General features: G+C 35.9%; 2 protein-coding genes and 4 pseudogenes across 3 annotated transcripts; 5 read left to right on the top strand and 1 right to left on the bottom strand.

Moving 5' to 3' along the window:
* Window positions 1–195,340: 195,340 nt before the first annotated feature.
* Window positions 195,341–196,179, top strand: LOC103237088 (vacuolar protein sorting-associated protein VTA1 homolog pseudogene; annotated as a pseudogene).
* Window positions 196,180–313,588: 117,409 nt separating this feature from the next.
* On the bottom strand, window positions 313,589–864,333 carry CNBD1 (cyclic nucleotide binding domain containing 1). 2 transcript variants are annotated; one of them, XM_038000318.2, is made up of 12 exons: window positions 864,169–864,256; window positions 841,592–841,661; window positions 825,425–825,538; window positions 791,792–791,950; window positions 532,956–533,101; window positions 506,421–506,614; window positions 457,940–458,077; window positions 456,117–456,249; window positions 393,266–393,375; window positions 390,977–391,127; window positions 332,280–332,347; window positions 313,589–313,780 (listed from the first exon to the last, which is right to left on the bottom strand). In XM_038000318.2, exons 1-12 carry the CDS (start codon window positions 864,254–864,256, stop codon window positions 313,589–313,591), a joined length of 1,563 nt encoding a protein of 520 aa, XP_037856246.2. The 2 variants fall into 2 exon arrangements, with proteins under 2 accessions (XP_037856246.2, XP_037856247.2); XM_038000319.2 differs by lacking the exons at window positions 313,589–313,780; window positions 332,280–332,347 and adding an exon at window positions 365,271–365,504 and having other exon boundaries at window positions 864,169–864,333.
* A 133,738-nt stretch (window positions 864,334–998,071) lies between these two features.
* CNGB3 (cyclic nucleotide gated channel subunit beta 3) lies at window positions 998,072–1,148,915 on the top strand. Its single transcript, XM_008001030.3, has 18 exons — window positions 998,072–998,200; window positions 1,001,994–1,002,075; window positions 1,015,428–1,015,554; window positions 1,063,525–1,063,679; window positions 1,066,345–1,066,497; window positions 1,067,376–1,067,584; window positions 1,080,468–1,080,518; window positions 1,086,665–1,086,751; window positions 1,088,479–1,088,543; window positions 1,089,310–1,089,432; window positions 1,100,343–1,100,484; window positions 1,104,211–1,104,370; window positions 1,107,227–1,107,324; window positions 1,122,244–1,122,327; window positions 1,128,893–1,129,011; window positions 1,145,702–1,145,848; window positions 1,146,091–1,146,265; window positions 1,148,598–1,148,915. The coding sequence occupies exons 1-18, from the start codon at window positions 998,072–998,074 to the stop codon at window positions 1,148,910–1,148,912; spliced, it is 2,421 nt and encodes an 806-aa protein (XP_007999221.3). The 3' UTR covers window positions 1,148,913–1,148,915.
* On the top strand, window positions 1,069,539–1,074,154 carry LOC103237674 (ubiquitin-conjugating enzyme E2 Q2-like; annotated as a pseudogene).
* On the top strand, window positions 1,074,169–1,077,150 carry LOC103237086 (golgin subfamily A member 2-like; annotated as a pseudogene).
* Window positions 1,131,574–1,136,925, top strand: LOC140712148 (inositol oxygenase-like; annotated as a pseudogene).
* Window positions 1,148,916–1,153,433: the final 4,518 nt, after the last annotated feature.

Below are 1,153,433 nucleotides of genomic sequence, written 5' to 3'. Positions count from 1 at the left end.
TTAATCTCCTGTCCTGGTGATCCACCTGCCTCGGCCTCCCAAAATGCTGGGATTACAGGTGTGAGCCACCGCGCCTGGCTCTTAGCCTCTGAAAATTTTAAGCATATAGTTAGATAAGCATGCATGGTGTAAGGGAGTGTCTGGTAGGAAAGTGAAAGAAACAGAGTATTTCCAAGTACATTTCAAGATTATATTCTAAGACTAGAAAAAAGGGTTAAAATGCATTTTCAAGCTAAAATACTTGGTTACAACCCTACTAAGACTTGTGTCTCCTTTTCCAGGTATATTCTCAACCTTGACAAAAAGCAAAACAAAACAACAAAAGCAAATACAAAAACCTCTAAGTTTATTGAGACCTCTTTCAGATGCTGTTTTTAGTTTACAATAGAGATAGGGTGTTGCTGAATGGAAGCGTGGAAGAGGCTGCTTTCTATGGGTTGGCCCAGAAAGATTTCTAAGGAGATGATGAATTCTAAAGATATTTTAAAAATTGAATGGGCACAGGAAATTTTACCACAAAACGTGGCTCTCTGATATAATGAGAACTTTGAATTAAAAATCCTTAGAGATTAACATGAGCTGGAAGAGACTCTTCATCTGCCTACATAAAGGTAGGACTGACCCACCAAGGAGATCAATTACCCTTGTTCCCCTCCCTGTTATCTTATTACCCTTTACTGGAAGGAAGACCAAGAATGTAACCACAGCAGAATGGGCCTGATACGGTTTGACTGTGTAGCCACCCAAATCTCATCTTGAATTGTAGCCCCTACAATTCCCACATGTCATGGGAGGGACCCAGTGGGAGGTAATTGAATCTTGGACGTGGGTCTTTCCCATGCTGTTCTCGTGATAGTGAATAAGTCTCACAAGACCTGATGGTTTTATAAAGAGGAGTTCCTCTGCACAAGCTTGCTCTTCCCACTGCCATGTAAGATGTGACTTGCTCCTCCTTGCCTTCCGCCATGATTGTGAGGCCTCCCTAGCCACATGGAACTGAGTCCATTAAACCTCTTTTTCCTTATAAATTACCCAATCTCCAGTATGTCTTTATTAGCAGTATGAAAACAGACTACTACAGGGCCCTTTTTTTTTTTTTTTTTGACGAAATGTGGACTGTCTCCAAGGATCATTTAAATTCCAAAGAGAACTATTTATAAGTTAATTTCTTATAACTTATTGCATTGTTCCCTAATGCAATCATTCTCGCTAGTAATCATTTATTGACCCCCCAATAGAATTCCTCTTCTCCTGGTCCTAAAACCTGTTTTGCCAGGATCCAAGCCCTCAATCTTTCTGTGACCTCAATATGGTATATAAACTTTTGGCCACTATTGGGATATGGAGCAATCACTGTGATTCTCCTTGTGCACACAGTTAAATACATTTGTACATCTTTCTTATTAATCTGTCTCATTGTGAGCTGATATTTCAGCAAAACTTCAGATGGCTAAGGGCCTTGCCCCCCACAAAAAGACTTCAAAATTAAAAAAGATATTTTCGATGACTAGATTTTAGGAGTGAAGAAGAATTAGAGTGACACGCAGATTTCTGGCTTAAGTAATTGAGTAGAGGGTTGAGTAATATATTAGAAAATTTATGAAGCAAAGTAGATTTAAAAGAAGAAGATATTAAGTTGAGTTGTGGACACAGAATTTGAAAAGTCCTATACTCAACATTTGCCAAGACTGTGGCAAGAGTATAGATGGAAACTCACATGCCACATTTCTAAATATCTAAAAGTCAAATGTTAAGCTAAAAAAAAAACCTGCTTAAAAAGTCCTATAATGCTATCATAAAAATTATGTTTTATGGAGAGAAAATTTCTATTTCATGTCTTTTTAATCTTTTTCCTTTTCTGGGCTATACTTTTGTACTTGTTGGTTACTGTCACAATGTTGAATGGTACTAGCTGAATTATGTAAATGATTGAAAATAAAATATAATTCTCTTCAAAGTGTGTGCAATGTGAATGTACCTTCATAAAAAATGTAAATTAACATGAATGAATGGAAAAAATATTAAAAATATATATTTTTAAAGTTAATTTTCTAAAACAATCAAAATAATTAAAATTAAATATAAAGTACATTAAATAAAATATAATTTTGAAATAAAATTACAAAATAAAGTTTTAAGAACTGTAATTAGATATTATTAGACATTTTTACAAAAACCAAACTTTTGCATTTATATGACACTATATTCATCTAATTGTCAGTAAAAATTGATATCATGTTTCATGCAAATTGTTTTTATCTACATATTGGTAATTCCTTAAGTGTTGCAAATACCATGCTAATTCCTCAGAACCTTCAGAAAGATATTTAAAAAAAGAAAAAAGATACTTGGTAATGCTAGGATATGCTACTCTGTTAGATATTCTGAGGTGGGATTTTACAAGAAAATTACATCTGTTTTTTTCTCTTATCTAACTGCTTTTACAGCTCAAATCCTTTTTTGTCTGAAGCAGTGTCTGTCTCTCACTCTAACAGAAGAATGTTCCTACACAGTTGCCTTTTGTTTTGAATATATAGGACAGGATGAGGGGAGATGAAATTACCTGGGAACTTTACAATGTTAGGAGTACAGATGTTTAAGGTTATACATTTTGCTATACAGCACTAAGCAGCCAAACCCAAATGACAGAGGCACTCTTGTGTTTTTGGTACTCTGTGTGTGTGTGTGTGTGTGCATGTGTATGTGTGTGAGAGAGAGAGAGAAAAAGAGAGAAGAGAGAGTAGGAGAGATGTGGGATGTTTAAAAGTACAAGGCCCAGGAAAAATGCTTTTCTGGTCTGGATGTAAATATCGTATTAAATTTTAAACATCTATGGAATATCTGGCTAGAAGTTTCTAGAAGGAATTAGCCCTTAGAGATCTAGATTAAGAACACATATTTAGAAGCCACCAATGTATAGGCAGCAACTGAGGGGTTATATAAAAATAAAATTACTGAGAACTTATAGAATAAGAATAGAAGGACCGAAGGGTATGAAGAAACATAAGAGAACATCAACATTTTAGAGAGCCAGAGAAGTAAGAACAGACAAAAGAATAATGAAAAACTTAACAGAGAGACACTACGTAAATCTACAGAAAAGTTGATGAGGATGAGAGCTGCAAGAAGACAACAATTAGAATACATCTGTTATTTAAATCTTATACCTATAAATTTACCCTTTGATACTAGGGTACAAAATTTTAAATAACTTTAGGCCTTGGGAATCTGTTGTTAAGAGTCATGCAAGAAAGAATAAATTGTTAATCAAAAAGATTTCTGATGAATGTGTCAAGATGAATAGAAGAAGATAAAAACATCCTTATTTTTTTTCTTATTTCAATCAAAAAATCTAGTAACATAAAGAAACAATTAGACCTGATGACATAAAGGATATATATCCATGTTATAGCAATGTAGTGCATCCCAAGAAGAGAAGGACTTATTCCCATTTAAGTGAAAACAAGATGACAGTGTTAATTTGCAGCCAGCTAGGCAACTCATGCTATCAAAATATTGTTAACTGGAGAATCACAAGGTTTATACATTTGGAAAGGAGAGCTTCAGTTCTCATAATGTGTTGCAGCCTGCTGTGTGGCCATTCAGACCAGGTTGGGAACAGCATAGCCTCTGGCCAGAAGATAAAAACATATACTTTGAGGGAACAGGAATTTATGCTGAATGGGGTAGGCAAATATGCATATTTAATAAGTCACAAGAGTGTTGCGGGAAGCCAAGGACTCCGAATGGAGGGACTGGCTGGAGCCAAGGCAGAAGAACATAAATTGTGAAGAGTTCATGGACATTTATCAGTTCTCAAAATTAATACTTTTATAATTTATTATGCCTGTCTTTACTGCAATCTCGGAACATAAATTGTGAAGATTTAATGGACATTTATCACTTCCCCAATCAATACTCTTATAATTTCTAATGCCTGTTTTACTTTAACCTCTTAATCACATTATCTTTGTAAGCTGAAAATGTACATCACCTTAGGGCGACTATTGTACAAATGGATTGTAAAACGTGTGTTTGAACAATATGAAATCAGTGTACCCTGCAAAAGAACAGAATAACATTGATTTTCGGGGAACAAGGGAAGATAATCATAAGGTCTAACTACCTGTGGGGTTGGGCAGAATAGAGCCATATTTTTCTTCTTGCAGAAAGCCTATAGATGGATGTGCGAGTAGGAGAAGTATTGTTGAATTCTTTTCCCAGCAAGGAATGACCCTGGGGAAGGAATGCATTCCTGTGGGTAGGTCTATAGACGGCTGCTGTGAGAGTGTCTGTCTTATGCGGTTGAGATAAGGACTGAAATATGCCCTGGTCTCCTGCAGTACCCTCAGGATTACTAGGATTGGGAAATTCCAGCCTGGTAAATTCTAGTCAGACCGGTTGTCTGCTCTTGAACCCTGTTTCCTATTAAGATGTTTATCAAGACCATGTGTGCACAGCGGGACATAGACCCTCATAGGTAATTCTAATTTTACCTTCACCTTGTGATCTTTATTGCCCTTTGAAGCGTGTGATTCTTGTGACCTACTCCCTGTTCATACACCCCCTCCTGTTTTAAAATCCATAATAAAAACCTGCTGGTTTTGCAGCTCGGGGTTGTCATCATATTCCTAACAATGGGATAACACCCCCAGAGGCCCAGCTGTAAAATCTCTCTCTTTGTACTCTTTCTCTTTATTTCTCAGACTGGCTGACACTTACGGAAAATAGAAAGAACCTACATTGAAATATTGGGGGCTGGTTCCCCTGATACAAGAGAAGTCATGAATATTTATGAAAGGAGAAATCGTACATGCACAGGTGAGCTACATGTTTCTTTGTGTGTTGCATGTACATAAAATGAAGTCATTAGCATGATCCCAGGGTGGAGTGTTTGGCTCTCTGATGTCAAAAGGTGAAACAGAGGACATGAAAATCCTCACTGTGTATCCTCTATAGACTGGCCAGAACCACTCTGTGATAGGTAGTCTCTTGTTAGGAAGGAATGCCGGATGGTTGTTGTACTGAAACCACAAAAGGAAGAAGCAGTCAGGAGGTTGGTTGAAATCAGTGGCAGAGTCTTTTGAAAGGGCTGGTTTCTGTTTAGCCCTTAGGGAAGAAGACCTAATGGTGACTAGTGAGAGAGTATAAGCAGGTGTGTTTGACCTCCCATCCTGTCAAGTCCAGCAGCTCAGCTTCCAAGGTTTCTCTGGGATTCTCTTCACCAAGAGACTGTCTGCTCAGTCAGCTGGGGGTGCTTAGAATTTTCTTTTTATTTCTCAATAAAAACCAAAAGATCACTTTCATCTAAATCACTTAGATTATTACGTTCTCCATTACCTATTCTCAGTGAAAGTGCCATTACATCTATTAACCCCACATTATCTAAGAAAAAGGTATAATTACTGTGTGACTAAATAACAAAATAGATTGTTAGTTTCATAACCCTAAGTTATTTTAAACCACATCATTTTTTTTCGGATTCAATTTTAAACTGGTCAGGTATAGACACAACCAGCAAAATTAAAGTATGTTGTGTTTTTTTGCAGAATTGGTTGGAAGTTGCTGTGACAGCAAATATGTTCTTAAGACTCAGAAGTTCAAAACTCCAATTCTTTTTAATAGAGCTCATAGAAAAATTAATGTTGCAAATGACATTCAAAATTTTGTTATGAAAATATTATAAAAATTAATGTTATTCAAAAGATATATATATTGCATATATTATATATATTATACATGTGCCTGCCACCTCCATTATATATTTTGTATATGTGTATATATTATATATAATACATATGCAATATTATATATATACATAATACATATGCAATATGTATATATACACATAATACATATGCAATATTAACGTTGGATTCCTAACGTTAAGTAAATTTTATCAATTTCTGTCTGGAAAAATTAGACATATTCTTTAATTCTTATTTTTTTAATTCTAGAAGTAATTCACTTTGCTATGCCTCAATTTTCTATAAGCAAAAAAATTTAAAATCTTTACTTGAATAGAGTTATTTTGAGAAGGAAACTAATGATCCATCTTATATAAAATTTTCAGAATCAAAGTTTAAAATTCAAGAATACAGTTTCTAATGGCAGGTAAATGTAATCATCATGAGTATGGTTGAATTTTGTCATTGCAACATTGGCCATTTGTATAAGCACAAAAATGGAATGACCAGACCCTCCAAATTCCCTATATATACAAAATTGGTAAAAAAAAAAAAAAAAAAAAAAAAAAAAATCCACACTCCTTGGGCAGGAGACTTTCCTACAAAATGACATTTTCTGTTTGTTGCAGCTAAAAATAGAAAAAGAAGAATTATCTTAGTAGTTTTATCAAAGGGTTTTTTCTTCTAATACTATCACAGAAATCAAATGTGAATTAAAAAAAGAAAAACAACAAAATCCATGTTCATATCTTGCTGCATTTGAAGTTTTCAACATTTATCTCTTAACCATCATTTCCACTTTTATTTCTCAAACATGCCTATAACTTTTCATCATTAAGTTTATTTCTGATAGCAGCAAGTGCTGATTGCTCACCTTGTCAACTTCCAGTTTTAATATGTTTAAAATATGCAAGATTCCACTTGAAAAATATTAGTCTTCCAATAAATAATAGTTTTAGTTATCAATAGTCCCATCTGTTAATAATCCCTCTCTCCTTATTCCAACCCCCCAGCAACTTTTGCTTATGTAAACATTTGTTTATGTATTCAGAGTATGTTAATTAAATGGAACATATGTTTAATACACAAATTAGAGAAAAATTAACTCATGAGTATAAAAATGTTCCCCAAAGGATTGAAAGTACCTTTGCAATATCAGAATCTTTATGGAGAATTCAATGATAGAAGTCTAAATCTTTAATCCACATATGTTTGTTCAGTTATTCATTCAACAAACAGAAAACCTACATCTTCTATGATCTCAAGCAGGTATACAGTACTAACGGTTAAATTGTTCGAAGGATGGGAAATACTTGCCAAAGGCATCTTTGTCTCAAGTTCGGATAATGCAAACATACTTGGCTATGGAGGTGTCCAAGAATCAGACACATATAATCTTTATTTTTCTTTTTTTAATGAAAATCCAGGAGTCAAAGTAGAATTTCAGTGTTGTCTATGTCAAAAAAAGAATGTGCTTTTATCAGTGAAATTTTAACATTTTAAAACATTTGATCTCTCCAAATAATTAGACTTGTAATAACAAAGAAACCGTATGTCTCCTTATTGTAAGACAAAACAAAATTACAGAAGGACTGGCTTATTCTAATTTAATTAAATGTTCATGTTAATATTGGCCTAAATCTTTATTTTTCTAGGACAATTCATGAGTTTTCTATTTCAACTTATTTAATTTCATCAAGAAGGTAGTGTCACAAGCCCTTGAAATTATTTTGACTGAAATATATCTTCTTTGACTATACTCTAGATGAAATATTTGTTAGAAAATTCAGAATTTATTTTTTATTTTACATTAAGTAAAAGACTATATAATGGAAATGTAACACTCTGAATAAAATAAAATGGATGTAGAAAGAATTTGAACCTTTAAAAGTGATAGTATAATTATTAAAACATATCATAATTTCAACAAAGATAATGAGAATAGGCCTGGAGGTGGAAGTTGTTGATAGGTGTCTACAAATTCTGCAAGCTAAAATGTTTATAAAGCGATTCCATTATTGGGTATACCCAATGACAATGAAATCACTATGTTAAAGAAATATCTTCACTCCCATGTTCATACATTACATCATGCTATACAGGGGAAATATATACAATTTGTATTTGTCAATTAAAATTAATGAGTTCTTTGTAATAAAGCTTATTGCCAAATGGCATCTGAATTAGAGGAGATTCTCTTCTGTGGAGGGAGAGGAAAGCTAAATGCAAAACACTAATGGGCATGTAAATTCACCTCTGTAGCTTCACTCTAAACTTCAGAAACTAAAGTTCAGAAGAAACTCTGAAGATCTGAATTGAGAGTGAAGATCAGAATTTGGGAGTAAATTAGTGATAGCTACATAATAAATTTAGTTAGCAAACAAAAATAGTTAGACAATAAACTCTAGTTTAAAAAAAAAGTAAAAGAAATAAAATATAGTCATTTGGTTTATTTTAAAAATTATAACCGGTTAATACCCATGTGGATGCTGATTACTGATTCAACTCAAAATTGTAATATAGTTCTATTGGGAGGAGAGAAGGAAGGGAGTATGTTTGACTTTGTTTGGGCTTAGTGATAAAGAATGAAATACAAATAAACAGCAGTCAAAATGAGTTATTTTAAAATATAAGAGTAGACTTCTAGTAGGAATGTGACTGAGTAAATCAGCAACAGTCTCTCTTCCTCCTCCTGGAAGTTATTCAAAACCAAAAACTATCACAACTCTATAGTCAGCAAAATGAGGAGACACTGTAATCCCCAGGTTTTGTATTAGAGGTAAAGGCTGCCAACAGAGCTCAAATTAGGCAGAAGCTGTGCAGTAGGAAATGGAGCTGAGAAGACATGGAGAGAAATCACAGCATTGAGAGGGACCAGAAACAGTGCATCCCAGAAGCAGTACTAACACAAAGAAAGCATGTGGAAAACAAAGGGCTCTCTGGGAGGTACAAAATCTATACTCTGTTTTCTAACATAAAGATGAAAACTGGGGTGAACTGAGTTGGCACCAGATGTTTCTCAGGAAACTTTGAGAGCTTGAGGATGTGAGTATAAAATAAAACTCATCCTGTCAAACTATTGTTTGGCAAATGTAAGGAAAAGAAAAATAGAGAAATGAAGAACAGGAGGAAGCATTGGGAGGACAGATATTATATGAACCCCAAGAAGGAATATAGAGCGGGGAAATAAGGTACTTGGACAAAATAAAATAGCATGTGGAAAGTATTACAATTTTTATGAAGAAAATAATAGCTAAAAAGAGATTCATCAGATTTGTAATCCCACTTTTTCATGGTTTGGTTCTAGTAGAGATAGCTCTGTTTTGGATCATCAGTTGTTTATGTTACAACATGAACCAAGTCTCCTCATCTAAACCATAAGGTTTTTGAGGACATGAATTGTTTTTCATAAATCACCCTAGTGCTCTGATATAGAATTATGTGTGCAAGTATGTATATGTGTGTACATATACATATATATGCATGTGTGTACATATGTATGCATAGACACATGTGTGCATATATACACACACAGACACACACACGTATATATAAATGCAGATATCTCGGGGAAGCCTCATATTAATTCACAAATTGAGTTCATAGACAAAAAGATAAATCAGAATCCTGAATTGATAGTTTTTTTTTCTGTTTAAGCAGTTTAAAGATGATATTCCACTGTCTTTAGCCTCCATAGTTTCTGAAACAAAGTTAGTATGTGGTTGTGTGTTTTTGAGCCAGTAAAATAAGTCCCTTGGTTTCCTGTGTTTCCTTTGCCAACATGAAGGCTGGTAAAATGGTGTACTTATCAAAGTGCTAAGGTCTTAAATAAATGTAAATTTTAAATGATTCACAGATTGTTTTTAAGTTTTTAGAAGAATAATACAAGAAATGTTAGTGTTTACAATAGTGACTATAATAGTTATTCCTTATATGTAACATTTTTCTCAGGCCACTTTCAATCATTTCTCTTTAACTTGCATTTTAAGCAGTTTGACTGCAATGTGCTTGAACATGGGATTCTTCATCACATCTTTCTGTAAATTCTGTGAATTTATGTCAGTCACCAAATTTGATAAGTTCTTATACATTTAAAAAAGTATCGTTCTACTATATTCTCACTCTTCTCCCTCCGGAAGATCAATTATATATATTGTAGATATTTTGATAGGCTGATTTACAAAAATTGTTTGTTCTTCCTGGTTTTTAGATTCGATCATTTATATGGATCTATCTTCATTTTCACTGTCTCTTTTCTCAGTCATATCCATTCTGCTATTGAGCTTCTCCAGTGAATTTTTTTGTCTTAAATGTTATATATGTTAGTTATAAGATTTTCATTAAGTTTTAAAAACGTCTACCTCTCTGCTCTGATTTTTATATATTTTTTTATTTTATGTCTTTGAATATATTTATAATAGCTGCTTTAAATCCCTATATGCTCATTTCAATGTCTGGGTTATTATGAGGTTGATCCTCATTTATTGTCTCTTCTCTTGAGAATTGAACATGTATTTTTGTTTCTCCATATATCAGGTAATTTTGCATTATCACAATGTGGAGGCTGCTTACTCTGTTTTATTATTGTAAAGTGTTATTGCTGTTGTGGCTGTGGTAATTATTGTCTCTTAACAAGTTACTTGAGTTCAACGGCAAACATTGTCTGTGGCAGATTGTGTTTCAGTTCAATCTCTGGTTACTTAATATGTAGTTGGAGGAAGCTCAATGTTAATCATTAACATATCAAAAGTTAAAACACTGAAAGCAATCCAGGAAAATTAGCTTTCTTAATGAGTTTATTTATTAAAAAAATTAGTGTATTTTAGCCACATTTTGATTTTGAGAAAATAAACACACATATTTGAGAACATATATGCAAGGAAAGGTTTTTACTCAAAGACTGGGTTTTGAATTACTCTACCATAGCACTTCTTTTGCTCTTCATTGAACAAGTTCAGTATCATTGATAAAAAAAGGTTTTTCATTCATTTTCAAAACTTAATTAATGTTGGATGAATATATATGTGTTCTCTGAGTTTAATAGATAGAAATCCTTTTTCTTCCCTTGTTCTTGAGTCCAGTTGCTAGCAAAATCAATTTAAGAAATTTTGGTAACAGCCTTATACACAATGATGTAGAAATTCTTTTCACTTGTGAGTCAACTGGTGACATTTAAATGAGCCAAAGCAGTTAAATTACACCTCTTTGATTTAAATATGTATGTAGACAGAGTCTTGCTCTGTCACCCAGGCTGGAGTGTAGTGGAGCAATCATAGCTCACTGCAGTCTTGAACTCATGGGCTCAATCACCTCCAAATAGCTAGAACTATAGGTGTGAGTCACTGCACTCAGTTTTGTATAAATATTATTTAGACATAAATTTCTTGGGAAAAAAATTCTTGATTGAATTTAGAATATGTAGGATTAGCTAGGTAGATAGCCTGTTGTTGCACTTTTGATTATCTTAAACCACTAAAAGTGTACCTCAAAATACTCATTGTGCCAGACATAATATGGATTTGAAATTATCACCAAAGTAACAAAAGTGTTACTAACTTAACAATTATGTCTGATTCTGAAGGAATAGAATAGTTTTAAAACAAAATTGCCAATACAGTTTTTTAAACCAACCATATTTCTACAACTAGACCTAGTATAGTTTTGACAGATGAGAAGCTTCAATTTTCTTTAGGTTTTGATTATGCTTTCATGAACATGAACCCTAATTAAGCAGAGTTCAAGTTTTTCCTAAATAATTAACAGCCAGAATGCTCCCTAGAATAAGGGAGAAGAGTTGGAAAGCAATTTCAAGATTCTGGCAAATAAATGTGATACAAGACTCAGTCAGGGAGGCAGCAGTGCAAATAGAAAGTGGGTTGACAATAGGTTACTTTCCTGCCTTCAGAGTTGTGATTGTCTATATCTGAGTAGTCATATATTTGCGTGTGTGTGTGTGTATGTGTGTTATGTATTTGTATATACAAACATATGTGTATATATAGATTAGATAACATATACACATGCACATATGTATACTTACACACACGTGCACATATTCTTAACAGTGTTTCCTTTTTACAGAGTATTAAAAAATCAAAGGATATTGTAATCTTAAAATGCTTATGGTTATCTTTTACCTGTTCACTCTTTTCTCCTACCCTTTGCCTACTGTTTCATTCTTATTTAATATCAGAAGAAGTTACTAGTTAATGTAGAAAAAATAATTTTAAAAAACATGTTACAACCAAAGTCAGAAATCATAAAGCATCAAAAGTAAATAGAATAATAAAGATTGTAAAAACAAAAGCTAAAAATGAGATAAAACAACTGAGGAGCCTCGTGTTAATGACTTAATATAATTTTATTACCACAAAGAAAAATAGCAAAAGCCAATACAATTCTTTAAACTGGTAAATTATAAATTATTAACTCCAAAGATGAATACTAAAGCTAGTAAAGCAATAAACTCATAACTACCGAAAGATATTCATAAACCTATAAGAGCAATATAAAATTAAGAATGAAAGTAAATCTAATTAATGAAACAGTCAAATGGTCTCCAAAATTAAGAATAAGGGAAGCTTGTATATGCATGAGCTAAAATTGCTTAACAATGCCAAGAGTTAATGCTCAGAGTTGAATTTGCGGTTAGCAGGGTCGTCAAGAAGCTGGGCTGGTAAGAGGGCTGAATTTTTCATCTGAGTGTGTGGCAGGAATACTTCCAATGTTTATAGATGAGGTCAAACAAATTATGTCAGAGTAAACTGTCAAGTTTTTCAATCTCAACCCTAGACAATCAAAGGCAAAAAGATACATTTTAGTAGGCATAAATTCTATAAAAGTCAAATCTATTATTTCTCTTTCTGCTAAATCACTACAAAAAATGTTTAGGATTTCTAGAGCAAAAATGTTTATTTAGATTAATAGATCATGATATTTTTCCTTCATGATCTCCAACTCTTTATGAGGCCATGAATTAACTTCCCTAATATTTCTGTTAATACTACATCTGCAGCATGTTAAATCATGCTGAGAGCAGTCAGCAGGCCATAGGACAAATGCTCAGCAATCCATTAGTGAGCCCCCTGTTTTGTCCATTGAGACTCTGAGCCCCAGTTATATTATACAGTTTTTCACTGCATAGTATTTTTCTCGTGCATTGGAAACTGCCTACCTCTTAAAATTTCAGCTAGTTGACTGGCTTGTTGTGACTAAGTAAAGGTATCCAAATTCTTCTTAGAACATTCTAAACATGTTTACCTTTTCTCAAAAAAAGTGTTAGATCACAGTCCCAAGTTTACAATAGTTATGAAATCCTGCTGCTACTACTGGGTCTTCTGTAACGGATTATGCCTGATGTAATCCTTAGACTATAACTTCCATGAGTGGAAGCAACAAGGCTGCTTGGCTTGCCACTGTATTCTTAGCACTAAGCATAGTTCCTAGCACATAGTAGATACTTAAATTTATCTGAGGAACTAATGAATAAGCAATTAGAACAAAAGCCACATTTTAAAATCTTAACATATATAGTTAATGCTGATTGAAAGTCAATAAATATTTTACATAATATTTTCGCTAGTAATGTTATATATTTAAAAAGTATAATAGTATTTTAATTTAAAAATATTACATTTTTATTATTCCTACAAAAACTATTATACTGAAGATATTACTTCTCAATGCTTTTATTCTTGGGCTAAGAGCACTTGTTCTTTTTAATCCAATTCCCTGCTATTAACAGGCATGCAGGGCAGGGGGACTAATACCAAGATTGGTTTGTATCACTCCTGTGATACAGTATGCTGATCTTGGGACGAAGAATTCAGTATCTCTATATTTGGAATTGAAAATAACTAACAGCCTTTGGGTTGAGTGACCAACCTTGGAAAATAAGGCATGTGGAATGTAGAACAGAGGCTTAATCTGTCAAATAGGAACATTGGATCCATGATCTAATATGTGGTTGTGCGTTTTTGAGCCAGTAAGATAAGCTCTTTGTTTCATGTTTCTGCTTTTCCACCATGAAGGCTGGTAAAATAACATACTTGTCAAAGTGCTAAAGTCTTAATAAATGTTAATCGTAAGTGATTGGCAGATTCTTCTTAAGTTTTAAAAAGAAATAAATGCAAGAAATATTAACAATAGTGACTATAAGGTGAGTCCTTTGCTTGGCAGGACAGGTTCCATACTCAAAATACCCAAGCATATCAGCTCTGTGAGAAAAATGGAAGGACCTAGAAAACTAGGTGTGAGATAAAGAGCTAGCTAATGAATTGTTAAGCAGATTTTATATATGATTTAGAAAAATCTGTTCTAATTTTTTTGATGTACATCATTAGGCTGTATTTTCCCTTCTCTATCTTTCTCACTTTCTGCATCTGACAAGGTTCTGTCAAAACTTTTCAGAAGTACGTAATGTATTTCCTTTCAATTTCATTTTACTCACATGTTTAAATATTTCATAGTGAAAATCCTTGTTTTCTCATAACCATGAGTCTTAATAAAATAATGTTTAACATGGCATAATGTTAAACCAACCTAATTTTCTTTCTCTTTTCCCTTACTAATGCTTTAATCCTTGATAAACATGTGCCAAACACTTGTGTGTCTGCACATTATTTTATAACATTTGGAAATGTTTATTTCTTTGCTGAGTAAACAAGTTCCTTTAGACTTTTAAAAGGGATTTGGAGGCTCCCCATGATTCCTATCCTTAGGTGGATATTCATTTTGTTTAAGAAACAAGCACAGGATAAATTATGTTTATAAATACTTTGAGTTTCAGCAGCTACCTCTGCTGGCAACAGGGGTTGTGGGATAAGTTAGAGGACTTGGGAGTGTTTCTTAAGGTTTTTGAGCCCGGGTTCCCTAAATAACAGATTGAGACAATGCTTACTTATTAATACTTTATTGTGAGTTATAATTCTGGCAGGTAAGAGAGGTGGGAAAGAATAAATGAGAAAAAAGAGAAAGCCAATTTAGAGTTATGTAGTTCTGAACAGGGCACATTCTCGCAAAACACCCAGGTAGTTAATTGGTCACATGATTCAAGTTCAGGGTGAATAAATGGAATCCCTCTGTCAGGATGGGGAAGAATGAGCAGCTGGTATGTACATTCCTGCCTGCCTCATTTCTCCCAAGTCAAAATTTTCCCTATAGACTGTTAACTTCCACCACTTCCAGATTTGTTACTTTGGTTCTTTTAGGAAGTCTCAAGAGATGGTAGAGCTATCATAACTCTGTCTGTAAGACCTGTATACTGGAACTGAAGTGGTTTTGATGGAGGCATTGCTGAAGGGTTAGTCCATGTCCCTGGGAAAGGCTAAGATAATTCATGTTAAAAGATGAGGTGAAATGTATCCCAGGACTTAAAGTATAATTTAAAGAAAAAAAAAAAAAAAAAAAAAAAAGATGAGGTGAAAGCAGTGGTGGCCAGGGATTATGACTTGACATTACATCTCTCCTGTTGGATAGATCTGAAGGGGAAGCCAAGATCCAGGGAGCAAGTTGCCGTGAGTGGATCTGGTGATCCTTGGAAACTGGATTTGGTACAGTGTACACCCTGAACCTTTCAGATAAGCTTATATCCTCCTACGATAACTGTATCACAAGTGAAAACTGAATCTTCCGTCTCTAAGAAGGGCAGTACAAGTCCAATTCTTCAGAGTGGTAGCCATTTAAATGACCTAAAAAAGACTTTAAAGAAGTTAGTTGGCAAATGAACACAGATGCAATCCCCACTGCTGCATCTGGTCTTGGAACTTCTTTTTATTCACAGTTGGCCTGCACTTCAGGCTGTCTGATAAGATGCCCTGAAACTATGCTTAAGTCTTTGGGCCCATAAGTACCTTGTCCTTATCAGGTTATGGTTACTTTGGTTATCCAATCACAGTTATTACTAGGCATGGAAACAGCAAGTGATGCCAATCGAGCCCTCATTATTCTAGACACACTTCTCTCTATAGCAGTTCCATACTAACAAGGTCATTTATTCTCATCACTCTAGTTACATAGTCTAGTCATTCTATTGTTTTCTTGTGGGAAAACTGGAATGTGAATCCAACATGGCCAGGTGGGAGTCAAATATTCAGTTCAGTGAAGCACTTACTGTGTCACCTCAATGATTTTTATCCTAGGTGTATCAGAGTCTCTAATCTAGAAGATGCTAAGAATGAATGGATTGAAGAATAAATTCTGCAAATGAGTCTCTAAGAGTGATGGTGAGAGGGGCCAATCCTGCTTTTAGCCTTGGTGACAGTTCTGGTATTTCAGCTATTAGAGACACATGACCATATACCAGCCTTTGGTTCACAACAGTGACCACATTCTGACAGGATGCTCCAGCTCCTTAAAGTTTGTCCCTTAGTTGACATCTTAGTTGACTCTTCAATATGTCATTCCACTATTCAGTTGGTAGAATAGGCCAGCTACTTCTGGGTTATAGAACATGGTAATACAAGTGGATTTCATGTTTATGATCCCATTAACACACTCCTTTTGCCATAAAATGGGCAAGGCATGTGTGTATGTGTGCACGTGCATAGAAGAAAAAATAGAGCTGTATTTTGAAAATGCCATTTCTGAATGCAGTCTGGACATGGAGGTAAATTGAGAAATACTTAGGGAGTAAAAGTAAAGTCACCATGATCTTGGGATGAATTGGAAAAAGAGCTGAGAGAGAAGCTGATGTTGGGGAGGACTCAAAGTACTGGTCTTGAGATATGAGATGGATGGTTGATCTATTCACTTGGATTCACAGAAAGACTACTCGGGGTGGTAGTACATATAAAGTTATATTTTGATGCTTCTAGATGTGGATAAGTTGAGTTTGAAATGGAAAAGAAGAGATATCAAAGTAGCAATTGTGCATATGTGTTTGGAGCTCAGAGAAGACTCTGCACTAGAAATGTGAAATTCTGTATCATTTGCATGGAGGTAAGCCTCAGCATGCATAGACAAGCAAAAATATACTTGGTGAGAAGAAAGCCTTTCATTGAAGCCAGTGAAATTGCAACAATTGGTTTCTTCTTAGAAGAGTATGAACCTGCAGAAAATACAGTGGTAGCAAAAACGATCAGAGACAGAAAGAAAATCAGGTTATAAAGGGAAAAAGAATGAAAAGGAAGACGATCTCTCAAGAAGGAAGGACTCGTTATCTATGTCGAATGCTGAGAAGTTAAGTAAGATTGAAACCTTCCCATTGGATTGAAAATAAAAGTCATTAAAAAGCTTAGGGGATTGTTCAGAGTAGAAATCAAATTGTAGTGAGTCAAAGAATGAATGTTCCTGGCACACATGAAGTGTTCAGTACATGATTATTTCCTCTCAGTTTTTTAAAATAAAAGATTAGTTGACAATATTTTTTTTGCAAGTATTTTACATTTAAATCATTTGATTTTAATATTTAACTCCTGTGGGGCATAGGATCCCATAATGACAGTGCAGATGATGAGACATTTTTAATGGCAGAAGTGGATGTTAAATTTAAAAAAGTAATCCGTGATATGATTTCCCATTTAGATGTTCTGGGAGAACATTCAACGGAATTTACTAAATATTTAGTAAGTACTATTAGTATTACTACTACTAATATTAGTATTACTGATAATAATATTAGTGATACTAAATACTAAATATTTACTTGTTCTAAGCATAGAGACAGAGCCTCTCCAAGTTCCCCTTTAATAACTCAACAGGAAAGCAGAAATTTAAAATGCTAGCCAGTCATTAATCAATATTAATTGATTGTTGGCCTCTACTGTCACAGAGTTCAAGTTCAATGGGAAAGGCACATTTTAGGCAAATGATGATGAATAAGTAAATAATTGCAACTATATAAAAGATAAAGTAAGAACTATGGGCACATACCCACAGTAGTAGGATCTATCTACTTTTAAGGATCAGAGAAGTGAGTTACAAAAGAAAATACAAAATTCTGTTAGAGAAAAGCAGGGGTAAAATTGCTAGCCTCAGGGTCTAAAACAGGGATGCTGATCTTGCCTGGGTCAGGACGTATGACATTACTTACAGGCTGGGAAGAGTTTGCACACTTTGATTTTTGAGTTCAGTGTTCCTTTCAGTTAAGTCAGAAGGCAATGGGAGCTTCACTTCTTAGTAACTTTCACCTCCTGTGGAAAAGTTTGCAGAGGAAGAAAGCATATCTAACATTCAACTCTCAGTCTTCGTAATTAGAAATAATCATTGTATGAAAGAATGTGTCAAGTGTTGATGTCATATCCCTACTTCCAGTGAAAACAATAGCAAACAAAGTAAAAAAAGGAAGGCTACCACTTACTCTGTTGTATGTGCCATGTTGCTTACAGATGTGATTGTCTTTGGAATGTTATTGCATTATGCTTCCTATTATAAAGTTCATATTACAGTTTACAGCCATGTCGTATATCTCAAAAAATAAATGGATCATGTACATTGAAGTTCATTGAACTATTAGATACTGAAATCAAATTATGTTTAGGCTGATTTTATGAATAAATGAATGTTATGGCAGTGGAATGGGAAAAACTTAAAAATAGTTTTTAAGGTTCTTGGTCATGAATTGTGACAGTTTTATTTAAATTTTTTTTTTTTTTTGAGACAGAGTCTCGCTATGTTGCCCAGGCTGGAGTGCAGTGGCGCGATCTCGGTTCACTGCAAGCTCCACCTCCTGGGTTCAAGCCATTCTCCTGCCTCAGCCTCCAGAATAGCTGTTACTACAGGCACCCACCACTATGCCCGGCTAATTTTTTTTGTATTTTTAGTAGATATGGGGTTTCACTGTGTTAGCCAGGATGGTCTCGATCTCCTGACTTTGTGATCTGCCCACCTCCATCTCCCAAAGTGTTGGGATTACAGGCGTGAGCCACCGCGCCCGGCCAGTTTTATTTAAAATTTTAAACATTTATATTTAAAAGTAAACAAACTGGCAATAGTTGTTTTCTCCTAGTTACCCACGATGATAAATACTTTTTTTGTTACTAATATTCAACTAATATTTTGAAACCTTCATTAATATTTTCCACTCATTAAATTCAATTCTGGAGAATATGTAAATCAATATAATAAAAGCCACTTCTTTACTTTTGAATCATTGTGCACTTGTTTTTGGTGCTCTCATTAATAAGTTTACAACTTAGTATTTCTTCATGAAAAAGATATGGACAATGATTAAATATTGGTATTACATATTTCATATTGTATTAGGTAACTCTAATATAATAACTCTCATGAAAGGCTGAATTCACTCAGAAAATTCCAGTCCAAATATTACACAATGTTAATATGAAAAATAAACATTTTTTTCTACTGTTACCTTGTGATATGTGTAACAAGTATTTTAAGGTTTAAAGAACAAGTAGTAATATTGATGTTAATTATTTCTATCTAAGAGTCAATGAAATTTGACAGTATTTTGTTTCTTGCTTTATGGTCTTAATTTGTTATACTATGTTATAAAAAGTTTTTTTAAAAGATAAATCTTCCTGTATGTGAGAAGGAAATCTTGCTATGTCAAATGGTATTATTTAGGTTTCCTGATTTATATTATAGAAGAGTATGACAATGCCTTGTTAAGTTATACAAAATAAGGCAGTATCACTAGATGTGATGTGCATGGTTAAAACTTTTACTTTATAGTGTCTGATTAACTGTATGTATTAATTCCATCAACAAAATGATTCAATAGAAATTCTAGACTACTTTGTTTGGTTAATTTCCAGCATTTGCTTATGAACAGCTTATTACCAAGATTCTGTTTCCATGTAAAAATGAATTGGAAAATATTATATAAATATTTTTTATTATTTTGTCTACCTTTTTACTTTTAGAATCAAGTGTAGTTATAGCACATACTAGGATTTCAATTAATTTTTGTTAAATGGTCAGTGTCCTGATAATTGAAGCAAAACATGTGTTCCTTTTTGATTTACTTGAATATTTGCCTAAGAACATATTTTCATGTCATGGGAGGAACTAAATGCAATCAAGTAAAAAACAAAGCAGTCACTCAAGGTTGAGGCATTTGCAAGGCTGTCTCAGTGAAGGAGCTTACATTAGATATTATTATAATAAAAATAATTAGCATGTATTAAGCTTTTACTGTGTGCTAGTCATTCTTGTAAAAACGTGTATATACGTGTATGATCTGATTTAATATTTATAATAGCATTATGAGTTGAACATTATTTATAATCTCCATTTTGTAAATAAAAAATAAAGTGGAGTTTCAGTACAGTAATGACAGAATTACTTAAGTCAATATCCGTCCTGTAGACAGCAGTGTTAAATTCTGACCAAAATTTAAAAAGAACTACTGAAGAGTTCCTAATTCCTAACTACCCAAAAACTAGAGAAAGTTTGACTCTTGAAGGGAGGAATTTGAATATTAATGGATGAGATTCATGTTCATCAAGATTTTGGCCTGAGGGCACTCTGCAGTTCACACCATGTGGGGTAGCTGGCACTGAAGTAGAGAACTGCATCCTCCTTCCCTTCAAATATCAGAGGATGGAGTTTAGGACTGACAGTGAATAGAAATTGATGAAATGAATAAAAGGAGCCACAGGAGAAGTATCCTATCATCTGCTTAAACTCCTTCCAAATTCTTGCCTAACTTCTAAAAAACACGTGAACAGACTCTAAGGATCCTAACAAAAAGCAAAAGCTTGAAAAAAGAACTAAGGGACATTTTCAGTTTGCTGTCCCCAAGGAGAGACAGTATTTTGATTTACAAGACCTGCTAAGTCAGAAGGGGTTGGTAAATACCTCAAGCTCTAACAAATATTCAAGAAAGCATGAAACAGGCTGGGCATGGTGGCTCATGCCTGTAATCCCGGCACTTTGGGAGGCTGAGGTGGGAAGATCATCTGAGCTCAGGAGTTCAAGACCAGCCTGGGCAACATGGCAAAATCCAGACTCTACAACAAATACAAAAATAAAATAAAATAAAATAACCAGGCACGGAGGCATGCATCTGTAATCCCAGCTATTTGGGAGTGGGAAGCTGAGGTGCGAGAATTGTTTGAACCCGGGAGGCAGAGGTTACAGCAAGCTGAGATTGTACCACTGCACTCCAGCCTGGGTGACAGGAGTGCAACCCTTGTCTCAAAAAAAAAAAAAAAAAAAAAAAAAAGAAAGAAAGAAAAGCATAAAACAAAGCCCTACTCAAGGTAATCATGTAGTAATTTAACTGTGTGCCAGCAAATAAGTAAACACAGAAACCAGAATTCCTGCTATGTATCATCTGCATGTCCAGTTTACAAACAAAGATTACTAGATATATGCTGGTTTGGTTTCCACTTAGATTATACATAGCTTCATGAAGACACTACTATGCCCCAACAGTGAGAAAATCCAGATAATCTACAAAATCATCATTTTTTTTCAATCTATTAGAGAGATTAGATGTCACATGAAGTTAATTCCAAAGAGTAACAACCATCTCTGAGGAGCATCCATAAAAGCAGACAAGAATAAAAGAAATGACATTTTAATAAATTATTGCTATGGTTTGAATGTGTCCCCACAAAAGCACGTGTTGGAAATATAATTCCCAATGCAACAGTGTTGGGACATGGAGCCAAATGAGAGGTGTTCAGATCATGAGGGCTCCACCCTCCTGAATGGATTAATGCTGATCATAACAGAGCTTGAGGCTGCAAGTTCAATCTCTTGTTCTCTCTCACCCTTCTTGTCCTTCTGCCATGGATGATTCAGCAAGAATGCCCTCATCAGAAGAGGCTCTTCAATCTTGGGGTTCCCAGCCTCTAAAATTGTAAGTCAAATAAATTTCTGTTTATTATAAATTACTCAGTCTGGGCTATTTTGTTATAGAGGCCAAAACAGACTAAGAAAATTCTTAAATATGAATTATGGATTAGTGTGACAGTTTAGAGTCATTGGGAACTGTAGGCACAATGGCTTTCTGCCTCCATGGCCTGCTCACTGGAAAGACTGAGGAAAAGGAGTATGCTAGTGAGAGTACCCTTTGGTGTTGTACACCCATGAAACCTTGCTCACTTCCTAGATTTTTCCTTCATAGGAAGCAAAAATCATTGGGCAGCTTGTGGGGAAAGGGTGAGGAAGCAACTACAAGCCTTCCTAGTTGCCTCTCGTTACTTACATAGAGATCCCTCAGCGATACATGTCCTCGAATATGCAGATTTGATCCAGCAGTTTGCTTAATCAAAGAATGTGCATGAATAAAAGGAGGGTGCAATGACTCACTCTTGTAATCTCAGCACTTTGGGAGGCTGATGCTGGAGGACTGCTTTAGCTCAGAAGTTCAAGACCAGCCTAGGCAATAGAAAAAGACCCCGCCTCTAAGTAAATAAATAAATAAATAAATAAATAAATAAATAAATAAATATTTGCTGGGTGTCATGGCAAATGCCTATAGTTTTAGCTAGTCTGGAGGCTGAGACCACTGCACTCCAGCCTGGGTGACAAAGCAAAACTCTGTCTCTCAAGAAAAAAAAAAAGGAATAAAAAAAGAAAAACAGCAAACATAAATGTAAACACTAAACTGGTGCATCTATCCTGTAACAATTTTACAACATTTCCTATTGCAAAGTTTATTTCCATTTGACCATAGCTCTGCTAAAATATTTTCTTCTTCTATTGTAGCTATACAAATCTACAGATGAGAAAAAAAGATGGTTTTCATTTATAAATTCAAAATTTAATAAGAAATAATCAAGTGTCACCTAATACTTTGTTTTTTGGATGGTTCACATTTTATGTGTCAATGTGTTATACAATATATACCTGCCATGAAAAAATGGGATTTATATATATATGGTCATTGCATTCCTATAGTCCTATAGAAATATACTCATTTTTCCATTTGTTTGTTACTGTAATACAAATTTAGACCTTCTTTCAATGCACATATAACATGCATTTATTTTATTTAAAACAATGTTTTTGGTGTTTTCTTTTGTAGAGAAAAATAGTGTTCCACTACAGAAGAAAATGTATAATGTATGCCATGGGATAGTATAAAACTTAAGTAATTATTGAACCCAGAATAAGAGAGTGAAATTTCAGTGAGTTGACTTTTCCTAGATTATTAAATTTGCTAATATGCAGCTTACACATACTGTCTAGCTTCACGAGTGTTTCAGAGCTTGTTGTTATGAATTATACTTACTTAGATGCAATGTAAAAGAGATTATAAGATACACTTTATTTATATTTTGAAAAGACACTCAAAATCTCTCCCTCTCCCTCCACAAAGTATTCTTTTGGTAAGTCAATCACTTAAATTAATACTTTGACATGTGCATGTAAAATATATTATTTTGCAGGGGACAAATGTGCAGTGTAATATACATGAGCATAGTAAGTATGACTCCCCATTTAAATAATCAGCAGATAAATTCTCTGACTGTAAAACATCTTATAATTTAGGGATGGTTTAAACATGTTTTTTTCCCGAATTGATGAGAACAGCCAAAGGCCAATTAGGGATGTTATGATTTATTTGAGTAATATCTGAAAGTCTTTCATTGTCATTAATAATGTGTCCTGCACGTGTTTTAGAATATGAATATGCTAAAATGATTTTATAAAATTATTTCTCTGGCATCTACTTCATCAGAAATCTTAGTAATTCTCAATAGCAATTGGTTTTATGGATTTCCTGGGGCAATGGGTTTAATACATTTTTGCCGTATATCTAAAGGCATGGTTGGTGATAGTCTCAGTATATTGACTCTGTTCATGCTTGAATGAATATACAGCATTTATGCCTTTTTGCATCTTATATTCTAAACCTATATATTTAGCATTTGTATGATGTGACATGAAATATGAAAAAATTAACTTCACTTGAAAACATTGTTTATATACTAAAAGCATTTATCTTAACAATGTATTGGAAAAGATTGAAAATAATGATAATGATCATCATTTTGTATAAAATAGAATAATTCTGTTGAAACTTCTTTCAGTTTTTACTAGATTCAATAAGGTATTTTGATAAATTACAACAAAACACTGCTCCTTGGGGATTAAAGAATTTACTTTTTAGTGATACATTTGAAACTGGAGTTCAAATTTTAGTGAGTCTTTACTACACTTAAAAAATAATTATCCTTTTACTAAGATAAATTGTTATACTCATTAATTTATTCATTAATAAATGTATTTTCTGCATACAGTCTACATTGAGAACTAGATATATATAAATGAATAGACATCTGTTAACATTTGTTTCTGGTAGTATAACAAACACAACACAGAAAAAAGTGAAATGATTAAAAAAATAAAAAAGAGCAAGAAAGAAGACTCAAGAAATCACAAAAATGTAGGACAAATTGAAAGCACAAACTATGGTGATATATGTAAATGCAAGCATAAGTATTTACAATAGAGATAAATGGACTAAATGATGTGTTTTAAAAACAGTCATAGTGTATTAAAGATAAGTCTGCCACATGCTTTTTATGAGAGAAAACTTATAAACTTAAGAAAAAAGTAAAGGTTGAAAGGAAACAAATGAACACACATACCATGTAAATGCTAAGCAAAGCAAGCTAGAGGAACTATACTAATCTTGGTTAAGATTGCCTTTAAGGTATAAAGCACTACTAGACCTGAACAGTATCTTTATAATGATAAAATATACAAGTCATCAAAATGACATAACAGTTTGAATGCATTTTCTAATATGGCCTCAATGGCCTCAAATGCCCAAAGGGATGGGGGGTGGGAAAGAGAGGACTACAAGAAACAATATATCAAGCAATAATCATATTGGAAAAATTTGGCACACATCCCTGAACTTGAATAGCATGATTAACAAATTGGTCCTAATGAACACATGTGGAACACATTATGCAAATTATCCAAAATACATATTTTTTTCTAAGCACACTCATAATGTTTTTTAAAATTGATCTTATATTGGTCCATAAATACAGAAGCCTACATCTCTGACAAGAATATCATTAACCTCTAAAGAAATGATAGAAGAAAACTATTAGAAGTAATAGATTTAGAAATTAATGAGCACTGAATAAATAAGAAAATACAATATAGTAAAACTTGTGGGACACACGTATGTGATTCAGAGACAAATTAATTGTTCAAAATGTATATATTGGGGGGAAATGTTGAAAATAAATGAGCTAAGCAATTATTTAGCAACAAAAAGAATAATCTCAAAGAAAGGAAAGGAAAGAAAATAGTAAAGAGTTGAAATTAATGAAATAGAACTCAAATGTCAGAAAAAAACTCAAGAAATTATAGAATCTACATACTGTAAGAAGTAACTGGATGGCATAATGAATTGTTAGTTTGAAGATGTATATGAGATGAACCAATTCCTAGAAAACAAATGACTTTGTGAAAAGTGACACAAAAACAGAACACACAAATAAAGACTATGATTTAAAATTTTTCCATGGAGAAAACTCCAGGTTCTAATGGCTTTACCAGTAAAATATTTCAGATATTCAAGGAAAAATAATATAGTCTTATAGTAAATCTTCCTGAAAGAAGCAAAAGAATCAATATTCTCCACCTTATTATAGGTGGCTTATACAACTTGATTACTAAACCTGGCAAGAACAGGGAAGCTGCAAAGAAATTTCTTTCCTGTACATAGCTACAAAAGTTCCAGATGAGAATTTGAATTTCAAGTCCACATGATGTAAAACAGATAAAGTATAATGACCAATTTCAATGTATTCCCAGAATTATTTACATTACAAAATTCTTTAATAAAACATAGCACAGTATCCTGAAAAGGATACATTGAACTTATATCACAGTCACCTGGTGGGCTTGTTAAAATATGGATTACTTGCCTCCAACCCACACTTTCTGATTCAGTAAGTGGGGTGAGGAACAGTAATTCACATTTCTAATAAGTTATGAGATGATGTTGATACTGCTGCTCTTGGGAACACATCTTGAGAAGTAGGGGAAGTATTTTGTTAGAAAAATCAAAGATGATAACCTCAATAGGGGCAGTTTAGATAGTTAATAAAAAGTCACTATCCATTTATTATATTAACTATTAAATAAAATACCTTGATACCCAAAGAGGAATGAAATAAAAATATATTTTCTTGATTAAGGGAATGTAATATATTAATATATCATTATATTTAATAGAGCACCATATTGAGAACATTTATTTGAGGCCAGGAACAAGACAAGAGTGCTTATTTTTACCACTTACATTCATCTGGGCAATTTATGAAAGGGCCCAGCCAATGAGACGGGACATTTTTTTTAGTGGTATAAAGAATAAAAGAAGAAATACTCTGCAGATGGTTTGATTATGTGGGTAGGAAATTAAAAAAAAAAAATTCTGGAGTTAACAGCATAGTTAAGCAAGATTCCTGGATATCAAATCAATATGCAGAAACCAATTATAGCTCTAAACACTTTCAACAAACAGAAAAGTTCAACAACATAAGATTAGTAACAATCGTATGTTGAATTCAAGCTTCCTGCCCTTTATTGCCTCTCACTGCACCCTGTAAACATCTACTGAGTTATGATTTCAAAGGTATCTTTATTTTTTAATGAACTTTAATTATAGAATTGTTTTAGATTTTCAGGAAAAATCAAAGATAGTACAGAGTTCTCATATACTTTACACTTGTTTCCCCTATTATTAACATTTTATATTCATATGGTACATTTGTTACCATTAACAAAAAAAGTGGGTTTTTTTGTTTGTTTGTTTTATTCATAGTTTATTCACATTTGCCTAGTTTTTAGTTGGTATCCTTTTTCTGTTCTAGGACCCCACCCTGGATACTACCTTAAGTCAACTTTTCATGTCTTCTTAAGCTCTTTTTGACTATGACAGTATTTTATACTTTCCTTGTTCTTAATGACCGCCAGCATTTTGATAACTTCTTGTCAGTTATTTTGTAGAATGTCTTTCCATTTGTACTTGCCTGGTTTTTCTCTGATCAGATTGGGGTTATGGGGTTTTAGCAGTGTCATTCTCATCATATCCTGTCAACGGTGACTACTATCAACATGACTTATCTTTGCGGATGTCAGCCTGAATCACCTAGCTAAGGTGGTGTTGATCAGGTTTCTCCACTGTAAAGTACTTTTTCCTTCCTTTCTATGTTATACTCTTTGAAAGAAAGTCACTATGTGCAGTTATGGCCTACTTCCTTGAGGCTGGAGTATCTGATTTTTCTGCACAGAGGGGAGTTGTCTGTTCTACCCCACTTATTTATCGAATCATTTACTTGTATCAATATGAGCTTAATAATCTTTTAATTATATTTTTAGGTTATAATCCAATGCTGCTTTTTCTTTCCCTCCAATAATTCCAGTGTTGGCCAGTGGAAACTTTGCCAGTTGGCTTCTGTGTCCTTTTCATAAGCCTCTTTATCATGTGTGTGTGTGTTTGTGTGTGTGCATGCGTGCGGGTATTTATGTGACCTAACCACCACCTTACTTTTAAGAAGTAAGAAAGATACTCCAGTATCATCTTGTTATAATTTCTGCCATAACCATAGAATCAGCATTTCTCCAAAAATCCCTAGTTCTTTTCATTGGAGTAATATAAACCAAAATTTGAGCCTGAAATGTGCTTGTTGCTACTGGGGTGCCCTTGCTTGTAAGAACTCTCAGCAGAAGGAGCAAGGAAAAACACATATGTATACTAATGCATATGAATATATGTACATATCAATAAATACTTCTGTTGATAACCATTTGTACCTATTCACATTTCCAACTGAAATCCATTATCACACAGATTATTCTAGCCTATTCCCATTGCTTATCTGTAAACTTCCACTCTAGCAGTGAGAAACCTGACTTCCATCATCTACATTCCACTTAATTATTCAATTTCAGTATACATGTCTCATTTTTTAAATAAATTGTTAATCCTCATGATAACTGTTTTTAAAGTTGCATTTGTGTGACTAAAATGTCAGTATCATTTTGGGTTTTGTTCTCAGTAGGAAAGGCACAAAGAGATACTGGTAGTGTGAATAAATATTTTATGTTGTGGAGAGAAAATGTTTTCTTCTCACATAAGAGTTGTTCTTCCTTCGTGTAAGATTCTTTTGCATTTTGTGAACTATGTAGCTTCCAAAGACAGCATGATTTGGGTCTTGAGTTAGGTGTAGCTGTAGAAAAAGATAGGACTGAAACAAGGGATAGGGAGATACACAGACCATAGCTTCACATGTGATTACTCTTTCCAGGATTGTCCAAGGGAAAATTTCTTTTAGGAAAAGGCTTCTGTGATACCCAGCGATTCTTGGGGAGAAATAATGAAAATTATTCAAGAAGGGAAAGATTAAACTGATCGTGAACTATATATCTTCATTAAAATATTTAATATACTTCAATATAGGCTAGATTTAAAATGCCACATGACTCCCAGGTTTAATATATCACAGAATTTATAGAAACCAACTAAAAAAATTTTTCATGTTCTAATCTCATGTCCAGCTCAATCTCATTTTTATGATGCAAATTGTAAGTCTTGATAGAAACCTGCAATTTGTTGCTGTCCATTTTGTTTTTGATCAGATTTTCATCTTGCCCTATATCTCAGTGAAATGTTATCTTCTATTGTAGCAACTAGTTTATTTGCTATACTTCTAAGTGGCTGGAGAGGCCCTAGGATAAATTACGTGGTAAATTATTGGCCTTCAGTATCAAACATTTCTTTCAGTAAGCATTTATTAAGTATATTAAGTATTTCTATGCTTCAGGCAATATGGCTGGCCCTTATACTCAAGGAGCTTACAGGTTAGAGGAAGAAATATGTGACTAGATTATTATGATAACATAATAAACATTCTTATAGAAGTATGGACAACATACTATAAAGAGCGAGAGCTCCTAACCCAGAATGTGTGTTAGAAGATTCCTGGTTGTTTTAAGATAACACCTAAAGTTTTCTTACTTATTTTTATACCTACGGCGAGACCTTAGTACATAGAGGGTATACAATAAATATTTGTTGAATGAACTGACGAACGAAGTAATATATGAAGCATCTCTTTTGGTCGTAGCGATCGACAAACTTCAGTCAAACAGGCCTCATATATTCTCTTATTTGTTAGTAACTTTATAGAACCTGGTCCACTATATTTTACTCTTATCCCCATCCTTGATTATTTCAGTATCCATATAATTGATCTATTTAATACTTTATCCCTTCAGTTTCTTGACTCATTACCCATTCACTTGCCCATAACCTAAAACTGGCTGTTCCTTTTGAACATATTCTCAGTATCTCAGTTTCAAATTCTCACTCTCTTCTCATCACCATCTATATTTCCAGTTCTTTTCCCCTCTAACGATGATAAACCCTGTAATCTCTATCCCATTGAATCCCATTGACTGTTCCAGACCTTTCCAGCACACCCCTGTGGTTTTACTACTCTCCTTTCTGGGCTTAAATTCCATAATTCATCATTAAAATTATGCTCATTAATACAACTTTAATAATCTTTTCTTGTTTCTCACCATTGACTTACCTTAAAACACTAAAACCTTGGTAAAATTACTTTTCCATTTGATATAAACCTGTGTAGCCACAGAGGAAAGTGGCTATATACACAAAAGCAAGCATGCTTACATGTTCCAATGAGGCTCCCAAACTCCTGGTTATTCTTTGACATTTCCTTATTTCATTCATTTTTCTACTCTCTAAAGTTTTTATTTTGTGTCTTTTCATCTCAAATAAAACTTCAGCTGACACTTCCCTTCTCATATCTTAGTAAATGATTTTTATCTCATTGGACTGGAAAAATGCAAGAAATGAAGAAATTTTGCCCTATTGTTAAATTCACCCAATTGCACATCCACAATACACACTTCTTTCCCTTCTACTAAAACGAATGAATTGTCTGCACCCTGTTCCTATGAAAAACAAATCTCCAATTTTTATACTGTCTTATCTTCTCTCATCAATGCAAGTATTTCAGACTCTTCTGTATCATAGGTTCCTTTGCATACAGAATTATTTCATCATCCCACAGTGTATCTCCCATCTTAAAAAGCAGCTCTTTGTCTCTCATCCCTTTCTAAATGTAATTATATGTGATAGTATTTGGAAGTTATGTATTCTTGAGGTGAGTTTGATTGTTTAAAAAAAAAAAAAGAGAGAGAGAAAGCCTTAGGTAAATATTCAGCTATATTGTCTACATTAGAGCTAAATATACATAAATTTGTCAGAACTTTTCATTTTTCAACTGGATGTTTATTTCATATTTGATGTCATATTGGCAGAATCAGAAAATGTTCAAAATGTGGGTATTTAGGAAGAAAAACTACCAATAGGATTTAAAAACTTTCGATTAGAACTGGATCTAAATTAATTGCCTTTCTCTTTCCTTCTTTTAGCACATAAATATCTCTTCTCCACAAAATGAAACTCACAAAACATGCAGTTCAGTTCCCTGAAGCTCACTTTATCCTTTCCAAATGAAAAATAATACTGATCACTTTTCTTTCCTTACAGAACATTCTAAAGAATTGATTATTTTGTTTCTGAACTTTAAGCTGTTGCACTTTATCTGGAAACCCATCAGAATCTTTTTACTGAATTCCCAAGTTGTTAGATAATTACTATTACTTAATCTTCTGAAATACCCCTAGCTATTTTTCTTTTCATAATAAATAGCCAGCAATTTACCTGAACATAAATCTTTGATTAGAAGTATAGACTTATGCTGGACCCTATAATTCACTGCTGAACTTTTGAAAAACCATATAGGTTTCTGTCTGTGTAGCAAAGCCAGTTTATTAGCATATTGTATACGCTGAGGATTAAAGTACTCATTGATGCTGACTAAATGGATTGAATGTGAGTGTGAAAAATGTTCAAATAACAGATCATATTCACATTAAAGCAATTCAAGTTATTGGAGGCAGTTTTTAAATCAAGCCATGGGACTTCTATTCAGTCTTTTTAAAATAAACACCAACACATAGAGAAACCCCGGTTCAGCGTCCTTCCATAATCTAGACAGCTTTTATATCTAAGTTCTGCAAAATGTACACAAATGTTACAATGCAGAATTAAAGCTATAGTAGTTATGATAATTCTGGGCCATAACCCAAAACAATATAAAAGAAATTTGTTTCCCAGAGCTAAATAGTTCAGGAAAGTGTGTCTTTATATGGAACAGGCTGTTACAAAGGTATGATTTTTAATTTAGAATTAGACAGGCCAGAATTTGGATCTAGGGTTCTATTATAGACTACCTGAAGGCAAATCATTTAGTCTGTACTCTTCATCTAAAAAAAAAAGGAAAGCTGGGTGCGATGACTCAAGCCTGTAATCCCAGCACTTTGGGAGGCTAAGGTGGGCGTATCACCTGAGTTCAGGAGTTTGAGACCAGTCTGGCCACCATGGTGAAACCCCATCTCTATTAAAAATATAAAAATAAGCTGGGTGCAGTAGTGGGCACCTGTGGTCCCAGCTACTAGGGAGACTGAGGCAGGAGAATCGCTTGAACCCGGAAGGCGGAGGTTGCAATGAGCTGAGATCGTGCCACTGCACTCCAGCCTGGGGAACAGAGTAAGTCTCTGTCTCAAAAATAAAAATAAAAAATACAAATAAATAAAAGAAATTAGAGGATAATTATAAAGCATAAATGGACTGTTGTAAAAAAAGTGATATAATCACTTTTTCTTAATTAAGAGATATTTGTTTTTGATATTTTCAAACCACCACACTTTCCTCCAAATTTACATAAAATTCACTGTGGAATTAAAAATGCAACATTTTGAACAAACATGTTACTTATATTTAGTTCTTATAGCTGCAGATCTAGTTACTCAACAGATGATAAAGTCCAAATTTGTAACTATTGCTTGATTTATTGTATCCAGAAACACATTCATTTCAGTCATATATTAGTTGAGGCTCAGAGATTAGTCATCTCCAGAAGCAACCTGAGGTGCACAGATTGTATTTTCCTTTATTACAGAGATGAGAATGAATAGCTAAATCTTCACCTGGTCACACCCGATCAAAATGTTTCTCAATGTCTGGTACATGTAGCCCCTTGTCAAAGTCACTGGGTTATTGTGATTCATATTAAAAATACAGACTCCTCTGCCCTATTCCAGACCTACTGAAATAGAATCTCTGGGACTGGTACAGATAATTTGAATTGATTAAGAGGTTCCCTGGGTTTAGTGGACACTAAAATTAGATACCCTTAAGAAAAGTAGAAAAACACCCTAAGCACAATATAAGTTAACGCAGTCAATAATGTTAAAAGATAAAAAAAGTTTACTGTAGCCATATGTATTTATATATTGTAACATATGCTTTAAGTCTACTGGATCCCTAACTCCAGTCTCCATGATGGGAGGGTTTAGTGTATACACAGATTCTAGCTGTTTAGCATACCAGCCCTATAATTACTTTTCCCTTGTATTCAAAGTCACTGTCATTACATTTTTGGAACCTTCTCTAAACATCATACCCTGAGTCTTGATATCTCTCAGAACTGAAACACCTGAAGTATTTTAGACTTCAAGACACTAATTCCTCACTACAGCAACTTGTACCTAATAGTCATATTCTCATCTTCATACCACATCTGCTTCTCAAGCTCATTTACAGCTTAGCCCATTGCTTGTTTTCTTCTACTCCTTAAGCCCTGTGTGGCTTTTTCCCTTTCTCTAGCCACAGAAGCCCACAGTACATAACTTAAGTTGTTCTGCTTTTCCACCTCTACAATTCCCTTTTTTTCCCTTAAATTTGCACCTCATTTGATTAGAACACTCCTAATCCTGGACAGTCCAAAATGCTATTAATTGCCTCTTAACGTATGTATTATTTTAGATTCGTGCAAAAGTAATTCCTGTTTTTGCCATTACTTTCTTTTGTTGTTGTTGTTGTTTTGTTTTTTTTTTTTTTGTTTTGTTTTTGTTTTTTGTTTTTGAGACGGAGTTTCGCTGTTGTTGCCCAGGCTGGAGTCCAATGGCACGATCTCAGCTTACCGCAACCTCCGCCTCCCAGGTTCAAGCAATTTTCCTGCTTCAGGCTCCCAAGTAATTGGGATTACAGGTATGCGTCACCACGCCCAGCTAATTTTGTATTTTTAGTAGACCCAGGGTTTCTTCTCATTGGTCAGGCTGGTTTCAAACTCCCGACCTCAGGTGATCTGCCCGCCTTGGCCTCCCAAAGTGCGGGGATTGCAGGTGTGAGCCACCATGTTTGACCTGTTTCTGCCATTACTTTCAATGACAAAACAGCAATTACTTTTGCACCAACTCAGTTTATTTTCACACTGTTAGAAAGAACTTCCATGAGACTGGGTAATTTACAAATGAAATAAGTATAATTGACTCACAGTTCCACATAGCGGGGAGGCCTCAAGAAACTTACAATAATGGCAGAAGGAGAAGCAGACACCTTCTTCACAAGGTGGCAGGAGAGAGAGGAAGAATGAAGGAGGAACTTCCAAACACTTATAAAACCATCAGATCTCATGAGAACTCATTTACTGTCATGAGAACAACATGGGGAAAACTACCCCGTTGATCCAGTCACCTCCCTCCCTCAACACGTGGGGATGATAATTCCAGATGAGATTTGGGTGGGGACACACAGCCAAACTATGTCAACATATTTGTTGAAAAGTTATGTGCTAGACACTATAGTAAGGATTTTTCTAATCTGTACTATTGTTTTATAAAATAGATTTTGTTTATATAGTTTTACAGAGGAGGAAATTAGGCCTTTAAGAATTCAAATAATTTGCTTTTTGGAACATAGCTGCAAATGAGTCAGAAATGCAAACCCAGGATTGTTTCTTTCCAAAACTGCTCCTTCCACTCCATGAAAATGCTGCTTTCTAGAACCTCACTGCTCTTGAATGCTGACAAAGAAAAAATTGCCTAATTCTGTATTGGAACTTTAATTTGTAATTTAGTGCTTTTGTTTTAAAAAAATGATCATTTATAAGCTTACTGACATAATTTATATCAAATTCCTTGCAGCAGGTATGCCACGCCTCTACCTTGTTTATGTTCCTAACCCAATAGATGTTTGTTAATTAATTTATTTAATTTAAATGTCTGGAAGACTTTTAATTAAACAAAGCATTCATCTCTGCTACCTCAGTAGCCTCTCTAAAATTTGAGTGAAAGTATAAACATGACATAACCACACAGATACAAAGAACAGAGGAGGTGACGATGAATGAAATATGACATCAAAAAGTTGTAAGGTAGAATGTAGAAGTGAGAGTAGTCATTGACTTAGCCAACTGGCAACAACTATGTGACAAATTGAAGAAGAAAGAAGGGGAACCAAGAGTAAACACAAAAGCAATTGTTTACAAGCAAATTCACACAGCAGAAACCCAGTATTCAGAAGTAGAATCACAAAGGAGGGATTTGAGCATGGCTGAAATAGGAAGGGTAGATGACAGTCTGTGCAAGGTGTAGTTGAACTCATACACACCATTCCTCCACATAACCAGGTAACCACCCTCACTTCCCTTACTCTGGCAGGAAGTAGATGTTTACATTCTGGAAAGGTAGAATGAGAAGGAGACTGAGCCTGTGGTCACCAGACTCATGGAATGTTATGACCATAATGAAATCAGAATAATTGTCTCCCTCTCACACAATACCAATGATCCCTTCCCCCACCCTGAGACTTCTCTACCCAGTTGGGTCCCAGAATGCTGACAACCAGCCCTATCTATGCTGACTAGGGAGTAGGGATAGAAATTGCAGAAACAGCTTTCTGGGGAAACTGACCATCTGAAAGACAGCATTTACAGATACTAATATTTGGTATCTCCCAAGAAAAGGGCCAAGCATTTGATCAGGAATCCTGCTAGTAAGGCCTACCAATTTATTATCCATACCTCCACACAACAAGCTTCTAATGTATTTTGCAGTGCTTCTACATTAATATGCAAGAACATCCAGTGATCACCAGACATTTGAGAAAAATCACCAGATAATATGGAAAATATAGATAAGTTAAAAAATATCAATAAATACTAGACAAAGACTTCTTTAGATATATAAAGATAATAATCAGAAGTAACATCTAAAAGATTTGAAAATTGATGCTTCTGAGGAGAAAGATTTAGGGTTGGAGAATGGAGTGTCAGTACCCTGCACTGCTGTTTCTTATTATATAGAACATAGAATAGGATATTGTTTGGTTTTTGTGTCCCTGCTTAAATCTCATGTCAAATTAGAGGAGGGCCTGGTGGGAGGTGATTGGATTATGGGGGCAGATTTTCACCTTGCTGTTCTCCTGATAGTGAGGGAGTTCTCATGAGACCTGATGTTTTAAAAGTGTGTAGCACCTCCCCTTTCACACTCCCTCTCTCTCCTGCCACCATGTGAAGAAGGTCCTTGCTTCCTCTTTACCTTCCACCATGATTGTAAGTTTCCTGAAGCCTCCCAGTCATGCTTCCTGTTAAACCTGTGGAACTGTGAGTCAATTAAAACTTTTTTCTTCTTAAATCACTTAGTCTCAGGTAGTTCTTTATAGCAGTGTGAAAATGGACTACTAAAAATTGTATATATGGCCAGGTGCCGTGGCTTACACCTGTAATCCCAACACTTTGGGAGGCCTAGGCAGGAGGATTGCTTGAGGCCACAAGTTCAAGGCCAGCCTGAGGTACATAGTGAGACTTCACCTGTACAAAAATAAAAATAAAAAAGTTAGCCAGGCATGGTGGTACACGCCTACAGTCCAGCTATTTGAGAAGCTGAGGTAGGAGGATGGCTTGAGCCTGGGAGACCAAGGTTGCAATGAGCTGTGATTGTGCCACTGCACTCCAGCCTGGGCAACAGAGTGAGACCTTGTCTCAAAAGACATACATATACTATTACTTTGATGAAAATTTGTACTTCCTCCTCCTCTTCCTTCACCTGCCCACCGACATTCACATCTAGGCCAGTCTTTTTCTTTTTTTCCACACAGAGGAAAGTGATTAGTGGTTCTCAAACACTGCTGCACATTATACTCATCAGGGTGGATTGTAAAAATCACCCACAGTAATGAAATCAGAATTTCTGTGGGAAGGCTGGGTGCAGTGGCTTATGGCTGTAATCCCAGCACTTTGGGAGGCTGAGAGGAGTGGATCACCTGAGGTCAGGAGTTCGACACCAGGCTATGAAATATGGTGAAAGCCCATCTCTACTAAAAATACAAAAATTAGCCAGGTGCAGTGGTGTTTGCCTGTAGTTCCGCTACTCAGGAAGCTGACACAGGAGAATCACTTGAGCCTGGGGGGAAGAGGTTGCAGTGAGCCAAGATTGTGCCATTGCACTCCAGCCTCAGTGACAGAGTGAGACCTTGTCTCAATAATAATAATAATAATAATAATAATTATTATTATTATTATTTCTATGGGAAGAACCCAGGTACTTTTACAGCTATGTTTGAGAACCAGTGGTCTAGTGTCTTGCTCATCTGTGATCTGTGAAACAGCAGCATCAGCACCACTTGGGAGTTTGTGAGAAACGTGGCACCTCAGGTTGCATTCCAGACCTATGGGATACATTTTAACAAGACTACAGCTATTTTCATCTTATTTACAATTCAAAGAGTTTACTCTAGATCTCCCTCATTTCCTTCTCTTTTGGGTCTCTCATTCATCGCCTGCCCCACTGAAGCTATCAATTTCTTCAACTTCCCTTTCTCCTCTGATTCCCTTCCCAAACACATTAAATTATTTTGTATATTAAAAACAAAAAACACTAGCAAAGACCTGGAATAAATTTAGATGTCCCTCAACAGTGGGCTGGATAAGAAAACATGGGTCCATATACATCATGGAATACCATGCAGCCTTAGAAAGAGTGAAATCATGTCCTTTGCAGCAATATGGTTGCAGCTGGAGGCTATTATCCTAAACAAATTAATGCAGGAACAGAAAACCAAACACATCTCACTTACAAGTGGGAGCTAAACATTGAATATGTTAGGAACAAGCTGCCCTAGGACCCCCTCCCCCAATGCAGCTGACCCTTACCCTGAATACTCTGCAGCTGCATTCTTGAACCCTTATCTAGGCACCATGGCAAGGTCACCAGACTTGCTGAGCAAAACTCTGATTACAGCCCCCGGGGAGGCATGGGGGAGGTCACAAGAAACGTGGATAAACCTAAGTTATACCCTCTTGTAAATTCCTCCGGTCACGAGATGATATGTGGTAAAGTTAACTAATAAACAACCCCAGGGTCTCTCTCCCCCATATAAATCCCTCATTTTGTAAGCTCAGGGCTGCCTCCTCTGACTGTGGTGGAGCAGCTCAGCAGTTTAATCAACTTACTCACCTGACCTTGGGTCTCTCGCTGTCTCGTCCTTTCTCTTGGCTAACCTTACAGAATACGCATGGATATAAAGATGGGACCAATAGACTCTGGGGACTACTAAAGCGAGGAGGGAGTGGAGCATTGGCTAAAAAGCCCGTTGTCCTGGACTCCACTCAGCCTCAGGATGGGGAATATGAAGACTGGCAGCCTCAGTGCAGAGGCAAGGTCAGAAGGAGGCAGTGCTTCAGAGTTGCCTTTCCAGTAAACCTCCCCGTACTGTGAAGTTCCCCTGACTGACCTCCTCATTCACAAAGAGCATTATAGAAAGCTGTGGTGGGCTGGGCCACATAGCCCAGAGGGCTGAGCTTCCTGGCCTGCCTGTCCACCCACCCTGGGAGTCCCAGTGGTGAAGCCCGCTAAGGGAAGAGAACAGCTGGAGCTTCTGTTGATGTGAAGAAGTAAGCTCTTGGCCTCCTACCCTCACACTTCTTTGCCAATAAAACTTCCTAGCACCAATTTGAGCTACCTGAGGAGGAGGCAGGGCAGGAAGGGTGAGGGCCTGCCTCTGACCTGCTGTGTCCTTCACAGGCTCCTGGGGGTGTCCTTTGCAGGAAGAGGGTAGGGACCTTTCTGTTCTCCACCCACATGCCATGGCGGGGTTGGAAATGAAAGACTTTTTTAACCTTTGTTTTTGTTTTTTAAAAATAAATCTGTAAAATCTGAAAAAAAAAATAATTGGGTATTATATGCACTACCTTGTGATGGGATCATTCATAACTCCAAACCTCAGCATCACACAATATGCCCATGTAACAAACCTGCCTGTGTACCCACTGAATCCAACATTTAAACAAAAATGAAAATAAGCAACACTCCTTTGATCCAGTGTCTCTAACTAGTTATCCTGCTTCTCTCCTTTTCTTCACAATTCAGTTTCTTGAATTGGTACGCTTGAATGTTAGGTACACTTTCTCCCTCTTCATCATGAATCCAACTGTTTCCTCACTGCAACCTGAAATCTTCTGCTATGGCATGAAAACTGCTCTGCAAAAATGACCAATGAATTTTAAGGGACTAAAATATCCTTATTTCTTTTTACTATTTGTAACATTTGACATTATTAATAATGAGAGGTGAAGCCAGCTGGACTTCCTGGGTCAAGTGGGGACTTGGAGAACTTTTCTGTCTAACTAGAGGATTGTAAACCTACCAGTCAGCGCTCTGTGTCTAGCTAAAGGATTGTAAATGCACCAATCAGCACTCTGTAAAAATGCACCAATCAGTGCTCTGTGTCTAGCTAAGGGGTTGTAAAGGCACCAATCAGCACTCTATAAAAACGCACCAGTCAGTGCTCTGTGTCTAGCTAAAGGATTGTAAATACACTAATCAACACTCTGTAAAAACACACCAATCAGCGCTCTCTGTCTAGCTAAAAGATTGTAAATGCACCAATCAGCACTCTGTAAAAATGCACCAATCAGCGCTCTGTGTCTAACTAAAGGATTGTAAATGCACAAATCAGCACTCTGTAAAAATGTACCAATCAACACTGTGTAAAATGGACCAATCAGTGCTCCATAAAATGGACCAATCAGCAGGATGTGGGTGGGGCCAAATAAGGGAATAAAAGCTGGCCACCCCAGCCAGCAGTGGCAACCTGCTCAGGTCCCTTTCCACACTGTGGAAGCTTTGTTCTTTCACTCTTCATAATAAATCTTGCTGCTGCTCACTCTTTGTGTCCGCACTACCTTTAAGAGCTGTAACACTCACCGCGAAGGTCTGTGGCTTCACTCCTGAAGTCAGTGAGACCACAAACCCACCAGGAAGAACAAACAACTCTGGATGCACCACCTTTAAGAGCTGTAACACTCACTGTGAAGGTCTGTGGCTTCACTCCTGAAGTCAGCAAGACCACAAACCCACCAGAAGGAGGAAACTCTGGACACATCTGAACATCTGAAGGAAAAAACTCCAGACACACCATCTTTAAGAACTGCAACACTCACCGCAAGGGTCCGCGGCTTCATTCTTGAAGTCAGCGAGACCAAGAACCCACCAGAAGGAACCAATTCTGGACACATTTTGGTGACCACGAAGGGACAATCACCAAGCGATGAGTACCATCAAACCACTTTCGCTTGCTATTCTGTCCTATTTTTCCTTAGAATTTGTGGGCTAAATACCAGGCACCTGTAGGCCAGTTAAAAGTGACTAGCGTGACTGCCGGACTAAAGACATAGGTGTCAGGCTTTCTGGGAAAGGGATCTCTAACAACCCCCAACTCTTCAGAGTTGGGAGTGTTGGTTTGCCTGGAATCAGTTTCTGTTTTTCTGTACTCCTGGGCTGAGCCAAGGGTTGACAGAGAGGAAAGCCATTCAGCTCCAGGGTCCCAACGACAAGTTCGTTGACCCTGTGGCCATGATCAGAACTCTCAAAGTTACATCGCCCAAGCAAGACTCTCCCATCTATCCTATCTACCCTGACCCTTGCCTCCTGGGTCCTAATGCCTGTTCAGGCAAACTTCCTCTTGCCTCTCTTCTCCGAGGCTAGTCCCGCTTCTAAAAACCACTCCCTTCTCTGGTGCTTTTCTAGTTTCTCCTAAAAGAATGATTTCTAGTATAAACTCCAGGACTCTATTCCCTTCTTTAGGCACCTGGGCTCACCAATCAGAAAGAGGTAATTTTTGCCCAAAGCCTCATTATAGGGGGGCAATCCGGAATTTTAGGATCTCTCCTCAGACTAGCAGGCCTAAAAAGCTATTCCTGAAGCTAGGATACTGGAAGCCTCAGAAATGATATCATTCCTGTTCAAGTGAGGACAAAAGGCGTCAGTCTTCCAACCCCAAAGATCCCTTCCCTCCTTCATGGTATGGCCCTCCACTTTATTTTTGGGGTGTAACATCTTCACAGGACAGGCGTAAAGTCCCAATACTAACAGGAAAATTCTTAGGACTGTAACAGGTTTTAGAGAATGCGTTGGTAAGGGCCACTAAATCTGATTTTTCTGATCCTCTTTGTGGTCTAGTAGGACAGGCAAGGGTGGATATTTTCCAGAATGCGTCGGTAAGGGTCACTAAATCTGACCTTCCTTGGTCCTCCTTGTGTTCTAGGAGGAAGACTAGTGTTTCTGCTGCTGCATTGGTGAGTGCAACTATTCTGATCAGCAGGGTGCAGGGACCATTGCGGGTTCTTGGGCAAGATGTGTATCTGCTGCTGCATCACTGAGCACAACTATTCCAGTCAGCAGGCTCCAGGGACCGTTGCAGGTTCTTGGGCAGGGGGAGAAACAAGCAAACCAAAACTGTGGGCAATTTTGTCTTTCAGATGGGAAACACTCAGGCATCAACAGGCTAACCCTTGAAATGCAAAGCCATTGGGACCAATTTGACCTGCAAACCCTGCAAAAGAGACAGCTCATTTTTTTCTGCACTATGGCCTGGCCCCAATATTCTCTCTCTGGTTGGGAAAAATGGCCACCTGAGGGAAGTATAAATTACAATACTATCCTGCAGCTTGACCTTTTCTGTAAGAGGGAAGGCAAATGGATTGAAATACCTTATGTCCAAGCTTTCTTTTCATTGAAGGAGAATACACAACTATGCAAAGCTTGCAATTTACATCCCACAGGAGGACTTCTCAACCTACCCCCATGTCCTAGCCTCCCGATAGCTCCCCTTCCTATTAATGCTAAGCCTCCTCTAATCTCCCCCACCCAGAAGGAAACAAGCAAAGAAATATCCAAAGGACCACAAAAACCCCCAGGCTATTGGTTATGTCCCCTTCAAGCTGTAGGGCGAGGGGAACTTGGCCCAACTTGGGTAGGTGTCCCCTTCTCCCTCTCTGATTTAAAGCAGATCAAGGCAGACCTGGGGAAGTTTTCAGATGATCCTGATAGGTACATAGATGTCCTACAGGGTCTAGGGCACACCTTTGACCTCACTTGGAGAGATGTCATGCTATTAGCTCAAACCCTGGCCTTTAATGAAAAGAATGTGGTCTTAGCTGCAGCCCAAGAGTTTGGAGATACCTGGTTTCTTAGTCAAGTAAATGATAGAATGACAGCTGAAGAAAGGGACAAATTCCCTACTGGTCAGCAAGCCATCCCCTATATGGGTCCCCACTGGAATCTCAACTCAGATCATGGGAACTGGAGTTGTAATCATCTGCTGACCTGAGTTCTAGAAGAACTAAGGAGAATTAGGAAAATGTCCATGAATTATTCAATGATGTCCACCATAACTCAGGGAAAGGAAGAAAATCCTTCTGCCTTCCTTGAGTGGCTACAGGAGGCCTTAAGAAAATACACTCCCCTGTTACTCAACTCGCTTGAGGGCCAATTGATTCTAAAAGATAAGTTTATTACCCAGTCAGCCGCAGATATCAGGAGAAAGCTCCAAAAGTGAGCCCTGGGCCCTGAACAAAATCTGGAGGCATTAATTAAACCTGGCAACCTCAGTGTTCTATAATAGGGACCAAGAGGAACAGGCCCAAAAAGAAAAGTGAGATCAGAGAAAGGCCACAGCCTTAGTCATAGCCCTCAGACAAACAAACCATGGTGGTTCAGAGAGGACAGAAAATGGAGCAGACCAATCGCTCGGTAATGCTTGTTGCCAGTGTGGTTTGCAAGGACACCTTAAAAAAGACTGTCCAACAAGAAACAAGCTGCCCCCTCACCCATGTCCACTATGCCAAGGAAATCACTGGAAGGCACACTGCCCCAGAGCTCAAAGGTTCTCTGGGACAGAAGCCCCCAACCAGATGATCCAACAACAGGACTGAGGGTGCTCCAGGCAAGCACCAGCTCAAGTCATCACCCTCACTAAGAGCTGGATATGTTTAACCATTGAGGGCCAGAAAATTGACTTCCTCCTGGACACTGGCACGGCTTTCTCAGTATTAATCTCCTGTCCTGGACAGCTGTCCTCAAGGTCCATTACCATCCAAGGAGTCCTGGGACAGCCTGTAACCAGGTATTTCTCCCACCTCCTCAGTTGTAATTGGAAGACTTTGCTACAGATAGTATGCTTATCTAATCCTACATGCCCATGCTGCAATATGGAAGGAAAGGGAGTTCCTAATCTCTTGAGGAACCCCATTAAATACCACAAGGAAATCATGGAGTTTTTGCATGCAGTGCAAAAACCCAAGGAGGTGGCAGTCTTACACTGCTGAAGCCATCAAAAAGGGGAAGGAGAGGGGAGAACAGCAGCATAAGTGGCTGGCAGAGGCAGGGAAAGACCAGCAGAAAGGAAAGAGAGAAAGAGACAGAAAATCAGAGAGAGAGAGAAAGAGACAGAGACAAAGAGGGAGTCAGAGAGGGAGAGAGAGAGGAAGAGACAGAGAAAGAGGAGTCAGAGAGAGGAAGAGACAGACAAAGAGGAAGTCAGAAAGAGAGAGACAAAGAAGTCAAAGACGAAGAAAGAGAGATGGAAATAGTAAAGAAAAAACAGTGTACCCTATTCCTTTAAAAGCCAGGGTAAATTTAAAACCTGTAATTGATAATTGAAGGTCTTCTCTATAACCCTATAACAATCCAATACCACCTTGTTGTCAGTGTAAACAAGGGCATAACCCGAAAGCACTGAGGCCATTGACAACCCATAGCCTTCCTATCAAAAATCCTTAACCCAGCAGGTTTCCTAACAGGGGATCTAAATCTTATTTAATTACCATACAGAGGTCCGACCAGATCTAGGAAGAACTCCCTTCAGGACAGGACCATAGATGGTTCCTCCCAGGTAATTAAGGAAAAAGGACACAATGGGAACTCAGTAAGTGATAAGGAAACTCTTGTAGAAGCAGAGTTAGGAAAATTGCCTAATAATTGGTCTGCTCAAACCAGCGAGCTGTTTGCACTCAACTAAATCTTAAAGTACTTACAGAATCAGGTAGGAGCCATCTATACCAATTCTAAGTTAATATGGACTGAATGAGATTTTATTAATAGAAAAGAAAAATTAAATCCCAAACTTACAAGGTTTTCAACAAAAGTAAAGTTTGCTAAGAGCTAACAGTGTAACATGTATTATCCTACTACCACACACTCTCAAAGGATTTCTCAGACAGTTTGCAAGAAATAACAAAATCTATCCTTACTCTACAATCCCAAATAGACTTTTTGGCAGCAGTGACTCTCCAAAACCGCTGAGGCCTAGACCTCCTCACTGTTTAGAAAGGAGAACTCTGCACCTTCTTAGGGGCAGAGTGTTGTTTTTACACTAACCAGTCAGGGATAGTACAAGATGCCATGTGGCGTTTACAGGAAAAGGCATCTGAAATCAGACAATGCCTTTCAGCCTTGCAAACTCTTATACCAACCTCTGGAGTTGGGCGACATGACTTCTCCGCTTTCAAGGTCCCGTGACAGCCATCTTGCTATTACTTGCCTTCGTGCCCTGTATTTTTAACCTCCTTGTCAAATTTGTTTCCTTTAGGATCGAGGCCATCAAGCTACAGATGGTCCTACAAATGGAACCCCAAATAAGCTCAACTAACAACTTCTACCGAGGACCCCTGGACTGACCCATTGACCCTTTCACTGGCCTAAAGAGTTCCCCTCTGGAGGACACTGAAACTGCAGGGCCCCTTCTTCACCCCTATCCAGCAGAAAGTAGCTAAAGTGGTCATCACCCAATTCCCAACAGCAGTTGGGGTGTCCTGTTTAGAGGGGGAATTGAGAGGTGAAGCCAGCTGGACTTCCTGGGTCAAGTTGGAGAACTTTTCTGTCTAGCTAGAGGATTGTAAACCCACCAATTAGTGCTCTGTGTCTAGCTAAAGGATTGTAAATGCACCAATCACACTCTGTGTCTACCTAAAGGATTGTAAATGCACCAATCAGCACTCCAAAAATGCACCAATCAGTGCTCTGTGTCTAGCTAAAGTATTGTAAATGCACCAATCAGCAATCTGTGTCTAGTTAAAGGATTGTAAATGCACCAATAAACACTCTGTAAAATGGACCAATCAGTGGTCTGCAAAATGGACCAATCAGCAGGATGTGGGTGGGGTCAAATATAGGAATAAAAGCTGGCCACCCCAGCCAGCAGCAGCAACCTGCTTAGGTCCTCTTCTGCACTGTGGAAGGTTTGTTCTTTTGCTCTTCATAATAAATCTTGCTGCTGTTCAGTCTTTGGGTCTGCACTACCTTTAAGAGCTATAACTCTCACTGCGAAGGTCTGCAGCTTGTCACTCCTGAAGTCAGCGAGACCACGAACCCACCGGGAGGGACAAACAACTCTGGACACGCCACCTTTCAGAACTGTTACACTCACTGCAAAAGTCTGCAGCTTGACTCCTGAAGTCAGTGAGACCACGAACCCACCAGGAGGAAAAAACAACTCCAGATGCACCGCCTTTAAGAGCTGTAACACTCACTGTGAAGGTCTGTGGCTTCACTCCTGAAGTCAGCAAGACCACAAACCCACCGGAAGGAATAAACTCTGGACACATCTGAACATCTGAAGGAACAAACTCTGGACACACCATCTTTAAGAACTGTAACACTCACCGCGAGAGTCTGTGGCGTCATTCTTGAAGTCAGCGAGACCAAGAACCTGCTGGAAGGAACCAATTCCAGACACAATATGTTGTCATACACAGCCCCTCAAGCAGTCATTTTTACAGCTTCATGATGTAGCTGAAAACGTGTATAAGCAGGCTTTCATTGATCTGAATTGCCTTGATTCCTAAATGCTTGTCCCTGCCAACTTTTAAAAAATTGCTGTTTAAAACTGTGTTTTAAACATGTATTTCAATTAAAATAAGAAACTAAATTCACCTATATCATCACTCTGAGGACACCACTGTCAAAATTTAAATATATACCTTTCAGTTTTTCACTGTATATTATATATGCTAATATAGATCTATATCTGTACCCACTCTCTTATAGCCTACATTATCAAATAGGAACATAACACAAGTGTCTTAAAATGTTGTTATATAATACTTTAAAATATCATTTTGATGACTGAAAAAAATATCATTATATGAATAAACATTTTTTTAGCCAATAACCTTCTTGGACTCAGTTACTTCCACAATTACAGTGTTGTAAATGATATTATCTGAAACATTCTAATGTGTAATTTCTAACTTACTCTAGGAAATGTATTTGAATTTGTATACTGACAAGCAATATATAAATGCCCTTTTCTGTATCTCCTTATAATAAATGGATTTTTTAAAAGAATGTATATATTTGAAGAGCAAAACTTGTAAAATTATCATTAATTATAGTCAATGCTTATTGAATACTTTTTGTATGTCCTTTACATATTAATCATATATACTATTTACCAAAGCTTTGTAAATTAACTAGTACTTCTAATTCTAATCTCATAGATTGGCAAAATGAAGCTTAGAAAGTTAATGGATATTGTTTAAGGTAACATGGTTAATATAAACTGTTGCCATGATTTGAATGATTTATCACTATTAAATATTTTTATACCATTAGTCTTTTTTTAATTTTATGCATTAACTGCTTCTTCCTTTGTTTTATATTTTCACTGCATTATTTGGCTTTATAGAATTAATTTAAAATAGCTATGAAGATGTAAAAATATTGACACTTTATCTGTCATGTAATTTATAATTTTTTCTCATTTGACTTTTTAAAATTTTGTTTATAACAGCATTGCACTTTCCAAGAATACTAGTCAAAATCCTTCAATCTTTTTTGTTTTGGCTTAGATATTGGAGTCCCTGTGTCCAAATTATATTTGTAGTCTATGATTTAACAATTATGATTCCAAGATTCCTAGGCAAGATGGCCAAATAGGAACAGCTCTGATATACAGCTTCCAGCGAGATGAACACAGAAGGCAGGTGATTTCTGCATCCCCCGCTGAGCTACCTGGTTCATCTCATTGAACCAGGTTAGACAGTGGGTGCAGCCCATGGAGGGTGAGCTGAAGCAGGGTGGGGTGTTGCCTCACCCGGGACACCTAAGGGGTTGGGGAACTCCCTCCCCTAGCCAAGGGAAGCCTTGAGGGACTGTGCCACAAGGGACAGTGCTATCTGGCCCAGATACTGTGCTTTTCCCATGGTCTTTGCAACCCACAGACCAGGAGATTCCCTTGGGTGTCTACACCACCAGGGCCCTGGGTTTCAACCACAAAATTGGGTGGCCATTTTGGCACACACTGAGCTAGCTGCAGGAGTTCTTTTTCATACCCCAGTAGTGCCTGGAACACCAGCAAGACAGAATCGTTCACTCCCATGGAAAGGGCGCTGAAGCCAGGGAGCCAAGTGGTCTAGCTCAGCAAATCCCACCCCCATGGAGCCCAACAAGCTAAGATCCACTGGCTTAAAATTCTCACTGCCAGAACAGCAGTTTGAAGTTGACCTGGGATGTATGAGCTTGGTGAGGGGGAGGATTGTCCTCCATTACTCAGGCTTAAGTAGGCAGTTTTCACCTCACAGCATAAACAAGGCTGCTGGGAAGTTCAGACTGGGTGCAAAACCCACTGCAGCACGGCAAAGAGGCTGTAGCTGGGGCATCTCTGAAAGAAAGGCAGCAGCCTCAGTCAGGGACTTATAGATGAAACTCCCATCTTCCTGGGACAGAACACCTGGGGGACTGTGGGCAAAGCTTCAGGGGCAGCTTCAGCAGACTTAGACATTCCTGCCTGCCAGCTCTGAAGAGAGCAGAATATCTCCAAGCACAGTGCTCGAGCTCTGCTGAGGGACAGACTGCCTCCTCAAGTAGGTCCCTAATCCCTGTGCCTCCTGATGGGGAAATACTTCCCAGCAGGGGTTGACAGACACCTCATACAGGAGAGCTCCAGTAGGCATCTGGCAGGTGCCCCCTGGAACAAAGCTTCCAGAGGAAGGAACAGGCAGCTATCTTTGCTGTTCTTCTCAAAAGAAGACATTTATGCGTCCAAAAAACATATGAAAAAAAGCTCATCATCATTGGTCATTAGAGAATGCAAATCAAAACCACAATGATATACCATCTCATGCCAGTTAGAATGGCAATCATTAAAAATTCAGGAAACAACAGATGCTGGGGAGGATGTGGAGAAATAGAAACACTTTTACACTGGTGGTGGGAGTGTAAATTAGTTCAACCTTTGTGGAAGACAATGTGGTGTTTCCTCAACGATCTAGAACCAGAAATTCCATTTGATCAAGCAATTACATTACGGGATTTATACTCAAATGATTATAAATCATTCTACTATAAAGACACATGCATACATATGTTTATTGCAGCACTGTTCACAATAGCAAAGACTTGGAACCAACCCAAATGCCATCAGTGATAGACTGGATAAAGAAAATGTGGTACATACACACCATGGAATACTAAGCAGCCATAAAAAAGGATGAGTTCATGTCCTTTTCAGGGATATGGATGAAGCTGGAAACCACCTTTCTCAGCAAACTAACACAGGAACAGAAAAGTAAATGCCACAAGTTCTCATTCATAAGTGGGAGCTGAACAATGAGAACACATGGACACAGGGAGGGGAACATCACACACCAGGGCCTGTTGCAGGGGTGGGCGCCTGGGACAGGATAGCATTAGGAGAAATACCTAATGTAGATGACGGGTTGATGGATGCAGCAATCCATATGGCACATGTATACCTGCACACTCTGCACATGTATCCCACAAACCTGCACACTTTGCACATGTATCCCACAACTTAAAGTATAATAAAAAAAGATTCCTTTACATACTTTGAGTTTTGTATTCTCCCAATCCCACTATATTTCACTTGGAGAAAGGGATGGCCTAGGCTATATGGAACTGAAATGCATGAACTGTGAGTTTCCAAAGAAGAAAACAACAGGATTAATGTCGTGCCTTAAAGTATGAGGCACCATCTCCCAGGATGCAGTTTGTACTCTGTCTATGACATTATATGGTGTTTTTCCCAGAATTAATTGGATTTCTATTACAGACAAGGTGAGAAAACCTACCACATGACTATGCTTCATGAGACATTGCGTAGGACATTACATTTACCAAAACAATACAATGAAAGCAGTACTACTTTCTTTTGTTGGATTTCTTTTGCCTAAGATTTGTTCTAGGGGATCCTACTAAGGATCTGGACTTAACTAACAGCAATGAGGATTATGGGATCGCAAAACAGGAGGCCATGTGATGGGTCTCAAATATTTTAAGCCAGGTAGCCCTAATTGTTTGTAGTGAGTATCAATATTAGAATGAATCAAGCAATTGATATCAATAGTCTTCCTTAAAAGTCACTTAAGTATTGGTGCAACACTTTTTTTTTTCCTTTCCAATTCTTATTTTAGGTTCAGGGGATACATGTGTAGGTTTGTTACATGGGTACATTGTGTGTCATGGAAGTTTGGTGTTCAGACAATTTAGTCATCCAGGTAATAAGCATAGGACCTGATAGATGGTTTTTTGATCCTCACTCTCCTTCCACCGTCCACCCTCTAGAAGGCCCCAATGTCTATTGTTCTCTTCTTTGTGTTATTGATACAGCTCTTCAGTAGAGTAGCATAGTGGTTGGCATGGACACTGTATACGGGACCAGAAACACAGACTCTCACTCATTAAGACTGATTTAGCTACTGCTAGTGCTTCATATTATACTTGTTAACATCAGAAACAAATGCCAGAGTCCCTAATGTAGGCTCATCCCTGAAGGAGAACAATAAACTACTTAGTGCAAGTTGACTACCTTAGACTTTTTTCATACTGGGGGTGCAGTGATTCATTTTGTTGGAAATTGATACTTCTCACTACAGGTTTGCCCTCCTTGGTCACGGGGTATCAAATAACACCACTGTCCAAGATCTTGTAGAATTTTTGAGTCACTGACATGGTATCCTACATAAAATGACCTTGAACTGAAAGACCTACTTTACAGCAAAAAAAAAAAAAAAAAAAAAAAAAAAAAAGTACAGTCGTGGACACAAGACCATGGGATCCATTATCTTGTATTACACTTAATAGAAGCCGAGCGTCTGATAGAATTGTTGGATTTTTGCTGAAGGGCCACTTGTCTATATCTTCTTTTGTTTTTTTGAGACAGAGTCTCACTCTGTCACAAAGGTGGAGTGCAGTGGTGTAATTGGGGCTCACTGCAACCTCGGCCTCCCAGATTCAAGTGATTCTCCTGCCTCAGCCTCCTGAGTAGCTGGGACTACAGGCATGTACTACCATGCCCAGCTAATTTTTGTATTTTTAGTAGAGATGGGGTTTCACCATGTTGACCAGGATGGTCTCGATCTCTTGACCTCATGATCAGCCTGCCTCAGCCTCCCAAAGTGCTGAGATTACAGGCATGAGCCACTGCACCCCGCCCACCTGTCTGTATCTTAAGGATGATATTTTAAAGTATGAGGTACCATCTCCCAAGATGCAGTTGGCACTCTAAGTCTATGACATTATATGGTGCTTTTCTGAGAATTCATTGGAAAGAGGTGGATCTAGATAACACACCAGGTGGACTGCTGTGACTGCTGTGCCATGCTGCTCAGATTCATCCGTCAAGATTGAAGGATTTATGCTTCCAGCTCTTTAGTATTCACTCCTGTTTGGGAATTGTTTCAGCTAAAAAGAGCTGCCTTTTCCAAAGACAAGACTGTCTTCTGAATGAGTCTCACCTGATGAATGTTTGCCCTGGGAGTATAAAAGCCCAGCCCCATCACAGCTAAAGGGTGTGACTCTAAACAGCCATCCTAACTTCAGAGCTCCCCGTGGGGTCAGCAGAGGTTCATTTTCTCCCTCTAGCCAATCCTTTTCCTTTTATTCCTACAACAGGTTTTGATCCAAAGAAGACTAGAATACTTCTTATATATTATTTTTTAGCTTAGAATTTGCTTTCTGGGAAACCCAAACTGAAACACTCATGCCTTCAGTTTTATATACTTATTCAAATTTATGCTTTTCCAAGTATAGGAGGACTGTATCTAAAAATGATTTATTTTATTTTTATCTAAACTGCTAAAATACAACATGAATCAAAAATAGTTTTTCCATCATTCTCATAGCATTATCCTCTTATCTTAAAGTCAGTAACTTTTACAAATCCAATGATAATTCATAAGATGGTCATTTTAAAGTGAAGATTTGTAAACTGATTTTCACTCATGAGTTACTTTGTTGACTGCTAAGTATAAACAAATATCAATGATGAAAAGAAATCCTTGTTAGGATTTGATTTTAAGATAGAATATTTGTGGACCAATACATTGATGAGTAAATTGCTTTATTTCTGAGAAGATGCTCCAAAACTCCATGAGGATACAGAGAAATAAAATATTCAGTTTATATTTTCAAACTTTATGCATTTATATGGTATTTATATTATGCAGTAGTTTATATATTACTTGTGTCTTCTCTTCTTTGTTAAAAAAAAGGAAGAGATAAATTTTGTATGTCCAAAGGCCACATGGGTCATAAGAAACATTGTAAGCTTAGGAGTCAGGTATATTTGTTGCTTACTAGATGGGAAACTTTTGACACATTATCAAGGTTTCCTGAACTTGTTTCCTTATCTGTAAAATGAGAAATATTGGGATTGTTTGGAAGACTTCCAAAGAGATTTATCTCTTACAATCATGGCAGAAGGCAAGAGAGAAGCAAAGACACATCTTAATGGCACCAGGCGAAGGGGGAAGAGCCCCTTATAAAGCCATCAGATCTCTAGAGAACTCACTATGACGAGAGCAGCATGGGGGAACCATGCTCATGATCCAGTCACCTCCCACTAGGTCCTGCCATCCCCTGTGGGGATTATGAGGATTACAATTCAATATGAGATTTGAGTGGGGACACTGAGCCAAACCATATTACCACCACAGTGTAGATCAAGTAGAGGAAGTTGAACTTTGTGGCTGAGTCAGTGACAGCATCAGTGAAAAGAGCCCCATATCTTCACTACAGCTTTCAAACTGACATTGAAATGGTGAGAGAGATTATGAAACATATGCAGTACAGATTATATATGCTCAACCTAAAAACATATTTTTTCTCAAGTGAGAAATCTGAACTTGGAATGGAAGCAATGTCATGACATGATCTAAAATTATTTAAAACAAAACAAAGCAGCATCAAGACTTCCTGAGCATGAGTAATCATATAAAATCAGCAAAACTAATAGAAATAAATCAATGTCCTAGAAAAATGTCACTCATAATCACACCATCCAAAGGTACCAAGAATGAATATTTACAATATTTTCTATCAGATTTATTATGCATGTATGGAGAATAGAGAAGACACCTGAAAGAATCTATCCTATGTTTTCAGATTCTAAAGCTTATGCTTATATGTTCTGATTCATAATATAAAAGCTTATGGCAATCATACAGTTGATGTGGAAACAATTATAATGTTATTTGAATATTGTAAATTGTTTTCTATTTGTCTTCCTGTCTCCAGGCCCTTCCTTTGCCCTGGAGGGTTGACCATTGCTGACTATATAATTTAAGCTCCTGTATTCTCTGGATTCTAGTTGACTTTGGCCAATAACAGGAGATCAGAGGGCAGGATATTTATCTTCTGCCCCTGAGCACTCCTGACTTCCTTGTTATGCCCTTTCTATATAAATATGGCTGTTACCGCTGAGTGTTAAACTTGCCAACTGAAAATGTCAATGGGGCATCCAATCATCACTCTCCAGGCAGGGACCAATGAGTCACCTAATGGCAGATTGATGAGAGGCAGAAAATTGTCCTTATAAGAATAGATGCATGTTTCAAAATAAAGCTTCCATCTCTGCCTGCATTGCTTCTATCAGCATGACCATTTATGGGCTTGCCTTGTCTGTTTTCACTGTAGAGGAAATACATCCTATGTGGTTATTTGTTTTCCTGACAAATATGACCCGTGCTTGAAAATATTATATTTAAACCAATATACAGTGTTATTTTTCTAAAGACCAAAATATGAGGTTCTGAAAATCAAGGGGAGGAGGTGTGAGTGAACCTCCATTATTATATAAAACAACTCATTAGCACAATTTTTACTTCCCATCTCCTTGGCCAAAAGCCATATACATTTGGATGCCATGGTGTCGAGAAAAGTACACTTCTGCTAGTGAACAGAATAAGATTTTCATTTAATTAGAAATTGAGCTTACTTTTGACCCCATTGGATTCTTCCTACCCAAGAGCCAGCAGGAAAGTGTAAGGAACTATACTGGAAAGTGATTGATTCCAACTTGCTTGAAGAAATCAGATTGCTGTTTCTCAGTGGGGAACACAAAGATTTTACTGGATTGTTTCTTACTACTTCCACTTTCAATAGTAAGAGTTAATTGGAATCTACAGCAATATGATAAAGAATGGACAACAAGTCTTGGATGATTCTACGGGAATAAAGATTTGATTCACCTATCAGTTTAAAGAACAATGAAAAAACACCTAGCTGAGATGCTTGCTGGAAGAAGGAAAATATGGAATCTATGGTAGTAAAAAGATACTGTGATTTCAGTTATCCCTCATGATCATCTACAGATGTCAAAACTGTAGCAACTCTGTTTTATGTTATTTCACTGCGTTAATTACATAGTAGAAATCTACTGATAATAGCTAACATTACAGTTTCTGTTCCAGGCAAGAACATGGCTGAATTGAGATTACAATGCCATGATACATTGTCTGACAGCACTTCACATTTTCCCTGAGTTGGGGACAGATATATCACTGCCACAATACATTATCTGATGGTTCCTTATGTTTTCCAAAAGTTAGGAAAGGAGGTTGTATATACATACATGCACAAGTGCATACACACACACACAAACACACACACATACAGTGCTAGATGGGATGTTGAATGACATAAAGAAATGAAAGTTCCACCTCTCTATTCCCTATCCCCTGAATCTGTCCCTTTATATTTTTCTCCCCTCGCTGTGTTCTGAGCGCTTCAGAGATTCTTCTCTACAATCTTGCCTCTGACCTTTGGTTTTGGCCAATGAAAGGCACTTACAAAGGGTCGGAGGTAGGAGGAGAGTGAATGCAAATACTTATTCCTCCTGCTACCTTCCTGCCTAGCTCAGATGAAGGCAATGGCTGAAATTCTTTCTGGTTTGAGAAGGTTCTGTAATACCAACTGTTCTTTAGGACTAAGAGTGGTGGTAATTTCCTTCATTGGCTAGTCCCTGGAGGCTTCGCCAGCTTTGTTGTTTGGTTCCCTTATTCCTGCTCACTGCCTTTTAAACAAGTTTTTTTCGTTATTTTTCTTCAGATAGGCCCATTTGAGTATGTCATCCAGCTAATAAAATTATAAAATGATTTCTTGACCCAGTTTAGTATTATTTTTCTATTGCACTCTTTTTACTGACATTAATATATTCAATGCTATCTTTTTTCCTAGTGTTTAACACAAAATATGAAAGCAAACCAAATAAATGAAAATGTTATGTATTAGTTATATTAATTGTGTTCCTTCAAAGCAATAAATATTTAGATAATTGCTTTTAACCTCCAAAAATATTTATTCAAAGAATAATTTAAACCATTTACATTTGTTTGTTTTCCAACCATTTTCAAAGAAGCCATCTCTTTATGCTTTAGCTTATTTTTGTATTTATCTGGGTTTTTTTAAAAACAAACTTTCACTGAGTGCCTCTTTTTAAATCTCTCCTTTTCCAAGTTATGTTTACTTTACTCTTCTCCCATGCTTTGAACAAAAAACACAACCTGGTTTAAATATGAATAATGAATACATTTATTCTTTCAAACACTCTGTATACATTAGCTATTATGAAAGTTTAAAATTAAATTGTCCCTCTTGATTTCAATTTAGCAAAAATTTGTATTTCTTCCCTCTCATTATGTCTTAGTGTTTTCAAAATAATTTGAGATGTTAACATAGGTTTGCTTTTCATTTTAACTTTTTAATTATGCATCTTCCCCTTTGAGAATAACTTCAAATATTTATGTAAAGTTTTGAATCTCGATATCCAAGAATGACTTAAATTTGAGATCTATTGGTTTCCTCTAGGCTTTTTCTTTTTTTTTTTTGAGATGGAATTTTGCTCTTGTCCCCCGGGCTGGAGTGCAATGGCGATCTCGGCTCACTGCAACCTCTGCCTCCCGTGTTCAAGCACTTCTCCTGCCTCAGCCTCGCGAGTAGCTGGGATTGCAGGCATGCACCACCACGCCTGGCGAATGTTTTTGTAGGTTTAGTGGAGATGGGATTTCTCCATGTTGGTCAGGCTGGTCTTGAATTCCTGAGCACAGGTGATCCACCCACCTGGACCTCCCAGAGTGTTGTGATTACAGGTGTGAGCCACCGCGCCTGGCCGATTTCCTCTAGGCTTTCTATGCCGTGGCTTCTCTACCCTTATTAGGGAGCTAAAATTTGTGGGGGCGTTTTCCTACATGAATCTATTTTGAGTTGAATTTTTTAGTATAGAAACTGATGCTACAGAAGAAATATTAAAACTGAACAAAAAACTTCTGGGCCAAAATTCTTGATGCTGATACAGTAACTGTCACACAATTAGTTAATATACGAAGTAACAAAGTTGTATGGATTAGAAAATAGTTGTCTTGAGCAGGGGATATGGTAGATGTCTTCAATTATTCAAATGGCTGCCATGTAAAAATGATTTCCACATTATATTGGTTTGTGTATCAAGTTTCAAATCTATCACAAACAAATACTATTAAGTAAGAGTGTATAGAGCAGCAGTCCCCAAACTTTTTGCACCAGGGACTGGTTTCATGAAAGACAATTTTTCCATGGCTGGGGATTGGCAGGGGGTGGTTTTGGGATGATTCAAGTGCATTACATTTATTGTGCACTTTATTTCTATTATTATTACATTGTAATATATAATGAAATAATTATACAACTCACCATAATGTAGAATCAGTGGGAGCCCCGAGCTTGTTTTCCTGCAACTAGATGGTCCCATCCTGGGGGTGATGAGAGACAGTGACCCCATCACTGGCATTACATTCTCATAAAGTACATGCAACCTAGATCCCTGGTTCATAACAGGCCAAGGGTGGGTACTGGTCTGTGGCCTGGGAGTTGGGGACCCCTGATGTGGAGGAAGGCTTTTGTTCAACAAAGGAGAACTTTCTATTACTTCTGATTTAAGATCAAAAAGTGCTCTTGGATACTCAATTTTTCTGATGAGAAAATTGAGCTATGTCTTTACAGGAGTGTTATAGATGTACAACAAACATCAGATGGTTATATTGTATCTCTTACTCTACACATTTCATCTCAGGTAGTTTTGGTTGATCAATGATGTCACAATTTCAGAGGTAAAATTTAAGATTAAAGTCTGTAACAACTGATACATTCTGGAAATTTACATCAAAATATACACTTTGGGTAATTGCTTATTACTTAGTACCTATCTTTTCATTTTCATAAGAGGCAGAACTTTCATTTTTGTCTTGTCATAGAGACTTTCATTAGTCAGATTGAGGAAAGCGCTTATTAGGCAATGCGAGGTAGAGAGGGGCAACCCGGTATTTCCGCAATCCTTTTCCTCAGTTTTGGAATGTCTGTAATGTACTGGAGTGACGATGAGTTTATATCTGCAATTTTAACTTTTGTTCTTACAAATTCTCGAAGAGCTTAGCTGGTTTATACCATTCTGTTAAGACAACGATCAATTCTTCCAGTCCATTTATATTAGACATCTTCCTTAGAAGTTGGCTTGCATAGTTTGGATCCTTCAGAGTGAAGCAAATTTTCTCCTGCTAATTACTGGTTATTTTTCTTAATGTATGTTATGCTAAAAGAATCCCCTTCCATGAGGATTCAGGAGGGGAGGAGAGAAAATGGCTGAGCATGTAATACTTCTCCATTTTGTAAATATTGCCTTGTGCATAGTAAAAACATGTGATTTTTCAATGTGATTAATTCCAAATTTAGGAACCGTTGTAAAATGAGTCATTAATAATCAAATATAAAATGGAAATTGACAAGCATGGAGACCTGAATATATCCAAACATCTTTCACAAAACATCTTTCACAATAATTCTTAAAATTCACAGAGAAATAATGTAACTAAAAAACAGTTATTCAAAGTACATCTAAAGTCAGCATAATATGATACAATGTTTTCATTGTATTAATATTATGTGTTAATCAAATGCCAGCTTCTCCAGACTCAGACAAATCAAAGTCATATCACCCAGAACCAAGTAGTAATGTCTTATGCATGAGAAGGTAAGTGTTAGTCTGAGGAACCAATGATATATCTCCAGTCGCTTTGGACCAACATTACAATCTCCTTTATCTCTATCCGGCAGAGGTTTGTAAGAATGTGCACGATTGCAGAGTTCCATTGTAGATACAGAATACAGTGCTCATAGCAGGATCAGCTAAATTCTAATCTCAAAGCTAGCCAAATATGCCTTTAGCTCATTCCTCTTCCTGTTCTGTTTCCCCTTATTAATCACACTTCTGTGCTCCAGGTGTCCAAATTTAATCTTAAATCACTTTGTTATTAAATCCAAAACCTCAACTTCCATTTATATACCACCAACTATCTTAACATGTCTTTACATTAGATCTTTCTTCTGGTTTTCTGACCCAACTAACTTCTCCCATGGATGTCCTTAAGAAACTTAGACTTGACATATGACGTGACAACCTGATTATCCTTCAGTCCAACCTGTTCCTTTTTGTGTTTTCTGTTTCCTTATATTGAGAGATATACTTATCTTTCATGACCTGCACTGTGACTTTTCTGTCACCTCTTTGTCACTGCTTCCTTCTTACTCACTGTGCTCCAGTCAAACTGCTCCACTGGGTGTGTCTAGAAAGACAAGGCACTTTTCTCCCATGGCCAAAAGCTCATGCAAGCTGTTGTCTTTGGAACGTCTTACTGGTACTTACCCCTCAAAACACTCAATCATTTGTGATTCCGATGAGATGTCACACCTTATAAAAAGCTTTCCTCTAGCTTCACACTCTGCAGCTTTCTAAGTGCTGTCATTATTACCCTGTGTGCTAACCGTTGTCACAACACTTACTACATTACTTTGGGATTTTTGGTTTCTCCATTGACTGTCTCTCCCTGAACAGGAGATTTGATTCATATCATTGAATCCCTAACAACTAGCATAGTATTTAGTATATTAAATGTACACAACAACTATTTTATATGTAAGCAAATTAGTAAAAAAATTGCAAATATGATATCAGGAAAGCACCTATAAAACTTACAATGTTGAGTAACATAGAAAAGAAAACTGACTCCAAATTCGTAACTTTGGGTAAATTATTTAGGAGAAGCTTCAGTGGCCACATGTACAATGGTGGCATTAATGATAATTTTTAATAGTGGGGAAGTTATTTTAAATTATAGAATACTAAAGCAATATCAAATAATACAGCTATACTTAGTATATGAATGACTATATTATTACACCCAGAACAATTTGCTCAATATTTGTAATAATTTTTTTTTAAATGAAACGCTTAACAAGTAGGAAAAATAAGGTAATAAAAATCCATGTAGCAGTCAGGCAGTTCAACAAAAATCAATCCAAGACCAATCATTTTTTTCATTTTTAATTTTTATTGATGTATAATATTTTTACATATTTATGGTGCACATGTGATATTTTGATATAAGCATACAATGTGCAATGATCAAATCTGTGTACATGGGACATCCATCCCCTTAAACATTTATTGTTTCCTTGTGGAAAGAAAATTCCAATTCTATGCCTGTAGTTATTTTAAAATATACAATAAATTATTATTGTTATTATTTATTTTTGTGGATACATGGTAGGTGTATATATTTATTGGGTACATGATATATTTTGATACAGGCATTCAGTGCATAATCATATCAGGTAAATGGAATATCCGTCACCTCAAGCATTTGTCCTTTCTTTGTGTTTCAACAATCCAGTTATACTCTTATTTTGAAATGTACAATAGATTATTGTTGACTGTAGTCACCTTGTTGTGTTATCAACCATTAGCCAACCTCACCTCCCCCAGCCGCAATTCCCTTCACAACTTCCAGTACCATCATTATATTCTCTATCTCTGTGAGTTCAATTGCTTTAATTTTTAGCTTCCACAAATAAGTGAGAACACGTGAAGTTTGTTTTTCTGTACCTGGCTTATTTCACCTAACAATGAACTCTAGTTCCATCCATGTTGTTGCAAATGACAGGATCTCACTGTTTTTTAGTGTCTGAAAGGAAATCCATTGTGTATATGTACCACATTTTCTTTATCCATTTGTCTGTGGATGTACACTTTATATACTTCCAAACCTTGACTTTTGTGAATAGTGCTGCAATAAACATGGAAGTACAGATATCTTCTCGATATCCTGATTTCCTTTCTTTTGGGTATAGAACTAAGAGTGGGATTGCTAGATCATTTGGTAGTTCAAAATTTAGTTTTTTTGAGGACTATCCAAATGGTTTGCCATAGTGATCATACTGATTTATATTCCCACCAACACTGTATTAGGGTTCTCTTTTCTCTATATCCTCTCCAACCTTTGTTATTGCCTGTCTTTTGGATAAAAGTCATTTTAACTTTTATGGTGTTGTATGGTTTTATGGTATCTCACTGTGGTCTCAATTTGCATTTCTCTGATGGTCAATGAGTTGGGAATATTTTCATATACGTGTTTGCCTTTTGTATTTTTTCTTTTGAGAAATGTCTAGTCATGTCTTTTGCCTGTTTTAAAATCAGATTATTAGATATTTTCCTATAGCGTTGTTAGATCACCTTACATATTCTGGTTATTAATCCCTTGTCAGATGGATAGTTTGCAAAAATTTTCTCCCATTCTGTGGGTTGTCTTTTCATTTTGTTGATTATTTCCTTTGCTGTGCAGAAGCCTTTTAACTTGATGTGATCCCGTTTGTCCATTTCTGCTTTGGTTTCCTGTGCTTATGGGGTATTAATTAAGAACTCTTTGCCCAGTCCAATGTCCTAGAGAGTTTCCCCAATGTTTTATTTTATTAGCCTCATAGTATGAAGTATTGGATTTAAGTCTTTGATTCATTTCAGTTTGATTTTTGAACATAATGAGAGAGAGGGGTCTAGTTTCATTCTTCTGTATATGGATGTCCAGTTTTCCCAGTACTGTTTATTGAAGAGATTGTGCTTTCCCCAATGTATCATCTTTGCAAATTTGTCTACAATTAGTTCACTGTAGATGGATGGATTTGTTTCTGGCCTCTCTATTTTGTTGCACTGGTTTGTGTGTCTGATTTTATGCCAGTCTTATGCTTTCTGGTTACTATAGCTTTGTAGTATAATTTGAAGTCAGGTAATGTGATCCCTCTAGTTTTGTTCTTTTTTTCACTTGGTCATCCCACTTGGTCATGATGAATTATCTTTTTAATGTGTTGTTGAATTCAGATTGCTAGTATTTTAGTGAGGAGTTTTCCATGAATGTTCCTCAGGGATGTTGGCCTGTAGTTTCCTTTCTTCCTTCCTTCCTTCCTTCCTTCCTTCCTTCCTTCCTTCCTTCCTTCCTTCCTTCCTTCCTTCCTTCCTTCCTTCCTTCCTCTCTTTCTCTCTTTCTCTCTCTCTCTTTCTCTCTATCTCTATCTCTCTCTCTTTCTACATGTCTTTGTCTGCTTTTGGTATCAGGGTAGTGCTGGTTCTGTAGAATGATTTTGGTAGTATTTTTTTCTTTTCAATTTTTCAGAATAATTTGATTAGGATTGGTATTATTTCTTCTATAAATGTTTGGCAAAATTCAGCAAGAAAGTTGGACTTTATTTGCTTGGAAGACTTTTTAATACAGTTTAAATCTTGTTACTTGTTATTGATCTGTTCAGGTGTTGGATTTCTTCCTGGTTCAATCTTGGTAGGTTTGATGTGTCTAGAAATTTATCCATTTTTTTCTAGGTTTTCCAGTTTATTGGCAGATAGATTGTTATAGTAGTCTCTAATGATCCTTTGAATTTCTGCATTATCAGTTGCAATGTCTCCTTTCTCATCTCTGATTTTTTTGGGGGAGGTTTTCTCTTTTTCTTAAGTTTGTCTAAAGGTTTGTCAATTTTGTTTATCTTTTCAAAAAAGTAATCTTTTATTTTTTGCACTGTTTTCTTCATTTCATTTTCATTTATTTCTGCTGTCATATTTATTATTTCTTCTATTAATTTTGGGTTTGGTTTGCTCTTGTTTTTCTAGTTCTTCAGGATACATTATTAGGTTGTTTATTTGAAGTTTTTCTACTTTTTTGATGTAGGCACTGATAGCTACAAACTTTCTTAGTACTGCTTTCACTGTATCCCATAGGTCTGGGTATGGTGTGCTTCATTATCATTTGTTTCAAGAAAGTTTTAAATCAATTTCTCTATTGACCCAGTCGTCATTCAAGAGCATGTGATTTAATGTCCTCGAATTTATTTAGTTTCCAAAATTCCTCTTGTTATGGATTTCTAGTTTTATTTCACTATGGTTGAGAGTATACTTGATATAATTTCATTTTTTAAAAATTTCTTAAGACTTATTTTTGGTGTAACAACTGGTCTATCCTTGGAAATGACCCATGTGAGGAGAATAATGTGTATTTTGCAACCGTTAGACAAAATATTCTGTAAATTTCTATTAGTTCCATTTGGTCTATAGTGCAGATAAGTACAATATTTTTGTTGATTTTTTTTCTCTGGATGATCTGTCCAGTGCTGATAGGGGGCTGTCAAAGTCTTCAGCTATTATTGTACTGGGATCTCTCACTCTCTCTCTCTCTCTCTTTTTCTCTCTCGCTCTCTTTAGCACTGATAATATTTGCTTTACATATATGGGTGCTCCAGTGTTGGGCATATATATTTAAAATTGTTATATTATCTTGCTGAGTTGACCCCTTTATCATTACATAATGGCCTTCTCTGTCTCTCGTTATAGTTTTTGCCTTGACATCTATGTTGTAGGGTATAAGAATAGCTATTCCTGTTCTTTCGTGGTTTTCATTTACATCAAATATCTTTTCCATCCCTTTATTTTCCATCTTTATCGATGAAGTGTGTGTCTTGTAGGCCGTAGATCATTGGGTATTTTTCTTTTTTTATCCATTCAACATCTCTATGTCTTTTGATTTGAGAATTGGTCCATTTAACATTCAATGTTATTATTGATAAGTAAGTACTTACTCTTGTCATTTTGTTATTTGCTTTGTGGTTGTTTTGTGGTCTTCTGTTCCTTTTTTCCTTCCCTCCTGTCTTCCTTTTAGTGAAGATGATTTTCTTTGGTGATATGTTTTAATTTCTCACTTTTAAGTTTTTTGTACATCTGTTTTATGTGTTTTGATTTGATGTTTCCATGAAGCTTGCAAATAATATCTTATAACCTCGTATTTTAAAATGATGACAACACAGATTGCATAAACAAAATAACAAAGAAGCAAAGATAAAACTGATCAAAATTCTACATGCTAACTTTGTCCCACTACTTTTTCACTTTATGTTGTTTCTATTTAGTTGTTGTTATACTGTCTATGTTTCAAAAAATTGTTGTAGTTATTATTTTTGGTTAGTTTATCTTCTAGTCTTTCTATTCAATAAATGAGTAGTTTACATACCACAATTACATTGTTATAATATTCTGCTTTTCTGTGTACTTACTATTATCAGTGAATTTTCCACCTTCAGATGATTTCTTGTTCCAATTAAAGTCCTTTTCCTTCAGATTGGAGAACTAATTTTAGCATTTCATGTTAGACAGGTCTGGTGTTGATGAAATCCCCCAGGTTTTGTTAGTGCGGAAAGTCTTTACTTCTTCTTCTTGTTTGAAGGATATTTTTGCTGGATATACTACTGTAGGATAAAAATTTTTTTCCTTTGGCACTTTCAGTATCTCAGGTCACTCTCCTCTGGCCATAAGATTTCCACTGAAAAGTCTGCTGCAAGAAATATTGGAGCTCCATTGTATGGCAGTTGTTTGTTTTGTTTTTTCTCTCACACTTTTAGGATCCTTTCTTTATCCTGAATCTTTGGGTGTTTGACTATTTTTATAGTTAGGCTTTGCATCCCCACCCAAATCTCATCTTGTATTATAATCCCCATAACACCCATAATCTTCACACGTCAAGGGAGAGACTGGAGGAGGTAAATGAATCATGAGGGCAGTTTTCTCCATGCTGTTCTTGTGATAGTGAATGAGCTCTCACGAGATCAGATGGTTTTTGTTGTTTTGTGGTTTTTTTTGTTTTTTTTTGTTTTTTTGTTTTTTTTTTTGAGACAGAATCTCACTTTGTCACCCAGGCTGGAGTACACTGGCACAATCTGGGCTCACTGCAACCTCCGCCTCTTGGGTTCAAGTGATTCTCATGCCACAGCCTCCAAGTAGCTGGGACTACAGGTGCCCACCACCATACCCAGCTAAGTTTTGTATATTTAGTAGATATGGGGTTTCACCATATTGGCCAGACTGGTTTCGAACTCCTGACATTGTGATTCACCTACCTCGGCCTCCCAAAGTGCTGGGATTACAGGCATGAGCCACCACGCCTGGCTAATCTGATGGTTTTATAAGGGGCTTTTCTCCCTTCACTCAACACTTTTCCTTCGGATCACCTTGTGAAGAAGGTGCGTTGCTTCCCCTTCACCTTCTATCATGATTGTAAGATTCCTGAGGCATCCCCAGCCATGCTGAACTGTAAATCAATTAAACCTCTTTCCTTTATAAATTACCCAGCCTCGGTTAGTTCTTTATAGCACTATGAAAATGGACCAATGCAGTGAATTGGTACCACAGAGAGTGAGATACTACTCTAAAGATAACCCAAAAAATGTGAAAGCGACTTTGGAACTGGGGAACAGGCAGAGGTTGGAACAGTTTGGAGGGCTCAGAAGAAGAAAGGAAGATGTGGGAAAGTTTGCATCTTCCTAGAGACTTGTTGAATGGCTTTGACCAAAATGCTGATAGTGATATGGCCAATGAAGTCCAGGCTAAGGTGGTCTCAGACAGAGATGCGGAACTTGTTGGGATCTGGAATAAAGGTGATTCTTGCTATGCTTTAGCAAAGAGACTGGTTGCATTTTTGCCCCTTACTTTTAGATTTATGAAACTTTGAACTTGAGAGAGATGATTTAGGGTATCTGGAAGAAGAAATTTTTAAGCAACAAAGCTTATAAGAGGTGGCCTGGGTACTCTTAAAAGTATTCAGTTTTATACATTCACAAATAGATGGTTTGGAATTGTAACTTCCATTTAAAAGGGAAGCAGAGCATAAAAGTTCGAATAATTTGCAGTCTGATGATGTGAGTGAAAAGAAAAACCCATTTTCTGAGAAGAAATTCAATCTGGCTGCAGAAATTTGCATAAGTAATAAGGAGCCAAACATTAATCACCAAAACAATGGGGAAAATGTCTCCAGGGCATGTCAGAAGTCTTCACAGCAGTCCCTCCCATCACAGGCCTGGAGCTGGCTGGCACCCAAGCCACAAGACAAAGCCCTTCCCACTCTTCCCTCATCTTTCCACAAGCTGAGTAGTCTTTTTCGATGGCCACTACGGCATGGGAACCATGGTGAGTACTAATCAGGCTACCACTGATGTTCACTCAAGGTCCAAGGGCTCTTCAGTCAGCTTGTGGTAAATGTTGCCTGGCCAGATTCTCTCCCTACAGGGCACTGGGCTTCTCTCTGGCCAAAAACAGGTCCAGAAATGCCATGCAAGAACAAAAGCGTAACACTGGAGACCCTAAGAGCCTGCTTGGTGCTCTACTCAACTGTGGCCGAGCTGGTACCTAAGCTGCAAGACAAAGTTCCCTTACTCTTCCATCTCCTTTTCTCAAATAGAAGTATTCTCTCTCAATAGCCAGTACAGCTGGGAATGTGCTGGGTTGCACCTGAAGCCAGCACATCTCTGAGTTTTCCCCAAGGCCCACAGAGAGTACTGCTTGGCTATCACTGCTGACTATTCAAGGCCCAAGGGCCCTTTAGTCAGCAGATGATGAGTCCTGCAGACTTGGTCTTTTCCTTCACGGCAGCAAGTTCCCTTCTGGCCCAGGATGTGCCATTTGGGAGCTAGGACCAGGAATGGGACCTCAGTACTCTACCCAGTACACTATACTACTGTGACTGAGCTGTATCCAGGTTGTAAGACAAAGTCCTCTTTACTCTTTTTGCCTTCTTCTCAAGTGGAAGGAAGGAGTCTATTTCTATTTTTTTTTTTTTTTTTTTTTTTTTTTTTTTTTTTGAGATGAAGTCTTTCTCTGTCGCCCAGGCTGGAGTGCAGTGGCATGATCTCGGCTCACTACAACCTTCACCTCCCAGGTTCAAGCAATTCTCCTACCTCAGTCTCCCGAGTAGATGGGACTACAAGTGCACACCACCACACCTGGTTAAATCTTTTTTTTTTTTGTATTTTCAGTGGAGACGGAGTTTCATCGTGTTAGCCAAGATGGTCTTGATCTCCTGATCTCGTGATCCGCCCGCCTCAGCCTTCCAAAGTGCTGGGATTACAGGCGTGAGCCACCGCACCTGGCCAGGAAGGAGCCTCTTTCAAAGCTGCAACATTTTCTGTCTTGGTTTGGGGAAAGGTGATGCACATACTTCCTTGGTTTCCCTGGCTGGCATCTCACTGGGTCATATGACCACCAAGTCCCTGGTTCTGAGCTCAGCACTGCATCAGGACTTGCCAAGAAATTGCAGTACTTGTGGCCTAGACTGCCTTTCAGATTTATTCAGAACACCAGAGCACTTTAGCCCACAGTGACAATGCTTGCCAGAACTCGGGTTCCAACCACATGGATGGGTGACTCCCTTCTGGCTAGGGCTTGTCTAAATGCTCCTTCTGTGGGTGCTGGCTAAATTCTGCCTTGTGTTGCTTTCTGCTGTGACAGGATAGCCCTGAGTTCCAACACAAAGTTCCACAATTTCTGCACTCTCCCATCCCCAAGGGCAAAGATTCTTTCTTCCTGCCACAAAGGCACTGCCCAGAGGATGGGCATTGGATGGCATTAGTGATTGAAGGCTATCTTTCCTATCCTTTTAAGGGCCTCTTTCCAAGATATGAAGTTAAACCAGGTATTGTAATCATTCATCTGATATTTTTGTTTTATATGGTGCTTTTTGTGTGTGGATAGTTGTTCATTATTGTGTTTCTGCAGAGAGGACAATCAGTGGAGGCTTCTTTTCAGTCATCTTGCTCTGTCTCCCAAATTATTGTTAACTATAGTCACCCTATTGTGCTATCAAGCACCAGATTGTATTCTTTCTATCTAACTGTATAATTGTACCCACTAACCAAACCTTCCTTACTACCTTTCCCTGCTTCTGGTTACCATAATTTTACTCTATCTTCATGAGATCAATATTTTTAGTTCCCACATATGTGTGAGAACAGGTGACATCTTTCTATGCATGGCTTACTTCACTTAACATAGTCACTTCTGCTTGTTGTTCATGTTGTTGCAAATGACAGAATCTCATTTTTTATGACTGAATAATATTCCATTTTGTATATGCTCAAGATCATTAATGATAAGAAACTGCAAATCAAAACCACAGTGAGATATCATCTCACCCTAGTTAAAATGGTTTTTATCAAAAAGACAAAAAGGAATGCATGCTGATGACGATGTAGAGAAAAAGGAATATTTGTACACTGTTGGTGGGAATGTGAATTAGTACATCCACTATGGAAAACAAAAAACCATGCAGGTTCTTCAAAAAACTAAAAATAGAACTACCATATGAGCTAGCAATTTCACTGCTAGATATTTATCCAAAAGAAAGCAAATCAGTATATTGAAAAGATGTCTGCAACCACATGTTGATTCCGGTACTATTCATAATAGACAAGACATGGAATCACCCTTAGTGTCTAACAATAGGTGAATAGAAAAGAAGATTAATCATTCTACCTACTTACCTAACCCATATTATTTTGAAGTGAATTTCAGACATGAGATCATTGCATCTCTTTTGTCAATATATATCTCTAAAAATAAGCCCTCTTTTTCTTTTACAAATAACCACTGTGAAATTATCACATCTTTAAAAATTAGCAATATTTCGTTAATATTCTCAACTATCAAGTCAGTCTTGAAATTTCTAAATGGGTCGGCGGAGCAAGATGGCCGAATAGGAACAGTTCCAGTCTCCAACTCCCAGCGCGAGCGACACAGAAGACTGGTGATTTCTGCATTTTCAACTGAGGTACTGGGTTCATCTCACTGGGGAGTGCCAGACGATCGGTGCTGGTCAGCTGCTGCAGCCCGACCAGCGAGAGCTGAAGCAGGGTGAGGCATTGCCTCACCTGGGAAGCGCAAGGGGGAAGGGAATCCCTTTTCCTAGCCAGGGGAACTGAGACACACAACACCTGGAAAATCGAGTAACTCCCACCCCAATACTGCGCTTTAAGCAAACAGGCACACCAGGAGATCATATCCCACACCTGGCTGGGAGGGTCCCACACCCACAGAGCCTCCCTCATTGCTAGCACAGCAGTCTGTGATCTACCGGCAAGGCAGCAGCGAGGCTGGGGGAGGGGCGCCCGCCATTGCTGAGGCTTAAGTAGGTAAACAAAGCTGCTGGGAAGCTCGAACTGGGTGGAGCTCACAGCAGCTCAAGGAAACCTGCCTGTCTCTGTAGATACCACCTCTGGGGACAGGGCACAGTAAACAATAACAAACACAGCAGAAAGCTCTGCAGACACAAACGACTCTGTCTGACAGCTTTGAAGAGAGCAGTGGATCTCCCAACATGGAGGTTGAGATCTGAGAAGGGACAGACTCCCTGCTCAAGTGGGTCCCTGACCCCGGAGTAGCCTAACTGGGAGACATCCCCCACTAGGGGCAGTCTGACACCCCACACCTCACAGGGTAGAGTACACCCCTGAGAGGAAGCTTCCAAAGCAAGAATCAGACAGGTACACTCGCTGTTCAGAAATATTCTATCTTCTGCAGCCTCTGCTGCTGATACCCAGCAAACAGGGTCTGGAGTGGACCTCAAGCAATCTCCAACAGACCTACAGCTGAGGGTCCTGACTGGTAGAAGGAAAACTATCAAACAGGAAGAACACCTACACCAAAACCCCATCAGTACATCACCATCATCAAAGACCAGAGGCAGATAAAACCACAAAGATGGGGAAAAAGCAGGGCAGAAAAGCTGGAAATTCAAAAAATAAGAGCGCATCTCCCCCGGCAAAGGAGTGCAGCTCATCGCCAGCAATGGATCAAAGCTGGATGGAGAATGACTTCGACGACATGAGAGAAGAAGACTTCAGTCCATCAAATTTCTCAGAGCTAAAGGAGGAATTACGTACCCAGCGCAAAGAAACTAAAAGTCTTGAAAAAAAAGTGGAAGAATTGATGGCTAGAGTAATTAATGCAGAGAAGGTCATAAACGAAATGAAAGAGACGAAAGCCATGACACGAGAAATACGTGACAAATGCACAAGCTTCAGTAACCGACTCGATCAACTGGAAGAAAGAATGTCAGCGATTGAGGATCAAATGAATGAAATGAAGCGAGAAGAGAAACCAAAAGAAAAAAGAAGAAAAAGAAATGAACAAAGCCTGCAAGAAGTATGGGATTATGTAAAAAGACCAAATCTACGTCTGATTGGGGTGCCTGAAAGTGAGGGGGAAAATGGAACCAAGTTGGAAAACACTCTTCAGGATATCATCCAGGAGAACTTCCCCAACCTAGTAGGGCAGGCCAACACTCAAATCCAGGAAATACAGAGAATGCCACAAAGATACTCCTCGAGAAGAGCAACTCCAAGACACATAATTGCCAGATTCACCAAAGTTGAAATGAAGGAAAAAATCTTAAGGGCAGCCAGAGAGAAAGGTCGGGTTACCCACAAAGGGAAGCCCATCAGACTAACAGCAGATCTCTCGGCAGAAACTCTTCAAGCCAGAAGAGAGTGGGGGCCAATATTCAACATTCTTAAAGAAAAGAATTTTAAACCCAGAATTTTATATCCAGCCAAACTAAGTTTCATAAGTGAAGGAGAAATAAAATCCTTTACAGATAAGCAAATGCTTAGAGATTTTGTCACCACTAGGCCTGCCTTACAAGAGACCCTGAAGGAAGCACTAAACATGGAAAGGAACAACCGGTACCAGCCATTGCAAAAACATGCCAAAATGTAAAGACTATCAAGGCTAGGAAGAAACTGCATCAACTAACGAGCAAAATAACCAGTTAATATCATAATGGCAGGATCAAGTTCACACATAGCAATCTTAACCTTAAATGTAAATGGACTAAATGCTCCAATTAAAAGACACAGACTGGCAAGCTGGATAAAGAGTCAAGACCCATCAGTCTGCTGTATTCAGGAGACCCATCTCACACGTAGAGACATACATAGGCTCAAAATAAAGGGATGGAGGAAGATTTACCAAGCAAATGGAGAACAAAAAAAAGCAGGGGTTGCAATACTAGTCTCTGATAAAACAGACTTTAAACCATCAAAGATCAAAAGAGACAAAGAAGGCCATTACATATTGGTAAAGGGATCAATTCAACAGGAAGAGCTAACTATCCTAAATATATATGCACCCAATACAGGAGCACCCAGATTCATAAAGCAAGTCCTTAGAGACTTACAAAGAGACTTAGACTCCCATACAATAATAATGGGAGACTTCAACACTCCACTGTCAACATTAGACAGATCAACGAGACAGAAAGTTAACAAGGATATCCAGGAATTGAACTCATCTCTGCAGCAAGCAGACCTAATAGACATCTATAGAACTCTCCACCCCAAATCAACAGAATATACATTCTTCTCAGCACCACATCGTACTTACTCCAAAATTGACCACGTAATTGGAAGTAAAGCACTCCTCAGCAAATGTACAAGAACAGAAATTATAACAAACTGTCTTTCAGACCACAGTGCAATCAAACTAGAACTCAGGACTAAGAAACTCAATCAAAACCGCTCAACTACATGGAAACTGAACAACCTGCTCCTGAACGACTACTGGGTACATAATGAAATGAAGGCAGAAATAGAGATGTTCTTTGAAACCAATGAGAACAAAGATACAACATGCCAGCATCTCTGGGACACATTTAAAGAAGTGTGTAGAGGGAAATTTATAGCACTAAATGCCCACAAGAGAAAGCAGGAAAGATCTAAAATTGACACTCTAACATCGCAATTAAAAGAACTAGAGAAGCAAGAGCAAACACATTCGAAAGCTAGCAGAAGTCAAGAAATAACTAAGATCAGAGCAGAACTGAAGGAGATAGAGACACAAAAAACCCTCCAAAAAATCAATGAATCCAGGAGTCGGTTTTTTGAAAAGATCAACAAAATTGACAGACCACTAGCAAGACTAATAAAGAAGAAAAGAGAGAAGAATCAAATCGACGCAATTAAAAATGATAAAGGGGATATCACCACCGACCCCACAGAAATACAAACTACCATCAGAGAATACTATAAACACCTCTATGCAAATAAACTGGAAAATCTACAAGAAATGGATAATTTCCTGGACACTTACCCTCTTCCAAGACTAAACCAGGAAGAAGTTGAATCCCTGAATAGACCAATAGCAGGCTCTGAAATTGAGGCAATAATTAATAGCCTACCAACCAAAAAAAGTCCAGGACCAGATGGATTCACAGCTGAATTCTACCAGAGGTACAAGGAGGAGTTGGTACCATTCCTTCTGAAACTATTCCAATCAATAGAAAAAGAGGGAATCCTCCCTAACTCATTTTATGAGGCCAACATCATCCTGATACCAAAGCCTGGCAGAGACACAACAATAAAAGAGAATTTTAGACCAATATCCCTGATGAACATCGATGCAAAAATCCTCAATAAAATACTGGCAAACCGGATTCAGCAACACATCAAAAAGCTTATCCACCATGATCAAGTGGGCTTCATCCCTGGGATGCAAGGCTGGTTCAACATTCGCAAATCAATAAACATAATCCAGCATATAAACAAAACCAAAGACAAGAACCACATCATTATCTCATAGATGCAGAAAAGGCTTTTGACAAAATTCAACAGCCCTTCATGCTAAAAACGCTCAATAAATTCGGTATTGATGGAACATACCTCAAAATAATAAGAGCTATTTATGACAAACCCACAGCCAATATCATACTGAATGGGCAAAAACTGGAAAAATTCCCTTTGAAAACTGGCACAAGACAGGGATGCCCTCTCTCACCACTCCTATTCAACATAGTGTTGGAAGTTCTGGCTAGGGCAATCAGGCAAGAGAAAGAAATCAAGGGGATTCAGTTAGGAAAAGAAGAAGTCAAATTGTCCCTGTTTGCAGACGACATGATTGTTTATTTAGAAAACCCTATTGTCTCAGCCCAAAATCTCCTTAAGCTGATAAGCAACTTCAGCAAAGTCTCAGGATACAAAATTAATGTGCAGAAATCACAAGCATTCTTATAAACCAGTAACAGACAAACAGAGAGCCAAATCAGGAATGAACTTCCATTCACAATTGCTTCAAAGAGAATAAAATACCTAGGAATCCAACTTACAAGGGATGTAAAGGACCTCTTCAAGGAGAACTACAAACCACTGCTCAGTGAAATCAAAGAGGACACAAACAAATGGAAGAACATACCATGCTCATGGATAGGAAGAATCAATATCGTGAAAATGGCCATACTGCCCAAGGTAATTTATAGATTCAATGCCATCCCCATCAAGCTACCAATGAGCTTCTTCACAGAATTGGAAAAAACTGCTTTAAAGTTCATATGGAACCAAAAAAGAGCCCGCATCTCCAAGACAATCCTAAGTCAAAAGAACAAAGCTGGAGGCATCACGCTACCTGACTTCAAACTATACTACAAGGCTACAGTAACCAAAACAGCATGGTACTGGTACCAAAACAGAGATATAGACCAATGGAACAGAACAGAGTCCTCAGAAATAATACCACACATCTACAGCCATCTGATCTTTGACAAACCTGAGAGAAACAAGAAATGGGGAAAGGATTCCCTATTTAATAAATGGTGCTGGGAAAATTGGCTAGCCATAAGTAGAAAGCTGAAACTGGATCCTTTCCTTACTCCTTATACGAAAATTAATTCAAGATGGATTAGAGACTTAAATGTTAGACCTAATACCATAAAAATCCTAGAGGAAAACCTAGGTAGTACCATTCAGGACATAGGCATGGGCAAAGACTTCATGTCTAAAACACCAAAAGCAACAGCAGCAAAAGCCAAAATTGACAAATGGGATCTAATTAAACTAAAGAGCTTCTGCACAGCAAAAGAAACTACCATCAGAGTGAATAGGCAACCTACAGAATGGGAGAACATTTTTGCAATCTACTCATCTGACAAAGGGCTAATATCCAGAACCTACAAAGAACTCAAACAAATTTACAAGAAAAAAACAAACAACCCCATCCAAAAGTGGGCAAAGGATATGAACAGACATTTCTCAAAAGAAGACATTCATACAGCCAACAGACACATGAAAAAATGCTCATCATCACTGGCCATCAGAGAAATGCAAATCAAAACCACAATGAGATACCATCTCACACCAGTTAGAATGGCGATCATTCAAAAGTCAGGAAACAACAGGTGCTGGAGAGGATGTGGAGAAATAGGAACACTTTTACACTGTTGGTGGGATTGTAAACTAGTTCAACCATTATGGAAAACAGTATGGCGATTCCTCAAGGACCTAGAACTAGATGTACCATATGACCCAGCCATCCCATTACTGGATATATACCCAAAGGATTATAAATTATGCTGCTATAAAGACACATGCACACGTATGTTTATCGCAGCACTATTCACAATAGCAAAGACTTGGAATCAACCCAAATGTCCATCAGTGACAGATTGGATTAAGAAAATGTGGCACATATACACCATGGAATTCTAAGCAGCCATAAAAAAGGATGAGTTTGTGTCCTTTGTAGGGACATGGATGCAGCTGGAAACCATCATTCTTAGCAAACTATCACAAGAACAGAAAACCAAACACCGCATGTTCTCACTCGTAGGTGGGAACTGAACAATGAGATCACTTGGACTCGGGAAGGGGAACATCACACACCGGGGCCTATCATGGGGAGGGGGGAGGGGGGAGGGATTGCATTGGGAGTTATACCTGATGTAAATGACGAGTTGATGGGTGCAGCACACCAACATGGCACAAGTATACATATGTAACAAACCTGCACGTTATGCACATGTACCCTACAACTTAAAGTATAATAATAGTAAATAAATTAAAAAAAAAAAAAGAAATTTCTAAATGCCTTATAATTGTACTTAATTAAATTAATTAATTTATTGCAGTTTGTTTGAATCAAAATCCAAATGAGAACTACACATTACAACTTGTAACTGTGTCTTTTTGTATTGTATTGTTTTGTTTTGTTTTTTGAGACAGGGTCTTGCTCTGCTGCCCAGGCTGGGTGCAGTGGCATGATGATCTCAGCTCACTGCAACCTCTGCCTCACAGATTCAAGTGATTCTCTCACCTCAGCCTCCCAAGTAGCTGGGACTACCGGCATGCACCATCATGCCCAGCTAATTTTTTATATTTTTAGTAGAGATGGGTTTCCGCCATGTTGGCCAGGCTGGTCTTGAACTCCTGGCTTCAAGTGATTCTCCTGCCTCAGCCTTCCCAAATGCTGGAATTACAGTTGTGAGCCACCGCGCCTGGCCTATGTTTTTTATCCTACGTATTTACTGACTTTCTCTTTTCTCCTAATATATTTGTTAAATAAAACATATTATTTATTCTGTAAATTTCCCCCCAGTTTGGGATTGCTGATTTTATCACCATTTAACATAGCCTTATTGTTCTGTATTTTGAACTATATTGAATACTGAAATTCTCACTTTAGGTCTGACATTTTGGTAAGACTGCATTACAGATGATATATTCTTCCAACCAGAGGACTGTAAGTGTCTGGCTGCTTCTCTTTTAGTGATATTCAATGTTTAAATCCATTAGTTCACTACTTATAATCATTTGCTTAAATCCATTATAGCAAAATGATTATATTTGATCAGCCTTTCATTTATTAACTATCACATTTCTGTGAAACTTTCCTCTTTTTTTTGCTCAATAGTGCAGTTAAGATAAAAATGCATATTAACTGCTTGGTTTTTTCCCCTTCATTTACCAGTGTTAAAACCAAATGTTAGCTTATTGACATCCACAGTTCCCCTGTCTGAACATCATATGAATGTAAATTTCTTCTTACTTCTCTGTATTTAATCCATCAAGTTTCTACTGTGCCACAACCACTGTCTTTAGAAGATCTGCTCATTGTAAAATTATAAATACATAATTCTGGAAAAACTAAATCCAGAAAGAATCATGCTGGACATTGTTTGTTTTGGTGGGTTTGAGAAACTGGAATATTTTCAGTGTTCTGAAACCCTATCTGTTTAATTTTTAGCCAATATTTCAAAATAATACAGAAATATTTAGCATGAAAATTTGACTAGCCTAGATTATTTGAAGTTACTTTATAAGTCCTACTAACACAAATTGTGGGGTTCCATCCTGCAGACCCTGACCCAATGACGGATGAGTAATGTACACTGACACAGATATTATGCTTGTCAGTCCAACTGAGAGTCCGGGCCGCTTACAGACTCCTAGGAGAGTGCTGTAAGGAGCCTCCACTCTCTGGCTCTCCTGGCCTTTATTCGGCACACATTAAATGGCAAAGGCTTTGAGTCAACACCATTAGAGGGTAATCAACCTGGTTGCCTTCCTCCGCACTCCCTCCTCCCCTCCAAGAGAGCCATCATGCACCCGCAGATAGGCAAAGGTTAGTCTTAGGACCACAGGAGTAAACAAGCTGTTTAGATAGACTCCGCTACATTCCTATGTTAATTACCCTTGCTATAGCTCAAAGAGGATTAGGCTGCCTTCATCCATAACTCTATCCTGAGGTTTTTGCAAAAACCTTTTGGCCTTCCAAGAAGGTTTGTGTTTTATTTTATAATTTTCCCCACCATCCTGACTGATCCCGTACAACAAATCTTAGGTTAAATAAGTTAAAAATTTAACCCTACATTTGGATCAAATTATATTTTAACCATTCTTTCTTACAATAACAATAACACATTTAAAGGCCTGAAAATAATAGTTTTTGTGGCTTCACAGATTAGTAATGGGAAGAAGTCTTGCATTTCAGAATTTTAAGCAAGTTGTGGACCCTTGGAGAGGATCTAGTTAGTCTATGTCAAGCAGAAACTCAAGGAATAACCAAGGGTAAATGCTATCTTGACATTGTGATTGATCCTCCATTTATAAACATGTTGGTGGGTGGAAAAGGGGAGTGGATAGGTAGTGTTAATTAAAACTAGCTCGGCCGGGCGCAGTGGCTCATGCCTGTAATCCCAGCACTTTGGGAGGCCGAGGCGGGTGGATCACGAGGTCAGGAGTTCAAGACCAGCCTGGCCAAGATGGTGAAACCCCGTCTCTACTAAAAATACAGGAAACAATTAGCCGGGTGTGGTGGCATGCTCCTGTAATCCCAGCTACTCTGGAGGCTGAGGCAGAGAATTGCTTAAACCTGGAGGGGCGCAGGTTGCAGTGAGCTGAGATCGCGCCACTGCACTCCAGCCTGGGCGACAGAGCAAGACTCCATCTCAAAAAAAAAAAAAAAAAAAAAAAAAAAAAAAAAAAAAAAAAAAAAACCGACCTCTCTTTCTTGGCACAAGAACAGGAGTCTAGCTGGGGAGAAGGGGGTTTGAAAAGGAGAGGGGAAGTGATAAGTTGATATAATTCTTAACATGACTGAAAAAAATAATTTGGGCAATGATTGATAGGGGTGCTTTATACATCTCAAATACCACTAAAGAAACTTCCTTATTTACATTTGCAAAGTATTTTAAAATTTCATGTTGACCAAACTTACCATGTAGGAAACTACCTTCCCTGTGATGTTGTTATTTTGTTTTTAGCCCCAAACAAACAAAAACAAAAACAGAAAAGAAATCCTTCAGCTTTGTGGTTGCTATTAAACTATTCTGGAACAACAGTGTGGTCCTTTCCCTTATCTTTCCCATCCTTCTTCTCATCCTCCCTTCCTCATCATTTTGTAGGCATCATGCACCTACAAGTAAGATAAAGTGAAGAAGCAAAAGGAAGAAACAGAACTCAAAACATCCCAGTGATTTTGAACAATAGCACTTTCAAGATATTACATAGAGCTTTCTTGTTATCTAATGAGACTTAATCTTACGCCAGTAATAGAGAATAGTACAAATCTGTGACATTTTCACAAAACTTTGATTTAAAAATTTGAATACTCTTTAGTCATATCCTGTTACATAAGATGGACATGATTTGAGTTCCTCAGAATCCTTTTTTTTTTTTTTCTAGAGGAAAAGGCTTGATGTGTCATGTATACGTCAGGTGGTATCTTCTTACAATTAAATTTCCTTCCTCCCTGCTACATATGTATCGTCTGAAAGTCTCTTGATTAGATGAGACCTCATGGAGACCACAGATGTCGTGGCATTAAATCAGCAACCTACCTTGCCATGTGGATAATTGTAGGATTTAACGAGTCTTAAAAAAATAGATCAAGGAGCTCTTATACCAAAACATCTTACAGCATTTGATGGCCTGTTTAATATTTTTATTGCAGGTCACTTGGGTTATTGGGTTAATATTGCTCTTTCAGATTTGTAGAAAATACTGTAAATGATACACAGTACTATAAGTCAATGGTCTCTAATCTTAACCTCACAGTACAATCTCCTGGGACACTTTTTATGTATGCCAATGCCTACCCTAGACTAATTAAGTCTGAATCTCTGAGGGTAAGGCTTAGAAATTGTTACTTAAAAAAATTCCCAGATAATTCTAACATGTAATTAAAATTAGAAAGAAATTTTAATTTAAAAAAATTCCCAGATAATTCTAACATGTAATTAAAATTAGAAGGTCTACTTTAAGGAAAGAAGACCAGAAATAAGTATAATCCATGAAAGCACAAACCAGTGTTTGGTAGGTCTAGAAATTCCTGTTTTTTTCTTTAATAGCATTTCTTCCATTCTATTCTGTTTATAGCCTCTTTGTCGATAGTTCTTTATGTCTTTCTGTAGTAAAAAATGTTGGATTTTCAATGTCTCTCAGAATTATGTTTTTAAATAGATCCAATAACTTAAACTATTTGAACAACAAAAAGTGGCTTATATTCATTGAAGTGCATCAGTACAGAATTGGAAGTAACATAAACTTCCAATAATGGCTTGGTTTTTCCCATTACATAGTCATCCTGGTAAATCTAAATTTATGGAACATTTGTATCTAGTTGGTGACAAAATTGCTTTGCAAATGATTGCTTTTTTTGTTGTTGAAATAGCAATGGATACAAATTGTGCAACCCTAGGTGGCTTGAAGCTTATTTATATTTTAGAGTTAGTGTGTGCCTCAACATACCTATAGAATTGGATCCCTATGAAACTGATGCAATAACCCGTAAAACTTAAAAAGTTCATTTTCTTTTTTAAAAGCTCACTCTTGATATACAGAATCTATGCAGAGTTTTTCTGAAGGCTTTTTGAGTATTCATTTTCATTTGATAATGGCATCTTAAAAAAATTAATGTTTGTGGGTACACAGTAGGTGATATTAACATTTTAAAGTAGAGTAGTAATGCTGTGGAAAATTCCAGTTGTAAAGATATTATGAACCAACAGTTCAACCAATGGTGTTGATTTCTGGATCCTCCAATAGTAATTGATTGACTAAGAGCATCAGTGAGGGCCATATGTTGATATTATTGGCCAAAATTAAGTTTTAACACACTTTTCCTCCCGATAACCCTGGCTGACTTTGGTTCTGGATAATGGCTGCTGCTGGAGGTACTTCTCTTATATTTTCTACAATCCCTTATTTATCAGAGTTCCAGATTCCTGATGGAGTATAATTATTACAGCTAATAAAGTATCTGTAACACATTTGAGAAGCAGTGTTTCATTGCATTCTCCTATAGTTTTTATGTTAAACAAAAGTTAAAATATCATTGTGTATGATTAATATGGTGATCAGGTTCAGAAATTTATTTTTTCCCATAAGCATTCAGTTATATTTAGTATTAAGAGTTAATTTATTCCTAGTTAGCTTTTGCAGAAAAGTGACATAGTATTTTTCAGAATACACACTAAATAAGACTGTTTAATCACTAAAAACCTAATGACGGCCATCCAACAAGGATTTCCTCAACATTTACCCCCTCTGAGTTGACATGTAGATATTGTGGCATAGGTCTTTATGGCGCTTTCTTAAATAATCTTAGAAGCAGTTCGCTCTGTTACAGATATAGATAGCATTTACATTTGAAGTTGCAAATACATGGATGGGCCATTAATAATAGCAAATTTTATTGACTCATAAGCATCTTTGCAGTGTTAAAGTAGTTGTTTAATGTTACAGTACAGCAATAGGGTCATTACTGTTGTCAGACATCTTAAGTCTTTTATTAAAAATTTTATTAAAATATATTAATTATACAACTTTTCTCAAAGTTCCAACTAGTGAAAATCTGAAATGGCTACTGAACTCAGTTTTTATGACTCAGGTCCCTGTACACATTCCTTTCAATTACATTGTTGGACTGATTCTCAGTTCTGGCTATACTTCCAAAACCCTGCGACACATTTTAGAAGGTATGCATACCTGTGTCGCAGGTTCAACCAATTGAAATGGAATCATAGGAGTGCAGTTCAGGAATATATATTTTCTTAAAAATTTCCCCAGTTGATTCTAATGCATGGTGGTGATTGAGACCTATGTATTATTCACTTTTCACACACACAGATTGTCTCTTCAATATAAGACCAATATCTCACCTGAATGGTGTTTCTATTTTATATATTTGACTCTCTAAACTGGCCAATCTCTAAGTTGACTAATGCCATCAGTAACAGTCTTAAATGAAATTGATGCTTACGTGGTAACAAAATGGATGATCACATTTGTTTGCATCCCACAGATGGCCAGAAGCTCAACATATTTCTTTGTGGAGTCTTCTATTTGGTTTGCTTCAACAGAGTGAAAGCATTTTAGCAAATGAATCTCACAGGAAACGGAAAGACTGGCTTCAAATTTGTCAATATGCTGCAAAACGTCATTTTAATGTTAGGGTCTATTTTTTTCCAGGACATAGAATGTGTCAGTTGCTTAGTCATTTGCTTTGAGAGAGCTGTTGAAAAGCTTTCTTTTTTTTTCAACAATGTCACTTATCCATTGCCAGAGGATGTTGGAGATTAGTAGAACTTTCTAATGCAGTACTTTTATTGCTTCAGAATCTATGATTTGATACTGCCATCGTAAATCACTGAAGCACGTAATTACAGGAATGAAGAGAGAAGAAAAGATAGGAGCACAAAGGGAAAACCAACACAAACATTGCATCATGTTGAATCACAGCATCTCAGAATGCATGGAATAAACATTATTATTCTGTGCAGAAATTGCTCCTCATCTCTATATTTCCATTAGATACTGTTTTCCCAAGCAAGATTAACTAATTATAATCTCTGGGAATTTAGATACTATAAAAATGACGTGTCTGACATCTTATTTCTCATATTTTAAGAAGACCTTAAAAGGCTGTCTTGAGAAAAGTATTGCTGCCTTTCTTAATTATGAAAAATTAAAATTAGGTATTAGTTTTATAAATGATGACCAATAATATAAATTAATGAGTACTCTATGATTTAAAGCATTTAAAAAATGCTTTAAAGTTTATTTTGCCCATTAAAATTCTTTACCAGAATAATCATTTATCTAGAAATCATTCCAAATATTCAAAAATGATTTCTAGATTCTAAAGTTAATGACATTTTCATTCCTGATAAATTTTAAAATAAATTATTGCCTCTAATACCATTAAGACACTAAGTTCACAGAATATTTATTGGACATCTACTAAGTATAAAACATTATGATAATTTCTAGAAGGCACGTGAGAATACGTTTGGAAGCTCCCCATCTAGTCTTGATAATGGACATATGCAGAGAAACAGGCAATATAATACAAACCATAGTAAGCACTGGAATAGAGGTCGTCATAAAGTACTATGGGATGTGGATGTCCTTCGAGGGCAGTATATTAGATCCCAATATGTAAGATACTAGCTCTTGACAGATTGGAAAATGAGCAGTAATTGCATCAAAAATATTTGCATGTTTATTTATTCATATTATTGATTCATTTAACAAACATTTGTGTCAGCATTGTATTAGAGATATCAAGATTGTGTTATAGAGATATATAAGACGTTCTATTCTGAAATAGTTCAGAGTTTTCTGTGTGACGCAGACAGTATGAGGATGCCTATTATATGATGTTAATGTTAATGGAAGTCACATAATTAGATGAGAAAGGTGGGGAAAAGAACAGTTAACGGTTGTAACCATATGAGACAAAGCACCTTTCTTGGTTCTTGTGTCATTGAACAGCATGTTCACATTGTTAAAAAGTATATACAAACATATTTATAAAAATAAATTGTCATGATTCACTTACATCTGGTGAAAAAGTGTGTTGAATATGAGACTACATTTTAATGTCTAAATGTGGTCTTATTTTCCAATTTTCACAACCTTAATTCTTTGTGAATATTTGCAGCCTTTAAATGTTGACCAAACAGAGTGTGGTTGGGTAAAATAGCAAGGGCTATCTAATGTCATCTTCTATTTTGTCCCCTGTTTCTTTCAAACACCATTCTCTCTCTCTCTCTCTCTCTCTCTCTCTCTCTCTCTCTGTCTCTGTCTCTCTCTCTCTCTCTCTCTCTCTCTCTCTCTCTCTCTCTCTCTCTCACACACACACACACACACACACACACACACACACATCAGGAAAAAAAAAAAAAAAAAAAGAAAATCAAAGACCTATCAGAGGGTCATGGAAATCTAGGAGTTTCAGAACATTGTCCTGTGTTCTGGACAGGAGAAATAAACTCAGAGAGGAGGGAGTGTTAAAGGAAAACAGTAACTTTTTTTCTCTCTCTCTGGCATTTTCACTTTTTGGGCTCTACCATGTTTCAGCTTATGAGCTTCAATTATATAGGCATTTTTCACTTTGTTGCAATATATACTTTCTTTAAAACCTTGTATGCTACAAAATTACATACTAAAAATGTTAAAACTTGAGGGAAAAATAGTTAAGAACAGACAACTCAGAACCTATAGAGTGTTGTAACCAGAGCCCCAATGAACATAATACTAATCCCAGTAAAAATACTAGCACAGTTAAGAAGACATTTTTACTCTCTTAAAAGTAGATAATTACAACAATAAAGGCAGGACTGTGTCTTGAAAAAATAAGTGACAGTAGTTCATTGGAAAGAAGGGTAAGGAAGAGTTGAAGCTGCTGAGTTATAGAAACAGAGAAAAAAATTCTTCCAAATTTCAGAACACCATACAATAAAAATTCCCTGGACAGAGCACCTGACTGAATTGAACCCAGAAGATTGGAGGTGAATGGGCATCTGGGGACATATTGCACATTCATGACTTGTTATGTTCACTTCAATTTGAATATGTTCTGTTTAATTGTCATTATTTATGGGACAAAACCCTAAGTGGAAAAATAATACATTTGAACCAATGCAACTTCAGCCTTAATTAATTTAACTATTCATCTCAGATATATCAGGGCATGTGAGCTGATTTGCAATCAAAAACTCTTGTACTGAAAAGTTTACCATTGCACTATTTCTCTTGTGTGGACATTTAAGTTACACACACCCTTTTCACTTTGCTTTTTACAGGTCTTGATAGATCTTGAATATTTCCTAGCAATCTGATCCTGCCCACTTCTTGTCCACTTCCTTTTTGGAGATATTGACCATTGTAAGTGAGACTGTGGTCTGTGTTTAAATCAGATGAACTCTTCAGAAACTGGGTTGTAAGCCCTTTCTTAAGGCTGGTAATTCTATTTCACTTAAGTCAAAAAATGAAAGATGCTGGTGAGGTTATGGAGAAAAAGGAACAATTATTCACTGTTGGTGGGAATGTAAATTAGTTCAGCGATTGTGAAAGATGGTGTGAAAATTCCTCAAAGACCTAAAGGCAGAGATACCATTTCACCCAACAATCCCATTACTGGGTATATACCCAAAGGAATATAAATCATTCTTTCATAAAGACACATGCATACATACTTTCATTATAGCATTCACATAGCAAAGACATGGCATCAACCTAAATGCCCATCAATAATAGATTGGATAGAGCAAATATGGTACATATAGACCATGGAATACTATGCAGTCATAAAAAAGAACAAGATCATGTCCTTTGCGGGAACATGGGTGGAGCTGGAGGCCATTATCTGTAGCAAACTAACATAGAAACAGAAAACCAAATACAGTATATATTCTCACAAGTGGGAGCTAAACGGTGAGAACACATGGACACATAGAAGGGAACAACACACACTGGTACCTACCTGAGGGTGGAGTGTAGGAGGAGGAAGAGAATCAGGAAAGATAACTAATGGGTACTAGGCTTAATAACTGGGTGATGAAATGATCTGTACAACAAACTTTCATGACACAAGTTAACCTATGTAACAAACCTGCACTTGTACTTCTGAACTTAATAAAAGTCAAAAATAAAAGAAAGAAAAGCAAGGGGAGATTTCTTTACCTTTCCTCCCCATGTAATGAAAATTAGTATGTTTAACATTTTTCATAGCATAAAAAAAATCAGAGTATTAACAAGCCTACAGAGTCATCAAAATTATGCAGGCTCTTGATTTTAGCTTTCGATTCGTGAGGAAAAATTCTGATTTTCAATCAATATTTGCCGTTAAGTAAACACAATATGTTTTGGTTCTCGCATACCCATGGTCCTGTGCCTAATATTGTGTCAGGAACTTTTATAGTCAAAGGGTCAGGAAATGGAGTTATGGAGGAATAATTCTGGAGTGTATTAAGGACGATGACATTTATCAACCAAATGATTGCAAGAGGTAAAGAAATGTAGTTTAACTCAATGACTTAAATATTTTTGGAGATAATGGAGTGTTTGAGGTTTTTGAAGTACTGAAATATTTTCCTTCATGAGCTTCTTCAATTTGCAAATGCAGAAGAAGGTATTGTTAGCATTCTGTGTTGCCATGCTTACAGGCGTTCATAGAAAACAGGGCTGCATCATGATCAAATTGTTGAATACACTTAATCGGAGCTAATCTATATTATCATTGTAAATCCTTGCAGCTCCACAATGCTTTAGTCTCAGGAATAACTCTGACTACTTTTTTTCTTCCTTGGCCTTGATAACCATAGACAAGAATTGTTTTACTAATCCAAGATACTATAAAAGTTCTCCAGGCTAACTTGTTTCTACTTTTATCTTGATTATTACAATGACAGATTTTACTTGTTTAATATTTTAATTACATCTTTGAAAATATAAAGCAATTTGGATTTAAAATAAAAATCCTGATTTCCTTTCACCCTCCACTCTGCTAAAATGATGCTTTGTCAAAGAAAGAGCCCATATGGTGGTTAATGGTCTCTCCACTTACACAGCCAATGTTTAAAAGCTGTAAACTCTATAGTCAAAAAGCTTAAATCATTTTCATTGTGTTCATAGTTAAGGATTTTATTGGTTTCTTCAGTGGCCTGTTCCACACACTAATAGTCTGCCATCTGAGGAAAGTTTTTCTTACTTCCCAAGGTCTTAGTCTTACCTTAGTCTATAGTAAGATTTTCATATTTCACTATCCAATTTTGTGACACTGATTTTTGTGAATTTTCAAATACTCTCATCATCTACATTTCTTTTAAGGCAATAGAAATTAAATTAACCTCACCTTTCTGAAATGGTTGTAATCTTTTATTAGCTTAGAGGCTCTTTATAAGATTGGATTTTTAAAGAATTGATCAAGCAATATTTAGAGTACCAAGTGTACCCTTAGGTCTTCTCCTTCCATCACATCTCTTCAGTTATAAAATGTTACAAAGTATCACATGAATTAATACTTAGCCAGAATGTAATGAAGACTCTTGTTAAACACCAAGAACATTCACTAAGGGACATCTAAAAATTTTATTCTCCAAAATATTTTATTTCAAATGTCTGAATTAATTTGTTTTGGAAGTCTACTGTTTAGAAACTGAAAAGAGTAACACATTTTGCTCTCCTGTCATAGCAATTTCTCCATATGTCAGATCATTCTCATCACCATGACATTCTTCCTTAACATTGTTCATCTTTAAAATTTCAAAACACTAAACCTTCCCTTGACCTCACATTTTATTATGATTACTGCTCCATTTCTCTATTCCCCTTCAGAGAAACTCCTTGAAGGAATTGCCTTTCCACATTTCTTCACATCTCATTTTTTTCTCGACCTGCTTAAATCGGTCTGTTCTTCCCTCCTCTCCCACTGAAAGTTCTCACAATGGCCCACATCTTGCCAAAAGAAAATACCAATCACTTGTCCTCTTCTTACCTGGCCTTTCTGCAGTTTTGACAGTTTGACTATCTTTTACTTCTTGAAATGTTTAATTTCATTTCTAGGCTCACCTGGTCTGCTTTCTACTTTGCTAGTGCTTTCACTGGCTACTTTTCTATCTGAACTTTAAATTTTGGCATTTCCCAGGGCTTTGTTCTTGGTCCTCTTATTTTCTGTATTTATGTTTTCTCTTTAGGTGATTCACTGAGTTTTATGACATCAAATAGTATCTATCTGCCAATGGACCTCATATTTGTATCTTATGCTTGAATATTGGCCTTTTTATCTCGACGTCTTGGTTTGGATGTTGTAGTGAATCTCAAATATTATATTTCCAAAATGGAACACATGATTTCCAACACCCAATCTGCTTTCTCCCATGTAATCTCGTTTTCATATTCCATCCTGTTCCTCAGAAAAAAAGTATATATTTAGGAATTTGTCTACCTTCCTGACTTTTCCTTATAGCTCATATCCAGTTCATCAGGCAAGCCCTTTTAGATTCTGTTATCAATATGCAGCTCAAATGTGACTGTATATCTTAATATCCATTGTTACAGTGCAAAGACAAGCACCATTATCTATGACATAAGCTATTGCAATAGCCTCCTACCCTGCCTCCACCCTTAATTTCTAAAATCTCTTCTCAATTCAGCAGCCAGAGTGATATTTCTAGAATATAAATCGCTTGTCTACTTGAAACACCTTACTAGTATCCTGATAGTCTTAGAATAAAATACAAATATTTTGCCCTAACCTAAAATACTCAAAAGTGATATATATTATAGAACTCTGAATAGAACAGGCCTTCTGTTCCAAGATGCCTTTTATCCCATTGTCTTGTTTCTCTGGAGCATCATTTCTTCCTTTTCTTAAGTCTAGCATAATGACATAAAAACATAAAATCATGTATACGTTTTTGTCCAGGTGGTACACTTTTACCTCTCTTGTTTGCTTTGCTTCTTCTACTCCATATACACACCCCATTTAAGAAACCAGGCTATTCCGTATTCAGTGGTGAAGGGGAATAATAGGAATAAGCAGAAATGAAAGAAACTCACCAGCCTAGAAAATATTCCTCTGAGCAGAATCGGGAGGGGAGATGAGAAAATGGGTGATCATATAAGCATGGAGATTAGTGGGATTTATACGGGAAGGCTTGGGTGGCAGTCACTATTTCATTTGGTCATAAACGAATGCTTTGTCCCTTGACTAACCTGAGACTTTCATCAGTCCCTGCTTTTCTTACTTCATATACACAATGTCTTTTACAAAGACAAGAGGGTGGGCCCTGAATAACAAGTGGGCTGGTGGTGGTGGTAGAGGAGGGTGGTAAAGACCATCTATGGCATTTGCACTTGGTGGGGAGCCAAATAAAACAAACACGAAATCTCCCTTAGGAGACAATATACGCTCACCTCTGTAATACATGGATGCTTGTCCAGAGTGCTATTAACTTGTAAATGTTAGTGCAACCTAGGCACCACTATTTGACATAGTAACCCCTCCATACTGGAGTTAGGAATATTTCTTTACAAGTTAGTACCATTCAATAATGCCAATAAATTTCTAGAAAACAAACAAGGGAACAAAATACTGTTGAGTCAATAGAGACTGAGCCATCCCATGTGGTGTGGGTGGGAGAAATACCTGCCAACAGCAGACTGACTCACACACAGTCTATGTAAGTCAGCCAAGGAATTGACCCAAATAGGATTTCTCAAACAAAAAAGAGGATCATGGAAAGTAAGCTACAACCTAACACTCCTTTCCATATATTTAAATTTTCCCCAAATGTCCTGATAACTTGGCAGAGAACTCCTGGGCTTGGCTTACTTTACATTTTTCATGGAAGGGAAGGGTGGCTGTTCAATGTCTTCTGGAGAGTGGTCCTTAGGACTAGGATTTTCTCTTGGAAAAATTAGTTCTGCATCACTAGGGCATACCCACAGGGCAAGTATGTATCCTATACGAGAATTAACATTAAGTACTTCTCTGGCATCAGGTAAAAGGCTTTTGAACCACAACTAGGCTATACAGCTAATATGATGCAAATATCAGTCTGAGAAAAGTTGAATGTTGAGAGAAAGTTTGAAATGTCAACTGTTTGAAGCATTTATAAATTTCAAGGATGCTTGGAAATCTGAGAGAAAGAGGACAAGTTGAGGTACCCAAATGTGCCTGGATCATGTGTTAGCTTGAGCTGCCATTACAAAATACCACAGATTGGGTGACTTAAACAACCAGGGTGCTGACACCCTAATCTCAACTGGAAGTCTGTTCTAAGTCTGAAAGTTGGTTTCTAAAGAGAGTTCTCTCCTTGGGTTACAGATGGCCACCTTCTTGCTGTACTCACATGACCTCTTCTTTCTGCAAGCATGGAGAGAGCAAGACAGAGACAGACAGACAGAGAGAGAGGGAGAGAAAGGGAAAGAGGTAATTCAAGTATTCCAGTCTTATAAAGGTACTAATCCCATCATGAGTGCCCCATCCTCATTATGCCATCAAACTCTAATTACCTCACAAGTTTCCACCTCCAAATGCCATTACCTTGGGGTTAGGGCTTCAACATATGAATTTTGGGAAGACATAAACATTTATCTATAACAGATGACTAGTTGGATCATGAGTGTAGGAACAGGGAAGGGCAGTGGGGCATAGGGTGATGGAACCAATCTGGGAGGACACCCATGCTGAGGCACACTTGCCTGGAGAGTTTCAGGGCATGATTTAAGACAGGGGTCCCCAACCCCTGGGCCGTGAACTGGTACTGTTCTGTGGCCAGTTAGGAACTGGGCTGCACAACAGGAGGTGAGCAGTGGGCGAGTGAACATTATAGGCTGAGCTCTGCCTCCTGTCAGTTCAGCTGAGGCACTAGATTCTCAAAGGAGCATGAACCCTATTGTGAACTATGCACGCAAGGGATCTAGGTTGCATGCTCCTTATGAGAATCTAACTAATGCTGAATATTCTGAGGTGGAACAGTTTCATCCCCAGACCATCCCTCAACCCCCATCTGTGGAAAAGGTTAGGGATTGCTGATTTAGGAGAAGATACAGTATATTCTACAGGGTTACTACAGAGTTTTAAGCACATCTCAATATTGGCCCTTGCTCTAGTATGTGGGAGTTTGTGCATTTGTTACCACTACTACCTATAAATTGTTTTTAGGCAGAGATAATATCCATTTATCTTTTTGCCTCCGCTAAACCATGTCTCCTGAATGTATTAGTCAAATATTATTTGAACTAAATTGAAAGGGCCGTATATGGTCAGGACTCCACCAAGCTGTACTAGATTACTGTTGACCCTGTATTTGGGATGCTTTCTTAGTTTTATATTGCATTCTGTTTCCGTTTTTACTGCTCTTCATCCTGAGCTGCATTTGTAAGGGACAAGCAGATATAGAAAACCTCAAATCAAGAATACAATTTCAAATCCTCAGGAATCTAGTCAGAAACATTTTGATAGTTCAAGAAGAATATCATATGATATTTAATCTTTGTCTGTGGCAAAAGTATATGTAAAAAATAGTTTTTTGGCCAGCATTTGTCACTAAAATTACTATAATTCAGAAGTTATCTTTAATGCCCTATATTCTCAGTGAGTTAAATTATAATTAGTGGATTTTGACTTGAAATCTTTCATCTTTTTGCAACGTGATTCTAAATTATCAATAATTTTATATACTGAATGATAATTTCACACTCAACATTTGCATTATGTATTATATTTTTCTACTTAAGATCACACATATTGACATGTTCACACACATATTTGCATTAAACTTATTCATAGAAACATACCTCTTAAGAAGCTGGTGCCAATGTAGACATGTAAATAAATTTTTAACAACCTTATCTATCTTTCAGTTTTTGGCAAGTGTTTTGATGTTAACAGGAGTACAGACATTGCTGACACTGGCACCTAGGATGGTATTTACCTATTGCTTTTAAAAAGAACTTTCTATTTACCCTTTATAAGATACAAAGTGACTGTTGGACCAAGTAGATCGTATTCCATTTCAGTGTGTAATGTCAGCTCCCTCCCTGGTGATGAGCCATACTCAGAGTCAGGAATTCCTAATGTCCCACCAGCCAGCTATTCCCAACTGGGTTCTGAGGATGACACATGAACAACCCTCCAGGAAAATTGTACACTGTTTGTTAAAAATAGAGTTTCGGCAGCATGTCTCTGCAAGGACTTCTGCCTGATGAGATAAGCTGGTCTCTGTGTGTGCAGTGGAGATACCTTTTGTCTCTTCCATGTCTGACTGAAATTAGAGGGAGGACTCAACCTAATGCTTCTTGTCTCCTAATTTAGTGTTGCCTTCAGGACTTTAATCCTCTAATTGTGAAAGGCAAAAGCAGCAGCTGCTGTGAAATTCAGTTTATAACCTCAATTATGAAGAAATCATAAATATATTTTACTCTACCTAAACTTACATTTGATCTTGCGCTCCTATTTTCCTGGATGTTGAAAACCCAATCTTACTGACAATGTTGTGTCACCTAGGTGGCATCTAAAGGTCCAAAGAATCTGATAAATACACTCATCCTTTCCCTTCCCCCTCTGCTAACTAGAAGTAGAACTACCATTTGATCCAGCAGTCCCACTACTGGGTATCTACCAAGAAAAAAAGAAGTCATTATATGAAAAAGATACTTGCACATGCATGTTTATAGCAGCACAATTCACAAATGCAAAAACGTGGAACCAACCCAAATGCCCATCAATCAATGAATGAGTAAAGAAATTGTTTTATATATAAAACAGTCATAAAAAGGAATGAATTAATGGCACCTGGATGAGATTGGAGACTATTATTCTAAGTGAAGTAACTCAGGAATGGAAAACCAAACATTGTATGTTCTCACTCATAAGTGGGAGCTAAGCTATGAGGATGCAAAGGCATAAGAATGACACAATGGACTTTGTGGATGCAGGGGAAAGGGTGCAAAGGGGGTAAGGGATAAAAAACTACAAGTAGGGTACAGTAAATACTGCTCAGGTGATGAGTGCACCAAAATCTCACAAATCGCCACTGAAGAATTTACTCATGTAAACTACCAAACTTCACCTGTTCCCCAATAACCTATGGAAAATAAAATAAAATAAATAATGAAATTTGTTCAAAGGAAAAAAAAATAAATTTCCAATGAACTTATGTAATGCCAGTCATGGAATGAGGTAATTTATCCTTAAGATCATAATATACCTTTATAGATTGAGCCTAGTGTCTGGCTGATTCTCTCTGGTCATGGCTAACTGCGTAGGACTTTTAGATCCATGGATTTATTCTCAGTTGCCACTTCATACCACTTTAGTGTACATGGGGGGTATCCCTCTCTTGTTCTACTGCAGCACTTGAATGAAGAAGACTGGCTGCTAATGCCCAAACCTCTCGCCTCTTCCATGCCCCTCAAGTGTGTCCTTCTATTGTTTCTACAACACGGGACACATGGGGAAGAGGGGCCACATGGGGCAGAGAAGCCCATGGGACAGAGCTGTGTCTCTGTTCTTATCTAGGTAGATGTCATGATGAGTCATTTCTCCTTTATATTCTTCCTTCAGGCCCTGAACAGGTAAGAGATGTGTGCACAAGTTTGCCTCACTCTTCCTAAGTTTTTTAGGGTTTTATTTTTGTCTGCTCCTTACCCCCAGGATTTCATTCTTTGAAGAAGACAGAGCACAGGGCTTCTTATCAAAGATCCTTCAGAAGGAAGCAGGAGTTTTTCTGCTCTTCATCCCCAAATTCTGCCCACTGTTTTGAAGTATAGCTTTTTGAAACTCAACATGACAGTTATTGATTCATTTCTCCTTTGCATTTTATGTTACTCGAAGCGGTAAGCACTGAATGTTTTCTTCATGTTGCAGAACGTCAAAGATAATATGTGAGAAACTTCAGTGAATACTACAAAATATAATGAGATAAAATAAAATGAACAAAACAAAGATAGCATAGGATAAAAAAGCTTAAAGAAAAATAGTTAAAATATCTCACACCCAACCTCCCTTCCTCTGCACAACACAACTAGTTCTACTTGTGATATAACTTGCTCTAATTTCACCAGACACAATGGCAGAAAAAGAACACACTGCAAAGAAAGATTCATGAAGAACAAAGAGAACACACCACCATAGAGGAGACAATTGTTAAAGACCCATTCCATTTGTAGTCCTCTTTTTAAATTTCCATTAAAATTCTTTTTCCAATCAGCATAGTCCTGTAGTAAAAAAATCTTCCCCTTAAAGGTAGAGGAATAGTGGAACTAGAAAGAAAGATTCAATTTTCCCCTAGAAGTTAGAGTGTATTGTCCAACAAGTGAGTTCAAAGAGTACCTTCTGACAATTTTATAAGAACTAAAGTATCTAGGTTTTCTGAGTTTTGATTTTTTTTTTTTTTTTTTTTTTTTTAAGACAGTCTCGTTCTGTTGCCAGGCTGCAGTGCAGTGGTGCAATCTTGGCTCACTGCAAACTCCACCTCCCAGGTTCAAGCGATTCTCCTCCCTCAGCCTCCCGAGTAGCTGGGTCTACAGGCGTGTGCCACCACACTTGGCTAATTTTTTATACTTTGGTAGAGACGGGGTTTCAACATGTTGGCCAGGATGGTCTCGATCTCTTGACCTCATAATCCACCCGTCTAGGCTTCCTAAAGTACTGGGATTACAGGCGTGAGCCACCACGCCCGGCCGTTCTGATGGTTTTACTCATCTCTTGCCTAACATACTTAAAGGACTGCAAAGTAAATGAAACAATAATTAGTTTTGTGCTCTTCGTTGTGTAGGATACAATACAAAAACTAGTTACGTTGATTCATATAACCTTCTAAAACAGACATAACACATTTAACTTATTTTTAAAAAATGCTAAACTACCCTAATGAATTGTTTAACAGTGGGAGAGCTTGCATAATCTTCCTCTGAGCTTGAATTATCTGACGTATACAATTAAGAAAATATTGATGGAAATTTCATTAACTACCAAATTAATGTTGGTCACTTTTACTTTTATTAATTGTATTTATCTCTGAAAATGCTTCCCAGTTTTCTTAGTAGACCCCTCTCCCTTTCTCCACTCTTTACATGTCAGCATTTTTAAACAATCTGTCCTTGATACCATTAACTAATACCTATAGACAAATGGCTCAGGTACATCTCAGACCCCTTCCTCTCACTTTCAAATGCTTACATTCAGTGGCTTTCTGGTTAGCTCTACCAAATGTGCAGCAGCCACTCCAAACTCCACCTGCTCTAATATTAAGGGTCTCTTAAATATCTTTTTGTCTCCAGATCCCAAAATGCTATTGAATAATGTCACTCCTTATCTCCAGGTTTCTTTGATCTTTTCTTCTCTTACCTCCTACATCATATAGGCTGCCATGTCCTGACGTTCTACACTATGAGCATCTTTATACCTGCACCTGTTGCCTTGGTTCAGAACTTTATTAACTCTTACTTATTTTATTGCACTTGATACAAAATTTACTTTTCACAGTTTGGAGGCTAGGAAGTTCAAAATCAAAGTGCCAGCAGATTTGGTGTCTGGTGAGGACCTACTCTCTGATTCACAGGTGGCACCTTGCATTGTGTCCATAGATAGTGGGAGGGGCAAATAAGGTCCCTGGGGTCTCTTATATAAGGGTATCGATTCCATTAATGAGGGCGCTACTCTCATGACCTAATCACTTCCTAAAGGCCCCACCTCCTAATGCCATCTCATTAGTGATTAGGTTTCAACATATAAATTTGAAGGGACACACAAACATCCATACCCATAGCAACCTCTAATGCATTCTCCATGGAGGCACCAGAAATCACTATAAAATATGAATGTGCTTACTATTCCTCTGAAAATCCTCCATGACTCTGCAGACCAGAGTCAAACTCTGGCTCTTCATGATTTAATCCAGTCAAACTGCTGGCTCCTCAATTGCTATGATGCCTGTGAAAACTGCCACCATGCACTGTATTCCAGATCACTTGCAAATCTACAAACACAGTGTGAAGTTTGCCTGCATTGCTTGCCATAATCCTTGAAGTCCCTTTTCCTACCTTGTCTGACTGGCACATACTTACATCCCCACGCCTTCCTAATCCACTTCAGACTTCTCCTTAAAGGATTAGTTATTTTCATTGACAAGGGACACCACTACTAGCATTCCCTTTTTTGTACTCCTCTTATACCCAGTGGAAGGTTCCATTATAGCACCTATGAGTGGACCTCCAAATTCTCCTCTTTGTGCAGCAGTAATGTGATTAAGGGAATTGATACAGATTAATGAGAGGCTCCTGATTGGTCTAAGCCACCAAATAAAAGTCTTTCTCTTTTTTTCCAGGGAAAGACTGGCCTAAGAATTTTGGGACTTTTGAAACTGAGCAAAGATTTCCCTGGGGACTGCTTAGAAATAAATTGTCTTATTTTCAAGGAAGAGGCATGAAGACCTGGGTTCCCTATCTCACTGAATGTGAAAAAGGATTGCTGCTGGCAATGATCTGAAGACAAAGCAACCACACAAGAGAAGTCAGAAGTAAGAGAATAACAAAGAAATTGGATAGAAGTTCAATTTGGGACAGAAATCCTGAATGCTACTGTGCCTCTAGACTTTTAATTATGTGAACTAACACTATATAGTATTGTTAAAGCAGTTTGAATTTGGATATTTGAGAATGCAAGAAACCAGAAAATGCCAACTGAAATGATCTGCAACAATTTTCTGTATTACTTAATCAGACAGTTGCCTCCCCTTTCTATTTTCTTGAAGACAGGGACTCTGTATGCTTTTCTTTATTATTTATTATTTATTTATTTATTTATTTATTTTTTGAGATGGAGTCTGGCTGTGTTGCCTAGGCTGGAGTGCAGTGGTGTGATCTCGGTTCACCGTACCCTCTGCCTTCCAGATTCAAGTAATTCTCCTGCCTCAGCCTCCCAAGTAGCTGGGATTACAGGTGTGTACCACCACATCCAACTAATTTTTTATATTTTTGGTCGAGATGGCGTTTCACCATGTTGGCCAGGCTGGTCTCAAACTCCTGACCTCATGTTCCACCAGCCTCAGCCTCCCAAATTGCTAGGATTACAGGTGTGAGCCACTGCACCCATGGGACTCTGTATACTTTATTTGTGTAGCCCCAGATCCTAGCTTTAAGCTTGGCAAATTGCATTTGGTTATTTGAGTACTGAAAGAATTAACTTGCTAGATACCTATTCTTTTTCAGGCATTATTAGAGGTTTTTTTCCCCCCACATGTATTGTCTCATCTAATTTTCATAATTAATTTTATTTTGAAGAAACTGTAAATAATGTTATACAAATACTAGATTATCATGAAATAAATTTGGAAATGTCTGTACCCATCTGATGACATTGGAGGACAGTACTCTACAAATTTTATTTCTATTAGTTGACATGCATGGAAGAAGAAGTCTTTAAGAAGAAGATTAAAGTGTAGAGACCTCAGACCAATGAGAGGGGTGTGAGGAATAAATAATGCTCAAGCCAGGCTTATAAAATTAGAACAAATTTTGGGAACTTCAGCGGGCAAAGGCAGAAGTAGCTGTTGACAAAAGAGAGTCTATAGTCTATAACACTAACTTGTTATTGGCCTTTTATACAATCATATGTGGGAGTGAATAGTGAAGTTTTTAGAGGTTACATCACACATAATGATATCTTTTTCCTGATGGCTAATGGAATAGGTGTCTTTGTATTCCTGTGTTTAAAATTTTTTGTATTAATTTCTAATACATTAAATATCAATAAATATAACTACTGTTGTGTTTTAATTGCCTAAAAACAGAATATCCAGACCAAAAATAATTTTTTTAAAAACCTGATCTGCCTGATCTGTAGTGTGCACTGATTTTCCCTAAATACTCCCACAATGGTCAATTTCAAGCAGCCTATGTGATGCCAGTGAACAGAGTTTGACAAAGTTTCAGAAAATCAACTCTTGAGTGCCAGTGTGAGCTGGAGCCAGTGCAGCACTGGAAACAATCCAAGCAACAAAAGCTCTTTGGGGTCAATACGTTTAAAAGTATGAAGAGTTCTGAGATGCAAAAGTTTGGAACTGTCTATCATTTCTCTCAATTGATTCACTGGTAGAAGTACTGAAGGCATAGTTTTCTCAGATACACCAGCCAACCATTTTCATAATTTTGTTTTCTTTCTTGGACTGTGATCTTTCACTAAAATCCACATATTTAATTAGTACTAACTTATAAAGGAAGAATATGCTCCTTCTGCTGTCATCCCAAGGTACTTGTTACCTATCTCACATACGACAGATAATATTGAATTTAAGAAAGTATCTGTCTCCCTCATCATATAGCAATCTAAAACTTCATTGTTTCCTTTGTATCTGTATTGCTTTATCTGCAAAGTGAATGAATGAATAAATGAATAATAAATATGAATTAATATTTTATGACTTTTGGAGCATTTACATTTGAAAAGAGAAACCAAGATGATGATAATCTAATACACATAGGAAGAAATGGAATTACTATTAATAGGGAAATTATATTTTATAAAGTTGAAGTGGCTTTAGAGCATTAGACATGAACATACAGAAAACATTATATAATTTTTACAAGTTGGTCAAATTCAGAAATTGAATTTTACTTTCTTATACTTTTTTTCTGTTATTAGGAGAAAGCTTATAGTATGTTAATATTAAATACTCTATCCAAATAATGTGTAAGAGATCACATTTTTCCTATCAATATCTTCAAAGGAATTTACACTATAATATTAACCTGCTGCACATGTGGCTACCTTTTATAAACTTTGTGAAAATTTAGTTCTCTTTTACACTTTGTATCTTTCTTCAGGATGACTCTTATTACCAGCAGAGAACTTAGCTAAAATAAACCAAAGAAGTAAGAGTGGAGAAAATGTGTAAACAAATTTTTGAATAATAGTGCAACAGGTCCTCTTTGCTCTGAAAATCCTAGTATGAAAATGTAAGTGTTTTGTTCAATTTTTTTTTTGAAAAATTAATGCTTAAACTATAAAAAACCTGGGCAACATAGGGAGACATTGACTCTACAAAAACATTTAACAATTAGCTGGGCATGATGGATGTGCACCTATAGTCCCAGTTACTCAGGAGGCTGAGGTGGGAGGATCACCTGAGCCTGCACTGAGCTGTGATTGCACCACTGTATTTCCAGCCTGAGTAATAAAGTGAGATCCTGTCTCGAAACAAACAAACAAAAAACTACAACAGAATAACATGACATGCCTTGCTGAGAGCTTAAGGAGTTCATTTCTGTTTATCTGATTTAAAAGATGATTTGGTTTAAAGATTTGATCATTTTATCCCACCTCTTTGATTCTATGCTGTTATTTATAGCATGGATATATCCTTCTACATCTCCCACATAACTCAACACTAACAGATCTTTATTCTCTGGGGACTTTTTTTCGTAGAGCAGTTTTCAGTACATGAAGGTAATAACTGGGTTTCTCAAGAATGTACAAAGATGCAAATGAAATATGACAGTGAGATAACCAGTCAAAGTGGATAAAGATCATGCTATTCTTACATTTTCCAAAATTTGTTCTGTAGAACACAGATTTTAGAAATGTTTAAAAGGTGTTAGATAGATGTAATTATATCTGTGGTCAAATATATTTGGGAGTGTATTGATTATATCAAATTTAACACATTGCTGCAGGACTTTTCAGAACAATGGCTGTACTCCTCTGCATTGTGAATTGTCAAGAAAAAGTATATAGAAGGTAGCTCTACAATTGTGTTTTATGACAATGAAACATGTTTTTCACAGAATAGTCTGCAGGAACACATTTAAGAACATTCTATATATATTCCAACTGGTAAATTTTGAGAGTGAACAAGGGCTTTAAAAATATTAAATACTGGCCGGGTGCAGTGGCTCATATCTGTAACTCCAGCACTCTGGGAGACTGAGGCGGGCAGATCATGAGGTCAGGAGATCGAGACCATCCTGGCTAACATGGTGAAACCCTGTCTCTACTAAAAATACAAAAATAAAAAATTAGCCGGGCGTGGTGGCGGGAACCTGTAGTCCCAGCTACTCAGAAGGCTGAGGCAAGAGAATGGCGTGAACCCGGGAGGAGGAGTTTGCAGTGAGCTGAGATCATGCCCCTGCACTGCAGCCTGGACGACAGAGCGAGACTCTGTCTCAAATATATATATATACAAAAAAAAAAAATACTACTGTTTTGAAATATTAGCTAACCAACAAATTGTTCCTTATTGTTAGGCTTATTAAATCATTCTATTTAAATTGATTTTTTTAAATACAGTTATTAATAAAGATTTAAAAGATTGCATATTCACATACATTACAGCCCAAACCCTTCCTCTTTACAGATTTTGGAACTCTAAAAATTAACACAAGTAGGGGTGGTTCCAAGATGGCTGAACAGGAACAGCTCTAGTCTACAGCTCCCAGCGTAAGCGACACAGAAAACGGGTGATTTCTGCATTTCCAACTGAGGTACCGGGTTCATCTCACTGGGGCTTGTTGGACAGTGGGTGCAGGACAGAGAGTGCAGCCCACCGAGTGTGAGCTGAAGCAGGGTGAAGCATTGCCTCACCTGGGAAGCTCAAGGGGTCAGGGAATTCCCTTTCCTAGCCAAGGGAAGCTGTGACAGACTGCACCTGGAAAATCTGGTCACTCCCAGCCTAATACTGCGCTTTTCCAATGGTCTTACCAAACGGCATAACAGGAGATTATATCCCATGCCTGGTTCAGAGGGTTCTACGCCCATGGAGCCTCTTTCATCGCTAGCACAGCAGTCTAAGATCCAGCTGCAAGGCAGCAGCGAGGCTGGGGGAGTGGCACCTGCCATTGCTGAGGCTTGAGTAGGTAAACAAAGCCACCAGGAAGCTTGAACTGGATGGAGCCCACCACAGCTCAAGAAGGCCTACCTGCCTCTGTAGACTCCACCCCTGGGGGCATGGCATAGCCAAATAAAAAGCAGCAGAAACCTTTGCAGACTCAAATGTCCCCATCTGACAGCTTTGAAGAGAGTAGTGGTTCTCCCAGCACGGAGGTGGAGATCTGAGAATGGACAGACTGCCTCCTCAAGTGGGTCCCTGACCCCTGAGTAGCCTAACTGGGAAGTACTCCCTACTAGGGGCAGACTGACACCTCACACAGCTGGGTACTCCTCTAAGACGAACCTTCCAGAGGAATCATCCAGCAGCAACATTTGCTATTCAGCAATATTCACTGTTCTGCAGCCTTCGCTGCTGATACCCAGGCAAACAGGGTCTGGAGCGGACCTCCAGCAAACTCCAACAGTCCTGCAGCTGAGGGTCCTGACCGTTAGAAGGAAAACTAATAAACAGAAAGGACATCCACACCAAAACCCCATCTGTACATTACCATCATCAAAGACCAAAGGCAGATAAAACCACAAAGGTGGGGAAAAAACAGAGCAGAAAAGCTGAAAATTCTAAAAATCAGAGTGCCTCTCCCCCTCCAAAGGAAAGCAGCTCCTTGCCAGCAATGGAACAAAGCTGGATGGAGTATGACTTTGACTAGTTGAGAGAAGAAGGCTTCAGACAATCAAACTTCTCCGAGCTAAAGGAGAAAGTTTGAACCCATCGCAAAGAAGCTAAAAACCTTGAAAAAAGATTAGACAAATGGTTAACTAGAATAACCAGTGTAAAGAAGTCCTTAAATAACCTGATGGAGCTGAAAACCATGGCATGTGAACTACATGATGAATGCACAAGCTTCAGTAGCCAATTCTATCAACTGGAAGAAAGTGTATCAGTGATTGAAGATCAAATGAATGAAATGAAGCAAGAAGAGAAGTTTAGAGAAAAAAGACTAAAAGGAAACAAACAAAGCCTCCAAGAAATATGGGACTATGTGAAAAGATCAAATCTACATCTTATTGGGGTACCTGAAAGTGATGGGGAGAATGGAACCAAGTTGGAAAACACTCTGCAGGATATTATCCAGGAGAACTTCCCCAACCTAGCAAGGCAGGTCAACATTCAAATTCAGGAAATACAGAGAACGCCACAAAGATACTCCTCGAGAAGAGCAACTCCAGGACACATTATTATCAGATTCACAAAGTTGAAATGAAGGAAAAATGTTAAGGGCAGCCAGAGAGAAAGGTCGGGTTACTCACAAAGGGAGGCCCATCAAACTAACAGCAGATCTCTTGACAGAAACTCTACAAGCCAGAAGAGAGTGGGGGCGAATATTCAACATTCTTAAAAGAAAGAATTTTCAACCCAGAATTTCATATCCAGCCAAACTAAGCTTATTAAGTGAAGGAGATAATAAAATCCTTTACAGACAAGAAATAAAACCCTTTGCAGACAAGATTTTGTCACCACCACGCCTGCCCTGCAAGAGCTCCTGAAGGAAGCACTAAAGGAATGGAAAACACTAAACTAATGGAAAGGAACAACCAGTACCAGCCACTGAAAAAACATGCCAAATCGTAAAGACCGTCGATGCTAGGAAGAAATTGCCTCAACTAATGAACAAAATAACCAGCGAACGTCATAATGATAGGATCAAATTCACACATAACAATATTTACCTTAAATGTAAATGGGCTAAATGCTCCAATTAAAAGACACAGATGGGCAAGTTGGATAAAGAGTTGAGAACCATCAGTGTGCGGTATTCAGGAGACTCATATCAGGTGCAGAGACACACAGAGGCTCAAAATAATACCAAGAAAATAGAAACCAAAAAGTCAGGGGTTGCAATCCTAGCCTCTGATAAAACAGACTTCAAACCAACAAAGATCAAAAGAGACAAAGAAGGCCATTAAATAATGGTAAAGGGATCGATTCAACGAGAAGAGCTAACTATCCTAAATATATATGCACCCAATACAGGAGCAGCCAGATTCATAAAGCAAGTCCCTAGAGACCTACAAAGAGACTTACACTCCCACACAATATTAATAGGAGAGTTTAACACCCCACTGTCAACATTAGACAGATGAACGAGACACAAAGTTAAAAAGGATACCCATGAATTGAACTCAGCTCTGCACCAAGAGGACCTAATAGACATCTACAGAACTCTCCACCCCAAATCAACAGAATATACATTCTTCTTAGCACCACATTGCACTTATTACAAAATTGACCACATAGTTTGAAGTAAAGCACTCCTCAGCAAATGTAAAAGAACAGATATTATAGCAAACTGTCTCTCAAACCACAGTGCAATCAAACTAGAACTCAGGATTAAGAAACTCACTCAAAACTGCTCAGCTAAATGGAAACTGAACAACACGCTCCTGAATGACTACTGGGTATATAACGAAATGAAGGCAGAAATAAAGATGTTCTTTGAAACCAATGAGAACAAAGACACAACATACCAGAATCTCTAGGACAAATTTAAAGCAGTGTGTAGAGGGGAATTTATAGCACTAAATGCCCACAAGAGAAAGCAGAAAAGATCTAAAAGTGACACCCTAACATCACAATTAAAAGAACTAGAGAAGCAAGAACAAACACATTCAAAAGCTAGCAGAAGGCAAGAAATAACTAGGATCAGAGCAGAACTGAAGGAGATAGAACACAAAAATCCCTTAAAAAAATCAATGAGTCTAGGAGCTGGTTTTTTGAAAAGATCAACAAAATTGATAGACCGCTAGCAAGACTAATAAAGAAGAAAAGAGAGAAGAATCAAATAGACTCAATAAAAAATGATAAAGGGGATACCACCACTGATCCCACAGAAATACAAACTATCATCAAAGAATACTATAAATACCTCTACACAAATGAACTAGAAAATCTAGAAGAAATGGATAAATTATTGGACACATACACCTTACCAAGACAAAACCAACAAGAAGTTGAATCCCTGAATAGACCAATAACAGGCTCTGAAATTGAGGCAATAGTTAATAGCCTACCAACAAAAATAGTCCAGTACCAGATGGATTCACAGCCGAATTCTACCAGAGGTACAAGGAGGAGCTGGTACCATTCCTTCTGAACTATTCCAATCAATAGAAAAAGAGGGAATCCTCACTAACTCATTTTATGAGGCCAGCATCATCCTGATACCAAAGCCTGCAGAGACACACAAAAAAAGAAAGAATTTTAGACCAATATCCCTGATGAACATCGATGCAAAAATCCTCAAAAAAATACTGACAACCCGAATCCAGCAGCACATCAAAAAGCTTATCCACCGTGATCAAGTGGGCTTCAACCCTGGGATGCAAGGCTGGTTCAACATACACAAATCAATGAATGTAATCCAGCATATAAATAGAACCAAAGACAAAAAACACATGATTATCTCAATAGATACAGAAAAGGCCTTTGACATAATTTAACAGGGCTTCATGCTAAAAACTCTCAATAAATTAGGTACTGATGGGACATATCTCAAAATAATAAGAGTTATTATCTCAAACCCACAGCCAATATCATATTGAATGGGTAAAAACTGGAAGCATTCCCTTTGAAAACTGGCAGAAGACAGGGATACCCTCTCTCACCACTCCTATTCAACATAGTGTTGGAAGTTCTGGCCAGGGTAATCAGGCAGGAGAAAAAAATAAAGGGTATTCAATTAGGAAAAGAGGAAGTCAAGTTGTCCCTGTTTGCAGATGACATGATTGTATATTTAGAAAACCCCATTGTCTCAGCCCCAAATCTCCTTAAGTTGATAAGCAACTTCAGCAAAGTTTCAGGATACAAAATCAATGTGCCAAAATCACAAGCATTCCTATACTCCAATAACAGACAGAGTGCTAAATCATGAGTGAAATCCCATTCACAATTGCTTCAAAGAGAACAAAATACCTAGGAATCCAACTTACAAGGGATGTGAAGGACCTCTTCAAGGAGAACTACAAACCACTGCTCAACGAAATAAAAGAGGACACAAACAAATGGAAGAACATTCCATGCTCATGGATAGGAAGAATCAATATCGTGAAAATGGCCTTACTGCCCAAGGTAATTTATAGATTCAGTGCCATCCCCATCAAGGTACCAATGACTTTCTTCACAGAACTGGAAAAAACTACTTTAAAGTTCATATGGAACCAAAAAAGACCCCACATTGCCAAGACAATCCTAAGCCAACAGAACAAAGCTGGAGGCATCACGCTACCTGACTTCAAACTACACTACAAGGCTACAGTAACCAAAACATCATGGTACTGGTACCAAAACAGAGATATAGAACAATGGAACAGAACAGAGCCCTCAGAAATAATAGCACACATTTACAACTATCTGATCTTTGATAAACCTGAAAAAAACAGAAATGGGGAAAGGATTCCCTATTTAATAAATGGTGCTGGGAAATGTGGCTAGCTATAAGTAGAAAGCTGAAACTGGATCCCTTCCTTACAGCTTATACAAAAATTCATTCAAGATGGATTAGAGACTTAAATGTTAGACCTAAAACCGTAAAAACCCTAGAAGAAAACCTAGGCAATACCTTTCAGGCCATAGGCATGGACAAGGACTTCATGACTAAAATGCCAAAAGCAATGGCAACAAAAGCCAAAATTGACAAATGGGACCTAGTTAATCTGAAGAGCTTCTGCGCAACAAAACAAACTACCGTGAGTGAACAGGAAACCTACAGAATGGGAGAAAATGATTGCAATCTACCCATCTGACAAAGGGCTAATATCCAGAATCTACAAAGAAGTTAAACAAATTTACTAGAAAAAAAAAAAAAAATCAAACAACCCCGTCAAAAAGTGGGCAAAGGATATGAACAGACACTTCTAATCTGACAAAGAGCTAATTTCCAGAATCTACAAAGATTTTTGCAATCTACTCATCTGACAAAGGGCTAATATACAGAACCTACAAAGAACTCAAACAAATTTATAAAACAAACAAACCAACCCATCAAAAAGTGGGCAAAGGATATGAACAGACATTTCTCAAAAGAAGACATTTATGCAGCCAAAAGACACATGAAAAAATGCTCATCATCACTACCCATTAGAGGAATGCAAATCAAAACTACAATGAGGTACCATCTCACACCAGTTAGAATGGCAATCATTAAAAAGTCAGGAAACAGCAGGTGCTGGAGAGGATATGGAGAAATAGGAACACTTTTACACTGTTGGTGGGACTGTAAACTAGTTCAACCATTGTGGAATACAGCGGGGCGATTCCTCAAGGATCTAGAACTAGAAATACCATTTGATCCAGATATCCCATTACTGGGTATATATCCAAAGGATTATAAATCATGCTGCTATAAAGACACATGCACACGTATGTTTATTGCAGCACTATTCACAATAGCAAAGACTTGGAACCAACCCAAATGTCCATCAATGATAGACTGGATTAAGAAAATGTGGCCCATATACACCATGGAATACTATGTAGCCATAAAAAAGGATGAGTTCATGTCCTTTGTAGGGACATGAATGCAGCTGGAAACCATCATTCTCAGCAAAGTATCACAAGGACAAAAAACCAGACACCACATGTTCTCACTCATAGGTGGGAATTGAACCATGAGAACACTTGGACACAGGAAGGGGAACATCACACAATGGGGCCTGTTGTGGGGTGGGGGGAGGGATAGCATTAGGAGATATACGTAATGTAAATGACGAGTTAATGGGTGCAGCACACCAACATGGCACATGTGTACATATGTAACAAACCTGCACGTTGTGCACATGTACCCTAGAACTTAGTATAAGTTCCCTAGAACTCTAGTATAAAAAATAAAAATAAAAATAAAAAATAAAAGTGAAAAAATTAACACAAGTAGAACACTTATTTTTCAAACATATTCATATTATTTGATCAACTGCTTGGTTGTATTTTTCTCTAATTTAATTAGTTTTTCTACTAAATACATTTTTTTCAATTTGACTTCATGGTTTTTTAGTATTTTAATAAAATTACCAAAATGATAAATATATTTGAAATTGTTGAATTTTCAATTGATCCTACCTTGTAAACTATAACATTTCTAATTGAGAAAAGAATTCTTCATAGGTACCTTGTCAACTCAACAAATTCTGCCCAATATAACATATTAACATATCACAATTGTAGTTTTGTTTTATATTGAATATATTGAATATTAGATCAAATGTTTTTCTAGGTACTCTTTTTGTCACCATTTTCAGTACTTGTTTTGGAATGGTTTTAAAAAAAATCATTATGTATGCTTCCTCTATTTGTGACTCTTGAATGTTTTGTCAAAAGTATATGCTGAAAAATTACAGATTTCATCAATTTTACACATTTTTAGTATAGATGATCAATTTATACATTTAAAAATAGGTGTTGCCCTAAATTTTCTTCCTAAGAATCAAACTATTCCAAAGTGATTATAGAATTTCATGATTAATTTATACTATTTCAGAACGTATTCAATTTATTAAATTTCTTGCTTTCTTCTTGATAAATCTGGAATTTTAATATTTTTGAAAAAGTTTTCTAAAAGTCTATTTTCAAATCTGTTTTCAAGACAGTTTGCCCAAATCTTCAAAAATGAAATGTTTTAAAATTTTTGCCACCCTCTTCACAGATAGTTTGATTACAAATTTCCAACTTAATTTGAACAAATGCAACTAAAATTTAGAAGACTCATAAAAAATGTAATAATTCATAGGGCACTTTTGACTCATAAAATAACATCTCAAAGTCTTAGCTATGTGTATGTTCTAATTGTTGACAAAACTGCAGAGACAAAATTCTAGCAGAATACTCTTCCTGATTTTTTTTGTATTCAGTATCAGCTTCATTTTTTAGTTTAGTTCTGTGGTTTAGTTACTGTGAGTATATAGATAAAAAATATGTACAATTTTGATACCATGGTTTCTATTTATATTGGTGGAATATTACAGATTTTTAACATGTAATTAGGACCTTCATGTACATATCATTTATTAATAATATTCTTTACAAATGAAGCTGAATTTACCAAGTTTTATGTTTATATTATCATTGAAAAATAATTTTATCTTCAAAGATAAACTTTGTAACTATTACAGAAACATATTTATAATAATATTAGGCATTTACTTTAAATGAAATGAAATTCTAAAAGGTTTATTTAATTAATTGAATGAAAAAATGTCAATTTTTGAAATTAGATTTTCCATTTGAAACATCTATTGAAAGTTATTATAAAATTTGTATCATCTAAATGTTTTTGTTCATTTTTTTGCTAATGACGCCATCACATTAATAGCAATTGCTTTTTAACTTGTGCATGTATAAGTAAATTAGCAAAATTAATTTAAAAAGCTATCATTTGATCTAAATGAAAAGTTCTGCTTCACAGAGTATTATTAAATATGAATTCTTCAGCAGTACTTAAATTCTCACCTTAAAATATAATCTTCTCAAAATATTCACTAACTTTTCAATTAGACACTTATGCTTCTTCAGTTAATCTTGTCTTCATATGTTCTGTGATGTCACTATGTCCTGCCACTCCAACCCTCTATCTTTTAGTGCATATTAAGTGTATTAAATGATGACAAAAAATTGGGGCAAATTACGTATCAATTTTCTTCAGAAGTAAAAAGTTTATATTTGTTAAAAATTAAATACATACTTTTAAGGCTCCTAGTGGCATCAAAAATTAATTTCAAAATAAATGTTAGTGAAAAATGAAATAAATTTTAGATTGTGACCATGGAATACATGACCAACCATCTGCACAAGATGTACAGTTTGTGTTGTATACAATCTAAAGCAGGTCTGCTCAGCATTTATTCCTTATAATGTGACACATTTCCCACTGACACCACAAACAAGACATATGGCAGTTTTGTGCATATCACAGAGTTGGCATGGGCCACAGCACAACTACACCAAATAGCTAGAAGGTGTAGCAGTATTGAACACTTTTCCACCCCCACTGAAGACCAGAAGGTTTTAGCTTTTCCTAGCCTTTTCGGTTGCAGAGCACTTTATCAGCCATTCTTGAAAGAGAAGTATTAGTAATCCTAAACCTAGAAAACATCAAGAAAAGAGAGCCCACTTATTTCTTTTGCAGGCTTTCCTATTTAACATAGTCTTAAACTGTGAGCTCTGTTACCACGTACACATCTCACAGGTCATTAGACAAGACTCTGGAAAAACCTGGATATAAAAAATGGAAGCCCAACAAGGACATCTGGGAAGTAAATGGTTAATATTTTGGTCTGCAATTTATATTTTCTCTTAAGCAGGGGCAGGCATTGCCAAGAGAGAAAGAGGTTGACCCCGAACCATTTCCTTGTAAACATGGTAATGTAGTCCTACTAGCAAACAAAATAATGTTTTTTGCTGGAAAGTCCTTATCTTTGGAATGCTTTTAGCAGGATGTGTCTTATCTATCTAGAATTGCTTATGGTAAGCAAACCTGGAAACTATTGATTTATGGGATATGACTTCCTGAGAAATGTTACAGAAGATATGTAATTATATAAGGATGAATGGAAGGTGTTTCCTGACCAAAATGGCTCCTTCTGTGTGATATGACCTTACATATCACTTAGAGACTGACTGTATATTTGACCCCAGAGTGCATTCTGCTATATAGCAAGAAAGGACCTGGGAAGTTGCCTTGGAGGACCTGGGCCATTCCTGCTGTGCCAGTGATTTGCAATTGCTTGTGTCCTTAAAATTGCGAATATCTGTATGCTATATAAAAATCTCAGATTGATGTGAGTCTTATTGGAGAATCTTATTCTTTGTGTTATTCATCACAGACCACTCTATTGGAACTAGTAACAATAACATAAATGCCTACTAATTATAAATATTTGAAATGAAAAATATGGAACAAGGGCTAAACTGGATAGAACGTTGGGAAGCAGGCATAAACTAGAACTATCCTTACTTACAGCTGGAAGAGGGCAGAGTTCTAAGACAGTCTGGTCTTTAGGACAGAAATATGCCACTGGTAGCCACAGACATTCTGACATGCTGTTCAGTGCCATTGTTCTGAAGGAGGCTTTCCTGTTTCTGGAACAGCAGCTGTCTATCTGCATGGAAAGAACTGGATTGGTTACTGCTTAGCAATATGTGTTAAGCAAGGGTCTGGTATTGGTCTCTCTTTTCATTCACTTTAAAATGCCTATTGTGACCAATGAGTAGATCTTGAGATCTTGAATCCAATTTGGTGATTCTCAACAAGCATTATATTTTACATAAAACAGAAGAGAAAGAAGTAGAATAAAATAGATAAAAGAGAAAAGAAAAAAACATCAGGGAACATTTGCCTATGATAACTTTAGGAATCATTTTCTTATAAATTTATTTTGGTTATTTGTCAGTGTGTTGTGTGTGTGTGTGTGTGTGTGTTTGATGGAGACATAAGATATACAAGATGTGTTTCAGACTGATCAAGGTAAAAAGCAATGGAGTACCATGGCTGTTATTATAACATAATATGCTAGCATCACAAGCAAACTTTGTTGAGTATATTCTTTAATAACTTGGGTCCAATAATCTTGATTGGTATGGAATCTGATATTATGTACTATAAATGTTTTAAGCAGGTAGAGACTGAAGGAAGAAATTTGAAAGGTTGATGTCAAACATTGGGATTTGACATTTACATGTGAAATTGAACGTTGAGGATTCAGATTAATTTCTGGTTAACAAAAGAAACAACTTATTTAAAAATAAAAGTCACCATAAAATTAAAGAAAGTTTTTGAATATCAAAACAGTACTAAATGACAATTTAGTTGAGTACAAATGAGTCATTTACATGTGAAATAAATTTTCTATAGCATATACTTGGGTGTTTAATTAAAAGGAAAGTACTATATAAAATGCTAATGTGAATTTTGTAGAACGTCAAATATTTGGGGAAAACCAATTTTATATGCTTGGATGATGCAACACACGAAAAGGCTTATCTCTCAATATTCACAGTAGCACAAAAGAAAATAAAAAACATTAAATGGTATAGTAGGGAAGAAGAGAATGAAGTTATCCATTTAGAGTTTGACTTTGACCAAAAGTTCCATCCTGTGTAGTCTGTAATTTCTATAAATTCCATTATTATTTCAACTCAACAAAACAAGTTACTGAAACATTGACCCATAATTATGGTCAATATATTAAAATCATAATGTGTAATATTTAAGAGAGATTTATTCCACTGGTTCATCAAGACAAGGCTTTCCCAAAACCAAGAGAGAAAAGAATTTTCAAAGATGGTCATGGAAACCACTCAACCTTCTGCTATTTTGGTATGAGAGCTGAAAGCAGTATGCATATACCATTACTCGAATCAAGCATATTACAATACTGATATCGAATGCTAATATTTACAGATTATACTCTGTAGCTGGGACTCTTTGAAGTGCTTTATGTAGATTATCCCATTTAATGCATGTTAGTACCTTCTAAGATATTACTAAATATGATTCCCATCATACAGGTAAGTAAACTGGGAAAAATGTAGTTTCCTCTAGGCTACAGAAAATAATTGAATATATCAGAATGAACTTAAACCTGTATGGATCAGAAACTGCACACTTTCCCTTATACCATGTTGTCTCAGCAACTCTCCCCTACCCCACACTCCCTGTCCCCTGTCTTTTTCTCTTTCTTGTGCCTGAAGTTTTAGATTCAATGCTGTCTTACTCAGAGGGCTTAAACTATCTGTTTCTTTCCCTTAACATGTTGTCCACACAGGGAAGTCACAATTCTCTACCTCTACTGTATAATAACAACTGTCAGCATCTAAGTCAATGCTGGAGGCATAGCATTTAAAAGTTGAAGACTTCCACAATTGTCTGAAGTTACCTTAAAGAATATTTTGGTTAACTACTCATTTAATACTTAAATATTTGTTAGTCAAATGGTCAGCTATTCTAATATTTAAATCTTACTACAGCAGATAGCTTATCTCTAACTTTGAACATGCCTATTAAAAAGTCTTAATGTTAAAATAGAATGTCACCTTATGGCTTTATTCATTTATGAAACAAATACTTATTTTTTATGAAATGCCCATCACTGCTTTAGGTACTGAGGATAAGTCAGTGATCAAAACAAAGATCCCAGAATTTGTGAGATCCTTTGCTTTTTACTAAATTAGACTGTAATTAATATATTTACATTCTTTTTGTCTTGTTCATCTTTCAGATGTTGAAAGATATGTTTTATGTACATCTTTGGTCTTTTTTTTCCCCTGAGACAAGTGTTCTCTGTTAGTTAAAGGAATATTTGTGAAATATATTTTAAAACCTTGCTACAGTATTTAACAACCTCTGGAAGCTAAATATTCCTCAGAGTAGCACAAAAGGGATGTATCAGAATGGCAAAGTAAGATAGAATATTGATATGCTTAATCCAGAAAAATCTGTAATCAAAGTGAACTGTTTGGGTTTCAGATGACTTCTTAGACAAATAAGTCAGCTTTTAAGCATTGATGACTTTGGTGGTTTCTTGGATCCCAAAGAATTCCCTAGCTAGGACATGTTTCTTTTATTAATTTATTTATTTTATTAATATATTCCTGGCTGGGTGGAATTTATTCATAATTACTTTCCATTCTCCTTATTCTTCTGCCTATAAGTTATTTCCCCCAGAATTATTCAACTATTTTAGGTAAAAGTCCTATCAAGTCTTAGTGAATTTCTTCAAATATATTTGTGGGTAGTCTTGATATTTAATGAAAGGGGTCAATATCTTTGAGGAATACATACACTCAATTGGGTTGGGAACACTTTTCTGCCAATGACTTCATTTTCTTCTGAAGTCACTGCTTATCTAAACTTAACCCGAGCCCTGCAGATGGCTGTATTGAAATGTGAGAGGTGTAGGTATGCAGCAACTACACAGATTGAAGTCACCTTGAAATGACAACTAATGAAATAAGTTGGATTTCTGGTCAGAAATACGGAAACACGTTTGATTAAGGGTTTAATGAAAGTCTGAGATCAAAGCATTTTTTAAAAAGTATAAAAAGGCATTGTGAAGATTTAATTTTTTCATTTCTTTGTTTTTGAAATTATCAATTCTCCACAAAGACTCTGTGACTAAATTATGTTAATGACAGTTCACTGCTCTTACTGGGCCCTCAGTGAATACTGACTGCACTGAGGTGGACTTCATTAAAAGTGCTGTCAACGTTTTTTCCCTAATCTTAATAGTAATTCAGAGTTCAGGAAAATGCAGTTAAGTGACACTAAGCCATATTCTAGCAGCTTGCAATTTCATTATCAAAAATTCATGAACATCTCAGTGAAATAATTTTGAACATAAGATAACAGCCACCACCAGCAAATCTGGAAACTGTCAATATTAAACTGAAAAACAAAAACAAAGCGAAGAGAAAATGGTTGTAAACCTTACTACTATCATTTCGTCTTCTATGATTTTCTCTCTCTACTTAGTGATTTGGATAAGAATCTTTAAAAAGTAACATGTACTAAAAAATAAAATGTCCCTTACTGATTAGTTTTTGGTCATTCCCAATAAATTTTGGGGGTCCTTCAATATTTTTGAGATGTATTAGAAAAACATGGTCAATTATGGTATATTTCAAAAAATTTAAAAGTCAGCTATGGCAACATTATAACAGTCATCTTTCTGTTAGGATAGCAAAGTATAAGAAACCACCTTGCTCCATTTAATACATAGTAAAGCCATAGTAATTTAGTTACAGTGGTTCCCCTTATCTTATGGTTTTGGTTTCTTTGGTTTTAGTTACCTGTGGTACAGTACAATAAGATATTTTGAGGCAGAGATGGAGGATATTCATACTCATGTAACTTTTATTACAACATATTGTTATCATTGTTTTATTTTATTTGTTATTAATCTTTTACTGTGCCTTGTTTATAAATTAAATTTTAACATAGGTATGTATGTATAGGAAAAAACAGTATATGTAGGATTTAGTATTATCCATTATTTTAGGCATCCAATTGGGGATCTTGGAACACATCCACTGTGGATAAGGGAAGTTGACCATACATTTTGTACCTTGTTAGAGCTTTGCACTAATTAGACAAAAGGTCGTATATGTGACTCTATTCTATATATTATGATTGGTCAATTAGCCTTAAAACAATTGCTAGGTATGTGCCTTCCTTTTTGCTAAAATGTAATTTAATTTAATTTTAAGTTTGGGGATACATGTGCAGGATGTGTAGGTTTGTTACATAAGTAAACATGCTTCATGGTGGTTTGCTACACCTATTAACCCATCATAGGAATTAAGTACTGCATGCATTAGCTATTTATCCTGATGCTCTCCCTCCCCACGACCCACTGACAGGCCCCAGTGTGTGTTGTTCCCCTCCCTGTGTCTATGTGTTCTCATTGTTCAGCTCCTGCTTATAAGTGAGAACATGAGGTGTTTGGTTTTCTGTTCCTGTTTTAGTTCACTGAGGATAATGGCTTCCACCTCTATTCACGTCCCTGTAAAGAACAAGATACGTGCTTTTCATAGTATTGGGAGTTGGCAGAGGTGGAAGCCTCAATTAACTCTTTTATTACCACTGGATTCCAAGAAATCAACATAGATATGTGACAAAACTACAAATCACATTTGAATTAGTTTCCAATGGCTCTATAGAAAATTGTCACAAACAGAGGCTTAAAACAAACATTTATTTCCTAGTCAGAAGTCTGAGTACAGCTCAGTTGGGTCCCCTGCTCAGGATCCCACAGGCTACACTCAAAATGTGAGCCAGGCTGGGATTTTCTCCTGGATATTCCACTAGGGAAAAACCTTATTCGAACTCATTGAGTGGTTGGCAAAATCCATCTTGTGTGTTTCCTGTGATTGCTGTAACAAGTTACCATAAACTGGGTATCTTAAAACAACAGAAATGTATTTTCTTACAATTCTGGAGGCTAGAAGTCTGAAACCAAGGTGTCCAAAGGCCCAATTCCTTTTACAGCCATTCATCAGATTAACTCACACTCATTCAGGATTAAGTGAAAATCAGCTGAAATGGAGTAATAATGGAGTATTAACCTGAAAAATCCCTTCACTTGTGTCACCTTTTATGGGTTAGGTGCAAGTCACCATTTCTACCCATGCTTAAAGGGAGGAAATTACATAAAGCATAAATGCAAGGGTGGAGAAGATAGTGATGACCCTAGAGGCTGTCTGTCACAGTATCCCCAAGAAGTCTACATGTTTTTTATAGTAAATTTTCTTACAAAGAGCCAAATAACTAAACTTTTACTTTTTATATTTCACTTGCCCATCTTATCATCTTTACATATCATAGAATCTCAGCTGAATATTTGAAAGGTGAAATCTACTTCTCTAGCCTCATAAAAGACCTAATATAATTCTACTTCTCCCATAATGTCAAGTTCAGTTATTCAGCCCCACATGCTAGAGACGCTTTTAGGAATTTCATCTTATGTTTGAATTGACTCCATGACTGGAATCTCACTGTTGCATGAGGTGCTCCATCATCACTGTAGACAACAAGAGTTGTGTTTACAAGGGTTGCAGATGTAACTAGTTAAAATGAGGTCACACTGGATTAGGATGGGTCCTAAATCCAGTGATTCATGTCCTTATAAGAAGGCCATGTGAAGACACAGAGAGGGGAATGCCATGTGACAACAAGGCAGAGATCCGAGAGATGCGACTGCAAGCCAATGAATGCCAAAGATTTCTGGCAACTACAAAAACTAGGAATAGTCAAGGAAGCATTCTTCTCCAGAGCCTTCAGAGGGAGCATGGCTTGCTCACACCTCAGTTTTGAACTTCCAACCTCCAGAACAGTAAGATAATCAATTTCTGTTGCTTTAAGCCATTCAGCTTGCGATAATTTGTTATGGCAGCCCTAGGAGACTAATATACAAGCATACAAACACCTTATTTATCTTTTACTCTGAAGCATCACAGTACAAGTTTATTCTCTTTTACTTATGACAGCCTATCCAATACCAATATTAATGTTTTAGTCTGGCCTTCCCAAGCTAAAATAAACAGTTCCTTCAAACATTTTTTGATGTAGCACCATTACATACTGGTTTCTATACCTCAAAGATTTGTAGTTTGTCAACCCCTTATTAAAATACCACATCCAAGACTGAATATACTACAGATGTGGGACTTCCAAGGCAAAGTAAAATATGTCTGATTTTAATCACTGAACAGAAAAAGTATACTATTTCTATCTAACATTATGCTTTTAAACAACATCTTTACAGCATTAAAACATATTACAATTATAACCTACTAAAATTTCTAAATCTTTGTCCTATAAACTTTATCAGTGTCTGACCATATCTAGCATACGCTTGTGCCAGGGATTTATTGGACCAATAAATAGATTAACATATGTTCCTGTGAAATTGATCTGTTTGAGGCTATACTTTTAGCTACAGTAATCTTTTCTAATTTGGATTTTGAATACCAGTGCATAAGATCTTACATGTAATTTTGTGTTGCTTGAGAATATGATAAGCCTGCTACCTATATTTTCATTTATGTTGCTGATAGAAATACCAAACAAGAAAGATAAAGTTGATAAAAACAAAATCATGGCAGAGTTCAGTGGCATATAAATATAGCATTTCCTTTAAGTAAATATCAACAAATTATCAATGTTCTTTAGGAAACTATTTTACCAGAGAGGAATCCATAAAATAACATTAATACTAGTCAATATTTTATCATATAATTCACTAGAAGATCATAAACCACCTAGAATAGCTTGTGTTCAACAGAACTTTAGCAATGCTTATATTAATCTGCCAATAAAATAATACTTTAAAAATAAAATCAAGTTATTTTTTCATGATCAATAAGTGGCAGAATTTTAATGTTTTTAATGTTTACAAACCATCTATTTGATATGGTATTACAGATTTTTCTCTCAACAGATTGCTTACAAATTTGTGGTTTCTAAAATGAAATGTTCGTCTCTTCTTCAACATTTACTGACAAAATTTTGATTTATCAGCAATTTTAACTGTGCTAACAATAATTAGTAGATTTAGTAAATATATTCTCACCTGTCCTGGTATTCCAATTTTCTATTTGTGGTGTTTCTGCTAAACTTTTTGGTATAATGACTACTCTCTTTGAAGGAAAAGGCTAAAGCACAAAAGACATTGATTACATTTTCCTGATGTATTAACTTTACTCTGTTTTCCTGGAGCAAAAATCTCATTTCATCCTTGTTTGTTTTTCTGTAAATAGAGCAGACAGTAGCCTTCTTTTAATGGCTTCAAAAAGACTATATCCTTAAGGATCACTTTTAACACTCGCCTTTGTGGCACTTACATTCACAGTATTTACGTAAATAATCTTCCTGTGTTAAGACTTTCTGTTTTCAGGTTAGGTACAGTGGTTTATGCCTGCAATTCCAGCCCTTTGGGAGGCCCAGGCGGGAGAATCACTTGAAGTGCTATTTCACTCAAGCCTGGGCAACAGAGTGAGATCATGTCTCGAAAAAAGGAAGACTTCTATTTTCAGAAGTCTCCTGAGAAATGCAAATTTTATATTTTTTTAACCTGTGTCCCATAAGAAAATTTCCTAAAGTTGTGCAGTGTAGGTTATTAGTGTTTTAAAAGATATTAAATTTATTTTAGGAGCAAATTAAGGCTTCTGCATATAAATATATTTTGGGAATGTCCACTGTAGCTTTTCCCTTGGTGTCTCACTATATAGTAGCTAATATGTTAAAATTAACAAGGATAACTCCTGCAGCAAAGGAACCCCGTTAACTTCATGTGAGACAGTGTTTCATAAAATTCCTTGGGCACAAAATATTTTTTCCTCAGAATGCCTCCTAACATCTATTCAAGGGAATATATTTGAGAAAGCATTGAATTAAATTATTAACACTCAGGACTGTGGTATGATCTACTTGATCATATGAGTCAGAATGACGCAGAGATGCTCCGTCTAGATCCATCCTCAAAGAAGAATTTCTGCCCAGCTGTGGAAAATGCAGTCAGCATATTGCTTCCAGCTGACAGTTCTGAGAGCAGCTGTCCTAGAGTTCACAACACCGAGGGGAGCCATCATATGGCAACTGAGCAACAGGGGGTATAAGGATCTAGTCATTTAAGTCCAATGTAGTACAGCTCTGATGAACAGGATTTGCTTCAGTCTCCTGCTGGATTGGCCAAGGGTTTTTCAGGCCTACTTCCTGCCCCTTCTTTTCTTAAGGGCTAATCCCACATCTTGCACATCAGACTACATCCCAGCATCTGTTTATTGAGAACCGTGATAGATGGAAAGCAGAAGTTTTTAAAAATGCATTAAAGCAATTTTCTTTGGAAAAATATATCTTTGTGAGACGTGGGAGGAGAAGACAAGCTCAGGGCAGAGGCAGTGTTCGAGTGGCAGCAGGGGGAGGTGCACCCCACGTGGATTTGACACGTGGACAGGGAGACCATAACTAGGATTTTTCAAGGCAGAGACAGTAAGGAGAAGGAAAGAAAATAAATGATACCAAGGACAAATATAGTTGCTACATTATTTTGGTTGGCCTAATGATAGGTCTAAACATGCCATGTTTCTCTGGTCTCAGGGCCAAGGACAAAGCTAGCCTTAATTTTAAACAAGACTATAAATTAGGGTCTGGGCCACATTGTCAGTCCATTTCATTATCTTGCCTAATTTCAAACCTCTGCTGAAATCGGCGTCATGGCTAGATGCAGGAAGTGGTGATGCTGATTCAGCAGAAATATTTTTGAACTGAGATTTATATCCAGACAAATGAACCAGTCAATGCGAGAGAATATAAAATGGGGTTAAACCAGCTTTTGGGAAAAATTGAATGGATTCATTGGGTCACTTAAGCAAGAATGCAACTCCAAAATCTAGCCAAACTGAGCAAGTATTCTGTGAAATTATTTTCAAAATAAACATATACAAAATTATATCTAAAACAGATATAAAATGCTACTTTGGTTAGTACATGTTAAATGAATCACTTAATTTAGTTCTCAGTACATGATGCCCTTGTTTTTTATAATTGCGTCCTATTGGCCAATAGAATCTCTCCTTGACCCCTTCACAGAAAGCTCTCTCAAAGAGGCCTGGGTTATTCTGAGATATTCGAGAAGACCACATTTTCAATAAAGCTCTTATTTTAAGAAGAGGGCATGTTTTATTTCCTTTTTGGTGTGGACACATAGACAATGTAATTTGTAAATTCAGAAAATAAATAAATATGACTTACTTTAAAACACTTCTTCCACTTCAAATGTATGTTCTCTGCCATATTCTATTCTCCAAGGATTTCTGTGTTTTTTGAGTATGAGAAATGATTTATGAAGATTTGTGAAAATGTAAGATATCATAATGCATTGTAATTATTTGCTGTTGTAGGTTCATCTCCAGGAAAGACCCTTTCTTTCTTTTGATAGTGAAGTTTGAATGCTTTGATTGTTGTTCTAGGAAATATTTTGAGGCCAATACTTCTTGGGGAGATGGTAAAACCCCAGGAACCTACATGGGCTTCTCAGAGAATTACTTGGAAGAAGAAAAATGTTATTCTATTTACGATGATGGATGAGGTATTCTGTTAGCATGACATCAACATAGAATGAAGAAGAAATTAATATGTTACTACTGTCTTCAAGATTCTCTTCTGGGTGTGTTACATATGTTGATTCAGTACACTTGTCAATTGTAATTAGTTAAATAGTTGTTCAACTAATTTTTTAAGGTAAGAAATTTAAGTTCCATAATATTCCCAAGACCTCTATTTTCTAACTTGTAGAGATTTAACTTGAACTTTAAAGTTGTGAAGTCTATGTTTTTTTCTACTTCATTAAAATGCCTCCCTCAATAATGTGCCTTCCATCGATGTTTAGTTGGTGTAGCATTTTACATTTTAGAACCAGTTTTTATATTTACATTCACATAGAATTATTTTCAGATCAAACAAAGAGAAAAAACATGGTAGAATTTTAGAGTTGTTGAAATAAGACTCTGAAAAGAAGGCACATTTTATATTAGTACTTTCAAAATAGCGTTTTGTTATTCATTGGTAGTCCATGAACAACATAAGGGTTTGAACAAGCATACTTATAAGTTCATTTTTTGATTCACAGAGATTTCATGAATACTTGGGCTTATTTCACTGATAGTTTGGCTACGTTTAAACTGGAGTATAAACTGGCTTGGTATATCCTGTCATCCTTAGTGCCAGCTAGGCTGAACCAAAATTGAACATGGTTGTTCCACTCAGTGGGTAGACCTCAACTGTTCTTACAGCTCTGGCCAGCACCCTTCTTGGATAACCTTATTACATTTGTAATGACCTTTGAACTCTTGCCAATGGCCTCGCTGTTTGGTCTGCCACTTGGATAATGAAAGACTAGCAGATTAAAGATACTTTTCTTTGGTCTGCAAACTGTGGGAACAAATAGTGGAAACTAATCAAACCATTTGAATCATTCATTTAGATGCCCACAGTAATGGCTCGTTCTCTGATGAGCCCAACTAAAGTTAAGTTGCTCAATGAGCCTGCCTCACTAAGATTGCCACCATTGCTTCCTGAATTCGTCATCATCTTGCAGTTGGCAACACATGCTCCATCATAGGCTGGAAAGACCTTCTTCAATAAAAGACTCAATGTTTTTGAGGTAGAGGAGACCACTGTATGCCAGACTTGTATCTCCTGACAGAAGCTGAGCATTCATTCTCACTGTGAGGGAAGTCACATTGCATGCCTCATGGCCTCTGCCCACTCCTGGCGTATTGACCGCTTGAGATCTTTGACACCCTCTCAATGCTATTGATGATACCTTTCCACTGTCAACTTTCAGGTTATAATTTACTGTTCCAGTCATATAAGCCAACTCCTAAACTACATTGTAGTCTTTGAAACTAACCTATGTCATGTTTTTGGCTTTCTAAATTATTTGTATTCTGACAGTCGTGTGCTATTTATTGCAAAAGATACTCAACAATAAGTTGATAGTCAAAGTATTTGATTGACTTTTCATGCCTCCTACCATCCATAGGCATTGGGCTTCATCTAGTGTTGAAAAACTTTATTCAAAAATAAAAGATGATAAAAGACAAAATTTAAATCTATTTTCCTTACCTCTTTCTGGTCCACATACTTTAGTAAGGCACTTTTAATTTTTCATTGAATACAACTGTCTTCAGAAGCAAGTGAAGTGTTTCATAGGCCTATTTAAAATTTTGGAGATTCTAGATCAAATTTCTGGAGATAACATTTTTTCCCCTAATGGCAGTTCTAGGCCAGTCTGATTACTAGACTGAGTACAGCCAAAACAAACCTAGGGTATTCATAGTAATTCTGGTTTAACCACCTGGATTCTCTTTTTAAACTGACATGGTTCTAGATCATGATAATGATCCGTTGGTTGAATATACTGCACACCAAGTCTCCCAATAGTGATTTGTGCAGGCCAAAGTGGTGGGCAGATTGTGTCTCTGTAAGTTTTATATAAACTTTGTCCTTTTTCTACATGACATTTCTGAACAAAATTCTGAGTTCAAGTAAGAGAATTTTGAAGAAAACGTTAAGTTATAGATGTTGGAATGGGTCATAACAATTTTGGGGGGAGACAGAAGTAGAAAAACATCATGATGGTCCTTGAGGAGGAAGAACCTTAGACCCCAGAAGGTATGATGATGGGAGGGACATTAATGATCCTTGTCTCTCAGAAACTGGACTTTCTCATTAAGGAAAACACTCTGATGTGGCTCCCCTAAACTGCTGAATCAAGTACCATAATGTAGATGACTGCTCTCATCTTCTGTCAGACAGTTCTGATAGTAATTTGATTATCCTTCTCCCTAATCTTACCTAAAGGGCTATCAGAAACTGAAGAGTATGGCCTCTTCTGTCTTCCATGTAATAACGACTGTCAGTATCTTCAGATATCTTTCCAAACCCCATTCCCATAATGGTTGCTAATTCATTCCTTGGGTGAGCAAATGTTTCCTAGATGGTGGCATGGACAACAACAAAAAAGGGAGACTGGTTCTGCCTAGGAAGTTCCATCCAAAACAAGATTTAGTCAGAGTTACTTGAACATAAATGGAACTCTAAGATCTACCAGCTGACTGGGAGACCATAATAAAGGTACTGTCAACCTGAGTCCCCTATTGACATACGTCACACTTGGGGTTCTAATAATTGCAAAAGTACCTTTATTTCTAAGGACATCACATACAGCCCTAATACTGCACTTCTTATGCAGAAGTCAGACATTGACTTGACTTCCTTCCCAAATCATGGTGATGTATACATTAGGGAGGTTACAAAAGACTTTAATATGTTAAAGAAATATCAGTAGATTATGGAACCTTCAGATGACGACAGAGGTCTCTCCAAAATGAAGCTACACTCGATTACCCACAGGAGCTTTCAGACAGATAACTAACTTGATATCTATTACAGAAGTCATGCCAATAATGGCAGTCATCCAATTAGAAATGATGGTATAAAATTTGTCTCTGACTTTAGTTGAGGTGATACCACCTTGGCCATGAAAGACATTCAAGTCAGTGTCAACTTACTGTCCTAGAATGGTTTATGGATGATAAAATTTCCCTAGGCATTCTTGCATGCCCAGGCAGTCAGTGTAATTACTAATACAAACTGCTGTCCTTGGATTAATGCCTCAGGAAAAGTGAAAAAGTAAATATAGCAACTTTAGGAGAAAGCAATCTGGCTTCCTAAATAGGCCCTGATGGTTTATGAAATTTGTTCACCTGGTTGAGTATGGAATGCTAGGGGCATATTTGATGTCACTGCTGCAGGTTGACCTCATCCTGTTGCTTGGAGTCCTATTGATCACATCTTTAATTAAAAGTTACATAAAAAAATGCACAAATTTGATCTTACACTCTATCAGTCATATTAATCGAGTGCCCGATGGAGTAGGAAGCTAGGATGGTATATAGAAGATGATGTAAAGATGAGAGGTGGAGGCCGGGCGCGGTGGCTCAAGCCTTTAATCCCAGCACTTTGGGAGGCCGAGGTGGGTGGATCACGAGGTCAGGAGATCGAGACCATCCTGGCTAACACGGTGAAACCCCATCTCTACTAAAAATACAAAAAAAAAAATTAGCCGGGCGTGGTGGCAGGCGCCTGTAGTCCCAGCTACTCGGGAGGCTGAGGCAGGAGAATGGCGTGAACCCAGGAGGCGGAGCTTGCAGTGAGCTGAGATAGTGCCACTGCACTCCAGCCTGGGCGACAGAGCAAGACTCCGCCTAAAAAAAAAAAAAAAAAAAAGATGAGAGGTGGATATTATTGGGAAATGGATATTTTACACAAATCTTTAACATTTTTGCTTCTGTTGTGAGCAGAGGCACTGACACCTGTTATTCCTGACTCTCTTTCTAAGGATGTTTTTATAGGGAACAGCATTGGAAAATAAGATAGTGCTTCCCTCTGGAGCAAAGAGCTGATTTGCTGACAGCCTTAGAAAGTACAGATAATTCCCCTCTGGAACCAAGAATAACTTGCTTACTGCCTGCTATAAAATGTTGGGATACCCTAAGATAAGGGTTTTTCTCCTTTAACATGTGTCACCTTGCCCTCTCAAGGTGACCATGTAGAAATCGTGGCTTGAGAAACTGGCATGAGAAGATACTGATACTCTTGCTACTTCCATTGCTCCTTGAGCTAACCATTTTTGTCAATGGCTCAAGAACCTTGTGTCTATTGTTAGCACCCATATATCACAATATATCACATATATCTAGAGAGAGAGAGAATTTTTTTTTTTTTTTTTTTTTTTTTTTGTGATAGAGTTTTGCTCTTGTTGCCTGGGCCGGAGTGAAATGGCATGATCTTGGCTCACCACAACCTCTGCCGCCTGAGTTCAAGAGATTCTCTTGCCTCAGCCTCCTGAGTAGCAGGGATCACAGTGCCACCATGCCCACTTAGTTTTGTATTTTTAGTAGAGAAGGGGTTTCTCCATGTTTTCAGGCTGGTCTTGAACTCCTGACCTCAGGTAATCCGCCCGCCTCAGCCTCTCAAAGTGGTGGCATTACAGGCATGAGGCACTGTGCCCAGTCAAGAGACAGAATTTATTAGGGGAATTGGCTCATACAATTATGGAGGCTGAGGAGCTCCATGACAGGCCATCTATAAACGGAGAATTTGGGAGACTGGTGACTGGAAAAACAGGATGTCTCTGCTCCGGCAGGAGATGAGAGAGAGAGAGAGAGAGAGAGAGAGAGAGAGAGAGAGAGAGAGAGAGAGAACAGAGAGAGCGAGCGAGAGAAAGCACACTAATTCACTTTTCCTTTGCCTTTTTGTTCTATTTGGGTCCCCATCTGATTGGATGGAGCCCACCTACATTGAGTGTGTACCTTCCTCTCTCAGTTTAGGGACTCATACACCAGCCTTCTCTGGAAACCAGAGAAATACTCCACCAGCTTGATATTATTACTACTAAGTAAGAATGGTTAGAGATACTATCAGCAGGGCAATATGCTGAGGAACAGAAGAATGGGTGTGCGTGCCTAAGTCAACTAACAAAAGTTGTCACCAGATTAAGTAATAAGGCTGGTTGCCACCATTTTGATGCATGAATTTCCAGGAAGTAAACTTTTAATTAGGTCATGGTTAAGACAAACTGAGCATTCAAAGGTTATCATCTGTAAATAAAAATAAGAACCCTAAAACGAAGAAGCAATGTTCCATTGAAGACTGTCATAAAAGATTGTGGGACACAATGAAGATTAACAACTAGTCTAGAACAATCTAGGGCATGAGAAGTCCCAACTCACATTTCTACAGGAATAATTCCATTAATCATACTAATCGGTGGTTATCTTCGATACAGAGAGAAAGGGAACTGAAAATTAGAAACATTGAAAAATATATTTGAGTTGTATGTAGTGTTGCTTAAATTATTTGTATTTTTTTTTTTACCAAAGAAGTTAAATTTAGTCATTGTCAGCAAATTGGCTTGCTATCTTTCTAAAGATGAGAATTAAAGAGCCCCTCCATTTATTGCCATGCATAGGGATCTTACGACCAGAATAGGCACAATCAGATAAGCAAAATGGTGTCTCACACTAACTCATTGCCGGCTTCTTAATCAACTCAAATGATTACTTGATGTCAGCCAACTGAAATATGCAGGTTGTGAAAAATAATTGAACGCCATGCTGTCACCAATACTGGGTCTACTGTGCCCCAAGATTGGCTATTTATATCCACTGCAGTTTTTTTCTTGCTTAACAGTGATGATGAGAAACTTGAATTAAGGGATTTATTATTAATTATGAGATTTATGATTGGCATGCTGGTTTTCTGAAGCACTTTTTGTAATATTTTGGTAGTATCATCAGACTGCATATATTACAGGTTTGCATTTGTTTTGGGGCCATATGCTTAAATTACATTTGCATTTTTTAGCATATTTCCCTGTATCTCCTTAATGATCATTTTGAAGTCACTTTTCACAGTATTTTTTCTCACATAAAAATGCTGTGCTTATCTTTCTTCTTCAATTTGCATATATTTAAAAATGCCAATGGAGGAAAAAATGACTTGTAGTATTGTGGAAAGATCACTGAATTAACTGTTAAAAAAAAGAAAAAAAAAAGTGAGAAGAGTTTCTGCCACTTACCAGGTGAGCAATTTTAAAATTGTACTTGACCACTTTGAAGTAATATCAGCCTCTTTTAATTACCTCACAGGGTCATCGTAGAGATCAAATTATGTAACATATGTAAAAGCATTCTGTATCTAATGTGTTGTATAAATATATGAGAGTATTATGACATATAAGAAATAAGAGAATTTCTTTTTGGCCTCAGACCTGATTTGGGGGAAATTTTCAAAAGATCCCCTCGCATTCTCTTTAGTTGGGAAATCTTTGCTGAATTAGAGTTTATAAAGATGATTTTCACCTAAATTTTTCTATATTATTATATTGGTTTTGACACTGTTAACCACTAATCTTTTCCATCAATAAGGGGTTATCAGATTTTCAGAAAAGAATTACTGAAGTGAAAAATAATATTTACCCAATTTCAAATTAAAAATATAAAAATAAAAAATACCCAATTGCTCTATTATCTTCAAGGACAATGTCATCTATCCTAATGTTCACAAGTTTAGAATTCTTTTAATATATGAATATTTGCCATCATGTTCAAAGAAGTATTTTAATGCATTTGCAACTGAAAGTGGAACAAATTATTCATTGTAGATACAAAAAATCATTTAAGCTTCTGTTTTACCAATTTAAAATGAAATACGAGTATAGAATCCCTAGACAAAATTTCTGCTGACTCTAAATGAAGCTTCAGTGAACAAAGCTTTGTGTTTTTGCAAATGCGTAGTATAAATGATTGCAAGTTAAACATATTGATTTAAATTACCTCAATTGGTTTCCTTCAGGCTACTCAGTATTGATAACTTGTTTTTCCTGGATAATCAGAAAACTGATGAGATTGCAATAATTGCATAATCTAGAGAAAATGTCTTTGTAGGATAAAAGAAATGGAAATCTTTATCTGTTATACGAATCAACCATGACGGTTATAAAGAAGTAAATCCAAGGAGAAAATGTATTTTAAAATAATAATTTGTTTAAAAAAATTATGACTCCTTGTTTATTTTTTGTAACATAAAAACTTGAAACATTCTTATTCTATAGATAAGATGATTCTGTTTCACCCAGCTCTGCTCTAATATGAACATCATTACCAAAATCATACCATAATTAACATCTATAGCCCACAACAGAAACAGCTGCAAGTACCTTGCATGACTGGAAGGTCTTTAATTGCCTCAAAAGTTATTTTTTTTTTGTTATTTTATTACAATAACTTTGGCAGATAGATATTATCCTTATTTAATAGAAATAAACCAGGTGACATGACTCATTAAAGGTTTCTCAACTAAGACTTTATATATTTCCAACCTGGAAGTCAGAGATTCAAATTTATGTTGGCCTTGCTTCATACTCTACAATTCTTTTTATTATAGCATGCAGCTTCTTGTGCATAAAGCCATTTTTCTTCCCATCCACTGTCAGATATTTGCTACAAATTAAATTCTCACTATACACTGCATGAATGAAAGCAATCTTAAAAGCATATAATTTATAATCTTAGTCATAATCATAAGCATTGGAGTGAAATGGATTCTCTTTGTTATACTCTGGCTATTGAGAGCATATCTTAGCTACCAAAAAGAGATAGGTAAGTATCCAAAGTGGAAAAAACAGAGTATTGTATGGAGTTTCCATGTCCTTGCTTTTTCTTTTTCTCATATCTGTTATCTATTGTGACTACCACTGATCGATGGTTCACTTTCTCTTGATAGAAAGGTCATTACAACCAAATTTATCCATTAATTAATTCATTCATTTATTCATTAGCCACATAAAATTCTTGATTTTAGGTAATTAATTAATGAGAATTAATTATGGATGATTATCTCTGTGGGAGAAAATAGACACAGTGCTTTGAGATCATGTAAGAACATGTAATGGGGTAATAAAACTTATATTTTCAAATTTAGGTATTTGAATACCTAGTTCAAATAAATTTGAACTGAAGTTTGAACTAGATCTAAAAGAAGAAGGTGCTCTTTCAAAAGAGTTAGTGGTAAGAGAAAAACTTCCCAGGAAGAGGACACATCATGTACAATGTCCCCCTGGCAGGGAGTTACTGATGTTCAGAAAGTAAAGGCCTGTGTGATAGACGCCAGAGAATGCATGAGAGAGTATGGTGTGAGATGTGAAATACACTGGGTTTCAGCTAAACACAATGATAAACTATTCTAATATTTTGAAGGTGAGAAGAGTGAAGAGATCAGAAGTTGTTCACATTTGTGTTTCAAAATGATTACTCCGATTTGGAAGGTGAAGGGTAGCAGAGGTAGACACTGAGAAATTAGTCAGAGACGCTTATATTGAAGCTGGAACATTTTGGGGAGAGAAGAAGTCTGCCTTTCTAATTATGTTCTGCTTAGATATTTCAAAGATATTTGTAACCTCAGGGTATAGACATAGAGTACAAGTCTGGATTTAATTCATTTAGTTTTACTGAGAAAGTAATTCCCTAGGAATCAACAGTTACAGAATATTAGGTACACTGATATATTTTTAAGAAGTTCTGCATTTATTTACTTTATCTTACTTTAAGTGATGTATTTGATGTGGAAAATATTTCAACCCTATAATTGACAGGTGATCTTGTCAAAGAAGTGGAATTTTAGTAACAGGACTATGGATAATGTAGGTCACAGTATTAACGAGAAAAAGAACTCATTCGACATGTGGGACACCATATTTAGATTCTGAAGACTAGACACTGAGAAGAAGTAGTCTGGTTGGATAAAGAACTTGACATAAAGTGGGCAACCTATAAATGAATAGGATGAGCTTTAGGTTGTTTTATCACAAATACACTAAGATCAGTAGAAAAAAAATGTATTCAGGGTACTATTATTTTCTGCCTGAATGATGATAAATAACACATTTATTGGGATTGACTTTTCGTATCCTATAGACATAGACTCTGGCAACAAAAAAGGTAAAAAGTCAGCCAATAAGAATTAGTTAAAGATGTAGAAATCACTGAAGTATACTGAATGAAAAGTAGTTTAAGTTAGATTTTAACAACAATGGAAAGCCAAAGGAATTCCTGGAAGAAAAGATGACTTGCCAATACTGTCAGGCATATAACAAAACTATTTCATTAAAGAATTAAATTAAGTAATCTGTCAAAGAATTTTCACTGGTAAGTGAGAACAATTGGTTTTCATTGATCAGTCAATTAATAGCTTCTAAAAGTTAATTAGGTATAATGAGAAATTGTTTAAGAGTCTATTTAAGGAAATTTATTATTTTATTCATCCTAGTTCTTTTTAGCCTAAAGTTGATAATGTCTTGATGATAATTTTCACGTTGTTGACTTGTGGGTTAGTTGTATCAATACTCTAAGCAATAGCATCAATATGTAAAGAAGAGGTCAGGCATCTTTTTCTAAGGATTCTAGAAGACCGAGTTCATGTATATTTTATCACATACTCATTTCTATGACTTTCACTACTTATCTACTTTTGTGTGTGTTTGAAAGGTGGATATTTGGAATCAAACAGACCTGGGGTCAAATATGTCATTACTAACTGTATGATTTGGGGGAAAACAAGGCACTTCTATAAACTGTAGTGCTGGGAAGAGCATAGGCAAGTCTTGTCAGACCAGATGGAATGAGATGGCTAAACAACTGAGAGGTGGCCTTGGTGCATAGAGAACAAGGGAATTGGAAAGAGAATTAATGTTGGAGAATGTAGTAAGGGTCAAATTAGGCAGAACTTTGTAGCATTTTTGACAATCTCAAAATGATGCAGTACCTGAAGCAGAGGAATGGCAAAATCAGGTTTGTGTTAGCACAGATTTATTTCTCAATAAATGTTAGCTAGTATTTTTATCCATTTCTATGTAGCAAAAATTTCTATAAGACATGCAACATGTTTACCAGCACCAAGAAATGCACATTTTGTGATAAGCAATGGAGTATGACATGGCAAATAATGCATTAATCAGGGCAGAACCACTGCATTCACTATGCTGACCAAAGAACCTTCACGGTATGTAATCCTGCATTCCCGGACATCTCCAACATTCAAAGAATGCTGTTTCAGCAGTAACACTGAGGGTGTTATTAGCAGCTTTGTTCTGTCATGAACCACTTTCCTACGCTCTTCTTTGCTTGTACCTTGAGTTTATTTTCTTTTGTGGAAAATAAGAATCTACTCAAGTGGTAATGAGATTTATATATAAAAAAGGCTTTTGAGGTGACTGACGAATGGGAATGGGAAGGGTAAAAATACGACAGGTTTATATTTTTGCATAAATTTAGGGTTAGTATAAATTAGTGAAATATTTCCTATAGAAAAGCAGACCTCAGAATTTAAAGGTGCAGTCATAAAACTGTATTAACTTTCTCTTTATGAAAACAGAAATGTGGCAGAAATAGTGTTTGAGCCTATATAAAGGTAGACATTATAGAATGTGATAGTATAGGAAGACATGACATTTCAGGAAATAAATTCAAAAGATAATAGAACATTCTTAAATTTATAAGGTCAAATAAGAGAAAAGTGTAGGTCAAATAAAAAAAACCCCACTATATTTACATGACTAATTGGAATTTTGAAAAGATTATAAGTGCATAGTATTTTCTTTTTTATTTTTCATAGTAATGTTCAGAAAAATTATTAATTAAGAAAGATGTTACAGGTTTTATAAAAAATTGCTACTAGCCAAATGAAACAATTTAAGAAGTCACTCAGAAGTTTCTTCTATCAATGATAATTCTTTAATATATTCAGTTCCATATTTTATAAATAGCCTTTTTGCTAAGGCAAATACAAAATGGAACCACAAACACAAAGAGGAAAATAAACTGTCTAAACTCCTTGAGTAGAGAATTGCCTACGGAGCCTAGGCCAAAATGTATTCTAAGGACCTGTGTGGTCTTATCAGTTTATAAGTCTGTGGAGCACCATATTCAGCTCCAAGTGGCTCTCAAATCTCAAGTGAATTATCCCTGAAAACAGCAGCTAAAAATTATTGTGATCAACTTGTACTTTTGTTCTTGACCTTGCAAATAGAATAAAAATTACCAGCATTGGCCTCAAGTGAGTTCTTGCCTGCTTGCAGATACAGTTTAAAGTCAATCCATGCGTCACACTTCATTGTTCTTGCAGGAAAAGAACTGGAAAACATTTATCATCATTGTCTTTTACCTGCATTATTGCAGTACTCTAAACTTACCTGCCTATATCCATCCTTGACCTATTTCAATTTATTTTCAATACCAACAGCAAGAAGTCAATGGCTTCAAGGTCTACATAATTTATTTTTCTCCCATTGCCTCTCTGACCTTACCCATTCTCTCATGGTCTCCTATCCTTCCTTACTTATGCAAGGTGAAGCCTTCTCTCACTGTTGCACTTATTTTCGCTTGTAGCTGGAATGTTCTTCTCCTAGAGGGATTAAACATGGCTCTGTTTTTCAACTCTTTTATGTCTCTACACAAGTATAATCTTACTGAAGTCTTCTCCCTGGTTACCTTACCTACAAATTCAATCATTCATTCCCAGCGTATTCTGTATCTGACAACCCAGCTTTATTTTTCTCTATTGCATGTAGCAAAGGAAAAAATTTACTATGTCTTTAACTTACTGAACTTGTTTGTACATTTCTCCCATGAGAATAAAAGCTACATGAGGCTTGGGTACTTTCCTAGTGTCTAGAAAGTGTTTGGTACATATTAGATACTGGAATTTTTTCTGAAAGTATTTGGTTGACAATGAAATAGGGAAATCATCACATACTGGAGATTTCTTTCAACTTCTTCCAGTCAAAAACGGGGCCTTCTAACTTTATTTCTGTCTAGGAGGTCTGTATGTCGGGAGAACAGAACTGAGTAGGATTCAGATCAGGCTCTGCCTTCCCTTGTCTGTATCACACCTCTCTACTTGCTGGTTAATAAAACTGAAGCATTGAGGCCTTGGGATTTTATGTTAATCGTGCTTATTTGTTGTAGTCTTCTTGATATTTAAAGTACACTGTTTTTCTAGTTGATTTTTTTTTTAACTCTGCTTCCTAGTCCCTTTGTTAGGTTACTTTATAGTTTTCTTAATGTTTTCAGAACAGCTTATAGTCTTTTCCTTTGTTAAGTAGCTGAAAGGCTAATTTATATATACATGATACCTGAATAGGAGGAGAACATTGCTATTAAAGATGAAGTCTCTGCAGGAAATGGTTAAACTAATTGCAAAATGAAGTTTTAATGTTTAAAACATAACAGAATCATATAATACACACAAGTATAATTAATTGTATTTTTCCAAGAACGCATTTCATTTCATCGAAGACCAATAGAAATATCTTTAGGACCCTGTGTTTATACACACAAATACTTTTGTATTATTAAGGTAGATAGATACCCATTTTAAAAACTACTATATTCACCAAGTGCTGGTGGATCAGTGATGAAAAAATTATTCTGTTAGTATACATTGAAATAGGTACAAAAACAACTAAAAGTGGATTTATATTCTTGTATTAATTTGCTAGGGTTACTGTAACAAAACACCACAAACTGTATGGCTTAAACACCAGAATATATTGTCTCACATTCTAGAGGCTAGAAGTTTAAAATCAAGGTGTTGGCAGAGTTAGTCCCTTTTGAGGGCTATGAGAGAAAAGATACTCTAAGCCTCTTGCCTGGTTTCTGGTAGTTTGCTGGCAATCTTTAATGTTCCATGCAGAGGCATCATTCCAATCTCCAACTTCATTTCACATGGTATCTACCTGTGTGTGTCTATCTCCAAATTATATTGTATTAGGGCCCATCCTAAGGACCTCATTTTGACTTGATGACCTCTTTGCTGACTTTGCCTCCAAATAAGTTCAAAAAGTTCAAATAAGTTCAAAATCTGATGTAACGAAAGTTAGGATTTCAATGTCCTTTTTTTTTTTTTTTTTTGAAGGAGGACACAATTTAACCCATAACTATCTTGTAATGGAGTTATGAATAAAATTCTTGGGAATCTTTGCCTAGGGATAATAAGAAAACCTTTCTAGTAGACATGTCAGTTGGATTGGACTAGAGAGAATAAATGCAGATTGACTGTGTGAAAACAATTGCTCCAGGCAGAAGTATTGATAAATATGATAAATACATGGTATGGCTATACTGTTGGGATATAGATGAAGTGAGGGGGTTGAGATTTTTGAGATAACTAGGAGGTAGATTGTGAGGGAAATTGAAAATCATACTAAGGACTTAGAAATTTATCTTTTGGATAATAAGATACTCCAAAGACTTGTAAACAGTTGATTGCATTTTTTTCTTTAAACTGCTTGCCACTGTGGCTACAGTATGGATGATGGATAACATAAGAGACTGGGAACATGTAGGCCAAGGGGGAACTCCTCAAGAGCTGCAAGTGACACACGAAGGAAATTTTAAGCAAGGCAGTGGAAATGAGGTATCATTCAGAAATATTTACTGGTAGATCAGATATAACTTTCTATCTGATTAATGTGGGACATAAATGCAGAGTTTCACTGCATGTAGGAGAAACCTGCAATGAAAGGAGATAATACTTTCTAGGGCAACATATTCTCTTTTCGTTTTTCTCACTGTTACTTTCTTCTCAGTTTTCTTTACTAGTTTCTTCTTACCTCTCTTAAATTTAATGCATACTTGAGTCCTTCAGCTTAGTCCTTCTTCCTCTTTTCTTGTCTACCTACACTCACAATCTTGATAACTTCATTTAGTCTTCTGACTTTAAATAACACTCTTATGTTATAATACCCAAATTCAGATTAGATGTGTTTCCCAAACTTTTAACTTAATATTTGAGTACTTAATTTCTTCACTTGGATGTCTCTTTTAAACAATATATCCAAAACTGAGAGAATTCCTGGTTTCTACATCCAAACCCAAACCTACTATACGTTTATCCTTTTCATTCATTTGGAAACTCTATCCTCACACAAAGAACTTTGGAATCAGCTTTGTCTTCTCCATTGCTCTAACACACAATATCCAATTCATTAGGAGATCATCACCTCTTTACTTTCAAAATATATCCAGAATCTATCAGTGTTCTGTAACATTTTCATTTTTGTTCTAAACATACATATTGTAAACCATAGAATGACTACTAAGATAATTAAAGAAGTATAGTTAATAAACCAATAGTGGCATTAAATGAAGCACTTATAATAAAAACAAAAAAAAAGTGATTCAAATTTCCTTCTAAAAGAAGGAAAGAAAAATAGAAAAAAATACAGAAATAATATATGGAAAAAATAAATTACAGGCATATTTTAACTAAATCTTGTCAAATTTTCATTAAATGTAAGTAGTCTAAAAACACCAATCTGAAGGCTAATCTTGGCAGACTAAATCTTTAAAAGTGAGATCCAGCGATATGGTGTCACAAAAAACCTACTTATATATAAATGCACAGATGGATTCACAATAAAAGATGAATAAAAAGTGTACCATGCAAACACTAAGAATAATAAAGCTGTAATGACCACATAAATATAAGATTAAAAGAAATATTACCAGCATATATAGGGATAATTTAAAGAGCTGCGTTGCATTTATTAAGAAGCTATAAATGAGGATGCAACTAACAATAGAACTTAAAATACATTAAGTAAAATGGACAGAACTAACAGGAGAAATTGATCAGTTTACAATTATAATTGGAGATTTAGATACTCATCTCTCAGTTATTGATAAATAAGTAATCAGAATATAATATACCCACTCAACAACAGCAGAATATGTCATTTTTTAAAGTGATCTAGAATTCTGGCCAATGCAAACTGGGATATGCAGTTAATAATTTAATAGAGTTAAAATCATATAGAGTATATTCTTTTATCATAACTACAAATCAATAAGAGGGTTAACTGAAAAAAATCACAAATTTTTGGAAATTAAACAGTACAATTCAAAATAATCCATGGAGAGAAAAAAACAACACAAGCATTTCAAAGTATTCTGAAACTAGTGAAAAATGAAACAACCACACATGAAAAATGTGTTGTGCAACTTAAACAGCAGTTAGAAATAAATTTATAATTTATTGCTTATTTTAAAAATCAGGAAATGTCAAAAGCAAATGACTTAAATTTACACCACAAGAAGCTAGTTAATGAAGACTAAATTAAGCCCAAAATAAGTTGAAAGAAGGAAATTATAATAACAAAGACAGAAAGCAGTGCAAGAAAAACAAATAATTTTTAAAAATCTTTGAAGGCAAAACCTAGTTATTTGTAAGTATCTCCATCTGACCGATTGAGTAAAACAGAGGAGACAAATGACCAATATCAGGATGAAAGGGAGATGATGCTATAAATTCTATAGATGTTGATGACAGTAAGGAATCATTCAATGACTTTACATCAATAAGTCTAACACCAAGATAAAATAAAGCTTTTTTTGAAAGATACAATTTACCAAAATTGAATCAAGAAGTAAAATTTAAAAATCCTTATATCTGTTTTAAAAATGCAAACTTAATTAAAAGCCTATTAGTAAAGAAAATGCCAGACCAACTGGTCTCCACTGGTGAATGCTATAAAATAGTCAATAAAAAATAATAGCAAAATTAACATAAAATCTTTCAAAAAAATAGAAAAGATTAAAATACCCCATTACTCATTGTATGAAACAAGAATAATCTTGAACTTCAAACCAGACAGAAACAGTATCCCTCATGAACATAGCTGTAAAAACTATTAAAACAATCATAAATCAAATACAGCAATATATAAGATATCATGAACAAATGTCTTCACTCCCCTGCCCCCACACTGCCACCTCAACCCCACGGAATGAAATATTGGATTAATATTTAGGAGTAAATCATTATACTTTACCATTTAGTCAAAATAAAGGAGAACAAAATCTTATGGTCTAAAATATGTAAAAAATTCGACACTTATGATAAAATCACTCAGCCAAGTAGGAATGGAAGGAAAGTTACCAATTCTTTTAACCATCAAGTAAGTAAGGCTTATACTGAAGTCATACTTAATGCTAAAAGACTGAGATCTTTTACCCTAAGATTGCAAACAAGACAAGAATACATACTCTATCAGAATGATGTTGGCCTCATAAAATGAGTTAGGGAGGATTCCCTCTTTTTCTGTTGATTGGAATAGTTGCAGAGAGAATGGTATCAGCTCCTCCTTGTCCCTCTGGTAGAATTCAGCTGTGAATGTGTCTGGTCCTGGACTTTTTTGGTTGGTAGGCTATTAATTATTGCCTCAATTTCAGAGCCTGTTATTGGTCTATTCAGGGATTCAATTTCTTCCTGCTTTAGTCTTGAGAGAGTGTATGTGTCCAGGAATTTATCCATTTCTTCTAGGTTTTCTAGTTTATTTGCGTAGAGGTGTTTATAGCATTCTCTGATGGTAGTTTGTATTTCTGTGGGGTCAGCAGTAATATCCCCTTTGTCATTTTTTTTATTGCGTCTATTTGATTCTTCTCTCTTTTCTTCTTTATTAGTCTTGCTAGTGGTCTATCAATTTTTTTGAAAAAACTAGCTCCTGGATTCATTGATTTTTTTTAAGGGTTTTTTGTGCCTGTATCTCCTTCAGTTCTGCTCTGATCCTAGTTATTTCTTGTCTTCTGCTAGCTTTTGAATGTGTTTGCTCTTGCTTCTCTAGTTCTTTTAATTGTGATGTTAGGGTGTCAATTTTAGATCTTTCCTGCTTTCTCTTGTGGGCATTTAGTGCTATAAATTTCCCTCTACACACTACTTTAAATGTGTCCCAGAGATTCTGGTATGTTGTATCTTTGTTCTCATTGGTTTCAAAGAACATCTTTATTTCTGCCTTCGTTTTGTTATGTACCCAGTAGTCATTCAGGAGCATGTTGTTCAGTTTCCATGTAGTTGAGTAGTTTTGAATGAGTTTCTTAATCCTGAGTTCTAGTTTGATTGCACTGTGGTCTGAGAGACAGTTTGTTATAATTTCTGTTCTTTCACATTTGCTGAGGCAGAGACACAACAAAAAAAAGAGAATTTTAGACCAAAATTCCTGATGAACATAGATGCAAAAATCCTCAATAAAATACTGGCAAACTGAATCCAGCAGCATATCAAAAAGCTTATCCACCATGATCAAGTGGGCTTCATCCCTGGGATGCAAGGCTGGTTCAATATATGCAAATCAATAAACATAATCCAGCATATAAACAGAACCAAAGACAAAAATCCCATGATTATCTCAATAGATGCAGAAAAGGCCTTTGACAAAATTCAACAGCCCTTCATGGTAAAAACTCTCAATAAATTCGTTATTGATGGAACATATCTCCAAATAATAACAGCTATTAATGACAAACCCACAGCCAATATCTTACTGAATCAGAAAAAACTGGAAGCATTCCCTTTGAAAACTGGCACAAGACAGGGATGCTCTCTCTCACCACTCCTATTCAACATAGTGTTGGAAGTTCTGATCAGAGCAATCAAGCAGGAGAAAGAAATAAATATTATTCAATTAGGAAATGAGGAAGTCATATTGTCCCTGTTTGCACATAACATGATTGTATGTTTAGAAAACCCCATTGTGTCAGCCCCAAATCTCCTTAAGCTGATAAGCAACTTCAGCAAAGTCTCGGGATACAAAATCAGTGTGCAAAAATCACAAGCATTCTTATACACCAATAACAGACAAACAGAGAGCCAAATCACGAGTGAACTCCCATTCACAATTGCTTCAAAGAGAATAAAATACCTAGGAGTCCAACTTACAAGGGATGTGAAGGACCTTTTCAAGGAGAACTAAAAACCACTGCTCAGTGAAATAAAAGAGGACACAAACAAATGGAAGAACATTCCATTCTCATGGATAGGAAGAATCAATATTGTGAAAATGACCTTACTGCCCAAGGTAATTTATAGAGTCAATGCCGTACCCATTAAGCTACCAATGACGTTCTTCACAGAATTGGAAAAAAATACTTTAGTTCATATGGGACCAAAAAGAGCCTGCATTGCCAACACAATCCTAAGCCAAAAAAACAAAGCTGGAGGCATCACGCTACCTGACCTCAAACTATACTGCAAGGCTACAGTTACCAAAACAGCATGGTACTGGTACCAAAACAGAGATATAGACCAATGGAACAGAACAGAGACCTCAGAAATAATACCACACATCTACAGTCATCTGATCTTTGACAAACCTGACAAAAACAAGAAATGGGGAAAGGATTCCCTATTTAATAAATGGTGCTGGGAAAATTGTCTAGCCCTAAGTAGAAACCTGAAACCGGATCCCTTCCTTAGACCTTATACAAAAATTAATTCAAGATGGATTAGAGACTTAAATGTTAGACCTAAAACCATAGAAACCCTAGAAGAAAACCTAGGCAATACCACTCAGGACATAGGCATGGACAAAGACTTCATGTCTAAAATATCAAAAGCAATGGCAACAAAAGCCAAAATTGACAAATGGGATCTAATAACACCAAAGAACTTCTGCACAGCAAAAGAAACTACCATCAGAGTGAACAGGCAACCTACAGAGTGGGAGAAAATTTTGCAATCTACTCATCTGGCAAAGGGCTAATATCCAGAACCTACAAAGAACTCAAACAAATTTACAAGAAAAAAACAAACAACCCCATCAAAAAGTGGGCAAAGGATATGAACAGACACTTCTCAAAAGAAGACATTTATGCAGCCAACAGACACATGAAAAAATGCTCATCATCACTACCCATCAGAGAAATGCAACCACAATGAGGTACCATCTCACACCAGTTAGAATGGCAATCATTAAAAAGTCAGGAAACAACAGGTGCTGGAGAGGATGTGGAGAAATAGGAACACTTTTACATTGTTGGTGGGAGTGTAAACTAGTTCAACCATTGTGCAACACAGCGGGGCGATTCCTCAAGGATCTAGAACTAGAAACACCATTTGACTCAGACATCCCATTACTGGGTATATATCCAAAGGATTATAAATCATGCTGGTATAAAGACACATGCACACATATGTTTATTGTGGCACTATTCAAAATAGCAAAGACTCGGAACCAACCCAAATGTCCATCAATGATACTCTGGATTAAGAAAATGTGGCCCATATACACCATGGAATACTATGTATCCATAAAAAATGATGAGTTCATGTCCTTTGTAGGGACATGAATGCAGCTGGAGACCATCATTCTCAGCAAACTATTGCAAGCACAAAAAACCAGACACCACATGTTCTCACTCATAGGTGGGAATTGAACCATGAGAACACTTGTACACAGGAAGGGGAACATCACACAATGGGGCCTGTTGTGGGGTGGGGGGAGGGATAGCATTAGGAGATATATGTAATGTAAATGACGAGTTAATGGGTGCACCACACCAACATGGCACATGTGTACATATGTAACAAACCTGCACGTTGTGCACATGTACCCTAGAACATAAAGTATAATAAAAGTATAATAAAAAATATATATAATACAGTCACTGGATTTTTAAAATTCAGTCTGATAATATATCTTATAATGGAAAATTTTATTCACTTTAGTTGGGATTACACATAAAGTTAGGCTTATTTCTGTCATCATTTTTTTCCTTTCTTCTTTTGATTCCTCATGGATTGGTATATTTTCTGTTTACTATTCCCTTCTGATATTTTAGGAATTATCAGTTATATGAATAAACATGAGTTGCCACTACAAAAAAAAAGAATACATACTCTAAGCATTTTCATTATACAGCAGAACCTAGACACTAATATATAACAAGAAAAATAAAGAGAATCATGTGGATTAGAAAGAAGAAAGAAAAACACTATTCACAGATGACATGATTGCAAACATAAAAAATAACAAATACACAAATAGCTATTAAATAGGTTAAGGGTGTTACTAAGTTCATTGAATACAAGGACAATAAAGATGTTTGGCAGTTCCAAAACACTAAAACCAAATGACTGAATATTGAAATTAATAAACTAATAACATTTATAATATCATCCCAAACTGTGTAATACTAGAAAATTCAAAACTGCAATCTGCAAAACTTTGCAGTTAAAGACCTTAATAAATGACACTACATGTTGTCTTTGATCAGAAAATCTAATATTGTTAAACATTAATTTTCTCCAAATTGGTTTACAATTTCAATAAAATTAAATTTCAAATGATAGTAGGCTCTTTTGTAAATTTAGTAGGTTGATTCTAAAATTTATATGGTAATACAAGGATCTCCAACAAGATAAGTAATTTGAAAAATAAAGAAGCATGCTGTGTCACTTATATTACTTGATTTCAAGACTTATTAGAAAGCTGCAGTAATGAAGGGTAATATTGTAAGAATACACATATAAATCAATGGAAAATAACTAATTATACATAAATACATTATATAGGATGAGAACATAATGACTTCATGTATAATTCATTTAGGGATCCATACGTAAATATAGAAAAGGTCCAAGCATGAAAGTCTGGGACACTCAGACCTTTGGAATGTGGAGCTATGAGAAGGAACCAACAAAAGCACCTGGGAAAGGGCAACCAAGGAGCAGCCAGTTAACAAAAAAGAAAAACAGGAGTGACTTCACTCCAAGCAAGGTGTAATTTCAAGTTATTTCAAGGAAGGGTTAATTTTCAACTGTGTAAATATTGGTCAAATTAAAATATTAGAAGACATGACAACTATTCAATGAATTTGGTTATGTAAATATTGTTGAGGACGTTGATAAGGGCAGTTTTGACAAAATGATGGATAATAAAACAAGATAAATTAAGGCCATGAATTAACGAAAAGAGTGCAATTGGAGACCATGCTCATAAAGCCACTTCAGAAATATATCTATGATTGGAAAGGATGATTGGAGGGCAAGTATATTTCTGCAAAATAAAATGATCAGAAGGCAAAAGGCCTAAATTTTAGTTATAGTCATCCCTTGGTGATCAGAATACAGTTTTTTTTTCACTTTTACTTTTTCCTATAAATGGCAAATTATCTTTAATGAATATATATTATTTTAGGTTTAGGAAAATAAATTGTTTACAAAATAAAAAGGAATGCCACCAGTTACTTCTAAGATAACAGTAATTTGTTAGATTGGTGTTGGAGGAATTTCAAGCTACGATTGATAAAAATGGGGATGTGGAAGAGACACATCTTCTAAGAAGTTTAACAACCATAAGATTAAAATGGACTATTTACCTGAGAACGAGGCAGATTCTTCGGGGGTAAATCTTCTAGACAATCTCAGACTTAAAGGAAACTTGTGAGTACAATGCAAAACACTTATTTTTCTGAACTGTTTGAAAGTAGATTGTCAACCTGATGGCACATCAACTCTGAATTCCTTAGTAGGTTTTTCTTACAAACAAGAACATTCTCCTTTATGGTAACAATTTAACCATCAAATCACATAATTAATATTGACACGATTGCCATTTAACTCTAATCCCATTTAACTTTTACGAAATGTCACAATAACCTTCAATATAGCAAACATATTCAGTTTGAAATCATGCATTCCTTTTAGTTTTCAGAAAACTTTACTTTCATTCGATCTGAAACAGTTTCTCAGTCGTTCCTTGATTTTATTATCTTTTCTTTATTGAGGATTACAGTTAAAATATTCTGTAGTATGTCTCTCAGTTTTCCCATGGTTAGGGTCAAGTGTACATCTTTGGTAGAATAGACGTTATGCTGTATTCTCATTCTATTAGGTGGGCACTCTTGTAATTTTTCCCATTATTTATGATGTCCACTTTGATGACTAGATTCAAGCAGTGTTGTCTACATCTATGATATGGAGGTATTTTTTCTTTATATACATAACATTTTTGTAGGAAGATATTTTGAATCTATATAAAACTGTATTCATCATTAAACTTGCAATTAATTAATTGATTTATATCTCTACAAATTCCTCTTCTTTGATGAGTTATAATTTACTACTTCTATTGTTTATTTTGACACTCAACTAATTCCAGAAATGGGGTGTGAGATCCTCTTCATTCTGGCACCTGTGCCCTTTTGCCATCTCCTCATCATTCTTGATAACGTCTCCACTTAGTAGTGCGAGATATTGCAGACTTATTGTACTTTCCCTCCTGCTGACTTCAAAGTAGTCATCTCTTCAAAGAGTCTCAGTTGCTTTTAATGCAAAATTGTATTTATAAGCTAAAATTTGGTACCTAGTTATGCTCAATATATGTATTTATGTGTTGTCTGTATACATGATGAAAACTATAAGTTCACTTCACATAGATATTTCCATTGTCAACTATCCACAACAGTTTGATGGTCCTACTTTGTGTTACTCTTCTCTTGCAGTAAGATAGTAAGATATATGGTTCTTATTATCTTATTATCTTTTATATAGTTACTTTTTTAAATCAAATACCCCTAACATGTTACCAGTTTTCCATTGCTACTGCTACCCCTTTGTCTATGTGAATACTCTCCTCATCACACTTGGGTTCTGATACCTCACGCTGGTTCCCCCTCCAGGGGGATGCTCTCCTAGACTTGTTCAGATTCTATCAGCTGAACTCACATCAGGAAACCTCAGGGGGGATTTTTCTTTTTCTTTCTTTCTTTCTTTCTTTCTTTCTTTCTTTCTTTCTTTCTTTCTTTCTTTCTTTCTCTCTTCTTTCTTTCTTTCTTTCTTTCTTCCTTTCTTTCTTTCTTTCTTTCTTTCTTTCTTTCTTTTTTTTTTTTTTTTTTTGGTAACTGGGAAATGTTATGAGAATTTTTCTTGGAATTAATCTTCTGTCTTGGAGGGAAATCCCATTCTGCTGTTTTTTTCTGTGTCAAGAGGCCTTGATTAGCTGTACACACACACTATCCTCTCCCAAAAAAATTCCAATGGCATTTTGGGGGCTACAAATTAGCATTTGCAGATAAGACTGTTTCCTTTTTCCTATCTCTTGAGAACTGACTGCCCAGAGTATGCAGCTCTGGTCGGCTCAGTTTTGTCCCCCACACTTGTAAGTTTTAAAGAAGATCTTAACAAGGAGAAGTCTAGCTTTTTCCATTTTAAGCTGTACTTTGTTCATTATTCTGACAAATTCTGGAATTTAGAATCAGAAAATAGACTATAGTCACAGACTTAAGCTTCAATTGTTAATATAAATATAAGCTTTATTAATACAGGTAATTGTTTCGTGTCCATCTGTCTAACTCTTGACCTACTTTATTGTTTTAATTTTCTTAAAAGACTTCAATTTTTAGAATAATTTTGGATTTACATAAAAATTTAGCAGATAGTAAAGAGAGTTCCCATGTCTTGCTCCCCCCATACACACAGTTTAACCTATTATTAAGATCTTACTTTTTTATGGTGTATATGTTACCTATACTGAGACATTATTATTAACTAAAGACCATAGTTTATTGAGATTATCTTAATTTTTGCCTAATGCCCCCTTTCTGGTCCAAGATTCCATCCAGGACACCACCTTATGTTTAGTCATCATGTCTCTTTAGCTACTCTTGACTGTGACAACTTTTCAGACTTTCCTTGTTTTGGTTTACCTTGCAAGTTTAGGAGAGCACCGTTCCTCATAGTTTAAAAAGGCATGGGCCTGGGGAAGGAAGACTGAAGAAGTAAAGTGGTATTTCACTATATCATATCAAAGTTACATACCATCAACATGATTTATGACTGTTGTGCTGACCTTGGTCACCTAGCTGAAGTAAGGTTTATACATTTCTCAGTTGTAAAGTTACTCCCTCTTTAAGGAAGAATTTTAAATATTAATATTTTATTTTGAATGGGGGATACTTAACATATTTCTAGGATGATTGACAGGAAAAAATGATGAAGGTGAATAAGGGAGAAGATAATAAGGTTGCAAGTTCAGAGAAGAATGGAAGGGTTTCTTGGTAGTGACACAAGTGGGCAAGATTACCTTGGCTTGAGATGGAGACTATAGGAAAGATGCCAGGAAATGTGGCCTTGTGGTTATACTTGAGCATATTTCAAGTATTCATTTTTTTAACGGGATAGTTTATGTTATTTGTTTAGTTTAGTTTGGTTTGGCTGAGTGAAAGGAAGTGGTTAAGACTAGCCACAAAAGAAAACAGAAAAGTTAAACAACTAGAAATTTGTGCAAAAACCATCAAGCAACAGTTGAGGGTCTATTTGAAGTTGGGAATTATTGGTTTGCCAGATTATATGGTTTTATTCAGATAATACAAATAGACCATTGGTTTGAACCATGGTTGGGAATCAAGATCAAGTATAGTGGAAGATTGTGGGGATATGAGGTTCGAGTGAAAGTAGAGCTGAACTATCTGAAAAAAATAAAGAAACTGAAAAAGCTCTGAAGGAACTGGAAGACCATGATACTTATGAAGATTTAACAAATGGATAGATTTTCTGTAGTTGAAGTGTGAATTCAGTGGAATGATTGAAATAGTGGTAAAAGAAGGATGTGAAAAGAGAAATTTCACATATCAATATGTGGGAGATACTATGGGGGAAAAGGCATGAAGTTTAGTTTGTGGTCATATAAAAATTATACCAAAGTACAAAGGTGGTTGAATTAAAACAAACATTACATTACAGGAGCTTAACTTTAGATGATGTATGTTGGTGATAATCATGCATATTGATATACTCATGATGGTAGAATATGAAGGTGAGAAGAAAGTGAGTCAGGTGCAATAGTCTTTTCAAAACAGCATCTTATAACTCTAAAATTAATGGATAATTGTGACAAGGATAAGAATGTGGTGTGCTTGGAGTTTCATGGGAGGAGTGATAGTTGGAAGACGGTGTGGAACCTGAGGAATGTTAGAACCTTCTGAACATTATGATGATGGAAAAATTGAGGAAATGAGTGGCCTTCTTATAAGAGAAAAGCAAGATGCATGAGAAATGTAAGTTTTAGCTAATAACAGAATGGAGCAAATTAGAGGAGGTATACTTTTAACACAAATCAAAATGATAAAAATTTATGGACAATGTGGAAATTTACATTCTTTTCTTTAATTATCAATTTAGATATAGTATTCTGGAATACAATATCCTCCTCCTAGATATTGAGTAATAAAACTTGTAAAAAATGAGAGTGAAAGTTTGGATGATACTGTGACAATAACTTTTTTGGGGGGTGCAGAATATAAACAGAAGGAACAATGGCAAAGGAAGCAAAATTAGAGTGTAGGCTGTGACTCTAAATTCCAGGAGTTACCATTCATCAAAAGACTGCATATGAGCAAGATTGGAAAGAGAATCTATGCTCCTTAGACTTTGAATTTGGTTTATTAGGAATAGACCCTGAGCTTATGAAACATTTGAACTGCTTGTGTTTCCTGATGCTAAATATATTCCAGTCAATATCCTGGAATATGATTAGTATTTGTCCATCTTTCAGAGGAGCTTTCCTATGCTAATTTATTTGCATTTCATATTAGTGACATATGAATGTTACTTTTTATTTCTTAACTCCTACCCATCCCACTGTAACTTTATTTGGAAACCTTGTGTATTAAAAATTTCTCCATACAAAATCAAACAAAAGTACTCTATTTTCCTTGTGTAAGAAATGATGAATTACTCTATGAGGACTTTTGGAATTCTTTACTTAATATTTCAATAATTTTAAAAGTTCTAAATGTTTGAGATTGTAGGGTTTTGTTTAAAATACACATCACCTATGAGGAAGATATTTCACTTCTGGATATATAGCCAAAGAAATTTAATTTCATGTATGACAAAAGTCATGGGAAAGAATTTTAATAGCAGCATTATGTATATTACTCCACAACTGGAAACAAGTAAAAATCCCATTATTAGGTTTATAAATGGAAAACTATATAAAGCAATGAAAGTGTGCAAATATTGTTATATCCTACAGTATGAAAGATTTCCACAAAAATACATTTGAATAAAAAGGGTGGCATAGAGTACACACTATTTTAATCCATTTACATAAGGTTCAAAAAATAGCCAATATAACTAAATAAATAATTTGTGGTGATAGATATCAAAATAATACTTACCTTTGGGCTCAGGATGTGAAGGAGGCTACTGGTAACTGAATAATGGTCAGGCTCTTTTTCTGGTTATAGTCATGTATACTTATGGTTTATGCACTTATCTATATGTATGTTACAATAAAAGTTTATGTATTCAAAAATCATTTGCAAGTAAGGCTGTATTAGCTGGCTACTGTATAAAATGGCAGTTTTAATGCAAACATTGACCTCCATTCCCACCAGAAGCCCTTATAAGATATTTTTTTACAAAATATATAAAACCATAATGATGAAGAGAAAAGTCTGATAGTAGCAATCCACTTTTAGAAGATGGGAAACAGATCAATGAAGGATAAGTAACTCATCAGATCTTCAAAGCTATAAATCAAAAACAGTTGTTGTAAACTAAAAAGCGAGTTGATACCAAAGGCCCATCAACCTGGCAGCAGTTGTATCTCCTGTGTTCCCTTACATTCTGTACATTTGGATGGGTGGCCTATTTCAACCTCTCCAGGAATGCAGCATGCAGGTAATTCTCAGGACATTGTCAAAGAGAAAAATCTATTCATTGAAGGATAACAAGTACTGTTGAGGCTGGATGTATTATGTTGAAAATAGTGACATTAAGTGACTGTTTACACGCTAAACACTGAAATCTTTATCTTTCTTACTGCATCTGGTTCAAAGATTACTATCAGCCAAAATTTTACCTTGCAGGCAGAAAATTGGAGAAGACATCTCTGGGATATCTGACAAGCCCAAAACATGGGAACTAAAGATACTCACAATATCAGTTCTAAATTTTAAAAAATGACTTAACTAAGTTATCGTACTCTAAAGGTGATAGCCAAAGAGGCCCTCTCACACACAAAGAGCTACTAATAATTTTGTAGCCCCTGATATAATAAGAAAGTGACTATTGATAATATCTAATAAAATACAGAGACAGAAAGCTAAAACAAAAACAAAAACCCAGCTACTTGGAGGAAGTAATATGAAAGGATAATTTATAAAATTAAAGAATATCCTGATCAGTAAGGCAGAATTTGTTTTCATATGATAAGAAGAAGATACTTTTAAATAGATCATTGTATTTAAAATGAGAATTTATAAAGAATTCAGAAGAGTACTTGGATATGAAAACCATGCTACTAGACACAAAAATACTAATAGAAGTGTTGAAGTCAAATTTGAGCAAAATTAAGCAAAAGGAGAACAAAATGAAAAAGAAATATATGAACAGATCAGAAAGAAAAATATAGCAACATTACAGGACTAGTCCATGTTGTTCAGTGTCAAAATCCTACTAGTTTCAAGACAATCAAATGGAGAAAATGGAGTCAAACACATTAGTGACAATGTGATTCAAGAATATTTCCTGGAACTGTTATAAAGTTTTGGTGCCACAAAAGAAATAAATTTTAAATATCAAATTTTCTTTTTTTCTTCTCAGCAAGGCAATTTGCTTCTGCAGAAGGGTGCACCTTCATAGATGGAGTAATGGTGAGTGTACACCTGGACAAGGGAGGGGAAGTCGTTCTTATTCCTGACGCCCGTGGCCCCTGCTGCTGTGTCATTTCCCTGTTTGCTAGGGTTAGACTTCACAGGCTAAATTAATTCCAATTGGCTAATTTAAAGAGATTGATGGGGTGAGTGGTTTGGTGGGAAAAACGGTTAGAGCAGAGCAGAAAATTAGAATGAGTCAGGGTGGAGCAGGTGATCGAAAAGGGTTACTTTACAATTAAGTTTAAAAGTAGAAGGCAAAGAATTGAACATACTGACATATTGATTCTTTGAAGAGAAATTTAGAACTCATATCTAACAGGACCAAACACCTACTGAGCTCTCAACAAAATAGAAAATAGAAGACTTTCACCAAGACACATTATCGTAATATTTCTCATTGTTGGAGAAAATAAAATAAAAATTTAAACATGGTTCAGAGAGAAAAGAACCAAGAATGAAAATGGCACTAGAGTTTGTCAACCCAAGTCTGAGAAGTAGGTGGTGGCAGAGAAATGCTTTCTAGATCCTGAGGGCAGATATTTTCAATCTAGTATTCCATACCCAGGAAAACTAACATTTGACTATGAATGTACCTCAGAATTTGTAGACTAGCAAGGTCTAAGACATTTATATCACATGATTCTATTCTTTGGAAGTGATTGGAACAGGTAACTCCATTAAAATAAAGGAGCAATCTAAGAAAGAGCTGTAGGATATGGAAAATGGAAAGATCAAGAAGAGAATGGGGAAGGTTAGTCTCAAGATTATGGTGAATGGCAATTAGAGGGTAATAAATTCTATGGGAAGTCTAGGATTTAACAAATAAAATTTAGAGCAGGCCAGGAAGTTCTACAGAGACTTCCTGAAGGATGAACCTGATACAATTCCTATTACCTTCAAATGCAGCAAGATCTACATATTTGACACAAAGTGTGCAGCTAATAGTTCATGAAAACTGTACAAAAAGTGCAAGGAAACTAAATAAGTTTTAATTCCTGTGAAAGCAACAATTTTAATATTCATACTTTGTTTCTGGAGGATAGGGGAAATAAAAAGTGAAAGTTACAGGCAGAGTTGTGCATATATCGGCATATAAAACAGATCTAGGCGTTTCTCCTTAATAGAAGAATAGAGTGATAATTCTCTGAGTTTGGTCCACAGACCCCTGGGGAATCCTAAAGACATTCTTAGGTGGTCTATGGACTCAAAACTATTTTTAGAATAATGCTTAGTGTTATTTACCTGTTCCATTACACAGCGGTGTTAAAACTGCTGATCAACAGTGCATCAACAAAAAGAAAGCAGACGACTCCAAGATGTCCTTGTCATTGTATACTTCGAAGAACTTTTTTAGAGTATTACTGAAGAATTTACTTGATGAGGTAAAAACATTAATTTTATTACTTTGTAACCATTGGGTACACATTTTAAAAATATTCTGTGTGATGAAATGGTAAGTCCACATACAACACTTCCCCCAGACACTGAGTGCAATGGTTGTTTTCAAAAAGTGTTCTTATGTAATTGAGTTGTGATCTAAAGATTTTACATGGAATACTGCTTTTATTAAAGAGAAAAACTGCTGTACAAATATGAGTATTCATATTTGAACATTTGATAGATATTTTCTCAAAAATAAAGTGAGTCTGACACTTCAATAGACAGTATTTACTGTCAGTGATAAAATTTGAATTTTCAAATAAAGATGAGAATTTTTGCAACAGTTTTTAATGACTTGACAGCCTCCAAATACTTAAAGACTTTTCACATGTGGTCACTAGTGGTACTAATGAACATGAATTTTTGATATTAAAAAGGGAAGTGTGTTAACACTGGATGACCTGTATCGTAGCCAATGTTTTCCAAATGTTCAATGTATGCATGTTATCAAATCATCTAAACTTGGGTAAAAGATCCTCAAGGTACAAGAGAGACCAGTGTATTTTAATGTAAGAGTTTATTAATGTAGTTTCAGATTTTACATTGCAGCTAAATGTTAAGAAAGTGGTATTGTCTAGTTTTTATGTAATATCAAATAAAAATATCCACAATTGTTTGATAGAATTTCTCTTTCTCAAGTCTGTGTGTTGTGAAGCTGGATTTTCTGCATATACTTCAACCAAAATAATGTTTTGTGACAGACAATACAGAAGTAGATGTGAGAATCCAGTTATTCTCTATTAAGTGGATATTAAAGATATTTGCAAAAATATAAAGCGAGCCACTCTTTTTACTAAAGATTTTTGTTTCAGAAAATGCTGTTATTTTTCATAGAAAGATGTTATTTGTGTAATTTGCATATGTTATTATTACATTAAAATTTAATAAACAACTTGTAAAATTTCTAAGTTTTAATTTGTAGTATGGTGAATATATACCTATACATATACTTCTCTCTTCCATTGACCAAGTAGTTACAAGCAGTGCTCAGATTCTAGCTGTGCCACTTCCATGGAAACTGAGAAATCTGAGCAAGTTATTTGTCCTCTCTGAGTTCATTTCCCATTTGAAATATAGACTTGATATTACCTGTCTTGAAGGGTTGTTGTGAAGTTTAGAGATAATATCTAATGTAAATATGACACATGTAAACATATGACATAGTATGCCCAGCACACTGCAGATACTTAATAAACAATAGCATTTGGTATCTAGAAAAACATGAATATATATAACCCATTTAAAGAAAAGTTCTTTGGAGGTCCTTCTTAATTTTTAAAATGCAAGGGGGTCCTGAGATAAAAATGTTTGAGGACACTTGGGGTATAAAATGCTCAGAATTGAAAAATCAAAATGTAGTAATGTAGCAATATAAGCATTATTGATGTTATGTTTAGGGAGGATATGCTGAAGAATTATTTGAACTTTTAAAAATATTTATAATTTTAAAATTATCCCACTACATAAAATGTAATATAGATCAAAAAACGTACACTTATGGTAACGATTTGTGAATTCAGGCTTGTACAAAATTTGCCATGAACTCATTTTCCCATTAATAATAATAATTAATAAAGGTTACATTATTACTTTACAGATTTTGTATCAGAAGTATAAAGTGCATAAGGCCTAGTGCTTGGTACATTATGGGTCTTGTTGTTTTTAATTGTTTATAATTGTCATGATGATTGAAGAGGAAAGTGATGATCTGAGAAAATAAGATCCAAAATAGGTAGAATGTATAATTATGTGTGTTTTTTCCTGCTGTACTATCCACGACTGCCATTTTCTACTATGCTATATGGAATGTTGGAAGTATGTTTCACAGAAGGAACTCATGGGCCCTAAGGTGAGGTAATAGCATAACACCACAAACTACCTAGCCTTAGTTAGCCACTTTCTCATTGGTTTGTATAGATTATCCATGACATTTAATATATTTTTTTAAAAAACACTTTGCAGCTAAAATATTTTAAAACTACTCATGTAGTCAAATTCAGCATCTACTCCTGAAGAACTTGCAATGTCATTGTTTTACTATAAATATCTAATGGATTAAGAAAAAATGACATCATACCTACTAAACTTATAAATTTTATTTTCTTTATTAAATTTTTGTTTCTTCAGTTTTTACATTTTTTAAATTAAAACTATTCCCAAGAAATTCTTTTTTTTTTTTTTTTTTTTTTTTTTAGACAGAGTCTCACTCTGTCGCCCAGGCTGGAGTGTAGTGGCATAATTTCTGCTCACTGCAATCTCCGCCTCTTAGGTTCAATAGATTCTCCTGCTTCAGCCTCCTGAGTAGCTGGGATTATAGGCATGCACCACCACGCCAGGCTAATTTTTTGTATTTTTAGTAGAGAAGGGGTTTCACCATGTTGGTCAGGCTGGTCTCGAACTCCTGACCTTGTGAAACACTCGCCTCGGCCTCTCAAAGTGCTGGGATTACAGACGTGAGCCACAGTGCCCAGCCAAGAAATTCTTATCTTTCCAATATAATGATGCCATTTGTAACTCATTTGATCAAAATACATTCTCAAACTCAGAAAATTGGAATGCACTCATTTGCCCATGTGCTTGTGAGCTCTAGATATCTCCATCACAATCACTTGGCTCTTTGGAATGCATTCAGAGGTCATAGAAAGGGAGAAAACCACAAAGCTATGTGATATCTGGGCTTGGATATATCTTCTCTATAATCATGGATTGATGAAACATGACTCCAAAAGAATTGCCTGACCTTTTAATATCCATCTTGGATGTAAAAAGCCCATAAAATAGTACCAGTTGGATGAGTTACCCTTAGAAAAAATTGTTTCTTTCCCGACATAAACATGTTTTCATTTACCAATCATAGCCTCCCTTTCTCTCTATGTGCTCAAAACCTATTCAGATTATAGACACTAGTCAGACGGCGATTCAACAGTAAAGTTAAAATGGGCCTGGTGGGTAGCTCACGCCTGTAATCTCAGCACTTTGGGATGCCGAGGAGGAGGAATCCTTTGAGCCCAGGAGTTGGAGACCAGCCTGCACAACGGGGTGAAACCCCATCTCTATGAAATATGGAAAAATAGGTGGGGTGCAGTGGCTCACACCTGTAATCCTAGCACTTTGGAAGGCCGAGGCAGGCTGATCATTAGAGGTCAGGAGTTCGAGACCAGCCTGGCCAACATGGTGAAACCCTGTCTCTACTAAAAATACAAAAATTAGCTGGTCATGGTGGTGGTGTGTGCCTGTAGTCCCAGCTACTCAGGGTATTGAGGCAGGAGAATTACTTGGAGAACCTTGGCGATGGAGTTTGCAGTAAGCCGAGATCGGGCCACTGCACTTCAGTCTGGATGACAGCTAGACTCCGTCCTCCCCCCAAAAAATGAAAGAAAATAAAAGAAAAAGGAAATATGTATATATTTCTGTGTACATATATATGTACCCATTCTGTGTACATGTGTGTATGTGTACATATATAATATATATATTATAATATATAATATATTTATATATTTATATAACATACATATATAAATATATATGTGTGTATGTACACACACACACACACACAAATAACTCAGCATGGTGTTGCTCCCGCAGTCCCAGCTACTCAGGAGGCTGAGGTAGAAGAATTGCTTGAGCTGGGATGGCAGAGGTTGCAGTGAGCTGAGATCTCCTCACTGAACTCCAGCCTGGGCAACAGAGTGGGGACTCTGTCTAAAAAAAAAAAAAAAAAAAAAAAAAAAAAGGAGTAAGTTAAAATGTAGTCCTATGACAAAATACTTCTCCTTGAGACTAGGCAGTGAGATGTTTCCATGAAGAGACTGCATTTGCTGGACAGATGCATCCCTAGTCACCTCCAAGAGGAATGACCCTCGCACATTTATTAAGCTTCAAGAGAAGAAACAAAGAGAGATGGCTGTTAGGTCAGCTTCTTAGAAATCAGGTGCTGAACACTGACCCAGGAATATTTCCACATGGAAACAGCAGTTAAACCTGGATTACAGGCAGGCTAGGCCAAAAAGAAATGTAGAAGAGGCTGAGCTATGTGTATATATTGAAAGAATTGCATTCTTTCAATTTCTGCAAATACATGTCACTTATTTCCATGAGGAAGAGTGAATGAAGTAAAGAGAGAAGAATCTGCTTCCCAAATGCTTCCTAAGATGATAGATTTTTTTTTTTTTTTTTTTTTTGGTACTAGCAAGAGAGTAGAGAAAAGCTTTTCCCTAAAATAATTGCTTAAGATTCCCAATCTTTAAAAGTGCGGATGCCTCTGTACATAAGCAGATTATATAATTACCCACTTACCTCAAATATTCTCTTATCCAGGATTTCTAGTTCTAAAATCACAAATCATTTTAAAATAAATAAATAAATGATTTTAGTGCCTATTAAGTGGCAAATACTTTCCTCTACGTTGTTTTATTGCTTAATTTTCATAATAAAGACAGAAATTCTTCAATTAAGATATTGAGAATATGAATAAATTTAAGTAATTTGTAAATCTTCCCCAATAAAAATGAAAGGTAAAATCTTAACTCATATCTCATGTATTCCCTGCTCCCTCTTGTATGACAAGTGTAAGTTTTACCAAGATTCCTAGAGAATGACTGTGGGGAATGTGGAAAATTATCATTGAATCAATTCACTCTAACATTAGTTTTGACTTAATTTTTGTATATTCTCATCTGGCAGAAAGAATTGGAGAAGTGTCCATCTTAAAGCACTGAGTCTCTGGACTATGGCTGAAGTAAAATAAAAACTCAGAAAGTCAATGAAGGACTTCAGAGACAGTTTTTTTAACTTTACCAACTGTCTTAGGGTTGGTCCTTTTCAAAATGTGAAATACATTTTACCTCTAGACTGTCCATGCTGAGGTTTTGTATACTGGAGACAACAATGATTTGTTAACTTACACAGGGAAGAAAAAAAGAGAACTTGTTACTGTGTCTCACATTCACTGCTGCTTGCTGCTATTGGTTGGCTCTGTGGTATACCAAGGACCAAATTCCAAGTTCGACTGACAGGATCTTCAACGGCTTTCAAACAACATAACAACAACAAAAACCTTAGCCGGCTCCCTTATTATTCAAACTGTGTTGTTACTAAAATATAAAAAGGGGGAGTACCTTATTGAAAAAAAAGTATTGTCTAATTCTGCAAATTGTTACAGACTTTTTCTGCTTAAGACAATGATACAAACTGCTGTTCTACTACTTTCATATAAAACCAGCAAAAGCCATTGTCTAAAGAGTCCACACATATGGTATTTATAAGATAAGTTTGGTTTACTTCATATGATTTTATTTTACTTTGGACTTCCTGCAACTCAAATATTCTTCCTTTTCAATTACTGAAGGTAATTTAATAATGCTGTTTTGCTTAGACAAAGAACTATTCATTGTTTAAAAATCAAAGAATGACTGAGAAACTTCAAGGATGAATGAATTCCAATTTTAGCTTATAGAAATTTGTCTGTCACATTTTATGATACCAGGCCTTAGTTGATAAAGTGGCCTCTGTCTTTAGTTTCAGAGACTATGAAGGAACCGGCATCATTTTAAAAATTAAATATTTCATTCTATTAAAAATCTCCACTGATAAAATATTAAATTAAAAGAAAAAAACTCTGAAATCCCTTCCTAAAAATTCAGGAATATGCCCATGGGTAAAAATAAATGTAGCTGGAATATCCAGGATGTGAGACCAAGCAGACTTACAGAAAGAGTTGCAGTAGTTGTATAATCTGGGAATTACATTATGTAATGCACTATTTCTAGAGAGGAGCTATAACTTAACTCCACATTAACTATGGAGAAACATATTTAAACTCTGAAGACTTAGAAATGGCAGCAGAAGGAAATATCTGTCCAGACCAGGAGAGCCACATTAACAGAGGTATTATAGAAAAAAAGTATTTGTGAGGGTATCTCAGGGCAGCATCCAGTTTGATTGTGATGTAGATCAAAGAGATGATTCACACTCATTGACAAAAATTGGACATGTATAGGTCATCATTCTTTCAAGGATGAATAAAATGTTTTGTTTTTTGTTTTTTGAGATGGAGTCTTGCTCTGCTGCCCAGGCTGGAGTGCAATGGCCAGATCTCAGCTCACTGCAAGCTCCGCCTCCTGGAGGAGGCGTAAAGCTCCTTTACGCAATTCTCCTGCCTCAGCCTCCCGAGTAGAGTAGCTGGGACTACAGGCGCTGCCACCACGCCCGGCTAGTTTTTTTTTTTTTTGTATTTTTTAGTAGAGACGGGGTTTCACCATGTTAGCCAGGATGGTCTCGATCTCCTGACCTCGTGATCCGCCCGTCTCGGCCTCCCAAAGTGCTGGGATTACAGGCGTGAGTCACTGTGCCCGGCCAATAAGGATGAATAAAATGGAGAAAAACTATTTAGGTGGCAACCATAACAAAGTGTAAGTGATTGACTTTAATATAGGTGCAGAATAAATTGTAAGTAAGTAAAAGGCTTTCTACAAAAACAAAACAATATTTTAAATACATATGCACGTGTCTTCAATAAATATTACATAATGAAGAAAAACAATATGAAAATAGAGCTGTCTTTTTGAGATACAGAATAAAATTTTAAAAAGTTAACAGAGATAGTAAGAGTAACAGCAACTAAAAGCATAATAGCAATTTTTTTTTAATTTTTTTTTTTTTTTTGAGATGAAGTCTCGCTCTGTTGCCCAGTCTAGAGTGCAGTGGCATGATCCCCACTCAGGGCACCTCTGACTCCCGGATTCAAGCAATTCTCCTGCCTCATCCTCCCGAGTAGTTGGGATTACTGGTGTATGCCACTACGCCCAGCTAATTTTTGTATTTTTAGTAGAGGCAGGGTTTCATCATGTTGGTCAGGCTGGTCTCAAACTCCCAACATCAGGTGATCTGCTGCCTCAGCCTCCCAAAGTGTTGGGATTACAGGCGTGAGCCACCAGCCAACAACAGCAAATTAAAATGTGCTTTAGAGGTACCAAGAAGAGAAAGCATATCATTATATCGTATACAAGTATATCAGTGATATTGGGGAATAGAGAATCTCTTTAAGAGTAAAAGAGAAAAAACACACAGGACAAAATGATCAGAAAGAAGATGGTAACTGTGGAGAGAAGAGAGATGATCCAATTTATAGATTATGAGAATTGAGAAAGAACCAGAACCAAACTGCCAAAGTAATAAACAAACATGTAGAATAAACTGATAACACCCAAAACTTTATAGCAAAACCATCCACTTTGATGCAATGACAATTTTTTAAAGCTGCTTGCTAAAATTTTTGGTTTATGAGAATAAAAAGAGTTCTTCAAGAAAGTAAGCTTGAAAATAAACCATAGTCCTATTACATGTGGTATGCATTCAATTAAAAGTAACACATTATTTTAAAATGTATGTTACCAACTGGATAATATGCATTTATAAGTTGGTTTCTTCCAGGAATGCAAGGGTAGCTCAACTCTAGAAAACCCACTGAAGTAAATTGTAGTATCTCTAAGTCAATGGAAACAAATCTCATGACAAGAGCAGTACTTTTTGAGGGTCTTCTGATTGCACGGCCACCTGGACTTTGTAAATGGCCTTGAGAGTCTGCTGGAATCAGGCTAAGCCCCTCTTGGAGCAGCACTTACCAGCAGGGTTCTTGTTTCCTGTATTGTGCCTAACAATTGAGAGATATATGGGCAAAAGGTTGAAGTGTTGTTTGCTCAAAACTGTACAAGGAGAATGACTTCTGTAGTTTGGGGAAAGGCAATTGTCAAAAGTACAGTTTGCTGACTTAAGAGAAAAGAATCATTTTTAGCTGGTTGTTCCCTTAACACTTACATAGAACCACATGCTTTTCACCAATCTGGGTGGAATTTTGTATTTCTAAATAAGATTGGAGTCAGTAGGGCTTTGAATTTCTTCATGTCTCATCATCAAATTTTCACTGAGCAGTCTTATTGCAATTATCATTCAACACACAGAGGCAGTTTAATTACATTTCCCAATATAGCTACATTATCATTTCATATAACTGTCATCTTGATCCTAAAATAACCATAGTCTCTTTCCTGTGAATGTTAACATATCATCAACAATAACCCCCATAAAGTGACCTTTTCTTGACACAAAGCTGAAAAGAAAGTGGTATGTAGTTTCATGCTCAAAAAGCCCTTTTGAAAATTAGCAAACTCTTTAGAATAAAAGTTTTTGTTAGTGGCCATTGTCACAAATCACACAGTGTATTGTCCAAAAAATTGGCATAAATTTACTGCAACAGACAAGCGAAATTACCTCCACAAGAAGTTAGAAAATATGGCCTTGTCCCATTATTTTCACTCAGTACACAATCTACTTAAGAATTTGAATTATTAGATACCATTAGAAAACCTGAAGATTTATGAATTTGAATTCCAACTCCAGCTGTGCTTCCTGCAGTGATTATTTATCTGAATATTGGTGCAAAATTATAACCACATACTGCCTAGTATTTCTTTGTGTCACCAGGCAAGCTAGTTTATTTTCCCTAGATGACTCACTAGAATTTGCTTATTATTTCACTTTCATTTTAATAAACGTATTTAGGAAAGGAAAATCTACTACAAATGAGCCCCACCAAAGAAAGCTGCATTTAATACACCTACCTTGTAGTGCAATAAAAAACCATTTTTACCTCCTATTATTTTTTGATTATACAAGAATAAAGAGAAAAATTTTAAGATACGGAAATATTTGTTTATGACTTTTAACAATGTGGGAGTGTAATTCAATAAAGATATTGAACATAGAATTGCAGAGCATGAAAAGTGACTTTCTTTGTTGCTTCCAATATTAAAATAAAAATTTGGGTCAAATAAATTTTTTTGTTTATCATCTTCCCTTTTGTTTTAAGGAGCTCTTTTTTCATATTATTTCCATAAGCCTAAAAATCAGAAGCAAATGAAGACCACAGTTGGGAATTTCTTGACTTTTTTTTTGTTTTTGTTTTTGTTTTGGAGATGGAGTCTCACTTTGTCACCCAGGCTGGAGTACAGTGGTGTAATCGTGGCTCACTGCAACCTCCGCCTCCCAGGTTCAAGCCATTCTTCTGCCTCAGCCTCCTGAGTAGCTGGGATCACAGGTGCCTGCCACCATGCCTAGTTAATTTTTATGTTTTTAGTAGTGACAGGGTTTCACCATGTTGGCCAGGCCTGTCTCGAACTCCTGACCTCATGATCTGCTCACCTAAGCCTCTCAAAGCTGGGATTACAGGCATGAGCCACCGCACCCAGCAGCCTCTTAGTACTCTTGTTTGCTCAATATTTTATCATTTTATTTAGTTTCTTCTTTGCCCTCACACATAGCCTGTTGAGTTAACCATACATTACAATTAATACTATATTATCATAGTTACCTATATCTAGAAGTTCCTCTTTTTTTCATTTTCTTCTCCTTCATTCCCATGTGATGTCATACTTCCTTTGCTCGCTGTCTCATGGGTATCACTCTATTGTGTCTGCTATGTCTTCAAATTCTTACGTGCTTTGGTATAAAACATTGTTTTGTATTGTGTGTCTATATCTTTTACTTTCATAAATGTTATCCATCTTTGTACACATAAATCATTTCTTCTCTTTTTTCACACAATACTGTTTTTATAATCTATGTTAGTGTGTGTATATATTATATATACATCTACATACATATGTATAGCATCTAATTGCTGCATAATATTCTATAATTTAGTCCACTACATTTTAATTATGTTTCAATTAGAGTGGACATCTACTACAAATAAATGAGAAGCAATTATTGTATGGAATTGAGTGTGCATATATCTCTAGCAGTGGAATTTCTGAGTACAAAGTTATATACATAGATTTACTGAGTTCTGCAAGAGCACCTTTTAGAATGGCAATAATAACTTTAACTCTCAATAGAAGTGTATTTGACATTCAATATATTCAAATTCTCACCAACATATGGTATTTTTCTATTTTTAGCATTCTTATTTCCAAAATTTACATTGACAAACTTCCTATAGGATTAGAGTACCAAATATTAATCATTTGGTGATCCTCTGTTTTGAATTACACATTCCTGTCATTTGCTCATAGTTTTTATTAGTTTTCCCTTATTTTTCTTGTTGACTTGTAGGAGTTAATTTTTTTTTCAGTTATTGTTTATGTAGTTATTTTGGTTTTAGACAGGAGGTCATCTTTTTCTAGTCTTTGGTTACATATGAGTATCCTTTATTGATATGTGTAATAGTCAGGATGGAACAAGCTATGCTGCAGTAACAAGTGACCCATGTTTTTTGCAATTCTGGTCGGTCTCCAGAACAATCTCTTCAGAATGGGGACTTAAGGATCTGAAAGTCTTCCATCTGTTGAATCTACTATCTAAATATGGCTTTTACTGTTTCAGAGGAAGGGAAAATAAAGAGCATGGTTTGACCTTAGAATCTTACCTCAGTATCTTTGATGAGAAGTAACTCTATTATTTTTGCTTGTAGTCCACTGGCCAGAATGACATAGTTTCCCAATCTAGCTACATGAGAGGCTAAACATTTTTTTATAGTTATGTAGGATAACAATCCTTATCTCTGTCAAAAAAGTCTTAAATTTGACATAACTTAATCCACCACATTTTCACCTTATGGTTTTTGTTTCTGAAATTTTGATGATTTCTCTACCATGAAGGTATTTTCCTATATTTTCTTTCATTAAGGCATTCTCTCATATTGTTTTCTCTTACCTTTATAGTTAGGTCTGAAATCTACTAGAAGATTTGTGTTTGTTAGAGTATAATGTGTCTTCCTACTTTTATTATCCAGATTATCCAACACTACTGTACATACAAGTTCTTCTTTCCTCATTGCTCTGTACTACCTGATTTGCCATGTATCAAGTTGCTACATCAAAGGCTTAATTTTAAGGTCTTTTTTTCTGTATTTTATTAATCCACTTTTAATTTCAGTGTTAATACTGCAATGTCCAAACAACTTAAATTCTTTGACTTATAAATACTCATTTTGTTAATTAATTTATTAAACAAATAGTCAGTGAAAATTTGCATATTCCAAGAATTGCATAGGCATAAGGAGTACATAGTTGAACTAAGTATGACTCTTATTAAAAAATTCATAGTTCAATAAAAGGGCAGACATATCAAGAAAATACATGTTCATATAAATTTTCTAAGGGCACAGATTACATATGATGATAGCACCGAGGACCAAGTGAGAATTGTATAAAGGAGTGACCAGGAAGAATACATCAGAAAGAAATCATAGCTTAAATACATATATATCAGACAAAATGGCAGGAAGAAAATTAATGAGCCACAAATCTATATCCAGAAATTTAAAAATGAAAATGAATTAAATAAGAAGTATAAAGATAATAAAATGAATACAAAAATGAACATTGCAGAAAACAAAGACACAGTAGGAAGACTTTTAAAAAGCAAATGTTTATATTTTGAAAAGATCTTTAAAGTAGGCAAACAGTGATCAAAAAAAGAGAGAAGGCAAAAGTAAATATTATAAATGAAAACTGGGATTATTTATATGTATAAATGATACCGAAATATTAAAGACAGAATAATGCATTAAAATATTTGCAATAGATTTTAAAAATTAATAGAACTGTTAAATTCCTATTACAATGTATTTTAACAAAACAGGTTAAAAAAGAAATAGAGAAATTGTTTAAACATTCTATGACCATGAAAGTAGTTGTGTAGGTAAAAATCTCCCCACAAAGAAAGTGACAGGCCCAGTTGGTTTTATAAATGAATTCTACTAATGTTTCACAGGAAAACATACTCCAATCTTCTACAAACTCCTTTTCAGAGAATACAAAAATGGTGACTGTTCCTCAACACATCTGTGAGAGCAGTAGAATTTTACCAAAGCTGATATCAAAGTCAATAGAGGAAGGGGGGGAAAAAAAAAGAGTCAAACCAGAATTATTAAGGTTACCAAAAGAAAGAAAAAAGACATTATGTCCAACTTGGATATATCTCAGAAGGTTAATATTAGAGAACAAGTAAGTGTACTACATCACAGGAACATATTAAAAGGGGAAACACATGCACTCTGCTTTGTAGATGCAGAATTTTTAAAATATAAAATGCAGCAACCTTTATAATATAATTCTTAGCAAGTTAGAAAAGGAGGGAGATATTCTTATCTTAATAAAGAGTGTCTATTAAATTCTTGTAAAACGTAATTTTTGGCAAACAATTTTAAATGCGTTCCTTTAATATTAGGAAATAACATAAAATTCTCATTATCATCACTTCCATTGTATGTTGAAATGAAACCCCAAGTCACCTGGTAACACCAAATAATAATAAATAATAAAATTAAAATTAAAATATTAATTTGTAAAGAAGAAAAATGCAATTATTACAGATTGTACATAGAAAACCTGAAGAATCCTCTAATTAATAGAATCAACATAAATATATAGCAATATAGCTAGACATCAAATTAATGTACAAAAATCAGTCTTACAGCTCTGCATCAGCTACATTTACAAAGTGTAATGGGAAATAAATTTTGTGTCACTTAACAGTGTGTAAAGTTTCATTTGTTATGAAAACATATCAAACAAATATATGTAGTTGGAAGGAGGTAAGCTGACTTTGCACTTATGTGCAGACTCAAAATTCTCATTATAGGAACATTTAGAAATCGACTTATTTATACAAAAGGCTATTATGGATGGGCTGAGGCAGGGGGATTGCTTGAGGCCAGAAGTTGGGGGCTGCAGTGAGCTCAGCCTAGGTGACAGAGAGAGAGACCCTGTTTCAATTTTTTTTTTTTTTTTTTTTTTTAAAAAAAAAAGCTCTTAAGCCTCCAAAGTTCTGCTTTGTATATCACATGGAAAATTTTGCTGGAAATAAAATGTGAATCGATGCACATAGGTCAAAATAAAAATCAATAAAAAAATCAAAGCATCAGTAGAATGCCTATGTTTGTGCATTACTATTTGTATTAGTTTCCAAAGCAAACTAATTAGGGGAGGTTAATGGGGAGAGTGATTTTCTTAATCACCAGAAGCAAAGTTCCATTGACAAGAGTCCTTGGGCGGATGGTCATAACCTAACTGTCATGGCAGTATTGACATTCAGTCAGAGGCCTCCGGCTTGATCAGTGATTCCCTCTGCTGCTATTCTCCATGTGCGACTTGGAACAAAATCATCTCAGGATATTACACTTTTGACAACATAGGTGAAGAAGAGTCAGGAGACGATCAGTTGCTCATTTGGGTTGAGAGAGATGAGGAATCCGCATTAAACTGACTGGTTATTCCATGATTCCTTATCATTTGATCTATTTGTTTTTAATGGTTATCCAACACATACTGCCTTTTTAAAAATATGTGTTCACTGGAATTTTGGGATGTTACCTATTTCCTCTCATGCACTGTCTTTACGAAGGACTTTTTACTTTAATGTTATTTACCCAGGACAAGACCAGACTTTATGCATATTTACCTGTCAAGTAACATTCTGTTATTATTATCATCTGGTTATTATTTGATTTAAAGTTTCCATTGCAAATTCCTTTTTAAATAATAATGTAACTGATATTGACAGTGGACAGCCAATGCAGGGTATATTTGGTACAAATAGTAAAGAGTAATTGGAGGATGAAAGCTTCCTAGAATCCTTTTTATAGCTGGTTATGGACAGAAGGACCATGTGTCCATTAGGCCTGCTCCTAGGTTGAATAAATGTCTATACCTGCATCCATTTTATTTTATCTATTTTTTAAAGAATTATCCTCAGGGAATGGCCATGCCATAGAACTGAGAATTCCTTATGAGAAACACTAACTTAAAAAGTGAATATACTACATTGGCATTAATATTGAACTAGCAACTATGTCTACAATTTTTAAAAAGTAAGGTGTTATATTTTCTAAAATGTAGCGGCCAGGTGAGGTGGCTCACGCCTGTAATCCCAGCACTTTGGGAGGTTGAGATGGGTGGATCACCTGAGGTCAGGAGTTTGAGACAAGCCTGACCAACATGGTGAAACCCCGTCTTTACTAAAAATACGAAAATTAGCCGGGCATGGTGGTGCATGCCTGTAATCCCAGCTACTCGGGAAGTTGGGGCAGGAGAATTGCTTGAGCCCAGGAAGTGGAGGTTGCAGTGAGCCAAGACCGTGCCATTGCACTCCAGCCTGGGCAACAAGAGCGAAACTCTCAAAAGAAAATTAGCTAATGAGACGTGTCTATTTACAGGAAGTTCACATAGATATACAGGTACGTAAAGATCAACACCCATTATTTATAGAGTGGTCTTTGTGGTAGGCAGAGTTTTAAAATGATCCCTGTTTTCAGCTGCTATAACAAATGACCATAAAGCCGATGGCCTAAACAACAGATTTTTTTTGTTGTTGTTCTCACAGTTCTGGAGGCTGGGAAGTCTGAAATCAAGTTGCCAGCATGGTCAGGTTCTGGTGAGGGCTGTCTTCTTAGCTCGTAGATTTTTGTCTTCTTGATGTACCCTCTGATGGTGAAGGGTAAAGAGAGAGGAAACTATTTTTTGTCTCTTCTTATAAGAGCACAAATCCCATCATGAGGGCTCCACCTTTATGACATAATTACTTCCCAAAGGGTCCACCTCCTAATACCATCATACTGGGGATTAGGGTTTCAACATATGAATTTTGAGGGCTGCAAACATACACTCCACAACAATGTCCAAGATCCCCAGCCCCTGGGGATATACACACTCTATGTAACCCTGAGGACTGTGAACATAATGGATTTTACTCCATGATTGGCTTATCTTATAAGGCACAGTTGATGATCCTCCTTCTTAAAGGACTTGACCTAATCAGGTGAGCTTTAGAAAAGAACTGGGCTCTTCATGAAGTCAGATATATTTGAATCCTGAGAGTGATTCGATGTGACAGATACTCTCCATTGCTAGCACTGAAGTTGGAGGAAGCCTCGTGGCAAAGACTTGATAGTAGCCACTTAGAGCTGAGATCAACTCTGACCAACCACCAGCAAATAAACATGGACCTCACTATCTTTCTCACAAACACTTATTGCTCCTTTTTACTCTCTCCCACATACAATAATGATACCTAGAATGCTCTCTTTAATTATTAGAGCCAATATTTTTAATGTTGCTCATATATAAGTTCTACCTGACCATGTTTACTTGCTGTATATATCCCTGCATTTTTGCCCATTGGACTGTATCTCATTAACTCTTTATATACGTATTCTCACTACCTGATTGTGCATTTTTTGTAATATAAGGAATTTCTATAAGTTCCTGTGCCTAAAACAGTGCTTTATGTATCATATCTGTCTAATATTGAACTACAGATATAAAAATTCCACCTTAATATTCTTTGCATCTAAAATCATTTTTTTTGTATATAAAAAGTATTTAATGGTGACTGTGGATAAACTGTTCAGCCTTTTTTTTTTTTAATTTGTTTTTTTGTGTGTTGTTTTTTGAGACAGAAAGGTTGTTTTTTGAGACCAAGTTAGTGCAGTGGCATGATCACGGCTCACTGATGCTTTGACCTCTCTGGCCCAAGCAATCCTCCTGCCATAGCCTCTTGAGTAGCTGGGATTACAGTCGTGTGCCACCATGCCTGGCCAATTTTAGAAAATCTAAATTTTTTGTAGAGATGGGTCCCACTATGATGGCCAGATTGGTCTCAAACTGCTGAGGTCAAGTGATACCCCTGCCTCAGCCTCCCAAAGTGTTGGGATTACAGACATGAGCCCCTGCAACTGGACTCATTTAGCCTTTCAATGCCCCAGTTTTCTGAAGGAAATTGTTCTCATAATTTGGTTGGGAAAATTAAACAGAGCATTCATAAATTGCCAAGTATATAATACATTTTAATTAAATGTTAGCTACCATCAGTATATCTATTGTTATCATTGCTTCTATTGGTAGATTTTTATCAAAAACCCTACCTTTAGAGTTTTTACCTTCTTTTTTTCATATGACTAATAAATCAATGGTCTTCTGGTTTTGCTTGAGTTAAAATGTTGCAAAAAAAAACTTGATAAATTCTCAAATAAATGAAAATTGAGTACCAAGAATTAAGGCAGAAATTCCAAAAGGAATTTCTTTCTTTTGCCTGGCAAATGAAACAGCAAAGCAGTAGGTGAAACAAAACCTAACAAATCATGCAGAGTGCAGCAAAATGCACCTAACACTTGGTGGCCTTTAAGAAATAGTCACTGTGAATCTCCAAACCCTTTTTCTACTTTCCCAAGGAAGGTGAAAAATGCTTCTTTACCCCATATAAAAGAGAAGTAAGCACCTATGCAGCTATGATAAACACCAGGCAAATAAGTGACTGAAAACCCTGGTAGACTAAAATCCCTTCCACTCTGTTTTATATTGAATCCTCATTATAAGAAAGAATGAGATGACAGATTATATTTTCCCCACTGGGAGATTTTATTGGTAATTTTTTCTTAAAATTACTATTGTGACATTAATCTTAACATAAGTATTTTAAAATGCATGAAGTCCCAAATTTAATGCTATACATACTGGGTTGTAAAAAAGTGTATGAGCTTCAAAAACATATTCAAACCTATAGTGACTGAATGATCCTCATTTTAAGCTAGGATACTTATTGCTCTTTGCCTACTGAACCTATGATTTTTTTTAAGTTTCCTACTGCTAAGCAGTATAAATTAGAAACACAGAACAATTTTCCTGGATTAAAGATGAAAGCACATACAAAACAAATATATAATTTAAGACCTGTTTGAAAATGTTATGCTTGTCTATTAGAATGCCACTTTTCAGTTTCTGATGACCTTTTAATCTGCATATAAAGCAATCTTTTACAAACTTTTCACTGCCATTTACTCATTTTTAGGAGTATAAGACAATATTTATATTATACTATGGCAAATATATTTTTTGTTTGAGGGAAGCCTAGATTTTTCAAATTAATAACATGACTTGTTTTTTTTATGTAAACTGAAATATATCGGATCTAGTCAATGAAGAGAATACTCAGAGTGAAGCATAACCCATAACACGATAAACCTGCGAAGATTATAAGCATCAAGAACAAAAGAAACAGTGGCAGTTTTATTTCCTTATTAACTAGTGTGTTGTACCACATCTAAAACAAACAAAAAATTAATTTTTTCCTTCCTGATGTCATTGATTTGTCTTAACAAAGCAGTCATTACTGTATTATAGTGCTGACCTGTACCTGTTCTACTAATTTTTAAAACATATAATTACCACAAAACACATATGGAGAAAGCATGTTGACTTCAGAGGTTTCCCTAACTGGCTTATTTGATTGACTGTTTTGAATGGTAACTGTTCAATTTTGTCCAAAGGCCAAATTAGGACTCACACTGGGAGTTAAAAAAAAAAAGAGAGAGAGAGAAATAGAGTCATTAGAATTTGGAATACTGATATGCCTAACAAAGGTATCGGTACCTTTTGTTACTAGACCAGTGAATTTTCTTGCTCATTCCAAGTGAGTAAGGATGCTGTTATTCTTAATTCTTTTGGAGATTCTCTCTAAACTGAGAATTAAAAAATATAAGAGCAGGACAGAATGAGGAAGTTTTTTCATGTTATTGTTTGTGTTTCGAATAGTTCAAGTAGACTTTCATCTCCAGGAGTGACTTTCTGACAGTTTCACGGGAGCTAAATTTATTCATGAAAACCAAAAAGCTACCACTAAGGGCAATATACAACTATTTGGTAAAAGATAAATATAAGATACTTCCAATATGATATAAACTTTAAAAATGGTTCCGAGTCTAGTTCAAAAGACTTTCATAAATTTCACTTAAGTCAGTGCAAGTTATTCTTCCAAATGGTTCACACATCTGTAGTTCCCATTTGAATGTCTTTTTATTCCTTGTTGGATGAATTTTGGTTTTGCTGCCAAGAAACACAGAAACCCTCTTTCAGCTCTATCCATTTGAAAGAGGAGTGACATCTAATGACCAGTTAAGTTGAGGGTATTTATTCCGTAGGAGTCATGGTTACAGCTCTTCCCTAGAGAAAGCTATATTTGAAAGTGGTATTAATTTTTTGTGTACTTTAAAGTGAATTTTTGAAAAACACATTTTGAAAAATCAGCAGGGACCCTGAATTTCATTTCAGGGTAATATTTGAGCCTTTGGACCAAATATAGCAAGTCTATTTGAATATGCAACAAAATGTGATAATTCTCTCCTCAATACAATACAACTGCTCTCTTCACCCCTCCTGTGAATAGTGACATAGGGAAGGACTATGAAACTCAACGCTGAGTTTTCTTCTCTGCGTTGCTGGAAACATATTAGTTTTCAATGGAGTGAGAGATGATCTCCAAATGAAACACATTAGCATTTTCAGTGCAGATGAAAAATCTCCAAATAGAAAGAAAAGACTCAAGGAAATTTATTTGAACAATTTCTATTATTTTTTCCCTTTTAAGTGATGAGATTAAAAAGAAATTAGAAAATAGAATCAAAATGTGCTATCACTTGTGGAATTTGAGCCATGATTTCCTACCTTACAAAATGAATGTATGAGTTTTAGATATTACAAGTTCTTCTGTTTGAGTGTTATTTTATCCCATGTATGCAATACTGGTCATCTACAATTTCACTTTCCTCTACCTCCCTAACTAAAATTTTTATCTATTTTGTGCTCTGAGTCTAGTACTTACCTTGGTGCCAGTCACTTGAAAGGCACTCAGTGAGAATTTGTTATATAGTGTTATTTGTATAGTTAATACAAAGGCTATATATATATTCTATAGAATATAATTTTGGAAAGAAATGCAATATAATGTGGTATAATCTTACAACTGTATACAAATGTCTTAGGGGAACTATTTAATTTCTATTTCCATTACTCTGAAATTTAATTTGTGAAAAATATTTTTTTTTGAAAACTGTATTGTTAATTATTATTATATTTTGAGAAAATATTGAGGAAAATATGATACTATACAGTTTTTGGTAAGGTAAAATTATCTTGATGTTTTTCTAGAATTTTGAAAAAAGGCAATGAGGATTGGCAGTTAATTCATTTACTTTCATCATGCAGTTGGATGAAATTAGTAACATCTTTCAGTGCAGAAAGTTCTTCAATTTTATTCATTATATACATGCCAATGTCATCAAGGTATAATTCCTAAGCTGTAAAATTTCAAAGGCTTCCGAAATTCATGAAACGTTGGAACTATTTTCTTGCCAAACAAAATTTTAGCTAGAACAAAAAATCTACTAATTTCTACTCTGTACATAGAGGTAGAATTTGAGATGCTTAATACTGCATTTGGTAAAAACATTCATTCTAGTATGCCATAGTGACTCATTCGTTTTTCTATATGCACTTATCCAAAGACTTCACTTATTACTGAAAGAGACTTCATGATTATGAGGGCCTTGAATTGCCATTTTTACCTCAGCTGTACAGTTACAAAAAAGAAAACAGAACTTGATGTCCTCTCTTTACACAGAAATTAAACTGATTTCCCCAAGGGTAATTATTTTAAGTATTTTGAGTGAACAATGAAAATCCCCTACTTTCCTGTAACCCTATCTTGCTTCTTGTTGTTTTTATTAAGGAAAAAAAAGTAGAAAGAGGGAAGTCATCACTCATTATTTGATTTACTCATCATTTTCAGCTGAAAAAGTGAGGTGTACTTACAAACAAATGTCTATACTCATCATAGAGACAAATGAAATCTGTTATTTCTTTTTGTCCATGCTGTAATCTTAAAGAATGAAGATGAGATACATTAGAATTTTCAGTGCTGAAGACAATATCTCTTCATGAAAATGATGAGAATTATAAAGTCTTGTTAATTTTCCTGCAGGGAGAAACTGACAAATACCTTAAAGTTCTTTAAGGGTTATTGGTTAGGAAAATTTAAAATTCTTTTCTTGCTGGCATCAATGATACACAACTTGCCAAAAGTAACTGCATTGATTTGACGGCAAAGGTAATAAATTCTTCTCCCTTCAACCTAATCTTGGAATTTCCTAATATTCTAAGAATGAAATAGATAAAATAAATTATGAAATCTCCAATTTGTCTTGCAATTATTACAACCAAAATCAGAATTTAATATTGATTGAAATTTACAGATGATTTGCTGATCGACACATACAAGATAATTCCTCAAAGTTATTTTCTTATTCATGCCAAATAATACATCTTTCCATTGTAATTGAATTTAAAATATTTCACTTACATTTTTATTTTCTCAGAAATTTCCTGGCTAGTTTTTCTATTCTGGTCTTCACTATAACATCATACTCTTGAGAAGAAACTGCTGGAAACTCTATATAAAGTAGACCCACTTTTTCTCTCTTGTTGTCATCTATTATTATATCAGTGATATAGTTTGGATGTCTGTTCCCTCCAAATCTCATGCTGAAATGTAATCCCCAATGTTAAACGTGGCACCTGGTGGGAGGTGTTTGGGTCATGGGGAGTGGGTTCCTTATGAATGGCTTTGTGCTATCTTCCTGATAATGAGTGAATTCTTGCTCAGAGTTCACAGGAGCTCTGGTTGTTTAAAGAGTGTGGCACCTCTCCCCTCTATCTCTCACTCCTGCTCTTGCCATATGATGTACCTGCTCCAGCTTCACCTTCTGCCTGAGTAAGAGCTCCCTAAGGCCTCGCTAGAAGCCAATCAGATGCTAGTGTCGTGCTTCTGTACAGCCTTCAGAATGGTAGGCCAATTAAACCTCTTTTCTTTATAAACTACCCAGCCTTAGGTATTCCTTCATAGTGCTGCAAAAATGGATTTATAATCAGCTAGCCTCCTTTGTGACCCTAGAGGAGAGAGTCTCTTTCCCAACAGTTGTAGAAAAAGTGTAGGGATTGTGTGTTTTAAACTAATGTGTGCCATATATCCAGTTTTTAACCATCTATGTTGCAACAAGAATGGTTAAAGTTGATTGGCCAGGCTAGGGTTACATGTCTAACCCTGCAATACAGGGACCTCACCTAAAGGAAAACTAAGGTACCAGAGGGTTATAATAATAGTTCATTCCTATTTCTAACAATCTTTGTATTTATGTACACTCACTGTCTTTAAAGCCAAACTAACTGCAGAAATATTAGATTTTTAAAATTTCTGAAAAAGAAATCTTTAAGAATAAAGACTTCATGAGTTATAAGTTTTTTATGCAAGTATATAGACTAATAAAAGGCATAAGGAGGGATGGTGACTCTTGCCTGTAATCCCGGCACTTTTGGAGGCTGAGTCAGGAGGATGACTTGAGGCCAGGAGTTTGAAACTAGCCTGGGCAACATAGTGAGATTCTGTCTCTGCAAAAATAAACTAATAAAATGTATAAAAACATTATATTTGTTTTCTGTGAAATCTGTATAATATTTGTAGAAATAGTATTTAAATGTACCAATAGTTTGAATATTCGATTTTATTTTTAGAAATTCAGGGTCTAGAGTTAAAGTCTAATAGCAATAACTTGACTCTATGCTGAAAAAAAAAATCATAACTTCCTTATTACCTAACAAATTCAGGGTGAAATGATATATTGAAGTGCCACTGAACACAGGACCAGCTGGTGTTTTCATACTCACTTTATTGCTCACATGTTGAAAATATGTTTTAACACTTGTACATATGATAGCTTTTATTTCTTTTCAGAATTTTGGAAGCTAATAGTTTGACTAACATCTTGACAACAAAAAAGAAACTTTTATGAAAATACATGTCAGGTCTTGGCAACTTAGCAACTCAATAAGAATGACTGTAAATCTTTACTTACACCTTTTATAGAAACTGTAGAAGATATACAGACAATTTGCCTAAGCTAAGTTATGTAAGTTTTATGTTACTCTCAAAGATAGTTGTTTGTTAGTTAAAGTTGTTTACTGAAAGATAATTGTACTGAAAGAGAAATAAATGTACTCTGTGCCATTGCAATTATTTGTAACAGCTTGCTGTTTTAGCATGGTTGACTTTGGGGCTGGCAAATACTGTTGAAATGAGGACATTTTGTTAAAATCCAAATGCCCTTGTTTCTGAGATTAAATCAAGAAAATGTCATTTTTTTTCCCTGAAGTACATCCTAGGTGCATTGTTGACAGCAGTCAATACAATTTAGCAAAAATTAAGAGCAGTGAAAAATAAACCATCTTCATTCAAGATCAGAGTGGGTAAGTATTTTGGGTGACTCTTAAATGATTCTACGTATAAGTTTGGGAAACCTTTGATTTTTTTTTTTTTTTTGTAATTGTATGTTCTCCGACAGACACCCAGGATCTTTCCCCAGTGCAACCCAAATTTCACTTGTATTCAAACAATGTAAGCTTTGATGTACTATTTATACCTATTTGATGGGCAAGACATGTAATTAATTACTGTTCTACTTTGACTGCCTGCAATGTTTTTGATATTAAGTTTTTAGTAGTTCATTCTTTTATGAATCTTGATGTGTTGACTGCTGTGCTGGATGTAACCAGAGCAGAAATTTAGTAAAGTTCAATACAGATCAGGACATTTTAAAACCAGCTTGCACAGTAAGCTAAAGAAGTATAAGTTCCCTTTGTTTGCAATTTAAGCTGCATGCTTTGACGTGGAATCTTATCAAGGAAAGCCCCTGGGGCCTCCTGAACAAAAGAGATCAATTGTAAACTGGTAGATTATTTAAAGGTCATTTTGTCAGAATGATTTTTGAAGTGGATTCAACACTACATTTCTCCCCTTCTCTCTTTTAAGTGATATAGATATTTTCTTATGATTTTTGTTTTTTTATTATTTTCTAGAATAACTTGTTCCTTTATTTACATTGAGCACTTAATTAGAATTCCAAACTGTTAACTAATCAAAAAGAAGAGACTTGCTTTCACAATAAATATAGTACGTGGCTGATTTTAAAAAAGAAAAATGAAAAAAAAAAAAAAAAAAAAAAAAACCTCGTTCCTAAAAAGGGTCTTCTTGCCAGGAAATGATAGCTTAGAAATTATAGTTTTACGGTGTGGGTAGTATAATTGTCATTATCTTTAGACCAATCTGAACAAAGACATTTCCTACAATACCATGGATCTGCAAAGGAATATGAATTAAATGTGGTAGAAAGAAGATAAAGTAGCATAGTAATTAGGCCTCAGTTAATTTTTTAGAAATTGTACAATTATATGTTTTGAGTATGTAAAACAATAACTTTGTGTCACAGTCATATGTCTCTGTCATTTTACTGAAGTTAACTGTTCAATAGTTTGTTTCATATATTATCTTGTCATATATGTTTTAACTTATACCACCACTTTTATCCTATCAGAAGAAAATAAAAGAAGAAAATAAAAATAAACTGTCTATTCATGGACATTTGCAATGACACAGATTTGACTAGTATGAAAGGTAAATTATCTAAGTAAAATTAGTACAATTATTAAATACAACTATTTCCTGTCCTTGAGCTTTTATTACAGCTGATTGAATTCTAGCACTCTTACGACTTTGACAGTTCTCTGCTGTCATGCAGAATAACTGTCCTAGATATGTATATTTAAAATTTTATAATGTGTTCTTATTTACTAGGTATATACCATTAAACCTTGCATGGATATATGCACTTTAACTTGCCAAAAAATTAAAATAAAACATTTAAATGCACTGATATAGATTGATGTGTTTACTGACTTTACCTGCAATTGAAGACTTTTGTAATTTCAAAGGAAAGGATATATAGACTACATGACTTTGTGAATATTAGAAATACTGGAAGCCATTTTCCAACATTAAGAAATATAGGAACCTTTTAAACATTTCCAAAATATTGCAAAATAATCAAGGGAACATTCCACAATCATATTTATCCAAAAAATGTTCTTTGTTCTTGAGATACTTTTAAATATTTTGGCCACTAAATCCAAGTAAAAATGTAACTATTCATAATATGATTGTTCTAGGTATATTATTTGATTCCCAGATAAGTTTTATTTTATTTTTTTTACAAAGTAAAATTCCATGATACCATTGTCCCCTGAGATACTGTCCCTTACCTAATCACCCAGACTCCTGTCCAAACAAAAAATGCGTTCTTGATCACATTCTTTTAGGAAATAGTGCATGTTCTATCAACCTCCTGGAGGCTTGCAAAGCATCTAAAGACTATAAAAAGTCTTTCAGTGAAGAAGCATCGTTCATTTTGTATAGCTTAATGTTTTCTAAACTTAATCATAGAAATGAAAGAAAAAAAAAACAGGAAACAAATATTTATTGACACTTAAAGGAACTATTTTTCTCAGGAAATAAATTTGGAAAACGCCTACAATATCAATGGAAGTCATGGGGGTTGCCAACTATAAAAGAGAGGAATAGCAAAGGTGATTTACAGTTGGATTTCCTACAATTGACCATGAAAGACAAAGGAGTGATAAAGACACTCTATTGTTATCGGAGAGCTCTGCTCCAGTTAATTTGTTTAAAATTTTTCAGATTATTTTTTGAAATCAATAAAAATTTTAAAAGTGGATAAAATAGGGTTAAAAATCTATGATGTGCCTTTTTAAATAATCACATTACTCCATAGCTACAAAGAGGAACTGAGACTCTTCTTTGTGTTTCCATTCTCCCCGTCTGTGACAGAGGTAAACAAGGGCATACCATTTTTACTGCTTTGGGATGGAAAACATCACAGTAAAAGAAAAATAAGACTAAAGTCAAACACTACAGCCTATGATTCTTATAACAGCTCTACTGAGAAACTCATAAATCAAATCCACAACAATTAAAAATGAGAAATTAATCATTCAACTAGGCAAGTTTTGTAGTATAGCTCTTATTTTTTGTTTATTTGTTTTACTAAATAGCATTATTGGGTTTTGTTGTTGTTGTTTTAAGAATATATGCCCCGCACCCCCAACCACCACCCCCAGGGATATACTCCCCACTCCTGCTTTAGGCTATTTATGCTCACCAGGTGTCATCTCAGTGGCTCAGGGGATGTCAGAGGAAATACAATATTGTATACTTACAACTCATAAGACTGATGATGTGGGCAATTCTTTGTTAGCTGATAAAACCTCCTCTCACCTTACCAAAACTGTACATATTTTGCTGATATTCTTTAAAGTTGAAGTATCGTACTACAATTCATTTTCATGTAGAGTGAAAAGGAAATTCGTAAAAGTTAACTCATGCTGTCATCTTTCCTGAAGCCCCACCAATCACTGATTTGAACTCTAGGCACATAGGATCATGCCAACTTTCACTGAGTCATTATTAGCTTCTGTAAATGCTATTTATAAAGACTTATTTCAACTTAATTTATTGACTGCTGTGTGCCAAAAGAGCCATTGAAAAGTCTTGAAACTTTTTCTGTTTATAAGGATGTGCTCTCAGGTCGGTGCGGTGGCTCAGGCCTGTAATCCCAGCACTCTGGGAGGCCAAGGCGGGTGGATCACAAAGTCAGGAGATAGAGACCATCTTAGCCAACATAGTGAAACCCCGTCTCTACTAAAAATACAAAAATTAGCTGAGCATGGTGGCATGTGCCTGTAGTCCCAGCTACTCGGGAGGCTGAAGCAGGTGAATCACTTGAACCCGGGAGGCAGAGGTTGCAGTAAGCTGAGATTGCACCACTGCATTCCAGCCTGGTGAGACAACAAGACTCCATCTCAATAAATAAATAAATAAATAAATAATAAGGATTTGCTCTCATCATTATATAATGGCAGTTCATAGACATGGCTACATCATTATCAGGGTACCACCATACAGAAAGGTTGGTGTGGAGGTACTCAATATAAAAGCCTACTTTTGCCAATTTCACTAGTATGTTACGAGCTACACACAAGATCATTGCTGGTATGATTATTAATAATTGATGTGCAGGACACAGGTGAGGTTAATATTAATTCATTATAACTTTATAAACGGCATCACTGTACTGATTTTCATGTATCATGAAATACAATTTTCTGTTGCAAGACTATTAGCTTAATGATATCCACTTCAAGCTCATTCAAGAACATGTTCAATCATATGATGAACCCATTGCTAGCCTCTCTTAATAATCTCTCTTAAAATGTCCTACAGATAGAAAAAAAGAGAAAATATACATAAATGTCTACCATTATTATGTCTCTGAGACATATGAGATTCCTACAACCTGTATATACTGCATTTCTAATTAGAAGAGATCAATAAATTTTATTTTTTAAAATGTTTTCTTTTTTATTTTTAAGATAGTTTAGAGATAGTTTTAAAATCAATGTTTCTGCTCTTTCTAATCTTGATTTTACTGAGTATATGTATGTACTTGCCTGTGTATGTGTGTGTGTGTGTGTAGAGGGATTTAGGGAACAGTTTAATAATTTAGGAATAAAAGAGATAGAGAAGCCCCCAAAATACATATCACCTTAATTACAAATTTAGTTTGCTTCATTTTTGAATTCTATAATATTTGGGAAACATTTATGGCTTTCTTTCTGTACACATTTAGTTATCATTTATTCAAGAATATTGAATGTCAGCTGTGTGCTTGGGCCTGTGATAATCACTATAAATACAAAGATTAATATGACAGTCTTTGTAGTGGGGAAAGAAGGCACATAAACAAGCATAATATAATGTGATAAATCCAGTGAGAGAGAGATACACAAAGTTGTAGTTGTATCAATAATAAATAAGTTTGAAAATTTTGTATACAGGAAATGAGGGAAAACAATACTAATTGTTCCACAGTATTTGGAACATGAAAATATTTAATATTTAGAAGTGTTGTTTCATTGTTTATCCTTGAGTCTAATCTCTGAAAACTGTGCTTTGTAGATGTAACTAAAATACAGTTTGGCATAAAATTATTTAGCTAAGCTAGTAAATTATTAACTTGTGTGTCCTTATATAGTTACACAAAGTTATACAATCTTTTGTTACTCTGTGCTCAAGAACTATACAATATTGACTTGGTTTTTAATATAGATACTAATTATGGTAAGTATGGTTTCTGGACCACAGTAAAGCATATGGTGAGTAAGGCTTACGGTGAGTTTACTAACTAGAAGAGTACTTCACAGTCAACTGACTGCCATTGTAATCCACAGTTCGTTTTCTCTGAGTTTGATTATAGTATAGGATTCCATCAGATATTGCTCAAAACAGAAGGAATTATTCACTAGTTATCTGGACTAGAGTTAAGAAATTAATTCTTGCGATTTGACATGTATGTCTTTATTACATATATTTTGTATCATCCAGTACAGTGTCTTACACATAGTAGGGACATAATATTTATTAAGTAAAGGTTCATTTAAGATTATTATTTGTATGATCTATTTTATTTTAATCTCTCATTAATACTATCAAAGATTAAAATATTCATGACTAGTCTTAGAATTGAAACTAGATGATATCTGATGTATAAGTGATAGGTAAGTTTTCCAACATGAAATATCAAATTATTGTACATGGAACTGGAGGTTAGAGAATGTTAATTTAAGTCCTAAGTCCTAAGGGTTCCTCAGAGTGTGACCATGAATAAGTCATTTTACTTCTCTTAAACTGAGTTTTATCATTTTCAATACTGAATTAATAATTTTTGTTTCAATAAGTTATAATGAGATTTTTTAAAAGATAATGTATATGAATGTATATTTAAAATTGCAAAGCACTGTACCTTTGCTATGGATGAAAATCATACTATAACATTGCTTGGGATGATAGTCTACTAAGAGCTACATTGTAGATATGGTAATATTATGTAAGTGGTGAGGAAAAAGTAGATAAGGGGAGAAAGAGAAGATACCAAAGATAATCTATTTTTAAAAGGTACCATGTCTGCATTTGACCAAATTAAATCTCAAAAGAAGATTTTTTAAAACTTTCTTCTACCTCCTTCTACCTCTGAGAAATAATATTCCTTATCCTAATATTAAACAAGCAAATTAGTTATGTAATATTTAAACATGAGTTTGAATTAATAAGTTACTAAACCCATTTTGGAAATATCAGATTGACTTAGAGTGTTGTATGAATTACTTTAGCTAAGCTCAACTTACCATTTTTGGTACTGAGTTCATTCATTTAAAAAAAAAAAAAAAAAAGCATAAGAGAAACAAGCCAATGTGAGCACAATAGCAGAAACAAAAAAAGTAAAACTAATAAGTAGAGTTATTTAGTTATTTATATTGTATAAAATAATCATTTTTAAAAGACATAAAACATGACAGGAAACAATAATAGGAAAGACACATTTTTAAAAGAAAGAAATAGAATTTAATGGTATGAAAAGTGTAATTGTTGAAACTAAAATTTCAATGCATAAGACATGCATTTTCATTTCCATCTATATTGAAGCAACCAGTAATTGATGGAAACACTACAATAAAAGAGATGATGTTAAGAGCAAAGATTTAAAATAGCTATTAGAAGTATACATAAAACCCTAGAAAAAAATTAACAAAATAGTTCTTAAAAAGAAAGCTATAAACATAATCTATAGGATTTTTTTAGTGAGGAAACATAAAATATCTGAAATGGAAAATTCACTGGAAGTTCCTTCTATTCCTCATGTGAGTGCATGCACTCTCGGCAGGGCTTGTGGAGATCCTCTGGGGTCCCAGCTCCCCAGGGACAGGGCAGGAGCTGAGGACCAAATGATTGAGTTGAGATTGAGGGCACCCAGCCATGCCTTGGAGCTGTCCCATCCATGACCAGCTGCTGCCTGCAATCTGTGAGAGCCGCCTCACCTTCCCGGTCACCCAGGATGGCAAGGGATGATGGTGAGGCTTCTGTTGAGTTCAGTCACCAGGGCTAGGAACCAGCTGCTGAACCTGAATAGTGACAAATATGCGGACACGTAGCCGCGGACTAGCTTCTTCAAGAAGTTTTTGAGCCACCAGCAGCCCCTCATGGAGATAAAGATCCAGTGCGGTTTATTGTCTGAAAATAAAATTGAAGCACCCTCTAAAAACGTGGCTCTGCAGAACTTTAGTAATGACAAAGAGAAAGGAAAGACAGAGTTTAATCTTCATGATAGATATTCTTCTACAAGCGATAGGCCTCCTGTTAGATATGTCTAATATAACATTTTGAAAGATATAACCAACCAATAGCAGGTGATGAAAAGTTCTCAAATACATTTTATGCCAGGCTGGAGTTGTTATGGGGTTACTCATTGAAAAAAAAAAACAAAACAAGCAAAAAGTATTATCAGAACTTTATAAAAAAGCTCAGAATCTTTCAGCTGTGGAAGTTAGGGAGAAAAGTCAGTTCATTTGTTAAAGCAGCCATCGAGAAGCAGAAATCAGCCTTTATTCATTGGAGAATAACGGAGGAATGGAATAATTGCTGCTATACTATGATGGAAAATGTGAAGCCAAATATTGATAATTTCCCATCAAATATTATAATGACTTGGCTTATTGATCATACAAACCTGTGTTTTGATTGCCCTCATCAAGGACTGCATTGGCTAAAGCAGGATTTGAATTTAAAAATCAGTCATTCTATATATGTAAATTTATCTCTCTCAAAGATTTCTTCTGCATTGATGATACCTCTTAAAGACAATTCTTCTTCTGTTAGTATTTTTAGTCTTTACCACACAACCCTGGACAATTCCATTTATCATGCTGTTTACTGTATTCCAGAATCAAAGTATGCTGTTGTGAAGTATTTCAATTTTGGAGACATCTACATACAGTACTTGCTGCAGATAAAGTAAAATCTGTCACCTCTAATTTGGAAACATTTGAAGTTATTTCAGCATTTTCAGGTGTCGTTTTGAAAATGGTACTTGTACTCATCCTATGGTTCCTGATAAAATCTCCTCTCTTTTACCTGCAAATTGTATAACCATGACAAAAGGGAAAGAATTGATTCACACAGTCCCAGCTCATGTTGTGGAAGATAACAGTGGGCTTCTCAAACAACCTGTCAATTGATTGCTTAGTGGATGAAGACAGAATTTTCACGAATGTTTCAGGTTATGAGCTTTAAGACCAAATTTGAAGAGGGAACTGTTGTGGTTTTAAAGATGCTTTCAGCTGCAGAGAATTTGTTGAAGCGGAAAAAATCAGTACATAACTATCCCTATGATGGGAGGGCTAAGAAAAGAGATTATTTGTACCAGCCAGTAGTGGCTTATAAACATGATGGATACTAAAACCACAGTGAAAAAAATTGTCTAAAAAGGTAAAATTTACTCCTATATCAGCACTGAATGTCAAGTTGAAAATTATGGACAGACAAATATATTGTTGTACAAAAATGCAAAGAGTTTGGAGTGCTTCAATTATTTTATTTCACTATAATACAAAATATGAATCCTTGACCAAGAATGAAACCATTGAGCATATTGTTAAACTGGTGGAACAACAAGGCAATAATATCTGGTATATTCTACCCCTGGAGCAATATCTTCCAAAAATAAGTCTTATCTCAGATTAATGGACCCTGATGCCTTGAAATATGAGATATTTTGGACTGGGCATGGTGGCTCACACCTGTCATCCCAGCACTTTGGGAGGCCAAAGCGGGTAGATCACTTGAGCCCAGGAGTTTGAGACCAGCCTGGGAAACATGGTGAAATCCCATCTTTACAAGAAATGCAAAAAATCTTTCGGGCATGGTGGCACACACCTGTGGTCCCAGTCACTTGGGAGACTGAGGTGGGAGGATTGCTCGAGCCCCAGAGGCAGAGGTTGCAGTGAGCCGAGATCGCACCACTGCACTCCAACCTGGGTAACAGAGGTGAGACCCCCTCATAATAATAATAAAAATAATTAAAAAAACAAAATAAAAATAAATAAATAAAACCAAAAAAATAATATTTCAGGCATCTGGTTTGATGGTAGATTTTTATGCCTTCATTTTCTTCTGAATACTGCCCAAACAGTAGATTTGTACTTGGAAGAAAAAAGACCTGCTTAAGGAGTGGTTTTAATCTTCTCTGACTAACAAATATAGCAACAAGAAAAACCTCACTTTGTGAGACAGTGGTTGTTCATGGACTTACCCTTGGAGCAAAGGGAGAGCAGATATTCTAGACACACAGGAATGTTGCTAAGCCTGATGTCATCAGCAGAGAACAAGATCAAAGCAAAGAACATCTCCATAGTGTTGATGTCCTTTGCAGGTAGGCAGCTGAGTCCAATGTCTGCACTGAAGTGAAATTTGGTTCAATTATATGCTGCCAGAGATGAGATTGGCAAGAGCAAATTTAGGAATACACCCTGCTTTTTTTCAGTTGTTGTTGTTGGGGCAGGGTTCTAATCCAGAAGGAGATTTCCTCCCTGCTAAGGATAGAGGCTAGGTATATCATAGATCAGTATATACTAAACATAACTGTAGGATTTTGCAAACACTGAGTCAGGTAAACAATATGATCATGGAAGAGTTGTTAGCTATTATGAACATTTTATGGCACAGAATACTCTAACTTTTATTTCAGTATAATCAAAGATAAATTTCATTGTGAAAATGAAAATGATCTCAAATGACTCTCATCAGACCTCATTAGCCAAAATTTTGGAGGCAATACTTCATTGTTTTGCTTTTGTTCTTCCTCACATGGCTAAATATGTATTCCAGCACATACTTTATATTTAAAAACAAAAGAATAGTTAAAGAACCAAAGAAATGCTACAAAGTGAAGAGACATCCAGTACCTCTCAGTTGAATGAATTAATGATGGTTTCCTGGACAACTTTACTCCTCCAAGAACCATAAGAGGTATCTGCAGATGTAACTGAGCTTAAAGGGACATTCCTAATTAATTTAGGAGGTGGTAATATTTTTATTAGTGTTAATATAAATTAATTGTCATTCCAGCTACCAAAGAAAAATGCCCTTATTATAAATGTACAGCTTAGTCTTCCAAAACACCTTATCCAGAAGTTGCTGGTCAAAAGTAGTACTTCACTCTGGTGTTAATGCCTCTCTGAGAAAGAATTCCCTTAACAATACTGACTGGCCTTTTAAATAGATTATTCATAGCATTGGAAAGAAATCCAAGATTTAGGTGGAAGAGAAAATGGTGGAGGATAAAGGTCAAATCCTATTTACAAAAGAAGTAAGAAAAGAAGAACAAAAGTATTCCCTGAACTGGAAAAACAATATACACCGACATATATACACATGCATTTGGATGTATATACAATAAAAATCTGTAAGCAGTTGTGTAGCTTGTGTGCAAGGATGAATAAATAAGTAAATGGAACACAACAGAGATTCCCACCTAACCAAGCATATAGGAGCACTTGATTTATGACAAAAGTAGCTCTCCAGAACAATGAGGAAAGAAAAATCTTTCTAGGGATGGTGAAGTGGCTCACGCCCGTAATCCCAGGAGTTTGGGAGGCCGAGGTAGGCGGATCACTTGAGCTCAGGAGTTTTAGATCAGCCTGGGCAACATGGTGAAACCCTGTCTCTACAAAACAATACAAAACTTAGCCAAGTGTGGTGGTGTGGGCCTGTAGACCCAGCTATTCTGGAGGCTGAGGCAGGCAGATTGCTTGAACCTGGGAGGTTGGGGCTGTAGTGAGCCGAAATTTTGCCACTGCACTCCAGTCTGGGTGACAGAGTGAGACCCTGTCCCAAAAGAAAACAAAAATCCTTTCAATAAATGGTGTTGCCATATTGAATATACAATGTGAATACCTATATGGTATAAAACATGAAAAAAAATGATTTTGACTGTTATCTCACAACATGCACAAATATTCATTACAAGTACATTTCAGAATCCAAGTGCAAAAAGTAAAATTATAAAGTGATAAGAAGATAATATTAAATAATATCTTCCTGACCTTTGGGAATACTATTAAGCAATGCATGTATATAAATTATAGCTACATGCAGCAATATGGGTGAAACTTGCAAAAGTAGTTTTGAGTGAAAAATCCAGACATAAACTATGAGCACATTTATAGCAAACCTACCCAAAATGTTTGCGATGCATGTTTAAGTGGTTACATGTTAAACAAAAGCAAGGAAGTGACTATCATAAAAGCTAGAATAGTGATTAATTTTGTATATTAGTGTAATTGGAAGCAAGATTGCTAAGAAACAAAGAGGGTTTATAAGATGGAGACATTATTCTATTGACTGACCTGGGTGATGATTACATGGATTTTCACTGTAAATAATAAGCTGTATATAGATATATATTTTTTCAACACAATTGGAAAATAAAAGGTTAAAAATGAAGTTAAATGGGAAGACAGTAGAGTCCACAAATACTGTACCAGGAAAGATCATTTAGTCCAATGCTAGTCTAAGAAAAGTAGAGTATATGTTTCCATACTGCCCAGTCCCTCTCAGCTAGGGAAGTGTTCAGTTAGTGGTACACAGCAAGTTTTACCCAGAAATAAAGTGTGTCTGCTATTTGTGATATCCTTTGTGTCATATTCCTGGGACAGTTACTATATATTATAAAATAATTTATAATATTTTATATATTATATGTCACATATTTCTATATTACAAATATATATTTGTTTATAGTATAATTACCCAGGAGGATACTAAACTAGTGAAAATGATTAACTTCCCTTGTAAATAACATGGATGAATCTTAGAACAATAATAGGGAATGGAAAAAGCAAGTTGCATAAGATTACAAACAGCCAAACATTATTTCATACAACTAGTAAGCAAAACTACACAATGTCCTGGACACAATAAGGCACATACTGATATACATACACATTTATATGTCATAAAACTAAAAGACAAACCTAGCTGGGCACAGTGGTTGATGCCTGTAATCCCAGCACTTTGGGAGGCCAAGGCAGACAGATCACCTGAGGTCAGGAGTTTGAGACCAGCCTGACCAACATGGTGAAACCCCGTCTCTATTAAAAATACAAAAATTAGCTGATGTGGTGGCACATGCCTGTAATCCCAGCTACTGGGGAGGCTGAGGCACCAGAAACACTTGAACCCAGGAGGTGGAGGTTGGAGTGAGCCATGATTGTGCCACTGCATTTCAACCTGGGCAACAGAGCGAGTCTGTCTCAAAAACAAACAAACAAATAGAAACTAAAGAACAAACCTAATGAGTGCAAAATTTAGGCTAGTTGTTATCTTGATAAAGGAAAATTAGGAGGGTGGCATAAAGAGTATAGAGGTAGAAAGGCAAGGGTTTTGAAGATATTCTAATTCTGCTATTAAGTGGTGGGTTCACTGGTGTTTTTCCACTGTAATGGAAAATGCATGTATAATGTGTAAATAAATAAATATGACTTTTCCTGTATCAAATATATCGTGTTGAAAGTTTGAAAACAGCAAGCAAAACTAACAATGTATTGCTTAGTAATAGAAATATACATGCTAAAACTTTTAAGAAAAACACAAGTATGATAAATGTAAAATACGGAATTTTGGTGTGGGGATACAGCTCAGTGATAGAGCATTTGATTGCAGAATTTTGTTTATCTTGAAAAAGACAGGGAGAGGAAGAGTTAGAATAGGAAAGGCCAAATGAGAACTTCATTAACAGTATAAACAACGAATGAGATACCACTTTACACCTATTAGAAGGGCCAAAATCCAGAACACTGACACCACCAAATGCTGGTGAGGCTGTGGAGCAACAGGAACTCTCATTTATTGCTGGTGAGAATGCAGAATGGTACAGACACTTTGGAAGACACTTTGGCCAATTCTTACAAAACTAAATACATTCTCATCATGATCTAGCAAACATACTCCTTCAGCCCAAAGGACTTTAAAACTTATGTGTACACATACACCTGCACATAGATGCTTATAGCAGCTTTATTCTTAATTTCCAAAACTTAGAAGCAACAAAGATGTCTTTCAGTAAGTGAATGAATAAATAAATTTGCACTTCTGGAGAATTCAAAAAGTTTAAGGAAAATGAATGTTACAAAATACTTTGAATGGATTTTTAATTTTTACACCTAAATAAACTTATAGTGATTTGTTATAATATGTCCAAATAGAATTTAGTTTGAGGCACTAAGAATGTTAATACAGTTTGAAAAGAGCTCATACCATAGCAACATGAATTCTGCTAAAATTGAAGCAAGAACGAACATCAAGTTTATGGTGAAGCTTGGGTGGAAGAATGTTGAAATCATTGATGCTTTACAAAAAGTTGAGAAAATACCCCAAAGAAATCAGTGGTTTACAAATGGACAACTTGCTTTAAGAAGGGACAAGATAATGTTGAGAATGGAGCCTGCAGCAGCCGACCATCCACATTAATTTGTAAGGAAAAAAATTCATCCTGTTTATGCTATAATTAAAGAGGACCAATGACTAATAGCAGAAACAATAGCCAACACCATAGACATCTAAATCGGTCCAGCTTACCCAATTGTGACTGAAAAAGTTGAGCAAATTTCACTTGATAGGTGCCGAAACCATATGCAGATCAGCTGCAAACAAGAGCAGAGCTTTCAATGGAAATATTAAACTAGTGGGATCAAGATCCTGAAGTATTTCTTCAAAGAGTTATAACAGGTGATGAAACACGGCTTGACTTGTGCAATCTTGGACACAATGTAATCAAAGCAATGGTTACCAAGAGGTGGAAGTGGTCCAGTCAAAGCAAAAGCTGACCAGTAAAGAGCAAAGGTCATGGCAACAGTATTTGGGGATGTTCAAGGCGTTTTGCTTGATGACTTTCTAGGATGCCAAAGAATGGTAACATCTTGTTATTATGAGAGCGTTTTGAGAAAGCCAAAGCTTTAGCAGAAAAAACCCTGAAAAGCTTCAGCAGAAAGTTCTTCTTCACTACAACCTTCCCGCTCATTCTTCCCATCAAGCAAGGACAATTTTACAAGAGTTTCTATGGGAAATCATTAGGCATTTACCTTACAGTCCTTAGTTGACTCCTTCTGACTTCTTTTTGTTTCCTAATCTTAAACAAAAATCTTTAAAGGGCCCTCATATTTCTTCTTTTAATAATGTTAAAAGGACTCCATTAACATGGTTAACTGCTAGGACTCTCAGTTCTTTAGAGATGAACATGATGGAGCTTATGGTGAGAATTAAAGTTTTTACTTTTCAGAAAACTTATAATTTAATTTTGCCACAAACTTTTAGAAATTCCCTTGTATTATTCAGTGCTACAAAGAAATGAGCTATGAAACCATGAAAAGAGGAGGAAACTTAAATGCATGTTATAAAATGAAAGAAGTCAGTCTGAAAAGGCTGTGTGATTACTACTATATGATATTCTGGAAAAGATAAAACTATAGTGGCAGAAAAAAGATCAGTAGTTGCTGGGGGTCAGAGGGGTAGGGAAGGATGAATAGGCAAAGAACAGAAGATTTTTAGAGTAGTGATAATAGTCCATATGATACTTAAATGGTAGATATGTGTCATTATACATTCATTCAAGCCCACAGAATACACAACACCAAGAATGAACCGTAACGTAAAATGTGGGCTTTGTGTGATATTTTTGTGTAAATGTAGGTACATCAGTCGTTACAAATGTGCCACACTGGTGGACGATGTTTATAATGGGAGAGGTATTCATATGTGGGGGCAGAGTATAAATGATAAATTTGTGTATCTTCCTTTCAATTTTGATGTGAACCTAAAACTGCAATAAAAAATAGTCCTTAAAAATAATAATGACATTGCTCAGTGTTTTAAACTGGATGGTTGGCACACAGGTGATAAGTGATGCTGTTTTTTACAAATTAAACAAATATTTTATAAATATTATTTTATATCTGTTCTAAAATAGAAAAAAGTAAGTAATTGAACCTTCTGTATGGCTATGAGGAAACTCTTACACTCACCATCTGAGAGCTACATCACTTCACTTCCTGTCAGTCTCCCTGAGCATTATATGGCAAGACAAACTCACCAGCACCACTGCAGAACTTAACAAAGTCATTTATCATGTTGGTAACAATGCTTACTCCACTACTAGACTGCTTGTTTAACGGGTGAGAAAACTGATAGCAGTGTGTTCCTTAAGGTAGCTGCTGTTAATTATCTGAATTTAGATGACTGTAGGCCAGATAGGCAAAGATAGGTCAGAATGGCACACGTTAGCTTTATAATATGAAGTCATGGTTTTGTAACATTTAAAATCAAAACGCTAGTGCATCCTGTTATGCAGAAATTTGGTAGGCCTTTTTTTATTTCTCTCCCACTATTGGTACTCATTTTCCTACCATAGGAGAGCTTTTAGCAGTGTGTCCCATAGACCTGTGTTATTACCACTTTAACCAAACCAGAATTTTTCCAAGTTCTCTATTGGAAGAGGCCTCCTGGTCATTTACCTTTTCATTAAGACCCACCTATATGAAATAACATCTTTTTAGTTAACTTCTTTAAAAGACCCAATAAACAGTTAAATGCAAAATTAATTATTTAAAAATCAACTTTCTCACAAATGGTATTATCTTACTACTGGGAAGTGGGAAAAAAAATCAACTTACTCATAAAAAAACTTCAGGGAAATATTGAATGTTTTCACACTATTAGTGAAAAATATACATACACTTTCACACTGTAATAAATTAATAATCATCTTAAAAATGTTTTATATTCCCTGATCAACCTTAGTGATATCTCCCTGTCCAGTAAATGAAAAAGATAACAGGAAAATTATACTTATTTTAAATCAAGAACATTTATTAAGGAATCTCAAAAGAGAAAATTCAAAGGACCAAAAGTATGGAAAAATATTTCATTTCAGAAAACATTAAATGAAGGTAAAGTAATATAGTGCCATTATCCCCATGATACTAGAAAAATTATAAAATAATATGTCTATGACTTGAGCTATTGAAACTGGTGTTCTATGCAGTGCTTACCACTATGAAACTTAGTGTTATCATTTTGGGAAAAAAGTTTAGAACTCTAAAGGTTAATAATAACTTAAGCTATCATAAGGAACTCATCCAAAATGTTAATATAAAATCGTGACTGAGAAGTTCACCATATTGATGTTTATAACATGAAAGCAAAATAGAAATGATTTAGGTGACCTAAAAGAGAGAAATAACTATATAAAATATAACATAAAGCGTATTGACTGTCTAGAATAAAATGAAAGCACTGTGGTAATAAACCAGCATGTAGAAAAATAAATATCTGTTACGATATAAGGAAAGATTTTTTTTTTTAAATTTATTTATTATTATTAAACTTCAAGTTGTAGGGTACATGTGCACAACGTGCAGGTTTGCTACATATGTATACTTGTGCCATGTTGGTGTGCTGCACCCATCAACTCGTCATTTACATCAGGTATAACTCCCAATGCAATCCCTCCCCCCTCCCCCCTCCCCATGATAGGCCCCGGTGTGTGATGTTCCCCTTCCGGAGTCCAAGTGATCTCATTGTTCAGTTCCCACCTACGAGTGAGAACATGTGGTGTTTGGTTTTCTGTTCTTGTGATAGTTTGCTTTATAAAATTATAACTGTAATTAGGTAAAAATAAATATGTAAAAACATGTTGGGTGGAAGTAAGGCAAAAAATTCTAATACTCTTTGTGTACATAATATAATGTTTTTCTTACAACTGTAACACCACATTACTTTTATATAAATTCCTTAAAAATTATTGAAAATGAATTATAAGCATTCCACATAGGATGAGTTTTAATAAGATGCCCATTTCTTGCATCAAGTTTAAATAAGAGAAAATACTTCTTTTAATATTTTCTAATTCCCTGTGCCTCAAAGAATATTCATATGTGATTTCATTTTACCTATTGTCTTACAAAATATAATTGAATGTGTTTTCTTAATTTTATTCTGTGTCTAAAATGAAATTTATTTTTAACACCTACTATGTGAGAGTATTCTTAAAATAAACTGCAGACATAGGCTAATAATTTAGCAAGACCAGAGAAGGAGGAAGGTAGCTAGACAGAGTGGAAATGTGATGGTGCTTCCTGAGAGACTTGTATCAAGAAAGTGAGTGGCCCATTGCATTAATGCAGCAAGTATACAAGTACTTGTCCTTGCCTCTCAAAGGCAGGGATTGAAAATGATTTATCTTTGTAGCCTCACCTCCTAGCGGAGTGGTTCAAAGAGAGTAAATAGTCACAAATTCGTGTTGAGCATATGTATATGCAATTAGTTGAAAACTAAATAAGTAATAAGCTTCTGCTTTTCATATTTTTTTATTTAATGGACAAGTAAACTTTCAACAAACATTTCCACTTTATGCCTGTTGTTCCAGTATGGGGATTAACTATTTCCTCTTTCTCTCTCGAAAGTGTCCTCATTGGATAATATATTGTCCATGATTTCAAGCCTATCTAGTCACAGGAAGTGAGGCACAAAAACTTTTCTGATAAACCCTGAGGTTTGCCATAAAGTTGTCTTACCACAATGTAAAATCTGAGGATACACTGATGTCATAAAGCAGAGGGATGACATATTATATTCATCTTTTAAAAATTAGTTCTGCAGGCATCGTGGAAAACCAATTGCAGTAAGGAGAAAGTCATGGTTGGATGCTTGCTTTTTAAAATTACTATCTCACAAAAAGTTATACATGTGTTGAACACTTTTTTTTTTTAATATAGCATTGTGATTTTGGATACTTCTATTAGACAAAAGAACATTGATTCTGATTATTTCTCACTTTCAGTTCATCACATAGAATTAATTTTATAGAAGCTAACTGAGGAGAGAAAAACATGAAAAATTTTTTGTAAGAAAGCAGTCATCATTTCCGTTCTCTTAATACAAGTAAATTTTTCAGTGATGATTTTAGCAGAGGAACTGACAAAGTCAGATTTTAATCATTTTTATAGAAAAGTTTAGTTAAATTCTAAAATTATTTCAGATGATTTTTGTCTAGGACAATAGAACATTTATTTGCAATAAGAAGCTACATGCAAATGGACAGTCTACTTCCTGTGAAATGAAGTCACATTAAATTGTGCCGCCAAAATTATTCATTCCATGTACATATGTAGACAAAAGACAAATGAGGAAGAAATGCTAGATAACTATAGGTAAGGACTGAATCCTCCAAAACATGTGGAATATTAATTATTCATACTATTTATGCAAGTAAATATATATATGGCAGTTCTATGTACATTGCAGTCACCATTTTAAATCTTATTATAAAATCTGGCTCAAAAGAAACTAAGCATACAAGCTTCCAGTTTGAATCATACAGAAAGAAAATCTGGAACATATGCTTAGAAACTTTAAATAATCCACATACTTCCATAAAACTTTTTAAAGTTTACAGCAATGTAGCCCTCTTTGTAATTAGGCATCATGGGAGAAAATGTTTTTTCAAATATATCACATTATAATTTTCCCTTTATAGGAAGGACTAAACGGAAGATTATAAATCCTTTTCTTGCCTCTTAGAGCCTGAACAGTTGGGGCAGGGTCAGGAGACCCAGGGGGTACCTTCACAAAATGTTTCTATCTCAAGGCTATTATCCCGTACAAAGTAGATGAAAATGGGAATGCTGTGATTTGTTTTTTTCCCCTCAGAAGATTTCAGCATGAAACCAAGTGCATGTTTAGCTCAATGAAGAAAGGAAGCCAGCCTAAAGTAGTGTAATGTACATTAGTGCAAAATTTTACTCTGAGGTGTAATTTTAATTTAAGTTTAATGGCCCCACAATGTATTCTTCTGTCCCTGTTGTGCATAATGGTATTGGAAAAGAACATGTACATTGTACTGTCTGATTTGGAAATATCTTAGATTAGGAGAATTATGTGGCTGCCTGATCTGCAGCAAAATTAAGTGTGAAACTTAGAGTGTTAGAATCCTTCCTGGATAAGGTCATATATAACAAGCTAGTATTTATTCTCCTCTTTCCTCTTAAGTATCTGAATATGGATAATTTCTCCTCTCAGGGATTCAATGGATCACAAAAAGGCTCTTTTGTCTCTGTAATACAAACAGATAAACAATTTAAGCAAACAAGATGGAACAAAGCAAACAAACAAACCCTACAAATTATTTCAAGAGATGTTTCAAAATGTTACTCATTAAACAAGCATTCTTTGAACATAAACTGCATGCAGCTCCATACTAGCTGCAAAAATCATGTCTAGTCATTGCCCACAAAGAATTTGTTTATGTGAGTTCTCAGTTGACTGACTGGGTAGGCTTATGTCTCAAAAGATTTCCTATTTCTTTGATACTGGTAACTTCTCAGTCTTTGCAACTAAGACTCTGCTCAACTTTCAACTAAATCTTTGCTACTTTAGATGCAAATGCAATTTTAGTCTAATCCAAGTCAACAGAAATTTTGTGATTGTATATATAAATAATTTAGTTTCTCGTTTCTAGGAGGATAATAAAAAATGTTAGTTTTCTTATCTAATGATTTTTCCACTGTGGTCTATAAGAAGAGGGAAAAGAAAGACCAGGAGTCTCAGAATGAAATCTAGGAGTCACTCCAATGTTTCTCCTATTCCCTGGGCTCATGGAACTTGAGTATGAGACTAGGTTCTAAAAGACAACCCTTTGTGTTTCACAGCACATGTGTGTGTTTAGCAGGAATCACAATCTCAGATGCCCATGAAGAAGTGAGTAACCTGTAAAAGAGTGCAAAGGAGTGGGAAGGGTTGTGGAGCACATGTGATGTGCCTGGAAAGTGGCTACTGCTCCTTGTCCTCACTACTCTGGAGAACCCTTAGTAGCACTCTGCTCGACAAAAATATCTGTTTATGCTGTGTGCATAAAAAGTTGCTTGTCCATCTGCAGATTTTTCTCATGGTTAAATTTTATCAGTGCCCTCCCTTTTGTACTTTTGGCACATACTTCTTCACCTGTAAACTTGCATCCTGGTCATCACTATCTTGCTTGTAAAAGCAACCATTCAAGGTGAGCCCCCTCCTTCTGGAATAAATAATAAGTGTAGAAATCTGGGGTCCACCTTCATTTGCTCCCTACTAACCATTGGTACTCACTACAGCCTTGGTATGAAGCTACTGCTTCTTTTGCTCAATGACCTCTCTCGTCTGTGAAGTTTCCTTTATAAAATGTACACTTTAAAATTTAGTTTTTCATGTGTATATGAAAATTCTTCTGCTAAAATACTATAATATGTGAGTCTATTTTGTCCTTTGTGCTGGGAACTCAGACTTTTTCTTCTGGAAATTCAAGCCCTCTGTATCTAGGAAATTATTTGGTATGTTCTGTCAAACTAAATAACAGAAAGAGGTTGTCTGAAAGAAAAAGACACTTATTTGGGAATAGAGCATTGCAATTGGAATATATATGCTATAGTAAACTGTGCAAGTACTCAGCCAGAGAAATGAAGACAAAAAATTTTTAAAGAAAAAATGAGGATAATTGTTTTGAAGTAATTATCCTTGGTTACAAAAATCTATAACAAAGGTGCTTGTTTGCACCCATCCTTCATGGGAAGGCATTCCAGTATTCTAAAGGACTTGGGTGTTGTGAGATAAGCTGTATCTGCTTTAGGGGAAACCGCAAGCCTAGTATCATTGTGGTTCTTGCAGACTCATAGAGGTACTGCTTTGATGGTCTTGAACAAGCCTTGGAAAAATTATCTGGATTACCAGGCAGAGACTGTTGTTCTCTTTCCTTACTTTCTCCCAAACAAAGTCTCTCTCTCTCTCTTTGCTCTGAGCCACCTGGAACTTCATTGGAAGATCCTTTTTAGTGTGTAGATAGTTGTTAAATTGGTGTCCTTGTCGGGTGATAATTGGTGAAGTCTTCTATTCCTCCATCTTGCTCCAGGTCTCAGTTATTCAATTTTCAAAAATCAATAATAAAGGTGATGGCAGTCTGAGTTTGGACAGGCAGTTGCTTGGTAGATAAATGTTCTTGCAGAACTATATTTGTGTAACATTGTGATGGCCTTTGTGCAAAGTTGTAGTATTTGCCATGCAGTTTGTGATCGTTTTTCTTATCAGGCAAGCAAGCATAATAATCTTCTCTTCATAGTTTTCCCTGGCTCTATTTGTCAAGATTTTGTTATTGTTGTTTTAACACTAGTGACTCCATTTTGATTCTGACAACTCTCATAGTTTTCATTGATGATTTCCTTCCCTCCTTGTTTTCAAAATTTTCTCCTTCAGCATGTCTTTTATTTTTTCTCATTTTTTTCTAAATTTCTTCTATTTCTTTCTGTTTCCTTCCTATCTTACTAATAAAACGGTAACAATATTAATTGTTGATGTTGATCTAAGGCTTACCAAGAACTTCTTTTCTATTTGTTCAATAACTTCACACAACTTTATGAGGTAGGAAGTTTTATTATCTTTATTTTAGAGATGAGAACAATTAGGTGTAAACAGATTAACTTGCCTAAGGCACCCATATAGTAAGTTGTAAAGCTGTGATTTCTTTTTTCTTCTTCTTCTTCTTCTTTTTTCTTTTATGAGACAGAGTCTCGCTCTGTCGCTCAGGCTGGAGTGCAGTGGCAAATCTCGGCTCACTAAAAGCTCCGCCTCCCAGGTTCATGCCATTCTCCTGCCTCAGTTTCCCAAGTAGCTGAGACTACAGGTGCTCGCTACCACACCCAGGTAATTTTTTTTTTTTTTTTTTTTTTTAATAGAGATGGGGTTACTGTGTTAGCCAGGATGGTCTCTATCTCCTGACCTCGTGATCCGCCTGCCTTGGCCTCCCAAAGTGCTGGGATTATAGGCGTCAGTCACAGCGCCCAGCCTAAAGCTGTGATTTCAATCCAGGCAGTCTAGATCTAAAATCTACCATCTTAACTATGATAATATTGTTTCTTTGATGACAGGTAGTACTTGGCCGTGTACTCATAAAGGTGGAGAACCAAATCCTGTTTGGAAGCTGTGGATGTGCAGTGTGACTTGTCAATTTACCCTTCACTGGAACATCATCTGAGAGGGTCATTTGTTGGAAACCCCAAATGCCAATATCTTTATTGGGCTAGAAGACTGTAATATACTACCTCAACTGTATGTACAACTCTGGCTCTCAGTGTTCTGGGAGCTGAGAGAGTAAAGAGGGCTGGGTGTGGGTTTAGCATTCAGCATTTTTTTGGCAAAACCAAGAGTCTCTGAAATGGAAATCACTAGGCAAGATTTGAGGCCTAAACAGTAAAGTAAAACTAAGTGATCTTATACACCATTTCTTTGTTCTCCTCTTACCAAAATTCTGTCTCAAAGTATTCGCCACCACTCCCCAGGCCACTGGGTTCTCAACTCATTTTGATAGGCTTCAGTCTCACAACTCCTTTAAAATTTTCTCGAAGGTCACTGGTACATTTGTGTTGTCAATATCAGTGGCCCCTCTCCTCCTCTCAACTTTCACTACTCAAAGCCATTTTCGACATGGGGAACCATTTCTTCTTTTTTATAACTTTCTTATCTTGTTTGCTGTAAAATCATATTTTATTTTCTTCTAACTTTATAGCCGATATGTATTAATCATGTTTTCTATTGTCCGTTTTTTTGTTTTTTGTTTTTCCTGATACTTTGACATTGTTGACCTTTGCTGATCTGGGAGAGACTGCCCCTACCAGGATTAGCAAATTCTTAGAATCCAAAGCCCCAAACCACAACCACCTCCTTTATTGGGTTCCCACGAGGCTCTAACATTTCAGATTTATATTCCCCTTCCCTAATCACTTAGGGTCAAATACCAGACAGCTAGGGACAACCCTGTGCTCACAAAAAATTTTCAGACTTACCAATTTTATACCTATTTACCCTGCTTTGCCCATTTCTTCCTGTTAAAACCATACAAAGATGTTTGCCTATGTTTTCTTCTACTCCTTTTGCCTTCTGACCAACCCTGGTGTGTGGCCCAGCATTGCAGGCTATGCCTCCTGTTTCTAGGGATCTGTGAGTACAAAAACCTCTTTCTTCATGACAGTCATTTCTGTGTCTATGTGTCTTATATAATTAAAACAAATCCCATGTACATTTCAATCCATATATATTCACAAATTCCTTTTATGGAGTTCTTATCATCTGTCCAAGCAGCAAATGTTGGCATGATCACAAGATTGCTCCTAAAATTTTATCTTTTTTTCTTTCAACAGGTAATTTCCCTTTACAAATCTCCACTCTAAACTTTTGCAAAACTCTACTCTCAATTTTTCCCTACAGCTTCACATCCAACTATTTAATTGACAACTCCATTTGGAGGTCTAATAGGGATTTGAAATGTAACATGACCAAAATCAGTGTCTTGATTTTCCCCCAAGTGTACTTTTCTTCCAGAGTTTCCTTAATAAATTTTACCCTGATACACTTCACCAAGGCCTTTGCACTGGATGATTTTTTTTCTGCTGGGTGACTATTCCCTACAAAACTTGATCTGATCTTTTCCTCTTTGACATGCATACTTTAACCTAAAATAAGCCTTTCAAAGTCTCTCCTGTGACCAGTTGGTTGGTTTTCTTATATCACTTATTATTTTTAAAAATTATTTTAAGTCTTTACTTGACAAGTGTCCATGGAACCCAATATAAGCTAAGTTACCTGTGTTCTGTGACCTTATTTTAACCTTTGTATCTCCAGTGTACAGAACAGGGATTACCACAGAGTAAGTTCTTAATAAAGTTTGAAGACAATAAATAAACTACAAATACAGTTATCTCATTTCAAATGCACCTCGATTTCAAGAAGTTTAAACCTTGAATGTTATATGCATTGTGGTTTGGTATGGAGGATTTACTGAGATTGAAGCATCCATTTTAATGCTTATGGCTTGCCTAAAATTTTTAATATACTGGCATTTTCTGACATTTGAAAATTCCTTTTCAATTTCTTCAAATTCGTTCAATCATTAGACAGAAAATCCATTGTATTTGCTTTATGATTCCACAATCTCTTTCTTATTCACGGATCCATATTTCTTTTATATCAGGCTTGGTTTTTCAATAAGACAGTTTTAGAGAGGTAACATATATTTTAGAAAATTATAGTAAGTATTGTTCGATGTTTAAAACACTTCCATTAATGTTACAAATTCATGTATGTGGAAAACAAGACACAAATGCAGAAAGTTTTAAAAATGACTTTTCAATGCATAATCTAATTGACATTTTCCTACAATTTCAGTACTGAAGCACTGATATTAAGGCTTATATCTTTGAAATATCTTGAAGGGGCTTTCTTAACTTAAAGCATTTTGGCTAGAGAATAAGAATGAAATAATTATGTGTATTTGTGTTGCAATAGAATCCATATGTATATATTATTGAACCTGTAATTAAAATGGAGAGCATTAATTCGATTGCACAGTGAAGATTCAACTTTATCTTGTGGAACCTCCACATATTTAGACAGCTAAAGGGGAAGAAAGAGCTATTCTGCAGTATAGCAAAGTTTTGGGGACAATACGCATTTGTGGAAATTAGATACCTTATCTAATTTGCATTGCAATTTGAAATCTGAGTGCCACCTAGTGGTCATCCTGACCCCCTGAGGAGTGATGAGACAGATAAGGCCTCCTAAGAGGACCCCATCTTCATATAAATATATATATACATATATATACACACACACATATATATACACACACACACATATATATGTATAGTATGTATATTTTAAAAAGTAATGCTCATTGTTTTCTCATCATCTGTAAATTACAAATATAGATATAGAGAACTTGGAATGTAGAAATAGATGGTGCACCAAGAAATATTTTAATTATAAGAACTTTCTTACTTTTGCTATTCATCCTAACAATTTGTAACGTTTACCACAAAAAAATGCAGATGCTTAAAACTCAACAGGACCTATGTGAAAAAACTTGCTTATTGCAGTATTTTCTAAATGTTGAACCACAACTTTCAATTCTTTCTAAGATTGTCAAGTTCTAAAGGGCTTTTGTTCTGAAAAGGGCAGTGACAGCATGATTATAGGCCTGAAGTATACCAAATTTTCAAAGAGGGGAGAATATTAAGGGTTAATACCCTTGCATAGTGCATACACAATGTGACTGACACTCTTCTAAGCCTTCTAAGCATGTTACACACATTACCGTAATTAATACTCTAAATTGCCTAATGGTGCAAGCACATTAACATGCCCACTTTAGAGATGGGGAAAGTGAAGCCCCAATGAGATTAAATAAGTTGCATAAGACATACAGCTGGTGTTCATTGCAGAGAGGTTTATGAATCCAGACAATCCGATGCTAGAACTCAAGCTCTAAACCACCACAACATTATAGCTCTAAATTCTCTTCCTTCCTCTGTCCCTACCTCCGTACCTCATTTACTCACTCTCTTTATTTACTGGGCCCTAAGGACTAATCTGATAAAGAGGATCTGTAAAACTTTTTCCACTCATTGACAGATCCAGAAAAGGACTGAATCTAGCAAACTCAGTTGTAGGATTAATTACTTAATGTAGTATCTTTGCTTATGGAGTATTGTACTTTACCAGAAAGTTCCTAAGCAAAGATTTAGTTTCCAATATTTTGAATTAACTGAATTTAGTCAAGCTGATTGTGGATATAATTTTATTAACATGATTATTTTGACTCTGCTCCCCAAATTAAAACAAATTAAATCTATATATGTTTTGCCCTCCATAAATCTATCAGCTATTATATTATTATCTCCCATTCATTGACTCATTCATTCAATAAAAATAGTTTCCTATATCCACCACGTACTGTTGTAGACAATGCTTTTGAACACAAAGGTGGACAAAACTACACATTATGCCCATGCTTATATCACTGATGTTATTTTGTGGAACACTGATATTCACCAAATAACCATTCAAATACTAGTAAGATCCTGACATAATAAATACTACAGAATGGAGAAGGACCTTAAGCTATGATAAGTTTTAAGTGGGAGATTCACATTTGTTTGAAAGGTGAGAAAAGGCTCCTCTACGTAAGTGACCACTGAGCTGACATCCGAGAAATAGGAGTCAACCATCTCTCTGAGTGCTTATTGCTGTTTGTGTGGTCCATGCACAAAAATAACTTAATTTGAAATACTCACCTCAGTGTCTTGGCTTCTACAAATAAACAGTTCTTCAATGTACGTTTCTTACTTATGATATCAAAACTACATTAATTATCTGCATTAACTCATCGATGATTTTCCCCTATGAGTGATGTGCTAATATTCTGTTTAGAAAATAATTGCCCTGATGTATTAGGGTCCAGTCTACTGTATCTGAAAGGTGGAAATTCCTCCAGGAGACTGTTTTCCAAGAGGTTAGATATCATATCTGGTACCTTAGGACCACTAGTCCTCTGTGACCCTCACAGCCATAAAGATTTGGGATTAAAGAGATGACAATTGTATGAATATATCTGCTCTTTTATGTTACACCGTTTGCTGAAGTTGCAGGCATAGCTCTTGAATGAAAATGTCAGAGAGAATCATAAAGCAAGCCTCAGGGTTGTACCAATTCTCTTGACCCAAGTCTTGTAAACCTGTGGTGTATCACCCACAGTGTACAGAGTATTAAATATTGTAACATCAAAGACAAGTACAGTTTTTATCAGGGACACTTTGGTTTAGTGAAAAAAGCTTTACCCATTGCACTATGAATAAGTCTTATAAAAATTGACTGTATATTTTACTGCGGTCAAGCTGTTACAGTTCAGAGAGTCTATTAGTCTTTTTTTTTCTTACAGATGTGACATTTACTCACAAAACAATTCTCCAAATGCCTTTTGGGTGGCATTTTCAGTTTAAACCTCTTTAGAAATAAACTTGAAGATATTTTTCTGCTATTAGTCACTTGTCAGGATCTCTCTATACCAAGACCATTTGTTTTCTTATTTCTTCCTTCCTTTCTTCCTCCCACCCTCCCTCCTCTCTCTCTCTCTCTCTCTCTCTCTCTCTCTCTTTTGTCAAATAGGTGTTCATCTGTAAATATAAAATTTTTCCTGGCTAAAATTTTTTCATGGTCTTTGATTTAATATCAGTGAAATAATTATATTTGATAAATAGATTAAGGTCAAAAATGAAGCTAGGTTAAATTTTGGCCAAGAGCTCAGGAGAACTCATCCAAGGAGTTTGGATAAATCCTTATTTCTGTTCTAAGGCATCTGAGATGCTCACCTAGTAGCCACAGTCAGAAAATACTTGTTCTGTTTTACTAAGTGAAATAAGGCTATCCTCAGTGTCATAATTAAATACAAATGTGAAAGGTATGACTTTAGAGTATGGACAGCAAGTCCAAGACTGAAGCCCTGAAAACTCTTACCCCTCTCAAACTCAGTTCACTCCTGGCCAAATCTGACTTAATATTATGGCTTAAGCATTACTCACTCAGAAATATTTTCTCAGCACCTCCACCCCATCCTATTCCTGCCTTCTACATAAGATTTTCTATCATATGCTTTCACAGTATTTCTACTTCTCTTGGGCAGCTTTAATTACACTTTTAATTAGCTACCTGGTGCCTGTATTTCCTACTAGACTGAAAACTTCATTAAGGCCTGCATCATAGCTGACATGTATTTAGTGCCCTATCCTTAGCACCTAGCATAAAGTGTCCCTTGACATAGTAAGTGGTCCATAATGTTTTGTTGAATAGTGAGTGACTTAATGAATGAGTTGACATGGATGCCAGAAAAATTCTTACTTCACTAAGCTTTGCCTTCTGTTCCTGGTCAATATTTTTTAAAATACATTTTCCTGATAATTTGTGCTAAATATTGGCATTGGCTTCATTTATGCCTAGGTCTCTCAGTGCTTTTTACTTTTGTTCTTTTTGAAACCCATTTTGTATTTGAAAGATAATTTCTACAAAATTATACATGTTAGTTGGTAGTATACAGAGTTACCCTTATATTATAAGAAGGGTCACTATCTTAAAATAAGGGAAGGAAAGAATTTCAGGATTGACCTAGTAAAGGCATTGGGCAACTACGGACCACTGCCCAAAATGTGCCAGACACCCACCTTTGTGAATAAAGGAACATGGTAATGCCCATTTGTTTACTTATGACTACTATGGCTGCTTTTACACGAATACAGCTTTGTCGAATGGCTGCTACAAATATTATACGGCCTGCAAAGCCTAAAATATTTACTATCTAGCTGTTTACAGAAAACAGTTTGCTGACACCTGATAGAAGTTTAAAGATTTGTTTTAGGTAGCCTTCTAATAATCCCTATATTCATATCATTTAAACGGTTTTCCACCTGCCTTCAGAAAAGACTGGCTCTAAGTGATGTAAAAAATACCAGCACTTGCTACTCAGCTTTAAAATAGTTGAATAAAGGTGTTACCAACAGGGAGGGACGAACTGGGATTTTGCACAATCTTCGACACAGCTTAGAATTAGTAGGCAGTGCAAATGGTGTGATAAAACTAAATGGGGATGCTGATAAATCAAATTTAAGATTTTCAGGTAGGCTGTAAACAGTTCCATTAAATACCCCAAATGGGCTCTGTTGTTTGGAGTGAAATGAAATATGTATTCTTTCAAGTGATTTGCCAAAATTATTTCCAGTCTTTTCTTCGCTCAGAATATATAGCCTATAATAAAGAACACCCAAGATAGTATAACTCAGGCATATTATTGAACAATTTTTTTTTATCACTGATAATAGTGATTAGGAGCCCTTTTCATCCTTCCTGAACTTATACCTTTTGAGTAGAATGGAAAGGAAAGGGATATGGAAGGGAAGAGGATATCTTCTTCATTCACATTTAAAAGTTGTTCTAAATGCTATCACTTTTCAGGCAGATCAGGCTCAAGGTTGTTTGAAAAATGATCTAGTGTCTTTTTTGTCTGAAAATGATGCCTACTATTGCTTTAGAGAAACTCATAGCTCCTTCTCAGTGTTTCCTTTTTTAAGAACCCTTTGTTTACCTCAAGGTTGTAAATATATTCTGATCTCATTAATTCATAAATTTATTACATAAATTTGACCTTTTACATTTGTATCTGAACTAATCTTGGAATTAGTTTTTGAATGTGATGTGAAGAGTGAGTCAAGAGTTACATTTTCTCTAAGCATTTCTGTACGACCTGGTACAATTTATTGAAAAGATCTTACTTTCCTCACTGGCAGTGTTACGTTTGTCATAGGCCAAGTGGAAAAATGCACTCAAGTATGTTTTTAAACTCTCTAGCCCATGGCAAGCAAACTTTCTGAAGGAACATATATTAAATATTTCAAGCAGTGTGCATCGTATGTTCTCTGTCACAACTACTCAACTTATCCATTGTAATGAGAAAGCAACCATAGACAATATGTCAATGAATGGTTATAGTTCCATTCCAATAAAACTTTATTTACAAAAGCAGAATCCAGATCACAGCTCACGGTTTGCCAACTATTGCTCTAGTCACCTCCATTAGTGTATTTGTCTATCTTTTCATAATATCAGCTTGTATCAGTCACTGGTACTTCTTGATGTTTAGATGTGCAGTGTTTCTAATCTGATTCTTTGTCTTCAAATCATCTTGGCTACTCTTAGAGCATTCACTTCCATATACATTGTAGGATCAACCTATCAAATTTCCCCTATGATTTCCATCGATCAATACAACAATTTGAGGAAAAGTAATGCCTTTAATATATTATTTCCCATCCATGTTGATAATATAGTTTAAGGTCTTACATTTATTTCTAATGCTTCAAAAACATTTTGTAATTTTTGGACTCCATATCTTAAATTTCATGTATCATGTCATAGTAAAGGTATCTTTTCTTAATTAGATTTTCTAACTGTCAGTATATAAAAGTAAAATGGATCTTTATATTGGCTGAATTCAGAATCTTTGCTATATCACTTATTCTTTCCAATAACTTATTTTTATTTTTATTCATAAAAATGTGATCTGCAGAGGAAATGGTAACTTCTGGAATAGAGATCTTCATGATTGCTCTACTTTTCCCACTTCCTCCCCAGTTTAAGAGCATACAGCATCATATGAGAACAGCTCAGGAGCATGACAAGCAGGACCCTGCGGTGCTCTATTGCTGTTGTTTCTATGCAATGCAAACCAAAATGAAGACTGATAGTAAAACTCCTGAGTGTTGTACGTTTTTATCAAAGCTAAAGGATCAGTTAGAAATGCTTATGAAACAGCTGGGTGATAATGAAGCTATTAGGCAAGAAAATACTTGGTCCTGCCCATTTGGAGAATTGTACTTAGAAAATGTTTTTATATTCAGACAATGAAGATCATGCTGGGTGATTTCACAAGATGATCAAGCCCCTTTCATACTCCACAGTTTTAAATAGATGTCATAATAATATTTGGACAACTCATTGATGAAAATGTGAAACACAGAAAGTATGTAAGGTGAAAGGCAAAATATACTGATATTTATTTAAAGAATAGGGAGCTGCCTCAACTAGTATCTGTTGGAATTGAAGAAGACAACAATATTGCAGAAAATGAAGATGCTGAATCAACCTATCTGTCCACCGAGCCATGTCAGCCACCATCTTCAACTTATGACCCAAGCCACATGCCACAAAGAAGCTATATTAGAATACAGATTCCTCCCAGTGCACACACTCCAGCTAATACATCAGTAGAAGCACATCACAATACAGTTGTAACAAATCTAATCTACTCCAAAGACAATTCAGCAATTGAGCCCACATTTTTAGTAGTTTCCCAAAGGGATATCCATCTAACACGAGGGGACTTTGTTAGTGATCAGAAATACAGCAATTAGGCTGGCAGTGCCTTGTCATGTGAAGGTGTCATTTGTTCTGTGAATAAAAACTTCTGGAAATAGATAAACAAGTGTAAAAATAGAGATTTAAAAAATTGTTCTTACTTTCTAACATATGCATTTAAGGTATAAAATTTCCTGTAGACATTATTTTACCTGAATCTCACAAGTTTCACATGGCATATTGCAGATAATGAATTAGCACAGTTTTTATTCACTTGAAAATGTCTTTATTTAGCTTTTCTTATGACAAGGATTTTTTTCTGGATTATTTTATTTGTCTTCACCTCTTTAGATATATCATTCCATTTTCTTCTGGCCACAATCATTTTTGTTTAAAAGTCCACTGTCAGTGTTGTTTCTCCTTTGAAGGTAAAATCACCTTAATCCAGTCAGAGATTGAGTTGCTTAAAGACTGTGCTTCAGTTCTGTTGTTGTTTATTTTTTAAGGCTTCTATATTTTTGTTTGTTCTTACTTATAGAATGTGACCCTTTCCTTTCTTATCTTTATTTTCTTTCTTCCTTTCAATTGTTTATCTTTTAGAAGCTTTTGAATGATACCATTATATGTGATTTTAATTTTATTTATCTTTTTATGCAGGACATAGAGCTTCTTTTATCTGTGGCTTAATGTTTTTTAGCTTGGAAAAGTTGTGGTCACTATATTTTCAAATATTGTTTTGATTTTTCTGAATACAAATTACACACATGGTAAAAATAATTTTGTTTTACTTGGTTCTGATGCACAGTTCTGTATTTGTACCCTTTTTACTCCCCCTGATTTAGTTTGGATTTTTCCAACTGCCATCTAATTAGAATGCTGTTAAACATTTTATTGATTTCTTAACTTCATTTATGATGTTTTTCAGTTCTAATATTCCTATTTAATTCTTCTTTGTGGATTATACTTTTCAGGTATAACTTTCCACCTTGTCTTCTATTTTTATAATTCTTGAATCATGCTTTTCACTGTACCTTTATCATTTTAACCATTAATATATTGATATCACATTTGCATAGTGTCTAATATCCTAGTATCTGAATAGCCTGTAGATCGATTTTGGTTTTACATTTTTTGTTTTTTTTTTTTTTCATCTTGATTTTCAGCTATTTGGTCTTATCTCTTAGCACAGCTTGTGTATTTTAAAATAAAATTTCAGACATTGTGCATTTAAAAAAAGCAATTTAGCCTTTCAGTGATGCCAATCTTATTTCGAGGAGATTTAGGTTTCTTTGGAAAACAGTTACATTATTTAAAAAAATCACCTTAATTCAGTCAGAGATTGAGTTGATTAAAGACTATGCTTCAGTTTGGTTGTCATTTATTTTTTAAGGCTTCTCTATTTTTGTTTTTTCTTACTTAGAGAGTATGGTCCTTAGAGTACCAATCAATTGAAAGTCTAGGTTTGATTACCAGTGCCTATTTTCTTTGAAAGGCAATAAGCTCCAATTTTTGTTTCTTCATCCATTTGGGACTACTGAAGTCCCTGATTTATTTTTTAGACTTTTATACATCAATTTCTGCTTAAGTTCTTAACATCTGGTGCATACTTTAGGGATCAGTAGAATGCCTTGAGGGAAAACAAAATGCACAAAATATCAGACTTATACTTCTACAGATTACTTTCTGTTGGATCTTGACTTTTAATGTGATGGCTGCCTTGGTAACCCTAAACTTCAATTTTTGCCTACTCAGCCTTATGAGACTGCAGAAATCACTGAGCCGCTGTTTTTCTGCTTGGTTGAAAATGTTTGGATGGGAAAGTGTCAGACAATTTGGGACTTGCCATGATGTATTTCCCTTCTTCCTGGGGTCCTGGCCACTTAAATATCATTGTTTCTTTTCACTGCCTTAAAACAGCTTATATGTTGTTTGTTGTTGTTGTTTGCGATGTTGTGAGGGTTGTATGCATGTTTTCTAGCTTTCACATTTTTTTCTTGGTGGAAGCATTGACCTAATATAAGCTAGTGTTTTATAGCTGTACCTACTCAAACAAAATAGATATAAACCCCCATCCTACTGGTCCCAAAATGTATTCCTAATTTTTAGGGCTTCTTTTTTTCCATAATTTTGGGGGTGTCCGTGGGTTATCCAAATTGTCAGCCTTAGTTACTCTCATATCAGATAAAGAAGGAAATCCTTCAGATAATTGTGAAGATAATTCTTGTTATCATGCTTACAGAATTGTATTTGAAGTCCTGAGTTCAATGCTATATGTTCTTTACCATACGCCCTAACACCAGTAATAAACAAAATATACTTCAGTTTTTATTGGCTAAATAAAATGTGCAAAATTCTATTTCTAGTATACTAGTTAAAATAATGTAACAAACTCTAAGAAATAGAATATCAAAAAGAAAAAGAAAGAATAAGAATGCCATATGATAGTGTGGCATTCGTGCTTTACTCAGTACTAACATAGGAGGGATTGGTCAAGGAAGCTTAGAGGACATCTGAGGATTAGCCCTAAGTCTTCTCTGAAAGTGTTTCTGGAAATAAATTCTTAGTTTGTGCAGGTACAATCTTGTGATGGATCATCCACTTCCCATTGATGTAGTCTATTCTACTTCCCCAAATCTCTAGTTATTAGAAAAGTATTGAGTTTAAATTGAAGCAAAAATTTTCACTTTGGTCTGAGAACTGTCCCTTGAGACTACATGGATCAGGTCTAAATGTTCTTTATCTGATATTCTGTAGACATTTTAAGACGGCTATCACATTCCCTATATGTTTATCTCCACAAGACACACAGTTCTGATTTCAGAACTGGCACAGTGTCAGACTTGTCATTCTCAAGTTTATTCTCTTCTGGAAATGTTTCAGCTTAAATGTGCCCTTCTTGTAACTGTGTCCGGAATTATACTTTATATTCAGGTATGGAAGGAACAGCTCAGAGTGCCACACTCCCCACATTTTTTAAGGAATATTCTCTATATGATGCTATTCATTCAAATTAGGTTGTAATTAGCATCTGGCTATTACACTACTACCACATCCTGTGTTTCCTACCAGCTTAAGAAAATTAAATAGATGTTTCTATTAAAATACTATGTCCTTATACTGTCCCTTCATATTTTAAAAATCACATTGTCCCTATTAAATGTCACCTTCCAATAATTAGTTTATTATTCCTGTTCACTAAGGTATTTTCAGGGCTTCAGTTTCTCATAAACATTTTAAATAGCCAAGAAATCTCATTACCTTTTTTAAACCTTCTAATAAACACGTTTTTGTCATTGGTATCACTGCAAGTTGCTATGTGATGTTCATGCAAATGATTGAAAAGTGATCTTTGCTTTTGCTCTTCCTGTCTCCCTTTAGAACTCAGTTTTTGTTGTTACTGATTTTTTTTTTTTACAAACTTAATAAAAATGACTGGTTGTAATAACTTCATATATACATAAAATAAACCTATTTTAGAATTTTGCACTGATGCTAAAATGAAAATAAACTCATCTTTTAATAATATTCATAATTCATATGATTCATTGAAGTTATTAGTGTTAGTTTCAACATCTATAATACAAACATGCTAATCATTGTATTAGGACATTTATGTGATAGAAAAATAAACTTTTTTTATTTAAGTCATTATTATTTTTAGTCTCTATTATTCACAGTGAAACCTAATCGGTAGGCAAGTATAGGAGTTGGTAGGCAGAATAATGACCCTCCAAAGGTATCCACAATCTAATCCCCAGAACCTGTGAATTATGTTACCCTACATGGTAAAAGAAAATTAAGATTGCACATGCAATAAACATTTCTAATGGGCTAAACTTGAGATGGTCAGATTACACTGAATTACCAGGTGGGTCCAATATGATCACATAAATTTAAAAGTGGAAAAAGAGGAGGGCAGAAGAGTAGTTCAGGGAGATGTGACATAATGACTTAGCCAAACATTGCTGGCTTTGCATATGAAGGAAAGGCCATGAGCCAAGAAATAAAGGCAGCCTGTAGAAGCTGGAAAAGGAAAGAAAAAACTTTCCCTTAGAGCCTCCTGAAAGGAACTCTGCCCAGCAAATAACTTGATTTTAGCCTGGCAAAATCTCTGTTGAACTTCTGACCTCTAATACTGCAATATAATAAATTTGTGTGTGGATTGTGGGGGATGGCGAGGTTAAGCCAGTAAATTTATGGTACTCTGTATTGCCAAATAGAAAGTAAATATATGTTACTAAGCAAAATAGCACAAAATCCAGTGTGAGTGTGTGATGAGAAATAACTGTAAACATGAACCCTAAATATGAAGAAGCCAAGTAGGCAAGCAACTTTCCTTGAATGGCACCTTTACAAACGTCAACAAAATGTTAATTATATGTAAGACAAAAATGGGCTTGGCCCCTTCTGATAGTTCTCTAAGCTGTATACTAGAAAATAAGAGCAGAAACTTTAATTCTATTAGAATTTAATATGTATCCTGCACATGGTTTGACTGTCACTAATGCCTGACACATCCAAATAAAATATCAATTATATTACAAAAATCTTCACTGGGCATGGTAGATCATGCCTGTAATCCCAGCACTTTGGAAGGCTGAGACAGAAGGATTGCTTGAGCCCAGGAGTTTGAGACCAGTCTAGGTGACATAGTAAGACCTTGCCTCATAAAAAAAATTTTTAAAAGACAAAAGTCTTAAAAAATTAATATAAGCCTTACTGAAGTCTTCTTTTAAATTTTTACTTAATTTTTTAAAAAGACAGTGAAGTAGATGCCTAACATCAGATGCTACTCTTCATACTCCTCCTCCTTCTCTTGCCATGCTGCTCAGACCCAGGCTACCAAAGGCTAAATTGATCCTCCTTTTACAGTCCCTGCAGAGAAACCTTGTTGATTTTCCATTTTCACTTACTGATTGTATTAGTCTGTTCTCATGATGCTAATAAAGACATATCTGAGACTGAGTAACATATAAAGAAAAGAGGTTTAATTGACTCACATTTCAGCATGGGTAGGGAGTCCTCAGGAAGCTTACAACCATGGCAGGAGGCAAAAGGGATGCAAAGCACCTTCTTCACAAGGAGGCAAGAAAGAGAATTGCTGAGCAAAGGGGGAAAGCCCCTTATGAAACCATCAGATCTTGTGAGAACTCACTATCACAAGAACAGCATGAGGATAACTGCCCCATGATTCAATTACCTCTCACCAGCCCCCACCCCAACACATACGGATTATGTGAACTACAATTCAAGATGAGATTTGGGTGGGGACACAGGAAAACCAAATCATTCTTCCCCAGACCCTCCCAAATCTCATGTCCTCACATTTCAAAACACAATCATGCCCTTCTAGCAGTCCCTCAAAGCCTTAACTCATTCCAGCATTAACCCAAAAGTCCAAGTCCAAAGATACATCTGAGACAAGACAAGTCCCTTCCACCTATGAGCCTGTAAAATGAAAAGCAAGTTAGTTACTTCCTACATACAATGGGGGTACAGGCACTGGGTAAAGATACCCATTCCAAATGGGAGTAATTGGCCAAAACAAAGGGGCTACAGGTACCATGCAAGTCTAAAATCCAACAGTGCAGTCATTAAACCTTAAAGTTCTAAAATGATCCCCTTTGACTCCATGTCTCACATCCAGGTGAGGTTGATGCAAGAGGTAGTTTCCTATGGTTTTGAGCAGCTCCACCCCTGTGCTTTTACAGGGTACATACCCTCTCCTGGCTGGTGTCACAGACTGGCATTGAGTCTGTGGCTTTTACAGGTGCATGGTGCAAACTGTTGGTGGATCTACCATTCTGAGACCTGGAGCATGGCGGCCCTCTCCTCACAGCTTCATTATTCAGTACCTCAGTGGGGACCCAGTGTGGCGGTTCTGATCCCACATTTCCTTTCTGTATTGATCTAGCAGAGATTCTCCATGAGGGCTCCACTTCAGCGCACACTTCTGCCTGGACATCCATGCATTTCCATACATCCTCTGAAATCTAGACAGAGGTTCCCAAATCTCAATTCTTGACCTCTGTGTACCCTCGGGCCCAACACCACATGCAAGCCACCAAGGTTTGGGACTTGCACCCTCTGAAGCAATAGCCTGAGCTGTATGTTGGCCCTTTTTAGCCACAGCTGAGATGCAGGGCACAAAACACCAAGGCCCTGCACTTGACGCACAAAACCATTTTTTCCTCCTACGTCTCTAGGCCTATAAGGGGAGGGGCTGCCGCAAAGGTCTCAGACATGTCCAGAGACATTTTTTCCATTGTCTTGGTGATTAACATTTGGCTCCTCATTACTTATGCAAGTTTCTGCAGTGGGCTTGAATTTCTCCCCAGATAATGGATTTTTCTTTTCTACTGCATCATCAGGCTGCAAATTTTCCAAACTTTTACGCTCTGTTTCCTCTTGAATGATTTGCCACTTAGAAATGTCTTCTGCCAGATACGCTAAATTACCTCTCTCAAGTTCAAAATTCCACAGATCTCTAGGGCAAGGTAAAATGCCACCAGTCTCTTTGGTAAAGCATAACAAGTCATCTTCACTCGTTTCCAAGAAGTTCCTCATGTACATCTTAGACCACCTCAGCCTGGACTTCATTGTCCACATCACTATCAGCATTTTGGTCAAAGCCGTTAAACAAGTTTAGGAAGTTCCAAATGTCCCCACATCTTCCTGTCTTCCTCTAAGCCCTCCAAACTGTTCCAACCTCTCTGCCTGTTTCCCAGTTCTAAAGTTACTTCCACATTTTTGGGTGTCTTTAAAGCAGCACTGTACTACCCAGTGCCAATTTACTGTATTAGTCTGTTCTCACCCTCCTAATAAAGACATACCTGAGAATGGGTAAATTATAAAGGAAAGATATTTAATTGACTCACAGTTCCCCAGGCCTGGGGAGGCCTCAGGAAACTTACAATCATGGCAGAAGGCAAAGAGGAAGCAAGGCACCTTCTTCACATGCGACAGGAAGGAGAAGTACCGAGCAAAGTGGCAAAAACCCCTTATGAAACTATCAGATGTTGTGAGAACTCACTATCATGAGAACACCATGGGGGTAACTGCCCCCATGATTCAATTACCTCCCACTGGGTCCCTCCTCCAACATGTGCGGACTATGGGAACTACAGTTTAACATGAAATTTGGATGGGTACACAGTCAAACCATACTACTGATTTTTCATTTTCTCTTCTTGCTCATTATGTATTGGCCTAAGAATGCTAGAGCACCTTAAATGTGAGACAATTATGATGTAAGCTATTTCACTGATTTTTGTAAGGTTTTGCTAGAAACAAAATAATGTTGCTGATATCATGCAAAGTTGATAATGTAGTTAAGAGCAATCAGAAGTGTTTGTGTGCCTCATCCGCTACCCAGATGGTCAGATAAGTTCTAATTGCAGATCCTTACTGCTGATGATAGAAGTGAGAAAGAACACAGTGTGACTCTTAGAATTCAGGTTCAGTATACCACCTGACTTTGAGAAAAGGCAACTTTCTATTTGTAAACACAGAAAAGTCATTGACAGAGAATACATAAAGTTTATTTTCAAGCAAATTCATTTAACCACTTTTATTGACTAAAATAATAATATATAAATATGAAATTGTAAAGGACTATTTAACATCTACAATTGAAAGGCCAGTTTTAGCCTTTGCTATAGAAAAATGCCATAAATTTCCATATTACTGCAAATGACTAGTTAAAATTAATTGATGATTTTTTAACAGCTCAAGGAATTATAAGTTTAAAGAGAAATGGGAGAAAATTACACTACCAAGAGCCATATCTAATTCTATAAATCTCTGAAGCCCATGTTAATTTATCAGAAAGCAATATCCTATATAGGCAAATAATCATTTTGACTTTCAGTAAGATGAATGTCCTAAATAGCCTTCTGATTTAAGAAGGGCTCTGCTTCACAACTTGAGATAAGAGAAAAAGAGACAATGCATGTATCCTTATTTATGAGTTTCTATAAAAATCATTATTCTTAATATCAGCACATAAGCACCATACCTCTGGATTCAGTACCTTTGCAACCACAACTCAGATCAATCTTCCAGCTTTAAACAAAATGTGAACATTTTTGAAGATGTATTATTGATACTAGAAACCACAAAGTGAACTAGCAGTGAGCTAGCCCACAGTTTTTACCCAGTTTTTGGAGTAATTATTAAATAGCTGCCAAATCAATTAACAGGTGTTACTAATCTGTCTAATGCAAAATTAGCTCTGAGAATATTAGCCCTTTGAAGATTTCTTAAAACACAGCTGCCATATTCTGATCTAGCTAATTTTATATCTAAAAATAAATTGTGTATGCCTTTAATATTTATTCATAATTAAAAATGGAAAATATATAAAAGTAGTGGAAGACTTAAAAAATAATATTTAGTGTTGAATTTATAAATCTAATGTGAGTAATGTGAGCTTCAGAATATGACATGAATATTTCTTTTTGTCATTTTAGGGCTCACAATATATTTTATAATAAGACGTTTCTAACTTTAAAAAAAAAAAATCAGAAAATGCCCAGGCATTTCCTTAGACATACTTTACCAGTATATTCTTATAGATTGGTCCCAATGCTTAAAAAATAATAGTTTCATGGAAAATACATGTAAACTGATTTCCTAACTTATGTCAATGATATAAAGCTATCCGATGATGTATTTAAAAAGACAATTCTAATTTGATAATGTATGGTCGGTCAAGATATAGCCCAAAGTTTGGAATGTAGTAAAACCTAATAAATAAAAGTTTTTTCTTTTTTTTTTTTTTAAAAAATTTAGTATGTGAATTCGAATTGTTGCAGAATGTCAAAGTAGAACTCTTCCTGCTGTCTCAGAATTTCACCTGGAGCTACAGAGATCAAAGAGAGGATGTTAAATAACCATTAATTTGAAAGCAAGTTACCAGGACAGCTGTGCAGAACATGCTAAGGGGTAACCCCAAAAGACAGATAAGCATTTGTCTATGACCTGCCTCAAGTCAATACAAGGAGAAAAAAGAAGAGCAGTCAAGGAAAGACCATGAGGATGAGTTTCTGTGTGAAGAGCTGTAGATTTCTCCTTTCTTCTCCATACCTTGAGCCAAGTTAGGAGGCTATAAAAATTTTCTGACAGAGCGTGGGTGTGCTTCCTGCCAGCAGGAAGACTAACCTGGAGCAAGCGGGTGGGCAGAGAACTTCAGAGAATTTGCCCCCCCCCTACAGTCGGGGGCATAGGATTTTGTGTTGACTTACACTTGTAGAAGTCCCATGCCAACGGGGCGCGGTGGCTCACGCCTGTAATCCTAGCACTTTGAGGGGCCGAGGCGGGAGGATCATGAGTTCAGGAGACAGAGACCATCCTGGCTAACACCGTGAAACCCCGTCTCTACTAAAAAAAAAATACAAAAAATTAGCCAGCCTCAATGGCGGTGCCTGTAGTTCCAGCTACTTGGGAGGCTGAGGCAGGAGAATGGCGTGAACCCGGGAGGCGGAGCTTGCAGTGAGCTGAGATTGCTCCACCGTGCTCCAACCTGGGCGACAGAGTGAGACTCTGTCCAAAAAAAAAAAAAAAAAAAAAAAGTCCCATGCCAATAGGCTGAGCTGCCTGTAATGGACCTTATAGAAAGAAGAGCCAGGAGGCTTTTGATGAAAGTGAATTCTATTTCTGCTCATCCCAAACCAAGGGTACTATTTCCAGAGGTCTCTTGGAACTCCAGAAGCTATCTGGCCTTCGATTGTTTGGAAAATGATCACACCCCAAAGGGCTTCCTGGTGAGGAAAGATGAACCTGGTTGAAAGAGGCTGGTCTGTAATGTCGGATGCAGAAGGAAAGGCAAAGGATGGAATGATCAAAACTTTTAAGCTGCCAGTGGGAGACTGTATTATCACCATAAGCAAGAGTGCTGAGTAAGGTCTGAAGCAGGAGGTGCAGTTGGATTTCTGAGGAGCCCATCGTACTCCATGTGGCCAATATTTCAGATTATAACATTCCAGTCTAACATCCCATTTGATTCTTTTTTCTCTTTCCCTGCTTCAACCTTGAAGAGTTGGAAGAGCAGAGAGAGTGGAAGAGTGGGAGGAACAGAAGATGAGGAAAGTAGATAAATAGGAAAGAAAGAAACCCTATCTCTTTCTCCAGTGCAGATTTCTGAGACTGATCAGCCTCTATGTGGGGCTACAAAAATTGTAGCCTTTAATAGTTGAATATGAAACTATTTATTAAACGTCAAGGTGAAGAGAAAAGATATGAGAATCTCATAAGCTTGAATGCAGAGAGAGGGATGAATTGACAAAGTGGTTTTAATAGGATAGCAGGGAAGGGATGGAAACAACTGCTTTCTATTTGTACTGGCTCCCTTATTAAAGTCACTGCATTACATTCCTCAGAATTAGGGATATTTGGAGTGAAAGTAATAACTCCAATTCAGTTTTATTTCTTCAAATGTGAATTTGTATGTTAGTTTGGGTTCCTCCAAAACAGTCTGAGACAAAGATTAAGATGCAATTTATTTGGGGTGTGATTCTCAAAAACAGCAGCAGAGGAGTGTGGAATGAAGGCAGCTAACAAAGCACTCACTTTGAAGCAAGTGGTATGGTTGGTTAGTAGAGCTCAACACCACTGGAAGAACTCTGGAAGTCAGGATAGGGCACATGCTTCAGAGTTATCCCAATGAAGACATAAGGGAACTGTGATGTTCCTAAATCAACTGCTGTTAGTCTTTGTTAGAGACCTACACTTGGAGAGGCATTCATTCTCTGGCACTTCTAGACTGCAATTTAGATGGCAAGAAGACACTGCCAGCCAAGGATAGCTCTCAGGCAAAATATATGCATGCTGGCAAGAGCTGCAGTGCAATAGGGCAAGAAAATGTAAACAGGGAACTGACAAAATCAAGTATGTACCACGGATCATATATTAAGATGGGAGAGTAAAACAAAGATAGCTCCATCTTTTCTATTGGGGAATTTTAAGAATAAATTTAAGTTCTCTCTTGGGAAGCTTTATGTGTAATGTGTCTGAAGCAAAGAATATTGAACAAGTCCTATATGTTTCTATCAGAGCTATTGCATGTAATTATAAAAAGGAGACATTTTTATTTGTATTAGAGGTCAGATTTTTTAAGTTTTAAAATTTAGAAATGTTTTAAAGGAAAAAGCCCCACTTTGAATAAGAATAGAATTTTCTCTGATACGTAAAACCTAGTAGGAGTTAACTCAGGCCTTTCCAATTGTTGTATATGTAATAAAAATGAATTAAGCTAATGCACTTTGCAAAGTTTAAACATTATATAATGCTCACTGACACAGTTTTTAAACAATTATTTACATAACGACTACTTAAGATAATCTATGGAATAATTTTATATTCAAGAAATGAACATATTTAGGAAGCATATTAACATTCAGTAATTGTTTATTAATTTCTATCAGGTGTTCTTATATACTAGACAGAAGCCATACAGCAGGGCACAAGGCAGGAACCAGGATTCTTGCTCTCTAGTGGGGAAGTTCAATATAAAAGGGAAGAAAATAAATGACCTAATTTCACACAGTCACGTAATAAATATATAATTACAAACAGAAAATGCTACAGAGGAAAAATGGAGTACACTTGGGAAGTTCGAGTTTTATGACGGATTTTAATTATTCATATAACTTTCTCTTTTTTTGAATTCTCCCACATATCATGTTAATATGACAAAATTGACACATACTCAAGCTCATGGCTGAAAGTATATTTAAAAAGTCAAATACATAGAAACAGAGAGTAGAATTTTGGTTACTAGGCACAAGGAGGGGAAGGAAATGGGGAGATAAAGGTCAAAGGGTACAAACATGCAATTTGTGGACTCTGAGGACTGTAGTTAACAATACTGCTTAATGAAAATTTGCCAAGAAAGTAGATTTTAGGGGCTTTTACCATAAAATAGGTAACTATGGCAAATAAATGTTAATTTGCTTGACTGTAGCAATTATTTCACTATATATATCAAAACTTCATATTATATACCCCAAGTATAGACGATACAATTAAAAACAGCACATCAACAGAATTGAGCAGTGTGAAAAATCAGATTACCTTTTAGAAAGAACACTTGCACAGCATTCAGAATGACTAATTTTTTTTTTTTTTTTTTTTTTTTTTTTTAATAGCAACAACGCAAATGCCAGAGAGGATGTAGAGAAACTGGACCACTCATGCACTGTTGGTGGGAATGCGAAATGGTCCAGCCATTCTGGAAAAGTAGTTTTGCTTATTTCTTAAAGAAAACTCAACATGCGACTACCATATGACTCAAGAATTATACTCTAGGGTATGTAACCCAGGGAAATAAAAACTTACATCCTCACAAAACTTGTAGATTTACTAGTCATGTCTAAAACTGGCAACAACCCAGATGTTTTTCAGAGTGAATGGTTAAACAAATATGGTCCTATCATATCACGAAATACTACTCTGCAATAAGAAAGAACAAACAATACACCCAGGAATCTCCAGAGAATTACGTAAGTTGAAAAAGCCAATCCCAAAAGGTGGCTTACTATATGATTTCATTTATATGATACTCTTTAAAATGCAAAGTTATAAAAATGGAAAATAGATTACTAGTTGTCTGTGGTTTAGCAAGGAGTGGAGGTGGGAAAGAGGTGAGGGCAACTATAAAAGAGCAACATAAGGAATCCTTGTGATGATGAAAACATTTTGTATCTTGACTGTGCCATTATCAATGTCCCGATTGTGATATTTTACTATAGTATTACAAAATGTTATCATTGAGGAAAACTGGGTAAAGGCTACAGGGGGTCACACTGTTTTGTTTCTTACAAGGGCATGTGAATTTTCAATTATCTCAAAGTAAAAGTTTCAATTAAATAGATAGCATCTGTTAAATGCAAGAATTGGAGGTTATTTTGTGTACTGGTGGCAGGCAAAAGTTTCTTTTTTCTTAATATAGTTTATAAAGAAAAAAGATACACTAAATATCAAAATTAATACCTTTTGTTGATCAAAATATACCCTTAAGAAAGTGAATAGGCAAGGCACAATTTGTAGAAAACAAATCAACAAAACATATATTGAACAAAACATATATCCACAATCTATGTCTATACCTATATTTCATTTTTTGTTTTTCATAAATAAAAATAAAACAATAAAAGATAGGCAAAATAACCGGACAGAAGCTTTATTAAAATTTATGAATGCCCAAAAAATACATGAGTCTTTATCCTCATCATTTATTGAATAAATACAAATGGAAATCAAAGTCAAATACCACTAGATAGTTATTAGGATAGATAAAATCTAAAAACTGAAAACATTGAATATTGGCCAGCTTGTGGCACAACTGGAGCTCTCACGTGTTGTTGGTGGGAATATCAAAGTCTACCGCTTGTCAAAATCTTTGAAAGGTCTGAGATCTTACTTTACTTACAAATAACAAAGTAGTCTGCCAAGGTTTCATGGATGCTGGTAGGAGACAGTAGACTCTGGGTCATAGAACAATAATGTGTTTTTACTCACAGCAATAGCAGTAGCTGGAGTGGCAACATTTTCCCATGGCTTCTCAGAAGGTGATGTGAGCAGGACTAAATGATACGTGCACAGACAATGGGTTGCATATGGAATAGGAACCCTGAGCTTAGGGAACTTGGATCTTTTATAATTGACAGTAAGCTTGCTCTTTGCTCTGGAGAAAAACATTATCTCTATGTTCCAAGGCTGTGCACTATACAAACATCTTGTAAAAATAGCCTGGATCAAAGAGCAGTTAATGCCTCACTTGCTGTATTTCTGCAGAAATCCAAGAGACCCACAGACATTTGTCTGTCAACATCACAACTAGCTTTGGTATACTCATAAAATGGAAACTTTTGTTTTGTTTTATTTTGTTTGAGATGGAGTCTCGCTCTGTCGCCGGGTTGGAGTGCAGTGGTGTGATCTCGGCTCACTGCGATCTCCGCCTCCTGGTTCAAGTGATTCCCCTGCCTCACTTTCCCAGTAGCTGGGACTACAGGCACACACCACCACACCTACCTAATTTTTTGTATTTTAGTAAAGACGGGGTTTCACCATGTTGGCCAGGATGGTCTTGATCTCCTGACTTCATCATCCACCTGACTCGGCCTCCCAAAGTGCTGGGATTACAGGCTTGAGCCACCGTGCTGGCCGGAAAAGTTTCTTAGCAATAAGAAGAGGTAGTACCTACTGATACGAGCAATGACATTAATGAGTCTTGACAGTATTACCTTTAGGGAATCATGCCATACATCCAAAAAATTTATATCTGTAATTCGGTTTTAATGATAAGCTAAAACAGGCAATACTAATCTGTACTGGAAAAAAAATCAGAACCATCCATTTTCTCTGAGTATGAGTGCAGGAATTTATTGGGAAAGGAAGGGAACATTTTTGGAGGTGATCTTGATGTTCTCTATCTTCAGAAAGATTGGCTAAACTCAGAAAATATGTACCCATGCATTTCAATCTATTTTGCTTTGCATAAAAATACGATGAACAAATGAAGTGTCTATTTAATGACATAAATGTTAAGTATTTATGAGAAACTGTAGTGTTGTTTTCAATTTACTTTCAATTGCCTTTTTAAAAGCTGATGAGTAAATGTATAGAAAAATGAATACTTTGATAGGTATAAGATAAAGTAAGTCAAATAGAATCCAGGTGGTGGGTATAAGGTATTTATAAAGTTCTTTCCGTTTTTCTTTTTGTTTTAAATATTTTACAATGTTGGAAAGAATTCTGACAATAAACAAACAATGAAGCTAGAAGCCTTCATACAGATTAGTGAAAGTATACATAATTATAAAGTAAATCCTTTTTAAAAATTATTAATTTTTATACCAGTATCGGGGGAGGCAAGTAACCTTATCTCTTTCTCACATTCTCTAACCTCAAAACCATAATTTTTGGAGAGCTTAAGTATCCTCTTTCCAGAGCGACTTAGTTTGCTCATTGTTTTACTGCCATTGATTTGTATTTCACGACAGCTTGGATCCTCAGTGTGTAATATGATTCTCATTTTATAGTATCTTCTTAATAAACTTTGTATTTAAAATGGAATTTAAACAGCCATTCACTTTCATTAATTGCTCACATATTCTCTACCTTCACTTTCTGTACACACTCATATTGTATGCAGTATATTCTCCACATAGAAGTATTGGCCAGAAAACTTTTGTACATTTCAGCAAAATGTGCTTAGAAGGGTTACAAAATAACCCCGATGAAAAAAACCATAACTTTAGTTAAAAGGTGGGGTCATCTTTCTCTTAATAAGATAATTAAGTTTTGTTTTACAACCACTAGGGGGCAGTCAATAAGACATTTATAAAGCTATGTAAATTGGGTCATTTTTAATTTTGAAATTTTGTGTGGTAGATTAACAGTCTAAGTAGAATGCTAAGCAAAAATAAGTAATCAAAATTGTATTATTTAATTTAAACATGTATTTAATCAGTGGTTACTGAATACTTACTACTACTCATCTGAGGCAGTTTGTCAATTCTTAACTAATGTAAGTCTTATTTCATAATTATCTAACATGTGCTGTTGCTAAGATTAACATAACATTCCTAATAGATTTTTTTAAATTTAAAACACAGAACTCAAGGAATAATGTGAGATATTTTCCACTTGGACAATTAATGTACTAAGCTATGAACATTTAGGTCCTTTCTCTAACAATGTGCACTGCTCTTATTTCGTAACTCCTCTAAGCAAAAGGTTCATCTAATTCTGCCAGTTGGCAGTGTGAAACATATTTTCTGTGCCCAATAAGTCTTAAATTACAATTTATTATAATGTTCTTCACAGTATTCTGTCTATAATCTCATGGAATCCATAAGGCATTAACTAGCATTGTTTTCTATAAAAATGAAAATATGATTACATTTTTTGAAACAAAAATTCTACAGAGGATTTACTCAAAATGTGAATTAATTTGTCTTGCTTTACTAAAAGCTGAATGTTATCAGAACCATGGCATGTGTGGGGGAAAAATGCCTCTCACTCCTCAACCTAATTCTTGGCAGGCCCCTCACTATTCAAAAGGCAATTTATATTCACACATGGTTACGATAATAGAGTCATAATATGAAACCTTTAGTATCTTTATCTCTTTCTTTCTTTCTTTGTTTCTCTCTGTGTCTCTGTGACTGTCTCTGTCTCCCTTTCTCTCTCTCTTCAGAAATAGTTATTCTAGTTTGATTGGACACATCATATTCAAACCTATCTCAATAATCTTTAGTTACTACTTCAGGCTTTAGAACATCAGTGTATAGCACTCAAAATCCATGAATTTGGAAGATAAAATGAAAAGGTTTTTTTTTTTTTTTTTTTTTTTTTTTTTTTTGCCAATCTAAAGTCTTCAGGCCTTTCAGTCTTGCATAAAAATAGGGTCTTCTACCCAGGCAATACCATTCTGGACGTAGGAATTGGTGAAGATTTTATGACAAAGACACCAAAAGCAACTGCAACAAAAGCAAAAATTGACAAATGGGATCTAATCAAGCTAAAGAACTTCTGCACAGTATAGGAAATAACAAATGTGTGAATAGATAACCAACAGAATAGGAGAAAATTTTTTCAAATTATGCATATGACAAAGGTCTAATATTCAACATCCATAGGGAATTTAAAGAAATTTACAAGAAAAAAAAAAACCATTAAAAAGTGGGCAAAGGACATGAACAGATACTTCTCAAAAGAAGACATGCAGACAAACAACAATCATATGAAAAAAAGCTCAACGTCACTGATCATTAGAGAAATGCAAATCAAAACCACAATGAGATGCCATCTCACACCAGTCAGACTGCCTATTATAAAAAGTTACAAAATAATAGATGCTGGCCAGATGGAGGAGAAAAAGCAACACTTACACACTGTTTGTGGGAGTGTAAATTCGTTCAACCATTGTGAAAGACTGTATGGTGATTCCTCAAAGACCTAAAGATAGAAATGCCATTTGACCCAGGAATCCCATTCCTGGGTATATATCCAAAGGAATGTAAATCATTCTCTTGTAAAGACACATACATGTGTACATTCATTACAACACTATTCAAAATAGTAAAGACATGGAATCAACCTAAATGCTCATCAATGATAGACTGTATAAAGAAAATGTGGTATATTTACACCACAGAATACTATGCAACCATAAAAAAGAACAAGATCATGTCCTTTGCAGGGACATGGATGAAGCTGGAGGCCATTATTCTTAGCAAATTAACACAAGCACAGAAAATCAAATACCTCATGTTCTCACTTATAAGTGGGAGCTAAATTATGAGAATACATGGATACATAGAGGGGAACAACACACACTGAGGCCTACTTGAGGGTAGAGTGTCAGAGGAGAAAGAGGATCAGGAAAAATAACTAATGGGTATTAGGCTTAATACCTGGGTGATGAAATAATCTGTACAACAAACTCCCATGACACAAGTTTACCTATGTAACAAAACTGCACATGTATCTCTGAAATTAAAACAAAAGTTAAAGAACAAAGAAAGGGGAGATTTCTTTCCCCTTCCTCCCAATGTAATGAAAATTCATATTTTTAATTTTTTTCATAACATAAAAAAATCAGAGTATTAAGCTTACAGAGTCATCAAAATTATGCAATCTCCTGATTTTAGTTTTCAATTTCTCAGGAAAACTTTCTGATTTTGGAATCAGTATTTGGCGTTAAGTAAATACAATGTTTTGGTTCTGGTATACCAGTTGTCCTGTGCCTAATTCTGTGTCAGGATTTTTTATAGTCAAAGGCTCAGGAAATTGGGTTATGGATGAATAATTTTTGAGAATATTAAGGAGCATGGCAATTATCAAACAAATGATTGCAAGAGATAAAAACATGCAGTTTAACTCAATGACCAGGATATTTTGGGAGAAAATGGAGCATTTGGAGTTCTCAAAGTACTATTTTCCATCATAATCTTCTTCAATTTGCAATTGTTAAGAAGGTATTGTCAGCATTCTGTGTTGCCATGCTTACAGGGTGTTCATAGAAAACTGAGCTGCATCATGATCAAACTGTTGAATACACTTAATCAGAGGTAATCTATATTATCATTGTAAATCCTTGCAGTTCCACCATGCTTCAGTCCTGTGTACCCTTGAATTTAAAATAAAAGTTCAATAAAAATGAAGATAAATGTGATCTCCTTAGCACTTGTGTTGGTTAAACTAGTTAAGCTCCTACTTGTTAACATCTTACTTTTATTCTCCTTGCAAACTCTTTCTGTGACCCCTTAAAAAGATACTCAAGCAGTTTCATGTATTCAAGGATCTTGTAGTGATTGTCATTTTTAAAAACAATAGAAATACTTTATGTTGAAATTTTATTTAGAATAACAAATATATAAAACATTAAAAAACAATTATGAATTCCTTGGAAAGTTTAAATCTTCATTCAGAATAATTGTATATGAAACCCCTTAAAAATTTTCTCAGGAGCCCTAGGCTTCTTCAAAGCAGCCTAAAAACCACTCCACGTCTCATAATAGAAAGTTCGTAGTTCAAGAATTAGGGTTGATGAAGCGATGCATGGCACAGTAGCGAAAAGTTCACAGATAATTTCAAGGCAGGACCCATACTTTTTCTCTATTTGTAGGATTTATTCAATTCACCCATTCACTTACTTGTTTGGTTAACATTTTTTGAGCTTGTATTACATCCATCCTCTGTACTAGCATTTCTGTTTTTATTATGACCAGTGACAACTTAATGTCTCTTTCTCTAATGTTAGCCCAGAGCAAACTGAAGAACAAACAAAAATTGTCTTATTCTTTATTCACAAAATATAACTTCCAGATTTGTTTGAAAGAATGAAATAATGACATTCATTTGAATTATTGCAGTTGATCCGAAACACCGAGTGTTGGAACATGTCTTTCAAACTTGATAAGGTATTAGAAAAATAATAACAATTTCTAAAATTTTTCCAATCATCTAAATTCTAAACTCAAAACATGTGTCCCATCATAGAATTTCTGACTCATTAACTATTGTTGATTTTGATTGATTTGAAGATAGATTTTCTAAGAGCACCATGAGTCCATTACATATGTACCCAGGCAGGGGATTTATTTGTGTAAGAAAAACCTTTGTTGATTTGATTTTAGTTAGTTCCACATGTATCAATAAATCCCTAGCACCAGATTGTTATTATTTTTCCTTACTTGTACCTGTAGGACACAATTCCTGGGGCTGCTCTATAAACATAATCTGCTTTTACTTCTATATTTCCTTTCAAACTTTTCTGTCTAGAATATATGATATAGGTGGAGATGTGTCTAAGGTGGGGAGGCAGTGTCTAGGAATGTCTTGAAATTCCTAAACCTCCAATGAAAACATTTTAAAAACCTCTTTCTAAGGATAACATACTGCATTATTTTACCTCCCACTATTTCAAAGAGTAAAGGGGTACTTATTTTCCTTGTTCTGAACTCATCTCTTCAAGGCATCAAGACTTTCCCCTTTGTTCTACTTATCTACAGTTGTATGAATAGTTCCCTATTTACCAAATGCTTTCATTTAAAAGCTCAAGCTATTTATGAGTTCTTCTTATCCTTTCACATTGAATGATGAATATAATTACAAATACTGAGATTTTAGTTTCTCCTCAACAAGAAATTTTCTTCATTCATCACATTATCTTATTATCATCTGGAACATTTCTGGTCCATCAATTTTTAAGATTTCTTAAAAGTTGCAGTGTTAACCAGGTGTAATTTTTCTTTCCTTGCTGAGTGTATAAAATTCCTTTGCAAACAGTAATGAAATCTTCAGACAGAACCTAGAGGAGCTGAACACCTTGTTGCTAGAGTCTAAAGGACACAAGTTGGCATCTTAGCTCCATCCCTTCATAACTGTATACATTTGGGCAAATTATTCAACTTTTCCAGGCTTCAATTTCCTCTCTCCTTTGCTTGAAGAAGAGATTAAATAAACTCAAGGCAGGATTTAACCCTCAGTCAGAGATAGACTCAACAAAAGTTTTAGGAACTTAAATGTCAGGGTGCTTTACTCAGAAGTGCCCAACTCCTAGTGACAGGCCACTTTGTATTAGTAATCTCTCATGCCATGTTGTGCTAAAGCGGCAGTGGGAAAGTTACTCTTTAATCTGTCCATGCTTTCTTTTAAATGACCCACACTTTATGACTTTCAGGCCCCACAAAATCTAAGTCTGTTCATTCAAAAGGCACATCTTATTTACTATTAGAAAACTCACTCAAAATAATACTGTGTGAAGCCTTGTCTCTTCCTTCCTTCTTCTTTTCTCTTTTCTTTCCTTTCTTCCTTTGTTCTTCCTCATTTTCTTCCTTCCTTTCTTTCTGTCTGTATCTTAAAGACCAAATTTTGTGGCCATTATACTTTCATCAGTCTTTGAGTCACAAATCTTCTGTTTTCCTCTCAAAAAAGATGGGATATGAGGGTGAAAAAGAGGCAGTTTGGGTAATAAATATGACGTTGAGAATTTCAATTTCAAACTTGACCTATTCCAGCATGATTTCAACTACATAAAGACAGTTGGACTTAACAAACGTTTGCTTTCCTTGACCAAGGTTGCTTGACTTTCTACTTGAATGACAAGTGAGGAGAATACTATGTTATTGAGGACTAGTTACACACAGGAATTTAAAATAAGTAAGCATAGATCTTCTAAGTACTGATATAAGATAGTAGAACTAAGAGAGACCACCTTAGTTTTGAAATTGTGGCAGCACAATTAAAAAAATTAAAATACTGAAAAATGTAAGTAAATAATAATTACAATCACAAATACTTTATCAAATGTCTACAGCTTTATTAACAATTATTACATAATCACATGATTGTCTTTTATCATTGACCTCACATGTACTCAGAAAACAAAATTTTCACATATTCCAGCAAACACACAACATTCTCTAACGGTCCCATAACTTACTAGCTGTGTAAGGTAAAAACTACTAAAGACTTGATGCGGTGGCTTACGCCTGTAATCCCAACACTTTGGGAGGCCAAGGTGGGTGGTTCATGAGGTCAGGAGTTCAAGACAAGTCTGGACAATATGGTGAAACCCTGTCTCTACTAAAAATACAAAAATTAGCTGGGTGTGTGTTCCTGTAGTCCCAGCTACTCCGGAGGCTGAGGCAGGAGAATTGTCTGAACCCAAGAGGTGGAGGTTGCAGTGAGCTGCACTCCAGCCTAGGCAATACAGTGAGACTCTGTCTCAAAAAACAACAAAAAACAGAAAAAAAAAACCTACTTAAAACTATCTAGACTCCAGATTTCTCATCTGCAAAAATAATAATATCAGGAAATCCTAGCCAGAGCAATCAGGCAAGAGAAAGAAATCCAGAGCATCCAAATTGGAAAAGAGAAAGTGAAACTATGTGTGTTTGTCTTTGATATAATCTTATACCTAGAAAACCCCAAAGTCTCTTCCAAAAGGCTTCTAGATTTGATTCATGCATTTAGTAGTCTTAGGTTACAAAATTAAGGTACAGAAATCAGTAGCACTGCTATGCACCAACAATGACCCATCTAAGAATCCAATCAAGAACTCAATATCTTTTCTTAAACAGCTACAAAAATAATAATAATAAAGTACTTAGAAATATACTTAACCAAGGAGGTGAAAGATGTCTACAAGGAAAACTACAAAATACTCCTGAAATAAATTGTAGATGACACAGACAAATGGAGATACATCCTATGTTCGTGGATTGTAAGAATCAATATTGTGAAAATGATCATATAGCCCAAAGCAATCTACAGATTAAATGCAATTCCTATGAAAATACCAATGCTATTCTCCATGGAATTAGCTAAAACATTCCTAAAATTTACATGGAACTCCAAAAGTGCCTGAATAACCAAAGCAATCCTAAGCAAAAAAGAACAAACCTGGAGGCATTACCTTACCCAATTTTGCTTATAATATGAGACTACAGTAAACAAAACAGCATGTTACTGGCATAAAAGTAGACAAATAGACCAATGGAGTATAACAGAGCACCGAGAAATAAAGCTATATGCTTACAACCAACTGATCTTTGACAAAGCAAACAAAAACATAAATTGGGGAAGGGACACCCTATTCAATAAATGGTGTTGGGAAAATTGGATAGCCACATGCAGAAAAATGAAACTGGATACATATCTCTCACCACACAAAAAAAAATAACTCAAAATGCAATAAAGACTTAAGTCTAAAACCTTAAATCATAAGAATTCTAGGAGATAATTTAGAAAAAATTCTTCTGAGCATTGGCCTAAGTAAAGTATTTATGATAAAGATCCCCAAAGCAAATGCGACAAAAATAAAAATAAATAAATAAGACCTAATTAAACCACATGCTTCTGAACAGGAAAAGAAATAATCATGAGAGCACACAGACAAGCTACAGAATGAGAGAATATTTAAAAACTATGCATCTGACGAAGGACTGATATCCAAAATCCCCAAGGATCTCAAACAAATCAGCAAGAAAAAACAATCTCACTAAAAGGTGGGCAAATGACATGAATAGACATATAGGTCAGCAAATACATGAAAAAATGCTCAACACCACATCATTAGAGAAATGCAAGTTAAAACCATAATGAGATACCACCATACCCAAGTCAGAATGGCCTTTTTTTTTTTTTTTTTTTTTTTTTTTGAGATGGATTCTCACACTGCTGCCCAGACTGGAGTGAAGCGGCACAGTCTTGGCTCTGTGCAACCTCTGCCTCCTGGGTTCAAGCAATCCTCCAGCTTCAGCTTCCCTAGTAGCTGGGATTACAGGTGAGTGTCACCACGCCCAGTTAATTTCTGCATTTTCAGTAGAGACGGGGTTTCACCATGTTGGCCAGGCTGGTCTCAAACTCCTGACCTCAGGTGATCTGCCTGCCTCGGCCACCCAAAGTGCTGGGATTACAGCTGTGAGCCACTGTGCCCAGCCCAGACTGTCCATTTTTAAAAAGTCAAAAACCAATAGATGTTGGCATGGATGTGGTGAAAAGGGAATGTTTATACACTGCTGGTGGGAATGTAAATTAGTACAACCTCTGTGGAAAACAGTATAGAGATTTCTCAAAGAACTAAAAATAGATCTACCATTTGGTCCAGCAATCCTACTGGTATCAACCCAAAGGAAAAAAAAATTATTATATCAAAAACACACCTTTATGCCTATGTTTATTGCAGTACAATTCATAATTGCAAAGATACAGAACCACACTAAGTGACCATTAACTGAGGAGTGCATAAAGAAAATGTGGTATATGTATACCATAAAATACTACTCAGCCATAAAAAAGAATGAAAAAATATATTTTACTCAGCCATAAAAAGGAATTATATCATATATTCTACAGCAACTAGGATGCAACTGGAGGCTGTTATTCTAAGTGAAATCACTCCGGAATGGAAAACTAAACATCACATGTTTGCACTTATAAGTGGGGGCATAAGTTGTTGGTGTGTAAAGGCATACAGAGTGGAATAATGGATGATAGACACTCAGAAGGGGGATGAGAAGGAGAGGAATGAGAAATAAAAAATTATCTATTGGGGTACAATTACACTACTTGTGTGAAAGGTACACTAAAATCCAAGACTTTACTACTACACAATTCATCTATGTAACCAAAAACCACTTGTATCCCTAAAGCTTTTGAAATACAAAAATTTAAAAAATAGTAATAATATTGTATATCCTAGACATTTTTGTTAGTATTAAATTGGATAATACATGACAATGCTTAGCTCAGTGTCTTGTACCATATAGCAAATGTTTAATATATGTGTGTGTTTTTTTATATATATAATGTATATATAACATATATATGCACGCACACATATATATGTACACATAGTGAAAAATTTTAATCTTGCTTTCCATTGCAGTGCATAACTCACTAAAAGAATGTCCCATGTGACAGATGTTGTCATTAAAAAATGGTACACATTGGCCGGGTGCAGTGGCTCACGACTGTAATTGCAGCACTTTGGGAGGCTGAGGTGGGTGGATCACGAGGTCAGGAGATCGAGACCATCCTGGCTAACACTGTGAAAACCCATCTCTAATAAACAAAATACAAAAAAAGTAGCCGGGCATGGTGGTGGGTGCCTGTAGTCCCAGCTACTCAGGAGGCTGAGGCAGGAGAATGGCACATACCCAGGAAGCGGAGCTGGCAGTGAGCCAAGATCGTGCCACTGCACTCCAGCCTGGGTGACAGAGTGAGAATCCATCTCAATAAAAAAAAAAAAAAAAGAAAAAAAAAAAGTGTGCATTGATGAAAATTTAGTAGTATATTCCTGAAGACTTCTAGCCTAGTAGTATAAATATCTGTGTAAGTTCCGTTTTTTAGTTTAAAAATTAATCAACTCTGTTATATTTATATTTGTGAGATCTGTGCCTAGGTGACAGTGTAAACGTATTTCCTGCTTTCACTGATCATATAAACCATCGATGATCTTTTAGTGCTTAGATCCAGCTGCAGTCATAGTGATGAGTATTAGCCTATATCTGCATATACTCTGGAATACCTAAAATATTTCTGCTACTATCCATACTTAAATAAAATGAAAATTGCTTTTAATTAATGTATTGATAATTATTTTGATGGGAGACTGTTTTCAGAGCAAATTTACTTTCATAAACTGCTGCTGTATTCATACAGTGGCACTGTCAATCTCCCACCTCATCCTTGGCGGAGGATCTATTGTCAGCATCTAAGAATCCAGCATGAGTGAAGGTGTTTGCATAACTGTCTCTGTGTAAGCAGGTCACAAGCCAATGTTTAACTTATCCTTGAAAACATTCAATGTCATAGATATAAGAATAGGTCAAAATTATGAAATAAATAATGGGCCAGTGGTTCTATGAAAGCCCAATCATAGCATTCACCTAGCAAATTCCTTTGATGAAATATTTATGATTTTTTATTTGTGCAAATGTCTGAGTTACATAAGAATTTTTTTACTTGTATGTAATGTGTAGATCAAGTCAGGATACTTAGGCTGTCCATCACTCAAGTATAATACATTTGTTAAAGTATGGTCATCCCACTCTGCTATCAAATTGAACTTATTTCTTCTATTTTACTGTATGTGTGTACCCTTTAACCCACTTCTGTTCATTCTCCCATCTCTCCTCTACTTACTTTTCCCAATCTGTTTTCTATTTTTCCATTCTTTACCTCCATGTGTTCAAAGGAAAATAATTGTTTTGAGACATGGTATCGTGCCTTCACCCCAGTTTAAGTGCAGTGACATAATAATAGCTCACTGTATCCTCAAACTCCTGGGCGCAAGCAATCCTCCCACCTCAGCCTCCTGAGTATCTGGAACTACAGGTATGCACCACTGCACGAGGTCTGTTCAAATATTTTAGCTCCTACGTATGAGTAAAAACATGCAATATTTGTATGATTATTTTTAAAATCAGCATTGATTAAACAAATCTTTCTCTCCTCTGGAGATACAGAGATTTTCCCAAAAAACTCAGAACAAATAAATATATAAAATAAATTTTAGTTCAGAATAGCCCTCAAGTATGAGACTGCTTGAATTAAAAAAATCATTTCTACTCATCCTATTTTAATGAAATTCAGAGGCTGTTAAGTCATTTTTCAAGAAGTATAGATAAATGACAGATAGATGATAGATAGTTGGGTGTATGTATTTTATATATATATAAATATACATAATATATATAAACATATATATATTTCCTTCTGCAAAATTGTACTCAATTTTCAATCCAGCATTTCATATTAGGACAAGTAAACACTTTGAAGTTAGATGAAAATGAAGCTTTATAAAAATACAGAAAGGCGTCCAAGAATTGATGTAGAGTGTACTAGAATAAATCTCTTTTAGCTACTCAGAAAGCCCCAAGGTAACGGCTTCCTCCCCAACCCAATCTTAATGTCTCAGTTCAACAACTATTTAAGCTGAACCATAGTGCCTTATCTCAGCTTTCCAGATGGACCCTTAAGTGCTTCTTTGACCATATAAAGGGTAATTGCTTAACATTTGAGGGGGTGGCACATGTGGCAACAAGAAGTTTAAAAGAACAATTTAAGAAGGAATAATAGGATCTGGATTTTAATAATTCATAAGATTACTTAACAGGCAAGGTTTAATTACATCTCTATCAGCTGTCCCTTTCAGATTCCAGCACAGCACAACAATAAATAGCCTAACACTTCTAACTCCAACACACTATAGACACATCATTTGAAAACGCATTTCATGCTTTTTTAACTAAAAGCATGTGAGCCAGAATGGATCCTCATATGTTACAGGATAATGTTAAAATATAAGTTTTTTTGACAGTGCGCTTTTTAATACAAGCAAATTATTGAATTAGATTTTCATGGCTATTATATTAGATTAAAAAGATCTATGAAGCAAAATTATATAATTCACTATGAACCAGGTCATTCACAGTAGAACACTGTTGACCGATTTCTACTATGTCCTCAAATAATTTGTGTTCTAAATGTACTTCATAGCGAATTATATAATTTTGCTTCATAGATCTTTTTAATCTAATATAATAGCCATGAAAATCTAATTCAATAATTTGCTTGTATTAAACAATCTTCTTCTACTTTGATTGTTGTTCTATAAACACAGGTTATATTTGAAGTAGGTGCATGATATTTACTTCATGTCCTTTCCTTCATATCTTGGAGAAAGACTTGAGAATTTCTTGGTGTTGACACTTTTAATTGTGCATTGGGTTGTTAGGGTTGGGGCTGTGTTTTAATCACTTCTCTGATTTTAGCACTTAACAGAGTACATGAGATATAGTACATAAGCCCAATCAATGTTTTCTACTGGGTACTGCAACTGAAATTCTGGTCCCAACACCAACTTCATAATTATCATACATAATTCCTCATTATGCCAAAACACTTGGTGAAAAAGTGAAATCAATCAGCTGATTGTTTTGTCTATATAATACCAAAACATTAATACAAATGCTGCTATGTCAAAGCCATCCAAGTAACTGATTATTTGGCATTACTAAATGCTTTTGGGAAGATTCTAAAATTAGACCTATTTTCTTTCAGGGTTGTGTGTATGAGATGGGAGTATGTTTGAATGTTGGGTTATTTATGGTGTCACCAAACAATCATGAGTGAATGTTTGCGTATCTTTTATTTTCCTTTTACTTTGTGAGCTCTTAGCCTGTTTAATTTGGTTTCATGTTAATGAAAATAAGTTTGTTGGTGCATATAGGATATTGTCTTTTAGAAATATTTTGACATTAAAAAACAGAAAACTTAATTAAAACTGTCTTGGAAAAATGAGAACATTATCACTACCATCATCATTATTTTCGTCACTGAAGAAAAAGGTCAGAAGTAAGGGAGGTTCTAGTCCTGGTGTTATCTGAAGTTTATTGATCCCATCAAGAATCCCAATTTTTTCCCCCTCTGTCTACCCTTCCATCCTTATTGTCAAATATCTGCCTTGGATATTTATTCTTCTAAGAGTTACAAAATAGCTGCAGTACTTCAAGGTATCATTTCCCAGGACAGCAACCTCCAAAGGAGAAAGAGAGTTTGACTTCTTTTAGTCTCTTGGAAAAAAAAAGAAAAAAGAAACATGTCTTCAAAGACTCCAAGGAGAATTCTCATCTCATCTCACTGACCACAGTTGGAGTTCATGTTTAACCCTAAACCAGACACATGTGAGGAAATGGAATTTCCGTGAATGGCCTAGAAGGATTAGATCTATCCTCTGGATTTAGAATCTGCCAATTCCCATAGAAACTTGGCCTGCATGACAAGAGGGAGTTGAAATGGGAAATGACTGATAGGCAAATTGTGATGTTGATAAAATAATACTTCTTAAATGTATTTAAAAAGGTTTTCTAATTCATCTATTTACTTAGATTTACATATTCCTATATCTACATCCTACAAGAAATAGGCTTTGGAAAACTTAATTGTAAATAATAGTAACTTCCATATAAAATTTACAGATCTTCTATTGCAGTTACAGATTTTGTGATATTTTGTCATCTTGCAGGCTGTTCAAAATACGGTTAAACATTAGCATTTGTCTTGATTCACTTTGGCCCAATCTAAATCTTGAAATTTCATCTCTTGTCAAATACTTTTATTACTCCTTTTAATGCTACCTAAAACATTAATAGTGGCCTCACCCTATAAACTTGTAGAAGATTGATATTATATTAACTGAATAAAGGTGTTCCATTATTAAAATTAAATGCAAGTTTGTTTTCTAAAATTTTTATGAAGGAAGTAGAAAGCTATCAATTTTAAGAACTTTTCCATTAATAAAAATCTTGATGTCTGATATAATGCAAAATGATTGAATGACCTCAGAAATAATAGATTATGCCTCATGTGATAGCTTACATTTTTCATAATCAGTGTGTTTATGTTTGTAATTTTATGGGATACTTACATATTTCAAGTTTATGTTATTGCAGTTTATCCACCTTTTATAGTTTCTCACTAAAAGCAATAAATGGATAATAGCCCATTAGAGAACCATACAACTAAAGCAAATATCATCAGTGCTTTATTGATAGAAATCCACTCCCTAAAAGAACACTGAAACACAGTCAAAACAAAAAACAAAAGGGATAAATAAAAATATAAAGCTGTAAATTTAGGGGTCATTAATACTAGTAGTAATGTTTTCTTATTTAGTTTAGGTTCTGGAATTTTTGTCATGGGAAATTGAAGTATTTATATAAGGCATTACCCAATTTACTGGGGTAACAATATTTGGAATCCTATTACAGTTATATTGTAATTCTTGATAAGTTAATGCAGGAAAAAAGACAATTAGTTTCTTATAAATCTCAATAGTGAACCAACATTTTCCAGTCTGACCAGACTAAAAAGAAAACAGAAGAAGAAGAAAAAAAACCCATATTATTAAAAGTAGGACACTGTTTGATTTCTATTAAGAAAAAATAAATGAAAACTATACTGTTGCTAAGGAGAGATTTTGTTCATTACTCAAACAATGGTCTTAACTGTTTTTACTAAGTAAAGAGCTAGAGGAAAAAATGATGCCTTATACCTACTCATGTGAGTTGATAAAACTACCCTTGGAATTTTGCATGCTTAGCCAATATGAAGACATATTTCCTGAGAGCTTTGAGGCATTAGCAGTAGTTCTGTCACTGTAACAAAATGGTCCTCTGAGAGGTGCAGAGGTGATTCGAACACTCACCACTTTCCATTGCCACTTTGTGCCATTTATTTGAAGAAAGAGCATTTTGAAGCAGATATATTTTCAGTATTGCCTGCTGCTATCACCTTCACTATTTAGTGTCAGTGGAAGGAAGTTGGTGTCAGCCCCAGAAGCTGAAATGGAAGTTACTTACACCTCTGCAAAATGGAATCCTCTTGTCCTCAAATAAATATATGTTCCCCACCTTTCCTTTTGTTGAAAGGAATATATTTCAAAGTCATTTCCTTTTCATCATTTGGTACTAATGAGCACTTGAAATGAGATTTTAAAATATGCCAAAAAAACAAATATTCATAGTCTTTTGGATTTCTCATCTTTGTTGACCGATCCATAGAGATTGAGTCTTGACGTAAGCCTTATTTTCTCCTTGGGTTTTGGTTTCTTTCTCTTTTTGTTAAAGCTCCTTTATGGGTAATTTTCTTTGACTATTCTTCTGCCTCATCAGGGTAAATATGAGATACTTGAAAAAGAGAAACTTCAAAAAAATGTCAGAGTAGGGACTAAAAATGATTGCAGAAAGTCTAAGAAAAGAAAAAGTAAATGCATTTAAAAATCTGAAGTTCCTTACAACAAATAGACTTATTTTTATATACTCATTTTAAAATTTCAAAGCACAAAAGACAAAAAGCTTATAAAAGATGACATTCAAAAAAAGAATAAAAATATAAAGTGTCTCAGATGCAAAGGTCGTATTTAAAAACTCCAAATAAGGAGTTAGTTTTTGATGTAGTTGAAGTTCAAAATTTTTTAATCAATTATCTAGACACTGAATATAAAAATGTAATTTTAGATTATTCAAGTAATTATCTGTACTCTAATTTTCTTTGCAGTTATGATTACAGATGGAATTCATACATGGATCAACTGCTATATTCATTTTAGTTAAAGGGAGTTAACTTTTCTCACGCACTCTAAATAGCCTCACATGCCAAAATAGAACTCAAGAAGTGGTTAAAAAAATGAAGTTAAATAATCACTTGTGGTATGAAAATAGGCATTGTTATGGTGTTATTGATAGCGGAGGTGGCCTGTCTGGAGCAGCCACTGCAGGGATGCCAGCTGCAGATGGGGAGGCATGGCTGGGGCTGTGCCTTCCACAGAGCTGGTAGGTGCCAGGAACAGTCAGGAACCCTGTCCCCTACCAAGTTAACGGGGTGGGAGCCCCATGCTCCCAAGTGCCGCTGCAGCAACCTAGCCCTGGCTCTGGACCCAAGCATCCCGGCTCTCTCAGGTACCTGGGAAGCCCCCTCTGCCCCCGAAGGCTCAGAAGTGCCTGCTCTTGCTCCCTGGCCTCTCTCCACTCCTGGCACCTGAGAGCAAAGTTGTAGTCAGTTCCAGGCTTGTCATGACCCAGCCAGGTGTAAGTGCATTTGCATTCAGGGCAGCAGTGACACACCAGCTGTCTGCTGCCTTGGCCCCCTTCAGACTTTGGGCACTGACAAGGAGGGAGACCAGGGTGGGGCTGAGGGTGACTTTGTGTGGGCCTGCAGGTACCCCTTGGCAGGAACAGCCTGGGTGCCATGGATCATATGTTGCCAGGGGCAGGAGGTAAACAGGCTCCTAGGTAGAAAGGGGCCAGTCCCCGGTGAAGCCTTATCTTTAAGCCAGGGATGGCGTGAAGCCTGGGATTGGGCTGCCAGTTCTGGGTGTGACCCACTGGGAACTTACAGTGCTTTTCTGGGCCTGGCCATGGCCACCCATGAAGCAATCAGCATGCATTTCCTCCCTTCTGAGCCCATAAAATCCCCAACTCAGCCAGACTTGGATAGTAGGACTACCAGCTGTGGGAAGGAGTAATCCACTTCCATTCTCTTCGACTTGTCAGGATGACCTGCCTGCAGAAAGAGTTACCCACTGCAGGTCTCTTCTCTGCTGAGAGCTGGATACTCATTGGGATGACCTGGCTGCAGAAAGGAGCTACCCACTTTGGGTCTCCAGAGAGCTGTTCTGTTGCTCAATGAAGCTAGTGTCTATCTTGCTCACCCTCCAATTATCTGCACACTTCCTGGACATGGGACAAGAACTCAGGATCAAATGGTGGGACTGAAAGAGCTATAACACAAGCAGGGCTCAAGATTTAACAGCCAACAACAAAACAAAATAAAGCAAAATAAATGTCAGAATGTGTGGGCTATCAGATCACTGGCCTGTGGATATTCAAGTCTGAACTGAATTTGAATTGTCTCTTTTCAGGGAAATGATGCACATGGTATCAAGTCATGCAATAATTTTTGTCAATGTTATGGATACTTTGTATGTATGTGTGTGGTGGGGAGGGTGTGAATGCATGTGCTGGCTGGGCAGTCAACCAAGAACTGCAATAGATCCCAATTTATTTTTGTTTAACACTGACCCCTTCTTTGGAAACATCACCACCCCTATTCAGTGAACAGCAACTCCACTCATACTCAGTGAACTGCAACTCCACTCATATTAACATGGTCCTTGGCCTCTTAGGCCACAGAAGGTTAGTTCTGAAATAGTGACTTGAACCAAAGTGGATCATTGAGAATGCTGTTCAATCCTTAAGTATTAATGAGTCCCTTAAGTCTATCCTTGTAAAACCTGCCTGAATTCAGAAAACAAAACTAAGGTTTAGTTTTAATGTAGACCATATTTTAGTTTTAACCTGTTTTTTATTGTAAAATTTAGTGACTCAAAATGTTTCTTCATTTACCAAAACTATTCATTTGAAGACTCCTTTTAGTCAGAATTCTTTAATTCTTTATAAACACTATATAGAGAAAACTGTATGCCAAGAAAATGAATCTTTATTGAATTAACAGAAACCATTAAATTTGAATTATTTTGGACATCAATAAAATATAATTTCTAAGGAAATATATCTTATGAAATCCACCAAAATGTCCATTGATAGAAAACAGTTAAGGTGTAATGAAGTATTTAACATACTAGTAACATAATTTATTTCATTGTACTCAGTATCATAATCTCCAAAGAGGTGGAAATAGCAGAAAACAGCATGGTAGAAAGAAAGGGAGGTTTATTATCTGTGTGCAGCAGAATGAATGAGATAAAATGAATTGAAAATGATATATAGGCTCATTAACATACTATGAAAACTTCCTCCAAATTTTTAAAATTGAAATTATCTAAAATGTAGAAACAGATTAGATATTTCAGACAGTATATTTATTACAGGGTCAATTTTAAGACAGTGTTAGGATCAAACTAACACAACTATTTCTACATAAAAATGATTTAAAAACAAAGTAAATGTACTTTAAAGGTAAAAATGTGGATCATCATAAACAAGCTACTGAATAACGTATATTAAATTACATTTAGAGTACTAGTATTATCCGTGTTTAATACAGAAATGGAAAAAGAGTACAGATTTGGAAAACAATGATTTTCATGTTTTGTTTTTAATTTGAAAAATGGCTTAAATATAATTAGCATATTACCAAATTGTTTAAAACAACACTCCAAAACTTGAAAGTACATTGAAGAGCTGAAAAAGCTTCATTAAAATAAAGCAATTTATGAAAAATTCACTGCAAAGATGATAGCTTGTAATGATCAATGCAGTTTAATAATGATTCAATTTTTATTAAAATCAAATATAGAAACAAAATTTCTCATTTAAAATAAATGTACATTTTTAAAATATGACACTTAAATAAAGAGGGTTTTTTCTTTGAAATAAACAGAATGAAAATAATTCTCTATCTCTTCACCATTGTGCATATCTACCTTAGATCTTCTGCCAGTGTAAGTGCTAGAGAATTTTGTTAATTAAACTACAATAACATTGACATTTATAAACATTACATTATTGTTTATGTAATATTAGTATGTAAACTAAACCTAAATTAAATTGTAAACAATTATTTTAAATTGTAAAAAATAAATTAGAATGTTTATCCTAATTATTGTACGTTGAAATAATTGTTTACAATCAACCCATATTGAGTTTTACCATGTACTACACTTTCTAATTCTTTACACATCTTATCTTAAATAATCTTAAGGTCAAATCTACAAAGTAAGAATTGTTTTAGTCCCTGTTTTAGAATGAAGAAACTTGAGTTTCCTCAGATAAAGAACTTAACTTAGCAGATGAAATGTTAATGCTAAACCAGACCTTCCATTCTTCAATGAACTCCAGCATTAGAAATGAAATTGTTTGCAGAAAGCAATTATCTGATCTAGGTTTAAAGAAAATTACCTACTATTGGCAGATAATATTTTATAAAGTAAAGACACTGAACCAGATAATTTCTAAAGTCTTTTTCAGCTCCTATATTCCATGTTAAATGTCTGGTCCTTCCATTGACCAGCTATTTTAACATTGAAGAGAAATCTCCAACTGTTGTTCCTACTGGTGCCTGCTACACTAAATCCCCATCTTTCAATTAACTTTTTTCCTGTTGTATTGCAGGGGTGGGTATCAACAGGATCTGCAAAGCAACAGCTACAAAACAACTCATTTTGGATTATTAAATACAAATTATGATAAATTAATTGAAATATGGAATAAACCCCATTCCAAACAGGGTTTTGTAAAAAACTAATTCAGATAATATAGATAAATATCAAAGCCCATCTTTCTTTGAAGAGATATTGTTGAATATATACATGTCATGTCATGTCGTGTCCACAGTAGCATATGACCCAAAGGAGAGAAAGAAAAAAAACCAGTTTGAAAGAGATCCCAGTGTGTGATGTTCCCCTTCCCGAGTCTAAGTGATCTCATTGTTCAGTTCACACCTATGAGTGAGAACATGCGGGGTTTGGTTTTCTGTTCTTGCGATAGTTTGTTGAGAATGATGGTTTCCAGCTGCATCCATGTCCCTACAAAGGACATGAACTCATTCGTTTTTATGGCTGCATAGTATTCCATGGTGTATATGTGCCACATTTTCTTAATCCAGTCTGTCACTGATGGACATTTGGGTTGATTCCAAGTCTTTGCTATTGTGAATAGTGCTGCAATAAACATACGTGTGCATGTGTCTTTATAGCAACATGATTTGTAATCCTTTGGGTATATACCCAGTAATGGGATGGCTGGGTCATATGGTACTTCTAGTTCTAGATCCTTGAGGAATCGCCATACTGTTTTCCATAATGGTTGAACTAGTTTACAGTCCCACCAACAGTGTAAAAGTGTTCCTATTTCTCCACATCCTCTCCAACACCTGTTGTTTCCTGACTTTTTAATGATTGCCATTCTAACTAGTGTGAGATGGTATCTGTACCCTAGAACTTAAAGTATAATAAAAAAAAAAAGAGAAAACGCAAAATGCCCTAAATCTCAAAATCCTCAAATGCTGACAAATCCTGCAAATATTGAGGCAAGGGAGGTCCTCTCTAAAATACAAATTAAATATGTGAGCACCGAGCATTAGTCATTTTAAAATAAAAGTTTATAAAACACACACACACACACACACACACAAAAGAGATCCAACAAAAGGATCCATATGGAAAATGACTTTTAACCTCTCTCTCTTCCCACTAGTTCTCCACCTTTGTTTGAGCCATGATCTCATTCCAGTTTCCAGTATTTCATCTTGTCCTTACCCTGTGTTAGAATTCCTGCTCTTAGAAAGTGGAGAAAGGAATGTGGTAGAAAGCAGGTAAAAGGTTGAGCTCCTCATTAAATTAGAAAATATACCAGCCTGGGCAACACAGTGAGACCCCGTCTCTATAGAAATACAAAAATTAGCTGGGCGTAGTGGTGCACACCTGTAGTTCCAGCTATTCCAGAGGCTGAGGTGAGAGAATTACTTGAACCCTAGAGGTCAAGTTTGCAGTGAGCTATGTTAGTGCCACTGCACCCCAGCCTTGGTGACAGCAAGATCCTATCTCAAAATATAGATCTAGATACAGGTAATGATTCTCACTACTTTTTATGTTTGTATAATAAAAGTTTTTAAAAATCATTAAAAAAATCACACAATAAAAAAGTCACAAGATAAGCAGAAATACAAATAATTATACATTAAAAACAGAGAGAACACTTTCATATAATTCTACTGGCCTTCCAAACTAAAAAAGTTAAACATCAAATCCAATCTTGTCATACGTCAGGAGCAAGAATAATCAGAAAACATAAACTTTACTCAAAAATTGACAACCAGAAGAACTCAAGGGCCTAGAATTTTAATGGAGTATTATAATAGTCAAGAGATATTCACTCAGTTAATGCGATGGAACTTCAACTTAAAATTAATACCAATTATTTATGTTTATGACTCTAGTGTTTGTTCTCTCAAGACCTAATTAGAGTAAAGTAATAGAACCTTCACTATGAAATGTGTTAGGAATGTAAGTTGTAAGTCATATTTACTTAAAAATTAGGATCTCAGACCTTGCACTTAAATAAATCCAAACCTTAATTTATGCTACTCAGTTGATAAATCTTAAGTATTAAGGATCCACATTACTAGAGTGTACCCCTTATATTAGCTAAACTATGTAAAACTTTAATAAATTATAGTGGTAGAAAATCAGGTCTACAATTTTATGCCTGCTGTGGGAGGCTGGAAGTTCGTTTTCATTGACAGAGAGTCTGATTTTCCTTTCTGAATTTCCATGTTAGCCGGCACCTTGGAAGTTGTTAGTAGTGCATTCACCATGTGATACAGCTCTTGCTGAATATTCAGTAGTGTCTCAGATTATTACTACAACTAGGGAAGGGAAGGCTGGGGTGAGTTCACCACCTTCTTTGAACTATTTTCTTATTTGAAGAGGAGGGAAGGCAAAAGTAGCTGACAATGGTAGGGAAGCCAGAAGCTTTCATCATGGGACCCACTGGATACCTTTTGGCAATTTGAGCATTCCTATCCTGGACCCAAAAAAGGGTAGGCCAGTTAGATCACTGGCTGCTCACTGCATGAGCAGTGCCAAAGAACCATTTGGAAAGCTTGTTTAAATTCGAAGTTCCTTATTTTATTCTGAATAGGAGTCCTAGGGTTGGCGCAGGTGTCTTTTTAAAAAAGCAAACAACAACAACAGAAAACAGTGGTCCCGATAATTCTGATATAAAACATTTCTCCAATGTCTGGTCAACTAGTCCAACTCCCATCTTAAATGTCTTTAAATAATAATTGTAGTTTTTATTTGAATACACATTTATCTCAAATGGCATAACCTGACAGTTTAATTATATTCCTAGGTTACCTATGGACAGATACACTATTCATAAGGCCAATGCTAGTATCGAAATAAGTGGTAGAAAAAGAACATTTAGGAAGTAAAACCTTTTATTGATGATTTGCTTAGAATACAAATTTTTTAAAATCTTAATGATTAAATAGTGGCTGAGACATCATTCTGGAGCTATTCTGAATTGAAAAATCTGGATTAGTAGTGTACAAATGAGCACAGCAGGGAAGAATCTGAACTGTATCTCCAAATTCAAAATAAAATAAGCTTCATTAAGTAAATGATGCTACCCATTCACTAATTTGCATGTTAATATTAAACAAAATAAACATAAATTAGTAGAATCTATTGTTACTGATCATACTTTTAGTCTATTAAGGGTTGTTTTTTTTTTCTACAGTTGTTTTAATTAGACTTGGTTGCCAAAATCAATTTGCTTATTTCCGTAGAGTAACTTTTCTGCCCTCAAGAAATTAAGACAATATTGCAGGTCCACACACACACACACGCACACACACACACACCACACACAATCAAAAGGTATACTCCTTGTTCTTCATTATTTTCACTTTGGAAAGGAGAATAATGAGTCAACACTTCTCTTTTTACCATGTTTTTTTTTTCTTTCATCTTCTGATATGGTTGAAGGCAAGGGAGTTCGATAAATTAAGAATGACTTCTAAACATCAATGAAACGTGACATCAAGTGTCAAGGTAGGCATGTTCATGAGAGCTGTAGAAATCCAGAGAACTCAAAAAATTTGGACCATATATTAATAAATATTAGGATGGGAAGAAAGCACAAACAGAACATTTACGAATCTCCTTTCTTTCATAAAAACGGGAGACCTCCACTCCCCACACCCTCAAAAAAGTTTGTAACCAGCCCAATATCACAATTTATGATGTTTTCTGCAGCATCTTTTACTAATTATCTTCCCTGGCTGTTTTCGAATTCAACAATTTGGTTAAAGTGGTCTTTTCTTCATCCCTCTCTCATAACTTTTGAGGAAAGAATGACCAAAGGAACATTTCTGCGCACAAAGCTTACAGTCAAAATCAAATAGGTCCAAAGGAAAACTACTCTTTAAACAGTAAATTGCTTCAGTATTTCAATAAGACATCTTTCCATATGGCCTAATATATATTTTTAAACATGCCCATGTTGGATTGCATCAGTCCAGAGCATTTTTGGCATATAGACAGGGACACAGGATGGAAACTCTTTTATTTTCTGAGATAAGCAGGAATGAGTTAAGTGCACCTGGAGAAAAAAATTCTCAGTAAATTTTGTGGAGAGACAGAGAGAGAGAGAGAGAGAGAGAGAGAGAGAGGAGAGAGAATTTGAGTAAGACTTGAGACAGAGATACAAAGACAGAATTAATGGGAATAGAAAAATTTAAATAGAGCCTGATACTTAAACCCAGAGGTGAAAAATACACATTTGGTAGCAGCCAGATGCCCCACCTAGAACCATAAACATCGACAATACACTAGAGATTAAGAAATTCCTATAGATATTCGGTCAGCCTTTAGCTCTCTCCATGGATATTGTTAGAAATGGACCTACCACTGTGTTAAGACATCTGGAGTACTCCCAGCATCTGCTATTGTAGACATTATGGCAATTAACAGCTGTCAAAGGAAAAAGCACATTGCAAAGATCCTTGTTGGAAACTTGGAAGTAGCCTTGGCCTCCACGGTGAAGGAATTAGAAGCCCATTGTGGGCTGATTGCCATGCAGACCATTTTGTGAGTTTCTAGACCTCTTTAGTGCAACATTGTAAAAATCTTTTTGTGAAAAAAAACTCTTTTCAACTAATAGTTGTAATGGAAAATCTGGGTTCTTTTGTCCTGTGGTAATACAGTGGAAACCCACAGTTCACATTTGTTGATTCCAAGCAGAAGTTGGGGGAGTAGCCATACATTTCTGAGCCGGAGTTAATATTTAATATTACTGAAACTTGATTAAAATTTAGATGTGTGGATTATTTCAAACACAAACAAAAGTCGACTTTTCAGGAAAACTGCATGTTTTAAAGGAGAGCAAGCAAACAAACAAGCAGAAACTCGAAAACATGGGTATTTCATGATACATTTGAAAATAAATCTAATTGAGCGATTAATGCTAAAGTGGCTAGAAAATATAAGCAAATAGCTGATGAAACTGAAGAAATGGGGCTGAGAAATGTAGCATAAGAACCTAGCTTATCATTACATTTCCTTGGCTTGCTATTCTATCCAGGCTGAGGTTGTGTGTGTGGTGTATGATTTCAGACTGTTTTCATTACAATGCACATCTTGATAAATATTAGATGGGCTTTAGAGCTTCCCACAGTGCACAGTGATCCCTGGGGCCACACAGCCTCAGTCTCTTTAGGAGTGAGAAGTCTCTTATTGTCACTACATATCACCCAAATTCTCAGCACTGGGTGAAATGGTACAATCTGCCTTTTCCCTCAGGGCTTTCTAACACTCTCTGTAAAGTGCTGTAAATCTTACTAATTTGCTCTGATTTGGGTAAATGTTATAGATATTCAGACTCTGAGCTTTGTAAAATATTTTCTTTGTCTCATAAATGTTTCTTGCCTCATAAAAAGTGGGAGAGTTGCTTTAAAGTAAAATTGCCCATTTCTAATGTTAGGTTTATAAATGTATAATGTAAAATATAATTTCAAAATCTATAATTTTTTAATTTTCCAGTATTCTATCCCCTCCTTTACAAAAACATTAACTAAAATTACGAACACCACAAATATACTCATTCACAGCATATATTATATGTATATCTTGTCCTATACATTTATGCTAATGACAGAAAGAAGCCAACTGAAGGCTCTTCTATGGTTATATATAATGTTGAAAAAAGCTTCATTCTTCCCTGAGACATATGAAACTTAAGTGAAGAAATAAGATCCAAGAACTTGATGACTTGGTATATTTAATGTGTACAACTGAAATAATTTTCTTATAATTTGAATGGACCTGCAAAACTCTTAGGACAAGAAAAAAAATGAAAGTGACTGAAACCAATACATTACTGATTTTAATTCAACCTGTTCCTTACACTTGAGTAGGTGATTACTTAAAAACAAAAAACAAAAAACACTGAAAATCATATAGCCATTTCTAAAACACACACAAAGTAACTATGGACACAAAATATATTTCCAGTGAGCACATGTGAAAATGTTTTTTAGCAAGGAGAAGCAAGTAGAAATATGTCATTTGAAGCAATGCCTTCCTCCATGCATGGATCCTTGCTTAACAGTTAGATGTCAAAAAATGCACAATCCTAACCTGAGTACAGTCATGGCAGAGTAGTGTTGACCTGCCAGATGTTTCCACATCTGTGGTACATCTGTTTAAACAGAACTATTGGAGGGTCTGCAAAGAGTAAGACTCCAGTAAAATGTAAAACTTTTTGTGCAATGTTTGCTCTATCAAAGGAATTTAATATCCCGATTTATTGAAAATCTCTAATTCAGTGTTTCTACAAAGACGAAATTGAAGACAACAATGCTCTGTCTTTTTAATCAAAATCAGGCAATATTTTACAAACTTGATAACAAAAGATTATTTAAATATACATAATATTTAAATATATAATATATATTAATGTGTGCAGGCACAGGCAACTAAAATTCTGAATGTTAATTTTACTCCTGGTTTGTAAATGACATAAAGCCTTAGGTAATTACATACAGTGTTAACATCATAGGGTGGGGTGGATGTTATATTAAGGTATGTAGTAATGAAGGTTTACAGCAGAAATCTCTGTGACTATCTACTTCTGCAAAACTCCCTGTTTTCTCCTTTGCAAATCATTGTAAATAATATTTCTAGTTAATTGCCAAAAAAATGCACATAAACAACAACAGTTATTACCAGACATTAACTAATTTTATTACACAAAGATAACACTCAATGAACAAACTCCAACAAATAGCTTATATATCTTGAGTATGAACCTGAGTTCTGTATACTCAGTCATCATTCATCTGGGTGTTATTAATCACTTATTAATTGACAGAATCTGTGTTTAGGCTCTAGCGTCTAGCTCCAGAAAACTTAATGAGATATGATCCTATTTTAATCTGACTGCTTTTTGAAACATACTCTAAATTTGTAACACATCCATCTTTCAATCAATTATTTTCCTTTCCAAATATTTAATGAAGATCATCATTAAAATTAACATTTTAGCCAATCCTTAGCGAACCCATTGCTTCATGCACTGAATACCTTTTATATCCTTGCCATCATACCTTATTTATCTTTTAAAAAAGATAGTTATAACTTTAATTACTAAAATTAATTAAATTAAACACAACCCATTTGGGATATTATCCAAGGTAAATGAACTGAAGATAATGTAAGGTTCATTGTCCTTACTTTAATTCTTTAATGTTATAATTATTCAATAAATATACTGTGGCTGAAAGCATTTCAAACGAGTATACTTTGATCACATTATAATCATATTCTTTTGATTTGAACTAGCATTTGCTGAGTTAAATTGCTTGGAGTTAATATCTATATGTAGACAACCACAACCGGACACCCACTTTTTTCTCCTTTTAAGGCAAAAATATTACTATAGCATTTTCCAAAAATTATAACTTATACAGTAGCAATCCCGTAAATTGATAGTGATTTCTTCTAATGACCTAAGGGACTCTTGCTTGTAGACTCTTGGCTTTGTGCCCAATTTCAAATTACTGTTTTCATAATTGTTCTTGGGAATGACATCTTTTAAAACTCCATAATTGTTACTTAAATGGTTTTAGCCTTTCTTTCTTGTTATTGCTTTAGTTCTTTTGTTTTGGAACAGTTCTGGAAACTTCAGTATTTTGGGGAATCTCCTGTTCCTGTGAATTCAATTCTCTACTTTATTTATTTTATCCCAACTTACTTACAAAGACTATAGATGTATATTCCTTTAATTCTTCTTTATACTCAATCTATCTGTTCTCTTCAATTTGTAATTATACTATTTTTGTTCATTTCCATTCCCCATCAGTCATCTATTTTAACTATTAAATATTTGATTGAGGCCTATATATAGGGCTAGCTAAAGATATGGAAGCATTAAATAAGGTTAAAAAAGTAAAGGTGACCTTTCTTGGCTAGGGTATAGGACACATGTTTAATTGTTGTAGTAGTTTGTCTCAAGTCCAGGACATTTTACGATGTTTAATATGAAAAGCCTTGAACTCCATGCTCGTAATTTAATAGATTATAGTGAAAAGGGAGTCAAGGTTTTTAAAACAGGCAAGTGATATAACTTTTTAGAAAAACATAATTCTGGTTAACATGTAATAAATGTTAATAGAGATCTCTTAGAAATAATCCAAGTGTGTTGAGATTAAGAAAAAGAAAAGGCACTTAACTTAGTCTTGGAAAACTATTGAATGTTGATTAGCTGTATATTTATATTTGTAATAATTTGTCTTGCCATTCGATTCAGCCTCAGAGAAATCTGATAGAAGTCCTTCAAGATTTCGTTGTTGGAAAAATGGAAAAATCTTGCCAAATAAATGAGATGTAACATTAAATATATGGTACAAAACTAAGGCAATAAGGCCATCTCATTTTCAATTTTTAAAATATGTAAGATAATTAAACATTTTAAAACAGTGAGAGAGATATCTACTTTCTGATGAGTTACAAGGATATCTCAGTTTATTGAGCTTTGCTTTATTGCACTTGGTAGGTATTGCAGTTTTTAGTAATTGAAGGTTTGTGAGTAACACTGTACCTAGCATCTATCGTACAAATTTTTCAATAACGTGTTCACTTTGTGTCTCTGTGTCAGCATTTTTTTTGCAATAAAATACTTTTAATTAAACCATGAGCATTTTTTAGACATAATGCTATTACATATTTCATAGACTACAGTACAGTGTAAACATAATTTTTATATGCGTGGGGTAACCAAAAACATTGTGTGACTCACTTTATTGCAGTAGTTTAGAACCAAACCTGCAATATCTCCAAAATATGCTTGTATAGGGTTGGAGAATGACAGTGTGGCAAAGTGTTGGTAGACAAATATTATTAACAGACAGTATAGTTAAAGCTATCGTGGAGCTTACAGTCCAGTGAGGAAGAAAGATAACTAAAAAATAAGTAATAAATAATGTTCACACAGAATATTGCAAAATTACAATTGTAGAAAATGTTATGGAGGCTATGTACCATTGTACAAGCTTTTCAAGGGCAAATAACCTGTTTTTCTGGTTTATCATTCTATCCCCAATGCTTAGCTCAGTGCTTGGAGTATTTCTATTGTAGTACACTATCTGGCCGTAGTGCACAAGATATCAGTGTCTATTAATTTATTTATATTCAACCATGTTGGGGAGAAAGGAAAAGGACATCAAAGTTAAGGCTGAAGTAAAGTTGTATATACATCTAAAAAAGCACTATTCAAAGGCCTCCATTTCATTCTCAATGGGTCAAAATTTTTTCTATCAGTTAATAATGTAGGAAAACTCAATCATCGTTAATTGTCATTAATTGTAAATGTCTTAAGAAAAAAACAAAATATTTTAGAGGTAAAACTGTATTTTTTAAAAAACAGGAAGAACTGTTTCATGCACAGAGAATACACACGCATATGACAGTAGCATGAAGAGCATTTACATCCAGGATTATGCTCTTTGTACAAATAAGCAAAATTAAATTGAATGTAATCACAAAAATAGGAATAAGGAAAACATTCTAAATATAGAAATGGGATATAACACAAATAAAGGGTAGATTACATACTGCAGAAACGGTTTTCAAATATATTAGGGTAAAAAGGTGATCCCTCAACTGTTGAGAGACAATTTGCCCCACGTGTTTCTGCCCATCCTCTGAGCATCTTTTGAGATGCTCTGAGTCACAGAACTGACAGCTTTTCAAGGATATTTTAAATAGTGAACAATATGAAGATAAAGACAGTGTCTCCCTCTGAGGTAGAAGGTAGATTTGTTTGCTGTCCAGAAAAGTAAAGATAATGTCGCCCTCTGAGGCAAAGATGGGACAGGTTTGTAAGAAGTTATTTAATAGCCTGGTGTTTTCTAAGCTCTAGGTTTAATCAGCCGTGACATTAACCCACTGAATGTGTACACCTACCTGGGCTATTCCATGTTGTTCCTATGGGATTTTAAGAGCAAGGGGAAAAGAATGAAAACATGAGCTCATGCTGCCTGCTATGTCATGAGTAGCATAATCCTGTGTCTCTGACCCAGGTGTCTTATGTCTTCTTCCAGTTTCCATGAAACTTACACTTTAAGCTTACTAACTCTTTCAGACATTAACTTTTTAGCTTATGAACAGGGCAAAACCTCAGACCTTTCATAGTTCTCAACAATACCTATTTTACTGAAAACTACTAATATAAAATAAGAACATGTAGAAACTGATGAGTCATAATTTCCATAGTGAATAGTCAATAGTTGATTTCAGATTTTCTCACTTGTCACAGAAAAATAAAAATTATTCTGCCTCCATTCATATACAGCAGATCTGATAGCTTGAAAATCACTTTTGTAAGAAACTACTAATAACCTTGGATACAATTCAGAATACAGATACAATTTTTATTATTTATTTATTTATTTATTTATTTTTATTGAGACAGAGTCTCGCTCTGCTACCCAGGCTGGAGTGCAGTGGCACGATCTTGGCTCACTGCAAGCTGCGCCTCCCGGGTTCATGCCATTCTCCTGCCTCAGCCTCCCAAGTAGCTGGGACTACAGGTGCCCGCCACCACACCCAGCTAATTTTTTGTATTTTTAGTAGAGACGGGGTTTCACCTTACTAGCCAGGATGATCTCGATCTCCTGACCTCGTGATCCACCCGCCTCGGCCTCCCAAAGAGCTGTGATTACAGGCGTGAGCCACCGCGCCTGGCCGCAGATACAATTTTTAAATGTCCATATACATTTTCTAATAAGTCTTTTGATATCTAAATATTAAAATCAGTCCCCAATTAAATATATTGACCATTTTTCCTTAAGAATATACATTACATTAAATTTACCAGAATATTAAGATAATTTACCATGGCAAAAGACAAATTGACCCAAAACCAACTCAATGAAGATGTAAAATAAGTAATCTATTAGCCAAATGTATAACGGCAGCAGGTCAAATAAGGCAATCTATATAATAATCATACCGTATGACCAAACCTTTAGAAAACCTCAGAAAAAAAATGGGAATGAGAATATAACTTTACCATAAAAGTGAATGTCTGTTTTAAACAAATGATAGTGAACCTCTATATGGGAGTTTCCTAATAAGCATTTAAGTAAGATTATATTGGGACAAAGAGGTTCCACATTAAAATACTTTTGAGAAATGTAATTTACGCATTCCTTCCTTAGGAATGTAATATTAAGTGGAATTAAAAACTGCAACCAAAATTATATTTCAACACACTTAAAATGTGTTATCAGTTTAGAATATTATTATATAACAGAAAGAAAATGGGCCAAAATATCTTTCTTTGCCTCCTTATGGTGTCTCTCTCTGCAAAAAAGTAAACAATGATGAGATTTCTATCTGAGACCTTGTTCATGAATGATGGTTATTTTCTTTTATGTACTTTTATTTAAACTTCCATATTTGAAAAAATATATATTACTTGAGAAAACAACAGCTTGGGCTTGGGATGGGACAGATGACTATGGGTGAGTACTGACAAACTGTGCTGATAAAGGCCTTCTCTTTGTATTCTCTGAGACATATCCGTACTAGGTTAAGGGAATTACAAAATGACCACTTAAACGTTTTTGGATGATGTTGCCTGAAATTAATTTTACTTATCAGATGTGGACTTTAGCTGTGTGAAGTCATACTTTCTGCATAATCCTAAATATAACAGATTTTCTGGCACTGTGTGAATTTTTTTCATAATACACAAAAGGTGGGTGAGAGACATTTTAATGAGCTTTTTAAATGCAGTCCAAAAGCATGACATCTATTATATGCATAAGTAATTTAAAGAAAACTTATAGCTGTGTCACTGGCTTTACTACGTTCTTAAACTGTGACTCAAATTCTAACCTGTTTACTCGTTTGTTAACTTTAAAAATGAAATTCATGGCTTTTAATACTAGCCTTTGGGAACTGTTATAATTTGCAGGGATGAATTTGTATTACTCAGAAAGTACATATGGGGTACCATTGCGCAATTATTTGTCAGTCTGAGGATAACTATGGCTGTTATATCACCAGTCAAGTGCTTATTGATGACTTTGCCAAAAGTACAGTACTTGTCACTGGGGCAGGTATTTAAAATAATGATTAATATTTTTTATGTGACAGGCAATTTTTCATTGCTTCATTTATGTTAGCTCTATTGGTCTTCAAACTATAGGATAAATAGTACCCTCATTTTACAACTGAAAAAACAGTGTCCCAGACAGTTGTAGTGGTCACAGTGCAGCTAGTGGAAGAGTCAGAATTCAAGGGTTCTAGTTCCAGGGTTGTGCACTTAGCCACTATGCTATATTATGTATAAGAATAAGACTTAAAGTCCTGCCAACAGGGCTATAGTGCTTTGTATGTCATGCAAGTAAATACTTAAATTACTGAATGAAAAGTATCATTAAAAAGATAAGTATAAAATACATAAGACAAAGAATTTTCTCCACTGTAAAATCAGTCATCAGATAGACAGTCTAAATATAGATAACTATTACAAAGCACATGCATACATTCATAATTCCTACACAAAGAGTGTTATTTCGATTGTAACAGTTTCCACAGATCCTACCTCAGAATTAAACTGTCAATTAAAAATAATTAATTGGGGGATTTCTGTATCTTAAAATTGGAGATTAGTCAACAATCAGGAGAAAAGCAAAAGTATGGATGATTTCTCTTTCTGAGTCCTTAAAAACCTCTAAATGCCGACAAGACTGTTTTAAGAAAGTACCAAACCAATCCTGAGGTAGAAATGGGAATCTAAAGATATAAATGAGGTAAAAAATTCACTCTTCTTAAAACGTATTTGCTAATCTGGAAAACTCGAATTTTTATTTTTATAATGTCCTGAAGTGAGAGGGATCAAGAAATCAAAACCAAATGTTCACAAAAGCTAAGGAGTATAGCAGGAGGTCCTTCCATAAAAACTGTATCCAAAATCCTACACCCTGAGGATAAGGATGAATGAGAAATGGATCAGTTCTCACATGGTCTGAAACCCCTAGGTCTTCCATGTTTTAAAGTTGTTCTGGAAGAAGGTAACACAAATCCTCTCCTGAGAAAGGATTTTATCTCAGGTGTCAAATTAATTTTAAAGCCAATCTTGCATGACAATGCCTGATGAAGGTAATCGGAACAACAAAGAAACACAGGATAGATTATAACTAGTGGAAACCACAGATAGCATAAACAGAGCAGCAAAGGCTTTGTGTATGGGGATCATCAGTCACAGACTATCAAATAATTTTGTTTAATATGTTTGAAGAATAAGTTGATACATTCTCAAATATCAACAGGAAATAGAAACTTAAAAAGGAGCACAGCAAACTTTAAAAAGAATGAGATGTAACTTTAATATACAAAATTAAATTAATAAATTATGGAAAAAGAAAATAAAATAAGCCAGGATTTAGAATAAGAAAAAATGAAAAACAGTAAGCATTTTAGACAAAATAGAATAAAATGATTTAATGTATGCTTAGTTGATGTTCCAGATGAAGGAAAGAGATTAGTGGTGCAGAGGAAGTATTTGACAAGATAGTGGCTGAGAATTTTCCTGAATTGATGAAAGATACCATTCCATACATTCAAGACCAGATATAGAAGAAGAAATCAAAATCAAGCATTCTATGTAAGAACCCCAGAAACAAAAATACAAACAGAAAAATCTCAAAAGAACTCTGAGGAAAAAGATACGTTCCTTTCAAATACATGGTAGTAAAAGTGGCAACTGATTTTCTCACAGTGAGGGAGGACTGAGGAGGAATACAGGAAATCAGAGTTCAATAGTTTACAGTTTAGAGTTCAATATGCTAAAAAAAACCAAAAACCAAAAAACAAAAAACAAAAAAACCCTACCAATTTATACCAATTAAGTTTTATACTCAATAAAATTGTCCCTCAAAAGGTGAGGCAAAATAAAAATGTTTTCAGCCAAACAAAAACACACATTTTGCTACCAGGAGAATCTCATTAAAAGTAATTCTAAGGAATGCCTTTAGGAAAAAGGAAAGCGATTCAGAACAGAATGCCTGGGCTGCAAGTAGGAATTACTAGGAATAAAAGTGTAAATATGTAGGCACAATTTAAAGCACACTTACCATGTAAAACTAATAATGTGGAGGAAAAATAGAATTAAAATAATATAGAACAATAACGCAAGTTAGGATGGGAATAAATGGAGCTAAACTGCCCAACATTTCTTGTTTTAACCTGGAGTATAAAATCATATTTCAATGATATTTATCAATCACCTGTTAATAAAAAGAAAAAGCTGCGCAGCTATCTTAATATTAGAGAAAATAGGCTTTACGACAAATGCCTCATAGGAATAAAGATGGATAACACAAAATAGTAAAGATATCAATGTGCTCAATACATTAGTGAATTCACTATTACTGAATATACGATTGTTTGCTTTCAGTCACCTAATTAAGAACAAAACAGATAAAATTAAGAAAGCATAAGATGCCTTAATAATAACATATATTTTAGTTTTAATGTATTAAAAAATAAAAAATAATTTATAATAAGCAATTTAAGATATGTCTCCCAATTGAGAACATATTATCTACAGTAACAGTGATTTTTCCATGTGAAAATACATTTAAAAATATATTACAATTTCAACTCACAATTTGTCAAAATTATTTAAACATTTTTAATACGTTAGAAATTATTTGTGGATTTTCAACTTCTAACTGAACCTTACTTCATAAATGTATCTCATACTCTAGATCAAAGGATTTGTTACTTTCGACACTACAATGACTTCTTATAAATTTTGTGTAAAATATCAGCTCCACACAGTATCATATTATGACTCAGGCTTTGATATGTATTACAGAAATTATCTCTGATTTTTCCACAGGAAGAGAATACAATGCAAGGAATTAGACATTTACAAAATGCATGTAAAGGCTGGAGAAATCCACATTATAAAAGTTAGGTCTGCCACCAGCTTCAGATTGACTGTAAAAGAATCAGAGATTTGATGCTTCAAAGATTTTCCGCAGTCAGCCTATTGTCTTAAAAGACTATTTTTTCAGCTTTCCACAAACTCCTGTGAATGTATCTCACTGGTGTGACCAAAACTGCATGTGCAACCCTGGTGTTACAGACATTCAGCCCCTAATACTGAGGAAATCACTGATGGGTTGTAAAGGTTGTAAGTGCCCACAGAGAATGTCCAGGACACCCTTGCACAATGTTTGAACGTTGGAAGATAAAAAGTGGGCATGAGTCATCAATTATGCATTAACATTTGACTTCTTAGAGTGTAACTTTTATGAAATCAAATTTATTGATTAAAATAAAGACTAGCATTGCATAATCGACCTCTTCTTGTCTCTCCTGCTTATATACTCCAAGATGACTATTCATCACATGCATTCACTTTGAAATACATTCGTTTTGTTGGAAATAGCTCAAAAATTATTCTAAGCCACTTTGTGAGCACTGAATGCAATCAAATTGCCAGTGAATAAAATGTATGCTCCACTTTTGTAATGGGAAATGCATGTGTAGAGAGAAAACCAATTTGTTTTTCTCTGTGACTTAATATTAGTGATTAAAAATAATGGATGGTTTATTCTTTTTTTAAGTACAAGCTGTCTTTAATAACAATAATTTCTTGTGTCAGCAAGATATGCTAATAGTTGTTTCATTTTATTTCACACACTTTATTTTAAATGATATCATAGTTTTATAATGTATGATGTGAAAAAAGTTCGTATCTTTTGGCACAAATATAGCATTTGTTGGCTATAGAATTGAACATTTTTTGGCTTTTCCATTATATTGTGTTTTAATATTATTAGCTAACTACATAACTGAAAATTCAGGCAAAATCACCACACAAGAGGAATTCCAGGCTTGATAAATATAACCAGCTGTTTTCAAACCACTAAGTCTTTTCTCTTCTTGGCACTGAGCGTTGTCTGGAAATGCATTGTTTCTGAGAATCATTTCTATATACATGAATGTATATAATGGAAGTGTTCTCTTCCTTTTAAAAATGTGTTAGAATTTCAACTCACGATTTGACACAGAACAAAGAAAATCTGAACTATGTCTTCAAGAGGATTATAGGTTAAATAAAATAAAATGCAATCGAAATGTGGGGCCATTGTATATCTCATGGTTTCCATTGTGTTTTCTCATTGTGGTTTTCACTGTTTCTCCTTGAATTCACAATATTATTATTTATTTATCTTCTTGCTATAATTAGTCTTAATGATTTCTAATAACTTCTTATATCAAAGTGTTCTTCTCATTCTATCCTTTCTTTTTTGTTTTCATAAATACTGATTCTAGATCAACATCTCACCAGTGTAATTACAACAAATATTTATTCTGGCATTCACCTAGAGTTTTAGATCACACAAACCCTCTTGTGCTGTACTCTATTTAATTCTGAGAATCATTAGGGGCTTCCCTAACGTCCTCATAAAAACCACTTAAACTGTTCTTATGCCTATGCAGTTATAAAATTCCAAGAACCATTAAAAGTTTTCCAGAGATGCTTTTCACTGCTTAGCACATAGTAACCACTCAGTACGTGTGCATTAATTGAATGAACCTGATCTCTAGAGTAGACCATTATTAGTGGCTCTTTTGAAGGAATAGTATTAAAGCCATTCCCTATAGCTCAGGTCCATGGCACTAAGTAGTAAAAAATGTTGAAGTATAATAATAACAAAAAATAAATTTTAAAAAAATTAAAAAAATAAATAAAAAGACAGGAAACAACACATATTGGGGAGAATATGGAGACATAGGAATGCTTTTACACTGTTGGTGGGAGTGTAAACTAGTTCTACCATTGTGGAAGACAATGTGGCGATTCCTCAAGGACCTAGAACTAGAATTACCATTTGACCCAGCAATCCCATTACTGGGTATATACCCAAAGGGTTATAAATGATGCTACTATAAAGACACATGCACATGTATGTTTACTGCGGCACTATTCACAATAGCAAAGACTTGGAACCAACCCAAATGTCCATCAATGATAGACTGGATTAAGAAAATGTGGCACATATATACCATGGAATACTGTGCAGCCATAAAAAAGGATGAGTTCATGTCCTTTTCAGGGACATGGATAAAGCTGGAAACCATCATTCTCAGCAAACTATCACAAGGACAGAAAACCAAATACTGCATGTTCTCACTCATAGATGTGAATTGAACAATGAGATCACTTGGACACAAGGCAGGGAACATCACACACCAGGGCCAGTCAGTGGGTGGGGGGCTGGGGGAGGGATAGCATTAGGAGAAACACCTAAAGTAAACAATTACTTGACGGGTGCAGCAAACCAACAACAACAACAACAAAAAAGTTGAAAGAAATTATTAAGAAAAACATAGTAAGTCTTGAAGTCAAGAAGTATCAGTCCTCCAACTTTGTTCTTTCCACTCAATGTTGAGTTTACTATTCTGGGTCTTTTGCTTCACTGTATAAACTTCGGACTCAGTTTATACAGTGAGTAAATTGCTGGGATTTTGATTAGGATTGCAAGCATCGATGGAAAGAACTAGTACCTTGAAAATATTGAGTTTTCCTATACATGAACAAGAAATATCTATCATTTATTTAGTTTTTACTATGTATATAGTAATCAACACAGTGTATTAATGAAAAAGTAGACAAATAGTTCAATGAAAAACTACAGAGAGCACACAAATGGACCCATGTAAGTGTAGTCAACTGATCTTCAACAAAGGAGCAAAGGAAATACAATGCGGAAAAGATAGTCTCTTCAACAAATGTTACTGGAACAATTGGACTTCACATGCCAAAAAAAAAAATGAAGGTAGACACAGACCATACACCCTTCACAAAGATTAACTCAAAATGGATCACACACCTAGATGTAAAATGTAAAACTATGAAACTCTTAGAAGAAAATATAGGAGAAAATTTAGATGACTTGGGTTTGGTGATGACTTTTTAGGTATGACAACAAAATGATGAGCCATAAAAGAAAGAATTGATAAGCTAGACTTTGTTAGAGTTAAAATTTTCTACTCTGTGAAAGACATTGTCAAGAGAATAGGAAAATGAGCTACAGACTAGGAGAACATATTTGCAAAAGACATAATGTAATAAGGGACTTGTACTCAAAGTCTGTAGAGAACTCTCAAAGCTCAACAATAATGAGAAAAAAAAAAAAAAAAACCTGATAAAAAATGGGGTGAAGACCTTAACAGGCACTTCAGATATACAGAAGAGATACTGATGGCAAATAAACATATGAAAAGATGCTCTGCATTATATGTCATAAGGGAAATGCAAAATGTTCTTAGGCCTATGCCTAAGTTACAACAGTGACACACCACTACACTTCAATACAAATGGTTCAATTCAGAATACTGACAATACCAAATGCTTTCAACAGTTTGGAGCAATCAAAACTCTAATTTATTGCTGGCGAGAATGCAAATGGCATAGCCACTTTGGAAGATCATTTGATTTTTACAGAACTAAACATACTCTTACTGTACAATCCAGCAGTTGAGTTCCTTGGTATCTACCCAAAGGAGTTGAAAAGTTTTGTCCACACAAAAATCTGCACATGGATGTTTATAACAGCTTTATTTGTGATTGACAAAACTTGCAAGAAACCAAGATGTCCTTCAGTAGGTAAACTGATAAATAAACTGGTATATAATAGAATATTATCCAGTGCTTAAAAAAAAGCAACTATCAAGCCATGTAAAAGATATGGAGGAAATTTAAATGCATTTTACTAAGTTAAATAAGACAATCTGAAAAGACTACATCATACATCATATATCTGTATAATTTTGTCTTTTCTAGAATTTTACATAATTGGAATCATACAGTATGATGTTACTGTTACATTGATCACACTGTATGATTCCAGTTATACGAAATTTTGGAAAAGACAAAACTGTAGGAAAGGAATCAGTGGTTGCCAGGGGTTAAGGAGAGGGAGTGTCTTTTAGTGCAGTGAAATACTCTGTATAATACTACAGTGGTGAATACATGTTATTATATATTTGTCCAAACCCATGGAATGTGCAACACTAAGAGTGAAGTCTAATATAAACTGTGGACTTTGGGTGATAATAATCTGCCAATGCATGTTCATCAGTTGTAACAAATATGCCACTCTGGTGGGAAATATTGATAATGGGGGGAGGCTATGCATGTGTGGTCACAGGGGCATATTGGAAATCTCTGTATCTTCTAATTTTGCTGTGAACCAAAATTCTATAAAATGATAAATTCCTCAAAATTAAATAAAATCAGATAATAACATCTGGAAAGTTTCTTGAATTATAAAAATAACTTGATTTTATCTTATATAATAATCAGTTTGATATTATGCAGGATACATGGAAAATTTACCTATGTTCATAATCTGATGTAATTTCAAAATAAAATCCTCACATGGTAGAATGTCTTCAAAATTTACTATTGCTGTAAAATTAATTTTGAATGTGAAAACCATCTCTAGTGTTTTCCAAGGTGTTCCATGTTGGCTATTCATGCCAAATTAAAATTTATAATTACATATTTTCTCGTGTAATATCTACAACTACCTTTTAGACTGGGTCAGGTACCACATATGCTTTGCTGGCCTCATCATACTAAGTTCCTAACACATAGTTGCTACTAAATCTATGTTGAGATAATAAATAAAAGCAAAGGGTCCATTAGGTAACTAAATGTACGTTCGGCCTTGAAAGTCTTTCAGCAAGTCTTAAAAGTTTAAAAGTACTGGGAATTTTTTAAACCTTCTATTACAAAAGCCATGAATCCTTTTCAAACTAAAAATAGGTGTCACAATAACTGGAAGATATGATTAAATTGGTTTGATTCATAGCCTGAATTTACATGGTTTGTTCAGATACCATCAAAACGTCATCAAACATCACATCCTTGGATTACAAGTGCAATTTTAATAACAAAGAAGGATGGCAAGAAATAGATATATTTGGCCGGGCGCGGTGGCTCACGCCTGTAATCCCAGCACTTTGGGAGGCCGAGGCGGGCGGATCACAAGGTCAGGAGATCGAGATCATGGTGAAACCTCGTCTCTTCTAAAAATAGAAAAAATTAGCCGGGCGCAGTGGCGGGCGCCTGTAGTCCCAGCTACTCGGGAGGCTGAGGCAGGAGAATGGCGTGAACCCGGGAGGCGGAGCTTGCAGTGAGCCGAGATTGCGCCACTGCACTCCAGCCTGGTCGACAGAGCGAGACTCCGTCTCAAAAAAAAAAAAAAAAGAAATAGATATATTTATTGAAAGAACGCTTAAATTAGAAATATCTTCCACTCAAAGCCATTTGTGAGTCTAAATTCACTGATGGTTTGTATTAATTCTGATACAGTCAAGAGGTATTATGACATAATTTTGATGTAAACATTCTGTGAAGAATTAGACATCTAAAGTTTGGGATTTTAAACTTTCACTCTTACTGAAAGAAGTTTAAAATCATAATATTTATGAAAATTGTCTTAGCAAAAATATAAGGTAGCTAATCATTTAAAGTGTTATGATTTGCAGTGATAATGAGTGGGAAGACAGAGGTAAGAAATGAGTGTTTATTGTTGTAGGAATATGTATCACAGTGCTGTGAAAAATATACCAAAAACTGCTATTCATATTCAAAATATTTAACCTGAATGAAAGACAATTTCATCAATAAGAAAAGTAAAGCAAAGCTCATTTTTAGAGTAACTAACCACATAGTATTTCACAGGATGAATGTGTTTACTCAGAAATCAGAGTCAGATCTTGATTTAGGAGCAATTTTAGGATATGTATTGTTTGTCACCTAGTAGCAATACAGTAGGGTTAGTATCAGAAGTCTGTATTATGTAAGCTCTGGGTAGAGAAATGATTTTTCAGCTGAATACAAAGAAAACAAAAAAATATATATACTTGAAATCCTGAGTTTTACATTGCTGAACCACTTACTGGAAACTGATATGAATGATACAACAGTTACACGATCCCTTGTTTTAGGGTTTACCATGAGTTGGTCACTGCACATGTAGAGATAAAATATTTCTGGTTATAGTCCTTGAAAAGTCATATGATAGGAGAGAAAAAAAATGATGCAGAAACAGTGAAAACATGTTGATGGAATGTAATAGACATGAGCAGGATAAAACGGGAATAAAGCAAGAGAAAGTATTCATTTTTGCTTGGTTTAGCCAGAGAGAAATTAAACAAAGAAATCACATTTGAGATAGGTTTTATAGTACCTTATACATCAGGAAAAAAAAAAAAAAAAACGAATTCAAGGTGAAATACAGAGTTTTTTATGTATGTAGGTAGGTGTAAATGAGCACAAGGTATTCAAAATGAATACCTTATTCGGTATTCAAATGAATACCATAAGTTTTTCTTGATTGTAGTCTAAGTCTATGGTGTAGGTAGTGCAGCGAGAGAGGGGCAGTTATGGGAAAGATAAAAATTGGGATTACATTGCAAAGAACATGTAAACCCATAAATGAATTTTGGCTTTATCTTATGTGGTAAATAACTGGAAGACCTATTTACATCATAAAATCAGACTGGTGTCCAAAAAACAGACAACTAAAAGACCTAAAACAAAACTGAAGTCTGGATTGCAAGAGACATAAAGTGAAGGTAAGAATCTTATGAACAATTACTAGAGACACTGGAGAGAAATGAGCTAATGCGATAGCAATGGGGATAAAGGAGAAAGAAGAATTCTACAGAAACTACTGTATCCTACAGAATTCAGAAGCACAAATAGAAACATTCAAACTTCTAAATTGATAGAACTTGACTTCTTAAATGAATTTTCTTTTTTAAAAAAAGGGCTAAAATTCACTGGAAAATATCAAGTAACAGGCAATATCTAAGTTTTTAATCATACAATTTTTACCTGATTAGAATGCTTTGGTGAAATTTGGTTTTGTGAAACAATATTGTTTAATGGTAATATTTTAGATAATACAAGACTTGTGCTAAGCCAACACATCTGTATTTGGAAAACAAGCTGTATCAGTCCATTGTCACTCTGCTATAAAGATAATACTTGAGACTGGGGAATTTATAAACAAAGAAGGTTTAATTGTCTCACGGTTCCACATGCTGGGAGGTCTCAGCAAACTTACAATCATGGCAGAAGGGGGAAGCAGGCACACCTTACATGCCAGTGTTACAGGTAGTTAGGTATGAACAGGACAGGAGAGGGCTCTCCTCACCACTCACTAGAAATGTCAGGCGATGGTTTGGCAATTATCGCATTGCCTCTCTAAAAGTGAAAAATTGGCAGCCAGTGCCAGGCAGAAGTCATTTCCTGATGATCCACAATTGTTAACATCAAGGTGTTAATTGAAGGCAGGCCCCAGGGAGAAGCAACTTCCTGTGCATGAACTTTAAGAGACAAAAATGGCAAAGTATGATCTTCTGGGTACACTCCACCAGAAAAGGAAGAAAGCCTCAGACAGGCATGCATACAACTCCCTAAGCACACTGCATGTGCTCAATTCCCAAGGGTAAAAAGGGCACCAGGCATGCTGAAAGCACACCCTAAAGGAAGAATCATGGGAATGAGGCAAGCCTGTAACATCCCAGGTTCAAGGTTAAATGCCCTGCTTCTTCTCTATTTGACCTTCAGGTGCCCACTTGGATCTCTTCCAAGGGTTCATTCCTTTCTTTCCTGTTATAAACTCTTTTAAATAAACTTCCACTCCTGCTCTGAAATGTGCTTTGGTCTCTTTTTCTGCTTTATGTCCCTTGGTCGAATACTTTCTTCTGAGAAGGCAAGAACTAAAGTTGCTGCAGATATATATGAATTTTCTACCTGTACCTTGATGTAACTTGAATCTCTTTCACCAATAAAAGCAGTAGGCCAGATGGAGCATGTATGAGAGTGTAGAAAAGCTACCATTTATAAAACCATTAGATCCCCTGAGAATTCATTCAGTATCATGAGAACAGCATGGCGGGACTGTACCCATAATACAATCACTTCCCTCCCTAGACATGTGGGGATTACAGTTCCCTCTCTTGACATGTGGAGACTACAATTTGAGATGAGATTTGGGTGGGGACACAGAGCCAAACCATATCATCTGCCCCAACCTCTCCCAAATCTCATGTCCTTTATACATTTTATAACCAATTTATAACCATTTTATAACCAATTATGGCTTCCCAACAATCCACCAAACTCCTCATTCCAGAATTAATTTAAAAGTCCAAGTCCAAAGTCACATCTGAGATAAGTCAAGTTCCTTCTGCCTACGAGCCTATAAAACCAAAAAGCAAGTTAGTTACTTCCAAGATACAATGGGGTACAGGCATTGGGTCAATGTTCCCATTTCAAGTGGGAGAAATTGGCCAAAACAAAGAGGCTACAGGCCCTGTGTAAGTCCAAAATACAGCAGGGCAGTCATTAAATCTTAAAGCTCCAAAATGATCTCCTTTAACTCCATGTCTCACATCCAGGGCATGCTGACACAAGGAGTGGGCTTCACGGCCTTGGACAGCTCCTTTGCGGGCTGTCATCAAGTGTCTGTGGCTTTTCCAGATGCATGGTGTAAGCTGCTGGTGGATCTACCATTCTGGGGTCTAGAGGACTATGACTCTCTTGTCACAGCTCCACTAGGCTATGCTCCAGTGGGGACTCTGTGTGGGTGTTCCAACTCCACATTTCCCTTCCACACTGTCCTAGCATAGATTCTCCAGGAGGACCCTATCCCTGAAGCAGACTTCTGCCTGGACATCCATGCATTTCCATACATCCTCTGAAATCTAGGCAGAGGTTCCCAAACTTCAGTTATTGACTTCTGTGCACCTGCAGGGCCAACGGCATGTGGAAGCCACCAAGGCTTGGGGCTTGCACCCTCTGAAGAAACAGCCAGAGCTGTACCTTGGCCCCTTTAAGTCAAGGCTGGAACTCAAGCAGCTGGAACACAGAGCACCAAGTATCAAGGCTGCACAGAGCAGGGGAGCCCTGGGCCTGGCACATTAAATCATTTTTTCCTCTGAGGTCCTGGGGCCTGTGATGAGAGGGGCTGCCATGAAGACCTCTGACATGCCCTGGAGACATTTTTCTCATTGTCACAGTAATTAACATTTGGCTTCTCATTACTTATGCAAATTTTCGCAGCTGGCTTGAATTTCTCCCCAGAAAATTGATGCTTCTTTTCTATTCCATCATCAGGCTGCTAATTTTCCAAACTTTTATGTTCTGCTCCCCTTTTAAACATAAGTTCCAATTTCAGATCATCTCTCTCAAGTTCAAAGTTCCACAGATCTCTATGGTAGGAGCAAAATGCTGCTAGTCGCTTTGCTAAAGCATAGCAAGAATCACTTTTGCTCCATTTCCCAAGAAGTTCCTCATCTCCATCTGAGACCACCTCAGCCTGGACTTCATTGTCCACATCATCATCAGCATTTTGGTCAAAACCATTCAGCAAGTCTCTAGTAAGGTCCAAACTTTCCCACATCTTCCTGCCTTCTTCTAAGCCTGACAAACTCTTCCAACCTCTGCTTGTTACCCAGTTCTAAAGTTGCTTCCACATTTTTGGATATCTTTATAGCAGTACTACACTCTCTGCAGTACCAATTTACTGTATTAGTGTGTTCTTACACTGCTATAAAGATATCATCAACTGGGTAATTTACAAATAAAGGTGGTTTAATTGACTCACAGTTCCATATGGCTAGAAGGCCTTAGCAAACTTATAATCATGATAGAAGGGGAAGCAGGCATGTATTACATAGTGGCAGGCCAGAGAGAGTGTGTGAGAGAGTGCTAGAAAAACTATTTATAAAACCATCAGGTCTTGTGAGAATTCACTCACTCTCATGAGAACAGCATGGGGGAAACAACATCTGTAATCCAATCACTTCCCTCCCTTGACACGTGAGAATTACAATTCCAGATGAGATTTGGTGGGGGCACAGAGCCAAATCATATCACAAGCCCCCTCTTCCATCAGCTATTTTGTGGCTAGAACTCAAATTTTCCAAAGCAGAGTTATATTTTCAAGTCAGAATTAAATATTTTTTTCTAGAATTACCCTTACTCTATTTGAGTTAAACAAAATTTTTATCGAAGTATAACACATATACAGAAAAGTATAAAATAAGAACTTATTTTTTTCAAAATAAAAGTTTATAAATGAAATTTGACTTACTGAAGTTAAGAAGTCATTTATTTAAAAATGTCTTCCCCATGTACAACATACAACTAGTGGGTGGTTTACTCAGGAAAAGTAAGAAAGAAAACTTCCGTTGGATTTCTGTATATTGTACAGCAAATTTACTAGTAGAATTTCTCAATTTATCCATTTCCTTTTATGTGTACATATTGGCCAGAATGTCTTGCAAAGGCTTAACAAAGGCTATTAAAGAGATGAAGTTATGTTATGTCCTATTCATATTTTTGAAAGCTCAGTGACATACAACAATAATAGTATATGGGGAGCTCTGATTTATAAAAGTAAACCTGGACCTAAAAGTATCCCTTAAACATCTATGTATTCAGTTACTAAAGTTTGATAGAACAAATAAGAGAAGTCTTTTGAAGCACTGAAAACATACTCAGAAAGACTATAGATATAAAACTTGTAATATGAGTGGTAAATGAACTACAACTCAAGACAAATTACAATTAATGTGACTAGCAAAGAGAAGCATGTTGCCTATTAACAACAGTTAACTATTTGAAATTAATTTACATGAATAATAAACAAATTGGTAATTAAATGGGAGAGATGGGCACCATAATTTTAATTAGACAAATTAAAAATAGCTTGTATTTGTATATTATAGTGCTTTACAAGCAAATAGTTCAATGGTTGATTTTGAATCACTTCAGAACATTGACCATGATTTTGAAAACTAGTTTCAAGGACTGCAAAAAATGGGAAATATAAATTGGACATTTTAATGGCTTACATGGTGATATCTAACTTTAATTCTTTCAGAATTAAATTCTAAAGATTTCTTTAGAATTCTTTTAGAATTAAATTCTAAGGATGTCTTTAGAATTCTTTTAGAATTAAATTCTAAGGATGTCTTTAGAATTCTTTTAGAATTAAATTCTAAGGATGTCTTTAGAATTCTTTTAGAATTAAATTTTAAGGATGTCTTTAGAATTCTTTTAGAATTAAATTCTAAAGATTTCTTTAGAATTCTTTTAGAATTAAAGTTAGATATCACCACGTAGCGATTAAAATAGAAAACAAAATTGCCGGCCAATTTTTGCAAATCCAAATGCAAAATTCAGTGATACACAATAAGGACAACCAATCTGAGTTTAAATCAGGAAGGCAATGCGGAACTGGTTCTAGAATGCTACTGGATCTCATAGAAAGAGCTCTTGTAACCTCAGGCCATCATGTGCCAATCATGTGCTAGGTTCTGTCAGAACCATTAAGTCATGAGGTTAGGCAAGCCCTGCAGCAACATATTTAAAATTGAATTGGTACATATATTACTTGACATGAGCAGGGTCATAGCACAAGTAAATTACATGAAGAGGTGGACTGGATTCTAATGTCATCTACTACTATCATACCAGCATCTTTCACTCAACATATACCTATGGTTGCATGGGGGATTTTTTATGATCAGCCAACAGAAAATACAAATACAAATCTTGGTTCACAAAGGTTCAATATGGTATATGTCTTCAGGCCAAAAACCAACTGCTGTTTCACTTGAGCTCCAGAGGAAGAGCTTAAAGATAGTGGGTATCTTTAAGCTCTCCACAGGAAGAGCTTAAAGATAGAAGGGAAATCTTCATAAAGCACATCTCATCAGTTATTTGGTATGAAAGATAATTGGCTTGAAATAAGAATGTATAATTTCATGAGTAAGAGCAAATGGCTTGACTGGTTGTTCACTGGCCTGGAAGGAAAAATGTTGTGAGATTAGAGTCAAAGACCAGAGTAAGAATGTCTAGATAAATATATGGGTTTGGTTATGAAGTGTGAGAATATTCCATGGAGAGGCACTGAAAAATCAAGTAGATAGAATGACTGCTAGTTGACATGAGCTAGCTGCAGTGTGGTAAACAGTCTGATTAATAGAGTAGCTAAGGTGGCAAGGATGGAAGTTATTTTGGGGGACATCTTTATAAGTTCCTGCTTCCCAAGGTTCCCAAAGCTTAAAGTCCAACTATCAGTTAAGAAAAACTCTGTGCTGAGTCCCTAATTTGGCCCTATCCCTGTAAGACAGTATTCGGTTCATTACACTGGGTCCCTTTCTCCCTGAAAGAGGCAGAAATGCATCTTGAGTGGAATCAAATATATTTTTCAAATAACTTTTTGCTTTTTCTTCATGCAATATCTCAGCTTGCTTCATCTGACAAAATGTGTCATCCAATATCAGAAGAGACCAAGAGCCTCACTTTAAAACAACAGAGATGCTACTGTGGACATATGGCCAAAAGAATCTCTAGTTCCATTGAGACCCTTCAGTTCAGAAACTGCCTGCCCGGTAGATAAATGGAACAGTCATTTGCAGGCTCAGCTTGGACTTCAGCTTGGAGATGACATCCTATACGGATGGGACACCATTCTCTAGGAAATAATATGAATTGTAAATTGATAGATATTATTTTGTGTGTTGTTCCTGTGGGTGGAATACATATTGCTGGCAATTAAGGGTTAGAATTAGGAATGGCACCACTTAATGACTCACAGTGACCCAATTAGGAAATTTGGGCTTCCTTTCCTACACCTTTCTTTCCTGTACCTCAGAGCTGTTTTGGTGTAGAGCTCCTGATCCTCAGAAGCAGAACACTTCCACTAGGGAGTACAGCAAGAATCTTACTAAACTTCAAGCTATGGCTGCTACTGCTCACTTCAGCATCCTTGTGTTAAGAGACCAGCAGGAAAGAAATGGAGTCACCATCTTGATGAGGAAATTAACTATAATTATCAAATCAATTACATGATCCTGTTACATACATGTAATATTTAGGCAGGCAATGTATTTGGCTCCCACTGTCCAATTCTACTTCTTTACTCCCATGTAGCTTAATCATTAAGTACACTTCCCATTAAACTTCCTGCATGCAAATTTTTATCTAAGTCTGTTTTCTGGAAAACCTGTCCTAGGCCTAACAGGACTTGGTGTATCAGTAGAGCATGCCATTATATGTGTTGAATAAAAAGTGAATATGTGAGTAAATTAATTAGCTAACATTAGAATGTATTTAAGTTCTTTATATATTATTTGATCCCACAACAATCCTATAAAGCCAAATACATTGTTTTCTCTATTTTATAATAGAAGAAATGAAGGATTAGAGAAATTAAATAACTTGCTCAGCACTGTACATAAGTTACAGAAGGCATTTTTCCTCAGTTATGCATTATTTCCCCACCCATTTTAAAGGCTATGAAGGATTTAAAGCCTTTTTTACACGTTTCTATTCTTCTCCTTCATAAAATTAAAACGGAGAAAATTAAACAAAAAATTAATTAATCCAAGGTCTTCTTTAATGGTAAAAAAGTATTACTTCCAAGCTTACTTCTGCTCTATTTCCCCCTTCCTCAATTCCGCTTCCTCATACCACCCCTGCCTCCCCTTTGGACTTTGTCTTGGAGATCTTGTCAGCAATGGCCTTTCCCTTACTTAATATGTAGGCCATTCTAATAAGAAAATATTTAGATGCCCCAGAACAAACATTGCTCTTATGCTATCTATAAAACGCAAAGGGGCAGACCTAAGATTCAATACAAGCAACCATTTTCCTGTAGTTTCTCTGCTCACTGGACATTCCCAGGACTACGTGTTATAGATTAAGATCAGGCAGCCAATAATATTAGTTGATGCCTCTTTTGTAGTCAGGAAAGATGACTTTACTTTCTACTCCTTGTGTATTAAGATTCTTGAGAGAAACAGAACCCACAGGGTGTGTGTGTGTTTGCGTGTGTGTCTAGATGTTTTTATAAGGTATTGGCTCAAGCAGTTTTGTTGGTGGAGAAGTCCCACATTTTACCATCTGCAAACTGGAGACTTCAGAAAGCTTATGGTGTAGTTTGAAGGCCTAAGAGCTGGAAGACTGATGATGTACTTTCCATTCTGAGTCTGAATGATTGAGAACCAAGAACACCAAGGCCAGAAGAAGACTGATGTCTTCGGTCAGACAGTCAGGTGGAGTAACAGCAAATCCTTCCTTCTTTCACCTTTCTGTTCTATTCAGGTTCTCAACGAATTTGAATAATGTCTACCCACATTGAGAAGGGCAATCCTCTTTACTCAGTCCTTCAGTTCAAGCATGAAACTCTTCTGGAAACACTCTCACAGACAGACCCAGAAATAATGTTTAAGTTAGATAACTGGGTACCCTATGATCCAGTCAAGTTGACACATACAATTAAACATCATACCTTATTTGTTAGTCATCAGAAGAACATCTTTATGACATGCTCAAATCACCTAGTGCATGAATGGTAGGCCGAATTTTGCTCAAAGCAATGCTGCTGAAATGTAGAATTCATAAAAATACTTTCTGAATCAACTATGAAGAGAACTGAAATCCAGGTGTTCTTCAACCAAAAGACACATGATGTCTCATTTTCAATTGATTGACCACAACAGGGATAATGAGACAAATGCAGACCTTAGTATTCAAAAGTAATGAAAAATAGATATTCAGAAAAATAGACAGGAATAATTAGAATACTATGATTTTAACTAGTACACTGTATATTTGATACTGTGATATTCTATTTTGATCATCCTAATAAGTCTCTTGTTTTTAAAGTTGGCTCTGTGGGATTGTTTCATTTACTTTAAAAAATCCAAAAGGAGGAAAAAGAAGGAAATACATCAACCTGAAAATTTTAAGAACATAAGGGAGAGGCTTAAAAATAGAGACCTACAAACAACAGAGGGATGGGAGAGCCTTTCATCCTCAAATAGTAAATACTTTGAGTTGCCTTTAGTGGTTTCCTTTTTCCATTGAGACATAACATCAATAGGATCTTGTATCTTGTTAACCATGCATCATTCATCAAATGCTTTTAAAGCACTTACTAATATAAATTAATATTGATTAATCTATAGTTATTCAAACTTATATTTTATTCCTTTAATTTATATTTTTCATATTTATTTTTGGGTTTTCCCCTCCAAACTTCATTGACTTCCTTCTTCCTTCAATGAAGGAAGTTTCTTCATTGACTTCCTTTTTAATTCTACACATTCAGCCTTGTATCTTTTGCCCTTCTCAAATATATTATTTATTGATGGGTATGTTTTTGACACGTTTACCAGATTATCCCATTATTTTTTCATTTGCATACTTCCACTTATCAATATTTTATTAAATAAAAATTATGTGATCTGCTCAAGCTTTTTTAATATACTTATATGAGCCATATTGACTGAATGCTGTGTTCTCAACCAATCTTCACAACAATCCTGGCAGTATATGTTATGTCAACTTTAGGTTCAAGATTTGTAGCTATTTTTATCAAAGATGAAATATTATTTGAACATTTGTTTAATGTTTGGGGCAAGAATATGCATTAAACTAATTTACATTAATCACTGATCACTAAAAACTTGTAGTGGTATATTAGTAAAAACATTACTACCCTGTGATGTCAATTTTTAGATACAGATTTACATAAATGATTTCCTATATCTGTTCCTGGATAATTAAATGAGATAGCTAGAGAAAGGTACAGCTCAATCTGGCAGTTCATTGTCTAATAAGATTAAAAATCCACATGGAATAATCTTAATATATTGAAAATCCATTTTTTCAACAGTTGATTTCCCCAAAAAGGACACAAATGGTTTAAGAGCAAAAGACTCTCTGCTTAAGTAGATTGTGGTGTATACATGACATATATATAGAAGGAAAGAAACAAGCTTTTGAAAAATCTGAGTAGAGAATTTAGCTCCCATGTTCTTTTTGATATGAAATATATTTTAGAACCAAAACATTTTGTAGCTAATAAATTCTAGTGTGAAAATGTATAAGGATGCCTGAAACTGGTAATGCTTTTTTAATCTCTCCATCGTGCACAAGAGTACACTAATTAGTTGTTTTCTAAAACTAACATATACTTCGCACAAACACTATATCTAATTATTTAGGAGCGTTTTAGCTCCTTTAAAATTAACAAAAAAGAATTATGTTCAATTGCGAAGGAACCCTACCTGATACTATGCTGAAATATGAAAGGTCTAAATCAGAGAAATTAAAAATGCATATTGCTTTGTAAAAATTGGGAAGTTAGTAGGCACAACCTTATAGTATATTGCTGGTTGTCAGAAGAATAGAGATGACCTGGATGAGAATGGAAGATAGATGTCAATGGATTGACCAACCAGTCATTGCATCAGACTGATTTTCTATCATTTTTTCCTACCCTTTTCTATTTTAATTATGGAGAAAGACGAAGGAATAGGACCTAGATTGGAGGCTATGTGTAAAGACACACACACACACACACACACACACAAACTCACTCTCTCTCTCTCTGTCCTGCGTCATTCCACGAGTAACACTCAGAAGGAAGTTTGTTTGGCTGTTTCATTTTGTGCGTAATTACTGCAGACAGAAAGCAGAGAAATAAGCTGGTATTCACAACTTTTATACAATGCAACATCAAGTTCAGTCTTAAAAAGTCAAAGAAGTCTAAATTCATCTGCAATCAAAGGCCTTGGAGCTGTCGGAGGTTGTTTTAAGGCTTGTTCCCTGAGTAAGAACTCTAGGATCTAGACTTTGAATAAAAGAGGGCAGTTGTGTTGTAACATGGCTTAGTGTATAACAGGGGATACATTTGAAATATTACATAAGGCTTTCGACCAAGAAAAGCATTTCATTCTGTTGGCTTATATATCCAAGAGAAAGCAGATTTGTTTTGAGAGAGCACTAGAAAGCAAATCCCGGCTGTTTTCAGCATATGTTTTAAGTTTAATAAAAAAAAAAAAAAGATTGCTCCACATTGTTATTTCTTTGTCTGGTAACTATTACAAACCAGTTATGTAAGTTTAAAAACCTATAATTTTCCAATAAATTATTTTAGTTTGCCTAAAAATGCCCTTTATTTCTGAAGTTAGAAGTAATTAATCAATACTTTTGGTGCAAAATTGAGATCACTTGACCAATTTTTCTAACTGAATACTGTTTCAGTTACAAAGACATAATGAAAGAAATTAAACAAATATATAAAAGTTCAGTGAATGAATACTAGGAATGAGCTAAACTAGCCACAGTGTGTTCCAAGGAATATGCTTTTGTTAATATTAGTTAATAGGGAATTTTTGCAAGAGATGATGTTAACCACAGCTCCACAGAGTCCTCAATTTCTCTAAGAAATTAAAAACATCTAAAAATGAGGTGCTCTGTGCAGTGTTTGTTTTCCAAATTTATTTGAGAATAAAATGTATGTTCTTGGCTGAGCATATTTAGGAAAAAATGAATCAACTAAATTAGTGTGATTCAATTATTTCATAAGAACCTGAGAAAAAAGAGATCTATAAATATAATTATATAAAAATAATTGATTTTAACTATAATTATAATTTAATTGCAAATTTTATAATTATATATATATATAATATATAATTTATTCAATCCAAACTGTAAGATGAGGGAAGGACAGGAACACAAAGTGAATACCTTTTTCCATATGAACTTACAGTTTATGAGGGGCTGGTCACATTTCCTTAGCCAGAGGACAAAACTTGGTAGGCCTAACAGGAGGAAAAATATGTTAAAGGAATTTAGCCTTTGAAGACAGAGCTGATCTGCTGAGAATGGCAGAAAGGACAGATAGTATGTTTTGGGGCCATTGAATTTATAAACTCTGGGAGTTCTTCTACCCAAGGATTTACTGCTATGTGAGAAAATAAATATCATTATTAACAAACAGTTTAGTAGGAGGTTTTTCTTACTTGCAGGTCAAAACATCCTAATAAAATACTTAATTTTATTTGCCTATTCAAATTATTACATTAAAATCCATAATCTCAAGGGAGAATATTTTTAGTCAGTCCAGTGATTATTAAAAGCAAAAAAACCCAATTGATTTAAAACTGACATTCATTCCTGAAAATAAACTTTATAAACTGCTGAAATTTATGGCCTACATACTCTATATTGAGAGGGTAGATGTGAATTTTGATGGGGTTCTTACTCTAGAGTGATATCAAACCCAGGGTCATTATTTTCTGTCACAGTAAATTTTACCTTGTGCAGTTGTTATTTTATTTTATTTTTTAATTTATAAAACTATACCATTGGTGGAAAACATTTGATTCAAGTAGGATTAATATAATTTTGGAGTTTCTTGATATTAAAAGGTCCCCAAAGCAGCATTCCAAAATTTTATTCTATGACCAAAAATGAATTCTTATTATACTTTTATAATCTAATAAATTGAATTACTTTCATTCAATAAACATGCATTGATCACATCACTCTTCTAGTACTTATAGACATGTGAATAAAATATAATACATAAATAAAATTTAATCTTTGATTCTTAGGGGTCCTATCTTCTGAATCTTAAACTTGGATATTGGATTATCTGTTGATTGTCTATTCTTCTTCAAGGCCTTTTGATTTTTCTTATTCTCATTAGATACACTCTTTGGCTACATCAAAATTTCAGTTCTCACTGTTCTTCATTTTCTTTCAGCTTAGGAGTTCCTTAGTTGGCCTTGCTTTCTTTTTTATTCTACTTGTACCTTTTAGGTGAGCCCATAATTATTTATTCCTTTCCAAATCCCCTTAATTCCTATATAATTGTGCTGAATGTACTCTATAAATTCTGTAGTCTAAATAATCAAATTTTCTTTTCTCTGCTCCTATCCTTGAACTGTTACATTTAAGAGAAAGCTAACTAGTGACTTCTAAATAGAAATAGTGAGTCCTGTCTCTCAAAAAGCCCTTCTTTCTTTCTTTTACTCTCTAATACTACTGTCTTCCTTTAATCTAAGTATTTTCAAGTTTCTCATATCCTCAAAGCAAAGCAGCAGCAGCAGCAGCAACAACAACAACAACAAAAACAGCAAAATAGCCTTGAATAAAAACCTTTCCCTAAGAGCTGCTGCTAAATCTATGTATTTTCTAAGTCAAGCTTCCTGGAAATATAATGCAATTAGTTTTTATTTATTTTTTTTACTTTCTCCAGATGCTTTCACTGAAATCACAGCAATTTATCTCCTTCCTGTTACAGGAATTTAAAAATATATATGTATATATAATATATAGGAATATATTATATATGTATATTATAGATGTACATAGTAAAATATATATTAATTTATATTTAATATATGAAATATAAATGCTTCATATGTATATATGTACATACAACATGTAAATTATATACATATGCTCCTTGTAGCAGTTTTTCCTAATGGTGAGAAGCAGAGTTTAACTTTGAGTGATGACTGATCTTAATTTGAAAAATACATCATTGAACTTTTTTGTATATGTGAAGGTCAAGCTGATAATTCTAGTAACCATAAGTAACTAGATAACTATATAACCATAAGTAACATAGTAACCATCAAGTAACCATAACAATAAAGGGGTATTTCTCCTGGGTGTGTCACTGTTAAGGTGATAACTGATTCCTAGCTTTACCTGGTATTTGGCAACCTGGTCTCAGGGAAGGGGGAAGGTGAGGGAGAGGTTCTGAACTGAGGGAGCAGGGCTCAGTATCCGAAGGCAAAGTTTGATAGAATAGTTGGGAACTCTGTTGAACTAGACTTGTCCTATAGATTTTAAGAGAAATTATGTCTGAGATCTAATTGTCTTGTTTTATAATTCCCCTTTCCAACTTCTCTCCAAGCTTCAGTTATCAATCTGTTAAGGCTTGAATTGGGATATCTAGTAGTACCTAGCTCCACTCCCATCTGTTCTCTACAGAAACATAGAGGCAACTGCGGCATTTCAAGGCAAAGTAGAAAATCTCAGAGTAGGATTCTGAGCTTGGATGAAAAATAATTGGGAGATTTAAAGTAGTTCTTAGAGAAATTAAAAAATCTTAAGCAAAGGGGTTGCAGATTTAGTCATTACTAATGTGGAGATTTAAACTTTTTACTTTAGAAAAAGTATTGAACCAAGAAGGTTATAAAACTTTTTTAAAACTCCTTAATTAAAAATTAATCTTAGATATTATCTTTTTTCAGCCTTTAGTGCTGTTTATTGCTTTCTTAAAACTTTCTCTTTGAATTACACTAGCTAATGTTGAATTTTGATTTCTGGCAAAAGCAAATCCTGACTGAAAAAGAAACTGATTTCTAGAATTAGAACATTTCAAGTGAGAGGCTCAAGATTATGGAAATGATTAAGTCAGTATAAGTGGAAAGGAGTGAATACCTTCTATCCCATAAGAAATAGGGTAGTAGTCTTATTCTTGCCCTTTGCATTCAGTAAATCTGGGCTTAACTCTGTTTTACTGAAAATATAGCAACAAATCATCCCAGGTTGCCCAGGAAGGTCTCAGTTTTAGCACTGAAAGTCCCCTGTACAGGGAAACTCCTCAGTCCTGCACAAACCAAGATGGTTGGCCACACTAGTTTTGGATAAGCCTAAGTTCCCTTCCTTGTAAATTGGCATAGTAATAGTTCCTATGTCCCATAGATATAAGAGAAACTAAATTACTTGAAACAATGTTATGTATACTTAATATATACAGCTGAGTGCTTTAAATATATGTTCATATGTATATAAATATATAATTCAGTATCAAGTCTGGCAGTCTAAATGTTAGCTAGGTTATCATTATAAATATTTATCCTTATTTTCATGGGTAGAACATAGTATTTCCTGTTGTATAAGTTAAACAGTTGGTAAACTGGGCATTTTTGATATATATCATACACACTGAGATTGAAGCTATATGCCAAATGGCTACTTTGTGTGAGTTTTAATGGAGTTCAACAAAATAATAAAAAATGACATAAGCTAAACCATCTGAAAGAAGACAGAAAAGAGCAGCTTCAGTGGGCATATACCTTTGTTGAGAGATCTGTCTATGGCTGGGAATCCATGACTGTTGAAGGTCAAAAGAAACAATGTTTGCTGAGTTATGAAAGGTAAGTTTGTTGAACTATGCCACATTAGAAAACGCAATGTGACTGTCTTGGAAAAGTCAGAGGAATTGAGGATGTCTTCTGTTTTTCACATTCCAACTAAGCACCTCAACTTTGCACTCCTACCTGGTTACAGTCATGGGCAGACTTCCATGAAAAATTGGCTCTATTTTATATTGAAGTATCTAATTTTCCAATACTCCAAGATAAAATAAACTAATTTTAAACTAGAGTATTAAAAATAAATAGAACTTCCATCCTTGTTGCTCAATGCCAGAAGAAGAACAGAATCCAAATTTATATAGCAATGTAATTTCTGATTTTAATTATCCAATAGAATTATCCAAAGAAAATTAATTCAACAACCTAGTAAGCTTTTAATAGAGTTGCATTTCCAGATAATCGCCATGCTTGTTAAAGAAGAATTTTGTATTGCTCAACTTCTAAGGCATTCTCACCACCCTGTATACCTGCCTCAATATGAGAAGAATGAATACCGCTTGGCACCTTAATAGATGATATATAAGAGGGAGGCAATGAGGTGCTTCACAAGAAGCAGCAACTGGCAATGACCGGAACCTGCTTCACTTCCAAGTAAGTGAAAAAACAAAGTGATGCCTCAGGATCTTTCATGAGGTGGAGTACAATTTTCACCATGGCTAGGTGCATTTTTAAGATTTATCATGTACATATCTGGGGCCTGGTCTGTGAAGATTTGAACAGCTGGATATCCTTGGATCTCTCTCTAGCATGCCAAATGTTTCAAGCATTGCAGTTTCAGGGTAGCAAGACTTTTTACATGTTGACTCAGAGTTTCTAAGGTACATGATGAGAAAGAAAGAGAAAGAGAAAAAGCAAAAGAAAGAGAAAAAGAGAATAGCACATGAAAGTCTTATGATCACTTATGATCTACCCTCTGTAATAACTGAGTGTCACGTTTGCTGCATTCTATTGGTCAAAGCAGCTGCAAAGGACCACCTATACTAAAATAGGAACATAGACTTGACCTTTTGATGGAAGAGTCTCAACTTCACATTATAAGACCACGTGGGTTGAAAGTTATATCGATATGGTTACCTTTGAAAAATATAATCTGCCACAGAAAGCTTTCACAGAATGATTTCAATACAAAGAGAAAAAGAGATGAAATAGGGATATGGAGAGCCCTATTGCATTTGTGTTTGGATGCTGGTTCCTCATGAAGCATAGTTGTATTCCTGCCATTCTCCCATTGGGTCTTAAACTCGCTTCTCTTCCTTTCTTCCTCATCTTTGCGGAATTACCTTTATCAGGACTCTAGTAGTAGACAGCATGAACTGACTTATCATCCTGATACTACTCTCCATTTCCAGGAAGAGCATTTGCTACTATTCTTCCTATTCCACATTTGTAGGAGGTATCATATTTTCAAAGTCCATGTTTTGGTCACATTTTGTTGGGCCCAGGTAAGTCTGATTTAAATTTGACGTAGTGGTTTTCTTTTTTTCTGGAATTTTTAAAATGGGAACCACATCAACAAAATGAGGCAGTTCTAAGATAGTCCATTTGAATGGCTGATGAAGAAAAAATTTCCAGAAGAAAATTTTGAAATTAGCTTTGAATTCATTGTGTTTAGGCATTTGTGTAATAACTATGAGGAAATATTTATGGGGGGGCAAACAACAAGAAAATATTTATCAGGGAGGAGGCGCAAACAACAACTAAAAAAGTAAAACAGATGTAAGAGTGGTATTTAATTCATTGGCAGGAGTTAGAGTGATGTCTAATTGAGCAATATCACTTTCAGTAACAGCTTCCTTTTAATTAGTTTTCCAAGTGCAGATTTTAATCTTTTCAATGTGATGCTCCAGTAAATTCGTAGATGGGCATCCTAAGAACAGTTAAAATTCAAAGTACATAAAGATAAATGGACAAATAACTTTGTGTTTTGATAAAAATAACTTTTATTGTAACTTAGGTCTACTTTTCCTGAGAGAGTGTTTCAGTTCAGCCTAATGGGTGGCTCATATTTGTTGAACAAGATGCTGCTTCTTAATGTTTGGAAACATAGACTGCATATGCTGTTTCCCATGTAACACATCTCATGCAGTACATTTATCTACAGTCCTTCATTGGCAGGAACTTTTAGAAGCTCCTGAATGTTACTTAATTCCTGAGAACAATGACCTCTTGCAGCTGTCTGAGAAGAGGGCAAGGAAATAGAAGCTCATGCTTTCACTCTGCCAAGCCAGGAATGTTGAAGCTAAAATACCATATTAGGGTAAATACAGATATGGAAACACGGCAAAATGTAAAGGAACATATAACTGAAAATAGAGGGAATATTTAAGAAACTGAACTAGAACTTAAGAGGCAGGTATTCAGAGTAGCACTTCTGAAGTTGAGCCTATTTGTAGGCTGTTTTAAGATGGACAGAGATCTTCTGATCTTTATTTGCTTCCTGTAATCTACTTAGACTTCAAAGAACAACTTTAAGGCCCTCAAATTTTGATTGCCTACTTCAATATGTTGCTGAAAATTGACTATCAATTTACTACCTTGCTGGGTTAAAGATTTGATAATGTACTTCAAAGGTTTCCTATGAAGTTACTTCACTCTTCTAAGTTCAAAAGAATACTACTATACTTCATCTGTGTAAATATTTCATAATTAGAAAAGCCACTTACCACAAATAGTTAAAAAATAGGCACAAAACTACAGAATAGTTAAAAATCCAAAATAAGTGTAAATTAAGCTCTTCATTTGTTTCTATAATCATATATTCGAGGAAATAAAAGAATTTTACCCATTTCATCTCTAAATTTAGTTTGTTTTCTTTTCTCAATGAATGGACTGTATTCTGTCAGTTGAGTATGCAAAATTATTCTATTTGGGAAATTTTCAGGAAGAGTAAGATTCTTAAATAAATAAATTTAATGGATATAGGAAAAGTACCAAGAAAGAATTTTATGGGATTAAGAAACAGAGAGAACAAATTTTGAATCATGAGAAACTCTGAAAAATAAGAATGTTAAAAAGATGTCAAAGAGGGAGAAGAATTACATAGGCTTTTCAAACTCTGGTGTTTGATGTCATAAAAATAGAAATACAAAGGTGAATGAAATGAAAATAACTCTTCCTGAAAATCTTCACAAATAGAATATTTTTGTATACTCAAGTGACAGAATAGAGGCCATTCATTGTGATAAGAAAACAAACTAGATTTAGAGATGAAAGAAGTGGGACAAGAAGACAGGAGAGAATTGTCAGTACTGAAAGTAAAACTCCTTAAAAAACATAAGTTTATGTACAATGTGTTGAGTCTTCCAGTACAAACCTGCATTTTTTTTCAAGCGGGGGGAAAAAAAAAAACAAGGAAAAATCATTTAAATGAATTTTATTTTTTTGTTAGTTTGTTAATAGTAGTGTTTGACATAAGTAAAAGAAAATCTCTCCTTGCCCAATTTATTTTCATTTGGCTAACAGAGTAGACAGGTCACTGTCCTCTTTTCCTCTTTCTTCAATGAATCTTCCTTTCCAGTCCACTGGATGGCTCCTCCTCCGATTACCTATTTCTATTCAGATTCCACAGGGCTCCATTCACAGTCCTAATCTTCTCTCTATCTCCATTCTTCTTAAGTAATCACAAGTTGCATGCATTTAAAAAGCAGTTGCAAACTAATGACCTTCAAATGTCTCTCCCCATCTTATATCTATTTCCAACAGCAAAACTGATACCTACCTCAAGATAGGCATCTTGAATTTAATATATCATAATCAGAACTGTTGATTTCTCACCCACATCTCCTTATTCCCTCAGTTTTTCATACATCAGAAAAGTACATCCCCATTCACTCTTATTCATTCAAAACCCTAAAAGAAACAGTTTTACTGTGAAACCAATGAAATCTAAGTTTCAAGGTCTTATGTTTGCAAAACCTCATTCCAATAATAAGGGTCTAGTTTATATTTGTAATGTTGTATTATTTGGTTAAGAGGGCCATTGAAACTATTTAAGCTTTGAATCTCACCAAATCCTGAGCAATCTTTGCTAGGGAGTCCTTCTTGTCTTCTTTAATTCCCTCAAATTTCACAATCTGTCCACCCTCAAATTCTATCAGCTCTATCATCAAAATGCATCCTTAATCTAATGAATTATCACCAGCTCCATCCAAAAACCCTAGTTAGGTCAATATCATCTCACCTTGATCATTGAAACTGCTTCCTTTCTGACTGCCTTGCTTTAATTCTTTCTATAGCTTTTCTCCAAAAATACTTTAAAAATATAAATTGATTGCATGCAATAATTCTGAAAAAAAATGCTAACACATCAAATCCAACAATGTATAAAAAGAATTATACACCATGACCGAGTGGTATTTATTATCATTGCATGACCAGGCATGCAATGACGATTCAGCATTCAGAAATCAATTGATGCAACCCATCTCATCAATGGAATAAAGAAGAAAAATCATATGATCATATCAATAGATGCAGAAACAGTACCTGACAAAATGCAATATCAATTTATCATAAAAATGCTCAGGAAACTAGGAATAGAGAGAATCTTCCTCAACTTGATAAAGAACATATTTAAAAAACTTACAGCTAACATAATAGGGAGAAGCTAGAATCTTTTGCACTAAGATTGTGAACAAGGCAAGAGTGTCCTCTCTCATCACCCTTTTTCCACATTTTACCGAGCAAGAAAAAAGCATACTTATTTGAAGGAAGAAATAAAACTGCCTTTGTTCACAGTGATGTGACAGTCAGTGAAGAAAATCTGAAAGAATCAACAAGAACATCCTAAAACTAATAAGCTACTATAACAAGGTTGCAGGATACAAGGATAATAATACACAATCAATTTTGTACATGCCAGCAATGAACAAGAGGAATTTGAAATTAAAAACACAATACCATCCATATTAGCATCTCCCACAAAAGAAATTCCTAGGTATAAATCTAAGTCTCTCTCTCTGTCTCTCTCTCTCTCTCTCTCTCTGTCTCTCTCTCTCTCTCTCTCTCTATATATATATATATATATATATATACACTCAGACACACACACACATACACACGCACTATATATATATATATATATATATAATCTATTTGAGGAAAACTACAAAACTCTGATTTAAAAAATCAAAGTTGAACTAAATAAATGAAGAGATATTCTATGTTTATGGATAGAAAGACTCAATGGTATCAATCTATTCATTCTTTGCAAATTGAATTATGGATTCAAAGCAATCACAATGAACATCCCAGCAAGTTGTTTTATGGATACTGACAAACTGATTCTGAAGTTTATATAGAGTCTAAATGTACAACAGCCAACACAAAGTTGGAGAAGAAAAAAGTTGGAGGACTGAATCTACTGACTTCAAGACTTACTATAAAGCTATGGTAATCAAGACAGTGTGGTACTGGCAAAAAAACAGACGACATGGCAGGGTGTGGTGGCTCACGCCTGTAATTCCAGCACTTTGGGAAGCTGAGGCAGGCAGTTCGTCTGAGGTCAGGAGTTTGAGACCAGCCTGGTCAACATGGCAAAATTCCGTCTCTACTAAAAATACAAAAATTAGCTGGGTGTGGTGGCATGCACCTGTAATCCCAGCTACTTGGGAGGCTGACGCAGGAGAATTGTTTGAACCTGGGAGGTAGAGGTTGCAGTGAGTCAAGATCGTGCCACTGTACTCCAGCCTGGGCAACAAGAGTGAAACTGCATCAAGAAAGAAAGAAAAGAAAGAAAAGAAAAGAAAAGAAAAGAAAAAGAAAAAGAAAGATGATATATCAATGGGACAGAAGAAAGAGCCCAGAAATAGACTCACATAAATACAGTCAACTGATCTTTGACAAAAGAGCAAAGAAAATGCAATTGAGAAAAGGTAATCTTTTCAACAAATTGTACTGGGACAACAGGACACCAACATACCAAAAAAAAATTGACATATCTTTCAAATTTACTAACAAGTATTAACTCAAAATGTTCTACAAACAAAAATATAAAATAAAAACTATAATACTCTTAGAATATAACATAGAAAGAAATCTAGATGACCTTGAGTTTGGTGACGACTTTCTAATTATAAGTTAAAAGGCATGATCCATGAAAGAAAGAATAAGTCATACTTCTTTAAAATGAAAAAGTTCTGCTCTGTGAAAGACATTGTCAAGACATAACAGACTGGAGAAAATTTGAAAAAGATATATCTGATAAAGGACTAGTATCCAAAATCTACAAATAAGCCTTAAAGCTCAAAGCTCAACAGTAAGAAAATAAACAACCCAATTTAAAAAATGGGCTAAAATCCTTCACTAATGCCTTGCCACAAAAGATATATAGATGGAAAGGAAGCATATAAAACCTGCTCCACATCATAATTCATCAGATAAAAGCAAACTAAAACAACACTGAAATATTATTATATAACACTTAGAATGCTGAAAATTCAGAATACTGAAAAGACCAAATGCTGGCAAGGATGTGGAGCAGCAGAAACCCGCATTCATTGCTGGTAGAAGTACAAAATGGTAAAATCACTTCTTTGAAAGATTGTTTGGCGTTTTCTTACACAATTAAACATTCTTGCCATATGATCCAGTAGTTGTGATTTGGTATTTATCCAAAAGACTTGTAAACTTATACCCATATAAAAACTTGCACACAGATACTTATAGCAGCTTTATTTCTAATTACTAAATCTTGGAAGCCATCAAAATATCCTTCTCAAGGTAAATGGATATGTAAACTGTTATATCTAAACAATGGAATACTAAAAAAAAACAAAAGAGAATTTATCAAGTCAGGAAAAGGAATAAAGGAAATTTAAATGCCTTTCACTAAATGAAGAAAAGCTAAATATGGTATGATTTTAACTATGTGACATTCTAGCAAAGGCAAAGCTATAGAGACAGTAAAAGATCAATGATTGCCAGGGGTTATGGGAAAAGGGGGTATGAAAAGGCAAATCACAATAGGTTTTCAGTGTAGTGGAAATAGTCTATATGACATTATAATGGTGGATTCATGCCATTATACATTTGTCCAAACCCGCAGAAGCTACACCACCAAGAATAAACCTTAATGCTAAACTATAGGCTTTGAGTAAAAATGATTTGTCAATGTAGTTGTTCACTTGTATCAAATGCACCACTCTGATGGAGGATGTTCATAAAGTGGGAGGCTATTCATGTGCAGGAGCAAGAGATAGATGGACACATTTCGTACCTTCCTGTCAAGTTTGCTGTGAGCCTAAAACTTCTCTAAAAAAACAGAGTATTTAAAAAGTAAGTAAAAACACTGAGCTTTTAGAAATTTTATAAAACAATGTATCAATAAATATAAATACATACATATAAATAATGTTGATGAAAACCTCTTGTTCAAAGCCCTCTAGTGATTTCCTACCATACTAACAGTAAATCCCAAATTCATGTACTCCAAGCCTACAGTCCATCATTTTTACCATCTTATGTATTTTCTTTCAGAGGTAGTATAATATAAATTCCAGAGAGGAAATTTGTTTTTTGGTCTTCTATTTCTACATCCTAGATAACTATCTGGCATCTTAATAGGCATTAAGCAAATATTTGTTAAATTAAGAATATTGAAAAAAAAATTCTATTTTATAGCTGTTCTACTGGAATCTTATTTTGTCAGCATTTCTAGAAGTGACTACCTGTATCTCAGTTAACCTACTGACTCAATATTTTCCATAATTATTGTTCTGTAAATTATTTTCCTTGCTTCTATGCAACTCTTTGACACTGCCCTAATTCATCTGGGCTGCATGTAGTTTTTGTATTTATACATATGGTGTTCCTGGAAACAAGAATGGAAATTGAACATATAAAAGTACTTTTTTTTTTTTTTTTTTTTTTTTTTTTTAGTCACAAATCCTCTAGAGAAAAATGGGGGTTCATTTTCAGGTAATAGAAGTATATTATAAAGTGCTTATACTATTAGCTATGGATACTTTCACATGTTTATGATATTTTTAAAAAGAAACAAAAAACAAAAGGCTTATATAAAAACAAATAGAATTAACTACCTCTGTATTAGGTATCATTACCTTGTAACAAATTACCCCTCACAATTAGTGTCTCAAAACAACAAACATATACTGTTTCAACACTTCCTAGGGTAAGAAATTGGGAGTGGCTTGGGTGATTCTAGTTCAGGGTCTCTCATGAGGTTGCTGTCAAATTGTCTGCCAGGGCTACCGCTGTCCCAAGGCTCAATGGAGGCTGGAAAGTGCACTTGGCAGATCACTCACTTGGTTGTTGCTAGGCTTTTAGTTCCTTGGTGGCTGTTGCCCAGAGGCCCCAGGACTCTCCATAGGGCTGCTTACAACATAACATCTAGCTTTCCAGAGTGAATAATACAAGAGAGAAAGAAAAAATAAGAGCAAAGATTTACCATGGCAAGCCTCTTGTATACACTCCTCTAACGACTGAGGCTCTTGGGGGAAGCCCTGTTATTACAATCAGTGTTACCATGAGTACAGACTAAAACTGAATTGTTGAAAAAAAATAACGAAATTATTTCTATTATTGTTGACCTTTTATGAAAGGAAAACATTAATTAAAGCCAGGTCAAATAAAAAAAAAAATGCCTCCCTGATCTCTGAATAAGAGATCCTAAAATTATAGGTAATATAGTAGAAAAAAGTTCCAAAGAAAATGGGAGAGAATATATGAAAGTAAGTAAAATTCAATTATATTTTGTTAAAAATCACCAGAATCCACAATGATTGAGCTCAACATTACTGTGTGACATTATTCTATAATAACTGATTTGTAAAATTTTCTATTTTGGTTATTCTATTTTTAAAACTATCTAAAATCTTATAGACAGAGACAAGAAATAAGTTTTAAAAAATGATATCCTAAAAAAATATAAAGAGAAAAAACAATGAGTTCCTAAAAAGAAAGATGAAAAGAGGACAGGAAAAAAGAAGAAATAATAGTTTATTAGAAATGAAGAGCAATCTCACTCATAAGCGGGAGCTGAAAATGAGAACATGTGGACACAGGGAGGGGAACATCACACAGTGGGGCCTATTGGGGAGTGGGAGGCTAGAGGAGGGATAGCATTAGGAGAAATACCTAATGTAGGTGACAGGTTGATGGGTGCAGGAAACCACCATGGCATATGTATACCTATGTAGCAAACCTGCATGTTCTGCACATGTATCCCAGAACTTAAAGTATAACAATAATAAATAAGAAATGAAGAGCAATGGAGGTTGTATATAAGTAAAGGGGTTTTCCCCCATTTTTAAGCCAAAAATCATTCAAATGGGGCACTCTGGTGGGTTCTGGAGTTTTTCTGCTTGAAGATATTCATAAAGAAACTAAGAAAATATTTTTACAAAGTATTTCAGATGTTTACCTGCCTAAAGGCGGGCAGCTTGAACAGAAAATTTCTCAACGCCCTTATATATCTTTTATCTTATAATTCTATAATTTCATGGTAATTCAAACCACTTTATACTGTCACTATTCTCTATTTATGTGAACAGACATCAACTCCTGTATCTTATTTCATTTATAATACAAGAGCTTGAAAAGCACCTTCAGACAGCAATTTGTACATGATCTGATATATTTTTACGGTTTTGTAAGCATGAAAGATTTAAAAGAACTGTACCAAGGGCTGCATTATTTATAAAGGGAAGGTACGACACAGCATGTTGTAAAAGAAATTAAAACAGAAAAGCAGTAGAATGCTAGTAAAAGTCTCCATTTTTACTGTATTTTCAGACAAAAAACAAATCTAAACTTGGAGATGGTGATGAAGGAACATATGAACTTCCAGCAACCACTAAGAAAATTCCTTTGTTATCATAATGAAAAAGATCACATGATATACCCAAAAACTTTGCTTTATTTTCACGTAGGGACATACTGAGGCCTTGGCAAAGTAAACATCAATTGGTTGGTTTACTATGGCCTAGCCTTTTCCTTATGCTTCCTGTTAACAACAAATTGAGAAACAAATTAAGCAGCAAAAAAGAACTTTAACATTTACTAAAATACTAACCTATGTGTGTCTCCATTTCCTTATCTGTAAAGTAGGGAATAATAATGGAACTTACTGTATGAGGTTGTTGAGAGAATGAAATGAGTTGATCCATTTGAAGGCTCATAAGTGCTTATTTATGTTAATTATTACTATAGCAAAGACTTTCTTAATCGATCACTGATAATATATTAACAAAATTAACCAACGTTCTCCACATCCTATGTAAAACATAGTAATTAATACTATGACTAGATTAAACCAATTTAATAAACCAAAGCAAACTAAAGTGTATGTAGATAGAAGGCTCCCATTACACTTATTAGAAAAATCAAGTAGACTTCTTTTTTTATTTGATTTTGAAAAAAGCTTAAATGTTGTACACAGTGCTTTTGATTGTAGTTCATGCCAGAAAGGAGACACACAATGTCAAGTTCCCAATCTGATACATTAACATCTGACAAATATGCAGTATATGTTTTAAGACTATAATGTTTAAGATACATGTATATATAATTTCCCATAATTTTTAAATTTAACTTTTTGCATTAGCTGATTGTATGCTGATGTACATTATCTAGTATAGAGGAAGATATTAATAACAAAGAAAGCAGAGAATAACCAAGGAAAGAAAATATTTGGCTAAGTTAGCATGATTAGGTTGCAGAACAAAAGTGCAAACTTTGTAATGCATGTAATACATTTGCAAATAAATAATTTGAATACTTAATAAATAAATTAATATTATCAATAAAGAGAATGCTATTTACTTGGAAATTTTGCTGAATACCTTTGATATTTTTACAAAAATGAATTGTGATATTCTAAAATATTGTTGCTTAAACCAGAGAATACATTTAGATGATTTAGATGAAAAAATTATTTAAAAATAAAGATGCTTTCTGCTTTTAGATCACATTGAAAATTTCTTTAAGTTCTTATTCTACTTGAGTTTTTAAAAAAGCCTTGCACATTGTGCACAGTGCTTCTGATTGTAGTTCATGCCAGAAAGAAGACACAGAATGTCAATTTTCCCAGTTGTGGGACTCATCTGATACATTAACATCTGGTAAATTAACATGCATTATATGTTTTAAGATTATCATGTTTAAGGTATATGTACATATAATTTTCTATAATTTTTAATTTTTAATTTAGCTAACATTTTGCATTAGCTAATTAATTACTGATTTCAATTCTGTTTGAAAGAGGGCTTACAAAGTTTTCTTTCTTAAATTGGAGTAAAAAGCATATGAATTTCCTTTATATCATTATTTTCTCCTGCATTCATGTATTTGAATATTTCATAATATGTATGTGTGAATGGGAGACAGGTGAATGGAGATAGTGCTAAAGGAGAGGATTCTATGAACAGTGAAGTTAGCTGAGGGTTTATGATTGGCAAAGAGGGATTTGGGGGTTTTTATGGCTGTAGATCAGAAGACTCAGAGTGCTGAAAGTTTGTGTGCTGATGTAGATTATCTAGTACGGAGGAAGATATTAATAACAGAGAAGAGAGAATAACTAAGGGAAGAAAATATTTGGCTAAGTTAGTGTGATTGGGTTGCAGAACAAAAGTGGATTGTGTATTTGACTTTGATAGAAGAAGGATACTCTTTGCTTTAACAAGAAATGTAAAAACAAAATTCCCAGAAACCTATCTATCTGCGTCTCTATCTACATACACACACATGCTATTTATAAATAACACAATTTTTGGTTTCTATCTGCAGCTCCATCTGGAGCTCCAGCTCTAACTTATTTGAAAACAATTAAAATCTGCAACTGGATGAAATTTGAATTCCTACAAGATTCCAAATAGATCTGGTTTCCATAGTTCTCCACATTTTGGAGTGTCCTTTGTCAGAATTACATATGGATGAACAGAGTTAGAGATAAGTTTGACACATATTATCAGAGGATCTAAGGATATTTGAACTAATCATATTTTCTCATCATAAGTGGTTAAATGGTCAGTATATGTGAAAGCAACTCAGTAGAAACAATTGAATCCTCTTGCTTCCTCTCTACCTATGATTGGCCCAAGCCCTTTCAATGTTTTATTCTAAATATCTCCAAATCTGTATTTACTTACCTAACTGCACTAGCATGGCTTAGTTCAAGCTCTCATTTTATCTCACTTAGGTGATTGGTGTGGTTTTCTGACTGTGTTCTTGCTTCTAGTGTCTCCACTCTTGTGATCTTCTGAAAACATAAATATAATGGCATCATTTGCCTATCTAAAACCATTTTGTGACTCTTTGACATGTAGGCCTCACAGGACAAAACCCAAGACCCCAATATGGCATATATGGCTAACCATGATGTAGGTCTCACTCAGGACAAGCAATATAATTTTCCCAAAGCAATGAAAATTATATGTGAAAATGTGGGCCGGGTGCGGTGGCTCATGCCTGTAATCCTAGCACTTTAGGAGGCCAAGGTGGGCGGATCACGAGGTCAGGAGATCGATACCTAACAGCCAGGAGATCCTGGCTAACATGGTGAAACCCCATCTCCACCAAAAAATACAAAAAATTAGCCGGGCATGGTGGTGGGCGCCTGTAGTCCCAGCTACTCAGGAGGCTGAGGTGAAGCTTGCAGTGAGCCAACATTGTGCCACTGCCCTCCAGCCTGGGCGACTGAGCGAAACTCCATCTCAAAAGACAAAAAAAAAAAAGGAAAGAAAACGTGGGGGGTGGCATTACTAATACATTCAGAATTTCAAGGTGGTGACAGAAAATCATTCAACCTAGCATGAGGTTTTCCAAGCACAAAACCCTGTGCTATTGAACATGGTATCATAACCATGAAGCTGGTCTTGATCCCACCACTTACCACATAATCTTTTAAAATTTCCTGACAAGTAGCCTCTGGTGTAGGAATTGCTGGCAATCATGTGTCACTTTCATACGTGTTTATACTGCTTATGAAAGTTCTATGTGTCATAACTTAGTATGATTTTAGATCAAATTATATTTGGGTTACAAATGTTAAAAGAATTTGAGACAATTTTGTATTTGAAGATAGTTGAAATGGTCAAATGGTGTTATTAAAATGTTTTATTACATAGAAAGCATGTAGTGTGAAACTCAGTTTGAAACCCACCGTAATTAAATTGAGAAATTAGAAAAATTTCCTGCCCCTAGCAAGGGATGATGAACCAAATTAGATTTTTATGTTTCTATTGCTGTTTTCATCTCTACCATCTCTATCATTATTTATTCTTATATTAGAAGTTTTCCAGAGAGTGTATGGATAAGTTATTACTGTGAAGCATTAAATCAAGTCTAACCAGAAATAATAATTTTGAACATCAAATGGTTAAACAATATGAGATATTATAGGCCCTTTAATAGAAGGACATGTTATAGGAATTGGAAGGACTCATGACATCAAAGAAAACGTATCAAAATGGTGATGATAATGATTGAAGAGTTATAGTAGCATTAATTTAAAAATAGTCTAATTTAGAATCATGAGTAAGTTTGAATTCATGAAATAACACTTTTTTGGGGTAGTATATTAGGTAGACATTCTCCCTGCTTACATATAGTGTGAAGTGCATGGCAAATAAATTTTGCTTTGTGAACAAGTCTAACATAAAAAACTGTTTTGTTTCATAGTTTTGAAAAGCAAAAACAAACTAAAAATAGTTTGAAACAAAAATTGAAACAAAAATGTCTAAATTTTATACTTCCTCTAATAAGCCAATGAATGTTATTTTATTTTAATATCTCTAGTTAGGATTTACGCATCAGAAATCATTTTACTTAAAAATCTTTGGCCCTTTAAAACTTGTTGTTATTGAAGATATTTTTATCTCCTTTTATGATACAAGGCCTTAATAAAGGAACTTGAAAAATGAATAGAAGAAAAATTTAGTTGTCTAAAATATACGTAAAATTAATTTATATAAATAAATTAGTAGGAAGTTAATATACAGGAAAAAACAAAGGTTAAGGCAATTTGGTAGACGGTTATAGTAATTTCAAATAAAAAACTAAAAAGATTCAATAATGCATGCTGAAATCCCCAGCTTCTTATGAGCTGGTATTTTTAATAACTGACTAAGGTGTCCTTGAGGTTCCTAGGAATGCTGGTCCAGTAATGGTCCCATTTTCCAAAGCCTGGAATAATTCCATTATAATACAAGGAGTTTTTCACAGTCTTATCCTGGAAAAAAAGATTGTTAAAAATAATTAATCCTATCATCCTAAAACTTTAAGGCTTATTATAGTATTATTAGCTTGAAATCTATATATAAAGAAATAGAAAAAAAAATTCAAAGAACTTCTAAGGATAGAATTTTCACCTTAGCAAAATATATAGAAAATATAATTTTTATATAATTTTTTATTTAAGAAACTATTTTAATGTTTATATCTATAAATTATTTCTGTATGAGGCTAATTTTTAAGTTTTAAAAACAAATATATGGAGAAATATGAATATAATTTTATGTTAATAAAGCATGCTTTTTTTCTGAGATCCTTAAACTCTACATGTGGTATTTGGTTTATCTTCCTGTTATTGATACTGAACAGATAACAAGAAATTATTTGCCTTATTTTTATATTTTTCCAAGATAATAAATTCTTTCAATTACTGGACTAGCTTGCATAATCAATTTAATGTTTGATGCCTTCTCTTTGGGACTGCCATATGGGTACATCTCTATGGTGCCCCTGCATAGAAGAGGCTTAGACTTCTCTGCAACACTGATGCCAAGGGTAGCTGTGTAACTTGCTTTGGTCGATGCAATGAGAGGAGACACGTGGTGTGCCATTTATAAGAAGCAGCCATCAAGCCTTTCCTGCACTGTCTGTCTTTTGTCCCCATTAATGTAATACTCTGCATCCAAGCACGATGCAGTCAACCATCGTGCAAGTGACAAGTGAATGAGAAGTGAATCTTTGTTGTTGAAAGTAACTGAGGTTTTGGCAATCATTTGTACTATTGCAAAATTTAGCTTAATCTGAAGAGTTACATTAATATTTTTGAAACATATCTTGTTCTATACTTGATTTTGTTCATATTTACTTTATTTGTAAAAACAGATAATAAAATAAAAGCCATAGGGAGTAAAACACATTTATAAATAAGCAGAAGAAATGAACTTGTATTGATTGCCTACTGTCTCAATCTCATAACCACCCTGAAACATGGGGAGTGTCTGACTGATTTTTAGATGAGGACGCTAAGGCAGTTTTTAACTTAAAAAAACTCTAGCTGACTCCTGGGATAATAATAATTACAATGTCAAATATATGTATATATAATTAATACATATGTAATATGTAATATATATAAAATTAGATTTTAATTTTTGGAACAGAAATGTTTTGCAACGAATGCCCCATCAACAACTATGAAATCAATTATATTCATGTTAATATAAATTTAATTGAGGGATAATATAGTTAAGCTGAAACTGTATCCAGCCTCATAATGAATATGGTACCTATTATTAGAGCAGTTTTGTGTTTATTACTGCTTCTAGTTCAGTAAGCTTACACTGTTGTATGCAGTATGTTAATTTACTTATTATACCACATTTCTCCTTTTGAAGGATTGATACACTATTTTCTGGACTTAACATCCTACCATTGGAGTGTTTTTCCATCCAATTGGTCCAAAGGAGAAAGTTACATATGAAATTTCTTAACTTTTTCCCCATAAAACTTAAGTAATTAAAACAGTACTATTTAAAAACAGAGACAATGACTCTCTGCAGTAAGTGGATACTTAAAAGTGGTAATCCAAATAGTTTAGGATACATTTACATTACTTTTCTGTAAACATTGAAAGTGACAAGCAGTCTTAATTTATAGATTTACAATAAAGAGATATATGATATCATACAGATATAGTGGTTTCTTGAAATCTGAACATACGGAACCTATGGAAACTGTTAAGTAGCCTGTTGAGTCGTACAGCTCAACAGTGTTGTGAAGCCCAGATTTGAATCCGATTGAGTCTTCTTTTCATGTTCCCATAAAATTAAAAGCTCTAACTATAGCATGATCCTGTTTAATAGCCCAAAAAGCCCACAAAACTTATAATCTAATAATAATGACTGAAAACAGGAAGAACTGTGTTGACCAAAAGGATAGCAGAATGTCAGAGAAATATATCAATATGGAGAATATAAATCACAGATTCAGAAGCAGACACCAATAGAAGTAACAGGTTTTTTGGAGAATTAATGTCAAACTCATTTATACTTCCATATCTTTTATTTATATTGCTATACTTGTAAAAATGATTGGCAATAACATACAGTAAAAGAAACAATAAAAATAAGGAAGACCAGTAAAGCCAGGTAAAAGGACAGAAGAAAAATAACAATAAAATAAGAACACTAGTTTGACAGAAGTTACTGTACTTTAGCACAAAACATAATTCTGACTTCATAGTCAAATTAAAATGATATTCCGTAAATTTTATACATCCCATTTCTTAATAAAATTAATCTGTTTATTAAAGTTAGACACCATTGATAAGATATAGATAGCATAATAATAGTGTTTCAGGGAAAGTAAACTTATTCAGTGGTTCCAGAATTTACCTTACTATTGAATACAAAAAGGTAACATTACTTTTATTTTTCTCAATTAAATTTAATCTACTCCAAAAATTCACTCTCTGGACTTATAGGAAATTGAATTTAGTCACTCTTAGATATCAGTAACATTCTATTCACAATAGTGTCAAATGTTATGAGCCTGATGCAATTTAAGCCTTTGAGAAGGCATGCCTGGTTTCTCTGCATGGTCAATGAAATGCTTTGCTTTGAGACCACTCATCTCTTAACTGTGGGTGGCCATCCCTCATAAGATGTCATTGTCTGCAGTCCACCCTCTCCAGGTATACCATGAAGTAATTTTATCAGAAGTGTGCTGCCTCAGTGGGTACTATGAGGGAGCTGGCACAGGGCCTCTCTCTTGTGGAACATACGAGATCTCAATTCCTCTTGAAATTTTGTGAGAAGCTCTTGAGATAACCTTCTTCTTCTTCATCTTCCACCAACTACATACACACTTTCCTATATCCTCTCCTTCCCTGAACTGATTGTAAATATTCTCCCACTGAAGTCCCATTATAAAGACAATGCTTTTGGGAGTCGGAAAATTGGATGTGGTATTCAGTTTATTCTTTTTATGCTTACTAATTTATTTTGTCAGATACACTTTTTTTAAAAAAAGGTTAAGTCTTAAGGATAGTCAGAGTTAAGTTTTACTGATTTGTTGCTGGTGTTATGTCAGACTTGGAATTACAGCGTTTTACTACTTATTCTGTTTACACCAGTAAGTTTTAATTGTCGAAGACAGAGAAAATGGAAAAATTAAAAGAAAATTATTCTTCTCCCAAAAATAAGGTGCTAGAAAATGGTCCGAAACATATTAACTTGTCTTATAGCACCATCCACTCTCTTTCTTTCTCTCAATGTGGTAAAATATACATAACATAAAACTTACTATTTTCATTCTTTTTAAGTGTGTAGTTCAGCGGTATCAACATTGTGGGGTAACCGTCACCACAGTCTACCTCTAAACTTGTCATAGTTCCAATCTGAAACTCTCTATCCACTAAATAATACTTCCTCATTCTGCTCTCCCCTCAATCACAGATAACCACCATTTTTCCTCCTGTCTCTGTGAATCTGAGAAAGATTTGACTCTTCCAAATACTTCATATAAGTGGAATCATACACATTTGTCCTTTTGTTTCTGACTTATCTCACTTAGCATAATGTCTTGATGGTTGATCCATGTTAGAGCGTGTATCAGGACCTCATTCACTCAGTTGTATTCAGCTTCTTTATTTAGCTAGACAATATGACTATGTTTGTTTGGCAACAAAGTTAAGAAAGGAATTAGAATTAATGAGCTTAGTGAACAGCAAATTAAAGCATATCTTTTGAGAGAGACAGAGAGGGAGAGAAAGAGAAATGACCTGGGGAGCAGACAGGGAAACTGCAGAAGCTGATATTATAGTACTTGTATTTTTTTCCATTGCACTGGAAAATTAATTTGAACACTTTTCAGCACTTCTTCATTCGTGGTTTACATTGGACACAGAGCTTTTTAGATTTATTGCTTGGTTTGAAAATGGACAAAAACTTTATAACAGCCTCCCTATCCATCGTCTCGTTTCCAAATCTTGTGAAAACCAGCAGGTTTTTCTATTAAAAACCTAGTCATGTGAATCCTGTAAGAAGATGTCATTGTTATAAAACAATATAGTGAGTGGTGAGGACAAAGACTGCCAAGTTAAACACAAAGGGTGAAAAATCTGTCCACATGTTCCCACACCCTTAGACACTTATTCCAGTGTGAATTGCCGGTGAGTTTCTAATGACAAAACTTGGCCCACCAGGCAGTTCATCCTCAGAAGGGCTCAGCTCTCTCCAGAAACCGCATTCATATTTCCCAGATGATTATGGCTTTTATCAAAGCAGAAGTTGAAGAACAGGAAAGCTCAGCATCAGAAAAGTAGTCCAGCCCTGAGGACGAGTTTCACCTGCAGGCCAGTAATGGTAAGGGCTAGAGAGCAAGGCAGTTGTTGGGTTTAGGTGCTCAAAGATGGGAAAAGGCAGTGCTTATCAGATCACAAATGATTTTCTTATTCTGGAAATAAACAGCGTATTTGCAATCTTAGTTTATGTTTTTTGTCTTTAAAATATATAAGGCAAATGTATCAATAAATGCATAGTACTCAGAACAAAAATAAAGTACTCTAAATGTATGCATAATATTGGTATAGCTATAGATGTGTCTCTACCTATAGGCCCATAATATATATATTTTAATAGGTATTTGTGAATCCTTCTTATAACTTTCTTGCATATACAGACAAACTTATTGGAAATTTAAAGATTACCCAGCAGATGTAGCCCCCTGTTGCAATGACCAGTCTATGCAGCCCTAACTCTGGAAAGCAGCACTTGTCAACTTCGTAATTTTTATTGGCTACATAGGTATCTCGTCCCACCATGAGGATGAGATCAGAAAGCCTTTTTCTTGTTGATGAGCCTACCCTGTGATTGCCGTTTTGTAAACCCACCTGCCTGTTTTGAGACTTTAGAAATTACATTGAGTCTCAGCAATGTCCAAACAGCATTGCCACCCTCTGCTTGGGGTGTACATGGTGACTTCTAAATTGCAATTTGTGCCTATCAAAATATTTCATTTGTGGCCTGGCTTTGCCTTTTCCATGCTGAATCATGCTATATAAAACCATTTGGCATTTTTTCCTTTATATGTATGTCAGACTTGGTTTTATAAGTTCAAAATATTCAACCAGACAAACAATAAACCCTAGAGCATTGTCTCCTTACAAGGCCTTTAAGCCTTTTCTTCCACTGGGGCTTAATATCCTGGCTTCTCTCCTCAATATTTGTGGTGATAATGCACTCTCCATTTCACATGAAGTGACTTTCTAACTATCACTGATTAAGCTGTTCTTCCTCAGTGCCCTGATTTATATCCCTGAATTTTTCATCCTCCTACCAGTGATAAACCGAAACAAGCCCTTTGCATATAATGAATTGGCCTATGTACATTGCAGACAGATGTGTTACATCATTAAACACTGTGTTAAATAACTCTTGAATTACAGTTGAACTGAGGAAATACTTACATCCTTATATTAGGAATAATGGAAGTTGTTTGGGGTTTTACATTGAAGGAAGAATCACAGAACTATATATATTCAAGATAAGACAGTACTATTCATAATGCACAGCATCAACATTAAAGTTTCTTTCACAAACAGAAAAATAAGGGAATTACAAATGCTCCCTGTAGAATGCAGTTCCTTGATTATATAATGTTACTACTCTGCAACTTCCACATTATATATGAAAATCTAAAAAATTCTAAGCTCTGAAAGAAAAAGCTGTACAATAGAAACGTCCACATTTAAGATAGGTTGCGGTATAAAACAAGAAGCAATAAAGCTACAAAAATAAAACACCTCATATATAGTTTGCTCTTAGTAGGGATATCTTAAATGTAGTATTGAATTGAAACACATTTTAATCTGATAGAAAAGTGGTGAATGTGAGAATTTAGAATTATCTGTGTCTGTGTAGAGCTTATATGCCCAAATATCTCTACAAATAATTTAGTGGGTCTGATATATATGTCTATTCACATACATGAAAGAAAACAGGGGGAAAAGGATTATCAGAAGTGTTAAGCAAATAGAATCAAAAAAATAAGTTATTTTAAAATAGCCATTGACTATAGGTTTATTCTTAAGATAGTGAAGAAAACTCAGATAATTCAAAGGAAAAACTGTCAGATGAACCCATTATTTTGCCTCATATTCCTAGTTCTTTTCCTTTACAGCACCTTTTAGAGCACATCTCACAATGCTATATATACACTTATTTGGGGATACATAATTTTTGTAATTTTTATGTTACCCATTAGATAGACCCTGAAAATCTATATAAACAGGAACTGTTTCATTTTTATTTACTGCTGATTACTTAGCCAGACACAGAGTAGTGCTCAAAAAATACCAGTAAATTTTATGAAAGTTTTTCTTCTTTTTTACATTTCAGGAAATAATAATTCATCTGTTTTTTAATAAATGTTGTTGTATATATTTAAGGTTTAACAACATGATGTTATAAAATACATATAGACAATAAAGTGGTTACTATACGGAAGCAAATTAAAATATCTATCATATCACATAGTTACTTTTACTTTTGTGACAAGAGCAGCAAAAGTCCACTATTTAACAAAAATCTCAAGTATCTCCCAATTTTATTGCCTATAGTCCTCCTGTTATACATTAGCTTTATAGACTTGTTCATTCTATGTATCTGCTACTTTGTGTCCTTGGCCAAATCTCTGTTTGCTATACCCCTAGCCCCACTCATGGACTCTTCTATTTTCTATGTATTTTGAATTATTCAAGGATTTATTCATTTTCATCATTTAACTCATGTTTACTGAAGGCCTGCCTATGTATCATTTCTGTTTTTTAAACTGTACATGCCTCTGTAAACAAGATACCTTCTCTTCAAGGAGCCTAAATTCCTAACGTTCAGAGGAAGAGACAAACTGAAGGACAAGTTTGGCCCTGAGACAACGTTCACAAAAAGATGAGAGGAATGAAAAAAAAAAGCATCGATTCTCCATTTAAAAGCTATAGATATAGCTTAAGTAATTAATGATGAATATTTCTTTTCATAATATTCTCAATGGGAAGAATAAGGAAATGTAAATTTTATGATAAGAAGATCAACCAATAGTTGGTACAATAAGCAAAACAAAATTTTCACTCTACAGTAATATATTTCATTTCAGTCATGAAGACTAGCCTGAGGCATCAGGTCAATTAATGTAATAACTTGGTACATAGAGACTTAGCCATAACAAGTAAAATTTAATTTAGTGGTCTCATGCTAATCATCAAGGGTTCAGAAGACAGCAACAACATAATTAAAGAAAAGGAAAATAGAATTTATGAGGTTAACTGAAGGAACTACTGCAATATAGCCCAGAAAAGGAAGGTTAAAAGATGTTTAATTTCATTTTTTTCTAACACTTGAAAGAATATAGAAGAGGTATGATATTAGGGCCAAAGAACTGGTATGAATGTTAATACAAATGTGCTAATAAAAAATGTGCAACTAGGGAATTTGGGTATTTTATATTTATTAACATTTTTTCCATAATATTGTGTGATTTTTGCTCTGGAGTTATGGACAAGAAATAATTAACCATAGGCTATAACATAAATGAATAGAAAGTGCTTTGTTTTCTCTGTGATTATTATTTATTTATTTATTTATTTTACAGAGATGGCGTCTACTCTGTCACCTAGGCTGGAGTGCAGTGGCATGCTCACAGCTCATTACAGTCTTGAATCCTGGTCATGTGATCCTCCTCTCTCAGCCTCCCAAGGAGTTAGGACTCTGGGGTGCTCCACCACCTGGTTGTGGGGGTATTTTTGTGGGGTTACTTGAGTTGTGCTTCTGTAGCATAGATTGGAGATGTGCAATAAATTGTGACCATGCTGTCTCTTCTTGAAAAGAAGTATCAATAAATACTTTAAATACTTTAAATAGGTTAAAATAAGCCTAATAAACTGCAACAGACACCATTAATCATTTAGTATGCCCACTAAAAATTAGACTACCAATTTTTCTCACTGGACTCCTTTTCCTAAATTCACAAAACCATTTAATGCTTGAGAAATTCACAGCTAAATACCAGAGCTGAGTCCATGATTTGTACTTTTATTTTTGTGACCTATTGAATATTTACATTAAAAATTTCTGAATACAGTTTGTAAGCTAATGCGGAGTGATTACTTCAGATATTTGAAAAGTAATTTCATGCTCATTTTTTTCTAGTGCTTTTATATGCTTTAGTTTCTTAATGCTAAAATGATTTATTCTCTGACTCACAATTCTACTCTGATTCATACTACTTTAATATTTCATGCAAAGATGATTAGATTAACAAAACAAAAACAAAAAAACTTATTCTGAATACAAATGAGTAAAATAGATAGATGTTACTGTTATCATCCTATCAATTTTAGTTCAACCTGCTAAAATGACTCAACTATTTTAAGATTATGAAACCAAAATGTGATAAAAGCATTAAACAATTTATTTCTCAAAGTAATTTTTTTCCAGTTCTATAGTCAAGTTAATGTTGAGTCGTTATTAGGTTTCCCTGTGTGTTCATGGTTATTTGATATTCTATGGTCTCTGTTCACAAGTACCTTAAAGTATATTTTAAAAGATAATGGGAGGCATCTATATAAAACATTAGGCAATATTAGTTCAATACATAACCAAGTGCCTAACTGTATATTACAGACTATATTTGTTCACTAAGAGAGGACTATTAGTGCTAGTGAGGGGCAATCAGGGAATGTTTTATAAAATATGGAGGATGTTGTAGCTTGAAAGAAGACTGGAATTGGTTGAAGAAAGACTGAAATTGGTTCAGAGAAGTCAAGGAAAATACAAATAACAGACTCAGAATTTGTGCTGGAAGAGTAAGAAAACTAAACTCAAGGCTGGGTGTGGGTGGCTCACGCCTGTAATCCCAGCACTTTGGGAGGGCCAAGGCAGGTGGATTACGAGGTCAGGAGTTCAAGACTAGCCTGGCCAACATGGTGAAACTCGTCTCTACTAAAAGTACCAAAATTAGCTGGGTGTGGTGGCGCGTGCCTGTAATCCCACCTACTCTACTTGGGAGGGTGAGGCAGGAGAATCGCTTGAAGCTGGGAGGCGGAGGATGCAGTGAGCTGAGATCGTGCCACTGCACTCCAGCCTGGTGACAGAGCGAGACTCCGTCTCAAAACAAGAGAAAACTAAACTCAATAGGATGGTCATAAAGGCAAAACTTTGGGAAAATTAAGTGCAAAAACCTGAATGGTTCATTGAAGAGTTCAAACTTGCTCAGAAGAGCCAAAGAGTTGATTACAGACACAAATGCAGGAACATCGGGTAGCAAGACTGCATGGTATATATTCTCTAAATGAAAAAATAAACAAGAAGCATAGGCATCAAATACTGTTCACTGGAAAAGTTAATTTAGGAGAACCAGCAAGAAAATATAGAAAGATTATATTGGCAAATTCAAGATATGTTTGTGTTGTTGTTAGCAATACAGAAGATATATTGTTGCTAGTAATACTAATTTCATTAATGATATTTTTTTCTCCAAATTTCTACCTTTTACTTAATCTTCCACAGTAGGTCTAAGTGGTTGCCCCACCTCTCCTAACTCCACCCCCACCACAGGTGCACAATCTCACAGGAAGCCCTGGTGGGTTGGAGTGGGCTTGCAGTACCGTTAGGGCTGACTCCTTGCATCTCTTCCCAGCTGCATGTAAGTGGCTATAATGGGATTATTTACAACATGAAAACTGGAAAATGCTACAAATCAAGAGTTTTGGCGGAGTAAAGGGAAACAGTTTTGTAAACATTGATTAACACACCACTGTGCACAACTATGTATGTTACCATATTCTTTTCAATTTTTTCTTAGTTACAATTTTGGTTCTTAGCTTCTTAGTTTTTATGAACCAATAAGAAAAATGGTTATAGAATATTTATACTGCTTAAGGCTAGTAGACTAGAAAACATGAACATGAAAGCTCATAATCTATTCTTGTTAGTGGAATGTAATGTCCACAGACTATGAAATCTGATGGAGTTACTCTCATAAAAATGTTTTCTAAATGCCTAGTTTTTCCAATATTCCCTGAAGGATACACTATGGGAAGAAAAAAAATCAAGGTTGACTTCCATGATAAATCTCTGGTGCTAGAACGGATATCCTGCAAGAAGCAATCATCAAATACCAGGTAACAAGACATCTTTAACAAGAATTCCTGTTTCAGGTAAATTTACACAATGGGCAAATCATCCAAATTTTAGGACTTGGGATAAGAGCAACAATCTTCAGACAAATCTCTGCAAATCACTCTTCATAAATTGCTTTCACAATAACTTTAATAAATCTGAGATCCTGCTATATCCAGCTAGGAGATCACTGAATCCTTTTGTAAACATATGATGACACTGTGACTGACAGCAGGGTATCATTAAAGAAACAACTGCTTGAATAAAGGAAGAAACTTGAGCTCCCAGATTTGCCAGGGAACTTACTTCCATACAGATTGGGGGTGACAGCAACAAAGTTATTGCCCATTTTTTTCTGTGCCACTTCAGAAGTAATAGCATCTACAGATGATAGGCATGTCATTCATTTACTCAACATAAAAATTAAGTTCTTATTATGTGGCAGGGAATGCGCCTGTCACTATCTGTCGCCTATTGAAATTACAGTCTATTAGTGAAAAAGACAATTAGCAGTTACAAATCAGTTCAAGGTAAAGGTGTTTCAGACAAGAGAGAGAATGTCCTTTTAGGGAATTGAAAGAAATTCAGTAGGGCAGGAGATGTTGTTAGGGGCAAAATTAATTACCAAACTGCATGTAATTCAAAAAAGGAAATTGGTATGTTTTCTTAAGAAAAATAGGAAAGTATAAAATGTTTTCTTTATTTAATATGACATACAGGAGTAAAGAAATGACATTTTATTTTAGAAGGAACTAGAATGTAAAAGGAACAATATGTGTATATTTCAACAATAGGCTTAGGCTTCATATTTTAGTAAATTAATATATTTGGAAAAATGCAGATCCCTGATGGGAACTAAATAAGTCCTCTAGACTGACAATAATATGTGTAAACTCATAAGAATTAGCTTACCAGGAACAGAAAATTAGAAATTTGTCAAGGCAAGAGCAAACTGCCCTTCTGCCAAAAATTGCATCATTGCAGATGGTTATGTAAGGTGGTGTTTTAACATGGGAATTCATCCCACTTTTTGCTTCATTGTCTGCCTCTTAACAGAAACAAACATTTGGAAAGTTTTCCTGCCCTACTTTTTCATACTAAGTCGGTGAGTGTCCCTACACTTGTCTGCACGCCCATGACACAAAGAAAGGATGAAGCTTAAAGCCACATTGAAGATGTGCAGCACTGACCTATAGTGTTCCAGGCTCAGAGCCCAAGGTGGAGCTGTTTGAAAAATGATTACCCTTCTATTTATCTGAGGAGTCCACTGGAGTACATTTGTTTAAAAGAATGCCCTACTTAAAATCTCTGCCTGCCATTTTTAATTTCTGTTGATGGTGTGGTATCTCATAGATATTAAGCTACTGTGTTAGCCAAAAAATTAAAGAGAAGCTGTTTCTTTAAAAGACAATATATTATCTTAGCTCTTTATGTTGTATTCCTTTTGTATTTTCTACTACATGAGAGACTGTATTTCTCAGCTGCTTAAAAGTCTCCAAGTTATCTTTATTTTGTTTCTCAATATATTCAAAGATGTACTTAACTGAGATCTTTAAAGAGTTCCACCCACCGTGTGTATCTTACAGAAGGTGTTGGATAAGCAATGAAAACATGAGACATAATGACAGTGATGATGATGATTCTGGTAGTCAAATTTTCAAAGTGCAAAAAATGTGGATTAATCCCATATCAGTATTAAAATCACCATAGTCACTATTTTTTTCCCTTGACATGCACATTACAAAATAGTTCATTATTCTCGCTTGCCAACTGCATTCTATAGCAGAAAGCACTATAAAATTGTGAAGAGCTCATACTTTCAACTGGGTAAACCTGAGTCAGATTACTGGCAGTTTTAGTAACTACTTATGTTACTCTGACAAGTTCCTTAATTTCTCCAGTCCTTAGCGGCCTCTTCCATAAAATAAGAAAAGGAACAACTATAGTTAAAGGCGCTCAATGAGACAACACACATAAACTGCTTAGCATATTGTAGGTACTTAACGCATTTTCTTCCCTCTAAATTTGGAGGAAAAAATGTGGACTTACTACAAATTTATTTTACATGCTCTTTTCAGATATAAAGGACTAAATAATATGTTTTCAGTAGAAATATATTCTTTAACATTCATTCGTTATAAAAGTTTAATTTCCCTTAATATTTATATTTATCACTAATTTAATATATTCTGTTATAAGAATAATTAATTATCCTATTTATTTTGTTGGTATATATTATTATACCTTGTAATCTTTCCATTCTTTTTGTTGTTCCTTTTTCAAATATTCATTTTTGACATCCTCCTACAAAGGAATACAAGATTAGATTGAATAAATGAGCCCTTTTTCCAATTATTTAGTATTCTATACCATGGATTCTTCCACTAAATTTATAATCAAAGTAAACCTTGACATGTTTAATTGTGGACAGCTGGAAAATAACAGCAGAGGCATTGAATAGGCACATGGTAAAAAGAAATAGGATAACTTATTGGAACAACCCAAAAATGTGAAGAATAAAGTGAAACTTTCAGAAAAACAGTATAAAAAAATAGTTGTATTGGTACTTATAATGACAAATTATCATATATAAAGAATTTAGCTATGTTTATATAAAGCAAGACACACCCATACCCTCCCCACTCCAAGTACATACAAGTCTTCCCAGGCATTCTTGTATCTTAATAACACTACCATTTCATAAAATGGAAACAAGTAAAAAACAGAGGGGTGAGATTTTTTAAGATTTGTTCCCCATTTTAAAATTAAAGATTTGACCAACATGGTCTCTATATTGCTATGTGACACTAAGATCATTATTCCATGTCTTCTGTGTATATCATCCTTTTTGTTTTTTTGTTTTAAAATTCAAATTGCAAACATGAGTGAATATAAATCTACACATAAGTTGAATAAATGTTTATATACTATACATACAAAATTTCAAACCCACAACTTTCTTACCAATAATCTAACACAGAGCTTTAGTTTTCAAATGAAAAAGGGCATTTTTACATTTTAGAAGGATGTGATTATGCTTCTACTACATTTTACATATTTTAGAAGGACTCAATTAAATATATAAATATAAAAACAGATATCTTAAGCAGAAAAAGGAGTACACTACTTAACATTCCAACTATTCATATAAAAACCTGCAATAGTACCTTATGGCCTATTGATGATCAAAATAAGTCAAATGATAGTGAATCTGATTTCATACACTGTCACATATAATACAAATATAAAAGGCATACAATGTACAACAGCTTATTTCTATTCTTGAATATGGTCTGTCACTTAACATGGTAAGTTTTCAGCTCAACATGACAATAACTTGTCACAGTTAATTTTTTAAAAATCAAACAAATTAATAGAGGGTAAGCAACACGGACTATTCATTTCAAGAAAATATGAATGAATTCAAACAACACTAAGCATAATTTAAATATTAGCTAATTCTACAGACATATAAGTATCTGCCTGTGTTCACAACTTACATATGTTTTTTAGTGTTTGAAAAATACCAGTTTACAGTAATTCCTGTATGATAAATACTGAATGAAATCACTTTTGTTTTTTCTCAGAGACTCATCATAGGTTGGCATTTTCTTTTAAAATTATGTCTGTAATAATTCTCAATGTGAAGGAAACTTTAGGATTAATTATAGTGGATATAGCTTTTTTGACATTATTATTCCTCAAACAAGGACAATTTACTGGATAGCTTCACATTGTAGAATAACTAATGACCCCATCACTTTTTGGCACTCCAAATTAAACATCTTTCAATGAAAACAAAAAACAGATGTTCAACATTAGCAGATGTCCAGGGTGACACACTAAACATATGCAGGGAGTGGAAATCCTAGCTCCACTCAGATGTGTGAGAAATGCTGACCAGCACATGGAGGATTTCCAAGCACCATCACTTGGTTTTGTAAGAATAGAATTTCATTCATGTATTAGATCATGAGATCCTCCCACATTACAATGTCTTTCATGTGCCAAATCTATTTTTTTCAACAAAGTGTAATGATCTACTAGAAATTTTAGACCACAGTTTTCTTATTTTTGTATTATGTCTACATAAAAGAACAAAATAAGCAAAGAACTATAATATACAAAAATAATTTTTCTGCACTATCAAAATAAATTCTTAAATTTATCTATTTTCCTTAAATTCCAAGTGGCTTCCACCATTATTCACTTTGAGCCTACTCAAATGCCATCTTCTCAGTGTAGACTTCCCTTGTTTCAATTCAGGCAGAATTTCTGAATTGAACTATCTATTTTTCTCCCCACTAGAAGCTTTGTGAAGGCAACGAGTCATCTGATTTATGATTCTATTTCCAGTGCCTAGAACAGAGGAGGTGGTAGATACTCTACAAATTACTTGTTGATTATTTGGAAGAAGATATAAATGGTCATTATTGCCTCCTCCCTTTTTCTACTACTTTATTTTGGGAGTTTATGGGAGGTCATTCCTCACCAATCAGTGCCACAGTACTTTGAATAATGTCTCTAAGGTTTTTCCATGTTCTTACATGTAACAGTTTGTTATTTTTTACAAATGAGTAGTATTCCAGTATCCTCATGAACTTCACTTTGTTGATTCATTTTTCTGTTGATGAATATTTCTGTTTTTCAATTGTTCTATTATTAAGACTTAGACTGCTATGAACATTCTTGTAAAAATCTTTGTGTTTCTTTATGACACTTCTGTTAAATACTTAGGAATGGAGATGCTGAGCCATAGGGTAGATGTAGGTCTAACTTTAAAGGAAATAGTCAAAGATTTCTCCAAACTTGTGTAATTTTACACTAACATCAGCAATGTAGAGTAGTTCCAATTGCTCATCACCTCACCCTGTCACATGCCAACTTATGACACCAAAGTTATAATTGCCTATGTTTAGTTCTGGAATCTTTATGGGTCTGCACTTTATGTGCAATGTGTTTGATCTGTCTTGAATTACTATTATATTATTCTTTTTTCTTAAAGTGAAGCTAATGATTATTGTTCATTTTTTCCCATGCAAAAATATTTATTTGTATCTTACCTCTATCATATTTAAATTTTAGCCACACTGGAAAATATAAAATAATATCTACCTGTGGTTTTAAATCAAATTTCCCTAATAATTAATGTAGTTGAACACTACTTTACGTGTTTACTGGACATTTTCATATCTTCTTCTGCAAAGTGTCAGTCAGGTGTTTTGCCCATTTTATAATTGGGTATTTTTCTTACTACTGTTGGTGCATAATAGTACTTTACACATTCTGCATACACATCCTTATTCATATTTATGTACTGTGAATATTTTCTAAGTCTAAGACCTTTCTGCTGATTATATTAATCCTGTCTTCTTATGAGTAGACATTGATGAAGCCCACATTATAACTTAAGAAAATTTTATATCAGTGGCTTTTTTTTGCCCTGCCAAAGACACATTTCCCCACACCAAATTCATAAATATATTCTCCTATGTTTTATTCTAGAATCTTTAAGTTTCTGGGATTTATGCTTGTTTGATAAGTCTTGAATTTTTCTTCCTTTTTATAAAGATAGAGGTTTAAGTCCATTTATTTTCCATAGAAATGTTTTGTTATAAAGATTATCCTTTTCTCTTTGAATTGACTTAATAGATTTTGTAAAAAATCTATTAAGAACACAAGTGAGTCTAGTGTCGTACTATATTTGTTCCATTATTTTACTTGTCTCTGTGTATGTCAATATGAAATTTTGTTGATCATTGCAACTTTATTGTAAGTCTTGAAATAAAGGGCGATTCCTCCAGTTTTGTTCTTTTTCAATATTTATTTGATTATTATACATCATTTGTCTTTTCCCTTGAATTTTAGAACAGCTTGATGGTTTCTTCAAAATAAACATAGAGAGCGATTCCTTTGTGTTCATAAATAAACTTGGAAGAATGAACATCTTAAACATATTAAGTCTGTTAATCCATTAACATGGTATAACTTTCATTTACTTCAGTGCCTTTAAGTTCATGTAATAATGTTTTCTAGTTGTCAGTGTAGCAATTATATACCTTTTCTTTATATTTATTGTGAAGTTTTGCACATAATGTTTTAGATTTAATCCTAAATGTTTTATGTTTTCTGATACTACTCTAAATGTTATCTTTTTTCCCAATTGTTCTTTGTTATTACATCAAAATACAACTGCTTTTTGTATATGGATGTCATAGTATCATTTGAGTAGGGTATTCTACATATACAATTGTGTTGTCTGGAAACAGGCAGTTTTACTTCTTCCTTTCCCAACTTTGTTTTTAATTTATTTTTTTCTTGTCTTTTTGTGCTGTATTGGCTTCCAGTGCAATGTTGAATAGAAATGGTAACAGTCTTGCCTTCTCTTAGGTGAAATGAGTTTCAACATTAAGTGTAATGTTAGGTTAAAGTTTCTACTAACATTTATTGGATTGAAAAGTTCCTTTCACTTCTAAGTTTCCTGAGAGTTTTTGTCTAAAGATTGCTTATTTTTTCTGCAACCTACTGAGATGTTCATATGTTTTTCTCTTGTATTCTGTTAGTGTAGTGAATTATATTGATTGTTTTAAATGTTACAACAACCTTGTATTTCTGATAAAATGACACATGTTAATTATATATCATCCTTTTTATACATGGCTAGATTTGACTTGCTAATATCTTGTTAAATGTTTTTATGTATCTTCAAGAGGGACATTTCTAATTTTCTTTTCTTTTAATGCTATTGTTAGGTATGAATAAGGGTAATGCTAACTTCATAAAGTGTGTGATATATCCCCATACACTATATTTTCCAAAAGAGTGTACATTACTGATATTATGTCTTCTTTGAATATGTGATGAAATTCATTATTGAAGACATCTGGGCCTACAGTTTACATTGTGGGAAAGTTTATTATTATTATTACAAGTTTAATTTCTATAATAGATGTAGTATCACTTAGGATTTTTTATTTGTCTGGTTTTGGGTATAATTAGCTCTTTTTTTAATATAACATTTTTTCATTATACTTTAAGTTCTGGGATACATATGCAGAATGTGCAGTTTTGTTACATAGGTATACACATGCCATAGTGGTTTCCTGCACCCATCAACACGTCATCTACATTAGGTATTTCTCCTAATGCTATCCCTCCCCTAGCCCTCCACCCCCAGACAGGCCCTGGTGTGTGATATGCCCCTCCCTGTGTCCATGTGTTCTCATTGTTCAACTCCCACTTATGAGTGAGAATATGCGGTGTTTGGATTTTTGTTCCTGTGTTAGTTTGCTGAGAATGATGGTTTCCACCTTCATCCATGTCCTTGCAAAAGATATTAACTCATCCTTTTTATGGCTGCATAGTATTCCATGGTGTATATATGCCACATTTTTGTCCAGTTTATCATTGATGAGTGTTTGGGTTGGTTCCAAGTCTTTGGTATTGTGAACAGTGCTGCAATAAACATACATGTGCATATGTCTTTATAGTAGAATGATTTATAATCATTTAGGCATATACCCAGTAATGGGATTGCTGGGTCAAATGGTATTTCTGATTCTAGATCCTTGGAGAATTGCCACACTGTCTTCCACAATGGTTGAACTAATTACACTCCCACCAACAGTGTAAAGGCGTTCCTATTTCTCCACATCCTCTCCAGCATCTGCTGCTTCTTGACTTTTCAATGATCATCATTCTAACTGGTGTGAGATGGTATCTCATTGTGGTTTTGATTTGCATTTCTCTATTGACCAGCAATGATGAGAATTTTTAATATGTTTTTTGGCTGTGGTGTGCTGTATTCAGGAGACCCATCTCACATGCAAAGACACACATAGGCTCAAAATAAAGGGATGGAGGAATATTTACCAAGCAAATGGAAAGCAAAAAAAGAAAGAAAGAAAGAAAGAAAAGAAAAGAAAAGAAAAGAAAAGAAAAGAAAAGAAAAGAGAAAAGAAAAGAGAAAAGAAAAGAAAGCAAGCAGGGGTTGCAATCCTAGTCTCTGATAAAACAGACTTTAAACAAGCAAAGATCAAAAAAGACGAAGAAGGACATTGCATAATGGTAAAGGGATCAATGCAACAGAGGAGCTAACTATCCAACCAATACAGGAGAACCCAGATTCATAAAGTAAGTTCTTAGAGACATACAAAGAGACTTAGACTCCCACACAATAATAGTTTATGGTTGATCATATAAAAGTAGAGATAAATAAATTTTTGCCAAGTTCATGTTAAACAACGGGTTGTTTTTACAAAACAAAAACAAAAAGTCCTTAAAAAATGGGGAAATTCTAATCAACATTGATATTTTAAAGTAACAAAGGTTTTTTTTTTTGGCAGATGACATGTTGTAATAGCTTTGTTCAAATTTTGTTATATGAAGTTCTCTACATAAGGCATTTTCATACAAAATGCTTTTTCTCCGATTCTTATTTAAATAAAATTAGATGATTTTAGTACAGTTATAAATAGAGGAACTATAAAATAATCTAGAACTGATGATATTGATTCTACTTTTAGGTAGCAAATGTTAGTTAAATAATTTTATTCCTATTTAAATAGCCCAATCATCACCTATGATTCCAAGTCTCTCACAAAATATGGTCTCTGAAAAACAAGAGGCACCTGGAGGAAAATAAATAAAATGGTAATTGCATATCACTTTAAAAAATATACAGTAATTGGTGAGTGAAATATAATAACAAAAGGATAGATTCTGATCATCTAAGCATAGCATTCATGTTCCAACAAAGCTGTTGCATTATCTGACAGATTAAAAAGTCATAAATAATAATAAAATTGTATTGTACTGTTTCTTTGATTTTATAAAGAATCTCATTTAGAGTATAATTAATGAATAAGACAGACAAAAAGGCAGACACACAGAGACAAAAAAGAGAAAAGTCACTTAAAAAAATACAGTAGAATCTTTCATTCAGCAAAAGCGAAATATCAAGTAGCTTTTAAAATAATTACTCTAATCTGAAACAAAGAAACATGACTTTTGACCTCAGTATTTGTACAGAAGAAAAATGTAGGAAAATAGAATATTTGAAACCAAATCTTAGATACCACTTACTCTAGCACTACAGTATTTGAATTCCCTCTATAATAGTCCTGACATGTGGCATTCCGGTGCCTGCTTGAACACTTCCAAAGGACAGGGTATTACTACTTCACAGGTGAGTATGGGCCAGTCCTGGATAGATAGGTTCTATAAAATGCTGTATATAGTTACTTGAAATCAAACATCACAGAACTTTTAACCATTAGTCCTTATTCTGTGATCTAGGAAAATGAATACATTGATACTTTCTGCATGAGAGATTTTAAAATATGAATGTTGGATATAATGTAATCCATCTTATTTTCTCTATTCTGAGCATCTTTCTATGTTTCAATCAATACTCTGATATTTCCAATTAAATTACTGGTTCATCCCTCTAAAATGCCTGCGCTATTTCCAACCAGAAAAATACATGTGGAATGAGAAACTACCTACTTGGCATTTATGATATCATATTTATCATAGAAATAATGCAGTAAAAATAACATACAACAATACTGAAATCTGTGAACCTCAGATTCTCATAGAATTCTGAATAAACATATCTTTTGTTCATATTCATTACATATATTTTTCGAAAGAATGATGACATTGTTATCTCATGGAATTTGGCAACCTCAATTTCTCAGTAATATATACCTGTACACATATATATATATGACATAGAGTTATTAAGATTTGGATTACCAGGCATTTTATGTGCAGTAAATTATTTTAAACTTCTTTTTTAACAGTAAAGATAGTGAAAGTAATAGATAAAATTATCTAAGTTCTATGATCCAAGAACTTTTCTTCTCTGAAAACTGTACCTACTTATCATTTGATGATGTGGAATAAACTTTGGAAAACATTCTTGTAGTTTCAAAAAAACATACAATTTAAGTAAATCATTGTATGTATTTGCAAAACCTAGTATTAAATTCCATCAGTATTCAGACTAACATGTTTAACCAATGTTTTGTTGCTGTGAATAAAAATAAATTGATTTGCTTATTTATATTAGAAACTCTGAATGAAAATGGGAAAAGTGAGTACCTGTGAACAACAAAGAAAAAGTTAGATGTCAACCTTTGCCATTTGAATTGATACACCTACTTACTCTTAAAGAAATGCCAAGTGTACATTTCCACTCAGAACCATATCCAGAGGAAAGCTTCCTCAAGTATGTAAGTGTTCCTGCTTAATTAGTCCTTGACATCTATTGTTCATGAACCCTAAGCTGGAGAGGGTTCATAATTCTTACGAACATTCATTGAGATTCCCTCCCTTCATTGAGGGAAAACATTCATTGAGATACCTCCAATTTGACATGGCTAGCAGAATACAATGACCATATTTCATTGAAATGGATGAAAACATACTAATATAAGATCAAAATGATAGCATGTTGGTAAGGAGGGGAGAACAGACCAGTAAGATGTTGTATAAGACAGAAAACACATGAAATATGATAAAGATAATGATAATTTCATTTTGTAATTTTAGATAGGAAAAATAATACTTTTCCTAGAGAAGAAATATTTGCTTGGGAGATCAGCTAGTTAATGAATATATTAGGTGGCATCTGCAAATATTTCTTCATGCTCCAAGTGCTGACTTCAGTATGAATCTTCAGAATAAAGTTAAATAATTCCACAATTGGAAGGATAAATGAGTTTTAATTCAGAATAAGCCCAGAATAGGTTTTGTATCAGAGACACAGTGTAGCATATCAGAACTTAAACCACCACGTCACCACCACTCTGCATAAACGTCTCCCAGAAATCTCAAGAACCAGGCTATATGACAAGGGTAAACTCTGCAAAATCCCCTGTCACCCACTTTTTATACATGGCAGCAGGGCTAAGGCTCCCATAAGCAGAACTGGCATTTCTTGATTTTCTACAAAGTTAACATCGAGTTGAAAATAAGCACTTCAGCTACCAAGCTAGAGTCTTATCTACAATGATGGATATAAATTCAGGAACCAAAAAAAAAAAAAAAAAAAAAAAAAAAAAAAAAAAAAAAAAAAATCATGAGCATGATAGATATACTTCACGACATATTATTCTTAGATATTAAAAACACAACTAGGTAAATTTTCAATGTTATACACTGGATGATTAGTAGAATTGATATTATTGATGATTCACCCTGGTAAACTGTAAGATTGAACTGAAGTTTTACCTCAACACATTAAAAAGTGCAAAGAAAACAAAATGAAAAGAATGAGAGTAAAGTTAGAAATGTGAAAAGTAAATCAGGGATTTTCAAGATTCATTTCACATGTGCCAAACAGAGATAACAGAGAGATTAAGAGTCGTTAAAGTATGATGACTAAGTGTTCACATGCCACCACTACGTTTCTGAATTAATCTCCTTCCGCTTTAATCTACGCTCATTCTATGCCAGCCACACTGGCTTATTCTCTTCTTTAAACTTGTTTACCATGTTCTCAAGTCACATAAAAGGTGAATCTTTGCATGTGGCTGTTCCCTCTTTCTGAAACACTTTTCCCTAAAATGTTTGGCTCATTCACTCAATTCCTTCAGGATTCTGTTCAATGTCAGCATATCCATAAGACCTTCCCCACCTACATTTTATAAACTAACACCCTCCAGTGCTGGGCACTCCATCCTGGGTCTCCACTATATTTATCCCCACAATGGGAAATGCATAAATAACCAAACCGTTTAGTTAAGAGCTTATTGTCAGTTTCCTTCACCAGACTGCAGGCACTTCCTCTGTTTTGCTACCTACTATGTTCTCTGTAATCAGAGCATTGACTGGAACACAGTAGGAACTTACTTGTTAAATAAATGAATTAATGATAGGCACCAAAGAAATGTTCCCAAGCTTTGAAACTTAGGATGGAACTGTGGAACTATGGATTTGGAACACATCTTAGTGATGAGAAAAAACAGTTCAATTTTTATCATCAAAGAACCCACAATGCCTGATTAACATGGAGAAAACCCGTCTCTACTAAAAATACAAACAATTAGTTAGGCATGGTGTAATCCTAGCTACTCAGGAGGCTGAGGCAGGAGAATTGATTGAACCCGGGAGGTGGAGGTTGCAGTGAGCCGAGATTGTTCCATTCTGCTCCAGTCTGGGCAACAAGAGCAAAACTCCATCTCAAATATATGTATTTATTTTGTTAAACCAATTACCTCAATACTAAAGGATGGAAAAAACAGAAAACAGACAAATAAAATATAAGAAAAAAAATCAGTCTGGCTTCAGATCATTTATCTGTAACAATGAGCAATGATGCATTAAAGTAATATTGAAGGCTATTTACCCAACTTAACTGGCATTATAAATTGAAAATAAAAAATTTAGGCACATAAAAACTGTAAAAAAAGAAAAGCATTTAAAAAATCAAAGTGAGAAAATAGAACGTTGAAAGACCTAAGAAATAGAGGTATAAGAAATAAATTCAAGGCTAAAAATAAATATTATTTATTACTAATAAATAAACAATTATCAATCATTGGAAATGTGGCTTTGAAACATTTAAATTAAGAAATTACTGATAAAAGAGAGCCAGGATTGAAGAAATTACTAGTATTCCTGTACTAATTTTCCACATAACTTAAATAAGAACCATACACAAAATGGTAGGCAAAACAGTAATGTATTTTATTCAGATAATATCTGTTAATATTTCAAAATTCATTGTGAATGTGGAAAAAGAAATATATGTCTGAACCATTGAACAATATGCTTATTGTGATTTCTGTACACAGATGTTTCTAGTAGAAACATTTTACTTTATTTTGCATTGGAGGGGAAATATTAGGGAGCCAGGAGGGCCTTAGATTTTAATTAAGTTGTGTCTATGTATTTTATCATTGAAACATAAAAGTCATGATTTTGGAAAAAGTTACTGTATCTCTACAGACAAGAGTATTAAGGACAATCTATAAAGAAAACTTTTTTCAACCCCAAATTATGTCAAAACATATTTTTTTAAAACAAAATAGTTTTTAAGGGATTCACTTTGAAAACAGCTATTGAACCATGTTCAGTCAGATATACTATTTATTTTCTATATTTACCAAAATAATAAAAGTATATATTATTATAATGGTTTCAAAAATATAAAAATAAATGAAATTAAAATAAAAATTCCTACCTTCTAACACCTTCCAGTCCCACTTCCACTTTATAAGGACCAGTTGACAGACATTGACAAGTTCTAGGAACATGCCACTTGAAAGTTTGATAATGAAAATAGTTTCCTAAAGACATACTGTCAAATAAATTGCTCATAAGGACACCAAAAAGATTTCTTGAGGGAATTATGTGATTTTCTTGTTCAAGACAGGAAACCAAACCAACTCAATGCTAATTGTTCTGAGAACATGTATCCTCAGATTGTGTACTTTTTATTTTATTTTATTTTTATTTGAGACAGAATCTTGCTCTGTCTCCAGGCTGGAGTGCAGTGGCACAATCTTGGCTCACTGCAACCTCTCCTCTCACTGCAACGTCTCCTGCCTCAGCCTCCCAAGTGGTTGGGACTACACGCATGTGCCACCATGCACAGCTAATTTTTGTATTTTTAGTAGAGATGAGGTTTAATTGTCTAATGCATAACTGATACATAAATGAATTACTAGAAGAAATGTTGCTGGTTTGTACTTTGATAATTCTAAATGAAATCAACTTAGTTTTTATGTTAAAATAACAGTCTTAAATTTATAGCAATTATCCCTACTTACAAAATACTACAGGTGTACCAGGTTGACTTTTACATTTACCTCATGCTAATACATTAGTAGAAGTTAGAGATATAAAGAGGAAGATACTTTTCCTGTACTTAAGCAGCTTATGTTTTTTCATTTTTCAAAAATTTTATTGATGCAGGGGGCGGAGCAAGATGGCCGAATAGGAACAGCTCCAGTCTCCAACTCCCAGCGCGAGCAACACAGAAGACCGGTGATTTCTGCATTTTCAACTGAGGTACTGGGTTCATCTCACTGGAGAGTGCCAGACGATCAGTGCTGGTCAGCTGCTGCAGCCCGACCAGCGAGAGCTGAAGCAGGGCGAGGCATTGCCTCACCTGGGAAGCACAAGGGGGAAGGGAATCCCTTTTCCTAGCCAGGGGAACTGAGACACACAACACCTGGAAAATTGGGTAACTCCCACCCCAATACTGCGCTTTAAGCACACAGGCACACCAGGAGATCATATCCTACACCTGGCCGGGAGGGTCCCACACCCACTGAGCCTCTCTCATTGCTAGCACAGCAGTCTGTGATCTACCGGCAAGGCAGCAGCGAGGCTGGGGGAGGGGCGCCCGCCATTGCTGAGGCTTAAGTAGGTAAACAAAGCTGCTGGGAAGCTCGAACTGGGTGGAGCTCACAGCAGCTCAAGGAAACCTGCCTGACTCTGTAGACTCCACCTCTGGGGACAGGGCACAGTAAACAATAACAAACACAGCATAAAGCTCTGCAGACGCAAACGACTCTGTCTGACAGCTTTGAAGAGAGCAGTGGATCTCCCAACACGGAGGTTGAGATTTGAGAAGGGACAGACTCCCTGCTCAAGTGGGTCCCTGACCCCTGAGTAGCCTAACTGGGAGACATCCCCCACTAGGGGCAGTCTGACACCCCACACCTCACAGGGTGGAGTACACCCCTGAGAGGAAGCTTCCAAAGCAAGAATCAGACAGGTACACTCGCTGTTCAGAAATATTCTATCTTCTGCAGCCTCTGCTGCTGATACCCAGGCAAACAGGGTCTGGAGTGGACCTCAAGCAATCTCCAACAGACCTACAGCTGAGGGTCCTGACTGTTAGAAGGAAAACTATCAAACAGGAAGGACACCTACACCAAAACCCCATCAGTACATCACCATCATCAAAGACCAGAGGCAGATAAAACCACAAAGATGGGGAAAAAGCAGGGCAGAAAAGCTGGAAATTCAAAAAATAAGAGCGCATCTCCCCCGGCAAAGGAGCGCAGCTCATCGCCAGCAACGGATCAAAGCTGGACGGAGAATGAATTTGACGAGATGAGAGAAGAAGGCTTCAGTCCATCAAATTTCTCAGAGCTAAAGGAGGAATTACATACCCAGCGCAAAGAAACTAAAAATCTTGAAAAAAAAGTGTAAGAATTGATGGCTAGAGTAATTAATGCAGAGAAGGTCATAAACGAAATGAAAGAGATGAAAACCATGACTCGAGAAATACGTGACAAATGCACAAGCTTCAGTAACCAACTCGATCAACTGGAAGAAAGAATGTCAGCGATTGAGGATCAAATGAATGAAATGAAGCGAGAAGAGAAACCAAAAGAAAAAAGAAGAAAAAGAAATGAACAAAGCCTGCAAGAAGTATGGGATTATGTAAAAAGACCAAATCTACGTCTGATTGGGGTGCCTGAAAGTGAGGGGGAAAATGGAACCAAGTTGGAAAACACTCTTCAGGATATCATCCAGGAGAACTTCCCCAACCTAGTAGGGCAGGCCAACATTCAAATCCAGGAAATACAGAGAACGCCACAAAGATACTCCTCGAGAAGAGCAACTCCAAGACACATAATTGCCAGATTCACCAAAGTTGAAATGAAGGAAAAAATCTTAAGGGCAGCCAGAGAGAAAGGTCGGGTTACCCACAAAGGGAAGCCCATCAGACTAACAGCAGATCTCTCGGCAGAAACTCTTCAAGCCAGAAGAGAGTGGGGGCCAATATTCAACGTTCTTAAAGAAAAGATTTTTAAACCCAGAATTTTATATCCAGCCAAACTAAGTTTCATAAGTGAAGAAGAAATAAAATCCTTTACAGATAAGCAAATGCTTAGAGATTTTGTCACCACTAGGCCTGCCTTACAAGAGACCCTGAAGGAAGCACTAAACATGCAAAGGAACAACTGGTACCAGCCATTGCAAAAACATGCCAAAATGTAAAGACCATCAAGGCTAGGAAGAAACTGCATCAACTAACGAGCAAAATAACCAGTTAATATCATAATGGCAGGATCAAGTTCACACATAACAATCTTAACCTTAAATGTAAATGGACTAAATGCTCCAATTAAAAGACACAGACTGGCAAACTGGATAAAGAGTCAAGACCAATCAGTCTGCTGTATTCAGGAGACCCATCTCACATGCAGAGACATACATAGGCTCAAAATAAAGGGATGGAGGAAGATTTACCAAGCAAATGGAGAACAAAAAAAAAGCGGGGGTTGCAATACTAGTCTCTGATAAAACAGACTTTAAACCATCAAAGATCAAAAGAGACAAAGAAGGCCATTACATAATGGTAAAGGGATCAATTCAACAGGAAGAGCTAACTATCCTAAATATATACGCACCCAATACAGGAGCACCCAGATTCATAAAACAAGTCCTTAGAGACTTACAAAGAGACTTAGACTCCCATACAATAATAATGGGAGACTTCAACACTCCACTGTCAACATTAGACAGATCAACGAGACAGAAAGTTAACAAGGATATCCAGGAATTGAACTCATCTCTGCAGCAAGCAGACCTAATAGACATCTATAGAACTCTCCACCCCAAATCAACAGAATATACATTCTTCTCAGCACCACATCGTACTTACTCCAAAATTGACCACGTAATCGGAAGTAAAGCACTCCTCAGCAAATGTACAAGAACAGAAATTATAACAAACTGTCTCTCAGACCACAGTGCAATCAAACTAGAACTCAAGACTAAGAAACTCAATCAAAACCGCTCAACTACATGGAAACTGAACAACCTGCTCCTGAATGACTACTGGGTACATAACGAAATGAAGGCAGAAATAAAGATGTTCTTTGAAACCAATGAGAACAAAGATACAACATACCAGAATCTCTGGGACACATTTAAAGAAGTGTGTAGAGGGAAATTTATAGCACTAAATGCCCACAAGAGAAAGCAGGAAAGATCTAAAATTGACACTCTAACATCACAATTAAAAGAACTAGAGAAGCAAGAGCAAACACATTCGAAAGCTAGCAGAAGGCAAGAAATAACTAAGATCAGAGCAGAACTGAAGGAGATAGAGACACAAAAAACCCTCCAAAAAATCAATGAATCCAGGAGTTGGTTTTTTGAAAAGATCAACAAAATTGACAGACCACTAGCAAGACTAATAAAGAAGAAAAGAGAGAAGAATCAAATCGACACAATTAAAAATGATAAAGGGGATATCACCACCGACCCCACAGAAACACAAACTACCATCAGAGAATACTATAAACACCTCTACGCAAATAAACTGGAAAATCTAGAAGAAATGGATAATTTCCTGGACACTTACACTCTTCCAAGACTAAACCAGGAAGAAGTTGAATCCCTGAATAGACCAATAGCAGGCTCTGAAATTGAGGCAATAATTAATAGCCTACCAACCAAAAAAAGTCCAGGACCAGAAGGATTCACAGCTAAATTCTACCAGAGGTACAAGGAGGAGTTGGTACCATTCCTTCTAAAACTATTCCAATCAATAGAAAAAGAGGGAATCCTCCCTAACTCATTTTATGAGGCCAACATCATCCTGATACCAAAGCCTGGCAGAGACACAACAAAAAAAGAGAATTTTAGACCAATATCCCTGATGAACATTGATGCAAAAATCCTCAATAAAATACTGGCAAACCGGATTCAGCAACACATCAAAAAGCTTATCCACCATGATCAAGTGGGCTTCATCCCTGGGCTGCAAGGCTGGTTCAACATTCGCAAATCAATAAACATAATCCAGCATATAAACAGAACCAAAGACAAGAACCACATCATTATCTCAATAGATGCAGAAAAGGCTTTTGACAAAATTCAACAGCCCTTCATGCTAAACACGCTCAATAAATTCGGTATTGATGGAACGTACCTCAAAATAATAAGAGCTATTTATGACAAACCCACAGCCAATATCATACTGAATGGGCAAAAACTGGAAAAATTCCCTTTGAAAACTGGCACAAGACAGGGATGCCCTCTCTCACCACTCCTATTCAACATAGTGTTGGAAGTTCTGGCTAGGGCAATCAGGCAAGAGAAAGAAATCAAGGGGATTCAGTTAGGAAAAGAAGAAGTCAAATTGTCCCTCTTTGCAGATGACATGATTGTATATTTAGAAAACCCCATTGTCTCAGCCCAAAATCTCCTTAAGCTGATAAGCAATTTCAGCAAAGTCTCAGGATACAAAATTAATGTGCAAAAATCACAAGCATTCTTATACACCAGTAACAGACAAACAGAGAGCCAAATCAGGAATGAACTTCCATTCACAATTGCTTCAAAGAGAATAAAATACCTAGGAATCCAACTTACAAGGGATGTAAAGGACCTCTTCAAGGAGAACTACAAACCACTGCTCAGTGAAATCAAAGAGGACACAAACAAATGGAAGAACATACCATGCTCATGGATAGGAAGAATCAATATCGTGAAAATGGCCATACTGCCCAAGGTAATTTATAGATTCAATGCCATCCCCATCAAGCTACCAATGAGCTTCTTCACAGAATTGGAAAAAACTGCTTTAAAGTTCATATGGAACCAAAAAAGAGCCCGCATCTCCAAGACAATCCTAAGTCAAAAGAACAAAGCTGGAGGCATCACGCTACCTGACTTCAAACTATACTACAAGGCTACAGTAACCAAAACAGCATGGTACTGGTACCAAAACAGAGATACAGACCAATGGAACAGAACAGAGTCCTCAGAAATAATACCACACATCTATAGCCATGTGATCTTCGACAAACCTGAGAGAAACAAGAAATGGGGAAAGGATTCCCTATTTAATAAATGGTGCTGGGAAAATTGGCTAGCCATAAGTAGAAAGCTGAAACTGGATCCTTTCCTTACTCCTTATACGAAAATTAATTCAAGATGGATTAGAGACTTAAATGTTAGACCTAATACCATAAAAATCCTAGAGGAAAACCTAGGTATTACCATTCAGGACATAGGCATGGGCAAAGACTTCATGTCTAAAACACCAAAAGCAACAGCAGCAAAAGCCAAAATTGACAAATGGGATCTCATTAAACTAAAGAGCTTCTGCACAGCAAAAGAAACTACCATCAGAGTGAACAGGCAACCTACAGAATGGGAGAAAATTTTTGCAATCTACTCATCTGACAAAGGGCTAATATCCAGAACCTACAAAGAACTCAAACAAATTTATGAGAAAAAAACAAACAACCCCATCAAAAAGTGGGCAAAGGATATGAATAGACATTTCTCAAAAGAAGACATTCATACAGCCAACAGACACATGAAAAAATGCTCATCATCACTCGCCATCAGAGAAATGCAAATCAAAACCACAATGAGATACCATCTCACACCAGTTAGAATGGCGATCATTAAAAAGTCAGGAAACAACAGGTGCTGGAGAGGATGTGGAGAAATAGGAACACTTTTACACTGTTGGTGGGATTGTAAACTAGTTCAACCATTATGGAAAACAGTATGGCGATTCCTCAAGGATCTAGAACTAGATGTACCATATGACCCAGCCATCCCATTACTGGGTATATACCCAAAGGATTATAAATTATGCTGCTATAAGGACACATGCACACGTATGTTTATTGCAGCACTATTCACAATAGCAAAGACTTGGAATCAACCCAAATGTCCATCAGTGACAGATTGGATTAAGAAAATGTGGCACATATACACCATGGAATACTATGCAGCCATAAAAAGGGATGAGTTTGTGTCCTTTGTAGGGACATGGATGCAGCTGGAAACCATCATTCTTAGCAAACTATCACAAGAACAGAAAACCAAACACCGCATGTTCTCACTCATAGGTGGGAACTGAACAATGAGATCACTTGGACTCGGGAAGGGGAACATCACACACCGGGGCCTATCATGGGGAGGGGGGAGGGGGGAGGGATTGCATTGGGAGTTATACCTGATGTAAATGACGAGTTGATGGGTGCAACACACCAACATGGCACAAGTATACATATGTAACAAACCTGCACGTTATGCACATGTACCCTACAACTTAAAGTATAATAATAATAAATAAATTTAAAAAAAAAAATTTTATTGACGTGTAAGAATTGTTCATATTTATGGGGTACATGTAGTATTTTAATACATGCATACAATGTGTAATGATCCAATCAGGGCAATTGGGACATCCATTACCTAGTAGTAATTTCTTCAATCTTGACTCCCTTTTATCAATAATTTCTTAATTTAAATATTTCAAAGCCCCAATTTCAAAGATTATACTTATAATTTCTTTGTGTTGGGAACATTCTAAATCTTCTCTCCTTTTTTGAAATATACAATAAATTATTCTTAACTGTTGTCACCCTACTGTGCTATGAAACACTAGAACTTATTCTTTCTAAGTATATTTTTATACCTGTTAACCAACCTCTCTTCATTCTCCCTCCACTCTTCCCAGCCTTCGGCAACCACTATTCTACCTTCTAGCTCCATGAGTGCAACTGTTTTAGCTCCCACACATGAATGAAAATAGCGAATGTTTGTCTTTTTATGCCAGGCTTATCTCACTTAACATAATGACCTCCAGTTCCATCTATGTTGCTGCAAACGACAGGATTGTATTCCTTTTTATATCTGAATAATATACAATAGAATATTATTCAGATATAAAAAGGAATAAAATAAAATTTTATATATAATAGTTTCTTTATCCATTCATCCACTAATAGACACTTAGTTTTCTTCCATATCATAGCTATTATGAATATTGCTGCTATAAACATGGCAGCCCAGGTATATGTTTGACATACTGAGTCCCTTTCCTTTGATTATACATCCAGTAGTGAGACTGCTGGATTACACAGTGGATCTATTTTTAATTTTTTTTTAAAGTAGTACAACCACTACTAAACAGTGATGAAACCAGTTTTCCATAATGGTTGTACTAACCTATATTTCCATTAACAGTATATTAGCATTCCCCTTTCTCCGCATTCTCTCCAACACTACTTGTTATCATCTGACTTTTTTTAAATTAAGAAATGGTGTCTCATGTTAGCCTGGCTGGACTCGAACTCCTGGGCTCACATCATCCTCCTGCCTCAGTCTTCCAAGTCATGAGGCTACAGTTGTGTGTCACAGTGCTCAGTCTCCTTTGACTTTTTGTTAAAAGCTAACCTACCAAATAGAAGACAATGCCTCATTGTGATTTTTATTTGCATTTCCCTGATTATTAGTGATGGTGAGAATTTTTTCATGTACTTGTTAGCCATTCGTATGTCTTCTTTCATGAAATATCCATTCAGATCATCTGCGGTTTTTTAATTATTTGGTTTTTTGTTGTTGTTTTGTTTTGTTTTTTTGCCATGGAGTTATTTGAGTTCCTTATATATTCTGATTATTAATTCCCTGTTGAGTAGCTTGCTAATAATTTCTCCCATACTATAGGTTGTCTCTTCACTCTGTTGAGTATTTTCTTTGCTGTCCAGAAGCTTTTTAGTTTGAAGTCATCCTATCGGTCTATTTTTGCTTTTGTTGCCTGTGCTTTTGAGATCTTGCCCGAAAATCTATTGCCCAGAACAATGTCTTAAGATATTTCTCCAAGCAGCTTATATTTTAGTAGAAAGAAATGGTTACATACAAGTTATACATAAATTTAAATTATATGTCAGGGACAAAAGCAGAATATAACAGGTAAGAGACAGCAAAACCTTCACAGCAAGTGGCTGTCATGGAGCAAAGAGTGCTGAGGACATTGGAAAAGAAAGACTTCAGAGAGAAAGTTTCACATAGGCAGGATTTCAAAGGTGAACTTAGGCTAATGAGAGAATGCAATATAGACAAGGCACAGACGTGTGAAATAAGATGGTGTATTTAGGAAATTTCAAGCAATTTAGCATGAGTAGAGCATTGATATGGTCTGGCTCTGTGTCCCCACCCAAATCTCATCTTGAATTGTAATCTGAATGGTAAGCCCCATGTGCTAGTGGAGGGACCTTGTAGGAGGTAATTGGACCATGGGGGCAGTTTCCCCATGCTGCTCTCATGATAGTGAGTGAGTTCTCATGAGCTCTGATGGTTTTATAAAGGGCTCTTTCCCCTTTTCTCTGCACTTCTCTCTCCTGCTGCTTTGTGAAGAACACCTTTGCTTCCCTTTCCGCCACAATTTTAAGTTTCCTGAGGCCTCCCCAGCCATGTGGACCTGTGAGTCAATTAAATCTCTTTCCTTTAAAGATTATCCAGTCTTGGGTATTTCTTTATATCAGTGTGAAAACAGACTAATACAAACATAAATAATAAATAGCAGGAGAAAATGCTGGAGAAATCGGCAGGGGCTTTTAGTAACTAAGTCACTTGGACTTTCACATATGAGCTATGGATATGAATGAATGGGTTTTAGACGTGATAGGCATTTAATAATATGTAAGTCTATATAAGACTTTCTAAATCATCTATAATCATGTATTGAATGTGCTGTGTAAGCAATATGAGCTTCTCTTACATATCTCACTATATGTAACCCAGACCCATGGGTAACAATTTTTTCATCTATAAAGTAAATCATTAATTTATTCATATAGAAACGTTTACTATGTATTTTATTATGTGCTATATGCAAGAGTAACATAACTAAACATGTAAAACCATCCTCTCAGAGAGTTTAAAATCTGGTGATTGTAGGGGAAAATATATAAATTAAAACATCCCAATAAATATTTACATCATATGATGTAGATGATGTAGAAGCAAATGGGGAAGGTGATCAGTGGTCAGTAACTTCAAGGATCAGCAAAGTCTCACGAATGCAAGTGACACTGGAGCTTATTCTTAAGGATAAGTCTATCTCACAAGTTATGAAATTAAAAAAGAATATTCATGGCCAAGGGCAGTGGCTGATGGTCCCAGCACTTTGGGAGGATGAGGTGGGTGGATTGCTTGAGCCCAAGAATTTGAAACCAGCCTGGGCAAGGTGATGAAACCCCATCTTTATAAAAAATACAAAAAAAAAAATATTTAGCAGGGCATGGGGGTGCACAACTTTCATCCTAACTAGTTGGGAGGCCGAGGTGGGAAAAATCACTTGAGCCTGGGAAGTGGAGGCTGGAGTGAGCCAAGATCATGCCACTGCACTCCAGTCTGGATGAAAGAGCAAGATTTTTTTTCAAAAAGAAAAAAAACAGAAAAAGAAAAAAAGGATATTGAAGGCAGAGCAAGCAGCATAAGTACAGACACAGATACACAAGTCAGCACACTTACAACCAAAAGGAATTCACTGTGGTAGGATAAAAGAGTTTCAAAGTGCTCAGTAAAGAGAGACAAGGGGCAAGAGAAATGGGCAGGAGCTTATCTGTTTTTATACCATGTTAAGAAATTTAGTTTTGGCTCTATAAGCAAAGAGCAGTCACTGGAAAAAATGTAAAACATATAACGTGTCACAATCAGAGGTGTTTATTTAGACAGTTTTCTCTGGAAACAGTACAGAGAATAATTAGTAGAGGTTAAAAGCATTGTGTCTAAAATCATACAGACAAGTATAGCTTTAAGTGTCATTTCCAGCCCTGTCAGCTGTGCAGCTTTGGATAAATCCTTCATCTTTCTGAGTCTCAGTTTCATCATCTTCAAAATGGGAATCATAATTCTCTGTGTTTCATAGGATTGTTATGGAGTTAAAAAAAAAAATAGATGTAAACCGTTTAGTACACTTTCTAGCAGTTTTGTGGATGATAAAGAACATTACTCCCACACGTAAGAAAACAAGTAAAGTATACATCAGTGTGGCCCAAATTTTACCTCCATTAAGGTATTACATAACTTTATCCTCAGAGAGATTATGAAATCCGCTAAAGCGATGGGATTTTCTTATTTATTTTTAATTCTCGTATTCCCAAGAATTTAAAAAAAGCTTTTCTAAATGTAAGTGTTCTATAAAAGTCTGTTAAAGACTACAGATAAAATCTTAGACACATAAATGGCTACTTTTGACATTTTAATCTAACATTTATGAACAAGTAACTTGTCAGATTTGCTTGATATTCATCTTTTCTAAACTATAACCTTTTTACAAATATCTTTTTATTATGTTTTATTAAATTTAGAATAATTAAATCTCATAGGCATCTTTTTTTGTAACAAGTTACTTTTGTAATTCAGTAGTTTTGCTATTATGGTGAGAATTAGATGAATCAGTAAATTCAGATTTGCTTTCTTTCATTGTCAGAATTATGACAGAATTATGCATAAAACATCATTTTGGTTCCTCTAATAATGTTAAATTTTATTATTTTTCAGCTTGATATACAATGTTATCTATAAATACATATTATCAGACAGTCTGTAGTATGTATGTGTCTATCTTGAAATATAAAGCATCATGTTTAATCTTGAGGTCTGAAAAGTGGCTCTTTAGGAACACGCTATATATCTGTATCTACATCTATATCTATCTATGTCTATAAAATATAACCAACCCTCATTTTTCCAATATTCTATTATATACACAGCAACTATTTCTCAGATCTCCCTTCCTCCAACTTCAGCATTTTTAGAATGAGATAGCCCCTTTCAGAGTCTAGATATGAAAAAAAAAAAAAAAAAATAGAGGAAAACCTCCGAGCAGGTCATCCACATACTCAGGCAAGTTCATGGTAGTTTTTGTTGTTCTGCAATGTTATTCTATTATTATGTACAGCGCTACGTAATATTTTTTCTCACAAGCTATGTATCATCTTTGTTTAAAAGCCATGATTCCAAAGGAAGGGCTAGGTGCCTACTTTCTCCTGCCTTCCACAGGGTTGTTGAATGGTTTCTAGCTTGGCCTAAATTTGTCCTGATTGTTTTGTGGTTGGTGTTGGTGTAATAAAAAGAATCCTGCATTCGAAAGTAGGAAATTGGATAATATGCTTGTGCTTTTGGCTGCAAAATATAGGCAGGCTGTCACACTTTATGCAATCTACAACCTTCACGTGGCCTCTGTGCACACTGACTAGGCTGCATTGAGATAGTCCAGATGTGACAGATGCATGAATCCCACTGAGCTGATCTTTATTCTGGAGGAAATCCCAGAATATTCTGGCCATACAGAGGTGAAAGGAAAAGCTTAGAGTTACATCATGTACAAATTTTAGTCCGGAAGTAATAATGAATTGCTTGCTTTGTTTATTTATATTTGATATTTATAAGACAACACCCATTGTGAAATGCCATAGGGTATATATATTATGAAAAATAAACAAAATGTTAAAAGCCAACAGTCATTTTTCATTAACATATCAATTGTGAAAAGTTCAACAGAACAGATGTCTCTAGTTTCGTGCCCAGAAGTTCAATGAACTGGAGTTCTATAAGGTCAAGAGAAAAATAAAATAGTGCAACTGACTAAAGGCCTTGAGACTCTAAACAGGACTCTTGTTGATTTTACCCTGTGTGCTTGTACATAGATATAGATATCCCTCTAAAAATATCAAAGGCTCATGCCATATGGAGGTTTATAGAATATATTAAAATTATATTACTGAAGAGTTACATTTATGTTATATCATTTCAGTATACAAGTTCTGAAGCCACTGAACTAAGCATACCTGGCATAAGTCACCATCAAACCCTTCCTATACTCGTACCACCAATCCATTTTCACAAGTTATTTGCATGAAACATGGACTATATAAATTCCTACTTAAAAATCCCTATGGCATTCTAGTGATGCTAGGAGGAGATTCTGATGAATAAAAATCAAGCCTCTTGCAAAATATGACACGAGATAACTTCCCAGCCTCCTGTCTCATATAAATCTATCACATTCTCTCCATTTCAACCTTGTGTTTTCGTTGCTAAGTTAATGCTTCAATGTGGTGCTCCAAATTTAGATTATCACCCCACTTCCTACCATCACCATATAAAAAGGCCTGCTTATTCTTCTATACTTAGATATTATACTACATTTTTCATGTAGATTCACTCCCTCTACACTTCCTTATAATTTCCACCACCAAAACTAGTTGTTCCTTCCTCCTAGCCCCCTGTTCTGGGAAAGAATGCATTGAAGCCTTATACATTCATGGCTTAAAGAAATTCAAGGTTCATTCAATATATGTGTATAAAGTCTGTAGGTAACTGGTCCAATTCATCAATGTAGTTAAGAAATGGGCTCTCGCTGTCTTTATGGTACAACATCTCTTTTTGTGCTACATGGTCACAATATGGTTACAGCCTGTGTTCTAGCAGAAAGAATGGCAAGAGCCAAAAACCTTTTTCTACCGAGATATTGTCTATTTCTGTAAAAGTCAAGCCCTCTACAGAGAATACCTTTAAATACTTCATTGGTTGGAACTAGGCCACATGATCATCACTACCAGCAAAAGAGTCTGAGAATATAAATATTTTTAAATTTCAGAATCTGGAGAAAACACTGAAAACATGGGGATGTGAGGGACTTCAAACTATCTCCCAAACTGCCATAAAATTGAACAGTTTTGCTATTGGATCACAGGTGTGTTAGAGTCTGTGTCTAATTTCGAGTCCCTTGAAGAAAAGGGCCATTACTTTAATAATTTCATCCCTGATGTCAAGAGCATTTTCAAATTCTGTTTCATAAATTGATAGTGCCAAGAAGGAGAAGATGTCCTTGTTAAAACCCCTGGCTTTGAATGAGACACTAGAGGACTATATACTAGAAGAGGGGGATCTGAAAATAGACTAGTCTTGATTAAATCAAAGTAATCTTCCCATCACTTTTCTGCCAACTAGAAAAAAAAGATGATACTCTCTCTGAAACAAAATAACATTATTCAGAGGTTTTGTAAGTATTTTATATACAAAGTCCAACATTCATCTAAATGTATCCATATTAATTTCCTATTATTGCTGTAACAAATAACCACTAACTTACTGGTAAATTATTCTCTTAAAATAAGTTTCATTGGACTGAAATCATGTTGTCAGTAGGGACATACTCTCTCCAGAGGCTCTAGGAGCGCATCCATGTACTTACTTTTTCCAGATTCTGGAAGCTCTACTATTTCCTTAGTTTGTGGCCCCACATCACATTGCCTTTTCTCCCTCTCCTTGCATCACCACATCATCGTCTTTTATTTCCTCTTCTGTCTTCAAATCTCCCTTTATCCTCTTATAAATACACATTGCATACATAGGGCCCACTGGAAGGTCCAGATAATGGTATTAAAATGAATTTTTAAATAACTATGATATTAACAGATAAAAATATAATGAATACACCAGAAAACTGGAATTATAAAAATAAATATCATAGAAATAAAAATATAAATTTAAAAGAAAATTAGAAAAAGTATAGATTAGTAAACTGGAAGATATATCAACAGAAAACATCTAAGTTACCACAGATAGAAAAACTAGCATAAAAAATACACAAAAGAGGATATACATTATAGAAACATATTAAATAGGCCTAATGTACTTGACATCAAAGTCCCAGGAATAGAAAAGAAAAATACTAAAGCAGAAGTATTTGAAGAATTATTGGTAGAGATTTCCAAAAACTAACAATAATATTAAGTTATGGGCTAAAAAATCTCTCTTAACCTTAATAAAGATCTCTCTCTAGATAGATACATCTATGGATAAAGAAAGACTGATTATAGATAGATAGATAGATAGATAGATAGATAGATAGATAGATAGATATCTAAAGAAATTCACATCTAGATACATAATAGTTTGAAAACCTAAGACTAAAATCTACCAAAATTGAACCATAAAGAAATAGAAAATCTGAACAGAAAAATGATGAGAACCAAAACTGGAGTAGTAATAAGTCTCCCATCAAAGAAAAGCCAAGGACTTGATGGCTTCACTGCTGAATTCTACCAAACATTTAAAGAAGAAATAACACCAATTCTATACAAACTATATCAAAAAATTTAAAAGGAGGAAATTCTTCCTAATTTATACTACTAACATAGCATTACACTATCACCAAATCCAGATAAGGACATTTAAAAACAGAAGACTGCTGGCCAATATCCTTGATGAACATAGATGCAAAAATCCTCAACAAAATACTAGAAGACTGAGTTGAACACACATTAAAAACATCATTCACCATGATCAAGTGGATTCATTCAGAGATGCAAAGATGATTTAACATATGCAAATTAATAAACAAGATATATCACATCAAAGGAATCAAGAACTATAACCATGTGATCATTTTAATAGATGCTGAAAAAGAAATGAAAAAAAATTCAACATTCCTTTATGACAAAAACTCTTAACAAATTAGGTATAGAAGAACATACCTCAACACAATAAAGGCCATATATGACAAACTCACAGCTAATATCACATTGAATGGGGAAAAAATGAAAGCCTTTCCACTAAACTCTGGAACAAGACAAGAACATCCATTTTCACCACTTCTATTCAACGTAGTACTAGAACCCTAGCCAGATCAATTAGGCATGAGAAAAAAAGGGCATCCATATTGTAAAGAAGTCAAATTATCCTTCTTTGGAGGTGACATAATTTTATATTTAGAAAAACCTAATTACTCCACAGAAAACTGTTAGAAGGAATAAACGAATTAAGTAAATTTACAGAATACAAAATAAACATACAAAAATCAGTAGTGTTTATATACACTAACAGCAATCAATCTGAAAAAAATGTCAAAAAACAACCCCATTTACCATAGCTACAAAAAGCCCTACCTAGAAATAGATTTAACCAAAGAAGAAAAAGATCTCTACAAGGAAAACAATAAAACACTGATGAAAGCAATTAAAGAGGACACAAAGAAATGAAAGATATCCCATGCTTATAGATTGTAAGAAAATTATAAAAAAGTCTATACTACCTAAAGTGAGATTCAATGCAATTCCTATCAAAATACCAAGAACTATTCTTTACAGAGACAGAAAAAACAATCCTTAATTTCATATGGAACTACAGACAACCCCAAATTGCTAAAGCAACCTTGAACAAAAAGAGCAAAGCTAGACATATCACATTACCTGATTATACTACAAATTATACTACAAAGCTTTTATAACCAAAACAGCATGATACTGTCATTAAAAACAGACACATAGATCAATGGAACAGAATAAAGAACTCAGAAACAAACCCATGTACTAACACCAATTCATTGTTGACAAAGACACCAAGAGCATACATTGGGGAAATGACAGACTCTAATAATAGTGCTGGGAAAACTGAATATTCATATGCACAAGAATAAAACTAGTGCCCAATCTTTCATCATGTATAAAAACCAACTCAAAATGGATTGAAGACTTAAATGTATGACTGAAACTATGAAAAGAAAACACTGGGGAAACACTACAGGACATTGATCTGGGCAAAACTCTTTTGGGTAAGACTTCAAAAGTATAGGCAACAGAAGCAGAAATAGAGAAATTTGATTATATCAAGCTAAAAATCCTCTGCCTAACAAAGAAAATGGTCAATACAGTGAAGAGACAGCTTACAGAATGGGAGAAAATATTTGTAAACCATTCATCCAATAAGGTACTAATATCCAGAATATACAAGCAACTCAAACCACCCAACAGCAAATAAATAAATAAATAAATAAATAAATAAATAAATAATCACGTTTTAAAATGGTAAAAGGAAATGAATAGATATTTATCAAGCAAAGACATTTAAACAGCCAACAAGTATAAGGAAAATAAAAAGCTTAACATCAGTAATCATCGGGGAAATGCAAATCAAAACAACAATGTGATATCACCTCACATTTGGTAGAATGACGTTTAGCAGTGAAGATAACAAGTGTTGAAGAGGATGGAGAGAGAGGAGAATGCTAGTACACTGTTGGTAGAAATGTAAATTAGTACAGACACTACGGAAAATATTATGGAAGTTCCTAAAAAATCTAAAAGTGTATCTACCATGTAATCCAGCAATTCCACTGACGAGTATATATCCAAAAGAAAAAAATATATATATTTTGAAGAACTATCTGAACTCCCATGTTTCCTGCAGCACTATTTATAATACAACATATGCAAGCAACTTGTGTCCATCAGCAGATGAATGGATAAAGAAAATGTGCTATATCCACCCAATGGAATATTATTCCATCATACAAAATTAAATCCTGTCATTTGCAGCAACCTGGATGGAAGGGGAGTTTCCATAATGTTAAATAAAATAAGCCAGAAACAGAAAGACAAATATGATATGTTTTCCCTCATGTGTGGGAGCTAAAACAGTGGATCTCATGGTGGTGGAGAGTAGAAAGGTGACTACCTGAGGCTGGGAAGGGAAATGGAAAGAAAGGGATAAACAGAAGTTGGTTAAGGGGTACAAAAATACATATAAATAAAAGCTATGAGTTCTAGTATTTGGTAGTATAGTAGAGTAATAATAGTGACTAAAGATCGTCAGTTTCAAAATAACTAGAAGAGAAGAATTGCAATGTTGCCAACACAAAGAAAAGATATCTAGGGTAATGAATACTCCAAATTACCTGATTTTATCATTACTCATTGTAAACAGGTATCAAAATATCATATGTACTCCCAAAATATGTACAAGTATAATAAATCAATAAAAATAAATAAAATATTTACAACTAGTCAAAGAATAAACATTACCTTCAAAAAGGAACAAGACTTACACTGTCTTCTCAACTACAATGTAGAAGGCACAAAATAATGAAAGTAAATGGACAGATTTCTTGAAAAATACAATTTACTAGAAGCAACATTAAACGACATTTTAAAATATAAATAACTTTATATTAAAGGATTTAATCTATGAGCCAGGGCCCACTTGGCTACTCAATTAAATTTTATAAAAATCTAAAAAAGAAATAATGCCATTTTAGAATAAACTCTTTCATAGAATTGTTTAAAAGCTTCTGAAAATATTTTAAAAACCCAGCATAACATTTGTACAAAATGGACAAATATGTTAAAAGAAAGAGGCCAGGCATGCTGGCTCCTACCTGAAATACCAGCACTTTAGGAAGCCAAGAAAGGATAATTGCTTGAGCCCAGGAGTTAGAGGCTAGCCTGGGCAATATAGCAAGACCCTCGTCTCAACAAAAATAAAATTAGCCAGTCATGGTGGTACACACTAGTAGTCCTAGCTGCTCAGGATGCTGAGGCAGAAGGATTGCTTGAGTACAGAAGTTTGAGTCTGTAGTGAGCTGTGATTATGCCACTGTACTTTAGCCTGGGTGACAGTGAGACCCTATCTCTAAAAATACAAATTGAAAAAATTTAAGGAAAGAAAAATTACACGGCCATCACACTTATTTAGATCCCAAAATTTTAAATAAGGAATTACTATAACCAACTCAGATTTATAATAAAACAATACCAAATTGATTTTATTACATAAGCTAATGTTACTTTAACATGTGAAAAGGCATCAGAATCTTATTTTAAAATAACAACGATACATTTTATTATTCTTTCAGAATAATAAATGCAGAACAGTTTGTATAATTTAACATTCATTTAATAAAAGCCCTCAGCAAACCAAAAATTTAGAGAATTCTCTTGATCTGACAGGGTACATACATACAAACACGTAGCAAACATAGTGAAAGGTTGAAACTCTTTTGTCGTCACTTCATTCATTTATCACCGGTTTGTTTGGATGTACAAACCAGTGTAATGAGTCAGAAAAACACATTTTAAAACATAAGGGATAAAAAGAATGAATAAATATGTCATTTTCCATATCCAAATAAGGCATGATTGCATTCACCAACACAAATACACACACATTTATATAAATACATACACACATATACCCATATACATATATTTTATTTTGGATATGTGTAGTTAATTTTATATTTTATAATAAAACTTATTCTGTATTTTATATAATTGTAATATATAGGTCTTATTTCAATCCCTTTGAGAATGATGACATTGTGTTTAAACAGGCAATAGTCTGGTTAGATTTAGGTTGCAAGTTCCAACACGCCCTGTGTGGGCTATGGTTCATAGTCTGTTCAGTTTTCAGTCTTTGAACTGCTCCTTGATGTGTGGCAATCCAGTGGCCAGCAAGGGTGGTGGTCTATCTGCTGACTCAGCTTCAGTCTTTTTTAATGCCTATGAAGAACAAATCTTTGCACGTGTGGCTCTAGCGTGCGCTTAGGAATTCTCAAATTTATGGGGTCACTTTCGTGAGTGCTTTCATTTATCTCTCTGTTATTTTCCAGTTCCCTGTGGTTCTTCTTCCCATGTCTTTGGCCAGAAAGCTTAGGCATTAGTTACCTCACTCTGCTTTGTAATTCTGAGGCTGTGCCCACCTACTGGGCCAAGCAACATGAATAACAAAGGAGAAAAATGGTAAACTCATGCCGGTTTGGTATAATTTTGAATTCTGATCTTCTTCCCCAATTTAAACGTCATTGTTTACTTTTCAGAATGGTCAATAGTTGTGATATGCTTTCTGTTCAGATTCTATAGCTGCATTTAGAAAGAAAGTTAGGGAAGAGTCCAGGTAGTTCTTTCCTGGAACTAGGATTCACAGCAGTGTTCTTAATAACTAAAAACTTAAAAACAAACAAACAAACAACAACAACAAAAAACTGCTTATAAATGGTGGAATCAATTGTATATAATTGTACCATGAAATAGTAGCATGTTTACATCATGAATTATAATTTATCAGTGTAAAAGAACCAACAGCTGCTATACACATCAGTGTTGATTCATAGATTACATAGACAGCACTAGCAAGGCAAAGCCAGTGGCAAAATAATGCACAGTACGTAGTGCCATTTATATAAAGTTCAAGAACAGGTAAAACTAATCTTATCAGAAAATTAGACAGATTGTTAACTTTGGGGAAGATGAATGATTGGGAGTAGAAATGAAGGAGGTTTTTTTGAGTGCTAGTAGTATTCTACATTAGGAACTTTGAAGTGGTTACGTGAGTGCTGCCACTTAATACAAATTCATTGTCTGATTTTATTATATGCATATGATAATTTAATCTAAAAGTTTACAAGTATATTTTAAGAATGGAATGCCACAAACACTGGTCATATCACATTAGTATTTTGATTTTTATGTTACAAATTTCCAGGATTACTGTAATTGCTATTCAGTTCATGTATATCATTGTTATAAGTTCAATTTTGCAAATTTCTATATCTACTGGCCCATCGCTCAAATTCTCTTTACTTCCTGTCTTTTCCATTCTCACCTTTTTTCTCTCTCATATACATATACGTAGAGTTCTTATGCAATTAAATCCTGAATCATTTTAAAGACAGATCTAAACATAGCTAAATATTTATCACTATGTGAAAGTATGTGGAAAAAAACATGAATAAGTGACTTTAGATTTTTAGTAAACCCTCTAAATGTGAAGTACACTAATCTTCTAAGATATGAAAAAAAATCCAATTCTAAAGTAGGAAATTATATTTTTCCTTTGAATTGCAGCCTTAGGTCCTGAGAATAAATTCATAGCCATTAGAAAGTCACTACATATGTGGAAGTGATAAGCGCTGAATTAAGTCAGTGTGACTAACAATAGAACCTGTCCTATATTAGACTGTCAATATTTGTCTATGGAATAAAAAATAAATATTTCATATGGTGACCTGAATTTCCTACGAAATAGAGTTTAGACAATTACGATGGAAACTTTTGGGTCATTAGCTCTCTGGGGGTTGTCAACACAGGTAAGTAGTATAGCTTTGGTAAACTCCTCTGTCATTTTGTTAAATACAGATTTTATCATATGTACATGATTTATTTATGGATAAATACATTTATCAGTATTTCTTATAAATTTACATTAAGAAAAGCCTAACAACATTAATTATACATCGAATAACAGGCATAAATTCACCAATTTGCATTCACTATCTGTACTTTGTGCATTTGAGGAGTAATAATATATTGTATCCTACATACACAAGTAAATGGCAAAAATGATAGTTTCATTGTAAATTCAAAAGCATGGCTGCCTTGTTTTTTTTTAAAACTACAACTTCTGTTAAAACAATAGAGAATCTTTTTATTGTTTTTAAATTATTTATGCAAAAATAATTGTTCCAATAAGGGAAATGTCTTGAAAACCTGTTTTTAAAAGCATAAATCATTGCCACATTCTGGAAATTTGCTTTAGATTATTTTGTCTTCTGGAAAACTGTAATTAAAAGATAATTTCTCACAATAATTATGCATGAAAAGAATATTAAATCAAGAATACTTTTAAAAGAGATTTGTTCAAATTAGAATCAGAGTACTTTTCAAATGGAACTTAGTATTTATTTTTCACTTCTTAAACTTTATATTTATAATTGATATGGTAGAAATATAAAGTAACACAGTCATGCTAGAGTTTTGGAAAATTCTTCTGTGTTTCTAGCTTTTATCTACATTTCTCTTGAAGAAAATTTCAGTTTGCAATTTAAAAATCATGTATCATACAGTTTGAACAATCTACTGTAATTATTATGTTTATGACTGGAAATGTAATAGAATAAATTGACTATATTAAAAAATTAAGTGCTGGTCTATTGAGATTATTTAAAAGATACCTAAAAATAACAGTCTATTTTATCTACTTAATTAAAATATTTTATGAATTATATTAATAGTATAATTATTTCTTCAGTCCATTCTCCTTTATTATACATTATTATTAAGCAAATGAATAAAAAAAATACTGTTTCTAAAATTATCTGGTAATAATCTTATTTTTATATTTCTTTATTTATTATAGAAACCATAAATTAAATAACACACTAGTAATCAAAAGAATGTTATCACAAAATTATATCATTTTGGATATATTGATTAAAATTAAAATGATTTAAATTAGATAGTTGGCACTAGATAATAAATCTGGATTCAGTTTATTTATTGTTTGTGTTAAAAGATGTATCTTTAAAGAGCTTCTTATTGTATATATACATATATGTGTGTATATATATAGCAACACATTACATATATATATACAATTTCAAAATAAAATATATGCTGACTGAAAAACATTGGGACAGAGGGAAATGAGGATAGGAAAATGAGCTGATGTCAGAAGTGAGATGAGTATACTGAGCACATTACTAGTGTTCCTATACATCTGATGGAGATGGGTCACAAATTTAGGCCAAAGCTTTCTAGTAGGATTGATCTAGAAGGATCAGTGATTCATTTAATGGGTCATAGTATCCTTGAAATAAAAACAAAGTAGTCATTCAGGAGAAGACCTATTCCTGGCACTAAAACCAGAAAAACATGTCCCATATTTCTTAATAAAAAGAATATTGGAAATTTCATCTGCACCTACATCCTTATAGTACTGTCAGAAGAGCTCTGACATTTCTGGTAATAATGTCCTCACATTAGGCTGTGCTATCACACAGAACACAATTCAGCAAAAGCCAAAGCAATCTAATATGGGTGGACAGAACCATCAGATAACATGGCTTCACCAAGCAATACACTGTGGTGTGCATATTTTCACCTTGTCTTAGAGGCTGTTGTGTCTGCATGCATGTGTGCTCATGTGTTGATATGGATACCTCGATAAAAGGAGATACAATATCACTTTCAACAAAAATTTAGTCATTTATTATATCCATCTTTATTTTTGTATATTTTCCATAATATGTACATTTTAAAAGGGTTTTTTAAAGGAGAATTTTAAAAGTTTTATATCTAAGCAAAGGGCTAAATGGCATGTTTTCAAAACTTTTCAACCACTGATTCTTAACCGAGTGAAAATAAGTGACAGTTATTTCTGGGTTATCCTTCCTGACTTTTCTAACATTACTCTTTTATTTTTTTCTTATCCAGTACAAAACCAACTTTTTTAAGAGCTAGTGGAACTAAAATAGGATTATCTTCATCTTTTGAAAGATAAGGGCTACGATAAGAAAAGTATACAGACTTAAACAGGAAACCTGGATTTGTCTAAGGGTCTTAAAAATTAGTTTGGCTTTTATTTCAGGACCAAACAACAAGAGTTTATTTATTTATTTAAGTTTAGAATTGATGCAGGAAAATGTTCCCAAGTTTGAAAGGAGTTTTCACATAATCTCTTATGAAATTTTTAAAAATGTAAGTGTCTGACATCCATTTGAAATATCCTGGGTTAGAAACTTCAGAGGGTCGTGGGAGAAAAAATATAACCTCAGAAAGCCCCAGAGGGGAGCCTGTCATGTATTCCATATTGAGACTCATGAATTTGTTTTGAATAAGCTAAATAGGAAAAAATATGAGAAAACAAAAATAATTCCTTCCTTTATTTTGAAAGTTCAGTCTGCTCTGTAACTTGTCACCCATCGTGTGCCAAAAAAGAAGCTGGAAAAGATACACATACCACAGGCATTGTGGGGTGAAGAAACATTACGCCTACAAGCTTCTTCCGTTTTGCTATCCCATGTTCTTTTCTGTCTTTAAATGTCAACAACTCAAGTAAGCGGGAAATGCCAAGAGCACAGTCTCCAGGCTGCATGTGTTCTCCTAGCTGTGTGTTGCCCTCTTCACTATTGCTGTGCTCCTGACTTCTGTCATGTGAAATGGGAGACATTGGAACAGTTATCATAAACAGACTTTTTCAGAGAGAATTTAATCATTCCTTTTTTTGTATGCAACACATATGTTTTAATGGAGACTTTTCAGAAAATTTCAGCAAGCAACATATTCACTGGCAGATGAAACTCAGGACTAGGGAAGGCCTGAATAAGAAGAAACTTCTTAATTTTCCATCTGCCTTCCCATTTACTACATATCTCTTAAATAACTAGGGTAAACTTTTTGACATTTATCTTTAAAAACTAAATCAAATTGTTCTGCTCTATTACAAATCTGATTTAGTTCAAGAGTAATCACAAAATGACTTTTCACCAGCTACAAAGTGTCCCAACTATCTTTTCACACTTTTAAAATTACTATTCTTCCAATAAGTTTTATTCTATGCCTAGGGTAAAATTCATTATTATTTTGGTAGACAATTATATTAAACTTGACTTACTATGTTTTAAATGCTTTTTTCTTATTCACTCTGCTCATTTTTTCAACTTAGTGAGTCATCCCTAATTCAACGTGTGGTCTTTAATCTCGCTATAACTTTTTTTTCCACATTCTGTCAACAATTACTCTTATATCTATGTTATTTCTGTTGCTTTCCCTGAACCTCATTTATTTACCAAATCATGGGCACCAATTACCTTCCTTGAAATAACTCAATTTATTCTACAAAGTATCAATTGAGAGAAAACAGTTTTGCCACTTCTTGCCCCTGGCAAAATCTTAGAATATACAAGTTTAAAAGACAGGATAGTTAAACTAATTATCTTACATAAAATTATTCCTGTGGTGAAAGACATGTGGGTGCAGAGGAGATTCTATTTCAATGTTTCAGATACTGGTGAGCTAACAGGTAGTCTTGGATCATTTTTGGGGAAAAACAATGTCAACCATTTTCTTCAAAATGTACTTTGAATTAGGCACATCCTTCAGATAAAAATCCATAATGAAGTGGTAGGACCAAAGAGAATATTAAAACTAACCTAGAGATCAGGTTTCACTTGATCTTTTTCAGTAAAATATATTCAGAATTTCTGCTTCTGTACAGAGTAGGTGAGTTTGTGATAGATCATTGCTCCCGCTGAGCACAATTATGCTCCTGCTGAGCTGGGGGAAAATTATGTCCTTAAAGTCTTCAGAGATGTGCTAATTTCATGAAGTCATAAAGGTATGGTCATCTAGAGAAGTTGAAGTATCAACGTGGAACTGACTACTATTTTGGGGTCTGTTACTGATGCTGCTCAAGGAATTTGCCTCGGCAGAGGAGGTACATTGCTAGAGAATAGAGAAACCAGCTGAGCTTTGGGTAGTCTCGCGTGTCCACAATGACAAAATTAGAGACTTTAAGGGACTTTAAGGGACTCAAACACATGATTATTCCATCAAGATGTCTGTGCAGGGCAAGAGGCTCAAAAGCTAAGCCAAAAGCTGTTGGAAAAATGCTGAGATTTCATCAGTCTTCCTTAAAGAAACAAAATTAGAGTTTAGGATTTGACAGGGGTGAGGCCCAAGTGATATTTTCCAATCCCATTGAAAACCCTGAAGAGTAACAGGGATGAAGAAGTAGACTGAGGCTTGCCACTCTTGGGATGTGGACTCAGTTTTCCCTGATTGCTTAAAGTGATCAATCCTCCATTCCAATTGCCTACAAAGGAATTAATAATCCTATCATAAAGAAGTTATCATTTGAAGTCTATAAAAGTTTTGTACAAAATATCCAGCATTCAACTGAAAATTACCAAGTGTAAGAAGAGAAAGACTATGTGACAGAGAACCAGGAAAAAAAAAATACAATTAGATATCTTGATGCACCAAAGATTCAGATACTAACATTAGTAGACAAGAAGTTTAAAATAACTTTGATATGTTCAAGAAATAGTAGAAAAGGTGGACTAAAAGGATAAAAAATATAGAATATCACCTGATAATTGGGATCTATATAATTGGAAATGAAGAATTCAATAGATAGATCAACCCCAAATTAAAAAGAGCAGAAAACAGAATTAATAAACAGGAAGGAAGAGCAATTAAAATATGAGAACTGAAATAGAGATTAAAAGATTAAGAAATACCCAAAAAATATGTAGGAGGAAAGACACATACAGGCAAAATTTGTCATGTATGTTTAAATGGAGCCCCAAAAGGAGAGAAAAAAGAATGAGGCAGAGAATTATTTGATAAAATTCTGGCTGAAAATTTTCTCAAGCTAATGAAAGACAAATGCATACATTCAAAAAACCTGTAAAACCTGTAAAACCTAAACAGAAGAAGTAGGAATAAAACCAAAACCATATGTAAGCACACCAAAGTAAAACCAGTGAAAAGCAAAGATAAAAATAAAACCTTAAAATTACAGTAGGTTATTTTTGTGGATATTGACAAGCCAATTTGTTTCCAAAACTTAAATGTAAATCCAAAAGAGAGGGGAATTGATAAGACAGCCATGAGAAAGAACAAAGTAGGAGGATTTACTCCACTAAATATATCAAAATTTATATAAAAACCCCCAAATTAAATAACTGTGACATCAAGATGGGGATAGACAAATGCAACTATTTTGTAAAATATAGAATATAATAACATATATACAGTCATCTAATTTATAACAATGGTGACAATGTAGTTTAGTGAGTAGATAATGGTCTTTTTTACACATGTGACTGAGAAAACTGAATATTCATATGGATAATAAAACCCTTCAACTTAAATTCACTCTATAGACAATTGTCAATTCCAGATTAATTGTAGGTTAACTGTAAAATGTAAATAATGATGTTTTTAGAAGTAAACACAGGAGAATTAAATATTATTTGAACAGGTGGGCAGGAGTGAGGTCCTATTGGTAAAGGTTCTCTTTATGGCACCATACATAAAAATTTGACTTTGTTTAATCATCCAATCATTATTCAGGCAAAACTGAGCTATGTCTGAAACTCCCCATTTAATAAACTAGTCCAAATAATTCCATGTATATTAGTCTGTTTTCATGCTGCTGATGAAGACATACCTAAGACTGGGCAATATACAAAAGAAAGAGGTTTATTAGACTCACAGTTCCATGTGGGTGGGGAGGCCTCACAATCATGGCAGAAGGTGAAAGGCATGTTTCACATGGCGCAGACAAGAGAAGAGAGCTTGTGCAGGAAAACTCCCTTTTTTAAAACCATCAGATCTTGTGAGACTTATTAGCTATCACAAGAACAGCAAGGGAAAGATCTGCCTCCATGGTAATTGAATAATTACCTCCCACTGAGTCCCTCCCACAACATGTGGGAATTGAGGATGAAATTTGGGTGGGGACACAGCCAAACCATATCACCATGTCTGTGGAAAAATGCTGATCAGTATGAAGCAAGTGCATAACATATGCAGGTGGGTGTGTTATAGAGATATATAACCTACTCATTTAATTTTGACCCTGCTGGAATTAGTTAAAATAATGCTAGCTTGTGCAAAGTACTGAAATAGATGCTCCTGCTGGGAAAAAAAGCAAAGTTCAAAGTAGCCTGAGAACTGTCACAAAACACATAGTGACAAATGCACAATTAAAATTGAACACTTGAACAATCACTAACATATTGCCAGAATAAAGGAAGTTTCCGTTTATTTTTCTTGTGCTACATGGTTTAACAGATGTGGCTGGCTTAATATGTGACATCTGTTCTTGCCTCCAGGAAACCGAAAATTTCAGTTGGCACATTTTTCTGCTCAGAATTTAAAAATAAATCTATTTACATCAAAATCATTAGTGAGCAATTGAAGACTTCGAAGGAAGACAGAAGGTTTACTGTAAAACTGACACTTTAAACTGCTTAAAAGAATTTAATTAGAAATGTCTGTTTTCTTCTACATATCTCTAGACACACTTCCAACCTAGGAGTTTCTCCTTGCTTCATTTTGCTTTTTCCACTGCCTTTCAAATGTCTGCTATCCTGATACATCACACTCCTCACTATGCCTGGATCCCTGGAAGGCATAATCCAGGTTTCTTAGGAGGAGGGCAGTTCTGGCCAGTTAGTCAGTCCTTTTCAGCATTTCCTATCCCCACTGATCCTGCTGAGTAACATCTATCACTGCTGTATTTCCTACAGAAAAAGATGTTTTCCTCTCTTTTCCTCCCTACCAGGAAAAAAAAAAAAAAAAATCTTAGGGGGAAGACAACATCCAAGATTTACAAAGATTTAAGCCCCTGTCCCAACTAAGGAATTGAGAAGACTCTTTTTTACATACTTTTTGGACTATTGTTTCCTATCCCAGTCTGATGACTTAGCTATAAAGAAAGTATCTTCCCTCAACTCCAAACTTGTCCCACTCAGCTGACTCAGGCAAAGCTCCACTTGTATCAGCAGAGTCAGTAGTTAGAACTTAAATTCAGGGAATATGCAATTTTTGTTGGTACAAACTAGCAAATGCTCACCTCATAACGTCCTTCTCCTTGTGGTCACACACCAACTACCATCATTTGAGTCATTTGGTAACCATGGCAAGGAAACACTCATTGCACTTTCATCAAGATGATTTAATCCAAAAGACAACTGAAAGTTGCACCCTAATTCACAAATAGCAGATGAGCTCTCAAATTTTAACCCCAATGTTGCCCTCTTTGGGGGAACTACTGTTCTCATTACACTTTAGTCAAAAAGGAAGACACAGCATGTGTTCAAATTCAACCATAAGGAAACACTGAAAACATCAGAATGAGTCAGATGGATTTCACTAAGGATTTTGTTAGGAGACAGAGACATTTAGCACCACACTATAAACAATTTAATCTTTTAAAAACTCCTTTAGGTATTTCTGTTCCTCCCAGATCCTACTTGGGTAAACTGCCAATCCATTTCCTTCTCCCTTTGGCTTCTTTTAACATCCTTATATCACACATCACAGTCTGCCACCTTTTACAGACACCCACTCTATATATATGGCCGTGAGAGCTGAGGTCATTTGGGTTTTGCAGTCTTTTCATGAGGAGCAATACCATCAGGCCATCTGGACTTCTCCAGACTCCTACGGAAGCTATTGTCTTGAATGTTGTTCATATTCATTATATTAACAACTTGTTCAAAGTTTTAATCACATTTCTTGTATAGGTTATTAAATATTCTAGAATGAACTAATGCATAGTGGTTCTTTATGCATTCTATGGGTATATTATAATATTAATTTTATAGAGATTGGCATGAGGTGTATTTGTTCAAACTACAATATTTTATTCATATAAAATGGACACAACAAAACTAAAAAAAAAAAAAAAAAAGGGTGACCCCTGATCTTTGAAATATCTATTTAAATGTTTATATTCCTCTCTAAAAATGTAAAACTCTTTGAGGTAAGGATTATTACAAGAATAATTTTGTTGAGACAGCCTGAAAGTTTTTTAAGGATGTTATAAATATTTTACCAAAAATAGTATCTTAGAGTAAAATTAAAACACATAAGTAGGTGGATGGTTCATTATAAGAACTTTTACAAATGTCTTATGTCATTATTTTCTAGAGCAGATAACATTACACTTATCTTAATAGGAAGGCTACTAGACATTAAAAAACAATAAATAATAAATGTTTGCATTTAATTACTATGAAGAGTGACATTTATTATAACTTGAACATTTTACTTACATCTGTCAGATGGCCAAAAGTTGGTTTCGCTGTTTGGAGCATAAGTTGCTTGGTCACTGGGTCTAATTCTAGATGAAAACAAAAGAAAACACTTAGAATACCATCAAAAGATAATTTTTATAAATAAAAAGAGCAGCTGCTAATCCTATTTTAATCAATATTTCAAAATAGTAGATAAAATTAAATTTCCCCTAATAATTAAATTGATTCATTAGTACTTCTTTCTAAGTTCACATTCACATACAACAAGATCATCCCATAAAATTTTAGTATCAATAATTTAGACTAATTTACACAATGTCCCACTTTATATTCAGAAATTGGAAATCGTTTAGTACCTAACATGTGGCAGACATTAGTGGTTGTCTACCTCAAAGCCATTCATTTATCCGCTGGCAGATTCACTTTCCATGACAGAGGTTGAAACACTAGATATCTGAGGTTTTTGTTTTTGTTTTTTTGAGGGTTTCTTTTGGGGGGGGGGCTTTTTTTGCAGGGGGATCTTATGCTCCTAAGATATAGGCATGTTACCCAAACCAAGAGCAGGTGGATAATTTCTTATTGAAGTATGGGCATGTTTGAGAATAAAAAGGAAGCATTCATAATTCTGCTTGCACAACAGAGTATATCTGGCTACCCTACCCAAAACAAACCAATAGGATTTAGGAGGAAGTATGCTGGGAGGGGTGCTTTGGGGAAGGTCAGTGATCCAGGAGACAAAAACAACCTAGGATGACCAACTGCCCTTTATGTTTTGGACAAGGTTGTGTTAAATTTTAAAGCATGCAGCAGCATCTTGAAAGCATGAAAAACAAGACCAAGGACTACAGCCAACACACTGAAGACAGACGAGTGAAAATACAGAAAGAGCCAAAATCTTTGCTGACATAATGAAGAGTTTGTTTATTCTTACATGAAATCAAAAATAACCTTATTCTTTACTTCATTTTTTACTTGTGATGAAAACATTTTAAATTATACATATAAACATAAATATTAACATGTAACACAATTTAGGACCATGGTGTTTTGTGCACAACTCATTCAAACAGTTGGGCAAACTGTTTTGGTCATTTTTCTTCCCTAGGCTTATGTAATCTCCATATTACATTTTTTTCTTCAATATTCAAGACATAGATGAAAGCACTAACACTTTTAAGGTAAAGATGTAGTTTTAAGCCAGACTACATATCGGTAAACCTATTAGCCAATCTTATACAGTCTACCGAATAATCAATATTCATAAAAAGCCATGATGCAACTTAATATTTTGAAAACTAATATATGCTGCTCTAAATGACATAACTTTAAAAGCAGTGGAACAATTTTATAGTCCAAACTCATTTGATTGTAATGAGTAGAACACATTCAAGCCAACTAACATACAAAAGGTATATGTTCCAAAGGACATACAAAATAAGGTAGTAGACTCTCAGGGTATGGCGTAATGGGAATTGAGTCTGAAACCACACATACCAGGAACGAAGGGTGTTCACTCTTTACAGGGGGAACTGTGCTGTGAAGTCCTTGTCATGCTGTTGACTTTGTTTTCCCTTCCATTATCTGCTCAATGCTTCCATAATCTTTTTATATAACACCTAGTAAACATGGGAGCCCTAAGCCCAAGTTTACATGATTTTATTCAAGAAGCTAACAGTTGGCTCCATTAGGTGACAAAGTTTATATTATTTATTGAGAAAGGATGATTGGTTTATCCACACCTATAAATTTGTTTATATTAGATTAAGGGTATATCCCTGGTCAAATTAAATCAATTAAGGAACTGTACCCTTTGGGTCTGTCAATGGGATACATAAATGAATTTTTTTGGTACAAGAAGTGAGCCAAGGAAACTCAAATTTGATTATTCATACTAAGTGCTAGGTGCCAGATCACAAAACCTGCAATTGCCATTATTTCATGCAGTCCTCACAGAAATTGGTACCAGATAGGTAGCCTTGCCACAATTTTACAAATAAGAAATTGATGTCTCAGGAAAATTAAGCAATTGGCATTGCTAGGATTTTAGCTAAGTTCTGTCTAGCTTCATAAAAAAGTAAAAGCGGATAATTATCTCATTATAAGTTTCTGGTATTGTTTTTAATTGACATAGGGCACAACCCAGAATTATGCAAAATTTCTCCCAATTTTATGGATGTGAAACTATAGGAACATCATTTTGTCATAATAAATGTTAGCATTATTATTCAAGTTTTTATAACAACCTTCCTTACTCAGATCATGATGTTGCATTTAATCAAGCAAACAATTTATAGTAGGGAAAGTAATATGTAGGTAAAACAAAATTAGGAATCAGTTGTGCCTAAAGCATTATTATAACATTATATTTAAATAGCAAAACCATAATAGCAGCATGAAAGAGAGTGGTCATTAAGTAGGTAGATTTTATTTGAAATGGGGTTGTCTCTCTCTATCTCAAGTAACTGTAAGAGACAGGAATCCAAAGTGGGAAGATGTCATCTCCGATTATCAGCAAACTTTGACACATAATAAAACTTTTCTCTTTTTTTCTCACAACATTTCAACAAAGAGGCATACTTTCTCAAAAAGGGTGCAGAAATACCATGTGATTCCATTTCAGCAATTATGATAGCCATAAAAGAATGATTATTTCCTTTTCTTTGTACCTTCAGAGAGACCTCAGGAGGGACAGTTGAAAAACTAATGTCAAATTGATCTACAGGATGTAATTTAAAAGATCCTGCTGTTATCAGGTTTTCCTAAAGAAGAATGCCCTCAAGAGTTGACATATTTTCATTACAATACTTACAGAAAGCTGTGAAACCTCAATGATAGTGATAGAAATAACACTGTATCTGAGTTCATTGAGCAAAAAAATTTAAAACTAAGAGTCTGAAAAGTGATGACCAAATGATGTCTATCATTTATTCTGTAAACATGGTAAAATATATTAACACTTTGTTATTGTTAAATGAATCTTAAATTTTGTAATAAATCAAACTTGGTCATGATGTATAGTGTTTTCTATATATTTCTGGATTCAATATACTTACATATTGCTATATTACATATAAAATATATATATATATATATTATATATTTTTATTAATGAGGTTGACCAATAATTTCTTATTTTGTAAAGCCCTTATCAGGTTTCAATATAAAGTTTATCATGGATGAATTAAATAATTTAGGATCATTTTCTCCCTTGTCCTTTAGAAGGGTTTGTGTAGAGTTGACATGTCTTCCTTAAATTTTTCATAGAATTCACAGGAATTCATACTTTTAAAGTGAATGGGCATTTGTGGGAATATTTTAAATTACATATTCAGTCTATTCAATAGACAAACTTAGTCGCATAGTCTATTTCATATTGTGAAGACTTCCTGGGATTACTGTATCAATTTCACTACTCTTTTCAGAGCTATCTTGTGATTTTGCTGATGATCTCCACTGTTGGTATATACAACACATTCTGAATTTTTTGAAATGAGTTTTATGGCATAGGATCAATTTCTGTAAATATGTAACAACATGGACAACATGTCCAAATCTTATGCATTCTTATTGTTTATTAAGATATACACACAATATGGGAGGCTGAGACGGGCGGATCACGAGGTCAGGATATCGAGACCATCCTGGCTAACACGGTGAAACCCCGTCTCTACTAAAAAATACAAAAAACTAGCCGGGTGAGGTGGCGAGCGCCTGTAGTCCCAGCTACTCGGGAGGCTGAGGCAGGAGAATGGCGTAAACCCGGGAGGCGGAGCTTGCAGTGAGCTGAGATCCGGCCACTGCACCCCAGACTGTGTGACAGAGCGAGACTCCATCCCCCCCCAAAAAAAGATATACACACAATAAAATTTACACCTTTAAACAGTACAATTTAGTGGTTTTCAGTGTATTCATACAACTATGGAACCATATCTAATTCCAGATCGTTTTCATACTGAAGATAAATAGTGTATCTATTATCATTCACTTTCCATCCTTACTTCTCTTTAGATCCTAGCAAACACTAATCTTTCTGTGTCTATGATTTGCCTATTCTAGACATGTTATATAAATGCAGTCATATAATATGTAGTTTTTGTGTCTGACTTTGTTATTTTAAGATTCATCTATGGTTTGTAGCATAAATCAGTACTTCATTAATTTTTAGGAATGAATATATATATACATATAATATGGACATGTCATATTTTCTTTATTCATTCATCAGTTGGTGAACATTCAGGTTGTTTACACTTTGGCACTGTTATGAATAATGCTGTTATGAATATTCATATAAAAGTTTTTGTGCAAACATATGTTTTCAATTCTCTTTGGTGTATACATAGAAGTGGAATTGCTGGGTCATATAAAAAGTCAATGGTTTGCTTTTCGAGGACTGCCAAAGTATTTTCCAAAACAGCTACATCATTTTACATTTTCATCAGCTATGTATAAGGGTTTCAATTTCTTCACATACGCACAACTTTTATTACTGTCTGTATTTTATATTTTGATATCCTATTGGATGTAAAGTCGTATCACAATGTTTTATGATTTGCTTTTCTCCCAATTTGAAGAACTTTGTATTTAAATCATTTGCCTATTTTTAAATAAGGTATTTTTGTTTTATTATTGAAGTATAATAGTTTTGAGTATATTCTAGAAACTAGATCCTAATCATATATGTGATTTGTGAATATTTTTTCCTATTTTGTAGGTTGTCTTTTCACTTTCTTCCTTTGAAACATAAAAGTTTTTAATTTGTATAAAGTCCAGTTTATCTAATATTTCTTTGGTTGCTTGTGCTTTAAGTGTTATATCCTGGAAACCATTGCCTAGTGCAAGGTTATAAATATTTACATCTATGCTTCCTTCTAAGAGTTTTATAGGCTTGTTAAATTTAGAGTTTTGATGCATTTTATTTAAATTTTTACATCATATAAGATTGGGGTCCTAATTCATTTTTTGCATGTAAATATTCGGTTGTCTCAGCACCATTTGTTGAAATTGTCTTGGTGTTCTTGTTGAAAATCAATTGACCATAAATTTGTGGGTTTATTTCTGGACTCTCAGTTATATTCTATTAGTCTATATGTCTATCCTTATACCAGCACCACACAAATTTGACTAATGCAAACTCACACCCTGAAAGTGTGCGTGCTCTTAGTTTCATATTCTTTTGCAAGATGGTTGACTGTCCTGGGTCCTTAGTATTTCCATATTGATTTTAAGATCAGTTTATCAATTTCTTCAAAAAAGGAGAGCAGAAATTTTAATAGGAATTATGGCAAATCTGTAGATCAATTTAGGAAATATTGCCATCTTAACAATCGTAAATCTTCCAATCCATAAACACACAATGTCTTTCTATTTATTTAGGTTTTCTCTAATTTATTTCAATAATATTCTGTAGTTTTCCATACCCAAGTTAAACATTTATTTTTAATATATTTCTAAGTATATTGTCATTTTGATACTATCATAAATGAAATTAATTTTATTAATTTCATTTTTAGACTGTTCTTTGCTAGTGTATAGAAATAGAATTATTATATATTGATCATGAATACTGCAATATTGCCAAACTCATTAGCTGGCTTTGTGTGTGTGTGTAAATTTTTTAGGATTTTTCTATAAACACAATTATATCATCAGCAAAGAGAGGTGAGAGGTAATGTTACTTCTATTCCAATCTGGATATCTTTTCTTCCATTTATTTGCTGAATTTCCCAGGAGGTGATTTTTACCAGGTTGAGGAAATTCTCTTTTATTGCCAGTTCTTTCAGTACTTTTTATCATCAAAGAGATCATGTGGGTAATATGGTTTGGCTGTGTCCCCACCCAAATCTCATCTTGAATTGTAGCTCCTATAATCCCTACATGTCATGAGAGGGACCCAGTGGAGGCTGGCTTTTCCCATGCTGTTCTTGTAATAGTGAATGGGTCTCATGAGATCTGATGGTTTTCTGAAGGGCAGTTACCCTCCACATTCACTCTTGCCTGCAGCTTTGCTCTTCCTTCACCTTCCACCATGATTATGAGACTTCCCTAGCCATGTGGAACTGTGAGTCCATTAAACTTCTTTTTCTTTATAAATTATGTCTTGGATATATCTTTATTAGAAGCATGAGAACTGACTAATACAGTGGGTTTTGTTCTTTATCCCATGAGTATAGTGTATTACAATGATTCATATTACAATGAGATAATAGTTGATATTACATTCATGTATTATGTTGAATTTCAGATACAGACTATATTTCTGGCTTAAATTCTATATGAACATGGTTTATAATCCTTTTTACATGGTGCAGAATTAAGTTTGTTGAGAATTTTTACATCTGTATTTATAAAATGTTGATCTGTAGTTTTCTTATCTTGTGACATCTTCATCTGTTTTTGGTAATACTCATAGAATGCATTGGAAAATGTTCACTTTTTTGATTAGCCTACTATCTGCCTCAATTTGTATCCACAGCCTTCAGGAGCTCCCAGTGTAAACAATTGCCTCTCACTGTTTTCAACAAACACCCCTGGGAAAAAGGCTTTGTACTGGGTGGACTGAGTCATATTATAACAACCTTTCAAGTTGAGTCTTCCAGAGAATGACCAGACATGTCAGAGAAGGATGCTTGTTTTGGAGTGAGGCATTGAAAGGTTCCCAACCTGTTCTCATCTCTTCAGTGACTGTCATACTTCTAGTTTTCTCCATTACTGGGGGCTGTTGCTTTTCAAGGCTTCCCCAGAGCTAGATAGGGAATGTGGTTATAGGACAAGCTAAAACGCCACAAAGTTCATTGGTCTCATTGACATTCATCCATTCTTCTTGATAAATGCTCTCCAGATTGCTGCAAGCCTTGGTTAATTTGCAAATAACTGAAAACATTGGTTCTTACCACACTTTCACAGAAAATAGAATGTTTGAAAGTTCTTATTTTGTCACTTTTGGGGATGGTAGCTTCCTGCTTATTTTTATCTTCTTATTCTATTATATATTGCAAGAGGTTTATTACATTCCTGATTAGAATTGTGGGGTTTTTTGGTCAAATTTTGCTTTATGTGGTTTGAAGACATTGTTTAAAATACACAAATATGAAATTGTTATATAATTCTGAGAACATTGTTATATTGAGAAAGTGTTCCAACTTATTTATAGTAAAGCTTTTTTCCCCTTTGAAATCTATTTTTGGGTTTGTATGTGTGTGTGGACGTAATTTTTTGTCACTGTCCATATGATATATAGTTGAAATTTGTTTTGCTTCTTATTGGGTTTCAATTTTTCCGCTTTAGGTCATATACTTCTATTTTCCCTATTTGTCTTATCTTGCATCTTTTTATTATTCTGTTCGGTAATTTATATAGCTTTTTACAGCTTTTTAAGGAGGAGGTTATTCTAAATAACATAGTTCTTTATGAAAGGAAACAATTATCATTTCTTGAAGTTTGGACAGGAATCTAGAATGCTCATTAATGCTGTCTTGAAAAGAAGTAAATAGAAAGACAGGAAGAAAGCTTAACCAGTGTGTAGTTAGATTTCTAGGAAAAGTTTCAGGAATCGCAACTAGTCATTCAACACAGAGAAGAGTAAACAATACTGTAGTGTCACGGTGAGACTCAAAGTATTGCAAGGATGCATATATGTGTTGTGAGAGTGCTCCTTTGATAGGAACACTTGAAATTTCACCAGTACATAAAATTTCAGGAGCATAACACAGAGCAATTTATGACAATCTTCAGAAATAACCTATGACCTCAAAACATTCTGTGAGGCAGTGGTTCTAAAGTGCTCAGACCAGCAGCAGCAGTACCTTAGGACTCTGTTAATAATACAAATTCTTGGAACTCAACCTAGACTTACTGAATTAGACAGTCTGAGTATGGGTACCAGTAATTGATATTCTCGCAGAATTCCTTTAGTGCTCCTGGAGAGAACAACGACTACAGGGAAAACTAATGCCACATACACCAAAGCAGATGCAGACTGTGGAAATCAATGTCCATGTGGGAGAGCACCTTTGAGGCTACACTCAGATCCTTGTAATATAGCAATGAGTTCCAGCTATTGCTCACATTTTTTGCCATCTGCAGAAATGGCACTGAGCAGGTCCCTCTTCATTTTGTCTATCTTGCTGCCAGAAGAAACATATCTGTAGCATCCAGCCACCCACTTCTCTGAGGGCGAAGGGGAATAACAGTTCCAGGTCAGACCTATAAGTGATTTAAGGAAATTCTGCCTGTGAAGCTCTGTGTTTATCATATGATGGATTCTCCATTCGAAAAACATACCTCAAGCAGCTTGCAAAATAGGATAAAAATAATGTGTACTAAATTGTAAAAAAATCCTTTTTAAATAACACATTTTTTACTTTAGTTTTCAAGTCACACTAGTAATTTTGAAACAAGCTAAAGTTATAAAGAAAAATGCATAACAATGATAATGAGTAATGTTTAATTAATGAACAGTTGTGGTAATAGTACAAGAAGATATATTATTATTATATAAGTTACATTATATAAGTTGTAGTATTAGTATATGCCAACCAACCCCTACTTTCTTAACCTTCCACCACAGTACATATTAATTTCTAAGTGTGTACATTGTAGATGCATTAAGATAGAACAGCAAAAACAAAACCAAACAAATAAAAAAGAAGAATTCTGACCACTTGGCGAATATAATAATATCTTAAGCATTTATGCTTTCAGTAGCTAAGCTGTTTGGGCTCACCAATAATTGAAGGGTTTTAATTGAATCATAGTATAAAATCTAACAAGGTAAATACCTGAAAAAAAATGACACTACGTGTTAAAAGTTAAACAATCTTTTAAGTGGATGAAGACTTGAATCATTTTAAAACCCAGCTATAGAAATTTATAAGTAGTGAGTGTGAAAAAAATAGAACCTTGGGGCCCCAAAACTCACCATATAAAAGGGAAAGTTAAGCTTGGAAAATGAGTCACACAACACTGCCTTCCTTTTGTTCCCAGATGGCTGTAATTTCACAACCCTGTGTCACAGCCTCATCCACAAGCCAGGTTCCCACAAGTATAAAAGGCCACGTATCTCCCCACATAGTCTCTCTCACAAATCGTTCACTAGGAATAATTGAGAGCCCCTTGTGAGCCCCTAAATCTTTTAGAATACATACCCCCCTATAAACTAGACATAAACCCGAGTTCTGTTGTATCTCACCATTACTAGCTTATCTTCACAGGTACAGGACAAGGACAGGACCAGAAATCATCCCTCCACCTACCCTGAGACAAATTCATAATTGACTTTTTCTCTATTCCTTCTTTTTGCATTTTTACCTTATCTAAGAGCCTCACAAAAATGTAACAATTTGTGTCACTGCCTAACCTACCTTCCTCTTTTCTCTTCTTCTTCTTCTTGTTTTCCTTTTAAATACTGAAGTTCCCCCAAATCTTCTTTGGAAAAGCACATGTCACAGATGCTCCTGTGACTGTATTTTTCCTGGATGAGTCCTCAAACTTTGGCTAAATAAACGTCTATCAATTGAGACACCTGTCCCAGTCACTCTTTGCTTAACACAAGAAACACAAATGTGAAAACATGGTGTCTATTAGCATACTGAAGTTTCTATTTCTCTTGGTGATTTTTCTTGGTGAAGTCTAGCCTCATGTGCACTCGGGAAGTAATTATTTGAACAGGGACCATGTGGGTGAGTGTCTTTCAAAGCATGAACACATAGGCATGTTTTAATGAAATCACTTGCGCATGATAGGCACATTTCTTTTATTCTGACATTTGAGAAGCAAATCCTGGCCATATTGAATAACCAGAAGTGATATATTGACATAGTATTACTGATCTGTTTTTGTTAATTTTATATTTTGCTTTGAATACAGATGTCATTTCATCTTAGTTTCAATATTTAGAAGGAACACACATACCAAAACACATGATATATCAAGGATTTGGATGTTAGATGATGATGGCGATTATACACAAACGAACAGCATTTTCCAAGTTTGCCTTAAGCAGACAAAATGAAGGAGAACAGTATCTTAATTTGAAGTAAAAAATGAAAAAAACTCAGGTTCCTTAATTTTTTAAAACATTTTAGCATTATAAATCTAAGATACTAAGTAATTCCTGATTATCATAAAAGGGTATTTGTGCCCCAGAAGCACTAATGAACGTCAAAGGAATCCCTAGAAAATTTCATTCAGTTGTAATTATAAGAACAACAAAAAATGTTATGTCAAACACTTCTCCTATACAAGCAAAGCTATTTTTTAAAAATTGTTCATGTTTAAACAATAATATTGTTTAGGTTTCTATGTCCTTCATGGTCACCCATTATATTATTATTGAAAAATGATATTAGAATGTCACTAAGATGGCATTTATCATATCGCTATTATTGTTGCCCTAATGAAAAAATACAACCAACTTACAGGAACCCTTTCAGTACATAACTTGGTGGTGAAAATTTAGAAAACATCAATGGGTGTAATACAATTATTACAGTAATGGATGTAAAAGAAAATCTAAAAAAGCCCAATGCATGTCTTATGTCAGGAAAGGCTAAAAAACTGTCAATAAATGGATATACATAAAACTTCAGTACATTTAATTTTAATAAGTGACATTATTAACTGTATATATATAAACTATAAACTATATATTAACATATTAACTCTGTGTGTGTGTGTGTGTGTATGTATGATACAGCTAGGCTAATCTTGCCTGTGAAATGCTTGGGCAAAGCTATAGAGAGGAAAAAAGTGGAATTTTGTATTGAATCACAAGTTAAACATAGGGTTGTAAGAAATTCTGTTGTTTATTCACTCTGTAAATATGTTCAGCCTCAACTATATGCCAGAATTGAGGATAAATAAAACATAGCCTCTGACCTTGGATGGCTATACACTCTATTGGAAGAGACAAGTAAGTAAAGCAATAATGAAATAAAATATGAAAAATGCAAGCATACCTGTATTTCCGGAGTTATTGCAGGTTTTGTTCCAGACCACCATCATAATAAAGTGAGTCACACAAATTTTGGTTTCCCAGAGCATATAAAAGTTATGTTTAAACCATACCGTAGTGTATAGTCTATTAAGTGCAATAGCAGTATGTCTAAAAAATGTACATACAACAATTTAAGAATACTTTCTTGCTTAAAAAAAGCTTAACAATCATCTGAGCTTTCAGTGAGTCGTAATCTTTTTGCAGATGGAGGGTCTTTTCTTGATGTGGACAGCTGCAGATTGATCAGGGTGGTAGTTGCTAATAGTTGGGGTGGCTGTGGCAGTTTCTCAAAATGCGACAATGAAACAATGAAATTTGCTCCTCAGTTGACTCTTCCTTTCACAAAAGATTCCTCTGTAGCAGCAATGCTCTTTCCTGGCATTTTACCCACAGTAGAACTTCTTTCAAAACTGCAGTCAATCCTCTCAAATCCTGTCATTGCTTCACTAACTAAGTTTATGTAATATTCTAAATTTTTCATTGTGATTTCAACAATGTTCACATCATCTTCACTAGGAGTTGATCTATCTCAAGAAACCACTTTCCTTGCTTATTTATAAGCATCGCCTCATGTATTCAAATTTTATTATGAGATTGCAGCAATTTAGTTACTCCTGTTAATGTTGACGTATCGGCCTCCTCCCATGAATCACCACATTCTTAACAGCATCTAGAACAGTAAACTCTTCACAGAAGATTTTCATTTGCTTTGCCCAGAACCATCAGAGAAATCACTATCTATGGGAGCTATAGTGTAATGAAGTGTATTTTTTAAATAATATGACTTGAAAGTCAAAATTACTCTTTGATCCTTGGGCTGTAGAATAAATGTTGTGGTAGCAGGCATGTAGATCTCCATCAGCGCTCTTGGTTGACTATGTGCATTTTAAATGAATCTTTTCTTCTGAGCAGTAGGTCTCAATTCTGGGCTTAAAATATTCAGTGAACCATGATATAAACAGATGGGCTGTCATCCAGACTTTTATGTTCCATTTATGTAGTACAGGAAGAGTAAATTTAACTGAATTTTTTTTTTTTTTTTTTTTTGAGACAGAGTCTCACTCTGTCACCCAGGCTGGACTGCAGTGGCATGATATCGGCTCACTGCAACCTCCCTCTCCTGGGTTCAAATGATTCTACTACCTCAGCCTCCTGAGTAGCTGGGACTACAGGTGCATACCACCACACCCAGCTAATTTTTTTCTATTTTAGTAGAGACAGGGTTTCACTGTGTTGCGCAGGCTGGTCTCAAACTCCTGAGCTCTGGCAATCCTCCTGCTTCAGTCTCCCTAAGTACTAGGATTACAGGCATAAGCCACCACGCCCAGACAACTTAATTCCTTAGCTTAATTCTTAAGCCCCTGGGTTTTCAGAATGGCAAATGAGGATTGGCTTCAACTTGAAGTCATCAGCTTTATTAGGCCCTAACAGGAGAGTCAGCCTATTATTTGAGGTTTTGAAACCAGGCATTGACTTCTCTTCACCTGCTATGAAAGTTGAAGATGGTATATGCTTCCAAAATTGGACTGTTTTGTCTATTGTTTACTGTAACCATTTTAATCAAAGATCTTAGTTATATCTCCTGGATAATTTGCAGGAGTTTTTACATCAGCTCTTGCTGCTTCACCTTACACTTTTATGTTATGAAGATGACTTCTTTCATTAAATCTCATGAACAAACCTCTGTTGGCTTTCAAATTTCTGCAGCTTCCTCACCTCTTTCAGCCTTTATAGAATTGAACAGTTAGGACCTTGTTCTAGATGCTGTGACTTAAGGGAATGTTGTGGCTGATTTGATCTTCTATTCAGACCATTAAAACTTTCTGTGTATCAGCAGTAAGACTGTTGCTTTCTTATCATTTGCATGTTTACCAGAGTAAAACTTTTTAATTTTCTTCAAGAACTTTTCCTTTGCATTCAAAACATGGCTACTATTTAGCTAAAAACTTCCAGCCTTTCTCAGCTTTCAACATGCCTTCCTCATTAAGCTTAATCATTTCTACATTTTGATTTAAAGTAAAAGAAATGCAACCCTTCCTTTCACTTGAACACTTAGAGGCCACTGTATGGTTATTAACTGGCCTAATTTGAATTTTCTTGGGCCTTAGGGTACAGGTAAGTCTGAGGAGAGAGAGACGGAGATGGGGGAATGGCAAATTGGTGAAGGAGTCAAAACACATACATTTATTGATCAAGTTTGCAGTCTTATATGGATGCAGGTCATTGTACCCCAAAACAATTACAATAGTAACCTCAAAGATCACTAATCCCAGATCACAATAAAATATGTAATAATAATGAGAAGTTTGAGCTATGGAGAGAATTACTAAAATGTGACACCGAGACACAAAATTAGCACATACTTTGGAAAACTTGCACTGATAGACTTCCTTGATGCAGGGCTGTCACCAACCTCTAATCTGTTTTAAAAATGCAACATCTGTGAAACATGATATGGTGAAGCACAATAAAAGGAGGAATGAGTACAGGTATGCCTACACTATCATTCATACTGAGAGATGCAAAGAGAAAAGCAGCCCAAAGTCCTTGAAAATAATTCATAAAGATGACTCAATTAAATAGAATATCAAGTTTAAGTAATGTGAGTTGGAATTCTGTTATTTCACTTGTTAGTTTAAAAAATCAAATATTATCTATCTATCTATCTATCTATCTATCTATCTATCGTCTCACACACACATACATGTATCTAAAAATAAAGCAACAGAAATAAAGAACTTGATAAGTGGGATTAACAAGAAGGTGAAATGGAGATAGCACATGAGAAAATGCTCAGTTTGAAGCATAGGAAGAAAATAGGTTGAAAAACACTGAGAAAACAATGTAAGAAAAGGTCTGACAAACATAGAAGCATAGTCCCATGAAGAAAGGAGACAATGAAGCAGAAGCAATGTTTGAGGAGGTAATTACCAAGAGTTCAAACCATAGAAAGTAATGTTAAGGCAGATTATGGAACTAAAGGGGAAAGATAATCAATGAAGAAGAATATCTAGAAGATAATACAGAAAGTTATCTTGAAAACGATGGAGTGAACAGAAATTTCTAAAGGGAAAAATCAGATGTTATTCATAAAACAAAAAGAATTGTAAGTTGGACTGTATTAAAATTAAGAATATCTCACCTAATGACAACATGAAGATAACTGAAAAGCCAATTCAAAAGGGAGAGGATATTTGCTCAATCTAGCTCATGTGTATAAATAATTAAAAATCTACAAATCAATAAAAAATAGAAAGCAGTCATTATTCAAATGAGTAAATAACTTAAGTAAGCCCTTATTCAAGAGGATATCCATATTACAAATATATGTATTTTAAAATTGTTTAGCCTTATTATTCTGCAAGGTAATACAAATTGAAACTGTGAGATAGGGTTATCTACTTATCCAAATTACTAAAATAAAAGAAAAAGGAAAAAACCAATAGTTGACAAGGATTGAAAGCAACAGGAATTTTTATAGACAGTTGGTTGAAGTGAAAGTCCATACAAATCAATTTGAAAAATTGTTTCTCAGTATATACTAAAGCTGAACATATATAATAACTGTAATCTAGAAATTCCATTCTGAGATACAGACCTACTTGAAATATATGCAATAAAAGCATTAACTAGAATGCAAGAATGTTCCTCACAGTATTTATTCATAATAGACACAAACTAGAAACAACCAATACCCATCAATAATATCATAAAGTATAGTATATTCATACAAAAGTGTATTATACAATAATAAACTAAGTACTGACTACTGACATAGCAACATGGATGAATCTTGAAAACACAAAAGTGGACAAAGGAGGTCATATACTAAATGATATACTGTGTTTCTTATATTAATTTTAAAACAAGTAAAACTTACTCATAATATTACCAGTAAGAAAGGTGATTAACTTTGAAGATACAGATAGGTGTAGTAATTAAGTAACTGAAAGAGGTTAAGGAAGGGCTTCTAGGGTGTTGCTAATTTGTGATCAGTATGGTGATTAACAGATGGGTTCATTTTATTAAAATTTATTTATGAGCTGTGTACTTTTGTATGTATGTACGTATGATAGCCTTCAGGTAAAAACAAAGTTTATTATGAGAAAAAAAAATGTTATTCATTGATTTTATAATTAGAACTATAAAGGATAACTTCCTCCAGAGTAAATTACAAAATACTTTGAAATAACAAGATTATTCAAACTCTACTGATACTCATTTTAAAAGTCTGGTTTATACCCTAGTTCTCAATCTGGGGCTGTGGGCTATGGGCAGTCATGGAGATATTATTACCTGTGGCATGTGAATTAATATGTAAACTGAGGGCACGGTGGCTCACCCCTGTAATCACAGCACTTTGGGAGGCCAAGGAGGGCGGATTACGAGGTCAGCAGTTTGAGATCAGCCTGACTAACATGGCGAAACCCCATCTCTACTAAAAATATGAAAATTATCTGGGCGTGGTGGGGTGTGCCTGTAGTCCCAGCTACTTGGGAGGCTGAGGTGGGAGAATCACTTGAACCCAGGAGGCAGAAGTCGCAGTAAGCTGAGATCGCGCCACTGCACTCCAGCCTAGGTGACAGAGCCAGATTCCACCTCAAAAAAAAAAAAAAAAAAAAAAAAAAAGTAAACTGAGTATTACCTCTAGTGAATAAATATATTTAATTCATTTTATATTTTTATGCATTGAGAATTTACTGTGATTAATGTAAACTTACTTAAAATGTTTAAATTTATAGTAGCTTTTTTCTATTATGTATTTTGTCAATCAATAGTTACCAAAAATAATATCATACTACAGATGTTTATGAATGATTTTCACTTTAAAAAAGTTTCCCCATACATGAACAAAGATTGGAATCAATGGCTTAGATGATGTATTTGGATATAGATCACTAAACTAATGATCTTTTAAATTTCCTTTTGTTTGTATGATTATCTAATTAAGAAAATACATATTTCAAACAACATAAGCAATCAACATAATGTTTTAGGTTGATAAATCTTTAAAAACAGGCTCTGCTTCAATATCCACAGAGAAATATATTGAGAATAAGATGCAAAAGTGCAGGGATTGCAACTTGTCACTGGATGATCAATCTCCCTGAATACTATTTAAGTGTTATCAGATAACAGATGTTTAGTGTTTGACAGAGCTAAATTTTTAACTGGTGAAAAATAGATATCAATAATTCTAATATTTCTTATGTGGCTCACAACAGAATCTGTGCTGGTTTCAGAATCTCTAAAATAGTGACCAGGGTGTATTAGCCACAGAATACTGAATATAGGCTTTTCTTGTGCTATCGGCGTTGTTACTCACATTTCATGCCAAAGAAATGCTCATATCCTAGGGAAGGAATTTTCAAGAGCACATAATATGATAATGCCTATAGCATACTTTATTCCTTCCATGTGTTACTCTTGCAGACCATCAGGCTCGTAGTCTTTTACTCATCTGAATAATTCAAAAACTCAAAGATTAAGAAAAGTGGTAACCTTGTCTTGGGCAATAATAAACCACTTTTGAATTATTGCTAAGTATATGCTGTAAACGTGTGATTTTGTAGCAAAATCAAAGAATATGCTTGCATTACATAATATAGTAGTGTCTCTCTTAGGAATATTACTCTCTACGGAGAATTATTTTCTTACTTAATCATCTGTTTGTAAATAATACTTACTATAATAATGCCACTATTTGCCAAACACTTTACATGCATCATTTCTAATCCACAGGATGAAATATTAAAGTTTACCATATTATTGATAAAAAAGTATATAAATTAAGTACTGGCCTTAAAAAATTATATAACTTCTAAGTGCTTGAGATTGGAATTACATTCCAATCTCTCAGTCCAAAGCCTAAATTTATTTTATTACATCTATTCCCTCACCTTTTTGTAACAATGGTTGAGTATATTAAGTCCTGCAAGTACAACTTTCAACAGAATCATTTATTTCCTTTCCAAACGAATGAAAATGATTTATTTTTTCTTCAACTCAGTACTGATATGTAAGACAGCAGTTTTATGACTCAAAAATATTTCTTGCTGCTTCCCAGTTAAAACTCAATCCGGTTATAATCAAAGCAATTGCCAAAAGTGAGTTGGTGGAGGCCTAGGTACGTACATATAGAGAAATACATATGCAGAAGCAAAGATGCCATTTTAAAATGTAGCTCCATCACTTTTCAGAAAGTTTTGCAAAAACATTGTTGCTTACAGAAAAACATTAAATAAGAAGGATGACTGACTAGACTAGTAACAGAGGATCTGGATAGTAAATTAAATGATAGCTATTTGCTAATATTCTTACATACTGGGAAGAGGACATGAGGATTTCCACTTTCAATCAAATATACAAGCAGCTAAACCCAAATTTAAACACAGATGTATATATTGTGGGTACTACAGATCCATTTTTCCAAACAGGACATAAACCAACAAGAAGAACCACTTCTATATGCAAGAAATTTAGCACTAATTGATCAGCATTAGTTGTATTAATTAATTCAAGGAATTTGCAGCAAGAAAATAATCAGTCCTTGCAAATGATTTCAACACCATAAATCTTGTTCTGTGAAAATTAGAGGGAAAGTTCGGGAAACGAAACTCAGTATCAAATTTTGTCAAGAATAGAAAAAGGGCAGGATATTGCCACTTAAATGTACATAACAATTTCACCAACTGAGGTAACATGGCAATGATGAAAAGTGATGACCAATCACGTTTGGAATTGTTAGTTTGTTAGATATCAAAGAACTACTAATTCAATATTGTATGAGCCATAAACAAGCTGTTTCAACTTTTGAACACACCCCTGCTTCCCTACCCCTACCACTGCTCACATTGGATCTCTTATACTTGCTGACATAAAACCTTCCATCTGAGTTGCTCCCCTGCTGTCTCCTTCTTCCTTCTTGATCTAATACATTCCCTGAATCTGGCCATTTGTCAGATAGTTCTCCGCTGGATTCCTTACCAGGATGCATGCAGCAAACCTCTCTCTAACAGTGCCCTCGTGTAAATTAAAAGAAACATCTTACCAATAAATCATGGTTATTTACTGCTCAGATAGCACTAGTTGTAAGTAAATCACATCACGGGGGATAGTGGCTTTCATAGATTGGGTCTGGTGCCCTGATCATAATTTTTCCTTATGTGAAATGCATCCAGGAATCCAAAAGAATTGCTAAAACTCAAATTATTTGTGTTGAAGCATATAAGAAACAATCTTGAAATTTTGGTCGTTTATTGATTTGCTTAGAAAATACCTGATCTCTAGCTCTCGGTAGTAGTAGTAATTGTTGATGTAAACATAAATATAATAATAATGGTAATTTTTTTAAAAAAGCTACTTCCCTTTAATGAGTGCCTACCTTGTGCAAGAATAAGAATACAGATAATTAAGCCACATTTTGTATATGAGAAAACCCAGTGTGAGAGAAGTAAAGCAACATTCAGAAAATCTCAAAGAAAGCCTAAATGTATCTGGTTCATAAACTGTCTTAATTCTTCTATGATGATAATGAACAAATAGTTAAGGGATGGAGTATTGCGTGGAAACTGAAACTAGGGTAATTGAAACCAGGGTAACTAAGTAATAAGTGGAGGTAACTCTTCTCTCTATTGACCATATTCCATTTTCGGTCTATCTACAGCAAGTGCCATATATTTCAGGAGAATGCTCTTGCCATTCCCTGTAGTGCTTGATGCTGTGCCCCAAAATAGATGAAACTAACTGCTGATGCAAACAAGATGTACAGCCCAACCTCTTGCTCACCAGCAGAAGTGTTTAATAATGGGTCTCAAACTATATTTTTGAAAGGCACATTGACAAAACATCAGCTGTAGTGATGTTTTAAAAAGTTAAATCATTTTTTTATTTTCTATGTTAGTGCTTCTAATTCCATCATTTTTAAGCATCTTTATGAGGAAACCTGAAAAGTCATTTATTAAGAAAGCAAAAAATTCAATTTAACTAGTCAATTTGAATTCCTCCTTAATTGAATTTGATAAAATGTATAAATAAATACTTTCCTTGGAGAGACAACACAATTGCATGATATAAACATTATATCACCAAGTATGCTTGTGTGCTTGTACAGCAATAGCTCCATTCTTCAGTATTTATTCCCCAAACTACATTTAACTATTGCAATAGGCTTCATTAAACGGCTTTGCTTCCATTCTATTTTCTGCTCTCATTTTCACCTTTTGCTCTACTCCACATATATCTGAGTACCAGTCTTTCCATTTCACTTCCCTAAAACACTTTAAGGGCACTGGATTTCCAACTGGATGATTACAACTCCTTAACATAGCATAAAAAATCCCCTGAGATTAGGCCCTGGCCAGCTTTTCCAGTTTCATGAACCATGATATAATACATATCAGAGACTATAAAAGGAAACAATGAATAAAGTTTGGACTCTCACACAATTGATATTTTGCTTCTGTTCCTTTGCTCATGCTCGGTCCTTATGTCTATCTCAGCTACAGTTAAAAGAAAACCTATTCAAAAACGCCAAGCCCAAATTGTCTAATCTAAATTATTAATATTTATGCCTTAAATAATAGGAAATTAATTTATGTACATTAATCCAGAGGCAGAGCACTTTCTTAAGTTGATTGCTCATGACTGCTCTTTTGTGAGAGTGAAAAAGAATGCTTTCTGAAAGGCTCATGCAAACCTTCTGATACAGTTTGACTGTATCCCCACCCAAATCTCATCTTGAATTTTAGTTCCCATAATCCCCACATATTCTAGGAGGGACCCAGTGGGAGGCAACTGAATCATGAAGTGGGTTTTTCCTGTGCTATTCTCATGATAGTGGAAACATCTCACAAGATCTGACGTTTTTATAAAGGGCAGTTCCCCTGCACATGCTCTCTTGCCTGCCACCATGTAAGATGTGCCTTTGTTCCTCCTTCACCTTCCATCATGATTGTGAGGCCTCCCTAGCCATGTGGAATTGTAAGTACTTTATATCTCTTTTTCTTTATCAATTACCAGGTCTTGGATATTTCTTCATAACAGTATGAAAATGAACTAATACACTTTCCTTGAAATTATTTAGTCAGAATTAGGTTACATGTCCTCTTCTAAGCCAATTGTTCACAAGGAAGACAGGGCCCTTTCATCATTCAGGCCTACCTGTTACTCTGTGTTTAATTATCAAATGATATTGGTGTTCCTTAATGTGGAAAAGCATAATTGATATCAGGAACTCAATATTTATGCATAGCTTTACTTGTTTAAAATTTTTTAAAATCCATTCCTCTATGAAAATCATTAACATCTTAACAAATAAAACTAACTGAGATTTGCATCTAGCTCAAAGGTCAGGTAGATATTGTTTTGACATTTCTGTTAAGCATGGATGCAGATCCTCATGGCCCAGCAACCTCTGACTGAAATATGCATCATTGATAAAAGGGTCAACAACAACAAAAAATAACATAAATAAAAAACAAGAATGAGAAACAATGCATAATGTTTAGTAGTACAGAACACATATCCTGTTGGATCCAAAGGCACAGTGAAAAGTCTCTCTCACCACTGAAGGGGGTTCCTTGGTCACCCAATAGAGCAGTCCAAGCTTCTAGCATCTGTGGTTAACTTTGGTCCATTTTCCTTTGTGGCCATATCTGGGAGGGGCATTATGACACTTTCGCCTTCCAAAGGAATCAAAGTGTTAGCATTCTCTTTGATTTTGAGGTAAATTTAGGGATTTGAAGATTGCCTTAGGAATTAAATATCTCAGGTTCTAGTCTGTGAGATTTAGATTTATTCATTTCAATGTGGTTATCTTAAAAACCTCAATAGGTTTCCAATATATTTGCTTTGGGTTTATTTGGTTGGCTAGAAATCCATCCAAAGATTTATATGTAGCTTTGAAGTGTAGGAATTTCTGTTGCCTCACAGCAAGCTTTTGTACACTAATCACTCTCTAGTTCACAAAGCGATGGCTTTAAACTGAGATAAATTAAAACCTGGAATATGATTCTGTCCTTTAGCCTGAATCCCAGAGACTTCTTCAGTAGAAATCATTTCTCAAAATTTACCTAGAGATGTTTTTAAGAAACAATGTCTAATCCACTTTCTGAAATAAATTAATTAAATAAGAATTTCAGGGGCTGGCAACAAAGCATAATTATTCTTTAAAAAGCAATAAGCAGCCAAAGTTGAAATCACTGTGTTAACCAGAGGTATTGCAAGCGGTTTAAGAGTTTAGATTTATCTTTTACTTATCTCAGAGGATAAATAATTTTTCCTTTGAGAATTCTTCTATATTTCCACCCCAGAATATCAGATCTTAAATGTGTATTACAGACTATTTTCCACAATGCAAACAATCAAATTATCAATCTTGTAGTCAATTTGGATAGCAGTGACAGAGAGAAATGTCATCTATTATTACAACCATCCTTTTGTTGGTTCCTTGTGTCCTGAACTTGGGTCTATCTTGAAAAATTTTATTGACGGCCATTAGAATTAATCAACACACTGCTATATACTGATATTTTTCTAACAAGTTCTATAAGATATTGCTCTTATTTCAAATGTAGAATGTCAAAATTTAACCAAATATTAATTTTTTCCTTTTCAGTTTTCTACCCAAGAATGGTAGTCTTTCAGGAATTCAACTCTACACATTAAGGTGTATCAACACCAGAATCCAGTCCTGGTACGAGATTTTTAAATAATCCTCTCAGTTGTAAATCAGAAAAATTATTAGTTTGGTGCAAAAGTAATTGCCATTAAAAGTAATGGGAAAAATGCAATTACCTTTGCACCAAACATAAATCTGGTTAACTTAGGTAGAAAAGATTTTTAGTAAATGGATAATTGGTAGTTCACAAAATCTATGAGAATTCTGGGGAGTCACTGTCAGACAGGCACAAAAGAAGGCGAGGCTCAAGAAGGATCTTGCCCCTGGAACAACCTATGGAATGTGATATTGCTGGTGCCATGACCACTGATTATCTGTGAATTAGGCAACATGTATTTGGGGGGTTCCAATTCTTGTTTCCCTTTCCAGTGGTCCTGGTTATATCCTGCCTTTAACATTCTCTGATGTCATTGCCCTTCTTTCTCCTTAGGGAAAAAAAAAGTGTCTGGGAAAGATCTGCTGTAAATAATTAATTGCAGTGATGGTTCTGGGTTACTCTACTTCAGCTGTACCAGTTAAAACATTGAAATACTTTTTCACCAGTTGAGTTAAATAATCACTGTCCAAGCACCATAACTATCCTACCAGTGCCTAAGCTGCTCCAGATCCCATAACGCCCCACTGCTAAATACAGGATGGTTCACTGGTCAGGGATCCTTAGGATCCTGTTCTGAAAAGCATTCCTTTGAAAGGATCAGAGCTTAGGCTTTACCAAGGGATAAATATTTTGAATAACACTCCTGCTCTCATTTGATTGAACTTTTGGCATTAGGGGCTTTATATTAGGTTCATAAATTACCCAGGATAACTCAGACTGTAAGTGCTGGCCCAGGATTTGAAATCTAGCAGTCTCATTCCAGAGGCAAAGCCCTTAAAATTGTTTTGATTTATTTCAGACAAGTTTACCTCCAATTAAGTGATTTCCTTCATAATGTTCACAAATGAAGAGGTGGGTGGTGTTGGGGAGAACAGATAAAGGACTCAGGAAGGGTCCTAGTGACCCTAAATCAGTCCTATTGTGTGCACAGTGTCCAAGGCTGACCCTGCCATGACTGGGTATCCTCAGGACAAGCACACATTTGGCAGCTGTTTTAAAATTCTTACCTATTGAGTTCCATGTTTCATATTTAAATATAAAAGAAACAAATCAATAGTAACAAAAATAACCATCAGCTATTGAATCATCTCAGTTTAAACTAGTGGAGTACCTGAAATTAAGACATGAAAATAAAACAGAAATATACTGTTCCATTATAATGAAATCAGTAAATGAAATAAATAGTTTTCTTTTTGCATCTTTAATTTCTAGGAGTTGGGTAGGGTAGGAAGGGGATCTCCTTGATTCAAATAAAGAATTAGCAGTGAAGAATAACAGTCTCTCTGACAAGTAGAAAAAGTATCCCGCTAACGGGATACTTTTCTTCACAGGAGAATAGGTGGGTCCGATAGTTGTTTTAGATTTACTGCCTCCCTTGGTCTGAAAAGAATATTAACAATAGAGTTAAAGCCCAATAAGTCATAGGAGAAACTTTAAAAATGGCATGTAGAAGTCTTAAGGCAAAATATGTTTACTTCTTAATGTACTGAGCATAGGAGACATGGTGTTTAAACTTCTAAGACAGAGGAATTATATCCAACCATATAGGCCTCCCTGAGACTTGGGGTGATGAAAGGCATGCATGGAATATAATAAAAGGAGATGAATCAGGTTTTTCAAAGAAGGATTATGTAAAGCAATCCAAGGTTTTATGGAAATGTAGGCAACTGAGAGTGAAAATATGCTGAAAAGCATTTGGAAAAATTGAGAGGGATCACCAGAATGTATATTTTTATGCAGGTTAAATATATGCCACTCAAACAGGCACACACAGAAAATGTTTATTATATTTTTTAGTACATATCAACAAACTGGTCCACAAATAGTCTCATGTAGAACTACAGAATTTCTATTTTCTCTGGAAGTCCATTTTCTCTGAAAAAGAGGGCTCTGTATTTGGCAACAAATAGGAATAAAATTGGATGGTTCCAGAAATGGAAAAATGTCTAATTTTTAAAGCTTACCAAAATCTATACATGAATGCTTAAATATCTCCAGAAAATAGATTTATAAGAAAATAAGAAAACATTTCAAATCCATTAATATAACATGAGAATCCTTGCAAAAATGTAGTGTTTGCTGATAACACCAGTATAAACCAGCCCATATTATAAATATGCTGATATCTAAAAACTTAGAGAAAAGTGATGATGTATTAGTCCATTTTCACTGATAAAGATATACCCGAGACTCAGCAAATTACAAAAGAAAGAGGTTTATTGGACGTATGGTTCCACATGGCTGGGGAGGCCTCATAATCATGGCAGAAGGCAAGGAGGAGCAAGTCACATCTTACATGGACGGCAGCAGGCAAAGAGAGAGTTTGTGCAGAGAAACTCTCGTTTTTGAAAGCGTCAGATCTTGTGAGACCCATTCACTATCATGAGAACAGCATGGGAAAGACCCGACCCCATGATTCAGTCATCTCCCACTGGGTCCCTCCCACAACACAAGGGAATTATGGGAGCTAAAAAATGAGATTTGGGTGGGAACAAGAGACAGACTATATCGGATGATAATAACTTAATAATCAATTTGTGATAACAGCAAAATTAAAGCCATGACCACAATTGCATATATGTGGTTATTTTATCCTGCACTGAAAGATAATCTACCTGAATTCTGAATACTGTGAATTAAAAATATATACATTTCACTATATTTCTAGCACTCTCCAAGAAAGATATAATGTCTGTCTCTTGTCATGAACTATCTGGCATTAGTAGAGGTAAATTTAGTTTTGTGGCAAAGTTATATTTCATCAGTATTTCCCAGCACTTAGGCAAAACATGCTTGAATATCATGTCTTGCACTGATTTCACTCTTACAAAACAAATGATAATTTGTTTTATCAATATTGTCTTATTAGAGGACTGGCTCAAGATGATGGATGAAGCACACTAACTAGGAAAGTGGGTATTCTGAACAAGTGATGCAAACATTTCTAGTCATGGGAGGCTGTTCGTTTCTCCTAATAGTATAAATAATATTATCACTTGCCTAATTCCAGTGTAAATAAACTTTGCAGCTCTGAAAGAAATAGTGCATAAAATAACCCAAAATATATGGAAAATAAATAAATAAGGCAAGAGTGGCTCTAACGAATACAAAGCTGGCACTGTAAAATGAGCAACAGTCAAATCATCAAGAGTCTAGAGACAGACCAAAAATTGTATTTTAGAAGCTTGCATCTAAAACCAAAGGTTAAATAATAGATTTTAAAATACATAATATTTGGGAAATTAGTTATACATGATTTGTTGAAGGAGGGATTAATCCATGAATTATATGAAGAGAAGTTTCAGATGATTTAAATAACTACTTGAAAAAAAAGAAAACAAACTATAACACATTATAAAGAAAACCAAGAAGTCACAAAGAGGGAAGGGGAATGATAGCTCTAAATATTTTAAACGAGGGGGTGGTATTTGAAAATATTACAAAACAGACAATAGATGGACTGAAGAAATTATTTCCAATATATATAAAAGGAAAACTTTTAATACAACTGACATGATAAAATTAATATGAATTGATTAAAAAAGGACAAATAAATGAAAACAAATAGATAAGAGCTATAATAGGTCATAGTAGAATTGGAAATGAAAATATCAAATAAATATATGAGATATTCAACAATAATAAGAAAATGTAAATTAAAATGATATATAAACACAGATATAAAAGTCAATTCTTCTTATTTCTGCTAAATATCTATGCCATGGAAGACTTAACAATGAAGTAAGGAACACAGGCATACATGTTAAACACATGTTTAAGGAACCACCAGCAAAAGCAGCTAAGTTAGGCATGTATATTGCAGTAAAAGGAGGTAACATTTTAAGTGAGAATGATTTAAGGGCAATTCTATAGTCCTAAATAACAAATGATAAGGTGTTTGGGGAAAAGTTAATTGCTATAACTGCATAGATTGTTATATGAAACTATAGACAAACACCCACAAAGATCTGAAGAAGATTGTTGTATCTCATATGTCAAAATGGTCCTAAGGAAGGAATGAGATTGAGGAAAACACATTAAAGGGCTATATTCAAAGCTCCACAAATATTTCCTCTTCTATACATAGTCATTCATTAGATAGTGGTATCTTTATCTGTTGTATTAGTCATTTCTCATTCTGCTCATAAAGACATACCTGAGCCTGAGTAATTTATAAGAGAATGAGGCTTAATTGACTCACAGTTCTTCAGGGCTGGGGAGGCCCCAGGAAACTTACAATTATGGCAGAAGGGGAAGTAAACATGTCCTTCTTCACAAGGTGGCAGTAAGGAGAGGTGCTGAGCGAAGGAGGTGCAAAGTCCCTTATAAAACCATCAGATCCTGTGAGAACTCACTCACTATAATGAGGACAGTATGAAGGTAACCACCCCCATGATTCAATTATCTCTCACCAGGTCCCTCCCATGACACATGGGGATTAGGGGAACTATAATTCAAGATGAGATTTGGGTGGGGATACAACCAAACCATATCTTCTGTGTTGCATTAACCTCTATGAACTTCTAAAATGCATGGGAAATACTGTGTTCTTATGCCTATGATACCACCCCCTCTACTGCTTTTAGAGAGAATGATCATTAGCCTTCCTAATATTCTCAGAAGAGTTAACACAAAGTACCACTGTTTTAAAGATAGCAATACTTTTAATATTTTTATACTTCTATTATACTCAGAAATAACTTTATAAAACCTTTATTATAGCATTTTCTCATTACTTGGCACATATTAGAAAATGAATACATGTTTCTTAAATGAACATTTCAATATATTATATTACATATGGCATATTCCTCAAATATTGTTCCCTTTCCTCTTCTCCAGAACTTGTGTTCTAAAATCCAGAGTAGCAGCAAGACTATTATTTTCACTACTGGCAAAAAATATATACTGTGCCAATATCACAAGCATACAGGCAGCTATGTATCTGCATAACATTTCAATTCATCTATGATTACTCGTTTTTGCAACTTTAAAATATATAATGCAAAAGTTGTACTAATGAAAGTAGAGAGCAGAATGGTGCTCACCTAAGATTACTTATTATCATGTTAAAAGGACTCTATAGTCATATTTGCCTAGTTCAAAGCATATATTTAATTTTATGTTATTGTATTTTGAGTGAAAAAACATTAAGCAAAGTGCTTTTGAGCTGTCAATCTATGCTTAGCAGGCAAAGTGGGGACACAATGTTAAAACAGTATCATTTTTACTTTAATTCAATTACTTAATTTGGTGCTTTAGTGACTTTACTTAATGGAAATAATGTCTCACCTTGCTTTGCTTTATTTTGGTAGTAATAAAAATAACAGAGACTTTTCTTTGTCCAGAGTGAAAAATAGTGTAAAATACCCATTTTCTTTTAAAAACCAGCAGAAAAAGAGCCATAAAATTTAAAAATTTCTAAAACTTAACCAAACAGATGAGTTTAATTATCTTAAACTTAAAACAATTTGTTAAAAAATAAGAATTTATGTTTTCTTTTTATGTATGGATAATTGCCTTCTAACTAGAAAAATAAAACACAGGTATTTTGCAATCTTAACTATTCTGAAAACAAAACACACATCTATGAAGAAGGTAGATGTTTATCATTAAGGCATTGACTGTACAGTTAAAAGCAGATAAAAGAACAGTAATAATTGTGCTAACCTTTCTCACCACTTATTCTTTCATGTGGGGGCAGGGTTGTGTGTGGTATATTTGAGGAAGGCAGAGAGAGAGAATAAGGGTAGAATGCAAATCATGACAAACAAGATAAAAATAGAAAAGTGTCAGGGTAAGATGGTTTATGTTTGGGATTCAAATTTCTGAATTTAAATTGCGGATAGACCTGAATATATGTCAAGTTGAACTATCCTGCCTCTTTTTATTCCCCAGTCCCCTCATCTATACATGTATTATGATAAGAACTGAAGCCAATTACTTGATATTTAGCAATGTTTTGTATTGTCAGGAATCTTCTTATTTTATTTCACTAAGCAGTTTGTAATGCTTTAAGGTAATTCTGATTTTAAATAGTCCGTAGTATAGCGTGCTCATAAAATATTCAGTGTGGATGATTGTTACGCCCTATCAACAAATGGTAAAATATAGCCTGTGATCATGTCCATAAAAATAAGCATGTACCTTATAAATTATTGTCACTATTATTTTATTTTTAAACTAGAAGTTGATTGGACTCTCTTCTCCATTCAGACTGGTCATTTACGCAAGTAAGTGTATTACATATTGTGCTCCCGGTATACTGGCCTTTGGATAGTGTTTTTTTTATTCACTATTTTCTAAATAGCCAATGTGCAATTCAGTCTTTTCACTAATATTCACATTTGTTTTCTCCAATTTTGATTATCTGTCTCTCTTCCACTAATGTATTCAAATCTGCTCTGTTTTGAAGCCTAGAAGAAGTCTCATTTCATAAACATTCTCTGACTGTGCCTGTTCAAGGTGGTTTTCTCTCTCTCTTCTCAGGCATAGTTCTCAAAATTTTAACCACTCATCTTGACATTTAACTTTCACTAGTCTATTGCACATCCCATATTGGTCCCTTAGTACTTTTATATTTCTGTCACTTGGTTGTCACTGACTTTTTTTGTGCAAGCCAGACTATTATTCTGTCCAAACCACAATTTCTTTGGGGAAATTAACCATGGTTTATAGTTGTTTTGCAAATCCCAAAGCCTACTCCTGATTACGGAGTAGGTGCTTTATAAAAAAAGTATACTCATGTTGAATAAAATACAATGACTAATAATAATTTAGGGCATATATCTACTTTCAAATCCTGATCTTTATTTCTCTAGTAAGGAATTAAGATGACTTGGTCACATCTTATCTAATTGGCAGCACAGATGGACTGTTTCTGGAGGAAGAATATTACCAAAAGAGCAAGAAACATTACCTAGTCACAGTATGACCTATGTTTGAGTCCAGTCAGAGCAAATTATTTCTCTCGCTTTCTCCTAAATAGGGGACTGTTGTCTCCCTGCTTACTGGAACATCCACTTGGTAATATTCTACTCTCTGTAGAGCTAACATGCCTAAAAATAATCTCTTGATCCTAGTCACAAATTATTCCACTTTCAATTTTTTAGATTCCAGTAAATGACATGCTCATATTTATAACTCCTCTGTCCTAAGCCTTAGGAGTCATCACACAGTCCTAACATCAAAAACCTCTAAATAAATCTTCAAAATGTTAAGTAGAACCACTTGAAATTCTCTTTTTATAAATAAAAAATAGTTAAATGCTAGCCATGTCATGGTTTACCCTGATGCATCTAGAATCAGACTTCTCATCACCTTCAATATTCCCAAGATAGTCCCAGACATCATCATCTCTTAGAAAAAATATTAACTGCTTTATTGGGATATAATTCACGTACAATACTGTTTACCCATTTGGAAGTGAACAATTTATTGTTTTTCATTATATTCACAGAGTTGGGCAATCATCACTGGAATCTAATTTGGAATGTTTTTGTCACCCCCAAAAGAAACACATACAATTTACTGGTCACTCTTCATTCCTCTCCACCCTCTTCCTCATGCCTAGCAACCACTAATCTACTTTCTGCTACAGATTTGCCTATTCTGTGCATTTCATATCAATGAAATCATACAATATGTGATCTTTTGTTTCTAGCTTCTTTCACTTAGCAAAAAGTTTTCAAGGTTCATCTAGGTTATTTCATGTATCAGAACTTCATTCCTTTTTATTGCTGAATATTCAAGAATATGTATATACCATTTTAATTTATCCCTTCATTGGTTAATGAACTTTTTCGTTGTTTCTGCCTTTTGGCTATTATGAATAATGCTCGTACAAACTTTAATTCATGTACAAGATTTTGCATGTACATATATTTTCATTTCTCTTGGATATAGACCTAGGAGTAGACATGCTCAGTAATATAGTAAATATATGTTGACTTATTGGGAAACTGCCACGTTGTTTTCAAAGTGGCTGTACCACTTCACATTTCCATAAGCTATGTATGAGAGCACCATTTTTTTCACATCTTTGACAACACTTATTATTGTCTATATTTTATATTTTTTTCACCATAGCAGGTATGAAGTCTTATCTCACTGCTGTTCTGATTTTCATCTTCCTAATAACTAGTGATAGTGAGTACCTTTTTCTGTGCTTATCAGCCATTCTTCTTTGGAGAAAGGCCTATTCCAGTCCTTCATTAATTTTTAATTACACGGTTGTGTTTCTTTTTACATGCTGGGTATAAAGTCTTTGTCAAAGAAATTATCTGCAATTTTCTTACATTCTGTGGATTCACATCACTTTCTTGACAGTGACATTTGTAGCACAAAAGTTTTTTATTTTTATGGAGGCCAAATTATTTTATTTCGTTTCATTTTTTGGTTGGGCTTTTCTGTCTGAAAAGGGTTTGCTTCACCCAAGGTCACGAAGATTTACTTCTAAATTTTCTTCTAAGAGTTGTACAGTTTTAGTTCTTACAATTAAGTCTATAATCTCTATGACCCATTTCGAGTTAATTTTTGTGCAAAGTGTGGATCCAACTTCAGTCTTCCATTATCCCATTATCTCAGCATCATTTGTTGAAAAGATTATTCTTTCCCCCATTGAATTATCTCAGCAACATGTCAAAAAAAAAATCAACTAGCCATAAAAATAAAGTTTTACTTCTGGACATTCAATTATATTCCATTGTTACATATGTCTACCCTTTTTTTGCCAATACCATACAGCTTTGTAGTAAGTTTTGAAATTGGGAAGTGTAGGTCTGTCTGCTTTGTTTTCTTTCAAGATTATTCTGGCAACTTTGAAACTCTTGTGTTTCCATACGAATTTTAGGATTAGCCTGTGGCTTTCTGAAAATAATCAAGCTGGGGTTTTTATAGGGACTGCATTGAATCTGTGAGTCAATTTGGGATCTGCCATCATTATCTTTTACATGGACTTTTTAATGCCCTCCCAAATGATCTCACTTCAGTCCTTGTCCCCCTAATCTCTTTTGCACATCGAACCCAAGTGATTATTTGAAAACTTAAGTCAGATCATCTCATCATCTCACTCCTCTGCTTACAAATCTCCAATGCCTTTGTGTTTCATTCAGAATTAAATCTAAAGTCCTTACCAAGGTTCTATGGTCTCACATTTACTTTTCCCCTGCTACTACTCTGATTCCATCTTTTACAAAGTCCCCTTTCACTCACTCATTTCAACTACACCTAACTTATCATCAATCATCCCATGCATGATCCACTTCAGATAATGTTATACTCTCTTTGTTCACTCTACCTGTATTGTTCTATCTATAGACCTTTCACTTCCTTCAGGTCTCAGGTATAATGTCATATTATTGGGCCCATGATCTTATACCTAGAGGCATACCCATTTGATAGTCCTTAGTAAGTGGAAAAAACCATACATTTACGTAATACCTACCATGTGTCTGATACAATGTTAGGTACTCTAAAAGTGTTTGTTAATCTTTCAGAGATAATTAAGGCTTTATGCAGTTTAATTTTTCTGGCATTCCTACATGGAGGAAATATAGAGTGAACATTCAAACTGAGATCTGCCTTGATCCCCTAATTTAAAAGATCATTTCTCCATCAACTTTAATTTCTGATCTTTTTCTTCACAGCACTTACCACTGCCTAATGTATCATATATACCATATAATATTATATATATTTTCTAAGTATAATCTTCTCCCAATATAATGTAAGTTTCATGAAAACAAGAATTTGGTTATGTTCAGTATTTTATTCTCAGTTCTTAGAAGAGTGCCTGTCACATATGAAATATTCAATAAATGTCTGTTGAAAGATTAAGCATATATCTTAAAATATCTAATGGCTACAGAGAAAATGGCCAAATTTAGCCAAATTATCCATTAGATAATGGTACATGCAAATAACACATAATTAAAACTTTTCTTGTCCTTTTATGTTCAATATTTCATATTATTCAATCAGTATGTGTACTATAAAGGACATGCCAAATGATTTTGAAGGCAGACTAACATAACTCATTCTTAATTGAATGACCCTTTTTAAAATCTTACTTTCAACAAGTCAAAAATACTAATGTCTTGTAATCATTACCAGTCCTGGCAAGCAATAAAATTTAGATAGCCATGATCTAAAATCAGATAATCACTGACATCTTATAAATAGCATTTTAAACTAAAAAGCCAAAAAGGATTTAACTTGTTCACAATTCTATTTTTAACTCTGAGTGATGTGGAACGTGCCGCTGGACAAGTCATTTATCTTTTCTAATCTTAGGCTGTGTTTCCTTAAAACAAAGCTAATACAACTTGGTGCTATGTATAGTTTCTTGTGCATTTGGCAGTGTTGGGAAAGGTGACATAATTCTAAACACGGGTTCATTTTTTACTTGAGAATTGCCACTCCAATGAAAACAATTCCTGTGGGGGAAAGCTTTCAATGCTAGTAGAAAGAAACACATTAATAGTGTAAGAATGAAAACTAACAGATATGTAAATGCACAGGCAGCAGTATGTTAAAGTGGACATGATTGGAAAGCAGACAGACCTCAGTTTTAACGTTGACTCTATATTTCCTTCGTGTGGGAATGATAGAAAAATTAAACTGCATAAAGCCTTAGTTCTTTACCTGTAAAATAATAACAAACATTTTTAGAGCACCTAATACTGTGTCAGACACATGGTAGGTATTGAATAAATGTATGTTTTTTCCCCTTACTAAGGACTATCAAATGGGCATGGCAACAGGTATAAGATCATGGGTCTAACGAAAAGATATGCTGAAACTATGTTACAATATGAAGCATGTGTTATAAATTCTGAAATTAGTAACATTTCCATTGTTATTTTTTAAATTAACCGATATTCTCCATAATATAATTACATCAAGGAAATGAAGACTTTATTACAAAATGGAATATTTTGAAAGATGAAAAAAGCACAAGGTCTTTGAAGGTCTCAAATAAATTTAGAACCAAGACAGCTATTCAATATCTTTTTGCCCCTTACATATTCTTTATAGATTATTTTTAAATCCCAAAGACATATGTGGTCCTCAATCCAAACCCTGACAATCAAAAATGACAAACTGAGGAGTATGTTTCCATCCTTTTGTCCATGGTCATATAAACATTTACATATAACTTTTAATTTTTTGTTTACAACTACTTTATATATGTATGGAAACACTTGGGAAAAAACCTTCGTATCAACAGAGGTGAATCTAACAATGATAACTATATTTTAGTATCCAAACCAAGAAAGACTGCTAATAAAAATTGTGTTTGAAAGGAAATTCTAAACTGGGACTTTCCCAGGGAATCCAGGATATGTAGTCACAATAGACCAAACTCATTGCTGGTAGTTTGATAGCTTTCCAGAATGCAATTATTCCATTACTTAGTCAATATTTTCTTAACTGATGTTCACTGAGGTTGTTTCTAGATCTAGGCCACTTCAAAAGGCAAACAAAAGAAGTTATGAAATAAATACTCATTTTTTGGTAATTATTTTCCTACAGAATAGAACCCTAAAATTACATTGCTGAATCAGAGGGGTTATGCTTTAAAATAAAAAAATAATATTGTCAGAGCTTATTCTAGAAAGAATGTAACACTTTACAACCCCTCTAATGACATGTAAGAGTGATCATTTGTCCACAAGGAAAATCCTATAATTACATGGATTGATTTGATCTTTTCTTCTAATCAAATTATGTTTTTTGTAGTAATATTATGTTTCTTGCTGATATTTTAAATTGGTAATTATTTTTTCTAAATTGTTGGTATTCATTGTTTCATATGAATGCAAAATCATCTTACCTATTTTGTGTCTAACCAGTTAGCTGGAAGTCCATAGGAAGTGCCAAAATGCTGAACAGAGCTGTATTAAATTCCACAAACATTTTGGAAAAGGTGATATTTTTTTAATCAAAGGATAAATTATATGTCTATATTTATTTGTTTTATATTATTTAATACAATTTTTATAGTTGTTTTAATATAGACTGACTGTGGTTGAGTCACTCTTTTACTTATTTTTTAAAATGTTATATTATCATGATAAGAACACTTAACATGAGATATACCCTCAACACAAATTTTTAAGTACACAATATTGATGACTATAGGTAGAATGTTGTACAGCAGATCTATAGAACTTATTCATCTTGTATAACTGAAACTTTATGCCCATGGATTAGTAGGTTCCCATTTCCCATGCCTCAACCCCTTGTAACCACCATTCCACTTTTGAATTCTATAAATTTGACCATTTTAGATACCTCGTATGAGTGGTCAGGTTTGGGTATTCTGTGACAGGCTTATTTCACGTAGCATAATGTTCTAAGGCTCATCTATCCTATTACACATTGCAGAATTTCCTTTTTAAGGCTGAATAGCATTCCATTTTATGTACATATTTTATTTATCTATAAATAATTTCCCAGATATTAGCTATTATGCATAATGCTGCAATTAACATGGTACTGCTAATATCTCTTTGAGATCCCAATTTAAATTCCTGTAGAAAATATCTAGAAGTGGGACGCTAGATCAAATGGTCTACTGTTAATTGTTTAAGGGACATCCATACTGTTTTCCATAGTGGCTACACCAATTTGTGCTCCCAACAACAGGGTGCAAAAAGTCCAGTTTCTCCATATCCTTGTCAACACTTTTCTTTTGTGTTTTTAAAATATAAGCAATGCTAATAGGCATGAGGTAATATTTCATTGTGGCTTTGATTTGCATTTTCCTGATGATTAGTGGCATTGGACATTTTAAAAATACACGTGTTGGCCATTTGTATGTCTTTTTTTAGAGAAAGGTATATTCAAGTCTTTATCCTATTTTTAAATTGGGCTATTATTTTTAGCTATTGAATTGGAATATTGTCTTATATATTTTGGAGATTAACCCTTTATCAGATGCACAGTTTCCAATATTTTCTCCCATTCTATAGGTTGCCTTTGCACTGGTGATTGGTTCCTTTGCTGTGCAAACGTTTTCTAGTTTGATGTAGTCCCACTGGTTTATTTTGTTTTTGTTGCCTGTGCTTTTGGTATCATATCCATGAAGTCATTGCCAAGACAAATGTGAAAATATTTTTCCGTATGTATTCTTCTAAGAGTTTTACATTACAATTCTTACATTTATGTCTTTAGTCCATTTTTAATAATTGATTATTAAATACAGTGCAAGATAAGGGTCCAATTTTATTCTTGAATGTGCATATCCAATTTTTCAATGCTATTTTTGTAGAGATTAAATTAGTAAAACAACTCCATCTACAACAGCACTAAAAATAAAAATAAAATAAAATACTTAGAATAAACATAGCTAAGAAGGTAAAAGACTTGTTTACTGAAAACTACAAAACACCAAATAAAGAAATTAAAGAACACAAACAAATGCAAAGACATCTCGTGTTCACAGATTGGAAGATAATATTATAAAAATGTCCCTATTACCCAGTGAGACCTACAGAGTCAATAAAATTTCTATTAAAATCCTAAAGTTTTTTTTTCAGAAATAGACAAAACAATTTTATATTTCATATGGAACCATAAAATATTACAAATAACCAAATCAATCTGGAGAAAGAAGGATGAAATTGGAAACATCATACCACCTGCTTTCAAAATACCTTACAAAGCTACAGTAATCAAAACAGTATGGTATTGCATAAAGGCAATCATATAGACTAATAGAACACAATATAAAATACAGAAATAAATCCATGCATATATGATCAACTGATATTCAACAAAGGTGCCATGAACACTCTTATTTTCAACTATTATCATTTCCATTTCTAACTGTATATACTATTTCTACATACATTTCTAACTGTAATTAGATATACATTTCCAACTGTAATACTATTTAGCTAAAGAAGCTATTACATTTTGCATTTCTATCTTGACATTTGACATTTTAATATTAAAATATTAGTACATTATTAAATTAATCATTTAGCTAGTAATAAATATTCTTGTTTGTGTACGTAATTATAATAAGCAAATACAGATATTTGGTTCCTTTTTCTAAGTTTATCCTTACTAGTTTATATTATTGTCTTGCATTATCTAAAATCTCCCAAGTGGTACCAGTGGATGAGGTCAGACATTTTTGTCCTAATCTAGATTTTACCACTTAGTAGATGTTTCTAATTTGTTTCTGGTAAATCATTTGGTCACATTTAAGTATTTTTTGTGTATTTTCCTTTTACTCAGAATTTTTCTGAGGATTTGCTACTAAGCTCTAGATAATGTATCACACCTGTGTTTCTATAATTCTACTTCACCTCCCTTATTTTGTTTTTTAGAAAATTATTTCATTCTTTATATATAAAACAGATTCAATCAATGTAATTTTACAAATATTATAAATGTGCTACTTTAAAAAAACTTTGTTGGTATTCTGACAGTGCAATAATGTTTCATTATTAATTTAATTTGCACTTTTATGACCATTATATTATTTACTAATGTTTCTCTTTTATTTTTTCATCAAAAATGAATGCAATTCTCTAGTCATCAAGATCTATTTCTCATGGATATTTTATGTAAATTAAACATACAAATATCAACACTTAGTATTGCATATGAGCCAGAATAGTTGGGTTACAAGATGTGCTCTAATAGTGGTTAGACATGTGTCCTCAAGTAAATTATTTCTTCTTTCTAAGGTTCTGATTTTTAATCTATAAAATAAGAAGCTTGAGTAAGAGCATGGGATTTGGACAGAATTGGGTCTGAATTCTGGCTCCGACACTTACAAATTTCTATGTATTTGTGCAAGTTACTTATGCTTTATAAGCTTTTGTTGCCTTACCTATAAAATGGGTTTAATAAACTTAACTAAAATTTTCATTAGGATGAAATGAAATGATGCAGAAAAACACTTTAATATAGTAAATAATCGCTGCTTTAGCTATTAAATTAAGGTAAAGATTTCTATGAAAGTACCCAAATATAGAACTCTATGAATACATATGTCCAAATGTGTTCCAAGCATGTTACTATGTGGTTTCACATCTGTCAGGATATTTTTAGAAGATAATTATCTTTAGGCCAGTTTTTACTGTCCAAAAAGTTAGTATGTGTCATGGGCTGAATGATTATGTCCCTCAAAAATTCATAGGTTGAAATCCTAGCCTCCAATGTGACGGTATTAGTAGGTTTCTTTTGGCAAGTAATTAGATGCTGAAGGTCGAGCTCTCACAAATTAGTACCTTTATAAGAGCTTGCTCTCTATTCTCAGCCATGTGAGAATACAAGGAGAAGACAGCTATTTTTGCAAACCAGGGATGTACCCTCACTAGACACCAGATCAGCCAGGGACTTGATCTTGGACTTCTTACCCTCCAAAACTATGGGAAAATAAACGTTTGTTGTTTAAGCCACACAGCCCATGGTAATGCACTGAAGCAGTGTGAACTGAGAGCTCATCTAAACTATATTTCCTTTATAGTCACAATCTACAGTAAGTGATAGAACACGCTGCTGAATCTTTGAACTAAAAAATTCATCTCTGCTTTTATTTGATGTTATAATCCTTCATATTGCATAATTTTTAAATTTGCTAATCAACATAATTAAATATTAGCCTATTAAATTTTTATCACAGAAAGTACAATTCTTCCTGCAAGAAATCTATTTCTCTTTTATCAACATAGTCTGAGTAAATCCAAGGCCTGAAAAAATACAGACATGGGATCTTGAATATATTTTCCAAAAGCATATCAGGAAAGTATTTAGTGACAGAATTCAGTGTTCCTTTGCAAAAGAAATTGAAAACTTCAACTCAAATTTAACTTCTCATATAATGTAACTATAAGTAATTTTTGAGGATTTCATTTATGCAGACATTTAAAAAATAATAGATGAAAGTTTTGTCTTGCAAGACATAAGGAATTTCATTTATTTCTTTGAAGCTTTGGAATGGTTTCTATACCAATATTCCAATCTAATAACTTTGATTCAGTTCCTACGATAGCCTAAAAAAATAGAATCTGTGTGATACCTAAACTAGATATAAAAACTTATAAGGAATGCTATGCTTTTGGAAAAGATGGTCATTGTAAACTTTCTCAGTAAATTAACTGATACATTTATCTACAGATATTTCTAAGCCTTGTTCTATTAACTCTTGGTGGGCATTTATCTAATATAGTTTACAAAAGTTAATTTTGATTATCGGTTTGTCTAACTTTTTGCTTTATCTTTGAAATGTGCTAAATTCTACTTACCTCCCTCTGTGTTAACAGACAGCACACAGCTTACCCTATGACATTTGTTAAGTTCCTGGAAATTTGTAACTAAACTATCAGCTGTTTTTAAAAACAACGTTGTCAGAGGATTGTGAAAGTGCATTAATTAAAAAACTAAGAGCTGAATTCATGTACATATGTCCTTATAATACTATTCAAAAACCATATTAAAACTTAGATGCAATAGTGTATACCTTCTTTATGCACATATATTTTCATTTCTAAATGTACTGTATAATTATTTTTGAGTGGAAGATTTCTAAATGTTAAGAACAAAAGAATAATCACAAAAAGCATATTTATTTTATGTTCTAATCCAGAAATCATTACTTTTTTGAGAACTCCTCAGAAAACCTTGAGTTTGTGCCAGTTGTATGACTCAGTGTAGCACTTGGTAGTTGCTATAACAAACTAAAATCTTGGTTGCTTAATTCAACAAATGTTTATTTGTCACTTACACAAAGTCCAATACAGATGTTTCTAGCTAAGCTATTTTTCTGAGCAATTCAATCCAAGAAAAGAATTCCAAGGTCTAGGTTGTCATCATCATATGATTCTGCTATTTTGGAGTACTTCACTTCCAGACAGTGAGTGAGATCATAGAAAAATCATATATTTCATGGCCAGGCAATAATATGTTCCCTCTATTCTGTTAACCAGAGCCAGTTACATGGCTCCAACCTAACTGCAAGAGAGGCTGGGAAGTTTAACGTGCCTCTGTACTGATGAAGACAAAAGTGGGAGTTGTTCAGTCCCTAATCTTTTCCATACAAGGTGTACCAGTCTAGAACCTTTTTGAGTATGTAAAGATTGGCAATGAAAATGAAAATCCTCAGTAATAGTTTGTTATACTAAAGTTGTCCTTATTAGTATCTTGGTTTAAGGAACTGTATCTTAAATGTGGTATTTTTTATCATTTGTGCATAACTCTGTGAATTTTATCAAATTTCTTAGGCAACGCATTTTATTTTATTACAGCCATCCTAAAAATTGAGTAAAAATCAAAATTTAGCAATCCACCAGGATTTGATATCAGAAATACCCAAGAAAAACACTATTGCACAGTAACAGACAGATGAAGTGCACAGTAAATATTCACCGTTATGATTATATTCCAGTGGTTATGCTTCATATTGGAAATAGCTGTCATGTACATGTTGACGGGGCACATTATTGCCTACATTCTGATTTTCTTTTTTTATGAATTATTTTGTAAGGAATTTTTTAGGGGATTAGTTTTGGCAAATAATATAATCAACCAAAAGAGAGAAATGTATATACTATAAAAGCCTAGTTGGAATTACCAGTAGCTGCAACACTGAATTCATCAGATGCAAACTGTTGTAGTTTCTAACAATTAAGCAACGTTTTGCAATACAAATATGAAAATTCATCAGGAAATATGTGATAACAAGTTTATAAAATTACATTTGTACAGGCATAGATTTGGGTTCTATCTAAAAATATTGAAGTTTAAGGTTTACACAGAAAGTTGGCCTGAAATTTTATATAAACTTATCCTAAAAATACACATTTTTTTTTAATATAACATTTGGTTGTTTTGAACTTGATATCTGACTAATATTGTTTGCTAAACCAGTTAGGCTTTCTGGCCTGAATTGGCAATTTCCTATAAGCTAACATTTATTGTAATTTTCTTTCATCTACAGATAATTAGAATTTTGGAGCATACAAAGTATTTGCTAAGTGAAATATAGCTGTCATCTAAAGTCCTTGCTGAAAAACCAATTACATTTAAGGCATCATAATTACAAGAGTGTAAAATCAAAATCTGTGAATGTTAAGAATTAAAACCGAACTAATTATTGGTCTCAAAATGTTTTATGTTTAGGTAAGTGAGAGATGCATCAAGGGCTTGTGATAATGCCTTAAAAAAATTCTGCCTAGCAGCACTCCAAAACATGTTACTTGCAGTTAGGGTCAACAATACATTTCGATGTTGCCTAAGTGATCAGTGGCATCACCATTAAACTAATACCTCTATAATTCTGGGTCAGTTGAAGTATCATTGGTCATTAATCATCATTTTCAGAAAAGTCCACTTTTCAACAACATTTGCTTTTTTTCTTGAGAGAAAAATATGAGCCAATAATTAAACCCACAACTTCCAATTTAAAAATATGTAAGCTCAGCTTTTATTTATTACTGGAAGAATTCATCCATCCGAATACTTGATACAGTCATAATTTTTAAAAGTACACATAAAGTATGTAGAATAAAAAGTTATAATCTAACTACCGTAATAAACAATATCATTTAAGTATTAATTAAAACTAATTAAAGTAACAGAAATGTAAGGTAGGCATAAAAAGGAAGAAAATAATCACATGAGTTTACTCAGGTAAAGGAAACTACCACAGTTATATGCAAAGTTGACATTGCTCATCCTGGGACCCAAAGAAAGTGGAAAATACCATGGCTTATACCATCTATAAAAAGGAAACATAATTTACATACAGAAATAAATTTGTTCTAGATATCTAGTGAAAATTTGCCATATATGAGGTGATTGAACCTAAATTATTAACAACTTTGCCGCATAAAAGTTTGAGAATTTTAATAATCATTGATAGGTAAGAGCATCAGAAAAAAGGTCACTTATTTGTGGACAAATAAAGTACTATGTAACAAAAAAGCTATTACTAGATTGACTGATTTTCAATGTCATCATTGTTTATAATAGCATAGATTCTTTTCTACCTATCATAATCTTCTAAGAACTCAATCTTGAAGACAGTGTTTATGGTGACTCTAAAACAGAAAATCAACCCAGAGTTTCTGGAGAAATTTGGAAATCAGTGGATTGTGAACAAATATTATAAAGTATTTACTATTTATCAAGTGAGGAACCAGAAATAATGATAGAAAACTAGCAGTTGATGGGAAACATCAGCGTATAGATTTAAGAACCTCAGAAAAACGACAAGTAGGATAAACTAAAAGATATCTACAACAGGACCTATCACAAATTGTCAAAAAACAAAAACAAAATCTTGAAAGCAGCACTAGAAAAGTGACAAATCATCCACAAATGATACTCAATGGTATTAACAGCAATTTCCCATTAGAAACTCTAGTGGCCAGAAGGAGGAGGAATAACATGCTCAAAGTGCTGAAAGAAAAAGACTATCAGCCAAGAATTCTAAATCTAACAAAACTAATCTTCAAACATGAAAAAGAAATAAAGAAGTTTCCAGATAAATAAAGACTGAGAGAATTTGTCACCTGCAGAGTTGCTGTACGAGAAATAAGATCTTCAGACTGAAAAAGAAGGACAGTATGTGGTAATTCAGTTCCACGTGAAAAATAAAGAGCATGAGCAGAGGTAATTACATAGGTAAGTATAAAACACAGTATAACTATATATTGTAACTCTTTTCAATCTCAAGAAAGAACATAGGTGACTAAAACAGCATGTGGGGAATGGTAGAATTGACCTAGGAAACCAAATGTTACACTTGAGTTCAAGGATTCTTAGCTATATCAATGTAATGAATCCTAGTCAAAGAAAAATATGGTTCCTTCCTAAATACATGTGAACATTGAAGGCCATTATTAAATATTATTTAGCAAAAAATCTAGCCAAAATTTATACAATTATGGCTAAAATATATGGAATAAAATAACTACCTGAGGATAATGGATTAGAAAGATGACTGAGTTATCAGCTAAACTGTTAGTAAAGTATAGCTATCGTAATATGGATCCTGGAGACAGAGTGTTAGGGTTTGATTCCCGGTTGCAACTCTTAATAGTTCTGTAATATTAAGCAAGTCATGAGAAGGAAAAGAGGGAGGGGAGGGAAGCCGAATCTGTCATTTGGAAGCTGGCCTGGCATGTTCAGTTGGCCACATAATTCTCCTATGGCAGATTTGCACAGAATGTAACCCTCCGATATGTTGTCCATAAGCATAAAATGAGACAAGCAAGTCATTTCATAATTTTGTCTAAGCACAGACAAAAGCAAGGTCAGCTTGACACCTACAAAAATACCAAATATCCATCTTTTGGCTAATATAAAGAGGTTCTCTCTCTCTCTCTCTCTCTCTCTCTCTCTCTCTCTCTCTCTCTCTCTTCTCTCTCTGTCTCTGTCTCCCTCTCTTTTTGAGATAGGTTTATGTTCTGTCACCCAGGCTGGAGTGAAGTGGCTGAATCATAGCTCAGTGCAGCCTCAAACTCCTGGTTCAAGGGATCCTCCTGCCTTAGTCCACCAAATAGCTGGGACTGCAGGTGTGAGGCAACATGCCCAGCTAACTTTTTACTATTTTTTGTAGAGACAGGGTTTCACTATGTTGCCCAGTCTGTTCTCCATCTCCTGGCCTCAAACAATTCTCTCACCTCAGCCTCCTAAAATGTTGGAATTACAGGTATGAGCTGCCATACCCAATCTACTTCTTTATTAATTACATACTTATCTTTACTCTAGTCTGCCCTTCCAAAACTTAAGATTTATTGAGATATATTCCTTTTTGACAGCATTCAATCAAGAAAAAATTTCTACTTTCTCAGACTACTCCCCAAGTCACCCAAGTAAAACCCAAATTCTATAACATGTTCTTGTTTTTTTTTTTTTTTTTTTTAGATGGAGTCTCGCTCTGTCACCCAGGCTGGAGTCCAATGGTGTAATCTAGGCTCACTGCAACCTCTGCCTCCTGGGTTCAGGTGATTCTCCTGCCTCAGCCTCCTGAGTAGCTGGGACTACAGGTGCATGCCACCATGCCCAGCTAATTTTTGTCTTTTTAGTTGAGATGGGGTTTCACCATGTTGGCCATCAAACTCCTGACCTCATGATCTGCCTGCCTCTGCCTCCCAAAGTGCAGGGTTATAGGTGTGAGCCACCACGTCCGGCCAACATATTCTTTTAAAAATGTCCTTTTGCTGAGACAATCTATGGTTCCCCATAGTGTATGTTGTCTCTCATCCCAGTGAGTAACAAACCCAATTCAGTCAACCACAGAAGTATCCCTCATGACCTTTGGATAGACAGCATTGATATCACTTAACCTTTCTATACTTTATTCTCCTGATCTACAACATAGGGCCATTAAATGCACATTTCTCAATGGGTTGTTGTGAACATTTGATTAGATAAAATATATAAAGTATGTAGAAAAATGTGTGGAACACAGTGAATACTCCAAGGTAATTAAAAAGTGGGAGAATCAGCTCAGAATCCAAGGGAGTACATCTCATAACAAGGTACCAATGTTTTTTAATAGATGTGGAGAAGCAGAAATGCACATTGAAGGTATAAAAATGTTGAGAATAGAGATTAATAGAAGATTTTTGAAGCAGATTTCTCTGAAGAGTCTGTTCTAAGCCTCACTATCTGCAAGGGGATATAATGAGAAATCTCTTCATCACCTCAACTGAAAGAGGGGATCTTCAAAAAGCCCACCTGAAGAGCTTTATATACATTCTGAGAAGTTAAAAACCACGGTAGAGTACACTATTGTCTGACTAGACCTTGTAAAGGTAAGAGACAAGCTAGTTAACAGTTGACAAACAAGCTACATAAGTGGCTGCCCAGAAATTGGACTGTCCTCTCAAAGTTTGTAAGGACGAAGAATATAGGGGTGTCTTCCTATGTAGACTTTCCGATGTAGGCCACATATAATCTCATGTGTAAAAGACAGCCAGGATAAAGTCCCACTGGTATTATATTAGTGAGAGAGGAGGCTGAGAGTGAAGTACCCTCAGCAGAGGAAATCTGAAATTATCTCTGGATTCCCAGGGAGGAAAATGTACTACCTTATTAAGGAATTACAGGCGAATATTCCCCAACATTAAGGGATATCCAAAACTCTTTGAAGGTGCTCACTAAAAAGGCTTAGCTTGAAACAACTGTTAAACACATAGTGAAAAAACAGTTTATAACAGTAACGATTGAGAACATTTTCCCTTCCTTTCTTATTTGTTTGCCATCCTCTTCTCCCCAGTATCTCATGCTGCCTCATAGCAGAGAAATCAGAAATCAGAACCATAAATAGAAAGGCAGTGGAAAGCAGAGATACCTGTCATGCTCTCCGTACCCACTGCTGACCTCCAGCACTATGGTAGCAGAGTTCTAAAGTGGCCCCCATGACCTTCAGCCCATGGTGTTATTCTTGTGATTATGTTATATTATACAGTACAGGGATTTTGCAGATGCAATTAAGGATTCTAACCAGTTAACCTTACAATGGGCAGGTTATCTGGGTGGGCCTAGCCCAATCACATGAATTCCTTAAACACAAAGAGTTTTCTTCAGCTGGCAGGGAAGAGAAAGATTCAAAATGAGAGAGAAGGTCAACAGAAGGAATTCTTCATTGCTGAGATGGAGAGGGCCAGATGGATGAAGCAGCCTCTGATGGCTGAGAGTGACCCTCAAGTAACAACCAGCAAGAAAACAGAGATTTCAGTTCTGCAGCTGCAAGGAAATGAAATCTACCAATTTGAACGGACTTGGAGGTGAACTCTTCTCCACAGCCCTAAAATTAGATCACAGCTTGGCCAACACTTTGATTTTAGCCATGTGAAACTCTAAGAATAGAACCCAGTTGAACCAGCCCAGACATCTGACCTACAAAACTGTGAGATGATAAATGAGTATTGTTTAAAGCTGCTAAATTTATGGTAATTTGTTATGTAGCAAAAGGAAATTAATACACACATATAGCTGGCCTATCAACCTACAATGAAGTCTGGATACTGGCTTCCTACCAGGCTAGATTTATTATTATCCCAACTGAGAATATTTGGCAACTAAAAATGATTTATAGGGCATTTTATGACTTAATAGTGATCATAAAATCATTACATTGAGTTTTCAAAGGGCAGGAAAAGAACTTCTCCAACTGAACAAATAATAAAGAATGTGGGAGACATTATAAAATTCCTTTGTAAATGCTTCCTGTGAGTTGTAATTGTTCAGTAAACCAGTTATTTATTGGAAATCTAATAATTGCTTCTGGTTATATTTTAATAGAGGCATGCACAAACCCATATTAATGTTAATTTAAAAATCTACGACAGGAAAACAAAGTTACTATATTGAAATTTTTAATCTAAATACATCAAAATTGTGTGAGATTATTGTTACCAATAAAAAATAAACCTACTTACAAGTGGACCTTATTGTTAGACATGGCATGGCAATATAAACATAGAACCTTTGAATCAATGAATATAAAATTCACAAAGGATCACATTTTACAGTGGAACAAGTGGTTTCAAGTATAGCAAATCTGAAAATGAAAACATGATATTCAACATTTTACTGATTTTTTTATGGACTAAAATCAACCCTGCCATCTACAAGTTAAAATGGTTTAACTACACATCTGACAAAGGTCTAATACCTAGAATCTATAAGTAACTTAAACAAATGTACAAGCAAAAAACAAACACCACCATTAAAAACTGAGCAAAAGACATAAACAGACACTTTAACATACACACGGTCAACAAGCATACGATAAAAAGTACAATATCACTAATAATTAGAGAAAAGAAAATCAAAACCTCAATAAGATGTCATCTCACACCAGTCAGAATAGCCATTTTGACTGAATTACTAAAAAGTAAAAAAATAACAGATGCTGGTGAGGTTGTGGAGAAAAAGGAACACTTATACACCATTGGTACGAGTATAAATTAGGTTCAACCATTATAGAAAGCAGTGTGGCAATTCCTCAAAGACTTAAAACAAGAACTACCATTTGATCCAGCAATCTCACCACTGGGTATATACCGAGAAGAATGTAAATAGTTCTATTTTTATTTATTTATTTATTATTATTATACTTTAAGTTGTAGGGTACATGTGCATAACATGCAGGTTTGTTACATATGTATACTTGTGCCATGTTGGTGTGCTGCACCCATCAACTCGTCATTTACATCAGGTATAACTCCCAATGCAATCCCTCCCCCCTCCCCCCTCCCCATGATAGGCCCCGGTGTGTGATGTTCCCCTTCCTGAGTCCAAGTGATCTCATTGTTCAGTTCACACCTATGAGTGAGAACATGCGGTGTTTGGTTTTCTGTTCTTGAGATAGTTTGCTAAGAATGATGGTTTCCAGCTGCATCCATGTCCCTACAAAGGACACAAACTCATCCTTTTTTATGGCTGCATAGTATTCCATGGTGTATATGTGCCACATTTTCTTAATCCAATCTGTCACTGATGGACATTTGGGTTGATTCCAAGTCTTTGCTATTGTGAATAGTGCTGCAATAAACATACGTGTGCATGTGTCTTTATAGCAGCATAATTTATAATCCTTTGGGTATATACCCAGTAATGGGATGGCTGGGTCATATGGTACATCTAGTTCTAGATCCTTGAGGAATCGCCATACTGTTTTCCATAATGGTTGAACTAGTTTACAATCCCACCAACAGTGTAAAAGTGTTCCTATTTCTCCACATCCTCTCCAGCACCTGTTGTTTCCTGACTTTTTAATGATTGCCATTCTAACTGGTGTGAGATGGTATCTCATTGTGGTTTTGATTTGCATTTCTCTGATGGCGAGTGATGATGAGCATTTTTTCATGTGTCTGTTGGCTGTATGAATGTCTTCTTTTGAGAAATGTCTGTTCATATCCTTTGCCCACTTTTTGATGGGGTTGTTTGTTTTTTTCTTGTAAATTTGTTTGAGTTCTTTGTAGGTTCTGGATATTAGCCCTTTGTCAGATAAGTAGATTGCAAAAATTTTCTCCCATTCTGTAGGTTGCCTGTTCACTCTGACGGTAGTTTCTTTTGCTGTGCAGAAGCTCTTTAGTTCTTTGTAGGTTCTGGATATTAGCCCTTTGTCAGATAAGTAGATTGCAAAAATTTTCTCCCATTCTGTAGGTTGCCTGTTCACTCTGACGGTAGTTTCTTTTGCTGTGCAGAAGCTCTTTAGTTTAATGAGATCCCATTTGTCAATTTCGGCTTTTGCTGCTTTTGCTTGGTGTTTTAGACATGAAGTCTTTGCCCATGCCTATGTCCTGAATGGTACTACCTAGGTTTTCCTCTAGGATTTTTATGGTATTAGGTCTAACATTTAAGTCTCTAATCCATCTTGAATTAATTTTCGTATAAGGAGTAAGGAAGGGATCCAGTTTCAGCTTTCTACTTATGACTAGCCAATTTTCCCAGCACCATTTATTAAATAGGGAATCCTTTCCCCATTTCTTGTTTCTCTCAAGTTTGTCAAAGATCAGATGGCTGTAGATGTGTGGTATGATTTCTGAGGACTCTGTTCTGTTCCATTGGTCTATATCTCTGTTTTGGTACCAGTACCATGCTGTTTTGGTTACTGTAGCCTTGTAGTATAGTTTGAAGTCAGGTAGCGTGATGCCTCCAGCTTTGTTCTTTTGACTTAGGATTGTCTTGGAGATGCGGGCTCTTTTTTGGTTCCATATGAACTTTAAAGCAGTTTTTTCCAATTCTGTGAAGAAGCTCATTGGTAGCTTGATGGGGATGGCATTGAATCTATAAATAACCTTGGGCAGTATGGCCATTTTCACGATATTGATTCTTCCTATCCATGAGCATGGTATGTTCTTCCATTTGTTTGTGTCCTCTTTGATTTCACTGAGCAGTGGTTTGTAGTTCTCCTTGAAGAGGTCCTTTACATCCCTTGTAAGTTGGATTCCTAGGTATTTTATTCTCTTTGAAGCCATTGTGAATGGAAGTTCATTCCTGATTTGGCTCTCTGTTTGTCTGTTACTGGTGTGTAAGAATGCTTGTGATTTTTGCACATTAATTTTGTATCCTGAGACTTTGCTGAAGTTGCTGATCAGCTTAAGGAGATTTTGGGCTGAGACAATGGGGTTTTCTAAATATACAATCATGTCATCTGCAAACAGGGACAATTTGACTTCTTCTTTTCCTAACTGAATCCCCTTGATTTCTTTCTCTTGCCTGATTGCCCTAGCCAGAACTTCCAACACTATGTTGAATAGGAGTGGTGAGAGAGGGCATCCCTGTCTTGTGCCAGTTTTCAAAGGGATTTTTCCAGTTTTTGCCCATTCAGTATGATATTGGCTGTGGGTTTGTCATAAATAGCTCTTATTATTTTGAGGTACGTTCCATCAATACCGAATTTATTGAGCGTTTTTAGCATGAAGGGCTGTTGAATTTTGTCAAAAGCCTTTTCTGCATCTATTGAGATAATCATGTGGTTCTTGTCTTTGGTTCTGTTTATATGCTGGATTATGTTTATTGATTTGCGAATGTTGAACCAGCCTTGCATCCCAGGGATGAAGCCCACTTGATCATGGTGGATAAGCTTTTTGATGTGTTGCTGAATCCGGTTTGCCAGTATTTTATTGAGGATTTTTGCATCGATGTTCATCAGGGATATTGGTCTAAAATTCTCTTTTTTTGTTGTGTCTCTGCCAGGCTTTGGTATCAGGATGATGTTGGCCTCATAAAATGAGTTAGGGAGGATTCCCTCTTTTTCTATTGATTGGAATAGTTTCAGAAGGAATGGTACCAACTCCTCCTTGTACCTCTGGTAGAATTTAGCTGTGAATCCTTCTGGTCCTGGACTTTTTTTGGTTGGTAGGCTATTAATTATTGCCTCAATTTCAGAGCCTGCTATTGGTCTATTCAGGGATTCAACTTCTTCCTGGTTTAGTCTTGGAAGAGTGTAAGTGTCCAGGAAATTATCCATTTCTTCTAGATTTTCCAGTTTATTTGCGTAGAGGTGTTTATAGTATTCTCTGATGGTAGTTTGTATTTCTGTGGGGTCGGTGGTGATCGACAGAATCAAATCGACGCAATTAAAAATAGTTCTATTATACAGGCACATGCACAGCGATGTTCACTGCAGTACTGTTCATAGTAGCAAAGACATGGAATCAACCTAAATGCCCATCAACAATAGACTGGATAAAGAAAATGTGATACATATACACCATGGAATACTATGCAGCCATAAAAGAGAATGAGCTCATGTCCTTTGCAGGAATATGGATGGAACTGGAGGATATTATCCTTACAAACTAATGCAGGAACAGAAAACCAAATACAGCACGTTTTCACTTGTAAATGGGAGCTAAATAATGAGAACACATGAACACTTAAGGGAGAACAACACACACTGGGACCTATCAGAGAGGAGGAGGGTGGGAAGGGAGAGAGGATCAGGAAAAATAACTAATGGGAACTAGGCTTGATACCTAGGTGACAAAATAATCTGTACACCAAACACCTGAGTCATTTATTTACCTATAAAACAAACTTGCATATGTACCCCTGAACATAAAAGCTAAAATATTTAAAAAATGAAAATAAAAAGACAAATTTGATTTAAAAGAATTAAAAAGTAAAACAGTTTAATACCTTTGTTAGAGAAAAAAATTATCTAAAAGCCTAACTCAAGCAAAAACATTAACTTCTTCTTACAAAACAAACAAAAACTTTACAAAGTTTATGAGTGGTCAAATACATACTGTCAGGCTAAAATATCAAGGTCAACATTATATTCTGAGTAATGTTATATTTTCCACACATTAGGTGTGTGTGTATATACATATATATATATAACACACATATAGAAACTTATAAATATATGTGATATACAATATTTTATGAGATAATCTCTCCAAGTAAAAATTAATTTTAAATGTCAGCAGGACATTCAAAATGTTTAGCTAGTTTTCTCATTAACAAAAGAGTCTAATACATCTATAAAATAACTAATGGAATAAAACAATATGTTGAGAAACAACTTAGAAAACAACAAAAGCATTTGAGCCAGCAAATGGTTGTCAAAGATTTGTCTAAAACTTTTCATATGTTTAAAAAAACACACAAACCCCAAATTTCCTAGGCAGTACCATTCAGGACATAGGCATGGGCAAAGACTTCATGAATAGAACATGAAAAGCAATGGCAACAAGAGCCAAAATTGACAAATGGGATCTAATTAAATTAAAGAGCTTCTGAACAGCAAAACAAACTATCATCAGAGTGAACAGGCAACCTACGGAAAGGGAGAAAATTTTTGCAATCTATCCATCTGACAAAGGGCTAATATACAGAATCCACAAGGAACTTAAACAAATTCACAAGAAAAAAAAACCAAACAATCCCATCAAAAAGTGGGTGAAAAGTATGAACAGACACTTCACAAAAGAAGACATTTATGCAGCCAACAAACATATGAAAAAAAGCTCATCATCACTGGTCATTAGAGAAATGCAAATCAAAAGCACAATAAGATACCATCTCATGCCAGTTAGAATGGTGATCATTAAAAAGTTAGGAAGCAACAGATGCTGGAGAGGATCTGGAGAAATATGAACACTTTTACACTGTAGGTGGGAGTGTAAATTAGTTCAACCATTGTGGAAGACAGTGTGGCGATTCCTCAAGGATCTATAACCAGAAATACCATTTGACCCAGTCATCCCATTACTGGGTATATACCCAAAGGATGATAAATCATTCTACTATAAAGACACATGCATGTGTATGTTTATTGTGGCACTGTTCACAAGAGCAAAGACTGGGAACCAACCCAATTGATAGACTTGATAAAGAAAATGTGGCACATATATACCATGGAATACTATGTGGCCATAAAAAAGATGAGTTCATGTCCTTTTCAGGGACATGGATGATGCTGGAAACCATCATTCTCAGTAAACTAACAGAAGAACAGAAAACCAGACACTTCATGTTCTCACTCAGAAGTGGGAGTTGAACAATGAGAACACATGGACACAGGGAGGGGCACATCACACACCAGGGCCTGTTGAGGGGTTGGGGGATAGAGGAGGGATAGCATTAGGAGAAATACTTAATATAAATGATGGGTTGATGGGTGCAGCACACCACCATGGGATGTGTCTAAGTATGTAACAAACGTGCACGTTCTGTATATGTACCCCAGAACTTAAAGTACAATAAAAAAAGAAAATGTTAGAACATGCAATTTGAATGAACTCCATAAGATTGATGCAAGTCAAATCACCTATAATAACCTATTTAATAAGTAATGTTATATGTATCTGACTTGGAAAAACAAAATTGGTATCTAAAAGGATATAAATTTCATGTTAGGCATGGACTCACAGAGGGTTTGGATGGCTGCCTGGTCTTTTCTGAGTCCTTAAAGATTCCATTACTAAAAACTGCCGTCCATGACATACCATGGAGTAGACAAAATGGTGTAAATTCCTCTAAATGGGTGTCTTTGGTAGAATGTAACTTTATTGGCTTGGCACAAATGGAAATAAGATTATGATTAAAACTCTATTTCAAGCATTAGCTACTATAGCTAAGTTTACTGCAAAGGCTATAGGTGCCCAACAAACTTTTCTAAACTCGCTTGCTAAATTTTTTTGTAGATAATCAAGTTGCCTTGGACTGTCTGTTGGATGAACAAGGGGCAGTGTGTACAATAGCTAACACTTCCTCCTGAACTTGGATAAACACATCTGGTATTGCAAAACCTCATTATCACTGAATGACCTCTTGCGATATTCTCATTCAAGCATTCTTCAGTCCCTTGGCAATATGATTGTAATGACTGAAAGAGGGAGCCTGTGCCACTGTTTCTACCATCATCTTCACCAAAACCAAAATATGGTCTTCATGATGTGTGGAGACTCCTCACATGCATTGCAGTGAACATTCCTTGTAGATCAGAAAACCCTGACTGAGAAAGCTCATTTTTGAAAAGTAACCTAAAGAGTGTCATTGAAGTAGATTTTAAGTAAGCATGTAATTGTTTTCATGGTTGTCACTGGACTCAATCTCAGGAGATGGAATGAGAGACATTCTTAAACAAAGAAGCCAGGATAGTGGAATTAAAAGGGTTTCATCTCAGTGCTTCCACAAGTATGAAGTGCATACATTTATAATGTTCACTTATCACAGGGTAAATATAAAACTGATTCATTTAAATAATGTTATTTTTCAAGAATTTAAGGAACACAGAATTTTGTGAAATCTTGTATTTTTACTTAAGTGCCTTTTTTTTTCTTTCTAATTCTACCCCCCTGCCATCTATTACTTTATAAACCAATTGATACATAAGTAGTTTCTTGAGGGATGACATATTAGCTAAAGATTTCCTATGTAGTGAATGAGAATTTTGGAGCATTTGGAGTAAATTTTCCCAGTATTTGAGGATTTCCCACTTCCTAAAACTATACGAACATTAGATATCAATATTTGTAAGCATTGATAATGTAATTTATAGTGAAATTGTTTTTTCATCTATTACTGGTAAGCTATATTATCTTCACATAGCCTTGTAAATCATTTGCATTATTTCATTTTCCTCTAATTTTATTTTCACTTCCCTTGTAATGTTAGTCTCCTTGTTACTGATTTCTAAGAGCTCAAGTATCATTAAAGATATTAACATTTCATCCTGCTTTGCAAATAAAATATTATTTTTTCCTAAAAAACATTTCACTCAAATTTGTAACTTGCACTTTTAAAATTTAATATGTATTAGTAATTAATAAAAGTATAAGAGGAGTAGATACTTTTAAGTATTTTTATCTGATTTAAAAATAAGTGTCCCATCTTATTTTGAACTTGGAATTGCATATATCAAAATTTTAAATCACAATGCAAAAATGCAAAAGGGGAAAGAGTAGTGTATTCCCTGTGGCAAAATGTTCAAGAGCTTAAATCCTTTTGATTAGCTTTGTTAATTTAACAAGGAGAATCTTGGCTATAACTTTTCTTGTCATTAAGGTGAAATATTGATGTGTTGGGAAGAAGTTTTTGAATCCGAATATATTTATTGCCCCTGAAATGCTTAACAGATATATCTGCAGTAAAAAATCTGACCTCCTATGCTTTGTATTAAGCATTATGAGAGATAGTCTTTGGGCATTCTTCCTTTTTAAAAACAAGCAGAAACTTTCAGATAGTTTATACCAATAACACCTTGGAATTGAAATTTTCCTTTTGGGTACGGCAAGTTAAGTACATTAGCTATCCTGTATTTTTCAATCATAAGTTGTTGAATGAGATATAATGAAAAACAGCAGTAATTCATTTTATAGATAAAAAGCAATTCTTTCTCATTACAAAAGTAGTACACTTGTTTTAATGGTGGAATAAGAATTTCAGACATCAGTAAAATTAAAATAGTTATATTGCCTTGCAATTATCTTTACCTTGAATGACTTGAGTAATAAGCTCTGCATCTGGACAAAGATATATTAACTTTATAAAAATAACAATCAGATAAAAACTACATTCTCAGTAGCATGTGAAAAATAGAGGAAATTTATATTTTCTTAAGCTTAATAATGCTATTCTCATTCTTATTTAGATGTTCAAGGCAATGTCTGAGAAGTATGCATATAGATTAAAAAAAGATATTTCCTAACTTCCAAAAGTTAACCACCAAAATGAACAAAATTTTAAAATTTTGATATAATTTTGATATCACTCCTCAAGTCCTTGTAAATATTACAAAACTAACTACTGCATACATCTTACTGTATTTTATATAGAGACAGTTACATATGTAATTCCTTGGTAGAGCATTTAACATTTATGAAGTCTTTAATATTCTCTAGATTCTATTCTACCTATCCTAAAGTACAGGTATAGTGAGCGAATTGTTCTCTTTGGGTATTTATGAAATATTGTTGATTCATTCTAGGGGAACTGGATCTTCACATGATTTACATGAGATCAAATAGAGAGTATGACCCATATACCTAGAGAAAAATAAGCATTAATTTATTTTTTCAGTACGGAAACCCAATGGACAGTAATACCTTTATAGTTCTAAACACATTGCTATAATTAATAATTCTTGAAAAATTAGAAAGTGAAGGCAACATAACCAACTTATAATGAAGGATTCTATTGGAACATAATGATTTTATTTATTTTTGTTTATTTTTAGTGGACCTTCTCAACTTTAGATTATTCCTAACACCTATGTAATATAACAGCTAATAATGACACTTGATAGCAAGATGACATAACATGGAGTTTGCTCACACTGAGTTTTCTAGCACAGCATTTTCATTTGTCTTCAACTTGATACTTTTAAGACTCATTTTACTTTTTCTTGAGTCCCATCCTATGCTATTTCATAGAGGTGGATCTATAATGTCAAAAAATAAACAAAGCAGATGCAGACAGGATATAGCAGATTAAATGCATATTAATATCATTGTTCTTCATGTGTGAAAATTATTTCAGCAAAATTAACCATTAATTTTTCATTAGAATTATCTAGCCCTTAAAGCATACCTTTAACTATCTTGAAATAGAATATTAAATATTAGAATGTAGAAATAAAATGCTTTTTGAAATAAACACAGTATTTTATTTCCTTGTAAATTTTGAAAAGAAAGCAAAATCTAGTCCTCAAGCACATTTCTATTTAGAGAATGTTTAATTAGGCACACACCATGTCAGCAGCTTTAGAACATCACTCTCAAATGAACAGACTATGGAATGAATTTAAAATATAAATAGTACACACACAAACATTACTAAATTCCATACAATGCCAAGTGTTTGAATGTTAGGCGGCCAGATGACAAAGGAGATTCTATTAAGTGACTGAAACACTTTTGTATGTGACAATTAATTTTATGTGCCACCTTGACTGGGATAAGGGATGCCCAGATAGCTGGTAAAACATTTCCAGATGTGTCTTTGAGGGTGTTTTTTAGAGAGATTAGCATTTGAATCAGTAGAGACGAAGTAAGGAAAATCCACCAACATCAATGCAGACAGATAACACCTAATCCATTGCGGGCCTGAACAGTTTAAAAAGGCAGAGGAATTCTGTCTATCTCTTCTTGAGCTAAGATGGCCATCTTCTCCAGTTCTTGAATACTAGCATTCCTGGTTCTCCGGCCTTCAGAGTCCAGGACTTAATACAACTGCCTTCTGTCTGCCCTCTCCAGTTTTCAAGCCTCACACTGGGAGTTACACCCTCAGTTCCCTTGGTTCTCAGACTTTCAGACACAACCCAAATTATACCACTGGCTTTCCTGATTCTCCAGCTTGCTGAAAGCATATCATAGGACTTTGTGTCCTCTACAATCATATTACCCAATCCCCATAATAGATTTCCTCTTGTATATTTATATATATCCTATTGGCTCTGTTTTTCTGAAGAAATTTGAAAAATACAATGTGTGAAATGTTGATTTACATAAAAGAGTCCACAGTGTATTTGCCTTGCACCAGTTAACATCATTAATACAGGAAAAGAAAAACAGCTTATATTAAGTGAGAATATTATAATTTTAATTGATGGTTAGTAATTATTTTTAAGCAATGTTTATCTTGAGGGAGGTTGTATTTGAATGCCACAGAAGAAAATAAAATTAATAAATGCCATTTCAGATTTACAACTTTTAAAATTAGATATATGAATTTGAATATTTTTTTTTTCATTTTGAGTTAGTGTTATGCAAGTACTGGTAACACATTCTGTAAGAGACTGTATTAGTAAGTTTTGCATTGCTATAAAGGAATACCCAAGGCTGGGTATTCCTTTGCATTGCTATAATGGAATGAGGAAAGAGGTTTATTTGGCTGATAGTTCTGCAAGTTATACAAGCATGGCACCAGTATCTTCTTGGCTACTGATGAGGCCTCAGGAATCTTGTTCATGGTGGAAGGTAGAGAAGGAGCAGGCATGTCACAGGGCAAGAGAGGGAGCAAGAGAGAGAAAAGGAGCTGCTAGTCCTCTTTAAACAACCAGCTCTCATGTGAACTCACAGAACAACAATTCACTCTTTACCATGAAGATGATGCCAAGCCCTTTATTAGGGATCTGCTCCAATAACAAAAACACCCCTCACCAGTCCCCATCTCTAACATTGAGGATCACCCTTCAGCCTGAGATTTGGAGGGGACAGACATCTAAACTATATCATTCTGTTCCTGGCCTCCCATATCTCATGTTCTTCTCACTTTGCAATATAAAATCACCCCTTCCCAACAGTCCCCTGGTCTTAACTCATTCTAGCATCAGCTCAAAAGTCCAAAGTCCAAAGGTCCATGTGAGACTCAAGACACATTCTTTCCACCTATGAGCCTGTAAGACTGAAAACAAGTTATTAATTTCCAAGATACAATGGTGCTAAAGGAATCAGGTAAACATTCCTATTCCAAGACAGAAATAAGACAAAAGATAGAGGGAACATTCCCCATGTATGTCTGAAACCCAGAAAAGCAGGTATTAAAATTTTAAACCTCCAAAATCATCTCCATTGACTCTAATTCTGGGTACACTGGTGCAAGAGGTGAGTTTCCAAGGCCTTGGGCAGCTCCACCCCTGCAGCTTTGCTGGATGCAGCCCACGTGGCTTCTTTCATGGGTTGGAGTTAAATGTCTGTAGCTTTTCCAGGCTCACAGTGCAAGCTGCCCATGGCTCTACCATTCTCAGGTCTGGAGGGTGGCAGCCCACTGCTTACAGCTCACTGGGCAGTGCCCTGATTGGGGACTTTGTGTGGTAGTTCCAATCCCAAATTTCCTTTTGGCACTTCTCTTGTAGAGGCTCTCTGTGAGGCCTCTGCCCCTGTAGGGACGTTCTCTCTGGGTACATAGGCTTTCTGATACATTCTCTGTAATCTAGGTAGAATATAGCAAGCATTCTTCACTGCTGCATTTTGTATACCTGCAGACCCAGCTCCATGTGGAAGCCACAAAAGGCTCACAGCTTACACTCTCTGGAGCAGTAGCCCATGGTGTATCTAGGACAAAGAGCCCAGGCTGGATCTGCTTGAATTCTGAGAGCAGTATCCTGAGGTGGCATAGGGCAGCAGTATCCTCGGCCTGGCTCCCCAAACCATTCTTTCCTACTAGGCATCTGGGCCTGTGATGGGAGGAGCTGTCTTCAAGATTTCTGAAATGCCTTTGAGGACTTTCTCCCATTATCTTGACTATTGACACTTGTCTCCCTTTTAGTCCGGCTAATCTCTCTAGCAAGTTGCTGCTCCATAGTGCATTTAAATTCCTCTCTAGAAAATGCACTTTCCTTCTCTTCCACATAGCTAGGCTGTGAATTTTTCAATTTTTATGCTCTGTTTCCTTTTTAATTATAAGTTCCAACGTTAAGTCATCTTTTATGCTCGTATATGATTGCAGGTTGTTAGATGCAGACACACTACTTCTTGAATGTTTTGCTGCTTAGATATTTCTTCCACCAGATACCCTAGGTCACCACTCTTAAGTTTAACCTGCCACAAATCTTTAGGGCATGGATGCAATGCAGCCAAGATTTTTGCTAGGGCATAACAAAGATACGCTTTATTCCATTTTCCAATAGATTTCTCATTTCCATCTAAGGCCTCATAAGCCTGGCCTTCACCATCCATATTTTTATCAGTATTTTGTTCACAACCATTTAGCAAGTCCTAAGAAGTTTTAAACTTTCGTTCATCTGCTGTCTTCTTCTGAGACTTTCAAACTCTTCTAATCTCTGCTTGCTACCCAGTTCCAAAGCTGCTTCCCATTTTCATGTATCTTTATAGCAATGTCCCATGTCTGCATTAGTCAGTTTTATGTCATTGATAATGAATACCTGAGTCTGGTAATTTATAAAGAAAATACGTTTATTTGGCTCAAAATTTGACAGGGTCTACAAGTATGGCAACGACATCTGCTTGGCTTCTGGTGAGGACTCAGGAAGATTTTATTCATGGTGGAAGATGGAAGTGGAGAAGGTGTGTCACATGGTGAGAGAATGAGCAAGAGAAAGATGCCAGACTCTTTTAGAGAGGCAGCTCTTTCATGAACTAATAGAGTGAGAACTCACTCATTACCCAGGGAGGACATTAAGCCATTCATAAGGGATCCATCCCCGTGATACAAAAACCTCCCATTAGGCTGCAGCTCCAACATTGAGGATGACATTTCAACATGAAATTTGGAAAGGACAAACATCCAAATCATGTCAGAGACATAAAAAATAATTGAAATTCAGGATAGCAGTATTCAGTCAAATCTTACACGGTTTATCATGAACATCTTTCAATTTAGCTTGTTGAAGCATATCTCTCACCCACGGTAATGTCTACACATTTCTCTTCCTCATCCTTTATTCCCAGTTTTATTGTACATACCTACAATTTTCTTTAATATTCTATTATGTTATAACTTATTAGCTTCTATTCATTTCTCCTTCATATTCAATTGCATTTCCAATTTGAGTATTTATAGTATTTGGAGGGCCGAACACAGGTGGCTTCATTATTATTCTGTTATTATTAGTAGAGCTCTAAAATTTTAGAAAAAGTCTTATACAATAACAGTCTTAGATTTTCATATATGCTTGATCTTAATTAAACATTGAGGATGTTACAGACTTGACCTGAACCAAAAACATAAAAGCAATAACCTTAGAGACTAAAGCCAGAAGATGTTCCAGAAAAGGGAGCGTTGCTATTAATGATAACCTGGGAATTGGCAGAGAGATTTTAGTAATTTCAAAACAAAGTCTTTTGAAATATTGCTAATATATTCTAACACCACACAATTAATTCAGAATATATTATAGTATAGCTACTGTATGTTGTCTTTATACATAACATACAAACACACACTGACTTGAGTATCCCAATTTGTCTGTGAAATATCTCTACTCTTTTAAAAAACTCATCCAATAAAATGGCATAACAGTTAAAAGATATTTATGCACTTACCAAATAGGTCCTTATCTTCAATGATTGCCATTTCCACCTCTTTTTCAGTAATGATTGTGCATGTGAAAGGAACTTGAAGAAGGACGCTAATCTCACCGAAGGACTCCTTCTCCTTAAGTTGACCCATATAAACAAGTTTTTGAGATCTTTTCTGTTAAAAAAAATATATATATTATTGATGCTTAACCATATAATGAATATTGGTTTTATCAGAAACTCACTCTAAACCATTTAACGATATGATATTTAAAATAAATTAGCAACTGTATTCAAATTAGTAAAAATTTACTTACATAGGTGTTTCAATTATATTAGAGAAATAGTAAACTCATAGATAACATAGGCATATCTAAGGTAATTGAAAGCATTGTCATTTAGAATCCACAAAGATGTTTAGGAAATAATGAATTAATTCCACTTTTCAAGGATCTAGGATATCATTTTATGATAGTTTCATTTAAGATGTTTCATAGTTTCATTTAAGATGTTTTGTTAACTACCATTTGTTACATCAGCCCTAGTCACAAGGCACTCTTGTTGAACCCACAGGGGAGAAGTAAAATAAGCAGAAAATGCCAGGGCCAGAACTGATGGTATTAAGTGAAAAAGGAGGGATTATTCCCTGTCTTTTCTGTTTAAGTACAAAAGAAACATGGAAAATGAGTTTGACTCAGGGAACTAGAATTTTGATTCAAATAAGAGACCTTGTGGAGAAGGGCCTACAGGATGTTCAATATGAATGGTTCTGGAGAAAATGTTGAGACCTCAAATTACCTTTGCCGGGAGATTTGCTAGGAGTTGATGACCACTAAGATATATAAAAGAGAATGTAGTCCTCAGGTAGAAGGGTGACAAGAACTTGGAAGCTGCAAAAGCCTTTACTAAGTATCCTGGAGTCAAATCCAATATAACTTGAATATTTGCACCTATATACATGGCAAATCTTTACATTGAATATGACCAGTGCAGCAGAATTCAAGTTAGTTTACATATTTAATTGAATTCCTTTTTTTTTTTTTTTTTTTTTTTGAGACAGAGTCTCGCTCTGTCGCCCAGGCTGGGGTGCAGTGGCACGATCTCGGCTCACTACAAGCTCCGCCTCCCGGGTTCACGCCATTCTCCTGCCTCAGCCTCCTGAGTAGCTGGGACTACAGGCGCCTGCCACCATGCCCGGCTAATTTTTTGTATTTTTAGTAGAGATGGGGTTTCACCGTGGTCTCGATCTCCTGACCTTATGATCCGCCCGCCTCGGCCTCCCAAAGTGCTGGGATTACAGAATTCCTTTGAAGACTCCCTGACCAACTAATGATTAGTTCTAACTTTTCTATCACACATTACATATTTGTGCCTCTTCTAGAACTTCATAAAAATGAAATTATATAGAATGTACTCATTCAGGTTTGGCATTTTGGCCCAACGTAATATGTTTGACATTCTTACAAGTATCCATGATTATTTTTACTGCTATGTGGCATTTTATAGTATAAATATACTGTAACATCTCTATTCATTCAACTGTCAGTGGACATGTGGATTACTTCCAGTTTTTAGTTTGTAAGAATTCATACAAGTTTTTTTTTGTTGTTGTTGTTGTTGTTTTGAGACACAGTCTTGCTCTGTTGCCAGGCTGGAATGTAGTGGCACGATCTCAGCTCACTGCAACTTCCACTTCCCAGGTTCAAGTGATTCTCCTGCCTCAGCCTTCCGAGCAGCTGGGACTACAGGCATGCATCACCATGCCCAGATAATTTTTGTATTTTTTAGTAAAGATGGGGTTTTAACATGTTGGCCAGGATGATCTCGATGTCTTGACCTCTTGATCTGCCCACCTCGGCCTCCCAAAGTGCTGGGATTACAGGTGTGAGCCACTATGCCCAGCCCTAGAATTCATGTAAGTCTTTGTATAGACATATGTTTTCACTTTTCTGGAGAAACTATCTAGAATGGAATTAAGAAAAATGATTAAGTGCATCTTAGCTAATCTGATATGTTTGTTGTAGTACTTGGCTGTGGTTTTAATTTGCATTTCTCTGATGAATAAGAATGTAAACCATATTTTACCGTGTTCATTGATCATTTGTATATCTTACAAATCAATATATCTTACAACTTATATTCTTATATCTTAAGACTAAATAAACCAAAAGTAAACAATTTCAAAAAATTGAATAGAAATTTCACAAACTAACACAAACAAATGTCTAGTAAGTACATGAAAAGGTGTCCAACACTCTTTATTCTTTAGAGTAGATTAATTGATTAAAAAGAATACATAAGTTGAAAACTTACCACTTTATTTGATTGTAGTTTCACAAATCCTATAATACTTCTATAAATGTTACAACATCCAGAATTAATATAACCCACAAAAGAAATTATATTTCCACTTTCCACTATCACTGAAAAGAAGAGAGAGAGTTCATTTCACACATTCTTGTCTTTAATAAATTATTTTAGATATTTTATCAACAAAAGTTAATGTAATTTAATTCAATAACTATTAATGGTAAGTTTCTTAATAGATTCCAGTTTATAGACAGTACTTAACACAATATTTTAAAAATTACGCCCATTATTTATATCTTTAACATAATACGTGTAACATTGCAAACACTGACAAGACTTTGGCAGTAAAGGCACTGATATGCTAGCATACTATACGAGGCAGGAAGGAAAGGGGAATATGGAAGAAACCTTGATCTGTAGCATTTGCTGAGTTCCAAGGTTTAAATATTCCCACCATAGCTCATTTCAAATTTCTGACAGTTTAATAACAAACTCACAATATTGATAAATATTTGAAAATTGGCTCTCCAGAACCTGTATCTTGGGCTGTACCAACACTCTACTGATTACAGTAGGAGTTAAAAGCAAGGGCTTTGAGGACACATTGGCCCACTTTGAACCTAGTCCACTACTTTCTATGCCACCTTAGATAAATGACATAATCCCTCTGAGCTTCAAATTTTTCATCTTTAAAATGGAAAAATTAATTAAGAGTCCTTACTTTAAGCCTTATATAAACCACATGGGGCATATAAAGTATTTAGCATGTTGCCTGGTACATAGTACAACACAATATCATATTATTACAATAAATCAATGTTACTATCATTAGTCTTTCAAACTTGTAAAGTCACTCTAAGGCCAAGATACATTTGAAGGTGAACTCTATTATAACTTTGTAACTATCGATGTATTAAAATAAAAATCCCTTGATCTACATAACATTTTAAATAATCAACATGATGTAAATACTTAAATCAATTGGCAATATATAAATTAAAATTAGTATTTCAAATTATTTTCTACTGTATGAATTCTGAAACATATCAATATTTAATTCTGAAAACTTTAAACACAGCAGTAGTAACCTAAATATAAAGACACATATATAACTTTCTCATAATTTTATAAAGTATATAAACTATTAAAAACAAGTTTTTGGATCACATGAAGGCATTCCTGTTTGTTTTCTGGCATAAAAGAGCATATATCAACATAATAAAGATTACTGATGTTACCAAAATAATAAACTAGAGCATAGCATAATTATTTAAAAATTATGGCTAAAATAAGAACATGGTAACAATTGTTAAATATAATTTACCACTAGCAAAAAATAAACATCAACATACAATGGAAAAAGTACTTCAAGATAAATGAAGTGGGATTCAATAATTTTGCTGGCATAATTATGAGGTTAGCCTATCTTTTTCTCCTCATGTCATAGCTACTTCAAAGTTTATAGTAAAAAATTTAAAGGTTATTCTACTGTTGTCAATCATTTATTTTGTTTAAATAAAAATTTATGGTAATTCTTTTTTTACAGCAGAAAATGAAATTAAAATTATCTTACAATGTAAAAGTATAATATATGTGTAGAACTATGTGAAACATTTTCTCACAGATTTTTTTCTTAAAAGTAAGAGGAACTCCTCTATCAAAACATGATAGTAGAAACTATGTAACTTCTTTTAGTCAATCCTCAAGGATATAAAGAAAGGCATAGAAGCTCCTAGCAATTGTTATAGATAAGGAAATAATGCACTTAAACATGTACTAAAGAAATCCATTATTTTTAACTATCAGACCTGTACTACTCTAATTCTTGAAAGTCAAACCCTTTGTACATCACAGAGATGTATATATAACAACAAAGAGGAAGAAGGCCCCAGGAATTTTTCTTTGTGTTGAAGTCAAGCCAAAATTGGAAAAGCCAAACCATTGCTGCAAAATCTATGACACAGTCTCATTCCCTAGAGGGGGAATTGGCTACTTGAATCATTGTCTCTGGTCTTTATGATAATCATAGCAAATGTTCATCTCAATGAAGACAATAAAGCAAACCTTTCTGACCTAGGTAAAGAGGTTGAGTTTAAATACATATAAAAATTGTATCTTCTGGTCAGGCACGGTGGCTCACACCTGTAATCCCAGCACTTTGGGAGGCCCAGGCGGGCGGATCACCTGAGGTCGGGAGTTTGAGACCACCTGGCCAACATGGCGAAACCCCGTCTCTACTAAAAGTACAAAAACTAGTTGGGCTTGACAGTGGGCACCTGCAATCCCAGCTAATCGGCAGGCTGAGGCAGAATAGTTTGAACCCAGGAGGCGGAGGTTGCAGTGAGCTGAGCTCGTGCCACTGCACTCCCACCTGAGCGACACAACGAGACTCCGCCTCAAAAAAAATTGTATCTTCACACTTAAATAAGAACATTTAAATATTAGTATTACTATTTTGGACTAGAAACAGAATCATGCAATTACTTGCCACCCTCATTGTTGTTCCTAATTTTACTCATTCAGCCTCTGATCATGTTTTCCATTTTGAAGAACTTATGCTGTCAAGATAAATGCTATTTGCATACCCTTTCCTCCTCCCTTATATAGAAAATGACAAATAACATACGATGATCTGCAGAATTATAACACATTTTTAAATGAAAAGATTTAATCATGAACTACATAGACCAAATTTTATTTATTATTATCTCAAGGTCATATTCATTTATGTTTACAAAATGTAGTGGAATTTGTAGTTAAAAGTAATATTTTAAAGACCCTTATCAAGACTCAGACTCGAAAGACTTGAAAGCATTAGATCATCATGAAAAGAACAAACTTGATTTTATCTTAAGGCAAATGAAAAGAAGAACATCAGAAGGATTCACAGAAATTAAACAATCAGGCATTGTTCCTTTTCTTTCTATTGTTTATCATATGCCCAGAAATAGTCCCAAGTCTAATAAAACCATTTTATTCTAATTTTAAAGTCAGACAGAAGAAGTTATGAAAAGAAGAATAATTCCCTACTGGCTATTAGCATCAGCACTGGGATAGTGAAGGTCTCAGTTTAAATAGAAACTAATGATTAGAGAGGTTATTAAAGGACGTTCTCTTATTTTAAGATAAACCTCAGTCTACTAGCCTAACATACCAAAACAGGTTTGGAACAGGAATATATCTCAGGATGGACAAACGTGAGGCAGCTTTGAGCATGACATCCATTAGCTGAGTGGATGCCTCTCCTTGTAAAGATAGACTACTAGAGGAAGAAAAGTATAAAATAATAGTACCAATTAATTTTATGTTTGAACTTTATTTTCCCTTTTGAGAATTTTTTCTGAATATATTCTCCTTCCAAATATATATATTTTGCTTTAAAAATGTTAAGAAAGAACTTGGTTAGAAAGGGCTTTACATTTACTATCTCTGTAATGGTCCATACTAGTGCGAATACCGTGTAAACATCAATACTTTACCCAATATTAAACACTATCTCTTTATTAGTAAAAATGTATATTTATTCGCAGATAAATATAGATAGCATTTATAGCCCTGTAAAGCAAATTCTTAAATATAAGGGCATCTGAGATTAATTTCCAATTATACAATGCCTTCTGAATTCTATGGCACATTTAAAGAGGTTGTTCTCCTAAAGAATGAATACTATACATAAAATACCCTCTGTATATTAAGTACCTGTCACTTGGCATAAGAAATAATAAATGTACATTTATTCTATTTTATTTTATTTTATTTATTTATTTATTTTGAGACAGAGTCTCGCTCTGTTGCCCAGGCTGGAGTGCAGTGGCTGGATCTCAGCTCACTGCAAGCTCCGCCTCCCGGGTTCACGCCATTCTCCTGCCTCAGCCTCCCGAGTAGCTGGGACTACAGGCGCCCGCCACCTCGCCCGGCTAGTTTTTTTGTTGTTGTTGTTCTTGTTGTTGTTGTTGTTTTTTGTATTTTTTAGTAGAGACGGAGTTTCACCGTGTTAGCCCGGATGGTCTCGATCTCCTGACCTCGTGATCCGCCCGTCTCGGCCTCCCAAAGTGCTGGGATTACAGGCTTGAGCCACCGCGCCTGGCCACATTTATTCTAATGTTACAAATGTGTGATTTGGAAAATAGTTATAGACAAATCTGAGGAAATCTAGAGAAATATGAATTAAAAAATTACATTTTGAATATGTCTCAGAGACTTCCAATCAAAGAACTTACTAAAATAATATATTTATAGAATTAGTCATGGAAATTATCAGAATATGGTTACTCACTGCAAAACAGGGAAGATGAAGAAGGGCAATATTTGGTTATTTGGTGTCAGAGATCCCCTCTTACTATCTATGGCTCCTACATTTACCCCATCCTCCCCTTCTCAGCAGGCAACATAGGACAAATGCTAGGGCTATGGAGCCATCCACAGATCAAGGAAGAAGAGATTATCCAGATTTGATGTCCAGCCCAATAACCAAGGAAACCATACATTTATCTCATCTTTCTTACCAACTTTAAATCTTTGCCCAAATCTCACAATCCTAATGAGATCACCGTGACTACTCTATGCTATGGTTTAATCTGCTCCTTCTAGCTTTTTCATCCTTCTCTGTAGCTATCTCCAAGGTTTGTGTTGTCATCTAAGTTATTGATTTGTTTATTGCACTTATTGTATATTATATTTTCTGTCCATTGGGATGCAAGCTCCATCAAGGCAAAGATATTTATCTTTTGTTCACTTATGTATCTACATATAGTCACTCAACAAACATTTGCTGGATGAATGCATATTCTCAAGAATATCAATATTAAATAAAGGTTTTCTTGAGCATAAGAGAAAGCTCAGAATATGATGGTTTAGATATTTCTGAAATCCTTCCTCAAGTAGCCCTACTAAAACTTCTGAATAATATATTTAAAACTATATGAGGTGGCAGAACAGCAACAGAATTTATCAAAAAACATGAATAAAAAGAAAGTGTACAGTTAGATCTGTCTGGGGGTGAGTAAGAAAGCCCTGGAGGCAATGGCAAAGTATGTGTGAAAGATCAAATGTGGAAATCCTCCTACGTAAACTCCCAAAGGGCAATACTCTCAGTGGGTGAACTAGAAAAAGCCCACCTCAGAAAAAGAGCTCCTGGAGATATTTTCCTCTCTTGGTCCTGGCTCTGAATTAAATGAAAGAAGAAAAAGGTAACAAGTCTCTGCAATTCTCACTCATGATATTGGGGCTAGAATCCATACCACCTGTGAGGCAATAAAATCCCTTAATTAAACATTTATTTTCAAACCATACTGGGTTTTAGTGACTCTAAATGCTTGGAATAAAGGAAAATAAATTCTTTCTGAATGAATTAACCTTATCCCAAGCTTCAAAGAATCTCTATATATAAGATGCTATTTTAGGGAATATAAACTCTCAATGAAATAGATGCTGTATAGCAAATATACTGGTACATCAACACATAGTCACTATACTCTTAAAAACTTGTCTACATATACATATATATATGCAGACACACTATTATACATGTTTGTGTGTGTATATATGTATACTTTCTATGTGTAGCGAATATACACATATATAAAGACATCACAATGATCAAATAGCAAATATAAGACTATACTCATGGAAGAAAAAGAGACTCATAATTGGCCAACTGGATTACAAAAAATAACTGTATGGAAATTTTAGAAAAAATATAATTAATAAAAATATTATTAAATGAATTAAATAGTAAACAGAAATATCAAACCTAGATTCTCAAATTTTACAAAGAAAATCAAGCATAACGGCGGACACGGTGACTCACGACTGTAATCCCAGCACTTTGGGAGGCTGGGCGGACGGATCACCTGGAGGTCGGGAGTTCAAGACCAGCCAACATGGAGAAACACCATCTCTACTAAAAACACAAAATTTTCCAAGCCTGGTGGCTCATGCCTGTAATCCCAGCTACTTGAGAGGCTCAGGCAGGAGAATCACTTAAACCAGGAGGCAGAGGTTGTGGTGAGCCAAGATCTCGCCATTGCACTCCAGCCTGGGCAACAAGAATGAAACTCCGTCCCCCCACAAACAAAAGAAGGAAAAAAAAAGAAAGAAAATTAAGTATAACATGACTTTTTATATTATAATCGGGGCCATGAAACTGTAACACAATGAATACATTTCCATTTCAAAGCATTATGCATTTGAATATCAGTTTATTTTAATCAAAATTTAGAAATTAAATAGTCACCTCTTTATGCAAGGTAGAAATACTCCTTAACTGCTTTTTATTTTCAGTAGCCAAGAGACTTAATTACTCTGGGTATACACATCAAGATTTTTATTGATACTCTGTTGAAATCACTAGTTTTGGTGGAATTTTATGTTTTTGATATTCCAATTTAATTTTTATTTGTAAGTCTTTTTTATGTTTGCTTCATAACGGGCTTGTACTTTCATTACTTTTCTTGCTTAGTTCAGTTTCGAATCTCTAAAATTCTGATACTATTTAAATGATATTTCTCATTATTTTGAACAATTATTGTTGATTATATAAATTATGACTTATTGATTGCCTGAAATGAAAACTGATTCTTGTTGATGTAGTCAGAGGGAAGGTTTTGAGGAAAAGACTGACATTTGACCCAAAGTCATTTACATTGGGTACCACAGTCAAAATAAATGAAGTCGAGTGACAGATACGTGTGGGACTTCTGGCTATGCAGAAGGGGTAGAGCATTAAAAAAGAATTTAGATGGCAGTACCAAATGACTGATTAGATGCTAAGCAAATAGAAAATTAAAAGGGAAATGTTTCAAATAACGTAAGAATTGTATGATTACCAAGTTCCAAAAATATGTCTGATTCACTAATATAACCCTTCAGTTTTTCTAGCACTATGTTGAATCTAAATACACATGGAATGATGTACTTAAATAGATAAGTGTATATACTTCATTTTAATAAGATATTGTGTGTTAGGGAAAGTGAGTATGTTAAGCCTGACATTCTGAATCAAAATTCTATTTTAGCTGAAGTAGTTAAATGACTTTGTGTCACAGGGTTTGTTAGAGTATCAAAAGAGATCATCTAACTTAATGTGTAAGGCCCAGTGCATTATAACTAATGCAAAATCAATAGAAGGAAAATATTTTCATATTTGTGTCAAAAAAAGAAGTTTCTAAGTTTTCAGTTTTGGTAATCATATTTAGTCATACATTCTAGTTAATCAGGGTAACTGTCCATTTAAATATTATACACTGATTAGTTATCTCATCCTAGCACTGCCTAACTACCTATAGTAATTTCAGTTTAATTATTTAAGCAGCATTGTTTCAGAAATGAATAACCACTATTAATTGAACTGGTAAAAGGAAGTACATGGATGGTATTATACAATACATTCACTCATTTGTACCAAGTGTACAATATGATTATTTTTTTCGTTATGCGAAATAATGACTTACCTGATTAATTTCACAATAATTAATTTAGATTCAAGACATATTCTGCTTGGTTTATATTAAAGTAGTCTATACAGGGGCAGGGAAACCATTTGTAGTAAAGAGATTTATTTTATTACACCTTAGTTAAACTCAAATGAATTCGATCACTATATGCAAAATCATATTTCATACAGATAGTCGTGATCCAACCTTCATTTTTGTATACAATAGTGACAGTAAAAAAAAAGTGAAATTTTTTAAAAAACTATTTTTCAAAATCTCAAAATGATATGATAAAACCCACTTCTATTTTAAAATTGAAATGTTCATATTTCTCTTATTAGGCTTTGTAAACTTCTTAATACATCTCTTTGGTAATAGTATTTTTGATTATTCTGAAACTATTATTTTCCCCTTAATCTTATTATTTTGTATGTAGAACAACTCAGTAAAAATTTCTTACCCATATTTTCTTCTTATTGATATTTCATTAATAACTAGTTCATTTGAAATAATTTTTGACAACATTATGTTGGGTTAAATAACTTGATTATTTTCCCTTTTTCTACAGATAATTTTCTAACACATTTTATTTTAAAAATTACTAGCCTTTTCCCACTGATTTGTGACACTTCCTCTGTTACAAACTACATACCACTCTATACATTAGAATATTGAATATTTAGCACTCAAATGAAAACCTAAGCAAAGAGCATGAAAAAGTTGTTAGAGCCTTTATAGGAAGTAATTTATTTATTGATTTTGTTGATTGCATTTTTTTATTATTATTATACTTAAAGTTCTAGGCTACATGTGGACAAAGGGCAGGTTTGTTACATATGTATACATGTGCCATGTTGGTGTGCTGCACCCATTAACTCGTCATTTACATTAGGTATATCTCCTAATGCTATCCCCCTCCCCTTCCCACACCCCACAACAGGCCCTGGTGTGTGATGTTCCCCTTCCTGTGTCCAAGTGATCTCATTGTTCAATCCCCACCTATGAGTGAGAACATGCGATGTTGGTTTTTTGTCCTTGCAATAGTTTGCTGAGAATGATGGTTTCCACCTTCATCCATGTCCCTACAAAGGACATGAACTCATCCTTTTTCATGACTGCATAGTATTCCATAGTGTATATGTGCCACATTTTCTTAATCCAGTCTGTCACTGATGGACATTTGGGTTGGTTCCAAGTCTTTGCTATTGTGAATAGTGCCACAATAAACATACATGTGCATGTGTCTTTATAGCAGCATGATTTATAATCCTTTGGGTATATACCCAGTAATGGGATGGCTGGGTCAAATAGTATTTCTAGTTCTAGATCCTTGAGAAATCGCCACAATATCTTCCACGATGGTTGGACTAGTTTACAGTCCCACCAACAGTGGAAAAGTGTTCCTATTTCTCCACATCCTCTCCAGCACCTGTTGTTTCCTGACTTTTTAATGGTTGCCATTCTAACTGGTGTGAGATGGTATCTCATTGTGGTTTTGATTTGCATTTCTCTGATGGCCAGTGATGATGAGCATTTTTTCATGTGTCTGTTGGCTGCATAAATGTCTTCTTTTGAGAAGTGTCTGTTCATATCCTTTGCCCATTTTTTGATGGGGTTGTTTTTATCTTGTAAATTTGTTTGAATTCTTTGTAGATTCTGGATATTAGCCCTTTGTCAGATGAGTAGATTGCAAAAATTTTCTCCCATTCTGTAGGTTGCCTGTTCACTCTGATGGTAGTTTCTTTTGCTGTGCAGAAGCTCTTCAGTTTAATTAGATCCCATTTCTCAATTTTGGCTTTTGTTGCCATTGATTTGGTGCTTTAGACATGAAGACCTTGACCATGCCTATGTCCTGAAAGGTATTGCCCAGGTTTTCTTCTAGGGTTTTTATGGTTTTAGGTCTAACATTTAAGTCTTTAATCCATCTCGGAATAATTTTTGTATAAGGTGTAAGGAAGGGATCCAGTTTCAGCTTTCTACATATGGCTAGCCAGTTTTCCCAGCACCATTTATTAAATAGGGAATACTTGCCCCATTTCTTGTTTTTGTCAGGTTTGTCAAATATCAGATGGTTGTAGATGTGTGGTATTATTTCTGAGGGCTCTGTTCTGTTCCACCAGTCTATATCTCTGTTTTGGTACCAGTACCATGCTGTTTTGGTTACTGTAGCCTTGTAGTATAGTTTGAAGTCAGGTAGGGTGATGCCTACAGATTTGTTCTTTTGGCTTAGGATTGACTTGGCAATGTGGGCTCTCTTTTGGTTCCATATGAACTTTAAAGTAGTTTTTTCCAATTCTGTGAAGAAAGTCATTGGTTGCTTGATGGGGATGGCATTGAATCTGTAAATTACCTTGGGCCGTATGGCCATTTTCACAATATTGATTCTTCCTATCCATGGGCATGGAATGTTCTTCCATTTGTTTGTGTCCTCTTTTATTTCATTGAGCAGTGGTTTGTAGTTCTCCTTGACTAGGTCCTTCACATCCCTTGTAAGTTGGATTCCTAGGTATTTTATTCTCTTTGAAGCAATTGTGAATGGGAAGTTCAATCAGTATTTGGCTCTCTGTTTGTCGGTTATTGGTGTATAAGAATGCTTGTGATTTTTGCACATTGATTTTGTATCCTGAGACTTTGCTGAAGTTGCTTATCAGCTTAAGGAGATTTTGGGCTGAGACAATAGGGTATTCTAAATATACAATCATGTCATGTGCAAACAGGGACGATTTGACTTACTCTTTTCCTACTTGAATACCTTTATTTCTTTCTCCTGCCTGATTGCCCTGGTCGGAACTTCCAACACTATATTGAATAGGAGTGGTGAGAGAGGGCATCCCTGCCTTGTGCCAGTTTTCAAGGGGAATGCTTCCAGTTTTTCCATTCAGTATGATATTGGCTGCAGGTTTCTTATCAATAGCACTTATTATTTTGAGATATGTCCCATCAATACCTAACTTTTGAGAGTGTTTAGCATGAAGGGCTGTTGAATTTTGTCAAAGACCTTTTCTGCATCTATTGAGATAATCATGTGGTTTTTGTCTTTGGTTCTGTTTATATGCTGGATTACATTTATTGATTTCCATTTGTTGAAACAGCCTTGCATCCCAGGGATGAAGCCCACTTGATCATGGAAGATAAGCTTTTTGATGTGCTGCTAGATTCCGTTTGTCAGTATTTTATTGAGGATTTTTGCATCGATGTTCATCAGGGATATTGTTCTAAAATTCTCTTTTTTTGTTGTGTCTCTGCCAGGCTTTGGTATCAGGATGATGCTCATAAAATGAGTTAGGAAGGATTCACTCTTTTTCTGCTGATTGGAATAGTTTCAGAAGGAATGGAACCAGCTCCTCGTACCTCTGGTAGAATTTGGCTGTGAATCCATCTGGTCCTGGACTTCTTTTGGTTGTAAGCTATTAATTATTGCTTCAATTTCAGAGCCTGTTATTGGTCTATTCATAGATTCAACTTCTTCCTGGTTTAGTCTTGGGAGGCTGTATTTGTCCAGGAATTTTTCCATTTCTTCTCGATTTTCGAGTTTATTTTCGTAGAGCTCTTTACAGTATTCTTTGATGGGAGTTTGCATTTCTGTGGGACCAATGGTGATATCTTTATCTTTTTCTATTGCATCTATTTGATTCTTCTCTCTTTATTTCTTTATTAGTCTTGCTAGTGGTCTATCAATTTTGTTGATCTTTTCAAAAAACCAGCTCCTGGATTCATTGAGTTTTTGAAAGGCTTTTTGTGTCTCTATCTCCTTCAGTTCTGCTCTGATCTTAGTTACTTCTTGCCTTCTGCTAGCTTTTGAAAGTGTTTACTCTTGCTTCTCTAGTTCTTTTAATGGTGATGTTAGGGTGTCAATTTTAGATCTTTCCTGCTTTCTCTTGTGGGTATTCAGTGCTATAAATTTCCCTCTACACACTGCTTTAAATATGTCCCGGAGATTTTGGTATGTTGTGTCTTTGTTCTCATTAGTTTCAAAGAACATCTTTATTTCTGCCTTCATTTTGTTATGCACCCAGTAGTCCTTCAGGAGCAGGTTGTTCAGTCTCCATGTAGTTGAGTGGTTTCGAGTGAGTTTCTTAATCCTGAGTTCTACTTTGATTGTACTGTGGTCTGAGAGACAGTTTGTTATAATTTCTGTTCTTGTACATTTGCTGAGGAGTGCTTTACTTCCAACTATGTGGTGAATTTTGGAATAAGTGTGATGTGGTGCTGAGAAGAATGTATATTCTGTTGATTTGGCATGGAGAGTTCTGTAAATGTCTATTCGGTCTGCTTGGTGCAGAGCTGAGTTCAATTCCTGGATATCCTTGTTAACTCTCTGTCTTGTTGATCTGTCTAATGTTGACAGTGGGGTGTTAAAATCTCCCATTTTTATTGTTTGGGAGTCTAAGTCTATCTGTAGGTCTCTAAGAACTTGCTTTATGAATTTGGATGCTCCTGTGTTGGGTGCATATATATTTAGGATAGTTAGCTCTTCTTGTGGAATTGATTCCTTTACCATTATGTAATGGCCTTCTTTGTCTCTTTTGATATTTGTTGGTTTAAAGTCTGTTTTATCAGAGACTAGGATTGCAATCCCTGCTTTTTTTGTTTTCCATTTACTTGGTAGATCTTCCTCTGTCCCTTTATTTTGAGCTTATGTGTGTCTCTGCACTTGAGATGGGTCTGCTGAATACAGTAGACTGATGGGTCTTGACTCTTTATCCAATTTGCCGGTTGTGTCTTTTAATTGGAGCATTTAGCCCATTTACATTTAAGGTTTATATTGTTATGTGTGATTTTGATCCTATCATTATGATATTAATTGGTTATTTTGCTCATTAGTTGGTGCAGTTTCTTCCTAGCATCAATGATCTTTACAATTTAACATGTTTTTGCAGTGGCTGGTACTGGTTGTACCTTTCCATGTTTAGTGCTTCCTTCAGGAGCTCTTGTATGTCAGGCCTAGTGTTAACAAAATCTCTCAGCATTTGCTTGTCTGTAAAGGATTTTATTTCTCCTTCACTTATGAAGCTTAGTTTGGCTGGATATAAAATTCTGGGTTGAAAATTCTTTTCTTTAAGAACATTGAATATTAGTCCCCACTCTCTTCTGGCTTGTAAGTTTCTGCCGAGAGATCCGTTGTTAGTCTGATGCGCTTCCGTTTGTGGGCAACCTAACCTTTCTCTCTTGCTGCCCTTAACATTTTTTCCTTCATTTTAACTTTGGTGAATCTGACAATTATGTGTCTTGGAGTTGTTCTTCTCAAGGAGTATCTTTGTGGCGTTCTCTGTATTTCCTGAATTTGAATGTTGGCCTGTCTTGCTAGGTTGGGAAAGTTCTCCTGGACAATATCCTGCAGACTGTTTTCCAAATTGGTTCCATTCTCCCTGTCACTTTCAGGGACACCAATCAGATGTAGATTTGGTCTTTTCACATAGTCCCATGTTTCCTGTTGGCTTTGTTAGTTTCCTTTTACGCTTTTTTCTCTAAACTTTTCTTCTTGCTTCATTTCATTCATTTGATCTTCAATCACTGAAACCCTTTCTTCCAGTTGTTCTAATCAGCTACTGAAGCTTGTGCGTTTGTCACGTAGTTCTTGTACCATGGTTTTCAGTTCCATCAGGTCATTTAAGGACTTCTCTACCCTGGTCATTCTAGTTAGCCATTTGTTTAATCTTTTTTCAAGGTTTTTAGCTTCTTTGTGATGGGTTTGAACTTCCTCCTTTAGCTTGGCTAGTTTGATCATTTGAAGCCTTCTTCTCTCAACTCGCCAAAGTCATTCTCTGTCCAGTTTTGTCCCACTGCTGGTGAGGAGGTGCGTTCCTTTGGAGGGGGAGAGGCACTCTGATTTTTAGAATTTTCAGCTTTTCTGCTCTTTTTTCCCCATCTTTGTGGTTTTATCTACCTTCGATCTTTGATGATGGTCACATACTGATGGGGTTTTGGTGTGGATATCTTTTCTGTTTGTTAGTTTTCCTTCTAATAGTCAGGACCCTCAGCTACAGGACTGTTGGAGTTTGCTGGAAGTCCACTCCAGACCCTGTTTGCCTGGATATCAGCAGCAGAGGCTGCAGAACAATGAATATTGCTGAACGGCAAATGTTGCTGCCTGATAGTTCCTCTGGAAGTTTCATCTCAGAGGGGTACCCGGCCATGTGAGGTGTCAGTCTGCCCCTACTGGAGGGTGTCTCCCAGTTAGGCTACTCAGTGGTCAGGGGCCCATTTGAGGAGGCACTCTGTTTGTTCTCAGATCTTAAACTCCATCCTGGGAGAACCCCTACTCTTCAAAGCTGTCAGACAGGTACATTTAAGTCTGCAGAGGTTTCTGCTGCCTTTTGTTTGGTTATGCCCTGCACCCAGAGGTGGAGTCTACAGAGGCAGGCAGGCCTCCTTGAGTTGTGGTGGGCTCCACCCAGTTTGAGCTTCCCAGCTACTTTGTTTACCTACTCAAGCCTCAGTAATGGTGGGCACCCCTCCCCCAGCCTCGCTGCTGCCTTGCAGTTTGATCTCAGACTGCTGTGCTAGCAATGAGCGAGGCTCCACAGGCGTGGGACCCTCCAAGACAGACACGGGATATAATCTCCTGGTGTGCCATTTGCTAAGACCTTTGGAAAAGCACAGTATTAGGGTGGGAGTGACCTGATTTTCCAGGTGCCATCTGTCGCAGCTTCCCTTGGCTAGGAAAGGGAATTCCCTGACCCCTAGTGCTTCCTGGGTGAGGCGATGCTTCGCCGTGCTTCAGCTCACACTTAGCGCGCTGCACCCACTATCCTGCACACACTGTCAGACAAGCCCCAGTGAGATGAACCTGGTACTTCAGTTGTAAATGCAGAAATCACCTGTCTTCTGTGTCACTCATGCTGGGAGTTGTAGACTGGAGCTGTTCCTATTTGGCCCTCTTGGAACCATCCCAGAAGTAATTTATAATATGTGTCAAGAATGATATATTTATACACACTGAGGAAATACCATTAATTCTACAAAATTTTCTTAAGAAAAAATCAGGTAAATATCTACATATTTATATATTAAGTATACAAAACTGTATTTCAGACATTTTAGGAAATGTAAATGGTAATCAAAATGTAAATTATTAAATTATGAAAGCCCATAGAATATATTATACTGTCAATAAATTAATAATTTTTAAAACAATTACTGATAGAAATACGCTCACTTTTCAACATGCAATGAAAACGTGTTCCAGTAACTTTATAGTATTTAGTTTTGTTAAAATGTATAAAAGCTCTCTGCTTCTTAATTGAAAACCTAAACAACACATAGGAAAGGTTGACAGATATTGACAAGAGTATAAGTTACATATGTTTTATAATCTTCTGTTTTTCTCAAATGTATACATAAAATTTACATTATTTTCATAATTGGATAAGATAATTACATTTTCTAAAATAATTTTAAAATAACTGATTCATAATGTAGTATCTGAGAGAAATATATTCTAATTAAAGAGTACAAATAAATTGGTTGTGAACAAGACAGTGGAATAGGAAGCCCCAGACTCTTACTCTTCCCATGGAGACACTAATTCAACAAGAGTACACAGATGAGCTTTCTTTTTTTCTTTCTTTCTTTTTTTTTTTTTTTTTTTTTTTTTTTTTTTTTTTTTTTTTTTTGAGATGGAGTCTCACTCTGTTGCCTAGGCTGGAGTGCAGTGGCGTGATCTCAGCTCACTGCAAGCTCTGCCTCCCGGGTTCTGGCCATTCTCCTGCCTCAGCCTCCTGAGTAGCTGGGACTACAGGCACCCACCACCACTCCAGGCTAATTTTTTGTATTTTTAGTAGAGACGGGGTTTCACTGTGTTAGCCAGGATGGTCTGGATCTCCTGACCTTGTGATCTGCCTGCCTCGGTCTCCCAAAATGCTGGGATTAGAGGCGTGAGTCACCACACCCAGCCCAGATGAGTTTTCTTTTTAAGAAACCCATAAACCAATTAAGAGGCTTCTGTACCTGGGTGAGCATGAAACCACCACATAGATTCTGTCTTAGTCTGTTTCATGCTGCTATAATAGAATATCTAAGACTGGCTAATTGACAAAGAGCAGATACATATTTTTTTCACAATTCTGGAAGCTGATAAGACCAATATCAATGCACCAGAAGATATTTTGTCTGGTAAGGGCTTGCTGTCTACTTCCAAGATTATGTCTTGTTGCTACATCCTCCAGAGGACAGAAAACACTTTTCTTCACAAGAGATTAGAGCAAAAGGAAGAGAACAAGAGGAATTGGACTTGCCCTCTTATAATTGCACCAATCCCATTCAAGAGGTTGGAGCCTTCTTGATTCAATTACTCCTTAAAGGTTCCACCTCTTAATACTATTATAATGGCAATAAAATTTTAACATGAGTTTTGTAGAATGCAAAGATTCAAACCATAGCAGAAGACTGTTAGAAGAGTTTACCCTACCCTCTTGCCATAGTGTTTCTACCCCAGCACAGCCCTATGTGATTAAGAGAAAACTCCCAGCAACCAATTTCTCCCTAGGGATGGAAAAAAAGACTGGAACATACATTCAACGTTCACACTTTTAAAGAAGATAGGAGCTGCCAGAAGAACAGACATGGTCTTATCTCTCTCAGAGCACTGTTGAGATCCAGCATACTCTAGATATCTGGGTGTCACTGAGGAAAAAAAGAGCTGGGAAGCATTCTGCTTCTCCAGAGGGCCAATGAGACAACAAGCAGACACTAGGGAGAGCAAGAGGTTATGAGTGCCTAAGAGGAAAAACCAAAAATAGAAAATATATCGAATTAGAAATTTATAAGCACAAGTCCAAGAAGGCACATCTACAGAAAAGGCTTGAGAAGCCCAAAGAATCTCTTGCCAGGCTAAGTGATAAAAAGTCCTTTCCTGTATGAACATATGTATGAAAAATTAAAGAGAGAGATAATTATATTTTCAAATATGCAGACACTAACATATATTTATAAGAAACATGAAAAAAATGAGAAAACCAATGAATCAAAATATAAATTAATAAGTAAAACTTCAGAAACTGAGGCTAAAGAAATGGAGGTATAGGAGTTACCCAACAAAAAATTCAAAATAATCATAAGCAACTTAAGAAAAACAATATGTGAATAAAATAAAAATTCTGATAAAGAGAAAATATAAAAAAGAATCAAACGTTATCATTCAGGAATAGAATAACTGAATTAAAAATTCAATAGAGGGGATTAACTGCAGACTTTATCAAGCAAAGTAATCAGTGAACTTGAAGATAGTTAATTAGAAATTGTCCTGACAGAAGAGCTTAATAATAAGCAAAAAGAAAAAAAAAAAAGCAATAGAAAGCAAAACAAAACAAAAAAACACAGAAAAAGAGTAAAAGAGTGAAGAAAAATAAAATGATTTATGGATGTCATCAAGGTGACTAACATTTGCATTATGAGAGTTCTGGAAGGAGAAGAGAGAGAAAGAAACAGAAAGTTTATCTAAAGACATAAAGGTTGAAAACTTTCTGAACCTGAGGAAAGAAGTGGACATCCAGATTCAGGAAGCCCAATGCCTCCCAAATAAAATAAATCAAAAGAAGTTCACACCCAGACAGATACAGAATAAAAGACAATTTGATTTTGATAGATAAATTGTCAAAAGTCAAAGACAGAGTTAATTTTGAAAGCAGCAAGAGAAATGTGAATTATCACATACTAGGAAACCTCCATACGACCATCAGCAGATTTCTCAGCAGAAACACTGAAGGTCAGAAGAAGATAAGAAGATATAACATATTCAGTGTTGAAAGAAAAGTGTTGTCAACAAAGATTATTAGATGCAGCAAAACTATCTTTCAAAAATTAAACAGAGAGAGATGTTTCCAGACAAAGCTAAGCGAGTTCATTATAACTAGACCTGCCTTAGGCAAAAAAATGCTAAAGGGAGTCCTTCAAGTTAAATTGAAAAGATGATAAACCACAACATGAAAGCATATGAAATTATCAAAGTCACAAGTAAAGATTAATATAAAGACAAAAATAGAATACTGTAATACTATAACACTGATGCATAACTCACTATTAATTTTGATAAAGAAGTTAAAAGCAAAATGAATAAAAAATATAATTATATAATTATGTTAATAAATAAACAGTATCAGTAACATAAAATATGAGAGGGGAGAGGAGTAAAAGTGTAGACTCATTGTATGTAATGGCACTTAATTTGTTGTCAGTTTTAAATAGACAGTTATAACTATAAGGTGTTTTATATAAGCACCACAGTAACCAAAGGAAAAAAAGAAATATATATTAAAAATACAGAAAAGAAAACTAGAAAGAAATCAAAGCACATCACTTTAAAAAAATTAACAAAATGAGATTTATGGTTTCTGACCCAGTATATAAGAAGCTTGGAAGTCACCACTTTATCTTAATAACAAGCAAAATGCTGAACAAACTGAAATATTGGCAACTCTCCATATATCCTTTAAAGAAGTGAGGTCATAGAGCAAACCATTGCCCGAGAAATTGGAGAGATTGATAGACAAAACAGAGAATCAAAACTTAACAGAGCAGAAACCTATAAGCTGAAATTTCCATGGGAAACTATGTAAGGATAAGGAAATCTGAATTGTAACTGACAAATTGTTGGAGCTTGGTGTGGGCCAGCCTGAGACATAAAAACTCCAAGGAGACCCCATCACTATGATGCTCACATTTTTATGAGGTTTTACATCCTGGAGTTTTACCATGTACTTATAGTAAATATCAGATAGTAATCACTTGGTTCTTCCAGTGAGGGGAGGGGAAGAACAAATTGAAATACTTCAGAGCATTTCATTCTCCTTAACAAGATCTTCTCTCAAGAGAAATGGTTCAATCGAAGTCTAATCTGCTTGACCTGAGGGAAGAAAAATATTCAACTCTAGCTTCTCACTTGGAGGAAAGGAAATACCAAACTATAGCCCATTTTAGGCATCTGGTCCCACCTAAAGGAAGAGAAAACTGTGAAGCATATGTGAAGTTCACAGTTCAGAGACATGGGCTTACTAAAACACTGAGGTCTAAGTATAGGATTAAGAGGACTTTCCCTCACCCACACACCTTATCGCCACATTACTAAAGGTCTATTTATACTAGTGTCTTCTATCCAGTACATCATGTCAGGCTATGAAGAAAAATTACAAGACACATTAACATGACTGAAAATTTCTCCAAATGAATGTCAAAGATCAAACCACAGATCCAGGAAGCTCAAAAAACACCAAACAAGATAGCTACAAAAATGAAAAACCAACCCACCAAACAACAACAAAACATATCTAGCTATATACATTTTAAACTAGAAAAAAAAAATCAAAGAAAAATATAAAAGAGAGCAGAGAATAAAAAATACCTTACCTATAGAGGAGAATTACATCCGACTTCTCAGAAATCACGCAAACAAGAAGAGGTTGGAGTAAAATATTTAACATGTTGTAAAACAAAACAAAACAACAACAAAAAACCCACCAACCTTGAATTCTGTAACCTGAAAAATTATCGTTCAAAAGTAAAGAAGAAACAATTAATTTTTCAACAAATGAGAGAATTTGTTGCCAGAAGACCTGCCCTGCAAGAAATATTAAAAGAAATGTTTAGAGAAAAGATATAAAACAGAAACTCATATCTAAATAATGAAAGGAAGAGCATCAGAAAACAGATATTTATGCTTATGTATAAGCAAAATTAGCTATGGCAATGATGTAAAGGAAGAGAGGGAATAAATAGATTATTTTGTTCTTATAAGGTTACTGGAAGGTACTCCCACTTCCTGTCAAGTGGTAGTGTTATTTGAAATTAGAATCAGATTAGGTTTAAGTGTGTATTGCAAACTTTAAGGCAACCTCCAATTTCTTTTAAGTACATCTGATATGTTCAGTGAGGACATAAAAAATAGAATCATATAAAATAATAAAATTAGGAAAGTCAAAGATAGTGTGGAAGACAAAAATAGAAAAACAAGGGTGACAGAAAACTAACAAATATTGGGGGGGTGGGGCCAAGATGACTGACTAGAAGCAGCAACAATCAAAGGCTCCCATCAGAAAGATACAAAGCAGCAAGCAAATCCTGCACCCAGCAACGGAGGTATTCAGGTTCTGGCATTAGAACTGACCAGGTGGCTGGCATGACCCAGGAAGAGGAAGAAAGAGCACTGTGGTGCAGCGGCCCACCTGAAAGCCACACGGGGCAGGGGAGCCCCCACCCCCAGCCAAAGGAGGCAGTGAGTGAGTGTGCTGCCCAGCCTGGAAAACTGTGGTTTTTACACAAAAGTGTGCAACCCACAGATTGGAAGATCACATTCAGGAGCCCATGCTCCTGAGTCACAAACATGGAGCCACACAGATTCTCAACAGCCATTCAGCTAGAATCAACCTAAGCTACGGGGAGGGAATGGCCATCACCACTGCTGAAGCTGCCTGCAGTCTAAGCCATCTGAGTTCCTTTGGGGAGGGGTGGCAGCCAACACTGTGGCTGTAGGGCCTCCCTGCAGGAATTCCAACTCCAGCCAGAAGCTCAGGGACAGACCTCTGATGTCCCTGGGCCTGAGGCCTTAGTTGGAGGGGTAGCAGAAGTCCCCACAAACCAGCAGACTTAATCTTTCCTCCTTCTAGCTCTGATAACTCCAGGGAGCCCAGATCACTGTGTTTCCCCCTAGCACAGCAAACACCCTCCACCAAGGGACAGTCAAAGTGCCTCATTAAATGAGTCTTGCTTCCCATGCCACCAAGCTGGGTGGGATCCCACAACAGGGATTGTCAGACATCGTAAACAGGAGCATTCCTACAGGCATCAGGTCGGTGCCCTTCAAGGTCAGAGATCCCAGAGGAAGGAGCAGACACCCATCTTTGCTGTTCTCCAGCCTCCCTGAGTGACATCTCCGGGTGTGGGAGTAAACCAGATGAATAGGGCCTGAAGTGAACCCCCAGCAAACTGCAGCAGCCCTATAGAATAGGGACCTGACTATTGAAAGAGAAACAATCAATCAGAAAGCAATGACAATAGCATCAACAAAAAAGTCACCAAAAACACCTCATCCAAGCATCAGTAGCTTCAAAGATTGAAACTAGACAAACTCATAAAGATGAGAAAGAATCAATGAAAAACGCTGAAAATCCAAAAGGCCAGAGTGGCTCTTCTCCTTTAAATGATCATAACAACTCTCAAGTAAGGGTGCAGAACTGGACAGAGGATGAGATGGTTGAATTGATAGAAGTAGGTTTCAGAAGGTGGGTAAAAACAAACTTCGCTGAGGTAAAGTAGCATGTTCTAACCCTACGCAAAAAAGCTGAGAACCTTGACAAAACGTTAGAGGAGCTGCTAACTGGAATTACCAGTTTAGAGAGAAACATAAATGACCTGATGGAGCTGAAAACCACAGCACAAGAACTTTGTGAAGCATGCACAAGGATCAATAGCCAAATCAATCAGTCGGAAGAAAGAATATCAGAGATGTAAGGCCATCTTGCTGAAATAAGGCAGGCAGACAAGATTAGAGGGAAAAAAAGGGAAAAAATGAACAACACTTCCAAGAAACATGAGACTATGTCAAAAGACTGAACACCTATAACTGATTGGAGTACTTGAAAGGGATGGGGAGAATGGAACCAAGTTGTAAAGCACACTTAGGGATATTATCCAGGAGAACTTCCCCAACCCAGGAAGACAAGTCAACATTCAAATTCAGGAAATAAACAGAATCCCACTAAGATACTCCATGAGAAGATCAACCCCAAGACACATAATCATCAGATTCTCCAAGGTTGAAATGAATGAAAAAATGTTAAGGGTAGCCAGAGAGAAAGGTCAGGTCACCTACAAAGGGAAGGCCATCAGACTAATAGTGGATTTATCAACAAAAACTCTACAAGTCAGAAGAGAGTGGGGCTAATATCAACATTCTTAAAGAAAAGAATTTTCAACCCAGAATTTCATATCCAATCAAACTAAACTTCAGAAGCAAAGGAGAAATAAAATCCTTTTCAGACAAGCAAATACTGAGGGAATTCATCATCACCACACCTGCCTTGCAAGAGATCCTGAAGGAAGCACTAAATATGGAAAGGAAAAACCAGTACCAGTCACTGCAAAACACACAAAAATATAAAGATCAATGACACTATGAACAAACTGCATCAACTAGTGTGCAATATAACCAGCCAGCATCATGATGACAGGATCAAATTCACACATAACAATACTAACCTTAAATGTAAATAAGCTAAATGCCCCAATTAAAAGACACAGACTGACAAATTGGATAAAGAGTCAAGACCCATTGGTGTGCTGTATTCAAGAGATCCCTCTTATGTGCAAAGACACACATAGGCTAAAAATAAAGGGATGGAGGAAAATTTACCAAACAAATGGAAAGCAGAAAAAAGCAAAGGTGGCAATACTAGTCTCTGATAAAACAAACTTTTAATCAATAAAGATAAAAAAAGACAAAGAAGGGCATTACATAATGATAAAGGGATCAATTCAACAAGAAGAGCTAAGTATTCTAAATATATATACACCCAATACAGGAGCACCCAGAGTCATAAAACAAGTTCTTAGAGAACTACAAAGAGACTTAGTCTCCCATGCAATAATAGTGGGTGACTTTAACACCCCACTGTCAATATTAGACGGATCAACAAGACAGAAAATTAACAAGGATAATCAGGATTCAAACTCAGCTCTGTATCAAGCGAACCTAATAGATACCTACAGAATTCTCCATCTCAAAACAACAGAATATACATTCTTCTCAGTGCCACATGGCACTCACTCTCAAAACTACCACATAATTGGAAGTAAAACACTCCTCAGCAAATGCAAAAGAACTGAAATAATAACAGTCTCTCATACCACAGTGCAACCAAATTAGAACTCAGGATCAAGAAACTTGGCCAGGTGAAGTGGCTCACGCCTGTAATCCCAGCACTTTGGGAGGCCAAGGTGGGTGGATCACAAGGTCAAGAGACCAAGACCATCTTGGCCAAAATGGTGAAACCCCCTCTCTACTAAAAATACAAAAAAAAAAAAATAGCTGGGCATGGTGGTGGGCACTTGTAGTCCCAGCTACTCGAGATGCTGAGGCAGGAGAATCACTTGAACTCAAGAGGCAGAGGTTGCAGTGATCTGATATTGTGCCACTGCACTGCACTCCAGCCTGGCAACAGAAAAAGACTCCATCTCAGAAAAAGAAAGAAAGAAAGAAACTCACTCAAAACCATACAACTACATGGAAATTGAACAACCTGCTCCTGAATGACTACTGGGTAAATAACAAAATTAAGGCAGAAATCAAGAAGTTATTTGAAACCAATGAAAAGAAAGAAAAACATATCAGAATCTCTGAGATGCAGCTAATGCACTATTAAGGGGAAAATTTACAGCACTAAATGCCCACATTGGAGAACTGGAAATATCTCAAATCAACACCCTAACATCATAATGAAAAGAACAGAGAAGCAAGAGCAAACACATCCAAAAGCTAGCAGGAGACAAGAAATCACTGAGATCAGAGTGGAACTGAAGGAGATAGAGACATGAAAAATCTTCAAAGAAATCAATGAATCCAGGAGTTGGTTTTTTGAAAAAATTAGAAAATAGACTGCTAGCAAGACTAATAAAGAAGAAAAGAAAGAAGAATCAAATAGACACAATAAAAACTGATAAAGGGGATATCAACACTGACCCCACAGAAATACAAGCTACCATCAGAGAATAGTATAAACACCTCTATGCAAATAATCTAGAAAATCTAGAAGAAATTAATATATTCCTGGACACATATACCCCCCTAATTTATTACTGAATTTGATGCAGTAATAAATAGACTACCAACCAAAAAAAAAAAAAAAAAAAAAACCCAAGGACCAGATAGATTCACAGCCAAATTCAACCAGAGGTAGAAAGAGGAGCTGGTACCATTCTTTCAGTAACTATTCCAAACAATTGAAAAGGAGGGACTCCTCCCTAACACATTTTATGAGGCCAGGATCATCCTGATACCAAAACCTGGCAGGAACACAACAAAAAAAAGAAAACTTCAGACCAACAGCCCTGATGAACATCAAGGCAAAAATCCTCAATAAAATGCTGGCAAACCAAATCCAGAAGCACATCATAAGCTTATCCACCATGATCAAGTTGGCTTCATCCCTGAGATGCAAGGCTTCTTTAACATCAATAAACATAATCCATCACATAAACATAACCAATGACAAAAACTACATGATTATCTCAATAGGTGCAGAAAAGGTCTTTGATAAAATTCAACAAATCAATAAACATAATCCATCACATAAACATAACCAATGACAAAAACCACTTGATTATCTCAATAGGTGCAGAAAAAGCCTTCAATAAAATTCAACATCCTTCAAGTTAAAAACTCTCAATAAACTATTTATTGATGGAACATATCCTAAAATAATAAGAGCTATTTATGACAAACCCACAGCCAATATCATACTGAATGGACAAAAGTTTGTAGTATTTCCGTTGAAAACCGGCACAAGACAAGGATGCCCTCTCTCACCACTCTTATTCAACATAGTAATGGTAGTTCTGGCCACGGTAATCAGGCAAGAGAAAGAAATAAAGGGTATTCAAATAGAAAGAGATGAAGTAAAATCATCTGTATTTGCAGATGACATTATAGTATATTTAGAAAAAACTCCATCATCTCATCCCAAAACTCCTTAAGTTGATAAGCAACTTCAGCAAAGTCTCAGGATAAAAAAATTGATGTGCAAAAATGACAAGCATTCCTATACATCAACAATCAACAAGCAGAGAGCCAAATCATGAATGAACTCCATTCACATTGCTATGAAGAGAATAAAATATCTAGAAATACAGCTAACAAGGGATGTGAAGGACCTCTTCAAGGAGAATCACAAACCACTGCTCAAAGAAATAAGAGAGGACACGAACAAATGGAAAAACATTTCATCCTCATGGACGGGAAGAATCAAGATCGTGAAAATGGTCATATTGCCCAAAGTAATTTATACATTCAATATTATTCCCATCAAACTACCATTTACATTTTTCAATAATTAGAAAAAACTACTTTAAAATTCAGGTGGAACCAAGAAAAGGCCCTCATCGCAAAGACAATCCTAAGCAAAAAGAACAAAGCTGAAGGCATCCCCTGATGTCAAACTATACCACAAATCTACAGTAACCAAAACAGCATGGTACATGTACCAAAACAGACATATAGACCAATGAAACAGAATAGAGACCTCAGAAATAAGACCACACATCTACAACCATCTGATCTTCAACAAACCTAATAAAACCAAGCAAAGCAGAAAGGATTCCCTATAAAAAACAATGCTGCGAAAACTCGCTAGGCATATGCAGAAAACTGAAACTGGATCCCTTCCTTATACCTTACACAAAAATTAACTCAAGATGGATTAAAGACTTAAATGTACAACTTCAAACCATAAAAACCCTAGAAGAAAACCTAGGCAATACCATTCAGGAAATAGGCAGGGTAAATATTTTATTATGAAATTACCAGAAGCAATTACAACAAAAGCTAAAACTGACAAATGGGATCTAATTAAACTAAAGAGTTTCCTTTTTTTTTTTTTTTTTTTCTTTAGACAGAGTTTCCTTTCTCCTCCCAGCTGGAGGGCAGTGGCACAATCTCAGCTTGGTGCAAGCTCTGCCTCCTGGGTTCAAGCAATTCTCCTGCCTCAGCCTCCCAAATAAGTGGGATGACAGGTGCCCACAACCATGCCCAGTTAATTTTTGTATTTTTAGTAGAGACAGGGTTTCACCATATTGGCCAGGCTGAACTTGAACTCCTGACTTCAAGCAATCCACCTGCCTCAGACTTCCAAAGTGCTGGGATTACAGGCATGAGCCACAATGCGTGGCCTTAAACTAAAGAGCTTCTGTACAACAAAAGAAACTATAATCAGAGTGAACATGCAACCTACAGAATGGGAGAAAATTTTTGCAATCTACCCATCTGACAAATGTCCAATATCCAGAATTTACAGGGAATTTAAACAAATTTACAAGAATAAAGCAATCCCATCAAAAAGTGGGTAAATGATATGAACAGACACTTCTCAAAAGAAGACATTTATGCTACCAACAGACATATGAAAAAAAGTTCAACATCACTGATCATTAGAGAAATGCAAATAAAAACTACAATGAGATACCATTTCATGCCAGTCAGAATGGTGATTATTAAAAAGTCAAGAAACAACAGATACTGGCGAGGCTATGGAGAAAGAGAAATGCTTTTACATTGTTGGTAGGAATGTAAATTAATTCAACAATTGTGGAAGACAGTGTGATGATTCCTCAAGGATACAGAACTAGAAATACCATTTGACCCAGCAATCCCATTATTGGGTATATAACCAGAAGAACATAAATCATTCTATTATAAAGATACACACATATGCATGTTTAATGCAGCACTATTCACAATAGCAAACACATGGAACCAACCCAAATGCCCATCAGTGATGGACTGAATAAAGAAAATGTGGTATGTATACACCATGGAATATTACGCAGCCACAGAAAGGAATGAGATCATGTCCTTTGCAGGGACTTCAATGAAACTGGAAGACATCATCCTTAGCAAACTCACACAAGTACAGAAAACCAAACACTGCATATTCTCACTCATAAGTGGGAGTTGAACAATTAGAACACATGGACACAGGTAGGGGAACAACACACACCTGGGCCTGTCAGTGGGGTACAAGTGGTGGGAAAGTCTCAGGACAGACAGCTAATGCATGCAGGACTTAAAACCTAAATGAGGGGTTGATAGGTACAGCAAACCACAGTGACACATGTATACCTGTGTAACAAACCTGCATGTTCTGCACATGTATCCTCAAACTTAAAGTAAAAAAATAAAGAATAAAAAAAGAAAACCAAGAAATATGGTAAATATTAGCCCAACTATATCAATAATCACTTTGAATATCAATGATCTAAATGCACCAATTAAAAGACAGACATTGTCAGACTGAATCAAAGAATCAAGACCCAACTATATGTTGTCTATGAGAAACCTAATTTATGTTTAATATAAATCTATTATGTACATTATATATATATGTATTTCATAGTTAAATTCTAATTCATATTTTAAGTCAACAACACCATCAATTATTTGGTACAATTGACATTTATGAACGACTTAATCCATTAACAGCAGCATATATATTCTTATGTGAACATAGAACATTCACAAAGATACACCACATTTGGGTCCATAACACGAAGCTTAAAAATGTGAAAGAAAATAAATCATACAATTTCTTCTCTCCAAATAGAATGGATTTAATCTAGACTTCTGTAGCTAAGAGATAGCCTGAACAACTGAAAATATCTTGACATTTAAACAACACACTGCTAAACAACACATGGGTCAAAGATAAACTCTCAAGAGAAATTTTCAAATATGTTGAACTAATTGAAAGGAAAACAACTTATCAAAATTCATGAGATGCAGCAAAATCCATGCTTAGAGGGGAATCACATTAAGAACTCAGGAAAGGAAGAAGAAATCAATCCAAGTAAACATAAAAAATGGAACTAGTAGACTGGGTATGGTGGCTCACGCCTGTGATCCCAGCACTTTGGGAGGCTGAGGCAGTGGATCACGAGGTCAGGAGATCAAGACCATCCTGGCTAACATGGTGAAACCCTGTCTTTACCAAAAATACAAAAAAATTAGCCGGGCATGGTGGCGGGTGCCTGTAGTCCTAGCTACTCGGGAGACTGAGGCAGGAGAATGGTGTGAACCCAGGAGGTGAGCTCCATCTCAGGAAAAAAAAAAAGAAAAGAAAAGAACTAGTAAAAATCAGAGCCAAAATTAATAAAATTGAAACCAGAAAATCAATAGAGAAAATCTACAAAACCAAAATCTGGTTTCCAAAAAGATCAATACAATTGATAAGCCTCTAGCCAGGCTAACTAAAAAAAGGGAGTGGGAACACAAATTACCATTATGATAGGGGACATCACTACAGATCTTATGAACATTAAAAAAATAAATAATGGGATACTATGAATAATTATGCCCACAAATTTGACAACCTAAATTAAAAACTAGATTAAAAGCCTATATTAAAAACTCTCAGTAGACCTTCTTCAAGTTGATACAGATTATCTACAAAAACCCAACAGTTAAAATAATATTTAATGGTAAGAAACTAGGAGTATTTCCACTAAAATAAAGAACAAGGTAAGGATATCTCCTCTCACTACTCTTTTTAACATTATACTGGAAGTCCTAGCTAATACAGTAAAACAAGAGAGGAGAAAAATATATATGGATTTGGAAGTAAGAAATAAAACTGTCTTTGCTGATGACATAATCATCTACATAGAAAATCTAAAATAATAGAGAAAAAATTCCTGGAACTAATAAGGGATAATACATAGGGTTGCAGATATAAGGTTAATATACACAAGTCAATTCTTTCCTATATACTAGCAACAAACAAATGGAATTTCAAATTAAAAACATACTATTTAATTATAAATTAGCACTTCCCACCAATGAAATAGTTACAAATCTAACAAAATATATTTCTGTATGAATAAAACTACAAAGTTCTGATAAAATAGATCAAAGAAGTACTAAATAACTGGAGAGATATTACATTTCATGAATACAAAGCTTCATTATTTTAAGATGTTAGATTCCCAAAATAATATACAGATGATATGCAATATCAATTAAAATTCCCATAAGCTATGTTGTAGACATAGAAAAACTAATTCAAAACTGTACATGGAGAGGTAAAATACCTAGAATAGCCAACACAATATTGAAGAACAAAGTTGAAGGACTGACACAGCTAACTTTAAGAGTTACGATAGAGCTGCAGTAATCAAGACAATGTGATAGTAACAAAAAGATATAGGCAAATAGATCAATGTGAACCCAGAAATGAACTCACATAAAAATAGTCAACTGATCTTTGAAAAAGGAACAAAGGCAGTACAGTAGATAGTCTTTCCAAAGAACAGTGCTGAGCAACTGCACATCCACATGCAAAAGAGCAAATCTAGACAAAGACCATACAGTTTTCAAAAAAATTAAATCAAAATAGATAACAGACCTAAATTTAAAATAAAAAATATATAAAACTCTTAGGAGGAAACTACAAAACTCCTAGGAAGGAATAACTCCTAGAAGATAGAAAATCTAGATGGCCTTGGGTTTGGTAATGACTATACAAAAGCAAAAGCATGATCCATGCAAGAAATAATTGATAAGATTTTAATTAATTAATAAAGGGAATTAAGAAAACACTCTAACTTACAGTAGCATCAAAAAGAATAAAATATTTATGAATAAAGTTACCATGAAAGTGAAAGGCTTGCATGCTGAAAAATATAATACATTGTTAAAAACATTAAAGAGGGCATAAATAAATAAAAAGATAAACTATGTTTATGAAATAGAAGACTTAGTCTTGTTAAAATGTCCACAATACCCAAAGTGATCTAAAGATTTGATGCAATTTGTATTTAAAACCCAATGGCATTTTATAGATAAATAGACAAAATAATGCTAAAATTGATATGGAATCACAAAGGACTGCAAGTAGTCAAAACAACCTTGATAAAGAAGAACAAGGCCTCATAGTTTCTGATTCAAAACATATTGCAGAACTACAGTAATCAAAGCAGTATGTTACTAGCACAAAGGCCAATTAAATATAATGAAAAGCCCAGAAAAAAAAAATGAAGCATAAAAAAATAAACATAAATTATGAAAAAATAAACATAATTTTAAAAATTAAACATAAAGTATTAAATATTAAATAATTAGTTAAAATATTAAACATAAGAATTATATTTAAAATATTAAACATAATAAAAAGCCCAGAAAAAATTAACACATATGTTGTCAACTGATCTTGACAAGCATGCCAAAAATAAACAATGAGGGAAAGATAGCCTCTTCAGTAAATGGTTTTAGAAAAATTGGATATCAAACAATGAGAACACAGGGACACAAGGAGAGAGTATCACACACCAGGGCCTGTCAGGGGTTTGGCAGCAAGGGGAGGGAGAGCATCAGGTCAAACACCTAATGCATGTGGGGCTTAAAACCTAGATGACGGGTTGATAGGTACAGCAAACCACTATGGTATATACATACCTATGGAACAAACCTGCATTTTCTGCACATGTATCCCATAAATTAAAGTAAAATTTAAAAAATAGAAAAGAAAAACTGGATATCAACATGCAAAAAAAATCACATGGACTCTTATACAATACACAAAAATCAACTCAAAAATGGATTAAAGATAGTAACATAAAACTTTAAACTGCAAAACTCCTAGAAGAAAACACAAGAAGAAAGCCCAATGACATTGGTCTTGGTAATGATTTCTTGGATACGACACCAAAAGCACAGGTAACAAAAAGGCAAAAATAGACAAATGAGATTACATCAAATTAAAAAGTTTTTGTGTAGCAAAGGAAATACTCAACAGAGAAAAAGGCAACCTATGGAATGAGAGAAAATATTTGCAAACTTTATACCTGATAAAGGGTTAATATCCAAAATATATAAGAAACATCTATAACTCAATAGCAAAAATCAAACAATCCTTTAAAAAAATGGGCAAGAGATTTGAATTTATGTCTCCAAAGACATCCAAATGTAGAACAGGTATAAGACAAGATGTTCAATATCACTAATTATTACAGAAACACAAATCAAAATCACAAAGAGATACTGCATTACAGGTATTGGGATGGCCCCAATCAAACAAACAAGCAAACAAACACAAACCAGAAAACTACAAATCGGTAAGGACATGTTGAAACTGAAACTCTTGTATACTGTTGGTGATAGTGCAAAATGTTGCAGCTATTATAGAAAATAGTACGAAGATTCTTCAAAAAATTAAAAATAGAACTATCATGTGATTCAGCAATCTTACTTCTGGATATTTATTCAAAAGAATTGAAATCAGGATCTCAAAAAATATATATTTGCACTACTATGTCTGTTGCAGCATTATTCACAATGGCCAGGTGTTGAAAACTAAGTGATATTGACAAAAGAATGGGTAAATAAAATGTGGTAATTCATCTATAAATAAGAAGGAATTACTCTCATATTCTACAACATAGATGAAGTTTGAGAACATTATTCTAAGTGAAATAAGTCAGTCACAGAAGGACAAATACTGCATGATTTCACTACTATGAGGTCCCTAAAGTAACCATACTGATAGCAGAAAATAGAATGGTGTTTGCCAGGGGCTGTGGGGAAGGTGAAATGGGAAATTGCTGTGCAGTGAATATAAAGTTTCAGTTATGCAAGGTGAAAATATTAGAGAGATATGCTGAACAACATTGTGATTGCAGTTAATAATACTGTAATGTGCACATAAAATTTGTTAGGATAGATCTCAGGTTTTTTTATCATGGTGAAAAATAAATAAACACATAGGTTTTAAGGTGTAACCTTTGAGTTACTATATTTTTAATGTCTTCTTCATCTAAATGTACCCTCAGTCTCACACACACACACACACACACACGCATACACATACACACACACACTCTCTCTTTTGAAAAATAAGACCACTGAATTACAAGAAATCCTGTTAATCAATGACTGACCTAAGGGAGGTGGCACATAATTTTAACTCTTGGCAAAATAATTTCCCTCTGTCAGAAACTCTAGAATTATGATCACATACAATGTGTTTCCAGAAACCATTGAAGATAGTCTCAGTAAAGTTTTCAGCCATTTTTTATAAAAGTATTGAAAATATAAGTTATTTTTCAAGCTTAAAGACTGTATTTTATTGTTCTTTTTAACTAAACTGTAAAAACAGAAGTAAATCACTTAATGTAATTAAGTGACTAGGATGCACCTCCTATCGCGTCCTTAACAAAGCCTGAAATATAGTGAACTTGACAAGGCAAACAATAAAAAGTTAAGCTAGTATAAGAGAGTTAAAAGGTACTCATTTCAAGTCAGTTTTTAATTTTTTCTCTTGGAGTTAAAAGAACATCTATCACAATGTCATGCAATGCAAACAGCAGACACTCAATATATTTTTGTTCAGATGGTGTGAAGTCTGGACTTGATTTTGGAATTTATTATTCTGAGAAGTTTCCAAGCTAGGGGACATACTTTTTGAAATTCAGATCATTTTAAAATAGTGCCATTCTCAAAAAGAGAAGGGAAAAGATAAAATTTTGTTGTTAAGAGATCAAGAAGTTAAGACAAAATCCAATGCAAGGATATCAAATAAATGATGTAGGCTCATACACATTAATTTTATCACTTATCTAAGCATAAAATGAACATTTATGAGCTATATGGAAACTCTTTTTTTGAATGGTTAACTCAAACCCTACTACTTTCACTGTTAATTTTATTCTTATAGAGCATTATTATTTTTCAATCAACATATGTTAAAGATGAAAAAATTAAATTGAGGTAAAAACATGTTACTTTTCTGTAACATTGCAGTTAGTTACTGAAAGAAAGTATATTTCCCCTGTCGCTACACAATTCTAGTAATAGTTTTGTTCTTTTATCCTGTAACCTTTTTGTATAGTAGAAATTTTCCAATGAGGTAAAATTACTTTTTGCTTGCTCATTTTTTATTCTTCAAATAAAGTTCATATAGGTTATTCTATGAGTACTCATCTAAACTCCACTTATGTGAGGTAAAATTTCTGCAAGTATTGTCAAAGGAGAAGAGAATTGTATTCATTACCTGTTGGTTTTATTACTGCTCTAGGCAAGGCATTTAGAACAATGTAAAAATACCTATGGGAACATCAGGCTCATTGCCTTTTATTGGGCCCCAGTTTTATCGTCCATATTGGCCAGCTCTACTTCCACATCAAGCATTGAATTATTACCCCTGCCTTGCTTCCTGCTCTAATACTATCCTCCTGAAACTTCTTTCGTGAAGGTAACTAGCTTCATTCTAAATGGGAAATCAAGTGCTACATTATCAATCAATATCCTCCATGTTCTCTCAGCACTGAGGGGCCACCTCTCTCCTAATATCCTCTTCTTCCTTGATTTATACTAGTATTGCATTAAACACACACTATTATGTTGATCTCATTTTAATGAACCCATGATTTTATTTACTGTTCTTTTAGTTGCTTAAAAATTTCTTGCTCCAAGTTTATTTCATTATGCTCATTCTTTTCTCTGATGAGCCTTAGCTTTCCCAAAACTCTTACAAGTTTGGCTGTCAATCTTACATGAAATGTAGTGTTAAGGTGCTACTTCCAAAGAAAGAGTATGCTAAGGTGTGATTCAAATCACTTACCATGAATATCCTTCTTCTCTGTGAAAGCTGATGGGGGTCTGCTTTGTCAGCCTAGTACAATATATATTTTTGAAATCGTGTCAATTTCTATATTTTTATTGCAATTTTCCAACGTCCCCTCTCCCCATCTCCTTCCTTCCTCTGAGAGTCTTCCAGGTTTTATTTCAGTATCATTCTCTTTAATTCTATCTAATTCCTTTACTGACTGCCTCCAGCGTTTCTGGGAAGCTGTACTGAGTGAGCATCCTTGCCTGTGAGGAAAGCACCCAAAACTGAGAATAGTCATCCAGCATTATTAGAGGCAACAACCTCTGATGTGCACACAGGGCTCCTTCAAAACATATGGTGTATTGGACAGAGTTAGGAGAACAGTTTTTCCTCAGTAGTGGGGAAAATTAGACCTAAACTAAACACTGTTCTGATCCTGCCTGAGAAAGATTAAAAGCAAGACAAGAACATATAAAATTGTTGCTGAATATTAACAGTGTCCCAGAACAAAGTTCAAGAAAACTTACACATATTTAATCCAGCACCTAACAAAGTAAAATTTAAATGCTTGGAATCCAATGCAAAGTTACAAAGCATGCAAAGAAACATGGGTATATAACTCATAATAAAGAGAAAAATTAATTAACTGAAACAAAACCAGAAAGAAGAGAGATATTAGAATCAGAAGACAATTGCATTAAAATCATAACCGAACACATAGCCCATAATGTTTACGAAGTTAGTGAAAAAATAGCATTTTAAGTAAAAACATAATATAAAAAAGATTCAAATTAAATTTCTAGAGATGGAAACTAAAATGTCTGATTAAAAAATATAATGGCTCTGATGTATAGTAGATTAGACACTGCAGAAGAAAATATTGGTGACCTTTAAGACATACCAATACAAATTAACCTAAAATAAGACACAGAGAATAAAAAAAAATCAAGTATATACACATGCACATATACATATTAGAACAGAGAAATAGTGAAACATGGAACAAAATCAGTGGACCTAACCTTACGTATTTACAGTATACCCAGAAAAGAGGAAGTAAGCATTTGAAGATGTAATTTCCAAAATTTTTCCACCCAGTATTTGATAAAAACTAATACCTCATCCAATAATACCAGAATACACATTTTTATAAGTGTAATGGAACACTTATCAACATAAACCCTATTCTGAGCCAAAAAACAAGTCTAAATAAGGCAATTCAAATAATACAAAACATGATCTTCCACCAAAATGACATTAAGTTCAAAGCCATTAAATGAAAAAATATGTGTAAAAATACAAAATACTTACAAAATTTATAATAACATAGCAAAAAAAGATAACTAAATATTTTCAAATAACAAAATTTAAAAATTTACTTGAAAATTAACATTTTCAAGTAAACCATAGGCCAAGGAGAAATCTACAGGAAAATTAGAAGGCATTTTGAGTGAGATGAAAACAGAAGGATAATATATCAAAATGTGTGTATACATCAAAAGCAGTACTTAGAGAGAACAGCGTTAAATGGCTAGATTAAAAAATTAAAAAAGGTCTCCAATCAACAACTTGAGCTACGTCCTTAAGCTACTATAAGAGTGAATTAAACCCCAAACAGAGGAATTTAAATAATAAAAAAACGAGAAATCAATGAAAGAGAAAAGAGAAATCAATGGAGAAAATTAATGAAACCAAGGCTATTTCTTTGAGAAGATAAATAAAATTGATATTTTCTAGCTAGACAGTTCACCACCCCCCCCAAATTTCTTATAATAACCATCTGAGGTAAGTACCATTATTATCCCCATTTTACAAAGAAGAAACATGAGGCCTAGAGAAGTTATGTAATTCATCTAAGGCCTCACAGATAGGACATAATACAACTAGACCTCAAACTTAAGTACTTGTGACTTCTTAAGTCACATTCTAAAATGCATTCCATCATATAAAGAACATTTATGTAATAAATTCATATAGATTAATACTTGTATATAAATAGGAGTTATAAATAGATACACAGTAGATAACACAACTAAAATCAATCTCTACACACATTCTGGCACTTTTTCATTTTTCAGTATATATTGGAAATCCTTATACGTTTGCATATGATCTTCCTCATTCTTCTTTATTGACTACAATTTCCCACTGTGTGAATGTTTCATAAGTTATTTAACCTGTGCCTTGATGGCCTCGTTTCCTACTACAAAAAAAAGTGTAATAAAAATTATTGTACCTCTATCTTTGAACCTTTGAAAAACAAGTGTGGTTATATTGGTAGTATAAACTTTTAGACACACACTTTTTTAGTATTCAGATTTTTACTTTTTATAGGTTTGGTTAACTCAGTCCTGAAACATGTTGCAACAATTGACACACACCTACCTAAATTACATAAGATTCTTGTTTTCCAACTTGTAGGAAAATTTCATACATTAATAAAATTACAAAAAATTGCCATTTTGATAAGTGAAAAATGGAACTAAATATTTTCAAAATTATAAGTTAAATTGACTTAGGCAGGAATTTTTGTTCCTTTTAGAAACCATCTTTTCATTCTCTTAATTCTCTATTTCTCTTCACCTCCTTGAGATTTTACTATTTGTTAGTAAGAGTCATTTGTATATAAAGAAAAAGTTTCTTTCTTATGTATGCAACAATATTATCAGCTTGCTGTTGTGGATTATGACTTTATTAAACCTTTTGCCATGTAGAATACTAATTTATTTATTATTCTGAGATGAATCACTTCTCAGCCTTTTGGCTAAGGCTAAGTATATTACTCTGAGATGAATATTTCAATTTATGTTTTTTACCTATTTTATGGTTTTTAAATTTTTTATGAATACATAATTGTATATATTTATGGGACACATCATGTGATATGATACATGCATAAATTGTGTAATGATCAAATTGAGGTTATTAGGAAATCCATCACCTCAAACATTTAATTTTTGTGCGTGTGATTGGAACATTCCAAATCTTCTCTTCTACCTACTTTAAAATATACAGTAAATTATAAATTATTATCACCCTACTGTGCTATCAAATGCTGAGATATTCCTTCCATCTAACTATATTTTGAAACCATTAACCAACGTACACTTCCCAGATGCTATGGATATTTTACCCCTCCAAAACTCATGTTGAAATTTGATCTCCAATGTTGAAAGTTGAGCCTAATGGGAAGTTTTTGGGTCATGAAGGCTGATCCCTCATGAATAGATTAATGCCATCCTTGGGGGTAAGGCGTGAGTTCTCACTCTGTTACTTTCCACATGAGCCTGGCACCTCCCTACTCTTTGGCTTTGTCTCTCACCATGTGATCTCTGGTTCCCTTTTGGCTTCAGTCATGAGTGGAAACAACCTGAGGTCCTCACCAGAAGCCAAGTAGATGCCTGCACCATGCTTCTTGTATGGCCTGCAGAACCATGAGCCAAAAAAATCTCTATTTTTAAAATAAATTACCTAGCTAAATTATTCCTTTTTAGCAACACAAACAAACTAAGATACCCGAGGTAAGAAAATAAATCTATCAATTTTTTATAGCTATGTTATCATAGCTTGTATAGAGCTTTGTGATTCAGCTGGAATGTATTCACCTCTATTCACTATTTGTCCAAAACAAAATATTTGTTAAACTATTTTTCCCTACTCTCTTTAAATAATACTTTTATTTTATGCCAAATTCTCATTTTTTTCTTTCTTCCTTAGTCCTTCAATTAATCTGTCCACCAAAATATTTAATTTATGTTCCATTCTTTCAGTACTTTAAAGGTATTCTCTAAGTACTTTTGCTTGTTAAATTTTCCATGTAGACATTAGAATCAATATAACAACCAAAAAATCCTACTACTATTTTTTAATGTTTACATTGGGCTAACAAATTTACTGACAGAAGACATCTTTGCATCAAAGCATATTCCTATCCAAGAACAAGTTCTGTTTGAATTGTTGGCTTATTTTACATCATTTGAGGGTTTTTTGCTTGTTTGTTTCATATAGCACCTTTACATTTCTTGGTAACTTTTTTCTAGATATTTAGTATTTGGGGTACTATCATATATGTAACCTCTTCTTCCTTTAAATTTGACAAACAGCTATTATAAAATAACTGTGTACATATTCATCTTGCAAGACTTTACCTCACTTAATTTTATATTTCTTAAAAATTTTCTCATTGACTTTCCATTGATATTCAAATCTGATAATATCATGAGAAAAATAGTAATACTGCCTCCCCCTTTAGCAATTTCATACTTACCATTTTAGTTAAAAATGTTAGCATGCTCATCACTTTCATGGCAATGGTTCTGGTGTTTACTATAAGAATGCAGCTGACTTCTTAGATCATTTTATCATATCATGAAAGTTTTCATCTATTCTTATTTTATTAGGAATGTGTGTCAAAAAATTGATGAAACTGTCCTCAAATCCTTTTTAGCTGTTGTAAAGATAAGGATATGATTTTCCTCCCTTGACTTATATTTAAGTGAAATATAGTAATATCTTTTTTTTAAAAAAAAAATGAGATGTTTTAGTGACTTCATAGAATAAATGAACTTTGTTTTGGGTGTGTTATTCCTTTATTTATTTTTTTTTTTTGAGACAAAGTCTTGCTCTGTCGCCCAGGCTGGAGTGCAGTGGCCAGATCTCAGCTCACTGCAAGCTCCGCCTCCTGGGTTTATGCCATTCTCCTGCCTCAGCCTCCCAAGTAGCTGGGACTACAAGGTGTGTTATTGTTTAAAGTGCTGCTAGATTATATTTCCAAATAGAATTTTTAAGATTTTTATATTGATATTCACATTTTAGATACATAAATAATCTTTTTTAATATTATCTTTGTCAGTTTTAGCTCCCATATTATACTGAATTAGAAAAAAAATGCATTGATATCATCTACTTCTTGAAAATGTAATCAAATCAACTAACTTATGCATATTAAAACATTCATACTATTATTACATGTGCTTTGGTACTCAGGAAGGATCTCTCCAATATTCCAGAAGAGGCTGCTATGATCAGTCTTCTAAGATGAACACACAAAGTAAAAACAGTTTAGACCAGAAAATGAAAGGTACAAAATGGGGGTAAACACAATTTTTTGCCTTGGTATACTATTATTAAAATTATTTTTGTTGCTGACATGTTTTCCCCATTGTCATTATGTAAACAGAGTAGGTAAAATGTTAAAAACATTAAATGTATATAACCATTTAATCTTATTTTCTATATCTTTCTATTTAAGAACAAGTAATTGTAAAAGGTTGCATGTTACTTTTCTATCTAGTAAAGTGAACATAAGAACACAGTGTAACATAGCCGATCTTCCTGAGAAGAAGAAAAAACATCACTTTCTTCTCAAAGACTTCCCTTGTTATGCAGGACACTGAATGAGTGGCTAAGACAGTTTGCTAAGTGATATTCTATGGTTCCATGCATTAAAAACTACTGATAGTTCCTTCATTATTGAAGAATTTGTTCAAGCAACATACATTATATTTCTTCTCTTTGAAACTATCTTAAATATTTGAGAAATGGCATGAATAAATACGGGACCACAGTACTTCTTGAGTATAACTGCTTAAGTACATAAAATTGTTCTGTGTAAAATACTTGAGTAACTCTCATTACATTATTCAGACACATGTCATTTCTTCTTGGATAGTAATTCAAATTTGATTTACATTTTACATTCTATGACAAATATTTTCTCCAAATAAGTCCCTGCAATATTTTCTAAAACAACATTTGTCCAACAAACACAAATGGATAAATATTAATGTAGTATGTGCAAAAAGCATCAAACCTTTTCAAGTTCATTATCATTTTGTCCTTTCTAAAGTAGAAGTTGGAGACATGGTATTTTAGTAAAAAGCCTTGCCCATCTTTCTGAGTGAAGAGTGGATTAATGTTAAATAACATCAGAAAATGTTACTACCCTCACAAAGCAGCCAAAATTACATAATGAAAATAATTCAAAACACTTAAAGTATGTTGTTTGAGAAATTTTAGGCAGAACAATATATCATTGAATACTAACTGCATGTAAATGCCCAACTTTTCTGGGAGCAAATACAAATCTCATAGCTCTATCTTCCTAAAAACTCCTGTAAAGTTTGGCAATCTAAGAAGACCAAAAGAGAAATGCAGGTCTTTGACATGGCTGCCCTCTACTGACCCAATATTTGTCTTGTTTTTAGAAAAAAACTTTTATGAAATATTCCTAGCTGAAATTTCTGAGTCTTCTAAAATGCTAGATTTGTTTTTCAACAAAACACCCCCAAATACTACTTTCATTAAAGCTAAAAAAAATCAATATATGACATTATGGAAAATTAATTACTCATATGTTTCTTACTCATATATAGAAGCGCAAAAAAGTTAAAATAGGAAATAAGAATGCTGTAGTCAGAAAAGATAGATTGTCTCTAGCAGAGTCTTAGTTTTCTCTCTTTATAAAAGCAATGTCAAACCCTACTATATTTCACAGGATCTGAAGATCAGCTCATTTTTATCATTAACTCATAGCCTGGGAAGCCTTGAATTAACATGTGTTTGGGATCCAAAATGTATAGAAATGCCACTGACATAAATTCAAGAGTGGCAATATTCAGTGATCAAACTAATCATGCAGCTATTGCCCCAAGAGAACAGAGAATGTGTGCACATGTAAGTCACACACAATACTTAGAAATGGTTAAAATGAAAGCATTGCAACCTTGCAATAAGGACTCATTTTGTTAAAAATAGTTTACGTCAAAACACTGATACAGTAGTTTTATTTTGGGAGGGAGGGGAATATATGTTTTATTAGGAAAATTACAATTTGCACCCTTCAGAGGAAAAATGCCTAAATTAGAGATTTTCTTTTTCATAATTTCAACTCTCATTTTAGATTCAGGGGTACATACGCAGGTTTGTTACATAGGTATATCGCATGAAGCTGTGGTTTGGGGTACAATTGATCCTGTCAGCTAGGTAACGAGCATACTATCCAATAGTTAGTTTTTCAGTCCTTGTTCCCTTCTCTCCCTCCCCACTCTGGTAGTCCCCAATGTCTACTGTTGGCACCTTTATGTCCATGAGTATCCAATGTTTAGCTTCCACTTATAAGTAAGTACATACAGTATTTGGTTTTCAGTTCCTGTGTTAATTTGCATAGGGTAATGGCCTCCTGCTGTGTTCATATTGCTGCAAAGGACATGATTTTGCTCTTTTACATAGCTGCATACTATTTCATGGTATATATGTGTCACATTTTCTTTATCGAATATATTGTTGATGGGTAACTACGTTGATTTCATGTCTTTGCTATTGTGAATAGTACTGCAATGAACATACAAGTGCATGAGTCTTTTTGGTAGAAAGATTTATTTTATTTTAGATATATACTCAAGAATGGGATTGTTGGATTTATTAGTAGTTCCATTTTTTCTTTGAAAATTCTGCAAACTGCTTTCCACAGTGGCTGAACTAATTTACATCCCCACCAACTGTGGACAGGCATTTCCTTTTCTCTGAAGCCTCACCAGCATCTATTGTTTTTTGACTTTTTAATAATAGCCATTCTGACTAGTGGGAGATGGTATCTCATAGTTGTTTTGATGTGCATTTCTCTGATAATTAGTGATGTTGAGCATTTTTACATGTTTGTTGGCTTCATTTATGTCTTCTTTAAGAAGCATCTGTTTATGTCTTTTGTCTACTTTTTAGGTGAGTTGTTTTTTGCTTGTTGAATTTTCTTATCGATTCTAGATATCAGACCTTTGTTGGATATATTGGTTGTGAACATTTTCTCCCATTCTGTAGGTTGTCTGCTTATTCTGTTGATAGTTTCTTTTGTTGTGCAGAAGCTTTTTAGTTTAATTAGGTCTCACTTGTCAATTTTTGTTTTTGTTGCAATTGCTTTTGAGGACTTACCCATAAATTCTTTCCCAAGGCCAATGTCCAGAATGTTGTTTCCTAGGTTTTCTCCTAGGGTTCTTATAGTTTGAGGTCTTAGGCTTAAGTCTCCTCTGCATCTCAACTTAATTTTTATATATGGTGAAAAGAAGGGGTCCAGTTTTGTCTGCTTATGACTAGCCAGCTATCCCAATATCATTGCTTATTTTTGTCAACTTTGTCAAAGACTGACAGTTGCAGATGTGCAGCTTATCTTCTAGGTTCCCTATTCTGTTGCATTGGTCCATGTGTCTGTTTTTGTAAAGTTCCATGCTGTTTTAGTTTCTATAGCCTTATAGTATAGTTTGAAGTCTGGTAGTGTGATGCCTCTAGCCTTGTTCTTTTTGCTTAAAATTGCATTGGCTATTTGGCCCCTTTTTTTGCTCCCTATACATTTTAGAATCGCTTATTTCAAATTCTGGAAAAAATGACATTGGTCATTTGATAGAAATAGTGTTGAAACTGAAGATTGTTTTGGGCAATGTGACCATTTTTAACAATATTGATTCTTCCAATCTATGAGGATGGAGTGTTTTTCCATTTGTTTGTGTCATTTGTGATTTTCTGAAGTAGTGCTTTCTAGTTTTCTGTATAGATGTCTTTCTTTCACCTCCTTGGCTAGATGTCTTCCTACATATTTATTTTTTTGTGTGGATATTGTAAATGGGATTGCATTTTTTTAGACAGTGTTGTACTCTATCACCTAGGCTGGAGTACAGTGGCATGATCACAACTCACTGCGCCTTCTACCTCCTGGGGTCAAATGAGCTTCCCTCCTCCGTTTCCTGAGTGCTGGGACTATAGCATGTGCCATCACACCAAGCCAGCTTTTTAAACTTTTTTGTGGAGATGAAATCTCACTATGTTGCCAGGACTTGTCATAAACTCCTGGGCTCAAGTGATCCTCCCACTTTGGCCTCCCAAAATGCTGGAATTACAGGCATGAGCCACCATATCTATCTGGGATTGCATTCTTGATTTGATTCTCAGTTTGAACATTATTGGTATATGGAAATGCTACTGATTTTTGTACACTGATTTTGTATCTTGAAACGCTACTGAAGTCGTTTATCAGGGGCTTGTCGCAAAGTTGTTAAGGGTTTCTAGGTACAGAATCATTTCATCCATGAAGAGAAACAGTTTGACGACTTCTTTCCTATTTGGACACCTTTTATTTATTTATTTATTTCTTGCCTGATTGTCCTGGCTAGGACTTCCAATATGGTGCTTTTAGAAGAAAGAGGGTAACAAAAGTATGACTTGCTTTTGAAAAATGGAGATGACTTACAGGTATCACTCTATCCAGGAGATGATTGATTATATGTAGACATAAATACAGATTTATATGTAGAAATAGTTATTCATAGGTATAAGTGATAAAGATATAGATACAGACACACAGATACAGATATAATTATGCAGATATGAGTTTTGTTTATGGAGGTCTACAAAAACTTTTCCCACCATGTCAGTCTTCAGCAGGAGTCAATTTAGGAATTCTAGAAAATTCACACAGGGAATTATATTTCCTGAAATCATATGAAGGCAGTTATAAATAGAAATACACAAAGCAATAGCGCTAGAAACATTACTGCCTCTGAGAAATTTGGAGGAAAATCTGTAATTTAAATGCTCACCCTAATAGAAGACAGCTAAAATGTTAAGTACCAAGAAATGCAAGAAATGACAGGTATAATTGGGGATACAGTGGCATAGAGAAGCAGAGATGATTTGGTAATAAGAGGAAATCGATTATATTATCGCAGTTTTAATGGCTATTACAAAAAGACAATAATTAACAAATATTGATGAGAATGCAGAAAAAGGAGAAGTCTTATATATTGTTGGTAGGAATATAAATAAAGCCATTATTTACAAATATATGGAGGTTCCTCAAAACTGAAATTAGAACTATCACATGATCCAGCAATCCCACTACTATTTACCCAAAAGAAAGAAAATCAGCATTTCGAAGGGATACCTACACCCTAGTGCTTAAGATAGCACTATTCACAATAGTCAAGTTCTGGAATCAATGTAAGTGCCCATCAAGAAATGAATGGATAAAGAAAATGTGGTATGCATACATAATAGAATACTATTGAGCTATAAAAAAATTACTAAATGCTGTCATATGCAGCAATGTGGATAAAATTAGAGATCATTATATTAAATGAAATAAGCCAGGCACATAAAGACAAATATTGCATGTTCTCACTCATTTGTGGGAGCTAAAAAGGTGGATCTCACGGAGGTACAGAGTAGAATGATCAATATGAGAGGCTAGAAAGGGTTGGTGAGAGGTTGAAGAGAGATTGGTTAATGGGTACGAAATTATAGTTACATAAAAGGAACAAATTCTAGTGTTCCAAATCACAGTAGTGTGACTATAGTTAACAACAATATACTGGATATTTCAAAATAGCTGTAAGAGAAGATTTGAAATGTTTCTAACACAAAGAAATAACAAAAGTTTGAGATTATGGATATTTAAATACCCTGATTTGATCATGACACATTATATGCATTGTCAAAATATCACATTTACCCCATAAATATGTACAATTATTACATATCAACAAGAAAGAAGAAATAGAATCATACAAAAAAAGACAAAGCATATCCAAGCTCAAAAGGAGACAATCCTATTAACTAATTCTGACAACTGCAGGAATATTTTAAAGATTATGAAATGTCTGACTCCCAGCTGGATGAAATGTGATTTTTTTTTTTTTTTTTTTTTTTTTTGTAAAAATTGCAAGAGACACACCCATCCCCTTGGTAATCTAGGGTTTCAAGAAGGACTTCACCAATTCCTAGGGGCAGGTCTGTTACCAAGCAATAACTGAACAACAAATTCCATCCCCTGGCCCAAGTAAATTGTTCACTGTGTGCATGTGACCCAACTCCAGCCAGTAAGTCATAACAGATTTTTCCTAGAACAATCAGGAAAAGGGACTTTTTCACAGGGCTGTAAAGACAATGTCGCTTGTTGGCTGTAAAGACAATGTAGCTACTTTTGCCATAACATGGGGAAACTTCCTGGAGAAGGAAGATAATGCAAAGTGAAAAAAGAACAAAGGATTGGAAAATACAATCCTAGTGAAATTAGTTTAACTTGTGGATACAGGCATTAGTGAAAGATAAATGCCTGAACTTCTAGTTGTATAAACCAATAAATTTTGTTTATTGTTATTTTCTCTTGCTTCATTGTGTTTGACTGCCATCACTTAAAATGGAAAGATATTAGTTTAGAATCCATGAAGCCTTCTTGCAATATCCTTGCTAAGTTCTTTTTTTTTTTTTTTTTTTTTTTTTTTGAGATGGAGTTTCATTCTTTTGCCCAGGCCGGAATGCAATGGCACAATCTTGGCTCACTGTAACCTCCGCCTCCCAGGTTCAAGCAATTCTCCTGCCTCAGCTTCCCAAGTAGCTGGTATTACAGGCATGTGCCCCTCACGCCCAGCTAATTTTTGTATTTTTAGTAGAGATGAGACTTGGCCATGTTGGCCAGGCTGGTCTGGAAGTCCTGGGCTCAGCTGATCCACCTGCCTCAGCCTCCTGGGATTACATGCTGGGATTATAGGCATGAGTCACTGCACTCGGCCCTTGCTAAGTTCTGATCACTTAAGTTTTCAGCAAAAATTTCCTAACTAGATTCCATTTTACAAATCTACCAAATAACCTGACTTTACAAAGCATGACCCATACCTATGTCCCATTAAATACCTGCAGCTAGTGTACTACACTTTAATATCCTCATGTACTTCAATTAATACCAGTTAAATTGTATTCTTCATAATAGTTGTGTTTGTTCCAAATTCTGTTTATACAATTTTCATTTGCATTATAAGTATATATTTAATCAAATGTTAAACCAAAAATTATTTTATGTTCAAGAGAGCTCATGTTTTTATGAAATCTAGGGCGAATCTGTTAGAAAGACCTAAACATTGAGTTGCAAAATAATATCTTCTATTTAGATGTAGATAAGAGTCTGGGTAAAACAAAACAAATGTTTATGTTTATCTTATTTTTTTTTCTATCATTTTATTTTTGAGGTTAGGTCATTTATTTATTCCAGATACAGTTATTGAGTACATTTTTTTTTCTGTTCCCCCATATCCTGGGGTAAATTGACTTTTATTTTATTTTATGTAAGTTATTTGGGTACAGGTGGTATTTGGTTATATGATTAAGTTCTTTAGTGGTGATTTGTGAGATTTTGGTACACCCATGATCCAAGCAGTAAACACTGCACCATATTTGTAGTCTTCCATCCCTCACCCCACTCCCACTCTTCCCCCATGTCCCCAAAGTTCATTGCATCATTCTTATGCCTTTGTGTCCTCATAGCTTAGTTCCCACATATCAGTGAGAACATATGATGTTTGGTTTTCCATCCTGAGTTACCTCACTTAGAATATCAGTTTTCAGTCTCATCCAGGTCACTACAAATGCTGTTAACTCATTCCTTTTAATGGCTGTGTAGTATTCCATCATATATATATTTTTTGTAGCTGTTGTAAAAGGGGTTGAGTTCTTGATTTGATTCTTCATTTATTCATTATTGGTGTATAGAAGAGCTACTGATTGGTGCACATCAATCTTGCATTCAGAAACTTTGATGAATTCTTATATCAGTTCTAGGAGATTTCTGGAGGAATCCTTAGGGTTTGCAAGGTAAACAATCATCTCGTCAGCAAACAGTGGCAGTTTGACTTCCTCTTTACCAATTTGAATGTCTTTTATTTCTTTCTATTGTTTGATTGCTCTGGTTAGGATTTCCAGTACTATGTTGAAGAGGAGTGGTGAGAGTGGGCATAGATTGTCAGATGTGTAGATTATGAAGATTTTTCTCCCACTCTGTGGGTTATCTGTTTACTCTGCTGATTGTTCCTTTTGCTGTGCAAACACTCTTTAGTTTAATTAGGTAGCAGCTATTTACTTTTGTTTTCATTGCATTTGCTTTTGGGTTCTCAGTCATGAAATCCTTGTTTAAGCCAATGTCTAGAAGGTATTTCCGATGTTATCATCTAGAATTTTTATAGTTACAAGTCTTAGGTTTAAGTCCTTAATCCATTTTGAGTTGATTTGTGTATAAGGTGAGAGATGAAGATTGATCTATCTATCTATCGATCGATCGATCGATCGATCTATCTATCTGTCTATTACAGTTACTTTAACCACTCATTCATTGATGGGCATTTGGGTTGGTTCTACGATTTTGCAATTGTGAATCATGCTGCTACAAACATGCGTGTGCAAGTATCTTTTTCGAATAATGACGTCTTTTCTCTGAGTAGATACTCAGTAGTGGTATTGCTGGATCAAATGGTAGTTCTACATTTAGTTCTTAAAGGAAACTCCACATTGTTTTCCATGGCAGCTATACTAGTTTATACTCCCACTAGCAGTGTAGAAGTGTTCCCTGCAGCCACACCACCATCTACTGTTTTTTTGATTTTTTGATTATGGCTATTCTTGCAGGAGTGAGGTGGTATTGCACTGAGGGTTTGATTTGCATTTCCCTTATCATTAGTTATATTGAGCATTTTTTCATATGTTTGTTGGACATTTGTATATCTTCTTTTGGGAATTGTTTATTCATGCCCTTAGACCACTTTTTGATGGGATTGTTTGTTTTTTTCTTACTGTTGTATTTGAGTTTGTTGTAGATTATGGATATTAGTCCTTTGTCAGATGCGTAGATTGTGAAGATTTTTCTCCCACTCTGTGAGTTGTCTGTTAACTCTGCTGACTGTACCTTTTGCTGTGCAAACGCTCTTTAGTTAAATTAGGTCCCAGCTATTTATCTTTGTTTTTATTGCATTTGCTTTTGGATTCTCAGTCAAGAAATCCTTGTTTAAGCCGATATCTAGAAGGGTCTTTCTGATGTTATCATCTAGAATTTTTATAGGTTCAAGTCTTTGGTTTAAGTCCTTAATTCATTTTTAGTTGATTTGTATATAAGGTGAGAGATGAGGATCCAGTTTCATTCTCCTACATGTGGCTTGCCAATTATCCCACCACCATTTGCTGAAGAGGGTTTCCTTTCCCCACTTTATGTTTTGGTTTGCTTTGTTGAAGATCAGTTGGCTGTAAGTACTTGGATTTATTTCTGTGTTATCTATTCTGTTCCATTGGTCTATGTGCCTATTTTTATGCCAGTACCATGCTGTTGTGGTGATTATGGCCTTATATTATAGTTTGAAATCAGGTAGTGTGATGCCTCAGATTTGTTCTTTTTGCTTAGTCTTGCTTTGGCTATGTGGGCTCTTTTTTGGTTCCATATCAATTTTAGAATGGTTTTTTTTTCTAATTATCTGAAGAATGATGGTAGTATTTTGATGGGAAATGCATTGTATTTGTAGATTGTTTTTGGCAATATGGTCATTTTCACAATATTGGTTCTACCCATTCATGAGCATGGGATTTGTCTCCATTTGTTCATGTCATCTATTATTTCTTTCAGCAGTGTTTTGTAGTTTTCCTTGTAGAGGTCTTTCAACTCCTTGGTTAAGTATATTCCTAAGTATTCTTTTTTTGTAGCTGTTGTAAAAGGGGTTGAGTTCTTTATTTGATTCTTCATTTATTCATTGTTGGTGCATAGAAGAGCTACTGATTTGTGCACATCAATCTTGCATTCAGAAACTTGATGAATTCTTATATAAGTTCTAGGAGATTTCTGGAGGAATCCTTAGGGTTTGCAAGGTAAACAATCATCTCGTCAGCAAACAGTGGCAGTTTGACTTCCTCTTTACCAATTTGAATGTCTTTTATTTCTTTCTATTGTTTGATTGCTCTGGTTAGGATTTCCAGTACTATGTTGAAGAGGAGTGGTGAGAGTGGGCAACCTTGTCTTGTTCCAGTTCTCAGAAGGAATGTTTCCAACTTTTTCCCATTCAGTATTTTGTTGGCTGTGGGTTTGTCATACATGGCTTTTATTACATAAGGTCTGTCCCTTGTATGCCGATATTGCTGAGAGTTTTAATCATAAAGTGATGCTGGATTTTGTTGAATGCTTTTTCTGCATGTATTGAAATGATTATGTGATTTTTGTTTTTAATTCTATTTATGTGGTGTATCACATTTATTGACTTACATATGTTAAACTATCCCTGCATCCCTGGTATGAAACCCACGTGATCATGATGGATTATGTTTTTGATATGTTGTTGGATTTAGTTAGCAAGTATTTTATTAAGGATTTTAGCATCTGTGTTCATCAAGGATATTGGTCTGTAGTTTTCTTTTTTGGTTATGTTCTTTCCTGGTTTTGGTATTAGGGGGATGCTGGCTTCATAAAATAAATTAAGGAGGGCTCTTTCTTTCTCTATCTTGAGGAATAGTTTCAAAAGGATTAGTACCAATTCTTTGAATGTTTGGTAGAATTCTGCTGTGAATCCATCTGGTCCTAGACTTTTTTTGTTGGTAATTTTTAAATTATCATTTCAATCTTGCTGCTTGTTATTAGTCTGTTCAGGGTATCTAATTCTTCCTGATTTAAGCTAGGAGGGTTGTATTTTTTCCAGGAATTTATCCATCTCTTCTAGGTCTTCTAGTTTATGTATGTAAAGGTGCTCACAGTAGCCTTGAGTGATCTTCTGTATTTCAGTGGTGTCAGTTGTAATATCTCCTGTTTTGTTTCTTAGTAAGGTTATTTGGATGTTCTCTCTTCTTCTCTTGGTTTATCATGCCAATGGTCTATCAATTTTATTTATTTTTTCAAATAACCAACATTTTGTTTCATCTTTTGCATTGTACAAAAGAAATTTTTAGTCTTCACAAAAGATTTTATTTGTTGACCCTCTTTAAATGAATTGATGCTAAGATTCTAAGGACACAAAAAAATTCAGATCTCCAATCAGTGGAACCATACTAAAATAAGAGGACTTCACACTCCAAACATTGGAAATAGAATGTGTGTGTGAGTGTATGTACATATATATATGGAAATATATACATGTAAATACATAATATATACACACACACACACATATACATCTAACAATCTTCCACCTTGGCCTCTTGAGTAGGTGGGACTATGATCACTATCCATTGTGTTTGACTCCATGATAAACACTTTTAATTAAAATAAAACGCTTAAGCTATATATGTCATTTTATATGATTTTCTAATGCCATCAATTAAGTGACCAACTAGTGGCCCTAACATACCAGTATAGCTACAAAATTTTAGTTTCTTAGAAGTTAATGTGTCTAGTTTCCAATTGAACAATGTATAACTTTAGATTTTTTTTTTTTAAGTTTTTCAATATGGATTTTAAACTCAGTGATAACAGGTACTCATTCTGGTGACTCTCTAGAGTTTTGGGGTTTTATATATTGTAAATACTTATTGATGGAGATATAATTCATTGTCATTATAACATGCTGTGTCCATGTCTAATCTCTGTGGCTATATATATGGACACAAAATAAATACTTTGTTAAAATAGTTTCCATTTCTGAGAATAACATTAATAAAATCAATTTGAAAATATTTAAAAATACTTTATAATTCATAAAACTGTAATATTGATTTTTGATATATTTACATTTTTTAAACTGCAAGTAATGCTGACTCATGGATAACTGATTTGCATATGTTCTCCACATATTAACATTTGCCTGGTTAAACCAAGTGTCCCATGGGCTAAGAAAACTCTTCATGTTTCCCTTTCACTATATTTTTCTTTTTTTTCCTCCATATTTCCAGGCCATTCGCCCTATTTATAATCCAAGCTCGAGTATATGATTTCAGAATGTTATATGTGGACGGAGAAGGGAACAGAGAGATGGACGATCACTGCACATACATAGTTTTGCTGGATGTTCACTGCACAAGGACACCTGGCTGCAGGGTGTGGTGTGGCTGAAATCCAGCTGATGATCCTACCACTATGTGTTCCCTAGCATAGGGCCACATCCGCCACAAGAAAGTAGTACCTTTTTCTAACATACACCCAGGTGACAAATGATCTGGGACAATTTTCATAGGTATTGCTTACTTTGTCTCATATTTGGACTGAGTTTTCAGCCCTCATTCTGGTCTTCTCCAACAAACGAGGAACCCAATTAACTTATCAAATTAACAATCCAAAATCCTTTTAATCTATGATTTTCTGGGAAATGCATTTGGATCTAATTCAGGACTGCAAGTTCCCAAAGATGTATTTCATTTACATGAAAACTAAGGAAAGTCTATGTGAACAGTAGGAGAAGATGGAATGCTGTGAGGCGCTTTTTAACCATATGGCTATTTCTTTCTGTTTATTACAGCAATAAAAGCTTCTTAAAACACCACTTTGGCATTTCTTTCTGAAAGAGAGAGTGAATGAAAATCTACAAACTGTATTGTGATCAAACACGACCATCGGGACTAGAGAAACACGGCCAGGAGAAGGAACAGGGGAGAAAATGTTGAAGGAGAGGAAGGAAGGTTAATCCTGAGACTCACAAAAGCAAATATTTGGAAAAAGTGGAATAGAGAATTGGCTTGAGTTTACAAATGCATAAATAAACCCCAGATTTTTGTACTGACTGGAGTCGTGATACTCCTACCTCTGCAAACCCATAGGCAGTTGCTTCAGACTTTTCCAAACACTAGAAAACCTCTTGAAGAAATCACATAATGTAACAGAAAGATTTATTTTCACATTTATCAGTCTGGATTTCAAACATGACATTTACCAAAAGTCTAACCTTGGAATGGTAAACGTTTGAGATTGAGTTTCTCTATTAATAAAGCAAATATACTTTTCTGATAGCGGTTTTGAGAAGTAAATGAGACAATGTGTGTGAAAGTAACTAGAAAGTAGCTGACACAGAGTAGATGTTCAATAAATGGCTGATTTTTCCTGTACCCAATCTTGGACAAAGCAAAGAAACCAAGGCACATTTGGGCCAGGCATGATGGCTCACATCTGTAATCCTAGCACTTTGGGAGGCCGAGGCGGGTGAATCACAAGGTCAGGAGTTCGAGACCAGCCTGGCCAACATGGTGAAACCTTATCTCTACTAAAACTACAAAAAGTTAGCTGGGCCTCATGGCAGGCACCTGTAATCCTGGCTACTCAGGAGGCTGAAGCAGGAGAATCACTTGAATCCTGGAGGGGAAAGTTGCAGTAAGCCAAGATTGTGTCACTGTACTCTAGTCAGGGCGACAATGAGAGGCTCTGTCTCAAAAAGAAAAAAAAAAAAAAAAAAAAAGAAAAGAAAAGAAAAAAGAAAAGAAAAAGAGAAAAGAAACCAACGCACATTTGAAGCTAAAGGAATATCCATTTATGTTGTTCAATGGATCAAGGTGTAGTGGTCATGGGGTGAGGAGTAGCCCCTCATTTTCAGAAGCAGAGAAGGATACTTTAAGTCCTCCACTGTGCTTACAGGTACCGTGATTTAACAAGGTCTTGTGCCTTGTCCTGGAAACCTAAGCAGTTAATACTATTTTCTTGAGGGAAGGGGAATACTATAGATTTCAAATTTATGACACCATGAATCTATATAATTTTTAAACTACAAACATGCATAGTCTATTTGCAAGTGGGGTAAAACTTTGTGGAATATAAAATTACCTTTATAATAAAAAATATAGCAATGTAGTTACAATAACAATAATAAAATCAGATTTACAAAAAATTTGAAAATTACTTTCTCAAATAATTGTTATAAGATGCCTGTGAATATCGTTTCCCGATGTATTTAAAATACAGTTCAGCTCATACAAATTTATATTAATAATAAAGCTCTTATTAATATGTTAATAATGTCTATATTAATAGGGCTCTTATTAATCTAGATAATGTAGAGAGAATATATAGAATATATAATTCTAGATAAAATAAAGAATTCTAGATAGAATATAGAGATATAAACATCACTTCATGAAGCCCATTAGCATCCATAAAGATCTAAGATATTTAATTCATAATCCTGGTATCTTGACAGATTTATTAGTACAACATAGTTTATTTTAAAATGAAAATTAAAATATTATAGGTAAATATGTTTTCATTTTCTTGAGATAATCTTCACACACACACAACCCACATTCTCATAAATGCATCCTTAAATGTGTGATTACAAACAAATTAGGGACATTCAAATATCAGAGTAAGAAAAAAACCTATATTGGCATGGTTCACTCTCTTAGCTCTAGTTACTTTTTAGGAAGTTATTATTAAAATGATTTATAAGATTTTTTAAAAAGAAATCATAATCTTTACTGATAGATTTAAAAATTGATATCTATATATCTGTTATGCCAATATTTTTGCCTCTTTTTCTGTTTTACAGTTTCAGAAAGAGTACTGTATATTCTAAGACTGTGCTATCCCATATGGTAGCTGCTAGCCACATGTAGCTATTGAGCATTTAAAATGTGGCAAGGTCAAATACAGATACACTGTAAGTGTAAAATAACACTGGATTTTGAAGACTTAATATGAAAACAAAATATGAAAAATGTACAAAGTGTCTAATTAGTAATTTTTATGTTGGTCACATATTAGATATGTGTATGTGTTACATAAAATATATTATTTAATTTTTTACTTTTTTTTTTTTTTTTTTTTGAGACGGAGTCTTCCTCAGTCACCCGGGCTGGAGTGCAGCGGCATGATCTCAGCTCACTGCAAGCTCCGCCTCCTGGGTTCAGGCCATTCTCCTGCCTCAGCCTCCCAAGTAGCTGGGACTACAGGTGGCCGCCACCACTCCTGGCTAATTTGTGTGTGTGCGTGTGTGCGTGTGTGTGTGTGTGTATTTTTAGTAGAGACAGGGTTTCACCATGTTAGCCAGGATGGTCTTGATCTCCTGACCTCGTGATTAGCCCACCTCGGCCTCCCAAAGTGCTGGGATTACAGGCGTGAGCCACTGCGCCAGCCTACTTTTTTACTTTTTAAATGTAGCTGCTAGAAAATTTAAAATGATATATGTGGCTTGCATTACATTTCTGTACTTATCGGCCTAAGATACTTCCTCAAACCATATATTATTACATTATGATACTTTATGAATTGTAGCCTGTTTTATGATTTAAAGCCTTATTTCTCTTTTTATAGACATCAGATATACAAAGGAAATGAATTCAGTGATCATTGGTCATGACAGCATTACCAAAGTATACAGACATATATATATACACACACCAAATATATATATAGACATATATATATATATAGACACTACTTTTGCAACAGTCAATCTTGCTTCTTTATGTCCTCTTGTTAAACATACTCAGGATGTCACCATTCACAAGAAACCTTTTAGCCTTATTTACTTTTACACCCTAATGACCTGTCCTTAGAATTTGGAAGCAAGTAAGAACCTCTTTTCTATTTTCACTTCTTCCCCCTTTCTCCCTCCTCTACATACCTAACTGACTACTTCTATTATTTGGGGCTCTATCTTTATTCATTTTTATTCCTCCAAATGTTAAGAAATTTTCCATGCAGAAGGCATTCCCAAACGCTTGTATTGCCAAAGTTCATAAAAACGGTCAAACCTAAGATGGCAAAGACTTATGCTAATGCACTCCAATGGGCAGAAGACAGGAATGGTGGATCACAACATCCAATACGAATTGCTTCTTTATTAAAAAGACTGTTTTAGGTTTTTAGAAATCAAATTGTATTATAATTGTACCTATTTATTTATTTCATTATAAACATATATACTTATTATAGAATGTCTAGAATATACAGGAAAGCAGGAAAAAAGGCAATCAATAGCACCAAGCAGCAATAATCATTGTTAACAGTTTGCTTATACACAATATTCATAGTGAAACATAAGAGTTCACATTTTAAAAGGTTCTACTTTGGAAATTTTAGTAGAAATCACTTTTATTAAAATGAATGGTATTTGTAATTCAGCATTTCTCTAGATTTAAATGTTCACATATTTGTTTTGCTTAGAGAAAAAAAGTTTCAAATTTATTTTTAAATAGTTTGCTTCAAATGTGAGAAAATGAAATTATGCAGTTTTATTTTTTAGGTGAAGAGAAATGTAGCTTTCCTTCTAAATGTCAGAAGATACAGTACTAAAAGTTAATTGCAATAATAGGAAATATAGTTTATGTCATGACAAAATAAAGAAGCAATGGTCAATTGCCGGAAGTAGAAAGAGGTAGAAAAAAGAGCTCTATAAAGAGCTTCAGGAGTTGCCTGGGTTACTGATGAAAAGCTCTATCTGCTCATGGGGAATTTGAATAGATGAGTGTTCCATTATTAAAAGGTGTTTAATTTTATCTTATCTACTTCTGAGGGATTTGAATTAATTAAATAAATTTTTAATTTATTTTAATTTAATTATTATCTAGCAGCTGGATAATTATTTAAATAAGAAGTACTTTTTTAACTTTACATAACTAATATACTGTTCACCTTTATCATATTATTGTTAAAATCAGAAGGCTAAATTCTGAGTAAGAAATTAAACTATATACTTTCTACAAAGTATATTTGAAGTATTCTATAGATATAAATATGTTTGCCAAATTCAAAACTGATTGAAAACAAAATCAGTGATTCTATAGTGCATTGTTGTACTATAACATTATATTTTAATGATATTTCTAGACATAATACTTCTGAGGTAAATTATTAAAGCTTCTATGGTAATAATAGTAGAAGCTGTTTCCAGAGAATGTTAATTAAATTATTAAATTTTACATAGTCATTACACATTTCTATTACTAATTATTACTCTACCAAAAAGGTATACTACGAAATCATAAGAAAACAGTTATTTACAAAAGAAGCTTCATGGAAAATAAATTGAAGGTTCTTGAATTGTAAAAAAAAAAAAAAAAAAAAAAATCTAACAGAAAAGTCAATGTTGAGGTACTGGATTATATTTAATTAATCTTGATAAATATTATTTAGAAAACAAAAAAATCCATATATGCTGAATTTGTACCTTTAGATGATCAATATCACCATAAATCCTTTCATAGTAAAAAACATATATATTACAGATAAAGCTGAAAAAATGGTAAACAGGCTCATAAGAAGCCTTGGGAGCATTTGCAAAATGGCAATAGCCAAAGTGCTTGAGTTTTAATGATAAAAGTAAGAGTAAAGGGAAAATAACGTTAATTAAGACTGTCAATGAAAACATGAATGTAAATATCTTTCTACACATGAAGTGAGTCATTCAGGAAACTATCTTTATCTTTGGGCTTTGGGTAGGAAAATAAAAGCAACTCTCTTCTGAACATTGATAAATAGTGGCCTGTACTCACAAAAGACTTTGGAGACAGTGAGAAATACCAGGAAATGTGTATTCTAATGCTGCAGGTGGTGGGTGAGAGCACAGGTTCATTTAAACCCATGCTTGAGAATCCCTTCTCAGTGTCAGATGTGTGTTTAAACTGATATCCACAGACATATGCATCTGTGCAGCAACAACAGAGTACTCTGGTAGAGATCTGAAAAAACAAAACATCCCCAACATGCATAGACTGTCAGCATTGCAAAGAAGAGGAGGAAATGTATTTGAAAAGATCTATTCTGTACAATACTCCCAAATAATGAAAATATTCCGCATATTAATTTATTTCCATTATTACTGTCACTACTGCCTCTTATCTCCATTGCCTCTCATCTCTTTGCCTCTGGTACTACCAAAATTGACTCCTAATTGTTCTGGTTTTCTAGTACTTCTCTCCTTTCAACTATCACTCATATTGCTCTGCTGTTCCCCTAAAACTTTGACTTTTTCAGGTCTCTTCTGTTATTCAAAACCTTTAATGATGTCAAATTATCTGTAAGTTAAAGCCCAAGAATATGAATATGGTATTTAAAATGCCTGAGACTACAGAAAGTCTTACTGATCTCCCAATGCTCATGAATATTCATCTGATTAAATTGGACTGTTTGATCAACTTTTCTAAAGCAAGATCTGCAAAAACCATATATTGGCTTATGCTATTTTTCCTGCCTAGCATTATCACTCCTACTTTCAGTTCAACAACATCCAAAAAATCCTCTCTACCATTCAGTTTCCACTGTGTCTGTGATATTTATTATGTTATATAATATATATGTCCATGAGATAGTGGAAATCATTTTAAGACATGATATTTTGATCTATCTCACTTGTTTAACAATCACACTTTTTGTATTTTTCTAATTATTAAATCTTTGAGATCAAAAAGGAAAGCTCAAACTGTCCTACATAGTAAGGAGTACAGTGTAGCTACTCAAGCATTTAAGTGATTTTATTTTATTTTATTTTATTTTATTTTATTTTATTTTATTTTATTTTTGAGACAGAATCTTGCTCTGTCACTCAGGCTGGAGTGCTGCAGCATGATCTCGGCTCACTGCAATCTCCGCCTCCTGGTTCAAGAGATTCTCCTGCCTCAGCCTCCTAAGTAGCTGGGATTACAGGCGCCTGCCACAGGGCCAGGCTAATTTTTGTACTTTTAGTAGAGACAGGGTTTTGCCATGTTGTCCAGGCTGGTCTCGAGCTCCTGATCTCAGGTGGTCTGCCCGCCTTGGCCTCCCAAAGTGCTGGGATTATGGGTGTGAGACACTGTGCCCGGCACGACTTTAAGTGATTTTAAAATGTATTTCTTTTCATTGCCACGACAAAAGCAATTAACAAGGTGTTCTGTACACAGATGTTAAAAATATGAAGAGATAAACTTCATATTTCTTATGAAAAAAATTATTTTTTCAAATGAAAAATTTTTGAAAAAAGTAGTTATTCACAAAGGAGATCATTGGTAGAATGAACACCCAGTGCACAGTCCTTTGTTCCTAGGTACAGACAGCAGACTCTTGCTATCTAATTTCAATAAAAAATGGTTTATCAGAGGGTGTTAGGAAGCTCTAGTAGGGCCATAAAACTAGAATTCAATACTATAGAGCAAGAAAATATAGTAGCTAGCGGAAATGCCCACTCACAACACAGAGTTCTTCTAAAGGAAACCTCACTCCTGCTGCTGTGTGCCATTCATCACGTGTGATACAGGGGATGAACTTTAGAACCACCATGCTCATCACCATGCTCATCACCATGCTCATCACCATGCTCATCACCATGCTCATCACCATGCTTGCAGGGAGAGCGACTCCTGACTTCTTCCAAACATTGTAGAGAAATACACACTGGGCAGAATGGAGGCCACAATCAAAATTAAAACTTTTACAAAGGATTCTAGAATATGTAGTCTTTAGTTGTTTTTAGCTTTCACAGGTTGGTTAGAAGTGTTTGGAAGGGGCATTCAGCCATGTAATGTACAGTATTCATCATTCGCCAAAATTTTTTCTTACAGTTGTATTAATAAGAACAATATGCATGATGACAAACTTAAGAAGGAGGGAGATTATACTTCAATTACATTTATCAGTGATCATTCCATTTCTCATACCCCATGTAGTAGAAAGCTTGCTGCATGCATAGTGAGAATTAAACATATTGACCAAAAATGAAAATTAGTTGATAGATTCTACAAATCTTTTACTCCTGGTGATTCACTGAAGACAACAGACTTCCTTTAACTATTGTTGTCCTTAATGCCGTGCTAATGTTTTCCTTATTTAACCTCACCTTAAATCCAAATTGCCTTTATTCTTCCTGGATTGTGAGTTTAAGACAGTATAGCCTTTCAGCATTATTAATGGTTGATTTATTGCAATGATGCAATTCTGTAAAATGTCTCAAAGATAGCAAAGCAAAGCAACACATTGTGTTTTAATCAGGAGATTTATCAATAAATGTATTAAGATATTTTAAGATTGAATTAATGATAGCATTTTCCTCAAACAGAGAAAATTAATGCTAAGTGTTAATACAACCCATATGTACTGACCAGCAAAGAGTTAAATTTTCTTTTGGAAGAAAAAAGTCATAACTTTGGTCTAAGGGTAAACACTGACATCAAAATATTCATTAACTCATCAACAATATTTTCAAGGGCTTGTAAATTCTAGATACTTGTTGAGTACTAAAAAATAAGATGGTCTTATTCCAAAGAAACTGTAAGTCTAGTGGAAAAACTGACCCTTAAACTATTAATTATGACATAGCACAATGAGTGTTAAGATAGTACAAGGAAAGCCAGGCATGGTGGCATGTGCCTTTAGTCTCAGCTACTCGAATGGCTGAGGTGGAATGATCACTTGAGTCCAGGAGTTTGAGTCCAGCCTGGGCAATATAATAAGACCTTGTCCCCCCGCCCCCCGTTCCCCACCAAAAAAAAAAAAAGGTGATTAACAAAATAAGATAGGACAGGAGTTAGAAAACTTTACACCATGGACCAAATCTGACCCAAGACCCATTTTTTTTTTTTTTTTTTTTAAATAACACTACAACTAAGGATGATTCTTACATTGTTAAAGGCTTTAAAAAGAAGAAGGGGGTGGATATGTAACAGAGGCACTATATGACCTACAAAGCTAACATTTAGTATCTGCTCTTTAGCAGAAAAAGTTTGTTGACCTCAGAGAGACAAAGAGGCATCTCTGCAAGCAAACAAAGAGCAATAGAATCTCAACTGGTCCAGAAAACATTATCTTAACAATAGTAAATGTCCTGAAATGAGGGGCAAGTAACTTCTCCAGGAAGAGGGAACAATATATGTAAAAGGCCTCAATGGCGATAGTGACATAGAATAACTAATAAAAGTCCAGGTTGGCAGAAACATGAATGAAAAAGGAGAATTATTAAAATTTAAACTTTGAGATATAGGTATGACCTAGATGTAAACGGCCTTTCAAACTATATTTTGCATTTTACCTGAATAACAATGAGAGGACATTAACTATTTCTAAGTGGGTGAATAACAAGAAAAACTTTAAAACTGATTATCATAGCTAACAATATCGGAGAAAGGGAGTCAGAAACAGAAGAGATTAGTAACAAACAGGGCTTTAAAGTATGTGACAGAAAATTCTAGTATTAGGTAAGAAAATAAGCAAACAGACACATTATAGTAAAACTTCTTTAAGTGAAAGACAAGGAGAAAATATTGAAACCAGCAAGCAAAAGCCTTGTCACTTATAAGTGAATCCCAAAAAGATTAACAGCTGTCTTCTCATCAGAAACAATAATAGAAGCCAGAATAAAGTGGGATTGCATTTTTAAAATATACAAAATAACCCAATTTCAACTTCAAATCCTATACCCTGCAAAGCTGTCTTTCAAAAGTAAAGGAGAAATTAAGAAATTCTCAATAAAAGAAAACCTGGCAGTATTTGTTACTAGCATATACTCCCTCAAAGAAATACTAAAAAAAGTTCTTCAGTCTGCAAACAAGCATCCCCACATAAAATTTGAATCCACATGAAAAATAAAAAAGTACCACTAAAGGTAAATGTGTAATTATAAAAGGTAAGATAAATACATATTTCTTATCCATTCTTCTCTTACTCATAAAGAATGACTGTGTGAAATCATATGTGTATAACGTTGTTGGATATATAACATATAGAAATATATTTGCCAATAGCAGCATAAGAAAGCAGGTGGGAGAAAACTGATACTGAACTAAGGAAAGCATATCAGATGGCAACTTGAGTCCACAGGAACAAATAAAAAGGACTAGAAATGGTAAATAAGATGTCTAATATAATGAACACTATAAATATATATTTGATTTCTTTTTTCTCTGTTTTTGAGACATAACTATATATATTGTTGAATTTGTAACATACGTAGCTGCAATCTGTATAATAACAATAACATATAAAGGAGGAAATGGAAATAGAGCTATGTAAGAGTCATATTTAAAACTGGAATAAAGTTAGTAAAAATCTGAAGTAGATTCTGCTGAATTGAAATGTATATGGTAAGCCCTAAAGCAACCATACAAAATAACAAATATGGTGAAAAATTATTAAAAGAATGCTACACTAGAAAATATTGTCCAACACAAAAGATACCAGTGAAGGATGAATGAAGGAACAAAAAGGCATCAGCATCACACGTACTTGAATCACTGGCACCTCGAGGTATCAAACTGGTTCTGGGATGCTCAAGAGTGCCTCATGGGACTAAGACTTTTGATTCCCTGCGGAGTAAATTGAACTGGAAGAGACTGATGTCAAAAGGTTGAAGGAATGTAGAGCCTATGTATTTTGTGACTGAAATACTCCACTTTTGGTTTGAGATAACTAGATATAATTTTGACTATTATTATTGTTACTATTATGATTTTCACATGTTTTATCTTTCTGCACTAAATTTGTTGATGTAATTTTTTTAGTTTTTCCAATTATCATGTTTGCTATATCAAATCCTACCTGGAGAAAGATGGGGGCATACTGACATTAGCAAGAAAACAACAAAATATGCATAAATAGTTAAATGTTTGCCAAGTCAGTTTACCATTTTTTATTATATTCATGATACACATGGGAACGAGCTGATTAGTGACCTAAGCTGGTTGTCAGTTTCAAGTCAGCCACATCTTGAAAGAATAACAACTGGGAAGACTTTAGTTGATGTGATATAAACTAGACACACCCAAATGATAAGCAACACTGTACATATTCACTACAGTAAGGTTCCCTTAGCATATGAAGCAAAAGTAGGAAGACTTAAGAAGTTAACAAAGCAAATAGAGTCAGATACAAGCTTTACTTATTTCATTGATTGCCAATGATTAATCCTAAACTCTGTCAAGCTTTGAATAATTAACTAAATCCCACTGAAACTCTATCTACTATACATATTTAAAATAAGATCAAAACACACATAATTATGCTTTGGAAATCATACTACGGCTAATTTTCAACCCAGATAATAAAAGTGTAATTTGAGCTACATTCTCTACATTCTCTGATAAAAATTCAAACTAAATCTTGAGTAAACAGTCAGGAAGTATTATAATCCAATTCTTCTCTTTGATATATCAAGTTTGTCACTACCATAAAAGAAAATTAGATGAATTTGACAGGGCTTATTCTTCACATAGGTATATTTATTTATAAAAACTACAGTCTTTCAGAACCCATAGGGCTTTGATGATTATCAGATGAAACTATCATTCTTCTCTAAGGAAGATAAATATTTTCTAAAACTATGAAAGTACCACACATTTATATGTTTGGGAATAGGTGAGAAAACAATATTATTTTGACTTATTCAATAGACTCACAGATTGTCCAATGCAATCGGTAGTTTAACAAACACTACCATTTATTTTTCAAGATACTTACCAAAAAGAACTTGAATTCAATATTAGTCTAGGAAACAGTATGTTAACTTTCTCAGTATCTTTTTAGCTCTTTGATGCAAAATTTTAGTATTTTTGATTGATATTTTAGATTAAAAGGGAGATTATTATCATTAGTAATCAAATATATTAAAACACATAATCATTCTCCCCTTTCCAAATTTCATATTCTTTTGGATCACCTAATTTAAAATATCTTTATGATGGTCTCTTTCCTCCTTTTTAATCAACTCAAAAATATTAATATAATGATAGATTGGCAAGGATTGGATATTATATTTTTATTAAAAGCCTGGAAGAAAGGCAAGGATCAAAATTTGATATTTCTGATACAAAGTGGAAAACTTGTGACAAAACCATGACAAATCCAAAACAACCATAAAAAATAAAGCAACCATGAAAAATAACAAATATGGTGAAAAAATATTAAAAGAATTAATATGCTACGTTAGAAAATATTATCCAAAACAAAAGAGAGCAGTGAAGGATGAATGAAGGAACAAAAAGGCATCAGCATCACAGGTACTTGAATCACTGGCACCTCGAAGTATCAAACTGGTTCTGAGATGCTCATCTGTTTCTATCTAATGAACATGGGGAATTTAGAAATATTCAATTCCCGATTTTTTACAAGTCAGTTTACTACTTGCCTTCCATTTGTACTTTTGGTTTTAAAAAAATGCCATTTATAACTAATCAGGAAAAATATGTCATAAACAAAAGCATCATATTACAAATATTCAAATTTATGAGCAAAAATAGTTATTTGACTAAACATGGATTAAATGCTACATCTCAAAAACATGATAAATAAAATATAAATGCAAGAAGTAGAAGGAAATTTGGAACAAATATGAGAAATGTTTTAGATTCTCACCAAATTTAAGTGGTTTATTAGAGTATTCCTGTTTCTGAAGGATAAACTTCCCCTAATTATATTTACTTTTTTTTCAATAAAAGAACTCCTGGTGTGCTGAACCTCATTTTCCTATGTTACAATGTTTCCTTCAAAGGATACCTTAGCCAGATTTCATAAATACTCTGCCATGTTTTTATAGTTGCTGCCCAGAATTTACCAATTAGATTCATTTGTTTTAGAATTTTAATCTCAAACTTAAATTAAAAATGTCCCTCACTATAATTGTGGCTTTGCAGACTTGGGGTAGAAGTATTTCTTTCAAACACTTCCTCTTCCATTATAATGTAAGTTCTGGCTCCTTCACTGGCTGTGAGGAAAGAGAGGCGAGGTTACCATCCTCTCTCTGTTATCTGTGGCTGTCTCTCATGAAGCAATTGTGTTTCCTTACCAAAAGAGACCTAAAGCTCTGGCCCATCCTACCACAGTTCCTCTTGGGTTGGCAACCCTTGTTAAATTGGCTTTCATAGATGGACAAATCATGCAAAATGGCTAAATACCACCTACACTTTTTGTGTACACATAATCCAGGAAATCCATGCATCCTTGCTATGCTGAATATTGAAAATGTAGGTGCTTCACTGCTACTTTCTCTTATCTAGGCCTCACTCATTCTCCATAATTATTTTTTTCCATGGCTAATATGTGTAGCACAAGTACAGATTAGCAAACTTGCTGCTTAAATAGCTATCCACCCAAGAAAAAGGAAAAGAAAAAAATGGCTTTTTCCCTTTTCTCTCGTGTGAGTGGCTATACCCTCTAGTATTTCTCCTTTTCAGTTTGGCCCTTATAGTAACCATCAGGGTAGGGCAAGAGGGGAACAGTTATAGGGAGTAGAGAGAGATGTTAAAGTAAGGTTAGTCCTGAGGCCACTCCTCAAGCCAGTACAGTATCACTTTTAATAAAAAGCAAGAAATAATCTAAATTTCCAATTCAAATGTTATTATCAAATAAATTAGAGAATATTTATATGAAGAAATATTGTATAAAATGTTACAACTATGAAGAATTTCAATTCCAATAATATAACAGAATGCAAACAAAATGATCCAAAATTGCATTAAACTCACCATGACCTGGAGGAAATTTTTTCCATTTAAGGAGTGCAATTAGCTCATATATGGATAAAGTAGGCCATTCCTCATAATAAGGACACATATGGATTAATTTCAACTTTTGTATATTTTCAATTTTTATTTTTTCCTGAAATAGAATGTCATTATCAAATTTTTAATAATAGGCCATTTAAAATCAAAGAAATAGCAAATAGATAAATAGTGAGAGAAGTAAAATAAAGGCCATATGAATAAAAGTTAGTATAAGATACATTTGAATTTTATCAGAGCATCACTCTGTGGCCATATAGACATATTAAAATATTAATCTTCAGATCTACTTACTAAAATTATATTTGCTCACCTTTCATTATATATTACACTTCTATAAATGTTTTAGGAGTTTTTTAAAACCCTGTCATAGTCAAGATTAAACTGAAAAGCTGTGTTTGATAAAATCAAGTAACTGGTACTGATATTTGGGAAATAAAAACAAAACATACAGAATTTTTTGTTAAAGCCAGCCACTCTGAAAATCAAAACAAATGAACATTAAGGATTTAGAATAATGTTGAATTCTGAGAGAATTACCCGCACTACTGACACTGGGACCACTAAATCACAAGAAATCCCCACCATTGGAGACCCAAGAAGATGGGTGTCTTCTCAACTCCACTCCACATGAGCACTGAACCATGGCTTATACCAGCTTTCTGCAGGACCTGCACCTGGCTTAAGCTCGTTTTTAAAAAGATGAAACAGCAGGATCATGGACACCTTTCAATCCCATTATTTTTTGTTTATTTATTTTTGAGATGGAGTTTCACTCTTGTTGCCCAGGCTGGAGTGCAATGGTGCGATCTCGCCTCACCGCAAACTCCACTTCCCGGATTCAAGCAATTCTTCTGCCTCAGCCTCCTCAGTTGCTGATATTACAGGCATGCACCGCCACATCCGGCTAATTTTGTATTTTTAGTAGAGACAGGGTTTCCCCATGTTGGTCGGGTTGGTCTCCAATCCCTACCTCGGGTGATCTGCCTGCCTCAGTCTCCTGAAGTGCTGGGATTACAGGGATGTGCCACCACACCCAGCTAATTTTATCTTTTTAGTAGAGATGGGGTTTCTCCATGTCGGTCAGGCTAGTCTCGAGCTCTCTACCTCAGGTGATCCATCTGTCTAGGCCTCCCAAAGTACTGGGATTACAGTCGTGAGCCACCGCCCCCAGCCTCAATTCCATTATTTATACAAACTTCCTCTGCTATCCAAAGTAGGAGAAATAGGAGTCAAGAAAAAATTTGGATTTGATTAGAAGAGAATAAATTATTAAACTTTAGGTAAATGAGTATCTTAACGCTGCAGAATTAAGGAATCAGAATAAGTTGTTATCACTTATTCATCCAGCTCTGAGTTTGATGTTTGTTGTAATTATGAAATATCATGCCAATCCCATTCAAGTATTTTTCCTCCTTAAGTAGACTATAGAGACTGGGAAAGCAGCAGTACTATTATCCGTCTTATTATTCTAGTATTCTCAGCATATGACATGTTGTGAACATGCAAAACACATATTTGTTGACTGAATGAATGAGTTTGAAATTAATGAAAAGCCAAAGGGTATTCTAAAATTACCTAAAATATATTCATTGAGACCTTTGTTTACACTTTACCTATCACCAGCACTCTTAAGTGATTTTTGTCAAATAAACCACCTTTTTAATGTCTCTAGCTTAAGTTAAAGTTAAAAATAAAATAGATAATGGATATCTTTGTCTACAGAAGCAAAATACAGCTTGAGTTTATGCCCAATTTCTGTTTATATATAATATTAGATATCATACCTCCTTTATCTTTGCATATCCCTTTGCTGGGATTTTAAGAATTTCACAATCGTCTTCTGTCACCACTGAGAACATCTGTGTTCCCGATTCAATCTGAGGTATAACTTCCAGAGTTCCAAAGGTACTCCATTTGCTAAGCTGTAGAAATACCAGAGACAATTTAATGTTTATTACCACTCACCAACATAAAAATGCCAGTGAAGGATTGGATTGTAGGTCAAGCTTTCATTCAATGAAAGAGGAGATTCTAAACTGTCTTTGCATGGATGGCTCCTACTACTTCTGCTCAATGTCACTTCCCAAGGCCAGAAAAATGGTCATTCTTTTCACCGACATGAAGAAAATAACATTAAAAATCTTCTGTTTTATTCAGTGATTTAAAGTGCCTATTACAGCGCTTGGAATATAGCAGCCATTCAATATATAGTAGTTGAAAGAATGAGGAAATATTGTACACTTATATATATGATCTTCTGTTTGTTTTATTATCACATGTTGGTAGTATTCAGTAATAACAAAAATGAATAAAATGTTAAACAGTATATAAACCATTAATATATATTTATGGATGATTGCTTAATTTAATATGTAAATGATAAATATTAGGCATGGAAAAATGTTACTACTAGAATACATGTCATGAGTTATTAGGTTATAATGATATTACATATAGTTACATAGAGAACCTATATTTATATTTACCCGGGAAAAGTGGAGGGCATGTGAAGGATAAGGAGCATATTTTTTATGAGAGGCTAAGGAGCTTCCTAGGGAAAACATCACGTCAATATGCCTATCTAAGATGATATGGGAAAACTTCCATTTTTCTACTTCAAAACCATAGACTATTTTTCTTTTTAACTAAATGCATATCTGAGCTTGAATCTGCAAGTCCAAATTCATAGAGGAAATTTAAAATGTCAAACAGTCACAGCTGAGGCCAAAGTGGGCCACAGTCCTATCAAACTAGAATAAGGTCCCAAAGAACTGAGTTCTGAGGCTTGTTGTACATGTAGGAACAGGAGATGGGACTCAGAGCCATGAAAGGCGAGAGACTGGAATTATGCCTCCTTGCCTAAAGTCTAGGAACTTGGAGGACTACCCCAGTTGTGAAGTGCGGACAGGAAGAACTACATCCAGTACTTTATGAAAGTCACATAAAAGCTGGCTATCTAGCCGTGAGACTCAGGAAGGGGAACATCACACACCGGGGCCTATCATGGGGAGGGGGGAGGGGGGAGGGATTGCATTGGGAGTTATACCTGATGTAAATGACGAGTTGATGGGTGCAGCACACCAACATGGCACAAGTATACATATGTAACAAACCTGCACGTTATGCACATGTACCCTACAACTTAAAGTATAATAATAATAAATAAATTAAAAAAAAAAAAAAGAAAGAAAATCAAGAACCTAGGTTTGCAGCTTGAATGAGTACAGAGCATACACTTATGCACAGTAGAAGACCCAAAGCTGAAAAATGAATAAAACGCCTGGTACACAACTAGTAAAACTCCTAGGATCCAGGAAGGTATTATACAAACTTAGCCTTATGTACAAATGCAGAGAGAAAGGAACTCCCACAGAGAGCAACACTTGCTGATAACAAAATCATAATAAAAATAATTATAAGACACACAAATAAACCCCTACAAAGGGAAGTCCATGAAGGAGAAAAAAGTTGAACAACCTAAAAGAAACTACAAACATTTAAAATTATGTAAACTATAAAAATCAGAACATGACATGATGGAAGCAAAAAGAGGTATTTTGGAAAAGAACAAAATAAAACTTCTGTAAATAATGGTCACAAAAATTTGTAGATTAAAGATAATTTTCAAAAGAATTCATTACATGGATAATATATAAGAAAATAATCTGGAATAAAATATAGAAGAAATGGAAATAAGAAGGGGGTTGTAATAGCTATAGAAGATAGATGGAGACCATTTAGCATATATCTAATAACAATTCTAGAAGAAACTGAAAAGAATGGGAAAACGGTGATGCATAAGTGATAATGGCTGCAAGTTTTCCAGAGCTGAGAGAATAAGTGAGTCGTCCAAAGCAAGCAACACACAAAACTGAAAGATGAATTTGCTTTTGTATTCCTGCTCAGGATTTGGCATATTCTCCTAATCTTTCTCCTCTACTTGATCTCCTAGTTACAATCACATTAGCTCTCAATAATTTCAAGCAGATATTGTCCACTTACATATTTTTCAATTTATCTATTGTTTTAGGGCATTGGTTGGAATTACCTAATAAGTCATTATAAACGCAAAACTATTCCATGACTTTGAACAATATTCTTAAGGATTTCTTTCTCAATTAATTAAAAAATATCATCAGAGTCCCTAATATTAATATTTAGGAAATTATAAAACTTCCAATGCTGCTTCCATACCCACTTATTTTAGTCAAATTATTTTTTAAAGTATTAATACTTATAATTTTTTATGATTTCAATATTTTATTTTATTTATTTTTTATTAAAGTTCTAGGGTACATGTGAACAATGTGCAGGTTTGTTACACAGGTACACCTGTGCCATGTTGGTGTGCTGCACCCATGAATATGTCAATTACATTAGGTATATCTCCTAATGCTATCCCTCCCTCCTCCCCCAACCCCACAACAGGCCCCAGTGTGTGATGTTCCCCTTTTTGTGTCCAAGTATTCTCATTGTTCAATTTCCACCTATGAGTGACAACATGCGGTGTTCAGTTTTCTGTTCTTGTGATAGTTTGTTCAGAATGATGGTTTTCAGCTGCATCCATGTCCCTACAAAGAAATGAACTTATCCTTTTTTAAGGCTGCATTGTATTCCATGGTGTATATGTGCCACATTTTCTTAATCCAGTCTGTCATTGATGGACATTTGGGTTGGTTCAAAGTCTTTGCTATTGTGAATAGTGCCACAATAAACATACATATGCATGTGTCTTTACAGCAGCGTGATTTATAATCCTTTGGGTATATACGTAGTAATGGGATGGCTGGGTCAAATGGTATTTCTAGTTCTAGATCCTTGAGGAATCGCCACAATGTCTTCCACAATGGTTGAACTAGTTTACAGTCCCACCAACAGTGGAAAAGTGTTCCTATTTCTCCACATCCTCTCCAGCACTGGTTGTTTGCTGACTTTTTAATGATCACCATTCTAACTGGTGTGAGATGGTATCTCATTGTGGTTTTGATTTGCATTTCTCTGATGGCCAGTGATGATGAGTAATTTTTCATGTGTCTGTTGGCTACATAAATGTCTTCTTTTGAGAAGTGTCTGTTCATATCCTTTGCCCACTTTTGGATGGGGTTGTCTTTTTCTTGTAAATTTGTTTAAGTTCTTTGTAGGTTCTGGATATTAGCCCTTTGTAAGATGAGTAGATTGCAAAAATTTTCTCCCATTTTGTAGACTGCCTGTTCACTCTGATGGTAGTTTCTTTTTTTTTTTTTTTTTTTTTTTTTTGAGATGGAGTCTTGCTCTGCCGCCCAGGATGGAGTGCAGTGGCCACATCTCAGCTCACTGCAAGCTCCACCTCCTGGGTTTACGCCATTCTCCTGCCTCAGCCTCCCGAATAGCTGGGACTACAGGCACCTGCCACTTCGCCCGGCTAGTTTTTTGTATTTTTTAGTAGAGACGGGGTTTCACCAGATTAGCCAGGATGGTCTCGATCTCCTGACCTTGTGATCCGCCCGTCTCGGCCTCCCAAAGTGCTGGGATTACAGGCTTGAGCCACCGCGCCTGGCCGGTAGTTTCTTTTGCTGTGCAGAAGCTCTTCAGTTTAATTAGATCCCATTTGTCAATTTTGGCTTTTGTTGCCATTGCTTTTGGTGTTTCAGTCATGAAGCCCTTGCCCATGCCTATGACCTGAATGGTATTGCCTAGGTTTTCTTCTAGGGTTTTTATGGTTTTAGGTCTAACATTTAAGTCTCTAATCCATCTTGAATTAATTTTTGTATAAGGTGTAAGGAAGGGATCCAGTTTCAGCTTACTACATATGGCTAGTCAGTTTTCCCAGCACCATTTATTAAATAGGGAATCCTTGCACCATTTCTTGTTTTTGTCAGGTTTGTCAAAGATCAGATGGTTGTAGATGTGTGGTATTATTTCTGAGGGCTCTGTTCTGTTCCATTGGTCTATATCTCTGTTTTGGTACCAGTACCATGCTGTTTTGGTTACTGTAGCCTTGTAGCATATCCATGAGCATGGAATGTTCTTTCATTTGTTTTTGTCCTCTTATTTCACTGAGCAGTGGTTTGTAGTTCTCCTTGAAGAGGTCCTTCACATCCCTTGTAAGTTGGATTTCTAGGTATTTTATTCTTTTTGAAGCCATTGTGAATGGGAGTTCACTCATGACTTGGCTCTCTGTTTGCCTGTTATTGGTGTATAAGAATGGTTGTGATTTTTCCACACTGATTTTGTATCCTGAGACTTTGCTGAAGTTGCTTATCAGCTTAAGCATATTTTGGGCTGAGATAATGGGGTTTTCTAAATATACAATCATGTCATCTGCAAACAGGGACAATTTGACTTCCTCTTTTCCTAACTGAATCCCCTTGATTTCTTTCTCTTGCCTGATTGCCCTAGCCAGAACTTCCAACACTATGTTGAATTGGAGTGGTGAGAGAGGGCATCCCTGTTTTGTGCCAGTTTTCAAGGGGAATGCTTCCAGTTTTTGCCCATTCAGTATGATATTGGCTGTGGGTTTGTCATAAATAGCTCTTATTATTTTGAGATATGTTCCATCAATACTGAATTTATTGAGAGTTTTTAGCATGAAGGGCTGTTGAATTTTGTCAAAGGTCTTTTCTGCATCTATTGAGATAATCATGTGGTTTTTGTCTTTGGTTCTGTTTATATGCTGGATTACATTTATTGATTTGTATATGTTGAACCAGCCTTGAATCCCAGGGATGAAGCCCACTTGATTATGATGGATAAGCTTTTTGATGTGTTGCTGGATTTGGTTTGCCAATATTTTACTGAGAATTTTTGCATCAATATTCATCAGGGATATTGGTCTAAAATTCTCTTATTGTTGTGTTTCTGTCAGGTTTTAGTATCAGGATGATGTTGGCCTCATAAAATGAGTTAGGGAGGCTTCCCTGTTTTTCTATTGATTGGAATAATTTCAGATGGTATGGTACCAGTTCCTCCTTGTACCTCTGGAAGAATTCGGCTGTGAATCCGTCTGGTCCTGGACTTTTGGTTGGTAGGCTATTAATTATTGCCTCAATTTCAGAGCCTGTTATTGGTCTATTCAGGGATTCAACTTCTTCCTGGTTTCGTCTTGGGAGAGTGTATGTTTCCAGTAATGTATCCATTTCTTCTAGATTTTCTAGTTTATTTGTGTAGAGATGTTTATAGTATTCTCTGATGGTAGTTTGTATTTTGTGGGGTCGGTGATGATATCACCTTTATCATTTTTTATTGCATCTATTTGACTCTTCTCTCTTTTCTTCTCTATTAGTCTTGCTAGTGGTATATCAATTTTGTTGATCTTTTCAAAAAAACCAGCTCCTGGATTCATTGATTTTTTTGAAGGGTTTTTGTGTCTGTATCTCCTTCAGTTCTGCTCTGGTCTTAGTTATTTCTTGCCTTCTGCTAGATTTTGGATGTGTTTGCTGTTGTTTCTCTAGTTCTTTTAATTGTGATGTTAGGGTGTCACTTTTAGATCTTTTCTGCTTTCTCTTGTGGGCATTTAGTGCTATAAATTTCCCTCTACACACTGCTTTAAATGTGTCCCAGAGATTCTGGTATGTTGTATCTTTGTTCTCATTGTTTCAAAGAACATCTTTATTTTTGCCTTCATTTTGTTATGTACCCAGTCGTCATTCAGGAGCAGGTTGTTCAGTTTCCATGTAGTTGAGCGGTTTTGATTGAGTTTTATAATCCTGAGTTCTAGTGTGATTGCACTGTGGTCTGAGAGACAATTTGTTATAATTTCTGTTGTTTTACATTTGCTGAGGAGTGCTTTACTTCCAACTATGTGATCAATTTTGGAATAAGTGTGATGTGGTGCTGAGAAGAATGTATATTTTGTTGATTTGGGGTGGAAAGTTCTGTAGATGTCAATTAGGTTCCACTTGGTACAGAGTTGAGTTCAATCCCTGGATATACTTGTGAACTTTCTGTCTCGTTGATCTGTCTAATGTTGACAGTTGGGTGTTAGAGTCTCCCATTATTATTGTATGGGAGTCTAAGTCTCTTTGTAAGTCTCTAATGACTTGCTTTATGAATCTAGGTGCTCCTGTATTGGGTGCATATACATTTAGAATAGTTAGCTCTTCTTGTTGAATTGATCCATTTACCATTATGTAATGGCCTTCTTTGTCTCTTTTGATCTTTGTTGGTTTAAAGTCTGTTTTATCAGAGACTAGGATTGCAACCCCTGCCTTTTTTGTTTTCCATTTACTTGGTAGGTCTTTCTCCATCCCTTTATTTTGAGCCTATGTGTATCTCTGTACATGAGATGGGTCTCCTGAATACAGCAAACTGATAGGTCTTGACTCTTCATCCAATTTGCCAGTCTGTGGCTTTTAACTGGAGCATTTAGCCCATTTACATTTGTATTTAAGGTTAATATTGTTATGTGTGAATTTGATCCTGTCGTTATGATGGTAGCTGGTTATTTTGCTCGTTAGTCGATGCAGTTTCTTCCTAGCATCAATGGTCTTTACATTTTAGCATGTTTTTGCAGTGGCTGGTACTGGTTGTTTCTTTCCATGTTTAGTGATTCCTTCAGCAGCTCTTGTAGGGCAGGCCTGGTGGTGACAAAATCTCTCAACTTTTGCTTGTCTGTAAATGATTTTATTTCTCCTTCACTTCTGAAATTTAGTTTGGCTGGATATAAAATTCTGGGTTGAAAATTCTTTTCTTTAAGAATGTTAAATATTGTCCCCCACACTCTTCTGGCTTGGAGAGTTTCTGCCGAGAGATTCACTGTTAGTCTGATGGGCTTCCCTTTGTGGGCAACCTGACCTTTCTCTCTGGCTGCCCTTAACATTTTTTCCTTCACTTCAACTTTGGTGAATCTGACCATTATGTGTCTTGGAGTTGCTCTTCTCGAAGAGTATCTTTGTGGCATTCTCTGTATTTCCTGAATTTGAATGTTGGCCTGCCTTGCTAGGTTGGGGAAGTTCTCCTGGATAATATCCTGAAGAGTGTTTTCCAACTTGGTTCCAGTCTCCCCGTCACTTTCAGGCACACCAATCAGACGTAGATTTGGTCTTTCCATATAGTCCCATATTTCCTGGAGGCTTTGTTCATTTCTTTTTGCTCTTTGTTCTCCAAACTTCTCTTCTTGCTTCATTTCATTCATTGGATCTTCAACCACTGATACCCTTTCTTCCAGTTGATTGAGTCACTTACTGAAGCTTGTGCATTTCTCACATTGTTCTCATGTCATGGTTTTAATCTCTATCAGGTCATTTAAGGACTTCTCTACATTGGTTATTCTAGTTAGCCATTCATCAAATCTTTTTTCAAGGTTTTTAGCTTCTTTGCGCTGGGTTCGTACTTCCTCCTCTAGCTCGGAAAAGTTTGATTGTCTGACGCCTTCTTCTCTCGACTCGTCATAGTCATTCTCCATCCAGCTTTGTTCCTTTGCTGGTGAGGATTTGCGTTTCTTTGGCGGGGGAGAGGTGCTCTGATTTTTAGAATTTCTAACTTTTTTGCACTGCTTTTTCCCCATCTTTGTGGTTTTATCTACCTTTGGTCTTTGATGATGGTGATGTACAGATGGGGTTTTGGTGTGGATATCCTTTCTGTTTGTTAGTTTTCCTTCTAACGGTCAGGACCCTCAGCTGCAGGTCTGTTGGAATTTGCTTGAGGTCCACTCCAGACCCTGTTTGCCTAGGTATCAGCAGCCGGGGCTTCAGAAGAGTGAATATTACTGAACAGCAAATGTTGCTGTCTGATCATTCCTCTGTAAGCTTCATTTCAGAGGTGCACCCGGCCATGTGAGGTGTGCGGTGTCAGTCTGCCCCTAGTGGAGGATATCTCCCAGTTAGGCTACTTGGGAGTCAGGGACCAACTTGAGCAGGCAGTCTGTCCATTCTCAGATCTCAAACTCCTAGCTGGGAGAACCACTACTTTCTTCAAAGCTTAAATTTTAAAATTTCAAATATTAAAAGAATTAATATTTATAATTTTCAATTTTGTTCTGTAAATATGGTTATCTTAAAGTGCTCAGGAAAAAATAACTTTCAACCTAGAATTTTTTATTTACTTGAAATAGCAATTTAGAGTAAGAGTAAAGAAACAAGATAATAATTTTAGACATTATATGAAACAAATGACTACAAGACGAATTTCAGCTAGAACAATACTGAATCCAAAATGGAGCACAAATAATTAGCTAAAAACATTGGTAAATGTAAATAGCATTATTGATATATAATAATTTTAAAATGACTAATATGGTATGCTTAAAATAAGAGAGATTTAAACTGCTTTCAAATACTAACTCAGAAGAGACAAGCAGAAAGTTAGAATTAAAATATTTGAGAATCTTTATATTCTTGGGCTAGGAAAGAAAAATATTGTATAGGTTTCTTTCAAATTACAAATTTAATTATATACAAGTTAAAAAAAGTATAATGACAAAAAAATAAAGTGATGAAGTGTGGGATATTTCCTATAACAATGGTAAATATAAAGAATAATACCTCAAATATCTAATATACATCTATAATTTGACTTAAAGAAGAGAAAATAACCAAAACAAACAGTTATTGAAAAATAGCAAAAATATTTTTAGAAGGAAAACTATTCCTAGAAGAGATGAACCAAATGACTCACACACAAAAGAAATCTGCTCAATCTCAGTAGGAGACAGAAAATTGTAATTAATGTCATAATGCCACATGGTTTTTATCCACCAGATTGAAAAAATTAAAGTCCTCTAACCTATGGGTTTAGGAAGATAACTTTCATTTATAACTCTGAAAACATAAAAACCTTTAAAAATGAGAAATTATCTGGCAATATCTATTAAAATAAACCAAAAAATGTATGCAATATCTTACCCAGAAACCCATCTCCTAAGAATCTACCTTGTGGAAATAAACACATTTTAAGGAATTCAAGCAAGTCTAAGTTTTAATATACTGGTAAACATTAGTTACGTCTATATATCTTAGCCTGGAAGAATTCTGATGAAAAAAAACAAATAATAGATAGTATATTAAAAATCGTTTTTTACAAAATGAACAGTTACAAAAACAGTAATCCATATGTGTATGTAACTGTTTAAATGCCAGTGTCAATTCAGAGGAAGATGTGCAAGCGTACCTGTCAGGCTGATATTATTCATATGTCCAGGGGATAGTGATGGAGCTGAAATGGCAGAATATTTATTAACATTTCCTCCAACTTCCTTGTATTTGTTTCAGTGGCCATAAAAATTATGTAGTACATTGTAGTACATTTGTAAATTTTAGACACTTATTAAAGAAATTTAAAATGTAAAATGTGACTTTGAAACAGAATGCTGAGCTATCTTCCATACATGTGTTGTTTTGATATCTTAAAAAATATACATAAAATATCTAAATGATATACAACAGATGATTACAGTTGTTATATCTGAAAACTGCAGATAATAATCATGGTCTACTTTAATTCTGTATTTCTGAATTTTTAATAAATATAGCAATTTTTAAATCAGACAACACTGTAAAGCTATTTACTTCATAGCTCAGTCTCTCTCAACTTTTTTGAAAATATCATTTTTTTAAGGCTATATAGATGATCTTATTCTGACGGGGATAGTTGGCCGAGTTGCACAGAAGGAACAGTTTCTTGTACTTGTAAATGCTCATGTTATATTTACTGAAAAATAAATTGATAACTAACTTTATTGAGAAATTATGTATTCCCATGCTTATTTTTTTTAACTTCTATAATACATAACCCGAACAATCTCCCTCTGAATAAGAATTGGTAAATTTATTAATTTTTCTTTTGAATAAAGTCATAATGTTGAGATCTGTTCTAAACTGCATTTTATAAAAATAAAATTTCCTGAAAAACAGAAGTATTTCATAGGTATAATTTTTGTTCTTATTTTTTTCCATTGCTTTTAGCTTCCAGGCATTTACACATTAAATAAGATCTGTAAGTAAAATTAGAGCTACTATTTTTAAACCAAGGAAAGGTCTTGCTCTAAACTTTGCATAACATGTTTTTTCTTTCCTAAGGGGCTGAAGAAATGGATAAAAAAAAACACACACAAAGATCAAGCATTCATAATCTAGTCAATAGATGAACTTCTTCTTGAACTTCTAATATATTATCCCACAGTTTGTAATTATTTGTACATCAATTTTTCTTGAATGAGTTTCTATAGCTTTAATTATATTCTCCAAGAATATGGGCCATAATAGGACTATATATTGATATCTGGAAGGTAAAGTAGGAACTAACTGGATGTGAGGACAATCTGATTGGGACCTTATGCATTCTATTGGCTGAGGGATGGATTTGTATGCTTAAATAGAAATTTTCTGAATAAATTTATTCCAAACCTGTATGCTGAATCAAAGAGGAATACCTTTTCAATTATAGAAAAAAATATTTTAGGATAATAAGAATATGCACTTTCTAAGTAAAACCTACAAATCAAATCAGTTTGCAAATGGAGCCAATACATTTCTCTTTAAAAGTTGGCTAATCATGGCTTCCTAATATGTCCCTCATACATATATTTATACATATATATATATTATTTTTCAATCCTTGCCTTTCTGAAAAGTGGAAAAGGTAATAAAAGGAATTTCCTCTTTATCTGTGGTTTCACTACACAGATATAGTTATATATTTATAAATTAGTTATATATTATATATTTATAAATATATATTTATATATTATATAGTGTATATAAATATATTTAGATAAATATATATAAAATCTTTATATATAAAACATAAGCATATTACTTATATATTTTGAGGTAATAATTTTTAGTGCATATACATTTCATACTCATTATGAAATATCTTTATTTTTAATGATGCTCTTGCAATAAAATCTACTTTGCCTACTATAGTACAGCTACTTTGGCCTTCTTTTGGTTAGTATAATCTGGTTTATCTGTTATTTTACTTTGCAACTTTCTGTATCCTTCCAATAAGGTCGGTAATCATACAGGGTATTGCTTTATGCAATATGACAATCTTCGTTTTTTAATGAAAGTATTTAGTCTGTTTATATTTAATGTATATTTGCTTTTAAATCTGTCATCTCAATATTTGCTATTTTTCTATTTTTTGTGTCATTTCTTATTTATTGCTAAATTTTGAACTAATCAAATATTTTTTCTATATTTTATGTTCTTTTAACATATATTCTTTTATTATTTTGTTGATTAGTCTAGTTATTACTAATGCATCCGTATCTTATTAAAGTGTATCCTAAATAACAGCGTCTCCCATTATGCATGGAAGATACTTTCCAGACCATTATCGCATACAGAAATTGCAGATAATATCAAATCCTATGTGTTTTTTTCTTTACATATGTGTATATGATAAAGTTTACTTTAGAAATTAGGCACAATAAGATATTAACAAAAACAACTATCAATTAAATAGAGAAATTATAAATTTAGAAAAAAAACATAATAATTGAATTTTCAGAGCAAAGCTGACCTTGGGATACTGAAACTGGAAAGTGAAACCACAGAGAAGAAGGAAGTGCTATATTACCTTTTCCACTTTTCAGAAAGACAAGGATTGAAAAAATTCTTTTACACTATTCTCTTACTGTTATTGCTACTTCTTATGCATTTTATTTCTATATATGTATAGAAACTTCACAAGGAATAATACTGATTTATACAGTCAGCTAATATTTAGATTAATCCACATATTCACCAAGAAGTTTCTTTGTTCTTCAGTTCTTTCTACATTTCTGTACTTCAATTTTGGATAACTTTGTTTTTGCCAGAGTTTGTCCCCTTGCCATTCCTTTTACTGTAACTTTGCTTGTAATGACATCTCTCTTTACTGTGTGTCTAAATACAACATTATCTTGCCTACATTTAAAAAGATGGTTTTACTGGTCATAAAAGTCTAGGTTGGAAGGTATTTTTTTCCTGAATGCTTTAAAAACATATGTTATTGTTCTCTGGCATTCATTATTTGTTAAGAGTTCATTAAAACTTACCTTGGAGTGTGTTTCTTTTTTTCCTACTATGACTTTATATTTGGTTTACATTAGTCTAGTTGTGGTTGTCTCGCTTGTAATTCATACAGCAACTTAAATCTGTTATTAGATGTCTTTCCATAGAAAAAAATTTCAATCAGTACTGCTTCAGACAGGACTAAATATTGTTTCTACTCTATTTCTTATTTATCCTTTTGTTGGGTTTTTAAATGCATACTTATCAGAATTTTTCATTTCTCATATCTAACTTATATTCTTTTCTATCATTCATCTTTTTTCTTCTCCATAGTTATGGTATGTTCTATTAATCAATTTTCCATTTCAGTAACTCTCTTCTGCAGTGTCTAATCTGCTAATAACTACATTTATTGAGTTATTAATTTCATTTTATATTTTTAAGTTATGAAGCTTCTATTTTTTAATTTAATGCTCACAATTCTAGTTTATTTCATTGTCAGATTTTGAAAATATTATTATTGTTATCATGAACTAATAACTCCAATATCTAAATTACCTGTTTGTGTGTTTCTACTGATTTTTTATTGTTTGTTAAAAATGTTTTCTTGTATTTTGACATTCCTGGTAACTTTTTAGTCAATGTTGGACACTATGTATGAAAACACATGGTTGTTCTAGATATGTTGTCTTTCTCTGAGGTGCTTTATTTTCCTCACAGTCAATTAGTATAGGAGTAGACTAAATGGCCCCAATCAATAATTGAGGTCTTTTGAGACTGGTTTTCAGTCTTTAGTGCAGTGTTTTGGTTCTGGGTTTCAACTGATAGACTGATACATTTTTCAGAATCTCTTATATTTGACAGACCCAGGACTCCTAATTTCTGTCTATAAAATACATGAGACTTGTGAAAGTTCTACTTCTTAAATTTGTAAGTACATATTACTCAAATTCTGTGATGGTTCATTTTATGTTTCAATTTGACTGGATCATGGGGTGTCCAGATATTTGGTCAAACATATTTCCAGGTGTTTCTCTGGAGATGTCTTTGGATGAGTTCTGATTTAAATTGGTAAACATTAACATTTAGATACTAGACTGAGTAAATCAGATTGCCCTCCATAATGTGGGTGGGTCTTATCCAAAAAATTAAAGGCCTGTGTAGAATGAAAGGCTGACCTTCCCTAAATAAGACAAAATTATCCTCCTTGACAACTTGAGAACAGGGACATTAGCTCTTTTTGACTCTATAGCAGTTATCAGCCATCATACTCAAACTTGGACATCACCTCTGCAGATTTTGGACTTGCCAGCCTCCATAATTACATGAGCGAATTCCTTATAACATATCTATACATATACATATACATATGTGTATATATATAAATGACTCATCATGATTCAGCATTTTCATAAGTGTAAGAAGGAATTATTGAATAATTAATTCAACCAGATGCGTATTTCCAAAAAAATAATAATAATATTATTCAAGCTCCCTTTTCTCTGGTTCCCTTTTCTCAGTATCCTGACCCCTCAAGGCCTGACTGCCTGGGTAGACTAAACTCAGATTCATGGTGCTCTGGCATTCTAAGGTTCCTGTAAGTTCTATTCACAATTTTCTGCTCATTTGTTCATCCTTATGATCCTTGCAAGTTGTTGGATGTCTCTAAGGAAAAGCAGCAGGAAATGTCTGACTCAAAATAACATATTTCCCTTCTTTCTTGAATTATAGCCATTCTAATATTGGTTCCCTTGATTGCTCTCCAAGACCTTCAAACTGTTATTAATTTGGTGTTATTCAGCTTTTTCAGTTGTTCTCAGCAAGGGGATCGGTCTGATGCAAGTTACTTCACCATGGTATAAAGCAGACTGACATTCAGTAGATTGAAGCAACTGAGCTTCTTTTAAACAAGATCTACTTCCGTTTCTCCATTTCTGTTGTTTGGACTCTTTTTTTTTCTCGCTTGCCCTTATCAACCCATTATGAAGTGAGTAACAAAATTATTCGGAACAAGCAATCAGACCATGACATCCAAGTCTTTTCTTATAAAGGTGGAAATTCTGGTAAAGTAAACCAAAAATTTCTACAGAAATTACTGCTTGTAATAGGAAACAATGTTCCAAAGAGCCTGATTCTCATTTTGATATTTTCTCCCTTAAAAAAAAAATAAAACCTGAAAGAAGGATCAAGATTACAGCATCTTAATAGAAGGAAGGCATTAGTAACATCCTAGGAAAAAGAATTTCTTCATATAGATATGTAGACATTACTTGTAGGTGATAAGTAAGCCAACTAGTATCAATGTATTAGTAACAGACTCTCCAATGCCTATATTATTTACACATATTAGATAGCAATGAGAGTAATGTATTTACCATTGATTCCTACTTTGTAGGTTTTATTTGTCATATATGTGTGTCATTTTTAAAATTTATTTGTCAATTACATTATTTCAAAAGTTTTTTAAAGAGATACACACTTACTACTTTATAAAAATATGAGAGTGCAAGAAAAGGGGTGGATCAGCAAAGAATAACGATATTCATGGTAAAGTAACTGAAGAACTTATAGAAAACAAGTTACTGGAATGAGTGTCACATTACTGACAACATAAAGTCTCCTGAACAGCCCAGACTGCATCCTATTAGTCCATGAGCACAGCTCGGCTGATAACCATGAACTGAATCTCAAGTGGATCTCATGTACTCCCATTTGCATTGGTTTGTTGTTATTTTGAATTTGTTTCAGAGAAACAAAATCTTCAGCATTGACTGGAACAACAGTCTCCCTTTTCTGTTCAGGTAGATTTGGGCTTCTTCTTATTTTATCCTAAAGAGGCACAGCCTTTCTTTTTCCTATGTGCCCAGTTAGTTATTAACTAAACTCCAACATAGTCACCCATCATGATTCAGCACTTTCATGAATGTAAGTAGGAATTATTGAATACTTAATTCAACCAGACATATATTTTAAAAATTAAACCAATTAATAATAAAATAATTTGAGCTGTATTTCATAATTTTCTAACCATTATTGGTTCTCAGTATTGCTGACTAGTTAATATATGAGAAACTGATTTTTAGTACTACTGTTATTTGATATTTTAAATTTTTCCTATTATTAGGTAGGGAAAATTGATCTGTCTGATATATGAGTAACAACATTCAGTCACTAGAAAGAATTATTTCAGCATACCATTTAGTAGAATTGTCCCTCCATACTTGGATGTTACACTGTAAAAAATATAACTATAAGCATATTAAATTTTCGGAAGAGTGAGCACTAAGAGCTAAAAATATTCCTGTGTTATAATGTGAAATTTAGTGTTAATTAAAGAAGTTGTTAGTGTCTAATTTAAATAATCATAAATTTTTTAAAGTTAGCACATAAGGTTTATTTAAAAATTAATGGAGTGTACATTTAAATACATACTTTATATGTATTCATACACAAGTGCTCACCACATGTTCACTAGCTATTGAAGTTATAAAACCCTTTGGCTTAATGGATTACCATCATTCATTTGTTATGTGTTTTATCCATGTATAAATTGATTGCTCTGATATGATCTGAATTTTATATAAAAGATGATACATTTTGGGAACTTAATATCACGACTTTTTCTTATAATAATAAACTAGAAACATTGCTCCTGTCTTATCCAAAAGAAAACATTTCCCCCACATAACACTAAATTAAATTGCTCATATTTTCATTTACTCTGAATTTAATATAGTCTTATAAAGAAGATTCAGTTGAGTAAGCTGAGATATAAATTGAAATAACTGTGTCAGCCTAACTTCAATGTGAAAATAATTTAAAATTTTTCAATGTGACATTTATTTACTTATTGATACATATTAGATGTACATATTTTTCAGATACATGTGATGATTTCATACATTTATATAATCAAATCAGAGTAATTGGCATATCCATCACTTTAAATATTTATTTTTTATCTAGAATCATTCTAATTATTCCCTGCTAACTATTTTGAAATGTGCAATCTATTCATGTTAACTATAATCATCTTACTGATCAAACACCAGGTCTTATTTCTTCTAAGTGTGTATTTGTACCCATTAATCAACCACACATCACCTCCACCCTTCTTGGCCTCTGGTAACCACCAGCCTACATTTTATCTTTATGAGATTCACTCTTTCAGTTCCCACATGTGAATAAGAACATGTGATACTTGTGTTTCTGTGCTTGGATTACTTCACATTACACAGTCACCTCCATTTCCAACCATAATGTTGTACTTGACACGATTTCATTTTTTTATGGCTGATTAACATTCCATTGTGTATATGTACCACATTTTCGTTATTCATTCATCCATTGATGGACACTTAGGTTGCGTCTATATTTTCGCTACTGTGAATAAGCCAAGATGCAATAAGCATAGGAGTATGGACATTTCTTTGATGTGTTAATATATTTTGTAATTTTCATCATATTGTCCTTTTTGATTTGTTGATCTTTACACATTCCAGGTATTAATCCTTTGCCATTTGTGTATGTTACAAATATCTTCGCCCAGTGTGTGCCTTGACTTTTCATTTACTTAGAATATCTCTGGATGAACAAATGGCTGCTGATTTTAAACAAGTATCAAATATAGTTTCCTTCTATAAGTCTCTTATTTAAAAGGTGTTTTTCTGTTATACCATGAAGAAAAGAGCACCTATTATATTCGAACTCTTTCCTTTTGCCCTTAGGCTTGTGATCCCAAATTAAGTTTTATGAATGGTGTAAAATAGGCATTCAGTTTTATCTTTTCTGTCTACGTAAATAACCAACTGCCCTTACCCAAATGAATGAAGCCACATTCCTCACTGCTCTTCACCTCATTGTTTTACATCAAGAGTTCTTTTGTGGTCGGGCATGGTGGCTCACACCTGTAATCCCAGCACTTTGGGAGGCCAAGGCGGGTGGATCATCTGAGGCAAGACCAGCCTGACCAACATGGAGAAACCCCGTCTCTACTAAAAATACAAGTCAGCTGGTATGGTGGTGCATGCCTGAAATCCCAGCTACTCAGGAGGCTGAGGCAGGAGAATGACTTGAACTCGGGAGGTGGAGGTTGCAGTGAGCTGAGATCGTGTCATTGCACTCCAGCCTGGGCAACAAGAGGGAAACTCCGTCTCAAAAAAAAAAAAAAAAGAGTTTCTTGTATGTGGACCTCATTTTTGGAATTGCTTAGATGTCAGTCTGCTCACCTGTCAGTCGCTAGTGCCCTATATTAATTGTTGTAGCTTTATTTTATGTTTTCACACCTAATAGGAAAAGTTCCTCTTCCCAAAGTATCTTCTTTAGGAATATCTAGTGTATTTTTAGCCTTTTACTCTTTGGTATAGTTTTTAAAATTACCTTTTCAAGTTCCACAAGGAGTCTGTTTGGATTTTTTTTTTCCACTGGAATTGCATGAAACTTATAAATAATTAGGGGACACTGATTTTTACGATATTGAATGTTTCTGTCCATGAATGTAATTTACCTAAATTTAAGCCTTCTGTAATATCTTTCAAAGAAAATGTATAATGTTCTTCCAAAAGTATTGGCATATGGTTTACTATACTTTTTTTAAGTGTTCAATCCTTTCTATAGCTATTTAAATAGACTCTTTTAATTATTGATATTATCCAACTGATTATTACCTATGTTTCTGTGAATTTTTTGTTTTACTACCAAATCAACAATGTGTTTACAAGTGTGTTTTCTAATATTTTACTCATTTCTTCAGTTGTTTCCATTTAGAGAGGTGACTGGCAAACTTTTATTGTAATAGACAATATAGTACATATTTTCAATTTTGCAGACCATATAGTTTCTGTCACAATTACTCTACTCTGCAGTTTTAGCAGAAAGCAGTCATAAATGATGTATAATAAACGGGGGTGGCTGTGTTCCATAAAAACTTTATTAAGAAAAAGACTGTAGCCTAGATTTAGCTCAAAGATTAGAACTGCCACCCTTGAATCTAGAGCTTCATTCATTTGATCAAGTCCCCAGATTATTCCTTTTATTTACTTTAATTTTTAAAAAGCATAAAATTATTATGCCATTATCTTGTGTGAAAAATACCTTTTAACACTTATCATAAAATAACAGTGATATTTTATGTAATATATGGTATAAAAGAGTACACTAAGATTTCATATTTGTGAAGTGTAAAGTACCTTAAAAATTATAGTATTAGATTTTTTAAATGTGATTAATTTCCTCTTGTTGTATTGTCTCTGTTTCCTGCTAATGTTTTACACTTAATTTTCTTTGGCCTTGGAAATCCCATTTCCAGGATTGTTATATTTATATGTTGAGTATGAGTAAAATATATTATCCATTAAGTTCTTTTAGGAGTAAAGTACCAAAGGTTAGGAATTTTGTTTGCCTTGGTAAAATTTCATGGTCCTGCTCTGATAGAAGAATATCAGACCTTTGTTTGTTGGATGACATACTACTCTACATGAATATAATATAAATGCTTTAAAAAATTATTACTTACCTAAGTTTACTGAAAACAATTTTGTTTGTGATTGTGTGTATTTATTTCTGTGTTGGCTGAGCAACATCTTAGTCACCTCTTTAAAGAACCAAAGTCAGCCAGCATGTACTGATTTTGAATAATGTATTCAACTAGCTGTACATGTTGCCCAGTTCAAATTATGCATAGTGACTTCTAAAGATGGGCAAAAACAATTCCTTTAAAAATTATCTGAAAAAAAGCTTAAAAATTGAAAAAATGTTTCAATTGTCAGTGTTATTATACACAAACATGCATGGTTTTCACACAAATGACAAGCTTCTAAGGAGAAATAAATTGTAGTCATCATAGTTGACAAGGACACTAAAGTAAATATAAATATTATTTTTATTTGGAAGAATGATCATCAAGGTTGAAACTGCTATATATAATATCATCATGATTTTGATCAGTCTTTCCAGGTGATGTCTTACAAGTAACACACACAAAAGGAGCTCACTAACCCTACGAAGTCTCTCCCCAGCTCTCTAATCTGGGTCTGCTGCTCTGACTTCTTGCTCCCACAATGAACTGTGCTTACTTTAGTCACTCTATGCACAACATTAAACTGAAGCTATCAGATGCATTTCCACCCATTCCAACTCCATCATCATTATCTCTAAGACTATTTTGTATTAATCAAAGAATGAACACATACTAGATGTTCAAACTGTCTATAAAAGTGAACTGATCATAAGGAAGATACCAGAATACAATCACTTAATAGAACAGATAAGGATCTTTTAAAGTGTTTACATGTTCCGGATGCCTAAGTGGTAAATTTTCATAATAATTAATCTCAAGTAGCAGAACCAAGCTAAAAGTTTATAATTCCTGCCTTAGACTAGGAATTCTTCAAAGCAGGCATATTAGTCAGGGTTCCCCCAGAGAAACAGAACCAGGAGCACCGACATCTGAAGTGTGGGAGATGTATGTCTTAGCTCAAACAGAGAGAGTAAATTTACCTTTTCTCTCTCTGTCTTTTTGTTTTATTCAGATTATCAGTAGATTGGATGTTGGTTGCTCACATTGGTGAAGGCGATCTTCTTTACTCAGTCTATTTATTTAAGTGCTAATCTCTTCTGAAATCACCCTTACAGACACACCTAGAAAGAACAATTCACCAGCTATCTCTGCATCCCTTAGTTCAGTCAAACTGACACGTAAAATTAACCATCATATCAGAAAAGAAAAACAAACATGTAATTAAAAAGTAATTCTACCAAAGGAGGAAAGCTTATCCTGAAACTTAATCTTATGTTTTTGACATTCTGTTTCTAGTTTTTACACTATGACATCTAATAAAAACATAACGTTCAGCCATTACTTATATTGTGTTTTTTGTTTTGTTTTGTTTGTGTGTTTGAGACGGGGTCTCAGTCTGTCACCAAGGCTGGAGTGCAGTGGCATAATCCAGGCTCACTGCAGCCCCAACTTCCTGGGTTCAACTGATCCTCCTGCCTCAGCCCTCAAAGTAGCTGGGACTACAGGCATGCACCATGACGTGGGGCTAATTTTTGTATTTTGTGTGTGTGTGTAAAGACAGAGTTCTGCCATGTTGGCAAGACTAGTCTTGAACTTCTGAGCTCAAGCGATCTCCCTACTTCAGCCTCCCAAAGTGCTAGGATTATAGTTGTGAGCCACTGCACCTGGCCTATGTTGCATTTTAATAAGAAACTTACTGGAAACTGTTAAAGCAAACGAAATATGACCCGAGAAGGACTCTGTACTCCTAAATTTGAGTCCCTGTGGATGAACTGTAACCTAGCTTAATGGTCAGACAAGACTGAAAACCTAACTCAGAAGTAGATGCCTGTAACAATAACTGAGTCTTGGCCAATCCCAACGGCCATACTTTAACCACCCATAGACTGCTAAGTGTTCAGATTTTGTTTAAATAAGGCAAATGCCAACCTGTAACCAATCCAGCTGTTTCTGCACCTAATTGCCAATTTATGTATGTCATTTCCCTCTTTTTTTTTCTTTGTCTATAAATAAAACTCTTTCCACCATGTGGCTGTGCTGGAGTCTCTGTGAATCTACTGTGACTCTGGGGCTGCCTGATTCGTGAATGGTTCATTGCTCAATTAAACTCCTTTAAATTTAATTCAGCTGAAGTTTTTCTTTTATCAGATGTTGTCAGAAGTGGGATCCAAAGTAGAGCTTCTAGCAATCCCCAGGAGCACTGAACCGGAAGGTACCTGCAGGACCCGTTTGTGTCCATTGATCTCTCAGAGCAGCTGGGGATCGTGGGTAAGCTCCCTTTCAGATTTCGGAGCTCCACAGATTTGTGTTTTGAGCTCTCTGAGATTCTTTGAGCACATTTCTGATCCAAACTGGGTGTGCAAGTCATTACAGAAACAGGAATGGGTCCGGGAACAAATTGTATCTGGGAATTAACTGTCTTGAATTTAGTTCGAGGCCTCTTACATCTGACTGGGTCAGAAAGGGACTGGTAGTAAGCAGTAACATTGCAGGGGTTATAAAATTTGGCTTTAAAAAATTCACAGGGATTTTGTGTTCTATCCCTTTGTGTCATTTTTCTTGCACGTTTAGGTAGGAAAAATCATTGACTAAGTTAATCAAGAGAACCTGAGAGTAAAGCCAATTTTAGGTAAAAAATTGGATCCTTAATTTTTGGAAAACTGAGTTCCTTCTGACTTATACATTAGTCCTGGGAGGCAGTAAAGTCTTACAGAAATGGCAAAATCTTACTAAAGATAACTTACAGTAGAACGTTCCAAATGAACAACACCACAGTGAAAAAAAAAGAAAAAGATTTTCTTCTGTGTTGGGGTTGGCCTCCATGGCTATGGTATGATAAGCTTTGTCACTAGGGTTGCTCAAGGAAAGAAAACCCAGAAACCTGGCATGCTGGCAAAAGGGTAAGAGTTTCTTAGCAGTCCGATTTCTGGCTTTTCTCTCTCTGTGCAAACCAGTTGAATGAATGGTAAAAATCACTTTATCTCCCCTGTAAAGTTTTGATTAATGCAAAAAAAGAATTCTGAGGCTAGTCTTAAGCTATAGTAAATCTGGTGCATTTTGTGCTATTAATTTGTTTTTCTGTGTCAAAAAGTTCCTTAGGATAAAACATGGGCTTAGGCCCCCATAAGCTCACTGCTCTAGATGACCCAGCAAGATCGTCAGTAACAAACTTTGCCGCAGGTCCCTGAAATAAACAAAAATCTGGATGAGGCCTCTATCTTGTTTTATGTATTTGAGAGCTTAACCTTGTAACCACATGGGGGTGCTTTCTCTTGGTCTCTGCCTTCCAGGGTACAGGAATTTTAGGGTTCAGGTCATAATTAGCTCTAAAAATTATTTTGAGTAGTTAAAAGCCTTTGCAATCTCAAAATTAACTACTATAGACTCCTACTGGCAATGGCAATGGAGACCAGCCTCTGCTGTAGCTCAGTAGCTAAGATTTTTGCCCTTTCACAGTGGCAGTCCAGGTTTGATTCTCAGCTTAAGAAATGAGTCATTTCTGGTTTGATGTATGTGTAACCTTGTCAATTCTCTTCTTCTCCATGGACTGTCTTAAATTTTCCTTTATCTGAGCACCTGGAAGGTTACCTTTGGTAAAGTTCAAAAGTGAGAAATACCAGCCATATGGCCTATCTAAAGTCAGGTAATATTAAATTTTAAAATGACTTTATTAAAGAGTCCTATAGTTAAAACTCAGATAATTAAAAGCAGTTATTCAAACTCTAACAGTCTGGACTCCTTAGGAAAAACAGGAGGCACCAGAGAGCCTTTCCTGCCTCTGTTCTTCCAAGGACTCCACCCCAAAGCCAATAACCAATTAAGAAACCTAAAAAAAAAGGCAAATGAAAAATCTTACAACTACTGTAGTAATCTTCTCTTTCTGTCTGTGTAGTTATATATGTGTTGTGTGTGTAATGTTTATATAAAAAAGCACTAATTGGCTTAAACAGAAATAAGCACTTAAATATTTTGAAAGTGAAATAAAAACAATAATGCCTTTTAGTTCATATAACTTTAGTAATCTTTGAGAAATAACAGCTTTAAAGAGTATTAGCAAAATAAAAACATTTCATCTAACTTATGCAGGTCAGATATTAGGTTTGCTAAGTGCTTTAAGGTCATAAACTGCTTTGACTTTTGAAAATTGCTCAATTTATTTTGGAAATATTAAATTCTAAATAAGGCCTAGGGATATGTGGAATTAGCCATGCTTCCTTGGTATGCAAAGAAAGTTATAAAGAAAAGATAATTCGTATAATTCACGGTAAATTCTTGTCCTAAAGTAAAGTGACTGGTTGTTTAAAAACAGGGATGTTTAGGACAAGTCAGAAAGTCCAAGGATGTCATAGATAGCCTACATAAGTTGTGAAAGGTTTTATAAAAGAAAATTTATGCACCAAAAGTGAAATTGTTAAAAATTACCACTATAACATGTAATTGAGACTACTGAAAAAATAGGTTTACATACAAGGGATGTAAGGAGAATGAAATGTGTTTTTGGTAAGACATTATAAGAAGGTATGGGAATGTAAATTTTTGCCTAGTTTAGAAGGTTAAAGGATTGTTTTAAATTAAATAAAGCTAAAGGTTTAAATAAGTTGTGGAAGGTATATAAAAATTAACCTCATAAAAAAACTCTTGTATGAAAATATTCACTACATTTAAAGGGATATTATTTGTTTTTTGGTAAATTGAACATCAAAATAAAAGCACAACAGGGTTTTCTTAAAGCACTAATTTTCTCTTTAACAAAAATTTGTAAAGGGTTATAAAAGGTTTATAAAAATCTTGCCTTATGGTCAAACTGATTTAAGATTGGATAGATTTGTATATAAGGTTTTATTGAAAATTGGGGTTGACCTTAATAGTCCACTAGTGCATGGGTGAAATTTGGCTTTCTCTCTTGAACAAAATTTTCATGTAATATTAAAAGATAATGAAAAATGTTGGCCTGGCATGGTGGTTCATGCCTGTAATCTCAGCACTTTGGGAGGCTGAGGAGGGCATATCACTTGAGATTAGGAGTTGCAGTGGTTGTGGTGAGTCTAGATCATGCTCCTGCACTCCAGCCTGGGCAAGAGAACAAGACTCCATCTAAAAATAAATAAATAAATAAATAAAAGAAATTTTTTTTTTACCTTTTGAATATACTACGCACACAATTTATTTGGGGAAGACAAAAGACAGATTCTTTGGAAACCTAAGTCTTCCCTTTATCAATGAGTAAAGGTTTTTGCCTTTTAAAAAAATTTTTGAGTCATCATTTTGGCTAAATGAATGACTTATGGTGACCTGGAATTCTAGTTTATAATATCAAGTGTTTTAAACATTTGACATATTTAATAGGCTTCCCAAAACCAAATTTAAGCTTCAAAATGGTCTTTTCTGATCTCTAACTTTGGGAGGCTATAGAGGGCATTTAAAGCATCCAAAAGACAGGTAAACAGAATTCTTTAACATGTTAAGTTACATGGGAAGCACTGTCAAAATGAAAATAATGTTTAATCTTCAGGTTATATTTTAGCAAATGATATTAATACATGTTTCAAAATTGTATGGGATTTCTAAAATTTGAATATGTCTGAGTATATATTGTCAATCATAATTAAGGATATTATGTTAAGTTATTGTATACCACAGAAGTAACCAAATTTCTTTGTATAAAACTGCTAACCCAAGTAGAACAAAAATTAATTAAATATGGAGAAAATGCTTTTCCAGACATTCATGTTAAATCAGCCGATACTGAAATTGTTTAGGTACACAATTTGAACTCCACAGTCTAAGTCAAATTACTTGTGATAACCCTTTAGTTATCAGTGCTGTACACCTAAATTAGAGAATCAACTGGTATTCAAGAGGATATAAGTCCAATGTTAAGCATGGACTCATGGAGAACCAGGATGGCTGGCTTGTCCTTCCTGAGTCCTTAAAGCTTCTGCTATTAAAGGTTCTGCATTCCATGACTTACCATGGAATATACAAAATGACCCAATTTGAATATATTGATGAGGTGACTTATAAACTGCAGAAATAGTTTAAAACCAATGTTTGATTCCATATTCCTGAGAAGACAATCAAAGCTTCAGGTACATTTGGCTACATGATGGGCCACTTAAACATTTACAAAGAAATTTTGTTCAATTGTCATTTCCTTTTTTTTTTTTTTTTTGAGATAGAGTTTTGTTCTTGTTGCCCAGGTTGGAGTGCAATGGTACAATCTCAGCTCCCTGCAACCTCTGCCTCCTAGGTTCATGAAATTCTCCTGTTTCAGCCTCCCCAGTGGCTGGGATTACAGGTGCCTGCCACCACCTGGCTAATTTGTATTTTCAGTAGAGACAGGTTTCACCATGTTGGCCAGGCCGGTCTCAAACTCCTGACCTCAGGTGATCCACCCACCTCAGTCTTCCAAAGTGCTGGGATTACAGGCATGAGCCACCATGCCCAGCCCAATTGTCATTTTCAATGAATGTTTTCTGATTGTATAAAAACTTTCCCACGCAAGAGGGTTGATAACAGTAGATTATTATACTGCAGTATATTTTCACCAGGTAAAGAAAGCTTTATATGGTTCACTGAGGACAACCCCTTCACAATCTAGAACCAAAAGATTAGATCTTACGAGGACATCATAGAAAGACTGTCCTTGCTATTCACACTACAGCAAAACTTTAGAACCTTGAACCTTGGGTTTACAATCTCACAACTAATAAGGGTCTCTTTACAGTCTTGGAACTATACACCCACTGGAACCCTTAAGGTTGAACTAACCAGGAAGGTTTCTCCCAAGAAAAGATGGCATCCTTGATGTGAACAGCTTTTCCCAAGATCATGGATCAAGACTTCTATTATCATGAGACCCTTATCTTTGAATATTTTTTTTTCTTGTTTATCTTCTATGAACAATAGGAGTGGAAAATGCGCACTTATAGGGAATACTTTTATTTGCGAAGGATTTTGCAGCCAATCTCATACATTAATTACCTTATACTTTGATAGATAAAACATGAAGTCCCAATGTAAGTGAGAAATTTAATGGTACATCCATTGCCTCATAATCAGTCAAAACTCCCTTAACCCAAATTGTGAGTTAAACAGAACATTGCCAGAAGGCCTTAACTCTTCTAGAAGGACATCATTTGTTAGGTCCATTTCCATTGTTTAGAAGAAAAGGGGCAATAATTAGAAATGTATCCTTCATGATAGGCTCCATAGCAGATTCTACGGTAAAGGCTATGGTTACATAATGGACTTTAAATTTGTTTGTGAAAGTTATGCTAAATAATACAATTGTCTAAACACAAATATACCTGTGCAACTGCTGACACTTGTGGCCTATGGAGAAATACATCAAATGTAGATTATAAAATTTCAGTTGTTGGGGATTAATGAAAAGACCACTTAATCAAGCAAGTAGACTCTTCATGTAGCTCATTCTTTAATCTATTTAATTTTAGGTGGTTTGGTTTACGGGAACCCTGTATAAGGAGCACACTCCACACTCTTGGTATTATCCTCCCACTAGTCATAATAATGGTCTCCCTGGTGCACTGTATTCTCTCATAGGTTTTAAATGTTTGCATGCAGCCATCTCTAGAAAGTCAAATGGTCTTTCTTCAACTGGAATCACAAAAGCTGAAAGAAATGTGCAACCATGAGGACACTGTAACCAATGGATAATGTGCTGAAAAAGGAAACCCAAAATGATGGTAACTGAGAGTGGTGCTAAGACCCTAAGTTTTGGTCACACTCTCAACTAAGTGAGAACCTGGCCAAAGTGGGGAATTTTTTTTTTTAAACAAAATGATGGGAGACCATTATTTTGGACTAAGCTCATGCACTAGGCCCCAACAGACCAAACCAAATTAAAATGGAGTCACTCATACTAAATGTGACATAATCAAACTAAGACTTTAAGGAAACACACAGATCCTAGAATAGGCCAGGTTTTTTCTCCTATAAACAGAATGATCTAGCATAAAGAGATACCCTCTACTCAGTTCTTGTTCCCTGCTTGCAAAACCCACTGTTTTACTGTTTGTCAGTGGGTTTCAAGACCATAGAGATATGTTTACGACGGTGATAGTGACATCAATGACTAAAGTTTGGGTCAAGCTCTCAAAATTGAGAAAATGACCAAAGAGGGGAATTATTAAAGCAGACTAAATATGGCCTGAGAAGGACTCTGTACTTCTATATTTGGGTCCTGTGAATGAACTTTAACCTAGCTTAACGGTCAGACTAGACTGAAAACCTAACATAGTAGTATGCGCTTGTAATGATAACTGAGTCTTGGCCAATCCAAGCAGCCATACTTTAACCACTCATAGACTGCTAAGTGTTCAAACTGTGTCAAATAAGGCAAATGCCAATCTGTAACCAATCCAGCTGTTTCTGTACCTCACTGCTGATTTCTGTACATCACTTCCCTTTTATAGTCTATAAATCTTCTGTCACCACGTGGCTGCGCTGGAGTCTCTGTGAATCTGCTGTAATTCTGGGGGCTGCCTGATTCATCAATGGTTCATCACTCAGTTTAACTCTTTTAAATTTAATTTGGCTGAAGTTTTTCTTTTATCAGAACAAACCATAGTTCTTGAACTATTGCTAAATGTACTTAGATTTTCTGCCATCAACAAGTCAGGAAGAAGCATAGGCCCCTGTGATTAACTTCAAACCTGTAGCAGTAACTAATCCATAAGGAACACTTCACTAGCAGTAATTAATCCATAAGGAACACTTCAGTAATCCAGGGAACTTTTTTCATAGTCAAACCTAAGCATTTGGTCTTTGTTGAGTATCTATATAGATTATAGACCTATTCATAGAATACCTATACTCAGAGAGATACTCTGTCTAAATATAGTTAATCTATACACAGATATTCACATAGTATATCAGTAGACATCTCAAATAATTGATAGTGTAATTCCAAATGCTTCTAAAGTAAGAAATGGTATGGTCAGAAAGCATTACTACACAGAACTTGGGGACAAATTGAAATGTCAGAGTGCATTCGAATAAAACATTGAGGTTGTTTGTTGCCTGAACAAGTAGAACAAACCAAACAACTCCAAAGGAAAACAACACAATGTGAAAGGCATGTTGATAGAGGAACCACTAGTGGATTAAGCTACCTTCAAAGCATTTATTATCGTGTGTTTTCAGAAGTTGTAAAGAATTTCAGAAGAAATCTTTAAATATTTATGGCACTAGCAAAGAAAAAAAAGCTGTATAGAATCAAATTTAAAACAAAAAAAATTCCCCCAAATCACTGATCTTTACATATGGGGAGAGAGAATTTTGGTACTCAGAACTCATGGCCCAAGAGGGCAGAGAGGGATGGATTTGTTGAAGAAGAAATAAACCACGGGCAATTGTGGAAAACCTGCAGCCAAGCATTTAATCTGTAACAGTCTCCACAGCAACCTGGGACTGAGTGAAGCTCTTCACTGCTCAGGTTCCCATAGCTAGGCAATAGGAGAGCCAACCAGGAAACCTAGATTCAATACTTACATACATTCTAAAAAATAATGTAACTGTTCAAATAATTGTTTATTTTTTTCACCTTAATATGAGTACAGTTCTCTTAATTTAAATGTATATTTTTGGGCCAGGCACAATCGCTCACGCCTGTAATACCAACACTCTGGGAGGCTGAGGCAGGTGGATCACTGAGGCCAGGAGCTCAAGACCAGCCTGGCCAACATGGTGAAACCCCGTCTCTACTAAAATTACAAAATTTTGCTGGGCATGGTGGTGTGTGCCTGTAATCCCAGCTACTGGGGAGGCTGAGGCAGGAGAATCCCTTGAACCCAGGAGGTGGAGGTTGTAGTGAGCTGAAGTCACACCACTGCACTCCAGCCTGGGTGACAGAGTGAGACCCTGTCTCAAAAAAAAAAAAAAAAAAATATATATATATATATATATATATATATATATATATATATGTAACTAAAAATCATATGAGTATTTTATATATACATGAATCTTACAACATCAGTCTTTTTTGTCTTATGTTATTTATTTAAGGCATAAAATGCTTCCTATGTATTAGGTGCCATGCTCAAGACTCACTGAATTCTCATAATTACCCTATGAAGTTGTTTGTTAAAATAGTCATTTTAGAAAATGAGAAAAACGAGACCCAGAAGGCTAAGGCACGTTCTTAATGCCACACAGATGGTAAGTGGCAGGGTCAATGTTGGAAGTCAGGCAGTTTGGCTCTAATTTGTCAGCTGACTCAATTCCTGCCCTTTGCTAACTGTGTGTGCTTAGAGTCACATACAGAATCACTGAGGAAAAGATAGCTACTAAATGCTAAAAAACTATAACAACAGATATTTATTTTTAGTATTATTTTTTATAAACATTATATTTATATAGATTTTTCAAATATTTAAGATTATCAAATCTGTATATTAAATGGCAGGTATAGGTTAATTTAAATTGTTATATTGTTATTTCTCTGATCTCTTTCCTCAAAAAACTATAATCATTTCTTCTTTGACACCTTAGCTCTACTTTCTTGCACAGGCATTATTTTATCAGGCTATTAACAGTAAGTATAAATTATAACTACTCAGTACATTTTTTACATGCAGAGAATTTATTTTCTGGACCATCTACATCTTGTTTCCTGTGGTTCTTTCTCAATCTTCCATGCCACTCCCTTCCCTGAGTACCAATTATCCCTTGATTCCACAAGTTTCCACAAGTTGTCTCTATCGACTTTTTGCAAATCCATGAGGTAGACAACATAATCCAAGTGAAATGCAAAGGGTCTTAAGTAACTTTGCATTAAGTAATTTTGCATGTAGACAGATTTGTCCTCTACAGAATATCATTACATCATTTTATTCCATAATCAAACCCCTTCTTTGGCACATAGGCCATACTGAATGCATTAAAGATCAGGTAGTAAAATTTAAAAAAAAAAAAAATCAATGCAATAGAGTTTTTTCTTTAAAACTAGTCACTGAAATACAACCAGGAAATAAAAAAGCATTTTGCTTTTACTTTCTTTTTAATTTAGCAAGCTAAATATTTCAATGACATTCTTCTTGCCCCATTTTCTATTACAGTAGCCTCAAAACAGAATAAAAGCAAGGAACTGACCTGATGCTACATAAAGGGAGTGCTGAAAAATACTTTTAAAAGGTCCAGTGTCAGTTAAGGATGGGGCGGGTATCTGGATGCTATTGCACTTCACATTATGCTTAAACAGGTGATGCTTTGAAACCCACCTGACTTAATTTCCCCAGAAGAACTTGAAAAACAATAAAGGATGAGGGTTCCAAATTATCTATATCTTTGTTACAGTGAAGTCATTAGCATCATCCCTCTACATGCATATCTATACTGAGAAAAATATTTAGTTGATGTGAATCCTCTACATTGAAACCAAAACCCAGAGAGGGAAGAGCAGTTGACACCATTTGGATGTATTGGGAAATCCAAAGAAATAATATTCCTTTTCCTATTTTAATCATGTTGTAATATTTATGATGACAAAAATTATATCACAAATTATTGACTATTAATCAAACAGAAATGCTTCAATTGAACCACATGATAAGCTACACAGCACTGAAGTAGGCTCTTTATTAATCGTTACCCTATGAGTCCTTTTTCAACTATCTCTCTGGAATTTTTTTCTCAGTTTCTGTTACTGCCCTCTTTTTCTTCTCAGGCTTGCTTAGTGGGAGTCTCTTCCAAGGATTTCGTCCTCGGGTCTCTATTCTTCACTGTAGGTGGCTGCATTGCCTGAGAACTCATCAACTCTGAGGACCTGGTGTCACTACCATTTGGAATATTCCTAAACTGTTCTCCATTTCTGACCTATTTCTATAATGCCAGTCACATCTCAAAGTTCTACTGGACATTCCTCCATGAACATAGGAATGTAATCTAAAACTTGTAGTCTAAAATTCTGTTTCTCTCCTCTAATTTAGAGATCTTTATCCTCTATTTTGTGTATGATACTAGAATTTTACTAGTGACTCAAACTTCGTCCTTTACTTGTTGATATTTTTATGTAACTAAATTCCAATTCCCATCCAATTCTCATATTCTTGATATCCTCATGACTATTTAGTTTATGTTTAATGTTTTGTTGCTGTTTTTGTTGTTCATCACTTTTGGTCACTAATCTCTCAATGGCAATTGTACCTTCTTTACCTTGATTTGGCCCTTAAATGCTCATTTCTGTTTGTTAATTTTCTCCCTAGTTCTAATTTGTCAATCTGTCTATTTCTGCCACAATATTAACATTCTTAAAACAATTCCTTCATTATTTCCCTCTCTACCAGTCAGGAACCTACCAGAAAAGAGATACCACATGGCACTTGGTTACTATGAGAACGAAATGAAGAAACTAGCTATTAAGGATGTAGGCAAATCAGATGGAATATCCTGGGGCAAAGGGCAGGGCACAGGCACCTCCTGTAGGCCTAAATAATGAGAGGTGGATGTGTTTTCTAGAACCTGACAACTTAGAGGACTGTGTGGAGAGGGCCATCTGACAGGAGCTGCAACCTTCAGCCTTAGATTCAGCCAGAAATTCTGCAGAGGATTCCAGGGAAGAAACACTATGATCTCCACTCTGCTACTTCTTTCTGGTCTCCTGCTGCTTCTCTCCCAAGGCTGACTCTAACTACAAGCTAGAAGGCAGAAGAGCCCCTAGATGTAATCCTGCAGGCCAGTCTTGGGGTAAAGGGCAAGGCAGAGAAGGGTGGGGAGTGGCCCTGATAAGTGAGTAAAGGGAAAAAGAGAAGATATTCAAACTTTACATTGACTTAGCTGTTTAGCTTATTTTTTAAACTACCCTTGGGAATCTGACCTAGCCTGACCTCTGCTTTCTCTTTTCTCCTTCCTCTCTGGACCTACCTATTATTCATTGTCCACTGAATTGTCCAAACTTTTCACGTACCACGCATTTGCTCATTTCTAAATCATTGTTTAAAATGTGATTCTTTGCAGTAAACGTATGTGCCCTTTCTCCTTTCTACTTAGCCAAGTCCTACTTTTCCTTTACAGTGCATCACAAGCTCCCCATTCTCAGTAGGCATTATTTGGCCACACAGCTCATCCCACACCTGACATCCTGTAGCATCTATCCCTCAATTGAGACTAACTCATCTTGCTACTTACTGCATATGTTTTCATGTTTTAAACCCCCAACTAGACTGTAAACTCTTTAGAAGCAAGAAAAAAATTACTCTGAGTTTTGGATTCCCCATGACATCTATCAGAGCTTTACTAACAATGCATACTAGATTTTAAATTTGAAAACAGGAACAAAGTTGCATTCATTTTTGCTTTTCCAGTACTCAGCAGTCAATTAAGTAAGCTCAAGTGCTTACTTAAGGTTAAGTTAACTATACTAAAATACCAGTGGAAAAATAAATTATGTCTTTTAATTAATTTATTCCCTAAGTAAAATAACTAATTGCTCCTCTGATTATACAGAAGTTTACAGAGTGTAGATATGAAATTGTCTTTCTTCATGCAAAAATAATTATTGAAATAAAAACATAATTTATTTTGAATGTTAAAACTCTCACTGCAATAAGAAAATATTAAAAGTCAATTATCATTGTTTGATATTCAATAGTCAACAAATTTTATATACTTAGATATGAAGGGAAAGTGCACTTTGTTTCTCATTTAAGTAAACCTAAAAATGGAAAAGATTTAGTATATCTTGGACCATTGTCAAACCATATTTATCATAATAATGAATATAATTCTGATTATAACAGAATGGAAAAATAAAAATGAATGTCAGAAAGGTCACCAGGGACTAAATCTAATTTAAATGTTTTTATGTGTTTGTTGTTTCTTCAAAAACACTCAAATTCTTATCAATTTATGTGGGAATACATGAGTCTGCCCATCAGATACAGTAATCAAGATGGATTCCACAATGATGGGTTTCAAATCTACCTATATCCATCATGTCAGAAAAAAAAATACTTTCTTCAAAGAAAGTTTGCTTGGAAGTATATATGTATTTTTTTAAAAAAAGATAAATACAGAAGAATTCTTCATATAAGAGATGAGTGTCTGAGACCCAGCCAGTGTAAGAAGAATGAAATGTTCTACCTAAACTTCCTATTGCCCATTATGGCCCTAAAATGAATAAAGAATACAATTAGAAAAATAGTGTGATTAAATATATTTACGGTCATGTGACTCTGAATGGTACCACAGCATTTGGAAGGAATAAATCCTAAATGTTATCTAGACAAAAGTAGTCAATCCAATTTTTTTTTCTTTTTTGAGACAGAGTTTTGCTCTTGTTGCCCTGGCTGGAGTGCAATGGCGCAATCTTGGCTCACTGCAAACTCCACCTCCTGGGTTCAAGGGATTCTCCTGCCTCAACCTCTCGAGTAGCTAAGATTACAGGTGCCTGCCACCAGGCCCAGCTAATTTTTTGTATTTTTAGTAGAGGCGGGGTTTCACTTTGTTGGCCAGACTGGTCTCAAGCTCCTGACCTGAGGCAATCCACGGCCTCCCAAAGTGTTGATATTATAGGCATGAGCCAATGCACCCAGGCCTCAATCCAATTTCTAAGAAAGACTGTTGTATTACTAACATATCAGTCATGCCCAACATTCAGAACATTAGGAAGAACTACAGCCCTAAAACATCACAAGAACTAGGGCCCTGAAATTTTACTAATGATCTCAAGGGTTCTATATGTATTTATAATTTATAATTTTTATTTTTCTAATTTTAATATTTTAATGATTAAGAGTACATAACAGTAACATATATTTATGGGTGCATGTGATGTTTTGATAGGGGAATACAATGTACAGAGATCAAATAAGGGTAATTGGGGTATCTATCACCTCAAGCTTTTATCATTTCTTTGTGTTAGGAACATTGAAATTCCATTATTTTGGTTATCTGAAAATATGCAATAAACTATTACTGATTATAGTCACCCTATTGTGCTACCAAATACAACACCTTACTTCCTCTATCCAATTGTAATTTCGTACCCATTAGACATCCCACTTTATCCCCCAGCCCCTGCTACCTTTCTCTTCTATCAGGGAAACCCACTCCCAATATTTCAATGTAGGCTGTTTCTATTTTCCATAAGTGCTGGACAACTGAGAAATAAAGAGAAAGAGTACAAAGAGAGGAATTTTACAGCTGGACTGCCGGGGGTGGCATCACATATCGGTAGGACTGTGATGCCCACCTGAGCCTCAAACCAGAAAGTTTTTTATTAAGGGTTTCAAAAGGAGAGGGGGTGTAATAACAGAGAATAGGTACAAAGATCACATGTTTCAAAGGGCAAAAAGCAGAGCAAAGATCACATGCTTCTGAGGGAGCAGGACAAAGGGCAAAAGCAGAACTACTAATAAGGGTCCAACAAAGATCACAAGGCAAAGGGCAAAAGCAGAACTACTGATAAGGGTCTGTGTTCAGCAGTGCATGTATTGTCTTGATAACATCTTAAACAACAGAAAACAGAGTTCGAGAGCAGAGAACCATAAATTTATACAAGGTCTGATCACAGATTTACCAGGGTGGAGTATTTTCCCCACCCTAGTAAGCCTGAGGGTACCGCAGGAGACCAGGGGTATATCTCAGTCCTTATCTCAACCACATAAGACAGACATTCCCAGAGCAGCCATTTATAGACCTCTCCCCAGTAATGCATTCCTTTCTCAGGGTATTAATATTAATATTCCTTGCTAGGAAAAGAATTTAGCGATATCTCTCCTACTTGCACATCCATTTATAGGTTCTCTGCAAGAAGAAAAATATGGCTCTTTTTGCCCAACCCTGCAGGCAGTCAGACCTTATGGTTGTCTTCCCTTATTCCCTAAAAATTGCTGTTATTTGGTTCTTTTTCAAGGTGCACTGATTTCATATTATTCAAACACACATGTTTTACAATCAATTTGTATAGTTAACACAATTATCACAGTGGTCTTGAGGTGAAGTACATCCTCAGCTTATGAAGATAACATGATTAAGAGATTAAAGACAGGTATAAGAAATTATAAAAGTATTATTTGGGAACTGATAAATGCCCATGAAATCTTCAAAATTTATATTCTTCTGCCATGGCTCCAGCTGGTCCCTCTATTTGGGGTCCCTGACTTCCGCAACACTCTGCCTCTGACAAACATCATTCCACTCTCTATGTCCATGAATTCAGTTTTTTCCTTAAGCTCCCACATTTGAGTGCTAACATGGAATATTTCTCTTTCTGTGTCTGGCTTATTTCACTCGACATAATGTCCTCCAGTTCAATCTATGTTGTTGCAAATGATAGGATTTTATTCTTTTTATGGCTAAATAATATCCCACTATGTACATATACCACATTTCTTTATTCATTCACTGGTTTATGGACACTTATATTGCTTCCATATCTTGGCTATTGTGAATGGTGCTGCGATAAACATGGGAGTGCAGATATATCTTTGATATACTGATTTCTTTCCTTTTGGATATATACTCTGTAGTCAGATTTCTGGATCACATGGTAGTTCTGTTTTTAGATTTTTAAGGAATCCCCATACTGTTCTCCATAGTGCCTATACTAATTTGCATTCCAACCAACAGTGTAGAAGGGTTCCCCTTTTTCCATATCCTGGCCAACATTTGTGATTACCTGTCTTGGATAACAGCCATTTTAATTGGAGTAAGATAATATCTCATTGTAGTTTTGATTTGCATTTCTTTGATGATTAATTATGTTGAGCATTCTTTCATATATCTGTTGGCCATTAGTATGCCTTGTTTTGGAAATGGCTATTCAGATCTTTTGTCCATTTTGTAATTAGATTATTTCATTTTTTGCTATTGAGTTGATTAAGCTCCTTATAAATTCTGGTTATTAATCCCTTTTAAAATGGGTGGTTTGCAAATATTTTCTCTCATTTGGTGGGTTTTCTATCCACTTTGTTGATTGTTTCATTTGCTGGGCAGAAACTTTTCAGCTAGATGTGATCCTGTTTCTCTATTTATGCTTTGGTTGCCTATCCTTTTGGGATATTACTCAAGAAATCTTTGCTCAGATCAATGTCCCAAAGAGTTTCTCCAATGATTTCTTCTAATAGTTTGAAGTTTTATATTTAAGTTCAACGGTCCTGTTTTTATGAGCCTTTCTAATCTACTGGATGATTAAGTTATCTTGCATACTGTCAAACTAACTCCTGATAATTTTACATCAGAAACATATTCATCTAGTCCATAGCACTTCACTCCTGTTTTGCTTGCTAACAGAAGCCTGATTTGGTTAGCCATTAGGCTGCAAAGTGCACATAGATCAAGAACCTAGTTATTGGGACTGAATCTTAATTAACTACTCTAAACTAATAATGGTGGTTATATTCACTTTTATCAATTTGGGATTGAAAGGTAGACCTATAACCTAGTCTGGCCAATGGGATGGAAATGTGAGTCTGTGCCTTCTGTGCATTTTGTGGAAATGTTTTCTTCACAGATAAAGGGGTACAAACACAATGAAGAAACATCCTCTACCCTAGAGGTCCATGACTCCTGGGCTACAGATTTATACTGGTCTGTAGCCTGTTAAGAATCAGGCCACACAGTAATGGGCAAGCAGGAAAAGTTTCATCTATGTTTACAGCCATTCCCCATCACTTGTATTACCTTCCAAGGTCTGCCTCCTGTCAGATCAGCAGTGTCATTAGATTCTCATAGGAGCATGAACCCTATTGTGAACTGGGCATGGGAGGGATCTAGGTTGTGCACTCCTTATGAGAATCTAATGTCTGATGATCTGACTTGGAGCTGAGGTAGTGATGCTAGTACTGGGGAGCAGCTGCAAATACAGATTAACATTAGCAGAGAGGCTTGACTGCACAGAGACCATAATAAATCAATTGCTTGCAGACTCATAACAAAACCCTATCAGTGAGTGGCAAGTGACAATTAAGCTGCACCTGGTGGCAGGCATTATAGTAGTAAGTGAGTTGATATATTTCAACTGTATAGTTGCTTCTGGTGGCAGGCTTTAAGTCAGAATCTGACACTTATGTTAGTCCACACGAGGCCCACTCATTATTTTATTTACCACTTCTGTTTACCCCTCTTTCCTGCACTGTATACTTGTCTCAGTCACAGTTTTGGTAAGTCCACAAGCTAACCCTAGCCAAAATGAGTAAAAACTAAATGTCACTGGAATATTTATTTGAAAAGGGGTAAAGACCCAATGAGGGGCCAACAGAAGACTCTATGACTGCCAACAAAAGAAAGTTGTATTTAAAAGAAAATACCAAGAGTCCGATTTAAATTGCAGATTCACTGCAACAGGTGATTCACATACTCCAATCCTGCCTTATATAACACATGGCAACAGGCTATTCAACGAAGCCATGAAATCTTCAAAGCTGCTTCTCCACATGGCGATCAAGCACCCTGTATTAAAAGACAAGCTATGCAGTTTTTCAAAAGAAAAAAAATGTGAACACAAAGAATAGAAGCAATTATTGAAGGACACCACTTTAACAAATGTGTCTGCACTGACAGCATCACTCTTAGTGGCTAACTGCATTGCTAATGCTAAGAAGTCTTTTACTGCTGGTGAAGGTTGATCCTACCTGCTACTGAAAACATCCATTGTGAACACTTAGGAGAGGCTGCAGTTTAAAAGGTGACATGTGTTCCCTTTTCAGTTAGCACTACAACTAGATGAATTGATGAAACAGCAGAAGATATTGAAGCACAATTGTTAGAGAGGATTAATGAGTCACCATGGTACACAACCCAGATTGATGAGTCTACCAATGTTGACAACAGGGCTACAATTCTTGGTTTTGTGTGATATATTTTTCAGGAGGATGTACATGAGAATATGTTATGGGCAATTTTTTGGCCAACCAACAACACCACAGCTGCAGAACTCTTCAAGTCTTTGAATGATTACATATCAGGAAAATTGTTCATTTTGTGTAAGTATGCATGGATGAAGTGGCTGCCATGACTGTACAGTTTTCTGGTTTCACCACTCTGGTCAACGAGGTCACTTCTGAATATGAGTCTATGCACCATGTCACCCATAGAGAAAATGATGGCTAGCTGAAAAATGCCATGTCACCTGAACTTCACAACTGAAAATGTCACCTGAACTTAACAACATTTTGCAGGATGTGATTAAAATTATCAACCACATTAAATACCCTTAACTCACATCTGTTTGCACAACTCTATGAGGAGATGGATGCAGAGCAAACACGTCTTCTCTTATACTCAGAAATGAGAGGGCTGTCTAAAGGTAGATCACTACTCAGAGTTTTTGAGTTATGAGAGCCACTCCAGAGACTTCTTATAGAAAAAGTCACCCCTGGCAGCATACTTCAGTGAGGCAGAATGGATCGCAAAACTTGCTTACTTGTGTGACACATTCAACCTGGTCAAGGAACTCAATCTGTCACTTCAGGGAAGACTGACAACTGTGTTCAAGCCATCAGATAAAGTAGTTGCATTCAAAGCCAAACTGGAATTATGGGGCAATGAGGGAAGATTGGAATTTCTGACATGTTTCAAACATTAGTAGAGATTTTGAAAGAGACTCAGCCAGGGCCTTCTTACTCCGAGCTGGTCCATGATCACCTCTCTCAACTTTCAAAAGAGTTTCACCATTACTTCCAAACTAGAAAAGAGCACTGAACTGGGAAGGAATGGATCTGCAACTCATTTGAGAATAAGTCAGATGAATGGACTTTGTCCATGCTAGAAGAGAATCAACTGCTTGAGATCACAAATGATGGTGGCCTTAAAAGTATGTTTGAGACAATTTCAAATCTCCATATGTTCTGGATTAAAGTCAAGCTGGAAATTATCCTGAGATTGCCACAAAAGCACTGAAAAGCCTGCTCCTGTTTCCAATATCTTATCTTTGTGAAGCAGGGTTTTCTTTGTAGTGACAGTAACCAAAACAAGATTATGGAGTAGACTGGACATAGGCAACATAATTTGGGTGTCACTGTCTCCAGTTACCCCCAGATGGGACCATCCACTTCCAGGAAAACAAGCTCAGGGTTCCCACAGATTCTACATTATAAGAAGTTGTATAATTATTTATTTATATATTACAATATAATAATAATAGAAATAAGGTTCAAAATAAGTATAATGCTCTTGAATCATCCCAAAACCATCCCCCACCCCTAGTCCGTGGAAAAATTGTCTTCTATAAAACTGATCCCTGGTACCAAAAAGATTGGGGAGTGCTGCTCTCCCATGCCTGGAGGAGTGCTAACAATTGAGGTGCAAGTCTGAGGAAGAAATTCAGCATTCTAAAAATGACAGGATGGAAAGATAGGGGAGCCTCTGTGTCCGGGTGACTTTGTTGTGGTTCTAAATTAACTAATCCCTAAAGTCATCTATCTCGAAGACTTTCTATGAGATAAAAAATATTCTTATTGTTTAAGTCATTAGTAATAATTTAGATAACATAAACAAAACCTCTTAACTGATACAGAGATTAAGACCAACTTCTCAAACAACTTTCATGAAATGATTTTCAGTCTCAAAAAGAAATAAAATCTATATTTAAAAGTTACAGACTATACTCAAAGCTTATGTTGCTGTCAACAATTCTGATAGTTACTGGCATCATCCATTATGGGTTTTGCAAACCCAAAAGCTTCTCATTCCCAGTCTAATTAATGACAGAAAGAGATAATGGAAATTATGACATGGGAAATGAATATAAATAAGCTTTTTTCAGAAGTAATGGAAAAATTACAGAACAGGTTGCCAGAATAAAAATTATAGACCAAGCTTGCCTCATCTTTTCATCATTTTGTGTTTGTCAGAAAAATTTAAAAATTAGAGGAGCAAAGAATCCCAAGGCAATTAAAAAAAACAACAAAACAGAAAAGTGAAAACACTGGGCTTAAGGCAGTAGTTCTGGAAAATTGTATGAAGATAAAATAGGCACTAAAGCAAAATAAACCAATGGATATGAGATATTAGTTCAAGAACCTGTGGCACTTTAAATGAAATGGGCATATAGTAAGTACTCAATTATTATTAGTTTTCTTATCATAAATACTGCCAATAATGGGAAAGCAAACATTAACGAAGAAAAAAATAACTAATATATCCATAATAATAAAAGAACGATAAAGTGAGAATATCAACAATATATTTTTAAAATCCTATTTGTAACACATGTATATTAAAAAATTATATCACTACTATACTCAAAAGGCTTATAAATTAATAGATAAAAAGACAAAGAAGACAAAAGTAAAATGAGTACACAATATCAGGCATTTCACAAAAGGCATGCAAACATCCATAAACCAGAAACTATACTTATTTTCCTACCTTCAAATTTAACACTTATTTTTAATTTACATAAAGTTGAAATTATTTAATCTCTGAATACAATACTTAATATAATGAGATAAACAACAGCAAGTTTGATTATATTTTGATGTCTTCATAAATGTAGTCAAATAACAAACAGTTGTATTAAAAAAAAATGGGAGGAAGATTAAAGAAATGAAAACTTTAATTTTATTTAAGTGTATGTATTTGAAATGAAATATCTGAATTAATGTTTATATGTGAAGTCTTCTTATTTTACGATATTATTAAAAAAGCATTGGTAAACAGACTTAATATGTACCAATAAACATAACCCTTTTATTGCTTTTATAATAGAAGAGTTGTAAAAATCTTATACAAAGTATAATTTTTACTTTTATTTATTTTTAAACAGTAATTTACTATGATCTAATGTTTATTTTTAGTTACACCACACATTTTAACTCTTGATGAAAACAAAAGGCAACTATATGTTGGGATGATTAAGAAATATCTTCATGTTATAAATATATTACAAGCTATCTGTATTAAATATTTTAATGATCAGAGAGATAATTAGATGTTAAGTTCCAATGCCATTATTATAGTAAAAACATTTCCTGATTGACATTTTAGTTTTGAACATCTGAATATTCTAACATTTACATTTTATTTTAAGAATAAAATAATCATATATATTTTAAACATCAATTTAGATAAAATAAGTGTAATATAACTGAACTTTAATCAATATAGATTAAATCCTCTATCAGTTGCAATTTAGTTGAATCAAAGCTCATTTCACAGATCATCTTTGACATTTTGAAGGCTCTGTCTAATTAAATTTAACTGGATTTAATTTAATTTATTCTTATTGAACACCTTAAAAGCTCCTAGCATACTATACTACGCATTAGAGAAAAATAAGATCCCTGACTTAAAGGAAGTCATCTTAACACTGGGAGCTGGGATATGAGTCAGGGGACACCTAGAAGCAGCAAAGAACCATTTAAATGTCTATGAGTAAGTGGAGGAGGGGCAGATGAAGAGAATTGGGTTAAAGGGTATAAAAACAGTTACAAGGAATAAATTCAACATCTGATAAGCAAGGAGGGTGATATTGTTAAACAAAAATGTATTACACTCAGGAGCTAGGCACCCTAAATACCCTGACTTGATCACTATCAATTATATACTTACAACAAAATTGCACATGGGACTGTGAAAGGAAAGTCTTGGGGCCCCAGAATTGCTAAGCTAAAGGAAAAAGTCAAGCAGGCAACTTGTCAGGGCCAAACCTGCCTCCCACTCTATTCAAAGTCATCCTTCTGCTCACTGAGATAGACGCATATCTGATTGCCTCCTTTGGAAAGGTTTATCAGAAACTCAACAGGATGCAACCATTTGTCCCTCACCTACCCCTGACCTGGAAGCTCCCTCCCTACTTCAGGTTGTCCCTACCTTTCTGGATGGAACCAATGTACTTCTTACATATATTGATTGATGTCTCATCTCTCCCTAAAATGTATAAAACCAATCTATGCCCTGAACACCTTGGGCAGATGTCATCAGGACCTTCTGAGGCTGTGTCATGGGCATGCGTGTTTAACCTTGGCAAAATAAACTTTCTAAATTAACTGAGACCTGCCTCAAATTTTTGGGTTTCATATAAATTTGTACAATTTTTTTTTTAAATTAAAAAACAAAATGTAAACTTTATACTCCGATCAAATGTAGATCAATACTAAATAGCAAATCACATTCTGTATCTTTTTTCACTGCATATATATGTTACAAGTTTTGATTCATGGTATTTTTGTTTTGATATGTGATATTTATATGTTTTTGTTTAATTGAAATAGTTTTGATTTTTTATTGTGACTCCTGTTTTGTGTCATGAATAATTTAAATGTGTTTCTTAAATTGGAAACTTTAGTTTCTTTTTCTAGTCGCCTTTCATTTTGGTTTTTAATGGAGTTGTGTTGCATATTAAAAATACGCTCTATAAAACACCATTTTTTAAAATGCCCATGAATAAATGAGGTAAAAGATGTAGGGAACCAAGGTAAGACCACACTGGGAATGAATCTGTGAAGAATGTTGGATAATGAAGAGGCAAGTAAAAGAATATGGAGCATTGACCACAGGGAATGGTGTACACAGAAGGTCAGGCAGCACCCATTATCAGAAATCTGGAGGCAGCAGAATTAAATACCTTAAATTCCTTGTCCTTATCCAACAGGACTTTGCCTTTACTCTTCCAAGATATCCCAATAGTCTGCTTGACACAGAACTTAAAATTAATTGGAATATGTTCTTGTTTGAAAATAATTGGTTGAGTTTTATCCGGGATCTGAAGATGAAATTGCTATTCAACTGCTTTATGAAATGAGATATTCTTTCTTTAGTTGGATCCACCATTTATCAATGCCTTCTGAATTTTCTCTAGATACCTGATAAAACCTCAGATGCACTGGGCAGTATGCATAAAATACTCATGGCTCCATTATCCTCAGTTTGAGTAATACAGGTTGTGCTGATAACACAGGTTAGAAATATTTTGTATTTGGGAAATGGAAAAGTTAGGATTTGATGGTTTAATGATTAATTTGCTCAAAATATCTTTATTGTAAATTAAGGAAATATACATACTGGCAGAAGGTTGATTTCACCATATTTCCTCCCTCCACCCTGTCCTTTTTCAGATTTTTTGTTATTGACTCACTAGCTAGTAATTGATACAAGAAAATAAGGAATACTTTTAAGTTGGGATTTATTCCCATTAAGAATTAATACAAATGTCAACAATTAAGTTTATGCCATGAGCAATTAAATTATTGTCTATGAAAAAAGTTAAACTCTGAGATATTTGAAGAGATTTATTCTGAGCCAAATATAAGTGACTGTGGCACAAGGCAAAGTCTCAAGAGGTCTTAAGAACATGTGCCCAAGGTGGTTGAACTCCAGCTTGGTTTTATACATTTTAAGGAGACATAAAACCTCAATCAATACATGTAAGATGTGCATTGGTTCTATCTGAAAAGGTGGGACAACTCCAAGAGGGGCCTTCTAGGTCACAGGTGGATTCAAAGACATTCTGAGTGGCAATCGGTTGAAAGAGTTAAGCTGTTATTTAAAGACCTTGAATCAATAGAAGAGGGTTAATTAATATAAAGGGTTAATATAAAGCATCTGCATTAATATAAAGGGTTGTAGCTACCAAGGTTCTTATTATGCAGATGAAGCCTCCAGGTAGCAGGCTTCAGACATAATAGATTATAAATGTTTCTTATCAGACTTAAAAAGGGGCCAGATTCTTAGCTAATTTTCTCTTGTATCAGGAAAAAGACCTGGAAAGGGAAGGCAGTTTTCTACAGAATGTAGAAAATTTCCCCACAGGAGTCAGCTTTGCAGGGCCATTTCACAGAGAAATATATTTTGGGGTAAAATACTTCAATATCTTCCAGGGCCTGCCATCTGTCATGTTGGTATTTTACCGCTACAAAGAGTGTTTTGTCAGTCTTAAGGTCTCTGTTTTAACATTAATGCTGGTCAGTTGTGCCTGAATACCAAAAGCAAGAGGGTATAATGAGGAATGTCTGACCCCCTGGCAATTATGTCCTCAACTACTTATTCAGGTTAACTTTGTAATGTTCTCAGCTGAGAGGAGGGGTCTATTCAGTTGGCTGGGGGCTTAGAATTTTATTTTTGACTTACATTCTCTACATATGCTTATTATCTCTGGTTCCCCAACTAACACAGTTGCAAAGAGAGGTAGAACCATTGCCTTTTCCTATCTTACCAAGAAAATAAATGGTATTATTATAGCTTCCAAAATGATCACAAATAAATATCATTTTGCTTTTTTAATGCACTGGTATTGATACGCTATTACTTAAACTATTTTTTTACATAGGCAAAAACTAAGAATTGAATCACTGTGTATTCCATGCCCTTGTAATCTCATTCCTAGACCAAAGTAGCGAGGCTGTAATTATTTTTCCAGGGTTAGTATGAGACACCCTGCTAGACACTTTCATTGTTATCCATTCAAAAATCTTCCATGGGCCGGGCGCGGTGGCTCACACCTGTAATCCCAGCACTTTGGGAGGCTGCGGAGGGCAGATCACGAGGTTAAGAGATCAAGACCATCCTGGTTAACATGGTGAAACCCTGTTTCTACTAAAAATACAAAAAAATTAGCCGGGCGTGGTGGCGGGCACCTGTAGTCCCGCTACTTGGGAGACTGAGGCAGGAGAATGGTGTGAACCCTGGAGGCGGAGCTTGCAGTGAGCTGAGATCCGGCCACTGCACTCCAGCCTGGGCAACAGAGTGAGAGTCTGTCTCAAAAAAATAAATAAATAAGTAAATAAAAATAAAAAATAAAAAAAATTTCCATGTACAGATGTTTGTGCTGAATGCTATTGTAAGTATAAGATTCAAAGTCCATAATTTCAAGTAGTGTCTCAAATGAGCACAAACTCCTTCAACTGTAAATTCCAGATCCTCTTGAGAAATGAGATCAGGAAGTTGACAGCAAAGATCGAAAGATACTTGCTTCATGACAATTTTTAGAGTACTGAAGTTTTATTTCTCCTCTATTCCCAGTGACCTCTGGGCTCAGATTGAGGACACAGAAATGTAGTGGAGTAAACTTGAAACTTTCCCTATCCCATCAACTGGGGGGACACACAAAAAGTATCCAGCTAAACTGTATGAAAAGGGAAGAACCCTGGAGAACCTCCTGGAGGGAAGAATTGACCCTAAAAAGAGATTCAAGGGGTCACTGCTTGAAGCCAGGGATCAAGGGTACGGTATTAAAAAGCCCTCTGGGAGGCAACACCTGCTCCAGGGGACTGCAGGAGGAGCAACACCCTGAGAAAACCAGCCTACATTTGGACATCCAATCACAGAAGGTCCCATTACCATTTTGCCTTTAATTCCCAGCCTCCTTCCTTTCCTCACTGGAAAGAACCAGAAAGCCAAGCTAGTGAGTAAAGAGCATGCAAAGTAAGAAGCGGGGATAGACCAATTTAACTTATGCTTTCCGCTGCTGGATTCTATGGCACAATAAGGCACAAGCTGAGTATCAAACATGAAAGTTTGAAAATTTGATATAAAAACAGGATTGGAATTTGTAAGACCAAAAAGAGTGAGGTTATTCATTAATACCTAGGATCTGACTGAAGTGCTAGGATCCAGGTATCATGGAAGAGTAATACTACACCACTTGTTTGAAAACTTTGGTGTAAAAAAAAAAACCAAATTACTATTTTATAATTTTACCCTTACTGGGCCCTGCTTGTTGAATATATTAAATATTTTTATCAGTTTTTTCCACATAGTTCCAAATATATTTCAAAGAAAACTACTACTAACAAACTAGAAAGTTATTTTAATAATTATTGAGAATCTTCAACTTAATAATTTGCTTTTATAATTTTGCTGAATTTAATCACAGCAAAAATAGATTTTAGTAAAATATGTTTTATTGCAGATAGCAAAATATGTTAAATATAGAAGTATATAAATATAAAATATAGAAGTGCCTGTGTGTGTGTATGTGTGTGTGTGTTTTGGCACAGACCATACTATATCTATGCTGAGATGTCTCTAAGAAATTTGAATGTATTTATTATTATAATTTTAAAAGTTGTAAGACTAATTAGAAAAAATAAAATTAATGAAAGATTTTGTGTAATTTTTTATCTCTTTCCTTACATAATTAACTCTAATGAAAAAGTTTTCAGCTTCAATGTGTAAATCTATGTTGAGAAAAGCAAAAAGATTGTTTCACTATACATTTATACCACACTCATTTTTCGTCCAGTGTGTAGCAAAGAGGAAGAACAGCAGATGCTTGGAGCTTTAACAATTTTTATTCAGAACTATATATTATCTCATGAGAAATAAATTTGATCTTTGGATTATATGTTTTTCACCTTATATTTGTTACACTCAAATGATCCCCATTTATATATCAAACTGTTGGAGGGTGAAATTGAAGCATGAAAATGTTATAACTTTTTTCTTCTTCTTAGTTGTTCGGTTCTCTGTTACAATGCAATAAAAAAGCAAATAATGGTTTTAAAAAAAAAGCCAAAAAAAGGGAGAAAGAAAAATATAGCCCTTTATGTGTGCAAAACTACAAAACTCTCCTAGACACAAATCTTTGGAAATAGTAATATTTTTATTTGAAAAAGGATCGCTAAGTAAATACACAAAAAGGGAAATTTTTAAAATAGGGAAAAAGCAGCATGTTTCATAACACCAGCTAAACTCATAATTTCTACAAGGGACAGGGTTAGCAAGGATACTTTAAGTTTTTAGCGATGTGAAATAAATTTATCAATAATCATACGCTTGTCCTTCTGCAAACTTAACAAAAACCACAGAGTTGATGCAAGTTAAAATTGTCTGCCTTGATTTCTGTCTTTTCATTTGTTTCAAAATATTTTACTAAAGTAGAAAAAATATTGTAGAGCTTAACTGCCTGCCAGCCAGGTAGCAATAGAAATCTATCACTGGAGTATTGGTAGTCTCTGACACGCTGTATCAGTACCACTGATAAAATTTTAATGAAGTTAAGCAGGCATTAGGTACTAGTAGAAGAGAATGCACTGGAAGGTACAATATCTCAGATGTTTGAGATTATTGTAGAATGAGTATTTATAAGGACCATGGCATAGGATGATTGCTGCCTGGAGCTCTCAGTGCACTAAAGGAATACAATAAAAGGAAGAGGAAAATTAATCACCCATTTAAGATGAATTATCTAATCCAAGGGTTCTTTGACTGCATATAAAGAAAATCTCATTTTCAACAGTTAGAGGGCAGAAAAATCTGAGAATCTGACTTGGAATATAAATAGACAGGTAGGTAGATAGATAATTGGTAGGTAGGTAGGTAGACAGATACATAGATGATAGAGAGCTAGATAGATATGCACATAGATAGAAATATATTCATATCTATGCTCTCTGGAGCTCCGCTATAGCAGTCTCAACTTTGGCAAGTATTTTTTTTTAATTATTTTATTCTAAGGCTGGGGCCCAGATGGAGAAGTGGAGCTCTAAAATTTGAGATAGTGACATTAAAGCCTTGATACATAAAATGTCATCATGGTCACCTGTTACAGAGAATAAATAGGCAGAGTTTCTAAAAAGTAGAGTTTTGGTTCAGGTCTGGTTCCCAGTGGCTTCACTGGGTCCATAAGCCTACCCCACGGGCAATATCCGTGGTCCCTAAAAGCATAATTTAAATGGATACGTGGTAGTGGGTAGAGTTTCCACATTGGTTTCTTGGCCTGTGCAGTAAGAGCTATCACAGTAAAGATTAAGTGGAAGCCTCTGAAACTTCTCTCTACCCTTTTCCTCACTCTGGTCAAGATAGGAAATTGAAAATAATATCACATCTCAGGTGGAATGCCAGAAATTAGTACTGCTCCTAAAGACCTAAAGCAGAATACAGATCTGGTGATTCCCATCATATCCCCATTTAATATATGAGTTTGAACATTCAAAAAAAAAGGGTCTTTGAAGTCTGAATTCAACTACTAGAAATTAAATCAGGAAACAGCCCTAATTATAGCTGTTGTGCTAAACGTGGCATATTTGCTAGAGCAGATTAAAATAGCATTAGATCCGTTATATGTGGCCACTGACATGGCAAATGCATTTTTTTTCCCATCCCTAACAAGAAGAAACATCATTCATTCATGTGAAATGAATAATACACTTTTATAGGCTTGTTTATTTTTATCCTTGTCTTTCTTTCTGGGTATGATCCATGCTTATTTCTCTTGAATGTGATATTAGTTCTGGATTTTTCTGATTGTACCCCATAATGCTAAATAATTTGGTTTTAATTGGTTATTTGACTCTTTTCTACTGTGGACATCTTGATCACCCTAAATTGAGAACTGACTATCAGCCACAATTCTAGTCAATTCAGACCTCTATCCTATGTGGAGTATCCAGAGATTTACAAAGATATGGAACTTTTCAATTTTGACCAGCTAATAGTCTTGAAATATTATATAGATGCAAAATATTTTCCTCAATTAAGAATTTCTGAATGTAATGAAATTAACTACTTGACTATCGTAGCATTGCTCTTGTGACAAACATAATAAACACACATTCTTGACTTGATTTAAAGGTCCTTCATAATCAGTTAGTCTTCCTGTCTCTCTCTCCTCAAATCACCTATTCTCTCTCCCTTATCTGAAACTACTATTATCCTTCTTTCAGGGATCCAGCCACATCAACCTTGTCTGTTATCAAATACACCATACAAACCTTGCCAGTTGTCAGGATGCTGTTGAAGGCATCCTTTATCAAAAATGTTTAGTCAAATGTCAATATTAATAATATCATTTATATTTTAAAGGCTATATTATCTTAAATATTTCAGGACTCTAAAGATACTGGATCTTAATGTCTGGAAGAGATAAAGTTTTACAAAAGCACGTTATCTTTTTACTTGTAGAAAAAGCAAATACTCATCTCTTACCATTGAGCCATGTGAATGTAGGTACATCTTAGCAAGTGTAGAGTTTTTTAATTTTTCACTCAAAATGAAGCTGTGGAAACTCTGAGGTATGAGCGAGACTGGTGAATCACTTCCTTCAATCAGATTTTTATACACATTTGTTTGAGGTCGAGCTAGGCCTTTCAGTATTACATAAAATCCATCATTTGCAATCACTGAAAAAAACAAAGCCAAAAAATGTATACCATTGCTCAGGCTCCTTGATATAGATATGACTAATACATATATTGCACTTACGGTACTTTCAACACATTTTTTTCAGTGTATTCTATAACAATGAATTTAATGTAATAGGCATTCTCAAATAGTTTATTCAAATAACAAGAATAACAAAAGCATGTTTGTACATTGTATTATTCTTTTCAGACAATTACATATAGTTGGCATCCTCTCATAGAACTGATGGGTTCTAGGGGAATAAAACATGATTACATATAATTATTAACAGAGGTGAGACACTGTGAGAAAAATGGATCCAGAAAAGCCTGATAGGTTCTAGGGGAAGAAAACATAACATATAAATATTAATAGATTTGAGACATTGTGAGAAAAATGGGACCAGAAAAGCCGTTGAATGTTTTTTAATGTTTATGACCCTCCAATACACAAAATGTCATTTTTCCTATTTTATATAAATAACAATATATATCTACCCTTAATTTTCATTTATCTTTGCTCCGGACATGATGACAATCACTTATAGAACTTAATAATGCAGAGAGTCTGGAGAAGGTGGCTGATTATTACTACAAAGAAGAGTTTTCCCAAATATATCCTACTCCATAACATAAACCTCTAAAGTCTGTCATCTAACCCCAATTCCTAAAGTTAAACTGTGTGCCTGTAGGTCTGAAAGACATACTCATTTGTGAATATTTCTAATGTACCTTAAATTAATTCCAGTTCTTCTGAAGCCTGGAAGGGTGTAAGAATAGGATGGTGTCTTTCTCCATTTCTTATTTACATTACTTCCTAAGATTGAAGCAAATTACTCAAGTGCTGTCAGGAGATATTTTCGTACACTTTGCTTATTAACTTACTAGAAATAGAAACTTTACAAAGTTCATTTTCAGGGACAATCGTTTTTCTAAAATGTCCTAAAAGTCATCAAATGCTTGCCATGTCTGCTTTTTTTCTAACCTGAGTGCTAATTAGTGTGACTTCCTTAGTCACAATTCATACACAGGGACCATGGGGGAGTGATTCACATGCTTCTTTAAAGCAAAGGTTGTTCTTGCTTGGATGTCTGAGCTTAAACTAGACCTCCTTCCAGGCAATACAATACAAGCATATCTCGTTTTACTGTGCTTTGCTTTTCAGTGCTTCACAGATGCGGCATTTTTTTACACATCAAAGATTTGTGCAACCTTGCATCTAGCAAGTTTATCAGCACCATTTTTCCAATAGCATGTGATCACTTTGTGTTTCTGTGTCACATTTTGGTAATTCTCACAATATTTCAAACTTTTTCATTATTACTGTATCTGTTGTGGTGATCTGTGATCAGTGATCATTGATGTTACCATTGATGTAATTGTTTTGGGCACGGCAAACTATGCACATACAAGAAAATGAACTTAACTGGTAAATGTTGTGCATGTTTGGACTGCCCTACTCAATGACTGTTTCTCCATCTCTCTCCCTCTCCTCAGGCCTTTCTACTCCCTGAAACACAACAATGTTAAAATTAGGCCAATTAATAGCTCTAAAATGGCCTCTAAGTGTTCAAGTGAAAGGAAGAGTCATGTGTCTCTTACTTTGAATCAACAGCTAGAAATTATTAACCTCAGTAAGGGAGGCTTGTTGGAAGATGAGATATGCTGAATACTAGGCCTTTTACACTATATAGTAAGCCACGCTGTGAATGCAAAGGAACAGTTCTTATAGAAGTTTAAAAGTGCTATGACAGTGAACACACGAATGATAAGGAAGCAAAACAGCCTCACTGCAATACTGAGAAAGTTTAAGGGATCTGGATAGATGAAACCAGCCACGGCATTCTCTTAAACCAAACCTAATCCAGAGGAAGGCCCTATTTCCATTCAATTTCAGGAAAGCTAAGAGAGGGTGAGGAAGCTCCAGACGAAAAGCTGAGAGCTGGCAGAGTTTGGTTCATGAGGTTTAAAGACAGAAGCCATATGTATAACATAGAAGTGCAAGGTGAAACAGCAAGTGCTGATGCAGAAGTTGCATCAAGTTATCCAGAAGACGAGCTGAGGTCATTGATAAAGATGGCTACACTAAACAGATTTTCAATGTAGATGAAACAGCCTTCTATTGTAAGAAGATGCTATCTAGTACTTTATAGCTAAAAGAGAGAAGAAGTCAATTCCTGGCTTCAGAGTTTCAAAGGAGAGGTTGATGATGACATATAGCTGGTGATGGTGACACATAGGTCAGCTGACTGTGACATGCAGCTGGTGACATTAAGCTGAAGCCACTACTCATTTACCATTCCAAAAATTCTAGGGCCCTTAAAAATTATGCTAAATCTACTCTGCCTGTGTTCTATAAATGCAACAACCAAGCCTAGATGACAGCATATCTTTTTATAGCATTCTATAATGAATATTTGAAGCCCACTGTTGAGATCAACTACTCAGAAAAAGACTCCTTTCAAAATACTACTGCTCATTGACAGTGCATCTGGTTACCCAAGAACTCTGATGGAATTGTGTAGGTAGTTGAATGTTGTTTACCTGCCTGCTAACACAACATTCATTCTGCAACCTATCAATCAAGAGGTAATTTCAACTTCTAAGTTTTATTATTTAAGAAATACATTTCATAAGTCTATAGCTACCATGGACATAATTATTCTGATGGATCTGGGCAAAGCAAACTGAAAACCTTCTGGAAAAGATTCATTATTCTAGATGCCATTAAGAATATTTGTGATTCATGAGAAGGGGTCAAAATATCAACACTAACAGGAGTTTGGGAAAGTTGATTCCAACCCTCAAGGATGACTTTGATAGGTTCAAGGCTTTGGTGGAGGAGGAAACTGCAGATGTGGTGGAAACAGCAAGATGACTAGAATTAAAAGTGGAGCTTACTTACGGATGTGACTGAATTGCTGCACTCTCATGATAAAACTTAAACAAAACAAGGAGTTGCTTCTTATGGGTGAACAAAGAAAGCAGTTTCTTTAGATGAAATCTACTTCTGATGAGTAGGTTGTGAACAGTGAGTTTTAAAAAAGATTTAGAATGTAACATAAACTTAGTTGATAAAGCAGTAGGGCAGGGTTTGAGAGAATTGACTCAAATTTTGAAATGTTTTATGGGTAAAATGCGATCAAACAGCATTGCATGCTACAGATAAATCTTTTGTAAAAGGAAGAGTCAACTGATGCAGAAAACTTCATTGCCATATTCTTAGGACATTACCACAGTCAAACTGGGCATGGTGCTGCATTCCTGAAGTCCCAGCTACTTGGGAGACTGAGGTGGGTGAATCACTTGAGCCCAGGAGTGCAAGTTCAACCTTGGCGAAAACAACAAGATTCCATCGAGAGAGAGAGAGAGAGAGAGAGAGAGAGAGAGAGAGAGAAATTGCTGCAGCCACCCCAATCTTCAGCAACCTCCAGCCTGAATAGCCAGTAGCCATCAACATTGAGGCAAGACCCTCCACTAGAAAAAGATTAGGACTCACTGAAGGTTCACATGGTCATCACTATTTTTTTAAGCAATTAAGTATTATAAATTAAGGTATATATATTTTTAAACATAATGCAATCACATGCTTAATAGACTACATGATAATGCAAACATAACTTTTATATGCACTGGGAAACCAAAAAATGTGTGTGACTCATGTTATCATGATATTCATTGTGTTGCAGTGCTTTGGAACTAAACCTGAAATTTCTCTGAGGAATGCCTGTATAATGGATCAAGTGCTAGTCTAGGAGGCAGGAGTAGGACTGATTTTTAGTCCCAGTGTTGCATTCATTGTGTAATATATTCCTAGAATCAATGTCCAGATCAAAGATTGTCATGCTAAGTTATCTACATGTATTTTAAATGTGTTATTTTGTCAATTATCCACTGAATGTAATAATTTTATGTTGTTGTAGTTACTACTATAGGGTTTAAATGAATTTTGAAACTAATATACATAACCAAATTTTACCAATGCAAAGATTATCTTAAAAGTTTTGGCCAATTTAAATTAGTGAAATGTTAAAGATGTAGATGAAAAGACTGTATCTAATAATAGTAATTAAATTAGTTAACAATAATGTTAAAAACCTCATATTACATAATATCACTTCAGAAAAAACTGTGTTTAACATGAAAAGCATAAATATTCAAATATCTCACATGAATCTCTTTTGTAGTTTCTTCATCATAATTCAGATTATTTATTTCATCATCCAACACATTTCTCTGAAACCATTATCTTTACTCCAGTTGGTTTGGGATACAGTATATTTGCATTTCAATGTAAGGAAGTCCCTGAAATTGTATCGCAAGCTACAAGTACTGTAATGACTTGCACAACAAGTACATACATAACTGTTTTTAGCTAAATTGATTTTTTAATTTTGTAAAATGCTGAATTTATTGCTAAAAATGCTTTTACAAAATTAAACTTACTGAAAAGGCACAAGAAAAAATAAGAATCACCCATACTTATACAAATCAGAATTTTTGAATAAGTGCATTTATTTGGAAACAGAAGAGGGAGACTGCAATAACCAAAGGTTTAAAAACTGAAAGAATCAGATATTGGCATGGATGTGAGACATCTAGAATTCTCACACATTGTTGGTGGGAGTATAAATTATACAATTACTCTGCAAAAATATCTGGCAGTTTTTTTTTTTTTTAAATGAAACATACTTCTAAACTATGTCCCAGTAATTCAGCTCTTAGGTATTTGCTCAGGGGGAATAAAAGTAGATGTCCAAAAAGGACTGGTACAAGGATGTTACTAGCAGCTTTATCATAATAGTTGAATGCTATAAAAAGCTCAGGTGTCCATCTGGAAGAAAATATGTAAAGAAGCTCTGGTATGTCCTTGCAATGGAATACTACTCAGCCATGAAAAGGAATGAACTATTGATTCATACAACATTGATAAATCTCAGAAGCATTATGTCAATTGGAATAAAGTTTTCACAAAAGGGTACATGCTGTCTGATTTCATTATAAAGTTTTAAATTATTCATATGAATCTAATTCATAGTGAGAATTAAAAAAAAAAAAAAAGAGAGAGAGAGCCATTGCCCCTATGGGACAGACAAGAGACTGGGAAGAAGTATAAACAGAACTTTTGGGGTGATGGTAAAGTTTGATAGCTTGCTATGGATCTGGGATACAGTATTTGTCTAAACTCATCAAGTGATACATTTAAGGTGTGTGTGTGTGTGTATATATATATATATATATATACACGCACATCATTGTATATAAATTTTGCCTTAAAAAATAAAGGGTCAGAAACAAATATTGAATCCTAGATACACTCTGAAGTGTTTAGGGGTGAAATGTCCTGATGCTATGATATATCAATTAAATGGCAGCTTATGCAAATATAACAGAGAAAAAAAACTAGAGAAAAAAAAATTAGTGTTCACAAGATGAGAGCAAATATTGTTTGACTCTTTCTTGGTTTTGAACACTTTATTATATGCCAGACACTATACTAAACATATTATAACCCTATGAATCAGGTACTATAACTGCTTCAACTTTACAACTGTGGAAACTGAAAGCAATGAAAAATTAAGCATCCTTCCCAGGCTTGATGACCCAGTAGTGGTTTAGCCAGTATTTGAAGACAACCAGTGGCAGTTCCACATGATGATACTAGTCTTTGTAATTTGACATAGAATTCTCTCTTTCTTCCCCTCCCCTCCCCTCTCTATCTCATTCTTGAAATATATTGCTTAGGGATATTGTTTCAATTATGATAAAATAAGACTACAATGTGTTATTTAGTATGTGTCATTTTCAGTTAAAAAATATATTACAAAGTAATATATGTTCATTTAAACAGTTTAAAATAAAAGTAAATATATGTCTGCCTATGAATGCATGTTTAAGATACAAACATTATAATACAAAAAGAAGTCTAGAAAGAGATTTGGTAGTATGAGTTACTTGTTCCTAAGAGAACAACTTATGTGGCACCCTCCCATACTCTCTCTTCCTTCAGCTCTCAACCATATGAAGTACTGGCTCTCATTTTGCCTTCTTCCATGACTGTAAGTTTTCTGAGACGTTAAAAATAAGTCTCTTTTTAAAGAGACTTGTAAAAAAGACATTGTTAATTATTGAGCAAAATAATAGTGCTTGATTAGAACTGTAAGTATACCTTTCACTAGATGGTCTCCATAAAATAGAGGTTAATGTTTTCAGATCTTAATGACAAATGGGTTGATGGGCTATTCCTAAATAAATGACTCATTAAGAAGCAACGTTTTAATCTGGATTTCCTAAATCTAGAAACAGCTATTCCTGTTATTCATATATACCAAACATGCCATGAAGAGTAAATATCATATACCAAGCATGAAATGTTTGTCATGCACTGTGCTACGTGTTCTAACACTAATTCTTCCAATAACCCAGAAAATTATACATTGTTAGTGCATATTTCAGATGAAGAAACCAAGGCTCAGAATGATAAAGTAACTCATCAAAAGTTACAAAGTACATTAATTTCTGGAAGTTTTCAAATGTATTCTAACATCTGAAGGATACACACATACATACAAACATACATAAACACATAAGAGTGCTCTGTGCGTGTAATTTGTGCGTGTGTATTTATGTAGTTATGTGTAGATATAAAATGTATATATAAATATATATGTACAAATGTATGTTAGTTTTATAGATCTTATAAACAACCTCAATGAGAATTAAAAGAATTCTTACCATTCGATATGGTTTGGATCTGTGTCCCTGCCCAAATCTCGTGTTGAATTGTAATCCCTAATGTTGGAGATGGGGCCTTGGTGGGAAGTGACTGGATCATGGGGGTGAATTGTTCATGAATGGTTTAGCACCATCCTCTCGATGCGGTTCTAGTGATAGATTTCTCATGAAATCCCGTTGTTTAAAACTCTGTGGCATCTCCCTCCTCTCTCTGTTCCTCCTGCTCTCAGCTATATAAAGTGCTGGCTCCCATTTCACCTTCTGCCGTGATTGTTAGTTTCCTGAGGCCTCCCCAGAAGTTGAGCAGATGCCAGCATCATGGCTTCTATACAGACTGTGGTACCATGAGCCAATTAAACCTCTTTTCTTTATAAACAATTACCCAATCTCAGGTATTCCTTTATAGCAGTGTGAAAATGGACTAATGCATTATTTGTAACAGAGTTCAGAAATTGACCCTCAATTATTTCCTTAAATTAACATAGTTGGTGTATTCATAAATCTATCAAAATTATTTTAGAAGAAATTTGAAAATAAAAGATTTTTTTTTAATTTCAGACATATATGCAGAGTGAAATGAAATTTTAGGTGAGTTCTGTATAGATGTACTAGAGGAGAATAAAAAAGGAAAAGGATCCTTATTCAAACAAAAAATTTAACAATATAAATGGAGTTAAAATGAGAGTTCAGAGAAAAGTATGAAATTTAGCAGAAACTGAATTTACAAAAGCTTCTCAAAATAGAATTCAAAGAATATTTGACATAAATTCCCAAATTTATAGAAAAATTAAATACTATAAAAACTATCTAAAAAAGATTACTATCTAGTTAAGCTCTCAAAGAACAATTAAAATATTACTAACAGAGCACAAAGTGATGTTAACTGTAGGAACTGTGAGAAAAAAGACATTTGTTAATAATGCAAGATAAATATAAGCATTTGAAATTTTTAACCAGTGAGAAGAAACAAATAGCATGGATTCCTTATTCAAATATTCAAAATACATAAAATGATTTCATGTATTTTTTAAGAAAAATACAAGCATTTAAGAAAAATCAGACAATAAGGAAATAATACTGATTTCCAGCCCATTAAATAATGATTCCCAGACTCTGCAAAAGTAAAGGAATTTATCAAAATCAAGTTGGTTAGGAATAAGTTTCATAAAAGTATTTATATACCTAGCTTCTATTACATGAAAAGTCAAAGAACTATTCTCATAAAGACTTGAGAAATCTCCTAGTGCAGGACCCCATATTTGAAAATAGCTCTTAACTATACTTTTATTAATGAACAAAAGGCATTACAAAAGAATTAAAAATACTAGGGAAACTTTAATCATTTTGATAGTGACTTTTTGAAAAGTTAAAGGCCAATTACAAAGTTTGATTAAAGCAAGCATGATTGTGAATCTTGCTAGATTTCCCACTCTCTGGTACAAAGACCTTCAGCTAAAATCAGCTGTTCTAGAAGGACTTAAAAGTTTCAAGGAACTGTAATTGGATGAATAAGGTCATATTGTCAGCAGCAAATCCCTCCTTGCCCTATAAAATTGAGTTTAAGTGTTATCTATCTACCAGGGAAGCCTTTTCTGACCTCAGCCCTGCCCTCATCCAGCCTAATTAACAGGCCTCCTCTGCTATCTTTCTTCACAGAATTTGCCATGGCACTCTTTGTTTTCAGTCTCTGTCAATAGACTGTAACCTCTTGAGAGAAGAAACTCTGACTGCTCTCTGTATCTCCAGCTCATATCACACAGCCTGGATAATTTTAAACATTTAGCAAAAACACTCGTCGAATAAATGAAAGCTTAATTAATGATCCCCTATAGTATTTCTCTCCAAAGAATTTTATAAAATATTTGAAGATCAACTCTATTTTTTTTTTCCTTAGAATTCTGTCTATTGAGGAATAAGATAAAACTCTTTGATAGTCTTTCTTCTCAGGCCCTTATATAGAAGCCTAGGAAAAATATAGGAAAGTTATATAAATTTTAAGCCAGATGGATTAATTTATGGAATCTCTTTATAAGGTCTAAATGATTGCAGAGATAAGATAACAAAGCAATAAATGGCCTCTTCATAGATTTTATTATATTAAATAATCTTTGGAAATGGGGTTATTTCGCATAGGTCCAATTTTTCCTCTTCTAAGGTACCAGGAGTAGTTATTTTAAGACACAAGTCTAATAACCTTGCTTAGAATAATGCAATAACTTGTAGAAGACAATATGCAAATAAAAGTGGATATTTATTTTGAGAATAAAAAAGCAAATATGTAAATATTATACAGCTAACTGGAAGGGATGTAAAGAAATTTATTTTATTCTATTTTGAGCTCAGAGTTTCTATTGAAACTACCTTCAAATATTGATACTCTTTGTTCCAAAATAAAAACAAATACTCTTCTGGTACTGTGGAAATTACAAAGTATATAATTATTAGAAGCATCACAAGGCAAACATCCCTAAATGAGTACCTAAAATGATATGAAGGTCTGAAGAAGAAATAAATTGTGCCTGATGGGAAAGATATGGAATGACTTCATGAAAAAGAAGCATTTATGATGGATCTTGAAATGTAGATACAATTTTGATTGACAGACAATGGAAGGAAAAATATTTGTATAATAGGAAATCAAATGAACAAGACACAGAAGCAGGTAACATGGAGTACTTCATGGTCTTCAGTCAAGCTGGGAAGGTTGATAAAGAACAGTGAATTACCCAGTTTGTCAGAAGCAGAGTACAGGAAAAAGTATTTTAAAGAATTCACTTAAAAGCAGGCTAGGACATACTTAGGAGAGCACTTAAAATTGGAATTATCTTTTAAATAACCAATTACAGAGTGTTCAACTAGAATAAAAGGAATACTAATTTTTAAAATGAGGTATGACTGGTTCAAAATGACTGACTAGAGGCATCTCATAGATACCTTATCCACTTATAAGAACAAAAATAATGTATGAGAAAACCATACCTCAAATACATTATCCAAGAGAGAACACTGGAGTTCAAGAGAAAAGTGGCAGGAAACACCAAAAATAAGGACAGAGAAAGAAAAGGGGCAGCCTGCTTGGCACGGACAGTCAGAGCCAGCAGTGACTCTCAAATATAGGGAGAGGGTGATTTTCAACATTTGAATTACCAAAGCCTTAAAATTTATAATGCAGCAATAATGGCATTCTCATGTAACAGTGGGATGATACATTTCCTATCATTTGTAGACAAGTATCAAGAGATATTAAAATATTCCCACATTTTTATTCACTACTTTTAACTTTAGAAATCTGTCACAAATAAATAATCCAAAATGCAAGTAAAAGTTTACTGTAAATATATATTCAGGACCACTGTATTCATGATAGGAAAATACGTACTACCTTTTTAAAAAGATTGATCAAGTATAACATATCTGTATGACCAAAAAAAAAGTGGTGTTTACAGAAATATTAGCAGTTCAATTAGGTGAATGTTGAGCTTAACTTTAAAAGTTTATTCCCAAAGTTTATAGGAATTTATGATAATTAAACCTTTTTATTGCCTGTTGTTTTTAGGATAATAATATGAATTTTTTAGACTTGTAAAATATATGACCTAGTGAATGGACATCTATTAAGGTACTAGTTAGTCAAAATATTAAAGAAGTATATGAAGGTACCTAAAATATAGTTAACTCTTGTTATTCCTGTAAGTAATTGTATAAGCATGTGACTATTTTAACATTGTTTGGTTCAAAACTAATGTAGATATGCCTGATTCCAAACAGTAAGCATGAATAATAAATATTGAACAGTTTAGAAACTGTGTTTCTTATTTAATATGATTATGAATTTCAGTTGTTCATCACTTGTTCATCCAACTGTTCGGCTAAGCTCCAAGTCAGTATTTAGTATTTTATCACTTGCTGACCATCACTGTGTACTTAAGAGTTACTAGAGGAGTATTCTGGCTATATATATGCATATATATTCTGGCTATATATACATATATATGGTCTTTAGACATCCTATCATAGGATGTATTCATTGATTTGTGGTTAAGTTGAAGGTATAATTTGTCTTGAAGGGTATTTAAGTATTTCAAGACCACACTGATATCACTAAGACTTTACACATCTCTGTGTAATCATGTCCACATGTAGAGGACCTATGTGCTGATAAGAATCTGTTTTCATTTATGTCCCACAGTTTCTTCAAGTTCAGTCACATTCATCCTCACCTTTTACAATACTTATTGTAGTTTTCAAGTTATTCTTCCAAGATTTGAAGTAGTTACTGAATTTGTGTTTTTAGTGTTGAAGTAATAATGAAAATGCTTTTTATTTATATTTACTTAAGACAGTTATCAAATGACACATGTATGTCTAAGCCTCGTGTATGATTTTGAAGTCAGATTCAAAAATATATACAAATTGATTTATTTTTTATAATTTCTTCAAATATTTTACATTTATATTAAAAATTTCCAGAGAAGGAAAACAGTTTCTTATTATGTGTAATAATACATATTAAAATCAAAGCCTTTGAATTTTTTCAGTGAAGGATCTCATTTGTTATCTAAAAGGATTTATTTTGTGAGCATTCAAAAATATAGACAATATTGTTCAAAAAGTTAATGAAATATAATGAAGATAAATATTATAGGAAAAACTGATAAAGACAAGAATAACATTAAATAACAAAATATATTGTGTGAAATTCTATATCTTTGCAAAGAGGTAATACTGGATACGGGGACAATTTCAGCTCCATTTTCCTTACTTTTAAAACATTTCAATGTTTTAAAATTTATATCAAAACAATGTCATATATATTTTAAATCAGTTTTTAAAGGGAGGAAATATGATCAGTTACAGGATTTAGTAACTACAAAAAGGCTCAATAACATTGAATATATTTCTCCCAAAAGTTTATACTTTAATATAAACATAACTAGGATTTTCACAAAACTAATTAATAGAATACCCTTTACCAAGCATAATAGACTATTTCTAAGAATTTAAAAATCACTTTTACATGGGAAGATCAAAAGAATGGCACCTTGATATATGGCCTTAGAATTCAGCATTATAATTGAATGATAATCATTAGTTTATCTGGAAGAATGCATGAACTACATCTATTTCAGATTATCATCTAACAAGAAATATATTGTCCCTGAACGAACTTTAGATCAGTACTGTGTATTAAAGGTTACATTGTTAGAAATTACTTCCAATACTAGTTAATGCATAGATTCATATATCAACTATTTTTTGAGTAACTATTATGTCTGACCACTGCAGATTAAGTTATGTTTCAGATCAAGAGCATGTGTGTGTTAGAGTTAGCCCTGCTAGGAGCGGGGAGGAACAAATAGCTTTGGGATGTTGAAGAAGTCCCCATATGCCTGAAAAAAGCATTATGGTTCTTACACTCATAGGTATTCAAGTGGAAGAGCCAAGAATTTTTTACTTCTGAAAATAAATCGAAGCACTTACAACACCAAAAGAAGGTGTTTTTTTCTGACTCCAAGTTGTATACCATTAAGCTTTTAAAATTTGCTATGAAAAGCCCTTCTACTAAAACAAACAAAAATCTCAGAGAGGTCTTCTAAATTTTTTAAAAAATATCAATTCTTAAGACATATAAAGTCCAGGTGGTTTCTCCACTTTTTACTGATTTTAAAATATATACCTGGATAACCAGATGAATTGGCTTTTCAAGATTTCTAGTATAAGTCAGTTAATCTTTATAATAATCTACATAAACAATAATATGAGGTTTCAAATTGTTGGTTACTTCAGTCATTCTTTCTGATAATAAATACGAATCGTTGACTATTAAAGTCAAACCTTTTGTTCTCTCCAGTGAAAAGGTTATTTTAACTTACTTCAGACATTAACATTTAACAGTCCCTGTGGCTACTTAAAAAAAAAAAAAAAAAAAAAAACTTCTTAAAAAATATCTGCCTTAAACTACACCAACAAATTTTATGCAATCTTATTTCTTCCATGTTTGTTGTCTAGCTTAGATTTTGATTGAAGTACGTAATAAATGTACTCAAAATATTTTTCTGAAATCTTCACTGTGATTGTAATATTAAGTCATACCACAGTTTAATCCTAAATGTATCAATTTTACTAAATCTCCAATTTCATGGGGATAAAACTGTATCACCTTATGGGTGCAAAACTGAGTGATGATTTGATTCATTTTCCCATAAAATACAAGATTTTTAGCCAATACATCTTATTAGAAGTTTATTTTACATCTTCTTTTGACTTTTGGTCTATTTATAATGTGCCATATAAATCACATTTTTCAATGCTCTATTTTAAGTTTTAAAATAAACACATTTATTATTTTCCTTTGTCATTAAAAAATCATCTTAACTCTCTTATTGGTTCCACTTTTATAAAAAGAGTATATTTTGCAGATATTTAAAAGATTAAAATTTACATTGAACATTAAATTCAGACCAGTGCCATAAAAAGGACATATTACATCAAGAGCCATTCTACTGATAACAGATAACAGGGAGAGAATTAGCATCACCATGCAAGACTGTTCTCACAGTAGAAAAGATCATAAAAGCAATAGCACTGATTTCCAAAACCAGCATTTCAGCAAAGATATTTTAGATTACCTATCAAAACCTGTATCAATTAACATCACGTATTATTCTAGTGAAGGCTGTTTGATGATGCATGTTAATAAACATGGTTCCTTGACATTGTAGTTTAATTTTATTCATCGGAAAATGTAATTCATGGAAAAGGGTAAAATAAAGCTAAAGGTTGGCTTCAGAAGACCCAGACTCAAAAGGCTTGGTTCTACCCTTCACTATGTAGAACTAGTAAGATTTTGAAACTTGGAGTCCTCAAACATAAGAAAGGGACAGTGAGCTCTGTCCTGCACAGCTGAGAGGACTGTCTATCAAAGGATTAATGGTAATAAAAGGAATGTATACATCATAAAATACTGTTACTCTAATATAAGAGATTATAGAAAATCTATAAGAAATAAATATATTTCTCATATGACAGAATTCCGCACAGTATATTATGCAAAGGTGCTTTCTGAAGGGAGTGGGAAAACACAGGTAAATCATATTTCTGAAGTAGTTTAGTGTACGTGTATGATATATTCAATGGTGGCATAGTGATATCTCTGATATGCTAATTTTTCATTTTACTTAACTTTGTTTAAATCAATTCATAAAAGGGTTTGTCTCAGTTAACCCATTGCTAGTGGACTTTTGAAATATCTTTTGTATTTCTCTTTTCATATTAAACAAATTTATTAAAAGAAATTGACTTCAGTCACAGAGATCTCTAGGAGCTGGCTTGCATTAGTGGTGTCCATTGGTCTCCAATTGAGTTTTTGAAAGCATTTTTAAAAATAGCTTACATAAGAGAATATTATTCAGCTATTAAAGGAACAATTAACAGCTTATGAGGTACAATGAAGTACATAATGCAATGCAGATAAACCATGAAAACACTACGTTAAGTGAAAGAACTCAACACAAAAGGTCACATATTGTATGATTCCATTCATATAAAATGTTCAGAATAAATAAAACCATAGAAACAGAGAACAGGCTAGTGGCTACCAGGGTCTAGGGGAATGGTGAGTGATTGCTTAATGGGCGAGGGGTTCCATTTTGGGATGGTAGAAATTTGGGGAAACTGGATGCTGTGATGGTTCCAAAATATTTTGAATGTGTTAAATGTCACTGAGTTGTACACTCTAAAAGATTCCCATTTTATGAATTTCACCTCAATTTTTAAAAAGGCTTATTAAGATGCAATTCAATGAAATTCACCCTTTTAAAATGTACAATTCTGTTGATTTTTAGTATATGTAAAGATATGTTGAATCTCATCACAATCTAATATTAGAATATTTTTATCATTCCCAAAAGAAACTCTTATGCATCAGCAATAATGTCCCTTACCCCACATCCCAAAGGTGGCAACCATTATGTTACTTGATGTCCAGATGAATTGGCTTATTCTGGAGATTTCATATAAAAGCAATCATAAACATGTGGCCTTTTGTGACTGGCTTCTTTTATTTATCATAATGGTTTCAAAGTTTACACAAATTGTGGCATATATCAGTACTTCACCACTTTTTTCACCAAAAAGTTTTCTATTATAATGATATATATATACTTTTTAAAAGTTCCTTCACTCATTGATGGAAATTCGGTCTTTTTCCACATAATGGCTACTGTGAATAATACTGCTATAAACATTTGTATATAAGTTTTGCATTAATGTATATTTTCATTTCTTAGGTGTGTATTTAGGAGTGGAATTCTGGGGTGATATGGTTTAACTGTGTCCTCACCCAAATCTCATCTTGAATTGTAGCTCCCATAATTCCCACATGTTGTGGGTGGGACCTGGTGGGAGACAACTGAATCATGGGGGCAGTTTCCCCCATACTGTTCTTGGGGTAGTGAGTAAGGCTCTCAAGAGCTGATGGTTTTGGAAGGGGTTTCCACTTTCTCTTGGCTCTCATTCTCTCTTGCCTGCTGTCATGTATGATGTGTCTTGCTTCCCCCTTGCCCTCTGCCATGATTGTGAGGCCTCCCTAATCACACGGAACTGTAAGTTTATTAAATCTCTTTCTTTTATAAATTACCCAGTCTCAGTCATGTCTTTATTAGCAACTTGAAAACAGACTAATAAGGTCAATTGATACTGGTAGAGTGAGGTGCTGCTGTAAACATACCCAAAAATGTGGAAATGATTTGGAAACTGGGTAACAGGCAGAGGTTGGAACAGTTTGGAGGGCTCAGAAGAAGACAGGAAAATGTGGAAAAGTTTGGAACTTCCTAGAGACTAGTTGAATGGCTTTGACCAAAATGTTCAGAGTGATATGGACAGTAAAATCCAGGCTAAGGTGGTCTCAGATGGAGATAAAGAACTTGTTGGGAACTGGAGAAAAGGTGACTGTTGCTATGTTTTAGCAAAGAGACTGGTAGCATTTTGCCCCTGCCCTAGAGGACTGTGGAACTTTGAACTTGAGGAAGATGATTTAGGGTATCAGCAAAGCATTCAAGAGGTGACTTGGGTGCTGTTAAAAGCATTCAGTTTTAAAAGGAAAACAGTATAACAATTCAAAAAATTTGCAGCCTGATGATGTGATAGAAAAGAAAAACTGCAGACCCTCAGCACTAGCCCATGAAAGTAGCTGGGAGTGAGGCTGTATCCTGCAAAGCCACAGGGGTGGAGCCGCCCAACATATGGGAACCCATCTCTTGTATCAGTGTGACCTGGATGTGAGACATGGAGTTAAAGGAGATCATTTTGAAGCTTTAAGATTTGACTGCCCAGCCAAGAAATAACTAAGATCAGAGCAGAACTGAAGGAGATAGAGACACAAAAAACCCTCCAAAAAATCAATGAATCCAAGAGTTGGTTTTTTGAAACGATCAACAAAATTGACAGACCACTAGCAAGACTAATAAAGAAGAAAAGAGAGAAGAATCAAATAGATGCAATAAAAAATGATAAAGGGGATATCACCACCGACCCCACAGAAATACAAACTACCATCAGAGAATACTATAAACACCTCTACGCAAATAAACTGGAAAATCTAGAAGAAATGGATAATTTCCTGGACACTTACACTCTTCCAAGACTAAACCAGGAAGAAGTTGAATCCCTGAATAGACCAATAGCAGGCTCTGAAATTGAGGCAATAATTAATAGCCTACCAACCAAAAAAAGTCCAGGACCAGATGGATTCACAGCTGAATTCTACCAGAGGTACAAGGAGGAGTTGGTACCATTCCTTCTGAAACTATTCCAATCAATAGAAAAAGAGGGAATCCTCCCTAACTCATTTTATGAGGCCAACATCATCCTGATACCAAAGCCTGGCAGAGACACAACAAAAAAAGAGAATTTTAGACCAATATCCCTGATGAACATCGATGCAAAAATCCTCAATAAAATACTGGCAAACCGGATTCAGCAGCACATCAAAAAGCTTATCCACTATGATCAAGTGGGCTTCATCCCTGGGATGCAAGGCTGGTTCAACATTCGCAAATCAATAAACATAATCCAGCATATAAACAGAACCAAAGACAAGAACCACATCATTATCTCAATAGATGCAGAAAAGGCTTTTGACAAAATTCAACAGCCCTTCATGCTAAAAACGCTCAATAAATTCGGTATTGATGGAACGTACCTCAAAATAATAAGAGCTATTTATGACAAACCCACAGCCAATATCATACTGAATGGGCAAAAACTGGAAAAATTCCCTTTGAAAACTGGCACAAGACAGGGATGCCCTCTCTCACCACTCCTATTTAACATAGTGTTGGAAGTTCTGGCTAGGGCAATCAGGCAAGAGAAAGAAATCAAGGGGATTCAGTTAGGAAAAGAAGAAGTCAAATTGTCCTTCTTTGCAGATGACATGATTGTATATTTAGAAAACCCTATTGTCTCAGCCCAAAATCTCCTTAAGCTGATAAGCAACTTCAGCAAAGTCTCAGGATACAAAATTAATGTGCAAAAATCATAAGCATTCTTATACACCAGTAACAGTCAAACAGAGAGCCAAATCATGAATGAACTTTCATTCACAATTGCTTCAAAGAGAATAAAATACCTAGGAATCCAACTTACAAGGGATGTAAAGGACCTCTTCAAGGAGAACTACAAACCACTACTCAGTGAAATAAAAGAGGACACAAACAAATGGAAGAACATACCATGCTCATGGATAGGAAGAATCAATATTGTGAAAATGGCCATACTGCCCAAGGTTATTTATAGATTCAATGCCATCCCCATCAAGCTACCAACGAGTTTCTTCACAGAATTGGAAAAAACTGCTTTAAAGTTCATATGGAACCAAAAAAGAGCCCGCATCGCCAAGACAATCCTAAGTCAAAAGAACAAAGCTGGAGGCATCACGCCACCTGACTTCAAACTATACTACAAGGCTACAGTAACCAAAACAGCATGGTACTGGTACCAAAACAGAGATATAGACCAATGGAACAGAACAGAGCCCTCAGAAATAATACCACACATCTACAGCCATCTGATCTTTGACAAACCTGAGAGAAACAAGAAAAGGGGAAAGGATTCCCTATTTAATAAATGGTGCTGGGAAAATTGACTAGTCATAAGTAGAAAGCTGAAACTGGATCCTTTCCTTACTCCTTATACGAAAATTAATTCAAGATGGATTAGAGACTTAAATGTTAGACCTAATACCATAAAAATCCTAGAAGAAAACCTAGGTAGTACCATTCAGGACATAGGCATGGGCAAAGACTTCATGTCTAAAACACCAAAAGCAATGGCAGCAAAAGCCAACATTGACAAATGGGATCTCATTAAACTAAAGAGCTTCTGCACAGCAAAAGAAACTACCATCAGAGTGAACAGGCAACCTACAGAATGGGAGAACATTTTTGCAATCTACTCATCTGACAAAGGGCTAATATCCAGAACCTACAAAGAACTCAAACAACTTTACAAGAAAAAAACAAACAACCCCATCAAAAAGTGGGCAAAGGATATGAACAGACATTTCTCAAAAGAAGACATTCATACAGCCAACAGACACATGAAAAAATGCTCATCATTGCTGGCCATCAGAGAAATGCAAATCAAAACCACAATGAGATACCATCTCACACCAGTTAGAATGGCAATCATTAAAAAGTCAGGAAACAACAGGTGCTGGAGAGGATGTGGAGAAACAGGAACACTTTTACACTGTTGGTGGGATTGTAAACTAGTTCAACCATTATGGAAAACAGTATGGCGATTCCTCAAGGATCTAGAACTAGATGTACCATATGACCCAGCCATCCCATTACTGGGTATATACCCAAAGGATTATAAATCATGCTGCTATAAAGACACATGCACACGTATGTTTATTGCAGCACTATTCACAATAGTAAAGACTTGGAATCAACCCATATGTCCATCAGTGACAGACTGGATTAAGAAAATGTGGCACATATACACCATGGAATACTATGCAGCCATAAAAAAGGATGAGTTTGTGTCCTTTGTAGGGACATGGATGCAGCTGGAAATCATCATTCTTAGCAAACTATCACAAGAACAGAAAACCAAACACCGCATGTTCTCACTCATAGGTGGGAACTGAACAGTGAGATCACTTGGACTCGGGAAGGGGAACATCACACACCGGGGCCTATCATGGGGAGGAGGGAGGGGGAGGGATTGCATTGGGAGTTATACCTGATGTAAATGACGAGTTGATGGGTGCTGACGAGTTGATGGGTGCAGCACACCAACATGGCACAAGTATACATATGTAACAAACCTGCATGTTATGCACATGTACCCTAGAACTTAAAGTATAATAATAAAAAATTAATTAATTAATTAATTTAAAAAAAAAAAAAAAGATTTGACTTCCCAGCTGCATTTTGGACTTGCATGGGGCCTTTAGCCCTTTGGTTTTGGCCAATTTCTCCCATTTGGAACAGCTGTATTTACCCAATGCCTGTACCCTGATTGTATCTAGTAAGTAAGGAATTTGCTTCTGATTTTACAGGCTCACAAGTAGATGGGATTTGCCTTGTCTCAGATTAGACTTTGGACTGTGGACTTTTGAGTTAATGCTAAAATGAATTAAGACTTTGGGAGATAGTTGGGAAGACATGATTGGTTTTGAAAAGTGAGGACATGAGATTTGGGAGGGGCCAGAAGTGAAATGGTTTGGCTGTGTCCCCACCTAAATCATATCTTGAATTGTAGCTCCCATAATTCCCATGTGCTATAGGAGGGACCCAGTGTGAGATAATTGAATAGTGGGGCGGTTTCCTCCATACTATTGTCATGGTAGTGAATAAGTCTCATGAGATCTGATGGTTTCGTAAGGGGTTTCCCCTTTCACTTGGCTCTCATCGTCTCTTGTCTGCCACTATGTAAGACGTGTCTTGCTTCCCCTTCACCCTCCACCATGATTTTGAGGCTTCCCTGACCATGTGGAACTGTGAGTCCATTAAACTTCTTTCCTTTATAAATTATCCAGTCTCAAGTATGTCTTTATTAGCAACGTGAGAACAAACTAACACACGGGGCAAATGTAACATTATGGTTAATATTTGAGGAACTGCCAAACTGTTTTACAAAGTGGCTTCATCTTACAATCCCAAGAGAAATGTATGAGCTTCAACTTCTCTACATCCATACCAACACTTATTACTTTCTTTTATATTTTAATCATGATAGTGGAGATGGAGTAGTATGCCATTGTGGTTTTTATTTGGAATTGCTTAATGACAATAACATTGGACATTTTCACATGCTTATTGGCTATATCTTCTCTGAAAATGTATCTATTCAGCTAATATACTCATTTTTAAATTCGATTAATTGTCTTCTTGTTATTGAGGTTTACAAGTTCTTCACATTCTGGACATGAGACCCTTATTAGATATATGATTTGCAAGTACTGTGTTCCATTACAAGGGCTGCATTTTTACCTTGTTGATTCTATTCTTTGAAGCTCAAAATATTTTAATTTTTATAAGGTCCAAATTATTCAATTTTTTCTTTGTGTCTTGTACTGTCAGTATTATGTGTAAAAACGCATGGCTTAACCTGTGATTATGAAGATTCTTAAGTTTTCTTCTAAAAGTTTTATAGTTTTAATTATTACATTTATATTCTCAATTCACGTTTGGTAAATATTTATGTATGGTGTAAGTAAATAAGTGTGTATGGTCTATCTTCATTATCTAGCATCTTAGTTCTCCAAGCATAATTTGTTGAAAAGAGTTTTCTTTCCACCACTGAATTGTCTTGGCAACCTTGTCTAAAACCAATAGACCATCAAGTTAAAACATTATTTCTGGACTCAGTCTGTTCCATTGATCTATCTCTCTATATATATATCTATGCCAATATCACACTGTTATGTTACTAAAGGTTTGTAGTAGTTTTGAAATAGAGAAGTGTGAGTCCTTCAACTTTATCATTTGTTTTCAAAAAAGTTTTGACTGTTTTGCATCCCCTAAATTTCTATATGAATTTTAAGATCAGCTTATTAATTTCTGCAAAAAAAAAAAGGCAATTGGTATTTTGTTAGGGATTGTGTTGAATCTGTAGATCAATATAAATAGTATTGTTATCTTATCAATATTAATTATGTAGATCTATGAACATTGAATTACCTTCTATTTATTTACTAATTTATTTCAACAGTTTTATAGTTTTCAATGTACAAGTCTTGCACTTCATTTATAAAATTTATTCCTAAGCAGGTTATATTTTTGATGTTATTGGCAAATTGAATTGAATTTCTTAATTGCATTTTTATAAATTAACTTTTATTCTTAACTGTTCAATACGTGTGCTCTAGAGTCTCCTTTAAATACTTGACAGACTTCATTATGAATCCATGTGGGTCAGGGATTTTCTTTGTGAGAATATTTTAAATTACCAATTTAATACATTATTTTAGTTATCCTTCAAGTTATCCTTCTTTTGAGTCAACTATGATAGTTTGTATCTGAACTTGTTCATTATATCTAAGTTATCAGTTTCTATAATACAGCATGTGTTAGGTCATTCATGCATTGCTATAAAGAAACACATGATACTGGGTCATTTGTAAAGAAAAGATGTTTAGGCCGGGAGCGGTGGCTCAAGTCTGTAATCCCAGCACTTTGGGAGGCCGAGACGGGTGGATCACGAGATCAGGAGATCAAGACCATCCTGGCTAACACGGTGAAACCCCGTCTCTACTAAAAAAATACAAAAAAAAATTAGCCGGGTGAGGTGGCGGGCACCTGTAGTCCCAGCTACTCCGGAGGCTGAGGTAGGAGAATGGCGGGAATCCAGGAGGCGGAGCTTTCAGTGAGCGGAGATCGCGCCGCTGCACCACTCCAGCCTGGGCGACAGAGCGAGACTCCGTCTCAAAAAAAAAAAAAAAAAAGAAAAAAAAATGGCTGCAATGAGCATGGTGGGTGCTGGCATCCTCTCAGCTTCAGGGAAAGCCTCAAGGAGCTTTTACTCATAGTAGAAGGTAAAATGGAAGCAGACGTATCACATGGAGAGAGAAGGAGCAGGAGAGAGAATAAGGGAGGGTGCCATACACATTTAAACAACCAGATCTTGTGAGAATTCACTCACTATCATGAGGACAGTACCAAGTTACAAGGGATCCACCCCCAAGAACCAGAAACCTTGCACCAGGCCACATCTCCAACACTAGGAATTATATCTCAACATGAGATTTGGAGGGGATGTCCAAATTATATCATTCTGCCCCTGGCCCCCAAATCTCATATCCTTCTCACATTCTAAAATACAATTATCCCATCTCAATAATTCCCAAAAGTCTTAACTTGCTCCAGCATTAACTCAAAAGTCCCAAGTCCAAGGTCTTATCTAAGTTTGAATCCATATTCCTCCCACCTATGAGCCTATAAAATCAAAACATACTATTTACTTCCAAGATACAATGGGGAAAAAGGCATTGGAAAAACATTCCCATTCCAAAAGGGAGAAATTGACCAAAAGAAAGAGGCTACAGGCCTCAAGCAAAACTGAAGTCTAGCGAGGTTGTTAGAAATAGCCAGGCCATATCTTGATCACTTTGTTGCTTAGAAATTTCTTCTACAGATACTGTAAGTCATCACTTATAAATTCAAACACCATTTATCTCCAACACCATTTATTAAAGAGACTGTCCTTTCTCCACTGAGTGTTTTTAGCACCTTTGTCAAAAATCAAGCAAAGTGGGAACAGCGCCTTATAAAACCATCAGATCCTATGAGAACTCACTCAGTATCATGAGAACTGCATGGGAGTGACTGCCCTCAGGATTCAGCTACCTCCACTTGGTTTCTCCCTGAGCATGTGGGTTTTGGGGGGATTATGGGCAATACAATTCAAGATAAGATTTGGATGGGGACACAAAGCCTTACCATATCAACATATTTGTTTTTATGCCATTGCCTTGTGTTTTTATTATAATCACTTTTCAATGTATTTTGAAATCAGAGAGTGTGATGCCTCTAGCTTTGTTCTTTTTGCTCAAAATTGTTTTGGCCATTTGGGTTCTTTTGTGGTTCCATATGAATTTAAGAATTGTTTTTCTATTTCTGTGAAAAATGTCATGGAATTTTGATAGGGAATGCATTGAATCTATAGATTGCTTTGAATAGTATGAGCATTTTAACAATATTAATTTTTTCAACCATGAGCATAGAAAGGACAGCTTTCTATTTATTACTATTTTTCTCAATTTATTTTATCAATATTTTCTACTTTACAGTTTGCAGGTCTTTCACTTCCTTGGTTAGATTTTTTGTTAATATTGGTAAATGGAATTGTTTGCTTATTTTCCTCTTTGAATATTTTATTAGTAGAGAAACACTACTAATTTTTGTATGTTGATTTTGTATCCTGCAATTTTACTGAATTCACTTATCTTGTCTGCCTTTAGTGTCAGGGTAATGCTGGCCTCATAAAATTAGTCTGGGAGTATACCCTCCTATTCAATTTTTGGAAGAATGTAAGAATAATCGATATTAATTCTTTTTAAAATGTTTGGTAAAATTCAGCAGTGAAGCCTTCCTTTCCTGGGTTTCTCTTGGATCTCCTTTTTTTCTTCATCAGTCTACATAAATACTAGATTTATACTAAATCTCAGCTAAAGATTTTATTTCTTCTATTATAAGAATAAATTATTTGAATTATGGTTAATTTACGTCTAGAAAAGACGCGCACTACATATTTCATGAGATTTAGCTACCATATTTTTAGTTGTTAAATAAAATATAAACCACAACAGAAAATAAAATATATGCAGGTTAAAGAAATGTTAGAAGTTTAGTAACATAAAAATATTTTCAGCATTAAAAATAAATATAAAATTTAATGAAAATGAGGACTTTTGGAGTTTTTGAGATACAACCTCACAAAAGTGGGTTCAGAATGAAATAAAATGAAAGAAATAGAAGAGAAATAATACTGTAAGACAAAGGACTACACAAAGAAAACAGTAAAGGTGACATCGATATAAAAGAGAAAAACATATTTTACAGAAATGTGTTTTAATATTAACATAAAGCTAGATAATAAAAGTTTGATCTGGGATATTGTTACAGGTTGTAACTAAACAGCAGTTCTTTTAGTTTTCATGAGCTTTAGGTTATCAATCATAAAAATGTCCCTAGTTCAGGCCATAAAAATGTAATCTAATGAAAAATTCTTCCATTTGACTTCAGTAAACTATATCTACCTACACATGTATATGGAGAGATGACTATCTGTAAAATATATTACATACAGTAATTTTAATATAAGTACTCATATATAGTAATATTAATATAGTCAGTAAATAATAATATAGTAATCAAATATTTGTAACACTTTAACTTAGAGATACATAATGTGTTTTATTCACTACTTAGAAGTATAATATTGTTTTCCTGTTACTGTTTGATTGTTTATAAAAACTGAATGAGCAAGAGGTTCAGTGAATAATGGTAAGTTTAGGAAGCTTTCTTAATGAGGCTTTAAGAACTAGTGGCCAGAAAAGAGACCAGAAGGTACAAACAGCTGTGTGGAATTGCACCAGAGAAATGGAAGCCCCAGTAGCAGATTGAAAGTCAGCAGCCTGGTGATGAGGGGCTACTAGAGGGAATAGTTTAAATAACAGCAGAGGGAGGGAAACACATACATGAATAAAGAAAAAGGAGAGAGACAGACACCTAGTTGGGCCTTTTTATTAAATTGGATGAACAAAGAAATCTACAAAGGTCAGATATTTAATGAGTTGACTTCTTTGGTAGTGAAACAGATCTGAGCTGTCGGAACTAAATGCTTTAAAAACTTGAGAGGCATTTTGACACAGGTAGGTGTAAACACAGAGACTCCTAATTTTTAAGTGTTGAAAGTACACCCTATTGAAATGCAAGTTGGAATGCCTGACACTTGTGAAAGATTGAAAATTCATATTTTAATCATCAATCACCTGAGTTAAGGTGCCATCAGAATTAAACGTTTGTTTCTAATTTTAATTTTAGAAAATGTTTGAAAAAAATGTATAATTACAAATATTAACAAATGAACATTTACTGTGAGAGAATAAAACGAACTCAAATATATGTAGGAGAAAGTTAATTTTAGCCCTTTATCACCCCTCAATTTCACTCCCCTCTACTAAGGCAACAATTTTTAAAAATATGTATTTTTGGAATGTCCTTCTGGACCCACTTGTATAGTTTAAAAAGATATATGTATATATATGTGTGTGTGTGTGTGTGTATAAATTTAGACTTTTTCATAAATGTGTTATTAATATAATTTGCAATTATTCTATTTACTGTCTTTAATGTTTCTATAACAATATATATAAATCTAGCTCATTCTTTTTAATCACCGTTTAGAATTCTATAGAATAGATATATCAAAATATGTGTAGCCAATCTTCTATTCAAGGACATTTAGGTTGTTCCCATATTTTTTACCATTATAAATATGTTTTCAGTGATTTATAAAACAAATTAATTTTTAATTACTATCCTCAATCTAATAGCAAAGTGATGTTGAATGTTTGTCCTTTATTCCCTTTCAAAATGATTTCATCCCCTTTAAAATTCCTTTGATTTATTTTTCATTGCTTGATCACAGATTAAATAGAACTAATTATGAGAGAAGATCATTGAGGGAAAATGCTGGAAATATGTAAATTATTTCAATAGACATATTATTTAAAATTCCAGTTAGGTTTTAAATGTCATGATCTTGATAAACCAGTTTGTACTAACAGTGACATAATACACAGAGAACAAGTTTAGAATTGGTTGAAGTGTGTTTGAAACTCGATTCTAAGCAAGAATACTCTGTGTGATATTTGTGTTGTGCCTCAGGGGTCCTCATCTGTGGAGAATAATAATAGCAATATCTTCCTTCATTTGTTTTTCTGAGGAACCAAAAGGGATGCTTCTGACACAAAGAATGTATTAAATTATATGCCTACCCCCATAATTAAAATATAACAAGTCTATTAATATATCCACTAAGTCCTTCGTGAAGGGACCAAAAACTAAAATTGGGAAATGAAAATCTATCCAGAGAGGCTTTTTTCCCTATATCTGGATTAGTACCTGACTCAGTCAAATAATCATATTGACCGTCTGCTGTCTCACCTATGAAAATCAACACTATATTGTTACTAAATGTGTATCTCAGATATTGGTTCCAAAAGTGTGGTGCCTGCACTGGTGGCATTACCTGAGGTATTATAAACGAAATTGAGGCCTCATCCTATACCTACTGAACCAGAAATTCTGATGTTTAAACCTAACAATATGGGTCTCAATGTGATCACTGAGTAATTCTGAGTCATGCTCCAGGCAGAGAAACACTAGTGTGTATCTTAAACTCTAAGTACTAAAATGTGAGATGTTACTCATTTCACTACTTATAAACTTACAAATAAAATACATCCAAATAGTATATTTTTACCACGTCAACTGAAATTGTCAAGTGAAATTTTAAGCATAATAATGATAAAGAACTCAAAATAGTGGCCTGCATTTTATCTCGCCAAATTTCTCCCACATTAGTCTATTACCTGTGCTGCCTTTCAACCAGGTTTCGGAAAAGACGGTCTTACTAAGTGTTTTCAGATGTTTATCATTTAGCTGAGAGGTTAAATTTGGAATTGTTTTCAGGTACTTCCACACAGTTTTATGTTCATATGGCGTCCTGTGAATGGGCCTCAAAGAAAAAAAAAAAAAAAAAAATTACAAATTCAGAGAGTATGGCATAAATGCAAAGAAACAAACAGATTCTTAATTTTTAAGTTTCCAAATTTGTATTTTCTTTGTAGTTAGGGGTTTTTAAAAAAGAACTGTGATGTTATTATATTTTGTCTTACTAATCAACTTTAGGATTTGTTACCCTTCCAACATTAAGATGCACTTCCGCAGTACTTTAAACTTTAGGAAATTACACAATGCCTTTATTATTCTTTTTAGAAAGAAAACTCAGTACTCTGATTGTAAAGTTGCATCTCTTATCAGTAGTTATTATAATAATAATAAAGACCTCTTTCAGATATTAAAAAGATTAATGTTGTTTCCACTGTTTATTCTTAATTCTTTTAAGTACTATTAAAGTTCGATCAAATGGAAATGTACTTTAACACTAAGGGGGATAAATCGTAAGTGAAAAGATACATATGTACTTTTAAATGAAACATGATTATCATATAATACATGGTATTTATTATTTATTTTTAATCATTAAAACTCTTTAATAAATGTAACACTAAATCAGGATATAAAATTCCTATCAATCTAATGTCTCAAAGGACTAACCTAGCTGTCATAAATACCATTTCAAAATACTCAGCAGTTAGCCGGGCGCAGTGGCTCATGCTTATAATCCCAGCACTTTGGGAGGCTGAGGCAGGAGGATCAAGAGGTCAGGAGATCAAGACCATCCTGGCCAACATGGTGAAACCCTGTCTCTACTAAAAATACCAAAATACAAAATACTCAACAGTTTTCAAGCAAATTTTTAAAAATTCATGTGAAAAATCAATTTAGCATCATAAAGGGAATTTCAGATACCCATACCACACATATGGGTTTGACAGTAATAGTCCCAGTTTAGATATGACATAGTGTTGGCCCATCTGGTATCCATGTGTATGCATACAGGTTTATGTCTGTGTCTGTTTATTGAATGATATAAATTGTGTTTTTTGTTTTGGGTTGTAGCAAAAAAAAATGTTTAAAAATACTAGCTTAGTATACAGTCTTGAGAAATAGTTTTGAGAAAACTGGCTCCCTACATAATGTCATTTACAAATTTGTTCTTCAGATGCAATAACAAATAATTCGTATTAGAAATGGCATGATATCTTAACCAAAACCTAACATATGTGCCATTGACTTAGCAGCCAAACAAGAGGTGGCAAGGAAATACTATCACAGGCTGTAAAGATACAGGGTTTTCTTTTTTTTGTTTATTTTAGTGGTAATACATTTATTAGTTGCCTGCAATAATTTATAAGGCACATCAAATGCCTAGAAAACTTGCTACTTCATAGAAAGTAGCTGGAAAGAGCCAGAACGTTATTGTGTTTTGTTTGCTTAGTGCTGCTTGTTTGTAGCAATATATTATTAACTGATTCAAGTTGATCAGTTTTCAAGTATAAAAGAAAGGGAATAGAGAGGCTCTAGAAAAGTGGGACATGGTTATAAAAAGCCCAGTACTTCCTCATCCTATGTAGCAAGAAAGGACTTGAAAGTCATCTCAGTAAATAAAGGCGCTTAACCCTATGGCAAAGGTCTGATGAAAAGTTTGGCCTCCCCATCCAAGCCTACTTTTTTAGAAGGCCTTAAAGTAGCCTCCATTAAGAGAGAGATGGACACAAGGCATAAGCACAGAAATAATAAACGACTTAAAAACAATGTCTACAACATAACCTTGGCTTTGGTTGCTGCCTCATAGAAGATACTGAAAACAAATAGATAAAAATTCTGTTATGTTTTTGAAGCATCTATACCACTGAAGTACCTAATATTATGCTCTAAAAACAGTTTTGGCTTATTGAACTCTCAAACCAAAAGAAATTGTGCCACACTCCTCACCCTTCAAAGGGAACATAATCTCCAGTGTTCTTACATTCGTCCACCAGGTCAAAAGATAAGAGAAAACCTCCCAGATAGTGGAGCCAGGTGTTCCTCCCAAAAAACAGATCCAAGATCTAATTTTTAAAACTTCCAGTACTGTTAGGGTGGAGGTTTTTATAATACTAGCCCAGCAAAACAGCAATGTTGCTCTCAATCTATGGCTATAATGTTTCCATTTCTTCCTTTTTTCTTAGTGTGAGTTTTCATTGTAATAGCCTATTCCTGGCTCTGCTATTGTGTATCGTGTAAGAGGATAGCAACAAAAAACCGTATTTCTGGTTTTTATGTTAGCAGACCAGAAATATACATTCTTGATGGGGAGGAGGGTATGTCCTCTAAAATTCTGGACTTTGAAATGCGTAACTAGTGAAACTTTCTATTTTTTCTTTTGGTGAAAAAGTAAATATATGTGTTGAAAAAGGGTATGCATAGTAGTTGGTAACTAGAAAGAGGCAGACTACAGAAGAGATGCTAGCTGTTCAAAAATGGGTTCCTTCTATCTCTAGTTACACAGCTAGAATGCACTTCAAAATCATTCTGTTGTCACCATGTGACTGAATTCTAGCCAATGGGAAGTGAACTGACACAGAGATGAAGTGCAGCATATCAAATGGCCAAATTTTGTAAATATTTCATTTAAATCTGAAAGAATGTGTATGTGCATTTGTTGGGTACAGAAATCATTTGTTTGTGTAAGAGTGTATATATATAAACACATATACAATAAAAATGTATAATAATATATATGTACATCAGATATATTCATAATATAGATATGCATGGATACATGTGTGTTTGTGCCTATGTATACATCTAAACAAGTGCTAACAAATTTATAACACTATGTGTCTGATATTCTTTCTGTAGATAAAATATATTATATCAGTATACTTCCTTTACCAAGTGCATTCCCATTCAACATATAGAAAAACTCATGCATAGAATTGTTAAATAACTTGCTCAAGATCTCATGTCTAGTCAGTGACAGAACTAAGTGGCAGGGTTCAGTTTGGCCTTGAATTGTATGTTCGAGAGTTTCAGCCCTTGGTCAAAAATTTTTTGTGATTTTTCAGATACAACCACAAGCCATTATAAAGGCTTTAGCTGGCAGGCCTCCTGAGGGAAAGCTGCCCTCCCCACACCAGACTGGCTACAGGGTCAGTGCACTGCAGTCTCTGAAGGGAGTTGCATTCAAGAACTCAGCTCCCTGGCCAGCCATGCTGTCATGCTCATCTGCATTCCTAGTCCAGGCCCTTCATTTGGAATTCTCCTTGTTGGAGGATCTTGAAGACACTTTTCTGCATTCGGACTCATTCAGCACTCAGGCATTTTCCACTTCTAACCTTTCCCCAGACCTCACCCCAACCCCCAGGTCTATAAAACTGCAAAAGTCTTTGCTCAGAGCTCCCTCAACAGTGAGATAGCCATTACGTTAGTAATAATCTACCTGACCCATAATTGGTGCATACGCTCACAGGGCACGGTGGATTTAACATGAGGTCAGTGCTACCTCCAGTTTGAGATTCTTGCTTATTCCTTCACAGTTAGTGATTAAAGACTTGACTATTACTTGCATTTGGGCTTGTTGTTTTATCAGCTATTCTGATACTTGCTGTTCCACATTCTCTCTCTCCAGCTCTTCTGAGTTCCTGAAAATGTTTTTAACCACGATCTACATTATAACTTATTACTGGTTATCATTCTAATCTTCTGTATCTTTCCTTGTATTGTATGTTTTCTATCAATTTGGTCTATATATTTCTGAGGTATTTGGGTTAATACGGCAATTATGGATTTATCTGTTGCTCCCCAGAATTCAGTCACTGTGTTAACTTTTTAAACTGATGTTATTTGATGAAAACAATCATTGCTTTTGCCAGTACATAAAGTCTGTCTTTATTCCTTTTTAAATTTTTCCTTCAATTTTATCTTGTCAGCTACTAGGTTTGCATTTTCCAGCTTCTCTTGGCCTATATATTTGCCTACATATATTTGTTATTTCATTTTCAAGATGATGTATATTTTGTATTTTAAACGCTGAACTTCTATCAAACAAACTATGTTGGATATCTGTTACTAATATTAAGTTTTTTCCCCTTCTCTGTTAAAAACACAAAAACTAGCTAAGTATGGTGGAAGGCTCCTGTAAACCCAGCTACTCAGGAGGCTGAGGCAGGAGAATAGCTTGAACCCGGGAGACAGAGGATGCTGTGAGCCGAGATTGCGTCACTGCACTCCAGCCTGGGTGACAGAATGAGATTCCATCTCAAAAAATAAATAATTTTTTTAATTAAGTTTTTCAATCTCTGAACGTATCTTTTCATTTACTTAGACCATCTTTACCTTCAACAATGTTTTATTAGTGTACAAGTCTTGCACGTTTTTTCTTAAATTCGTTTCTAAGTATTCTAGGTCTTTGAGGGTATTCTAAATGGTTTTGTTTTCTACATTTCATTTTTGGATTTTTCATTGATGGTGTGTAGATTTGATATTTGTATATTGATCTTGTATCCTGAAACATTGCTGAATGTGTTTATTATTTAAATTGAATCCACTAGATTCCCTCGGATTTTCTATATGCAAGATCATATCATTTGCAAACAGAGATAGTTTTAGTTTTCTTTTCCAATCTGATGACTTTTATTTCTTTCTCATGAATGACTATCTTAACTAGAATGTTCACTATAATGTTATATAAAAGTGGCCAGAGTAGATATCTTTGTCTTTTCCTGATATTTGAGAGAAATCATTCAGTCTTTCTTCAGGTTAGCTGTGAGTTTTCCACTGATGCTGTTTATTAGATTAAGGAAGTTCTCTTCTGTTCTTATTATGTTGAGTACTTTTTTCATCATGAATGGGTGTTGGATTTTGTCAATTTTTTCATGCTAATAAAGAAAATTATGGGTTTTTTTATTTTAATAATATGGTATATTACATTTGTTGATTATTAGATGTTAGAGTGATCTTGCATTACTGGAATAAATGCAATTTGGTCCTGATGGAATGTTTTTTATATGTTGCTTGATTTAGTTTGCTACTATTTTGTTGAGAATATTTGCATCAACATTCATAAGGGACATTGGTTTGTAGTTTTGTTTTCTTGTGATCCCTTTATTTGGTTTTGGTATCAGGCTAGCTTCATAGAACGAGTTGGGATGTGTTTCTCCCTTTTCTATTTTTTGAAAGATTTTGTGAAGAATTGTTTTTAGTTCCTTAAGAGATTGGCAGAAATTACCAGTGAAACCATCTAGGACTGGCATTTGCTTTGTGAGAAGTGTTCTTTACCTAGCAATTTAGTCTTTGTTATAGGTGACTTTGGAGTTCATTTTTATTCTTGAGTCAATTTTGGCAATTTGTTTATTTCTAGAAATGTTTCCTTTAATTCTAAGTTACATCATTGTTAGCATACAGTTTATTACAGGATTCCTGTATCATCTTTTTTATTTCTGCAGTATCAGTAGAGATATCCTCTCTTTCATTAGTCATTTTAGTCATTTGAGTCTTCTCTTTGTTTTTTTCTTAGTTAGCCTAGGTAAAATTTTCTATTTTGTTGATCTTTCTAAAGAACTAATTGTTTTTTCGTATTCATTTTTTATTCTCTATTTCATTTATTTCTTTTAGCACTTCAAATATGTTATGAAAATTCATTCCATTTGTGTGAGCATTCATTTCACAGTGTAAGTTATTTTCTCTCACTGCTTCCAGTATTCTGTTTCTTCTAATTTGAACACTGACTGTGATGTTTTTAGGTGTGGAGCTTTTTGTGTTTCTACTACTCAGAGTTCGTTGACTTCTTCTGTGAGTAGACTAACATTTTCCCTCAGGTTGGGAGGTTTTGGGCCATTCTTTCTTTAAATATTCTCTGCTCTTTTTCTCTCCTATTCTTCCGGGATTCCCATTATCTTTGTGCTGGTACAGTGGGTGGTAGCCCACAGGTCTCTGAGGCTGTATTCACATTTTGTATTGTTTTTCTTTCTATTCTTCTGACTAGATAATCAGTGAAGATGTATCTTCGAGCTTACTGAACCTTCCTTTTGGCAGCTCAAATCTGTTGTTGAATTCCACTAGTGGTTTTTTTGTTTTTTTTTTTTTTTAATTTTAGTTACTTACTTTTCAATTCCAGAATCTCTGTTTGTCGCTTTTTAATTTTGTGGCACTTACTCTCATTCTGTATGTGTTGAGACTCCATTGCCATTGATGTAGTTTGGATATTTGTCCCTGCCCAAATCTCATGTTGAAATGTCATCCCCATGAGGTGTTTGGATCCTGGGCGTGGATTCCTCACAAATGGCTTGGGCCATGCTCTCAGTGATAAGTGAGCTTTCCTTCTGAGTTCACATGAGATCTAGTCATTTAAGAGTGTGTGGCACCTCCTCCTACTACATTTTCGTTTGCTCCTGCTTTCACCCTGTGACATGCCTATTGACCTTTCATCTTCCACAATGATTGTAACCTTTCTGAGGCTTCCCTAGAAGCTGAGCAGATGCCAGCACCAGGCTTCCTGTAAAGCCTGCACAACTGTGAGTCAATTAAACCCCTTTTCTTTATAAATTATCCAGTCTCAGGTATTTATTTATGGCAACGCAAGAATGGCCTAATACAGTCATAGTTTCCTCTGATTCTGTAAAGTCTATATTCCCTGCCATGTATCGCCACAGAAATATCTACTAATTTATCTCACTTGTCATCTAATAATTATTCAACTATTTCTGTAAATGCTTCAAATATTTCTATAAAAACTTTTGCTGATAGGCAAAAGTTGTATGTTGTCATGATTTTCTTGAACTCTTTGGACTTGGTTTCCTTTATTTACTTGATTCTAATCATAATAGTTGATTTAAAATCTTTGTCTGCTAAGTTTAGCATTTGAATGCCCTCAGGATATCATCTGTTGTTAACTGCATTTTTCATTCCTGTATATGGGATACCTTTGCTGTTTCTTTGCATGTCTCAGAATTTTTGCTGAAAACTAAACATTTTGAATAATATAATATGGGAACTCTGGAAATAAGCTCTTCCCTCCTTCCCAGGGTCAAATAACAACAATGCCCTATGAATGGAGTTTTTCCATGGAGTTGGTAGACAAGTCACATTGTGGTATCTTCTGGGAGTGGAGCTTTGTGAGGAGTTCCTCACCAGCTGTCTCCTCCAGTGGCTGCAAGCCTGCTGGTTTTCATAGCTGCTGTGATTCAAGGCTATCACATAATTGGAAAAAGGAAGATTAAAACAAGTCAATATAAAAATGCTACAAACTCTGTTTTTCTTACCTAGGCTCTACTATTTTTGTTGAATAAATGTATATTGTTGCAAACATTTGACTAATTTCCAGGTTTTTGAAAAGCTTATTTTGACAGTTTTTTCTAGCATTTCATTGCTTTCATAAATGAACAGTTTCACAGAGGTTTTCACTCCACCATTCTCAAAGTCCTACACTCAACATTGACTCTTGAATCTCTCTAATCTACAGCAATACCTACAATTTCCTCCCACAGATGAAGGCCGACCTGTATCACAAGCACCTAATGACAAGGGTTAGGGGAGTGCACATGAAACCTGAGGGAGGGACAATAAAAATATTTGATAAACACTGTTGACTAACAGAAAAGATTAAAGTCACTCAAAAGTTACAGCTCTTTATCATTTTGATGAATGAATGTCCTTGTAATTTACATATTCTAACTCAAAAATAAAAAATATGATTTTATATAACTACTATAATCTTTTTCTGGAAATATCATTCCTGATCAATTTCTATTTTTCACCTTCCTTCTGACCTTCTACATCAATATCCAAGAATATATTTAGAATACTTGATTTGGGCCATGGAGAAACAGAAGTGCTAGAAACACCCATTTCACCTCCTGTTACCACCTTTCTTCCTTGTTTGTATTAACCTATTTTTGCACTGGTCTTAAGTCTTTCCCAGGCTACACTCTGGCAAATGATCAGCAGCATACTCTGCAACTCTGAAATTAAACCTCTTAAATCTAACATACCCCCCTGTGTGTATCATCCTTGGGAGGATAAAGACATTCAGGTATGAATAGTTGGCTTTCACTTCTCTAAATTTGGCCTTCACGTCTCTCTTAACCTCTAGTCTTCTAAATTGTCAGGAACAACTTTTACACACATTGTACCCATTCCTTTCTTGCCAATGCTTCCTGGCACACTCTTAATAGGAAATACTTCAGTGAATAAAACTAGATTAACAAAAAGTCATACATTGAGAGGTGTTTCATAAACTGAAATTCCCAAAGTATTATTAGTAGTAGCTCTTTAATTGTGTTGTATTAAAATTATCATTATTAGTTATCAGACCACATACAGTGGTGTATAAAAAATACTATTCCCTTATTTTTTCATTAATTCACCTTTCTATCTACTTCTAGACCCAATTCCAGCTGAGGGCCAAAAGCAACATTTTAGTGTATTTCAGAGATTTCAGGCATTTCAGTGGGAAACAAAATAATTTCAGGTTGTTGTTTCTTCTCCTTCTTCTCTCAGTGATCACCTCAAACCTAGGGGCTTATAGTCATACCAAGTAGGTATCTGGCTTCTGATCATTAGTATCCATGTGGGGTGGCATCTGCTGAGCTGTAATTATCATGTATAGCCTTCAGCATCCGTGCTGACATCCACTGAATTGCTCAGTGTTCCCAGTTGTAGGTACTTATGACCTTGGTGTTCTAAAGCTCTTGCAAATCTGTTGACTTTTCACTCTCAGGCAATTCTTCGCACTTCTTGCTGATAAGAAGAGACTTTGACTACTTTTGTGAACATCTGTGAGGCCATGAAAAATTGCTTAGGATTCTCTTAAGGTTTCTATACCCCTAATACTAATTACCCCTAATACTAATTACATTTACTCAGATGTACAAAGGAAAGGGAGCTTTTGCATTTGTCTACAACTTATCTAATCTTTCTAACAATCTCTAATCTGCTCAGTTGAAGAGCAACCCAAAACAAAACCAAAAAAGCCTTGCACTTGTCTCTTAAAAATATCACATCTTCTGATATAAGCAATTTCTGTTCAATTTAAATGTTGAGACTAACATAAAGTTTAGGTCCCCCTCCTAGCTGATTTACATGGCCTTTCTTAGAGGGCTTAGACTCTTAGTAAAGAAGCTTAGTCTTCCAGAGTTACTCCACCCCAAATTTTTCTACCTGTAAGGGAGTATAAGTATTCAAAAGCATTGATTCTGTCCTGTGGCTGTGGGTAGAGGAATAACTGATTTGAATATGCTCAAAATTCTGAAGTAACATAATCAACTTATATTACTGAATACATAAAAAAAGCCATTAACTTGGATAGGATGCTTGCCAAAAACAAACAAACAAACAAACAAAAAACAGTAAATCAGAACACTCAGGTACAAGCAAGGGAAGAAATCAGTGAAGAAGTATGCTATAAGAAGCAATATTTAAATCAGGCATGGCAGCTCGTGCCTGTAATCCCAGCATTTTGGGAGGCTGAAGTAGGCAGATCACCTGAGGTCAGGAGTTCGAGACCAGTGTGGCCAACATGGTGAAACCCCGTCACTACTAAAAATACAAAAATTAGGAGGTGTGGTGGTGCATACCTGTAGTCCCAGCTACTCAGGAGGCTAAGGGAGGAGAATTGCTGGAACCCAGGAGGTGGAGGTTGCAGTGAGCCAAGATTGCACCATTGTGCTCTAGCCTGGGCAGCAGAGCAGGATTCTGTCTCAAAAATAAAAATTAAAAAAAAAGAAGCAATATATAAACTGAAGATCAAAAAGTCAATTTTCGGCCGGGCATGGTGACTAACACCTGTAATCCCAGCACTTTGGGAGGCCAAGGCGGGTGGATCACTTGAAGTCAGGAGTTCAAGACCAGCCTGGCCAACATAGTGAAACCGTGTCTCTACTAAAATTAACCAGATGTGATGGCATGCACCTGTAATCTATTATTTGGAAGGCTGAGGCAGAAGAATCACTCGAACCTGGGAGGTAGAGGTTGCAGAGAGTCAAGATTGTGCCACTGCCCTCCAGCCTGTGTAAGAGAGCGAGACTCCATCTCAGGGAAAAAAAAAAAAGTCAATTTTTTCAAACAAATTAACACACTAAAAAATTACTAAATGGGCTGGGTGTGGTGGCTCACGTCTGTAATCCCAGCAGTTTGGGATGCTGAGGTGGATGGATCATGAGGTCAGGAGTTTGAAACCAACCCAGCCAACATGATGAAACCCCCGTCTCTATTAAAGATATAAAAAATCAGCTGGGCATGGTGGTGGGCGCCTGTAATCCCAGCTACTCAGGAGGCTGAGACAAAAGAATTGCTTGAACCCAGGAGGCGGAGGTTGCAGTGAGTCGAGATCACGCTATTGCATTCCAGCCTGGATGACAGGGTGAGACTCTGTCTCAAAAAAAAAAATAAAATAAAAATAAAAAAACAAAAAACAAAAAAACTACATGAAGAACAAATCATGTTACAAATGCATACACATACATATACACACAAAACACGCATACACAAAACCTAAATGTAAATAAAATAACTCCAGTCTCTCAGGGTAAATTAATAAACTATGGAATAAGGAGGGGAAACATACAATTTACTCATTTAAAATGGAATCAAAATATTCTATGTAGAAAGATACACATATTAACAGTCAAAATATTAAACATTAAAAATAAGTATTCAGTAATAAAGAAATGGTTAAAGCCTTACATTTTCCAAAGGGGATATTAGTTAGCTTATTGTAGAATCAGGCATATAATGCAGAATTTTAGGTGGCAACAGAAATCTACAATATTGGTGACACATTATTAGGCATTTGGTTACATAATTAAGAATATATCCAAAATACCTATCCTAGGGGCAAGAGTATAAGTGATTCCTAATGATCTATTTTTACAATTGAAAAACACCATAATTAAAATGTTCACTTTAGACACTCAGTTTTAAGAGTCTTAATGATTCAAAACTCACTACCTTCTTAAACATTGTTCCCCTTAACTATGTGCTTTTAAAGTGTCAATTTATCATACCACTTATTTCTATTGCCTGGTTTCTTTTTCTTTCAAAACAAGAGAACTGTACACTAGGCCATGGTTCCACAACCTTTTTGGTACCAGGGACTGGTTTAGTGGAGACCATTTTTTGGGATGATTCAAGCACATTACATTTATCATTAGATTCTCATAAGGAGCGCACAACCTAGATCCCTTATGTAAACAGTTCAATAAAGTTCATGCTCCCATGAAAATCTAATGCACTGATCTGACAGGAGGTGGAGCTCAGCTTCCCTCCTTTGCTGGTACTCACCTCCTGCTATGTGGCCCTGTTCCTTAGGAGACACCATATCAGTCAATGACCCCTGCACTAGTATATACATGAAATAGTAACTATTGCTTATTTTATTTTATCCATTAAACTCTTATTCTAAATTACTGGTATTGCTTAGCAAAGGAGTTGAACATTCTCTTTATTATTTATTTACTTACACTTACTTTCAAGACATCAAATTTGTTTAATTTGAAGGAATATCTGACTACCTAGGTATTAGAAATTCTGTTAAGACACTTCCCTGTTCTTTTGTAGACAAATATAAAAGAAAAAAGTTAATAAAACAGGAATATTCTGATTACAAAAAAGACTTCATTCATGGAGAATTGCCAGAAGGCTTGTGATCTCTAAAAGTGAAAGGAAATTTCAGAGATGCTGATTATTGTTATGTCTCAATGATATGAAAGAATCAAAGAAAATATCCCTATGTCCTGTTATAAAGCAATCAACTTTTAATTGGAAGTGAATTTATTTGGGGATAGAACTGATTCATGTATTTGAAAAGCTGTCAAAGAGGGATTAAGATTATTCTGTCTGGCAATTATGAGTAGAAATTATTAAAATGTGATTTTTTTCTAATTAAAAAGTACAATTAAAAATACTAAATCAACAAAGCAAGTCTTTGGGGAGCCATACAGAAAATGCCAGTGTTAGCTCTTTATCCAAGTCCTCCTGCTGTTTTGAGTTTACACATTCTTTTAATATTGGTCAAATATAAATAACCAAATATTAACATGAGGCTCAGTCCCATATGCTATGGGAAACTTGATAATCCTTTAATATCCACGAAAATTTGGGGGAAGCTTCTATTTCTCTCAATTAATTCTTGTTAATTTTCTATTTTCATTGAATGCTTAATCTCTGATCTAGAAGGCAGAATTTTCTGTGGTTAATTTTGTTTTATTTTAAATTAAAACATATCCTTCCTACATATAAGATTGAAGTCAAATAGAGAAGAGATTACCACTTATTTTCCATTTGTAATATTTTCACTAATGTTATCACGTGATTCTTGTGATAGAAGGATTGGGCAAGAGCAGTTGTATTCAATTACACACATGAACACACATATACAGACACAGAGCACCTTGTTCAAACTAAAGCTTAGAGTGTAAATGAAGTTAATAAAAGTGGCACTATGCTAGTTAAAAGAATGGACAGGCAGGTCAGTTGCCACACTAGACCTCTTCTTACCCTACACATACCTGAAAGAATAATTAGGAATTCATAGGTCTGATGTGAAATTATAGGGGATCCAAGGTTTTCAACATGCATACTAATTTTAATTAGTTGGTTGCTCACTATGTTTCATGTTACTATCACACAGTTATAAAGAGCATCAAGGAATTACACTTTCTAATCCAATCTCCTGCTTTTTAAATGAGAAAGCTGAGGTTTAGATATGCTAAGTAACTTGCCCAAGGTCACATGAATAATAACTTGTGGAAGCAAGGATTTTTATCTCAGGGAGTCTCATTCCAGAGCCTAGATTTTCATCCACTTTAGCCCCTACATTAAATCAAATTTTTATTATAGTGATTTGCACTTATTTTGAGTTACTGGGGCTAAATGAATCAGGGCAGGAGATGTTCCAGGTTTATCGCATTTGACATACAATAAATTAAAAAGAATACAAATTTATAAATTAAAAATTTGGTGCAAATGTGAATAATTATTTAGAAAAGGAAGAAAGTACAACAAATCACAAAGTTTGAAAAGCTGGATAATTTTAAAACATCATCAAATCTAGAAAAATATAAAATTTTATTAATCAGTTGTCTATGTCACTCCATTTTACTTATTTTTCTTACTTTTTAAATTACACTTAAAAATATTTTCACACCTTTGTATGACAACAATTTTTTATCATTTTGATAGAATAGACTCTTCCCTCTAGCTTGGTTGATATAATTTTAAAAATTATTCCCAATAACATAGAAATGTTTCCTTTAGCTTCACAACCAATTATCGGTAATATTATATAAAATTTTTAGAATTCTTGTCAAATTTAGGAAAATCTCTATCTGAATTTCTTTCATATATGGGCTAGGAGATTTCGAAAGGTTTTCCACAGATTTTGATTCTCTCTCTACTTTTAAAAGTATATGCCACTTCTGTGCCCACATGCTTTTGGTGCCAGGTAGCTATAAATTTACCCTGTTGCTTCATGTCAAGATGCTGCTGGGTCCACACAGTGGGCAGTCAGGGTGTTTCTTGACAGGCATTTCTACACTAGCACAGCTAGCAATAATTGCACATACATCAATGACTAAGAACCAAAAATTATATCCCACTAGACTCAAATGAAATGTATCTCTAACTTAACTTTCCCTAAACTGGATTCTTAAAATGCTGAAGCCAACTCCAACACCAGGTGCCATGAAAATAGAGTGTAAGAAAAAAAGTTGGCAGGTGTGATGGTTAATATTAGGTGTCAACTTGACTGCATCGAGGGATGCCTAGATGGCTGGCAACATATTGCTTCTGGGTGTGTCTGTGAAGGTGTTACCAGAGAAGACTGACATTTGAGTTGGTGGAATGGGAGAGGAAGACCCACCCTCAATTTGGGTGGGCACCATCCTATCTGCTGCCAGTGCAGCTAGAACAAAGCTGGTGGAAGAATGGGGATAAGTTTGCTTGCTGATTCCCCTAGTTCTCTCTGTCTTCCCATGCCTGATGCTTCCTTTCACTTCTCCTGCCTTTGAACCTCAGATTTCCTGTCTTTGGCCTTTGGACTCTGGGACTTGCGCCAGCATCTTCCTGGGGATGCTTGGACCTTCTGCTATAGACTGAAGTCTACACTGTCGGCTTTCCTGGTTTTGAGGCTTTCAGACTTGGACTGAGCCACTACTGGCTTTTTCTTTCCTCAGCTTACAGATGGCATATGGTAGGGCTTTGCTGTACAATCACGAAAGCTAATTCTCCTTAATAAACTCTATTATATCTATAGATATAGATATGTGTATCTATATGTATCTATATCTATATCTAAATAGATACAGATATTTAGATATAGATACATGTATCAATATGTATCTATATCTAAATATAAATCTCCTATTGGTTCTGTCCTTCTGGAGAATCCTGACTAATAGAGCAGGCAAAGGAAAAACACATGATTACAATGAAAATGTCTTACTTTTACAAATATTACAGAAACTTATGAGCATGTGAATGTATTTCTAGAGCCTCTTTAAGGGCCTTTGAAGTGACCCATGAAAATTAAAAGACAAGCCTGAAGCTTAAGCTTTATTACCTTTAGGGAAAGGGTAAATCTACCTCTGAGTTAAGATCAAATTATTACACAAAAGAAACAGTAAGAAAATAGACCCATTAATGAAGCTGGATTAAAAACATACAAGACTTTGAACCTGGAGTGAAAGAGGGTAGTAATGGAAAAAAAAAAAGAACATGGAATAAGGCACACAGAGAACAATAAAATTATGAGCATGAATCAGAGGGCATGGAGGAATCAGCTCAGATTTACAACCTGGAAAAATAATGGTAGAAATGAAAACTTAGGTCATCAGCTGGAAACAGAATACCTGGGAGTCTCCTACACTTGGATATATATGTCCCTGGAAAATGTATCCTGCACACCCAGCCACGTGAGTTCCTCAAGGATCCAAAAAACTTGCTGAAATTTGATGGCATATGTTTGGGGGTACATGAACATATTCAGAAATTGTACAGCTAATATCCCTGGGCCTTAGCAAGTATATAACATTTGACTAAATGTTCTATGAGCCACAGATTAATGGAATAGAAAAATCCACCAAAAATGTTCATTTTAATTAAAAGACGCACACAGGCAAGCTCTTGGACCTTCTTAATAGTTTTAGAAGTAGCACCGTGGCTGTTATAAAATTGTTTAAAACTGTTAAAAATGTGACTTTCTCCTCAAATGTCACTTTTTTCTATATATCCCTTTTTCCTGCATGTTTTCAAGCAAACTACTGTAAAATGCTTTTCCTAGAATATAGGGTGTACTTGAAGTATTTCTTGAATCATTAATCATTAATATGCACATCACCTTCTGTCTGACTTTCCATTTGAATTCCCTAATCAGTCAAGGATGAATGAACAGAATAACAATTGATTTTATCTGATCATCCAAATTCATATGACAAATGCTGATCATTATCAGTTTTTCCAGAAATTGGGTTTGGTCATTTGTGGAGTGCACACATCAGAGGCACAGCACGCTTTTGGTTCTCTCTGCTATTCCTATACACCATTGAAAATGGAAAGATTAATGCCAACAAATTTAACTCTTCTTTTCAAGCTTAAAAAACCTCTTATAATTAGAAAATAGATTACTAATTTTTTTAACATGCTTCCTTTTCTTGTTTGGGGAGGATGGCTGGGCTTTTTCTTGTAGAGAAAGAGGAATTAAAGGACATGGTATACCCTCCAGAATACTACAGTAGCATATTTCCTTTCATTTCACCAGGATAAAACTGAAGTAAATAATAAGCTTGTCTGCCAACTGCACATTTTTTAAAGGAAGGATGGGTCATAAAACATGCTTACTTTATCTACATGTTTATAGTTCCAATGCCAAGGTTGAAAATTATGAAAATCCTCAGGCAAGTTACCTCATCAAAGAGCACTTCCTTAGCATCCATCACAAACTCAGTTCAGATGATCTGAGCGGCTAACAATAGTCACACACAGGAGAGCATAAGTTCTCAGAACACTTCAAACGTTGCCTGTAATCTCACTTCCTGAACACACCTAGCAGCCGTAAACACAATAATCACAGACTACTGAAATAAACAGATGCTTTGAACTAATGTTGTTGAAGGTTTTCTACATCTTTTGTGCTTAGACATTTGAAGAAGTTGCTTCTACCACACACAAAAAATTGATGACATGGATTTCTCTGCGAAAAAAAAATGAACACCATTCTGTTGGAAATCTTAATTATTCTTCATATAATCACACTATTTCTCTTTTTCTTGTGTTCAAAAGTATACAATAACTATATCAGGTTCAGAAGTCAAGCAATAGCTTCTACCTACATGTCAGACTTTTTAAGTCAACCAAAAAAGACCATTTACTGTCTGTTTGTTTATTTATATTCATTATTATTTGAGATGGATTCTCTCTGTTGCCCAGGCTGGAGTGCAGTGGCATGATCTCAGCTCACTGCAACCTCCACCTCCCGAGTTTAAGTGATTCTCTTACCTTGGCCTCCAAAATAGCTGGGATTACAGGCACATGCCATCACGCCTATCTAATTTTTGTATTCTTAGTAGAGATAGGCTTTCACCATGTTGGCCAGGCTGGTCTCGAATTCTTGACCTCAGGTGATCCGCCCACCTCGGCCTCCGAAAGTGCTGGGATTACTGGTGTGAGCCACTGCACCCAGCCTCCTTCATTTATTTATTCAGCCAATAGTTTTGCGCAATGGTTAATTTTCAGGGAATAATCCAAACACTGGCATATAACAAAAGTAGAGACAGATCCTGTCCTTGCCTCACACAACTTAAAATACAAAAGGGAAGTCAGACATTAAACACAACTTATGCATGTGAAAGTGATATAAAAGGCAGAGTACTGTGTGTCATGGAAAGTAGTGGAGAGACATAACCTAGTCTAGGGGAGCAGGGACATTCGCAAATGTTTCCCAGCGATCATGGTGTATAAACTGACATATGAAGAGTAAGTTGGCAGTGGAGGAAGAGAGGATATATCAGTGTTTCAGGAATAAAAAATTCCTTGTACAAACATGCAGAGTCAAGCACTCAAGAAAAACTTGGGAAAGAAAGTTCAGTGTGGTTGGAGCAGAGAGAGTAATGAGGAAACTGGGCATAAATTGAAGCTAAAATGATAGGCAGGGCGAAATCCCAGAGAGCATTATAACCCTTGTTAAGAATTGTAGACATTGTCATTAGGAAAAGTAAAGTCATCCAAGGACTTTATTAAGAGGAATAACTGGGAAGATTTACATTTTGAAAGTTCAGTGTGGCTATGGAGAGAAGGATGGATTAGGGTATTGTAAAACTAATGTTCTGGGATCAGTTAGGGAGATATTACAATGAATTATGTAATTAGCAATTCCAGATCAAGTTATTAAAATTAGTTTGCAATATATTTAGTGAAATTAAGGGTCCAAAAAATGACGGTGCAATTCAAGGTCAGGCAAGCAATTTGTCCTTCCATAGGAGTTAACACTGGTGTCATTGCTATTGCCAACAATGATGACTTGAGGGGCTTTGTCAGGATTGCTGACTGGTAATGCTGGTGTGAAATTTTTCCAGTTCAAAATAATCTGTTATGTTTGGTGTCTTAAACTGGTGCCTATATTTAGTTACTGTCAAAATGCTAGCCAAAAAAAAAAGAGAAGGATATAAGAAATATATTATTCCCTCTTTAGCATATCTTTTAAGATATGCTCTATCCTCATATAAAGTTAGAACCATGGTAATTTACAAAGATAAACTTCAATAACTCTTACTCTTCCATCATTTATGGGATATCTACATAGCAAAGACAAAAAAAATCACATGGATCAGATAGATACATAAGTAGTTATAGGAATAAATATATACATAATTTAAATATTTATATAGTGATGTTTTAATATTTGGTATATAGATAGATATGTACAGATACATATTGAGATATCGCTATATAAATCTTTTAATTTTTTAATATAAAAATGTTGCCTTTTTGAAGATTGATTTTTAAAATGGCAATATAGGGAAAATTCCTTAGATATTGAGTAAAAGAGAAAAACAAATATGTTGCATAATATTGTCAATTATGTACTTGAATATTTTCTTCTTGGCAGGAAAAATTGATACTTGAAGCACAGATTTATCAAATCAATGATAATTAATCCATTTCTATTGCTTTTAGGATGCCCAAAAATCTCTAAGCTAAATTTAATGCTAAGACAGATCAGCTAGGTCAGCTAAGGTGGTTAATGTATCTCCCTTGCTCTTCTCCATAACTTTTGTTTCCTTGTTTCTATTTTAACAACCTTGCCATATGCATACGTTAGTAGAAGTCACTCAAACTATTTTTTTAAAATTACTTACACTATATATTTAATAATAAATTTAAAATGGGAATTTTTATTTAAATAAATAAGTTAAAATAAAAATTCAAATATACATTTAAAATAGGAATTAAATTTTTAATAAATTAGAAGTAGGCACATTATATTGTGGCTCACTGATTAAAATAAGATATAAAGAACTGCCTATATTTAGTTTCTCCCAGCAGTGTATACAACTGTCTTTAGAAGAATTCTCTCATTTATTTTTGTTGTTTGTTTGTTTATTGTTTCTTTTAACTTTGGAGAAGTCTGAAGTAGATATGGAAAAGGATAATAACTAGGAATAGGGCAGAAAATGGAACTGGAATGATGGTTGTAAATTTAGAAGATGGTCAAGAAATATTTTTGGTACTTGATTAGATTGGCTAAAGAGAGAAGAAAACTTTGAAGACTGCCAATTTATGGTTTATGAAATTATAAATATTATGTAGAATTTATTGAGATGAGGAAGGCTGTAGAAGAAAAACTTTAGTTCAGTTTTAGATATGGAAAGTGAGACATACCACATAAGAATATGAAATAGGTATTTAATTATAAGTAAATCCAAATTACTACAGAAAAAAATTAAAATCAGAATAAATATATTTTGATGCAGGTTTCTGTTAAATATGGATAAACAAGTACTAATTTAAACACCTGCTGGAAACGTCTATAAAAGAGACAACATATGCAAAATAATTGTTTTGCAGATATTGAACATCAGGCAAAGACAAACAGTAAACCTTGGAAACAAGGAACAAATAAAGGTAAAGTTTATGAATTATCTAGTATACAGAAGAGATAAAATTTCTATGATAGAGAATGAGATGAGGGAATCCAGACAGTTTCCTTAATTGAGGAGACATATCTGAGGAGACAGTCAAAGGAAGTTACATGGGTCAGAGTTCCCAGAGAAAATTATTGTAGAGGAGAAAAATGCAGAGAGGGAGAGAGAGCACCAGAGATTTTCAAAAAGAATCTGTTGAATTATTAATGAGTATTTATCACTGCTCACATGTGAAAAAACTATCATGGACTGGAAAATGAAGCACCTAAAAAGATTAGAGGGAACAATGTCTGGAGCTCACACAGGCCTGGGAATAATTCTTGTTTCTAAAAAGCAGAGTAGAAACCTTATAATTCACAGGAAATAGGATAGACCACATATGAGAGTTTTGCCTACGCATTAGGAAAAAATGTGCCATAGACAAAATGCTGTGCTGATCCTGCCTAACAATATCTAAAAGCAAGATTCCAAAGTATCAATGTGTTTCCAATAAGCTTAACTAATTTTGGAACAAAGTTCAAACTATGTATGATGATATAAACATGTTCAGCAGCCACCAAGGTAAAATTAAAATAACTAGCACCAAATAAAAAATTACTAGGCATACAAAGAAGTAAATACTAATAGAACTGCAGAGAGAAATAGAAAAAAATATGCAAGTGTAGTCAAATTTCCACATCATATTTCAAGAATTGATAGAAAAACAGAAAAACAGAAAAACAGTAAGGTTATAGAAATCTTGAATTTAACCTCATTGATGTTTATAAAACAATCACCTCAAAAAAGAGCAGAATATATATTCTTTTCCATTGTATGTGGAACATTTATCAAGACTGTATTATATACCATAAAACAAATCTCAGTATATTTGTAAAAATCATACAAAGTATATCCTTAGACCACAATATAATAAATTTGGGAATCAATAACAGAAAGTTCTCTGAAAAATCCCCAAATATATTTAAAAACTAACATATTTAAGAAAATCCAGAAGTCAAATAAAAAACCCAAAATATAATTTTAAAATGCTTTAAAATAAATTAAAATGAAAATGCAACATATTAAAACTTGGAGATGCAACTAAAATAGTAGCTATAAAAAAATATACAAGGAAATAGCCAAGATGGCTGATAGATGCAGCTGGGAAGAGCTTCTACCACTGAGAGAGACCATACCATTAAGTACACCAGCAGACTCTGAACAGATCTTCAGAAAGAAGGTGTTGGGAGTGGATATAGGGAGGATGTAGACCCAGAAGCTGAAAGGGGAGAAAGTCAGGTTGCCAAGCACCAGACTCATCCCTGGCCCCCAGTGGTTTCTAGGGAAGGGGTGAGTGAAATAAGCATGGAGCAATCCACTCTAGCCGTAGACCTCCAGGATCTTAGCTGCAGGTGACCCTATGACCCCCCCATGGACATTTGAGTTGGAAGGGAAAACTGCCAGGAGAGATGGAAGAGATAGAACTCCAGTCTGCACGAAGCCTAGAGGGTTTGGCATGGGAAAGGCTGCAGGGGAGCACTATCATGGGTGTCCACCTCTAAGGCTTGCCATACTCTTCCTCTAAGTGGCTTTCACCTTTATTAGCAGCTGGGTCTGGAGAGAGCAGGGCTGTCTTTCCCAAGGGGTCAGTCTGATCTGAATGTTCCTCTGTCTGCTGGTATCTCCAACGAAAGCAGTAAAACAATACAAAAGTGGAAAAATAATATAGTCATCGCTAGTAAAAAATAAAAAATAAGAAAACAACAGAAAAACAAACAAAGCTGAAGGTATCACACTACCTGATTTCAAACTATACTACAAGGCTACAGCAACCAAAATAGCACGTTACTGATACAAAAACAGATACATATAGCTATAAAAGAGACTAGAAAACCCAGACATAAAGCTATATACCTACAACCATCTGCTCTTTGACAAAGTCAACAAAAATAAGCAGTAGGGAAAAGACTCACTATTCAATAAATAGTGCTGGGATAATAGTCTAGCCATATAAGTTAGACTAAAACTGGACCCTGTCCTTTCACCATATTCAAAAATCAACTCAAAATGAATTAAAGACTTAAATGTAAGACCCCAAATTATAAGAACCCTAGAAAAAACTAGGAAATGACATTCTGAACATAGGACTTAGCAAAAATTTCATGACAAAGTCTCCAAAAGCAATTGTAACAAAACAAAAATACACAAACGTAACCTAATTAAACTAAGGAGGTTCTGCACAGGACAAAGAAAGAAAGAAATTATCAGCTGAATAGGCAGAAAACCTATTAAATGGGAGAAAATATTTGCAAACTATACTTCAGACAAAGGTCTAATACCCAAAAACTATTGGGTACTTAAACAATTCAACAAGCAAAAGCAAACAACGTCATTTAAAAATGGGCAAAGGACATGAACAGACACTTCTCAAAAGAAGGCACACAAGCAGGCAGCAAACATATGAAAAAATGTTCAACATCACTAGTCATTAGAGAAATACAAATCAAAACCACCATGAGATACCATCTCATATCAGTCAGAATGGCTATCATTAAAAAGTCAAAAAATAACAGATGCTGGCAAGGTTGTGGAGAAAAGGGAATTCTTGCACACTGTTGGTGGGAATATAATTATTTCAGCTATTGTGTAAAATGGTTTGGTAATATCTCCAAGAAACAAAAACAGAATTATCATTCAACCCAGTAATTCCATTATTAGATATATACCCAAAGGAATATAAATAGTTCTACCATAAAGACATGCATACATCTGTCTATCACAGTGCTATTTACAGTAGCAAAGATGTGGAATCAACCTAAATACCCATCAATGGTAAACTGGATAAAGAAAATATGGTATATATACACCATGGAATACCATGCAGCCATAAAAAAGAATGAGATAATGTCCTTTGCAGCAACGTGGATATAGGTGAGGGCTATTATCCTAAGTGAACTAACATAGGATCAGAAAACCAAATACCACATGTTCTCACTTATAAATGGGAACGAAACATTGAGTACTCATGAACACAAAGATGAGAAAAACAGACACTGGGGCTTACTTCAAGTGAGATGTTAGGAGCAGGGTGAGGGTCAAAAAACTACCTAGCACACACTATGCTCCCTACCTGGGTGACAAAATGATGTGTACAACAAACCCTAGTAACACACAATGTACCCAAGGAAAAAACCTGCACATGTACTCCCTGAATCTGAAATAAATGTTGAGGAAAAATAAATACCATGTAAGCCAATTTATAGATGAAAAGGAAAAATATACCACAAAATGCCTATATTAGAAAGAAGAAAGTTCTAAGAATCAAGGACCTCAGTTTTCACCTGTAACCCTAGAAAAAGAAGAAACATTAAATCTAAATTAAACAGAATAAACAGAATGTTAAGTATCAGAGTGGAAATCAAGGAAAAAACCTCAGAAAATCAACAGATTATAATGAAAGCATAAGGTGGTTTTTTGAAGATCAATAATTTTGAAAAACCTGTAGCCACACCAAGAAGAAATACAGTAGTAAACACAGAATTACTAACATTAGGAGTGAGAGAGGTGACAGCTTTACAGACTATTTGGATATTAAAATATTAACCAGTGAATATTGTGAACAACTTTATACCAATAAATTCAATAAATTGGATGAAGTGGACATAATTATTGACAAACTTCTGAGTCTCACCCATGAAGACAGATAATTTGCAGGGCTATATTTCTAATAAAGAAATTAATTTTGAAATTGTAGAGACGCACAAGGAATCCTTGTGAGGAGATGGAGGTATTATTTGCATATTATATACTATCTCAATTTTAACTACGGTTTCACAGATGTGTACACATGTCAAATGTATCAAGTTATACACTGTATATATGTGCAGGTATTATATATTCATGATAACTTAAGAAAATATATTTTTAAAAAGGAATAGATGCTTTTGAGTCAACCTGCAGACATAGATCTGTTAATCACTCTCCTCTCAAAATGACTCTTTAAAATGATGACAGAAATATAAAAATAATGATGAAACATCAAGGAGATAAGGGAGGACGTTATCAGTTGATGAATGTGCATCACATTTCTAGGGGATGAAAGTGAATAGAAGAGCACAGACAGATTGCAGAGTGGAGAAATTCAAAGCCCAGAGCAGGATTAGGAGAGGCAGCTGCAGCAGAGGTGGTGGCCCATCTGCTTTGTGGAACCCCAAAGAGCCTCGACACTTGTTTATAGCAAATAAAATGAATAAAAAATAGGAGTGGAGCTGCAAACAATATTGCTAGTTGAAGTGCACTATTCTGCAAAATTACATCCTAACTTCCTTCCCCATTCCCTAGTACATAAAATATGAACTGCCTGAGAGTCAAACTCACACTCGTCCCTCATTCCCATTTCTTCCTTCTTTTTTTCAGTCCAGGTGAAATAAGGGGTAAGTTTCTTTGCTTAAACAATGCTAAGTTTTAATTGGTACAGGTTCATCTTTACATTATCAAATATGTGGCTAAACTATAGGTATTGTTTTAAATTATATATTCTTTAATATATAATAAAACTATGTAAATTCCAGGTTCACATCACCTCTGGAGTCACTTTTTGACACATCCAAATATTTATCTTAGTCATTGTACAGGTGAAAGCATGAAATGCCATGATACATTCTTTTACCTAAAGTTAAAACTGGAGTATGCAAATAATAGGTAAGAAAATAATACAAGGCAACTCACATTAACATATTAGGCTTATTTTGGTGAAACTACTTTCAGAAATGATACAAAATCAAAATTGAGTAAAAGGTGATAAAAATGTACAATATGTATTTTCCAAAATACATGGAAAATGTGTCTATAGAATATATTTATTCATGATTTCTGCAACCAACCAATTCATGCTTAAAATAAAATGAATAATTTCAGTTTTTCTGCACACTAACTTTTCTAATATTTGCAAGAAATATAGTAATCATGGCTTGGGGTATTTTTTTTCTACATGCCTTTCCAGGGCAGTCTCATGTGTATCTTGACTTCTATTTGCAGACAAGCAATTCAGAAATTGAAGTTTCCACTTCATACTTCTTTCTTTGAACTCTTTTATACAGTTTTCTATTTACATGTCTCACTCTTCACACACACAAAAAATCCTTTATATTTACTGCTGACAACCTACAGATCACATCTGGCAAGCTTCCAAATTAGCCCTCCTGGGAAATGTCTTGTGATTCATGGTGACATCCTGTTTCTTAGTAAATAATCTTATCTGAGTTCCTCAGGTTTTTGACATACTGATTAATGTATGAAATACTGACATTAAAAAGGATGCTGATTTGATTTTTTGCATCATGAAGTTTTATTGATTGTCTTGTATGTAGACATTTTAGCCTATATTTAGCAAATGATTATAAACTCTATATTGCACCCTCAATGAAAAAGGACAACTCCGATATAAGGAGTCCCACTCCTTCCCTTAAACTTTAATAAAACCCTTCCAACTTGTAGCCAACTCTGGGCTGTGCCAAAATTTGTTGCCATGCCTTCCTGAATCAATCCTTACATTTGGCTTCCAATAAACCTTTATCAAGTTATTTCTGCTTCAACAGCCTTAATTTCAGTCAATACTCTGAATTCCTTCTTTTAGAGGGCATATAACCATGTTTTCCTTTTATTTATATTGAGTAAAAGATCTACATTTAGACTCTTCTTTAAGAGAGAAAAAGCCATTTTAAATAATGTTTTCAAAAGAATTCTCTCTTTAAAGTCATAATCATATTTAAACAGTACTTATACTAATATCTAATGTTTTAAAACTGCAGTTTTTAAGGCAAATTCTGTACATTATTTTATGAATACCTTATATCTCCAATTAACTCCAAATGTGATAAAAAATGTTTCTTCAGTTTCCTGCATATTTTTACTCAATTGTTCAATTGAAGTCTTTAAATCCTTCTGTTTTATAAAAACTATTTGGGGAGGCCAAGGCAGGTAGATCACAAGGTCAAGAGATCGAGACTATCCTGGTCAACACGGTGAAACCCCGTCTGTACTAAAAATACAAAAATTAGCTAGGCATGGTGGTGTGCGCCTGTAGTCCCAGCTGCCACTTGGGAGGTTGAGGCAGGAGACTTGCTTGAACCCAGAAGGCAGAGGTCATGGTAAGCCAAGATCACGCCACTGCACTCCAGCCTGGGCAACAAAAGCGAGACGCCATCTCAAACAACAAACAAAAACTATTCAGGGATTCCGTTACTTTTCTGTAGAAGAAATGTTCAAGATCTTGGTTCTAGGTATGTATTGCCATCAAGGTGAAACTCTGCCTTTGGGTTCTGTGAAAACCCTGTGTATTCTGGACATATTTTGAAGGTAGCATCAAAGGAATGTGACTACTTTTCATCCTACTACTATTACAAGCCTAGTTCAATCCTCACTGCTTACCTGTATTAATGTAGTACTCTCTTAAATATTCCCCGTTTATACTTTTGCTCAATACTGTACTATGCCAGGTAATGTAAGTCAGGCTTGTCGCTAGATTCCATCAGACTCCAAGTAAAAACGCCCAGGGTTTTACAATGGGCCAAACTATCTCTCTGACTTCACTAAAGCTTTCCCACTTTTCCATTTCCATTTAATCATCATGTTGGCCTTCTTTCTGTGCCTCACATATATCAAGCAAACTCTCATCTTGGGATTTTTGCATTTCTAATTTCGTCTCCTTCAAATGTTGTTTCTCCAGATATCTGCATTGCATGCCCCGTCTCTTCCTTCATGTTTCTGCTCAAATGTCAACTTCTCATTGAGACTTTCTCAGAGTACTTCTAAATACAACTGAATTATCCACCTCTACTCTTATCAAGACTCATACCTGAACTCATTCATAACATTAATCACATTCAAATACATTATGTATTTTCCTTTTTGTTATTGTCAGTTACCTCCCACTAGAATATACGCAGAATGAAGATGGTCTGTATTAAGTTCTGTACTATGAAGAGTGTCTGGCATTTAGAACGTGCTCAATAAATTTTTATTGAAGGAATTATTATTTCACCTTTTTTCTTAAGATAGTTCCACTTGCTAGTAAGTTCCTCCACATTGCTTTTAAGCTTCATGACAATTTGCTCAAAGTAAATTGTACTTTAATGTCTGTTCATACAACATTACATTATATATCTTCTCTATGTGGCTTTCCACAACTACCCACACTCATGCCAGGCAAAGCCAAACCTACTATTTGTTAAAATTCTCCTCATAGCTTTCTTCTTCCTAATATGTTAGAAAACTATGATTATTTTATAATTCATGCAATCTTCTACAACATTTAAAAAAAATATTTACTATAACATTATCAATTAATAAGAACTATTAATTGCATTTATCTCATAAGTACTGATAAAAATGCAATTAAAACAAAAAGTTAGAACTTCTGGGTAAAAATAAAATTTATCTTGAGTGCTCTGTGTTTTATTTATCAAAAAATGTGTGAAAAAGATAAGAATTCATAAGCAGCACTGTTCTAATCTCTGTGTCAGTGGTTTTAGGAAAATAAAATACATTTTTGAGCAGATGCTGATACGCATTATCAATGCTGGATTTGTTCAGTAATGTGTAGAATTTAGAACTATGCAATTGTGCTAATAAAAAAATCTTCAGTATTAAAATTCCTGAAGAGAAATACTTTCATTACTTAGAGGATGAAATTCTCCATCTCCCAATTTTTTTTCCATATTGAAATAATTATTTTATAAATTAGTTTTCAACATTGTGAGATTTCTTAGGAATAAAATCATTGATATAGCAAGAGTCCATTCTTGGGAAGTGGCAAAACTAGCTACACAATTGCAATTGGTCCCTAAATATTGTCTTTTACATTTTTCTTCCACTTTATATCCCTTTAATTTTCTCTATTTGCTCCAAGGGAAAAACAATGAATATATAAAACAATAAAAATAATTAACATTTGAATAACCTTTAAATGTTTCAGTGCAAGTTTACTTATATTGCTTCATTTAACCTTAGTAACAACTCTGTAAATCTATATAGTCGGTATTTTCTTATTATTTAGTTAAAGAACATGGGCCTCAGATTTCAAGATAGTACCGAGAGTGTCAGACATGGGTTAAACCTGGTTCTAGATATCATTTTCTTCCTAATCCTGTCATTCTCTCTAAGGAAGATTACAAAAGGTAATGTATTTTTTAAGTATTCTATTAAATGACTATTGTTTATAGTTATCTTGATTTACTTTCATAAAATATGAAGCCAGAAAAATAAGAATAAACAAAAAGTATGGGTCTTAGGTGAGACTCTGAGATGTGCTGGCTTCAGATGAGACCCAGCATATTCCCAGCTGTGGTGACTCTGAAGAGAGATTCCTTCTGCTTAAGAAAAGCAGAAGATAAAGTAAAGGAGACTTTGCTTGCGCCTTAGATACCAGCTTGGCCACAGTGAGATAGAGCACCAAGCAGGCACTTGTGGTCCCCAATTCGAGGGCTTGGCTTTTAGACAGCATTTCTTGACCTGCCCTGAGACAGTGGGAAGCCCACTGCCCTGAAGGGTGAGCCCCAGGCCTGGCAGCATTCACTACAAGCTGATTAAAGAGCACTTGGGCCCTATGTGAGAACTGGTGGTAGCCTAGATGTACTCTCCATGGACCTGTGGTCATGGTGACTAGGAGGTTGAGGCTCTTCTGTGTGTGGAAGGAGAGGGAAAAGTTGGAAGGATTGTGTCTTATAGTTTGAGGGCAAGCTCAGCCACCATAGAATGAAACACTAGGTAGTTTTTTAAGGTTTTTAACTCCAGTACCTAGCTCCTAGATGGCATCTCTGGACCTGCCAAAGGCCTGGAGAAACTCAACGCTCTGAAGGGAAGGAAACAAGCCTGGTTGGTTTCACCACCTGAGATTATAGAGCCATGCGGCCTTGAGCAAACATAGGCAGTAACCAGGGTGTGTTTACAGAGGGTCTTGAGTGAGACCTAGTACTGTGCTGGCTTCAGGCCTGACTCAGTGCAATCCTAGTGTTAGTGGCCACAGGGTTGCTTGTGTCACTCTAGTCTCAGTACCAAGCAGCTCAGCACAGAGAAGACGACTTCACTGATTTGGGAGAAATTAGGGGAGAGAACAGGAGTCTCTGCCTGGGAATCCAGAGAATTCTTCCAGAACTTATCCACGACCACCAAGGCAGTACCTTTATGAGTCTGCAAGAACCACAGCATTATTGGGCTTGGGTTCCCCCTAATGCAGACATGGTTTAGATCATAACACCCAAGTACTTTTGAATACCTGAAAAGGCTTCCCAATAAGGACAAGCAAAAAAAAAAAAAAAAAAAAAAAAAAAAAAAAAAAAAAAAAAAAAAGCCCAGATTGCAAAGACTACAATAAATACCCAATTTTTCAATGCCCAGACACCAACAAACATCAACAGGCATCAAGACCATCCAGGGTAACATGACCTGACAGAACTAAAAAAGGCAACAGGGACCAATCTCAGAAATACAGAGATATGTGACCTTTCAGACAAAGAATTCAAAATAGCTGACTTGAGGGAACTTAAAGAAATTAAAGATAACACAGAGAAGGAATTCAGAATTCTATCAGATAAATTTAACGGAGATTGAAATAATTAAAGAGAATCAAGAAGAAATTTTAGAGTTAAACAATACAACTGGTATACTGAAGAATTCATCAGAATCTATTAATAACAGAATTGATCAAGCCAAAGAAAGAAAGTGAGCTTGAACATATGTTATTTGAAAATACACAGAGGAGACAAAAGAAAGAAGAATAAAAAAGAGGCCAGGCACGGTGGCTCACATCTGTAATCCCAACACTTTGGGAGGCTGAGGCACGCAGATCACAAGGTCAAGAGATCGAGATCATCCAGGCCAGCATGGTGAAACCCTGTCTCTACTAAATAATACAAAAATTACCTGGGCCTGGTGGTGTGCGCCTGTAGTCCCAGCTACTCGGGAGGCTGAGGCAGGAAAATTTCTTGAACCTGGGAGGCAGAGGTTGCAGTGAGCCAAGATCATGCCACTGCACTCCAGCCTGGTGACAGAGTGAGACTCTGTCAATAATAATAATAATAATAAGTAAATAAAACGAAAGAAGCATGCCTACAAGATTAATAAGATACAATCAAAAGAGCAAATCTAAGAGTTATTGGCCTTGAAGAGAAGGTAGAGAGAGATAATGATAGAAAGCTTACTCAAAGAAATAATAACAGAAACTTTCCAAACCTCGAGAAAGTTATCAATATCCATGTACAAGAAGGTTATAGAACACCAAGCAGATTTTATACAAAGAAGATTAATTCAAGGCATTTAATAAATAATCAAACTCCCAAAGATAAAGAAAGGATACTAAAATCAACAAGAGAAAAAAAAAAGTAACATATAATAGAGGTCCAATAGGTCTGGCAGCAGACATTTCAGTGGAAACCTAACAGGTATGACATATTGAAACTACCAAAGGAAAAACTTTTTACACTAGAATAGTATATTCAGTGAAAATATTGTGTAGTGTTTTTTTTAGTTTTCGTTTTGCTTCATAGTTAATTTGTATGTTTATCCAAGCAATGTTATCACTTTAAAATAATGGTTATAAGGCAGTATTTACAATCCTGATGGTAACCTCAAGTAAAAAATATACAACAAATACACAAAAATATAAGGCAAAAAATTAAATCATATGACCAGAGAAAAATCACCTTTACTAAAAGGGAGAAAAGAAAGAAGGAAGAGAAAGTCCACAAAATAACCAGAAAACAAATAATAAAATGGCAGGAATTAAATCCTTACTTATCAATAATAACACTGAATGTAAATGAACTATATACTCCAATAAAAATACATAGAATGTATGAATGGATAATAAAAAGAAAAACCCAATCTGTTGCCTACAGGAAACACACTTCAATTATAGAGACATACACAGACTGAAAATAAAGGAATGGAAAAAGATATTCCATGCCAATGGAAATGTAAAAAAGAACAGAAGTAGTTATACTTATATGAGACAAAATAAATTTCAAGACAAAAAATACAAGAGAAAAAGAAGATCATTACATAATGATAAACAGATGAGTTCAGTAAGAATATATAATAATTGTAAATATATATACACCTAACACCGGAGCACCAAGATATACAAAGCAAATATTATTAGCGCTAAAGAGAAAGACCTCAAATAACAATACTTGGAGACTTCAACACCCCACTTTCAGCACTGAACTGATCTTCCAGACAGAAAATCAACAAAGATCGGATTTAATCTGCACTACAGACCAAATAGACCCAGTACATATTTACAGAGCATTTCATCCAATGGCTATAGAATAAACATTCTTTACCTCAAGACATGGATCATTCTTGACATGGGACCATATGTAGGTCACAAAACCAGTCTTAAAACATTCAGAGAAATTGAAATAATTTCAAGCATCTTCTTTGACCGCAATGAAAGAAAGCTAGACATTAATAACAAGAATAATTTTGGAAACTATACAAACACATGGAAATTAAACAACATGTTCCTTAATGTCCATTGAATCATTGAAGAAATTAAGAAGAAAATTGAAGAGTTTCATGAAACAAATGATAATGGAAACACAACATACAAAAACCTTTGGGATACAGTGAAAGTAGTACCAAGAGGGAAGTGTACAGCTGTTAAGTCAAAAATGAAGAAAATCTTCAGGCCGGGCACAGTGGCTCATGCCTGTAATCCCAGCACTTTGGGAGGTCAAAGCAGGTGGATCACGAGGTCAGGAATTCAAGATCAGCCTGGCCAAGATGGTGAAACCCCGTTTCTACTAAAAATACAAAAATTAGCCAGGCGTGGTGGCGGGCACCTGTAATCCCAGCTACTTGGGAGGCTGAGGCAGAGAATTGCTTGAACCCAGGAGGCGAAGGTTGCAGTGAGCTGAGATCATGCCACTGCACTCCAGCCTAGGCGACAGAGCAAGACTCTGTCTCAAAAAAAAAAAAAAAAAAAAAAAAAAAAAAAAAACTTCAAATAAATAACCTAATGATGTATCTTAAAAAACTAGAAAAGCAAGAACAAACAAAACCCAAAATTAATAGAAAAAAAAATAATAAAAATTGGAGCAGAGATAAATAAAATTGAACCAAGGAAAAACATAAAAGATAAACAAAACAAAAAGTTGTTTTTTTGAAAAGATAAAATGGCCAGACTAAGAAAAAAGAGAGAAGACCCAAATAAAATCAAAGATGAAAAAGGAGATATTACAACCAACACCACAGAAGTTCAAAGCATCAGTAGTGGCTACTCTGAGGAACTATATGCCACTAGCATATTGCAAAATCTAGAAGATATGGAAAAATTGCTAGAGACACACAACCTACCAAGATTGAACCAGGAAGAAATCCAAAAGCTGTGCAGAACAACAAGTAATGAAATCAAAGCCATGTTAAAATGTCTCCCAGCAAAGAAAAGACTGAGACCTGATATCTTCACTGCTGAATTCTAATAATACTAAACAATCAAAGAAGCACTAACCCCAATCCTACTCAAACTATTACAAAAAATAGAGGAGGATGGAATACTTCTAAACTCATTCTGTGAAGCCAGGATCACCCAGATACCAAAACCAGACAAAGACATATCACATACACATAAAAACCTACAGACCAATATCTCTGATGAATATTGGTGCAAAATTCTCAAGTAAATACTAGCAAACCAAATTGAACAACACCTTAAGAAGATCATTCATCACGACCAAGTGGTATTTATCCAGGGATGCATGGATGGTGGAACATATGCAAATAAATCAATGTGATATATCATGTCAACAGAATGATGGGAAAAAAACATATGATCATTTCAATCGATGCTGAAAAAGCATTTGAAAAAATTCAACATCCCTTCAAGATAGGTATACTCAAAAAACTGGGCATACAAGGAAACTGGGTATAGCAAGAACATGCCTCAATATAACAAAAACAAAATAACTAGGTACAGAAGGAACATGCCTCAACATAATGAAAGCCATGTATGACGGACCCACAGATAGTATCATACTGAATGGGGAAAAACTGAAAGCCTTTCCTTCAAGATTGGGAACACAACAAGAATCCCCACTTTCACCACTGTTTTTCAATATAGTAGTGGAAGTCCTAGCTAGAGCAATCAGATCAGAGAAAGTTTATTAAGGGTATCCAAACTGAAAAAGAAGAAGTCAAATTATCTTTGTTTGCAGATGATATAATCTTATATTTAGAATATATAATCTTATATAAAGGCTCTGCCAAAAAACTAAACAAATTTAATAAAGTTGCAGGTTATAAAATCAACACACACAAATCAGTAGCATTTCTATATGCTAACAGAGAACAATCTGAAAAAGAAATCCAGTAAGTAATCATATTTACAATAGCTACAAATAAAGTTAAAATATACCTAGGAATTAACTAAAGAAGTGAAAGTTCTCTACAATGAAAACTATAAAACATTGATAAAAGAAATTTAAGAGGACCAAAAACATGAAATATATTCCATGTTGGATTAGAAGAATCAAAATTGTTAAAATGTCCATAAATACACAAAGCAATCTACATCTACAAACTCAATACATTCCCTATCAAAATACTAATGACATTATTCACAGAAACAGGAAAAACAATTCTAAAATTTATATGGAACCACAAAAAACCTACAATAGCCAAAGCTATCCTAAGCAAAAAGAACAAAACTGGAAGAATCACATTACCTGATTTCAAATTATACTACAGAGTTATAGTAACCAAAATGGCATGGTACTGGCATAAAATCAGACACAGAGACCAATGTAACAGAGTAGAGAACCCAAAAAGAAATCCACGTGTCTACAGTAAACTCATATTTGACAAAGGTGTCAAGAACATACATTAGGGAAAGGGCAGTCTCTTCAATAAATGGTGCTGGGAAAACTGGATATCCATATGCAGAAGAAAGAAACTAGACTCCTAAATCTCACTGTATACAAAAATAAAATCAAAATAGATTGAAGACTTAACTCTAAGACCTCAAGGTATGAAACTACTACAAGAAAGCATTGGTGAAAAATCTCAAGGAGGTTAGGGTGGGCAAAGATTTATTGAGTAATACCCCACAAGGACAGTCAACCAAAGCAAAAGTGGACAAATGAGATCACATCAAGTTAAAAAGCTTTTGTGAAGCAAAGGAAACAACCAACAAAAAGAAGTATCCACCCAAAGAATGGGAGAAAATATCTGCAGAGGATTAATAACCAGAATATATAAGCTCAAACAACTCTGTAAGTAAAAACCTAATAATCTGAATAAAAATGGGCAAAAGATCTGAATAGATATTTCTCAACGTCTGAACACATACAAATGGAAAATGTGTATGAAAAGGCCTTCAACATCAGTGATCATCAGAGAAATGCAAATCAAAACTACAATGATATATCACCTCACCCCAGTTAAAATGGTTTTTATCCAAAAGCCATAAGAAATGCTAGTGAGGACATGGAGAAAATGGAACCCTGGTATGCTGTTAACGGGAATTTAAAGTAGTACAACCACTATGGAGAGCGGTTTGGAGGTTTTCAAAAAGCTAAAAAGGGTGCTACTACACAATCCAGCAATCCTACTCCTGGGTGTATACGTAAAAGAAAGAAAATCAGTATATTAAAGAGATATCTGCATGCCCATGTTTACTGCAGTACTATTTACAATAGCCAAAATTAGGGAGCAACTGAAGTGTCCATCAACAGATGAATTTTTAAAATGTGGCACATATACACAGTGGAGTACTATTTATCCATAAAAAAAGAATGAGATCATTTTCAACAACATGGATGGAACTAGCGGTCATCATGTTAAGTGGAATAAGGGAGGCACAGAAAGACAAGCTGCGTGTTATCACTTATTTGTGGGAGCTAAAAATGAAAACAGTTGAACTTATGGAGATAGAGAATAGAAGGATGGTTACCAAAGGCTGGGAAGGGGAGTAGAGGGAGTCAGGGGTGGGGAAGTATGGATGGTTAATGAGTATTAAAAAATAGAAAGGATAAATAAGACATAGTATTTGATAACACAACAGGGTGACTATAGTCAAAAATAATTTAATGGTACATTTAAAAATAACTAAAAGAGTATGTTGGATTGTTCGTAACACAAAGGATAAATGCTTGAGGTGATAGATACATTATTTACCCTGATGTGATTATTATGCATTGCATGCCTGTGTCAAAATATCTCATTTAACCCATAAATACATACTTTTACTATGTACCAATAAAATAAAAATAAAAAACTAATTTAAATAGATATGCAATCATACTTTCTGGATGTTTAAATGCATTCATGTATTTATTCACATAGCAGTGCCATGTGGATCCATAGCAGTGCCAGTGTGGACCCATACGGTAACTTGAAACAAAAATAAAACTGTGCATACATATAGAGTCATGCACATGCACTGCATAACAACATTTTGGTCAATGACGGGATATACATATAGCAGTGGCCCCATGAGTTTATAATACCATATTTTACTGTATCTTTTCTATGTTTAGATACATAAATACTTCCATTGTGTTGCAATAACCTATAGTAACATACTGGAGAGATTTGTAATCTAGGAGCAATAGCTACGTTATATAGCCTAGGTATGTATTAGGCTATATTATCAGGTTTGTGTAAAGTATACCCTGTGACATTGGTACAATAATAATGCCAATAAAATGGTACAATAAAAATGCACCTAATAATGCATTTCTCAGAATTATTCCTGTTAAGTGACACGTTGACTATACTTACCAAATATCCTCCCATATTTTGATCCAAGTGGAAAATAAAACTTTTTAATAAAAATTATACAATAAAAAAACATGAGTATGTATAAAGCCCTGCATTGTCCAATTGGTTCACATACCATTGTCAACTCTTATAAATCCACCTCGCGAGAACCAGACCACCAGGTGGTTCAGAAAGCATGGGATGCTAGGAAATAATACCCACTGAAAACAATGCAGGATCATAAAAACTCTGTCTATTTAAAATGTTGATATTTGGTGCACTCCAGCCTGGGTGACAGAGCGAGACTCTAGCTCAGAAAAAAAAAAAGAAGAAGAAGTTCTAGTGTTCTATAGCACTGAAGGATGATCATAACAACAATTTATTGTATAATTTCAAATAGCTAGAAAGCAGATTTTGAATGTTTCTGACACAAAAAATGATGAATGTTTGAGGTGGTCAATATACTAACTACCCTGATTTGATCACTACACATTATATACATGTGTCAAAGAAATGTCTATAGAAACAAAGAATGTTTGTTATAACCTCAATTATGTAAGTATAAATGTGCTTGATTAAAAATAAAAATTTGAAAGGGTAGGCACAAAAGTGTTAATGGTTATAATATCAAAGTTGTGGGATTTAAGGTAAATATTACTTTATCCTAATATTTCCATGTATTTTTGACTTCCTTTTGCAATAAGCATATTATTTCTACAATCAAAAATGTAAAATATTTTATATGGTCACATTGCTATCTACATTCATGTTGGTTAAGCTTCAGCAATAACTTTGAGAACTCTGTTCAAAATGACAGAATGTGTATAGGATATAATTCCCTTTGCAATGAAAAAAATTAAATATATAGTTACCTACTATACTGGAAAATGGAACAATTATGAGTTTGTGGTAGGGTTGCAGAATGCCTGACAGAGGGTGTTCATAGCAGGCTTCTCTCAGAGAAATGCAAGGGTGAACAAAAGTATGCAAAGGAGGCTGTCATAAAATTTTGTAACAAGCCTAGTTAGGAAAGAACTGTCCAAATAGAAACAAACATGTGTAAATATCAGAAAACCCAAGGAACAAAGAGGAACTGACAAGAAAGCGAAATAGCCAGAGAACTGTGAGAAGGGCTGGACTTTGGAAATAATGAACACTGAGAAACTGAGCTGGGCCAGATCCTTCAGGCCATGTGTAACATTGTTAAGGAGTTTAGATTCTATTTGAAGAGCAATGCTAAGTCAATAAACAGATTAACGGGGCAACAAATGAAATCAGTTTGTGTTTTGAAAAGAGCATTTCAGCAGCTTTGTAAATACTAGGCTGGCATGCAGAAGTAGTGGAAGATACAAACCTGCCCAGGAGGCTATTGAAGTATCAAGGTGAGAAGCTATGGTGACCTGGAGACAAGCGACATCAGTAAGATGGAACCAAGCAGAGAGATCCAAGATATGTATTAGAGATGGAGCTGGAAAGAGTTACTGACACAGTGGTGTAAAAGGGACAGAATGTATGAGCATCAAGTATGATGCTTAGGTTTGTCACTTACTCACCTGGAAAGTTCCTAGTCTCATTTATTGAGAGAGAGGAATGGAAAAGGAACAGTTTAAGAGTCTTTATGAATGGGACAGATTGGCAGAGGAAACCAAGAGTTTTATTTCAGATATGGTAGAAGATGCCTTTATAAGGCCTTCAAAATGACAATTCAATACATGAATGTAGATCTCAGAAAAGAAGTCATAGTTTATTCATTTTTATAATTTCACAATGCCGAGAAACTGTATTTTACACCACAAGTTCATATCCTCTGACTTTGAAATTTTACTTCTAGAGAGATATATTTAGGATATAAAAACATAGAAAAAAAATTGTTTATAATAATGCTTTATATATAACAGCAAATAAACAATAGGTGAAAGTCCATAAATAAAAACCAAGTGGTAATGCAAAAAAAAAAAAAAAAAAAGTAAGGTTAGACAGAATTTAGTGACTTGCTCTTTGTGAGTGCTAGGGAAAAGAAGGAGTGATGAATGAGTCTTGGTACACAGAGTGGCTAATGCATAAAACACGAGATCTAACTATATGTGCCTACTAGAAAATCACTTAGCTTTAAGCACATACAGGCTGAAAGTGAAGGGATGGAAAAACCTACTCCATGCAAATCTTAACCAAAAGAAAGCAAGGGGGGCTGCACTTGTATCAGACAAGATAGATTTTAAGTCAGAAACTGTTACAAGAGACAAGCAAGGTCATTATATAGTAACAAAAGGGTTGATCCATTAAGAAGACATAATTGTAAATATATATTCACCCAACATCAGAACACCTAAGTATATAAAGCAAATATTAACAACTGAAAGAAGAATTAGACAGCAATATAATAACAGTAGGGGACTATAATACCCCACTTTCACTATTAGATAGATCTTTCAGGCAGAAAATCAATAAAGAAACAGCAGATTTGAACATTACAGACCAAATGGACGTCACAGACATACAGAGAACATTCCATTTAATAGCAGCAGAATACACATTTTTCTTAAGTGCACATAGAGTATTGTTCAGAATAAATCATATGTTAGGCCACAAACAATTATGAACAAATTTAAGGAGAGTGAAGTTAATCAAGTATCTTTTCAGGTCATGATAGTATGAAAATAGGAAAAAACGGAAAATTTACAATATGTGGAAATAAACAGGACACTTCTGAACAACCAATAGGTAAAAGAAAATATCAAAAGAGAAGTCAAAAAAATCTTGTGACATATGACAATGGAAACACAAAATATCAAACTTATGCAGCAAAAGTATTTCTAAGAGAAAAAATCATAGCTATAAAAGCATACATTAAGAAAAACAAAAGATCTCAAATAAAAAAACTACCTTCCTACCTCAAGGAATGTGGAAAGGAACAAACTGAGCCCAAAGTTAGCAGAAGGAATAAAGTAATAAATATTAGAGCATATGTAAGTGACACAGAGACTAGCAAAACAACAGAGAAAAGCAATGAAAGTAGGAGATTTTTTTAAAAGATAAACAAAATTCATGAAACCTTAGCTGGACTGAAAAAAAAAAAGAAGATTCAAATAAAATTATAAATTAAAGAGGAGACATTACAACTGATACCACAGAAATACAAATGATCATAAAAAACTACTGTAAACAATTATATACCAACAAATTGTACAAGCTACAAGAATGAATACATTTCTAGAAAAATAGAACCTACCAGAACTGATTCATGCAGAAATAGAAAATCTAAGGAGATCAATCAATGAGTAAAGAAATTGACTCAGTAATTAAACACCTCCAAGCAAAAAGGAAAAAACACCTAGGATCAAATGACTTCACTGGTGAATTTTACCAACCATTAAAAAAAATTAATACCAATCTTTGTCAACTGCTTTCAAACGACTGAAGAAGAGAGAATACTTCCAAACTTATTTGAGGAGGCCAGCATTACCCTGATAGCAAAGACAGACAAAGACTTTATAAAAAAATAAAATTACAGGCCATTATCACTAATAAACATGGATGTAAAAAAAAACACTCAATGAAATATCAGCAAACCATATTCAACAGCATATTAAAAAGATCATAAAACATAATTGGGATTTATCCCTGAGGTGCAAAGATGATTCAATATATGCAAATCAATAATGTAATATACCACAGTAACAGAATAAAGGATAAAAATAATATGATCATCTCAATAGATGCTGCAAAAGCATTTTACAAAACTAAGCATTCTTTCAAAAATAAAAATTCTCAAAAAATTAGGTATAGACGGAAAGTATAAGCCCACCGCTAACTTTGGACTCAGCAGTAAAATGTGGAAATATTTTCCTCTAAGATCAAAAACAATACAAGGATGCTCACTTGTCTTCAACATAATAGTAAAAGTTTTAACGAGAGCAATTATACAAGAAAAATAAAGACATCCAAATAAAAAAATAAAATTATCTTTTTGCAGATGATATAATCTTATATTTTTAAAAAACCATAAAGACTCCAACAAAAAAACTGTTAGAACTAATAAGCAAATGCAATAAATTTGCAGGAAACAAAATCAACCTACAAATATCAGTTAAATTTTCATTCACTAACAAAATATATGAAAAAGGAAATCAAGAAAAAAGTCATATATGACAGCAACAAAAAATATTTAATATTTTAAATACTTAGGAATAAATTTAACCAAGGAGGTGAGATGCTTGTACACTGAAAACTGTACACATTGAATAGGAAATTGAAGAAGACACAAATAAATGGAAAGATACCTTGTATTCATGGGTTGAAGAAATTAACATTAAATTGTTCATATGACCTGAAGTGATCTGCAGATTCAATGCAATCTCTATCAAAATTCTAATGGTATTGTTTTTTACAGAAATGGAAAAAACAATTCTAAAATTCATATGGAAGCAGAAAATATTCTGAATAGGCAAAGCAGTCTTGAGCAAGAAAAACAAAACTGAGGGCATCACACTTCCTGATTTCAAATTATGTTACAAAGCTTATCTCAGAAATGAGATGTTATTAATACCATAATATTGTACATTTGTTAGTTCAATCTACTTTTTCATCTTTCTAATCAAGAAAACATCTGTCTTAGTTTATTTGTGCTGCTATAACAAAAAATTAATACCCAAGACTGTGTAATTTGGTGTGTGGCGAAGGCTGCTCTCTCTGCCCCCAAAATGGTGCTTTGAAAGCTACATCTTTTGGAGAACAGGAATGCTGGGCCCCACATAGTGCAGAAAGCAGAAAGAAAAAATGAGACAAACGCTTTCTATCAAGTCTTTTTATAAGGGGACTTAATCCAATTCAGGAGGGAAAGAGTCCTTGGGACCTAATTACATCTTAAAGATCTCACTTCTTACCACTATCACATTGGCAACACCTGAATTTTGGAGGGGCTGTATTCAAACCATAGCACTTCCCTGCCTTTTGCCCTTCTGCCTTCTGTTAAATGAAGACAGCATTCCTCTTTTCCAGAGGAAGCAGCATCAAGGCACACAATTTTGGGAGTAGAGAGATCAGGCCTTCACCAGGCAGCACCTTAATCTGGGCTTTCCAGTCTACATAGCTGTGGAAAAATTAATTTCTGTTTTTTACAAATAATCCAGTTATGGTATTTTGTTATAGCAGCATAAATTTATTCAGACAACATCTGTCTCTTATTAAATCCAAAATCTCTCTGCTTTTATCAATTTATGATCAACAGGGAAAACAACTGCCACAAAATTATCATCAGCATTATTTTAAAATTAAAAAGTAAACTTTATGCTAGTTAATATTTCTCCAATTTAAGCAGATACTTAAAGCAGACATTTTCAAATATTTAAAATGGTGACAGCAGCAAGAAAATAAACCTTAGTGATTAAATACAATTTTATCATCACAAAGCTTTAATAAATTGAATAATTAAATGGTGAAACACCATTAGCTGCAATTTATAATCATTTATCATTTTCTGTTTCAACATATTCTGAGTATTAATTATATCTAAGCATTATTATCCAAATTTAGAAAAATTCTATGCTCTCTTGATTTAGTTTTTTCTTGATTTTAAATTTCTAATTCATGCAAAAGGAGTAGTAGGCAAAAAATATTAATCTAAGATTGTGTTTTAGAAAGACTTTGCATGTGTTTGAACACTCCCAGTATCTCTGACTCCATGAAGAGCCCCTGTTCACAGTAATTCTCCCACACCAAGACCTAAGTTTGAAATTGTTTCATAATCTAATGAAATTGTACTGTCATCATATTTTTGTCTTTAGTTTTACTCTTGATTTTAAATATCTAATTCATGCAAAAGGAGTAGGCAAAAAATAAGAATCTAAGATTGTGTTTTAGAAAGACCTTGTTTGTTCAAGAGCTTTACCATGTTGAATAAACTAGTGAAATGTTTATTCTGTTTCAACAATATGACATTATTTTCTTCAGTACTTAGATGTGGATATGTGCTTATATAAGCTGAATTACTTTTGTAAGGCATATCTGACAAAACACATTGTCTGAATAAGTTATACTGAGTACTGTAGAAATTGGTTTAAAATCCTCAGGGAATTCTTCAGTCAACCTAAAACTCATCAAATTTATTACTTCTAACAATTCAAGATCTCTATCTTTCCTATTTTTAAAACTTTAGACTGATTTTATGTGCACTTAATGGTTCTGTTTAATAATTTTGCTGTCCATATTATCTATTTTATTAAACAGGTTATCCACATTTCATAATTTTGATAGTCCTTTTTGATATTCTTCAACTGTGCTTTGTTATTAAGAAGTGTGCAACAGATTGCAAAGTATCAGTCTTCCTTTCATAACTTTTGTGGTAGAGCTATCTACAAGTGTTAGCTCTGCCATAGCTGCTTCCTTTCCAGCTGGTTGCATCTATGATTATAAGTTCTTGCCAAAGCACTAAATGAAGGTGATGTGGGTAGCTTTCATATTATACGCATAAAGGGTAAACTGTTTTCCTTTCATTTCTACTCTTTCTCTTTTGCTTGCAGGCTAGAAAACGTATGTGACGGTAACCTGTCATTCTCCCTTGACTCAAGGATTATATCCCAGGAAACGACAGAGCAACATAATGGAAGCAAATTTAGTCCTTGAATATCCTCATGAAGAACTGGCTCCCTCCAGCCCGAACCTCTTTTCTCTAATCTGTCACACAAGAGAAAAATGAAATCTAAATGATGATGATGATGACAACAATGGAGACAACATTGATGATGTCACTTCATTTTAAGATCTTTTTGTTAGAACAATTAAGCCAATTCCTTAACACAAGATGTTTGTGTTACAGAAAATACACCCTGTTGTAGTTCCAAAATGTGTAATCCATTTTCACCTTTACATTGCCAATCATCAAATAGTGTTCTCCACTATAATACATCCTGGAGTTTGTAATTGCCATGGGGCACTGTGTCTGGTTACAGTATTTTCTGCTTAAAAAAAAAATAGTATAAATGAAGTTTCATTTACTTCAAGAATCCTCCCCCTACCCCTTATTTGTTCAGGCTCAGTGTCTTTTGATTCTACCATGCAGATAGCATCACAGATTTTTATTTTGACTTTAAAAGGTATTTCCTTAGAGAAAGTCTTCCTCAAAGACTATCTTTAAAAAGAGCATAAAATTATTAATAATTTTAAAACATCCTATTGTTTTATGTTGTTGCCAATATTTTTCTGGAAGAATATATTGATAATGCAAGGGCTTAGTCAATGTTGACCTTTATGTCAAGTGCTACTCTGAAACAAAAGAAGTCATAGAGGATCTCTGTATACTGGTTTTTCTTTTTCAGTACTAGTTTTGCATAGTGTTGATGGGCTTTGTTTTATGATAAAATGATATTCTTTGGCTACAGCCAAAGAAAAATGTATTGTAAAAAGCAGATAAAAGCTCTGTGGTTTTTCCATTTTTTAATAATCTATACCTGTGGCAGACATAATATTTTAACATATTTTATAACATATTTCAAAAAAACATAGTTTTTTAAAATAAAATTAAAATACAAAAGAATTTGTTCTTATAAGTTGCACTTAGAAGTAAGATTTTTCACAATACTATTTCCATAAAAGTAACTTACAGTGAAAAGCACTTCAAAATATGATAATCATCTTCCAAATATTTATTTAAAAATTAGAGCTTACTTGATAATTTACTCATACAAAAACACATCTGTGTGTGTGTGTGTGTGTGTGTGTGTGTGTATCTAGGAATGACATTTTCTGGACTTAAACATCAGATACGGGGCTTCATCCTAATGGAGAGCTGCACCACTGTCTTGCTGTCATTGTTTGTATTGGTTGGTGTGTATAGTTGTTTTTGGAAAAAAAAAAAAAAAGCTATGTATCTATCAAAATATTAAAAATATATCCACCCCCTTTAAATATAAATGCTATTACATCATTAGTTGAAATGACACCTAGTGCAGTGGTCTGATGAGAAGCAGCTACCAACAGTCAGGAATAAGTGCACAAGAAATTTTGGAAGTAGAAATGCAGACCCAAGAACTGGCAGCCCTGACACAGCCAGGAGGCTTTCCAGAGGTAGACCTCTTGCCTTAGGTTGGCTGCAGAGGTGCTATTCAGATTACATCAGAAACTGAGTCCAAAAGAGCAGTTTCCACACCAGCAGTTCAACTGTAGCAGATGAGATACTGGTCATCCAGCATCACTACCTTAAAAGGTGGGACATGGATTTATCATGCCCCAAAGGTGAAGAAAGACATCCAAGTGGAAGAGCCTTCCCCTCCCATCCTATCCCACCCCAGGCACGGAGAGCCCTCCAAGACAAAGGAGCTATCGCAAGAGCTCTACTCACCACTGCACAATGTTGTATTTCATAATTATAACTTCATTGTTTTAATTCTACTTTCCATAAGAGCTAGAAGAAGAATCTCTGAATCAGCCCCATTCTCTTTTTATATCCCATGAAAACTCCTAGAAATTATATGAGGGATTCAGTTTTAGGGCTGAACTAAAACAATGTTTCTCTGCTTCATTTAAATCAAGAAAGGCCACTGGTGTTTATAAGATATAGCCTGAAGGATTATACACTAGCAAGGATTATGGCAGGTACTAATAGAAACTGACTCTGCACTGATTTGAAATTCAATATTAACCTTTTATAATCTAATGCAAATAAGCACCCATCAAAATTCAACAAGTAAAATGATATACTCAGATTTTACTAAGAAAATTAAATGTTTGGCAGCTCATTAACTACAAAAAATATTACTTAGATCTTACAAAAAATGAAATAAATAATGGATTCCATAAGCCTTCCTCAAATTGTATAAAAACAGATTTATAGCTTGATCTGCCAAATGATAACTGGAAGACCATTAAATTGCTTGGAAAATGAGATATGTTATTTTCTGCATGATGTCACTTGCATAACAATAAAAAGTGTGCATTAAAAATGGTTCTGTTTTAGTTCTTGCTCGCTCTCTTTGTAGTTTATATAAACCCTTGGACGGATAGCATGCTCACATTTTTTATGCAGGACTGTGAACTAATTAAACTAAGCAGTGGTCTCAGTATAAAAAGTCCATAAACACAGTATCAGAGCATCCATTTCTTTGCTGTAAGACCATAGACATGTCTGCCTCTGGATTTAAACCCCCATCTCCCCCAGGCTCAGAGGGGGATCTACTGCATAAAGTTGATGAGATCATTAAAATTATGTTGATCTTCACGTTTCAAAGCACTCACTAGACAAAGTTCGAATGTAATGAACAGAGTTCAAAAGTAATGAGGAAAGGAAAGTGAACTCTTAATAATGAACACATTTGCTGTTTAGCACAAGCTTCCTTGGATAGAAATCAAGTTTTCATTATAGTTTTCCATTATATCTTTGACAGCACTACATACTGATAGTAATTTTTATATAATCAACTTCACTAAAAACATTGAAGATTTTACTATGTCTAGTACTGTTCTAAGAGCTTTATGTATTAATTCACTAATCTTCTTATGAACTTACACAGTAGACCCTATTATGAATCCCTCTTAGCAAACAAGGAAATGGAGGCAGAGAGATATTATATAACTTAGCAAAAGTCACAGCTGCTAAGTATGTAGTCCAGACTTTATTCCAGGCAGTTGGACTCAAGACAGCTCAACTCTAAAGCAGACTCCCTTTATTGAGTGTCTTCTGAGGATTCGACACTGTCTTATGCACTTTGTACACAATAACTCCTTATATTTTTCATGAAAATATACTAAACATTATTAACCTAATTTTAGAAAGTAAAAAAAGAATCAGCAGTACAGTAACTTGCTCATACTCATATGAGCAATAAGCAGTAGATCCAGAATTAGTAAGCATGACTCCAAAGCCCATGTTACTGACAAGAATATATGAGTTATTTTTGCTATACTCTAACATTGTAAGATATATCAGAGAGAGAAATCACAGCTATTTATTCATGCCAAACATTCTTTTGCATTTCAGAAATTAAATAGACTGTTTTGAACAATAAAAGAAAAAAAAGGCAAATATGCTAGGAATGAAAACAGATAAATTATTCAGACTCCAAATTCACAACCAAGTCCTCAGGATTTTGAGACCTCTCATTCCTGCCTGAGCTTGTTTGGCAGGAGGAGCCCTGGGAGTCCAGGGCTTTGCCTGGAGATTAGGCACTTCAAAAGGGGATGGAGAAGGCCAGAGGAAGGAACATAAATGATTTTTATATCTGCCAAACTTACTCTGCTACATTCTGCTGAATGCAAAAGAATACCAAATGTGTCCCTATGTATAGTCAGTTGTCAATGACTCCAAGTAACAGGACAGTCATAATGCAAGGAACTATATATGTCTTAACCTGATCAAGATGGTCACCTTATCCCTATTACTTTTGGCCTACATTCTGCAATTCTACATTAACTCAAGATTTCTCTTCCTTGTTTCACATTGTGTAAGCTCTATATTTGTGTTACAATATCATTTTTCTACTATTTTCAGAAGGAATATACAGACATAAAATCTTTGTAGCATAAATTATTCAGTCAGCCAGACCAATGATAAAAAAGTGGATTATAAAAGGAAGTTCATTGTTAATCAACTTTAAATCTAGAAATCAAATGGTATGTAAACAATTGCTGATAGAACTACAATATTATCTTGTTTTTTAGAGAGAATTGTTTCTTAAAATAATGCTCATCTGCTTGTACATCTGCTTCATTAAACTCATGCATGCAGAGACTTGTTCTAATATTTAGCATCCTAATAAGTCCCCCTATGCACAGGGTCATAAGCTCATTTAGCTCTGTGCCTTAGAAGTTTTGATTGGTGTTAATTTCTTTAATAATCAATCTGACTTTAAGGTAGGTGATTTTCATCAAATTCTAGGTCATCAACTATGTCTCTTCCCCCAAACGCATATAGAATTCTCCTTTCTTTCTATTTACTTTCTGAGTAGAATTCTAACAGGAAACTGAGTTTCTGACGAATAACTGCTATTGTGCACTATGCTCCTGAATTTGATCCTTAATAGAAGAAACAATAAGAGAATGAGAGCCCTGCGGTTTTCTGTTCTTTATTCCCATAGCAGGCTTAACCCCCAACCCTGAATAAAGTTAAATTTGTCCAGGAGCATTGCATAGCAAAACTCTCTGAATATACATCCCCTGTGAAAAATAATTAAAATTGCAAATCACAAAGACCGTCTGTGTATGTTACTGAATACAAGTATATTTTATCAAGTATTTTAAAAATATCATGGGAAGCCAAGTGCGGTGGCTCATGCCTGTAAATTCATCACTTTGGGAGGCCAAGGTGGGTGAATCACTTGAGGTCAGGGGTTGAGACCAGCCTGGCCAACATGGCAAAACCCATCTCTACTAAAAATAAAAAAAATTAGCCTGGTGTGGTGGTACGTGACTGTACTTCCAGCTACATGGAAGGCTGAGGCACAAAAATCGTTTGAACTCAGGAGGCAGAGGTTGCAGTGAGTGGAGATCACAGCAACGCACTCCAGTCTGGGTGACAGAGTGAAACTCTGTCTCAAAAAAATAATAATAATAAAAATATGTATATACATATATGTATGATATATATGTACATACATATATGCATGATATATATGTACATATAGACATATACACATATATATGTACATATATGTATATATACGTATATATGCATATATACGTATATATACACATATATATATAATGGGAAGGTTTATGAACACAATAAATATGATTCCTAGTTGCCAAATCAAGTGGAAATTATTCAGCTCCTATTTCACTTCTAGGAAGTATTTGAAATTGTTGACCAGTTTTTTTTTTATTTCAGCACTATGCTTTGTGTTAAAAGTTCTTTTCTCTTCAACCACTTTTTCTTTTCTCATTGTTATTTCTTCCCTCCAACTGGCCCTTAAATGTTACTTTTTCTAGGATGCCATTTCTAGTCCTTCTGTTTTCCCAAGTTTCATTTGTAAAGTGATGATAATAGTGTAATAGTGCTCACCTTAAAGAGTTTTCATGAGAATTAAATGACGTCACGTGAGTAAAGTGTTTAATGTAATGCTGGTACATAGTTAGCATGTAATAAGTATTCAGTGTTGATACTGGGTAGTATTATTGTTCCACACATAATCAGGTTTCTCAAGTACCACGAATTAATGAACAACCGCCATGTCTGTATTTCTAGACTATAAATGTCTCTGGAATGCAGACAAATATATACAATGAACACCTAGACATCACCAGTTGAATTCCTAAGGCATGCCCACTCAGTCTGCTAGAACTGCAGTTTTTCATTTCCACCAAAATTAATGCAAACCAACTCTATTCAGAAATCTGAGAGTTGTCCTAGGCTGTCTCTCTCAAATATCATACAACTAATCAGTCTCCTAATTCTGTTCATTCAACCTCCAATATGTATTCCATATTCATCCCCTTCTCCAGTGAATTACTGCCATTGATGTAGCTCAAGATATGATTAATTCTTGTCTGGATTACTGCTGTCCTTTTAGATTGGTTTCTCAGACTCTGTTTATTCTTCCTTCATATATCTTCTACACTTCTACCTAAGCTGTCAAATGCAAATCTGGCAATGTCACTCCTCTGTTAAAATACTTTAGTGGTTCCCAATTATCTATAGGATAAAGACAAAATCCTCAATATCTGGATCTCATGAAGGTCAACACACATCACCTCCTTGCCTATAAAAAATTTTGAAGAGACTGAGAAATAAAACAATGAATGAGGAATGGATAACTAAGACATCTCCCTTATTGCCGATGAAGCTATGTTGGAAATATTGTTTATTCTTGCAGTCAAGTGCACCTCTTAATATTGAATCCCAAAAGAGGAAAATTGCCCTCCCAGACCCAGGTGGTGTTGAACTAGAGCAAATCTCTCCACCTGGAGCAGGTGCTCCCAGCTGGCAGCACACTCCAAGAGGAGAAATGGTACAGCTATGATACTTTCATTTAACTTCCCCTAAATTTACCTTTCATATGAGTCACCCCCCACAACCCCATTAGTGTGGAGTGAGTAAGGCTGGATGTGCCACGTCAATGGAGTACCTTTCACCTGGAAGGAAACGGGTGCGTTCTACTCTAACGCTCTGCCAGGCAGACCAAGGTCTTCATGATCTGACCTTCTGTAGCCCCATCCTCTGACCTCCTCCACTACCCACTCTAAGTTCTAATAGCAATTTCAAAGTGTGTTTAATGGATATTAACAGGTTTTAAACTAAAAGAAGACAGTAGAGGAAATTCTGTGGTCAAATTGTTCTGAAAAACACCATATGAAATAAAGTGAAACAGCACTCCTCACTGTGGGTATTTTCAAATCCCTTACAGTGCTAATAGGCATTGTAACTTTCCAAGAAGTACGAGAGTCTCCAGATCCTATTGCAGATTGTTTACTGAGGCATACTTTGAAAAATGCTACTGTAGTAAAAGCATTCCCCTTGCAGTTCTGAACAAATCTTCTTCCGCGTGCTTCTAAGCCACTGGACATGTCGGTACTACTGCCTTAACCGTCCTTCCCTCCTCTGCTTCACCAGCTTCCGATGGCCTTTAAGACTCATCCCAAGATTCACCTCTGAAGTCTTTCTCAGGCTCTAGACCTTTCTCTTGACTTTCCTTCTTCTGTTTCTTTAGCAGCTTCTGGCTTGTACATTCATATCACTTTTCACTCTGTATTACTGTCATCCTTTTATTTCACTTTCTATTACACCAAATTGGAGTTGCTATAGGTTAAGTAATCGTCCTTTTTTATTTTTGTATCTTAAACAGCTTGAAAAAATGTAGGTATTTGATAAATAATCATAGAAAGAAGAATGCACTTGGACTTATTTGGGTGTCAGTTGTAATTTAACAGGTCGTACAAAGCCTGCCGCCTGCCGCCTGCCACCTGCCTGGCTCTCCACTGTTGTCTCAACACTTGCCATATTCTAGCCATCCTGAACTTCCTTCAGTTCCGTGCTACTACTTGTCTCTCTAGCCTTCCTATATAATTTTATCTCTTTCTAATGCTCCCTAAACCTTCTGCTTACTTAACCACCTTACATATTTTTCATGCAGTTTGTTCTAGGGTCTCCCAAAAGGAAATTAGATGCTCTTGCACAGCTCTCAAAGAATAGTCTACAAATGTTATCACCATTGATTATTTCATTTTCCATCCTAGGTAAGTGCAGAAGCCACATCTACTCTGCTCACTCATGTATCTCCACTGTACAGCACAGGGTTTGACCCCATTATAGTTGAGCAATAAGCAGCCATTGAATGGATAAACAATTCGTTATGTTTCTCATCCAGGCTTTAAGTATTGGTCTATTTGAAATTTCGTGACATTTATTAAATCAATGTCCCATTACATGTCTATTTTGAGGTAGTGTGATGAGTGTGGATTTTATTTTTCTTTTCTTTTCTGATCTGCATTGCCCTGGTCCACGATCTGTTACTCTGCATGCCTTACATGACTTACAAATCAATCTCTAACTCATTTGTGTCATGCTGTTGTCTTTCTCTACAAATTATAGCTTAAAGGTCCTTCAGGTTAACTAGAGCATAGAAAAGGCAGAGAAACTCTACAAGAGCTTGTTTCTGTTGACATTAAAATAATGGGTCATACGATATCCATAAAATTAATGTAGAAATGGCAGTCTGATATATTTCTTCAGAGAGCAAAACAATTACAGATACAATATGCAATTTTCTTTCCCAAGAGACTAGTAAAGTGCTTTTTCTCCATCACCTTTCGATATTTTATATTGTGGTTGGTAACTATAGCTTTTCTATTCAATTAGGAAAGTCATCAACAAGCAGAAAAGTAAATAGCTCACTAGTCAATTAAAAGACATATGCGAGCATACAGCCATATTACCACTGTTTTTCAAAGTTGATCATTTGTAGAAGGAGAGCTATGGAGCCTCCTTTCTCAACAAATTTGAAGGAAATCATACTAATTATTTTCCTTGCACCTAATGTTTACTTACTGGAAATTGTTTCAATATTATTTAAAAAGAGGAATATTTCTGGGTTAAAAGCCTTAACGGAGGTGAAACTAATAGAACACAACTTCCTAAAACTACAATGGCTCCCCTACAGAAAAAAGGATACTATTTCAATCAACTTGAAGACCTTGGTTTTTCAATCATTTCTTTTGTTTTTAAAACTCATAAATTTTTACTATAATTTGCAAAATAAATATATAAAAATAAATATATAAAAATAATAGAAATCCCACTGTAAAAATGTGAAACGCATGATGGAGTTCATCCATATAGGCATTTGGAATTTGGCGATGATAGACAGCTCAGTACCAAGACAGCTTGGGAGTTTTCAATCTGGAGCCTTATCACTCAGGAATATAAGTTTGGCTCTGTACCAAGCTTATGCAGCCCAGGACGACTTTGACTATGGCCCAACACAAATCTGTAAACTTTCTTAAAACGTTATGAGTTTTTTTGAGTTTTTTTTTTTTTTTTTTTTTTTTAGCTCATCAACTATAGTTATTTTTAATGTATTTTATGTGTGGCCCAAGCCAATTCTTCTTCCAGTGTGACCCACGGAAGCTATAAGACTGGACACCCGTTACAAAAGTGTGAGTTAAATGAAATATTGGTTATCACTCTTTCCAAAAGGTCTCCTTAGCCTTTCTCTTTAGCAAAGTCCTAATATTCTTTCTCTCTGTAACTATACTTATGTCTCCCTCCATCAACACCATGGTCAACTCCAGGTCCTCCCCAAATCATTCCACCCTGGGTGTAACTTACAGGTTTTTTTTTTTTTTTTAAATAAATATTATGATGCCAGTCTTCACATTAAACACTTTCAATTTTCTCTTATTGTCAAAACTTTAATGTGCACAGTAGGTCTTTTATATTCTAGCCTCAACTTCCCTAGACTGATTTTTGAGGGTTTAAATAAGATGATAAAAAAGAAAGTGCTCAGTACTAAAAAGGATTATTATCATAATAATGATGATAAGTTACATAAGAAGCTACAATTTTAAAGCATAAAAAATTTTCTAATTATCAAGGTAAAAATAATATGCCCATTGATCAAAATGTACAAAATATGAAAAAGTATAGACCAAAATATGACCCATAACCTTCCAATCAACACTAAATTAGTAAACCAATACTAATAGGTTGTAATATAGCCTTTCAAAATATTTTAATATGCATTTAAATATCCTAAATTAAGACAGTAAAATTGCAAATTTATGGTAAATAATGAGACTGTATAGTATAGAAATAGACGTCAAAAGGGTGTAACATATACCAATTTGGTTATTTCCCCATGTCATAAGTGTTGTCTCATACCTAGTAATTGCCCAGAGAATGTGCATGGAATAGCCCCAGCGTGGCTAGGGCTCCATACATTGGACTGTAACTGTTGTAGGTATGGTATATTCCCCTTCCTTGCTTTAACTTTCTTTGCAAAACTTAACACCATCTACATACTACATACTTGTATTACTTATTTTGGTTAGTATTTCTTTCCCACTAAAATGTGAGTTTCATTAGTGTGGAGAACTTTGAACATTTTGTTCACTGACAAACATATCCTTAGTGCTTAGAATAGTATCTGGTAGATTGTAGATACTTGATACGTGTCAAATGAATGAATGAATATGTGTACACCCCATCTAAACTGGGTGAAAGGATGCTCCTGGTAATTTTCAAAGGACAGAAAACTATAAAATCTTAATGACTGTGTATTGGGGAAAAGATACAGACTTCTGGCTGCCAAGGTACCTACAGTCTTTCTGCTTCCTGCCATTCTGAAGTTTGGTTGGCAACACCTTTTAGATCTGTGAATTACTCTGGTAATTGAACAAGACAGCATTAACCTTAAAGTTACCTCGGCTTAGTCAAACTTTGGATAGGCTTCTTCCTGAAGATAGGCCCCAACCTTCTTTTTCCTAAAGCATTCACTTTAGAATACTTACAACTGTAAATTCTTTCTCTGCTTCTAGAGATGTAATTTTTCCCCAGTCTCTTTGCTATTTTACAACCCAGAAATGTCCTTCTCAAGCACCCAAGAGCTATCTCTCTGAAATATAATCATCAAGAAAGATAGAGCCCCTATTTGCTAGTCTCTGTTTCGGAGTAGGGGCCTAATTTTAAAAAGTATCAATTAGCAAACACGAATGGGCTAATCACATTGACAACCTTCCCACAACATTCTCTGGTACTTTTCCATCAGCTCAGCCCAGAGCTTAAAAACTCACCTGCCTTTTGTTTCAAGGGAGTTGAGTTCAAGCTCCCTTACTGCAATAATTTTGACCTCTACTACAATTGAATAAAACCTTCCTTGTCTGTTTCAGTCTATCCAATGCACTTTTTTCTTTGACCAAATATTTAAATAAATTGTGGGTTTAAATTAAGCAATTCAGATTTAGTTCTCTTTCTTGAGAGGAAAGGAATATTAACTCATTCAAAAATAAACAAAGAGGCTGGGTGCGGTGGCTCACGCCTGTAATCCCAGCACTTTGGGAGGCCCAGATAGGCTGATCACAAGGTCAGGAGACTGAGAGCATCCTGGCTAACATGGTGAAAACCCGTCTCTACTAAAAATACAAAAAAATAGCCAGAATTGGTGGCGGATGCCTGTAGTCCCGGGTACTCTGGAGGCTGAGGCGGGAGAATGGCGTGAACTCGGCAGGCGGAGCTTGCAGTGAGCCAAGATATGGCCACTGCACTCCAGCCTGGGCAACAGACCAAGACTCCCTCTCAAAAAAAAAATAAAGAAAGACAAGAAACAAAGAATATTAATCTAATATGGTTTAGCTTCACAGGAACTGGTACTGAAACACTATTTAGGATTCAATGAACTCTATAGACTTCAACAGCGGTGAAAAACCATATAGACCTTCACTCTTATTTCATGGTAATTTTTTATAACTAAATGTTTCTCTATTCCTATTAATATGGGCTTTGTAAACCAAATACCTGCCTTGTTCTTTTCCATTCAACATAGCTGTTTTTACCTGATTTTTGTTGTGGTGGTTATTTTTTGTTTTTTGTTTTTTGTTTTTTGTTTTTTTGAGATGGAGTCTCACTCTGTCACCCAGGCTGGAGTGCAGTGGCACCATCTCGGCTCACTGCAAGCTCCACCTTCCCGGTTCATGCCATTCTCCTGCCTCAGCTTCCCAAGTAGCTGGGACTACAGCCACCGGCCACCACGCCCGGCTAATTTTTTGTATATTTTTAGTAGAGACGGGGTTTCACTGTGTTAGCCAGGATGGTCTTGATCTCCTGACCTCATGATCTGCCCTCCTCCGCCTCCCAAAAGTGGTGGGATTACAAGCGTGAGCCACTACGCCCGGCCTCTACCTGATTATTTTTCCTTATTAATTATCTTCTATTTCCTCGTGATTTGGGATGACCAATGGCCAGTGATCCTTATTCCATAAATCTGCTCCATCATTTCACCTTCTATTCCCATTACAGCCTGATTTAAACTATTTATTTTTTTTCTAGTTTGAGTTGCTAAGAGAAAGAGACATCATATCCCTTTACAAGAGTCCACATCATGCTCCGTAGGTCAGTCTATGAACTGCCTACCTTAGAGCAGGGTCTCATCCCCAAGTCCAATTACATATGCTCAAGGGAGTCAAGATACATGAAATTTAAACCTGTTTATCTGTAGCCACCAACTGAATCAGGATAGAGGGCAGCATGTGAAAATGGCAGACATTGTGATGGACATTCTACCTTGGATTTCCAACACATATACATTTCTTCCTGTGCACAGAGTGCCAAGGATGCCCCTTATTTAACATCACCCTCCTGTTTGGATTCACTATAAATGCATCTTCACCACTTCCAATCAAGTGACAACACAAAATTATGCAACCCTTCATCTCGAAAAAAATGTCATAATGCCATTTCAAAAAAATCTTGCCAATAGTCCTACTATAATCCTCAATCCAGGGGAGGCCCATCTCTCCTCTCGTACAGTGACAGACCACTCAGGTATTCTTTTTCTCCTTTCTGAAATCAGTAGACTCAGTGTTAAACGTGATCACCATCAATACGCACTATATATTTAGTAGTAATAACAAAGAAATAACATATCCTACCTAAGTATAGAAAGAACAAAAAGAAATTTCAACCTCTAGATTTCTCAGCATAGGTATTCAGGCTGTGTGCCCTATTGATTCAAAGCATGTAAGAGAATCTGAAGACCACCACCTCTGTGATATGAATTCTCATGACTGTGGTGAGAATGGTGAGAACACTGGGACCTCATTCCTTTTGCAGTGAAATGAATAGATTCATCAGATAGTGAGATTGCCTGAGTTTTTTGTTTTTTCCCCTTGGCAACAAATCCCCTAGGAGTAGTAGCAGCTGTAATATCCTAACAGTCCACTTCAGGGTGGGATCACCTAGCATGCAGAGACTTCTGAAAATATAGGCTCAAATTTATTTGTTTTTAATCCTTTATCCTCAGGTCTGAATATTGCCTATGTGACTAAGGCTCCTACCATATTATTTTGAGTCAGATCCAGATCCCTCTTCTTTAGGGCTGGGGAATTTTGGCAGCACATGACTCACAAAAGCTTGGTGGGTTGCCTGTCAATGCTCTCCACAGGAGCTCTGTGTTCCATAGTTAAATTAAACATCACAGCATGTTAGTCTATGCCTGTTTCTAGATTAGTATTCCCTTTCTCTGCCACAGAACAGCCTGAATTCAAATCTAATTCTGCCTCTTCATAGTTATATCTTGTTAGAAAAGTCATTAACCCATTTGAATCTCTGTTCTGTAAAATAAATAATGACAATAATATTAATAAATCTACTTCATAGGATTTTCCATGGGAAATTAGCAAATTTAAAAGTATAGTTTTGTATACATGTTTATGATCAAGTTCAACATACAGCAGTTCCAATTAATTTAATGACAAATCACACCATCTCTAAGGCAAGAAAGTTTTTGAAAAAATGTAAATGCCTTTATAAAGACTACTACCTAAAATAAGACCAAAAGGAAACAGAAAAAGAGAATACTTTAAATCCTGACAAGGTTGGAGGTAAAAAATCTGAATCATTTATATGAATTTAATTTGTAAAAGCACCATTCAGATTAATAAAATATTTTTCTACAGTACTTATTCAAAAGTTCAACTGATTGCTATTGGAATACCTATATGAATATCTCCTATTTGACGGGGTATTTTCTTCAACACATAAACTTTTTTTAAAAATCCTAATTTAACATGCTAAAAGAAAAATACATTGCCTAGAAATTTTAAAGAGACCCTTTTCAGAAAGGTATTCTGCATAAAAATAATTTATACTAAAGATATGAAAACCTGTAAGAAATACTCCACAAAAAATAGAAAGAAAAAGAGTTAGAAACTCAGAATTAATGTAACTTTAAAACCACAACCCAATCAGTCCTTCATTGCAGGGGAATTCACTAAAAATTACATCAGTGCTGACAGTTTCCTTTTTTCAGCTAGGATGCTCAAAATTAACATTTATTATTCTCGAAGTTATGAAGCATCCGATGTACTAAAAAATAGGCTAAATCATGTCATATTCAAACAATTTTGGACTAGACAGAAATAAATCACTATTCATGTGCAGGTTTTAGAAGCTCTCAAAGTTCAACCAATTTAGTAGAAATTACTCTGAGCATTATTTCAAGGAGGTTTAAGTTAATTTAAATATTGAATAAGACATTTACAAATGTAGTCAGAAATATATATTTTAAATTCTTGGATGATAAGACCACTAGCCATTATCAATAAGCAATCACATTAACAAAATTTGCCACACAAATAAAAAAGAAGTATTAATTCAAAACAGCAGAAAAGTATCTCCTTCATGTATACAACAGATATCTAATAAGCATCATCAAAGGCCCAGGTAGTATTCTAATGACCTGTGTGAAAAGTAGTGATGAGGTTGCTGCTGCTCTCATGGATGTTATGTTCTGAGAAATAGGGGGTATTACATAGATGATAGAGAGATATACAGAGATAAAAATAACTAATAATATATCACATAGAGAAAAAAAATAAGGCATTTAGTACAGAGTAACTAGGTAACTTTAGTAGTCAGAAAAGCCTCTAATAAATTACGTAAGTCTGAGATCTTAATGACAAGAAGGTCAGTCTTAAAAAGATGAGAGAGAGAATTTCAAGAAGGAACAGCCAGCACTGAGGGCATGGTGGTGATGGAGGAAATGGTATGGAAGGGAGGATTTTGCAGACAAGCAACTGATTCCAATTTTATTTTAAGTATCATAGAAAGCCACTAGCAGATTTAAAGCAGATAGTAAACATAATTTGATTTGTGTTTTTAATGTATTTTTAAATCATATATATATAGAGAGAGAGTTACCCTGGTTAAAAAATAAATGATTGAGGAAAGCCTGAGTAGAAGTGGAGAAATCAGCAGGAGATTATTACAGTGAGCTAGGTGACAGATGATAGTGTTTTGCACTAAGGTAGTCATAATAAGATGGAAAAAGTAAAAGATTCAGGACATTGTTTGAATGCATACTTAATAGGACTTGCTAATGTGGACAGGAGTAAGAGAAAAAGAGGAACCATGGAAAACTCTTATGCTGTGGCTGGAATAAGTAGGATAATGGCTCAGCACTGCTCACCAAATGGAGAGGTCAGGATTGCAGGATGGGTAGGGGAGGAGAATTCAAGTTTAAGCCTTTTATGTTTACCAGCTTAAAGATGATATTTAAAGCCATAGGGCTTAATGAATTACTAAACAAAATAAATTGAGAGCATAATTTGACACTTACGACTAAAGACTTTGGAGAAATGACTTGGAAATATCCATTTCATTCATGTCCTCAAGGCAAGTGTCATAACACATACTATGCAGTTGAAAAAGTAAAGGTATAGACATAAATATGTAACTGGGTTACCAGTTCTAGTATAGATAATTTGATTAATATTTTTAAAATAATTCCAACAGTTAAAACAATTTTATTTGTATGCAAATATATTAGAATTTTAGGAGAGTAAGCACTAGCAAGACATTTTATCTCACTTGGAAGAAAGAAAAGTACATAATTATAATTGTAAAATATATAATTCTAAAATGAACAGAGAATACTGGGCACTATTAAGTTTTCAACATAGAATCTAAACACCATTTATTTTGAAAAAGAATTTGAAAATATTTGGAGACAGGACTTCACCTACCAATGCAGAGGCAAAAAAGGAATGAAAATAAATCCAAATCTCTAAATTTTTATCCCGAGATATAAAATACAACCAAATATTTTTCTATAATAATGATAATATAGCTGAGGTAGCCAAAAGTAGAAAGTAAAATATGATCCTGAAGATTGTTAACTTCTGTTGAACTCACCAGTTAAGTATAAATTGGGACTGTTACATGGGAAAGTCTGGTACACCAAGAACCGAAATGGGGATAAAAGGATCCCCAAAGGTCGACAACCCAGAAATCCTCAACCCTTCTCTATAGTGTTCTGTTCTTTCTTGTTGCAGATATGTTAATATTTTGGTTTATCACGTTTAAAGTCAAGAAGTATTATAAACCCTCTCACAAATAGTAAAAGGATTTTCCAACGCTTGAAATCTAATCCACCCCATCTTATATACTCTGGTTTTTCATTATTCTCTTTCCTTTTGTATTTAATTAAAAATAATTGTTCTCATGCTTATCATTATTACTTTATACAAACAGCATTTTATTTACATTATTTTATCTAGGTTATTTGCCTATGATTTTTGTTTTGTATCTCAAACCTGGGATCTGGGGTCATTTCATTTCTTCCCAAAATATGTATTTTAAAAGTTTCTTTGGTGAACATGTGTTAAATATTGCATATCTAAAAATATATTTATTTTGCCTTCATCCATGGAAGATATTTTTGACAGATACAAATTCTAAAGTTGACATTAATTTTTCTTCACACTTGAAAGATCATTAATCTATTGTTCTTTGGTTTTCATTTTACTCTTGAGCTATCCACTCCCAACCTATTTGTCATTCTTTTGTAATTGATGTGTATTTTCTCACTGGCTGCTTTGACAATTTTCATTCTGTATTTGTTCTTCAAACTCACTAAAAAGCGCCTAAATAAAAATTTCTTTCAACACCTTAATAGCATATGCTACAAATTTTTTGTTACTTCTGGAATATCATCACCCATTATATTTTCAAATATTGCCATTCTACCATTTTCTTTATTCTGTCCTCTAGAACTCCAGTTAGATATTTTTTACTGTTCTTTTAGCATACATATTTCTTAACCGCTCTTTTATATTCTACATCCTTTTATATTTTGTATTACATTCTGGTTAGCTCCCGAAACTCTATCCATCCAGTTTCCTATCGCTCCACTAAACTTTATCTATCTTTTTCACTCAAGTTTTTTTTTTTTTTTTTGAGACGGAGTTTCGCTCTCCTTGCCTAGGCTGGAGTGCAATGGCGCAATCTCAGCTCACTGTAACCCCTGCCTCCTGGGTTCAAGTGATTCTCCTTCCTCAGCCTCCCAAGTAGCTAGGATTACAGGTGCGTGACATCACGCCCAGCTAATTTTGTATTTTTAGTAGAGATGGTGATTCTCCATGTTGGTCAGACTGGTCTTGAACTCCCGACCTCAGGTGATCTGCCTGCCTCAGCCTCCCAAAGTGCTGGGATTCTATAATTACTTTTTTTTGTATCTAAAATTTATATTGGGATAGTTTTTAAATCTACCAAGACATTATTGACTGTCTCCTGTAATTATATCAATTCCATTTTATTTTTATCCCTTTATATGCTTCAGTCAAAGTAATTTATATCTTAAATTTAATCATTTTAATATCTGAAGTCATTGGGGAAAATAAATCTACTGTTATTTCCCTGTATCTCAACCATGGTGACTTATTCTCTGCCATGCTTAGTAATTTTGTTTCCTAAAGTAAACTCACTTTAAAATATAATCTGTGAGATTGATTTGGAGTTAAATGAAAGATGCTTTCTCTTGAATTTGAATTTGCATTTGCCTTTTCTGGTTTTAGAAGGTTTTATCAACTGGAGAACACTCTTGTCCCTTCAAAGTTCCAAGCTTAATGTAGGAATTTCAATGTCAGCTTCTCTATATTGCTGAACTCCCATGGATTTATCTTTCCATCATGCCACTGAAGTACACACTTTCCTTCAGGGCAAACTGCTTTATTTTATCATTTCATTTTATTTTAGGCACCTTTAAGATTTAACTTATTTTAGCAATTCTTGAAGTGTAATAAACTTTATATTTGTCATAATTTACCCAGGATGCGTGTTATTTCATCATAGGGACCCCATAACAGTTATTTTATCAGGAGAATTGATTCTGTAGCACTGCAAGAAATAAAACTAAAGTTTTATCTTAAAATAATTTTTTTTTAATTACATATAAAAGACTTTATTCTCCATGTAACAAACAAGATAGTGAACTCACAATAGAGATGATGTAGTTCTGGCCATCAGAAAACATTACTATTTCACATACTAAGATGATTCATAGTCCTGATTCAACACAGGTTTGGATATTTAATTGCTTTGTACAATAATTAAAAATCTATTTCTTAAATGCACTCTGATTCCTTGACAATAAATATAAATTTTATAAGACAAATAAGTATGTTTATCAAAAAGAATCAATGGCCTTCTGAAGTTATTGTAATACTCATTTGACATTTTCAGGATTACTTTACATTCTTTAAATAATGTTTAAAATAACCACATATAATTATTTTGATCAGACTGATATAAATGGAAATGTGTGCACATTTAATAACAAACACTAGAGTATATTTGTACATATTGAGTTTGAGGGGACTTGAGTGAGCTAAATGTTGATGTAGGTGCCCTTAGCAGACAATCTGCAGGCTTGAAAAGCTCACTACATTCATAATGGTATGCTAGGTTAGTTATCCCCAACTTAAAACCAATGCCATGCCCACTTCAAAGAATTGAGGTTCCAGACATCCGTTGGCATATTGTAGAGAAAAGAATAGGAAGACTTAATGTTAGGAATTAAAGGTTAGCTATACCATTGTTACAAAAGCAGGTGAACATGCTGTAATTCAATCGAGTTGCCTGTTTCTAGTGGAGCTAGGATGACTCCAGATGCAAAGGCCAAGTAACAGCTATTAACTATAATAAGCAAAATACCCAAATAATTAAAATGGTTTGACTTGTAAGTGATTAATTAGTTACAGAGCCCCTAATTTAGAATCAGCTTCTAAGATTGAGAACAGATATTAGGTTTGTTTTGTTCACAACTATATTCAGGATGTCTAGAACTACGCCTGCTAACAGAAGCTCAATAAACATTTGTTGAATGAATGCATATACAGACACACGAAAATTTCATGAACAACAAACACAACAAAAAAACTCCAGGTTTTTTAAAACCTGATTGACCAAACAGCCAAGATTGTGAAAATGTTCACCAGAATCTGACATTTTAGTGTATCTACAGAAGCCTATTCATTTTTAATCTAAAGTTCTTCAAAATTAATGATTGATCTGAAGCAAAAAGTAAGATATCACAAACTGATTAATTCTGTATAATTATGAATGTAGGAGAGAGACACAATGTACATTTTTGCATATGTAGATAAATATGGCACTATGTAAGATTTAGTACAAATTTAATGTAATTTTTAAGTTTTATGTTTTATTTCTAAACATTTTCATAAACTTATGAAGAGTTAAATGTATTTAGCCTAATTACACTACAGTTTAGTTATATATTGTAATGTTACACAAGTCTGTCTTCATGTAATTCTATGCCCACCTTAAATCTCATAACTAAATATTTCAACAAAACGGTCCCCAATCCTCCCGTTCACAGGTTATCTGTGGGAAAACCTGCAGTTCATGTTATCTGGTCTTACTTGAAGCTTTTGAAAAAATACATAAAATTGTGGCAAAGGACTTCATCACTGATTATTCCCAACCTCACTTTTCTTCACAGAATTTTACTCATCTCTAAACAGCATTCTTTCTTATTTGCCATAATCACTCTTCCAAATTTTCACACCTCTCTCAAACACAACCTTCTTTTCATAACATTCTCTGATAACTTCATTTGTTATCCTTTTTCTCTCTTCTCTACTTTCACCAAATAGGTTTCAATAATTTCTTGACAAATAAATTAATAAATAGACACATTCAAGGGAAAGACTAGTGGTGTAATAGCTGAATATGAATGTTCCAGTGTATTTTATGCAATGAATTCTGTTTCACAGTTAAGGAGTCTTTTTAAAACCACTGTCACTGGAGGAGTCTACCCAATTTTAAAGAAATAATTACAGTATAAATTTAATTTATGCACATGAATAATATGAAAACATATGAAAGATTTAGTGTAGGCCCTGAGTGCTATAAAATTTTAAAAGAGATTATTTCCATTCTTTCAGAATATAAAATATAATTGGACAAAAGGTCAGATGAAAACTTTTATGAGTGCTTCCTGTAGGACCTTTTCTAATCGATCCTGTCCATTTTCTATGTTATGTTAATAGTACATCTGCTGCTCTTCATTTGCTTAATATCATTACAAATCTTTTATATCTTCACCTTTTGGAGTTATTGTTATTCAAAAATATTATACATAGAGACCAATAAAAAATCAACCACTGAAATAAGCTGTACTTATGAGGACTTGGAAAACTTCTAAACCCAGAAAATATTAAAAATGGTTGGAAAACCAGCCGTCTTAAATGGACATTGACTATAGTTAGGAGAATTGGCTGTGTGCTATGATTTGCTGATAATATAGGTCTGCACAGTTATTGAACTAACATTTTATAATATTCTGTCAACATATATATTGACAGTGTAAGAACATATATATTTACACAGTCTCTTCCTCTTCATGGAACACAGAAATCAACATCAAATGCGACTCTTATACTTCCATTAAGTTAGTTACAACAGCACTGATTTCTCCATCATTTATATATCACTGGAAATATAGAATGCTGAAATCAGTAACAGTAGGATTTTATAATAGAATAATCAATTTTTATGTGGTAGTTACATAGTTAAATGAAAATTAGATGAGTTGTTTACAAACTAAGGGTATTTCTACTAAGTAAATTGATTCTACAAAATCCAATAGTAAATACCATGTGTGAACTACACAACCTTTAGATGTTTAAAAATAAAAATAATTAACAATGTTGACAGAATATTTTATTAATGTTCAGAAGTAAAGACTTTAGGAAACATGTTCCTTTTATGGTCTTTTTTTACAACTGAATATTTGCTAAAGAAAACAAAGATTTAGGAGATCCAAAAAAGTCACTTTGTATTATTTAATGACAGGAAGACAAGGCACAGGGATGTGTGGCATCCTGCAAAGGAATGTGATAATGACCACCACACATACTGTCATACTGTTACACCTACTCTAAGGCTTCTTGCCATTTCATCTTTTGACAAACTCTTTTTCTTTTTAAAATTTGTGATTGTACATGTTATGGTATCTTGACAACTGAAATGGCTGAATCTTTGAATTTTTAATACTTCTAACATGAATCTTGATATGTTATTGTAATTTTAAAAATTGAACTTAAAAAATTTATAACACAATGCCTTCTTTCTCTAGATAAAAATTCAATACCCTATTGTACTCTCTCCTGCCATCTCATAACTTCAATAAATAACAATATTACAATAAATCAATCTTTTTACTGTTAACAGATTACTTAAGCCATCAAGGCACTTTTCCATTCAACATTTTGTAGAATAGTCGCCTGTAAGCTGAAGGTTTTATCATTTGCCAACTATTAGTAAGAAAAAAGTAACAAGGTTATGTTTGAAGAAGTATCAATTCTTGCAGGTCACAATGATAAATGAAAAGTACAAAATCTCTGAAGAGACTCAGACCTCAATCTATATCCTATCACTGCAACTTATTTTGCGGATTTGATAGAATACATAACATCTTCAGATTATTTGTTATTTCAGTAAGGTGAGCTATATTGTATAGGGTGTGTGAGTATGAGAGAGAGTGGGGGAGAGGGAGAGAGAGAGAGAGAGAGGCAGACACAGAAATTTAATACAGACAGTATAGAGAAAGTGCTGAAATAACATGCTGTTGGCAATAAATGGGAAAATATGTTTGTCAGCATTAACGGACTATTCTGTGTGAGACTAATGGATCCCAATCTTGAAGTTATTACAATTTTTTTTTCCTTTTCATTTTAGAGAACTGGATCTTAGTGAAACTAATATAATGAGTAAGATAATGTCACACCAAGAACTCAGAACTGCAAATGTAACTTTTGATCTCTCTGAAAATTATTCTGTAATTCAAGCCCCCATTCCAAATAAAGGTAGATAGCATCAAGTATTTCTGTTCATCACAGTCAGTTGGGGTACAAGTTAAAGCTGCACAGTTCCCTTGATCTTTTCTCAGGCGAAGCTTTGACATTTACTGTCTACAGAGGAGAGGTTGTCTTACAACATCAACAACTTGTGGAGGGGGCCTTTGACCCCTAGTCTTTGCCGGCATTAATTTTTCTTCCCATTTCTTCCAGTCCTTCAGCTTGGTTGTGCTATCATTTGTGGCTGCCTTTTCCATCTACCACCAGACACCTTCAAGCCAAGCCCTCCAACTCAGCTAAAAACCTCACCTGCTCCCTGACACCACTCTAAGCAGCAGCAATCTAGGTGGCTGTTCCCAACTTCTCTATGCCCATACATGCCAATTAGTCAGTATTCCTCTGCTATCAAACCTTGCTCACATGGCACAGGGAAACATGAAATGAGGACTGCATTGGCTTCCTGGGTTCTCTTCCTGCCCTCAGATCCCTAAATAAGTCTGAAGATTTGTTTGTGTGGTTAGAACCCAATGTAATAGAAATAGAAACAGATTCCTTCCTGAGACACGATTCTTTCACAACACCTACTCTAGTTAGTTGTTATCCTTTCTTCAACCAGTCCTATGAGAGAGTTTATCTATCTTTGTGATGTAATAAGAATAATAAAACCTATGACTTTTTCTGTTTTACTTTGAATTTCTGCTATCACCTTCTTTTCCATGGCAGGGCTTTAAAGCCAAGGCCTAGTTTGAAAAGAACTAAGAAATAAAGGAATTGCAGGGATTATAAAAATAAAGGGTGTACACCTTCACAATATCATCCTTTCACAAAAAGAACAAGAATTTGAATGAAAAATTATGATAAAAGAGGACACTGTGCCAACCAATAGCTGCTAAATTATCTCCTCTAACCTGTTAATTTAAAAATTGTTATTCAAATGATGCATTCATGGGAAAGTTCAATCTCTTTTACTCAGTAAAACCTCCTAAAATATATCATCACTAATTTGCCTTTTAAGTAAATCATTTATTGGAATTCATTTGTTGATTCATTCACCAGGGCTTTATCGTGAATCCTTCGTTGCCCAGGATCAATCCTGGACCATGGAAATCCAAAAGTGAAGACATATTCGCTGACCTTATGCAATTTATAATTCACTGGACAACAGTCCCCATAACAGATAGTTATAAACACATTATGTTAGTGTTTCCATGGGAACACCCGACAGGAGCACCTAACCAAAACCAAGGAGTCAGGGAAGATTTCCTGAAAGATGTACCATCTTGCTAAATGTTAAAGGAGGAGCAGTGGTTAACTCAGAAGAGATTGAGAAAACGCTATTTCCACTAAACAGCAGGAGCAGATAAAGACCACTGCGTTTGTGCAGTAAGTTTATCTGCACCACAGGGATGGTAAGAAGTGATGCTTGCAAACAGCACAGTTACCCATAAATGAATTTGCCGTTTCTTCTGGGTTGCTGATGAGGCTCTTTGACAGGCATTCAGCAGGAGGAGAGCGAATGGTCACCACTGCCCACTGAAATGAGGCATCTAGGGAGAGGGCTTAGATCACAACTAGACTGCCACATTCCTGAATTCTTGTGCATCAAAATTCTCAAATTGTACTGCACTCGATTGTTAACCTCCTTCACTATATTCAGTATAATAGTAGGAACTCCAGTTCTAAATGAAAGTTGTTGATTCAAAAATTGAACAAATAGGAAGAAAAAACAACTGCTCCCTCTATGTTCTTGGATTGGTGAGAGACCAAGAAAAACAGGACCTTTTGTGCCATTCCTCATTCTCTGGGTCAACTAACCGATCTAGTGACTACAGGGGAAAAGAATTGATGTTTTAGGAAATAATCTGAATTAGATATTTTGGGGTTTTCTGTAATGAGGTTAAGTTTTAAATATAATAGAGATGTTTCTCCTTTTTTTTCCCCCAAGGGCTTCAAGAACAAAATGAAGAATCAGTTCATTAGCGTAGAACCATAATTATGGCAGAACCTCTGAAAAGTTCTTCATTCCACTCCCTCATGGAAGACACACGGGTCCTAGGCAGTTTTCCCTCTTACTATTTCATAGCTTCTATCTGGAGCAGAGATCCTTCTACATCCCATCCTTATAACTGTTTTGAATCAAACTTTTCCTATTCATATGCTTTCCCATTCCAATTCACTATAAAGCTTTAATTTCATATTTCTTGTTAAATAAGGAAGTAAAAAAAATCAATAATAAAAATGTATGCTTCTTGCTCACATATTCTATTAATATAATGAATTATAGTTTTCTAAGCCTACAAATTTCCCATAAAAACCTAGCAGCATCTTCCACATTAATTGAGATGTTAAAAGTAATTGCATGTGTTATTCAAGTAATCATACCACATTTCATATTAGTATTTTACCTTTGGAATTAAATTATCATTACTTCTAAAAATATGAAATCGCTGAGATGTAAATTAACCATGAAAATAAGTACTGGCCTAGACAGACATGGAAAGCAGAGAACCAATAACTCAGTAAGAATCAAGTATCCCCCTTATGAATACTTCCATTGCTTTTGAGTTGCTTCTTCAGATTTTATTTTTGGGTAATAATTGTTACCTTCTCAACTATTTTATCCTCTCCAAGCAAAAAAGTTAGATTTTAAGTGAGAGATAAAACCTATGTCATCAAGATGTTGGAAGCTAACAGTCTATACTCTATTATAGGTTTTGAACAACTAACCATCCAGGCACTTCCCAACTTTATCCATACATACCACTGACTTTAATTGATTGTTAGTTAATTGCTTTGCTATGTGTTCCTTGTCTTAACCCACTAACATGTAGCTATACAATGCATTAGTACTAAATAGGAGGTGTAAGATTATGTAACTTTTAACTGAAAGGTTGGATCAGATCTGGATCATAAATAGTTTTAGGATGCTAATCATTTTAAATTGCATATATATTATATGCATTATATTATATATATATGTTGGATCAGATCTGGATCATAGTTTTAGGATGCTAATCATTTTAAATTGCATATATATTATATGCATATTATATATAGGATATATAATATATATTGCATATATATGTTTTATATATATGTTGTATACGGCGCATATATATGATATATATTAGACGTCTTGGATCTAGGATGACAAACATTTTTCTCCTTAAATGATTGCTTTATTAGGCAAAGATGAGCATCATCAAAATACACACTAGCAACAGATGTTTAATACTTATTTAGTATATCTACCATGAAATTTGCTAAAGCAATATCTACATGAAATTTGCTAAAGCAAGGAAAAGATTATTTTGAGATTTCTTTTTGAAGATTTTCACTAGGTAGTCATTTTACAGAACATCAGTGGTATATATTTGATTTGTTAAATACATTTGCTTTTCCATCTTAGTATATTTGATTTTATATATCTCACATATATATATATATATTCATTGCCATCTTTATCAAATGTTCTAATAGACAGTAATATATTTGTGATTGCCCTATTCACTATGTACCTTATACTGTAACTTCCATTTACATGTGGTATAAGAGTAGTTTTAATAACCAAAATGATCTGGAAATCAGACTCAATTTTGTGTTTCTCTTTATAAATGGGAAATTTACATATTGGAATAAACATCAAACTAAATTATTTAGGAAGGTATAAATCAAGTATTTTTAATGATGTAACTCTAAGTGTGAACATTAATAAACACTGTAAGCCTCAAAATTTCCTGTTAACAATAGCGCAGAATTTTTTTAAGTTTGTTTTCAAGATTAGAAATGGAATCTGGTCGGGCGTGGTGACTCACGCCTGTAATCCCAGCACTTTGGGAGACGGAAGTCAGAAGATGGAGACCATCCTGGCTAGCATGGTGAAACCCTGTCTCTACTAAAACAAAATACAAAAATGTTAGCGGGGCGTGGGTGGTAGGTGCCTGTAGTCCCAGCTACTCGGGAGACTGAGGCAGGAGAATGGCGTGAACCCAGGAGGCAGAGCTTGCAGTGAGCCAAGATAGCGCCACTGCACTCCAGCCTGGGCGACTGGGCGACAGAGCGAGATTCCATCACACACACACACACACACACACACACACACACACACACACACACACAGCAATCTAATTAACAAAGGTGAATCTGAATTCTAAAAGGCATTTACAATAAGTTCTGAAAATTAAAAAATTTTCTGAAATTCTTTTAGAATTTCCTTTCGATTCTTTCCTTGAAAAATACTGTCAGATTAGAAATGCAGAACTTAACAATAAAAGTTATATTAAGAAACAAAGCAGCAGAAAGAACATATATTGGTGTACACTATTTACTCTTTTGTGTTGCTAATGACATTTTAAGAAATTGGAATTTTTTTTTTCTAAAACATCAATCTATACTGATTTCATCCCCTTTCCAAAGTCACAGCTTCCTGATTTTATTACTAATTTGGCATCCATGTTAACCATCGAAGCATTGATGAATAATATTAATCAGTAATCATCAATTTGACAGTCAATAATTACATTCAAATACTTTGCATTTACATTTTAAACAAATTAGTCACACAGTTCACACTAAATTACACAGTTAGTAGCCCTTTTCCAATACATTTTATGAAAACATTTAAAAGTAAACATACTCTTTCCAATAACATGTGTATATATGTTTTGAATTCAAACACTCTAATGTTTGGTATTCCTAAGCCAATTTTAACACCAACCAATGGAATTATAAAGCAGAAACTGAAGTGTTTTATTAGATAGCATATTTGAGATAAGAACTAAACCAAATACTTCTGAGTGCTCTACCATTAAAGTATCCAGGGAAAATATGAGTCAAAAGGTTACATTACACACAACAAATAGCTTCCCTGTTCTCTCAGTATACAAGACCAAACATTTCCTGATGATCAGAATTGAAGTCCAATGAGTTTTGATTGCCTGAATCAACATAATTATATAGCTCATTCATAAAAAAAAAAAAAAAATTTAAATCCACTCCTCTGTGGAATATGCATTTTTTTTTTTTTTTTACTTTAAAAGAGGTTCTATAACAATCAATAAGAAGGCAAATATTTCAGGCTATTAATCAGTGCAAGCACCCCACCTAGTAGAAAATGAACAGGAACCCACAGAAGGGACTGAAGCGAAGAGAAAACTTGAGTGAAAGGAACAACCCAGGGAGAGTGGTCCATGCTTTGACTTTTCCATGATTGAGGATAATTACACCTACCTCATGGTAATTTATTGTAGCAGCTCAAACTGACCGATACACAAAGCTAAGGCTAAAACACCAATCAAAGCTTTCAGTTTCTGCTACTGCAGGAAAGATGGAGTTTAGAATTTGAGTCCAGATGGCTTAAAACAAAGCTTAATGTTTTAAAAAGAAAGACAAATGACTTCAGAGACATCACAATGTTGAGGATACAAATCAAAGTTATTACTATATATGAGGGACAGAAAAAAATGACTCATACACAAGAGAAAAGACAATGTACATTGATACTAAGATGTCACAGAAGATGGAACTGGCAGAAAGGAATTTTAAAGTAGCGAGTATGACAATTGTCAAAAACTATTTAAAAACATGTTTATCATTAATGAAGAAAACAGGAGTCTCAGCAGAAAAATGGAAAACATAAAAATCAAATAAAAATTATAGAACTAAAAAGCATAAGATCATTTTTAAAAATATACTTCCTTTAAGGATTAGAAGTCGATTAAATTTACAGAAGAAAATAACAGTGGGCTTGAAGAGAGCTCAATAAATATTGTTCAATTTAGAGAAAACAGAAAAAAGATTGAGAATGATTTCATAGAACCTAAGTAGGACTTTTTAAAACCATATCTTGCGTGTAATTTGAGTCCCAAAATGAGAGAAGAAAGAAAAAGGAACTCTCTCTCTCTATATATATACACACCCATATATATGCAAATTGATCTATATATAATTCCATAATATGCAAATATATATAAATTAAACTATATATCATATATTAGATATATATCTTATATATATTACATTATATTTTATACATAAATATATATCTTGATATATAAGAAATATTGGTGAGAAACTTCCACAATTTTGTGGAAGACATAATTCACAGTTTTAAGAATCTCAGCGAGCCCCAAATAGGGTAAATAAAAAAAATTATGTCCAAGTATATCAGAGTTAAACTACTGAACTTCCAAAATGGCATAAAAATCTTAAAAGTAGTGCACCAAGACACATTACCTACATATAAAAACAAGGCAAACAAAAAATAGAGCTCAGAAGAAACTGTAGCAAATATTTAAAGTGCTACAACGTAAAACTGAGAACTAAGAATTATAAATCCAGTGAAAATATCCTACAAGAATGAAGGGAAACAAAAGTCAGTCTTGAAACAAACTACAACTAAGAATATTCATCCTCAGCAGACTAACACTATAAGAAATCATGAAGAAAGTCTTTTTCAATGAAGAGAGGTGATACCAAATGAAATCTCAGGTCTTATAGAGAAAATAAGAGCATCAGAAGTTGAATTGAGGTGGTTAAACACAACTATTTTTTTTGATAATTTGATATCACATCACTATTCACAACAAAAATTATTGTGTGTGTGTGTGTGTTCCAATGTTTTAAAACAAAAACAAAAAGCTATGGATCAAAAAGATGTACAAATCAAAGAAACTCTCAAGAGAGATGTCAAACGTTTTATATTGAATTATAAAAAAAAAGCATATTATAAATAATGAGACGCAGCTACAGCAATGTCTATAAGGAAATAGCATATAGAAAAGTAAAAACATGTAAATCTGACAGATACAATTATATCATACATAGATGTACTATATATGACAATGATAGCCAAAGCAGAGTGAGAAAAAAAAGACCTATATGATTGCAAGGGTTTTACATTTCCCAGTGGAGTGTGAAAAGTTTGAAATGTGTATTTTATGCCTTGGAGCAACCATTTTAAATGTTCCAAAGTAGTATAATTTTAAAATAAATAGATAAATCAAAGTAAAATATTTTTTAAAAATGAAATTAACCCAAAAAGTCAGAAAACAAAATACCAGAGAAATAAAAAAAAAAAAAATACTAAAAGTATAAAACAAGTAGTGAAGTGGTAGACAAAAATCCAAGCATATGAAAATTTCATTGAATGCAAATGAACTAAGGATTCCAATTAGGAATGCAGGGTTTTTTTTTAATGTTTGGAAAAGCAAGACATAACTATTTTGCAAGAGGTACACTTTAAATTTTAAAATACAGATAGATTAAAAGGAAAAGAATGGACAGATATATATTACGTAAACCAGGTAAGAAGGTTGGAGTTGTTATATTAATAATATATAGCCACTTCAAGGCAAGGAAGAACATTTCATAATGATAAAATAGTGATTTCACACGACATAAAATCATAGACATGCACATATCTAACAGAGTCCCAAAATACATAAACAAGAAATTGACAAAATTAATAAAAAGAGAGCTAGACAAATTTACAATCGTATTTGGATAGTTGAATTATCCTTTCTCAGGAATTTTTTCTTTTTTTTGAGACAGGGTCTTGCTCTGTGGCTTGGGCTACAGTGCAGTAAGGCAATCTTGGCTCATTTCAACCTCTGTCTCCCAGGCTCAAGCAATCCTCCCACCTCAGCCTCCCAAATAGCTGGGACCACAGGTGCATACCACCATACCCAGCCATTTTGTTGTTGCATTTTTTGTAAAGATGGTGTCTCACCATGTTGCCCAAGTTAGTCTTGACCTCCTGGACTCAATTAGTACACCTACCTTGGCCTCCGAAAATGCTAGAATTATAGGTCTGAAGCACCACACCCAGCCTCTCAGGAATTTTTTAAAAGACAACCAGAAAAAAATGAGAAAGAACAAAGAACAGCCAAATAACATTATTATCCACTATGACTTGGCTTAAAATTATACAACACTATACTCAAAGCTTTCAGAGTACACATTCGTTTCAAGAGCAGATGGAAAATTTGTCAAGATGCACTGTATAATGAACCATAAAATAAGTCTCAGTATATTTTGAAATACTGGAATTGCACAAAACATGTGCTCTAACCATAATGGGATTATTGAGAAATCAAGAATAATAATGTAGCTAAGGTAAAAATCAAATATTTAGCAATTTTTAAAAAACCACTGATATGGGTTGGCTGTGTCCCCACCAAATCTCATCTTGAATTCCCATGTGTTGTGGTAGGGAACTGGTGGGAGGTAATTGAATCATGGGGGCAGGCCTTTCCTTTGCTGTTCTCATGATAGTGAATATGTCTCATGAGATCTGATGATTATATAAGGGGGAGCTCCCCTGCACAAGCTCTGTCTTTGCCTGCTACCATTCATTTACGACGTGACTTGCTCCTCCTTGCCTTCCACCATGAGTGTGAGGCTTCCCCAACCACATGAAACTGTAGGCCAATTAAACCTCTTTCTTTTCTAAATTTCCCCAGTCTTGGGTATGTCTTTATCAGCAGCATGAGAATGGACTAATACAATCACACTTTCACAAAATATCCACCGGTCAAAAATAATAATAATAATAATAATAATAAAAAGAGAGAGAGAGAGAAATGTTAAATATGTGAGACTGAATAAAAATAACAACATAACCTAAATTATGAATAGAGCTAAAACAGTGCTTAGAAAGAAACAGATATCTTTAAATGCTTACATTAAAAGAGTAAAGTATAAATCCAATGACCTAAAGCTCCATCTTGAAAAACAAAAAGGAAAAAAAAAAAAAATGATCAGAGGAAAAACTAACAGGATAGAAAATAGATAACCTATAAAGAAAATTAAGAAAACCAGAAGTTGAGTCTTAGAAAAGACCAACAAATTTAATAAACCTCTCAGCAGACTGATCAAGAACAAATGAGACAACTGAGCAAAAAAGACAACTTCTTAAAAGACACAAAGTACCAAAACTCAATCCAGAAAAAATCAATAACCTACATAATGATTGATAACAGATAGATAGATAAATAGGTAGATAGCTACACATAGATATATAGATGAAATGTAACTTGTAGTTAAAAATCTTCCCACAAAGACGACTTTTGGCCCAGATGGCTTTCTGGTAAACACTACCAACATTTTAGGAAGAAGTAGTATTAATGTTACTAAAATTATTTCAGGAAATTGAAAAGGAGGGAATATTTTCAACACATTCTATGAAGCCAGAATTATTCTGATGCCATCCACAAAGATATTACCAAAAAGGAAAATTACAGATTCATATCCTTCTGAAGATAGCAAAATTCTTTTTTTTTTTTTTTTTTTTTTTGAGGCGGAGTCTTGCTCTGTGGCCCAGGCTGGAGTGCAGTGGTGCGATCTTGGTTCACTGCAACCTCTGCATCCCAGGCTCAAGCAATTCTCCTGCTTCGGCCTCCTGAGTAGCTGGTACTATAGGTGCACGCCACCAAGCCTGGTTAATTTTTGACTTTTTGTTTTTTGTTGTTTTCAGCAGAGACAGGGTTTCACCATCTTGGCCAGGATGGTCTCAATCTCGTGACCTCATGATCCACCCACCTTAGCCTCCCAAAGTGTTAGGATTATAGGAATGAGCCACCACACCTGGCTGAACATAGCAAAATTCTTAACACCATATTCGGAAAGCAAATCCAACAATATATAACATGACAATATACTGTGACCAAGTGGGGTTTTTCCCAAGGATACAAAGTGGTTTAATATTTGAAAATCAATCAGTGTAATTCACCATATTAACAAACTAAAGAATAGAGACTATATGATTATCTTCATAGAAACAGAAAAGGTATTTGTCAAATCCATTATCCATTACTGTTCAAAACTCTCAACAAACTAGCAAAAGAAGAAAATTCTACCTTAACTTGATAAAGGGGATCTGTGAAAAACCTGTGAAATAGGAGAGTTCCCTGAGGTCCCTCACAGAACTTGCAACAGGGGTGTGGCTCATCTGCTCAGCCACCATGCCCTGCTCAAACCCCCTACAGGAGCAGGAGTATGCAATCGGGCAGGTGCCGGAGCCAAGGTGAGTGCCCTTGAGCTCCGGCCCCATGGCAGCATCCAGGGTTGGGTGTCTGCAACTCCCAGAACCCAAGTGGGCCTGTGTTACAGTGCGCTGTTTTAACCTTGCCATCCAGGATGGCTTAAGTGTTAACCAGCTCAGTGCCTTCTTGGTACCCAGGTACTTATTCGGCTTCCAGGAAGAATCAGGTCACACACGTACTTGAAGGATGAACACAGGGGTTTTACTGAGTGGTGGAGGTGGCTCTCAGCGGGATGGATAGGGAGCTGGAAATTTAATGGAGTGGGAAGATTATCTTCCCCTGACTATCCCCAGCCAAACTCCTCTCAACATTCGGACGGTCCTTCTCTTCTCTCTATCGTGCCATTCTGCCATTCTTCTGCTCTTCTGTTTCTCTCCTCGTGGAGCCGGGGGTTTGGGGTTTATATGGATACAGGATAGGGGGCCATGGCAGGCCAAAAGGCGACTTTGGGGCATGAAAAGACAAATGCCTGTTCCCATTTAGGGCCGTGGGTTTCCAGGATTCAGGGTGGGGCCTTTGCTGGGGAACCAAACTCTTCTACCCAGTATTTCTCCGCCTCCTGTCTGTATCATCTACAGCTGAAATACTTAATGATAAAAGATTGTATGCATTTCCCTTAATATCAGGAAATAGGAAAAAATGTCTGTTCTCATCACTCTTATTAAACATTGCAATGGAGGTTCTAGCTAAGACATAAAGTCAAGAAAAAGTGATAAAGAGATGGTAATGAAGAAATACAATTGTCTTTATTCACAGACAACACAATTGTCCATGGAGAAAATCCAAAGAAATGTACAAAAAAAATTCACTGGAATTAATATGTGATTTTGGTAAGGTTGTAGAATTCAAGATTAATACACATAAATCAATTTTATTTCTATACTCTAACAACAAACATCCAGATAATGAAATTTTTAATACAATTTAAAGTAGTATAAAATTTATAAAATACTTATGGATAAATCTGACAAAAGATGTACACGACTTAAATATTAAAAACTAAAAACATTGCTGACAGAAATTAGAGAGGACCTAAAATAAATAGAGAGCTATATTGTGTTCATATGTTGGAAACCTCCACAGTATTAATATCTCAATTCTCCCAAAATTGATCTACAAATTGAATGCACCTCCAATCAAAATCCCAGCAGGATTTCTAGCAATTGACAACCTAATTCTAACATACATATGGAAATTCAAAGGACCTAGAATATCTAAAACGATTTTGAAATATAAGAGCAATTTTGGAGGACAAACATTACTTACTTATTATAAAGCTATGGTAAGCAAGTCAGTGTAGTCTTGTTGTAAAGACAGGGGAATAGATGAGTTTGCTTCACTATTTGGTTCACTCATCTATTACCCTGTCTTCACAACAAGACCTGCAAAATTGACTCAATCATTTATGAACAACAAATTTTCTACAAGATGCAAAGGCAATTCAATAGAGAAAAGAATAGTTTTTCAACAAATAGTGCTGGAACCATTGGATATCCATACACAAAATAATAAACTCCAACCCACAGCTCACACAATATAAAAATTAACTCAAAATAGATTCTAAACCTAACTAGAATGCCTAAAACTATAAAATTTCTAGAATAATACATTGGAGAAATTCCTTGGGTCTTTGAGTTAGGCAAAAATTGCTATGATAAAATGCAAATGTACAATCCATAGAAAAACTGTTAAACTTCATCAAAATGTAAAACTTCTATTCTTCAAAGATGATTGTATTTAGAGAATGAACATATAGGCCGTACTGGGAGAAAATATTTGCAAATCACATATTTGATAAAGGAGATATAGTCATAATACATAAAAATTTCTCAGAACTCAGTAATAAAAAAACAGTTTAGAAAACAAATGGATATAAGATTTGAACCGACAAAGATCTGTAAAGTGAAAGGTTCAGATGGGAAATGAATACATTGAAAGATGCTCAACACCAGTTATCACTAGGAAAACAAAAATTCAAACCACAAAGGGATATCACAAGAATGGTTATATTTAAAAAGACTAAGGATGTGGAGAAACCAGAGCTTTTATATACTGCCTTCAGGAATGCAAAGTGGTACAACCACTTTGGAAAGCCCTTTGGCAAATTCTTAAACAGTTAAACATACACTTGCCATATGAGAAACTATTCCACTGCTAGGTATTTACTCTAGAGAAATGAAAGCACATGTCTTTAAATAGACTTGTTCATGAATGTTCAGAACACGTTACGTGTAATAGCCAGAAACTATAAACAATTGAAATGCCCACCCACAATATGTTAGATAGACAAATGATGGTGTATTCATACAATAGAATACTACTCAGAAATAAAAAGGAAGGAACAATTGATACATTCAGCAACATATATAAATCTCATAATAATTTTGCTGAGTAAAAGAAATCAAACAAAAGATAATAATATATGATTCCTTTATACAAATTTTAGAAAATGGAAACTGATCTATAGCAACAGAAATGAGATTAGGCTTTGTCCAGAAAAAGGAGTGGTATTGGGACAGTTAGGATGGAGGGATTAAAAAGAGATATGAGGAAATTAGGAAGTGATGGGAATGTTCATTACCTGATTGTAGTGTTCATTTATCATACATCTTGACACTTACTAAACTGTATCTTTTTAATATGAACAGTCTATTGTTTGCTTATTATACCTCAACAGGCTATTTTAAAAAGAAAGAATGAGAGACAACACAAATTTTTAATAATCAGGAAATAGGGACTTCAGTAATTAAAAAAAGAAATTTGTGAATAGCATTTTTGCAGTGAGTTTGACTATTCAGATGGAATGGGTAAATTAATAAAAATGTAGCCATCAGAACTGACACAAAAATATTTTGACTATAAATGCATGGGCATATTTATGGGTTTTGGATACTGTTTTATGGTCGATATGCCTGTTTATATGCAGGCACCATGCTATTTTGATTATAAGTTCTTTATAATATGGTTTGAAATCAAGAAGTGTGATGCCTCCACTTTGTTCTTTTTACTCAAGATTGTTTTGGGTATTTGTGGTCTTTTGTGATTCCATACAAATATAAGATTGATTTTATTACTGTGAAAAATGATATTGGCATTTTGATAGGGATTGCATCAAATTTATAAATCACTTTGGGTAGTGTAGACATTTTCACAATATTAATTTTTATATATCATGAACATAGGATATCTTTCCATTTATTTGTGTCTTCTTTAACTTTTTCATCAGTGTTTTTGGTGTACAGGACTTTTACTTCCTTTGCTGAATTTAGAACTAAGTATTTAATCTTTGTTGCTATTGTAAATGGAACTGTTTTCCTAACTTCCTTTTCAGATAATTTGTGATTAGTACATAAAAATACTATTAATTTGTACATTAATATTGTATCCTGTAACTTTACTTAATTCAATTTTAATTCTAACAAATTCTTTAGTGGCATCTTTAGGGTTTTCTATATATAAGATCATGTCATCAACAAATACAGACAATTTTACTTCTTTCTTCCCTACTAGAATGCTTGTATTTCTTTCTATTTGCTAATTGCTCTGGCTAGGACTTCCAGTACTATAATAAATACAGGTGGTGAGAGTGGGCATCCTTATCTTATTTCTGACATTGAAGGAAAAGCTTTTAACTTCTCACCATTGAGAATGATGCTAGCTACAAGTTTGTCATATGTGGCCTTTATTGTATTGAGGTACACTCCCTCTATAACTAAGCTGTTGAAAACTTTTTCCATAAAATGATGTTGAATTTTGTCAAATGGTTTTTCTATGATGATTAAATGGTCATACAATTTTCATCTTTCATTTTATTAATGCTGTGTATCACATTGACTGATTTGCATATGTTGAGCCATCTTTGTATTCCAATGACAAATACCACTTTATGGTGGTAATTATTAATTTCCACATATTTATGTATTTTCCAAGATTTTTCTTGTTATCAATTTCTAGTTTCATACCATTGCCACACATAGAGATACTTGATATAATTTAAATCTTGTTAAATGTATTTAGATTTGTCTTGGACCTAACATATGCCTGGAGAATGTGCTGCGTGCACCTGAAAATGAGTCTTTGAAGTAATGTGTTTGAGTTCAGTTTGCTAATATTTTCTTGAAGAAATCTGCATCTGTGTTCATCAGGAATAATTACCTGTAAATATTTTTCTTGCAGTGTCCCTGTCTGACTTTGTTGTCAGCATAATTCCAGCCTCATAAAAAGAGTTTAAAAGTATTCCTTCCATTTCATTTTTTTGGAAAAGTTCAACAATTGGCATCAGATCTTCTTTGAATGTTTCAGTGAGGGCCGGGCGCGGTGGCTCACGCCTGTAATCCCAGCACTTTGGGAGGCCAAGGCGGGCGGATAACAAGGTCAGGAGATCGAGACCATGGTGAAACCCCGTCTCTACTGAAAAATAGAAAAAAATTAGCTGGGCGCAGTGGCGGGCGCCTGTAGTCCCAGCTACTCGGGAGGCTGAGGCAGGAGAATGGCGTGAACCCGGGAGGCGGAGCTTGCAGTGAGCCGAGATTGCACCACTGCACTCCAGCCTGGGCGACAGAGCGAGACTCTGTCTCAAAAAAAAAAAAAAAAAAAAAAAAAGAATGTTTCAGTGAATTTAGCAGTGAAGCCATCCAGTCAAGGGTTTTGTTTTGTTTTTTTTGTTTTTTAATTGAAGACTTCTTATTATTGATTCAATCTTATTTTATATTGTTCTTAGATTTTCCATTTCTTCAGGATTCAGTCTTGGTAGGTTCCATGTGTCTAGAAATTTATCATTTTCTTCTAGATTATCCAATTGGTTATTATATGATTGTTCATAAATGTTTCTGTAGTATCAGTTATAATGTGTGCTCTTATATTTCTAATTTTATTTATTTGAGTCATCTTACTTCCCTACTTAATCTAACAATTTGTCCATATTGTTTATCTTTTCGAAAAACCAACTCTTCATTTTGTTGATTTTTCTATTGTTTCGTAGTCTCTATTTCATTTAAATCTGTTCTGGTTTTTACTGTTTCCTTTTTTGTATTTAATTGTTTTTGCTAATTATGGGCTTAGTTTTTTCATCTTTTTCTAGTTTCCTGAGGCTTAACATTAGATTATTTATCTGAGATATTTCTTTTTTTGATATAAGCATTTAATGCTATAAATGTCCTTATTAGGACTGCTTTTGCTGCATTCCATAATTTTGGGGTGTGCTATGTTTATGTTTCCATTTGTCTCAAGATATTTATTTCCTTTTTGATTACTTCTGTGACATACAGGTTGTTTAGGAGCATGGTGTTTAATTTCCACGTATTTGTGTGTTTTCCAAGATTTTTATTATTATTGATTTCTAGTTTCATACCATTGCCACACACAGGGATATTTGACATAATTTAAATCTTTTTAAATTTGTTAAAATTTGTCTTGTGACCTAACATATATATGCCTGGAGAATTTTCTGTGTGCGCTTGAGAAGAAAGTATAATATGCTACTGTTGAGTGGAATATTCTTTATATGTGGGTTAGCTATATTTGGTTTAAAGTGTAATTCAAGTTCATACTGCCCAAAGTGATCTACAAATTCAATGCATTCTCTGTGAAAATTTCAATGTATTTCTTCACAGAAATAGAAAATGCAATCCTAAAGTTTGTATGGAATCATAAAAGATCCTGAAGTCAAAGCAATCTTGACCCAAAAGAACAAAGATTAGAAACATCACATTACTAGATTTGAAAACAAATTACAAAGCTATAGTAATCAAAACAGCATAACACAGATACATCATCAATCAAATAGGACAGTGAGCCTAGAAATAAGCCCACACATCTATGGTTAATTGATTTTCAACAAAGGTGCCAAGAGTACAAAATGGGGAAAAGCAGTGTTTTCAGTATATGCTCTTGGGAAAGCTGGATATCTACAAGCAAAGGAATAAAATTGGACCTTTATCTCACCTCTTATATAAAAATCAACTCAAAATGGATTAATGACTTAAATATAGGTCCTGAAATTGTAAAACTACTAGAATAAAATGGGGGAATGCTAAACGACATCGGTCTGGAATGCTAAATGACACTGATCTGGGCAACAATTTTTCTGGATATGACTGAAAACACAGGCAATGAAAGCACAAATAGACAAAAGTGATGGCATCAAACTAAAAAGATTCTGCACAAAATAAAAATAACAGGCTGAAGAGACAACCCACAAAATTAGAGAAAATATTTATAAACCATATACCTTGTAAGTTAACATCCAAAGTATGTAATAACCTCGACTTAATATCAATAAACAAGCCAGTTTTAAAATGGGCAAAGCTCCTGAACAGAAATTTCTCAAAGAAGACATACAAGATGTCCACCAGATGCATGAAAAAATGTTCACCATCACTATAGAAAAATGCAAATTAAAAACAATGAGATATTATCTCACACCTTTAGAATGGCTTTTATCAATAAGATGAAAGATAAGGTTTGGTGAGAATACAGAGAAAAGGCAACTCTTGAACATTGTTTGGTGGGAAGGTAAATTAGTAGAAATGTTATGAAAAATGGTATGGAGTTTCCCCAAAAAACCAAAAACAGGGTTACCATATGACCCAGTAATTCTACTTCTGAGTATGTACCCAAAGGAACCAAAATCAATACATTAAAGAGATACCTGCATTCCCATATTCATTGCAAAATGATTCACAATAGCCAAGATATAGGAAGAACCTAAGCATTCATCAGCAGATGAAAGGATAAGGTATCTGTCATATATATATGAAAATAAAGTATTTGTCATATATATATGACAACAAAGTATATGTCATATATATACACACACACACACACACACACAAAAATACTATACAGCCTTAAAAAGGGTGAGGGGCCCCTGTTATTTGTGACAACATGAATTAATCTGGAAGACATTATTATAAATGAAATATGCCAGGCACAGAAAGACAAATACCACATTATCTTACTTATATGTGAAATCTAAGAAAGTTGAACTCATAGAAGTAGAGAATCGAATGGTAGTTACCAAGGGCTGATGGGGGTACAGGGAGGGAACAAATGGGGAATTGCTGATCAAAGGGCACAAAGTTTTATATGCACAGGGGGGTTGTGATATACTGCACAGCAGGGTGACAATAGTCAATAATAATGTATACTTCAAGATAACTAAGAGTAAATTTCAAGTTTAATTGCCCCATAAAAAAGGATAGGTCCGCAAGTTGATCAGTATGTAAACTGGCTTGAATTAATTATCCTACACTGCATACATATATCAAAACATCACATTGTACTTCATAAATGTATGACATGCTAATAAAAGTATTTTTAATGATAAATATATATTTTATGCCATACACTCTTAATTCCTAATAAAATTTTGTAGTCTAATTTTATTTTTTCTAATATTTATATAGATGTATATATCTCCTTAGCATTTACACAAAATTTATTTCATGATTTAACTGATTTCATGGAAATAACTTACAGTTTGGGTTTTTAATATTTAGCCTATCAAGTTTGGTCTTTTAACTGTTGAGCCTTTTACAACCAGTTAGATCACTATAATATTTGAAAGAAAATAAAACCTGAAACTAGATTAAATAAAAAATCTGAATAACTCTTTATGTAAAAACCTCCCCACAATGAAAGTACATGCCCAGATAGTAAAATATTATCAACACTTAAGGGAAACAATGAACAGAAATCTTATACAAGCACTTTCAGAAAATTAGAGGAAACACTTGCCAACTCATTTATGTGCCCAGCACAAATCTGATGCTAAAACCTGACAAAATATCTACAAAACAAAAACAAAAATAGAGACTAATAGCTCTCATTACCATAGACAGACAAATTCCTAATAATCATCAAATGTTATTCAATGTAAGAAATTACTTTAAACAAATGAAAATGAAAACAGCACAACAAAACCTGTAAGATACAGAAAAACAGTGCTAAGAGGGAAGTTTATAAAAATAATTACCTATATCAAAAAGCAGAAAGATTGGGGCAAATGAACAATCTAACACTGCACCACAAGGAACTAGAAAAGCAAGAACAAACCAAAGCCAAAATTAGCAGAAGGAAAGAAATAATAGAAATCAGAGCGGCCGGGCGCGGTTGGCTCAAGCCTGTAATCCCAGCACTTTGGGAGGCCGAGATGGGTGGATCACGAGGTCAGGAGATCGAGACCATCCTGGCTAACATGGTGAAACCCCGTCTCCACTAAAAAAAAAAAAAAAATACAAAAAACTAGCCGGGCAACGTGGCAGGCGCCTGTAGTCCCAGCTACTCAGGAGGCTGAGGCAGGAGAATGGCGTAAACCCGGGAGGCGGAGCTTGCAGTGAGCTGAGATCCGGCCACTGCACTCCAGCCTGGGCGACAGAGCCAGACTCCGTCTCAAAAAAAAAAAAAAAAAAAAAAAGAGAGAAAGAAAGAAAGGAAGGAAGGAAGGAAGGAATCAGAGCAAAACTGAACAAAATAGACTACAAGTCAATATTCAAGAAAATAAAAAATTATTTCTTCAACAAGATGTACCACATTGACTAACACTAGCTAGATTAACAAAGAGAGAAGAGAGATGATGCAAATAAACAATATCAGAACAATATCAGAAAGGAAAAAGGAGGCATTTCAACTGATACCACAGAAATACAAAAGATCATCAGAGACTGTCATGAACAACTATACACTGACAAAATGGAAAACCTTGAGGAAATGGATAGATTCCTTGAAACACACAGCCTACCATGAATGAATCAGGAAGTAATAGAAAACCTGAACAGACCAATAACGAGTAAGAAGATTGAATCAGTAATAGCCTCTCAAAAAAGAAAAGCCCAGAACCAGATGGAATCACAGACAAATTCTAACAAATATACAAAGAACTAATACTAATTCTCCTGAAATTATTATAAAATTATCAAAAAGGAGGTAATTTTTCCTAACTCATTCTATGAGGTCAGAATTATCCTGATACCAAATTCAGAGGAGAACACAACAACAAAAAAGAAAACTATGGGACAATATTCCTGATGAACTTAAACACAAACATTCTCAACAAAATACCAGAAAACCACTAACAGCACATCAAAAATATAACACACCATAATCAGGTGGTATTTATGCCAGCAATGCAAGGATAGTTCAACATATTCAAATAAATAAATATATCACATCGACAAAATGGACAAAAACCATATGATGATCTCAATAGAGAAAAAGCATTTGAAAAATTTCAACATCCTTTCACTATAAAAACTCTCAACACACTAGACATAGAAGGAACATACCTTGAAATAATAAAGGTCATATATGACAAACCTATAGCTTAATGGAGAAGGGCTGAAATTATTTCCTCTAAGAACGGGAACAAGACAACAATGTCCACCTTCACCATTCCTATTCGACGTAATTCTGGGAGTCCTAGCAAGAGCAATCAGGCAAGAGAAAAAAATAAAAGGCATCCAATTTGGAGAAGAGGACATCAAATTGTCCCACTTTGCTGATGATATGACCTTATATCTACCAAAATCCAAAGACCTCACCAAAAAAAAACTCTTAGATTTGATAAGTGAATTGAGTAAAGTTGCAGTATACAAAATCAATATACAAAAATCAGTACCATTTCTACACACCAATAATTATCTAGACAAGAAAAAATGAAGGAAGCCATCTCACTTACAATAGCTACAAAAAAAAAAAAAAAAAAAAAAAAAAAACCCTAAGAATGAATTTAACCCAGGGAGTAAAAAATCTCTACAAGAAAAACTACAGAAAAGTGATGAAAGAAATTGAAGATGACACAAAGAAATGGAAAAATATCCCATGATCATGGATCAGAAGAATTAATATGACCATATTTGACAAAGAAATCTACAGATTTGATTCAATCTCTATCAAAATACCAATGTCATTTTTCATGAAATTAGAAAAAAAAAATCTTAAAATTCATATGGAACCAAAAAATGCCTGTGTTCTCACACATCTATTTAACAGTACTTGGCACACAGGAGGTGCTGAATACATGTTAAATGAAAATGCATAATAGAGCTGAAGGATAATTGTGTAAGTATAGATGTAAAAGATAAAAATGAAACTGTGTATAAGTCTAGACATGAGGCTTTTATCTATTTCTCTGAATAAAGTTTCAAAGACATTTCGATGAAAAGAAAGTATAAAGAAAAATATATAGGGCCTTCTGCCAAACAGAAGGTCAGGAAATTAATGAAGCATGTAATTGTGCCTTTCCCAGGTCTGTTAAATTATAAAGTGTAAATGTGAAGGCAAAAGTGACAGGAGATCTTTCCAATATTAGCCAGTGGAACCACTAAGAGAAGAATATATAACAAATGTTCATTTGATCCCAAATCATGCCAAGGTACTTTCACTCAGCATAAAAAGCAAGGTACTTATACCTGATCTCTATGATCCCATGTGCTGTTCAATCTATTCCAGCTACCTACTACCCTCTTTGCTCTTGCTAGAAACTGACTAAACCTGCTCTTGCCTTTGAGCTTCTGTACTGATTGTGCCTTCTGCCAGGTGGATTAATTTCTCAGGTATCAGCACAGTTCACTCCTTCAAATTTTCTCAAATAATATTTTCTCAATGAAACTCACCCGGACTCTCCTATTTACATACATGAACCATGCACCTCTACCTACAATACCAGTGGCATTCTCATATACCGTTGTACTGCTCTATTTTTCATTTTGTTTTTTTGTTTGTTTGTTTTTTTGAGACAGAGTCTCACCCTGTCACCCAGGCTGGAGGGCAGTTGTGTGATTTTGGCTCACTGCAACCTCCACCTCCTGAGTTCAAGCAATTCTCCTGTCTCAGCCTCCTGAGTAGCTGAGACAACAGGTGCGTGCCACCATGCCTGGCTAATTTTTTGTATTTTTAGTAGAGATGGGGTTTCACCATGTTGCCCGGGCTAGTCTCAATCTCCTGACCTCATGATCCGCCCACTTCAGCCTCCCAAAGTGCTGGGATTACAGGTGTGAGCCATCGTGCCCAGACGTACTGCTCTATTTTTTAAATTATGCTTAACATATTCTAGCACATTTTATGGTTTATTATTGCCTTTACCCCAGAATATAAATACCACTAGGGCAGAAAACTTTGTTTTATTCATTGATGACATATCCTAAGTTCCTATTATATGGTAGGTCCTCAATAAATATTTTTAAATAAATAGAATGTGATTTATAATTTGACTTAAATACTTCAAATGAATTAAGTAACCCAAATGTATTTGCAAAATTTTAGCCAAATATTTGGAATACCTTTTGTCTCCAATTCACCAGGCTGTATTCTTTTAGCTAGCTGTCCAAGGTCTACACTAATAGTTGAGTCTTTGCAATTTATCTTATCCTTCTCACTCCTTATCTTGTTTTCTAACTCTGCCAGTAAAACATTGTTCTTCTCTGTACTTTGTGAAGCATATAATGAAAGACCAGCCATAAATAAAAAGAGGAAACTGATCAGTCATGCTTGTCTTTTTGGAAATAAGATGTCTGTAGACTGATGCTGTTCTCAGTTTCTCTTGGCTACTGTTTTGTAGTCAATAACTAATAAGTGTCTCTCATCATGTCCAACTATCCTAGGTTCACTATCCATATCTGATGTGTTCTCAGTTATTCTACTGGTTCTTTTCATCTTTTATCTTTTTTTTTTTTTTTTTTTTTTTTTTTTTGAGACGGAGTCTCGCTCTGTTGCCCAGGCTGGAATACAGTGACTCAGTCTTGGCTCACTGCAATCTCTGCCTCCTGGGTTCAAGCAATTCTCCTGCCTCAGCTTTCTGAGTAGCTGGGATTACAGGCACCTGCCACCACATCCAGCAAATTTTTTGTATTTTTTAGTAGAGACGGGGTTTCCCCATGTTGGCCAGGCCGGTCTCAAACTCCTGACCTCGTGATCCACCCGCCTTGGCCTCCCAAAGTGCTGGGATTACAGGCATCAGCCACCATGCCCGGCCCCACTGGTTCTTATAAATGATGTCTAAGTAGATATAAGATGGTTAATTCGCCATTCATTCAAAGCTATTTATTTAGGGATTTCTATGTGCCACACACTGTGGTAGGGGGTGAAGACAGCCAAAAGAGAGATTGACTGCCCTCAAAAGTTCTGGTAAGAAAGACAGAAAAAGTAAGTAAATAAGAAATACAATAATAGACTTAATAAGAACTATTAAGAAAATAGGGGCCCTGAAGAGGTAACAGGGAATGTGTGTGTATTGTTCTGAGGTTGGAGATGTTGAAAGGGTCTTATTTTGAGTAGTGTTAATGTAGAACTCTCCTGGCACATGCAGTTGACCTCAGGCCTAACCAGCTTAGACATGAAGAAAAGTAAATCACAAATATGATCCTTTGTTTTCTATTTCAAGCCTTCAGATTAATGTCATTTACTGAAACTGGAGGACTAAGTGGGGAGGAAATGGGGAACACAGATTTGGGTGGCAGAGGATAAAATTGAACCTGTTAATTCTGAAATATGGGAGATATCCAAATCAACATGACAATAAAAAGCAATTAAATACATAACCCTGGTAACCTAAAAAAAAGATTATATAAGACATGAGTGCCAGGTGCAAGTGGCTTATGCCTGTAATCCCAACACTATGGGAGGCTGAGGCAGGAGAATCACTTGAGCCCGGGAGTTCAAGACCAGCCTGGGCAACACAGCAAGACTCCATCTCTACCAAAAAGATTAAAAAAAAAAAAAATTAGCCAGGTGTGGTGGTGCGTACCTGTAGTCCCAGCTAGTCGAGAGCATGAGCTGAAAAGATCACTTGAACCCAGGATGTCGAGCTGCAGTGAGCCGTGTTTATGCCCCTGCACTCCAGCCTAGGTGACAAAGGAAGACTCTGTCTCAAAAAAAAAAAAACAAACAAAACAAGCAAACAAACAAACAAAAAAAACAACATGAGAATAGAATAAAATAGCAAAGGAATATAGACAGATAGAGAAGAGAAGGAGACCAGGACAAAATCTGTAGGTTTAATAGAGGATAAACAAAGTCATTAAGAGGCTAAAATTTAAGAAATGGCCAGTGAGTTAGGAAAATGCACAGAAGCAAGTGAAGAGAGTGTTCCAAGAGAAGAGATGGTGGATTCACTCAGAGTTTGAGTTTCATAGGTTAGGATGAGCTAAGGATTGTACTGGCATTAAAGGTATTTGTAATGATGAGCTGGATACAAAGGGAAACAATGACAGAAGGCCTGATGCACAGTGAGAAGGTAAAGGAATCAATTAATCAAAAGCAGTGTGAATATGGAGACTTGGAAGAGGCAGCTTCCAGAGGGCTTTTGCAGTATCTTTGACCTTTTAGAGACATGAGAGATACGAGGTACAAAAAACGTGAGAAAAGATAGTACTCAGTAGGTGAAACCTGCCCTTATCATACCATCTTTATTAGACTCTACATTCTGAGTGCCTACAACATAAACTCTCTAGTGGGAACTTCAACTTTAAGAACTATTTCCCACTTGTGCCTTGTCATTGATCGCCACTCCATAAATGTGTCCAGCTACATTTCCACATCTCTATCAGGTATGGACTCCTCATTGCACTATTCTTTTGGATGAAAATATAAATAGTAAGCAATTTGAAAATCTGCCCATTTTCATTCTCATTTATGTAATTATAGGACAAACACAATGAAAATGATTGCAAAATAATTAATATTAACATAAAATATGGTAAATACGTTAATCTACACAGCAAATGGAGACAAGCTTAGACATATATTCCCAAAAAATTCACACTATTCCAAATGGTTTTAAAAACAGAGATACTGATTTTGTTGTGATAAGTACTGCATGTATCTCAGTTTTTATTTATTTTTTTGTTTTTTGTTTTGTTTTGTTTTTGTTTTTGTTTTGAGACGGAGTCTCGCTCTGTCGCCCAGGCTGGAGTGCAGTGGCCGGATCTCAGCTCACTGCAAGCTCCGCCTCCCGGGTTCACGCCATTCTCCTGCCTCAGCCTCCCGAGTAGCTGGGACTACAGGCGACCGCCACCGCGCCCGGCTAGTTTTTTGTATTTTTTAGTAGAGACGGGGTTTCACCCGTGTTAGCCAGGATGGTCTCGATCTCCTGACCTCGTGATCCGCCCGTCTCGGCCTCCCAAAGTGCTAGGATTACAGGCTTGAGCCACCGCGCCCGGCCGTATCTCAGTTTTTAAATTGTTGCTATTGTCTAAAGTAATTGTTTAAGTATAAAAAGGTTATTTGCCTGAGATGAATGTGGTTTTGCAAAGCAAATGTTTACAGATTCAGTTTGTTGATGGCTCAATATATTGGCTGTCACATATCATCTCTGGTAAAGCAGGTTAAGTTGATTAAATTACTATTAAGGACCAATATTCTCCAAAAGTAATCTCATTTTGCAGCTGAACTTTATAACTGCTTTGTTCTGTGGCACCATATTAGCCTATGACATTCTATTGAGTTGGTTGTATATTTATTTCATATTTGACAAGCATAAAAGAAATATGCTTACCTAGAAGGCAACCTCCTCCTAAAGGGAAGTGGTTAACAATAGGAATCATGCCCCTGATGAATGTGAACATGTATGTTCCTGTGTTGAAGAGACACAAGTAGTAGTTATAAAGGGTATACCAAAGCTCTTGAGTAAATCAGTGTCATTCACTAAATGCAAACGCCCTCAGAATTAAATGAAGAAACCCAAGGATAGCAGATACAGTACTTGCAAAGTTTAATCTACTAAAAGGAACTAGGTAAATAAGAATCAACAGAAAAATGTCAGTCATTGGTGGCTGGGAGCAGTGGCTCATGCCTGTAATCCCAGCAATTTGGGAGGCCAAGGAGGGTGGATCACCTGAGGTCAGGAGTTCAAGACCAGCCTGGCCAACATGGTAAAATCCCATCTCTACTAAAAATACAAAAATTAGCCGGTTGTGGTGGCATGTGCCTATAAACCCAGCTACCTGGAAAGTTGAGGCAGGAGAATCACTGGAACCCAGGAGGCAGAGGTTGTAGTGAGACAAGATCGCACCACTACACTCTAGCCTGGGCAATGGAGTGAGACTCCATCTCAAAAAAAAAAAAAAAAAAAAGTCAATTTTCAGGAGATGAAATGAAAACAAAGGAAGAGAAAAATAGTCAAGAAGCAATCATTGTATACACTAATGTAATTTAATGAATCACTTACGTTCAGCAAATGCTGGGTCAATATACATCTGAATGTATAGAGAATTTGTGTGTGAGCAATTTCACTTAATGCACATATAGCATTTCATCGATAACCTTTTCAAAAATTACTGAGTAGTATGTTGAAAGGAAATTCTAATAGTAGCTCACTTTCTCTGAATATTAATCAGATTGATTAATGCATATATAATACCTCTTTATCTTAAATATTTTTCTTTTATTCTTACATGTGAGATTAATATTGCATTATTATGACTTACTAACTTATTTTGCAAATGAACTAAGAGGCACAGTGCCATCATTTCTATTTCTTTCTTTCTTTTTTTTTTTTTTTTTTTTTTTTTTTTTTTTTTTTTTTTTTTTTTTTGATGCAGAGTCTCGCTGTCTCCCGGGTTGGAGTACAGTGGCGCAATCTCGGCTCACTGCAAGCTCCACTTCCCAGGTTCAGGCCCTTTTCCTGCCTCAGCCTCCTGAGCAGCTGGGATTACAGGCACCCGCCACCACTCTTGGCTAATTTTTTTTGTATTTTTAGTAGAGATGTGGTTTCACCGTGTTAGCCAGGATGGTCTCAATCTCCTGTCCTCGTGATCCACCCGCCTCGGCCTCCCAAAGTGCTGGGATTACAGGCTTGAGCCACTGTATCTGGCCCATCATTTCTTTTTGAGGTAAGTAAAATATATCAATTAGCTTTCTGTGTTAAGTAGAATTAGATAAACATACATATTATTTTCTTGGTACATAGCCAAGTTCTACTTTCTTTGTCAACATAATAACATTAATTTAGCACCTATTATAAAACAAGTACTCTACTGGAGACTTCACAAATTCATCCTCGCTTAAACCCTTTTAAATTTAAACTGTTATAATTTCTGTTTTACAGTAGAGAAAACAGAAAGGTTAATTGTCTTACCCAAATCAATGCAGGTCTGTAAAACTCCAAAAGCTGAGCTATTAATAGTACTTTATTTTTCAGTATTCTAGCATGAGGTGACGTGTAGCAGATGCTATAGGTATCCCCATCCAATTCCCTGTAATGGCTGCTTATGCATCCCCTACCTACTGGCTCACACTGGAACTCTTCTCTGAAGAATTGTACTGGACTGGCATTAGCCCCTTGCCCAGGGATGCCCAGGTGATCCTGCATCCACCCTCTACCTGGGGGCTACCCTTGACTGATGACTGACTGATGCACAGACTTTTTGCTTCTGGAGAGGACAGTCTCTATAATGCAATTTATACTTCAGAACTCCCTAAGGGATCAGGTTGAACTGTACTTCTCTTGAGGCCATATCATTTCCTAGCTTCTTCCTCCATCCTGATCTTCCCTTACTTCTTTACAGGTTGTTTTCTGAGAACCCTGCCTCACAAAGGAATCCCTTCATCAAGCCCCTGTGCTAGGAAACCTGACATAAGACAGCTAGTGCCAGGAGTACCTTAGGAAGTAGACTCTTTAAGGATGGGATTCTAAAACTGAATTTCTCAGTAGCCAGATGCAATAAAGTCCCTACCACTGTACACAGGTGTCATGTGATAGTCCCTGGCATGATATAGCAGGCCAATTGCTGAAATGTTCACCTGTGATGGATGATACAAGATACAGGTTACAGATGCACCAGTGTATATGTTATCGTTGGTGTTTGAAAGATAAGGGGAAAAAACAGGAACTGCAAAATTAGTGTGCAATTGAGTGACTATTCCTCAGAGCAACTTACGCTTTAGAGAGAGAAACAACAGGCTCCAATCAATCACTAATCAACCATTTGAAGCAAAGTGTGGAAATCAGAGGGTCTCTCTATCAGGGTTTAGAGAAACCCTCATCTACCACACTTGAAGGGCTAATCAAGCTGAAGACCAAGACTAGGACTTAATTGTGAAAGTTACAGAGCATTAGAGAAGGCAGGATTCACAGCCTAGACAATGCTCACATGACAAAATCAAGGCCTTATTAGATAGGGGAACTGGATAGGTGAAAGGTTGGCAAAAACAGGGCACTATCCCATGACTCAAAATTGAATGCCCTGGAAATGATGCTTAGAGATGCACTAAAAACGATGCTCCATAAGAAGCTGAGAAGACAATGGCCCACATTAAATATGGGAGAGATTCAAGAGTGAGCAGGCAGGTGATGGAAGAAAGAATCAAAAGTGCAGAGAAGTGGACATGCTAGAGTCAATCCATTATAGGAGAATGAAAGACCTTCCACCTGACTGAGTCCTGCAGGAGTGTCCAAGAGACAATATGTTTACAATCTGTTTACCAAAACAATAAGGGAGGTCTTGGTGATGGAGGTACCAACATTTTTGAAAACTCTGTAGTTGTATGTGCTCTGTAGGTAGGAGATAAAGTTGCAGAACTGAGCTCCCTGGTAGTAATGGAGATAATGGCTTCCCTGAATATCAGAGACATGTGACAGAACTTAACTGTCAGCAGCAACGTGGGAGTAATCACTGTAACAAGCGCAAAGTTCTTAATGGCAGCCTGCTGGGGGATCCTAACCCACAGGGATCCATGGAAATGCTCATAGACTATGGTGTTCCTAGAGAGAGGATACATGAGCACTGAACGAGAGTACTGCTTACTATATAACCCAAAGAGATCATGAATAAATAAACAACAGGGTGACCAGCTTCCTCAATGGAAAGTCAATCCCTTTCCCAGTTCTCAATCCTGAGCCAGTTCTCAGACCAAGGCTGCACCAACTGAGAGAGGTCAGATCTATTTGAGGAATAACTCCGCAATTCCCTGGTAGGTATATACAGAAGTGACCCCCCAAGTCCATTTCCAAAGAGGCTGTGCGACAAGGTAAGCACACACTGAGAAAAGGGGAATACCTACATATTTTAAAGGTTGTGGATAGGATACAGGATTTGAGCAGATAATGACATTATGAGATCAGATAATAACCAGAGTGCTGGCCATGGTTTTCCATTAGGTTTTTCTCAGTTCTGAGGTTTTCTAAGTTTTCTGCTGGGTACATGGGCCTACTCGGTTGTCATTTCCCCAGTCCCTGAATGTATAGATGGGATGGACATACTTAACAGCTGTCAGAACCCTCACATTGATTCTTTGTCCAGTGGTATAAAGGTTATTGTTACAAGAAAAGCCAAGTGGAAGTCCTCGAAACAGACCAAGTTGGTAAATCAAAAAAGTATAAAATCCTAGGATTAATTGCAGAGATTAGTTTTAGCCTCAGAGGTGCAGAAGTGATAGTCTTCATTATATCTCAATTTATTTTACCAGTCTGTCACCTGCAAAAATATATATAAAACACAGATAGGTCATGGCAAGTGAAAATGGGCCATTGAAAACCCAACCACATGGTAGCCCTAATGCAGCTGACATACCAGATCTTTACTAGAATGGATTCCCATCATCTCCAGTATGTTACATGAAGCTACCAGATGTGGTATCTTTACTAGAATGGATTCCCATCATCTCCAGTATGTTACATGAAGCTACTAGATGTGGTATCTTTACTAGAATGGATTCCCATCATCTCCGGTATGTTACATGAAGCTATTGATCTGACAAATGTATCCTTTTCCATATCTATTAGGAAGGGGAATCAAAAACAGTTTACATTCACATGTGGTGGATAATAAATACATTTGTTGATTTGCCCCAGGGCTCAGTCTAACCTTCTATCACAAGATAGTCTAAAAGGACCTTAATACTCCAAAGAACATCAAATAAGTCCATTATGTTGATGATATTTTGTAAATTATACTTGGTGAACAGAAGTGGCATGTACTCTGGATGCCTTGGTCAGTCACATGCTTCAGAGGGCAGGGGATATTTACCATATGCATAAAGTTTTCAGAGGTTCACTGGCCTCAGGCTTGCTGAGACAACTCCTTCAATGTAAAGGACAAGCTATTACACCCGTGCCACCCATCACAAAGAAGCTCAGCATCTTGTAGGCCTCTTCAGATGTTGGAGGCAGCATATATTATTGCTCTGACCCATTCATTAGGTGATGCAGAAGCTCATTTTTGGGTAGGGTCTGGAGCAAGAAAGGGTAGGGTAGCAGGCCCAGGCTGCCAATATGCTTAGGCCACAGACCACCAGATTCAATGTGTAGAGGTCACTTATGTATAATTCAGTGTGGAATCTTTGCAAGACCCAGTAGGACACTCAAAGGGAGGAATCTTAGCATTATAAAGCAAGTGCATGCCATTTGTAGCAGAAATGATACACCTTTTGAAAGCACCGTTCCTGCATCATAGCCTCACTCAGGGTGCCCCTGAGGACAACTGTGAGGGATAATCCTCCCAATGGGCTGAGCTTCAGTCCATCAGGTCATTCACTGTGTGTGGAAAGAAAAGTGGCCAAGTTAAGAATATGCATAGACTCACTGGCAGTGGCAAATGGTTTGACTGTTTGCTCAGATGCCTGAAAGAAGCATAATTGGAACATCAGGAAAAAGAAGGCCTGGGGAAGAGGCAAACTATAAACAAATTGCAGGACAGTGATATTTTTGTTCATTTCCATTACCAATTATCTTCAAGCCTATGCAACTCAGGATTCTGTGTAGAAAAAAACCCCTGACTTGTCCAGGCACGGTGGCTCACGCCTGTAATCCCAGAACTTTGGGAGGCCGAGGTGGACGGATCACGAGGTCAGGAGATCAAGACCATCCTGGCTAACACGGTGAAACCCCATCTCTACTAAAAATACAAAAAATTAGCCAGGCATGGTGGCGGGCGCCTGTAGTCCCAGCTACTCGGGAGGCTGAGGCAGGAGAATGACGTGAACGCAGGAGGCAGAGCTTGCAGTGAGCTGAGATCACACCACTGCACTCCAGCCTGGGTGACAGAGCAAGACTCTGCCTCAAAAAAAAAAATAAATAAATAATTAAAAAATTTAAAAAAGGAAAGAAAGAAAGAAGAAGAAAAAAAAAAAACCTGACTTTTAAATTTTCCAAGTACAGAGTTCTATATAATGATAGTTATATGAGTTGAATTATGGTAACTATTTTTATGCCATCAGGTATTAATAAATATAATGTATTATTTCTATATCTGAGCCATATAGTGTGCCAAAGCTGCCTCACATAAAAATATTATCCATCTGGTGCATAAATACTGATGTCAAAGGTCAAGGAAAGGACCCTCCATGCGCTAAATTTAAAGACAAAATAGTCCTGTGAGTTAGAGGAACTGCCCCCTACTGGTTGGATACACTTAGGGTTTAATCTCAGCCTTTATTTTTTCCCCTCAATAAGAAACAATATAAAATTATTTCCAGGAGGTAAGATGTCATAAAATTCATCTTAACCTCTTTGATATTTTCCTATATTCCAAATTTCGTTGCAATTAAATCTAGTTCTGATTATGTATTTGGAAAAACAGAATATATTAATTTTCTCAGTCACTTAAAAACAATAGTATAGAAGCAGAACAAAGTAAAGGGCAAATTAGAATAACACTTTATCAGCTGTATAAATAACTTTTACCAAATGCTGTTTTTGTTATTCACAAAGGACTACATTTTGTTCTACTAGAGGTCATGAGAGTTGTTTGGCCATAATATAGACCAAGAGATTAAAGGAACTGGAATACAAGAAGAACACTTCATTATAAACCAAGATGAGTTATAAAGCACTCTCCTACAAACAAGAAAGCCACTATTATCATGACTATAGGTCTAGATTCCAGGTAAAGAAAAGTTAAGTAACCTGAAAATTCCAGATATGTAATGTAGGATAGGAAAATAAAACTACCTCATTTCCTAAATTAGGACTTCCTTGACATTCACATAGTGAAAAGCCTTAACCCCTTCCTCCAACACACCTTCTTTTAATTCATGGATTTGGAAAATTTCAAGAGCAAATTCCCTGAACGTTGGTTCTTAAGAGATGTGTATTAGAGTCACCTGTGAAAGCTTTTAAACAATGCATAAATATCATGTCACAATGCAGACCCACTAATTTATAATCTCCCACATTGGACCTAGTAACTTGTATACTTTAAAAGTTCCATGAATGATTCTGTTGTATACCTGTCTGAGATCTACTGATTGCTGGAACGAATGTAATATGTTGTACATCCAAATTTGACTTCAGATCCCTATTTTTTATAGAATACTAGACATTATAAATAATATCTTGTTTGAAATTGCAGCATTAGGATTTCACTTTAAAAATATTCAATAGGCTTTAAGAACTAGCTTGAGGACTAGATGAGAAGCCTAATAACCACATATATTATATAACTTTCATGGGAAAGTATGAGTATAATGTCACTCTACCCACAAATAAACTCTTGATATGCAGCTGTCAGGAACTATCTATTTTCAAAACTAGCATGTCATTAATGGAGAGAAGGAGAATCCCTCTGCCAATTAGGAAACTAATTATTTATGAGTACTACATAATATTATAAAGATTATGATTGTATTTCATTTCTAAATGAAACAAACAAAGAGAGGGATAGGTAAGTATACTATTTGAAGAGAAAGATACACATGCAGTTTAAATGAATCGATGACAGACAGACTTTAAGGGGATTCAGACAGATCAGGCCCTATGGGTATGCTGCAGGGTATAGGTTGAAATATGCTGTTGCCAGGCAGAGTTTTGGGCCTTCCCAGGAGATCAGCTCTAAATCTAGACTAGTGCCATTGGTCAGATACTTCACTGAGGCTAATGCCACAGTATACATAGACAACTAAAACGAATTGATTTCAACAAAATAAATTCTTAAGATGCAGTCATTCAAATATTTATTGTATATTCACCAGGCACTAAATTAGGTAATAGGGATACAGGGATATACTAGAGCAATGTGATTCTACCTTTCTGAAAGTTATATTCTCATAGATAAAACAAAATAATTGCAAACTACAGTCATTAGTACTGTTAACAAACACAGGATGTTGAAATAGAGACTAATGGGTGTGTGAGTTGATAAATGTAGATGAGTAGTTGGAATATGCTCTCTGAGGATGTCTTATTTAAGATGAGGCCTAAAGAAAGAGCATGGTGAGCAAAGAGTTCAGGATGGACAGTGTCCTGAAGCATTAATGTGCTTCCTATGTTCAAGAAATGAGCAAAGGTTAATGTTACTAGAACCTACAGAGCAAGTGAAAGGTTGGAAGGAAACAGGAGAGGTGGCAGCAGAGACATCATGTGCCTTCTGGTAGGCAGGTGTTACTCTCTAAGCACAATCGCAATCTAGATTTGGGGAATAAAACCAAGAGTTTATATCTGGACATACTACTCCTAAGACATCAGTGAAAAGTATTTAAAAACATTAAAACAGGCCAGGCGCAGTGGCTCACGTCTGTAATCCCAGCACTCTGGGAGGCCGAGGCAGGTGGATCATGAGGTCAGGAGTTCAAGATCAACCTGGTCAAGATGTTGAAACCCTGTCTCTACTAAAGGGTTTTGTATTTTTGTATACTAAAAATACAAAAAGTTAGCCGGGCACGGTGGTGGGTGCCTGTAATCCCAGCTACTCAGGAGACTGAGGCAGAGAATTGCTTGAACTCGGAAGGCGGAGGTTGCAGTGAGCCGAGATCACGCCACTGCACTCCAGCCTGGGTGAGAGAGATAAACCTGGTCTCAAAATAAATAAACAAACAAAGAAACAAACAAACAGAAGCAGCCCAGGATGGAGTAGTGGAGAACATCTATATTAAAAGTATGTGTTTAGGATAAAAGCCAACAATGAAAACGAGGAGAACATCCAGTGAGGTTGGGGAAAACACAGTTAAGTGTGGTTTGAATCCTTATCATGGAAGCTCAAAGATAGGAAGGAGGGAACTAAAAAAGGGAAGAGAAGCACATGGATACAGAATTTAATTAAAATAGTGAAAAGTTCAAGATGGCTCTAGGATATCAGAAAAATTAATAATAATTATTTGATTATAAAGTAACTGAATTATCTATAGAAACATCGAATATTGGCTGAGTGCAGTGGCTCATGCCTGTAATTCCTGCACTTAAGGAGGCTGAGGCAGGTGGATCACTTGAAGCCAGGAGTTCCAGACCAGCCTGGCCTACTTGGTGAAATCCCAGCTCTACAAAAATACAAAAATTAGCCAGGCATGGTGGCAGGTGCCTGTAACCAGCTATTCCAGTGGCTGAGACATGAGAATCGCTTGAACCCAGGAGGCAGAGGTTGCAGTAAGATGATATGACACCAATGCACTCCAGCCTGGGCGACAGACTAAGACTATCAAAGAAAGAAAAGAAAGAAAAGAAAAGAAAAAAGGAAAGGAAAGGAAGAAAGAAAAAAGAAAGAGGAAAAGAAAGGAAAGAAAGCAAAAATCATTTAATATTCATCTCCAATACTAAAAGTAGAAATCACTCACAGCTAACTCTGATGTCGAGTTTGATAAGGGAACACTGGAGTAAGCACTGTTGTCCCTGTAATTGATTTTGTAGGATGATGAGTTGTCAAGGGTCAGCGTTATCAAAGATATGGTTTGCCTGTGGTCCCAATTGGTAAATCAAATTCTGTAACTATGTGGCAAAGAAATTCCCCAAATGACAAAAATCACAAAATGTGCACTGACAATGACTGCTCGGCCGTGAAGATACTGAGACCTCTCAGGGTCAGGAAAAAATGGGAAGCAAACTGGGCCTGAGCATCATTAGAGTTAGAACTGACACCTAAAATAAGTCCAAGAAACTTAATCTATAATGTCCAAGATCCAATCCCAAAAAAAGACTTAGCCTAAATACATAATCTGTAGAATGAAGGCACAGCAGCCACACTCTTTGTCAGGTGGGAGGCCATGCTTTTTTCCCAGTAAACAGCATCTTCAGACTGAGAAAGCCCATGTCTTTTCCAGGTGACAGAGAGGCAACCACCTGCTTTCAAACAGAAGGGTTTATCAAGGGCTAAAAAAGCTGTGAAGACCCTGGTGGAAAAGTATGACATCCAGAGTATGGAAGAAAGTGCTACAAAGCTTGGACAAAGATATGGGATTTCATATTTATAGCATTGCTACCTTCCCTAAGATCATACCATTATCCCAATTCATTTCCATGTCTTCTATATTTTTTGTCCAATAAAGTGAAAGGCTGCATTTATGACTCTTTCACTAATATCTATTTTAATTTTAAGAGAAGTTTCACATGACTATTTGAAGTAGTCATCTATTCTCAAAAATTACATGTGGTTTTAAAAAGAAGTGTATTAATTACTTTGATTATTTTCAAAGAAGATAAAGTTATCCTACGCTAACTGGTATTTCACAATTTTGATATAGCCAAAACCCTGTGCATTTGCCTTTAAATTAAAAACAAAATCTCCTCATCAAAAGTATTTGAAAATGGCCATGTTTTCTGAGACATTCTGTTGTATAATTAAAACTGTTTACATCCTTAAAATCAAATAAAACCTACATTCACCTGCTGTATCTTTAACAAAAAACTATATAAAATTTCATACAGTGAACTAAAAATTATTAAACTACATTTATGGGATGATAATTCTTTCCTTTTCATCACACCTTTAAGTTGTTTCATAACATATAATTACAGAATTATTTAGTAAGGCATACAATTCATAATGATTTCTATTTTGTAAATCAAGCATATATTAGTTCCCTTGGGAGAAAATTCTGTTTCACTTTATGGCACATAATAGTGTTTGTATTTATAACAAGATAAATGAAAAGTTATACAAATATATACAAAGAAAAGACCAGACTGAAACAATAGTTCCATTTTCTTCAGTTCTTACTATGGAGCAGATACCAAGGTGTGGAGGTGGGCTTAGTACTCTCCACACTAACACTTCTAGGCCATCAGTCCTTCACTTTTCCGTAAAAGCCTCTTTTCTTTGGAAATGAGGCACAGATCTTTATTCCACCTCAGTGGTCTCATCAACCAGCTTATTCTGCCTCCACCTCAATCACTGAATATTTTTATCTTCCTCCAGTTTTCTCTCCATACCAAGTCCTGCCAGAATCTGGTATTTCTGATCCCTGGAAGCAAGTAATTCAGTAGACTATCTGTGCATGTATTTGACATCTTCATTTCCTGTTGTTTTTACCTCCATGTATTCTCATAGCCATTCTTGGAATTTGCTATCATTCAGAAGTGCTCCAGTTTTAAAATATTAAATGCAAAGACCCTGCTTCAGATACCAACTTCCAAATATGTTTGACTCTTTTGTTCAACAACTGCCATTAAACTTGCCTTTTAATCTCGCTAGGACCTCCAGCCCATGACAACATTTTTATATTCTTATTAGCTTTTTCTGTTTTTACCTTTCAGCATAGTTTATTACCTCATCCAATTCTTTGCCAAAGTCCATATTCCCACTGTGTCTTTTTCATTTGGTTACATACTTAGGAAAACATCGATCATGGCTGACCATGACCATCATGGTCTCTATAATAAACAGGGCGTATAATATGTCTCATCAATCTGTCTCAACTTCTAGTACCCATAGCAATTAAAGTGCACATTTAAAATCTCATTTCCCTTGACTCTTGTATCACAGCAATTTCCTCTTACTCTCAGCAGAGGATCTGGTCTCCTTCAGACTCTCTGTGACTTCAGGGTCATCATACTCTTGTAATGTTCCTTTTACTTTCAGATCCATTTTGTCTACATTTTTAAAGATCATTGCTATGGTTTGGCCATGTCCCCACCCAAAACTCATTTTGAACTGTAGTTCCCATAATCCCCATGTGTCATGGGTGGGAACCAGCCGGAGGTAACTGAATCATGGGGTGGTTACCTCCATGCTATTCTCATGATAGTAGGTGAGTTCTAACAAGAGCTGATGGGTTTATAAAGGGCTTTTCCCCAACTTCACGCTGAACTTTTCCTTGCTGCTGCCATGTGAGGAAGGACAAGGACATATTTGCTTCCCCTTCTGCCATGATTGTAAGTTTTCTGAGGCCTCTCCATCCTTGCAGAACTGTGAGTCATATTAAACCTTTCCTTATAAATTACCAAGTACCAGGTATGTCTTTATTAGCACCATGAGAACAGACTAATACAATCATCTTTCTCTGTTTACTGACTTGTAAAATGGAATAAGGATACATGTCTTATAGCATTTTTGTGAGGATGAAATATATTAAGATGCAAAAACTATTTATCAAAGAGTGCATGGCCCAGAATAATTATTTAATAAATCAAGGCTTTTTGTGGACCTTCCATTCCCTTTTCTTTTTTTCATTTCTTTCCATCCTACTCACAATACCTTTTCTTGGAGGTCTCAACAACCATATAGCTGGTGGCAGTTATCATCTGTATGATGATGTTTGGCAAATGCTACCTTCAGCCCAGATCCATTGGTGAAACTTTAAATCTATTTACCCAATCATTTCCAAGACTAAACCCATCATCTTCTTTCCAACTTTGCTCTTTCTTAAGCATTCTATCTTAGCAAACGCTACCACCTTAAAACTAATTGCCTGAATCAAACTCCTGGGAATTTTCTTCAGTTCCTCTGAATCCCTCTCTCCCTATATTGTCTCTTTTATCATTTAACAAGTCCTGTGGCCTAGTGCGGTGGCTCACGCCTGTAATCCCAGCACTTTGGGAGGCTGAGGTGGGCGGATCACGAGATCAGGAGACTGAGACCATCCTAGCTAATACGGTGAAACCTCGTCTCTACTAAAAATACAAAAAAATTAGCCGGGCATGGTGGCAGGTGCCTGTAGTCCCAGCTACTCGGGAGGCTGAGGCAAGAGAATGGCATGAACCCAGGAGGCAGAGCTCATAGTGAGCCGAGATCACGCCACTGTGCTCCAGCCTGGGCAAGAGAGTGAGACTCTGTCTCAAAAACAAACAAACAAACAAAAAAAAAAAAAAAGTCCTGTTGCCGCCACATTCCAAATGTCTTTCAAATGTAAGAGTTGTTTATACACTGTTACCTATTTCATGCCATCATCCTGTCTTACTTGGCTTATAGCCATCTCCTAATGGGTATGGCTACCTGCAATCTTGCCCACACAATAATTGCTCCAAACTATAATTACAATGGCCTTCTAAAACCACAAATATGGTTGGATCACTTATCTGGCAGACATAAAATGTGAATTCGTACAAATTCTCGCCATGCTACCTATATTCCAGTATCTTTACACATGTAAACTGCCTTCCTTCTCATGTTACTGTAAGTAAACTATGTCTGCTCCTATACCCATGCCCACTCAAAGACCTCCAAGTCTTCTCTTTCTAACACCAAATTTACCCTCACCAATCAGTTATGTCCATCAACATAAAAAATTCTGGGCTGGGCGCAGTGGCTCACACCTGTAATCCCAGCACTTGGAAGGCCGAGGCGGGCAGATCACGAGGTCAGGAGATTGAGACCATCGTGGTTAACATGGTGAAATCCCATCTCTACTAAAAATACAAAAATTAGCTGGGTATGGTGGCGGGCGCCTGTAATTCCAGCTACTCAGGTGGCTGAGGCAGGAGAATCACTTGAACCAAGGAGGTGGAGGTTGCAGTGAGCCGAGATCACACTATTGCACTCCAGCCTGGGCGACAGAGCAAGACTCTGTCTCAAAAGACAAGGAAAAAAGTTCAATCTACTGACCCCACTTCACCTTCCAGCTGCATCATAACAGCAAACTGTCCCCTCAACGCACTACCTTATACTTCTTCTATTATTACCTTGATTTCTTATTTAATTTCATTACGGACAAGGAACATGAATTTTTACTGAGATTTCTTAATATTCTAGCACACATTTTATGTCTATAAAATTCTATATATACTTTAAAAGACTGTCGATTCTGCAATTGTCATGTTCTATAAATGTTAATATGATAAATGTGGTAGATAAAACCATTCATGTCTTCAACATTATTATTGACATTTTGTCAAATTGTTACATAATTTACTGAGAAATGTGTAAAGTCTCCAATTATGGTTTTGTCTATTTCTCCCTTTTAGTTCTGTCAGTTTTTCTTCATGTATTTTCAAGTTGTGTTATTAGGTATATAATTATTAGATATATATTTATAGTTGTATCCTCCTCAGATATTGGCTCTTTTATGAAATGCCTGTTTTTACTCTATAATATTTGTTTTTAATTCTAGAATTTCCATTTGGTTCTTTCCCATACTTTCTCAAGTAAGATTTCCCACCTGTTCATTCACTATAATTATGTTTTTCTTTTAGTTTTTGAAGATATTAATAATACCTGATAAAAAAGGTCTTGTCTACTACTTACAACATCTGGATCATCTTAGAGTTTCTACTGACTGATATTTTTGTTTAGTAACTTTTCCCAGCTACTTTACACCTAATAAACTTTATTTTATCCTTGAAATTGTGTTAGAAATATTGTAGATTCCCTGGATTTAGTAAACTTTTATCTGAAAGGTGTTGAGATTTTGCCTAGCAGGCAGTTAGATTCAAACTAAAATCTTTCTCCCACAGTGGCCAGAAACTGAAGTTTTTTGTTTTGTTTTGTTTCATTTATTTCTCTTTCTGGATGCTGGTTTTACTAAAAGTAGAATCTTCCCTAAATGGATGGTTCAATAGGAAGACAAGGATTTTGGTAGTTTTTATACAGATTTTAGAGACTGTTCCCTCTGTAAACTTCCCATTTAAATTTTTTAAATTTTCCAGCCACTCTGTCAGCTCTGAACTTAGTCCTCTAATAAAATAAGGCTTTAAAATTTGGCTTTCTGGCCAGGCATGGTGGCTCACACCTGTAATCCCAGCACGTTGGGAGGCCAAGGCAGGCAGATCGTTTGAGGTCAAGAATTCAAGACCAGCCTGGCCAACATGGTGAAACCCTGTCTCTGCTGAAAATACAGAAATTAGCCAGGCGTGGTAGCAGGTGCCTGTAATCCCGGCTACTCAGAAGGCTGAGACAGAATTGCTTGAACTTGGGAGGTGGAGGCTGCAGTTAGCCAAGACTGCACCACTGCACTCCAGCCCTGGCAATGGAGTGTGACTCCATCTCCAAAAACAAACAAACAAATAAAACCTTGGCTTTCTGTTATCCCCATTCAGATTGAGAAGTACTATGAGACAATACACACACATACACACACAAGCAAACACACACACCTCATCTGAAATAGTTTCATTTTTCAAGGGTTAATTGCCCTTTAGTTTTTGCCTGTTTCTGGTCATTATTCAGTTTCTTCAAATATTTTCTTTTACAATATGTAAAATATTTTTTCTAGATATTATTCTTGTTACCCACAAATAAGCTAGCATGACAACAATGCTCTGGAACCAGAAGCCATCTCCCTAACTCCACTGAAACTTCTTTTGTTAGCATCACCAACGGCCCCAGATTTCTAGATGCTGTGATTAATTTTCAGTCTTCAAGTTACCCAGATTTTCAGAAGAATTTGATATTCATTCTGCTTAAGATCACACTTGCCTTCCAAGAAAATATCCTCTCCTGGTATTCTCTTACCTAAATGGACACTTCTTTTTAGGCTGTTTTTCTGGTTCTTCCTCTTCCTGCAGACTTCTTAACATTAAGAGTTTGGCACAAATAGGGTTTGCCATTTCTATTCTCTATCCACAAGCATATAGACACAGAATGATCCTTGGCAATGCCATCTAATCTAGTTGCTTTAAAAATTTCCAAATTTATAACTACTTTCTCTGAATTCCGAATACTTTACCCAACTGTCTATTTAAATTCTCCACTTGAGAGTCTGTTACACATCTCAAATATGATTATGTCAAAATCTGAACTCTTAACCTTATATCATACAAACATGTTTAAACTGCTTTCTTTCTTATCTTATTGGGAATTTCAAACTTCCAATTGTCAGATAAATAAAAATTGGGAGTATCTTCCTTGCATGTTCTATTTTGTCACTCACATTCAACACGTTAGGAAATAATTAAATGATTCAACCTAAAAATATATCCAAGAATATTTCCACTACTTGCCTTTGAAGGCAGTCAAATTCATCCTGGTCATCATCATTCATCTCAGCATTGACAACGGCCCTCTAATTGATTTTCAACATCTACCATTGCCACCCTACTACTGTTCCTAAATCAATAGCCAAGTGATTCCTTTGAAGTATAAATCAGATAATATTATTTACCTGCCAAAAATTGTTCAATGACTTTCCACTTCACTTACAGTAAAAGTATAAGTCTTTATAGTGATCTGTCCCACAGAGGCCTCTGGTGACATCTCAGGCTCTTTTGTTATCACTCTCCTACCTGCTCACTGTGCTGCAGCCATTCTGGATTTTTTTTTTTTTTTTTTTTTTTTTTTTTTCTAAACTGGACAAACCCCTAGCCTTTCTCCATTTTTAAAACAACATTTTCTACAATAGCACTGATATTCTTCCTTCAAATATAATCATGTATTTTTTATATTGAGGTTGTCTTTTTCACACTGGCATATAAGCACAAGGTTCAAAATTTGGAGGGTTTTTTGTTTTGTTTTGTTTTTTTTGACATGGAGTCTTGCTCTGTCCCAGGCTGGAGTGCAATGGCATGATCTTAGCTCACTGCAACCTCCTCCCAGATTCAAGCTATTCTCCTGCCTCAGCTTCCTGGGTAGCTGGGATTACAGGCACCCGCCAACCCGCCCAGCTAATTTTTGTATTTTTAGTAGAGATGGGGTTTCACCATGTTGGCCAATCCGGTCTCAAACTCCTGACCTCATGATCCACCTGCCTCAACCTCCCAAAATGCTGGGATTACAAGCATAAGCCACTGTGCCTGGCCCAGGAGTTTTGTTTTTTTATTACTATATTCCTAGAAACAAAAATAGTGTCTAATACATTTGTTGATGAATAGTTGTTGAATTAATAAATGAATAAATCAAACTCTATGTGGCTTCTGTTTGATCTTTGGATATAGTGCAAACTCCTAATATGTATTCTAATTTCCACATAATCTTGCTTATTACTACCTCTAAAGAGCTTCATGTCTTTGGTAATACACTCTCTCTCCCTCCATAGCTAATTTATGCTCATGTTTTAAGTTTCAACCCCAGTTGGGATTAATTTCACTTGATTCCAGGACACCTCATACTACACATCATAGAACTTGTCACAGTATGTGACATTTATTTGTTTATTCAACTAAAACTTACAACTGTAAGCCATATCATAGTGGGGCTACCTCTCTATTTTGTTCACTATTTATTTAAAATATTTGGCACAGTGCCTGGTACAGTTAGCAGTCTATTAATATTTGTTAAAAATAAACCCTAAAACTTTATCCTAAACTTTCTAAAAGTGAGTAAACTCAGACTGACTTTTGCCTAGAGAGCCAATATGTGGAAAAGCCAGTATTTGCCCCCAAGTCTTTCCAGCATCATATGCCTTCCACGTAAAATATTCATGAGTTACGTAACTTTGTTTTAGAAATTCTTAAGTAACACTTATATAGAATATTACACTATTTTTTCAGTATAAGTTATTGATCATTCTTGAGAATTTTTGACAAAATGAGTGTTTTTTCACTTTGCAATATGCAAAGGGAAGCAAAACAATGTTATACTCATCTTTAGACATACATATTTATGTGCCATCCATCTTCAAACCACTTAAAAAACATTAAGTGGTTGTATGTCACAACAGTCAGAATTATGATGACTCCAGTGGAATCTGACAGATCATGAAGTTAATTTACCTGTTAGGGTGTCAAGAGTGCAAATCTCCTGAGTTCCTGATTACTGCAGGAATCTGAAAAACTAGCACCTGGGGCACTAAGGAGGAAAGTTTGAGCCAAGGCACAATCAAATGCCAGTTACTCTAATCAAATTTGTGGCAGCATGCATTGCATTAAAAATCTTCAGAGGGAATCAGTATGACAAAATGCTCAACATGAGGTAGACTAATGAAGAACAAAGTCAAAATCATAGTTAAAATGTTATTCTTCCCTACAAGACATACATCAAAGCAGAAAACTGCTTTCTGCCCCGCTGTGAAGGCTATAATTATTTCTAATGGTTTATAAAGACAGGGCTTGTGCTTGTCAAGTGAAGAAACATAAATGTTTTTCCTGGTACACATCGAAGTATTTCATATGAAAAGACAACACAGTCTTTGGAGTCAGTCACTCTTGGGTATGAATCATTGCTTTAACCACTTAGAGACACGTGATCTCATGCACACTACATAAACTATGAACCTCAGTTTCTTCTTTTGTAAATTGCAGAAAATATTCCACTCCATCGATTCATTTTTGAAACCAAATGAAAATTCAAAAATTAGTTTTAACAATATAAATATATTTTGTAAAAAGGACCATGTGATATCAAAGCCAAGATTAAAACAGGAAACCAAAGTGGTTAGATACGCAAGGCTCATTGCACAAGGAAATACTCAGAGAACTCAACATTTTCCTCCACCCTAAAAAGTTGAATAAAGCTTTTAATTTTTTTTCCTCACTAAAAAGCAAGCTTTTGAGGCTCAAGTAGTACTCTGGAAATAAAAATGTCCAATGAAGAGAAAGCTATGTAGTTAAGGAAGCTGTGTCTGCTTCCAAGTATACCCTGAGCCTCCTCTTCTTGCTTGCTTTGATTTCCACTTCATCCAGTGCTTCACTGTTTTCTGGCATTTAAACTTGTCTTCTCTCAAATTTCCTTTTAATCTGCTAATATTACCATGTAGAGCTTTGCAGACTAAAGGTATGGAGAGGAAACGTTAAAAAAGGAAAAAAAAAAAAAAATGAGCAGAGTCAGAAGCAGCAAAGCCTTTCATCTCTGTTCCGTGAACTTTTCTCCCACCCTGAACCTATTTTCTGGTTTGTATTCTGAAACTCAACATCTAACTTGTAGAACTGGATGAAACACCCATTTTGTTTTTCTTATCCTCTTCTCAGCTAAAAGGCAGGCAATGTGTGGAAGGAAAGTGGCCTGGTATGAATTGACCATTTTGCTGAGTTTGCTTCATATGTAATCATGCTTTCCAGCATTAAAAATTGAAATTATATCAAAAATTCTTCAATTCCCCCATTATGGATCTAATTGTTTACCCTAAAATTCAGGTCAAAACTTTTAACAACCAATGTGACTGTATTTGGAGTAACGTGGTAATTAAGGTTAAATTAGGTCATAAGGTTGGGGGTAGTGCTAATCTGATAAAGTTAGTGTTATTATTTAAAAAAGACACCAGAGAGCTACTCTTCTTTCTCTCTCCCCTATGTGATGACATAGGGAGAAGGCCAGCTATAAGCCACAGATAGGGCCTTCATCTAATCAGATGGCACATTGAACTTAAACTTCCAGTCTCCAGAATTGTGAAAAAAATAAATTTCTAGTAAGTTGCCCAGTCTATGGTATTTGTTGTGGCAGCCCAAGCTAATATAGTCCCCGTGTTTCATTTCCCACAAAATGTCCCTGAAAATGGAAAGGCCAGACTGCCTCAGAATATAAGGGTGATTCCAGGAGCAGAGAATGCCCAACTACCTAACATCTGTTACCTAACATCCTCTGAGGTTACATTCAATTAAGGAAGGAAGTACAGGATATTTTAAAGACAAGAACAGGACCAGGTGCAGTGACTCACGTCTGTAATCCCAACACTTTGGGAGGCTGTGGTGGGCAGATCACGAGGTCAGGAGATCGAGACCACCCTGGCTAACACGGTGAAATCCCGTCTCTACTAAAAATCCAAGAAAAGAAAAAAAAAATTAGCTGGGCATGGTGGCACATGCTTGTAGTCCCAGCTGCTCAGGAGGCTGAGGCAGGAGACGGCATGAACCCAGGAGGCGGAGCTTGCAGTGAGCCGAGATCGTGCCACTGCGCTCCAGCCTGGGCGACAGAGCGAGACTCCATCTCAAAAAAGAAAAAAAAAGACAAGAACAGATATATATATATAATAATTCAGATGCTAATAATTGATTGTTTGCCATAGGTCTAGTTACTCAGTGAGTAAGATGCAACAGGCAATTGCCAACAGGCGGTTAAAAGAGGTCATAGACAAATACTTTCGTAAATACGATGGAAAAAATCATAAGTAAAAAAACCCAGCTATTTATTGATTGTTATAATAGCAGAGAAGAGAGACATCTAATCTAGTCAGAGTGAAGGAATGTAAGAAAAAAGACAATACTCAAATAGGAAACTATCTAAAACAAGCACAGACTTATCTTTTAATCTATTTAGTAAGTTTAATAAAGGCTGTCAAGTGAATTATCTTAAGAAAGCACTAGGTTTTCCAGGAATTCAAATCAAAACTAAACAATGCCTTAGTCCTAAAAGAGAATTAAAAATAACTAATTATCCTTCCTAGCTTCTGGGTTATTTTGCTTTGCATTTTATACTTTGTAGAAACATGATACCGTGGAAAGCATAATTAACTTTGGTTTAATCTGAAGGTTTCACGGTTTAGGTGAAGAGGCCATGCTATTGTGAATATGATGTTTACTAGGTTATAGGCATCTCCTCACGATGCATAAATTATTACTTTTTTTTTTTTTTTTTTTTTTGGAGACAGTTTTGCTCTTGTTGCTGCTCAGGCTGGGGTGCCATGGCACGATCTCGGCTCACTGCAACCTCTGCTTCCCGGGTTCAAGTGAGTCTCCTGCCTCAGCCTCCCAAATAGCTGGGATTACAGGCGCCTGCCACCATGCCAAGCTAATTTTTTGTATTTTTAGTAGAGATGAGGTTTCACCATGTTGGCCAGGCTGATCTTGAACTCCTGACCTCAGGTGATCCACCTGTCTCGGCCTCCCAAAGTGCTGCAATTACAGGTGTGAGCCACTGTGCCTGGTCCATAAATTATTTTTGTGAATTTAACAGAAACACCACTGGGCAAAGGCTCCTGATAATTTGACTTCTGGATTAAATTATTGGGGTCCCTCAGCCTCTATGTCCACAAAGTTTACAGGAGCAAGCATTTAATACTGATAACAATGGAACCAGATCATCTAACATCCCAGAGGGCAAGATGGGTTTGAAAAGTATAACAAATTAGCATTGTCAATATGAAATGAATAAATCTGCCAGCATGACAATACGGCAGTCCTTCTTTCTTTTTGATATTTTTTAGCTCATATACCAACACGAACCTGGACAAGAAAAAAAAAAGTATTAAAGAAAAAAACATCAAGGAAAGTAAGAGTTAAAAAAATAATAACACAAAAATAAAAACATTAAAAAATACCACGTGCTCTAAAGCCTGAGAAGAGCTTCACGGAAGAGCTTATGTCAAATATTTATGCCAAGCTTGGGCCCCTCCTACTTGGCACAGCCACTATTCCTTCTAACTGTACCAGCTGCTATGGGAAAGAGAGAAAAAAAGCTAAAAAGTGATATAGTGAGCGTTGTGGGCAACCTAAGCCTTTATCCTGTTTGCTTACCTCAATATCCAACACAGTCATTCAGTGGACCTGCCCCATTCACAAACATAGCTTCTCAAATTGTAATAAAGGGGTGAGGAGGGTAGAGAAAACTGCCACAGATGTCACTCTCAGCAAAGCAGAAAGCTATGGAACCAACAGTGCAGGTTAAGTGTGTTCTAAGGTACATCCAGCCATTACTTTAATAGTTACTGCATGCCTGTTGTATTCTGTTCCTAGAAAGGAACAGAGATTTGGCCTGGCGTGGTGGCTCACATCTGTAATCCCAGCACTTTGGGAGGCCGAGGTGGGCTGATCACAAGGTTAGGAAATAGAGATCATCCTGGCTAACACAGTGAAATCCCGTCTCTACTAAAAATACAAAAAAAAGCGGGCATGGTGGCAGGCGCCTGCGGTCCCAGCTACTCGGGAGGTTGAGGCAGGAAAATGGCATGAACCTTGGAGGTGGAGCTTGCAGTGAGCCGAGATCGCGCCACTGCACTCCAGCCTGGGTGACAGAGCAAGACTCTGTCTCAAAAAAAAAAAAAAGAAAAGAAAAGAAAGAAAGGAACAGAGATTTTAAACAAATGATTAGCAGGAGGGTTCTATGGAAGCATCTAACAGAGGAAGTGACCTAATTAATCCTTGGAAAAGTAGAGGCTCCCTTGATAAAGCTACATTCAAACTGAGACAAAGGAAATGGAAAAGGTTTCTTATTACAAGTATGGGAGAAAATCTGGGGCTAAGAGAAAAATTCCTGAGAGCTCTCTAGGATATAAGATACAAAAAAAGAATTACTGGAACTGAATCAGGTGAAAATAGAATAGATCCCCTCCGTCATGGTTAATTTTACATAACCAGTAATTTGGTCAAACGGCAGTCTCAATGTTACTGTGAAGGTATTTCTTAGATATGATTAACTTTTATATCAGTAGACTTTGAGAAAAGTAGATCATACTCTATAATGTGAGTAGGCCTCATCCAATCAGCTGAAGGCCTCAAGTGAAAAGAAAGATTGAGGTACTCGGGGTAGGAACAAATTCTGCCAGTAAACTGCCTTATAACTCAAGTTTCAACATTGGCAGCCAGATTTTCCTCTCAACCCACAGCTCTCTCTCAGTCATACGGCCCACTCCCTAACCACCACACGACGCCATGCTATTATTCATCGCCCCCTAGCAAGAAATGTTCATCAGCATTTCTATTCTCATCTGCCCCATTGCTGCTCAAAGGTGGCCGAAAAATTAGCTCCCAACAACCACCCAAGTTTCCCACGAATGGAAAGACTCAGGGATCCTTTAATGCATTTCCTGCAGGAATTAGACATTTTCCTAAATTCTATACAGCAAATAAGTTGCCAAGAGTTCACAAAAGAAATAAGCATACATCTATTCTAGAAGTCAGAGGGAGAAGAAAATATTGTGTTTATTCATACATTAAAAATCCTTACTCCCTGATACAGACAATCAGGAGGAAAAAGCCAAAGACTTAGTGATAAATTGGAAGGAGCAGATATCAAAGGAGAAGAAATAGTGGTAACGCCCAGGTTTCTGGCTTTTGCAACTGTGGGAGAAGCAATTTCAAATTCAAAGGGGTTTTGGAGAGTTCATGAGCTAAGTTTTGGAGATGTTGAATGTGGGAGGCTGTGAGACATCCAATTTCAGAATTAATAGATGGATTTGGAATTCAGAAGAGAAGTACCAGCTGGCGTTACAAATCTGTGAGGTGATGACATGTAGATTCTTACCTAAATCATTGGTGGCCTAGCAAAAACTGAAGAGAATTTTTTTTAAAAAAAAAGCAAAATCATTAGCTTTGAAAAGTACCAATATTTAGCACTCAGATACAGGAAGAGGAACCAGCAGCGAAGATAAAAATGAACAGCAAAATAGACAGGAGAGGGGGAATACATATGTGTGTGTGTGTATATATATGTGTGTGTGTGTATATATGTATATATGTATATGTGTATATATATACACACACACACATACACACACACACACATACACACACACACACATTGAGCCTGTATTATGGAATCCCCTGGGTTCATCAATGTCCTACTGTAAATGGAATCAGCAGCCATAAAGTAATCACAGAAATAAATACTAAAACTGAACTAAAGACATGGGACAAGCAAGAACTTCCCTATTACTGGGAATAGATAAAGTCAAGTTGTTCTTCCCAGATAGAAGGCAGACTAGAGTTAGAGGTAAAATCAGTAGATCTAAATTACTATCCTGACTATTTCTCTTGCTATGTCTTTGCTCCTGCACATTTAAATTTTCTTTGTCATAGTTTTTTCTTCAGATTAATATGAAATAAACATAACCATCTGCATTTGTTGTATGTAAGAATTAAATTAATATAACGCATAACAACAACATAGTATTTAGAAAAGCACTTCATGAACTATAAATCCTCTACCAGTATTATCATTTTTGGGGGACTTTTTCCTACACATATTTATAGGTATACTTATAGACATACATATGTCCTATATATTTCATACTTGCTGAACGTGTGTGTGTGTGCTTTTACAGAAAATGCCACCTTTAATGCAAAAAAAAAGAATTTTAGGTAAAATTGTTCTACCTCCTTTATGCATGAAGGATACAGGATCTTGAGTCATAACTATTCTGAGAGTAAACAGTAAAACAGCTCTCAAGACTGTATTTCCTAATCATTTACATTTAGTCACCCAGTCCCTGAGAAAATGGAACTCCCTTTATTTTTTGTCTTGGTTGACATTTAAGATCCATGGAATTCTGAGAATTTATTTGCTGACCTATTGAACATGGATTAGAAAAAGACTCAAGAGTCAAGATAACTTAAAAAGCCCAGTTCCCTGAGACAAAATGAGCACAGGCTGTTAAATGACAAGGATTCACAAGAAGAGTTTAGCGTATATTCTGGAGTTGATGTTAGAGATGGAAGCAACTAGATGACTGATTCTCACCATACTGAGTATATTCCTCCATAGCTATGCTACATGATGTGTGCAGTTATGCCATATTAAAAGGGAGATGACATAGAAGACTTTATAGAACTGTCCTAAGGAAAGGAATTTGTTGTAACCTATGTAAGAATTAGGCCATAAGGTGTATGTCTAAATTAACTACAGGATTGGGCATATTGGCTTAAAGAAAATACATCTGCCAAGTAATTACAAGCCAGATAGGTTTCACAAGACTCTATGAGGCTAGATTAACTTTTTTTTTTTTTTTTTGAGATGGAGTCTCACTCTGTCACCCAGGCTGGAGTGCAGTGGCGCTACCTCAGCTCACTGCGACCTCTACCTCCTGGGTTCAAGCGATTCTCCTGTCTCAGCCTCCTGAGTAGTTGGGATTAAAGGTGACTGGCACCATGCCTGGCTAATTTTTATATTTTTTGTAGAGACAGGGTTTCACCATGTTGGCCAGGCTTGTCTAGAACTCTTGACCTCAGGTAATCCACCTGTCTTGGCTTCCCAAAGCGCTAGGATTACAGGTGTGAGCCACCGTGCACAGCCTAACTTTCTAAAAAGAATTTCAGTACTAGTAAAAGTTTAATGTGTCATAAGCTATCATTTAAATATTAAACTAATTGTGATAATATTATGATTTTCCATTTAACTATTTTTAAAAATATGTAACAAACTCAATCTAATTATTTAAATTATCTGATTTAGAATAAAATTTCTGAAGAGAAAAATTAAATAAATTAATCGAATTCAATCAGTAAATTTATTACACGAGTTCATTCACTATAGATTTTACAGACAAATGAAGCTAGCTTTTGGAAAAACCAAGTCTTCTATTAAAATTAATTTTGAAGATCAGAAAGTTAAAAATGCTGCTGTAGACATTTACATCCACTACATCCAAATATAAATGTGTTCCATTAAAAATGCATCAGCTGTTAATTCAGTAAGATATTGAAAATAACTATATCCAGATGGATTAATATCTTTCCAATCATTTCCTCATCTTCATAGGACATTGGTGAACACTGTACTATTAAGTCATCAATTATTATATATTCTTAACTTAGAAGGTTATTTTTGCCACATAAGACAGTAATTCAAAACAAGTTAGCAATCTTAAGAGACGATATATTAGAGAATCACCAAAGGAAATAATCTCATTTGAATCTTTATAAAACGTGTATTGTCCTGCACATTCTCAAATCATAGCCCAGAAGGAACGAACAAACAGTGTTTGGCTTACTTATCTTTTGTGAATTAGTATATTTATCCTCACTTATGAACTGCATATTAATTAAACAGCAATGAAGTGAAATAGAAACATTACATTCATTGAAAGGGTGTGCCAGAAGAACCATGTGATTAAAAATAAAAATGGTAAACCCCATCTCTACTAAAAATACAAAAAATTAGCCAGGCGCGGTGGCAGGCGCCTGTAGTCCCAGCTACTCGGGAGGCTGAGGCAGGACAATGGCGTGAACCTGGGAGGCAGAGCTTGCAGTGAGCCGAGATGGCGCCACTGCACTCCAGCCTGGGCGACTGAGCGAGACTCTGTCTCCAAAAAATAAATAAATAAATAAAAAGTAAAAATAAAAATAGTATAAAGGTGTAGTCTTTTTACCTTTGTATTCATGGAAATACAATAAAATAGGAGAAATAGAAATATTGTCCAACCTGAATTCCCTATTCACATATGTAAGCTAAGGCTGGGTATCTGAATGTCTAATCTTTCAGGAATTTATTAGCTGTATTATCAAATATCTACATGTTACTAATAAAATACATTTTGTATGCACAAGTAGTATTTCAATACTAATAATCCAATAGCATAAAAACTTAAATAGAAGGAAATAAAAAATTAAATTCTTTGAGGAAAAAAAGTAAAGTATAATTCCAAAGCCATTTTCTCACCTTTCAGTTAACCCTCAATTCTTTATAATATAGTCTCACCCCTATGACTCTATACAATTGAGATAAAATTTCTTTATTGAAAGAAGCGTTTTGAAATCACTAACTCAATATCTTCTTTAGTCCTCCTTCTTCCAACCTTAAAGTAACTGACATCTTTTCTCAAATATGTCTCTTAATCCCCAACAAATCCAGACAAACCATTAGTTAGTCACTATGTCTTGCCAAGTCAATTTCTATAATGTTAATTATATTTAACCTCTTTTCCATTTTCTAGTGCCAGAACTAAATTTATCATCTCTTGCTTGGAATATGTGATAACATCATTAGACTTTTTTCTATGCCCTTCTATACTAACACACATATTCAAGTCCATCCTATATCTAGTTGCAAAATAATATTCTTTAAGTATATTTAGATTATATGACTATGAGCTCTCAACCTTACACTTTAGTAACCACCATTAGCTACAGAATCACGTCTGCGGTCCACTATTCCTAGTCAAAGTACTCTTTTTTTAAATCTCTTATTCCACTGACTTCATTTCATAGATCCATCACTCCACCAAAAGATATTTTCTGCCTTTCCCTGAAATGCTATGATCTTTCTTGCCTTTATAACTTTTGCTTCTCTTTTTTATCAAGTAAGCATTTGTAAAGCATAGCCCAACTATTTTACTCTTTATGAAGCTTCCCGTAAATCTTCTTAGTCAAAGTCATCTCTTCTCCTTTGTATTCTGAAGTTAGTGGGTATTACTCACACAGCCCGTATCACATTTGTCTGTATATAGTTACTTATATGTTCATGCCATATTTCTTCTAACAGATTGTCATTTTTTTAATGATAGAGATTCTCTTTCAATTGTACTTTCACACACCAAAATTCCAAGAGCAATAATAGTGCTCAATTTCTATTGTTATATTACATTATGCATTTTGATATATTTTCAAAAAGATTTAGTTATTAGGCCATTCTTTTTAAAATACACTTTTACCTTTATTATAAAGAGAAGTAGGATTAATGAAATCTTTTAGTACAGAAAACTAGTAAAACCACTGTCAAAATTTAGATTCTCCCTAATAATCTTTATCATAATATAGCTTTTACTATAATTAACGTATAAACTAATTTCATTGTGATTTTAAAATTGTTCAATTTAAAAATATTAAAAGTTAAATTACTTGGCATGATATTTAAAAACAAGTACGACTAAAAGAGTAATAACTATGAAAAGTGGTAAACTCATAAATCATTTATAAAAGTCATACATTCTCTTTTTATATTATCCTGAAAGACAGATATGCCACACAGATATACCAAAATAAAATCCTATTTTCCTCAGTCACACAGGTTATAACCAGGACTACTTAGTTTTGCTATATAAAGAGCATTTTATCAAGCATTTCTTGCCAAGAGGGGCCAATTGAGTTACAACAACCTATCATTAGTAGTGCATTAACCTCTAACATTATTTAATATTCATAAGTGTGGGTAGGTGGCAGTGTCAAAGGTAAAACATTTGAAAAATGTCTTTGAAACAAAGGGGAAAAAAACTAATAAGCCCTTTAATCTAAAGTTACATTCATAAGCAGACACACATCCAAACTAGGCCTTTGAAAAGGAGGATGGAACTTTTGCCATCAATGTATTACCGCAATAAGACTATTATTTGGTGACAAATGACTTTATGTGCATATAAGGTGATCAGAATTTTCTTCTCTCTTTCAAAATAAATATGGAGTAATGGAAAGAGCTGCAGTCTCAAAGCCAAAAATGTGTTCTTGCCTAGGATTCACCACCTGCTGACTGCATGACCTTTGAAAGTCATTTAGCATCTGTGGTCTCCATTACCTCATCTGTAAAATGCGAATGGTAAACTCAGTGATCTCTCAGGTAATTCCAAGGTCTAAAATCCTGAGACTCTCAAGAATGTACTCCAATAGAGGAACCTCTGATTCTTTTTTCTTACAACGTTCTTCAACAAAATGCGTTCTCAATATTTTGCTCTAGTTTTTAAAAGTAAACAGTGATTTATCTTCATCCCTGCCAAACACCCAAAATGTCTATATGTCTAGTTTGGTGCTTTATACCTATTGGGCAATAAATAAATAAATATATACACACACACACACACACACACACACACACATATGTAGAATAGATATTGGGGAGTGCCTCACTAACATCATATACACACACACACACACACACACACACACATATATATTTTTTTTTGCCTCACACATATTCCTGATAATCATTTACAATATGTTTTATTCTCAGGAAGTTGAATTAACTGTCACTTCCAGGAAAGAGTCCTGTAATTTAAATCAATCCAAGAAGTACACTGCATCTTCTTGGGGACAATGACTGTTTCAGAGGAATGTCACTGGAGTCCTGTTAAACATTATAAACCTCTGGTTCAATCTTTGCATAAAATCTTACTGTCTTTAGTTTCTGTGTTTATAAGAAAGCACATTCACTTTTCTATTTAAGGTAGTTTAAGTTGGATTTTCTGTTATATGCAACTGAAGCTTTCAAATGAAGGCAATAATTAATGAACTTGTAAAGGATCTACCTAGCCATCCCTTAAGGATCACTCAAAAATTAAATACCTACTATAAGAAATATAGCATTGTAATATTTTGTTTTATCGATTAAAATCAATTTTATTTGTATTTTCAGTAAATAATCTCATAATTTAAAGTTTTTTTCATTTTTCACAAAATTATCATTTTGAAAATAAATAGTACTTTGACCTTTAACAGCAGGTTTATAATATTCACATTGCTATAGGGAAAACATCTGAAAATCTTAACACAGTAATCATTGCTTCAGCAATATCTTCATATATTTATTACAATAGAATGTCTTTTCTGAGCCTGTAGACTTTTGCCAATATACTTTCTTTTTCTACTTCTCAAAATCTTACTTGCATTTGGCTTAGCAAGTAAAAATCTGGAAAGAATGCCTCTCCCACCCTCTAACAATCAGAAAAAGCTAGTGTTCAAAAGCATATCTCTTCTTGCATAAATCAGAGGACTGGGGTTACTCAGCAAAAATCTTGTCTGATATCTAAGAAAAGTCAGGTGTCTCCAAGGAGAGAGGAGCATAAGCTGAGGCACAGCATGGGAGGAAGAGGCACTGGGTGCTTTATAACCCAGTAAGAAAAACCTAGCTAAAAAGTATGGTTGAATTTCTAAAAGGGGATGAGTGTGGGCTAGAATGAGATTACAAAAACTTTTAGAGCTTCAGATTCAAGAGTTCACACCAGTTCACAAACTCCCCTCTAGGGATCTCACCAGGAACCTAGAAGAGACCCGTTGCAGAAAATTTACAAAAGCTCCCTCACTAAAAGTCCTGAAAAAGGGAAGGAACAGACACTGAGGGAAAGCATGATCCCTTTGCCCTATCCATACTATGAAACAAAAGCTTAAGCAACCAAGGGTAAAGGCATGTAGGTGGGGACACATTACAACTGCAGACTAAGGTAAGGAGACAAATAAAACCTCACCCTAGCTGGATTAGGGCCAGAATCACTGAGAAAGTGAAGCCCAGGGACCTGCCTAAGACTGAGGCTGAACTAAGGTAGCAGAGAATGACCCTGCAACCACCAACACAAGGCTAGCAAGCAACTGGAAGCAAGTAACAGAAGTCTCCTGCTGAGGGAAGTACAAGAACATGGGAAAAGAAAGGAACCTCTCACAGGCACAGACTCATGGGGAAACCCTAAAGTTGAGGTTTTAAGATCAATATTGAGAAAAACCTGCTACTCAGCTGCCACTCTAAGTAAAAGACAACACCAGAGTAATTTGAAAATCAGCAGTGCACTGGGGTAAACATAAGAATAAAAATAAATAAATCAAACTAGCTCAACTTCTGACTATAATAGCTCAATTCCTCATGATAAAAGCTGAACAAAGAGAGAAATTAGCCCCACTTCTAGACACAAATATAATTTACTCTCTTATCTTATACATAACCATCAGCTTATCAAGTACAAAATTTGAGAAATACAACGAACCAAGGAAAAACAACACACTAGTAGGCGACAAGGCAATAGGAAGAACCAGGCCCACATATGATCCATATAATTAATGCGGTGATGACAGAAATAAAAAGCATGGTAACAGATAAGAAGAATGCCTTTGATGGGATCAACGGCATGCAGGATCTGTGGATGAATTATAACCCATCAAATATACATGTAATTGAAATCTCAGAAGGGGAAGAGAAAGAGAATGGGACAGAAGAAATACTTGAAAAGACAATGACTGGGAATTCTTCAAAAATAAAGGAATCAAAGTACAAACTTAAAAGGCTTAGAAAAAAACAAACAACGTAAGTATTGTTTAAAAAGAAACCTAAACACGGCCAAGCGCGGTGACTCACACCTATAATCCCAGCACTTTGGAAGGGTGAGGCAGGTGGATCGCCTGAGGTTGGGAGTTTGAGACCAGCCTGACTAACATGAAGAAACCCCGCCTCTACTAAAAATACAAAATTAGCTGGGCATGGTGGTGCATGCCTATAATCCCAGCTACTCAGGAGGATGAGGTAGGAGAATTGCTCAAACCCGGGAGGTGGAGGTTGCAGTGAGCTGAGATTGCATCATTGCACTCCAGCCTGGACCACAAGAGTGAAACTCTATCTCATAAAAAAAAAAAAAAGAAAAAGAAAACTAAATACATCATATGAAGACTATGAAGACTAAAGAAAATGTTTTAAAAGTGAAAATCTTGAAAGTAGACAGAAAAAAATGACCCATTTCATACAATAGAGGAATATTTTACATACAATACAGTAATCTTTTCATCAAAAATTATGCAAATCAAAACACAATGGGATGATATATTTCAAGTGCAGAAGAAAAAAACCCCGTTGATCCAGACTTCTTTATTAGTGAGAACATCTCTCAAAGCAAAGAAGAAACAAAGGTTAAACATAATTTCAGATAAAGGCTGAGAGAATCCATTGTCAGCATGCCTGTGCTACAAGAAATATTAACTCAATTTTTTCCAGTAGAAGGATTATAATACCAGACAGAAACTGAATCTAAATAAAGAAATGAAGAGTTCTGGAAATGATAAAAATAATAAAGATACAGATTTTAAAACTTTTTAAAAATGTCTTTATATGACACTACTATTTAAAGCAAAAATAATATTATTTTGGGTTTTACAACATATATAAAATGAAACATTAAAACAGTGGTATAAATTATAGATAAGTGAAAATATACTGTTGTAATCCTTTAACATGTCAATGAAAAGAGACAAATTCTGTAAAATATTTGAAGAGATTCATTCTGAAAGAAATATGAATGACGATGGGCCATGATATAGCCCTCAGGAGGTTCTGAGAACATGTGCCCAAGGTGGTCAGGGTGCAGGTTGGTTTTATACATTTTAGGGTGGCATGAGACACCAATCAAATACATTTAAGAAATACATTGGTTTGGTCCAGAAGTCAAAGCAAGTGAAGAGGGTGGGGCGTCCAGGCTATAGGTAAATTTAAACAATTTTTGGTTGACAATTGGTTGAGTTTGTCTAAAGACCTGGGATCAACAGAAAGGAAATATTCAGGTTAAGATAAAAGATTGTGGAGACCAAGGTTCTTTTGAAGTCTTATGGTGGCTGCCCTTAGAGATAACAGATGACAAATATTTCCTGTTTAGACCTTTAAAAGGTGCTAGCCTCTCAGTTAATCTCTTCAGGATTAGGAGGGCCTGGAAGAAAAAGATGTAGTTATGTTAATAGAGATTATATACAGATGCAAATTTTTTCCCACGAACGAAGGACGACTTTGTAGGGCCATTTTAAAATATGGCAAGGAAACATGTTTGGGAATAAAATATTTTGATTTTCCTCTTTGTCACATAATGTTATGCCAGGGTGAGACTGGAAAGTAAGTCATGATATATAGGGTTAAATAAAACCCATCTGATGAGAATTTATGGTTTATAGGGCATGACTCCCCAGACTGGTTAGACAGGAATTTGGGCAAGGTAAGAAAACAATCAGAGCTTAGTTTTCTTTCTTTTTTTTTTTTTTTTTTGAGATGGAGTCTCGCTCTGTCGCCCAGGCTGAAGTGCAGTGGCCGGATCTCAATTCACTGCAAGCTCTGCCTTCCAAGTTTACGCCATTCTCCTGCCTCAGCCTCCCGAGTAGCTGGGACTACAGGTGCCCGCCACCACACCTGGCTAGTTTTTTGTATTTTTGTAGTAGAGACAGGGTTTCACCATGCTAGCCAGGATGGTCTCGATCTCCTGACCTCGTGATCCACCCATCTCAGCCTCCCAAAGTGCTGGGATTACAAGCTTGAGCCACTGCGCCCGGCCAGAGCTTAGTTTTCGAACACAACATGTGAGGTGATATTATTTGAAGGTAGAGTGTAATAAAGTCGTATATGGTCAATTCTAAGTAGCCAGTAAAAATTGTTTTAAAACAGTTAATAAACCAATGAGGCAATAGAATCACTTAAAATGGAATCATTTTAAAATCAGTCCAAAAGAAGACCTAAATTGAGAGAAAGAAAACCAAAGAATAAACAGATGGAACATTTAGAAAACAACCAAAAAGATGGTAGATTTAAATTCAACCACAGTGATACATTAAATGTATATGGTCTAAACACCTAAATTAAAGTACAGAGGTTATCTGATTGATTTAAAACACACACACACACATACACACACAGTTCAGTTGTATGCAGTGTATAAGAAACCCACTTAAATATAAAGACACAAATAGCTTAAAAATAAAATGAAAAGAAAAAAACTATACCATTCAAACATTAATAAAAAGCAAGCTAGGGTAGATGTTAATGCAGGTGAAGTAGACAACAAAACAAGGAATATTATCAAGATAAAGGACATTACATGACTATAAAGTGATCAATGTCATGTGCGTCCATGTGAAGAGAGTCCATCAACAGGCTTCGTGTGAGCAGCAAGGCTGATTATTTCACTTGGGTGCAAGTGGGCTGAGTCTGAAAAGAGAATCAGCAAAGGGAGATGGGGTGGAGCAGTTTTATAGGATTTGGGTAGGTAATGGAAAATTACAGTTATAGGTGGTTATCTCTTGGGGGCAGGGGTGTGGGTCACAAGGTGCAGGGTGGGGAGATCATGTGACTCATTGTCGAGGGGAATGTCACAAGTTTGATTGATTAGTTGGGGTGGAACAGGAACAAAACACAATGGTGGAATGTCATCTTTTGCGGTTTTTCAGTTGCTCCGGGTCATCTGGATGTATATGTGCAGGTCACAGGGGTTATGAGGGCTTAGCTTGGGCTCAGAGCCCTGACAATCAATTCACCAAGAAGACATTGCTATGTTTAAGTGTATATTCACCTAAAAGCAGTTTTAAAATGCACGAAGCAAAAACTGATAGAACTGTAAGGAGGAATAAACAAACTACAATTACTCCTCTATCAATAATCTAAGTAATGCATAGACAGAAAATTAGAGATTAAATTGACACCTGAACAACATTATCCACCTATTTGAATTAATTTTCATTTATAAAATAGTCCACCCAGGCCAGGCGTGGTGGCTCATGCCTGTAATCCCAGCACTTTGGAAGGCTGAGGTGGGTGGATCACAAGGTCAAGAGATCGAGATCATCCGGTCAACGTAGTGAAACCTGGTCTCTACTAAAAATACAAAAAAAATAGCTGGGTGTGGTGTTATGCACCTGAAGTCCCAGCTATTCAGGAGGCTGAGGCAGGAGAATTGCTTGAACCCGGGAGGCGAAGTTCTCAGTGAGCCGAAGTCGTGCCATTGCACTCCAGCCTGGAGACAGAGCGAGACTCCATCTCAAAAAAAAAAAAAAAATAGTCCACCCAATAACAGCAGAATACACTTTTTTTCCAAATGCACATGGTACATTCACGAAGATAATCTATATTGTAGGCATGAAACAAGCCTAAACAAAATTCTGAAAAAACACATCATTTGAAGTATGTTCTCTTATCTCAAGGATATTCAACTAGAAATACATAACAGAAAGATAACCAGAAAATTCTCATATATGTAAAAATTAAACACTCCTAAATAACCCATTTCCCAAGAAGAATCAATAAGAAAAGATTAGAAAATATTATGGAAAAAATGAAAATGGTAACACAACATATAAAAAACAATAGCATGAAGCTAAATAAGTATTTAGAGAAACATTTAGAACACTAAATGTTTATTTTAGAAAACAATAAAAGTTTCAAATCAATAATGTAAACCTCCACCTTAAGAAATAAGATAATGAAGAGAAAGTTAAACACAAAACAAGAGGAAAGAAGAAAATAAATGTAATTGAAAAGAGAAAATATATGAAAGCAAAAAAAAAAGGGTGAAAGATTTAAAAATTGGCAAACTTTTAGACACAATGACAAGCGGAAAAAAGATGCAAATTACTGATATCAAGAATGACAGAAAAAAAATTAGTCACTACAGATCCTACAGATATGAACAATAATATTAAGTGAATATTATTAACATTGACCAACAAACATTTTGAAGATTTAGTGAAATGGACAAACTTAATGAAAGACTCAAAGTAACTTAGCTCAGAGAAGTATATAGTCCAATATCTATCAAGAGAAATAAATTATAATTCAAAATCTTCCCAAAAAGAAGACTACAGAACAATTTCACAACACTGGCAAAGTCTACAACATAGTTAACTAAAAAATGATTCAAATCCTAAATAATCATTTGCAGAAAGTAAAAAGGGAAATAAAAAATCAATTTTTTTTTTTTTTTTTGGAGATGGAATTTCACTCTTTCACCCACGCTGGAGTGCAATGGCACAATCTCGGCTCAATGCAACCTTCGCCTCCCAGGTTCAAGTGATTCTCTATCCCTCAGCTGGGATTACAGGTACGGGTCACCACACCCAGTTAATTTTTGTATTATTAGTAGAGACGGGGTTTCACCATGTTAGCCAAGCTGGTCTCGAACACCTGACCTTGTGATCCACCTGCCTTAGCCTCCCAAAGTGCTGGGATTACAAGCGTGAGACACCATACCCAGACCTAAAATTCAACTTTTAAGAATTATACTGACCTAGAAAATCCAAAGTAATTTTGAAAAAGAACAAAAGTGGAAGACTTACCATATCTGATTGCCAGGCTTATTATAAAACTACAGCAATCAAGACAATGTGGTATTCATGAAAGGACAGATACACATATAAATGAAGTAGACCCTGAAATGTAGGCTCAATTGATTTTTGACAAGGATGACAAGAAAAGTTAATAGGGAAAGGAAAATAGTTTTTAACAAATATTTTTGGAACAAATCAATATCCATATGGAAACAATGAATACTGACATTGACTTCATATTGTATCCAAAAATTAACCCAAAATAGAACAGAAATCTAAATTTAAAACTTAAAACTTGAAGAAAAAATGAGAAAAATCTTTGCATCTATTGTTAGCCAAATATTTCTTAATTACAACACAAATATCACAAAGCATAACAGAAGACCCTGAAAAATTAAATTTTATTACAATAAAAGTATCCCACTGCTTAGAAGATCTTTTTTAAAAAATTAAAATGCAAGTCACAGAATTGGAAAAATATTTGCAATACATTTGTCAGACAAAATATGTGTGTTCAATAAGAAGTCCTCCTAACCCAATAAGAAAAGAAACAACTATATAAAAAGTGGGCCAAAGTTTTGTACAGATACACAAAAGATAAATCAATAATCAAAAAAAAAAAAAATGTCAATATGTCCATGAAAAGATTCTCAATATCAAGGATTATCAGGGAACTGCAAATTAAATTTTTAAAGTGATGCCACCACACATTTATTAGAATACTATATTAAAAAAGACTGACAATACTAAGTGTTGGTGAAAATATGAAGGTAACTGAGACTCTCATATACTGATAATGGAAATGTAAAATGGTATGGCCATATTAGAAAACAATTTGATTATTTCTTAAAATATCTATAAAAATTACTCTTCTATACAATCTAGTCATTCTAGCCTTATGGATCTATGAAAACATTTACATAAATCTTCATAGCACCTTTATTCACTATCCAAAATTGAAATCTAACCAAATGCACAATGAATGAACAAAATGTGGTATTATAACAATAAAAAACTACTCATTATTAAAAAGTAACAGATTATGACAAAACTTGGATGATCTTAAAATCAGCAGGCTGAGTGAAAAAAAAAACTAGACACTGTGAAATTCTTGTGTATGACTCAATTTATACAAAATGCCTTAAAATTGGAAACTAATCATACTGACCAAAAAAAAAAAAAAAAAAATTGGTAGTTTCCTGGGTCTAGAAAAAAGCAGGGGGATACATTGCCTATGGGCATAATGAAACTTTCTGGGAGCAACAGAGTTTTGTCTAACGGTGGTGGTGTGTCAATTTATTCACTTTAATTGGATGAAATTATTGTAAATAAATTACGCATAAAGTTGATATTAAAAATAATTCTTAATAAATTACTGAGAACAAACACTATATATACCTATAGATGATATTATTTGACTGCTGTCATTGGATATCACTTTATTTACATTCTGGATTAACTCTAAATCATGCCTGAATAGCTTTTTAAAAGTTACAGCTCTTTTTTATACTAAGATCTCCCTAATTTTCTTTTCCTGCGATGCTCTTAAACACAAACAAAAGAGCTAAAGTCATCAAGACTCTATTAGTCCCTTTTCGTCCTCTATTTCCAACTACGGCAAACTCCTGATAAATGGAGAAACTCAAGCATATGAGCATCTTTGATAAGGAAGTAATGGATCCAATGCAATGATTCCCCTCAAACAAATATGATTAAACATTAAAACCAGACTCTCTTCTCTGCATTGACTCCTAGATCTGTTAAATTCGTAGTATTTGTTCCTTGTTACACTGCTTGGAATTGATATTTTTTCTACAACTATACTGCTTTGAGAAATAAAACTAGCAACATTCATACAGCTTTCCACTGACATTAACATTATTTTATTACTTCAGTAACCACTTCCCAGGAAACTAAAATTGCAGAAATATTCAATTGTTCTTTCAGGAACCTTTTGAAAGTACTCATCTAAAAACACTAGATAGCCCAACTAGTCTCATGGACTGGTCAAAGCTCACTTAGGAACTCTTGCCTCAAAATCATTGACTCTCTGGGTCTATCACTTTTAAAATATTATATCCTGAAGATTGCCCAATTCTAATAAATCCTTATAATAGACTGGATATTTGTGTTCTCCAAAAATGTACACATTGAAGGTCTAATTTTAATGTGATGATATTTGGAAGTGAGATCTTTGGGAGGTGACTAAGTCATTAGATTGAAGCCCTTATGAATGGGTCCTTTTAAGAAGAGGCCTAAGAGCTAGTTAGCTGTCTTTCTGGTATGTGAGTACACAGCAAGAAGATAGCCATTCATAAACCAAGAAGAGAACCCTCACTAAGAATCCCACCCTGCTGACAGCCCGACCTAGGGCTTTAAATCTCCAGAACAGTGAGCAATACACGTTTGTTGTTTAAGTCACTCCATCTATGGTAATTTGTTATAGCAGCCCAAACTGATTAAGGCAAGTTCCAACATTGAAAAGACCCTCTTTAAGCCAGGTCCCTCAAGTCCTCAAAAATATCCTTCCTTTGCCCTCCCTCTTCTGAAACACTATTAAAACTCTATCAAAGTAAATGTTTCCCTTTCCATGGTAAGCAATAAACTCTGATTTGCTTTGTCAACAGATTATTTTGGTGGTATTTTCAACAAGCAAATATTAAATAGCTTTTGGATGTCAACAAAGCCAAAAATTTCAGAATGCTTAATTCCTCATTTAAATCATGTACAATGATTCAAAACTGTCTCAAAGAAGTCAATTCATATAATTTCTGTATTATTTATCATGAATGCTTGTCCTTTGAATTTCTCAAATCTTTCAGTTACATTTTCCTGACATATGACACAGAGAGCTTTATTGTGTTTAAATAGGATAGTGGTTAACTAATGTAAGTAATAGTTCCGACTGGGTGCAGTGGCTCACACCGGTAATCCCAGCACTTTGGGAGGTTAAGGCAGGTGAATCACAAGGTCAGGAGATCTAGAATATCATAGCTAACACAGTGAAACCCCATCTCTACTAAAAATACAAAAAATTAGCCAGATGTGGTGGTGTGCAACTGTAGTCCCAGCTACCCGGGAGGCTGAGGCAGGAGAATCGCTTGAACCTGGGAGGCAGAGGCTGCAGTGAGCCAAGATCCTGCCACTGCACGCCAGCCTGGGTAACAGTGCAAGACTCTGTTTCAAAATAAAAATAAATAAATAAATAAATAAAATTTTAAGAGTTCCATTATACTATATAATATTATATTGCAATTAGGAGACCTAAATAATTTAAATAATAAAAAATATAGGCCACCAATAGCACCAGTCAAGAGTCCTATTTGTAGAGTGACCATATCCTAGGACTATATTATATCAGGACCTATTACCATGTCATTCAGATATAGGTTGTGATTACCATTACGGTATCACCACCCTGTGTCGACTCTAGAAATCAGGGCATTTCTCTGAAGTTTAATAAAATCTACTTCCTGCCTTATCACTCAACCTCCTCTGTAGTTCTTACCCACTTCATGCTGGATATATTACAGTTTTTCTTACATAGGTGGTAAATCTCTGCCTTCCTCACTCTTATCCCATCTGCACTCTTTCAGAAACATATTGAAATTGCTTCATATGTAATGTATCCTGATTTACACAACTAGTATATGTATAATATTTTTCTTTAGTGTGCCAATGGAAATTTGAAAACAGAAGTTAGATGCAAGGGCTAAAGTAGTCTCTGTCCCTCAGAGAGCTATTAAAGACAAAAATAAAAACATAATATTTTCCAGATTCCCATGTACATTTTACCAAAAGCCCAGGGGTTCAGTCTAGGCCCCATTGCTCACCTCACAGAAAGCTCAGAGAGCTGTTAAAAATAAAAATAAAAAGAAGAAAACACTCCCCAAATATCCATGTACATTTTACCAAGACACCAGGGGTTCAGTCTAGGTCCTGCTGCCCATCTCATGGAAAGCCAATCAGGGGCGCAATGATTATTGCCAAGGAAGAAGACTTTAACCAGGTGCTACAGTCAAGGAGATAAAGCTCAATTTCAAATCAACTTCCCTGGCTAACTAAAGCTAGGGATTTATATAGTGGGAAAGAAATTTAACAATGTGTGGAAAAAGAAAAGATAGGAACTAGGGAGGGGCAAAGAAGCAATCATGATGAATGAGGAGTCCAACATCTCACTGTCTGGATGTGGTAATCAGTAGAATTTCAATTCTTTAATACATTTTTGGTGAAAGACCTGAAGGTGAAAGACCTGAAGGAAGGAACTCAGATAAAACAAATGCAAGTTTCAAAGTTTAAGACCAGAAGGATCAATTTCTTTGTTTAGAAAAAAACTACCTATGGGACTATTGGGTTGGTTTCATACATGCAATAAAGAAAGAACTGCACGGGCATCATATATATTTTACCTCACTAGTAACTGAGGATATACAAATAAAAGAGACTTTTCTTCTCATAGAAAAAATATTTTTAAATGAGTGATTAACTTCATGTATGCTCACTAAGTGCCATAGTGCTCCAGGAGTTTTACAAACAATAACTTATTTGATATTCATAATATGCCTAAGAGATAAGTAGTATTATTAACCCCATATATGGATGAGCAAATTAAAACAGACAGAAGCTATGTGCTTTTTCCAAAAAGACAGATTAAATAATTGAAAGAGCCAAGATCCCTGCTTCTAACCACTAATTATATTGAAGTTCAATACCTAATGCTAAAGAAATGAAACCAGTGGTTTCTGCAAGATGGCTCATTAGAAGAAGCTTCAGTCTGTGGCACTCATGGAGAGGAATGAAAGAGACGACTGAATTCAGTGCCCTGAAATACCCAGGTTCTCACCTTGGGACTGACTAGGCAAACAAGTTGAATGACAGAGAATGAAGAAAAGCAGGGTGGGGTGATAGTCCACCCAGGAGTGGAACAGAGCCAAAAGAGCCCTGACTCCCAGCCAAGGGAAGCAGCGGGTGATTGTGCGACCTCGCCCAGGAAACCACACTTCTCCCACCAATCTTTGCAACCCATAGATCAGGAGATCCCCTCATGAGCCCATGCCACCAGGGCCTTGGATTCAATACACAGAGCTGTGTGGAGTCTCAGCAGAGCAGTTGTTCAGGCACACACAGAGATCCAGGAGTTTTACATACTCCAGCCCCAGGATCCCCAAAACAATGGGAGATCTGTCTGTACCTATTCCTAGGAATGGGGATGAATCCAGAGAGCCAAGCAGCATCATTCTGCAGGCCCCAGTTCCACAGCACTCCACAAGTTAAGACCCACTGGCTTGGAATTCTAGCCAGTCAATGGCAATAGACTGGGGTCTGCCTGAGATGGCACCAAGTCCCCAGGGGGAAGGAGTATCCACCATCTGTTTGGTTTGGTCAACTCAATCATTCCAGCCTGCCAGCTTTGGAGAATCCAAACGATCCAGATGAGGAAGGATACCCTACAATGCAGCACTGCTGCTTTGCTAGATCATAGCCAGACTGCTTCTTTAAGTGGGACCCTGATTCATTCCTCCTCACTGGAGGGGGCATCCCTGTGGGGGCTTCAGGGTTATACAGACAGAGCTCTGGTCTCTCCCTGAGATGAAGTTCCTGAGGGGACAGGCAGCCACCATCTCCATGGTTTGGTCAACTCAGCTGTTCTAGCCTGCCAGCTTTGGAGAGCCCAAATATATCAACAGCAAATAATTCCCCCACCCAGTGCAGCACACCTACTCTACCAAAAAGCAGCCAGATTGCTTCTTTAGGAAGGTCCCTGATCCTGTTCCTCTTGACTAGGTGAGCCCTCTCAATGGGGGCCTCCAGATACCTCCTACAGGAATGTTCAGGCTGGCAACATGTCAGTACCCCACTGGGACAGAGCTTCCAGAGGAAGGAGCAGGCTGCCATCTTTCCTACTTTGCAGCCTTCTCTAGTGATACATCCAGTATGAGAAAAACTAAGGCAACTAGGGTCTGGAGTGGAAACAGCAGCAAAGAGCAGCAGCCCTATGGAACAATGGCCTATTAAAAGAAAAACAAACAGAAAACTACAACAACACAACATCAATAACAAAGATCTCACAAAAACCTTATTCAAAGGTCAGCAACCTCAAAGATCAAAAGTGGATAAGCTCACAAAGATGATAAAGAATCAATGTAAAAATGTAAAAACTCAAAAAGCCAGAATGCCTGTTCTCCTCCAGATGACTACAATACCTCTCCAGCAAGGGCACAGAAGTAGACTGAGGCTAAGATGGCTGAATTGACAGAAGTAGGCTCCACAAGGTGAGTAATAACAAACTTTGTTGAGCTAAAGCGGCATGTTGTAACCCAATGCAAAGGAGCTAAGAATCATGATTAAAAAAAAAAAAAAAAAAAAAAAACAGGAGCTGACAGCCAGAATAGCCAGTTTAGAGAGGAAGATAACTGACCTGACGGACCTGAGAACTTCACAATTCAATCACAAGTATGAGTAGCAGAATAGAACAAGCAGAGGAAAGACTCTCACAACTTGAAGACTATCTTTCTGGAATAAGACACACAGACAACACTAGAAATAAAAAAGAATAGAAAGAAAAGAACAAAACCTCTGATAAATATGGAATTATGTAAAGAGACCAAACTGCTTGGGGTACCTGAAAGAGACAGAGAGAGTGGAACCAAGTTGGAAAACATACTGTAGGATATCATCCAGGAGAACTTCCTCAACCTAGAAAGACATTCCAACATTTAAATTCAGGAAACGCAGAGAATCCCAGTCAGATCCTCCACGAGAAAATCAACCCCAAGACACATAATCATCAGGTTCCCCAAGGTCAAATGAAAAAAAAAAAAGACTGTTAAGGGCAACCAAAAACAAAGAAAGGCCAGATCACCTACAAATAGAATGCCATCAGACTAACGGAAGACCTCTCAGCAGAAACCCTACAAGCCAGAAGAGATTGGAAGCCAATATTCAACATTCTTGAAGAAAAGAATTTCCAATCCAAAATTTCACATCCGGCCAAACTAAGCTTCATAAGTGAAGAAGAAATAAGATACTTTTCAGTCAAGCAAATGCTAAGGAAATTCTTCACCACCAGGCCTGCCTTGCAAGAGCTCCTAAAGGAAGCACTAAAAGTGGAAAGGAAAAACTGTTACCAGTCACTACAAAACACACTGAAATAGACAAACCAGTGACACTATGAAGCAACCACTTAAACAAGTCTGCAAAATAAACAGCTAGCATCATGATGACACAATCAAATTCACACATAATAATACTAAATTTACATGTAAATAAGCTAACTGGTTAAAAGAAACATAATGGCAAGCTGGATGAAGAGCCAAGACACATCAGTATGCTGTCTTCAAGAGATGCATCTTACATGCAAAAACACACATAGGCTCAAAATAAAGGAATGGAAGAAAATTTAACAAGCAAATAGAAAACAAAAAAGCAGGGGTTGCAATCCTAATTTCTGACAAAACAGATTTTAAACCAATAGAGGTCCAAAAAGACAAAGAAGGGCATTACATAATGGTAAAAGTTTCAATTCAACAATAAGAACTAAGTATCCTAAATATATATGCCCCCAATACAGGAGCACCCAGATTCATAAAGCAAGTTCTTAGAGACCTATAAAGAGACATAGACTCCCATACAATAATAGTGGGAGATTTTAATACCCCACTGACAATATTAGACAGATCATTGAGACAGAAAATTAACAAAGATATTCAGGACCTGAACTCAGCTCTAGCTCAAGTGGACTTGATACATATCTACATAAGTCTCCACCCCAAAACAACAGAATATACATTATTGCCACATGACACTTACTCTAAAATTGATCACGTAATCAGAAGTAAAACACTCCTCAGCAAATTCAAAAGAATTGAAATAATAATAGTCTCTCAGACCACAGTGCAATCAAATTAGAACTCAAGATTAATATATTCACTCCACTACCACCACCCTACCTCTAGTCACCTCCATTGAAATCTGTTACATGAGTTTTTAAAGGTCTGAATGAGAAAACACAAATGAACAATATGCATTTTGCCATTACCAGAAATCAATATTAAGACTGTCTTGCCTAATTGTCGCTACTTTTAGAATTAGTGTTTGTGTGGGTACGTTTGACTTTTACCAGAAAACTTCTCAGTGTCTCACACAAAGTCAGCTAGTGAATGGAGCCTTTTCAAGAGTGTGTTAAGGATTCTCAGAAATGTCTGAATCACAGCAATGAACAAAGTTGAGGCTCTATTGCCACATTTAGAACTATAGTATGCAGTAGTGTGTGAATTAAAAATACTATAAAAATTTGAAAATCTTAGGAAGTGGTGAAAAATTGAGTTTTCATTTTATAAACCTTGAGAAATGTATACATTGAATAACCATGAAAATATGAAAAAATACATAAAATAGGTTAAACATTCACTAAAACATTCAGACTACTGTATTTTCATTCAAAAACCACCGCAGAAAAGAGTCACTTTCATTCCACAGAAGTTCTTTGCCTTTTTTAAAAAATCATTTTTTAATAATCAGCCTAAATTTGTCTTCCAAAGAATAATTAACTAATCAACAATTGAAGAAAATCAATATTCAAAGGAGAACAGTAAACATTATCCTATCCCATTTCACATATTCAATATAATATTCTCAAATACCTTGGAATCATAACAAAAGATAGGGATGTGCTCTTCATTATTAATATGGTGAAAACATCAAGGCTCTTGGTAATGAGGTCACCACTAAAATAAGTATTTACTGCTGGTGCCTAGGGGTACATAGTAGCTACTTAATAAATATTTACTGCTTGGGTTAATAAATGCCAAAAGCAAAGTAATTATCTTTCATTGTATTTCCCTTAATCACCCCTCCCAATCTAATCCAGCTATCAGTTCTGCTCCTCATAGCATAAAGTAATCCTCCAAAAACATACTATAAGCCATATAATTCCGTGGCTTAAAAATCTATAATAAGGCCGGGCGCGGTGGCTCAAGCCTGTAATCCCAGCACTTTGGGAGGCCGAGACGGGCGGATCACGAGGTCAGGAGATCGAGACCATCCTGGCTAACACGGTGAAACCCCGTCTCTACTAAAAACACAAAAAACTAGCCTGGCGTGGTGGTGGTCGCCTGTAGTCCCAGCTACTCGGGAGGCTGAGGCAGGAGAATGGCGTAAACCCGGGAGGCGGAGCTTGCAGTGAGCTGAGATCCGGCCACTGCACTCCAGACCGGGCGACAGAGCGAGACTCCGTCTCAAAAAAAAAAAAAAAAAAAAAAAATCTATAATAATGTCCCATTACAATTACGAAAAAAAAAAAATTTTCTCATAATTTCCCTCAAAGCCATACATAGCATTTTTAAGAGAGCAGAGAGCTTGTCTCTTTTAAAAGTGTGCCATTCTCAGCATTTAAGTAGATTTTTTTAGTAGTAACAGGCATTTGATAAATATTTGTTGAACGAATATGTGTAGGATCTTATCTGCAATTAATGGTGTATTTTATGTTTGTTTCTCTTACTTCCACCATTTCCTTAAACAATTTCAAAGGTGGTTTTCCCTCTTCCCCATCCCACACAAAAATAAGACTCAAAAAATACTAATGCTAGTCAAGAGAGAATATTTTAGATATATGCAGGGTAGGACTAGAGTTGTAAAAGGAAGAGAAGGTGACAGAATGACAATTCAGCCAGAAAGGAACAAGTGAACAGAGCAGGATCCATGAAGTGACAACAGAAGATGGATCTTTGCTCACCAGGACTAAGTAAAGGAGATACTGTGCCCAAATGTCTAGAAATGTGGATACTCACTCATTTATTAAACCTTTGATTATCCAGCTATCTGACACTCTCTGACATGAGAGTGGAGGATTATTCATTTGTTTAGAAACCAGATGAAAACCTCAGCCTTCAACCAATATAAAACTGAACAGAACCGCACAGGAATTCTCCTAGGATTTGGGTAGCTGTGTATGTATCACGCTATTCTGAATGAGTAACTGGATTCATGAACAAAAGAATTTGGAACATTTGAGCACAGTGTACAAACTTAAATCAAAAGTTAAAACTGTAGAAAGGTAAATGTATTATATGCCCGTATGAAATTTATCCACAGCTAAAATGCTAAATTACAGAAGCACTAAAGATTTACAAGAAAAAGACAAGGTGGAGCAAGAATGGCAACTCTAGTAGATTCCTAACATTTTTATATTCCAAATTTTCACTCTTCACTATAGAGTCATGCACTGCTTAATGATGGAAATAGCTTCCGAGAAATTCCTTGTTAGGCAATTTTGTCATTGTGTAAACAACATAGAATATCCTTACACAACCTAGATGGAATATCCTACTATACACCTAGGCTATATGGTATAGCCTATTGCTCCTGGGCTATAAACCTATATATCATGTTACTGTACTAAATACTGTAGGCAAATGTAATGTAATGGTTAGCATTTGTGTAGCTAAACATATCTAAACATAGGGAAGTTTGCAGTAAAAATACAGTGTTATAATCTTATGGGACAACTACCATATATGCAGCCTGTCATTGATCAAAATGCAGTTATGTAGCTGTGACGATATCTGTCACTGCTTGACACAGGCATTGCCAAAATTTCCTGGTCATAATTATTAAAATTACTTTTCAAAACAGTAACAACAGCAGAGGCAGCCAGGGTAACAACAACAGATAAATGATGAAATAACACCAAGCTATCAAGTAATACAAAAAAATGTATAAACGGGTACATTTACAAAGCAGAGACTTGTTTATTCATCCTAAAAAAAGGCCTCATCATAGCACCAAATTAGCAGGTGTAGTTTATAGAAACAAAGACTTGTCCCTTTTCCTCACCTCAACCATATCTCTATTAGTTCCTGTGTCACATGCAGCATGTAGTTTTGTTCAAGATAGTTTCTGAACTTGCTATATTCATAGGCACTGAAGTACCAAAAGGTACTTACTATTTTTCTTTCTGTATGAGAGTGTCTTGGATTAGCTTAAGAGCTCTGAGGCTTTACCTCCTTCAAAGGCACAACAGAGTTCCAGAGCCCTTCCCTCTTGGCTGAGAGAGGCTTTAGGAGAAAGGAATGATGTAGGGCAGGTGACTTGGTTGAGAAAGGAAAGAGAAAATAGCAACTCTATCTGTAGATTCTTCAAATGCACTTTAATAATGCTCACCTAAACAAGTTATATCCTAAACAGATTCTGACAAATTCTCTTTCCTCTGATTTGTTAATTTTATCGATGTACTTATTTATTATATATCCCTTGCTTCTAGAAAATATTTAAAATTAGCTTACCAAAACACAAGCAAGATTAACAAGACAGGCCCAGGCTCAAATCTTGGCCTAAACACATACAAACTGAGAAACACTGACATACTGGTGACTTATTTAATCACCTGGAGCCTTGGTATTGTTTCTTTACATAAAACCCAACTCAAAGATTTGTTGTAAAGATTAAATTGGGTTAAAGTGGAAAAGTAATTGGTATTTCCTTTCATTACCCCTTAAAACTTCCAAAATTAAAAAACAAAATAGTATTTTTACCACTGTAATTATATATTACCTAAAATTTTATTAGATCCATTCATTGAAAACACATTTTTAAGTGTCTGTGTGCAAGTGGTTTGTAAATTAACTAAGCACTTTGTCAGAATTTGATGAGTAAGATAGCATTCATTTACAAGCGCTTCTGCTGCTATCTGAGTAACCCAATAAGTCATGCTTGCTTTATATTGGAGGTCAAAATCACAGTTGCAATTAAAAAAGCAATTAAATACTGAAAGAACAGATGATTACTTGCCCACACCTCAGAATGCTTAACATATTTTCTAAATCTGATTTGCTAGAGTTGTAAAGGAGATTAAGTGTTCCTCTTTAGAATGTAAGTTATTTGACTATTGTGTTTTAGATAATTATTTTCAAGAAAAACTCAAGTGCTAACTACTCTTAGGTCAAACTCGTTTCACCTGTTGAAGAGGCACATGAAAAATCAAAGATAGTCTTTGGTCTTCTCAGGTGAAAACACTAAGTATATTATGAACCATGAAAAAAATACACAGAGAAATAATACATTAATGGAGATCAATCACACTTTAAAGAGGCAAGTTTTAAAAATACAAGATTACAAATTAAGTACTGAGTAAAAGCCGATGGCCATTGTTCAATCATTTTAATTTGTGAAGACTGAAAAATACAAAGAATGTTCTAAAATCTCTAAAAGAAATGCCTATACTTACACTGAAAAATGGTGAAAAAAAGATTGAAATATTTATGACCACAATAACTGGCTTTTGCCCTGAAACCTTCCTTATTTGGTTCATTAAAAAGTTTTCAAATATTAAAATGTGTATAGAAACACTGTATATCATGAAATTTTTATAAACAACGTCTTCAAAAATCAAAGGAAAAATGTTATACTTGCGTATAATAAATGCTTCCTAGTAGCAACAGGGGATTTAAAATTTCAAGAGGAAAGTCAAAAGGCTGCAATGAGAATAAGTAATCCCACAATAATAACTGCACAATTACAAGGGTGGAATTGCATTTTTAAGGCATGAGAAAAATGTGTGTTCTTTATCTTTGTATTCTTTCTCCAACTTTTTTCCAAGCTTATTTGCTGGAAAAAAATATGGTCAAATTGTCAATATTTAAAGACTTTGTTAATCAATAAGCACCAGATGTAGACATATTTAACATTCTATCTCTAAACAATTGAAATCAACTCTCAAGTGCATCATGATATGGAGGAGGTGATGCTTCTATACCCAGCCCTAACTAATGATGGCAGCACACATGTGCATTGTACCTAAATTTAAAACGCAGCCAGTAGAATGACTTTCTTCCTAATCTATATTAACGAAGTAGTTGTGAAATTTTAGATCAGGAACATATCTTCAATATCATCTACTCCAAAGCTGCTTCTTAACAAACAAAATGCTGAAAGGCCAAATGTCTAACTTGAATATGTAAAGAAGTAATTACATTGGTGATTGTAATAATTAGTAGATTATAGGAAGTAAAAATAAAATAAATATTTAATGATAATTTTAACTTACACAAGGATATACATCTATATGACTTTAATCACAATTTTTGATACTATTAGTTTTCAAAATATTAAGTTATATTCTAATTGAAGCAATTTTTACAGAATTTGGAAAATTCTAAATATTTGATTTTCTCAGTATATCAGACAAAAACAATGTGTATAACATCTATCTGGAATTATATAAAGATGCACACTGAATAATTGTTTAAAAAAAAGTCTTCCCACACAATCAATATAATTGACTACTCCAAAACTAAAACAAGAGTGTAATTCATTATTTAATTGAAAAGTTTTAGAATATCCAAATCTCCAAATTGTTCTGGATATTTCTTCATAGAGGCAAGACTGATTTAAAAAGGGGTTGGCTATCTTAGCACACTGAAAAGGGAAACTTCAAAATTAATAAGGTGGCAGCACTCACTCATGTGGAGGAGAGGATGTCTGGTCCATGGATTTAAGAACTCATGACTGGAGACTGGGGTAGTGTAACTATGTAACATCTGAATAATACTTATTCTGATTTCACAATTCTGATTATATACAACCTTCTGATTCCAGTTCATCTTTTTTTCAATCACTTATCAACAGTAATAGAAATCACTAGTTGACTGACATAAACCTTCCTATGTTCAGGATAGCTTAATTTTTAAAATTATACATTAATACACAGGCATTCTGATTTGCACATTACCTTTCATGAACCTAGTATTGTGACTGTGTCTGAGAATTTAAATCACTCTCATGCTGACAACACTGGGTCACTAAACATAAAAGAATGAAGTCTAACTCTGGCTACTATTAACTGTCAAAGGTTGCTACAAGACAATATTGGTGTTCATAGTCTCCAATGATCTGTACTTCCCTGGTGACATCTAGGAATCATTGTGCATTGTTCTTTGAAACTTATCAACAACGGTGGAGTGGGAAAGAATCACATATAGGTTAAGAAGATGGACTTCATGGCTACAGTGAACTGGGTCTTGAGCGCCAACTCTATTTATAGGTGTGTGTCTTTGGGCAAGTCCCAGTTTTCTCCTAAGACTGGTGGAAAATTTGGAGGACAACTTCAAGGCTTGGAAACAAGATAAAAATATTTTCATAAAGGCATTAGAGGGCTAACAATGCCATGAAGAAAAGTAAACTCAGTATTCAGAGTTGCCTTTCCCTTATAAATCTGTCAGTTTCTGAAGTTTTTAAATGGAAAATGGAGAACAAGGATTGGAAATCATGCCTGCTAAGAGTGTGCCTAGTAAAGATTTCCACAAATTGGTTTGGTTCCTCAAAGAACTGCATTCTTCTAACAAGGGTGAACTAGAAATAATGCCACAGAGGGACTACATCCAACATTAGATAATATCAATTCCTTAAACTGTATTAAGAAATCCAAATTCCTGGTGCTATTTGAAATGCATCAGAAGCAATGAAAATCCTCTCTGGAGAAAGATAACATCACCACCTTCAAAATATTTCCAGAATTTTTCAAATACAGTGACTTGTCACATAAATACATGAGGCCCAAGAGAAGAAAGACATTATAAACAAAACAACAGAAAAACAGACAATAGAAACAAATTCGTAAGAATTCTAAATATTAAACAGACATATGCTGTAAAATAAACTATACCTACCATGTTTCAAGGATATAAAAGACAAAATTAGAGCTTCTGCAGAGAACTAGAAAATCTATAAGAAACATATGGAAGAGATGAAATTACAAGATTGAAAGACACCACCAAATTAAGAACCAAACAGATTGAAGTAACAACAGAATAAACATAGATGGAACATTTCTGAGCCAAAACTTATTTTTAAAAATATTGCCATATTGCAATATGGAGAGACAATTGTTGAAACATCTAGAGGATAAGAGACACAGGGTATAAGTTGAGAAGGTCTAACATACATGTAATTTTGTTCTAAAAGAAGAAAAGAGAGTGAATGGAACAGAAGTGAATTTTAAATTAATGCCTGTTGCACTAAAGTGATGAAAGACAATAAGTCACAGATCTTAAAAGCCAATTAAATTCAAAATAAGGTAAATAATGTGAAACCTCCACTAGGACACAATCTAGAATTCTACAGCCAGAGAAAGTATCCTTTAAAAGTAAAAGTAACTAATAACGTTTCAGACAAACAAAAACTAGGGTGGTTTGTTACTAGAATACCTGAGTTAAGAGAAATATTAAAAAGGTGCTCCTTCAGACTAATAAAATTGGAGAGATGAATAGAAACAAAGGTCAACAAAAAATGTAATACTGACTTTATAAAACAATAACATCCTTTAAATTTTAAAATATAAAAAATTAAAAGACATAGAAAAATAACATGTAATTCAAGAAAGAAGACAATGGATTTAATGTGTTCTAAGGCCCTTCCTTACTCAGAAAGAAAATAAAAGTATCAGTTAGCATTATACTTTGATAAATTGAGAAGAATTCTACAGAAACAAACAAAATGATAGTAAAATAATCTATAATTTTTAAGCTGAAAATTGGATAATCATATAATAAAAATATGCAAAAGATAACAAGATGGAAGAAAAATCTAATACACAAAATATAAAAAGAAAGCAAGTGAGGTAATTTATTTAAATCAGATATGTTAGCAATATTGGTAAATGTCAGTGGACTAACGTCTGTAATAAAGGTTGTTTTTAGGTTGTGGGGAGAACCACAGCTCTATGCTGATTGCCAAGAGTAACATTTTACTGAAGGTAGAAGCCAGTGTAGTAACAACGCTAGGGGAAAAGGGGCATGAAGATTGGAAAGAAGGAATACAGCTTTTAACATTTCACAGATAATATGATTGTATATAAGAGAAACCTACAAAATGACAGATAAATTTTGATTTAACAAGTGAGTTTAGCAAAGTGTTAGACATAAGGTCGGTATACAAAAATCAATTGCATTTCTATAAAGTAGCAATAAGTAAATAAAAAATAAAAATTTGTCAAGATACCATTTATAATGGCATCAAAATATAAAACTGCTAGAAATAATTCAACGAAAGATATATGTACATCCTCCTTTCAGAAAATTATAAACTGTATTGAGAGAAGGTTTTGAAGTTTTAAATAAGTGGACGAACAAACTTGGAATGGAAGACTCAGTACTGAAAATATGTCAGTCTTCCTCAAATCAATATATAGATAATAGAACCCTGATTAAAATCCCAAATATTCCCCTCTGAAAATTATCTCATTCTAACCTTTATATAGTGATTCAAGGGTCCAGAACAGCTATGACTCTCAAGAGTCAAAGAACAAGGTTTCACAACATTATCAGATATCAAGCCTAATTAAAAAGTAATTGAGGTGATACAATGTAACTAGACCAGGCAAGAAAATAGAGTCCAGAACTAAACACTTGAATATATCGCTGCTTTATCTAGAGCAAAGTTGGTACTTCAGAGCATTGAAAAATTCATGGTCTTTTCAATAAGTGGTGCTGAGGCAATTGGATATCCATAGATATCCATATGGACCATACTGTTCCAATTCTTATAATGGTGATTAAATCCACACTCCTTTCCAGGAACACAGTCCCTGTGTTGAACAGGTGTGAATGTGTTTGAAGATAACTATCCTGGGAATTATATATGTTTTCTGTAGCAAAGTTCTAAAGTTACTTGAACTGTTCATCATATGATAGGGTTTCTTGAGTACTTACCATATGGATACTTTCATCCAAGTGGGCTACAGTAGTAGTTTTCACTGCAGACCTCAGTAGTTGGCCAATTTACCAGTCTCCCATTACAAATGCACAACCAAAAGTGAATACTTGCTTTGAAGGGGTCTGATCTGCACTATAGTTCTTATTTTTCAGTTGTTATACTAATAATGCAGGTATATGTTAATTTTCTTGACAACCACACCAGTAGATGGCTTGTACTATGATTATATTTAGCTAAAATCCTAACTTTTTTAAAAAATAGGTATTACTATTAAGACCTATCTTCTCCATTTTGAATTGTGGAATTTCAATATAATTTTAACCTAAGCCCCATGGCTCACATTAAATCCTATTAAATTTAAGGAGAAAATAAAGTATAATGTACAAAGCATTTTTTTAGTTTTTTTGAGACAGAGTTTCGCTCTCATGGTCCAGGCTGGAGTGCAATGGTGTGATCTTGGTGTGATCATCGCAACCTCCGCCTCCTGAGTTCAAGCGATTCTCCTGCCTCAGCCTTCCTGAGTAGCTGGGATTACAGGTATAACATGAGCCACCATGCGCAGCTAATTTTGTATTTTCAGTAGAGATAGGGTTTCTCCATGTTGGTCAGGCTGGTCTCGAACTCTTGACCTCAGGTGATCCACCTGCCCCAGCCTCCCAAAGTGCTGGGATTACAGGTGTGAGCCATCACACCTGACCATACAAAGCATTTTAATAGGGTGCATGGTTTATAGTAAGTAATCAAAATATTAGCTGTTAAAAAATGTCCATTTTTTTCTTAATAATGTAGGTACCTCCTAGGAAGATGACAAAGCTCACTTACATGCAAACATACAACAAACTCACATACGCACTCAGGCATGATTTGTCCTTTTGTTTTTTCAAGCCTAAAATGACAGTACTGAAAGAAGCTGCCACTGTCAAGAATTATTCATTGAAATTAACTTTACCTTGAACAATAAAATATAAACCTATATAGGAATTGAAAGTAACCCTAGTTGTCATTGCAGACCTCAGTAGTTGGCTAATAATTCTGAAATAATATTTCACTTGCCAGGAGCTGACTTGCTGACTAGCAACAACCTCAGTTCACTTTTCATTCACTGGTGTCACAGCCTTAATGTCACTAATGAGAGTACTCACCAATGGACAACTATCTGCACTCAGCAGTCATTCATTGCTCAGTTGAAAATACATCTTGAAAAGCATTGACCACTTCATTTGCTCTGTCATACTTAGCTGTACTGACAGGGCATACCACAGGGTGCAATAATTATGGAGATGCCTGCAGAGAAAGCTATTAGGAGAATCATGTGACCCTCTGCCAGAGATCCTTTTTTTAAATAATTATTAATATTGGGGGAAAATGTGCCTCTACACTTAATATTGATAACATATTTTCTGACAGAATTTTCATATACTTTGAAATATCCTTGATTGGAACATACAGTATACAAAGACAAATTAAGTTATTTGAAATGCCATCAGCTTACCCTATACTCTTAAACAAATCTCAGAATGGGGCAAGCACAACATAATGAAGCGTGGTGAACTCAACCAAAATAATTATTTCAAGGTGTAAAAGAAGTGCCATTAAAACGAATCACACATTTTTCATGAATGTAAATAAATATGAAAGCCATTCTGGGAAGTCAGTGGGGACAGAGGATTGAATCTTTATGATTAGAAAAATTCAAAAGGAAAAAAATAAATTAGCTCCTTATGGGGATCATAGAGCATTGTAAAAATATAACCATTTGCAGTAGTATTATGGAATCTGCTGTCAATGCACTTCAGGTCAGCCAATTCCAAATAAACTTTCCACTTGAAATGATTGATTAGCCCTGATTAAGGACACTAATCCTATTTAGTTACTTCTTATCTCACAGAATCCTGCTTGTCACTTGCATGACACATAGTTCAAGCAAGCCAGCACCGATTGGTGTTGAGCAGAATAATTTTTTCCAATCGTACAAGAGAAGCAAGGACATTGCTCATTGCAAACAGCCACAGAAAGTTTGATTACCAGCTTGGCAATCATGCACTTGGCTTTTTGAAAAGGAATTTCATATTAAAAGAAGAATTTGACTTTCACTACCATTGAAATCTGGACTATCATGATGAGCCAGGGTCAAGAGATAGAGACTCTAACTTTCTCAGGGTCAGCACTGAGTTGCCCACTACTCATACTCCTCAGGCTTTGACCAAAGTAAGGAATATCTATTGGTGACCAGCTTCTTCCTCCATAAGCAAAAATGCTAAAAAAAAAAAAAAAAAAAAAAAATTACTAGTTGCATTTTATCATTTGTAAGTTATGCTCTGCACCCACTTTCATTTACATATTGGATTTGCTCCCTACATAATAGATATACTAAACTTTTTCATATTTAATGAAAACATTCTCTTAATTTTAAAAAAATTTTAGTTATAAAATTGTGATGATTGGTTTTTAAATATTCATGTACATTTTTTCTCTCTGACCTATTTTTATCATTCTCAAGCTTAGAATGGACTAAGATTTGAAAAACGATTTTAGCTTTCCTGTGATTAGATCTTTCACAATACAATGGACCTAATCTGCCTGTTATTTATTTCAGTGATGTATCCGTGATTCCCAAATGGAGAAAAGGAGTAAATAGTACACCAGGCATGAGTAGATTCTTAAATGTAATTTGTGATGTTTTGTAATATATTAGGTTCTCACCTATAATAAGATTAAAGTTGAAATTATCTCTTCCATTGATCTATCTGTCCATGCACCAATACTTTTATTTTCAGTAAGAGTTGCTGTAATATAGGACTTTCATGTTTCTATAATTTCTGTATTCTTTTTCTATTGCTGTATAATGAATTGCCACAAACATAGCAGTTTAAATAACGTATTTATTATGCCCCAGTTCCTATAGATCAAGAGTCCAGGCATCGCTTAACTGGATCCTCTGCTCATGGTTTCACAAGGCTAACATCAAGGTGTCAGTTGGGCTACATTCTCACCTGGAGGCTTAACTAGGAAGGACTACACTACCAGATTCATTCAAGTTGTCAGAAAAATTTGTTTTCTTGCATCTGTGTGGCAAGTGAAGGGCTGGACAACTTCCCAAGAACTGTTCTTGGGAGAAGTCACCCCAGGGCAGAGGGTCCAGATGCTGTGTCCCCCTAAGGCAGGCTTCTAAGGCCTGGGAATTGTCCTGACCTCTTAGCAGCTTTCAGCTTTGTTAGCACAGGCTGCCAAACTAATGAGGCCATAGGGGTCAGAACAAGGGGTACCTTCCCTTGACTGAGCCAGTTTCTCACTGGCTCTCAGGTAAAGGCTGTCCTCAGAACCTAGAGGTCACCAACAGTGCACTGCCATGTGGCCCGATATGGTCTGGCTATGCTCCCACCAAAATCTAATTTTGAATTGTAGTTCCCATGATTGCCACATATTATGGGAGGAACCCAGTGGGAGATAACTGAATCGTGGGAGTGGCTACCTCCATGCTATTCTTGTGAAAATGAGTGAGTTATCACAAGATCTGATGGTTTTATAAGGTGCTTCCCCCACCTCCTTCACTCTGCACTTCTCCCTGCTGCCACCATGTGAAGACAGATGTTTGCTTTCCCTTCCACCATGATTGTAAGTTTCCTGGGGTCTCCCCAGATCTGCAGAACTGTGAGTCCAGTTATCCTCTTTCCTTTATAAATTACCCAGTTTCAGGTATTTCTTCATAACAGCATGAGAACAAACTAATACAGTAAATCTGTACCAGAAGTAGGGTGCTGCTATAAGGAGCTTGAAAATGTGGAAGAAACTTTGGAAATAGGTAACAGGCAGAGATTGAAATAGTTTAGAGGGCTCAGAAGAAAACAGGAAAATGTTGGAATGTTTGGAACTTCCTAGGGACTCTGAAAACTCAGAAGACAGGAAGATGTGGGGAAATTTGGAATGTCCTAGAGACTTATTGAATGACTTTGACCAAACTGCTGACAGTGATATGGACAATAAGGTCAAGGCTTTGGTGGTCTCAGATGGAGATGAGAAACTTGTTGGGAGCTAGAGCAAAGGTGACTCTTGTTGTGCTTAGCAAAGAGACTGGCAGCTTTTTGCCCCTGCCCTAGAGACACTGAGCTTGAGAGAGATGATTTGGGATATCTGGTGGAAGAAACTTCTAAGCAGTAAAGTGTTCAAGAGGTGATAGAACATAGAAGTATCAAAAAATTTGCAGCCTGATGATGCAATAGAAAAGAAAACCCCGTTTTCTGGGGAGAAATTCAAGCCTGTTGCAGAAATTTGCATAAGTAACAAGAAGTCAAATGTTAATCTCCAAAACAATAGGGAAAATGTTTGCAGGGCATGTCAGAGACCTTCCCTTCACAGAGAAGTCCTTTCCATCACAGACCCAGGAAGGAAAAATGGTTTCATGGGCTGAGTCCAGGGCCCTCCTACTGTGTGCAACCTTGGGACTGCATATCAGCCACTCCAGCCATGGCTAAAGGGACCAAGGTACAGTTCAGGATATTGCTTCAGAGCATGCAAGTCCCCAGTCTTGGAAGAATTCATGTGGTATTGGTCCTGCACGTGTGCAGAAGACAAGAATTGAGGTTTGGGAACCTCCTCCTAGATTTCAGAGGATGTGTGGAAATGCCTGGAGGTCCAGGCAGAATTTTGCTGCAGGGGATGAGCCCTCATGGAAAACCTCTGCTGGGGCAGTGCAGAAGGGAAATGTGGGGTTGGAATGCCCAGACAGAGTCCCAACTGGAGCACTGCCTAATGGAGCTGTGAGAAGAGGGCCACTGTCCTCCAGAGTGCAGAATGGTAGATCCACTGACAGCTTGCACCGTATGCCTGGAAAAGCTGAAGACACGCAACACAAGCTGTGAAAGCAACTGGGGCTAAGGACTATAGCCTGCAAAGCAACAGGGATGGAGCTGCCCAAGGCTGTGGGAGCCCACCTATTGCCTCAGCATGACCTGGCTGTGACACACGGAGTCAAAGGAAATCATTTTGGAAATTTATTGTTTAACGACTGTCCTATTGGATTCTAGACTTGCATGGGACCTGTAGCCTTTTTGTTTTGGTCAATTTCTCCCATTTGGAATGGGTGTATTTCCTCAATGCCTGTATCCCCTTTGTATCTAGGAAGTAACTAATTTGATTTTGGTTTTACAGGCTCATAAGCAGAAGGGATTTGCTTTGTCTTAAATAACACTTTGGACTTGGACTTTTGAGTTAATGCTGGAATGAGTTAAGACATTAGGGGTACTTTTGGGAAAGCATGATTGTGTGTGTGTTTGTGTGTTTGTTTGTTTTTTAGATGGAGTCTCATGCTGTTGCCCAGGCTGGAGTGAAGTGACACGACCTTGGCTCACTGCAACCTCTGCCTCCAAGGTTTAAGTGAGTCTCCTGCCTCAGCCTCCAGAGTAGCTGGGATTACAGGTATGTACCACCACACCCAGCTAATTTTTGTATTACTAGTAGAGATAGGGTTTCACCATGTTGGCCATGCTGGACTCAAACTTCTGACCTCAAGTGATCCACCCACTTTGTCCTCCCAAAGTGTTGGGATTACAGGGATGAGCCACCGTGCCTGACCATGATTGTGTTTTGAAATGTGAGGACATGACATTTGGGAGGGGCCGGGGCAGAATGGTATGGTTTGGCTCTGTCCCCACTGAAATATCTTGAATTGTAGTTCCTATAATTCCACATATCATGGGAGGGGCCCAGTGGGAAGTAATTGAATCATAGGGGTGGTGACCACCATGCTGTTCTTAGATAGTGATGGAGTTCTTACAAGATCTGATGGTTTTATCAATATAAGGGACCTTTCCTGCCTTCATTCTGCATTTTTTCTTCCTGCTGCCATGTGAAGAACGTGTTTGCTTCCATCTCCACCATGATTGTAAGTTTCCTGAGGCCTCCCCAGCCCTGTAGAACTGAGTCAATTAAACCTCTTTGCTTTTTAAATTACTTAGTCTCAGGCATTTCTTCATAGAAGCATGAGAATGAACTAATACATGGCCCTTTCTATAACATGGCAGGTTGCTACTTCAAGGTAGATGGTCTTCCTCCCCAGTCAGGTAAGATTAAGTCTTACAAAATATAATAATAGAAGTAACATTGCATCACCTTTGCCATATTCTTTTGGTTGGAAGCAAATCACAGGTTCTATCCACACACAAAGGGAGAAAGTTATACAGATGTAACACAAAGCACAGATCGTTGAGGGCTATCTTAGAATTCCACCTACCAAATATTTGTCTTAAAATTTTAAAATATTTTTGCAAACTTTTTTTTGCTATTTTATAAATTAAGTCTTCTAGTTGTGATGTGAGTCTGTTTGAATTTTATATACTTTAATTTGGAAAAAAAAATGCTACCTCTAAAATATATAATCTTTCTAATTAGAATTAATATATAATCAGTCAATATAATCAAATTCTAACTTTACCTCTTTAAAATACTATAATTATCTTCACATAGTTCACATATATTCTAGCTGAGGGACTTTTTTGGTCAAGACTATTTCTGGATGATAATGGCTAGTAAAAATAGATTTGTATTTATTAAATTTTGTGATTATTTATTTCTCATATATGAAAATACTGTTGGTTTATAACCTGTATTTATACTGATCATCTACACCTTCCTGAAATGTTTTACTCTAATAGCTTTAGTGAACTAATGAATTTCTAAGATAACATTTTTAATATGAGTGTCAATGCTATTAACATTAGCATTAATTTCCCTTTAATATTCCTTGTACTTAAGTCTAGGGACTGCAAGGCTGTACAGCTGTGTGTTGCCCCCATGGAACCAGGGCAAAAATGTAGTAGGAGCCTGGCAGCCATTCCTGATCTCCCAGCCCAGCAGTGTGCCCTGATGTGGGGCCATGTGACCATGGAAAGGAGTGCCTTTTGTCATTCCTGCACTTAGAGGTAGAAATGCTTTTAGGTAAACTGCCCAAATGTTCTGTATAGGTAGCAATGCTTCCGTTATATCTACCTATTCTATGACCTATTGGGCAAGCTGTTAGATCTCTCTGTGCCTAGGACTCTTTATCTGTAAAGTGGGGATAATAGTAGGACTTACTACATTCATTGTTAATTTTTGCAAACTAGCAGTTCCTGGCTCCTAGTAAGTGCTCCAAAAATATTAGCTATTAGTTGTTCTCATTGTCATTGTTTTATTATCCTAGTTGTCAGGAGGAAGGAAGGAAGGAAGGAAGGAAGGAAGGAAGGAAGGAAGGAAGGAAGGAAGGAAGGAAGGAGGGAGGGAGGGAGGGAGGGAGGGAGGGAGGGAGGAAAGAAGGAGGGAGGGAAGGAAGGAAGGGAGGGATGGATGGCTGAAAAGAAAGGGAAGTAGAGAGTAAAAGAGAAAGGTAGGATAGAAGGAAGGAGAAAAGGAAGGAAGAAAAGAAAGAAGAAGGAAGGAAGGAAGTGAGGGAGGAGAAAAGAAAAAAACAGTTAGGGAGACAACTAAGGCTAGTCCTCGGAGAAGCAACTTGCCTGAAAAACAACAGCTACAGGCAAAAATAGAGCAGCCTGAGGAAAACTCAGACTGCAGCTGTACAGATAAGCAGCCCAGGCAGGCAAGGTCCAGCATAGAAGCCTTTTTTTCTTTGTGTTATTAGTGGGCTCCCAGGAAAATATTTCCTCCCCTTTTCAGACATTAACACGATGAGTTTCATGGGAGCTTGCACAGGGAAGGGAGGGACTTACCTAAAGCAAACCCACAATTATACAAACAAGAGAAACTATGCTTTGTGCTTACCTAGGAATGTCCCACAGCTTCACAGATAGGGAGAGTTGTACAGACAGCTTTTCAGATAAGAGAAGTTACTCAAACAGCAACATAGATGAGAGAAGTTTCTTATAAAAACTTTAGCATTCAACTGTAAAATGGCAACCCTTCCAGGACCCCTCTCTGCTGTGGAGAGTTTTCCTTTTTTACTTATTAAACTTTTGTTCTAACCTCACCCTGTTGTTCATGTCTACACTTCTTAATTTTCTTAGTCATGAGATCATGAGCTTGAATAACATCCCAGACAATGTGACCAGTGACCCTATACTTTTTATTAGTGTGGGCTTGCCTGGGATCCATCAAAAGCGTGAGTAGGAGCAAACTCTTAACACTTTACTTTTATTTTTGAGGCTTCTCATTCTCAGTTTTGTTCTCTCAAGAGTGAACAAAACGCACTGGGCCCATCAGTGAGTTAAAAGCCAATAGGGTAGCATCCAGCCTTAGAAGACTCAGGGGACAGGCTTTCTTCAGAGGACTTTATCAATCCCGCCCACACTTGGTTGTTGGGAATGTTGTCTGTGTTCCAATCTAGTTCTCTTTTGTGGAGGATATAGCCATCTCATGAGGTTGGAAGGAGGTCCTGGGGCAACCAAAGGTTTTTGGCCAACGCTACACTTTGGTGTTACCTGGAGACTCTTGGACTAACTCCAGTCCCCAGCAGCCTGTTGGTATCAGCACCAGGACTTCCAGACTTTTCTGCTGCATTTTCTTCCTTTCGTTTTGTGGCTATCCTGTCTCCTATTCCTTCTTTGAATGCAATGTTGCAAGTGTTTTTACAATCTGGGCATATAATCCTGTTGGGTAAAGTCAGCTGGTGCCTTAGTAATCAAGAATGTATTTCAAGGAATTGCTGTCTCTGTGATTTTCTTGAAACAGGGAGATTCCAAGACTTGGATCTAAAGTCCTATTTATCTCTCAATGTTAGCACTCAATGGGGTTGGATGTGGGGATTATTGATCAAGCTGTCTCTTTTTCCAAGTGAGAAGCCAGCACTGTGCAGCATAACTAGACAGTCTCTCTATGAGATGGACTATTTTTTTCTTATGGGGAGGCATGATGTGGGGACAGCCCCAAACTTCCCTTTCTAACTTTTGTCTGGAGAGTAATTGAAGTCAGAGTTCCAATCTCTGTTACACCAACTAGTTGGATGGGATTTTTCCCTGGGGAGACTTATTGGTCCTTTGTCCAAAATCTACAATTTCCCAACTCTTCTCTCATCTGCACTTTTCTATCAGACATCAGGCTCCATGTCTTATCTGTGAATGGAGAAACTCTGTCTTTGACAGTGTGGAGGAAATTGTCCTTGAAAGGCAGATTTTAGCCTCCATGCTGTCTCCATCTGAAGGAAGACAGCCATTCAATTTGTACATTCTTTTAAGGCATCCATTCTGCATCCAACTGCAATGGCATCTAAAAGAAAGAGGGGTTTTATGTTTGGAAGTCAATTGGACCCATTGTCTTGGAATGAATACTTTAGCCTGGGCCAAAATACCTGAATATAGGTATTTAGAGTTAGAACATTCCCTCCATTAGGGGGCTTTGCCCAAGTACAACTATTACACAGTTTTTTCCCAGGATCCATATACCTGGGAGACCTGGGATCCATACCAGTCATGCAAGGGAGTTAAGGGGGAAGCACCAGCAGAGAGCTAGGGACTTCAGCAGATAAGCATGACTATTCATGCTGACTAGCTCCTCATGATCCATGGGTAAAGGTCACACTTGCATTCAGGGGCAGCATCTACAAAGGTCACCAGGACCCAGACAACAAAGGAGAGAAGAAGAGAGGAGTGACACCCCTTCTGTCTGTTTCTCCACGCTGAGTCATTCCAAAAGAAAGGAAAGAGACTAAGGGATGACCTCTCTTTTCTCTTTCTAGATGGGTAAAAACCCATCCTCAGCCTACATGCCTCTCAAGTGCAGCCAGAGACACTAGGATTTCTTTGATCTGCAGACCCTGAAGAAAAAGTGGCACATATTCTTTTGTACAAGAGTGTGGCCTTATTACCAACTCCAGAGCATACAGGCCTGGCCTCTTGAGGGAAGTGTTAATTTTAATACTATCAAACAATTAGATTTTGTCTGCAGACAGGAAGGCAAATGATTCGAGGTTCCCTATGTACCAGCTTTCTTTGTCCTGCGACACAACCCAAATCTCTGTAAGCATCGCACAATTGATCCAGCTCTTTTAGCAGTCATATCAGGCAGGCACATAGAGAATGATTCTCCAAAATCAGAGAAACGAATTTCTGGAAAACCATCAAAGAAAATTTCTGAGTGCCTCAGCCCCTCTCACCTCTGACCCCTTATCTTGGGCCCTCTCCAGCCACACCATCAGCCACTCCAGCTCCATCCACTCTAAAGCCTCCAACTCCCTTGACTTCACGATTATGCCTGCAAGAAATGCCCAGTGGATGTGATGCCACTAGGGTTCAAGTTCCCTTTTACTACAAGACCTGAGGCAAATAAAGGGTACCTGGGAAGCTTCTCTGATGACCCTGATAGATATATAGAGGCTTTCCAAAATGTAACCCAAGTATTTGATTATACATGGAGAGATGTTATGTTCTTCTAACCCAAACCCTGACTGCTATGGAGAAACAGGTAACCTTACAGGCAGCAGAAAAGTTTGGGGATAAACATGTCTCCTGTAGCCAAAGAAAACCTCCTCATCCAAGAAGGGGAACTAAATAACTTAGAAGGAAGAAACTGGAGAGGGGATTAGAGAAGAAGAACAGGAACAAGAAACTCCATTTCCAATAGGGAGTAAGGCAGTACCCCTTGAGAATACTAATTGGAACCCTAGTGATCCTATACATGAGTGGGAAAGAAAACACTTTCTAATGTGCATACTGGAATGCTTATAAAGGATCAGGGACAAACCTCTTAATCACTCTAAGCTATCTATGATAGATCAAAAACCAGATGAAAATTCCTTGGCCTTTATGGAAAGGATGAGGTACGCTTTACTGAAACAGACCTCTCCATCTCCTGATTCAATTGAGGGGTAGCTAATCTTAAAAGACAAGTTTATTATTCAGACAACCCCTGATATTAGAAGGAAGCTACAGAAGCAGGCTATAGGACTGAGTAGTACCTTAGAAAATCTCCTGAGCATGGCCACCTTGGTCTTTTACAACAAGGACCAGGAGGAGGCCCAGGAAAAAGACAGGAAGTACAAGAGAGAGACAGAGGCACTAGCATTCGCTTTACAGGTCTATAAACTCTAGGATCCCCACGGTACGCCTGCAAATTATTACCAGTGTGGTAAGCCAGGACATTTCAAACAGGAGTGCCCAGGCAACAAAAAGAAGCCACCTTGACCCTATCTAGTTTGTGGTGGGGACTGCTGGAGATTGGACTGTCCCTGGAGGCACAAGTCACCAGGTCCAAGGCCAGTCTCACAGATGGTCCAGCAGGACTGATGGATCCTGGGGCTCAGATCTGTTGGGAACAGGGCCCCCAAAATCTGGCCATAAACTGGCCCCAAAACTGATCATAAACAAAATCTCTGCAGCACTGTGACATGTTTGTGATGGCCATAACGCCCACACTGGAAGACTGTGTGTTTACCAGAATGAGGGCAAGGAACACCTGGTCCACCCAGGGCGGAAAACTGCTTAAAGGTATTCTTAAACCACAAACAATAGCATGAATGATCTGTGCCTTAAGGACATGCTCCTGCTGCAGATAACTAGCCAAACCCATCCTTTTATTTCAGCCCATCCCTTTGTTTCCTGTAAGGAATACTTTTAATCTATGTTCTATAAAACAATGCTTATCACTGGCTTGCTGTCAGTAAGTACGTGGGTAAATCTCTGTTCAAGGCTCTCAGCTCTGAAGGCTGTGAGACCCCTGATTTCCCACTCCACACCTCTATATTTCTGTGTGTGTGTCTTTAATTCCTCTAGCGCCACTGGGTTAGGGTCTGCCTGACTGAGCTGGTCTTGGCACATATCCTGGACTCCAGAAGCTCAAACTGGCCTCACTATGCAGGAATCCTGGGTGGTTCTGGAGGTGGAAGGGAAGAAAGTAGACTTCCTTCTGGACACTGGAGCCAGTCTTTTGGTTCTCCTCTCCAATTCAGGCATTCCCTCCTCCTGTAGCATGACTGTGATGGACATCTCAGGAAAGCCCTTAACTTGAAATTTTTCTCAGACCCTCAGCTGTAGTTGGGGGAAACTGCTTTTATCCATGCCTTTTTAATTATGCCTGAAAGTCTCACTCTTTTGCTAGGCAGGGATATTCTAGCCCATCTGGGAGCCACTAACCTAATGCCTTCAGAACAAACTCTTTATCTCCTCTTAGTGGAAACCAATATTAACTTAGAGGTATGGGCAATTCAGGGAAAGATTGGCTGAACAATCACTATACCAGTCTAGATTCAACTTAAGGATGCCACTTCTTTTCCTAAGCAGAAACAATATCCCCTACAGCCATAGCTAAAAAAGGATCAGACATCATTATTGATAACTTAAAAGCACAAGTCCTCCTTGGGCCCTGCAACAGCCCCTGCAACATGCAATATTAGGAGTGCAGAAACCCAATTGGGAATGTAAGCTAGTTCAGGACTTCCATCTCATTAATGAGGCTGTGGTCCCAATTAATTGAGTGGTTCTTAATCTCTATACTCTGCTAACCCAAATATCTGAGGGAACTAAATGGTTCATGGTTTTAGACCTAAAGAATGCCTTCTTCTGCATTCAGTTGCACCTTGACTCTCAATACCTGTTTGCCTTCAAAGATCCCTCTGGCCAGACTACCCAGCTAACCTGGACAGTGCTGCCTCAAGGATTCTGGGACAGTCCTCACTTGTTTGGGAAGTAGTTTTTGAGAGATCTCTCTTAGTTATCTCATTCTCACATTAACATTTTACAATGCTGATGGCACTCTCCACTGTACCTCATCTGAGAAGACTTCTCAGGAAGGCACTGAAGCTCTTCTTAATTTCCTAGCTAACAGAGGATATAAGGTTTCAAAATCTAAGGCTCAGCTTTGTCAAACCTCAGTGAAATACCTAGGTTTAGTCCTGTCAGAAGGAACCAGAACACTGGGCAAAGAGAAGATTAAGCCCATTACATCCTTCGCCCTTTCCCAAAGTCTCAAACAGCTAAGAATGTTTTTGGGTACTACAAGCCTTTGAAGATTGTGGATACCCAGGTATGGTGAAATTGCTCATCCTTTATATCACCTTATGAAAGATACTCAAGCGCTAAAAGTCACTGTCTTTTCTGGGAATCTGAGGCCCCAAAATCCTTTAACCAGCTAAAGCAAGCCTTATTTAAAGCACTGACCCTTAGTATTCCCATAGGAAAAACATTCAATCTTTATGTCTCAGAAAGAAAGAAATAGCCTTGGGAGTTTTAACTCAGGCCCAAGGTCTATCCCAGCAATCTGTCAGTTACCTAAGCAAGGGGCTTGATTTGGTGGCTAAAGGATGGCTAGCCTGTCTTCCAGCAGTTGCCACAGTGGCTTTGCTGGTAACAGAGGCCACCAAGTTAACCATGGAGAATAATTTAACACTTTATACTCCCCATAATACAGCAGGACTGCTATCCTCTAAAGGGAGTCTCTGGCTAACAAAAAGCCACCTCCTCAAATATCAAGCCTTGCTGCTAGAGGGCTCTGCGGTTCAGTTAAAAACCTGCCCTTGCCTAAACCCTGTACTTTCCTCTCAGAGGAAATCAGAGAACCTGAACATGATTGTGAACATATAGTGGTACAAACCAATGCAATCAGGGAGGATCTCAGAGAAACTCCCCTAGAAAATCCAGACTGGACTCTCTTTACAGATGGAAGTTCCTTTGTAGAACAAGAAATCCAGAAGGCAGGGTATTCAGTAGTCACCCTGAATGTCATTATTGAGAGCACACATCTCTCACTGGGCATTATTGCTCAACTAGTTGAGCTAGTTGCTCTCACAAGGATGCTCAAATAAAGCAAAGGAAAGGCAGTTAATATTTGTACTGACTCTAAATATGCTTTCCTGGTTCTCCATGTCCATGCTGCTATCTGGAAGGAAAGACACTTCCTCACTGCTAATGGATCTTCCATTAAATACCATCAGGAAATAGGCAGACTTTATCCTCAGTTTTCCTTCTGTAGGAAGCGGCAGTAATGCATTGCAGAGTACATGAGAAGGGTATGGATGACATAACTGAGGGAAATAGGCTTCAAATTAAGCAGCCAAATCAGCAGCAAAAATACCCAAGATATCTGACACACTTGAGACCCCTCTAATCTGGGAGAGCTCCATAAGAGAAGTAAGACCTCAGTATTCTTCTGCAGAAATAGAATAAGCCACCTCTTAAGGATACACTTTTCAGCCCTTGGGATGGTTACACTCAGAGCACAGTAAAGTCCACTTGCGAGCCTCTAGTCAGTGAAAAGTTCTTAAACTCCTCCGCCAAACCTTTCACCTAGGTAGGGATAAGACTTATCTATGCACCCAAAGATTGTTTTGGGGGGAAAACCTACTAAAATGGTCAAACAGCTTGTTAATGCTTGTGAAACTTGCCTTAAAATAATCCCCTCAACAGGCAGCTCCTTCCTCACCAAATTCAAAGGATAGGAAGTTATCTGGCAGAAGACTAGTGGATAGACTATGTGCCAAAAGTAAGGGGCATTCCATATCTTTTAGTATAGATAGATACCTTGACTAACTGGTGGAGACATTTCCATGTCAAACAGAAAAGTCCCCTCAGGTGGTAAGAGTACTAATTAATGAGATAACTTCTTGCTTTGGACTCCTCAAGTACCTCAAAAGTGACAATGGCCCCCTTATGTAATGTGTTTGTTACCCAAAAGCACCAGGCATATAATACGAGACCACAGTCTTTATGAAAAGTAGAAAAAACAAATGATGTCATTAAGAGGTACCTGAGGAAACTATCTCAAGAAACTCACCTCCCTTAGGTTACTCCTCTTCCCATGACTTTACTATGGGTGAGAAACACTGCCTCCAAATTGGGTTTAAGCCCTTTTGAAATAATGTATCGTTGACCTTTTCTTACCAAAGATTTTCTATTTGACAAGGAAACTTCTGAATTAGCTAAATATATAACCTCCCTTGCCCACTTCCAATAGGAATGAAAACAACCATTGGAAGCCAAACCCCAAGAAATACAACCACACTTATTTAACCCAGAAGACTTGGTGTTGGTGAAGGCTCTTCCCTCTCTTTCCCCTTCTCTAGACCCCAATTTGCAAAGACCTTACACTGTCCTCTTCTCTACCCCCTCAAAGGTTAAGGTTGTAGGTATCAACTCTTGGATTTATCACACTCAAGTCAAAGCCTGGAAAGCAGAGAAAGCAGCCTCTGACATCCCAGAAGAGCATCCCAGGTACCAACAGGAAGAAGTCAGGGACCTTAAAGTGAAGATTACAAAAGATAAGTAAATGAGTGAGGACTGCCCATCTAACTCAATCCCACCTTTACCCTACCAGATTCTTTCAGTTATTTCCACTTTTCCTTTTGAGATCTGCTGTCAGGTGTTGCAGCTTCTTTTGATGCAAATTTATAGGGGCCTTTGATTATCCATGGGACCAAATTCATAACTCCATAGACCCCACAGAGGAAAATCCAATATTTTGACAGGTAGAAATTCAGATGGAAATCATTAACTACACCATACTTGCAGGAATTATCTTGCTTACTTTGCTTTTGCAGCAGGGCTACACACTGTGGCACCTCCTGAGTGGAATAGCAGACAGAGAGTCTCACTTGCTGTAATATTTTTCTTAGTTATTATCTTCATTGCAGGGATGGCAGTAACAGATAAGAGACAAATTTGTTTCTGTCAAGCTTAGTAGCATTCACTGTTAGAGGCAGGAATGCTTTTAGCCCTTGACCCCAACAGTATCAGCCATTGCTCATCTATACAGCAAGACTAATTGCTGGGTTTTCCCTGAACAATTTGCTCAGTTTAATAACACTGAAACTTGGAGGCTTCTTGATGATCCTTAACTTGTAGTCCTGGGGTTCCCTTTGATAGCTTTGCCCTTAACCATCAAGAACTTGTCAGGTATAAATGGAACTTGATATGGGAGCACTTTTAATTCTACCCAGGAAGACACATCCCCCTAGGGTAAGACACATCCTTAGACTAGGTAGAGTTGATAGAATAATAGCAAATGCCTCCCTCTGCTTTGAAAGCAGAGGAAAAGTTCTATACCTGGAAAATCTCAAATATTGCAACATTACACTTACAATTTCTAAAAGTGAGGAGGTATGGAGGGTAAAAAAAGGAGAAAGCTAATCTAACATGTGAGATAAAAGGTTGAAAAACTTAAAAAACCCATCCACACCTCCTAACTGTAATTCTAAATTTGAGTGGCAGCCCCTGGGTAACTCCTCCTACCAGTATTACATCAGAATAACAAATAACACATGGTCCTTCCCAACTATACCATCTCAGGGAATCCCAGACCCCTGTAAGATTTGTGGGCGAAAAGGAGATGTCTGGACTGAGAGCCCCTGCAGTAAGAATCAACTGAGATACTGGTCAGGACATATTATCTTCCAAAGTTCCATCTGTCAACAGGATCCTTCCCACCTAGTGTGTATGGTCCCAAATGGCACCTAAAATGACTATACTTTGTATTTTTATCTCTATATCGAAGATGCTCCCATTAGATATAAGGGGAACCTCTTTATGAGGCCAAGGCAAAGACGAGTTGCATCTCTCATACATCACAACCTAGAATTCTCCCTTCAAGGGACAGGGATTTATTTTCTCTATAGTTCCTGGTTACACCTAATTCTCCCTAGGCATTGGAGGGGAACATGCACTATAGTGGCTGTGGTCCTCGACCTATTATTTTCAAACTCCACTGACATGGCAACATAATCTGGTGGAATTCACAATCTGGGCTCCTTTCTAGAAAGTGCCCTCTATCAGGCACACTAAACACATAGGTCTATTATGTCCATGCCATCATATGGATATCTAACTGAGAGAAAGGACTGGGGAGGACATGCACACAACAATACTATACTAGAAAAACTAGGAATGAGACATGCTATAGCCAAAGGCCTATTTTGATTTGCTGGTATTTCTCTTTTTGAGAGATCAGTACTTAATATATCTATTATGATGCAACAAGGGTGGAAGGCAACAGTAGGAGCCAAAGAGGCACAACAACAATCCATAAATTCTGTAGCCTCAGTGGCAATGCTAAGGCAAAATAGATGAGTCCTAGATGTTTTTACAGCCTAAAGTAAGAGGGCATCTGTGCACTTATTTTTATTTATTTATTTATTTATTTATTGAGAGGGAATCTTATTCTGTCACCCGGGCTGGAGTGCAATGGCATGACCTCGGCTCACTGTAACCTCCACCTCCCGGATTCAAGTGATTCCCCTGCCTCAGCTTCCTGAATAGCTGGGACTACAGGCGTGCACCACCACACCCGGCTAATTTTTTGTATTTTTAGTAGAGACAGAGTTTCACCATGTTGGCCAGAATGGTCTCAATCTCCTGACCTCATGACGTGCATGAGCCACCATGCTCGGCCGGCACCTGTGCACTCTTAAATGAAGCATGTTCATTTTGGATCAACACCTCTAGCCAATTGGAAGAAAACTTACAGGTGCTTAAGAAACAAATGAGAATCATTGACACATTAAGAGAAAGAGCAGGCTTCAGTCCCAGGTGGCTACAATCCCTGCTTGAAAGATTCCAGTCTTCTTTTTGGACCTGGTTGGCTCCTTTACTGGGACCTCTTTTTTCTGTATGTCTTGTGTTAAGTTTGGACCCTGTATACTCAATGCTATAACCCAAATTGTTTCCTCTCACCTAGAGGCTAGTAAACTCCAAGTGGTGCTGCAAATGGAACCCACATGGACATGCCATTCTTCCACGGACCTTTGAACTAGGCCCAGAAGAAGCCCTAGCTGGTGTTCCCAACACAACATCCCTCTCCATCAGGAATTATCTAGAAAGACCACTGCCTAACCTTCCTAACAGCAGCTGGGGGCTCTTCTCCTAAAGGGGTGTAATGAGGGAGAAGAAAAGGAAAAATCAGATAGGCAGACAACTATGGCTAGTCGGAGAAGCAGCTCTGAAAAATCACAATTACAGGCAAAAATACAGCAGCCTGAAGAAAACTCAGGCTGCAGCTGTACAGATAAGTAGGCCAGGCAGGCAAGGTCCAGCATAGAAGCCTTTTGTTCTTTTTGTGATTAGTGGGCTCCCAGGAAAAAGGTTCCTCCCTTTTTCAGACATGAATATGGCAGGCTTCGTAGTAGCTTGCACAGGAAGGGGAAGGGGACTGACCTAAAACAAACCCACAATTACATAAACAAGAAAAGTTATGCTTGTGCTTACCTAGAGACATCCCACAGCTGTAAAGATGGGGAGAGTTGTACAGACAGCTTTTCACATAAGAAAAGTTACTCAAACAGCTACAGAGATGAGAGGAGTTTCTTATAAAAGTTTGCGTTCCACTGTAAAATGTCAACTTGTCCAGGACACCCCTGCTGTGGAGCTCTCTACTTTCGCTTATTAAACTTTTGCTCTAACCTCACTCTGGTGTCCGTGTCCATGCTCCTTCATATTCTCAGTCATGAGACCACGAACTCAGATAACACCCAGACAACATGACCGATGATGCTAAACTGTTTCAAAAGGAAGGAAGGAAGGAAGGAAGGGAGGAAGAGAGGGAGGGAGGGAGGGAAAGAAAAAACAACCATTTAAGTTATTCAAGGATATATCCAGATTTTGTTGAATCTGACACTTATATGACATTATCTCTCTTTAATAAAAATAATACAAAAATAATGCACTTAAAAAGAAAAAAAAAACCACAAAAACATATGATCATGTGAACAGATTGTTAGAGCTCCATCCAGGTCCATTCAAGTGAGTGACCCTGAAGCTCAATTTTCATTAGCTTCAATGTAAATATGCCTCTGTAGAAAACCAAAATAAAATTTTGAAGAAATATTAAGTCTTGAAAATAAAACTAAAGTCCTTTCTAAAGCTATCTACCTTGCATTAACATATAAAGGACACAAATAATGACTCAGATCATAGAGATTATTTCACCATGTGTGGCTCTTTCTACCAAAGACATTGAAGCAATAAATTTTGTGTCCAAGGTACAAGTAAAATAACACAGAGTAGAAGGGGAAAGTCTGAAACCAACTTCTTTCCGACAGTGGGATGGGGAGGAAATATGACCAGGGCAGGGATGAAATAGCAAAGAACTGAAATGCCAGATTTCTCGCTGCTGCTATGCAAAAGAGATAAGGAGTTTTTAGAAACATCAGAGAGGTAAGAGGGAGCCTGAGAACATTAACCGGGGACTGGCAGAGAGTAGGGAAGAACGCAGACAACTGGGTTATCTGGGTGATTAAGGAATGATGGGGCAGAGACAGTGATGAGTCTTCCGACTCTGGGTACTGCTGGTTAGCTACTGCTCCTATGTGATGAACATGTAGCAGAGCTGTTTCCCACCCTGCTGAGGGAAACAGAGGACTCTGAGTTCCAGGGGACTGACCTAATATCAGAGCCCAAAGGCCACTGAGTAAAGGGAGTGAGACTGATATTTGATATCAGAACTAAAATATCAAAAATTAGGAAACATTAGTGGAATATATATATGGTTTACAGACAAAATGTGTTGAATCAAGAATTCTATATATATAGCAAAACATAAGGATAAATTAATATAACCAAAATTATTGTGAATAATTGTAATTAATCTCTCTCATTATAGCAGACTTTATAGATATGTGTGTTATACACACATGGAGTCCTGATGAGTAAGCAACTATGAGGAAGGAAGCCCAGGTCAGGGAGGGTCCTAGGTTGGGGAAAACAATGAACAATTGCTCTGAGAGAAGGCTAATTGCAAACAACCTACAGGTACAACCACCTCATTCCACTGGCACAATAATCTGTTCCACACATAACCCCCTCCAGCATGACCCTGTACAATTTCCCACTGGCCCCTGCTTCTGCAGACAGCCCCTTCTCTGCTGTGCTGCCTGTTGCAACATGCAACATATCTTCATACTTTCTCTAACAAATCTGCCTTTCCTTACCTACAGTTGTCTTGGCAAATTCCTTTATTGCCCATAACATCAGCCCCAGCTAGTTCCACCCACAATAACACACACAGCACACATGCACATATGTACATAGGTGTATTTATATGTATTATATCTCTGTATATAGATATAATTTCTAAGATTAAAATTATATCTATAAAATTTAGGGGAATTTATAAAAATATAACAAGCATATTAATAATCCAATCCATTCTATTTTACACATTATTGAATTTATATATTTACATGTTTATTGTATAATTATAACACATAATTGTTAGTGAAAACATATAACCAATTATCTACTTCCAACTGTTTGCTCTAAAAACAGATGAATACAACACACTCTGTTGACCATAAAATATTTATAAGTATGATTTCACCGAAAACTCTCCAAAAGGGGTCTTGCTGGCTCATGATTGTCCAGTCTCTCTTTAATCTATTCTGGTCAATATTTCTTCCCCATCATTTAACTTTTGTTGAAATAACCAACTACTTCATCTTTCCAAATATAATTACCAACCCCCAAATGGCAATCAATTCACACTCACAGCATCACTGTATATAGTTTATTACTTAGCCCAGTTCTGCCATTTTTACCTACAGAAAGGCAGACACCACTACAAAATACCTGCAGGGAGTTCTATTCAAGACCATGGTTTTAAACACTATCCCTGGGCTGATGGCTCATTTGTATCTTTGCCTCAGGCCCTCACCTGAGCTCTAGATGCTTATATTCCACGGTCAAAGCAATTTCTCCACTGGGATATATTTAACAGACAAATTCAAAGTTAGTATCTAAGACAGATTTATTGATTTATCTGACACCCAAAACTCTGCCTTTGGCCAACCCATCTTCCTCTTAGTAAACAAAAGCACCATAGCACAGGCCGAAAAGTTGAGCAGTAACTTTAACTCTCTTTGGCATAGGCCCCAAATTCAATTTATTAGCAAATCCTCTCTACCTACAAATCAGATGGTAAACCTGACTACTTCTCACCATCTCTAGTGTAGGTTCAAATTAGTCACCGTTGTCACTCTCCTAGATTACTGGAATATTCTCCTACCTGGTGTCCCTGCTTTCTTGATTCCTCCAGCATGATACCTAGTAACAAACACAACACTTACTATACTTAGGTCAGAGCATTCCCTCTCCTCCTGAATATCCATAGATGGTTTTCAAGTTCAGCTTTCTATGGATTGTCAAATAATCTGCCCCCTAATCATCTTTTATTGCTCATCTAAGAACATTTTTCTCCTCTCTCACTGTACTTATTTCACACCGACGTGGTTGCTTTTGTGCAAATAATCTAATTTCTGCCTGAGACTTTGACACCGGCCATTCCTAGTTCTGCCCCACAACCCCCTACACCCAAATGCTCACATTGTTCAGGGATATCCATAAGTTATCTTTTCACATGTCACATTCCTGGGTCTTTTCTGAATACCATAGCTAAATATATCTTCCCTACCCCTCCTGTCATTCCCTAACCCTTTATCTTTCTTTATCTGGCTTCATAGTAGTTCTTACAGCTTCAGGCTATACTATTTTCTATTTATATACCTTTTATTGCTTGGAACCTCCCTAAAAATATATTAGGCTGGTGAAAAGTAATTGCAGTTATTGCGATTACTTTTCAATGGCAAAAACTGCAATTACTATTGCACCAAACTAATATAATCATTTCTCTAAGTATTTTAAAAACAAGTTTGCATTACTTTTGTAATATGAGGCAATAAATTATTTTAACTAGAAAGTATAATGATTTACAATATATAAATTAATAATGGGAGGAATGCATCCTAATGAAACACTTATTGTATCATATCCTAGTAGAAAATTTAAAGGTTTTATTATTTATTATTGAATAATAAATATTAAAAATAAATTAAATATTCAACTCAATAATTAAAAAAACACACACAAAATAAACGTAAGAAAATTCATGTTAAGAATTCATTACAGGCCAGATGCGGTGGCTCACGCCTGTAATCTCAGCACTTTGGGAGGCCTAGGAGGGTGGATCACGAGGTCAGGAGATTGAGACCATCCTGGATAACATGGTGAAACCTCATCTATACTACAAACACAAAAAAATTAGCCGGGCATGGTGGCAGGCACCTGTAATCCCAGCTACTCGGGAGGCTGAGGCAGGAGAATGGCATTAACCTGGGAGGCGGAGATTGCAGTGAGCCAAGATTATGCCACTGCACTCCAGACTGGGCAACAGAGCAAGACTCTATCTCAAAAAAAAAAAAAAAAAAAAAAAAAAGAATTCATTACTACACAGAAAAAAGTAAATACATTTGTAAATACATATTAATTCACCATTGCAAAATTATAACTGAAAATATTATTACAGTGAAAGAAATCTGACCTAACCAACTCCATCTTACTTTTAACCTCCAAGCTGTCCTTGTCCATGCCTGGGCATAGCCCAAATTAACTATGGGAGGAACTTAGTTTACAGTTTGAAACAAAGACAATAAAAGTCTATCTCAAACAAACACCCTTCTTCTTGGAGACTAGATTGCCTTTGTAGAACTAACAAATTACCCACAAGATTAGAGATTATGGTTTAGGAGTCATGCATTTGGAGGTTACAAGATTTTGACCTTCCCCAAATTGCTCCTGGAGATAACATCGGTATTTTGCAACCAAAGATCAGTGTTTGAGATATTTTGCAGACCATGCATTTGATGGATCAGCTGTCACCACCCCGATCAGTAAACTGGCTCATCTGGTCTTGTGGTTCCCCACCCAAGAACTGACTCAGTGCAAGAAGACAGCATTGACTCCCTGTGAAATCATAGGGATTGATATCCATAGGGAGTTATCTCCAACCCAACCAGTCATCTCCAACCCTACGGAGACTCTATCTCCATAGGGAGGTATTTCCAACCCAACCAGTCAGTACTCCCAATTCACTGGCCCCTATCCACCAAATTGTCCTTAAAAATCTCAGTCCCCAAATTCTCCAGGAGACTAATTTGAGTAATTATAAAACTCTGGTCTCCAGCACAGCCAGCCCGGCATGAATAACTCGTTCTCTATTGCAATCACCCTATCTCAATAAATTGGCTCTATCTAAGCAGCTGGTAAGGTGAACTGTTGGGTGGCTACACGTACATTTTTCTAACAAAAGAAACTAGAAGTGAGAAATAAAACCAAAAAGCAGTTTCTTAGAAAAGGACAAAAAAATAGATAAACCTCTAGTAAATCCAACCCCCCAAAAAACCATGAAGAAATAATATATCATCAGAAACAGTAATGAAAAAAGGCTATAATGATAGCTAAGGAAAAGATCAAAACTTTTGAGTAGAAACGTATTGAATAAATATGTGATCCACTGAGTAAATTAGGAAGGCAAATATAGAAAGAGGTAGTAAACTTGAATAGAAAATATACTTCTAAATTCTAAAATGTTTTATACCCATAAAAACCATAGAGTATTAAAGTTTGCATATTTAAGGTATAATCAATTTCCAATTAAACATAGGTTGAAGAAATGTGTTATCTTCACTCCTCCTGAAATTTACTAAAATAAAAGGCAAATAATTTTAAATATATATTAAGCCAAACACACAGAGATAATAGAAGAGACATTAATAGCAGACAAAATAGGTTAATATAGTTTTGGAAAATGGATAATTATCCATTACCCATCTTTTGATGGATAATAATTATTGAATGCTTCAGCTTTCGGATTTCTGCTAAGGGCCTATAGTGGGGAAGAAGCCTTCAAGAGTAAGACATCTGCAACTCAAAGGGCCGGGGAAGCTTAAGAATCAGAGGCAACAATGGGTATCACTGAAGGCAGCAATGGGTATCACTGAAGGCAACAATGGAAAGTGGAGTGGCCTTGAAAACACCTTTGAAAAAATTACAACAGTGAGAAAATTATGATACTGAAAGAGATTTGATCTGACCAACCCCCATCTTGCCTTTAACCTCCAAACTCTTCTTAATTACTATAGGGCTTGGGCCAAGCTACCTTGGGAAGACATTTAGTTTATAGTTTAAATAATAATAGCCCTTCCTCAAAACTAAACTACCTTTATAAAGCTAATGAATGGCCAATACATTAGGAGGATGTGAGGAGCCTGAATACAATCACCAGCCACAATTCTGGAGGTTGCAAGATTTGTAACTCCGACAATTACTCCTGCAGATAACATCACTATTGTAGAACCTAAAATTGGTCTCTTGAGCTGTCTTTTGCAGGTTTTTGCATGTCTGGAGAGATGGCTCCACCTAGATCCACCAACTGTCCTGTGGCCCCACCCAGAAGAGGACCATTTTTCCACGTCATCATCCCTTTGCTCACCAAAGTATCCTTGAAAAACCCTAGCCTCTGAATTTTTGGAAAAATTGATTTGTGTAATAACTCTGTCTCCCATATAATGTAGCCAGTCTTGCATCAATTAAACTCAGTGATTTGGCTTTGTCTGTGCAGGGCAGGAAGAAGCCATCAGGCAGTTACAGCCTGCTGAATAAAAAAGATATTAACTTGAGCCTAAATATTAGATCTCTAAAGTCCCTCTCCAAACCCACATATCAACATGACTACTTTCTTTTCAATCGTAGATGACATTAAGATATTTACAATTTGTGGAGGCTCTGGACGGCAGAAGACAAAGTGAGGCATGTTACTGAAGACAGAGATTTAAGTGCAAGTCAAACTGTGAGATCGTCATTCACCTCTCTATCAAGAGTCCCCACGAACGCTGGCTGTGAGACTTTGACCCATTCCACCATCAGATGGGAGACTGAAAGCTTATACTAAGATTTAGAAAATGACACAGACACTGAAATTCCTCAGTAACCACCTATTTCATCTTATATGAGGCCGAAAAACACAATTTTGAATGAACATTTTATTGTTTCACTCTTAAATATGAAGACAGCATAGAGTCTGGAAAAGTTTCCACTGTGAAAGACAGCAACAAAAACACAAACATCAAAACAAAGTTTTTGAAGAATCAGAAATGTTACATAAAGGGTTAGGATACAAAGTTTTAATTATCAGTAGCTCCCAAAAAACCAAAATATTAAATTCTTAAAATAATAAAAGGACACTAATAAATACTTTAATAACAAAAAGTTATTGGAACTTAAAATTTTGGTAAAAGAAGTATAAATTCAGTAGAGGAGTTGGAAGACAAAGCTGAAAAAAGTATCTTCTTAAAAAGGAAAACCAAAAAAGGATAAACTGGAAAATATAAGAAAAAAATCAGATAATTTAGGAGAGCCAATGTTTAACTATTATGTGTTCCAGAAGAAAAGTGCTAATGTGTAATTAATATGAGTTTCTGAAAAATGGAAAGCAAGGTGGTTATCATTGAAATAGCATAATAATGTTTTTATACCCATGGATATGACTTAGATACTGATGAAGACAATCAAATATTCAAGAAAATGAATGGAAAAGTTTATATACAAGTATATCACTGCAAAGTTTCAGAACTCTAGAAAATAAATCCTAAAAGCTTCCAGAATAAATACTGTTTTTTAAAAAATAGTCACTTTTACAGAATTGTTAATCACAATGGCATCAAACTCCAGAAAAGCAAACTGAAACCTAAAAAATAAGGAAACAAAATTTCAAGATAAAATTATTTTGAACTCTAGAATTCTATGACCAGCCAATCTAATAATTAAATGTGAGAGGTAAAATAAAGACATATTTTTATATTCAAGGTCTCAAAAAATTTACAAATTCCTAGAAGTTTATAGCGAAATGCTGCCCTCAATATTAAGAGGTAAATGAAGCCAGAAGAGACAGCATTTGCTGAAAAAGTTTGCCTTCACAAATAAAACTGGAAGGGACTTCCCAGGACGAAAGCAAATAAATTCTTAGGATGACAGCTGTGTAATAGGCCTAGAGAACATCTAGTGTAAAATAAAGCAAGAGGGCCGAGGCCTCCAGGTGGCTTCTAGGGAAAAAAAATGATATATTATCTGATATACTGGACTTTATTATTAGAGTTTTAATTTATTTAATAATTGAAAGACAAATCAATGATAGATATAGAAACAAGTGAATAAATGTTAAGTACTTTATTATCTCCAGGAAAAACAAAAAATGTATGAGAAAGGAAATGTAAAACTATATGGAACACCTGTGACCAATCTTTACTCTGTAAAAATAATAGTGAACAATAAATAATTTAATTTTTAAAAATGCAAGGAAGAAACATAAATGGTGAGGAGAAGGATCAAGACTTGGGATTTAATGGATGTAAGAGATCCCAATCCTACATTTTCATAACATGTTAATAGAAAATGTCTAGAATAGAAAAATCAAGAAATAAAAATGGAAAAACTACTCCCTCCTCTCTAATCGATATCTCCCCTTCCCCACAGTAATGGGCTATGGAGGTGCATGGTTGCATTTCCCTACTTCTCTTGCTCCTAGGTATTTACAGTCACATGACTGAGTTCTAGTCAGTAGATACGTCAGGTGTTAGTTTCCCAGCATCTTCCTTAAAACGAAGTCAGGGAATTATCTCATTCTTCTTTCTGCTAGCTGGAATGCAACATCTGGAGCTGAAGCAGCTACTTGGTCTATAAGGTAACATTAGCAATGAAGGACATGTTCTGTCTGAACCACAATATAGAAACATCCATGGAGAACTCCGTAGAGCCAGGCTGCTATACATTACCTGGACTATCTACCCTCCAGACGTTTATATGAAAGAGAAGAAAAGTTCTGTTTTACATAAGCCACTGTCATTTGTGATCTGTATTAAAGCCAAACCTCATCATAACTGCCACAAACACATTCAAGTATCTTATTTAGAAACACAGAATATAAAGAAGACAGCATTAAAAGAGTTGGCATCTGAGAAGTTGCCCTTGGGATACGATCAAAAGATTGTATCTGCTTTGAACCATGTACTACTATTTTCATTTTAAGCTACACACATGTATACTTTAATAAAAATTAAAGTATATGTAATAAAATTTAAGAAAGTTTGTTATTTAAACTATTCTAAAGCATTGCAAATGATTAAAATCTTCCTAATTTATTTTATAAGGCTAACATCACTGGGGACTCCAAAAATATCCAATCTAATATTGAACATTGTATCCAATGAGAAAGGAAATGTAAAACTATCCAACTGAACACTGTATCCAACGTTTAATATTTGGGTTACAGTTACACTAGAAGCCCAATCTCCATTATTACACAATATACCTATGTAACAAACATGCATGTGTACCCCCTGCATTTAAAATAAAAACATAAACATTAAATAATTAACTTAATTAAGGAAATAAAGATGGCACAAACTTTAAAAAAATTAGTCTAGTTTCAAACATAACTTGCCAAAAGACAATAAAATACTATCTATAAAAAAACGAACATTTGATTAAAAACTATGACAACTCCCCTACCAAATTCTATTCCAGTCAAGTTGTTCAAATGTAAACACAACAGCAAAAAAGGTAAAAAAAAAAAAAAAAAAAAAAAAAACAAAAACAAAAAAACTAAACCATCCACATAAATTCCAGAAAAAAAAATTATCCAGAGATGTACATTGACCATCTAAGAACTTAAACTGTACATATCTGAATTAAAAGGTCACATCCGAATCTGTATATATGTATGCAGTTGATCCTTGAACAACATGAATTTAAACTGTACAGATCCACTTGTACATGAGTTTAAAAAACAAATATACTAAATTTGTCTGGAGATTTGTGATAAGTCAAAAAGCAGTTGAACTATGTAGCCTAGGATCATAAAAAATTTAAGAAAGTTTAAGTATGTCATGAATGCAAATAATATATGTAGATATTAGATACTGGTCTATGTTGTCATTTACTACCACAAAATATACACAAATTATAAAATGTTGAAATTTACCAAAACTTACACACATGAACAGACCATACCTACATGGCACCATCATAGTTAATAGACATGTAAATAAATATAAAGATTCAGTATTAAATTTTAACTGTATAAAATTAACTGTAGTACACACCATGCTACTGTTACAATTGTGTAGCTGCCTCCTGTTGCTGTTGAGATGAGCTCAAGAGTTGCCAGTATTAGCTTAAAACACCAGGTGATGCTAACCATCTCCTCATGAGCAGTTCCCTGCAGTAGGCTGCTTATCACAGTAAAAAGTGGTCTCCCATAGTTCTTGCATATTTTTCATGTTTAGTGCAATACTGTAAACCTTGAATGATATTATGATACCTTGGGAGCACTCCCAAGAAGCAAAGAAAAGTTAAATTATTACAATAGAAAGTTGAATTGCTCAATGTGTAATCAAAATGACGTCTATAACTGCAGTTGCCTGACATTTCAAGATAAACGAATACAGCATAAGGATCACTGTAAATAAATACATAAATAAATGGGAAAAAGAAAATTACTGAAGCTCTCACTGCAGCCACACAACATGAAAACCTTGCCCTTTTTACGAAATACGTTTTTATATCATATTAAAAACACAGCTTTTTTTGGTGGATGCAGGACAGCCATAAGAAAAGTATACCTATAGGCTCTAATATGCTTCCAATAAAAAGCTAAGTCACTATATGACAACCTAAAGCAAAAGAAAGGTGAAGGAAAAAACTAATAAAACTAATGCCAGCAAAGGATGGTTTGATATTTTAGAAAGAGGTTTGGCTTTAAAAAGTCAAGATAACAAGAGAAACAGCTTCTGCTGACCAAGAGACAACAGACAAATTCCCAGAAGCCATTTAAAAAAGCATTGAGGAGAAATGATATATATACCTGAAAAAGTTTTTAAGACAAAAGTGCCCTATGCTGGAAGAAAATGTCACAAAGGATATTTATTAGTAGGAAGATAAACAAGCAGCATTATTTAAGGCAGAAAGGGGCAGGCTAACTCTACAGTTTTGTGCAAATACATTTGAGTTTATAATCAGTACTGCCTTTATCTATAAAGCTGCTAATCTCTGATCCCTGATGGGAAAAGATAAACATCAGCTACCAGTTGTGGTTGTACAAAAAGAAGGCCTGGACAACAAGAACACTTTTTCTGGAATGATTTCATCAATATCTTGTCAAGAATTACCTTGTCAGTAAGAAATTGCCTTTTAAAGCTCTTTTTATATTGAACAATGACCTTGGTGACCCAGAACTTCATGAATTCTATACCAAAGGCACTGAAGTGGTCTACTTCCCCCAAATACAATGTCTCTAATACAGCCTTTAGACCAAGGGGTTCATGAGGACCTTTAAGGCTTATTACACATGGTACTCTACATAAGAAATTGTCAATACTGTGGAAGAAAACCCTGATGTAAAGAATGTTCGAAAGTCTGGGGAAATTACACTACTGAAGATGCCATCACTGTTATATAAAAAGCTGCAAAGGTCATCAAGCCTGAAACAATAAATTCCTGCTGGAAAAAACCGTGTACAGATGTTGTGCATGACTTCACAGGTTTATGACAGAGTCAGTCAAGGAAATTGTGAAAGAGATTGTCGATATGGCAAAGACGGGGGTGGGATAAAGGGTTTCAAGATATGAATCCTGAATCCTGAAGAAAACAAAGAGCTAGTAGACACTGCACCAGAGGAATTAATGGAAGATGACTAGAGGGAGATAAGTGCTTCCAAATCAATGACAGACAATGAGGAAGATGTAAAAGAAGCAGTGCCAGAAAACAAGTTAACATGAGACAATCTGGCAGAAGGATTCTGATTTACTCAAGACTGATTTTTACTCTTTTATGACGTTGATCTTTCTACAATATGGGCAATGAAACTAAAGCAAATCGTGGAAGAACAATTGGTACCATATAGAAACATTTTTAGAGAAAACAGGAAGACAAAAATTACAATGTATTTCTGTGAAGTTACAGAGCATCCCTGCCTCTTCTGCCTCCCCTTCCACATCCTCCACCTTTTCTGCCTGTGCCACCCCTGAGACAGCAAAAGTAACCCCTCTTCTTTCTCCTCTTCCTCAGTATATTCAGTGTGAAAACAGTAGGAATGAAGACTTTTATGATGATCCACTTCCACTTAATAGTAAATATATTTTTTTCTTCCTTATGATCTTCTTAATAGCATTTTCTTTTCTCTAGCTTACTTTACGGTAAGAATATAGAATATAACACATGTAACATAAAAATATGTGTTCGTTGACTGTTTATATAATTAGTAAGGCTTCTGATCAACAATAGGCTCTTAGTAATTAAGTTTGAGGGAAGTTAAAAGTTATATGCAGATTTTCAGGTGCACAGATGATCAATGCCCCTACCCCCCCCCCACTTTGTTCAAGGGTGAATGGCATATAATTTTGAATTCCAACAAAACTTTAAAAAACTGATTAGATTAGGCAAGATCCATACCATTAAATGTATGCAGCCATTAAGAACCTTCTTTCAAAGATAAAGATGTTGCCTTCAAACAATGTTGAAAAAAAATGTGTTTAGAGATATTTAAAAGAAGGATTTAGACCGGGCACTGTGGCTCATGCCTATAATCCCAGTACTGCGGGAGGCTGAGTGGGGAGGATCACCTTACTTCAGGAGTTCAAGACCAGTCTGGCCAATATGATGAAATCCTATCTCTATTAAAAATACAAAAATTAGCTGGATGTGGTGGTGCATGCCTGTAATTCCAGCTACTCAGGAGGCTAAGTCTACAGAATGGCTTGAACCCGGGAGGTAGAGGCTACGGTGAACCAAGATGGCACCACTGAACTCCAGCCTGGGTGATAGAGCGAGACTGCATCTCAAAAATAAATAAATAATAAAAACATAAAGGAAGGGTTTAGTGACTAATGGGATGTCAATATTAATGGAGGAATGAGATTTAAGAGTGTATTAACTTTTCTGTCTGGGACCAGTGAGCAGGAATGTTGTCATTCACTGAGACAGAGAACCCCAGAAAAGGAACAGGTTTAATTGCAGAATACAGATGTTAAATTTAAAGCAACGGGAATAGATGAGATCATCCAGCATTAAATTATAATTCTGAAAAATAGTGGAAAATGCTTGCATAGGCTTTCTCAATTCTAGCCACTAATCAAAATGAGTCCTCCTGATAAGGAGGCATGATAAACAGGTTGAAGTGTAGCAACAACTCCACTGATATCTCTGAAGCTCAGTCTGATGCTCTACTTGCCTTACTATGAAGGCAATGTTGCACATACCAGTTATGTGCAACATTTCCATGATGTGGTATATTCCAAGGCAATAATTAAGTGCTTTTTGTGAAAATGTTACAATGTGTGCTTAAGACACACTGCCTTCACCACTTTTCCATCCTTAATTCCCTGAGAAAGACACTTCGGATTGACTATAGAAGTGCCATTTCTAACTCCCTATTCCCTTGCCATTTTTTATTATATATTGATGCTGAAAAGGGGATGTTTAATTTTTTTAACTTCTTTAATTTGGGAGCATCTATTAAAACCCAACTGTGGAACATAATCAGAAATCTGGTGAAGAGGGTGTCTGGAAAAATTATGGTTTTTTCCAGATTACAAAAAAAGGAAAAAGAACGAGGGAAGAAGAAGAGGGGGAGGAGGGGGAGGAGGGGGTGAGGATGCGGGAGAGGGGAGGGGAGGGGGAAGGGGAGGAGGAGGCATGGCTGTCATCACCCTTTCCCTTTCTACCTTGAACACAGATGTTATGGCTGGAGCTGTGTTTCCCTCCATCTTACCCTGAGTTCTAGCTGAATCACTGCACATCCTGCTTCAGATAATGAAGCAAACATGTCAATTTTTACTAAGAACAGTAATAGTATAGTGCATCCCTGAATAAATCCTGAAGAGCATTAAAATACACTATTTTTAATTTAAAAAAAATTTTAGAAGGTATAAAGTGTCAAGTAGATTAGGAAGAAAAGATTTAAAAAGAGCAAAAGGATATGTAGTATGGAGATAAAGGAGTGAAAAGTAGCAAGTGATTTCTATATACTTAGGATGTCTTGAATTTTATGATTTTTCCTAATCTTTCACTATCTTTCAAAAAGAAGGAAAATCTATAAAGATAAACCAAAGTTCCTAAGTAGTTCATAAGAATTCCAAGAATATCTTCTGTTTTAATGCTTATTTCTCCCATTCCCCTATCAATACCATTACATCATAATTTGAGAAAATGTAAATATTCTTACAGCTGTCAAAGTGTTTATGTTTTTAAATGGCTATTTTGTATCTCATTCAACTGCAAAGCATTGTGAGACAGTTTCCATGGTGACTCCTATTAAATCCAGCAGCCATAAAACATTTACCAAGCTGCTTTAAAAAAAAAATTAGTGCCATCAAGCATTTTAAAATAAAATTTTTGAAATGTTTATCTTTACTAATCATTTATGTTGTGTGATTACAATAATTTTGAAAACTCAGCAGATGTATTAAATTCAATGAACAGAGTACAGAATTCACTTTAAAAAAGTGTATCTACATTTATTTCATTTTTATTTTCAATTGACTATATTTGTGACTTCATTACTATATAAAATGCTGAACACACATATATGTGCCTGTCATAGGCACACAGAATAGTGGACATGTAATAGATGAGCTCTTTATATTTCAATAGATTATAACTATTTGGCTTTTAAAACGTGGGTCTAGACTTTGCATTTTAGGAAATTAATCCCTCAAAATAAAAATACATACTAAAAGCAAAACCTCAGAAGCTTATAAATATTGATAATTGCACCAAAAAACTAACAAAGATGTAGAACAATAGCATAAAAATTATTTCCCATAAATATCTTTTCTCCCAGTGATCCATATTTTTTCCTCAAATAGTATTAAAGTCTTTCAACAAAACAGTGTGAGGCCCTTTCTCACTCCTCTGGTCTCTCTCATATAGGGCAACCACTTTTTACTGTTTTATATGCTTTGGTTTCTGGTATTACCAGAAATTATCTTAATTATATATATAATTTATTATCTTGCAATTTATCAATTTTAGATTTTATTACCTTTCTGTGAGAGCACGAGGGATTTTGTCTTTTCTACACTGCTTTACCTCCCTATTTCCCAATGTGTCTATGTAACATAACTACACAAAATGATAACCACATAAAAATTGGAATAAGTTTGATTGACTCTATATTCAGTATTTAAATTAGCACGCCTTTAAAAATATTACTTACAACTAAGTGTTGAAAATTACCATGACTGTGATTCCTTTGTTGTTTACTTGTTTGCTTGTTTGGCTTGTCCTACATAATACTGCACTATGCTCCACTTTTCATGTATATTGGTCTGAAAGAATACTTTTAATTGGAACACACACAGATTTCAAATGGAGAGAAAAAATGAGGGAGATTGTGAAATTGGAGTAGAAACACATTATCAAGAAAACAATTTCGGGACAAAGAATTCCTTTTTTCTCCCAAATCACCTTCTATTGAAGACTAAATGTTTTGCTAATGTAGTAAGTTAGAATAAATATAAGTCTAAATAATGCTAAAAGCCTTCTTTTTAAATGTGTCAACCCAAAGCAATAAGATATCACCTCACATTTGTTAGGACGGCTAATATCAAAGTCAAATGTAACAAGTGTTAGAAAGAATGTAGAGAAAAGGGAACCCTTGTACATCTTGTTGCAGAGAAAATAGGTGAAACCAAGTCAATGATCCTATAAATAGTTTTTGTAGATGAACAGAAATTGACCCTTCTGGTTTAAAGCTTGAAACTTACATTCATTTTATCTGAGTTCCTTCCTTAGGAAATAACCCTTGGCTTAAAAAAAAAAAAAAAAGTATCAAATAATTGAAACTCATCAGATCACCACATCCAGACAATGAGATACCAGGCCCCCCATTTATCATAATTACTTTCTTACCCCTCCCTAGTTCCTTTTTTCTTACACATTGTTACATCTCTCACTTGCTATATAAACCCCTATTTTTAGTCACTTAGGGAGATGGATTTGAGACTGTTCTCCCATCTTTGCAGCTGCAGCACCTGATTAAAGCCTTTCTCCTTGCCAATACTCGTTGTCTCAGTGATTGGCCTTCTGTGCAGTGAGCAGCAGGACCTATACTGAACTCCTGGTGTTTTGGTAATAGATTTTCTTTTCTTCTCTCTCCCTTTCTCCCCCTTTCCTCCCGGCTCCTTTCTTCCTTCCCTTCTTGCTTCCTTCCCTTTTCCCTCCTTCCTTCTCTCTCTCTCTCTCTCTCTCTATATATATATATAAAACTGGGTGTGGTGGAGCCTGCCTGTAGTCCCAGCTACTCAGGAGGCTGAGGCAGGAAAATCGCTTGAACCCAGGAGGCAGTGGTTGCAGTGAGCCAAGATCATGCCACTGCACTCCAGCCTGGTAATAGAGCAAGACTCCATCTCAAAAAAATGAATAAATAAAAATAAAAATAAAACTGCCATGGGAACTGTTTTACCCAAAATGTTGGTTCACAGTCTTCATTGCATTACCTATTTGAGCAAACAAAATGTAGCCTCTAAACTGGTGAGTTTGTATTACTATCTCATGGCTAGAGTTCTGGGGTAAAACTATTGGATCTTTGTTTAAGTGTATGTACACATCTAGAAGTATTTATGTATGTACATTTATTAGGTTATATATTGTGTCTACCAAATTGGCTTATTAAAAAAAAAAAAAAAAGCAGTCATAAGTTAAGCCCAAAGTATTTTTGAAGTTCACGTGACTTAAGGAAATTTTTAACAAACAAGCTGGCTTTAAAATTATTGATACAATAAAAATAGAAACTGCTTCAGAACTCTCAGCATACTTTTTTTGTCTGGGTTTTATGTTTCTCTCTGCTGGATATTTTAAGGTATCAAGGTTTGGCACAGAAACCCAGCCAAAATGAAATGATCCTGGTTTGTGTGCCTTCTTTGACAAATGAGACTAATTTAATGTTGTTTGCTGAATTTCCTGAGTTACTTGGAAAAATACCTATGTATAATTCAAATTATCAGCCTGAAAAGGTTATTCATGAAACAAGATAGTGAGGAACCAATAAGTAGGTGAGAGAGATTTGAAGGAAGTTATGAAAATGAAGATGTCTTTTTGATAAGGAAGGTTATAAAGAAAAGAAAAATTTTTATGAGAAAGGATCTTGTTTGAATTTTTATTCTAAAATAAAATGGTTATTTTTAAAAAAGAAAAAAATCATAAAATATTCCCATATTTTATTTTGAAATATAAACCAATAATCTGGAGATTAGGCAAAAATTAGAATAGATTTTGCTTACCTACTTTTTTTAAGAATAGAAATATCGCATTTTTCCCTCAAAGTAACTGTTAACAAGTAGGGGTTCTTTGTATTCTTAGCAATAGGAAAGAAAGGGAAGAAAGGAGGGAGGGAGGGAAGGAGGGAGGGAGAAGGGAAGGAAGCAACAAGGGAAGGAAGCAAGGAGCAGGGAGGAATGGGGGAGAAAGGGAGAGAGAAGAAAAGAAAAAAATCTTCAGTTATAACCATTTTAGCTCTATTGATTATAAGGTAGTCATCAGTATAAAGACAGAATTTGGTCCTCACATTATATAGTATGTGTAGATCTCTTTGATTTGTATGCTATTGAAAAGACCCTTTTAAAAAGAAAGCTTTTGTGGCATTTATTTCTTCTAATTTAAAAGACAAGCAAAACATTTGACCTTAAATATAGGGTTATTTGGAAGAAAACAGTTAACATCCCATAAATGTATTTTAAACCATAATGGCATTCCTCTTAGAGAATGTAGAAAATGTTTCCTGTAGAATAACACATATCAGTTATAACATGAGGTCACAGAGTTTAACTATTTTTCTTTCCTCTATCCTCATGAATTCATCCGGTGTCCGGAATTGGCTCCTTCTGGTGGGTTCTTGGTCTCGCTGACTTCAAGAATGAAGCTATGGACCCTTGCAATGAGTATTACAGTTTTTTGTTTGTTTTTTGAGATGGAGTCTTGCTCTGTCACCCAGGATGGAGTGCAGTGGCGAGTATTACAGTTCTTAAAGATGGTGTCCAGAGTTCCTTCTGGTGGGTTTGTGGTCTCATTGACTTTAGGAGTGAAGCCACAGACCTTCGCAGTGAGTGTTACAGCTCAAAAAAGTCATGCGGATCCAATGAGTGAGCAGCAAGACTTACTGCAATATGCAAAACAAGAAACCTCCCACAGCAGTGAAGGGGACCAAAGTGGGTTGCCACTGCTGACTGGGCGTGGCCAGCTTTTATTTCCTTATTTGGCCCCACTCACATCCTGCTGATTGGTCCAGTTTACAGAGCGCCGATTGGTCCATTTTTCAGAGTGTTGATTGGTCTATTTTACAGAATGCCGACTGGTTCATTTTACAGAGTGCTGATTGGTGCGTTTTTAGAGTGCCGATTGGTGCATTTACAATCCTTTAGCTCAACACAGAATGCTAATTGGTGCATTTACAAGCCTTTAGCTAGACACAAAAGTTCTCCAAGTCCCCAGGGACCCAGAAGCCCAGTTGGCTTCACCTCTCAATCTTCTTTATTCTGAACTTCATTCATCTCACCCAACAATTTGGCTTAATATACATAGAAAGATGTTAGCCTCTTTGTGTTTCTCAGTCACTGTCTATGCACTCAGGAAAGTTATCATTTTTAAATGCTTTAACTTAGACTTCATAAAACTTTATTCTCATAAAACAGTTTTTTGGGATGATTATTATTTGTACAGTCTTAGGTAGTACCACCATTCAAAAACCATGGCAATTGATGCAGAATCAGCAAAGTTACAAAATTCTCTCTCATTGTTATCTAACAGAAGTCTTTAAAACAACACAGAAAATAAATGAACTTTAAAGTATCAAAATGTCTTACTTCTACAAAAACTAAAAATAATAAATTACTTTTTTTACTCTAAAAAGTTATTCCTGGTTGGGCATGGTGGCTCATGCCTATAATCCTAGCAGTTTGGGAGGCCAAGGTGGGTGTATCATTTGAGGTCAGGAGTTCGAGACCACCCTGGCCAATATGGTGAAATCCAGTCTCTACCAAAAATATAAAAAATTAGCTGGGCATGGTGGCACACACCTGTAATCCCAGCCACTCAGGAGGCTGAGGCATAAGAATTGCTTGAACCTGGGAGGCAAAGGTTGCAGTGAGCCAAGATCATGCCACTGCACTCCAGCCTGGGAGATGGAGTGAGACTCCCTCTCAAAACATAAATAAATAAAATAAATTTTAAAAATCCCTATATTTTGTATACTCTAATGATTCCTGGATAGTTTTTTATTTTTATTTTTTTGTTTGAGACAGAGTCTTGCTCTGTCACCCAGGTGGAGTGCAGTGACACAATCTAGGCTCACTGCAAGCCCTGCCTCCTGGGTTCACGCCATTCTCCTGCCTCAGCCTCCTGAGTATCTGGGATTACAGGCGCCTGCCACCACGCCCGACTAATTTTTCTATTTTTAGTAGAGACGGAGTTTCACTGTGTTAGTCAGGATGGTCTCGATCTCCAGACCTTGTGATCCGCCCACCTCGGCCTCCCAATGTGCTGGGATTACAGGCGTGAGCCACCTCGCCCGGCCGGATGGCTCAGCTCACTTTTCATACAAAATGAGTCAGAGGTATTCTAGTGTTTAACACAAAGAAAATGTATAATTTGAAGCTAAACTGCATTTATAATAGTTTTAATGAACAATCAAACCATGTAACTCAAATAACACTTTCTAAGAAGTCAGAACAAACTTTTAAAATGAAAAAGCCAAGGTTTTCTGGCAAGCCAAGACATCCAGTCACACTAACAAAGCAGGTTCACTCATTAAGACAGTGGTTAGGGATTCTAACTCAGTATGATTAAGCCTGATGGGTATCCAGGAACACAAGGAAGAGTTGGTTAAAATGATAATTTGATACTTGAATTAAAATTTGACCTAAAGAAATATATGACATAATTATACATTTGGAAAAAATAGTATTGAGGGTCTCTACAGATAAGGAAATAATGCAAAAAGTCAAAATGTAAAATACTATTTGGATGTGATACATTTTTCAGATTCCAAAAGCTTCACCAAGGTAAATAAAATAAAAATAAAGATTTTAAATTATCTAATTGCACTAGGATATTATTTTACATATTTCAAATTTAAAGGTATATTTTAATGGAATATTCTACGTTTATTCTTAACATGTCACTGTGTTCCATCTTCTGCAATCATCAAGTTTGCTTTAGGAGCCCCTCATCAGCAATGTGTGTGTATTTTTCATCTGTTACCTTCAGCAAAATCACTCATGCAAAATAGATTCAATAAAGTCATGAACATTAGTATAAATTCTGTCAAAAAGAAGGGGCATTTCAGGAAAGACCAGTACCTTTTATTTCAAAGGAACTGAATTCAAGCTACCTCCTTAATTAGGAGCTGAAGGACATTGAGAACAATTAGTCTCATTTCCTTTTACATAATGATAATAATATTCACTTAAAATAGTTGCAGTAAGGTTTAAATAAATATTGGAAAGCACCTGGGTTCATGATAGTATTGTCTTCCTAAACTGCCTCCTTCCTTACCTCCATTCTTTCAAATTTGGAATGCAAATTTTGTGACTTCAAGCAAGCAAGTTCAAGTTGTCTTTACATTTCAAACTGTCTCCATCTAATAAAATATTAAAAGGCTTCCAGCAACCATTGTCAGGTGATATTTGAGAATCAACTTGCAATTAAACTCACTTTTTCTGAAGTTTATTTGACAATCTACAGAATTCTAACAAAGATGATTTCATTACCATGGTTTCAGAATTAGTGGTTACAGAAAAGCTAGAGTATAAATGCGTACTCAACTGGAAATTTGTAGATTTAATAAATTTAAGGGCAGAGTAAACAAAATGTAATCAAGGTCATCTGAAGTGTCAAGCACACACTTGAAAGCATAAAGCTTCCAGTATTTTCATTTCTTTATGGTAGTCTACCTCATTTTGAAGCAATCTCCTATTTCTCTTTTCACCAACAGAAAAATATAACTTTCCCATTTCACAGCTCTCCACAGTAAATTGTATTACTAATGACTGCTAAATATTTCATGTGGAGTCCTGATAAGTTAACAACAAAGAGGAAGGGATCCCAGGTCGGGGAGAACAATTATTCTCAGACAGCTAACCACAAAAAACCAAGAGGCACAATATCCTGTTCCCAAATGCCTCACTTCATGCAAGTAGTCCTAGCACCATGACCCCGTAAAACTTTCCTCCAGCCCCTGCCTCTTTGCAGACATCCCCTTCTCCGCTGTGTTGCTGGTTGCTTCCTTGCAAAGTACTTTCTAATAAACTTGTTTTATTTAACTCACTGCTGTTTAAGTAAATTCTTTTACTACCCATGATGCAGGCCTCTATCCATCTCCAGCCATGACATTCCGTGAATGCATTTTATGCTTAATCTGTAAGTTCAAACATGGGTATGCCATTTACATGCACAAATTCCTTGCCTGTTACTGTCATTTCTGATATAAATAAATTATTCTTCATAAAAAAATACTCTCATCTATTAAAAATGTATTTGTGTGTGTTTTATCTCTCACATAGATCTACATTTGCTTTTGAATAAGCACAAATCTGATAAATATTAGATACTCATAATGCTTACTAATTTGAATAACAATGCATTTATGTGTATTTTCTTTACATTTTTATTCATATTATTTTTATCTTTAGATTAGTTTCTCAACCCTGACATAACTGATATTCTGAGCAGGATAAAGCTTTGTTGTAATGGACCCCGCTGTGTGCTTTGAAGTACAAAACAGCATCTGGCCTCTACCCTAGAGGTGTCAATGGGACCTTCTCTTTTGTGCAAACAAGGAAAAGTGTCTCCGCTTATGGTGAAATGTGCCCTGGAGGCACTTGGTCAATAGCTGAGAATTACTGGTTTAAATCAATAAATCTAAATTTTAACTTTTGATAAGCAAATGTAGCCAAGAGAATACTAAATAACTAAAAGGTATGTCGGTAATTCAAATTAGTTCAAATTTGGAAGAAAGATTGCTCCCAAATAACATCTTATTATTCATACACATTTCTTGTATCTATATAATATGAACAACGCACTGAAATATAATAGGATAATAGAATTGATACAAAAGTATTCCCAGACAATAAGAAAATTTACTGAACAAACATTTATACAAGTACTTGGACAGAAAAAAAAAAAATTAACACTGTTGATGAAAAGAGTGAAACTCTAAAATATTTGAAGAGATTTATTCTGAACCAAATATGAGTGACCATGGCCAGTGACACAGCCCTCAGGAGGTTCTGAGACATGTGCCTGAGGTGATTGGGGTACAGTTTGGTTTCATGTATTTTAGGATGCATGAGACATCAATCAAATACATTTAAGAACATACACGGGTTTAGAAAGGCAGGACAACTCAAAGCGGGGGCTTCCAGGCTATAGGGAAATTTGAACATTTTCTGGTTGACAATTGGTTGAGGTTGTCTGAAGACCTGTGATTGACAGAGAGGAATGTTCAGGTTCAAGATAAAGGATTGTGGAGGCCAGGTTTTATTGTGCAGAGGAAGCTTTTTAGAGAGCAGACTAGAGAGAGAGCAGGTTGTAAATGATTTTTTGTTGGACTTAAAAGCCTGTCTGGATCTTAGTTGACTATCTCCTGGATCTGGGAAGGAAGGGAAAAAAAACAAAGGGGCAAGAGGATTCTCTATAGATTGTGGATTCTTCCCACAAGAGACTTTGCAGGGCAATTTTAAGGTATGGCAAGGAAATATATTTTGGGGTTAAACCTTTTTTTCCTTGTCTCATGTTATGCCAGAGTTAGATTAAAAAGTAAGTCACAATATATAGGGTTAAATAAAGCCCATCTGATGAGAATTTACAGTTTGTAGGACATGACTCCCTAGACCCCTTAGGTAGGCATTTGGGTAAGATAAAAAAATCAGAGCTTAGTCCTTAGTCCCCACTCTTGGCCAAAAAGCATTCCACAGAATGCACCTACAGGCCAACAAAACAGCATCAGTTCCCACAGCACTAAGAGGCTTATTCCTAGGGGTGTTTGATTTGGTCATTTGGCGAGGTTTCACAGCACTAGGAATGCTTATTCCCAGTGTAGTCTGATTGGTGGCAATAGTTTTAAATATTAATGATTTGGATAATGGGGGAGGACATGGTTTGACCTGATATAACAGCCAATTGTTTAAGGGGTGAGATGGAGTTAGGCCTAGGGTTTGTTTAAAAAAAAAGAATCCTAGATCAGATTTTTCGAGCTATTATGATTCGAGTCTTTAATTATGCCTTTTCTTCTGCTATATTTGGCATAACATTTACAAGAAAATGTTTCATGTTAATATAGTAATAAATATGATAAAGATAGTGAAGGTTTGGGCATCCAAGGTTACAAGTAGAAATAGAGGGCAGTAAACAAACTAGCCAGAAAAAAAACCCATATGCATTATTATATTTTTGATTAGACTTACAATATGTTTCCCTTCCTTATTAAGGGTTATTTGAACCTTGTGATAAATCTTACTTGAGAATTGTAGGACCAACATTAAATTAGAATCTTTTTTTTTTTTTTTTGAGATGGAGTCTCCCACTATTGCCCAGACTGGAGCACAGTGGCACAATCTTGGCTCACTGCAACCTCTGCCTCCTGGGTTCAAGTGATTCTCCTGCTTCAGCTTCTCGAGTAGCTGGGATTACAGGCACCTGCCACCACGTCTGGCTAATTTTGTATTTTTAGTAGAGACAGGGTTTCACTATGCTGGCCAGGCTGGTCTGGAACTCTCGATGCTAGGTGGCCCACCCACCTTGGCCTCCCAAAGTGCTGGGATTACAAGTGTGAGCCACTGCACCCGGCCAAATTTAATCTTTTTTCTGGCTAATTTATCTTTATAGATATAGGATCCTGAGGAGGGTATAAATTAAATGCAAGAAATGCCTGGTTCTTAGTGTTTAAATTGTTGTCGTTGTAGACGTGTTAACAGTAGACAAATCTATTTTTCTCCCCAAATTTGTATTCACCATATACTGGTATTTGGGAGAGAAAAGCTTTTGTTACAGGGAAAGTTATATAAATCTACAGTGTTATTTTTTTCTTGGAAGGACTTCTTATAGCTGAGGCCTTAAGAGTTAAAAGACTTACAGCCAATTAATTGTTTTAGGCCAGATAAAAACGGATATGGACAGGCATCTGTTACTTTTTAAAATGATTGTTTTAAGTAAAAAGGTAGATAGAAAAACCAAAAGGAAAAGCTATGAGACAGACTTATTTTAACTTTTATGTGTTGAGCTTTTGGAAGCTTGGTTTTTGTTACAGACTTATAGCAATTAGCCATACAAACATAAGCATTGTTCTGAAAAATTAAATATGTATAGATAGATTTATTTTTACAACTCATAATTGGGAGTATTATACCCAGGAGACTTTGTTACAAGGTATTTTATCCTGTTAGTAAATATTTTCCTTTAATTTTATAGTAAGCAGAAAATTTTTATGGTTGGAGTGGATGCAAAAGTGGCACATAATAGTTTAGAAGGCAACCAAATTGTTTTCCAGCTGTTTAGGTATTTTTTCTACCCCCTTTTTGATTTGGAGGGTTTGATTTTATTTTAATTTTGTCCCTTAAAACTGGCCCTTACAATCTTACATGGCTACCTCTTCCGCAATAGTCCCTGGGCCTATAGGGAGGCAGCTTGTACAGTTTTAGCAGCAGAGCATTAGCAGTGAAACAGATCTGGGCCCAGTGGGATGCCAAAATGAGGGAGATTTATATCTCTGGTCTTTAAAATACCATGATTTTGGTTTTTTTGGAAGTAAAACAAAAAGACATAAATAACATTTATAGTTTGACATAACAGTAATTTGTATGTTAGACCAGAAAAAGGAAGCTACTCCTTTAGGGTACCAAATAAAAATATGAAAAAAAATTATAATTTAGTACTTTTTAGAGGATTATTGTAGCCAAGAAATAATGATTTAATTTGTACTTAAAAAGTCAGGGCTGAAATCCAGTATTAAATGTTATACTTTGCCTTTGAAACAATTGAAATCCAGTATTAAATGTTAAGCTTTGCCTTTGAAACAATTTTTTTTTGGCCACCTTTTTTATTAAAGAGAATATTATAGCAAGGCCAATTTGTGCAAGGTAAGTTTTAGGCTTATTATGTTTGCCTGATTATTTGCATAAAATGGAGTAAGAAATTGATTGGCAATTTTTTTTTTTTTTTTTTTTTTTTGAGACAGAGTTTTGCTCTTGGTGCCCAGGCTAGAGTGCAATAGTGCTATCTTGGCTCACTGCAACCTCTGCTTCCCGGGTTCAAGAGATTCTCCTGTCTCAGCCTCCTGAGTAGCTGGGATTACAGGCATGCGCCACCACACTGGGCTAATTTTGTATTTTTAGTAGAGATGGGGTTTCTCCATGTTGGTCAGGCTGGTCTCGAACTCCTGACCTCAGGTGATCTGCCTGCCTCGGTCTCCCAAAGTGCTGGGATTATAGGCGTGAGCCACTGTGCCTGGCCAGAATTTTTTTAAAGTTGGTTTTACTCAAACTTTACCTAAAAATAGGTTATTTTAGTTTCAGTCTTGGTAAAATAACCAGTGTCTTTGTTTTTTAAAAAATTATTATTGAACTTATGCAGACAACTATATTGCCATAAAACTATAATCTGAATTCTGGAGGACTTAGGTAAATTTGCCTTTAAAAACATATTTCCCCAAGTAAAACAGAAAAATATATATATACACACACACACACATATATACACACACACACACACATACACACATATATATATATCCTTCTTTAACCAGAGCATCAGCTTTTGAAACAAGATGTTTGTTTACCTTGGAAATGCCATTTACAGACCAAACAGCTCACTAGGAATTATTAGGCACTGTGGAATTTAGCAACTCCTTACAATTAGTTTTAGAAAAGAGGCTTTTTGCTTATTAGGTTTCAAGATTTCATGTAAACCATTTTTATTTTATTATGGAACTTTTTAAGAAACATTACTTCCATTAATATAGGGATAGCTTTAGTTAATATTCCATAGCAAAGTAGTAAATGCCCCATCAAGTAGAAATTCTCTCGCTCAGTCACTGTTACTGAAAAATACAGTTTTTACCATTAGCCCCAATGAACGCTCCACACAAAAGGCTATGCAGTGGAGAATTTATATGAGCAGATTTACATGTCTTCGGTTTTATAGTGTTAGAAAGGGAAAACATTCCCAGCTAGATAGAGTACCTATTTTTATAAGGCATTTAAGTAAAAGTGGTTATGGCTAGCTTACATAAAGCTTGTTTAAACATCTTACATTTTATATTAACCTGTATGTTTTTGGGTTCTGGTTCCAGAAAGCCATTTTACCCCCAGACCGTTTTACCTTTTCTGGTGAAAAGGTTCTGGGTTCCTGGCAGGAGGTTGCATCTGCATGACCTATGAGGGATAGCAGATTTGATAAGGCTTCTTAAATAAACCTATGATTCTGTGGGAGGGGTACCTATGTAAAAGGGGCCCTTTTAGTCCCCACATTTACCATGACCTGAGTAATAGACATATTAGGTGGGAGGATATCCCAGTTATCATAAAGCTAGTCCAACATGGCTTGCATATGAAACATATTAATGGCTTCATCTGGGGTACTTTACTTGGTATTTTATAGGGAGAGTTGGGCAGTCCCCTTCTCAGGGCAAACAGACCTTATAGTGGCATTATCTGGCCTACTAGGCTGATTGCTTTTTTAGGAATAGCTCCCTGTGCATCAGTGATTGTTTAGTAATGAGCTGTGGGTCCTGCATTAATTTAAACAAGCGCTTACATTTTGTACCATTTAAAATTAAGTTTGTTTTTAAAGTAGTTATTTCTATAACCCATTAAGGTGTTTTTGTTTTTGTTTTTAAGAAGCTGAATGATACTAATCTACAAAATGAAACAATTCCTTAACATTACACCCTTTGGTTTTTAAATAGTTACTTGGTTTTGCCCTTTCCCTATATCGACTATTTTGGTAACCATAGGACTTAGGGTTTTGTTGCCCTAGATATTTTTTTTAATCTTATCTGTATAATTTTCTTTATTTTAAAGCAAGTTTTAAACAGTTTTCTTAACCAAAAACCTTACATTTATTGAAAATTGACATCCTTGTATTTTATAAAATTTTAACAAAATCTTATTTTATGCTTTTATGCTTTTATTATTTTAACTTTTTAGTAACCCAAATTTCCAGTGGTGGGGAAAATCCTGAGGGTTTAAACATGACTTTAAGAATTTTAAATTACCAGAGAGTTTTGAGATTAAATGTACCAAATTAATTTTTATTAAATACTACTAAGGTTATGTAAATTACAAGGCTTCTGAGCTAGCTTTTACCAATCTGATAATCACTTACATTTTTAAGTTATTCGATTAGAGCTATCTTATGTAGTTGGAAAGTGAAATATTACTTCCACATGACACATCACATATAAAGATAGAATAGAGGTATAACAGCTATACAGAATAAAAGGAGGTTTTTTTTTGTTTTTGTGTTTGTTTTTGAGATGGAGTCTCACTCTGTTGCCCAGGCTAAGTGCAGTGGCGCAATCTCACCTTGCTGCAACCTCTGCCTCCTGGGTTTAAGCGATTCTCCTGCCTCAGCCTTTCAAGTAGGTGGGATTATAGGTGCCTGCCACCACACCAGGCTAATTTTTGTACTTTTAGTAGAGATGGGGTTTCACCATGTTGGTTAGGCTGGTCTCAAACTCTTGACCTCAAGTGATCCACCTGCCTCAGCCTCCCAAAGTGCTGGGACTATAGGCATGAGCTAAAAAGCATGTTTAAAAGATGGTATATTTGCCTGTTTTCAAAAACAATTTTTTTCCCCTTAGATTAGTAAAAGTTACAGGAGCCAACAAAAGGTAAAGGAGAAAGTCATCATTTAAGGCCTTTTTAAAAGAGAAAGAGTGGTATTTTAAAGATACCAATTTGAAGAATGTCAAATAAACAAATTATAGAATTTAAAAACTTACAAACTTTTTGCATTAAAAATAAGTCAATATTTTACTGCACATGGTGGCTCATGCCTGTAATTCCAGCACTTTGGGAGGCTGAGGCAGGCAGATCACGAGGTCAGGAGATGGAGACCATCCTGGCTAACATGATGAAACCCTGTCTCTACTAAAAATAGAAAAAAATTAGCTGGGCGTGGTGGCAGGTGCCTGTAGTCCCAGCTACTTGGGAGGCTGATGCAAGAGAATGGCATGAACCTGGGAGGTGGAGGTTGCAGTGAGCCAAGATTGTGCCACTGCACTCCAACCTCCAAGCCTGGGCAACAGAGCAAGACTCCATCTCAAAAAAAAAAAAAAAAAGTCAGTATTTGTAATAAAATCTTGTTTTAACCAATTATTTAGTTTTGTATTAGCGTATGTTTTTTAGTATTAAATACCCATTTCTAGAAATATTATGATTTCTTTTTAATTATAGCCAACTGAATTATACAACCCCCTTATAAATTTATTTTACTAACCTTATTATGACTTACATAGATCATTCATGATGGTTAGACTTTTCGTTTTACCCTAAATATCTTTCTTCTTTGAACAACAGAGCTATTTTATTTTAGGGCAAAAATTCACCATACGAGATTCTTTTTTATATAAAATAATTTTTCTTTTTACAATCTTTACCAAAAATAGCTTTTTACATCTGTAACTTTCTTTACATCTATTATTTCCTGATTTTTTTAAACTTGTTTTAAACCTAACACTTAAATAAGGTCTGGATTAGACAAAGATATTTTACCTGTAATAAGAATGTTAAAAAATGTTTTCCTATAATTTTTAAATTATAAATTACCCAGATACTTATATCAAATAATAACCTTAGATCCTAAATTATGACAAGTTTGTTTACAAGCATTTATTTCATTACACTTACCCGATTAATCTTGTAGTTTACCTAGATTACTTACAAAAACTGTGATAGCAAATATTTATGGTATTTTTCTATAAACCATTTTTATAGTGGTGAATTTCAGATATTTACTTTAGTAATAAAGCTTATGGTTAGTTTTTAGGGTATTTGTACCAATAACTCAGTATTTAGCTGTTTTCATTGAAGCCAAAAATATTTTATAAGTATATACAAGCAAAGATCATTCTGTCTTGGGTTGGGTTTTATAGTTTATAACCCTTATGGCAAATCTTACAGTATTCTACAGGAATAAACATGAAACTACTTGATCAACAGATGCAAAAAAAAAAAAAAAACTGCTAACAATTCCAAAGACATTGCTGATATTATATACTGATAATTTTAACGCTGGCTTATTTAGTAAAGATTTTACTTAAATCACATGAACTTGAAAAAGCATTTGACTGCTCTTCTGTTTTTGTTTTTTTTGTCTTTTTTTTTTTTAATATTTTGAGTGCTATTTTTAAGCCAATGATTAGAGCTCTATATACATTTTTAGTAGTGAAAATATTGTATACACACAATATGTAGATGTAGTTAGGCATTCTGATACAAGTATTTTATAGATTTATAAAAGACTTTTGTTTTCCTTTTTTTTCTATTTTAGACTTTTATATTTTTGGTAATATGTTGCATCACCCTAGGCAGTAGTTAGCTAAATAGCCCTAAATTTGCATATTAAAGGAAATAACTCAGGTGAAGATTAGATAGCAAAATTTACATTATAAGGTATAGGGAGGAAAAGTTTGGTGTGCCAGAGGGAAATTAAAACATTTAACTGCCAATTAAACATAATGTTATAGAATTTATAAAGGCCTTTAAATATACACATGCATATACATACAAACACAAATATCCTATAGCTTTACTTTAGTACTTTAGCCATGAGATGAATATAAATTTTCTGGCCAAAAAAAAAAAAAAAAACTGTTAGATCCAAACAGCAGTTATTTTTATCTCAATAGAAAAGTAACAGCAGATGTAAAGCAAGCAGAAAAGAAAACAGAGAAAGAGAACTTAGAATAGAAACTCTATAGTTTGCAGGTCAGCCCTAGGACTTTTTATTCTTAAAGTAAACTGTGCACAAAAACCATATTACTTCAAGTAGAGGTGCCATAAAATCTCTTTTGAGAACCCCTTTTGAGAAGTGCTCAAAAGGGGGTCATTCTACTTGTTTTCTCCTTATTCTTAGTTAATTCTGAGAGAAAAACAATTGAGAAGACCCTTTAGAAATGCACCTCCAAACTTGCATTAGGATCCTTTAACAACAACTTCTAGAAAAAAACAGTGTAGAATAAATCAAGGACGATTAACCTAAGGGAGGTCCTAGGCTCAGGAGGACTTACCAGTGCTACTGGAGGAGAAGATTGAATTCAGTGGGGCTTCAATGTGCCCCTGCTGGTACCTTAGCTCCACTTTCAAGGCAACTCTTTTGGGGTCTTGAGTCTTCTCTGAGGCCCCATATTGGGCGCCAGTCTCTCTTTATATTGTTGACAAAAATAGTCAAACTCTGTAAAATACTTGAAGGAATTTATTCTGAGCCAAATATGAGTGTCCATGGCCTATGACATAGCCCTCAGAAGGTCCTGAGAACATGTGCCCAAGGTGATTGGGGTACACCTTGGTTTTATGTATTTTAGGATGCATGAGACATCAATCAAATACATTTAAGAAATACACTGGTTTGGTTTGGAAAGGCAAGACAACTCAAAGTGGGGGCTTCCAGGCTATAGGTAAATTTGAACATTTTCTGGTTGATAATTGGTTGAAGTTGTCTGAAGACCTGGGATTGATAGAAAGGAATGTTCAGTTTATAAGGTAAAGGACTGTGGAGACCAAGTTTTATTGTTCAGAAGAAGTTCTTAGATAGCAGACTTTAGAAAGAGCAGGTTGTAAATTGTTTTTTTGTAGGACTTAAAAGGGTGCCTGGCTCTTAGTTGGTTATCTCCTGGATCTGCGAAGGAAGGAAGGAAAACAAAAGGGGTAGGGGATTCTCTATAGAATGTGGATTCTTCCCACAAGAGACTTTGCAGGACAATGTTAAGGTATGGTAAGGAAATATATTTTGGGTTAAATATTCTTTCCTTGTCTCATAATGTTATGCCAGAGTTAGGTTGAAAAGTAAGTCACAATATATAGGGTTAAATAAAACCCATCTGATGAGAATTTGTGTTTTGTAGGCATGACTCCCTAGACCACTTAGGCAGGAATTTGGGTAAGATAAAAAATTAGAGCTTAGTCTTCAACATGTTATATGTATTAGTCACAACCCTGCTCCCACAAAAATCAACAACCACAAGAACGACCAACACAATTGCCAACATTTCTGCAACCAATGACCTCTACTATCAAATGGACAAAAATTTCCTACTCATTTATCTGCTCTTAAAGAAGCCATATATCAAAGTTAATTTAGTGACTTTCTAGTCCTTTCTAACTTGTAAATTCAGACCACAATGAACTTGTCCTACAACAGAGCTACATGTCCCCTAGAGAATTTCACCTTCATCACTTTATTTATAGTAGGAATTGCTGTGTTCTGTAGAATAATGTAAATTCTTTTGTATAAATACAAAACAAAGTTCCCAGATGTTCTTTAGCTCTTGAATTCCAAATTAATCTGTTTTCCCCCTTCAAGCACAAATTATTCCATCTAAAATTATTCTTAGTGTCAATTACCTGAGCTATTCTTCTAATATTTTTGTTTATCTTATCCAGAGTTTCAATTAGTCTTCCATAAAAACAAAATGAGTCTCATGTTTGTTTTTTTAAATTAGTGTACTGGAACAAACTGACAATATCTAATCTTAAAACTCCTAAAATAGAAAAGAAGAAAATGTGTCCTTGCTACATAATGTTTTTCTTAAATTAAAATGCTTTTTATTATTCAAATGAGAATAAAATAAAGATTTAATTCATCTATAAAGATTTTTATTTACAAAATGTTTAGATGAAGATTTTAATAAGTACTTCCGTTCCTGGTTTGATAAAGTAACTTGTTTCAGGTAACAGCCCCACATCCCTACCTCCAAATGAAGAAAAAATAAAACTATCCAACTTTTATGATTTTTTAACAAGAACAAATAAACAAAAGACAATTTTTTTAATGTATCAAACACAACCAAGATAGACAATGGGTCAAAATTCTGCCAAGTGGAAACTGACAGAAGCAACCCCAATGATCTTTGCCACTTTTCCCCTCAAGCCCCATTTCATGATTAATAAGCTGTATATAAGGACAGAGGCCAAAGAGTCAAGCAGAAAATAAACATAAGAGGATATAATCTAAGCAGAGAATTCTTTAGTTGCACACTGCTGCAACAATAAATATTGGAATTCAGGGACTACAAAAAAAAAAGACTCTAATAAACATCCATGTTTTTAAACTGAAAACCCTACAAAACTACACTTTAGAGACAAAATAAACAGAGCAAGCCCCTAGAAAGACTCAATGAGCCATAGATTCTCCAACTATGATTGCAACAAGATGACACATTTCTATTCTCTTTGCCAGAAAAGAATTAAATCCTCTCCAAAAGAAGATACCATCATCCAGAGTCTCTACAACATTTCACACTCAATGTCCAGTTTACAAATAAATACTAGTAGGAGAACAAAACAAGTCATCAAACATAAAGAAAAAAACCCAGACTAGAAACACACCTACGAGGAAATCAGATATTGGACGTTTCAGACATCAATTTAAAAAAATAATGTTTTCAGTGTTCAAGAAAACAAGTAAAAACATGGAGAATTTCACCACAGAATGGGAGTTTTTTTGTTTTTGTTTTTGAGCAGAGTCTCTCTCTGTTGCCCAGGCTGCAGTACAGTGGCATGATCATGGCTCACTGTAACCTCTGCCTCCTGGGTTCAAGCAATTCTCCTGCCTCAGCCTCCCAAGTAGCTGGAATTACAGGCACGTACCACCATGCCTGGATTTTTGTATTTTTAGTGGAGATAGGATTTCACCATGTTGGCTAGGCTAGTCTCGAACTCCTGACCTCAGGTGATCCACTCGCCTGGAACTCCTAAAGTGCTGGCATTACAGGCATGAGCCGCCGCGCCTGGCCTGGAGTTCATTTTTTTAAAGAGCAAAACGTAAATTCTAGAAATAAAAATACAAGCACAGAAAAAAAGAAGCTAGTAGATGGATTTAACCACAGATTAGATATAAAACAGAGCATTAGAGAATTGGAAGACAGATCAATGTCAGACTGAAGCTCGAGAGATGAAAGAATAAGAAAAAAAATTGTGTCAGGAACGCATGAACCATTGTCTATACATCTAACTCATGCATTTCAAGTACTAAGAGAAGTGGGGGGGAAAGGTAGGAAGAATATTAGAGCAGCCTATGTCTCGTTTTCTTCCCCAAAACTAATGAAAGACCACAAGCTGCAACTTCATTGAATTTTATTAACCTGAAGTATCAAAAAACAACAAATTTTAGGAAAAAATAATTCCAAAAATTAAAGATAAGGAGAAAAACCTAAAAGTAGCCACAGAGATAGGAGAGGATATTCCTTTCAAATACACAAATAAAACTATTAGATGACATTTCAAAAATAGAAGACAAAAGAAGGATGAGGAAGAGAAGAAAGAGAAGCAGCAGCAAAGGCCACCTGAAGATGGTAGACTGACATCTTTAATGAACTTAACAAAATTATTGCATCTTAGACTTCTCTAATATACTCCAGAAATAAAGATAAAATGAAGATGCTTAAGATAAACAAAAGCCAAGAGAATTTGTCACCAGAAGATGTGAGCTATAAAGAAATACTAAAAGTTCTTCCTGCAGAAGAAAACTGACCCCATATTACGTCATAGAAATGCAGGAGGAAATGAAGAGTACCAGAAAGGGTAAATGTATAGGTGAATTTAAATGAGTATCAACTGTATAAAATAATAGTAATAATGTTTTGGGGGGTCAGGTGTGGTGGCTCACGCCTGTAAACCCAGCACACTTTGGGAGGCCAAGGTGGGCGGATCACGAGGTCAGGAGATCAAGACCATCCTGGCTAACACTGTAAAACGCTGTCTCTACTAAAAATACAAAAAATTAGCCGGGTGTGGTGGCACATGCCTGTAGTCTCAACCACTCAGGAGGCTGAGGCAGCAGAATCCCTTGAACCCGGGAGGCAGAGGTTGCAGTGAGCTAAGATCACGTTACTGTACTCTGGCCTGAGTAACAGAGTGAGATTCAGTCTCAAAAAAATAAAAATAAAATAAAATAAAAAACAATGTTTTGGGAGTATGAAAATATATGTAGAATTAAATTAAATGACAGAAAAAGAGCAGAAGGCAAAGAGAATTGAATGGTATTAAACTATTTTAAGTTTATTATAATTTTCTAGAAATATAAAAGCACTAATTTATCATAGACTCTAGTAAATTAAAGAGATACGTAGGAATTTCTGGGGAAATAAAAAAAATATGTAGCTAGCCAGAAAATGATCAGGAAAGAAACCAAGAAAATGGTGAAGTAAAAAAGAACAATAATGGCTAGTTCAAATAGAAAAACAATAGTTATATGGAAAATTTCAACTTAAATTATATTAAATAATAAACTGAATAAATGTCACAATGAAAAGACAAAGATTATCAGACTGAATAAGAAAGTGAGTGTATTCAAAATGTGAGCAAAAACTCCTTTTTTGTATCCAAGCAAACCATTTTTTTAGCAATATGAATAGGAAGTTTTATTTATAAGGAAGATGAATAAAGGTTGTTTGGTAAAGCAAAGAAATACAGATTCCTCAAATAAGCTTACAGGAACATTCTGGCACAAAACCATTCTTTATTAATTGCTCCTATTGGTAACATCAACTCAGTTTTGTTTCCTGTGGGTCTTTCATGCATAAAGCTAACTCCCTGATGATTTCTGCTTTTCTTCTCAGACTTTTAGCTGTAGCAAAACCTTTCACTCAGCAGGGACTTAGATGCAAGGATATATTTGACTTACCAACACTGAGCATTCAGACATGCATTAAAAGTAAACCCCAGCCTATCCAAAAACTAGCTTTTACTGGATAAGTTCTACAGAAAGGACTTCTAAGTCACTTACTATACTTCAGTGGAATTTGAACACCCACCCCGCCCCTGCCTCAGCCAAAAAACACAAAGGTTATAGTTAAGAACAGTAATTACCATGTAAAACATCTAAGAAAATCAGTACTGTGACGTTCACCTCCAGATTCCCATATTTAGTGTTTCTAAAACTAAATTAAGCATATAACAAGGAACTCATCAAACTTAGAGAACACTAAAGCATATGCTTAGAAACTATTGTAAATAGATTCAGATAAAGATTATGTTAAAAACAACTGGGAGAACCTCAGAGCACATATTGGACTTACTAGCCACCCATTATATTAGCCGTGAATTGGCACTTATAAAAACAATAAATTAATGATATAGATTTCAAACCAGTATTTGGTAAGAGAAATATCTCAATTTCATAGAAGTAGTCAATATAGATAAAATTCCAAAACCTCAATGTAAAATGTCAAACCTGAGTAATTTTAAAATCTGTATGAAAACAATATGAGTGTGCAGACAAAAATATTAATTTGTGAGGACCAGTTATTTTTTCATCCCTCACCTCAAGTATCATTTGTAATTACCCATACATGAATTATGTTTTTGGAGTCATTTAATGATCTTGTGAGCAATGTCCTATACAGGAAAAAAAATGGTAAATCAATCTGCTCAACATCTTATCTCGATGTTTGAAAATTTAATAAATACACAGTAAATTTAGTAAAAAAAAAATACTAATGTATGACAAACGTCTCAATAGAAATATAAACATTCTTTTGTAAATTTTTAAGGAAAACTTTAAGAATGTTATCTAAAATACATTTGTCTGTAATAAACATGTCCTAATTCCACTGAAGTATAGTAAGTGACTTAATTTCACCTGCTGAAAGAAAATTAAAATCAAGATGGGAAGCATTTATTCAGGTGATGAAATACCATCAGTAACATAGAAAAAAAAAAAAAAAGAAAACTTACTTAGTGGAAAAAAAACAGAATTACCATTTCAAAAAGGGCAAAGTTCATACTTCAACTGCTAAAACATAGCACTGAGGGCTCAAAATATACTTTTTACATCTGAAAGATAAAATACAAAACAATGAAAAATTGGATCACATAATACAAAAGTATGCACTAGTTAAAAAATATAAAAAGAGCTTATGGATTTTTTAAGTACTGTAAATACCTTCCAGTTTGTTGCGGATCAAATCTCCAATGAGATTAATATTTTGGCGTTCTCTACAGTATGAAAAGATGAAAATAAATGGGGAAAATACATTTAGGAAAATCAGTAATAAGTTTTAATTTTTTTTTTTTCCCCCAAAAAGGAGTTTCACTCTTGTCGCCCAGGCTAGAATGCAATGACATGATCGTGGCTCACTGCAACCTCCGCCTCCCAGGTTCAAGAGATTCTTCTGCTTCAGCCTCCTGAGTAGCTAGGATTACAGGTGCCCACCACTACACCCAGCTAATTTTTGTATTTTTAGTAGGGACGGAGTTTTGCCACATTGGTCAGGCTGGTCTTGAACTCCTGACCTCAGGTGATCCATCGCCTCGGCCTCCCAAAATGCTGGGATTACAGGCATGAGCCGCGGCAACCGGCCAACAAGAAGATATATTGTACAATGTTTAATTAGATACTGACATAAGAAAGTCATAATGTTTAAATAGCTTCATCTTACCTTAGATAAACATTAACTTACATTATGGAGAGAAACATTCAAGGCAAGAAGAGGAGGAGATTAAAGAGGAGGAGTTGTCATCTGATATAGTTTGAATACCTGTCCCTGCCCAAATCTCATGTTGAATTGTAATCCCTACTGATGGAAGTGAGGCCTGGTATGGTGCTGTCTTCATGATAACCACTGAATTCTTGTGATATCTGGTCTTTAAAAAGTGTGTGGCACCTACCTCTTACCCCCTAGTCTCTCTCTTACTCCTGCTTTAACCATGAGGAGTGTCTGCACCCACTTCACCTTCCTCCATAAATAAAAGCTTCCTGAGGCCTCCCCAGAAGCTGAGCAGATGCTGGCACTATGTTTCCTGTATAGCCTGCAGAACTATGAGCCAATTAAACCTCTTTTCTTTATAAATTACCCAGTCTCAGGAATTTCTTTATAGCAATACAAAAATGGCCTAACACCCCCTTTTCTTGGTTAATTTATTTTATACTTGTTATAATTATAGGAAAATGGGACAAGTGATGCCTTCTGTTTTGGAAATATTATCACCTTCCATAAAGGTCACCTAGAACTAAAGTAAGGGCTGAAGGGACAGAGAAGAGATAGATCTTAGGAGAGGAGGACACATTTGTCACCCTGATTTAGAGTGATAAAGTAAAAATGGTCAATCAGAAACCAGACAGAATTTAGGGAAAATAGATGCTTGCTCAATCTTGCCTTTAACATACATCTCAACTCCAAAATGGTGCCTGTAGAATCTGTTGACCAAGATGGCCTCAGTGTTCCTCAGCATGACTGAACTTTAGACAGGTTTCCTCCCTTTTCTTAGAGCATTTACTCTAGAAAACTTGCAACCATATATCCTTTCTCTGCCCCCTGAGATACAAATCTTCTCCCAGTCTCTTTCAGTTTTATAACCCAGAAATGTATTTTTCAAACACCTGGGAGTGATCCCTTTGAATTATATTCATCAGGAAAGATAGAGCCCCCTCATCTCCCAGGCTCTTCCATAAGTACCAATTAGCAAACACAGATAGCATAATCATATGGGCCCTCCTCCCTAATGATCTTTAGTCCTTTTCCAGTAGCTCACCCCAGAACTTAAAAACTCTCCCACTTTTTGTTTCAATAGACTTGAGTTCAATTTCTTTCCCTTGTTGCAATAATCTTGAGTAAAGTCTTCCTTGCCTGTTTAACATGTCTGGCACAATTTTTGGCATGGTAATCCTACTGAATTCCTCAGTCAAAAGAAATATATATATTTCTTAATAAATAGGCAAGCAGAAGTGCAAAAACATAGAAACAAATTATGTTTCATTTCTGATGTGAGTGATAGCAGTTAATATACTATCAACCATGATTTCTACTGTGTTTTAACTAGGAGAAATATTAAGTTAAATTATTTCAAATCTTGCTTCTCCTTATCACAAAATATAGATTTGGTGACCTGAAGCTTTCTTTTTCAATATTTAAGACTTAACGATTTAAAAAAATCTTCAACAAGTATCTCATATTACATGAATTAAATCATGCAGCAAACTATTGCATTTTGGAATATGTCTTGGGTTTGAATTATCCAAGACAATTTTTGTGATGCCTGCCCAAATAAAACAGATTTTTATTTTATCAGCACCCATTTTTTGTTTTTTAACTTCAGTTGTATTTTAAAGTATCAAAGTTCAACAATGAATGGTTTGAATTTCAAAAGGCTCAGTCTTGAGAATGGTATGAATTACAAAGAGCAGCCTTGTTTAAATAACATGTAAGACAATTCATTATACTGTTTGAATTAAAACTGGTATAGTCTTAGTTTTAGGTTCCTTCTTACCCCTTCATGTAGCATATGGTATTTTTCTGCCAGAAACAACTCCTAGATAGTGTTATCTATCCTGTGCTTGTGTTGGGAGAGTATATGGATTGGTTCTTGGTGTTGTCTTTAATTATATTTGGTAAAATAAGCACTTAGATTTTTGTGCTCTGTGATTTTAAAGTAAAATTACAGGGTTTTGTTTTTAGATAAATACTAATTTGCAAAAATAGAACTGATTAGGACAAAGTAAGGGTGTGAGTAGCAATAATGAGTAATATAAAATGTTTATATTTACACATGAGAAATTTTATAAATCAGTTACACTTTTTTAAAGTTTAAAATTCTGTTTAAAATTGATGCATGCAAACACAAAGGAAAAGCCAATGCACATTACTGTAGTTTTCACATAGTAGGTGATCAACAAACTATAACTATGAGTGCATATTACTCCTGCCTTTGTTACGCCCAGATCGTTTATTCCCCGAAGAAGACCACCAGAGTCCAGAGTCAAAGCTAAGCAGCAAGGATCTTTATTACAGGTTCGAACCTGGAACTCTCACTCGCTCGTGAAACGAGACGGGCAGGAGAGCTCCCCCACGAGCTCCAAACAGTGTTATATAGTCTAAGAAAAGTGGGCATAGAATTATTATACAAATCAGACGTATGATTGGCTAGTGTTTGAACAAGGCGATTTGGCTAACTATGATTGGTTCCTGCCATTTCTGATATTTTGGTTCAACCCTTGAGGCGGGAGAGCAGTTTTACACAAAGGCAGTTAATTATATTGCGTCAGGTTGCACAACCGGTTTATGGCAGCATGGGTGTATCTTACTTAAACACGTCTTGTGACCCGGCCTCAGAAAGAAAAACAGGTACTTACAGAACTTACGAAATCTCTGGTACGTGCAGAGATTAGAGAGCAGAACAAAAGGGTTTAGCAATAGGGTGTAGCGGGGGAGCGGGTACTCATTTTTGTGTCTTTGTGTCCTTTCACCTTCACCATGAGAAGTGCCTGCTCCCACTTCAGCGTCCCCCATGAATAAAAGCTTCCTGAGCCCTCCCCAGAAGCTGAGCAGATGCTGGCACTATTTTCTGTACAGAACTGTGAGCCAAATAAACCCCTTTTGTTAATAAATTTTGTGGTTTCCAGTAATTTATAAATCATTGCATTAATAGTTTATTGATCATTTACTATGTAAAAAGCACAATAATAGACTTCATATATATAGTATGTCGCATTTAATTCTTAACCTTTTTTTTTTTTTTTTTTTTTTTTTTTTGCTCATTCTTGACCTGTGTATTAATAGATTCATTCCTTGTTCTTCCCCTGTGGTTCTCGCTGTCAGCAGACTTCTGACTAGGATTGGACTTTCAAAGGTCCTGGAAGGAGACTAGAAAACAAGAGAAAGGAGAATCCAGAGTATTTCTGCCCACACTTTTCCTTGGGCACCATCTCCTGCAGTGGTTGGTCTCCTAGTTGATGTTAGTCCCATGTGATCCAGCCCACTGCCAGCAGGTGACCCTAGTTCACAGACTCTATTTCCTCTTCTCCCTTTGTCTTTCTTATTGTAATTTCTGGGTTAGTTAACTTTTTGTTATTTGTCTTCTCATATCCTCTAGTACTTGTGTTCTCAATGCCCTAGGTTAAACTCTCTCTTTAAAAAATAAAATAAAATAAAGGGATTTCTCTTTTCTTGATAAAATGGTTTCTTCTTTTCTATTTGACTAACAAAGTTTTGTTATCTCCTACTTGACAAAGAAGGACTGACAAAATTCACAATATTTAAGTAACATGCCAAGGGTAACACACATAGTGATTAAGTAGCAGATGACATTTTTTGCTAAGACCTATCCAAGTCCTAAACTGTTCCTTCCATGCTACCCTGCCTCCCTTTTATTATCATCATGATGACATAACAAGTAATCACATATTCTAATAATCTAAGTATTTTAGGATATTGCAAAATCAGGAATCATTCTGTCCTTTTAATTAATTTATTATCATTCCTTTTTAAAACCTGTGAGACAAATATTTTAAAATACCAAGAACCATAAAATATGGAACAATCACAAAATATTTTTTAATATATCCCTTCATATCTACAAAAGATAATATTAATCAATGAGATTTTCAATATTGTTTTTCAGATCTCTGCTGTAAAAGCATTCCTTTTATTTTCAAGCATTCCAACAGATCTGGACTTCTTTCAAAATAAAAATCAGAAAAAGAGAACTGTGCCCTCTGCCAAGTTTCATGGGCATGAACTGGTAGTCACTGCTTCAAGGGAAAAGGTGTTTGAGTATAATTTTCTTATCTTTCCTAGGGAAGAAATGACTAATTACTTAAAACAGTCAATAAATTTTTTTTACACAAATAATACATGCCAGAAACTTTTCTAGTCACCAGAAATATAACAGTCAACGAGAAAGACATAGAGACTTGAGCTCACAGAATTTACATTTTAGATAAAGGAGACAGATAAACAAGAAACATAATCAAATAAGTTATATAAGTATGTTATTAATAAGTGATAAGGAAAAAGAAAAAAATGATAAAGGTAAGAGGGATGAAGAAAGCAGAGTTGGAAGAACAGGTTGAAAGTTTAATAGGCCTTACTGAAAAGATGATGTTTGATTAAAACCTTTATTGAGGACTTAGCATGGGATATCTGAATAAAAATAAAAGGTTTCAGCATGAGTAAGAATAAGTGCAAAGGAGATGGTACATTTTGCATTTTTGAGAAACAGCAAGAAGACCACATACCTGGAATAGAATGAAGGGTTGGGTTATTGCTAGAGTATTAGGTGTGAAGTCATGTAGGAGGGAAAAACATGTTCCGCATTGTGGGATATCAAAAGGACTCTGGCTTTTATTCTCCTAGGCTTTGGAACAGAAGACAGATATAATCTGATTAATTGTTGTAAAAAACCACCCTGGCCACTATGCTAAGAACAATCTATAGAGGATAAAGGATAAAAGCCAGGACCAATTAGGAGCCTATGAAAATGAACTATGAGAGAGATGCTGGTGACCGTGCCCAAATTTTTGTCAGTGGAGGTAAATAGAAGTGACTAGATTAGATTCTGGGCACACTGTTTTGAAGGTCTTCCCAGCTGGGATTCCTATTAGGTTATATATAAGGTATGAGAGAAAAGAGTCAAGGACTTGGGGCCTAAACAATCTGTATGTGAATTTCCATTAAAGTAAATAACATTTCTATAGCAAAGTACAATGGCACATATAGGAGGTTCCTACCTCTGACTTCAGCCTCCAAGAGTGGTATCAACAAATGAAAAAATTAAAGAAAGAACATTTTGAAATCACTACTGAGAACAAAAAGTTTAAACAGAGAAATGAAAGACCAAGCTGACTTCCTAAAGTAGTGAACACTTCACTGATACTCATTAGACTGAAACATACAGAGAGGGAAAAACACTTGTGATATGTCACAATGGGAAATATCCTCCCAACTGAATTGAAATGCACCCCAGTTAAAGACATTAATAAAGAATCTCAGAAGGTAAAACACATTGAAATATTCAAAGAAAAAAACTGAGCATTCCCTCAGTTGAGTTCATCCTTAATTATTCATGATCCCAAGGCTATTGTAAAAGTAAAAAAATGAATTAGTACATAAATGAATGATTGAATTAATTAAATAACCACATATTCAACTTTAGCTCATTAGAAAGAACTGGCCTCAAATACAGTGTAAAAAGACCAAAAAAAGTCACAGAGGCTCCATTAGAACACAAATACACTACCTTATCTGATATGCACATATATGGTCAAAAGGAAAAGAAACAGTAAGTTATCTAGAGAGTGGAGAGGCACATATCCTCTTCCAAAAAATAAAGCATAAGTAAAACTTAAATAAATATGAATAATTCAACCAGGAAGAACATATAACACCAAGAATTGGAGAAGAGTCCTACTTATTAACTTACACTTTAATACAACCTAAGACACCAGATTCCATAAAAAAGAGAATGAGATGGAGACACTGCAGACCTAAGAAAACAAATTAATCACCAAATCAGCATCTCTATAAATAAAATAAAAGCAATAACAGAACAGACATAAGTAAAAATTGAATAATGACACATGAAAGGCTTGAGAAAAAGAAAAAGAATGAAGACATAAGATAGAGAATAATAGAAGGCAAGGATTGTTCAGTATAATGATAATTGTTTGTTCACAATGGGATAATTCAATAAATGGAAGAGGAAAAATATTCAAAGATAAAATGTAGAAAAATGTTTCTAAAGTGAAGAGTTAATTATGAAGATTGAAAACAATACATTAAAAAAACACCAGATAACAGGAAAATTTGATTTTAAAATGCTCAATATTGAGACCTATTATATGGATAAACTTCAAAGATAAAAATTATTCAAGTATATAGGTAGCAAAAGCAAATTACCCCCAAAGGAGACAAATAGTCAGGGTGACATCAAATCTATGATGTAACAATAAATGCCATAAGATGATGGAACAACATTAAAAAGTTCTAAAAGAATGAAAGTGAGATCCAAGAATTAACTCAGATCTAGTTAAGATGCTACTCAATTATGCAAACAACCAGAATATATTCCCAGGCATAATATCTAACATTTAATGCTATCATTGGCCAAACCTATTCTAAGAGATTTTTTAAGTGTTATCTTCACAATAATATAAGCAAGATTCTGTTATCCACTTAACTTTACATATGAGAAAACTAAGGTATAATGAGATTATATAATTTGCTCTAAGTCTCATTTGCATTTAGGCTATCTTGTTCCAGAGACCATACTTATATTAGTCTGTTCTCACACTGCTATAAAGTAATACCCAAGACTGAGTAATTTATAAAGAAAATAGGTTTAATTGATTCACAGTCCCACATGGCTGGGAGGCCTCAAGTAACATAATCATAGCAGAAGGGGAAAAGGCACATCTTACATGGTGGCAGGCTACAAAGAGTGTACAAGAACAGAGAAAATTGCCTTATAAAACCATCAGATCTCATAAAAACTCAGTATCATGAGAACATCATGGGGAAAAAATGCCACCATGATCCAATCACTTCCCACCTGGCGATTGGTGGGAGGTGATTTCAGCACATGGTGATTATTAGATTACAATTCAAGACAAGATTTGGGTGGGGACACAGAGCCAAACCATATCAATGCCTTACTACTTTACTTATGGAAAATCAAAAATTAAGAACTTAAAGAATATCTGATAAATACAGAACCCATGTCCTTTTCCCAGGAAACAAAAACAAAAAATAATAATGATAAAATTCAGTCTAAGGCCAGCAAAATAATGGTTGCCACCTTGCAAAACAAGGTTGCAGAATATGCAGGTGCAACATGCTAAGCAACTGGGCCCCTGGTTTTGCCCCATGGGCCAATGTCCCTCTGTAATCAATAAAGGCATAACACTGATGCTTTGAAGGCATCACTGAAGTATTTTCAGATTTCTCCCCCCTGCAGAAAAAGGAAAGAAATATCCAATTTTATCTCAAGCCAAATGAAAAGGAATTCAAAAGATAAACTTTAGAGTTTTATATGTATCCTCTCAAGTTTGAGGAAATAAGGGATTAGTGTCTGCTATAAGCTTAGGAAATCTAAAGGCAAAATGGTGGGCTCTCAACCAGGGGAAGGACAGAAGGAAAGAGACTGAACTGCTGCCCTTTGAAATAAAACCCTTCCCCCACCCCCCACAGAGTGGGTGTTCTTTCAGGACAAAATCAGCCAGGAGCCAAGAGAACTGTCTGGAATGGATGGGCAAGGTAGGAAAATTTGACTGAAGTTTAAAAGCAACAACAGCAGCTAGTAGATGCATTGCTCACATTATTGTAACTGTGCATGGAGGTTCCCAGTAGGGAAATATCGAGAAACCCACAGAGGCCCTAGAAGAAAACAAGTAATATGGGAAGCTGCCATAACCAGAGGACAAGTCCAGGTCACTAGATCCTACCTGCCCAACACTGCCTTTTCTCTTAATCCACTCTCCTCCTGGACCCCAAGAGGGGAAGAACCCTAGCTATTGGGTGAGAGAGAAGAGGCAAAAGGGCTGGAAAATCAAAGCAAAAATAAGTCCTGAATGTCAACCTTCCCTGCCCTTCAGTTACTCTTCCGAAAGCTGACTTTAACTCAGAATGTTCAGAAAGTTGATAATATCAATGGCATGGACATTTAAATATTGATAGCAGATAGCTCTTGTGATTAAAATTGACCAAAGTCCACATAGATAGTGGGCACAAAGGTCAAAACTGGGATGAGGAATTTGTTTCCCATTTTATAATGAATTCATTGAATCGGATTCCAATAAAACACAGTTACACAGAGGTGGATTGTGGGATGCTTTGAGGGTCCAACATAAGGCAAGACTCATTTGTGGATGTAAATCTGCCTGGCTGTAAAATGTGGATGGAAGGGCATAAAAACTAGATAGGACAGACCCACTGGTTGATCTGTTTCAGGGTTGAGCAATTCTAAAAACACATAATTACAAATCATTCAAAAGGTTTAGAGTGCTATAAATTTAAAATCAAACATGGGGCCAGTGATATACAGTTGATCCTCATTATTTTCAGATTCTGTACTCATGAATTCGCCTATTTTCTAAAATTTATTTGTAACCCCATAATCAATACACAAGGTGTTTTCACAGTGATTTGTGGACATAGGTAGAAGGGAAAAACTTTGAATTGCCCAATGCACAGGACCCCAACTGAGGCTGAAAATAAAACATTGTGACGACTTCTTCAGTTCTCATAAACAATTGTCTTTTTCATAGTCTATTTGCTGCCATGTTTTTTGCATTTCTGTGCTTTTTGCTGGTGATTTCACTGTGTTAAAATGGCCCTAGCATAGTGCTGAAGTCCTACCTAGTGTTCCCTAGCACAAGAAGACAGTGATGTGCCTTATGGAGAAAGTATGTGCATTACATAAACTTAATTCAGGCATGAATTATGGTGCTGCCAGCTGTGAGTTCAATGTTAATACATCAGATATATATATGTTATATGTTAAATATATATATATGTTAAAATACATATATATATATGTTAAATAAAATAAAACAGAAATACACACAAAACTGGTTATATAATTATGAGAACATTGTGAGTAAAGGTTTGCAAGGGACCTAACCCTGTATTTTCCTTAGGGGCAATGGTTAGTATCACCAATGACTTTATAGAACAGAATGGTTGCAAGTAACAAGAATCAACTGCAACAGACCAGTATTTTATGAAATATATTTGCCTTTATGCTATAAAATGGGCATGTAAGAAAGGAATCCCGAGTACACTATGGGCTCGCTCTCAGCACTTAAAGGACAGAAATGTGTTTAACAAGGAACATCAAACCATATTATCCCAGTTTACTCTGAGCTGCACATAGTGGGAGCTTCTTATAGTGGAGAATTCATACTGTAAGGAAAGCATAACCTTTCTACCAAGAAATATTGGGCCCTACTAAGAGAACAGCCACTCCCCTGGGTCTGAAGGAAATCTGTGACTCAGGAAGTCAAATAAGCTGGGAAAATACTGTTAATCCTCCTAGTGGTAACTCCTTAGGAACCTCTAGGCTACTGCAACAAAGTCCGTATCAGAAGACATCTGCAGTCTCCTGTGGCTTTTACAAGCCCTGCCACATTGGGCCTTGGGAAAGGTAATCATGTCAGTGAATGTCCCCCACTTTTACAGGCTCTATTTCATGTTGAGTAGGTAAACAGCCTCAGAGGTGATATTTCTCTGAACACTATTTCTCAGATAAATGAGGACCCATTGGTGACTAATGGCTTAATCCTTTTCAAGGAGGACTAAAAGTCTGAAATACCAAACCAAAGGATTGTGAATACTGACATATTGATCGTGATTTAATTACCTTTCCAAGGCAATGATAGGAGACAACTTCCTCCTAGTGTATACCCTAGAGGACTGAAGAGCAAAGATGAAAACAGCAATGATGCTCAAGAGGTTCAACTTGTATTTTTGGAATTTCTTAAGTGTTCTGAAAGGAGTCTTCATAATTTTCTGCTTAAGTCTGTCTTCTCTAAATATGGCATTGCAATCCCCACAAAGGTAAAAAGAAACAACACTGTTCATGTCTCTCAATTACACAGTATCTACTCTATTCTAAAGGTAGCAAGTAATTTAGGGTCCTAGAACAAATATGTCAGCTGTAAATTTTGCTATGGTCTGAATGTTTGTGACTCCCTCCAAATTAATAATCTGAAACCTAATCTTCAAGGTGATGGGATTAGAAGGTAGGGCTTTCTAGAGATGATTAGGTCAGAGGGCAGAGTCTTTATAAATGGGATTAATGTCCTTATAGAAGAACTGTCTTGCCCTTTCTATCATGTAAGGACACAACCAAAAAGGTACTATCTATGAATTATAAAGCTGGTCCTCACCAGACACCAAATTTGCGAGTGCTTTAGTCTTGGACTTCCCAGCTTCCAGAATTGTAGTAATACATACATTTTCATTGTTTATCTGCAACCCAATCTATAGTACTTTTTTATAGCAGCCCAAATGGGCTAAAGTAGTAAATACATACTTGTTTAAACTCTGAACTCATTGTGCTTTCATTGTATCAACTTTGTGACACTTGCTATTCTGTTTAATATCCTCTCCCACTATAACTTCATCACTATTTAAGACAGAACACTTTCTGCCCAAAGGTAAAAAGTATGTTAATTTCAAAAACTGAAAACAGAAAGTGTAAAACTTAATATTCAGTCTGCTGCCATAATGTTGTAAGGTACAAATAATTTATATATAAATATTAAATAGCAATGTGAGGAATGTTTTAGAAATCCTAATGAAAACATTGATCAGGTTTATAAACTAGTTTTGCATTAGTTTGTGCTCAGAAAGAATTTTCAACATTATTGATGTTTACATCAATTAATGTGTTTTTGAGAATTCTCAGCATTCTCAGCATTAAAACAAGCCCTTTTTATAGGAAGCAATGATTTCTTTGCTCAAGAAGTTTACAATCCTGGTGAGACATATGAAACATACAACAGAAGCACAAATAAGACCTTGCATAGCAAGGTGCCCAAAACATGAGTCATAGTCAACAAAAGAGATCCAGAGTGGGAAAAAATAGCCTTAGGAAACATCCAGAAATGCTTTCTAAATTTATTTTTAAAAATAAAATAAAAAACAGGGGAAGGTGATCCTTTAGATAACAGAAGCCAAATTACCAGGTGGAAATCAGCCAGGAAGGGGCTTACTCTCTTGGGAAAATGAGAGCAAACAAAATTAGACTGGGAGTGTAAGTGGAAATTATAGCAGATGTTAATACTGATAGGGATTTAGAGTTATTTGGCAAGAAATAGAAAGCCATTGGGGATTTTTGACAAGAAAAATACTTCTACTTTTGTCCAATTTCAATTCATCTTTCACATGAATGTCACTCAACATTTAAATGTAAGCAAATGTAAGCATGGTAATGAAATACTTTAGGAATCTGCTTTGCAGTTAAGTCCAATGCCTTTGCATGTTTCTCAGAACGCCAGCCTCGCCAGTCTCATTTTTTATCATTCCATTGTGTTTTTGACTCTGTCTCTCTCTCACACACACACACACACCACCCATACACACAATGCTGTGCAAATATGCTCCAGTTTTGCTACCCCAGCAATAGTATATTCCCTTTAATGTCCTTGCGCTTTGCTCTATCTGGTATATAATCCCCTTAATCTTTCTTACCCTTCAAAACTCTACCTGAACTTCCAACTCCTTGATTTTTATGCTGAGTCAAAATTAGAGGTAAGAACTCTTGGTTTATGTCAGGGGTTGGGAATCTATGGCCTACAGGCCAAATCCAGCCGCTGACTGTTTTTGTAACTAGTTTGTTGGGAACACAGTCGCTCTCATTTGTTTATTTACTATGGCTGTTTCTGCAGTATAATGCAGAGTTGAGTAGTTGCAACAGACATTTACTATCTCAACATTTAAATTAAAAGCATGCCTGCCCCTGGTTCATGGTTTCTGCCTCCATTGTAGAACTTCCCATTTGTTTCATAAATATTTATTTATGTATTCTTATCTCACCCATTAAGCCAGAAATTGTGTTTCCTACAATTGTCCACAAATCCCTACTTGACCTAAATCCTGCCTAGTTCTTCAAACTTATTTTGTTCCACCTGCATCCCCACCAAGCTTTATAAGCCTCTTCTCAGTTATTTGATGCCTCTAAAAGCATTCTAATCTAAAGATCCTCATACAAGTTGTTCCTTCATTTTGCTATTCATGAGGAGGGCTCTTTGTCCACCTTCAGATTTCAGCTTAATTATCACAGCCCCAAAAAGGCCTCTTCCTTGACCCACACGTAGCACACAACCCATATCCTCCACTCCTATTATTATTCTCTATCAAAGCATGTGGCTTATTTTATTCATGGCACTTAACAAAAGCCAGGAAGTGCCACGCCCACTGAGAGTGACCAAAATATCAACAAAACCAACTTATTTTGAGCAGATCTTCAGACAGAAAGCACTGAGAGTTGATGGAGAAGCGACACACACATTGAGGCTGAAGAGAAAGGAAGCTGGGGACCCTGCTGGGGTATTCAAATGTTAGAGCTAGTTTCCAGCCCTGAATGGATCCTGGGAAAAGAGTGGGTCAAGGGACAGAGAAAGAACCCACTCTTGCTGTGAACCGCTGGGATGCTAGCTAAAAGGCAACCAATGTCCGTCATGGACATTTGAAATAGCAGGCTAATCTGCCCAGAGAGTAGGCAGAGACAGACGGAGCCAGGGGCCTTTGTGCCCATAGACACCCATCCTCCAGGATTCCACATCTCTCTCCAATTAGCTGTAGCCCCAGCTATCCACCTGGCCAGGAGACAGTGGGACTGGCTTACCCAAGGACTGTGGCACGTCTGTTCTGTAGGCCCTCCTGCCCACCAGTCCCTACTAGGGCCTTTTGTGCACATCACAGACTTTGCTGCCCAGCCTGGGTGATTTGCTTCCTGTAAGTAGTTGCCCAGTGACCTAGGAGCACTTCAGATTCCTCAGCACAGTTGCAGCTCAACTCCAAGGGTCTGAAGGATGGAGCTATGGCCTGATCCCATTGCCCCAGGGCTGTGACAGGCATCTTGGGAATGTTGAGCAAAGATCTGTGGCTGGAACCAGGGTTGGGGAGGAGCCTCCACTGTCAGAGTACTGAGACGGATGAAACATGCAGGATCATGGACGGGTGCAGGTGCAGGATGGGCCTCCCTCTACAGGGCTGGGCTGGAAAAGGTGTGGCCTACCTCCCTTCCATGGCCTCTACCCAATAGAGTCCTGTAGCCCAGGACACCGAACACAGGAAGTGTACAGGTACAGCACCAGTGATCAGAGAGGGATCCCTCAAGGTCCAGGAGCAGACATAGTGATGAGGGCTTCTCTCTCTTCCTCCACCAAAGAGCATGGCTGTTAATGCAAGGAAATATACAAGAGCCATGTGGCTAAGTAACAGCCTATCTGCTGGTCACTACTCTAAAACAGCATCCACTGGATCACAGCCCAAGCTGCAACACCAAAAATATTCTTTTAATACACACCCCTGTGATACCAAAGGCTAGAATCCAGCCACAAATAAAGATTCTATACAGAGCTTTGACCTTGTGAAAGCATCCAGAAATGAAGCCAATTCACCCTACTCAAATTACGCCACAGTAAAGAACACCAGCCTTCTCAGATGAGAAATAAGCAGCACAAGAACTCTGGCAATTTAAACAGTTATAATGTTCCCTTATCTCCCAATCAGCTCACTAGCTCCCCAGCAATTGTTCTTAACCAGACTGAAATGACTGAAGTGACAAAAATAGAATTCAGAATCAGGAAGAAAAGGAAGCCCATTGACATTCAAGAGAAAGCTGAAAGCCAATCCAAGGACTCTAGTAAAACAATCCATGAGATGAAAGAGATGAAAGAAAGCCGTTTTAAGGAAGAACCAAATTGCTCTTCTGGCATTGAAAAAAATCAATAAAAATGTTCATAATATATTCAAAAGCATTAACAGAAAAATAGACCAAGCTGAAAAAAAAATCTGAGAGCTTGAAACTGGTTCTTCAAATCAGTGCACTCAGACAAAAATAAAGAAAAAAGAACTTTAAAAAATGAATAAAATCTCCAAGAAATATTGGATTATATAAAGAAACCAAACCTACAACTCATTGGCATTCCAAAGAGAGAAGGAGAGAGAATAAGCTACTTGGAAAATATATTTGAAGACATGGTCCATGAAAATTTCCATAATCTCACTAAAGAGGTTGGCATGCAAATTCAAGAAACACAGAGAACCTCTGCTAGGTACTATATAAGATGACTATCACCAAGGCATATAGTGCCTTTCAGATTCACCAAAGTAAATGTGAAAATAAAAATCTTAAATGCATCTAGAGAGAAGAGTCAAGGCACATACAAAGGGGACCCAATCAGGCTAGCAGCAGACCTTACAGGCCAGAAATTGTGACCCTATTTTCAGCATCCTTAAAGAAAAGAAATTCCAAATGGGAATTTCATATCCTGCCAAAGTAAGTTTCATAAGCAAAGGAGAGATAATCCTTCTCAGACAAGCAAAGTATAAGAGAATTCCTAACAACTAGATCGGCCTTATGAGAAGTTCTTAAGGGAATGTTAAGCATGGATTCAGAAGAATGACTCTTGCTACCACAAGGACACACTTAAGCATAGGCCACAGACACTTTAAAAAATCTACACAATCAAATTTACAAAACAACCAACAACATGATGATAGGATCAACATTTCATATATCAATACTATGAATGAAAATGGTCTAAACTCTTCGTTTAAGACAGAGTGGCAACCTGGATAAAAAGACAAGACCCAACTGTTTGCTATCTTCAAAAGGCCCATATTATATTTAATGATACCCACAGGCAAAAACAAAAAAAATAGCAGGAGTTGGTATTACTATATCAGATAAAACAGATCTTCAACCAACAAAAATTAAAAGGACAAAAAAGGACATTACATAACGATAAGGGGTATAATTTAAAAAAAAAAAAAAAAAGACTTGACTGTACTAAACATATATGCACCCAACACTGGAACACCCAGAGTAATAAAACAAGTTTCATAGGTCAAGGATAACTTGAGCTTATGAAGCTTATGAAACAAGGATAACATTCTTCTCATCTGCACACAGAACATATTCTAAGATCAACTCCATGCTCAGTCATAAAGCAAGTCTCAATAAATTCAAGAAAACTGAAATCATACTAAGCACACTCTTGAACAACAGGGCAATAAAAATAGAATCAATACAAAGAAGATCTCTCAAAACTACACAAATGCATGGAACTTGAACAATTGCTCCTGAATAACTTCTGGCTGAACAACAAAACTAAGGCAGAAATAAAAAAATTCATTGAATCTAATGAAAGTAGAGGCACAACTTACCAAATCTTTGGGATGCAGCTCAAGCAGTGTTAAGAGAAGTTTACAGAACTAAACACCTTCATCAAGAAGTTAGAAAGATTTCAAAGTAACAATCTAACTTTATGCACCTAGAAGAACTGGAGTGGGAAAAGGGCAGAACAATTCCAAAGCTAGCAGAAGAAAAGAAATAACTAAAATTGGAAAAGAACTGAACAATATTGAGACACAAAATTCCACACAAATATCAATGAAACCAAGGGTGGTTCTTCAACAGAATAAATAAGATTGGCAGAGCACTAACTAGATTACCGAGAGAGACAGAGAGACAGACAGAGAGAGAGACACAGAGAGAGAGACAGAGAGAAACAGAGAGAGTGTGTATCAGAGAGAGAATATCAGAATAAGTACAATCATAAATAACAAAAATAAAAACCATATATGACAGACACACAGCTGGTATCATATTGAATCAGGAAAAACTGAAAGCCTTTCCTCTAAGATCTGGAATATGCAAGGATGCCCACTTTCACCACTGTCATTCAACATAATACAAGGAATCCTAGATAGAGCAATCACATAAGAGAAAGAAATAAAGGGCATCCAATTTGCAAAGGAAGAAGTCAAATTATCATTGTTTGCAGATGATATAATCTTATATTTGGAAAAACCTAAAGACTACCCCCACCCAAATTATTAGAACTAATAAATTCAGTAAAGTTGCAGGATGCAAAATGAACAAAATTTTGTAGCATTTCTATATAACAACAGTAAACAATCTGAAAAAGAAATCAAAAAAGTAATCTGAAGTACAATAGCCACACATAAAACTAAATACTTAGAAATTAACCAAAGAAGTGAAAGATCTCTAAAATGAAAACTATAAAAGAGTGTTGAAAGAAATTGAAGAGGACACCAAAAATGAAAAAGATATTCCATGTTCATGGATTGGAAGAATGATTATTGTTAAAATATCATACTACCTAAAACAATCTATAGATTCAATGTAATTTCTCTCAAAACACATATTGAATTATTCACAAAAATAGACGAAGCAATCAGAAAATTTATGTGAAACAACAAAAGACCCAGAATAGTGAAAGACATCCTGAGTGAAAAGAACAAAACTGAAGGAATCACATTACCTGACTTCAGATTATACTACAGAGCTACAGTAACCAAAACAGCCTGGTACTGGCATAAAAGCAGACACATAGACCAATGGAACAGAATAGACAAACGAGAAACAAATCCACACACCTACACTGAACTCATTTTTGATACAGATGCCAAAAACATACATTGGGGAAAGGACAATCTCTTCAATAAAAGGTATTGGGAAAATTGAGTGTCCATATGCAAAAGAATGAAACTGAACTCTTCTCACTATAAACAAAAACCAAATCAAAATGAATTAAAGACATAAATCTAAGAATATAAACCATGGAACTACTACAGGAAAGCATTGGAGAAACTATCTAGGACACTGGTCTAGGCAAAGATTTCTTGAGTAATATTCCACAAACACAGGCAACTGAAGCAAAATGGACAAATGAAATAATGTCAAGTTGCAAAGCTTCTGCACAGCAAAGGAAACAATCAGCAAAGTGAAAAGACAACCCACAGAATGGAATAAAATATTTGCAAACTGTCCATCTGACATGGGATTAATAACCAAAATATATAAGAAGCTCAAACAATTCTATAAGAAAGAATCTAATAATCTAATTTTAAAACTGGAAAAAGATTGGATTAGACATTTATCATAAGAAGACATACAAACGGCAAATAGGTGTATGAAAAAATGCTCAACATCATTGGTCATCAGAGAAATGCAAATCAAAACTACAATGAGCTATCCTATCATCCCAGTTAAAATGGCTTTTATCCAAAGGACAGGCAATAATAAATGCTGAATGCTGGCAAGGATGTGGAGAAAAGGGAGCCCTCGTACACTGTTGATGGGAATTGTAAATTAGTACAAGCAGTATAAAGAACAGTATAAAACTAAAACTAGCCAGGTATGGTGGCTCATGCCTATATTCCTAACACTTTGGGAGGCCGAGGTGGGTGGATTGCCTGAGCTCAGGAGTTAGAGATCAGCCTGGACAACACAGTGAAACCCCATCGGTACTAAAATACAAAAATTAGCCGGGCACGGTGTCATGTGCCTGTAATCCCAGCTACTTGGGAGGCTGAGACAGGAGAATCACTTGAACCTGGGAGGCAGAGGTTGCAGTGAGCTGAGATCATGCCACTGCACTCCAGCCTGGGTAACAGAGCAAGACTCCATCTGAAAAAAATTAAAAAATAAAATAAAATAAAAACTAAAACTAGAAACTACCATTCTATTTCTAGCAGTCCCATACCTAGGTATATACCCAAAATAAAGGGAGTCAGTCTATCAGAGAGATAGCTGCATACCTATGTATGTATGTATGTATGTATTTATTTTGAGATCCTGTCTTGCTCTGTCTCCCAGGCTGGGGTGCAGTCGCATGATCACAGTTCACTGCAGCCTTGATCTGAGATCACTGCAGCTTTGATCTCCCAGTCTCAAGTGATCATCTCACTTCAGCTTCCTGAGTAGTTGGCACTACAGGCACATATCGCCATGCCTAGCTAATTTTTTTAATGTTTAGTAGAGTCACGATCTCACTATGTTGCCTGGGCTTGTCTCAAATTCTTAGTTCAAGCAATCCCACCCACCTCAGCCTCCCAAAGTGCTGGGATTACAGGTATGAGCCATCATTCCCTGTGATCTCGTGTTTATTGTAGCACTATTCACAATAGTCAAGATTTTGAAGCAGTCTAATTATCCATCAACAGAAAAATGGATAAAGAAAATGTGATACCTGGACACAATGGAGTACTATTCAACCATAAAAAAGGATGAGATCCTGTCATTTGCAACTTGGATGGAACTGGAAGTCATTATATTCAGTGAAATAAGCCAGGCACAGAAAAACAAATGTCACATGTTCTCACTTATTTGTGGAAGCTAAAAATTAAGACGATTGCATCCATGGAGTTAGAGAGCAGAATGATGAATATCAGAGGCTGGGAAAGGAGGGGATGTGGGATGGTTAAAGGATACAAAAATATAGTTAGATAGAATGAATAAGATTTAGTATTTCATAGCACAACAGAGTGGCCACAGTCAACAAAAATTTATTGTGCATTTTAAAATAATTAAAACAGTGTAATTGGAATGGATTATCTGTAACACAGAGAAAGAATAAATGCTTGAGGTGATGCATTCCCCACATGATGAATACCTCTGATATGATTATTATGCATTTTGTGCCTATATCAAAACGTCTCATGTACCCCATAAATATATACACCCTGTACCCACAAAAAATAAAAATAGTTTTTAATGGAAATGACAAAAGTGACATTATAACTGATCCCAAAAAACACAAAAGATCCTCAGAGACTATTATGACCAACTTAATACACACGAATTAGAAAACCTAGTGGAAATAGATAAGTTCCTGGAAACATACAACCTCTGGAGATTGAATAAGGAAGAAAGTGAAAACCTAAGTAGACCAATAGTGAATTTCAAAATTGAATCAGTAATAAAAAAAAAAAAAAACCTATCAACCAAAAATGCCATGGGCCAGATTGATTAACAGCCAAATTCTACCAGATGTACAAAGAAGAAGTGGTACCAGTACTCTTGAGACTACTACAAAAAATGGAGGAGAGATTCCTTCCTAGCTCATTATATGAAGCCAGCATCAGCCTGATACCAAAACTGGGAAGACTGACAACACAAATGGAAACTTCAGGTCAATATCTCTGATGAACATAGACACAAAAATTCTGAACAAAATATTAGCAAACCAAATCCAGTAGTAAATGAGAAAGTTAATACACCATGATCAAGTAAGTAGGCTTTATTTCTGGGATACAGTGCTAGTTTAACATACACAAATCAATAAATGTGATTCACAATATAAACAGAATTAAAAGCAAAAATTATTCTCAATAGACACAGAAAATCTTTGGATAAAATCCAATTCTCCATTATGATACAAACTCTCAACAGATGAAGAATTGAAGGCACATACTTAAAATAATAAGAGCCATCTATGACAAACCCACAGCCAACATCATACAGAACTGGCAAAAACTGAAACCATTTCTCTTGAGAACTGGAACAAGACAAGGAAGCCCACTCTCACCACTCCTATTCAACATAGTACTGGAAGTCCTAGTCAAAGCAATTGGACAAGAGAAAGAAATAATATGCACCTAAACAGGAAAGGAAGCCCAACTGTCTCTCTTTATTGACATTATGATTCTATACCTAGAAAATGCTAAAGACTGCCAAAAGGCCCCTAGAACTGATAAACAACTTCAGTAGTCTCAGTATACAAAATCAATTTGCAAAAATTAGTAGCATTTCTATGTCCAATAAGGTTCAAGCCGAGAGTCAAAATAAAAAACACAATCTCATTTACAGTTACCACAAAGAAAATGAAATATGTGGGAATGCAGCTAACCAAGGATGTAAAAGATCTCTACAAGGAGAACTAAACACTGATGAAAGAAATCAGAGGTGAAGCAAATAAATGGAAAAACATTCCATGTTCATGGATTAGAAGAAACAATGTTATTAAAATGGCCACACTACCCAGAGTAATTTACAGACTCAATGCTATTCCTATTAAACTACCTATGTCATTTTTCATAGAAATAGAAAAACACTATTCTAGAATTTATATGCAACCAAAAATAAAGTGGAATAGCCAAAGCAATCCTAAGTAAAAAGAACAAAGCTGGAGGTATCATACTACCCAACTTCAAACTATACTATAAGGCTAAAGTAACCAAAACAGCATGGTACTACACAAAAACAGAAACATCAACCAATGGAACAGAATAGATAACTCAGAAATAGTTGTACATCTATGACCATGTGATCTTCAACAGAGTGGACAAAAACAAGCAATGGGTAAGGACACCCTATTCAACACATGGTGCTGGAATAACTCTCTATCCATAAGCAGAAGAACAAAGTTGGACCCCTACCAATCACCATATACAAAAATAAACTCAAGATGGATTAAATATTTAAATGTAATACCTCAAACTATAAAAATCCTAGCAGAAAATTTAGGAAATACCCTTTTCGATACTAGCTTTGGCAAAGAGTTTTTGAATAAGCCCCCCAAAAGCAATTACAACAAAAACAAAAATTGTCAACTGGGACCTAATTAAAGAGCTTCTGCACAGTATAAGAAACTACTAAAAGTGTAAACAGAACCTACAGAATGGGAAAAAATATTTGTAAACTATGCATCCATCAAAGTTCTAATATCCAGAATCTATAAGGAACTTAAACAATTCAACAAGCAAAAAAAAACCCCATTAGAAAATGGGCAGAGGACATGAACAGATACTTCTCAAAGGAAGACATACAAATGGCCAATAAACATGTAAAACTGCTCATCATCACTAATTATCAGAGAAATACAAATCAAAACCACAGTGAGGGCTGGGCGTGGTGGATCATGCCTGTAATCCCAGCACTTTGGGAGACCGAGGCAGGCAGATCGCTAAGTCAGGAGTTTGAGACCAGGCTGGCCAACATGGTGAAACCCTGTCTCTACTAAAAATAGGAAAATTAGCTGGGCGTGTTGATGTGTACCTGTAATCCCAGCTACTTGGGAGGCTGAGGCAGGAGAATTGCTTGAACTCAGGAGGCAGAGGTTGCAGTGAGCCAATATTGCACCACAACACTCCAGCCTGGGCAACAGAGCAAGACTCCCATCTCAGGAAAAAACAAACAAACAAACAAACAATGAGGTGATATCTTACACCAGTCATAATGGCTATTATAAAAGTACCAAAATAACAGATACTGGTGATGCTGTCGAAAAAGGGGAAGGCTTAACCATTGTTGGTGGGAATGCAAATCGGTTCACTCACTGTTGAATGCAGATTGAAGATATCTCAAAGAACTTAAAAGAGAGCTACCATTCAATCTAGCAAACCCATTTCTGAGTATATACCCAAAAGAAAACAAATTATTCTACCAAAAAGACACATGCACTTACACGTTCATTGCAGTGTTATTCAATGGTGTACTGGATAAAGGAAATGTAGTACACACATACACACCATGGAATACTATGCATCCATAAAGAAACAATAAAACCATGTCATTTGTAGCAACATGGATGCAGCTGGAGCCGATAATCCTAAGTGAATTGATGCAAGAACAGAAAATAAAATACTGCATATTCTCACTTATAAGTGGAAACTACACACTGAGTATATATGGACATAAAGATGAAAACAACTATCAACTACTAGGCAGGAGGAAGGGAAGGGATCAGGGGTTGAAAAACTGGCTATTGGGTAATATGCTCACTACCTGTGTGATGAGATCAATAACCCAAACCTTAGTGTATTAGCCTGCTTTCAGACTGCTGACAAACTACCCAAGACTGGGCAGTTTACAAAAGAAAGGTTTAATGGACTTAAAGTTCCGCATGGCTGAGGAGGCCTCATAATCATGGCAGAAGGTGAAAGTCATGTCTCACTTGGCAGCAGACAAGAGAGCTTGGGAAGGGAAAATCCGCTTTTTAAAATTATCAGATCTTGTGAGACTTATTCACTATCACAAGAACAGCATAGGAAAGACCTGCCCCCATGATTCAATTACTTCCCAATGGGTCCCTCCCACAACATATGGGAATTCAAAATGCGATTTGGATGGGGACACAGGCAAACCATGTCATTTCACCCTTGACCCCTCTCAAATCTAATGTCCTCACCAATGATTTCAAAGTCAATCATGCCTTCCCAACAGTCCCCCAAAGTCTTAACTAGTTTCACCTTTAACTCAAAAGTTCACAGTCCAAAGTCTCACCTGAGACAAGGAAAATCCCTTCTGCCTATGAGCCTGTAAAATCAAAATCTAGTTAGTTACATCCTAGATACAATAGGGGTATGGGCCTTGGGTAAATACACCCATTCCAAATAGGAGAAATTGGCCAAAATAAAGGTGCTGCAGGTCCCATGCAAGTCCAAAGTCCAGTGGGGCAGTCAAATCCTAAAGCTTTAAAATGATCTTCTTTGACTCCATGTCTCACATACAGGTCACACTGATGCAAGAGGTGGGCTCCCACAGCCTTGGGCAGCTCCATCTCTGTGGCTTTGCAGGGTATAATCCCCCTCCTAGCTGCTTTCACAGGCTCACAGGCGGGCATTGAGTGTCTGCAGCTTTTCCAGACACACAGTGCAAGATGCTGGTGGATCTACCATTCTGGGGCCTGCAGGACGGTGGCCCGCTTCTCACAGTTCCACTAGGTTATGCCCCAGTAGGGACTCTGTGTTGGAGCTACAACCCCACATTTCCCTTCCACTTCCCTAGCAGAGATTCTCCATAAGGGCCCCATCACTGTGGCAAACTTCTGCCTGGGCATCTAGATGCTTTTACACATCCTCTGAAATCTAGGCAGAGGTTTCCAAACCTCAATTCTTGACTTCTGTACGCTCACAGGCTCAACATCACATGGAAGCTGCCAAGGCTTGGGGCTTTTACCCTCTGAAGCTACAGCCCAAGCTCTATGTTTGCCACTTTTAGTCATGACTGGAGATGCTGGGATGCAGGGTGCCAAGATCCTAGACTGAACACAGCAGAGGGACCCTGGGCCCAGCCCATGAAACCATGTTTTTCTCTCAGTCTTCTGGGCCTGTGATGGGAGGGGCTGACACACAAGTCTCTGACATGCCCTGGAAACATTCTCCCCACTGTTTTGGTGATTAACAAATGTTAAACCTCATTACTATGCACATTTCTGCACTGGCTTGAATTTCTCCTCAGAAAATGGGATTTTCTTTTCTATCAAATTGTCAGGCTGCAAATTTTTCAAACTTTTATGCTCTTCTTCCCTTATAAAACTGAATGCTTTTAACAGCACCCAATTCACCTCTTGAATGCTTTGCTGCTTAGAAATTTCTTCTGCCAGATACCCAAAATCATCTCTCTCAAGTTCAAAGTTCCACAGATCTCTACGGCAGGGGCAAAATGTCACCAGCCTCTTTGTTAAAACATAACAAGAGTTGTCTTTGCTCTAGTTCCCAAAAAGTTCCTCAATTCTGTCTAAGACCACCTTAGCCTGGACTTTATTGTCCATATCACTATCAGCATTTTGGGAAAAGCCATTCTACAAGTCTTTAGGAAGTTCCAAACTTTCTCACATTTTTCTGTCTTCTTCTGAGTCCTCCAAACTGTTTCAACCTCTGCCTGTTACCCAGTTTCAAAGTTGCTTTCCCTTTTTTGGGTATCTTTTCAGCAGTGCCCCACTCTACTGGTACCAATTTACTGCATCATGCTGCTGATAAAGACATATCTGAGACTGGGCAATTTACAAAAGAAAGAGGTTTTATGGACTTAAATTTCCACATGGCCTCAATCATGGCAGAAGGTGAAAGGTACATCTGACATGGCAGCAGACAAGAGAAGAAAGCTTGTGCAGGAAAACTCCCCTTTTTAAAACCATCAGATCTTGTGAGACTTATGCACTATCAAGAGAACAGTATAGGAAAAGCCTGCCCCCATGATACAATTACCTCCCTATGGGGTCCCTCTCATAACATGTGGGAATTCAAGATGAGTTTTGGGTGTGGACACAGTCAAACCATATCACTCAGCATCACACAATATAATATGCCCATGTAACAAACCTGAACATGTGTTCCCTGAATCTAAAATAAATGTCAAAATTACTTTTTAAAGAAACTTATGCTTTTAAAGTTGTAAAACACAAAATTAAATAATATCTAAATAAATGGAGAAATATAATATGCCAGTGGATTAGTTTTGTTAGAATGTCAATTCTCCAAAAATTAATCCCAATTTTACATAATCCCAATCAAAACCTCAGCAGGCCTGTCGTGTACTAATCATCAAGATGATTCTAGTACTTGCATAGACAGAGGGGACTTAGAAAAGGCAAAACAATTTTGAAAAGAAGGTTAGGTGGCAGAACTCACATTCCCTGATTTTAAGGCTTAATAAAAGCTACTGTAATCATGAAAAATGTTACATTGGCATAGGAATCAACATTTGGATCTACATAAAATAAAATTCAGAAATAGACTCATAGTTCTTTTATGAATCGATTTTTGACAAACTTACAAAGATAATTCAATGGGGAAAAATAGACTTTGCAACAAATCGTACTGCCTATTTGCATGGAAATGAAGGAACCTCAACACTTATCCACACCATACACAAAAATTAAATAGCAAATTAAAATGGATCACAGGCTTACATGAAGAGCTAAAACCCTAAAATCTCTAGAATAAAATATAAGAGAAAATTTTGTGGCATATTAAAACCTTTTGCTTTTCGAAAGACACAAGAAAATAAAAAGACAAGCCACAAACCGGTAAAAAATATTTGCAGAAAATGCACGATTAATTGCTTGTTTCCAGAGTACGTAAAACAATTCATAAAGGTCAATAATAAGAAGAAATACAAAAAAGTTTTTAATGCACATGAAAGATATATGTGGCAAATAAGCCCATAAAACATGTTCGACATCATTAATTACTAAAGAAATGAAAATTAACTCCATAGTAAAATAACATACCCATTCACAGGAATGGATTTAATGGACTGGTAATTTGTTTCAGTGAGGATATGAAGTAACTGGAATTTTCATACATTGCCAATAGTAGTGAAACTTGGTACACCTCCTTTAGAAAATGGTAAGTCAGTTCCTTAGTAAGTAAAACATAACATAGTATTACCTAGCAATCCCACTTCTGTGTGTTAACCTAGAGTTGAACTGTGAACAGACAACAGACGTCCACATAAAATTGAACAAGAATGTTCATAAAATCATTATTCACAATAGTCAGAAACTAGAAACAATTCAAATGACCATAACTTGTCTAATGGATGAACAAACTACAGCATATCCATACTATGGAATGCTACTAAGCAATAAAAAGGAATGAAATATTGAGGCATGCAACAACAGGAATAAATTTAAATATTATAATTAAAATGAAGTTAAGTACATAAAACTTCAGACTATATGATTCTGTTTAAATGAAATTCTAGTGAAGGTCAAACTCTGATGACAAAAAGGGCCAAGGTTTCAAGATGATGTACTGCAAAGGGGCATAAAATTCTGTCTCTTGAGTGTGGTGATGGTTATATAATTGTATACATTGCCCAAATCCATCAAACTGGACACTTTAAAGGGGGATTTCACTTTATAGAAATTATAGCTGAGTAAATCTTGGGTTAAAAAACAGAATCTGGGTAATAAGAGAATTGTGATGTTACCAAGAGAACATGGTAAACAGGAAACTTAAAACTCTAGAAATTAGAGAGAGGGAAAAACCAGAAATTTGGGGAAAATATAGCAAATGAAGGCCATAGAGGACTTCCTGAGAAAAATAAAATGGTGTTACAAGTTCAGTGGTATCTAAAACTCATGTAACTAGGAATCTCTGCCATATTATTTGGGCATTCTTGAATGTGTGTGAGTACACAATGCACACACACACACACACAGAATAATGCCAGAGTCTTTCCAGAGTCTGTGTCATATCCAAATTATATTCTCTACTATTAAATAGAATGTTGATGTTTCTTAACTTTCTGTAAAGCTTCCAAAGCTTGCCCCATTTTCCAACCAAATTGCTATAACCACACCCCTCTTGTACACACACTCTGAAAGTCTGTCTCCTTGTATGGGTATGTGGGAGGTTATGGGCATATGTGTATTAAAGTTCTGCAGATCACTATTATTTAAGAAGCAGTGGTTGAGAGAAGAGTGTTTGCTACCAGAATATCCTAAGTTTGTGCTCCAGATCTAAGTCCCAAGTAAATATTAGCAAACTCTGGTTTACTCATCTGTTAAAATGGGAAAAATAATAATGTCTACCTAATTACATGATTATGAATATTAAATGCAATAAATGTAAAGCTCAATAAATGTCAGCTTTTATTATTAGTCCACATCCTGAGATTTTTGCAAATCCCTTAATACCACTACAGCAAATAATTTGCTTCCTAAAACACAGCAAAGTGTAACCAAAATAATGTAAGCAATCCCTTTGACTCTTAATGATTCTACAGTATATTAGTGAACTCATTTTCAAAGCTATCAAAATAAACTTTATCCCTAAAATAAACTCTACCAAACTGTGTATTTGTATGCTTTCTCAAAATATGTTTAAAATCTGGAAATAAAGCCACATTGAGGTGTAAATATACAGCAGTGAGCCAGATATTCACTAAGGAAGTGGAGAAACGTGTACAGTAAATATGGCATAAAATACCACTCACCCTGTGACCCAGTCATTAGATGCCAGAGAGGGAATAAGCTTGGCTGGATAGTACTCTTGCTCAGAGCTGGTGGCTGAAAGCCAGCAGCAAGCAATACTTCTCCCAGTCAAGGAAGTGAGCACCTTGGAGGTCTGGGAAACACTCACCGTATTAGTCACTGAAGCACCAAAAAGAATTACAGTACATGGTGTGACTTCCCTCATTCTTTAAAGTGATACATTTCCAAATGTTATGAATCCTAAAACTTCAAGCATGCATGAAGATGACCAAAAGAATGTAGTCATAACAGAAAAAAGCAAGTATTTGAGGGCTGTTGATAAATCTGCCTTTTAAAACTTAAAAGTAACAAAATCACTTAAATTAGCAAAAATTGATTAATATGCATTTGCAGAAGTTCAATTATTTATTATAAGTAAAGTAATTCAATCTAAAATATTTTTTTCTGTCAAGCACCATAAATTGTCACATTTTTCAACAACATTGAAAGGATCTCCAAAGTTATCATATTGCTCTTATATCATCATTTCTCCATAAAACAGCATTTAACCTGAGACACAAAAGGCAAGTGGTCAAGCTGATGTTTTGAGATCACAGGTAGCCTTTGACATAATGTTTGCAGAAGAACATATTTTATGGGACTTCTTATATGGGGACAAATTATGTCTACATAAAAATCTGTTTTTTATACTGAACAGCTAATTTGTCTGTAATATTTATTTATCCAGAAATATTTCTTGGGGAGTAATCATTTGCAATTACATATTCAGTGTGAGTTTTAATTTTTTTATTTTTTGGAGATGGGGTCTTACTCTGCCACCTAGGCTGAAGTAGATCACAACTCACTACAATCTCGACTTTGTCAGGCTAAGGTGATCCTCCCACCTCAGCCTCTCAAGTAGCTGGCACTACTGGTGAGTGCCACCATGGCGGGCTAAATTGTTTTTGTAGAGATGATTTTTCTCCATGTTGCCCGGGCTAGTCTCAAACACTTGGGCCTCCCAAACAGCTAGGATAACAAGCACGAGCCACCACACCCAGCCCTCAGTGTTATTCATTATAGTCTTTATTCTGACTTTTCTAATTTTAAAAAAGGAAAAATATATTGCCCATAATAAATCTACACAAGAAGACAAATACTCTTGTTCTTCAGTGACTAATAAGAAAAATGGAGACTACAAAGGGAAAATACAGCCTTTTTAAAAAATTTGATTTTGTGACTAACTCCCTGATTGACTCAAAATGTAAATTTTTTGAAGTCATAATCTTAACATTACTAGTCTTAACATTACAAGTCATAATCTTAACATTACAACATAATCTTAACATTACTACAATGAAAAGTTACATTGTATAACTCATTACTTAGAATGTTCAGCTGTATACAGTCAACTTCAAAATATGCCTAGACTGTGGCATAGATTATACTGTTTTCCAGGAAAAAAATCATTAATTTGCTACATTGAGTATTATAATCAGTTATTAAAATATAAAGCATGTCCGGCCAGAGACAGTGGTTCACGCCTGTAATCCCAGTACTCTGGGAGGCTGAGGCAGGTAGGTCACCTGAGGTCAGGAAGAGACCAGCCTGACCAACATGGAGAAACCCCGTCTCTACTAAAAATACAAAAATTAGCCGGGCGCGGTGGTGCATGCCCATTATCCCAGCTACTCAGGAGGCTGAGGCAGGAGAATTGCTTGAACCTGGGAGGTGGAGGTTGCAGTGAACTGAGATCATGTCACTACACTCCAGCCTGGACAAAAAGAGTGAAACTCTGCCTCAAAACAAACAAACAAAATATAGATATATAAATATATAAATAAATATATTTATGTATAGCATGTCCTTTACAAATGTAAAAAAAATAGGAGTATCAAATCCATAATATTTTATAAATCAAATTTCACTTAAAAGCTGTGGTCAACCTTAACTTTAGAGACAAAATTTTTTTCAAACAGATTGCCTAAATTATCTATCTCATTTTATCTTTGTTTTTAGAGGGTAAGATTAAAGAGTGCTCCTTATTCTGAATAATATTGTTGTTGTTTTCTCAATGGAAAGCTCACCCACATTGACACATAAAAGTCAATGTAGAAATTGGCTTTCTGTAAACGAGATTAACGTTTTGAAGTAGATTTTAGTGAAAAGTCAATTTTTTTCCTATAAATTATTTACTGAATTATAAGAAAAAGCACGTAAGTGATAAGCATAGGTCAAATGGCAAGAAAATAAGAACGATACAGTACATTCCAGTCTTTTGAAAATAGGCATTAAAATGTTGTTCATAAGGCTGGGTGCGGTGGCTCAAGCCTGTAATCCCAGCACTTTGGGAGGCCAAGACGGGCAGATCACGAGGTCAGGTGATCGAGACCATCCTGGCTAACACGGTGAAACCCTGTCTCTACTAAAAAATACAAAAAACTAATCAGGCGAGGTGGCGAGCGCCTGTAGTCCCAGCTACTCCGGAGGCTGAGGCAGGAGAATGGCGTAAACCCGGGAAGCGGAGTTTGCAGTGAGCTGAGATCCGGCCACTGCACTCCAGCCTGGGCGACAGAGCGAGATTCTGTCTCAAAAAATAAATAAATAAATAAATAAATTGTTGTTCAGAAGCAGTACAGATTACTTTAATATAAAGAGGCCATAGTGAATTATCTCTTTAATGTACTGTTTAGTTTAGTTTACTAGTATATTGTTGAGTATTTTTGCATCTATATTCATCAGGGATATTTGCCTGTAGCTTTCTTTTATTATTGTGTTTTTGTCTGGATTTGGTATCATGATAATACTCATCTCTTAAAATGGTTTGGAAGTATTAACTTCTTTTTAGTTTTCGAAAGAGTATGAGAATGATTGGTATTAGCTCTTCAAATGTTCGATAGAATTCAGCCATGAAGCCATTTGGTCCTAAGTTTTTCTTTGATAGGAGACCTTTTATTCATGTTTCAATCTGCTTACTCATTACTGGTCTGGTCAGTTTTCTGGTTTATTCATGATTCAGTCTATAAAGGTTATATATTTTCCAGGAATTTATCTTATGAATTTTGTTCTAGGTTATCCAATTTTTTGTTGTATAATTTTATACTAGTCTCATGATTAATTCTCTTTGCTTCTGTGTATCAGTTGTAATGTCTCCTCTTTGATTTCTGATTTTACTTATTTGAGTCTTCTCTCATTGCTTCTTAGCTAACCCAGTTAAAAGTTTGTCAGTTGCAGAAGAAATAATCAGTCAATTCAAAGATAGGGTGCTGGAAATCTTCCAACATGAGGAGCAAAGAAGAGAAAAAGAATAAAAGGAGTGAAAATAGGAAAGAAACTTATGGGAAACCACCAAGTGGAATGACATATGCATAATTAGTGTATCAGAATGAGAAGAAAGATTGGATGACACAAAAATTATATTGAAAGAAATAATGGCAGAAAACTTCACTAGCCTGGGGAAGGAAACAGAAATTCAGATCCAGGAAGCCCAAAGAACTTGTTGGATTTTTAAAGAAATGTTCCCCAACAAAATAAAGGCCATAGGTGACAAGTCAACAGCTAATATTATTCTCAAGGGTGAACAATTGAAGACTTTTCCCCTAAGATCAGGAATAAAACAAGGATATCCACTCTCACCACTTCTGTTCAGCGTAGTAATGGAAATTCTAGCCAGAGCAATTTTGCAAGAGAAAGAAATGAAAGACATCGAAATAGGAAAGGAAAAAGTAAAATTGTTTCTGTTTGCTGATGGAATGATCTTATCGATAATCCTAAGGATTCCAACAAAAAAGTTGTTAAAACTCATAAGCAAATTTAGTAAATTAGTAGGTCACAAAACCAATATAAAGCAATCAGTATCATTTCTATTTGCTAACAACAAACTCTTTATAAAAGAACTTAAGAAAGCAATAGCATTTATAAAAGCATCAGAAAATAAAACGAAATATTTGGAAGTAAATTTAATCAAGGATATGAAAGATCTATATACTGAAAACTATAAAACATTGGTGAAAGAAAATGAAGAAAACACAAATAAATGGAAAGATGTTCTATGTTCATGAATGTGAAGAATATTGTGAGTATTCTTACTACCCAAAGCAATCTAGTGATTAAATTCAATCCCTATCAAAGTTCCAATGCCATTCTTCACAGAGATAGAAAAAAACTATTCTAATATTTATATGGAATTACAAAAGATCTCCAACAGCCAAAGCAATCTTGGAGAAGGGTAGGTCTCTTTAATAAATGGTGTTTAGAAAACTGGATATCCTCATAGCAGAATAATAAAATTGAACCCTTATCTCATCCCTTATACAAAAATGAACTCAAAGTGGATTAAAGACTTAAATGTAAGAACTAAGACTATAAAATTACAAGAAAAAAATATAGGGGAAAAGCTCTATAACATTGGTCTGGATAGTGATTTCCTTAATGTGACCCAAAAAGTCTAGACAACAAAAGCAAAAATACACAAATGAGCTTCCATCAAACTAAAAAGCTTCTCCAGAGCAAAAAATAAAAAAAAATAAAAAAAAAAAGCAAGGACAACCCACAAACTAAGAGAAAATATTTGCAAATTATAAATCAGATAAGGAGCTAATATTCAAATATATAAGAAACTTAAACTACTCAATAAGATAACGAGTATCACCATTTAAAAAACATAACAAAGGAGTGGAATAGACATTTTTCAAAAAAATATGCATGGTCAACAGGTACGAAAAAAATGTTCAGCATCCCTAATCAGAAAAATGCAAATTAAAACCACAATGAAATATCACCTCACACCTGTTAAAATGGTTACTATCAAAAAGAAAAATGATAGCCAAGTGTCAGTAAGAATGGGGAGAAAAGAGAACTCCTTCTACACTGCTGGTGGTAATATTATGACAGTCATTTTGGAAAACAGATGAAGGTTTTCCAAAAAAACTAAAAATAGAATTATTATTTGATCCAGCAATCCCACTTTTGAGTATATCTCCAAAGGAATTGAAATCAGCACGTCAAAGAGATAACTGCACTCCCATGTTTGTTGCAGCATTATTCACGATAGTCAAAATATAGAAACAACTAAAGTGCTCATCAATGGATAAAATTTTTTTAAGTGGTATATATACAAAATGGAATACTATTATGCCTTAAAAAAGAAGAAAATTATGTCATTTGCAACAACATAGATGAATTTAGAGTGCATTGTGCTAAGTGAAATAAACCAGGCACAAAAAGTTAAATACTCAATGATCTCACTTACATGCAAAATCTAAAAAAGTTAAACATATAAGTAGACAGTAGAATGATGGTCACTGGAAGCTGAAGGAGGGGATGAAAACAGTGGTAGATAGGAAAAGAAGAGATGTTGATCAAAGCATACAAAATTTCATTAGACAGGAAGAGTAAGTTCTGGTGGGCTATTGCATAGCATGTTGACTATAGTTAATAATAATGTATTTTACATTTTAAAATTGCTAAAAAGAGTGGTTTTAAATGTTTCACCACAAAGAAATGATAAGTATGTGAGATGACAGATATATTAATTTGCCCAATTCAATCATTCCACAATGTATACATGCTTCAAAACATCATGCCATAAGCCATACAAAATACAACTGTTATTTGCCAATTAAAAATAAAATAAAATACTTTTAAAAAAGTAAACAAGAAAATCCGCCGTATACACTGAAGTAATTTTGTTGAACACAGCGAATATTTTCATTTTATCTCTGCCTACAGTTTTCCCAATAGATTTTTTCCAAACATATTAGCCCTGCCTTTAATGGATTTTTAGTGTTTGCATTTGTAAATGGGAATAGACTTATTTTAAGGTGGTTTACATAATTTTTAAAAATCCTATATGACATGTAAAAGATATGGACAAAACATAATGCACATGCAAATTTTAAATAATAAACTAAAAAGAAACTGAACATAAACATTCATTATCCAGCTTAAGAATGGAACATTTCCAAGAAATTTGATATTCTTTATATTTCATCATGTGTATTTATATTCCTAAATAATATTATATTTGGTATTATTTTCAAATTTGATACAAATGGAATGTTGTATATTATTAACCATAATTTGCTTCTCACCTTTAACATTTAAGATGTAATATTCTGAGGTTCAACCATGATGATAGGCATGGATTATTGTCTTAGTACATTCACCATAATAATAGCATTCTATTGTGTTGATAGGCTGCAATTTATAACCATTCTATTGTGAATAGCCATTTATCATAAACAATGCTATTGTGAATAATCTTGTCTCTCTTGGTACATATATGCACAAATATTGTATAGCACATATATGCAACTACATACATAGTTGCTCTGTAGTACTACATACCTAGGAGTGAACTATAAGTAAGGGAATGTTTGTCTATATTAAGTAATGTTGTTTTTCAAAGTAATTGTACGGATTTATACTCCCAAAATTAGCATGTAAGAATACCCATAGCACCATATCCTTAAGAAAAATTGGTATTTTCCAACTTTTGAATTTTTTCAACTTAGTGGGCATATAATCATATTTCATGAGAGTTTTAATTTGTATTTCCTTAACTACTTATGAAGTTGAATATTTATTCATACGTACATTTGTCATAATTATTTCCTCTTCCATAAAATGAAACTGTAATTATGTCTTTGAACATTTATCATAATTACAGGACAAAACATTCCCCATCCTCTTAGTAACTGTTTGGGGTACATTTTCATTGTACATTGTTAAAAAAGTCCTCCTAGAGGATTAAGGTTTTATTTGTACAATAGTCAATAAATATTTATTAGTGCCTTACTCTTTTCTAGGTGAGCACTGGACAAAATAAAAATTCCATGGTATCAAGTCACTCTCAGAAATCAGCAGATGACTGCTTTTAAAATAGTGCAATAATTGAATTTTCTTCTACCTCCTCCTTTTCCGGTTTCAGTGCTACTGGAAAAGCAGTCAATAGTTCTCTCAGACTGCTCAAACTGTTGTTAATCCCTGTCTGGTTTAAGCTCTATGGAATTCCACCTGGTAGTTCAAAAGCAATGTGTCAACTTGCTACAAAAACATGTCAGAGCATTGAAAATACATAAGGCCTACTTTCACACCAAACACAACTTCTGCATCATGAACCTTACAACCTTTCTTACAATATTTCAATTCTAACATAAATTGTATGAGCTAACTCCTAATAATAATAGCTAGATTCATTTATTATGTAAATATTTCTTCAGTATCTATTGTGCCAGGAATTATATGTAAGCCATGGTATAAACAATGATAAAAAGACAAGGCCCCATCCTTTACAAAGATTCCAGTTTAGTAACAAAAATTACAACTTTGGATCATGCAAACAAAATAAATTCCTGCACTACTATGATAGAAGTCTATATAAAATTCCATGTATAGATAGATGTTTAAAAGATAACTGTAGACTTTTACCTAGTATATCAGAAAAGGCTTCAGAGAAGAAATTGAAAAGTGGATAGAAGAGACATTCAAAGCAGAGGAAAGAGCATCAGCATAGGCACATGAAACAGCAGCCCAATCAGAAAACTACAAATGATTTGTCAAGGCCGGTGGTTAGAATACAATTCTAGAGTAGGTAGGAGCCAAATAGTAGGGATCTGGTTTAGCACTCTAGGTTGTTTGGAAATGTTATATATGCTTTCACAGATTCATCAAACAAGATGATTACACCCTAGAAGGGACAATTAAGTGGATTTTTAATGAAAAAATTATTTTAAAAACTAAATAGGCAGGGGTGAGGGAAGTCAACCAGAGCATAAGGGGACAGCAAGAAGTTGTCTGTAAGCCTGAAGGTACAAGGGAAAAGATGGGTCCTTGATGTCCTGAGAGAGCTACAGTTGTAAAAGAGGGATTACTATGGCATTTGCAATAGGATAACAGCCAACCTTGTGTAACTGGCAAGAAAGGAACCGGGGAATAATAACTCAGACCTCATCCTCCTTTCACTCCTTAATATGTTCTGGTGTCTTCCATTGTATTAATAAATCCAACCAGAAACTAGATGGTCAGAAAGTACAGCTAATGCTGTTTATAATAGTCACCTGGTTGAGGCATAAAGCAGAGTGAAAAATGGTGAAGGTGTGTGTGTGTGTGTGTGTGTATCTTACCTATTACGTGCATAATTTTGTACATTTATGTACTTCATATGCACTATCTCCTGAAGTTTCATAAGCATCCTAAGAACTAGCTAAATGTTTCACCTTTTCAAAAATGAATAAATCTAGGTTAGATAAATTATTCATGATGTTATATCTACAAAGTTGCAAGTTAGATTTTCAACTCAAGACTTTTTGACAAGTATGCTTCTACTCTTACATTTTTCTTTCCTTAAACCAAGAGCCTACATCACACAATATGGTGAATCACTAGAAGCATACTATTAAAACAAAATACATTTAAAAACTGCTCACTTTTGTCATATTTAATATTATGTTTAAAAATGTTCTATTTAGGCCAGGCGCAGTGGCTTAAGCCTGTAATCCCAGAACTTTGGGAGGCCGAGGTGGGTGGATCACAAGGTCAGGAGTTCGAGACCAGTCTGGCCAAGGTGGTGAAACCCCATCTCCACTAAAAATACAAAAATTAGCCAGGCATGGTGACGGGCACCTGTAATCCCAGTTACTTGAAAGGCTGAGGCAAAGAATTGCTTGAAGCCAGGAGGCAGAGGTTGTAGTAAGCCGAGATTGCGCCACTGCATTCCAGCCTGGGCAACAGAACGAGAGATCCTGTCTCAAAAAAAAAGCATACCATAAAACTAAAGCTATTTTTAAATCAATATGAAATCAGCATAAGACTAAACAAAATTCAGTGAAACAGAATGATATGATTTGGCTTTGCATCTCTACTGAAATCTCATCTCAAATTGTAATCCTCACGTGTTGAGGTACCTGGTGGGAGGCAATTGAATCATGAGCACGGTTTCCCCACACTCTTCTCATAATAGTGAGTGAGTTCTCACAAGATCTGATGGCATAAAAACGTTTGGCAGTCCATTCCCTGGCCCCTTACCCACCACCATGTAACAGGTGCCTTGCTTCCCCTTCACCTTCTGCCGTGAGTATAAGTTTCTCGAGGCCTCCCCAGCCATGTGGAAGTGTGAGACAATTAAACCTATTTTCTTTATAAATTGCCCAGTCTCAGATAGTTCTTTATAGCAGTGTGAAAACAAACTAATACACAGAATAAAATATATAAGTTTAAAATGTGATAAAATTGCATCACAAATTGATAATTATAATTGAAATGTCCAAGGACATAAAAGATAACATGAAGATTTTTAGCAAAGAACTATAATCTGTAAAAAAGAATCCATCGAAAGCCTTGTGAAATGATAAATGTATGACTGAAATTAATAATTCTGTGCACAACAATAGCCAAGACATAGAATCAACCTAGGTGCCCTTCAGTGGTGGATTGGATAAAGAAAAGGTGGTATGTGTAAACAATGAAATGCCACACAGCCATAAAAAAGAATGAAACCATGTCCTTTGCAGCAACACGGATGCAGATGGAGGTCATATATTCTAAGTGAATTAAGGCAGGAACAGAAAATGAAATGCTGCATGTTCTCAATTATAAGTGGACGCTAAACACTGCATACGTAGGAATTTAAAGATGGCAACAATAGACACTGTGGACTACGAGAGGTAGGAAGGAGAGAAGAAGGGAAGGGTTGAAAACCTGTTGATTATTATGCTTAGTAAAACTGGGTGTCAGACCATTCATACCTCAAACCTCAGCACTATACAATATACCCATGTAACAAACCTGCACATGCATGCCTGAATCTAAAATAAAAATTGAAAAAAAGAATTCTGTGAATGACATTAACACCCCAGATAAATCTCAGCTAAACAAGGAATTGGTGAACAAGAAATTAGAACAAAAGAAAACACAAACTGAAGAATGATGAGACAAAATCATAAGAACAGAAAAAATAATAAGACACGTAGGACATAATTAGAAGTGCTAAGATAGCTTATTAGAGGGATATTTAGTAAGTAAATGGTTAAGAATTTTCCAAAACAACTGGGTTAAAAACGAACTAGGTTAAAGAGTCTTATTATTTTCAATGGAATAACAGTAAGACTGATAACTGAGTCTGTAGTTGAAACAAAGCCATATAGTTGTAAATAAAAATGACTGCCAATCTAGAATTCTATATTCAGCAAAAACATTCTTCAAGAATGAAAAGGAAATAAAGGCATTTTCTGAATAAAACCTGAAAGAATTTGCCATCAGCAGACCACAATAATGAAAACATTAATATATTTCAGGCAGAAAAAAATGAAAAGAAATGCAAGTTTAAAATGGGAGTAAATCTAAGTTAAAAATCATTGTTTAAAGTACTAGTGATATTGATTGTAGGATTTATACACATGTACGCACACACACAGTATATGTATATATAAAAAACACTATATATATAACTATATATATAACTACATATACATATATAACACTATATATGTGTGTGTATATATATATAACTATATATATATAAAAAACACTAGTCCTTAGTTGAATAGGAGAAAAAAGTTAGATGACTGTATTCCACATTATTAATTTGTATTAGACAATAACTCAAAAATACATATTGTAATATGTAATATTATACTATAATATTGAGCCTTATAGTTTGTGAGATTCCATGTGTATGCTCATAATTAATATGTATGCCTTTTCTACTGGTAATCTGCCCACTCTCAGTTTATTTCATAGGCTCAAAGTATCAAGCATTCAGACGTATAAGGAAAAGCTTACCAGTAGTACCAATTAGTTCACTGTTAAGTAAAAGTTCCTAAACATTAAAACATGGGACAAAATCCCAAAGAAAAGTATTCATGGATTTGCCAGTGGCAGTGGTTTTCAAAGAAGGTTCTGAAGGAGTGTTTATAAAGACACTGCAAATAATGGGGGAAAAACAGAATAGAAAAGTTTACAGATTCCATCTCTTTAATCAAAATACCTGTGCTCTTTTTGTTTAACGTATTTACCTGTGGAAAAGTTGTTTTTAAATGGGCTTTATAATTAGATTCTTTAAAAACACAATAAGACTCAATAAATTCAGTTAACATAAAGCAAACATAACATTTAAAAGCAAATGAGAAAATGTAGAGAAAAAAAAACCAGTAAGTTGTGAAAGGAAAATAAATCTTATTTTCCCCAAACTCACTTAAACCAAAGGGAAAATTCAAGCTGGGAACTGGATCACACAAACCTGTCTCCCATTTTGTTCCTAAATAAGATGGCTAAAAAAATAAAAAGTTACATACTTCTCTCACAATTTGCCCATAAGAAAATTCCTTATGGGCGCCAAGATCTGTACCCTCAAAGAGTTCTGCTGAATTTCACCTTAGCAATGTAAATTGATAGCTTATCTTCACAGGTGCAGGACAAAAGATAGAACTCAAAGTCATTCCTCCACTCACCTGAGATAAATGCATATCTGATTGCTTCCTCTGCCCTATTGTCTATGTTGTCCTACAAAAAAACGCAGATTCACTGAGCCACACTAAATTATGAGTGACTATTTCCTCTACCACCCTCTCACAGGAAAACTATATTAAGTGAAAGGCTGATCAAAGACTCAAAACGATGCAACCATTTTGTCCTTTTATCTACTGAATCTTGTAAAAAATATTTCTCTTCCCTAAATATCTGCCCTTCTCCTTTAAACATTGAAGCCGTCAAAATCATCTTTGGAGAAAGGCATAGACGTGCCTCCCTGGTGCATGTCCTAAACTTTGGCAAATAAACCTCCTACAATGATTGAGACTTGCCTTAGTCATTTTCTTTGATTTACAAAGTAAAATTCAGATTTTGATTGTCTTGTCTCTAAAAGAGAAAATACATTTTTATTCTGTGTTTACTCTTTCTTTAGGTGTCAGAAACTCCAGAGGACCCACTCATGCTTGAGGAAGGGTGGGGGCAATTCACACTTTTGTGAATTTTTCCCCAGAAACTTACGAGGTCCTCACGATGAAGATAGGAGAAAAATCATCTCAAGCTTCCAACAGGGCAAGTGGTAAAAACAAAACAAAACCAAAAAAAAAATGATTTGAAATAAGACAGAGCAATATGATTTTCTTAACAAGGTGTGTCCTCAAAATAAACTATTTTACAAAAGCCTAACAGACTAGGGTTTTGTCAGAGCCAAACCTACCAGGAGGAAGGCAAATGCTCAACCTCAACCCACTCCAGCCATTCTGTCCCACCTAAGAGGAGGGGAAAAAATACTCAGAAGCACATGTAACATTCACAGTCCAGGCCCACAAGCTCACCAAAGACTGAGACTTAATCATAGGGCTGTAAACCACTTTCTTTCTCCCCACACCTTACCACTATTACCAAAGACCTATTTACTGCAGTTTCTTTTACTCAGTATATCAATATCTACCTTTCAACAAAAAATTACAGAGCTACTAGCAGGCAAAAATAATAACAACAAAAATGCAGGTTAAAAAAAAACTGAACAAGCAACAGAATCAGAGTCAGATATGACAGGAATGTTGGAATTATCAGACCAGGAATTTTTTTAAACTATGATTAACATGCTAATGGCTTCAATAAAAAGAGTAGACAACATGCAAGAACAGATGGAAAATATAAGAAGAGATAAAAATTCTGAGAAAGAATTTTAAAATTTTAGAAATAAACACTAACAGAAATAAAGAATGCTTTTGATGGGCTCATTAGTAGACAGCTGAGAAAAGAATCTCTGAGATAGAAGATATTGATGGCAGAGGCCATCACACTGGCTGCAGGAGGGAGGCTCAGCTGGGCCTGCACACTCCATGGAGCCGGTGGGAGCCCCACCCCTTCTGAGTTGGGACAGGAGTTCCCTGGTTGCACCCAAACCACAGCTGCAGACCCAAGTGTCCTGCTCTATGAAGCAGGCAGGCCCTCCCAGGCAGGGCTACAGCCATCCACACTGCAGCTGTGTATCTGAGCCTTCCTGTGCTCTTTGGGTAGGGCCAGGAGCAGGCAAGATCTGCCTTCCTGGGTGCTGCTTCAGCCACCCTCCCAGGCACAGGACCAGGGTGTCTCTGCAGCCTATACCCTTGAGAGACCCAGGAAGGACCCCACACACACACTTTTTCTGCAGACTCAAGGGTGTCTGCTCTGGCTGCCTGGCCTCTCTCCACTCCTGGCACCTGCTCCAATCTTGGAGCGGGAGTTGGGGAAGAGCCCCCAGGCCATGATTGACAGCAGGAGGCTGATTAATTCCTGGCCTGGCCCCAGGAGGCAGATTGATTCCTGGGTAGAGTGGGGCAGGTTCCCAATGAATCCCCACCTTCAGGCCAGGGAGGTCCTGAAGGCTGGGGGCCAGGCTGCCAATCCCGCTGACTAGAGAGGGGACTCATTATGTCTCTTCTGGGCCCACCCATAGCCACCCATGGACCAATTGACAGGCACTTCCTCCCCTCTGCGGTCCATAAAAGCCCTGGTTTCAGTCAGAGCAGGGCAGAAGACAATCAGAGGACAAAGAAGGCAGAGAGGGGACAGGAGGACCAGCAGCAGAGAAGAGGTATCCTCTCTGCTGATAGCTGGAGATGATGGGATGACCAGATGCAGAGAGGAGTCACCCTCTCCAGGGCCTCCTCTCTGCTGAGAATTGAAGGCTCCATGGATGACCTGCCTATGAGAGGAGCTACCGACTGTGGGTCTCCTCTGAGCTGTTATAACACTCAGTAAAGCTCATCTTCATCTAGTTCACCCTTCACTTGTCTGCATACCTCATTCTTCCTGCGTACAGGACAAGAACTCGGGCAAAGCCACCCACAGCCACAGAGGTTTCTGGCCAGAAAATCTACCCCTCAAAGATCTCATAACATTTTGGGGGCTCATCTGGGATCTGCAGGAAGGGTGAGTAAAAGTGAATCTGCTTTCTGTCCTTTTCTTTTGGAGTCTCTAAACTCCGTAATAGTCAAAATGAAGAAAAAACACTCTCAGCCAGTTAAAAATGACTAGCATGGCTGCCAGACTGAAGACAAAGAGGACAGGCTTGCTGGGGAGGACACTGTCAATCCCCCAACATTCTCTGGTGTTGAGAATGTTGGTTTTGTTCCAACCCAGTTTCACTTCATGGAGATCTCGCAGTCACATGGGACTGGACAGAGGTTCTGGAGCAACTGAGGGTATCTGGCTAAGGCTACACCTCGGTGTTATCCAAAGTTTCCTGGACTAATTCCAGTCCCTGACTGCCCATTAGGGTGTCCATGCTAGGACCTTAGTCTTTCCTATCATTGTTTCTTTCTTTCATGCCATCATGGTTCTTATTTTATATACAATATTAAAATGTCAAGAATGTTGCCAGAGATACTACTGTGTAGAATGAGCATTTGGTGTAGTCATTGAAAGTATAAGATATAAGGTTAAGAGTAGCACAAAGAAAAGTATGTCTTGGTATCTGTATGTAAATTTGTGGTAAAAATGTTATTGTAATTTATTTGGTTGCCAACTTAGGGCCAAGCACCATGAGGCACAGAAAAGAAGCATTGCCTCAAGAAGAAAGCTTTTCCATAAACACGAGGGCAAATAGTCCAAGGTCCCTTATGTGAAGGCCTTCTTTGCCTTCTAGGGTAACCCAGACCTTTGCCAACATTGTAGGATTGCAATTCAGCCTTCCTAGTGGCCATCTCAGGAGAGGCTGCAACAGTCAATCCCAGGGAACTGGGGAAACCAACCCCAGTAGTACCTCCAGCAGGGGAATCAACTCCCTCCACTGCTCCCTATCCAGGTTCTCCTCCAAGCTTGCCTCATCCTAGAAGTCATTTTAGAAAGGTCCCAGTCTCCCTCCCGCTCCTACAATAGACGTGTAGTAAATATGGTCCCATTTAGATTCAGGTGCCTCTTTATCTTCAGCGCTTACAGCAAATTAACAGGGATCCTAGCAGGTTTTCAGATGGCCCTGACAGGCATATATGGGCCTTCCAGAACTTAACCTAAGTATTTGAACTCTTGTGGAAGGGTGTCGTGTTACTTTTGGATCAAACCCCGACCACTGCTGAAAAGCAGGCCACTCTGCAAGTGGCAGAGAATTTTTAGGATGAGCTTTACATCTTATATAGGATGTGGGAAGGGGAGGAACCTTTTCCAGTTGGAAGAATAGCAGTACCATTGGAGGACCCTAAATGAGAGTCCAATGATGAAATGGGAGAATGGAAAAGGAAGCCCTTACAGGTGTACATATTGGATGGCTTGCAAGGGACTGGGACTAGACCTCTTGATTGCAGTGGGCTATGTATGGTAGACCAGGGATTGGATGAGAGTCCCACTGCCTTCCTGGGAAATCTAAGAGGGGACTTGGTGAAACATACCACTCAATCTCCAGATTCAATAGAGGAACAGCTGGTTTTAGGGGATGAGTTTATTACTCAGGCTGCACCTGATAGCAGGAAGAAGTTGCAGAAACAGGCCATAGGACCAGGTAGTACTTTAGAGGACCTCCTGAAATGGCCACTTTGGCCTTTTAAAATAGGGATCAGGAGGCCCAAGAGAGGGAAGGAGACACAAGAAAAAGGCAGAACCTCTAATAGCCACCTTGCAGGCTCACAAGCCCCAGAGTCTTCATGATGCTACCTGTCGACTGCTACAAATGTGCATCACTGGAGGGCAGACTATCCCTGAGACATGGGTTGCAAGGTCTAGCTTGCCATCTCCCAAATGGTGCAGCCGGACTGACTGGTCCCAGGGTTCCTTTTGCTGACTCTGGTGGTTCAGACTGTCATTGCCATCCAGGAACCCGGGTGATTCTAGGGATCAAGGGAAGGAGGTTGGATCTCCTCCTGGACTTGAGTGGGCCTTTAAGTTCTCCTCTCCAACCTCTGCTTCGTCTCTTAGCATGACCGTGAAGGGCATCTCGCGAAAAACCCAACCTCTTAGTTGTCACCTTCTTAGGCCAGGTCCCCACTTACTGGGACTCCCTTTCTCTTTCCCTTGTACTTGGCCCCACAGCTTCACCTGCTTGTGATAGGGAGGCAATGGTGGAGCAGCCCCTGCCAGTTACTAGCCGCAATTTGGCGAGGGCTATCTGGGACTAATTTAATGGGTTCATACACCTGAGGCACCTTTTGGTCCAAAGCTTCAGTTTGAAGCCCTGGAATGGAATAATAGACCTGAGGCAGATGACAGTGGGAGTCAAAGGGCACAGTGCAGGTGAGCATGACTAATTCCTGCCAATTAGGCCCTCCTGCTTCATGGATGGGAAGATCATGCTCACCTTCATGGCATGGATAGGGTTTAGGGAACTCAAATGTGACTGACAGTGGGAGGCTTAGGCTCTGCTCAGGTGAGTGCCTGTCAGCTATGCCTCCAACTTCATGGGTGAAGGTTGCACTTACACCCATGGTCAGCACCTGCAATCACTGGGACTTAGGGATATAAGGTCAAAAGGATTAAGAGGGATGCCTTTTCTTCTCTCTGTCATGTACCCCGGGTATTTGCTAGGAAGACAGAGGAACAAAGGGAAGCCTTTTATCCCTCTTTCCAGATGGGTAACCAACAAATCATTTTCAGCCTGTACTCTTCAAGTGTATCCTAAATCGCTGGACTCGTTTGACCCTCAGGGTCTGAAGAAAAAAAATAGCTTTTTCCCCTTCACAGACTCCAGGATCAAAGGGCTCCATGTCTCAGGGGAAGGGAACCCAGAAGCCTGATGCCAGCAAAAGGGCAAAGGTTCTTGCCAGTCAGATTTCTGGCTTCTCTGTTTTTTGTTTGTTCGTTTTTTGTGTGTTTTTTTTTGAGATGGAGTCTTGCTCTGTCACCCAGGCTGGAGTGCAGTGGTGCAATCTCAGTTCACTGCAAGCTCTGCCTCCTGGGTTCATGTCATTCTCCTGCCTCAGCCTCCTGAGTAGTTGGGACTGCAGGCGCCTGCCACCACGCCCAGCTATTTTTTTTTTTTTTTTTTTTTTTTTTTGTATTTTTAGTAGAGACGGGGTTACACCATGTTAGCCAGGATGGTCTCGATCTCCTGACTTCGTGATCTGCCCACCTCAGCCTCCCAAAGTGCTGGGATTACAGGTGTGAGCCACTGCGCCAGGCCTCTGGCTTCTCTTTCTTCATGCAAACTGGTAGCAGTAAGGATAAAAATCACTGTATTCTCTGCCTCTTCAAGAATTCAAATGGCCATTTGGCATGGCTAAAGTTAGGAAATAAGAGATTTAAAATGACTTTAAAAAGGTGTGCTACAGTTAAAAGTTAGCTTATTTAAAAGTAGATGTCCATGGTTATCCAAGCTATAGGTATATTTAAAAGGCCTTTATGTCTTTTCTCATCATGGATATTGTTTTTCTGGAAAAAGGTTTTATCAGTCGACTGAACTGGTCTCCATTTTTGTCTTACCAATCCTACTGCACACATGAAGGGCCCCAAAATAACCCCTGAAGTCCTGGGACTTCTTGGGAAAACAAAGGAGGCACCACTGACTCATTTTTGAAAAAACCTGTTTTCCTCATGGAGCACCAGGGATTAGAGGTGGATGTATCCCTCTCAAAATCTGTTTTTGACTTCCAGCTATTCCTACTTATTAGGCCATAGAAACTGCATGTTTTCTTAGCCCTTGTTCTTGAAGTGCTCCACCCCAGGGCCAGCAACGCAAATAGGAGATTGGCACATAAAAAAATCTTACAACTACTGAATGTCCTTCTGTCTGTGTAGTTATACATGTGTTATGTGTATGATGTTTATATAAGAGAGCTCTGATTGGCTTAAAGAAAATCAAGTGCTTAGATCAACTATTTTGAAACAAAAATAAAGCTGCAATGCCTTTTAGTCATGGCTATCACTCTGGTGGAACGGGAAGCATGAGAAAGTATGGCCTTACAAAACTCTTAGAAGGCCATTGCCTCTGGAGGGAAAACACAAAGCAGCACCACTGCCTACCTAAGGTCAGAGACATCTGACACTCTAAGGTTGAATCCCACAGGGGGACACCCCAGGGGATCCTCTGGACTTCCACCTCTCCAAACGGGATGCCCTTGGCAGAGGTTCTGGGGTCTAGTACTAAACCCTCCTTAGAATTTTCTCTCACAGCTACACTACGGTTTGGCCCCAGTATTGTATGGAATCTGGAGTTTTACTGTTGAATAGGAAAGTAAGATTGCATTGCATGTATCCAGGGTTTCGTGCTGCTGTTCTAAGCAGGGGGCCTGTTTTAACTTGTGATGTTCTCCTTTGGTGCTGTTTGGTCCCAGTGTTCTTTGGAGTCTGGGGAAGTTTGGCCTTTAAAAATCAAACTGTCATAGAAACCGCTTTACCCGAAATTTTCTTTGACAGCCTTCATTGGATTACCTATTGGAGCAAACAAAGTAAAACTGGTAAGCTCATAGTGCTATCTTATGACTAGGGTTCCAAGCTATTGGATCTTCATTTGTGTATGTATACATGTCTAGATGTGTTTATTTGTACACTTACTGTCATGTTGTAACAACATATATTGCTATATATAGACAGGCTAGCTTTAAAATTATTGGTAAAATAAAAGTAGAAATGTCTTCAAAATATAGACATGGTCTAAATTATGCAAGTCAGAAACTAGCTTGACTAAAGGCTTTAAGGTCAAACTGCTTTGGCTTTTGAAAATTATTCTGTTTGTTAGTTTTCCTTCTAACAATCAGGACCCTCAGCTGCAGGTCTGTTGGAGTTTGCTGGAGGCCCACTCCAGACCCTGTTTGCCCAGGTATCACCAGCAGAGGCTGCAGAACAGCAAATATTGCAGAACGTAAAATGCTGCTGCCTGATACTTCCTCTGGAAGCTTCATCTCAGAGGGGCACCCGGCTATATGAGGTGTCAGTTGGCCCTACTGTGAGTTGTCTCCCAGTTAGGCTATCAGGGGTCAGCGGCCCACTGGAGGAGGCAGTCTATCCATTCTCATATCTCCAACTCTGTGCTAGGAGAACCACTACTCTGTTCAAAGCTGTCAGACAGGGACGTTTAAGTCTGCAGAAGTTTCTGCTGCCTTTTGTTCAGCCATGCCCTGCCCTGAGCAGTGGAGTCTACAGAGACAGGCAGGCCTCCTTGAGCTGTGGTGGGCTCCACCCAGTTCGAGCTTCCCGGGCCACTTTGTTTACCTACTCAAGTCTCAGCAATGGCGGACACCCCTCCCCGAGCCTTGCTGCCGCCTTACAGTTCTATCTCAGACTGCTGTGCCAGCAGTGAGCAAGACTCTGTGGGCGTGGGATCCTCTAAGCCAGGTGCAGGATATAACCTCCTGGTGTGCTGATTGCTAAGACCATTGGAAAAGCTCAGTATTAGGGTGGGAGTGTCCCGATTTTCCAGGTGCTGTCTGTCATGGCTTCCCTTGGCTAGGAAAGAGAATTCCCCAACCCCTTGGGCTTCCCGGGTGAGGCAATGCTGTGCCCTGCTTTGGCTCACACTCTCTGGGCTGCACCCAATGTCCAACAAGCCCCAGTGAGATGAACCCGGTACCTCAGTTGGAAATGCAGAAATCACCCATCTTGTGCATTGGTTACACTGGGAGCTGTAGACTGGTGCTGTTCCTATTTGGCCACATCGTAGGTCACAATCATCAAAGACCAAAGGTAGATAAAACCACAAAGATGGGGAGAAATCAAGCAGAAAAGTTGAAAATTCTGAAAATCAGAGCACATCTTCTACTCCAAAGGAACACAGCGCCTTGCCAACAACGGAACAAAGCTGGACGGAGAATGACTTTGACAAGTTGAGAGAAGAAGGCACAGCTAAACAACAACAACAAAAAGCAGCAGAAACCTCTGCAGATGCAAACGACTGTGTCTTACAGCTTTGAAGAGAGCAGTGGATCTCCCAACACAGAGGCTGAGATCTGAGAAAGGACAGACTGCCTGCTCAAGTGGGTCCCTGACCCCTGAGTAGCCTAACTGGGAGACATCCCCCACTAGGGGCAGTCTGACACCCCACACCTCACAGGGTGGAGTATACCCCTGAGAGGAAGCTTCCAAAGTAAGAATCAGACAGGTACACTCGCTGTTCAGCAATATTCTATCTTCTGCAGCCTCTGCTGCTGATACCCAGGCAAACAGGGTCTGGAGTGGACCTCAAGCAATCTCCAACAGACCTACAGCTGAGGGTCCTGACTGGTAGAAGGAAAACTATCAAACAGGAAGGACACCTACACCAAAACCCCATCAGTACGTCACCATCATCAAAGACCAGAGGCAGATAAAACCACAAAGATGGGGGAAAAGCAGGGCAGAAAAGCTGGAAATTCAAAAAATAAGAGCGCATCTCCCCCTGCAAAGGAGCGCAGCTCATCGCCAGCAACGGATCAAAGCTGGACGGAAAATGATTTTGACGAGATGAGAGAAGGCTTCAGTCCATCAAACTTCTCAGAGCTAAAGGAGGAATTACGTACCCAGTGCAAAGAAACTAAAAATCTTGAAAAAAGAGTGGAAGAATGGATAGTTAGAGTAATTAATGCAGAGAAGGTCATAAACGAAATGAAAGAGATGAAAATTGTGACACAAGAAATACGTGAAAAATGCACAAGCTTCAGTAACTGACTGGATCAACTGGAAGAAAGAGTATCAGCGATTGAGGATCAAATGAATGAAATGAAGCGAGAAGAGAAACCAAAAGAAAAAAGAAGAAAAAGAAATGAACAAAGCCTGCAAGAAGTATGGGATTATGTAAAAAGACCAATTCTACGTCTGATTGGGGTGCCTGAAAGTGAGGGGGAAAATGGAACCAAGTTGGAAAACACTCTTCAGGATATCATCCAGGAGAACTTCCCCAACCTAGTAGGGCAGGCCAACATTCAAATCCAGGAAATACAGAGAACGCCACAAAGATACTCCTCAAGAAGAGCAACTCCAAGACACATAATTGCCAGATTCACCAAAGTTGAAATGAAGGAAAAAATCTTAAGGGCAGCCAGAGAGAAAGGTCGGGTTACCCACAAAGGGAAGCCCATCAGACTAACTGCAGATCTCTCAGCAGAAACTCGCCAAGCCAGAAGAGAGTGGGGGCCAATATTCAACATTCTTAAAGAAAAGAATTTTAAACCCAGAATTTCATATCCAGCCAAACTAAGATTCATAAGTGAAGAAGAAATAAAATCCTTTACAGATAAGCAAATGCTTAGAGATTTTGTCACCACCAGGCCTGCCTTACAAGAGACCCTGAAGGAAGCACTAAACATGGAAAGGAACAACTGGTACCAGCCATTGCAAAAACATGCCAAAATGTAAAGACCATCGAGGCTAGGAAGAAACTGCATCAACTAATGAGCAAAATAACCAGTTAATATCATAATGGCAGGAACAAGTTCACACATAACAATATTAACCTTAAATGTAAATGGACTAAATGCTCCAATTAAAAAACACAGACTGGCAAACTGGATAAAGAGTCAAGACCCATCAGTCTGCTGTATTCAGGAGACCCATCTCACATGCAGAGACATACATAGGCTCAAAATAAAGGGATGGAGGAAGATCTACCAAGCAAATGGAGAACAAAAAAAAAAGCAGGGGTTGCAATACTAGTCTCTGATAAAACAGACTTTAAACCATCAAAGATCAAAAGAGACAAGGCCATTAGATAATGGTAAAGGGATCAATTCAACAGGAAGAGCTAACTATCCTAAATATATATGCACCCAATACAGGAGAACCCAGATTCATAAAGCAAGTCCTTAGAGACTTACAAAGAGACTTAGACTCCCATACAATAATAGTGGGAGACTTCAACACTCCACTGTCAACATTAGACAGATCAACGAGACAGAAAGTTAACAAGGATATCCAGGAATTGAACTCATCTCTGCAGCAAGCAGACCTAATAGACATCTATAGAACTCTAAACCCCAAATCAACAGAATATACATTCTTCTCAGCACCACATCACACTTATTGCAAAATTGACCACATAATTGGAAGTAAAGCACTCCTCAGCAAATGTACAAGAACAGAAATTATAGCAAACTGTCTCTCAGACCACAGTGCAATCAAACTAGAACTCAGGACTAAGAAACTCAATCAAAACCGCTCAACTACATGGAAACTGAACAACCTGCTCCTGAATGACTACTGGGTACATAACGAAATGAAGGCAGAAATAAAGATGTTCTTTGAAACCAATGAGAACAAAGATATAACATAGCAGAATCTCTGGGACACATTTAAAGCAGTGTGTAGACGGAAATGTATAGCACTAAATGCCCACAAGAGAAAGCCGGAAAGATCTAAAATTGACACTCTAACATCACAATTAAAAGAACTAGAGAAGCAAGAGCAAACACATTCAAAAGCTAGCAGAAGGCAAGAAATGACTAAGATCAGAGCAGAACTGAAGGAGACAGAGACACAAAAAACCCTCCAAAATAATCAATGAAACCAGGAGTTGGTTTTTTGAAAAGATCAACAAAATTGATAGACCGCTAGCAAGACTAATAAAGAATAAAAGAGAGAAGATTCAAATAGACGCAATACAAAATGATAAAGGGGATATCACCACTGACCACACAGAAATACAAACTACCATCAGAGAATACTATAAATACCTCTACGCAAATAAACTAGAAAATCTAGAAGAAATGGATAATATGCTGGACACTTACACTCTTCCAAGATGAAACCAGGAAGAAGTTGAATCCCTGAATAGACCAATAGCAGGCTCTGAAATTGAGGCAATAATTAATAGCCTACCAATGAAAAAAAGTCCAGGACCAGATGGATTCACAGCTGAATTCTACCAGAGGTACAAGGAGGAGCTGGTACCATTCCTTCTGAAACTATTCCAATCAATAGAAAAAGAGGGAATCCTCCCTAACTCATTTTATGAGGCCAACATCATCCTGATACCAAAGCCTGGCAGAGACACAACAAAAAAAGAGAATTTTAGACCAATATCCCTGATGAACATTGATGCAAAAATCCTCAATAAAATACTGGCAAACTGGATTCAGCAGCACATAAAAAACTTATCCACCATGATCAAGTGGGCTTCATCCCTGGGATGCAAGGCTGGTTCAACATACGCAAATCAATAAACATAATCCAGCATATAAACAGAACCAAAGACAAGAACCACATCATTATTTCAATAGATGCAGAAAAGGCTTTTGACAAAATTCCACAACCCTTCATGCTAAAAACTCTCAATAAATTCGGTATTGATGGAACGTACTTCAAAATAATAAGAGCTATTTATGACAAACCGACAGCCAATATCATACTGAATGGGCAAAAACTGGAAGCATTGCCATTGAAAACTGGCACAAGACAGGGATGCCCTCTCTCACCACTCCTATTCAACATAGTGTTGGAAGTTCTGGCTAGGGCAATCAGGCAAGAGAAAGAAATCAAGGGTATTCAGTTAGGAAAAGAAGAAGTCAAATTGTCCCTGTTTGCAGATGACGTGATTGTATATTTAGAAAACCCCATTATCTCAGCCCAAAATCTCCTTAAGCTGATCAGCAATTTCAGCAAAGTCTCAGGATACAAAATTAATGTGCAAAAATCACAAGCATTCTTATACACCAGTAACACACAAACAGAGAGCCAAATCATGAATGAATTTCCATTCACAATTGCTTCAAAGAGAATAAAATACCTAGGAATCCAACTTACTAGGGATGTAAAGGACCTCTTCAAGGAGAACTACAAACCACTGCTCAGTGAAATAAAAGAGGACACAAACAAATGGAAGAACATACCATGCTCATGGATAGGAAGAATCAATATCGAGAAAATGGCCATACTGCCCAAGGTTATTCACAGATTCAATGCCATCCCCATCAACCTTCCAATGAGTTTCTTCACAGAATTGGAAAAAACTGCTTTAAAGTTCATATGGAACCAAAAAAGAGCCCACATTGCCAAGACAATCCTAAGTCAAAAGAACAAAGCTGGAGGCATCACGCTACCTGACTTCAAACTATACTATAAGGCTACAGTAACCAAAACAGCATGGTACTGGTACCAAAACAGAGATATAGACCAATGGAACAGAACCGAGTCCTCAGAAATAATACCACACATCTACAGCCATCTGATCTTTGACAAACCTGAGAGAAACAAGAAATGGGGAAAGGATTCCCTATTTAATAAATGGTGCTGGGAAAATTGGCTATCCACAAGTAGAAAGCTGAAACTGGACCCTTTCCTTACTCCTTATATGAAAATTAATTCAAGATGGATTAGAGACTTAAATGTTAGACCTAATACCATAAAAACTCTAGAAGAAAACCTAGGTAGTACCATTCAAGACATAGGCATGGGCAAAGACTTCATGTCTAAAACACCAAAAGCAATGGCAACAAAAGCCAAAATTGACAAATGGGATCTCATTAAACTAAAGAGCTTCTGCACAGCAAAAGAAACTACCATCAGAGTGAACAGGAAACCTACAGAATGGGAGAAAATTTTTGCAATCTACCCATCTGACAAAGGGCTAATATCCAGAACCTACAAAGAACTCAAACAAATTTACAAGAAAAAAACAAACCACCCCATCAAAAAGTGGGCAAAGGATATGAACAGACACTTCTCAAAAAAAGACATTCATACAGCCAACAGACACATGAAAAAAATGCTCATCATCACTGGCCATCAGAGAAATGCAAATCAAAATGAGATACCATCTCACACCAGTTAGAATGGCAATCATTAAAAAGTCAGGAAACAACAGGTGCTGGAGAGGATGTGGAGAAATAGGAAAACTTTTACACTGTTGGTGGGACTGTAAACTAGTTCAATCATTGTGGAAGACAGTGTGGCGATTCCTCAAAGATCTAGAACTAGATGTATCATATGACCCAGCCATCCCATTACTGGGTATATACCCAAAGGATTATAAATCATGCTGCTATAAAGACACATGCACACGTATGTTTATTGCAGCACTATTCACAATAGTAAAGACTTGGAATCAACCCAAATGTCCATGAGTGGCAGACTGGATTAAGAAAATGTGGCACATATACACCATGGAATACTATGCAGCCATAAAAAAGGATGAGTTTGTGTCCTTTGTAGGGACATGGAGGCAGCTGGAAACCATCATTCTTAGCAAACTATCACAAGAACAGAAAATCAAACACCGCATGTTCTCACTCATAGGTGGGAACTGAACAATGAGATCACTTGGACTTGGGAAGGAGAACATCACACACTGGGGCCTATCATGGGGACGGGGGAGGGGGGAGGGATTGCATTGTGAGTTATACCTGATGTAAATGACAAGTTGATGGGTGCTGATGAGTTGATGGGTGCAGCACACCAACATGGCACAAGTATACATATGTAACAAAACCTGCACATTATGCACATGTACCCTAGAACTTAAAGTATAATAATAATAATAAATTAATTAAAAAAAAAGAAGAAGAAGGAGGATGACAAAAGTTGCAAGGAAACTCTTGGGAGCAATGAATATGTTCATTATCTAAATTGTGGTGATGGTTTACATCACAGCCTTATACATTTGTCAAAAGTTACTACATTGCACAGTTTTAAATATACATTTTTATTATATGTAAACTAGACTTTAATAAAAATGCTTATTTAATAACATATGCTATATATGATATATATGTACACACACACATATATTCTTTTTCATTTGATGTTTGTTAAATTTTCACATGACTAGCAAATATATATAGGATAAATATATTAGGTATAATATTTTTCTAAAAAATTTTATTCTCCATTCCATAAATGGTATTATGTCTATACTGTCATATATCTATATAAAATATAGATAGCTCTTTATATCAGCAGTACATAATTAAAGCACAGTAGAAAATATGGGCAAAATCCATTATCAGATAATTCACACTGTGAACCAGGAATATCTGAGACAGGTCTCAGTCAATTTAGAAAGTTTATTTTGCCAAGGTTAAGGATGCACCTGTGGCACAGTCTCAGGAAGTCTTGACAACATGTGCCCAAGGTGGTCAGGGAACAGCTTGGCTTTATATGCTATAGGGAGATATGGGACATCAATCAATATGTGTAAAAATGTACATTGGTTTGGTGCAGAAAAGTGGGACAACTTGAAGTGGGAGGGGGGGACTTCCAGGTCATAGGTAGATAGAAGACAAATGGTTATGTTATTTTGAGTTTCTGATTCCTTTCCAAAGGAAGCAATTAGATATGCATTTATCTCAGTGAGCAAAGGGTTTCTCCTGAGTTCTGTTTGTCCTTTGTTTGCAAGGAATTTCTTTGTGGACCAATTATGAGGGAGGTATGCAGCTTTTTAATCTTAGTAGCTATCTTTTTAGGAATACAATGGGGCAGGTTTGCCCTATGCAGTTCCTAGCTTGATTTTTCCTTTGTCTTAGTGATTTGGGAATTCCAATATTTACTTTTTTTCACAACACTAACATAAATAAATACAAATGGCTAATAAATGATTAAAGAAAATTTAGCTTAAGAAGGAAACAAAGAAAGGCAAATTAAAATAACTAAGTTAAAAAAGATGTCTTTTTTTGTTCTATAAAATTAAAAATAATTTAAAAGCTAATATTTACTGCTAGGGGCAATTTTTTTTGTTTTATTTTTGTTTTTTGTTTTTGTGACAAAGTCTCGCTCAGTCACCCAGGCTGGAGTGTAGTGGCACGATCTTGGCTCACTGCAACCTCCGCCTCCCAGGTTCAAGTGATTCTCCTGCCTCAGCCTCCCGAATAGCTGGGATTACAGGTGCCCACCACCACACCCAGCTAATTTTAGTAGAGACGAGGTTTCACCATGTTGGCCAGGCTGGTCTTAAACTCCTAACCTCGGGTGATCTTCCTGCCTCAGCCTCCCAAAGTGCTGGGATTACAGGCGTGAGCCACCGTGCCCTGCCTATCTATTATATTCTTGCCAAAAGTGAATGTAGCTAAAAAGATCAGGAATAGTTATATTATCTGTACTTTTACCTGATATTGAATCTCTTTTAAGAAAATCATTCTAAATAACAAGAAATTTAATATTTTTTCTTTTAGCTTAAGAATCAGCTTCTATTGCTTTCAAATAAGAATCCTAAGTGCTGAAAACTGAAAAGCACGAATTTACTGTAAAGTTATTAACTTTGTGATATCAAAAAGCAAACAGTAGAAAAGTAATGTTTAATCAGAGATGAAAAGGGGGACATTGCATCTGATAATGCAGAAATTCAAAGGATCATTAGTAGCTACTATGATCCTTTGGAATATATAGAATAAACAAACACAGAATAAATTAACACATAAAATACATCGGAAAATCTGGGAGAAATGAACACATTCCTAGACACATAAAACTTACCAAGATTGAAACAGGAAGAAATCCAAAAACTGAACAGATCAGTAATAAGTAAAAAGATAGAACCTGTAATAAAAAGTCACCCAGGAAAGAAAAGCCCAGGACAGACTTCACTGCTGAATTATATCAAACATTTAAAGAAGCACTAGTACCAATCCTACTCAAACTATTCTGAAAAACGGGACACTGGCATACTGTCAAACTCATTCTCAAAGCCAGTAGTACTCTGACACCAAAACCAGACAAAGACATATTAAAAACAAAGAAAACTGGCCGGGTGTGGCGGCTCATGCCTGTAATCCCAGCACTTTGGGAGGCCGAAGCAGATGGATCACGAGGTCAGGAGATCGAGACCCTCCTGGCTAACACAGTGAAACCCCATCTCTACTAAAAAAAATACAAAAAAAATTAGCCGGGCATGGTGGCAGGTGCCTGTAGTCCCAGCTACTCAGGAGGCTGAGGCAGGAGAATGGCATGAACCCGGGGGGGTGGAGCTTGCAGTGAGCTGAGATCGCGCCACTGTACTCTAGCCTGGGCAACAAAGCGAGACTCCATCTCAAAAAAAAAAAAAAAAAAAGGAAAGAAAACTACAGGCCAATGTCACTGTTTAATATTGCTGTAAAAATCCTCAACAAAACACTAGCAAACTAAACACAACAATGCATTAAAAATATCATTCATCATGACCAAGTGAGACTTATCTCAGGGATGCAAGGATAGTTCAACATATGCAAATCAATCAATGTGATACACCATATCAACAGAATGAAGGGCAAAAACCACATAATTGTTTTAATTGATACCTAAAAAGCAGTTGATAGGCTGGGTACAGTGACTCATGCCTATAATCCCAGCACTTTGGGAGGCTGAGGAAGGTGGATCATGAGGTCAGGAGATCAAGACCAGCTTGGCCAAGATGGTGAAACCCATCTCTACCAAAAATACAAAAATTAGCAGGACGTGGTGGCACGCACCTGTAATCCTAGCTACTCAGGAGGCTGAGGCACAGAACTGCTTAAACCCAGGAGACGGAGGTTTCAGTGAGCTGAGATCACACCACTGCACTCCAGCCTGGGTGACAGAGTGAGACTCCATCTCAAAAAACAAACAAACAAACAAACAAAAGCATTTGATAAAATATAACATCTCTTTGTAATAAAAACCCTCAAAAAACTGGGTATAAAAGAAACATATCTCAACATAATATAAGCTATATATGACAGACCCACACTGGAATCATACTGAATGGGATAAAAACTGAAGCTTTTTCTCTAAGATCTGAAACATGACAAAGATCTCCACATTCACCACTGTTACTCAACATAGTACTGGAAGTCCTAGCAAGAGCAATCACACAAAAGAAAAAAAACAAAGGGCATCGAATGTGCAGAGGAAAAAGTCAAATTATTTTTATTTGTAGACAATATGATCTTATATTTGGAAAAACCTGAAGACTCCCCCTAAAATGATTAGAACTGATAAACAAATTCAGTAAAATTGCAGGATACAAAACCAAATACAAAAATCAACAATTTGAAAGAGAAATCAAAAAAGTAATACCATTTACAATAGCCACAAGTACAATTAAATGCCTAGGAATTAACTAATATGTGAAATATATCTATAAAGAAAACTATATAACACTGATGAAAGAAATTGAAGAGGACACCAAAAATGGAAAGATATTCCATGTTCATGTATTAGCAGAATCAACACTGTTAAGATATCCTTACTACCCAAAGCAATCTACAGATTCAATGCAATCCCAGTCAAAATTCCAATGGCATTCTTCACAGAAATAGAAAACATAATACTAAAACATATATGGAACCACAAAAGACCCAGCATAGCCAAAGTTATCCTAAGCAAAAAGAACAAAACCAGAGGAATCACATTACTTGACTTTAAATTATACTACAGAGCTATAGTAACCAAAATGGCATGTTACTGGCATAAAAACAGAAACATAGACCAATGGAACAGAATAGACAACCCACAAATAAATCCACATATATACGGTGAGCTCATTTTTGACAAAGGAACCAAGAAATACATTGCTGAAAGGACAATCTCTGCAACAAAATGTGCTGGGAAAACTGGATATTCACATGCAGAACAACTAGACCCCTATTTATCCCCATATAAAAAAATCAAATAAAAATGGATTAAAGTCTTAAATCTAAGAACACAAACTATGAAATTACTATGAAACATTGGAAAACATCTCTAGGACATTGGTTTGGGCAAAAAATTCTTAATAACCCGCAAGCACAGGCAACCAAAGCAAAAATGGAGAAATGAGATCACATCAGGTTGTAAAGTTTATGCACAGTGAAGGAAACAATCAACAAAATGAAGAGACAGTCAACAGAATGGGAGAAAATATTTGCAAACTACCCCTCTGACAAGGGATTAATAACCAGCATAGATAAGAAGCTCAAAAAATTCTGTAAGAAAGAATTTAATAATCTGATTTAAAATTGGGCAAAAGATATGAATAGATGTTTCTCAAAAAAATGACATACAAATGGCAAATAGGCATATGAAAAGATGCTCAACATCACTGATCATCAGAGAAATGCAAATCAAAACTACAATAAGGTATCATCTCACCCTAGTTTAAGTGGTTTATATACAAAAGACAGGCAGTAACAAATGCTGGTGAGGATGCAGAGAAAAGGAAACACTTGTACAGTGTTGGTGGGAATGTAAATCAGTACAAGAACTGTGAATAACAACATTAAGGTTCCTGAAAAAACTAAAATTAGAGGTATATTATCCAGCAATCCCACTGCTGTGTATATGCCCAAAAGAAAGGAAATCAGTATATTGAAGAGGTATCTCCACTCCCACATTTATTGTAGCACTGTTCACAGTAGCCAAGATTTGGAAGCAGCCTAAATGTCCATCAACAGAAGAATGGATAAAGAAAATGTGGTACATATACACAATGGAGTACCATTCAGCCATACGTAATAATGAGCTCCTGTCATTTGTAACAACATGGATGGAACTGGAGGTCATTATATTAAATGAAATCAGGCACAGAAAGACAAACATCACATGGTCTCACTTATGTGTGGGATATAAAAATCAAAACAATTGAACTCATGAACATAGAGTATAGAAGTATGGTTACCAGAGGCTGGGAAGGGTAGTAGGGTGGTTGGGAGGAGGTAGGGATGGCTAAAGGATACCAAAAAAATAGAATAAATAAGATCCACTATTTGATAGCACAAAAGGATGACTATAGTCAATAATTTAATTGTGCATTTTAAAATATATAAAATAGTATAATTGGAATGTTTGTAACACAAAGGATAAATGCCTGAGGGCAGGAACACCCCATTCTCCACGATGTCATTATTATTCATAGCATGCCTGTATCAAAACATCTTGTGTGCCCCATAAATATATACATCTACTATGTATGCACAAAAATAAAAAAATGAAAAGTGAAAAGTAGTGTTTGGAAATTTTTAACAAGAATATGGTCATAATTATCAGATTACAAAAAAAAAAAATGAAATTGAGCATAAATGCTCCAGGGAAGAATTTTTGTCCAATGTAGATTTCACATCAGTCTAGCTGACAAATACCTAATGAAGAAGAAAGAACATTTAACCATACACTGATGGACCTTGCTCTACAACAAGCCCAATTTAGTGGCTCATTTGGAAACCAAATTTTATGTAAGCCATCAAATAGGTAGAGTCACACACACATCTCCTTAGAACCACAAATGGATACTGCAAACGTACTAAGGACATCTGACCACATTTTTCATCTCTTTAGCCAAACCAAGCCTATTATAATATCACCTTTGAATATTAAACCAATTAAACCACCATTTTCTTAGACTAAATGTTCAGTGGATGAAAGAGGAGAGACAAATAAGGAATTATGTTGCAGGTTTTCAGAGACTGCCAAGTAGTTTATTACTTCTCCGCAGACAGACCCAGGTTTTGACTGGCAACAGTGACCATGTAGACCCGCACTCTGCTAGAAACAACCAAATCTTGCCAAAATTTTCTAGATATTGTATGAGTTGAGCCTGGACTTAATTATCTATGTTTCTCTAAAATGGTTCTTCATACCATGAGGTAACTCCTCGAGTACAAAAGCATTCTACTCATACATATAAAGCACAATGGCATGTATGTGAAACTAAGTCATTTTGATAAATGTAGGACTAATATTCAAGATGATTTTAATAGTCTATAAGAATAACTGCATGAGGAAGGCAAGTAATATTTTTGTATAGTCAGACATTAAATCTTTTAATGAAATCATGGATTTTTGTGATAGTTCAACAGATAATTGTTACAAGAAATATTCTTAAAAGACTTTATGTTCCATTGTGTTATTAAATCTATAATACAACACATGATAAAAATTCCCAATAAAGTCATAAGATTCTCATGTCTCAGTGCATGACAAGCACTTTCTGTTACACTTATAAACCTGATATTAATAAGAAAGAACTTACACTAAATATTTACTAAGACATTTCTATGGAAAAATAAAATGCAAAACCCTGTCACCCAAAACAAGAAGTCTCAGCTTTAATAGTCACATCTATGCTGAAATAATACATCTATACAGTGAAACAATAACTTTTTATAAGAAATATTATAATAGATGTTTGCTTATGTCCAAACAATAGAACAAAGGTATCAAGATACAATTGTTTTTGAATACTAGTTAATATATGATCAAACAGCAGTTTCTTAAACTCCTGTATGAAAATTTTCCCAGCAACTTTGTAAACGAATGCAAATATATGATAAATAAGTAATATCTGTTATTTATTCATAAGTTGTAGGAGAAATTTGAATATTCTTTCTTGAAGAAATTAAAAATGAAATACATTATTATTCAGAGACACCAGGAACCCCTTTATAATTCAACTATGGCAAGAATATAGCCAAGTCTTTTGTTAAAAAGCAATCACAATATGTAACATTCTTTGGGAGAAGGGAGATTGACATTCACACAGGGCCTAAAACAGACCAAGTAATGTTTGGGGCTTTACATTCTAACTGTGTTTAGGCTTCACAACAATGATGACTCTATGAGATTAATAATCGTGCCCATTTTATAGATTAGTGCATTAAATTTTTGGAGGGAGAAATTTGCTCAAGATCATACAACTAATGATTAGAGGAGTCCAGTTGAGAACACAGTTCTTTCTGATTGCAGGCCAGGCATTTTGCAACATGTATATCTCAAATGCAACTTTCAATCTAGCTGCCACAGACAAAACAAGATGCAGTGTGACACGCTTTTAGAATACCAATCTGCTGTCAATGAGTTTTTAATTTCTGTCCTTTGCTAACTCATTTTAACACAAATAATTCTCTTCCTTTATTTCCCATTCTTCTGTCATAAATGATCACCATTTGTGTCAGAAATCTAAATTACTTTCAGTATCCACACCATTCTTTATTAACCTATGTTGCCTTTTAACTTCAAAGAGAAATTTTCTTTTCTAGATGTGAACCCCCCTTCCACTCCATTGCAGTGCAGTTTTCCTCCAAAATACTGTATTTTTTCACAAATTAATAGCCCCACAAAGTGTTTTTCTTTGATCAGCATGCAGCCCTTAAATATAGTTTGAGACTGCAATTCCTCATCTTATGTGCCATTTCACCAGAGGACAACAGCATAAGAACCATATTGCATTTGGATTTTAAACAGCCTGAATCTAAAAGGCAAAAATCCTGATGTTCTTCCAGGGAGCAATTCCTCTGAGTCATTCCTGAGAAGTGGCTTTGCATCACTGCTCTACTGAAACATAATGATCTTCAGCTGCCTCATTCCCTCAACGGAAACATCGTTAACTGGAGACAGTAGAAGAAAAAACAATCGGGCCAAGTTTTCTCAGAGGATCTTAATCTGCATTTCACAGCTCATTTATAAGTCCCTCTCTTCTCCTACCCTTTCCACAACTCCCACAAATACACACAAACATAACTTTTTTCCCCAGAAATTAGTCATTTATAAAGAAACTAATTATTTTTACCATAGTATTTTATAATTGCATTTTAAAAGCCAGTGTTGTTATAGGCACTGCAGTCAAATACCAACATGTGAGAGCATCAGATGATTTGCCCAGCATTCTCCATCATGTTAGTGGTTAAATTGAGCAATGAACCTGATTTGCTTCAAGGACTCTCTATTCAACCCTGCCCATGTCTTAAACAGAGAAAGAAAATCAAATCATGTCAAATCTAAATCCCTAACACAGAATATGGGCCACTTTCATCTTGCACCTAGACAAATTTCACAGCATTCTAACAGGTCACCCTGAATCTCCTTTTGGCATCCACAGTCACCCATCCACACGTGACCTTTTGCCATGTAAATCATAACGTGCCAATCATACCAAAGTTAAAATCCCTTCATGGCCCAGGAGACCCTAAATGATAATCTGGTCCCTGGCTACTTCTGAAGCCCTATTTCCACGAGGTCTCCCATCTGACTCATACACTTTCACAACAATGACCTTCTTGCCAATTATTGTGGTTTTTGTTAATTTGTTTTTCTATTTGCAGACCATGTTGCAATACCTGGGCTCTTGCACTTGTGTTTTCTTTCCCTAGAACACACTTCTTCAAGGTATTTAATTGTCTCTCTCTCTCTCTCTCTCTTCTTTCTTTCTCCTGTTTCATAAAATCTGACTTCTCTGATCATTTCCATCATTCTCTAACCCCTTATTCTGCATTAGCTTTTCTTGCTAGCACTTATCACTAACTGACAGAATACATATGTGTTTAGTATCTCTTACATTAGAATGTAAGCTCCATGAGGGCAAAGGTATTGTGTGTTCCCACAGTCCCAATACCAGGAATACTGACAGAAACATAGAAGAGTTCAAAAGTGTATGTTGGATTCATTAATTAATCGATGAAAACTAAAATGAGTCAAAATTATTTAGAAACTAAAATTCTAAGTCATGTTTCAGCTCCTAGATTTTAATATTATTTACTTATTATCATTTCCCCCTTCTTCTGAAATACTTTCTCTTTTGAAATGCTGCCCCTTTGCCAATTGCATGTAAACTCAGTAAAACTGCCTGTCAAAGTGTACTTCTCCCTCAGCATTTATTTAAGAGTGGGTACAAAAATAAACTACAACAATCTGACTCCCTATCCCCGAAATTAAGCTGTGAGCCTAGTGACTCCCAAATGCAAGTAGTTATAGCTGATTGATTCCAGTGTTGCACCTTGAAGAGACTTCCAGAGTTGCCTTAGAGTTCGTATCATCTCCAGCATCTTATTGTTGTTCTTCCATTCTGAGAGCTACCTGATATTCTTCCATCAATCCCCGCTTCCCTTTTTGTTTGTTGTGATTGTTTTAATGAACCAGAGTCAGTTTCTTTTGCTTATGATCCAAAATCCTAACGAATACACATGATAAACATATTCAATCTGATATGCCTTAAAATACAAAATTTTTAAAAGGGGCCTCCCAACTCTCTTTTTCTCACTCTGTCTCCTCTCTCCCTCTCACTGTCTGTTCAACAATCCTCTGGTTGCTCAAATCTCTCCTTTATGGTGGCACCACCACCATGACTTTAATGTTTCAAAATTATTATTTTTCCCATCTATCAGTATTTACTCAGAGCTGCTGACATGAAGTAGAAATTAAGATGTAATTAACATGATTAAGCTATACCACACTGAGTTATTAATAATTAATAGTATCTTAATCTCATCAGACATATTTGCATTTCTTTTTTTTTTTTTTTTTTTTTTTTGAGATGGAGTCTTGCTCTGTCACCAAGCTGGAGTGCAGTGGCCCGATCTTGACTCACCTTCCAGGTTCAAGCAATTCTCTTGCCTCAGCCTCCCAAGTAACTGGGACTACAGGTGCATGCCACCACACCCAGCTAATTTTTGTATTTTTAATAGAGATGGAGTTTCACCAGGTTGGCCAGGATGGTCTCCATCTCTTGACCTCATTATTCACCCACCTTGGCCTCCCAAAGTGCTGGGATTACAGGTGTAAGCCACTGCACCCAGCCTGCATTTATTTAAAGAGCTACTGTGAGTCAATTTTTTTTTTTTTTTTTAATTTTAGTCAGGATGACAAAGTGAAAAGTTTTAAAGTATAGAAGGTAACATTTTCAAAATTTCATTAGATAACATCACTTAAGCAGCCCATCAGTCTGATCATGGTTGAATTAGTCAGAGATAAACCAAAGGCTACAGACCTGACAACTTAACCTTCAATAAATAGATTTTAATTGAATTACTTTAGTGTTGTGTTTATAAAGCATACAACCCCATTGTGAATGTGATTAACAGAGTCACAAATAGATTGATGATGTTACTAAATGTGACTAAGGGAACACCCAATCCCCTTTCCTTAAATGTTGGGGGTGGGGGCAGAATCTGTGGTTTGGGAATACTACAAAATCGATGGGATATATAGGCCCTTGATTAGGTTATATTATACTTCACCTAGGCAGAATAACAGAGAGAAAAACAGAGACTCTCCCTTGCTAGCTTTGAAAATTTAAGCTTTTGTGTTGTGAGAGAGCTTGAGACAGTGCCACATGGCAAGGATCTAGGGAGTATCTAGTACAAAGAGGGGCCCCTACTGAATGTCATCATGAAAGTGGGAATGTCAGTCCTATAACCACAAGGAGCTGAATCCTGCCAACAACCATTTGAGCTTGGAAGAGGATTCATGCTGCAGAAATGGTCACAGCCCAGTGGACACTCTGATGAAGATTTGTGAGACACTGAGCAAAGGACCAGCTAAACCTCACCCTGAAAGATAATAAATGTATGTTTTTGTAAGCCACTAAGTTTATGTTAATTAATTACAGAACAATACGAAGCTAATACATTAGTGTCCCAAGGAGAAGAGGAGAGAAAAGGCATGTACTATAGAACATAAATTGTGGATTTAGTGCATACATTGCCCTTTTACTTACTATTAATAGCTTGTCATAGCTACTTCAAAGCATCGATGTGAGGATTAAATCAGAAATGTTATATATAGAGCTTAAGGCTTTGTGTTAATATTAAACATCTCATAAAAGTGAGTTTCCTTCTCATTTACTCTCCTACTGTAATTTGGTGGCTGTCACAGCAGTGAGTTTTGCCATGTCAAAGTACTGGCTGCCCAATTCTGAGCCACTGAAAATGGGGATGTATATACTTCAGGACCTTCTCTACTTATCCATTTTCTCACACATAAGTGAGGAAGTGGGTTCTGGAAACTGACACTGATACAACATCTATTGTCCTAGGTATTTGGAAATAGGCCATTAAATAGCATCCATGGAGGTCCACAAAAGAATGCAGCAAAGTAACTTGTCTATTCTTCACTGTACTTGGATAGCCTTCTACCGTGGTTCCTGCTTTTCGTGGTAGTCCACTGTTAAGAAGGTACTAGGCTTCTTACCCATTTGCAGTTTCCATTCTGACACTGACCTGGATTTACCTCCCAGTATTTTGACATTGCAGTGAAGAATCATAGCTGCTTGGAAGTCCCTGTTACTGACCTCCTGCATCTCAGATCAGAAACTTTGTTATCTGGAAACTGCTACCTCATTATAGTAAAAAAGATAGGAATCACCATTGCCATTAAAACTTTTACAGTCCAGCACAATCTGAAATCAGCAGAGTGATTCATGGGTTTCTGGAAACTAAAATTTTGGAATCTAATGCAATATTAATCAACATTAGAGTTTAATGGAATTAAAGTGATTGCAGCATAGTATATCTTCAATCACTTTCAGTGTTTTAGTGATTTTCTACCAGTTAAAGAATATTTTTAACAAATTTCTTGTGCATATTCTAGTTGAATTTTCTAATTTTTTCAGCTTACAAGTTTAATTTTATTCTTCTATGACAGGTGGTTAAGATTTCCTTTTATAATTCCCTCGTACCTGCTTTACTGAAATGTGACTAGTATTCGTTGTTTCCTTTTTGTTATTATAAGTTAAGAGTATCAAAAATCTGACCATTCTCAACTTTCCTGGAAGCTCTGATCATATTTCCTCAAATTTGCAATCATAGTCATGTGTCACTTAACCACGGGGATACATTCTGAGAAATCTGTCATCATGCGATTTTGTCATTCTGTAAACATCACAGAGTACACTTAAACAAACCTAGATAGTGTAGTCTACTACACACCTAGGCCAGCTGGCCTAGCCTGTTGCTCCTAGACTACAAACCTGTACAGCATGTTACTGCACTGTATACTGTAGGCAGTTATACCATAATGGTATTTGTGTATCTAAACAAAGAAAAAGTTCATTCTTCAGAACATAAATGTCAAATTTTTAATTACTCATTCCCTGCTATTGAATTTTTTATGAAAACAATTCTAGTCTTGAGACTTTTGGTTTTGTTCCTGTTATCAATCTCAATTCCAATATCACATATTCTAGTTGAATTTCTTTTTTTCAGCTTACAAGTTTAATTTTACTCCCCTATGACAGGTGGTAAAGATCTTCTTCTATAATTTTCATGGTCCTCGTTTAAGTTTAATTTTATTCACAAATCCAATACCATCTTTGGTAATCAGCCTCCACTCAGATTTAATCTTCTCCTACACACCGTTCCCTCTCCAGGCAGTTGTGTCCCTATTAGAGCACAAAGTATTCTAGGAAATTAAAGGCAATGGGGACAGGTGCAGTGGCTAACGCCTGTAATCCCAGGCCGCGGGAGGCCGAGGATCACCTGAGGTCGGGAGTTCGAGACCAGCCTGGCCAACATGGTGAAACCCCATCTCTATTAAAAACACAAAAATTAGCCAGGTGTGGTAGCAGGTGCCTGTAATCCCAGCTGAGGCAGGAGAATCACTCGAACCCAGGAGGTGGCAATAAACCCAGATCATGCCATTGAGGCAGAGGTTGCAGTAAGCCGAGATTACGCCATTGCACTCCAAACTGGAGCACAAGAGCAAACTTAGTCTCAAAAAAAAAAGGAATGTGTGGTAAGTTTATTTAAAGACTCCTGGATGAGGAAGACAGCTTAAATTCTGTGAAAAACCTTCAGATAACCATAAGCTAAGGACATCTTTAACATAATTGTGAAATATCAGTAAATAATATATATTATGCTTGCAGCTTAATTTTAAAATAATGCGTCACAGGTTTAGCATTATATCCATGATACACCATGAAGATTGAATTCATGAAGATTGTATTTATATAGAAACAAAATCTCTAGTGTGTCCATCTCTTCTGAATCAACCACAAGTGCTATATTATAACTAAAGTACACTTATCCAACAACAATAAACTTTAAAAAATAAAGACATTCTAAAGAATTACTCAACTAAAAGAAGGAGTATAATTTAAATACTTACAATTTCTTTAAGATAGCTAGGAATTCTTCAAAGTTCTCTGTGGCTCTTTTTGGTCTATATAAATTATGGCCACCATGTGCTCTCTCAACATAGACACCTACATTGTGAGAATCATCAGGTTGTTGATGTTGACTTTCCTCTTTGCCTTCACTGAGTTCCCTGAACAAGAAAATAGAGTATTTTATGCTGTTGTATACTGCACAAAAATTATTTACAGGGACTTTTACTATATTACCAGGAGTATAAATGCACTGTTTTGAGAAAATTTGTCAATTTAAGAACATATTCTTTTTAAATGCATTAGAATGTTTCAATCATGATAGCACAGTTATATATGTCATTCTGTTAAATGTAGAACTTAGAATATATGAAATATTTTCAATGTATAGAATTTGATTACATGTATTATAACTGTCCTGAGCAAATGAAACACCTTTAATAATATATTAGCCTTACGTAATTTAGGAAAATATTTCAAGCCAATGGCTAACATCCTTTATACTCACACACTTGCTTTTCAGTGTTGTTTTAGCACCAAGGATAAAATTTTATTATTTAACTTTTATTTACCCCTGGTAATCTATAAACATCTTGGAAGATAGCCATCATATCTTATCCTTGTGCTATGGTATGTTCTATACCTAAGTCCCTAAGAGATATACAAATAAATGACCATTTCCCATTCATATTTCTAGGATCAAGCATTTCTATTAAAAGGCCATTGAAAACTTATGGGTGAGAAATCCAACCAGTGCTGTCTATCTTTAAGAAAAAAATAGTAAGGCAGGTTGCAGAAATGAATCTGGATTACATCTTGATAACAGACCTTTAATTATATACATAGGAAGATTAAAAATTAAATATAAGATATTATGTGGAATCATAACAGCAATAGTAAATTATCACATTAACATATAACTTGTTGCATTCTTAAATGTGCTGGCTACTCTGCTAAATATGATGTGCACATCATCTCATTAACACTAACCATGTGATACCATTTGGCTGTGTCCCCACCCAAATCTCATCTTGAATTGTAGCTCCCATAATTCCCATGTCTCACTGGAGGGACCCAGTGGGAGATAATGGAATCATGGGGGCAGATCTTTCCCGGGCTGTTCTTATGATAGCGAGTAAGTCTCACAAGATCTGATGGTTTTATAAAAGAGAGTTCTCCTACACAAGCTCTCTATTTGCCTGCTCCCATGTAAGACATGACTTTGCTCCTCATTTGCCTTCTGACATGATTGTGAGGTCTCCCCAGTCAAGTGGAACTGTAAGTCTATTAAACCTCTTTCCTTGATAAATTACCCAGTGTTGGGTATGTCTTTATTAGCCGTGTGAGAACAGATGAATACAGAAAATTGGTACCAGTAAAGTGTGGAAGTGACTTTGGAACTGGGCAACAGGCAGAGATTGCAACAGTTTGGAAGGCTCAGAAGACGACAGGAAGATGTGGGAAATTTTGTAACTTCCGAGAGACTTGATGAATGGCTTTGACCAAAATGCTGATAGAGATATCGGCAAAAAAGTCCAGGCTGAGTTGGTCTCAGATGGAGATGAAGAACTTGTTGGAAACTTAAATAAAGGTGACTCTTGCTATGTTTTAGCAGAGACTGGCAGCATTTTGCACCTGCCCTAGTGATCTGTGGCACTTTGAACTTGAGGGAGATGATTTAGAGTATCTAGCAGAAGAAATTTCCAAGCTGCAAAGTGTTCAAGAGGTGACTTGGGTGCTATAAAACGCATTCAGCTTTATGTATTCAGAAAGACATGGTTTGGAATTGGAACTTATGTTTAAAAGGGAAGCAGAGCATAAAAGTTCAGAAAATTTGCAGCCTGACAATGGAGCAGAAAAGAAAAACCTATTTTCTGAGGAGAAATTCAAGCTGGTTGCAGAAATTTGCATAAGTAACAAGGAGCCAAATGGTAATCTCCAAGACAATGGGGAAAATGTCTCCAGGCCATGTCAGAGACCTTCATGGCAGCCCCTACCATCACAAGCCACACGGCCTAGGAAGAAAAAATGGTTTCATGGGTCTCATCCAGAGCCTTGCTGCTTTGTGCAGTCTCAGGACTCGGTGCCCTGTGTCCCAGCGACGGCTAAAAGGGGCCAACGTAGAGGTCAGGTCATTGCTTCAGAGGGTACAAGTCTACACATGGTGTTGAGCCTGCAGGTGCACAGAAGTCAAAAATTGAGGTTTGGGAACCTCTGCCTAGATTTCAGAGTCTCATAGGCAGAAGAGACCTGCCTTGGCTCAGATAACACTTTGGACTGTGACTTTTGAGTTAATGCGAAATGAGTTAAGACTTTAGGGGACTGTTGGGAAGACACAATTAGTTTTGAAATGTGAGGACATGAGATTTTGGAGGGGCCAGGGTCAAAATGATATGGTTTAGCTGTGTCCCCCACCCAAATCCCATCTTGAATTGTAGCTCCTTAATTCCCACATGTTGTGGGAGGGACCCAGTGGGAGGTAACTGAATCATGGGGGTAGGTCTTTCCCATGCTGTTCTCACAATAGTAAGTCTCATGAGATCTGATGGTTTTATAAAGGAGAGTTTCCCTACACAAGCTCTCTCTTTGCCTGCTGCCATGTAAGACGTGACTTTGCCCCTCCTCCACCTTCTACCATGATTGTGAAACCTACCCCAGCCATGTGGAACTGTTAGTCAACTAAACCTCTTTCCTTTATAAATTACTCAGTCTCAGGTATGTCTTTATTAACAGTGTGAGAACAGATGAATACACAATATACCATGTGAGTAGGCAATATTATCCTCAGTTTATAAAATAAGGAAACTGTAACTAAAAGAGTTTATATAAATTTTCTAAACTCTCACAGCTAGTAGAGTTGGAAAGACTTTTTTCATCCTTCTGCTTTTCACAATTACTTGTACCTTTGAATTTTTAATAAAGCTTGATACGGGGTAAAATCTGATTCTTAGAAGTCTAATTTGGTAACCTACTTCTTTATATTATTCTCAATCCCTATAGTCCTTTTTTTTTTTTTTTTTTTTTTTTTTTCTGAGACAGAGTCTTGCCCTGTTGCTCAGGCTGCAGTGCGGTGGTGCAATCTCAGCTCACTGCAAGCTCCACTTCCTGGGTTCACGCCATTCTCCTGCCTCATCCTCCTGAGTAGTTGGGACTACAGGAGCCCACCACCACACCTGGCTAATTTTTTTTGTATTTTTATGTAGAGACAGGGACTCATGGGGTTAGCCAGGATGGTTTCGTTCCCCTGACCTCATGATCCACCTGCCTCTGCCTCCCAAAGTGCTGGGATTATAGGTGTGAGCCACCGTGCCTGGCCTCAATCCCTACATATTTTTTTTCCAAAAAAATTCTACATGTTCCATAAGATTTTTACAAAATACATAACATTTGTATTATCATATTACTTGTATATGTGTGATAATATTTCTGTATCTAATGTAATTAGGAGTTTTTAATTTTATAATTTGATCACTGTGGTTGTAGAGTAAAACTGTTTTTCCCTTTTTCTTTAGTAATCAGCTACATTACTTAGCTCACCCTTTTCAGTTGGTTATCTTAAGGATTTTTCAGGTAGTAATAAAAAGAAGCACAGATAAAACAAATTAGAAAGAAATATATTGCTTTAAATGCTTTTTTTTTTTTTTTTTGAGAAGGGATCTTTGTCACCGAGGCTGAAGTGAAACGGCATGATCTCAGCTTACTGCAACCTCTGCCTCCCAGCTCACGCAATCCTCCCACCTCAGCCTCCCAAGTAGCTGGTATTACAGGTGCAAACCACTAATGCCCAGCTACTTTTTTTTTTAAGAGATGGTTTTTGCCATGTTGGCCAGGCTGGTCTCAAACTCCTGAGCTCAAAGTGATGCACTCCTGCGTCAGCCTCCCAAAGTGCTACGATTACAGGCATGAGTCACTATGCTCAGACCCCGAATGCATGTTTTTTAAAAAAGAAAAACTGATAATTCATGAGCTAAGGTTTGATCTCAAAAAATGAGAAAAAGAAAGAGCGAGTTATACTCAAAATAAGTATAAGGAAATATATAATAAAGGAGAAAAACTGTTAGAGCAATAAAACCAAAACTTAGTTATTTAGAAATCTAATAAACTTGCAAAAATAACGTCTAATAAACTTGGTGAAAAAATTTTTAAGAACAAAAACAGAAAAGGCAGACATAAATTATGTCAGAAATGGAAAAGGAGACTTCATCACAGATCCCACAGATAGAAAAAGTCAGAAAGATTATATTATGAAAACTTCATGCCAATAAATTTGAAAATTTAGATGAACAAATACTTATAAAAGTACAAATTACCAAACTGACACAAGTAGAAATATAAAATTTTAATTGTTCAAATATTTTAAAGAATACGACTAAGAATCTTCCTACAAAGAAAACTGGCCAAAATGGTCCTATTGGTGAAATCTAACAAACTTTTAATAAATAAACCCAACGCTTCCAGAAAAATACAAAAGTCATATGTAGTTTCCAGCAAGTTTTATGAGGCTGGCCTAGCCTTGATATCAATAGCAGACACAGAAATTACCAGAAAGGAAGATTACAAGCCAGTGTCACTGATTATAGATGCAAAATTTGTAAACAAAATATTAACACTAAATCCAGGGATAATTTTAAAAGATAACAAAGCCTAGGCTACTTGGGAATATATCAGGAATACTATTCCAGGGGTGTTATTTAACCCATTAACAAAATACAGGAGGAAAAAATAATGTGTATCTAAAAAAAAAAACACCTCATATGGTTCAATATCTTTTGTAACACAAACTATTAGCAAACTAGAAATAGAAATGAAACAATATGCAAAATTATTTATTTACACAAAATACAGCAAATATTATACTGAAGGTGAAATTTTGAAAACTTTGCCCCTGGAATCAGAAATGCCATGGATATTGCTCTAATCAATTCAACATTCTAGTGAAAAGGTCCTAACCATTAAAATTAAAATAACTACAAAATGTAAGAATTGGAAAGGACAAGCAAAGCAGTTATTTTTTGCAGATGACATGGAATATCCAAAAGAATATACAGATATTATAACTGACAATAAAATTGGGATAAAAGTTCAATATACAAAAATCAGCCATACTTCTGTCTTTATGTTCCTTACATAGGAATGCACGAAGGCACTGATAGAAGAATCAGTTCCATAAATATGTAATTTAAAGCTGTTAAAAATATGAAAATGTATATGTGTTGTGAAAAATAATCATAGGTACCATAACAATATAAAAATGGGGGACCTACTTTGCTTGCCAGGAAAAGACATTATCTCTCAGGGACAGAAGGATTTAAGCTGAGACATAAAAAAATGAAAAGGAACTAGACAAAGAATATTCCAGGGAGAAGGTATCAGGCATTCTCCTGTAAAATAAGCTTCTATAGATAGTAAATTTTTGTTTAAAAATGTTTTTATCATGTCAAGTAGTCACTGTACAATATATGAACAGACTATCAATCTGTTCATGCATTTTGGCATCACATCCAATTATTTGTGGATTTTTATTCCAGGTAAATAATAGAGATACGTAAAATAATGTACACAATTGGATTGTTACAGTATAGAACTAGTAATTAAAAAGGCAATTTTTTCCTTTCTCTGATGTTGATATTTTAAGGTTTTTGGTATTGTTTGTATTAATTATTAAATAAAAAAATTCATAATATATTACAGGTTAAAGAGTAACAAAAATGAAACTTAATGTACCCACCCAGGTTTTTAAAAACAGAATCTTACCAGTTACTGTACAACTATTTCTCTAGGTGACATGTCCCTCATTCCAAGACAAGTAACCACTACCCTGAATTTTGTTTCTAGTATTCTGTTGGTTTTCATTATAGATTTGTCAAAGATATATGTATTCATTTAAAAATATCATTTTAATTTTTTATATTTTAAACTTTATCAAAAGAAGTGATTCTTATGGATTCTGTAACTTGCTTTTCTTATTGTATTCAACATTGTGTACATGAGATTCAATGACTAATTCATTCATTTTACTGCTTTATGAGATTTCATTATAGGTATGTACCACAAAGTCTTTGGGGGGAGTTTGTGTGTTTTGTTTTTTCATTTTTCTAGTCTGTAGGAAACTGGATTTTTGTTAAGTTTGTTTTGTTTTTTTGTTTTGTATACAAATGTGGCTACTATGACCAGTCTTATATAAGTAAGACTTCTCCAAGAGATATGCCCAAGAGTAAAAGGCTATTTCCGAAGCTAGGATATGGGGAGCCTCAGAAATTATAGACTCCAAAATTGGGGGGGATATTCTTCCTATTCATATGATGAGAAGTGAGGACAAAAGGCATCATTCTCCCAACGCTGGAGATCCCATCCCTCCCTCAGGGTATGGCCCTCCACTCCGACCTCTCTCGGTCCCCTTTGTAGTCTAAGAGGAAAGGCAAGGGTGCAGGTTTTCAAGAATGTGTCAGTAAGGGCCGCTCAATACGACCTTCCTCCATCCTCTTTGTGGTCTAAGAGGAAAACAAGTGTTTCCACTGCTGCTTCGGTGAGCGCAACTATTCCGAACAGCAGGGTCCAGGGACCATTGCAGGTTATTGGGCGGGGGAAATATAACACAGACTAAAACCGTGGGTGGTTTTTTTCTTTCAGATGGGAAACACTCAGGCCTCAACAAGCTCTCCCTTGAAACGAAGCCATTGGAACCAATTTGACCCTCAAACCCTGAAAAAGAAGTTGCTTATTTTTTTCTGCACTATGGCCTGGTCCCATTATTCTCTCTCTGATGGGAAAAAATGGCCACCTGAGGGAAGTATAAATTACAATACTATCCTGCAGCTTGACCTTTTCTGTAAGAGGGAAGGCAAATGGATTGAAATGCCTTATGTCCAAGCTTTCCTTTCATTGAAGGATAATCCACAACTATGCACAACTTGCAATCTATGTCCCACAGGAGAACCTTTCAGCTTACCTTCATATCCTAGCCTCCCTACAGCTCCCCTTCCTATTAGTGATAAGCCTCCTCTAATTTCCCCACCGAGAAGGAAACAAGCAAAGAAATCTACAAGGGACCACAAACCCTCCCCGGCTATCAGTTACGTCCCCTTCAAGCTGCAGGGGAAGGGGAATTTGGCCCAACCCGCTACATGTCCCTTTCTCCCTCTCTGACTTAAAGTAGATCAAGGTAGACCCGGGGAAGTTTTCAGATGATCCTGATAGGTATATAGATGTCCTACAAGGTCTAGGGCAAACCTTCGACCTCACTTGGAGAAGTGTCATGCTATTATTAGATCAAACCCTGGCCTTTAATGAAAAGAATGCTACTTTAGCCACAGCCCGAGAGTTTGGAAATACCTGGTATCTAACTCAAGTAAATGATAGAATGACAGCCGAAGAAAGGGACGAATTCCCTAGCAATCAGCAAGCTGTCCCCAGTATGGATCGCCACCAGGACCTCGACTCAGATCATAGGGACTGGAGTCTCAAACATCTGATGACCTGTGTTCTAGAAGGACTAAGGAGAATTAGGAAAAAGCCCATGAATTATTCAATGATGTCCACCATAACTCAGGGAAAGGAAGAAAATCTTACCACCTTCCTTAAGCAGCTATGGGAGGCCTTTAAGAAATATACTACCATGTCACCCGACTCCCTTGAGGGTCAATTGTTCCTAAAAGATAATTTTATTACCCAATCAGCCACAGATATAAGGAGAGAGCTCCAAAAGCTAGCCCTAGGCCCTGAACAAAATTTGGAGGCATTACTAAACCTGGAAGCCTTGGTGTTCTATAATAGGGACCAAGAGGAAGGAACAGGCTGAAAAGGAAAAGTGAGATCAGAGAAAGGCCACAGCCTCCGTCATGGCCCTCAGACAAACAAACCTTGGTGGTTCAGAAAGGACAGAAAACGGAGTAGGCCAATCACCCGGTAGAGCTTGTTGTCAGTGTGGTTTGCAAGGACACTTTAAAAAAAAAATTGTGCAATAAGAAACAAGCCACCCCCTCGCCCATGTCCACTATGCTGAGGCAATCACTGGAAGGTACACAGCCCAAAAGGACAAAAGTTCTCTGGGCCAGAAGCCCCCAACCAGATGATCCAACAACAGGATTGAGGGTCTCCAGGGCAAGCGCCAGCTCACAACATCACCCTCACTGAGCCCCGGGTAAGTTTAACCATTGAGGGCCAGGAAATTGACTTCTTCCTGGACACTGGTGTGGCCTTCTCAACACTAATCTCCTGCCCTGCACAGCTGTCCTCAAGGTCAGTTACCATCCGAGGAATCCTGGGACAGCCTGTAACCAGGTATTTCTCCCACGTCCTCAGTTGTAAGGAGACTTTGCTCTTTTCACATGCCTTTCTTGTTATGCCTGAAAGTCCCACACCCTTATTAGGGCGGGACATATTAGCCAAAGCTGGAGCTATTATCTACATGAATGTAAGGAACAAGTTACCCATCTGTTGTCCCCTACTTGAGGAGGGAAACAATCCTGAAGTCTAGGCCTTGGAAGGACAATTCAGAAGGGCAAAAAATGCCCACCCAGTCCAAATCAGACTACAAGACCCCACCACTTTTCCTTATCAAAGGCAATATCCCTTAAGGCCTGAAGCTCATAAAGGATTACAGGATATTGTTAGACATTTAAAAGTTTAAGGCTTAGTAAGAAAATGCAGCAGTCCCTGCAACACCCCAATTCTAGGAGTACAAAATCTGAATGGTCAGTGGAGACTAGTGCAAAATCTTAGACTCATCAACGAGGCAGTAATTCCTCTATATCCAGATGTAACCAACCCCTATACGTTGCTCTCTCAAATACCAGAGGAAGCAGAATGGTCCACTGTTCTGGACCTCAAGGATGCTTTCTTCTGCGAATGCACTCTGATTCCCAGTTTCCCTTTGCCTTTGAGGATCCCACAGACCACATGTCCCAACTTATGTGGACAGTCTTGTCCCAAGGGTTCAGGGATAGCCCTTATCTGTTTGGTCATGTACTGGCCCAAGATCTTGGCCATTTCTCAAGTCCAGGCATTCTGCTCCTTCAGTATGTGGATGAATTACTTTTGGCTACCAGTTCGGAAGCCTCCTGCCAGCAGGCTACTCTAGATCTCTTTACCTTTCTAGCTAATCAAAAGGTACAAAGCATCTAAATCGAAGGCCCAGCTCTGCCTACAACAAGTCAAATATCTAGGCCTAATCTTAGCCAGAGGAAGCAGGGCCCTCAGCAAAGAACGCATGCAGCCTATACTGACTTGTCCTTGCCCTAAGACATTAAAACAGTTGCGGAGGTTCCTTGAGATCACCGGTTTTTGCTGACTGTGGATCCCTGGATATAGCAAGATGGCCAGGCCACTCTATACTCTAATCAAGGAGACCCGGAGGGCAAATACTCATCTAGCAGAATGGGAACCAGAGGTAGAAACAGCCTTCAAAACCTTAAAGCAGACCCTAGTACAAGCTCCAGCCTTAAGCCTTCCCAGAGGACAAAATTTCCCTTTATATGTCACAGAGAGAGCAGGAATAGCTCTTGGAGTCCTTACTCAGACTCGTGTGACAACCCCAAAACCAGTTGCACACCTAAGTAAGGAAATTGATATAGTAGCAAACGGCTGGCCTCACTGTTTACTGATAGTTGCAGCAGTGGCCATCTTAGTATCAAAGGCTATCAAAATAATTCAAGGAAAGGATCTCATCATTTAGACTACTCATGATGTAAATGGCATACTAGTTGCCAAAGGAAATTTATGGCTATCAGACAACTGCCTGCTTCAATACCAGGCACTACTCCTTGAGGGACCGGTGCTTCAAATTCACATGTGTGCAGCCTTCAACCCTGCCATTTTTCTCCCAGAGGATGGGGAACCAATCAAGCATGACTGCCAACAAATTGTTGCCCAGACCTATGCTGCCTGAGAGAATCTCTTAGAAGTCCCTTTAGCTAATCCTGACCTTAACCTATATACCAATTGAAGTTCATTTGTGGAGAATGGGATATGAAGGACAGGTTATGCCATAGTTAGTGATGTAACAGTACTTGAAAGTAAGCCTCTTCCCCCAGGGACCAGTGCCCAGCGCCCAGTTAGCAAAACTAGTGGTGCTTAACTGAGCCTTAGAACTGGGAAGGGAAAAAAGAATAAATGTGTATACAGACAGCAAGTATGCTAATATAATCCTACATGCCCATGCTGCAATACGAAAAAGGAGTTCCTAACCTCTGGGGGAACCCCAATTAAATACCACAAAGAAATCATGGAGTTATTGCATGCAATGCAAAAACCCAAAGAGGTGGCAGTCTTACACTGCCGAAGCCATCAAAAAGGTGAAGGAGAAAGGCAGAAGAAAACTGTTGGGCAGACGCTGAGGCCACAATTGCTGCCAGGCAGAACCTCCCATTAGAAATGCCTATGAAAGGACCCTTGGTATGGAACAACCCTCTCCAAGAGATTAAGCCCCAGTATTCCCCGACTGAAACAGAATGGGGACTTTTGCGGGGGCATAGTTTTCTCCCCTGGGGGTGGTGAACGACAGAAGAGGGAAAGGTACTCATACCCAAAGCCAGCCAGTGGAAAATACTTAAGACCCTCCACCAAACTTTTCATATGGGTATTGAGAACACTCATCAAATGGCCAAATCCCTATTTATAGGACCAAATCTCCTACAGACTGTCTGACAAGTCGTCAAAGCCTGTGATGTGTGCCAAGAGAATAATTGCTTGGTTCATCATAAGGCTCCTCTAGGGGAACAAAAAATAAGGCACTATCCCAGAGATGACTGGCAGTTAGACTTCACCCATATGCCTAAGTCAAGGGGATTTCAATACTTGTTAGTCTGTGTTGATACCTTCACAAATTGGATAGAAGCCTGCAAACAGAGAAGGCTCAGGAAGTGGTTAAAGTCCTAATTCATGAAATAATTCCTAGATTTGGGCTTCCCCAAAGCTTACAAAGTGACAATGGTCTGGTTTTTAAAGCCATGGTAACTCAGGGAATTTCCAGGGTGCTAGGGATACAATATAACCTTCACTGTGCCTGGAGGCCACAATCCTCAGGGAAGGTCGAAAAGACAAGAAACTCATCTCCCATGTCCTACTCTCTTTCCCATGGCCTCACTGAGAATCCGAAATTCTCCTCACAAAATGGGACTCAGTCCATATGAAATGCTGTATGGATGACCTTTTCTCACAAATACTTCCTACTTGATCAGGAAAAGGCCAACTTGGTCAAGGATATAACTTCTTTGGCAAGATATCAACAAAACCTTAAAAACCTACCTGAAGAATGTCAGAGACAAGGGGACAGAGTTGTTCCAACAAGGAGATCGAGTGTTGGTCAAGTCCCTTCCCTCTACCTCCCCATCTATGGATTACTTGTGGGAAAGACCATACTGAGTAATCCTCTCTACTCCCACTGCAGTTAAGGTGGCAAGAGTGGAATCTTGGATTCACCATACCAGAGTTAAATTTTGGACACCTGTGAGGAACCTGCGAGACCATCAGCTCAGGAGTCCCAAGATCAGCCAGACCAGCTTTGAATTATCGGAGGACTTGCATCTCCTATTTCAGAAGGAAATATCCCAGACTAAAAGGCTCCTACAGCTGATCCTGAGGAAAAACCCCTTCCTACTTAAAAAAGATAAGTGAAAACCTATTTAATCTTTAACACCTCTCCTTGCCCCTTTAATGGAATCCTTTTACTGTTTCATCACATTATTAAGCAGTATACTAACCATACTCTTTGCAGTAGGAGTATATAATGTAGCTCCTGCCAAGATGAAAATCCTAATCACATCAACCTTTTTTACTGTCTTAACTTTCCAAGCCCCTTTATGCATCCAACACAACCTGTTATCAGGCCTGCCCCTGGGGTACCTACTATCCCATCAGTGTAATTACACCCTACAACTTCAAGCCCCAACTGATCATAGTAACTTCTGAGTCACCTAAACAGGTCCATTCAAACCACTTGTCTGCTTCTCAGGGCCCCTCAAAATCATCACCTTCTCCCTGCTTAACAGTCTGGGTTTTGTAATGGCAAACATACTCCCGGTATGACCATTCAACCCTGGACCCCCTGCAGCAGTGCCCCCAACACAAATGAATGCCTTCTTATCCCCTCTTTCAGTTACTCTCTTGAATGGTTCCTAGTAGATACAAAATGGTTTTTTCTCCAATGGGAAAATAGAACACACAGAGCCACTCAGTTTGCTGCCAACACCCCTTTCCAATCGCTCACCGGAGCTACCTTGGCAAGTACTCTAGGAGTATGAAAATGAAAACAACAAACTCACACACCTTTTTAACATACACAACCAGTTCTGTCTACCCAGCCAAGGCATATTCTTCTTATGTGGAACTCCAGCCTATATCTTCCTCCCCACCAACTGGACAGGCACTTGAACCTTAGTCTTCCTAAGTCCCAACATTGACATTGCCCCAGGAAATCAGACCTTATCAGTGCTGCTCAAAGCCCAAGTCTATCAGCAGAGGGCCATACAACTGATATCCTTTCTTATAGGGTTATAAATAACCACTGCTACAGGAGCCAGAATAGCCAGTTTATCTACTTCATTATCCTACTACCCACACACTCTCAAAGGATTTCTCAGATAGTTTGTGGGAAATGACAGAGTCTGTCCTTACTCTGCAATCCTAGGTGGACTCTTTGGCAGCGGTGACTCTCCAAGACTGCTGGGGCCTGGACTTCCTCACTGCTGAGACAGGAGTACTCTGTACCTTCTTAGGGGAAGAGTGTTGTTTTTACACCAACCAGTCAGGGATAGTATGAGATGCCACCTGGTGTTTATAGGAAAAGGCTTCTGAAATCAGACAATGCCTTTCAAACTCTTATACCAACCTCTGGAGTTGGGCAACATGGCTTCTCCCCTTTCTAGGTCCCGTGACAGCCATCTTGCTATTACTCGCCTTTAGGCCCTATATTTTTAACCTCCTTGTCAAATTTGTTTCCTCCAGGATCAAGGCCATCAAGCTACAGATGGTCTTACAAGTGGATCCCCAAATGAGCTCAACTCACAACTTCCACTGAGGACACTTGGACCAACCCACTGGCCCTTTGGCCTAGAGAGTTCCCCTCTGGAGGACACTACAACTGCAGGGCCCCTTCTTAACCCCTATCCTGCAGGAAGTAGCTAGAATGGTCATCGCCCAGTTCCCAACAGCAGTTGGCATCCTGTTTAGAGCGGAGATTGAGAGGTGAGGCCAACTGGACTTCCTAGGTCAAGTGGGGACTTGGAGAACTTTCCTATCGTACAAGAGGATTGTAAAATGCACCAATGAGCGCTCTGTGAAATGCACCAATCAGCAGGATTCTAAAAGTAGCCAATCATGGGGAAGAATGAAAAAAGCGCACTCTAATAAGACAGAAATGGAACATGGGAGGGGACAATAAGGGACTAAAAGCTGGCCACCCCAGCCAGCAGTGGCAACCCACTCGAGTTCCCTTCCACCCTGTGGAAGCTTTGTCCTTTCACTCTTCACAATAAACCTTACTACCATGCCATCTTTAGGAGCTGTAACACTCACTGTGAAGGTCTGCAGCTCCATTCTTGAAGTCAGCGAGACTACAAACCTACCAGCAGGAACCAACTCCAGACACAGGATTATAGGCACTCTCTACCACACCTGGCTAATTCTTTTTCTTTTTTTTTTTTTAATATTTTCAGTAGAGATGGTGTTTCACCATGTTAGCAAGGCTGGTCACAAACTCATGACCTCAAGTAATCCACCCACCTTGGCCTCCCAAAGTGCATATATTCTTGTATTATAGCTCTTACGAACTTTTTTCCTTTATCAGTTCCCAAAATCTTTCTTTACTGCCTTTACCCTCAGTCCTATCATCACACACAGACAGACAGACAGACAGACACACACACACACACACACACACTTTTTGGTGAGTCCATATATATTTTACTAGGTAGTAATTGGAGCCAGAGTAATATACAGACTCTTTCTTAAGATGTTTGCTATAAGATTCTTCCATCATTTTTTAAAATAAAAACTGAAGTCAGCCTCACTCATAAAAACACTAATTAAATTCAGTACACTAAGTACACTAAGTTAACTCCATCTGTTAAGCTTAGCTTAATTATCACTAGTACCAAACGAGGGAAGTAACTATGGGTAAATTCTCACTCCAGGATATAAGTTGGCAAATTCCAGGCTTTGTCTTGTGCTAACCAAGATTGCTGACTTTGTTCCACACATTGCCAAACATATCCAAAGTTAAAATTGAGGAGTCCAAGGCAAGTTCCATCATGAACTCTTGACAGTCAATATTGGAATCCTGTCATCTCTTATAATATAAGAAAGAATATTTTAAGGTTAGAGAGAGGTAAGCAATATTTCCCTGGTTTCTACTAAAGTAATGTCTGTGCCAAACTCAAGGTCTTCTCTTTCCATTTCTAAAAATGCAATAGAAAAATACGCAGCTAAAAATCAACAGTTGGACTTACATGTATTCTTTAGGCTAAAGTAGCAATACATTTTCCAGAATATATAGAAGCTATAGAAACATGCAAGAAAGTCAATTTGTTCAGAGATTATTATTATACAGATTTACTTCCTAAGTACAAATTCAAATTAAAGAAGCAAATTAAAAAATTGGGACACCTTAAGACAAGCTTTAATATATAGCAATATATTAATATGCATTTATAAAATAATCATCAAATATCATGTTCCATCTTCACTCATAGCCTAAATTCCTTCTATTTATAATTCAATTCAAGAAACATTTCTTGAACTCCTGTCAGGCAAAAACAATATTGTCTTCACTGTCTCAGCTCCCAGGTATGAATCATTTCCATTTTCCGCTTTAACCACTCTACTTTTTCCACCCACAGAACATTGCTGAATTAGTCACATACCTGGATAATTATAAATCTACATTATCTAATTTTAACGGATCTTTGATTTTGTTTAGCATTCCTAAATTAGCTGTTTGTGGAGTTCCTACACCCTCATCTCAATGACTCTCATCTAACTCCTTTTTCAACCCCATTTTCACATTCTGTAGACAACTTGTCTTGGTTCAAATGCTATCTACCTACAATTATTACTAATTGTTGAGAAATAATGAGAAAATATCGTTCTAGCCATTCAGGTATATGGTCACTCAAGCAAGACTTACAGAAAATGTGGCCTGTGAATTTTCAGAATTTATTTTTCCTTTCATTGTAACCTTCTCAAGCAGATTTTAGTCCCATAGTGCTAAGTAATGAATGGGGCATCCAATTGGGAAAATAGAAACTCCAATTTAAGGACATAGGGAGGTACATTTCCTGCTACCAATAGTAACACAACCTGAAAAATGCCCCAAACTTTCAACTATATCCTTTTGAATTGAATGGAATGGAACATAACCCTTTTAAATCAAAGTTGGGCTTTTCTCCCTACGTTGCATATAGTCATGCCAGCTGGGACCCATTGGTCCCTTAGGGTCTTCATACAGTCCCATGGAAATCCATGAAAGTGTAAAGCTCTCCCTAAGAGTTCAGCAGTTCCCCAGAAGATTCTGTTCGGATGTCACCTCCCCTTCTATGATTCTTCTTTAAATGCTCTCTTTATTCTGTGGCTTGTTTACCCAGAAATGAATCCAATTTTTCCTAATATTTTCTCAACAAAACTGAACTAAATGAAAGCAGCCATGCAGAGCACTTGAAATTAGAACTTACCAAATACTGAGGATATCCTAAAGAGATGTTGCATTGAGGCAGGAGAATAGGGTCTGGAGGCAGGGAATCTACGGCCTATTTGTGCTGACTTCTTAAAAGAGAAAACACCAAAGGCTGGGGGTAGGGAATCTGAATCCAATTTGTGCTGATTTCCCAAAGCTGGGTCAAAAGGAAAACACCTGGGTCTAGGGGCAGGGACCCTAAGACCAATTAACACCAACTTCCAAAAGCTAAACCAAAGGGAAAAATCGTATATCTCTGAGTAGTAAGGATCAAAGGCTACTCTCCCTACAACCCTCCCTTCCACCACGTCTCAGATAGAAAGGGAAGGTGCCCTGGAATGGCTGTGGGCCAAACGGGGACCATCCCTTCATCTGCATAGGACTCCAATTCACCTCAGCCTTTAATTAGCCACAGACCAAGACCTTCATTGAGACAAGGGTAACTGATAGGGACTTCAAAAGGAGTACTTAAAACTGGGAAAACTTTGTAACTGGGCCTTTAAGCCGCTTGCTTGGGCCCACTCCCACCCTGTGGAGTGTTTTCTCTGTTTAATTAAATCCCTGCTTCGTTCCTGTGTTTTGTTCCTTTGTTACCTTATTTGTGTGTTTTGTCCAATTCTTTGTTAAAAACGCCAAGGACCTGGACAACTCACTCTCAAGGCCCTCCTTCCGGTAACAGTATCACCTATGAAAATCTACTTGAAATACATTAATAGTTATTTCTTTTCTTAAATGTCCTCACCCCCATCCCCAGCATTGTAGTTTCTCCTTATTTAGTGCATACCTTCCTTCAATCATTTCCTGGCTCCTCTTGCTTCTTTCCTGTCCCCTTTGTCTCTGAATTTCTTCACTCCTGGTTGCTCCATAACTCTAAATTAGAACATCTCTACCAGGCAGAGCAATTCACCCCTTCTCAGCACCTATACCCAGATGCTTCAAACCAAAGCAATCAGGAAGGAAGCACAAAACAAAAGGACCTTCCTTTTAGCATAATCTGCCATTACTCAGTGGCATTTATCATCATAAATGGATTTTTTTTTTAACTCAGACTTGAAACTTTCTTGTAACTTTCTACTTTACTGCAAGCAAATCTTATGCGTGTAGCCAATTTGTACAAATTGTCATCACCTGGCTACAATAATTCCCCAAGCCATCCAGGCTTTCCTTTTATGTCATGGTAGAGGGGTTGATTTGGGGTACAAAGGACAAGACCAAAGCATGGCAGAGACAATGTTAGATTTCTATTAATATAAACTTTCTTCTTCCTTCCTTCATAAAACTTCCAAAAGTTCCAACTATTGCTCCTATGGCCTGGCATGTCCACTTCTCCCTTGCCTTGCCTTTTTTATTTCTTTCTTCTCTTTCTCTTCCTTTCTTCCTTTTTGTCTCCTCTCCCACTTCAAGCCATCACTCCCATCTTGACACCCATGGGGGAGATCATTTAAGGTTTTGAAAAAAATTTTCTCAACAAGTTTCTGGTGAGAACTACCAACTCGGGCAATTAGAGTATCAGCTAAGATGGCTTCGACAGCATTTAGATAATCAATAATGTGAAGAATTATCAGATGTGGTTCTCTTTGCCTCAGATAATCTTTCTCTTCTTCTGGACAACTTATCCTTCAACTTAAACATTTCTTCCTCAAGAAAGCCTCCTTTGCTTCTCTGATCTTCCAGTACACCATCTGTCCCCAATGTAAGCACTCTCAATGCAACCGCCCCTGCCCTGAAGTCTTCCTCTGACACCCCCTGCACTGCACTTACCACCTCTTATTCAGACCCTGTCAGCACCACGAAGCTCTGAGCACAGAGGTCCTCTCTGACTTGCACTTAGCACACAGTTGGTGCTCAGTATATATTGTCTAACTGAATAAACAAATGACAAGTTATTTGACATAGTTTGGCTGAATCCTCACCCAAATCTCATTTTGAATTGTAGCTCCCATAATTCCCACGTGTTGTAGGAGAGACCTGGTGGGAGATAATTGAATCACGGGGGTAGTTTCCCCCATACTGTTCTTGGGGTAGTGAATAAGTGTCAGGAGATCTGATGGTTTTATAAGGCATTTCCCCTTTTACTTTGCTGTCATTCTCTCTTGCCTCCTGCCATGTAAGACATCCCTTGATCTGCCATGATCATGAGGCCTCCTCAGCCATGTGGTACTGTGAGTCAATGGAAACTCTTTGCTTTAAAAATTACCTAGACTCAGTTGTGTCTTTATTAGCAATGTGAGAACAGACTAATACAGTATTACTGTGAGGTTTATTTTCAGATAGTATAAGTTTTATTTTTATTTTTATAATAAATTGGTCCAACAGAATAACTATAGGACTGACTTAAAAAAAAAAAACAAGAGTACCTCATTCAACAGATTTTGGAATTCAGAGAAAATATGGGTTTTATAGTCGTAACAAGAATAACTTCATTTATTCTAATGTTAAATACATATTTTCAAATAGCCTATGGTTCAAACATTTATTATTTAACCTGAGGCCAGATCTACACTAGCATGAAATAAGTACACTTAGATGTAGCTGTATCATATGGGTAATTTCAGCTATGCTAGAGAAAGAAATTAAGTCCAAAAACTCAAAAACTCAAAAGGAACTCACAAGTTCAAAATGCAATTTTGCAGAAACCTTTTTTTTAAGTCTATCAGAATCCATTTGCTCTAGGTTTTCAGTTTCTTCATTTCCAAATATTCATCTTTACTTTTGAACATTTTCTGCTCTCACACATTTAGAGAGAATTTATAATCCATCTAGACTATGCATACACTATACCAATGATTGTCTTAAAATGTGTTTGGGAAAAAAAAAATGAGTATTACAGAGAAGCCCTTCATCATTTTAACCCAGATTAAAGCTACATGTTTACTGCTTTTAGATTTAGAAGTAAAATTCTCAGTAAAATTCTTTAATTCAAGCAGCTGGGATATCGTAGCCTCTTTAGAATCTAAAATTCAAACTTATGTATCAATTCTTTGCATAAAACGTACTTTGACAGCTTTTGGTGTGACTGGCAATTTGGCTGACTGAGCATACCGACCATGAGAAACATTCTGAGTCCATGAGAAACATTCCCAACAGACCTCCTTGGGTCAGGCTGCCTTTGGCACATTAGAGAGTAGCCAGTGGAGTCCTGGGGCTAGTGCCAACCAAAATTATTTTGCTCTCCCCTGTTCAAATTATTAAGTTGTGTGTTGGTGGTATAGTGGTGACCATAGCTGCCTTCCAAATTACTGCAAGTTATATAACACAAACTAAGAGAAAATGATTTTACAAAATACTACCATTACCTGGATAAGTTATAAGCCTGGCAACTCCTAAACTTAGCAAGCTACCTCTTTCTCTCTTTTTCTTATCTGATTTAGTACCTAATTAAAATGGAAACTTTTAAGATAATAGATACTGGTTGGACTTCATTAAAAGATACTAAGTTAAAATATACCAAAAAAATTCCAAACAGACATGCTGTTCACATTAAGTGCAACATGCGATGGTTGCTAAATTTAATAAATCAAGTATATTAGGACCAAAGACCATACACAGCTTTGTAGTTTATCTAATTGAAATAAATCCCTAGATGAATGAATTCATGCTTTAAAATGTGGGCTAAATTCTCCCAGTAGAAACTTTTCCCAGTAGAAAAGTTACAGTTTAGGGATTTTTTTTTTCACTTTCTCAAAGAAGAAGAAACACATGAAATAGTAAGCTTGCTGTTCAAATTGTGGTCCATGAACTAGCAGCATTAGCATCAACTGGCAGCTTGTTAGAAACACAGAATCTCAGGCCACACTCAAGACCCTCTGAATTGGAATCTGCATTTTAATAACCTCCCCAAGAGATCTGTGCACATACTAAAGTTTGAAAAACACTAATCTGAATTTTATTGAAAGTCACTTTGACAGCAAAGTCAGCTTTCTGTCATTCACTGCCTAGTAATTCTACCTCTGTAAATAGTTAATAATTACCTTTTAATAATAAATTCCCATTGTTAAATTAAACAAGCAGGAGGCCACTAGCCTGAGGCTGTCTCAGTACTTTGAGTTCCTAAGCAACAAACCACAACTTAACTTAGTATGTAAACAAACAGAAACCCAACTTAGGAGTATACGTTTTGCAACAAATAGCTGGATTTTAGCCAATCACAAACAGCTAAGCTTCAGCCAATCACAGGTAGTCAACTGATTGAATCCTGCTCAAATAAGGCAGATGTTTTATCACACCATTTGCAAATAAGGCAGATACCTTACTGGTCAGTCAGGTAATTTCTATACTTTGCTCCCTTGTTTGCCCTATAAGAACTCACTGCTCACATGGCTGGTTGGAGTTCTCCAAACCTCTTCTAGTTTTGAGTACTGCCTGATTCATGAATCATTCTTTGCTCAAATAAACTATTACATATTTAATTTGTCTAAAGATTTCCTTTTAACACCATAAGGAGTGTGTATGCCACTATCATCCACAATACATATTTCTGGATCCCAATGTGAATGAATCCTGTGTATTTCTTTGTTTACATTGTTTTGTCTTCTACAGTTAGGGTTAACTGCTGAGGGCCTGAGAGGATTGTTTATTTTTCAGTCTTGTTGATTCATGGCATTTCATTTTATAGGGGCATAATTAAAGTTCCAATTGCCTTTCTCTTTAAAAAAAACAAAACAAAACAAAAAAACACACAAAAAAACGATATTTTCAGAAACAGAAAATCAAATACCACATTTCCTGCAAGTGGAAGCTGAATAATGTGTTCGCATGAACATAGAGTGAAATAATAGTCACTGGAGACTCAGAACATTGGGGCTAGGAAAAAGAAACTACTTAATAGGTACAACGTACACTAATTGGGTTATGACTACACAAAATTGCACTTTTACTCCCTAAATATTTTTTATTTTTTTAAAGAAAGAAAACATGTCTAATAGTTCGTTTTCACACTGCTGATAAAGATATACCCAAGACTGGGTAATTTATAAATAAGAAGAGATTTGATGGACTCACAGTTCCATGTGACTGGGGAGACCTCACAATCATGGCAGAAGGCAAAAGGCTTGTCTTATGTGGCAGCACACAAGAGAGAATTAGAGCCAAGCAAAAGGGAAAACCCCTTATAAAACCATCAGATCTCATGAGACTCATTCATTACCATGAGAACAGTATGGGGGAAATGGCTCCCATGATTCAATAATCTCCCACTAGGTCCTCCCCACAACACATGGGAATTGTGGGAGCTACAATTCAAGATGAGATTTGGGTGGGGACAGAACCAAATCATATCAGCACGCTTATACTTACCTTTTGTAGCAGCATATGTAAACCTGTGTAATATGAACCAGTGAGGAAAGAAACATGTTCTAATAACATATTCTAAAGGTTTACTCACACAGGTGTTTTTCTGTCAGACACTTCCATTCACTAAAAGAAGAGTGTATGATGCCTCTTTAAGAAAGCATGTTTACAAATTTTTTTTTTTAAATCATGACAGAGTCCATGCTGAATATGCTACAACTGTCATATATCCTGAGAGGTGAGTAATTAGGATTGCATGTTTTAAAGAGACAGGATCCTCTGCAACTTCTCATATTTAAAAGGCATTTTATTCTGATTCCCCTTTATGTGGATACAGTTTAAATAAGTATTTCAATAGCTAAATAGATTAGTGGTATTGAAAATTTATTTAAATGCTAAGATGTACAAAGAAAATAATTTATTTTCTATAAAGAATCTAAATCTTTCTCATGAACTGACAAACCCTCTTCCTCCAATACCATTTTATGGTATCTCAGTCTCATTAATTTGAAAAAGTATAATTAGAAAGAACTTTGCTTCTGTCAGGTAAATAAGGCTGTTTTAAAAATTTTCTGTCAATTTCATATTTTTTTCTGGACTTGATTTGGGTGTGTGTTGGGGGTGGGTTGGATTGCTTACACGATTGTGGTTGGGGAGAGGAAGCTATCAGCTGATCATCATCATGTTCCTGTTGCAGAGTGGCCAGCAGGTTAGCTCTGGATTGGTATCCACTTAGGAATGATTGGCTTTTTCTGCTTCTGCATCCACTCTTAACTATCTTCCCCTCGTGTCGTTAGATTCCTGGCTCAGCAGCTTGGTTTTCCCCTTCCCAGAGTCCTACCACCCATCAGTCCTACTGGCAAGTCATTCTACTCTTACCAGTGTTCATGGGAAATTCTGGACCCCCTCCCTGCATGCTAGACACAGACCAAGGGGATCTAATGGCACTAACTTGAGGTAGATCACAAGACATCTGTCTCCACCAGTTCTGTACTATTCTCTCTTCCTGTTGAATGTTCTGTTGAGCCCAATTTAGGTCTTCCTGTACAGCAGTAATTTTCAAGAATCAACTACAAGTTATTTTTTAATTACTAAGGTCCTAGCCTGAAGCCAGGGACTCCAATTTACATAATGTCAGTGGACATATCTGGCAATAGTATTTTTCAAAACTCTTAAGGTGATATTAATGTGTAGTTCAAGTTGATTATCATTGTCCTAGAAGACACAGCTTCCTCAATAACTATCTAGATAGTCTTTCTTTTTTTCTTTTCTTTTTTGAAACAGAGTCTTGCTCTGTCACCAGGTTGAAGTACGGTGGCACGATCTTGGCTCACTGCAACCTCCACCTCCCAGGTTCAAGAGATCCTCCTGCATCAACTTCCTGAGTAGCTGGGACTACAGGTGCCTGCCACCACGCCCAGCTAATTTTTATATTTTTTTAATAGAGACGGGGTTTCACCATGTTGGCCAGGCTGGTCTTGTCTCTTGACCTCGTGATCTGCCTGCCTCAGCCTCCCAAAGTGCTGGGATTACAGGCATGAGCCACCACCTCCAGCCCAACTATCTAGATATTCTACACTCCTGACTGTGAGATTCATACCAAGGACGGGAGTGGATAAAGATAAGCAATTCTTTAGTTTATCTCACTTTATCTCTATAGCTCTCCTCTTTCTCATATGCCTCTGTTGCAGTAGGTAGCTAGTAAGGCATGAACAGGGCAGGAGACCCTCCCCGATCCAAGAATGTCAGGTAACCATAAGGTGATAGGCAGTTGTTAACTATCTCTCTAAAATTGTAATTGGGGCTGGGCATGGTGGCTCACACCTGTAATCCCAGCACTTTGGGAGGCCGAGACAGGTGGACCACTTAAGGTCAGGAGTTCAAGACCAGTCTTGCCAACATGGTGAAACCCTGTCTCTACTAAAAATACAAAAACAATCATCTGGGCATGGTGGTGCATGCCTGTAGTCCCAGCTACTTGAGAGGCTGGGGCATGAGAATCGCTAGAACCCAGGAGGTGGAGGGTGCAGTGAGCCAAGATCATGCCACTGCACTCCAGCCTGGGTGACAGAGTGAGACCTTGTCTCTAAATAAATAAATAACGTTAGCTGGGCATGGCGGTGGGTGCCTGTAATCCCAGCTACTCAGGAGGATGAGGCAGGAGAATGGCTTGAACCCAGGAGGCAGAGGTTGCAGTGAGCCAAGTTTGCACCACTGCACTCCAGCTTGGGTGACAGAGTGAGATTCCATTTAAAAATAATAATAATAATAATGGTCGCAGCCAGCACCAGAGAAAGGCAGGCTCCCAAAAGACAGAAAACACCTGAAACTAGTAATCAGCAGTTTTCTAATAAGATTCCAGTAATTGAGTGAAGTGGACTTACACGTACACAATATGAGGTAAAATGGCAGAGTTTAACAGGTATATGACTTTCTAGGGACATTCAACTGATAAGGGAAGCCTCAAGTGAGCATGCATACAACTCTAGTAAACATACTGTGCATGCTCACCTCCCAAGTGTCAGCAGGCCACTGTGGATGCAGACAGTCCACCCCAAGGGAAGAACCAGGGGAGAAGGGATGCAGGACCCCAGAAGTATGCCAGCGTATAAAACTCCAAGTCAAAGGTCAAACAGCACACTTGATCTCTCCTGTTGCCCACTTGGCCCTCTTCTAGGTGTACTTTATGTCTTTTCATTCCTGCTCTGAAACTTTTTAATAAACTTTCACTCCCGCTCTAAAACTTGCCTCAGTCTCTCCTTCTGCCTTATGCCCCTTAGTTAAATTCTCTCTCCTGAGGAGACAAGCATTGAAGTTGCTGCCGACCCGGACAGATTTGCCACCAGTAACACCTCCATTTTATATCTTCCTCTTACTTAAAGTAATATTTTTCCTGCTCTATTCTCTGAGACCATGATGGCACATGATACAAGGAAGGAAACAGTCATAAGGGAATATATATCAAAAGTTAATACAAAAATATTATCTTCATTACATATATTTATTTCCCTACAGTATCTATAACATCAACTAGAAAATGGAACCTTAGATTAATAGAGCTAAAAGGAGAACTGACTGTCATCTACCTGAGCATTTTATTTTAGATATAAGGTAACTAATGTCCAGATAGACTGACTTCTCCAAAGTCATATAGTTACTGAGTGGCAAAATAGACACTATATGTCAAGGCAATGCACATTCACTCCAATGCACTTTAATTATTAGCTGGATTCTACTCATCTGAATTTCCAAAGAGCTCTTATACATCTTGTCTGGAAAGTTAATTGTATATGAATATATCATTATGAAACCACCATTGCAAAAATTATAACAGTGAGAAATTTATGGCAATGAAGGTGGTTTGATCTGGCCAACCCTCATCTTGCCTTTGGCCTTCAAGTTGCCCTTAATTGTCCCTGGGCATGGGACAAGCTACCTTTGGGAGATATTTAGCTTATAGTTTAAATGATAATAGCCCTCCCCCAAAACTCAACTGCATTTGTAAAGCTAATGGAAGACCACAAGCCTAGGAGGATAGAGGAGCCTGAATTCAGCTAAGGTGTAGACATAAACAATTGCCAGCCATTATGCTGGAAGTCACAAGACATGCAACTTCTCCAATTATACCTGAAGGTTAACATCACTATTGTAGAATCTCAAATTGGCTTTTTGATATGTCTTTTCAGGTTTTTTGTGTGTCTAATGACACTATGACTCTACCAGGACCCACCAACTGCTCCTATGGCCCCAACCAGAAGCCATTCAGCACGCAGGAGGACCATTTCCCACATTCCTATGGTTGCATCCACAATTAATAAGTAGCAAGCACTCATTTCCTAACTACCCATAACCCTTCCCCCAAACTACCTTTGAGAAACCCTAGCCCCCAAATTCTCTCAGAAACTGATTTGAGTAATAATAAAATTCTGGTTCCCTGTTCAGGTGGCTCTGCATGAATTAAACTCTCTACTGCAATTTCCCTGCCTTGATAAATCAGCTCTATCTGGGCAACAGGCAAGAAGAACCCATTGGATGGCTATAATTATAATCTTTTTTCTATACTAGACATGTGCCATTTTGAGTTAAGCATCTTTCTTCTTTACTATTCCATTTGATACATTTGCTCAAGCATTCAATTCATATGAATCAACTATTCTGCTCCTTTTTCTGAGAGTGCACTTTAGATAAAATAATATTGATTTTGTGAAGTATATAGTTTAAGGAAAGTGTAGATTAGGTAGATATCATCCAAGTATTTTTTTCATTTTTATTCATTTGAACTCTTTACAAGAAGAAACTTCTTCACTTAATATTATATATCTGACTTTTAGTTTAACATTTTCTTCAAAATTAACCAACTTTCATTTTGATTAATTGAGTAATCTGAATACAGTCATATGTTGATTAATGATAGAGATACTTTCTGAGAAATGCATCATTTGGAAATTCTGTCATTAGGTAAACACCACAGAGTGTGCTTAATGAAACATAAATGGTATATCCTGTTACACACCAAAGCTAATATGGTATAGCCTATGACTTCTAGGCTACAAACCTGTACAGCATGTTACTGTACCAAATATTATAAGCAATTGTAATACAATGGTAAGTAATTATGTAACTAAGCATATCTAAACACAAAAGAGGTAGAGTTAAATTAAAATACAGGATTAAAGATGTAAAATGGTATACTTGTAGAGGGCACTTCCCTTGAATGGAGCCTGCAGGACTGGAAGTTGCTTTGGGTGAGTCAGTGAGTGAGTAGGACATTATTGTACACACATATAGACTTTATACACACTGTATACTTAGGCTACACTAGATTTACTTGTAAAATATTTTTCTTTCTTCAGTAATACATTACCCTTTGATTATGGTAACATTTTGACTTTATAAGATTTTTCATTGTTTTTAATGTCTTTACTCTTGCAATAACACGAAGCTTAAAACACAAACACATTGTACAGCTATACAAAAATACGCTCTTTGTTTCTATCTTTATCCTATACCATTTTTCTATTTTTACAATTTTTTATTTTTATTTTTACTTTTTAAACTTTTTTTTTTTTGTTACAAATATACAATTACAAACATTAGCCTAGGCCTATATAGGGTCAGGATCATCGATATCACTGTCTTCCACACCCATATGTCTTGTCCCCCTGGAAGGTCTTCAGGGACAATAACACACACGGAGCTGTCATTTCCTATGATAAAAATGCCTTCTTCTGGAATCCCTCCTGAAGGGACTGCCTGAGGTTGTTTTACAATTAACCTTTTTTAATATATAAATAGAATAAATACACTCTAAAATCACAATAAAAGTTATAGTAAATACATAATCAATAACATAGTCATTTATCATCATTATCAAGTATTATGTACTACACATAATTGTATGTGCCATGTTTTTATATAACTGGCAGCACAATAGATATGTTTACATCCACATCATCATAAAAACATAAGTAATACGTTAAAGTATGACATTACAGGCAGCTATGAAGTCCCTGAGTGATAGGTAATTTTTCAGTCCCATTTTAATTTTATGGGACCACCATGGTATACGTGATCCATTGTTGACTGAAATGCATGCAGTGCATGACGGCATATTGGAAGAAGTATTATAGCTAATAATTCAAATACATCATTGGTTTCCCCTTAGCTTCTGCCACATTATTTCTGGTTTACACCTTCTAGAAAAATGTACCCCTCATTGATAAACATTTTGCCTAATATCTACCAATCTAATACAAACACTATAATTGTTAAACTTAACCAGAATTTTTAAAAATTGTTTTGATATTTTAGTGCTGACTAACCCCTTCTGGAACTAAAATGGTCAAAATCTGGTAACATTTTTATAAAAGTCAAACAAAATTATAACAAGTAAGCAGCCTTCTTTGTAAATACTTCAATTTCCACCCCCGTAAAAATGTCACATTTTGCGTAATATTGACATTTTAATAATATTATTCTTCCAGTCTGGGGCATGGAATATCTTCTTACTTTTTTGTGTCCTCTTTAATTTTTTTCATCAGCACTAAAATTTATAGTTTTCCTTGTAGAGACCTTTAAGTTTTTTGGTTAAATTTTTTTCCTAGGTATTTTACAATTTTTGTGTCTATTGTAAATGGGATTGCTTTCTTGATTTCTTTTTCAGATTGTTTGCTGTTGGCATATATAAATGCTACTGATTTTTTATGTTGCTCTTGTATCCTGCAATTTTACTGAATTTTTTTATCATTTCTAATAGTTTCTGGTGGAATCTTTAAGGTTTTCTAAATATAAGCTCATGTCATTTATGAACAAGGATAATGTCACTTCTTTCTTTGTGACTACAGTAAACAATAATCTATTGTATATTTCAAAATAGCTAGTAGAGAATAATTCAAACATTCCCAGCATAGATCAATGTTTAAGATAATAAATATTTCAACTACCATGATTTGATTATTATACATAATATAAATTTATCAAAATATCACATGTCCAAAAATGCATACATCTATTATGTATCAATAAAAAGTCACATTTTGAATAAATATATTTTTAACAAAGGTTTCCATAATGCTTTGGATGCTTATTATTTGTTTCCTCAATTACAAACGTTTCCTTCAACTTTTGATATAGGAGCTAAAAATAAATTATTTAGGCAGATAGTGAGGGTGAAGGAGTCCTCGGCAAGGCTTGCCTTTTAACAAAAAGCGGCCCCCAAATAATTTCTTTTCTAACAAAGAGCAGCCTGAAAAATCCAGCTGCAAACATAGATAAGCAAGCTAAAAGCTTGCAAGGTGAATGCCAACAGCTGTGCCAATAGAAAAGGGCTACCTGGAAACCAGGTATGTTCAACATAGAGGCTCCATCTTCCCTTTTCTTTGTCACCACATGTACAGTAGAAAAGCAGGCAACATGGTGAGGTAGAGAACCCTTCTGCATAATAAAAGATTAGGGTGAGGTAGCCAGATTCTTCGCGGGCTATGCAAACACCACACCTAATCCTAACCAGTTCTTTACGCTATGCAAATGGCATACCTGGTCTGACCAATTTTTTGTGGCCTATGTAAATGAAACACCACCTCCTCAAGCTCATCTATAAAACCCCCTGCACATTACTGGGGACCAGAAGACCCACTTGAGACCCCTTCTCTCTGCAGGAGAGAACTTTTCCCTTTCTTTTGTCTGTTAAACCCCTGCTCTTAACCTCACTCTCTTGTGTCCACGTCCTAGTTTTCCGTGGCCGTGGAACAATAAACTTTGGTTATTACCCCAGACAATGAGACCACTTCATTTCTTTTTCACTCCTGACATAAATTGACCTAAACACACATTGATTAAAAATCTATGTCTTTTCTTATTGCTTAAAGGGTAGATATTAAATTTATTGAAGTAAACAATGTAGCAATTTTTTAAATCACTGTGAATTTATGTATTAATGTATCTTACACCTAGGAAAGCACTCATTATTTACAGTGGCTATCTTCTTTGTGCAGGATGCTCCCCCTCCCCCATTTCTTTTGCTAACAGGTTCTATGCCACTGGGCAGCCAATCTCAATCCTTCTTCAGGATTATTCTGGCTGAAAAAAATTCCTTTTTATCTCCAGTGTTAGAGGTGTTACAAGTTCAAAACTCCTGGTAACGATGTTCCCCGCCACACGGAGAAAGGTCACAATCACCAAGAGAGAACTGGGATAATCTACAAATATGAGCAGGGATGAGAAGTAGAGGTTTGACAAGCACTACACATCTTGTAACCCTTTTCTCTAAGGCTGGCTTTTCCCATCCTCCAGTAGGTTAGGTGAATCAATAGGCAACTTTTTAAAATGTTCCTCAAGGGAACTTATGTTCCTTTGAGTTCAATTTCTATTACAATTCAAAGTCTGGACTAATTCATGATCTAATCTAAAAACTGAAAGATGAATTCATGAAGATAAATTGTGCTTAAATAATTATTAGCAGGATTATTGCTTAAGGCTATCTCCCTTGAGAAGATCTGACTCATAAACTCTAGAGGAGCAAGGACCATATTCATCTTATTCTACACTAGCACAGTGCCTGCTATATAATAGCTACTTGGTAAATAATTGGATTAATTAATAAAAGAAAGAGTTGAATGTCAATATAGAAAAGGGTGGTTATACTGTCCAATTTAACAAAAATCGGAAGATTTCTTGATGCCAGAATGTTTCTCTTCTATGTATTTAAATCACAAACATCATGACTTTCTATCTTAAGCCAGGGTTCTCAGATTTTAAAAATATTTCTCATCATAGTACTGAGAATAAAGTTTGGAGAGTATAAATTTGAGTAAATGTTCAAAGGCAAACAGATTGAGCTGTAGTTTACATATTCTGGGTAAAAATCACTGCAATATTTATTTAGGAATTTTTCAAGTGTAGAAAGTTACAATTACATTTTAAAAATGTAAACTATTTACCAAATTCACTTTAACGGCACTGTTCTCAGGAAACGATCTAGCTTTACAATACTTCCAAGACTGTCATTAAAAAGTAAATGAAAATATCAAAACAGTAAAGTTATAATTTTTGTGAAAAAGAAAGTTCTAAAATAAGCATAGAATAGGTTGAAAGCAAAAGGACTCCCTAGCATTTTTTTTAAATTAGTACATTTATAATTATGTATTCTAAATATAAGATATAGATGTAAATCTGAGATTATGCTCCATCTTTCTGTAATGAGTAAAGATGGCTCAAAATGGCAATCACATTTTGTTGTTGTTATTGTTTAAAAAAGATGACCATTATGTTTATTGGGAACAGGTAAGTCAATTATTGTACAGTATCATCAAAAAGAATTATTGGCCCTGCGCGGTGGCTCATGCCTGTAATCCCAGCACTTTGAGAGGCCAAGGTGGGCGGATCACAAGGTCAAGAGATCCAGATGGTCCTGGCCAGCATGGTGAAATCTCATCTCTACTAAAAATACAAATTAGCTGGGCGTGGTGGTGGGAGCTGGTGGTGGGAGCCTGTAGTCCTGGGAGGCTGAGGCTGGAGAATTACTTGAACCTGGGAGGCAGAGGTTGCAGTGAGCTGAGATCTGGCCACTGCACTCCTGCCTGGGCAACAGTGCAAGACTCCCTCTCAAAAAAAAAAAAAAAAAAATAGAATTCTTAGGATGATAATCACAACATTGTTCATTTCATCTAGCCATTGGAATATGGAAATCATTTCATTTCACAGCCCCCTTTAAACACACTGGTACTTTATATAAGGTGAAGTTTCCATCTTTTTGTTGCTGTTGTTTAATCTATTTGAAAAATGGTCGATTTCTTGACAGATGGTATAATATACATAAAATATCACTGCCATCAATAGTGCATGATAATGAAAACGAGTACAATTTAAAAGTGTTTTCAATGCATAACTCTGAAGTAGGGGATCAATATTGTCTGTCCTCCTTTTCTGAGTAAAAACTGAGTGTGAGTTAACAGACTTCTTTCTTAAAAGTCATGTTTCTGCTATTGAGTGAAACAAACACACAAAACCAAGTCTTTTGGGTCAAAACTGAATGTTCTTTTTAAAACAACACAGCTTCCTCTCTATTTGATTTCCTACATATGTGAATATGCCAAAAATTTACCTTCTTATCAATCCATGAATAAAATAGCAGTACTTCCTCTTCTTATACTATTCTTCAAGTTTTGTTCAAATAGAATTGTTTCTCAATGTCTCAGCCAGGTCTTCTGCTTATTTTCATTTGTGTGCCTTGCTCCATATGGACTTAACGTTTCTATGTAGCATTTCTCCTAATCTCCTTGAACATGGCTGTCTTCCTTCAATATTTACTAAATGACCTGGCATCACCAGGTACCCACAGCCAGGCAGGTACCTTATTTGCTATTGTAGCTATCACATAATATTTGTGTTAAATGAATTATAGTGTTAAATATGACAATGATAATAGGTAAATATTGTTGATGAATAATTGTAATAGTATAAATGTTAACAGTGTAGGTATTTAGTGTCTGCTAACTTGCAAGTTTCCTCATCAGTTTTATTCCTTTAAAAGATTCTTGGATTTACCTAAGCTCAGTTTCCATCATCAGGGTATCTATAGATATATCACATTGAATAAGGGACCCATGTATACTAAGCTAAGAAGAAAATTCACAATTTTCTTAATATATTTTAGGAGATTCTATTTAATTCAACTTAAGTTGTGGTTTTGTTTCATTTTGTTTTGTTTTTGGGGGTTTTTTTTGTTTGTTTTTTTAATAGAGTCATGCTCTGTCTCCAGGCCGGAGTGTGGTGGTACGATCTTGGCTCACTGCAACCTCCTCCTCCCAGGTCCAAGCGATTCCCCTGCTTCAGCCTCCCAAGTAACTGGGATTACAGGTATGCGCCACTATGCCTGGCTAATTTTTTGTATTTTAGTAGAGGCAGGGTTTGACCATGTTGGCCAGGATGGTCTCGAACTCCCAACCTCAGGTGATCTGCCTACCTTGGCCTACCAAAGTGCTGGGATTACAAGTGTGAGCCACCATGTCCAGCCCCTTATTTTCTTCTGAGCCTCCACTTTCTCTCTTCTAATCTTATCCCATATGCTTCATAAAATGTCAACAATATTCCCCACTCTTCAGGTGGACATGCAATTCAAGATTGGCAAATTCAGCACAGTGACAATCCAGGGATATGATATAATTTAATTAGAGGTTTCAATGAATCTCCTGCTGGGCCTGTTTCAGAACACCTCTGTTCTCACCTGAATAATAAAATAAATCAATGTGGTCTTCCTAGACCTATTACATGATATGTGAAGATGAAACCAACCCAGCAAAGAGGAGGCAGAGATACAGAGAAAACTGAGTCCCAATGTCATCATTTAATGGTGAAGTTAGCTCTACAGCAAAACATTTCTAAAGTGTGATTCTTAAAATTCCCCTAGATACTTAAGCTAATTTTATTGGCTTTTCAGACACTTAAACAAATCTTAATTAGTATACTGTATCTTCCTAGTTCTTGTGTATTTGGCAGTCCACTCTTTATTTTCACATTTAAACCACAGTTTTACTGTTAAAACACATTTGGGGTCTGTCTCTTTTCTTAAAAATATAAAGATGGTATTTCATTACCAAGTATGTTGACAGCCACTGGGTGCCTCCCTGTAGTCCTCTCAAAGTTTAATGTTTTAACTAAAGAAGCAGACCACTGCTGGTAGATTAATGAATAAATATGGGGCAAGATGAACATATCAGCTATCTATAAAGGCTCTTGGTCCCTTATTCTATAGACAGAGCTACATTTACAGGTCTCTTTCTAATCAACAAGATTAGAATAGAAATTGAGTATACTTGGAATCAAAAAGTACAAAATATTTTTATTAGATATTTCTAGAGTGATGTTAATTTGATAAATCACAGTATAAGCATTGTATGATCATTCCAGGCAGGCTTACTATCTGGGGATGTAGTTTGATCTACATGACAGATACAGTGTTGGAAAAAGTTGTATTTGAATTTCTGTTTTTATAAGATTTTATTAATTTAACAGAATTGTTCTTGAAAAGGCAGAGCAACTCCATCTCCTAGAGATTTTTCCCAGTCAACTAATATGATATGTTTCACATAATACTGCCCTATGGCTATAAAGAAAAGAAAGGTATGGGATAATGAAATAGATCTATGTCTCTCATGCTGATATCTTCCAACCCCTGGAAACATATTTGTTACAATAATTTTGTTTGAATTTTTACATTTGTATTGTTGATATAAATAAATGAAAACATATTCTTGATCAACTCCCTTACACAGCCAGTAAGTAGTTTGCCCATGGGGCAACACACATCTACTACTCACAATTATGGGTCAGTCCCTCTGTTAAATATCAGAAATAAAAATACTGACTAGTAAACACACAAGCAAAATACAGTCTTACAGATATAGTAATACAAGTTATTAGGGAGTATGGCAGTGGGGTAGCCAAGGATGTGAAGAGGTCAACTCTACTTGAATAGTATGGGGTAGGAAGTTTCCACATCCACTGTAAGATTCTTAAGGAACAACAAAGAGAAGTGAGAATGCCTTTCTAGGTACTGCACTGATATAAGAACCTTACAGTTCCACTGGGCCCAGGGACAATTTGAGAGGAGCTGCATCACAATGTGATCTGGCAATCCATCTTCATCCTTTACTGAGAGGGCAGTTACACCTTCTGCAACACCCTTTAGTAATCTCATTCTTTGACTTTAAAAATACATAAAGCACATCTAAATACAGGTCCACCTAGAAGCAGGAACCAAGTAAAAAAGGCTTCACAAATGCCTTTTAGTGCCCCATGACTTTGTCATTTATACCTTGATACACGACACACCTCCGAATATCCTCCACCCACAAACACTCTAATCCTTTCCATTGGGAAGTTTCTCATGAAACTTTGTAGAATATTTTAATCCCTTTCATAAAAACTGCTATTCATTAGTAAAAGGTAACAATTCTTTGACAAAAAGTTTAAATAAATATGATCCTTAGCAGTGGACACATATTTTTGCTGAACAAAAAATGAATTTACCCTTACAAACTAATTTCTGTTTCCTTGGCTGCTCCCTAGTGTAGAGGGCTGGAAACTGGTCAAATATTTTCAGTATTGAGTTCCACTTATGTGAGCACAAGCACACTCATACACACTCATCAACCTTGCTTTCAAAAGAAGGTATCATTACCTTTGTTCCTCCTGTTTGAAAAGTTTAGGAAGTCTGGTTTTTCGGTGCAGGAATACTTTAGGATATTGCTTCATAAATGTATTGTGAGGTGATAAGGTATTGCTTATACTCCGGCTTAAAAAGAAGACAGAAATTAAATTGTAAGTGTCGTAGGATAACAGCTTCCAAGAGAAAGATTTTTAACTCAATATATACACATCAATTCTATACTGAATATTTAGTCTAAGAAGTAACTAACAAAAATATAAAATATCAATATTTTGTGCTTTAAAAATATCCAAATCTCAGTAAGAAACATTTTAAGAAATACAAAATGTATGATAATATATGATAATATCAATGTCAAAAATTTAATTTTTGAAGTTATCTTTTTAAAACTCATATTTCTATAATTGATTAAAGTTTTATATAATGTACTACAGAATTAAAATCCCCCTAAAATTATTTAAAATAGTTTACATCTACATTACTAGAGAGAATATTTATCTGAATCTTTGCCATCTTGTATTAAAATCTCATGCAGTATTTTTTAGGTCTAGAGTAAAGATGTGTTACAACAAAAGATCAGCATTTTCCAAATTCAGATCACAGAAATTACCTCAGATGCTTTTTGTAAGTAAAAATTTCTGATTCATTTATTGATAATCATAAACTCCAACAGTAGAGCCCTGGGTGGGTTTCTCTTTTTTAAATATATTCCTCAGGATGACTCTTATATGCAGCTACAGCTTCATCTATGGCAAATACCAAAAATGCCAATAAGCAAGATCCAGAGAATAGCAAATTGTCATTAAATGTTAGGTAATGATATTTGTTTCTGGAAAATCCACCACATTCAATTTTAAATTGACAACACCATGAAAAATTTGTCAATTTTTAAAAAAAATGCTAAACATTCATCTTGAGGGCTTATTTCAATAAGTATAAAAAATTATCGTACTTCAAATTTAACACTGACAAACATCTTAGCCAATAGTTGCCACATGACAATGAACACAAAAATCCTCAAGAGAAGGCTTTTTTAAAAAGTCTTTTTCATTTTTATTGTAAATAATAACAACACATTCTAAAATATTTATAACAGCTTTTTCTTCTCTTGGATGATGTTCCTAAAACACCATATTGATGCTTTACACAAGATAAATTCTACATACTTTAAAAATCTTATTTAATGTAACTTAATTGATTCAAATAACACAATATGATGTGATTTTCTATATTAGCCATTTTTATTCATTTTCTCACAGTGTAGAGATACATTCACCAAGCATCAAATCTTTCTAAAATCTGACCACTGATTTATTGGAGGCTTCCTAGAAAAAAATTTTTTTTTGTTTGGAACTCACATTCTACAATCATCTATTTTACACATCTACCTGTTTTTCACTGGATACTTGTTATATTTGAATCATTGTACTAAGATCTTTTACATTGTTTTGTGTTATTGCACATTTATATAACCTGACAATGTTTTATTTGAGTTACTTTATTGACCCTTCTGCACAAAAAGAAACTGCAACTTTAATAGTTTGCCTAATTCATATAACTAAGAAGTGGAGGATACAGGGTACAAATGAAAACTAAATTGACTCCAAAACCCATTATTTTAACTGCTGGGATATTCTACCCCCCAATTAATAAAACATATTAGTTCTTGCTATGTGCCAGGCACTCTTCTAAGTAATGTATATGTATCTTACTTGACTGTATTAACTAGATACTCCTATCCATTTTGTTCCCGAAAAGATGCTGAGGTTCAAAGAGTACAAAAGTGTAGACATATGCAGCCTATACTACAAAACTTGGAATCCTATTCCAATCTGTGATCTGGTTAGATCATCTTTGGAGTGGCTAAAAAATTTATTCCCAAATACTAAGACTTTTACCCAAGTCATTTTTTATGTGTATAACCTTAGTTATACTTACATACTTTATGTATATAACCTTAGTTAGCTGCCTCCTTCACCTAATTCTTGAGAATTTCCAAGATGTGGTTGGTAATGTACACGGATTCAGTGTCTAGGATCTGGGTCTCCAAAAGTAGTATGTCCAAAAAGTGAAATACGTGGAAGGTTGAAATGGAAGAGTCAAACGCTAGAGCTGGAGATGACATGATTTTCAGATTGAGCCTCTAAATGACCTGTAATGCTATAATGTATATTCTATGTTCCAAAAATGTAATGTAGAACATATTCCTACTTCTGAATCTCTTGTTGAAACAACAACATATGTCTGTGTGTTCAGTAGAAAAGTATTATTGTCTAAAACCATGTGAAATCTGTAAATAAATGTATCTAAATATGGAATATAGAAGTAGCTGAGGGGAAACATGAAATAATTAGCATGCCAGAGACAAAGAAATGTTTAGAATTATGGTAGAGTTGAAGAGTAGATCATGGACCTAAATACCTATCTCACCCTTCAATTATGTCCTGAAGATGTTATACTACCCATGGACAAAGAAGTTGCCACTTCATTGAAGCTTACCTGCAATGAACTCATCTATAAGAAAATAACTCCAACTTCCTCAAGCAGATGAAAGGGAAATATATTCAAAATATATAGGTTTACACAGCAGAACTCTAGAGCACTCTCAGGATTCTCTATATACAGGGATTACAAAATTAAATGCTTATCGTATCCAAGCAAGTATCATAAGGTGGGAACTGTGGTAAGCTGAAAAGACCACGTCCACATGGAGGGACCTGTGACCTCGCCCTTAAGACCATTTTTATCATGTATTAATAGAAGTTCAATGTGTTCAGATCCTGTAGTTTTCTACAGAAGTCAGAAATCTGTACTCTCATGTAAAAATGTCTTATTTTTAAATGTTAATAACTGCTATGGATTGTATGGTTCCCCCTCTCCCAAAAAGGCGTATGTTAAAGCTCTAACACCCAGTGTGACTATATTTGAAGATAAATGCAGTCTCCCTAACTACAAGGGAGGCTGGTAAATGTAGTCTAGCCCTGTGCCGAAAAAGAAGATAAAGTTTGGAGGAGCATACGGAAGCCTTTAAAGTAGATATAAAATCACTGACTATATTAGATTTGGATGTATTATTATTTAGAAATGTGTTTGTCATTTTACATATAAGGAAATGATGCATATAAAGTTTAAATTACCTGCCTATGCTTATATAAACTAGCAAAATGAGTGAACACATTCCAATCGTCTTGCTCTAAGATTAAGGGTCTTCCATTTCTCATCATAGGCACAATCTAGTAGAGAAGGAAGGAAGGAACATGTCGTACTGTCAGGGAATACTACCGAGGGCTTTAAGTGATCACCCTTCCCCTGTTCTAGGCTAATCTACTTGGTGTTCTCATGGTTGAGTTCTACCCAGTGGAATATAAAAGAGAAGGCAGAAGGATGTGCCAAAAAAGATTCTTCCACAGAAGATTCTCAAGGTCCTTTTCCCTTCCAGCTTGATGCAGAGGAACAAGGTGGCCTTGGAAGCCACACAATAAAGACTGAAGAGCAAATGTTCGGTAGAGGCCTGAGTTTCTAAACTAAAAGAACAAACTGTCAATGAAAAGCACCCCTTTATAGCATTATGTGGGAAAGAAATAAAATTATATTGTGTAAAGCTACTGAGATTTAGTGTTTATCTATAGCAGCCAGAAATACCCTAATGCAATATTTCTTCTGCATCTCATTCAGTTTTGCTCACATGTCTGAAAACATAATAAGCTTTTAATAAGATGCTTATTGATTAATGTTATTTATGTGTTTGCCCTAAGGCAATTCACATTTTTCATTTTACGTTAACTAAAGCAAGTCATAAAAGTTGAATATATTCAATCACTTATAGATTGTTTCCTCCTGAATTTGTCTTACAACTATCATAGCACCTACACACATATTTGATGAAAATTAAAAGAAATATAAGTGATATCCTGATAAAGGAGGCAGGTACATTTGATAAGAATTAAGCTGATTCTATATTTTATATATACAATATGTATATTGCATATATAAACACATTTTCGTAATGCATGTCATTCTTTTATTACAATATGAGTTGAAAAATAAACATTCCTTAAAAATGTCAGTGTATTTAACATTAGGCCACTACAAAGTTTCACACTATTCAGTGTCTTCTGTTCTTATTTAAAATTTTTTTGGAAATGTGAGTTTCTAGCCTTATTCATGGACAAAGCTCATTAGCCAATGACTTTATGCCTTCAAAATTATAATTTTTCAAAGAAGTTCCAAATGCTATTGCAATTAAACATTAAGATTAATCTCAAACTTTTCATTTTCATAAAGTACTGAAGGAAAACTTAAAGATCTGTTTGACAAAATTAACTGCAAGATTGAATGTAAACCTCTTAGAGAGATATTGATCAGTCATAAAAATTTACTTCCCCTGAAATAACTAACTCAAGTTCTCCCTATTTTGAGAATCAATATACGATTTGCACATAAAACTGAAGTCCTGTAACCTTATATGAAGTATTTAAACCTTTCATTTATTTTTTTATCTTTAGAAAAGGACTTCCTATCTTTAGGATTGTTATAGTAGCTAGAAATAATAAAAGTAAAACTTCAGACCCACTGTTAATAGTATATTAGGCATGTAAAAATGTTAACTGTTAATGTAAATCCAGGTACAGAATGTACAGCATTTAGATATCAGACAGTTTTTAAATTTTTATTAAAATCACAGGGCTAGAAGCCTCACTTTTAATGGAAAAAAGGACAAGAATGTGAGTCACCATTAAATCTTCCTGTAGCAGTACATATAAATGCAGTGCCTGTCATGTTAAATGCTATTAAGACTAGAAAAATCTAGTTATGAGAAAGATTTGTTAAAAAGTACCTAGACACAGACTCAGGAAAAACGTTGATCATTAGAACAGAACTATTAAAAAGGAAATATCTGGCACTCATATACTGGTAGGGTAGAACCTATCTTATACCTTAGAAGAACACACCTTCTAACACACCTTAGAACATACCTTATATGCACACATGCCAAAATGCAAAAAAAGAAAAACAATCTTCAAGCTTTTTGCAGCATGGCAGTCTTGATTCTCTAAAGAGCCCTGTTGTTGCACATATCCTGCATAACAAATTTCTGGTACATTGCTGGTCTTATGAAAGGTGACCTAGGTCTCCAAGGCCCACCACATTGCACGAAAAGAAGGGGGAAAGTGAGTGGATACTTGAGATGTGAGCAATGGGCAGAGAGGAGGGGTACGGTGTTCTAAAGGCAGTCATTGATACAAAGGAGCATGGGTGGGAGGAATTGAGCCATGACCGAGGAACAAGGAGGGGAGCCCAGCCATCTTTGTGGAAGGACTCTTGAAGGAGAATGGAGTAGCTTAGCTTGATGGTGCACACTGAGTCTAGGAAGAGATAGATATAAATTTTCTGTTGAAGAATTTTTCATAATTTAGGCCACATGTTACTACTACATGTTAATAAGCAAATCTTTCACAGAAAGATCACCTGGAAAGATAAGCTGCCATAAGTGCAAGCCAGCAGCAACAACATCAGATTTATATCCCTAAGCCTATAAATTACCCTATGTTAGATATAAAATATAAAAGAGTTATATATAAGATCTTTATGAAAATAAAGGAGGGAATCACAATGATGATTAAAAACAAGAGACTATCAGGAATAGCCAATCAAACTTGAAGAACTAAGTGGAAAATCTCAAATTGAAAATTACATATATTTTTAGTATCTTTAAATTTTATTTTTACTGTATATTTTAAGTGTACAATATGATGTTATAGAATACACACAGAAAATAAAAAAATTTCTATAGGGAAGCAAATTAACATATCCATCATTTCATATAGTTACCCATTTTTATTGTGTCTGGCAAGAACAGCTCAAATCTACTCATTTAGTTTGAATCCCAAATACAGTGCAATGTTATTGCCTATAGTCCTCATATTGTGTATTAGATCTCTTCACTTGTTCATCCTACATATATTCTACTTTGTGTCCTCTGATCTACATCTCCTCATTTCCTCCCTTCACCCTTGCCCCTAGTAACCACTGTTCTCTATCTCTGTATTTGCAATTTTTTTAATTTCACATAGAAGTGAGATCAAGAAGTATTTTACTTTCTGTGTCTGGCTTATTTAACTTAACATAAGGGCCTCTGGGTTCATCTATGTTGTGGCAAATGGCAAGATCTCATTCTTCCTTAGGGCTGAATAGTATTCCATTGGGTATATAAACCAGATTTTTTATTTTTATTTTTCACTTTTATTTTAGGTTCAGGGGTACACGTGCAGGTTTGTTACATAAGTAAATTGCATTGCCTTTTTATTCTTCTAACAGTGTCTTCAGTAGAGGAGAAGATTTGAATTTTAAGGAAGTTCAGCTTAATCATTTTATTTTTCATCAGTCATGCTTTTGGTGTAATACCTAAGAAGTCATCACCAAACCCAACGTTACCTAGATTTTTTGTTATCTTATATGGTTTTATACTTTTGCATTTTAAATTTAGGTCTATGATCCATTTTGAGTTAATTTTGTGAATAATGTAAGGTCTCTGTCTAGACACATAATTTTTTTTTTTTGATATGGATATCCAGTTGTTTTAGTATCATTTATTGAAAATCCATACTTTCTCCATTGAATTGGCTTGCTCCTTTGTTAAAGATCAGTTGACATATTTGTGTGGGTCTACTCATGACCTCTGTATTCTGTTTAATTGATCCATTTGTCTGTTTTGCTAATACCACATTGTCTTGATTGCTGTAGCTTTATAGTAAGTCTTGAATTTGTGTATTCATTTCTTTTTAAATTAGTAATTCAAAGAGTAGACATGCAACGGAAAAATCTCTTGTAAAATTGAAAACAACATAAGTTACTTTGAATTTTATTTTGACCACTATTCTGACCATCACTTAACACTGAACTTTTTCATCACCCTCAGAGAAAACCCATATTAAATCAGTGAATATTATTTTAGCCTTTTTTGTGTCTTTATATACATTTCAGTGAACCAGTAGATATTTAATTTATAGATTTATGTTTAAGTGTGTGGTCTTTGTATATAAAAGATACATCATATTGTATTTGAATACAATATGTGGTATACACAGTGGTATATCCATACAATAAATACTATTCAACAATAAAAGGAATGAGCTATCAAGCCAAATACACACACATACACACACACAATATATATGTAGATCCATATAATAAATTCATGAAATAAAAATTAAGCATGAAACACAAATATATGTAGATTAGTATATCCATACAATAAATATTATTCAGCATTAAAAGGAATGAGCTATCAAGCCAAATACACACACGCGCACACACACACAGAGAAAAAAACTTAAATACATATTGTTTAGTGAAGGAAGCTGCTGTGGTTTAAATGTGCCACCCAAAATTCACACTTTTGAAACTTAATCCCCAGTGCCACAGTGTTGTAAGGTGGGGCTTAATAAAGGTGATTGAGTCATGAGGGTATGACTCATGAATTAATGCCATTATCACATTAGCAGGTTAATTATCATGAGAGTTGATACAAAGCAAGTCTAGTCCTTGGTGTCTTTCTCTATCTTTTCTATCTTTCAAAAGCTTGCTTTCGCCTTCCACCCTTATACCATAAGATGACCCTTGCCAGATGCCAGTCTCACACCCTTTGACTTCCCAGCCCCCAGAGGTGTGAGAAATAAATTTATTTTCTTTATAAATTATCCAATCTCTGATATTCTTTTACAGCAACAGAAAACAGACTAAGACAGAAGGCAATCTGAAAATAATATATACAGTATTATTCCAACTATATGACATTCTAAAAAAGGCAAAATTATGGAGACAGAGGAAAAAATCAGTGGTTGTCAGGGTCAAGTTGAGGGTAGGGAGAAGGGAGGGAGAAGAGATGGAGCAGAAGATTTTTAGAGTAGTAAAACTATTCTGTAATGTTGAACACACATCATTACATGGAATGGTTGACCCACGTCATTATATACTTGTCAAAAGCCCTACAATGTTCAACACAAGCAGTAATCCCTAATGTAAATGGGTTTTAGTTAATAGTAATATATCAACACTGGCTAAAAATTGCAACACACACACCATGCTTCTGCAAGATATTGATAATATGGGAAACTAGGAAGGAGGGGTCAAGGTATATGTGGAAGTTATACTTTCTACTCAAATTTTCTGTAAAGCCAAAAGTATTCAAAAATTAATCTATTAAAACATATGAATAAAATAGATTTAACTTGTTGTAGTACATAATGTGGAATTAAGATGAGAAGAGATTTGAGAATGTAATTCCACTTCGAAGTTTGGTAGTCCTGGATTCAGGTAATAAAAGCTAGAGTGGAGCAGTAGATTAAAAATGAGTGATAAACAGTAGAGATACAATGGAACAGTAGAATCTAATTATAACACATGGAGAAATAGAGAAAAGGAAACAAAACACGCCTGCAAGATTTTCATGCTTTAATTACTGGGTAAATGCAGACCTTCCACAAGTATTTTTTGAATGTCAACTATGTATCATGCACTGAAATAAGCAATAAAAATTCTCAGGTGCACCAAACAAATAGTGTTGCTTTTTTTTCCCAGGAGTTTACAGTCTAACTGTAGTGATATGTATAGAAATAGAGAAAGAAAGCGAGTTTTCAGGAAAGAATGAGTTTGTTTCTGAAATCAAGATCTAGGGAAATCTGAAGGTTAATGAAATCTTAGCAATTATCTATAGCAACTCCTCTAATTTGAGAAAGTTTAAGATAATATCGTCTAGACCAGTGTTCCTTAAGAGGAAGGGAGGATGGGAGAAAGAGAACTATTGACATTTTGGTTGGGAAAATGTGCAAGATTTTACTGCACATTACTAAAGGTTTAAAATCCCTACTTCCTTTGAGTCATGGTAATAACTATAAATATGTGTACATTTCAAATGCCCCCTAGTGAAGGTACCGCCCTAGGTAGAAAACCTTGCCTAAACAATTGGCTATAAGAGTGTACATGTTAGGTAAAATATTATTAATAGGCATGCCTTGAATTAACAACCTATTGAATAAATGTTAACAACCTATTGAATAAATGTAAGATCCCACCAATCTCTACCCACATTTTCAGCCATCCCAAAAGACAGGGCTGTTCTGGATTGACAGTGCCAGCTAGTGGTCATCAGAAGAAACCTCAAAATAAAAAATGGCTTCATTCCAGACAAAGCAATGTTTAATGGCTCAAAGCTCAGATCACTTCTTTTATGTGTACGTAAACCATCTTTTTAAAGCTCTCCTCCCTTTCCTTTCTCTTTCGAACTTCATATCCATAAAAATAAAAGTCCCCTATTTCTTCATTTCTTTATTTTTTAAGACAAAAATACATGTCTAATTATGTCTGGAAAGCCAACAGAATTATCAAAACATTCTTCATTAAGAAAAAGAAAGGTTCTCACCAACATCCTGTGAGTGAAAAAAGAGAAGAAAGAGGAAAGTAAGATATTTTGAAACAAAAATTAATAATGAATATACTCTAAAGGCCTTATGGTTTTCCAGGAACCTCCTTAAAATTATCATAATTATCTGTATCAAACTCTTAATACTTTTCTAATTAAAGGTACTGAAACAGTGAGAAAGAAACAATTACTCAATTTTTAAATTTTTCATTAATTACTATAAATTTTAAAATGTTATTTTCCTCTTTATTATAAAAGCATAACATTTCGATATATTTTGAGCAAATTAGGGAAAATTGGGTACTCTATGACTTTGTCGGTTAGCTTTTTTGTTTTAAAGAACAATGATTAACAATCATATTTAGGTTAAAGAGTTTTCACTAGAGGATTGAGTTGACTTCCTGTTCTACAATTCTGTGATTCTATAATATTGTGTCTTTGGAAAATTCTGAATGCTTGACAGTTAATTTATAAATGAACTTCGGACTAAAAGCTGTTCACAGGTGATAGTTTTTATAAGTATTCAAGTATTGATGGGTTATAGTTTTTATAAGTATTCAACCTTTTTTATAATAAAAACTCTCAATAGAAGGAATGTACATAAACACAATAAAGGCCATATATGATAAACCAACAGCTAACACTATACTCAAAGGTGAAAAGTTGAAATCTTTTCATCTAAGATCAAGAACAAGACAAGTATGCCCACTTTCACTACTTCTTTTCAACATAGTATTGAAAGTCGTAGCCAGAGCAATTAGGCAAAAGAAAGAAAAAAAAAAATATACAGCCCAATGGGGAAGGAAGCAGGGAAACTGTCTCCAGTTGCAGACAAAATGGATCTTATAAGTATGAAAGCCTAGAGACTCCACCAAAAGCTATTAGAATAAATAAATATAGTAAAGTTGCAGGATATACAAAATCAATGTACAAAACTTAGTCATGCTTCTATACACAAACCACCCAAAAAAAAATCCTAGAAAAATAATTCTATTTACGATAGCAACAACAAAATAGACTACTTAGTGTGAATTTAACCAAAAAAGTTTAAAGATCTGCATACTGAAACACTAATGAAAGAAATTGAAAACACAAATAGAAGGATATTCATGTTCACTGATTAGAATAATTAATATGGTTAAAATGTCTATCCTACCAAAAGTGATGTACAGATTCAAGGCAAACTGTATCACAATTCCAATGTCATCTTCACAAAAATAGAAAAAACAATTCTAAAATTTGTATGGAACCACTAAAGATCCCAAATAACCAAAAAGTCTCGAGCAAAAAGAGCAAAGCCAAAGGCATCTCACTCCCTGAATTCAAAATATACTATAAAGCTAGTATAATCAAAAGAGTATGGTGCTGGCATAAAAACAGACATATTGATCAACTGGACAGGATAGAAAACCCAGAAATAAACACACACAGTTATAATAAATTGATTATTGACAAAATTGTCAAGAACACACAATGGAAAAAGGACAGTCTCTCTAATAAGTGGTGCTTTAAAACACTGGATATCCACAGCAGAGAATGAAATTAGACCCTTACCTCTCACCATATACAAAAATAAACTCAAAACGGATTAAATACAAAAGATCTAAAACTTAAACATAGAACTGCTAGGATAAAACATAGGGGAAAATCTCCATGACATTGGTCTGAGCAAAGATTTATTGAGTATGATCTGAAAGCATAGGCAACAAAAGCAAAAACAATCAAATGAGATTACATCAAACTAAAAGCTTCTGCACAACCAAAGAAACAATCAACAAAGTGAAGAAACAACCTACAGAATGGGAAAAAAATTTGCAAACTATATATCTAATAAGGAATTGATATCCAAATATACAAGGAACTCAAACCACTCAGTAGCAAGGGAAAAAAATGATTAAAAATGGACAGAGTTTTTGAACACATACTTTGCCAAAGAAGACATATGTATAGCCAATGTGTTCATGAAAAAAATAACAAATGCTCAATAGCAGTAATCAATGGGGAAATGAAAACTAAAGCCACAGTGAGATATTACCTCATATCTGTTAGAATTACTGCTATCAAAAAGAAAAGTAAGTGCTGATGAGGACCTGAACTAAAAAGAACCCTCATACAGGTACACTGTTAGTGGGAATGTAAACTAGTACAGCCATTATGGAAAACAGTATGGCATTTCCTCAGAAAGACTAAAAATAGAATTAACATATGATGCAGGAACCTCACTTCTGGGTATCTATCCAAAGAAACTGAAATCAGTATGTTGAAGAGATATCTACATTCCCATGTTTATTGCAGCACTTTTCACAAGAGCCAAAATGTGAAATCAACCTAAATGTCCATCAATGAATAAATGGCTTTAAAAAAATGTAGTACTTATGCACAGTGGAATACTGTTCAGTCTTAAAAAGAAGGAAATTCTTCTGCAACAGCATGAATAACATCAAAGACATTATGCTAAGTAAGATAAAGCAGGCACCAAAAGACATACACCATATGATCTCACATAGAGGTGGAATCTGAAAACATGAAAGTCATGGAAGCAGAGAGTAGAATGGTAGTTACTAGGAACTAGGTTGCTGGGGAGGAATGTGGAGATGTTGATGAAAGGGTATAAAGATTCAATTAGACAGAAGTAAAAGGTTTTTAAGATGTATTGCACAACAGGGTGACTACAGTTAATAATAATATATTGTTTATATAATAGCCAGGAGAGCAAATTTCAAATGTCTCATCACAAAAAAGTAAGAGAAGTGATGGATATGTTAATCATCTTGATTTAATTATTTCACGTTGTGTACATATACAAAAACATTTTACCACAGATATGCATATAATTAAGATTTCTTGATTAAAAGTAATATTTAAAAAGAATCCGCTCTCCAGACAATACTAAAAAGAAAAACTGTAAGTCTGAATCTATCCTAACGTATTTATAATCAACACAGAAAAGTCTTGTACATTTTTTTTAATCATCAGAAGATATTTATTTCTATTGCACACCAAAATAAAATCCAGTGCAAAACATTGAACTCTATGCCAAATGTCAAGGAATAGGAAGCACTGAAATAAATAAAACAAATCTGCCTTCATGGAGCTTGTAGTCTACTAGGATGAAAAATTTTGCACTCAAAAATTTAAAAATCCAAAGTGACATCATCCTCCCTTTGTTATTAATTTTTTATTTTATCTTCAATAAAAAAATCCTAGGATAATATACCAACCTACTGCCTTTATTCTAATAGAAGAAACTTTTTTAGAATCAAAACTAATGCCTTTTGTGAGTTTCATGTACAAAAATGTAAAACCTTGAATTATTTAATTCTCAGCCTTCCTATTTTTATTATAGGGGAAAGGTGTAATTTATTGGTCATTTTTCATCTATAATACATAAAGAACTAATAATATGGAGAAATACATTTTTCCTAAATTGCTTCTCAATTTGTTGAAATCACTTGAATTCTGAAGTTTTTAAATAATTCCTGTGAATGTATTTCTGGTAAACTGTCTAAAGAAATGTCAAGGGAGAAAAAGGACCGGACTTCCAAGCTTTTATTAATTTGTTGTAATTTTATTCTCACCCCAAGTAAATATTCATCTTCACATCTGATTTTATATTTGTAACTATATATTGTATTTCTAACAGAATGATGCAAAACCTATATGCGCATACCTTAAAACCTGTTCCCCCAGGGCCCCTAGTGTGTACCAGTGCTCCAAAAGAACACTTCCAACAATTTCAGGATTTGGTTTCTAACAGAAGACACATTAAACATAAGACTTACTACAGGGAGTCAGGCAGTACAGCCAGACTGGACCTGAATGAGATAATTGTCTCATGAGAGGACACTGCCCAAGAGGAATGATTCAATCCAGGAAGAGGAAGGCTGATCACATTTATTTAGAGGGGATACTTTGACAGAACTAGTTCTAGATGATTCAATCTCTCTTATTATGATCCCCCAAGAGAAAAAAATCTAGAAGTATTTTGTAAAATGAAATGAGTCTGGGCCAGAAAGCAAAAGGAAAATGAAAACAAAAAGGCCATTTAGTTCCAAAAGCCTTGACTAGCTTCTCATGCATTAGAAAAGGGACCAACATATAAGATAGATTCAAAGTTTGAACGGTAACATTTTTCAAGACACTTAAAATATTGGATGAGCTTTTCTGAATAACAATAATAATAAAAATAACTAACACTTCTGGAACCCTACGTGCCAGACACTATTTACATATATTAGGCTCATTTAATCATCCTAGTAGCCCTTTAAAGTGAGTACTATTGTTATCTCCACTTTACAAATGAAAAAACCAAGGCAGAGAAATGTAGTAAGCAGTATAAAGTCACAGAGAGGGTAAGAGGCTGAGACAGGAGTCACACCAGGCAATAGGTCTCGGGAGTGTGTGGATTTCATTCTTTTTTTTTTTTTTAATTAATTTATTATTATTAAACTTCAAGTTGTAGGGTACATGTGCACAACGTACAGGTTTGCTACATATGTATACTTGTGCCATGTTGGTGTGCTGCACCCATCAACTCGTCATTTACATCAGGTATAACTCCCAATGCAATCCCTCCCCCCTCCCCCCTCCCCATGATAGGCCCCGGTGTGTGATGTTCCCCTTCCCGAGTCCAAGTGATCTCATTGTTCAGTTCCCACCTACGAGTGAGAACATGCGGTGTTTGGTTTTCTGTTCTTGTGATAGTTTGCTAAGAATGATGGTTTCCAGCTGCATCCATGTCCCTACAAAGGACACAAACTCATCCTTTTTTATGGCTGCATAGTATTCCATGGTGTATATGTGCCACATTTTCTTAATCCAATCTGTCACTGATGGACATTTGGGTTGATTCCAAGTCTTTGCTATTGTGAATAGTGCTGCAATAAACATACGTGTGCATGTGTCCTTATAGCAGCATAATTTATAATCCTTTGGGTATATACCCAGTAATGGGATGGCTGGGTCATATGGTACATCTAGTTCTAGATCCTTGAGGAATCGCCATACTGTTTTCCATAATGGTTGAACTAGTTTACAATCCCACCAACAGTGTAAAAGTGTTCCTATTTCTCCACATCCTCTCCAGCACCTGTTGTTTCCTGACTTTTGAATGATCGCCATTCTAACTGGTGTGAGATGGTATCTCATTGTGGTTTTGATTTGCATTTCTCTGATGGCCAGTGATGATGAGCATTTTTTCATGTGTCTGTTGGCTGTATGAATGTCTTCTTTTGAGAAATGTCTGTTCATATCCTTTGCCCACTTTTGGATGGGGTTGTTTGTTTTTTTCTTGTAAATTTGTTTGAGTTCTTTGTAGGTTCTGGATATTAGCCCTTTGTCAGATGAGTAGATTGCAAAAATTTTCTCCCATTCTGTAGGTTGCCTGCTCACTCTGCTTTAAAGTTCATATGGAACCAAAAAAGAGCCCGCATCTCCAAGACAATCCTAAGTCAAAAGAACAAAGCTGGAGGCATCACGCTACCTGACTTCAAACTATACTACAAGGCTACAGTAACCAAAACAGCATGGTACTGGTACCAAAACAGAGATATAGACCAATGGAACAGAACAGAGTCCTCAGAAATAATACCACACATCTACAGCCATCTGATCTTTGACAAACCTGAGAGAAACAAGAAATGGGGAAAGGATTCCCTATTTAATAAATGGTGCTGGGAAAACTGGCTAGCCATAAGTAGAAAGCTGAAACTGGATCCTTTCCTTACTCCTTATACGAAAATTAATTCAAGATGGATTAGAGACTTAAATGTTAGACCTAATACCATAAAAATCCTAGAGGAAAACCTAGGTAGTACCATTCAGGACATAGGCATGGGCAAAGACTTCATGTCTAAAACACCAAAAGCAACGGCAGCAAAAGCCAAAATTGACAAATGGGATCTCATCAAACTAAAGAGCTTCTGCACAGCAAAAGGATTTCATTCTTTACTCCATGTCGAAAGGCACTGGGAGCGAGGAGGCGGCAGCAATGCACAGGGGAAAATGATCCCTCTTGACAGAAATCCAAGCAATATCAAAGTTGAATGCCTTCTTCTCTCTCTCTGAGAAAGAAGAAATAAGAAGACAGACAACAATATAAAAATAATTTGAAATGGATTGCAAAGTACAAGGATGTGACTTGGAGATGTTTTAAAGTAGAGAGAGAAAACTCTGCAAACCTAAGGCATTCCTCAGCAGTCCCATGAAGGATGAGTGAAGGAAGGTAAGAGGGCGGGTGGTCACTGATGGATATGGAAGGAAATAACCAGTTTTATAATTCTGAAAATCCAACTTGGAGAAAAGAGTTGTCAAGGAAATAGATCTTTTAAAACTAAATCTTCAAGTATCACACATCTTAGGAATCCTGAGCTTTGAATAGTGATATTTCCTAGTTCTCTGGTTCCAGTATATTTCAACGAGGCATTCCCTATTCACTGCTCAGGTACTTATTTCACTCAGTATGTGTGTTTTCAACCACTTAAGGCTTTTCCCCTTATGACTGCTTTTTAAGTACTAGAAAGGGCCAGCTAGGGATGAGTTATGTTTGTTTCACACTAAATTATTTCTTTAAGGTATGACATATATATTCTGCCCCTTCAATCTGAAGAAATAACCTCCAGGTTTTCAAATGTTTTTATCTGTGTGATAAATCAGGTACCTATGAGAGCCAGCAATGGTTTATTACTATACTTTATCCCTAAAACAAAAATACTCATATTCATTTGAATGACAGAAAAAGAAATGCATGAATAGCTTACCTGTGTTGTCCTCTAATGTGGCATAATGCATTCAACTGGCCATAATTAATGTGCTTAGACTTTTTCAAGTCTGAAAAAAAAATCAATTAAAAAATTGAGTAATTTTCCATAATCTTATTAAGCAAGTATATAAATAGAGTTTAACTGCAAACATTCACCATAGTGAAAGAATTCAGTGACTATGGAAGTGAGGTATTAACAGTCTTTGTTTGATACACAAGTCGAACTGAATAGGGTGATTCAAGTGAGGAAAGAATTTAATGTTTTTTATTGATGTCAAATCTGGCCTGGCATTTTTTTTATTTCCAGCAAATGCTGAAGTTTGTCTGTGTTCATATAATGTCACTTCTCTTAAAGCAAGCCATGCAGAAGCCCTATCCAATACTGTTAGAAGGTGACCTGGTTCCAGAACTTCAGACATGACAATTTGAGTAAGAGTTTTCTTAATTTGTCTCTCACTTTCACTCTTGCCCTTTGATTCAATCCTACATATGCTGGCCTATTCAGTCCTATGCAGGTCCCCACCTTTGGTTCCCCCTCTTCAGAGCACCTTCCAGTGTCCGGATTCAGTTTGCAATTCCTTCTAAAGATCAAATGTAAGCAAATCATAAAGAAGTCTTTAACAGCAGAAAGATAGTAATCATAGTCAAAAAGCAAACTAATTGTCATTCTTCCTCAGTGCCAGAATGGGCTGACATCCTTCAAATTAGATGGAAAGGAAGATAGAGTATTGAGTATTATAGCATCTTTACAATGATGGGCAGTCACATTACAGGCCTTCTGGTTACTGCAGAAGAATAAGTGCTGTTAGAACTGTTGTTAAAAAAAAAAAGCAATAATAAATACTCACTTAGGCATATTACTGCTTTCTTTAGTAAAAAGTTATTGAGAAAATCAGTGGTTTAATGCATTTCTCAAACGTTAAAAAATGCATTCATTGACCACATTCTAATTATGAAGAATTGGAATTTGACATCCACATTTATCTGTTTTAAAAACTTTTAGTTTTCTGACTCATAAAATTTGACTTCGCTTAAAAATGTTGTGATCCTTTAAATTAATCACCAATAACAAATTGGTTATTAATCACCAATAACAAACACTGCTTTTCTAAATTAGAAATTGAAATAAGGCAAATTTAAGCAGACAACTGATTGCTATCCATATAAATCATATCATTTAATAAACTTGGAAATACTGATTACATGATTTAGGCATTTTCTTACCCACATTACTCAGGTAAAGCCTTAAAAAACAAAAACAAATTACCAAATTGTTAGCATCATATGGAATAATTTATTTTAAATGAACCAAGCTATCAGCTTAAATATATCTAAACTACCTTTTAGTCTACTAATATTTCTGATATATAAAATCTTAATCATAGATTTTTATATACACAGATTAGGAAAGAACTTCCATGAAATATTCTTTTAGCCTATTTTTCTAATGGTGTCCAAGAATAGTGTCAGGACAGGAAAGGGAGATGATGTCACAGACATTCGGAAAAAGGTCAGGGTTTGAGAAATTCTAACTAAAAATGGGAGGCTTTAAAAAGGTAAATATTCTTCATTCTTCATTTAAAGCAGGTGACCAAAAAAATAAGAATTATAGAACGGAGAAAATAAGATTAAGAACTGCTAGCAAAGAATAGAAAGATTAAACTACTACTTTGCTTTTTATCTAACAGTAACATTGCCTGAGAAAAGCTATAGCAGTAGAGGTCAAGGCTTCATAGTAGGCTTGGAACAGCCAAGTAAACTCAAAAATAGAATGGGCTGGATAGCACTCACAGCTTAGTACAAGAACACTTTAATTCATCAAAACATCTCTTTGCTGATCCTCAGTTCTGAGAGGTATTTGTCGCAAGGCTCTTTCTGCGGAGGGTGTTGAGCAACATAATGGATCTTGCCTTTGAAAGCAGTTTCATTAAAAAGAAAAAAAGCCAAAGGCTTCACCATGAAATTGTAACTTTGTAAAGAGCAGATGTTGAGCTTTTCTTGCGATCAAATTTAATACAGGGATAAAGTTTAAAGAGGTTCAAAGAGTACAAAGTTTACATTTGTTTTCCAGTCTTGTTTTCCCCTGATGAATTTGCCTTAGCCTGGCTTTTGACAGCAGAGAAGACTTAACCCTATAATAGGGTTAAAATCAAGGTAGACTAGAGTATATTTGAAAGAGGGTTAGAATATTAATCTTTAACTAGAAACCCACTGTGCAATTAAAAAACCAATTATCTTTATTGATATAAGGCCCACTGTATATTATTGGAATAGAAAAGCTAAATTGCAATGTCTTATGTGAGTGTTATACTGGTGATCATTTATATGTGTTAATGATTATTTAAGGTAGATACATCTTCATATGTGTGCATGTGGTAAATTAAGTATGCATGTGACGGAAGTTAGAAATGGTTTCTGTTTAAAATGTAACTAAACTATTTTTCCCCAACAAGCTTTCCTTTAAGAGGTATATAACTACCCTTTACAAAAAGCTAAGAGGAAGCAATAGAATAAGTGAAGCCTTAGAAATTCTGTAAATACATAGCCACAATTTACTCAGAGACCAGGCTTATCTGAGTGGCTAGGAGGCAAGAAAGAGATGGACAGTATAGCCATAGAAAAAAATATCACATTGATCCTGTGGAAATATCAGAGCAGAGTTAGCAGGAAAGCACAGTGTCAAATGCCTTCAAAGTAGTTAGAGTACATACTCTAATAATTAATCCAACGATAAATGGAACCTTGCTTAATATGATTTTTAGAGCACAAAGCAGCAGTTCAGCAGCCATAGCAACAGAAATACTGGCAACAAACTTTTTGTAGTAAGAATAGCAACCCTTACACAATAATAAGCAGAAGGTGAATTCTAACATAGGAGCAAAGTACTGAACACGAAGCTGGATGGCAGAAAATAAAGAAAAGGATCCTTCAGGCCGGGCGCGGTGGCTCAAGCCTGTAATCCCAGCACTTTGGGAGGCCGAGATGGGCGGATCACGAGGTCAGGAGATCAAGACCATCCTGGCTAACACAGTGAAACCCCATCTCTACTAAAAAATACAAAAAACTAGCCAGGCGTGGTGGCGGGCGCCTGTAGTCCCAGCTACTCGGGAGGCTGAGGCAGGAGAATGGCGTAAACCCGGGAGGCGGAGCTTGCAGTGAGCTGAGATCCGGCCACTGCAGTCCAGCCCGGGCTACAGAGCAAGACTCCGTCTCAAAAAAAAAAAAAAAAAAAAAAAAAAAAAAAAAAAAAAAAAAAAGAAAAGGATCCTTCAGAGACAATAAGCATAACTAAGTCTTCATATATACTTGGATTAGTGATTTAATTACGGGAAGGAGTATGTTTAAAATAAGTCTAAACCTATCTAGTGAGGTCACTAAACATACGTATGTTAACGGTTCATAGTGTATCTACTCATTTTTCAACTAGTTTTTGTTTTCCAAAATCTCAAAGCTAACTTTTTTAAAAATAACATAATATTAGATACGAATGAGGCACCCAAAAAAGGGTGACTAAATAAACCTTCAGCGGCCAAAGAATAATGCCGAATCAAAGTCTTCTATTAATAAACGCTGGTACACTGACAGGGACAATTCCCAAGTGTGCCTAGATTATCCCTGTTCATTGACTGGGTGGGTTAAGATGTTAAAATAGAACTATATTACCAGAGAAGAGTAAATGGGGGCAGCAGGGGAGTGGTGGGGAACACACAAAAGGGAAAGGGGCAATGTTTTACAACAAATAATCAAAATAACTTCTCTTTATACCCAGCATTTTTGGAAAAAATAATCTACATTTATCTTTTCTATTTATCCAACCCAATTTCACTCCTCCATCTACTATAATTAATCGTCTGCCTTTATTATTTTTTGAAATTGTTTTCATTAAGATCATCAGAGACCTTGTAGATTCTAGTCAAATAACCGTTTTTCAGTCTACATCTTACCCTGTGTGATGTTTGACACTAAAGGTTCTTCTTACTAGCTTTTTGTGACACTGAGAGGTGACAATGTGCTAGCAGCCCTCACTCTCAGCGCCTCCTCGGCCTCGGTGTCCACTCTAGCGGCGCTTGAGGAGCCCTTCAGCCCGCCACAGCACCGTGGGATTCCTCTCTGGGCTGGCTGAGGCAGGAGCTGCCTCCCTCTGCTTGCCGGGAGGTGTGGAGGGAGAGGTGCCGGCGGGAACCGGGCTGCGCCTGCACGGCGCTCACGGGCTAGTCGGAGTGCCCACGGGTGCGGCCTCCGCGGGCCCCACACACGGAGCGGCAGGCAGGCCCAGCAGGCCCAGGGCAGTGGGGGGCTTAGCACCCATGCCAGCAGCTGCGGAGGTTGCACCGGGTCCCCTAGCACTGCCGGCCCACCGGTGCTGCACTCAAATTCTGGCCGGGTCTTAGCTGCCTCCCCGCAGGGCAGGGCTCTGGACCTGCAGCCCACCATGTCTGAGCTCCCCCACTGTGGTGGCCCCCCCCCCAGGGGAGCAGCCTCCCCCAAGGGCGCGCTTGCTCCGTGGCGCCCGGTCCCATCAGCTGCCCAAGGGCTGAGGAATGCAGGCGTGACTCTAGCCTGGCCAGGGCAGTTCCTCCTGCAGCCCCAGTGCAGGATCCACTAGGTGAAGCCACCTGGGCTCTTGAGCCAGATGGGGACTTGGAGAACTTTTATATCTAGCCCGAGATTGTATGTGCACCAATCAGCACTCTGTATCTAGCTAATCTGGTGGGGACTAGGAGAACTTTTATGTCTAGCTAGAGGATTCTAAATACACCAATCAGTACTCTGTGTCTAGCTCAGGATTTGTAAATACATCAATCAGTACTCTGTGTCTAGCTAACCTAGTGGGGACTTGGAGAACTTTTCTGTCTAGCACTCTGTGTCTAGCTCAAGGATTGTAAACGCACCAATCAGCACTCTCTGTCTAGCTCAAGGTTTGTAAATACACCAATCAGTACTCTGTGTCCAGCTCAAGGTTTGTAAATACACTGATTGGTACTCTGTATCTAGCTAACCTAGTGGGGACTTGGAGAACTTTTCTGTCTAGCACTCTGTGTCTGGCTCAAGGATTGAAAATGCACCAATCAGCACTCTGTCAAAATGGATCAATCAGCTCTCTGTAAAGTGGACCAATCAGCTCTCTGTAAAATGAACCAATCAGCAGGATGTGGGTGGGGTCAGATAACGGAATAAAAGCAGGCTGCCCAAGTCAGCCAGCAGCACCTGGCTCTGGTCCCCTTCTGCACTGTGGAAGCTTTGTTGTTTTGCTCTTTGCAATAAATCTTGCTGCTGCTCACTCTTTGGATCCACTGCTGCCTTTATGAGCTGTCACAGTCACCACGAAGGTCTGCTGCTTCACTCCTGAAGCCGATGAGACCAAGAATCCACTGGGAAGAATGAACAACTCCAGATACACTGCCTTTAAGAACTGTAACAGTCACCATGAAGGTCTGCAGCTTCACTCCTGACAGCGAGACCATGAACCCACCAGAAGGAAGAAGCTCCAGACACATCTGAACGTCTGAAGAAACAAACTCCGGACACACCATCTTTAAGAACTGTAACGCTCACTGCGAGGGTCCGTGGCTTCATTCTTGAAGTCAGTGAGACCAAGAACCCACCAATTCCAGACACAACACCATTCTCTCCTTTCTTGCTTTCCCCTTATTAGACTGCTCCATTGAATGCTATCTTCTTCCCTCAAGCATTGATGTTGGCCAAGAATCCATTCTCATTACCCTTGTCTTCTCAGCTTAGGTTCTCTTTTTGCATAATCTTATCTGCATTCATGTCTTCAATGATCACATTGATTTTAAGATACTCAAATCAAACTCTCTAGACCAGATCTCTAACCAGTGCTCCACTAATATTCACGTGAATATTGCCCAGGAAAATCAAACTCAAGATAACCAAAACTTCACTCAAAATTTCTCCCATGTTTATTTTGCCACATAAAACATGATCCTCGCCTGAATTTTGTCTGGATTAAGAAAATCCCTACCACTTATAATAACTTTGTCACCAATCTATTTTTTGTTAACTTTTAAGTTCCAGGGAGTGTGCAGGGTGTGCAGGTTTGTTATATAGGTAAACGGGTGTCATGGTGGTTTGTTATATGCATTATTTCATCACCCAGGTATTAAGCCTAGTATCCATTAGTTATTTTTTTCTGATTCTCTCATTCCTCCCACCTTCCACCCTCCAGTAGGCCTCAGTGTATGTCGTTCCGCTCTATGTGTCCATGTGTTCTCATCTCTTAGCTCCCACTTACAAGTGAGAACAGGTGGTATTTGGTGTTCTGTTCTTGAGTTTGTTTGCTAAGGAAGATGGCCTCCAGCACCACCCATGTCCCTCCGAAGGATATAATCTTATTCTTTTTAATGGCTGCATAGTATTGCATGGTGTTTATGTACCACATTTTCTTTACCCAGTCTATCATTGGTGGGTGTTTAGGTTGAGTCCATGTCTTTGCTATTGTGAATAGTGCTGCAGTGAACATAAGTGTGCATGTGTCTTTATAATAGAACGATTTATATTCATTTGGGTATATACCCAGTAATGGGATTGCTGGGTTCAGTGGTATTTGTGTTTAGGTCTTGGAAGAATTGCCACACTGTCTTCCACAATGGTTGAACTGATTTACAGTCCCAACAACAGGGTGTAAGTGTTCTTTTTCCTCCACAATCTCACTAGCATCTGTAATTTTTTGACTTTTTGATAACAGCTATTCTGACTGGTGTGAGATGGTGTCTTAGTGGTTTGATTTGCATTTCTCTAATGATCAGGGATGTTGAGCTTTTTTCCATATGATTGTTGGCTACATTTATGTCTTCTGTTGAGAAATGCCTGTTCATGTCCTTTGCCCACTTTTTAATGGGATTTTTTTTCTCGTAAATTTGTTTTAAGTTCCTTATAGATGCTAGATCTTAGACCTATGTCAGATGCATAATTTGCAAAATTTTTTTCCCATTCTGTAGGTTGTGTGTTTACTCTGCTGATAGTTTCTTTTGCTGTGAAGAAACTCTATTTTAATTGGATCTCATTTGTCAATTTTGCTTTTGTTGCAATTGCTTTTGGCATCTTCATCATGAAATCTTTGTCCATGCCTCTGAATGGTATTGCCTAGGTTGTCTTCCAGGGTTTTTATAGTTTGGAGTTTTATATTTAAATCTTTAACCCATCTTAAGTTTTGAATATGGTGTAAAAAAGGGGTCCAGTTTCAATTTTCTGCTTATGGCTAGCCAGTTTTCCCAGTACCATTTATTGAATAGGGAATCTTTTCCCCATTACCTATTTTTGCCAGGTTTGTTAAAGATCAGATAATTGTAGATATGTGGACTGATTTTGGGGTTCACTACTCTGTTCGATTGGTCTATGTGTCTGTTCTTATGCTGGTGCCATGCTGTTTTGGTTACTGTAGCCCTGCAGTGTAGTTTAAAGTCATGTAGCATGATGGCTCCAGCTTTTTTCTTTTTGCTTAAGATTGCCTGGCTATCGAGGCTCTTTTTGATTCCATATGAATTTTAAAATAGTTTTTTCTAATACTGTGAAGAATGTGAATGACAGTTTAATGGCAATAGCATTGAATTTATAAATTGCTTTGGGCAGATGGCCATTTTAATGATATTGATCCTTCCTATCCATGAGCATGGAATGGTTTTCCATTTGTGTCATATCTGATTTATTTGAGCAGTCATTTATAGTTCTCATTGTAGAGATTTTTCACCTCCCTTGTTAGCTGTATTCCTAGGTATTTTATTTTTTCTGTGGCAATTGTGAATGGGAATTCACTCATGATTTGGTTCTCTGCTTGTCTGTTGTTGGCGTATAGGAATGCTAGCGATTTTTGCACATTGATTCTGTATCCTGAGACTTTGCTGAAGTTGCTTATCATCTTGAGAAGCTTTGGAACTGAGAAAATGGGGTTTTCTAGATATAGAATCATGTCATCTGCAAACAGGGATAGTTTTACTTCCTCTGTTACTATTTGAATACCCTTTATTTCCTTCTCTTGCCTGACTGCCCTGGCCAGAACTTCCAAAACTGTGTTGAATAGGAGTGGTGAGAGATGGCATCCTTGTCTTGTGCTGGCATTCAAGAGAAATGCTGTCAGCTTTTGCCCATTCAGTATGATGTTGGCTGTGGGTTTTTCTTTTCTTTTTTCTTTTTTTTTTTTTTTTGAGGCGGAGTCTCTCTCTGTCGCCCAGGCGGGAGTGCAGTGGCCAGATCTCAGTTCACCACAAGCTCCGCCTCCCGGGTTTATGCCATTCTCCTGCCTCAGCCTCCGGAGTAGCTGGGACTACAGGTGCCCGCCACCTTGCCTGGCTAGTTTTTTGTATTTTTTAGTGGAGACAGGGTTTCACTGTGTTAGCCAGGATGGTCTCGATCTCCTGACCTCGTGAACCGCCCGTCTCGGCCTCCCAACGTGCTGGGATTACAGGCTTGAGCCACCGCGCCCGGCCTGCTGTGGGTTTTTCATATATGGTTCTCATTATTTTGAGGTACGTTCCTTCGATATCTAGTTTATTGAGAGTTTTTAACATGAAGGAATGTTGAATTTTATCAAAAGCCTTTTCTGCATCTATTGAGATAATGTGATTTTTGTCTTTAGTTCTGTTTATGTGATGAATCACATTTCTTGATTTGCATATGTTGAACCAACCTTGCATCCCAGAGATGAAGCCTACTTGATCATGGTGGATAAGCTTTTGATGTGCTGCTGGATTTGGTTTGTTGATATTTTGTTGAGGATTTTTTCATTGAACTTCATTAAGGTTATTGACCTGAGGTTTTCTTTTTTTGTTGTTGTATCTATAACCAGTCTTGAGATCTTATTCTGCCCTTTCCTCTTCAGGACCAAAGTGTTACAAAGACTATCAATTCTACCTCTTTTTAAATATATCCTAAATATTTTCAAAATACAGTTGTCCATCAATATCCATAGGGTGTTGGTTCTAGGACACCTCTTTCACCCCTCCAACACAAAAATCCATAAATGCTCAAGTCTTTCATGTAAAATGGCATATTTTCAGATAACCTATGCACATCTTCCCATATAGTTTAAATCTTCTCTAGATTACTTTTAATACCTAATACAGTATAAATCCTATTTAAATAGTGTTATACTGCATTGTTTTGTATTTTACATTATTTTCATTGTAGTAGTATAATTTTTTATTTTTTCTAATATGTTGGATCCCAAGTTGAGTCTGCACAGGGAAACCTCAGATACAAAGGACTAACCGTGTGTCTCGTCTTATCCCAGTGACAATAAGGATTGTTGTTAATCAGAAGTCACAAAGTAGGGCCATGTGATGTGTACGTTGTGAAGTAGTACTATTCACATGCTTGCCACAGTTCAATGTCTTATTTCAGGTTCTCTTTGAATTTCACCTGTAATACTGCAATAATCTCCTAACTAATGTGTCTGACTTCAGCTTCTTCCTCCCAAACACATCCTCCAGGCTACTCTCACAGTACTTTCTAAAATTCTAATGTGATTGTTAAACTTTCTTACTTTAAATCCCTTTGTATGTAATCATGCTTTTTATAATTGTACCTAAATTAACTTCTGTGACCTCATTGAAGACCACCCTTTAAGGTCCTCCCCGATTCTCCGTTTTGGTTTTTTTTGTTTTTTTTTTTTTTTTTCCGGAGTCTCACTCTGTCACCCAGACTGGAGTACAGTGGCTGGATCTCAGCTCACTATAACCTCCGCCTCCTGGGTTAACGCCATTCTCCTGCCTCAGCCTCCCAAGTAGCTGGGACTACAGGCACCCGCCTCCATGCCGGGCTAATTTTTTGAATTTTTAGTAGAGATGGGGTTTCCCCGTGTTAGCCAGGATGGTCTCGATCTACTGACCTCGTGATCCGCCCACCTTGGCCTTCCAAAGTGCTGGGATTACAGGCATGAGCCACTGCGCCTGGCCTCATTCTCGCCATCTTTCAACAACACATGTTCTCAGTGCTCCATGAACATATCTTGTCCTTTTGATATTATATTCTCTTTGGATCATTACTCAACTTAAAAAACTCATCCATACTTTCAGATCCACCTCAGAAGTTAACCAGTGACAATTTTTGAAACCCATCTTCCACAGAAAAAGGTAAATGTATTTTCCACTGTGCTCTTATAGCATCACAAGAATAGTTGCACTTTACGTAAAGAAAGAATATCTTTCTTTACGACTTTTTAATTTATATCTATATTTCTTCAGATTTATGATGATCCCCTGAGGACAGGGTCCCTTTTCTATTCATCTTGAACCAAAACACCAGAACTTATCATAATGATTGGATTTAAATACTAGTTAGTAAATTATAATGAATAAGCAATAATAATGTGACTCTAATTTGTCAGGTGAGAGTCAGTTCCGTGCAATGAAAATCAAATCAAGGAAAAATAACAAAGGCAAGTAAGTGGAAATAAAAATGTTATTAAAAGAATACTTTCAAAACTCCAGAACCACCCTGTTTCTTGCAGAAGATCATATTTAATTATTTCATCTCCAATCTACATGAGATTGAACATCAAGTCAATGTCATTTTTTTTTTGGCATTAAAAATCTATTCATCATGACAAACAGCCCACTCAATAACATAAAGAGTAAAAAATAGAAGTAGGAGGAAAGAGCCTGGGCTTCTGTAAAACTGAGGATTAACCATATTTTCTAACTATGAATTCTGAAGAATATCAATCAAATAGTGAAACATCAATAAACTGTAAAAGAGGTACAAGAGAAAATGCATACTTCTCTTGTTTGAGGAAAAAGGGAAGAGTTTTCCAGGGGAAGCTGATACAGCTCTGAAGGATGCAGTCATTAAACCTTACTGGAAATGGGAAGATGTTCCGACATGGACAGACTAAAGGGATACCTTTGAACTAATGACATTCATGAAAGGCAGGGTTAAACAAGGGTCCCACATAACAGTCATTTTTTTTCAGAATAAAGTTGTTGTGATAATACAGAGGACAATGTAAGTGGCAATCCACACAGAAGCAGCTGATCTCAGTCATGAAAAGAAATAGATTATGGCCAAATAACTACACAGAACCTTTGGAATATAAACGATGACAGCACGAATTAGGGGCATGTTGTTTAGGGAAGAGAACAGAACAGAGTTGATGAAGTGTTAAACATTAACATACAAGAAAATTCAATCTGTCTGCTGACCTAGTGCACTCTCCACCACCGTTTATTTTATAACAAGTAACCTACCTTCAAAAAATAACCACTATTTAATAATCCTGGAACCTAAGCACAATATACTCTAAGGGATAAGGTAAAAATGATTAATTTATAATATCAAATAAAAATCAAATAGTATGCACCAGAGTAATAATTATGCCAGGAAGTAAGTAAAAATCCATGCTTCTCCATCTCTCTCTCTCTTTCTCTCTCTCTCTCTCTCTCTCTCTCTCACACACACACACACACACACAGCTTTGATGAAAGAAAAACAAAATTATAAGGCATTAACCATAAATAAGAAAACAGAAAGAAATTACAAGCAGGCAATATTCAGGAAATAAGAGGAAGATAAAATAAAATTATGGCAGAAATAAAATCCACATGGGAAACTGCAAAAATGACAAAGATTTAAGAAAATATAGTCATAGACACAGAGGCTAATACACTCAAATAAATAGGAAAAATATAAACAAAGGAGAAAATAACAAATGAAAATAGGGAGCAGATACTATATGTAAAAATGATTTCTGAATAAGAAAACAGAAATGAGTAGACAAAAAATGCTCAAAGATATAATGCAAGAATACTTATATAATAACACTTGAATCTGGAGAATTAAATATAATACCATGACCCAGAAAGGCAAAGAGAAATCATGATACATGATTTACAAAAAAGATTAGATGTTCTAGGTGTTACTCAATTAGCAACTAATTGTTACCATATTTCAAAGATAAAGAAATAATCATTTTAGCAGCAAGCCAAAAGAGGAAGCCTTCTACAAGTGTGAAAAACTTTGGCCACAGACTTCTCCACAGCAGTGTCCTGGCAAAGAGTAGGGCAACCTCAGGGAAGAAAAAAATATGACTCATGAATATTATTCCCCAACTAATAAATATGAAACCTAAGAGATATTATTTGGATATCAAATTTAGCCTAGTAAGCAGTGGGTGAAGAAATCACATACCCATTCAACTAAGACTTAAATAGGATGCAAACTATACTAAGAAAGTGTAGGCAAATTTTGTAAACATTAACATAAATTATTCACAGGTTATAATGGAGATAGTATAAATAATGAGTAACAAATATGAAGTTTCAGCAGAGGAGAACATGTAATATATATCCGTATATATTCCCTTACAAAGTAGATAATTAATAGTTACAGTTTAAGAAATATTAAAAATAATAAAGGTTTAATATTTAAAGACATGAATATAACCAACCAAAGACATAAATATTTGTTGTAACAAAATCAATATGTGAAGAGGGAAATTTTTCTCATTTCATACTAGGTTATACATATGCATTGTCTAAAGTTGATAAATTAAGAAACAGAGATTTGATTTAGGTATAGAATCAAACTACTAAACCCTTTTGTTCCAAATTATATACCATCAAAATTCATAAAGCAAAAATTGAAGGTATAAATGGAGGCAAAATAAACCCCAATAACCCGTTAGTTATCCAACAAAAATCAAATAGAAAATGAATCACTAAGGATGTAAGAGATTTTACATATATTAATCATTTACCAAATTTTATTCTTAAATCAAAAGAGGATATTAAAACTAAAGTAAAAATAGTGAATCCTTTCATGAACCTACAGAGTATAGTTAAAGTATTTCTCTGAAGAAAAAAATGATTGATATTATAAGAAGAAAGATAGCATGAAGTAAAAAATTAGCTTTTAACTCAAGTAGTTAATACAAGAAAATTAAAATACATAAGAAAAATGGAAAGGAGAAAACAAAGAAAAGCAATTAATAAATTTATAAAACAAAAAATACAGAAAAGTAAAAATCAAGAGCTGGTTCTTTAGAAAGAAAAAAGTAAATCACAGGCATATCTAAAAAAGAATGGCATAAGTACCCAACATAAGAAAATTGGGAACTAACTAACAGTATATATCATTAAAAAGAAATTAAAAAAAAAATGTTTTACACAAAGATGTAAGGTCAAAAAAACTGAAACTAAACAAAAATGAATTTTTAAGGAAAATGTATCTTATATTTGACATTAGAAGAGAGAGAAAAGCCTAAGTAAATTAATTGCCTTGAAAAGCTGGGAATAATCTCAAAGCAATTTTCCTCCACCACAAACACACACACACACACATACACACATACAGAGGCATCAAACAAGGCCTTATCACAGTGGATTCCATCAGATCTTCATGGAAGAGACAATACTTTTGCTTGTTAAATATTTCAGAACATAGAAAAGTTTTTAAATTTATTTGATGAAGCAAGCAAAACAATTAGATTCAAATATGACAAAACATGAAAAAGGAAACCAGAGATTAATCTCACAAATACACATGAATATTTTCCAAAAATATATGTAAGGATATAGTGCCCAGCAACATATTAACAAAGATCATACAACAAAGTAAGATTTATGCAAGTAATCAAAGAAAATTCAATTAGTGAATATAGCAATATAATTTTCCACAAGTTGAATTTTTTTAAATTATAATCTCCCCAAATACAGAAAAAGTATTCAGTAAAATTCAACATAGTTCTTAGCAGCTTAAATTGAAAAAGTTTATTTTTTTGAAGCTGGTAGGTAGATCAAACCAAAAGATAGAATCGTGTTTAATGTTGAAACACCAGAAGCAATAGCATTAAATTCAGGAACGAGATAAAGATATACACTAGTGCTACAAATTTCTGAAAGTACCAAAGGACACAATTTAATAAAAGAAATGCATAAGATATAGAAATTAGAAAGAAAGATACAAATCAGTTTTGTCTATTATTATAATTATATAGATAGAAAACAAGTACATAAACCAGAAACCCATTAGAGTACTTGCTGAAGTGGCTTATTCCAGAAATAACTAATTCAACAGCTTGCCCTTTTCCTTGAACAGTGAGTCCTAAGACCAATGGGACAGCAGCAGATGGCAGACATCTATGCCAGGAGTAGGTGAGGTGAAAGGTAAGGTATCACAGCATCCAAGACCAGGGTGTGGAGGGCATCCACGTTAAGATGGGCCTGTGCAGAGTCTCAGAACAACCAGGTAAGGACAGCAGTTGTGAGGTGTGAGGCAGAGGGAGTGTCCCAGAGCTAAATGTCAGAATGGACGGCAGTGAATATGGAAGATAGATTACAAACAAGGAAACTGCTCAAAGGTGTTATGATAAAGCTAATAGGAGAAAGCTTTATCACTTCAGAGATGGGAGTTAGAAATATAGAAAAGGAGAAGATAAGAATGAGCCTGTGGTGCTGCATTAGGATTAAAGAAATCAGTGTAAACTCACAATTTTTAATATATATATATATACATATAAACTGATATACAAACAAATACAAATGTGACTTTGTATTCCCTAGATCTGTCCACTGAGAGGGCCTGGGAGCAACGGCATCCTAAGATCAAGACACACAGAGCACCCAAATCTTAAATTTTCATTAAAATAAGCCAGGGCTCTTAGGGAAAATGGCTGATTCCAGGGATCAGACAAAGAAAGTATGAAAAGAGCTTGAAAAATCTCACTGTGTCAGAAGCAAAGAAATGCTCAAACCAACTTAAAGTGGCTCCCACTGTCCAAACTGTGAACAATGTGATCCAAATATATAATTAAAGTAACTCCTTAAAACTCTTTGAATAAAATAGAAACCCCACAGTTCATATATCTAATTTTTATTTTTTAATCCAAATAAAAAATGGTCAAGGTATCTATTTAATGTTAATTTAATATTTCATGAGAAATGGAATATTTATACACCTTAAAATACATCTTCACAAAACATATTAATTTAACAAGAGAAAAGAGTACATTTACAGCTGGAAAGTTCTCCATATATCACCTTAATCATTACTAAAGTGAATATCATCAAGAGTGGGACAAACTGAGATCATATGGTCCCTGATAAGATGGAAGGAGAACATGAAATCGCTCCTGTGGTATTTCTGACAAAGATGTCTACCTCAAATCTAATCACGAGGAAATATCAAACAAATCAAATTGAAAGATATTCTATAAAATAACTACTTCGTAGTCTCCCACTATTAAGGTCATGAAAGTCAAGGAAGACTGAGAAACTATTCCAGACTGAAAGAAATTGAAGAGATAAGACAGCAAGATCCTGAAGAATGAAAGCAATCTCAAGAAAAAAGAACAAAGCTAAAAGTATCACACTGTCTGATTTCAAAATATAAAGCTATCAAAATAGTATGGTACTGGCATAAAACAGACACATTGACCAGAAAAACATGAGATTTTGCATTGGATTGTTTTACTAGAAAGGCCATTATCAGAACAACTGGCCAAATTTGAATGGGGTCCAAGGATTAGATTATAGTAATGTATCAATGTTAATTTTCCTGATCTTGATAGTTGTATTGTAATTATGTAACAATGTTTTTTAACAATACACACTAAAATATGGGGATGATGGAATGTCAAATTGCTCTAGAAAAATAAGTTCCTTTAATCTGAACTTCCAACATCTGTAAGATTATTTCAAAAGATTTTAAAAATTTAAATTTACTATTTCTCACATACTGACTTTACAATTAGAAAAAGATATCATTCATAATAGAAAAAAGATAAAATACCCAGGAATAAATTTTATTTAGTGGCATACAAGAACACTTACATAAATTTGAAGCAGGAAGATGTATTTATTTATGGATTTATTGTTTGGTAGACACAGGGTCTCACTATGTTGCCAAGGCTAGTCTCAAACTCCTGGCCTCCAGGGATCCTCCCATCTCAGCCTCCCAAAGTGCTGGAATTACAGGTGTGAGCCACTGAGCCTGAGAAGGAGGTAGACTGAGCATTGTAAAGATACCAGTTATTGAGTAGGAAGACTGAATATTATAAAGATGTCAATTCTCCACAAATTAATCCTTTAAAAAAAAAAAAAAAAAAACGGGGTCTTGGCCAGGTGTGGTGGTTCACACCTGTAATCCCAGCAATTTGGGAGGCCGAGGTGGGCAGATCACCTGAGGCTGGGAGTTTGAGACCAACCTGATCAACATGTAGAAACCCCATCTCTACTAAAAACACAAAATTAGCCAGGCGTGGTGGTACATGCCTGTAATCCCAGTTACCTGGGAGTCTGAGGCAGGTGAATCACTTGAACCTAGGAGGCGGAGGTTACAGTGAATCGCGATCGCGCCATTGCACTCCAGTCTGGGCAACAAGAGCGAAACTCCATCTCAAAAAAAAAAAAAAAGGAAAAAGAAAAACAGAGTCTTGTGCTGTTGCTCAGGCTGGAGTGCAGTGGCATGATTATAGCCCACTGAAACCTCAAATTCTTGGGCGCAAGTGATCCTCCTGCCTCAGCTTTCTCAAATGCACAGGCAACAAAAGTCAATGTAGATAAATGAGATTACATAACTCTACAAAGCTTCTGCACAGAAAAGGAAACAATTAACAGAGTGAAGAGACAACTCACAGAATGGAGAACATATTTGCAAACTAACCTATGATAAACGGGTAATATCCAAAATATATAGGGAACTCAAACAATTCAATAACAAGAAAACACATAGTCCAACTTGAAAAATGGGCAAAGGGCCTGAACAGACATTTTCAAAATAAGACCTATGAATGGCCAACAAAAAATGGTCAATATCTCTAATCATCAGGGAAATACAAATTAAATCCACAGCAAGATACCACCTCACACCTGTTAACATGGCTACTATCAAAAAAACGAAAGATAAGTGTTAGAGAGAAAGTGGAGGAAAGGGAACCCTGATATACTGTTGGTGAGAATGTTAATTAATACAGTCATTTTGGAAAGCAGTATGAAAGTTCCTCAAAAATATTAAAAATAGAATTACCATATGATCCAATAATCCTACTTCTTGGCTCTATAGTGACTCATAAAAATTATATAAATATGATTATATAAAATGTGATTATAATTAATAAATACAATTATATTAAAATAGTATATATAGTTTCTTCATACTGGAAAAGTCAGGAGAGTCTTTGTGGAGATTAAAGTAATTTACAAAAACTCTGAAGAAGTGAAATAAGAACAAACAGAGGAAGAGCAAAGGGACCACAGGAAACATGAGCTAAGGCATGACAGTATGGTGAAGATTATGATGGTGTAATTAAAGGAATGGTTTTCCTATCAGCATGGGAACTCTCCAGCTCTGTTCCTTATAGGCCAGATTAAGGTACAGTTAACAGTGTTGCTGGGCAACATTGCTTATGATAACAATGATCTTGGATTGATGACTTGCATTTGGACTAGGAAGCACTACAGATGGTGTATGAATACCTGATGAGCAGTCACTGAAATGAGCTACCCTTGAGTACCTTAACTCTTGTAATTGAGAGTTTTCTTACAGGAAACTTGGAAGCAGTGCCTTCGGAATTTTTATTAAAAACGATGGTTTATGAGGGTTTTAAGCCAGGGCAATTCAGCATCTGCCCTATGTGACTCTCACTGCCTTGAACCTGAGCTACTATGTAGGTAGCCAAAGAGGGCTGGCTGTGTGGGCGCAGCCTAGGCATCTGGGGACTTCTTCCACAGAAGGGGAACCCCTAACAATGTCCTTATGGAAGGCTGTAACTTTACTCCACATATGTGCCAAGTGTGTCCATCTGAATGGTTAATTTAACCTTTGAAATCTTCCTATACCTCTAATCAGTATTGGCAGATAAGCTTAAGTAATAACAATTAAAGTGTTTTAGCTGTAGAGGAGAGTTACATCAATGGAAGAATAAGATCTAGAACACAAGAGACATATTTTAGCTTAACCATGAAAGATTTAAATGCCAGATTGTGGAAAATAGATTGGAATCTAAGTTTTAAAGGAGAGTAGGACCCTGACAGCTTTTAGATGGATAGTTAAAGTGATCAAAAAGTTTAATCATCCTATCAGACAAGTAAATCTAGTTCACAATATATGTTGGAAGGAAGACCAGAGATCAGTTCCGTGAAAGATGCTGGAGGACCAGCATCTTCAGTTGGCTGAAGGATTGGTAACACGGAACTAATAACAGGACTAATTTCTGAAATAGACTGATAGAGCAGTAGCCTGAGATGCAGGGGAGACCTAGCCTGACATCTAGTGGAGAGATGTGATTTGCAAGGCATTGCAATTGACTTCACCATTTCCTGTTTCCTGCCTGAACTCCCAGGTACCATCAAGCTCACATTTAAGTTCTCACAGCTTAATTTCTAAAGGCCACTCGAAATGGTTTGACACAAAGTACATCAAAATAGTTATAACAGTAGTAGGAAAAAAAGACTAAATGTTTGCTTTACAATAAAACATCCATCTTTTCTCCTTGGGATTAAAAATTTGACTTTTATCCTAAAAAATTAAGGCAAGGAAAAAAATTTTTCAATACTTCTGAATTTTGTGATGGCACATCCCATTGTGACTATCATTGATTATACAGATACAGAAATGGACACATTCAACCTTTTTCCCACCTTTTATTCCTTCTTGGAATTTTCATTCTTACTTATTTTAGTTCTTTCTCTTCAACTTGGTTTCTTTATACATTACACAATCCACTTCCCTGTTTTTCTTCTTCACTGACAAGCCTCCTTTTTTTCTTACCTGCATTCCTAGGATTTGAATGGTTTAAAACTTTTAAAAGGTACAATATTCACTTTTTCAAATATATACCTTTAATCCTTGGCTACCAAAGAACTGAAAAACTCTCAAATTATAGAAAATGCCTTTGAACTCTTAGGAATGATGACACAGTCTTTTCAGATTTGCAGTAAATGTAAAGCCATAAAATGAAAAAGAGCAAAGAAAAACATTCGCTTTAGAGTACTATCTTGTTTCTAAATTTCTCGACGTGTCTCTGGTCTTATCTTGAATGCTTTTTTTTTTTTTTTTTTTTCCTCCAACTTATATGTTGGAACAAATGAAAGGTATCTAGAAATGTCTGGTGAACTTAAAACACTTTTGGAACTGGAAAAGCACAGAAATTTTTTTTCAAGTCAACCAGTAGTCAAAATGGAAAGCATATTTTTAAACCCATTCTTCCTCAGAAGAATAAGCCTAATTAGTGTGAAGAAAATAGAGTAGCAGCAAATTTACCCAAACAAAGGAAGTTAACTGGACCTTAAACCAAATAGTGAAGAACAGTTTCTTGCCTTCCATTAAAAATTTTTTAAAATAAGACTTATTTTTTCCTTTTTTTCTGCCTCTTCAGGGAAACAGCTTACAATAATAATGGGTCATGTATGTACTTAAACCAGATGCCATTTCACTTATGTGGTAAAATTGTACAGTTTGCTAGCTATAATGTTTTTAAAATAAATCTCATCCAGAATGAAAAGTGGAACAACTTTTTTGCTTTTGAGAGCATTCATTCTTCCCCTAAGGTTAGCAAACTGTGAAGAATCCTGATACAGAAGTCAAAGAGACCAGAAAAGGAGAAGACTTGAAAGTTTCAAAGAAGAAAGAACCATAAGCAGTAAACTAGCTCAAGAAGCTTAACTACTTGAAGTGTCTAAGTCTGAATTTCAGAGTCAACAAGATAGCAGTGAAGGAGTGTTTGAAGATGTGTGACATGTTGCCTCCCATACATTAATAGCATCTAAGAAGCCAAATGGGCAAGAAATTCAGGGCAGGAGGTAAGGGGCAATCCAGAATGCTCCTAGCTTTGTTGCTGTGAGTAGAGAGAGTTCGTTTACACAGAGGACGCTATGAGGAGCCTCTGCTACTTAATATCTGTGTGAACCTTAGTATGAAACCTATGCCTTATTATCCTTAAGTGTAAACTGGAACACGTATTAATTTTCTATTGCTGCTGTAAAAGATTGCCACTGCCTTAGTGGCTTAAAACAATAAAAATGTATTATCTAACAGTTCTGGAAATGAGAACTCTGAAACTGATTTCACTGGGCTAAAATCACATCAGCAGGACTGCAATTCTTCTGGAGGCGCTAGGGAAGAATCCATTTCTTTGCTTTTCCCTCTTCTAGAGGCTGCCTGAATTCCTTGGCTTTTGTCCCCCCTCCATCTTCAAAGCCAGCAATGGCCAGTCGAGTCTTTCTCATCTTTCTCACATATCATTCTGAGTGACTCTCTTGCCTTCCTCTTTCACTTATAAGGGCTCTCACAACTGTGGTGGGCACCCAGACAATCCGGAATATTCTCCCATCTCAAGGTGAGCTGATTAGCTGCTTTAATTGCATGTGCAGCCTCAATTCTCCCTGACATGTAGTATAACCTATTCATTTGTGAATTAAGGCATGGATATCACTGGGACCACTATTCTATCCACCGAAGACACAGAGTTATTGTAAGAAATACATGAAATAACATAGCATGCTAAATGTTTACATACTAACTATAGAAAGCAGTCAATTAACAATATTCACATATAAATACAGAGAGCTGGGGCATGGTAGCTCACACCTGTAAATCCCAGCACTTTGGGAGGCTGAGGCGGGCAGATCACGAGGTCAGGAGATCGAGACCAGCCTGGCCAACATAGTGCAACCCGATCTCTACTAAAAATACAAAAATTAGCCTGGCACGCCTGTAGTCCCAACTACTCAGGAGGTTGAGGCAGGAGAATTGCTTGAACCTGGAAGGCAGAGGTTGTGGTGAACGGAGATCGCACCAGTGCACTCCAGCCTGGGCAAGAGAGCAAGACTTCATCTCAAAAAATAAATAAAAATGAATAAATAAATAAATAAATAAATACTTACAGAGAAGGTGAATGAGTCACTAAATCCAACCTAACTCAACAAATACAAAGTATCAAGGATGTATACAATGGCTGGATTTTCTCTTTAGGTATGTAAATATGCATTCCTATTTATGCCCATTGCCTTTTAAACTCATTTATATATCCTTTGTAATGCAGGTTCAGTCATTTCATAAATTGAAAGCATTCACCACACATTGGCTTCCATGAGATCATTGTTTCAGCAGCGAGACAATCAGTGTTTGCTAAGGGAAATTGTGGCCTTGCTACAGTTAGCAAAAAGACACTGTTATTAAGGCAAGCCGGGCACATCCTCAAAGAGAAGTCTCAGACATAGAAACATCAAGTGGGAGCCTCTAAAGAGAACACTGGGAGCTCCACCGCTTTCCATTATGCTCTATTCAGTTCTGAGATCTAAATTGCTGCTGATTTTTCATCTTTTAATCACTTCACAGAAGTTAAGTGTCCTTGGGAGGCACTACAGAGGGTAGCACAAATCTCATCTCATTGATTCTAAATTAATTTGATCTTTTAACTCCCAGCTACCGAGTTTCCTGGGCTTTTTAAAAATATTATTTTATGGTGACTTTTATTTTCTTTTTCACAAATAAAACCTGAATAGTGGAAGCTGTGTTTCTTCAGCAAAATTGCACTTAATTCTTATTTCCACTCAAGTAGAACTAGAAAACTTTGACCAGATGCAAGAATGTTTTCATGATAATACAAATGTACGAATGGAATTAATTTTGTTTACCATAAGGATTTTATCTAACACGATTCAAGACATCAGTGTACCCGTTCAAGGAGTATCAACTGCCACCTGTGATACCTTTCAACCTGGAGACTATGATCATTAATTTTTTTAAATGTATTTGGAGAAATTAACTCTCACAGGAAGGGAAAAGGATGCATGGCTTAGCTTCTTCAAATCAATACTATAAATCTGCCCGATGAATAACAAAATAAGAGTTAATGCTTTATTGAAGTTGAAAAGGGTCACAAGTATTACCTTTGTTATCCAGATATTTTTTTAAAATCTTAACTAACACTGGGACTCATACGTAAGTCAGAATGATGGTGCTCAAATAATAGATCTATAAATTCTATGGCCATAAGAAGTGTTTACAATCTTAAGAAAATGTTATAGGTTTAGACCAATTACATAAAATGAGAAAATACTGTCAATTGTATACACTTTGAAATATCTAGTTCTATACTTAATTCTTATAAGTAAAAGACTAGAAAATTAAAAAGTTAAAAAGGAATAAATTTCACAGTCGGAATAGTAGGAATTATCTTTTTTTCCTCATCAAATTGAAATGAGAATTCTCCTAGAGAATATTAAGTATTAATTATCCCATTAAGGGTAGTAGGACCAACTCTTGGTAGGGAGTAGAAGATCTGCTAGAAAAAGGAACATGACAGCTGGTGGAACATATGGCCTCTCTGAGCCTTTGTTTTCTTTCATCTTTAGAAACCTTTCAATGTATCTGAAGCTCTAAGAGTTCATAAAGATCCTCATTTTACAAAGAAAAAGTACTTAAGACCTAGAGTACTGAAATGACTTCAAGTAGACCAAGCAGGATTTACACATCTATGCTCTTTCCATTCCTCAGCACTGTCAATAAGATTGCCAATGTCGCTATCAACCCTGAAATAACCCCCGTTGTCGTATCTGGGGTAAGAACCACTGAAAACAATGGTAGATGAATGAGAACACCAAAGTATTTCCCACTCACTTGGTATACTGTGAAGTGGAGGAGGAGGCACGTTGTTAATAGCTGTCATGTGAGACAAAATAGCTGCTGGAAGAGAAGACATAGGCATCTTGATGGCTCAAAGGCAGAGGACCAGAGGCTGCTTGAGAGGTAAATGATCACTCTTTGCCTGCAGGCTCATAAAGCAGAATTTCAAGGTCCTCTCTGATAGGCTGAATCCTATGGAATCTTCTTGTTCACAGTTCTTATCCATTGTTTGTGCATTTCCAAGAGTAGAATCTAGACTAGGAAGAACTATGCTATATTTTAGTCCAGTGGAAATCATGAGTAGGACTTTATGAGCTATAGAGAGTAGCAGTAGTGAAGAAGGAAATTGTAGCAGACAAGGCTGATACAGCAGAATCAACAGCACTCATGAGTCTAGGTGAAATGAAAGTGTTCACTTCCTTGGTCTTCCATAGTCCAGAGCCCTTTTCCCACCTACCAAATGTTTACACTGGGTATCACAGGCCCTTTTTGTACCAGCAGTAACAGGGATAGCATATTTATACTGTTCTTCATGGCTACATATATAGGGTAAACCATTCCTTCTAATTATCATACACCAATAAACCCACCCCTGCTTACATTTAACCATATTCTGCTAGAGTGTGGTACATTTTTTGTTATTTTCTGCTGCTTCACAATAATTAAGAATAGTTACAATGGCTAGGATTTAGAATCCTAACTAATGTATCTTTTGATGCTGTGTATTATCTTCCAAGACCTTTAAAAATATGTTCCTGGTTTCATAACTGTTATAGTCATATGGACAGGAGACAGGGAAACACTGGGTAGAAGAGGGCAGTTCCCTGGTAAAGGCCCCACCCTCAAGCCTGGAGACCTGCAGCCTTAGATGGGGACAGGCATTCCTGTTTTTGCACCTAAAAAGTTGCCTTTTGCCCACCACACACCCTATCCTGTACCCATATAAAGCCTGAATCCCAGGCTCCAGAAGCGGACAAAGAGATGAGACAAATAGATGAACGGCAGAATGACATGGCAGAGAAAGTGAGAAGAGGAGGAACATCCGAACACTGAGAGGAGTTCAGCCACTGGATGATCAAAGTCCAGGGGAAGATCATTTTCCCACTCTATCCCCTTTCCAGCTCCCCATCCACATCCTGCTGAGAGCCGCCTCCACCACTCAATAAAACTCTGAGTTCTTCCTTCAAGCCCATGTGTGACCCAGTACTTCTGGGATGCTGGGCAAGAATTCAGGATACAGAAAGCTGTCACACTGACCCTCTACCCTTGTGAAAAGGCAGAGGGTCTATTGAGCTTGTTAACATCAAGCCATCCATGGAGGGCAAGGCTACAAGGGCACACTGTAACACATGCCCACTTGGACTCCTGCACCTGTCCGTCTGTGTGCTCCCCCTCCCCGCAGGGTTTGAGCAGCAGCGACTATCAATCAAGCAGGCAAACCACAATCCTGTCACACATCCTGTGAGGGGAATCAGGGAACTCTCCCATTTCATCAGGTAATATACAAAAGGACTGTGGCTCTCTGACACCTGAGCTGGACTGGTAGAGTGTTAACCAACCATTTCTTAAGCAACTTCATCTAGATAACATTAATAACTAGAATAGAAAACATTAATTATGTTACAAAAGTAACAAATTGATTTTGCAACAGTTTCTATTAAATTATATCTGTACAACAAATTTATTTTGTTATAACTTTTCAATTGAGTATTACAAACTCCAAACTCACCATAGACTCAATTTTGTCATTGAGTCTCATCACTATTCTTTTTTTTTTTGGAGACCAAGTCTCACTCTGTCACCCAGGCTGGAGTGCAGTGGCTCAATCCCAGCTCACTCCAACCTCCATCTCCCGGGTTCAAGTGATTATCCTGCCTCAGCTTCCCAAGTTAGATGGGATTACAGGCAGGTGCCGCCACATCCAGCGAATTTTGTATATTTAGTAGAGACGGGGCTTCACCATGTTAGCCAGGCTGATCTCGAATTCCCAACCTCTGGTGATCTGCCCGCCTCGGCATCCCAAAGTGCTGGGATTACAGGCGTGAGCCACTGCACTCAGCCTCATCACTCTTCTTTATCTTGCATTCTTTCCACGCTAGCCACCTGCCCAGCTCCCACTTCAGAATGGTTCCTTGCCATTCCAACTGTCCCCTCATTGGTAATCCCTTCTGCCATAATTCTACAGGTTTTCTAGATCCATTCTCTTCCCAGTCTCACATTTAAAACCCAAAGAACTGAGGACATGAATTTTTCATCGATGTTAACCAGATGGGGCTATATAAAATGCCGTTTTTCTCTGACACACAGTTCTAATCAAACAAATGTAGGAGAGGAAGTTTTCTAAGGTCCTAAATTTGTGATGACCAATTTCCTCTCTGACTCTAAGTGAGCAGTTCTTATTTTTGTTTATTTTCTAGTTATTTTCCTTCCTTTCCATATTTTCCCCTTTCTCTTTTCTGTATTTCATATGTAATAAACCTTACATACTGAAAGTCATATAATATCATAGTTCACATCAACCTGGACCTTGCTTGAAAACAATTTTAAAGAAAGAAAATATGAGAAGTGACAATGCAAGTAAACAAGAACATTATGGAGTAAATAGCAAAATAAACAACTAAAATAGCTTACTGAATTTTATCTAAGTCTCTGTAATATTCATAATTGTGGGTGAGCATCTGCTAGTATCTGCTGATATACGTCCAGAGAAAATCCATCAAATCACAAATTCAGCTCCCCTAAATGTTTCTTGTTAGTCTTTTCAATGTATTCTGAATTCTTTTGAAATTCATTCAAAGAATAATAACATAATCACACAATTTGTCTTTGAGAGATAGCTGTATTACATTGTTTACCAATGCCTGGACAGTAAAGTCTAATTGTTTCCCAACCACTTACTTACAAAATTATCTTGGACAAGTCACTTAATCTGCCTTGGCCTCAATATCCTGATCTATGCAGGAATAATGATATGATAATACCTCATACAAATATTATGAATATTAAATAATGCAAAAAGGTCCTAGCACAGTACCTAGATATAGTAATAACTCCATTTTTATTAGTAATAATATTACTATTGCTGAAGTGAACTTTGAAAAATTCATATGGATTAAATATTTTTAATACTTTAGTAAAAGGCAAAAAGATATAGTCATTCTGAAGAGAAACCAGAACATAAATATTTTTAATACTTTAAATACTTTTTTAAAAGTACATTTAATATGGGTTCCATTTATTCCTGCTACACAGTCAGCAGTAGTATATTACAGGTTCATTTTTCAGGATGTACCTTAAGTATTCATTCTGTATTGCAAAAACCAATAATAATAATCAAATTTACCATGACACTGTTTCTAGATGCTATTCTAGTGTCTATTAACATTTCTAGACACCATTAACATATTTAATATATCAAATATGCCCTATTTTGATTTTGAGTGTTTAATTCTGTTATTATATTTTAACTCTATTTATTAGAAAAGATATGTCAAATTAAGATAACTGGCATAATTTTATTAAGAGATCTAAAAAGATTTTCCAGAACAATGTCTGTTGGGCTGAAGATATGCAAGTATAATATACGTTATACCCAAGTCATTTCATTGGATAAATTTTAACTAAGCATATTTCCAGTGCTTTTATAACCCTGTAGCTGATGCATGTAATGATTAAATGGCAGAGTCCAAAGAAGCAACAAGCAAAAGTCCAAAACTGCTCCTGAGCACTGGCAGATAGGCTCTCAAGAGACATATCCCAAAAGATATTTTAGAATCCTAAAACTGTGGAAATCTATTAATAGAAAACAATCTCACAATATAATCAATACATATGGAGTAAGGTAAATTTAGATCATTCCAGGGTCTGCAGGAGAAAAAAAAAAATGTATAAAATGGGGGCTTTTAGTTTGCTGAAGTTGTACACACTACAGTTTTAGTTTGTGAAGTAGGGTAGACAAATTGAGATACTTTTTAGAAATAATATAAAAGACAGGTCAGCCTAGAGAATAAGAGGAGTAGGAGAAGACAGTGAGAGGAAAAGTGGGCAGTAATCATAGACAGGCTTTTAGGGGAAGAAATAGAAATTATTTAGAGAGGATTTTTAGCGATTTTTGCAATATAAAAAAATCAGTCTCCATCACTCTAAAAATACAGACTTTTTTCAGTAAAAATTATGTGTTAGTTAAATTTAAGTTTTGGGGGGAGTACAAGAACATTTTAAGACTGGCTTCAAAAAGTCCTAGCAAAAGCAAGAGGGTTTTGGTCACTTTGAGGTTAATGGAGAAGATATTCACACACAGAAGGCATTTTGAAAGAATAATTTCAGAGTATATTCACATCCAAGGAAAATTACATTTTTTGATATCCTTGCTTTTTATAAAGTCATGAAATTTTACATTGAATTAACTATATAAAATATATTTGATAAAAGCCTGAAATATTATACTAGAAAGTCACTATATTTTTAAAATGGAATTTCGAGTATGTCAGTACTTAAGACAGCACAGTACAGGACAGAGCTGACAGGCTTTGAAGCCATATTGAGCCAAACCTCTCTGGTGTGACCCCTTGGTTAAGTCATTTAATTTAACTAAGCCCTGGTTTTTTGTTTGTTTGTTTGTTTGTAAAATTATAAGACTGAGAGTAACTTCATAGGATTATTGAGAGAACTGTAAATAAGCAAAGTGACTACCTAATTATGTTGATGATTATAAATGTTACATTATGTTAAACATGCAAAACATTTAATACAGTGCTTGACGTATAATATACATTCCAAAAAGAATTACAGTTCCTTTCCTTTCTTTCTGCAATGGCATGTCAAGCTAAGGTACAAGAAAGCAGCCAGTCCAACAAGGACTGGCGTACATCAAAATGAGATGAGTACTCACTTGGAACACTGAAGTGGCTCAGCATATGACTCAGAAACTAGAAAAAAGGAACAAAACAATAATAACCAGGACATAGAAAATATATTAGATATTCTTGACTAAGGATTTCAGCAACAACTGATGTGATACAATTAATTGAGCATAGCAGACTCCACAGTATTTTGACATGTATGTTATTATCCTATGAAGTATCCAGAAGACACAAGCAGACTTTACCAAAAAGTACTAGCAGGATATACATTTCCTCAGATGGACTGCTGACAAGTTTTTGTAACATTTAAGTTGCTTTTAAGTTATTGTTATTTATGTTTTGAATAGGCAATACATGCATATAATACAAATCTGAGTTTAAAAATGATACTTATACATAGTAAAAAGTCTTTATATTCTTATTCTGCTATATAAATTCATTCCTCAGATATAATCTATGCATACAGAACCATAAACCTGCATACTTCTCTTTTTACAAATTCCATACATTGATATATATATACACACACACACACACACAGAGTTAATATATCTTGAACAATTTTTTCACAGTAGTATGTATAGGCCTGCCTCATCTTAGTTAAGTCCTATTATACTTATTTGTGCTCATCTTAGTTAAGTGCTCATCTTAGTTAAGTGCTATTATGCTCATCTTTGTGCTCTTCTTAGTTAAGTGCTATTATAAAATACTTACATTTATCTCTATCATGAGGTATCAATCCCATTGTGAGGGATATTCAAGTTGTTTACAAATTGTTAATAGTGTGACAGTTAATATTTATCTGTATATTTACTTTGTATGTGTATAGATATATCTATAGGTCATATTTCTAGCAGTGAGATTGCTGGATCAGAGTAAATGTGCATTGTAAATTTTGATCAATATTACCACATTTCTCTCTATAAGGTGTATCAATTTATCCCAAAGGTTAAATTGTGTGAGAGTGCCTTTTTATCTACATCTTCAACACTAGACCAATAGCCACCTTATTAATCTTTGGTATCCAACTTGTGACTTACATTCCTTTTTTTTTTGGAGGCAGGATTCAACTGTTGCCTAGGCTGGAGTGCAGGGGCATGATCTCAAATCACTGCTGCCTCGACCTCCTGGACTTAAACAATCCTCCTACCTCAGCCTCCTGAGTAGCTGGGACTACAAGTGCATGCCACCACACCTGGATAATTTTTCTATTTTTTATAAAAATAGGGTTTTTCCATGTTGGCCAGGCTTGTCTCGAACTAGGCTCAAGTGATCCTCCAGCCTCAGCCTCCCAAAGTGTTGGGATTATAGGCATGAGCCACTGCACCCAAGCAACTTGTGACTTCAATTTGTATTTTGTCTTGTTAGGAGTAAGAATGAATGCCTTAAATGTTTAACAGCCATTTCTATTTTGTCTGTTTACCATCATGCATAACTTTTGCCCACTTTTTCTTGAATTGTTAGTTTTTTCTTACTGATTGTCAAGCCTTTACACAGTAAAGAAATGAACCCTTTGTAGGTTGCTGACAGTTTTTCCAAGTTCTGCATTTGACCTCTGGATCTATGCTTTTTTATTTGTGGTTATTTAAAAAATTATTTTGTAGTTACATTTATCAACTTTTTCCTTTCATACCTTCTGACTTCTATTACATACTTAGAAAAATCCTCTTGTTCTTATTACAAAATTATAGAAATCCTCATTACAAATTCTCCTGATTTGTTTAGTAGTTTTGTCTTCATTTTCTGAGACACTGTCTGCTTAACAATCCATTTTTGCATTTGCTAATGGCTTATGCAATTCCAAATTTTCAGATACTTTTCACAATAATTTAGAAGATAGCTAATATGATCCCACTTTACAGATGAGGAAAATGGGGCTCTGAAAATGAAAACTGTAGAGTTGGAATGCAGTAAAACTAGAATTTGAACCAAAGTTTGTCCTGGTCACACTGATTCCTTGATTTAAAGATGTGCAATCATCTTCACTTTTATTTGTACAAATTTAAGGAATACTAGTGTAATATTGTTACATGTATATTTTGCATAGTATGAAGTCAGGTCTTTTAGCATATCCATCACCTTAATTATATATATTCCATCACCTGAATTATAAACATTGTACTCACTAAGTAATTTCTCATCATCCACTTCCCTTCCACCCTTCCAAGTATCCAGTGTCTATTAGTTTGCACTCTATGTCCATGTATACACATTATTTAGCTACCATTTATAAGTGAAAATATACAGTATTTGTCTTTCTGAGTTGTTTCACTGAGATGGTGGTCCTCATGTTCCACTCATGTTGCTGAAAATGACACTGTGTGCCCTGCATTATAGTACAGAAATTCTCTGAATGAAAATAACATTCAGAAGATGGTGAGATCTGGTCTTCCCAGTAACGAATACATGTGGAGGATCAGAGCTGCATTAATTCATTTGTCTGCATTTTAAAGACTCCAGGTTAAGCAATTGGGAAATAATTATCTAAAGTATGCAAAGATTTATATATGTATGTAAAGGAAGGTGACCAGTGAGATAGTGCCTGCCCAGATCTTATGAAGGGATCATATAGTGTGTTTCAGAGCTGGAACTCTGGGACAAAGTGAAGCATAAATTGAAGAAAGAAAGTGGACCCTTCCAGGGGCTGTTAGAATAGTTCAAGGGTGTTATGATGACGGTCTCAACTAGGGCTGGGTACTAGGAAAGAACAAGAGAGAATAGTTGATGAACAGTGGAGGCTGGGAGAAGAACGAGTTACAAGATTCCTTGGGTGCTGCCTTCTGTGTTGGAATAGCTGCAGGTACACTAACCAAAACAGAGACCCTAATGATGATGATGATAATGATGATAAGAATTCAGCCAGTATTTATTGGGTAGATTTTTGCAAGGCACTGATTCAGATACTCCACGCGTATTTAGCCCTCACAATCCTATAAAGCAGATACAATGTATTACTCCTATTTTATAGATAAGAAAATTGAGGAACAATGAGGTAATTAACTTGAAAATATCGTAAAGGGCAGAGAAAGTCTTACTTTTAACCTGTAACAAATGGACCAAAAGAGGATGTGAAAAGGGATTCTTGGGAGTTCACGAAAGTAGATTAGGAAAGGACAAGAAATAGGATATCTGCTCATCTCTCCTTCCTCAAAATAATTAAGCTGTGTTTTACCCATGAATCCCAACAATTGTTTTCCCTGTGTATATCCTTTAGGAAGTACCCAGAATTTTGGAGTCTCATTTATAAGTAAGAGTGTCATTTTAATATAAAAAGTGCTATGAAGATGTAACCAGATGCAATGTGATTTTTTAAAACTGAGGGTATTTCCCAAAAGATGTGATAATACCAAATGCTTTCTTACAACATGCAAATAAACGATCCTTCTCAAGTGACTTAGTAGTCTTAACCAACTGAATCAAAATAATACTTTTGATAAGCTCTTTCTATGAGAAATGTATTCAGCAGGAAAGGAAGAGTATATTAATACCAGAGGATGGCTGTTCAAAATGTTCAGGATGTTATCAACTGTAGATGTTTGTAAACGAAAACAACATCCAAATGAAATCTACTGTTCAAGGGAATAATCAAACATTATAACAATTATATAGTTGGGGTAACTACTGAGATTAAAAACTCTTGTCAGATTTGATGGCATTAGCAGTTTCCATGCTGGTTTCTGGATAAAATTATTTGAAACATATTCAATATATCACAAAACTTTTAAAATATCATCTCTTCCCGACTTTTAAAATTCTTTCCCTCTATAGACACTCACAAACAGATGGAGTCTCCTTATTGAAGTCGGCTTTTTCCTAAACAAAATAAAGAGTACAAACTGTTTATATTACCAAGAATTTTAACCATGACAATACACTAAGCCATGCATTTTACTAGATTCTGAAGTGTCCTAGTATTTTAATGTGTGTTCAAAATACACTCAGAAAGTCACGAACCCATTCATGCTCTACTTATAACGAAGCTCCTTGAGTATATTTGATCAAAATTAACCTTAAGAACATGCTGAGAGAAAGCTCATTCATAGCATTTCTCTTCAAATTTTCCTTCTCACAAGAGTAATAACCCAATGATCAATAACATCTGTAGACTATAACCTAATTGCCAAGCCAAGTGATTTCCATGCATTATCTTCTAATTTAATCTTCACAAAAGTGTATGAGGCAGAAATTGATACTATTCCCATTTTATAAATTTGGAAATAAAGTCTTGGTGATGTTAAAATAATTTCTCAGATCTTCCAGCTGCATTGAAATGCAGTTTCAGCATTCAAACTTGGGCTGACTCCACAGCCTGTTGGTTCAGCATTAGTTCAAGCAATGGAAAACATGTTCAAAAATTATTTTCTCAGACCTACTTTAAATGTCACTGTCTCTTGTTAGAAGGGAGCCCCTATTTAAGCAAGTACATATTCTTACAAAGAAGTACATTAGCTGATTGCCCTTGTATGCTGTGAATACTGACTAGCATGCATTCTTTAGATTCACAATCTATTTTCTCCCTCAACATTTCTGCAGATACATTACTTTGAATTCACAACATTTTGCTCTGCAAGTGCCTAAAATTCATTTAAACTTAAAAGCACAATATCTGCTTTATAACTGGGAGGATGTGAACCATACAAGGACAAAAATTAATGTCCCTTTCTCTTTCATTTCTCCCTTTCTTGCATTTTCTTTAGTATGATATAGACATTCTCAAAGATGCACTTAACTGTATTCACAACTGCCTAAAGATGCGTCTTAGAAGTATCACACAGGTGTGCAGGACACGTACTTTTTTTGTACAATCCTACCCATTCCTTACATATCCTCACTTTGTGGATCCTCACTTTGTAGTTTGTGGGAGCATGTAGCCAGAGAAGTAAGATACAAACATGGCAGCATTCGCAGAGCTTGGAAATGGCATCAGGCATTTTCTCCTTCTTCGGGTGAAACTACTGTGTTCCCTCTGTTTTCTGAATATAATTCTCATTTTTTCCTGTGCAACAAACAGAATTGGACTCACTACTTCATCCGACCAAGGTTCAATTTTCTGAAAGTCAAATAGTAAATTAGTATAGGAGTCATGATTGAAGCCCTGATCACAAATCCTTTTTCTGCCTCTTGATTAGTATCCCTTTCCTCACTTATTTCATGAGTGAATATTATTTCCCTCTTCACCCAACCACTTGCAGTGCTTCCCAGTTTACACCATAAGTGACTTTTATGAAGATACCATTCGCAACATTAAATGAGCCATTTGTCATCTTGATTTTTTTTTTCTAATGTAATCCATTGTCATTTAGATGCGACATTTCAGAGACTTGAACTTCAGTGCACTGTACTATTACTCAAAGTTGCCTGGGGACAAGTGCTGAGCTGTGCTTTTCCCCCATGATTCAAGGAAGAATATTATTCTTCTTTCTTTATTGCTCTAGTCTTCTTCTCTACACTTACACAAATCACTATAATTTGTACCACACAGTACACTATCTGCACGAGATGTCCTGTGACAACTTCAGAGATGGCCTATAATGTTATAAATCATTGTGCTGTTTTGGCATAAAATGTTACTTAGGTAAATATCCATTGTAGTGCATTTTTTCACCAGAGAACTACTAGTTACATTTTATGGTTCAGAAGAAAAGCCTGTTACCAGTTACACTTTTCCAGGTTTTTTGTTGTTGTTTACTGCTGTTGTTTGAAACTCTATTTTAGTACTTGTTAGATGCAATATCTTTGAACAAAAAAACATGCCTATGTGTTTATGTGTTAGTAAAGCATAGGTCACATACCAGTGGCAAATGGTCACTAATGATCATCTGAATTTTTTTGTTTGTTTGTTTGAAACAGAGTCTCGCTCTATCACCCATGCTGGAGTGCAGTGGCGCGATCTCGGAGCTCACTGCAACCTCTGCCTCCCGGGTTCATGCCATTCTCCTGCCTGTCTCCCAAGTAGCTGAGATTAAAGGCACCTGCCACCATGCCTGGCTAATTTTTGGTATTCTTTAAGAGACAGGGGTTTCACCTTGTTAGCCAGGATGGTCTCGATCTCCTGACCTCGTGATCCACCCGCTTTGGACTCCCAAAGTGCTGGAATTACAGGCATGAGCCACCACGCCCGGCCTGAATATTTTTGTTAATCATTTTGTTAGATGGTATCTGCAACAAACATAGGACAGATTTATAGGCAATGGCAAATGGCTTAGTTGAAGCAAATCTCTGACTATATTAGGTCAAATAGAGGAAGAGCTACCCAGAGAAATCTGGCTGAAACATAGCTTAGGAACACATCAACTCCGATGCTTTATCTATTTTCTGTGATATATCAAATTGGCCTTCAAAATTGTGCATGATTCTGAAAAAAATATCTATCTGTTTTTCAGAGCTTGAACTGCTGCTTCCTCTATCCACATTAGTCAGGGTTTGATCAGAGAAGCAAAACCACTAGGAGATACATGGAATAAGGGATTTATTATAGAGATTTGAGCTTATACAGTAACACAATACAAATCCATCTCATCATCCCATTGCTGATCTTTTAACTTATCCAATTTCCACTTTTTTTCTAAATAGACTCCCTAAACATATTAGGGGAAACTACCAAATCACCATCCAAGACACATTCAGGAAAATAGAAAAATAACACCATTCAAAATAGTATCTGAATACCAAGTCCTGTATATTTCTTCCAAATTCTCAGTAAAATAGTCATAAAAATATTTTAAAAGACAAAATGTTTAGTATCAAAAATTGAGAGTGATAGACAACATAATGGCAGAATCTGTGCAAAATTTAAAGCATATGGCATAGGACTGATGAGAATCCTATTGAGTCCTAACCCCTGGTACTTCAGGATATGACCTCCTTGTTTGTAAATAAGGTATTTAAGGAGATATTCAAGTTAAAATGAGGTTTGTCATGTGGTCCCTAATCTAATATGACTGGTGTCATTATAAAAAAGGGGAAATTCAGACATAGAGACAGTCATAGAGGAAAGATGATGTGAAGACACACCGGGATGGCCAGGTGTGGTGGCTCATGCCTATAATCCCAGCACTTTGGGAGGTCAATGTGGCAGGATCGCCTGAGGCCAGGAGTTTGAGATCAGTCTGGGCAAGACCCCATCTCTACAATTTTTAAAACATTAGCCAGGCAAGGTAATGCACACCTGCAGTCCTCACTTCAGCCCAGGAGTATAAGGCTGTAGTAAGTTATGATCACACCACTGCACTCCAGCCTGAATGACAGAGTGAGACCCTGTCTCAAAAAAAAAAAAAAAAAAGTGGCCGGGCGCGGTGGCTCAAGCCTGTAATCCCAGCACTTTGGGAGGCCAAGACGGGTGGATCACGAGGTCAGGAGATCGAGACCATCCTGGCTAACACGGTGAAACCCCGTCTCTACTAAAAAATACAAAACACCAGCCGGGCGAGGTGGCGGCGCCTGTAGTCCCAGCTACTCGGGAGGCTGAGACAGGAGAATGGCGGGAACCCGGGGGGCGGAGCTTGCAGTGAGCTGAGATCCAGCCACTGCACTCCAGCCTGGGCGGCAGAGCAAGACTTCGTCTCAAAAAAAAAAAAAAAAAAAAAAAAAGATACACAGGGGGGAAATTACCCTTGTGGCTAGAGTGATGTAACTATATGCCAAGATACATCAAGGATCGCTAGCAAGCACAAGAAGCCAGAAGAAGCAAAAAGAGACTCTCTCTCAGAGAGAGCATGGCACTGCCTACACCTTGATTTCAGACTTCTAATCCCCAGAACTATAAAACAGCCAGCATCTGTTGTTTTAAGCCCTCTGGCTTTTGGTACTTGGTTATAGCAGCCCTAAAACAGTAATATACTACATTTGCTTCACTTCATAGCATAATTTATAATATGTTCTTAATCCAGCTCTTGTTAATGTATTCTGCACTCTATGCAAGCTTGGTATGCAAACTGCACCACAGGCCCCTATGAGCACCCATCCCTTTCTTCATCAGCTCTGTGTGATCGCTCTCTCTCTCCTTCTCTATTTTTTCCCCCTTACTAGACTCTCAGTCTGAATTTGACACTTTCACAAGTAGCTCAGCTCTGGAATCTTACCCTAGCCCTGGGTTCTTGCTCCCTTCTTAACGACAGGCTACTTTGTGTTTGTCCACTGATTCTGTGTACCACAAATCTGGGATACCTAGTTCAGAAAATAGTAACATAAGGAGATAGAAAGACCCCAATATGAAACTTATCTAGATAATTTAACTTACATTTAAAATCCCCAAAATATTTTTAAATATTTCACAATTTTAAATGGTAGTCTTTCTAAAATATTACCTAATTAATCAATTAGTTGAGGGGAGTTGCTGCTGAATAGATGTTTTTGACTTGTTGACTCAGGATTGTCAAGAACATTATACTACAGGGCTACAATAGTACCTTAGGAAGCTCTTAGGGTGTATACAGCTGTCAGAATTTCTCAAATGGACTCATTCTTTAATTTGAGATAATTCTTTCTGATTTTAGTATTTAAAAAAAAATTTTGGTCAGTGATTATATGGCATCATTAATGCGGCAACTCTTCCCTTCTCATTTGTTTCTTCTAATCAGCACTGTCCAAAGATAATCAGCTAAACTGTCTCACTAGCATTACATTTGTGGACATGAAGATGCACAAACACAATCCTACTTCAAGGGAAGACCTGTTGCTCCAGAAACAAGTTTAGTCTAGTGACAAAAAATGCTGCCTTTCCCAAGGGCACACTGTCCTCCTGAAGCTTATGTCCAATGACACACACACATACACACGCGCGCACACACACACACACACACACACAGAGTGGTCCACCCTTATCTGTAGTTTCACTTTTCATGGTTTCATTTATCCATGGGCAACTGTGGTACAAAAATATTAAATGGAAAATTTCAGAATTCTATAAACAATTTATATATTTTATATATTTTAAATTGCATGTCTTTCTGCATAGAGTGATGAAATTTCACATCATCCCACTCCATTCCATCTGGGACATAAATCATCCCTTTGCCCAACATATCTCTGCTGTATGAACTACCTACCCAATGGTCATTTAGTAGCCATCTTGGTTATCAGATAGATAGTCACAAAAAGAAGAAGGGTAAGTACTATATAATAAGATACTTTGGGAGAGAGACCACATTGACATAACTTTGCATTATAGTATAACTGTTTTAAGTATTATTTATTGTTGTTAATCTCTTACTATACCTAGCTTATAAATTTAACTTTATCATAGGTAAGTATGTATAGGAAAAAACTTAGTATATACTGGTTACTACCAGTGGTTTGATCCACCGGGGATCTTGGAATCCATACACAGTAGTCCCCCCCCACACTCCATGAATTAGGGGGGACTACTGTATATGGATATATGTATGTATGCATATCACATATATGTGTGTGAGATATGACATATCATCAATCCAAATGGTTGGTTAGTTCCTTAAGAAGAAAGCTTTCCTAAGGATCCCAAAATCTCACCAGAACTCTTGCGGTATTTTCTCATACTTGATGAAATCTATCTTTTCAAAGACAGTAACTATGATTTTTATATGTATTTTCATCACAACTTGCTTTTGTGTCATATGCTTCTTAGCAAATTCAAAGGATGTAAGTAATATTCTATTATGCCTTTTTAATGAGTAACTAAGGTTATGAGATTTATATTTAAACTTGAATGCACTTCTTTCTTGAAGAATGAAAATGAATTGTGTACTGAAACTTGCTGTCTTCCACTTAGCCATGCTGTGGCTTCACAATGAAATGGAGGAAGACACTTGGCACCCATCACTGTTGTCCTATTGCAATGCAGATGCATTAAAATAACCTACACCAATGTTTTTCTTAGATTGTTAACTGCTCAAAAAACGAGAAATCACTTACTATTTTTTTTTTTTTTTTTTTTTTTTGGATACAGAGTCTCACTCTTGTCACCCAGGCTGGAGTACAGTGGTGTGATCTTGGCTCACAGCAACCTCCACCTCCTGAGTTCAAGTGATTCTCATGCTTCAACCTCCTGAGTATCTGGGACTACAGGGACACACCACCATGCCCAGCTAATTTTTGTGTTTTTAGGAGAGATAGGGTTTTACCATGTTGCCCAGGCTGGTCTCGAAATTGCCTCAAGTGATCCGTCTGCCCCAGCCTCCCAAAGTGCTGGCACTACATGCATGAGCCACTGTGTTTGACCTCACTTGCTTCTAAAAGTTTTACATACAGCTGCATGTAATTAGATCTTAAAGTTTCTTGGGTATGATGATGATCATCATCATGCCGAGGATGGCTACAAGTGTTCTAAGAGAGCTACATAGCAAAGAAAAAATAAGTGAGCCTGTATTAGCACCAGTCATTGCTAAGAATGTATTACTATATGAATCATTTAAAATCTTAAACAGATTCTCAATTTTATACTCACTTACTTCATATTAAATTAAACTTATTGAACTGAAATCAAATCTAAGACATGTTTTGAGCCCCAAATTTAGAATACCACATATAATTTTAAGTTTTAAAAGCAGGTGCTCTGGGGAAAATATCATAAAAATTTTTAAAAGAAAAAAACTAGTTCAATACTGTCTTGACTAAACATTGAAAAAGACTGTCAAACTGAACAGCTGACTGATGATGACCCCAGTTGAGATATCTGTTCTTAGCTATATTTTCAAAAGCATCAAAGTCATTCTACAGTCTCCTGGTAAATTGTCAAAACTGTCTGGAATTGCTGTTAGGTTCCAGCCATATCTGTCTATTCATGAAGAGTTAACAAACAAAAAACTACCAATAAACTTAGGCCATTGAATTTGAGTTCTTATCAAAAAGAAACCATTGTATATTTTTTCTTTCCCAAGAGCATTTACAGTTTCAGTGAATTGTCAGTATTGCAATCGCTACAATAACAGCAAGGTTCAGAATGGGTTGAAAGCATGAGAACAAATATCTGAGGCAAATGAGAATCCAACCAAGGTATAATTTTAGATTAAAAGAGATTATGTTATAAGACTTAATGGTTTTAGAATTACTGCTTATGGACAAACTGATTTAACAGGCATTGCAGTGCTCTTTAGCACTGGAATATCTTCATAACAAAGATGTACCTAAGAAGTACTTAATTTTGAATTGAAATTATACAGATGGAAAAAAACATTAAATACAATAAGTAAGTCTCATTTTTCTCAGTACAATCCAGGGAGCACTATAGCAGGCAAGTTGTTAAATAAGGAGAATAGTCATCACAAGTTCTTTCCATGGGTTGAGGTAGAAAGATATGGAAACTTGCAGGATTAGCAGGCTATAAGGGAATGGGTATCCAGACAAGAGTTTGCACCACAAGGACTCAAAACAAGTCAAATAGATTTATTACTAGCACTAGTTTCCACCAATGGAACCCAAGACTTCTGAAGGAACTTCTTATTACCAAGTTCACACTGCTCTCTGTGTAGTAGTTACACGCCAGTCCAAACGAGGCCGACTCACACACTGACATACTCCCTATCATTTGTGTAATGAACTATTGAAAATATTTGATTTTATGATGTCATCTATGACTACTGTTGGAGTGACTGAAAGTATCCAAGAGAATGATAGCTCTAATTAACTAAGTGTATCAACAATGCCCATCACTTTAAATATGTCTCTTTCTTCTTTCATGTTTTCAATGTATGATTCTGATCCTGGAAGACAGATCAGCCTTCCTCCAATTCTAAGCAACATTCTTCTTGTAGGAGTAGAAGGCTGGAATAAATTTAAGGTAAAAATGCTATTATTCAGAGCTGGTTACACATGTCCTCAAAGAATTTGATAAAGAATGTATTTCTTAAAAAATGTATTTCTTATGCCAATTACTATATGATTATTTTCATAAGTGAATATAAACAAAACACAAATACGCATCTGAACTTTCAGAATAACGTAATTAAATAAAAGATGTAATATCACTCTTTTCTGTATATAATCTGGCTACCTGTTAATATTTGTACCTATTTAAATTATAATCCTATGACACAGTAAGGTGAAGAAAATAAAATTGTGCTTAAGTATTCCAGGAACCATCACTACCTAAATACATGAGTATGTGTTATCCCCACAGTTACAATTGTTCTTTCGGTGATCTGATGCTTTGGGTCAAGAATTGAACTGCTGACCTAAGCACTACCAAGGAAAAAGCGATAGCGAATTTGCAATCCACTCATTATTGTAAGATTGGGAACAAGGTTAGGTCTCTGGGATGATGGGGGTGGGGCATGTGGTGAAGGTCAATTGTGGCATAAATCAGAAAAAATAACTTAGTTGTTAATTACAGCCAAATAATTAGCAGACAAAAGTATGCAACTGACATGAGAGAGAATCAAAAGCAGATAAGGCATAGAGAAAGGGCTAGTATTGCAGTCAGGAGAACAATTTCAATACTACCAAAAAACCAAGTTAGGTACAAAACAAGGCCACAGGAAAATGTAGGATGTTAGCTTGTCTCTGGGAGAATATCTGTTCTGAAATGATGAGAACAGACTATGATCGCTATTTTCAGAGGCCCTAATTGAACTGATCCCTCTCTGTCGAGGACTCCTATGGGACAAGAGAATCGCTTCCAATACGTTATAGACAATTAGGGTCACATCATCTTGCCTAAAACTATTTGAAGGTATTTCTTATTTCTTATTATGTCTCTAGTCCATAAAACAAAGCATGACACATAATGGACACTTTAAAAATATTTTCCCTTGGCCAGGCATGGTGGCTCATGCCTTTAATCCCAACACTTTGGGAAGCTGAGGCAGGAGTATCACTTGAACCCAGGAGTTTGAGGTTTCAGCAAGCCATGATTGCACCACTTCACTGCAGCCTGGGCAACAGAGTGAGACCCTGTCTCTAAAATGAAAAAAAAAAAAATTCTCAACCCATCTAGAATGCATCTACAGACCAGAGATAACTTTGCTCCCAAGGGTTCAAAATTGTAAAATTTTATTCAAAATTGGCTTTTTGTTATTATGTATTCATTTAATTGAAAAATAAAAATTATCTATATTATGGTGTACAAAATGTTTTGAAATATGCATACATTGTAGAATGGCTGAATCAAACTAGTTAACCTATGTACTACCTTACATTTATTTGCGGTGAGAAGACAAAATCTACTCTCTTAGGAATTTTCAAATATACAGATAATTATTAACTCTAGTTATGCCAGATAATAGATTTTTGAATGTATTTCTTCTAACTAAAATTTTGAATCCTTTTATCAGCATCTCCCCAATCCACCTACTCAGATCGTTCCCTGTCGGCAAATAGAAATGATACTGATTTTTGTATCTTGATATTCTATCCTATAACTTTACTGAATTTGTTTATCAGTTCTAGTAGTTTTTTGGTGGAGTCTTTAGGTTTTTTCCAAATACAAGATCATATAATCTGCAAACATGGATAATCTGACTTCTTCCTTTCCTATTTGGATGCCCTTTATATTTTTCTCTTGTCTGATTGCTCTAGCTAGGACCTCCAGTACTACCTTGAATGACAGCATCATTGACAGTGGGCATCCTTGTCATGTTCCAGATCTTAGAGGAAAGGCTTTCATTTTTTTTTTCCCATTCAGTATATTAGCTTCAGTTCTATCCCTTATGGCTTTTATTATATTGAGGTGTATTCCTTGTAGACCCAGTTTTTTTCAGGGCTTTTATTATGAAGGGATGTTGAATTTTATCAAATGCTTTTTCAGCATCAATTGAAATGATCATGTGGTTTTTGTCCTTTATTCTCTTGATGTAACGTATCACATTGATTGATTTGCATATGTGGAATCATTCTTGTATCCTTGGGATAAATCCCACTTGGTCATGATTTTATTTTGTAGTTGATTGTGATTTGATAGTATTTTGTTGGGGATCTTTGCATCAATTTTTTTTTTTTAATTGAGACAGAGTTTCGCTCTTGTCACCAAAGCTGGAGCACAGTGGCAGTGATCTCAACTCACTGCAATCTCCACTTCCCGGGGCCAAGCGATTCTCCTGCCTCAGCCTCCTGAGTAGCTGGAATTACAGGCGCCCACCACCAAGCCCAGCTAATTTTTGTATTTTTAGTAGAGATGGGGTTTCGCTATGCTGGCCAGACTAATCTCGAACTCTTGACCTCAGGTGATCCTCCCACCTCAGCCTCCCAAAGTGTTGGGATTACAGGCGTGAGCCAACGCACTCAGCCAGATCTTTGAATAAATATTCATCAGAGATATTAGCCCTCCCTCCCTCCCTTTCCTCTTCCTTTTTCTTCCTTTTTCCTTCCTTCTTTCCTTCCTTCTTTCCTTTCCTTCCTTCCTTCTTTCTTTCTTCTCTCTCTCTCTGATATTTTAGCCTAAGCTTGCTTGCTTTCACTTTTCCTCCCCTTCCTTCCTTCCTTCCTTCTTTCCTTCTTTCCTTCTTTCCTTCTTTCCTTCTTTCCTTCCCTCCCTCCCTCCCTCCCTCCCTCCTTCCTTCCCTCCTTCCTTCCTTCCTTCCTTCCTTCTTTCCTTCCTTCCTTCCTTCCTTCCTTATGTGTCTTTGCCTCGTTTTGGTATCCGGAGAATACTGGCCTCAAGAATGAGTTTGAAGGTATTTCCTCCTCGTCTATTTTTCATAATACTTTGAGTAGGATTTATATTAGTTCTTCTTTAAATGTTTGGTAAAATTCAGCAGTGAAGCCATCGGTTCCCAGGCTTTTCTTTGCTGGGAGACTTTTTATTACAGCTTCAATCTCTTTACTTGTTACTGTTCTACTCTTCTTCATGAAACAATCTTAGGTTGCACGTGTCTAGGAATTTGTCCATTTCTTTTAGATTTTTCAATTTATTGGCATATAGTTGCTCATAGTAGCTACTAACGATCCTTTGAATGCCTGCAGTATCAGTTGTAATGTCTCCTTTTTCATCCCTGATTTTATTTATTTGGGTCTTCTTTCTTAGTCTGGCTAAAGGTTTATCAATTTTGTTTACCTTTCTAAAAACCAGCTTTTTGTTTCATTGATCTTTGGTATAGTTTTCTTCATTTAAAATTCATTTATTTCTGTTCTGATCTTTATTCTAATTTTGAGTTTGGTTTGCTCTTGCTTTTCTGGTTCTTTAAGATGCATCATTAGGTTATTTGAAGTTTTCCCTCTTTTTTGATGTAGACACTTACAGCTATAAGCTTCCCTCTTAGTACTGCCTTCACTGTATCCCACAGGATTTGGTATGCTGTGCTTCTATTATCTTTCGTTTCAAGAAATTGTTCAATTTCCTTCTTAATTTCTGCATTGACTGACTGGTTATTCTTGGAGCATATTGTTTAATTTCCATGTGTTTCTATTGTTTCCAAATTCCTCTCATTTAAATTCCTCTTGTTGATTTCCAGTTGTATTTATTATGGACAGAGAAGGTACTTGATATTATTTCAATGTTTTGAATGTTTTAAGGCTTGTTTGTAATGTAACATATAGTCTGTCCTTGAGAATAGTCCATGTGCTGAGGATAAGATTGTGTATTCTGCAGCCATTGGATGAAATGTCCTGTAAATATCTGTTAGGTCCATTTGATCTATAGTGCAAATTAAATCTGATGTTTCTTTGTTGATTTTCTGTCTGGAAGATCTTCCCAATGCTGAAAGTGGGATGTTGAAGTCTCCAGCTGTTACTGTATTACAGCCTATCTTTCTCTTTAGCTCTAATAATACTTACTTTATATATGTGGGTGATCTAGTGTTGGGTGCATGTATATTCACAATTACATTCTCTTGCTGAATTGACCTGCTTATCATTATATAACAACCTTTAGCTCTTCTAAAATTCTTTGTTTTGAAATCTATTCTGTCTGATATAAGTATAGCTACTCCTGTTCTCTTTTGGTTTTCATTTGCTTAGAATATCTTTTTCTATTCCTTTATTTTCAGTCTCTGTGTGACTTTAGAGATGAAGTGTGTTTCTTGTAGGCAACAGATTGTCAGGCCTTGTTTTCTAATTCGTTCAGCTACTCAATGTCTTTTTATTAGAAAGTGTGTCAATCTACATTGTTATTATTGATAAGTAAGAGCTTGCTCCTGCCATTTTCTTATTTGTTTTCTGGTCTTCTCATTCTTCCTTTGTTTCTTCCTCTCTTCCTTTTAGTGAAGGTGATTTTTTTCTGGTGGTATAATTTAATTTCTTGCTTTTTATTTTTCGTGTATCCATTATATACTTTTTGATTTGAGGTTGCCATGAGACTTGCTATTATCTTATAACCCATTATTTTAGGCTGATAACAGCTTAATACTGTTTGCATAAACAAGCAAAAAGAAAACTAATTAAAACTCTACATCTGAACTTTGTCCCCCAGCTTTTCAACATTTTGTTGTTTCTATTTATATCTTATTATACTGTACATATATTGAAGAGTTGCTGTAGTTATTTTTGATTGCTTCATCTTTTTGTCTTTCTATGTAAGAGGACTTTACACACTACAGTTACAATTATATAATATCCTGTGATTTTCTGTGTGCTCACTATCACCAGTGAGTTTTGTGCCTTCAGATGATTTATCACTCATTAACATCCTTTTCTTTCAGACTGAATGGCTCCCTTTAGCATTTCTTGTAGGGTAGGTCTGGTATTGATGAAATCCTTCAGCTTTTCTTTGTCTGGGAAAGTCTGATTTCTCCCTCACATTTGAAGGATATTTTCACTGGATACACTATTCTAGGGTGAAGGTTTTTTTTTTTTCCCTTCAGCACTTTCAATATGTCATGCCACACTCTCCCAGCCTGTAAGGTTTCCACTGAAAATTCTGCTGCCAGACATATTGGGGTGCCATTGTATGTCATCTATTTTTCTCTGCTACTTTTAAGATCCTTTCCTTAACCTTGACCTTTGGGAGTTTGATTATTTAATGCCTTGAGGTACTTTTCTTTGGGTTAAATCTGCTGGTGTTCTATAACCTCTTGAACTTGGATATTGATATATCTCCCTAAGTTTAGGAAGTTATCTGTTATTATACCTTTGAATAAAGTTCCTATCCCTATCTCTTTCTCTATCTCCTCTTTAAGGCCAATAGCTCTTAGATTCACCCTTTAAGAGGATGAGTTCATGTCCTTTGCAGGGGCATGGATGAAGCTGGAAACCATGATTCTCAGCAAACTGTCATAAGGACAGAAAACCAAACACCACATGTTCTCACTCATAGATGTGAATTGAACAATGAGAACACTTGAACACAGGGCGGGGAACATCACACACAGGGGCCTGTCAGGGGGTGGGGGGCTGGGAGAGGGATAGCATTAGGAGAAATACCTAATGTAAATGATGAGTTGATGGGTGCAGCACACCAACATGGCACATGTATACCTATGTATCAAACCTGCACATTGTGCACATGTACCCTAGAACTTAAAGTATAATAATAAAAAATGATTTACCCTTTGAGAATATTTCTAGATTCTATAGGCGTGCTTCATTTTTTTTTCTTTTTGTCTCCTCTGTGTTTTCAAATAGTCTGTCATCAAACTCACTAATTCTTTCTTCTGCGTATTCATTCTGCTATTAAAAGCTCTTGATGCATTCTTTATTATGTCAACTGCATTTTTCAACTCAAGAATTTCTACTTAAGTCTTTTTAATTATTTCAATCTCTTTGCTACATTTATTTGATAGAATTCTGAAATCCTTCTCTGTGTTATCTTCAATTTCTTTGAGTTTCCTCAACAGAGCTATTTGAATTCTTTATCAGAAGTGTCACATATTTCTTTCTCTAGAATTGGCCTCTGGTGGCTTATTTACTTCATTGAGTGAAGTTATGTAGTCCCAGATGGTCCTGATGCTTGTGGATGTTCATCTGTGTCTGGGCATTGAATAATTAGGTATTTATTGTAGTCTTCATAGTCTAGGCTTCTTTATACCTGTCCATCTTGAGAAGGATTTCCACGTACTCAAAAAGGACTTGAGTATTGTAATCTAAGCCATATATGCCTTATGGGGCACCCCAAGCCCAGTACTGCTGTGGTTCTTGCAGATTCATAGAGGTACCAACTTTGTGGTCTTGGATAATATCTGGAAGAATTCTCTGGATTACCAGTCAGAGTCTCTTGTTTTACTTTCTACAAAACGTATGAAGTCTCTCTTTCTGTGCTGAGCTGCCTGGAGCTTGGGGAGAGATACGGAAGTATCTTTGCGGCCATCAACACTGGGACTTTCCTGTGTGAGACCTGAGCCAGCATGGCACAAAGTCTCACCCAAGGCCTGCTGTGAATACCACTTGAGCTACTGCCTATGTTTGCTCAGGGCAGTATGTCTCTACAATCAGTAGATGGTGAAGCCAGCCATGCTTGTGTCCTTCCTTTCAGGGAGCCAAGTTCCCCCATACCCTGGGTAGGTCCAGATGTGCCCTCAAGAAGCCAGAAACTGGAGTCAAAATCTTAAAAGTCTACCTCATGTTCTATATTGAACCGCAGCTGAGCTGGCATTCAAACCACAAGATGTATGCAGTCTTTCTCTCCCCTTTCCACAGGCAGAGGAGCCTCATCTATGGCCACCACCACCACAAGCCCACAGGGCATACTGCCAGGCTACTGTCAAAGTTTACTTAAGGCCTAATGGCTTTTCAGTCCGATTATAGAGAATGGTGCCTTGACTGGGACTCACTCTTCAAGGAAGTAGGCTCCCCTCTGGCCCAGGGCAGGTCCAGAAATGCCATCCACAAGCCAAGGCCTAGAATTAGGGACCCCAAGAGCCTGCTTGATACTGTACACCTCTGTGGCCAAGCTGGTGCCTAAGGTACAAGACAAAATCCCCTTTTACTTTTCCTTCTACTTTACTCAAGCAGAAGAAGTCTCTCATAGCCACAACAGCTGAGTCTCACCTGAAGCCAGTGAGTCTCAGAGACTCATACAATGTCCACTGAGTACTACTTCAGTATCACTGATGGTTATTGAGGGCCCAAGGGCTCTTTAGTCAGCAGATATTGGGTCCTGCAAGGAGCAGGTCCTTCCTTTTAAGGCAGCAGGTTCTCTTCTGGCTCAGGGAGTGTCTAGAAATGTCATCTTGGAACTAGAACCTGGGAAGGGGACCTCACAACTCTGACTGGTGCTGTATCCTACTCTAGTGGAGCCAGTATCCAAGATGCAAGAAAAAGTCCTCTTTACTCTCCCTCTCCTTTGCTCAGCAGAAGAAGGGGTCTCTTTTGGAGCCACAAGCTGTGCAGCCTGAGGCTGGAAGGGGGGGGTGCAAGCACTCCCTTAGCCAGCCTAGCTGGTGTCTCAGTAGGTCATGTGACACCCCCAGGTCCACTGGCTCTGAGCCCAGTTCAGTACTAGGACTAACCTAGGAGTTGCAGGCCTTGTGTCCTAGACTACCTTTCAAGTTTATTTATGGCCCCAGAGTACTTTAGCTTGAAGTGGCAAGGCTTGCTGGAACTCACATTCTGACCACTGGGATGGATGATTCTCCTCTGGATAGGGCTGTTTTAAATATGCCCTCTGTGGACATGCATCAGCTGAGTTCAGCTCAGTTTCACTTTCTGTTGTGATCGGGCAGCACTGAGTTCAATGCAACATCTCACAATTGCCGCACTCTCCTTCTCCGAAACACAGATTCTTTCTCCATGCCACACATCCACTGCCAAGGAATGGGAGAGAGATGACATTTGTGATTCAAGACTGTCTTTCCTACCTTCTTCAGTGCCTCTTTCAACAATATGAAGTTAAAACCAGATACTGTGAGAGCTCACCTGAGTTTTGGTTCTTATGATGGTAAATTTTTGCATGTAAATAGTTGTTAAATTTGGTGTTTCTTCAAGGGGGATGATAAGTGGAGTCTTCCATTTGGGTATCTTGCTCTGCCCATCCTGCCCATATATTAATTGTTTTTTGTTTGTTTGTTTGTTTCTTACTATTGAAATGTCTGAGCTCCTTATTTATTTTGACTATAAACTCCTTATCAGATGTATGGTTTGTAAACATACTCTCACACTTCATAGGTTGTCTTTTTGCCCTGTTGATTGTTTCGTATGTTACTCAGAAGCTTTTTAGTTTAATGTAATCCCACTTGTCTACTTTTACTTTTTTTACCTAACTTTTGAAATTATATCCAAAAAATCATTGTTCACATCAACAGGCCTTTATTCAATAATATAGCAGTACTGTTTTACATGCACAGATGTTCCTTTACTTATAATGGGGTTATGATCAAACAAACCCATGTAAAGTCAAGCCATCATAAACTGGGAACCATCTGTATATAACACCTGACAATTTACAAAGTGCTTCCAACAACACTAACCTATTCTATCTTCATAGTCATTCTGAAGTAAATGTTAATTATAATCATCATTCAACTGATGCAACTTCGTCTCAAACAGAGACCATGTCTTCCAACCAACATCGAGTATAATGCAAAGCACAAACAAGAACGGCATAGCAAAAGAAAGCAGAAAGTTAAATGAATATAAGCATTTGCTAAAAGATTCAAAGAGAAAAGGTGTTTTAAAGAGGATCAGAAAAGGCCTGAACTTCATCTAAGATAAAAATAAGATATGAAGGTATACTACATGTCATGGACTCAATGTGTCCTACATGAATTTATATGTTGAAGTCCTAACTCCCAGTGTGCCTTTATAAGAAGACTCTCTCTAGAGAGAGTTCTCTTGCTTGCTCTCTGTTGCTCTCTCTTTCTCTCTTTATCTCTCTCTTTCCCCTTGATATTTGATGAAACAAGGAGAAGTCAGGAAGAGAGCCCTCATTATAAAACAATTCTGCTGGACCTTGATCTGGGATTTTTAGCCTCCTAAACTGTAAAGAAGTAAATTTCTGTTGTTTAACCACTCAGTCTATGATATTTTGTTATAGTAGCTCAAGCAGACTAATACAGCATGTTTTCCAAAACAAATAAGTGAAAGAGAAGAAAACAAGAAACCATTTACTTGTTAAATCAAAGTACAGAAATTCTATTTGTCAAAAACTCTTCAATTTCCTGCTGTTATACTCTTTATTACAACATGACAAAAGTAGAATCATAAAAATAACTATTTGAAAGAAATGAATTGTAAGTAAAATTTTAAAGACAATTTTGGCCAGAAACTTTTTTTTTAATGTTTTGGGGTTTTTTTTATTATTATTGTACTTTAAGTTCTAGGGTACATGTGCATAACGTGCAGGTTACATATGTATACTTGTGCCGTGTTGGTGTGCTGCACCCATCAACTCGTCAGCACCCATCAACTCGTCATTTATATCAGGTATAATTCCCAATGCAATCCCTCCCCCCTCCCCCTTCCCATAATAGGCCCCAGTATGTGATGTTCCCCTTCCTGAGTCCAAGTGATCTCATTGTTCACTTCCCACCTATGAGTGAGAACATGCAGTATTTGGTTTTCTGTTCTTGCAATAGTTTGCTGAGAATGATGGTTTCCAGCTGCATCCACGTCCCTACAAAGGACACAAACTCATCCTTTTTTATGGCTGCATAGTATTCCATGGTGTATATGTGCCACATTTTCTTAATGCAGTCTGTCACTGATGGACATTTGGGTTGATTCCAAGTCTTTGCTATTGTGAATAGTGCTGCAATAAACATACGTGTGCATGTGTCTTTATAGCAGCATGATTTATAACCCTTTGGGTATATACCGAGTAATAGGATGGCTGGGTCATTTGGTAATTCTAGTTCTAGATCCTTGAGGAATCGCCATACTGTTTTCCATAATGGTTGAACTAGTTTACAATCCCACCAACAGTGTAAAAGTGTTCCTGTTTCTCCACATCCTCTCCAGCACCTGTTGTTTCCTGACTTTTTAATGATTGCCATTCTAACTGGTATGAGATGGTATCTCATTGTGGTTTTGATTTGCATTTCTCTGATGGCCAGTGATGACGAGCATTTTTTCATGTGTCTGTTGGCTGTTTGCATGTCTTCTTTTGAGAAATGTCTGTTCATATCCCTTGCCCACTTTTTGATAGGGTTGTTTGTTTTTTTCTTGTAAATTTGTTTGAGTTCTTTGTAGGTTCTGGATATTAGCCCTTTGTCAGATGAGCAGATTGCAAAAATTTTCTCCCATTCTGTAGGTTGCCTGTTCACTCTGATGGTAGTTTCTTTTGCTGTGCAGAAGCTCTTTAGTTTAATGAGATCCCATTTGTCAATTTTGGCTTTTGTTGCCGTTGCTTTTGGTGATTTAGACATGAAGTCCTTGCCCATGCTTACGGCCTGAATAGTATTACCTCGGTTTTCTTCTAGGGTTTTTATAGTATTAGGTCTAACATTTGAGTCTCTAATCCATCTTGAATTAATTTTCGTATAAGGAGTAAGGAAAGGATCCAGTTTCAGCTTTCTACTTATGGCTAGCCAATTTTCCCAGTACCATTTATTAAATAGAGAATCTTTTCCCCATTTCTTGTTTTTGTCAGGTTTGTCAAAGATCAGATGGCTGTAGATGTGTGGTATTATTTCTGAGGACTCTGTTCTGTTCCATTGGTCTATATCTCTGTTTTGGTACCAGTACCATGCTGCTTTGGTTACTGTAGCCTTGTAGTATAGTTTGAAGTCAGGTAGCGTGATGCCTCCAGCTTTGTTCTTTTGACTTAGGATTGTCTTGGCAATGTGGGCTGTTTTTTGGTTCCATATGAACTTTAAAGCAGTTTTTTCCAATTCTTTGAAGAAACTCATTGGTAGCTTGATGGGGATGGCATTGAATCTATAAATTATCTTGGGCAGTATGGCCATTTTCATGATATTAATTCTTCCTATCCATGAGCATGGTATGTTCTTCCATTTGTTTGTGTCCTCTTTTATTTCACTGAGCAGTGGTTTGTAGTTCTCCTTGAAGAGGTCCTTTACATCCCTTGTAAGTTGGATTCCTAGGTATTTTATTCTCTTTGAAGCAATTGTGAATGGAAGTTCATTTATGATTTGGCTCTCTGTTTGTCTGTTACTGGTGTATAAGAATGCTTGTGATTTTTGCACATTAATTTTGTATCCTGAGACTTTGCTGAAGTTGCTTATCAGCTTAAGGAGATTTTGGGCTGAGACAATGGGGTTTTCTAAATATAAAATCATGTCATCTGCAAACAGGGACAATTTGACTTCCTCTTTTCCTAACTGAATACGTTTTCTCTTTTTCTCTTGCCTGATTGCCCTAGCCAGAACTTCCAACACTATGTTGAATAGGAGTGGTGAGAGAGGGCATCCCTGTCTTGTGCCAATTTTTAAAGGCAATGCTTCCAGTTTTTGCCCATTCAGTATGATATTGGCTGTGAGTCTGCCATAAATAGCTCTTATTATTTTGAGATACGTTCCATCAATACCGAATTTATTGAGAGTTTTTAGCATGAAGAGCTGTTGAATTTTGTCAAAGGCCTTTTCTGTATCTATTGAGATAATCATGTGGTTTTTGTCTTTGGTTCTGTTTATATGCTGGATTACGTTTATTGATTTGCATATGTTGAACCAGCCTTGCATCCCAGGGATGAAGCCCATTTGATCATGGTGGATAAGCTTTTTGATGTGCTGCTGGATCCGGTTTGCCAGTATTTTATTGAGGATTTTTGCATCGATGTTCATCAGGGATATTGGTCTAAAATTCTCTTTGTTTGTTGTGTCTCTGCCAGGCTTTGGTATCAGGATGATGTTGGCCTCATAAAATGAGTTAGGGAGGATTCTCTCTTTTTCTATTGGTTGGAATAGTTTCAGAAAGAATGGTACCAGCTCCTCCTTGTAGATTTGGTAGAATTCAGCTGTGAATCCGTCTGATCCTGGACTTTTTTTGGTTATTAGGCTATTAATTATTGCCTCAATTTCAGAGCCTGTTATTGGTCTATTCAGGGATTCAACTTCTTCCTGGTTTAGTCTTGGGAGAGTGTAAGTGTCCAGGAAATTATCCATTTCTTCTAGATTTTCTAGTTTATTTGCATAGAGGTGTTTATAATATTCTCTGATGGTAGTTTGCATTTCTGTGGGGTCGGTGGTGATATCCCCTTTATCATTTTTTATTGCGTCTATTTGATTCTTCTCTCTTTTCTTCATTAGTCTTGCTAGCGTTGACCAGAAATTTTAAAAAACTAAATGTTAGATTTGTTTTGTCTTGATTTTGCATTCAAAAGGAAGATACTAACAACTTTAGAACAAATTGAGACAGGTTGTCTAAGTTTCAGAACAAATTGAAAGTTTTCACAGAGAAGTGTTTGGAAAACCTATTTTAGAGATTTCCTACCTAACCCTGTAAGATGATCAATGAAAATATATTCCATGGTCCAGAAGAAAAAGAAATGGAAGAGATATCTCTATTAGAAGATGGCAAGGTTGCAATATCTCTCCTATTCCCCAAATATGTGATCAAGTCTAGACTATATCACTTTCTCTGGAAATCCGCTCTGTCTTTGTTACTGGCTGGGTTATCAACATCTATCTAAACATAGATCCAGATTGTCTCTGCCCAAAATTTGGTTCTCTGGGTAACTGAAACTCTAACTGCCTTTCACTAGGGCATGCTCACCAAACACCAACCTTGTGTAAATATTGTACACACGAAGCTCCCCTACGAAGGTGAATGTGGAAGCTAAGAAATATACCTTTAGATGGTTTGTTCCAAAAAGACCTTACTGTGACTACTTCTTTCTCACAGTGCTTTTTTTCCTCCTCTGTCCCCATTAAGAAACTAATAATTCTCTTTTCCTAGAATCACTAGTCCTTTTCTATCATTTGAACAGAGGGACAGTCTAATACATTTAGTGTTAAACTCAACTGAATAAAACTGGTGTAATAAAAAACTTCAGTTCTTTCTTGGACAATAAACGAATCACAGAGTGGCCATTCATTGATGTGGTTTTCTCTCCCTTAACTCGTGACCGTTGGAGTAAATCATCCCACTCTTCCCTCATGGCTGGATGTTTGTAGTTCAGTAACTATGTTCTGCATAGGATCTGCAAAACTCTTAAGAGTAGGGGTGACAATTGGCATCCCAACAGTAACCATAATGCTCAAGCCTGAGGATTTATTCCAATGTATCCCCTAATTAAGAGGCAAGCTCTCCCATATTACTAGAGTATAAATAAAAATTATCTGAGACATTTTCGCATGAGCTGTCCTTCTCACCACTGCCTCATCTAATTTCCTCTTTCCCAAGGTGAACAGCTGTACTTAATATAGTTATTGTAACTAAAGCTTTCCATTCTTACTGACAAAAGTCTTACAGTCTCTTCATATAATTTGTGTTTTATGCAACTGTTTAAATAAGGCTGAAGTTAATAAGTGATTCTGGCTAGACAAAACTCTCACATCACAGAAGGCAGAAAGGAACAGGGTAAACTAAATGAGTGTAGACTGTATCTGTTAATAATAAATAACATTAGAGTCCTTATATATGTTTGATCCCGGTACGTTAAATAAGGGGAAAGACATTTTCTGATTGCTCAGTAAATACTGCATTGGATCATTAGAAGCATCATGATGACAGCATAGCAACATCTATCAATCAATGCTTCCTAGTGCCCTCCCTCTTGCTTGAGAATTGCATATACTCAAGTCTGAGTTCAGGCAAATGAACCACACTTCATTTTAAGACTCCTCTTTGACTCAAGTTTTCTGGGGATAGATGTACAAACCATGTAAAATTGATAATTTAGCCAGCCTAAAGGATAGAAGTATGGGAAGAATTGTGTCTTCTGAGATAAAAACAGAAAAGGAAGGTAATGTGTCACACATTCAAATTTGGTATTGTTCATAATAGATAATTCCATTTTCAGATTCAGTAAGCTTCTGAGTTTTATTTACTCTCCAGGCTTTCTTTTCATTACAGGAATGTTTGCATTGTTCTTGTATAGCATAGCCAAAGAAACGTATTGACTTAAATTCACAATTTGATTAGTAGATTAATAAAAGGGAGAGTAAGCCTCCTTAAAAACCATAGTTAATTTAAAATGTCAGTGTAAGCTGAACAACTTATTTATCAATCTTCTTATCCATTTAAAAGTTTATGTATTGTCACTAAATTTTGTGTCGATGATATACCTATTATGTGCAATGACTAATCAACTTTATCATAACCTTATGACTAATCAACTTTATCATACCCTTATGACTAATCAACTCTATCCTCTTGCCCTTTGTTCCTCCCATTTGTAAAAATTTCCTCTCTTTCAATAGTGAACCCAAGTATCATTTTCTCTGCTTTGATATATGTAACTTCCTCTTTCACAGACATGTAGGTTTTCCTCCATTAGGCTCTTATTGCATTGGCCAAAACTCAAAGACAGAACTTACTCTATTTCCTCCTATGTATTTCTCTCTCCATGACTAGACTGATTTCTCCTTAGTGTAGGTACATAAATAAATAATCATTTATTATTTATTTAACCTTGTTTCTACAGGGCAAAGTATAATGCTGGGTACATATTAAGTACTCAATAAATGTCTAATAAATGATTAACTGAATGTTAAGAAGTAGGAATAAAATTAACCATTCAGCTGTTTTGAATTATTTGTAATCTATCTCGTCGATTTTTAGCTGACTGAAGTAAATAGCGAAAAAGAATCGCAAACATTCTAAAGAAAAAATATTCTTCAAAATAACTGAGTAGTAGCTTATTCCTCTGAGACTTTTCTGTAAGGATTGCTTTAGAAGGAAAGTTGGCATTTGGGGAGGGCTATTGGATAATCAGCATTTTCTTTGCATTTCATAGTGATTTATTTATTTATGCATTTTTTATTTCTGACTTATGCATATGAATCAATGAGTAAAACAATAAATGTTCCATCAGTATGGTTTATTACATGTAACTGAAACAAATTCGAATTTAAAATAAAAGTAACTCATAGGAAATATATTAGAAAGCTCACAGAATTGCTAGACGGTCATGCCAAGATGTGGGCAGGTGCCAAGGAGCTACAGAGGAACAAGAGGCAGAAACCAAAGGTTCAGTCAGAGCATAAAAACAGTCTGGTGATTACTTTGTTGCTAACCTGACCACTCTTCCAACTGCTACATTATTATCAAGATTTTTAGTTTTCCAGGCATTCATTTGACCTGGCTTATGTCATGGGCCCATTAACTAACAAGGAGAAGGAGATTCTCAACACTTCAGCTTCATGGTGTGCAATCATCACCAGCATTACCTCCCATCAAGATTGCCCATGATGAGAGAGAGGTGATTTCGCAAAACAAGACAGGGTGCCATTAGAAAGGGAAACTGATATTTGACAGCCAGAAAAATCACAAATATTTTCTACAAATATATATTACATGCAACATCATATTCAAGACATAGTATAGGTATCAAAGATTACTCAGATATAATTTCTGTCATTCAGATGAATTAATTGCTTCAGAATCACACTGTATCATTATACTTTAAAAAGGATCAGAAAAATATTGGGTTGAACTGTTTGTAATTATAATCACTCATTTTTTACTTATAAAAAATGGCAATTTTATGTGGCTCAATCTAAAACAGACTAAACAGCTAATAAATAATTAAATTATCATCTTGAAGGTTAATAGGAAGCTTATACTCTGTTTTTATTTCCCTCCATTCCTCCCAAATTTATAATAGTTATGATAAACTGAGTGTGCAGTGTTTGTCAGTACTGGCCTCTATTTACCCAAGCATTCAGCTTTATTTCTGCTACCTAAATAATAAAATTTCAATGGTACCTGCAAGTCAAAAACAAAATAATTGTGCAGTGTGCTTTATATCTGATATCATTAAAATGAGTACATTTTAATGGAGTAAACATAAACATGGATAATAGAAAGTAGACTATTTGGCCAATGGGAATTATTTCAAGAGAAAAACTTTTTACGACCACTATATAAATAAATTCAATGGCTTCTAAGGCAATTTTCCTGGAAAAATGATTATACTAGATGATCAAGTTAGAGTAATACCCATAAGAAGAATTTTTTCAGGATAATATAAATAGAAAAATAAATAAGAATCCAAAATAAAAGTATTGAGTTGAATCAGGGATCGGCAACCTCCTAAGCAATGTGCCAAAATGTCAAACCCTACTCCTCTGGTCCTTCAGGACCATGGAGAGGATGGTTACCATGCCAACATATTTTAACAATGTTTCCATGCTAACTCTACTTGTCATAGTAAAAGGGTGTTATTTTTCCAATTCTTTCCTTGAGGTAGCTCTCTCAAGCAGGGAACAGTGGGCGTTATCAAGTATGGCAAAGTGATGCTTGAGAGTATATGCCCCCAACTCCCACAATCTCAGTTGCTGAATCTTGACCAATTTGACTCTAAACAAGATCAATTGATATATTTAATGCTGTAAATATTTTAAATGTGACTCAATGACAGATTCACTGAATTACAGAGTATTCTTGTGTCTTGAAAGACTTAATGCAACTTTCTCAGATACCCAATTTATTCTCAGAAACTTTTTTGAAAGGATGGGGGCGGAGTTTTTTTCTGAAAATGTATACATTTATGCATTTGGTTGTAAGTATTTTAAAGTACGGAACTTCTTTTATTTCAGGGATGAAATCTGGGTCTGTGTCAGGTGTTCCCAAGATGGCCCTCAGGCTTGATGATTCAGTAGGAAGATCACTAGATTCAGAAAGGATGTCATGCTCAGTTATTCTTTATTACAGCAAAAGGACATCAGTTGAAATCAACAGAAGAAAAAGGCTTATGAAGCAAACTCTAGGAGAAACAAAACACAAGCTTACAAGTGTCTTCTCTCAGTTAAGTTGACAGATGCATTTAATTCTCCTGGCAGCAAAGTGTGACAACATGTATTCACTGCTTCCAATCAGGGAAGCTCACTCAAGCCTTGGTGTACAGTAATTTTTTTTTTTTTTTTTTTTTTGAGACAGAGTTTCACTCTTGTTACCCAAGCTGGAGTGCAATGGCGCAATCTTGGCTCACTACAACCTCCGCCTCCCGGGTTCAAGCAATTCTACTGCCTCAGCCTCCCGAGTAGCTGGGACTACAGGCATGCGCCACCACTCCCAGCTAATTTTGTATTTTTAGTAGAGATGGGGTTTCTCCATGTTGGTCAGGCTGGTCTTGAACTCCCGACCTCAGGTGATCCACCTGCCTCAGCCTCCCAAAGTGCTGGGATTACAGGCGTGAGCCACTGCACCCGGCCAGTGTACAGGATTTTTAGAGGGAGTCAGTAACACAGGCACGCAATACTTATATAACTGACCTCAGCTACTCAGACTGTAGTACCCAACAGAGTGACCACAAATGTTCACCATAAATCACATTTTTGCATAAATTATCTGATCAAACTAGTATCTCATGCCCCAAGGCCTCAGGAATACAAAAACACTCATATCCAGCAGTTTATTCCAAGGGCTCTGAACTCATCTTCTTAGAGCTAACCAAAGGTTTTTCCTAGAAACCAGCTTTCTTGGGAATGTGCAAGGTGTGAGCCACTCTGGCCTACTGAGTTAGCTCTTTCCTGCACTATATTTCTTCATAAGAGACATACCAACTTTCTACAACTAAAGCTCATTCAGCATTATCTTATAAAGTATCCACCCACTTAATATATAAATAACTTCTGAAAATCAGCAAGAAAGAGAAACTTCAATTTTTAAATTGGCATGCAGATTTCTAATTAATATATGAAATCTACTTTCTTTTTAAATATAGCATAGTTTTAGCTGGGCACATGGCAAGACAATTAGAGACTACATTTCTTATCCTCTTGCAGTTAATTGTGACAATGTGACTAAGTTCTTTCCATTAGAATATACAGTCATGAGCTGTAAAACAATTGGAGCAATGAAGGACCACACATATGACAGTGGTCCCATAAGATTATAATGGAGGTGAAGAATTTTAATCACCTGATGGTGTTGTAGCCATCATAATATTGTAGTGCAATGGATTACTCTCATGTTTGTGGTAATGCTTGTGTTAACAAACCTACAGTGCTGCCAGTCATATAAAAATATAGCACATACAATCATGTATAGTATATAATAAATGGAGTAATGATAATAAGTGACTATATTACTGGTTTGTGTATTTACTATACTATATTATTATTTCAGAGTGTACTCCTTCTACTTATGAAAAGAAGAATTAACTGTCAAACTGCTTATTAAAAGAAGAGTGAAGTGTAAAACAGCCTCAAGCAGTTCCTTCAGGAGGCATTCTAGAAGAAGGCATTGTTATAATAGGAGATGACAGCTCCATGGGTATTGCCCCTGAAGACCTTCCAGTGGGACAAGACATGGAGCTGGAAGACAGTGACACTGGTGATCCTGGCCCTGCAGAGACCTAGGCTAATGTCTGTGTTTGTGTCTTAGTTTCTAATGAAGAGTTTAAAAAGCAAATGGTAAATTATAAAGTGTTTAAGTAGGAAAAAATGCTTACAGAATAAGGATAGAAAGAAAAAATACTTTTGTACAGCTACACATGTGTTTGTGTTTTAAGCTAGGGGTTATTACAAAAGAGTGAAAAAGTTAAAAAAAAATCAAAAGTTTGTAAAGTTACAGTAAGAGAAGGTTAATTATAGAAAAAATTTAATAAGTGAGTGTAACTTAAGGGTACAGCATTTAAATAGTCTACAGTAGCATACTGTAATGTTCTAGGGCTTCACATTCCCTCACCACTCACTCACTGACTCACCAGAGCAACTTTCAGTCCTGCAAGCTCCATTCATGGTAAGTGCCATCTACAGGTGTACCTTTTTCTTATTATATATCCTGTATTTTTATTGTAACCATATCTTTTCTATGTTTTGATGTTCTTAGATACACAAATACTTACCATTGTGTTACAATTGCCCACCTTATTCGGTACAGTAGCATGCTGTGCAGGTTTGTAGCCTAGGAGCCATGGGTTATACCATACAGGCTAGATGTGTGGTGGGCTATACCATATAGGTTTAGGTAAGTCCTCTCTATGATGTTTGCACAATGACAAAATTGCCTAACAACACATTTCTCGGAACCTATTCCTGTCATTAAGCAATGCATGAATGTATGTAAAAACTCCACTGCACTGCTGAAAAGAACGCTGCTTTTCCTGGGCTGCCTTCGTCTCCTTATTCTTATGAGAATACAGATGGGTCAGCAATCCTGTTTCAACTACACTGTCTCTAGTTGGTGACTGAGCACTGAAATGAAATAAAAATGTATTCCTGAAGAGCCTTGGGGAGCCGAGCTACAAGACTGCTAGCTGAGAAAGAAATAAACTTTTAATCTCCATCCCCATCAGTAGCACATAGGGTTCCTACATCCTTATACCTCCATAGTACTTGACATTATTTGATCAAATTAAGGATAAGTATAAGATATGACCCAGAAATTCCGTATCTAATGATATATCCCAAATTCTCACACATGTCCAGAGGGATATGCACAAAGATGTTCATCGGGCAGAAAGCTGGTGGTGGCAGAAGGTTGAGGTGGCATACAGCTGGAGGCAATCTAGCTGTCTGTCACTAGAAGAACAAATCATCAAAATGTGGTGGATTCACAGCAGTCAGGGATGATGCTCAAAGCAATCGAAATGAATACCAGCCTTGGCACTGAAGCAGGGTCCTGGACACCTTTCACCTTCCCTTCCAAAAAGAAAAGTGGGGGAGGGTTTAGTGTTAACCCTGTAGATGCTGGATTGTGGAGAGATCCAGAGATCTCCTGGAGGAGGCTTTAGGAGACCCTAAGTGGAGATATTTGCCAATCCATATGAAGTCTGTTATACAGTTGAGTAACTTGTACGACCATACGCATGCATAACAACTGAAAAGCAAACCTGCATGGAATACTAATAATTAGTTAGAACAAATGAACTATATGTTCACAGAGCAATACAGATGAAAACATAAGAAAAGAAGTAGAGCAAAAATCTATTAAAATTAAATATACTTGCACATGAGCAGTAGTACATATCTTCAAAGAAGACATTTGTAAAGATATACTTTGCACTCATTACAGGAGAAGAGAAAAATGGCAAAAGGAAATGGGGATGAAGAGTAATAAAGAAAACAAGTCAGGACCTTATGTAGATCAATGATTATAATATATCCAAAAAATTCCTTTTGCAACTAATTTTTTTTAGTCCAACCAAATGCAATCAGCCTGTCTCTACAAATAAATATCAATGAACTTTAATGAGCATTAACATTAAGAGTTAATGAACTTATACATAAGAAAATAACTGAACCAGAAGAAATTTTTTGTTCAGATACCCTTGTCTTTACAAAAAACAAACAAAAAAAACAGTTTTCAAAACTCACTTCATAGGAGAGAGGTGACTTATCAAGGAATTAAAGAAAGAATTACAGAGAAGATGGGATTTAGTTTGAGCCTTAAATAATAGATGAGATTTCTACTGACAAAGACTGGAGTTGATGGGATTTCTGATAAAGAAAAGAACATACAGAAAAGCATAGAGATGGAAAAGCCTGTGGTGTGGGACGGAGTGAATAACATGAGAAAACTAGCACATAGGAGTAGAAAGGAGAAAAGTCGGGGAAACAGCAGTGCGTGTAGTTTGGGTCAGAATTTGAAGGGTTGTGAATGCTTACTAAATAAGAATCGATTAGATTTTGTTGTTGAGTAGCAGTATTATTAACATAGAGATTACATTCTCAAAGCAGACCTTTAGGAGGATTATTACTGCAGCTCTGTTTAGAAAGCATTAAAGGGAAAGGTTTCTGAAAAGAAACCAGTTAGGAGACAATTACAATCATCCAGATCTGACATTATGAATGTTGCCTCTTGGACGGCAAGATTAAAAATAAGGGGAGAGGCATGAAAAAATTGATACGTAAAAAGGTATAAACTATGTGACTGATTGGAAGTAAATCTTGAAAATGAAGAAGTTGAAATTACTCAGTTTTGATGTTTCAAAGACAGATAACTCTTATTTCTCCCAGAAATAAGGAGTCAGAGGGAAAAATTGTGGCAATAAAGGAAAAAAGAGAGAGGGGGCAATATTAACTAAGGTAATAGTAGAAAAATCTTTGGGGAAGGAAATTTGAGATAGGCAAAACATGAGTATATCTGTAGGTCAGGTAAGAAAGAATGATTAAAGATGAAAACTCAAAACGTAATCTGTTAACATAAAGTCCTAAAGGAAAAGCAAGAGAAAATCCTGACCTTGATGAGCACTGAGAAAATGTCTTTAGCCTGGTCAGGTGACTATATAAATATGTTTTTTTTTTGTTATGGAAATATGTCTAATTTCGTACAATGAACTTTTTTATCTGCTTGCAACATAGGGAAAAGGTCACATCCTGAACCGGCAATTATTTTCAAATCATGAATTATTAGAATTTTGAGGTGATTTCAGGAAGGACTGAGGCAGGAATACTGCTGTTTCTTGGTTCCATTATGCATTATATGAAAGCAGACCTAAGAGCTCAAGTTCCCACTTGTTGAAAGGCTGTCCCCTTTGAGTCCAGAGGGAGTCATGTATTCACTCCAAGCAATGATTATTTGCTAGCATAACTTAAATCTAGATAACAATTAGTAAACTTTATTATTTCGTAGCTGTTACGTACTCACTAAAAACCCTGACCTATTTTCCCACAATGCAATATCATTCTCACTGATAAACAACAGTACAATAACAGATATGTAGGCATTTATAAGTGAGAATTGGAATTAGATTTTCCATTGTAATTCAGAAGCATTTTTCACTTTTAAAACAAATACAATTTTCGATATAGCTGGGGGATACATTTCGAGAACACAACTAGTACCACATGAAGACTTACAACTATGATTCTAAGATAGGTTAAATCTTTTATTTCTCTCAGGTCCAAAAGTGATTTTGTAATAGAAAACAATATTTCCCAAAGTGGTTAGCTATAAAAGGTTATTTACTCAAAAGCTATTTTCAAAGGGATATTTTTGCAAACAAAGTCACAAATTGATTACTTTTAAGTTCCTTTCTATTACTTCCTATTGGACATCTATAGTGACATTTGGCAAACCAATATAATATATTTGTTTGTTATTTTGTTCTCTTTTATCTTGATAGTATACTTCTCAGGAATAAGTAATAAAGATTGTACAGAATAATATGTTAAGGTTTTCACTGTGCCTCAAAATTATTTTAAAATTCATTCCACCAAACAATTATTATTTTTTCCTTCAAATTATCCCCAAGGTCATAATTCTGAGCCAAACTGAGCATATATTATTTGCCAGGCATCGTGCTGCATTAATTAATTATAGTTAGGTGAGGAATAGTCACATGGTTTGGTTTGGTTTGGTTTGGCAGGGAAGAGCATGGGGAGAGTGAGTTTGTCCATTTATTTTTATGCTTAGTGAATATTTCTCCCATCTGTCCTCTCCTTTCTAGGCTAAATTTCCATACTACTTCTCCAACAATTCAAATTCATCCTTCATATATCAGTGATATTCCTGGAAGATAAATTTAATCATTTTTTCATGGCTTAAAACTCAGCAGTGGCTCTTTTTATCATACCGATTAAACTCCAAACTCTTGGTTTCCTTTATAGGTTTATCTTTCAGTCTTTCCTTTTTTTTTTTTTTTTTAAACCTTTTAAAATGACCAGTTCCTTGATTTCACAGTTCCCATAACACAGAGTGGTCTTTCATGCCTCTGCACATTTTCAAATCTAGCTTCCTCTGCCCAGGACCTTGTCCCTAGCCCTGTCCATATCCCACAGAAGCACTACTTAGTGTCTCCGCACATTCTCTACCATCAGTCTTCCTGAGAACGATCTATTTGCCTTTGAAGACTCATTTCAAGCTTCTATCTCATGAAGATTTTCTTTTCAGGAAATGTCAACCTCATCCCCAGCCCTTATTACTCGTATTCTGATACTTATGACTACTTTTTACTTTTGGTTTCATTTTTCTCTGATTAGATCTGCATTATGTTATCTATGACATTCAATCATAGTTATTTGTTTTTATGTCTATTAGACTATAATCTCTTTGAGAAAAGGGACTGGGCAGAGGAAGCTGAATCTGAAAATGTGTGGAGGAATGGAAGAGCACTAAATTTTATGTGAACTGTAATATCCAGGAACTGGTTGTTTTAAAAGGTAAAAAACAGAAAAGAGTTACAGAAAGATAGACCTGCAATGAAAACCAAGAGTTTAAGATCTTAATATTTATAATAAAAAGAGCCACTAGTGATTTTTAAGCCATAAAAAAATATGATCAAATTTATGCAGAGGGTCTGGCATATAGCATATGTTTAGCAAATATTAATTAAATGAATGAATGAATGAATAACTACTCAGTACCGAAGACAGTTTATTTAGAGTAGTCTATTCTTTCCAGGGACTGAGTTTTTAGCTTTCCAAGTGGAAGTACTTTATTTCTTTTTTCTTTTTTCTTCTGTCCTACTTTTTGGGATTTAGAGTAATGATATATTTATTACATAAAAGGATGCTTTTGAAAGAACAGTGAAGTTCAGTAGCTTGAAGCTAGAGTTCTGCAGTTTTACAAAGCTGGATTTAAATCCCAGCAGACCCCTAATGAATGGGATAGCAACCTTGTAAAACAGGTTGAAGGAGCACCCTAAGCTTTTTTCTTTTTTTTTTTTTTTTTTTGAGACAGAGTCTCACTCCTCTGTTGCCAGGCTGGAGTGCAGTGGCGCGATCTCAGCTCACTGCAACCTCCACCTCCCAGGTTCAAGCAGTTCTCCTGCCTCAGCCTCCCAAGTAGCGGGGACTACAGGTGCACGCCACCATGCCCAGCTAATTTTTGTATTTTTAGTAGAGACGGGGTTTCACCATGTTGGCAAGGATGGTCTCGATCTCTTGACCTTGTGGTCTGCCCGCCTCGGCCTCCCAGAGTCCTGGGATTACAGGCGTAAGCCACCGCACCCGGCCACCCTAAGGTCTTTTCGACCTTCTGCCATATGAAGACACAGCATTTAAGGCGCCATCTTGGAAGCAGAGATAATAAGCATCTTAGACCTTAACAGACACTCAACCTGCCAGCACCTTGATTTTGGACTTCCCAGCATCCAGAACTGTGAGAAATAAATTTAGTATTTCTAAATTACCCAGTCTGTGGTGTTTTGTCACAGCAGAAGGAATGAACTAAGATCATGTGTTTTTAAACTCTTGAATAATGTGTTTCCCCATCTCTTTAACAAGAATAATAAAAGCACCATTCTCATAAGGTCACTATGAGAACTGAATGAGTAGATGGACCTAAAAATGGGCCACGGAATCTAGAATGCAAAAAGCACCAGTCCATTTTATCTACAACTATGTATGATCACTCTTCTGAGAGCTATGCAGTGGAATGCAATGGGAACTATCCAATTCTAGCCTATCCTTCTGAACGATTAATGTATTTTGAGCATATAGACTCACTCCTCCCTTTTCTCCAACCTTAGTCATTTCAAATAGGTGCTCTCAGTGTCTGGAATACTTTCATCACAGGCTATTATGTGGGAATACCACCACAATGGTTGTGCTATAGACAAGGTCCAAAACCATTTCAGCAGTCTTACTAGTAATTCTGGAGCCTTAGTTACCATTTTGCCTAACACATCTCTCCGGAATGTAAGTCACAAGGTTGGATGAATACACAGCCCTGCTTGGCTTATGTGGCATCCACTTCCTACCTGGGACACTCTGACAGCTTTAAAATATTTTTTAAATTATTTTTTAGAGACAAGGTCTCGCTTTGTTGCCCAGGCTGGTCTCAAACTCCTGACCTCAAGCAATCCTTCCACTTTGGCCTCCCAAAGACCTGGAATTGTAGGCATGAGTCACTGAACCCTGCCAGAATCCTTATTAAGATAACGATTTAATGTTAAAAGTAGAATGTGATTTTTATAGTCACATGTTGTAACTTAATTCTGTTTCCTCTCCTCCTCCCCTTCCTCTACATCCAGCTGTGTATCTGATCATTACAGACCCACATCTGCATACTTTTCCCATAAAAATATATACAACTGGAAATTAAGGAGATAAGATTTACTTTGTTTTATTTCACCTCCTTTGAAATACTCCTATGTTAGAATTGGTAATAGAGTTGATTAGAATCGTTTTAATCAAAAGATATTCAATTCTGAAATAGCTTTTCATGAAGATTAAGGAAAGCCAAAGATGATTGGAGCTTCTTGTTGCATTAAGACTATTTCTATTTCCATGTACCTGGATGTGATGCCCTTTAAGAACTGTTCATGTTTACAGAAAAGTACTCAAAGTAACAAATGAAAGTAATCAAAGTAATAAATATAAGGTTAAAAACCTCATATGCCAACTGAATGTCTGAAGCAAGACCTGTGAGCTAAAAATTCTCAAAAATATTTCATGTTCAGTAGTTTTACAAAGCTCTACAAAGTACAGTTTAAAGGTATTATGTATACTATCAGTAATTTTTTCATTCAATAATTCAATATACAGGTAGCGTGCTTTTAGAGATTCATCATTTCTATTTCATTTTATATGTGTAATTTCTCTCTTTATGGCTGTTTTCAATCATTTTACGGCAGCAAGTAAATATACTTTGGTTCCAAGGACCATTAGGAAATTGACAAAATTAGATGCTTTTAATATGAACAATTGTGTTTTCTCATCCTCTCCCTGACTACTAAACTACATAACTTGAAAATTTTGTTACAGGATTAAAAGAATTCTTTCAACTCCAGTCAATGTGGAGAGCATCACAGGGCTTGCTTCATAATAGATGTTTACCAAAGGTGTATTAAATTGGATCTAAGTTTCAAATATTTAGCTTTGGGTAAAAATAACTAAATCATATGTGAATTAACTCTCCTTATGCTGAATTCTAAAATCATAACCTCAGACAAGTTATTCAGCTCAAAAAGTCTATCATAAGGACTATTTGTCTCATCTGCATCCTAGAGGCAACAGCCAAAAATCTTTTAACACCCTTGTTGCATTTTGGTATTTTCCCATATTTTAAGTCCAACTTTCTGCATTTTCAGGCTCTCTTGCACCTAATGTATTACCATGTGGCCTAGGTTTTGCCAATCAAATGCACCATATGGAGTTAGATTTGTAATTAAGCAAGGTAAGACAGAGGCTGCACTCTAAGGAACAGGTCTTCTGGATGGTGATGTAGCAAAAGCATTTGGTTCCTAGGAGCATGAGTAAAAGAGCCTGTGGTGTCCAGCCCCAGGTTGTCACCTACAAAGAACAGCAATAGCAATGTTGTCATTATTACAGAAGCCCCAAGGTATGGTTGGGCAATCATGACCACCAGATTTCCATGGCACCTCTATGTCTCTTCTAGAGATTCTGTGAGCTATGCGAGCTTCATTAATAAATTCCTTTGCCACTTAAAACTGTCCAAAATGGACTCTGTCTTTCCCGTTAGTGAAAATCTAGACTCTAGATATGTGTGGTTGTTGTTCTGGCTCTGCCACTCACTAACCGTGTAACTAAAGGTAGTCAATTATCTTCATTGGGCTATGTTTTCCTCATCAATGAATTAGTAGTAGAAACAAACTGTAGATGTGTCAAAATTTAAACATAGAAATGAAGTCATTAATGTTCTAGAGAAGAAATGGGAGTGTATATATATTTATAATTTTAATAAGAGAAACATCTAAAACACAACCCATACATTAAAATGTATAAAATTAATCACTTAAATTATAGGATATTAAAAGTATTTTATGGCAAATAAATACCTTAAGCAGATGACAAAATGGATGAAACTGTGAAATATACAACAGACCAAAGGTTAAATTCTTTTTATTTTGAAAAAGGTTCTTAAATTAATAAGAAGAAAATGTAATATGAACAGATAATCATCTCCCCACTGCCCAACAAAAAGAAAACTTTAAAGGCCAATAAACTCAGGGAACAATTCTCAGCCTCACTCAACTATAGAGAAATTTAAATCAAAACAACAATAAGATACTATTTTCCATCTATAAGATTGGCAAAAATGTTAAAGTTGGATGATACCAAACATAGATCAAAGTGGACAAGGCACTTTCATTCACTGTTGATGAAAATGTAAATTAACACAGCCTTTGGAAAGGCAATTTGGCAATATCTATCACAAATTTAAAAGCACATATGCTTTGACTCAACAATTACATTTCTAAGAATTTATCTTAAGGTTAATTTTGCAGAAGTATATAAAAATATCTGTATATAAAAGTATATTAAAAAAATTCATCGCAGCACTGTTTCCAGTAGCAAAATATTACAATAATCTAAATGTTCAGTGTGAAAGTAGTTTTATAAAAAAGATAGATTTGGCCAGGCACGGTGGTTCATGCCTGTAATCCCAGCATTTTGGGAGGCCAAGGCAGGTGGATGACCTGAGGTCAGGAGTTCAAAACAAGCCTGGCCTACATAGCAAACCCTGTCTCTACTAAAAGTACAAAAATTAGCCAGGAGGGGTGACATGTGCCTGTAATCCCAGCTACTAGGGAGGTTGAGGCTGAAGAATTGCTTGAACCAGGGAGGCAGAAGTTGAAGTGAGCCGAGATTGCACCATTGCACTCCAGCCTGGGTGACAGAACGAGACTCCATTTCAAAAAAAAAAAAAAAAAAGATAGATTTATATAATAGAATGCCCCGAAGCCATTAGAATGAATAAGGTTGATCTAGAGTAAATATTGGAGAAATTTCTAAGATTAAACATTAAGAGGGAAAAAAGCACAATGTACAGCATTGTTGCTTTGGTAAGCTTTTTAAAGAATAGTATATGTACGTAATGTTCATTAGTTGGTTGTTTCTGGTGGCAGATTTATTTTCTAAATTTTTCACGATACCTTCCATCCTACTTATTCTTCTGACATGTGACCTTGCCATCTCTCATCAAGAAGTGGAGTCTAATCCCCTTCCCCTTAAATCTGAGCTCCTTAGTGATTTGCTAGTGACCAACAGAAGTCATTGCAATGATGCTGTGGAAGTGACTGTGACTTGTGTGACTCAGTCAGAAAAGGTCATGAAGCTTCTACTTGGTTCCTCATAATTCTTTCTCTCCAGCCCAGGTTCCAGAAACATTAAGTGAAGAAACCTTTGAAAGATTTCATCCCCCAGCCTTTTAAATATTCCCAGATGACACCACAGACATTAGAAAGAAAAGCTATTCTCACTGTGACTTTTCCAGATTCCTGACACACAGAATCAGTGAGTCTGATTAAGTGGCGGTTGTTTAAAACCACATAAATTTGGGGCGGTTTTGTATGCAGTAATATATAACTAGAACACTTTACCATCTTCAATATCCTACTTTCCACCTTCCAAATGTCCCCAGTTCATGTGGGGCTCATGTTGTTCTGGAAAAGCTGCGTTATCTGCCAACTTCATGGGTACAATAGATAATTTAGTGTCATCCAATGAGCAATGCCAATCCCCTGGCCACAGAGACTAGTTCACGTAGGGGCATCTGAACTAAAACAGACTCTAGCAATCAGGGTGAATATTACAACTTTGCTCAGAGTTCTCTGTAAAAGGTGTTTTCTCTGTCTGAACAATTCTGAGCTGCTGCAGTTGTTTGAATTTTTAACCATAAGGGAAGTCAAAGCCAAAACAGGGCCAATATGTGAAGAAGAGAGTTGAGGACCCCAAAAGCTCAGACCCAGGGCTCTAATTTTAAACCCTTGCCTTAAACTTCTCCTTCTTCTAAATATTTTAGTTTTAAACATTGGTAAGGTTTCTTTATTATTTAAGCCAGTTTCAGCTGAGCTTTCTGTTGCTTGTAACCAAAGGCATCCAAAAGCATCCTAAACTTCCTATGCAAAACCTAAAAGTTTTCCGGGAGGATTCATGTCAGTGGGTACCATAGGCAAAAGAATCGAAGAGGTAGGAAACTTATTTTTTATTTTATATCTTTTCATATTGTTTGAGTTATCTAACAATATGCATTAAATTACTTTTTTTCATATTGATATGAGTCCTTAAGGTGATGAAATTGGCCATATTTGGGTTTTATTCTTATTTATTTACATGATATCCAAACATCCTCCCATGCCATCCTTAAGTCACTCATTCCTAAATATAAAAACGTATTGAGTACTTGCTTTGCTGAGTAATTACCTCTTTTAAATCTCACAAAAGTCCAGTGGTTAATATATGTTATCCCCCATGTAATAAAATTGGAAAATAAACCTGAGAGTTTACTAAAGAATTTGCCAAAAGTCACAAAACTAGTGAGTATTAGAGCTAGTATTCAAATTGATGTCTGTCTAAACCAAAGTCCATACTCACAAGTGCCCCACTATCAATGATTCAAGTGGTTGTCCAGCTTATATTTGAATATTCCATCTTAGGATAAGAATAAGTCTGTCAGTGTTTATATTGAACAACAACAAAACAAATGAGTTATCTCTGTAAATTCTACCTACTGGGAAAAGTTGTTGTTGTTTTTTCCTACTACACAGAACAATCTAATCCCTCATCCAGGTACCAGTTTTTCAAATATTTGAAGAGAGTTATGTCCATTCCCATGAACCCTCTCTCCATCCCAACCCTATCCATGTTCACATGGAAATACACAGACACACACACAAACACACACCTCCCGTGAACTATTCCTTAACTAACATCTTTAAATCCTACTCAATCTAATTTACCAAACCTTCCTTAAGTCATCTTTTTCCCACTTCCACACCATCATAATTCTACTATCTTGTACCTTCTTAGATTCTTAAAACCAAAGCCCACAAAGGGTTAGCAATTTTCCCAAGAACACAAAGCTACAAACTAGTTAAATGCAGGATGTTTGACTGTTGCTTTCTTATTAATCAATATTCTTTATCATGGACAGCTCATGCATTAATTTATAGTGATATTTGTGTGGATTCCTTCACATTAAGTATTAGATAGGTAGGTGATAGGTAGATAGATAGATACATCACCATCACCATTTGGATAGCCTACTATTGTAATGTTAGCATTAGTGGCTTTGGAGGAGAAATCGACAATGAAGGACTAAACCAAATATTTCAGACCAAAAACTAAAAATTTAGAATATTTATGCAATAAAATAAGTAACAATTTAGATATTCTATGTGCTGTGACAAACACTTTAAAGAAACAGTATACCTAAATCAGTCTGTATTTTGTTATGAGTTGGAAACAATTCTTGGCTAAGTGACACATGCCCAGTTCAGAGTTATGTATTACTCTTCCGGGGATAACAAATTACCTTTAGCCAAACAAACTGAGTATAGAAGAAGAAATGGTAAGCATTTTACAAAAAATTTTTATCATGTCCGACATCAGAGTCAATGAAAAAATGGAGAAGTTGCAGAGATGCCAATAAGGAGGCAACAGCATAAATGCATCTTCAGTCTCTGGCTCTGTACAGAAAGGAATTGTGCATTGGGAAGAGAATGATTATCATATAACATCCACCATAGCTCTCATTCACTCCAAATATTATAGCAGATAGAGCCCCAGGGTACTCACCCTTTAACTTGTATTAGTCCTTTCTCACACTGCTACAAAGAAATACCAGAGACTGGGTAGTTTATAAAATTAGGTTTAAGAGGTTTAATTGACTCACAGTTTCACACGGCTAGGGAGACCTGAGGAAACTTACAATCATGGTGGGAGGTGAAGGGGAAGCAAGCACCTTCTTCACAACATTGCAAGAGAAAGGTGAGGAAGCGAAAGAGAAAGGGCGTCTTATAAAACCGTCAAATCTCGTGAGAACTTAATATTACGAGAACAGCATGTAGGAAACTGCCTCATAATCCAATCCCCTCCCTCCACACGTAGGGATTACGGGTCCGATTACAATTGTTAATGAGATGTGGGTGGAGACACAGCCAAACCATATCAAACCTCCACCCCTTTTTCTTTCCAACCCACCTGTCTCCCACATACACTGCATGTACCCATATGGACACACATTACATGTGGTGCAAAAATTTTACCCATTTATCTGTAATCATCATACAATCCCTATATGAAGTGTTATTTTTATTTAACAATAATAATGGCTACAATTTGTATTATGCTTAATAAATGCGATGGGAGAGGATTAGCCAATGGAAGCACCAGGTTGTACCACTAAATTCACTAAATTGTTTTTGCTCCTTTCTCTAGACTTTCTTAATTCACTGTCTGTGGGGCAGGGTCTCACCACAATCACATTATAACATTAACTCAGACCTTTCTGCTTTAAATTAAAGGATTTAATTGGGGATTCTGCCTTCCAGCTTTCTTTAATCATCCTTACACTGGTCCATATTTCCTTATAAAGCCCCAAATAATCCCCTTCCATATTTTCTTTGATCATATTCTAGGTTCCACTGCTCAGAAAAACAGATTTTTGTTTGACTCCAATCCTTGATGTCCTGGTTATACTTAAAAAATGCACTTAAAAAATAGTTTATTAGCATATACCATAAAAAGTAATGTTGCTACCCTAATTGATATTTCAGGGATTTTTCTCTTTCACTCATTTAAAATATGACTTCTGAAGCAGAAATATTCCATGACTCTAGGCAGAAAAACCATGTTTCTTTATCTCCTAAAGATTATCCAGAATATATCTCATTTTCTATCCAACTCCTTGAAAGAATTGTGAGTTTTGTCATCTTGTTAATTCTTTGTTTCATGAAAACTTTTCCTGTGGTTGGTGATAATTAATAGCTTCCTTACATAAAGTGCTAGAAGTTTTTACATATTATCCTAGAGCTATACACAGCTTCATAAAAGCTCAGACCATATGTGAAATTGACTTGGTCACACTAATTTACTTAGTCTTATTCTGACTCACCACAGGTCATTGTTTGCATCAAAGTTCACAAATCTTGCTTTGTTTTAGAAAAGATAATGCGTATACAAGATTCAACTGATTGAATAAAAATAAGTTTGTATGCAATACAGAATAAAAGTGCATGTGATTTTTGGATATACATTTTCTTTTGATAGTAATAAACTACTACAAATGGATTTTCATATTTCAACTTAATAAATTCCAGAGTTCATTACTGTGCAAATTAATTTAAAGTCATTGTGAAACAGCAATTAAAACTACACTATGAAACAGCTACATATTTCTGAGACTCCCCAAATATTGTGTGTACTATATTCTAAGTTTAAACTGAGAAATGTATTCCTAGCCCATCATTAACTTTAAAGTCCAAGAAACTTCATTTAGCTAAACTTTAGGTGATATGCCCAATCAATAAGAAGTAAACTAAAATCAACTAATATGTATTGAGAATGTATTATAAGAAACACAATTATATAGAACAACTAATTATGGTCTAAACAGGCTACTAATGCTGGCCAAATAATTTGCTTGAATTAGATTGGGTTTTCAGAGGTGAGACATACATAATCAAAGTCAAGCATAGAAGTTCTGTGTTTAATTGATGGACCATATACAAAACAAACATTTTAACTCCATTAAAATGAGGACACAGGATTAAATAAAAAAATTGTACAGGTGTAAACATATGTGACAATACTAGACAGATGTTTAAATGTTACTGTTTCCTGAAGCAGATGCAATACATCATTCACTGCTCTATTTCAGTAAGCAGGCAACATCATCATAAAATAAACAGACACATTTGGCAACAAGACATCATCATTTTTATGAATTAAATTTTTAGAAGATGAAACATTTCAAAGGATTTTGCTACAGTATATCATTGTACCTGGTGTAAATTTATAGTGTGGTTTTTTTTTTTTTCAAAATTGACTAAATTAAATCAAGTTTCAATGAGATGAAATGAACTGATGAAAAGCTGTTTCTGAATCTTTGAAGTGGTTTAGACTTTTTTTGATTAAGGCAAATCTGTCTTGTAGCATGTTAATGTAAATTATAGTAGTGAATGTCATATCTCCATCTGCTCCAGCAATCTGTTAAACTATACAGTTCTTTTCTAGGGAAAAGAATTTATAATCTTTCAGAATATTGTTATCAGTGCCCCACCCCGCAGTAAACTGTTTCTTGGCAAAATCTGTTCTTCACCAATGACCTAATTCCCTGCCCTAGAAGAATTTCCTGATGATATCCCCAGAAGCTTATAAATATTTCTTCTCTATTTCTAGAAAGGGTTTTATCAGCTCTTGATAGCATCCTCTATCCTGTGTGCATCCAGCCACATTAGTGCAGCAGACACTGCATTTAGAAATCACCATGGGAGCTACAACATTCTTCACAACAGAATATTCACTTTGGATAAGAGAAAAAAGAAGTTGAAGGGAAAACAAGAGCTTTCAATGACAGTAAGGGTAGACTTACAGTATCTTTATGGTTTAGTCATCTGAGGCACCAGCATTGGTTTGACAGAAAAAAACCTGTCTGCTTTCTCAGAGAAAGCTTGTATGAGTTACTTAACATATGAAGTCACACTTAATAACAATGTCTACGTCAATGAGAAATAAAGTCACTTTTGTGAAAGTAATTCATAAAAATACTATAGATATTGGTTTCTAAAATGATTCAATCACACTTCTCTTATAAACATCAGAAAATACAAATCTGTATGTTATTTTCACATTATATTTTAAGCTATAATTTAAATTTCACAAAGCAAATACTATATATAATATATAGTATTTTGCTTTTGACTCACTTTTTGCAATTTGCTTTTGTCTCACTTTTAAGTTACTATTAATACAAAACTTTTCTAGGAAAATCTCCCTGTATAGATCCATATATATATATGGATGTGGATAGATAGATGATAGATAGATAGATAGATAGATAGATAGATAGATAGATAGATAGAGAAGGTTTTTTTGTTTTTATTTGTTTGTTTTGGGTTTTTTTGTTTTTTGTTTTTTGTTTTGAGACGGAGTTTCACTCTCTCGCCCAGGCTGGAGTGCAATGTCATAATCTCGGCTCACTGCAACCTCTGCCTCCCGAGTTCAAGTGATTCTCCTGCCTCACTTTCCCTAGTAGCTGTGATTACAGGCGTCCACAATCATGCCCGGCTAATTTTGTATTTTTAGTAGAGACAGAGTTTCACCATGGTGGCCAGGCTGGCCTTGAACTCCTGACCTCAAGTGATCCGCCCACCTCGGCCTCCAAAAATGTTAGAATTACAGGCATGAACCACCACACCCGGCCAAATACAATATATTTACTAGAATCATAGAATATTAAACTAGAAGATATCTAAAAGATTATTTAGTTCAACTCTCTCAATTTAAAAATCAAAAGACTTTTTAAAAAATGATTATCAGCAGAGTTATATGGCTTGACACTGAAATTAGTGTGGCCTAACATAATTTTATTCAGGTTTCTTTGGGGGCAGTGGTAGCATTTGTATCAGTAATTACTTAAAACTGGTCTTACAAGTGGCTTATTGTAAGACCATATTAAAATTTTGCTTTAAGCAAAAGAATACTTCATTGCACACATATAATGTTAGTATTTATTGCGACAATGTGTTAGGGGCTGTTCAGCATAGGAATGAACTAGATGATGCTGGAATGGGTAGTTAGAAACATAAAGTCTCTGTCCTCAAGGCGCTCTAATCTATAAGAGAAAGAAAACAAACAGAAATCATAAAACACAGGGATAGGCAAGCACCATATTAAATGGGTAAAACATTGTAAAGTTTAAAAAAGAGAAATAGATCATATCCCAATCTATTATTTTTCACCTATTATTAGTAACTATTGCCAATACATTTCTTGTTAAATTATGTAGAAGATTCTGTGTCTTCTCTTGTGGACTCAATTTGCTTTTGACTCACTTTTAAATTACTATTAATACAAAACTTTTCCAGGAAAAACTCCCCCATGGATCCTGTCTTCTCTCCCTCAGGCAGAGGTCACTTGTAGCAAGTTATTATTATAGCACTGATCAGTTGCAGTGCATGGCAACTATTCATTTAGCCTTGTCTCCCCTTCATCCTGTGAGATCCATAAAAAGGAGGAAAATCACCCTTTTCAACTTGGGGTTTCCCCATACCATCATTCCCTTCCTTGCTCCCTATCCACATAGATAAATTGTATAACACGGAGGGACTCCAAAAAATTTTTTTCAGTTGATGTGAGTGTTTCAAAGTGACAATGAAAGAAAAGGATTAAGGCATTGCCCCCTACATAGAAACAAAGTTTAATAATGAAACCAGTCAAAAGCTGCTCTTTTATGGAAAAATTCTTGACTACATTGATCAATGACTATAATAACTCCCAAGCTTCCAATCCTCTCAGGCATTTGTAGGGACAGTGCCCTAAGCGAAGCCCAATGTCAGTGAAAATGGAGCGGAAATCTAATAATTAAAAGTTACAGTGAGAGAAGAAGGAATTTCTTCTATTTGGGGAAGTTAAACATGTAAATCTGTTTTTCCATGGTGACTAAATGGACTCAACAATGTCACTCCCTATTTTAGGTTACACATCTGTTCATTCATTGCTATATGCCAACAAAACCTTTAATTTATGTCTCATCAGCTTATTCATTGAGAATTTTTAAAGGTCAAAAATAAAGAAAAGAGTATTAAAATATATTTTTATCCTCACATTTCTATAGATACAAATTTTAAAGACTATACCAAACCTTACAAACAGGCATTTTGGGAATGAGCTTACCATTCATTCTAAGGGCATTTTAAAATATATTTGCTCACAAATGTGCATTATACTTCAAAAACAAGAACTAACATGTAGTATAAATATATTAAAGATTCACAAGGTTTTTTTTTGTTTGGTTTTTTTTTTTTTTTTTTTTTTGAGATGGAGTCTCTCTTTGTCACCCAGGCTGGAGTGTACTGGCGCTATCTCAGCTCACTGCAACCTCTGCTGCCCAGGTTTCAGGCGATTCTCCTACCTCAGCCTCCTGAGTAGCTGAAATTACAGGCACCCACCACGACACCCAGCTAATTTTTGTATTTTTAGTAGAGACAGGGTCTTGCTGTGTTGGCCAGGCTGGTCTGGAACTCCTGACCTCAGGTGATCAGCCCACCTTGGCCTCCCAAAGTGCTGGGATTACAGACATGAGGCACCACGCCCAGCCCAAAATGATATTTTTTACAAGAAAAAAATGCAATCACTACAGATAAGCCACTGCAAGTCATCATGAGGACATATATTTGGTTTTAGATATAAAATCAAGGTTTTACTCAAAAAACATGATAAATATGCCTGAGCTGTTGAGAACTGGTCAATGAGCATTAAGAGACACTCTTGGAGATTTGCTGTACAACAAAGCACATAAGTGCACATTCAGGGAAAAGGCTTTCTGGCAAGGCATTATAAATCCTTTTCCTACAGTTTTCAGAAACAGTATTGCCTTCTGATATTTTTTAAAAAAACAACAAAAACAAAACAAAAAAAAAACTTTTTGAGTTCTCTGCCCCCAAACCCACCAAACTTACATAATAAATCCTTTATCCATTTGCAAAGAAACAGATTCTTTGAGCTCAGATAAGGTATCACTTGTTGTTTTTTTTTTTAGTTATTCTATGTGATATATTTTTACATAAACTCTTTCTGGAAAAAGAAAAATTAGGTTAGATCATTCAAATCCAATATTTAAATTTTTTAAGTATGTATCAGTCTTTGCTTAAGCTTGAATATAAATTTTATTTTAAAATGTTCACTGATGAATGCCTTAAGAAAATATAAAAAGAAATAGAAATCTAAATCCCAAATAAAATAACACAATTTTAATCAACCATGACTGAATTCCAAAGTAAATATATAATATATAAAATATTATATATCATGTAATATGTAATTGTATAATAAATAGCATTAGAATATAGTTAGTATACTATATACTATATTAATACTATTATATATCCGATGGTACTATATAAATAGTATAATTATATAAGTAATATATAATATATACAAGTAATATATAATATTACATATGCATATCATATATAGTATCTTCCTTTATGTCCAGAAGTTCATAGAGAAATAGTTTATTGAAGCCAGAGAAAGTCTGAAAGCTGTGGCCTGATCACAGAAAGTTTATCTTCTCAGGTTCTTAAGATGTGAGTCTGGGGCCACCACCATTAACCAGGTCAAAACAGAAAGGTTTGTGTTGTCTTCAGTAACTGATATTTACAAGTTGAAGATATGCTCCAGATAAGTAACTCAAACAAAAAATTGTTTGAATCCCATATATACAATCTTAGGAAATCAAGATGATTCAAGGATATCTAAACAGACTGTATTCTTTAAAAATAACGTCTGTTTCATTAAAATTATAAATAACTGACCCAAATTATTCTGGATGACCATTGGGAACAGTTGTTACTAATATGGATTATGTATGTAAAACAGTCACAAAGTGCTTTCTAAGATATTTTTCTATTCCAAAATTCCTAGTTTCCTTGACAGGCAGAAGCTAATAATGCTAGTGAAAATAATATAAAAATTATATTCCAAAAATATATAGGGTGCACTCTTATAATGGATGATCAGAGGATAGATACTAAAAGACAATAGTTTAGATACATAGGTAGATGATAGAGAGATACATAGATACATAGTTAGATAACAAGTATATAACACTCATGAATTTATTTTTTTAAATTTATAAACATATAAAAATATGGTGGTATCTTATTCAGTTTGCAGTAAGATGAAAACTTAATTGATTTAGTTGTTCTTCTGTCTACTGCATTATAATAATAGAGCATAATTATTTCCCCTCACCTCCTGATAAGGTTGAAGATTTTGCCCTTCTTGATACCCAGTTTTCATTTGCTAATAATTACTGGGACTTCATTATCTACTGGGGAAATAATAAAAGAAGAGAAAAATTGAGATGACAGGGAATGAGAATGGAGGGAGAGTGCAAGTATTGGGATTCACCACAAGGAGCCATGTAAACCACAGAATTCACTCCAGAGAAGATGCCTAAAAAGGAAAAGTGCCTACTACTAGGAAAGAGTCTAGTTTGTGGGCCAAGAAACAGTCCCTATTTCAGTTGCTCAGTTCTTACATGTTGCCTGTTGGGAATTCACTCACCCAAAACCTCCTACCACCTGCACCCTCAGAAAACCAGGTGATCCAACCACCAGTGCTGGAGAAGACTTCACTCTATCTCCAGGCAGCACCTCAGTTACTGGCTGCCCATCAGCATGGCACTGTATATGACAAGATTTCATTTGGTCCTGGTCTAATCATGCCATATGATCAGCCTCCACAATGCCCTAAAAAACTGTTAAGCCCAAAGGTGCAACTGTTCTGTAAACCTAGACAAGTCTACACAGGCATCAGAAGGGGCTCAGCTGCACAAGCTTGAGCCTGCTAAGGTGAGATGTGGTTAGTGTTGCTATCTTTACTCATAGTTAAATGAAAACTAAATTGAATATTCTTGAAATATTCTTTAATAAATAAGATGATACTTCAGGACCTTCCAGTGTTGAAGATTAAGATGCTATATCACACAAAATCTCTCACTTGAAAGATGAAAGAAAACAAATGCACTTAGAATATTAAATTTAAAAAGCTAGTTTATTAAGAATTAGAGAACAAATCCAGAAAAGTGCTATCAAAGTTTGGAGAGCTCTAAGAATGACAGCACTAAAGACAGGCCTGAGAAAATAATGGAATTTGAATTGGGCCTTGAAGAAAGACAGTATCTGAGAAGGTAGAGAGAAGGAGATGGTTATTACAAGTAAGGAAAGTGGCAAAAATAAGGTTGTCTCATAATGAATCTGTATTGCATATCATGGCAAATATTTCTAGAAAAAGATTTCAGGTTGAAGTCAAGTTGTACATCAAATAACTTCAAATGATTCTCATGAACTGATAATGTATCAATTGATCATCTACTGTGGACAGACATTACATTAGTACCCTACATTTTGCCAAGTACTATGCTCCGCACTCTCCATATAGCTCTGAGCAAAAATAGCCATGTTTCCACTGTGGCATAATAAGAACAACATACTCCAATCAAAGATAGCCACAGAGTCATATAAGACTGAGAAAAATTAATGAACCGTTATACCACTAGCGAACAGAACATAGAACGTATTAATTCAGGACTGAGTGACCCAGAACTCATGTTCATTACATAGTAATGTCTCTTGTGTCAGTGGGAAAGTGACTGTACTTAATGTGGCAGAAGAAGAAAAGATTGATTGCAAAGGTTTAAGTAATAGGGACACAAACTTTAATCCAATGAATTTCTGTAACAATTACAAATGCCTTAAATTAGACTGGTCTGCTTTGCAGATGGAAATTTAAACAAAGGCTAAATTACTGCCTGCTAGGAGTATTGTAAGGAGAATTATTGTACTGGATGATTTTAAGGATCTTTATAACTTTAAGAGTCAGTTAATCCGTGACTTTCTTCAATAGGTAATGTGATTACTGAACTCACAATAACATTGATGATCCCTGTACAAGGAGATGTGTAATAAAATCATTTCAAAAATAATACATAATATAACTTCTACTCTAAAATGCTTGGATATTCATCTAATATGATTGTCTTTATAGTAATCATTGTATTTTTGAAATTTCCCTGTCACTCCTTACTTAAAAATCTTCTTTGTTGATATATTCCATTTCAACATTGTAAAATCAAGGGTAAATCTGAAATATTTGGCTTTCTTAAGCACCTTTTAAATGCTCAGAATATTCTATAACAAATCAGTATTCAATATCATTTCTTCAAAACCTTACATTAAAACTTGATTTTAATTACCTCTCAATTATATCTTGCACCATTCCTATGAGTTAGCTATTTTAAAGGAACTAAAGTTGTTAGGAGGAAGAATTAGATTTTAAAATGCAATATGACAACTTTAGACTTCACTTCTGTAGCAATTATAAAATAGTTCTTCCAAGCAACACACTTTCATATTTGTTTTCCTCTTTTGATTAAGTAATCAAAGTAATCAGTAACCTCTCACAATTGGCCTCGGATTTCCACATGTACCTATGCTTTCTCGAAATGAAAATGAAAAACAGAAAACAATAAGGAAGCATTGACAGTTAGATATAAGCCCCAGGTAAAACTAGACTAAGACTGAAGCACAAAGACCACTGCATAGATCTTGTTATTTCAGGAGTTGTGAAGGTCTTTAAATAGTGTTAAAAAGCTTCATAAATGTTAACCTTTTAGAATTTGATGAATTTATAATTTGATCACCCCTGTCTTAACTGTCTTCAAAAGCTTTCCCAGTGCACAGAGGTTCCTATTAGTATTTATACTCATTAATGAAGCAAATACACATAGCAAGAGTGAAACGATGATGTTAATGATGATGACGATGATGATGATGATAGCTATATTTGTCAAATATCTACTATGTTCCAGGCACAGTTGTAAACACTCTAAAGGTTTACGTTTTGCCATTAAAAGTGATGGCAAAAACAGCGTTTACTTATGCATCAACCTAATAACTGCTTCACAATACAACACTCTGCATACATTGATGGATCAGTAAGTGTAGACAAGTAATCATGGCATCAGATTTGCAAAAAGTAAAGCAGGAGGTTTAGATAAGGAAGGTCCACAGTGAACATGAGACTTCTGATTTTAAAATGATGCTGACCCCCTCTCTTCTCAGAAATTATTCAAAAACAAAGAGGAAAAGTAATCTTGAAAGACAACTCCTTCTGTCTGAAAGCAAGAGAAATCTGGGGGCTACAAAAACAGAGCGCATAGAATACTGTGAGAGTGTCTCCAAAATGGTTTGTCATTGAAGAGAGGCTGGAAGCAGAGATGAATGAGGAATTGCACAGGCAGACTGTATTTTCAGGAGGCAGAGTCTGCCTGAAAAAGAAAGGTTGAAAAACCTGCTGAGAAAGGTTGAAAGAAAAGAGACTGAATCATAAGTCACTCTGAAGCTGCCAATCTTAGGTGACTGGGAAGAAGTCGGCCATAAAATACCTTGCTCACACACATGTGATGTTATAATGAGAAGCTCTACCAGCCTACAAGATTACCTTGGTCTCTCTCATATGAACCCTTGGAAAATATGTAGTCCAAGTAGAACCTACCTCTATAAATAAATGAGTAGTCATATGCAAGGACTTTGTACAAGATCTTTACTAACATACCAAAAGAAAATTTAAAAACTGAAAGAACAAGAAAAATGAGTAATGTACCAGAAAATACGGATGAGAACAAAATGAAAATTCTAAGTTTCACTATGAATTTCTTAATGCAATGAATAAATAGCTCCAAAAAAATCAAAACATGGCCAGGTGCGGTGACTCACGCCTTTTAATCCCAGCGCTTTGGGAGGCCAAGGTGGGTGGATCACGAGGTCAAGAGGTCGAGACCATCCTGGCCAACATGGTGAAACTCCGTCTCCACTAAAAATACAAAAATTAGCCAGGTGTGGTGGCAGGTGTCTGTAATCCCAGCTACACAGGAGGCTGAGGCAGGAGAATCGCTCAAACCCAGGAGGCGGAGGCTGCAGTGAGCCAAAATCGTGCCACCGCACTCTAGCCTGGTAACAGAGCAAGATTTTGTCTCAAAAATAAATAAATAAATAAAAATAAATAAAAACTCAAAACAGAGAAATGAACTCTGGGGACAAATTGTGAAAAAAACAGTAAAAGGTAAAATGCAATATGGCAGAACTTAGAAAGAGAAAAAGGCAAGTCCATCATAGAAATGAGGTCCACATGCGAAGCAGACAAAAACAGTAAATGCTGCCACAAACACACTAAAGGACATGGAAAACAGGATCAGGAAAAGGAAGCGAAATGAGAAAGTAAGTACAGTTAAGTGATTAGACAGAAAATCATAACACATGAAAGAGAAATGCTATCCCAATACACACAAAATTGATGTGGAAAAGAAATGTATATTGAAGAAGAAATTCAACATAACAACAACAAAAAATAAATGTATTTAAGAAAATTACCCCAAAATTTAAAAAGGCTTAAATCTATGAAGTCACACAACACAAGGTGTCCCAGGGGAAATAAAATAAAGACAATACATCCAACACCAAGGCATTTCTTAAACTAATCAAGCTAATATCAAGATGATCTTCATATCTTTTGTAGCTGGGGTGGGGAAAGAAAGAGTCATTTAAAACAGATAAACCCAGTACTTATACCTGAAGTTTGAAAATAATTAAGAATACAAATATAAAAACAAAGAAAAGTAATATTATTACTGAAAATCAATGTGGAAAGGAAAGAGCTAAGGTGGGAAAATGTTGAAATATAATTTTATTATTTTATTATTATGTTATTATTGATCACAGAAAGGAGTCAATAGACACTACTAAGAAATAGCAAACTAATTGCATTATATAAATGTACAGTTAGAAATGTAACTATTAGGAGAAAAATTATAATAATTACAAATAAATTATTATAAACTAGTTATAAATTACATAAAACAAGAAAGCAGCAAAGAACAAATTCAAGCCATACTGCAAGAATTATAAAAACAGTTACAAACATAAATAAAAAGACAAAAATATTTTTTAATTACAATAAGATGATGAAATACATAGCACCAAATATATCTTTTATACCAGTGGCTAAGACGACTTATTAGTTTGGTTCACAAAGACTCCTAAAATGAATCAGAGAGGTAAAAATTAAAAAGATGAACAAATGCATACAAGGCAAATGAAAATCAAAAGAAAAGTTATCATGATCATTTTTATTTGAAACACAAACATAAAAAGCATAAACTATACAAAGAAGTATGTTCAATGACAAAATGTGTGCAATCCACAACTCAGAATTACATTTATGATTAAATAACATAGCAACACTATACACACAATAAGTATAAGATATATAAAGAGAAATAGCCAAATGCCTCATTAGTAAGGAATATGAATTTACCTCTCTCATTCTTGATATATCAAGTGTACAAAAATAAGTAAAAATATAGGAATCCTAAAAAACACGGTTAAAAATGTAGTATGGAATCCCCGTGTGTTCAACCTTTATATCATGAAGAGAGACAATGCCTACTTATTACATAACTATGAAATAGCTATAAAATTTGTTCATTTATTAGGCAAAAGCTCAAATTCTGAAAAGACAATATACACTTTATCACAAAACAATAAAACTAGAAATTATTAACAAAACTAGAAAAGAAAAACATACCACTTGAAAACTGTTGAGTCAAAATGTACATAAAAAATAAACTGCAAGCCATCTAGAAAATAACAATGAAAATAACTTGCTTTAGAAATTATGTAATAAAGCTAAAGTAATGCTAAGAGGAAGATTCACAGCCTTAAATATTTCTATTGAAAACTGAATGCAGAAGCCCTCCCATCACCAGACAAACAGGATAAGGTAATTTTCTTAATGCCATCATAATACCCTGGAACTAATTCTTATCATTTTTGCACATTTTTACATTTGCAGTAACTATCTGTCCTTCCACTGGACTGGAAACTCCTCATTTAGAATAGGGATGGTATCTTAACTGACTCATCAGCACCTATGTCATCCGAAATACTTAATCAGTATTTTTCAACAACTATATGAATTAATGGAAACTTTTGGAGAGGACTTAAATACTTGGTGACGAGCTTTGTAATATGTTTGTATCCAGCTTCAAAAGTTTATGCATATATGATTTCCTATGAAGATTTTTAGAGAATTATTTTGCCTCTCCTGAATCTCTGGAGAACAAATGACCAAAACCAATCTTTTGAAAGTACACCAACAGATCAAAACAAGCAAACAAAAAAATCACAACCACAATGTGAAAGAAAAAATAAGAAAACACACAATTATTCTTAATGTTCTCCATTGGCAAAATGGGGAATTTTACTTTTTAAAATTGGCAATGAGAAAGAGCCACTTTCTCCCCCAACTCCAAACTAATCAAAAAGAGTAAAAGAAGAAAATCATTAGGATTTCTTATCTTAGATGGGCTGTTACTGAAAATGTTCACAATGATGGTGTAATTCTTTGGCTTGACATTTCATAGTGTAGTCATGAGACTGGTACAGAAAATTCATAAAGTATTGTTGGAACATCCAATATTCCAACAAAATATATTTGGAAATTATTAAAGATTCATTTTTAATTTTTTTAAGAATTTAATATTCATTCCTTATAGATAACCATAATTATGAATGACCAAAGATATTCTTTTAACTTGTTATTTTTTGTTCCTCAAGAAATTTCTTTTCTCTCTAGTGAAGACAACTGAAGAGGAAATCAACACTAGTAACGATGTAACTACTTTCTGTCTATATAGCTTTTCTTGAGTTTTTAAGGGAATATAGTACCTTCATATTTTGTCTTTAGTATCATATTGAACATTTACAACCATACTGAACAATCACCCCATTAATTAACACGTTACTGACCACAGCTTTATTCTTTGGCTCACTGTCTTTATTACGGAGAAAATTTGTTGAACTTATGTTGGAGTTTAACTTTAATTTTTTTCTAGCAAATCCTCATAAGCAAATTAAAAATAATTAGTTATTAGTCATCTTGTTAGCTATGTACACATTTTTATATACAGAAATTAGAACTTATCCTTATAATATTAATAGATGGGAGTCTTCCTAGCAGTCTTCCATTGTTCCATTCTTTTTTTTATGTATCATTTCAGAATTGACTTCGAGTTTTTTGGTTTTTGAATGAAGCTTTAAACTTGAGCACAAACCCACAAAAATCTACAACATAAGAGAAGCCTTATTATTTTCTTTATTAGATAAGTGAATGGATTTGTTTTTTTTTTTAATTTTCCTGTTTAATACTTGTCCTCATCTGCTTTCTAAGAACCTACTACAAAAGATTTACTTTCATTTGCATAATGGTCTATAGATGATATAATTTAGAATTTTCCTTGAGTTAGAATATCAAAGGTGTTGAACCAGTAAAGCCCATGATTTGTTTGCCAACATAATAAAGGTTTTTAAAAGATCTTTTCTTTAATTATATAAGCTTTCTTAAATCGAGTTTACTTAATTATGGTTGCATTAAACCAAGGCTAAAACATTTTAGTTTGTGTAACTGCCATTATAAGACACATTAGAAAAATGGAAAATCAAAAAGCTCACCTATGTTCTTAACTCGGTCATGTACATTTATCTTAAAAAGCCTAGATCTGCATCCATCTATCATCCATTGCATAAAGGTTTTTCTTTAAAATAAATGTTCACTTTATTAATCACTTTTAAATGTTATCAACCTTTTATCTATTTTTCCCAGTATCCTTTATTTCCAAATTTTCTACAGTTAATGAGTGTTATTTTTAATGAAAATATTATAAGGTAAATAAAATTAAGGTTACATGATTTATCCAATATGAATTAAAACATACTACAGATGGTTAAATATAACTGAACATCAAATTAAAATAATTTTAGAATTATAATTTTATGTGAATTAAATGAAAAATAAGATAATTAAACTGAAATATTTCAAGGGTTTGCTATGTTTTCAATCTTTTAAAAATGAGAAGTTTCTTCTTTAAAGGATGTGATAAAGCAACTCTTTTTAAAAGTACCTATAAGGTCTGTTTTCTACATCTTCAAGATATGCACTTTGTAAATATAATAAATTTTAGGAAAATCTCATATCGTTTGGTAACTAGGCTTAAAGTACCTGAAATTGTAAAAACAAACATTTTCAAGGTGAAAAAAAAAGGGAATGAAATAGAGGTTTAGAAAATATTTTACACACACAATCTAATTTATGTTCAAATAAGAAAAAACACCTTGTAACACGGGCTCTGAAAATCAGACTCTTGGGATTATTTCTACTTTTTTATTAGACTCACAAGAAGAAACTATTTTTGTAACTTCTTTGCAGTGCTGCTTTTATATACATTATGAAAAGTGTAGGAAAAGTAAAATCAAATTCTTAAAATGAAGCTATGTTTACACAGACAAAACTGAAGAAATATGCAAGAGACTTTTTAAAACAATCTAACTAGAGGTAAATTTTAACTGAATCATTGTAGAAAATGTCTTCAAATTTGTTCCTTTCAGTTGTAGAAATATACTTTCATATCCACATTACAATACAATATTACCATCCAAAAAAATCTGTTAAACATGTAGGTAAAAATATATACTTGCACAAATTGTATATTTAGAGCTAAATAAGAATTCTTTCTGACTTTTAATGGATTATAATACAAAATATATATTATTATGGAAATTTTCAATATATTAAAAATATACATAGTGCATAATGTTCAATTAATACATGGTGAAAAATCTCTCATATGTAAATATTCTTCTAATCAGCAAAAGACAACCAAGCAGAAATCTAAGCCTTCAAAAACTGTAATAATCAGAAAGAAACATAAAACACCCTATAATACTGTATAAGTAGGGTATTAATAAATTGAATAAAGAGAAGATCAAATAAAATATTCAAGTGAATGATAAAAATTACTCTGCAAAATTTATATTTTTTAAAAATTGAGTACTTTCAATTTAGACAAATGAAAGTCAAAAGCAATGTAATAGAAATCTATAAAATCATAAAGGAGTTAGGTAGGGTGACTGTTGACTTTCCAAATTCTAATGTACTCCAACACTGGTAAACTCTCCTCCTCCAAACTCTACCAAGACTGAAAGACAAAGTTTTGGGAAAAATAGTTAATTAAGTGCCGTATTGAAGACTCCATTTCCAAAAAAATTTGGTACAGCTAAAATTTGATCAACAGAAATTTGGAGGCTAAATCGTCGTGGACTATTAAGGAGAGAAAGAGGTGTTTGAAACCAAATTTTACCTTCCTACTCATTTTGAGAGAGAGAGAGAGAGATTGATTCTATGCAACAAAGCATCTTTTGTAACAAACTTATCTCTCCTTTTAATGGTATATTTTCCGCTTTTCTAAAACAGTCTTTATCAAAGATGAAACAAAAACAAATCAGTAGTCACTGTATAGCCTTATCCGGGACTAAGTAGGGTTCACATCTTAGAAAATATCGCTTAAAATGAACATTTCAAGCAGAAATATTTTAAGGCTAGGGATCATTTCCTTGGCGCAGAGAAAGACTTGAAGTTTGGTAAAGAAAGATCTTACATACCCACAGTCCCATTTACCCATACAAAACATCTAGACTTAAGGAAAAATAATCTCTGCATAGCATTTGTTGCTATATTCTAAGTCTGTATTCTAAAATATCTTTTTTATTTTGGACTAAAAATATTTTATGTAAATCAACAATCTTTTATAGTGTGCTGAAAGGAAAATCTGATTCTGTTTACATAAATTTTCTTAGTCTGTTCTTCTCAGAAAGTATTCCTACACAGAATATACATTTTCCCTCATGAGATGTGATATGGCTAGGCAAGGTATGCTTACTTCTTCATTTGTATTTATATTATCATTTAGGTTTTTCTAATCAGCCTCTGGCAGCAGGGTAGAGGTGAAATGTATTAAAGATATTTTTGTTTCCATGATTCTCTAACAAATGGAGCCTCTACTATTTAGAAATCACTTATTAATCTGAGCTCAGTTATGTCAGTTAATGTATTTCAAAACAAATAGAGACCACCTTGACCTGAAGAGTTATATCCAGATTTTTCCTGCTGTTTCCAGAAGTTAAATGACTAAAGATTACTACTGTTCTCATTCACAACTCTTCAATCATGGAAAGATTGGAAATCATGGGAAAGATTAACCTTTTTTTTAAAGATGCTGTTTGCTACTGAAAAATCTCTTGAAAAAGATAGCAATTCACAACTTCTTCTTGAGACTTCTCTAACAATGAACAGACCTAGTGTTTTTCCAATCTAACATCTTTATATTGTTGCTTTAACTATTAATGATCCCACTATTAAAATTGTAATTTTTTTTCAAATAACTCCATCAAAATTGTGGAAAGAATATGAAATGTCACTTCTCAAAAGAAGGCATACAAGCAGTCAACAAACATGAAAAAATGCTCTGCATCATTAATCATCAGAGAGATGCAAATCAAAACCGCAGTGAGGTATCATCTCACATGAGTCAGAATGGCTATTATTTTTTAACATCTGTCAAAAAATAACAGACGTTAGCAAGGTTATGGAGAAAAAGGAACACTTACACATTGTTGGTGGGAATAAAAATTAGTTCAGCTCCTGTGAAAAGCAGTTCGTCGGAGAGTTCTCATAAACCTAAAAATAGAATTACCATTTGATCCAGCAATCTGATTACTGGATATATACCCAAAGGAAAATAAATTGTTCTCCCAAAAAGACATAGGTACTCCATGTTCATTACAGCACTATTCACAATAGCAAAGATATGGACCTAGGTGACCATCAACAATGGACTGGATAAAAGAAATGTAGTGCATATATGCCATGGAATGCTACGCAGCCATAAAAATATGAAATCATGTCCTTTGCACAACATGGATACAGCTGGAGGCCATTATCCTAAGTGAACACAGGAACAGAAAACTAAATATCAGATGTTCTCATTTATAAGTAGGAGCTAAACTTTGGGTATACATGGTCACAAAGATGGGAATAATAAACACTGGGGATTCCAAAAGTGGGGAAGAAGGCAGGGGTAAGGATTGAGAAACTACCTATCAGGTACTATGTTCACTACATGGATAACAGGATCATCAGAAGCCCAAACCTCAGCATCACAAAATATACCCATGTCACAAACCTGCACATGTACCCCTTTAATAGAATAAAATAAAATAAAATAGTAAATGACTAGACAAACTATACACTTGGAGAAAATATTCACATAACATATATCTTACCAAGACTTTGTATCCAGCACATATCTGAAACACATATAAAGAATTTCTGCAACTCAAGAAAAAAAGTCAAATAGAGTGGTTTTTTTTATTTAATTAAAATTTAAGACATTTTCTCTTCCTTTTTCTGTTTTATTTCTCTTTTCTATATTTCTGTTTCTTTCTTCCCTGTTCTTTACTGATAGCCTTTGCAATGTGACATATTGGTAAGAAGTGATTAATGAAAGTCTCAAAAGGCCACAGACTTCGACTGGTTACAGATAAGTTAATCATCATCCTTCTCCCTTCTCTTTCTTTCTGAAATACATGCAAATAAACACACACAAACACTTTAACAGTTAGGGACCTAGTAGAAAACAGATGACAGATTTAGGGTATAAATATTCTTCAAAGGGACAAATTACCAGTGCAGATTATAAGGAACCCAGGGACCAGCAATAGAAGAAAGTCATTAACCACCTTAGTCCTGAAGGGGCAAAATGAGGATCTGTGGTATTTGAACTTGGTGATATATGTTAGAGTAGGAATGGGGCTAATGGGAGTTGTGTTCATAAGTAAAGGAAAGTAGCCACAGCCAAACGGACCAAAGAGAGTGTCTGTAGGAAGAGAAGAGTGGGAGAAAATCAGTACTTCAACCTCACTCTTCTCCCACTCTTCCACCTCCTGCCACAGGAGACCATTGACTGAACCAAATGAAAACTAGAGGGAAAGAAGCTCAGGCATATGGTACTTGGAGCTGAATTCAGGCATCCCCGATGGGACAAAGAAGAGTGGGGAATCATCAGAGGAAGGTGGAAAGGCCAATCGGAGAAATACTATTGCTCACAAACACGCATGTAAACTTATATATACCCCTTCCTCATTTATATATACCCATTGCTACATTCAATTCATAAGTTGTCCAGATTGGTGGATTCACTGAAATGACTAGGTATTTTAGAAAGGGAAAGGAAAGAAAATTCCACTTATGGTTTCACTAGCATGCTCTCAACAAATTCCATTTCCAGGATCTTTGTTCATAATCCAGAGATGTGACATACATTCCTTCTTGCATGTAAAGATGATCTATCATCTTGCAAAAACCTTTTCTTTGCTTAGCTGTTTTAAAAATATGATTTTATATGGATGGTTTAATATCCCAAAGTCCAGGAAAATGTCAAAATTGTACCAGTTATTTTTTACATCATTGTTGCTGTGGCAATAACTACAGTTTATTGCATTTTCTCTTTCCCAGGCAACATATTTGTAAATTTGCATGTGTTATCTAACACAGCACTTAAAATAGCTCTATGAGGGAGATGGTAGGAATTTTTAGGAAGTTTTTTTTTTTGGAAAAAAAATTTAAGAAAGAATTGACATTCAGAGATTAAGCAATTCCTCCAAGGTTATCATGTGGTACTGGTGGAGCAGGGGATTTAAGCACTGACCTTTCCTATCCTGAAGTCTGTTTCTTACCATATTGCACTGGCTCTCCTTGGACCTCAAGTTATCTTCTTGGTTTGTATCTTGATTTAAGAGGCCTAACAACCAAGCAACATCCAAAGCACTTTGAGGGCACATGTCATGTTTTTAATATCAGTGCTTTTATTCTGAATACTCCTCACTCATACATTATTACATATACTTACAAATTCACACAGAAATTCATTCTAAACCCTTCATTTACACATCAGCATCATAATATTTAACTTATTTTTGCTATAGTGGTCATTCACATAAGTCATAGTTATTTGTGGCAACTCACACTATTAAAGCTACTTATTTTGTTATATTATTGAAAGTCCTATTAGTAGTTATATTAATAATATTCACTTATATTAATAGCAAATGACAAGTGACGTACACCATGGAGATAGGGAAGAATGTGGTAGCAGGGAGACCAGGTGGAAACCTGCTACAAAGACCTGGATGCAGGGAGAGTGGCAAAGGCAATGGAAGAGAAAGAGTGGGTATGAGCGGGACTGGTGGGTCTCAGTGCAAAATGGAAATGTGGGGTTACTTGTTCAAAGAGCAGAAAAAAAAAGTGTCAGCAAAAGTACTAAAACGTAAGACTTTTTCCTTTCTTCTTGTTTCTCTCTGTGTCTGTCATGATGGCTTTTATTCACTATGTGCCATTACTTCACATGCATTTAATCCTCACAGTAGCTCCACAGGTTAGGTGGAGCTATTATTATTACAAATGTATACATAAGGAAACTGGGGATTTTGCCTTTTGCAAAAGAAAACTGACTGAAACTTTTATCTGATGAAGAAATCGATGTAATTGCAACTACCAATTCCAATAACCATTTGGTAATTCTTGCCTCTTTCCAGGAAAATTCTCTTTTAAATATATTTCCTCTGTATAGTACCACTTACTATTGCTATCTTTAAAATAATCACAGGCTATCTTTTTACTTTTTTTATTTATTTTTAACTTTTAGGTTCAGGGGTACATGTGTAGGTTTCTTATAGAGGGAAACTCGTGTCACAGGGGTTTGTTGTACAGATTGTTTCATCACTAAGGTATCAAGCCCAGTACCAAACAGTTATCTTTTTTGATCCTCTCTCTCTTCCCACACTCCTCCCTCAAGTAGACCCCAGTGTCTGTTGTTTCCTTCTTTGTGTTCATAAGTTCTTATCATTTATCTCCCACTTACAAGTGAGAACATGAATTATTTAGTTTTCTGTTCCTGTGTTAGTTTGCTAGGGATAATAGCCCCCCGCTCCATCCATGCTCCCACAAAAGATATAATCTTGTTCTTTTCTATAGCTGCATAGTATTACATGGTGTATATTTCTTTATCCAATCTGTCATTGATCAGCGTTTAGGCTGATTCCACGTCTTTGCTATTGTGAACAGTGCTGCAATGAAAATTCACGTGCAAGTGTCTTTATGGTAGAACGATGTGTATTCCTCTGGGTATGTACCCACTAATGGGATTGCTGAGTCCAGTGATAGTTCTGCTTTTAGCTCTTTGAGGAATCGCCATACTGCTTTCCATGATGTCTGAATTCATTTACATTCCCACCAACAGTGCATAAGTGTTCCCTTTTCTCTGCAACCTTGCTAGCATCTCTTTTTTTTTTTTTTTTTACTTTTTAATAATTGCAAACTTGGCTGATATGAGATGACATCTCATTGTCGTTTTGATTTGCTTCTCTCTGAAGATGATAGTGATATTGAGCTTATTGTCATATGCTTGTTGGTCGCATGTATGTTTATCATTATCATTATGATGATGATGATGATTATTATTATTATTATTATTGAGACGGAGTTTGGCTCTGTTTCCAGGCTGCAGTGCAGTACTGCAATCTCAGCTCACTGCAACCTTTGCCTCCCAGGTTCAAGTAATTCTCCTGCCTCAGCCTCCTGAGTAGCTGGGAATACAGGAGCGTGCTACCACGCCCAGCTAATTTTTGTATTTTTAACAGAGATGGGGTTTCACCATGTTGGCCAGGATTATCTCCATCTCTTGACCTTGTGATCCTTCCAGCTTGGCCTCCCAAAGTGCTAGGATTACAGGCGTGAGCCACTGCACCCGGCCATGTATGTCTTCTTTTGAGAAGCCTCTGTTCATGTCCTTTTCCGACTTTTTAATGAGGTTCCTTGTTTTTCTCTAGTAAATATGATTAAGTTCCTCATCAGATGCATAGTTTGCAAAAATTTTCTCTCCCTTTCTATAGGTTGTCTGTTTACTCTGTTGATAGTTTCCCTTGCTGTGCAGAAGCTTTTAAGTTTAATTAGATCCCACTTGTCAATTTTTGCATTTGTTGTGATTGCTGTTGGCGTCTTTGTCATGAAATCTTTGCCTGTTCCTAAGTCTAGGATGGTATTGCCTAGGTCGCTTCTAGGGTTTTTATAGTTTTGGGCTTTACATTTAAGGCTTTAATTCATCTTGAAATTATTTTTGTATGTGGTATAAAGAAGGGGTCCAGCTTCAATCTTCTACATATAGCTAGCCTGTTATCCCAGCACCATTTATTGAACTTGTATCTAGACCTTCTATGCAGTATTTACAGATATAATCTTCCTAACCTGTTACTGACAATTAGAGGCCAGACAATGTGACGTACTGTGATCAGTAAAATATCAATAAATTTTATCCTATCACATCTATAAATGTAAAATTTTTCCGAGAATAACAAATGATAGAAGGATATCATTTTTTTATTTCCCTCCCTATTTATAGATAATTATTATTCATAAAGGTAGTCTCACCTTTCTTGGTGACTCTCTTCCTAAATCCATTATGAAATGGTATATTCTGTCTTCTTTTTTATTTTTATTTTTATTTTTTTGAGACATAGTCTTGCTCTGTTACCGAGGCTGGAGTGCATAGTGCGATCATGGCTCACTGCAGCTTAGACCTCGTAGGCTCATGTGATCCACCTACCTCAGCTTCCTGAGTAGCTGAAACGACAGGCATGTGCCACCATATCTGGATAATTTTTTTATTTTTTGTAGAGACAAGATCTCACTACATTGCCCAGGCTAGTCTCAAACTCTTGGGCTCGAGCAATCCTTCTGCTTCAGCCTCCCAAATTTCTGGGACTACAAACATGAGCCACCATCTCTGTCCAAAATGATATATTCTCTGGGAAATAAAACATGTTTAACTTTCATACATTGATAATACTGAAATATGTAAATTTCTAAATATTTGCAAAGGAAGGTAATGATCAGTGAATGAAAAAGAGTATTATTTCTACAAAAAAGAACCTTTACTTTTCCTCAAGAACCTTTACTTCCACAACTGTGTAAGTGTTTCAGGTATTGATCATGTTTAGGTAATTATCATTGGTATAGGCAAAGAAAGATCATACACCTATAAGCATACTACTAAGTTATTCCAAAACTCTGGCCCCAAAGTCAGTCTCTCCCCAAAGCAAATTCAATAGCTTAAAAAATGATTTGCATTCTTCACACTTTCCTTTTAAAAATAAAATTATCTCAAGTCAAAATATATCCCTGAGGTAAGTTTTTGTCAGAGTATAGTCATAACATTTTTTTATTTGAAGAATTTGTTCTATCACCCAAATACCATGTTCACTCTTACACAGTATTCTGATAAATAATTTCTCAAACTACTCTTCTTGAAAAAAAAAACCAGAACTATGTCATGTGTATGTCAGTTACATACTGAAATCATCAGATGAATAAATAAGTAACACACATGGAAGGATTTTTTTAAATTAGTAGATTAAAAAGTTGGTGAAAGCAAAAGAGTTAAAAGCTGAAGAAATGTTTATGTATTGGACTGTCTTTAGAAATGACACCATTTCTACCCACCTTTCCCAATGCTCATCTCTATTTCTAGATGCTAGAAGCCTGGAAGCAGCATTTTTCAAAAATTCTAATCACCAGTGTTCCAGGTTAGAATGTGCCAGCCAGAAGCGCTTGCATGAAGTTTGAGAGGCAAAAGAAACAGAAACTGTATTGTTGTTTCTCTGTCAGAAAAGACAACCACAAACTTGTGGGCTTCAGCAAATGGGATATTTTGCATCGGTCTCTGGGTGTTTTTTCAAGAATCACCTAGCTTAATTGTGGAGGCAGCTCAGAACATAATCAACAGTTTCTTACGATTCCAGAGACTTTCTGGAAACTAGAACACTTGAGAGTATGTGGTCACATTCTCTTTCGTGCCTCTAACCCTGCCAATGGTTTTGAAAGCATCTAGTTACCTGTATTGAGTCCTTTTCTGTTTAATATATGTTGAGTGATCTTTCTGTGTTCCTGATCAAATTTTGGACCATAATGCTATAATTTTCTGAGATGGCACATGTCTTGTTAGCATATTTTATCAGCTGGAAGGTAGACTAATGAAAATGTGTCCTTTGCTTTATGACTTGGTTAGACCACAGAATCATACTGAGCTTGTCTTAGCAGTATTATATCTTCTGCCTGCTGCCTTAATTGAAGGAACTACCCCAAAATGTATCGAAACTTACTATATTCATGGTGCTCTGCCAAATAAACAGAAAACAGACAAAATGTCATCACTATTGCCCTCCACATGCACAAAACCTAGCAGGAGAAATGAGAGCAATATGCAGAAAAAAAATTACTGACCAAAAAATGACAAAATATCCATGTCAGTAAGAGGATGAGTGGCCTTCTCTCCTTTTCACCTTTCCATCCCTCTCATCCCATCCCATCTTATTTGTAAATAAACTAAGTGGCAATCTCTAAGGCAAATTGATAGTGAGGTGGCAGGGTTTTTTGTTTTGTTTTGTTTTGTTTTTCCAAGGGAAAGAGGAATAAGCCAACAGGATCAGAAAGTAGACTGGGATAAAGGTCATAGGAAGGGATTCTGTGAGCAGAGACATGTCTTTTCATCTCGCTTGGGGGAAAGCTAGATGTGGGAGCTGAAATTATTATGCCTAAAGTCAAAAATGGTCCAAAGAGTGCAAAGTATCAGAAATGACATTAAACTAGGACTCTGGACACCTAGATTTTGATCTTATTTCTGCTAATTATGCCTGACTTTTTGCTTATCACTTCACCACTTCACCTCTCTGAGTCTTCAATTCATTATCAGTAAAATTACGGCTTGGATTTGATTATCCCTAGAGTTCACTCCAGCTCTGACACTCAGGCATCGAAACAACAAGCCATCCATAGTGTGTCAGGTAGAAGGAGATCTTTCTGCCCTTCCTTCCAATATTTTCCAAGTAATACCAGAATTTCCCCCAGGCGCCTGGCGTGTTCAATTCTTCTCTATGTGGAGATTTTTTAAAGCCCAAATAGATATATCAATTTTCAGAATTCATACATTCAATATTTGAGGTGTCATGTCCGATGAAAAGGAGTAACAGAATAAATTATTTCTGTGCATCCAAGGCAGATCATCCTGATTCACTCATTTGACTCAGAGAGAAACTCCCTCACTGCTACCCGCTACCTTTTAAATGTACAGAAATCAACAAAGGCATCTGCCATGCTCTCTGGGAGCTCCACCATGGGGATAAGAATTAACTCTGTCTCCTTATAAGAAATATGAGCACACCCTTATCTTTAAATATACAGCCATCTAAATTTGGAGACTCTTTCTCATGAATATTTAAGTAATCAGTAAATAGTAGTAATCATTCCCATTTTATAATTAAAGTAGATGGATTTTATTTTTAATTTAGGGCAAGTTTTTTTTTTTTTTTTCATCTCTGTGAGGCAATCACAGCAATTCTTGATGAATGTGTGATTTATCTGGTAAGAAACGTCTACCAAAATAAAAAGTCACTCTGCTTTGGAAAAAAAATATACTGGTTTAAATTAGGCAAAAATTTTTGACGGTATAATTAAGATGTCTAATTTTTAAAATTTCTATACTTTAGATATATAAACCAAAATATGTAATATTAGCATACACACCTGCATGAATTCAGTTCAGTATAAGAGAAAAATATCAAATTGCCTTGCATTCATGAAGGAATCTTAGTCCTGAATCCAAGTCACCTTTAAGACATTTCTCACCCACTCCAATGCCTGTTCTTGGACGCTGTCCCTACAAACTAAACATTTAAATGAATAAACATACTTTTCATATACATTCATTCTTATCTGCAATAAGAAGGACAGGAAGATTTACATTAATTTATCTTTACCTTAAAAAGAAGTTGGGCAGATGACTTAGTAATGAATTTCTCTGTACATGGAATAATCTTGCTAATCTTGCTTGGGGGAAACGTAGATGTGGGAATTGAAATTCTTAACGGCTGAAGTCTAAAAAAGTCCAAAGAGTGCAAAGTATCAGAAATGACATTAAACTGGGACTCTGGAAACTGGGATTTTAATCTTTTTTCTGCTACTTATATCTGACTTTTTGCTTATCACTTCACCGTTTCACCTCTGAGTCTTCAATTTTCAGAATAGATGCCTAACTCTGAAGGCAATGACCTCCGCAGTAAACTGCACTTTATCTCTAAAAGCAGGTGATTGGTAAAAGGACCATCATTCCCTTCTAGTCCTTGATTCTGTCTCTGTTGGCCTGATATCCAGGGGACATTTCTCCCAGAACAATCTTAGTATAAAGAGCATTTTAAAATATCAAAATCCATCATTTACTTTGTTCGCTCTTCAACACTTTTCACACCTTCTTGTACCTGTTGAATAACAGACTATTCCACAAGGGGGTGCACTCGTTGAGGATAAAAACCACATCTAACGCATATTCGTCTCCTCAATACTAGTATAGCTCTTTTCACATAGTAGTGTTCCAGAATAAATAACTCTTATTCATCAACACAAAGTTTGCCTAAAATTCGGCTCAAAATACACCACTCCATCTGCCACCGCTTTTTCTATGCTTCCTTGCATTTTTCAGACAAATCATTGAAAACAAAGCTTGTGTCAAGTCTTCCAGGCACAGAACATGAATAATTTTTGTTACTCATTTGCCTATAATTAAGTGATTGGATAGCATGGACTACTTGGGGAGGTAAGGAACATGTGGCAGAAAAGGTATACTAGGGTTAATGCATGTTAAAAACAATAATAACACCAGATTTCTCTCTCTGCTTTTATTTGTTATGCCAAGTAGTTTACATAAAATATGTTACGGAGTTTATTTTTTCTTCGATTATTTTACCCATTCATTTGGGTATCATAAATATATTTTGAATGAGAAGTAAAGTGGCATCATTAAAAAGTCATAGGTTTCAGAATCCAAAATGTTTCACATCAACTCAGTCTCAGCCACTTACATTCCTCCATTAAATATATCCTTTCTGACCATCTGCGAGGAGCTTGGCCCTAGGATAAGGCTAACAATGATCATTAGGACATGATCTATACCAACAACAAAAAACTAAAAATTGATTTAAAGGTCACAATTCCTGTTCTCAAAGAGTTTGAAATCTAGGGGTGGTAGAAGAGACATGAAATTGTTAAATGTAATGCATAAGTGCTATAATAAGGGAAAGCACAGGAAATTGTGGAAACCCACAGGAATTGAGCTTAAATTTGTGGGGATCCAATGATGCAATGGATGGAGCATGCCTTGTAAACTGAAGCCCTATACAAAGATGAGTCTGTATGGTTCTATCCTTAGTTGACTAGCATAGAACATGGTAGAAAATAGGAGTGGCCAGAAGAATTGGGAGACAGAGCAGATATCTGTGTTTGAAGAACAGATTATTTGTATCCAAATAATTCTGAAGAGTACTTGAAAGGCCCTTCCACTTCTTTGGGTTGCAAATCTGCCAATGCTTACCTGCTAAGGAAATCTCCCTCATCTTTATTTCACAAGCTAAGAGTACTAAACAAGTTTAAATATTAATAATAAATATTAATTATTGAATAACTGATTTGATTTACCTGTTTTAACAGCCCCAGTGGAATATTTTAAGTCTATAATCGACACTAATGGTTCCACTCATTTTCTGAAAAAAATTAATATTTGATGGAAGAAAAATTATAAAACACATGTCAAATACAATATGTTTCCTAAGAAAATGTGTGTGTAGCAATCAGCATTCAGGTCAGGAAAACAGAAGCCACTGTAGGTAGTTCATGCAGAAATAAATTTAATAAAGCAAGTCAGAGGTTTACAAAATCTGTTACAGATTTGGGACAGCAAAAGTCGGAAAAAGCCTCCACTGATTTTCCAGAAATGAAGACGTACAGGCTCATATACCACCACCACCAGTGAGCTCAGCTGCCTGCAGCCTCCAAGTTTGAGATGCACCAGAGGATGCTGGGAAGCTGCTGGCAGAACATCACATATCCCATCTGCTGAGACCCATGAACCTGCCTGCAGGAGAATTCATGGCTTCTGGTGCCCTTCTGCCTTCCAAATCTTGCTCAAGAGCCTCTCCTAGGTGGAATCTAATCCAGAACCCTACTGGCACAGATTTGGGAAAATGTTATTACCAAGAATTCACAAGAAAATACAGGAGAGGGAAAATGGTGTTGAATTTCCATCAGGCCATCTGGCACACACCTCTTTAAATTCAACACTCTTACTTATTGAGAATAATTTTATTTCATATTTTTAAGGATTTATAAAATTAGCCCTTGCCCGGTTTGCCACCTGTGCCACCTTACACAGCTTATCTACATGAGTGGCTCCTACTATTCCCTAATTCTAAACTTATTGGAAAAAAAGAAGAGACAGTTTAAAAGTACGTTTCCAATTAATGCACCCAAATGAAAGCAATATTTAATCTGTGTTAACAACCTGAGCTAGATAAATTAATAAATGCTTAGTAAATTTTCCCTCTCCCATACTTTTACCCAGAAATTCCTAGTAAAACTTTCGATAATATTAAAGATTATTCAAGTAAATAAGTTGTTAACATGTTTAGAGCAGTCATCAAATTGTAAAATGTAACAGTATACTGCAGTACGTATTCATTTTTAACATCCTACGTAATCATAAAGAGTAAAAATACAATCAGAACATACACATGTACAAGCGTTGGCTGCTAGAGCCACATTATCTAGATTCAGATGCAGCCGTAACTACTAGTTGTGTGAGTTTGTCAAGTTATTTGGTCTTTCCACACCCGTTTTCTCATCTGAAAACATTAAGAGGATAAAATCAGTTAATATACTTAGAGTTTTTAGAACAGTGCCTGGCTCACAGAAAGCACTTGAATGTTTCCATTGTCGTTCACAGAAATAAATTTGCCATATCTTTGTTTTCATTTAACAAATATTTAGTAAGCATCTTCTATATGCCAGACACTGTTCCAGACTCTGGTAATTTTAAAACAGTAAGTAGGGCAGAGACTGTCTTCCTGGCACTTCTGTTCTAGTAGAAAAAATGAAAAACAAATAAAGAATAATATGATACCCAGGGTGATAAGCACTAAGAGGGAAAAAAAATGAAAGGGGTTAGAAAGTGATGTGGCTGTACTTCCAATGGAATTGTCATAAAAGGCCTTTCGGGGAAGGTGACATTTGACAAGAGATTTAAATGAAGTGAGAAGTTAAGTTATGCCCAATGCCTAGGAGTAGAATGTCCCAAAGCTCTGAAGAAATAGCAATGTAAAGGCACTGAAGCAAGAGTGTGCTTAGTTGCTCAAGGAGCAACATACTGGCCACTATGGATAGAGTAGAGTTAGCTTGAGGGAAGACACAGCAGATGAGGTGAGAAGTCCAGTCTGACATAAGGTGATCTGTGGAACTGGCTGCAAATTTGTGTCCTGCATACCTCCTTCACCTCATCCTGGTCCCCACCCTGCAGCCAGGGAGGCCAGGTCATGTTGAACCTTCTAAACCATTGTAAGACTTGTGAGTTTATACGAAGTCCTCAGGGGTTTGAGCAGGGAAGTGTTATGATCTATCTTACATTTCAAAGAATTAATGTGGGCCAGGTGCAGTGGCTCATGCCTGTAATCCTAACACTTTGGGAGGACAAGGCAGGTGGATCACTTGAGTCCAGGAGGTGGACACCAGACTGAGCAACATGGTGAAACCTGTCTCAACAAAAAATACCAAAAATTATCTGGGCATGCTGGTGTAGCACCTGTAGTCCCAGCTACTTGAGAGGCAAAGGTGGGAGGATAACCTAAGCTCAGGAGGTAGAGGCTGCAGTAAACTGAGATCATGTCACTGCATGCCAGCCTGGGCAACAGAGCAAGACCCTGTCTCAAAAAAAATAAATAAATATGGTTAATGTGGTAGGCTGAATATGGCCTCTGAAGATGTCCACACATTAGCTCCTACAACCTGTGAATATGTTATCTTACATAGTATAAAGGAATTAAAGCTGCTAATCAGATGACTTCAAAATAGGGAGATTATCCTGGATTATCCAGGGATGTCCAGTGTTATTACAGGATCTCTGAAACTGCAAGGAGGCAGAAAAGGAGGTCAAAGTAATTTGACATGAGAAGGATTTCATTCACCATTGGTAGCCTTGAAGACGGAGAAAGGGGGCCAGGACCCAAGGAATGCAGGTGGGCTCTAGAAGCTGTAAAATGCAGAGAAATTGAACAAAGTCTTTTCACCATCTTGGTGAGATCCACCTTAGACTTCTAAAATATTGAACTATAAGATAATAAGCTTGTATTGTCTCAAGCTACTAAGTTTGTGTTGATTTGTTACAGCAGGACTAGAAAATGTATGTGATTAATCTGGCTGCTTTGTAGAGAATGGGAGAAGGTGATGGTTCAGGCCAATGTATTGGGAAGAATGGAGTCAGGAAGACCAGACTGAAACTATTGTAGTAGTCCAACTAGGTAAGACATATGGTGGCTTGACCTCTGGCGTATTAATGGAGATGGTGGCAAGTATATTAAACAATGTTGTACTAAATGGTGACTAAAATATGAGAAAAAAACAGAAAGAAAACTGTGAGGTCAATGGAAAGTCATTTGTTTGTTTTGCTTCTTTGTTCAAGAGGAAGATGTTTGTATGCCAATAAAAATCATCCAATAGGGAGGGAAAATTGATACGTTGGAAATATCCAAAGCCCTTAAGAGGCTTACCATTTACTGCTTGCCCCAGCTCTTGGTTACCCCTCAACTTCCACTGTCTTTTATTTACTTCATTCAAGACACCCTGGTCTCTTGCAGATCTTCAGGCATACCAAGCATACTAATGAACTGCACTCACTATTTCTCCTGCATGATGAAATCCACAGACTTCCCTCCCTTACTTCACGCAAGCCCTCATTCAAATGTTAGCTTCAGATAGGTCTTCGGCCCTTCCCATCTCAGTTAGCAGCCTCCTGTTTCCAACCTCACACTCTATTTCCAAGTTCTAGTCTTTTTGCTCCATAGCAGATACCACCATCTGGTAATATATCATATTTTTAAAAATGGCTTGCCTGACTTTCCACCAAACTCCAATCTTAAGTCCTTAAATGTTGACATTGGATCTGTTTCATTTCCTGTGACACTCAGTGTTCATTATCTCCCTATCATTTAGAAAGTACACAATATCAGCTGAACGAATTAATTAATGAAAGAAAGAAGAACTAACTGACTATACTGACACACAATATGGTAACTGATCTGGCTAGAATTACTAAGAAATGTTTACTATAATTAAGGGGTATAGTCAACAAAATTTGTTGAGGCATTCAATTTATTTAGTTGATAGAAGATTTAAAAAATTCAGGTAAGATGTAATCTCAGACTTCAGGATGAGGTTAGAAAATGTCTCCCTGCAAAACTAAAGTCAGTAATGAACCACATACATTGAATGATATTAGAAATATACAAAGTAACACCCACTCCCCAGGGATGCATATTTGGGCTAGGAAACGAATAGCATATTGGAAAGAGCAATATTTGTATTTGGAAGATCTAGATTTAAACTTGAACTCTGCCATTTGCTACCTGTGCTCTCTGCTTTTCTTTCTTCTCTCTTTTCTTTTCCTTGTTTTTCTTGCCTTTCTTCGTTTGACTCATATTTATAAAATGCCACTTTGAGCCAAGAATTTGGCTAGTGGCAAAAGGGAAAGTGCATATGGTGGGAAAGAGAGGGAACACTAAGTAGAGAGACTTGAAGGGAAATGGCATTTCAGGCTGAGATAGAATAAACTGTGTCATGATGGCAAGAAAGAACAAAGCCTGTGAGAAGAATTATAACCACCAAATCTCTGTATCTAGCTGAACTACTAAGATTTCAAGCATAAATGTCCAAATCCAAAAGAAGGAGAGTATAAAGAGTTAGACAATACCAACAGTTAAGATTTTAAAAGATCAAGGGAATTCTACAAGGGACACAAGTATTTCTTAGAGAAGTATGACATCTAGGAGTTTGTAGTGTCAAGCAAGAAAAGAAATGAGAATCTCAGAAAAGAGACATAAAGAGAACCAAATATATCTACTAAGATTTGAGCTGAAAAACAAATAAGAACAAAGTGAGTTACGTGAAAGAATAAGAAACCCAAGCCCTCATTCCTTTGTACAGACACTAAATTAACAACAATATATGCTCCAAAAAATCTCTATGAGAACTGCAGAAACCAGTTAGGAAGTCACAGTACCCCAGACAAACCCAAAGCCAAGAATAGCTACATTAACATGGGTAAGAAGAGTCGTTTTATTTCAGCCATGCCAGCCCCTTCCCCAAGGTAGCACAGGGCAATGGGAATAAAATCCCAATTTGAAACTTCTCCTTGAGAGAGGAAGGAAGAGTAGAAATTAATTTTCAAGGGGGTGCTTGAGGTGCGGGGTTTCTGTCTTGCCTGACTCAGCAATTACAAGGAATTGTTATTACTTGGGATGCCTGGGGCTGCTGAAAACAATACAGAGCTCAGCAGCTTATGGCACTACCAGAGAAATTGTAATGCCACAGACAGAAGCTGGAACAGCTCACTGAGATCAGGAGAAATTACCCAGCTAGTAGCTTCTCCCTTGGGAACAAAAGAGAAGAGTGGAATAAGTATTCAATGTTCCAGCTTTCTGAAGGGCTGTTCAACAAACTGGTTTCTGTCTTGACTGATTCAGATTACTTACAGAACTGGCATGTTTTAGATGCCTAGTACCTCAGAAAACAAAAGAGAGCTCATCAGCTTGTTACAGTACCATAGACAGACAACAGAGGAAGCAAGAGACTCAAGTTCTGGAAAAAGAACTGAGAAAACTTCTCTAATAGGGAAATTACCTATTTCCCAAGTCCAGAGAGGAAGCATCTTCATGAAAGTATTGAGAGGCCCCCAGAATCTCTAGCCATGCTGAATGGCTAAGGTCTTCCTCTGTATAAAGCCAGTTCATAAGGACTGGAGGACATGGCTATTTTTTTAAATGCAAATATCACAATGAAAAATTAACAAGGCTCAGAAAGAACAGGAAACCATTGCCCAATCAGAGAAACAAAATAAATCTCAAGAAACCAGCACCAGAGAAACAAAGATCTACGAACCACAAAAAAATTTAAAATAATTGTCTCAAAGATCATTGCACTATAAGAGAATACAGATAAGCAACTAAACAAAAATCACTAGAGCAATGCAAAAACAACAAAGAGCATCAACAAAGAGATAGAAACTACAAAGAAAAGAAGAAAAAGAACCAAACAAAAATTCTGGATATGAATAAAACAACAGTTGATTTAAAAAATTCACTAGAGGGGATTAATAGAAGACTTGATCAAACAGAAGAAAGAATCAAGAAAACTGAAGACAGTTTATTTTAAATTACCAAGTCAGAGGAACATGAAAAAAGGAAAGAAAAAAGTGAACAAAGTCTAAGAAACTTATGAGACACTCTCAAGCAGACTGGTATACATATTATGAGGGTTCTGGAAGAAGAATAAAGAACAGAAAGCATACTTGAAAAAGTAATAGCCAAAAGGTCCCCCAAATCTGAAGAAGGAAATGGATATTCAAATTCAAGATGCTTAAAAAATTCCACCTAAGATGAACTGAAAGGGACCCACACCAGGGCATATTATAATCAAACTGTCACAAGTCAAAGAAAAAGAATATTGAGAGCAGAAATAATAAAAAGCAGTTTATTCTGTACAAAAGGATGCCCATAATCTTATGAGATTTCTCAGCAGAAACATTATGTGCCAGACGGCAGTGAGGTTATATACTCAAGTGCTAAAAAAAAAAAAAAGAAAAAAAAGGGCCTATCAAGAACAAAATATTTGGCAAAACTATCTTCTAAAAATGAAAAAGAAATAAAGAAATTCCTAGATAAATAAAAGCTGAGGAAGTTCATCACCACTAGACCTGCCTTAAAGGAATTACTAAAGTGAATCCTTCAAGTTGAAGTGAAAGTATGCTAGACAGCAACACAAAAACATTTAAAAATATAATACACTTTGGGCTGGGCGCAGTGGCTCATGCCTGTAATCCCAGCACTTTGGGAGGCCGAGGCGGACAGATTATGAGGTCAGGAGATCAAAACCATCCTGGCTAACATGGTGAAACCCCATCTCTACTAAAAATACAAAAAATTAGCCAGGCATGATGGTAGGCACCTGTAGTCCCATCTCCTCGGGAGACTGAGGCAGGAGAATGGCATGAACCTGGGAGGCAGAGCTTGCAGTGAGCCGAGATCGTGCCACTGCATTCCAGCCTGGGTGACAGAGCAAGACTCCATTTCAAAACAAGATAAAAATAAAAATACAAAAATATACTTTGGTAAAGGTAAACATAAAAAAAATACAGACACTTGTAATACTGTAATATAGATGCATAAATCATTTTCAATTCTAGTATAGAATTTAAAAGACAACACATGAAAATGAGTATAACAATAAAACTTTTAATGGATATGAAATGGTTTAAAATGTAATTGTGACAGTAATAACATAAAATGGGAAGGGAAGATGTAAAGGAGTAGAGTTTGTATATGGTTGAAATTCACTTATCAGTTTAAACTGTAGTGTTATAACTAAGTTTTTTTAATGTAATCTTTGTGTTAACCACGAAAAAAAAACCTATACAAGATGCACCAAAGAAAATGAGAAAGCAATCAATGCAATTTACTACAATCAGTAAAACACAAAGAAAGACAGTAAGAAAGGAAAATGGGTGAAATAACACCAAGAAATAAATAAAATATAAAATGACATCAGTAAGTCTTTCCTAAAGTAATTACTTTAAGTGGAAATAGATTAAACTTCCCAATCAAAACAGAGTGGCTAAATGTATTTAAAAAAAAAAACAAGATCTAACTATATGCTGTCTACAAGAGACTTACTGCAGCTATAAGGACATGCATACGCCAAAAGTAAAAGAATGAATATATATATTCCATGCAAATGGTAAAGAGAGCAAGAACAGCCATATTTGTATTAGTCAAAATAGACTTTCTGTCCAAAACTGTCACAAAAAAAGGACATTATATAACGACAAAAGAATCAATTCACTAAGAAGATATAACAATTATAAATATATATCCATGTGATAACAGAGCACACTAAGATATAAATTATCCTTGATGGAAGTGAAGGAAGGAATAGGCAATAACACAATAATAGTAAGAGGTTTCAATACCTCACTTTCAACAATAGATAGATCAACCACACAGGAGATCAATAAGGAAGCAGAGGATTTGAACAATATTATACACCAAATGTACCTAACAAAAATATGCAGAACACTCCACCTAACAACAGCAGAATACACATTCTTCTCAAGTACACAGGGAAAATTCTTCAGAATAGCCCATGTGTTGGGCCACGAAACAAGTCTTAACAAATTTTAAAAGTCATATGAAGTGTCTTCTCCAAGTATGATGGAATAAAATTATAAATCAACAGCAAAAGGAAAACTGGAAAATTCAAAAATATGTGAAAGTCAGCACACTTTTAAACAACCAATGAATCAAAAAAGAAGTCACAAGAAAAAATAGAAAATAATTTCAAACAAATGAAAATGAAAACAACAATATACTAAAACTTGTAGGATGCCACAAAAGCAATACAAAAAACAATTTATAGCAGTATTATACCTATATTAAAAAAGAAAAATGATATCAAATAAACAACCTAATTTACACCTCAAGAAACTAGAAAAAAATAGAACAAGCTAAATCAAAGATTAAAGGAAGGAAGGAAATAGCAATGATCAAAGAAGAAATAAATAAAATAGAGAATAGAAAAAGTCAGTGAAACTGAGTGTTGGTATTTTTAAAAGATCAACAAATTAACAAACCACCTACTAGATTAACCAAGAAAAAGAGAGAAAAGATTCAAATAACAAAAATCCGAAATGAAAGGAGATTAGGCTGATGCCACAGCAATAAAAAAGGATCACAAGATACTACTATAAACAGTTATACACCAATAAATAGGGTAAGCTAGAAGACATGAATAAATTTTTATAAACAGGTTGGGCACAGTGGCTCACACCTGTAATCTCAGCACTTTGAGAGGCCACGACAGGAAGCTGGGAGTTTGAGACCAGCCTGGGTAACATGGTGAGGCTGTGTCTCTACCAAAAATAAAATAAAATAAAAATAAAAATAAAAATTAAAATTAATTAAATTAAATTAAATTAGCCAAGCATGGTGGCCCATGCCTATAGTCCCAGCTACTTGGGAAACTGAAGTGGGAGGATTGGTTGACCCCAGGAGGTTGAGGCTGCAGTGAGTAATGATCATGCCATAGCACTCTAGCCTGTGTGACAGAGTGAGATCCTATTTCCAAAAAAAAAAAAAAATTAAATAAAGAAATTACTCTTGGGTTTATCTATAAAGACTACTATTGTTATTGACTTTTTAACATATAAAAAAATTTTATAGAGACAGGGTCTTACTATTTTGCCTGGGCTCAAGGGTTCCTCCTGCCTCAGCCTCACAAAGTGCAGGGATTATAGGCATAAGCCTCTGCACCTGGCCAAATATTTTTAAATTCATTTTTTAAAATTTTTATTTCAATAGTTTTTGGGGAACAGGTGGCTTTTGGTTACATGGATAAGTTCTTTAGTGGTGATTTCTGAGATTTTGGTGCACTTGTCATATGATCAGTGTACAATGTACCCAATATGTAGTCTTTTATCCTTCACCCACTCCCATCCTTCCCCGCAAGTCCCCAAAGTCCATTATATCACACTTATGCCTTTGCATCCTCACAGCTTAGCTCCCACTTATAAGTAAGAATATATGATACTTGGTTTTCCATTCCTGAGTTACTTCACTTAGAAAAATAATCTCCAACTCCATCCAAGTTGCTGCAAATGCCATAATTTTGTTCCATTTTGTTGCTGAGTAGTATTCCACGATGTGTATATAGCATATTTTCTTTATCTACTCATTGGTTGATGGGCATTTAGGTGGGTTCCATATTTTTTCAGCTGACAGTTGTGCTGCTATAAATATGCATGCACATGTGTATTTTTCATACAATGAATTCTTTTTTTTTTTTTTTTGATATGGATTCTCACTCTGTCACCCAGGCTGGAGAGCAGTGGAGCAATCTTGGCTCACTGTAACCTCTGCCACCTGGGTTCAAATGATTCTCCTTTCTCAGCCTCCCAAGTAGTGGGGATTACAGGTGCCTGCATCATGCCCAGCTAATTTTTGTATTTTTTTCAGTAGAGACAGGGTTTCACAATGTTGGCCAGGCTGGTCTTGAACTCGTGACCTCGTGATCTACCCACCTCAGCCTTCCAAAGTGCTGGGATTACAGGTGTGAGCCACCACGCCTGGCCAATATAATGAATTATTTTCCTTTGGGTAGATACCCAGTAATGGGATTGCTAACTCAAATAGTAGTTCTACTTTTAGTTATTTAAGGATCTTCCATACTGTTTTCCATAGTGGTTACACTGGTTTACGTTCCCACCAGCAGTGTAAAAGTGTTCCCTTTTAACCACATTCACACCAACATCTCCTGTTTTTGACTTCTTAATAATGGCCATTCTTGCATGAGTAAGGTGGTACCACATTGTGGTTTTAATTTGCATTTCCCTGATAATTAGTTATGCTAAGCATTTTTTCATATGTTTGTTGCCTGTTTATCTTCTTTTTAGAATTGTTTATTCATCAGCTAAACAACAACAACAAAAAAAAAAGCAGCAGAAACCTCTGCAGACGCAAATGACTCTGTCTGACAGCTTTGAAGAGAGCAGTGGATCTCCCAGCACAGAGGTTAAGATCTGAGAACCGACAGACTGCCTGCTCAAGTAGGTCCCTGACCCCTGAGTAATCTAACTGGGAGACATCCTCCACTAGGGGCAGACCGACACCCCACACCTCACACGGTGGAGTACACCCCTGAGAGGAAGCTTCCAAAGCAAGAATCAGACAGGTACACTCGCTGTTCAGCAGTATTCTATCTTCTGCAGCCTCTACTGCTGACACCCAGGCAAACAGCATCTGGAGTGGACCTCAAGCAATCTCCAACAGACCTACAGCTGAGGGTCCTGACTGTCAGAAGGAAAACTAACAAACAGGAAGGACACCCACACCAAAACCCCATCAGTACATCACCATCATCAAAGACCAGAGGCAGATAAAACCACAAAGATGGGGAAAAAGCAGGGCAGAAAAGCTGGAAATTCAAAAAATAAGAGCGCATCTCCCCCTCCAAAGGAACGCAGCTCATCGCCAGCAACGGATCAAAGCTGGATGGAGAATGACTTTGACGAGATGAGAGAAGAAGGCTTCAGTCCATCAAACTTCTCAGAGCTAAAGGAGGAATTACGTACCCAGCACAAAGAAACTAAAATTCTTGAAAAAAGAGTGGAAGAATTGATAACCAAAATAATTAACGGAGAGAAGGCCATAAACGAATAGACAGAGATGAAAACCATGACACGAGAAATACATGACAAATGCACAAGCTTCAGTAACCGACTCAATCAACTGAAAGAAAGAGTATCAGCGATTGAGGATCAAATGAATGAAATGAAGCGAGAAGAGAAATCTAAAGAAAAAACAAGAAAAAGAAATGAACAAAACCTGAAAGAAGTATGGGATTATGTAAAAAGACCAAATCTATGTCTGAATGGGGTGCCTGAAAGTGAGGGGGAAAATGGAACCAAGTTGGAAAACACTCTTCGGGATATCATCCAGGAGAACTTCCCCAACCTAGTAAGGCAGGCCAACATTCAAATTCAGGAAATACAGAGGACGCCACAAGGATACTCCTTGAGAAGAGCAACTCCAAGACACATAATTGCCAGATTCACCAAAGTTGAAATGAAGGAAAAAATCTTTTTTTTTTTTTTTTTTTTTTTTGAGACGGAGTCTTGCTCTGTTGCCCGAAGGAAAAAATCTTAAGGGCAGCCGGAGAGAAAGGTCGGGTTACCCACAAAGGGAAGCCCATCAGACTAACAGCAGATCTCTCGGCAGAAACTCGCCAAGCCAGAAGAGAGTGGGGGCCAATATTCAACATTCTTAAAGAAAAGAATTTTAAACACAGAATTTCATATCCAGCCAAACTAAGTTTCATAAGTGAAGGAGAAATAAAATCCTTTACAGATAAGCAAATGCTCAGAGATTTTGTCACCACCAGGCCTGCCTTACAAGAGACCCTGAAGGAAGCACTAAACATGGAAAGGAACAACCGGTACCAGCCATTGCAAAAACATGCCAAAATGTAAAGACCATCGAGGCTAGGAAGAAACTGCGTCAACTAACGAGCAAAATAACCAGTTAATATCATAATGGCAGGATCAAGTTCACACATAACAATCTTAACCTTAAATGTAAATGGACTAAATGCTCCAATTAAAAGACACAGACTGGCAAACTGGATAAAGAGTCAAGACCCATCTGTCTGCTGTATTCAGGAGACCCATCTCACATGCAGAGACATACATAGGCTCAAAATAAAGGGATGGAGGAAGATCTACCAAGCAAATGGAGAACAAAAAAAAAAGCAGGGGTTGCAATACTAGTCTCTGATAAAACAGACTTTAAACCATCAACGATCAAAAGAGACAAAGAAGGCCATTACATAATGGTAAAGGGATCAATTCAACAGGAAGAGTTAACTATCCTAAATATATATGCACCCAATACAGGAGCACCCAGATTAATAAAGCAAGTCCTTAGAGACTTACAAAAAGACTTAGACTCCCATACAATAATAATGGGAGACTTCAACTGCCCACTGTCAACATTAGACAGATCAACGAGATAGAAAGTTAACAAGGATATCCAGGAATTGAACTCATCACTGCAGCAAGCAGACCTAATAGACATCTACAGAACTCTCCACCCCAAATCAACAGAATATACATTCTTCTCAGCATCACACTGATTCCAAAATTGACCACATAATTGGAAGTAAAGCACTCCTCAGCAAATGTACAAGAACAGAAATTATAACAAACGGTCTCTCAGACCACAGTGCAATCAAACTAGAACTCAGGACTAAAAAACTCAATCAAAACCACTCAACTACATGGAAACTGAATAACCTGCTCCTGAATGACTACTGGGTACATAACGAAATGAAGGCAGAAATAAAGATGTTCTTTGAAACCAATGAGAACAAAGATACAACATACCAGAAACTCTGGGACACATTTAAAGCAGTGTGTAGAGGAAATTTATAGCACTAAATGCCCACAAGAGAAAGCTGGAAATATCTAAGATTGACACTCTAACATCACAATTAAAAGAACTAGAGAAGCAAGAGCAAACACATTCAAAAGCTAGCAGAAGGCAAGAAATAACTAAGATCACAGCAAAACTGAAGGAGATAGAGACACAAAAAACCCTCCAAAAAATCAATGAATCCATGAGTTGGTTTTCTGAAAGGATCAACAAAATTGATAGACTGCTAGCAAGACTAATAAAGAAGAAAAGAGAGAAGAATCAAATCGACGCAATAAAAAATGATAAAGGGGATATCACCACCGACCACACAGAAATACAAACTACCATCAGAGAATACTATAAACACCTCTATGCAAACAAACTAGAAAATCTAGAAGAAATGGATAATTTCCTGGACACTTACACTCTCCCAAGACGAAACCAGGAAGAAGCTGAATCCCTGAATAGACCAATAGCAGGCTCTGAAATTGAGGCAATAATTAATAGCCTACCAACCAAAAAAAGTCCAGGACCAGATGGATTCACAGCTGAATTCTACCACAGGTACAAGGAGGAGCTGGTACCATTCCTTCTGATACTATTCCAAACTATAGAAAAAGAGGAAATCCTCCCTAACTCATTTTATGAGGCCAACATCATCCTGATACCAAAGCCTGGCAGAGACACAACAAACAAAGAGAATTTTAGAGCAATATCCCTGATGAACAACGATGCAAAAATCCTCAATAAAATACTGGCAAACCAGATCCAGCAGCACATCAAAAAGCTTATCCACCATGTTCAAGTGGGCTTCATCCCTGGGATGCAAGGCTGGTTCAACATATGCAAATCAATAAACGTAATCCAGCATATAAACAGAACCAAAGACAAAAACCACATGATTATCTCAATAGATGCAGAAAAGGCCTTTGACAAAATTCAACAGCCCTTCATGCTAAAAACGCTCAATATATTCGGTATTGATGTAACGTATCTCAAAATCATAAGAGCTATTTATGACAAACCCACAGCCAATATCATACTGAATGGGCAAAAACTGGAAAAATTCCCTTTGAAAACTGGCACAAGACAGGGATGCCCTCTCTCACCACTTCTATTCAACATAGTGTTGGAAGTTCTGGCTAGGGCAATCAGGCAAGAGAAAGAAATAAAGGGTATTCGGTTAGGAAAACAAGAAGTCAAATTGTCCCTGTTTGCAGATGACATGATTGTATATTTAGAAAACCCCATTGTCTCAGCCCAAAATCTCCTTAAGCTGAAAAGCAACTTCAGCAAAGTCTCAGGATACAAAATTAATGTGCAAAAATCACAAGCCTTCTTATATACCAGTAACAGACAAACAGAGAGCCAAATCAGGAATGAACTTCCATTCACAATTGCTTCAAAGAGAATAAAATACCTAGGAATCCAACTTACAAGGGATGTAAAGGACCTCTTCAAGGAGAACTACAAACCACTGCTCAGTGAAATGAAAGAGGACACAAACAAATGGAAGAACATACCATGCTCATGGATAGGAAGAATCAATATCACGAAAATGGCCATACTGCCCAAGGTAATTTATAGATTCAATGCCATCCCCATCAAGCTACCAATGAGTTTCTTCACAGAATTGGAAAAAACTGCTTTAAAGTTCATATGGAACCAAAAAAGAGCCCGCATTTCCAAGACAATCCTAAGTCAAAAGAACAAAGCTGGAGGCATCACGCTGCCTGACTTCAAACTATACTACAAGGCTACAATAACCAAAACAGCATGGTACTGGTACCAAAACAGAGATATAGACCAATGGAACAGAACAGAGTCCTCAGAAATAATACCACACATCTACAGCCATCTGATCTTTGATAAACCTGACAAAAACAAGAAATGGGGAAAGGATTCCCTATTTAATAAATGGTGCTGGGAAAATTGGCTATCCATAAGTAGAAAGCTGAAACTGGATCCTTTTCTTACTCGTTATACGAAAATTAATTCAAGATGGATTAGAGACTTAAATGTTAGACCTAATACCATAAAAACCCTAGAGGAAAACCTAGGTAATACCATTCAGGACATAGGCATGGGCAAGGACTTCATGTCTAAAACACCAAAAGCAATGGCAACAAAAGCCAAAATTGGCAAATGAGATCTAATTAAACTAAAGAGCTTCTGTACAGCAAAAGAATCTACCATCAGAGTGAACAGGAAACCTACAGAATGGGAGAAAATTTTTGCAATCTACTCATCTGACAAAAGGCTTATATCCAGAACCTACAAAGAACTCAAACAAATTTACAAGAAAAAAACAAACAACCCCATCAAAAAGTGGGCAAAGGATATGAACAGACATTTCTCAAAAGAAGACATTCATACAGCCAACAGACACATGAAAAAATGCTCATCATCACTGGCCATCAGAGAAATGCAAATCAAAACCACAATGAGATACCATCTCACACCAGTTAGAATGGCAATCATTAAAAAGTCAGGAAACAACAGGTGCTGGAGAGGATGTGGAGAAACAGGAACACTTTTACACTGTTGGTGGGATTGTAAACTAGTTCAACCATTATGGAAAACAGTATGGCGATTCCTCAAGGATCTAGAACTTGAAGTACCATATGACCCAGCCATCCCATTACTGGGTATATACCCAAAGGATTATAAATCATGCTGCTATAAAGACACATGCACACGTATGTTCATTGCAGCACTATTCACAATAGCAAAGACTTGGAATCAACCCAAATGTCCATCAGTGACAGACTGGATTAAGAACATGTGGCACATATACGCCATGGAATACTATGCAGCCATAAAAAAGGATGAGTTTGTGTCCTTTGTAGGGACATGGATGCAGCTGGAAACCATCATTCTCAGCAAACTATCGCAAGAACAGAAAACCAAACACCGCATGTTCTCACTCATAGGTGGGAACTGAACAATGAGATCACTTAGACTCGGGAAGGGGAACATCACACACTGGGGCCTATCACGGAGCGGGGGAGGGGGGAGGGATTGCATTGGGAGTTATACCTGATGTAAATGATGAGTTGATGGGTGCTGACGAGTTGATGGGTGCAGCACACCAACATGGCACAAGTATACATATGTAACGAACCTGCATGTTATGCACATGTACCCTAGAACTTAAAGTATAATAAATATATATATATATATGTATATCAAAAAAACCCCAACATAGAACAAATAAGAGTTTTGGTTGCAAAACAGGGTGATTATATTCAATAATAATTTAGTTGTACATTATAAAATAACTTAAAAAGTATAATTGGATCGTTTGCAACATTAAGGATAAATGCTTTAAGTGATGGATATCCCATTTACCCTGATGTGGTTATTACACATTGTATGCCTGTGAAAAATAAAATAAAATAGCTAAAAGAGTATAATTGAATTGTTTGTAACACAACAAAATGATAAATGCTTGAGGTGATGGATACCCCATTTACCCTGATGTGATTATTACAAATTGTATGCCTGTAAAAAATAAAATAACTAAAAGAGTAAAAAACAAAAAACAAAAAGCAAAACAAAACAAAAAGCAAAAAAAAAAAAAAAGAATTGTTTATTCATGTCCTTTGCCCAATTTTTGATGGGATTGTTTTTTTCTTGCTGATTTGTTTTCCTTGTAGATTCTGGATATTAGTCCTTTGTCTAATATATAGTTTGCACATATTTTCTCCTTCTCTGTGGGTTGCCTATTTATTCTGCTGATTATTCCTTTTGCTAAGCAGAAGCATTTTAGTTTAATTAGGTCCCATTTATTTAGTTTTGGTTTTGTTGCATTTCTTTTGGGTTCTTGGTCATGAAATCTTTACATAAGCCAATGTCTAGAAGAGTTTTTCTGACGTTATCTTCTAGGTTTCAGGTCTTAGATTTAAATCTTTGATCCATCTTGAGTTGATTCTTACATAAGGTGAGAGATGGGGCTCCAGTTTTATTCTTCTACATGTAGCTTGGCAATTATCCCAGCAACATTTGTTGAATAGAATGTCCTTTACCCATTTTATGTTTTTGTTTGCTTCATCAAAGATCACTTGGCTGTAAGTATTTGGCTTTATTTCTGGGTTCTCTATTCAATTCCACTGGTCTACATGCCTATTTTTATACCAGTACCATGCTATTTTGGTAACTATAGCCTTGTAGTTTATAGTTCAAAGCCAGGTAATGTGATGCTTCCAGATTTGTTCTTTTTGCTTAGTCTTGCTTTGGCTATGCAGGCTCTTTTTTGGTTCCAAATGAAATTCAGGATTTTTTTTTTTTTTTTTAGTTCTGTGAAGAATGATAATAGTATTTTGACTGGAATTGCACTGAATCTGTAGATTGCTTTTGGCAGTATGGTCATTTACACAATATTGATTCTACCCATCCAGAGCATGGTAGCTGTTTCTCTTTGTTTGTGTCATCTATGATCAGCAATATTTTGTAGTTTTTCTTACAGAGATCTTTTTCCTCTTTCCAGAGCAATCAGGCAAGAGAAAGAAATAAAGGGCATCCAAATTGGAAAAGAGGAAGTCAAACTGTTGCTGTTTGCTAATGATATGATCATATACCTAGAAAACCATGAAGACCCTAAAAAGCACCTAGATCTGATAAATAAATTCAATAAAGTTTCAGGATACAAAATCAATGTACACAAATCAGTAGCATGATAATAATAAAGTACTTAAGAATATAATTCATTATTTTCATCTGTTATATTTTGTTTCTGCTTTATTGAGATTTGTCTTATTTGTCTATCTTCTGATGCTGAATTCTCCATATGCTTCCATTCCTTGTTGTTCCATTCAAAATTATAATTATTTTCTACTAGGAATGTTACTAAGAATATAGCTTTGAGTGTGTATTATTGGAGTTAACTTTTTTTGGAGTTGTATTCAATAGCTGCTACATATTTCTTCCATTTAAGATTACTTTAGGAGTATACCTTTTACAAATTTCAAAATGGCTTGGCATTTTTTGTTTAAATTTCTTAAAATTAATTTCTAATTTTATTAAATTATAATAAGTGACAGTGATATATGTTTTCCTTTTGGCATTTATTAATGCTTGTTCGATTTTAATAGTAAAGATACTTTAAGAATCTTTTAAGATTTTTTCTTAAGATTTAAATCTTTTTCTTTAAGATTTAAATCTTTTTCTAAGATTCTTAAAAAAATCTTTTAATCTTGTCTACTTGGACAAGACAACTAGCAGTTGCAGTAAAAAAAAGGAAGCAGAAATCATATCAGATTTAAGTGAGGAGTGAGGAAGAAATGCAAACAAGCTGATACAGATTTCCTTGGGCATCAATTAATTATCTATTAAATGCAGAGGGGGCCGGGCGCGGTGGTTCAAGCCTGTAATCCCAGCACTTTGGGAGGCCGAGACGGATGGATCACGAGATCAGGAGATCGAGACCATCCTGGTTAACACGGTGAAACCCCGTCTCTACTAAAAAATACAAAAAACTAGCCAGGCGAGGTGGCGGGCGTCTGTAGTCCCAGCTACTCGGGAGACTGAGGCAGGAGAATTGCATAAACCCGGGAGGCAGAGCTTACAGTCAGCTGAGATCTGGCCACTGCACTCCAACCTGGGCGACAGAGCGAGACTCCGTCTCAAAAAAAAAAAAAAAATGCAGAGAATACCCCACATGTAAGGATGATATAGTGCTTAAATAAGATATAAAGACAGTTCCATGAATTGAATGGTTGCTTCCCACAAAAGTCATGTTTAACTAGAACTTAGGGATGTTCCAGTTACTTGGAAATTGGGTCTTTGCAAATGTAATTAAGTTATAAAGATCTCAAAACATTGTCCTAAATTAGAATATGCCTTCAGTCCAGTGACAAGTGTCCTTAGAATAGAGGAAACATGGGTAAGAAGGTAATTTGAAGATGGAGACAGAGATTGGAGTGATGTGTCTATTACTCAAGAAACACAAAGGATTCCTGGCACCCACTAGAAGCTAGGAGAGGTGTAAAATGGTTTTGCCCTCAGAGCCTTAAGAAAGAACCAACCCTGACCTCACTTTCATTTCAGGCTTTTGGCCTCCAGACTGGGAGAAAAAAAAAAGATTGTGGTTTTAAGCCACCAAGTTTGTGGTCATTTGTTAATGGCAGCACTAGAAAATTGAACTACATAGACAATAGTTAGATAACATTGTAGAGATATGGAGACCTGGCACACAGATCTCTGATATATGGAAATGCTGTTAAGTGTTCTATCCCATCTATTGAGATGGAGATCATCTAAGAAATGGCATTTTTCTGATTCTGTGCTCACTGAGCAACTTATTTTAAGCTTCAGTTCGTTCATACTCTCTACCATTGGTCAGAGCAAAGGCCTTCCTTTTTGTGTGTATTTATTACCTTTGGTGTCTATTCCCATTTGCCTCACCTCCTATAGGCATCTATTCTAATATGTTTGATGCTTATCTTTTTATTTACATGTGTCCTTTTAAAAATTCAGTTTTTTCTCTTCTACTACTCTCTTTCAAAGTTGTCTTTCCTATTTATTGCTCTCTATTCTTTCGTATCAATTTTAGAATAAGTTGATCATGCTCCTTATAAAAGATAAGTTTTGATTGGAATTGCAGAGAATTTATAATTAATAAGATAATGTACATATAAATCTTTATCATATTAAGCCATCCCATTGAGGCTTATTCTTTCTTTTTATTCAAATTTATTTATTATTTATTTATTATTCTTTCATTTTATTCAAATTTTAAAACATACTTCAATATAGCTTTCAATTTTCTTCATAGATGTTTTATATGTTTTTAATATGTTTATTCCTATAAGTTCTATGAATTTTGTTATTGTAAATACTTTATTTCCAGTTGTATTTTCTAGATGGTTATAGTACGTAGAAATGTTATTGATTGTTAAACGTTGATGTTGTGTCTGGCAATTTTGCATATGTATTATGAATTTTTCTCTTGATTCTGTTGGATATTTTTTCCTACGTAGGTATACTGGGTTGAATAGTGTCCCCCCAAAATTTATATCCACCCTGTCCTTAAGACAGTCATTGTTTTTTGAAATGGGGTCTTTGCCAATGTAATTTGTGAAAATGAGGTCATAGTGGATTAAGATGGGCCTTAAATCCAATGACTGGTATCCTTATAAGAAGGCCATGTAAAGACACACAGATGAAGAATTCAGCCATGTGGTAATGAAGACAGTGACTAGAGTGCTGTGTCAACAAGCCAAGAATGTCAAGAATTCCCAGAAACCACCAATACTAGGAAAGAGGCACAGAATAGATTCCCCCTCAGAACCTCCTGAAGGAACCCTGCTGACACCTTGACATTGGGTCTCCAGTCTCATGAAATATGACAGAATTAATTTCTGTTGTTTCAAGTCACTCAGTTTGCGGAATTTGTTATGTCATTCCTAGGAAACTGACATACAGGTTAAGAATCCCTAATCCAAAAATCCAAAATCTGAAATGCTCCCAAACCCAAAACCTTTTGAGTACAAATATGACTTAACAAGTGGAAAATTCCACACCAGACCTCCTGTGAGAGGTCACAGTCAAAACTTTGTTTTGTGCACAAAGTTATTTAAAGTATTATATAAAATCAACTTCAGGCTATGTGTATGAAGTGTACATGAAATAAATTTCTTGTCTTGATTTGAGGTCCCATCCCCAAGATACCTTATTAGGTATATGCAAATATTCCAAAAAAAATTAAAATCTGAAACACTTCTTGTCTCAACCATTTTGGATGAGAGGTACTCACCCTGTAGTAGATAATCACAATATCTGCAAATAAGAGATACTTCTCTCTCCTACTAATTCTTATACCTCTTTTATTCTTTGCTTTACTTATGGTATTTGCCAAAACAGCCAGTATTGTGTAAAACATTGACACTGACAGTGGAAATTCTTGTTTTATTTCTGATCTTGAAGAAAATATGTCATTTTTACATTAAGTATACCTGTTGTATTAGTCCATTTTCACACTGCTGATAAAGACACCCCTGAGATTGGGCAATCTACAAAAGAAAGAGGTGTATTGGACTTACAGTTCCACACGGCTGGGATGCCTCACAATTATGGTGGAAGGCAAGAAGGAGCAAGTCATGTTTTACGCGGATGGCAGCAGGCAAACAGAGAGCTTGTGCAAGGCAACTCCTAGTTTTAAAACCATCAGATCTCATGAAACCCATTCACTATCATGAGATCAGCATGAGAAAGGCCCACCCCCATAATTCAGTCATCTGCCACCAAGTCTCTACCACAACATGTGGGAATTATGGGAGCTACAAGACAAGGTTTTGGTGGGGACACAGAGCCAAACCATATCATTCCACCCTGGTCCCTCCCAAATCTCATATCTTCACATTTCAAAATGAATCATGCCTTCCCAACAGTCCCCCAAAGTCTCAACTCATTTCAGCATAAACTCAAAAGTCCACAGTCCAAAGTTTCATCTGAGACAAGGTAAGACCCTTCCACCTATGAGCCTATAAAATCAAAAGCAAATTAGTTACTTCCTAGATCCAATGCAGGTACAGGCATTGGATAAACACAGCCCTTCCAAATGGGAGAAATTGGCCAAAACAAAGGGGCTATAGGCCCCATGCAAGTCTGAAATCCAGTAGGTCAGTCAAATCTTAAAGCTCCAAAATGATCTCCTTTGACTCCATGTCTCACATCCAGGTTATGCTGATGCAAGAGGTAGGTTCCCATAGTCTTGGGAAGCTCCACCCCTGTGACTTTGCAGGGTATAGCTCCTCTCCTGGCTACTTTCACAGTTGACACAGAGTGTTTGTGGCTTTTCCAGGTGCACAGTACAAGCTGTCAGTGGATCTACCATTCTGGGGGCTGGAGGACGGTAGCCCTCTTCTCATAGCTCCACTAGGCAGTGCCCCAGTGTGGGGGCTCTGACCCCATATTTCCCTTTTGCACTGTCCTAGTAGAGGTTCTCCATGAGGGCCCTGCCCCTTCAGCAAACTTCTGCCTGGGCATCCAGGCATTTCCATCCATCCTCTGAAATCTAGGCAGAGGTTCCCAAACCTCAATTATTGACGTTTGCGCACTTGCAGGCTCAATACCACGTGGAAGTTGCCAAGGCTTGGGAGTTGCATCCTCTTAAGCCATGGCCCGAGTTCTACATTGGCCCCTTTCAGCCATGGCTGGAGCAACTGGGACTCAGGACACCAAGTTCCTAGGCTGCACACAGCACAGGGACCCTGGGCTCAGCCCACAAAACCACTTTTTCCTCCTAGGCCTCTGGGACTGTGATGGGAGGGGCTGCAGCAAAGGTCTCTGACATGCCCTGGTGATATTTTCCTCATGGTCTTGTGATTAACATTCAGCTCATTACTTAATGCAAATTTCTGCAGCCATCTTGAATTTCTCCTCAGAAAATGGGATTTTCTTTTCTATTGCATTGTCAGGCTGCAAATTTTCCAAGCTTTTGTGCTGTTTCCCTTTTGAAACTGAATGCATTTAACAGCACCCAAGTCACTTCTTGAATGCTTTGCTGCTTAGAAATTGTATCCACTAGATACCCTAAATCATCTCTTTCAAGTTCAAAGTTCCACAAATTTCTAGGGCAGGAGCAAAATGTCGCCAGTCTCTTTGCTAAAACATAATAAGAGTCACCTTTGCTCCAGTTTCCAACAAGTTCCTCATCTCCATCTGAGACCGCCTCAGCCTGGATTTCATTGTCGGTATAATTAACAGCATTTTGGTCAAAGCCATTCAACAAGCCTCTAGGGAGTTCCAAACTTTTCCACATTTTCCTGTCTTTTTCTGAGCCCTCCAAACTGTTCCAATCTCTGCCTGTTACCCAGTTCCAAAGTCACTTCCACAGTTTCAGGTATCTTTTCAGCAGCACCCCACTCTACTGGTATCAATTTACTGTAATAGATAAACTATTTCTCCTGATGTATTATTTTTGATACACTTTTGAATTCTGTTGATTAATATTTTATTAAGGAGATTCACATCTGTGTTTGTAAGTAGACATTTCCTCTTGTGCTCTCTCCATCTAGTTTGAAATCAGGCTTAATCTAATGACATAAAATATGCGGGCATATTTTGCTAAGTTTTCATTTTCTAGAAGAATTTTTATGTTTGGAATAAGAGCTTCTTCAAACTTTGCTAGAATTTTGGCCCAGAAGTTCCAGAAAGGGAGTCTTTGAACATGATTTCAAATTATTTACACATTTATTAGTCTTTAATTTTTAATTTCCTTTCATTTTGTGGTCTTTTATGTTTTTTCAAGTAGGCATATGTTTCATACTAAATTTTAAATTAATTAAAGTATAATTATCTTAATAGTCTATTATTTATTAATCTGTTGTGAATGATAATTTTTCTTTTTACATTCTATTTTGCCTATTTGCATGTCATTTTTCTTTTTTTCTGTTTGTCAGTCTTGTTAGAGATATCATTATATCATTAATCATCTCAAGAATATGTCTGGAGTTTAGTTACATGCACCTATTATTTTGTATTGTATTTCACAGATCTATGCCTTTTATTATTTATTTCTTGCCTGCTTATTTGGGTCTGTTCAATTCTCTATTCCTAACTTTGTGAATTGAATGTGTAGCCAGTTTGTTTTTAATCTTTCTCATTTTCTGATAAGATTTTTTAAAGCTATAAATCACTATCACCTACCTTCCTTTGGACTACTGCTGTGACTACCTCTTACAAGGCAAAAAAAAAAAAAAATGGTATAATGTATTTTCCTGTGGATTTTGCCTCTGGGCAGAGAATATGCCAGTCAGAGTCTGAAAATATGCAAGATATCTCCCATACCTTATCATGAACAGTCAAATATTAATGTAATATTAATATCTCTCTCTTCTTCCTGCTCCAGCCATATAAGATGTGCCTGCTTCCCCTTTACCTTTTGCCATGATTTTAAGTTTCCTGAAGCCTCAGAAGCCATGCTTCCTGTACAACCTGCATAATCGTGAGCCAATTAAACCTCTTTTCTTTATGGATTACCCAGTCTCAGATACTTCTTTATAGCAGTGTGAGAACAGACTAATATAGATACCAACTCTGTCTTCAGGATATTAAGATTTTGGTCAATAGGGCCCCCTTGCTCTTTAAAGATAATTCCTCTTGTTAGTACATGTTTCATTAGCTTATCTATTTTCTTTTCCTACCATTCTGTGATCACCAAGCATCTTCTGAGTCCCAGTTAAGTTCATTGAGCCCTTCCTATATGCCAGGTACTGTGCTAAGCACTGGGAAAATAATAGTGTCAATTATAAGCAGAGTTTTTTATCTCAAAGTGTTAAATCTATAATATCTCATCTAGTGTACCACCTGGACTTTCCTAAACATCTTATTTGTAAGAAAACATTTGAATTATCATTAATTTTTCTGTGCTTGGGTGAAAAAACTCTCTTTATATCCTTAAACCCCATATATTTTAGAGCTACATTCATTGAGTGGGATTCTGTCCTTTATAACCTGAGTGAATGGTTGGATTTTTTAATGTGGTGGGAAATGCTAATTTTCTGATGTGGGTAGTAGATAGATGAGGGTGCCAGTCATAAGGATAGAAAATATATAAGGAGTGATTTTGGGAAGGAAAACAAGTACAGGTTTTTACACTTGAGCCTGGGGTTTTTTGTGGAATCCAAATGGTGGTATTTAGTAACAGGTCATTGGTTATATAGGTTGAGACCTTAAAAGAGATTTCAGATTTAGAATGAGATTCAAGAGTCATGCTCCAATAGATGTGCTTTAAAGGCACGGAATAGATAATATTATCCAATGTGTACAGATGAGAAGAGCACAGGGCCAACATTAACTGCATCCCCCACTTTATATTTCCAGTTCTAATCTTTATTTTCCTACAAACCTGATTCATGAGTAGTTAGTTCTTATTTATTCTGTTTTTCTTTCTTGTGCTCTCCTCCACCTTAGTCTGAAAAAATTTATATATCTAAGCTTCACCGATGTTTTTTATCTCCAGTTCTATTGACTACACTCTCCAGCTTCTATTTAGTATCCAAACTAAGTATTCTTTCCTGGCTTCCTCAGAACTGCAGCTCCATGGCTATTGTTTGTTTATTCTTTTTCTTTTTTTTTTTTAAATTTCTGTGACCTTTAATTTTTTTTTTTTAATTTATTTATTATTATTATACTTTAAGTTGTAGGGTACGTGTGCATAACGTGCAGGTTTGTTACATATGTATACTTGTGCCATGTTGGTGTGCTGCACCCATCAACTCGTCATTTACATCAGGTATAACTCCCAATGCAATCCCTCCCCCCTCCCCCATCCCCATGATAGGCCCCGGTGTGTGATGTTCCCCTTCCCGAGTCTAAGTGATCTCATTGTTCAGTTCCCACCTATGAGTGAGAACATGCGGTGTTTGGTTTTCTGGTCTTGTGATAGTTTGCTAAGAATGATGGTTTCCAGCTGCATCCATGTCCCTACAAAGGACACAAACTCATCCTTTCTTATGGCTGCATAGTATTCCATGGTGTATATGTGCCACATTTTCTTAATCCAATCTGTCACTGATGGACATTTGGGTTGATTCCAAGTCTTTGCTATTGTGAATAGTGCTGCAATAAACATACGTGTGCATGTGTCTTTATAGCAGCATAATTTATAATCCTTTGGGTATATACCCAGTAATGGGATGGCTGGGTCATATGGTACATCTAGTTCTTGATCCTTGAGGAATCGCCATACTGTTTTCCATAATGGTTGAACTAGTTTACAATCCCACCAACAGTGTAAAAGTGTTCCTATTTCTCCACATCCTCTCCAGCACCTGTTGTTTCCTGACTTTTTAATGATCGCCATTCTAACTGGTGTGAGATGGTATCTCATTGTGGTTTTGATTTGCATTTCTCTGATGGCCAGTGATGATGAGCATTTTTTCATGTGTCTGTTGGCTGTATGAATGTCTTCTTTTGAGAAATGTCTGTTCATATCCTTTGCCCACTTTTTGATGGGGTTGTTTGTTTTTTTCTTGTAAATTTGTTTGAGTTCTTTGTAGGTTCTAGATATTAGCCCTTTGTCAGATGAGTAGATTGCAAAAATTTTCTCCCATTCTGTAGGTTGCCTGTTCACTCTGATGGTTTGTTTATTCTTATAATGAATCTTTATTGAGAGCCTCCTACAGGTTAAGCATCCCAATCTAAATGTCTAGAATCTGAAATGCTCCAAAATCTTAAGCTTTTTGAACACTGACATGACATTCAAAGAAAACACTCATTGGAGATTTTTGAAGTAGGGATACTCAACTGGTCAATGTAATGCATGTATTCCAAAATCTGAAAATTATCTAAAACGCTTCTGGATGTGCAAGTTGGCAAACTGCAGTTACCTCAAAGAATGTTTCCCCAAGCAATAGAGAATCGAAGACTCTCTTCTGATATTATGAGAGTGACACATGGCAGAGAACACAGCCTGATTGGAGATTTGATTCTACTTTTAGAAGAAGGCAACACCAATATCAGAGCATCCTAAGGAAATCTGGCCTCAGAGGGACAGAAGGCTTAAACCTTTCCTGAATGCCTTATTGAGGTCACACACTCTATAGTTTGTTTTCTGTGTGAGCCTCCCCTATTGGAAATGCTATTCTGTGTTTGTGTAGGTAAATAAAGGCAGACATGGTTTGCAAACCAGGAGAATCATTAGTCGTAGAGAAGCAAGATTATAATAAATTCAAAAAATTTGGTTGAAAAAATGTTTTGGATTTTGAATAGGTATACTCAACCTGTATGTGTTTAACACTCTTTTTGGTGCTAGAAACACAGTAGCAAAGAAAATAAAGGCCCTGCCCTAGCAGAGCTTACATTCTCCTAATCATTTGGTTTACAACTTCACTTAAATGTAGCTATAACTTCCTAAATTTTTTTCCTAACAATTCCTATTGCCAAATCAATTATCTCTAATATTCTAAAGTCTGCCTCTTATTTTACCTTGTTTCAAAATATCTGGACCAAAATCAAGCAAGAGCAATTAATTCTGTATAACATTTCATTCTTTACAAACAAAAACTATGAATACTATGTTTCCGTCAGTTTGGGCTTCTACAACAAAGTACCATGGGCTGGGTGGCTTATAAACAACAGAAATATATTTCTCACAGTTCTGGAGGACAGAAGTCTGAGATCAGGGTGCCTGCATGGTCAAGTTATGGTGAAGGTCCTCTTCTGAGTTGCAGACTAATGACTTTTTGTTATGACCTCACATGTCAGAAAAAGAGTGGGCTACTACCTCTTTGGCCCCTTCTTATAGGGGCACTAATGCCTTTTGTGGTATGGCTTCATCCTCATTACCTAGTTACCTCCCGAAGGCCCACCTCACATACCATCACATTGGGAGCTAGATTCCAACATATAAACTTTAAGACAGGAAAATATTCAGTTCATAACAATAATCATTCCTATTTTAGAAATTGAGAAAATGAGGCTTAAAGAGGTGTATAAACTTCCCTAAAGTAGCACATACATTAAGTGGAAGAGCAAAGTAAGAAACATTAAGGTTTCTGCCTCCAATCTCAGCATTTGTGCCTTTATTCTACGGTAAATAAGCTGCCCCAAAAGACGTCAAATGTGTGATATCTAAACAGAATGGATCAACTCTACCCTTTGGAAATTTTCTCACATGAATATCAGAGTCATTTTATACCTCTCTCTCACACTACATCCAAACAATCATAAATTTCTTTAAATAGTTCATAGTCTCATATCTGATTCCTTCTGACTCCACTGACATTGACCTGGCCCATTCCCTCATTACCTCCCTCAAGGCCACCTATTCATACAAACAAAACTCACCTGATCCACATCATCACTGCTCTCCCTATGGTCAGTCATACAAATTTTTTCACCATTCCTCTAGCTTACCCTATGTATACCTCTATTTTTTTGCTCCAGCTGATCTTTCTAGCATAACTCATTCATTTAAGAAATACTTGTTGAGCCACTATTATGTGTCAGCCCTGTGTCTCAGGTGCTAGAGCTTGGATTCGACAAGTCACCATTGAAATTGATTGAAATTGAATGTTTATTTTGGTACAAATGTTGTCCAACTAATATTCTCAAAAAGGCTATGAGTTAGATAGTATCCATTGTATTTTTCTATTCTTCATGTGAAGAAACAGATTTAAAGAGCGTATGATTTTAGGCCATTGTCAGAACAGAGAAAAGCTAAATTTGAGCCTATTTTGTCTGAATCCAAAATCCTCATGCTTAAACCTATTGTATTAGTCAGAGTTTTTCAGAGAAACAGAACCAATGGGATATAGGTATATACATAGATATAGACATAGAAGAGATTTTTATGAGGAATTGGTTCATGCAGCTATACAGGCTGAGAAGTCCCACAATCTGCTGTCTGCAAACTGGAAGCCCAGGAAAGCCAGTTATGTCATCCTAGTCCAGACTCATAGTCCTGAGACCCAAGAGGGCAGGTAGTGTCCTGGTCTCAGCTCTAAGGCCTGAGAACTAGTAATGTTAACGTCTGAGAAAAGGGGAAGATAGATGTCCCAGCTCAAGCACAGAGAGCAAATTTGCTGTTCCTCTGTCTTTTTGTTTTATTCAGGCCCTCAACCAATTAAATAATGCTCAATCAAATTGTGAAAGTGTATCTTCTTTACTCAGTCTATTAATTCAAATGCCAATCTCCTCCAGAAACATACTCACAAACACACTCAGGAATAGTGTTTTACCAGCCGTCTGCACATCCCTAAATCCAGTCAAATTGACACATAAAATTAACCATTACAAATCCATGCCTGTCAACTTGGCACCCATACGCAGCTCTTTAAGCCATACTTGATCTTCAGATGATGACAGTAACAATCTACCTACCATAATACAAATATCCTGCATATAACGAAAAACACACTAACCCCTTCCCGAGAAGAGGAGATAAAAGCTTTGAGTGGTATTTACTCTCCTCCTGATAGCCCATAATTTGACACTATGATGTAAAATTAGCAATATTTAAATATTGTTATAAAGTCAACACATCTTACATTACATGATAAGGGGATAAGAGAGGAAAGAATACAAAGATATATGCTTGATCTAGGTAGATATACTCAGAAATGAATTCATAAATTAATAAAGTGGAAATACACATAATGATTACAGTACTCCTTTCTGTAACTGATCATAGCTGGTATTTATCACTACCTTGTTCTACTACTAATTCTGATTTTCCTTGGCCTTTAGCAAGCACCTCAGATGATCATGATTTTTTACCTGGTGGGGTGACATGAAACTTTATTCCTCAAGGCCATTCACACTTTTGCCTGGATTGGATTGTTGTAATTTTCCTTCAATTTTAGTTACTAAGACAATACTAAGAGATGCACTAAAGGATATCCTGTATGCCAGGCATATTCTTTCTTACCTCCACTGTGGTGGTCAGGATCTAACACCCCAGCAAACACCATAATTCCCTTCCTTGTCTATTGATTCAGAGGTATGAGAAGCCCAAAGGTCAGGGTGCCAGTCTTAACTTCCAGTTCAACTGAATCATTGTGACTCCTGGGGGAATGTATTCTTTCTTCTGGAACTAAAATCTCTAGGTAACAGGATTTCCCTTCACCATTGTCCTGCAGGGCTGTCCCTGAGAAGGGCTATAGTACTGCAGCTGTCCACTTTCAGGTGGTGCCTGCATATCGTACAGAGAATCATCTGTAAACAAGTCATCTCCTCTTCCTTGTCAACTGATTATATGGAACTGCCAGTGAGGCCATAGGTGCATCAGGGAGACAGAAGATAGTGTCACAGGAGTGTGGCCATGGGCACTTACAAGACCTCTCCTCCTGATACGTCTCTTCCTATTGAAGTTCTGCTCTTCCTTTAAGAAGTAGTTTGAATCTTGATTTCTTCAAGAAACTTTGGCTAATCGAAACTAAATTTATCTTATCACCCCAATATTCCCAGAGTACTTTTAAATAATTTTTCCTTATATAAACTGCCTTCTTATTAGTATTTTCTATGTCTACATGAGTATAACCCTAGGACATAAATTATAAGGCCCTGAAGGAAAACAATTATGTCTTGTTTATAATTATAGTAGTGCGACAAGTTGAAGAATGTGTACATAAGGGGTGGGGGAGAAATAATTGAATGGAATAGTACAGCTTTCTAAAAGCATAGTCATATATGACTTAAATAAGACAGCATGCATGTATATGTGTGTATGTGTATGTGTGTGTGTGAAATCATCATGAAGAGCTTTCAAGAAGCATCTGTACATCTTTAGGTGAGGAAATACTATAGAGTATATTTAAATCCAATAATTTTAAAATGTGTTATTAAAATAACATATGTAGGACATTGAGTAAAAGTTGAAATTATTCAGAGAAAAATATTATCCTTTAGTAAATATGAAAGTTCATTATGACACCAGGAAGAAAAAAGCATTTTAGTATCTACTTATGCCACATCATAATTGCCATGGTATGAACTGTTTGTTGACAATCACCTATTATTATATTCAAGGCTGAACAACTTTTAAAATTTTACCTTTATTCTTTGGGCTTTACATAGTCTTTTTAAGTCTAATGTTCTTTAGAATCAGTTAATAATTCCAGATTTACCAAAGGCAGGAAAATACACAGTTGGTATGTTTCAGAGTCTTGTCCAAGCACAGATGAGAATTTCAAGTCTGTGACGAGTCCTCAGAGTTGTTTTCCTTAAGTCCATAAGAATGACAAAGAAAATTCTATCCTATTATATTTTATATGCATATTGTCCCCACTCCTTAACTTTAAAGTTGAGTACAATTTATTTTCTTGCATATCTTGCATATACGCAACAAATAATTCATTCCTGAACCCTATTTTTCTTTGCACTTTCTAATCACTTGTGTATGTAAGCACAACCTCATACTCAAAGTTCAAGGTGACCAGAACCTCTTTTAGTAAGTGTCCACTTCATGTTCCATTGTCCAACATTAAGGAATTTGCTTAATTAACGATGTTAAATCCACCCCATGAATACCACCTTGGAAGTAATGTTATAATATTTACTGACATGAAACTAGGTTTATGATATGTTATTATTAAATAAAAAAGCAGTATGGCATGTGCAGTTAATTCTAAATATTATATGTACTTATCAGTAGATATTTATGTTCATATCTACCCATATGAAGAGAGAGAGAGAGAAGATAAGAAAACTTGTTTTCACAATGCTTCTCTCTCAACAGTAGAAGTTTGAATCAGTTACAGTCCTTTCTACTTGCCTGTATTTCTAATACTTCTCACATATTTCTGCACTAAACATGCTTTTGAATGCACTTTATATATTACTTTATATATTTATTTATTAAGCCATATTGCAAAGCTACCCACTTTATATTTTGTAAACAGCTATCAAGTTTATTACATGTTAATTTAGTTTCAAAGTACAGTGATGAAACAGAAGTACAAGCATATTCTTGGCTTTATGCCAGCATCGTAGAATGGTCTGGTGTCCTATAACCTTATAATTGTACAACAGAAAGAGTTTACAGACGTCTTTCAATAGAACCAGGTGAATACAGTAGAAGAAGACACTCATTAAAGTAAGCAAATAATATCAAAATAGAGTCCTCATAATAAGTAAGTAAGATTTCATTCAAATGAAAGAATAATGATTTGGAAAATAAAGCTACATAACTCCTAATGAATTTAATAACAATAAATTCACCCTTCTCAAAGTTTAAATTTTATGTATAATGAGGTCTGCCCTCTGAAGTTCCAACTGGAACTAGCTAATGTGATTTTTACGATCGCAAGCTTTAAATATTCATGGAAAAAGAACAGGAGTCTCAGTGTCAATGCAGAATAAAGAAGTATTGAAGGGGTGCAGAAAGTAAGAGGGCTTTAAGGAATATATCTCTTTGATATTGTGATGGTTAATATTGAGTGTCAACTTGATTGGACTGAAGGATGCAAAGTATTGTTCCAGGATGTGTCTGTGAGGGTGTTGCAAAAGGAGGTTAACATTTGAGTCAGTGGACTGGGAGAGGCAGACCCACCCTCGGTCTGGGTGGGTACCATCTAATCAGCTGCCAGCACAGTTAGAATAAAGCAGGCAGAAGAAGTTGGAAAGAACAGACTTGCTGAATCTTCCAGCCTTCATCTTTCTCCCATGCTGGATGTTTCCTGACCTCAAACATCGGACCCCAAGTTCTTCAGCTTTTGGACTCCTAGACCTACACCAGTGGTTTGTCAGGGGATCTCTGGCCTTCAGCCACAGATTGAAGCCTGCACTGTCAGCTTCCCTACATTTGAGGTTTTGGGACTTGGATTGACTTCCTTGCTTCTCAGCTTGCAGGTGGCCTATTACGGGACCTTATCTTGTGACGGTGTGAGTCAATTCTCCTTAGTAAACTCCCCTTCATATATACATCTAGCCTATTAGTTCTGTCCCTCTAGAGAACCCTGACTAATACAGATATCATGGCACATTTTAGCTTTCCAAGAAGCTACAGGTTACTAAAAGCAGATCCAAGTAATTTGCCTCTTATTTTTATTCTCTATTGGAAAAAGAAAATAAAACAAAACTTTCTTTTTCTTTCTTTGATGTATAAAAGGCTTATAGGACCTTTTCCACAAAATAGATGTGCCTCCTCCCACCACTCACAAGTAGCCACTTACTCCAAGTATAAAAATATCTAAAGAGACAGATAAAGATCATACATTCTATTTAGGAAAATTAAATCTAGTAAATAGTGTAAGCTCTGATTCTATTTTTTAATTAAAAAATAAAAATAAAAAATAAGTAAATCTAGTAAATATTATATGGGTTGTCTTTCAGTGTGAATATTATCCTAAAGATCTTGAAAGACATACTAAAGTCCAGAAGAATACATTTCCCATCAATGCATGATATATAAGTCACCGAAGAGGATGTTTGGTAACAGAGAGAGAAAAAAAATGACTCTATGAAAATCAAATATGGAGTCATTTAAGATATGAAAGCTTTGTTGTGGATAAACTTGGATTGCTCTATGCTCAATATTCCAACTTTTTAATGCTTTGAGTACACAACAGCCCTGAACCATTTAAGAATATACCAAGGAAAAATTATGGAGTAAGCAATCCAGCAATTCTGGATTAAAGTGAATATATATCCCTATTTCACACCAGCCAAGTTAATTTGACCAGATTTTTACCCCTGTCCTTACACCTGAGCTACTCTGTGGGACTTGCAACTGACTATACCTGATTAAATTTGTACTAATCCAAATATCCAATTTAAGAAGGCCACTCAGAGAGCCATGTAGATTCTGGAGAAGTGAGACCTATTTTGTTGTACACAGCCAGGAAAGCTGTTATTGCTGTGTTGAGGATGAACACTCAAAGAAATAAATATTTTCACAAAAGGGGATGACTGACTCTGCAGACACAGCCTTGGTCTGCCCTCCTGCATGATTCTCCCAGCTTTGTTCCCTGTTTCCATCTCTGCAGCCTGAAAGCTCTCATTCCTTAAACTTGGGGCTAGAAACAAAATCCCAACCCCACTGACATTTCCTTCCTTGCAGGACAAAAGGGCTGAAGCAAAGAGTAGGAAACAGCCCAGTACTTAACAAAATGATTGGCATATATTTCATCAATTCTAAAGCATACATATTTTGCTTATATTTTAATAGCTTTAAAATTGAGTCACGTCATTTTACAGTCACTATTAACAGGGATCATAACTGCTGTTGTTCATACTGTTTATATTATATCACTTCAGTTGAATTACGTGCACTTGTTGGCATAAGGATTGTAATGATTTTTTACAATGTCTTAAAAAATAGATGGTGATTCATCAAAATCAAGTAATTATGTATGCAGAAAGACACAGAAATAGAAGGGTGCTGGAAATGATTAAATAGTAATTATTGGAGAAATAACAACAAATCCAAATTTTCCTGCAAAGGAGCAACCAAGAACATTATAGCAATTAGTAAAGGAAAAATCCCACAAGTGGATAAAACTATGATGCACAGTAATGCTTTTGTAACTTGAATCACCTGGGGATCATGCTAAATTTTCAGATTCTGATTCAGTAAATTTGAGGAGGAACCAAAGACTCTGCATTTCTAATGGGCTCCCAGGTCATGCCAATGTTGTAAGGCACTGAAGAATTATCTCTCTACATCAAGCAATGCAGCTAAGGGTGAGATAAATTGCCAGTTTTTTTTCAAAATTAATGGGAAAAAAATTTCAAAGCTCTAATTGTCTGGTGTGATCAATTCAGATTTTACATAGGACTACCATTAGTCAGAAACTTCCTGATGACTTTAAAGATAAGTTCTTACTGCTCAGCTACCTTTGCTTCAATGGAGGAAAAAAAGTGAGTAGTCAAATCGAAATGGACTGTCATCAAAATTTGTAAAATGGTTATCAGTGATAGAGCACTTCTAAATAAACACAGCTTCATAAACGCTTTTAATGGAACTAATAGTGACATTGTATTGAAAACATGCCTGTCAATAACTCTAAGTCGAGAAATGATTCAGAAGAATAGGATTCTGTATGTAATGACATTTAAGAAATACTTCAATAAATTTATGTTTCTTATTATTTCCTTTTTAAGTATGAAGAGGAGTGATATGTGATTTTTAAAAAATCTATGTGCAAGAGAGTCTAAAAGTGCTCTTCCTGTAAGTGTAAAATAAAGAATCCAAGTACTAAAGCATTGTATCATAACCAGAAGTTTTTTTCTTAGTTCTAAAATACACTTTTTCTCATGAGTAATGGTGTCCTAGATTTGAAAAAATACATCAGAATGACAGCCAAACATCTTACCTCCACTCCTACAGGCAACACACACACACACACACATACACACACACAGCATTCAAATTATACTTTGAAAGTAAATAGAAGTATAGGAAATCAATAGGAAGCAACTTAGAATGGTTTTCTATAAAAAATAAAGAAATCATCCACCCTAAAAAAATCCTATAAATTGTTGACTGGGGAGTTCGGTAATATTTGGATTGTATTTATTAAGACACAGCCTCAACAGACAAGGACTATTAGAACATATAATCACATAAATTGCATTGTCTTCATTATAAAGAAAGAATATATTAATGAAAAGGGAATGATCTAGAGGAAAGAGAGTAAAGAAGAAAGAACCCAGGACAGCCCAGGAAAGGACATGTCCCGACCCCAGAAATAAGTATCCAATCCCTCTTACAAATGTGCCCCAAGCGAAAATGGATGTAATAGACATTTGATCATCCAATTCATTCTCCCTGGATTGACTCCATGCTCACCAAGAAAACGTCTGATTATAATTTGTCTTTTTATGTAATTTTACTGAGAAGGAAGAGAATTCATGTATCACAATACACACATTCCACTCTCCCTGAGAGTTAAATATTTAAAATGATGAGTTAATAAATTAGAACTCTGGACAATACATCAGCCTCTTAGGGATTTGGTTTGGTAAGAATGCCCAGAGGATGTCACCCCAAGGCAAGTTTGAAAAATTAATTTGTGGGCCTAGAGAGCTGAGAACCAGATCCAGGAATGTGATGACCTTATCAAATAATAATTCTGACCTTGTCTAAGTCACCAGCTGGCTTCCCAAGTGTGTACCTCCCTAACTGCAACAATTACTACAATTCACATAACAAAAAAAAATTCAGAAAAGTTACAGACTAGGTTTTATATACCACTTTCCAACTCTTGATTTATTCCTCAGAGGCATATGTAGTTTCTTAATTAAAAGTTACTCTGTTTTCCTGCATTTCTGGCTTATTAACCAAAATATTATCAGTCCAGTGGTAGATGATAAATTATTCATAATTTCTATTTGAGTCTCATAGAGCAAAAATGCAGCATAAAGTTTACTACACAATCTCTTTTAGACTAAATCCATCAGTATGGACTTACCAGGGATAAAGTGAGAAATTAACTAAAAATGAGGCAAATTAGATGGGTAAAATAAAGAAATAAATACCAAAGATAAACACACCAATACTGGCTTTCAAAGGTGGAAAATAACCATTTAGACAATCTAATATTGTTTTGTTTTGTTTCATTTTTTATTTTTTAATATATATATTTTTAATTTTTTTTTTTCTTTTTCTTAACTTTTATTTAAGTTCAAAGGTACATGTGAAGGTTTGTTATGTAGATAAACTTGTATCATGGGGGGTTGTTGCACAGATTATTTCATCACCCAGGTATTAAACCTAGTATCCATTAGTTATTTTTCCTGATGCTCTCCCTCCTCCCACCCTCCACCCTCCAGTAGGGCCCAGAGTGTGTTGTTCCCTGCTAATTTTTATTTCAATTGTTTTTGGAGTACAAGTGGTTTTGATGACATGAATGAATTATATAGTGGTGAATTCTGAGATTGTAGTGCACCCATCAACCAAGTAGTGTACGTTGTACCCAATAGGTAGTTTTTTATCCCTCACCTGTCTCCCACCATCCCCACTTCTGAGTCTCCAAAGTTCATTTTATCATTCTGTATGCCTTTGTGCACTCGTAGCTTAGCTCCCACTTGTAAATGAGAGCATATGGTATTTGGTTTTTCATTCCTGAGTTACCTCACTTACAATAATAGCCTCCAGCTCCATCCAAGTTGTTGCAAAAGACATTACTTAACTATTTTTTACAGCTGAGTAGTATTCCATGGTGTATATATACCACATTTTCTTTATCCACTCTCCAGTTGATGGGCACTTGGGTCGGTCCATGTCTTTACAACTGTAAATTGTGCTAGCAATCTAATATTAAACAAAATGACTTCAAAATAAAACTTTCTTATATACAAGTGAGTTGTGGTAATTGTCTAAAATTAGTGGTTCTCAAACCTTAACATGCATCAGAATTATCTAGAGGGCTTGTTAAAACACAGAGTGTGGGGCCCCGTCTCAAAGTTTCCAACTTGGAAGGCCTGAGATAGGACCAGAGAATTTGCGTTTCTAGCAAGTATCCAGATGCTGCTGATGCTGCTGGTTGGAGGTCCATACTTTGAGAACCACTGTGTAATCACCCAAGGGGTTCTTCCTGCCTCCTGCATGAACAAAATCAGTTCACTGAGACCATGTTATTGCAGTAAAGAAAAAAGTTTAATTGACACTAGGCCAGCCATGCAGGAGATGGAATTATTACTCAAATCCATCTCCCCAAAGGCTCAGAAGTTAGGGTTTTTATGGACAACTTGTTGGGCAAGGGGCTATGGAAAGGGTACTGCTGAATGGTTGGGGATAAAATCACAGGAGTGGGGAAAATGGTCTTCGTGTGCTAAGTCCACCTCTGGGTAGGGCCACAGAACCAGCTGAGTCATGAGTCATGTGTCCAGTGGGGTCAGTCTGAAAAACATCTCAAAAGAACAATCTTAGGTTCCACAATGTGATGTTATCTACAGAAGCAATTGGGGTAGTCACAAATATTGTGACCTCTGACCACATGACTCCTAAGCAGAAAGGGATTATGAAAACTATGCCCACATTTTAGCAGAACTCAGGCGCCTCCCATAATCCTAATCTTGTGGCCTTTTATTAGTTTTATAAAGGCATTTTCAGCCCCTGAATAAGGAAGGGAGTAGTTTTAGGGAGAGATGATTATCATCCTTGCTTCAAAGTTAAACTATAAACTAAATTCCTCCCAAAGTTAGCTTGGCCTACATCCAGGAATGACCAAAGGAGGTCAGAAGCAAGATGGAGCCAACTATATCAGATTTCTCTTACTGTAATCATTTTTAAAAGGCGGTTTCAACTGTTCTTATCTTTCAAGGGATATTTAAATTAATATAAAAAGAAAAAGTCTTACGACAGTGTTTGTTAACACTAACTGCACATTGGAATCACCTAGGGAGCTTTTGAAATTAGATTTCCTGGGATGCACCCCAAACCAATTAAATGACCATTTATGAAGGGTGGTGCCCATCTTTCATGCTTTCTTCTTTCTTAATAAAAACTCAGTATTTTTGAGTTTGGGTAAAAGTGATGAGCCTACCTCAACACCTGGATGTAAGCCATCATGGAATGCTGCATTGATAAATGACTTTGAGGCTCATGAGTTCCTCATATGCACTTACTAATCTCACCATAGCATGGCAGTTAGAAGTTTATACTCTGGAGTCACCCTTCAGTCCCCAACTCAACCTTTCTGTGCCTCAGATATGCCTCATCTGTAAAACGAAAATAATAATAGCACCTGTCTCATACAATGGGGTGAAACAGCCAGCAGTATCTGGCCAATGCCAAGTAAACACTTGGTATTATTGTCATCATCAAAACTGTGGAAACTCAAGAGGACCCTCTAGTATTATAGTAGGATCTCGGCCCCTCTTGAGGTGTCTTTCATTGATCTCTGGTTGTCCCCAAAGCATACACAAGACTGTCTGCAGAAGTAATTTGCCTTCTTCCTTCTTGTAAGTCCCTCCAGGCTCTGAGTCTCCCTTGTCCATACAAAAAATATTGCCTACAAAAAGTGCTTACAGAAACCTAATTTCCACCATTACAATTGGTAACCACTACACTGCCCATGCCTCCAATACAAATGGACTCTGGATTCTCAAGAAAGAAAATTCACATATGGAGTAAGGCATGCTGTTCCCTGGGCTTCAGCATAGCTTTTGTGCTAATGTCAGACAGAGCCTCTTGCACAGAGCAGATTCTGTTTCTCCTGGTCAACCACAGATGATCACCTTCACTCCATAGGGCGAGACCAGGAGACTTTCCTACATCTGCCCCCATATTCCCACTTTTTTCTTGTCCTTCTATTATCATGGAGGAGAGGAGTCAGAAGAGCTCTCTCTTAAACACAATTCTAGTCTCTCCTTATGCATTTGAAAAAAGAAAACTTCTTATACATCTTTTTATGCATCTGAACAGAAGCCAAGTTAACAAATACCCTGTGGTGCAGTTAGGGGAGGAGAAGTTGATAGGCTGTCTACACTAGTAAGAGTTAGCTTAAGAGCCTGTAAAATATTTTCTTTTGTTATCACGTTAACTCATTATCATTACTTCATTGCAAAAGTGTCATTAATATTATTGTCTCCGGCTGGGCATGGTGGCTCATGCCTGTAATCCCAGCACTTTGGGAGGCCGAGGCGGGTGGATCATGAGGTCAGGAGATCGAGACCATCCTGGCTAACACGGTGAAATCCCATCTCTACTAAAAAAAATACAAAAAATTAGCTGGGTGTGGTGGCGGGCTCCTGTAGTCCCAGCTACTTGGGAGGCTGAGGCAGGAGAATGGTGTGAACCCAGGAGGCGGAGCTTGCAGTGAGCAGAGACTGTGCGCCACTGCACTCCAGCCTAGGCAGCAGAGCAAGACTCCGTCTCAAAAAAAAAAAAAAAAAAAAAAAAAAATTCTTGTTTCCATTTCATAGGAGAGAATAATGAGGGTAAGCAAGCAAGCCCTACCAAATCCTGCTGATTAAAGTATTAAAAGCACTTTCTTAGAAGTGTTGAAAAATAACTGACAAACTGTGGGAAATTGCCAGGCCAAAGCTGAAGAGAAAATGGGAATCCAGAGAAGTAAACAAGCTCAGAAGATCCTTTTGCCTGGAGGCATTTATTTAGCCAAGAAAACTTGCAATTCCATTTGGATGACTTCTGTAGGGAATCAAGGTATGAACCCAGGGACCACAGAGGATCGTTAGTTAAGCAGAAGACACAATAAACTGGGATACAATAAGAATTTGCCCTGGGTGTAAGCAGGAACCAGAAGTGAGGCTGCTCTTGTCCAGGATTTCAGCTTAGTTTCTAATCACCAGAGTTATCCAAAGACTTTCAAGCTCTCAACTTAGTTTAAGATGATCCAAAACAGAAGTAACGTGAAAATAAATTCCTTCTAAGGAAAAATAACTTTATTCTGTGCTTCAAAATTATTCGTTCAAACTATTGTTCAAATACAATTAACAGCATACAGATAACCAGGAGCAACACACAGATAACCAGAAAACTAGATTGCATGGGCAAGATTAGCATAAAATTTAAGAAACAACATAGAAAATCAGACTTACACAGACTTCAGACATGGACTACATGCAAAAATAATTAACGTAACAGGACTGACTGCTATGAAGCCATCCCCACAAGACTGACAAGAATTGTATGCCAGGTTCTGGACAGAAATATAGATATGATTAAGCATTAATCAAGCTGCACTTTGGCTGACTTCTTTGCTGCTAAAAGTCACTTAACACTAGATTCTGACCAATTGCATCCCCAGTGTGTGCCTATAGATAGAATTTCTGACGTTAGGGTCACAAGACTGTTTAAAAATTGGTTTACATTCCCATTGTTCCTATAGACAGGACCTCTGACATTAGAATCATTAAGGCCTTTGTTTAAGGATTGCTTAAGATGTTTTACAGACCCTGAATTTCAGCGTCCAGTTTGAAAACTTACACAGGAGGATAGAAAACTTACACAGAAGGATCAGCATGAGAATACAGCTTCTTCACCTGCCTGTCCCATGTCTTCATCCTGCGTTCTTTAATCAGTCAATGGTTTCTGTACTTCCATTCACTCCAAAGTCCTTAAAAACTCTAACCTCAAATTCCTTGGGGAGATAGATTTATGGTTTCTTCCCCTCTCCTCATTTGGTGACCCTACAATTAAACCTGCTTCTCTGCTCCAACCTGGAATCTCAGCATATTGACTTGCTGTGTGCATGGAGTGATAAACCTATTACAGTTACAGCTATTCTCTGAAAGGCCTACTTACAAGGCTAGCTCTTAGCTGGTGTATAGGAACTTGTACTTTGGGAGGGTTCCCACCATCCCTCATTGGTAAGAGTAGCTCATTGTGCCTAAACTGTTTGTGCAAACAGTATAGTTTATGCTAAACTCCTGTCCTCCTTCTGAGAGTCATATATGTGCCAGGCAGAGGTTGCCCATATGATCACCCACAGTGAAAATCCTGAGCACTGGCTGGGCGCGGTGGCTCAAGCCTGTAATCCCAGCACTTTGGGAGGCCGAGACGGGCGGATCACAAGGTCAGGAGATCGAGACCATCCTGGCTAACACGGTGAAACCCCGTCTCTACTAAAAAATACAAAAACCTAGCCAGGCGAGGTGGCGGGCGTCTGTAGTCCCAGCTACTCGGGAGGCTGAGGCAGGAGAATGGCGTGAACCCGGGAGGCGGAGCTTGCAGTGAGCTGAGATCCGGCCACTGCACTCCAGTCTGGGCGACGACAAAGCAAGACTCTGTCTCAACAACAACAAAAAAAATCCTGAGCACTGAGTTTCTAAAGAACTTCCCTTGTTAGTAACATTCAACGTTCATATGTGTGGTCATGACTCATTGCTATGAGAAATGTGTCCCATGTTTCTCCACTGGGAGAAAACCCTTGGAACCTTGTTCTCGTTTTCTTCCAGACTACTCAAGTACCTTTTCCCCTTTGCTGATTTTGTGGTGTATTCTTTTACTGTAATAAGTCTTAATCATGAGTATGACTGTATAATGAATGCTGTGACTCCTAGCAAATCACTGAACCTGGAGGTGGTCTTGGGGACACTCCAACACAGACTATAAAACAACTACACTTATAATTATAACATTTAAAAAATACAAAACTGAGGAAATCTCCAGGAAAAAGGGAAATGTAAAAAGCAACCAATGATTGTTGAAAGAAAGAATAATATTCTTTTAATAATATTAAATTTTAAAATTTAGTATTTTAAAATTAAAATTTAATAAACAAAATTAAAAACTAAAATTGCACTTGGTTTAAAAACAAAGACACAGCTGAGATGAAATTTATGAACTGAATGACAGAGTAATTGATTTTAAAAATTTTTTATCTCAATATCTTTAAAATTGTATACATTTTATTTTACATCAATGTGATAAGAAAACATTTTGTCTTAGTTTATTTTTCTTAAACTCAATGATGTCTTAGATTTGATGAAGGTCAGTAAGTCAGAAGAAATTATCTATTAAACATAATGGCAAAAATAGCAATTACTTTTGCACCAAACTAATAGAATGGAGCACTAAGGGACAAAACAAAGTGAAAAATAAGGAAAGTAACTAACCTATAATTTTATTTTATTTTATTTATTTATTTATTTTTTCGAAACGGAGTCTTGCTCTGTCACCCAGGCTGGAGTGCAGTGGCTTGATCTCGGCTCACGGCAACCTCTGCCTCCCGGGTTCAAGCGATTCTCCTGCCTCTGCCTCCCAAGTAGCTGGGACTACAGGCATGTGCCACCACACCTGGCTAATTTTTTTGTATTTTTAGTAGAGACAGTGTTTCACCGTGTTAGCCAGGATGGTCTCAATCTCCTGACCTCGCGATTCCCCCGCCTCAGCCGCCCAAAGTGCTGGGATTACAGGCGTGAGCCACTGCACCCAGCCTAGATTTTTTTTTTTTTTTTTTTTTTTTTTTTTTTTTTTTTTTAAATGAGAAGAACCAAAAAAGAAAATAGAACAGAGCAGGGGCAATACTAGAATTGATATGGTTGGAAATTTTCCAGAAATTATGAAAAATACTGTATGAGTTATCCATTGTTGCATAACAAAACATAGTGACTAAAACAGTGAACATTTACTGTTTTACAAAGATAAGATCAGGAAGCCAGAGGTGACTTAGCTGGGTGGTTCTAGCTCAGAGCCCGTTATGAGGTTTCAGGCAAGATAGTGGCTGGGGCTACAGTCATCTAAAGCATGACGGGGCTGCGGGGTCTGCTTCCTAGGTCACTCGCATGGTTGTTGACAGGAGGTTTCAATTCATCATCACATGGCCTCTCAGGGGGGCCGCTCACAACATGGCAACCAACTTGCCCAGAGAAAATGATCCAAGAGAGCAGAGTAAGATAAACAGAGGAGCCAAGACCTAATCTCAGAAGTGATTCTGCCATATTCTATTGATTGCCCAAACCAGTCCTTGCAAATGGCAGACGGAAGTGCCTAAAGGTGTGAACTCCAAGAGGCAGGGATCACTGGGAACCATTTGGAGGCTGTCTGTCACAGACACCAAGTCACAGATTTACAAAACCCAACAAATCTCAGGATAACCGAATCTAAGAATATGTGGGACTTGAATAACATGATTAACAAAATTGATCATATATATATAATTGTATTCAACAAATAAACCTCTGGTTACATAGTACATATGATTCCATTTACATAATGTTCGAACACAGCAAAATTCTTATTTATAAATGCATGTATGAGTGGTAAAACTACCAAGAAAAGTCAGACAGGGATTATGATAAAAGTCAGGACAGTGGTCACTCCTGGTGAAATGGTGGGGGAGTAAATGGTTGTCTGGAAGGGACAAATAAGAGCAAGTTCTTCTGGGGTGCTGTTGACATTTATTTGTTGACCTTGTTAGTGGTTTCAGATCTTTAAACTTATTTGTCAGGTTGAAAATTTGTTTTATGCATTTAAATATATTACACACATATATATTACAGTTTACATTAAAGAAGACAAGGAAAGATTGAGGCTAAGAAAATAGAAATGACTTACAAAGATCAATGGTATTAACTTATTGAACTAGGACTATAACCTACGCATTCTAATTCCCAAACTCTTTCCTGTGCTTTTTCCTAAAGTGAAATCGTTAAATTCTTCCCCCTAAAATCAAACTTTTTCTAGCAATCCCTGTCAGTTATTTCGCACAAAGTAGTCAAGTGGAAAACATGGTTAACTTCCCCTTGTTTTGCTTGAAGCAATTATTGAAATTCATAGTACAACTAAAGCAATTCCCCCTAGATACCAAGGAGAGCACCGTGTGAAGGCAATTACCTGGCCTTTAATACTGGACTGTCATCCCTCTCATGTATTCATGCCAACTTCCTTCTATTTCCCAGACCTATCTACACTCACAAAGCCAAAGTACCAAATTAAAACAAGATCAAACCAAATTAAAACAAGATCAAATATTCTACCCAATTGAAATACTGATAAAAGTTAGTCTTTTAACTACAAATTCATTCCTAACTTAAAGACATACAAACAGTTAAGATAATCTGGCAGCACAAAAATCAGACTGAGGGGCAGAAAATTAATAGAGCAGAAGGTGATAATTTTCTATCTTTCTATAAAGCATAACACTACAATGAAATGAAGCAGGCTGTGTGAATAAAGCTGTTGGTCTAATTATACTGAATAATTTTTGTCTTTATATAATATTAAAAATGGCTATATATGGAATTCTATCTGAGAATTATTATATGGTTAAATTCAAATCCTGGCTCTCTTCCTTTGTCTTTGTAGATGATTCTTTCTTTTATTATAACTAGAGTTTTAAATGTTCTTTTATTAGGTCATTTGAAAAAAAACAATCATTGTAGAAGTATAACTAATTAATAATTAGTAATCTTATGTCACCTTAAGGTAATCATGCAGGGATGGCAAATCTGGAGACTGAGACCACAACTCCTCTCCTTCCATACACAGGACAGATGTCACTGGTCTATCACATCTCATTGCTCTGAACCAGAGCTGTCCCAAGAATCCTTCTTAACCACCATCCATCTATCAGAGTGAGCGCAGGAGTGGAAACCCACTAAATGACTATTCAAACCATTTCTTAAAGAATATGCAATGCATAATAATGTGTTGAGATACAGAATGCTACTTTACTAAAATACTACAGTATAAGAATGTAGAGAATAAAGCAGAAGCTTTGGAAAATTAAAGTCCTGGCTATGAATCATGGCTCTGTCATTAGCAAACCTCACTTCCTCTTTAAAAGAGGAAGGATTATTGTTATCTCACTGAGTTTTTGTTAAAAAGAAAAGAAAAAAAAGAATCTTTTAAAGTTTGGATACATAGTAAGGGTTCATTAATGATGACTATTACTCTTATCATTGTAGAAAGGGCACAAGTTTTGAATCAGACAGACCTAACTTCAGTTCCTGGCTCTCTTCCTTTGCTGTGATTTTAAATAAGTTATTCGCTCACTCCTAGTCTGTTTCCTCAAATGCAAAATAAAGACAATAATAACTGCCTTCACGGGTCGTTTTGTAAGAATCAGTGCTGATGTAGAAAAATTTCCTAGACATTTAAACCTTGTCCAATGATAGTTCTTACGAAATCTTTTAATATTGCTGTCATTATTCTTCCCTTTCTTCCTACTACATATATATAACATATATATAAAATGTATAACATATATAACATATATATATATGAATTGAGAAAATATGTGCCAAACGATTGAAATGGGAAGAGAATAGAACCTGGAGACTTTTCAGTATCTACAATCTATATTTCCATATTGTTTGAAATTTCTATTGTGGCGGGGGAGGGATAGCATTAGGAGATATACCTAATGTAAATGACAAGTTAATAGGTGCAGCACACCAACATGGCACATGTATACATATGTAACAAACCTGCACGTTGTGCACGTGTACCCTAGAACTTACAGTATAATAATAATAATGATAATAAAATGCTGATAAAAAAAGAAATTTCTGGCTCTTGGTTTATAGCTAAAATTAAATGCAGTATTATTTACTATGTATAAAGAATTTTTCAAATATTGATTCAATCATAATATAATAGAGTTCCAATTGATGGGATACAGGTATAATCTTGTAACATCATTTTATAGTTTTCATGTTACATTTTTTTCTCTCTCTAGGAATCTGAATTATACACATGCTATCTGTTAGGTATTGTTGGCAGCCATTTCTGTCATGTAGATTGAGAAGCGAAAGAAAGAAAAATTTACCAGATGAGAATTAGAGAAGATAGAAGCCTTTAAGTCACCCAGCGGCAAGATAGCACTCTCCCTGGGATCCATGAGTCACTCCTATATCCCTTTAATACAGTCCCCCTTTTGGTTAATCTAGTTTGAACTGGGATTATCTTATCTGAAATAAAAAGAACCTTAATTAACATAAGAATGGAAAAAGTTTCCAATATGCCCAAAATAGGTTTATCTCCAGTTTGCAAAAATTTTCTGAAAACTTACTCAATCCAGCTAATCTTCTCTTTTTTTAAGCTGAAACCGTTACAAATTCTATAGCACAGTTTGATGCTATTACTTAGCTACCTCTTTACAAATTACCTTGCCTAGAAGTTCCTATTAAAAAGTGTCTTCAGAAAAAGAATAACACCTTTAGGAAAGTAAATACATAAAGTAAATCCTTCAATGGAAATTTTTATATAGGTTACCAAAAAAATTCTATTAAATGTTTCCCTTCCCTCCAAAGACAGAGTCTAACTTTCTAATTTTGAACATGGTTTGAGCATATGACTTGCTTTGGCAAAATGAAATATTAACAAAAGTGCTGTAAAACACATGAAAAGAACATGGATATAGAGGCTTGATTTCTTGCTGCATGTGATACCCTGAGCCCACCATGTAAAAGAACCCAAGCCAACTGGAGAGTGTCAGGCCACATGAAAGAGAATCAGGAAGCCAGGTCCAAAGCCTGACAACTACTCATCTGTGAGCAGTGTTGCCCTAAACTGACCAGCTGCCAGTCCCAGCTGACCTGCCTGCTGGCCACGAATGCACAAGAGAACCCAGAGATTAGCCAAGCTGATCCACAGAATTGTTAGATAAATTAAATGATTGTGCTTTTGAGGTACTAAGTGTTAAGGTGATTCTTTAAAATAAAAAAATAAATAACTAACTCAGAGATTTAAGTTGTTTCCCTTAATTTGACCAAACAGAAAGCAAACGAAATTTACTCTACAATAAAACAAATTCTGGAGGATAAACTAAGATTTATACAAATTCAACTCAGTCTCTTACAATCTATAGTCATCTTTCTCTTGCCTGCAATGCTCCCAATAGCCCTATACAAGTGAGTTTCTCTCTACTTCCCTTGTCAATATGAGACTTCCACCCAAGTTTCTACTCAGCACTCAAGAATCAGTTTCTGGAAGCCTTCTGAAACACCATGCAACAAATAAATAAATTGTGCCATATTTTGTGCTAGCCATGTGCAGTATACATATCTGTCTTATAGTTTTAATGTAATTATGTATCTATACCTACTCTTTCACTCCCCACCTCCACTGGGATGTGAACTTCTCAAGTCCAGGACTCTATCTGATTAATTCAGACACAGAATAATGTCTAGCAGTAGAAAGCAATTAAAATAAATACTTTAGTCCTCACACTACTTTATTGAATTATAATTAATATGCAACAAAATGCATAAATCTTAAATGTAGACTTCACTGAATTTTGACAAACATAATACACCCATTTTGTCATCACTCAGATCAACATATAGAACACTTCCGCCACCCCAGGAAGTTCATTCCTGCTTCTTTCTGCTCAGTGTTCCCCTCATAGCCTCAACTCCATCCCATCATGTAAAGGCAACTTGTATTCTCATTTTTATCAGCAAAGATGAGTTTTATCTATTCTTTTACTTCATATAAATGAAATAATTAAGAGTATATTATTTCGTGTCTGGCTTCTTTCTCACAATAAAATGTCTTAAAGATGTATTTCTGTTGTTGCATGTATCTGTTGTCTGTTCCTTTTGATTGTTTCAAGATACTTCTTTGTATAAATAGACCACAATTTTAACTATTTTCATGATGATGAACATTTGTATTATTTCCATTTTGGAACTAATTATTTATAAAATCTACTCTGAACATACATCTTTATGTGGACCTAAGCATTCATTTATCTTGGGTATGTTTCTAGGAGTGGAATTGCTAAGCAACAGAATAGCCGTGTGTTTTACTGTATTAGAAACTGCCAGTCTCTGAAAGTGGCTGTAAGATTTACATTCCCATTTGTATAGCAATTCTGGTGGGTAGTTAGTGATATCTCATGGTTTCAATATGTGTTTGTAGAATAAGCTTGAGTTCCTCTATAATAAATACTAAGCAAATGCTTGATGAAAATGATGTTAAAATAATATCCTGATGTATCATAACAACAAAGTTTAACAAGACAACCTTCTTGTTAATCAGTTAGTTATATACATGCAAATGGACCACAATAATTTATTTTTAGTGTTCCTGCTATAAGGTGTTCAATATGTGCTAATTTTTGTTTTTAACCTATTATTCGTAATTATGATTAAAATTCTATTATCAAGCATTTTCAAAGTTGTAGATCAGTATCACAAACATAGCATTTTATTAAGTATCAAGAGATTTAATTACAGAGGGAGTATACTATAAAGGAGACATGCCTATCTCTTTAGGGGAAAAGACTACAGTTTATATAAGTTGTGAGTTGCCAAATTTACAGTTAATTAATGCTTAGACTGGCTCTTTATGAAACATTCTCTAATATGAAGTCCTCTATTTTCACTGCTAGGTCAAGTTTCTCCTTCTAGTGACTCATATTATGTTTCAACTTTAATCCAAATAAAAAATATATTAAGTATTAAAATGCTAAGAAGAGAAAGTGAGCTCATTGTTATAGATTTCCATAATAACATACACAAGTTTCTTCCTGGGACATTACCTAGAGATCAAGGGATGAACGAGTTGATAGTCATAAACCCTTAGTTACCAGTATCCTGTAAAATCACAAATAGACATAAAAGAAACGTTGCATAAATTGAATTACATAATTGGTTATACCCTATGAAAAGTATGAGGTAAATAAATTTAAAAAATATATTATAAATTAATTATAATAATTGAGCTCAGGTATTATAGGCCCCACAAGAAGATTAACTTAAAAATTTGTTATAAAGATTTACTATAATCATCAAAATTCTCTGCATTTATCTCCTTAGGTAGGTTCAGTCTACAACCAATAGGAAAAATGTCAATTATTTTAGAATTATACATAGTTTCAAGTGGAGGCTATTTGCACTGAATATTCAGATTAAAGTATGCTTCAGGTTAAAACACATTTGCAAATGTTAGGTATAATTAAGTAACTAATTAGGAGGCTTTTAAACTCCTTTTCATTAATACACTTATTTAACAGGACATATCATTTGCCTACATATTAAAAGGCACTGACTGCAAGGGCTGAAAATGGATGGATGATATTCCCTCCATCTTGATGCTTATATTGTTCATCAGCATGCCTATATCCTCCGCTAAACTGTGACCTCTTGAAAAACAGAGTGTCTCCATGGAATACTATGCAGCCATAAAAAAAAGATGAGTTCATGTCCTTTGTAAGGACATGGATGAAGCTGGAAACCATCATCCTAAGAAAACTAACACAGGAACAGAAAACCAAACACCACATATTCTCTTTCGTAAGTGGGAGATGAACAATGAGAACACATGGACACAGGGAGCGGAGCATCACACACCAGGGCCTGTTGTGCAAGTGGGGGGATAGGGGAGGAAGAGTATCAGGACAAATATCTAATGCATGCAAGGCTTAAAACCTAGATGAAGGGTTGATGGGTACAGCAAACCACCATGGCACATGTATACCTATGTAACAAACCTGCACGTGTTCTGCACATGTATCCTGGAACTTAAAGTAAAAAAAAAAAGAAAAGAAAAGAAAAGAAAAGTATTACCCAACATAATCAATTTGGAGAAGTAAAGAAAAAGTGAATTTGTAAATTTCTTTATATAATTCTGATTTCTCCCTGTATTTACAGAAAACCCACGAGAAAAGTTATTGTACATTCCATTAAATTTTAAAATTAAAAAAAATGAAAAACAGGTTGTCTCAATTTTTATATCTCTGATGCTCAATAGATAGGTTTTCAAAAGCAATAGAGCTTTGACATTAGAGTTTCAGCTTTGCTGTTTATTCGTTGTGTAACTTTGCGCAAATTACTTAATTCCCTTAAGTTTTAATTTTTATATCTGCATATTGAGGGTAATAATAAAATCTGAGAAGGTATTAAGTGAAATAACATATGTAATGTGTCTGGCCTTCAATATAATTGATTATTATGTTTACTGAATCGTTTAATACTAAATGCATCCATAAATCAACAAATAAACACAATAATAATATGTGGCAATACATAATAAATGTCATAGGAGTAACAGAAGCAATGTTTAAAACTTATTGGCCTCCAAACTAAACTGTAGGTATTAGAGAGCCAGTGTGGGACCTACCTGAGACTATTTCAAAAATGTAATTCACCTTTTTAAAAATATTACTTTGACACAATATATAAAATAGATGATGTCATCCTGTGGAAAGAGAGGCTGGTACTTTTTAAAACTGTCATGAAAGACAGGAAAAGACAGAGGATCCATTCCAGATTGAAAGACACTAAAGAGGCGTAGCAGTCAAATAAAATAGAGTCACTATTCCATTTCATTTGCGATACAATGCTTCTATATCCATGGGTTCTGTATCTGCAGATTCAACCAACCACGGATTGAAAATATTCTAAAAAATAAAAATAAAAAATAACAATACAATAATAAAAATAATACATTTTTAAATGCAGTATAACCACTACTTACATAGCATTTACATTGTAGCAGGTATTATAAGCAATCTAAAGATGATTTAATAAAAAAAGATGATTTAAAGTATGTGGAAGAGTGTACACAGGTTATACGCAAGTAATACAGCATTTTTTATAAGAAGCTTGAGCATTCACAATTTTAGTATCTGCAGGGGTCCTGGAACCAGTCCCCTGTGGATACCAAGGAACAGAAGAACTGATCTTATATTGGATCCTAGATCAGAAAGGAAAAGGGAACATTTTTGAGACAGTTGGCAAAATCTAAACAAAGTCTGTGGATTGCATGGTAGTGTTATATCAATGTTGATTCCCTGATTTGGGGGTTGAATGATGATTATATCACACTGGAATACTTGAGAGTGATGGGACATCATGTTTGCAACCTGCTCTCGGATGGTTCAGGAAAAGATTGATGATAATTGGTATATAAAAAGAGAGTGAGAGGGAGTGCACAAATACAGTAAAATGTAAAATGTTATCAAACTAGAAAATCCTGATGAAGCAGATACTGATTGTAGTGTTCTTGCAACTTTCTCATAAATTTTAAACTACTTCAAAGGATAGGCATACTTCATTTTATTGTGCTTCACAGACATCGTGTATAAATTGAAGATGTGTTGAGCAAGTCTATGGGCACTGTTTTTCCAACGGTATGTGCTAACTTTGTATCTCTGTGTCACATTTTGGTAATTCTCTCAATATTTCAAACTTTCATTGTTATTATATTTGTGATGGTAATCATGATAAGCAATCTTTGATGTAACTAATTTAATTATTTTAGGCTGCCACAAACTATGCCCATGTAAGATGGCGAACTTAATTGTTAAATGTGTGTGTTCTGACTGTTCCACTAACCTGCCATTTCCTATCTCTCTCCCTTTCCTCGCGCCTCCCTATTCCCTGAGATGCAACAATATTGGTGAATTAATAACCCTGTGATGGCCTCTACATATTCAAGTGAATGCAAAGTCACATGTCTCTCACTTAAAATCAAAAGCTAGAAATGATTAAGCTCTGTAAGGAAGGCATATCAAAAGCCAAGAAAGGAGGAAAGCTAGGTGTCTTGCATCAGTTTGCCAAGTTCCGAATGCAAAAGAAAAATTATGGAAGGAAATTAAAAGTGTCACTCTAATGAACACACAATGATAAGAAAGCAAAACAGACTTACTCCTGATATGAAAAAAGTTTCAGTGGTCTGAATATATCAAACCAGTCACAGTATTCCCTTAAACCAAAGTCTAATACAGATTAAAGCCCTAACTCTCCACAATGCTATGAAGGCTGACAGAGGTGAGGAAGCTGCAGAAGAAAAGTTTGAAGCTAACAGAACTTGGTTCATGTGGTTTAAGGGGAAAAAGCCATCCCCATACCACAAAAATGCAAGGTGCAGCTGCAACTGCTGATGTGCGTCGTGTTATCCAGAAGATCTAGTTGAGATCACTGATTAAATTGGCCACACTAAACAACAGATTTTCAGTGATGACAAAACAGTCTTCTACTGGAAGAAGATGTCATCTAGGACTTTCATAGATAAAGAGCAGAAATCAATGCCTGGCTTCAAAGTTTCAAAGAACAGGCTGACTCTCTTGTTAAGGGCTAATGCTGCTGGTAACTTTATGTTGAGACCAGTGCTCATTCACTACTCCAAAAATCTTAGGGCCCTTAAGAATGATGTTAAATCTACTATGCCTGTGATCTACAAATGGAACAACAAAGCCTGGATGACAGCACATCTGTTTACAGCATGGTTTCCTGTATATTTGAAGCTTACATTGAGACCTACTGATCAGAAAAAAAAAAAAAGATCTCTTTCAAAATATTACTGCTCATTGACAATGAACCTGGTCGCTTAAGAGCTCTGATAGAGCTACACAAGGAGATGAATATTGTTTTCATGTCTCCTAACACAGCAGTCATTCTGCAGTCCATGCATAGATCAAGGCATAATTTCAACACTCAAGTCTCATTATTTAAGAAATACATTTATAAGGCTATAGCTGCCATAGATAGTGATTCCTCTGATGGATCTAAGCAAAGTAAATTGGAAATCTTCTGGAAAGGATTCACCATTCCAAATGCTAATCAGAACATGAGAGGTCAAAATATCAACATAATAGGAATTTGAAAGAAGTTGATCGCAGCCCTCACGGATGACTAAGACATTCAAGACTCAGTGCAGGAAATAACAGCAGATGGGGTGGAATTAGCAAGAGAACTAGAATTAGAAGTGGATCCTGAAGATGTGATTGAATTGCTGCAATCTCATGATAACATTTGAACAGATAAGGAGTTGCTTCTTATAGATGAGAAAATAATAATAATAATAATAACAACAACAACAACAACAACAACAATGGTTACTTGAGATGGAAACTACTCCTGGTGAAGATGCTGTGGATATTGTTGAAATGACAACAAAGGGTTAAGAATATGATATAAATTTAGTTGAGAAAGCAGCAGCAGGGTGTGAAAGGATTGTCTCCAATTTTGAAAGAAGTTCTAATATGAAGTAAAATGCCATCAAACAGCATTGCATGCTACAGAAAAATCTTTTGTGGAAGGAAGAGTCAGTTATGAGGAGAACTCCATTGCTATCTTATTTTAAGAAATTGCCACAGTCCCCCAACCTTCAGCAACAGCTGCCCTGGTTAGTCCCCAGCCATGAACATTAAGGCTGCTCTCTACCAGCAAAAAGATTATGACTTGCAGAAGGCTCAGTGAATGGTACCATTTTTTATCAACAGTTTTTTGTTTTTTGTTTTGTTTTGTTTTGTTTTGAGATGGAGTCTCGTTCTGTCGTCCAGGGTGGAGTGCAGTGGCGCGATCCCGGAGTGCGGTGGCGCGATCTCTGCTCACTACAACCTCCACCTCCCAGGTTCAATTGATTCTCCTGCCGCAGCCTCCCGAGTAGCTGGAACTGCAGGCGCATGCCACCATACCCAGCTAATTTTTTGTATTTTTAGTAGAGACGGGGTCAACCAAGTATTTTTTAACTAAGATATGTACATTGGTTTTTTTAGACATAATGCCATTGCACACTTACTAGACTATAGTATAGTGTAAACATAACTTTGATATGCACTGGGACTAAAAAATTCATGTGACTCACTTTTTTGCCATGTTTTCTTTATTGTGGTGGTCTGGAACTGAACTTGAAGTATCTCTGAGGTACGCTTGCAATTTTTTTTTTTTTTTTAATTTCTAACAAGTGCATCAGTAGGTTCAACCTGACATTTATACATCAATTTCAGAACTTGTACTCAATGAAACCAGTGACTTCCTCCCATTACAGAAAAATATGGACAACATTGCTCAAACAAGTGCTCTGCTGGATTCCTCATTGCCTCTCAGGGGTGGACTTCTACCTCTTCCCACACATATGGGCTAGCCATCTGGATTCCATATGCATTTCTCAGGCTTCCTCTGGTCAACCCAGAAGTTATTACAATAGTGCAGCATTCTCTAGGTGTTTAAATATGGTGGTGAAAATGGGTATAAAGAAGAAGGGATAAGGAGCTGAAGTTTTGTAAAGGAAGAATCAAAGAAACAAGTACCAAATTCATATAATAAAAGTAAGGGAGAGAATTAAACAAATGATCATGTCATGAACAAAAAAGAAAGTCAGAAGAAGCTGCTAGATTGGTAGTAAGGAAGATAAATTTATTTTTAAACAGGTTGATTTTAAAGTGATTACAAGACATTCTGAATTAAATTTCCAGTAGGAACCATAAGGCTGAAACTCAAGGATAAAATAGATTCTGACTTCTAAATAAAAAACTAATAATCACCCTCAAAATCTTTAAATTGCTAAATATTATATTCATCTCTCAAATTTAAGGCACCAATAAAGTTTTACCATTGGTAAAGTTGAAATTTCAAATTATCAAAAAGGAATAACATCTTTGTGTTGGGTCAAGGATTAACATATTTAAAACATATGTTGGCTTTTATTACCGAGGTAACCAACAGCTATTATTCATAAACCAACAACCACTTTCAATAACAGATGGATGTATTTTTTGTTAGAACTAAGAATATTCTGGTATAGCTCAAAAATTCCCACAACATTAGATTCAGATCATTGATAAATTTAGAATACAGAAAAAAAATGCAGTTAAAAGCAGCTTAGCTAGAAAGCTAATTGTATATAGACAATCTTCTTTCCAAATGGCACGATTAATCTCCTTACATAACAGTAGATCATGACGTTCAATTAGCTGAAGTGCTTTCAGTTAGTTCACTAAGTAATAAAAAATAAATAAATAAGCAATGATAGTCCATAATTGGAACCAAGTACTGAAATAGGCTAATCAACTTTGTTAAAAAAAAAAATGTAAAAGAATGAGGAAACTTCATAGTTACCCCATCCATATTCACAGAACAAATTCGTCATGGCCTGATTGCTGTTTATAAAATACTAACATAAGGATTTTTTTCAAAACATTTATTCTATTAGTCACAGACTAAACCAATACAGCATTCATTAGGCACAGATGCCACTAGTTATTAACAATTTCCTGAAGGCATTTTTACCTTTAATATCTGTTACATTCATTGCTCGTGAATTTTAATTATAAGTTAAAAGCAATGCAAATATTATAATCAAAGAAACAACATTTCTACCTATTGCAATACCATATTTAAAATCACTTTGGTTTCAGAAATTTTTAAGTTGCATCATCTAGTCATATTACACCTGCAGATGACTGAAAAAAATCCTAAATACTCTAAATTTGTCATCACATAAAATCACACTGGCAAATATTTCTAAATAATGCCATACATATTTTATGAGGGAAAACTTCCTCTAAGTATCAGTTGCTATAATTCCACTTCGTAAGATCATTAGTTAATGTCATCAACTCAAGAAAAATAAATATATTCAGAAATGTTCTTTGAATATTTATTTTTTGAATGCAAAGTTAATGTTTTGCTAATCCTACAATAATTAAAAGAACATAAAATCAGTGCTATCAGTCTCTTTTGAAACTGATGTGGTCTACATTGTATATATAAAGAAAATTGTATATGTTTCATGTTTATTGTTAATATTCAACAGTAGTTTAAGAAGTCTTTGTTATGTATCTATTATATTAAGTGCACTGTGCTGGCCACATAAACTACTAACTATTGTAATACCTTAATTCACTGGATGTTGTTTCTAATGTCTGGACCTTTCAACATCTGCCTGGAATAGCTCTCATCTTTTGAAACCTGTCATGAGCATTAGCTCCTCCGCGGAGCTACTCTTCATTTTACAGTCCATTCACACAAAGGTAGACTTGGTCATCTGCTCTTCTCTGCTTAGGTAGCATGGCTCACACACTGCCATTATGGAAGTTGTCTTGCGATTGTCTATAAACCTTCCATCTTTCCGTCTCAAAAGGTGAGTGTGTGCAGGCAGATGCCATATTTTGGTCATCTCTGTATACCCCACAGCAGCTAGCCAAGCACCTAACATACACTAAGAACCCAAATGTTCACCGCCCAATAAAATTACATGCTTTAATATACAAAGTATTTTAAGTTTTAGTGCTTCCAAAAACACAATTTGTTTTATTCAATTAATTGGCAAATATTTGTTGATAATTTAACTTATAGCAGGTAATTTTTGTCTGTCATCTTATTCATTGGCTTGTGTAATCTAGCTTGTTATTCTAGCTTCCATTTTGCAGATGAGCACCTAAACCTTGTTCACAGGTAACCAGACATTGCTAGTAACTTTCGTCTCTAAAGTCGTATAATTTTTTTTAAAAAAAGCTCATAATTTACTCACCTGTTTCCCTGCCTTATTAAGTATATTCAGTGTAGTTAATTTTTCAGGACTTGGTCAGTGTTCAGGTTTGTTACCAGGTTATTATCTTCTCCTAGAAAGACATAGCCCCGAACCTGAGATGGGAGAAGACTTCTGGGAGCTTCCCTTCAATTACTGTTTTAGGTTATCTACTGTAAACCAGCAATTCCCCTTATACTCCGTGGTTGCTCTTCCCTTATTGAAATACTATTCAGACTATTTGAACTTAATTTGGAAAGATCTTGGAAAATTGCCTCAATGTTTCTTTCCAGTAGGCATAGGGGAAAATATAACCTTAGTTGGTTTTATAACCTTAATTTGTTTCCAGTAATTTGCCAGATAAAAACAAGTCTTCAACCCATGAACCCATCCAGAAGCAGAGGAGACTGTGATTTGAGAATTACCAGAAGAAAGTCCTCCTCCTTCAAAATTACCCACAGTGGGAATGTCTGAAATTCCATCATTAAAGATTCCCTCAAAGAAAGATCGCATTTCCCAAAACTGACTCCTATTAAGTGAAAACTTTATTACAGATCCTATCTTAATAATTCATAAGAATAATACTTAAATATGTTCAAACCTGAAACTAGATATAATCTTCATTTGCTTATAATTTTTATAGAACCATAAAGCTAAAACTTATTTGAAATTTTAACATAAAACTTAAAAATCCATAACATTAAAACAATGTCTATATGATGGCTAATGCTCTGCTGAAAATAAAATTACTAGTCACAACAAGAATATGGAACTGTTTGCTAATGATAATAATCTTCTTGTTTTAGCATAGCTTTATTACCATCTGATTTATATTTTGTATGTTATATTCCTATGTGCCATTTGTATACCATCTATGGTATCTAAGACACCATTTGTTGTAAAACATACCATTATTTTATGCATGCTTCTCTTAGCCTATCCCAACTTTAGCCTGCTATGACTACTAATAAAAAACAATGAGGCTATAACATTTGCATTCTTCCAGAAAGATTTTTTTCCCCTTCTTCTTACCTACTGCATCTACCACAGAGAATCTCTTTACCATTAATCCAGAACTAAGAGATGGTCTATACCATCTTCTTCTTGTTATTTTTTCAACAAACTTTCATGGAGTACCTAGACTATGTCAAGCACTGAACTGGGCACAGGAATCTGAAGGTGGCCAAAGCATAGCGTCTGCCTGCAGGAGCTTATGCTCTAATAGAGAAAACAGACCTGGACATGGCTGGACATACACTACCTCAGCAATATGGCAACTTGGTACAAAAAAAGTTAAATTGTTATTGGTGAAATTCTAGTAAGCCATTTCACCCAGAATAAGTAACTCTCCTTCTTCCCTTGTCTTCTTGCTGATTAGAAGTGCTCTTCTGTGGAAGAACACAAATCACAGATTTTAAAATCAGAAGAAAACAAACATTATTTTTTCCCAACCTAGTTATTTCCAGGTTAAGGCAAGAGATTTACCTTAGTCCACAGAGTTACTAAAGTGAAAAAGAATGATACAAAATTAATGTCCTTCAGTCCAGAATTCTTTCTAGTTGTCCATTTTCCAAACTTTGAGACCTCTGATCTAGACAAAATGAAAGTAGTCATTTACAATTTTAATGCCCATGTTAATGCCACTCTATTGTCAAAAATCAGGTTGTTGGAGGCATTTTAAATCATTTTAAAGGTGCTTGAATTATTTAAAAATATCTCTATCCCATTTATTCTGACCTGTAATAAACCTAAAGGGTTAAATTGTCAAAAGAGACTACCCAGAACCACAGATCTTACCTAGTACCAAACTTTGTTAATACAAGCCACCATCAGGAATAAACAAAACATTCATTTTGGGAAAAACCCCAAATCGTCAGACACAGCATCCAAAACAGACCATTTTCTCCTGCAGTCGGCACATTTTGGTTTTGCATTTACAAGTAATTTTTGAGAATTGTCTGCAAAAATATTTCTCACAAAAGGAAGGCAGTTTGGTTTGGGGACATCTTTGTTCCACATTCTCTTAGAGAGCTTACATGGCACCTCTCTCTCCATTCTCCAGTCAGCCTGCTAAATTCCAGGCTTATTTACAACAAGCAATCTAGACAGAGCAGAAATGTCCTGCTACAAAAACATTTCATAAATAGGGACTCCCTGGTATGTTTCCACTGATAAATACTATGAGATTTATAAGAAAGTCTGGTGAGGTCATTTTTTCCTCTGCGGGTTTTACAAAGGGAAAAAATTAGTCACAGGCTAGCTGTTAATACCTTCCCTTCTTTTGGCTCAGCTTCTATGCTTATATCTGAGGTTCAAAATGTAATCAATTATAGGATTACAGGATTATCTGAAAAGTTCCTAAAATGGCCCCATACATATTTGATAATCTATTCAGAAGTATTTCTGAAGCAATAATGGAACAAAAACACCCCCCACTATTTTTTAACAAAAATAAATACCTTTGTGTTTCCAGGCCATATAAGTCAAATGATGTATTCAATTATGTTATTTATTAAGTAAGTTTATTTTTGATAAAACGGTTAAATCTAAAATTAAAACTTCCAATTTATTTTAAAAATCCATAAGGGAACTACAATTTTGGTAATATGAAATCTAAATTAAAATGCTTTCTTCATAAATACATAAATACTTTCTTCATAAATACGTAAAGGTTTTTTTCTATATTAACTGTAATAAACGTATCTTAAAATACATAATTAGCATCTCAAGGAAATTTCCAGATTGCAAAAATACAGAGGGCAAGAAGTATTGGATGGGTTGACTTAGGCTGCCCTGGGTGTGGGTATGTGCCTTGTTGCATAAAAGCTTTGGTTTTAATTTGAAACTGCAGAAGATAAGTGCTTTCATTAAAAACAAAAACAAAAACAGAACCACTTTTAAAAAAACGTGCATCTTTGGTGCACTAAAAATCTCATCCAACAGCATAGAACATCAACAAAGTTTGGGCTCTGGGTAGAAGGGAAGAAAAGTTCTCTTTAACAATTCTTAGTCTTGTACCTATACCTCACACAAGTTTGGGGTCAAATTTACACACACACACACAGAGGGAGAGTAGAATAAACAGATTTTTTGTTTGTTTGTTTAGCCATGTGGAAATCAACCACCAGAAGAACAGAGAAAGAGAACTTAAAAATAGTGACCTAATATTGAAGGACCAGAGAAGGAGATTTTGAGGAGTGAATGATTTGCTTCATATCATAAGCGCTCGTGGATGTTTTTTTTAATCATTTCCATATTACTTTGCATAAAGTTAGATAGATAAAGATAGGTAAGTGGGTAATTAGAAGGAAAAAAAAAGAAAGAAACCAATGTGTTGTGTGATCACAGTTAAATCATTCAAATCAGCATGAAACTGTGTTTAATCCTCTACTTCTAAATTATTCACAAGATCATTTTGACTCTCTAAAGTTCATAAACACAGTGCAAATCACCCAAGCAGATGTAATTTGCTGCTTTTAAGCCAAAGCCCTGACTAGCTAAGGAGTTGCCTGTAGGAATTAACCAGAACAAAATCCTGATTAAACAACTAATTGGCTTGTCTACTAAAGAAAAAGAAAAGGAAAACAAAGTACATTTCTCTACCTTAAGGCACAGTCATAAATACAGAGGGTTTTCAGAACTACCTCAGAGAAGATGTTTAAATCACTGACAAAAGTCAACAAGGTAAAGCCTATAGGAGAGAACAATGAGAATGAGCAAAGTTCTCATCAGAATGAACAAGACTCTCATCCAAGTAATCAGTCTCAGCAAACCACAGCACAGGTATGTTCTCTACATTCCTATGTGAGCCTTGATTTTCATCATTTCTTATCTAGTAATAGCATTTAATCACTGCTACGATATATGATTGCTTAGTAGTTTTACCTGGCACCATCTGGTAGATGTACTGTGTCGGGCTTATCTTCATTAATTTATATATTCTGTATGTATTTGTTCATGAAAAGAATAATAAATGTTTAGGAGACTATACTAGGATTTGAAAAAGCCAAGTGAGGCTTCTTATTGCTGATTTTCACTTCTACCATCATCCAAAATGAAATCACTTCTCAAATATTAAATTGGTTACTTGACTGAGTTTCAATAAAGAACATCAAGTATCCTGGTCTTCATAAACCACACGTTAACAATAAATTCTCTAGAGCAACAGGAAATCTACTGGCTCTCAGTTGAAAACGATTTTACCACTCAAAGGACATTTGGCAAATCTGGGGACACTTTCAGTTGTCATAGCTCTGGGATGGGGATGTTACTGGCATCTAGTGGGTAAAGTCTGCAGATGCTGCTAAACATCCTATCATGTACAGGACAGCCCTCCACAACTTAGAATTATACACTACACAATTTTAATACTGCCAAGGTGGAGGAACTTTACTTTAAACAAGTCTTTTCACAAGTTCTAAATATATTTATCTGCAAAATGTATATGATAATTTCTGCTTTGTTGTGAGAACTAGAGACAGTAATATATAAAGCACATGGTAGGTACTCTGCAAGTGGTCATTATTAATAAGAATTTGTGTTTCTGTGACAGGTTTAAGTCCAAAGTGATCATTACAAGAGCAATATTTGCTTAGAACTATCTAGAGAATAATTTTCATGAATTACTCACTAGAATTATCTAAAAGAGCTACAGAAGATTTTTAGAGCAGTATTTTCCCGTCTGAAAGGGCTGGATGAGAGATGTCAAGTACAAGCAGGAGTGCTCCTCAGGGACTAGGGGAGCATGGTCCAATGGTTCGGGTTTAAATGAGCCCAGAGGATAGACAACACTGAGATTATTTAATATTGGCAGTGGAAAACCCGCCTTCCTTTTCTGATTAATGTTGACTGCTTTGCAGTAGAGAGGAGATGAGGAGGATTGTGTTAGGATTGCTTCGTGAGAGTGCCCTTGACTTCTTTCTAATTCTTATGTCAAAATAAATTCTTATGTCATACTAAAAGTTATTTATATGTTGAAAAACTTGTATAATGTCACAAATATTGAGCTGGTACTTCCCTTCAGCTAGTCCTGCTGTGTTTTGCTCTGGGAAAGTCACTACATTCATCTTTAACCCTTGCCTACTGTGATTATTTTCCAAAGGAACACATAAAAGCAGCTATAGCTAATATATTATTTTCTTGGAGAACATTGTAGCTAACAGCAATTACTATGTGCCAAGCAAGGTGCTAAGCCCTTTTCTAGCGCTACTGTATTTAATCCTCACAACAGTCACAGGTCCTATTACAATTTGCTCCTTACACATAGCTAGCAAATGGCAGAGCCTGGATTGGAACCAAGTCCTATCTGACTTGAGCACCTGAGAGCTAAATCACTAGGCTATACTGCTTCCAACCAGGAGGGATATTAGTTGAGTCAACCTTTAAGATACTTTGCTTGCATGATAAAGGGATGTTAGAGAGAAGGGGAAAAAAGAACAGAAACTTCTGAAAGAGTTGTCCTTCCTTTCGAAACAGGAATACTGGAGAAGTACTTAGATTAGGCAGAGGTAGAGCACCCCTTGGGTATATCCCACACCATTCCAACAGCCATAATTTGTGGATATTAATCATGAAGTCTACTGGCATCACATTAGATTTTTTTTTTTTTTTTTTTTTTTTTTTTTGAGACAGAGTCTCATTCTGTTGACCAGGCTGGAGTGCAGTGGTGCAATCTTGACTCACTGCAACCTCTGTGTCCTGGGTTAAAATGATTCTCCTCCCTCAGCCTCCCGAGGCTGGGATTACAGGCGCATACCACCACACCCAGCTCATTTTTTTGTATTTTTAGTAGAGATGGGGTTTCACCATGTTGGACAGGTTGGTCTCAAACTCTTGACATCAGGAATTCTGCCCACCTTGGACTCGCAAAGTGTTGGGATTACACGCGTGAGCCATGGCGCTTGGCCACCTTTTATTTTAAAAGTCATGTCTGGGGAATTATTTGCATCTGTTCTTTCCAAGAACATGTGGGTATGGGAAAAAATAATTTATCTCTGATTTCAAATATGCTAAATGTTAAAAATGACAGAAAGTTAAAATCCTGTTTTCTTTCATGGAATTTGACCTTTCAAAATGGCATTTAAACAATAAACCTCTGAACTATGAATAAATGATTAGAGTCTTCTAAGAAAATATCTAGGAATAAATATATCAATGTATATTTTTTTAAGGAGTCATTTAAAGAGCGAATTTACAAACCAAAATATCATGGATAATTCCCACCTATCAATAAACAGTAATTCAAGAACTGCAAATCAGTCTAACCCAAACTCTCTCTTACCCCAGAAGAAGACACTGTTCACATAAATCTACATTTGTACACACATAAAGACTATGATGGAAATGTTTATGAATAACATCATAATGATACAAAAGGACTTCACTGAAGTCAGAAGGCTTTTTCACCGTTTATAAATTGTTCTGGACTTATACCTTTCTAGCTAGGTTCATATAAACTGGCCACTCAATCAATTTCATATTCAATAACATAATAATATTTAATAATAGCTGCCTCGCTATTATTATACCATATTAACATATACAGTTATTATGCGGCTTAAGCGAAAATCAGCCAATTAATTCATTTTTTAGTTTAAAATGCTTCTATGACATACACAGCTTATAAATAATGTCAAAACTCCATAGCAGGCACACAAGACTCTCAGTGTCCTTCTGGTCCCTGCCTACTCTCAAGCCTCATCTACTCACCCTTTGTCCCATCCAACTGCTCCCACTGTAGTCTCTCCCCCCACCTATGTACAGTCACGCCTTTGGCTTTTGCTAAACCTGCATCATCTGCCTGGAATGTTTTCTAAGACCTCTCCAGGTGGAAAACAAAAATCTTATCTTTATAAAGTCAAGAGTCACTATCTTCGGAAGAGCTTCCTTTCTTTCCCTTCTACTCCAATAGAATTGACCACTTCCTGTTTATGCCCCATCGTTATCCTCTACAGACATTGATTCGTCACCTGCATTTTCTTGCACTTAACATTTTTGCGTGTTTGTTTCCCCTTCTAGACTGTGCATAGCTCAGGAGTCAATCTTTATGTTCTAACCTCATATCTTGTTTCACTCTGCCCCTGTAGGAACATCCTGAGGCACACACTAGCCATGTCTAGTGTGACATGACGGCATTTCAAAGGAAAGCTTAGATGATCAGACAAATGATGAGGTAGAAGCACATGAAATCATGGAGAGAAGAAAGGGAGTTTTGTGTAAATGGGACCAAACTGCCTTCTCTCCACTATTTTAAGTTCTGCCATGAAAGACCTAGACCAATGCTAGGCCTGTGGCAAGTAAAGACCAGAATTGAAGAATTGTGAGCAAGAGAAACACAGAATCCACCCTGAAAAAACCAGAGGGCTCCTGTGACTAACAAGCTGTGGAGGCTGAGGTTGATTATTCAATAGTAGGCCACGAATGCCCATTTTAAATGCACGAATCATTTTTAGTGCATCATAAACAGTCAATTGTAATGATCCAATTAACAATTGAGTGGAAAATGGTGTTACATTTTACATTCAACTTCATTTTCATGTAAATTCATCACATACAATCTCTATGTTTTTTCTCAAAGGAACAAAACAAAGGTGAAGAGAAATCTCTCAAAACCAACTCAACTCCAGTCATGTCTGAAGAGCCACACACCAACATACAAGGTCAGAATGCAGTCTGCAAAAAAAAAAAAAAAAAAGTGAAATATGTATTTATCTGAAATGTGTTGTCTGTTGAAATATTTGTCCTTGACTAGGTGAATTATCTAGGGTTATCTGCAGTTATTTGAAGATCTGAATATTTACAAAAACTTTATATTCTCATTCAGTAACTCATTTGTCCACGCAATAGATGCATTTTCATTACCTGACATGTGCCAGCCACTGTTCCCTGGGCTGGAGGTACAGTGATGAGCAACACGAGCAGAGTCTGAGGTTACATAGAGCTTGTAGTCTAAAGAAACACATCACAGATAAGTAAGCACATTGTGAGCGATGCAATTTCAGACACTGATAAGCAATATAAAGACATTAAAATGAATGTGGATTGAATACATTTAAAGGTTTAGCATTCACACCTCTGCTCCCTCCTGCTAAACTCTCTCCAATAGAAGGCTCATTTACTTCTAAGGCTACCACACTTGTTTCTAAATCCATATCAGGTCAATTTCTTTTTTAAGGCTGTCAATATTTTTCATCTCACCACTAGATGTACACGACGGTATTTTCTGCTGCATCACAAAGAAAACATGTCTAAAACTAAATTCCTTATGTTCTCTTGCAAATACGCTCCCTCTCCTGATTTACTTCTACCCCTGGTACTATCATTCTTTCAGCCTCCTAAGCTCAAAACCTCACTCAGGTTTTATTCCTTTATCTAGGATGTCCTATAAAGAAAATTAGTCACCAAATCTCCTTTCATAAGGACCCTGAAACCCACTTCCTTTTTTTTTTTTTTTTTTTTGAGATGGGGTCTCACTCTGTCGCCCAGGCTGGAGTGCAGTGGTGCAATCTCGGCTCACTGCAAGCTCCGCCTCCTGGGTTCAGGCCATTCTCCTGCCTCGGAGTAGCTAGGACTACAGGTGCATGCCACCACGCCTGGCTAATTTTTTTATTTTTTATTTTTTGTATTTTTAGTAGAGATGGGTTTCACCACGTTAGCCAGGATGGTCTCGATCTCCTGACCTCGTGATCCTCCCGCCTTGGCCTCCCAAAGTGCTGGGATTACAGGCGTGAGCCACTGCGCCTGGCCCACTTCCTTTCTTTCCAATCTCAGCAATACCATCTTGGCTGGGGCCCTTGTTAGTAGCTCATGTATGCACTACCCCCAGGCTAAGAGGCTACTTTTGTTTAGAACTCTATTTCACCCATCTCTCTCTTGTTATCCAGCCCAAACACTGTTAGCAGATTATTTTCCATTAACCACCACTTTGATCTCAACTTTTGCTCAAGAAGTTTAAGTGTTTGCATATTGCCTGCAAGACAAAATCTAAATTCCTCCACCTGACTTTGTAGAACTTAATGTGATCTATTCCCAGCCCCCCTCTCTAGACCTCTCCTACTTCTCTCCTACTTCTAGTAGGAACACTACCCCCTAACCAAAAAATACAAAAAAATACAAAATGAAAGGGAAATCGCTAGAACAGAATATATTTTGTTAAATAATAAAAATAAAATTTTTGCCATAAAACTAGCACAAATGTTTTGCTTTTCATCTGTTCAACAAAGTCTGTGTATGATGATTGTTAATGACTTCCTATTTGTACTAAAACAAATATTTGAACTGAAGCACAATTGAGCTTTTACTAGCCCAAATATCTCATCTTTAAGGAACAAAAATAAGAAATACACAAAAATTACAAGCAAGATTATAAATTTAAAAACAAATCACAAGAAATGTTTCAAATACACAAATCACTGTCAAGGAATATCCCCACAATCAAAGTACTGAGGCCACTATCCTAAGCAAACTAACACAGGAATAGAAAACCAAATACCTCATGTTTTCACTTTTGGGAGCTAAACATTGAGTACACATGTAAAGATGGGAACAGCAGACAGCAGGATCTACTTGAAGGTGGAGGATTGGAGGAGGGTGAGGATGGAAAAACTACCTATAGGGTATCATGCTTATTCCCTGGATGATGAAATAATCTGTATACCAAACCCCCGTGACACAAAATTTACCCGTGTAATAAACCTGCACATGGGCCAGGCGCGGTGGCACACGCCTGTAATCCCAGCACTTTGGGAGGCTGAGGTGGGCGGATCACGAGGTCAGGAGATCGAGACCGTCCTGGCTAATGCAGTAAAACCCCGTCTCCACTAAAACTACAACAAATTAGCTGGGTGTGATGGCGGGCACCTGTAGTCCCAGCTACTCAGGAGGCCGGGGCAGAAGAATGGTGTGAACCCGTGAGGTGGAGCTTGCAGTGAGCCGAGATGGTGCCACTGCTCTCCAGCCTGGGTGACAGAGCGAGACTCCATCTCAAAAAAATAAATAAATAAATAAAATAAATAAAAAATAAACCTGCCCATGTACTCCTGAACCTAAAAGGATTTGTGACATTTTCAATTTTTAAATAATACGAAATTCCAGTACTATCTTACTTTAATTTGGAAATGCTACATTAAACCTGTTGTGTAATAAAGAAAAATTTAAAAAAAGGACTGCTCTAAACAAATGGCCCCACTCCCATACTTACTTGTTTCTATTTAAGAGAAAAGGAAAGAACCTATATGAAGAAAATAACTGAATTGTACAGAGATATGTAGAATAAACTTACATAACTGAAGAGAAATATGTGTCCACTTGGGAGGATATTATAAAGATATTGACTTCTTTCTTAAATTAATTTTACTTGTTACAGCCTACTCTCTACCTTACAGTAATAAATTTTTTTTAAAAGGGGAAGAAAATTCACTTTAGTTTTCTTGACTTTATTTACTTATTTTGAAAAACACCTCTGTGTTTTCACTATGCAGATTAGAGTGCAGGGAGTACATGCTCTTGCACAGACCAGGTGTTTTTGCCACTATCCTTCTTCTGTACTTTTATCTCTGCCACAAAGATTAGAAAACAGTATCTTCCAAATAGAAAATCAGCATTGACTTATCCGAGGAGAAAGGGGGAAACACATAAATGTTCTACAATACATTTTTCAACATGAAAGCAATATAATCATACTTCCTAGCTGATGACTAAAGCTAGACTGTTCAACTGCTAGATTATCTGATTTAAAATATTTAGGATAATGTGTCACTGAAAGAGGAAATCATCTAATAAGCCTAAAACTCTGTCTGACCCAAACTCACATATATAAAACTTCCACAAATAGTAAGAATCATAAACCAAGAGGATATTGTAAAAAATGTGGTCTTGCCTTTTTTTAATCAGTAATTGAAGACCATTATTGAGTCTTCAAATTTGTTTAAAAGGAGAAGACCCTTTTGTAGATTATACAACAATCTTGAAGGCATACTCCAAAATGTGATTAACGAATGGAAGTACCAAGGAAGAGAGAAACATTCTGATAATTCAAACTACAATTCTTTTTTTCTGAGTTACTTTGTAATAATAATGGTTTAAATCTACAGTTCTTTGCACAGAAAAATACAACCTTAATTGGCATAAAACCAAGGATTACACCTTTGAAAAGACAAGTTTATTCTTATCTTTGTTGTACTTTTTTCAAAGTGTATTTGTAAGCTTAAATTTTTCATAGCTGGTAATAAAAACTCTTTTGTGGAAGTTTCATTTAACAGAGGAGCTATTTGAGTAGAAGGAAAAAGTAGTTTCATTTAAATCTGCAGACTTAGCACGTCTCCAAAGACTTTAATAGGAATAACAGTTATATTTAAGATATTTTGTCTTGAAAAAGCAAAATTATTAGTGTTTAAAGATAGCCTCTGATATGTGCTTGGTATTTTTGTGTTCACTTCAAAACATGCAGGTGCAATGTCATAAAATCTGCAGATGTTGATTTCTGATTATAGAACTCTTATCTTCTGCAGAGCATGGTTTAATTTATATCTGCCATGGAAATGAAGAATGCAACATATTTTGGATTCAAATAAAGATAACTTGCTAAGGTCATCTTTTGATTATAATCATCTTCCTTAGGCATCTACTTCACTTATATTACATTAAATGCTTCTTTAAATAAATGTCTCGGTACCAGTAGACGATATGTAAGTAACTTACCTAGTGGCTTATGGTACTTTTAAGTGATATATTATTTGTGTAGAAATGGGTCAAAGTTGAGTTCCCATTGCTAGTATGGTATGGTAAGCCGATTAATGGCTATCCAAAGTCGTTTACACCATAATCTCTAAAATCTATGAATTTGTTAGCTTACATTGAAGAAAATTGCTAATGTTACTAAGGATCTTGCAATAGGAAGATTATCCCAGATTATTCAGCTAACCCCAATGTAATCAAGGGCTTCTTATAAGAGTTGAAGCAGGAGAGTCAAAGGCAGGAGATGGGACAATGAAAGCAGAGGTGGACTGATGCTCTCTGGAGGTGGAGGAAGGGACCAGGACCCAAGGAATGCTATGACCTTTAGAAGCTGGAAAATACAAGGAAAGGATTGTCTCCTGAAGCTTCCAGGAGGAATACAGCCTTTCAGACATGTTTTAGACTTCTGATTTTCAGAACTGTAAGACAACTGACTGTGTTGTTTTAAACCATTAACTTTATGGTGATTGATTACAGCAGCAATGGAAAACTATAATACATACTGTTTTAAGATAATTCCAACTTGAAATATAAAATGCAACCATTTTTCTCCTGGCTAACACGGTGAAACCCCGTCCCTATTAAAAATACAAAAAATTAGCCGGGTGTGGTGGCGGGCACCTGTAGTCCCAGCTACTCGGGAGGCTGAGGCAGGAGAATGGCGTGAACCCAGGAGGCAGAGCTTGCAGTGAGCCGAGATTGTGCCACTTCATTTCAGCCTGGGCGACAAAGTGAGGCTCCGTCTCAAAAAAAAAAAAGCAACCATGTTTAAAATGAAATTGAGTTTTCCTACAATCATGTGAATTCATAGTAAAGGCAGTATACTATACAAAAAAAAAAAAAAAAGAGCATTTGAGAATTTGACACCCCCGAATTCAAATCATAACTCTGCTACTTTCTAGCTCTTTAGTTGAGGCATTTAACATGTTTGAGTGTCATTTTGCTCATGTATAAAACAAGGACAACACTGTTGTTAGTGTTGGGTTGTGACTGAGAATTATATTAGTTAATATATGTAAAGCATTTAGCATGGAGGTCAGTAAATCCCAACCCTGATAGAAACCAGATAGCATAAATGAGGAGCATTCATGCCCTGTCTGAAGAGGTCAGAGGCTACTCAGCTCTGCTAGTCACTGTCACATGGGGATGCAGGTCAAGCTCTGCCAGGTGTTACACCTTGTCAAGACAAACTACAAACACAAATGTTAATTTGAAAGATCTCAATTTTTAAGTGTTGATTTTTTGATGTTTAAATATTCCCTTTCTTAAATCACTGGGAACACATAACTGAATTCTTATGAAATTTAGTCCACAAGACCATTCTGTGACGTCTAACCAACCACATGGTAGCTATGTAATGTTGTCTGCATTTGTGAACAGTGAAATCCCTAGACAAAATTCTGAATCTGGCAATGCTTTTAGTGATCCTCTTACTTTTCCATTCCTCTTCACTCATAATCTCCATCTCAGTCTTTGTTTTGTAAACAGATTACAAGTAGGGTGGCCTCCCTGGAACTGCTTGCCAAATAACTTTCCACAGCCAAGACCCCTGAGTTCCAAGTCTAGCACAATTCTGGATCTACAGAGGTGTCCCCAGCCTTGCCCAGGTCCCTATCATCTCTCCAAACTGATCTAGATTGCATCTCAGCCAACTCTCACTTTGGGAAGCAATCTAAAGCTAAAAACTGCTCTGGAGCTAAAACTGCTCTAAAAAAAAATAATAAAACTGGCCAGGCATGGTGGCTCATGCCTATAATACCAGTGCTTTGGAAGCCCAAGACAGGAGGATTTCTTGAGACCAGCCTGGGCAACATAGAGGGACCTGACCTCTACCCCCTAAAATTGTGTTAATTAGCTGGGCATAGTAGCACGTGCCTGTAGTCCCAGCTACTCAGGAGAATGAGGTGGGAGGATTACTTGGGCCCAGGAGTTTGCAGTTACAGTGAGCTATAGTCATGCCACTGCATTCCAGCCTGAGTGACTGAAAGAAATCCTGTCTCTTAAACTATAAATAAACAAAAATATAAAATAAAGTCCAGTTTTTTAGAAAAGGTAGTGGATGGTTAAATAGGAAACCACTCTTCAGTCCTTGGTAGTAACAATTATCGTATACAATTTAATGTGTTCTACGTGGAATAGAAAAATAACTAGGCCATCTACTGAAATTTAGTTTACAAAAAGCAGTAAAGACTTTGCTGTATAAGACCAACCAGTTTGATTGACATGCATAGGAAGTACTACTATGGTTAATTTTAGTTCTATAGTCCACTCCCGGTAACTTTCGGTCCCATTCACAAGCCAAAGGATAAGGTGGGAATAGAGACACCCTCCTAAAAAATGTATACAACTTTTTATCAAAACTACTTAAGCAGATTTCTCAAAGAACTTAAAACAGAACTACCATTCTGCACCAGCAATCCCATTACTGGGTATATACCCAAAAGAAAATAAATTGTTCTACTCAAAAGACACATGCACTCTTGTATGTTCATCACTGTACTATTCACAATAGCAAAGACATGAGATCAACCTAAGTGCCCATCAACAGTGAATTGGATAAAGAAAAGGTGGCACATATATACCATGGAATACCACACAGACATAAAAAAGAATGAAATCATATCCTTTGCAGCAATATGGATGAAGATGGAGGCCATTATCCTAAGCAAACTGACGCAAAAACAGAAAGCCAAACACCACATGTTCTCACTTATAAGTGGGAGCTAAACACTGAGTACTCATGGACATAAAGATGGGCACAATCAACTCTGCAGGTTACTGGAGGGAGGAGGGAGAGAGGGGGTAAGAGTTGAAAAACTATTTCACCTTAGAGGAGATATAAAAAATAAAATAATAACCAAAAAATTAAAGTTAACTGTTGGGTACTCTGCTCACTCTCTGTGTGAAAGGACCATTCACATCCCAAACCTCAGCATCATGCAGTATACCCATGTACCAAACCCACACATGCATCCCCTGAATCTAAAATAAAAACTGAAATTAAAAAACAAGACTCCAGCATATTTATTTCCTTCATCCAAATAGAAATAGTCTTGTGTAGCAAACAATCAGAAGTATTCTTTTAAAATGATACCTGATAGGATGATAAACAAAAGAATTGAGAAATGAATAAAGTTGGTATGACATTTCTGAAAATTTAGTCTAGAAAAAAGATAAATATTCCATGCTTTCTAGTCTGAGATGATAAAGAAAATTCCTAACTGCTGGTCTGGCAAGAGGCAGAGACATAATCAGGACACCTTCAGTGGCAGGGGCTCATTATAAGAAAACTTATGGATAACTAGAGCTGAAAAACCATCCAGGGGAGGCTTTCAGACTAGGAGCAGCCTAGGAGCTAATTACATTTTCTCCTTTTCCCTCAGTGAATATGGCTTCATTTCTCGTGACCGCTGTTTTCTCTGCATATCTACTCTGGACTGCTCTCATTTCCATTTACTCATTTTCCAGTCCAAATTCCAAAGGGAGTAGTCTGACTGACTTAGATAACAACCATTTTTCGCATTCAGCAGAGCCCTTCAGACCACCATCGAGGTTGCCAGCCAGCTGTGGACAGGCCACCCTCTTGAGATTAGGTGCCCAGTATGTGCGTGATGGGTAACAATTCCTGCATGTAATACAGCAGAAAGTTCCCTCGCTGAAAAGAGCGAAGTTTGGCCTAGAAAACCTACCGTTTTAAATATTGAACAGAGAACAGGTTCTGACTGATAAAATTGCTGTCATTACATGTTTTATAGGCTAAAATCTTAAGAGACCCTAACCAAGGTGGATAGGATGGATTTTTTTCCTTTAAAATGCCTTTTATGTTGTAGTTTGCAGGATTTAAATATATTTGCATAATTCAATTAAACTCTGTGCTTTTAGGCTTCTTTCTGCCAAAGAATATAGCTGACTTATGGAAAATTACATTACGATTTTCTGGTTCCTGGGCTCTGTTAAGTAAATGGAAGGTCTTACATCACGCCCCGCATACGTCAGTGCTATGAAGACCTGAAAGAGTTAATATATCTTTTTTGTTTTTGTTTTTGTTTTTAACAATTTATTCCAGTCTGGCTCATGGAACACTTTGTGTTTATATTGCATTTTTCTCAAATGGAGTCTTTATCTAATCCTCACAGAAATCCCCAGTACAAAAGTATTTTTTCATTTTATGGATGAGGAAACTGTTATAAAAAAGAGACTTATCCAGAGTCACCTAGAGAATTAGTTATGTAGGGATTACAGGTCTCTGTTCGGTACCCAGCACTGGTAACTCATCATATTCCTTAATAGCTATATATAAAATGTATTTTCTAAATGAATTAATCTCAGTTTTAAAAAAAGTCCCTGAAACCTAGCATGACATTGAGAGAGGACTGGATTCCTCCATTCTGACACAGTAACAAAACTACCTTAGATGGATCCACGTTCTTTTTCATTTGGTGATTTGCACATTTCTTTACTTGTGATGATGTATCCGAAAGTCAAAAATCTTCCTCAATACAAAGATCTCTTCAGGACATTATAGGACTTTAAGGCTGCCTAGAGGACACCTAAGCTTTGACCCTATGCAAAGATCCTGTCCTCCCCCAGCACAGGCTCCCTTAGCACAGGCTTAGATTGGCTGGAGGCTCCTGAGTACCGCCAGCCAACAGAGCATTCACTACCTCACAAAGCAGTGCATTTTGTGGTTAAACAAGTTGCTAGAATGTTTGAGGGTTTTGCATGTTTGTTTTGTTAATTCATTGGTAAGTCCTTCTTCTGCCTTCTAGACCACATGAAATAAATCTATTTTCTTTTCTATGTAGCAGCATTTCTATGAATTTGAAGTAACTATTATGTCACTAGTTAATCTTAAATACTTTACTAAAAGAGCCTAAGTTCCTCAAACCATTTCTCATATGAGATGGTTTCCAGATTTCTCATCCCTTTTGAGTCCTTCTCTGGATTTTTTACAGATTACATGTTTTTAATATAAAATGTGTCATTTTTCTGTTCTTGTAAATGCCATTTTAAAACACTCTTTCAGATTCCATGTTATGTGCACTGCTGTAATGTTGTCAACTTCCTCCATGTTGTTTGACAGTCTACAAAGATGTAACAAAATTTCAAGTGTGATTAAAGTATTATAGTTAAAATTATTGTAAGTACACTAGATAATCCAGCAACTCTGAAATTAACCACAAGCTGAGTCAAAAATACAACCTCGGGTGCCGGAAAATAATCATTCATCATACACTTCTTAAAACTGTTAGTCCTTAACTCCAAATGTTCATTTAGATGAAAATAATAGTATCATTTAGGCATCTAATCGAAGTACCCAGACTTAGTCTTTATTAATGCATCTAACATCCAGTTACTCAGGTAGTGGTGGCTGCTAATAAAAAAAGATTTATTTTTGAGACAGAATCCACATGCCTTTGATGTCTTAAGAACTAGAAATTTGACCAAAGTAGTACCATCCCCCACCCCAAAGATTCTAACCAATGAAGGCATTGTCAAGTCTTGTGCTTTTTATATCCATCCAAAACAAGCCAATTGAGTGTCTTTTTAATTTACAACCTTATTCCTATATTAGGTTCTTCCTTTGAATCCCTCCTTTGCAGCATTTATGTAATGTCACTGATAAAATGTGGAAGGTTAATGGATTTCCACATCACTTATTTCCTCACCTGAAGAGAGAAGCAGATGTTTCACACCTGCTCGTGTCTCCATGTTGTGCTGCTACAAGGGGCCAAGGATACTGGAAATATATTACACAGGCTCAGTGTGAGACGCCGCCAGACTCAGGATGGAATCAGCCTGGTGTGTGGAGAGCAAACTCTACTTATTTTTGCATATTCAATAAAGGCAACCATATCACAACACTTTGATTCCAGATTTCACTATCTGCCACAGGCACACATTCCAGGGCAGAATTTAACCAAGTGTACTGATGAGATCTGGCGATTGCTATACAATGTTCAAAGAGCACCACTGGCAGAAAGGCTTACACTATTCATTTGGGCAGCTATTGAAATCGGGAATCCTGCTGTCCATGTGTGAAGCTGGGAAGAAGCACAATGTGCAGTTGACAACACTTCACCCAGATGCCAGAGCAACACTTGCCTTGTATTTCAGATTTCTCTTTCATGATGAGGATGATGCAAACACTCTGACCATCTGTTTCCACAAACAAATAACATGTTGCATGGATAAAAGGACACCCACACTGAACTATAGTTGACAGGCATTCTTTTGTTTTTAAGTCCTCATGGGTTTTTTAAGTTGTTGTTGTGTTTTGAAGCCAAGAATAGGAAATAACTGGTTTCTCATGTTCATCAATAAGCTATTAATGAGGATTTATTTTGTAATTAAATGCTTATCCACAAATCAAATCAGGCTGAAATTAATTTATAAATATCCCAGGCTTGTCAAAACAGGGGCAGTGTTATTTTAGAAAGGCTTGGTAATAGCTAGAGAAGATCTGGTAAGTTGCTAAAATCTACCTAGCTAGAATTAATTTTATCCGAATGTTATGGTGATAAATAAAAATTATTATTAGGAATGGACAAAAAGAACTACTGCAGAACAGTTGGTCATTTAACTGGTACTAGCAGAAAAGTTAATACTGAAAATACAATACATATGCTGTAGCTTGAATGAGAGATGGAGGAGATATATGATGCAGCTTATATCCATGTGGCTTTATAAGAAATAGCCCACCAGGTGCAGTGGCTCACATCAATAATCCCAGCACTCTGAAAGGCTGAGACAGGCACATTTCTTGAGCCCAAGAGTTTGAAAACAGCCTGCACAACATGGCAAAACCCCATCTCTACAAAAAATACAAAAATTAACTGGGTGTGATGGTTCATGCCTGTAGTTCCAGCGATCTGTGAGGCTGAGGTGGGAGAATCACTTGAGCCCAGGAGGTCAAGGCTACAATGAGCTGTGATCATGCCACTGCACTCCAGCCTGGGTGACAGAGTGAGACCATGTCTCAAAACAAAAACAAAAACAAAAACCCATAGCCAATAAAAGCCTTTAAGAAATGTTTTACAGTACAGATTCTATTTGTTTTACATTCAGGATTTTTTTTTTTCTGATTTTTACTCATATTTCATGTTCTTTATCAATCCTAATTTTCTTTTAGGGTAAGCGCTCCTAGAAACATATGTGAACACAATGATCCATAACATTTTTCTTGGTCCAGACTCCTTTGAGAAGCCCATGATAACTCTAGATCGCCTCCATGTAATAAAAGGTATATACAACATATGGCTTCAAGGATTTCAAACCAAAAATGCACTAGACATCCATGGCCAGCGATTAAGAATTTTGCTTCTAAATATTATACAGTAATTGTCCAAGTGTTTGTAGATACAAAAAAGGATTAGGCTGCCACTTTCACAGACAGCAATGCAAAATGGCAATTTGTCAGAGATATGATCTATATGATTTTTGTTTTGATTGGGTAAACAGAAATGGAAAAACATGACTTGACCCAAACACATAAAGAAAACAGATCCTTCTCTCTTATTTTTATCAAAAGCTTGTTAGTACAAAATGACATATTGAAAGTGCTGTTTTTTTACTCTGAAATCTGTTGGATACTGATAAACTCATTAGCGTACCACATGTGCCTGTACAGAAGGGTCCCTATCCTACAATTTTCAATATTTCACCTAAACATAATCTTTACACACAGGCTTCAAGGATGTGATTATACTGAGACCTTTGTATCCCAAGTAAATTGGGAATTGGGTTTTTTTCCATTTAAACGTAACAAAAACATAGTTAGTACTGTGTTTTCTATCTTCTAGCCAAAAATACTATAATTCCCAAATAAAAGTAGATAGATGCATAATGAATAAAAGTGTCTTGGGAAATCGAGAATTTAAGCTTTCTTAGTCTTAAACTTTTAAAAACTTTAAGGAGTGATTCAATTTTATGATTTCGTTTATTCCTGAAACTTGTTCCTGGAAAGTTCAGTACATTGAAAGATTTTTAGATGTATCTTAGAAATGTTCATATTAAAGGACTGGTATGGTGAAAACTTGTGTAAACTGATCAACCCCTGATTTATCACTTTTGTAAATCCAAATTTTCAATACTGGGTTTGCTTAAATCTTTAAACTATATATATTACAAGAAAATAAGAGTGATGATTTGGGCCTCCATTTTAATATCCTAAGCACAAGACATCCAATTAAAAATAAGTTAGAAACTGTGGATAATGAATTACCATTAAATTGTATTCGTTCTTATTTTTCTTTTCTGCTTCTATATTTTCTTTTAATATTAAGTAATTTGCTTTCATTAAAATCTTCTCTATAATCCAAATATTTACCAGTAAGTTGATTATTCTCTGGGTAAATTACAATTTAAACTATATTAATTAGAAATTGTATTTGTAGGCTTGAAGGGAAAAAATTAATTTCTGTGCTGAAAATAAAGCTAGTACATATTAGTTTGTATTGTTTCTTCAGAAAATATTTCACAACTTAAAGATGGTCAAGCTAAAAACAAAAATTTGATTTCATAAAAATGTAGAATGCAAGTGCTAAATAATGCCAATCACGTTTTCCTATTTTACTTTTCTGAATTTTATGATGCATCAATTTCAGCCCAAAATTATGAATACTTTAGCAAAACTGGAAATGCCTTCTGAATAATGAATTATTATCCTCAACTTTGCCAATATCAAAAAGAAATATGCTTTATGAACTCTTGATTACATAATACACCAACTTCAATTACAATCATGTGCTGCCTAAAGATGCTTTAGTCAATAACGGACTGCATAAAAGAGGATAGTCTCATAAGATTATAATAACATATTTCAAACTGCACCTTTTCTATGTTTACATTCACACACTGACCATTGTGCTAGAATGGTTTACAGTATTTATTAAACTAACATGCTGCACAGGTTTGTAGCCTAGGATCAATAGGGTATACTGTATAGCCTTGGTGTGTGGTAGGCTATAACATCAGGATTTGTATAAGTACACTCTATGATGTTTGCACAACGACTAAGTCACCTAACAATGCATTTTTCAGAATATATCTCTGTCATTAAATAGCACATAACTATATTTTTTCATTGGCCTGAAGGTGTCTATGGGTTAATTCTTCCTGCATAAAGTCCTACTTTGTTTAGCAGAAATCCCAGGGGAGGTGTTCTTGAGAAGACTATTCTAAAACACCAGCAACATCTTTGTAGTTCATGTTGTCAAATATAACTGGGTCAAGAGTGGTGTACATTCTTCTATCTATGTGAATTTTTTTTTCATAGACAAACTCTCCAAGAAAAATTCCTCTGGAGATCTGACCACAAACCCTGACCCTCAAACTGCAGCAGAACCAACCGGAACAGTGCCAGAGCAGAAGGAAGTGGACCCCGAGAAAGATGGTCCAAACAGGTGAGCATTTAATAAAGCTCACAACACATGTTAGAGATACTGCTCAGCCTGCCCTAAAGAGCTCAAATATCCACTCTCCCCTTTAGTTGAATATAAGGGCAGAAAAAATTCAATAGTCACATAACACAAGAAAACTGTGTCAGAACTAAAACACTGGTTCTGTGCAGTTCATCGTACCTCACTGGCCAGGCATGGCCACCAACCAATATCTCTAGGCAGCCATTTGGCTTTAGGCCAAATCAGAACAAAAACATTGCTGTTACGTATATGAGTCATTGTATCATTATGGAAACAGCCTATATATTTACTAGACATGAATTTTAAAAAGAAATGATGAAAATTTTCCAAGCTCACAAATAAATAGCTATTCCAATTCTGTGAATATTTTATAGTTTCAAAAGATTAATTATTATTTCCTTTCATCCACTAAAGAAAGTGTGACAAGCTAACTAGGAATAATTACAGAACTGGAACATCTTTATGCTACTGAAGGAACACAGCTTTACAAGTACTTCCCATAAGATTATTGGAAATACTACAAAAGAGATGACAATTGAAATGTGAATCAGTAAATCTGCAATAAATCCCAACAGGGAGGTGCTTCATTTTGCCACTCCTTGGCATGGTATTACACACCTGCTGATCCAGCTTAAATGGCTTAACTATAGTTGATATAATTGTAATATGTTTATGAAACAACAAAAGCATATTCTTCTTATTTAATAGACAAAAAGAGTTGTCACTTATAAAGAAGTTAAAAGTACCTATTCGTCCATTCCACTCCACCCCACCCCGCCTTCTCTCTCAGCAGTACCTCTACTGTGTTAAACCATCTGCTGTCAGTAGGAGTCATCGTGATTATCTGGGACCCGGGGAATTGCTGAATGAACACTTGGCATCAGAAAGAGAGAATGCCTTTTCGATAAATACAAATTTGGCTATATGAAAATAAACACAAGCTCACTCTACCACACACACGCACACGCATACACACGTGTGCACATAAACACAATGTTATTTGACAAAAATAAAAGTTGACATAGTATTTTGGCAGAGAGATGTTTAAACTCTGAAGGAAGAACTGGAATCTAACAACAGAACTACTAATTATTTATATTTTATCTATAACTGTTGTTGTTTACAGGATGATTTTCAGTCCTATTAGTGGATCATCATTATCTTCGCTCAACAGATAAGCAACCAAGATACTGAAAGGTTAATTCATTTGCCTATAGTAATAGAATCAGCTCTCCTAATATTAGACCACAAAAGATTTGAATTCCCAAAGAGAACGTTTACCTTCCTCATACCAATACACTCCTAGCCTTCCAAACTAATCTCCCTTTCTAGCATTGATTTCAATATGTTTATTTTTTATAATAACCCATGGCAATTGATAGATTTTCAAAGGACTGAAGTTGAAGCCATAACTAACAATTTGGGGGATAAATTCTTCTTAATCTTCATTCCTTCCTAGTATTTTTTATACTCTTCTGAAATGCAGAAGTGGAAACCTTTCAGTTACCCAGGGGTAAATCAGCATAGCTCAAAAACACAAAACTTCTTGACATGACCTCTAAGGCCCTGCCTGGTCTGTCTCTCACCTGTTTTTACTTTCTCCTCTCCCAACGCACAACCTTCCCAACTCTCTACTCCAGTCGCACCTGTTCTATTTCAGTCTCTTGTATTTGTCATGTTCCCTCCTGTCGCAGACTTTTGCACATACTACTTCCTCTGCTTGTTCTATTCTTTTCTCCCCTGATCACCTAATTAACTTCTATTCATTCGTCAGATAACAGCATGACCATTACTTCCTTTGTAAGGCTTTCCCTGGCCTTCCTAACTAGGCCATGTGCCCCTATTAAAAGATCTCTTTCACAGCATTTATTGCTGATGCATTTTATATGATTATCTGCCAGAAAAATCCGTCAGTCTCATCCTCTAAATTGTGTGCTTCATGATGGCAGGGGCCATGTCTGTTTTTGTTGATGATTAGTATCCCCAGTACCCACATCGATGTCTGGCACATGGTAAATATTCAGTAAATATTTAACAAATGAAATGATTGACCCAAACATACTGGATTTGGTTGAACTTCTAGATTTTCAAAACTGTACAGCATCTTCAGGAGGAGACAGCAAGACACAAATGGCTTTCGAAGTCTTCCCATTCCTTTCTGCTCAGAATTCCCGATAAAAGCAAGAATAATCAGTAGCAGATAGCAAAGATAATGAGAAAAAAACATGAGGCTGTAAAGCTCTCAATTCCTTACTTCTCATCTAACACGGCTTTTCATCACTATCACTACCATGAGATGGCAAAACTGTTAAATCCAGAAGACTTTTTTGTAAGTGTTACTTTAGTTTCATGGGTACACACACAGGTTGATACTATAGATAAATTGCATGTTGCAAGGGTTTGATGTACATATTATTTCATCAGCCAGGTAATAAGCACAGTACGCAATAGGTAGTTTTTGACCCTCAGCCTCCTCCCTCCCTCCGTCCTCAAGTAGGCTCTGGTGTCTATTGTTTCCTTCAATATGTCCTTGTGTGCTCAATGTTTAGCTCCCATTTGTAAGTGAGAACATGTGGTGTCTGGTTTTCTGTACCTGTGTTAGTTCACTTAGGATAATGGCCTCAAGCTCCATCCATGTTGCTGCAAAGGACATGATCTTGTCAGAACACTTTTTAATGTCTTCCTGGCTACAATATAGATAGCAAGTGGTTTGAGAAGTATTAACAAACTGAGTAGACCCAAGTTAGCTTAAAGTTCTTGCTTTGTCATTAGATGGTTGTTCACATGTTTTCTCAGGATTGAGTGAAATCCTTCAGCTGCACTGAAGGAACAACTTGAAAGGGGCATTAGAAGCTCCAGTATCACCTTTGACTAAAATTAATGGGCATCTTAAAGTTCAATACCATATAGAACTGACCAAAGTTTTCTGTTCCGATCTCATGAGCAACAACAGTTACCATATCTAGACTTCTAGAGACAGAGTTTTTATACATTATAATAAAATATCAATGATAAAATAATTATTGAAATTATTACTTCACAATGCTTTTGATGAGTAAAAGATCACCTTTGTATTTTCAGTTGTTAAATATTAGCATCTTTAACCTTGGGCAAGGTCAGGTTTGAAAAGCTCTTTCTCCTAGAAAAAAATTAAGTATTTGATTGATTGCAGGAACTCAATATAGATGCTGTGTGAGTGACCAGTTCTCACCTCGATTTTTTAAATTTGGAAAATTTAAAAGAAGTTTTCTTATTGTAAGTGCAATTACTTTATCTTCTCATGTAAGCCTTGAGCTGAATAGGGATTATTATGTCTGGACTGATCAATAGGTACTGGGGAGAAGGCATAGTGTGGATTTTGGTGTCAGTGTGTGAGAAGTACAGTGTGATATTATTGATTACACCCTTAGTTTCTGCCCTGTTGGGAAGATGGGCAGAAGTGAACATCTAGAGGAGCAGAGACACAGAGATTACCATCTGTATCGGTTAGGGTTCTCCAGAAAAATAGAACCAACAGGATGTATGCATATATAGGGAAATAAATTTATTATAAGGAACTGACTCATGCGATTATGGAGGCTGAGAGTCCCAAGATATGCAGTCAGTAAGCTAGAGACCCAGGAGAGCCAATGATATAGTTATAGTACAAGTCTGAAAGCCTGAGAACCAGAAGAGCCAATGGTGTAAGTTCCAGTTCAAAGAGCCAGCAAACATAAGACCCAAAAGGAAACAATGTTTCAGTTTGAGTCTGAAGTCAGAAAAAGACCAATGTCCAAGCTTAAACAATCAGGCAGGAGTGCCCTCTTTCTCTCAGGAGAGTCAGCTTCTTTGCTCTATGTAGGCTTTCAACTAACTGAATGAGGTTTACCCAAATTAGCGAAACCAATCTGCTTTGCTCAGTCTACTGATTCAAATGTTAATATCATCCAAAATATCCTCAAAGACACACCCAGAATAATGTTCAACAAAATATCTGGGCACATTGTGGCTCAGTCAAGTTGACACATAATATTAATCATCACACCATCTCCATTATGTACATAAAGGAATTGAAACTGTATTGGTCCCACTCTTCACCCCCAAAAGCAAACAATTCATTATCTTGTCAAATGAAACACTTAGCTTCTGAAAGACACAGGGTTCACCCCTGTGAAGTTCCACTGATGCCATTTGTCCATTACCAAGAAAAACAGCTTATTTCTGGCACTTTAACTCAGTCCAGTCTTATTTTTTAATGTAAAAATATATTTTGATGGACACTAATGAATAGCAAGCAAAAGAAGATGTGTTTTGCCTGGAAATGTCAAATAGCTACATCTGAAAAAGGAGACAGGGTTGAATGGCTCATAGGTTAAGTGGTTAAATGATGAACAAGCAAGTGAGTGAAATGTTCAGTGCCTGTGACTAGGGTGTGCTGCAAGACTGACTTTTACACTATAGTATATGGCTTTTTATCACCATTGTTACTCATAATACTGAGAAGGAAGGTTATTTCTATGAATAGTCTTCTTTGTTCATAATAGCAATCAGTCTCTATTTGGGTGGTTTTAAAATAGGCAATCATTTCACAGCAGGAACAATGAGAGCAGAATAGAATTCAGAATCTTATCACCACTCATAAACACTGACATTTATTGTCTTGTAGCTAGAAAAAGCAAGAATCACTGCAGTAAAGATGCTTAAAAATCCATATGTGACTTTATAGTTGAAATAGAAAAGGAATGTCAGTTATCAAGTTTACAAAAATAAAAAGCAATCTACACTTCAATAATTTATAAGCATTTTTTTAAAAAAAGGAAACCAGCTACACACTTGCCAGTTTTGTGGGATGCATAATAAAAATAATGCACTATTACTTTTAGCCCCATATTGAAATTTTCCTCTATAGTAAGCAATACTTTTATAATTAAACGTTGCAAACACTTTAAACAACAGATCATCAAATCATTTTTTATTTATTTTTTATTTCAATAGGTTTTTGGAAAACAGGTGGTGTTTGGTTACATGAGTAAGTCCTTTAGTGATGATTTCTGAGATCATTCTGAACAGTGTACACTGTACCCACTGTGTAAACTTTTATCCTTCACCCCCTTCCCACTCTTTTCCCACAGTCTCCAAAGTCCATTGTATCATTCTTATGCTTCTGCATGAGAATACTTAGCTCCCACTTATAAGTGAGAATGTATGATGTTTGGTTTTTCATTCCTGAGTCACTTCACTTCAAATAATAGTCTCCAATTCTGATCAGGTGTGGTGACTCACGCCTGTAATCCCAGTGGAGATTGGTCTTTGGGAGGCCAAGGCAGATGGATCACTTGAAGTCAGCAGTTTGAGACCAACCTGGCCAACATGGTGAAACCCCGTCTCTACTAAAAATACAAAAATTAGCTGGGCTGGTGGCTTGCATCTCTAATCCCAGCTACTCAGGAAGCTGAGGCATGAGAATCACTTGAACTCAGGAGATGGAGGTTGCAGTGAGCCGAGATCATGCCACTGCACTTCAGCCTGGGCAACAGAGCAAGACTCTGTCTCAAAAAAATTATTATTATTATTATTATTTTACTCTACAATTCCATCCACATTGCTGCAAATGCCACTATTTTGTTCCTTTTCATGGCTGAGTAGTATTCCATGGTGTGCGTGTGTGTGTGTGTGTGTGTGTGTGTGTATGTATGTGCGTGTACGTATATATATACACACACACTAGGTATCTACCTCTGGGTATATACCTAGTAGTGGGATTGCTGGATCAAATGGTAGATCTACTTTCAGTTCTTCAAGGAATCTCCAAACTGTTTTCCACAGTGGTTGTACTAGTTTACATTCCCAACAACAGTGTAAGTGTGTGTGTGTGTATATATATATTTTTGACAGGAATCACATATATGTGTGACAGGAACCACACACATATATATACACCATGGAATATATATATGTAAAGTGTGATATATATCACACTTTATTCACTTGATTGATGAGCATTTGGGTTGGTTGCATATTTTTGCAATAGCAAACTGTGCTACTATAAACATGTATGTGCAAGTACCTTTTTCCTATAATGACTTATTTTCCTCTGGTTAGATACCTAGTAGTGGGATTGTTGGATCAAATGGTAGATCTACTTTTAGTTCTTTAAGGAATCTCCAAACTTTTCCACAGTGGTTGTACTAGTTTACATTCCCACCAACAGTGTAAGTGTTCCTTTTTCACCACACCCATGCTAACGTCTATTATTTTTTTCATTTTTTGATTATGGCCATTATGGAAGGAGTGAGGTGGTATTGCATTGTGGTTTTGATTTACATTTCCCTGATAATTAGTGATGTTGAGAATTTTTCCGTATACTTGTTGGCCATTTGTATATCTTCTTTTGAGAATTATCTATTCATGTCCTTAGCCCACTTTTTAATTGGATTGTTTCAGGGTTTTTTTGTTGTTTGTTTGTTTTTCTTGTTGATTTGCTTGAGTTCCTTGTAGATTCTGGATATTAGTCCTTTGTCAGATACATAGATTGTGAAGATTCTCTCCCACTCTGTGGATTATCTGTTACCTCTGCTGATTATTTATTTTGCTGTGCAAAAGTTTTTTAGTTTAATAAGTCCCGCCTATTTATCTTTGGTTTTGTTGCATTTGCTTTTGGGTTCTTGGTCATGAAGTCTTTTCCTAGGCCAATGTCTAGAAGGGTTTTTCTGATGTTATCGTCTAGAATTTTTATGGTTTCAGGTCTTAGATTTAAGTCTTTGATCCATCTTGAGTTGATCTTTGTACAAGGTGAGAGATCAGGATCCAGTTTCATTCTTCTACATGTGGATTGCCAATTATCCCAGCACCATTTGTTGAAAAGGGTGTCCTTTCCCCACTTTACGTTTTTGTTTGCTTTGTCAAAGATCAGTTGGCTGTAAGTATTTGACTTCATTTCTGGGTTCTTTATTCAGTCCAATTGGTCTATATGCCTATTTTTATGCCAGTACTATGCTGTTTTGGTGACTATGACCTTATAGCATAGCTTGAAGTTGGGTAATGTGATGCCTCCAGATTTGTTTCTTTAGTTTAGTCTTGCTTTTGCTATGCAGGCTCTTTTTTGGTTCCATATGAATTTTAGAATTGTTTTTTCTAGTTCTGTGAAGAATGATGGTGGTATTTTTGACAGGAATCACATTGAATTTGTAGATTGCTTTTGGCGGGTGTGATCATTTACACAATGGGATGTGTATCCATGTTTGTGTTGTTTGTGATTTCTTTCAGCAGTGTTTTGTAGTTTTCCTTGTAGAGGTCTTTCACCTCCTTATTAAGTATATTCCTAAGTATTTTATTTTACTTTTTGCAGCTACTGTAAAGGGGATTCAGTTCTTGATTTGATTCTCAGCCTGGTCACTGTTGGTGTATAGCAGAGCTACCGATTTGTGTACATTAATTTTGTATCCTGAAACTTTGCTTAATTCATTTTCCAGTTCTAGGAGCTTTATGGGTGAGTCTTTAGGGTTTTCTTCATATAAGATTATATGATCAGCAAATAGTGACAGTCTGACTTTCTCTTTACTGATTTGGATGCCCTTGATTTCTTTCTCTTGTCTGATTGCTCTGGCTAAGACTTTCAGTACTATGTTAAACAGAAGTGGTGAAAGTGGACATTTTTATCTTGTTCCACTTCTCAAGGGGAATGCTTTCAACTTTTCCCCATTTATTATAATGTTGGCTGTGGGTTTATCATAGATGGCTTTTATTACCTTAAGGTATGTACCTCCTATGCCAGTTTTGCTGAGGGTTTTAATCATAAAGCGACTCTGAATTTTGTCAAATGGTTTTTCTGCGTCTACTGAGATGATCATGTAATTTTGTTTTTAATCCTGTTGTGTGATGTATCACATTTATTGACTTATGAATGAAAAACCATCCCTGCATCCCTGGTATAAATCCCATTTGGTCATGGTGGATTATCTTTTTGACATGCTGTCAGGTTTTGTTAGCTAGTATTTTGTTAAGGATTTTTGCATATATGTTCATCAGGGATATTGATCTGTAGTTTTTGTTGTTGTTGTTATGTCCTTCCCTGGTTTGGATGTTAGAGAGTTACTGGCTTCATAGAATGATTTAAGGACGATTCCCTTTATCTCTGTCCTGCAGAATAGTGTCAATAGGATTGGTACCAACTCTTCTTTGAATGTCTGATAGGGTTCAGCTGTAAATCCATCAGATCCTGGACTTTTTTTGTTGGCAATTTTTTAAATTACCATTTCAATCTCACTGCTTGTGATCAGTCTATTCGGAGTTTCTATTTCTTCCTGGTTTGATCTAGGAGGGTTGTATATTTCCAGGAATTTATCCATCTTCTCTAAGTTTTCTAGTTTATGTGTGTAAAGGTGTTCATAGCAGCTTTGAACAACCTTTTGGATTTCTGTGGTATCAGGAGTAATGTCTCCTGTTTTATTTCTAACTGAGCTTATTTGAATCTTCTCTTATCTTTTCTTGGTTCATCTCACTAATGTTCTATCAATTTTATTTATCTTTTCAAAGAACCAGCTTTTTGTGTCATCTCTTTTGTATTTTGTTTGTTTGTTTGAAGTTCATTTAGTTTTGCTCTGATCTTGGCTATTTATTTTCTTCTGCTGGGTTTGGGGTTGGTTTTTTCTTGTTTCTCCAGGTCCATGCGGTGTGACCTTAGATTGTCACTTTTTTCTCTTTCTGACTTTTTGATGTATGCCTTTAATGCTATGAATGTTCCTCTTCGTAACACTTTTGCTGTATCCCAGGGATTTTGATAGGTTGTGTCACTATTATCATTCAGTTCAAAGAATTTTTTAAATTTTCGTCTTGATTTCATTGTTGACCCAGTGATCATTCAGGAACAGGTTATTTAATTTTCATGTGTTTGCATAGTTTCAAGGATTCCTTTTGGAGTTGATTTCCAATTTTATTCCACTGTGGTCTGAGAGAGTACTTAATATAATTTCAATTTTCTTAAACTTACTGAGACTTGTTATGTGGTCTATCATATGGTCTATCTTGAAGAATGTTCCAGGTGCTGATAAATAGAATGTATATTCTGCAGTTATTGGGTAGAATGTTCTATAAATATCTATTAAGTCCATTTGTTGTAGGGTATAGTTTAACTGCATTGCTTCTTTGTTGGTTTTCTGTCTTGATGACCTGTCTAGTTCTGTCAGTGGAGTATTAAAGTCCCCCACTATTTTTTTTTTTTTTTTTTTTGAGACAGATCAACAGCAGTACAGTTGCACAATCTTGGCTCTTGGCAACCTCCACCTCCCGGGTTCAAAAAATTCTCCAGCCTCAGTCTCCACAGCAGCTGGGATTACAGGCACGTGCCACCATACCTGGCTAATTTTTTGTATTTTTAGTATAGATGAAGTTTCACTGTATTGGCCAGACTGGTCTCAAACTCCTGACCTCAAGTGATCCACCTGCCTTGGCCTCTCAAAGTGCTGGGATTACAGGCATAAGCCACCATGCCCAGTCTAAAGTCCCCCACTATTATTGTGTTGCTGTCTATCTCATTTCTTAGGTCTAGTAGTAATTTTTTTATAAATGTAGGAGTTTCAGTGTTAAGTGCATATATATTTATGATTGTGATATTCTCCTCTTGGACTAGTCCTTTTACCATTATATAATACCCCTCTTTGTCTTTTTTAACTGCTGTTGCTTTAGTTTGTTTTGTCTGATATAAGAATAGCTATTACTGCTCACTTTTGGTGTCCATTTGCTGGAATATCTTTTTCCATTCCTTTACCTTAAGTATACATGAGTCATTATGTGTTAAGTGAGTCTCCTGAAGATACCAGACACTTTGTTGGTGAGGTTTTATCCATTCTGCCATTCTGTATATTTTAAGTGGAGCATTTGGGCCATTTACATTCAATGTTAGTATTGACATGTGAGGTACTCTTCCATTCATCATGCTATTTGTTGCCTGAATACAGTGGCTTTTTTATTGTTATTGTTATATAGACCCTATGAGATTTATGCTTTAACAATTTTATGTTATTGTTATATAGACCCTATGAGATTTATGCTTTAAGAAGGTTCTATTTTGGTGTATTTTGAGGTTTTATTTCAAGATTTAGAGCCCCTTTTAGCAGTTCTTTTAGTACTGGCTTGGTAGTGGCAAATTCCCTCAGCATTTGTTTGTCTGGAAAAGACTGCCTCTTTCCTTCTTTCATGATGCTTAGTTTCACTGGATACAAATTTTTGGCTGCTAATTGTTTTGTTTAAGGAGGCTAAAAATCAGATTCCAATCCCTTCTAACTTGAAGCATTCCTGCTGAGAAATCTACTGTTACTCTAATAGGTTTTCCTTTATAAGTAACTTGATATTTTTGCCTCAGAGCTCTTAAGATTTTTTCCTTCATCTCGACTTTAGATTAACTGATGACTATATGCTAGAGGATGATCTTTTTGCGATGAATTTCCCAGGTATTCTTTGACCTTCTTGTATTTGGACGTCTAGATCTCTAGCAAGGCCGGGAAAGTTTTCCTGAATTATTCCCTCAAATATGTTCTGCAAGCTTTTAGATTTCTCTTCTTCCCCAGGAACACCAATTATTCTTTGGTGTGGATGGTTAACATAGTCTTAGACTTCTTGGAGGCAGTGTCCATTTTTTAATTATTTTTTCCTTTGTCAGAAGGGTTAATTTGAAAGCCTTGTTTTTGAGCTCTGAAGTTCTTTCTCCTGCTTGTTCAATTCTATTGCGGAGACTTTCTAGTGCATTTTGCTTTTCTCTAAGTGTGTCCTTGATTTTCAGAAGTTGTGATTTTTTTAAAATATATGTTATCTTTATGTTATCTATTTCACCGTTTATTTTTCCTTTTATATCCTATATCATGTTTTTTATTTCTTTAAGTTGGATTTCACCTATCTCTTGTGCCTCCTTGATTAGCTTAATAATCAACCTTCTTAATTTCTTTTCTGGCAATTCAGATTTCATCTTGGTTTAGATCCATTGCTGGTGAGCTGGTGTGATCTTTTCTGGTTGCATCTCATTTGGGTAGACTATTTCAGATGGAAGATCTGGGACCCAAGGGCTGCCGGATTATTTTGTACCATGGGGTACTCGCATGATGTAGTGATTGCTCCCTTTCCCTAGGGATGGGGTTTCTTGAGAGCTGAACTGCTGTGATTGTTTTTGCCCTTCTGGGTCTGGCCACTCAGTGGACTTACAGGGCTTCAGGCTGGTACTAGGGAGTGTCTGAAAAGAGTCCTGTGATGTGATCCTTCTTCAGGTCTCTCAGCCATGGATACCAGCACCTGCTCCAGTGGAGGTAGCAGGGGAGTGAAGTGGACTCTGTGCAGGTCCTTGGTTGTATTTTTTTCAGTTGTGCCAATTTTGTGTTGGTTGGCCTCCAGTCAGGAGGTGGTGCTTTCAAGAGTACATCAGCTGCAGTACTATAGGGTATGGGGAGGTTGTAAACTTGCCCTAGGGTTGCCTGGTTAAGTATTCAGGTTTTTTAGGTGGTGGACAGGGCCATAGAGCTCCCAAGAGATTATGTCTTTTGTCTTCAGTAAATGGAGTGGGTAAAGAAAGACCACCAGGTGGGGGCAGGGGTAGGTGTGTCTGAGCTCAGACTCGCCTTGGGTGGGGTTTGCTGTGGCTGTTGTAGGGGATGGGAGTGTGGTTCCCAGGCCAAAGAAGTTATATTCCCAGGGGGATTATGGCTGCCTTTGCTAAGTCATACATGTGGCCAGGGAAGAGGGGGAAAGCAGTCACAGGCCTCACCCTGTTCCCACGCAGCCCGCAGTCCTAAAGGCCGTTCTCATTCCCACAGTGCCCCACCAATAGCACTGAGTCTATTTCCAGGCAGCCGGTGACCAGGGCTGAGAACTTGCCCAGACCACTAGTCTCCTCATTGAGAAAGCAACAGACTCAGTTTTTCGGCATCTCCCTGAGATGTCCTTCAAGGGTCTTTGGATTCTCTCAGCTTTCCTGATATGTTCCTGTGGCAGTTCTTGGTGCAAAACATCATGATGTAAGTCTCCACATGCTGTTCTGTCCGTCCTAGCAGGAGCTGCAAACTTGTCTTGCCTCCTATCTCCCATCTTCTCCACAATCCCTGTCAATTCATTTTTAATCATTATTGCTAACATATTTCTAGCAATATGGCAAACTATATGTAGAATATTATTTGGGGTGAATATAATTTAAAATACTAGAATCACTTGAACCCAGGAGGCAGAGGTTGCAATAAGCTGAGATTGCACCACCGCACTCCAGCCTGGGTGACAGAGTGAGACTCCATCTCAAAAGAAAAAGAAGCCAATCTGAAAAGGCTACACACTGTACACACTCTATGATTACAGCTATTCTGGAGAAGGCAAAACTGTGAAGACAAAAAAGAAGAAAAAACAGTGGTTGCCTGGGACTGGGGGGTTAGGAAGACAAATAGGCAAAAAATGGAGGATTTTAGGGCAGTGAAACAACTCAGTGTGACACTAGGATGATGGATACATGTCATTATAAATTTGTCCTAACTCACAGAATGTTCAACACCAAGAGTGGACCGTAATGTAAACTATGGAATTTGAGTGATAATGATATGTCAGTGCAGGTTTATCAATTGTCACAAATGTACCACTCTCTTGGGGGATGTTGACAATGGGGAAGTTTATGCAAGTGTGGAGTCAAAGGTATGTGAGAAATCTGTATACCTTCAACTTAATTTTGCTGTAAACCTAAAGCTGCTCTAAACAATGAAGTATATTTTTTTAAGTGTGAAAGAATTAAAATATCTCTTCTAAAGAGGAGTGACTGACATTCAAAAAAATTAAGATTGATTAATTTTAGAATTTTTTAAGTAAATGTGCATGTTAAATATCTTTGAAAAATACGAGATTAAAACAGAATTTTTAACCTACAAATACTAAACTTTTATGGTTTTAATATTATGAGATCAGAGATGACAGAGAGAGCATGCAATTCTGTCAATTACAAAATGAAATTGGTAATTCCACACTCTTAGGGTGGATGATTTAAAAATATTTATCTTCATTTATGAATGGATCAAGGATTTAAAAATTCATTTAGGATACAGTATATTTGAATATCACAGTAGCTAGTTCCTAAAGAACACAGTTGTTTCAAGTTTACATAGAGTATATATAAAAGTTGACTATATACCATGCCCAAAGTGCACTGTAAAATCTCCTAGGAACTCTTTAAAAGTGCAAATGCTTGAGTTCTATCCCCAGCAATACTGATTTAATTGGTCTGGAATGGGTTCTAGGCATGAGCAGATCATAAAGCTTCGGAGGTGATTCTAATGTAAATCGAGGCTAGAAAACCATTTTTCTAGAACATAAAGTAGGTCTCAGCAAATTTTAAAGATTGCCCATCATATTGAATATATTCTCTAACCACTATGCAATAAAGTTAGAGGTTAATTTTTTAAAACTAAAATTTAGAAAACATCTCCATTAGTTAAAATTTAAAACCCCTTTAAGTAACTCTGAGGTCAAAACATAAATCAAAGGGAAACTGGAAATACAACAATGAAAATAATGAACATCGAACTTGAGTAATAATAAATATACTGTCAGGTATTTGTTTTTGCCTTTCTGTTTCAGGAGGTTTTGCCTCTCTCCTTTTTTTTCTTTTTTCTTTTTTCCTTTTTTAAACTAGTTAAGTTGGTTATAAAGTTCATTTGAAAAAAAAAACAGATGAGCAAAAATAGCCAGAAAGACAGGTGCAGTATCACATGCCTGTAATCCTAGCTACTTGGGAGTCTGTAGAGGGAGAATTGCCAGAGCAGAGGAGTTCAAGGCCAGCCTGGGCGACACAGCAAGACCTCATCTAAAAAAAAGTTAGCCAGGAAAACCCTGAAAAATAAAACTAATAGATGTAATATTATTCCTACCAGATATTACAACCTATTTAAACTTCTATAATTTAAAAAGTGTGGTATTGGCACATGACTCAAACCATAGAACAGAATAGAAAATACAGAAATAGATCTAATTGCACATAAAAATATAGTATATTAAGGTTAACATCTAAAATCTGTAGGAAAAAGGTGGATTTAAGTAAGTAGTGCTGGAGTAACTAAGTAGCCATATGGAAAAATCTAAATTTGAATTTGTCCCTTGTGCCACACACCAGAATAAATTCCCAATGAACCAGAGATTTAAATGTAAAATAATAAAACTATACAAATACTAGGGGAAAAATGCTAATTCTTCTATAGCCTAGAAATGTACATTATGTCCTAAAGTTCAAAATTCAGAAGCAATTAAAAGAAAGCTTAATAAATTTTACTACCTAAAAAAATAAAAAAAGACTTTGCGTTACAAAACAAATCACAACCAAAATAAAAAAGAAAGAATCAGCAAAATACCCAGATATGAAAATGCTCATTGCCACTTTCTCCGATGACTGATAAGTTTATTTTGGGATTGATAACATATTTAAATTTTGTTTTGCTATTAAGGCACTTTAAAATTGCTAATGATTTAATTAACTTGATATCCTTCATATGTTACTACCACAATTTCATTTTTCTTTTTTCAAACTTCAATATCAGAAACATAGTATACTTTAACCGATAGCCTAAAGTAACCAATATGTCAGGTAATTCCAGAAGTAAAACAGTGATCCTGGTACTCAAAACAGGTACAATCTGAAAGTCTGGCCTTACCTCAAAAAAAGTAATTACTCATAGTACATATATAAGTATATATTATATATAATATTTATATACTATGTATTACATGTCTTATATATCTATAGAGTGGTGAACTACCTACTAGAGCTTCCATCTGTGCTTTCTATTCTTAAAAGTCATTAATAATGCTGCCAAAAACTAGATGTACCAAGATGAAGCAGGCCAGGATCAGAAACGGCAAGAGTGCTTTACAGGTAGGTGGTTGGACATGAGTCAGCAGACAAAAGACAAACATTTTATGAGTGTGTGTAGTGGCCCTGAGAGAGGAACCAGCCTACAGGCAGTTTGTGGTCCTATCAAAAATTGCTTCACTATTTATCATGGAGAGATGACAGCTCGGTTGCCTATTGCTATAGAAAACCAGAGCTGACAGAACTCCTGAGTCTCCTTCCTTGCTTTTGGCATAGAAAGAAGGAAATTTGACAATTCCTATATTGTTTTATGGCACTTAAATTAAGACTTTCAAAAAATGGGTCTTCTTGTGTTCTTAGCAAAGTGAGGAGACCCATGTGATGATTGATTGGTTGGTTGATTGAAAGCTTTTGAAAATTACAAGAGTGAACAATCTCATTTCTATGATGCAGGCAGGCAAAAATCCATGAATAAAGCACATTGGGGATATTAAAACAACAGAGTTAACCTGATAACAAAAGAGACAGGAGGTAGAAAAGAGAAGCAGAGGTGAACTTAAGTCCACCAAGAAGTCCATCCTTTTGCAAAGAACCCATATAGCTGAGGGTTGCCATATGGAAAAGGGGGCCTAGTGATACCATATCATCTTCTTTATTCAAAAAACCTCCAATATCTAGAAATACATATTTTGCAATACTACCAAAATAAGTTAAAATTCTTTCAAATGATAGATCCAACAAAACACAGCTATAGGTCACCAGTTTACCACTTCTGCCTTGAAAGAATGTTCTAAACAAGTTCACTGTCAAACCATGTAATTTCATTATAAAATCTGGCATGTGGTCAACAGGAAAAACATTCATTAATGTTGTTTCCAATATAAAGCAGTTATGGAAGAAAGAATCAAAACTAGATGAAGAATCATTTTTATATTTTAATTAACTTTATTGCATTTCCTTCCAGCTTATTTTTATAAGTGTTGCTTTTATTAGGGTTTTGTTTTATAACATAATTTTTGTAGATGTTTATATCTTAGGTATTTTTTTGTCTGACAGTATTTAACAAGCAGTCTTCCATGGTAATAGAATGTTTTTGTAGCCAACCTCTTTAATTCATTCATAGTAGTCCAAATATGAATCAATTAGAAAAGAGGTCTGGTTGATTCTATTTGAAAGTTAATTGGTTGATGATGGCTGGAAGAGCTGGCTAACAGGTAAAATGGAAGCTCCCCATGGTGAGAGAATAAATGGATGACTACTGTGTTTCTTAAGATCTTCATCCTCTTGGGAGGAGGAAAGTGATTGCTCTGCCTAGGACTGGCAATTAGCAGGAGACAAGAACAAAGTGAGAGGAAAAGAGTAGATATGGGGGTGGAGAGTCGGGGATATCTCCCTACCTGGTGGCAATAGCAGACAAAAAATTTGAGTCATTTGAAAAAGAAAACAGATTTCCACCTAGTGGGAGATAACTTCAGGCATGGGAAATAGCAAAAGTAGTACATTGATTTACAGTGCACAGATTTTCAAGAAGCAGCGTAAATACTATGTACATAAGTTGAGAAAACCACTTACAAGCCACCTAAAAGTAAGCTAATCTGTGGCGGCCAGGGTGGAGAATGGCAGTTTACAAGAAACCCCCATACTGTCTCCTTCCTTTACAAGGAAGGAAGAGACTTGTGAGTTAGCAAACCAAGGTATGCGGGTTAACTCATTTGCCAGAGTGAGGCAATTCCCAGAGGGACTGACCATTTTATCTCAACTATTTAGCACAGGGTCTGGCACTTAATACATACAGTTGAAGGTAATCACACTGTGAATAAAACATATGTGCTTTATTCTAGTAGATTCCTAGAAGAGGAATCACAAAGTGAAAATATATATAAATTTTTTGAATTTCTGATGGAAATTTTATGAGTATAGTTTTAGCTTTAAATATTGTTCTTGTTTTAAATATAGGAATTTTTTTTCAAATATGGCTGTTTTCATTAGCCATAAAATATCTTGATCATTCTTCCTTTATATGAAAGGCAATGTTTTCATTTTTTTTTGTTGTCACTTTTCCAGCATCCCACAGTATCGGGACAGTTTTTGGTACAATGCAGTAAAACATAAAACTGAGAGCTTAAATGTCTAATAATTCTATACCAATAAATATTCACCCTAACTCTGCTGAGACAAGTAACAGTCCAGCAACTCGTTTTCGTGCCAACAATCAGCTAGGTAAATTGCTTCTACCTAGCCTAATGATTCATTTCATTGCAGCTGTTCATATTGCAACTGTTCACCAATGCCCTTTATGTGGGCAGCAGGCTCACAGAAACAGGGCTGTCTGAGCTCAGCCAAGCACTGGGGATTGTAAGACATTGACAGACAATAGAGAAACAACTGTGTTACTCTATGCTAGAGGAAACTGTAGCCAGGGGACAAGTTGACAAAATAGGTACAATTAGAAGAAAAAAATCCATGTGCTTCCACCAGCAAAAGTAACATGTGTCTGTGTCAGTACCCATTTTATCAACTTCTACTTCTGTAACAATGAATGAACCTAACATACTTGCATCTAAGGCCACCTCCTTTATTAGTGTGCTAATCCCCTCTAGCCTAGTCATAGACCCCATGTAGCAATTGCACCCTTTCTCTCCCACAACACCTAGCTTGTTCTCTTTGTTGGATCATTTCCATAAGCATGTAAACGTGTAGCATTTTCCACATTTAAACAATAGCTGGGCGCGGTGGCTCAAGCCTGTAATCCCAGCACTTTGGGAGGCCGAGACGGGCGGATCACAAGGTCAGGAGATCGAGACCATCCTGGCTAACACGGTGAAACCCCGTCTCTACTAAAAAATACAAAAAAATAGCCGGGCGAGGTGGCGGGCGCCTGTAGTCCCAGCTACTCGGGAGGCTGAGGCAGGAGAATGGCGTAAACCCGGGAGGCGGATGAGCTGAGATCCGGCCACTGCACTCCAACCTGGGCGACAGAGCGAGACTCTGTCTCAAAAAAAAAAAAAAAAAAAAATAGCAACAAAATGCCTCCCTGGGCTGCTCGTGAGTGACTAGCCGTACCCTATTTCTCTATTCCCCACTACAGCAAATTTATTTGAAACAGTTACCTATATTCACTTTTTCTGCTTCCTCTACTCCCATGTTCTTCTGAATCTGTTTCAGCCAGGGTTTTATTCCTTCATTCCACAGCTTCTACTGTTATGAAAGCATTTATTGGCCAACGCAAGAGGATCACTTAAGCCCAGGAGTTTGAGACTAGCCTGGGCATCAGGGCAAGATCCCATCTTTACAAAAATAAATAAATAAATTCTTCAGGCATGGTGGCACATGCCTGCAGTCCCAACTACTAGGAGGTCTGAGGCAAGAGGATCACTTGAGCCCAGGAGGTCGAGGCTGCAGTGAGCCATGATCATGCCACTGAACTCCAGCCTGAGTGACGGAGTGAGACCCTGTCTCAAAAAAAAAAAAAGAAAAGAAAAGAAAAAAGAAAGAAAGTAAAGAAAAAAGCTTTTATTGGCTTCTATTCACTTTTCCCAAGGTCAATAACGCCCTCTACTCTGATGACTACTGCTTCTCAGCCTTTTGGCTAAGATCAAGTGTATACTGATGGCCATTGCTCAGTTCTGCTTTATTCCACCTACCAGCAACTATTCGAAGTTGATCTCTCTCTCCTTTCTATCTTTATCCGGCTTCCCAGAGCCCACTCCTTTGACTGCTGCCCTCCCTCACTAGCCACTCTTCCTCACCGTTCGTTAATGGCTCCTCCTCACCTCCCCAACCTCTAAACTTGAAAGGGCACAACCACAATCCTCAGACCCCTCCTTTACCTAGATTCTATTAGTAAGTGATTTTATTCAGTCCCATGGCTGTAAGCAACATTGATACCCTGATGGTTCCCAAATTTATATCTTCAGTTGGTATTTCTGCCCAGAACCCTGGGTTGAATTACCAACTGCCAAGTTAAAATTTCTTCTTGGTGGAATCAGACATGGCAAAACGCATGCGTCCCAAACCAACTCTTAATTTCCCTTACCTCTTTCAAACCCACTCCTCCTGCAGTTTTCCCCATCTCTTCTCTTTTCTCAACCCAAAAATCCACCCTATTTTCTCTCTCCTACAATACAGCCAATCCAAAAGCAAATTCTGTCGGCTATTCCTTTGTGTTATATCTAGACTTTGCCATATCTCAGATCTCCACTGCTACTCCCTCACACATAGCTATTGCAGTAGCCTTCTAACTGGTCACCTAGCTTCCGCTCTTTGCCCTCGTATGTTCCATATTCACCAGAGTAGCCTGGATGATCCTGTTGAAGGGTGGATCATCCCTTTCTCCTCTAGATTCTTCAGTGGTTTCCTATCTCATGCCAAGGTAAAATCCGAAGTCCTCATGATGGCCCACAGAGCCCCATATTATCTGCCTTCAACCTGGTAACCCCCCACTGCCTCCTTAACCTCAGTTCCTACCTCTCTCATTGTCTCACTCTGGAACAATCTTACCCCAGATATCTGCATAATTCTACCCTCACTCCTTTCAAAGTCTCTGCTCAAATGTTATTTTACTGGAGAGGCCTTTTCTGACCACTCTGTAGAAAATACCAGTATCTTTCACTCTTTGTCTTCCTTACTTTGTTTGTCTTCATAGCATTTATCATCACCTGACATATTCTATATTTTTTAAGTTTATATTATCTGTCTCTCTTTATTAAAAAGTGAGGTATCTTCAAATATAAAGATAGGACTTTGTTAAGCTTATTTCTATATTCTCAATTCCTAAAAGACTTTCTGGCATATAATAGGTCTATGATTAATAAATTCTGAATGAATGTATGAATGAATGGATGGATGGATGAGAGCCTTGTAACTTTGGAGGGAAGATAATGTTTCTTCCCATAAATGTGTGACTTTATTCTTAAATTATTAAATGTAAAATATTATCAAGTTAATATCTCTTAAGTAACTCTGAGCCTCTTCCATGAATACATTTATTTGATCAAACTTCATGTCTGATTTTATAATATTTTATCACAAAATACCACCAAGTCTTTTTGAATGGTTTGTAGAAAATTCATAATTTAATGTACTTTTAAGCTATTTGAGGTCAAGAACAAAATTGAACCCTCAAGCTTTAACTGATTCCACAAGTACAAGAAGTAGAAGTTATGCATTTGACTTCCTGTCTACAATTGTTGGTTTCAACTGCAATTATCCTAATGACTCATATGATAACCAGATTTGGAGAAAGCACTGTAATCAGGGATTGATTGCCCTAAGTGTTCACCTCCAGAGTCTAGGACATGATTTAAGACTCAAATGAAAGGAAAACAATGGTTTAAGTCTGGACTTCAGTAGGCCTCAGTCCACGTAACAAAAGTACCAGGCTGAGGGACACAGCAAGCCTTCTATTCAGGGCAAAGCTAATTGGAGAAAGGTTTTACTTCCCCCAGGATTAAGATACAACCGGTGGCCACATGAAAGAGCTCTCAAGGCTGTTGCACTTTTACCTACTTGGAGCTCAATACAGTGTTTTTCTCACACTAATGAGCAATGCATTTACTCACATGCTTTTAAAATTAGAAGCAGAGGGTATTTTTTAAAGTAATGAATGTTTTGCTTAAACCGTACCAACATGTGTTTTGAAAGGAACTGAAAATGTAACATATGGTTCATGTAGACTTAAATAGGTCTTGTTCAGACATTAATCTGAGGGGAAGAGAGGGGCTGTTTGCCTAGTTCGCCTCCTTAGGTACAGCAGTCTTTACTCAATCATCAATCTATTCTTCTTACATCAGCACACTGGGTTTTAACGAGACCTGGAAAAGTACTTCACTCCCTACTTTATAAATATAATTTTTAAAAGATTCACTAAAGGATATAAACTACAATATGAGACGAATTGTGTTTTGTTTATTAACAGGTATTTTATATAAGAAAAGATAATTAAATCACCATACTTAGCTCACTGTCAGTGTAGGGCCTCAGTAAAGAAGGTTCTGAAGTTAACAAGTCTTCCTCATCAATGACCAGGTGAAAAGTTAGCCAGGTGTAACAGAAGCAGCAAAAAATTTCTGTCTTGATTTCTTCAAATGAGCATCTGGTTCTGCATCACCCACTATTCCTAGTCTGTGTCACACTATAATCCACATCATTTAAACTAACTCCATGCGTTGGTGCAAATACAAATTTAGAAAACCCAGCAACTTACTGTCTGTCCACCTAAGGCCAAAACCTGTGCTGCTATATGTAAACCACCTGCAGTTCCACCCCAGAAGGATGTAACTCAGGCTATAACTCCTCTCTGAACGCCCGGTGCTCATGTCGGCCGTGTCTCTGATATCCAGCCTGTCTTTGGTATTTGGTGTGACAATGTTTTGTCTGCAGCATCTCTTCTGTTTGCAGCCAGAGAATATTTTCCATTTTTAGGGGCTTACATGAGTATATTAGGCACACCCAGATAATCCAGGATAATCTTCCCATTTTAAACTCTGTAACCTGCAGCATTCCTTTTGCCATGTAATGTAACATATTCAGAGGTTCTAGGAATGGGAGCACGGACATTTGTAGGTGGGGGGGTGGGGGGATCGTCTGCCAGCACCGTTTGTTTTTACTCACACCTGAAGTTTATTTGCTCTGGAGAATTTAAATAGTTTACTGGTCCATAGTATAACTTGGACTGGTAAACACAGTGAAGGACCAAACAAAACTTAAATGATGAAAATGAAAACTTCCAAGACCTTAGGTTTAATCGGCCAAAGAAGAAAGCTGCCTACTCACTAACAGAAATACATATGAGAATTCAACTTAAAGTGATATACTGGCAAAGGACTTCAGCAGTTAATTAGAATTCCTAGGCAATTTGCTTCTCCCAAGATGTATTTTGAGAGGTGTGGGGAGGAGTTTATTGATTGTCAGCTTTAAATGCTTAGACATGCTAATTTACATGAATTCTAAATCTAATTTTTAGTGCCAATCAGTCCTTAACTACAGCTTCTAATACCACATTTCTAGTTTGTGGGTTGCTGGTGACCTCTGAATGAAAGAGACCTTCTACCATTCTGTCATTTGATGACACAGATGTTACTTCAAAAAAAAAAAAAGAAAAAAAGAAACGATATTTTAAAAGTCACTAGTTGTTTGAAACTCCTAATGCATTTTTCCATTGTAACAAAGTTAAAATTGACAGTCAGATGACAAAATAGCCTAAAGAATTCAATTTAGATTATAATTTATTTAAGACCATTGCTGTATGAAAAGAACTATGAAACTAATCAGTGAGAAATTGTACTCTTGACTTCCAGCTTGAAACACATGACTGCTATAGTGTCCCTGACATTGTCTCAGCGTCCCTTGGTGGACCAAGTGCCAATCAGTTAGAGAGAAACCTCCAAGTCCCTGATGTAGCTCCCAAAGCCTGGGCAGAAGTCCTTCAGAGCATTGCCTTAAGAGAAGTGGGGAAAACGACAAGGTTTTCCCTTTCCATTACAGCCATATTTTTATCATCCCTGGTTAACAGGATAGGAAAATACAGCCTAACGAATTTTTCTTCTCCTTCTATTCCCATCATAAACACAATCTTTAATTCAGTTGACCCTAGAACAACAAGAATTTGAACTGTGGTAACACTTATCCCTGGATTTTCTTCCTTCTCTGCCATCCGTGAGACAGTAACATGATCTCTTCTTGCTCCTCCTCAGCCTACTCAGCATGAGGACAACAGGAAGTAGACCTTTCTGATGATCCACTTCCACTTAGGGAATAGTAAATATATGTTCTCTTCTTTATGATTTTAATAACGTTTTCTCTTCTCTGGCTTGCTTTATTTAAGAATGCGGTATGTAATACATATAACATGAAATATGTGCCCATCGATAGGAACAAGTAAGGCTTCTGACCAACAGTAGGCTCTCCGTAGTTAAGTTTGGGGGGAGTCAAAAGTCATATGCAATTTTCAGCTACAGAGGAGGTCAGGCGCCCCTAACCTCTACATCATTTATGGACCAACTGTAATTTGCAATAAATTTTGACTGCTAGAAATAATAAGAAATATTAGTTTTTATGATATCTATTCTTTCTCATAGTGTAATTTACACATCCACAATAGGAAATTTGAAAAATACAACAAAATAAAGGTAAAAATGACTTAAAATCACTCCGATATAACACCATAACTACTGATTCTTTGTTGAAAAATACAAATCACTGAATGAATAAATTCACAATATAAGAGCCGAATGAGGCTTTATTTGGTTGTACAAGCTCCCTGGCAACAAGCAATAGTCTCCCCAGCACTGGCTCCTACTGTACAGGCTGCTGAACCAAAGCATGGATTAAGAAGAAGAGGCATAGTAGCAATCAGTTACAACAAAGCTTGAACTCGGCTTCGAACGGCCTTTGAGCAGTGTCGAGGTTTCCACCCATAAACATGCACTCACACTGCCCTCTAGTGCCAGTCCACTAGAAATCATGCAGCCACACAGAACAATTGCAAAGCTGAAAAAAGATCAAAGGATAATGATGGCTAAGGGGTAGACGGAAATGATGAGAAAAACAATTAAATTGTGTGCACTCAGTGAATTCCTATTCTGGGAAAAATAAATTATCATAAAGCACTTATTTTCCTCTCCTCCTTCCAACTTATATTTTTCTTTACCAACACAACACACAAACTCTTTTTTTCATTTTAACCATGCCTGTAAGTGGAAGGAAAAGAGTCCCTATAATAAAGCTATAAATAAAGAATTCCATGTTATAAATATTTAGATATATGTGAAAGACTAATTAGTCTTGTTTTAAGTAGGAATCTAATTAATAGAAAAAGAACAACATACTAAAGAAAAATGAAGATGACATTATGAATCACAAGAAAATAAAACATTATTTTTAAAATTGTGTTAGATGGTAAACAACTGTATGTAAAAGAAAGAAAATTGTATTTATCTCCTTATGGCATGCCAACAAGCCTAACAGATTTCATATGGATGAAGTTAAAAGTCAAATCAATTTTTAAAAATTACATAAAAATTAATCTTCATCAAATATATGAAGAACTTTCTAAGGTGGAAGAAGTGACAAAGGCAAATATGAATAATTAGACTTCATCAAAATAAAAACTATCCTATTTTTAAAAATAGAGCAAGACATGAAAAACAGAGAAAATATTTAACATATATATTAAAAGCTTACACAAAGAGATTTTTTTTTAAAGAATATGACTCCAAAACCAACAATTTACAAGTTAGAAAAAAGTGACTTATAAGTAAATGTGCAAGCATGCACCTTGAGAGTAACCTAGAAAATGCTCATTAAAATTACATGCCAATTTTTGGCTACCAAATTAGCAGAAATGTTTTTAAAATACTACTCAATGCTAGAGAAGGGGAGATAAAATAAACATTCTCAAATGTTAATGATACTTCTTCAGAAAACCAATGAGCGGGTATCAGGATTCTTATAAATATCTATATCCAAAAATATTCAATGCTACTATTTGGGGGAATTTATTACAGGGAAATAATCTCAAATGTATAAAATCTTCATGGTCAAAGATGATAATTAAAACATCTTTGTTGCAGTATCTGTATTAATACAAACTATGTTCATTACCATAATAATATAAAATGTGTATTCAGCTTAAATCCCAATGATAGAACAATACAGAATAGCCTTAAGAAGAATTGTCCTCCTAGTGGATTCTGCCACGCTGCAGAACAGATTACTGATTCATTGATCTTCCGAGCCCTCAAAAATGGTAACAAGATTTATCTGTGCCGCCAGTGCCACAAGACAGTTGCCTCTAGCCTCAAACAGCTTCATCTGTTTACCTCTTAATGCCTTAAAAATAGTTACTTTCCAATGTGCTATAATGTGAGGAAAAGACAAAGAACTTTTTAGAGCATATATTCAATGTGTTTATTGCACAAGCATTAAAATATTTACAAAAAATTATATTAACAAAAACATGTTCGACTGTTAGTGACAAAAAGAAGAATACAGGGCTGTCCATATCAACTAATCTCAAATATATATTTTCAAACTGATACATAAAACAAAGACTTAAAGAACACGCACCAAACTTTTAATAATAATTTCCCCTGAATAGTAGACTTAAAACTCATATTTTTTCTTTTCCTTCACGTTTTTGGTATTTTCTGAGTCCTCAATAATAACTACTCATTTTTGACCATTAAAAACTAATTTTTAAGGTTCTAAATGGTAAAATTCATAACAAATGAGTATAAAAATACTGCAGGGGAAGTGACTGTTTCACAGTAGTTACCTACTGAATTATTTACAAAGTAAAATCTACCATGAGATAGTATAATAGTGATTGTCCAGTAAGAGAGCTATGTTTTAAATATATTATTGCACTGTTCGGGCTTTCACTGGGAAAGAATTTTAAAAATAATAAACAATGCATTATTGCACAGTTATCTTTCTGTTTTTCTAATCTTTTAAATTACTTCAAGCAGTCCACAGACAGCCTATCTTCAAAAACTGAGTAATTATTTATCTAGATATGATGTAGAGAGGATTCTTGTTTACGTGCAATTGAATTAGAAGATTTCTGAGATGTCCTCCAAAGCTTGTCTTCTGTGCCCCACTTCACAAAACTTAGGGCTTATTATTGGGGTTAGAGCCCCATATTTATTTCAGGAAATACTTCAACACTGAAAGAAATTAAATTCCATACATTCTGTAATATTACCAATGTTGACATATTTTGCCAATTTAAACTTAAAAAATTGAAGTTCCAGTTTATACTCTCTACCCTTCTGCTTGCCAGAGATTTTTCTATAGCCAAGCAGCAGCTGAATCTAAAAGATGAGAGGGATAGGTACTATGTGCATAAATTTTAACTGAAGGAATTATGAGAGCACAGCTATTAAAATAGAAAATAACAGGTTCATTTGCATACCTTCCCAAAGTATAAAAACTTAAAGCATTTATTCTAGGCTGTGGAGGCAGGGATTTTAGTGGAGCTGGGATTCAATATTTGCAATATTGTTTATATTTTAAACTATATTGACCATGATAATTATCCAGAAACTATTAAGACTGGGAATGATTCAAAAACATTCCTTCCCGCCAGGCACAGTGGCTCACGCCTGTTATCCCAGCACTTCGGGAAGCTGAGGCTGGCAGATCATTTGAGGCCGAGGCCAGGAGCTCAAGACCAGCCTGGTCAACATGGCAAAACTCCATCTCTACTAAAAATACAAAAATTAGCTAAGCGTGGTGGCACAGTCTATAATCCCAGCTACTCACAAGGCTGAGGCATGAGAATCGCTTGAATCCGGGAGATAGCGGTTGCAGTGAGCTGAGATCATGCCATTGCACTCCAGCCTGGGTGACAGAGCAAGACTCTGTCTCAAAAAAAAAAAAAAAAAAAAAAATTTCTTCCCCTTGGTCTACCAGTCCATCTACTTTCAGTTCAGTCCACTGGTTTTGATTCATACCATAACCTGAGGGTATTGGAGATGTGAGGAGAAAAGGAAGTAGAATTTAAACAATTTAGTCTTGTTAATTGTAACCAAGAGACATTTTGTAAATAGAAAATAACATTAGAAAAAGAAGTCTTACTCTAACAAAAATTTCCAGAATTTTTACCACGACTATCACTTAAATACAACTAGTTGAAAGTATTCATTCATGGAAATTTCCTAGTGGTAAATTTTCATACGTTCAGTTGAATGGTTATTAGTAGGAGATCGAGACCATCCTGGCTAACCCGGTGAAACCCCGTCTCTACTAAAAAATACAAAAATCTAGCCGGGCGAGGTGGCGGGCGCCTGTAGTCCCAGCTACTCGGGAGGCTGAGGCAGGAGAATGGCGTGAACCCGGGAGGCGGAGCTTGCAGTGAGCTGAGATCCGGCCACTGCACTCCAGCCTGGGCGACAGAGCGAAAACTCCGCCTCAAAAAAAAAAAAAAAAAAAAAAATTGAAAATGGCAGGCAACATATTTTAGTAATTTCTAAGATGTCACACAAATGCCTCAGATAGAGGTAAGTTTATCACTGACAAATAGGAAAAAAAGCATAAAGAGCTTCAGATGTATGTATTAGTTAACTGAATTAAACCAATTAAAAATAAACATTGCATCTCATACAATGTTGCTCTTAATCTGCAGTAATTAGTTTTGGAAATTCTTAGGTCTCATTTCTTTGAAGTTACAATAAAAATTATAGCAAGTTAGTATCTTTGTATTACTCAAAAAGAAATTGAACATGTTAAACAAAATTTTGTGGGGGTCTTGCCATTTTATTTGGCTTGATTTGAATTGAAAGCAAAAGAAGAAAGAAAGATTGGATCACAGAGGGTGGAGAAGAGGGGAGGATGAGAAGGAGGAAAAAAGTAGGAAAGGAAATAAACTGTATTTTAGGTTCCAATTATCTCTCCTCTTAGGGAGGCTAAGAAGAAAGATTAAAGAATTCACCACCTGCAAAGATTGGAAATTATAAGCATTGTTCAAATAAAATACTTGGACAACCCTATACATTTAGCAAAAGGGATATAATACAATGAGATTGAAAGTATGGGCAATTAAATTTCTATCCAAACTAACTACAGTTTTCAGACAATGAAAAACTTGAAAGCTTTCAGCAGTTTTTCCTTGTATTGATTGTTGTGGATGTCATGACATTGTCATGAGCCATCATCATGTATCATGTTCAACAAGAATCCATAAGCACCAATACATGGCTCATTGGAAATGGTACTTACATGCAATATATTAACATTCAATAGTCTTATTTATTTATTATTTTTGAGAGAAAGAGAGATGGGGTCTCGCTATGTTGCCCAGGCTGGTCTCAAACTCTTCACCTCAAGCAATCCTCCCTCTTGGCTTCCCAAAGTGCTGGGATTACAGGAATGAGCCACTGCACCTGGCCAACATTCAATAGTCTTGATTTTATTGTTTACTTATAAAATTATGGCCAATTAATTTATATCTAAATTATTATTACATAAGATTATAATGAAGAAGATTTTAAAATTCTGTTTTAATTCCCAATATGATACTAAGATGCAATAGATGGAGTTTAAAAAAGAGGTTCAAATTGTAAGGATCTTGAAAACATGCTTTCAGAAGAAAAATCAAGTTGTGAGAGTAACTTTACCAACCTTCAAAATATAAAGGTGTACTCCAATGATCACTTCCTCCATCGTTGATTAATAATTGTAAAAAAGCTGTCATTAGCTGAAAAAAAATAAACCCAGCACCTAGGACAATAAATACTTGCCATATACTCCCATATAGATGACAGGTCTCTGACTTGTTTTCTGCCTCTTAGGAGCTTATAAAACTAAAGTTCACAATTAATGGGGAAGGGAGGAGACAGATGACCTTCATTGCCTTAGTTATAAACTTGCTTTGGTCTATGGTGATCCTGTGTTAAACGTGAAATAGAATCTATCATCCTGGCTCTCAGAGGCCCTTGACTTCATCCTTTAAGTGCTTTTCTTACTTGTTTTCAAACCTTCACATCTCTCACATTGAAAATCCCAACTCTTAATACCCTCTCTAACAAACTATCCCTTCCCACTAACCACCACCATCTACCTCACTCTATCATCCAAATCTGTTTCAAGATATAAAAATCTTGGTAATTTATATCTTAACACAAATTACATACTACCTCTTCAAAAAGCAAGTTAAGCCTGATTCTAATTGTGGGGTGAAAGCTTTTTGCCTATGAAGAAATGTAAACATCATCAAGCATGTGGAGATGTGCTAGCAAGGGAATGGAGCAATGAATCGAATTCCATAGGTGATTGTTTTCTTTTTCTTTGTATAAAAACGTCCTTGCCCCAATTAAAGCCTCCACCAAGTACAAGCTTGAAATGTGCTTTTTATTCCACTCATTAAAAGAGAATTAATTACCCTAGACTATAAAGTCATAATAACATTCATACAAAGGTAGATTCAAATCTGTTATTTGGCCCTGATGAAAATTATACTTATATTTGGTTTTCAAAGAATATCTAAATAACAAATGACATTTAGAAGAATCTTCATTTACAAATAACTTGAATCTGCTGTATACAAATAAACGAATTCATTTTCAAAGAGGGTTATGATATAGAATCTGGAAACTATAGGTCACACAGCTTTATCAGATCTTTGGCAGAACACCAGAATCAATGACTAAATGTGATTTTTGAGCACTTAGAAAATAAAAGGTTCCCAAATGTCCATCAATGATAGACTGGATTAAGAAAATGTAGCACATATACACCATGGAATACTATGCAGCCATAAAAAAGGATGAGTTCATGTCCTTTGTAGGGACATGGATGAAGCCGGAAATTATCATTATAAGCAAACTATCACAAGGACAGAAAACCAAATACCACATGTTCTCACTCATAGGTGGGAACTGAACAATGAGATCACCTGGACACAAGGTGGGGAACATCACACACTGGGGCCTGTCAAGGGATGGGGGGAGTGGGGAGGGATAGCATCAGGAAATATACCTAATGTAAATGACGAGTTAACGGGTGCAGCACACCAACATGGCACATGTATACATATGTAACAAACCTGCACATCGTGCACAGGTACCCTAGAACTTAAAGTATAATTAAAAAAGAAAAAGAAAAAATAAAAACAAATTTAAAAAACAAATAATAAAAATAAAAAGTTAAAAATATATATATGTAAAAATATATATATAAATTGGTTTGTGTGTGTGTATATATATGCATACAGCACTGGAGTACCCAGATATATACAGCAAATATTATTAAAGAGAAAGATAGGCCCCAATACAGTAATACCTAGAGACTTCAACACCCCACTTTCAGCATTGGATAGATCTTCCAGACAGAAAATCAACAAAGAAACATTGGACTTAATCTGCACCACAGACCAAACGGAACTAATGAATTTTCATGGAACAGTTCATCCAATGGCTATAGAGTACACATTCTTCTCCTCAGCAAATGGATCATTCTCAAGGGTAGACCATATGTTAGGCCACAAAACAAGCCCTTAAAAATTGAAAAAAAAAATGAAATTATATCAATTATCTTCTCTGACCACAATGGAATAAAACTGACAATCAGTAACAAGAGGAAATTTAGAAACTATACACACACATCGAAATTACACAAAATGCTCCTGAATGACCCATGGGTTAATGAAAAACAAAAGAAAAGAATTTAAAAATTGCTTGAAGCAAATGATAATGGAAACACAACATACCAAGGCTTGTGGCATATGGTGAAATCATCAGTACTGAAAGGAAAGTGTATAGCAATAAGCACCTACATAAAAAAGTAGAAAAATCAAGTAAAGAACTAGAAAAGCAAGAGAAAGTAAAACCCAAAATCAGTACAGGAAAACAAATAATGAGTCAGAGCAGAAATAAATGAGATATAATTTTTTTTAAAAAAAGATCAATGAAATGAAAAGTTGGGTTTTTTAAAAAGATAGACAAAATCAACAAACCTTCAGCAAGACTAAGAAAAAAAGAAATACCCAAATAAATAAAATGAGACATGAAAAAGGAGGCATTACGACTGATACTGCAGAAATCCAAAGGATCATTAAAGGCTACTATGAGGAACTACATGCCAATAAATTGGAAAATCTAGACGAAATTGATAAATTCCAGAAAGAAACTGTCTCAAAAAAATAAAATAAAATAAGGCAGGCCTGTGGTATTCTGTTTGCTACTTGGCATCTTGAAAGGGACTCAACAAAAGGAGTGCTTCCAGGAATAGCACCCACAGTGATAATGAAGGGATCTTAATATCATGCCTCATACAAATATCCTCAATAACATGGAATCCTAAAAAAATTAAGGCTCATGATTAGAAGGAAATGATGATTATCTTCAGGTAATATTTGTCCATTTTATGGAAGAGGGGTTAGATTTTTGCTATGTAGTTTTAGAGAACAAATTAAGGATCAACGTACAAAATGTATTGAGTATCATCTTAGTTCGGGTTCACAATAAAAATCTTCCCAGTTGAGAGAAGAAGAAAACAAATACCACCCAAAACATATCTCTCCTGGTCCTCTCTTAGCTCCCATAAGATCTCAACTCCTTCATACCCTCATGCGTCTATTCATTTTCATCCCATAGTTCCCTCCATTTCTGAAACTCATCCACCTTTTGCAATAATCTGAAGCCCTGTTTGGTTTTTGAAGGTTGCCTGATAATTCCTTTTTTGTTACTCATTGTGAATGTCACACAATTCTGTAATTGTATTTTTCATTTCGATATTAAATTATTTAAGAATAAGTAATGTGATTTATCTTAACATATTTGGATATCTATTTCATAACAGGCACTCTATAAACACTTTAGTTGGAACTCAGCACACTACAAGGTTATCCTATACTGTGCTATGCTTCATGGGGGCAATGTCTTTATATCTCCAGCTCCCAGTCAAAGGCCTAATACATCAATAAATGTTTATTGAGCGAATGAACAGTGGTGGACTTTTACAAAGTAATTGATTGAGGGGAAATTCATATAACACACAATTAACCAAAGTGCACTGATACATTCACAACAGCATTTAGTACATTCACAGTGTTGTGCAACCGCCACCTCTGTCTAGTTCCAAAAAGTTTCTGTCACTCTAAAGTAAGATATTTTACCCATTAAACAGTTTTTCCTCATTCTCTGCTCCTCCCAGTTCCTGGTATTCAACAATCTGCGTTTTGTCTCTACGAACTTGTCTGGTTATTCATATGAATGAAATCATACCATATATGGCCTTTTGTGTCCAGCTTCTTTCACTTAGCATAATGTTTTTGAGGTTCATCCATGTTATAGCATGTATCAGTACTTCACTCTTTTATATGCCTGAATAATGCTTCATTGTGTATATATTGTATGTTTATCTAATGATGGACATTTGGCTGCTGGCCGCCTTTCAGCTACTGTGAATAGTGCTATTATGAATGTTCTATGGTTAATTTTTTGAGAAACTGCCAAACCGGTTTTTATACTTTAGTGACTGAAGCATCTCATATTCCCAACAAGGTACGAGGGTTCCAGTTACTCCACAAACTCACCAACACTTATTGTCCATTTTTCTTATTATGCCCATCCTAGTGAGTGTGAAGTGGTACCTCTGGATGGTAGGTTTTAAAACACTGTGGTGTTTTGAACAATCTTTAACATCTTCAGAGATGACTTTACTATGAAGCTAATAAAGCTTAAGCTTCAGATTCTTTCAATGAAGATTCTACATTGAAATTAGAATTTATAATTTTCTATTCTTTTTCTTTAAAAGAGACATAAAAATTTTGTAAGTTCCTGGCACTACAAAACTTGAATTTTCCCTGCATACAAGGAAATACAAATATCTAGTTCATGAGCGTAAAAGCAATATACCTTTCTCCAGCTGTGGTACTGTGATCTCTTACTTCCAATGTCACCATAGTCACACTTAAAGCCTTTATGACAAATACCTTATCCCCTGATTAAAAAGTTTAAGAACCTAGTACCACAGATAGCACGGCAGGAACCATAGTAATCCCAGCCTCTTATCAATTGCAGAACACCCTGTATTCAGGTTACTGCTAGAAAGCCAAGTACAGATTTCAGTTTCCAAAAGGATTCTTACACAGTTTTGCTTACAATTATCTCTTCTTCTCAAATATCAAATTAAAAAGAACAGATCTGTAGGGTGTCTGCAATATTTTAAGGATGTAATATCTTTTACACTGCCTTTGCAGTTTGCTTGTAGCCAATGGGGTGATTCTGTCACATTCACTAACAGAAATCAAGTTGCAAATGCAAATTTATATGACTGTTGATGTCCTCAATTTATATAAAAATCTATGATGCACATCCAAGATCTGTACTGACTACAAATAGATCGAACGGTGAGCTCCATTAACCATGCCCATATGATTTATGAGTAAGTTTTACAGCTATGTGCTGTTATGCCCTTCAGAAACTAGGCTATTTGAATTGAATATTCAGTGTAGTACAGTATGTGACAGACTATACAAATCATTTGCACAAGACATGGTAAGTAATTTGGACCGTAAAATTTGATGACAATGTTCATCAGGAGAGTAGCCTGCTTCTCTGAATAGCCTTCGAAATTTATGTTATAGTACCATATGGTGTTCTTCATTTCTACATTTTCCTCTTGAAGATTCAAAGTGTTTTCCCATAGTTTATTATTAATACATTATTCTCCTCTGTAAAATATTAGCTTTACTTTACATATAAGCAAACTAAGTTTGTGTCATTCAGTTTAAATACTAACAAATTCACCTTCTGGCACATACTGCTAACATAAAACCCTAATAACTATATTCTTCTTTAGTTGTATTCCATGTATTCTAAATGTTCTCCATTTTTTAAAGAGAAGGTATTCATTATGAGACTAGTTCTGCCTCTTAAAATCAAAACACTCACTATTTAAAGTTCAATAAACATTGAGTTCTAATTATTTTCACTTCTCTCTTCTGTTAACTCAGTCATAATTTGTTTATACCTTCTATCACCTATCTGCACATATGACTTTTCAGTAAGATAGACGGGGCTTTGGTTCATTCATCTGAAAGGGACCTAACAAAGCCATTGAGTTTTGCGAGAATCATTAGTGATCTAGACACAGCTAGCATTCCAGAAAACTCAGGACTTTTTACCCTTCTCTCAAGAAAAGAGAAAGGATGTTTAAGATTTCGTGGGGAGGAACTGTGGCTCTTGCCAACATTTTACAATATAAAATTGCAAGACTACTCTTATGAAACAATGTTTCTCAGACTTTGATGTGCATATAAATTAACTGAGGAGCTTGTGAAAATGCAGATTCTGATTCAATAGGCCGAGGATGGGGCCCAGACAAGTTCTCAGGGGATGCCAATGTGACAGGTCTGTGGACCACTCTGAGTGGCAAGGTTTTAGAACTCCAGGTTCTGCCTAAGTATGCTCAGCATAACTAAGCAAACAGCCTGCCCTCGGGTTAATGAGGCCTTTTCTATGTATTACAAATTTAATTTGGGGATAGATTTGCATGCAGTTGTAAGAAATAATACAGAAATATCCCATATACCCTTTACCCAGTTTCCCCAATGGTAACATCTTGCAAAGCTATTGTACAATAATCTCACAACCAGGATATTGACAATGAAAATTCACAACCAGGATATTGACAATGATAATCCACTGATCTTATTCATATTTCTCCAGTTTTACTTGTACTCATCCACGCGTGTGTGTTTGTGTATGACATATTTAGTTTTGTGCAATTTTATTACTTGTGCAAGCTCATGTATCCCCAAACCACAGTCAAAATACAAAATTCCGTGCTGCAAAGATCGCTCATGTTGCACTGTTATAACCACACCCAAACCTGATCCCTGACAATCGCTATTCTCCATCTCTACAATTTTGTTATTTCAAGAATGTTATATAAATTGAATCATACAGTACATAATATTTTGAGACTGGCTTTTAATCAATATAATTCTCCAGAGATCTTTTCAAACTGTGTGTGCATCAAGAGTTTATTCCTTTTTTTTTTTTTTTTTGGCTAAGTATTCCATGACATGAATGTACCAGAGTTTAACCATTCACTTATTGAAAGACATCCAGGTTACTTCCAGTTTGGGGTTATTTCAAATAAATCTACGAATATGTGTGCACAAGTTTTTGTGCAAACACAAAGTTTGTATTTCTCCAGGATAAATGCCCAGGAGTATAATTATAGGGGTCATATGATAATTGCATGTTTAGCTTTATAAGAAACTGTCAAACTGTTTTCCAGAACGACTGTACCATTTTACATTCCAAGCAGCAGTGTTTGATTGATCCAGTTTCTTCCCAGGCTTGTCAGCATTTGGTGTTGTCACTATTTTTTATTTTAGCCATTCTGATAGATGTGTAGTTATAGCTCATTGTGATTATAATTTGCATTCCCCAGTAGCTAATGATGCAAGACACCTTTTCATGTACTTATTTTCCATCTGAATATCATTTTCTGTGAAATGTCTGTTCATGTCTTTTACCGACTTCATAATTACATTGTTTTGGTATTTTGCTGTTGCATTTTGAGAATTCTTTATACTCTAGATACTAGACCTTTGTCAGATAGGTAGTCTGCGAATATTTTCTCCCACTCTGCAGCTTGTAGCTGGCCTTTTCATGCTTTTAACATAACAATATCTTTCACAAAGCAAGAGTTTCCCATTTTGACCAAGTGCAATCTCATTGATTTTTGCTTTTATGGACTGTATTTTTAGTGTCCAACTTAAGACCTCTTTGCCAGCCATAGATCCAGAACTTATCCCTATTGTTTTCTAAAACATAAATATAGTTTTATGTTCTCCACTTAAGTCAACGATCCATTTTGAGTTAATTTTTTGTATAAGGTGTAGGCTTAGGATGAAGCTGACTTTTCTTGCCTCTGGCGGTCCAGTTGCTCCAGCACCATTTGTTGAAAAGGCTCTTTTCTCCTTTGAATTGCTTTTGTATCTTTGTCAAAAATCACTTGGTAGCTTTTTAATGTTACATGAATATCCTGCAGGTCTGTTCCCAGCTACAGACAACTGACACCAATCGAGACTTATGACAGTGACCTAGTCAGTATAAATGTCTTCATGAAAATATAATTCCTAAAAAATGAAGAAAAGTTATTACCATCTGTTTGCATCTCAAGGAAAGTTTCAATATAGAGTCAGACTATCAGTACAGGTCTCTGGCTGAGTTTCAGCAGTTATCAGCAATTTGTTTAATTTTACCTTACTCTTTTTTGTTAATCTACTTCTAATAGACATTTCCATCATCCTTCATTTAGTGGTTTGAAGGTCAAAAAGCATTTAAATTTCACCCACATGTCCAAGACCTGCTTGGATATGCTTAGTTTGGCTCTTTAGTGCATTAAGACCAACTCAATGTATCTTCCTGACTTTTTGTTTAGAAGAAGAAGAAGTAAAAGAACCAGACATTAATTTGGCACTCAGAGTATCTCTTAAATATATGCACTGTACTCTCCTTTATTTTAACATCAAACTGAATATTCATTCTCCATTCTTTCTTTATTAGGTGCTGTTAATTCTTTACCTGAAATAAAAATGATGTCTCTCTCTATGCTTTCAGAGAAAGAAACTGTGTAAATATTTTCCAGTCAAGGAAGTATAATCCTGAAAACCATTTACTACCCACTCGCTCTTAAAGAAGAATCGACCCAAGAATTTTCCCAGTCAGGCACTGAACCTCCTAATTTCTAGATGGTCAAAAACTGGGAGCGTGGTGCTCCAGGGCTCTGACAGCTGACCTCAACCACACACGGGTCACCAGAGTTTAGACCTCTGTCTTACAGTCCTGAATCCCAATGTGCAGAAGCAGGACCTTACTCCACATTTCTGTTTATTGACACCGTGACTTCTTCCCCCTTCCCTACTCTGATTTCCTTCTGTCTGTGCTCATTCTGGTTTCTCTAAGGCTCACATGCGATTTTGCGTTATTGACTCGGACATTCTTGGTTTCCCTGTTTCTACAAATGTCCTCCGTTTGCATTTAGATGATTGAATTGTTTTGAATGGAATCCCTCCCTTCCAGGAGCTCTTCACACATCTCTCTTGGCATTGCGATGAAAGAAGACAATCTCTGCATCATGTACTTCTGTTTTTATCTCCAGACTCCAGCCACACATCCTGCTACCGAGGCAATGACAAATCAACCTCAGAAGCACTGATATTTGTTTTGGGGAGTTGAAGTACCTCTACAATCCCCCTGTCAAATTGGCCCCCTGCTATCCCCTGTTTCATTCCCAATTTACTAATAGCTGGAGAAGTTGCTGACCTAATTGGTCAGAAGCCAAGATATTCATCCACCACTGTTTAGTAGTGATTGGGATTGCTTTTCCTCAAAGGCAAGAAATCAGGACTTATTTTTCTCTAGGTGTTTCCTTCTGCCATTCAGTAAGTCCATCTGGGCATGAATTACTTCTCAGAGGAAGTCCTCACTCAAGATAGGTAGGTGGGTAAGTAGGCCCACAGTCTGACCTGTGGAAATAGCGTATTTCTCTTCATTATGTGGTTCCAAAATTTAGATTCAGGAAAATGTCAGCAGATCTGCTTTAGCCTGAAGACCTATACTAAATTTCTCAATAAAACTTTTACAGAGCTCTACACGCTACACCAAGAAAAATTTCAACTTCTTCATTTGCTTTCTCTTTTTAAACATTTTTACCTTTTACATGATATTCCTAGTGCAAAAGGAAGAAGCCACCACTGAATAGCTGACACAAAAATGGAATTTGCTGCTTTCTTAGCAAGGAAGAGTTGTGCTTGGGAGAAGGTGAAGTCTTCCTGAGCAAAGCAAAGAGATAATCTTATCTAGGGTTTGGCAACATGGAGTTCAAAGAAAATTTATTTTCCCTGGGAAATTTTGAGATATTGCTCCATTAGCTTCTAGTGTTCAGTGTTGTCAATGAGAAATCTGAAGCCAATTTAATGTTTTTATAAGGTTGTTGCTTTTTTCCATCTCTGGAAGCTTTTAGAATTTTTCTTTTTAATTTTAGTGTTCTGAGATTTCTGACAGTGTGCCAAGTTTGAGTTTTCTCTTATTCATCTCACTCACCGCTCATGACCTCTTTGCATCTGAAGACTTGTATATTTCTTCAGCTCTGCATAATGTTTCTCTACAGTTTCTTTGATTTATCTTCTTTTTCCTCTATTCTCTCCTTTGGGAATTTATACAGGTGTTGTAACTTCTAGATCTATTCTCCATATGCCTTTCTTACCTGATGTAACTTCGGTCCTGTCTTATTTTCCTTGCGTACTTTTACACCCGTTGTCCTGTTCTACACTCTGGGAAAATTCTTCAACTCACTTATTCTCTCTTCTGTTGTGTTCGTTCTGTAGTTTAGCTAATCTTGTATCTTTTCGTTGTTGTTTATTTTTGTTTTTTGGATAATCAATTTTTTATCTTCAAGTCTCTAATCTATTCCCTTTTGCAATAAACTATCCCAATCAACATATAATAGATACCCTTTGTTACCTTTATGAAGATATCAAGCTTTTAAAACATGTCATCATCTTTGTTATTCTGTTTCTTTAGATACTGGGGTTTTTTTATTTGTTTTCTTCAGTGCTTCTCATAGTAGTGATTTCATGCAATCGCTTGGTAATTTGGGGTTTGTGTGATCATCTTTGTACTCAAAGTTGTCCCTATAACTTGTGTAGATTTGTAGTGGACACAGAGCAAACAGTGGGAGCAGTTTACCTTGGGGGTAAAAGCATTTATCAGTGTTTTTAAGAATTATTAGCACATGGCAATAATAAAAATCAAACCAACTTTTAGGTGTTTTAGCTGTTCTTTTAAACTTCCTACAGACAATGTGCCCCATTTATTGCCTACCCCTGGGGAAGATGAGTCCCACAACCTCCTCTCACTCCACCTCCCCTCGTCACCCCACAACTTAGTATGCCATTGCTGTAGATGATGTTCATCTACACTGTGAGGGAAGACCACTGTCAAGAGCAGTATAAGACCAACTCATTGTCTGGGCATAGAGTCCCCCATTCCTTTTGATTGTCGCCATCCTCCAAAGATACAGCTCTGCTTCTCTAGTCCAAATTCCCTCTCACCGCCTAGAGGAAAATGCTTCTGCACTTATCAACTGAATGCAGGTTTGGTCAAAAGGAGAACAACCTACTACATTACTCTGAATGCAATTGGTGTGGAATCACCCCAGTGGTTGACTATAGCCCCTTCTGGCCCTTTGTATTCACTTCCTCCAAGGGTAAAACTCTACCAGAACCCTCTCACTTTGCAACAAACATCTACTGTGACTGTTTTGAATGATGGTTTTCTTCATTAACATCAACACTGTTCTGAGCACTTTACAACTGTGAGCATTAAATGAGCTAACATATGAACCCATATGCCTTCTATCTTTCAGAAATATCGCAAATTTTCTGGCTTACTGGTGGCAATGTCTTGCTTTCTAGCACCGTAGAGTTTCACATTTTTTTCTGTCATCTTGGGATTTATGGCATTTGGCCTAATATCTTGATCTAATTTTTCATCTGCTTCTTAAAATAGATTTACCCCTTTTATCTTGATATGTATGTATTCCAGGTTAGTCCACTTGAGCTTCCACAATAAAATACCACAGACTGAAATATCATAGACTTAACAAACAGAAATGTATTTTCTCACAGTTTTGGAGACTAGGAGTCCAAGATCAAGGTGCTGTCAGGTTCAGTTCTGGTGAAGCCGCCTCTCTTCCTTGTAGATGGTTAGTAGATGGTTGCCGTCTTGCTGTATTTTCACATGGACTTTCCACTGTGCATGAGATGAAAGAACGTGCTCTTTGGTGTCTCTTCCTTTTCTTATAAGGACACCAAACCTGGCCCGGCACAATGGCTCATGCCTGTAATCCCAGCAATTTGGGAGGCCAAGGTGGGCAGAACACTGAGGTCAGGTATTCGAGACCAGACTGACCAACATGGCAAAACTCCATCTGTACTAAAAATAAAAATTAGCCAGGCGTGGTGGCAGGCACCCCTAATCCCAGCTACTTTGGAGGCTGAGACAGGAGAATTGCTCGAACCCAGGAGTCGAAGGTTGCAGTGAGCCTAGATTGTGCCACTGCACTCCAGCCTGGGCGACAGAGCAAGACTCTGCCTAAAAAAAAAAAAAAAAAAAAAAAAAGGAAAAGAAAGAAAAGAAAAGATGACACCAATCCTATCAATCCTATCAGATTAGGGCCTTATCCTTATGACTTCAAGTAATCTTAATTCCTCCCCACAGGTTGCATCTCCAAATTCAGTCACATTAGGGGTTAGGACTACAACATATGAATTTGGGGGGAACAAAATTTAGCCCACAACACATTCTAATGAAATAAGTATTAAATAAAGAAAACATCAATAAACAAACTAATAAGGAAGAGGATAAACTAATAAATAAATAAAGTAATAAATGTAAGAGTGTGTGTAAAATGAAAGAGAGGAAAGTTAACTAAAAATCTTCAAAGTGAATACAGAATATGATGACCTTTTTTGGTGCAAATTAAGTGCACAATAAATATTAGTTGAATAAATGAAGGAGATGTTCAAAATGCACCTCGTAAGACACCAAGACACCAATTTTTAGGAACATTGTGTCAAACATACTTTGACTCTTTCAGGCTGCTACTTGATGAGAAAAAATGGTAAAAACACAGTCACCCTACTTGTTACTTTCCTACTCCAAAAAAATACCTGAAGCCATTGGAGAATTTTAAATGCTTACTGAAATTAAATATATTAGTATTATGACTATGTTTATGCTGACATGTTTATTCATTCTTTTTCCAATTGCATTTAGATTTTGGAAGGATTGCCATCAGTTATGTGTGTTGATTTTTGTGTATATAGGCAGGTATGTGTACCTATGGGTGTATAAGATAAATTCACGATCTATGAAATTTTTGTTGTTGTTGTTACTTTAGCCTTAAAATAGTTGCCTAATTTTAAACAGGGTTAGGTGCCATTACATTTTTGGGCCAAAAGAATATGATTCACTAGTAACAAAAATAAACAACAGAGACACACCTCCAGCACTTCCAGATTAACAAAATAAATGCTCTAGAGAGTAGACTGCTAACAGGGGGTGTGGAAACAAGTGTTGGAACCATAAATGCATTGCAGCATATTCTACACAGATCATGAGTAAGTCAGGTTAGGAAATTGTGCATTACAACATCCATATGTACATCACCATATGTACAAACTAATGTGTACAAACAATACCATAATGCACAAGTGAAATGTGGTAAACAACTCAAAATCTTCACAAGATTTAGGGGTGAATGTGAAAAGGGAATGAAGTAAGACTCAGTTGAGTTACATCCATACTTTCCCAAATTTGCCTAAAATGTATAGGCTTTATGGTAGACTGCCACATACTTTAGCAAAAATCATAATTTTGTGCTACTTTCACTCAGAAATGTATTCCCACCAAAAATACTCATGTATTTAAAGTGGGATTTTTTTCAATATAACTTTTGAGGGCAGCTATCTGAATTTATCATTAATTATTGCCTAAACACGGCAAAAGAAAAAGGACCTGCTTCTTTCTCCCCTAAAAACTTCCCAAATTAGAATACAATACTCTTTGCCTAATTCCTGCCTGTTATTCAACAAAATAGAAACAGTAGGTTTGAAAAAATTGAACCAACTGGGATTTTTGAGAAATGAGTTAAGTCACTGAAAAATGAATTAATTCTTAATTAAGAATTGAGGAATCTAGCAAAGTCTGCAAAAGAAAATAATGAATAGAAATTCAAAATACTATTTAGAGAACAAACACAAGATTCTACATACCTGTTTTTACAAAATACTTGTTAAGACAAATGGAGATAAAATGACAAAATGTGACGGCATTACACATCTCCCTAACCAATGTTCTTAAAGATGACCAGTGAACTCCTACTTGCCCCCTCCTCTAGCCCCCATCCTACTCACTTTGTGTGCAGCATAAGATACCACTGACCTCCTTTTTCAAACTCTTACCTTCCCTGATTTTTTGTGACATTTGTCTTTTTTAGATCTATCTCTCTAATTGCTACTTCTCAGTTCCTTTTCTTATGCTCTGCTGTAAATGTCAGTAAATTTCAAGGTTGCAACTTCCCAATTTTTTCTTGTTCTATGCAGGCTTTTACTAGTAATCTCATCCAATATATCATTCCCACCATATCCTCTAGATAGGTGATTTCAGCCTAGTTCAATATCTACCACTTAGTCCTCCCTTCCAATTTCCAGACCCAAATTCTCAACTGCTTGCTGTACCAAATGTATTGAAAGAGACCTTGATTCTTACGACTCAAGTTTAACATCTGCTAAACTAAATGTATTGCCATTTCTCTTACAACTTATGCTTCCATATGAGTTGTCCATGTGGTATTATAATTATCTGCTTTGCTAACTCTGTTAGTTTCCTAGGACTGCCATAACAAATTACCACAAACTGGGTGGCTTAAAACAACAGATACTTATTTTCTCATAGTTCTGGAGGCCAGAAGCCTGAATTCAAGGTTGGTCCTTCTGAAAGAGCTGAGGGAGAATTTGTTCCATGCCCTCTCTCCTAACTTTCGGTGATCACCAGCAATCCTTTGTGTTTTCTGACTTAGGGATATAGTGCTCCAATTTCTGCCACTGTTGTCACATGGCATTCTCCTTGTGTCTCTTTTCTGTCTTCAACTAGGCTTTTTAAAAAAATTCATACTGTTCTGATTTATTCATCATCTGTGTACCTAAGAGACTTGGCAAACATAAATTAACTATATGTAAATTACTATATTCATGAACAGATGCAAAAATAGGAAAGGCACCATTAGTGTACGGGTACTGGATTGTAGTTGATAGGCCACTCCAGCACTTAGGCTTCTTATAAAGACTCCGGTCACTGGATTGAGGGCCCACCCTACTCCAGTATGGCTTCATCTTAACTTAAATAGTTATATCTATAAAGACTCGATAGTAAAATAAGGTCACATTCTGAGGTTCCAGGTGGGCATGAATGTTGGCAGAATATTATTCAATGTAGTACAATGACCAAACATGGAATTCCCTACTCTGACATTAACCCATATATTTTAAGTTGACTCTCTCCATTCCTCAAGTCACACTTCCTTCTTACTGCACCTAATTATCTTCTTTCTTTTTTCAATTATTTTTCCAAAGCACTGCTAATCACGTCCCTCTTCTGCTTAGAATTCTGCCTTGGTTCCCCATCAATCTCAACTGACCATTCAAGCCAAATTTTAGGTACTTGGGATCGTATGTTAAAATGTTTGAACCTTTATTGTATTCTATTAGGCAGCAATGAACACCATTTTTCTAAAGCTGTTTCCTTTGCCTTGAATACCTTCCCTATATGTTATCAAAGTGCTGTCCATCCTTCATGATTCAACTAGGATACCACCTCTGCTGTGAGCTCACCGCTGATCACCACCCACTCATGTTACCATGCCCATCAAAATTAGTCATCTCTCCATGTTATACTAAAGCAGCAATCTTAAACTAGAGAATATGTTATCCCTGCGTGCATGTGAAAACTTTCTTAGAGTCCTAACACAGAGAGTTTTAAAAGAACCAATTTCAAGATCCACATCTTATAAATGTTCTCTTTCTTAAAACTAATAATATTGAGTACAGCTGCAGACTACGTGTTTTTCTTTCGTCTCTTCCCTTTCACAATGGACTTCCCTCCAACCCCACCACTTTACCCCAAAAAATAAAAAACTTAACTCGCCTCACCCATTCCAATCTTACTAGCATTGCCCTGGAGGGTAAAAACTTCTGTAACCCTAATTGTTAACTATACAATTTTTTGGCCTGTGCCTCTGACTGAATTTAAAGAAGTAAGGAAACTGCTATAGTTATTTTCTTTTTCATCAGCGTTTTAAAAAATGAGCTTCCCTTGTACCTATATCAAAAAAAGTCACAAATTTTATTCAAACAATAACCAATCCTTTATTCTTTCATAGAGAGATATAAATGAATTTTTAGTCTCATTCTTCTCAATAAAAGATGGTTACTGACCATCTTTGGTGACTCATGTCTACAATCCCAGTACTTTGGGAGGCTGAGGAACCTACTTCAAGCCAGGAGCTCCTGGCTTAAAGACCAGCCTGGGCAACAAATCAAGACCCCATCTCTACAAAAAATAAATAAATTAGTAAGGCATTATGGCACACATCTGTTGCCAGCTACTCAGGAGGCTGAGGTGGGAAGATTGCTTGAGCTCAGGAGTTTATGGCCTCAGTGAGCTATGATGGTGACAGAGTGAGATACCATCTATAGAATAGAATAGAATAGAATAGAATAGAATAGAATAGAATAGAATAGAATAACAACTATCCAATATGAGTTTCCTTCTATGTTTATCAACATTCGTAGAATCGGTCGGGGACAGTGGCTCACACCAGTAATCCCAGTACTTTGGGAGGCTGAGGCAGGCAGATTGCTTGAGCCCAGGAGTTTGAGACCAGCTTGAGCAACCTGGTGAAACCTCATTTCTACAAAAAATACACACACTCACACACAAAAGAAATGCCAGCACTCTGGGAGGCCAAGGTAGGTGAATCATGTGAGGTCAGGAGTTCTAGACTAGCCTAACCAACATGATGAAATCCTGTCTCTACTTCAAAAAATACAAAAATTAGCCAGGTATGGTGGTGTGCACTTGTAACCCCAGCTACTCAGGAGGCTGAGGCAGCAGAACTGCTTGAACCTGGAAGGCAGAGGTTTCAGTGAGCCGAGATCGTGCCACTGCTTTCCAGCCTGGGTGACAGAGGAAGACCCTATCTCAAAAAAATAAATAAATAAATAACCAGGAGTGGTGTTGCACACCTGTAGTCCCAGCAACCCAGGAGGCTGAGGTGGGAGGATGGCTTGAGCCCAGGGAAGTCAAGGCTGCAGTTATCTATGATTGTACCACTGCACTGAGGCTTGGGCGGCAGAGCAAGATCCTATCTCTCTCACACACACACACACACACATACACACATAGTTAAATTGTAGGATATTTTTACTGTTTACCAAAACTTTCATCATGGAATTACGAGAAATAATGCTTTAAAAAACATAAAAATTAGTAATATAAATAAGAAATAGCAAACAGAGCTCACATGAAGCATAGTTATATAAGGCAAATTCACTGGTTTTTTCTTTTATCTCTTTTGGATTTTATCTCATGATGTATGTTTCTTCCTTTCTATTTGCCTTTCCTGTCCCATCATAAAATTACCCAAAGAAAAATACATTCATAGCTTCTATATGTATATATGCAGAGGAGAAGGGCAAGGATCCTAGAAAAGAAGCTGGAGAAAGACAAGAAGATGAAATAAAATGACATCATAATGCTCCAGCTAACATAAAGACAAAAACACATAGTAGTTAAAATATAGATATGTATTTGATATGCTTGCATTCTTTTCATATGAATTTCAGCATTTTAACCATGAGGTGGGTTTGCACACTACAAAGTAATATAACTAAATGGCAATTATATGGTCAATTAGGGCTTATAGATAATTCAGGGAAAGAAAAAATATTCTCCTCAGATCTTGGGACATTAGAGAGTTTGGCAGTTTGAATACCTGACTTTATAGTTAATGATTCACCAATCTTCAACTTAGCTTTTTACATATATTTTAAAGCACTCAGGCACATCAACTAAGGTCAAACAAATAGTTAGAAGTAGTGGGTATATTTACTCAATAAGCATTTATTTAAAACCTACTTTGTGCTGGTCTTATGGAGAATGAAGAAAAGACATAGTTCCTTGCTTTGAAAATCTTACAGTCTATGATGATGTTATACACATAAATCATTTCAAATATTCCATATTCACTGATGAATACCAAGTTCTTATTGCCAGAACTGTATTTCTGAATGTCTCCTGGATATTACAAACAAGGTTTTATCACACAAGGTCCTACAAACACCTCGAACTGAAGATACACAAAAAATAACTAATTTTTTCATGCCGCTACTACATACAAACATCTGCTTCCTGAATTCCTATTTATATTGATGTCATCTTCACGAGTCTAGTCTCTTGTAATAGAAACTCGAGTCGTTCTTGATTTCTTTGAATTATCCGAAAGCTCCATGTGTGGCTCATTAACCTATCCTCTCACTATTGCTAATTTTTCAAAGTTCAGTGCTGTCTGCTGAGGCCTTTTGTCTGCTTAATACTCTGCATTGGGTCTCTTTGCCCACTGCTTAATGTCTAAACTCCTCACTAGATCACATGGGACCATCATAACCTGGCTTCACTCACCTTTCCTTTCCAGACCCAACCACCATCACTCCTGCCACCCTCTGCCACCTGGCCCCCTACGCACACACTTATACTCTGTTCCAATCACACCAAACTTTGCTGAACACGCCATGTTCTTTCATGCCTTTGAACATATCACTCTCCATGCCTAAAAGACCAGTCTATCATTTATCTGTCAAAGATATGCTAGTCCCTTAAGACAGTGCACTTCCTCCACAAAGCCCCTCCTTGACACCCCAGGCTAAGTTCAGTGTGGAGCAAAGTACTTTGCACATGTTTTTATTATTTATCGTTAGCTGTGGATTGACATCCTTGTTTTCCCCATTAAACTATGAACAACTATCGGACCTGCCGCTATCTAACTTGAATTTCTATTTGCAGTACATAAAGTAGAAATTCAATAACTGCTTGATGGATGAATAAACTTCTAAGCACACCAAGATTTCAAGAAGGAATCAGTGAAATTATATCTATGACAACAAGTCTTAAGCAGAAAAAAAGTTATTCTGGGTTTACAGACCTAGTGTCCACCTATTTCTGAACCGTTTAAGATGAATCTGAACTATTTTCATTCCCTCTTGGTCTCCACCATCCTTACGTAAGCTTATATATGTCTTAATGTGACATACTTGGAGATCTTGATTCTGAGGCAGGACCATTTACCTTTGAAAGAAGTATAAATCGTACTATGATAATAAGGGAAGAGAGAAAAACACTGATAGTCTGGGAATCTATAAACAGTTATAGATGTGATATATTTGTAGGCCACATAAGGAAGGGGTTCATGGAGAGGGGAAAATCTCATACTGAGATTTTCTTAAGTGGAATCTACAAGTTACCCAGATCCACTGTGAACTCCATGGGCTGCCACTTGGAGGTGAGATAGGAGGGGCAGATATGAGGAGATGAGAATGGATGGAGCCTACATGGGCTCATGTAGACCCAATGTCAGACATTGGAAGGAAGATAGACAGTGAGAGCTCTGAGGAAAATCTGTGAGGAAACTCAGGTCTTGATGAAGTATCCTAATGTCTACTCTACACTCCATGCTGGGCTGTTTGTATATTTTCTCAGAATGGAAGTTCATTGGTTAGGGACGGTGGCTCATGCCTGTAATCCCAGCACTGTGGGAGGCCAGGGCGGGCAGATCACCTGAGGTCAGGAGTTCGAGACCAGCCTGGCCAACATGGTAAGACCCAGTCTCTACTAAAAATACAAAAATTAGCTGGGTGTGGTGGCACACACCTGCAGTCCTAGCTACTTGGGAGGCTGAGGCATGAGAATTGCTTGAACCTGGAAGGCAGCGATTGCAGTGAGCCAAGATCATACCACTGCACTCTAGCCTGGGTGACAGTGTGAGACTCAGTCAAAAAAAAAAAAAACAAAAAAAAAAAAAAAACAAAAGGAAGTTCATTGAAGCACAGCAGCTACATTATTCTATTGCCACAAAACAAATTACCACATACTTAAGTGATTTAAAACAACACCCAAAAATAAAAGTTAAAGATAAAACAAATAAATAAAATTAAATTAAAACCCACATTAGCAAATGGGTCCGAATCAGAAGTCTGGGTGGACTCAGCTGGGTTCTTGGCTTCAGGTCTCATAAGGCTGAAATCAAGGTGTTGGCCAGGCCAGACCAGGCTCTCATTGGGAGGCTTTGGTGAAGAATCTACTTCCAAGCTCACTCAGGTTATTGGCAAAATCAGTTCCCTGCAGTTGTACCTCTGAAGTCCCTGTTTTCTTATGAACAGCTAGCCAGGAATCACTCTCAACCTCCTAGAGGCCTCATGAAATTCTAACCAGGTGACCCTCTTCTTCACGATCAGCCATGGTGAATTTCTCTCAAGTAAAATCTCCCTTGTGCTTCAAATCTCTGCCTTCTTGCTATGTCAGCAGTGGGAGGAAGTCTACTTTAAAAGGCCTGGTATGATTAGATCAGGCCTACCTACATAATCTCCTTATCAACTGTGCCATATAACATGGACTATTGATGCGAATAAAACCACCACATTTATTGTCCCTGGGATTATGCAGGCACATATACCAAGGGGCAGGGGATCTTGGGGCCATCTTAGGCGCCTGCCTGCCCCACCATCTGTAGCTTTACTTGTCCTAGTGATACAATGTAATGACAGAATCACCGTCATGAAGATCCAGTATGGTCAAGAGTTACCACTTGCTATTTGAGGATCCTAATTTTTTAAATAACAAATCTGTATTCCACCAGCATTATTTCCATTAAACCTTATGTTTGAATTGTACTATTCAATTGCAAAAGAAGGGGAAGTTAATAATCTTGAATATATAATCAAGGTGAAAAGGTTTAATCCTTCCCTTGTATCTATCTCTTCGTGGGCCCATCTCTATTGCCATTTTTTTCTCATTTAGCCCACAAAACAAACCGCCTGCAGCTCCTGTTATAAATGAGTATGCTGATGCCCAGCTACACAACCTGGTGAAAAGAATGCGCCAAAGAACAGCCCTCTACAAGAAAAAGTTGGTAGATGGAGATCTCTCCTCACCTGAAGCCAGCCCACAAACTGGTAAGCATTGCTCCCTCCAAGTACTGGGAAGAAGGAAGTGATGAGGGGACCTGCGTTTTGCAGATATTTCAGTTTGGATCTCCCAAAAGCAGATCCTGAGAAAATGATTTACATACAGTTTATTTTGAGAGTGATCCAGGAAGGTACAAGTGGTGAGACAGAGAAGAAAGTTAAGATGTATGGATGGGTTAGTAAGAGGATCACTGGCCAGATGCAGTGGCTCACACCTATAATCCAAGCACTTTGGGAGACCAAGACAGGAGGACTGCTTGAGCCTAGGAGTTTGAAAAGCTCCACCCTTCAGCTAAAAAGCTGTGTGGATCATACTTGAGAATTATCTGAATGGAAGAGGAGGAAACTGATTGGTGCTGGAGCTTCATACTGTTACCTCCCCAGCACTTTAAGTAAACCTGCTCGAGGAAATCCTCCGACAGACACAGGGAACCCTCCTACAGGTGATCTCCAGGCTCAACGTATATGTGTAGGACACAAACAGTATCTTCTATAGCAAATTTTATTGTAAATATTAAAAATACCCATATTATGCAAAGTACATATTATAAAAATACAGGAATATTACCTGGGTATCCAACAGAGCAAAGGACATCAACAAACCAATCACGTAAAGGGAGGGACTATTATCAACCACCCTAATAATTACAAAAATGTGTTTATGAAAATTAATCAGGCAGGCACAGTGGCTCACGCCTGTAATCCTGACACTTTGAGATGCCGATGTGGGTGGATTACTAGGTCAGCAGATCAAGACCATCCCGGCCAACATGGTGAAACCCTGTCTCTACTAAAATACAAAAAATTAGTTGGGCATGGTGGCACGTGCCTGTAGTCCCAGGTACTCGGGAAGCTGAGGCAGGGGAATCGCTTGAACCCAGGAGGCAGAGGTTGCAGTGAGCCAAGATCGCGCCACTGCACTCCAGCCTAGTGACAGAGCAAGACTCCAAAAAAAAAAAAAAAAAAAAAAAAAATCAATATGTAGAGCACAAAAATAATATATACTATGATTACATCTATGTAAAATGTTTATATATATATATACAGAAAAAGAATAGAACAAAGCTTGGTTGTTTAACATATAAATGCAAATCAAGTTGATAATTACACGGGATGGAGTTGAGCTTCCTCATAGTTCTGTATAAGAGAATGTGGGTTTTCAAAATAAACTGTGTATTGTATAACAGTTTCTTTTTAAACAGAAGAGGCTAAAAGAAATCATAGTCATTATACTTTTATAAAGATATATTGAAAAGAATATTGTGTGTGACATGTGTGAGGGTAAAGAAGCACCAAACCAAAACCTGCAGAATGATGTACACTTGCAGTGTTTCTGATCTCTGACTTTATTGATGCTCCAAAGTATGTGAAAATCAAGCTTGTATTTAAAATATTCTATTTGTAACACCTTTGTGACACCTTACTTGTGAGCTTTAAACCTGTTACATATTTCCAAATTCCAGTGTTATCATTACCTGTATATTTTCATAAATGTTACTATTTTATTTTGTTTTATTGTATACTTTAGGATATACAACATGATTTGTTTTCTTTTTTAGAGAATGCCTTTATTTTATACTCTACATTTTTATTTAAGACATAGTTTACAAACTGTAAAATCCACCATTAAGTGTACAGCTCAATTATTTTAACATATTCTTTTTTCATTTTTTAAAATTGTACTTCCTGTAACATTGGAGTTGCAATGAATTTTTAAAGCAAATTCCAGACACTATATTTCATCCATAAATATTTCAGTGTAGACAAACATTTTATTTATATATTTATTTAATCTTATTTTATTCTTTTAGTGGCAGGGTCTTGCTCTGTCACCCAGGCTGGAGTGTAGTGGCACAGTCACAACTCACTGCCACCTCTAACTCTTGGGCTCAAATGATCCTCTTGCCTCAGCCTTCAGAGGAGCTGGGACTACAGGCCTGTGCCACCATGCTTGGATAGTTTTTACACATGAATAGTCCTGTTGCATCACCATCACCACCCTCCACGATAAAGGACATTTCCCTCACTAGAGAAGACTTATGGTCTCCCCAGGTGACAAAGCCCCCTTGCCAAGGTAATCACTATCCTGAATTTTGTCATCATTTAGTAGTTTTTCCTGTTCTTTTTTTATTTTGGAAAAATTTATAAACATTTATTTATTTTAAAAATTGTGTTTCCTTTAATTTTTTACATTGACATATTCTTTCTTTATACACACACACACAGTGAAATAAATGTCACTATTTTAAATGTCATGAAGGTTTTGTTTCATCTGTCTGTATCAAAAGAGGAAGATTCCTAAGTGTTCTGACTTTAAGACATTCAAGTTTTTTGGGTTTTTTTAATACTTTCAGTTCTGGGATATATGTGCCGAACATGCAGGTTTGTTACATAGGTATACATGCGCTGTGGTGGTTTGCTGCACCCATCAACCCATCGTCTACATTAGGTATTTCTCCTAATGCTATCCCACCCCTTGTCCCCCACCCCCGATAGGCCCCAGTATGTGATGTTCCCCTCCCTGTGCCCATATGTTCTCATTGTTCAACTCCCACTTATGAGTGAGAACATGCGGTGTTTGGTTAAGAAATTCAAGTTTTTAACTAAGCTAACTTAACCTCTTTAAATGTTTCATTTTTTTTTTCCTATGAAGCAAAGCCCACGGCTGTACCACCAGTAAAAGAAAGCGATGATAAGCCAACAGAAGAACATTACTACAGACTGTTGTGTTTCAAAGTCAAGAAGATGCCTTTAACAGAGTACTTAAAGCGACTTAAACTTCCAAGCAGCATAGATTCATACACAGGTATTAACAAAGGGTGAACTATTGTAGTGGGAGGGCTGGCTATCACCAAGAAACCCTGTGACTCGAAGTCACAGATAGCTTCTATTTTCGTTACCTCATAATCTCAATCTAACTAGCAAGCAGAATTTAAGTTATATAACCTGCAAAGGATCATTTGCCCATCTTTGGTGACGATAAGAAATACAATATTCCTGCCTATATTTAAAAGGCAGTCCAGATCCTCTCCTGCCCCTAATTACCTTGGAAAAGAAGGCCCAAAGCAGTCCACAATATGTGCACTGACACACTTGCAATTCATTATAAAGTGTCAGTCTTCTTCCATGGCTTCACATTGTTGATTATTCTAATTGAACAAATCCTTTCCTGCGGCCTCCCATAGGCAGAGAAGGCCTATGTGTGAAGGGACATGGACTACGTTAATGGGCTGACCCTCTGCCCTCCCATTTAGTGCCATCCTCCTTCTGGCAGGATGTGGCCTTTCTGCCACCTGCCCTGGGCAATCAATCCTGCAACTTAACTACTGAGGAGCTAAAGATCTGCAGCTGCAGTGATGTCTGTGCAAAGTCCTTCCGACTTTTCGTGAAATTCTTTCCTGATCCAAATAATAGTTACCTGTGTGGACAGACTCAGAGTGGCCACTTCTTCAGGAGACTGGAAGGAAACTGTCCACTTTCAGAAGAGGTGATAAGATCATTTAACATCTCTTGTAAAGCCTGGTGCCTCACAGTCCAGAGGCAGGATTGTGCTGAATGTTTAATAGAGCCTCCTATGGCAAACGGCTCTCTAGAGGTTAGTGTCCCAACCTCCCCAAACTAAGCAAGAGAATTCTTTCTGTGTTTGTTCTGTCATTTGGATTGCTCCACTTGCTGTTTTTCCAGATCGACTCTATCTCCTGTGGCTCTTGATTGTCAGCCTTGCCTATAACTGGAACTGCTGGTTTATACCACTACGCCTCGTCTTCCCATATCAAACCCCAGACAACATACACTACTGGCTTATTGTGGACATCATATGTGATATCATCTACCTTTATGATATGCTATTTATCCAGCCCAGACTCCAGTTTATAAGAGGAGGAGACATAATAGTAAGTGGGGTTCAGAAAAGGCAGAAACTGAAACGTGAATAACATCCAATTGGGCTACAAAAAATAACAGCATTGTTTTATTTAATGTTTGACTGGCTATCTGCATGGACAACTGCAAGAAATCATGAGCAATAATAATAAGAAAACAATTACAAAACAGCCATTGAGTGTTCACAATGTGCTGGAAAACATGCATCTCCCTGTACCTTAATTTCCTCATATTTAAAGTGAAAATAACAAAAACACCATCATAATATTGATTGAAAGATTAAATAAATTGAGGCCTGTGAAGTGCCTAGACTGTATCTGGTGCATAGTGAATGAGTATTAAATGTCAGCTAGCATTATTGTTCTAGTTAATTTACTTATAATACCGCACTTAATCCTTTCAATGACACTATGAAAAAGATGTAATTAGCCCTATTTACAAATGAAGAAACTGAGTTTCAGGGAGAGAGGTTATTTGCTTAAAGCCCAAAGCGAGAGAGTAGAGGGGCCAGGATTCTAACCCAGGCCTTGCCTCTACAATCACACAGGTTCAGGTCAGCAAGTTTTTCAGAATTTGACAATACTTGAGTATATAAAGAGAGTGCCAAGTCTGAAATATTGAAACTATACACATATTTTACCTCAATAATGTTTTTTAAATGGATCAATTATCAATGCCAAAAGAAGAAACTATTTATTATATATTCCTCTGGTAATCAAACCTCAAACAGTCTGTGAAGCAGTTGTTTTCTATCACGTTACAGTCTACTATTCACCTCAATATTTTAATAAATAAGATAGGTATGATTTCACTCATTAGAACCTACTCAGCCTTCTTAGGAGACAGTCTGGTGTTGTGAGAAAGTACTAGGCTGTAAGATTTTAGGACACAGACTGTGCCTTGTCTATCATTGTGCAGATGGAACTGAGTGCAGCGTCTGCACGTAGTAGATAAATCAAGCACAGGGTTTTAGGCCTGGACACTTCGGGAAAACCTAACTTAGAAAGCAAAGCTTTCATGACCCTTTTTTTTTCCAATTTTTATTTTAGATTCAGGGGATACACATACAGGTTTGTTACCTGGGTATCTTGGGTGATGCTGAGGTTTGGGGTATGATTGACCCAGGTACTGGACATAGTACCCAATAATGAGGTTTACTACCGTTCCCCGCTTCCTTCCTGCAGTCCTCCTCCCTCTAGTCATCCCCAGTTTGTATTGTTCGGATCTTTATTTCCATAAGTACCCAATGTTTCACTTATAAGTGAAAACATGCTGTATTTGGTTTTCTGTTCCTGCATTAATTTGCTTAGGATAAGGGCCTCCAGCTGCATCCATGTTCCTGTAAAGGACATGATCTTGTTCCATGGTGTATATGTACCACATTCTCTTTATTCAGTCCACCATTAGTGGGTACCTAGAATGATTTCATGTCTTTGCTATTGTGAATAATGCTGCGATGAACATGCAGGTGCATGTGTCTTTTTGTTAGAAAGATTTGTCTTCTTTTGGATACATACCCAGTAATGGGATTGCTGGGTCAAATGGTAGTTCTGTTTTAAGTTTTTTGAAAAATCTCCAAGTTGATTTCCACAGTGGCTGAACTAATTTGCCCTCCCACCAACAGTTTATAAGTGTTCCCTTCTCTCTGGGGAGCCTTTGCCAGCATCAGCTGTTTTTTGAATTTTTAGTAATAGCCATTCTAACTTGTATGAGATGGTATCTCATTGTGGTTTTGATTTGCATTTCTCTGATGATTAGTGATGTTGAGCATTTTTTCACTTGTTTTTTGGCCATTGTATGGTCATGACCATTTTAATCAATGTGGATTCACCGCACTGTCCAATATGGTGACTACTAGGCAAATATGTCCATTCAAATTTAAATTTGAATTAATTACAATTAAATAACATTAAAAATTCAGATTTCTCAGTCACATTGTTCATATTTCCAGAACTCAACAACCACATGTCTAGTGGACAGCACAGAAGATTTCCACCATTGCAAAATATACTATTATTCAGTGTGGTAAGAGAATGAAAGAGAAATGAGCCATCCATATCTCTATCAAGATAGCCAAACCACAGACAAGTAGCCACACCCCTCACAGATATGGGCAAATCACAAGTACATAGAACACCTCCACTGGTGTTTTGTTTTTTAATGAATATGGCATCTATGGGTCTATCTTTTTATTCTTTACCTGCCAAATTCATCACATCCTATTTCTCATGATCAAATGCAGTGCCCTTCCTAAGAAATTAGCATTCTTACCCTTAGGATAAATTATCTTCTCCTGGATTTACTCTCAGTGTTAAGGGAAGTTTATTGTCAATCCAATCAATCTGAGAAACAGAAAAATGTGTTTTCACAAGCACAAATCCAAGTCTTACAGCCACTAGCCCAAGCCCCTTCTCCAGCTAACTAGAAGGATGCTTCCTTTCCAACTGTGGCCAATGTGCCATCCTCCTCCCAAGGTCAGCAAGGGCTGCACAGAACATGTCCTCCAATGTCACGATAGGAAGAACAGACTGACTGACTATATGGCACCTTAGGTTCATGTAGAATTTTCAAGAAGATAGTTAGGTTGCTTAATCTTCTTAATATTTTCTGTTGGATCTTCAGAAGGTCTTAAATTATCAAAAAGTTGAACAGAATAGTTTTGAATATTGTTTCTTCCTTAAAAAATTGTCATTTTCTAGGAAGTGTTTTCTATATTTGAAATCTTTCCTAGAAAGAAATACTAAAGGCAAAAGCCAAAGCTATACCAAAAGTCTATTCAAAATATTTCTTGTGCGGACTTTAGAACATTAGTTGACTCACCAGCACCCTCCCCAGAGCAACCTGGCAGCTTGATGAATGGTGATGACAGTGTACAAATAAGAAGTAAACAACAACAAAAAAAGGAACACTGATTTCAACCTCCATTAGACTCACGAGGGGGGAGAAAATCAATATTTGACAAATGGAAAATGACAAAATCAGTAAAGGGAGACTTTTATTTTGAATTTTCTAAGAGGCCTTTGCACACAATGAGTGTTAAAACCAAGAAAAATAACCAGTAAAAAACACAAGCAACAAGCTCTATTTAAAATGCATTATCATAAGCTACAAATATAGAGCAGGAAATAATTGCTTTGTTTGTTCAATTAAAGAAACCAAATTAATGGTTTCTTTAATTTAGAGTAAGTAGCTGCAGCCTTTGAAACTTGATTACATTTTCGTAAGAAGACTATGCACATTGAGTACCCAACCTGAAGGTCTCACTATATTTAGCTATCTATGCTACCGTTGGTATACACCACTGAATCATTCATTCATTCATTCATTCATTCATTCAAGAAACATTTATTAAATATCTACAGTTGCTAGGTAGATACATCTACTTAATTTATTTATTAAATAAATGCACCATAACTGGAGGATGGAAATATTAATTCCCCAAGGCTTTGAAGGAAAACAAACAAGTAACAGACAACAGATTGAGGTGCTAACAGCTACAATAGAAACCAGGAGGACTTATAAGTTTTTCACAGCATTTATTTATAAAATCTTTCTCCTAAAAGCGATGTTACAAAGATAACAGAATTTTGAAATGCAGTCGAACCATTAGTCTGTTGTATGTAATTTCCTTTAGAGATAGCAGAAATTGAATTGGAAATGACAGTGAAGATTATTTAGGTAAGAGACACATCCGCAACCCTTTGCAAAACTCACAGAAATCCTCGCTGTCATCTAGTTACAATGTCAGTTAGGCCTTCCTTTATAATCAACTGCTTTTGGTCCTTAAACCTCTCAATTGCTCTTTATAAACCAATCTGAAGAAAACCACTCCCTTCTCTGTGTTTCCTACACTTTACTCATCATTCTATTATTTAATTGTATTAAATATTGATTAGACTAATTATGAAGTAGTAGAAACAAACAGTCTGGGGTCAAATTTCACTTCTGAAATTTGCTAATAGCATTAACTTGAAGAAAGTAAACTTACCCTTTCATTGAATACAATCTTTTTCATCCCCCAAAATAGGAATAGTCATACTGTTGCAGGACTTTTCCTTAGTTCAGTTAAAGACAGGGTCCTTGTCTGTCCCATGGCCATGAAAATGTAGGCTCGGAGATGGTTTGAAAGGTGAGCGAAGCAGGGTTTTATTAGGTGAAAAAGTTTAAAAAGAGGGGGAAGAGGGATCCTCCACAAGGCCAGAGCCCCCTGCTAGAGTGCTTCCTGCCCACTGTCGAATTCCAGGTTCCACACAGGAAGAGGAGGGGCTAGGCTCCTCCCTACTGCAAATGTAGCAAACTTTCCAAGACTCCACCTCAGTGTGCAGGCTGGTTGGAGTTTCTGCAGCAACCCCCTCCCACCCGGCTATCTCAGTACCCACCTCATAAACCTGTTATGAAGATTGAATAAGACACCTAGCTCGGGGTCTGGCATGTAGAAAATACACAGTTGATTGTTAAATGAATTAAATGAATGGATGTCCACACACTTTACTTTTCCCTCTTGTCTCCTATTTGTCTATGTATCTCTCTTTCTTACCTGAAGATAAGTTTCTTGAGAGTAGGGACAGTATTCGATTCACTTCTTTTTCTAACCTAGGAACTTAGAGTACACTCAAGAAATGTTTGAAGGAGTGAATGAATGGTAATCTCAGTTCAAGGATTTTATTTCCTTGAATAATTAATCTGCATTATAACTGTTACAGGTAATATTATTTTAAAATACTTCTTCCATCTGTCCTGTGTAAAATTATGAAGTTTCTATGAATTGTTTTCAGAAGAAGTGAATACTGGTCACGGTGTGCGGCTTGGCGCAGGCTCACAAATTGCTGCAGTGGCACCCCATGCTCAGCCTCGCGGACTGAGTTGGCGGCGGCGGGACAGGGACAGCAGCACACCCACGCAGCCCTGCACCTGGGCCAGGCTCCTGAATATTTACACATTGCCGAATCTCCTGTGGACAAGCCACCACGAGGCCAAGACTGTCCCATGATGGGTTGAGCCTCTTCTTGTGCCTAGAGATTCCGAGAATCCTATCCCTCTTTTTCACCAATACAGTTTGTGGCCCCTGATAACCCAAATCTGACATCAGTTCTGGAACGTCTAGAAGATACTAAGAACAACAATTACCTTCGTCGGTAATTGAAGTAGTTGATATGTGAACTCTGCAGATTATATAACCTTCCTAAGCACCTACATGTTTGAGATGCTAGATCAACCACTACCCATGGGTCAGAATGGGAAAACAGAAGTGACTTCAGAAGAAGAGATGGTTGGAGATACAAAATACTTAAATCACTATAAGATAAAGGAAGAAGAATTTACTAGTGGAAAAAAGTCGGAGGATGAAGGAATTGAAAAAGAAAATTTGGCAACATTAGAGAAAATTAGGAAGACTCAAAGGCAAGACCATTTAAATGTGGTGTGGTGTTTGAGTCAGTGCAAGCTTCAGATAGACTTATGAAAGAGCTCAGGGACGTATACAGATCACGGAGTTATAAAACAGGTCTGCTGGAACTTTTTGTCTTCTTCCTGAAAGAGAATTAACTCTTACATGATTTTTATCTTCTGACAAAAGCATGAGTAATATTGCTTGGAAAGGATTTATTCAGTGGAACTCATAAATGACAGTACATGACTGGCATGTTAAACTGCAGAAGGTCGACCCTGATAGTCTTTTGCACAATGATCTTCAGATCGGAAAAGAAAAGGGAAGATAGAATATGTTTTGTTTAACATATCTTTTAAGAAACTGTTGTGGTTGTCAACTGGGTTGTCGTCCTAAAGTACGAATCTGTTATATATTGACCGAAGTTGCTAATGGCTACATTTCTACTGGTTCATATGGGGGAACGAATGAAGCACCAAAGCCGAAAACAAAACACAAAATACACACACACACAAAAAAGACAGGAAAGTAGAACTTCAGGGAGGGGACGATCTGAGAGGTAAATGGTTGAAATTCTATTGGATTTGTGTTTCTGGACCATGCCTCCTGATACCAGAAAGAAGGGCCTTTTCTGGGGTAGGAGTATTTCTTAAGAGGCCTGGGAAGAATGTTATTGCCTTGAGCTAACTGGCCTTGTGAAGAGGACTTTAAACTGAATTGCCAAGTTTTTAGTATTGGAATTCACAGACTTTGGAGGGTGGCAGGATGATTTTCCATTAGATCCTCCATTTGTTCGAGTGGTGTTACCTGTTCTCTCAGGAGGGTATGTATTGGGTGGGGGAGCACTGTATATGGAACTTCTCACAAAACAGGGCTGTAGCTGTGCCTACACAATAGAATTGGTCATCATGCAAATAAATGCCATCTTAGTCAGAGGCAAAGCCAGAGTGCAGTTTGGAGCAAATAAGAATCAATATAATCTAGCAAGAGCCCAACAATCCTATAATTCCATTGTACAGATGCATGAGAGAAATGGTCCCTCTGGACATACTGCCTCCTGGCCATGCTTCCTTTCCCTTTCATCTTTCTCATCGACCAATAGGTTTGGAGCATTGAGGTCCTGCCCCATTCTGCGTTCTAGTGTGGCCCTGGTTACTTCTCCTCTGGCTCAGTTGCATATCTGCCTGGTAGATGACTGGATATGTTTAGCAGTGGTTGCCAGGATCGTGCTAATGTGGCCCCAACCCCGCCTCCCACCCTGCCCTGTGATGTCGGAAGAAACCCTACAGAGCAAATTGACTATGGCCAAGAAAACATTGAGAGAATATCAGCATAGAAAATACCCTGGTGTAGGTACAAGAACAAAAAAAAAAAAAGGAAAAAATTAAAAATGACAGCAACCCTGAGACAACCACTTCTGTTGGTTGCCATTCACCTGATTATACATCCAAAGACCATGTTTCTCCCCTACAACTGTCTGCTCATGACACCATGTTAGCTGGTGGTGTCTCTTCCCCTGGTGCCAGTTGTGCTAGCATGGCGGCACCTCAGAATCATGATGTTGACGTTGGTCCCAATCTCATGGATGAAACCAAGGCTTTCTCATTGACCGGGAGCCCAGAACAACTCTCCCAACAGCTCAATGGTCTTGCCTCTGAGTCTACATCCTTTGTCAGTGGGTAGGGCCCTGCATCATCTGCTAACCTGAAGGATCTGGAGAAACAACAGAACCAAGAAATTCTGGATCAACTGGAAGAAGAAAAGAAAGCAAGGAATTGAAAGCAGGGAGCCCAAAGGGAGTAGTTACAGGTTCAAATTCAGACCACAGGGATACTCATGTCCAAGAAAGCAGAGTTATGGACAGCCCTGTATTACACTCAGCATGCTGCCAGGTAGTTTGAAGGAGAGTCAAAGGATCTGGCCAGCCGCCTGTAGTATTCGTGGCAGCATGTGGGAGAGTTGGAGCCGGCTCTCTCTGCTGTCTCTACACAGCAGAAGATGATGGGCAAGTACAACAAAGAGTTAACCAAAAAGAGAGATGCCCTCAGGCTGGAGTTATATGAGGATCTGAAGCAGCAGAACTCAGAACTAGAAGAGAAACTTGAGTCCTAGTATCGGAGAAGTCAGGGATCCAGCTCAACTTAGAGGAGCTGCAAAAGAAGCTGGAGAGGGCCAAGCTCCTGCTTCAACAGTCCTCAAGCCAGTGTGAACCCCCTAATGCTAACCAGCAGTTACAGCAGGCCATGGAGGATCAGGCACAGCTGGAAGCACACCTGGGGCAGGTTACAGAGTTGCTGAAACAGCTACAGATAGAGAAAGATCAATATACTGAAAATCTGAAAGGAGGGAGCACCAAGTGGTAGCAGAGGATGCAGCTGATGTCAGAGCAAGTGCACAGGTTGAGGGAGGAGAAGGGGCACAGCATGAGTCGGGTACAGGAGCTGGAGATGAGCTTGGCCGAACTGAGGAACCAGATGGCTGAACCCCTGCTCCTGGAGCCCCCAGCAGGGCCCTCTGAGGTGGAGCATCAGCTACAAGTGGAGGCCGAGGACCTGCAGGAGGAGCTGGAGGGTCTGGCAGGACAGCTCCAAGCCCAGGTGCCAGACAATGAGGGTTTGAGTTGCCCGAACCAAGAGCAGGAGGAGAGACTGCTGGAGCTGGAACAGAAGGCTGAGCTCTGGGAGGAGCAGGCAGAGGCGCACAGGCAAACCTTGGAGACCATGCAGAATGACCTCGCCACCATCAATCATGCAGTCTCCCAGAATGGTGAGCTCAAGGAGCAGATGGCCGAGCTGCAGAGCGGCTTCATGAAGCTGAAAAATGAGAACATGGAGATCACCAGCAAACTGCAGTCAGAGCAGTACATCAAGAAGGAGCTGGGCGAGAAGCTGGGTGAGCTGAAGGAGATGGGAGAGCTGAAGAGCCAAGAGGCTCAGAGTCTGCAGCAGTAGTGAGATCAGTACCTGGGTCACCTGCAGCAGTACATGGAGGCCTGTCAGCAGCAGGTGGCCACCTTTCAGCAGGTGCCCTCTGAGAAGGAGCTCCACAAGCAGTTATTGCTGCAGACCCAGCTCATAGACCAGCTGCAGCAGGAGGAAGCTCAGGGCAAAGTGGTGGCTAAGATGGCCTGCCAAGAGTTGCAGGAGACCCAGGAGCACCTGGGAAGCCACCAGCCAGCAGAAGCAGCAGCTACAGGCCCAGCTGACCTTCATGGCTCTCCATGGGGAAGGAGATGGACTGGACAGTAAGGAGGAGACGCCTCCGCTCATGCTGAGCATCCTGGAGAACCTGGAGAGTCGGGAGGCCATGGTGGCATTTTTACACTCAGCTGTAGCCAGTGCTGAAGAGGAGCAGGCACAGCCACGTGGGCAGCTGAAGGAGCAAAGGGTGAGCTGTAAGTGTCTGACTCACCTGGTGGCCTCGGTCCAGAAGGAGCCAGAGGCAGCAACCCTAGCCCCAGGGACTGGAGACAATTCTGTGTGTGGGAAGGCCCACTAGGCCCTCCAGGGGGCCATGGAAAAGCCTCAGAACCACTTTATGGAGCTCATGCAGGAGAAGGTGGACCTGAAGCAGATGGAAAAGCTGGAACGTCACTGTATCCAGCTGTCTGGAGAGACAGACATCATCAGTGAGCGGGAGGCCAGGACATGGCAGGGGGAGCTGCACTGTGGTCGGAGGGGTCCCAGTGTCTGAACCCTATCCTCCCGCAGGAAAGTACATCACATTGTATCAGAGCCAGAGGGCAGCGTTGAAGATGTGGCAACAGAAGGAATACATGAGCAGGCTGTCCCAGGACAAGAAGAAGATGAAAGTGAAGCTGCTGGAGCTACTGGAGCTGCAGGAGCTGGTGGTGTGGCTTGTGGGCAACCACAACAAGTGGTGCCGCAAATTCCTGGCAGCTGCCCAGAACCCTGCTGTTGAGCTCGCTCCAGGCACCCCAGCTCCCCCAGGAGCTTGGGACTACCAACAAGCACGGTGATCTTTGCAAGATGAGCCTCGTCCACAGTGTGGAACCTGCACAAGGAGAGGCCGGGGAGGGTTCTCACCATGACAATCCCACTGCACAGCAGGTTATGCAGCTGCTTCCTGAGGTGCAGAACCCCCAGGAGCACCCAGGCTTGGGCAGCAACCCCTGCATTCCATTTTTCTATCATGCTGACAAGAAATGAGGTGAAGATCACCATCATCTAAAAGCCAGTCACTGTCAGCAAAGCTTGGAGAAGTGGGGCCAGTAGCTCATCCCCATCAGGTCCTTACCACCCCTTCCCAGTCACCCCATTATCCTTAGAGTAGCAAAGTAAGACCCCTGTGTGATGTGGGGAGACAAACAAGTGCAGACCCTTTGCCACCTTGGCCTGGGCTGAGTCCTTAATTTCTGGATGATTATTGTGGTTATTTAAGAGCCAGAGGCTCATAGAGTTGATTTATTTGGAGGAGGCCTGGTGGCATCCCTGATGGCCTTACTCTCACTAAAGCAACTTTTCCCTCATAGGGGCTCCCATCTTCTTATTTAGAGAGGCAGCTGAGGCAGGACAATGGGGCTAAATGTAGAACAGGCGAGAGAACAGGCTGCTGGGGGTGACTCCCCTTCCCCAGTGGACATATTGTATCTGCGTAACATTTTGTAATTCCAGGGGTAGGGCCACCCCCTGTATCATACATAGAGGAGGTTGAAGCTGGCACATGGGGAGGAGGTTCTAGTAATTATTTGGGGCTCGGAAACTTCTTTATTGATAGCATGGGATAGAGAAAGGAGGCAGGGATGGGGTCATGGTGCCCTGGTGATGCAACTTCTGTTTATTTTGCTTTTTATTTTGGAATAAATGGATTTAGCCATGGTGTAGGGGAAGAAGAGGTGAATACTGAGTAAATATACTAACACCTGAGTAGATCTTCAAAAAGTATCCGTTGGAAAAGGATTTAGGTGCAATGAGCATATCCTTCCTAAAGTAAGCCTCCTCTGAAGAAATGTCTGTGGCATAATGATGAGGCTTAAAAGAGGGAGAGAGAATTAAGTGGGGTGACATTTTAAAAATAAGCACCTAATTGTTACCGGTAAGCATGCTGATCCTCGTAAGGCTAATGATGCCAAGTTGATTTACTGCTCTAAAGAAGATAGAATTTAAAATCACTACATGGCATTTAATTTAATCTAGCAAGTTTTAGTTGCATTTACATTTACTCAATCATAGAATCATTGACAACCTTGAAAGTAAACAGACAAATGTGCTAAGAACTTTCTTCCTGGGTGCAGGGTGGAAGTAGTATTTTAACTTAACTGTCTGGCACTTGATATCTATCTGGCTGTCCCATATAAGCTTTGAAGGAAGTGACTGATTTTACTCTTGTGGTACATGATTTATAAGGCTATTTATTTAAACCTGTATCTATGTCTACCTATGTAAGCCATTTTGTTTCACAGTAAAAATCATTAAATGAGCATGTCATATATTTCCTAATATATTTATGTAAAATTTAGTATGTGTGTATGAGTAAAAATTAAAGCCAAAAAAGTCAGTAGTGTGGGGAGTAACTTGGGAGTTGACTAACCAATCTTTAACATTGCTCAAGCAGCAGTTTAAAACTTCGAGACAGCCTGAATGATAATTGTTAGAAGATGCTACTTCCATGTGTCCAAGTTATAATGCTTTGGTCAACTAATTAAGAGCCCTTAGAAAATCCCTTACTACATATAAGTGAAATATATAAGTCCAATATTCACATTAATTCTTTTAGGTCTGAATATTAACAAATGCCATTCTAGTCATCTATCACTTGTCACACATTTATTGAACACCTACTATGTGTTAGACACTGTGTTAGGAACTGAGGAAATAGAGGAAAAAGATTGGACCCTACTCTCTTACATAGCTCAGAATGTCTAGGACAGACCGGCAAAAAGAAAAATGGTGGGATTTTATGTGGTGAGTCATGAAAAGGCATGGCCAGGGTGCTATAAGGCTCAGAGAAAACCATCTGACAGAGAAGACCCTTAGTCCAAATCTTGATGGATGAGTTGGTGTTACCTGCACCTTTTTCCTCCGCAAGAAAAAAGGAAAAACATGTTCTGAGCTGCGGGACAGCATGGGCGAAGGCATTACTATGATGCAGTTGAGGAACTGCTGAACAGAGTGGGTTCTGTTCCTGGGATGCTCCGGGAAGTGAGTGGGAAACAGAAAGTAGAGCTTTGTATACCCTGAAAAGGTGCTTTCATTTTTTTTTTTTTTCTTAAAATCATGTGGAGTTGCAGGATTTGACATAAATGAGGATTTTAAGTGATCTGATTTAGAGATCATCTGGCTGCCACTGTAGAATTGTTCCAGGGGAACAAGACTAAAGTCAGAGATAGCAGTGCCAGAAAGGAGAGAATGGACTTGAGAAAATTTTCGGAAGAAGAATGAGTAGAACTTGGCTATTGGTTGTATGAGGGCTGAGGGAGACGGCGCAGTGTAGAACCACTAAGCAGTGTAGATGAGGGTGCTCATAGGATACTCGGAAGCAGGAGGAGGAACACAGTTTGGCTCAAGGGCAATGTAGAATGATGATGAATTCAGGTTTGGTGCAGTGGATCTGCTAAGTGAAGAAGACAATGGGCAGTTGCTTACCCAACAGCTCAAGAAAGTGATATTAGGTGGAAGTAGAGATTTGGTAGCATCAACCCACACGGTAATCTCTGAAACTATAAATGTGGGTGAGATTTCCCAGGAAGCAAGTATGAAGAGAAAAGAGAAGAGAGCTAAATCCTGGGGAATGTTGACTTTTAAATGACTAGCCCAAGAATCCAAGAAGAACATTGAAAAGTAGGAAGTGAAGAAATAAAGTAAACTAAGAGTGGCATTACAGATTCTTTGAAAAGAAAAAGTTTCAAGGAAAAAAATTGTCCAAAAAAATTTTTTAATGCTTCAAAGGTTTTTATTCATCTCTCCATTTCTTTATTCATTCATTTAATAAATATTCACTGGGCTTTTAGTATATTCTAGGCACTAGTTAAATATAGTTGCTAAGCAAAATCAAACCTGTCCTCAGATAGATTACCATTTAATGGAGTATACTAATTTTAAATAAATGAGCCAAGCAATATATGTGTCATTTCAAATTATGATGAGTGCCGTAACAGGATCTTAAGTGCCATAAAGGATACCCTGGGTGTCATCATTAGGAGGTCATTGGTGGTTTTGTACTGTTAGCCTTGAAGAAGTGAGAGAAGTGGGAAGAAGCCAAATTACTACCAAATTGCCATGAGTTAAGGATAAATATGAAGGAAGGATATAGAGTGAAGCAGGTAGGCAACTCTCTTGAGAAGCTTGACTATGGCAAACAATAGAGCAAGAAGAAGAAAACTAAAACCAAATATTATTTGTTTTAAAACCTGAGAATATGGAGCATATTGATTGGCTGAGATTGAAAGGAACTAGCCAAGAGAAATAGTTATAAATATAAATTTAAAAGTGAGAAAAATATAATTGATGAAATTGGCGAAAATTAATGAAAATACAAATATGTTTCAGGTGGATCCAAATGAGCTAAGGAAAAACTACAGGACTTCTACAAAATTTCAGGTAGGTGACTCACAAACAATTTCAAAATTGTTCAAGTAATCTCTTACCATTTTGACTTTAAATCCCATCTATAGATTTCTATAAACAAAGTTTATACATGTGAAGTTTTATTAGACAAAGATAAGCATGAAGTTTCTGCCTCTCAATAATTACCTGATATATTTCCTTGTATGTGCAAACGGGTAATTCCACATATAAGTCCTTATTAAGCAGACCAAAATAAGTTAGTGCCCACATTTGAATTCTAATTTACACATCAATAAAGGAATATGGGTTGTATATACTTTGCCTTGTCTACAAAATTCTAGCCCCCAATTCATGTAGCATGATGTTGTAAAGGTTTGCAAAATTGTTTCTACTCCTGCTTCTTTCTTGTTCTTACGTATTCAAAATAAAAATTATTAATAGAAGAGAGGCAATTGTTTAGGTAACATGGAACCTTCTTTTCCTAAAACATACGTTTTATTGCCCATAATTGTTTTCTAAGTACTTTGTTCTCTAACTCTGAGAAATAGGCAGAGGTCAGGGGTTATTTTGGTTTACCCAATCGGAGTGAACTCTAGCCCCCCACTTCAAAGACAATTCTTTAGTGGCCTCAAAGGTTGTTTAAAAATACAAATCTGGGTTCAGGTCTCAAACTATCCCTGTTGGAAATCTACAATGATTAATATCCCTTTCAATTGGCTTTTTAAAAAATCTCCAACTAATTTTGTTTATTAAAAATTGCCGCTTACTTAGGCATATTCATAAAAGATCTCTGTGCTGCTTTGATGAATTCTACAAAGAGGATGAATACTTTTGTAATCCCATAAAGCTTATTCCAAACTCTTACCTTCCTGAGTTTGAATAAGGGCTAAATTAATTTATATATTTAATTTGTGTTAGCATAATGACATTTTGGTCAATGACAGACCGTGTATATGGTGATGGTCCCATAAGATTATAAGGGAGCTGAAAAATTCCTATTGCCTAGTGACATCATAGCCATCATAACATTACAGTGCAATGCGTTATTCACCTGTTTGCAGCGATGCTGGTGTAAACAAAACTACTGGGCTGCCAGTCATATAAAAGTATAGTACATACAAATATGTATGGTACATAATATTGGGGATAATGGTAATAAACAACTAAGTTACTAGCTTATGTATTTACTATACTATACTCTTTATTGTTATTTTAGATTGTACTCCTATGAATTGTTTTAAAGTTAATTGTAAAAGAAACTCAGGCAAGTCTTTCAGGAGGTATTCCAGAAGAAGGCATTGTTATTATAGGAGATGATAGCTCCACCCATGTTATGGAGCCTGAAGACCTTCCAGTGGGGCCAGATATGGATGTGGAAGACAGTGATATTGATGATCCTGACTATGTGTAGGCCTAGGCTAATTTGTGTGCTCGCGTCTTAGTTTTTAACAAAAAAGCTTAAAAGCAAAAATAAAAACATTTAAAAATAGAAAAAAGCTTATATAATAAACATATAATGAAAATTCTTTTGTACAGCTGTACAATGAATGTTTTAAGTGTTATTACAAAAGAGTAAAAAGTTTTCAAAAATTGAAAAGTTTATAAAGTAAAATAGTTACAGTGAGCTAGGGTTACTTTATTATTAAAGAAAAAACTTGTGAAACGAATTTAGTGTAGCCTAAGTCTACAGTATTCATAAAGTCTACAGTAGTGTACAGTAATGTCCTAGGCCTTCAGTCACTCACTACTCACTCATTGACTCAGCCAGAGCAGGTTCCAGTCCTGCAAGCTCCATTCATGGTAAGCATCCTATACTGTCTTTCATATCACATTTTTAACTGTACCTTGTCAATGTTTAGATGTGTTTAGATACAAAGTTATTTACCATTGTGTTACAGTTACCTACAGTACTCAGTACAGTAACATGCTGTACAATAACATGCAATTATATACTGTAATATACAGAGCATGCTGTACAGTAACATGCTTCTAGGCTTGTAGCCTAGAAACCTAGGCTTATATGTCTATACCATAGCACCTACGTGTGTAGTAGACAATATATCTAGGTTTCTGTAAGTACATACTATGATATTCACATGATGAAATCACCTAACAATGCATTTCTCAGAATATATCCCTGTTGTTAAGTGACACATGACTGTATTTTTGAACTTGGTCATTCCACTATTAGCTTGTTAACTTCTTGTGAATAGAAACAATATCTTACTCCTATTTCAACCCCAACATGCTTTGCGAATTGTCGTGCACAGAGTTTAGTGTTAGTCAATACTTCAATCAATTTTCTACAGTTCAATGAGAAATAAATTATCTCTGGCTACACAAATCTGTGCCAATGTGTTAATATTAAAATGGCTAATGATTAATGACTGTCTGCAGAGAGAAGTTGAGAGGGGAGTTGAGCAATTGAATAGAAAGCAAGCAAAAAGATCACTATGATTTGAGCCAAAAACTATAGGTTTTAGGATAGCAATAGATAGGTCAATCGTGTGCCTGCTTTTTTATTTTAAATACATTATTTTAATTACCGTTCTGTACACCTAACTTGTTACAAAGATCAATACTTATACAGTAAAATCAATGAGGTTTGAGGATATGATGTAATTTCTAAAGTAATACTTTTAGTAAGTAATTTGTTTATAATAGCTAATCTGGTTAATTCAAACCAGAAGTTCTATTCGTATTCAATAGCAGCAGGCTTTGAAATTGTTAGGCAATTAATTATCTCAACTCTATGCTTTTGGGGTACAAGTGGTTTTTGGTTACATGGATTAATTATATAGTGGTAAATTATGAGATTTCAGTGCACCCATCACCAGAGTAGTGTACATTGTATCTAATATGCAGTTTTTTTTATCCCACCCCAAGCCCATCCCCACTTCTGGTCTTCAAAGTCCATTATATCACTCTGTGTGCCTTTGCATACTCAGAGCTTAGCTCCCACTTATAAGTGAGAACATTTAGTGTTGGGTTTTCCATTCCTGAATTACTTCACTTAGAATAATGGCCTCCAGCTCCATCCAAGTTGCTGCAAAAGACATTGATTCCTTTCGATGTGTAAAAATTATTCTGTGGTGTACATATATCACATTTTCTTTATCCACTCATTGTTCAATGGCCACTTAGGTTAGTTTCATATTTCTATAATTATGAATTGGGCTGAAATAAACCTATATATGTGTGTGTCTTATTCATATACTGACTCCTTTTCCTTTGGGTAGGTACCCAGTAGTGGGATTGCTGGATCGAATGGTAGATCTACTTTTAGTTGTTTAAGGAATGTCCATACTGTTTTCCATAGAACTTTTACTAATTTACATTCCCACCAGCAGTGTATATGCACTCCCCTTTTACCACATCCATGCCAACATCTATTGTTTTTTGACTTTTTAATAATGGCCATTCTTTCAGGAGTAAGGTGGTATTTCATGGTGGTTTTAATTTGCATTTCCTTATTGACTAGACAGGTCACTAGACAGGTCATCAGTGTGTCTGCTTTTTTATTTTTAATACATTATTTTAATTACTGTTCTGTATACATCTTGTTACAAAGATCAGTTAGTTCCATATTTTCTGCAATTATGAATTGGGCTGAAATAAACCTATATATGCATGTGTCTTTTTCATGTACTGACTCCTTTTCCTTTGTGTAGATACCCAGTACTGGGATTGCTGGATCGAATGGTAGATCTACACAAATCTGTGCCAATGTGTTAATATTAAAATAGCTAATGACTAATGACTGTCATCATAGAGGAGTTGAGAGGGGAGTTGAGCAACTGAATAGAAAGCAAGTAAAAAAATCATTATGATTCAAGCCAAAAACTATAGGTTTTATAGTAGCACTAGACAGGTCTACAGTGTGCCTGCTTTTTTATTTTAAATACATTATTTTAAGTACTGTTCTGTACACTTCTTAACTTGTTACAAAGATCAGTACCTGTACAATAAAATCAATGAGGTTTGATGATATGATGCAATTGGGGGTGGCATCTTTTTCATGTTTTTTGGCTATTTGTATAACTTCTTTTGAAAAATGCCTATTCATGGCATTTGTCTACTTTTTGATGAGATTATTTGTTTTTTCTTGCTGATTTGAGTTCCTTGTAGATTCTGGATACTAGTCCTTTGTCTGATGCATAGTTTGCAAATATTTCCTCCCATTCTGTGAGTTGTCTGTTTATTCTGATGATTATTTCTTTTTACGTGAAGAAACGTTTTTAATCAGGTCCCATTTATTTATTTTCATTGCATTTGCTTTTGGGGCTTTAGTCATAAATTCTTTGCCTAGGCCAATGTCCAGAAGAATTTTTCCAAGGTTATCTTCTACAATTTTTATGGTTTCAGATCTTATATTTAAGTCTTTGGTTTATCTTGAGTTGATTTATGTATGAAGTGAGAGATAGGGATCTAGTTTCACTCTTCTACATGTGACTTGCCAGTTTTGCTAGCACCACTTAAAAAACAAGATGACCTTTCCCCAACTTATGTTTTTGTGTGCTTTGTTCAATACCAGTTGGCTATCAGTATTTGGCTTTATTTCTGGGTTCTGTATTCTGTTCCATTGGTCTATGTACCTACTTTTATACCAGTACCATGCTGTTTTGCTAACTATAGACTTGAAGTCTGGTAGTGTAATGCCTTCAGATTTGTTCATTTTGCTTAGGGTTGCCTAGGCTGTAAGGGCTCTTTTTTAGTTTCATGTGAATTTTAGAATTGTTTTCTCTAATTCTGTGAAAGATAATGTTGGTATTTTGATGGGAATTGCATTGAATCTGTAGATTGCTTTTGGCAGTATGGACATTTTTACAATATTGATTCTCCCAATCCATAAACATCAGATGTGTTTCTGTTTGTTTGTGTCATCTATGATTTCTCTCAGCAGTGTTTTGTAGTTCTCTTCGTAGGGATCTTTCACCTCCTTGGTTAAGTATATTCCTAGGGATTTGTTGTTGTTGTTGTTGTTGTTGTTGTTGTTGTTGTTTTACAGTTGTAAAGGGATTGAGTTCCTGATTTGCTTCTCAGCTTGGTTATTTTTGTATGTGTATTGCAGTGTTACTGGTTTGTGTACACTGATTTCATAATCTGAGACTTTATTGAACTTGTTTATGAGATCTAGGAGTCTTTTGGAGACGTCTTTAGGGTTTTCTAGGTATACGATCATATCATCAGTGAACAGTGATAGTTTGATTTCCTCTTTTTTGATGTGAATGCCCTTTATTTCTTTCTCTTTCTTGATTATCCTCTGGCTAGGACTTCCTCAACTCTCTATTTTATACATGTGGCCTTATAATATGTTCTTAACTGCTCTTAATTGTCTTAAGATGTCTTAAAGTTTTAAAATATACCCTATTAAGACCATGTAAAATTTACTAAAAATGAATAATTATTTTACATAAAAGAATTTCTTATTGTTGTTGCCATCAAGAAAGTATGAAGTATGACATTGTCATTTCATAATGACCAGTTTAACAGAAGATCAAAATAATTTTAATACATGACAATTTTTAAAAATGTCTGAGCTATAATAGTACTTTCAATACCTCCTCCCATCAGAGCTGCTGATTAATTGCAATCGTTATTGATTTCTTTTCTCTCCTCTCTCAGCCTGCACAGGCTCTGATAGATACTTTTAAAGCAGTTTATTGGTAGCAAAATGGTTCAAAGTAGACAAGAGTAGAAAGCATTGAAGAGCCTAAATGAACCACAATATAATCAACTCTGAACACTGGAGAATTGGCTGAAACATAAAAATATAATGCTACAATGAAAGTTCAATGCTTTCAAATAAAATCAAGAATGGACTTGATTTTTAGTCCAAGAGCCCATGTTAGAAACACTATTCAAACGTATTTTAACATTAGCAACTATGCCCATTGTGTATGTGACAGCTGAATAAAAATCCCAGTAACTGCAGTGCCTAAGGAGAGATCAGATGCATGGTGGCGGAAATGAAATACGGTGGAAGGAGGCTACAGAGTAGTTTTCATGGTGCTAATATGCCTTAAAACTCCCCATGCGTAGTTAATTGAAAGCAGTTTTGGATTAAACAACAAATAATGCACTGTGACTGGTCAACTTTTACAGACATCAATGTAAATCCATCCATTCCCAGAAAGGAATGTAAACACAACATATTTTTGAATGTGTTCTTTCAACAGTTGGACGTCGCATCAATAATACCATTTGATATTTGCTACCTCTTCTTCGGGTTTAATCCAATATTTAGAGCAAACAGGATGTTAAAGGTAAGATAACTATATTTAATTGTCTCTTCCCTTATAATGGAAATATTTCCATTTCCTTATAATGGAAATCTCAAAGCAATTTAAAGTATCTTAAAATTACCAATATTCTTGATTTTTCCCAAATTCTTCTCCATCTTTCTGCCCTCATCAATGCTATGATTTTTTTTTAATGAAGGAAGAAAAAAATGTCTACTGGTGAAAGTTGCTCCTGGTTTTTATTTTATATCTCACATGGAAATTTCAGAAGGTACCTGCTTGGACATAACCAATTTTCAGAAATAATCAGGTTTCTATAGATTTAGGAGTTTATCTGGCATTATGATAAAAGCTTATAAATTGCCAACTCTTCATTCCCCATCTCTGTAACCCTAAAATGTCCAAAAGCCCTCTCTATCCATTAGATGTTTAAATATAGGAGATCCTGACAGTTAACATTAATCTTCTTTTCAAAGCCCCGTAGTCCACTCATTTCACTTATTTGTAAAGGTGTCATCTTAATGCACAATTCTCTAGGATAAATATTTATTATCTATATGTCTCCAAGTTATAAATGAGAAAACAAATGAATATACATTTTCTTTTTAGTGAACACTTAAGCTAAATTTAAAATCATGCCTTTGTGCAAAATTGCATTAAGAGCATAATAAACAAATTACCACACATATAAAGTATCATAATCTGAGTGTTCGAAGAAGTTTTTTCCTACTTATGAACTCTGGAAAAACAAATCCTTTGTGTATATTTCTAGTTAAATAGTCATTACTATTACCTACACTATTTTTAATTCTAAATGTTCTATTGCAGTCATATCTACGTTGGGCAAAATTTTGAACTAAGTAATCTCTGTGGTCCCTCCTATCTGTAAGAGTCTATGATTTGAAGCATATTAAATATATTAACTTACATATGCACACAACCCTTTTGGGGGGCATCTTTTCTTATTGACCTCATTTTACAGATGGGAAAACCAAGGCAGAGAAATAGCAAGAGACTTTTCCATGGTTACACAGTAGTAAGTGGCAGAGATAGGACTGGCATTTGGCTCTGGATTCCATACTTTACTGCCTATAGAAATAAAAGAGGAAGTAGGGGGTAGGAGTGCATGCAGGCAGAAAAGGTTGAGATAAAAGTAGAAGTAAGCAGGAAAAAGCTTTGAGGGAAATAGTAACTCTGCTTGTATTAGATGCACATAAACTCATTGTATCTTTGAATACTGTCAAGAACAGCCAATGCTAATACTTACTGAAGTTTAAATTTTCTTTAAACAAATACACATTTAATGCAATTCACTGAAAAATAATGCTAGTGTTGAGCAATAAGACTTAACATCTATTTATAACTGTAATGCATTACACTTTTCCTCTTTTATGTATGTTTTTGGAGAGTGTGACTTTAATTGTTGGGAAATAGAGTTCTACTACATGCTTACAAAAGAAAAAGGAAAAAAATTTTTTTTAAGTTTCATTTTCAACAAACATTAAAAGTAAGACTGTAACTAGAGGGTAGCAATAAAATAAAGCAAGAAGCTCTGGAAGTGTGATATCATGCTATAAAATGTACTGCCCAGAGGAAAATACCACTGAACAGGGCCTTTTTTTTTTTTTTTTTTTAAGACATATGAATAAAATTATTTTCAGTAATGAATGAAATCTATTTCTTATAGTTTTATTTAAATATATATATTTAAGACTAACATACTTTTGGATTTCTTTTGCTTTTCTATACAGTATACTTCATTTTTTGAATTTAATCATCACCTAGAGTCTATAATGGACAAAGCATATATTTACAGGTAAAGTATAACTCAGTATACTTGGGGGAAGGGGGAAAAGCAATGGTGCAGCATTTTAGAGAGAATTTGGCAGGCATATGACCTCCCTCTTCAAAAAAAAAGGGTATAATTTCAGCTTTGGTTGCATAAAATATAGGACTATGTTCTAGAACAAATGTGGGTATTTTAAGTGAAATAAAAGTATGAAAATCATATCAGATTTTAGAAGAGTACTGGACTAAGAAAATAGGACTTACTCTCTGCTTCTGTCAAAACAAGTACAGAAAAACATACTCTTTTGCAAGTTGACTTTAAACCTTTCTCGTGATAATTCATTCCTAATCTGAATTTCATTCGTTTGTTGTTCTAAATTTCACTTGCACCGAAACCTCTAGTCGCCATTCATTGTAGCATAAAGTCTCATGAGCTTTTCAGAGATATCTAGTTAAATCAGCATAGTGTATTTTATGGGAATTAAACTGAAGAGGTGACCCTTGAGGCATGTCTTTCACAGAGTTGACTCACAACATCTGTGAAAAAAGAGGAAGTTTGTTGTTGTTGTTGTTGTTGTTTGTGTTTTTCCCTACACTCTGTCAATCCCAGTCAAGACATTGCCATCGGAAAACATGCAATGGTACCATCACTTTATACTGTACTAATGAGAGTTAACAGTTCACAAATCCAAAGCAAGGGGTTCACTGGAGACTTTAAGGAAAAGAAAATGTTAAAATAGGCTGTATTCCAGAAACAACATGAATTCTTACTTTCTATCTATTCTCTCTGACAGAGTTATTCGAACAACCGGATACTTGCTGTTTATTCTGCACATTAATGCCTGTGTTTATTACTGGGCTTCAAACTATGAAGGAATTGGCACTACTAGATGGGTGTATGATGGGGAAGGAAACAAGTAAGTTCTAATGTTGAAAGAAACCTTTATTGATTATTTTTAACATTCTGTTTCATTGCATGAATTTATGAGAACCAGTGTTTTTGAAGCTGTCATAACCCATTCAATGACTGGTAAATACTATTTGACCATAAAAAAGGATAAAACCAAGTCATTTGCACCAAAATGGATGGGACTGAAGGTCATTATCTTAGTGAAATAAGCCAGATCCAAAACGATAAATATCACATGTTATCACATATATGTGGGAGCTAAAAATTTTGATCACATAGAGACAGAGAGTGGAAAGATAACAGAGACTGGGAAGGGTGGGTGGTGGGGAGAGGAGCACATAAAAAGTGGATTAAAGGATACAAACATATAGTAAGAATGTATTCAATGTTTGCAACAGAGTAGGGTGACTATAGTTTCAAAACCTGTATTGTACTCGGCTAACAAACACCCTAAACACCCTGACTTGATCACTATGCATTATATACGTGTAACAAAATTGGACCAGTACCCCATGAATTTGTCCAAATAAAAAAATTTTTAAGCTGAAAAACCTCTTTAGTAAGTCAGTTCATTTTTAAGTGAAAGAGAATAGAGGAGAATAGAATAGAACATATCAGAGTCTGTCTGATAGTAAGGGAGTGTGTGTGTGTGTGTGTGTGTGTGTGTGTGTGTGTGTGTGTATCCTGAGTTAGCCTGTGAAATGCATTTTTTACTCTGGATCATGATCAAAAAAGTTTGAAAGCCTCTACATTAGACAACTGAGCAGTAAGATAACTTTTAATAACTCCAATGCTGATTGTTAGTAATGAACAATGTTAATTATTTAGAGGGCAGGTGCAGTGGCTAATTAGTTTACCAGTGAAGGGTTTTATCGGTTTATGAGTCAGCTATAACCACTAACTCAATTAAACACTTAGAGACTAACAAGGATCATAAATTAAACTTGATAATTAGGTATGCAAGTGTCCCAGAAATAAAAAAAGATCATCTGAAAAATTTAGAGCAGTAGAATCAGGACTTGGGAATGGCAACTGGGTTATTTAATAGTGAAATTTCCTTTTGGTAAGATACAAAGACCTGGCATAAAGTTGACTTCACTAACTTTCTGCTCCAGTGAAATGACATTGAACATATAATAAGGCAATGTCCAAATTGGAAAAAAGCAGATCCCAGCATTACTTTGAAGGGCAACTCACTGCAGCCTTGGGATGGAGAGCAATTATAGGATAGAGCAAAGAGAGGGAAAATAACTTACAAAATTACACACTACCTAGAGTGAGTTGGATGTGCATAAGGGATTATAACAACCAGAACCAATTTTAAAGAATTTAAAGTCAGAAGGACCACTGAATGGGAAACACACATATACAGATACTCTATTTCCAGAAAATTTACTAAATAAATAATTCCCTTTAGAATGTGAATTATTTACTTGGATATAAACAACTAATTTGTATAAAAATTGACTAAAATACCAACTATATTAAAATTGCCTCAAAGTGAGTATGTAATCCAACATCATTAGATGACTGTGACTGATAACTGTTTTTTTCAAATTAGCAAAATAATACAGGATTGCATAAGAATGCCTTCAAGAAAGTGAAGCTGTTTCTCTTTTTATACCTAGATGCCTCTCTGTGGAGTTTCTAGGGACTATATCTTGTTCCCAGTGTCAAGCTCAGTGTTAAGTATATAATAGTAGAAAATATATTAGGTATATAAAGGCAGATAGAGAGAGGGAGAGTAAGGAAAAAAGTAAGGAATGGCCAAATCTGCATTGTAACAAGAAGAAAGAAATCTCAGCTTCAGCCCATAAGAAACTTCAAGTGTGCTAGTGTTTTAGATTTCTAATTCCAGCTACATTATAAACCAGATAGCCAAAATACTCTCTCTAAAATACAAGATAAATTACCTGTTGTAATTTTGTTGTTACTTATTATAATTATTTATTATAAGTTTCTAGATGAATACAATTACAACAGTTTTCAATGATTGCTGAGTTCCCTAGAAAGTAAGAAGTATCTCCAAAGGCTAAAACACAAATGTATGTACCAAACCTGGAGTACAGTAGGAAAATGAGTGTGAGTAACCACTAAAGAACAGAAATGGAGAGAATAACTTCTAAATCGGTAAGCAGAAAAAATGAATATGGAAATTTAAAAAGCAAACCAATCCAAAAAAAGACACAAAGATAAGGAGTGGCAGTTTTGGGGAGAAGTATAGGAATGGCAGGACAACAGAAGACACAACATAAGATAATAAGGACAATTTAAAATAGATCAGTATGTTACCAGAAAGGGGTCCTGATCCAGACCCCAAGAGAGGGTTCTTGGACCTTGTGCAAGAATTTGGGGCAAGTCCATGGAATAAAGTGAAAGCAAATTTATTAAGAAAGTAAAGAAATAAAAAAATAAATACTGCATAGGCAGAGGAGTGGCATGGACTGCTTGACTAAGAATACCTATAATTATTTCTTGATTATATGCTAAACAAGAAGTGGATTATTCATGAGTTTTCAGGGAAAGGGCTGGGCAATTCCCAGAATTGAGGGTTCTTCCCCTTTTCAGACTATACAGGGAAACTTCTGGACATTGCCATGGCATTTGTAGACTGTCATGGTACTGGTGGGAGTGTCTTTTAGCATGCTAATGAATTATAATTAGCATATAATGAGCAATGAGGGTGACAAGAGTTCACTTTCATCGCCATCTTGGTTGTGGTGGATTTGGGCCAGCTTCTTTATCAAAACCTAATTTATCAGCAAGGTCTCTGTTACCTGTATCATGTGCCAACCTCCTATTTCATCCTGTGACTTAGAATGCTTAACCTCCTGGGAAGGCAGCCCAATAGGTCACAGTCTTATTTTACCCAGCCCCTTTTCAAGATGGGGTCACTCTGGTTCAAATACCTCTGACAAATATGTGCAGTAAATTAATGTGAACTAAACTCACATACTAATAGAGATTGTCAATTAAAATTAGTCAGAAAAAGCTTTAAAACAAAAGACATTTTAGAGTAAAAGGTCACCATTTAAAGATAAAATTTTGATTCACGATTGTCAAAAGACAAAATTACAACAAATTTATTTTAACTATTTTAATTGGCTTTTATTTGCAATTCTAGAATCAGGCAACACCTCAATTCTGTAAAATAGAATGAATGTTCTGATGAGCTGAGCAAAAGAGGTGGGCTTCATAGGCAGAAAGGGGCTGAAGAAAGCAGAAACAAAGAACAAAAATGGATTGATCATTTCAAAGTTACTTTCCTTGTAAAGGTTAAAGTAGAGGGGACTTCCTTACCATGCTGGATAAAACTGGCTTGTTTGGGGCTTTAGCTATCTCTCTTTCTCTCTCTCCTGATTTCTTAGAATGGCAGATAAACAACTTAGTTTCAGTTTGGTGACATAGAACTTCAGCATGAGTCATTCCATTTGGGTTTGGTCTGTTTGGCCTAGTGCAGGAGTTTAGTCCAAACCAATGGCCTCCTATAAATTTTATTTACTACCATCAGGATATTCCAATTTTAAATGTGTATGCACCCAATAAAATACTTACAATCATTCAAAGAAAATCATAAAGCAAAAATTGGTAGGAGGAGGAGAAATTGGCCAATATATCATCAAAGTGTGAGACACCAAACATAACTATTGACAGGTCAAGTAACCAAAAACAATAAACATATAAAAGATTTGATAACCCAAATAACAAGCTTGATTTCATGGGTACAAATAGAATCTTGCACCCAAGGATTAGAAACTGCTCATTTTTCTTAATCACTCACAGAAAAACTACTAAAAGTGATCATTTTCTAGGCCCAAAACTAGTTTCAATAAATTCCACAGCCTTGTTATTATACAACTCACATTCTCTGACTATAAATATTAACTCATCAAGTCTGCTCTGCTCATTTAGACGGAAGCATTCTCACTCAAAACCAAAGCTCCAGCAATCCTATTACCAACCGTCAGGGACACAGGTTGCCACCTTTGCAATGAAAATGCTTTTAAAAGTAGCTTCTTTACTTATCTTTTTAGATAATTTGCATATGTCAGTTATTCATATACTAATCCTAACAGTTTTTTTAATATCAACTTCTCCTTCTATTGCTTCATATTACCCTTTGATCTTGTAGCCAAGTTTTTGCAATAAAGTATTTTTTTAACTTAACCCTTGTGATGGTCCTGGTGACCTATAAATTGAAGGTTGCTTATTAGGCCTTTGGATTTGCAAATTTTGCCCTAGTTAGAATTACACAGCAGACTGTGGGGCATAAATGGAACACTGTGAACATTTAAAATAAGTCAAGTTTATTATTATTCCATTAATTCTCATCAGAACAGCAATTTCTATTCATTTCAATAGAAGGCATTTTTATTTATATTGAGCAAATGACATCCTTCTTTAGACTGTAAAATTTGACAAAGAATGCAAATGTTATTTCAAAAGGAGAACACAAGTGAGTACCTATGGTTATGTGATACTTTAAAATGTTCCCAATGTACTTTTGTCCACATATATCCCAATTTTATTTATTTTCTGACATAAATTTTCCAATGCGCACAAATTTTTTTTAACAAACCCATGGTCCTAATCCCTAATGTATCTTTTCCTTGAAAAAAAAGAAAAGCAAACAAGGCTGTCATGGGAATTATTGACTTTAACTGAGGTAAGGAAGGAATCAGAATTACTATACCATAGTGCTAGAAAAATTTAGGTAATCTACCTTCTTAACTTTACAGATGAAGACTGTAAGACTTAGGTAGATGAAAATATTTATTCAGGATGCCCTAGATGCCTCATAGCTGAGGTCAGACAATGGCAGAGAGAGAGAAGGAAAGGGAGAGGGAGGGGGAGGGGAGGAGGAAGGGGAGGGCAAGAGGGAGAGGGAGAAGGGAGGAGGGAGAGAGCGCGGTGGGGTGGATATTTATATTACAATTCCTGGAGAGTCACCCTTGGGATATAACAACAGAACAAAAAAAACCCAGAGCAAAGAATCGGGGGATCAGAAGGAAGTGAAGGGCAGCGAGCAGCATGACAGGGGAGAGTTCAGAAGGTGATTCAACAGATGTGTTCACAGATACAGTCTTCCTACATTCTCATTTCAGTAAGTCTAGGTATTCATTCACTCATCCATTCCAGTCATTCAACAAATACTAGTGAATTCCTATTGTGTGCTACTAGGCCCATAAATACCTACCTTTGTAGCACTTACATTCTAACAAGACCGTTCTCCCTCATAGCCAGTGCTTCCAGAAATAAGTTTACAGAAACCAGGAACTAAGATGGATTGAGGTAGCTAGGAAGGTCCACACAGTAAGATAAGTATAGAAGGGGTACTTTTAAAAGTTTCATTTCCCACTACAGATTCACCACAATGGCTAAAATTTAAAAGACTGACAATACCAAAGACTGGGATAATGACAATGCCAGGTGTTAGGGTAACATGGGGTTACTGGAACTCTCACATATTGTTAGAGGGAATGTGAAATGACAAAACCATATTGGAAAAAGATCTGACAGTTTATTTTACAACTAAACACACCTACCTTACAACTCAAAAATTCGAACATAGGTATTTTACCCAAGAGTAATGAAAATATATGTTCACAGAATGAAACTTGTTCGAGAATTTTCATAGAAGCTCTATTCATCAAGACCAAAAACTTGAGGCAGCCTAGGTATTCATCCATAGGTGGATAAATAAACAAACTGTGGTATAAACATACAATGAATACTATGCAGCAAATACAAAGGTATAAATTACCAATACACAACATGAATAACTCTCAAAAGTATACTGAGTAAAAGACATCTTATACAGAACCATATATACTGTATGATTTCATTTATGTGAAATTCTAAAACAGGCAGACTTATCCATGGTAGAAAAAAATTAGAACAGGTGATTGCTTCTGGAGCATTTGAGTAAGGATTGATGGAAAAGAATTGAGAGAACTTTCTAAAGTGATGGCAAGGCTGTATGTCTTAATATGTGTTTTGGTTACACAGGTATATGCATCTGTCAAAATTTATTAAATGATACAAAAATCAGTAGCATTTCTACATACTAACAATAAACTATCTGAAAAGGAAATTAAGCATCAAAAGGAATAAAATATTTGGAAAAAACTTAACCAAAGGGGTGTGAGACTTGTATACTGAAAACTGCAAAATGTTGATGAAAAAAATTAAAGTAGAAACTAATAAATCAAAAGACATCTGTATTCAAGGGCTAGAATAATTAATATTGTTAAAATGTCCCAACTACTCACAATGATCTACAGATTCAGTGCAATCCCTATCAAAATCTCAATGATTTTTCACAGGAACAGAAAAAAAAATGCAAAAATTCATATGGAACCACAAAAGACTCCGAATAGCTAAAGTAATTTTGAGCAAAAAGGACAAAGCTAAAGGCATGCCACTTCCTGATTTCAAAATATATCACAGAGCTACCATAATAAAAACAGTATGAAACTGGCATAAAAACACACATATGGTCCAATGAAACAGAATAGAGGGCCCAGAAATAAATGAATACATAGATGGTCAATGGCCTGTCCAAGGGTGCTAAGGATATGCAATGAGGAAAGATAGTCTCTTCAATAAATTGTACTGGGAAAATTGGATATCCACAAACATTAAAACAAAATAAGTACCATATGACCCAGAAATGCTGCTTCTGTGAATATACCCAAAGGTATTGAAATCTGTATCTCAAAGAGATACCTGCACTCTCATGTTCATTGCAGCATTGCAACATTATTCGCAATAGCCAAAACATGGAAGGAACCTAAATTTCTCTCAACTAATGAAAGGATAAAGATAATGTGGTAAATATGCACATATATAATGGAATATTATTCAGCCCTTAAAAAGAAAGAAATCCTGCCATTTGTGACAATATAGATAGAGCTGGAGGACATTATGCCTAGCAAAATAAACAAGACACAGAAAGAGAAATACTGTATGACCTCATATGAACTCTCTTATATGTGGAATCTAAAATACTCAATTTCATAGTAGTAGAGAGTAGGATGGGGGTTACCAGGGCCTGGAGGAAAGGGATAATGGGGAAGTATAAGTTAAGGGTACAAAACTTCCATTATGCAAAATGAGTAAGTCCTAGAAATCTACTGTATGGCATAATGCCTATAGATAATACTATACTTTCTTTAAATTCACCAAATGGTCCTACTTAACATGAGTGCTTTTTTTTTCTTTTTTCTTTTTCTTTCTTTTTTTTTTTTTTGGAGACAGGGTCTCACTCTGTCGCCCAGGCTGGAGTGCAGTGGCACAATCTTGGCTCACTGCAACCTCCGCCTTCCGGGTTCAAGTGATTCTCCTGCCTCAACCTTCCTGAGTAGCTGGGATTACAGGCACCCACCACCATACCCGGCTAATTTTTGTATTTTTAGTAGATACGGGGTTTCACCATGTTGGCCAGACTGGTCTCGAACTCCCAAACTCAGGTGATCCACCCACCTCAGCCTACCAAAGTACTGGGATTAAGGCGTAAGCCGCCATGCCCGGCCTCATTAGTGCTTTAACTGTATATTCAAAATAAAACATAACTCTAAACAAATACTGAACTCAAGTTAACATATATATTCTGAAGTACTGTTTTTAGGAGGAAGTTTCTGGCTGTCTAGAAATTATTTTGAAATACATCCAAAAAATAAGAAGGTTTTATTGATAAATAAGTGGAGGAATATGTGACGAAGCAGGCATAGTAAAACATTAATGGTAGTGGGCATATGAGTGTTGACTGTAAAATGAGTGTTCACTGTAAAATTCTTTTAATTTTTCTGTTTGTTTAAAGTGTTTCATAATAAAATATTGGGGGAAATTGCATGTCATGTTTGTTTCACACAGGAAGACTTTCTATTTTCATACTAAATAGTTTTTATGGCTTTATGTCAAATTCTGCCCTACTGCTTTAACTTGAAATATGCCTAAGTATATGTGTGTGTGTGTGTATATATATATATCAGTGTTATATAGTCAATGCATTATATAGTTAACAGATAGTTCATGTATTAATCCAGCCAGATAGAGTATCTTTGAAAAGATCTATCTGACTGGGATGTACATATCAGAGATTGACACACTTGACTAATTAAGCTAATCTTAGGAAATCAATAAGAGGCCATCTAATTAAATTACAAATCTTACCTTTGGTTATGCATATCTAGGTGTAAGATGTGACTGAGAAAAGAATCCTAAAATAAATCTCAATGCATCAGGGCAGAAAACTTCCAATTAACATAGCAGACTATTTAATATACAAAAAAAAATTAGTTCAAGCCAAACCCTTGAGATTTGGAAAATCCATGCCAAAATTTCACACTTGATTGTTATTTTTTAACATCATAAAAAAGAAAATGGGAGAAAGTAATTCTTATGTTTGTTCCTGTTAAAGTAGGACAAACTTTTGAGTGACTTTGGAGGGGACAATAATCCCAACACTTATCATGGAATTGACCATGTTGGGAGAGAATCTTGTTTCTCTTCACTCTTGGGTAATGTCAGGTTTAATAAATTTCCTTAATTTAAAGAGACCCACAGGTTCAAAATCTGTGACCAAAATAAATCAGGTAATAGGAAATTATAAATTGGAATTTGAAAAGTTAAAATGCAATCCATAAAATTAATTCCATACTTCTTCAAGGTGGTTCTCTTTGACATCAAGTTCACTATAATATTAGTAAGTCCAAGGAAGCCTGCTAGAAAAAAAATTATACAGTGGTTACATTTTTATTCTCTTGGCATAGCGATTTTCAAGCACTACCAAAGTGTTAATTATTTTTTCTGTTCCTGTAATAAGGAACTAGGTCTTAAAAAAAAAAAAAAAAGAGTCCTATGTCCTTCAAAAGGTACTGAATTTCAAAATGAGTGATTTCTTTCTAGATCTGTTTTTGTTTGAATATTAACTTCAACTGCAGTTTGTTTCTTCCTTTGTAAACCTCAACTTCTTACTATTTGAAGATCTTAAAATCTCAAAGTATTTTTACAAGAAAAAACCACCCTTGTTCCAAGATTAATGCCCAGTTACCCAAAGTGCTAATGTTATATGTGGCATACCTAGATAAGAAATAAAAGCTTGACTAGGGCAGGATTCTGTAAAAAGTACCCCTTTTCTGTGTCTGCACAAGATGCTGAAATAGCTAGTTGGAACACACAAAATCTAAACATCCCTCTATAACAAAACCTGCAGACATTCTTTATATAAATGACTTTTTAAACAGATTCACTAGAAATGCTTGATACAGACCACATTGTCACAGCTATGTAGAATTACCAAATAGTATGCCTAGCTGCACAAGAATTATGTACAGATGTCTTCAACTTCTGATGGGGTTACATCACAATAAGCCTATCGGGAAAATACTGTAAGCCAAAAATGCAATTAATACACCTAACCTACTAAACATCATAGCTTAGCCTAGCCTAACTTAAATGTGCTCAGAACACTTACCTTAGTCTACAGTTTGGCAAAATCATCTAATACAAAGCCTAGTTTCTAATAAATTATTGACTATCTCATAATTTATTGAACACCATACTAAAAGTGAAAAACAGAAAGGTTGTATGAGTATTCAAAGTATGGTTTCTACTGCATGGATAGTGCTTTTATGCCATCATAAAATCAAATCATAGTAGGTTAAGGACTCTCTGGCTAGCTAAGTGAACGTTATACATTCTTTACTAATCTTTATCATATTCTTTTCTTGTCCTCTTCCTATCTGGTCTGTAATGACCCTAGCCTCTTCATTTGCAATTGTTCAAGTACAGAATTTTTATCAAGTACATTTCTGAGCATACTTGATTTTCTTCAATACCAAATTTCTAGTTCAGTTGCCCATTGTAATCAACAGTAATTTCCCTATTAAGATGGATCTCAGCTCTCCTCTGTCTCTGCCATGGTTTACATATTCAATAATATAATAATATGTGGGTGAAGAATAGAAGAGATATTCATCTGTTCTGTTTTCCATTCATAAAAACAATTGGATCTAAACTATAGAAGGTTCTCCCATCTGCATAAATACATTTGATCTCTAAAATATTCCCAGAAATCAATAGCGTGGTAGTTTAAAAACAGCCTCAAATTTTTTGCTGCTTCTCTCATTGAGAAGTGGATTCAAATGTCTCTTCCCTTGAAACTGGTTTGGCCTTAGTGACTTGCCTGACAAATATAATGTGGCAATTATAAGATGATATAGGGCTTCTGAGTTATAGGAAACCTGGCAGCTACCACTTGGGCTGCTGTTGCTTTGGGGGAAACCAGCACTCATGTAAAAATCCGTCTACCTTGAGACGTCCATGCTGTGAGGAAGCCCAAGCTAGTCACATTGAGAGGCTGAATGATAAAAGATACCAAGTCACCCCCAACTGTTCCAATCTTCCCAGCTCAGGCTCAGACATGTGAGGTAAGGAGCTACCTTGGGCATTCCAAAAGGACATAATATGGAAAGGAACAGAGGAACTCGGCCAACTGTCAGAATCAAAGTTTCAGACATTTGACCTCAATTGAATCTTTCCAGATATCTCCAGCCATTCAAGTCATACCAGCTGAGGGCCCAGTCATCATGGAACATAAATGAGTCATCTCTGTTGGGCTTTGCACAAAATTCTGACCCATAAAACTATAAGCCTAATAAAAATGGTGGTTATTTAAACCACCAAATTTTGGTAACAGCTAGTAAACACTCTCCTTGGGATTGTTTCATCATTTCACAGTGTTTATTAAGAAGTTTACATTAGCACACATGGCGTTTGCCAGTGCTGTCTATGGAAAGAAAATCTTGATTAGTAGGAAATTTGTTATAATTTAATAGTACTATATTCTCCCAAGAATAGTGGTCTTTCAGCGATATAGAAAAAAAGCAAAATGTGTATCTTCTGTTTTCACAGGTATCTGAGATGTTACTATTGGGCAGTTCGAACTTTAATTACCATTGGTGGCCTTCCAGAACCACAAACTTTATTTGAAATTGTTTTTCAACTCTTGAATTTTTTTTCTGGGGTTTTTGTGTTCAGCAGTTTAATTGGTCAGGTAAGTTGAGTATGAATCACTGGATACACAGTGCTGTCATTTTTGAAAGACTAAGAAGTCTTTATAAACTTTATGGAGGAAAAATTAAAATCTGTCTGGTTCTTTTTTTTTTAACTAACTTTCTTCTATTTTAATGAGTTGAAGGAGGATGTGATTAGATCAACAGTGCTTTTCCATTTTTAAGCCATTAAATCTATCAAAAGACTGTCAGCAAAGAGCATTAGTTTGAACTCTCAGAGAAAGTTGTTTCTAAGGTAACTTTTTACTTGGACCCCAATGAAAACCATTAAAAGATTTCTTTTATTTACTTAAATTTCAACTATTTTTATAAAATCACTGGGTTATAATTGACTTCAGAGGTCATTTAAACCAGAGACTACAAAATGCCATATAAAATAATAAGTTATTGTTTCACAAATGTTTACTATAGCATCTCCTTGTACTTATTCTCAAAAAAGTCAGTCTAGTAAGAAATTAAATACATAAATTATATTGAAGATAGTTGGCACTGACAAAGGATAGAGCCCACATTTATTTTTCTTTTTCTTTTTTTTTTTTTTTTTTTTTTTTTTGAGACAGGGTCTTGCTCTGCACCCAAGCTGGGGAGTAGTGGCACAAACATAGCTCACTGCAGCCTCAGCCTCCTGGGCTCAAGGGGTCTACCCACCCGAGCCTCCCAAGTAGCTACAACTACAGTTGCACCCCACCACACCCAGCTAATTTTTTTGTAGGACAGGTGGATAGTGGCCTGAATGTAAGAGCCCATGTAAGAACCTGATGCAGAAGGCAGTTGGGATATGGGTTCCAGATTAGTTATTTTACATATGGAAGACACACTCTCAGGAGATTTGGCCACCATCTCTAGTAATTACCTAACCCTGGGAGAAACAAGCAAGGCCTTGGTCAGCAAGTTCCCTGATATTAACATATCAAAATATAGAAAATAAAACAGGTTAATACAGATATACAGGGATATGGCAGCTCCAGCCTTAACATGTTAATGGAATACAGAGAGGGGTAGTAAAGGAAACTCTATGTAGAAAATATTTAGGTTTAGGAAGATGAACACTAAGAGTTAAAAATTGTAAGTATAAAATATCATTATCTTCATGACTGGGGAGATTATATTAACAATGTTTAAAATAGGAAGCTGGTTTGAGAGATTCTAAATTCAAATCCATTTGAATATAAATCGCAAAAATCACATTTTTAAAAAATTTCTCATAAAATCAATGTGAAGGCGTCATATCACAATCAATGTTTTCTCTATTTTACAGATGAGAAAACTACAGTTTAAAGGGATTAAGAAGCATCCCTGATTCATACATGTAGTTCATATGGTCATATGGTAGAACCATATATAACAACACTGATAAAAACAGTAAAATTTAACATGTATTGAGCACTTACTGTATGCAAGGTGATTTTCACATCAAAACTAAAATACTATTTCTAGCACCAGTTCCATTATCTTGCCACTCAAAGTGTAATCTTTGGACAAGCAGCAGCAGCAGCAGCACTTGAGAAATTCAGAGTTCAGGCCCCACCTGAGACTAATGAGTCAGAACTTGCATTTTAACAAAATCGTCAAGTGATTCATATACACACGAATGTTTGAGAAACGCTGTTTTATACACCACACCACATCTGCTTTTAAATTGGATTCGAGGTTCCAATAGGAACAAGAAGGAATACCAGGTCAGTAAAAATGTGGTCATAGAGCACAAGAGAAAGATTGAGGCTAGAGATACGATGTGTGCCTCGAACTGTCATAGTGAATAAAAGATGCTGAGCAGGGGAACAGATAGGAATAAAAGTTTAAAAGCCTGGGACAAAAAAAAAAACTAAAAACAAAAACAAAACCCTCCACTCACTCAAAATTCCCACATAGAGACTATACCCTGGAGCTAACCATCACTTTTTTTTTCCTTTAAGAGAGAGGGTCTGGCTCTGTTGCCCAGGCTAAGGTGTAGTGGCTTAATCATAGCTCACTGTAGCCTCAAAATCCTGGGCTCTAGCAATCCTCTCACCTCAGCCTCCCAGGTATCTGGTACTACAGGTGCATGGCATCATGCCTGGCTAACTCTTTTCTTCATTTATTTTTTGTAGAAACAGAGTCTCACTATGTTGCCCAGGCTGGTCTTGATCTCCTGGCCTCAAGTGATTCTCCCACCTCATCTCCCAAAATGCTGACATTACAGACATAAGCCACTGCACCCAGCCAATCATCACATTTTAACTACAATATTCTATTTTCTGACACAACTCACAGAAACGGACATTTTTCTTCCTCTCATACTCTCACATACTTCCCTAGCCTGGAATCCATTATAGAATATACATCCTCCTCAACTCCTACAACAACAAAACCCAACATTGCTGAAGGATATCACACAACCCATTTAAATTACTGTCACTACAAATTCTTGGAGCCTCAACAGCAATCAATAATGCTTTTAATAGTCCTTGCTTCCCAACTTAACACTCTATTAAATCTCCAAGCCCTCTCCTAACATACCAAGTCCCCCAGCCTTTGGTGACTAGGTAATGTAAGTTATCAGTCAAGAACAGCATGGAAAAGTGAGATCTAGGAATTGAGATTGTTGAGGAATATTTGGAAGAGCCCCTGAGGAGTAAGAGACTGAAAAAGATATATACAGTTGGACTAGCTGCATAGCTCCTCAACAGATAGTTTTAATTTGTAGAAGTTTAATGACTCTAAAAATGGAAACTGAGGAGGGCATCACAATTAAAAAGAAGCATTTGAGCTAGACTTCCAAGAATGAGTCGTTTTTCCATAAGCAGAAAAGGCTCAACAGCTACTAAAATGAACGAGCAAAGTCTTAGGAGTGTGAAAGTGAGGCCCTGGTTTTCTTGCCTATTATAAACCCACAGTCAAAACATATTTACAGCCACTCACCTCCCTCTATGTGAGAGGAAGAGTTGAGCTATATATCTTTTTTGTGCTGAGACCTTAAAGATCAGCTTTTAACCTAGAGTGGGTTTTTATGGGTGAGTTATAAACATCCAAGAACTAAAACCTGACAGTTTCTTAAGAATTGTCACAGCAGTAGATGATGCTACAGTAATTTCAGCACATTTCAACTTCTGCTGAATACTATGCCTTAAGCATGATGAGATTTGATTTTATCTGTCTAAACAACACAAAGGGAAGTACAGAGGTTGCAATTTCATGATGAATTGAGTCTATATAGCCAGCCACGCTGGATAATCTATGAAGGATGCATTCAAAGTAAGACTCACCAAAATGGACTAGCCATTCTGCCAGACAATTGCTCAACTTTTATTGCACATTCCTTGCATAAGCACAGCTGTATAATTTTTTCAATGTACACTAACATTTCTAGAGTGAAATACAAGTTTGCAGAGAAGATTATATGCAGTCCTATGCATTACATGGCTGAATTCTCACTTGGTTTGTCCTACAGGTCTTATTGTTGTCCTTATTGGATCAGAGAGAGAATATAATTTGTCCAATATTTTATGGAAGTGGGTGATATTAGGACCCAATATCAGTGTATTTAAAGTCAAGTAATCCACTGCTGGAAAGTTAAGTCTGGGCAAGAACAAATAAAAATAAATGAATGAATAAAATCAAGTAATCAGGGCATTAGAAGGGAGTATATCATGTGGAAAACATGTAATGTGACCTTTATGAACTCATTTCCTCTGCTGGGTATGGAGTAACCATATTTGTGGTTTTAGATGAGAGATGTGATTGGGGCAGCTACAGCCAATCAGAACTACTTCCGCGCCTGCATGGATGATACCATTGCCTACATGAACAATTACTCCATTCCTAAACTTGTGCAAAAGCGAGTGCGGACTTGGTATGAATATACATGGGACTCTCAGCGAATGCTAGGTAAGCATGGCAGATTACTAATTAAATTCCTGTAAACCTTGTCATATGATGAAAATTCTGTAAGGTAGCAGAGACTAATTGGATTTGAACAAAAGGTTGAAAAACAACTAAATGATCCTTAAAGCATTCGTTTAATACTACAGGGTTTTGTTTTGGTTTTTTTGTTTTGTTTGGTTTTGTTTTTACTTAAATATAAAGCCATATCTTACTGATTTTGAAAATCTTGGAAGAGAAAAGGCTAAATTTTAATCAGCATCTTCTGGATGCTGGCTATTACACACATTGTCTCATATAGTCACACATACAAAAAAGGAAGTGGGAAAATTAGGCATTGTCTATCCCTTTTAAGGGAAGAGAATGGAGGCTGCTAACTGAGAAATTTGGCCAAAGACACAGAGCCAGTACATGGTCTAATTAGAACTCAGACCTGCATCTTCCAAACCCTTGCTCTTACTGCAATATTACTCTCTTACCCAGAACACAGTGCAAGTAGGGGTTAACAATGCCAACCCTCACTCCACAGTCAGAAATCCACATATAACTTTTGAGGCCAGGTGTGGTGGCTCACTCCTATAATCTCAGCATTTTGGGAGGCCAAGGCAGGGAGATCACTTGAGATCAGGAGTTCAAGACCAGGCTGGCCAATATGGTAAAACTCTGTCTCTACTGAGAATACAAAAATCAGCAGAGTGTGGTGATGCACCACTACCCTCCAGCCTAGGCAACAGAGCCAGACTCTGCCTCAAAATAAAAGAAAGAAATCCACATATAACTTTTGACTCCCCCAAAACTGAAATACTAATAGCCTACTATTAACTAGAAGACTTACTGATAATATACACAGTTGATTAACACACATTTTGTATGTTATCTGTATTATATACCATATTCTTACAATAAACTAGAGAAAACAAAATGTTATTAAGAAAATTATAAGGAAAAGAACTCTACTTACTAGTCATTTAGTGACAGTAGATCATCATAAAGGTCTTCATCCTCCTCATCTTCACTGTTGAGTAGGCTGAGGAGGAGGAGAAAAAGGAGTTGACTTTGCTCTCAGGTGTAGCAGAGGTGGAAGAAAACCCTTGTAGAAGTGGACCTGTGTAGTTCAAACACTTGTTGTTGTTCAAGGGTCACCTGAGCTAATGGAAAGCAGCAACCTTTCAGGCCACTCCCACCCCGCCTCAGGGCACACAGTTGCTTCCACAAGATGCTAAATAATTAATGGTGCCTACCACTATACCACTATACTACTGCAGCTAAAAATAATAGTTACTGAGGGATATAAAATAAGTTCAGGATAATACACTGCTAGTTTACAATAATGAAACTCAACTTTTAGTTTATTCTCCATATGAAAATAGGAATTAGTGCCACTAAGAAACCAAAAATGCTCCAGAGTGCAAATTACAATGAAATTCTCAAATCACAAAGGTTCCTAAGAGTAGACAGAAACCACTGGTTATTATGGTAGGATCTTTTCTTCATCTTTCTAACACTCTTAGGAGACTCCAGCCTCGTGTTTAGAATCTCTTCCTGAATGACCAAAACAACATGCCTCTCTCTAGAACATCTGCAGCTACTTGAGGGCGTCTGAAGTGGGCAGAAAGAGCAACAAAAGGAGTGGTGCCAGGCTCCTTCCCTCACACCCCTTAGCGAGGGTAGATAATGACTCAACGCCTTGGCTTAGGAGGTAACTAGACGCAGCCCTCGGAAACAATAAACTGTGTTTATATGTGAAGGACTTTTATGTTTAGAATCTATATTTGAATCAAAGTAGCAATGTAATATAGCAATTCTTCTCTTTTCTAAATAATATAAGAAAACATCAAAAAATAATCAACTCTCAGAAACTCTTGGCATTCTAAACATTAAGAATAGGGAATTTTCTGGAGGGGAACAAAAAGACCCTGGGCCTACTGGAGGGTGGAGGGTGGGCGGAGGGAAAGGATCAGGAAAAACAATGAATAGGTACTAAGCTTAATAACTGGGTGACGAAATAATCTGTACAACAAATCTCCATGACACGAGTTTACCTATATAACAAACTTGCACATGAACCCCTGAACTTCAAATACAAGATTTTAAGAAAGGGAAAAAAAAGAATAGGGAATTTTGTTTATGGAACATTTTATCAGCCTGAAAGCCCATCATTCAATTCACATGTAGAAAAATCTGTAATATATTCACATTCTTCATTGATAATAAGCAAGTAAATAACAATAATTTGAATTTACTCTCTTAGCACATTTTTTCTTTAGATTTCATCCCAGCTGAGCCACCTATTAATTATGCACAATGGAGCAAGTCACTTACAGTTTCTCAGGGCTTCAGTTCTTTTGTTTTTCTTCTTTCTGCAAAGTAGGAATGAGAACACTTACCCTTGGGGTTGTCACAAGGGTCAAATAAGATAATGGGTGTGACAGAGCTCTGTAAGCTCTCCAATGCCACATGGTGCTCATTATTATTTGCCATCCCTTGAATGCTAAGGCTGGAATCAATAGAATCAAAAACAAGAACTAGATCCTTTGCCCATGCTAGCTTGTTCACTAGCCTTTGTGCTATGATCATTATGTTTCATATCTAAAGTTTCAGCAAGCATAATGTTCAGGAATTATTCAGTATGTCATCCAGACTTAAAAATACTTCTTTTCTTGCATAAGCATAATAGTGTTATTGTAATAGGTATGGAGGTCCAAGAGAAGTAATGAAAATATAGAATCTGATGCATGTAATTATGTATAAAAAGTGCTTGCATTTTGTTTCCTTTATTTTTAAAAATTTTCTACTTGTACCTTGGCAACTTATTTCATTAATTATTCTGCATCGGGGTTTGATGCGTTTATCTTTACAAAGATGAGTCTGATTTGCTTAAGACCCTGCCAACTACGGTCCAGTTAGCCCTCGCCATTGATGTGAACTTCAGCATCATCAGCAAAGTCGACTTGTTCAAGGCAAGTGCTTTTACAATTAATAGAAAGACACTGTATCTATTTCTCTGTGGAATCTAAGCTCTTGATTTATACAGTATTTATGGGTTTTTTTGCGTATTGTTTTAACAAAGTCAAAATAACCTAGAGAATGTATGTGGAATTGAAGAGTCAAATAAATTACAGGTCTCTCTTCAGCAGACGGCTTATTCTTTAAAAGCCTCTTTCTCTTCTAACTGGTGTCAAAAAAGAAGAGTTCTTCAGACTCTTCTTGCATTAATTTAAATATAATTTAAATTATATGGCTCTATGTCTTTGCTAGTACATGTATCACCTCCCATCTATAAATGTGCCTTGGCAATGCACAACAAATCAGGCTCCAGCATAGCTCTGTAATGGCCTGAAATCGGAGAATCATACCTAATCATGTCTTCTATTACAAATACTTTGGATTTAGACTCTTAAAATGGCCAAATTTTAATTTAGAAGCTTTTTGTTTCAGGAAAAAAAAGTATAACAAAGAAATTTTTAACTTTTTGAATGTTTTAAGTATTACTAATCTTTTTATGCATTATGTCACATATAAATTTTTCTCACCTAATATTTCCTTCTGGGTATAGCATTCACTGACTTATCCATTCAATTAATTCATTCAAAAAGTATTTATGAAATTCCCACCATGTTTCAGGCACCACTTTAGCCCCTGGGAATATAACAGTTGAAAACAAATACTTACTCAAGTGGAGTTTAAATTCCAGAAGAAGGGAATGAAAAATAAATATATAACATGTGTGGAGGTGATAACGCCTTGAACAAAGTTAAGCAGGTTGTATAGGTTATTCTCTCACTGCTGTTAAAAAAAATACCTGAGACTGGGTAATTTATAAAGAAAAGATGTTTATTTGGTCATGGTTCTGCAGGCTATACAGAAAGCATGGTGGCATCTGCCTCTGGGGAGGATTCAGGGAGCTTTTACTCACGGCAAAGGGCAAAGCAGGTGCAGGCATCTTATACAGCAGGGGCAGGAGCAGTACCAAGGCAGGCGGGGTCAGTGTCACACACTTTTAAACAACCAGATATTATGAGAACTCACTCACTATCATGAGGACAGTATCAAAGGGGATGGTGCTAAACCATTCATAAGAAATCCGCCCCTGTGATTTAATCACCTCCCACCAGGCTCCACGTCCAACATTGGGGATTGCAATTCGACAAAAGATTTGGTGGAGACACAGATCCCAGCCATGTCACAGGTAAAGGAAGATGAGCGTGGCACTGGCCAGGAAAGGCCTCTCTGATTAAATGCATTTGAGCACTCAAGCAGAGGACTGCAAGAAGCAACGGAGTGAGCTATGCAGTTATTGGAAGAGGACAGAAAGGAATAAGGACAGGAGGGAATATTACAGGAGGATAGATGACATGATGCCCTGAGCTGGAAACACACTGCAAGGAAGCCAGAGTGGCTGGAGCAAAGGCAGTGGTGGAAGCAAGAGCAGTCAGGGAAGAGTGAAAAAAAAAAAGGGAGGCTGAGGCAGGCGGCAGTTAATAGAGGGCCTTGGAGGATCTATAGACTTTATTTATTTATTTAGAGACAGAGTCTTGCTCTGTTGTCCAGGCTGGAGTACAGTGACACAATCCCAGCCCACTGCAACCTCTGCCTCCCGGGTTCAAATGATTCTCCTGCTTCAGCCTCCCAAGTAGCTGGGATTACAGGCATGCACCACCACACCCAACTAATTTTTGTACTTTTAGTAGACATGGGGTTTCATGATGTTGGCCAGACTGGTCTTGAACTTCTGACTTCAAGTGATCTGCCCCCCCCCTCAGCCTCCCAAAGTGCTGGAATTATAGGCATAAGCCACTGTGCCCAGCCATCTACAGACTTTAAATTATACTCTGAGTTGCAAAGACACTGAGGCTCTTGAGAGGAAAATGACCTATTCAAGGCCAGTTTGAACAGGATCTTTCCTGCTGTGTGGAGAAAAGGCCTTAGGAAGCAAATGTGGAAGGCAGGGAGGCCAAATGGAAGTTATCATAACCATCTGTGGAAGAGATGATGGTGACCAGACCCAGGGTTACTGAAGCAGAGTTTTTGAGAAGTGGCCAAATATTGGGTGTATTCAAACCCAAAAATCCCATAGTTTTTCCTGTTTGATTACATGAAGAGGGTAAGAAACAGAAAAGGACCAAAAATGACTCCAAGCATTTAGATCCGAGGAACAAGAAGAACAAAGATATCATTTGCAAAATAGGAAACTTTAAAGTAAGTGTAGGTTGGATGGGCTGGGAATCAACTCTTTGTTTTCGGATGTTTCTATGGTTTGGATAACGGTGTCCTCCCCAAAAATCATGTGGAAACTCAATCCCTAATGCAACAACATGAAGACGTGTAGCCTTTTGGGAAGTGATTGAGTCTTGAGGGTTCGTTCCTCATGAATGGGTTTAGCACCATTATAAAAGGTCTCAAGGGAAAGGAAGAACTCTCTTGCCTCCTGGTCTTCCACTATGTAAGGACACAGTGTTCCTCCCATCTGGAGGATGTGGCAACAAGGCATCATCTTAGAAGAAAGAGCAGCCCTCACCAGAGACCAAACCTGCTAATGCCTTAATCTTGGACTTCTTGGTCTTCAGAACTGTGAGAAATACATTTCTGTTATTTATAAATTACCCAGTCTGTGGTGTTCTTTTAATATCAGCACAAAAACAGATGTGTTTGTTTGATGAGGTGACTGTTAGATTCCAGTTGAAAATGTCATGTAGGCACTTTGGTTTATAAATCTGGGTTCGGGGGAGAGGTCCAAGCTGGAGCAATACATTTGGACCTTTCAGCATATTGGTGTATTTCAAGCCAAGGGACTCAATGTGATCACTTAAGGTGTAAGTATAGTCAGAGGAAAAAATGTTATCCAAACAGAAGGATATGTCTTAAAATTATATAATCAATAATATTAGGAACAAGATGAAGAAGCAGAAGCTGTAGAGTAGAATGGTTAGGCATGGTCACCCCCAGCATTAGGTTAACCCAGGACTTTGTAAGTTATTAGAGTTAGGTCAGTATTCTAGGACTCTTTTCCTAGCTATGTCCTGTGCTAGATTTCCATCAATATTTTGATGATCGTATAAAAGATGTGATTTTCAAATTGGCAGATGATACAAAGGAAGAAGGAATAGAATAAAATATATTAATTACAAAATTTTAAATTACTGAATACTTTGAAACAACAAGCAAAGCTAACAAGATTAACGTCAACAAGCATAAAAGTAAAATTCTAAACTTAGGTCCAAAAGGAAAATATTACAGGCCAGCTACCATGGCTTATGCCAGTAATCCCAGGACTTTGGGAGGTAGAGGCAGGATGATAGCTTGAGCCCAGGAGCTCAAGATTAGCCTGGGCAACATAGCAAGACCCCATTTCTAAAAAAAAAAAAAAACAAAAACAAAAAACTTAGCTGAGCATGTTGGTACACACCTTTTATCCCAGCTACTTGGGAGGCTGAGGCAGGAGGATTGCTTGAGCCCAGGAGTTCGAGGCCACAGTGGGCCAGGATTGTACCACTATACCCAGCCTGGGTAACAGAGCAAGACCCTGACTCAAATATATATATATATGTCTGTGTGTGTGTGTGTGTGCCTGTGTGTGTGTGTGTTGAGAGAGAGAATGAGAGATCTATATATAACAAATGCAAAAGTGCAATAGTTTATAACACTTCTTTTTAGATAGAAGTTTTACTTGATCTCCAACTCCACATGAGTCAGTAGAACCATATGTGGGATTCCCGGACATTTTCACATAATATCGGTTTCTTAATCATTTAAACTACATTTGGATTAGCATATTAAATTGCAAATAACCAGTTTTAAGAAGGATTTTAACAAACTAGAGTATATTCCAGCTAAGGGGTTAAGAGGAGGGGTTGAGCTGTGGACCAAGGATAGTAAAAGGGTAATCTTATAAAATTATTCTGTAATGGTGGAAGTCAGATTAATGAATGCTTCTGGTGGTGAATGGAGATGAGGAGATTAATTAGGAAGAAGCATGAGGGAACTTTGTATGGTGATGGAAATGTTTTTTGTCTTGCTAGGGAAGGTACATAAGTGTATACATTTATCAAAATTGATCCAACTGCCCTTTAAGATCTGTATATTTCATTTTATGTAAATTATTACTCCATTTTCAAAAAAAAAAAAGAAGAAGAATGGCCCCAAAAGAAAATGAGTAGATGCTGAGGATGTTTAGTTGTGAGAAAAATAAATAAATTCAAGTGCAGCGGAAGTTTCATATACTAAAGTCTGTTATATGAACGAGGAATGAGACTTACTCTACATTGTTCTGCAAAATAACACTCAACTGTAAACTCCATTTCTAAGTTGCAGACACCTCTACTGCATATTGATATATTTGTATGTACACACACGTATACCACGGAATACCAGTCAGCCATAAAAAGGAACAAAATAATGGCATTTGCAGCAACTTGGATGGAGTTGGAGACCATTATTCCTTTTTTTATTGTTTTTTGTTTTTTAAACAATGTCTCGCTCTGTCACCCAGGCTGGATTGCAGCGGCACAATCTCGGCTCACTGCAACCTCCACCTCCCGGGTTCAAGTCATTCTCCTGTCTCAGCCTCCTGAGTAGCTGGGACTACAGGTGTGTGCCACCACACCCAGCTAATTTTTGTATTTTTAGTAGAGACAAGGTTTCACCATGTTGGCCAGGATGGTCTTAATCTCTTGACCTCATGATCTGCCTATCTCAGCCTCCCAAAGTGCTGGGATTACAGGCATGAGCCACCTCGCCTGGAAGGAGACCATTATTCTAAGTGAAGTAACTCAGGAATAGAAAATCAAATATTGTATATACTTATCTATAAGTGGGAGCTAACCTATGAGGATGCAGGGGCATAAGAATAATATAATGGACTTTGGAGACTCAGGGGGAACTGTGGGAAGGGGGGTGAAGGATAAAAGGCTACACAATGGGTACAGTGTACACTGCTTGGGTGACCGGTGCACCAAAATCTCAGAAATCACCACTAAAGAACTTATCTATGTAATCAAAAACCACCTGTTCCCCCAAAACTATTGAAATTAAATAAAAATTTTTTAAAAGAAAATAGCAGAGTGCCTCATACATAAGAGTAGATATTATAAAAGTTTGTTTTATTTTTAAAATCACATATACATATTTATGTGTGTACTAGGCACAATGAAAATACATGTCTTATTATGGGTGTGGTCAGAAATGTATGAAAGCCACTAAGCTAAATTATCTTAACAGTGTTTTAAAATATTATAAAACTCTTTATACCTGAATGACGAACTTAATTGAGAATAATTGACAGTAACTAACCCTTTTCTAAAGGAAAACGAATGCTTTAAATTAGACACCAATGACTTTTATGGGATTATCTCCTGTTTGGGAAGATATCAGTTTTTTGCCTCATAGTTTTTTTCTTTCTATATGTACTTTTTGGTACTCCACCAAATCAGCAACATCTGATTGAGAAAAAAGGTTAAATCTTCACATCTTGCTAATGTTGTATATAACTTAGATTCATTCTTTCCTGACATTTCTCTTAAAGATACAGTTCTTTCCAGAAAGAACCCATTTACATTTATATTTCTGTTACATGAAAAGGTTTTTTTTTTTTTTTTTTTTTTTTTTGTAAAGCCAAGTGAAGTAGAAAATACATAGGTATGGAATCTTTCTAAATTTATTTTCAGAGAGATGGTCTTAGCAGTTTACACAAATTTATTTTCTTACAAAGGAAATAGGATGAATAGTGATCCTCCACCCTACATTTCATAATTTATACCTGACTGATCCTTGCACTGCTTCTGAACCAGTCTCCTATCTTCACTGAAAGTCACTACGTACCCAGGGAGCTGAGTGCACAAAGGAGGGAATGGCCCAGGTGTGGGATGCGTAGGAGCCTATGGAGTGAGAAACTAGAAGCACCTGGGCGAAAGCTACTAAGCATGGAAAAGTATTAACCTGTTCACTGAAGTTAAAATGAGCCTAGGAGGATGGGTCCTAATTCAATTTGGTGTCCTTATAAGAAGAGGAAATTTGGACACACAGAGACACCACAGGTGCAAGTGCACAGAGGAAAAACCATGTAAGGACACAGTGAGAAGGTGGCCATCTGCAAGTCAAGCAGAGAGGCCACAGAAGAAACCAGACCTGCTGATGCCTTGATCTTAAGCGTTTAGCCTCCAGAACTGTGAGAAAATAATTTCTGTTGTTTAAAGCACACACCCTGTATAACTGTTGTTATGGCAGCCCTAACAAACTAATACACTTCCAGTGAAAGCTTTGTTACTATCCCATTTTACAGAGCGCAAACAACTTACCTGACTGAGGTCATTGAGCTCTAAGCATTGGGACAGTTTGAGCACAGCTTTCATTACACCACTCTATCATTCTTACCTTCAGTTCTCTAGCAACCCTATCTGGATAACTGATAAGGTGGGGAGGAACTGGAAAAGTTTCACTAGAGTCAAAATCAAGCTGCCCCAGTGCAGTAGCTCATGGCTGTTATCCCAGCACTTTGGGAGGTCAAGGCAAGAGGATTGCCTGAGCCCAGGAGTTCAAGACCAGCCTGGCAACATAGTGAGACCTCATCTTTCAAATAATAGAAAATTTAGCCAGGTGCCTGTAGTCCCTACTACTCAGGAGGCCAAGGCAAGAGGATCACCTGAGCCCAGGAGGTTGAGGCTGCAGTGAGCCATGATTGTGCCTCTATACTCCAGCCTGGGCAACAGAGCGAGACCCTGTCTCAAAAAAAAAAAAAAAAAAAAAAAGATCAAGACCAAGGCAATCCTTTGGCGATATTCACAGACTAAGACTTGGCACATCAGATAGATATCTACAGTCACACACACTTTTCTACTTTCCTGCTAAGAAAAGCCTCTGAATCTCGTGCAGGATTTTTCTCCTCTTAATCAAAGCAGGTGGAATTAGAGTCACAGATTTTCACTAAAACTTTGCTTCAATAAATTGTGGTTAATTAGTAAGATTTGCTGCTTCAACATGGGTGATCGGAGATTTGAAATAGCTTAGAGATGAATAGTCAAATTATATATATTTTTTAATTTTTCACAAAAATGGTTCCTCTTCCTTGCAGATTTCACGTTATTCCAGGCCCAAGCACAAGTATTAAGCTAATAAGGAGTGATTCATTTCTATGAGATTGGGCAATTTCCCCTAATTTCTGATGATTTATTATTTCGATCTCAATTTTTAAATATATTTTATCAAATTAAATGCTAGGAAAATCACATTTTGCCTCTACCACTGCGTTACCAGAAATGGGAGAAACTTTAATGTAAGTTCTGTTGCGCCACCTAGTGGCTGGTATTAGAATCGCATACTTTAGAAACAGCCCGCAGTCAGTAGGAAAGCAGGGACCCAGAGATACCAAAATTGGAACCTAGGTACCTTCAGTCTGACAAGGAAGGCACAATGTGTCTATTTGCTGCTCTGGTAATTATGCAGAACCCATCCCAACAGGACACCTCACTGGGATCTTTGACTCATTGTTTGCGATTATGTGGCAAAGAGAACCTGCAAAGGCTGTGACTTCCAAGGAAGAAAGGATGAGAAGGAAGTGTTTTGTGTGTGAGTGACAGACTGAGCCAGGAATAGAACCGGAATGGCAGCATGCTTTCTAACACTCACATGCAGATCCCCAGCAGTGGCATCCTACTTATCTGATATGTCATCACATATATACTACACAGGGCCTGAAATCAGAACGAGAGAGTGAGACTACAGTGAGATTTGTGTTTCGTTTCTACCAACTTTATTTTTACCCTAATGGTATCAGCAATAAAGTATTGTTGCTAGATTTTTAAAAAATGTTTTGAATAGTGAGTTTATAATCTAAATGAACTCCATTCAACTATACATCCTCAGCAGTTGCTCTGTCTAAAACACTGAGCCAGACGTGGAGGGCTGCTGCCCAGCTACTGCAGCCGTATTGTTTCTGCCCTCTGGAGCCCTTCGATAGGGAGGGAAGACACTAAATAAATGAGATAATATACTTGGCTGTAAGGGACTCAAAATATATGAGGCACTTATATCAGGACCTGGCACATAGTAAATTACGTAGTTATTATTAAATGGAGAAATAAAACTGATGCAACCGTGTGGGAGTTTCTACACAGGTAAAATCAGATTCTTCCTGTGGCCCTGCCTGATCGTAGAAAACTTGACTAGATCAGGCGTGCCCACCCCAGGGTCACAGACAAGTGCCAGTCGGTGGCCTGTTGGGAACCGGGCAGCAAAGAAGGAGGTGAATGGTGGGTGAGTGAGAGCAGCTTCATCTGTATTTACAACCACTCCTCATTGCTGGCATTACCACCCAAGCTCTGCCTCCTGTCAGATCAGCAGTGGCATTCGATTCTCGTAGGAGTGGAACCCTATTGTGAACTATGCATGCGAAGGATCTAGATTGCATGTGCCTTATGAGAATCTTATGCCTGATGATCTGTCACTCTCTCCCATCACTCCCAGATGGGACTGTCTAGTTGCAAGTAAACAAGCTCAGGGCTCCCACTGATTCTACATTATGGTGAGTTGTATAATTATTTTGTTACATATTACAAAATAATAATAATAGGAAGAAAATGCACAATAAATGTAATGTGCTTGAATCATCCTGAAACCATCCCCCCAACTGCCCATCGGTGAAAAAAAGTTGCCTTCCACAAAACTGGTCCCTGGCGCCAAAAAGATTGGGGACTGCTGGATTAGATTCATCTTCAGGATTCTGTCTAACTCATGACTACCCACTTTGACCCAAACTCCTAGAAAATTAGAACTATTGCCAATTTTCAGGGAAAGTTTGACGGAGATGATTTTTACTAGTGTTGCAAATATTGACTGTAAGTTTAGGTCTAAGTAATATTAATAAATTATGACATCACAGCACTTTGCAAATTTTTTATCACATTTGACTTTGCTGGTCCCAACAGCTACCAATCAGTATCATGCCTCACATAGTCAATGGCATGAAGAACTGAATTCAGAATTCCCTGCCCTAGTCATATCACCTATAACTTACTTGTTTAATGAGAAAGGGGTTTAAGATGGAACAAAGCGTATCCCTTTGTAATAAACAGGCTGAGATGGAAAAAGCCCTGAAGACCATTGCTTATACTTGAGAGTGACTTAAATTCACAGTGAGTTATAAAATAGTGATGATATCTTAAGTTCTGTTTCAAAGAAAGCAGAAATGTTCAAATAGAAATTGAGAAATTCTATAGGACTAAGAGAGTACACATTCCAAAGAAAAATTTTACCAACCTTACAATTGTATTCAGAGCTTGCCATTATTAAAAGTGGAATTTCTTGGGTACGAGAAACACCATCTAACCTATGGCTCTGTTGTGAATCAAAATAACATTTCTCCCAACTCCATTCAAATCTCCAATATCCTCATTCAAATCTGTAACACAGCTATACAGCACTGAATTTCTCATTGTCCAAAATGGAATAATTTCTAACAGCTTCATTCTATATGTCAGCCATTTTTATTTAGCATCCAACATGCCCTAAACCCTGGTGAGACACTGAGAATACAAGAGTGAATAATACAAACACTTTGATCTCAAGTTGCTCCAAGTGTAGATAAAAACACACACTCTGGTGATACTCCTCCTCCAATACCTATCGTATGTGTGACCTTAGAGAAAGTCAACAGGCTTCCTGGGACTCCAGTTCCTATCTAAAAACCAGGAGTGATGACCATCTATTCATTAATGCCAGGCATCAGTGGGAGGCTGGAAGAATTAAACAGGTAAAGATATGACAGTAAAACATAATACAAATGTTATATACTAGTATAATGCTAATGTTGATACTTTCTCAGGTACTCTCACTTTATAGAAAAAAGAGACATTTACAAAGCAATCCTGTCTTTTCATAATTTCCTAACTAAACAAAATGGAGATGGGTTACCGAGAGAAAAAGTTGCCCCAGGATGTAATTCTTTTTAATCACACAATAATGAAGCAATGTATATCTCAAGAAAATAATCATTTTCTGGAGGAAAAAAAAGAGAATAATAATAGTTCTCAAACACATTATAAAATATAATGACATCATTATAAAATATAATGATATCATAATGCAAACTTTATTTCACTAGGCCTAAATCCAAATAAGAAGGATTTAGTCCTAAACAAAAGCTATCCCAAAGCTAGTGGCGTCTTTTCATAAAGTAATCGTTAAGGGACAGAATCACTTAATTGGTGGAACTTAAATTCTAAGTTTTTACTATATACAGCTGCTAGATTCAGTTTGCATGACTTGATCCATGTGCTATCCGAGTATGTTAATAAAAAGTCATATTTAGATTGGTTCAAATGTTTTTCTCTGAGGAAATCCAAGCCGTCAGCTGAAAGCTATGGATGTAGGTGCTTGTGTGTATTCCTGCCGAGAAAAGTGCTCACTGTTTGTTTATCTATGTTCGGGCTCATCTCCTAGGTTGGTCTCACACTTCCCATTGATCCGATTTCCTTCACTGGTGCTATCTGCCCCTGAGCCCACCTAAAGAATAAAAGGGGAAAGAAGACTGAACACATTTCTCCGCAAAGGGAGACATTTTATTAAAATTTAAAATGAATAAAAATGAAAGTTGAAGTTTCATCAGTTCTTCTCCCCAGACCCATTCTCCTTTCTTCCTCCCTAGAGGTGGCCACGAAGACCCTCATGTGAGGCTGTCCCTCCACTCCTCATCTTTATCGTTTTACTTTATAGTTATAGGAACGTAAACTGGCAGTAGTGTGTTTAGATTTTTGTAGTTGGAATCATATGGAATATATTCTATATTCAGACAACACTATTGGTTGAATTTAATCATATATTTAAATAGATACAGTTTATTTTATTTTTATCTTTATTTTTCCAATTAATTTATTGATTTTTTTAAGACAAGGTCTTACTCTGTCACCCAGGCTGGAGAGCAGTGGTGCAATCTCGGCTCACTGCAACCCTGCCTCCCATTTTCTAGCGATCTTCCCGCCTGAGCCTCTCAAGCAGCTGGGATTACAGGCACGTGTCACCACGCCCAGCTGATTTTTGTATTTTTAGTAGAGATGGGGTTTCGCCATGTTGGCCAAGCTGGTCTCAAACTCCTGAGCTGAAGCAATCCGCCCTCCTCAGCCTCCAAAATCTGGGATTACAGGTGTAAACCACCACACCCAGCCGATCTGTGATTTATTTTAACCATTTTACGATATTCCAATCTACAAGTATTCAGTATTTTATCTGCCCATAGGTTGACAGCATGTTGCTTCCAATGTTTTCAGTATTGGAAACAATACAGTCTATCCCGTGCTATCCACAGGGGATTGGTTCCAGGACCCCCAAGGAAACCAAAATCTGTGGCGTAGTATTTGCAAATAACCTACCCACATCCTCCTGTATACTTTAACTCATCTGTAGATTACTTATAGTACCAAATACAATGTAAATACTATGTAAATAATAGTTAAACCATATTTCTTGTTTGTATTTTTTTATTGTGGTACTGCTATTTTGGTTTTGTTTGTTTGTTTGTTTGTTTGTTTCTGAATATTCTCCATCCACAGTTGTTTGAATCCGTGGAGGTGGGGTCCATGGATACGGAGGCCGACTGTGCTGCCACACTGTTATATTTCCTTTCATTTGGTCTTGGGGTTGGGGTCTGTCTCGGGAGAGTGGCCATACACTCCAGCCTTGCCCTCACGGGGCTCCAGAGGATGGGTGGTGGCTATTCACGGTGTGCCTTTCATGGGATACTTCTTGATCCCAGTCGACGACCTCATGCCTAGGTGGTCGACCATGAACAGACATTTCTCTCACAGGGAATTTATTTATATTGGCTGATGCTCTTGTGGCTTTTGTCTGATCCGTGTCCAGTTTATTCCTATAAGAGAGCCACTCCCTAGGAAAACCCTGTACTGGAAAAAAAGTTAGGTTTGGATATGTCAGTCAGGCGAGACACAGGGGAAGCAGCACAACAAAACCCATGAAATAATAGAAGCATTTTTATTAATTACAGATCTCAGAGAGAAGAGGGCAGCACGCCTCACAGGGCCAGTGGGAAGGGGGAACACTCGTGCTCAACCAGTGGGGAGAGAGAGAATGGGCCAAAGCCTTTTTGGGATCCAGGGTGTTACCCAGGGAGGTTTCCCAGGGGAAGTTCTGACAGGTTGGTTTACAGCAGACATGAGTTCCATGAGGTCTTGCTGTGACTGACAGGTAGTCACTGTGGAATATCTGCTCATCTATGTGGGCTCTGAGGGTCAGTGGGGGCAATTCTAGTCAGTTGCATCCAGCTGTACCATAGAACGGTGGTCACCAGGAGGCAGTGGTATAAAGCAGATGTCTGGATCAACCATATTGAGGAACTGGAAAGAGGCAGAGAACTGGAAACCGTATCAAGAGTGACTGATTCCACTTCCAGTATGAGAAAGTTAAACTTATATTCAAAATCGGTGCCAAGGCAACATAAAATTATAAGAATTTACTACACACACACATATTTGTGTGTGTGTGTACATACTTATATTCTGATTATTCTGATTACTGTGGCAGTAATTCTGATTTTATATATAATTTTATACATCTAAAATATATGTATTATATATGATTATATTTAAATTATATATTTTTCTATAATATATATTTTACATTATATATTATATGTACATAATACATACATACATAATTTATATATATTATAGATATACTTATATAAAATCAGAATTACTGCCACAGGAAAACAGCATTTAACATCATTAATATTTCCCATGAATACAACTTAATATAGTTGGGAATTTTCATCAAATACATTCGATAGAAATTGTTCAAGGAATACAAATGTCATTTTTGATTTACAAATTATAATTAAAACCTTAAAAATTAGTGCCAAAAATTCAGATTATTTATATGAAAACAAATATAAGTGGATCTTTTGAGATCTTCTATTTCTGATCATTTACAATGTAAATCTCCACAGATATGAGTGACTGAGAGTTACCTTCATTGCAGAAATATTCCAGACATGTACCTGTTCAAGAACTTCCAAGCATATTTCACGTGGATTTTCTTCCCTTTACCATATCAAAGACACAAACTTTCTTTAGTGGAGAAGATTCAAAAATCAATCCAAAGTTTGTTTGTCTTTTTTCTAAGTGAGTTTTAAATGGATCAGAATACCAATATCTGAAGTGAAATTATTCCAAAATGATGACAGCATTTAAAGGAATTAAGCACTTGGGCCATTTATTTAATTTTTACTGAAAACAAAAGAACCATGCCTTTTAGAGAAAAAAAAAAGTTATGTTTGTAATTTGCTTTAGCAAATATGCTAACCTATCAGACATACTAGGACTAAAACAAATATAAATAAAATGTATATACTTTGTGCAAAGCAAATACATAACAAGCAAAGAAAAGGTAAATTTCCCTCTGCCTAAAAGGGCCTTTGTGCATCTTTACAAATGCAAATCATCCTCATCCTCAAATGATTCAAATTTTATTACCCAAATGAGCACTTTTCTGGTGCCTCCCCTCTCTCCCATCCCACTCCCAAGCAAAATCAACTCTCTTTATCTTACAAGTTTTATGTATATTTGTGGAATGTTTTATGACATGATTATCTTCTACCATCAATTACAGCTTTTCTGCTTACTTACAAGATCACCCGAACTAGAGTTGTTTTCTTTCATCTTTAATTCCTCCAAGGTTGTCATACAAAGCCTTGCTCAAAACAGCTTCTCACCAGTATTTGTTAGACTGTATTAAGAAGATATATCTTCTGGACTTGGCCTTTTTTTCTGTCCTAAAGAACCAAAAGCTTTACTTTCTGAAGTGATTTTTAAAAATTCGAACACTACATTCATCTGAATGCCTCTCACCAATGGCTACTTGGAGATACTTCAATCATAAATTATTAGCTTGCCTTATCAGTCAAGCAACCCTGAAGTCTAAATTTCATATGGATCTAGGTCAAGTGTCTGTTACTGAAGCTATTACAGAAAACTGGTGATTGCTAAAGGAACGATTATCCGATCCACAAATGGGAGCAGACCCTTAGCTTCTCCTTTCTCTGCCACTGACTCTACAATTAGTTCACAGCAAAATCATGATTCCCTCAAGGGGTGGACAGGACCACCCACAAGAGGAAAGCTGTTACCTGTTAGCAGCTCTGCAAGAAAATGAAAAAATGTATATTTATTGAAAGCAAAAGATTCAAAACTGCTATGTGAGTTTTTGTAGCACCTAAAGATTTTTCTTTAGCTCTTATAGATATAATTATTTAAACAGAAGACAAATATAGACCTATAGCCAAACAAATAGTGTTTCTTACACTATTAAAGTGAATACGAACATTCACTCAACAGATACTGCTTTTGTATCTATTGTGTACATTTTCCCCGGCCTTAAGAAGATAATTGAGTTGAAGAAGAAAGATAGACAAGCCTGCAATGTTAAATAATAATATCTAACGATGGTATGAAACATGTTTTAAGAAAGAAAAATATCTAGCAAAGATTTTGATCTATGTTGGTCCTAATATACTAACAATCTATTTTTAATATATTACCATTAATAGCTGTCATTAAGTACATTTTTTGTTATAAGTACCATTTTTATCCCCATTTTACACATTAGTAAACTGAGGCATGAGCGGTTATGTAGCAATATGTAGCAGAGACAGGATTCACACCCAAGTCTATCTGAGCAAGATCTAAATCCTTGCCATTATACTATAGGTATTTTTTTTCTAAATTTTGGGTCATGACAAGTCCATAGCCATTGGCAGTTAATATTTTTATGTTAATACAAACAATATATATTACTGTTTATTTTCATTGAGTTTTGAATTCATTTGGAATATTGGCCTTTTAGTTGTTTCTATAAGAATTATTTTTCTTTTTATATAGGGTTGTGATACACAGATGATTTATGACATGTTGCTAAGATTGAAATCCATTCTCTATTTGCCTGGTGACTTTGTCTGCAAAAAGGTGAGTGCATGCTATTTTTCAAATGCACAACTAATAAATGAATTTGAGGATTTCAGACATAAGTCAAGAGCATTGTTTAAACAAAATTTGTTCAGGGTGAATTCCATAGTATAGAAATTATTATGATGTATAGCTCTGTACAGCAATAATGCGCCCTCAGAGTTCACAAAGGAACAAGACAATATGGATTTCATTACTCATATTATAGGATAGAAGTGTGGGTAGCCTGAAAAACTGTTTTGTATAAATGTTAATTATCAATTGTCACAGCTCATTAATCTCAAATATTTAAAGTGGAGGAAAAAGTTCTAGAAGCGATAGGTGGTTCAGCCTTTTTTATGTCTTTGGCAAAATATCAGTTACCTTCATTTTGCTCTCCCAAGTAGTGAATAATCAATGCCACATTTTAAAAACCTGTACTATGCTTTTTATGATTACAAAATAATACATGTTCATTATTTTAAAATAAAAAACACATAAAAACATAAGGACATAAATTCTACCATCCAGTAATAACCACTCTTCATATATTTTGGCCTATCTTTTTATATTGACTGATGGATAGAGCTTGTGCTATAAAAGTGGCATCATACTGTACATATGTTTTGAAACATGTTTTGTCATGTAACAATATATCATATGAACATTTTATGTATTAAGTAATCTACAATATGATTTTTTAAAGCTGCATGATATTTCAGTCTAGGGATGTATCAGGATCAATTTTCAAATGTCTGCTATCATAAATAAAACAAACATCCCCTCAGATAAATATTTTTGCATATTTCTGATCACTAACTTGAAGGGGAAGAAAAAGAATGATGACCCTGGGATTTATATAGTGAGAAACTAAATCAAAGATAAACTCAATAATCAAAATTTAAAAAGAAAAATGAGTAGTTAAAAAAAATGCAAGATGATCCAAGACCTCGGTGAGTTCACAAGCGAATAAAGATGAGAGGCACTTTTATCATTTCAAAATAATGTGTTAAATGCTATGGTCAAAGAAAGCACAAGCTGTTGTAGGACATAAAGGAGGGGCACCTGTCCTTCCTGGTTACTGGTAAGATTTCCTAGAGAAGATAAGGTCTGAGCTAAGTCTTGAAAAATGAATTGGAGTAAACCAAGTGAAAGAGGAAATAGGCGTTCTGGGTAGAGGAAAGAAGTGTGAGCTAAGGCAAAAAGGAAGGAACTGTGTCTATAGAGGGAGTACAGAGAACTATAATAAGGCAAATGTTAGAACAATTTTAGAATGATTTATTCCACAAAACTCAGGAAATGTTTCTCAATACGATGAGCCAGAAACAGTGCTGGGCACTGAGCAAAAAAAAAAAAAAAAGATGGTTCTTGTCCTCTAGGGTCCTACCTTTCTAGTGCCGTGGTATTCAATTCACAGTGCACATCAGAATCACCTGAATGAAGACATCTGGGCTCCACCCCTCAGTGATTGATTTGGTCTAGATGGAGCCCATATACCAGTATTATTTAAAAGCTCCCATATGATTCTGAAATGCAGCCAAAACTAAGAACCACTGGCTTCATGGGAGAGACAAGCAATAAACAAGTGAAATTAAGTCAATGCGTAATTCCAAAATGTGCTAAGTTGTATAAAGGGAAAATAGAAGTTGCCAGAAGAGTATGTAGTGGCAACGACACTTAATTTAGATCCAGGGTTGGGAGATGGGGAGGTTATTAGGTTGTCAGGAGTGACCCTTGAAAAATCTAAAGATAAATAGTTCTTTAGTTTCAAAAGAAGAAGTAGACAGGATGGCATTTTTTATGAAGACTTGGAACCATGAGCCAAGAGGCAAGATGGAGGTTGGCATATCCTAGGAACAGAAGCAAGTGAGTGATGGGCTGTGGTGAAACAGACCAAGTTAAATGAAGTATGAGGTACTTCAAGGCATCAGGTGGAGATGCCAAGTACACAGTGAAAATCAGTCTAATGAGAGAGGATGGAACTGGGGGTTACTGGGAATTGGAACATAAAGGAAACAGACTTCAAGAAAAGCTCAAGGAAAGGTCAGAGAAGAGGGCCTTGGCTCTAACTTTGAAGAGCTCCAATGTTCGTGGAAGAGATCAATGAAGAAGAGTCAGAGAGGGCAACTGAGAAGGAGCTTTCATAGATGAAGGGGGGAAATGGAAGACAGATTATGATAAAATGGGAACCAAGAATATACAATCCCACACAAATTAGTCCAAGTTAAAATAAGGCAGATTAGTGATATGAAATCAGTTTTATTAAAATGGGAAATACAAGTCAGAGTGCAGTCCAAGAACCCCTTGGGGGCAGTGGTGTACTGGAATGACATGACTTTAATGCACCAAAAAATGTCCTTTCATTTGGGGCCAGTAGCAACAGAGATGGAAAATTGTGATAACTCACATAAACTTTAGCACCTGTGCCCCTAAGCAGTGCAAATTTGTTTAACAAAGTATGAAATGCAGAGTAGATGCAACCTTCTCATTTCTAATTTCTTCTTCACATCACATTCATCACTTAATAACAAAAACATCAGTGGAGACAAATGAGGCAGGAAAAGGAATAAATGGGTGGAAAGTAGAAATGAGGAGACATTAGAATGACAAGTCACATTTCTTTAAGAAGGGATTTGCATGGTAGTAGATATTGACAGAGAAGAAAGGCTGTTACTTGACAGGACTTCAGGCGGCTGAATTCAGCTTTGTTTTGCTTATCGTTGTCACAAAATATTGAAGGCAAGGAGAAGGAAAAATATATGTTCAATTTGAGGTTATCTATAGAATTTAAGAGATGACAGCATTTGGGGCCAAGTTTGCTGACCTACCTAATCCCCAGGAATTGACTGAGTGGTAGCTTGGGCGGCTTGAAAGAGTGGGAGTTTTCTTCAGTTGCTCTAGGGCAGGGCAGAAATCACCTAGAGCTCTTGTTAAAGCATCAGTTTCTAGGACCTCATTCCCAAAAACTCTGATTCATATTTCTGCAGTGAGAACTCTCAGTAAACTGAGAATTTGCACCTGTAAACAAGCTCCTAGTGATGCTGATGCTGCTGACCCAGGAACCACACTTTAAGTAGCACTGCTCTTTTCTGATGGGGTGCCCTTGAGTGTCACAAAGCCCTCATGAGCCTTAGAAATAGCTTCCTACACAGAAACCCTGAAATTTTGAAGTGCACTCTCTCCAGGGGTTACCTCACTCTACGTGAAGCTCTTGTTTTTTCATACTTTCTCCAAATTAGTCCACACACTAACAACCAGAGCTTGGTTCAATCTTATTTTGCACATGCTGTCAGCCTTTATTCTCTGAGGAATGTCTACTTAATTTGAATGCTAATTAAACTTGCAGAAAGGGCTTAAATTAGCCTAGAAATATGCAAGAAATAGTGGAAGTTTTGGTTCGTTGATTATGCCAGATCTCCTTGGAAAATTATTGAAATGAGCATTAAAAAATAATTAAAAGAGCTGAACTGTATTTAAGTACTCACTATGTACTTCTACCTCCAGTCAGTTGTAATAACTGCCTTTGAAAAATCATTCCAGTTCCTGGGGAACATCACACACCGGGGCCTATCATGGGGAGGGGGGAGGGGGGAGGGATTGCATTGGGAGTTATACCTGATGTAAATGACGAGTTGATGGGTGCAGCACACCAACGTGGCACAAGTATACATATGTAGCAAACCTGCACGTTGTGCACATGTACCCTACAACTTGAAGTTTAATAATAATAAAAAAATTAAAAAAAAAAAAAAAAAAAAGAGAATTACTTCATGCAAAGAATAAGGAATATGACCCCGTCCTCATCATTACTTCCTAAAGTATCTCTTGGAAAACTAATTTTCAGACATCTTGCCTTATTTTTTAAATTATTCATGGCTATTTTATTGGTTTTTAAGAGATCAGTCGCGATACTGGAGTCACCGTTAGATATGGTCTGTCTTCATGTATTATATGGAGTCAGATGACATAGGTGCCACTAGTTCTGGCGCTGTCACCTGCGAGCCTTATACGTTTGTTCAAGACACTTAATTTTTTAAACCTCGACTACCAATTTTTAAACAAGAGTAATGATACCTTTTCTACTTGATTTCACTGGGATTTTTGCAAGAATTAGATGAATGAATATCCACGAAATGCTTTGCAGTTATAAAGTAGCATATTCTGTTAGAACAGACATAGGAATTAAAATAAGGAGCTATGTAAATGTCAGGTAATGTAATGATTTTTAAAAGTAATATGCAAAGACATGATGTTGTTATTAGCATTAATAGTATGTAAATAAATATAATAAGATCCATTTATGTTGGAATTTCTACTTTTATATGTTTTTGAGTATAAATATATGCTTAATATTTTGCACAGGCGAGGTGCGGTGGCTCACGCCTGTCATTCCAACACTTTGGGAGGCCAAGGCAGCAGGATCACATGAGTCCAAGAGTTTGAGACAAGCCTGGACAACATGGCAAAACCCTGTCTCTACAAAAAATACAAAAATTAGCCAGGCATGGTGGCTTATGCCTGTGGTCCCAGCTACTCAGGAGGCTGAGGTGGGAGGATCACTTGAACGTGGGAGGCAGAGGTTGCAGTGAACTGATATCGTGCCACTGCACTCTAGCCTGGGCAACAGAGCAAGACCCTGTCTCAGAGCAAAAACAACCAAAAAATTTTAATTAAAAAAATATTTTGCACAATGCAAAACTTAAACATATTTCTTGCATTGCTCAGTTAGGAGATGTAGGTTCTAGGCTTCCTTTGCTTCTAATTACTGGGTCATACAACTTTAGCTAATTGGCTAAGCCAGTCTGTGCCTTTGTTTTAATTTCTGTGAAAAGGAAATAATAGTACTTACTTTACCCTCCTTATAAGAGTAATGGGGAGATAAAATAAGAATTTCAGCTTCCTGGATGTTAACTAAAAGGTGGATTCTGATAACTTTAAACACAACCCGGCAATTATAAAGCAACAATAGTTGATGTTCAGGAAAATAAACCTAGGTATGGAAGGACTTTAAAATCTCCCAGAGAATAGCTAAGTTATATTTTCCTTATTCATAAATGAGTGTCTTCTACATGTCAAGCCTGCGTTCAGCACTGGAACAAAGTTGACATTTTCTCAGCCATCTCGGGGAATAAACTACAGTCAATATTTTTTTTCTTCCAAAGCATGATGTAGGCTAAATACTTTTTAAAATAAAAATTTAAAAAATCTTTTAATCTCGAGTTGATTTTAGTGTATTCTAATTCTTTCAAAGTATGGTTAATGAGAATATTTGATTAACTCAAATAACCCAGTCCCCTCCTAAGCCAAATAAGTCAATTTATCTATTAATTATATTTTTTTCATATAGCTAAAGGTGATCAAGGCACTACTCATTCAGACATGTAGGCTATCCAAATAGTTTGCCTAGTGTTATGCAATCTGGTCTATTTAAAGTTTAATAGCCTTTCTTGACCTAAGTGCCATTAGATCTCTTGTAAGACATTTATTCTTTTTGGAAGTTAGAGCGAGAAGATGTGTTCCAAGGGCCTCGTAACCACCCACTAGTTTAGTGATTTACTTGTAAGAACTCATACAATTCAATATAAAGTTATATTTATGGCTTGAGATTTATTATAGCAAAGAATAAAATGCAGGAATAGCAAGAAAAAGATATACACGGGCAAACACAAGAGAAATCAGACACAGGCTTACTAGGTCCTATTTCTATGAGGGTCACATGGATGCATTTTTCTCTCCAGTGGATCACAGAAACATGAGCAAAATATCTCCACCCAGGGAAGCTCATGTTAGTCTTGGGTCCAATGTTCTTAAATGGGGCATATAGCTGCATGACCAGACATGATTCAGACTTCAAAATATGTAGGATGTACACATCGTAAATCTTTGTGATTATATTAAATAGTGTTGACAGCCTGGTACATCCTGCTACACTGGCTCAGGAATATAGAATAACACCATTAACCAGTGGCTATGTGAACATTCCAGGAGTTTAATTCTTAGGGCTTGAACAAATATCATTGCCCTGGTCCCAAGGGTCCCCAAAGATAGGCAAGAACTGAGTAAAACAACCTGCCGCATTAATACTTTATCTCAGCATGAAATACTAATAATAACTCAAAGATCTCCTATGCCCCAATTCCCCAAATCAGACCTCAATGACATGGGTAGAAGAATAGAATTGACCCTTGAAAGACTGCAGTCTATGCTTTTTGGCTTGACCAAGCAACTTCTACCAAGCATAGTGGTGGTCATCAAAGCAAGGCTTGACCATGCTTAAAATCAATTACTTCTTCTACCCATGGTCCTTCCTAAAGCAATGTGCTAACTGAAATATCTTCATGTATCCAAGGGAGGCAAACAGTACTCACATGTTGAGAAGTATCATCTTCCTAATCATTTCCTTTCACATGATATGTCTAACCAATGTCTGTAAGTTCTTTTGGTCTTAAGATAATTACTTTCACACTAATGTTCTTTGCTTCCTTCATTTATATTTACTCCTCTAAAAGAGTTTATATTTCTTAATTTACAGCATAATTGTCAAGAATATAATAACTACCATTTCCTCTTTATATTTAAAATGTAGGGAGAAATTGGCAAGGAAATGTATATCATCAAGCATGGAGAAGTCCAAGTTCTCGGAGGCCCTGATGGTACTAAAGTTCTGGTTACTCTGAAAGCTGGGTCAGTGTTTGGAGAAATCAGGTATCTGAAAGATACTTCATAAATATTGAAGCCCATCATTTGTCATAAAAGAAAAATCTTAGGGTAGTAAAATAAGTAAAGTTCCTGCTCAGATTTATAAAAGGTTTGATTGTGCTGATAGCAATGGTAAAATAAGGATTTTCATATTTCTCTTCATCCCTTCACCAAAAAGACCTGAGAAAAAGAACTGGGTCATTCAGCTCTTTAGTCCAGGACCTAGAACAGTGCCTGGCATAAAGCAGGTTCCCAGTATATGTTGAATGATGTGCAAATGAATTAGTTAATGAGAGAAGAGGTTTGGAGGGTTCATTGTTACCAGATTGTTGGGAGACTTGAATGCCTTGCTAACAAGGGGATCTTGAGTAGGCTAGTGATGTGATCATAGCTGTGGGACCAAATTTCGTGAGTTTAAACTCCAGTTTCACCACTACTGGCTTTTTTCCTCTGTTACTTGTCCCCGCTGTTCCTCAGTTTCCTCACCTTAATAATTAGGATAATAATAGAACGTACCTTAAAGTGTTGGTAAATGAGTTAATTCATTAAAAGCACTTAGAACATTGCCTGGCATCTATTAAGAGCTCAATAAATATTACCCATTTTTACCATTGTTTCTTATTGGCCCGGAAAAGCTTATCCTAGAAAAAGAAAGTCCCCAAGAGGAAAAATATAGACAGCAAATTTAAGCATTTTGTGGGCTAAACACTTCTATATGCATTATCACATTTATTCAACCAAAAAATATTCGTTGAGTGCCTAGTACATGCTAGATTGTCGGGTATTGCTGTTAACTCTAGGAATAAACTATATAAAAAATATTAGACAAGATATGGCCCCTGAGAGAGCTTACAGTGCAGCCGGGGAAAACTGATAATAAATAGTTAATTAGCTAGACAAGATGAATTCACATTGTAATAACTGCTATGAAGGAAAAAATGGTTAGAACGTAACAGGACACTACTTAGATGCAGTGGTCAGGAATGACCTCTCTAGGGAGATAATATTTGAGCTGAGATTTGAAAGAGTAAAGGGTCAGCCATTAAGAATTGGGGGAAGAGCCTCTCTGATTACTGAAGGCCTAGAGGTAAAGCAAGTTTGTCTGGTCAAGGGGCAGAAAGGTGAATATGGCTGGAGTACAGTGAATAAGAACACTGGGAAGATGAGGCCAAATAGGTGAGCAAGACCCAGATAACACATGGTCTTTTAGGCCACGACAGGAATTTATGTCTTTTTCCAAATATGAATGAATGCCAGTAGAGGGTTTTAGGCAAAAGAATGACACCATCTGAATTCTTATTTTAAAAGACGACTTCAACAGCTATGTGGAAAAGATACAGTAAAGGAGCGAGAATGAATAGAGACCAATTAGAAGTCAACTGCAGTGGCACAAGTGCAAGATGATGGTGTCTGGAACTGGGATGCTGGCTCATATGATGAAAAGAAGAGTACTCTGTCAGGCAGTTATTAATATATTTATTTCATAATATATATTTCATATTTTCATAATATATTTATTTCATCTATCCCAAGACACCAAGTACTATATCTTGCCCAGGACACCATAGCTAATGAGTTATAGGGACAACATTCAAACCTGGGTCTCCATGGATCGGGGTCCAGTGATCTTTATACCACATCACAGAAGAAATTTCCAATCTCTAATTTCATAGCTGCTAAGAAGTTATCTTCGTATTCCAGAAATATGGGCAATTTTAGATGACTTCATAGGAGCATCGGTAGGGTTTCTTTGGAATGTGGAAGCATGTTATTTCTCTGTTGGAAATGTGACTTCTCTCTTTAATTTTTTCTCCTTGTTTAACGACTGATTATTGTTAAGGTGATCCTCTGAGGATCTTGCTCCTGGGCAGTGGTGGCAACACTTCTCAGAATGTACAAGACCTGAGTTCTTTGCCTGTTTTCTTTTTTTTTTTTTTTTTTTTTTTTTTTTTTTTTTTTTTTTTAATTTATTTATTATTATTAAACTTCAAGTTGTAGGGTACATGTGCACAACGTGCAGGTTTGCTACATATGTATACTTGTGCCATGTTGGTGTGCTGCACCCATCAACTCGTCATTTACATCAGGTATAACTCCCAATGCAATCCCTCCCCCCTCCCCCCTCTTTGCCTGTTTTCTATCATTTCCTTCCTGGGAGTCCTTGCAAAAGTGATTTAATATTTTGTGACTTAATAATCACTGTAATCTTCAAGGTCATAAAATATGCAACAGTTTAATCTGAAACACTGCAGAAATTAATCAGCTGACCTTTCCCAAGGGTTGAGTACTCCCTGAAGAATAAGCCTTATAAATACAAGTATGTTAATTATTGATATTATCATCACAGGAAGAACTACCCTAGGAATTGATTCCAGGTGTAGCTGAGTTGCAACTGAAAGTAATCCTAGATTCCTGACAGCAGCTTCTCAAATAAATCTCCTATTACCCATTTGGTTTCTAAGGCCAAATTGAAGCCGGTAGAATAGACAAGCTTTAAACCTGCTCAGTAGTTTGGTTGATTCAAGTGAAAGGGAGCTTTTTGCCTTGATTCTCTTTTTGGCTGTGGTTATGGGAAAACAGGATGCATCTGCCTCTTTCCAGATACCCACAGGCTTCACAGGCCCACAGCTGTCATACACCCCTGAAGCTCTAGTCATTTATTCCAGAGCTGGAGGCATGCCTGCCAAACATCCAGATACTGGAAAGATCTAGTAATAGTGTTTACTACTCAAAAATGCTGTGACCTTTGTTAAAATGAGCTAAATCCAGCACTATCATGTAGCCTTTAAAAGAGTTCTTTTTCCTCAGGAAAAAAAAAATAAAGAAAAAAATTAAGGGCTTTCAAGGACATTATATATTAATCCAAAAGAGCAAAACCCTGACTAAAATATAGATTTACAGCCTGTCACAGAGAAAACCCAGACCACATTTCCAATTAGCATCTGAAGAGTGCAGATACCCCATTTCTAAAAGAGAGACCCAGGGTCTGCTGAAGGATGACCTTGTGGTGGTTCCGACTCCATCATTTTCCTTACACATGCATTTAGTCCCAAGTCTTATTCCTTGAATGTATTTAACCACTTCCTGTCTGCATTCTGTTTCTCTTAAAATGACATTTTTCTTAAAACACATCTGAGTTTTCATTTCTTGTGTTGCCATTATTATTTCAATAGGATTTTCTATTGGTTTCATCTCTCTTCAGAATATCCTCCCCCAGGAAATTTTTCATTCGTCCTTCAAATGCCACTTTTTTGAAGCTATCTTTAACCCCTAAAACAACTAGTTGCTCTTTATTCTATGCTTCCATAGCATTTCATTCATGCCTTTACTACAGTAATTACTACTGATTTATAATTAATTTGTTCAGACAGGTCTCTCCAACAGACTGAGCTACTGAAATATAAGAGCTAGAGGCCGGGTACAGTGGCTCACACCTGTAATCCCAGCACTTTGGGATGCCGAGGTGGGCGGATCACGAGGCCAGGAGATCGAGACTGTCCTAGCTAACACTGTGAAACCCCATCTCTACTAAAAATACAAAAAAAAAAAATTAGCCAGTCGTTGTGGTGGGCACCTGTAGTCCCAGCTACTTGGGGGGCTAAGGCAGGAGAATAGCATGAACCCAGGAGGCAGAGCTTGCAGTGAGCCGAGATCGCGCCACTGCACTCCAACCTGGGCAACAGGGCGAGACTCCATCGTCAAAAAAAAAAAAAAAACAAAAAAAACAAAACTAGAATTTATCTTCAGATCACCAGCAGCTACATAAACACTATATACTAAGTGGTGATTTTTACTTATATCCTACCTCCATTCAAAAATAATTTGCAGCAGCTCTTCAGCAATTTTTAATTAATTAAGTATTTAACTGTGATTTGATAGAAACAAAACAAATTATATTTGGGTCCCCTTATGGCATAGTATGAAAGTGACTCAAAGAAGGCCATGTATTCCTTCTTGGCCAGGCACAGTGTCAGTCGTGAGGGTACAAAGGAGAGCAAGAAACAATCGCTGTCCTCAAGGGCTTTAGAGGAGACTTCAATACCCGATGATTAAATGTATGGATTGTGTCCCAGGAAGACAGTGTGTACAGGATGCTGTGGGGGACAAAGTTTTCACAAGGACCAGTGCGTCCTTTGGATCTGGCAATTACTAGAAGTCATTTGGGAACCAAAAGCTGAACCTTCAGTGGTCCTCAAATGATGTGTACACACAGGTCAGTCCTAGAAACCCCTACTGAGGGGTATGTAAAGGATAATTGACATGATGCCTGTAGTGGGTTGAATGGCGTCTCCCACAAAGATATGTCGACATCCTCATCCTAGGAACTTGTGTATGTGACCCAACTTGAAAAAAGGGTCAGGGTCTTTGCAGATGTAATTAAGTTAAGGATCTCAAGATGAGTTCATCCTGAATTATCTTGAAGGGCCCCGAGTTCAACGACAAAGAGGGTTCTTTTTCCTAAAGACACTTTTTATAAGTGTCTTTATAAAAGACATAAGAGGAGAAGGCCATGTGAAGACTGAGGGCAGAAACTGGAGTAATGCAGCCATAGCCAAGAAATGCCTGGCAACACTACAAGCTGGAAGAGGCAAGAAAAGATTTTCACTGGAGTCTTTAGAGGAAATACAGCCCTGCTGATATTTTGATTTTGGACTTGTGGCCTCCAGAACTGTGAGATAATAAATCTTTGTGGTTGTAGGTCACTTGTTTTGTGATAATTTGTTATAGCAGCCCTAGGAAACGAATACAATACCAAATTATTTAAATTGTTCACTTTCAAAATTTTACTGGGGATAAACAAAAACGTGCTTGACACTCCCCTTCACCCTACATGGCCACTCCACCTCCAACACCTGTCAATCCTACCATCTAAGAAGGTCTCAAATCATTTGTATCTTACGTTCTCCACTGCCACTACTTCAGTTCATCCATCTCTTACTGGACAACTGTAGTGGCTTACTTCAAGTCACTCAAATCCAATAACCATATCCTCCACAATCAGTCTCCACTCTGCAGCCAGAGGGATCTTTTGGAAACACAGATCTGATCATATCACTGCCCTCTCACTTAAAACCATTCAATGTTTTCATGCCATTTTTAGGAATAAGAACAAAGTGATTTTCCCTATCTATGAGATCTTGTAGAGTCTAGCCCCTGCCTACCTCTCTACTTCAGGTTGCACCTGACTTGCCTTGCTCTCTTTATTTTATTTTATTTCATTTTATTTTATTTATTTGAGATGGAGTCTCACCTCTGTCACCCAGGCTGGGGCAGTGGCACATCTCAACTCACTGCAATCTCTACTTCCTGTGTTCAAGCGATTCTCCAACCTCAGCCTCCCAAGTAACTGGGATTATAGGTTTTGCCATCATGCAAATTTTTGTATTTTTGTAGAGACAGGGTTTCATCATGTTGGCCAGGCTAGTCTTGAACCCTTGACCTCAGGTGATCCACCTGCCTCAGCCTCTCAAAGTGCTGGGATTTCAGGTACAAGCCACTGTGCCTAGCTGCTCTTACTCTCTTTAATCCAAACACCCATTGTCTTCCCGTTCCTTGAATGCACCATACTCTATCCAGTCACAGGGAGTTTTTTGCACATTCTGTTACCTCTACCTGGATGCTTTCCCTACCCTTGTACCAAGATCTCAGCTTCTTTCAGGCCTTCCTGGATTCCCCACTATAGGGGCCTCCCAGGTCTCCTTGCCATACACTTTCATCCAATGATGTTCCTTTCTTTTGGAGCACTTATCTTTGTAACTATACATGCATTCGTACATTTATTTCTTCAATGTTTTTCTTCTTTCTCAAATTGCAAGCACCAGAACTACCACCTATGGCAGTGCCAAATGTTCTCTGCACCAGAATGTCCACTGAGGGACTGGGAGGGAAGGGACCTGGTTTGCACTCCACTTCTGAGCCATGAGCCCTGGCTGTTGTGCTCCCTCTCATGCACAGTTACCTTTCACTTTGTGAAAGGAGGCATTCTTCTAGCCAAGCACAGGACTGCACATGCTCAAAAAACCCACAGTGTTTTTTATTATACTTTACGTTCTGGGGTACATGTGCACAACATGCAGGTTTGTGACATAGGTATACATGTGCCATGTTGGTTTGCTGCACCCATCAACTCATGTACGTTAGGTATTTCTCCTAATGCTATCCCTCCCCCAGATCCCCACCCCCTGACAGGCCCCAGTATGTGATGTTCCCCTCCCCGTGTCCATGTGTTCTCATTGTTCAACTCCCACTTATGAGTGAGAACATGCAGTGTCTGGTTTTCTCTCCTTGTGATAGTTTGCTGAGAATGATGGTTTCCAGTTTCATCCATGTCCCCGCAAAGGACATGAACTCATCCCTTTTTATGGCTGCATAATATTCCATGGTGTATATATGCCACATTTTCTTAATCCAGTCTATCATTGATGGGCATTTGGGTTGGTTCCAAGTCTTTGCTATTGTGAATAGTGCTGCAATAAACATACGTGAGCTGAGCTGGTGCCCCTGCACTCCAGCCTGACGACAGAGCAAGACTCCATCTCAAAACAAACAAACAAACAAACAAACAAAAAGCTGTCTAAAACCAGGGGCAAGCAGGAGGCTGGGCCTGCAGACATCCCTCAGCAGGTGCACAGTTGTTGCCCTGCGCTTTGGATCCCTCTCAGAGTGAAGGTGACAGTGGACCCAGACCCTTCCCTGGTCTACCTACCTGAAGTGGACCCAGAGGCTGCCAAAGACAAGGCCGGCTTCCAGAACTACGTGTTGGGTCCCCTCCTGGACCGTGTCTTTACCACCTACAAGCTCATGTACATGTACCAGATAGTGGATTTCGTCAGGAGCAAGCACGCCTGGTTTGGGGGCTTTTCCTACAAGAAAATGAAGGTCATGGAGGCCGTGGACCTGCTGCATGAGCTTGTGGACGAATCGGACCCAGGTGTAGACTTCCCAACTCGTTCCAAGCCTTCCAGATGGCAGAGGGCATCCAGAAGCTCACCCAGGCAAGGACTGATTCCAGCTTGTTGGACTTCTATGACCTAGGGAAGGTCCTGGCTGTGTTTGGGGGGCCTCCGTCCCCAGGCCTCCGTGGTTTTGTAACTCCGCTTTCCAGGACAATCTCGACCTCCAGGATCCTCAATACAGCACAAAACTGGGCGTGTATTAGCCCCACTGTGGGCTCCGCAGGGTCCTCATGTCCTAGGGCCATAATGAGTATTTGTACCGGGTCAGGCCTCTGAGCCCAAGCCAAGCCATTGCATCCCCTGTGACTTGCACCTATATGCCCAGATGGCCTGAAGTAACTGAAGAATCACCAAAGAAGTGCAAATGCCCTGCCTCGCCTTAACCGACGACATTCCACCACAAAAGAAGTGAAAATGGCCGGTCTTGCCTTAAGCGATGATATTATCTTGTGAAATTCCTTTTCCTGGCTCATCTTGGCTCAAAAAGCTCCCCCACTGAGCACCTTGTGACCCCCAATCCTGCCCGCCAGAGAACAACCCCCCTTTGACTGTAATTTTCCTTTACTACCAAATCCTATAAAACGACCCCACCCTTATCTCCCTTTGCTGACTCTCTTTTCAGACTCAGCCCGCCTGCACCCAGGTGAAATAAACAGCCATGTTGCTCACACAAAGCCTGTTTGGTGGTCTCTTCACATGGATGCGCATAACGTACCAGTTGATGATGTTCAACAAGTTCTCGCTCCCAGTGGAGGCTTCCTACAAGATCTGATTCCACTCCTTCTGCCCCTCGCACACAGGCGGTGACTACTGGCAGTGGTGCAGCAAGCAGGACCTGGCCATGCTGCCCTGGGTGCAAGAGTTCAATTTAACCAACTGCCCAGAGCTGCCAGACACGGACAAGCTGTGGCCCTACTACCAGGGGCTCATTGATAAGTACTGCCTTGGCATCCTGTGCTGGTGACCCTCCTGCCACCCCCACCACTGCTGGACCACAGGCCTGGCCCTCAGCATGCCTAGCAAAGTCTGGCCATGGGCATACAGCCACCTTCAGGGTCTACCTCAGTGGGGAACCCCACTCACCCCTTATAGCCACCACCTCTCATGGCCACTTGTGCCTAGTGGCAATAAAGACCTCAAAGGAGAGAGAGAAAACAAAACAAAACAAGCAAACAAAAAAACCTACCTCACCAAAGTGATATGGTCATCACATAAGAAAATAAAGGGATTTACTTTAAAAAAAAAAAAAAAAAAACTTTAAAACTATAAACTTTGTACAAATATTTGACATAGTTACCCGGTTTTTATTCCAAAGAAACATTTAGTTAGGCTACTGTATTAGGCTATGCTTATTTGATGCAGTATTTTCCAGCCAAAGTACCATAGCTAAGTATTCTTCCGCGCACTTGAAGGAAGATAAACAGAGCATGGAATAAAGGATCCACATTATCCTTTTTCTCCTCTTTCCTTCCTTAGAAGTTGTACCCAGATTCTGCATCACTCATCCACTTCTGTAAGGCCAATTCAATTCTGAAATCAAGACCTGCTAGGGGGAGAAGGGGCTAAACATTTTATATCTGTAATATCTAAATTCTTAATTTTGTTAAAAATCTATGTATGCAGACATTCCTCAAAATGTTTTACAGAAAAAAAAATCTAGGCTAACTTGTGTTTGCCATTCAGTAGTTTTATGAATATCAAAGTATCTGCAAAGACAAAAAGCCCAGGCAGAGGTGACCTTAGAACATCCTCTGATATTTGCTCAGTCACAAAAGTTTTACTAGAATTTATTTTTAGTCAAGTTTTAAAGTTGTCAAGGAATAAAGTGTTTCCTAATAATGTTGACAAAGATAAAAGGATAGCTCAGAAAAAGTCTACACAGGTTATCTAACCTCATGTTTCCCAAATAAAACCCAGTTGGAAATTTGCTTAATGAGAACAAATATTTGGAGTTTTAATCCCTTACTCAGCATTGAATGTGATGTTCTTTCCATTGATAGCATGTAGAGTTAGTTTTATATATATAGGCGGAAATAATTCTACATGAGAAAATGTATTTAGACCAGAGCCGCCTTTATTTTAGGAAACATTTTCATTTCTTACAATTATTAAAGCATTAATCATTCTAAATTGTATCTGCTTAAGAAGGCTGCCTGACTAGGTTTGCATCCATATGCCACAACTTATGAGCTATGTATCTCCAGGCAAGTTACTCAACTGATACTTCATTTCTTCATCAGTCAAAATGGAGAAACACTAATACATGACCACCTCATAAGATTGAAAAGTATTATATGCATTAAAACATAAAAAAGAACTTGGGAAAATATCTCACTCATAGTAAGCACTCAATAATATTATCTATTAATGTCACTATTACAATATTCTTAGTAGTAATAATATTTGCTAATTGACTATCTGCACACACACTTACCCCACGCCTAGATTACAAACAGCTTGAGGGCAAGTGTTAGTCATCTTTATAGCCCCAGAAGTTGGCAGAGTATCTAGCCTATTATAGAGTATGCTATTTCTGTGTACTCCTAACTTATCTTTTTCCTTTTCTTTTCAATTTATACAGTGAATTCTTTATCTTCCCTTGCATGATTGACCTTCAAAGCACAATCATCCGTACAATCTTGGATGTATCCAAAAAAGTACTTATCAAAGCCTTGCTGAGAAAGACAATGTTTAAAACAGATTGTTTCTCTGAATATTCTAAATGTATGCCATTGATCACGTCTGAGCAACAAAGAGAGAGCTGGGTATCTGGAATGCATTGTACTGACCTATCTCCTTCCATCCATAAACTTACTCTTACTGAACTTTACTTTAAAGTGATTCATAGCCTTTACTGGGGGCTCTATTACAAATGCTCCTAGCAAGCTTATTGTTGTGTCTATTGCAAGAATATGAAGTTTTCCACCACTTTGCAGAATGGCCCCTTTACTAAGCCCTTCAGGAGATATTTCTGCCTGTCTTTAAACCAACACTGGATCCATTTTTATGGTACAGAGGATTATACCTAAATTTGAAGCCCCACGGTGCCAAAGTGTTCATTTTTTTATGAATTCCATTTTATGTCCCTATTCTTGTTTTTCTTTTGCTCCTACATTCAATTTATGCTCTTTTGTATTCTACTTTTCCTTGTGAGTACTTTCTGGATACAGTAGCTCTACTAAAAAGAGCTGTGCAGGTTGTACACTGCACAGCTCCAGAGGGCTCCAATCACATTACATTTTGTATGTAACACACAATTTGTAATCCTACATGTGGCAGCCCTGGACAAAGCTTGGAATGGATGACTGACCAGGGACTATCTTAACATTCTAGCTCTGTCTGAAAAAATATATATAAATATATATATACACATACACACAAATGTATTTCTGTTATATATGCTATTTATGTATGTATGTGAAAATGTATGTGTGTATGTGTGTGTATACTTGTTCCTCACATTTACTGAGTTTTGCATATACAAGTTATCTTACATAGTCCCTGAGTACACCATTTCTCCATGATATTCTCACACCTGCTTTTGTTCATTCACCCAACTTTGGCACACTAGTACTATTTCTTCTTAAAGATAATCAGGTACCTATAGTAGGTACTAAATATGGCCTTGCTTCCTACAGGAGAGATTAGTAATTTGTTCAGAAACACAATAGATGGTAGGATTATCTAGTTCCAAAGCATGCATTCTTTCCACAAAACCATACTATGCTTTAATAATTCTCCTTTTTCCCTACTTCACTGTAAGTATTAATAAATACTTACATGATTAGAGTGAAAATCAAAAAAGTCTTTGAGTTATTGTCTAAGGTCACAGCAAATAGAGGTGGCTCTAGGATTAGAACCATTTCTTTGTTTCCTGGTCCATTGCTCTGCTCACACTATTTTTACCTAGGGACACAATAGCAACCTCCAGCATGGGCTCTTTCAGAAACTCTATGTGGGGCTGGGAATATTTAGGCTATTTAATGAGTGAAACTTTCCATGGCTGGAATGCTGGAGAAGCATTTTGTGGACAAGATGAAAAAAAAAAAAAAGATGCTATTTTAAACGTTGCTGAAAGAGTTTGGGCAAAATCCATCTGGCAGACAGACTATTTCTTCCGTTTAAAAACTCATCAAGCACTCCAAACGTGTAACCTGTAGGCAAGTTTAATTAAAACTTGAGAAATCTCAAAATAACCTGACATTTAAATATGTTATTTCCGTTCTGTTCTCATAGTCTAACATACATATACAGATATTCTCAGGTTCAAATTAACCTCCCCAATCCCATCCAGCCTTGCATAACTACTGGATTACCCTGTGTCCATGACAACGGGAATGTGAATGAAATAGACTCATCCAATCACTGTCCTTCAAATATTAACATCAATTTCATAGAAAGGGAAGAAGGTAGACAGAAGAAATCTGACTAGATGAATGAGTGAAGATATGGTTGTGACAGCAGATGACAGACAGAATGATATGTACATACATAGACAGATGGGGTACAATTTATTTCCCTTGTCTTCTCTGACAAAGGCAGAGCTTAAGAGTACCTTAGGAAAAGACTAAAGTTAGTGGTTTTCCACAAAGGGAAAACTTTGAAATGTGAAATCATTGAGCACATGTTTAAAGATTCCAAATATATTCTTTCTGCCTTAGAGGAGGAATTCCATTCTTTTGTTTGTTTGTTTTTTTGTTTTTTTGAGACAAGGTCTCACTCTGTCACCCAGTCTGGAGTGTATTGGTGTGACCATGGTGCTTGCTGCAGCCTCGACCTCCCAGGCTCAAGTGATCCTTCTGCCTCAGTCTCCCAAGTAGCTGAGACCACAGGCGTGTGCCACAACGCCCAGCTAATTTTTGTATTTTTTGTAGAGATGGGATTTTGCCATGCTGCCCAGCCTGGTCTTGAACTCCTGGGCTCCAGCAATCTGCCCGCCTCAACCTCCCAAAGTGCTGAGATTACATGCGTGAGTCACCTTTCCAGGGCTAAGTCCATTCTTAAGTGGCCTGGAGAGCCCTGGACCCTGTCATTAATGCTAGGTGCAGGTAAGTGGCCAAGTTTGAAGCCATGACTGGCCTTACACCAGTTTCCTCCCACTTTTTTCCTTCTTTCTCTCGCTTTGGGCATTTTATATGATTCCATTTCCTTTTTCTTTCTTAGCATAATAATTATACTTGTTTTTTAAAGTTTAATGGTTACTCTACAGTTTTCAATATGCATTTTAAATGTATCTGAACCTACCTTCGTATAACACTATGTCACTTCACATGTGGTGCCTTACAACAGAATGTTTCCAGTTCTTCCCTCTCAGCCCTTATGACATTGCTGTCTTTCATTTCACTTATCCATAGGTTATAATTACCAAACACATTACCACTTTATTAAACAGTTGTCTTTTAGAACAATTAAGAATGAGAAAAATTGTCAAGCATGGTGGCTCATGCCTGTAGTCCCAGCACTTTGGGAAGCCAAGGTGGGCAGATCAACTGAGGTCAAGAGTTTGACACCAGCCTGGCCAATATGGTGAAACCCCATCTCTACTAAAAATACAAAAATTAGCCAGGCGTGGTGGTGGACACCTGTAATCCCAGCTACTCAAGAGACTGAAGCAGGAGAATCACTTGAACCCAGGAGGCAGAGGTTGCAGTGAGTCGAGATTGTACCACTGCACTCCAGCCTGGGTGACAACAGCGAAACTCCATCTCAAAAAAAAAAAAAAAAGAAAAGGAAAAAGAATGACAAAATATTTTACTTTCATTTATGCCTTTTTAAAGGTCCTTCCTTTCTTTGTGTAGACCTGAGTTTCTGATCTATATCATTTTCCTTCTCCCTGAAGAGCTCTAAACATTTTTTGCAGGGTGAGGCCACTGGCAATTGATTCCCTCTGTTTTTGTTTTTCTGACAATGATTTTGTTTCTCCTTTACTTTTGAAGGGTCATTTCCCTAAATATAGAATTCTAGTTGGTAGTTATTCTTGTAACACTTTAAATACCGTACTCCACTGTCTTTCTTATGTGGCTTCTAATTTAAAAATCTGCTACAACTCTTATCCTTGTTTCTCTCTATCTTAGGTACTTCCCCCCTCTGGATTCTTCCGAGGTTTTGTCTTTGGTTTTTTGCAGTTGGAATATGATATGCCCAGAAGTTGGGGGTTTTTCAGTTGTTTTGTTTCTTTTGGTATTTATCTTGCTTAATGTTCTCCTAACTTCCTGGATCTATGGTTTTGTATCTGACATTAATTTTAAAAAGTTCTAGGCCTTTTTTTTTTTTTTTTCTTTTTTTGAGATAGGGTCTCACTCTGTTGCCCAGGCTGGAGTGCAGCAGTGCGATCTTGGCTCACTGTAACCTGCACCACCTGAGCTCAAGTGATGCTCCCTCCTCAGCCTCACAAGTAGCTGGGACCACAGGGCATGCCACTATGCCCGGCTAAGTTTTTATATTTTTAGTGGAGATGGGGTTTGAGCATGTAACCCAGGCTCGTCTTGAACTCTGAGCTCAAGTGATCCACCCATCTCAGCCTCCCAAAGTGCTGGGATTACATATTAATCATAGTTTTTAAACATTTCCTGTCTAATAACTTCAATATCTGTGTCATATTTCAATCTATTTCTGATGCTTGTTTCTTGGGACTGTTTTTTCTTCCCTTTTAGCATTCCTTATAATTTTTTTGTTTTTTGTGGTTCAAAGCTAAAAATTACGTAACAAATAATATGGACTGAGGTAAACAGGTCTCTAGTGTGACATTTTATACGAATTTCGCTAGGAATCGGGCTGTGTTTAACATTTGGTATAGCTGTTGGTGCCAGAGGCTTCAAATTCCTTCTAGTTCCCTGGCTTTGTCTCCACTGTTGACTGGGCTTAGGGCAGCCTAAGAGAGGCTTCTCAGAGAGGTTTTGCATCTTGCCGCTGTTTCAGCTGTAATTCATTAGTATTATGTAGGACACTTGGTGTGGGGGTAAGGCATGGAGAAGGAGAAACAATTTATAATTCTGTGATTTTCAGTTTTTTGTATGTCCCAATGCTGTGACATTCACAGGAGTTTCTTAGCTTTCCATCTCCCTTAGATAAGACAGGAAGGCTTAAAGGGGCTGTATTGAGAAAAATGTTCTTCCCTCACGTGGCACAAAGCTCTGGTAAAGGATTTTTCTCTAAATAGTAGGCCTGCGGTGTGGAGAACAAATATGCTCTGGGCACATTTCACGATGATTCATCTTCCCCTACGCCTGCCAGAGCCAAGAGGGGATCTTCGTTGGCTCTTCACCCTAAGAACCTGATGAGGTTCCTGGTGGTAAATCCCACCAAAGTGTGAGTGACTTTATAACCCTGGCCCCCAAGAGGTTCTCACTCTCATGCTAGTCCACATTCAGCCTCCAACAATCTATTAAAATTAACGTTTAAGCATTCCTACCAGTTCCTACTCCAGGGGTTTCTGTTGCAGTAAGCAGATATGGCTGTAGTTTTATGGATTCACCTCTCTCTCCAGATTTGAGGGTGGTAGTTTGCCCCGTGACTTTAGTTCTCTGATGGATCTAAGAAAACTCGTTAATTTTTCAGTTGTGCAGCTTTTTCTTGTTGTAAGGACAGGAGTAATGACTTCCAGGCTCTTAACCTGTCAGAGCTAAAACCCTACGTTAGTTTTTGTAACAATTAACAGCCAACTGGAATGCCCCCTTTTCTGCAACAACAGAAGTTGTTCACACTGTATAACAGAAATCTTCAGGCACAGGGCCCATGCAGCTTCTCATATCTCATTGCTTCCAAAGGTCAGACTGTTTTCTCTGTCTTCTCCACCTGTAGAGACTGTTTTTGTTAATGTGATCCTTCTTTCTCGATTTCTAACAGATTAACTCCAAGGGGTTCAGTCCATTGTGTTATACTCTTAATGCAGAACATATGGTGTCTTTTTTACACATTTGAAATGTGGTTTTTCTTGTTCGTTTTTACAGACCAACCCTTCTTTCTCAGATCATTGGTAATGATAGACTTTTTATCTACTTATCTTATTCATTTCTGTGTTCATTTATTCCCCCACTCTTTGTTGCTTATTTCTCAAGTGCAAAATGCTCTTCTCTATCCCTCCAAGACATAAAGCCCACAATTCCCTGGCATTCCAGGTGGGGAGATGTATGTGAACGACTCTATTACAGAGCAGCTTATGACATTGAGAAACAGGATGATTTTGGAATACAGTAGGAGATGAAATTGGATTCACCTCAGGTGACCAGGGCATCATGAAGGGCTGGCTTTCACATTTGATGTTGAGAGCTGTATTAGCCAGAGCCCAGGTGGGAAACAGACACACTCAAGTGAGGCAATTGAGTAAACTTTTTTTTTTTTTTTTTGAGATGGAGTCTTGCTCTGTCGCCCAGGCTGGAGTGCAGTGGCCGGATCTCAGCTCACTGCAAGCTCCGCCTCCCGGGTTTATGCCATTCTCCTGCCTCAGCCTCCCGAGTAGCTGGGACTACAGGCGCCCGCCACCTCGCCTGGCTAGTTTTTTGTATTTTTTTAGTAGAGATGGGGTTTCACCGTGTTAGCCAGGATGGTCTCGATCTCCTGACCTCGTGATCCACCCATCTTGGCCTCCCAAAGTGCTGGGATTACAGGCTTGAGCCACCGCGCCCAGCTGAGTAAACTTTAATAAAGGGATTACTGACAGAAGTGAGGAAAAGTCTAAGCGCACCCAACTGACATGGTTTGGCTCTGTGTCCCCACCCAAATCTCATCTCAAATTGTAACCCCCACGTGTTGAGGGAAGGACCTCATGGAAGGTGACTGGATCATGAAGTCAGTTTCCCCCATGCTATTCTTGTGACAATGAATGAGTTCCCAGGAGAGCTGATGGTTTTAAAGTGTGGTACTTCCTTGCTCTCTTTCTCTCTCCTAATGCCATGTAAGATGTGCCTTACTTCCCCTTTGCCTTACACCATTACCATAAGTTTCCTGAGGCCTCCCCAGTGATGCAGAATTGACTTAATTAAACATCCTTTGTTTATAAATTACCCAGTCTCAGGTAGTATCTTTATAGCAGAGTGAAAATGGACTACTACACCAACAAAAGGTGGCAGTGCATCTCAAATTTAGCAGCAGTAAAGGAACTGTTACTATAGTGAGGCCTGAACAGGAAAAGAAGAGAGTATAGTTACCAGAACTCATCAAGAGTGATGGGAATTGCACTTCTAGAAAACATCCATTTGTCAGGAGCTGTAGATTTTGGTAGAGAACTGCAGCCACTGCTAACTTAAGGTTCGGCAGGAAAATAACAGGGGAGATAAACGCTCTGAACCCACTCTCTTCCTGCTTTCTGATTTCCTGTTAGTCTTTTCCAATGACTGAGCTCAAGTGAAGTCAGAGGGCAAGCCTACAGAGGTCAGCTTCCTGGGAAACAAAGCAGCCTGGGGAGAAGTGAAAAGTGTATCTGAAGGAGCAAATGAGGGATACCCAATCAAAAAGGATTCTGCATTTCTGGAATCTGAGATGAAGGATCTGACAGGATACTGACAGCCACAAGTCCGTGATTTGTGGGACTTAGAGGTGAGAGTTAGAGAAAAAATATATCGAAAACTGAGCCATTTATATTCCCACATCCTGACACTCTCCACACAGTCACCTGGACCCTCACCTCTAGGGAATGATTTCTGAAGCAGTATAAATACTTAAAATAGTTGCTATTTTTTTAAAGAGATTTCAGTGGAGGAAAAGTGAAACTGGTGGCAAAGACTCACTTTTCTCTCTTACAGCCTTCTAGCAGCAGGAGGAGGAAACCGTCGAACTGCCAATGTGGTGGCCCATGGGTTTGCCAATCTTTTAACTTTAGACAAAAAGACCCTTCAAGAAATTCTAGTGCATTATCCAGATTCTGAAAGGATCCTCATGAAGAAAGCCAGGTACATCCTTTAAAACCCCGTTAGAGATGAATGGAGTTGGTTTTACTTTGTAAACTCTGAAATAGGAAGAACCGTATTATGATTGTGATAAACTTGATCACAGTGAGATAGGCTTAATAAACAACTATTAATGTAGGTACCAATTGAAACTACACAGGTTAGGATAAATTGCAGTTTTTCTGGTAGATTTTGCCAGAACTCTCACAGAGTTACCTAAAACAGCTTTTCTCTGCTACCCCCAGAGTGCTTTTAAAGCAGAAGGCTAAGACCGCAGAAGCAACCCCTCCAAGAAAAGATCTTGCCTTCCTCTTCCCACCAAAAGAAGAGACACCCAAACTGTTTAAAACTCTCCTAGGAGGCAAAGGAAAAGCGAGTCTTGCAAGACTACTCAAATTGAAACGAGAACAAGCAGCTCAGGTAATAAGGTGGAGTGAATGGAGGGCTGTCATGGAGAAGGCTCCAGTCTAAGTATATCCACATAAATGCCTACTCTAATTCCATTTCAGACAATGGGATGATTTGGACTAGCATAATACTAATAATTCCTGCTTTATATATGGCACATTATTATTTAAACTGCTGAATTCCCACATATCATCACATTTAACCCTCACAGGATGTTTATAGATGGCCTTAATATACATGTATTTATAAAGAGTATACCCTCATTATTCATAGATTATTTGCAGATTCTATGTTGGTGAATCTACCTACTATAATTTATTAGTAACTTAAAATCAATACTTACGGTGCTTTTGTGGTTATTTGTGGACAAGAACATGTGCAGGGTGGCAAAAAAATTAAGTTGCTTGATGCATACATTTTCAGCTGAGGTTGAACAAAGAGGCACTCTACTTTCTTGTTTCAGCTCTCATACTATAAATGAGTGACCCTTGGCTGGGCGTGGTGGCTCACGCCTGTAATCCTAGCACTTTGGGAGGCCAAGGCAGGCGAATCACGATATCAGGAGATCGAGACCATTCTGGCTAACATGGTGAAACACCGTCTCTACTGAAAACACAAAAAATTAGCTGGGCATGGTGGCATGCACCTGTAGTCCCAGCTACTTGGGAGGCTGAGGCAAGAGAATCGCTTGAACCTGGGAGGCAGAGGTTGTAGTGAGCCGAGATCACACCACTGCACTCCAGTCTTGGCGACAGAGCAGGAATCTGTCTCAACACACAAACAGACAAACAAACAACAACAACAACAAAGAGTGACCCTTTTGGGGCCATGGGTTCCACATTTTTGTGCTTTTTGCTTGTGTGTGATTTGCTGTTTAAAATAGCCCCCAAGCATAGTCCTGAAATACTGTCTAGTGCATCTAAGTGCCAAAGTGCTGTGATGTGCCTTCCAGAGAAAATATGTGTGTTAGATAAACTTCATTCAGGCATTACAGTGCTGCTTCCATGAGTTCAATATAATGAATCAATAATACCTCAAATTAATCAATTGATCAAATTAAACAGGGTATCTCTAAACAAAAACACACATGAAACGAAGTTATATATTGACCAGTTGACAAAAATATTATGGTTTGAACCATAATATCTCATAGGAACCTAATGCTGTATTTCCCCCAGGAGCAATGGTTCAGTACTTTCTCACTTGCTGTTTGTTGAAACTTTATAGAACAAAACTACATGAATAATAAGAATCAACTGTATATATACAGACATACTCATATGGATATATAAATAAATAACCTATTTTATCAACATTTTTACAAATATTCAATGTTCTTTTTTGTTTTGTTTTGTTTCTGTATTTCTTTCATTCTCATAATTAGTCTATGAGGGCAGATACTGAGAAACAAACCAGGGATTCAGGTTTTCTGAACCTAGTCATTATGTTATCTCTGAAACTGTAGAAAATGGGTAGCTGTGGACCTTTTAGAAAATGAGTAAAGCACATATTATAAACTCAGTCACATACAAAAGATGAAAACTTGCCTTTTCCTTTTCCACACATAAAACACTGTGGTGAAACTTAGGGATCCAGTAGAAATCAAATGCTTCATTTGCATCGGCATAGAAATAGTAATTTACATAAAAAGTGTATGGGAGTAAAGAAATATATAAGTAAATGTGTTAAGAATCTCAACTTTATCTGTGCACATTCATATCTCAGGCAAGCGTTTCTCAAATTGATCCCAACCAACCATTAACAATAAAGAGCATAGTGTACCTTTGCTATGAAATTTCTATAGCTAGTGCTAAACACAATAGGTTCAAACATGACAGGTCAAGCACCTGTGGGACAAATGGAAAAGATTGTACTAGGAAAGGGATAAGTTTCTCCCTGAGTTTCTCCCATGAGCTTAGGCAAGAGGAAACTCTACTTTCTACAGTACTTTTATATGGTAGTGGTTAATACTTTTTTATTAAAAATAAATATTTAAACTTTTATCTCTACAGAATAAGTAAATATTTAAAAAGCAAAAACAGAGTCCTGAGCACTGAGTCTAATAATTTGGAGAGTATAAGGACCAATAGGAAGAGAATTCCTTAGCAGAGACCAAAAAAAATGCAATTCAGACTAACGTCATGAGTCAGAGGCAACAGGTCCATTCTCTAACACACCAGAAACTTAGTCAAATGATAGAAGCAAAGCAGACATGATTCCTGGATTCACTTAATTCAGACAGTCTGTCTTGGTGGTGATCTTAGCCATTGCATGCTAATCAAAATCCAATCCAATGTTTTTAATTATGATTTCAACACCAGTTACTTGTAATTGCTCTTTCCAGAAATCTGAAGGAGGAGAGGAAGAAGGAAAAGAAAATGAAGATAAACAAAAAGAAAACGAAGATAAAGGAAAAGAAAATGAAGATAAACAAAAAGAAAATGAAGATAAAGATAAAGGAAGAGAGCCAGAAGAGAAGCCACTGGACAGACCTGAATGTACAGCAAGTCCTACTGCAGTGGAGGAAGAGCCCCAGTCAGTCAGGACAGTTTTACCCAGAGGAACTTCCCGTCAATCACTCATCATCAGCATGGCTCCTTCTGCTGAGGGTGGAGAAGAGGTTCTTACTATTGAAGTCAAAGAAAAGGCTAAGCAATAAATGTTTGATTATCTTTAGATGTGATAGAGCTAGTTCCCAAAGAGATTGTACCTAGGATTGTAACTTAAATTAATGAGGGGAAATGACCTGCTGGGACCCTTGAGAAATGAAAGGCAAATCCCTAGCTTAGTTTCTAGGACTTATCTGGGAGTGTGATTTCATGCAGTGGTAATAAGAAGATTATTAAAAGTCATCCCTATTCTCTGTTTTCATTAACTTTATGCAATTGCTATATCTTCTAATTGTATGTAGTAAGTTTCCTTTTCCTTTGGTTCTTTCCCGATAATGTTTCTTCCTCCCAGTTTTATTAGCTTGCTCTTGGCTGTGATGTGATTCACTAACCTTTTCTCTTAATTTTTATTGTGTTTAATTTCTTGTATAGCACTCTTAAGCCTGGCTAATTGTTCTAGGTTTATAAATTTCACCTCTTACATGTAAGGGATATAAGCCTTTAATGTAATAGGTCAAAAATCAGATTATATTTTCATTCAAATGAGGTTGATGAGTCACTGTAATATCAAAAAATCCCCAGCAGCTGGGACTGAAGGGAAGCAGAGATCATGAAGCCTTCTGAATGAGAAGTCTAATTTTTGGAACAGTCCCCTGAAGAGCAACGTTGGTCGGCAGAATTAGCAAACTGGCAAAAATCACATTGCAGGAACATATTGGAAAAATTGTACCCTTTGCTAAAGAAATAAACTTCAATATTTTCTCTTCTAACCAACTTAAAAGACACCAATCTACCTAACTCATCTGGCTCAAGGGACTTGGACTGGAGGATACAGGCTAAAGTGACACTTATCAGAATCTTCCTCAAGCACTTGCTGGAAAAGAAATCAGATTGTAACTTCTTGTTGTTTAAAATTAAGCTTTAGTAAAACAAAGTGATGCAGTTAGGAAGGCAGACTCTACACATGTCAGATTGACATATCCCCACAATTTCTGGAACCTACATGTATAGCTATTTACAAAATCTCCAAGTTAATTGAGTGCATTTTAGGAAGTCATCCTCATGAATTAGCTAGCATTAGCATAATTACCAAAGTTGCATGCTGTGAGGAGGCTACAAAGGCCAGGCTGATGTCGGAAGTAATAATACATATAGAATTCCATTCTAATAAATGCCATTAGTGTATAACATCAAGTTCTGTGTAATGAGGCTATTTCCAAGTCCCCAAAGATGGTCATTGTAACAGCACTTTGCTGAGAGCGTTTTAACAAATCATATTAGCCAAAAAGCCTACAACATAGATGCATTTAACAAACCATGTACAAATCAATCACTGTAATAAACTGTGTCATTTGATAGAGTCACCATTTTTGAATGTAGTGTTTGAATATCACAAAATATAACAAGTTTTACTAAAGAATGGTTGATTTTTTTCAGGATTTAAGGGAATACAGACAAATTGTTAAATAGCATTTATTTGATAAATGGGAGTTTGTATGCAGAAAGAGTGATTGTGTACAAAAAGGGTGTTTTCAAAACCCAGAAAGAAAAGGTAGAATAGGGCTGAAGAGTCTGATAATAGGAAAAGAAAAGGACAAAAGTCCTCAACTTGTGAGCAATATGCTTTCCCCTTAAACCCTGTAATTTATTCAAATGATATTAAAATATAACACCATTGCAATGTATGCTCTTCCCCTGGCAGTTATTCCGCCCCCCCCCACAAGCTATCCTGTTTCAGATAATATCAATATATTTCCAATCCATCAGACTAAAATCTTAGAAAATTCAAGAACTCTTTTATTATTGATATAGTGACACCAAATTCTTTTTCTTTTTAAATCTTTCTAATTATCCCTTCTTTTTCAATCCCATTGCTAACACCCAGTACATATTTTCTGTTCAATGCAAATAAACATTCACTTTTTACCTATAGTCTTCTCTGGTCACTGGTCTGCCCTCTCAGTCCCTTTGCTATTGGAAAATAAAATCTTTCTAAAACCCTACTTTTGACCATGTTACTTCCCTGCTCAGTGGCTGTATTAGAGTTCTCCAGAGGGAAAAAAAAAAAAAACAAAAACAATAGGGGATATATATCTATCTCAGGCCATTGGATTCAGACTGGAACTTAGACCACTGGTTCTTCTGGTTCTGAGGCCTTCAGACTCAGACTAAAATTATACAACTGGCTTTCCAGGGACTCCAGTTTGTAGAAGGCAGATCATGAGACTTCTTTTCCTTCATAATTTCATGAGCCAATTCTTTATAATAAATATATTTAAATATATAGAGTGATTTATTATATATTTTAATATATATCATATAGAGATATTTATCATGTTTTTATTTATATATTTTACATATATATGATTTATTATTAGAAATTGGCTCACACAATTGTGAAAGCTGAGATGTTCCATCATCTGCAGTCTGTGAGCTGGAGACCCAAGAGAGCTGGTGGTGTAGCTCTAGTCTGAATCCAAAGGACTGAGAATTAGGAGAGCTAATGGCGAAGGTTGCAGCTTGAGGCAGGAGAAGACTAATGTCCCAGCATGAGCAACCAGGCCAAGAGAGCAAATTGTCCCTTCCTCCATCTTTTTGTTCTATTCAGGGCCTCAGCAAACTGGATTATGCCCACCTACATTGGGGAGGGCAACCTGCTTTACTCTGTCCACCAATTCAAATGCTGATCTCATCCATAAACATATCCAGAAATAATGTTTTACCAGCTATCTGGGCATCCTGTGGCCCTGTCAAATTGGCACATAAAACCTATCATCACAGGAACCTGTTAGTCCTCCTACCAGTTAAATCCTATGTATACAAATTTAATTTCCACTACCCTAACCATATCCTCCACTTAAGTGGGTCTCCTTGCTTTTTCTGGAACAAACCTACCCTTCTTCCTCTAGCCTTTGTTCCTGCTGCCTGCCATACTCTGGAAGTTTGTCTCTCCTCCACCACTTACCTCTGTCCTATACTTCCAACTCTGCTCACATTTTCTCTCTCCCAGCTGCCTCTAAAAACATCAACCTATGATGGTTCTATCTCAAGGGATTATCTTTTGTACTTTCAGGAAGTGCCACAGAGTACAGCATGTCCTCTAATTTCCTCTTAATTATAAATTATTTCTGCTTAATTATAAATTATAACACAGCAAAGACTAGCTCTTGTGCTTTCTTTGCATAATGACAAAAAGCCCAGTTTTTTAAAGGGGGAGAGAATATGAGTAAGTAATACATGGAAGAAAAACAAATAAGTAATTGACAGAGAAAAGGTGCTTGACTTCACTTGTGCTCAAAGAAATACAAATGAGAACAAAAATGGAATACCACCTTATGCCCATCTAACTGGAAAATACTTGAAAGCAGATAATAGTACAAAGTGCTGGCAAGTATGTACACTGGATCTACTATTCTAGCAATCTTAGCAAAATTTTGGCAGCACACCTTAGAACTCAGCAGTACCATTTCAGTGTATATATGCCAGAAAATTCTTAAGGATTTCCATAAGAGGAAATCCATGAGGATATATAGCATTGTTTATAGTACAAAGGAATTGGAGGCAACTCTAATATCTACCTCTAGGAGAATGGGGAAAAAAATATGGTGTGTGGGAGTATGGTTGTGTTTGTGAGATGAAGTTCTATCTAGCAGTTAGAAGTAATGAATTAGATTTACATAAAGCAACAAGGATAGATATTTTTAAAATACTAGTATAGTTTTTTTAAAAGAAAAAAGAATGAAATCTTCAGTTATGCCATGCATGTATATTTCTATAAAGCTTGTCTGATAAAGACCACCAGGAACAAAACTATAGTATGATACAATAAAGCCAAATTTATTAACATGATGCAACAAGGGACATTATTCAACAGAGAAAATCTGAGTGTCCCACCAAACACAGGAAAAGACAAGGTTACTATAGGATATTGGGGAAGGGGAGAGGTTAAGTGGAGTTTAAATGAAGTGATATTTTGATAGGCTGTAATTAAAGCAAGACAGTATTTAACATCAGGCTTGAGCTAAGAAGCAAATGCAGGGCCCTGTTTCCTTGAAATGGAACGTTGTGCCCAAAACTCTCTTATTTGAAGTTGTGCACCTGGATGCTTTTCTGTGTCAAAATAACTCAGACCCTCCAGGCAAAAATGGAATGTTTCAGTCTTACTGATAAGATTTCAAACAGCACTGGGTGAGGTGGCTCACACCTGTAATCCCAGCACTTTGGGAGGTTGAGGCAGGTAGATCACCTGAGGTCAGGAGTTTGAGACTAGCCTAGCAAACATGGTGAAACCCTGTCTCTACTAAAAATACAAAAATTAGCTGGGTATGGTGGTGGGCGCCTGTAGTCCCAGCTACTTGGGAGGCTGAACCCAGGAGGTGGAGGTTGCAGTGAGCCAAGATCATGCCACTACACTCCAGCCTGGGCGATACAGTGAGACTCCATCAAAACAAACAAACAAATAAACAAACAAACAAAAAAACAGCTATTTTAAAACAAAATTTTTTCTTAATAATAAGTAAGTAGACAGGAAGCAATTATCAAACATACACACATACACACACACAAAGTTG

This window comes from Chlorocebus sabaeus, chromosome 8 (assembly GCF_047675955.1).
Source record: "Chlorocebus sabaeus isolate Y175 chromosome 8, mChlSab1.0.hap1, whole genome shotgun sequence".
Lineage (NCBI taxonomy): Eukaryota > Metazoa > Chordata > Mammalia > Primates > Cercopithecidae > Chlorocebus > Chlorocebus sabaeus.
Note: the sequence above shows the minus strand (reverse complement) of the source record. Positions and strands in the feature narration are given on the sequence as shown.

Excerpts from the sequence above, each read along its gene's own strand:
- CNBD1 (XM_038000318.2), bottom strand. The coding sequence starts at position 864,256 with ATGCCTATGTCTTCTCTTCCAGCAGCTATTTTGTCTCACATGACAGCT. Across the intron at positions 506,615-532,955 it reads CTGGTTGAAAGGCAGCACAG|TGATTGCAAATGATGGATTT; the intron begins GTAATAGACTAA and ends TGTTTTTTTCAG. Across the intron at positions 456,250-457,939 it reads GATATGCAAAGATAAAGGAG|GAAAAAATAAAAATTGAAAA; the intron begins GTATGATATCTA and ends ATTCTATTTCAG.
- CNGB3 (XM_008001030.3), top strand. The coding sequence starts at position 998,072 with ATGTTTAAATCACTGACAAAAGTCAACAAGGTAAAGCCTATAGGAGAG. Across the intron at positions 1,088,544-1,089,309 it reads GACAAAGCATATATTTACAG|AGTTATTCGAACAACCGGAT; the intron begins GTAAAGTATAAC and ends TCTCTCTGACAG. Across the intron at positions 1,146,266-1,148,597 it reads AACGAGAACAAGCAGCTCAG|AAATCTGAAGGAGGAGAGGA; the intron begins GTAATAAGGTGG and ends TGCTCTTTCCAG.